The sequence below is a fragment of the Mirounga angustirostris genome, unplaced genomic scaffold, assembly GCF_029215605.1.
Source record: "Mirounga angustirostris isolate CCGP_5_RB_7025 unplaced genomic scaffold, mMirAng1.0.hap1 SCAF_17, whole genome shotgun sequence".
In the NCBI taxonomy this organism is placed as follows: Eukaryota; Metazoa; Chordata; class Mammalia; order Carnivora; family Phocidae; genus Mirounga; species Mirounga angustirostris.
The window spans coordinates 19,845,046-20,928,109 of record NW_026991725.1 but is presented as its reverse complement, the minus strand read 5'-3'; the positions used below and the strand labels follow the sequence as shown (position 1 = coordinate 20,928,109).

Sequence of the window (1,083,064 nt, the reverse complement as noted above, 5' to 3'; positions counted from 1 at the left end):
ATTTAGGTTCCAGGGGTGACAGACGGTTGCATAATTCGGTTTTAGTGTAACCTTGCTTTAAACTGACGTTAGACCATGTATTTAAGGAGCATTAGTTATGAGAGTATCAAGTAGGTCTATGAACTTCCACCCCACCTCCTTGTGAACACCTGGGAAAGTCAGAGGAGGGAGTTTTTCCAGTGACAAAGAATGACTCTGACTCTGCCCAAAGAAGTAATGGATCCCACTTAACTATATTCAAGCAAACAGCTCAGGGAAGGGCATCTTCTGCACCTTCAAGGCCCTTCCAGGTTTGCTGGCGAAGACCTAGAGCAGTCCACTAGATGGTGTGTTACCGAATGCCGGGGTCTTTCTGAAAGGACACTTTGTATTAAGGTGGGCTATCGCTGCGTAATTGTAGAGGCCCTCCCCTCTCCCCTCTTTTCTTGGCAACAACGTCGATAGCAAATACCAATGCTAAAGATTTCAGTCCTGAAACCAGTTGACTTGTTAGTGTTATTCCGCTCGCAAAGTGCTAGGGGGCAGCATTGGACCGCGAGTCCTCAAAGGCGAGCCTCTTTATCGCTGTTTACCATCACCTTGTCTTTAACTTCAGCTCCATCATTGTTTATTTCAGATGTGGATACCAAGCCTTATATGGGCTTATTTTGCATACGATTTTCAGTTCCTCAGAGTGTAAAGATGTACAGGAATTTATCATTCTAGAGAAAATGTCGGAAGTAGGAGTTGAAATCTTAACTACTTCCTAACACCTCTAGATCATTTTTACCCTCCACCAGGGGCAGAGCACAGAATTCCCAGTTCTAATCTCTAAGATAGATAAATGTGCTCTTTGTGTTACAGACAGGTATGTTACCAAACCTGTGTCTCGTCTTTTAATGTTTATTTGCCCTCAATGGGCGTTGGGAATTTGAGTCAGGCTCTCAGCTGCTTGTAGCTAGTGCCAAGCTGAGTCCTCAAGGAGGTGAGACCCACCATCATGATCTCATTTACACAGTTCTCTGTTGGCACTTGCTACGATAGTGTGAACGTGGCTTCTATCTGTTTGGGGGCGGCGGGGGGGACATTCTGAGCTGTGAGGTGATAGGTTGCCATCCAGAGCCTCACAGGATATACTCGGGTGTATCTGGAGTGATGCTAAGTTGAAATCTTTGGTGTATCCTCCTCATCTCGCCCCTAGCCCCACTAATAGTCAACGAACTAAAGAATGATTAGTCTATTGAAGTTCTTGCTGCTGTTTGAACGAATCCCAGGTGAGAAGTCTTAGCAGATGTTCAGTGTGCACGTGTGTGTCTCTGGTTAGGATATGGAGCCCTTCTCAAGTCTGCACAGAGTGTGTGACCTGCTGTAGGGCTGGTGGCCAGCATTTCTGCGCTTCAGCTCGGGGGTGGGATGGAAGCAAGCAAATGCTCATGAAGGGGAGTGCTTGCCGCACTCGCAATCAGCTAGCTCAGGCTGCTTGGCATCCCACTGACATGCATCTCCAAATTCATCACAAAGACAGATCACATGAGACACAAGCATTGTCTGTTCTGGTGTTCTCATGATGAAATGGGGGCTGGGGCAAGAGGTGTGGGGAGAAGGTAGAATGTGGGGTGGGAACAGCCTTTCTGAACCCCTGGCGCTGTACTTTTGCTGACGTCAGTATATACCTGTAATCTCATGAAATTGTCATTGTTCCCCTGTAAGGAAAGTGATACTTTTTTTTTTTTTAAAGATTTTATTTATTTATTTGACAGATAGAGAGCACAAGTAGGCAGAGAGGCAGGCAGAAGGAGAGGGAGAAGCAGGCTCTCTGCTGAGCAGGGAGCCCGACGCGGGGCTCGATCCCAGGACCCTGGGATCATGACCTGAGCCGAAGGCAGACGCTTAACCGACCGAGCCACCCAGGCGCCCTGATACTTTTTTTTTTTTTTTAAGATTTTATTTATTTTAGAGAGCGCTTGAGCAGGGGGTGAGACAGAAGGAGAGGGAGAGAGAGAGAGAATCTCAAGCACACTCCCCGCTGAGCGCGGAGCCTGACACCAGGCTTGATCTCACGACCCTGAGAGCATGACCTGAGACCCTGAGATCATGCGTGACCTGAGCTGAAACCAAGAGTCCAATGCTTAACGTACTGAGCCACCCAGGCGCCCCGATACTTTCGTTTTACAGGGAAATAAATTGAGGTTCAGAGAAGTTGAGCACCTCAGTCCCTAAAGCCGTCATCCTTACATGGATCACTGATCCTCAAAGTAGGGTGTGCATAAGCTAACAGTATACAGCGCATTAGACTGTGGGAAGGAAATAGAACTCCCGTGCTGTGCAAAATGTATTTATACTGCAGATCATGGGGATAATCTACAAACAAGTACGTTTATTTGGGAGGTATATACTCGAGGGTCTTCTACGAAAGGGCCATGAGTTTGGAGGTCCAACCTATTGCCACAGCAAACTTGACACATCCCAAATTGAGCACATTTCCACACCCTTCCTTCCACTTTGCCAAACCTGTCTTTGTACTCCCTGTTACATGAACAGCTCCTCCATTAACCCAGTCACTTAAGCTAGGTACCTGAGGCTGACTTTAAACCTGAGATTTTTCCCTACCTCTATTTCCCACCACAAACATAGTTACCAAGCAATTTTATTTTTCTCTCAGAAAGTCCTCTTTTTTTCTATCCTGCTGCTTCCCTAGCTCTGATCAACTCTTGTCTGTTAATCCCCTAGCCGGGTGTCATTACTTCCTGCTTCACACTTTTCAATTGGATGTCCACATTACAGCCAGTGATTTTTTTTTTTTAAGATTTTATTTATTTGTCAGAGAAAGAGAGTGAGAGCGAGAGAGAGCACAAGCAGGGGGAGCGGCCGGCAGAGGGAGAAGCAGGCTCTGTTGAGCAAGGAACCCAATGTGGGACTCGATCCCAGGATCCCCGGATCATGACCTGAACCAAAGGCAACTGCTCAACCGACTGAGGCACCCAGCCATCCCACCAGTGATTTTTTTTTTAAACATTTATTATGGAAAACTTCAAACATATACAAAAGGAGAGATACTAATATAATAAACCTCTTGGGAGGGATCACCCAGCCTCGGCAATAATCAGCTCCTAGAAATCTTTATGTCCCCACCCACACACTCTCTGGTTCTTTTGAAGACAAGCCAAGATGTATCACTTCATCTGTAAATATTTGAGTATGTATGGAGATGTGCTTTAAAAATACAAATTTCAACATGCTACTCTTGCTTAAAATCCTTCAACAGCTCATTTCTCCCAAACCCTTTCGTTTCCCCATCTATGGAAAAGGCATGATAATAGACCTGCCTTCTAGGACTAGTTATCAGGCTCAGAACAGCACCTGGCCCAGAGCAAGGTGTCAGTGAACGTTAGCCGCCGCCATTATCATGACCAAAGTTATGTTCAAGATGATATTCAACTCCTTCGCTTGCTGGAGAGGCCCATTATCTTGGCCTGCCTGTGTCTCCAGCTTTCTCGCTTACCCTGTGCTTAGAAATCTTGAGCTACTTGAAATTTCCCTGAATAAGCCCAGCGATTTTTCTCCCCCATACCTTTGTTCTTGCTGATGGCTTCCTCCTTGCCTTTTCTTTTTCTGCCTTTCAAACACTGTGCATCTAGCAAGATGGAGATGGACTTCTATTATAGTACCTACACCCTTTATTTATTGCATTTGTTTCTTTGTTTATAAGGTCTTTTTTTTTTAAGATTTTATTTATTTATTTGACAGAGAGAGCACAGGCAGGGGGAGCAGTAGAGAGAGAGAGGGAGAAGCAGGCTCCCCACTGAGCCGGGAGCCTGACGCGTGGCTTGATCCCAGGACCCCGAGATCATGACCCGAGCCAAAGGCAGACACTTAACCACTGAGCCACCCAGGCGCCCCTATGCGGTCTTTTCATGGAAGATTTGAAGTGGCTTTCCAAAACACACAGTCAAGAGAAACAAGATAAATCAGTCAGGGTCTGGAACCATGAAGGTAAGACAGGAGAAATTAGAACCCAGATGTGTAGGCCATATGTGGTTACTAAAGGTGAATCGTAATTGTTTTTTCAATTTTTAGCCTAAACAATATGCAAATATATTTTTTGGAAAAAAACATATTTCGGGGCGCCTGGGTGGCTCAGTTGGTTAAGCGACTGCCTTCGGCTCAGGTCATGATCCTGGAGTCCCAGGATCGAGTCCCGCGTCGGGCTCCCTGCTCGGCAGGGAGCCTGCTTCTCCCTCTGACCCTCCTCCCTCTCATGTTCTCTGTATCTCATTCTCTCTGTCTCAAATAAATAAATAAAATCTTTAAAAAAAAAAAAAAAGAAAAAAACATATTTCAAGAAAAAGTGAGTCTTCTTTCTCCTCCTTATCCAAGGGGACCTCTATTAATAAACAGTCTGGTGTGTATCTTCCTAGTAGGTTTTTTGTTTTTGTCTTCAAATCAATCATGTGTTCAGATGCAAGAAACAAAACCTGGCAAACAGTGGCTTGAGTCATAAGGACATTTACTGTTTAAGAAGTCTGGAGGTGGCTGACTGGCTCCGGGATCCATTTGGTGGCTCACCGAGGCCCCATCTCTGCTCACTGTGTTTTAGGTCCTCTTCGCTGGTTTTTCGTGGCTGCAAAATGGCTGCTGTCCCTCAAGTGCCACATCCTCACACAACGTGAGAGCACCCCAAGCTGGAATGGAGGGGATAGGGAGAAAACAGTCTCTTCTTTTATTTATTTATTTGAGAGAGAGCGCGAGAGAGCAAGCATGAGCTGGGGGAGGGGCAGAGGGACAAGCAGACTCCCCGCTGAGCGCGGTGCCCGACACAAGGCTCCATCCCAGGACCCCGAGGCCATGACCTGAGCCGAAGTCAGATGCTTAACTGACTGAGCCACTCGGGCGCCCCGCTTCCTTTTGATCAAAGGAGAAAGTCTCTCCTAGAAGTCTCCCTGCAGACTTTCCCTCATGTTTCCTTGGCAGAATAGGGTCACAGGCTCTGCACCAATTACTATCAAAAAGGATGATTTTCCATAAAACTGATCATGCTTCATCCCAGGGGCTGGCAGTGGGGCCTGCTGTCCCTGAGCACATAGCTATCTGCCTGTTGCTTGGAAAACAGAAACAAAAACAAAAACAAAAACAAAACGCTAAGCATCTGTTTGCAGGAGGACGGTAGGCGGGGGGAGGAGTAGGGAATGACTTTTGGGAGAAAACCAACAGGTACATGCATGCATGCTTTTTATTTTTTGCTTTATATTTCAACATGAATGGTCCCAGATTTTAATACTCTCCAACAGCTATTTTCATTTAATTTCACTTATCCGGCAAGCAGATGTGGTAGATAATGGATTCAGCTCATTCCTGTAACTTTTGCGGAGTATCTCTGACTGAAGGGCACTTGGGTAGTGTCCTATCTTTTAGTATTGCAAGTAGCTGTCTTATACTGGTCTCTTTGTACACATGTGTCTTTCTCCACGAGAGATACCTGAAGCAGAACTGCTGCATAAACACACTGAAAAATTTTGATTAAACATTTTGATAGAAATTCTTCTCCCAAGCGTCTCTGACGATGACATTCCCACCGACAGTAAATGAGAGAGTTCCCTCCCCTCTGTCTCTCTGATAGTGAAGCAGTGATAAAAATGTTACCACTAGATACTGTTATAACCTAATGAGTGAAAAACGATAGCTATTATTTTAGTTTGCTTGTACTGTAATTTTGATTTCGCCCATTGACATAAAGGGACGACAAGAGCTGTATCATTGGGGCGCCTGGGTGGCTCAGTCGTTAAGCGTCTGCCTTCGGCTCAGGTCATGGTCCCAGGGTCCTGGGATCGAGCCCCACATCGGGCTCCCTGCTCGGCGGGAAGCCTGCTTCTCCCTCTCCCACTCCCCCTGCTTGTATCTCCCCTCTCGCTGTGTCTCTCTCTGTCAAATAAATAAATAAAATCTTTAAAAAAAAAAAAAAAGAGCTGTATCATTCACACTGTCTCTAAGAGAAGTTAATACTACTTTCTCAGAGAAGGCAGTCTCCCCTCCCTCCTTCCTAAGTATTTGTGAACACATTTCTCTCCTGTTACTACTTTATTCATCTTTGTCCCTCCAACATTTGGTTCAATGCTTGCTCCATATGTTAGATATATAATTGTCTGAGCTTAAAAATATGACTTGATTATGGAGAGACCAAAGGGTAAATGTGGGTTAATAATGACCAGAAGCGCGGTTCCTGAATCCCCAACCAAGATACATGGATCGACTAAGGGTTTTTGCGCTGCTTTCGAATGTGAGAAGCCAATCTGGAGAATTAGAAATGATGAAACTTCTAAGGTATTTTGATGGTTTATACAGACAGCAGGTCAGAATATTTGGAATTGGGACTATTTTAGAGGTTAAATTGTAAAGTAGAACTTAAGAGGGAATCCTGAGGCATGAGGAGAGATGAACTATAGGTAGCTGGAGGCGAAGCTCAAGTCAGTAGTTTTTAAAATAGATGATGAGTTGAGAATAAACCGTGAAACTTTGAATCAGCCAGCAGCCGGCAAAGGCATTTCTCATTGACAGCTAAGCGGTGACAAGATCCCCTCATTGTAGGTCCTGCCTCCCCGTCAGAAAGCACACGTGAGCCTGGCATAGTAAAATGGAACAACATTTCCAGGACTTCCAATAAGATGGTATACTGTTATTTTATATGCCGCTGTTCTCCCCTCAAACCCTTGCTTCTTCAAACGTAATTCCTTCCTCCTGTTGCCTTCTCATCTGGATTTTCAGATCATCCATCCCCTTCCCTCCCCCACACCCCCCACCTCAAACCCCAGCTCGAGCAACTGTGTATGCCAGGCACTATGTTCATGCTGGATTCCCAGCAGTCCTGGACGGATACAGTCCCGCCCTCCTGGAGGGAGAGTCGTACCTTAGGTGTGTGGTCAAAGGGGATGGACAGAGTGCTTTGGGAACACAGAGTGGGGAAATTTGACCTGACCCGACGGGTCCCCCAGGAGGCCATGTTGCAGTTGAGTTTGAAAGAGTGAGTAGGAGTCGGCCAGGGCAGGAGGAGTATATCACCCCAGCCCTCCAGCCACTTCTCCCGGAGGCATGCCCTCCATGCTCTGTGGAATCCCCCAACCTCTTGGGGAGACTCCCTGTGCATTCCCTGAATTCCCTGACTGCTTCTCTTTATGTGGCATCCTGGGTCCTCCCTGGAGCTCCTGGGTCTCCCTTGGACCTCTCCGTCCTCTTTGATCACTCTGCCCTGCCCCGCCCCCCTCTGTTTGCTGAGAAAGGACGATGCAGTCACCCTTTTTTTTTTTTTTTAAAGATTTTATTATTTATTTATTTGAGAGAGAGAGAATGAGAGACAGAGAGCACGAGAGGGAAGAGGGCAGAGGGAGAAGCAGACCCCCTGCCGAGCAGGGAGCCCGATGCGGGACTCGATCCCGGGACTCCAGGATCATGACCTGAGCCGAAGGCAGTCGCTTAACCAACTGAGCCACCCAGGCGCCCTGCAGTCACCCTTTTTAGGCAGTGCCCTAACATGACTTGGAAAGGTCCTGGAGTAATCATTTTGTTTCATTTCCAAGTTTTGGATAACTTGCCTTACAACATTCATAAGGCACTTTAGCATTGAGTCCAACAGAGAGTAAGCTCTTGCAAAGTTATATTACTGCTATCATTATTTTTAAAAGGCCGACAGAACATTGCACATTATAGGCACATCGTAAGAGCTGAGTCCCTTCCTCTGTCCCAGGGCCACAGGGCCCAGGTGGGGCAGAGAAGCTGCGACCATCAGAGTCATATGTTCAGTAGGGACCTTGGAGCTTGTTCGGTCCCAACAGTGGATGTCTAAGGTCACACAGCTTGTTAATGTCAGAGCAGACTGAGGACCAGGTCTTAATACTCCCCCTGCATGTCATGCGCTCTCTACTGCAGTATCCCATGCTCCGCAGTCACTGTGGGGACTCTTGGTGGGGCTTGCTGTCTCTTATCACCCGAAGGGTGACAAAGGCCTTGAGTCTGCACTCTGAGAAGCCTCCTCTTGTCTCCTCTGCAAAAAGTGGACTGTCTCGTGCAGCCCTGGAAACTTTCTCCTTTGAGAGAGTTTTTGTTTGATAGAGCATCCGCTGGCTGCCTCTGGGGCAGGGGGTGGGATGTGGAGAAGATACAACGGCCACTCATGCTATTTGCAAGGCTGTCCTGTTGTGAGGGTCGGGAGGACCTATATTCCTAGAGCTGCCTACGTCCCTTAGTCTTGACTTGGAGATGTCCTTGAAGTCTCCGTTCTGCTTTGCTTGTGGAGAAGACCGAGTGTCTTCTGTTGCCCAGTTTTAAAGACACGGGACCTTCTTAGGGATGTGCTCCAGGAGGCAGCATGGCGTCACAGTTAAGAGCCCAGAGCCCAGAGTCAGTCAACTTGCTTTTAAATAGCCCAGAGCCTTGACAGATCCCAAGCCTCAGATTCTTCCCCTGTAAAAGAGAGACGACAACAGAGCCACTCCAGAGGCTGGTGGAGAATTAGGAGGCACGACAGCATACCAAGCCACGCCCCGCTGCCTGGCACATGGCAAGCATTCAATATATGCCGGTTATAATTATCTTCTCATGTGGGGCGCCTGGGTGGCTCAGTTGGTGGAGCGACTGCCTTCGGCTCAGGTCATGATCCTGGAGTCCCGGGATCGAGTCCCGCATCGGGCTCCCTGCTCGGCAGGGAGTCTGCTTCTCCCTCTGACCCTCCCCCCTCTCATGTGCTCTCTCTCTCTCTCATTCTCTCTCTCAAATAAATAAATAAAATCTTTAAAAAAAAAAATTATCTTCTCATGTGAATCTCCAGCAGCCTCGAGAGGTAGGCAGGGCAGGTGCTATTAACCGTTTTATACCCTGCGAAGGCTCAGTTTCGGAAATGTTAAATGACTTGATCTGAGGTCACAAATCTAGTAAATGGCAGTCAACACCCCAGACGTGCTGCCTCTGAGTTCAGTGCTCTTTCTACTCTTGGAATGGCCTTTGGAATGAATGGTATTTCCCTTGGGGACCTGCCCGACCCACTTTCTTTCTTTCTTTCTTTTTTTTTTTAAAGATTTTATTTATCTATTTGACAGAGACACAGCAAGAGGGGGAACACAAGCAGGGGGAGTGGGAGAGGGAGAAGCAGGCTTCCCGCCGAGCAGGGAGCCCGATGCGGGGCTCGATCCCAGGACCCCGGGGTCATGACCTGAGCCGAAGGCAGAAGCTAACGACTGAGCCACCCAGGCGCCTCCTGACCCACTTTCATGTCTGTGAATTCTCTCTCTTTTCGGCTTCTCCTCCTCCTGCCAGAATTCTGCCTGGTGCTTGTCTCCAGAAACCCAAGGGCCAAACTTCCCCCCGTGGCTCAGAGACTGCCAGGACGGAATGCAGGTCTCTTTCAGGAGGGATCAGGAAGGGTACTCGGTGGCTGTGAGGCTGGTAGGATCCCCATAGAGAGGGTGCGCTGAATTTTCAGTTGGGCGTTCACTTAGTTGTCTGTTCAGTGGAATTACTTCGAGTCCCTTCAAAGACCTATCGATATGTTCATGCATTCGAAAATTGCCAAATCATTTAATTCTTAGACGTTGTAAAAATATATATATGATATTGCTGAAAAGATACGAATGAATTTTACACTGTTGCACTTTCTACAAAGGATAATTTCTCAGGCAAGGCCTCTGGGCTTCTTGCTTTTATATGTCACCAAGAACATTCCATTTTGTTCAGTAAATCATTGGGTTTCATCCGTCTTCATTGTTCGATACATTGACAGGGTAGATGCTAGCGTTTCCTTGTTCTCTTACCTCTGGAGTCCTAACTTCTGAAGTGAAAAGTTCTTTTATTTGTTGGTTAGGTGACTCTGGGTAAGTCACTGAACCCCCCTGAGCCTTTGTTGCCACATTGGAAATGATGATAATTATCTCACAGAGATGTGTAAAGGGTTCAGTGACAGGATGTCTAGAGTGCCTCCCACAGCCCTGTCCCTGACGTTCAGTAGGGGCTCGGTTAGCCTGAGTTCATCTTTATCTGGTATTTCTGGAGACCTTCACATTTATCCATCCGGAGCCACGTTCAGTATTTTATTTTCTTCTGACCCTGTGAAGCACATGGGACCAGTATTAACTTGAAATATAGATAGATATGGTTAAATTGTCTTACAAAAACCTTTATCAGTTAATACCCTCATCGACCCTGTGTGAAAATCCCCAACTGACTATCTTTACTAAAGCATATCGTAGCTTTTTATTGAAAAAGAAAACACAGATATAAAAGGCCACACATAACAAATGCATGGCTTAATGAATTATTATAAGGTCAACACTGCCCAGGTCAAGAAATAGAATTCTGTGCCTGCTTCAGGGACCCCTCCACGTGCACTGTCCCAATCCAACACCCTCTCTCCCTATAATTAACCACTTTCCTGATTGGTATAGTAGCTATTTCTTTGCCTTTTTCCATTTTTATGCAAATGTGTGCTCCTGGACAATGGACAATGTTGGTTAGTCTTGCCTGGTTAAAAAAAAATGTGATATTTCTTTTTTTTTTTAAGATTTTATTTTTATTTGAGAGAGAGAAAGAGCACGAGCAAGGGAGGGAGGCGGCATAAGGAGAGGGAGAAGCAGGCTCCCCACTGAGCCAGGAGCCCGATGTGGTGCTCAATCCCAGGACCCTGGAATCATAAACCTGAGCCAAAGGCAGTTGCTTACCCGACTGAGCCACCCATGCGCCCCCTAAAAATGTGATATTTCTTGTAGGTTTCTTTCAATCTGTAAGTTCCTCCTTCATCCTCTTTTTTTCCTTTACAATTTATCTGTTGAAGAATTCAAGCTGTTTGACTTGCAGAGTTTTGCATAGTCTGGGCTTTGCTGATGGCATGCTTGTGGTACAGTTAAGTATATTCCTTGGTAAACTGGTGGGTAGATCAGAGAGCGGATCAGAACTCAGGGTCAGTTTCTTCGGCAAAACCGTAGCTTGTCTTAGGCATGACTACAGGAGGTGCATAATGTCTGCTGGGTTTTCTTTTTATGCTTAAGTTCATTAAAAGTTGCAAAATGGTGATGTTCTAATTCCATCATTTCTTTTTCATTTATTAGTTAGAAAACTTTTATAGAGAGATACCCTCATTTATTATTTGGTTATCAAGTGTTGGTAACCAGTCATAGAGGAATGGCAGGTTAAATGATGGGTTATTTCCCTTTATTGACCAGTTTTCAAAATGAGTTAGTTTCCTATCATCCTCTGATGGTTTCCAATCTTTTAAATATATATATATATATAATTATTACAAACCTACGATTTAAATGTTTGATGGGTTTAATTAAATCCATTGCATTTATTGTCTTGGGCCAGTGGAAGCTTCTTCAAGGTTGTTCCTGAGTCCTTTAGACAAGCTCTAGTGGTTTGTTGTTGTTGTTTTTGCTCTATTGTTTTTTTTTAATTATTTCCTTGCTATTTGGTATGACAGATGTCCCAGGTTCATCTTGCATATTTCCTGCTCCAGACCTGGCAGGAGCCATTTCTCTGAGAATCGCTGCTTTCTTTGAATGAGAAATTGCATTTCAGGACCGTATACTCTGGTTGCCAGTGATGTTCATTGCTGCTGAGGTTGGTTACTGTGTCTAAACATTTTCCATAGACGTTACTGGGGGTGGGGCGGTGAGTTTAGTGCATGTTGATAAGGTTGGTCTGTGTCTTTGTTGGAAGAGGTCACTGAGAGGACGTGACCCACCGGGTCGACCTGTGAGCTGGCTGGGGCAACCGGAGGCTCCTCACCCCCTCGCCTGTCCTTGGAGTGTGCCTCTGGCTTGCTTTCCCCGCACTGGGAGCTAGCTGCCTGCAGGACGCGGCCCGAGACAGCAGTGCGTTGCAATCGGGACGATGCATGCGTGGTTGAACCCCATGAAGCCTCCACAGAAGCCTTTCAGATTCTGGTGGGTGGAGGTGGAGGTCTATCCGTCTTGCAGCGCCCGAGACCAGCCTGGGAAGCCAGTTCCCTTGCTTATTAACCCTGCCCCTGCCCCTCTGGAGCGGCCCGCCTCTTTCTCCTGGCTCTCCTTGCCCGCCCCGTCCGGGGGCCCGTTCAGCTCTCGTGCGGAAGCTCCCGAGTCACGAGCCAACAGTGACCTTCTCCTCTCGAAGGTCAGTTTTACCAGGTACAAAATCTTGGCCTCCTACTTCCATTCCTTGTGTACCTTAAATATGTCACTCCTTTCCCTTCTGGCATAAAGTGTTGCTGTTGGAAAGTCTGGGAATAGCCTGAACTTCTTTCCCTTATGAAGTCACATGTTCTTATTTTCCAGATGGTTAAAGGAGTGTTTCTTTATTCTTCAAAAGTCCGGGGTAATGGTGTCAGAATGTCTTGGTGCTGGTCATTCGGGGTCGGTATGCTCAGGGATGACGTCTGCTCTTTCAATGCAAGGTTTCGAAAAAAAATTTTTTTTCATTTTCGGGAAGTTTCCTTTGTTTCTTTCGTTCTGTTAAGTGTTTTAATGTTTTAATTAATTGATTAATTTTAACTCCAGTGTAGTTGACATACGGAGTTCTGTTAGTGTCAGGTGTACAGTATAGTGACTGAGGAAAGTGTTCTTGAATTCGACTTCGCAGTATCTGGTCTGTTCCCGTGTGTGGGTTTTCTTCTTCAGGAGCTCTACGCTCTGTCTGATATTCTTTGCCTGTCTTCGGTATTTGTCAGTCTTGCTTTTTTTTACCTATTCTTTATTTCTTTTTATTTGAATGCCCCCCCCCGCCCCCCGGCTGCTGTTTCCACCTTCTATTTCTTTTAAGATACATGTTGTGTCTATCTGATCTTGTGTTCCCTCTGGTCCAGTCTTCATTTCTGAAACGGTGCTTTTCTTCCCTTTTCTGTTCTTTCCTGGGTTCTGTCACCTCAACTCTGAGTCTAATTCTGACCTATAATGTTATTTTATGTCTTGTTGTTTGAAAATTGTGTCTGACCTTGATTGGAACCAGCCACCGTTTCATTTTGTTGTATGGACATGCCTTTCCGGTGCACCGTGTCTCCTCGGTGTGGGGTCCCGTGCGAGAAGTAAGCCCTTGGCCTTCACGGTAGACCCCTTTGTTCACCCAGGCTTGGGCACGACCCCTCCCCATGGAGCTGCTGTTCTGAGATTGGCCCTCAGTGTCTCTTAGAGAACACCTGTGGCCTCTATCAGGGTGCTCGCTGCTTCTCTCCACTTCCTCCTGATGGATACTCATAGTGCCGACAGTGATGGTCTTGTGGCCACTGTGGTTTGTCCCCACTCATTTGTACTTTGGGGTTCTTGTCACATTTTGATGTAAATGTTGCCCATTTCTGGCTTTCTTATCTAGCGTCTTCTTTTTTTTAAAAATTTTTTTATTCTTATATTATCCCCATACATTACATCATTAGTTTTAGATGTAGTGTTCCATGATTCATTGTTTGTGCATACCACCCAGTGCTCCATGCAGAATGTGCCCTCCTCAATACCCACCACCAGGCTAACCCATCCTCCCACCCTCCTCCCCTCTAGAACCCTCAGTTTGTTTTTCAGAGTCGATTGTCTCTCATGGTTCGTCTACCCCTCCGATTTCCCCCCCTTCATTCTTCCCCTCCTGCTACCTTCTTCTTCTTCTTCTTCTTTTTTTTTTTTCTTAACATATATTGCATTATTTGTTTCAGAGGTACAGATCTGAGATTCAACAGTCTTGCACAATTCACAGCGCTTACCAGAGCACATACCCTCCCCAGTGTCTATCACCCAGTCACCCCATCCCTCCCACCCCACCCCCCACTCCAGCAACCCTCAGTTTGTTTCCTGCGATTAAGAATTCCTCATATCAGTGAGATCATATGATACATGTCTTTCTCTGTTTGACTTATTTCGCTCAGCATAATACCCTCCACTTCCATCCACGTCGTTGCAAATGGCAAGATCTCATTCCTTTTGATGGCTGCATAATATTCCATTGTACATATATACCACCTCTTCTTTATCCATTCATCTGTTGATGGACATCTTGGCTCTTCCCACAGTTTGGCTATTGTGGACATTGCTGCTATAAACATCGGGGTGCACGTACCCTTTCGGATCCCTACTTTTGTATCTTTGGGGTAAATACCCAGTAGTGCAATTGCTGGATCATATGGTAGCTCTATTTTCAACTTTTTGAGGAACCTCCATACAGTTTTCCAGAGTGGCTGCACCAGCTTGCATTCCCACCAACAGTGGAGGAGGGTTCCACTTTCTCTGCATCCTCGCCAACATCTGTCGTTTCCTGACTTGTTAATTTTAGCCATTCTGACTGGTGTGAGGTGGTATCTCATTGAGGTTTTTTTTTTTTTTTTAAAGATTTTATTTATTTATTTGAGAGAGAGAATGACATAGAGAGCACATGAGAGGGGGGAGGGTCAGAGGGAGAAGCAGACTCCCCGCCGAGCAGGGAGCCCGATGCAGGACTCGATCCCGGGACTCCAGGATCATGACCTGAGCCGAAGGCAGTCGCTTAACCAACGGAGCCACCCAGGCGCCCTCATTGAGGTTTTGATTTGGATTTCCCTGATGCCGAGCGATATTGAGCACTTTTTCATGTGTCTGTTGGCCATTTGGATGTCTTCTTTGGAAAAATGTCTGTTCATGTCTTCTGCCCATTTCTTGATTGGATTCTTTGTTCTTTGGGTGTTGAGTTTGATGAGTTCTTTATAGATTGTGGATACTAGCCCTTTATCTGATATGTCATTTGCAAATATCTTCTCCCATTCTGTCGGTTGTCTTTTGGTTTTGTTGACTGTTTCCTTTGCTTTGCAAAAGCTTTTTATCTTGATGAAGTCCCAATAGTTCATTTTTGCCCTTGCTTCCCTTGCCTTTGGCGATGTTTCTAGGAAGAAGTTGCTGCGGCTGAGGTCGAAGAGGTTGCTGCCTGTGTTCTCCTTTAGGATTTGGATGGACTCCGGTCTCACATTGAGGCCTTTCAACCATTTGCAGTCTATTTTTGTGTGTGGTGTAAGGAAATGGTCCAGTTTCCTTCTTCTGCATGTGGCTATCCAATTTTCCCAACACCATTTGTTGAAGAGACTGTCTTTGTTCCATTGGACATTCTTTCCTGCTTTGTCAAAGATGAGCTGACCATAGAGTTGAGGGTCCATTTCTGGGCTCTCTATTCTGTTCCATTGATCTATGTGTCTGTTTTTGTGCCAGTACCATGCTGTCTTGATGATGACAGCTTTGTAATAGAGCTGGAAGTCCGGTATTGTGATGCTGCCGGCTTTGCTTTTCTTTTTCAACATTCCTCTGGCTATTCAGGGTCTTTTCTGGTTCCATACAAATTTTAGGATTATTTGTTCCATTTCTGTGAAAAAGGTTGATGGTATTTTGATAGGGGTTGCATTAAATGTGTGGATTGCTCTGGGTAGCATAGACATTTTCACAATATTTGTTCTTCCAATCCATGAGCATGGAACATTTTTCCATTTCTTTGTGTCTTCCTCAGTTTCTTTCTTGAGTAGTTGATAGTTTTCTGAGTACAGATCCTTTGCTTCTTTGGTTAGATTTACTCCCAGGTATCTTACGGTTTTGGGTGCAATTGTAAATGGGATCGACTCCTTAATTTCTCTTTCTTCTGTCTTGTTGTTGGTGTATAGGAATGCCACTGACTTCTGTGCATTGATTTTATATCCTGCCACTTTATTGAATTCCTGTATGAGTTCTAGCAGTTTTGGGGTGGAGTCTTTGGGGTTTTCCACATAAAGTATCATATCATTTGCAAAGAGTGAGAGTTTGACTTCTTTGCCGATTTGGATGCCTTTGATTTCTTTTTGTTGTCTGATTGCTGTGGCTAGGACTTCCAATACTATGTTGAATAGCAATGGTGAGAGTGGACATCCCTGCCGTGTTCCTGACCTTAGGGGGAAAGCTCTCAGTTTTTCCCCATTGAGATTGATATTCGCTGTAGGTTTTTCATAGATGGCTTTTATGATATTGAGGTATGTACCCTCTATGCCTATACTCTGAAGAGTTTTGATCAAGAAAGGATGCTGTACTTTGTCAAATGCTTTTTCTGCATCTATTGAGAGGATCATATGATTCTTGGTCTTTCTTTTGTTAATGTATTGTATCACGTTGATTGATTTGCGGATGTTGAACCAACCTTGCAGCCCAGGGATAAATCCCACTTGGTCGTGGTGAATAATCCTTTTCATGTACTGTTGGATCCTATTGGCTAGTATTTTGGTGAGAATTTTTACATCCATGTTCATCAGGGATATTGGTCTGTAATTCTCCTTTTGGATGGGGTCTTTGTCTGGTTTTGGGATCAAGGTAATGCTGGCCTCATAAAAGGAGTTTGGAAGTTTTCCTTCCATTTCTATTTTTTGGAACAGTTTCAGAAGAATAGGTATTAATTCTTCTTGAAATGCTTGGTAGAATTCCCCTGGGAAGCCATCGGGCCCTGGGCTTTTGTTTTTTGGGAGATTTTTGATGACTGCTTCAATTTCCTTAGTGGTTATAGGTCTGTTCAGGTTTTCTATTTCTTCCTGGTTCAGTTTTGGTAGTTGATACATCTCTAGGAATGCATCCATTTCTTCCAGGTTATCTAATTTGCTGGCATAGAGTTGCTCATAATATGTTCTTATAATTGTTTGTATTTCTTTGGTGTTGGTTGTGATCTCTCCTCTTTCATTCCTGATTTTGTTGATTTGGGTCATTTCTCTTTTCTTTTTGATAAGTCTGGCCAGGGGTTTATCAATCTTGTTAATTCTTTCAAAGAACCAGCTCCTAGTTTCGTTGATCTGTTCTACTGTTCTTTTGGTTTCTATTTCATTGATTTCTGCTCTGATCTTTATGATTTCTCTTCTCCTGCTGGGTTTAGGTTTTATTTGCTGTTCTTTCTCCAGCTCCTTTAGGTGTAGGGTTAGGTTGTGTACTTGAGACCTTTCTTGTTTCTTGAGAAAGGCTTGTATTGCTATATAGTTTCCTCTTAGGACTGCCTTTGCTGCATCTCAAATCTTTTGATCAGTTGTGTTTTCATTTTCATTGGTTTCCATGAATTTTTTAAATTCTTCTTTAATTTCCTGGTTGACCCATTCATTCTTCAGTAGGATGCTCTTTAGCCTCCATGTATTTGAGTTCTTTCCGACTTTCCTCTTGTGATTGAGTTCTAGTTTCAAAGCATTGTGGTCTGAAAATAGGCAGGGAATGATCCCAATCTTTTGGTACCGGTTGAGACCTGATTTATGACCTAGGATGTGATCGATTCTGGAGAATGTTCCATGGGCACTAGAGAAGAATGTGTATTCCGTTGCTTTGGGATGCAATGTTCTGAATATGTCTGTGAAGTCCATTTGGTCCAGTGTGTCATTTAAAGTCTTTATTTCCTTGTTGATCTTTTGCTTAGACGATCTGTCCATTTCAGTGAGGGGGGTGTTAAAGTCCCCCACTATTACTGTATTGTTGTCGATGTGTTTCTTTGCTTTTGTTATTAATTGCCTTATATAATTGGCTGCTCCCATGTTAGGGGCATAGATATTTACAATTGTTAGATCTTCTTGTTGGATAGACCCTTTAAGTAGGATATAGTGTCCTTCCTCATCTCTTATTACAGTCTTTGGTTTAAAATCTAATTTGTCTGATATAAGGATTGCCACCCCAGCTTTCTTTTGGTGTCCATTACCATGGTAAATGGTTTTCCACCCCTCACTTTCAATCTGGGGGTGTCTTTGGGTCTAAAATGAGTCTCTTGCAGACAGCATATCGATGGGTCTTGTTTTTTCATCCAATCTGATAGCCTGTGTCTTTTGATTGGGGCATTTAGCCCATTTACATTCAGGGTAACTCTTGAAAGATAGGAATTTAGTGCCATTGTATTGCCTGTAAGGTGACTGTTACTGTATATCGTCTGTGTTCCTTTCTGGTCTATGTTGCTTTTAGGCTCTCTCTTTGCTTAGAGGACCCCTTTCAAGATTTTTTGTAGGGCTGGTTTCGTGTTTGCAAATTCCTTTAGTTTTTGTTTCTCCTGGAAGCTTTTTATCTCTCCTTCAATTTTCAGTGACAGCCTAGCTGGGTATAGTATTCTTGGCTGCATATTTTTCCCATTTAGTGCTCTGAATATATCCTGCCAGTCCTTTTTGGCCTGCCAGGTCTCTGTGGATAGGTCTGTTGCCAATCTAATGTTTCTACCATTGTAGGTTACATATCTCTTCTCCCGAGCTGCTTTCAGGATTTTCTCTTTGTCTCTGAGACTCGTAAGTTTTACTATTAGATGTCGGGGTGTTGACCTATTTTTATTGATTTTGAGAGGGGTTCTCTGTGCTTCCTGGATTTTGATGCCTGTTTCCTTCCCCAAATTAGGGAAGTTCTCTGCTATAATTTGCTCCATTATACCTTCTGCCCCTCTCTCTCTTTCTTCTTCTTCTGGGATCCCAGTTATTCTAATGTTGTTTCATCTTATGGTATCGCTTATCTCTCGAATTCTACCCTCGTGATCCAGTAGTTGTTTATCTCTCTTTTTCTCAGCTTCTTTATTTTCCATCATTTGGTCTTGTATATCACTGATTCTCTCTTCTGCCTCATTTATCCTAGCAGTTAGTGCCCCCATTTTTGATTGCACCTCCTGAATAGCCTTTTTGATTTCAACTTGGTTAGATTTTAGTTCTTTTACTTCTCCAGAAAGGGTTTCTCTAATAACTTCCATGTTTTTCTCAAGCCTAGCTAGTATCTTTAAAGTGATGATTCTGAACTCTAGATCTGACATCGTACTAATGTCCGTATTCAGTAGGTCCCTGGCAGTCGGTACTACCTCTTGTTCTTTTTGTTGAGGTCATTTTTTCCGTCTTGTCATTTTGTGCAGAGGAGAACAGATTAATGAGAGAACAAAATGCTAGCAGAGTAACAACGTCCCCAGAAAATATACTCTAAACAAATCAGAAAAGACCTGAAGCAGTGGGAAAAGAAAGGGAAAGAGAGAAAAAAGAAAAAGAAAAAGATAAAGATAAAAACAAACAAAAACAGAACAAAACAAAATAACAACAACAAAAAACCAGAATGTGATCAAATATGATCAGGCTGGTATATAGATCAATGCCACACACTAGATTTGGGGTGTATTTTGGTCTGTTAGAAGAAAGTGCCTCCCAAAATTTTAAAGAAAGAAAAACTTATATATGTACAAAAAAAAGGGTTGATAAGATGAAGGGATGGAATATGACTGTAAAGATGAAAATTATAAAATATTTTATAAAAGGAATTGATAAGTTGTTTGAAAAAAGAAAGAAGAGGATTTAAAAAAAGAAAAAAGAAAAAAAAAGGGAGAGAATGTGATCAGGCAGGGGAGTAGAAAAAAAAACATATACTAGAGATTTAGGGTATATTTTGATCTGTTAGAAGAAACTATCTCAAAATTTTAGAGAACAACTTATATATATATGCCAAAAATACGGGTAACTACTATGAAGGGATAGAATATGCCCCCAAAAAAGAAAAATAAAAATGTTTTAAAAAATTTTTTTTTTATTTTAAAGATTTATTTATTTGAGAGAGCGAGAATGAGAGAGATAGAGAGTACATGAGAGGGGGGAGGGTCAGAGGGCGAAGCAGGCTCCTCGCTGAGCAGGGAGCCTGATGCGGGACTCGATCCCAGGACTCCGGGATCATGACCTGAGTGGAAGGCAGTCGCTTAACCAACTGAGCCACCCAGGCGCCCAAAAATGTTTTTTTAAAAAGGGATTGATAAGATGTTGGTTGAAAAAGGGAAAAAGAAAAATTAAAAAAAAAAAAAAAGAAAAAAGACAGTTAAAAAAAAATTAACTTTGAAAGACTAAAGAATCATGGTAAAAAAGCCGTGAATTCTATGTGCAGTATTCCCCTAGTGCTGGAGTTCTGCCGTTCTCATTGATCGGTAAACTTGGTCTTGGCTGGCTGTTCTCGCTGATCTTCTGGGGAGGGGCCTGTTGCCGTGGTTTCCAAATGTCTCTGCCGGAGGCGGAATTGCCCCGCCCTTGCCCCCTCCCGGCTAAGTCATCTGCTCGGGTTTGCTCTCCGGGGCTTTTGTTCCCTGCGAGCTTCCCGTACAGCTTTGGAGGCGGAGAGTGAAAATGGCGGCCTCCCAATCTCTGCCTCGGAGGAGCCGAGAACTCGGGGCCCCGCTTCTCAGTGAGCCCCCAGAGAAAAGCCGTCAGTCACTCCCGTCTCTGACCGCACTCCGTGCTCGCCCGACCTGTGACCGCACGCCTCTATCTCTGGCACCCGACCCCAGGTGGAGTCTCCAAACCCAGCAGATCCCTGCGGTGCACTCCCGCGCGGCTCCTCCCAGGGGAGGAAGGTGAGTCTCCCCGGATCTGCCGCTTGTCGGGTCCCTGCTGGAGGAGCAGGGGCCCGACTGTGCCGCGGATCACGGTTTATGGCCACCCCGAGCTGAGAGCCCGCGCCTGGGCTCTGCCTCTGCAGCCGGCTTCCCTGCTCCGATCCCTGGGAGCCCTGCCACACTCAGGCACCCGCGGTCTTTCTGTGACCCCGAGGGTCCTGAGACCACACTGTCCCGGAGGGTTCCACCCCCCGCTTAGCCACCAGAGTGACGTCCCTCGGCGGAGCAGTCTTTTAAAAGTTCCGATTTTGTGCTCCGCGGCTCTATCACTTGCCAGAAGCGGCCGACGGAGGCCCCTCCCCCGCCGTCTATCCTCCCGAATATCGCCTCGGATTCACTTCTCCGCACGTCCTACCTTCCAGAAAGTGGTCGCTTTTCTGATGAGAGAGTTGTTGCTATTCCTTTCTTCGATCTCCTGTTGGGTTTGTAGGTGTTCAGAATGTTTTGATCCCTATTCACCTGAATTCCTGAGAGGAGACGAAATCCAGGTCTCCTACTCCTCCGCCATCTTGCTCCTCCCCCCGCGTCTTCTTTTTTTTTAATTTGGAGATCATTGAGAAATTATGATCCCATTGCTACCATTTTACTAGAATTCTTTTTATAACAATTTAAGCATCTTTGTGTTATAGCACGTACTGAAATTAGGCCTAACATATAAATAAATATACATAAGATAGATATAAAAAGATATAGTATGTAACAATAATTATATAATATATATGGTATATAATATATAACCATATATGTATACCTGTATACATATATACAATTTTGTCCCTACAACGAAATGTAACAAAGGGAAAGAAAACAATTACCAAAAGCCCCCAGTATATAAGTTGATTTGTGTTCTTCCTCTAGTCTTCGTCCATCAGGTTTACTGTTTCATATCATACTTCACTCAAATTTAAAAATTTCTGTGAAAGCAATAACATGCATGATTAAGAAATCAAGTGATACCAGGATGCCTGGGTATTGGTTCGGTGACTGACTCTTGATTTCAGCTCAGGTCGTGATCTCAGGGCCGTGAGATAGAGCCCTGGGTCAGACTCTGTGCTCGGTGTGGAGTCGGCTTGGGATTCTCTCCCTCTGCCCCTCCCCCCACTCATGTTCACTCTCTCTCTCTTTCTCTCAAATAAATAAATAAATCTTAAAAAAAAAAAAGAAATCAAGTGATAACCAAAAGGTTTGGAGTGAAGGGACACTCCCTGCCTCACCTCTGTTAACCCTCAGTCCTACTTCTTGGAGACTGCCATTTTGAATCCCCTTGGTCCTTCCTTCTGGTGGTTGCTTCTGTATCTCTAAGTAATACGCTCATGCTACTATTTCCTGATCTATCATCTTTAGCCATTTTCTGTTTTCTTCCTGCTGTAACAAATGAGGATTTATGTCTATTGCACCAGTCTCCCCTTCCCTATTCAATCCTTTCAGTATGGCAATTTTGTTATTTTCAGTTAAATGGCATTTCCATTATTATGACTAAGTAAATATTATTTACTACAAAAGGAAGTAGTGTGTTTTGATTACATTTAATTTCTTGCATTGCCTTCCTTTATATTCACCCCACCCCACCACCACCCCAAGCTGTGCCATTAGATCAGGTGTCTGTTTCCTTCCTTCTGCCCCCATCTGGAATCTGGGATTCTCCTTCTGTTCTCTTGGTTGTAATACCTGTGTTTCTTGCTCCCACATCTTCCATTTTCTTGGCTTGGTTCCTTGTTTTGTTCTGGCATATTCTCAAATAACTTCCTAAAATAAGGTGTATTAGAGAATTTTTTTTAAGAACATAGATGATTGAAAATATCTACCTAAGTCTCAAAATTAACTCCCTTAGAATTTTAGGGCATTGTTCTTCTGACATACAGTATTGTTACTGAGAAATTGGTTAATATTAAAATTCTATTTCTTTCAAGGTAACTTAGAAAAAAATCTTTTCCTTTGGAATCTATTCTTTATTTTTGGTAACACAGGGCTTTATAATGACATGCCTTGGTATGTGGCTTTCTGCATCCCTTGTTCTGTGTACTCAGTGGAACTTTCCATCTGGAAACATCAATTATGGGAATTATCTTGAACTATTTCATTAATAGTTTCATTCCCTCTAGTTTCTCTGTTTCCCTTTTCCAAAACTCCTAAGTCAATAGGTAGACTTTGGACCTTTTGTGCATTTGTTGGGTCCAGGCATCTGGCTAGTTGCTGGGGATAGTGAGGGATATGAGGTACCCCCTGCCATTAAGAATCTTGTTGAAGGCATAAATCTTTGGAGAGGAATTTATGATCGGAAGGACTTTTCTGGAAGAAATACTAACAGGAAAACCCAATAGCTCAAAAGGTTCTGTCTCATTGGTTATCTTGTTTGAGTAAGTTCAGGGTTACAAACTAGTAAGTGACAGAGATTTGGACATTGACTCCTAATTCTTTTTTTTTTTTTCAGGTTTAATTTTTTATTGTTATGTTAATCACCATACATTACATCATTAGTTTTTGATGTAGTGTTCCATGATTCATTGTTTGTGCATAACACCCAGTGCTCCATGCAGAACGTGCCCTCTTTAATACCCATCACCAGGCTAACTCATCCTCCCACCCTCCTCCCCTCTAGAACCCTCAGTTTGTTTTTCAGAGTCCATTGTCTCTCATGGTTCTTGACTCCTAATTCTAAAGCATCTTTGTTCCTACTACAACTCATCTACTCCTCCTGATGACACTTGTTCAGCTGTGGAGTCTTGACCAGTGGGAATAGACTTCCTTGGGTGTTCTCAAGATCTGATAGACAGCATTTGATATGGGAGGATTTCTGATCCCATTCCTTAAGAAGCAGTAGGTCAGAGTATGTCTTTGTAAAATAACTTCTGGATATTTTCACAGTTGGAAAGGATCAAGTTTTGGTGGTTCTGAAGACCCCACTTGGATTCCAGTCTCCAGCTCTCAGCAATCTCAGGCCACCTCCCCACCCCATTTCTTCCTGGGTCTCATTGTTCACTTTTTCCTTCCATGATGGGGAGGGTGCCTCCCCACCTCCATCCAGCCTTTGGGACATAGGTGTAGTTTTGTGACCTGTAGTTTTGTGATTGGTAGCTGTGATCATTGCAAACCTTAGGGAGCTGGAGAGAGGTGGTGGGGGGTGGGGAGTGGGTGGCAGCTCTGTTAAGAAGGATGAGACACACATAATTGCCACTTACATTTGCCACTATTGTAAATCCTCTCGAAGAGACCCTGTGTCCCTAATGGGATGCCTTCACAGGGAGATGGGACCCCTTCTGATGAATCAATTGTGGATTCATTAGTCTCTCCCTGATATTTAATAGTAGCTGATACCCAGCCCTCCAGAGGTCAGCTCAGGCACCGACACCAAGAGGAAAAGAGTCAGGCTGGGAGCATCTAAGTCAACAAGGGAAGGGGCTGGTTTTGCTTGTGTTGGGAGCAAATCCATTTTCATGCTTCATTATTGAATCCATTGCTACAAGGGAAGATTAAATACAAAGGTAGAGAAAGAAATGAAAAACACAGGTAGAAAGATAAAAAGTATAGGAAGTATAAAGATAAAAAGATAAAAAGGAAAGGAAAGAAGAGCTGACATGTGAAGCATTCAATTTTCTCTGGAGCTCACCTCTTTGGAATCTTCCGGAACATCTGTTACTGACATCACCTCACTTAATTCTCACCAAGTTCCTCTGATTATCTTCTTTTTAGAGCGAAGAAATGGAGACCCAGAGAGGGTAACAGTTTTGCGTGGCTGCCCGGGTCTCAGGACTGTGCAAAGGCAGAGTTTATGTTCTTTTTTTTTTTTTTTTAAGATTTTATTTTTATTTATTTATTTGAGAGAGACTGATAGAGCGGGGGGAGGGACAGAGGGAGAGAGAATCTCAAGCAGACTCCTTGCTGAGCAGGGAGCCCGACAGGGGGCTCGATCTCATGACCCTGAGATCATGGCCTGAGCCAAAACCAAGAGTCGGACACTTAACTAGCTGAGCCACCCAGGTGGCCCAGAGTTTGTATTCTTTGAACTGTTCCAACATAGTACAACCCATCACTCAAAATCAGAGGTGGCCAAACTACCACTGGCAGGCGAAATCCACCCGGTGGCCTGTTCCTGGACTGCTATGTCCTAAGAATAGTTTTTACACTTTTTAATGGTGTAAAGAGACTCAAAAGCAGAATAATATTTCATGACACCTGAAAATTATATGAAATTTAAACTTTGGTGTCCATGAGCAAAGTTTTGTTGTAGACCTGCTCAATTTTTGGTTTGTTTTTTGTTTTGTTCTAAAGGATTTATTAAAAAAAAATTTTAAGGTTTTATTTATTTATTTGAGACAGAGAGAGAGAGAGAAAGAGCATGAGCGGGCGGGGGGGGGGGAGGTGTGGGAAGGGAGAGAGAGAAGCAGATTCCCCACTGAGCAGGGAGCCCCACACGGAGCTTGATCCCAGGACCCTGAGATCATGACCCGAGCTGAAGTCAGATGCTTAACTGACTGAGCCACCCAGGCGCCCCTTAAAGATTTTATTTTTAAGGAACTCTACACCCAACGTGGGGCTTGAACTCATGACCCCGTGATCAAGAGTTGCATGCTTTACTGACTGAGCCAATGAGGCACCCTGCTCATCTGTTTATAGATTACCTATGGCTGCCTTTGCCTTACCATGACGGCGTTGAGTCATCATGATGAAGAAAGACGTCGTAGCTAGCAAAACATTAACTATAAAAAACATAAACGTCTGGACTTTGGCAGAAAAAGTTTGCCAACTCTGTTCAGACAGTTTGCCGGAAACCCTGAGTGACAGAGGCAGAGACAAATTGAGTTCAGACATGGATGCACACTTTATTGATAACCGACTTACATTGTAAGACATAATTAAGCGCCTGCAATTTCAGAAACACCAAACACTGCTCCGTTCCCAGCCAGCAATGGCCCCGTAAGCATTTTAGGATTTATAAACCTAATTAAATATTGCAGTAGAGATTGTTCAGCCACTTTGGTGATTTGCCTTGAAGGTACTTAAATGACAAGGATGGGGTTTTGAACGTAACTTGAAGAGTTTGCGAATTTGTCTCTTGATTATCGCGTGGGTCAGGTCCTTCTGTTATCTGCTTTTAGAGCACCATGGATTGTTCCTTCCAAGCCCTTATGATTTCTCATTATATATATATAGATATATGTATATTTTATGTGATTAATTTCTTTCTCCTCCACTGGCTTTAAATTCCACAAGGAGAAGGACAATGTCTATTTTTTGCTCATCCATGACCATGTTTCCCAAGCAACCAACACACTCGATGACTTGGTGATTGTTAAATAAATAGATAAGTACATTTCAGTGAATGAGGGAATTAACCAATACATGAGTAGATGATGCAACCGGGAGTCATGACTCAAGGCAGCCTGCTGGGCAGGGATCAAGGGCAAAACCGAACAAGGCAGAACACGGGGCTGAGACCTCTGGCCGCCTGCAAGAAGATGGAGACTCATGTTTGAAGCAGTTACTTCAAAACGGGTTTCATTATCCTGAAATGCTTTCCTAAATGCATGTAGCAAACTAAAACCAGGAATCCCATAGTATAATCCAATAACAACAATAAAAAATGAAGCAAATTCGTTCCTATCTAGGCAACAATAAACAGACCAGAAGCTGAAATATAACATTCATGGATCTTTTAGGACGGAGAGGTGGGGAGATCGAGCCGAAGAAGGCGAGTGTGTAAGATGAGCTTACACTGTCTGGTGTGAACTTTCTTTAGCCACTTGGTGCTCGAATGATTTTGGCTTTGGACCAAAGGCTCTTGACTCACGGGCTGCTCCTCTCCAGAAACCACGTCCTCCCTCTGCCTGTGCATCTGCAGGGTTGATGGCCTTCAGGGATGGGTGAGTGGACCACGCTTTACAGATGGGACCACTGAAGCTAAGTGAGCACAGTAGCTAGGCCAGAGGCAGCAAATACATGTTTTCTCCTTAGTCCAAACCCTCCTTCCTCCAGGGCATCCGCGCCACTCCATAAACGTAAACCGTTCTTAGCCTCGGCCTGGAACCCATCATTTCTCACCACAGCTGGTGGAGAGAGGCACTTACCCCCCAGGACCCACTGTGTGTTGGTGCCCGAAGGACCGGTCTAGTTCCCGGCCCTGTTTCTTTTTTTTTTTTTTAAAGATTTCATTTTATTTATTTGACAGAGAGAGACACAGCGAGAGAGGGAACACAAGCAGAGGGAGTGGGAGAGGGAGAAGCAGTCTTCCCCCCCGAGCAGGGAGCCTGTTGCGGGACTCGATCCCAGGACTCTGGGATCATGACCTGAGGCAGAAGGCAGACGCTTAACCGACTGAGCCACCCAGGCGCCCCTCTGGTCCTGTTTCTAAGCCCCCTTGAGTCAGTGCTTCATGAGCAGGGTGGGAAGGGTTCGGGCAGTGGAGGTGGAGGGGTGGGGGAGAGGGGCAGAGTTGTGCCGGTGAGTATTGGTGGTGTGGTGGAAAGATCCCAGGATTTGGAGTCAGCTAGACCTAGGTCCAGATCTTGGCTTCTCTTGTGGCGATTTACGGAGGCTTTCTGAAAGCTTTTGCCTTCTCACCTGTGAAAGGAGGATAATAAGATGTGCCTTGCAGGGTCCCTGTAAGCGTGGAGTGCGAAGTGGCCAGCCCAGACACTGCGCTCCCGGAAGGGACCAGCTGGCGTGTGTGCCGTCCTGTTTCTGCCATCTCTCCTTTAGGAAGTAGCGTGGTCCAGGGGGTGGGTGTGAGTCTTGCAGCCAGATGGACCCGGCGAGATCCCGTCTTGGCCGTGGACTGCACAGCTGTAGTCCTGTGCAGGTGGCTTAACCTCTCAGATCCTCCCTTTTCTCATTTGTAAACTGGGGATGGCAGGTGGGGGGGAGCCCACCTTGCAGGTTGAGCCTTACACAACACAATACATGTGCAGAGCCTGGGGCAGAGTTGGGGGTGAATTCATTCCATGCAAATTTCCTCTTCCAAGGTCCTTTGTGAGTTGATGGAGCGAATCATGGCTATTTGCCCATCCAGGGGGGACTGCGTCTTACAACACACACACACACACACACACACACACACACACACACACGCAGCAGGAACAGTGAGCCAGGAGCAGCCCCGCAGGATATGAACAGAGATGTCAGCTCTCACAGCCTGTCCGCGCGGAGGGCTGTTTGCGGGGCCCGCTCATGTCGGTGTGCCAGCCGGGTACCCACAGCACGCCTCTGTACCAGGCAGAACTTCCGCTGCGGACCAACTCGGCTCTGTCTGAGCCACGCCTCTTCTGAGACGTCCTGATGACAAAACTCCCTCTCTGTTCTTCCACCAGGTGTAGCTCCTTTCGTTGCATTTATAAAAGTGGCTATGAAGAAGGAACCAGCTCTCACACCCCGAGCTAGCCCTGAGGGCAGTTTTCTACATCTGTCCACCGATGGGATAAAATGTTCCCTTTCTAGAGGTGTTCTTAGTGCCAAGGTTTTCTGGCAACAGGGGGAGGATTGAGTGTCCCACGTGCTGAAGAGGCAAGTGCTTTCCTCTAGCACCACGAGTTCTCTGGAAGCCCCCAAAGCATCCATTTCTCATTACTTCTCTGTGAAAGGCAGAGAGGGGGGAGGGAGTGTTTACTAGACTTCTGCCTGCCTCACACTCCGTTTTCATGAATCCTGGGCTTTGGCCTCAGACCCACCTGCGTTTAGATCCTCGCTCTGCCATTTCCTTACCTTGAACAGATGCCTTAGTCTTTGTGAACCTGTGTCCACATCTGTAGAATGGGGGAGGGAAGAGAGCGTGGAACGGCGTTGCCACTTGGCAGTGTTCCTCCGTCCTTCCCCCCATTTCTTTAGGGTCTGTTAAAAAGGTGAACTATGGGATGGCTCAGTCAGTTAAGTGTCTGCCTTCGGCTCAGGTCATGATCCCAGGGTCCTGGGATCGAGTCCCTGGGGAGCCTGCTTCTCCCTCTCCCTCTGCCCCTCCCCCTGCTTGTGCTCTCTCACTCTCTCTCTGATAAAAAAACAAAAGGTGAACTAATTAGGTGTGATAATGCTGAGCTCCCTCACACAGGGAATGATTCTTGATGGCCCCTGAGCCTAAGAAGACAGCAACTCTCCAGATCACTTCCGGGCAGCACTTATAGGGCCCGGGACCTGCTTGGCCAGGCAAAACAAGGAGGTAGGAAAGTCATGATTGCATCTGCCCGGACACAGGTCCCAGGGCAAACCCCACCCCCACCCCTCCTGCTCCCCAGCCACGCCTCCCCACCCAGCCTTTCTCACCGCTCTCTTTTTGCAATTGTGGCCACTGGGGCTGAGACTTCCTTCTTTCCCACTTCGCAGGTGGCATCATCTGGGTGCTGAGGGCTTCTGGGTGTGGGGCGGGCTGCTTTCCGAGTGGCCAAGGTTAAAGCAGCGCACAATGACCCATCCACTGATGCTTTCTTCAGGCTATTTTGTCTCCTGTCCAGGCTCAGCACCTTTCTGTGTGACTTCTGACAATTCTTTAACCTTTCTGAGTCTCAGTGTCCTCATCCGCAAAATCAGGGGAGTAGGCCTGTCTCAGCATTTTCCAAAATGTCTTCTGTGGGATCCTGGTTTGGGAGGAGGCTACAGATGTCACGTGAGCAGAGTTATGCGATCAGGTAAGTGTGGGCAAGATAAAGACTCTTCTTTACTCTCAGACTTCTCTTCAGGCAATTTGAATCTTCAAGAGGGGGCTGTGACATTCTAAACATTCTAAAGTTTCCTTACCACCGTCATATCCCCTTAGACATGACAGGTGATGTAGCATAGTCTAGTGGGGGAAGGACACAGACTTGGGAGCCAGATTTACCTGAGGATAAGCCCCACCTTTGCCACCTACTAGTTGTATCAGTTATTGACTGCTGTGTAACGTATTCCCACACCCCTAGTGGCTGAAAATGACACAGATTTATTATCTCACAGCATCTGTGGGTCAGGAACCTGGGATGAGAGCTCAGCTGGGTCATTGCTTCAGCGTCTTTCGCAAGGCTGCAGTCAAGGTGTTGGCCAGGGTTGGGGTCTCAGCTGAAGTCTCTGCTGGGGAAGGATGGGATTCCAAGCCCTTGTGGTTGTTGACAGGATGGAGTTCCCTGTGGGCTGTTGGCTGGAGGTTGCCCTCAGTTTCCTGCTACGTGGACCTCTCCAACATGGCAACCTGCTTCCTCAAATCCAGCAGGGGAGAGGTCTGCTAGCAAGGTGGATGTCACGATCTTACGTAGCCTAATCGTGGAAGTAACAGCCTGTGCATTTGATATGTTCCCTTGGTTAGAGGTAGTTACTTGAGGGGCGTCTGGGTGGCTCAGTCGGTTAAGCGTCTGACTCTTGGTTTTGGCTCAGGTTGTGATTTCAGGGTCGTGGGATCAAGCCCCGCATTGTGCTCTGTGCTCAGCACGGAGTCTGCTTAAGACTCTCTCTCCCTCTCCCTCTGCCCTTCCCCATGTGCGCTCTCTCTCTGTCTAAAATAAATAAATCTTAAAAAAAAAAAAAGTAGTTACTTGATCAGCCCTCACTCAAGGGAGGAGACTATGTGAAGGCATGAATACCAGGAGGCAGGGACCATCAGGGGCCGTCAGAAAATCTGCCCGTCACACTCGTTATGTGACTTTGGACAGTAGCTCTGCGCCTTAGGCTTCTCATCTGTAAAATTGGGACGGCAATGCTAATACCTTCTGTATAAAGTTGTGATCATGTGAGTTAACATATAGAGACAAGTGTCTGGCAAACAGCGGGCACTGTCTCTATTTGCTTTCATTGTTAGTAAGACCAGTGTGTGGCACGGAGAACACACAGCAAGCAGTGTTTGAATGAACGAGTCCAAGAATGGGCTTGCATGATATGGGACACTCTCCAAGGACGGCTGCCCTCCTCATCCTCAGGATGCTGTAAAGATCAGAGGCAGCGAGCTGTGTGGAACGCCGGGCACCATCCCTGGTGCACCCTGGGCCTCCCCGCACCCCTGTCCCCCCGCTGTCCCCCCTCCCAATAGTCGTTTTCTCGGTACGGTGGCTGGGATGGTGCCAAGAGCAGTTAAGTGCTTCGCAGGGGCTCTGGATGAGGCCGGCAATGACAATTAAGTGCATTTGAGGTGCCCGAGCAGCGATGAAAATGAGGTGAATGGGAAGAAAGAGAACAAAGGTCTAAAGAAGTGGAAAAAAAGAGACAGGCAGGACCACTTTGAAGAGCAGTGCTATTTTTTCTCAATGGACCTCTGAGTCTGAGGTGTTTTCATATTCACATTTAAAACCTTAGAGACACTGCCCTGCGTTCTTTTCTTCCCTCTTAGCTGCTATTAATCAATGTATTCAAAGCAGGTATTTCTAGGGGCGCCTGGGTGGCTCAGTCATTCAGCGTCTGCCTTCGGCTCAGGTCATGATCCTGGGGTCCTGGGATCGAGCCCATGTCGGGCTCCCTGCTCCACAGGGAGTCTGCTTCTCCCTCTCCCACTCCCCCTGCTTGTGTTCCTTCTCTCCCTGTGTCTCTCTGTCAAATAAATAAAATCTTAAAAAAAAAAAAAGCAGGTATTTCTTCCCAGGCTTCTCCTCAGCAAATATCTGCACAACATCTTTGTTTAAGTGGATTAAAATTGATTTACTTTGCAGCTTTAACGACACCTCTGGAGTTCACAGAAAGAACTGACATCTGCCTGGTGCTCTACATTTGCAGAGTACCTCCATGCCCAGTAGCCAGCTGAACTTTGAAATGACCGGGCCAGGTGGGGATGGCTCTTGTCTTCGTTTTAGGGGAGAGGGAAACCTCGGGCTGAGCCAGGCAGGCGCCCCTGGACACCTTTCTATTTTATTTTATTTTATTTATTTATTAGAACGAGAGAGAGAGAGATCACGAGCAGTGGGGGAGGGGTAGCGGGAGAAATAGACTCCCCACTGAGCATGGAGCCTGATGCAGGACTTGATCCCAGGACCCCAGGATCATGACTCGAGCTGAAGGCAGACGCTTAACCGACTGAGCCACCCAGGGGCCTTGGATACCTTTCTATTTTAAGCCACCTTCCTTCAACAGCACAAGAATGGCTGGTAGGGCAAGGGGAGAGGCTCCTGGGATGGTTTCCTTGGCTTGTCAGGAGGGCAGTCTGACCTCTGTTGGCTTCTGTCCCCCATGTTGGCTGTCCACTGCAGAGCACGTGCATGGCTGCGATGCTAGCCCCTGGGCAGGCTGTCCAGGGACTCAGGCTACTCCTGTTCCCCTCAGCGCCCAGAAAAGTGACAGCCTCTGGAGACCTTACCCTTTGCTCTCTGGGAGAGGCCAGTCAGGAGCACAGTTTTCTCCTGGAGATGTGCTGGAGCCAGGGGGCTGGTGGGGACGCCTCCCCCAGGCCCATATTGCTTTAGTCCAGTGGTTCTCAACCAGCCGTGACTTTGCCTCACTTCCTACCCCCTGGGGACATTTGGCAATGTCTGGAGGGAGGGTTTGGGGTGTTACTGGCATCCACTGGGTAGAGGTCAGGGATGCTGCCAAACACCCTATAGCGCACAGGACAGCCCCCTCCCCACAACAAAGAATTCCCTGCCCCCACGTTGGTAGTGCCAACGTTGAGAAACCCTGCTTTGCCCTATTCTTTTAGAAGGTTCTATGAGACTAGGGTTCGGGTGGAAGAAGGCAGGACAGCCTGTAGGGATGGGCTCAGACTGCTAAGTAGGTGCTTGTGTCCAGGGCACCCCATCGCTCCCCACCCCCTCTGCCTATCTAGCCCTCCCTTGTCTGTTTTAATTCTGTTGGAAACCAACATTGTTTGACAGGCAAGATGTCTTCCCCATACTTCCTACGCCTGGCCTGCTTTTGGCCGTGGCCTTGAGGCTCTGGTTGGGAATTCATGTGTTACTGTTTGGAGAGAGTCATATTTTTTACAGCAACATAACCCATTTTACCTTTATAGTAATTGTTTTGGAATAAGAAGTAATCATCCAGGACTGACCAACTTGCTTTACTAAGCGTTCCTTTCTCACTCCTGGCAAATTGCTTTGAGAATTGAACAAAGCCCGGCTCAATCATGCAGGATATCCATTCCAAAGGATACCGGGGAAGTAAATCTCTGTTAAGCCAGCCTGAGTCATGCCTCCTCCTCCTTCTGCCCAGGGATCAATGGTGAGCGCGCGCTTCATTCTGCATGCCCAAGGTCTCAGGGATGGGTGCCTTAAGCCGGGGGCTTGACCGGGGCATGTGCGATGCTCGTGGGATTGCATAGGAAACTTGTAACAGTAGACTGTTCTATTAAAGAGCTTTTGGTCCTTGGGGCTGAGGTCAGAGTTGGCACTTTCACCTGGCTGTTGAAATTAATTTGTGGCTGTCTTTCACTGACAGGGTTCTGTGGAATGTTAAATAGGTATGGAGTGAAAGAAGTGGTCCAATGAGTTTGTTCTTTACTGCAGGACTTCTCAGTGTCTTTACATTTTTTTTTTTTTTAAAGATTTTATTTATTTATTTGACAGAGACAGACACAGTGAGAGAGGGAACACAAGCAGTGGGAGTGAGAGAGGGAGAAGCAGGCTTCCTGCGGAGCAGGGAGCCCGATGTGGGGCTCGATCCCAGGACCCTGGGATCATGACCTGAGCTGAAGGCAGACGCTTAACGACTGAGCCACCCAGGCACCCCTGTCTTTACGTTGTTAACAAGCTATGTGACGTGTCGAGAGGAGATATAGCAAGTGGGGTTCCCCAAGTTTATTTGGGCTCAGAACTCTTACCATTATGGAGCATCTCCCATGATTAGTGATCTGCAGAACAGAATTTTGGAATATTGGAAAGGAGAAGGATGAGATCTCCTCTCCCCCCCCCCCAACCCCTGGCATTTATTTGAAGTCCAAGAAGAGGATGGTGATTATTCGGTGCTTGTAGGCTGATGGTGAGGCTAAGGGCGGTTGACAAACCCCGGTCTTCATAGCAGCCTCTGCCCTGGCCCAGCGGTGCAGGGAAAGAGCACTGGAAGGGGAGTCAGGAGCCCAGGGCTCCAGGCTAAGTTTCGAATATCTTCTCAAGGCCCGAGGATGGCGATTATGCAAGAGTTGGAGCACCTTGACCTCCTGAGTGAATTATTCCCATTTCTATGATCTCCCCACAGACGCTACTACAGAGACGGCCACCGCCTTGGCTGTTAATGATGTGACTGGGGGTCCAAAGGAACAGGTCTCGCACGCACAGCCTCCATGCAGCGCCGTAAGGCTTCCGAATCAAATCTCAGCAGCCCCGTGGGCTCGTCTCAGGACACTGCTGAAACCACGGCTCCTCTGTTCCTTCTCTTATTCGTTCAACAGATACTGCACTGGGTCTGAGCCTGAGTCAGGCTCCCTCCGTGCTGGGTGCAGGGGACTCAGACATGAGTAGGAAGGGGTCCTTACCTCCAGGGGTGCATCATCATCCATTTCTTGAAACCAGAAACACCACCGTCTCCCCAACTGCAGCTCTCATCTGCAGCCAGATACCAACAAACCTCTGGACTCCATTCACTTTCCATCTCTGCTCCTGGGCATTCTAGTCCATCCTCTTGGCCTCTTGCCTCAGTGGCCCGGCCCCTTCCTTTACAGGGGAAGAAACTGAGGGGCTCTTTCTCCCCCTCTCCCCAGGCGCCCACCTTGGCCCAGAGAGGAGGGAGCGTCCACCATCAGGGCTCTTCACTCAGCGAAGGGCAGCCCCGTGAGCACCCTTCTCTGCCCTCCTACTTGTTTTTCTTCACCGAGGATTGGTTTGGTCATGTTTTCCTGGTGGGCAGGGCTCCTGGTGTCTCCACTCTTTTTGACCTGTTTGCCCCCTGAATCAAAGAGCTCTGTTCTCAACCCATGCCTGTCCAGGGAGATGCCCTCCTGTCCTGTGGGTTCTAAGCTTTAAATTTGAGAGGGATGGGAGGCTTCCACTCAGGCCTCTGTCCCAATTGTGTTTGCCCTTCCAGCTTTGTCAGAGGGCTCTTCCTTTTGCTGGTTATTGGGTACAAAGCTGGCCATTAATAAATCCAGACTCGAATTCCTCGCGTGTCTTTGGTGGCTGGTCAGCCAGAGGGGAAGAAGGGCAGGCGTCAGGGGTCCATCTCCAGCCCTACTCCAGATTGCTAAACTTAGAGGCAGAGAGGGGGGAGGGGCTCGCTCAAGGTCATGGGGACTCTTTGCCGATGTGGGACTTGAACTGTGGCCTTCAAGGTCATGGGGACTCTTGGCCGATGTGGGACTTGAACTGTGGCCTTCTGACTCTTGGCCTGGTGCTCTTTCCTCCCCATCTCCCTCCTCAAATGAACAGAGCTGGTCAGTGATGCTCTGCTTGCTAAAAAGAGAATGAAGCTGTCTAGACACGATCATAAAAAATGGCCTCTGGATCCAGAGAGACCTGGGTGTCTGAATTTCCAGTCTCATCTCAGTTCCCTCCCCTGGAAATAGGGTTAATCGTGGCACCTTCCTCAGGGCGTGATGATGAGCATGAGATGAGATAATCCATGTCAAGTGCACAGCACAGTGCCTGGCACAGAGTAACTGCTCAGTCAACGTTACCTACTTTCCTTTCATACCAAATAAAACAATAAAAAGACTTTCAAGACAGAAAAATATAGGCCAAGAAGGGAAAACAGAATCCAGCTGATGTAGAGTAGCAGCTGAGGTGTTTTCCTGATGAACAGTGAGCAGATCAGCTAGGTGCTTGAGGAGCTGGAATTCCCATCTGGAATTCTGGGTGTTGTAACTGCTCCTGGCTGGCTGTGTGTAGTGTGGGCTGAATGCTCTCAGTATATACATCTAGAACACCACAGGCGCTAATATCTATAAATAGGGAGGAAGCCACAAATGAGAGCTCATTAAGTTCTTACTGACTGCTGAAAAGTAAATTAGAAAAAATAAACGGAGCTGAACATTTGTGTAAACCTCAATCTTGTTGATGTTTTTCAATTAGCAGAGTCATTTTTCATGCGAAAAATTAATGGCTATCATGTGCCACCTGGCTATAGAATCAAGTGACAAATTTGTTTTAATGACCACTGTCATATCTCTGGATTGAGCAAGGTATGACTAGTTACAGGCCATCTGGGGTGGGAGGAGGAGAAAGAAGGAGAGTTGGCATTTAGGGAGCACTCCCTATGTGCTAGCCACTGCGCTCCACTAGGATGCACACCGTCCCAGAATTTTCTCCGTGTCCCGGTGAAACTGTTATCCTCATTTTGTAGATGAGGTTCAGAGAGGCGAAGGAACTTGCCCAAGGGAGCACAGTAGATGGGCAGGGCGGTCTGGTTCTAGAGTCTGTATCTATCCCCCTTAAGTAACACTCTGGGGAGGGAGAAAGACGAGGCGGGAATGCGGGCGGTGTCGGCTGAGGTCTGGCAGGTGGCCGGAAGCAGGGGTGGGGTTGGAATTCAGTGAAGAGGGTTGACGTGGGCAGAATCCAGCTGCAGGAACCCTGATGAGGGAGATCCTTAGGATTCTGCGGGCATGGTGGTCTCTTTCTGAATTAACAGAACACCTGCCACCAAACAGGAGCTCCCATCTCTGGGAGAGGGACAGCAAGACCAAGGCGGGAGCCAGGCAGGTTAGGATGTCTGTTGGCGGAGGGCCCTGAGTTAGCAGGTGCTCAGTAAACATTCAGTAGGACCAGTGAACCGTTTACGAGAGCAAGATGTTACAGGCAGACACAGGGCCAAGGCTTACGCCCATGCCGGGACAACCTCACGGGGGTGGGAGGGCAGCAAGGAAGGCTTGTGGTGAGCCTGCTAGTCCAATTGGGAGCTGCCTTTGCTCTGGGGTGTGAGGGAGGCACCTGGACTTCCTAGACTCGTGTGGGGCCGCTGGACCCTACCGTTGCTGCTTACCCTCCCTTTTGGTAGTGCACAACTGGGCAAAAGAAGGAACCTGCCAAAGTGATCCTTTAATTTTGGAGGGTTTCTCCAAGGCTCGGGAATAAGCCCCTGGGACCTGAGCAGGGGTGAACCTTTGCTGTGGGGGAGGGCGGTTAGGAACAGCTCTGCCGTGAGGCAGGGTGCCCCCTCGTGACTTTGGTAGGATTTCTTGGAGCCTTAGGCTCCTCTCAGGAGCTTCCCTGATTGGTGTGAACTTGACTTTGAGCCTGGTGGTAGATAGAGGTATTAAGGTTTTCTCATAGGTCTCTCTTTCCACTTGGCTTCCTCTTCTGTTTCTAATTCCTGAGGTTCATCATTATCCTGTCCGCTGTTTTGTAGTTTGGTGACTGTTATTTTTTGTTGTTGCCGTTCCTATTGGCAATTTGAATATTTTTTGTTGTATATCCCAGTGGGTTCCTTGAAACAACCCAGACCTTGCTGTTCGACTGTTAAACATTTATTCTCCCTGTCTCTGTCCCTCTCTCCTTCTGGTATTATATATCTACCAATTCATCCATCCATTGATTCGGTCAATCATCTAGCTAACTAGCCCCCTATTCCTCTATGCATGCCATGGCTCTGAATTAGCAAAGATTAAAATGCTTGGTTAAGGGATAACCCTTGTAAATCATTCATGCTTTCCCGTGGTCATAGAAAGCAAAGAGAATTAAAAGAACAAAGAAAAATTCAGTTAGTCTTAATCCTCGTGTGAATTTACAGCCTCTCTTTCTTCCCCTAAAATGTTATCTTCTTGTCCATGTCTGAGACAGGGAAGAAGGAAGTCAGACTTGTGTTGACTGGGGTTTTAGTTGTATCTGTGGGACGAGGCGTGCTTAGGGTCCTCCTACTCCGCCCACTTCCTAGCCTCTTCTGTTGACTGGGGTTTTAGACTTCACATGTAGAGGGCAGATTTTTAAGATTGAAGAAAGGAGGGGAGCCATCCAAGGACCTTGAGATAAGATAATCAGGGGCAGGAGTTGCTGTGATGACCGGGCTTGTTGATTTCTCCCAACTCCCCACCTGCAGGCCTCTTGGTCTTGTGCCCCAGGTGAGGGTTTGGGAACCATTGCTCAAACTTGACCAGCTTGTCCCTGGTTTTCAGTAGAGCTCCTTGATATCCATTTCTGACTCTGTGATAAGTATCCTTGGACTGGGAAGCTAATGGGACCTTCTCCAGGTACCTCTTTTCATTGCCCCACAGGAAGGCAGGTCAGCCCTTGGGACTGAGGTTCCTTGGCTTCTCTCTGTTCTCCCGGAATGTACAGAGTTAAATGAAATAGTGTTACTTTATCCTTCTATTTCTATCAACAAGTGAAACTGGATTTTCTACAACAGCTATTAAAAAAATCTTAAATATGGACACTCTACTTCAGGCAGTTTTGCTGAATTTAAAGCCTCATATTGTTGGGTTTTTTGATAGTATAATATCAAAAAATAAAGTTTATGTTGTAATTTTCTGCAGTAAAAAAGTAGGTCTCGGGATGCCTGGGTGGCTCAGTCAGTTAAATGTCTGCCTTTGGCTCAGGTCATGATCCCGGGGTCCTGGGATCGAGTCCTGCGTCGGGCTCCCTGCTCTGCGGGGAGCCTGCTTCTCCCTCTGCCTGCCGCTCCCCCTGCTTGTGCTCTCTCTCTGTCTCTCTGGCATATGAATAAATAAAATCTTAAAAAAAAAGTATGTCTCTTTTATAATATGTTGTTTAAGGTTGCAGTCATTTCTTGAAAGGGATCATTTTAAGAGTGGGGACTTTGAAGTCAGATCCTTCAGATTCAAATCTTCACTCCACCATTAATTTGTTGTGTTACCTTGGGAAATGACTTAACCCTCTCCATGCTTCAGTGTCCTTCTCTGTAAGATGTAGAAGTAGTACTAACCACTGCCATGGGTTGGCTAGCGATGCTGTGGGTCGGCTTGCTCAGTCTCCCTTCCACCCTCCTTCTAGGCTGTCTTCCTCTACGGCAGAGCTTGGGAAGCTAAAATCTACATCTGCCCAACGCCCTTGCAGTGAGGGTTCAGGTTGCAACGTAGGCTTTGCTGATTAGAGACACTGGCCCGAGATTTGGATGGCCAAGACCTTCTTCTTGACTCTTCTGCCGGCAAGCGAGGGTATGAGAATGCGAGGCTTTGGGACAACGTCCTGGTGCCCCGTCACCAGCCTCCTGGGGCCAGTGGTGCTTACAGAGGCAACAGCGGGGCCAGAGGGCCGGAGGGTCCTGGATTCTGACTCACAGTGATGGGGCTGCGCTGTGGACTCAGAAGTTCTAGTGTCAGCTTCAGGGGAGTCTCTCCCGGAGTTGACCAGTTCTTATTATTCGAGAAATCAGTCTTGGGCACCTAGAGGAGAGCCTACTCCTCCTGACCTTGCAGTGACTTCGCAGCACCTGATTTCCTTTACGAAATCCCTCCCTGCTTCAAAGGGCCAGAGTTGTTGAAGTCTCTTGTACTGAACCCGGGCTCATCCCGGGTTGGTGGCAGAGCTCAGGGAGGTCACGGAAAGAACTAAATGGCTGGCCTGGCACCTGGTGAGCAGAGCCAGGGTTCACTAGCCATCAGTGAGGGTCATCACTGCAATCACTGTTGTCCCATCCCAAACGCCTGCCCTTCCTGGCCCTGGGGGGTGCAGCTGAAAGTGACAGACAGGGGGCGCTTGGGTGGCTCAGTCGGTTGAGCAACTTCAGCTCTGGTCGTGATCTCAGGGTCGTGGGTCCGAGCCCTGCGTCGGGCTCTGCGCTCAGCACGGAGTCTGCTTGTCCCTCTCCCTCCGTCCCCCCACCCAGGCCCCCGTGCTCTCTCAAATAAATAAATAAAATCTTAAAAAAAAAAAAAATGACAGACATGTTTCATCCTCTGAAAGATCTTACAGTCCAGAGGACTTAAAACGAGATTCACTTTTATGAGCTGATCTGCATGATTAATAATAGTTCTTTCATCCTGAGTTCCCTGACCTTATTTTTTTTTTCACGACTGTGGGGGACCCAAAGCCCGGGCATCCCTGTCCTGGATGCCATCCCCGGCTGCCTGCCATCATAGCCTCGTTCTCAGAGGAGAGCAGATCGTGGGCTGCGGGACGCCAGGGAAAACAGAGAGCACACCTCCTTCTATCACCCGCCCGCACTTGGCCCAGTGACTGGCAGGAGCGGGTCTCAGGGAAGGAAGAAGGGTGCATGAATGCCCTTGCCTGCCACTCTTCCCACGAGTGCCGCATCCAGGACAGCGGGTTTCAGCCGCGCCTGGGCACTGGAAGCGTCTGCCGGCTTCGCAAAATTCTGATGCCCAGGACTCAGATCCAGAGGTACCATTGAGCTCTGTATTTTTTAAAGACCCTTTGATCCCTTGCCTCCTACCACCAGCCTTAATAATCACATGCTTAGCTGTAGGGGTGTTAATCCTATTAGAATCCATCACGCTGGTCCCAGTCATCTGCTGAGAAGCAGTGACATGAACCAGTTTGATTTTGTTCTTCTTTTATGGCCTTTCCCGCCCATGGAGGGGCAGGCGTCACAAGGTGTGGGGTGAAGACCCAACGACCCAGTGAGTTTATAGAGGTTCCCGTCCTCTCCATTTCTAGGGTCTGCTCTGGGGCTTCACTGAGGCAGCCTTTCTGGCACCTGCCAAAGAACTTGGCTCATTCTGACTTGTTGGGACTGGCAGGAGTGAAATCCTCGGGAAAGACACCCCCCCCCACCCCTCAGGAACACGTAGACATCCTGCTATTATGGTTGAAGGCGTGATTATTGCTGGAGCCTTTCATGTGTTCCTAATGCAGGGAGAGGAGTAGCTTTGCCAAGAGTCTGTCTGAATATTTACATTCTTGCTTCAGTAGGAGTCTCTGCTTTCTGGGAGTTGGCTCCCTCCATCTATGCAGCTTGGTGGGCAGCAACTGGAATCCACTCCAGTCCCTGGAGCCAGCCTTTTGCACCTGCTCTGGTGGGGGCTGGGAAGTCAGAGGCGGCCAAGAGCCAGTTTCTGCCTTTCAGGCATTCACAGCCTGGTCCAGAAGGGCAACAATTACAGGGCAGCTACGGCATCTGCAACTCCAGACACATTTATAGGGGAAGGCAGAGGTAGGGAGGACTGACTCACTTGTTCCTGGTTGAATAAAGCTAGAGCCTTATAAGGAGCATGGACATTTGCCAAGTGGAGAAGGAGGGGAAGGGCATGTCTGGCAGAAGGAACAGCATTGGCAAAGGCACAGAGGCAAGTTGTAGGGCACAAAGTGCGAGGGACAAGAGCAGAAGTGGGAAGGGGCCAGGTCATGAGGATCCTCCCAGCCAGGCTCAGAAGCTGGGATTTGGGCCTGGGGAAATGGGGAGCCACAGAAGGGTTTTAAGCAAGGCAGTGACATAATAGGATTTGCATAATGGAGAGATTCCAGGCAGAGCTGGTGTGGCAGAGAGGCCCAGGGTTGGATTCAGGTCCCCTACGTTCTTAACCTGGCTCTGCTGTGTCACCAGCTGTTCTCGGATTAGTCACTTTCCTTCTTTGACCCCCAGTGTCCTATGAAATGGTCATGATGATAACTTATAATGTCCTCCCAAGGCTGTCCAGGGGCCCCAGTACAGCAGGACGTGGAAAGGGAGTGTGAGAAATTGTGAGCAATTGGGCCTATTGTTGGTGCTGAGGTCCAGGCTTTCGAATCCTTCTAAGTGCCAGAAAGGAGGAGGTAAGACGTGAAGTGGGCTGGCTCTGCTTGGTTTGGCAGCTGGGGTGGGGCCGTCTACACCCTTGGGAAATCTATGCCTCCCCACCTGCTCACCCTTGCACGGCTCCTGTCCCTTCCTAGCTGGCTTGTCTGGGATGTGTAGACAGAGTTCATTCCTCGGTGGCACCTTTCTCCTTCCTCCCCGGAGAGGGATGGGGTGTGGGCAGTCTCAATGACTCGATTGTCCAGCCCAGTGTGAGGAAGGGGTAAACTTGGTGTGCAGGCGCCCAGAAGAACTTCATCATTCCAAGGATGCTTGCGTCAAAATGAAGGGAAACCCTGTCAAGGAGCTTCTGGCTGAGGCCAGTGGTTTGGATTTGCCACAGATGAGCCGAGGTGGCATGGAGAGGCCTCATGGGCAGCTCTAAAGAGAGGGCACGTGGGGCTGCTACCATCCTGGTCACGTGACTTGCGTCATTTCAAGTTCCTGCCTTGCCACCTGTTTGCTGTGTGACCTTAGGAAAGTCCCACAAACTTTCTGAGCTTTTGATTTTTTTCATACGCACGTGGGGGCTTTTGAGAGTCTTTGTTGTTCTAAAGATCGGTGATAGTACTGACTGCCCCTAGTAATTGGAAATAACCAACCAGCCTTCAGGAATAAGAAATTACCATGAATTGGGGCGCGTGGGTGACTCAGTTGTTAAGCGTCTGCCTTCGGCTCAGGTCATGATCCCACGGTCCTGGGATCGAGCCCTGCATCGGGCTCCCTGCTCTGCGGGAAGCCTGCTTCTCCCTCTCCCACTCCCCCTGCTTGTGTTCCCTCTCTAGCTGTCCCTCTCTCTCTCTCTCAAATAAAAAAAAAATCTTAAAAAAAAAAAAGAAATTACCATGAATTAAGACCCTGGAAATAATAAAACAGTTTCAGGGGCCTGATTCTTCATTATTTTCAATTCCTCTCCCCCAGTCCTCTGAAAGGCCTCTAATTAGCTCATAGATAGGCCTTTGGTACGATCCATGATTGAGCACAACGTGTGTGAGATGCATTCAGGCCCACAGTGGAGGGAGCCCTGTCATTCTTAGACTGTAGCAAGCCTCAGAATAATCAATGCCAAAACTTGAGGGGCCTGAGGGAGACCCTTACTGTATTAATCTGCTAGGGCTGTGGAAACAAGATGCTACACACAGGGTGACTTAAACAACAGACATTTATTTTATCATGGTTCTGAGACTGGAGGTCCAGATCTAGGTGCCGACAGGGCTGGTTTCTCCTGAGCCTCTTCCCTTGGCCTGTCTCCACTTTCTCTATTTTCACATGGCCTTTCCTCTGCATATGCTCTGTCCTGCTCTCTCTCCCTCTTCGTATCATGGACCTTACAAGGTCTACTGCATTAAGACCCCAGCCTGATGGCTTCTTTTAACTGTAATTACCTCCTTAAAGGCCCTACTCCCCGAATAGTCACATTGGGGTTTAGGGCTTTAACCTGTGAATTTTGGGGGGATGGGACACATTCAGTCCATGACACTTACAACTGAAGAATTGCAGCCTTGTGGGGAAGTAGAATTACAAGTAGAAGACCCTAGTTCAAGTTCATTCCTTCCAACTCAATGGTGCTCTTGGGATAATGAGTGAAATGAGGCGGTTTGAGCAGAAGACCCCAAAAGGCCCTTCTGGCTGAGCCATTCTAGCATCCGAAGGGTCAGGATGCAATGCAGGGTATGGGTTTCTTTCTCATGCTCGTAGCCTGATGGTTTCTGAGAACCAGTCCCAGTCTTCCCCACTTGGACATGACGATCGTACAGAGCAAGTGAAGGGAGGATTCTTCCAGGAATCCTGCAGCAGGCCGGGGGTCAGAAGTCTTGGAGCCTAGCTCTGTTGCATATTTCCTTACACAGCCTTGGACTTGGACAACCTTCTTGGCTTTGGGCCTCAGTCCCCCTATTTGTAAAAATGATTTCGGTAAGCTCATTGCCTTCTCAGCAGGGGGAATGGGAGATGGTTTATTGAGATATATAGTCATCTTCCTTTATCTGAAGTTTGTTACCTGTGGTCAAAGGCGGTCTGGAAACAGAGGATCCCTCTGATGTATTGCCAGAAGGTCAGTAGTAACCTAACACTACCTCACAACGCCTATGTCATTCATTCACTTCCTTTCATCATGTGGGCATTTTATCATCTCACATCCCCACAAGAAGAGTGAATATGGCACAATAAGGTATTTTGAGAGAGAGCGAGAGCACATTCATATAACTTTTATTACAGTGTATTGTTATAATTGTTCTATTTATTATTAGTTATTGTTGTGAATCTCTTACTGTGCCTCCTTTATAAATTAAAAGGGTATTATGTGTAGGAAAAAGCATAGTACATAGGGTTCGGTGCTGTCTGTGGTTTCAGGCATCCACGGGGGGTCTTGGAATATATCCCCCACGGAAAAGGAGGTCTGCTGTAATTGATACATGATATTGTGTAAGTTTCTTTATTTTTTTAAAGACTTTATTTATTCATTTGAGACACAGAGATACAGAGAGAGAGAGAGAGAGCATGAGCAGGGGGAGAGGCCGAGGGAGAGGGAGAAGCAGGCTCCCCACTGAGCCAGGAGCCCGACGCGGGGCTCGATCCCAGGACCCTGGGATCATGACCTGAGCCAAAGGCAGACGCTTCACCATCTGAGCCACCCGGGCACCCCAACACTGTGTAAGTTCCAAGTGTATACTTAATACTACACTATGATTACCATCGTGGTGTTCGCTAACATCTCCTTCACATCACATAACGACAGTTTCTTTTTTATGAGAACACTTAAGAGCTACTCTCTTGATAACTTCGAAGTATCTAACACAGTATTATTAGATCCCCCAAACTTATTCATCTTGTAACTGGAAGTTTATACCCTTTGACCAACATCTCCCTATTTCCCCCCAGCCCCTGCTAACCACCATTCTAGTCTCTGTTTCTATGAGTTTGGCTTTTTTAGATAACATGTATAAGGGAGATCATACAGTATTTGTTTTTCTCTGGCTTATTTCACTTAGCATAATTCCCTCAAGGTCCATCCGTGTGTTGCAGATGGCAAGCTATCCTTTCTCACGGCGGACTAAGGTTCCTTTGTAGAGATGAGAGCTACCACATCTTCTCTATCCGTTCGCTCACTCAGGGACGGACACTCGGGTTGTTTCCATGTCCTGCCTGTTGCGCATGTGGCCGCCGAGGGCAGGGATGGGTTTTTGCGCCCCCTTTTACCGTGCACGTGTTACGATTCTTCACTCTGAGAGCCCTTCTTTGCTTTTCGTATTCAAATCGCCTTATCCCTGCATCTCTTTTCTCTTTTACCCCATCCAGTTGGCATCACTGAAAATTCCTTTTCAGATCTGACGACTTTTCAGAAATTATTTTCCAAGTCTGGCTAGCTCTTTGATCCAGCCTTTGTGCTTTACTCTGGCGGGGCAGGCGGGCGGTGGGAGCGGGCCGTTCAGGGCCAAGGCTTCCTTCTGCGCCAGGGACAGTCGCGGTGGCCAGGCCCGGGTCTCACTGCTGCCACCGTCCCCGCACAGGCCGAGTTAGGTTTTGATCACGTAACCCTGGTTTGAGAGCTGTTGTCTGGCTGCTTCTGGGACAAGGACTTTGAGTTTCTTTGGGTATTACCCTGCAAAGGATTGCCCCGGCCACTTCACACTGGACCCTAAGCTCTGAAGGAATGGACCGCTGCACAGCTCTCACGTCTGCAAGCCGACAGAGGACTGGAAGATTGGAAAATGGGGTATAGGACCTGGGAACCCTTTTTTTATTGATACCTCTTATTTGTTGGAACCCTCATATTAGCTCCCTCCCTAATTCTTTTTTTTTTTTTTTACGTAGACTCCACGCCCAGCATGGAGCCCAATGCGGGACTTGAACTCACAACCCTGAGATCAAGACCTGAGCTGAGATCAAAGTTGGGTGCTTAACTGATTGAATCACCCAGGCACCCACAGCCCTAATTCTTGAACCCCACTTGTATTGGTTTCGCAGAGCTGCTCTCACAAAGCGCCATGAACCAGGCGGTTTGGACCAATAGAAGTCAAGGTGTCACAGGGCCACACTCTCTCTGAAACCTGGAGGGGAGAATCCTTCCTTGCCTCTTCCTCCCTGCTAGCGGTTTCAGCCATCCCTGGAGTGTCCCTTGGCTTGCAGGTGCCTCACCCTGATCTCTGCCTCCTTTGTCACGTGGCGTTCTCCCCTCGTGCACCTGTGTGTTTCTTACAGACACCAGTCATATTGAGTTCAAGGGCCCATCGTACTCCAATATGACCTCATATTAACCATTTACATCTGCAATGACCCTAGTACCAAATAAGTTCACATTTTGTGGTGCTGGGGTTTAGGACTGCAATACATGTTGGGAGGGGGTGTCACAATTTAAAGCATTACATCACTATAAGCGAGGTCTTGATTTTTACAGTTGAGAAAACAGGCTCAGAGAAGTTTATGACCCCTCCAAATTCATATGTATGACAAGTGGCAGAGTCAGAATTTGGGGTGTAATTCACCTGGTTCCAATGCCCATGTGCACTCCACTCGAACAGAGCATTTGCACGCCTGGCTTCTGCGTCACCTGTATCCGAAGCACTGGAGGCCCGGTGTGCTTGTGAAACACACCTGGGCCCTGGGAATTCGTGTTTTTAATGAGCTGCCTAGTTGCTTTGGAGGCATGCTTTATTTTTTTTTTTTTTTAAGATTTTTATTTATTTACTTGAGAGAGAGTGCATGAGCAGGGGGCAGGGGCAGTGGGAGAGAGAGACGGAGAAGCAGGGTCCCCACTGAGCATGGAGCCCATTCAAGGCTTGATCCCAGGACCCCCCCCCCAAGGTGCCCCCTAATGCATGCTTTAACTCAGGAATTCCTGCCTTACATCTTGGTGCCTGTCTTGGGCTGAGGGAGTGGTGCATTGAGCAGCTTCCTACAGGTTGTCCCAGTAGGAAGTGGTTGGTGCGTCGTTGTAATGGTCAAAGTCTAAACTGGTGGTTCTCAAACTGTACTGTGATCATATATTATCTAGCGATCTTGTTACAATGCAGATGCAGATTTAAGAGGTCCAGGGTGGGAACCGTGTTTCTGCGTATCTAGCAAGGTCCCAGATGACACTGATGCCGAGTTTCCATGGAGCACATTTTGAGGAGCCGGGGTCCTAGAGGCCGTCCTAGATGAGACACAGTGGTTGATGAATCAAGTATGGATTCTCAATTCTGGCTGCACATTTGGACCTCTGGTGAAGTTTTGAAATACCCATTTCCAAGTCCCATCCCAAGAGAGTACTGATTTTATAAAAGCCTGTTAGGTAATTCCGTTGTGTGGCCAAGGTTAGGGACCACTATTTTAAAACAAGGTGAGGTGCCTAAGAATGCACATGCAGAAGGGGAGGCCAGCTTTTTTGTTGCACTGAGCTTCTTCCTTTAAAGTCCATGTCTGCCCATACCAACTTCTGTTGCTGATCTTGACGTTGACTTCAGAGCCAAGAAACAAAGTCTGGCTCACCTGGCTAGAGGGGATGGGGTGAGGGGCCCTAGTGTTATTTACGTTAAACCACTGGGTGCCTAGTTGTAGGCTGGTGGGGCTGAGTTTCCCCAGGGGCTCTAGAATGCAGAATGTTGTTATTTTCTGGCTGGAGTTCAGGTCCCTGATGGTCCCCTAAATTGTCACCTGCCTCGTCCACCAACCCCCTGCTCTCACGTTCACCAACTCACGTCCCCGACTCCTGCCTTTGGATGGCTTCTCAGATGAGCCCCACCACACCCAAGGGCTTCACACTGGATAGAGTCTGTTCTAATGTGCAGTATACGGATTGTGATGATTTAACCCCTCTCCCTAATGCCCCCAGCCCGTTTTACCAGGATTTCACCCCAAAGTCTCTGCTCTCAACCATCATATTCTACTAAAATTATTTGTGGGACCCTGTAGTGGAAGGTGGCTCAGAACAGCAGTTGAGGGCTTTGGCCTCAGGCCTGTCTGGGTTTGCAGCCCAGCTCCGCCTCCCTCTAGCCCTCATCTGTACAATGAGGTGAGTGGTATCCTTATCTCACAGGGAGGATGAGAACTGAGTGGAATGATTTTTTTTTTTAAAGATTTTATTTATTTATTTGAGAGAGAGAATGAGAGAGAGAGAGCATGAGAGGGAGGAGGGTCAGAGGGAGAAGCAGACTCCCTGCCGAATAGGGAGCCCGATGCGGGACTCGATCCCAGGACTCCAGGATCATGACCTGAGCCGAAGGCAGTCGCTTAACCAACTGAGCCACCCAGGCGCCCCCTGAGTGGAATGATTTACGGAAAGCAGCCTCAGGATGGTGCCTGCACACATAAACACGGATGTCTTCAGAGCACCAGTGTACCAGAGCCGGGGTGAGGCTGATCTTCAGGGGCCCCCACTGCCTCAGCCTCTCTGCTTCTGTGCCTCGTAAAAGCATAACATGGGCAGGTTTGCAAAGGGGTCTTTGGGTCAACTCATTTCTCATAAGATCTGTCTGTTTCTATCCATTTTTCTCTCCTCTGCTTTTATTTTGATTGATTTATTTTTTTTTTAAAAAAACCACCCTTGTGAAGTAAATGAAACTGTCACTCAGGGAGACAATAGGCAGGTGTAGCGATTAAGAACATTTTCTCCGGAGGGGCGCCTGGGTGGCTCAGCCAGTTAAGCGTCCAACTCTTTGTTTCAGCTCAGGTCAGGATCTTAAGGTCCTGAGATGGAGCCCGGTGTCGGGCTCCGTGCTCGGTGGGGAGTCTTCTTGTGGATTCTCTCTCTCCTTCTGCCCCCTGCCCCTTCCCCTGCTCGTGCTCTCAATCTCTCTCTAAAATAAATAAATACATCTTAAAAACAAAAAAGGAACATTTTCTCTGGAGCCCATCCTGTGGCCTTGCCATTCAGAAGCTATGTCATCTTGGGCAAATTCCTAGCTCCTCCGTGTCTCTTACTCCTCATCTGTGGAAACAAAGATAATAATGATACGTGTCTCCTGGGGTTGTTGGGATAGTGCACGTAAAGTGCATGGGACAGGGCCTGGCTCTCAGAGAGCACCCAGGCTCTGTCAGCTTCTATGATCGACTGCACACCCTCTGGAAGCCTATAATATGAGGCTTTGCATCTCCTTCAATCCCACAACTGCCTATGAGCTAGGAGGTATTATCTCATTTCACAGATGAAGAAACGGAGGATTGGGCATTTGGGAACTGGCCCAAGATCATATAGGTAGTAAGTGGTGGTGTCGAGATTTGAACCTTGGACTTTTAACTAAAAGGCCCAAGGTCTTTTTTTCTCCAGAGTTTTTAATCCGGGGTCCAAGAACATCTAGTGGATTACTTGTAGGTTTCATTGGGTGTGGGGATTCTTTGAAATAGTTTCAAAATTGGGTGTTTGTGTTTGGGGGGTAGGATCCGTTGCTTTCTTTAGACCTGCAGAGTGAACCATTGCATTATGCTGACTTTCTTATAAGATAGAAAAATTATTTAATTAACTCCAGATATATGAAATTTCCATTGCTGAGATCATGCAAATAATTGGGCTCTCATGCATCTGCATTGCTAGAATTAATAATTTCCACGTTCATACTCTGTGCATACAAGACTAGTGCCTCCAGCACCATTTTGACCCCAATGGTCTTGGGAAGTCTGATTCAGAAGAGAGGATAACCTGGAAGTCTGAAGTCCCTCCTGGAGGTAGACCCAGAGTCCTGGGCTTCACTCCCAGCCTTTCCTCTGTGTCGCAGGGCTTTATCGCCCTTGCCTGTAAAACGTGGGGATTGTCCAGATGGCCACCAAGTCTCCCCTGAGCTTCTGTGGGCCGTTTTGCTCATGTCTTTCTTTTTTTTTTTAATTTTTAATTTAAATTCAATTTAATTAACATATAGTGTATTATTAGTTTCAGAGGTAGAATTTAGAGATTCATCAGTTGCATATAACACCCAGTGTTCCTTCCATCAAGTGCCCTCCTTAATGCCCATCACCCAGTTACCCTATCTCCCCAACCACCTCCCCACTTATGTCTTTCTTATATGAAGTCAAAGCAAAGATCAAAGTGCAGGCACATTTTTGGTCGACAGCCAATTAGTCATTCATTTGCTACATCTGGGGATGAGCTATGCTGAGCAGAAGCCTCACTATAACTCCCCCTCTCCTTTCCCCCACTTTGGTCACCACCAAGGACTGTAGAGTTAAATTTGGAAGAGGCCACAGAGGTAGCTCTTCATTTATCCTTTTGTGCTCCTGAGCAAACTGAGACCCAGAGATGGGGAGTGACTTGCATAAGGTCACATGGCGAGTAAGTGGCTGGATTGAGACTTGAACCCAAGTTTTCAGAATCCAAATCCAGTGTCTGTTTACAAAGCCAAATTAGTACATAGTGATCTAGGAGCCCTCTGAGGGCTACCTGAATGTGACAAAACTGTGGGCTAGCGGGATTTCTGGGAATGCTGTTCTTCCCCTTCCTGGTGCCTCATCATACGGACATGGTCTTCTACACACTGGAGGGAGGGAGGCAAGGAGGAAGAGGCAATATTGACCCCAGAGTGTATGCCCCTGTCCTGGCAAGAGGGAGTGCCCATGCCCTCAGCTCCTGGGGCTCTGACCAATGGCTGGCCATTGTTGGGAGCTCATTTGCCTGCTAGTCTCCTTTTCTCATAGGGTTAGGGGACTGCAAGAAGAATTGGACATAATCTTCCATGCTTCATTCCTACGTGTCAGATCCCAGAATTTATTTATTACTTTCCCTTTGCTATAAGAACGGGATCAGTTCGAAGAGCTTGAGAGTCAGACAGCATGGATCCTGAATTTAAATCTCCAGCTCTGCTACTGTCTAGCTATGACAGAAAGTTTCTGTCTTTCTGACCCTCGGTTTACCTAACTGCAAGATGGAGACAATAACATTTAACTCAGAGGGTGAAGTGACAGGTGCATCTGAGGTACTTCCTGCCGGCATTGGGTGGGAGCTCTCTGTTATGGACCACATGTTGATAGAAAGCAGGAATCCTGGTAGAGGGACTTCTCAGTGGGAGACATCTCCTGGAGGGGCTCTTTTGGCCTGGCCTTCCAGGTCCACCTGCCAGCCACTGGTTCCTTCAGTATGTGTGTCTGAGCATCCATGAGAAGCCAGGTGAAGAGAGAGGAGCTGGGACGGCAAAATGTGTGAGAGTCAGCAACTGCCCTCAGGGACCTCACAGATTCGTGCCAGCAGAATGATGCATTTTCTCTTTTAATTCTGTTTCTCCCTGGTTGGTTTTTAGGCCTCCTTGTTCCTCCTGAGTGGGAACTGCTTCAGCGGGTGCTGGTCCTGCTAGGGGCAGCCTCCCTGGGGGCATGCTGGTGGCTGGGGACGAAGAAGCAGCCAACAGACACATGGCTGGTCACCTGGGGACCCAGGAGGGGGATTCAGCTACTCAGTTCTTCGCCTCTCCAATTGTGGATTTCCTATCCCTGCCCCTTCTGTGATCCGTACTTTTGTTTTTCTTGAAGTATTATTGCAGATAACAGTATTATTGCAGGTACTGTATCTGTTAGTTTCAGATACACAGTATAACAATTTGATATTTGTATATATTGTGAAATGATTGCCACAATAAGTCTAGTTGACATCCATCCCCACACATACTTACAGATCTTTTTGTGTGTGATGAGAATTTTTAAAAAAGATTTTATTTTATTTATTTGAGAGAGAGAGCAGAAGTAGGGAGAAGGTCAGAGGGAGAGGGAGAAGCAGGCTCCCCACTGAGCAGAGACCCTGACACAGGACTAGATCCCAGGACCCCGGGACCATGACCTGAGCCTCAGGCAGACGCTTAACTGACTGAGCCACCCAGGCATCCCTGTGTGTGATGAGAACTTTTAAGATCTACCCCAAGTAGCTTTCACATATGCAATATGGAATTATTAGGTAGAGACACCACACTGTATATCACATTTCCTTACTTGTTTTATAACTTTTAACTTATTTTATGACTTTTATAACTTTTGTATTTTTTTGATCCCTTCACCCACTTTATCCACCCCTGGCCCCTTGCCTTTGGCAGCCACCAGTCTGTTCTCTGTCTCAGTCAGCTCGTTTTTTTGGTTTGTTTGTTGTTTTACGTTACACAGAGAAGAGAGACTGTACAGTATTTGTCTTTCTCTGTCTGTGATTTCAGTTAGCATAATGCCCTCAAGGTCCATCCGTGTTGTTGCAAATGGAGATTTCCTCCCTTTTTAAATGGCGGAATAAAATTACATTGTGTGCATATATATATATACACTACATTTTCTTTATCCATTTTTCTCTTGATGGACACTTAGGTTGTTTCCATATCTTAGCTATTGTGAATAATGCTGCAGTGAACATGAAGGTGCATATGTCTTTTCATTTTCTTCAGACTAATGCTCAGATGTGAAATTGCTGGATCATATGGTAGTTCTATTTTTTTTTCCTTTTTTTAGAGAGAGTGAGAGAGAAAGAGAGAGGGTGGGGAGGGACAGAAGGAGAGGGAGAGGGAGAATCTCAAGCAAACTCCCCACTGAGCATGCAGCCCAACGTGGGGCTCGATCTCATGACCCTGAGATCATGACCTGAGCCGAACTCAAGAGTTGGACGCTTAACTGACTGAGCCACCCAGGTGCCTTGGTAGTTCTATTTTTTTTTTTTTAATGTAAAAAGTAACATGCATAGTTAAATATCCTTCTCCTCAAAGTCTGCCTTGCTCTCTGTCTGTTCACCCATCCACCATAATAACGGCCAACATGTGAAGGTTTTCCACGGGCTGGGCACTGTGCTCTGTATTTCAGGGTTGAGCCCTCACAGTAATATTGAGAGGGAGCTGCGACTACCACCTGTGCCTAAGATGAGAAAACGAGATATACAGAGGTAAGTGGCTTGCCCAAGGAAGTGGCACAGCCACCCAGGAACCCCTGCAGCCTGGCGCCAGAGCCCCAGCCCCGAGCTGCTAGAAGGCACGCTGCGTCTCTGTTTGCGGGTGGCAAGGAGAGACCCCGGCGGTGACTTAGCCCAGGTACTCACGCTGGCGACTTCTGAGCGGTGGATTTGGGGTGATTCGTGATTGTCTTCTTTAAAGTCCTCAGTAGTGTTTTAAGTTTTGAATAATGTGCAGCTATCAGTTTTATAATATTGAAATAAACTAAAAGAGAGAGTTGCAGATAATCCACAAAGCATATGGTTTGTGGGAGGCTAGACAGGAAGCAGGGATTTGGGTTTTTTTGGGAGCCAGGTGAAGGAAAGGGCTTTGAGAGGCAGTGGGAGGAAGCAACGCTGATCTTGACCGTCCTCTTCTGGTGCTCTTTGTTGCCTGGGTCCTCTTGATGCTTACCGGGGACGCTCTGCTGCCTTGCGCTCTTCCTGCCACAAGATGGCAATCACAGCACAATGATGGACCCTGCCTGTGGTCTCTTCGAGGGACACTTGAACCTCCCTAGTGTCCAGTGGAGGAAGGGGCTTTCAGACAGGGACCCCGAAGCCGACATGCCCCTCTGATCCAAACCCCGGGCAGCCGGGCAGATGTATTCGGACGCTCCCATTTGCAGCAACCATGGCCCTTCCCAGAACAAGGCTGCATTATCCATTTTGCTTTCTGATGAAAGAGACATAGAGACAAAGTGACACAGAGGTTTCTGGGCACGGCAGGAATGCCGGCGAGCCTGGAGAATGGGCTATTTGTAATCTCTGGGGCTATTTACCTTGTGGCTTGTGTAGATTCTTTTTGCTCCGTGGAAAGAAATTGGTGCTAGCCTTCCAGGTGCAGAGGCTACGGGGCAAGTCCCAAGACAGGAAGCTGGTAGCCTTCACCAGAGTCTTCCCGGGTGCGAGGCTGGGTGAAGCAGCTTCAGCTGGGGCTCAGCTTTTTGGCCAGGCTCCAGGGAGGAAGACTGCCAGGAACAGGCCTGTGTCCTAGGCTCTGCGGTGAAACTGGGGAAAGGCACAGATGACCGGGGTTGGAAGCCTGGAGTGGGAGGGGGGACACTGCATCTCTAGCACCTGAGGTGCCCAGGAGGGACTAGATTCAGAGTGGGCAGTGGGGGCGGGATTCCTGCATCAGTCCACACTAGCTGCTGTAACAAATGTAGCTTCGAATCTCAGCAGCTCACAGCAAGACGAGTTCACGTCCTCTTTGTGTGATGTTTAAAATGGGTGATCCTGACCCACAAGGAGGTAGCTCTTCTCCACGTGGTGATTCAGGGACCCAGCCTCCTTCTAACTTGTGGTCCTGCCGTTTTCAACACGTGGCTTCCAAGGACTCTTAGAAGAAGGGGAGGGAGGGGCACCTGGGTGGCTCCTTCAGCTGAGTGTCCGACTCTTGGTTGTGGCTCAGGTTGTAACCTCAGGGTCGTGGGATCGAGCCCCGTATCAGGCTCTATGCTTAGCCCAGTCTGCTTGGGACTTTCTCTTCCTCTGCCCCCCACCCCGCACCCCTGCACATTTTCTTGGGCTCTCAAATAAAAAAAAAATCTTTAAAAGAAAAAGGAAAAAAAAAAAGAGAAGGGGAAGGAGCATGGGAGAACATGCATGGGAGGTTTCCTGGGCCAGGCCCAGCCTCACACATTATTAAGACAGCCAGAAATGAGTCTCATGCCCACACCTAACTTCACAGAGCGGGGCTGTGAAATGTAGCATAGTGTGTGCCCAGGATGACGAAGTGGGTTTTGTGCATAACTAGCCAAGACTCATTATTGAAATAGTCAGACTATAGAGTTTATCCCAAAGAAATAATCAGGTTTGAACACACAGATATTCATGCACGAAGATGTTCATTGCTCTCTTATTATAAAAGTGAACCTTTGGAATGGACTTCAGTATTTAGCAATAAGGGATAAAAGACCTTACTGTCTGTTCACACAAGGGAATTCTATGCTGACACTAGGGTTGGTGCTGTAGAAGGCCGTGCTTTGGGCCCACAGTCCTCAAGTGCTTTATTAGGTAGTAATTCCAGGAAGCCAGGACTCCTGTGAATCAAGGTTAAATACAATCAGGCATTATCTATTTTCATTGAAACGTTCTACCACTTAGAGTCAAATACAAAATATTTACTTTCAATATAACTCTTCAAGATATTCTCTCCACAGTTTTAGGAACAGATTTCCTTAAAAGCAAAATGTATAACTGAATTACACGGCAGACTTCGTAGGAGGCTATTTCTCTTCTGATCGCCCTGGTTCCATGTCTGAGCCCACCCTGAACAGCGGCCTCACAGGGCAGAGACTGCGTCAGGCTTGTTTACAGCCCTGCACAGCGTGGGGCTGATCGTAGGCATGTGGCAAATATTTATTGACTAAAGTTAAATTGGATGCAATGACGTCAAATGAAAAAAACAATTTGAGCGGAAAAAAAAGGCAAGGAAAAAACCCCCCAAACATTCAGCCTGATGCCAGCTATGTAAAAAGAAGTTCATAGATGTGTCTAAAAAGACGGCAAGAGAACATATCAGCCTTCTTGCACTGTGTCATGTTCTCTTATTTAGAATTTTCTATTTTTTTATAGTGATTATTTGCATAATCATTCACATCTATCATTTGCATAGTCAAAATAAACAGAAACAGTTATTCTTAGAAAAGACTGCTTGTAGGGACCAGAAATGCAGCTCCGAGGCTGTGCCTTGGAGCTATCACAGGGTGGGGGGCATGGTACCTTCTCGCATTGAAGGCTGAGGTGTGGGGAGCTAGTTAAGTCATTTAGGCTTAGTTCCTTGGCCTGGGCGCTGGAGAACCCAGCCAGGCTGTGAGGAGCTGGGGAACACAGAGGCAGAGGATGTGGTGGGGAGCCCACTCTTCTCTCTTGGATATTCATCCCGAGACATTTTGACATTCCCTCTGAAGTGTGAGTGTGTCCTTCATCTACGCTGAGAGTTGTGTGGGTTGAGTCTCTGGCGACAGGTGTGGGGTATAGGGGATGTCATCTGGGCATTTGGTTCTGTACCCCTTCTGGGAGCTTCCCCACCCTCTTAGGGTTGCTAGATAAAATGCACGGTGCCCTGTTAAATTTCAATTTCAGATAAACAATGAACCGCATTTTTGTATAAATATGGCCCAAAGAGTGCACCCTTCACGTAACCCTAGCAAGCTCAAGAGCCTTGTTTTGGTGAAATGGCCTGCTACGTGAGAAGTGAGGGAGTTGTCTGAGCTCCCATCAGAGTTGGAACCTGAAGCCCAATAAAATGAGCCTCCTGCCTCTCTCTGCCCACCTCCTTTCCATCTTCCCAACCTCTGTCTTCCTCCTACAGGACTGCCAGGAATGCTGTCTACACCCAGGACTGCACCACCACTATCAGGGTGTGTAAATTCAGGGTACTTTCCCTGGAAACCCTCCCTTGGGGCGCATCAACCTTGCAGACTCTTCTGGGAGTCTTATCGGAGCTCACCCCCTCTGCCTCTGGGTCTGAAAAGGACAGCAGGGTCCCCCCACCCCCACCCGACTGCAGGAGCTGCCAGGTCCTAGGTGTAACTGGGAGCAGGGCCTGCTTCTCCCAGGCCCGTCGCTAACACTCATCAAAGACATACCAAACAGTTCTTTTGGGTTGCTGGTTGGTTTTGAAAAGGAAATCTTCAGAGGAGGGTGATGAATAAATCATCCACGAATATGGAATTTTCCATCTTTCAAAACATTAGGTCAAACCAAGTGAAATTGCCAGTAGTTCTCTGCTTTGGACTTTACAAAACCAGCAGTTTAGATGCCGTAATTGTAACACTACACACAGCCACAAGATACCCCCCACGCGCACAAACGCGTACTGTCCGTGTACAGACAGACTTATGTTACGGGAGGTTTAGCAAAGGGGCTCAGAATGACCAGCCCTGCCCCAGACAACTGCTCCAGCTGGCGTTTTTCTCAGAATTGTAAATTGAATTGAACAAGTTTGCACAATCCCCTCTGTTTACTCAGTGCCTACTTCTGGAGAAACCGCTGGGGTCAAGTTCTCTCTGCTGCAAAGCCATGGCCTCCTGAGGTGTCCACGGGTGAGAAGGAAAAACAGTTAGACATTCCTGAGAACATGGGCAGGATGGGGCAACCCCATCCAGGATGGTAAAGCAGGCTCAGGGCCCATGCCAGTTAAAAGAGCAGGAGGCACAAAACTTTCAATGAGGCTGACGATAGGATGATCTGGAAAAGTCCAGAAGCCCAGGTAGGAGAGTGTTTGGTCTATGAGTATTTATGTGGAAAGCAGTCTGTTGGGATGGGGTGGTTTCTTCTTTAACTGTCCTACCATAGCTCCTTCATTTGCAAGATATGTGGCCCGAGGCCAGTTATTCAGCCCCTCTGAGGCTCAGTTTTCTCATCTGTAAAAGGGAGAGAGTAATTTCTACCTCACTGAGTGGCAGTGAACATCTGACAAAGAAAGGTAAAGGGAAGCATGCTATAAACTGTGAAAGCTCTAGGTAATTGTCACGTACCATGAACAGTGAGAATTCCCTCCCTGGAGGGGAGTTAAGGGAAGGAAGAGGTAGTTTCTCAGAGGCTTGGAGAATCAGACCATCAGGGAGTGATCCCAGTAGCCTAGGGAGGAAGAATGGACTGCCGTGGCAATGGTGGGTGGACAGGAAGAGAGCAGAGTTGTTAGGGAACGAGCCTCAGCCCTGCTGGGATGAAGGACGTGATACGGGGCACCAATGTTCATGATCATTCCAGTCCTTTCAGAGCTGCCAGCGTCGATTGAGGGTTCCCCTGCATGGCCAGGACCCATGGTGTGGCTCCAGCCTGCTATTCTCTCTGGTTTCTGGAAACACAGGAGCCCTGGGAGTATCCGCCTTGTAGATTCTTCTCCAATGGCTTACAGTACGCTGTGGTGTAGTGTTTCTCAAGCATCATTGACCTTAAACATTTTAGAAATCATCATGTAGTGATTTACGGCAATAACCCAGTTTGAGCATAAATGTTCAATAGTCGATTTGAAATCTCGAATATGCATGTACATTATAGGACGAGGTACCTCACGCAGCCTGTGATCTTCCAGTAGATGCTCCTGCTAGGAGTTTCTATGGCACACCCCCTACTCACCTTGCTGCGGTGCTTGTCCTGCTTGGAGGAAAATAATCTTCAAGAAAAGTGATGGAACACAACTCAAACTAGCTTAAGCTAAAAAGAAGAGAGTTTCTTGGCTCAGTCACTGGAAGCTTCAGTGGGGCAGCTCACTTCAGGGCTCTGGGTCTCTCTCAATTTCTTGGACCAGTTATCTCCACGGATGGGCAGATCACCAGCCTCCAAAGCTTGCATCCTCCTGCTTAGCAACACCAGTGAAAAGACGGGGTCTTTCAGGATTGCAACCGCAGAAAAGTTCCAGGGGGATCCTGATTGGCTCATCTTTGGTCACGTGTCTTTTCCTGAGCCAATGATTGTGGTCAGGAGAATGGGGGGTCTCCTGATGGACCTCTTGGAGGGAGTGGGCAGAATCAGTCTCCTTTCTGTGCCTCAGAGATCGCATTCCCTGTTGGAAAGGGGAGTTCGCTTGCTGGAAGAGAGGGAGGAATGGATGCCAGAGGACAAAGCACAGGGTCCCCTCGCCGTACTTTAATGTTACAGCTTGTGAACTGTCCTCTCCGAGCCCTCAGCATAGCACCCCCAGGACAGCTGCCTGGAGTCAATGCTTCATCTGTATCTGTTGAATTAATGAATAAATGAACAAGTGAATGAGCTACTTCAGCTAGTTAGGTGGTAAATTCTGCACCTCTAACGGGACCTCCTATTACTCATAGGTATAGCACACTGTTTTCTTTTTTTAAATTGAGGTGAAATTTATGTAACATGAAAGTTAACCATCTAAAGATAAACAGTTCAGGGGTATCTGGTACAGTAAAAAGGTTGTGCCAGCAGCACCTGTATCTAGTTCAAAAACAGTTTCATCATCCCAAAAGAAAACCGTTGCCTATTAAAGCAGTCACTCCCCATTACCTCCTTCCCTACCCCCGCCCCCCACTCCCACCCAGCCCCTGGCAACCACCAAACTGTTTTCTGTCTCTGTGGATTTACCTGTTCTGGATATTTCATATGCCATCCTATTTCTTAAGCACATTTATGGGGTATTTTTCTTACAGTTACTAAACAAACTGAAGAAAAAAACATTATTTTTTAAAAGATTTTTTTATTTATTTGACAGCGAGAGAGGGAATACAAGCAGGGGGAGCGGGAGAGGGAGAAGCAGGCTCCCCGCTGAGCAGGGAGCCCGATGTGGGGCTTGATCCCAGGACCCTGGGATCATGACCTGAGCCAAAGGCAGATGCTTAATGACTGAGCCACCAAGGCGCCCCAAAAACGTTCTTTTAAAAAAAGATTTTGTTTATTTGACACAGAGAGAGAGAGAGCACAAGCAGGGGCAGAGGGAGAGGCAGAAGTAGGCTTCCCGCTGAGCAATGAGCCCGACGTGGGGCTCGATTCCAGGACCCTGGGATCATGACCTGAGCCAAAGGCAGATGCTTAATGACTGAGCCACCAAGGCGCCCCAAAAACGTTCTTTTAAAAAAAGATTTTGTTTATTTGACACAGAGAGAGAGAGAGCACAAGCAGGGGCAGAGGGAGAGGCAGAAGTAGGCTTCCCGCTGAGCAATGAGCCCGACGTGGGGCTCGATTCCAGGACCCTGGGATCATGACCTGAGCCGAAGGCAGACGCTTAACCGACTGAGCCACCAAGGTGCCCCAAACATGCATTCTTTTACTTTTTTTAAGAGATGTATTTATTTTAGAGAGAGAGAGAGAGACAGGGAGAGCGTGAGCAGAGGGAGGCACAGAGGGAGAGGGAGAGAGAATCCTCAAGCAGACTCCATGCTGAACGCAGAGCCTAATATGGGGCTCGATCTCATGACCCTGAGATCATGACCTGAGCCAAAATCAAGAGTCCAACGCTTAACCAACTGAGCCACCCAGGTGCCCCAACGTTATTTCTAATATATGGTTGCAAATAACCCAGATCAGCTCGAGCCAGCTTAACTGAGAAAGGGGGGGATTGCCAACCCACCTGAAGTCAAACCTGGTCCAAGGATCTGGTTGCCAGAGTCTGAAGACTTGCCAGAACTATCTTTTGTTTCCACTTCTTTGCATCCATCAGCCTCTTCTTTCTCTGCTCAGATGGGTTTCCCCTGCTTTTTAGAGTATGTGGCAGAAGATACCCTCTCCCCAAACACCAGGTTAATATCCCTTGTGTTCTCACCCCAGTCAGAGGCTCTGTGTCCACTTCCTAATTTCTGGGAGAGGGAATCAAGTGGTCCACTTGGACCAGGGGTCTCACGCCCTGCTGTTCCCAGCCCCATCACCTACCTAGGGTCTCGGGGGCAGGGCCATCCTATAAGCGGACAGAATTGCTCTATGGAGTGCAGAGGGTGACATGAGCCCATGTCAGCAGGGAGAGGACCAGCAGCTACTTACTCAAAGGCCAGGGCTTCTCATCGGGACATGTTGGTCATAAGCCCAAAGGCTTCTCTGGCCTCCCTGAGCATGGCTGTAATTGATTTCGCTTCAGAGGATTCCCTGACCCTTCTTGAGATAATAAAAAGGACTAACATGAAATTCTCTCCCAAACAAAATCAATTGCTTTCCTTTTCCCACCAGCAGACAAAGGCAGTCCGACGTTCCTCCGAGTGAGCAGACTTCCGAAGCGTGGAGCCCAGGGCCCAGGGAGGGCAGGCTGCCTTGGTCTGGAAGGGGTCTGTGCCAGGGTGAGACAGGTTTCAGGGGACAGTCAGAGTCACATGGGTCTGAGCTGCATGCCCCCCTCAACCTTTGCCCTATTTCTGGGTCTGGGCGGCTTTCTACGCCTCCTGACAGAAGGGTTTGAAGTTGGCCGGCTTCCTAGTGCCAGAGGAGGAAGGGTGTGCACCCGAGGCTCTGGCGTGGTGGGGACAGGTTCAAGGTGGGGACTCCCAGCTACTGTGTTCATAGAAGGCACCTTCGGGGCAGCAGTCAGGAGCAGAGCCTCAGTATCTTCAGGAAGCATCTAGCTGTTGCAGGCTCTGCTGGCAGCTAAGCGGGAAGAGTTCCCTGCTCCAAGAGCCAGGACCAGGGGCTCAGCAGCCTACCTGGAACTGTACTTCCTAAATCCAGCTACCTGCAGCCCCCACACCAGCCCAGCTGAGTGCCTCTCTAGACTCCCCAGGTCGAGGAAGGAGAATGAGTGTGCACTTTGGAGCCGGGCAGAGCTGTGGACTCTGGTCCTGCTGCTTACTTGTCACCTGACTGGGACAACTCGGCCTCAGCTTCTGCATCTATAAAACGAGGCTAATCATGTCTGTCTTTTGTTCTCTTTTTTTTTATTTAAAGATTTTATTTATTTATTTGACAGAGAGAGAGACAGCGAGAGAGGGAACACAAGCAGGGGGAGCGGGAGAGGGAGAAGCAGGCTTCCCGCAGAGCAGGGAGCCCGATGCGGGGCTCGATCCCAGGACCTTGGGCTCATGACCTGAGCCGAAGGCAGATGCTTAACGACTGAGCCACCCAGGTGCCCGTCTTTTGTTCTCTTGACGGAAGGATCAGATAAGGCACAGAGCTTAGCTTCATGGTACAAAGGAGTTTATGTTTATCCCAAAGAATCCAAAAGTGTTGAGCATATTATTGTAGTCGGGCAGGAGCCACACCCACTGCTTTGGCTTCTCCCGAGTCTCTCTGCTGTGTCCTAGCTCATACCTTAAGTTGCTGGTTATCTCTGGGCAAGGGGCTTCCACACTTTTGGCCTCAGTTTTCTCATCTGTAAAATGGGCTTGTGAGAGAAGATTATCTTCTAGGTCCCCCCTGGCAGGGAAGCCCAGGTCTACCGGGTCCTCTGGGAAAGAGCACGAGTTCCCCAGAGCCCAAGCCTCGAAGGCTGACCACTTACAAGACGGCTAGAGACCGAGCGGGCCTATCCTCTGAGCCCCGCAGTCTGGAAAGCCCTGAGCACGGAGAAAGTGTTTTCTGTACGTGTGAAGGAAAGAGGCTGCTCTGCCATTTGACTTCCCAGATTTGGTGCTTTGCTTCTAGAGCTTGAAGTTGCCAGCCCAGAAGCCTTATGAATTACAAAGAGTTTTCCGAAACCAAAGGCCACTGGAATATGCTATCAAAGAAGACTTGTTCACACTGGCAGTTATAATGAGTGTAGGGCATTACCCTTTGAAAATGACTTTTCCCATGCAATTTCAGAATGAAAAGGGCAATATTGTGGGAGATCGTTTACCAGAGAGCCCAGAACAGCAGAGTCACCATAACATAGTCTTTTCCTTGGACATCTATGAAACTTTGTTGGCAATACTCAAGAAATGGGTTTGGGTATTATGCAAGAGCCAATTTATTTGCTCCATTCCTCATGAAGCTCAGCTCATGGTGGTCATGTGACGAGGTCAATCATTTCTCCTGGGACCCCAGGCTGACTTCAAGCCTCGTGGGGTAGACTGTGCATGGTGATGTACCCCTGTGCATGCTGTCTGACTGGAACTTCTAGGCGCTGGGTGAGGAGGCCACCGGTGTAGGGGAGGGAGCCCTAGAGCTTGAGACAGAAGCTCTCTGTCTTAATTCTGGCACATGTCCTTCGCTGTGTGGTTTTGGGCTAGTTGTTTCATCTCTCTGAGCTTTAGCTTCTTGGTCCGTAACATAGGGAGATAGCCTTGTGCTCCCTCCCTCCCGTGGAAGGTGGTCTGGAGTGGGGCAGGAGCTAACATATATGTTGAAAATGCTTTGCAAGGTGTAAAGCTCTATGCCCATCCCTGTGCTTCTTCTACGAAGTACTCTGCTTTTTGCAATCACTGTTGCTGGTTGATTATTATAGTTACTGGTCAATGAGGATACCATCAGTCTTTGGAAGGAAGGAAGGGACTCTGGGAAGACTTGGGGGGCCCTGAGGGCAGGTTGTTACTTTGTTACATCATTGATACGTGGTCGCCCAACGAGGAAGTGATGGCTTCAGCCTTCGACCTTGCCTACACCCACGCCAACTCAAATTCCCCAGCGGTTTTTGAACTCTGCTCTGTGGAAGCTTAGATTGTTGTAGAGGCTTCGGGGATTCCACAAATATCTGAGCATCACTGTTACAGCGGTGGTGGTATTACCTAATGCCCCAGTGACAGTTCTTGTCCCAGCTGGTGGAATTTGAATCCACGTGTGCCTCTGTCCTCTGTATCCTCGGTTGTCTCCAGTTATGAACATCCTGAAGGGTCTATAAACATCATGCTCAGGAAAAGCCTCCAGACCTCTCTGACTGCATAGGGTTCCTCTCCTTTTCCCTTTCCTGGGCTCTGGTGATCTACCGAAGAGGACACACTCAAAGGGTGCTGCTCTAAGTTTTTTAGGTGGGCAACGCAGGGAGACAGCAGAGCGCTCATCCTTGCAAAGTGCGGGAGGAATGAATGTGGCAAGAGGCAGGAGCGGAGCAATTTGGGCTTCATCATTTGGCAGCTTTGCCTCCTGAGAATACCTTGTGGTTTGGGAAATGACCCTTTAGGCTCACTGTAGCATTTTTCTTTGAATAAATGACAAACATCCATCATGTAATACATCCCTTGCAACATTTCAGCCTGTCACTAATGACCTTATTGGAAAGAACATTTGATTTAAGATTTAAACCTTTCACGACGACCTCTCTTAGCTTGGGTACATACATTTGAAATAAAATTAATATGATTTTAGCCTGCGGTCAAGTAGTAAATCCATGACTTTTCCAGAAAAGAATCAGCGATCTCCTCTCCCCCACCCTTCAATTCTTTAACGCAAATGTGCTTAAATCAAGCCCCGCTGGGTCCTGGAAATATAGTTAGAGGACTTCATCCATTTTTGACCAACTGAGGGTATATTCTCTGAGGTGTCAGAAGAATTATTATCTTATTTTAGGAGTCAAGGTTGGAGTAGCCCGTGTCTGTTACTCTCTCTGAGAGCTGCACATCAGATCTGAAACTGATGGCCTCTGTGGCTGAGGAAATGATTTCAGTCTGGGGAAAAGACACTGAATATCGTAGTGGCATCTGATAGCTTCTGTAAAAGCTGAAGGAATGTTGCTTCTGGTGGAACTTGTACTTTAATTAATATACACCCCTCTGCAACGCCTTCGTGCAAACGTTTTAAATCTCCGATGGGAGAGACGTGGCCCTGACCTTGGTTTTCTTTGCTTAGGATGTGCAAGTGTGTGCTAACTAGGTGTTTCCTAGCCCGGCCCATTTGTGGGTGGTGGGTACATGAGTGCGGCGTTTCTCTGCTTTGAGAAAAGTGCAGCCTCTTCTGGCTTCCCGGCAGCTCCTTGGGGGGGTCTCTGGTGCTGGAGGGCGGTGATGGCGAGGCGCCTTCCCCGAGGAAGGAGCCGGCTCCCTTATTGACGGGGAATTGAAATGGGAATGTGTCTACACTGGTACCACAACGTTCTGGTTCCGTGCTGGGCACTGTTGCAGGTGCTCTGCACACGACAGTGAACAAGGCAGATGTGGTCCCTGAGCTCATGGTCGTGACATCCGGGGGAGGGGGGGGTGGGCAGATAGGTCAATAGGCAATTGCTAGAAAGTTGATCAACTCAGAGAAGGAAGCATAGGGCCCTGTGGGAATATATGGCAGGGGAACTTACCAGGAGGCCCTCTTGGAGGAGGTGACGTTTATGCTGAGGTCTGTGGTGTGGAAGCATGGAACATAGGCTATGAAGCAGAGCTGGATGCTTCTCACACCACCTTGCAGAGATTGTCACGTGGCTCTTATTCCAACCAAATCCTCTTCCCAGGGCTGTGGCCAGAATGGCCCCCCCCAACCAACCTTTCCCAAAAGTTTATAGACCTTACTGCCTCTTCTCTTAGGTGGAGATCCCTCCCCTCCCAGGGGGCCCCCATTTCTTCTCTGCACAGGGATTACTGGTGAGGTGGTGTCAGTGAGTCTTTGGATTTCCCAGATAAACCTAAATCCTCTGTGTTTAATCATTCTGACTAAGACTCTGTCCCAGATGAAGAAAGGATACAAACCTGAGGGCTCAGACTGGTTTAACAGTCAGGTTATGGGTCCAGAAGATCAATGCAAGGTCATGGGGGGGGTGTCTCATAGGGGAGGCTTTGGGACTGGCTGGGCCCCAGATCAGCCAGTGGGCTGAGCTCCTTCAGGGCACAGATGCTTGGACCAGACAGTCCTTGGTTGGGAGGCTTTTGCTGAGTTTGGGGTGCAGTGCTTCTTCTGTGGAAAGGAGAACAAATGGGCCCAACTTTTCAGAATTAATCAGAAATGTTCTTCCTGAGTCAGCCCAGGACCTCCTTTGCAGGCAGGCCGAGAAGACCCCCTTGCCTTGTATCCCACTGCCCGGGGTGGGGGGTGAAGGGATGGGGGGAGTCTTCTCCAGGACCTTTCCCAGAGGGGCTCTCTGCCTTGTTGCCTCCCCTTGCCTTCCATCCTGTCTGGGCTCTGTCCCTGCTCCCTGCCCCTATTGGTCTGGCTTTCCCCTGGATTTCCAGTCACACACAAGTCCTGTAATCTGACACTAGGTCCTTTGCGTGCCCAGCCTTTATGCTGAGCTCCCAACCCTGTCCTGAGCATGGGGGTCTTTGCTCTGGAAAGCCTGGGACAGGCTCTTGCAGGCAGGTCCTGTCCCTTTCAACACAGGACGCTGAGAGACACCAAGTGGCGGCAAGAACTCCAGGTGAGAGTGAGCACCTGCCCTGAAGACCCAGATTGCTGGGAGATCCGGATGTGGTGAGTGGGAGCAGGAGCTTGGCCACCAGAGGGTGCAACTGCTGAGGAATGGGCTGCGAGTCTGGCTTGGGAGGGAGGAGCCATGGCGGGGCCAAGGGAACGACCTCTGACCCTCTAAGATTTGGCTCCTCCTTCCTTCCCTGGTCCCCTCTCAGCTCCGGCGTTCCCCCATTTGCTTATGCTGGAATCAGGGGGCCTCCTTGCCACACCCCCCACCCAATCCATCCCTGGACTCTTCCTCAGAAACTTCTGGAACCTGGTCACCTCTCTCTACCCAGCTGCCTCTGGCTTGGCCTGTGTCCCTGTCACTGTCACCTCTCCCCAGACCTTCAGTGACATTGTCATTCCCGGCTTCTATTTTTTCTTTCCCAAGGGCATCCTCAGTCTAAGTGAGAAGTCTCGCGTATACTTTCTTGTGCTGCCCCATCCTTTTCCTTAACTGCACTTGCCATAATTTGCAATAACATACTCATCAGAGTGATGATTGTCTCTCTCTCCTACCTCTGTACACTTGGGACTAAACGGACGAGGAATGTTTTGTTCAATATCCCCAAGCAGAGTCTGGCACACAGGAGACCCCGATATTTACTGAAGCCACTGGCCACGCGTAGCTATTTACATTTAAATGATGAAAGTTAAATAAAATAGAAAGATTCAGTTCCTCAGACCCACTGACCACATTTCAGTGGCTTGGGGCTCATGGCCGCAGCACGGGGCAGCACAGAACGTTTCCACCACTGCAGAAAGTTCTACTGGGCCATGCGCAGTAGCCAACGCAGCTGGCTAAGAAATTTAATTTCTAACTCAAGCTCCTCTTCTGCTGAGTAAGGGACACTTTCTGTTCTGTTTGGGGTCCTTCTCCCTCTTCCTGTGCTGGGACAACTGCTAGGAGTCTCGCGTAATGCCAGAGTTTCAGGTGGGGCCTTGGTGCTCTCCACATGGTCATTCCGGAGCATGCACCTCCTCTAGCACCAGCCCATGAAGAGCAAATAGTGCCGAAAGTCTTATAATGAAAAAGAGCAACACCAGCCGCCCTGTCCCCCTCCTCGGCTTCTTCTCATTCCCCAGAGGCATTCTTTTCCATGAAAAAAAAAAAAAAGGCGCGATTTCTCCAGGATCATAAATAATATGTATTTATGCCTCTCTTTTGATTTGCCCACTTTAGACATTTTCTGCTTAATTCCTATTATGGTAGATGAGAATTTTTTGCTTTTGTTCGTCCTCTTCAACTCTCTCATCCTTTCAGTTTTCTTGTCTTAGAGTTTTTTGACAGTACAAGGTGTTACTATAATGATACTGTTATTGTTCACTATTGAATGCACTATGATCCTATGTCATTTTTTGAACAGCTCTTTTAAAAAGTTAAGAATTGTGGGGCGCCTGGATGGCTCAGTCGGTTAAGCGTCCGCTTCTTGATTTCGCCTCGGGTCATGATCTCAGGGTAGTGATATTGGGCCCCGCATCCGGTTCCATGTTCAGTGGGGAATCTGCTTGAGATTCTCTCTCTCCCTCTGTCCCTCCTTCTCTCCCTGAAATAAATGAATAAATCTTTAAAAAAAACGTTAATAACTGTGACATTTTATTTTTTTTCTTGTTTTCTTTGCATTCCTGGCAAAACTTCCTCACATCCTCTAATAATTTGCTAGGACAGTTTTTAGTGCAAATTTGCATATAAACCTTTTATCCGCCCCCCACCTCGAAGAAAAAGACTCTTGGAGTCCTCTGTGCTCCTGGTCCACCCCGTCCTGGCCCACTGAATGGCCATCTTCCTGGGGTTCCCCTTACTTCTCACCTGTGCTGGGAACTCTGTTTCCTCAACCCCGTGGCTCTGTTTGTCATGATTTCATCCTTCATGTTGGCCAAGTACAGCTATGGCAGCTCTTGAGACAGGGGGCCATCGGAGGTAAACTTTTTGAGTCTATGAATGTCCAAAAATATCTCTATCCTAGCCTCATCCTTGGTGGATAGTTTCACTGGGGCAAGAATTTTAGGCTGAAAATAATTTTTAGTCAGAATGTTAAGGTGCTGCCTCATTATTTTTTGGTTTCCGGCGTTGCTGTTTAGAAGTCCCAAACTAGCCCATGGAAGTAGTGGTGGGAGACAGAGAGAGAGAGAGAGGCCCACATGGAAGCTGCAGTGTGTCTTTTATAACCTAATCCTAGAAGTGATTTACTGTTGCTTCTACCATGTTCTTTTGGCCACACAGACTGACCCTGGTCCAGCGTAGGAGGACACAACACAGATGTGTGGGTAGCAGGAAATGGGGAATGTTGGGGGCCATCTAGGATCTTGAGTATCCTGGTTTCTTGGTCTATGTGCTCTTTATATGGATTTTCAAGAAGTCCACCATTTACGGTGCCCCATGTTCCAGGCTATCTTTTGCCTCCAATACTTTTTGCTTTTCTGTGACTCTGAGGTGATGAACTGGTTTGCTTCTCATGATCTCTTTCTCTGGCACTCAGCTTTGACCTTTCTCTGCCATGTCATTTTTCATTCCTTTATTCTTCTCTATTTCTATATGTCATGGTTCAACTTTACAGATAACTTGTAGCCTCATTAATACGGAGTTTCTGTTTCTGTATCTTGCTCTCCTTATTATCTTGGGATGAATTTTGAGAAGGGAAGGCAGGGGGTAGAAAGATTTTTGCTCTACCATTTTGGAATCAGAAATCTTTCCAGAAAATCCCCAGCTAGTCGGTCCAGTTTTGCTCTTCTTCATGTATCTTCTATGCCTCAAATCTACCTAGGATTTATGAATTTTCAGTTCAAAAGCCAATAATGAACTCATTTGTTCTCTGTATTTGGCTATGTGATCCCTTCCCGGAGATAGTTAGCATAAAATGAGTGCTCAGATTTGTGAAGAGAGAAGGACAAAGGGTAAAAGAAATGTATGGAGCTGGGGCATCCTGGTCTTTTATCAAATGTGTTATTCTGTTATAACAGTTAAAGATGAGAAAAAAATAAAGATCAGGAACTCTGGGAACTCCAGAGAGAAGCTGGGCACTTAGTCATGAGATATGCTTTCAAATTTAAAATGGAAACCACAGGAGAACTCCAACTGTTAGAAATAAAGAGAAGGAGAACCTAGCAAGTTAACAAACTAGCATTTGATGACTCAGGCAAAATCTAGCTAACATGATCATCTCGTCGGTCCACTTACTTTGCAAATGGGGAAACTGAGGTCAGGGAAGGGAAGGGACCGGACCAAGGTCGCAGAGTCAGTTAAGAGCAGAGATCAGATCTGAACTTTGGCTTTCACTTTGGTGCTTTTATCACTGTACCAAGAAGACTTTGACATTTTTATGACATTCCTCCTTTCTTTATCATTTGGAAATGGTTTTGACAATTCTCTACCCACCTCTTTATTTCTGAAGAGCAAGAACATAATTTTTACCGATAGCCAGGTGGCCTTTTCTCTGCCATCAGTCTTGATAATGGTAGTTCTGTGCAGGGAATAAATACAGAAGTTTGGGAAGTGCATTTTGAAGGTAAACAGTTGTCCTTATGGCAGGACTTCATGGAGCCTCTACCTTGTCAATGTGCATGGTAAGTCTTCAAGAGATGTATGGTCAGTAGATTGGTCTGCTCGGGTTACCATAGTAAAATACCACAGACTGGGCGGCTACACCAACAGAGATTTATTTTCTCACAGTCTGTAGGCTGAAGTCCAAGATCAAGTTGCCATCAGGGTTGATTTCTTCTGAGGCCTTTCTCCTTGGCTTTGAGATGGCTACTTTCTTGCTGTGTCTGTCTTCATGCAGTCTTTCCTCTGTGTGTATGCCTCGGTGGTATCTCTCTGTGTTTCCAAATTTCCTCTTCCTATAAGGACACCGGGATTGGATTGGATTAAGGCCCATTCTAAAGGTCTCATTTTAACTTCATCATCTCTTAAGAGCCCCTGTCGCCAAAGGCAGGCACATTCTGGGGTCCTGAAGGTTAAGGCTGCAAAATATGAATTTTGGGGGAGATACAGTTCAGCCCCCAGCCGTCAGTGTTTCCCTGTCTTAGTGGGTGGTGGATTCCTTTTCAGTATTTAGGAATTTGTGGTTGAGGGAACATTCTTCAGGAAATGGTGCTCTCGGGAAACACAACAAGCCACAGCTGAGAAGATGCAGGACACTGTACCAATGTCCAAGATTTGCTATCACTGGTCTCGGGATGAAAATCAGGAACATATGATGGTGGGTGTCTAGGGGAAGGGACAGAGCTGGCTAGAAACAGCAGCTTTTTAACATTTTAAAATTTTATTTATTTGTTTTTTTTAAGAATATGGGGTGGCACATAGAATGGAAGGGAGGACCCCGGGAACCAAGGCCCTGTTTCTCTGTCTCTCTAGGCCTCTTGATATCTCTCTGATCTCTGCCTCTCTCTGCTTGGCTTCCTTTAGTTTACTCCCTTTTCCTGCAGGTGGATTTCTCCATGGCCCCCAAATAAGAGAGTATTCCTTGTCAGATCCAACATAAGAAGATTCTCATGGCTTACATTGTGGAGGGACATTTGGTTCTTTTATTGGTTGCAGGCTGGATATCATCCAGAAGAGGGGAATGAAAGAGTATGGGGCAAATAAAGGTAGAAAGGGCCTTATCATGTTGCAGTGACATTGGAGGAAAGACACAGTGATCCAGCCCCAGGGTGTGCAGAACTCTCGGGGAGGAGATGTCTCTTTCAGCAAGGATGTCGTGTGAGTCAGGACTTGTTCTGTGTCTTCATTTAGGGGATGGTCGTTCAGGAGTAGCCACAAGAGGAGACACAGGAAAGACTAGGAAAACAAAGTTTATTATACTCCCAGGTCACAGAAGTAGGAGGCATGCCATGCAGGACCAAATGGGGAAGCACTAGTGTTCATCAGGAGGTAGAAGGACAGGAGCGAGGAGAAAGCCAAAGTCATGGCCTTTATTGGAGTTTCCACGGGAATAGCAAGGCAGGGCAGGGTAAGCAGTGGAGGATCAGCTAGTTTAATAATTTTGATGAGCTCCAGGCTATGGAGGTGGTCCTTAGTTGCCTAGTACCTGGCCCTGGGGATGATTAAAAAATATTGCCTCTAGGCATGTTCCTGGTGAAGTGTTTTGCTATCGCTAAGATTTGGCTAGGTTAGGCATGAAAGGGAGCCCTGGTAAGAGAGGCAACAAATTTCTGGGTAGCAGGCCAAAAACACTTTAGGTGCCAAAGAGTGACTCTTGACAAAGGATTTACGGCTGAACGGTGGAGTCAATCAGCACTTCTGTCCTTCCTTCTTTTTTCCTTCTTCCTTCCTTCCACTTTTGGGGTTCCTGCCTTCAGAATCCCCCTGGATCCTGTCATGCTCAGTGGCTCCTAAATTAGAGAAGAGCAATGCCCATCTCTCTTTGTGTCCAAGGGTAGATGGCCTCCATCATTCATTCATTCAACAGTGTTCTTTTTTTTTTTTTTTTAAGATTAATTTATTTAAGAGAGAGATCCCTGAGATCATGACCTGAGCTGAAATCAAGAGTTGGATGCTCAGCTGACTGAGCCACCCAGGCACCTCTCCATTCAACAATTTTCTAAGAGCAGATTGTATCTTCGGCTCTGTGGGAGGTTCTGGGAACATGTGGTCAGATCAGAGGGCAGATGAAGTCTAGCGATCCTGTTCAGGGGGTGTGGAGTGATTATTGGTCTTTCTCTGGGTCCCCATTGCCATTTTCAGACCATTTCTCATTCATCTCATAGAGAAACACCTTTCTCTTCCAGGGTTATCTTCATCTGGCCAAAAGGCCAAAAGAGCTTGAGAGAGGAATTGTCAGTGGGCTGAGCCTCAGAGGATGGGCAGTTTTTCCAGCTGAAGAAGATGGGGGAGTGGCTAAAGAGGGAACAGTAGAGACAGAGAAAGGAGAGGGTCAAATATATCATTAGAATTTTAGGCTGGTGGGCACAGCTCTGTTTCCCTTAGTTTCCAGTGAGATTACCCTTCTGGCACCAGAAAATGCCCCATTGCCTATCCCCTGGGGGAATATCTTCCAGTTGAAACTTTCTCAATCTGCTTTGCAGAGTTGAGTCTCCTAGTAACCCTTTTCTAGGAAATTTTGTCCTTGAAGGCAGCCGAGAAAGGTCCATTTAGCATTGAGACCGGTTTAAAGTGGGAAAGGTACAAGGATAAACGGCTTTGCGCAAAGTGGGTTTCTTTTTCACCATTGTGTTTGCATAGATGGTTCATGGCTGAAAATTGCCCTCTGGAAAAGGTCGAGTCTTTTTTTTTTTTTTTTTTTTTTTACCAATCCCAGAGGAAGTGTAATTGACATGAAGTTTGCACGCTCACTCAGTAGTTTAACCCATTTATAAAAGCAGATCTTAAATTAAAAAAAAAAAAATAACAGCACTGGCTTGATATTTTCTGGTTGTACAGTGGTTGATCACCCATAATTTCAGGAACACTGATGCAGTATGCAAGAGAAGAAGCCTTTGATTAGATTTAAATGGACATCTTGAATAGAGTCTAAAATGGGAAAAGAAAGCAGAACTGCCCTTTGATTCTGCAAAAATAAAACCAATTTGCCTTGAAAAAACGTATCTCATTTTCTTTCTCTTTTCATATTTGCAAGTTAAATAGGATTAAATCCCAATCAGCCATTCATTATGTATTTGCCAAATAGGTCGACTTCGACCTGGCTGAGTGTCAGATCTCCTCATGGCCAAGTTGAGTGTCAGGTACTTTGATTTACAGGGAGCTTCAGGAGCGGCTTGTGGCATCCTCTTTTCCTACTCAGAAAATGTGTTTTTTTTCTCCCCACCCCTCATAATTTAGAACTCCATCTCTTAACGTCTATGGACAGCATATAACTTTTGAGAATGCAGAACATGACCAAAGATATTGGAATGCATAACGTGAGGCAACCTAAAAGGAATACATAAATTCAAGATATCTAAAATCAATGGCTACTCACCAAGGTCTAATATTCTATATTTGGATAATTATTTTCACTTCTATTTCAGTTTTGAGACCCCACAGAATGAGTACTTAGGGTTTTTTTTTTTTTTTTTTCTTTGCCACAATGGATAAGATGTTTTGGAAATGAAGAATTCACTTCTGTGGTGGCCATCCTCCAGGCATAAGCAAAGTCCTTTCCTAACATGGTCACCTGGGGACTGAGATGTCAGAGTAGATAACTGTTTGAGAGAGGAAATGAGATTTCATCAGCCCTCTGTGTACCTTTGGAGCCTGGTCAGATGGTCTTCATTGGATGGAAATAAAAATGTCTCTCTTTCTTTCTTCTTTCTTTCTTTCTTTCTTTCTTTCTTTCTTTCTTTCTTTCTTTCTTTCTTTCTTTCTTTCTTTTTTTTGAACAAGAATTTTGGCTAAAATAAGATCAGGAGGACCTCTATGCTGAGGACTTGGTAAAGGGACACACAAGGGATAAATGTATGTACATAGCTGGTTCACTGTACCCAGAACTTGTTCTCTGTATTCATAACCTGTGACTGCCCTAAAGGGACAGATTAAAATTCAAAGCAGACAGATCCTTGGCTGTTTGGTTTCAGACACAAAATTGGAAACAGGCTGATAAACATACACAGCACGCATCCCACTCTCATTCCCTCTGTGTTCCATTACACTGGGCTCGGCAGAGGCAGAACCCTGTCAACTCTGGCTGAGAAGGGTTCCCCCTTTCCTCCCTGATGGCAAGAGTCTGGTTGTTCCAATCGAGTCTTCTTCTTTTTTTTTTTTTATTATGTTATGTTAATCACCATACATTACATCATTAGTTTTTGATGTAGTGTTCCATGATTCATTGTTTGCATATAACACCCAGTGCTCCATTCAGTACTACCTCCATTTCTCCAGTGTGTTTGAAACAGATGAGGTCTGGAGGGGCCTGGGTGGGAGCAAGCTCACATTTATTCCACTACCTTTCCATGGGCTGGAGCAGGGGAGGCTTTACTCACATGAAGATACCCCGTCTCCCTTTTGGGAGAATGGCCATGGTCATGAGACTCCCAAGACCTTAGTGATAAGTGATACCATTGGCTCGGTGACTCCATCCCCCATGATTTCAGGGGTGTGGCTGAGGTCTTTCATTGATCAGATTCTTTCTCTTTCCCTACTTGCCATTTAATTCTTGGATTTTTGAGGTCAAGACTCAACTCCGTATTTTCTTAAATGGGCAAATTTTGCATTAATCGTTGAAAGCTCAGGCATTGTCTTGCTGGACAATGACGGTCTTAGGTCTAAGGTTATAGAAGGTCATTCCTAGAGTCCTGAGATCAGGCATGCTCATCCACGTTTTGAGCTTCATGGATCCTTGGAGGAAATGGACAGCTTTGCTTTTAGGGACAGAGCAGCTGATGACATTAGATTCTGGGCCCTGTTGGTGTCTTTAACCATACTAGTCTGTCAGCTGTAGGGCGAGGAAGTGTGCATTTGTGATTAACAATTCATGGAGTTCTCATTCTTTTTTTTTAGGTTACCACATAAATTTTTTTTTTATTTTATTATGTTACGATAGTCACCATACAATGCATCATCAGTTTTTGATGTGGTGATCCACGATTCATTGTTTTCTTACAACCCCCAGTGCTCCATGCAGTATGTGGCCTCCTTAATACCCATCACTGGGCTAACCAATCCCCCCTCTCCCTTCCCCTCTAAAACCCTGTTTGTTTCTCAGAGTCCATAGTCTCTCATGGTTCATCTCTCCCTCCCATTTCATTCTTAATGATTAATCAGTTTCTTATTAATGATTCCCGGGTATTCTGAGCACTAATAAAACTAATGATTACTTTTGAATATTAGCAGAGTTGTGTGTCCCTTTTAGAGATGGATGGTTGTCAAGTACGTATGCTTTAGAGTGAGTGTCAAACCTAGACTGCCTTTTTGGAAACTGCTCTCTCTCTGCTTCTAAGAGCCTAGATTTGTGCCCTGTGATCTTGGCCCCTTAACTACATATGGCTGATGGAACCGTGGGTGGATTCCTAACTCAGGGAGATTATTAGGGATGGAGTGTTTGCGTCCCTACCACAATTCATATGTGGAAAGCCTACCCCCCAAAGTGATGGTACTAGGAGGTAAATCCTTTGGGAGGTAATTGGGGTTAGATGAGGCCCTGAGGGTGAAGCCCTCATGAACGGGATCCATGCCCATTTAAGGGTTACAAGAGAGTTTGCTTGTGAGGATACAATGAGCAGTTGACCATCTGCAACCCGGAAGAGGGTTCTCACCACAGCCTGACCATGCCTGCACCCTGATCTTGGACTTCTAGCCTCCAGAACTGTAAGAAGGAAATTTCTATTGTTCTAAGCCACCCAGTCTATGGTGTTTTGCTATAGCAGCCCAAACCGACTAAGATAGGCATCTGTGATGCATCAAGTCAATCCATTATTTCTATTGGTCAGCTGAACAAAAGGCTATAGAGACTGGCTGGATGAGATGGTGTTGGGCAAGGAAGAGTAACAAACACGGTGTCGGGGCCAGAGCTGGTGCCGAGGCCAGCCAGACCCACGGGCAAGCTGAAGGCATGGGGAGAGACTCTAGAGCTGGTCTTTGGATGGCACGAGTCAGGAGAAGTAGAGCTGCAAGAGCATGTGGCCCAGAGGGAGCGCTGTGGGGACTGCCCTCACCCCCCTCTGGCCCAGATTCCTGTCCCTGGATGCTCACCTGCTATTGTTGCCTGCAATGAATGATTCCATCTAGTTTGAGTGGGTTTCTCCTCCTTGCAAGCAGACAACCCCTGATCAGAAGAATGGCCTCTGCCTGCCAGAGGTGACTCATCACAGGGCTAGGGATAGTCTGTCTCAGTGAGAGGACACTCAGCTTCCAAGCAGGCCAAGACAGTCTGTCTTGGTGCTGGAGTGTTTCATTTATGCCATGCGATTGGGACAGACCATGCGGGAGATCGTCGCTCTGGGCATGGGTGTCCTGTGGGGAGCGGGGAAGACAGAAAGAAGGATGGGAAGTGACTACAGACATTTTGGGTGCTGGAACCGTGTTAGGTGCTTTGCCCGTATGCCTTCTTTTGTCCTTTTATGGCTATGGTAGGTTGAATAATGGTCCCCCCTAATATATCCACATCCTAATCCTCAGAATCTGTGTAATTTTATATGGTCAAAGGGACTTTGCTGATGTGATTAAGTGAGGAGTCTTGAGATCGTCACTGTCCGGGTGGGCCCGGTGTAATCACAAGGGCCCTGATAAGCGGGAGGCAGGGGCAGGTCAGAGGTAGAGGAGAAGGCAATGTGATGACGCAGAGGTTGGAGTGACACGCTTTCACGGTGGAGGAGGGGGCCATGAGCCAAGAAATACAGACAGCCACTAAAAGCTGAAAAAAGCAAGGAAATGGATCCTCCCCTCAGAACCTCCAGAAGGAACCAGTCCTGTTGACCACCTTGACTTTTATTTTTTTTATTCAGTTTTTTATTTTAATTCTAGTAGAACTAACATACAGTGTTATATTAGTTTCCGGTGTATAATATAGGGGTTCAACACTTCCATACATGACTCAGTGCTCATCGGGATAAGTGTTCTCTTTAGTCCTCATCCCCTAGTTCCTCCATCCCCCCCCACCTCCTCTCTGGTAGCATCAGTTTGTTCTCTGCAGTTAAGAGTCTATTTCTTGGCTTCTCTCTCTCTTTCACTTTACTCATTTGTTTTGTTAAAGTCCACATATGAATGAAATCATATAGTATTTGTCTTTCTCTGCCTGACTTTTTCACTTAGTGTCATACTCTCCAGCTGTATCCATGTTGTTGCAAATGGCAAGATTTCATTTTTTTAATAGTTGAATAATATTCCACTGTATAATATATACCACATCTTTATCCATTCATCTATTGGTGGACACTTGGGCTGCTTCCATAATCTGGCTGTTGGCCTTTTTTTTTTTTTTTTTTAAGATTTTATTTATTTATTTGACAGAAAGAGGCAGCAAGAGAGGGAACACAAGCAGGGGCAGAGGCTGAGCAAGGAGCCGACATGGGGCTCGATCCCAGGGCCCTGGGATCATGACCTGAGCTGAAGGCAGACGCTTAGTGACTGAGCCACCCAGGCGCCCCCACAATCTGGCTTTTGTAAATAATGCTGCAATAAACATAGGGGTGCATGTATCCCTTTGACTTAGTGTTTTTGTATTTTTGGGGTAAATACCCAGTAGTGCCATTACTAGACTGTAGGGTAGTTCTATTTTTAACTTTTTGAGGAACTCCATACGGTTTTCCACGGTAGCTGCACCAGTTTGCATTCCCACCAACAGTGTAAGAGAGTTCCTATTTCTCCACATCTTTGCCAATACATGTTTCTTGTTTTGTTGATTTTAGCCATTCTGACAGGTGTGAGGTGATATCTCATTGTAGTTTTGATCTGTATTTCCCTGATGATGAGTGATGTTGAGTATATTTTCATGTATCTCTTGGCCATCTGGATGTCTTTTTTTTTTTTTTTTTTAAAGATTTTATTTATTTATTTGACAGGGAGAGAGACAGCGAGAGAGGGAACACAGGCAGGGGGAGTGGGAGAGGGAGAAGCAGGCTTTCCGCTGAGCAGGGAGCCCGATGCGGGGCTCGATCCCAGGACCCTGGGACCATGACCTGAGCTGAAGGCAGGTGCTTAACGACTGAGCCACCCAGGCGCCCCATCTGGATGTCTTCTTGGGAGAAATATCTGTTCATGTCTTCTGCCCATTTTTAAATTGGATTATTTGCTTTTTGGGTGTTGAGCTTTATATGTTTCCGGTGTTCCATATAAAAAGCTTTATATGTTCTTTATATATTTTGGATACTAACCCTTTATTGGATATGTCATTTGCAAATAGTTTACCATTCAGGAGGTTGCCTTTTAGTTTTATTGATTGTTTCCTTTGCTGTGCAGAAGCTCTTTATTTTGATGTGGTCTCAATAGTTTATTTTTGTTTTTATTTCCCTTGCCTCAGAAGACATCTCTAGAAAAATGTTGCTACAGCTGGTGTCAGAGAAGTTACTGCCTGTGCTTTCTTCTAGAATTTTTATGGTTTCTGGTCTCACATTTAGGTCTTTTTTAAAAATTTTTTATTATTATGTTATGTTAGTCACCATACATTACATCATTAGTTTTTGATGTAGTGTTCCATGATTCACTGTTTGCGTATAACACCCAGTGCTCCATGCAGAACGTGCCCTCTTTAATACCCATCACCAGGCTAACCCATCCCCCCACCCCCTCCTCTCTAGAACCCTCAGTTTGTTTCTCAGAGTCCATCATCTCTCATGGTTCCTCTCCCCCTCCAATTTCCACCCCCTTCATCACATTTAGGTCTTTAATTCACCTAGTGGATTTAATCCACCCAGACCACCTTGACTTTAGCCTAGTGACTCAGAGTTCAGATTTGTGACCTCCAGAACTTCGAGAGAGTAAATCTAAGTTGTTTTTTTTTTTTTAAAGAAACTGTAGGTGGATATTCTTGTTTTCTTTTTTCTTTTTTTTTTTATTAGGATTTTATTTATTTATTTGACAGAGAGAGAGAGATAGCGAGAGCAGGAACACAAGCAGGGGGAGTGGGAGAGGGAGAAGCAGGCTTCCCGCCGAGCAGGGAGCCCGATGCGCGGCTCGATCCCAGGACCCTGGGATCATGACCTGAGCCGAAGGCAGACGCCTAACGACTGAGCCACCCAGGCACCCCGTAAGTTGTTTTAAGCCACTAAATTTGTGGCAGTTTGTTATAGCAGCAATAGGACACTAATGTGGTCATATTCTTATTTTCCCCATTTTTACAAACAAGGAGGCTCAGTGTGGTTGAGTAACTTTCCCAAGGACACACAGCTTGTAAGAGATGGAAAAGAGCTTTAGTTCCAAGCCTGTCAGACTCAGAACTGCTGTGGAAAGTTTCCCACTATCTGATTTTGCTGCCCGAGGGATCTTCTTTCCTAAGCACATCTTTGAGCACATCAAAAGCTCAATCTGTGTGCAGCAGGTGAATACAGGCACCTGGAGCCAGAAAATGGGTGGGATGACTTCTCAGTATCCTTCCTTTCAACATTGCCAGGAAGTGGGTATTTGCCACCTGGTACAGAAGTGCACGTGACCTCCGGGGCCCCAGTGGCTGGACCCTCCCTGCTAGATCTGGCATCTGGGTCTCTTAGGTGCCCGCTTCTCTGAGGAGGCAGGAGTAGGTCTGATTTATTATGGTGCCTTCCCCAATTTCATGCCAAATGATTCAATTACAGTCATCCTCAGCACTTAGGAGAGGCTTCCTGCTGGCTGACAAGGATGAGCCCCAGGTGGCCTGGAGCATGTAGGAAAATTTCACCTTATTATTTATTGGAGGGGGAAAGTGGCATTTCTCCCACTTCGGAGTAGGTTAGTTAATCACCACGTATGGGAGAGGAGCAAGGAAAAATCTCCCCGTTTCCACAGCGAAGCCAGGTTTTAATGAGGAAATATGACAATGTTTTTACTTTATATTCCCTGGCCACCCCCATGCCTCTCAGCTCCGGTTACCTCTGCCTCACTGAAAGGGATGAATGTTTATTGGCTTCTCACTAATCTAAGAACAATGGTTTCCATTTATAAAGCACTTACTATGTGCCAGGCGTGGTGCTGGGCAATTTACAAGAGATCCTTAACCTGAGCCTGCAAAGTAAATATTACTATGCTCATCTCACAAACTGGGAAGCCGAGGCTCAGATAAATGGAGGAATCTGCCCATCAACACCCAACAAACAGGTCAGCTAGGATTCAAAACTAGGTTTTCCTGAAACTTGAGTATTCTTTCCAGAAATGATGGCATGGTTTTTATCTGGGTATTTTAATGCCTGCTCCTCTGAATCCTACAGGTCCCAGATGTCACTCCTTCATGCAGTCTGACCCCTCAAGTCCAGGTCCTTCTTGGTCCTGGGTGCTCGTCCACTCGGTGCTATGTTTTCTGCTGTATTTTAATTGTCTTCCTGTTTTCTGTGTCTGTACTGTACCGTAGACCCTTAAGGGCAAAGCCTTTGTCTTTTCCACCATTGCCCGTCAAGTGTCCAACACAGAGCAGGCACTCAATAATTGCTTGTTGATTATATAAAAGGACAGATGACACACACACTCACGCAAGTGCTGTCACGTGAACTTTAGATCTCATTTGGAGAAGACACCATAATTTGCAAAGTGCGTTAAAATGTTTTTACTTTAAAAATGTATGGCACTGCGTGCCTGGGTGCCTCAGTCGGTTAAGCATCTGCTGCCGGCTCAGGTCATGATCTCAGGGTCCTGGGATTGAGTTCTGCATTGGGCTCCCTGCTCAGCAGGGAGTCTGCCTCTCCCCCTCCCTCTGCCTCTCCCCCTCCCTCTGCCTCTCCCCTTGCTCGAGCACTGGCTCTCTCTCTCTTTCTCAAATAAATAAAATTTATTTATTTATTTATTTTTAAGATTTTATTTATTTATTTGTCAGAGAGAGGGACAGAGCACAAGCAGGGGGAAGAGGTAGGTAGAGGGAGAAGCAGGCTCCCCGCTGAGCAGGAAGCCCGATGTGGGACTCGATCCCAGGACCCTGGGATCATGACCTGAGCCCAAGGCAGCAGCTTAACTGACTGAGCCACCCAGGCGTCCCTCAAATAAATAAAAATTAAAAAAAATGTATGGCACTTGGGGTGACTGGGTGGTTCAGTTGGTTAAGCATCCGACTCTTGATCTCAGCTCAGGTCTTGATCTCAGGGTCGTGAGGTCAGGCCCCATGTAGGGCTCCACGCTGGGCGTGGAGCCTACTTAAAAAATTTAAAAATGTATGGAACTCATAAAAGGTGATAGAAATAACTCATTATGACGAATTTATTGGAAGAACTTTTTGGTCTTCAGCTAAACCTTAAAAGACTTAGGGTATCACATGCAAGAAAATTCCCCGATTTTTGATGAAAATTTATCACATTGGTTTCCTTAGCACCAACATTCCCTACAGACTGGCACAGAAGGGCTGTAATAAAACATTCTTTGTTCCCGGAGTATATTTGGACTTTTGTTTTCAAAGCAACCTTTTGGATGTGCTCATCCCATTCACTCACTCCATTTCTGGTTCAAAATTTATTCCTCTGGGCATATTTGAAAGTAAGCACATTAAGGGCAGGGCTCTGTCTTGTTCCCTGCTATGTTCCCTTGGCACCTAGGACAGTGTCTAGCTTACGGGAGGCTCTCAATTCATATTTGTTGCCTAACTGATGGGCTCCTCCTATTCAATATAGAGAAAGGGTCAGAAAAGGGGAAAAGGTCACATGCAGGAGTAGTGGATAGATAGGTGGGAACTTTTCAGGATCTCATTCCCTGATGTAATGGGTACTGCTCACCCAGTTTGTCTACTACTCCCAGCCTATCCAGCCAGGTGAAATCATCCACCCACCATGCCCCTTTCTCCTTTACACCAAACCAGTCCTGGATGCCAGAGAATGTTCTAGGCAATCACTCCAGTCTTCCCTCATTATTCAGTTTTGCCATTGACCTTTCCCTTTCATTTTGTCTCCTGGTGCCAAAGCCCTTGACATGGCCACAAGCTCAGGGCCTCAGCTTTATCATGGCCCATGGTCTTTCTTTGGAGCCAGAGTGCTTTGGGTTTGAATTTAAGCCTGACCTATTGTCTAGCTGTGTGGCTTTGGGTAAATTTCTTAACCTCTCTGCTCTCCAGTTTCCTCATTAGTAAAATGAGGATAATAGCTGTGCTCCTCAGAGGGCTGGTTGAGAGGAGTCGATGAGCTAGTATTTGTAAAGTGCTTAGACCAGCACCCAACACACAGTAAGTGTTAAATCCCTTTTTGCTATTACTATAATCCTTATTGCTATTATTATAATGATGTCCTTCTTGGGCTCTCAATGGGCTGTCAGAGAAAGGCAGGCAGAGTGTCAGCCCAGGAGGGAGCCCTTGCTAATATCCATGACAGCTGCAGGGGTGTGGTGGTGCGGACTATTGCCAGAAGAAAATTCTTACCCACAGCCAACCACGAAGAACACCCTGAGGGTAAAAGCTGTTTCTTCACTGCTGCTTTGGCTCCACTTCTCAGTCTATACTGAACTCTCTGTTGCCAACTCCCTGGAAGGCTCTTCTCTCTCTGACTGTCCCCCTTCTTCTCCACTGCCACTCTGGCATCCTCCTGGTCTTTTCAGGCTCTCGATTCTACCCACAGAGTCCTGACTCCATCCTCTCATCCTTCATTCTCATCACAGCCCCAAGCCTGGTCCTCCAGGTTCTACTGAGTCGTCAGAGTGAAGCCTCCGTAAGATAATAAACATGTGCTTTGCCATTCGAGATAGCCTCTTACGGGCGAACCAGGGGGCATCATTACCCTAGCAAAGTGCCTCTTTTTTTATTTTATTTTATTTTATTTTTTTTTATTCTTATGTTAATCCCCATACATTACATCATTAGTTTTAGATGAAGTGTTCCATGATTCATTGTTTGTGCATAACACCCAGTGCTCCATGCAGAATGTGCCCTCCTCAATACCCACCACCAGGCTAACCCATCCTCCCACCCCCCTCCCCTCTAGAACCCTGTTAGTTTTTCAGAGTCCATCGTCTCTCATGATTCGTCTACCCCTCCGATTTCCCCCGCTTCATTCTTCCCCTCCTGCTACCTTCTTCTTCTTCTTTTTTTTTTCTTAACATATATTGCATTATTTGTTTCAGAGGTACAGATCTGAGATTCAACAGTCTTGCACAATTCACAGCACTTACCAGAGCACATACCCTCCCCAGTGTCTATCACCCAGTCACCCCATCCCTCCCACCCCACCCCCCACTCCAACAACACTCAGTTTGTTTCCTGCGATTAAGAATTCCTCATATCAGTGAGATCATATGATACATGTGCAAAGTGCCTCTTTTTCTGCCTTACCAAAGACCTGCTCTCAAGAAGGGGTGAGCGTGGGCAGAAGAGCATGAGGGAGCAGGGAAGGCAACCCCTCCCCATCTTGCAGAGCACAGGGAGAGTGCCTTTCCTGGGGGCGGTCCCGGGGGTGTGGTCTGCAGCCTAGAGAGAGTGAATCCCTTGGGATCAAGCTGCACCCTGGAATTTAATTTCAAACCAGGCAGCTGGAGCCTTACTGTGCTATTAACAACCACCTGCTCTCATCACTATGCAGACCCTGATGGAAAGAGGCATTAATTTACAAAAGGGCGCCAAGTAGCAGACATGTGTCAATATGCGACTTTCAACTCAGGAGAGGAAATAAATCTCATTTTGGAATTGATGTCATGATTGACTTTAGAGCATATAAACTTGTTAGGTAATTAATCTCTGAGCAACGTGGGAATGTGACGAGCAGGTACAGATTCCACGTCTGACATTTTGTTCCCGGCCCCTCTCCCCCATTTCAGCCTCTCTCCCAGCCGTCCCCTCTTCCAGAGGTGGCTGGCCTAGACCAAAGAGAACAGATCTGTTTCTTCTTTTTCGTGATACCCTGGGAGAACGCATGCCAAAGGAAGGTGGACTCCTTAGCCTACTGTTTGATCCCTTGTTCTGGCTACAAAGTTACACTCTAGGTCTGCCCCCTGCATGCTGTGTCCTGATCAGTTTCTATTAATTTCAAATGGCCAAGGAGATGAACAGCTGTAGGTCTGAACTCTTGAAAGCTGGCGGTGGTGGTTGTCTGGTGGTCTGTCCATCCCTAGACCCATCCAGCACCACCACCGTCGCACCCCCTCCCCTCTGCTCATGGCCTCCCTTATTTCTACCACAATCCTTCCCCCCTCCCTTCTCCATTAGATCAGCTAACGGTGACGGAAAACTTGGGTCTCCCTGATGGGAGCATGGTGTTAGCCGTGAGGAGAAGCATACCACTAAATTTTAGGAGTCTGAATACCCTGGCTCTGAAGCTTGGTCTGATTTATTTATGGGCTGGCCTCTGTCACCCAGGGTACAGCATTATATCAGCCAGCGTGTTGAAGGTGCCCCCAGTGGTTTATGGCTGTGATAATGGAGTTGTTATGGGCCCTGGTGAGCTGAAATTTATCAAGGCCTAGGTTCTTCCCTGTGTTGCTGGCTCTGAGATGTCCCTTCACCTCTGTTCAGGGCAATAACAGTAATAATAATAAATAATAATACCATAGAGGAAGTGATCATGATGATGATGATGATGGTAATAATTATAATAATAGTAATAAGAATAATAAAATAACTCATGCCTACCAAGCCATTACTATGTGCCTGACACATACATTAACACTTATACATTATTTTTTGCTCCTCAAACTGTCTTTAAGGTTGATGTTATCCAATCATTAATTTATAGGTGAGGAACGTTGAGGTTAAGCAATGTCCCCAGGATCACAGAGTTGGTAGGATTTGAGCTGGGAATTCAAATCCAGTTTGAAGCCAATGTTTTTTTATTTTGTTATTATTTTTAAAGATTTTATTTATGTATTTCGGACAGAGAAAGTGAGTGAGAGAGAGAGAGAGAGAGTGTGCGCGCATGAGTTGGGGGGAGGAGCAGAGAGAGAAGCAGACTCCCCGCTGAGTAGGGAGCCTGACTTGGGACTTGGTCCCAGGACCCTGGGATCATGACCTGAGCCGAAGGCAGACGCTTAAGCGACTGAGCTACCTGGGCACCCCTATTATTATTATTAATTTATTTATTTTAAGTAAGCTCCATGCCCAGCGTGGATTCCAACGTGGGGCTTGAACTCATGACACTGAGATCAAGACCTGAGCTGAGATCCAGAGTCAGATGCTTAACTGACTGAGCCACCCAGGCACCTCTAATTTTAAAAATTTTTAATGGGTGTTATTCTGGGTGCTGTATTTGCTCCCCAGACTAATAGCCTCTGTGGAGACAAACAAAGGTGGCCGAAGGGAGAATCAGCGTTACTTTTTGATGGCCACGGAGTCAACCACGACTATCACTTGCATTTGGCTCTGCTTCCTTAGCCACAGGTGTTTCTAATTTGACCTTCATGTGCCCTGGTAGCAGGGAGGGGTGTGTGCTGGTTAAGGGACTAGAACATTCTGGTTACAAAAAGAGGAATGATGTCCCCCATGGGGGAACAAGCATCTTGGCCTTCTGATTTATAGCTAGTTCCTTGTGAGCTTGGTTACTGGGAGTCTGTCCAGTGACTAGTTAATCAACTCTTTTTTTTTTAAAGATTTTATTTATTTGAGAGAGAGAGAATGAGAGACAGAGAGCATGAGAGGGGGGAGGATCAGAGGGAGAAGCAGACTCCCTGCCGAGCGGGGAGCCCGATGCGGGAGTTGATCCCGGGACTCCAGGATCATGACCGGAGCCGAAGGCAGTCGCTTAACCAACTGAGCCACCCAGGCGCCCTAGTTAATCAACTCTTGGTCCTGCATGCCCCTCAGCCAGACCCAAGGGTGCGGTGGTGAGGCCGAGGACCAATCTGGCCAGAGCTAGTCAGCTGGCCTTTCCCTGGCAACATCTCTCCTTGGGCAAGAGTGTGATATGCTGGAAAGAGCTTGAACTTGGAAGTGGTGGACTAGTAGTAGAAACCTAGCTCTGTCTTTTCTTAGCAATGTGGGTGTTGAGCTGCTTACTTAACTCCTCTGAGACGTGCCTTTCTCATCTGAAAAGTGGGCATAAGAATACACTTGGAGTTCCTCTGGGGACTAAATCAAATATGGAATGTAAGGTTTGTGGTCCCTGGTTGGCACATCATAGTGGTTGGTTAGCTGCAATGTCAGGGAGGGCAGGAATAAGAGACAACAATACTCCTGTTCTCCCTGATCTTGGACCCAGAGAGTGTATATGCTTTGCTCATGTTTACACAATAAAAGCAGAACACAGCTCAGGTCTCCTTGTTGTCTGCTGTGGTTTCTACTCCAAGAGGGCCTTGAATCAGTCTAGAGCAGGTGCTGGCAAACTTATGGCCCCAGGGCCAAATTGGGCCCATTGCTTGTTTTTGTAAGTAAAGTTTATTGGAAGATGGCCTTGTTCATTCATTTCCATATTGTCTAAGTCTAAACAGCAGAGCTGAGCTTGAATGGCCCATAAAACATACAATTTCTACTGTCTTGTCCTTTGTAGAGATAGTTCGCCAATTCGTGGTATAGAATGTCATTGCCCTCTTAGGTGGGAGGAATTTCAGAGCGGGGAATCACAGAATCAGGAAAGTGAGGAAACCCTCAAAAGGTGGAAGAAGAGAAGCATTCGGGAGAAAACACTGGCTTCCAGGGAAAGGAGGGAGGGGAGTGAAGGGAGAATATAGACCTTCTGCAGACCTGGCAATAGCCCCAAAAGACAAGCCAGGAAATATTAAGAAATTGATAAATCTGCTCCCTTTAATTCCTTTGTCTCTGCAGGGGATGCGAAGCTGTTTGCAGAGATTATGAGAAAATATGTGTTGAATGTCTGGCAGAAGACCAGGTCTCGAGATGGTCCTTCTGCAAGCCTGGCTGGCGACAGGGCTCGCATCTACTATTTGTCTTCCCTGCCTCTGGGCTCTGACTTTAGGACCCTGAATTTGATGTTTCTTGGAAATCCATCATCCTCTATAGCCAATTGGTCCCCAAGCCCTGTCTACTCTGACTCCTTAAATATATCTTCAGTCTGTCCCTTCCTTTCCATTTCCACTGCCACAAACCTAGGGCCTCATCATCTCTCACGAGGATTATTATAATAACATCTGCCTGTCCATCCATCCGTCCATCCAACCATCCATCCATTCTTCCAGTTGTACTGAGTCCCTGCTGTGTACCATGCACGGAGCTAAACCCTGGTATAGAATGCTGAGCACGACACAGTCCTTGTCTTCAAGGCCTCATAGCTAATGGTCTTTAATAACTGAATTTCTACTTCTAGATTTACCTCCACCCAGGTTCTTTTTCCTCCTTGTTTTCAGGGTGCTCTTTTGAAAGCACACATTTGATTCTGCAATTCCTCTAGTTAAAACCTTCTAGTAATTTCCTGGTAATTTGCCTATAGGACAAACTCCTCAGTCCTTAGTGAAGCATTTAGGCTCCTTTGCAAATTGCTCTCTATTTATCTTTCCAGTGTTTTTTCCCCCCATAAATCTAAATTTCAGTGAACAATTTCTAATTATGGTTCAAGCCCAACATGAGATTTCATACTGTATTAGTGAGGGTAAGTAATGCTAGGCTCTGCAGAGGTAACAAGTAAACCCTGAAATGTCAGTGCCTTAATGCAGTAAAATTTTATATATCCCCTATATACAGTCCAATGTGATGTTCCTGAACAGCTCTCCTCCAAGCAATGACGCAGGGATCCAGGCTCCTTCCACCTCTAAAAGTGTCTGCAAGCTCATCCCAGAGTCATCCAACCAGCAGAGGAGAGGATGAAGGTGCATGGAGGGGTACTCAGGAAGTGTTAGGAACCAGATCTTGCCCCACTTTCATAGGATAGAGCTCAATCATGTGAACCCAGTTAACTGCAGGGGAGGCTGGGAAATGTAGTTTAGCTGTGTGCCCAAGAGGATGAAGAAATGGATTTGACGATCGAATAGCATTATCTCTATCATTTAAATCTTTGTGTCTTTGTCCTTAAACTCTCTTCCCCCTCTTATTCTGGGCATGTGGGCATCTCCTTATCCTCCCACTCCTAACCTCGCATCACCTCTCCTGAGAAGTCTTTCCTGGCCCCACACAGGCCCGGGTCCCTTTCTTTGTTTCCATAGTGCTTTGTCTATTGTTAACACTGATCAGATTTTTCTATGTGCCAGGCTCTGTTCTGAGCTCTTTGTATGCATTAACCCTTAACCCTTGTGGCCTCTACACAAACTTTATAAAGTAGGTACCATTATTCTCCCCAATTCAAAGATGAGGAAACTGAGCATTATGGGAACAAGCGAATGCCCAAGGACTTTATTATAATAACACAGTGCACTGTACTGATGGGTTTTCCTATCTGTCACTCCTCTGGGACCATGAACAGGCAGGAGCCTGGTTTTCCTCATCTTCTATGCTTGAACATGGTGTGTCCTCAGCAACTATTTATTCCATGAAGAAATGTTATCATTCAATACGTTAATGTATATTGGTATATTTATTTCATATGGACCCATAATGGGGTATGCTCAACAAATGTTTATTCCCAGTTGGTTGAAGAACTGAGTCATCAGTCAGTGATGGATGGCTCATTCTTTTAGAAGGAGCATATGACCAGCGGGACACCCCAGGGATGTTTGCAGATGTTGCAGCAGAAATCTGCTCCTGACAGAGCACTTGCTTTGCAAGCTGTTCTCTCCTGGTCTTTGTGGGTTTTGCATGGTGATCTTCAAACAGCTGGGCTCCATTGTGATCTGCCATGTGCCAAGCTCAGGTGCATTTGCTCCTGACCCCAAGACTTGAGACAAATCAAGTGTCACGTGCCTTCAATTTGACCTTTGGGTGAGCTTTGATTCCATCACTTAATAGGGTAGCCAACAGCACTTTTTGGCTCAAAAAAGTAGCAGGGCAATTAAATCGATCCAAATGAACCAAGCTTGAATTATGTGCTAACCCTTGAGGGAGGTGTTGATGTGAAGATGAGTAAGGTATATATGGTTCATGAATTGTGAATGCTCACATCCTGGGACTGAAGGAGGAGATACATTATCAGTAGTGCCTATCCGAGAGGGTTGCTCTGAGGCATGAATGAGACGAGACAGTGCAGTAGGGAGAGCCCATAGCCTGGTGCTGGCCACACTAGTAAGTGCTCAATTAGTATGAGCTGTTATATTATTATGACTATGTGGTGAGTGTTATCTTGGTGACATGTATGAAATACTTTGGGAGCAGAGTATCCACTTGTGCCTGGGGAATTCTGGGAGGCATTCACAGAGGAAGTGAGATTGAAATATGGCTCCAGTGGATGAATAGGAATGCTTTTCAGAGGAGACAATGATGAGGGTGGGGATAGGCATTGGAGGCTGAGGAAACTAGGGGTACAAAATAAATTTTCTTTTTCTCTGAGGACAACAGGTAGCTTTGGCAAAGAGTGTGGCAGTTACCATGGGAGAACAGGAGGGGAAATGGAAAGTATGGTGTGGTAGGCAGAATATAGCTCCCTTGCTGCCAAACGCCTGGATCCTAATCTTGGGTACCATTGAGTATGTTATCTTACATGGCGATGGGGAGTTAAAGTTGTCAAGGGAATTAAGGTTGCTAATCAGCTGGTCTTAAAATGGGGAGATTATTCTGGATTCCCCAGGGTGGCCTCAGTGTAATCATAAGTATCCTTAAAAGCAGAGGCAGGAGAGGGAGTTAAAATGATGCAATGTGAGAAGGATGGAGAAAGGAGCCATGAGCCAAGGAATGTGGGTGGTCTCTAGAAGCTGTGAAAAGGAAGGAAGTGGATTCTCCCCTAAAGTCTCCAGAAATGAACACAGCCCTGCTCCCACCTTGCTTTTTCCTTCCATGACACCTGCGTCGGACTTGTAATTTCTAGAACTGAAAAATAATAAGTTTGCTTTGTTAAGGCCACCAAGGTTACATCTGTTACAGTCACAGCAGGAAACTGATACAGATCAGAAAGACAGAATGAAGGAGAGGAGTCTGAAAGGTGGGCTGAGCCAGACTATGCAAACCTTCCTAGGTTTTGTTCTCTTTTCCTGTAGGACAGAGATTCCAAACAAGTGTTCTGTCTCTTGACGTGTTCTGCAAATGGTCCAGAGATCAAATGACTCTGGGTATCATCACATGCTCTAGTCCTGAGTTGAAAATTCATCATGAACATTCATAATTTAAAGGCCACAAGAAGTTCTGCAGCAAAGAGACCTGTTTAACTTTGTTTAGTCAAAGATTTCCAAAATTTGCTTGATCATCAACTTCTCTTTTTTCTCATCAAGACCTGTTAACATCCCTGTTTTCTTCACATATGATCTATTACTTTGGAAAATCTTGCTGTAGGTGATGAGAACCTGTCAGAGGTTTAATTTTAATACGTTTTTTTTTAATTTAAATTTTAAATTTAAAAAAAATTTGTTTTTTTTTAAAGTTGAAAGATAGTGTAACCTCATTCTGAAAAATAGAGATGCCCAGTGTATAGCAGCAAATTAAAGAATTGTGACCTGAAGCTGAACAGGGTTATGACAGGTTAGCACAAATCCTCCAGGAATGAGATGAACATCACGGAGTCACATATCAAAGACCTCTGGACTCATGTTTTAGGTAAGCAAGGAGGGAGGGAAGGGTTTGTTCTTTACTTTTGTCCTGAAGTGAGTAGGGGCTTTATGAGAACTTATCAGAATTCAAAAATCACTTGGTAGTGAGGATACGGTGAGGGGATGGCATGGTGGCACAGGAAGGCTGTGGGACGAATAAGGACTGCACGCAGTATGAAGCTGTCTGCTCTGCTGAGGGGACCAGACACAATCCTCTTTCACAGTTGCAGTGCAGGTGACATGAGCTTGCTGGGTGACATCTTGGATATTGAAATTTTGGAGCCAAACTGCTGTCAGAAAGTACTGAGTCAGTCTTTGTTTGTTTCCATGGGGTTGGAAAACACATGAAACCTGAGGTTGAGCAGCACCATCATCCTCTGGTTGAAGTGGAGTGGGGGCATGTGTATTATTGCTTGACCAACCTGCTCTTGTGGATTCAGAGAGACATCAACTAAAGTCTTGCCTCGATGTGGCTTTTCCAGCCATGGGCAAACAACCTACAGTGCCCCGATGAAAATACCTCAGTGCTCCTGTGTAACTACTCCAGTGTAACAATGGAAGCATTTCTAGTGTACCGGAGGAACTGCCTATGGTGGGCCAGGCTTTGTGTTTGTTTCTGGGGGGATTTGGGAGGATGAATAAGACATGGCCGTCCCGCAAAGACTTCAGAATCCAGGATATCTAGAAAATCTAGGATATGGAGTCACAGCTTGTCTGACAAAGCTCGGGCATTTGGAGGACAAGGTGGGGGCTTGTCACAGAATGTGGGGATGTTGAGGAAGGGTTCCTGGGAGAGGGGATGCCTGAACTGGACTTTGAAGGATGTGTGAGCATCAGCCAGATGAAGCGTGTTGGCAGATGAGGATAAAGGGCATTATGGGCACAGTTGAGAACAACACAACTGAGGGCCAAAACAGTGAGTGGGAGGCAAGAAGCGTGTCTATGTTGGCGGCAGGAAATATGTGAGGTAGGAGAGGTAGGAATCAGGTTATGAGGGATCTGATTACCATTCTAAGGAACTAGGGCTGCCCTTAGCCTACAGTGAGTGTTTTTTTCAAAGTTTGATTCCAATACTCTCGACATCAGAATCATAGGTCTTAGGTGCTGGTTAAAGATCTACTGGAGCAGAGCCTCTGGAGGAGGCACCCAGGAGTCTGCGTTTTGGAGAAGCTCCCAGGTGATTCTGGTGTACACTGACCTTGAGAACTGCCACTTCAGGAGACAAGAGCCATTGAAGAGTTTCAAGTGGTGATGTGGTTTAGATCACTCACCCTAGAGTCCTAGAGTCGAAGGTAGGATAGATTAGACAAGAGCAGGGAGACCAGTCAGGAGTCTCTTGAGATAATCCTGGTGGAAGTTGAGGACGACCTGACCACAGTAGAGGTAGCCAGGGTGCAGAGACATGCTGATGTGGCCACAGAGGCAGGCGTACAGGTGAGCACTGAGCACTCACCTGGGGCCCCTATGGCTAGTTCTGGTTTAGAAAAAGGCACCCAGCATGGACTCTCTTGGCTGATGGGGGGAGGGGCAATGAGAAGGGTAGGGAGTGATGGTGTTTGGAAGATGTAGGCAGTAAAGTGATTCCATGTTGGTAGAACTCAAAAGTCTGACTCAAGCTCAGTGTCTAGGTTAAATAATACTTTAGAATAATGGTGGCATCTGGGAATCACCAACTAGCAGGATGCACGTGTACACACGTGTGCGTGTAGGAGCAGAGGACATCGTCTTCACTTATAAAAGGGCAGATGTTCAATGATTATAGAAAATGTTAGAGACTTCCCGTGGGCAGAATGGGGCAAATCAGAATGAGCCGAATGCAGAAGTTTCCAAGTGGTGGGATCTGAGTTCTCTTTCTCCTCCCACCCCCAAGGCAAGTCTCCTCCCCAGATGTATCTATGATTAATAGTTTGGTGTCTAACCTTTCAGAACTTCTTCTATGCATGCATGTACATATAATATATTTCTATGCAAATTCATAGTTTTATTTTGCATATGCGTGTTTTGTTTTTTTTAATTTTTTTTATTATTATGTTATGTTAATCACCATACATTACATCATTAGTTTTTTTTTTTTTAAAGATTTTATTTATTTATTTGAGAGAGAGAGAATGAGAGAGAGCACATGAGAGGGGGGAAGGTCAGAGGGAGAAGCAGACTCCCTGCCGAGCAGGGAGCCCGATGCGGGACTTGATCCCGGGACTCCAGGATCATGACCTGAGCCAAAGGCAGTCGCTTAACCAACTGAGCCACCCAGGCACCCCAACATCATTAGTTTTTGATGTAGTGTTCCATGATTCATTGTTTGCATGTAACACCCAGTGCTCCATGCAGTACGTGCCCTCTTTAATACCCATCACCAGGCTAACCCATCTCCCCACCCCCCTCCCCTCTAGAACCCTCAGTTTGTTTCTCAGAATCCATAGTCTCTCATGGTTCGTCTCCCCCTCCAATATCCCCCCCTTCATTCTTCCCTTCCTGCTTTCTTCTTCTTCTTCTTCTTCTTCTTTTTTTTTAAACATATAATGTATTATTTGTTTCAGAGGTACGGGTCTGTGATTCAACAGTTTTACACAATTCACAGCGCTCACCATAGCACATACCCTCCCCAATGTCTATCACCCAGCCACCCCATCCCTCTCACCCCCCACCACTCCAGCAACCCTCAGTTTGTTTCCTGCAATTAAGAATTCTTCCTATCAGTGAGGTCATATGATACAAGTCTTTCTCTGATTGACTTATTTCGCTCAGCATAATACCCTCCAGTTCCATCCACGTCATTGCAAATGGCAAGATCTCATCCCTTTTGATGGCTGCATAATATTCCATTGTATATATATACCACCTCTTCTTTATCCATTCATCTGTCGATGGACATCTTGGCTCTTTCCATAGTTTGGCTATTGTGGACATTACTGCTATAAACATTGGGGTGCACGTACCCCTTTGGATCCTTATATTTGTATCTTTGGGGTAAATACCCAGTAGTGCAATTGCTGGATCGTATGGTAGCTCTATTTTGTTTTATTTATTTATTTATTTATTTTTTATTCTTATGTTAATCCCCATACATTACATCATTGGTTTTAGATGAAGTGTTCCATGATTCATTGTTTGTGCATAACACCCAGTGCTCCATGCAGAATGTGCCCTCCTCAATACCCACCACCAGGCTAACCCATCCTCCCACCCCCCTCCCCTCTAGAACCCTCAGTTTGTTTTTCAGAGTCCATCATCTCTCATGGTTCGTCTACCCCTCCGATTTCCCCCGCTTCATTCTTCCCCTCCCGCTACCTTCTTCTTCTTCTTTTTTTTTTTCTTAACATATATTGCATTATTTGTTTCAGAGGTACAGATCTGAGATTCAACAGTCTTGCACAATTCACAGCGCTTACCAGAGCACATACCCTCCCCAGTGTCTATCACCCAGTCACCCCATCCCTCCCACCCCTCCCCCCACTCCAGCAACCCTCAGTTTGTTTCCTGCAATTAAGAATTCCTCATATCAGTGAGATCATATGATACATGTCTTTCTCTGTTTGACTTATTTCACTCAACATAATACCCTCCAGTTCCATCCACGTTGTTGCAAATGGCAAGATCTCATTCCTTTTGATAGCTGCATAATATTCCATTGTGTATGTATATATATATATATATATATATATATATATATATATATATATACCACATCTTCTTTATCCATTCATCTGTCGATGGACATCTTGGCTCTTTCCACAGTTTGGCTATTGTGGACATTGCTGCTATAAACATCGGGGTGCACGTACCCCTTCAGATCCCTACTTTTGTATCTTTGGGGTAAATACCCAGTAGTGCAATTGCTGGATCATATGGTAGCTCTATTTTCAACTTTTTGAGGAACCTCCATACTGTTTTCCAGAGTGGCTGCACCAGCTTGCATTCCCACCAACAGTGGAGGAGGGTTCCCCTTTCTCTGCATCCCCGCCAACATCTGTCGTTTCCTGACTTGTTAATTTTAGCCATTCTGACTGGTGTGAGGTGGTATCTCATTGAGGTTTTGATTTGGGTTTCCCTGATGCCAAGCGATATTGAGCACTTTTTCATGTGTCTGTTGGCCATTTGGATGTCTTCTTTGGAAAAATGTCTGTTCATGTCTTCTGCCCATTTCTTGATTGGATTCTTTGTTCTTTGGGTGTTGAGTTTGATGAGTTCTTTATAGATTTTGGATACTAGCCCTTTATCTGATACGTCATTTGCAAATATCTTCTCCCATTCTGTCGGTTGTCTTTTGGTTTTGTTGACTGTTTCCTTTGCTTTGCAAAAGCTTTTGATCTTGATGAAGTCCCAATAGTTCATTTTTGCCCTTGCTTCCCTTGCCTTTGGCGATGTTTCTAGGAAGAAGTTGCTTCAGCTGAGGTCGAAGAGGTTGCTGCCTGTGTTCTCCTTTAGGATTTGGATGGACTCCTGTCTCACATTGAGGTCTTTCAACCATTTGGAGTCTATTTTTGTGTGTGGTGTAAGGAAATGGTCCAGTTTCATTCTTCTGCATGTGGCTATCCAATTTTCCCAACACCATTTTTTGAAGAGACTGTCTTTGTTCCATTCACACAGTGGGTGTGAGGATCTGCCTTTGATGTAATGGTGCTCTCATGGGAGAGAAGATTACTCCTTTAAAGGGCTGAGCAGGTGGACGGGGCCCAGGACAATGCCTTTAACATGGCATTAATTATGCCTGCTATTTGTATGGTGTTTTTACATTTTCAAAATAATTCCACGCAGTATATTTGCTGCATCAAATTGAATGAAGTGGGATCTCTGTTACTCTGGAAGTTGATATGCATCCATGCCCATTATGATACTTTTGGAAGAAGTCAGTGACTCTGATGAGGTTTGGCACATCAACCTGAACTTGTTGGGTAGCTTATTATTATTATTATTTAATATTTTATTTATTTATTTCTCAGAGAGAGAGAGAGAGCGCGCGCACAAGCCGGGGGAGAGGCAGAGGGAGAAGCAGACCCTCTGCTGAGCAGGGAGCCCAGTGCGGGGCTCGATCCCAGGACCCTGGGATCATGACCTGAGCTGAAGGCAGACGTTTAACTGTCTGAGCCACCCAGGTGTCCCTAGCTTATTATTTTGATACAAAATGACAGCAAGTATGTTCCTGTGACTGCCCTGGAACAAGTCTACAGTCCAGAGCACTACAGTCTGGAACATACCAGGGTTGGGTTCCTCCTGGTGAGAGATGGCGAGCAGGATAGAGCTGAGAATTACCTTTGATGTAAAAGGGGGACAAGAACTTCCTGGCGCAGGGAGTCAACAGAGGGACAATCCCAGTCACTGGTAACCTCTTTCATCTCTAACTCCACTAGCCTTTCATCTGGTTCTCTCTCTCTCAGCATATTGAAGTGGAAATTCCTTGTTTTGGGGACACCCAGGCCCATTCCTCCTTCTTCAGATACCAGCACCCAGAATCCCCTTGGGACGACCCCTCCTCCCTCACTCTCAGGGCATGGCTTTGGATAAAGATGACTCCATCGTGGGTTTTGGAGGTGGATCATGTGACCACATGCAGTGATTGGTTCAGGGATGGGCCCATGACCAGGATTTAAAGTGGGCACCTTGGGGAGGAGAGGAACTCTCTGTGGCCTTGGGCCTTGATGGTGTGAGGATGGGGGGCTGTAGAGGTCAGTAGCCACCTTGCCCTGTGGGGAGAGCTGGAATACTCAAAAGGGCTTCAGTGAAAAGAGGCTAATGTCAGGACTATTTACACAGGCGTGGGGAGGATTAAGGAGACCGAGAAGCACAGCAAAGCACCCAGGGGCTGGCAACAGTGGGGGGCTCTTGGTGCCCTGAGTCCTGAAGGGGCGGGCTGAGGGAACAGTGTTACCGGAAACTGACAAGTGCTGGGGCCAGGGAAGAAGGAAGCAGCCCCTGCTGGACTGACAAGGCAGAGAGGACGTGGGGATGGGCTGGGAGGAAGGAAATACTCCAACCTCCCCCGCCTCAAGCCTTCCAGTCTTCTGCTGGTACTTGCATTGGCTGGGCCCCATCAGAGACAGAGATCAAGCTCAGATCAGCCTCCTCCTTGCAGAACAGGGCAGAGAAGGGCAGAGAATGGAACTGGGGTGGGGGAGGTGAAGTGGAGAAAACCAGCACAAAGCTGCTTTTGATGTTCTATTAGTTAGGAGAGGCAATAATCCTCCTTTTGGCTCGAGCCAGGTTTGTGTGGCTGTTCTGTCATCTGTTCGGCCAGAGTCCCATGTGGCACATGAAGCTTACTAGCTAGCCATTGTAGGTTAGTGGTTACAGCAGTCCCCCTGATCCACGGCTTTGCTTTCCATGCTTTCAGTTACCTGTGGTCAGCTGTGGTCCAGAAGCACGTGACCCTATCGTCAGAAGGTCAGAAGTAGCCTAATGCTACATCAGCATGCCTAGTCATTCAGCTCACCTTGTCTCATCAGGTAAGCATTTTATCTTCTCACACCATTGCAGGAAGAAGGGTGAGTATAATATAATAAGATATTTTGAGCGTGAGAGAGACCACATTCACATCACTTTTATTACAATTTATCATTATAATAATTCTATTTTTATTATTATTGTTGTTAATCTCTTACTGTGTCTAATTTATAAAGTAAATGTTATTATAGGTATGTATGTATCAGAAAAAACATAGTATTTGTAGGGTTTGGTAGTCTCCCCCGTTTCAGGTACGTTTCATCCTCCCGACTGTATTCTCAGTGAAGTGCCTGCACAAAGTAGATACTTGGCAAATGCTTGCTGAAGTGAATCAAACTGAATCCTAGGGCAGAGCGAATAGCTTATCCACAGACACAAGGCGCACCCACCACGGTACACCACGATGATAAATGGGGGTGTTGGAGTGGGTGGCACTTCGTGGCAAGGTAGGAGGACAGCTTGGGTGGCTTCACTCCTGCCGTGAAAGCAGAGAAGCCCCGAGCTCCTTGAAGAAGTAGGATGGTGGCAGGGAGCAGGGAGAGGAGCATCCGTGTGCCGGGGTCTGGGGGGTAACTCAGCCACATGGACTCTGATGGGCAGTAGAGCCAGGGCAGAATTTCACAGGGACCAGGAAGTGTTCAGCAAGAAAAACTGGAGCAGAGCCTCAGGGTTAAAAGAGCCCATAGAAATCATCTGATGGAATCCCCAGCCTGTGAAAGGTAAGGGTGGGGTTGGGGCGGGAGGGCAGGATGAATGACTAAGCACCAGCATTGGCATTGGGTTGATGATCTGGTATAACACGCTGATACTGCAGGAGAAAAAGGAATTGCAAGCCAGGGTGAAAAAAATCAAGGAAGGGTTCTGATTGGCCTGGCTGGCTCCGGGCTCTGTCCATTCTTTCTTTCTTTCTTTTTTTTTTTTTTTTAAAGATTTTTATTTATTTATTTGACAGGGAGAGACACAGCGAGAGAGGGAACACAAGCAGGGGGAGTGGGAGAGGGAGAAGCAGGCTTTCCGCTGAGCAGAGAGCCCGACGCGGGTATTGATCCCAGGACTCTGGGATCCTGACCTGAGCTGAGGGCAGACGCTTAATGACTGAGCCACCCAGGCGCCCCGGGGCTCTGTCCATTCTACCCATCCCAGAGGCCAGGAGATCTCATGCTTCTTTCTGCGCCAGTTACGAGAAGCGGTGAGGGAAAGGGAGCTGGGAAGACACAAACTAGGCATGCTGGTATTTCGAACCATTTCGGTCCATCTGGAGCCGGGATCTATACCTTGTTTTTTGCAGATAGCATTGCAAAGATGGCATACCGGAGGGGCTAGTCTGGGGTTTTAAGGGATCATGAAATGCTACAGGCAAGAAAGACGTGGGATAGTCTGAAACAGTTGACTAGAAACGCCAAGGAACACAGTCAAACCCTGACAGCATTTTGGGCATTCAAACGAGTGTGCCCTAAGGCAGTGTTTCTCCAAGGGTGGCCTGGGGAATCCCTGGGGGACTCTGAGACCCCTTCAGAGGGTCCTCAAGGTCAAAACTATTTTTATAATAATATCGGATGTTATTTGCTTATTTCACTCCCATTTCCTCACAAATGTACAGTGGAGAAGGAGAGCGAGATGTTCCAGGGAGTTCTGGCTTGTGCTAATGCTACACATTCAATCCAGAAGCAGGGATGAGACCACCAGGGGAAATTAGCATATAGATATATCTTTGGGGGATTTTGTACAAACACCCTGTCCTCTTTCTTTGGGATCCATATGGGCCTGGAAGGGAGGGGAAAAGCCCCCCAGAAGGTTACCTAGCAACTATCGGAGTTCAGGTGAAATCTGCTAATTAGATTGGTAGGAAGTGTGGCTGGCGAGGGATTGCCTAGCAACCGGCAGCTCCTGGACCTCTGTGCAGATTTTGGCAGAGGGGCATCCATACCCTCCAGAAGGGTTCCCCCAAAGTTGCTGGCTCCTGGAAGATTTCAACCAAATTGATCCACCCTGACAATCTCTTTCTGGTTCTCTCCATCCCTTTCTCTCTCCTACTCCTTTCTCTATGTCTCTTCATCAATCAATCCACCTGGTAGCTAAAAGAAAGTTGAACTTCAGAGGGAAGCAACAAGGCCTAGGGGAAAGGGCATGAGTTCTGGAACCAACTAACTATGGATTTCAAACCCATTTTGCCACTTACTGATTCTGTGAGTTAGATAAGCTGCCTCATCTCTCTGAGTGGGTTTCTTTGTCTATGAAACAGGACATGATAGAGCCAGGCTCAGAAGGCTATGGTGAGGTTTAAATTCAATAAGAGCTAGACTCCCTGCCATATGGTGGTACTCACCAAACGTTCCTTCCTGCCACTCCCCCTCTTTGCAAATTAGATATTCCTGACTCCGTAGGGAATCAGTCAGAAGGATTAAACTATTAGAAATACACACCTAAGACATAAACACTAGAGAGGAGTATACTGCAGTTATTCACACATAATACTGTATTTTATATAAATATATTGGGAACCATTTCTCCTGCCAGTTCTTCAAAACTGGACCCTCAAAAATGGAGAGAACAAAATATGTTTGAACATTGGTAAAGGTTTTTTTTTTTTAACCATCATGCCCATAGAAGATACTATCAGATCATGAATCTGCTGCATCAGAAGCATTAGGATGCTATGGTAGACAGAAGAATAGTCCCCAAAGATGCCCATGTCCTAGTCCCCACAATCTGTGAGTAGGTTTCTTTACACGGTGAAAGGAATTCTGCAGATGGGATTAAGTGAAGGATCTTGAGGAGATTATTTTGGATTGTCATCAGGATCCTTCTAAGGGAAAGAGGGAGGCAGGAGGGGGGCGGACAGAAGATGATCCCCTGCTGGTTCTGAAGAAGGGAGGGGTTGCAAGTCAAGGGATGCGGTGGTCTCTAGAAGCTGGAAAGGGAAACCAGTTCTCCCCTACAGCCTCCAGAAGGAATCCCTCTCCATTAATTACTTTAGCCTGATGAGAGTCATTTTGGACTTCCCATCTCTGGAACAGTAAGATAATAAATTTATGTTGCTTTTAAGCTAAGCTTATGATAATCTGTCACAGCAGCGATAGGAAACGAATAAGATGCCTTTGAGAGTCTGGGTGGGGTGCGGGGGGGCTCAGACACCTGGGAACGTGACCCCGCTGTGCTCCCACACCTGCCCTTGACTAGTTGAGACAAGTTGATTCTTTTCTCTGAAGTTGTTTTTTTCAGCCTATTTATTGAAGGTATTGGACTAAAGCAGCATCTCTCCTGGGCCCCTTCTAGTGTGACTTTGGTCTGGCTCTGTGCACTGGGACTGTCTAGTGGAGATAGTTGCAGTGCATAACTAAACATGTTGCTGGGTTCTTTGGGGGGCTTGTGTTCATTCAACAACTGGTACTTAATAGGTGCCAGGTGCTGTGCTAATTGCCGGGAATATAAAGACAAATAACCTGTTTCTGCTTTTGCAGGAATCCTAGTCCAGTGGTTGGTCGGTGGGTAGGTCCAGTGGATTCATGGGTGGGGGGTAGGGGGGTTGGGCTAAGATGGGCTAAGGCACCTGACTGGTGTGAAGGTGGCTGCAAGACTGCCTGGAAGCGGTGAAGGATGAGGCTTGTGTAGCAGGAGGGGAGAGGAGGGACGGTGTGCGCTGTGGGAGGACAGGGAGTCGTGGGCTCCGGCTGGGGGCAAAGGCAGGAGTCAGAGCCTGGAGCGCATCAGAAGTCACACCAGGGACAGCAGGGAGCCCCTAAAACTTTCCATGGGGCATGGCAAGATATCCTTCATGTGCTGTGATCATTTTTCATTTTGATATTTTCAAACTAGAGAGACTATGGGATAAAGAGACTTGTGAACGAATTACTATTCCATTGTAGATGTTAAAAAATGTGAAGACCTAGAGAAAAATATGTCTCAGCATTAGCTCTGCAGCTAAAATGCCTGGGTTTAAATCTTGGTTCTGCTTGTCAAACTCAACACACAAAGAAGAAATAATGCAATCAAGAAATAGGCAGAAGACATGAACAGACATTTCTGCAAAGAAGACATCCAAATGGCCAACAGACACATGAAAAAGTGCTCAACATAACTCAGCATCAGGGAAATCCAAATCAAAACTACAATGAGATACCACCTCACACCAGTCAGAATGGCTAAAATTAACAAGTCAGGAAACGACATGTTGGCCGGGATGCGGAGAAAGGGGAACCCTCCTCCACTGTTGGTGGGAATGCAAGCTGGTGCAGCCACTCTGGAAAACAGTATGGAAGTTCCTCAAAAAGTTGAAAATAGAGCTATCCTATGACCCAGCAATTGCACTACTGGGTATTTACCCCAAAGATACAAATGTAGTGATCCAAAGGGGCACCTGCACCCCAGTGTTTATATCAGCAATGTCCACAATAGCCAAACAATGGAAAGAGCCTAGATGTCCATCAACAGATGAATGGATAAAGAAGATGTGGTATATACACACACACACACACACACACACAATGGAATATTATGCAGCCATCAAAAATTTGAAATCTTGCCATTTGCAACAACATGGATGGAACTAGAGGGTATTATGCTAAGTGAAATAAGTCAATCAGAGAAAGACAATTATCATATGATCTCACTGATATGAGGAATTTGAGAAACAAGACAAAGGATCATAGGGGAAGGGAGGGAAAAACAAAACAAGATGAAACCAGAGAGGGAGACAAACTATAAGAGACTGACTCTTAATCTCAGGAAACAAACTGAAAGTTGCTGGAGGGGAGGGGGGTGGGAGGGATAGGGTGGCTGGGTGATGGACATTGGGGAGGATATGTGCTATGGTGAGAGCTGTGAATTGTGTAAGACTGATGAATCACAGACCTGTACCTCTGAAACAAATAATACATTATATGTTAATTAAAAAAATAAATCTTGGTTCTGTGGTTTGCTAGCTGTGTGCAACCTTGGGCAAATTGCTTAGCTCTTTGGTGCCTCAGTTTCCTTGTTTATAAAATGGGATAATAATAGAATGGCTTCAGAAAATTAAATGAATATAATAAAATGCTTAGAACACTGCCTAGAATATAGCTAATGTTCTATAAGTATTTGCTATTATAATTTCTCACAGGGTCCTACACGTTAGAGTCCTTTTGAACATGACCCTCAAAAGCACACTTTTTTGTGTAAGGGAGGCAGTTGTCCTAGACCATGTTCAAGGGGCCTCATTACTGCATATGATAAGGTCACCAAGGTGGTCCTTGTTAAAATACCCTATCTCCACATATAGTCATACTGGGGGGTTAGGGTTTCAAGCCTTGAATTTTGGGGGAACACAATTTGGTTTATAACAGTTCCTCACAACCTAACCTCCTGTCGCTTCTGCTGTATCGTGTTTGTTAGAACTGAGCCCAGGCTCAAGGAGGGGAGATGACATGAGGGCATGCAGACCAGGAGGAGGGATCACCGGGGCTAGCTTCGAGGCTGCCTATCATAGTCATTCGTTCATAGAACAAAACTTTACTGCCTACTTTGTCCCTTGGTGCGGCAATAGCAAATAAGACACACAAGATCCTATACCTCCTAGAGCTTGCATTCTGGGAAGAGAGATAGGGTATATATCTATAGCTATATCTAGAGAATTGTCTAGATCTGTATCTACTAGAAGAAGTGGATCTAGCTCTATCTACCTAGAGAAGTAGATAGAGATAGGGATCTATCCGTATTTAGGATCAGGTAGTGACGTGTGCTCTGCAGGCTTGTAGAGCAGGGTGGGGACGGTGTAATGGAGAGAGCTGTGTCTATTGATGTGGCCACAGGACTCACTTGTTAGGATGACAGAGGTCTGCAGTAAGGAAAAGGGAAATCTGGGGGGAAGAGCCGGGGCTGCTTTGCTGCACAAATGAAGCAAAATCACAGCTGAGGAAGTCCCTCCTCCATGGAGAGGTGTCACGCAATTGTACCATGGTGTTATTATTATTATTTTTGGCAACTTTTGCTGCCTGCCCACTCATGTCCTCTTCATCCAGTCTGCCTTGTGAAGAGATTAGCTAATAGATGCTTAGAAAGTTATTTGTCCAGAGTTATTGCCTTTTGTCCCCCACTATAGAGGGACTATCTTTGTTGTTTCTTCTGATTACATAGTGATACGTACTCTGTATACATTGTAAACCAAATCCAAACAGTACAGGCATTTAAACTGTCAGAAGAATTTTGTGACCAAGAAAGACCTTGACTCAGAGAAATAAAATGTACTGAATGCTGCTGATCCTGGGCACTGCTTAGGGGGAACATTGCAGGGGAGCTTCCCCACACTCTGAGACCCCAGCTTTATAGACGGGGCAAGGGGTGCTCTTGTGCCCCATCTCCACAGTGTCGGGATGTAGACCAGAGTCCCCATCCACGCTTCTTCCTCCAAAGTACCTCCAGCACTGAAGGTGCTGCCTTCAGTGAATAGATGTTGGTGAGTAGACATCTGCAGATAGGGACATCGGTAAGATGTTATTTTGAATGGAGGTGGCCAGGGACTTGCCAGTTTCCCTTAGCATTGATCTTCTGTCCTCAGCCAGTCTCGGCTTTTCCTAAAAGGGAAAGGAAGGAAATGGCAGCAGGGTGTCTAGAGTTCACACCCTGACTCAGATGGCCCTACTGGATGTTATCCCCATTAAGATATTTTCTGTTATTGTTCATAGAAAAAGACAGAAGAGGAATTCCTTAATGAGGAGGGGGTGATCACAGGACTTGATCTGTTGTACAATGTACATCGTTAAAATATGAGACCATACAATAGGGCAGGAAGAGTTGACTTCCCCAAATCATCTGGCTTCTCTGTCACCAGGTCCTTTCTTTTGAAATAATAATAATAGTTAACATTTACTGAGCATGTACTCTGTACCAGGCACCGTTCTAAACCCTTTTTAGGAATTAATTATTTAAATCTCAGCTAAATGCCTACAGATGGAATGTCTGGATTAGAGGGTAAATATATGTTTAGCTTTTTAAGAAACTGCCAACCATTTTTCCAAACTGGATATCCCATTTTACATCTCACCAGCAACATACGAGAGTCCTGGTTACTTTATATCCTCTCCAACATCAGGTGCTGTCAATCATCTTCATTTGATCAAGTTTAACGGGTATGGAATGGTATTTCATCATGGTTTTACTTTCCCTGGGGACTAACGATATTGAGTATTTTTATATGTGCTTATTATTTGTGCAAAATTCATTTTTAAATCTTTCTTATACTTAAATAATACATAATTTAGGGGCACCTGGGTTGCTCAGTCAGTTGAGCATCTGGCTCTTGATTTCAGCTCAGGTCATAATCGCAGGGTCCTGAGATCAAGCCCCATATTGGGTACTAGATGCAGAGTCTCCTTGTCCCTCTCCATCCCCCTGCCTGCTCTCATACTCTCTCTCTTTCAAATAAATAAATAAAATCTTAAAAAAATAAATAATTTAAGGCTATGAATTTTCCTCTGAGTATGGGTTTAGCCACATACCAAAGGGATTGAAAAGAAGTGCTCTAAATTTTTTTGTCCTAAATAATTTTGTCACTTTATTTCTAATAATTGTTTCATTTCCTAAGTTATTTAAAGGATCATTTCCTGGTTTACTCAGTAGTTAAAACTTTTTGCTTGCTTCTCTTTAAATTATTTGCTTCTGAATTTATGACATTGTAGTCACTGAGCATGACCTGTAAAATATTAACATTTGAGAAAAAACATACAGTTGTGGGCAAGTACATGATCATTATTTTTCAATCTTCTATAGGCATGAAGAATATAGTCTTTCTTTTTTAAGTGTATATGGTTCTCTTTCTACATCTCTATTAAATCGAGATTGATAATTATGTTGTCAAAATAATTTATATACTTCTTCCTTATTTGTCTGTTTTTTTTTTTTTTTTTTTTATTTGCGAGAGAGAGAGAATGAGAGACAGAGAGCATGAGAGGGAGGAGGGTCAGAGGGAGAAGCAGACTCCCTGCCAAGCAGGGAGCCCGATGCGGGACTCGATCCCGGGACTCCAGGATCATGACCTGAGCCGAAGGCAGTCGCTTAACTGACTGAGCCACCCAGGCGCCCCTTATTTGTCTGTTTAAATAAAAAAAATCTGAAGAGAGTTGTTTTAGATTGTCTTGCTGTGCTTTTCTTTCTTTTTTACTGAATTCTCTTTGCATTTCTAAGAGCCATTGCCTTGAATATTGTTTATTGCATAAATTTTCATGTATTTATTATCATAACTTCTTCATGGAGTGACTGTCATTTATAATATACTTCTGAAGCTGTTTAAATTTTTGGCCTAATATTTTATCCTCAGACCTTGATATTTCTATCCCTGTTTCTTTTTGTTTGCTTTTCTCAATATCTGTTTGCTCATCTAATGTTTTTCAACTTCACTGTGTCATTTTGCTTTAAGTCCATCTCTTTTAAAGATTTTATTTATTTATTTATTTATTTGGGGGGGGTGGGAGGAGCTGAGGGAGAGGGACAAGCAGACTCCCCGCTGAGCACAGAGCCTGATGATGTGGGCTAATCCTATGATCTTGAGATCATGACCTGAGCCAAAATCAAGAGTTGGGCGCTTTACCCACTGAGCCACCAGGTGCTTCCTAGGTTCATCTCTTTTAAACAAAACATAATTCCATTTTTGTTTTTCATATCTGTTCTAAGGATCTTGACTTTTTTATAGCAGAATTCAACTCTCTTACATTTATTTGGTATCCAGGATGCTTGGTCTTATTCTTGCTGTTTAATTTTATGCTCTCTCTTTGTTATATTTTCTTTGTTTCCTCATTTCCTCATTACTTATATTTATTAAATTGATGAAGTATTCTTTATTTCTTTTCTTTTTCTTTCCAGTTGGAAATTGGAAGTTCTAATATACATTTATATTCTGCTAGTGTTTACATTGAAACATTTAGTAAACATATTTAAACTTACATTTTGCTAACAGTTACAAAAATAATAACCATGCCCCTTCAGTTCTGTTGAAATAATTAAGAATTTTAGTTTTATGTTAACTTTCTTCTTTCTCTTCTTTCTTTCTTTCTTTCTTTCTTTCTTTCTTTCTTTCTTTCTTTCTTTCTTTCTTCTTCCTTCCTTCTTTTCTTTCTTTCTTTCTTTCTGAGAGGGAGAGAGAGATAGAGGGGCAGAGGGAGAGAGAGAATCTTTTTTTTTTTTTTTTTAAAGATTTTATTTATTTATTTGAGACAGAGAGAATGAGAGAGACAGAGAGCACATGAGAGGGGGAGGGTCAGAGGGAGAAGCAGGCTCCCTGCCAAGCAGGGAGCCCCATGCGGGACTCGATCCCGGGACTCCAGGATCATGACCTGAGCAGTCGCTTAACCAACTGAGCCACCCAGGTGCCCCCGAGAGAGAGAATCTTAAGCAGGCTCCATGCCCAGCATGGAGCCGGATGTAGGGCTTGATCTCATGACCCTGAGATCATGACCTGAGCTGAAATCAAGAGTCAGACGCTTAGCCAACTGAGACACCCAGGTACCCCATGTTAACTTTTTTTCTTAGAGCATGTCTTTTATAGTTCAAGAATCCATTAACAATTGCATTGCAGTTTTAAGTCATAATATGAAATAAATGGCATAAAGCCATTTAAAATGGCTTATGCGAGAAATCTCCTCTCATATAAGCCATTTTCCTGGTAGCAGCATCGACATTCTCAGAAGATTACTTAAAAGGCAGTTGGGGCAGTGAATTTTCTTCCCTCTCTAGAAGTCTGGCTGGGTGGTAGTTAATTCTTTATCTCCATGCCCCTGACTTAGTATATGAACACAGAGTGCACGGAGCCGACAGGTTAATGATGCCCCTGCGTGATGTTATAGATGGTCGTGCCCACTCTCCTTACAGGCTGCCTAGCTTTTCATCATTTACTTAGATTTATTTATAAATAAGTGTTTATTCAATTCATTGTAGGGGGCATTCAGCCTCTTTGTTCATCTGCCTGAGGACAGGGACCATTAAAAGGATAGTTTCTTGGGGTTCCTGGGTGGTTCAGTCAGTTAAGCATCTGCCTTCAGCTCAGGTCATGATCTCGGGGTCCTGGGATCAAGCCCCACATCGGACTCCCTGCTCAGTGGGGAGCCTGCTTCTCCCTATCCCTCTCCCTTTGCCACTCCCCCTGCTTGTGCTCTCTCCCTCGCTTGCTCTCTCTTTCTCAAATGAGTAAATAAAATCTTAAAAAAAAAGAGAATAGTTTCTTATATTCCCCCAGAGCCTTACACACAGTAAGCGGTTCATGCTGGTAGTGTGATGCTGGAGACATAGGACTGACCCTGAAGCTTGACCTGTGTTTGTCTCAGCTCTGCCACTTGTCAGTGTCACAAGCTTAAGTAAACTATTAACATCACTGACCTGCAGCTTCCTCAGCTCTAAGATAGTACTAACTTGGCAGGCTAGTTAAAAAGGATGAGAGGATCAAATCTCCAAGGATTTTGAGGCCCACAGTGAACAATTGCTGGGTAAACCAGTGGATGTGTGGGAAATGAAGAAAAACAGAGACAAAGGCTGGAGACTTGGATGTATCCTGAATGTGAAGCCCACTCCCTGGAGCCTCTCTTTGTAGCTTCTGCTTTTCAGCCGAAAGGGTTTTGGGTGAGCTTGGCCAAGAAATGGCTGCACGATGTAGGCAGGGGTGCTGGCAAGAGTGGGGGGGCATTGTGAGCCCGCATGGGCCGCCAGGTGGGGCCTCCGTTTAGAGGCAGCCCGCTCACCATGCAGGGTGCGGGCCTGGGCTGCCCGGTTGCTCACCAAGGGACAATCTGGTGGAGAGTGTCAGGAGGGTGACAAGAGTCTGCTTGGTTTCCAGGGAGTTTGTGTGCTCAGATTGATTTCTCTTTCCCCCCTGACCTGAGGGGCCTCTGTGTTCATCTTTCTACCCTCCCCACCATTTGTTGCCTGATCTCTTGGCTCTATTTTTTTTTAAAAGATTTTATTTATTTATTTGACAGAGAGAGACACAGCGAGAGAGGGAACACAAGCAGGGGGAGTGAGAGAGGGAGAAGCAGGCTTCCTGCCAAGCAGGAAGCCCCATGTGGGACTCGATCCCAGGACCCCGGGACCATGACCTGAGCCGAAGGCAGACGCTTAACCGACTGAGCCACCCAGGCACACTTAGCTAATGTCCTTTTCTGTCTCAAGATCCAGTTCACTGTCCCACATTGCATTTAGTTATCATGGACCCGTAGCCTCCTCCCTTCTGTGATAGTTTCTCGGTCTTTTATTGCTTTTCACGGTCTTGAAGGTTTTGGAGAGCACCTCATTTTAATTTAGGGGAGCACAAGTTCTCTTGCATTTGGAAGGGAGGAATAACAATTAATTCATTCTTTTCCACCTTCTCAGAGTAGAAATCTCCTCTCGCATAAACCATTTTCCTGGTAGCGGCATTGACATTCTCAGAAGATTACTTAAAAGGCAGTTGGGGCAATGAATTTTCTTCCCTCTCTAGAAGTCTGGCTGGGCAGTAGCTAATTCTTTATCTCCATGCCCCTGACTTAGTATATGAACATAGAGTGCACGGAGGCGACAGGTTAATGATGCCCCTGCGTGATGTTATAGATGGTCGTGCCCACTCTCCCTACAGGCTGCCTAGCTGGGCTAGGATTTGCAAAGATGTGCATCTTTGCTGGGACCACAACCCCCTGGCATCTGGAGATACGTATTTCTCTCTGTCTCTGCCTCAGTGGGAATGCAGGGTCTAAATCAAGACGACAAGCAACAGCAGCCCAGACATCATAATCCAAGAGACCAAGAACCAACAAGACCAACCTTATATGGGTGTGGCACCTGGGGCTGTCGTGGAGGGCACCCCAGACCTCCCCACATCGGGATCCTGGGAAATGTGTTACGTGACTATCAAGGGCCCCTGAACGGGAAAGGATGGAAAGATACAGCAAAGAAGCACGGCATGAACCTGGTAGGGAGAAGGAGCAAGAACAGGGAGCAAGTCCTCTTCCCTTTCAGGTGTAATGTGTGCCCATGGCTGTCCCGTGGCTGGCTGAGGTCCCCCTTCTCTGCCTCCCCTACACATGTGAATGGCTGGCTCCTCAGGAGAAAGGCTCTACAAAGTCCAGAGTAGGAAGATTGTCCTGATTTTCCAGAAAGATCTCTGGAACTGCACGGGGTCCGGACTTGGTGTTTGGAATGGGTGGCGGTGCTTCTGGACAGTGGGTAAGGATTCACACTGAGGAAAAAGCTGGGACTGGTGCGGGCTCTGCTGCTCATCAGTGGTGAGAACCGAGGTCAGACACTATTCTTAGTTTCCTTGTTTGCAAAAAAAAAGAAAGGGGGAGTGCATTAGATAATCCCAAGTTTCCTTTGAAGTGTAGCAAACTGTGATTCTTATTTAGCTCTGTCCACCCACAAGGTAGCTCGGCTCGCCCCTCACTAGAGGACTCCTTTTCTCTGAGTGCATGATGTCAGAACTTCGGGAAGCATCATGGTAGCGGACGGTGTGCTTTTGGTCATCCAGCATCTGCTTTCCATTCCTAACAGCACCCCGAAATCTTTTTTGGACAACCACCTCTTTCCCAGTGCCTTCTAGTGGCATCCTGTCCTTCCATAAGCAGGAGGTCATGTGACCAAACCAGGCCAATCAGATGATCCTTTTCAGGAATTCGAATCTTGAGCACAGGAAAAGACTGTAAATGCCTGGTGTTGCCCGCTCTCCTGGTGGCGTCTTCATCTGGCCGTCCCTCGCCTTCCTGCTTGCAGGAGCTGCCTGTGCCCTTGCAGTGTCCGGGCTTGGGTCCCAGCCTTCCAGCTGACTCTGGGAGCCCCTGATCTCCTTTGGCGTTACTCCTTTTTGTGTAAGTTAGGCAAAATCAGTTTCTATTGTTTGCAACCATAGATCTGTAAATAGTAAAGAATGTTCCACTCCACTTCTGAAATGTGAACTTGTAGCAAGAATCTTTGCTTTGCATTTCAGAGATTTCCAGAGATCTGGAAAGTACTGTTCATGCCACCCAGTGATATTCAGGCTCTGGAATGAAACAGACATAAGCCAAATTGGATGTGACATCTAGTGGCTCCTTGGCTTGCTGGTGGCCTTGGAGAACTCTCTGAAACTCCTTAAACCCTGGTTTTCTTGCCTATTAAATGGGGAAATAATATACCAGCCACATAGAACGGTCGTAAAGATTAAAAAGATATTTATAGTAAGTGCTCAATAAACACTGAATCTGATTATTTTGTAGAGAGGGAGGGAGAGGGGGAGGGACAGAGGGAGAGTGAAGAGAGAAAATCTCAAGCAGACTCTCCCCAATGAGTGCAGAGCCCGACGTAGGGCTCAATCCCACAACCCTGAGATCCTGACTTGAGCCGAAATCAAGAGTTGGACATTTAACCAACTGAGGCCCCTGGTACCTCTGAATCTGGTGTTGATGCAGTCACGAAAACTTGGGCAGATTGTGGTACCATGTGGGATCTCATCACCTCTGCTGTACACGTGAGGAATCGAAGCATGGTACATCCAGGTACTTTACTTGCTCACGGTCTCCTGAAGCACTTGACGAGCTCTGATGTTTTCTGACAGAGAGAAAGCCAGGCAGACAGGCCCACATCACACGCACACTGCGGGATCCGTGTGCTTTCTCTGCCTCCCTCTTGTTGTCTCGCGGAAGGCCTGTCCTGTCACTGCCATCGGGGGCGGGGTGGGGGGCAGGGGCTCATCAGTAGGCAGGTCTCATAGCCCAAGCTCCTGGATTTGTTCTTGAAGTGAATTTCCATTGTGTTTATTGCAGTCAGGCAGCTCCCTGTTTCCTGTTGGCTCGACTTCCTTCTCATTAAGTTACCAAACTTCAAGGATCGGGGAGGGCGAGCAGGAAGCGAGGTGAGACAGGGTTAAAGGAGGACTGTGTTTTCAGCAAGTAATGGATTTCCCTGGTGCTGTTCCCACTTAGGCCGGATGTAGTGACAGGATGTGAAGATGGGCTTCCTCGCTCTTCCCTGGTCACAGCTCTGAAGATAGAGATCAGCTCTCCTCTTGGGGAGCTGGCCCCGCGACCAGACATCTGCTGCCGAGGCCGGAGGGAGGACTGGCCAGGGCTCTGGTCACACGCCGGCAAGGCCAAGAGAGCTGGAGCGGAGCCGTGGGGTGTAGACCCTGGCTCGAACCAGTTGTCTAGTCAAGCAGCCGGAGCGCGGGGAGGGGCGTCCACACATCCGGAGCCTGCTGGGAGGGGGAGACACAGCCAGTGTCTCCTTCAGTACTTACTTCATTTAATCTGCAGGTCAACCCCCCAACCTTATTTTATTTTCTTACTCTACAGACAGGAAACCAAAGCTTGGGGAGATTACATGTATCTGCAAAGGACATCTAGCAGAATCAGGATTCAAGTTCAGATCTGCTGGACTCCAGGGCCATTCCAGAAATCTGCCTTTCCTTTGGGCCCTGCGATAGGATGCACTGGGTCCTTTCTGCTAAGATTTCCATCTTCCACCATCCCTTGAATGAAATACCAGAATGCAGATAATGAAACCCACAGAGAGAGGGTAATGTCCCAGTGTTGGATGTGGTTGTTGAAGAGGAGGTGACAGCTGATGTGAGGGGGTGTCTGTCTCAAGCATGGGAAGCCTGGACTGAAAGCTTGGTGCCTGGGCTGGAGAAGCCGAAACAGGTTGGAGGTCCTTAGAAGTCACCTGGGGCAGTGGTTCTCAAATGGTGGTGATTTTGGTAATGTCTGGAAATGTTTTAGCTTGTTGTGCTGGGGGCAGAGGGGTACGACCAGCCTTCAGTGGGTAGAAGTTCACGGATGCTGCTAAACGTCCCACAAGGCACAGGACAGCCCTCCATGTCACAGAATCCTCTGACCTAAAATGTCAATGGTGCCCAGACTGGGAGAGCCTGGTGTTGGTATTTACAGGTGTGTAAACAGCTTCCAAGAGGTGCGGTGCCCTCCCCCAGGCACTCACCCAGGTGAGTGATGTTCGCACGGTGCCGAGCAGCCTCAGGCAAGGAATGTAGGAAGGGGCCTCAGATGGGAGCGAGGGATTCAGGGGGACTCAGCTCAGATCACCAGGCTGGGTAGCACCTGCACAAGCGTCTTCTTGGGGAAGAGGTGCTTCTGGTCTGCTGATTTGTCCACTGGGCCCAGGGCCCATGGGAGGGAAGGGTGCTGTGGGGAGTCCTGGGAGCCAGTGTGAGCAGGGGCTTCTGAGAGAGGCTGACTGGAGGTTCCAGTCAGGTCGTTCTCACCCAGCCCTAGATGCTACTTCCTTTGCTGGCCTGCACTGACCCTCATGGCCGTCTGGTGGGAAAATGGGCGCCACCGCAGTCCCCAACCCCTATTGATAGTTAGAAAGTGCTTTTGGGGGCACCTGGCGGGCTCAGTGGGTTAAGCATCTGACTTCGGCTTGGGTCCTGATCCCAGGGTCCTGGGATCGAGCCCCACATCGGGCTGCCTGCTCAGCGGGGAGCCTGCTTCTCCCTCTGCCTCTGCTCTCTCTTTCTCTCTCAAATAAATAAAATCTTTTTTAAAAAGGGGGGCTTTTTAACATCCGGTCTCCTCCTTGACCAGTGCAGTAGGCAGAACCCGCATGATCCTTCCCTTTTCTGAGACGATGGGAGTGGGGCTCGGGGGTTAACCGGCCGAACCAATGCCGGGGCTCTTCCCACTAGTCAGCCGCTTCCATCGGAAAAGGGCACCTTCGTGGGAGAGCTGTGCTGGCACTCTGGGCTCCGCTCAGTCCTGCTTCTCTACGTCCTGGGCGGCCTCTGTTTCCCGACGGTGTGAATAGCTCAGCTTTTACACTCCAATGAACGAGTACGTTCTGGATTTAATTTCTTCATTTTAATAAAGGAACCTCCCAGTTGAGACATTGGCGTTTGGGAGGCCTGGTGCTGCCCAGCGGGGACACGGCATTGACCGAGCCATAGTTCTGTCCCTTACACGCTCAGAGCACAGGCGAGACAGAGACAGAGACGCAGGGGCTGGGGAGTCAGCCGAGGGAGCCACGGGAGTGGAGCCCAGCACCCAGCTCAGGCAGTAGCCAAAAACCACTGACCTCAGATTATTGCTTTATAATCGGCACCATGTAAGGCCTTCCTCAGACAGAGAGCGTTTCTTCTCACTTCTGTCTCTCCAGCTGGGCACACTGTCGTAGCCTAATGAATGCTTCTTCCTTGCTGTTCCCTCCCGGGGGGACAATGTAGAGCTTGGCTTCCCGAGTCTCAGTCCCATAACGTATTTGTTGTGTGGCTTTGGGAAAATAAATTAATCTCTCTGAGCTTCAGGTTCCTCGCTTAGAGAATGGGGATCAAAGCGATGGCTACCTCGCAGGCCTCCTGTGGAGGTTATCCGTGTAAAGCATTCAGCTCTGTCACGGTGTGTGGCACGTGGGAAGACGTCCATAAATGCAGCCGCCCTATTATCGATGATATAATTGGCATGGTGATGTGTCTGCCTGCCCAGCACACGGACCAGCGCTTCTTAGATCCCAGTAACCGTTGGCTGATTTGAATGGTTCTGGCACGAATGTTGTAAGAGTATGGATTTCACTGGTTAACCGACCTACAGTGCTTTATAGTTGGAAGTGAGGTGAGTTGTCGACATGCTAAGAAGTATCTTTAATGCCCTCCCCTCCCCAACAAACATTAAAAAATTGTTGCTGAGCCATGCTAGAGATGGGTCTGGAAGAACCCATCTGCCACGGCTGGAAGAACATGGGGCCAGTGAGTCTTAGATCCGTGAACGGAGCTTGGTGCTTACTGGCTGGCCTTCTCCCTGTCTGAACCTCTGAAGCCCATCTCTCATTCAGTAAGGGATCCACAGTGCTGAGCTCCAGAGCGCCTGCCTTCCATCCCAAGGGTGCCTGCAGCCAGCTCAGGGAGAGTACAGAGCCCTGCATCCTCAAGGCCTGCACTGCTAACATTCTCTGCCCTTTCCTGGGTCTGCCACGTTCCCTTTGCTAAGCACCAGAAGACAGTTTGCCTGTTGGCTTATAGCCATCTCCACTGGTAGCCAAACAATGGACAGGACTGCTGATCCTGGCTAAGTCCGTGCTGGGAGCCCTGCGACAGAGGTGGGGAACGTCTCCTGCTCCCCTGAGCTGTGAGTGTCCAGGGCAGAAGCCTAGAGGCCCAGTCACACCACCTTGACGCACCCGGGGATGGGCTTGCTCTCTGGAGTCAGCTCAGAATTCCCATGTTGTCCCCAGCAATTGTTCTCTGCACACATATACGAAGAGATTTTTTTTCTCCCTCTCTGTTGATACACGATCAAAATGTTAGCATCTGGAAGCCCCCCCTCCCTCTGCATTTCCAACCACCTGCTTGAGTGTTGTTAGGCAGTCAGCCGTGGAGACGGAGGCACTGAAGCTGAGGCAGCCATTGACTTTGAAGCCGGGGACTTGGAGACTCACTGTCAGCTCCACGCCTCTGCTTGGGGGCCCTGCCAGTGTTGTAACAACATCTGCAGAGCGTGTCTAACCACATGTTGGAATGATCCTCTCCAGAACCTGCATTGCCTTTTGTTAGAATTTCCCCTGTGCCCGTAGCATGCGTCTACTACTGACGAGTCCGTTGAGCCCCTGATTTCTTTCTGCACCACATCAGCCAGTCTCCGCAGACGTGTACCTTGGCAGGTAGAGCTGGGTAGGGACTTTTGATCAGTCCAAAAAAAGACTTCAACCCTTAAAGAAATTCTGGGCCCACTTCCAGGGGCCTCTTTTGTCTGCCTTTACCAGAGGGAAATTTCTGGACCTCATTCTATGCATGCCCGGCTCTTGGATAGGTTACCCGCACCCACCCCCACATTGTAAGGTTGACCTCAAAGGGGTTTCACAACTTCCTTCTGACTTTTGGGAGATATTTCTAAGGGCACTTTCCAAAATTGTAGGAAAAAAGGGAAGGAAGGTGGGGTGTGGACAGTGAGGACGAAAGTGGGACAGATGATGCTCTTGAAGGTAGAATCCCACCTACTGATCACCCAGTGATCTGAAGCTAAGCCTGGGGCCCCTCGGATCAGTTGATTGAACCAAGGCTTCTGTGCAGATGAAGTGACATTAATGTCAGTGGTAAGAAGAAATCCCTCTAGAGGGCAATGAAGCAGGAGGGATGTCTCTATAGGGAGAGTTAGAAATTCATTCTTCATTTTGAATCATTTTTAGAACCCCTGAAGGGTGAAATGAAGATATCACCCCTGTAGACTAGTGTTCTGTGGAATGCGGTGACCTTCCATGTCCATCTTGAGGCACCACCTGGGGAAGAATCTGGCTGCTTCAGCTGTACAATGTGTTTTGGGTTCCCCAATATGTCACCATAAAGAAGAGACCCAAAGAACATGACATTTTTAAAAAAAATTTTTATTGTTATGTTAATCACCATACATTATATCATTAGTTTTAGATGTATTGTTCCATGATTCATTGTTTGCGTATAACACCCAGTGCTCCATGCAGAACGTGCCCTCTTTAATACCCATCACCAGGCTAACCCATCCCCCCCTCCTCCCTCCCCTCTAGAACCCTCAGTTTGTTTTTCAGAGTCCATCATCTCTCATGGTTCGTCTACCCCTCCGATTTCCCCCCCTTCATTCTTCCCCTCCTGCTATCTTCTTCTTCTTTTTTTTTTCCTTAACATATATTGCATTATTTGTTTCAGAGGTACAGATCTGAGATTCAACAGTCTTGCACAATTCACAGCGCTTATCAGAGCATATACCCTCCCCAGTGTCTATCACCCAGTCACCCCATCCCTCCACCCCACCCCCCACTCCAGCAACCCTCAGTTTGTTTCCTGAGATTAAGAATTCCTCCTATCAGTGAGGTCATATGATACATGTCTTTCTCTGTTTGACTTATTTCGCTCAGCATAATACCCTCCAGTTCCATCCACATCGTTGCAAATGGCAAGATCTCATTCCTTTTGATGGCTGCATAATATTCCATTATATATATACCACCTCTTCTTTATCCATTCATCTGTCGATGGACATCTTGGCTCTTTCCATAGTTTGGCTATTGTGGACATTGCTGCTACAAACATCGGGGTGCACGTACCCCTTCGGATCCCTACCTTTGTATCCTTGGGGTAAATACCCAGTAGTGCAATTGCTGGATCATATGGTAGCTCTATTTTCAACTTTTTGAGGAACCTCCATACAGTTTTCCAGAGTGGCTGCACCAGCTTGCATTCCCCACCAACGGTGTAGGAGGGTTCCCCTTTCTCTGCATCCCCGCCAATATCTGTCATTTCCTGACTTGTTAATTTTAGCCATTCTGACTGGTGTGAGGTGGTATCTCATTGAGGTTTTGATTTGGATTTCCCTGATGCCGAGCGATGTTGAACACTTTTTCATGTGTCTGTTGGCCATTTGGATGTCTTCTTTGGAAAAATGTCTGTTCATGTCTTCTGCCCATTTCTTGATTGGATTCTTAGAACATGACATTTTTTTGAGCAGAGTTCATAAGTTCTCAAATACACAAAATAAATATGAGGAGGGTCTTGGGAGATATAGAAAGCTCCAGAGACCTGGCTGGAGCCTTGAATCTGCTAAGAAATGAATGAGGAATAATTCCTCTTGCTTGTGGGGGAGTGGCAGGAGGCAAGAGGATTTTCAAGAATGGGGATTTTTTTTTTTTTTTAAGTAGGCTCCACCTCTAGTGTGGAGCCCAGTGTGGGACTTGAGCTCATGACCCTGAGATCAAGACCTGAGCTGAGATCAAGAGTTGGACTCTTAACTGACTGAGCCTCCCAGGCACCCCAAGAATGGGGATTTTTGATATGAAATTGCAAGCTGTCTTTCTGTGAAATAAATCCTTACGCTTTGCAACCAAACCCTCAGCAAATTCTTTTTGACATGTGGGTTGGGGTATGGTTTTGGGCAAAGTCAGGAAAAAGGAACCCTGCTGCACTTTAGGATTGGTGAGAGTAGAGGAAAGAGGAGGCGGGGGAGGGAATTCATAAATAAGAGAGAAGGTAGTGGGAGCGGGGATGGAGAGCCAGCAGAGGTCATGACAATGTGTCTTTGGGGATTTACGGAAGTCTTGAGGGAGGCATTGGATCTCCTGCAGGATGTGGGTGTGGACACTGGTGCCAATTTTATTTAAATCCTAAAACTTAGAAACACCTCCTGTAATATTTGAATATGTGTGGATGCACATAGAAAAGGTCGGGAAGAAAATGTTCAGGGAGACCACTGTTGAGTTGCATCTGGGGGGTGTGACTTTATGTGAGTGCCCGGGAAGGTGAGGGAAACTTCACTGTTTCCACCACATATATTTCAGTATTATTTCATTTAAAGATGACAGATAAATTAAAAATGTACCATTTTATAATTTAAAAATAAAAAAAGGCACAAATCATCCATAATCTCACTGCGCAGATGTGATAACTTTTAGCATTTGATGTGGATTCTTCCTGATGTGTTTCTATCCATATGTAAACACATGTTACCTGCGTATGTAAATAATGAGGTCATCCCAGCCTTGTTGTGTAGCCCACTTTTGAAACCTAATAATATATCTTAAGCATCTTTCCGTGTCCTCAGAATACAGTTACACATCATAATCTTTTAATAGATGCGTGATATTCCCTCATGTATGTGTCCCATGCCTGATGAAACCAACATTAAGGACATTAAAGTTGTTTCCATTTTTCCCTACTATATACGGTGAATATCTTCATGGATGCATCTTTTTGCATTTTTTAGTTATGTCGCAGAAAACATTCTGAGAGGTAGAATTACTGGATCAAAGAGCAGTCATGTTAAAAATTTTGATACATAGGGCACCTGGGTGGCTCAGTCATTAAGCGTCTGCCTTCGGCTCAGGTCATGATCCCGGGGTCCCGGGATCGAGTCCCACATCGGGCTCCCTGCTCGGCGGGAAGCCTGCTTCTCCCTCTCCCACTCCCCCTGCTTGTGTTCCTGCTCTCGCTATCTCTCTCTCTGTCAAATAAAATCTTTAAAAAAAAAATTTTGATACATATCATCCAATAATCGCCCCAAAATGTACCAGTTTCCATCTCTACCAGCTATCAGCTCTTACATATTTTTTGAGCTTGAACTCAGAAATAATATTCCAGACAAATAAACATTACTTTTGCCCCGAGGGGGTTTACATTCTATTAGGTGGTTTGTTAGCACATGCTAAGATTCCCTGTGTATTTGACAAGTATTTACACCATCCTTACCATGAGCCGGATAGTTTTCTGAGGACCTTAAAATATTAAGTCATTTAATCCTCATGACAACCCTGTAAGTCAGTAGTAGTATTTCCATTTTACAAATGAAAAAGCTGAAGCAAAGACGTTAAGTAGCTTGCTTAAGGTCTCACTGGTGATAAGTGGCAGACCCAAGAGTCGAACCTACAAAACATCCTGGTTCCAGAATCTGTTTCTTTCTTTTTTTTTTTTTTAAGATTTTATTTATTTATTCATGAGAGATAGAGAGAGAGAGAGAGAGGCAGAGGCAGAGGGAGAAGCAGGCTCCCCGCGGAGCAGGGAGCCCGATGCGGGACTCGATCCCAGGACCCTGGGATCATGACCTGAGCTGAAGGCAGACGCTTAACCGACTGAGCCACCCAGGTGTCCCCAGAATCTGTTTCTTAATCCTGTGCGCAATAGGTAATAAACCTCTCAGCACTGAGATGATAAACCAGTGGCTTGGAAACCCTCCATTCAGTCATGGAGGCTAACAGGGAGATGGTCTTCCAGCTTGCCAAGACCCTCCCTTTAGGGCCAGGGCGGAAAGGGGCCTCAAGGGGCTCAGCTGCTCCATGTCTGGGCAGTTGAAGATGGAATGGAGGAGTGAGGATCATGGAGTTTTCCCTGGAATTTTCTATTACGGGTAGCATTGGAGGAAACCCAGGGATGGGTAAACTACCTAGGGCCCTATGGCCTCCCCAGGAAGATGGAACTCTTTTTGGAGGTTTGAGTGGTGCATTGATTCTGAAGAAGCAGGAAAGCTAGAGTATGAAGAGGAGACAGACAGACAGACAGACAGGCAGACAAGCAGAGAGACAGGATGAGATAGGAACTCCAGCTTGGATGAAGGTGGGAAGGCTAGAGAGCAGGGTGTGAGGGCCAGTTGTCCTGGGAAGGAATGATCAACCATATGGCTAGAAAGCAAGCTGCAGATGGGTTAGGTGGGAGATAAGGAAGGGTAGTTGGTTTCAAATCTTGGAAAGCTCTGAGCCCAGGCAAGGGCTTGGACTGAGGACAACAACAGAAAGCCCTTCCATCTTAGAGCAGAGAAGTGGTGTGACCCGAGCTGTTTTAGGAATATCTTGCAGAAAGCATGGAAAGATTTATGAGAGACTGTGATGAGAGATTACTGAGCTAGAGGCATCTGGGGTTCGATTTCGTTGGGCAGAGGCAATGTGAGCATAAAGATGGGCATGATGCAAAGGCCACACGAAGCTGAAACTGAGAAGTTTGCATGACTGACTTTTGTGAAGCTGGAGGGCGAGTGATGGAGGAGAAAACATGATTTTGTGATTTTTAGCATGAGCATGTAGGAAGCTGCTCCTGCCCTTAGCTGAGATGGGAAACCCAGGATGAGGGTAGATTGAGGGTGGGGGTGGGAGAACAGAGACTCCTGTTTTGGATTTGTTGGTTCAGAACTCTGTGAACTGTCCCAGTGGGAGGGCCAAGTAGTGGAAGGCCATGCACATTTGGAGCTCGGGACAGAAGGTAGGTCTGAAGGAGAGTCCTGGAGTCATCAGCCCAGGGGACGGCTGTGAAGCAGTGAGTGGGGATGAGGTCCTACAGGGACAAGAGGCAGAGCAGGAGGAGCAGAGAATAAAGGGCTGGTCTTTGAGAAGCACTTCCATTTAGGAGAGTGGTTCTCAACCGTGGCCCCATGTTGGAATCACCTGGAGACTAGAAAACTCCTGGTGCCTGGGTCCAAGATATTCTGATTTCATTGACCTGGAAGGCAGCCAGGGCATCAGACATTGGAATGCTCCCCAGATAATTGTACTGTGTAGCCAAGGTAGAGAGCCATTGGTTGAAGGAGATGACAGGAGAGGAATAAGATAGAGAGCCATCTCTGTAGAGCAGGTGAGCGTTTAGAAGTGTTTTCATTTGTTCTATAACGTTTGCCAAGTACCTAATAATAATAATAGCTACCATATATTGAAGGCTTGGCTCTGTCAGGCCCCGTGCTGAGTGCTTTACACACATTATCTCATTGTGATGCTCACACAATACCATGAGATAGATATCTTTACTCTCTCTAATAGGTAAAGAAAGTAAGAATCAGAGAAATGCAGGAACTGCCAGAAGTCACTCATCTGAGTGGAGGAAGCAGGAATTAAACTTACTATATTGAATGTCTTCAAAACCCTTGGAGTTAATCACTGCGCTACGCTGCTCGCTGCCCCCTAGACCCTGTGCTCAGGGCTCTCAAGGGCCTTGTAATCGGATGGGTATTGGAAGAGTTACCCACCATCAGGTAAGCGCTGTCATGGAAGAACGTACCAAGCGCCATGGGTACCAGGTCACATCAGCCTGGAGGACTTAAGGAAAGCTTTGCCTAAGTGCTAATGCCCAGGGCAACATTTCCTGTTTATTCCTGCACCCAGAAAGAGGCTCCATGTCTTGATAGGAGGGTGGCGTGTGTGTGCAAGGAGGAGAGAATTGATGGCGGCCAATGCTGATGTTACACAACTGTAATGTTGATCAACACACAGACACTCTTGAGAGAGACTTGGGGACTGTGTTAACTTTCAGACCCTTTGGCTTTGTGAAGATGACCAAGCCTTTCTGGTGGATGGCAGCCCAGTTGTTCTCTGTCTACTTTTAAGTTACCTTGGATCAAGAGCCACAACCCCTGGAAGGAGATTCTAGCCTCAGTACCACGGAAGAATTCTGCATGGGCCGAGTGGCCCGCCGAGTCAACCGTCCTCTGGAGAACAACTCTGAGGTGAAGTTTGGCACCTGTCTTGGGAAGGTGTCTTCTAAGCCAATGTGAATTTACTGTCTCTGGAAGGAGAAAGGGCACATTGAGGCTTTCAGAAATGGGAAGTTAAAAGTGGGCATTAGTCAAAGTTGTCATCCTCTTATATTTCAAAATGAAGATGGTGCTGATGATATTGTCGACCGCATGAGTCAGAACATAATAAACTTTAAAACTGCCAGACCAAAGGTAGACGCTCATGTCTGGGATTGATGACAGAAATCACAAGGTGCTTCATTAACTTCTCCACTGCCCACTTATGTGTGCATGAAGCTCAAGGGGCGAGAGGAGGGAAGCTGAATCCTTTGGCGGACATGATCAACAAGACTGTAGTTTCAGAGGGAACCAGGTTCTCTCGGTACCTCTTAAGATCTGGTCCTTGGCCTCTGGTCTTGACTGAGAATGACACCTCTGTATTAATCACCCTGACCCCTCTCTCTGCTCTGTCCTTGAGGCTTCTTGAGGGAATTAGCTGGTAAACAGGTTTAATTGAAGTTCCTGAAAAGTCAGGGAGTTGAGAACTCTTTATTTGAACGCAATCACTCTATCAATTTAAGACACAATTAGCGAATAAATATACAGTCTCATATAAGTGGCCTTTCCCAATTTGTGGAGCTGTTTTTATTAAACTTAGTGAAATCATTTGAGGCTAAGATATAAGACATTCAACACTAGGATGATTGAAAAATGGCAAAAATGTCACTATTAAAATTACACACACACAATGATGAAAATATAAATGAGGATAAAACTTCAAGGGATTATGAGGCACCTGGGTGGCTCAGATGGTTAAGCGTCTGCCTTCGGCTCAGGTCATGGTCCCAGGGTCCTGGGATCGAGTCCCACATCGGGCTCCCTGCTCCTTGGGAGCCTGCTTCTCCCTCTGCTTCTCTCCCTCTCTCTGTCTCTCATGAATAAATGAATAAAATCTTTAAAAAAAAAAAAAAACTTCAAGGGATTAATGTAAACTCTAATGACCTTTCACCAAGTGATTCATGATTTTAAAAATCTCTCTAAGCATTTTTCTCAACAGTCAATCACTGAATGTCCTCTAGAGGTCACGCACTGTGGTAGGTGCTAGAGATCCTGAGGTGATCAGGATAGAAAGCCCCTGCCTTCAGGAGGCTTCTGGTCCCATGGAGGAAAACAGGCCATGCACGTGGCTCTGTGAAGTCTACAAGGTGCTCTGATTGTTGAGAGGAGAGGTGTCTCTGAGAAGAGACTTTTCAAGAACCATGTCAGGTTGTTACGGAACCTGGACTGGATCGCCCGATGGAAGAACCAAGCGGCACCTGGAGATCTTGGAGGATGGGAGTTTATTGAACGCCGGCGGGCTGAGAGGAGAGTGGTCTCCAAAGGTCTGAGCCCCGAGCACAAACAAAGGGGGCAATTTATACACTTCTACTTCCGCATACTTGGCACTTTTGGCACCTGCGTGAAGCGGGGCAGGGAGAAGGACCTGGAAGAGCCCTGGGGCAAGGACTGGGACTCTCTCGCTGGCTAGGTTGGCCATCTTAGGACACAGATTTTCCTTATCAAGGTGAATGGTGGGAATATGGAGTGTGTTGAGGATTTATGGGGGGCGAGAGCCAGTAAACAACTCTTTTAAGAGGTATGAGGGAGAAGACCAGAGGAGAGAAATAAAGGAGTCTTTGGAGGGGCATATTAAGAGGAGGGAGGAGGGTGTTTTGAAGATTCAGCACATTTGAGTGTAAATATGAAGGCGATAGGAGAAGGAGGCAGAGAGAGAGAGAGAGAGAGAGAGCACACCAGTGAGTGAGAGAGATTAACTGTAGGTCCCAAGAGAGTGAGAATAGTTGACAGGTCGGAGAGGATGGCATCCAGTGCACAGGTGGAGAGATTTGTTAATTGGGACTTTGTGGTTACAATCCACCCTTGTTCCCTCAATCTCTTTCCTGCTCCATCAGCTGTAAGGGGTTGGGGGTCTTCTTGCCATTGCTACTTCTATGGTACCTTACAATCCCTTTTGTCATTTCCAGTTACCTTGTTAACAGTTCTTCTTCTTTTTTTAAATTTTATTTATTTATTTGATAGAGAGAGACACAGTGAGAGAAGGAACACAAGAAGGGGGAATGGGAGAAGGAGAAGCAGGCTTCCTGCGGAGCAGGGAGCCCGACATGGTACTCGATCCCAGGATCCTGGGATCATGACCTGAGCCGAAGGCAGACGCTTAATGACTGAGCCACCCAGGCACCCCAACAGTTCTTTATAGTAAATTCTCTTTTGTACAAACAACCTGTGTGGTTTATGTCTCCTGACTGGACTGTGCCTGATACACTAGCAGTCTCCTCCGGGGGAGCTTCAGGGTTGGTTCTGGCTGGAACTGGGGATTCAGGGGCTGGGGCAGACTGCCCTTCAAACCTTCCACTCCAGTATCATCTTGCCCCTTGCCGTGGACATTCCTGGTCCAGGGTGCCAACCAAGACGCTCAGCTTCTGTGAAACTCTCCTTTCCCCTCCACTGGGCACAAGAGATTTTCTGGGTCTCCTCCACAGCACGTGCAATTGACAAGGAACCAGGGGACATTTTTTTCACCATTTCTTGTATGGAACACATGCACTTGTGCTGCCATCTCTTTGCTGTCCTATCCCTGTCTTGTGCTGGGTCTGGCATCGGTGAAACTCTGTTTCTAATGTCAGTCAAGAAAGAGCACCTTAGGGGCACCTGGTGGTTCAGTTGGTTAAGCATCTGCCTTTGGCTCAGGTCATGATCCCAGGGTCCTGAGCGGGGAGTCTTCTGCTCCCTCTCCCTCTGCTGCTCTCTTGTGCTCTCTCTCTCTCTCTCATAAATAAGTAAAAATCTTTTTTTTTTTTTAAAGATTTTATTTATTTATTTGAGAGAGAGAGAATGAGAGACAGAGAGCACGAGAGGGAAGAGGGCAGAGGGAGAAGCAGACCCCCTGCCAAGCAGGGAGCCCGATGCGGGACTCGATCCCGGGACTCCAGGATCATGACCTGAGCTGAAGGCAGTCGCTTAACCAACTGAGCCACCCAGGCGCCCCAATAAATAAAAATCTTAAAAAAAAAAAAAAGAAAGAGCACCTTAGTCCACCCATTTACAGATACACTCAACCTCCTGGGCATTCTCTCATATTTTTCTTCCCTTTTCCCTACTTCCCTCTCATTAACTGGAGGATCTCAGCCACTGTACTCTCTCTAACTTGTTTCATCTTCTGTCAACCCTTGTCTCTTATTTCTAGGCCTCTCTATCTTGCCTTTGGACAGAGGGAAGAAAAATCAATTCTCCCAATTCACACATGCTCTCCACTGATTTGTCTCACGTGCTTCCCTGTCTACTGTGTCTAGCACTTTGGGACCTTCCCCCACCCCACCCCAGCTTTTAAAAAAGATTCTTTGTAGGGGTTTTCTAGAAACATGACATGTGATGTCTTAGTTTACCAGTTGGCCACAGATGAATATGCCAGGTAGCACTCTGCTTTTATTATACGATGCTTACAGTGGGGGTGAGTAGGACAGGAAGTAGAAAGGACAGCGTAAGCGCCAATAGACAGCAGATCCGTCAGATGGCCTGGCCTTTGGGTTCTGCCAGCCTGTTTCTGTGGATTTCTCCTCAGTGTGGCAGAGCCCCCAGTGAGACTGCAGAGTTAGGTCCCCTAAGCGCCCTACCCAAAACTCAGCCCTTCCATTCCATCCAACAAAGTCCTCAGCTCAGCCTCTTTTCCACACCACTTTTGCCCCAAATGCTAATTGCATTTAACTAATCCACAAAAGAAACATCCACACAGAATTCCATTTTAATTAGCATACCACACTCTTTGTGCAAATTTACTCTCAGAGGAGACCCATTGTAACCGTGTGGAGATAGTAATGACAGGGCCCCTTGATGTTTTCCCGATAGCTTTTAGCTGCAAAAGCATTTGGGCAGCACGCTGTGAGCATCCTACCCAACTGTATTATTGGGGAACACCTCGTTGGTTAGAAGTTGGTCCTCCTGCAACTTCCTGAGTTTCTTGACACTTACTCTTGAATCCCAGATGGGCCTCTTCTTAGGAGGACGCCGTGAAAGGTAGCAGTGTGTAGGATGAAAAGAAGAATTAGGCTATAGACCATTTTCTTTTCTCTGGGCCATGAAATTTCAATGGTGAAAAGAGACTTTAAAAATTATTTTGTCCAGTGAGTTCATTTTATAGTTGGGAAAACTATGGTCCATGTTCTTTTAGCTTGAACTGGGACTAGAATCTCCACTGAGGGCCTCCCCAGTGGTTCTTAATGCTGGATACACGTTAGAATCCCCTGGGAATGTGAAAAAAAAAAGTACCAGTGTCCCACTAAATCAGGTTTTGGTGGGGACCCAGCATTACTGTTTTTCTTTCTTTCTTTTTTTTTTAGAGGGGATGCAGAGGGAGAGGGAGAGAGAGAATCTTAAGCAGACTCCATGCCTAGCTCGGAGCCTGATGTAGGGCTCAATCTCACGACTCTGAGATCATGACCTGAGCCAAAACCAAGAGTTGGAAGCTTAATCAGCTGAGCCACCCAGGCACCCCCACCCCAGCATTGCTGTTTTTCAAAGCTCCATATTATGGGCTGAATTGTGTCTCCTCAAAATTGAATAAACGGATTGGATCGACTTGTCCATGGATCATCAGACCTGAGAGGGACATGGGATCAGAGATTGGCAAACAGTGAAAACTCAAAACAAGTAGCTGACCAATCGCCTGAACAAATGAAGGAACTTACAGATCAGTTGGTTCAATCCATTCATTTTATAGATGAGGAAACTAAGATATATCACATTCTTCAGAGGAGTAGCTGTGGCTCATCTTTCCATCTGAGTGAATAAAGGGATGCCATTAACACCCAAACTGAATATAAAATGCAAATACTACAGGGCGTAACAGCTATTAACACACGAGGCCCTTTCCCTGGCGAGCTGCTTGAATGCACACACTTGAGGGAGGATGCCCCTAGCAGCCAGCTTTGGAGAGTGGAAAGATGACTGAACCCAGGGACAGAAGATGTGGTTTCTGCTCATTGCTCTGTGACCTTGGGTTCTCTTTCACTTTTATCTCGCCTTTTCCTTAAAACAAACAAACAACAAAAGACAACAAAGGGACGCCTGAGTGGCTCAGTTGGTTAAGCATCTCCCTTCTGCTCATGATCCCAGTGTCCTGGGATCGAGTCCCACATCGGGCTCCTTGCTCAGTGGGGAGCCTGTTTCTCCCTCTGCTTCTGCTGCTTCCCCTGCTTGTGCTCTCTCTGTCTCTGACAAATAAATAAATAAAATCTTAAAAACAAACAAACCACCCCCCCAAAGGCCAACCACAACAAAACAACAGAAAAGTGGAGAAGATAATTTAACAAATACCCATAGTCTGATAGCCCAGAATTAAAAATGATGTTATCCTATTTGCTTGGCATCGAATGTAGGAAACACTGCAGAGAAAGGTGAGCTTTCCTTCACCACCATGCACAGACCCACTCCTTCTCTCCTGACAGGCAATTACTGAATTTTTTTTTTTAAATTGAATTTGATATTCTTCCAGTCCTTTTTTTCCTTCTCCTGTTTTTGAGCGCAACTTTGTATTTTGTCCTTTTGCTTTTTCATGTTAACGGTGCTTTATGGAGGTATAATTTATATGCAGTAAAAGACAAAAACTTAAGCGTGGCTTAAGAAGCAACCCTGAGATCAAGAGAGAACACTTCTCTTACCCTCGAAAAGTCTCCTTTCAGGCAGTACCATTTCCTCCAAGAGTTAACCTGATTCTTATCCCTGTGAGTGTTGTTTGTGCTTGAACTTGATCTAGACGCACTCTTACAATGTTTTCTTGTATCTGGCTTCTGTTGTTCAACGTAGTGGTTTTGAGATTCACCCATATGGATACTTGTTTCAGTAATTTACTATTTTGTGTTACTGAATGCTATTCCATTGTATGAATGTAGGACAGTTAATTTGTTTATCCCATAACTATGTATTTTTATATATTTAAGATATTTTATCTAACATTTCTGTTTTTATAGCAGAAGGGGGATGTCTGTGTGTGTGTTCTTGCCTCTGACTTTCTTAACATTTACAAGCATTAGTTTCTTTGTCAAATGATTGTGCTGAACGAATGTGCCCCATGAAAGGACCGTTCCCAGAACTGGCTCTGAAACAACCTGGAGCAATGATTTTCAACCTCCGGAGTCGCCTGGGGAGCTTAAAGAATACCAGTGCTGGACCTCTTGAAGATTCAGAGTTAGTAGGTCTGGGAGGCGCTCTGGCATTTTCTCATGTGGTTAAAAACGACTGCCTGCTATTCTCCAATGATCTTAAGAGCTAGCCTGAAATTTAATTTAATTTAATTTTATTTTATTTAAAGATTTTACTTATTCATTTGACAGAGAGAGAGAGAACGAGCAAGGGCAGAAGCAGAGGGAGAGGGAGAGGCAGGCTTCCCTCTGAGCAGGGAGCCCGATGCGGGGCTTGATCCCAGGACTCTGGGATCATGACCTGAGCTGAAGGCAGACGCTTAACCAACTGAGCCACCCAGCCTGAATTTTTAAAATAAGCCCTCAAGTCAAGATTCTCCCTTACTTTACTATGAAAAGCCCCAGTAATATGAAGCCTACAACAAGCAAAAACATAACAAAGTGACCGATATGGAAAATCAGTAGGAGGAGAAAGGGTGGGGGTTTTGAAATCAAACCAAACCAAACCCTTGGTGTGTTGGGAAAGTCCCTGGCCTGGAGTCAGGAGATCTGTGTTCTAGCTCCAGCTGTGTAGACTGCTGGCAAGTTGCTTAAATTCTCTGGGTGTCGGGGTTCCCCCACTGTACCTAGAAGACGCAGGGGCTGGACAGTTCCTGAGAATCTCTCCAGCTCTGGTCCTCAGTGCTTCTCAGGTTCAAGAGGAGGCTGGAGTGAAAGGAGCTGGCGCTCCACTCTTCTCTCACTGTGTGTGTCACCCCGGCAGGGCGTGTCTCCTTCCTGCTGGATTAATTTTATTTGTGAAAGGTCTATGAAGCATGGCAAAACCTTTGATTCACCTGAATTCGTTGCAAGGAAAAGTATGTAGTTTGCAGCTGTAGGAAATATAAGGACACTGCTAAGCCAGGGAGAGAGGGATTTGCACTCTACTGCAACGTTGGTTCACGTCTCCATCTGTGCAAGGGATTAGCTAATGATTTGCTCCCAGGAGTCAGAATTTGCCCATCCCCTATGCAATAGTGCTGACTCGGCAGAGAAATGTGCACCACATCCTAGAATTTTAGTCTGCAGAAACCACCACAGTGGGTGGCACGTAGTAGGTGCTCAGTAAATAGTTGATGAATAAAAGATCCATTTGGAGTTTCTTTGAGGATTCTCCTCTCTCAGCCTGGGTAGAGAAAGTAGTTCTTTCCTCTGTTGTCACCAATGCAGTTTATATTTGAGTAATAGCTTTCACTGTTTACTGTTGCTTTTCACTCACAGAGGAGGGTTTGAAGGAATAGGTATGGGGATGGGTCTGGGTGGGTGCATAGATTTGGGGGGGCAGGGTTCATCCAGATTACATCAGTCTGAGAAAGGGAGCGGCTATCATGAGAATCTCTTGAAAAACAGCTTCGTCCCCAAAGATACCTAGATCAAGCCCATCCCAATGAAAATGTCTTTTTTACTTTTTTCTTCCCTTTTTTTGCAGTTAACATGCACAAACTAAGAAAGTGTGGCATAACGCAGGTATTACCAACACTAGGTATTTTTTTTATAAAGATTTGTTTATTTAATTTAGAGAGAGGGCGCCTGAGCAGGAGGGGGAGAGGGAGAGAGAGTCTCAAGCAGACCCCCTGCTGAGGTCGTGACTTGAGCTGAAGCCAAGAGTCAGATGCTTACCTGACTATGTCACCCAGATGCCCCATCTTAACCGTTTTTAAGGGTACAGTTCAATTAAGTGTATTGACATTATTATGTAACAGAGCTCCAGAACATTTTCATCTTGTAAAAAGGATACTCTATATATCCCTTCTACTTCACAGGAAAATGCATGAAAGATACGTTCTGAAGGGGATGAATTAAGCGTGCAAGCTCGGTGGGTCTGGTTTCACCCAAGAGGTGACAAGGAGGAAATTAACTAAATTAATATTTATTGAGCACCTGCTAATATTCACTGAGCCCCTCCACACAGCATATCCAGGTACTTACCATCCTGAGATCCCACACTTCTCATTTTTGTTGAATTTGTTGATAGGAGGATGCTATAAGGGGCTATAATTTCTTTTTTCATGTTTTTTGGCTAAAGCCTGACTCCCCGTGTGAATCTGGGGCACTTGTCAGTTTTTTTCCCCCCAGGGCTCTGACCACCAGTATTGTACACCAGCCCTGCTCAGCAGACCCCCCGAGAAAGGAGCCCGGGGTGGGGGTGGGGGGCAGAGCTCATTGTCTCAGTATCTGTGCTGATATAGGCAGAAGCACTGCATTCAAGTCCTGGTTGTACTGCTTCTAACTTAGGTATTCCTCGCTCCATTTCCAGAAAGAATTCGGATATGGCATGAGAAACAAACACTGATCAGCAGTTTTAATAATGGATAAGGATATTTGGACGAAGGGGAAAGAAGGCAGGACAGTAAGATAAAGCAGAGTGAGGATCCTGGCCATACATCCTGTGTACAGCTTTCTGGCTCTAGGGAGTTCATTTACCTCCTTCAACTCTCTTTTAAAAAATGGCAGAGAGGGGGTCGCCTGGGTGGCTCAATCGGTTAATCATCCGACTCTTGATTTCAGCTCAGGTCATGATCTCAGGGTCGTGAGATCGAGCCCTGTGTGGGGCTCTATCCATGCTGGGCCTGGAGCCTGCTTAAGATGTTCTTTCCCTCTCTCCCTCTGCCCCTCCCACCCCTAAAAATGGGAACCAAAACTTACCTCAAAAGTCATGAGAATTATACTAGAAAGTGCTAGATTAATGAATTATTATTATTATAACAGATTCCCCCTCCCCCCCAAATCAGCCCAGTCAACTTCCATTACAAATGAGTTAGATAAAAAAGATTTTTAGGGTAAATTTGGTGTAGTGGGCTCTTCCTTAGCCTTTTTGAGTTGTGACTTTCTTCCCATTCGGCTATTTAGAGAATGATCAGCAGAACAGAATTTACACTCTTTAGACAGATTGTACAAAAAAACTGGGAGCAAGTTCTGAATATCCAGGCCTCCGCTTTTGCAATATTTCCTGATATTTTTTATGGATGCTCTCTACACAGCTCTGTAAGGAAAAAACTTGCATTTCTGTGGAAAAGTGTGTATTGTTTGGAGCATACCCTTTCAGATTTTTGTATTCTGATTCTGTGGGGACTTAGGCCTATTATGGGTCGACTTTTGTCCCCCCTTGGCCACCCAATTTATCCGTTCAAGTTCTAACTCCCAGTACCTCAGAATGTGACCTTGTTTCGAAATAAGGTCATTGTAGATGTAGTTAAACTTAAGATGAAGTCCTACTGGAGCAGGGTGGGCCCTGTTCTAATATGACTGGTGTCCTTGAAGAAAGGGGAGATTAAGACACAGACGTGCATGGGGAGAGCACCGCATGAACACGAAGGCAGAGAGACGGGGATGGTGCATCTATAGGCCAAGGAATGCTAAAGATTGCCCCCAAACCACCAGAAACCAGGTGAGAGGCTTGGAACAGATCCTCCCTCGCAGTCCCCAGAAGGAACCGGCCCTGCCGACACCTTGATCTTGGACTTTCAGCCTCCAGAACCTTGACACAGTGCATTTCTTTTTTTTTTTTTTTTTTTTTTAAAGATTTTATTTATTTATTTGAGACAGAGAGACTGAGAGACAGAGAGCACGAGAGGGAGGAGGGCCAGAGGGAGAAGCAGACTCCCTGCCGAGCAGGGAGCCCGATGCGGGACTTGATCCCGGGACTCCAGGATCATGACCTGAGCCGAAGGCAGTTGCTTAACCAACTGAGCCACCCAGGCACCCCTGACACAGTGCATTTCTATTTCTTAAGCCACCTAGCTGTGGCCCTTTGGTAAGGCAGCCCTAGACAACAAATAAAATCTTTCATTGTCTTTGAGCAATTTTTAAAACTGTGAGTGGTGGATCACTGATAACCAACTGCAAAATAATTCTTTTTAAAAATTATTATTTATTTATTTGACAGAGAGAGAGAGAGTGAGCACAAGCAGGGGGAGCGGGTGAGGGAGAAGCAGGCTCCCCACTGAGCAAGGAGCCCGATGCAGGGCTCGATCCCAGGACCCTGGGATCATGACCTGAGCTGATAGCAGCCGCCTAACCGACTGAGCCACCCTGGTGCCCCAATATAACTTTTGTCTATAGACTTGCAAATGTTGTCTCAGCCACAGAGAGGGTGATTGGCTTTCCTTCCCCCGCTGTGAGAGAGGCAGGTCTTGTTTCTATTTGCCCATTCATTTAAATATTCTTCATCTTTAAGTGTGTCTGTTCTTTGGTTTGTTCTCTGGAACCAGGTGCCACCTCTTATTGGTTTCCTCATTTGGTAATGAGTTCAATAAAATCCTTAACATATGTTTATGTAATGTCTGTGGGAGAGCCCTGATTTTACTTTTTTGGGGGAGGGGCAGGGGGAGGAAATGATCCTTTACCCCTTCCTCATTATCAATGAATCCTTCCACCTGTGTCACACATTGCTCTATTTAGCATGTGTCTCTTTCCTGCTTTGGGTGACCATGTCCCAGGGGGTCAGAGACAGACCGGTCTATGCCAGATCGAAGGAGGGTAGTCTGTGGGACACAACAGCTTTTATAAAATACTTGCAGGGGGTGCCACGTGCAGGAGGGGCAGAGCCATTCCATGTTTCCTCCAGCAGCTCAGTTACAGGGAGACAGGTTTTGGCTCCAAAGGAAGATGGACCCCTAGATGAGCTCATCATCACTGTCATCTGAAGACAAAATTGCTGCCTTGGGAGTAGTGAGTTTTTGTGGTTGGGGTTGGGCAGGTAGGTTTGGGTGGCTTTTGGTGGGATGTTATACCAGCGTTTAAAGATAAAGGATTGGCTGGAAGTTTTAGGTCCCTTCTAGTCACGAGGATCAATAAGTCAAAGATCTAAAGATAGAAAGACACCTCTTTGCTTGCCCCCATTTCTAGCCCTGTCTTGCCTTACCTACAAAATTCCAAATTCCTTCTTCCTTCTCTAGTCCTTTTTCCAGCTTCTCAGTCGTTCTGTCCATTCCCCCTTCAATCCTGAGATGTCTCTTTTGGGGAGAGGCCCTGCTTTCTCGTCATTAGCTTCGCCTCCCCTGGCTGCCTCCCAGACAGAGGAAGGATGGAATGTTTAGCATCCTCGTCCTCTGTGCCTGGGCCTGGAGGCTTCTAGTTCTCACGCTATATTTGACAAAGATGTCAAGGTGTCACTGGTAAGTGCCTGAGAGACACCGTGGATGGGGTGTTACTGCCTGACACGCTGTCTGGGGCTGCAATCTAGCAAAGCTCAGAGGGTCTAATTAATGCCATACACATCTTGTTTAATGTCATCATAAATCTGCCTGGGAGGGCTTCTCATGGGCGTTTTCTGACTGTCGGTGCTAAGCTTCAGGAGTACCGATCACTGCTTCCCAGGCATGTCATCATTTTGCAGGTTATAATTTGCAAAACGGTACAGACACCTATTAGCATGGAGCCAGTTAAGATTGCACCAGTGACTTCATTATACACCATACACCTTGCAGCTTTGTAATTATGTAGTTAAAAAAATGAAAAAGAATTGCCAAAGGCAGTCACTTGATGTAGATATACAGTTACACAAGAACCAATGATATAATTTTGTTTTGCCTCCTTTTATTACAAAAAAGTAGATTAAAAAAATCAGAGCACGGGCGCCTGGGCGGCTCAGATGGTTAAGCGTCTGCCTTCGGCTCAGGTCATGATCCCAGGGTCCTGGGATTGAGTCCCGCATCGGGCTCTCTGCTCCTTGGGAGCCTGCTTCTCCCTCTGCCTCTCTCTCTCTGTCTCTCATGAATAAATAAATAAAAATCTTTAAAAAAAAAAAATCAGAGCGCTCTGTCTGTGTAGAGGAGGCCACCCCTTATCTTCGGGGGATATGTTCCAAGCCCCCTCATGGATGCCTGAACCTGGGGATATAGACTATGCTTTTTCCTATACAGACCTAGAATAAAGTTTAATTTATCCATTAGGCACAGTAAGTGATTCACGACAGTAACTAATAATAAAATAGAACAATTATAACAATATACCTTAATAGAAAAGTTACATGAGTGTGATCTCTCTCTCAAAATATCTTCCTGTCCCATGTGCACCCTTCTTCTTGTGATGATGTGAAATGATAAAACGCCCAAGTGAAGAGATGAAGTGAGGTGATGTGGCCTCAGGCTACAATGCTAAGTCAGAAGGAGGGTCATCTGCTTCTGGACCGCAGTTGACTATAGGTAATTGAAAGCACGGGTAAGGGGAAGACCCCTGTATGTGGAAATTCCAATGCAGTTTCAATGCCTGGACTTCATAGGTTAACATAGGTAGTATCTTGGGTCTTTTTAAAAAAAAACATTATTTAAATTTTAGTTAGTTAATATATTGTGCAATATTGGTTTCAGGAGTAGTCTCTTGGGTCTTAAAAATGGTAATTTGTAGGGTGCCCAGGTGGCTCGGTCGGTTAAGCATCTGCCTTCGGCTCAGGTCATGATCCTGGGGTCCTGAGATTGAGCCCCGCATCAGGCTCCTCAATGGGCAGGGAGCCTGCTTCTCCCTCTGCCTCGGCCCTTCCCCCCACTCATGTTCTCTCTCTTTCTTTCTTAAGTAAATAAATAAAATCTTTAAAAAAAAATGTTAATTTGCTGCTCTTGCTGCAATGGAAGTTGAAACTTCTCTTCATTTATTGTTGAGGATCTTTATTTTTTAAGATGCTGTGGACATAGATTGTGTTGCAGATTCAGAAGGTGATGGTGAGCTATGCCCTGGGCCAGGGCCAGGCAGCTGGTTCTGAGTCCTCCCTGGGGGCAAGTGTGGGACTCTGTCCCTAAATCCCAGCCTGTGAGCTTGAGTCCCCTAGCACAGTGTTGCATGGCCCCAGGTCACTAGCGTGCCATTGAATCAACCCGAAGGACACTTAACCAGCAATCCCACAGGCAGCTGACTTTCTTTCCTCATCACTTTATTTCCCCGGGAACCTCTGTGTCACCAGCCAGGGGTCCATGGCCAGTGCCAGCCCAGCAGGGCTCAGTGGCCGGTGGGGAGTCTGTTTTACTGAGTCTTCAGAACCAGAGTTCCCTCCCTCCTTCTTTCCTCTGACTCTTTCCCTGAAACTCATGTCTATCAAGTCCCAGTCCCTGGATACATTTTCTTAATTTACTATTTTTTCCGTCATGTCTCATTACACCTCAGGTACAATTAGAAAAGTCACTTGGAGGTTTCTTCTCCCAGGAGATGGGTGTTAAGTCTTTTCTTGTGACTTCTGGCTATTTCATCAACTTGAGGAAGTGGCTGGCTCAAAGGGTATTCACACTTTAAAACTCTTCTCTTTCTTTCATTTTTTTTAAATGAACGTTTAACTTAAATCATTATATCAGAAAGAACCATTTTCACGCCTCATGAAGACCTAAAAATAAAATATTATGCCTTTTTTTTTTTCTTTGCAATTCGAGTATATATTTATCCCCTTAGGGGCCATGATTCTAAAAAAGCTCAGGGTAAATGGGATTCTTAGGAACTATGTGTTTTTCACTATGAGTTTACATGATCATCTCTGAGCTTAGATTTTAGCTTAATTTCTCTCTGACAGTCATTCAGTGTGTGCCCCTAATGATCTGCTCCCAGGTCTCACTGTCAAGTAGTTAATGATCTGTCAAGCAGCCCTTTCATTTACTAAACACTTGATATTTTCCATGTAAAAACATTTCAAGGCAAAGAACTGTTCTGCAAGGCAACAGATCATACCCAATTTCTATCTGGTAAACTTAGATGTCTCTTGGTTGGATCTTCTGTAATGGAATGTGTGAACAACGGGGTGTCAGGGAACCTCGGTTTTAGGCCTAACTTTGCTGCTAGCTTGGGATACGCTCAGTATCTGTACATATGTGACGTACATCCCGCTACTCCCGCCACTTGGTCATGGCAGACATTGCTAATTGACTAGGGTTACTAGAGATGAAAACCATTTGCCCCTCTAGCTCAAAGCAATCATTTCCTCTCCAAAATTCTGTTGTTGTACATGATGTATAATCAATGCCCATTGTTTTTTTTTTTTGAAAAAAGACAAACTAACAGAAAAATGCCATTTCCTCTCGTCTGAAGAACTTTGAATTTCCAAGAGCCACAATTCTGATATCTTCATGGGATGTACTTGGAACTTCAGGAACTTGGATCCTGGGGAGGTGCCGGAAGTCAGGACTGAATAAGACAAGTTGACAGTCTGTTGACATCCCTTTGCTGCCCTGGAGATTCCGAGAGGGCCCTAGGCTAGGTTCTACACCTTCCAGCCTCAGTCTGTGAGCAGTCCTGCTGGTGCAGGCACCCAGTGGGAGACACTCCTGTCTGAGCTTCCGGAAATTCTGAAATGGCCCTGCAATCAGTTCTAGCTCTCCAATTACTATCACAGAGCAGTCCAGGCTGCCCCTGCATGTGGTGAGAGACACGCCCATCTGTGCCTCCAAAGCCAGGTCTGTAGACCTCAATCATGGGTATGGATCCTAAAACAGCCCTGGGACTCAGTTCCAGCCTCTCTCAACCATGGTCCAGGGCTAGTTCTGCCCACCCAGGGACCTACCCAGTGACTTGGAAGGAGCCTTCCCAGGGATGTGGTGGGAACCATACCCATCTATGCAGCTGGTAATAGGTGAGCTGTCTAAGGACTCAGCTGTGGACCCTTGTCCCTATACCACGTTACTCAACAAGATACTGGAGGCAGTGCCATCCACCCAGGGACTGAACAGGACTCATGCCTGCTTGAGCCTCTGGTAACAAGACTGCCAACTGCAAAGCCCACTGCAGATGCAGCAATAGCCTTGTAAGTCAGCCCTAGCCCAGCCTGACTGTGATTCCGGAGGTAATCTCATCAGCCTGGGGAACTGACAGAAGGTCTTTACCTGCCAAAACGAATCTGTAAAGACTGAGAGGCGTTTGTTCTTTCAAATGCACAGACACCAAAGCAAGACTACATGGATCATTAAGAATCAGGCAAATATGACACCAAAAAAGGAAACTAATAAAACTCCAGAATTGGGGACTCAGAAATTAACCTATATATATAGGTTATTAGTTAACCATATATAAGAATAGATAATGTGAAGCTATAGTCTTTTCAGTAAATGGTGTTGGAAAAACTGGATATTGACATGCAAAAGAATGAAATTGTATCTTACACCACTTACAAAAATTAACTTGACATGGATGAAAGACTTAAACAGGAGGGGCGCCTGGGTGGCTCAGTTGGTTAATTGTCTGACTCTTAGTTTCGGCTCAGGTCATGATCTCAGGGTTGTGAGATTGAGCCCTGCATTGGGCTCCATGCTGGGTGTGGAGCCTACTTAAGATTTTCTCTCTCTCCCTCTCCCTTGCCCCTCCCCCTGTTCTCTCCCTCTCCCTCTTTAAAAAAAAAAAACAAACAACTTAAACATAAGAATGGAAACTATAAAACTCCTTCAACAAAACACAGGGAAAAAAACTCCTTGACATTGGTCTTGGTAATTTTGGGCTATGACACAAAAGGCACAAGCAACAAAAGCAAATAAGTGGGAATATATATATCTATATATAAACTTCTGCACAGCAAAAGAAACAACCAACAGAATAAAAAGGCAACCTATGGAATGAAAGAAAGTATTTGCAAACCTTCTACCTGATAAGGGGTTACTATCCAAAATATATATGAAATTAATACAACTCAATATAAAAAAAAAAACCAGATAATCCAATTAAAAGATGGGCAAAGGACCTGAATAGGTATTTTTCCAAAAAAGGATGTACAAATGGCCAGTAGGTACATGAAAAGGTATGAACATCACTATCAGAGAAATGCAAATTGAAACCACAACTATCACCCACCCTTGTTAGGATGGCCGTGATCAAAAAGGCAAGAAATAACAAGTGTTGATGAGGATGTGGAGAAAAGGGAACCCTAGTGCACTGTTGGGAATGTAAATTGATGTGATCACTATGGAAAACAGCATGAGTTTCCTCAAAAAATTAAAACTTTGGAACTACCATATGATTCAGCAATTCTTCTGTGTATATATCCAAAGGAAATGTACTTTCTATCTTGAAGAGCGATATGTACTTCCATGTTCATTGCAGCATTGTTTATAATGGCCAAGATATGGAAACAACCTAAGTGTCTATGATGAATATATGGAAAAAGAAAAATGTAACACACACACACAGACACACACAGTGGGATGTTATTCAGCCATAAAAAAGAAGGAAATCCTTCTTGAGGGCATTCATGCTAAATGAAGTATATAGGACAGAGAAAGACAAATACTATATGATTTCATTTATATGTAGAACCTAAAACAACTGAACTCAGAGGAACAAAAGGTAGTTTGGTGGTTGCCAGGGGCTGGGTAGGGGCCGGGTGGGTGGAGGAAATAGATGGAGGTGACCAAGGATACAAACTTCAAGTTATAAAATAAATAAGTTCTGGGGATGTAATGTACAGCAATACTGTATTGTATATTTGAAAGTAGCTAAGAGCTTAGATCTAAGTGTTCTTACCACAGGCAAAAAAGGAAACTATCTGAGATGATGGATGTGTTAACTAACCTTATTGTGGTAATCATTTAAAAATATATACATACATCAACTCATCATGTTGTACACCTTATACTTACATAATGTTATATGTCAGTAAAGCTGGGGGAAAAAAGACGGGGGGAGACAGAGGCCAAGGACACTGATGAAGCTAGAGTGAATAGATTCAATAAGGGTGACTTAGAGATCCAACACCCATGTTGAAATTGCTGTGGAATATTTTAGCTTGATAGAGCAGGTGGTAGAACTCAGCCTCGTGGGCCTGTGAGCAGAAGAAGGCCAAGGATATTCAAGAAGGTAAGGTGCCCATTTTCACCTTCCTTCAGGGTTTTCAGCCAGTGAACAGGGACACAGAGAAGAGGGTTCCAAGGGAAAAGAGCTTGCAAATACAAGACAGATGTCAGAGCCCCAGCCACAGAGGGTGGGCTAGACTTGAGACAGGTAGCTAGAAAGGAAAAACTGCAATCTTGAGTGAATGCAGGAACACAGGGCTTACTTGCAGGACATGCAACCCCCAGGCCAGGGCAGAGATGCTAAACTTGACGTTAAACTCTACAGGGAGGGTCTGAGAAAGCTGGGGCTGCTGTAACCATTCTTGGAAAGGATTTCATAGCCCTCATATCCCAGGAGTGTGTGCACATAAAATCAAGGATCCGCCTGACTTGCAAACATTTCCTGCAGTGTAGCCAGCTCTCTCAAGGTACACTGAACAAAAGCGCTCAGTGTTGGGAGTGCAGGTGTCTTCCCCAGGCTATTTTGGAGATGCTGAATCTGAGGACATGAAGTCTTATACATCTTGTGGGAATAATGCTTTGATTGATTTGGGTAGGAAATTGAGTCCAGTAGAAAGTCTGGATTGTGGTTTTCTTTCCCCAGATGTCTCTTGATGTGCTCTGGGGACCAAGCTTAACTGATGGTCTCCTGCTGAAGATGGGGCTGTCCAGAAAACATAAGCAGCTTGACATGGTCTTTTGTAATCATTGCCACTGTCCCCCACAGTGGCCCACATTGGGAAAGGACTCTTCCTTCCTTGGACCCAATTTGGTGCTGCCCCTTTGGGGTCTGTTTGCAAAGTCAAATCTGCTTGCACTTGGGGCTCAGGTTTCAGTTCCACATGTCCTTGGTGCCATGAGTCTCAATCCGGGCTGCACATCACAATTACATGAAGAACTTTAAAAAACAATTTTATGAGGGCGCCTGGGTGGTGCAGTCGGCTAAGCATCGACTCTTGGTTTTGGCTCAGGTCGTGACCTCAGGGTGGTGAGATCAAGCCCTGAGTCAGGCTCTGCGCTCAGCATGGAGTCTGCTTAAGACTTTCTCTTCCTCTCCTTCTGCCCCTACCCCTGCTCTCTCTCAAATGAATAAATAAATCTTTAAAAAACCCCACAATTTTATGGTTGAAGTAATCTCTTGCTATCAACCCTTCAACTTCCGTAATTTGATTAATGAGAGCCCCAGGGAATTAATTTTTAATGAGTAATAACACGAAACATTATATTTCCTAAGGATTGTCAATGAGCATTTCTTCTCTTCCCTTCCCATTGCTTTTTCACATCCCTTCTTTTCTAACATCGTTTCCCTTTCAGATGTTTAGTGAGTATGAAGTCCAGAAAGTCCTAACAGGAAAGTATCAAGTGAATATAAATGTCAATATAATTAATTAATATAGTAAGCAAATTAGGGGTACCTGGCTGGCTCAGTTGGTAGAGAGTGAGACTCTTAATCTTGGGGTTGTAAGTTAGAGCCTCATGTTGGGTGTAGAGATTACTTAAAAATAAAATCTTAAAGGGGTGCCTGGGTGGCTCAGTTGTTAAGCGTCTGCCTTCGGCTCAGGTCATGGTCCCAGGGTCCTGGGATTGAGCCCCACATTGGGCTCCCTACTTGGTGGGAAGCCTGCTTCTCCCTCTCCCACTCCCCCTGCTTGTGTTCCCTCTCTCGCTGTGTCTCTCTTTGTCAAATATATAAAATCTTTAAAAGAAAATAAAATCTTAAAAAAATTATAATAAGCAAATTAATATAGGCATTGAAAAAAATAGCTTTTCTGAAAAGAAAGTAGGGGGACCAACATTTGTTAAGTAAATTGAAATTAAAACCATTAAAATGGATGCCTGCACATTTGCATCAATTAATGTTCAGTTTTACAAGCTTTGCATGAAGCAGTTTATTTAAAAAAGAGATTGATGATTGATTGATTGATTGATTGATTTTAGAGAGAGCTCAGTGTGGGTGGGGAGCAGGGAGAGGGGCAAAGGGAGAGGGAGAGAGAGAATCTTGAGCAGGCTCCATGCTCAGTGTGGAGCCCAACTCAGGGCTTGATCTCATGACCCTGAGATCATGACCTGAGCCAAAATCAAGAGTTGGATGCTTAACTGACTAAGCCACCAAGGTGCCCCTTAAAAAAAAGTTTTAAATGAAATTTTTCTGCACTTTAATGTTTAAAACAAACAAATAAACAGAAAGCCAACACCTGGACCCACCGCATGGGTTCTGATATAATTCATCTGTGATGGGGCTGACCATTGGTGTTTTTCTTTTAAAGCTTCCCAGATAACTCTAATGTGTACTAGGGTTGAAAATCCTATTGAGAATCTCTGGGTTCGTTACTAGGCTCTATAAACATTGGTTAATTTTGACAAGGGCTGGAGTTAATTATTTGACAAAAAGAATGTGTTAAAGGGGCATTGACCTCTATATCTATAGTCTGACCATCTTAATATGGCGAGGGACCCATTTGAAACACAGGCAAACTTATTAGAACAGACAGCTTTGTCTTGTTCTCCCACAGTGGCTGAGTGGTGGAGAAGAGATTGTTGTACAACCATACTAGGCCACGCTATAGAGGAGTCTACTGTAATATAGCTTATTTATTTCCACTTTTCTCCTTCTTGTTCCAAATCAACACTTAATCACATTGTTTTTTTACAGTACTTTATTGAGGAAAAATTTACATACCAAAAATGCACACATTTTGTTTATTTATTATTATTATTTTTAAAAAGAGGTAAAAGTTTATTGAATATACTGCAAGGGAACAGCAGGTAGGACAGCAAGGGAGAGACTGTCTGACACACATTTTGATTGCACAGCTAGATGAATTTTTACAATGTGACCACCACTCAGATCAAGGTATAGAACATTTCCAACACCCCAGAAATTTCCCTTGTGCCCCTTTCCAGTTGATAATACATCCAGAAGTAACCACTCTTCTAATGAAAAACCTGTTTTCATATGAATTGGTTTTCCCCTATAGGCAAGGTGTTGTTTTCTCTGACTGCTCAAGAATTTTTCTTTGTCTTTAGTTTTCAGAAATTTAATCATAGTATTTCTTAGAGAGGATTTCTTGTGGTTTATCCTGTTTGGGTTTCATGCAGTTTCTTGAATCTGTAGGCTGGTAACTTTAATCAGTTTTGGAAAATTCTTGACTACTATCTTTTCAAACCTTTTGAACATTCAAATGTTTTTTCTTCTCTCTTTCTGAGACTCCAATTACATATGACATTGTCCTAGAGATCTCTGATGCTTTTTTTCTCCTCCCACCCTCCCTATTATTTTTTCCTCTCTATGCTTCAGCTTGGATGATTTCTACTGACCTGTCTTTAAGTTCTTTAATCCTATCTACTGCTTTGTACAATCTGTTATAAAGCCCATCCAATAAGTTCTTTAACTCATATGTTTTATTTTTCAGTTTGGTTATTTTTTTGTTTTTATTTATCTATGGAAATTGTCCATATTTTTATCCAATTTGTTGGTTTTTCTTCTAATTTATTTGCCATATGTATAATAGTTATTTTAAATAAATTTTCTGCTTATTCTAATGTCTCAGTCATCTGTAGGTTTGCTTGTGTTGGTTGCTTTTTCCCCTAATGATGGGACACATTATATAAAAGAAGATAGTGGAATCTGATACTATCTATGTTCCCCCAGAAGGGGATTGCTTTTTCCTCTATCAGACAGCTAGGTAAAGGACTGATCACTTTTATCTACTCAGGAGATGAGTTGGGTTGGGGCTTATTTGTTGCTTAATTAGCCTCAGGTCTCCTCTGGTTTCAGGTGACTTAACAGTGGGATCAATTTCTCCTTTCAGCAGAGTTTTGGGATATAAATACTATAAGTTCATGAAATATCTTCCCCTGCTTTCCAGTTTAGCCCTTACTCCTGCACCAACACTTCCTTAGCAAAATTCCCATGAAGGGAATTGGCTGGCATAAAGAACTAGTTTAGCTTTTGGAATTTCTCCATATTCCAGTATGCTCTATTAGTCCACATGTGGCATTTGGCTGCTTATTATTATTATTATTTTTTACCCCAGCAAAGTCCCTCAATCTCTGGCAAATCTGATCCTCTCCTGCCCTGCCTTGACTTGGTCAATGCCTCTGGCGACCAAAGTGATTACCAGTTTTTACTCATCTAGTAAGGGCTTATCCCTCTCTGGAATTTAATTCATTTGGACTTTTTGCATTCACAGATTTTTGATGATTTTAAAGAGTGTTTTCCTATTGTTATGGTAAAAGCAATGGTTTTTTATATCCTACCCATCTGTGTTGGGAAAAATTTTGGCCAAAGACCAGTGGACATTCTCTTTTTCTTTACAGGCCTCAAATTAAGTGTAGATTCTTGAAATAAGGCAGTGAGTGAATGGTTCAGAACTCTAAGATATGGCTATTTGTGTTTTGAAATATTTTTGAAATACTTCATTTTCTGCTTAAGATAATGTTAAATAATCAGGATTTGGCAATAATGCATTTTCAGCTCTTTGTGGGTGTGATCTCTTGCCTTGAACTCTTTGTAATATCTGCACAGATTTGGAGAGCATCCTACTCTTAGTTCATTTTATGAGGGTAACATAGAAGGAGGACAGTTCTGTACACCCGACTAAATCATTGCTGCTTCTTCATGTAACCTGCCTATTTTATACTCTGGATGATTGGCAATGATGTCATCCAATTATAGATTTTCCTTTTCCTTTGGGTATCAAGAGTTGATATTTCTAAATCCTCTATCAGAGATTTCACAAAAAATTAACAAGTTCACAAAAGAAAAACTATTGAATTCACAGGCATCCATTCACTTCCTTGTTGTAATTTATATAAATTAGTCTCTTGATCTTCTAGTGAATATCTACCCAGTTCACAGAGGGAAGAAATACTGTCTTGTGGGAAAGAGCCAAAGCTTCCTGAAGGTCCCCTATGTTGTTATTAACTACTGTCTGGATCTTAGTAGACTCTAAGTTCCTTGAAGTCAAGAGCTGGGTTTGGTTTGCTCTTATATTCTCTGTGCTTGAGTAGGGACTCGATACATAGATACTGAGTAAGTGAATTGACAAGAGACTAATTTTAATGTCCAGGAATAGCAATACATATGAAATAGAGGTATCAACAGTTATGTAAAACATGCAAAATTAAAGCCCAGACAGAGGGCAGCTGAAGAAATGGACCAAGAGGTTATGTACCTTATATACTACAGAAGGATTATTGTGTATGGACTTTCTGACTTGAGGACCAAATCCTATGCACAGGCATATTGCAAAAAAAGATGAAACAGCCAAGATAACAATGAGCACATAATGGGAACATGTTATAAACTATTATATATTTCTAGGAAATTATCCTTGGTAACTAGAGAACCAGACATGAATCTGAACTAATTTGACCCAAAAGCAAGCAAGATCCAGAAGGATACTGTGTTGTCCTATGAGAAATCTTGGGCACATGTTTACTAAAAGAGTTCTGAATATATTAGATGCTCAGAATAAGTGCAAAAAGCTTAAATAGGATAAATATGTGAAGGCCTAAATTCCTTCCTATAACTGAACCAAGAATGATTTGGCCAGAGAGGGTTATCTTATAATCTTAACAAGACAGTTGCTTGCCTCAGTGTCCCTTTGTGACATTTCTTTGTGATCCCTTTCCCCCTTTTCTCAGTCTTAAGGGGGAACACAGATTGGGGAGGTGAGTACAACTGATTGAAAAGCTTTCATCTATTACTATTTTCCTTTTTCATGCTGTAATATTTTATTTTATTTATTATTATTAATTTTACTGACATGATTTTATACATACAAAACTCAATAGAAGAAATTTATTACTGTCTGCATTTGGCCATTATTGTTACTTGTCTTATGATTATTACTGAAAATAAATTTTTTTTTCTTGTAGAGGAGGGGTGGTATGATGAAATAATCTTCCTGGGGTACCAAATATGCTAAGCGTGCCCTGTGCTGGGGGCAATGGAACTAGTGAACCTTGGCCCAGCATGTGTGAAAATGGTGACAAGGAGGGAGAAGTTTCTTCTGAAGAGAGATGAAGATTTATGTGGTTTGGTGGGTCCCACGGGGTTAAGGTTAAGCCCATGGATCTTTCTGCCTCAGGAGGGAGCTATTTTCAGTGTGAACTCCAGGCAGGAAGAGAAGGCCCACTGAGGAAACTCCTCCCTATTATGGACTGAATGCTTATTTTTCCCCAAGATTCATATGTGGAATCTAATGTGATGGTATTTGGAAGGAGGTTCTTGGAGAGATAATTAGATCATGAGTGTGGAGCGCTCATGAATGGAATTAGTGTGCTTATAAGAAGAGGCATGAGAGGGATGATCTCTCTGTCTTTCACGTGAGGACACATTAAGAAGGCAGCTTCCTCCAAGACCGGAAGAGGCTCTCCCCCAAACCCGACCATGCTGCCACCCGGCTCTTGGACTTCTGGCCCCTAGAACTGTGAGAAAGAAATTTTCTGTCTATGACTCTACCCATCCCCTGAGTAAATGGGGGTGATAAAGGGCAAGACCTACATCAGCACAGAGTCCTTGGGCTGGAGCACTTGCCAAGAGCTGCCACATCACAGGCATGGCTATAATATGGCAGCATTAGCTGGGGGAAAGAAAAACCTTTCCCAGTTGCCAGTTAATAAAGACCCTTTAGAACTGATGTTTGAGATATGTTTTTGCTTATTCAAGGTATGTCTCAAGAGCAAAAGAATCTCAGCCATTATAATGTATATTTTCTCCATAAGTATAATTGAAAAACTTCAGTGACTCTTACAAAAATGATTTATGTCTCACTCATTGAGCAATTCTTACATTGGCTATAATAAGTCCTAAAGCAGTTTTACAAATTGCCTTTTTTGTTTTTATATAGAGGGCATAATAGAGTCCTTCAGAGTCTAGATGCTGCCAAACTTGACATTCTCCTCTAAACGTATCCAGTGTTCCGAGCTCTGATAAGAACCAGTACTTCCTCAGCTGTCTTCACTTTTTCTTCATTTTTATCATCAGCACCAGCAGCTGACTTTATTTTGGGAGCTACTTTTCATACAGAAACAAAATTTGAGTCACTTCATAAAGGTTACGGCATCTAAGGCAACAAAGGAGAGAATGACCGAATTGTGTTGAGATGCAGAATTGGGGATTTGGTTAGGGTTATTCACTAGCTAAGTGGATGACTTGGTTCAGACCACTGATCCCACAGAATATAGGACTGAATATAGAGACGCTACAAAATACTACATGCCGTGGACCTTTGGTGCCATTCAAGAAATGGTCAATGCTATAGAAGTCCTAGTCACAGCAGACAACAAAAAGAAATAAAAGGCATCCAAATCAGCAAAGAAGTCAAACTCTCACTCTTTGCAGATGATATGATACTTTATGTGGAAAACCCAAAAGACTCCACCCCAAAATCGCTAGAACTCATACAGGAATTCGGTAAGGTGGCAGGATATAAAATCAATGCACAGAAGTCAGTAGCATTCCTATACACCAACAATAAGACATAAGAAAGAGAAATCAAGGAGTAGATCCCATTTACAATTGCACCCAAAACCATAAGATACCTAGGAATAAATCTAACCGAAGAGGCAAAGAATCTTTACTCAGGAAACTATAAAATACTCATGAAAGAAATTGAGGAAGACACAAAGAAATGGAAAAACGTTCCATGTTCATGGATTGGAAGAACAAATATTGTGAAGATGTCAATGCTACCTAGAGCAATCTACACATTTAATGCAATCCCTATCAAAATACCATCCACTTTTTTCAAAGAAATGGAACAAATAATCCTAAAATTTGTATGGAACCAGAAAAGACCCTGAATAGCCAGAGGAATGTTGAAAAAGGAAAGCAAAGCCGGCGGCATCACAATTCCGGACTTCCAGCTCTATTACAAAGCTGTCATCATCAAGACAGTATGGTACTGGCACAAAAACAGACACATAGATCAATGGAACAGAATAGAGAGCCCAGAAATGGACCCTCAACTCTATGGTCAACTCATCTTTAACAAAGCAGGAAAGAATGTCCAATGGCAAAAAGACAGTCTCTTCAACAAATGGTGTTGGGAAAATTGGATAGCCACATGCAGAAGAATGAAACTGGACCATTTCCTTACACCACACACAAAAATAGACTCCAAATGGTTGAAAGACCTAAGTGTGAGACAGGAGTCCACCAAAATCCTAAAGGAGAACACAGGCAGCAACTTCTTCCTAGAAACATTGCCAAAGGCAAGGGAAGCAAGGGCAAAAATGAACTATTGGGACTTCATCAAGATCAAAAGCTTTTGCACAGCAAAGGAAACAGTCAACAAAACCAAAAGACAACCGACAGAATGGGAGAAGATATTTGCAAATGACATATCAGATAAAGGGCTAGTATCCAAAATCTATAAAGAACTTACCAAACTCAACACCCAAAGAACAAATGATCCAGTCAAGAAATGGGCAGAAGACATGAACAGACATTTTTCCAAAGAAGACATCCAAATGGCCAACAGACACATGAAAAAGTGCTCAACATCACTCGGCATCAGGGAGATCCAAATCAAAACCACAATGAGATACCACCTCACACCAGTCAGAATGGCTAAAATTAACAAGTCAGGAAACAACAGATGTTGGCGAGGATGCGGAGAAAGGGGAACCCTCCTACACTGTTGGTGGGAATGCAAGCTGGTGCAGCCATTCTGGAAAACAGTGGAGGTTCCTCAAAAAGTTGAAAATAGAGCTACCATATGATCCAGCAATTGCACTACTGGGTATTTACCCCAAAGATACAAATGTAGTGATCCGAAGAGGTATGTGCACCCCAATGTTTATAGCAACAATGTCCACAAAGCCAAACTATGGAAAGAGCCAAGATGTCCATCGACAGATGAATGGATAAAGAAGAGGTGGTATATATACACAATGGAATATTATGCAGCCATCAAAAGGAATGAGATCTTGCCATTTGCAACAACGTGGGTGGAACTGGAGGGTATTATGCTGAGCGAAATAAGTCTATTAGAGAAAGACATGTATCATATGATCTCACTGATACGAGGAATTCTTAATCTCAGGAAACAAACTGAGGGTTGCTGGAGTGGTGGGGGGTGGGATGATGGGGTGGCTGGGTGATAGACATTAAGGAGGGTATGTGCTATAGTGAGTGCTGTGAATTGTGTAAGACTGTTGAAACACAGATCTGTACCTCTGAAACAAATAATACAGTATATGTTTAAAAAAAAAAGTAGGAAGGGAAGAATGAAGGGGGGGAATCAGAGGGGGAGACGAACCATGAGAGACTATGGACCCTGAGAAACAAACTGAGGGTTCTAGAGGGGAGGGGGGTGGGGGGATGGGTTAGCCTGGTGATGGGTATTAAAGAGGGCACATACTGAATGGAGCACCGGGTGTTATATGCAAACAGTGAATTATGGAACACTACATCAAACACTAAATATATAATGTATGGTGATTAACATAACATAATAAAATAAAATTTAAAAAAGAAATGGTCAACGCTAAAGTAGGGCCACATGCACCCCAATGTTCATAGCAGCAATGTCCACAATAGCCAAAATGTGGGAGAAGCCGAGATGCCCCTCAACAGATGAATGGATAAAGAAGATGTGGTCCATATATACAATGCAATTACTATTGAGCCATCAGAAAGGATGAATACCCACCCTTTGCATCAACATGGATGGAACTGGAGGAGATTATGCTACGTGAAATAAGTCAAGCAGAGAATGAGAATTATCATATGATTTCACATATATGTGGAACATAAGGAATAGCATGGAGGACATTAGGAGAAGGAAGGGAAAAATGAAGGGTGGGGGGAATCGGAGGGGGGAGACGAACCATGAGAGAATATGGACTCCAGGAAACAAACTGAGGGTTTTAGAGGGGAGGGGGGTGGGGGGATGGGTTAGCTCAGTGATGGGTATTAAGGAGGGCACGTATTGCATGGAGCACTGGGTGTTATACACAAACAATGAATCATGGAACACTACATCAAACACTAATGATATATTGTATGGTGATTAACATAACATAAAAAAAAGGAATGGTCAATGCTGTGAGTGCTAAATCCAGAAGGCTTGTCAATGACTGAAGTCTTCTGTACTTAGAAATTGTGTATGGGATGGCTAGAAGGCAGAGGATAAATAAGAAGAGTCATTTGCCAAGAGCTATCTGAGATAGAAACAAAAGGATTCGGGGAAAATATGAATGCCCTTGAGCCTGCTGGTTGACAATTACTACCAGCTTTGTTGGTAGTATGTAGGACATGGGAATTCGGTACGAGAACCTACTGCTTATCCTGTCGCTCATTGTGTATTGACAAGCAGAGTAACCTGCGTGGTGTCCTCCCTGCAGAGAAGGAACTTAGGCATTCTCAGAAAAATGATTGTGTCACCCTTACAAATCGAAAGTTAAAGAATGTCTTCAGGTATTGAATGTGGATAACCAAGCTGTGTGAGTCTGAAATGATTATTATAGTCAAGATTCTGACCCTCATAAGGACCAAGGAAGAGGACCCCTTTCCCTCTTCCCACCCCACAGAGTTCTGCTTCAGTGAGATATTTTTCTTTCTTGTCTGGGACACTCAGCTATTGCATACACCCTCCCAATGGCAGCAGGATGCAAACACTAGATGCAGTTATTTCCATTAGTGTACTTGTTTGACTTGCTTCCAGAAATTCAAATATCCAGAGGTTTAAAGTTACACACAGTTCAAAGATTATATTACAAGAGGTTCCTTTAGTAATCGTTGCTCCATAAAAATAAAAAAAAATTCACGGCTCAATATACTTTTAAAAAGCTTTGGCTTACCAAAAACCAATTTGCGAACACCTTTTGCATGGTAAACCCTGCATGTTGGGTCCAGGATGTTTCTTCAGCGCCCTTATCTTGCCCTGGATCAGTCTGGTGCTCTCCACCTACATCATTTTGGACCATGTGGGCTTCCACTCTTGATGACGATGATGTCAACTGCCTCTTTAGTGACTGTTCCCTCCAAGTTCAGTGTGACTCAGCCTCCTCTTGAACAAGAAGAACAACCCTCTTCTTGTTCAAGAGGGAGGCCTTAGGGGCTCTATAAAGGTGTTCCCCCTCTGTGCCCGGGTGCCTGGGGAACTGCTCTTGGCAAAGACCTCTGAGCCTGCCTACTGCGTCTGGCCTGCATCTGGGTAGAGACCTCTAGCTTTGATTCCCTGCTGGCCTCTATGCCTGCTTCCTTAGAACAGATGATCTAGAAGGCTCCTTGCCCCCTAGAGCTCTTTGCCCTTGACACATTTCCCCATTTCCCTCTGTTCTGCATTTCACCACGTGCACCAGCCTTGCCCTCCCACGCATCATATGCTCCTGCAATCCCAGCCTGAGTGGGGGCCCCACTGGTCTGGGAGGGAGCTTAGACACCCTAAGTGACCCTCCGGATGCTCGTGGGTTCTGGTTACATTGGCTCTTTCCCAGGTGGGGCTGAGACCGCTCATGAGCTTGAGGTTGAGGAAGGTGTTAGAGCAGCTGCTCATCTGAATTCTCCTCAGGAGCCCTGACCAGGCCTCTGGCAGCACTTAATTCACTTTCATTTCCAAATCGGAACTCTGCTGGAAATGTTAAAGTGAATGGAATTCTGCACCAGGCAGGATGTCCTTTCTCATTTCACATTCACATGTTTGGATATTTAGCTGTAGTTAAGGCTGGGTATGAAGTCAACTCTTCAAATCTTGGGAGAATTACTATCTGTGGTTTGGGGTGTGTGTGTGTGTGTGTGTGTGTGTGTGTGTGTGTGTGTGTGTGTGTGAGTTTTCTTTCCTATGCCTGAGATTTCAGATTACCTTCTTTCCTACTGAATTGTCATACCCAAGGCCTGGCTGCAAAGAAGGGGGGAAGCAAGGTTCTGACTTCTCCCTTGGGGAAGCAGTAGTCCTAAAGTGGAAACTTTATTCTAAACTCAGGAAGGCTAGTCAAACAGTACTGGGTGCCAGAAATGATGAAACATACCCTTGGTACTCATTGTTCGGGGTGTCGGGTCTATTCTGTGCTTCAACAATGACTTTGAAATGGATATAATGCCTTTCACTCCTCATTACTGCCTTAGGCTCCTATCATCTTACATAGATTTAGTGCCATAATTTAAAAAACTACAAATAGAAGAAAAAGAGACTACAAAGGAGTCCTACTTTTTAAGAGAGTATTTTTATTTTTGTTAAAAAAGTACATGCCTGTAATTTTAAAAAGTCAAGCAGTGCTTCAAGACTTATCTAAAAAATACTTGGCTGTCCTTTGCTTAACAACCCTGCTTCACCTCTCCATTAGCAATGTCTTTGAGTTTTTAATCTTCTTTTCTTCCCATGTTTGCCTCCTCCATATTTCTAAATATGGATACACTACTCTCTCTTGATTAATCACCTTTAGACATTATTTATTGCCTTCCTACTATGAGGAAGGGGAATGAGAATTTTAAATCTCTACTATTCCTTTCTCTCTTCCAATATAATGAGAGCACTATGCATTATAACTATAGTGAATCCATATTTACTATTATTAGTATAACTTTAATATTGCCCACTTCTGGATTTAAAGTACAGTATTTTATTTTCTACTTGGACAAGTTATTTTTCCCTAGAATTAATAGTTAGCTCATTAATTTTTACTTCCTTGACTTTCTGGGATCTCTGGCTAAATTTTCTCACATCTTCCCATAGATCTATGAAATTCAACTCAATTCAATTTTCTATGCATGCATGTGTCAGATAATCAATCAGTTAACAATTTAACCTTTCTTGGAGTCTGATCTCCTGAGACCTTCTTCCCTTGTTTCAATCATAACTATCTGTTCCCTGGAGGGTTTCCCATCCTGGACATTCCCTTTGCCTTTCTTCTATGTTGAATCTCCTATTTCCTGGATCCTTTGTGCTCTGTTTTTTGGTTAACTCTGTTATTTTGGTGAGGTACATTCTCTTGTAGTATTCCGAGAAAAGTAAGTATGAGAGATAAATTGTATGAAGCTCTGCTTACCTTATTCTACTTTCAAAATGGATTGATAGTTTAAATGGGTATAGAATTTTATGTTGGAGACCATTTTACTCCTAAGGTATTCTACTTTCTTCTAGCTTCTACTACTGCTGTTTAAAAATCTGATGCCATTATCATTCTCAATTTTTTGTATGTGACTTTTTTTTCCTCTCTGGAAGTTAACATCTTTCAAGATTTTCTATTTTTTTATTTTTTTATTTATTTTTATTTTTATTTTTTTTTAAGATTTTATTTATTTGTGAGAGAGAGAATGAGAGACAGAGAGCATGAGAGGGGGGAGGGTCAGAGGGAGAAGCAGACTCCCTGCTGAGCAGGGAGCCCGATGTGGGACTTGATCCCGGGACTCCAGGATCATGACCCGAGCCGAAGGCAGTCGCTTAACCAACTGAGCCACCCAGGTGCCCCGATTTTCTTTTTTTTTTTTTTTAAAGATTTTATTTATTTATTTGAGACAGAGAATGAAAGAGAGAGAGCACATGAGAGGGGTGAGGGTCAGAGGGAGAAGCAGGCTCCCTGCCGAGCAGGGAGCCCGATGTGGGACTCGATCCCGGGACTCCAGGATCATGACCTGAGCCGAAGGCAGTCGCTTAACCAACTGAGCCACCCAGGCGCCCGCGGATTTTCTATTTTTTTTTAATTTTTTATTGTTATGTTAATCACCATACATTACATCATTAGTTTTTGATGTAGTGTTCCATGATTCATTGTTTGTGCATAACACCCAGTGCTCCATGCAGAACGTGCCCTCTTTAATACCCATCACCAGGCTAACCTATCCCCCCACCCCCCTCCCCTCTAGAACCCTCAGTTTGTTTTTCAGAGTCTATAGTCTCTCATGGTTCGTCTCCCCCTCCGATTTTCCCCCTTCATTCTTCCCCTCCTGCTATCTTCTTCTTCTTCTTTTTTTTTTTTTTTAACATATAATGTATTATTTGTTTCAGAGGTACAGGTCTGTGATCCAACAGTCTTACACAATTCACAGCACTCACCGTAGCACATATCCTCCCCAATGTTTGTCACCCAGCCACCCTGTATACTTTTTAAAAAAAGATTTTATTATATTTGTTTGTCAGAGAGAGAGAGAGCACAAGCAGGGGGAGTGGCAGGCAGGAGGAGAAGCAGGCTCTCCACTGAGCAGGGAGCCTGATGTGGGACTTGATCCCAGGACCCTGGGATCATGACCTGAGCCAAAGGCAGATGCTTAACCAACTGAGCCACCCAGGTGTCCTGGTGGGCTCTTTTTACCAAAACAGTTGTGTCCTTCAGTCCTGGAAAATTTACTTGTAGTATTTCTTTGAAATAATTTTCCCCCATCATTTTTTTCTGTTCTTTCTTTTTGGAATTCCTATTAGGCAGATATTAGGCCTCTTGGATTGATCCTCTACTTTTATTATCTTTCTTTTCCTAGTGTCCATCTCTTCATCCTTTTTGTTGAATATTTTAAGGAAACTAGATATAATATTTAATTTTTAAGAGCTTATTATTGATCTCTGATTATTTTCTTTAAGAAGATAGCAGACTATCTGTCTTCATTCTCTGCAGTCATTAATTATAACTTCCTTAAATTTTTTGTTTTATTTTGTTTTCTTTTTCTTTTTCTAACTTCTTTCTTCCTGTTTGCTTTTGCCTGTATCTTTCAAGTTTCCAGCTGCCTCCAAATGTCTGGTGTCCATTCATATTTAAGAACGAGGCACTAAAAAGGTAATTAGGCTTGGTCTGGTCCTGTCGACTTCTCTGGCTTTCATGTAGGAAAATTTGTTGGCCAGCCAGATTACCCCCAAATGTCATTATTTGTAGGTCTTTTTTTCTTTTCTGATGGTGTTTATTTTCTTAAATCTTCTTGAGGAATATAAAATTAGATAACAGTGTTCTAAAGCTGGAATAAGGGAGAAGGCTGCAGGTCTCACCGTCAGAATACAGTGTTCAGTTAATTCTTCCTGATTTGAGTTTAGCATCTCATGCACACCTTCCTCTGTGCCTGGCGTCCCTGAAATGGAGCCAGTTTGATTCACTCCATCCAGAGAATCTTCACCTATCTCCCAATGGGCTGCAGGAGGTTAATTGCTTCACAGTACAGTGACGGTTTTACTCTTGCCTTGGTGGCACTTGGTGACTCCAGTTTTTAGTCTCTCTTGGGTTCTTTAGGTAAGTTAGTTCATTCCTCATTGGTTTTTCCCTTTGAAGACTTGGGTTTTACTTTACTCTGTCCTGCTAAGAGTGCTCCTCTTTCTGCTTTCTGGATTCATCTGTTGTGGTTCTGATTTACAGATGTCTTCTAGTCTCATAAAAATGGGACTTGTTCCTGTTCCTTTTTCTTGTTCTCCTTGTTCTACAGTGTTTTCCAATAAGAGGTTCCCTTTATGAACACATGGACATGATGTGTTAGAAAATGAGTGTGCAAGTTAGCTAAATTTATCTCAACAGAATCCTTAGAACCAGGGTGATCATATAATTTATTATCTGAACTGGGACACTTTAAAATTCAGCTGGGAGAGGGAAGAAGTTTTCATGCTGAGACAATAGGTATAAACTTGGATTGTTCTGAGAAAACTGGGATATATGATCTCCCTATATAGAACTCAAACTTTCCTTTAATCTCTAGAGTACCAACTTTATCCTAAATATATTTATTTAAATAAACACACACACAAATGTGTGTGTGTGTATATATATATATATTTAATTTTTTAAAAAGTAAAGTATCTCCTGTTAAAATTTATTCTTTAATGTAGTGTGCAGTGTCCTTCATCTTGGTTTCTGGCATGAATCCACAAGGACTGGACTAGACAATGAGCTGAAGGACAGCCATTGTCCTGTGCTCAAAATTGCCCCTCCTTTCCCGACTCATTATTCTCTTTAGCTCAGACTTGTTCCCTTCAACACCTCCTTCCCTTGGAATGGATATGTCTCAGGAGACTCCTTAGTGCTTCTAGCAAACTGACCCTTGGAAGGTTTGGCCCACCAACCATCCTTTCATACCCAGAGGTGTTTGAGTCACAATGAATACAGCTTAGAGTTTTAAGTCTGGACCTCTTTGAGTGTCATGCTTATACTGCTGCCTCGGGATCTGCAGGAAAAAAAGGGATGGCAACCCATTGAATTCACAGATCCTCTTAGGAAGTTTATACCAGGCAGTAGATAGAAGTCACGACCCCATTCCCCTGGTGCATGCGTGCACACACACACGTCATTATATTGGGACCTTGAAGCTCCTCTTTCATTTGTAGCTCCCAGGCCTATATCACCCTTCCTCAATTCAATATAATTCAGTTTATTTAATTCAGATGCATTTCAACATGCATCAGTGCCTACTGAATGTCAGACATTAGGTGGGGACTAAGCACATGAAGGTGAATTCTTGCAATCAGGGATGTTATAGTCTAGCTGGGTATAGATGTAAGAGGGTCAATATTTTTGAGGTCATTCCTTTCATATAGACAGAGAAGGACGAAAGACTCTTCTGGTATAGGAGGACAGAATTTGGGGATAGAGAGAAGAAGCACCCAGAGGGGTTTGGGAAAAACCTAGTGCAGGAAACGTCTTCCTTATTCTACATTCTCAAGTTATAGCCTGAGACAATTGTAAGACCCTTAAAGATGTTCCACTTTCACTGTGGTGCCTGATAACATGGTGCTGGCTGGGGGAAGAATGTAGACTAGAAATGGCTAGAGAAGTGTCCGTAGAGCTAGTCCTGAGGCAGTTACCAGTTCTCCAGGGTCCACACGTAATGTCCAGGGAATCAGAGTTTCCTGAGGGCTTTAGGGTCGGGGGGATGGGTCATGCAAGTGCTAGAAAAGTGATGGGCTGAGGAGGCCTGATGCTGGCATAGGGAGGCCACATTCTCAGCTATGGATGCCATTGGCATGCCCAAAATGAACTGGCAGAATTAGCCACATGGTGGTAGATACCAGCATAGTCCTTAGTGGCCAGACCAGATCAGCCATTCCTAAGAGTATCCGATTCATCACATTCATGGTTGGATCAATACTCAAGCTGGAGATAGGAGACAAGCCATAAGCTGGTAGATAGTATGGTAGGTTTCCATTAGATGGTGGCCACAGAGGGATGGGTTGGAGAACACAGAAGTCACATGAAGTGAGGTATTGGATAGGAGAAGTAGACGGCCTCAAAATAGAGCTGGTTTGGGGGGTGAATGTGGGTCTGTGGTATTGTGACTGGAAGCACCCCCTTTGCTCCCACAGTTGGATGTGGTTTTGGTTTCCTATTTTTTTTTTTTAAAGTAGGTTCTACACACAGCATGGAGCCCAGCGTGGGGCCTGAACCCATGACTCTGAGACCAAGACCTGAGCTGAGATCAGGATTCAGATGCTCAACCGACTGAGCCACCCAGGCGCCCCTGTTTTAGTTTCCTATTACTGCTGCATCAAGCTACCACCAAATTAGTGTATTGTTTTACAGGCCTAGAGGTCAGAAGTTCAAAACGGATCTCACTGGGCTAAAATCAATATGTCGGCAGGGCTGCATTCCTTCTGGAGTTTCTAGGGGAGAATCCCATTTCTTGCCATTTCCAACTTCTAGTGACCAGGCATTTTTGGCTTGCAGTCCCTGCCTCCATCTTTAAAGCCAGGAACATAGGGCCAAATATTTCTCATGATGCCATCTCTCTGGTCTCTCTTCTGCCTCCTTCTTATCTTTTTTTTTTTTCAACCATCAGTGGCATTTTATTTGGGAAGTTTCTATGTATTACATAGATGTTCCTTTCTCTTTACCCCATTAAAAAAAAATCAGAAAGACTTAAAAAACATATAAAATCTCTTAACTAGTTTCTCTAGTCTTAGGTTAAAAAAACTTAAGTGGTGCCTCTCCTTTATGACAATACTGCTTTTTCAGGAGAATTCATAGTCTGTCTTTATGGCTCACTACAGATTTCTACTCCTTCTTGGGGAAAAAATGGTCAATGTTTCTGCTTCCTTTTAATAAATTCCTTTCTGGATTATTACACATTATCATTCCCCACTTGACACCTTCTTAGAAACTTGATTGCTGGATGCATTTTTCATTTGGCAAAAATTCAATGTGGCTTTGCTTGGGATGTCTAAGTGTCAGAAACAGCAGTGTTGATGTTCTGATTTTGAGAGGGAAAGTATATATAGAGATGCATACATTCCTGGAAGAACAAATATAGGAGACTGAAATAGGGTGTGCACAGAGTTAAGAAGGCTGATAGACACTACTTGGTTTTGAATTCTGTGGCTGTCAGACACTGAAGACTGCAGTGTAGGCCAGAATATAAATCTCTGCAGGAAGAAGTTTGGTCAGGCACTATGGAATGACAGAGTCAGCTTCATTTTGTTCTAAGTGTATCAGCACAGACACACGCCAGGAGCGGCAGTGTGCTCACTTGCAATGAGCGGTTCCCCGTGAATGATCATTTATGAGCATTTCTGCAAATGCTCTGTCAACCTAGGCACCGGGGGAAGAGAAAAGAAGCATCCTCTTAAAATATACTTCCATCTCTTACTCACCCAAGCCCCCAGGTCTCCTGAGCTCTGTGACTTGCAAGGCCAAAATGGAGTTTAAGTACGTGTCCTTCTAGATCTGGAAGCTGGTTCACTGGGGCCATCTCCAAAGATCTGGGTGAGCGCAGGGCAGCAGCAAGCCTACCCAGAAGGGTATGCCTTAATGATCTTCACATCGTCCATAGGGCGGTCCTGGGGGTTTGTTTCCACCATTCCTACTCGATTCACCATTCCTATGCCCTGGCACACTTGGCCCAAAATGGTGTGCTTGCCGTCGAGCCACTGGGTGGGGGCTAGGGTTGCGAAAAACTGGCTGCCGTTGGTGTCTGGCTCCGCATTGGCCATGGTGAGAATTCCAGCCCCCGTGAATCTCAGGTCTGGATGAAGTTCATCCTCAAACTGCTTGCCATAGATAGATGCACCACCCCGACCTGTCCCTGTTGGGTCACCTTCCTGGATCATGAAGTCTTTGATGATCCTGTGGAATTTGGTGCCATTGTAGTAACCTCGACGTGCCAATTCAGCAAGATTTTTACAGGTCTTCGGAGCATGCTTCCAGTATAACTCCAGCACAATGATCCCCATCCTGGTCTCCAAGTATATGTTGGGCGGCTGCCAGGAGTCTGGGGGGATTGCCGCCATAGCGCAGCCGACCGAATCCTGCCTGCCTCCTTCTTATCTTACCCTCGTGATTACACTGGGTCTACTCACTAATCCAGGATAATCTCCCCATCTCAAGGTCAACTGATTAGCAACCTTAATTCTATCTACAGCTTTTACTTGCCTTTGCCATGGAACCTAACTTATTGGCGAGTTCTGGGACTTGAACATGGGTATCCTTGTGGGAAGGCACTGTTCTACCTTCTGCAGATGTTCTCCCACAAGGCCACACACATGACAGTAAAGTAGCAGGCACCTGTCTGGCTGATGTCTTTATGGAAGAGGTGGCAATTTAGCTGTGTTTTGAAGGAAAGGTAGAGGTTGGTGAAGTCGGGAGGTGAAGAGAGTGAATTACAGGTAAGGGAGAAATGTGAGTAAAGGATCAGAGTTGGGAATGTGAGGAACAGAATGCAGGAAGTTTGATGACACCAGAAGGTACCTGTGGGGGTAGAGAGAGAGCTGAGATTGGGAAGGATGGTAAGAGACAACTGTTTAGTGCCTTGAAGTTTAGATGGAAGGCGCCAGAGAGACACTGAAAGCTTGCATGGGATCAGGTAAGAAAAGACCACAAAATAACTATGTAAAGATATATGGTCGTTAAATCATTTGGCTCCCCTCACTCAGGCAATCTTTGATTTTATGCTCTTGACTTTTATTGGAATTGTTCAATAAAACTCACTTTGCATGATTTACCTAAATGTAGTTGAAGAAGTTCATTTTGTGGTTTCCCAAAGATGTGGTTGCATGTTATGAATGTTCCCTGCACTGAGTGCTAAAGTTTGTCTCTTGACATTTATGTGTTTTCTAACTCAGGCACCATGAACTGTATCAGATAGTGATTTTTGGTTTGTTTGTGTTTGTTTGGCTTCCATGAAGCTCAGAGCCAAAGACTAAATTGCTAGATGCCTTATTTCTCTTGCTTGTACATTTATATATTTTTATTTATTTATTATTTATTTATTTGTTTATTTAACATTAAAATAGCCTCTTTTTTTTATTATTATGTTATGTTAATCACCATACATTACATCATTAGTTTTTGATGTAGTGTTCCATGATTCATTGTTTGTGGATAACACCCAGTGCTCCATGCAGAACATGCATTTATATATTTTCTAATTCCAAGTGGTCTCCAATTTTTCTTTTATGTCTCTGTGAGGGGTAATGCTAGCTGTTAACCCCAAATATCAGGGGGTTAAACACAATGGATATTTCTGTCTTTCTCACATATAATATTCTTGATTCCAGGTATTCCTGATCCCAAGTCCCTCCAAACAGTGATTTTTAGGAATCCAGGATCCTTCCTTTTTGACACTCCACCCTCATGTAGGCCTACGGAGTGCTCTGGATGCTAGTGGCAGATGAGGAAGAGATGGAGGATTGTGTATGAGCCATACGAGGAAATGGCGCCTGTAACTTCTGCTCATTTCCCACTGACTAGAGTTCAGTCACTTACAGCACCGCCACCTAACAACCAGGGAAGCTGGGAAAGGTAGATAACTTGTGTGCTGGAAGAAAAGGAAACTTATTTGATGAACTAACTAGTCAACCTCTGTTATTATGGACTGAATATTTGTGTACCTACAAAATTCATGTGTTGAAGCCCTAGCTACCAATGTGAGGGTCCTGGGAGGTGGGGCCTTTGGGAGTTAATTATGTTTAGATGAGGTCACGAGGGTGGGGTCCTTATGATAACATTAGAGTCTTTCAAAGAAGAGGCCAGAACATCCCCTCTTGTTCCCTACCATGGGAGGATACAGCAAAAAGATGGTGGCTTGCATGCCAGCGAGAGAGCTTTCACCCAGGACTGGAACCAAATCAGCCAGCACCTTGATCTTTGACTTCCTAGTTGATCCAGAAGTGGGATAAATAAGTTTAATTTTCTGTTGTGTAAGCCACCCATTTAATGGCATTTTGTTATAACATCCTGAGCTGATGCAGACATTTGTCATATCTATCCTCCGATTACCAGGTACCTATTTTGTCCTTCCCACACATGGGAGATACTTTCTCCAAGTGAGGCCATCCAAAACCTCATCCAGTCACGTCTTCAAACTCCAAGTGCAGGATCTCTGGCTGATGATATGCACTTGTCTCCATTAGGTCAGCAGGTGGGTCCTGTAGACCTTCAAAGATAAACTGAAGAGATGATTGTCACACCCCGCCTCCCCCCAACTTCCAACGTGCCATGCACAGCAGGGACCTGATAACTCATGAAAAACTCCCCTTCATCAAAGAGAGAGGTGGGAACTGCATGTGGCTGGTCCAGAGCAAGGAGGAGATTTTGTCAGGGAGGTGGGGTGAGGCCCCTCTGCCTCAAAGTGGGAAGTTTCTTGAATTGACCTGACTCTGATTTGAGTGAAGAATGTCCTTGTTCTATGTTCTATGATCCCCATTCTACCCTCTGTGAGGGTCTTCCAAGTCCCTTTCTTCCACAGCCCTCTGAAGTGGGCTTTGGGAGGAGACCTCTTCTTGGGGGCTGTAGAGCTTCCTGGCCTGGTACCCAATCACATGAATCCGGGCAGTCATAGACTTTTTTGGGGAAAAAAAAAATCTCAAAAACTCAATTCCCTTCTTGTTTCTTTGCTTCCAGGGGGTCCCAAGTACCAGGAACCATTCTCCAAATCCCTTCTAGCCACAGTTATCTGCTCTGGCTTATTTCTTTGCATCCTTGCCTCAATTGGGTGCCATCTGCAAAAATATGCTTTGGTGGGAACGTGCCTCTCCTTAATCTAACCTTTATCCCAAGGCAGGGTCCTGCTCTAAAAGGCAACCTACAGAATGGGAGAAGATATTTGCAAATGACATATCAGATAAAGGATTATACCCAAAATCTATAAAGAACTCATCAAACTCAACATGCAAAAAACAAACAATCCAGTCGAGGACATTAACAGACAATTTCTTCAAAGAAGACATACAAATGGCTAACAGACACATTAAAAAATGGAGAAAAGGTTTGGATGGTCATGCCAGGGAGGTATCTATGGACTAGCCCTGGAACTGGCACACATATTTCTGCTCACGTTTTATTGGCAAAAACTCAGTCATTCCTATTTTCACAGGAGGTTCTACCTAATTGCAAAGGAGGTTGGGAAATGTGGTCTAGTTTATATCCAGTAAGAAGAGAAAATGAGTTTGATAAAGAGTGAGCCAGGCCTTGCCAAGCATCTTTACTTAAATGTCTTGTGCATGCGCTTTAATATTGTGACTTACTTCAGATCCTTTCAGAAACTGGCATGCTATAAATTAATTTTATTTTATTTATTTATTTATTTATTTATTTATTTATTTATTTATTTTTATTCATGAGAGACAGAGCGAGAGAGAAAGGCAGAGGGAGAAGCAGGCTCCCAAGGAGCAGGGAGCCCGATGCGGGACTCGATCCCAGGACCCTGAGATCATGACCTGAGCCGAAGGCAGATGCTTAACCATCTGAGCCACCCAGGCGCCCCTATAAATTAATTTTAAAAGACACACAATCTGCCTTTCTTCTTCCAGAATTTTTTTCCCCTATAAAATATAGGACAGGGAAAAATTATTTCATAGTTTGTTCTCAGTTTGGGAAGTCTATCAATTTGGGTCCATCAGTGGTAATGGTCAGACTATCAGAAGCTTTCTGAGCACCTAATTCCAGGTTAGAGACTTTTTACAGGGTCAGCTTTCTTCTTCCTTTTGAAATGGCCTTATTCTTCCGCATCTCCTTAATCATGGACCAACCTCTCAGCTAGTTTGTTTTGGATTCAAGGGTGAGGCTTTTGTCTATGTACTTTCACTTTGATTAATCACTCTTTCTTGCAATTTCTTCTTAGACTCACTACATGCACCCAGTTAGCCTTATGCCTTTGCTCCTGCTTATCTGGGTTAAAAAAGTGTGAAGGTTCTGGTGTTCCAAGACTACCTGTCCTGGGCACAAAATTTGGCAGGCTGTGGCACTGATGAGGTCTGGTGGATGGCAAGATCCTTGTTCTGGGCTCACATTCACCCTTCCCCTGCACCCTGTCCTATGGTCTGGCTGCCCTTGCAGCACTCAGGGACTACCCAACTGCCTCCTGATGGGCCATCTGTAGGCACATTTGCTTTCTGGCAAATTTCTTTGCATAAGCGGCTTTTAAAAATGATTTGTGTGATTCATCCAGGTTTCTGATTTCAAATCGCATCCTGAATATTTACTGCCCCTCTTTTGTTCACTATTTTCTACAAAACTGGAACCCTTTTATTCCCCCGTCAATATACTCTTCCTAGCCTTTTACATAATAAAAAGCTTGAGTTTCAGCATTAATCATTGTGATTAATGGGATTCCACTAATAACCTTTTTCTACTTGGGAAGGGTCCAATTATGACTATATTTTGTGTTTGGCCTTGGGCCAGTTTCTAACCCAGTGATCCAAGTTTTCATTGGTTTCATGATTCCACAGCATGGACATTAACCTCTCCTAATCTACTTTCTCCTACATATTTCAGGCAGAGCCAGTCCTCCAGACCTTCTGTTGACACATCCTTGGATATAATGAGGCTGGCTGCTTGGGGAGGGAAGGTCTGCCTCTCACACATTCTCAGTATGTTCAGACACAAGCCTATTCAGTGATTCTTGATGTTTTTCCCATAGGTGTTATCAAGCCACATTTAGGCTTCATAATTCTTTGGCTTACCATTCACCCTTATAATTAATAATGGAACCCTGCCAGAAACTTAAAAAAAATAATGCTCTTCAAGGAGAATTTTCAAAGGACTCTTCAGTTTAAACTCTTCAAAAGCTCTGGACTCCTCTCAGACACAGTAGAGGAAATAAAGTAGCCCCTCAGAGACATAATAGGGGAAAAGAACATGGTCTTCAAGGTCAGGATGAGTTGTGAGACCTTGAGAAAATTATTTAACTTCTATGAGTCTCAATTTCCTCATTTGTGAAATGGGACTATGATTATCTTGCAGGAATAGGATGAGGATTAAATTGAATAATGTATCTAAAGAGACTTTTGGTTCCATTTCCAATAATATAATAATCTAAGTAGTCTGAAAACCTCCCTACTAGAAAATGCCTAGAAATGCTGAAGAGACTATAACAAACATCCTTTGAAATGACTAAAAAGAAAGAGGGAATTCCCAGGAGCTGAAAACAGAGGGGACTAAAGACAAGGGCTGATGGTCCAGCAGTCTTGGGAGGTGAGAGTTTATTGTTTCCGGTAAACAAAGGTTTTGGATTTTAAAGCTCACACAGAGATGGGAGATGAGGTCTTGGGCTCTTATATGGCAGGGAATTGGAACTGAGACCACTGAAAACATCTGGGACACTTGAAAGGCTATACCCTTGGAGAAATGGTTAGATATTATAGCCCATTGCAGAGATACTGAGATGGAATTTATCTGTCTCCTCTGGATTCTGAGTAGGGATCAATTTCCTCTTGAGAATTCCTAACAGTAGACCTTTATAACAGACTCCTTGCACAAGTCTGGGGTTCTAATGTACACTGCCTGCATGGTCTAGGAAGCCCCTAACCCAAAAAATGAACATACCACTTGTTCCAAGCCAGTCATACCCTTGGAATGACTACGGTTGCAAATATAAAACTACCTTAGAAACCTGGGTAGGTTTTTAACTCTGCCCACTTGGTGTTTCCACAGATAAAGCCCCACTAGAATTTAGCTCAAAAACCAAATTATGAAATGCACGAGGAAACCACCTGCCATATCTAAGAGTTATCAGGCAAAACATATGGTAGGATTGGAGTCCAGAAGCTTCCAATCACAGAGCTATTCAATGGAGACCATGAAATGGGTATACTAAAAAATTGTCAAAGTTGTAATAGAAAGAGGTGAGAACCTGGGAAAAGAATGAAGCAGGATAGGCCAAAGAGAACTTGTAGAAATGAAAAATGCTGTCATTGAGATTAAAACTCAGTAGGCAGGGTGAAGAGTGGATTGGCTCAGGTGGCAAGAATATGAGTAAACTCAAATGCTTCCAATCAGTAGGTGCTCAGAAATTCCCAGCGATCCCTCTTTGGGAAACATTGAGGTGTTTACTTTCTCTTCTTGGTAAACTTGGGAGGTGAGGAGGGGTTAGAAATGTCCATGTCTGTTATTTTTAGATCTGCAAATGAAATTGTGAGTTGAATGTGTCTTTAGCGTAGCTGACCACTACTGTGGTACCATTTTCTCTATGGTAACTCTTTCTCTTTCATCTCCCTTCATTCTTAGCAACCCCAGGGGTTCATGGCCTTACGCTTTCACTCCACTTCCCCTGCCAGAATGTCATCCCAGGAAAGGACCTTACAGATCTACATACAGCATAGGGTGCTAGAAAATGTTCAGGACTAGGAATCAGAAAACTTGGGCTTAAGAAGTGGGGCCATCACTGAAGAGGTATTTATAAAATTGGAATCATATTCCCTTTTCTTATTCTACAGAGTGATTGACAAGATCAGATAGATCCTGTTGTGATAGTATAAGTGACAAAGCATAATACAATGTTACAAAATTGCTATTATTGCTACTCAGATCAAGAAATAATTAGAAGCCTCAGGGGCTATTCCTCTTGTGACCATTTGCTTTCAACAGGGAAGTCTATAAACTAAATGAACAGGTCTCCTATGGTGGGAATTCAGACACTGGTGGGCAACATGGGAAGCATTTTGGTGGAGTCTTCTTAACCCTGAAATCACACCAAATATGCAATTATCTTCCTTGTTCATTTGTAGCTGATATATTTCACATGTGGGATTTGGGGGTAGGATAGTGTGGGATGATAAGCTTCTTCTTTTTTTTTTTTTTTTTAAGATTTTATTTATTTATTTGAGAGAGAGCACATGAGAGGGGGGAGGGTCAGAGGGAGAAGCAGACTCCCCGCCGAGCAGGGAGCCCGACGCGGGACTCGATCCAGGGACTCCAGGATCATGACCTGAGCTGAAGGCAGTCGCTTAACCAACTGAGCCACCCAGGCGCCCAGGATGATAAGCTTCTGCAAAGTGACTGTGCATATCAAAATTGACTTTCAAAAGGCAAAGTTGGGCTTAGGGAGGGAAAGTGTCTGTGTCTCTGTTCCTCCCTAGCACAACTGAGTTCTCATAGTTGAGTGTTTTAATGTTTTCTGTTTGCATTACATACTCCATGAATAGTAATGTTCTTATTCTGCGCCAGTTTTCTTCTTTCTGCTGAATTGTTGGTCTTCTTATTGATTTTGCAGGTGCTTTTTATATATGAAAGGAATTCTGTCTTTATTTGTAAAGCTATTTACAAATTTTTCTCTGATTTTAATTTGTCTTTTAACTTGGCTAATGTTTCAAAGATTTAGAAACATTTTTACTTCCAGGCTTTGTGCCATTTTAATTTTCTCATTTTCTCATATTTTTCATTTATTTTCTCATTAAAATTCTTTTTTTTAAAAGATTTTATTTATTGAGAGAAAGAGTGCACATGTGTGTGAGAGCGGAGGGGGTGCAGAGGGAGAGGGAGAAAGAGAGAATCTCAAGCAGACTTCCCACTGAGTCTGAGACCCTGACCTGAGCCGAAATCAAGAGCTGGACTCTCAACTGACTGAGCCACCCACGTGCCCCTGGCACGGATTCTCATGAAACTTCTGTGGTTTCACTTTGGTGTGAGATGTGAAATATGAGTCTAAAAAAGAGTGAAGCAGTTCTTCATATCTAGATGAAGTTTCTGTTATTTCTCTTTTCTCCAAAGAGTCCTTAGAGGTCTGAGCAATCTCTTTCCTTTCAGAAATTTCAGAGATCTCTCTGATACTTTGGTAGATTGGGTTCTAGCCTATGCAGTTTACATGGGAAAGGGGCATTTTTTTTTTATTCTTCTATTTGCTGTACTCCTTTGAGAATTCTTTCCAACAGAGACCAGTTTTCTCTATTATTAAATCTCTAAAAAGTTTAGTGGGTGGTATAAAGTCATAGACGCATTTCAAAGCCCAATTTATCAGCGAACCAAAGGCAGCTACCGCATGTCTCTGTTCACCAGTAAATGTGAGGCAGTGAGAGGGTGGGCAAACAGAGCTGAAAGATGTGGAGGGCGATACTCCTGGAGTGAACGGGGTTTGCCCACAACGGTGTAAGTCGTAAAGTGATTTCCTGATGCAGCGTGCAGTCGGTTCCCTGTTGTCTATGACCCATAGAACACTCCTCCTTTTTCCAGCTCACTGGAAAGGGGGGTGTTTATCTATGTGAGGATAGGGTTCCTGGACAGAGCCAGTGGGATGAAAGAAAACACCGTAGACGCCATGGTGTTGTGTATCTGAACAAGACCTCACATGTGACCCTGTGAGTTTTTCTCATTCCTCTCTTCTCCTCATTTCCTCCCTTTCTTCTACTTCTCTTTCAGCAGCTTCCCTGGCAGGCTGTGTGCAGTGGGGGGGGGGTGGTGTCTTCCTCACTCCTGTTGGAGGTCACCTCAGCTCTAACTCTCATGAGGGGGAGTGCTGATCACACGGAGCCCGGGGGTCTCACTGAAGTGGACCAGATATGTCCCCTTAGAACCACCCCTGCCTTCCAATCTTCTTTCTCTCTCTCTCTTTTTTTAGAGAGGGGGAGGGCAGAGGGAGAGGGAGGGAGAGAATCTCCAGCAGATTCCCTGTTGAGTGTGGCGCCCCTCCACCTGGCTTCATCTCACAATCCTGAGACCATGACCTGAGCCGAAATCAAGAGTTGGATGCTTAACTGACTGAGCCACCCAGGTGCCCCTCCAAGCTTCTCTTTATAGGGGATAGAAGAAGCTATTTTCATTTCTCCAAAGTGCGGTGATTCCTAAAGCAGCGTTGCTCAGAGGTCCTTGATAGAAGACCACCACAGCAATGCTCCCCTGTCTGCCGGGAACAGAGGGTGGGGGACGGGGTCCAGGAGAGCAGTATCATCTAACCTGCATATATTCTGGCTAAGGCTGTAGCATGGAAGCACAGAATTTCAGGGTCTTCACAATGATTGATTTAAGTTATTTTACTGATAAGAAACAAAAGTAAATCACTCAGTTGTCCAAGGTCACAGAGTTAGTGGCAGGGCCAGAACTTGATCCCAAGTCTTTTGACTTGAATTCATTTAGTCTTGTGACAGATCATGCATGACTTGAAATGCTAAATTGAAAGCTGCCTGATTATTGCTATAAAAAGTGTCAGAACTTCTAGATGTGTTAGATGGGGAGGGGATACGATAGTTACTTACCCGATATCTCATCTCCCTTCTTCATTATTAACAGAAGCCCAGCTAAAAGGTAGTGTTGTGTCCACTAAAAAAGCATATTTTCCAGGTTTCTTTGCAGATGGCATGAGCGTGTGATTCGTTGTGGACATATAATGTGTACTTTCTGACTTGATTAAGCCACTGTAAGTAGATCTTTCTGTTATTTGCATATTCCTGTGATATCATCCAAAAAGAAATCTCTCTCCCTCTCTTTGTATATGCCCTCATTCGCAGAAAATAGCCTTATAACATTATTAAACACCACCAAATGTGTTAGCAAACAGATCATTAGAGGGTGAAATTATTTACATTACCAGAAGATTTTTCACCTCTAAAGGATCACAGGATCCATTTCAACTGCATCTTTCTCAGTGTTTGTTTATAGATCATTTCATACTTAACAGAGGAGAAACTAAAAGCTGAGTTGTTCCGTGCTATTGCTGATTAAGAATCAATCAGAAACAAAGATAAAACAAATTTGAAAGTATAATGCTCAAAAAAGACATTCATATTACAAGTTAGTTATTCTCTTCCTCCTCCTGCTCTCCTTCCTCTTCCCCCGCACCCATTTCTATTTCTCTTTTTTAACCAGGCAGGAAACTCAAACATGATATGTCCTGGTTCAATGCCAGACGCCTGGCTTCCTAACAGAGTGAAATTGAACACATTTCTCACCACACTTCATTCTTTACATGAAACTTACCCCCCCCTTTTTTTTAAAAGATTTTATTTATTTATTTGACACAGAGAGAGACAGCGAGAGAGGGAACACAAGCAGGGGGAGTGGGAGAGGGAGAGGCAGGCTTCCCGCTGAGCAGGGAGCCCGCTGAGCAGGGAGCCCGATGCGGAGCTCGATCCCAGTATGCTGGGATCATGACCTGAGCCGAAGGCAGACGCTTAACCAACTGAGCCATCCAGGTGCCCCAAAACTTACTCTTTAGGTATTTCCCCCCCTTTCTATTAAAAGCCCCTCTACCCTCCTGGATGCCCCCACTTGAAATCTCCATAATCTTTTCTCTCCCCACCCCAATGTTCAATTAGTTTTCAGACCTCGGGTGGGCGGGGTAGGGCATGGAGGAAAGGATCCCGAAGTGGATTTATCCAGTTGTTCTCCATGACCTCAATCACACCTGCTCTTTGGTCTGACCACTCATTAGCTGCTTGCATGGGAAATAACAATTTGTGTGATGGTGACATTTGAGGCTTACATGATTGCTTTGATATATTAGTTTTGGAGACCAAACACTCCAATTATAGCCAACAGAACACTTTTAATTGGGACTCAGAGGTAAAAGGACTTTCTGTTGCTATAGTTTCAGGGGTACATATGTGGTCAAGCTGTCTAAAGCTGGATTTATTTTCAGATGTAAGCTATTACGGACAGCGAGCTCTGGTGACTAAGGGACATCTGCTCTTCTGGGAGGGGTGGAGTGTGATCTTGGGGCTCATCTAAAACGAAGCTCTTAGGCAGGGCACATTCTGTTATGGTGGTGCTTTCAATGCCTTCGATTTCATATCCTTGGATGGTGAGTATATGTCTGAAAAGGAAACATTAACCTATATGTCTATGAGTGCTTTGCCAATAGACTAATGTTCTGAGCTTCAGAAGGAAGAAAGGAAGGAAGAAAGAAAGGAAGGAAGGAAGAAAGGAAGGAAGGAAAGAAAGAAGGAAGGGGAAAAAAAAAAGCAAAGGGTACTTCTAAGCAAGTTAGTGACCTTAGCATCTTGATCTAGTTCCTAGAGTTGGAGAATCTCATGGAAACGGCCAAGGGTATAGAAGGAAGGAAAAACCTGCCTTGGCTACTAGACATGCTTCTAGCCATGCACCTGTGAGTCATGACAGACTTGCAGCTAAGAATAGATCAAAAGAAGGACTGAGTGGACTTATGACTTCTTCTATGCTTTAAACCCAGCTTGCCTAGGAGGTGAGTAGGAGAGACTTCTTCAGAATTGAGCAACGCCCTTTCTTTTTTTTTTTTTTTTTACATTTTTTTAATTCTTATGTTAATCCCCATACATTACATCATTAGTTTTAGATGTAGTATTCCATGATTCATTGTTTGTGCATAACACCCAGTGCTCCCCATGCAGAATGTGCCCTCCTCAATACCCACCACCAGGCTAACCCATCCTCCCACCCCCCTCCCCTCTAGAACCCTCAGTTTGTTTTTCAGAGTCCATCATCTCTCATGGTTCGTCTACCCCTCCGATTTCCCCCGCTTCATTCTTCCCCTCCCCTACCTTCTTCTTTTTTTCCCCTTAACATATATTGCATTATTTGTTTCAGAGGTACAGATCTGAGATTCAACAGTCTTGCACAATTCACAGCGCTTACCAGAGCACATACCCTCCCCAGTGTCTATCACCCAGTCACCCCATCCCTCCCACCCCACCCCCCACTCCAGCAACCCTCAGTTTGTTTCCTACGATTAAGAATTCCTCATATCAGTGAGATCATATGATACATGTCTTTCTCTGTTTGACTTATTTCGCTCAACATAATACCCTCCAGTTCCATCCACGTCGGAGCAACGCCCTTTCATTCCGAGAGATGCCAACCGGAGGCAAGGGTACGCTGCAGTTAGAGTCATATCAGGATCCTGCAAGAAGGAGCTCATTAAGCGCCCTGTGCCCGTGGTACCTCCTTACAGATGGCACTTGGCACAGATGCCTCCATCAGGCAAAACACGGGGCACGTCCCAGCAACTCTTGGCAGCCCCTCCAGCCTGGCAGAGAAGATTGTGAACACAGAGATAAAACTTCTGCTGTGGTATTTGACAGCTTCAGCTCCTTCCCTCAGTCTGCGGGCTCTCTGGAATTCTGCAGTAAATCTCTTCTCTTCTCCCTTCATCGGGGTTCAAGGACTGGTTAAAAACTAGGCTCTAAAACCGTCTCACATTCTAAAATTGGGAAATTGCACAGGTCATGTTTTCTAAGCACAACATTATTAATAAATAAGAGCTGCACTAAAAACTCAACCACTTGAAAATTAAAAACAAAACATAAATGCAAAACATTCACTTAAACAATGCCTAGGTCAAGGGGAATACGAGAAGTGCAATTAGAGTGTAATTAGACAATGATGACATTAAGGACACTGGATACTAAAACTTATAGGATGATTAAAATTGTACTCAGGGAAAACACATAGCCTGAAATACCTTGCTTTTAAATAAGGGATAACTGCAGTAGGATTTAATCCAATAATTGGAAAACAAAATAGACTTACGTAAAGCACATCAAAATTATGGCAGACTTAAAAAATTTGTACTATAGTAGACAAGTTGCTAGCCACTCAAATCAAGAATCAGGAGAGGACATAAGCACACAAAATGAGGCATTAGAAAGAAGATATAGCAACTGATATTAAACTGGGATATTTCGTTCTACTACATAGAAACAAATTTGAGATTCCAAGAAATGCATGAATTTCTTTTTTTTTTTTTAAAGATTTTATTTATTTATTTGACAGAAGGGGGAGTGGCAGGCAGAGGGAGAGGGAGAAGCAGATTCCCCGCAGAGCAGGGGGAGCCCGATGTGGGACTCGATCCCAGGACCCTGGGATCATGACCTGAACTGAAAGCAGATGCTTAACCGACTGAGCCATTCAGGCGCCCTGAATTTCTGAGATAATATAAATTACAATAATTTGCTCAACAAGAAGCAGAATCCTTGAATAGCGCATTCATCAGGAAGAAATTTTATTTATTTTTTTCCAGCTTTATTAAGATCTTACTGATGTAAAAGTTTAAGAGCACAATGTGATGATAGATGTATATATCAAAATGATATGCATGTCAAAATTATATCTATTTATCAAAATGATTACCACAGTAAGGTTAATTAACACCTCCATCTTCTCACATTTTACAATTTTTGTGTGTGCCCTTATAAAAGAGACTCCAGGGAGCAACCTTCCCCTTTCTGACGTGGTGAGGACACAGGAAGAAGACAGCTATCTGTGAACCAGAGTGGACTTTTGCCAGACACTGAATCTGCTCACACTTTTATCCAGACTTTCCAACTTCCAGAACCGTGAGAGATAAATTTCTATTATTTAAGCCACCATGTCTATGATATTTTTATTATAGCAGCCCAAATGGATGAAGATATGGACCTTAATAGGACAGTTGGTAAAATCCAAATCAAGTCTGGAATTTGGCTAATAGGAACCTAACAATGTCAGTTGCTTGGTTTTGACAAATGTACCCTGGTGATATTAAGAGATTGAGGTCAGAGAAAATTGGTGAGGAGTGTACTGGAAACCTCTGTACTGTCTTTGGAACTTTTCCGTAAATCTAAAACTATTATAAAATTAAAAGTTTATTTAAAACTAGAGATGTCACCTCACTTTCACAGATATTGTGACAAGAGTAATATCATAAGGAAGCGCATAGAGACTCAGTGAGGAATAGCTATATTGAGCTAGCTTTGCTTGGGCTGGAGAGATCTCTTCTCCCCCTTGGTACCTCTCAATAAACATCAATGTAGGGAATAGGTGCAGTAGCTTTTCCTCTTGCCCTGAGTTCCTTTCTCCCTGCTCCCCGTCCTGCCAAGCCCCTTCCCGAGGGGAGAGCAGTAGAAACCTTCCCACACAGCTGTGGCAACTTTTTAGTAGTTTGGACCAAGATTTATTGTCAATGGCCAACAGCTGAGGTACAGCTCCTTGTATTCCATATCCAGCCATTGTTTCTTTCACTCTTTTCTTCTTCTTCTCCTCCTCCTCCTTCCTCTTCCTCTTCCTCTTCCCCTTCCCCTTCCCCTTCCCCTTCTTCTTCTTCTTCTTCTTCTTCTTCTTCTTCTTCTTCTTCTTCTTCAAGACTCCAAATGTAAGTGAGATCATACAGCATTTGGCTTTCTCTGTCTGACTTACTCACTTAGCATAATGCCCTCAAGTTCCATCCATGTTGTTGTAAATGGCAGGATTTCCTTTTTTTTTAATGGCTGATTAATATCCTATTATATATTATACAACACATTTCTTTATCCATTTGTCCCATCAATGGACCCTTAGGTTGCTTCCATGTCTTAGCTATTACAAATAATGCTGCAATGAACACAGGAGTGCATATATCTTTTTGGGTTAGAGTTTTAATTTCCTTTGGATAAATACAAGTGGAATTGCTGGATCATATGGTAACTCTATTTTTAATTTTTTGAGGAAGCTCCATACTGTTTTCCATAGTGGCTGCATAATTTCCATTCCCAACAACAGTGCATGGGGGTTCCCTTTTCTCCACATCCCTGCTAACACTTGTTATTTCTTGTGTTTCTGATGGTAGCCATTATGACAGATGTAAGGTGATATCTCATGGTGGTTTTGATTTGCATTCCTCTGGTGATTAGTGATGTTGACCACCTTTTTATATAAATGTTGGCCATCTGTATGTCTTCTTTGGAAAAATGTCTATTCGGATCCTCTGCTCACTTTTTAATCAGAGATTTTTTTGTTTGTTTGTTTGCTACTGAGTTGTAAGGGCTCCTTATACATTTTGGATGTTAAGCCCTCATCAGATATATTATTTGCAAATATTTTCTTCCATTTAATTGGTTGCTTTTTCATTTTGTTGATGGTTTCCTTTGCTGTGCAGAAGTTTTCAGTTTGATGCAGTCCCACTTTTTGATTTTCCTTTGGTTCTCTTTGCTTTTGTCAAATCCAAAAAATCATTGCCAAGACCAAAGTCACGGAGCCTACCACCTATGTTTTCTTCTAGGAGTGTTATGGTTTCAGGTCTTAAATTCAAGTCTTTAACCCAGTTAGAATTAATTTTATGTGTGGTATAAGATGGTGGTCCAGTTTCTTTCTTTCTTTTTTTTTTTTTGCATGTGGGTATCTAGTTTTCCCAATATCATTTATTGAAGGGCCCATCCTTTCTCCATTGTGTATTCTTGACTTTGTTGTAGATTTATTGACCATATTCACATGGGTTTATTTCTGGGCTCTCTATCCAGTTCTATTGATCTGTGTGTCTGTTTTTATGCCAATGCCATACTGTTTTGATTACTACAGCTTTGTAGTATAGCTTGAAATCAGGAAACATGATGTCTCCAATTTGTTCTTTCTCAAGATTACTTTGACTATTTGGGGGGTTTCCTGTGGTTCCATACAATTTTTAGGATTATTTGTTCTATTTCTGTGAAAAATGTCATTGAAATTTTGATAGAGATTACACTGAAACCATGGATTGCTTTGGGTAGTATGGACATTTTAACAATATCAATTCTTCTATTCCACGAACACAGAATATCTTTCTATTTATTTGTGTCTTCTTCAATTTATTTCATCACTGTCTTATAGTTTTCTGTGTGTAGGTCTTTCACCTCTTGGTTAAATTTATTCTTAGGTATTTTATTCTTTTTGATGCAATTTTAAGTGGGATTATTTTTTAAATTTCTCTTTAAGCCATCTTTACTAATTGTTTTCTGTGTGATCTTGTGATCTTTAGCAAATTTGTTCCTATGTTAATAACTTGAATTTCCTCATTTTTAAAATGTGATAATCGTACCTACCTCACAGTGCTGTTGTGAGGACTTTTTGAGGATATATGTGCATGCACCCATTTCTGTTTCTACTCTGCAGTAGGCATTGAGAAAGGACAACCATGCCTCATAGATACACCCAGTGAGAACCACAAAATGTTGGTATTGCTTTCATGTGGGAGTATGACCTCCATGAAGGGAGAGGCTGCTATCTCTGTGTTGCCTTCCAGGGGAGTAAGAATAAAACATTTCCACTAAGGTTCTGAAAGGTAGTGGTCCTATGGGAAAAGTCCTATGTGCAGAGTAGGGGCTGTGTTTGTAAAAATAAAGAAAGAAAACCTCATTTAAGACCAAGTTGGGGAGCCCTGAAGGGGGCGCTCTCATGCACATCCCACTCACTGCAGCCTGCATGACCAGTGGGAAGATAAGAATTATTTTGACAAGAGAGGACATTTTACACATAGGAATCTCATCTCCTGCTTTTAAGAAAAAGGAGGAAGATCCCTCCCTGCCCCAGCAACAATGCACTGACTACCACTGGCAGCCAATCAGGAAACCACCACAACCTCAAGCTTTTGTCCTTCTCCAATGAACTTTTGTTCAGAACCATCCTCCCCAATTTCCTCCTAAAACCTCATAAAGGCTGACTTCCTGTTTTGTCTCTGCAGACTTGCCTACGGTTCTCCATAGGCTGCTTGTCCCGAATTACAATTCCTCTGGTATTCCTGAATCAACTCATTCTGCCAGTAAGATAACTGGCTATTTTAAGGCTGATGTGTTTTTACCAGTAATGATATAGCGAGTACGATGAATCCCAATTCACAGCTCAGTGGGGCCCTCCCTTGTCAAGAAGTTTTTCATTTTTCTCCCTGTTAAGACCCATGATGGGAGGGAGAGTGTCTTCTTTCTTGATTGCTCTTGATCCCTATTATCCCAGTACAGTTCCTGGCAGGTAGAAGGTCCTCGATCAATACACTCTGTCGAATGGATAAATGGAATGTTAAGAAGATGGGGCTGTCACTCTGGAAAACAGTATGGAGGTTCCTCAAAAAGTTGAAAATAGAGTTACCATATGATCCAGCAATTGCACTACTGGGTATTTACCCCAAAGATACAAAAGTAGGGATCCGAAGGGGTACATGCACCCCGATGTTTATAGCAGCAATGTCCACAATAGCCAAACTGTGGAAAGAGCCAAGATGTCCATCGACAGATGAATGGATAAAGAAGAGGTGGTATATATATACAATGGAATATTATGCAGCCATCAAAAGGAATGAGATCTTGCCATTTGCAACAACGTGGATGGAACTGGAGGGTATTATGTTGAGCGAAATAAGTCAAACAGAGAAAGACATGTATCATATGACCTCACTGATAGGAGGAATTCTTAATCGCAGGAAACAAACTGAGGGTTGCTAGAGTGGGGGGTGGGGTGGGAGGGATGGGGTGACTGGGTGATAGACACTGGGGAGGGTATGTGCTCTGGTAAGCGCTGTGAATTGTGCAAGACTATTGAATCTCAGATCTGTACCTCTGAAACAAATAATGCAATATATGTTAAGAAAAAAAAAAGAAGAAGAAGAAGAAGGTAGCAGGAGGGGAAGAATGAAGGGGGGGAAGTCGGAGGGGTAGACGAACCATGAGAGACGATGGACTCTGAAAAACAAACTGAGGGTTCTAGAGGGGAGGGGGGTGGGAGGATGGGTTAGCCTGGTGATGGGTATTAAGGAGGGCACGTTCTGCATGGAGCACTGGGTGTTATGCACAAACAATGAATCATGGAACACTACATCAAAAAATAATGATGTAATGTATGGGGATTAACGTAAGAATAAAAAAAAAAAAGAAGATGGGGCTGTGAGAAGGGAGAAGCTGGAGAGCTTCTTAGGAGCAAGACCATACGGTCCAGCTCACATGGATAGGGAAGGAAAATCTCTCTTTTCTTGACCCTTTCCGCATCAGTTGGAAGCTCAGGTTTGTAGTTGGTGTCACTGGTGGTGGCACAAGGGGAAGAGGAAATGGACTGCTGAGAATGGAGCCAGCGGTCACTAGTGATACCTCAGGGCACAGAAGGTTGTGTGGGGACCTCCTCATGCTAGACATGACTGCAAGAGACCCTCACACACACCACAAGTCCCCAGCAGTGTACCACTGGGCTGCAGGTCATCACATGCTTTGAGTAATTTCAGTTCCATCAGAGTAGCTTTAGGATTTTCAGAGGGTTGCATGAACTAGTCCTCAAAGAGATGCGTATTTTTATTTTTTGTCTTTCCTTTGCTACCTTTTGTGAGGTAAGCACTTGGTTTCCAAGCAGTTATGGCAAAAGAACTCATATAAGGCTTGAGCTCAGCTTATTTGAGAGCCATCTGGGTTTCAAAGAACCTTTTAAAAAATGTTGGGTTACTGGAAATTGATGGGCAAACTATTGTGCACTTTCATTTGCTGGACACGTGCAGCCAAGCGGAACAGAGAGTGCTTTTCTTTGTGGTAATTGTTCACTTATTCCCTTGTTTTCCATTTATTCTAAGTTGCCAGGGGTTAGAGGGGAACAAGCTATTCAAGAGACATAATCTATCAACAGTGTCTTTAAAAAAGGGAAAGAAACCAATATTTTATTATGGGTTTATAATGGCGGGCATTTTACATGTAATCAGTCAGCTGACTCTTCAAGCTCTTTTTAAGATCTAGACAGGATTGATTCAAAACGCTATTCCACGAAGTATGGAACATCCAAAGCCCTCCCCCAGACTTACGAACATTTCCTGGGGGCTTAAGCTCTCATAGTCTGCTCTGGCTCTGAGCTCACTTTCCTGCTGAAAATAATCGTGTTGGTTGGAGCATGTTGGTCCCTGTTAGGCACCCTCACAACCTAGATGTGGGGCGGTGATGAAGGGCCTTTCTGGGGCAAGAAGGGCAGAAAGAGACGGTTGAGGAGAGAGGAAGTAGTTCTATCATATCAATGTAAGTCATTTCAAGTTACTATTAAATTTCTCTTTTTTTGCCTCTATTGCCACACCCCTATGAGGTTACTGGCTAAGCCAGGTCACTCTGCACTTAGTCTCCTGCTGGCTCATGAATTCTTCTCTCCAGGTAAGACTCCATTTATTTAAATGGTTTTAAGTTTGTTGTTCTCCCCTATTTAATTACACACATGTTATCTCATTTAGCACATGACAACCGCAAGAAATATGTACCACTAGTCTCATCTTGTAGATGATACCTTGGAGCTCAGAGAGGTAAATAATTTAATGGAGGACACATGGCTCATTGTTGAGAAATTGGATTTCAGAGTGAGATTTATCTAGCTCTAAAGTCCATGTTCTTTCTGTCTTTCTCTTTGTATTTATAAATGTGATTGCTTTTAAAAAGTGGCCATGAGAATTCCAAGACCCTCCATCATTTTATCATAAGGAACTCTTATCTTCGAAGTCACTGTTTGAGCAACACTGCAGTTTTTTGTGGGCTCATTTACCTCTCCATGCACTCATTCAACACAGTTCCTGAGTGTCTCTACCCAGTGATAAGCTTTGTGTGGACTGTTAGATGCCTCACACAGTCCAGAAATGGGACTGTGGTGAAAGGATTCATGAGTTGGAGAAGATAGTGTTGTTCAGAAAAGTTAGCTTCTTTTGGTCCCCTGCCTCTACAGAAGACAGTGCATAATCAGGACAGATGAGGGAGAATCTCAGTTCTTTAGGTTTTTAGTCGTGTATTAGTGCAAGAGGGTACAATGGCTACAGTGTGGGCCCCTTAACACCAAGTCCCATCCCCATCCTCCCACTGGGCACCATGACTCCACTTCTGCCTCTCAGGCATTGCTGACAGGATTCTTTGAGTAATATGATGTTTTATGTACCAGTCCATGAGCCCCACAGCACAGTGGGAGTAAAAGCTGGGTTACCTGGACCTTGGAAGACTAAAGAAAGTTGAAAGTAGTAGAGTCCTCCAGATAACTGCAGGGGTAGGGAAGAGGGAAACTTACAAGAAGTGAGGTAGTTTTGCCTGAGAAGGAAGTGGTGCAAAATGATTGACTAGCTTCTAGTCCCTTCTTTATCTGCTTCTTCAAGATCTTGGGTCAGTTGCTTTGTCTCTCTAAGCTTCAGTTTTATTTGCAAACCAAGATTCTCCTGAACTCTTCCAAGTCTGACATTTTCTATTTTTTCCACAAGCATTGGAGACAAGGATCCTTGCCCACTACTGACTGGGAAGACTTGGTACCCTGCTGTTCTCAGGAAGCATTTATATCGCTCTCTGGTTGGCTCTTAGTTCAGTTCTCTTTTCCTCGCTGTCATTGGGTTGGATTTCTTATCTCTGCTGGAATTGCCTTCTGTCTCTTCCCCCTTCAGTTCTTCCTTCTTTGTCCTCTGATTGACAAATGATGGAGAAACAGGCCCGTGGCAGGAATCAGAGCTGCCTGTGGCTGAAGGGGGCTCTGCTCAAATCACCGCAAAAATTTTTAAACTTTGTGCCTGTAGAAGTATTGATTCTGATTTTATTTTCTCCTTTTGGTGAGGAATCTTAAATGAACTGTGGGTAGCCACGATTACCATGGGCTCACCCCATCAAGTCCCAAACACATGCTCTTGAAATTTCTGCTCAGTCAATACCACCTAGTTTCAATGAGAAGAGAAAGGTTACAAATTTTATATATAAAAGTGGGTATTGAAAAATTCCTCTGGTTGGCTCCAGGTCAGCATCCAATTCACAGCACTTTATGAGAGTGATTCTTTTGGAGAGAGATTTTTCAGCCCATGGAAGTGACTTTCATGAGATATAGGGGCCAACTGGGATGTCAGCATGAAAACCCTTCTTCGTGTAAAAAGCTGATGGGAGTGGGAAGAATCAGCCATGCCAGTCTGTGTCTGGCTGGGTTTGGAGAGAGGCAGAGGCTGATAGTGGTGTGGTCCTATGGACACTTTGATGGGGGCTGCCAGATGCCTGGAGGAAATCTGCTCTCTGTACCCTCCTCTGTTTTCTTTAACTGCCAGAGGAAATAAGACTATCAAGTCCCTCCTAGCTAATGGTCAGACAAACTTTATTTCATTTCATTCATCCAATAACTATTGAGTATTCACTATGAGCCAGGTGAGGGACATCTAGTGGTGTTTCATCGGTGTCGGGGAGCTCAGTCCTAACAACAACCCTATAGCTTGGGTATTATCATCTCTAAGACTCAGATTGCTCTCTTGTTGCAAAGCTTACAAGAACTTTGCTTCTGGAGTAAGATGTGTTAGTTTGGGTCCTTCAAGAAGCAGACACCAAATGATTAGACTTGTAAGAGATTCACTGGGAGAAACAACGGTGAAGGAAAACGGGAAGGGAGCCAGAGAAGGCTGGGAGAGCCATCTGACTGGTGCAGATCTGGCCCCTATGAAGGAGAGGGAAAGAAGGAAGGGAGGGAGGGAAGGAGGAGGAAGACTGCAGTACAGTTCTCAAAGCCAGGTTGATGGGGAATCTAGAGTCAAAGTCACCCATGAGAGGAGTGCACATTTCCCAGGAATAGGCCTGCCTTTAGTACCCCTGCCATGCTCAGTCACTGACTAGGAACAGCTTATGGCATGTGTCTCCTTGTGTGAAAGCATTGATGAATTCTAGAGTGCAGCCCTGCGGCTGCTGGTCAACCACACTCCCAACAGTAGGGGATCTAAGAGGCACTGCCATAGTCCAAACCCCTGTCCTGCCACTCACTACCTGGGTGACGGCGGGCAAGTTAAGTAACCTCTCTAAGCCTCATCTTTCCTCTTCTCTAAAATAAGAGAATTCATACCTCATAGGGTTCTATGGAGGAATACAAGAGATGATGCATATAAAAAAGCATTTTGCACAATGCTTGGCACCATAGTAAGGTGTTGAATGTTAAACAATCACTGGGTGTTATTACTTCAATGATTCAAGCTTTTATTTTCTTCTCCAAATGAAATGTTCCTTAAAAAATAAACACAGAGTGGAACATTCTAGTGGAAAGGGAATGGGAAGCTGGTCTGGGTCTCCTCCATACTTGTACTGTAGCCCTTGGGGCTTCTCTGAGGAGCCTTAGGGGTTGAGGAAACATCAGGTGGAATCATATCATATAGATATTTTATGTGTGTGTGAGTGAGTGTATTTTTAATTTTTTTTGTATTTTTAAAATTAATACACAGTAAGATTGACCTTTTGAGGGTATATGGTCCTATGAGTGTCAATACATGTATCAATTTGTATAACCACGACTATGATAGAAACATAGATCATCAGTTTCATCAGTATTATTGCACCCTCCCCCACTCTTCACCCCTGGTAACCACTGGTCTGTTCTCCATCACTACACTTTTGTCTTTCCGAGAATGCCAAAAAGTAGAATCCTATAGTATTTGATCTTTGGGGCCTAGCTTCTCTCATTCAGCGATAATGCCTTTGAGATTCTTCCAAGTCTTCCAAGTGTGTATCAATCATGGATTCCTTTTTTTGCCAAGTGATATTTTGATGTATGGGTGCACCATAGTTTGTTTATTCATTCTCCTGATTAAGGAAATTTGGGTTGTTCAGAACACCTGGTGCATCATTGGGGGGGTCATAAGCAATGGCTGTGGGACTAAATTGTGTCCCTGACCATGGTTAAACACACACCTAGGATGGTAGGACTATAACACATAGCACTTAACTTTCTCTTCCAGATGCTTCTTATTTATATTCCTAAAGCACTCACCAACAGTGTGCCCTTTTATCCATCCCCGCTGACATTTTTCAAGCATTTTAGTGACTCTGACCTCATTCTCTATTTAGCAACTTCATCACTTCAGTCCCATGCTGTTAAAAATTTATCCTCACTAATATCAACAATCATTAGGTTTATTTGAGTAATGAAGACACAGATGCTATTTAAAACTGCAATTGGCATCTAAGGAAAGCGGAGCTGTTTAAATTGAAGGCCTTCCAGCTTATGGAGCTCCCAAGGGGTTTGGTCTGGCTCTTCAAAGTCAGTCTGGAGCAGAGTTTGCTGTTTGGAGCTGTGGAAATTTGAAAGCTCTACCTCCCAATGGGGTGAGAAGAATTTGGGGGTTCTGGTGGTGGTCCTAGAGCTTGAGGACCAGGAGGAATAAAGAAGGTAAAGCAAGATGGAAGAACCTGTGATATGCACTAGGCTTGGAACCACATGGGATGAAGTAGTCAGTGAACCACACCCCCATCCTCCCCCCGCCGCCTCCCACCAGAGGTGAGATTTCACTCCTTCCTCTGTTTACTCTGTGATCCAGTAGTCACACTTTAGTACAGTGCTGGAGATATAAACTATCAATTAACAACCCCTCCTGCCCTCTGGGCTCTAAATGGTTGAGAATAGATACCAGGAGTCAGATGTAGTAAGGATGTTCTCCTAAGAACAAGGCTGTCTGGAGTCCAGTTTGAAATTGTTCATATAGACTCCTTTGCTATCCCTTCTCTTCTTGGACTTCTTAGTAACATCTAACACATACCCACATGGCTCCTGTGAATGATCTTACCCTGGAAAATAGCAGCATCCTTTCTACTGCTAAAGTGTGTGAGAGCCAACATTGATTTGTTACTGGTAAAGAAGACTCCAATCTTACCCTGGCTCTCATTTCTATGCCAACAGTGGGGCAGAAAGAATAGATGTTAGACACAAGATTAATACAGGGGTTTAATCTGGTGAAAGCAGGAGTTTGGAGCCAGAGAAGCGCAGTTCTCCCCCTCGCTTCCCACTTCTTTTCCACCATCAAGGACCCACATCATGTTGAGGAGTGCTTACTACTACCATAGGATGTGGAATGAGGGGTGTTAGGGACTGAATTATATCCTCCCCCCAAACTCAGATGTCAAAGTTCTAACCCCTAGGAGAATGTGTATTTGGAGTTAGGGTAATTAGGTTTGATAGGCCCATAAGAGTGGGACCCTAATCTGATAGGACTGGGGTCCTTAGAAGCAGAGGAAGAGAGATACCAGGGCTGATTGTACACAGAGAAAAGGCCATGGACACAGCAAGAAAGTGACCATCCATAAGTCAAGGAGAGAGGCCTCTGGAGAAACCAACCTGCTGGCACCTTGATCTTGAACTTCCAGGCCCCAGAACTGTAAGCAATCAATTTCTGTTGGGTAAGCCCCTCAGTCTGTGGCATTTTGTAATGGCAGCCCTAGCAGACTGATACAAGGCATTCGGCAATCTCCCCTAGATCTCAAGGGGCAGGGAGCTCTCAGCTGATGTCTGAGAGATTTCTGGTGAGAACTGATGTCTCTATCCTGTTTATATAGTGCACGACCAAGAAGAAGCAGCTAGGTGAAAGGGGCAAAGCGCTGACATATAGAGCCAGGAGACCCCGCTACTCTCTTGGCTTGGGCACTCACCTGTTTGTGACCTCTGACAGCAATGGCTTTGAGCCCCACTTTCCTCCAGCAGGAACACGAGGATAGTAAACCTGGCCATGACTGCTTTATAGAGCTAAGTGCCTCCAGGGAGAATACACGAAAGCTTGTTATTGCTTGGGAAGCATGATAACATTTGCCCAAGCTCTAGTGGAATCACTCAGAGGTTTGACCAGGAATAGTGAGACACAAAGGCCTATCACTGTCTGGAGGACCACGCTGAGAAGTACCTCTGTCATTTCTTACAGAATGGAGACATCCCCTGAATGAGGAATAAAAGCAGCATCCTTTCTACTGATAAAGTTTGTGAGAGCCAACACTGAGGTGTTACTAATAAAAAGCACTCCAATGTTTGGGCTGCTTTCATAAATTATTATGGCTTCAGTTGGTAAAATTTTTTCAAACAGCAATTTGGAAAAATGTATCAAGGTCCTTAAAAATCTTTGTATTCTTTGACAGAGTAATTCCATTTATCATAATTTATTCTGAGGAAATAATGTGGAATGCAGAAAGCTGTACGCTTTAGGTGAGATGTTCCTTGCAACTTTATTTACTATGGTGTAAATTAGGAAATATTTTAAATCCCTGACATTAGGAGAATGACTAAGAAGTCATGGTATCTTCGTATGGTGGAAGATTATGTAGTCAGTAAAAGTATGTATACAAAAGTATATACATTGAAATGAAGAAGGCAGACTACAAACAAACTTGGAAGAAAATACAACAAAATAATAGCAGTTGATGCTAGAATTATGTATTTTTATTTTCTGCTTTATGCTTCTGTTTTTGGTAAATTTTCCACAGTGAACATGTGTATTTTTTATAATCAGAAAAAAAAGAAGTAAAGGTCAAAGACGAAGATAAGAATGACAATGTATAAATAATTTCCTTCCTTGTGATCCTCTCTGCCGACCTTTATACCCCCCAGGAGGTATTGTGAAATTCAAATGAAGTAATGTGCAGCAACATTTATTCTCTTCCCACATCCTTCCTCAGCCCAGAAGAGAATAAACAGAACAGAATAAACCTAGCCAGCAGGGAAGAGCCGAGAAGAAACTTTCTCCTCTTTCGTTACTCACCTCTTTCCAAGGGGTGGTCAGTGCTAGCCTGACTCATGAAGCAGGTGAAGCCACTGACTTTCATTAGCCTAGTTTATCAGTTGGGTCAAGCTCATGTTTCCTTCTGTCATCTTGGCTTAATTTGGAGATTCCCAGCCCTGGCCGTGCTTTAAAATCACCTGGAGGAGCTTTTAAAAACTATTGATAAGAGGCCCCATCTCCAGTGATTCAAACTCAATTGGTCTTGGGTGAGGTTGGGCAAGAGTGTTTCCAAAGCTCCTAGGTGATTCTAACATGCATTGTGGCCAAGAACCACTGGATTGATTGAATCAGGCTCTTTGAAATTCCAGCCTCTAGAGGGTATACAGACCAGGTAGGACCTGCCTCTTGCTCAGCCTCCAGGTCTTGGCTCTCTCTGTTTCAGCTTCTTAGCCTGTGAATGGTAGAAGAAGATCACGTCAGGTCTTTACCAGGGGCTGATTGTCTTTACTTTGTAAGGCAGGGAGCAGGAAGCTTCATTTGGGGCTCCATTAATTCATTTATTTTTATTTATTTTATTTTTAAAATTAAAAAAATTTTAATTGTTTATTTAAATTCAATTTAGGTAACATATACTGTATTATTAGTTTCAGGGGTAGAATTTAGTGATTCATCAGTTGCATAGGACACCCAGTGCTCATTCCATCAAGTGCCCTCCTATTGCCCAGCACCCAATTACCCATCCCCCCACCCTCCAGCAACCCTCAGTTTATTTCTTACAGTGAAGAGTCTCTTATGGTTTGCCCCTCTGTTTTCATCTTATTTTTCCTTCCCTTTTGGGGCTCCATTCAAGCTATCTTCTCCAGCCTAGTTTTATCATTAAGGAGGCTGCTTTGACTCTGAGCCCCATTTGATTCCTGGTATCTGTTCTCAACCAGTTAGAGCCAAGAGGGCAGGAAAGGGAGATACTTGACAGTTTATAACTCCAACACCATAAAAAAGTATGATTACTGTATCGCAGGGATAACAAGGAAAGTAGTGAAAATCTTTGCAAGGGAAACAAAGGAAGGATTCGCCAGGCTGGGTTTGAATGGAGCATATAGATCTGCTAGGCCAAGAAGGTAAAAGAGGAAGGATATTTCAGAGAGAAAGCATGAGGATGTGAAAATCCTTACAGGGTCCTGGATCAGCAGAAAGTCTTATGATTGGTGCACGGAGTAAACATTTGGGGAGTGGCACACAAGAATAGAAATGTATTTTTGGAGTCTTGAGTGCCATGCTAATGGTTCTAAATTCTGTCGTGAAGAAACTATCTAGCTATTAGAAAGCCTTATGCAAGAGTCCCATCTATATTCAGAAAGTCACAGGCGGTGGCCAAGGGGGACATGGATGCCTATATTTTACGTGGGTTTAAAACCTGTTTCCTATGTGGTGCCCGACAGTACTGGAATTGGGATTTTTCATGGAAGAGTGTCTTACTTTTGCTTACTTGGTAATTCACTTTCCTCTCTCAGCCTCTCTCTTCCTGTTCTTTCTGCGGAGGTTCAAGAAGTAAATGAGCCATCACAAGCAGAGTCCCTTTCAAGGCTGATTCTAGGCAAAGCTTTCAAGTGGGCCATTCTGGGGGCACCTTCAGCTCTCTCCAGCTTTTTCACACTTGGTGGGCTCCTCTTCCTCCTCATACAGACCACCTACTAACTCCCTCTATCAACCCTTCTTTTTGTATGCATCCGTCTGTATGTGTATTAACTATGAGTTTATATTAATTTCTCTGACTTTCATGTAGAATCACATGGGTCATTCGAGCTTCTTCCTTGCTTATCTGTAACCACCCACTCCAACAGTGGGAAACCTGGCTCATACCATCTCCCACCATCTCTCAATTGTTCCGTTCCAGGATTCATGCATGGTGGTTTCAGGTTATCTTGTCCTTACGTGGGAGACAGCTTTATCTATTATAGTATAGTGCTAACGTACAATGCCTTTGGCCTTTAGTCCTGGAGACAGTCTTCATTTCCAAAGTTATTTAAGTTCAGCATCTTGTTCTTCCATCCCCTTCAATGAGGTTAATTCATACATTTTACAACAATACAACAGACCCATTCTGGGAGCTCCCAACCTCCAAAATGAATTTTTAAAAATTTGATATGTTAAGATTTTACTCTGTATTGTAAAGCTCTCTGGGTATTGACAGATGTATAGTGCCAATAGCCACCATTAGAGTTTCATATAGAATAGTTTCACCACCCTAAAAAAAAATCCCTCCTTCTTCCTGAACCTGTGATCTCTTTACCAAGTTTTGCTTATATGACATTCTAGAATGTCATCTTAATGGAATTGCATATATGTAGTCTTTCCAGACTAGCTTCTTTCACTTAGCAATGTGCACTAAAGATTCATTCATGGCTTTGGATGGCTTGATAGCTCATTCTCTTTTTATCACTGAACAGTACTCCATTGGATGGATGTATCACAGTTTGTTGGTCCATTACCTGATGAAGGATGTCTTGGGTGCTTCCAAGTTTTGGTGATTATGAATAAAGACACTATAAATATTCATGTGTAGGTTTTGTCAAAGAATAATTGCACAAGGGAAGTTAAATGGGCCAGGAAGACTTTATTCAAGACTGTTGCAATTGGGGAGAGAGATTGACCTCTCTCTCATTGAAACGAAAGGTGGGAGAATTTTTATGTGCTGGGGTTCACTGCTGGAAAAGTTGGGGTGGCTGCTTCTCCGAGGCCCTGAACTGCCGAGGTAGGGGAGCACCAGGAGGACTCTCTTCTAGGCAGAGGCTGCCTTGGAGGGTTCAGAGGGGCTTCTTTCTGTTCATCAGTTTGTCTTTGTCATCCCCTAACGCATTGTATTTGACACCTGGCATTGCTCCTGCTGCTATGACCATGACTTCTCTGCCCTGCAGAATTTGCCTTGGGCAACCTCTCCTAGTGCACCCTGGCTGTGGAAAGTTCCTAAAATTCCTCCTACTTGGCCCTCTTATTTGTGGGAGGCATTCCTTCCAACTTACAGGAGCCCATGAGCAGGAATCAGATGTTTTACTGAATGTGTGTAACTGTTGCTGATCAAGGATTAAAGTGTTCCCACTGTACTAGCCGAAGTGCAAGCTGGTCCTGCCATGGACTGCTGGCCGTCCTAGAGCCTGGACCTCTAAGGAGACGGCACACCTTGCAAGGTGACAGGAAGCTCTCCGGGGGATGCTGGGAGGTTTTCTGGTTCTAGAACCTAGTAGTTACATAGACACACAAGTAGGGCCCCAGAATGCTCAGGGGGTCCAGTAGAGATAAAACCCTATCAGCATGGCTAAGAAAGCTTCTCATAGGACCTCCTGGGATGGTTATCCCTTTGTTCTCATCCCCTCCACCCAGGGCCTGTGGTCCCCCGATATCCTTACAGCAAAAGCAGTTCCCAGGATACCTGAGGAGTAATAAGGCCACTGATGGGAAATGAGTCATGAGTTCAGAAACCAGGGGTCTTAGGGACAGCGGCAAATGGGCTGGTTCAGGTGAGGTTCACCATGGGGTCTGACCCTCATGAGAGCACCAGGGTCTGGTTTACTGGCTGCTGGCTGCATGGTGTGGGGATGGGCTCACTGGCTGCAAGACTTAGGAAGGGGCTGTTGCTGGGAGCGTCTCTGGAGACAGTGAATGCTCAGGCAGCTTGTCACTGGAAGCTTCTCACTGCAGAGAGTTAGGGCCAAGAGTTCTGGCTCAGGCCCTCACCGGAGCGGGACCTCTTATGAGTCATGGCCCCTCTCTGTTTCCCAGTCTGAAATCCTAGCCGCAAGCCCCTCCTTCCTTGGGGCCGGGTGGAAAGGAGTCCGTGAAGGAGCAGGCAGAACAGAATGTGGTTTCTTCTCGGCTCTTTCCCACAAACACAGGCTCTGTGCAGATGGGGCATCTGTTACAGAGCCTGTTAAAGGTTCTCAAAACAGATTAAGCTACACAGTGTGGCGCCTTCCTTCCTGCCAAGTGAGCAGGCCCAGCGGTGGCCACATCTGATCTCTGTGGCCTCCCAGAGGGGATCCCACAGTCTGTGAAGGAGCCAGGGCTTTGTGAGCAGATGAGACCACATCGTGCTTTGGGGAAGAGTGAAGGAAAAGACTCTTGTATCTGGTGTTTGTTCCTTTCTTCCACTTTCTGCGTCTTCATTCTACTCTACCAAGTTACTCTTATTTAAAAAGTAGCTTGGTTATGTTCTCTAAAAATTATGTATTCTAAGTGTTGTTATTGAAATATAATCATAGTTGATATTAATGGACTGCATGCTCTGTGCCAGACACCGGACGAAGCACTTTACGTGCACAAGGAACGCTAGAAGGGAAAATTATTCTTATGCCCATTTTACAGATGGGGAAATGATAACTTAGAAAACCAGATAATTTGCTTAAGATGTGAGCCAGTATTGTAGAGGAAGGAACTGAAACTTTGCTTCAAAGGCCCTTCTTTTATCAAATACCTTAGTGCCTTTTCCATCTATAGAAATAAAGGCTGTTACAAAGAAAGAAAGAAAAGCATTTAGAATTCCATCAAAGGAAACTGTTAACATTTTGGCATATCACCTTCCGGGTATTTCCTATGCTATTTCGGTTTTTGAAGTGTTCCTTCATAATGCTTTATGGACATGTTTCCAAATCAATAAATATCATCACAAATGATGATTTCTTTAAAAAATGCCTTCATAGTGTTCCATGATATGAAGGTACCCCATAATTTTTTTAACCGATCCTCACTTCTTGGGTCCTGCCAAGATTTTGCTCTTATAAACAATGCTGTGATATACATTCTTGTTTTTGTTTTGTTTTGTTTTGTTTTTTTGTTTTTTTAAGTAGGCTCCACACCCAGCATGGAGCCCAATGCAGGGCTCATGACCCTGAGCTCAAGACTTGATCTGAGATCGAGTGGGACACTTAACTGACTGAGCTACCCAGGTGCCCCTGTGATGTACATTCTTGTTCATGCATCTTTGAAAACTTGTCCGGCATTTTCCATGGCATACTTTGCCAGAAGTGGATTTGGGAGTGAAGTAGCTGTGCACATTTTAAGTGGGACCTGTTGACAGGTGACCATCCAGAGGGGACATGCAGATCACATTCCCACCAGCAGAGGGACTCTTTCTGAGAAAAGTTTGAGAAACACCCTTTAGAGCCATCTCTCATTTTCCTTGGACCCAGGGGCACTCACTTTGGTGTCTGTTTCTCTTACTTTTCAACTTTGCCACTTTGCAAAACCTTCTGGTGTTGCAGCTGCCTGAATGTTTCCTCGATGCTGTTTTTGTTTAAAAATGACTTCATTGAGTCATATTTTGCTCATCACATAATTCACTCTTTTGAAGTATACAATTCAATCATTTTTTATTAAATTTACCAAGTTGTGCAGTCATCACCATAAATCAGTTTTACAATTTTCTCATCACTTCAGTAGGATCCCTCATGTATATTCACTGTTAATTTTCCCCCCCACTCCCTTCTCTGTCTCTGCCCTGGCAACCGCTAATCTACCTTCTGTCTCTACAGTGTTGCCTTTTCTGGACATTTCATATAAATGGAATCATACAATATGTAGTCTCCTGTCTCTGGCTTCTTTTAATGAGCATAATGTTTTAAAGGTCCATCCACGTTGTAGCATGTAGCAGTGGCCCATTTCTTTTTATTGCTGGGTAGTTTGTCATTGTATGTTTATACCTCATTCTGTGTAGCCATTTACCAGTTGATGGACGTTTGAGTTGTTTCCAATTTTTTAGTGTTATGAATAGTGCAGCAAAGAACATTCATGTGCAAATCTGTGTGCACATATGTTTTTATTTCTCTTGGGTATATACTTAAGAGGGGAATTGCTGGATCATATGGCAAATTTATGTTTAACTTCTTAAGAAATTACCAAACTGTTGTTTTCCAAAGTGGCTGTGCCCTGAATTAGTGTTTCTGGTTTCCCACATCCTTACCAACATTTGTTACTGCCCATCTTCCTGCAATAGCCGTCAGTAAGCATGAAATGTTATCTCCCTGTGGCTTTAATTTGTATTTCCCTAATGACTAATGATGTTGAGCATTTTTATGCCCCTTAAATATTTTAGAATTAAAGATATCCATTGCAGAAAATTAAAAAAAATACAGAAAAATCAAAGAATCAAAGAAAGAAAAACCCCAATGTATTTCCACAGCTAGATATAACCATTTGCCATTTTGATGTCTCTTCAGTCAAAGTATGTGTGGGTCTTTTTCACGAATTGGTGTCTTAATGTATATGTGGTTTTGAAAATTATTTTTTCCCCTCCACATCTCTTCATATCATTAGACATTTTTCTACAACCCCTCCTTCCTCAATATAATCATTCTTACAAATGAAATCACGGGGAGCAGAGCTTCTCTGAGTAGAGGGTGGGGGGAGTGGCTCTTGCCAGATCACGTGCCCCCCCGTTGAAGGCCAGCTTTCAAACTGCTTTTTTTTTTTATTCTTATGTTAATCCCCATACATTACATCATTAGTTTTAGATGAAGTGTTCCATGATTCATTGTTTGTGCACAACACCCAGTGCTCCATGCAGAATGTGCCCTCCTCAATACCCACCACCAGGCTAACCCATCCTCCCACCCCCCTCCCCTCCAGAACCCTGTTTGTTTTTCAGAGTCCATCGTCTCTCATGGTTCGTCTACCCCTCCGATTTCCCCCCCTTCATTCTTCCCCTCCCGCTACCTTCTTCTTCTTTTTTTCTTAACATATATTGCATTATTTTCAAACTGCTTTTATAGATTATGTTTAATGGCTGCAATTAGTTCCCTACTGTTGAATCATAAGATTACGAAGTGGTTCAGAAGGTGGGAGCCAATCTGCTGAGGTTGAATCTCAGCTCTGCCATTTTTTTTTTAATTTTTAAAATTTTTAATTATTATTTTTTTTATTCTTATGTTAATCCCCATACATTACATCATTAGTTTTAGATGAAGTGTTCCATGATTCATTGTTTGTGCATAACACCCAGTGCTCCATGCAGAATGTGCCCTCCTCAATACCCACCACCAGGCTAACCCATCCTCCCACCCCTCTCCCCTCCAGAACCCTGTTTGTTTTTCAGAGTCCGTCGTCTCTCATGGTTCGTCTACCCCTCCAATTTCCCCCACTTCATTCTTCCCCTCCCGCTACCTTCTTCTTCTTCTTTTTTTTTTTCTTAACATATATTGCATTATTTGTTTCAGAGGTACAGATCTGAGATTCAACAGTCTTGCACAATTCACTCAGCTCTGCCATTTATTAGCTATGTATTCAACTGTGCCCCTGGCCTCAATTTCCTTGTTTGTACAATGGGAATAATAACAGCCCACCCTGGCATAGGAGAGCTCTGTGGGCACATATGCACGGTTGCAATGATTTTGCCCATCTCAGGTTTGAGTTACTTCATTTCATATAGTTATATAACAAAACTTAAGGATGACAATTTAAAAACATGTCTTTAAGTGAACACGCTAACAATCATTGCTTCTCTTGGAGGCCACACGAACCGGTCAATGGGCTAGTTCAGAGAGAAAATCAGTGTGTGCTCTAGTTTGAATTCTCTATACACAGATGGGATATGAGGTCTTGGATAATTTACCTTTAGGATCATGATAATTTCTGCAAAGGCATTTTTTTTTTGATGATTTGTCAAGGAAGAGCGACACAAGTGAAAAGGCATGATGTTCAAGTTCACAAATGGCATTCAAAACGTGACTGTGTGCATTATACAATATTTGGAGGAGGATATGCCCAGAACACCAGCATGCCAGTGTTTCTTCAAACATTTTTTTCAAGAGAAGAGTTTCCTACTAAAAAAAGGGTTATGGGTGTTATACGCAAACAATGAATCATGGAACACTACATCAAAAACTAATGATGTAATGTATGGTGATTAACATAACATAATAAAATAAAAAAAAAAGAGTTCTAATGCCGACATGGAAGGCTTGTTTTGGAAGGAGATGGAGTCTATATTTTTTGCTTATCGTGTTTTACAACATATATTAATATATAAACCACACATATCCTTTAAATTGCTCCCCCTTTATTTCCTGTGAGACCCTGATTTTTCAACCAAGGGTTTGTTGATGAAATGAATAAATAACTCTGTCCTTTGTTCATATCTGCTCATATGTCCCGTAGGAACAATGTACCGCTTATGTCATATGAATCCTGCATGTTTGCTGTGTTCCTAAAGGTTTTATAGTTCTTGGTTAATACTATAAATGGAATATTTCCACCCAGTATTCCATTCCATTTCCAACTGGTTACTGTTGGTTTTGTTGATATGCAAATACAGCTGAACTGCCTTAGGACAGGTGTTAGCAGTGGCACAGTGAGCAGAACACAAGGGTGATATTCAAAAACACTGAAAAACAAGTAAAATCTTCCCAAAGGCTCACAGAAGGGTGCAAGAGGGGCCTTACACGGCACGGCGTGCAGCGGCACCCACTGGGTTCCTCTTCATTGGTTTTACATTGTGCCAGCATGCTTCTCTCTCTCTCCGTTCTCTTCTTCCAGATCCAGTCTTCTCTTTCTGGGGGGTAGCTCCAGGCCCTTTTTATGTCACCCAAACAAAGTTATTTCTAGGTTTATTCCAACTCTATCTATTACTCTGATCAGCCCCACCCCAGCCAAGACCCTTGGTGGTTGGAGTGACAGAAAATCCTGTGTTAGTTATCTATTGCTGTGTGACAAATTACCCTGAACACAATGCCTCAAAACATTTATTATCTCACAGTTTCTGTGGGTCAGGAATCTGGGAGCAGCTTGGTGATTCTGGTTCAGGCTCTCTGAGGTTGTGGTCCCGCTGTGGATGGGGACTATGGTCATGGTCATGTCAAGATTCAACAGGGTGGGTGGAGGGGAGGAGCTGGGTCCAAGTGCTCACATGTGGCTGCTGGCGGGCATTATGTCTTTGCCATGTGGGCACCGCTATACACAGAGAGAGAGAGAGAGAGAGAAGGAAGAGAGAGAGAGGAAGAGAGAGAGAGAGGAAGAGAGAGATCCCAAGTAAGAAGACAAGGAGAGTGGAATTAAGCCCACCTCTTGAGAGAAGAGGTATCAAAGCATTGTGGAACATCTTTAAAACCATCATGAATCTTTTCTTATAATGGGTTGGGAAAGAATGAAAATTATTATAGGCTATTTTTCCATACTTCTCATGCATAGGAAAGCTCTTGATTTCCTTGTTTGCATTTTCCATTAGCCAGCTTGCTAAACTCTTATTAAGTCAAAAAGTTTTCAGTGAATTCTTCTGGGGTTTCCAGGTAGATAATCATGGTTTTCTTTTCCTCTACTATTTATACTGTTTTTTTTCCTTCTTCTCATTTTCCCTATCACTGACTAGAATTATCTTTAATAATAATAACCATAAATAATAAAGATAAGTAATGGTGGTGGTAGTGGGCATCCTCGTTTCATTCCTCACTTTAATGGGAATGTCTTTAGTGTTTCGGTAATAAGAACAATATAGGCTGCTCTTGGTTTATTGTGTTAAGGAAGCACCTTGCTTGTGCTAGTTTACTGAGAATTTTCAACTCTTCCTGGTTTTTGGAGCTTGGCTTTGTTGCAAGGTTTCAGGGAAGTGCATGCTCTTGGATTTCTTAGCACTTCAAGTGAAGAATTCCAGGCTGTGGAGTCCTAGCATTTGGCTAGGCCAGGGCCCATTTCCATAGGGTAAGGCAGGGAGATTCAGACATTTTGCTTTGAACTTAGTTTCTTCTGTCCTGCCACTCTCTTTAAAGAACCCTGTCATAGCTACCATATGATCCAGCAACTCTACTACTGGGTATCTACCCCAAAGATACAAATGTAGGGATCTGAAGGAGTATGTGCACCCCGATGTTTGTAGCAGCAATGTCCGCAATAGCCAAAATGTGGAAAGAGCCAAGATGTCCATCGACAGATGAATGGATAAAGAAGAGGTGGTATCTATATACAATGGAATATTATGCAGCCATCAAAAGGAATGAGATCTTGCCATTTGCAACGACGTGGATGGAACTGGAGGGTATTATGTTGAGCGAAATAAGTCAAAAAGAGAAAGGCATGTATCATATGACCTCACTGATATGAGGAATTCTTAATCGCAGGAAACAAACTGAGGGTTGCTGGAGTGGTGGGGGGTGGGAGGGATGGGGTGACTGGGTGATAGACACTGGGGAGGGTATGTGCTCTGGTAAGCACTGTGAATTGTGCAAGACTGTTGAATCTCAGATCTGTACCTCTGAAACAAATAATGCAATATATGTTAAGAAAAAAAAAAAGAAGAAGAAGGAGGTAGCGGGAGGGGAAGAATGAAGGGGGGGAAATCGGAGGGGGAGACAAACCATGAAAGACGATGGACTCTGAAAAACAAACTGAGGGTTCTAGAGGGGAGGGGGGTGGGGGCATGGGTTAGCCTGGTGATGGGTATTGAGGAGGGCCCATTCTGCATGGAGCACTGGGTGTTGTGCACAAACAATGAATCATGGAACACTTCATCTAGAACTAATGATGTAATGTATGGGGATTAACATAACAATAAAAAAATTAAAAAAAAAAGAACCCTGTCATATTCCATTTGCTGGCCCTGGAAAGCTTGGTACTGAGGAGGCAAAGTAAAGAACTATGTGGACAGAAGACTGCCCCTATGTCCATTGACCCAGTTAAGATTGGAACCACCTATGACTCTGCACTCATGGTCTGTCCTCTGGAGGGGGTTGGGTGACTCTAGCCAATGCTGGACATCCCCTCATGTCACTGGGTAATTTGTGAACTCTCTGGCTAGCTGTGTGGTATTCAGGGGAAACCTGCAGCTGGCTTTTCCTACAAATCATTCTCCAGGAGACTGAAGGGTGGGAATCCTAGCATCTACAACTTGAAGCTTCCTTTGTAGAAACTTCCTGTATCCTACCCACAGGGACCATGTTAGCAAGTTCAACCCTTGCTATATGGTGATCTCTTCTTTGCTGACTCAGGGGAAAACTGATTTGCTATAACACTTGGATAAAATGACCCTCATGACTGGCCCAATTAAGAGATGATCTTCAGCCTTTCTCCCCAAAGAGTGGACCAGCAGCATCAGAATCCTCCGGGGAGGGGCGGAGGAGATTGCTGGGAATGCAGACTCTCAGGCCTCACCCAGACCGACAGAATCAGAATCTGCATTTTCACAAGCCCCTCAGGTGATTCTCATGCACGAGAAGGTTTGAGAAGCTCTAATCTAAAGCATCTTGGCTGCACATTAAGTCATCTAGAGAGCTTTAAAAAAATCCCAGTGCTCAAGTCATACCCTAGACCAGTGGGTTTCAACCATGTTGATTTTACCCAGCCCGGCCCCCACATTTGCCAAAGTCTGGGGCCAGTTTTGGTTGTTATAGCTGGGGTGCAGGTGCTTGGTATCCAGTGGGTAGAGGCCTGGCATCCAGTGGGTAGAGGCCAGAACTTCTTCCAGTGCACAGGACAGTCCCCCCAGCCTAAATATTATCCAGCCTAAAATAACAGTAATACCAAGGTTGAGAAGCTCTGCCCTGGAATTTCTGAGGGCAGGGTGCAGGCATCACAAATGATTTTCAATGTTCCTGATGTTAAGCATCCCCTGGGGTACTTGTTAATTTTTTTTTTTTTTAAGATTTTATTTATTTGACAGAGAGAGACACAGCGAAAGAGGTAACACAAGCAGGGCGGGTGGGGGAGGGAGAAGCAGGCTTCCCGCGGAGCAGGGAGCCCGATGCAGGGGCTCGATCCCAGGACCCTGGGATCATGACCCGAGCCGAAGGCAGACGCTTAATGACTGAGCCACCCAGGCGCCCAAGTAGGAGCCTACTTGTTAATTATATAGCTCCCCATACCCTTCCAAGAATGATTCTCCATCATTATTGGATCTGGGATAGGGCTGGGATTCACAGTTTTAACAAGTATCCCAGGGGATGCTTATCATCAGGTAAGTTTGGAAACATTAGCCCAGGGCCAGGAAGAGCACAGTTGCCAGGTTACAAGTTAATTTAGGAAATATATCCTTAAAGATGTACTAAAGTGGAATGCAGGATGGAGATATGACTTGGGACCCAGTCATACATTCTCAGGAACCACGGAGTAAGGGAAAACTGCATCCTCTACCCCTGCTCCATCCTGATTTCCAGTCTGAGGTGTGTGTGTGTGTGTTTCACCTACAAATGGATTCAGAGGCATTGGGGACATGAGAGAGACCAAAACAGTACAGTGTCTTAAGTGTTCACAGCCTTGCCCTCTCTAAGGCCTTCTGGGAGGATGCTGTAAATCATCCACCTTGTTCCTGGCCTTGTTGAGCTGATTAAGGTAAAGAAGGAGGAGGCTCAGCAGGAGCCTGGAGAGTTGTTATACTGATTTGATTTACCAAGAGAGGGCGGTAGTGAGAGATAGTAGTGATTTTTCAGTGTGTATATTTTTTGGATTACAGACTGGAAGTTTTTTTTTTTTTTTTAAAGATTTTATTTATTTATTTGAGAGAGAGAGACTGAGAGAGAGCACATGAGAGGGGGGAGGGTTGGGAGGGTCAGAGGGAGAAGCAGACTCCCCGCCGAGCAGGGAGCCCGATGTGGGACTCGATCCAGGGACTCCAGGACCATGACCTGAGCCGAAGGCAGTCGCTTAACCAACTGAGCCACCCAGGCGCCCCATGGAAGTTTTTTTTAATGTAAAGTTGAAAATGGCCACAAGGTGGCCCTGTTATACTCAAACCAGCTCCCATGCAGGTGGACCATGGACTGGATTTACAGATCCAGGAGGGCCCAGTCACTCACAGCATGTTTGACGGGTAGCAGTTGGGTTGGTTGGGGAAGGGGGAATTATGAAGGAGAAAGGTAACAGAGTGAATGTGTGAAACATCTATATGGACTGTATATACTTGCTTTACTTGGTCTTGAGCAGTTCCTGCTTTGATATCCATGACTTTTCCGTTTCTGAGAACCCTTTTACATTTGAAGATGAAGGCTGTCAGTGAGGTTACGTACCCCACCACACCACACTCAAGTTACCTCCACGCAAGAATCTGGAATACTGGGAGCGGCTGGCTCTTGACTGAAAAGACAAACAGAGGGAATTCTGGGTGGCTCAGTCAGTTAAGCGTCTGCCTTCGGCTCAGGTCGTGATCCCAGGGTCCTGGGATCGAGCCTCGCATCGGGCTCCCTGCTCAGCGGGAAGCCTGCTTCTCCCTCTCCCTCTGCCGCTCCCCCAGCTTGTGCTCGCTCTCTCTCTCTTTCTCCCTCCCTCCCTCTCTCTCTGACAAATAAATAAATAAAATCTTAAAAAAAAAAGACAAGCAGAGGTAACTGTTCATTCTAGGATCCTGACACCTTGATGTTGTTGCCATCCTAGGGAGTTTTCACTTCAATGGTTCCCTGATTATTTAGGTTGAAGTAGAACTTCTAGGGCTTCTACAAGCCCTTAATTAACCTGGATCAGAGAGGGATGTTGATAAAAGACAGCCCTGAAGACGACGTGACCTTCTAATACCCAGTGACGCCATTTGGAGCAAGCCCTTGGCCTTCCAATAGCTGATACACAAGAAACAGGATGACCTTTGGGCCCTGGGATCCTACTGCTTATCTTGAGGACATCCTGAAACGTGTTTTGGACCTGCACTTGATCCAACCACCGGTCAGGGGAATCATGAACTGAGCAGAACAGCAGAAATCCTGAGAACCTAATTTTCTGAGGTATAAATGATGAGTGTCTGACAGATCTGTCTAGGCAAGACATCTGTTCAGTCTTGCTCAAGGAGTTGGCTTTCTCGAACTGGAAGTCCCCAATCCCTCCTTCTGCTCATGTCTACTCTCTGAAGTTCATCTCCCGATTTTCCATAGTCTCTGACCCTAGAATGGACTCTCTAAAAGGAAGGCATGTTGCAGGATTTACTTCCATTTGACCCTGAACCTTACCAAACAACCTACCGACTGTTAAGACTGATGTCTAATTCCACTGTGTGGTAGACAAGAGATGCGCCTGACCCCCAGATCCCCCCTCAAGGAAGGATTTGCCTCTAACCATCGGCAACTTCAGGGTCTGCCACTGCTCAAGGGCCCTCTCACCCAATATCTCTGGTGATGGAGAGAGGTGGGGATATAAGGGGATATGAAGGCCTGGAACATGGACACTCCCACAGGAAGTCCTTGATCCCCACCTGCATTGCAGTTTGACTTTTTTCTCTGCCTGATCCTGCATCCCCATCCCTGCCTTTTGCAGGTGTTGATCCCTAATAAAAACTTTCACCTTGAATTGCATCTCAACATCTCCTTCTGGAGAACCCAACCTGTGATACACGATGTAGACCCCATATTGCTAGGAGGCGGTGTGTGCCCCTGTGCTTCCTTTTTGAGAAAGCTGGTCCTAGTGCATGCCCATTTCCAAGCACAGAGGTGGTAGCTTCTGGTGATCAAGGCTATTTTGTGAGGGGAAGGCATTTTCTTATCATGGCGATGTTCAGGGGGAGTGTGGTTTGATGATTGCAGCTGGACCAGCCAAGGCAAACCCAGAGGCCTCCTTGGTTATTAACATTTTCCTAGTGCAAAAATATCCCAGAATTGAGCTAGGGGTCATCTCTGACCCTCCTTCTTTTTCTTTTTCTTCTTTTTCTTTTGGTCCTGTTTCTGCCCTTTGTAATTTTCCTGGCCTGTATCCTATTTCCTCTTCCTTCTGTGAGCGGGGGGTGTGTGTGTGTGTGTGTGTGTGTGTGTGTGTGTGTGTCATTTCAATTTGCAATTTCAACATGGGATGAGGAATTTTCAAGTAAATCTGGGCTTAGTGAGACAAATTAAAATCCAATTAAAGAAATAAAATTGTGAACGGTGAAGTACCCATGAGATGTCTTTGGGGGTGGGGGTGGGGGTCGGTTTGAGCTCAGAGAGGCGCTGAAAATCCCCCGCAGGCGCTGAACTCCATAGTGCAGGCTTGGATGGCAAAGCCGAGGATGGGGCGATTACAGGTGAGAGTCCGTGACGGCACCATAGAGAAGATGAGAAGAATGGGTTGCAGGGGAAATTCATTTGATTAAAAAGCAGCTTAGCCTCTTGAAGAAGGCCAATTTGAAATAAAGAAGAAAGCAAAGCAAGGAAAGAAGGAAAGAAAGAAAGAAAGAGAACTATAAAGTTGTCATAAAACTTGCTATGAGGCAAATGGCAGAGGGAATGTGTAAGTGAAAGTTCTTGTTTTTACGTCCCCCAGGAGCTCTTCGGGGACTTGAGATCCTGCCCTGTTCTAGGTGCTGTGCGAGTTGTTAGGGATACAGGATGCTACTGATCTGTCCTCACGGGCTTGCATGCTGATGGGAGAGATGCCTTCACTCCCTGCTCCCAAAGCGGTGAGCCCCAACTGGCTCAGGCCACACTCTCTGCGACGAGCAGGTGGACCCCCCCAAGCATCTGCTGGCAGGAGCTGCTGCAGGTTGGAGACAGAATGACACAGAGAAGCAGGACTCGACTATGGCGTGGTGAAGGAGGCATTCAGCTTAGGTGCCAAAAAACCCAAGAATCAAGATAAATAACATTCTAATGCAATGTTTTTTTTATTTTTTTAAAGATTTTATTTATTTGACAGAGAGAGAGAGAGCACAAGCAGGGTGAGCGGCAGGCAGAGGGAGAGGGAGAAGCAGACTCCCTGCTGAGCAGAGAGCCCAAAGTGGGGCTCGATCCTAGGACCCTGGGGCCGTGACCTCAGCCGAAGGCAAACGCTTAACCAACTGAGCCACCGAGGCACCCCCTAATGCAAAATTTTAAAACATCAAAATCAATGCAAAAATAAATCAAGATATCAAAATATCACAATTTTACATGAAGACAGGATCAGCATTCCTGATTTGCGCTTTACCTCAGGCTTTAATGTAGCTTGGCAAGGCACTGTTACTGAACTTGTCTTCATTTAAAATGTTGGTATTTTGTTCATCTTGACATTTTTTGCATGCAATTTGATTTTTTTAACATATTGCATTAAAATATTATTTATCTCGATTCCCAAGTGTTTTGGTACCCCCTTAAAATTTGCACCCAAGGCCAGTCCCAGCCCCTTGTGGTAGATGGATGGTGTTTGACCCCAGCGTGGCTCCCTGGACCCATTCTGAGCCTTCTGGAATGAGAAGAGTGATCAGTTCAAGGTGAAAGGACTGTTTTTACTAGGATCTCATGGGGTTTGGAAACCAGAGAGACTTTATACCCAGTGATAAGGTGTGACAGAGCTTCGGGCAAGGGGCATTTCCCCTTCCTTGAGGGAGCCAGGGTGAGTCGGTGTGCTAAGATCTAAAGGGTGCACAATAGGTGGGGGGGTTGGCAGCTTTGGGAGGGTGGCCTCCTTGAAGCACAACCCTCACACGATGTGTGGTCTACCTTTTTAATTGTAGTTCCTGACACCTCACAGGCACCCCGCGTCCATCGAGTGAAAGGATGAGCGCGATCTGTGGCACGTACTGTGGTGTGATGAGACCCCCTGGTCCCCCAGGAGGAGACTCTGAAGAGATCGGCTGTCTGCAGCAATATGGTATCACCCCGCCCCCAAAGTGCAAGGAATACTCTCCCACCTTAAAAATGTTATATCTAGGGGCGCCTGGGTGGCTCAGTTGTTGGGTGTCTGCCTTCGGCTCAGGTCATGATCCCAGGGTCCTGGGATCAAGTCCTACGTCGGGCTCCCTGCTCGGCGGGGAGCCTGCTTCTCTCTCTCTCCCTGCTGCTCCCCCTGCTTGTGCTCTCTGTCAAATAAATACATAAAATCTTTAAAAACAAACCTTTAGTATTTACCCCAAAGATACAAAAGTAGGGATCCGAAGGGGTACGTGCACCCCGAAGTTTATAGCAGCAATGTCCACAATAGCCAAACTGTGGAAAGAGCCAAGATGTCCATCGACAGATGAATGGATAAAGAAGAGGTGGTATCTATATACAATGGAATATTATGCAGCCATCAAAAGGAATGAGATCTTGCCATTTGCAACGACGTGGATGGAACTGGAGGGTATTATGTTGAGTGAAATAAGTCAAACAGAGAAAGACATGTATCCTATGATCTCACTGATATGAGGAATTCTTAATTGCAGGAAACAAACTGAGGGTTGCTGGAGTGGGGGGTGGGGTGGGAGGAATGGGGTGACTGGGTGATAGACACTGGGGAGGGTATGTGCTCTGGTAAGCGCTGTGAATTGTGCAAGACTGTTGAATCTCAGATCTGTACCTCTGACACAAATAATGCAATATATGTTAAGGGAAAAAAAAAAAAGAAGAAGAAGAAGAAGAAAGTAGCAGGAGGGGAAGAATGAAGGGGGGGAAATCGGAGGGGTGGACGAACCATGAGAGACGATGGACTCTGAAAAACAAACAGGGTTCTAGAGGGGAGGGGGGTGGGAGGATGGGTTAGCCTGGTGGTGGGTATTGAGGAAGGCACATTCTGCATGGAGCACTGGGTGTTACGCACAAACAATGAATCATGGAACACTTCATCTAAAACTAATGATGTAATGTATGGGGATTAACATAAGAATAAAAAAAAATAAAAACAAACCTTTAAAAAATTTATATCTATAATATAAAAGTCACCATTTTAACCATTTTTAAGTGAACCGTTCTGTGACATTAAGTACATGCACACTGTTTGTACAACTTGTCACCACCCTCCTGTTCAGAACTTTTTCGTTTTCCCCAACTGACTTTCTATGCTCATTAAGCACTACCTCCCCTCCCCCCGCCCCCAGCAACCACTGTCCTACTTCCTGTCTCTATGAATTTGACCCCTCTGGGAACCTCATATAAGCACAATCGTACAGTACTTGCCTTTTGTGACCTGCCCACTTTACTTAGCATAACGCGTTCAACGTTCATCCATGGAGTAGTAGGTGTCAGAATTTCCTTCCTTTTTTCTTTTTTTAAGATTTTATTTATTTATTGGACAGAGAGAGACACAGCGAGAGAGGGAACACAAGCAGCGGGAGCGGGAGAGGGAGAAGCAGGCTTCCTGCGGAGCAGGGAGCCCGATGTGGGGCTCGATCCCAGGACCCTGGGACCATGACCTGAGCCGAAGGCAGATGCTTAACAACTGAGCCACCCAGGTGCCCCAGAATTTCTTTCCTTTTTAAGCCTGAACAATATTCCACCGTATGTGTATATCACATTTTGTTTATCTGCTCATTTCCTGATGGACATGTGGGATGCTTGCACCTTTTGGCTACTGTGAATAATGCTGCTTTGAACAAACTCTCCCACTTTTTTTTTTTTTTTAAGCAGGCTCAATGCCCAGCGTGGAGCCCAGTATGGGCCTTGAACTCAGGACCCTGAGATCAAGACCTGAGCTGAGATCAAGAGTAGGATGCTTAACCAACTGAGCCACCCAGGCGCACCTACACTCTCCCACTTCTTCCACTTAGAGAAATAAAAAGGAAAGCCGCCCCCGCAAGGCTGTACCTCTGCTGATTCTATTTTACTCTCGGTTGCAGGTTTGGCCTCTGGACAGAGGCAGCCCGTTGGCTTTAGACCCTTGGAAGACCCACCGTGTTCGTAGGCACTTCATTTGGAGTTGCAGATGCAACATCGACCAAGACACGCCCCTCCCCTCCGTTTAACGCAGGGGCAGATTCATCAACAAACGACTCTGCTTGGGTCTTGTTTCGGTGAGAGAAGCAATTGCTTCTGTTTATTCTTTCGGTTCTTGAATGAGTAGGTAACTCCTGGAAGAGGAGAAGGTTTAGCTAAAGTGGAAATTATAAGAAATGTGGAGTCCTGATCAATATTCTTTTTTGAATTCTGAGGCACAATACTGGGGCCCCTAGTGCTGGGAACAGAAGGTTCTAACATTGTGACCCCTGTTCGGCCTTCCCCACCTGGGGGTTCCCAAGCCAGGGAAACAAGGGGGCTGCTTAGCAGGGAATTCTGCCCATGCGTCATGCCCCCGTTCTCACTCATAGACACACACACCTGTTCCCTGGAGGGAGACGAGCTTCCGAAAGTCCTTGAAACCAGGAGTCTGTTGGCCGATTTCATGGGAACGCTTCATGGCCGACGGAAAACCATCCAGCCTATTAGAAGTCATATACCCTCTTTAATGTGGATGATAAAACTTTAATTAAAGTGGTGTTTAGAAACAGAGTGATAATGGCCACTAATAAAGTAGTTTATAGGGATCAATAGCTTTACAAAGAGCAGTCCATCCAGTTGCTGGGGGGGTCGCTGTAGGCGGCCCCAGCGCATGAGCTCTGGGCAGGGTAAAAGGATTAGGGGAAGGGTTTACTGGAATAGAGAGATAACATAAAAGGCAACTTATAATGTGTGACTCCAAGCAATGAGCTAGGGAAATGGAAAGCCATGATGTGGATGGAATTCGCTGCACCTTTGCATTATGAATGAGCTTTACAAGATTGCAGGCTCAAGCAAGGATTTGGTTACTTGTGTACAAATGAGCGGTATCTGCATTGTTTCTCTTTTTTGTTGTGGTCCATGTGTCTTAGGGTGAAGGGAGGCAGGACAAGCAAAACCACATCTGAGAAAGCCTTTAGCCATTGATGCCGTACTAATAACGGTAATAGTAATAAAGGCCAGAGTCATAACAATAACAATAATAATAACAATAACAATAATAATACAGTGGTAATGAGCACTTCAGTGCCAAGCACTTTCATATTTCATCTTTAATCCCAGTGTCTCTCCTGCCAGGTGAAGGGTAAAAACCCTCTCTTTACCAAATGATGCAGAGGCCATATGTTGAGAAACTGGGTTGGAAAGGGAATCCAGGGAAGGTTTTCTGGAGGGTGAAGTTTTCATTTAGGATCTGCAAGGCACGAGAGGGAACATGAAGAGGGCATTCTACACTGGGAAGAATTTTCGGGAAGTATCCTCTTACCTTCTCCCGCGCCTCCCAACCCAGTCCCCCCTACTATAAAAGCAGCGTGGGACATGGCAGTGTCTGGTATCTGGTATCGGGCAGAAATGAGGTCAGATACCAGGGCTGACACTCCATGGCTACTAGACCCTGGGGAGGCAATAGACTATTCAAGCCTCGGTACTGCCATCTGTAAAATGGGGCTAATATTTATCTCGTGGGATTCTTGCGAGGATCAAAGCAGAATTTAATGAGAGATACTGATAAAGCATCTAGTGGATAAAAGGGGCTTGAGGGCTGTTGGTTTTCCACTTCGGCTGGACCAGAGGGCTGTGTCCCCGAGCTCTGTGAATGTGGCGGGGCCGCTGGGCTGTGGTGACTGAGGTCTTTATGGCTTGAAGTAGCCCTTTTACTGTCCAGCTGCTCTTTGTCCCTCTGTCATTGTTTTATTGCTCACTAATACTTACTACTCTTAGAAATTTTCCTGTTTCTATCCCTGTATCTTTATTGTCCCTACCTTCCCTTTGCAAATTAAGCTTTCAGAACAAACTTGTCAGTTTTGCTGGGGAAGTGTCCTTAACCTAGTTTAAGACTAATACTTCTACTTGAACCCGGGATCCTGTCCTCTCTCAGCCCCTCAGGGACTCGGCTCCAGGACAGTCTCTTTTTCTCTAGGTAATCGATTTCTCCCTCATTGTGGGGTTATATCCACCAGCACATAACCATATCATGTCACTCATCTTTTTTTCCCCAAAGATTTTATTTATTTATTTCAGAAAGAGAGAGCACAAATGTGGGGGAGGGGGGGAGTGGCAGAGGGAGAAGGAGAAGCAGGCTCCCCACTGAGCAGGGAGCCTGATGTGGGGCTCGATCCCAGGACCCTGGGATCATGACCCGAGCTGAAGGTAGATGCTTAACCGACTGAGCCACTCAGGTGCCCCAATGTCACTCATCTTTAAAACAAAAGTCAATACCCTCCATTGACACCCCACATCTCCCTCCAACTATCACCCCATTTCTCTGCTTCTCTTTGTAAGAAAACAGAGCGTCCATCCTCAGTCTCCAGCTCGTCACCTCCCACTTTCTCCTCATTGCCCCTCATTTGGGTGGTCATCTCTACTTCTCCATGGATGTTCCCTTTCACAAGGTCATTAGTGACCCCATCTGGTGAAAACCAGTGGTCACGTCTCAGAGACAACGTTATTGGGCCTCGCAGCAGCATCTGACGGGGCTAACCAGTTCCTGCGGGCCTCTGTGTGACCCCCACCCCAGCTTCTCCTCTTTCTCCCCTCCCCTTCCCCACTGGGCTCTCCATGCCCTGGCTTCTGACCTCAGTGGGCTTCCTCTCTATCTACACCCATCTCTGGTGATCTCCTCCCTCCATGCTGTGCATGCTGAGGTATTGTCACGGAACCCTCCCAGGAGCATAAGCATGTCTGTCTAAGTGCCTCCTCCTTGGCATCTCCTCTTGGATGTCCAATTGTCATGACCGGGGAAATGCGGCCAAATGCAACTCCTGTTGACTTTCCCCCAACTCCATCCCGACCCAGCTCTCTCAGTCTCGGGAAGGAGTTCTTCATCCATCTCATTGCTCAGGTACTAAACGTGGGGTTTTCTATTCTCTCTCTTCACACACTCACAAATGCAATCCATTACTACATCCCATGGACTCCGTGTTCATGTTTTTCCATTTCCATTGCTCCTACCCAGGAGAAATCATTACCATTTCTTGCTAGACTCTTGCAGAAACTTCTTCTTTTTTTTATTTAAACATTTTTTAAAGATTTATTTATTTGAGAGAGAGAGAGAAAGAGGGCATGCATGAACACATGGGGGGAGGGGCAGAGGGAGAGGGAGAAGCAGACTGGGGAAGCTGATGCAGAGCTCCATTCCAGGACCCAGAGATCATGACCTGAGCCCAGATCAAGAGCTGGCCACTTAACCGACTGAGCCACCCAGGAGCCCCTCTTGCGGCAACTTCTTAATGGGTCTGTCTCTGTTTCTACCTCTGTCTCCACCCTCTCCTCTCTGCCCCTCCCCCATCCATTTTCCATGTGGCAGCCAGAATAATCTTTCCAAAGTAGGCACTGGACCATGACACTTTCCTGCTTAAAACCCTTGAATGGTGTCCATTTCATTTTGGAATCTCACACTTATACACACACACACGCAAGCACATACGCACATTCTGTTCCATGACCTTCAAGACCCTATAGGATTTGGCTCTCACCTACCTCTCTAGTATTTTCTGTCTCTCTTTTGTCCTTATTCATCCACAGTGGCTTTCTTTCTGGTCATTTAACATGCTGAGTTCTTTCCTGCCTTTGTTGAGAAATACTTGCTGCACCCCCTCTAGAATACTCTTCCCCCAGGCCTTTCCACAGATCACTTTCCCCTCCCTCAGCTCCTAACCCAAATGTTCCCTCCTTAGAGGGACCTTTTCCATCAACCCTGGTTAACCCCTTCTTTTTCCAGTCTATCTTATCTTTACCTTATTACTCTTTTTTGTTTTCTTTTTTTAAAAGATTTTATTTCTTTATTTGACAGAGACAGCGAGAGTGGACAAGCAGGGGGAGCAGTAGAAGGAGAGGGAGAAGCAGGCTTCCCGCTGAGCAAGGAGCCCGATGTGGGGTTCAATCCCAGGACCTTGGGATCATGACCTGAGCCGAAGGCAGATGCTTAACCATCTGAGCCACCAGGCGCCCCTGTTTTGTTTTCTTGATTGCACTTAGCACCTGAAAGTATTTCATTCGTTCATTTTCCCTTGTTTGATGGTTGCCTTCTTCCACTAAAATATGTATTTTGGGGAGGCTGTATCCGCAGGTTCTGGGATAATTAACCCCCTGCACATAGTAGGAGCACAGGGAATGTTTGTGGAATGAATAAACAAAGGCTATTTGAAGAGCCTGTTTACCCTGCGATGTAATGTCAGATTCCTATTCACCTCTAACTATTCCCCTTGACTCTCCATGCTTTTCCTGCCCTCTCTTTATTCATTGAATACAAATTTCATAAGGATTTGGGCCACAACACAGAAAGGCTTGGGAGGAAACACTGCATAATCCAGTGATTTTAAGAGTCCCTAACTTCTAATTAGCATGGTGCACAGCAATGGTGATAAATGAACTGTAACAGTCTTATCAGGTCAAAACCCAGCTTTGTAGGGCAGCCCGAAATAGAGGTTGTGCTGTTTTTGTCTGTAGCAGGGCAGTCCATGGAGGTCTCTAAAGGTGTATCAAGGTTTAATAGGCAAATAACGTACTTGGTAGAATTGTGCAGTGAGAGAGACACTTGCAAACTCTCTGGGGTGGGGCTTCCGGATATTGAAGTCTCTTTCAGGTGCATTTGGGGCCTGGCTGGATGGTTTCAATTAGAATTCAATTAGCATCAATCAAGGCGAACTCCAGGGGCAGCCAATGCATCACAAGTGCCCCAGGCCCAGGGCAGTTCTGTAACGAAGCTCAATGTAACCACAGGCGCGAAGAGGAAGTGTCTCTCAGTTCTGTTCAGCGTGGAGCTAGGAACCCTTAACCATCATAACTCATGGCCCTTGGGGGACCAGCTGGCCTGTCCCTTCCTGGCCACACTATCTTGACTCTTCTGGCCCTTTGGATGGTTGGGCCTGCTCGGGTTACACAGTCTACGGCGTGTAAAAGTGTGCTTCTAGCACCTTCTCACATTTACAGCCATACTTCTAAACCATTTGTGGGAATGCATCCCGTAACAACTCGTTGTCAGTCACTTCCCTGGCTTCTGGCTTGAATATTGCCTCATTCTGAGATTTGACTTGGAAATTGCTTCTCACAGCTTTTGGGATCCATTGCTTTTCTTGTGCTTTTCTTTGTGTAATCCTTAATAAACAGCTCTAACTATATGTATGTGTGTGTGTATGACTATCAGGGCAGGGTGATTTTGAGAGAGAAGCCTAATCCGTCTGCTCAAGTGGGAACTTTGGCTCCAGGGAGCATGTTGCCGGGAGTACTGTTTCCCTGGGGATTTTGGAGACCTCAGGGATATTAGAGAAGGGTACTTTGAAACTGATGGCTGAAACTTGAGAAGCCAAAACCGAGTCTCACCAACAAAGAGAGGGAGACAAACTATATTACCCAGTGTTGGGGGAAGTTCTTGGTATAGGTTAGAAGTCCCCCTTGCAGGTGAGTCTTCTCTTTCTTCAGACACAAACTGATTACTAACAAGGACAGAGACTTTTCGCACAGCATCGACAGTGATGCTCAAATGTCCTGCAACCCAGCTTCAGAGGGAAACTTGTCTTGGGTTTCTTAGTGAAGAACAGACCCAATGGGGCCCCCTTCTTGGGAATGGAGTACCATTGTCCTAATCCTGGTGGAAAGAGGGCTCTCCCTCCACCATCTCTGTGAGAACATCGAAATGGTAGGTCAACAGCCGGGGCAAAGGATTTCTTGGTGTAAGTATTAGCAGCAGCTTTTGGTGAAAATACCTTTCAGCAGAACAGAGAGGGGCACCCATAGTACCAGGCAGAAGATTTTATTGGCCAGGAGGGGATGCTATCTTCCTAGAACCTGCTAGATGAAAAGCTCCCAGAGCTTGAACAAGGTGACTGTTTAAGGCCCTTATGGTTTAAGGCTCTTTTTTTTTTTTTTTAACCCCCTTCACCATAGTTTTGGTGGATTTCTTCAGCAGGTTTGGCATCATAGTTAGTGATATACATTTGTGCCTTTGCTCTGGGTGGAGAAATCTGGGTCCTGCACAGTTGCTTATGTACAGAAAGGCAGCAAACAATAAATACGTGTTAAATGCACGTCAAAGACTTTATGCCCAGGCTTTTCCCAGTGCTTGCAGCATGTGCAAAAATGCCAGCTATATATCTTGGAACAAAGAGTCAGCTCCTGAAAGAGAGGTAGAAAGCGAGGTTTAGCCATTGAAGAGGAAATGTCAAGCCGGGCAGGGCAGGCCCGAAGGATCCGTGTTCTCAGCGGTGTAATTGTCCAGATTGGAGCCCTTGGCTGCCAGCCTGGCCCAGCCGTCAGGTGATGGGGAACAGCGCTCTTGACCTTTCAGTTCTGCAGCCGGGCCCTCTGCCCGAAGAATCAGCAAACCTCATCCGCTCCCTGAGCTGAAGCTGTGGAGGGAACCTGTGGGGCCCGGAATTTCTCTCTCAGGGGTGTGAGTGCAGCCTCCAGGAAATCACATGCCCTCCTCAGGGACAGTCGTCTTCTCTCCAGAAGCCACCCAGACCTCCCGTTCCAGAGCAGAGAGGGCCCACCTTACCCCAGCCCAGGGCCCCATGTGGTCCTTAGTGAGCGTCAGTAGTTTCATTGAATTTTCTTCACCTCTGATTGGGTAAAATGTGTGTGAGGAGCACCAGCTCGAGGTCTGGGGGACTGGGATTTGAATCCTAACTGCCACGCGATAGCGGAATGATGTGAGCACATAGCACTCTGAGCTTCTGTTTTCCTGCCTGTAAAATGGGGAGAAACAGTGCAGGGAAAGCTCGTTGGTCATCATGGGAGGAGGAGGACAAAGTGCTGCTCCCTTTGCCCCCTTATGTGGTTTCTTTATTGTTACCAGAGTTGGCTCTTGACCAAATAAATGGTAAGGCCGCCAGGTTGGCAGGCCTCTGCCTTCTTGCTGACAGGTTCTATACTCCATTGTTGTTTTCTGCCTTTCCAGGTAATTCTCTGGTTTTGGCTTCTTCTGTGGAGCTTTCCTGCCCCACTGCCCCTCATCAAAGCCGACCCATCATATTTTGCGTTCTCTCAGGACCTTGGTCAAGAAAGGAAATTGTCATCCCATGTCTCTTTTTATTACATTTCCTAAAAGGGAGTGAGGGCTTCGGTCTTGAGGATAATAGGGAAGAGCCACCCACTTAAGACTCCGTTGGCTTGTGGGTGGCTCTGAGCCCACTGACGATCAGGCAGGATATGCCCAGGGGCTGGGGCCTCTGGCATTCAGAGGCTCCACCTTCCCCTAATCTCAGCATCATTGCTCATTCTTCATGGTTATTTCTGCCGTGGTTTCCTGATCATGTCTATTGTTATACTCTGGGGCTAGAGTCTGGTTCTGAATTCCAGTTTTTAAACAGGGGTTTTGATCCCCTTCCAGATCTTGCCAACCCATCCCCTGGAAGTCAGGTTCTCTTTGCAATAATTTCTCACCATCAGACGGGTTCTGTTCCTACGGGGCCCATTGCCGGGGCCCATCGCCGGGCTCTGCGTAGAGCTACTGTCCCTTTCCTCCTGCTGCCAGTCCCCCACTCTGGGTTTGACTCCCTTGCACTGCAGCTGCAGGCCATTCAAGCCGGAGACCACCACATCTTGCTGGATCATGGCTTTGGACTGATGGTTTCCCCTTCAGCGGACAGCTCTCCTGCTGAGTCACTTTCAGCTTGAGACCCTTTTCCTCAGGGCTCCTCCCCTGGCCCGCCCAGCCCTGGGGCTAAGGGCCAGAGTGCTTCGTGCTCCCGCCTCCTGCTTAAACTCATAAACAAATCCCACCAATAGCACTGATTTATGATTTATGTCCACCCTTTTCTCCACATACTTTCAAAAGTATTTCAGGCCGCTTTCAGGAAACAATACTTAAAACTGTTCTATACAAGACAGAATCACCAAATGGAAGAGAGGGATTGGAATGATGCTAGAAGCCTAGATTAAGGATATTTCTGTCTTTGAGAACCACATTTTCAACTGGATTTTCTAGCAGCCAAAGCGAAAAGGAAACTAGAATAAGTTGTATGGTCCCATTTTCTGGTTAATGGTGGTGCACTAAGCTCTTGCAGAATATCACTTAATTTTATATCTTTAGGCTGATACAGTGCTTTGTTTCAGTTAGAATTTCCTGGACATTCTTGAGGAATAATTCGGACGGCAAAGTTTTAAGCATCATGATAGATCAATTCAATTCAACCAACATTGATTTATTTTTTTAATTAAACAAGTTCCTGAGCACCTAATTTATTAGCATGAAGCATTATGGCATATGCTATGGGGGACAGAAAGATCCAGAACCTTTCCTCGAGGAGCTCACAGTGTAGAAAGGGGGATGAGAGGCACACCTATATGTCTACAAGACAAAGTAGAAAGTGGTAAGATCTCTAAGAGGGGCAGGGACATGGTGCTGGGCAAGTCCAGAAAGGGGGTCAGGGGTCCAAAGTTTCATGGAGAAAGGTGATTGAGACAGTTAGGGTTTGTGCAAGTAGAGGTGGTGGGAGGGACAAATATAAGGAAAGGCCATTTGAAGTTGGAGGAACAGTGTGACTTGGGACACTGCTATAAAAATCATGGGGTTGTGTTCAGGGAAAAGGCAGGGTCAGGGAACCCATGGCTCTTTGATTGGATGCTAGAATGTCTGCTTGAAATCTATGAAGGGAGATCAAGGAGCACGAAGGCAGCCTGCCAGGATGGAGTATGGAAGGCCTGGAATGCCATGCTGAGGAGTCAGCGAGAGGTAGCATGAAGTAGGTAGTCTAGGAACCCTGTTTCCTGAACTTGGGGTTTTATTCTGCAGGCGAAAGGAGCCGGTGGAGGGTTTTAAGCCAGCAAGTGATTCATTCAGAGTTGGGCGTTACGCCAATTATTTTGTCAGTTGAACACTGGGCAAATTGAAGCCAAGGAGATGGGGGCGGTTGGTGGGGGGGTAGGGTGGGCAGGGAGAGCAGGGTTGAGGCCCCTGATCTAGTTCAGATGGGAAGGAAACAGAAGGAGCTGGAGCTGGGCAGTGAGGATGGCAGGGAGTTGGGTGGATTCAGGAGATATCACGGCTCAGTGTCTTTCCCTGAATTCTGATCAGTGATCTGATCAGTGTCTTAACTGAGCAAGACACAGTGTAATGAAGAGGCTGAGGAGGTGAGAGCCACATGGACAGCAGTTCAAATCCTACCTCCACCACTCACCAGCGGTGTGATTTCGAGCAAACCACTTCATTTTTTTTTCTGAGTCTCATTCCTAGCGCGAGGGTGAGAATACTGGCCTCACAAGGCTGTCATAAAGAGTAGATGAGAGAACGAATGTGAAGCGCTTCCTATGATGCCTGGCCCAGAAGGCCCTAAATAAGGGCTTGTAACCAAAATTTATCTCTGCCCCCCCAGATGTTCTCCCAGATTGTGGTCTGCTCTGGTAACTTGCCCAGATGCCTATAATTCGCTTGTTTCCCTGACCTTGGACTTTGCCTTTCTGTGTGATGTAGTCTACCTGTTCTTGGTCTCTGCTCTGTGGGCTGATTCTGACCTGGGATACCTGGATGCATCTTTGCTCTTGATCTGTGCTGTCTTGTAAGTAGCCAGTAGACACATGTGGCTCCTGAGCCCTTGAAATGGGATATAAGCATAAAATACACATGGAATTTCAAAAATTTAGTTTGAAAAACCAAATGTAAAATATCTTCTAAATTATTTTCTGATATTGATTACATATTGAAATGCTATTTTGAATGTATTGAGTTAAAGAAAATATATAAAATTAATTTGACCTGTTTCTTTTTTTGAAGTGGTGGCAATAAAGCTAAGGTTACTGGGGACTCACGATGTGCTATGGACTGTTCTAGACTCGTCACATGGTTTGAGTCATTAATCTTCACCACATGCCGTAAGTTACTGTTATTAGCCTGACTTTACAGTTAAGAAAACTGAGGTTTGAAGAGTTTAGGGTAAATCTTTAAACACTTGTGTGTTTTACTTTTTAAAATCTGGCTACTAGAAAAATTTAAATTATGTGTGCCTGTTCTGTTTTTGTATGGTCCATAAGCCAAGAAGGCGTTTTACATTTTTAAATGGACAAAAAAAAAAAAAAAGAAAGAAAGAAAAGAAAAGAAGACTGATATTTCAAGTTTCAGTGTTCCTAAAGTTTTATTGAGACATGATCACACATATTCATTTATACTGTATATGGCTGCTTTTGTGTTATAATTGCAGAGCTGAATGGTGGCAACAAAGACTGTACAGCCCATGAAGCCTAAAATATATACCATCTGGCCCTTTACAGAAAAAGCTTGCCGATCCCCGCTCTAGATCATTCTCCCGATTGTGGACCCTTCCTCTGTCCTGACCACTGGCCCCTGAATCCTGTCCTGGATTAGTATTCCTTCTCTATACCTTATCTGGATTCTAAACTTCCCCAGTTCCCACCATACTGCTCTTTGGCTCTGTACCCATACTCTGCTTCTACACGTAACCCCGGTCTGGCCCGAAGGTCACTCCCTCTCAGTCACTTGCAGTGGCTCACGCTGAGGTGACTTGTATGTGATTATGAAGTGAGCCATTCTGCCTCGGGCTTGTGTCCTTAATGGTGCCATCTTGGTGTTTTGCCTCATGTGGGTGGTGATTTGCCATAAAACAAGCCCAAATGCACTGAAAACACCAGCTTCTGAGGCTCACAAATCGCTACGGAAGACAGACAGACAGACGGCAATGCCGCCGTCACATGGGAGCAGCCATCTGCTGTCACCAGCGTGGAGGATGTCGCTCAGGAAGCAGAATGTGGAGAGCAGAATGAAAACATCTGTTTCCAGGCTTGAATGTGGTCCCTCCGAAGAGCACAAGACAGTAACAGCCAGCAAGAGGAGAGGCTCTGGGTCCCAGGAAAAGCTTCACAAAGGATCCTTCCTTCAACCTTTGTAGCCCATGACTACCATAAACTCTCTTTCTTTAAGTAAGCTTTATTATTATCATTACTATTATTTTTACTGTAATAGAAATGCATGGTCATTGTTTAAAAAAAAATTAAGAAGGGGCCTCCAAGGATATCCATTAAACTTAGAATAATCTTCTTCCCCTGACTTACAAAGCCCTACATGATGTGACCCTACCCATTTCTGTCCTTATTGTCTTCCACTCCTCTTCTTCCCACTGCACCCCAGCCCTAATGACCTTCTTTCTGTCCCTTGAACATACCATGTTTGATCCCATCTTTGGCTTTGCAGTCCCCTGTCCTCCACATAGCTGACCCCTCCTTGACATTCAGTTAGTGTCTCCTTAGAGGGGCCTTCCCTGGCTACCCAATTCACAACAGCTACCAACTTACAACATCTCCCTGTTTTCATTCTCAGCATTGCCTTTTTTCTACCTGATGTTCTTCTTGTGGTTGAATATATGTCATCATCCACCAGGGCGCCCATGTGAACTGGAACATTTCCAACAGGATATTACTCATCCTAGCACATTCTTTGACTCCTAGATGGTATCAACAGATCTTCACTGAATGAATGAATAATTGAGATAGTCAGAAAGCCGTGCAGATCAAAATGCTGAGATTCCCATCCCCCCCAAGGAAGAGAATAGAAGGTTCCTGTGCTTGCCTCGAGCTGTAGAGAGGATACATCACAGAAATACTAGATGACTTCTCTTTGACCCGGATAATCTGAGTAAACAAGACCATCAGCTCCCACTACCAAAAGAAATGGACTCTGGTGAGACCCACAAGCACAGAGGAACCTCTGACACTCTTGTTGTTTGGGAGAATGTGGATTGCTTTGCTGAAGTGAAGAGAGGCAGCCATGGAAACAGTTTGCAGTTGCCCGGATGAGCAAGCCTGATAGACTTGGAACAGGGGAGGACATAGTAGATGCAGAGAGAAGTGTATGAACTTGTGGCATGCCTTGGATGAGAGTGAGAAGGACGGCTGACAAGACTGGATGTGGTATGAGAATAATGAGGTCCGTCAAGAACAAAGACCTCATTTCGGTGTGATCTTCCTCCTACTCATTGTTTCTTAACTCACCAAAATAAAAAAATAATAACGGGTGAAATTTGTGTTGAAGGTAATAAAGTAAAGTCATCTTTTAATCCCAATTCCTTTTTCCCCACGTTTGGGAACACAACCAAAAATAAACAAAAATTGTAAAGCTCTATCTCTGATGAAACAGAGCAATGGCCACAGCTCCCAGTTATGAACTATCAAGCATGCATACTTTAAGTGGAACAATCTGGACCCAAATGAGAGGAGATGCTGCAATCTAATGCTCTCCCTCAGATCTCAAGGAGGAAACAAATATCCTAAAAAGTAAGAATCATGGTTTTGAGGGACATTCCTCTCATCATTTGACTGGAAAGACAATGTAAAATGAGCTCAGCTCAGTTATAACCACAAGGGATGCTACATGTCAAGTGCAGTGGGACTAGAAGCTAAAAGGGTCCCGGGTCCTTTTTGACTTTCTTTACTAGCTGCATCAGCCCTGGATCGTCTTCCTCTGGGCTTTCTGTTACATGAAAACAATCAACTCTCTTGGGTTAAACCACCAATATTAGGTTTCTCTGAAATGCAGCATGTGGGGCAGTTGCCCACCTTGCAGCCCACATCCTGATGAGCATGGCTAACATGCTGCAGGTTGATCACAGGGTACCCTAGGCTTAGGCAAATATGAGGTCATCTAGATTCTGTTCCCTTAAACCATGTGACTCGTGGGCAGCTCCTGGGTGATATAAACATGTAGCATCCCTCTCCTAATGATGGTAAAAATGCTTACTCTTACTTGACCCAGCCTTGTAACTTGCTTTCTTCCCTGTTCCTCATCTGCCTAAACTTCACCTTATGACTTCGTCTCTCTGTTTCCCACCCTGCACTCACAGCTTGGGCCAGTGATTCTCAATGAGGAATGATTTCGCCTCTTCTCTCCCAACCCCGGAGGACATCTGGCAACGTCTGGAGATATTTTTGGTTGTTGCAACTTGGAGGGAAGTGTTACTGGCATCCACTGGGCAGAGGACAGAGTTGCTGATACATACCCTCCAGTGCGCAGAGCATCTTCCCACGGTGGTAATTACCCAACCCAATATGTCACTGGGGCTGGATTGAGAAGCTCTGCCTTAGATCTAGCAACTGGTTATATCATTTTGGCTTAAGCCCTTGTCTATCTCTTAGCTTACACTCAACTCTGTCACTACTAACTCCTGGCTCTGAGGGATTCTACTACATGTAGCCCTGACCTGAGAACACTACACTGTTTGGTCATTGTGTTCACTAACTTGGACCTTGAAAAAGGGACTCAGATAGGGATGAGGCGTGCCAGAGTGATTTATCTTGTTTTCCAAGCAAGCCCAGGGAGAAAGAGGCTAAGACAGAAGCATAGGGGAGTCCTGTTTAAGTCGTAGAGGTGAAATAAGATCTTGTCTATGTCAGGCGGAACTTGGAGGCCCAGTTACATGAAAGGATTGGGGTGGGTAAATGGCTGTTAAAGCCAAACCATAAAGGGTAACTGATACAAAGTAGCATGCAAAGGAACCAGTTAGGGGGACTTAATAGGAGACAAATGGAAGTGCAACATTCTCAAGCTATCACAGTGCACAGAAAGTGGAAAATGGTAGAAGGGAGAGCCCAGGAGATCGACAGAACAGAGGTGGCGGATGGGCCCGCAGAGGTCAGAGGTCTTTGAAATGGAGACAGAGCCTGTCCTAAAAAGCCTCTAACACTCTTATAGGGTAGCAGAGAATAATCACTGGTTGTAGGGTAACACCTGTCCACGCCCGCAAGACCAGCGGTTCTCAACAAGGTCAAAAGGAGTTTCATCTCATCTACCCAGATCTGCTCTATCATCTCCTTAGGTAAACTCTCTGAAATACTGCAAGCTGAGGAATCGTTTTGTTGTTAATTGGACATTTTTGTTTTTAAAGAATTAACATAAGGCTGCAGAATGGTGGCAGAAGTTCTGGGCTTAAAGTCAAAAGACAGCGTTCTGTTGCTTCTAGTGAGTCACAGTCATTAGCCAAGCTTCAAGTTTTTTTTTTTTAAACCTAAAGAATTTTTTTAAAATTCTTTTTTATTGTTATGTTAATCACCATACATTACATCATTAGTTTTTGATGTAGTGTTCCATGATTCATTGTTTGTGCATAACACCCAGTGCTCCATGCAGAACGTGTCCTCCCCAATACGCATCACCAGGCTAACCCATCCTCCCCCCACTCCCCTCTAGAACCCTCAGTTTGTTTTTCAGAGTCTATCGTCTCTCATGGTTCGTCTCCCCCCTCCGATTTCATGCTTCCCCTCCTGCTATCTTCTTTTTTTTTTTCTTAACATATATTGCATTACTGGTTTCAGAGGTACAGATCTGTGATTCAACAGTCTTGCACAATTCACAGCGCTCACCATAGCACATACCCTCCCCAGTGTCTATCACCCAGTCACCCCATCCCTCCCACCCCAACCCCCACTCCAGCAAACCTCAGTTTGTTTCCTGAGATTAAGAATTCCTCATATCAGTGAGATCATATGATACATGTCTTTCTCTGTTTGACTTATGTCGCTCAGCATAATACCCACCAGTTCCATCCACGTCGTTGCAAATGGCAAGATCTCATTCCTTTTGATGGCTGCATAATATTCCATTCTATATATATACCACCTCTTCTTTATCCATTCATCTGTCGATGGACATCTTGGCTCTTTCCACAGTTTGGCTATTGTGGACATTGCTGCTATAAACATCGGGGTGCACATACCCCTTTGGATCCCTACATCTGTATCTTTGGGGTAAATACCCAGTAGTGCAATTGCTGGATCGTATGGTAGCTCTATTTTAAATTTTTTGAGGAACCTCCATACTGTTTTCCAGAGTGGTTGCACCAGCTTGCCAAGCTTCAAGTTTTGAGTCTGCTAAATGGGTGTCATACACCCATGCTGTCTTGTAAGTGATGACTCAGGGACCAAATGAGGTGACAGATTAGGAGAGCTTGGAAAATTAGGCACATGAATATTTAAGATGCTGTAGTATTACCCAACACACCAGCCATGAACTGCTAGTTTGAGAGGATTAGAATAAGATAAAGTACACATAAAGTTCAAACTGTACAGAATAGATTTTATTTCCTCATGATACAGGACATTTTTTGATATGGAGAGAAGGCAACCTTGGAGAGAAAGTAAACACAGGAATTCAAAGCCACTGTCCCGGGTTTGGGCTCTACAGGGAAAAATCTGGAGTTGACCTCCCATTTGGTGAGACACTTGAGATGCTCTAGACCATGTGGAAGTACAGGTCACAGAGGTAAGCATTTTGCCTAATAAAATGAGAGGATTTGGGTGTCAGAAGGAATCCGAGAGGGAAGGGGGTATGGACACTAAGAAGTAAGAAGTCTTTGGGGAGAAAGGGGGCTGAACAGCCTGGTGAGAAGAAGCTTCTCATTGCTTTTGATCCTCAAACACGTTTATGACTTTCTCGAATGACTTGAGAAGGTTGTTGTCACGTTGGGGCAGACGGCGGGCATCACCACAGAAAAGGGGCCGAGTTCCAGATCTGCATCAGCGAGGGGCAGAGAAAAAAAAGGGCTGCTGTAGATGATGGGAGTGAAACCAGATTTTCATCTGGAGCCAGAACGCTGCACCATAATGGAGAGTGACCATCGGGGACTGTTTCGGTGTTAGCACTGAGAGTCCACATCCCAGAAAATCCCCTGGTCCCAGACAAATTGGGTTGATTGGGCACCTTCTAAGTGATGCTGGAATGAGGAAATTTAGGATTTTCAGGTAATTTAGGACGGTCATTGGACTCCCTCACCAGGCATGGATAGAGGAATGAGCCAATTAAAACATCTCTAAGGACAGGGTGACATCTTGTTCCATATGTGTGCCTGAATGTTTGGGTTAGTAAAGACATTTGGTTGACAAAGGAGGCAGAAGAGAGAGCATGGTTCTTGCTGTTTTCTCTAATGTTTAATAAATTCCACTAATGCTGGAATTTCCTGGGCTGTTGTTGCTTTGGTTCATCTTAAAAGAACATCTCAAGGCTCTTGCTTGTGAAGTTTGGGGTAAATGAAATAACAAGACTCTATAAACACTCATGAAAAAAACCCCAAACTGGAAGCCCTCCATTTTATTTGGAAATGGACTGAGAGAAAGGCCACCAAGAAAATAGAATCATACAAAGACCACCAATATACCTTTTTATCTAGATTGTTTATTGTTAACATCTTACCTCATTTTTTATTTTTAGATGTATTTATTTTAATTTGAGAGAGAGAGAGAATGAGTGGGAGAGGCAGAGAGAGAAGGAAGACAGAATCCCAAGCAGACCCCGGGCTGAGCATGGAGCCTGATGTGGGGCTCGATCCCATGACCCTGATATTATGACCTGAGCTGAAACCAAGAGTCTCATGCTCAACTGACTGTGCCACCTTGGGCGCCGCCCCCCATTTGTTTTATAATTTGGGCAATTCTCATTTTCTCTCCCTATTTCTCTCACACACACATGCACACGCATAATTTTTTTCTGAGCCATTCGATACTAGGTTGTACACATCATGCCTTTGTACCCCTAAATGCATTATCTCCTCAGAATAGAAATATTTGCTTATATGTCACCTTCAGTAATTGCACATCAGTACAGTCCTTTCCTCTAATCTTCCACATACATTCCAGTTTGGCCAATTGGCTCAATAATGTCCTGTACAGCATCTCCCCTCTGTTCTTCCAGTTCAGGAACGGATGTAGGATCAAGTGTTTCATTTTGTTGTCACATCTTTTTTGTCTCCTTTAGAACATTTTGTAGCCGTTCTTGGTCACCTGTAATGTTTTTGAAGGTATGATCCTGTTTCTGTGTTTCATAGAACGTTCCTCACTTGGGGTTTCGTCTGAGGTTTCTTCATGGTTTGATTGTGCACCCTGGTTTGCATGCTGCATATGGGATCCCGTGTCTGTCTCAGGCTTCACATCTGGAGGCACCCAGTGTCCACCTGCCCCTCATTGATTATGTTAGTTGTCACTATTCAGTCAAGGGGTTATCTGATTTCTATGCCATAGAGTTTTATGGTTTCCCACATATACATATATTCTTTTTTTTAAAAAAAGATTTTATTTATTTATTTACTTACTTATTTACTTACTTACTTACTTACTAACTTACTTATAGCATGGGAGCAGGGGGAGAGGCAGAGGGAGAGGGAGGAAGAATCTCAAGCAGACTCCTTGCTGAACTCCGAGCCTGACTCAGGGCTCGATCCTACGACCCTGAGCTGAAATCAAGAGTTGGACACTTAACCGACTGAACCACCCAGGCGCTCCTCCAGCATATACATATATTCTTAATCAGTCCTACATGGAGATGTTAGCATCTCCCATGGTTTTCAGACCTGCACTTTCTTGGCAACCATGAGCAGGTAGAAGATGTTGTGACATGTTTTGGTTTCTATTTGCACTAAAGGAGCAAAGGAAGAAAAAAAGAAAGAGAGAGAGAGAGACAAATCCTGAAACAGACTCTTAACTGTAGAGAACACACTGATAGTTACCAGAGGGGAGGTGGGTGGGGGGATGGGTGAAATAGGTGATGGGGATGAAGGAGCACCCCTGTGATGTGCACCAGATGATGTGTGAAGTTGTTGAATCACTGTATTGTACACCTGAAACTAATATAACACTGTGGATTAACTATACTGGGATTAAAATAAAATAAAAAAAGTCTTAGTGTCTTCTTGTAAAATTCAGAGTGCAGGCGAGTCAGTCATGGCACTGCTGTTGTATTTTTGCTCTTTGCTTCTCACGTGAGAAGTCAAGGAAAGAATTTTATATTCATTGAGAATGCTAGTGAGAGGAAAGAAGGGGTGTCCATCAGTAATGGGCAAAAACGCACTGGTTTCCAAGCAGCTGTAGTAACTCCAACTTGAAATGTGTTTGCTTTGGGCAAGTTTAAAGACAAGGTTGCTTTGGCACAATTTTTTCCTCCGTTTTTCTTTCTTCTGTGTTCATCATTAGATGTTGATATTGGAGCTTCCAGTAGAAAAGCATGTTTTAGGATACCTTTCCTTAACTTTTCTCAACATTTATCCTCCTTTTGTGGAAGGGTATTATAAAACACCGTGAAGGCTTAATTGTAGGTTTCCTGCCTTTCCCACTCTGTTTTTTTCATTTGTCTCTGTCAAGGGTAGAAAATGCTAGAAAAACATTGCTTTCAGATGAGAATAATGTAATTTTTTGGTGAAAAGTTTGGTTTTGCTAAGCTCCTTTGGAAACCATCCAATTGTCAATTAATGTAAGCACATCATGTAACTCCTCTAAACATTGCAGAGCTCCCAGACCTCAAAACCACAAGTCCATTATCTGCTATTACTCAACTGAATCACAGGGAGCTCTGCATTGTACAAATCCTCTTGCAAAGTGTGTGTACATTTGGATGCTCCCAGACGGCTCTTCTGCTTGGTCCTGTCCTTCTGGCTACTTGGTCCCAGATAGCCCTATGGTTAAAGGAGCAGATTTCTATTTAGGGACTATAAAGATACATATAAGCTCACAGGAAATATAAGTATAGACACAAAACCCCACATTAGTCTTCCCATACTCTATACTGAACCAATATGGTGGTTAACTGGGAATTTTTTTGCTTATTAACACACCCAAGCTTGGTTTCTTCATCCTTTAATTACATATAAAACAGGCCAAAAAATATTGCATCTTTTAGTATTTGTTACCGCAAACTGCTGCTAGAAAAACTTTGGTGCTTTCTGTTTGACTCCTTCCTGGTCTTCAAATGCCCATTTTCCTCCCATCCAGCTCTTAGCCAAGGTTCATCTGGGAGAGAAAGTAACAACATCAGGAGGACAGGAGGAGGGAGGGAAGGGAAGAACGCAGGTGGTATTGAGGTAGGCGGGACTTCTCACCCCTGCTGCTTGTTAGAATCTTCTTGGGAACTTTTTTTCAGAATTCTTGGGATATTTAAAGAATGTCAAGGCATGGGTCCCTAATTTAATTGGCCTGGGCACTGGCATTTTCATAAAACTGCCTTGGTGATTCAGTGGAGCAGCCGGAGTTGAGAACCACTGAGGTTGATTTTTGATAAATGAGAGGGTAGAAAGGAGGAAGGTTCCAGAGAAGCTGTGGCTTGTGAGAGAATTGGAAATCAGGATGATCAGGAGAGAGAGACTTTTTAGAAGTGTTAAGAAGTCGTGCTGTGGATTATACATTGGATCTTTGTTTATTACTTTTTTTTTTTTTTTATTAATTCTGTAAGTGTTTGGTAAAAATCCACCAGTGAAACCATCTGGTCCTGGGCTTTTCTGTGTTTGGAGATTTTTGATTACTGATTTCAGTCTTCTTACTAGTAATTGATTTGTGAAGATTTTCTATTTCTTCCTGAAAGCCTTTGTAGGTTCCATGTTTCTAAGAATTTTCCCACTTTTTTCCTAGGTTGTGCAGTTTGTATATAGTTGTTTATAGTAGCTTCTTATGATCCTTCATATTTCTATGATATCACTTGAAATGTCAACTCTTTCATTTAAAATTTTGTTGATTTGGGCCCACTCTCTTTTTTTTTCTTGGTTAGTCTAGCTAAATATTTGTCATTTCTATTAATCTTTTCCAAGAATTAGCTTATAGTTTTATTGATATTTTCTCTATTTTCCTGTTCTCTATTTCATTTATTAGTGCTCTAATCTTTATCATTTCCTTTCTTGTGCTAACTTTGAACTCAGTGTATTCTTTTTCTAGTCCCTTGCAACATAGAGTTGGTTCTTTATCTGAGATTTTTCTTGGTTCATAATGTGGATGATTATTGCTATCAACTTACTTGTTACAAATGCTTTTGCTACACCCCATAATTTTGGTATGTCATGTTCCCATTTTCATTTGTCTCAAGGTACTTTCATATTTTTGTCTTTGATCCATTGGTTGTTAAGGTGAGTGTCACTCAATTACCATGTATTTATGCATTTTCTAGTTTTACTCCTATTGTTGATTTCCAGTCTCACACCACTGTGGTCAGAGAAGATACATGGTATGATTTTAATCATCTTGAATTTGCTAAGACTCCTTTCGTGGCCTAACGTATGGTCTATCCTAGAAAATGGACCACGTGCACCTGAGAAGAATGTGTGATTTTCTGTTATCATATAGGATGTTCTGTAGATGTTTGGTAAGTCCAGGATCTTTAATTTTTTCCTGAGAGTTGTATGTGGAGATTAGAATTGCTTTTGGTTGATCTTTGTTTCCTTGAAGACAATATCACACAATGGTAAGACTTTCCTTCTTTTGGCTTCAACAGTCCTCTTTACAGGATTTAAGATGGGTGTGTGTGTGAAAACCACAGAGCTCTCTTAAGTATCTGTAAAGACCACACCCTCCCTCACCCTCTAACCCCGTATATGAGCTCCTTGCCTGATCCCTTCAAAAGAAACCATTTGCAAGAAGAATATAACAAGACCTGATTCTCTACCTCCCTATAAGCCAGTATTTTGCATATTTTAGGGTCATGAAATCAATTTACTGGCTTGTGACCCGCATATTGTATTTTTAATGAAAAAGAACAGACCAGAATATAAACAGAGTATGTGGCAGACAGTAAAGGCAGACATCATTTGTTAGTCTTCATCTCACTATGTGTCAGTGAGAGTAGTACTTCTTATATTATAGTCTTATATTTCTTTTTTTTTTTTTAAGATTTTATTTATTTATCTGAGAGAGAGAATGGGAGACAGAGAGCATGAGAGGGGGAGGATCAGAGGGAGAAGCAGACTCCCCGCCGAGCAGGGAGCCCGATGTGGGACTCGATCCCGGGACTCCAGGATCATGTCCTGAGCCAAAGGCAGTCGCTTAACCAACTGAGCCACCCAGGCGCCCCTAGTCTTATATTTCTTATATGAGATAGTCTTTATTGTGAGTTTCAGTAAAAAAAAAAAATTGAAAGCCACTGCTCTAAATGACCACAAAGCCAACCGTATCATACCTTTATCTGTGTTTACTCCATAACTGGTAAGATTTCCAAGCTTCTCAGGTGGTCCTTTGTCACCTGGACTCATTCCCATGTGGGTCTGTACATTTGTCTTGACTTCTCAGACTCTTCCACTCTGCCCTTGGAAACTCATGGGTTGGTCATTAGCAAAATTCCCAGTGTTCTCAAACTCTTTGGAAATTTCCTTCTTCTTGTTGCTGTATCTGAAAACTGATTCTTCTGTGAGGCCACTGATTCCCCATAGGCTCCCATGTTGTGGTTGTTTCTTTCCCTCACTTCCCACCTACCACTGCAGGTGGGGGTAGGTGTCCTTTCTGCTCCTCATCACCACTTCCAGATCACTGTTCCTTCTTCATCCCTAAAGAAGCCAGCTCCTTCAGACCATACCACCCAGTACCGTTTCTTGTTGCAGCTGTCTTCAGTCTTTATGGTTAAACTCATTCACTGAAAATCAACGAACCTGGTTTTGTATCTTTCTTTCCATCCCTAGTCCTGCCATCATTCTTGACACTTTCAAAATCCACATGGGTGACTCATCCATCTTCCTGGTCTCCCAGTTCCTTGACCTTCTCACCTCCATTGATTTTTTCCTTCACCACACTCAGCCGCAACCCCCATGGTCATATGTTAGACCTGCACTGTCCAACACCGTAGCTGCTAGTCACAGGTGATTATTTAACTTAACTTCACTGAAATAAAATAAAAAACTTAGACCCTCAGTAGAACTAGCTACATTTCAAGTGTCCAATAGCCATTTGCAGCTAGCAGCTACCATATAGGACTATACAGATATAGAATATTTCTATCACTGCAAAAAGCTCTATAGAATAGTACTGCACTAAGACCTTTTCATGACAATAACTCGATTTTAAGCGTTATGCTTCCAGACCATCATCTTATGTAGTTGTAGCTCACTCCTTCAAGTACCTGACTGTGATAGCTCTTTGATTCTGGACCTTCAGTCCACTGACCTCAGCACTTTTCACCGTCCATTAATTATCCTTGTCATATCCTCAGTTTCCCCCTTACCCAACTTAAACTTCATGGTCCATCATTTCAAGCCCTGGCATAAATCTTCAACTTTCTTGCTCCCATTTCCCTCTGTCCTTCGCAACTAGAAAAACACTGCCCCAGGTTAAATCTCTCCTCCTGGGGCGCCGGGTGGCTCAGTCGTTAAGTGTCTGCCTTCGGCTCAGGTCATGATCCCAGGGTCCTGGGATCGAGTCCCACATCGGGCTCCCTGCTCCGCAGGAAGCCTGCTTCTCCCTCTCCCACTCCCCCTGCTTGTGTTCCCTCTCTCACTGTGTCTCTCTGTCAAATAAAGAAATAAAATATTAAAAAAAAAATCTCTCCTCCTACACTGTATCTATACCCAAGGAGCAGAATGCAGCTTAAACATTTGAACTGTACCGATTCTTACTTGAATTTCATGACCATAAATCTCACATGGGCTCTCAGTACACCCGACTATATGTCACAAGTCAATTCACAAGTTCTAGGGTAACTAGGGGTCTGACTCTCAGCATTGGTGGGAGGACCCCTTTTCTCAGCTCTGGGGGTAGTAGTTACTCTTTACATCTTCTATTTCTGTCTTCTGTAGAGTTCTCTTTGAACTCTTTCAGGAGTTAACCACTTTTTACTAGTTAATAATTAGTAATGTTAAATTTTCCCTATCCTAATTACGGTGTGATTTCTGTCTCCTGATTATATCTCAAATGATACAGTGGAATTGACACAAGGTGAGATAAATAGACCAAGAGAAGAGAATAGAGGGTGCCCGAGGGGACCTATGCCGTTTGTAGACCCTTGGTTTAGGACAAAGTTGACCCTGCAGAGCAATGGTGAGAAAAATGGTCTTGTCTATAAATGGAGCTGCTCTCTGACCATGTCTCCTAACTACCCTTCCCCACTGTCTGCGTTCCAGCCTCTCTAGCCTCTTTGTTGCTTGTTGCTATTCCCTTCCTTGGAATGTTCTTCCCTGGATATCTGCATGGCTTCATGTAACTCTATGCGCAAATCTCAGTCCCTCAGAGGGACTTTCCCTCTAAAATTGGGAAGTTCAGAATATCATTTCCAGCTATTCTTTAGTCCCTCACTTCATTCTATATTTTTTCGTGGTTCTTCTTAGCTAAGTTTAAATATTTATGTTTGCTTATTGCTTGTCTCACTCTTAAAATGTAAGATCCATCAAGAGATACTTTTCGTTTCTTTTCCTTTCCTTTTTTTTCTTTTCTTTTCTTTCTCCTCCTCCTCCTTCTTCTTCTTTACTTCTGTATGCCCATCATTTAGAACAGAGTTTGCAATAAATATTTGTTGAATGAGCAAACGAATGAATGAATCATACTGACATGGGACCATGTGGGCCTAGGGTTTATTTGAGTTACATGCACATTTTTCTCTAAACAGATGTTTTAGCCTCACTCAAGGGAAAGCTCTGTTGTTTCCTGGCATCAGGCTCCTTCTCTAAGATTACCTGTCTTAAAGATTGACTGCCATTCTACTGAAGATTTTAAAACTGATATTAAAAATGCAAATCAGATTATTTCACTTCCATGCTTAAATCCTCAAATGACTTCCCCTGGCATGTGGAATAAAATTCAAACTCCCTTTTCTGGTATACTGCTCTGGACACTATCTGTCCTCTTTCTACTTTTCTGACCTCTCTCTTTTTTTTTTTTTTTTTTTAAGATTTTTATTTATTTATTTGTCAGAGAAAGAGAGAGAGCAAGCAGGGGGAGCAGCAGAGGGAGAGGGAGAAGCAGGCTCCCTGCCGAGCAGGGAGCCCATTGTGGGACTCCATCCCAGGACCCCGGGATCCTGACCTGAGCAGAAGGCAGACCCTTAACCGACTGAGCCACCGAGGTGTCCCGAAAAACAGCCATCCCAGAAGGCTCTGACCTCTTCTTTTACGTTCCCTTCTGCTCTTTCTCCTCTAGCCACACTTGTTTGCCTTCTGTTCTTTGAACAACACCCTGGCCCATTCCTTAGGACCTTTGAACTTGTATTTCCCTCTACTTAGAACACTGTTTTCAGATTTTCATTTGTTTAACCCATTGTCATTCAGTGCAGATGTCACCTTGGCAGAGAGGTCTTTCTTTATTTCCTCTCATCACCCTGTTTTATTTTCCATGTAGCACTGGTCACTTCCTAAAAATTACCCTCTTTATTTGTTTGCTTACTCTTGTCTCTCTTCTTCATCACAATCTTGCTTTATGATATTTACTAGCATATTCCTAGTGTCTAGACAAACAGTGATTGATACGCAATAGGTGATCAATAAATATTTGCTAAATAAATGAACGTTTCATCAGGAATATCATGTAAGTGTCGAAATGCTAGCCTGAGGTGGGAACATTGATCCTCTTAGAAATAATGTGAGCACGTTGGGGGGGTACTTTCTGTTTGTAGGAACTTACAGTAAATTGACTTTCTTCACATTCACCCCTGCTTTTCTACAAAAGCCATTTTTCATTAAGAAAGAGGACATTTTAGGGGTGCCTGGGTGGCTCAGTTGGTTGAGCAACTACCTTCAGCTCAGGTCATGATCCTGGAGTCCCAGGATTGAGTCCCTAATCGGGCTCCCTGCTCGGTGGGGAGTCTGCCTCTCCCTCTAACCCTCCCCCCACCATGTGCTCTCGCTCATTCTCTCTCTCTCAAATAAATAAAATCTTAAAAAAAAAAGACAAAAAAAGAAAGAGGACATTTTAATTTCCAGTTTTTTGCTTATAAATAAGGCACATTTTATCACTCATACTCTTTCTTTGAAGACTTTTACTATGATCTGTCCTTCCTATCAGAACATTGCCTCTCTTTTATGATTGAAGGTGGACTGATATCTGCAGCTCATCTTCCCGGTCTTTTCTTCTGGCTTCTGGTTTATCAGCTTTAGGCAGTGTCTGCTGCTGTTGAAGAACAAAAATATTAATCTTCTTTATTTGTTTTATGTATTATTTATGCCCCACCTGCTGCCAGACCAAGTTGAGGCAGCTAACTTTTCTTTATTCTTATATTAATCCTCATACATTACATCATTAGTTTTAGATGAAGTGTTCCATGATTCATTGTTTGTGCACAACACCCAGTGCTCCATGCAGAATGTGCCCTCCTCAATACCCACCACCAGGCTAACCCATCCTCCCACCCCCCTCCCCTCTAGAACCCTGTTTGTTTTTCAGAGTCCATCGTCTCTCATGGTTCGTCTACCCCTCCGATTTCCCCCGCTTCATTCTTCCCCTCCCGCTACCTTCTTCTTCTTCTTGTTCTTTTTTTTCTTAACATATATTACATTATTTGTTTCAGAGGTACAGATCTGAGATTCAACAGTCTTGCACAATTCACAGTGCTTACCAGAGCACATACCCTCCCCAGTGTCTATCACCCAGTCACCCCATCCCTCCCACCCCACCCCCCACTCCAGCAACCCTCAGTTTGTTTCCTGAGATTAAGAATTCCTCATACCAGTGAGGTTATATGATACATGTCTTTCTCTGATTGATTTATTTCGCTCAGCATAATACCCTCCAGTTCCATCCATGTCATTGCAAATGGCAAGATCTCATTCCTTTTGATGGCTGCATAATATTCCATTGTATATATATACCTCATCTTCTTTTTTTTTTATTCTTATGTTAATCCCCATACATTACATCATTAGTTTTAGATGAAGTGTTCCATGATTCATTGTTTGTGCACAACACCCAGTGCTCCATGCAAAATGTGCCCTCCTCAATACCCACCACCAGGCCAACCCATCCTCCCACCCCCCTCCCCTCCAGAACCCTGTTTGTTTTTCAGAGTCCATCGTCTCCCATATACCTCATCTTCTTTATCCATTCATCTGTCGATGGACATCTTGGCTCTTTCCACAGTTTGGCTATTGTGGACATTGGGCAGCTAACTTTTCTTAATTACATTCTACCCTTGCCATTTGAAGTTTCCATCCAGACCTGGTATGGTTTCTCAGCAGTGCCACTGGGTCTTTGATTCCTTTTTGAAGAGGACGATGTTGGATGGTTGGATTGGATAATCTCTGGGCACTTTTATAGTTGCGACATTTTGAACTGCTCTTCACAAAGGAGAGGCAGTTAATGACCACTCATCCAGGGACCACTCTATACTCACCCCTACCCACTTCTTCCTGGGTAAATGTTTTCACCTCTTTTAGTTGTACTTCAAGACTAAGTTTTGAACGTGATATATAAAGATTTTCTTTTTTAGTAAAATGTGAACTTTTAGGTTGTTACATGTAGAGCGTATAATACCATTTGTGGAATACCTACTATGTGCCAGGCACTGTTAGTTACTTTTTATAAGTTGTTTCAAATAATTTCCCTTTTAAAAAAGATTTATTTATTTTGAGAGAGAGAGAGAAAGAGAGAGAGCACATTTTCACGCAAGTGGGGGGAGGGGCAGAAGGAGAGGAGAGAGAGAATCTCAAGCAGACTCCCCGCTGAGCAGGGAGCCCAATGCAGGGCTCGATTTCACCACCCATGAGATCATGACCTGAGCCAAAACCTAGTCGGATGCTTAACTGACTGAGCCACCCAGGTGTCCATATTTCAATTAATTTCTATAAAATTTCTATAAGGTAGATGTTAATATCCTTATTTTGCAGAAGAGAAAAAATGAGGATCAGAATAGTAACTTATGCAAGATAAAATAGCTAATAAGGGGCAGTAGTGGGATTTGAACTCTGGTCCATTCAGTCCCTCAATCAGATACTCTGATTGTATCTGTAGATGTATATATTCCTATGAGTGCAGCTCACAGAGAGAGAGAGAGACTCAGCCCAGATGTTGGGTCAGAACGGCTAAAGGAAGCTGAAACAGCTGTGGAGAGAAGCGATGCCTTCTCTACTCTGGGTTACACATACTTGTGTGAAGATGCGTATCTGACACAACTGTTACAGCAACAGTAGGCAAACAAATGGCCGATGGATGAAGTCACTTCTGACCAGGGTCTTAGCCCAGTCAATAGGGTGGAAGTTGAGGTGAAAAACTGGCTTTCGAGACAGAAGAAATAGCATGTGTGAATCCCTTAAGACATGGTGCGCTCGAAAACTGTGGAGGTGGGTGAGACCAGAGTATAGGATTTGTCTGCAGGTTCGAGAAAGGCTTGGACATGAGACTGCAAAGATCAGCAGAGGCCAAGAGTATGAAGAGCCTTTGCATTTTTTTTTTTTTGAGTTCCAATTTAGCTTTTTTTTTTATTCTTATGTTAATCCCCATACATTACATCATTAGTTTTAGATGTAGTGTTCCATGATTCACTGTTTGTGCATACCACCCAGTGCTCCATGCAGAATGTGCCCTCCTCAATACCCATTACCAGGCTAACCCATCCTCCCACCCCCCTCCCCTCTAGAACCCTCAGTTTGTTTTTCAGAGTCCATCGTCTCTCATGGTTCGTCTACCCCTCCGATTTCTCCTGCTTCATTCTTCCCCTCCTGCTACCTTCTTCTTCTTCTTCTTCTTCTTTTTTCCTTAACATATATTGCATTATTTGTTTCAGAGGTACAGATATGAGATTTAACAGTCTTGCACAATTCACAGCGCTTACCAGAGTACATACCCTCCCCAGTGTCTATCACCCAGTCACCCCCTCCCTCCCACCCCACCCCTGACTCCAGCAACCCTCAGTTTGTTTCCTGCGATTAAGAATTCCTCCTATCAGTGAGGTCATATGATACATGTCTTTCTCTGTTTGACTTATTTCGCTCAACATAATACCCTCCAGTTCCATCCACGTCGTTGCAAATGGCAAGATCTCATTCCTTTTGATGGCTGCATAATATTCCATTGTATATATATACCACCTCTTCTTTATCCATTCATCTGTCGATGGACATCTTGGCTCTTTCCACAGTTTGGCTATTGTGGACATTGCTGCTATAAACATCAGGGTGCACGTACCCTTTCGGATCCCTACTTTTGTATCTTTGGGGTAAATACCCAGTAGTGCAATTGCTGGATCATATGGTAGCTCTATTTTCAACTTTTTGAGGAACCTCCATATAGTTTTCCAGAGTGGCTGCACCAGCTTGCATTCCCACCAACAGTGTAGGAGGGTTCCCCTTTCTCCTCATCCCCGCCAACATCTGTCGTTTCCTGACTTGTTCATTTTAGCCATTCTGACTGGTGTGAGGTGGTATCTCATTGAGGTTTTGATTTGGATTTCCCTGATGCCGAGCGATATTGAGCACTTTTTCATGTGTCTGTTGGCCATTTGGATGTCTTCTTTGGAAAAATGTCTGTTCATGTCTTCTGCCCATTTCTTGATTGGATTCTTTGTTCTTTGGGTGTTGAGTTTGATGAGTTCTTTATAGATTGTGGATACTAGCCCTTTATCTGATATGTCATTTGCAAATATCTTCTCCCATTCTGTCGGTTGTCTTTTGGTTTTGTTGACCGTTTCCTTTGCTTTGCAAAAGCTTTTGATCTTGATGAAGTCCCAATAGTTCATTTTTGCCCTTGCTTCCCTTGCCTTTGGCAATGTTTCTAGGAAGAAGTTGCTTCAGCTGAGGTCAAAGAGGTTGCTGCCTGTATTCTCCTTTAGGATTTGGATGGACTCCTGTCTCACATTGAGGTCTTTCAACCATTTGGAGTCAATTTTTGTGTGTGGTGTAAGGAAATGGTCCAGTTTCATTCTTCTGCATGTGGCTGTCCAATTTTCCCAACACCATTTGTTGAAGAGACTGTCTTTGTTCCATTGGACATTCTTTCCTGTTTTGTCAAAGATGAGTTGACCATAGAGTTGAGGGTCCATTTCTGGGCTCTCTATTCTGTTCCATTGATCTATGTGTCTGTTTTTGTGCCAGTACCACGCTGTCTTGATGATGACAGCTTTGTAATAGGGCTGGAAGTCCGGAATTGTGATGCCGCCAGCTTTTCTTTTCTTTTTCAACATTCCTCTGGCTATTTGGGGTCTTTTCTGGTGCTATACAAATTTTAGGATTATTTGTTCCATTTCTTTGAAAAAAGTGGATGGTATTTTGATGGGGATTGCATTGAATGTATAGATTGCTCTAGGTAGCATTGTCATCTTCACAATATTTGTTCTTCCAATCCATGAGCATGGAACGTTTTTCCATTTCTTTGTGTCTTCCTCAATTTCTTTCATGAGTATTTTATAGTTTTCTGAGTACAGATCCTTTGTCTCTTTGGTTAGATTTATTTCTAGGTATCTTATGGTTTTGGGTGCAATTGTAAATGGGATCGACTCCTTAATTTCTCTTTCTTCTGTCTTGTTGTTGGTGTATAGGAATGCCACTGATTTCTGTGCATTGATTTTATATCCTGCCACTTTACTGAATTCCTGTATGAGTTCTAGCAGTTTTGGGGTGGAGTCTTTGGGGTTTTCCACATAAAGTATCATATCATCTGCAAAGAGTGAGAGTTTGACTTCTTCCTTGCTGATTTGGATGCCTTTGATTTCTTTTTGTTGTCTGATTGCTGTGGCTAGGACTTCCAATACTATGTTGAATAGCAGTGGTGATAGTGGACATCCCTGCCGCGTTCCTGACCTTAGGGGGAAAGCTCTCAGTTTTTCCCCATTGAGAATGATATTCGCTGTAGGTTTTTCATAGATGGCTTTTATAATATTGAGGTATGTACCCTCTATCGCTATACTCTGAAGAGTTTTGATCAAGAAAGGATGCTGTACTTTGTCAAAAGCTTTTTCTGCATCTGTTGAGAGGATCATATGATTCTTGGTCTTTCTTTTGTTAATGTATTGTATCACATTGATTGATTTGCGGATGTTGAACCAACCTTGCAGCCCAGGGATAAATCCCACTTGGTCGTGGTGAATAATCCTTTTCATGTACTGTTGGATCCTATTGGCTAGTATTTTGGTGAGAATTTTTGCATCCATGTTCATCAGGGATATTGGTCTGTAATTCTCCTTTTGGATGGGGTCTTTGTCTGGTTTTGGGATCAAGGTAATGCTGGCCTCATGAAATGAGTTTGGACGTTTTCCTTCCATTTCTATTTTTTGGAACAGTTTCAGAAGAATAGGTATTAATTCTTCTTGAAATGTTTGGTAGAATTCCCCTGGGAAGCCATCGGGCCCTGGGCTTTTGTTTTTTGGGAGATTTTTGATGACTGCTTCAATTTCCTTAGTGGTTATAGGTCTGTTCAGGTTTTCTATTTCTTCCTGGTTCAGTTTTGGTAGTTGATACATCTCTAGGAATGCCTCCATTTCTTCCAGGTTATCTAATTTGCTGGCATAGAGTTGCTCATAATATGTTCTTATAATTGTTTGTATTTCTTTGGTGTTGGTTGTGATCTCTCCTCTTTCATTCATGATTTTGTTGATTTGGGTCATTTCTCTTTTCTTTTTGATAAGTCTGGCCAGGGGTTTTTCAATCTTGTTAATTCTTTCAAAGAACCAGCTCCTAGTTTCGTTGATCTGTTCTACTGTTCTTTTGGTTTCTATTTCATTGATTTCTGCTCTGATCTTTATGATTTCTCTTCTCCTGCTGGGTTTAGGCTTTATTTGCTGTTCTTTCTTCAGCTCCTTTAGGTGTAGGGTTAGATTGTGTACTTGAGACCTTTCTTATTTCTTGAGAAAGGCTTGTATTGCTATATAGTTTCCTCTTAGGACTGCCTTTGCTGCATCCCAAAGATTTTGAATAGTTGTGTTTTCATTTTCATTGGTTTCCATGTATTTTTTTAATTCTTCTTTAATTTCCTGGTTGACCCATTTATTCTTCAGTAGGATGCTCTTTAGCCTCCATGTATTTGAGTTCTTTCCAACTTTCTTCTTGTGATTGAGTTCTAGTTTCAAAGCACTGTGGTCTGAAAATAGGCAGGGAATGATCCCAATCTTTTGGTACCGGTTGAGACCTGATTTATGACCTAGGATGTGATCGATTCTGGAGAATGTTCCATGGGCACTAGGGAAGAATGTGTATTCCGTTGCTTTGGGATGGAATGTTCTGAATATGTCTGTGAAGTCCATTTGGTCCAGTGTGTCATTTAAAGTCTTTATTTCCTTGTTGATCTTTTGCTTAGACGATCTGTCCATTTCAGTGAGGGGGGTGTTAAAGTCCCCCACTATTATCGTATTGTTGTCGATGTGTTTCTTTGCTTTTGTTATTAATTGCCTTATATAATTGGCTGCTCCCATGTTAGGGCCATAGATATTTACAATTGTTAGATCTTCTTGTTGGATAGACCCTTTAAGTAGGATATAATGTCCTTCCTCATCTCTTATTACAGTCTTTGGTTTAAAATCTAATTTGTCTGATATAAGGATTGCCACCCCAGCTTTCTTTTGGTGTCCATTAGCATGGTAAATGGTTTTCCACCCCCTCACTTTCAATCTGGGTGTGTCTTTGGGTCTATAATGAGTCTCTTGCAGACAGCATATTGATGGGTCTTGTTTTTTAATCCAGTCTGATAGCCTGTGTCTTTTGATTGGGGCATTTAGCCCATTTACATTCAGGGTAACTATTGAAAGATAGGAATTTAGTGCCACTGTATTGCCTGTAGGTGACTGTTACTGTATATTGTCTGTGTTCCTTTCTGGTCTATGTAGCTTTTAGGGTCTCTCTTTGCTTAGAGGACGCCTTTCAATATTTCTTGTAGGGCTGGTTTTGTGTTTGCAAATTCCTTTAGTTTTTGTTTGTCCTGGAAGCTTTTTATCTCTCCTTCAATTTTCAATGACAGCCTAGCTGGATATAGTATTCTTGGCTGCATATTTTTCCCATTTAGTGCTCTGAATATATCCTGCCAGTCCTTTCTGGCCTGCCAGGTCTCTGTGGATAGGTCTGTTGCCATTCTAATGTTTCTACCATTGTAGGTTACATATCTCTTCTCCCGAGCTGCTTTCAGGATTTTCTCTTTGTCTCTGAGACTCGTAAGTTTTACTATTAGATGTCGGGGTGTTGACCTATTTTTATTGATTTTGAGAGGGGTTCTCTGTGCTTCCTGGATTTTCATGCCTGTTTCCTTCCCCAAATTAGGGAAGTTCTCTGCTATAATTTGCTCCATTATACCTTCTGCCCCTCTCTCTCTTTCTTCTTCTTCTGGGATCCCAATTATTCTAATGTTGTTTCGTCTTATGGTATTGCTTATCTCTTGAATTCTGCCCTCGTGATCCAGTAGTTGTTTATCTCTCTTTTTCTCAGCTTCTTTATTTTCCATCATTTGGTCTTCTATATTACTGATTCTCTCTTCTGCCTCATTTTATCCTAGCAGTTAGTGCCCCCATATTTGATTGCATCTCATTAATAGCCTTTTTGATTTCAACTTGGTTAGATTTTAGTTCTTTTACTTCTCCAGAAAGGGTTTCTCTAATAACTTCCATATTTTTTTCAAGCCCAGCTAGTATCTTTAAAGTGATGATTCTGAACTCTAGATCTGACAGCGTACTAATGTCCATATTGAGTAGGTCCCTGGCAGTCAGTACTACCTCTTGTTCTTTTTGTTGAGGTGATTTTTTCCATCTTGTCATTTTGTGCAGAGGAGAATAGATTAATGAGAGAATAAAATGCTAGCAGAGTAACAACGTCCCCAGAAAATATACTCTAAACAAATCAGAAAAGACCTGAAGCAGTGGAAAAAGAAAGGGAAAGAGAGAAAAAAGAAAAAGAAAAAGATAAAGATAAAAACAAACAAAAACAAACAAAACAAAACAACAACAACAAAAAAACCCAGTATGTGATCAAATATGATCAGGCTGGTATATAGATCAGTGCCACACACTAGATTTGGGGTGTATTTTGGTCTTTTAGACGAAAGTGCCTCCCAAAATTTTAAAGAAAGAAAAACTTATATATGTACAAAAAAAAGGGTTGATATGATGAAGGGATGGAATATGACTGTAAAGATGGAAATTATAAAAATTTTTTTACAAGGAATTGATAAGAAGTTGTTTGAAAAAAGAAAGAAGTGGATTTAAAAAAAGAAAAAAAAAAGGGAGAGAATGTGATCAGGCAGGGGAGTAGAAAAACCATATACTAGAGATTTAGGGTATATTTTAATCTGTAGAAGAAACTATCTCAAAATTTTATTTTATTTTATTTTATTTATTTTATTTTTTTATTTTTTAAAGATTTTATTTATTTATTTGAGAGAGAGAATGAGATAGAGCATGAGAAGGGGGAGGGTCAGAGGGAGAAGCAGACTCCCTGTTGAACAGGGAGCCTGATGCGGAACTCGATCCCGGGACTCCAGGATCATGACCCGAGCCGAAGGCAGTCGCTTAACCAACTGAGCCACCCAGGCGCCCCTATGTCAAAATTTTAAAGAGAGAACAACTTATATATATATGCGAAAAATAGAGGTAACTACTATGAAGGGATAGAATATGACTCTAAAAATGAAAAATAAAAATGTTTTTTTAAAAAAGGGATTGATAAGATGTTGGTTGAAAAAGGGAAAAAGAAAAATTCAAAAAGAAAGAAAAAGAGAAAAAGACAGTTAAAAAAAATTAACTTTGAAAGACTAGCGAATCATGGAAAATAGCCATGAATTCTATGTGCAGTATTCCCCTAGCGCTGGAGTTCTGCCGTTCTCATTGATCGGTAAACTTGGTCTTGGCTGGCTGTTCTCGCTGATCTTCTGGGGAGGGGCCTGTTGCCGTGGTTTCCAAACGTCTTTGCCGGAGGCAGAATTGCCCCGCCCTTGCCCCCTCCCGGCTAAGTCATCTGCTCGGGTTTGCCCTCCGGGGCTTTTGTTCCCTGCGAGCTTTCCGTACAGCTTTGGAGGCGGAGAGGGAAAATGACGGCCTCCCAATCTGCGCCCCAAAGGAGCCAAGAACTTGGGCCCTGCTCCTCAGTGAGCCCCCAGAGAAAAGAAGTCAATCACTCCCGTCTCCCCGGTCTCCGGCCACACTCTGTGCTCACCCGGCCTGTGACCGCGCGTTTCTATCTCTGGCACCCAACCCCGGGTGGAGTCTCCAAACCCAGCAGATCCCTGCGGTGCACTCCCGCGCGGCTCCTCCCGGGGGAGGAAGGTGAGTCTCCCCGGATCTGCCGCTTGTTGGGTCCCTGCTGGAGGAGCAGTGAGCCTTTGCATTTTGCTAAGTAGTTTGGAATGAGTCTCACAGGTGACAGAGGATTGCTGAAGAATTGAAGCGGAGTGACATGATCTGGCTTTATTTTGGAAAGCTTTCTCTCTTCGCACATTATCTCTAACTCCTTAGGCATGACTAGTGTCACTGGCCAGGTATGTGGGGCGTGCCCTTTGGGAGAACACCGTGTCTCCTTGCTGGGCCAGGATTCTCACCGTGCTAACCCCACGCCTGTGTATCAAAGATGATACATCAGAGACAGATAATGTCAGAGCCTGGACGGGCTCTGTGGGTGGAGGGCCCCACCACTCAGTTTTGAAAGGGACTTTTCTATGGCACTTGAGGTTAGAAGGAAGGCTGCTTTTGCCTCAAATGTCAAAGCATTCTGTGGGTGAATTTTCTGCTGGCAGTAAATTGATGACAATTTGAATTCATGCAGTAAACTCTGGAAAATAAAATTAAATTATTGGCTCTCTTTCCCCTAGAAGCTAGAGTGAGCTGAATACCTGGCCTCATGTTCAGAAACCTGGAGGGGAGGATAGAGTTTCAGGGGTGAAAGTGAGGTGAGCAGAGAGGAAGGGTGAAGACCTGGAGGGGAAGGCTTTGTTTTCGGCTTACAGCGCTGGACTGGATTCTAACACCAAACACTTCCCGGTCAGTGATTTTGAAAGGCAGGTGTAACGAACACTTGCAAACTGTCATTTGGGAAAATATTATCCAAACACGTGGCCTAAGGTACCTCGTACAGTGCTCTTCGATGACTGGATGCTAGAAAATGTGGTCAAAAATGCTTCAAATAAGAGCCTCCAAGTTGGGAATGTTTAAAAATTACTTTAGATTTATTTTTGATTCCACAAACTCATTTGAGATTAAAAACACAAAGCTCCTGAGTAGCGAAATTGTTGTAAAACCCTTTCCCCACACCCCCCATCCCCCCCTCCTCTGGTAAACATCTCAATTCCATTGTAAAGGCCAAGAGTGGCAGGGTGACCAGCAGGACTTTCAGCTTTGTAGTCAGGCAAACCCGGCTTAGAATCCCAGCCCAAAAACTTGAGTGTCCTTGGCCAAGTCATTTCTTTCTCTCGGGTTTAGTTTCTCATCTTTGAAATGGGGTCAACACCACTTATCTCCTAGGGTTGTTATAAGGATTGAATCAGAGCGATTGTAAAGGGCTCACTATTCTTTTTCTTTTTTTTTTTAAGATTTATTTATTTATTTATTTGAGAGAGAGAGAGAGACAGCGAGAGAGGGAACACAAACAGGGGGAGTGGGAGAGGGAGAAGCGGGCTTCCCACGGAGCAGGGAGCCTGATGCAGGGCTCGATCCCAGGACCCCGGGATCATGACCTAAGCTGAAGGCAGATGCTTAACGACTGAGCCACCCAGGTGCCCCAGGGCTCACTATTCTATTGGGCAAGTAATAAGCACTCAATAAAAGGCAGTCATGGTGATCATTATTGGGGTTCTTGAAAGTCAGGTTTCCCAGCACCAGTCCTGTTTCTTCCTGATCTGCTGCCCACGCCTCTGTTGACTCGGGTCATCTCCTTCCTGCTGACCCAAGTCCTTCTCTCCATCCTCAACTTGGAGAAATACACCCAGCTCCGATGCCAACTTGCTTGAGCAGAGTGCTCAACTTTTGCTTCGGTCTCCTCATACTTTTAGTTCATCCTTCTACTCTGACGCTAGTGCTTACAGATGTCTTGGTAATGACCCTTCCTGATGCCATCATTTCCCACCCGCCTCCTGTCCTGAATGCCTGTGGTAGGCAGAATAATGTCCTCCTTCCCACCCCCAGAGATGTTCTGATTTCCAGAACCTGTGACTATGTCATTATATGGCAAAGGGGGGTTAAGGTTGCAAATGGAATGAAAGTTGGCAACTAACTGCTCTTGGATGGGGAGAGGATTCTGGATTATCTGGGTGAGCATGAAGTAATCTCAAGTGTCCATATATGGGAGAGAGGGAGGCAGGAGAGTCAGGTCAGAGGGAGGTGTGTGAGAGAGACTCCAAGGGCCATTGTTGGTGATGATGGTGGAAGGCGCGGTGAGCCACGGAATATGGGCAGCCTCTAGAAGCCAGAGAGATGAAAGAACAGATTCTCCTCTAATGCTTCCAGGAGAAAATACAGCTCTGCCAATACTTTGATCTTAGCCAAACAAGGCTCTTTTCAGACTTCGGACCTCCAGAATGGTGGGGTGATAAATCTGCATTGTTTCAAGCCATTAAATTGGTGGTAGTTTTCCCATGGCAACAACAGGAAATGAATACTCTGCCTTTTCCAGGCAAGCTGTGTGATTTCTGGTGAATGGGTCCAGTCTTAAAGATAGGAAGATGAGGAGCGCCTGGGTGGCTCAGTCCGTTGGGTGTCCCAATCTTGTGGTTCTGCTCATGATCTCAGGGCTGGGGAATCGAGCCCTGTGTCGGGCTCTGCACTCAACACGGAGTCTGCTTGCAATTCTCTCTCTCCCTCTCCTACCCCTCCCCCTATTCACACACTCATGCTCTCTCTCTCTCAAATAAATAAGTAAAAAAAAAAAAAAAAAAAAGCAGGAAAATAAGGTAACATGGAGTTCAGAATAAACCTTTCCAAAAACACATGGTACACAGGCAATTTATTACAAATAATATCAGTCCAATGATCATCTCAGCTATCCACTTCCATTTTGAAGTGGAGAGAAAAAAAGCCTTTTATTTTCATGATTTGCCACTAAATACCATGTTTGAGTATTTAGTTATTTAGTAGTAAGTACCATACCATAATCTTCCATATTTTCCTTGCTCCCTTTTGATTTTAGCCTCAAGTCTTATTTTATTTGATAATTTTTTTAAATAATTAAAAAAATTCTCTTGGTATAGAAGCATAGAATATTAATTTTTTTTTACCACTTTTTAGCTCCTTAAATAATGGGTGCCTTCTTTCAAATGAAATATTAGGTGAGCGGATATTATAAAACAGATTATGGCAAATTGTTCAGGTAGAGATGGGTTGCCAATGGGGAGAAGATGCAATGCCCCAATGTCCAGCTTTATCCTCTGTGGCCCCTGGAGCATCTCACTGGAGCCTCAGAAAAAACACTGTTCTAGATTTGAGCTTTGCATTTGACAGATGGGAAAACTGTGGCCCAGAGGAAGAGCATTTCAGCTGAAGGGCACATGACCAGTTACCACCAGAAGGAGATTGACACCTGGGCCTCTGGACTTGGCTCTCAGGTGGGTTTTTTTGTTTTTGTTTTTTTTCACTTTGCTACATTAACCTAAACCCAAATTCTTGTTTCATTGGATTTGTTTCCCCCTCACTGATAAGGTGAGAGATACAAGGGTTGTCTGGTGGGTGGGTAGAAGAATGTTTTTCAATCAAAAAGTTCAGGCTCAAACGTGTGTCTCATGGTCTCATCTTGTCTCAGACATATACCAGCTGCTAAAATAATTTCTTCATCCTGCTACAATCATTCTTCGGTGTGGAAACTGAGACTCAGAAGGATTAAGTGGTAACCTTCTATCCATTTTCAGCTCACCTCTCAATCAGCAAATGTCTCTTCCCATTCAAAGAGATGAAAACCCTCTCCTTTCGCCTCAGTGTGGGGACTGTTGAAAAAGAGAGAAAGATGAAGATTTCTCATGGATAGGAACGCAGCCAGCCAACATTCTGTGCTTGTTGGATGACATTAGAAGAAAGGCGTGCCTTTCCTAGAAGTCTCTTAAAAATGACTAAATCCTTCAAGACTTCTCTTGGAGCAGGTGGGATTAGTAATTAGGGTGTGCGGTCAGGAGCCATCTTGGGAAATGATGGGGAAGATCTCCAAAACCCAAAGGAAGGAGGATCTAGCCCAGGCCAGCACTGAGAGTTATTACCAGCCCTTCCTGAGAAGGAAACATGGACTGGTATTGACTTCATGTCGTCTCCCAGGTTGCTTACGGCATTTGTAGAGTCAGTCATTCTCATTTCAGAGTGAGGCTCCAGCTGTTCTTCACAAATCCACCCTAGGCATTGCTGGGTGTACTGGGGTTAGGACTCCCCTGGTACACACCTGTGGGTTTTACCAGCAGGCCTCTGTTCTGATTGGCCAGGGCTGACCGCATACCCGTCGTTAGATATTTTAAAGGGTCCCCCTGATATAAACACCAGGATCAGTCAAAATTCTGGCATCTGTAGTGAACCAAGCCAGGTATGCAAGATCACTTACAGAATTTTTTATGAAATTCATTTTGATAGGGGTGCTGTAGTAAGCGATGGACCAGAATGCAAACACCTTCCTATCTGGCTTCTTCGGCCGGACGCTCTTCAGGACCATGTGCTGGGTTTCAAGTGATGAAAAGCATTTTTCAATTTGATGGGTTTCATCTGCATTTTATTAGTCTATTTCTGGAAAAAATACCATTTGTACATCATTTTGCTTGCAGACTTGTCTTTATTATTCCTCTCCCCACCTCATGTGGTGGGTCGAGGATTTGATTTTCTCTCGGCTGTTGGCACATTTCTCATCCTCTCGCAGAGCAATTTACCCTCTGTGACAGTCCATCTGTCTCTCCTGCCCTCACTTACAAATACTTTGCCTTTTCCAATTTTCCTTATTTCCTTTTAATATCATCCACCTAGCCTTCCCTGACCTTTCCTGACTCTTCAGATGTGCCGTTGTTCCTTATCCGCGCAGTGTGATTGGTAGGAATCCCACAGATGCTCTGACAGCATCTCTCTCATAACTTGCCCTGTCACTCTCTCTTAACTGTCTCATTGACCTTTAGTTGTATTTTATTGGCTTGTGTTTTTCTCTTATTAAAAAGAAAAAAAGAGAAAAGTACAAACATTAAATACACGGCCATTGTCTGAGTGTTAGCATTTGAGAGAGGATCTGGGTGTGGGTGTATCTCCCGTCTTGCACCTGCTGGAGCTGGAGGGAGCGACCACATGGACCTGTGGCATTCAGTGGCCACCTCTGAGGCTTGTAGGGTTTTTTGGATGGGCAGATGGTCATTGTTGATGAGTGTCACCAAGAGGGGGAAGTATGCTTATTCTTGTATATCAGGGGTCAGCAAACTTTTTTTGTAAAGAACTAGATAGTAAAATGTTCAGCTTCTCAAGTCACTTGGTCCCTGTTGTAGCTACTCAACTCTGCTGTTTTGCAAAGGCAACCAAAGGGGACATGTGAAGAAATAGTCAGGGCTGTGTTCCAATAAAACTTTATTTACATAAACAAGCAGTGGGTCAGATTTGGCTCAGAAGCCTTAGTTTGCTGACTTTTGTTTTAGAGTGATTTTACCTTCTAGCTTCTTACCTGTCCTTGTATATTTGTGCATTTGTTGTATGCCTTTTTAGACATAGATTAGCATTCTATCCTGAGACACTCTCAGAGGTCACCTTGTGAGGGAGAGAGAGGCAGGGGAAAGGGAGTTCGGTGCAAGGAGATATCATGTCCTGTGTTTTGGCAATGACAGAAAGGGACCCTCATTCAGGCCTGCTGGAGGGAGCTGGCCTCCTTGTGGGTTGGGGGTAACTGGAGTTGGGAGATTGAAGATTCAGTTCTGACTCTGGATATTTTGCTCAGGAGCTGGATAGTTTGGATAAGTCACTTCACGTCTTTGGATTTCAAGGTTCTTTTTAAATTTTTTTTTTTAAGACTTTATTTATTTGCGAGAGAGACAATGAGAGACAGAGAGCATGAGAGGGAGGAGGGTCAGAGGGAGAAGCAGACTCCCTGCTGAGCAGGGAGCCTGATGTGGGACTCGATCCCGGGACTCAAGGATCATGACCTGAGCCGAAGGCAGTCGCTTAACCAACTGAGCCACCCAGGCGCCCTGGATTTCAAGGTTCTTAACTGCAAAATGGGGTCATTGTTATTGCTGTTATTTTTCTTTTTTTAAAGATTTATTTATTTTAGAGAGAAAGAGATTGTACCAGAAGGGGAGGCACACAGGGAGAGGGAGAGAGAGAGATCATCTCCAGCAGACTCCCCACTGAGCACAGAGCTGGATGCAGGGCTCAATCTCATGACCCTGAGATCTTGACCTGAGCTGAAACCAAGAGTCTGACACTCAACCAACTGAGCCACCCAGGCATCCCTGATGTTCTTCTTCTTATTATTAAATTTAATATTCTATAATATTTTACATCTCTGATTATCAATTGCTGGCTGGTGCAAGGATTTCTAACTTAAAGGAATTGCTGTCTTCTCATATCTTGATGATAATGTAGAGTATGAATTATGATGAAGTCTTTATGTAACAGAAAATCCGAATGTAGGGATTATGATATAGGTGTTTATTTTTCTCTCAATCAGTTGTCCAGGGCTAATATGGTAGATTCAGGATGTGAACTGGGACTCGAGATCCTACTGTCTTTCTGTCCCCCTACTCTCAGTATATAGCTTTCATCCTCAGGGTTGCTTCATGGTGTCAGTATGGCCACTGGAGCTCCAGCCATCACATTCATGTTCCAAGCATCAGATCAGAGGAAGGGGCAAAGGCAAAAAGGAAGTCTTTTAAATAAGTCTCCTGGAAACTCCACCAAACGATATCCATTTATGCCATTAGTCACTCTCAACTTCCAGGAAATGCAGTGTTTTAGCCGGACATATTACTTCTCTCTATAATATATGGGATAAAAGGGAAAAATGGATATTAGGAAGGCAGATAGCAGTTTATGCAACATACAGATTTATATAATGGCCCGAGATGAGAAGTAGATAAATGCCCCACACCACACCTGTGGCACAGCATTTCTATCTCACCTTTGACATTTTTTCCAACAAAAAACAGGTGAGTTTATATAATGGGTAGTGCAATCATATTACGATACATTTCATTCCGAGGGAGTTCTAGAAGTCATCTTGCTTCCCTTAGTTTTTCTCATAGACACCAGAATCTTAACTGAGCCTGGCATGCATAGCAGGGCTACTGTTAAGAAAACTAACAATGGGTCTGTTGTCAGCCCTGACCATTTAGGACAGATGCCGGCTAGTGGGACAGATAGGTGGGTAGCAGTTGTTGCAAAGTAATACATGGGAAGGATTTGTGAAAAATGATGGGAGCCTCTCTCTGGAATAAAAATTATTTACCGTGCACACTTGTCAGAAATGAACCAGAAAGATACATAAATGATGATAGCAGGCTATAGCTCCTCCTCAGGAGAGGGCTGGTGGTAACTCCGTGCTGGCCTAGGATGATTCTTCTTCCTTAGGTTTTAGTGATCTTCTGTGTTTTCCAAGTGGGCTTCTTACAATGGGCTCTAATAACTAATCCCACCTGCTCAAAGAGAAGTCTTTAAGGATTTAGTCATTTTTCATGGATTTTCATGGAAAGCAACCTTTTCCTCTAATATAATCCAACAAGCACAAAATGCTGGCTGTCTGTGTCCCTATCAATGAGAAATCTTCCTATTTTTCTAATTCTGACTCTTTTTTACCGGAATGCTCAGGTTGGTGGCAATGGTTCTCACACTGTGCAAAAGGGAGAAGGTTTTCATCACCTTAAACGGGAAGAGATGGAGTTCTGAGCTAAAAGTCGACCCCCTTCTATCCCTACAGTACGAGTGCTGTACTCGTATGGTGAGAACTCCCTGTGCATTTCCGTTAGACAGGGGCGCTCTGGAACTCCGGTCTAAGTGGGCACAGCATTGTGTGGAGGCTTTCCTGAGTTGGACAGGACGGCCCCCCAAATAGTACATTTATAGTAGCAGTGTTTTCTATCTTCCCCAGGCCACCAAAATAAATCCTGTACTTTTTCTCAATTCTTGTTTTTTTTTCCTGATTGGAGAGTCAGGAAAGCACATTTTGGGGTTGGGGAGAGAAGGGAGAGAGAGAGAAAAAAACCAGCGCTGGGCCAGGTGTGGCTAGGAGTGGAAAGAAAGGTGTTTGTGTGTGTGTGTGTGTGTGTGTGTTTTAAGTCAATCTGGACTATATTTGGATCCCATTCATGCTTTTTGAGAAATACAGGCAAATGATTTTTTATTACTTTTAGTTGTTGGATTGTCCTTTTTGGTCATGATACTCTCCACAAGTAAACCCATACAATAAAGAGTATATCTTAATAAAAAATAAACCTTTTTCTTATTAAGCAGTGCATGCCCTTTGTAAAAGTTCCTGGAAAGGGGTGACGGTCAGATCTTTAAGAAATTGCTATTTGCAAATTGCAGCTTCCTTGTTTTGGTGGACGAACAAGCAGACTTCGAGCGGATATTTTTTCAAGGAAGAGTTACTCAGGTGGTTTTGAAGATTATACAAATGCAAGATTTAGTGGCTACTTTTCATCCTTGGGTTATACCCTTTGATATGCTTGGTTGGTGCTTTAGAAAAGGTGGATCTACTTGCCTAGGGGCAAAGGAGCCATTGGGAAGAAAGGACCAAGGCCCGAGATACTTCCTTTTTTAAAAATTGAAATATATTTGACATATAGCCATGTGTAAATTTCAGGTGTATAACATGTTGATTTGACACATTTGTATATTGCAACGTGATTGCCATTGTGGACTTAGTTATCACCCCTCTCCCATCATGTAATTACCACTTCTTTTTTGTTGTGGGAATAATTAAGATCTAGTCTCTTAGCAGGTTTGATGTTTGTTATACAGTATCGTTGTCTGTAATCATTGTAGTGTGCATTTAATCTACAGGATTTATTTACCTACTAGTTGCAAGTTTGTACCTTTAAACAAATCTCTCCTATTTACCACCCCCAAGTCCCTGGCAACCACCATTCTCCTCTCTTTTATTATGAGTCCAGCTTTTTTAGTGATATCATACAGGACTTGTGTTTCTCTAAGTTATCTCACTTAGCATAATATCCTTAAGGCCCATCCATGTTGTCTCAAATGGGAGGATTTCCTTCTTTCTCATGGCTAATATTCCATACCAAATCTTCTTTATCCACTCATCTGTTGACAGACATTTAGGTTGTTTCTGTATCTTGGCTATTGTGATCAATGCTGCAATGAACATGGGAATGCAGATATCTCTTCGCGATCTTCCTTTCAATTCCTTTGGATAAATACCCAGAAGTGGGATTTGCTGGATCATATGGTACTTCTATTTTTAATTTTTTGAGGACCTTCCATATTGTTTTCCAGAGCGGCTGCACCAATTTACATTCCCACCAAGGGTGCACAAGGGTTCCCTTTTCTCCACATCCTCCCCAACATTTGTAATCTTCCTGACAATAGCCATTCTAACAGGTGTGAAGTGAATCTCCATGCTTCTTTCTAAGGTTCAAAGTTAGCGGACACTTTCAGATGTGTTGCAATGGTCCCCAGGGAGAAGCACTGATTGGAAAGAAGAGCTAGGCTTCCAAGAGGCACTCAGGAGAAATGGGAGTCTGGATCGTGACAGAGCCCGGAACAAAGACTCTGCTTGTGAAAGTGAGCCACTGATCCAGAGCCCTGGGCACCCACACCTGGAATACCTCAGCTGAGGTACTACGGAGGGAGGAGATTGTCCTTCCTCAAAGGATGCCCTTGGCTTGAGCAAGGATGTGGGTCAGGGAGGGGATCAACAGGGAAGTGCCAAGAAGGGCAGGGCCCAATTTTAGCAGCAACAAAACTCCAGCGTTTGTCAGGAATTTCTCTCTCTTTACCTAGCGGTGGGTAACAGAACTACATAAGTCTGAAGATTCCTGGACCATTCAGGAAGAAAGTCAAGCCCAGGAATGAGAAAATGGGCATTCTACTAATGTGAGAATATGTGAGTGATCAACTGACTTATAAAAAAGCACAAATAGAGCTTATTTGTACCCTAACCTGGTAGGGTGTTCATACCCAGCTACATCAGAAAATACAGATAAACAGAGAAGAAAATTCACAAGACCTATGATAATTATTATAATACCTCAGCATGTATTGTCTTCTAGATTTTTCTGTCATAATTATACCCATATGATGAGGCCTATTGTTTTTAAAATGGCTGGTTTTCACTTAGTGATATTTTATAAATACTTTTCTTATCAATGAACATCATAGCATCATTTGTAATAGCTGAAAACATCCTACTTTTGGGTACAGTGTATTTTATATTCTGAAGGTAGAGTCATCCTTTTTTTTTTCTCAATAAAGACAATTACATAACATTACATTACATTACACTGCTTAACCGTGTACTTGAGTTCAGGAAACAGTACAGGGTAATGGGTCAGAGTAGTGGCTTTGGATTCTGGATGACCTTGGCATTATTTCTGGATCTGCCGCTTCACACCATAGGATGTTAGAGAATTCATTTAACTTCACTTACCTGGAGTTTCACCAGCAGTAAAATATGCATAATAACTTCAACTTCATCGTGCTGTTTTGAGGATTTGATTGTATGAGGTACGTAAAGTTCTTAGCCCAGAGCCTGACACAGAATAGTTATGCAGCCACGGTGTAATTCATTCACACATTAGTGCATTAGTGCATTTACTGAATGACTATAGAGTTTCAGTCACAGTGATGAATGCTTAGGCTAAGAAATGAGAATATGGACCCATCCTTACCCTCAGGAAGCTCACTGATAAATGAAAGCACAGTTACAGAACAAGGAGATAAGAGCTGCCATTTTGAGTAATGCTCATGGGACCAGGAGGTGCTTAGGCTTCCTTGATGGCTATATTACATAAAAGACACAGTTATCATGCACTCCGAGGGGTGTTGTTACTTCCTCTTTTCCCCAGGAAGCAGAAGAAACCAGTGTCAGCCTCACAAGTGTGTCCCTTGTGTGCTTGCTCTGACATGGGCCACTCCTCCTTCATCTTTTAATTCCTTATCTGCTGGAGACATTGTTCAAGGCCAAGAGAGACTCAGCCTTGTGATGCCAGGGCCAGCCACGCTAACCAATGGGCCATGAACAGACCTGATGGAACAGTGCTCATTGAATGGAAATGGCTAGAACAGAGCCACATGAAGGGTTCTTTGGAGTTATTAAGCTAGGGAAGAGGTCTGTAACTCAACTGAGAAATGGAGGCCCCCATAGAGAATTCTTGTTTTGCCCGAGGCAGATGATTTCTGGCATCCAGGGGAGATAACCTGTAGGACAGTTGGAGGAGAATTAGAACAACCAGTTACATGCATATGGCATTATTTGTATCAAGGAGATTCTATTTGATATTCAAAAAGGAGAGCGAGGCTATTGTTTTTGTTTGACAACTAAAGATGAATAATTGACCCACCTGGTCCAGGAGGGATGTTGAGGATACGCTACATATTAAAGCTGGAACATGATACCTGTGTAGCCATAGCTAAAGAAGGTCCTCTTGACCCTCATCTCAAGAGTGAGGACTAAGCAGGGGCACCTGGGTGGCTCAGTTGGTTGAGTGGCCGACTCGTGATTTTAGCCCAGGTCATGATCTTAGGGTCCTGGGATCGAGCCCCACGCTGGGCTCTGCACTCAGCAGGGAGTCTGCTTGAGATTCTCTCTCACTCTCCCTCTGCCCCTTCCCCAGAGCTCTCTCTCTTTCTCTCTCCAAAATAAATAAATAAATCTTAAAAAAAAAAAAGTGTGAGGATTGAGCAAGGAGTCTTGTACTTTGCTCTATTTCACATCCATCAGACAGACAGCAGGCCTGGGATTGTTCTCTTGGTAACTGCACTTAGGAGGAGCTCTGGAATATTTACCTAGAGATCAAGGACTGAGGGGTGATGTTTCTTTGGACAGAGCCATCCTTACTATATACGATGTGTGTTTCCACAGCTGATGTGGCAAATAGGTTTAGGCTCTTGGGCCAATTTTGGTTTATTCAGATTAGCTACCTGAATCATTGCCTTGACATAGATTCTAAGGCCATGTTCAGGCTCAGGGGCATAGAAGGTCATGCTTGTTTGGTGAGTCTATCACAGGGACAGGAAAAGGCAATGGTGGCACCTATTATGGGATAAGTAATGTGGGTATAGAAGTCTTTGTAGAGATTCTTTATACATTACAAGAAATAATCCTATATCCATTAGAGATGCTTTGCACAGTCAAGCTTTCTGCTTAAGAAGTAAAAGGGGTGATGAATAAACATATCTAATAGACACAGGATTATTCTTTCTAACATATAAAGAACTCCTACAAGTCAGTAAGACAACCCAATAGAAAAACAAAGTGTGCAAACAGGTAACTTGCAGAAAACAAAATCAAGACTGCCAATACGTATTTGAAAAATTGCATACCCTCTCTTAATAACCAGGAAAATACAAACTTAAATGATATTTTTTGAAAACCTATCAGATCAGCAAATACTAGAAAGTGATCCAGTCCAGGATTGGATGGATTATGAGGACATAGGAACAGTCATATACTGTTGTTGGAAGTATAAATTGGCTATCTTTTATTGGAAGGCATTTTGGTAGTCCCTATTATAATTTTAATGAACATACCCTTTAGCCCAGAAATGCCAATTCAAAATTTTTGTTCTTGAGATACACTTGTACATGTGCACGAATATGTACGAGGATACTCCCTGCAGAATTGTTCGCAACTGTGAAAAGCAATTAACAACCCCATGCCAATCATGTGGAAATTGATTAAATAATTTAATATATTCATAATATGGACATCTATTTAGTTCTTGAGAAGAATGAAACTGATCTACAGATGTACAGACAGGGGAAGATCTCTAAGATATAAGGTGAGAATAAAATTATTTTGCATGTGATACATGTGGTCCCATCCCATTAATGATTTTTTGACATCAAAACAATATATTCATATATATAGTGTGTATGTACATGTGTATTTTTTTAGAGTTTCTACAGAACATAAATTGTTATGTGGTTACTTTTGGATAGGGGGCTGGAATTGGGGGTCAGAGGTGGAGGGTGAAAGGGAACTTTAATTTTTTTCACTCTACATATTTTTTATTGTTGGAAATTTTAATCATGAGCGTGTGTTCCTTAATTGTTTTCTAAGAAGCCAGAGTTACGAGAGCCCATGCTTCATTCCAGAAACTACAAAGGGGCTGGTAAGCTGGAGCCAGACTGTGAAAGCCCTGTATGTCAGGCTCAAGTTTAAATGAATTCTGTATGTTATGGAGAGTTGTTGAAGGGTTTCAGAAGAGAAGAAATGGGATCAGATGAGCATTTCTGATGGCTGCCCCTGGCAGTAGTTGGGGGATGGGGACACGACGGGTGCCCAGTATGTGTTTATTGGACGGACAGCTGAGGAGATGACTGATTTCTTACGGAAAAGCCTGAGTGTGAAATCACAAATGCCAATTCTGAGATGATTTTTTTCTCCTTTTCCAAATCAATTCAGAGAACGTCATGAGTGGCTTTTCGGTAGCTTGAAAAATGAGGAAACTGGATTGTATACAAGTCAGGAAGCAAATATGTTACGCTCCGTATGGTGATGAGAAACAGCCGGATCTTGGTTCCTCAGGGAGGTTTGTCACAACCAATATTTTGATAGTAACAAAGTAGTAAGGCTTGCACATTGTTTACTTAGTAAAGAGAGAGTAGCCTCAAGATTAAGCCTATAAAAGTGCCACCCCACTCATGGCACCAATGTGCTTTCTTCAGTGGAGGGAGAGGGATGGGTACAGGTAGGGTGATTAGAAATCCGGCTGAGGCCAGGACACCCAGGGGAAGGTGTCTTACCTGCGACAGGTGTGTTGGAGTAGGAGAAAATTTAAAGAACGCCTGTCTTAAAAAAAAAAAAAAAAAGAAGAAGAAGAAGAAGAAGATAGCAGGAGGGGAAGAATGAAGGAGGGGAGATCGGAGGGGGAGATGAACCATAAGAGATGATGGACTCTGAAAAACAAACTGCAGGTTCTAGAGGGGAGGGGGGTGGGAGGATGGGTTAGCCTGGTGGTGGGTATTAAAGAGGGCATGTTCTGCATGGAGCAATGGGTGTTATGCACAAACAATGAATCATGGAACACTATATCAAAAACTAATGATGTAATGTATGGTGATTAACATAACAATAAAAATTAAAAAAAAAAAAGAACGCCTGTCTTAAGCAAAGGAAATTGGGCCCTCTAAAATTTAAAGTACCACAGAATTGACTTGTTCTGACAAACAGCTTCCCCACCACTCATGCTACTCCCAGGGAATGGGATTCTTGGAGCTAACACAACCCTCGCGCTGTGGTCACTACCAAGCTGGTCACCTTGCCAGTGGTGTGCTGGTAAACTAGAACTCCAGAACAACAGCAACAGAACAGACTGTGATACTGTGGTTTATGATAAATATATGTGGCTTTGTCCTGTTGTGGCACAGAGCTCCTAAAAACCCTTGGACTTTCCTAAGTGATGAAGCAATAAATATAAAATCAGTGTCTTTCATTATTCATAACAAGCCCCTTTCAACTACACCTGAGTTTATGTTAATGAGGTGACTATTGGAAAGCACTTAAGAGGGTCGCTGGTTGCCAGGGCAACCAACCCGTGATTAGAGGGCTGGAACTTTCAGATCCGGTTCCCCCTCCCCAAACCTCTGGGGAGGGGGCAGAGGGGCTGAAGGTTGTGTTAATCACCAGTGGCCAATGAGTCAATCAGTGATGCCTTCGAAATGAAGCCTCCATAAAGACCCTAGCTAAAGGGGGTTCTGAGACCTTCTGGGTTGGGGAACACATGGGGGCTGCTGGGAGAGTGGTGTGTCCTGAGAGGGCAGAGGAACTCTGTGCTCCTTCCCACACGCTTTGTCCCACGGGTCTCTTCCTTCTGGCTGTCCTTGAGTTATATCCCTTTGTGATAAGCAGCTAATCTAGTAAATAAAATGTTTCCCTGTGTTCTGTGAGCTGCCCTAGCAAATTATTGACCCTGAGGAGGGGTAGGGGGACTTCTGATTGAGAGCCAGTTGGTCAGAAGCATAGCTGACAGCCTGGACTTGCCATTAGTGTCTGAAGGGGAGGCAGGCTTGGGGGCCTGAGCCCTCAGCTGGAGGGATCTGAGGCGAACTCCAGAGAGGCAGTGTCAGAATCGCGTTAACTATAGGACTGTGAGAATTGCTTGCTGGAAAGCCCCCAGAACTCTGGCGACCAGCAGTGAAGTAGTGTGAGTCGTGTATTAGTGGCCCACAGAGAAACAAGGTGCCAAGAGGAGAAACAGTGAGTTTCACAAACAGACCCTGACTTTTATATTTTTGTATTCATAGTTGCTAATCTACATGGTGTCGATACGTTCACCATGGTCAAATTTCAAGTCATCATCAGTTTAAGAAACTGGCTTATAGTATTCCCGAATGTTTAAGAATCAGCTCTCTGGGAGCTGATATGGGTTGGAACTTCCCACCTGGAACTTCCCACAGGTGAAAATGCACATCATGGATTCTGGTCTAACTTAGGAAATAGCTGGCCTTTCCCTGATGGCTCAATAACTGAAGTGGTAATAATCCCATTTTATGAATGAGGAAACTGAAATTCAGGAAGTAACTTGCCCAAGATTCTATACAAGACTGTACATCTGCCACTTCCCTCTAGGAGAATAAGCCTCCCCCAAAGTCCAAGTGCATCAATACTTGGACATCAGACCCTTTGGATCAAACAGGGGAACTCATGGGAAGTCAGTTTTGTATGGTCCTCCATAGTTAAAATAGCATGAGGGAGGTGTTGCTACAAAGATTTAATTCTTTTTTTTTAAGGTTTTATTTATTTATTTATTTATTTATTTATTTATTTATTTATTTATTTAGAGAGCAATGTGTGTAAGTGTGGGGGGTGGGGCAGAGGGTGAGGGAGAGAGAGAGATTCCAGCAGACTCCCCACTGAGTGTGGAGCTGGACCCAGGGCTCAATCTCACAACCCCTGAGATCACGACCTGAGCCAAAATCAAGAGTCGGACATGCTCAACCGACTGAGCCCCCCCAGGAGCCCCACAAAGATTTAATTCTCACAGCAACATGTTTGTTGTTTATTAAAACACTAAGTGTCCAGTGATTTAAGTGTAAAGTGCTGAACAAAAGCCGTTACTAACTGTTAATAATTACAATAATCTCATAATCCTCAGGGCTTTGTCATAGATAAGATGTCCCCCAGGTTGGAAACGAGGCCAGGGTCTGAGGGGATCATTCAGTTACTTGGGGCCTCATAGCTTGGGAGGAGCTGATCTGCCAACCGTGTCTTCTGAACCCAGCACATTCTATCATGTTTCTTCTTTGTGTGCGTCTTTCTTCTCTACCGGATTACAGCCCCTCTGAGAGCAAGACCCTCCTCTATCTCTGCTGTCTTTGTATTTCTACATTGTCAAAATGAGTTTTGATTTCCAGGAGGTAGTTTTTGTCCTGGCCTACGTAACAGGCTTAGCTAATGCAGTCAACCAACTGATTCTCATACAAAATTTCAAGCTCTCCGCAAGGAGGAACCCAGACAAATCTTTCATAGCAGATAAGGCACTTGGAAATTGCAAGCAAGTAAGAGAAGGTTGTTCACTGCATTCTCCCTGTCTGTGTTACTGAAAGATCAGCCTGAGTTTCCTGTAACAAGTGGAGCTCGAAGCATCATCTCTCTATGGACGGCAGTACATGAGTCGCTTCCCTGACTTGGGATGCTGGCTTCGGTCCTGCGCTTCTGAGTCATCTGGTCACCCTGACACTGTTCACAGGCTCCATCCGGAATCACTTGCCTGACCTGCTCACACTTTACTTTCCTACCTACACCCAGTTGATTCCCTGGCTTCTAAGGCCAGGGCTTATTTCTCTGCTCATGGTCAGTCATCAGCAACCCGCTGGAAAACAGAAGGCCGGCCAGAGTGTAGTGAGAGATGGGGAAGGTGGCAGGAGGTGAGCCTGGAGAGATTCATGGGGACAGTGTTTCATATATACCGACTTGCATTCAGACATTTTTTCTAGTATGTACATCTGTTTTTACAACTATATTTTTTGTTCCTTGGAGATGGAACCAATTCCTTTTCCTCAGAGTGAACAGCCACAGTGAAGAAAGTAAATATTTGTCAAATGCAAACAGTGAGGTAAGAGGTGAGAGCTAGTGTGGCTGACGACGAATCACTTCACAGATCTGGCCATCACTTTGATAATCTTAAAAAAAATGAAGATTGAACTAAAAACTCTCCAAAGCAGCAAAGTAGAAGGCAAGGGTCAGTAAAAATTTCCTGTAAACGTTCAGAGAATCTAAATATTTTAGGCTTTGCAGCCCATATGGTCTTTGTGGCAACTGTTCAACTCGGCCTTCTGGCAGGATAGCAGGCACAGGGCGAGTGAACATGGCTGTGTTCCAATAAAACTTTATTTATAAAAATAGGCGACAGGCTGACTCTCATATAGGCGAAAGGGCTTGAGTATGAGGCTTAGACCCGCATGGGTTTGACCCCAGCTTGGACGCCAACTGTGGGGCCTTAGGCAAGTGAATGAATTCTTCCTCTCCTGAGGTTGTTCTGCAGTAGAAATCCGGGTGATGTTCTTGCAGGGACGCTTGCTGTGGGGATGAGGTGAATCTACATAAGGTACTCATCCCAGGGCCTGGTGTAGGTGTAACTGCAGCTTCCATCCTAACTTCTACTACTCCAGCTCTGTTACTCAAGTTGTCTAGGAGTCTGTTGGTAATTTTAGTTCAGGCTTTTCTGAGACATAAGCCGACAGCTTGTAGGTGACATTTCATCTGAGAAACAATAAACAATTTGAGCGGATTCCTTATCCGAACTTAGACCACGTGGATAGAGAGAAGCTTTGGGGACAGTGTTCTAAGTGGTTTGGGAGCTTTACTTTCTAAAATGCCCACCCAGCTGGCCTCTGGTCTGCTGTTCTGGGTGGTCTGTACTCCAGGCCGCCTGGGTGTCTCTTCTCTCCCAGGCCCTTTTCTGCCCTCAGCATGCCCACTTGCCCCTCCATGTGTCACCTGGCCTGTTCTCCTGTCTTAGGTGTTTCTCAAGGCCTCCATCAGAGGCTCTCAGTCTGGCCTCTTGGGTGACAGGAAGCACAGACCTTGCAGGCCAGGTGCAGGGCACTGAGTTCAGGGAGCATCACGTCGTTCAAGGCAAGGAGGGGAAACTGAGGCAAGTCTTTCCAGACCTGGGGAGCCGTGAGGGGCAAACTGATGATGGTATCACTGAGTCAGGAGGCTACCGTGTCGAGGTTGGGTGTGTCACTCTGAAGTCAAGTTGCCTGGGGGTGAATCCCGGTTCCCTGCTCATTGGCTGCAGGACCCTGGGCGGGTCCCGTGGTTGGTTGCCTAACGAGTAAAACTGAGACTGTCTTTGGACCTAGGACACAAGGCTGTACTGAGGACTAGCTATGGCTGTCTTCTCCATCTAAGGATCTGCTTGATGTCCGGCGAGTGCCCAAGGGCTGCTTCCCTCTCTTTCCAGCTCGTGCAGGACCCCAGATGCTCACCTCAGCCCCGGAGGTTACATGACCATTTTGTCAAATGAATGAATGTGTCCGGCTTTATTTCTGACTTGCTTCTCTTAGCATTCACTCAGTTGTTAGTTTAGTCCTTCGTTCCTTCTGCACTGATTGGGCATCTGCTATGTGCCAGGCATTATGCCTGGTGCTCGGATCACAGATAAGACCTGGCACCTGCCTCCAAGGAGCTGCTCATGCAGTAATTTATCTAGACAAGCAAACAATCCTAGTGCAGGGCAAATGTGTCCATAAGGCAGATGCACACAGAGAGAAGGGCAGGTGGTTCAGTTGATTGAGTCAGGGGGGCTTCCGGGAGGAAGCGGTACTTAGATTTATTTTTTATTTATTTTTAAAGATTTTATTTATTCATTTGAGACACAGAGATAGAGAGAGAGCATGAGCAGTGGGAGAGGCAGAGGGAAAGGAAGAAGCAGACTCCCCGCTGAGTCAGGAGCCCGATGTGGGGCTCGATCCCAGGACCCTGGGATCATGACCTGAGCCGAAGGCAGACGCTTAACCATCTGAGCCACCCAGGCACCCCTAGATTTATTTTTTAGTAAGTGGGTGAGAGGTGGATAAGCTGGGGAAGGGTGTTCCAAGCAGAGGGGAAAGCATATGCCATGGCTTGAAATACAGTGATTTGCTTAAGGTTTTATAAGTAATTCGTGTGACGGGAGCATAGGGTGGAGGGGAGAGTCTGGTGTCCTGGGGTGGGGTGGGGGTAGGAAGGATCGGATAATGAAAGGCCTCATGGACCAGACTAAGGGGCTTGAATTTCTTCTTTATTCTGTGGGCAGTGGGGAGCCCCAAAGGGTCCAAGCAGGGAGTGGTGAGTCCCATGGGTCAGATGAAGGGGTCACACTGCCCGGGGCTGCAGGAAAACCTCCTAGAGAATCCCTCAATAAACCAGCGCTGTGACCAGTGTAGTCCGAAGCCCAGAGTGCAGAGTATTGTTGTTCTCCTTTTCTCTTTGCATTCTTTTTTATTTTTTGGGCACACCATAAGAAAATGTCATTTGCACTCTGAAGAGTGTTTTGCCCAGGGCAGAATTGGACGTGGGGCCCAAGGCGCTCTACAGTGACAGGTTGCTGTGTGGAAGGAGGTACTTGGTGTGAAGAGGCAATTAATGGTCCCAACTGTTGGACAGGAAACCCAGAACTTCAGAACCGTGCTCCTTCCGGACGCGTTTTCCCATTTCCCAAGTTCATAATTGCTCCGTGCGCTCCGCTCCCTCGGCGTGTGGCTCGGCTCTCTGCGCCCCACCGCCTGTCGGGGTCGCAGGCTGGGGGAACGCACCTGGGTCCCCTGTCGGGATCCTCAGCACCAGGCTATCCTGCTGCAGCATGCTGCGGAGTTGCTCGCACGTCGTAGACGCCTCATTAACGTGGTTGTTCTGAATCTGATGAAAACAATGTCTCTTTTATTTTACCGGTGAGGAACTGAAGAGGGAGGGAGGAAGGAAGTTGACTTACGTCAAAGGCTCCTCTGTGGCTGGCACCGCACTCCATCTACAGTACTCACTGAGTCCTTACAACAGGGATAGTTCACCCTATTTGAACAGATAAAGAAAATGAGGCTCACAGAGGCCGGTGAATCTGCCTGCATTTGTGAAGCGAATTATTGACCCAAATGGGTCTAGAACTCAGGGTTCTTTCGAGAGCATCCCATGGCCTCCTGAAGGCCTGAGGCTGCAGTGGGGGCTCCATGTTGCATTGGGTCTTTCAGCTTTAGGGTCCAGAGCCAATTCCTTCAGCCTTTGGGGCTTTGACGGGACATGGCTACTCTCCTTGGGGAGGTCACCGGGTACCCAGACAAGATGGAACCAGCACACACAATGTTAAGTGCCTTAGCCAGGGGAGCATGATAGAGACTCTTGTCATAGGCCAGTGAAACATGGGGCCGGGGAGGGAGCAGCTGCCCTCTGAGACCTGTAGCTCCAGGAGGGGGCCGGTCACTGCTACGGCCTTCGACAAAGCGTGTAGACACTGTCAGCCTGCCACCCAGGAGAGAGCTGTGGGAACACATCCCTCCACCCACTTCCTTCCTTCCTCCAGTCTCCTGCTTGTGATGGGACCCACTGCAGGACCCAAATGGAAGTGAGAGAGTCAAGGAGGCTGCTCATGGATCCACAGGGTCAGCCTCCTGCAGCGCAGAGCAGGGTGAAGGTGGGTGGAGGGTGGGTCTGAAAAGCAGATTCTGTGGCACCTGGGGAGGGGAGGGACTTCTGTCCTGGGACTTGTCTGGAGAGGGTGTGGGACATGGTTTCTGAAGTCCTGTCCTTCTCCTTCCACTCCTGGGCTCCCAAGAGGAGGGAGATCTTTGTTTTTGGACAATATCTTTCCTTATCCACTATCTTTCACATCCTTGAATTGGTTTTGCCATTCCCTTTCCTAAGGGCATAAGGATAGAAAGAAGGTGGGTTGCTGAAATAGAAAACAGAGCTGGAGTAGTTTTAAATAAATGCTTTCTGTATACGGTGTCCATGGTGAGTGTACATGTTTCTGCAGAGACACCTGCTTTCACCTGTGCCCCTCCCCTTGTAAGGCGAGTCAACTCTCCCTCTCCGAGGGCTTACACAAGTAGAAGGCTTATACAAGTAGAAGGCTAAGCAACCTGGCACTGAGCGAAATTCTCACCTCCTACCTGGGAGGCCCAGCCAAGACCGGCCCTGTTAGGTCAAGAGTAGGTAAAGCTTCTCAAGAGCAGGGTGCGCCCCGGTTAGGCTCTTGTCACAGCTACTGTGTTTCTTAAGGCAATAGGTAGAGTGGGCTAGCCCTCCTCCCTGCACCCTGCATTGACTGTGTCAGGGGGAATGTCACATGCTTATCAAACTGTTTCCATGGTCCTCTGGTCACACAGGGAGACTGCATTTCCCAGTTTCCCTTGCAGCTAGAGTGGGGCCAAGTGACTAGGTTCTGGCCAATAGGATGTGGGGAGAATGATGTATGCTACTTCCAGGACTGGCCTGAATTGGAAGAACCTGGATCCCTGAGTCACTCAGTGCTTGGAGGAGAGCTACCAAGGAGATTAACCTTGGCATTGAACTGTGATGCAAGAGAGACATAAATCTTTATTATGTTAAGCCCTGAGATTTGGGGGGGTTGATCGTTACAGCAGTTAGCTTTCATTAACCTCACTAATATACCCTCCTCCTCCTAGTCATTGGCTAGATTTCCTCTCATCTGTACCTATTGATGATGCCCCAAATGCGTGTTAATGTTGTTGAAAACTGACCTCTGTGCTCCGGAGCCAAAATATGTAACTCAAAGGCAGAGTTTGGTATAAGAAGGAGGATGATTTATCACTTTGCTGGGCAAAGGAGGCTCAGCAGGAGAAGGTTTTCAAAAAAACTGCAAGCCCCCCCAAGAGGAAGGCTCTGGAGGGTCTTATAGGGAAATACAGGATCTAGCCGGTTTTGACAGAAATTGTGTACCCACTACCAGCCTCGTTCTTCATGTCTTTGGGGTGGTACCAGGTTCCTGAAACAAAAGGTTGAGAAGGGAGGGGGGAGGTTTGCAGGAGAGAGGAGGAAGATGACTTAGTTTAAAATCAAGCCTCCAGGGCGCCTGGGTGGCTCAGTTGGTTAAGCAACTGCCTTCAGCTCAGGTCATGATCCCGGAGTCCCTGGATCGAGTCCCTGGATCGAGTCCCTGGATCGAGTCCCGCATCGGGCTCCCTGCTGGGCGGGGAGCCTGCTTCTTCCTCTGACCCTCCCCCCTCTCATGCTCTCTCTATCTAATTCTCTCTCTCAAATAAATAAATAAAATCTTTAAAATAAAATAAAATAAAATAAAATCAAGCCTCCAGAAAACATTAGTGCAGCTAGAGTGGGGCCTTGTGACTAGGTTCTGGCCTAGTTGATTTTTGTTCAACTTGATGCTTTTAAGCAGTTTCATTAATAAGCCCTGAAATGGAAATATTCAGGGGGGTTGGTGGTGGGATATCTACTATGTGTGTGAAGAGATATCACCTCTATTTTGGGGTTCCAGTTTTAGGAACAGATGAAAGTGACATTTTTTATAGGCTTTTTTTTTTAATATGCTAGGCATTTTCTTTTTTTTTTTTAATTTTTTAAAATTTTTTAAAAGATTTTATTTATTTGACAGAGAGAGATACAGCGAGAGAGGGAACACAAGCAGGGGGAGTGGGAGAGGGAGAAGCAGGCTTCCCGCCGAGCCGGGAGCCCGATGTGGGACTCGATCCCAGGACCCTGGGATCATGACCTGAGCCGAAGGCAGTCGCTTAACCAACTGAGCCACCCAGGCGCCCAATATGCTAGGCATTTTCACATGTTAATTTACTTAATCCTTTCAAAATCATGAGAGTTAGATATTATTTTGTATTCATGATTCCTGTTTTGCATGAGAAGACACTGGCTCGAAGAAATTAAATAACTCCTATCATCTCACAGCTGGGAAGCCGTCAAGTTACTAATAATCTGGAGGGAGAGAGATGACCCTCAGGTGGAACAACATAAGACTTTCAAAATGGCATCTGGAGAAGACCAAGCAATGTGAGGAAAGGCATTATCTGTTCATGCAGAGGGGACCCAGAGCCAATGAGCTGTGAGACTTCAGAGAGCTTCACCAAGCATCAGTACAACATGTGTGTTCTCGGGGAAAACACTTAAAGAGAATAGAAGGTGATAGCCTCCTGTCTCAAATGAGAACCCTGAAGTTCATAGAGGTCAGTTGCCATGTCCAGATCCGGCCGGTAAGATGAAGCACTGGGATTTGAACCTGTGCTCGAAGTCCTTGCTCTTTTTCTCTACTGGTAATTGAGGTTCCCTTAGAGAGTGGTCATTCCCTAATCTGAACTTCTATAATCGTTCAGGCTCAATTTTATAAATAACCCACCACATAGCCACATTTCAACATGAGGGGAACCATGCTTGGGGTGGGGGGCTTGGGTCTGAATCTCTGACGGGTGTGTGTGGGGGGGCTGGCACATAAAGGTTCCCAGTTGTGACAAATTTCTCCACCCAAATGAAGTCATACCTTCACATTGCATCTGCTAATATTTTTCATCATCGGTTTAAGAACTGTCAATAGCAACCATTGACCTTAATTATTTTTTTCCCCAGAGTTATCAATTTTATAGCAGGTACCCAAGGGGAGTCCAACTAGCTACATGTTTTTCTTTGCTATCAACATGGGTAGAAGTGTGGGGTATGGGGGAGGGGAGTCAGTACTATTTATTTCTTGAGGTTTCTGATGCTCAGCGTCACCAGATTTCTTCTCTTTTTCATCAAATTCTACTATCCTCCTAAGCTTCCCCGAGTGTCACCAATTCTCCCCAACTCTGGCTTTTCTGGGAAGCCTGGGTTGTTTGCCAGTCCAGTGAGGGTTAAGCCGTCTGGGTTCCTGGAGTGGAGCCGTTTCTAATGCTTTCTCTTTGTCAGTGCTCAGTTTCCTCTTGAAAAGATTTATTATCAATTTTTCATCCTCGGCTTCAGCTTGGGCGTTTGACAGATCTTTAGTTATTTCCATGCTTTTGGACACTGCATGAAGGAGTCTAGGTTCTCTTTGTTGCTGGGCTTCTCACTATAATTGGCTTGGGTCTTTAATCATGCAAACTTTTCTTGTGAATAATTCTGTAGCAAGAGTGTGGAAGATGACCTCAGTGGTTTGACAGTTGTTTTAATTCACTAGAAACAAAACAGTTGCCCTGAGCGCCCATGATTTCTCCTGTCCATCTCTGGTTGGGAAAGAAAATTGGAAATGGCTTGGCTGAGATGCCCACTGCTAGTTCAAACTCAGGCTAGGGGGCTCTGGGACACACCGCTGCAGGGAGAACGAGCTCACTTCTCTTTGCCTGGAGGATAGTAACATGCTGGGGTGGGGCGGGGGGAAGGGTTGCTGGCTGTCTACAGTAGCAATCTCCTCAGTCCCAGAGTTTCCCCAGTGGGTGGAGGGATTCTGCCTCTCCAGGGACAGAGGGAGGAAGATCCTAGGGTGGAGTGGTGGACAGTCTGAGAGACCTAGGTTTGAATCCTGGCTTTGCCACTAACTAAGAGTAGGCTACTGAGCAAGTTACTTACACATTTTGAGGCTCTGTTTGGTTCACTGTGCTCGGGGCCAATATGTGTTTATATTACAGAAGACTCTTGGAGGATTGACTAGAATAATGCCAGGAAAGGGCTTAGCACAATGCCTGGTGCAGAGGAGGTGTTCAATGACTATCAGACATTGCTATCCACTGGGTTTCCCCATCAATCAAGTCATGCCACAAAGTTGGGCTTAAGTAAACCTGGTGCACAAATCAGAGGCTGATTATTAATTCTACATCTCTCAATAATTCCCTCCCCACTCAAGCCCGTGCCTCCATCCCTGGCCTTGTTCATCCTGAGATTTGGGCTTTGGTTTCTCCTCTTCTTCTTCCTCCTCCCCCTCTCCTCTTCTTCTGAATTTGAAGTGAAATTGACATAACTTAAAATGAACCGTTTTATTTTATTTTTTAAAAGATTTTATTTATTTATTTGAGAAAGAGCGAAAGCGAGAGAGATCACAGAGGGAGAGGGAGAAACAGATTCACTGCTGAGCAGGGAGCCTGATGCAGGGCTCGATCCCAGGACCCCCGGGATCACCACCTGAGCCGAAGGCAGACGCTTCACTGACTGAGCCACCCAGGAGCCCCAAAGTGAACCATTTTGAAGTGAACAATTCAATGGCACTTAGTACATTCACAATATTGCACAACCACACTATATCTAGATCCAAAACCTTTTGATCACCCCCAAAAGTCCTGTACCTGTTGAACTGTTGCTCCCTATCTCCTCTGCTCCCTTCCCCAAGTCCCTAGTAGCCACCAATCTGTGTTTTGGCTATATGGATTTACTTAATCTGGTTATTTCATATAAATGAAATACATAGTCTTTTGTGTTTGGCTTCCTTCCTTTAGCATAATGTTTTCAAGTTTCATCCACATTGTAGCACGGATCCGTACTTCATTCCTTTTTATGAGTGAATAATGTTCCATTCTTCCATTGTATGGATATACCACATTTTGTTTATCCATTCATCCATTGCTGGGCAGTTGGGCTCTATACACCTGTTGGCTATTGTGAACAGTGCTGCTATGAACGTGTGTGTGCATGTACTTGTTTGAGTCTCTGTTCTCAGTTCTTTGGGGTACATACTGGTTACCTATTCTAATTCAGCTCCGCTGTGCATTTCTGACCAGCATGTTTTCTGCGAGGCACCGTGACAGAGAGGTGAGGAGTGAGGGCCCCGGTGCCAGGCTCTCTCCTTGGCTACTTACTAGTTGAGTGAGGAGCTTGGCTTCTCTGCACCTCTGGCTTCCCTTCTGTAAAACAGAGTTGTTACAACAGTTCCTCCTTTACGGCAGAATTGCAACGATGAAGTGGACTGATGCCCATAGAGCCCATAGTCTGTGCTTAGTGAACATTGGGCATCACTACTGGTCTCTTCCTCCACTGTTTCCCTCCTGGTGTCTCCTCTTTGATCCCCATTTGTTTAGGGTCTCTCATATATCTCCCAGAGCACCGGTGGCTGAAGTTTCTTCCTGGACAAGGTGGCTGAGTTATTGGGCTCTCCCTTTAACACTGGGAGTCTTAGGACCCTGGGAGACCAAGTCTCTGAAATAGGAAGAAGCTTTAGAGAAGCTAAGCCTTTCAGTGTATTCTTTCCTGACCAATAGGAATCTGAAGCTGCCTTCTTCCTTCCCCCTAAAGCCCCCCCGGGTCTACCGTGGCTCCGGAGTATTCCTAGATCCCATATGACTATCTTCTTTCTAGGGGAGGTGCCCTTACTCAGAGCTGCCGGTTGACTTATAATTTTTTCCCCTTCTGGTCATATTCCTGGTCAAGGAATGGCTTCTTATTGCTTATAATACTAAGATTATTTCTCTACAACCCAATGAAGCAGGTAGCTCTCTTCCCGTTTTATTTCAAAAGGAGTGGCCTCTTTTTTTTTTTGGATGAGAAATCTTAAACTCAGAGGCGTAAGATAATTGTCAGGGTCACCAGCAAGTGAATTGCAGAGCTCAGATTTGAACACACTAGCCAGGCTTAGGAGCACCTGCTCCTTCTGGTTTGCACACTGCCAATCACCCTGGCTTCCTGATACCAAGCCCAGCTGAATTTTCCTTGGTCCATTTTCATCTGATCTGTACTAAGCCAGTGAAGTTTCATCAAGCTGAGAGCACCTGCCAGGCTTGTTCTAGCCCCAGATCTTAGTCCCAGCTGTTCTGCTTATCTAGAATACCATACCTCCCACCTATGCCAATCCTGCCACCTGGCAGGCCTAATTCAAATCCCTCTTCCTTCACTAAAGTCCCCCACTGAGCTTTTCAATCAAGATGTTGTTCTTCATTTTGGAATTTCCTATCGCTCTTAAAGTTGCTGCTTTTCGGGGCTTCAGCTAGCGCAAGCGTTGCCTTTGTGTGAATTACAAGAAGGCCTTCATTCTCTCTAAGCTGCTGAATTGCAAAAAGATGTCCCCTGCCTCCCTCTCAGCTGAGCACTTTTGTGCAGCGTACAGACTGTACAACCTCACTTGGCCATCTTGCCTATATGACAATTTCAAAAATGATTATCTTCTGAGAACAAAATATTCCCTAGTCACAGAGATTATAAGAGTTCCACATTCATTCATTATCGCTCACAATTAGATTTTAAACTTTTTGAGGGCAGGAACCATAATTTATCCTTCTGTTTCCCCCACCTTGCTTGGCCCAGAGCCAGCTGTGTGGTTGGTGCTGAGACCTCAGTGTCCAGCTGATGAAGTGACTCAGCAAGTGTTGTGTCAGCTCTTGGCTCTGAAGGGACCCAGCAAAACTCTCGCAGGTAAGATTAGACTGACACCTAAAGGTGACCTTGGGGACTCTGTTCCACTCCAGCCCATTTCTTTTTTTTTTATTATGTTATGTTAATCCCCATACATTACATCATTAGTTTTAGATGAAGTGTTCCATGATTCATTGTTTGTGCATAACACCCAGTGCTCCATGCAGAATGTGCCCTCTTTAATACCCATCACCAGGCAAACCCATCCCCCCATACCCCTCCCCTCTAGAACCCTCAGTTTGTTTTTCAGAGTCCATCATCTCTACTGGTTCGTCTCCCCCTCCGATTTGTCCCCCTTCATTCTTCCCCTCCTGCTATCTTCTTCTTCTTTTTTTTTTATAAAGATTTTATTTATTTATTTGAGAGACAGAGAGAGAGAGAGAGAGGCAGAGGGAGAAGCAGGCTCCCAAGGAGCAGGGAGCCCGATGTGGGACTCGATCCCAGGACCCTGGGATCATGACCTGAGCCGAAGGCAGACGCTTAACCATCTGAGCCACCCAGGAGCCCTATCTTCTTCTTTTTTAAAAAATTTTTTATTATGTTAATCACCATACATTACATCATTAGTTTTTGATGAGTGTTTCATGATTCATTGTTTGTGCATAACACCCAGTGCTCCATGTGGAACGTGCCCTCTTTAATACCCATCACCAGGCTAACCCATCCCCCCACCCCCCTCCCCTCTAGAACCCTCAGTTTGTTTTCCAGCCCATTTCGCAGCTTTGGAACACATCCAACCTATTCCTTCAGGCTCCTGCCTTTCTGGAATGCTGGCTCCTTCCCTATTCACCCAAACATACTTAGAGCTTTGTCAGCTCAGATGTCACCTCCTCAGGGAGCCTTCTCTCCTGGAAGCCTCTACTGAAATCAACGTCTCCCTCCTACAGTTCCTTAGGTGGTCTTTCCTTTCTAACCCACCGTTCCTGACTCTTAGAAGTGCTTCTTCAGATGCAGCTCAAGTTTCCCATTTCTGAAATCTGTTTGCATCTGGGCGGTGTATCCCAGAACACACTGGGGCCTCCTCTCTGCCTCTCTCCTAGGTATTTCTGCGGCCCGGATTTGTGCCTGGTGCTCAGTGGCTGTGGGATTAGTGGCCAGCGGGGCCCCTGGCAGCACATATTCTCCAGCAATGCGCCTCTCTTCACAGCAACAGAAACATTTGCATCCCTCGATTAACATTGCCTGACACTTGGTTGACACGTTTCCCAAGCTTTTTCTCACCTCTTCTCTGGTTTTGTTTTCACAACTTGTAGGATATGAGAAAAGAAATGATTATATCCATTTCACTCGTGAGGCACCTTCCGTTGGGGAGGCAGACATCTCATTGTCTGGTGACGGGGACCTGCTGCCACTCACTCGCTCGGGTGTCAGGAGCTCAACGGACCACTGGGGCATGGTGACAGTTTGGCTTTTGTTTTGTCCTCTTAACTCTTGCCTGAAGTTAACCATTCAGTATCCTTTGAATTCCCACTGCATGGGAGCCCTGAGGTCAGGAGGCTGACTGGGTGTGAGGATTGAGTATCCTTGTCAACTCCAAAATCCTATGAGCACAGCTTGCTGGAGTGATGTGTCAGAACCCCGCATCCTGGGCGTCCAAAGGGGTCCTGCTTTTCTTTTCATCCACTCTCTATTCATTCATTTTTTTGGAGTATGTGTTCCAGGGGCAGGGAGCCTATAGCCTATATTTGGGACTGTTTGGCAAATGCCTTGGTATAGAGTGGTGGGTCTCTGTCTCAGCTGACGTTAGATTCACCTGGGGCACTTTTAGAACCACCTACACTTGGCACCTTTATAAGTTCCCCCCAGGTGACTCTGATGGGCAGCCAACATCGAGAATGGTTCTCCAAGGCCTGGACTCATAGTCCGAGACTCTGCTTTATTATTTATTTTTTATTTTTTTAAATGTTTAATGTTATGTTAATCCCCATCCATTACATCATTAGTTTTTGATGTAGTGTTCCGTGATTCATTGTTTGTGTACAACACCCAGTGCTCCATGCAGAACGTGCCCTCTTTAATACCCATCACCAGGCTAACCCATCCTCCCACCCCCGTCCCCTCTAGAACCCTCAGTTTGTTTTTCAGAGTCCATGGAGAGACTCTGCTTTAACTGGGGGATGGGAACGATTGGCAGGTCTCTGTACCTTGGGGGCAGTATAAAGAAAAACGATGGTGGTCTTGGTAGGAAGAGCCCTTCCATTCTAGACCAGCTGAGAGCCAAGTTCACTTGATGCTTCTCTAGGATCAGCCTTTGTTAGCTCTGCTACTCAGCAACTGTGTGGTCTAGGCTACCTTTACCTCTCTGATTAACTCCTTTATCTACAGAACAAAGCCAAGAATTGCATGGCAGAACCTCTATTGGCACCAAATAAAAGAAAAAAAATATGTAAAATATATGTGAAAGAACCCAGGACCACACCTGGTGTGCGCCTGGTACAGAGGAGGAGCTCAACAACCCTGAATGGGAAAGAATCAAATATTATCCTGCCTCTCATAGGAAAATTCTACATATCAACCAACCACCTTGTTTGAGTACCTTCTATTTACAAAGAATCAGGATAGGATTTAAACATTCTTTTCTTTCTGTGCATAGGAGGGAGAGATACAAAGATGCATGAAGGGACAATGTTAGAGAGCTTCTGCCTGGCATGGGCAGACAGGAAAATAGGGAACCACATGGAGTTCTATCTCTGTAACACACATCGATTTCTGCATCTTTATTTCTGATACAGACCTGGATGAGGTAAATGTTAATCAGAGATAAAATCAATAGGCTGTGTGGGGCGCCTGGGTGGCTCAGTTGGTTAAGCAGCTGACTCTTGGTTTTGGCTCAGGTCATGATCTCAGGGTCTTTTTTTTTTTTTTTTAAGATTTTATTATTTATTTATTTATTTGAGAGAGAGAGAATGAGAGAGAGCACATGAGAGGGGGGAGGGTCAGAGGGAGAAGCAGACCCCTCGCCAAGCAGGGAGCCAGATGCGGGACTCGATCCCGGGACTCCAGGATCATGACCTGAGCCGAAGGCAGTCGCCCAACCAACTGAGCCACCCAGTCGCCCCTGATCTCAGGGTCTTGAGATCAAGCCATGCTTCGGGCTCCATGCTTGGTGGGGAGTCGGTTTGAGATTCTTTCCCTCTTCCTCTGCCCCTCCCCCTGTTTGGGCATGCTCTCTCTCTCTCTCTCTCCCTCTCAAATAAATAAATAAAATATTTTTAAAAAGTCAGTAGTCTGTGTGAGCTCAGGGCAAGGAAGAAACAGTTTTCCTTGGGGAGATAAGGGATGCCTGGGGTGGGCTGGCATTTGAGCTGGTTTTCTTGAAAGGTGTGCATTTCCACAGGTGAGGAAGAACCAGAAAGAGAGTTCCAAGCTGAGGGATGACCCAGATGGAGGCTGGGAGGCTGAGGCATGAATTTGCAGGCATCTGTTGAGACTCCATTAAGGGAAGGCTTTGTCTGCTTTGCTAAGGAATTTGAACCTTTAACCTGAAAGCAAGTGGGGACTATTGGAAGTTTGCATCCTGGAGATATGTACCAGTTGGAGATTTTGGTTCACTGATCCTAAAACAGGCTGGGAATGGGACACGACTCTCCACCATGACTCCCCATCCTGACCCATGGCAGACACTCTATGAAGAGCAGCCGAGTCTCCTTCCCCCGGTTCTGCTTTCTCACCTGGAGTCCAGGTATGGCATATAGGTCCTGTCCTTTTGCATTGCTCCTGGAATCTGTTTCTTTATCAAATCGGTTTTGGAGTGCTACCCCGTTGGATTATCTGCTTAGCTTTGTGTTTTGGTGGTCTGTCCTGGAAAGTGTCTTAGATTATCCACTCCCCCCACCCCACCCCATCTAGCCTAAACTTCCCACAGCCTTTATTCAGGGTGGACTCATATTCCCCCGATCTGAAAGCAGTCTGGATATTTGTTTTGGATGTATCTCGGCCCAGGGTCGTTCACTTGTCTGCAGACTGGAGGCAGGAGGACCTGCTGGGTGGATGTGACTACGGCCTGGGCTGAGATGATTATGGCCGGGACTGGGGCTTGTCATGGGGCTGCCAGGTTGTAGGGAGGGAGCGCCCCGTGGAAAAGACCCCATGACATCAGAACCGACAGGACTATAATTTACCTATGACTTCATTAGGCCCCCTGCTTATCTTTCTGAACGTCTGGTCTCCTGACTTACCACTTGTTTTTGTTTGTTCATGATGGCCTGAAGTCTTGGAAACATTACCTACGATCTGAGTAATCAGGACTAATGACCTGGGGTCGGTTTTGGAAGGTTGGTGTCAAGCCCTTATTTCAAACGCTGATACTTCTTTTATTTAAAACAGGGAGATTTTTTATCCAAACGCTAGACCTGTTAACTAAAGATCTGGGGCAGGAGGAGGGGACCGGGAAACATTCTCAGACCATCCCTAACAGTGACTGCGCACAGAGATTGGGATGTGATTCTGAAAAGGGAAGAGCCGTTAGATCAGGCTGGCCTCTGGGCTCCCATGGATCCACCTTACAAGGGGAGCCCTTCTCTGAGCAGGTCCTTCAGACAGGGATGTGGTTCCCCAGCTTGGAATCATCTGGGGATTTTTACAACACGCTGACAGTTGGCTGCCACCCCAACATTCTGACTTCAGCGGTATGCGGCGCAGCCTGGGCACTGGGGTTTTTAAAACATCCCTGGGGGGGGGGGCGCCTGGGTGGCTCAGTTGGTTAAGCAACTGCCTTCTGCTCGGGTCATGATCCCAGGGTCCTGGGATTGAGCCCCGCATCGGGCTCCCTGCTCAGCAGGAAGCCTGCTTCTCCCTCTCCCACTCCCCCTGCTTGTTTTCCTGCTCTCGCTATCTCTCTCTCTCTGTCAAATAAATAAATAAAATCTTTAAAAAAATAATAAATAGGGGCGCCTGGGTGGCTCAGTTGGTTAAGCGACTGCCTTCGGCTCAGGTCGTGATCCTGGAGTCCCGGGATCGAGTCCCGCATCGCGCTCCCTGCTCGGCGGGGAGTCTGCTTCTCCCTCTGACCCTACCCCCTCTCATGTGCTCTCTCTCATTCTCTCTCTCTTAAATAAATAAAATCTTTAAAAAGAAAAAAAAAATAAAACATCCCGGGGGAGTCTGATGTGTAGCAAAGTTTGGGAGCCTCTAGAGTAGGAGGGAGTAGGAATGAGCATTTGGTGTCCAGTGGTCCTCACACTTGGGTGAGCACCAGAATCACCGGGAGGATGCCTGTAAAAACACACATGGCCGGGCCCCACCCCAGAGTGCCGTCTAAGAATTTACATTTCTGTCCAGTTTCCAGTGATGCTGACAGGACATACTCTCAGAACCACTAGCTTAAGAGAGCTGGGTCTGGCTTTGCCCCTTATGAGCTGCGTAACCCTGAGCATGACCCCCAGTCGTAAGAAGTACAGTTTCTGCTTTTATAACATGGGACAGCAATGGTGACTAGCTCGTGGGCCTCTGTGTGCGTGAAATGAGATGATATTTGCAAGTTGCTTACCCCGGGGCTTGGCCCACAGGATGTGTGCGACCCATTATCTGGGTGTTTCCTTAGGTTCTGTCCTGCCAGCTAGTGAGTGATGTCCAAGGGCGTCTCTGCTCCTGGGGGTCCTACTTTCAGGGTTTCTGGAAGAAGAAAACTGTTACTCTCAGGAGCTAGGAGTGCTCGGGGAGGGGCGGGGGTTGTCCGGCAGGGCAGGGGTCCATGCTGGGGATGCAGGCACATGTCATTTGATGATTGTCAATGGGGCCCTTCAGCCAAAGCTGGGCGGGTAGGGGCTGCAATGGAGGCCTGCCCTCCTGCCCAAACTTCATGTTACTCACATTCCAGACCCATCTAGTGCGGCCAGGGGTGGTTGTCCTGGTGTCTACCAAGGGAGGTGGGAACCGGGCTCTAAATGGTGTTGGAAACCACAAAGCATGTCCTTGAGAGGAGCACTGGGGATCTCCCCGCTCTGTCTTCCCCTTTTCTCGTGCAATTTGCCCAGCGTTCTCTTCTGCGTACATTTACTTCCCCTCCCCATTTTGCTGAGGAGGGAACTGAGGCACGGCACACATGTCCCTGCAGGTGGACGGGATGCCCATATCAGCCTGCAGCTCTGCAGGCCAAGCTGGCACTGTGGCCACCCCTTTTCTGAACACCCATGCACATCACATGGAGAAAAGGATTTTTGTTCCTTAATGGCTTTACCAGGTCAACTCTCGGGGACTTTTTGGTATGTTTAAACGTTCTATTTTTTTTTTCTTAGAGTGGTAGAAATCTAGTAAATCTTTATTACTTCCACATGGTTTGAAGGCAAAGTGCCCCGATTTCCATTTTATAGTTTGGGCCATGCAGGGAATGGGGAGAAGGCACATTCAGGATTGGCCCAGAAGGTGAGAGACTGGCTCATTCTCTCCATTTCCAGTTCTGGTTGACCAGCGTGAAATTCTGCCTGTGCCCAGGGGCCCCAGGGGTGTCAGCCTGGGTTTTCTTCTGTTCTCCCTGGACTAAGAACTGAATGAGACATGGAGTTAGGGAATGATCTTAGAGAGGCCATGGGAGGTCGTTGAGTCCAGCTTATTTCTAGATAAGGACACCGTCCCCTGGAGGGGAGTTGATTTGCATCACAGAGGATGCTAGTAGCAGAACGGAGCCTAGACACCTGGCCCCTGCCTTCCTTCCTCACTGGGGCTCCTTGCTCTGTGCCCCGACACGAGTCAGGCATATACCTATGTGCGGACTGCTGGGTATCTATGACTCTCATTTGATATTAATTGATGGCTTTGTTGTGATTAGTGCTAAGCCCTTCCTGGAGAGGGAGGTATGGTATGGTCCACATAAACGCTGCCAGCCGCACACATGACCCACAGGCACCACGTGCAGAACAGCCACTGGTATCGAGTTGGTTGCTTTAAGTAGCTGTGTTTCATTCAAGCCTCACAACTCACAGAGGTGGTTATTAGCACCCCTGATGCCCAGATCAGAGAAGTAAAGCCACTTGCCTAGGATCACACAGCAAGCAGGCAAGTGGCAGAATGAAGATTTGAAGCCAGGTTTGGTTGCTTGACCAATATTCTTCAGCCACTGTACTACACCGCTACCTGCGCTTGCAGGCTCAGCAAGATTCTGTCTCAGAGAGCAAGCAGCAAGCCACACAGAGGAAGACCGTCCCCTGTCTACCTTGAACTTTTGCAGACCTGGTTTTCTGCAAAAATACAATTGCTCAGAAACTGGCTCCTAGGGCATCATGGCTAAGGCCATCCTCTAACTCACATTGGTGCAAAAAGTGAAAACACTTCAATTAAGTGTATTATTTCAAATATGAAGTATTTGGCTGTTTTTTTTTTTTTTTTAAGATTTTTATTTATTTATTTGACAGAGAGAGACACAGCGAGAGAGGGAACACAGGCAGGGGGAGCGGGAGAGGGAGAAGCGGGCCTCCCGCTGAGCAGGGAGCCCGATGCGGGGCTCGATCCCAGGACCTGGAATCATGACCTGAGCTGAAGGCAGACGCTTAACGACTGAGCCACCCAGGCGCCCCAGTATTTGGCTGTTTGATCTTTTTTTTTTATCGTCAATATGGCTAACGTGTCACTTGGCTGAAGTTTCCCACTTGCACGGACCCTGCCTGCCTGCACGCTTCCCTCTTTCTGGGGACTGCGATAGGAAGGAGAGACGAAAGTTATTTTTAATTTGGCCACTGAACGAACATCCAAATCTTTCCTTCCAGCAGCCGAGCCTATATGTTTTCTCACCAGGGTATTAATTACCCGGCTCTGGGAACGGCCAGCTGGGCGGCTCCAGTGGCTCAGCAGCCCTACGGGCCACAATGCCATGGCTCGTGGATGCAGCAGGACCCTGAGGCTTCAGCAGGGAGCGTCCTCCCCAATAAACTCAGACATGGGCACTGGCTAACTTGTTAAACACATTTATTGATTTCTTGACAGTAATCAAACACAGTGAGTGACCATTATAAACAAGGAAAGAAAGGCATTCGTTTGTATTTTGTGAGATCCGGCTGCACCTGGAGAGAAAAGACACCCCCTTCCCAGGAATTTACAAGGCAAAGTGCATTCCTTCAAGGGAGCATCACAGTGGGGTGGGGGGATGGCAGTTTTGAAACGCAAGAAATCTGTCGCCTGCTATCTCAGGCAGAAGCTCACCTTGTATGAATGATCGAGCCATGGAGTGGAATTAAAGTTATACTTGCTTAGCAAATGCATTCCTGATTGCCACAAACTCAGTCAAAACTGGCTGCAAATGAACAGAACACGTAGATGAAGGAACAAGTGAAATCAAAGAATGCAGTTGCAATGGAGTCAGGGCTTCGCCTGTAAGGAAGGAGAACAGACCAAAGGCGGAAAAATGAAATTAACTTGTTAAACACATTTATTGAGCTGTTAACAATAACCAAACACAATGTATGACCTTTGGAAAACAAGAAACAGCAAATGGATCGATTCTGATCTTGGCAAATCCTACTACAGATATGTGACAAAGGGGAAATAATTCCATTTCTTTATAGTCTGCAGTGATATATATACAATGTGTATCTCTTCAAGGTCTGTCCTTTGCTTTTTGAATTTTTTTTGAGTAAACAGAAGAATCATAATCTAGAAGTAAGTGTCCTTGGCCAACTTTGTCTTGGTTCACCTGTCACCAGCACCCTCAGAGGATCCTAGGACACCACCCGAGATAACTTGATGCCAAGAACAAAGTCCGCTTGATGGCGTCGGAGCTGTGTTTTCTCCTCTCTCTCTTTTGGAAGAATTTTGTATGTACAAAGGCTGAAAAGTCTCATTGGGTAGATTTATTAGTTCAGGAAAACAGTATCAAAATTGTAATCTGGTTAACTGGTTATTTTCTTCTAAGACCTCTTATGAATGAGCCTGTTTTTTCTGAAATTTGACTTCCCATCTTGGAGGCCATGCTGAGTGTGTCTGTGTGTAGATATGTTTGCACGTGTTCGCATGTGTGTGCGAGTGCTTGTGTGTGTGTGTGTGTCAGTGAGTGTGTGGAAGAGATGTGTTCCTCTGCCATGGTTTTCCAGACACTTTTCATGAAGAAAGGGCCAATCCAAAGAGTGAATGAGGCTTGAGGGAGAGAGGGAGAGAGAAGAAAGAAGGGGGCATTCTAGGTTACATCAATTCACAGTTGTAGCATTTCTTCTTGAGATTCTTCTTGGTCTCGTTCCCTACTTGAGGAGCCATTCATTTACTGGAAAGAGAGAGAAAGGAAAACACACACACAACACAAAACAAGGCATAGTTGAATTAATGCACACAAAGTTTGGGGGGTCTTACTCCAAAGGGGAAGGGACAGTTCTGTAAATTGTATGTATGTATCCTGACCACCCCCTCTGCTTCCTCATAAACCTCTAGGCCTGAGCTGTCCCATAGGGTTGTTACCAGTCACATGCGGCTACCATAAATTCAGTTAATTAAAATGAAAACTAAAAATTTAGTTGCATTGTTGTACTAGCCACACTGCAAATGTCAGATAGCCACATGTGGCTAGTAGCTACCATACCAAACAAGGTAGATATAGAACATTTCCAGAGTTGCAGAAAGTTCCAGTGGATGGCAGCGCTCTAGACGAGAGTTGGGCAAATGACAGCCCACAGGCCAAATACAGCCTGTGATCTGTTTTTGTCTGTAAAATTTTATTGGAACATGGCCACACACATTCATTTACATATTGCCTATGGCTGCTTTCACTCTACAACATAAGAGTGTAGCAGAGACTATATGACTCAAAAGCCTAAAGTATTTACCTGTTGGCCCTTACAGAAAAAGTTTGCCACCCCTGCTCTAGACTATACGCTCTGCATGGATGGGGCCCTATCTGTATTCATCACCACTGTATTCCCATCACCTAGCTAAGTGCCCAGCACACAGTAGGTGCATCATAAGTAGGTGTTGAATAAAGGGAAGGCTCAATGAATGGATTGTTTTTCTGGTAGTTCTGGCTGGAAGGGAACAGAAAATTATAGTTTTGACACTTTGCATGTGTCTGACAGAGAAAAAAGAAAGAAGGAGATGCGGGGGAAGTAGGAGAGATGAAGTGGGGGACCAAGGGGCAGCTGCCTGGTAGCATCCATAGTCCCCATATTAGGGTGGCACGTTTTTGCTACAAAGGACTTCCCCATCTAGGCTCTCATTTGCTCCTCACGAGTCATGAACTAGATGGGAGACTGTCATGAAAGAAGCCAGGTCCAGAGGGGAAATGAGGTGGTTGGGTTTACCTGGCTTGGTAGTGACAGAACCAGGCCAGGAGCTCAGGTGTGTGGGTTCCTTGTTGAAGACATCTCCATGACTCCGTTCTGTCTCCATCTTCCTTTCTATGTTGAGGGTTTACCACAATGATCAACAGATACTTAGCGTGTGTAGGAAGAGAGAGAGAGCTGGATGTGGACGAGAGGGTTACAGGAGGCAGGAGTCATCTTAAATATCTCCTTTAGTAGGGATAATAGTCACCGCTAGGGAGAGAGCACCGGAAAAAGATGTGCTCACACATGGTACCCTCATTGGATACCTGGCATCCAGAGTATTTGCTCCCCTTTTGGGAGAAAGGGGGTGGGGGTCCATTGTGCACATAGCTAAAAGCTTGAATGCTTCTAGCTGTCCTGTTCTAACAGATGACATTGGAAAATCAGCCTCTCTGGGCCCTTGGGTAAAATGGCAATAAAACTGCTATCTTATGCTAAGTGAAATAAGTCAGAGAAAGACAAATACCATATGATTTCACTCATATGTGGAATTTAAAAAACAAAACAAATGAACAAAGGAAAAAAGAGAAAGAGAAAGAGGCAAACCAAGAAACAGAGTCTTTAAGTACAGAGAACACACTGATGGTTACCAGAGGGGAGGGGGTTTCGGTGAATTAAGTGATGGGGATGAAGGGGTGCATCCGTCGTGATGAGCACCGGGTGATGTATGGAAGTGTTGAATCACTAAACTGTACACCTGAAACTAATATCACACTGTATGTTAACTAACTGGAATTTAAATAAAAACTTAAAGAAAGGGCGCCTGGGTGGCTCAGTTGGTTGGGTGACTGCCTTCAGCTCAGGTCATGATCCTGGAGTCCCGGGATCGAGTCCCGCATCGGGCTCCCTGCTCGGCAGGGAGTCTGCTTCTCCCTCTGACCCTCCTCCCTCTCATGCTCTCTGTCTCTCATTCTCTCTCTCTCAAATAAATAAATAAAATCTTTAAAAAAAAAAAAACTTAAAAAGAAAAAGGAAAATACCTCCCTGGCTCACATCAGTTTAAAGTCATATGGTGCTGTATATATGAGAGGCTTAAGATGAGGTCTGCAACTTTCTGAAATGTCCTTGTGTAATGATTTGTAACTATTTATGCAAAAAAATGTATATAACCCTAGCCAAATATTCTTTCATGGGAGCACTTTCTTCCTTGTGAAGACTGTGTATCCTAGGCAGCTGTCCTAACTTGGGCTCCAATAAAACTTCCTCCCTCCCTCCCTCCCTCCCTCCCTTCTTTCCTTCCTTTTCTTCCTTCCTTCCTTCCTCTCTTCCTCCCTCCCTTCCTTCCTTTTATTTTTTCAATGCTGTCTTGCTTGAACCGGAAGGGATTTGAACATTTGACACCCCCTCCCCCATCTCTATCTCTGTATGTCTATCCCTATCTCTGTCTATCTCGAATGCTACAGAGGTTTTATCAATGGGAAAGCACCATACAAATGGAAGGGGGTGGTCTCACTGTGATTTGTGATCCCGATTCTAATGAGACGACTGAGCCCCGGTGGGGGCCCGCTGCCCTCCAAGCCAGCACACCCACCTCTATACTGAAGCTTCTGGGCTCGGTTGTTCGGACAGTCCTTCCCCTGTAAACTGAAGTTGATGTTGGTGCGGATGCAGCGATTGCTGAGCGGCTGCACAGGCCTGAAGTTGTCACTCATGCTCAGAAAGATCTGAGATGGCTGATTCTGGCTGAGCAGGCGTAAGGAATGCATCTGCAGGGAGAGACACAGCTGAGTCCCACCTACTCTCCTAACTGTGCTAGGGAGCATGTCAGACCGCGTAGACTGTGCCCAAGCCAGGCAGTCCTGGCTGTCTGGGACAGGGCACATGTGAGCGCTGCAGAGACCCCTGTTTCATGGATTCCAGTGCGTTGCAGGCCTCCTGATGCCTCTGTGCACGGAGCGAGCCGGGCTACTACCTCACCAGGTCACGCATGTCTCTGAGTAAGTCCTTTGCTCTCTCTTAAGCTCAAACACACCATCTGTCAAAGGAGGAAATCCATCTGGTTGTTCTCCAGGGTCCCTTTTTCCTCTGACACCTCATGGTTCCAGAATTTCCAACAATTCAGGAAATTATTCCCCCCCCCCCATGGGTGTTATCCACACCGTAGTGATTGTTCCAGGGGTCAGAGCTAAATTAAGCTGGATCAATTTGGTTGCTTTTCTGTGACTACCAGGACGGGGCGGCTGGACTAAAGGTTTTCTGCCATGTTCCAGCCCAGGACTGCGAAGCAAAGGAAGTTTTTAACAGGAAAGGAGAACAAAGAGAATGTGCAATAAGAAGCGTAAGAGAACAGAGAGGCCAGACTTCCCGTGAATTCCGGACATCAATTTCTGATCTCAACTCCCATAGGATGCCCCCATATCTCTTGAATACCTCCTTTTTTTCTAATTGAGGTATCTGGAGGGGGTGGCTTGTCACCAAAAGAATCCCAATCAACACAGATAGGACTGGAGACTTCAAATGCTTCAGACTGTTGGGACGTGAGTACATATCCTGTCAAGGAGATTGGATTCTGCTTCCTTTGCTCATCTTCCTTTTGAGTTTTTATAGATGATCTTACAATGCCAGAACTGGAGCAGACGTGACTTACCCCCCTCGTTATAAAGGGGAGGAACTTTCATTTCACATGGTGGGGGTGACAGCTGTGGGAGTGCACAGTGAGCCATTGGCAAAGCTCACACCCAGTGCTCAGACCTGGTTCTCAGGTAGTTCAAGGGCATACTAGCCCTGTGAGATGCTCTAAAAATACTTCACATTTCAACAGTTTGTGAAATGCTCAACATCCCATGCCTCTTCTTGGAGACTGACACATGTATTATCAATTTAAAGGCCTCGACAAGTTTCCCAGTAAGGAGATCGATCGATCTATCTATCTATCTATCTATCTATCTATCTATCTATCTATCTATTTAAATGTAGGCTCCACACCCAGCATGGAGCCCAACCCAACACGGGGCTTGAACTCACGACCGTGAGATCAAGATCTGGGCTGAGATCTAGAGTCGGATGCTTAATCGCCTGAGCCACCCAGGGGCCCCTATTTAACTTTTTTTAAAACCCAGCTTTTTCAAACATTTTTGGACACACCATCCATTTTGCTCACTTGCTGTTTGAACATAATGACTGTAGCGAACACTTTGGGAACTGACCTTGCTGTCTTTTCTCATTCAGACACGTGGGATGCTTCTACAATTTGTTCATACTAAGCCTTTTCAGATGCTGGTTTTTCAAACATAGGTGTGGTGATTTGAATTGTGCACCCCCAGAATTCATAAATTGAAGTCCGAACCCCCTAGTACCTCAGAATGTGACCTGATTTGGAAATAGGGTCATCGCAGGTGTAATTAGTTAAGATGAGGTCTTTAAGGTGGGCCCTAATTCAGGGTGACACGGTGTCCTTATAAAAAAAGGGATTTGGGCAAAGATGCAGGGGAAGAATGCCACATAAATATGGAGGCAGAGTGGGCAGTGCTTCTAGGAGCAAAGGAACACCAAAGATTCCTGGCTACCACCAGAAGGATGGGTGGGAAACAGATTCTTCCTTACATCCCTCAGAAGGGGCCAACCCTGCTGCCACCTTGATCTTAGATTTATAGCCTCCAGAGCTGTGAGGCAGTACATTTCTGCTACTTAAGCCACAGAGTTTGTTACATTTTGTCAAAGCAGTCCTAGCAAACTAATCAATAGGCACTCCATAAACCCAGCCAGTCTTGACATCATCTTCCCCATTAGCTGAAAGACCGCAGAAAAGCTCACCTGCATCCTGGTTATATAGACAGGTTTGTTCATTATTATCCAACTTGCCGTCTCATAGCAGGGTGGGATAGTCATCGACCCATCATACGTAATGAAACTAGAGGTCTCTGGATATAGTTCCTCTATATTAAGTCCCTGTAGTAAATAGGCATCATCTAGAGAAGGAAATAAGAAAGACTTAAGAGTTAGGTTTCTTGAGAACGTGCTGGGGTTGCTGATAATTTCTTTTTCTTTTCAGACTTAAGAAGACCATATCTGCAGGATAGGCTACAAAAATGAGCATCCCCCCCCGCCCCAATCTCAGTTATTTTCAACAACAAAGGCTTATTTCTTGCCCACATACATGTTAACCCTAGGTTGGCTGGGAGCTTCCTCCATGTCCTCATCGTCCACACTCTGGGACTCAGGCCCTGACGGCAGCTGCTATCTAGACCCTTATGAGTAGCAATGAGAGAAAGCAACCAAGATGAAGCATATGTTGGCTCTTAACTCTCCCATCCCAGAAGGGGCACATGTCACTTCTTACATTTTAGTAGCTGAAAAGGTAACATGGCCAAGGCTGACATCAGGGATTCAAGGAAGCACATTTCTCTGGCAGGACGGGGCACTGAATATTGGCAAACAGAAGTGTGGTCTACCACGAGGGCACAAGAATGAACCAAGTCCTTGCTTACGGTCCCTGAGACCTAGACCCATAGCATTATAGTCATAATGAAATACGTAATTAAAGGCTTCAGGGCTGATTGAAACATTGCCTGGTTGCCATTCTTATTTATTAACATTGTTTAATTAAAAGAACATTTAGAAAACACTTTTAAAAAGAAAAGCAAATCAGGCCAAATCTACCATGAGATTCAACAGTTAAGTCCAACAACTGATTTCATTTTTGTGGGTCTCTTCCCTATTGCGTCCATGCACATAGCCTTTTCTCTTTTTACACCTACTTGAGATAGTCACATTCATATGTATTTTACTATTAAATGTGCTTTTTCAATTATGAGAGTGACATAAGTACATATCAGACTATATGGAAAAAAGAGAGACAACAAGAGGATAATCAATACCTCAGTCATCTGAAACAGTGGGCATGAGCATTTTGGTCTATTTCATTCTGATTTTTAAATTCAATGCACTGGTTGTATTTCTGTAAACACTGTAATGTACTGAAGTTTTCAAATACCCACAAATTCCAATGAACCTCTCTCACCCTCCTCCTCTCCCTAGGATCCTTCCCCTTCTTTCTGCACGCTCTTCCTCTCTTCTCCTGGCTTCCAAAACACAGTGTTTGGTATTCCTATTTTTCTGGCCATTCTTTCTCAGGTTCTGTTGATTCTCCACCTGCTTCTCTCAGTGTTGACATTTACTGGGGACAAGTCCAAGGCTTTTTTTTTTTTCTTCCTCACTCTACAGTGAGAAGCCCACGTACATCCATGGCTTCCATTGCTCTCTGAATCCTGGTGACTCCAGATCTAAGTGTCTGGGGCTCTTGTCATGAGTGTCCACCACTGTGGTCGGTCCAGGAGGCCCAGGGAACCCAGTGCCTCCAGGTGGAGGGAAGAGCCTGGCTCCTCCAGTCCTCCTAGATTCTCTCATCCATGTTTCCAACTCCCAGTGGGAAAGGACTAACTCTTCAGCGGTTGACATAACCTCTCAGGTTTAGGACTGTGCCCGTATAATGGTACAAAAGGACTTTCACATACAGCTGGAACCTCACAATGACCCTTAAGATTGGTCAGGCAGATAATAACATCCCCATTGACAAGATTAGAGAGGCAGAGTAACCTGCCAAAGGTCACAGAGCTGGCTGGTGACTACAGAGTGGGACCAGTTCTCCTGACTTCCAGCCCAGAGTCATTCATTCACTCAACAGATGTTCAGTATGCACCACTTTGTGCTGGGCCTAGGGTTAGGTAGGGTCTGAGGAGAGAGCAGTGAACAAGATAGATGCAGTGCCCACCCTCATTCTATTGAAGAGACAGACAAAAATGGCCAAATTAATAAATGCAAGCTCTCCTATCAGGTGGTAATGAGTGTACCTTGGCCAGGCCTGTTCCTACCTTCCAATCCTGAGCATCAGGAGGCTAATCCATGTTCCTGGGCACAGGCCCCCATCCTTTCCCATCTCTTCCTCCAGAAATTGCTCACTCAAGTTTCTCTGATAAAAAAGAGCCATCTCTGCCAAGGGAACTTGAATTTCAGTGCCCCTTCACTCGTCAACGGAGTTAAAGAACAAATCAACTGATCCAGTGGTTTGGAATGATGTAAATAAAACCGCTGTCTGCCTGCTCCATCCCCAACTCCTCCTCCCGGCCTCTGACCACCCCGAGGGGGACCTGAATGTCTCCAGAATGACCATGGAGGCAGACAGAGTGGTCAAGCTGGATTTGGAGGCCAACCCTAGGAGGAAGGCCTTTCAATTTGCATTACATGTGTCCACCCTCCCAACCAAACACCAGGGAATCCAGACGAGCCCGGGAGAGATGCCGCGATCGGCATACGGCTGCCCTGGGGGTCCGCACTCTGGCCTGTGGGGTCAGATGCTTCTCCGACAAAGCCACAGTGTCCAGAGCACACATCAACGTGATGCTCCTTGGGAGTCACGTCAGGCGTCAACCCAAGAAGCTTCTGTTGAATGGCCATCATGTGGCTCTGTTTCTTAAGCCCCTAATATGTGTCAAGCCCTACGCTAGGTATGGGTGAGCAGGATGTAATTAAATGAATGCAGCAAGGAGCCACAGAGACAGTGACATAGATCTGCACTGGGTACATTGAGAGGTTGTCATTTCTGCCTGGGGGTGGGACTCAGGAGAGTATTAATCGAGGAGCTGACCTGAACTGCGTTTTGAACGACAGGAGGTAATCAGTGCGTAGCTGGCAGCAGGTGGCTGTCAAGGGCACCGTAGACATTTCTGCCAGGGAAAGAACTGAGGATGGAGAGAGAGATGCGTAGAGGCTGAGGGCCGGAGTGGTGCTGGGGAGCTGCAGGGGTGGGGGGAGAGGGGTTTTGTGCAAAATGAAGCCAGCGGTGGGCACAGGCCACACCTGGGAGGTCCTTCTCTGCGCTGTTGGGAGTTGGGGCTTCCTCCTGTAGGCAACGTGAAGCCAGTGAAGGGTTTAGAGCAGGGGAGTAGCAAGATCAGATCTGCACTTAATGGTGCCTGCTCTCACGGAGCTTTGGCCCGCAGATTAACATACTGAATGAGAGAAGGAAGCATCCTGCACATCTTTATTAAAGGTCAATGCGATTTGTTTAACCAAGCTTGCACGCAGAGCATATTGGGTACTCTAGCATGCTGCTATTATTGTATTTTATTTTATTTGGGGCCGTGGGGAGGAGGGAAGGAAGGAGGTGGTGGAGCGAGGGGCATTCCAGGCATGACTGGAATAAAGGAGAAGAACATTTCTGTTTCTCTGAAACCAGAAGCAGCCTCTGTGTTGCATCCATATTCGAGGCAAGTTGGTGTGTGTGGGTGGCAGGGGGTGGGCAGGCGAGGAGCAAGACGCTATGTTCGGGGATGTAACCCACACAGTAGGGTAACAGTGTGCTCCCCAAACACTGCTGTGCCCGTATCCCAGACTCCACCTGCTGGGGTCCTGCCGGGAGATTCCTCTTCGCCCACGTCCCCTGAGAGATGCAATGCTCCATTGGCGAACTCGGTAGCTTGCGGGCAGTTCCACCTTCCCGGGATCCTCACTCACCACTTGGTTCACACTTCGCCTTTTGCCCTTCTTCTTCTTCTTCTTCTCCTTCTTCCTTCTCCTCCTCCTCCTTCTCCTCCTCCTTTCTTCTTCCTCTTCTTCTTCTTCTATTTGTAAGTAACTTCTACACCCAATGTGAGGCTCGAACTCACAACCCTGAGATCAAGAGTTACGTGCTCCACTGACTGAGCCAGCCAGGTGTTCCACCTTTTTGCCTTTTTTGTTTCCTCACGCTCCAGAACTTGGAAAGACCCAGTGTGAAGAGTGTGAGCACTGGACTCAGACCTGAGTTCGAATGCTGACACTGCTGCTCACCTTCCGTGTGACCTTGGATGTGCACGTAACGGCGTGAGCCTCTGTTTCCACATCTGTAGTACGCAGATGGTTGGGGTAGCCATAGGACTGAATCTATGTGTCCCCCCAAAATTCATATGTTGAAGTCTTAACCCCTGATGTGACGGTATTAGGAGGCAGGGCTTTGGGGAGATAATTAGATCACGAGGATGGAGCCCTCATGAACGGGATTAGCACCCTTATAAAAGGGACCCCAGAGAGTGCTCTCACCCCTTCATTCTTGTGAAGATTCAACAAGATTTCTGTAACCCAGGAGAGGGCCCTCGCCAGAACCCAGCCATACTGCCATCCTGATCTCAGAACTTCAGCCTCCGGAACTGTCAGAAGTAAGCTTCTGTAGCTTGTAAGCCACCCACCAATGTAGTTTGTGAAAGCAGCCCAACTTATAACTGAGACAGAGTACTTGCCTCCGAGTTGTTCAAAGAACAAATAAGATCCCACTTTTCAAGTACAGATGGTCCCCAACTCAGGATAATTCAATTTACGATTTTTCAACTTTATATTGGTGTGAAAGCAACAGTCATTCAGTAGAAATCATACTCTAAGTTGCGAATTTGGATCTTTTCCCAGGCCGGCGATAGGTGGTAGGATCTTCTTCCATGAGGCCAGGCAACGAGCTGAGGCTCCCTGTCAGCCCCTGGGTCGTGAGGGGTCAACAGCCCGCAACCTCCAGCCATTCTGTACCCACGCACAACCATCTACATTCCGTTTCTCACTTTCAGCGCAGTATTCAATAAATTACATGAGATAATCAACGCTTCATTATAAAATAGGCTGTGTGTTAGATGATTTTGCCTAACTGTAGGCTAATGTAAGTGCTCTGAACACGTGTAAGGTCAGCCAGGCTGAGCTATGATGCTCAGTAGGTGAGGTGTATTAAGTGCATTTTTCACCTAGGATATTTTCTTTTTTTTTTTTTTTTAAGATTTTATTTATTTATTTGACAGAGAGAGACACAGTGAGAGAGGGAACACAACAAGCAGGGGGAGTGGGAGAGAGAGAAGCAGGCCTCCCGCTGAGCAGCGAGCCCGATGTGGGGCTCGATCCCAGGACCCTGGGATCATGACCTGAGCCGAAGGCAGACACTTAACGACTGAGCCACCCAGGCGCCCCTCACCTAGGATATTTTCAACGTATGATGGGTTTATCAAACGGAACCCCACGGGAAGTCGAGGAAGATCTGTACTTGGCAGAGGGCCCAGCCTACGGCACTTGCCCAGGATGACCTCTTCCCTGGGATAGGCTCTGCTTGACCTCCCTGAGGTCTCCTGGCTCGCTCCAGCTGGGTTAGTGCCTTCCTTTCTCACCATATTTGTTGAATCAGCTTGCCAATAATAACTTACTATTTAAATGTCCCCGCCACCCTGCGAGTTTTTGGGAGAAGGGCTTCTGTCTTTGATCTCTGAATCTCCAGGCCTCTGCCTGGGGCCCACCATGTACCGGGTGTTCAAGGAACACTGATTGGATGATCAGGAAGACAGTTTCTGCCCAGCAGCTCCACCTGGTGATGGTGCTGGGCAGAAACTAAAGGAAGAACGGGGCGCCTGGGTGGCTCAGTTGTTAAGCATCTGCTTTCGGCTCAGGTCATGATCCCAGGGTCCTGGAATCGAGCCCCACATCGGGCTCCCTGCTCGGCAGGAAGCCTGCTTCTCCCTCTCCCACTCTCCCTGCTTGTGTTCCTGCTCTTGCTATCTCTCTCTCTGTCAAATAAATAAATAAAATCTTAAAAAAAAAAAAAAAGAAACTAAAGGAAGAAGAGGCAACATCATTTGTCAGGTGATGGGGAAAGATCTCTGAGGCTCCAGTCCTTACCACTAGCTTAAATACATACTGCCCGCTCCTCTCCCCAAATAGAGGCCCCCCCCGCAAGGTATCAGGGCAGGAGTGAGACTGGTGCCTGTCTCTGTCTGGCATCACCATGTTCCTACACCAAACACTTACACTGCTGTATTTACATTGCTGTAATTGGTGTAATGTTTGTCTTCATGATTCCCCCCACTCTGCCTCAGGCTGCCATTAAGTCAGTGTTCCAGCTTTTAGGGATTGGAATTTGAGAACCACAGGCCACCTTTTTACATCTTCTATTCTACCCATGGAGACTTGCTTGGTGTATTTGGCGGGATAAAGGCCATGGAAGCCAAGAAAAGAATATGGGCAAACCCCGCAGTTTCCAGCCCTGGGGTCAAAGAACACTGGGGTTGGGTTCCATGGCTGACCAGGTCAGGAACGAAGTATGACCCACTTTCACTCTCTATGCAGCCACCCCCGGAAAACTGTCAGTGTGTGCATGTCACCGTTACCCTCTGGGCCCTGAGACAGAAAGGAGCGTAAGAACGAATGCGCTAGGTGGTGGGTTCTGCTCACCAAACTCTCATGGATCGATGTATTCACCAGTAAGGATGGCAAAGATCTAGAGGTCAGAGTTGTTTGTGGATAGAGAGATACAGATTTGAGGGGAAGCTCAGAGGCCAGTGGGGGTGGTCCGTTTGGTTTAAGGCTATTTATTGAAAGGAAGAAGTTCAAATAAATTTTCATGTTTAAAGAGAGGTTTTCTTTCTTTCTAATTATTTTCTCCATTTTGCTGCCTTATCTTTTCTTATCATCTTTCCATCCACCTATCTTCTAACTATCCAACTGTCATATGAGAATGTAGCTTAGAGGGGGCAAAGCCCTGGACTTCAAGCATGAATCTTAATCCGAGTCTAAGTTCCAGTTGTGGCTTTGTCAGGAACTTTCCTCTTCCTTCGTGGCTAAGTCCCATAACCTCTTACTGTGGGCACCAGACTATTGTGGATAATTGCTCAAGTCATCTTCAGGTGAAAAAAGTCCATGGACCCCCAAACATCCTTCAACATAAACAAGCTTCTGTCGACATATTTATCCTCAGTCGGTCCAACTTCTGTAATTCTTTATGTGTTGACTACATCTCTATAGTACGGGAAGACCCCTGGGAGAATCACTAGGGATAGAACAGTTAGGTGCAACTGGTACCGATTTTATTCTTTCAAAGGACTGGAGAAGTTGACAGATGTGCTTTTAATTTTATGACATGCTCTTGCTGAATCTGTGATTTATCTTATACTGAGTTCTCAGTGATGGATACAACTCTCATGCTGATTTTTTCTTCTTTTTTTTTTAAGATTTTATTTGTTTATCTGACAGAGAGAGAGAGAGAGAGAGAGAGAGAGAACAAGCAGGGGGGGAGGAGTAGAGGGAGAGGGAGAAGCAGACTCCCCACTGAGCAGGGAGCCTGACCCTGGGCTCAATCCCAGGACCCCGATAACATGACCTGAGCTGAAGGCAGATGCTTAACTGACTGAGCCACCCAGGCGCCGCTCTTCTTCCTTTTTTTAGTAAGAAAAACATCCTATGACGACATGCCTAGGACTGCATAGTGGGGGAATTTTTCCCTTGGTCTGAGCTTCAATGGCAGCCTCTGTTAAATGTGTCGTGTTTACTTATGTGAACCACTGAGAGATTTAACATCGCCTGGCTCCCTGCTTATGAAGTTCCTGTTCAGAGAGAGCGGTACCAATGAGCAAAAGACACGGCGGCTCCAGAGATCGATACCGGGCTGGCTTCTGATCAATAAGGAACTATTTGGCAATTTTCTCATATGGAATGACATTTCCTCTTGTAATCTGAGGCAAATCCGAGTGAATTGAAGAAAGGCAATTACCAAAGAATAAAGTAAGATGATTTTTTTGTTGTATACAAACAATCGGTGAAAAAGAGGACACCCGAGAATTGGATTCGTGGAGGGAACCCCTCCTTTCCTGTCCCTCGCTTCCTGGAGTTACTACTTAGATTGCAACATGGCAGGTGGTTGCTGCATTTCTCACTCTGCGAAAACATTTCCAAAGCTATTCTTTTTTTTTTTTTTTTTTTTAAATGCTCATCATTCTTTTTTTTTTTTTTTTTTAAAGATTTTATTTATTTATTTGACAGAAAGAGACACAGCGAGAGAGGGAGCACAAGCAGGGGGAGTGGGAGAGGGAGAAGCAGGCTCCCTGCAGAGCAGGGAGCCCGACGCGGGACTCGATCCCAGGACCCTGGGATCATGACCTGAGCCGAAGGCAGTCGCTTAACCAACTGAGCCACCCAGGCGCCCTCCAAAGCCATTCTTGAAATGAAGGTACAAGTTCAGTTAAGCACAGAGAAAGGCACCAGAAGCAATATGCTTCAACTCCCCGGTGATGCTTTGTCACGCCGAACACTGCATCCCTCTGAGGAGCGGGTGCCCAGAATACTTCCCAAGGACCTGAGAGGTATAAGGCAGTCACAAGTTGCTCTGTCCTTGCCGATGCATTCGTCTTTTAGCCGGGGTCAGGGCAGGGGCCCAAAGCAAAGTTATAAAAAGGCAAGACAGAAAAAAAAATGTTTTAAGGGGCTCATACTGTGTGTCAAAAATACGCTTAAAATCTCTCCTCTGAGTGCCTTCGGTTGTGTGTCTTTTTTATTTCCTTGGAGGGAATATATTAAGACAATTTTTAAATTTGAAATCTGGGATCTTTTGGATCCTTATTGGGCCGAAGTTCACCACTGTATTTACAATCTATGAAATGAACGGAGTATGTGAAATTGAAAGAGAATGAAGCCACCGAAATGATACACTGTCCTCGGACATCGGAAGAAAGCCTTCATTTATATGTAATGTTCTAGTAAGTACTCCCTGTTCCCCATTTAAGAAGGCTCTTTGCACTCCATTAGTTACTGGTTTCACCCTTGAAAATATCATAAAATCTTTTTTTTTTTAAAAATAATGCCAGCTCGATGAAGTCAGGTGGATACTAAAATGATAAGAATGTTACCTTTCATGCAACTGGAGCTCTGTAGCTGCTAATTAACACAAGGAAAATGGAGGGATATTGGCATTCTTGCAATATACCACATCAAAAAATTAAAATACTTCGTAAGTTACTGATATCTCCTCCAGAAATCCATTCAGAAAATCCATTTTTCAATGTCATGATTTCAGTCTTGACCCTCAGTCTATTGAAGGGGAATTTAACTTTAATAAAATGGATTGTCTTTAGAAGACTTTCTAAATTCAGCCTGAAATTAATTCTGGCTGGTCTTTTCCATCGTTGGTCCGGGTTCGTGAGAGTGTTTTATAAGATTTTCTCAGACATATGGAATCTAAGCTTACAAGGAAAGTAGAACCTCACTAGGCCATTACTATCCACTGCATGGCTTCATAGACAGGAGCTGTGCGTTATTTAAAGTAAGCCGTACTGTGTGCCCAGTATTATATTCACCGCAAACAGTTTTTATTTGGCATTATAGTGACCTATCTCCCACCCTTCAGGAAGCTGGATTTGACCACCATGTACCTTTGGATGATTTAGGAACGCGGAAAACAATACACTTCGTTTATACCAGGCATTGTCTAGGCAGCTGACTGATTGCCTTGTTTAATCCTGACCCCAACCCTCTCAATATCAGGATAATTATCCTCATTTTACTGATGAGTAAATCACGATTTCAGAGTCGTTAAAAAACTTGCCTGAAGTCACACAGCCAAGGAAGTGGTAGAGCCAGGAGCCCAGGTCTGCTTCATTCCATCTCTCTTTGCTAGAGCACATTGCTTTCTGTAAGTGTGGTGGTTTCACCACCGTGGTATCTGGCTTCCAAAATTTCCAGTCCTTTTGGCAAGATTCTCCTTCTTGTTTTCTTTTACTGATTCCCTGGCATTGATTTTCTTAACTGGCTCAATAGAATGATTTTGCACAATTCCTTTTTCTCCTAGTCCTCTAATCTGTGACCAACTCAAGCAAATGGATTGTGTACCTACTAGGTGCCATTGTGGTAATTCTGCCCCATGCTTCCATGCTTGCTCCCACTCACCTGCACCTCTCCAGCTAGTTGATGAGACAGACATGCAAGAGCCTCTTCCAGGGTGGGATTTAAAAGATATCTTTAGAAATGATTTGCAATCCTAAGTATGGGTATTTGAGCTGCTCTTTCAAAAATGAGGAAATGTCCCGCCTCTCTCCTCTATTTATTCTCACTCATGATTTCACCCAGGTTTAAATGCCATCTGGATCCCAGTGACTTCCACATTTATATCTGCAGTTCTCTCTCCTGAAATCCAGATTCATATATCCAACTGCCCACTCCTCACCTCTTCTTGGATGCCCAACAGACATCTCAAGCTTACCACGTTTGAAACTTCTGATTCCCTTCCCCACCCACGAATATGCTTCATCACAGCTTTCCCCAGCTCTGCTGATGGGAATGTCTTCCCTCCAGATGCCTGGGCTAAAGCATTACAGTCATCCTTGACTCCTCTCTTTCTCTCACATCATAAATCCAATCTATCGAGAAATCTCGTGGCTCTTCCTTCAAAATATACCCCATCATTTCTCACCACCCCCTTCACATTGGCCTGGGATCATGATTGACATTGTTGAATCATTGGGATGGTTGCAATTATCTCCCAGCGTTGACCCTTGCCCCTCTACAGTCTCTTTCCAAACATGCAACAACAGTGACACTTGTCAGCAGATTGTGTCACTCTCTGCTCAAAGTCTTAGATTGATTTCTCATTACAGTGGCCTCCAAGAGAAAGACTGATAGGGACGATTGACCCATTTGGAACAAAAGTCTACACCTTCTCAGGTAATGAAGGCAGTGCCACTGTGTCCTTCTGGATGATGCTGATTTCCACCAGTGGTCCCATGCCAAGGCACAGGCAGGAGTTGCAGAGGGCTTGGAATAGGATGAACCTGAACTTTCAACATGCCCACCAGCTCTATGGTTAGTTTCTGTCTCTTCCATTTTGCAAACAAATGCAAAAAGCAAGGAGATGGCTCTTGAAACTGAACCAAAGTTAGAATTAAGAAAAAAACATGCTGCCCAGTTTCATGCAATGCAGAAGTATCATCATTACAACTAGTTTTAAGATTTCGGAGCTAAGGTTTTCTCTATCCCTAGAGAGGAAGCATGATGGGAAGACGAGGGCACAGAAAAGTTCCTGGGAGGACCTATGTTTGAATCCTTGCTCTCTCACTATGGAAGGCTAGATTATTGGTCAGGAAGTGTTCACTCCCGTCCCGCCGCCACCTCCATGGGTGGATTTTGATATTGGGCTTGGCCATGTCTCTTGCTTTGGCCAGTTAAGAGGGGATGGAAGTGACGGTTTGTGAGTTTCAAGCCTGAGCCTTAAGGAACATCACGTATTTCTGACCTCCACCATGAGAAGTGCTTGCCATGGGTATCTACCCAATCCCAGAAAAGCAACAGCCATGTGGAGCCAAACTGCCCTCAATGACCCATAGACCCACAGCTGCAATGGGAGAAATCAGTGCTTCCTGTTGAATGCTTGTTCGTTGTGCAGAAGTTGCTGACTTTTATAGCCGCTTACTAAATGGGTGTCCTTGCCAAAATTGCTTCCCTTCTTCAGGCCTCGGTTTCCTCATATGTAAATTGGGATAGCAATCAGACCCACTTTGAAGGTGGGTACTTTCCCCAGGTGGGGGCCTAGTGAAGGTGAGCACCAGGGAAGGTGCTGCCCATAAAACTATCAGCACAAAGCCTGAGATGTGGGAAGTGCTCAGTTAGTGTTGCTTCCTTACTCCTCATGCTCAGCACGTGGCAGAGTGGGTACCATGTCTAAGTGAGTGTGACAAGTTGAGGCTATGCTGGGGTGGGATTCTGGGTAGCAGCAGAGTGGGTGGGGGTCCAGGTCAGGTGTCCCCGGGTAATGTGGTTGGGTGGCCCTGGAGGCAGGGATCAATTTCTTTCACTCTTACTCAGAAGTATGGAAGCAGGGGACTCTGATAGATGCCCCTGAGCAGGTAGTGATGTCTTCCCTGGGGAGGCTTCTGGGCTTGTTTCCCACCCATGATTCCCGTTCACTAGGAACACCCCCCACTTGCCACCAGGCCAATCTTCCGCAGGCTGGCTGCCTCGGGGAGTTTAGCAGATGGAAGAGTGCTGGTGCTCTCCTGCTGAGCAAATCAATCCCTTTCGGCCATAGTGTCCTGGGCATAGTGGGGTCGAGGCCATTCCCACTGGTAGGGCCATCATTATCCTTGCGGCGTGTGATAAAGGTGCACCGGGAACAACTCCCTTATTGCCCAGAGTGTAAGAGCACAAATACCTGCAATTAGGAGGCCTAAAGCAGTTACCTCGCCCCATGTGGGGTCTCTCTATCTTGCTTTCATTCCCTTTCTTTTTCCTTGGCCATGACTGAGGGCGAAGGGCCGCTCCCACTGCCTTCCATTTGCATTTCTAGGGCATTTCTTCAAATAGGTCTTCTGCCTAAACTCCTCGGAAGGCTTCAAGACCCTTCAAGCTCTGGACCCCAACCGCCTCTCCTGTCCCTTCCTCTGTCCCTGTCACTGCTATGGCAGGGGCCACTCATGCCTCCATTAATTCAGGCCCTACCCATGTTTGTTGTGTATCTTATGGGCACTGCAATGATCTGCTGAGGAAGGCAGAGTTTCTCCCCCTGAGCTCTTCACAGTCCTTGTAATGCGCTCCTCGCTTTGGATGCTGCTCTCTGTGCTTGGAATGTCCTCCCTCCTTCCCTCTCTTTCTCCCTCCTTCCGGCCTACCTTCCTGCCTGCCTTCCTGTCTTCCTGTCTTCCTGCCTGCCTTCCTGCCTGCCTTCCTCCTTCCTCCCCTTCCCCCCTCCTTCTTTCCTCACGTCTCTCTCTCCCCAGCGAATAGTTATTCATCTCTTCAGTCCTTATTGAAATGGCACCTGCTTCGTGCAACCCTGCCATGTGTTCTAAGCAGATCTGCTGTGATCCCAAAGAATTCTCTTTAGATTTTTTACATTGTGCTTGTTACATAAATGTCTCTAATGCACTACGATCTGTCTCCCCACCTAGGGAGTGAGGACCTCGTGGACAGAAAACGTGTTCTACTGATCTAGCTCGTGGCACCCAGGAGCTACTCAATAAATATTTGTGGAGGGAGTGAGCGAACAGCTGAATGAAGGTCTTGGGTTTTCACACTGCTGCCCAAGTCAGCTATCGTGGAAGCGCGTCCTTCGCGGTTCCCATGAAGCTGATGGGGCGGCAGTCAGCAGGGACGCTGCATTCCAAAGAGATGAAGCTGGAATTTCCCTCAGCCACAAAATGGCCATCTGCCATTGGTCCCAACGAGACCTGTGCCGCTGGCTCTCCAGCCCCTTGTTTGCACCAGAATTGGTACCTGTTCCTGAGGAAGGCCACTCTTCCGTAGCATGGACCCCCGTGGGTCGGCAGCAGCCACGTCCCTTAACGCGAATCAGACCCATGTTGGGCGTGGGGCGGGGAGGAAAGTCCCACTAACAATTGAGTCTGCAGCTGGCGATCTGTTAGACTGGGCATTGGGGCTTAATGTGCGATTTCATGGCTTTTCATGGTCTCTACACTGCAAATTCGAGATGATTTGAAAACACTTTATTTAATTTCCATGCTTTTTTAATAAAAAAAGTTAAAAAGACTAATAATATTGTATGGGAAGTTATAAAATGTGCTATTTGCACGAGACAGAAATGTCTTCCTTAGATGAGCAACCCGAGTGTGCACTGGGGCTTTGGTGAGGACGGGTGCGCTAGTTTGGAGACAACTCATTCTTCCAGGTGATGTCTGTCGAGGTGCCCTGGGATTCTCCAAGTTCATTCACCACCCCACACCCCAACCTTTTCATGTGGAAGTGACTCGGCAGTGAGCACCTTGTGGGGAGGGCTGGGGTCAGGCCATCTTTATGTTTGGGGAGCCTCGCCTGGTGTTTGTCATGGGCAGGGGTGCAGAAAATGTTTTCTGAATGAATGAAGGAAAGGAGGGAAGGGTTCTCCATACTCTCCCTCCAGCAGTCCAAGAGGAGACCTGAAGGCATTCACTCTTTTCCCCATCGCCACTGGAAGCAGAAGCAGCAGATACAGCTGAGCTCCTCGCTTGGTGGAAGGGCACGCCGAGGGGGTGTGGGTATAAGAATGTTGGCGTGCTGCTTTTTACTTTGGTGAAATCATTATTTACCTATTGCTTAATTCAAAATCCCAGACCCAGACAGACCCTAGAAACTGGAAGTTCGATTTCTTCACTTTACAGATGAAGAAACAGAGTTAACATTGAAGAAGCTCCTTACTTAAGGACAAAGTTGGGACTTGAATCCCACTTTCCTGCTCCCTCCTAATTAGTTAAAAAATATTTTTTTCCCTGTACTACTTCTTTCATCTCTTGGCGCGAGCTAAGCCTTTCCCAACTTCTGGGATTGCTTTGGGAGAAGTAGCACCTTTTTCCTTCTTCTCCTTTCAACTTTGCACAGCTCTCCCTTTTCTGCTTAAGGATTCTGGGGATAAAACACTCTGGAAACCCAAAGAAATGGACATAGTCCTCTAGGGCAGTGGATCACATATAGCAGTGCAGAAAGATGCCTCAGCCTGAAAAGGGACCCAGCGACACAGAGAGGGAGATTTGGTCCAGCTCTGGAAATGTTGAGGTTGGATTCAAACTACCTGGTGAATGCTTTTTCAGTCATATAATTGGCAAAGCCCTAAATGTGGCCAGCTGACATGGTGGAGTTTGTCAGCTAGTGGAGTCCCCCAGCTCATTACCAATCCATGGGATAACGATGACCATCCTCATAATAATCATTATTGCCTTAGACAGGTGTGGATGACAAAGGCACCCCGGGGACATTCTTTTGAAATGAGCTGCTTCTTAGCCAACCCTGACTCTCCAGAGTGACTTTCTAGAGAATTAAAGGATCATGAAGCTGAAAGAGGCCCTCTGAGATCATCAGTTCTGGCTTGCTGCCTTCAGACAGGACTAACCTTTATAGAATAGTTGTTGTATAGGAAATCGAACCAAACTTACTTTTATATGTTATTCTTGTGATAGTATCTCTGTTGAGCATTCGATTAAGAAATGGGTTTGATGAATCAGAAACCTAGGAGAGAAAAGAAAATATTAATGACTAGGCAGTGCTATCTCGGAATAAATACTGCCTCCTTGCATTCAATTATTCATTCATATTCATTGAGTGCCTACCATGTGCCAAACAACATGGTGGCTGGAAATTCAGACATTAAATGCACACACTCTACTCTCAAGAAATCCTAGTCTAGAGAAAGAAGACAGGTGAGTAAATGAATGGTTATAATAGAGTGTGAAGATTGCTATGATAGAGTTGCAGGCATGATGATATTAGGGGAAGACCACCCACGTGGGGAATCTGGGGAGCTGAGTGAGCTGGGTCTTGAAGGATAGGTGGAAACTACAAGGTGCTTTGCTCGTAGAATGTAGAAAGGAAGAAGGGTAAGGAAAAAATTGCATCCAGAGAATCTGTGCATATGGACATGAGAGAGTGAGAACTAGTTATGCTCCAGCAAGTACTTCCATGTAGCTGTTACTGAGGGTATGGGGGAAGGATGGAGGGTGAGGCAAGACAGGTAGGCAGGGACTAGCTCATATCAGGCTTTGAATGTCATGGGAGGATATTTAAGCTTCATTCTGAAGGGATGAGGAACCATCAAAGAGTTTTAAGTAGAGGAGTGACATTTTAGGAAGGGGACAGTTATTCTAAAGACAGTGAGAGAGAAAGAGTACCCAGAATAGTGGTATCAGGGGATGAAAAAAAAATCTCTAAGAAATAATTTAAAACCTTATATAACTGCTTATTATAAGAATCAAGTATATCATAAGCCATGCCATTGTGTCAACCAATCATCCATCCATCCATCCATCCATCCATCCATCCATCCATCCATCCATCTATCCATGCACCCATACATCCAATAAATATTTACCAAGTGCCTATTAGGGGCCATACATTGTACTAGATGTCCAGGGATCAGTTCCCATTTTATGTCCATGCCCTCAGGTCTCCAAATTCCTTCTTTGGGAGAACAAGGCAAGGTTCAAGGGGCTCAAGCCAGAGGACCACCATTTGGAAATTGTGATGTGCTCTCACATAACCGTGTACACTGTTTCTTAACAACGTCCCTTCTACTCAGTCTTTTCCAAGGCACAAGGGTTCATCTCAGTCAGTTCTCTCCTACCTCTCTCAGCTCTGCTCTGTAATTTACGCCTCAGCTGTTAATCGGATGCTGTGACACATCAGCATTTTAAATCTGATTTATTCTGAGGGTTGGAAAAATTGCAGCAGATGATTATTATTATTAGATAAGCAACAGGTAATTTTTAGTTTGGAGAAAGCACAGACTGTTTATTTTCCCTCCATCTGTCTCTCCTTTCCCACACAGTTTCCTGGATGTGTTGTGGTGAGACACACATGGTGGTGGGGGGGAAGCGTGATGAGTGAGAATGCTCAGTGGAGTTTGTCAGAGCCACCCCCAAATGGAGAAAAGTCCCAAAGCAAACACTGTTGCCCCCCAGAAGCTTTAGTGTCAAATTTAGCTTCTCCTTTGACCTCCTCTTTGGCCACTTAAAACATAGCTTGATGCCGCCTGTTTGTGCCAATTCACATGGAAGGAGAGACAAAAATATATTGTTACGGCTAGTAAGGAATCTGCCATGCCCCTTAATTAGGTGCCTTGGGCTCCTGGTATCCGGTGAGTCTGGGCAGCACTAATGTTGGGACTGGACCTTTTGAACTGATTAAAAATAATAGAAAAATTTCCAGAGTGCACACAGATGATTTGTGGGCTCTGGTGTGTTGGCGGCGTGGGAGGGAGGATAAAGTATGTACTTGGTATAAGTGAGCTTAAGTGGGAAGTTAATGGTGTGTGATTGAGCAGTAATTACAGCCAAATCTCAGTTCCCTGTGGTCATGGAAAGGATGGGGGATTAGGAGGGAACAGAGATAAATAAAACACACAGATAAACAATTCTCTTATTTTAGCCAACAACTCCAACCCTTCTATGGCTCAGTTTTTGGCCAGGGTGCCTTCTCTAGGGATTCAGCTGACCCAGAGGAGGGGCCTCTCATTTTCTGTGCCTGCCTACCCTGCAGTGACCTTCGCTGGGAAGGGGGGTGCAGAAAGATCAGAAGGAGGGGAGGACCACCAGAGGTTGGGTGCCCTTAGAGGCAAGGGCTCTGTTCATCTCATTTCTAGGCACATGCCTAGCATAGGACAGGCCCATGTCCCACACTTAGTCGGTGTTTTGGGATGAGTGAGTGACAAGTCTCAGCTTGGATAACTCACTGTGGAGCATCTGGGAGTTGATTAAGTTGGACAAAGAGAGAAATGCTGTGACTTATTCTGAGATCCAGCGAGAAAGCTTCAGGTTTGCTCAGGGAAAGAATGGAAGCATCCCTAGGGGGCCAAACTGGCCTGAGAAGATGCAGGAGCTGGCCCCCAAACTTTCACTGACTGCAGGGGTGGGGACATAAGTTCCTCCCAACAGCCCGCTGGGACACAGCCGGGACCTGCGTCAGTAATCTCCCTGCAAGAGCTTGTGAAACACGCCCATGGTCTGCTGTTGAGGAGACTAACTTCCTGGCGTATCAATCACCCTGTCAGCTGGAACATGCCTGAGCTTCTGGGATGACATCCACTGACTCGAGCGCTTTAAGCAAAGTGAGGCACAGTCAGGGGCCTAAGCTGAGGCACCTGCCAAAGGACAGGCGGTGTTGGGCAGCTCAGGTTGGCCGACATGGAACCCAGGCATGGGGAAGGCCAACGAGGCAGGTGAGCTCCTGGACACTCACAAGGCAATACTGTGACATATCGGCAGGCTTCCCAGCAACGAGCATGGCCCAGGATGAACGCATAGGTTGTATCAACATCATGATCGAGGCTGGTCGAGGGAGATAGAGTTTGCCCTGTGCTTGTGGGTGGCATAGGGGCATGGGGGAAGATGTTTGCAAATGTCATGATCTCTCTTCTTCATCTCAGTTGCTTTCTCCAAGCTCTGTTGGGGAGGCATGTGGTATGAGGAAGGTCATTAGTGTGAAAGTCAAGCAAGACCTGGGCTCCTTTCCTGGATGGGCTGTTAGAAGCTACATGCACTTGGGTGGAATGCAAAGATTCTCTGAGCCATTTTCTTCATCATAAGGATGCTGGTGCCCGCCCCACAGGTTTATTATTAGGGTTAAGTCACAAAATATATGTAAAGTATGTCTCTCAGTGCCTGGAATTCAGAAATCTGCTCTTCATTATAACTGGGTCTGTGATGATGCCAAGAGGTGTAGAGTAGGGACTGGCAGGATCTCTGCCAGAACCAATGTCCTTTGGGTGTCACATCAGGTACTCAGAAGGTATGACAGCCCAAAAATATGCTTTCCTGGCCAAAACCCCTTCCTGTCTTTGCTAATGACGGCTGCAGGAGTTGAGTGGCCCACAGATACCTCTGGCCAATGTTCAGCTCTGCCCAGGCCACAAGAAGGCCCGGTGGGACCCCCATGAGGAAGAACTCAGGAGGTGGCATGCACTCTAGAGAGGGAGGACCAGGCAGGGCCAAGTGCCTGTTGCAAAGGGTGATGATGCTTTGGGAGAGGAAATGGGGGTAATGCCTGGGGTGTCCCCGTGCCCAGTCTCCTGAGCAGTGATCATGTCACCACCAGAACTCTGTTAAAACCCCCCAGTGGCAAATGCTGGATTTCTACTGATCATATTCACCAGATTCCAAGTTCTGATGGGTGTGGCCTCTCGTGGTCTGGCCAGAACTGCCCAAGGGGCTAGCACAGTGACTGCCAGCTTTTGGAACGGTCACACATTCCTTTTGTTTTCTCTCTCTTTTTTTCCCAATTGGAAAGACATTTCTTCTTTTCTCGTTTTCTTTTAAATTTGCATACCTGCTTCCCTCCGTATCTGTCCAAATGTTAAAGGTGATTATTATGATGATGATTTTTAACAAACTGGAATTTTCTTGGTTGGAGATCTGTTGTTGTCATTGACTGTTGGGGAGATGTGGAGCCTCCTGAGAATGTCATAAACTTAGCCTTCATGATCTCTCCTTAATTTCTCCCAGGGGTGCTTACGAGGGAAAGGAAGAGGAAGATGGGAGGTGTGGTTCAGAGCAACTTCAGGGAAGCTGGAGAGAGCTGTTCAGGGCAGGGCCTGGAGGGGAGGGACATCTCACATTTCCCTTCTATCTCTGTTTCCAAGGGGCCACTGAGGGACAGGAGCTTAATGCTGTGGGGTGTCAGTGAGTCACCCCTCCTCTTCTGTTGCATCCTTTTGCACGATGTGGGACCTGAAGACTGTCGTTGGCTCCAGCTCCCCTTTTCTCTCTAGAACAAAGGCTGCTGAATCCTCAGGCTCTGGAGCTTTGAAATGGAGCCATCGTTTCTGCATCTTCGTGAAAGGGACCTCATGTGTCACAAATCTCATGGGTATAAAAGTCACCATCCTGAAGCTTTTCTTGGGCACGGACCTCACCCCTTTGGTTATTTCTGAGACCCAACAGAGACTGAGCTGGTATTCTGACCGGGCTGGGAATGGCAAGAAAAGAATGAAAGAATGCAAGACACTTACTTTTATAAATATAGAAACTACCACCAATCCATTAGGGCTCTTTGCAGCTTCTGTGACATTTGTATATAACTCATGGTTATAGTGGATGAGCTGCACCTGGCAAGAGGGAAAAACAAGAGTAAGAACAACAACCTCGCCCAAACAGGTGTGAGGCACAGCATCTCCACCCTACATAAGGGTTAACTTTAAGGTACACTGTAGAACAATCGTAAAGACAATGTTGTAATTGAAAGGTATTCAGGGAGGTGTGTGTGCATGTATGTATGTGTGTGGGGTGTATATAAAATGCACACACACACACACACACGGATATACAAAAGTACCCATATATCTTTGCAAATGTTTTCTGGTAACAATCATGCCTTTAATAAGCTCTTCCCATCTGGCTCTGGCTCTGTCCCAGGATATTTCCCCTAAAGCGTGTGCAAAGTGAATTTCTCTTATTAGGAGTGGAACTGCCCTGCAGGGGCAGACATGCCCTCCTGGCTGCATCCATAGTTGCCACTGGCACTGAGTGAATGTTCCCCCCATGGCCTTGGGCAAGCAGGGAATGGTTAGGTTCTGAGTCAGCCCAGTGACTCTGGGAGGACAGTGGCCAGCCTGTGAGATGCAGCATTCCTGATAAAGAGAGTGATGGCTCAGGCTGCGGATGCCCCAGCCTGCCAAGGTCATCTGCTTGTGCAGGACTCAACTTCCTCCTTGCTCAGTGAAGATCAGCAATCTGTTTGTTAAGCCTTTGTGCAATGGTTAGTGTAAGTAGCAAATGAAGTCTTGGATCTGGGCTCCAGGAAACTAGGTTTTCCCTTTCTTCCCTAATTTTTAAAAAATGCTTTTCTAAGGAATTGTGAAACATAGCATACATATATGTTTAAACGAATGCCCCACGAATTTTTAGCCACATGGGTAATTTACTCCATCTCACTGAGACTTGGTTACTTCCTCTGAAAAACAGGTGTGATTGTCTCTCCTTAGAATTCATCTCAGGCTGTGGTTTTAAAATAGATTTTTTTTTTTTTAACAGTATGGAAGTATAATTTTTGTAACAAACTAAAAAAAAAAAAAAGTGAGAGTTCTTCCCCCACCTCTGTGCAATCCCAGCCCAAGCAATATGACTATTAACAGTTTAGCATATGTCCTTCCTGATATTTTTTGTGCTTATAGATCACACACATATACATGGAGGGTTTAAAAAATTTTAAAAGATCCAGGATCTATAAATATCTAGGATAGATAAATTCTTAGAAACATACAACCTACCAACACTGAATCAAGAAGAAATAAAAACCTGAACAGATGAATACAAATAAAGAGATTAAAGTAATAATCAACCCCCCCTCCCAACAAAAAGAAGCCCCAGACCAGGTTTTGTGGGTAAATTCTACCAATCATTCAAAGAAGAATTCATACTGATCCTTCTTAAACTCTTCCAAAAAATGGGAAGGAGAGAGAATACTTCCAAACTCATCTTACGAGGCCAACATCATCCTGACACCAAACAAAGCCAGATACTTTAAGAAAAGAGAACTACAGACCAATATCCCTAGTGAGCAAAGATGCAAAAACACCAATGGAATAGTAGCAAGCTGAATTTAACAACACATTGAAAGGATTATACATCATGACCAAGTAGGAATTATTCCTGGGATGCAAGGATGGTTTAACATATGTAAATCAATCAGTGTGATACACCACATTAACAGAATGAAAGATAAAACCAACACGACCATCTCAATAGATTCAGAAAAAGCATCTGACAAAATTCACCATCCTTCATGATAAAAACTCTCAACAAAACAGGTATAGAAGGAACTTACCTCAATGCAATAAAAGCCATATATGAAAAGCCCATAGCTAATACAATCAATGGGGGAAAAACTGAAAACTTTCCTCTAAGACAAGGATACCCACTCTTGCCACTTTGATTCAACATAGTGCTGGAAGTCATAGGCAGAGCAATTAGATAATAAAAAGAAATAAAAGGCATCCAAATCAAAAAGGAAATTAATAAAGTCAATTCCATTTACAATTGCAATAAAAAGAATAAAGTACAATTGACCTTGAACAACACAGGTTTGAACTGAGCTGGTCCACTTACATGCTGATTTTTTTTTTAAAATACAGTACAGTATTGTAAAGGTATTTTCTCTTATGATTTTCTTAATAGCATTTTCTTTTCTCTAGCTTACTTTATTGTAAGACTATATAGTAGTGTACCAAACATGTGTTAATTGACTATGTTATCAGTAAGGCTTTTGGTCAACAGTAGGCTATTAGTAATCAAGTTTTTGTGAAGTCAAAAGTTATACAGGGATTTCTCACTGCATGGGGGGAGTTGGTGTCCCTAACTCTCGCATTATTCAAGGGTCAGCTGTACTTAGGAGTAAGCTTAACCAAAGTGAAAGACTTGTACACTGAAAACTATAAAATATTGATGAAGGAAATTAAAGAAGACATAGATAAATGGAAAGACATCCCATGTTCATGGGTTGGAAAAATTAATATTGTTAAAATGTTCATACTACTTTCAGCTCAATCCCTATCAAAATTCCAATGGCATTCTTTACAGAAATAGAAAAAGTATTCCTAAAATTAATATGGAACCAAAAAAGACTCTGAATAGTCAAAGCAATCTTGAATAAGAACAAAGCTTCCTGGTTCCACAAAGTATGATACTGACATAAAAACATACGTATAGACCAGTGAAACAGAACAGAGGGCCCAGAAATAAATCCACACACTTATGGTCAACTAATCTTTGACAAGGATGCCACGAATATACAATGGGCAAAGGATAGTCTCTTCAGTAAAGGATGTGGGGAAAACTGGATATCTCCTAAAGAAGAATGAAGTTGAACCCTTATCTCATGTCATATAAAAAATTAACTTAAACTGGATTAAAGACTTACATATAAGACCTGAAACTGTAAAACTAGTAGAAGAAAACATAGGGAAAACGCTTCTTGACATTCAGTGGTCTTGGCAATGATTTTTGGGTCATGACACCAAAAAGTACAGGCAATAAAAGCAAAAGTAGGCAAGTGGGACTGTATCCAACTAAAAAGCTTCTGCATAGCAAAGGAAACAAAACAGTGAAAAGGCAACCTACAGAGTGGGAGGAAATATTTGCAAACCATGTATCTGATAAAGAGTCAATATCCAAACTATATAGGGAACTCAAAGAACTCAATAGCAAAAACCCAAATAGCCTGGTTGAATACGGGCAAAGGGCTTGAATTGACATTTCTCAAAATAAGACATATAAATGGCCAATAGGTACATGGAAAGGTGCTCAACATCACCAGCCATCAGGGAAATGCAAATCAAAACCACAATGAAATATCATCACACACTTGTTAGAATGGCTATTATCAAAAAGACAAGAGACTACAAGTGTTGGTGAGGATGTAGAGAAAAGCAAACCCTTGTACACTGTTGGTAGGAAGGCAAACTGGTATATCACCATTATGGAAAACAGTATGGAGGTCCCTCAAAAAATTAAAAATAGAACTGCCATATGATCCAGCGATTCCACTACTGGGTCTGTATCCAGAGCAAATGAAATCTGGATCTCAGAGAGACATCTGCAGTCCCATGTTCATTACAGCATTATTCACATTAGCCAAGATATGGAAATAACCCAAGTTTCTGTTGATGAATGAATGGATAAAGAAAATGTATAAAGAAAAATAAGATGGAATATTAGTCACCCATAAAAATGAAGGAAATCCTGCCATTTGTGACAATATCGATGAACCAGGGGGACACCATGCTAAGTGAAAAGCCACACCCAGAAAGACAGATACTTTATGGTCTCACTTATGTATAGAACCTTAAATAGTCAAACTCACAGAAACAAAGAATAGCTTGGTGGTTGTCAGGGGCTGGGGGGAAACAGAAATGAGATGTTGGTCAAAGGGTACAAAGTTTCAGTTATTCAAGATAAGTGAGTTCAGGGGCTTTGAGTACAGCCTGGTGATGATAGTTAGCAATACTGTATTGCATACTTGAAATCTGCTAAGAGCATAGATCTTAAATTAAATCATCTTTACATACACACACAATAGTAACTATGTAGAGGTGGTGGATATGTTATTTAGTTTGTGGTAATCTAATATATTCATGTATTCATATATCAAAATATCAAGTTGTACACTTTATTTATTTATTTTTTTTTAAGATTTTATTTATTTACTTGAGACAGAGAGAATGAGATACAGAGAGCATGAGAGGGAGGAGGGTCAGAGGGAGAAGCAGACTCCCTGCCGAGCAGGGAGCCCGATGCGGGACTCGATCCCGGGACTCCAGGATCATGACCTGAGCCGAAGGCAGTCGCTTAACCAACTGAGCTACCCAGGCGCCCTCAAGTTGTACACTTTAAACACACATAATTTTTATCGGAGAAATCTCGAAAAGTTGTTAAAAATTAAAAATGAATGGAATTATCTATAATTATAATTATATTATATAATATATATGATTATATATTATAATTCTTTATAATTATGACCCTGAACTTGAGTTTTTAAAATTTAAAAATAGTTTGTGGCTATCTTTCGAAGCCAGTTTGTATAGAGCTACCTAAGTTTTTATAACAGCTGCAGAATTTTCTTTTGCACGAACGCCGAATGCCCCGTGACACATTTAACGATCCTCTCACTGGCTTTCAGTTTGTTTCCAGTTCTTCTTTCGTCTTGTAACAATGTCACAGAAAGCTCAGCTATATCTGTCTGTAGCAGTGTGAACATTTTCCACAGGCTGATGGGAGAATCTAATAAGACAGTGCCTGTAAAAGTGATTTGTGACTCCGAAAAAGTGTAAGTGTATTCATTATTACCAATATCCTGTATTGTGTTAAAAAAAGGAGGTAAAGTTTTAGATGCTGAGAAAGTCAATGATTTAAAAAAAAAAAAGTGCTTTTCTTTGATCTTCAGAAAAAAACCACCTCTAACACAGTGGTTTGCAACCTTCACTGTGCATTTAAATCACCTGGGTGCTTTTAATACCCACCTGTGCCTGCTCCCCTGATTCTGATTTCATTGATTTGGAGTGGGAACAGGGCATGGAGATTTGTTAAATGCTCTCCAGCTAGCGGGCAGCTGGAGTGGAGAGCCAGTACCACACGATCAATGAGCATCCACACCCCCTCAATGGCCCAGTCAGGTGGATGGAAACTTGGATCTGAGAATACCCTGACCATCCTGAGTCATTAGGGCTTTTCATGGAGGGAGCATGGTATTGCTGCTCTTGAAATATCCTATTTGCTCATTGCTTTCTCACTTCGCGTGCGTTTTGCCGATGGTGGCAGATGGTCCTACAGCAGCTCTTCTGTAATCAGAAAGGCAACCATGGGCAGGGACTGGCAGCTCTGCTTTGCCTGTGCAGAGTGGATCAGGCAGGTTGAAAAGATGCAGGAAGAAGTCTCTTGAGCCACTGGGTGACCCACAGGGTGGCATTCTGCAGGGGCTGGGGACTGCAGAAGGGTGAGGCTGTGCTCTGCTCTAAGCTTGAGTTGGCACATTTAGAATTTTGATCTGATGTACAATACAAAGGGCTTACAAAAGCAAACTCTTTGGGAGCTAATCGTGATATGCTAATTAAGCATCAAACCTAGTTATTCATTAAAGAGATGCCCCAAGGGCTTCTGCCAGCCTAGTTGGAATTACCACGTGAAAGAGCTAACCCTGGATTACAGGAAATTATTTTATAATCTTGACTTCTTATTAATTTAGACAGGTGCCCTCAATTGAGAAGCGTTCTGGAAATGCAAGAACGAGAAATCATTGTGTTAGAGGAAGAAATAAGATATTGTTGGTTTTTTCATGATGCTCCGATGCAGCTCAGAGCCTGACACCAAGATCCAGCACACTCTCTGTACTTAAGTCCTTCGTGACCCGATGTGACTCTTCCTTGTGTGGCACTGGCTTGAACCTTGTGTTCTCATCCCAGAACATACTGTCTCACTCAATCCTACAGGCGCCTGGAATTCACTTGTTCAAAAAATCTTGGAGGGCCAACTACGTGCTGAGGCCAGTTGTTTAAGACTGATGAAGTCCTTGACCTCCTAGAGGTCATTTCAGATAGCATCGACAGCTTTGAAGGAAACAAACAAGACTTTGGCTTGCAAAGTGAATGGCAGTAGTGGGAAAAATGGGGGTGAGGTACATAGGAGTGGGAATGATGTCAGGTAGCGTAGAGTTGGTGAAGGCCTGTCTGCAGAGGTGAGATCTGAGCTGCGTTCTGATGATGAAAGGAGCTGGGCGTGGAAGACTAGAAGGAGGCACGACACGGGCAGAGAGCACAGCCTCTGCAGAGGGGTAGGGACAAATGGCTGAGCATGGTTGGGGAAGGGTGAAGGTGGCTCAAGATGGGACGAGCTCATGGGGGGCTTTGCAGACAATGGTAAGGAGCTTTGACTTTATTTCAAATGCAACAGGAAGTCACTGGTTTTAAGGAAGAAATCAGTTTATCAGATGTGCATTTTTGAAAGATTTCCCAGGGCAGAGTGGAGACAGAGGAGACCTTGCCTCCCCTTCTTGACCTAACAGCTCAGCTCTGGTCTCATCTTCTCTAGGACATCTTCCATGAATCACTGACCTTGAATGTCAAGTGCAGCTCCTCTCTGCTCCATGGCGCTCTTGTCCAGGGGACAGGTTCAAAATACTTTACAGCTGGGATGGCAGGAGTACTGAGTGATCAGGACAGACGTAAGTCATAGACAACCGTACGATCACATGGGTGCTGAATGTCATTGTTGACATTAGTCACCACCATCATTTGTTGATAATCATCACCAACACTTGCTGCACACTTATTTGTGCGAGACAAAATGCCAGCAGTAGCATCACCTCATTTAACCCTCATAAAATTCCGTGAGTTGTGCCATTCTGTCCATCTGAGTCATGGGGACACTGGGCCTCTGAGAGATGCTTTGCTCAAGGGAGTGGAAAGAGTTGAGATTGCCCTAGTTCCTATGCTGGTAGAGTTCACACTCTACTCATGCTCATGCACCATGTTATTTTGAAATTATTCTTTTCTCTACCCATGAACAAACATCTCAAGGGCAGGGTTATCTTTCATCATATCCTATGCCCTGGGCCTGTCATGGGACTTGCTTGGAGGCGTTGGCAATGTTTGTTGAATGAATCCCAATTCTGCATCCTGTAGATTCTTCATCTTGGGAGGGGCCTCGGAGGAAACCCAGGCCAGCCACTTCTTCTAAAAATGAGGAAACTGAAACCAGAGTGAGGCTTGCCCAAGATCATACGGTCAATCATACATCCATTCATTCAACAGCGTTTATTGAGCAACCACTAAGTGAGGCAGAGTAGTGTGAGTTGAAGTCGAACAGGGCGATGGGGCCAGACCATGGAAAGCCTGGCAGGCCAAGCTAGGGGGTCTGGATTCCATTTTAAGGGTGATGGAGAATTGTGTTTATGACTATACTCTTAGGACCACAGGCAAAGCTTCCGTGCCCCATCATGGAAGTGAGCAGCCTGACAAACATTGGTCTTTGGTGACAAGTAACTCAGCTTTCAAGCTGATAGAGAAGTACTCATCTTTACTACATGAGCAGAACTACTGCAAACAAGCTTCCGAGTCGACAGCAAGCTATCCTTGCCATGGGTTAGGCTGAGAGCAGCATGTGGTATAAAGGTCTCACACCGAGTTCACACTTGGCAGCAACGAGGTGATTGATGGGTGCGTACCAGGCTGTGCTCGCTCACCCTTCACGCCTCAGCAGAGTGACCAGCTGGGTCCTCAGACCGTGCTGTAGACGCCTCAGTTCGTCTTTCCCAGCGTGACGCTCCATTAGCAGGAGCCCCTTAGTGAACTCAGGAAAGAGCAGCCTTGTCATGGAAGACTACACACCTGGCATTCGGAGGGATAACACCACCACCTTAATTACCCCTGCTTAGACACCTCAGTGGCTTCCCATTGTTCTGAGACGGAGATGGAGACCCAAATCTGAGCACAAGCCATGTGTGGCCCCTGGCATTTCCCACCACGTCTCCTCGTTCCATGTGCTCTGGCTACAGTGACCCTTTAGTTTCCTTGCGCACCATGCTTCCTCCTTCCCTAGAGCCTATGCATACACTGTTCCTTCTGCCTAGGATGCCCTTCCCTCCCCTCTGTGTCTACCCTTTATTTACACACCCCTTTATTTATTTATTTATTTATTTTTAAAGATTTTATTTATTTATTTGAGACAGAGAGAATGAGAGACAGAGAGCATGAGAGGGAGGAGGGTCAGAGGGAGAAGCAGACTCCCCGCTGAGCAGGGAGCCCGATGCGGGACTCGATCCCGGGACTCCAGGATCATGACCTGAGCTGAAGGCAGTCGCTTAACCAACTGAGGCACCCAGGCGCCCCTACACACCCCTTTAGATCTGAGCTCAAGGGTCACCTCTTGAGAGAGATCCCCATGACCCACCCTCATGGCATCCCATGTCTTTCCTCTTTGAGACAGATCACAGTTTTGTTTCAGTCTCATTGTGCGATTGATTAATGCTTGCCATTTTCACTATGCTGACTTTAAGCTTCGTTCAGGCAAGGATCATATCTGATGGGTCCTTGTCATGTCCCCATGCCCAGCACAGAACCTGGCACGTATTAGCTATAGCAACACAGAAACAATTGTTAAGTGAATGAATGAAGCCACGCAGGCTGGCAGAAATACAATAATATGTGATGTCCCCAAGGGACAGGGAGAGCAAGGCACTTGGCAGAGCTGGTAAAGGAACAGCCTGGAATCCTAAAGAGAGGATCTCTAATGGGAACTCGCCACTGGGTACCCTTGGGCAAGGCAGGCCTCTCATTTATAAACAGGATAATAATATTAACTACTTCACAGAACTGTGGTGATGATTTTATGAGACAAAATATATAAAGCATTTAGCCCAGGGCCTGGCATCTCACAAGCACTCAGTAATTAGCTCTTCAGAATGACTAAACAAGCAATCGATAATAGAGCCTTCAGCTCCCGCGGGAATAGGGGGTAGGTGCGTGCAGCCCCCTCTTCTGGGTCCTCACTTTGAGCCTGTTTTCCCAAGGGAAGCTTGAGCAAGATATTGCCTATTCAAAACTTGGATCGTTTTCCAATTTCTCTTGTCCTGTTCAGACACGTATGGAGCACCCTGTGTTCCAGGCACCAGATGAGGTGAGAGCTTTTAAAGAGAAACATTTCCCCGGTGGTTCATCCTGTAATCGAGAGGTTGGCAGGCTCTCTGTAGAGTCAGAAAGTAAATAAATTCAGTTATGTGGGTTATGGACTCTCTGTCACAACTCTTCAAGTCTGCTTTGGAATGAAAGGCACCACAGACAAAATATAAAAGAATGGGCGTCTCTGGGTTCCCACAAAACTATTTACAAAAACAGGCGGCAGGCTGTGGTTTGCCAACCCTGCTAGCCTAAATTTGAGAGATGAATACAAAAATTCAGGGGGTATACTTTATCCAGTCAGTGTTCTATGGAGATAGGAAGAAAATACATATTGAAGGAATATCAATATTAACCTCTCCCTTCCCTTTAAATGATGATTACCGCTATCACATTTCTATAGCCCTTTAAAGTTTTCAAGGGCAGATTCAACTCCGGGAGGGCTTGATTCCAGTCAAGCCATAAGTCCCACCCATCGTTTGCCAGACGCCAGGCGACCAGAGATGAGCGCCATATATTCAATTACCCCATTTGTTCCTGACATAGGCAAATGATGAATCAAAGGCACAGAGAGGTTAAGCAACTCTTCCGAGGTCACACAGCCAAGTGACTCTGGTCCGCTTTGCTTTCGGGTGTACACACTTTTTCTCCTCACAAGAAAGGAGAAAGACAAAGGTGTTTTATATCTGAGGGCAGATCACATTTCAACAGCGGTTGCTGGAACAATTATCAGCTAGAACTTATTTATAGAGCATCATTAACAAGTTCGTCTTTATGTGTAAGAGTGCACGCAGTCTGTGGAGGAGAAGGCGGTTTGGTATTTACCAACTGTCAAGTTCTGGCCCTCAGGTTTGGCAATTATCACCGGTCTGCCTGGTGACAGATCATTTCCTCCATTTTAAGATGTGGAATGCAATTACGGCTAAAGAGAAAAAGAAGTGCCTATAATTTCAGGGACTAAAGACCCCCAAATGTGGTCCAGCGATCACAGCAACCTATAAAACCAGAGTGAAATATGGTATTCCGACCTCCCCCACCGAAGACCCCCAAAGATAACAAAACCTGGGTTTTTAAAGCATGGTGTTTTTCACTGAGTTGCATGACAGTTGGCACACGTGGGGAGTGGTACGTTTGGATGGAGGATGCTTCTGGAAAAGCCATTACTTTGAATCCAGCCCAATATCTCTTCTGTCCAAATAACCCTGGGCTAGTTGTCTAGCCCCTCTGTGCCTTATTTTCTTCATCTGTGATATGGGAATGCAGCTAAGGATCATTGTGAGAGTAAAACAAAAACATCCACTAAAAAAGTCTTTCAGGAACGAGGCAGGGTATAGTCAAACATACAAAATAAATGAGGTGACACATACAAAGTACCACACATAGGAAAGGTGATTCCAATATTCCTTCTTTTTCCTTCCACAATGCAGAGATTGGACACACTTTCCTTCTTACTGGTTTCTGGACTTGAAATCTGTTGTCACAAAACAAACCACATGCCAAGAATCTTCTGGAGCATTCTCTCTTCTGAAGAGACATATTTCTCACACGTTTATCACGAACCACCGAATTAGGCTATTCCCTGATGCTTTTCTTTTCCTTTTTTTCCCCTGCAACATTTTGAAATAGCCATTTCTAGAAGCCAAGCTCTCTTCCTACGATCCTTTTTTCAAAGCATCTGTATCCTTTCCAACTCTCCTGAAAGAAGCTGCAGAAAGCCAGAGCAGGATGCCCTCCTGTAATGAGGTCCGGATCCTCCCGGAAGTGACTTCAGGCAGTGGCTGCTACCCGCCAGGATGGGAAGGTGAGGTCTGCAGGTATGTTTTGAACCTTGGCTGATTTTAATGAATGCTCTGCATCCTGCTACCCACACTTCACTGCTCCTGTCCTTCCTCTGCATCCAGCTACTTCCTGCCTATGCTCCCATGACGTCAAATGCATCCCAGCGAAGGGCATGGGGGGAGGCTCATTCACTGGCTCTGGAGTTAAATGTCCTGGGTTCAAGTCCTGGTTATTCAGTCTCTTTGAGCCTCAATGTCTTCATACGCAAAAATGTGACTCCAACATAACCTTGCAAAGAGTCAGGATGATTAAATGAGCTAAAACATGTAAACGAGCTTTAGTGTGTAAATGAGATAAAGCAGGCTTTAGGAGCTGTGCCTGGAACAAAGCAAACGCTCATTAAATGGGAGGCTTGGTTATTACTATTAGACACGTCTGGCTGCTGGGGCTTAGATAAGGGACACGAGAAGCCTGGAAGGATGAAGTGACCTGTTACATCCAATAGATTACAGCAGAGTCCAGCTGTGAACACTTGGAGACTGTATTTCTTGAAGACAAGGTTAGTCTATTATTCATTTTTGTATCTTACTTTATCTTACTGTCATCTGCTGCCAAGAAGATTCTGCCAGTCTTTTCTTTCTGTAGTTCATATGATGAAAATTGTAGATGTACTGGACACACTGTCTCCATTATCTATGCACCGCCTCTCTTAGCCTCATGGTCATCCTTGTGGAAGAGCCTGTCCCCGGGGGGAAAAACCCATGTTCTGGTACGTTCAGCTCGTTTTTGTTCCATGTTTATTGAATAAGGAACCCCAGAGCTCACATAAATAGTATTAATGAAGGCTCACTTTGTTCTAATTATTGTAGGGACATGTTATATAGTTCCTTTGGTTAAGATAAGAATCTTTTTTCTACTTCTAGTACCCACAGAAAAGCCTTGGCCAGAATGGGTTTATAAGTATGTTCCATAAGACTCTTTTTTTTTTTTTTTAAGATTTTATTTATTTATTTATTTGAGAGAGAGAGAGAGAGAGAGAAACAGCACGGGTGGGGAGAGGGTCAGAGGGAGAAGAAGGCTCCCCGCTGAGCCGGGAGCCCAATGTGGGACTCGATTCCAGGACTCTGGGATCATGACCTGAGCTGAAGGCAGTCGCTTAACCAACTGAGCTACCCAGGCGCCCTCCCTGTTCCATAAGACTCTTAAGGGGAGGCAGGCCATGGTCTCTTACAATCTTATATGTAAGAAGCCTAAGCTAATATTAGCTAATGGAAAACAATATTATGTTAAAAATTATTTTTATTATTATCTTACTCTATATTTTTATCTTATGTACTTTATTTTATTATTTTATTATGATCAAGTAGGGTTCATATCAGGAATCAAGAGTCAACATTAGAAAAAAATCTTCCAATGTAATTTGGTTGAATGGAGGGGGGAAGAACCGTGAACATTTTTCAGGAGGGATGACCTACTTTTAAGTCACACTTATACCAAATTAATACCCATTTTAGTGGAATTATTTCTCATCTTGGCCCAAGAACATGGCTTTAACAGTTGAGTCTTCTGACTTCACCGATGTGATGGCTGGTCTTGCATCTCTTAGACACTGTAAAAACTGTTAAGTTACTTTTGTTTCATTGTCCTGCTTAAAATGACTTCAGTTTTGTACTTAAAAAAGAAGAGTCCAGTGCTTCAACCTGATGGCCAGGATATCTTTGCCTGAGGTCTGATCTCAGGGTGTGGACGAGGAAGGCAACCTCCAAATGATCATATGATGGCGTGGGCCAAAGCATGCCCATGGGAGACTGAGTCAGGCTCTGAAAACGTCCTTCTCTATTGCTTGGGGCCACCACCCACAGTGCAATGTGAATGACGTTCCAGGGGATCACAGTGTAAGGTTTCTATCCTTTCACAGTTATTTGTAGATGTTTATGGACTCACTAGTTTAGATATAATTCAACAGAAGAGACACATGATCAGTCAAATATCCACAGGCCACGACCATTACTAGGGGCTCTGCAGCAGGCGCATGCCGAGGGCTTGATCCAAAAGCCTTCTGAGCTTCACTTCGCAGTTGGTCCTGGGATTAGCCAACCTCACATAAGTGCGAAACAGAGGAGGAACCAAACTCTCCTTGGTAATTAAAGACAGCTCTGTGGTACTGGATGGCGTGAGGGCCTCAGAATCTCAAGTTCTAGTCCTCGGGGTCCAAGCTCTGTGCCTTACTTGCTTTGTGACCTCAGGTGATCACCTAATATTCTTCTGTCTCAGTTTCCTGATCTGTAACATGAGGCCAGCCACTTGTGCCTTCTAGGCTTTTGGGAAGGATTTGAAAAAATAATGGATTACACATCCGGGTGTATTTTCAGCATGTGGGACAGTGCCTGGCATATTCTATGTTCTTAGATACTTGAAGGAAGAAATGCATGTATGAAAATCCTTCATATACATATTTTCTTTTTATTCCAAACACTGGACGACTCAATCTTTCAGGACTCTAATAATAATGATTCTTACAGGTATCCTGGTGGGAGTAGTAGCTGGGGTGGGGAGGTGGGGGCTACTTGGATGACATCTTTAGAAGAAAAAGAAAAGAGCTCATCTGGAGAATAGTGAGATTCTTTGGGAGCAATAACAAAGGTTAAATTAGGCACATTATAGAGGCAGAACCTGTTGTTCCAAGTTCTCAGACCAGAGCAAAGGAACCACTAGGCCAAGAGTAAAAGCCCTTCTTTTTCTCAGATTCCGACTCTAAAAGCAAGTAACTCTATCAAGACTTTGATGACACATTATTCAGTCACATCTGCTTTCTGCAGAGGCTGTAAACAAGCCATCACGGAGGAAGGAAAGATGAGATCCTCACAGACCTCTCGCATAGCCACCATATTCAGTCAGTTAATTCAGAAGAGTTACTTTTGATGAGTACTCTCCTGCCTGTCATATTAATGGAAATCGAAACACAACATCTATTAGATAAGAGAGGAGGGTTTTTTCTTCTCTTGTAAATCAGGCTGTGGAGCAATTTGGATAAAATGTTCCTAAAACTAGGCTTTATTTTGTACACATTAATTGCATAAAGTGTAATACTTAACTAGATACGCACACTTTCAAAGTCCATTAAATATACATAAATATAATCCACAGGATTGACTCTGGGGATGAGGAGTAGAAAGAGCTCCAAGCTGGCAGTCAAGGGGACTGGGTTTTAAAGGACAGTCCTGCCACTCAATAGTTGGGTGGGTCCCTGCTCCCTTTTAGACCTCAGGGTGTTTATCTGGAAAACATGGAGATTTCAAGGACAGGGTTTTTGATTCTTCTAAAAAATGCACATGGGTGGGAGGTGTGGGCTGTTGCCTCCTGAGTTTCTGTCAAAGTCAGTTAAGTCACATAAAACTGAAACCAAATATTTATTTGAAATGTTTAAATGAAAGCCTCTGTGAAATGTTTAAGTGGAAGTTGTAGTATACAGCATGTGTCAGCCTGTGGTCACAAATGGAATGACTAGAGGTGGCCAGGCTGGCTGACAAGAGAAGAGGGGCTAAGGTCAAAGAATACCTGTGTGCAAGTCAGGAACAGTCTCTGGGTCTCCTGGCTGCCCATCTGTGACCTCTGGTTTGATAGTGTTTAGGCCAAACCAAATCACACTCAAACAAAACAAAATATCCCAAACCCGAGAACCGACACCCATGTTTTCATTCAGTTATTCTTTCGGTAAACACTTATCTGTGCCTCCTGGGCACCAGGCACCGTGTAGGATATGAGGTGATAAAAAGAGGGAAGGTCTCAGAGGCAGAAGGAAGCACATGTACAAAGGCCCTGTGGCACCAGGGAGGTGTGTGTAAGAAGAAACGGCTGGAGCCCAGAAGGAAAGGTGAGCTAGGAGAAAAAGGGAGGGACCACACCCATACCCAGCCTTGGAGATCCTGATAAGAATTTTGCCTTTATCCTAGGAAAAAGCACAAGTCATCTGAAGTTTTAAGACCAAAGGAAGGGTGTGTATGAAGGGATAGGGAATAGTGATAACATCAGATTTGCTTTTTGCACAGATCACTGAACCAAAAATTATGGAGAGAAGTCTGTAAGTATAGGAGGCTCTTCACTACAGCTCATTTCCTCACTATGGTGTTGGATCCTTCCAGGTTCTCAGTGAGCCAGGCATTCCAAACCCTGGAATCAGATCACCCCAATTCAATAACATATCTCACATCATGGTGCTTGACAAGTTAAAAATAATTTGAATATCTGCTTAAATTTTTTAATCTTAAAAGGCACGGAACATTATCTCGTGATTTTTTTTTCTTAAAAAAAAAAAGAGAATTAAAAGAACAACATATTAATTACAGGGAATAGGAAACCCTCAGGCAAGCTTCTGAAAAATCAGGAAAAGTATTCAGGAAGATTATAAAAGATGAGTAATGAGTATAAAACATCTTTTGGCAAACACAGAAAAGTATTAGCTTATTCCAAGAAATAAGATAAGGTCGGCCAATCACTGTAAAAGAAATAGCAACCCCCCTGCCCCCCCAAAAAAACACTCAGCAACCAAGAAAGCCCTAATCCTACTTATAAGAAAAAGTACAAAAGCAATAATTCAGGAACTAATTTGACCGACGCAGGGATGGCCATGTTGGTTCCAGGCTATTGTTGCAATTTGCAAGAAGCCAAATGCCAGAGGATAATGGGATCTGTCGTGAGGGTTCTCGCATGCCACACAGCGGGGAGGGAGCCACAAAGACATGCCACATTGAAGAAGAAGGAAGGAATTATGGATGCTGATGGGCTCACTGGCCAGGCTGACAGAGTCCTAGAATCCAGCCCTTCCTCTTCTACCCAGGCAATGTTTTATAGTCAGACAGCTGTGCACAGTGGGCTCTGGACCAGTCTTCATTGTGTGTGAATATCCTATGCATTCCAAGGTCTTTAGAACTTTTGTACCCCTCCGACTAATTGCCTGTAGTACCCCCCCAATCATGGTGACAATCCTAAATGCCTCCCACGCATCTTCAAACAACCCCTCCAGTACAAACACCTTGGAATGTGGAGGGGGGTTTGGATTGGGGGTACTGCTCAGACTGAGGGTCATGGCTGGGAAATTCAGCTTCCTTATCTGTAAGCTGGAGGTAATGATGGGGTTCCCATGCTACATGTCTGAGCTATGCATCTTCATGAAGGTCGCAGGGTCTCAGGGGTGAAGCAAAAATGACCTTGGGTTGCCATACCCTTCCTGCTGTGCCCCTGTGTGGTCTGATCGTCATTCAACACCAATTCTTTGCAGGATGCAGCTAGTTCCTTCCTCTGCTGGTGGATCTTGTTTTATAGAAGGATCCTTTGATTCTGTTGCTGAGGGGTGGGTTGGGGCTGACCGTGGGGAAAAGGAGACAGAAGAAGGGAAGCTGAATTACCCTCACTCTATGGCCGGGGAGCCCAGATGGTGCCCTTGTCCTAGGCTCCCAAAATAAACTCTTGGAGGGGGACAGAGACCACATTTTGCTGACAGCATTTGGGAAGAGGCATGTGTGCAGTCTATATTCAGACTTCCGATGTCCATTCCGAGAGTATCTGTGTGCCCGTGAGAGCACATTGTCTTTACTTGCAGACCACTGGGCCTAATATCTCTGTGGGCAGAGCACATTTCATCCTCTCCCCCCCATCCTGTAAGCCAGGCTCAACCATTCCATGAAGGGTTTGGCCCCAAATCAAGGCTCCATGTGGGACCTCCGTCATTTACCAGGGCAAAGGTTGTTTGCAGCAGAACCAGGTCAGTCAGAAGGGAAGGCTTGAGTCCCTTGTGCAACTAGAGTCTGAGACATTCCCAAGGGGGAGTGGGGTCAGTGCATTCACCTCCCCGGAGAGGTAGCACCCACTCTGTGCCAGGAACTGTGCTGGGGTGGGGATTCCAAGACGGAAACCAAATCTTGGCCTCAAGCAGTTCCCAGTTCATGGAGAGCTTCATAATTTACATTGGATCTTCATGTACATTTCCTCACTGGACTCACATAATAGCCCTGCTGTGAATTAGCCCAGGAAGCTTTGAAGCCTACGTTCAGACAGGAGACCAAGGACCCAAAGCCACTCAGCTGGGAAGTGGTAGATCCTAGACTGGAATCCTGGTCTCTTATTTTCCAAACATAGTCTATTTTCCATCCCTAGACTTTTGTTCAAGCTGCTTCTTTCATCTTGTGTTGCAATCATTCTCTCCACTCATCCCCATCTCGCCTGATTATCAATTAAAAAAAAAAAAATTAAAGGAGCTGCTGTGTCCGGAGAGTTTTCCACAGGCCAGCAGGGTCTGGAATACCCTGTAGACTCCATCTCATTCAATTTCTGTAACAGATGTCGTTGCAGGAACTGCTGTTCCCACTTAACAGATGTGGAAACTGAGGCCCGGGGGGGGGGAGGTGTGTGTGGAACGACTTGCTTGAGGTTCCCCCAGGTGGTAAAAGGTAGAGTCATGAGTCAAACCTGGCCTGGGGGGTCCACAGAAGCAGCCTCTGCTTCCCGGGGGTTAGCACGGTTGCTCTGTCTGCTTCGGGCTTCCCTGGCCAGACCTCTGGGACACCAACGCTCGAGTGAACCTGGGGAAGTTTCCTTCCTTTGCTGGGCCCTGGTGAGGGGTTGGGTGATTTCAGAGCTCCATTCCAGCCCTGCCTTTCTCTGGTTCTGCCTGCCGTGCCCACACTGCCCCCAGGTTTCCAGTCTTCAAAGAGTCACAGCAGCAATGACAACACTAGTGAGTATTATTGAGCCCTTAGTGGGAGCCGGGACCGTGCCAGCTAGTTCACGTGCATTCTCTCTCATACACGAGGACCTCACCATTACCTCCAATTCACAGATAAGGCACAGAGATGTTAAGTAATGCAGGGCACGCAGTTATTCAGGGATGGAACAAGGGCTGGAGCCTGACGCCAAAGACAACATGGCCCCCAAGCAGATGCAAAAGCTTTGGGATTCGGATGGTCAAGCCGACGGAGGGACTGGCTAAAGATATGAATCCCCTCTGGGTGAAGGCCTCATGCACTGGAGGGTTTCCCCGATTGTCAGCTGCAGAGACCAAGGCACAGGGGTCCATTCTCCCCCATGCTCCTTCCTCAGCTCCAGTAGCTGGGCGTCCTGTCCTCTGAGGTTGGAGGGAGCAGGCTTGGTGCATGAGTCAGCCTCAAGGAGGAGGTGGGAGCCATTGCAGACACACCCCTAACCCTTCCCCTGTAAGCTCGGCCTCCAGCCTCTAGGCTTTTCCCAAGTGCTAATGCTGCCTCCTCCTCCCCCGCTCCAGACCTCCCTGCGCTTGGTGAGCCCTCAGCCCTAAGCTCTGCAACTCAGTAGCAAAATGAGATATCGGCCAAGCTGCTTGACTTCTTGAAGCATGGGTTTCCCCCTCTATAAAATAGGGATGATGAGAATGTTATTACCCGAACTCATAGGATTTATCAGGAGATCAAATAAGATAATGCTCGTCAAACATCAAGCACAATGCCTGGTATATTGTAGGAAACCAATAAATGTTAGTTATATGACTGTACTAACTTAGGGGCAGTGAGAGCAAATGACCCCCAACTCAGGTGTTAGTGACTCATATGCAAAACAATGACCTAAACAATGGACCGCTAATGAGTCCCCACAGCCAGATCCCGCTGTTTCTGGCCTTTTCTTGCCTATGTATCTACAACATACAGCTTCTTGTTTAAGGGGTTCCTTCCTCTTCATGCACGTGCCTCATAGTTTCACATTTGGCCTGGCATCACGCTGTCTGTCCCCAACTGGAATGGCCATTTTTTTTTTTTTTTTAGCTGTCATTTCTGCGAACTGAAAGTCCCTCCTCATTGCCATCTCCTCCATGCTGGCTCTCTGGATTTTCCTCTCTGGATTTGCTCTCTTTGTTCTTTTGAATTCTCATTGTACTACAATGTGGATTTTCCTCTGCTTTAAATGATAACTTTTTGTGTCCTTGTAGCGATTACCCCTCAACCTCTAAGGAGCGGAAAGAGTTGAAAATCTGACCCTAGCCCTGGCACTAACTCTGTGACTTAGGGCCAGTGAGTTAACCTCTCTAAACTTGAATTTCTTCCTCTTTAAGATGGGACTAATACGACTTATTTTTCTAATCATTTTAAGGATTACATAAGTTCACGCACGTAAAACACTTAGCACATGCCGGGCTAGCAACAGGCACTCATGAATTCTAATTTATCCTTCCAGCTCACTTTCCTTCCTGACTCTTCCCCACCACACATATACTCACACACACACACACATCTACACACCCCACTGCCACTTGCTACCACCACCCCAAAGTGGCTCATTGCTGGTGTCCATGGGGTCACAGCATGGAGAGCTGTAAGACTCATTAGCGGTCCATTGTTTAGGTCATTGTTTTGCATATGAGTCACTAACACCTGAGTTGGGGGTCATTTGCTCTCACTGCCCCTAAGTTAGTACAGTCATATAGCTAACATTTATTGGTTTCCTACAATATACCAGGCATTGTGCTTGATGTTTGACGAGCATTATCTTATTTGATCCTCCTGATAAATCCTATGAGTTCGGGTAATAACATTCTCATCATCCCTATTTTATAGAGGGGGAAACCCATGCTTCAAGAAGTCAAGCAGCTTGTCCGATATCTCATTTTGCTACTAAGTTGCAGAGCTAGAATTTGAACCCCAGGGCATAATTCTAGAGGCTGGCTCTTACACAGAAGCTTAAAACAAAAGTGGACCCCAGATATCCTATATTCTTCCCAGAGTCCTCTCTAGGACCTCAGGAACGGCTGAGGCAATTCAGAAACAGCTCATTTCTGTCAGGGCAACTTGCCCAGCTCTGCCCAGGGAAGCTCAATTGAACAGAAATGAATTCCAGCGGCCAGCCCCTTGCCCGGCCAATCTCCTCCCTCAATGGCTAGAATAAACTCCACAAGGGCTGGCCGCTTTCCGCTTTCTGGTGGGGAGCTCCTGCGAACTTTGCAGGAGAGGAGGCCTGCCCTTAGGCTGCCGGAGATGGCGACTTTTCACTCTATCTTGGGCTGACACAAAACACCCACCTCTCTTGCTGGTCATTCGGAGGTGAACAGGCCTGTGGCTGGCCGTAAGGCCTGTCGAATTGCATGGGTGCCAGAAAGGGCCATTCTTGGCTTTCTGGGACCTTGGATACAGAGCTGGGTAGGGCAGGGATAAGCAAAAATGGCTTCCCAGGCCGTGTCCTGGAGCCTCTTGTGTTCATTTCCCTTCTTTGGTGTTTGGAAAGCAGGACCCCCAGAGATCAGATGGCCGAGATCCAAGGCTAACTCAAGGCAGTCCCACAGAGCTGTGCTCACTGGTGGTGGGGTGAATCATGGCATCTCAGCATGGGAGACATCAAGCATTTGCAGGGAATTTCATACTCCAAATCTCAGTCACACTTGGGGTCCTGCAACTGAACGTCCTTCTGGATCTGCCCCACCTGTATCCACTCTACCAATGCCACCAACTTCCCAGCACTGCGTTTTATGAACCTGGGCACCTCGGAAGACTCTACTGTCTTCCTTACTCCGGGGAGCCCATTTGTCAGTGCACCCTGTGGATCTCAGAGATCTTTCTAAATAGTTCTGGCAACTGTCCTCATCCCCATTCCCAGGGCCATGACTACAGTTCAGGGTCTCACCTAATCTTACCTGGAATGTTCCACAACCTCCTAAGTGGCCTTGCTGCTTCTAATCCAGTCTCTGCACAGGGTCACTGTGATGGCTCTAAGTGCAGACACTTCACTCCCCTGCTTAGGGAACTCTTCTGTGGCACCTCACTCTCCTGAGAGAAACATCCAAGCCCCTTTCAATGGCCGGAGAGGCGTTCACGACCTCCATGTTTCACCTTCCTGTCAAACCACACATGCCGGCCACCCTAAGCCACTGCAGCTTCATGGACAGACCCAACTATTTGCACAGCTGTATCTCTGACTATGCCTTTCCCTCCACCTGAAATGTCCTTCACCCCTGTGTTCATCTGGCAGACTCTTATTCATCCTTCAAAACCCTGCTGAGGCTTCACCTTCCAGGTAGAAATGTGCTCATTTACCTCTAAGCCACCTTCCTACCTGCGACATACCTCTAGTAAGCCTTTACGGTGACTGTTCATAGGAACATCCCCCAGGTTTTCTAGAAAGCGACTGTCCAGGATCGAGCACAATCCCCGTCATATCATAGGCACTAAATACACTTTGTTGATATGGATGATTTCCCCAAATTGATCAAGCTGATTCCTCTCACCAAGTACAACCACCACAGGGAAGAAAAATCATCCTCTTACTTAGGAAAAAGAATTACTTGACATGTCTTAAAACTGTAAAACCCATAAACAAGCGCTTTATCCTTCTTTTTGTGGTTACTTTTTCTTTTTTATTGCATGGCTGGAGTCTGGATAAGTTGCCTGAGTTTTATTCATTTTCCAAACTCTGATCGTTATCTTAGGGGGTGGGGTGGGATGAAAAAACAAACCATATATTGTAGCTTTTTTCTTTCCCAGAGACATATATAGAGCAGCCTCTGAAGAAGTATTAATATTGAGAAAGATGCTATTATCTGCATTTTATTAATTAATCCATACATCTACCTGTCATTCTTTCTTTTCTATGGCCTTCCTTACAGCAGTAGTGCACACTTCTGCTGTTGGTAAATTGGCACAATAAATCTGGTGGGACCACCTCTATTTCCAGCCGTTCACTTAACATTTTATCATGCGGCTGTGGTCTCAGGATTGAAGTCAGTTAAAAAGATTAATACCATTTAATACCACCCAGAAGGAAGATGCCAGAAATCTGTTTAAGGTCTCATTATTCATGTCTTCATTCCCTTTGTGTGTGTATTCTGATAAGCATAACCATCCTTTTTAGGCTGCTAATAACTACTTAAAATGATTAAGGTAACTAGTTATTTCCTGTAAGAAAATTGCTCTGTTGTCATTAACACAGAATTAAAATGGCTCCCGTTTCATCTTCAGCACACAGCCTCTTGGCCCCCAGTTGCCTTAAATAAACAGAGAACCAACTCAAGGAGGCTCTGTGTTCCTTTGTAAGCGATGAGCTCTGACTAGGCAAGGAGAGGAAGTGTAGCTTTGCCGAGGACCCCACTACGGAGGTGGACGCTGGGAAGGAGTACTTGGCTGACACGCATGTTGTAAGCCCATCCCCCTGACCTGCCACGGGGTTTGCAGGAGTATGATTCACATAATTGCCATAATTGGCATTATTCCTGTGAGGTCTGCGCAATGTGAATGGGATCCGGGACTCTGTAAAATCTCCCAGTCCTCTGGACCAGCGGTTCTAAAGTTTTCTCTTCCCTGGACACATACATGACATTCACCTGTGATACACATACACTCCCATGGGAATGCTCTGCTTTTGGAGAAAGACCCACAGATATCTTGTCGGGACAGAAACATCATGATCATTTGCAGGTCCCCTAGCTAGTAATGGTAAGTGAGGAATGATGGCTGCTTATTGGGGGTTTTAGCATAAATAAGTTTGACCAGTGCTACTTAAGGTGGAATCTATGAACATGCATCCTATAGTTTCTTTGAATATCCATTTCCAGTTCCGGATATATATCCAGGAGTGGAATTGCTGGGTAATATGGCAATTATATGTTTAACCCCTTGAGGGCCTGCCAAACTGTTTTCCTACATTTTTAAAAATATTTAATTTTATTTTATTATGTTATGTTAGTCACCATACAATATATCATTAGTTTTTGATGTAGTGTTCCATGATTCATTGTTTTCGAATAACACCCAGTGCTCCATGCAGTACGTGCCCTCCTTAATACCCATCACCGAGCTAACCCATCCCCCCCACCACCTCCCCCTAGAACCCTGTTTGTTTCTCAGAGTCCATAGTCTCTCATGGTTCGTCTCCCCCTCTGATTTCCCCTCCTTCAATTTTCCCTTCCTTCTCCTAATATCCTCCATGCTCTTCCTTATGTTCCACAAATAAGTGAAACCATATGATAATTGACTTTCTCTGCTTGACTTATTTCACTTAGCATAGTCTCCTCCAGTCCCATCCATGCTGATGTAAAAGTTGGGTATTCATCTTTTCTGATGGCTGAGTAATATTCCATTGTATATATGGACCACATCTTCTTTATCCATTCATCTGTTGAAGGGCATCTCGGCTCTTTCCACAGTTTGGCTATTGCAGACATTGCTGCTGTGAACATTGGGGTGCATATGGCCCTTCTTTTCACTACATCTGTGTCTTTGGGGTAAATACCCAGTAGTGCAATTGCTGGGTCAAAGGGTAGCTCTACATTTTTAAACAGCACTTACCTGTGCCAGGCATTGAGTGAGAGTTCATAAGACAGTGCACTTGGACAATAAAGGTCGAGAGACAGGAGACCAGCGGGGCTGGAGGAGTCCATGCAGTCTACGGATCTGTCACATTGTCCTTCTCACTCTCTTGTTTGCTCTTGCTCTCTCCCACCTTTTTTTTTTTAATTTTTATTTATTTCTTAAAAGATTTTATTTATTTATTTGTGTGTGTGTGTGAGAGAGAGGGAGCATGCACACAGCAGGGGAAGCGGTAGGTAGAGGGAGAAGCAGGCTCCCCGCTGAGCAAGGAGCCTGACATGGGACTTGATCCCAGGACCCTGGGATCGTGACCTGAGCCAAAGGGAGACACTTAACTGACTGAGCCACCCAGGCGTCCCTTGCTCTTTTCCGCCTTAACCATCTGCCATGAGTGGCTGCACCCAGCATCTGCATCACCTAGGAGCTTGTTGGAAATGCAGAACGTGGGGCCCCGCCCAGACCTACTGCAGCATCAGCTTGGGGGGGGGGGGGTAGGCGGAGCTCAGGATCTGTGTTGAAGAAGCTGTCCGGGCCATTCTGATTTCTCAGGTTTGAGAAGTTCTGAGACAGACCTAGGTACAGCCTCCCAGCCACCCTCTTTCTTTTTATGCTGGAAAACCTCCCTGCAGCAAAGTGAGGGAGGGAGATACTGTATTAGGGACACTTTTGAGTCTGCTTTAATTTATATAAAATCAATCATTTGCAACACTCTGTGTGTACCCCACTTCATTTACATTTACAATAATAATACTAGATTATTTTGGGCAGTCCTGCATGGAAAGCCACCTTGGCCCCATGTTACACCAGTGACTGTCAGTTGGTCTCTGCAGAAATAATCCAGGATCTTCCTAGTAATTCCAGAGACTGTGCTCCTCCTCAGTGCTCACTCCAACTGCAGTTGTGATGACTGGTCTACAGAGGAGTCAAATGTCCCCTGGTTAGCCCTCTGTGGCTTCCTGACAGCCAATGGCAGCATTGACCTGTGATATTTGGTGCTTGCGTTGAGCCCTTCACATCTCTGCTGGTCAAGAAGTAGCAATGTAGTAGAGGATTGAGACCCTGCATTTTGTTGTCAGAAAGACCAGGATTCAAACCTGCCCCTTGAACTTGAACCTGTTTCTTAACTCTTGAAGAAGTCAATATCTTGCCTGCAGAATGGGTTAATAATCTCTACTACATGGAATATGTGTCCAATAAGTAGTGGTTATTATTGTTATTGATCCTTGCTGATGATATGTGTGGGAACTCTCCATAATGCTTCTGTCCTCCCTCCCTTTCTCCTTTTAATAATAAAAAAAGAAATACATGGAAAGAGGCAGACAGTTAAGGTAGGGTAGAGAGAGCAAGAGAGAGAGGCACTTGTCATGGTTCCCCAAAAGCTTCTAGAAGTACTGAAACCTTCTGGTCTCCTCCTGTCTCTAGATGTTTTTTGTTCAAGTGCACTCTCTTGTGAGCTCTTGAACTCAGTGTTTGGTACAGGGTAAGTGCTCAATTTAAAAATACAGAAAAACAGTTTGGTTGTTCCTCAAAAAGTTAAACCTACAATTACCATATAACTCAGCAATTCCACTCCTAGGTATATATCCAAAAGAACTGAAAATAGGTACTCAAACAAAAACTTGTGCATGCATATTTATAGCCACACTATTCACAACAGACAAAAGGGGGAAACAATACACATGTCCATCAATGGATGAATGGATAAACAAATTATGGTCTACCCATCCAATGGAGTATTGGTCGGTCATAAAAAGGAATAAAACACCCATACAGGCTATAACAGGGATGAACCTCAAAAACATTATGCTGAGTGAAAGAAGCCAGACACCAAGGGTTATATATTGTACAATTCCATTTATGTACACTATCTCGGAATAAGTAAATCCATAGATAGCAGATTGGTGGTAGCCAGGGGCTGGGGGTGGGAGGAAGCATGTGGAGTGACTATTTAATAGGTATGGGGTTTTATGGGGGGGGGGTGACAAAAATATTTTGGAACTAGATGAAGGTGGTGGCTGCACAATTTTGTCATTGTACTAAGAGCCACAGAATTGTCCACTTTAAAATGGTTAGTTTAATGTTACTGAAATTAAAAAAACATACGCCTAGACGATAAAAAAATGAAAGGTTGACCTTGAATGATCGGTTTCAGTATTCCTAAAAGCACAACCACTGAAACAGATCTTTTATTTCTGTTGCTCCTTGCTATGACTAAAAATCCATCAGTCTGTGTGGGGAACTCCAGTGAGGGATGGATGGCTCTCTGGCAAGTGTACGTGGCCATAAATTTGGCCTTGCTGGTGCAAGGATTTCAGGTAAGAATCAGGAACTGTGAAAGCTGTTAACAACTCAGCTGTTTCCAAGACAGGTGAGCATCTAAGACAGGGCCATGGGCAAGGTTTAGTGTAGTCAGGAGAAAAATGTGAAGGAAATGCATGTAGGCAAGCCCTCCTGAGAGACAGATTCAGGGGCATAAAATTGGCAGTTCTTCTCCATTAAACAATTTGGGATGATCTGAAGTCTCCTCCAAGTTCCTGTCTCTCTCTTTGTCTTAATTAGCAAAGCAAAGTCTTAGGTGCAGTAAGCCCTCTCCTTCCCTAACAGATTAGCTGGTAAATAGGAAGCTGAGCTTTTGCAAGAGTCTAATAATCAAGGAGTGAAGGAAAGAAGGACAGGACAGCCTGCAGACTAAGAGCTATGTGCTGCGAGGCAAACAAAGCCTTCCCAACCCATTAATTCACATGCAAATTCATTCACCTTCAAAAACAATGGCACTCGTTTTTTTTGGTGTACTGTAAGGAATCAAAGATAGACGTGACCTAGTCATTCTCCCCCCCTAGAAGAGCTTACTGACTATTGAGGGTTGAAAGGGAGATGAGGACACAAACAAGTATTAAGCAAACAGGAGGGGCGTGTGTCAGATTGTATTGTGCACGAGGATCACTTGGGGAGCTTGCTAAGATGCAGGTCTGATTCACTAGGTCTGGGGCAGGGCCCGAGATTCTGCATTTCTCAAAGTACTGAGGTGAAAGCACGCTTCTGGTCTGAGGACGCCCACTCGACACAGCAAGGAGCTAGAATATGATAATGGAGTGATGATACAAAGTGGGGTTCGGCAAACTCTGGCCTGTGGGCCCCATCTGGCTTGCTCCCTGTTTTTGCATGGCTCACGAACTAAGGAAGGTTATACGCTTTTAAATGGAAAATAAAGGAAGTATGCTCTTTCATGACATCTGAAAATTCTATAAAATTCAAATTTTAGTGTCCATAAATAATGTTTCATTGGAACACAGATGACCCCATTCCTTTACCTATTGTCTATGACTGCTTTCTCACTGCAAAGACAGAGTTGAGGATTTGCAACCGAAACCATATGGCCCACGGAACCTAAAATACTCACTCTCTGGCCTTTTATGTGAAGTTTGTCTATCCCTGGTATAAAATAATAAAGGATTTCAAGAGAGAGGGAGAGACTACTTCCTGCTGGATTAATCGGAGGAGAATTCAAGGAGGGAGGGCATCTGAGTGTCTTAACTGTGAGTAGAATTGAATGGTAGCCTTTGGGGAAGAAAGAAATCCACGAGGTACAAAGTAGTGGAAGTGGGAAACACAGGGGACGCGACAGCAGATCTCAGTGTTAAAACCATGAATAAACCAGGCCACTGTTGGGGCTGCCAATGTGGAAGCATCCTTAAAGCTTCCTCTGGAATGGGAAAGAAAAATGGCCTGATACAAAGAGACCTGTTCCCAACTCCGGGAAGATGGAACCAGCCAGGCAATCTGGTCAACCGTGTGTGCGTGTGTGTGATTATTTATTTTATCATTATTTTATTTTATTATTAATATTGTATATTAATTAATATTAATTAAATGTGAGTATTTGGGACCCAGTGGTTCTCAAAGTTGGGGAGGGACACTGTCCCCCAGGGAGCGTTTGGAAATGTGTCAAGGGGTTTTGGGTTGTCACAATAATTGGGGAACATTTGGGGCGCCTGGGTGGCTCAGTCATTAAGCGGCTGCCTTCAGCTCAGGTCATGATCCCAGAGTCCTGGGATCGGGCCTGGCATTGGGCTCCTTGCTCAGCAGGAGGCCTGCTTCTCCCTCTCCCACCCACCCTGCTTGTGTTCCCTCTCTCGCTATGTCTCTCTCTGTCAAATAAATAAATAAAAATCTTTAAAAAAAATAATTGGGGAAAATTTACTGACATTTACTATCCAGGGCCGGGGAAGCTAAACAGATTTTCAATGTGATGCAGAGGACAGTCAGTCTTGGCAACATCGAACTGGTTTCTCCTAAATGCTGAAAGCACCCCATTAACAGAGTTAGGCTGGGGACTCTTCTGTGGTGTGGAATAGCCATGGGTTGAGGAATGAAAAAATGGAATAAAGGAAATGCAACCTGACTGGACACTGATGAATGGAGACCAGGCTAGAGGGTGAATTGATGCCAATACTTGGCCATTAGACCGGAAATCTTTCATTTCCCCCTCCAATTCCAGATTGGCCAGAATGCCAGGCTAGTGTACAAATTCCAAGAGAATCTATGTGTAGGGGACAGAGTGCTTCTTTTCATGACCATTTACCCACCACCACTCTTTCAACCATCTGCATGGTGGCCAGATTGTTGGGTTTGGAGTCAGGAGGAGCTGGGTATGATTTCTGCTTTGTCTCTTCCTAGCTGGTGTTCCCAGGCAAGTTATTTCAATTTTCCTAACCTTAGTTTCCTGACCTGTAAAGTGACTATGGTGAAGGATTTTTGTACAAGTTGATTAAGATACTCCGTGGGGCAGGTTTAGCGCAATACTGGGGCCCATAGCAGTGCCCAGTAAATGTGTTTCCTTCTCTCTTTGCTTTGATGAGCAAACACTGATTTCTGCTGCTAATGGTGCTATTATTGGCCAGTTGGCAAAATTAGAGGAGAACCAGTTTTAGCTGAGCATGTCATTTATAGGTATAAAGCAGATTTCTCAGCCCCAGCACTACTGATATTTGGGCTCAATAATTCTTTGTTGTGGGGGCTATCTTGTGCACAGTAGGATGTTTCTCAGCATCCCTGGCAACTATGCACTAGATACCAGTAGCATCCCCCAGCCAGACAACCAAAATTGTCTCCAGACATTGCCAAATGTTCCCAGGGAGGCAAAATCGCCCTTTGTTTGAGAACCACTGGTTTAAGGTGAGAGAAAAATAAATAGTGGCTCTTTTGGACGAAGGGAGAAATGTGGGATTGTTTTGTTTTGTTGTCTAAGCAAAAATTCTGACCATAAGCCTCCAAAATCTATAGTCTATAAACACCAAACATAGCATGTTTTCATTCAGTGCTGGGCAATGAATGCACTAGGTCCTGGGGACAGACAGAAACAAGGCACAGTCCCTGTTTCCCAGGCATGAACAACCTGCTTTGCAGAATCCCATCTGGGGAAGAAGGTTCTTGAAACTCTGGCCACCAATCAGCCATTCATTTTCTAGGCAGGGCCCGCCATTGGGTCTCTGGAAAACATGTGGTTGGGCAGCGGAACTGATAAGATGGGAGGCTATGTGGATTTATGCTGGTGCTTATTCTAAGAGTTGGACCAAGGCACAGGTTGAACCTGTTGGCAAAATGAAAGTTCCCTTGCCATGGTGGGGAGGCCGGATTTATCTCAGGGGATATGGTTTGGTGACAAGACTGATTATGTGGGGTGTATTGTTTATACAAGTGTAAGGTACTCAGGGCTCAAGGCAGAAGGTGGGTTTTATAAATCAGCAGATAAGTAAAATAAATGCATTGCACTAGATACTCCTGCTGTCTGCATAAAACACAGGTTTCACATGGTGAAACACAGTTATTCAAGGGAATTCAATAAACTTAGTGGATTCTTCCTTAAATGATCAGTTACTGCCGCCACCCAAAAGCACCCCCCCAGCCCCTAAGGCCATATTCCCTATAAGAAAATTCTAGAATGTAGGCATTGGAAACAGGATATTGTTTTCTTTTTTTCTTTCTTTTTCTTGGTGGGGGTTGGGCAGAGGGAGAAGGAGAGGGTGAGAGAGAACCTTAAGCAGGCTCTGCACTGGGCGTGGGGCTCGATCGCACGACCCTGAGATCATGACCTGAGTCAAAATTAAGAATTGGATGCTTAACCGACTGAGCTACCCAGGTGCCCCATGAGATCTCGTCTTCTTGACACCAATAATCAAAAAGTAAAGAAATGGAAAGACTCCCTGATGAGGGTGGGGAGAAGAGAGGAAACCCAATGATTACGAAGGGCTACTCTGTGCCAGGTGTTTGATATTGACATAGACAACATCTTATTTAATTCACATAGAAATCCCATGGAACGATTATTTCCAAACTTGTCTGCTTATAAGAACCACCAGGCATGCTTATTACAAATCCAGAGATGTGAGTCCTACCCTTAGACCTTCTGAATCTGACTCTCTGGGGAAACAGGGAAATCTGTAGTTTTATACCGCACCTTCTAATGATCAGGGGTTTCCGAATGATCAGGCTAGTTAGGGGAACACTGTGGTAGACTATGATTTATCATCTCAAAGTTAGAGATACTGAAACCGGGCTTTGCCTGACCCCTAATTCTAAAGACTTTCTGTGGCTTCGTGCTGCCTCCTTGGAAATGACAGGTCCAATTAAGACTCAGACAAGACGGGCTTAAAATTTGTCTCTGCTTTGCATATTAGCTCCTTCGAACTTTGAGAGTCAGTGTAATGAGGAGAACAAAGCCCATGACTGGAGTCTCAGGACCTGAGCCACTGCTCTGTACTTTATGGTGACCTCGGGTGAGTTACTAAAACTCTGCTGGTCACAGTTTTTTCATCTGTAAAATGGTGATAAAAAAGTGCTTGCTTCGACTGCCTTGAGAATCACTGTGTGGATCGAATGAGATAATAGATGTGAAAGAGTTCTGCAAATGTAAAGCCATTTGTGAGGTCTTCCTGTGATGGAGTCCTGATGAAGTCGATGCCCAATTATCCACGTAACCAGTTCCTATTTTGTGCAAAGTCTTTGTAAAGGTCTGACCTTTCTTTCTCGTCTTTGGATCACTTCCCATGGTGTGTGGTCAATGTGAGGACAAGGATTTCACACTTTGACAGGTTAACGCATGAAGAGTGCTCCCCATCAAAGGTGGCTCCTCAGTGTAGGCCACCCTCTAAGGGCATGTGTACATATTTTGTGACCTCTGGATAGACAACAGCAAACGTGCCACTGGATGCACCTGGATAACGGAATATTAACCAGGCCACCGTGAGGATCGTTGTGTTGCCTGTGTCCTGTGAGGTCACCTGCTGGTGGCTGAGGCCGTCAATGCACCTAGAGACACCTAAACATGGGTCCCCCTACCTAGTCATTGCGGGGAATAGATGCCCCCAAAGATGTCCATGTTCCAATCCCTGAAATCTGTGAATATGTTACCTTACATGGAGGAAGAGACTCTGCAGATGTGATTAACTGAAGGATCTTGAGATGAGCCCATTATCCTGGATTATCTAGGTGAGCTCAATGAAACCACACAGGTCCGTGTAAGTGAAAGAGGGAAGGGGGAAGAGAAAAGAGGAGATGGGATGTGGGAGGCAGGGACTGGAGCCATCCAGTGTGAGAAAGACTCAACAGGCCATTGCTGGCTTTGAAGACAGATCCTTCCCCAGAGACTCCAGAAGGAATGCAGCCTGACCAGGACCTTAATTTTACTCTGTGAAACCAATTTGGGCTTCTTTTTCTTTAAAGATTTTTATTTATTTATTTTAGAGAGAGCGAGCAAGAGTGCGCGCACATGAACGGGAGGGGTGAAGGGAGAGGGAGAGAGAATCTCAAGCAGACTCCCCGCTGAGCGCGGAGCCTGACTTGGAGCTCGATTCCCATGACCTTGAGATCACGACCTGAGCCAAAACCGAGAGTCGGAAGCTCAACTGACTGCGCTGCCCAGGCACCCTAACCAATTTGGACTTCTGACCCCCAAAACCGTGAGATGTTGTTTTAAGCCAGGAAGTTTGTGATAATGTGTTAGAGCAGGCCCGGAACCGAATGCGCCTCCTCTTTCAGGGTTTAGCAGTGGGGTGCTCAACAGCATGCTAGTGGAGGCTGGTCCCAAGCACTGCAGGGCACCCAGTGGTCTGCCGGCACCGAATGCCAGCCTCCCTCCCTCATCTCTGTGACCACGCGTTCCCAAAGGCCCCGTGGTGGGAGTGGGCACTGCCCAGGTTGAAAAGAACAGCTTATATGGTCGGGCCACCTGGGGAGGAAAGGTATATGTGGGAGTGGGCCTCCGAAGAGCAGGATTTACGAAATACATGGAAAGCTCGAAGGTCCTCATTAGCATTATTGGCTCACCTCTGGACTGCAAACTCTTCTTCGTGCTCTGTGTCCCCTGTACACCGGGGGCTGCCGGGCCCAGAGTAGGGTGCGCTCTAAGTGTTTGTGAAGAAAATAAATGGGTTCTTTGATGAATTATTTCTCAGGCCTCCAAGAGGGATTTATGATGCCTTAAAATATTAAAATGTGTAAGCTAAAAATAATGAAATAAAATCTCATTAAAAGGAGCATAGAAAGAGATGTCTGGGCACCTGGGATGGGAGGTCAGAGGGATGTAGGGGGGTTGAGGTCCTGTGTCTGAACGCCACTTTTGGCCCTGAATTTCTTTCTTTTTTTTTTTTTTTTAAGATTTTATTTATTTGAGATAAAGAGAGAGAGAGAGGGAGAGAGCATGGCGGGGGGGGGAGGGGGAGGAGAGGGGCAGAGGGAGAGGAAGAAGCAAGCTCCCTGATGCGGGGCTCGATCCCAGGACCCTGAGATCATGACCTGAGCCGAAGGCAGATGCTTAACTGACTGAGCCACCCAAGCACCCCTGGCCTTGAATTTCTGACTGCAAAAGTTAAATGGGCAACACCCATTTAAACATCCCTTCAGGTCTCAGGTGGAGGTCAAAGGTGAATCCTAGAAGGGCGTGAGGAGTGACATGTTGTTTACCAGACAGGATCCCGTGGAGACTTGCACACTGGATATGCAAATGTAGGTTTGATCTCTGAAAACGTCCCTTACAATTAGGCAAGAGATGGTTGGAACACACAGCCAGCTTGATTAGAGATAGCCAGAGGCATGCTGGTGTGAGCAGTTTATTAAATTATTGAGATGTCTGGAGGCTACAGATGCCAGAGAGGATGACGTGAAGAGTCGGGAGTTGGAGTCTGCAAATCACTGGAGATCCTGTCCTGTCAGTGGCAGGACAGGAGGGGAATTCTGGCTGGGGGAGGGGCAGAGAGGGTGCCAGGGTGTCACTGTGTCTTCCAGGCAAAGAAAACAAACCCACACACAGTCCCCTGTGTCCCTCCCTGCCTCTGCAAAGCCACCAGGTACAGCTTCTCTGTGTTATTGATGCTAATGACCCACCTAATGGCCCTGCAAGAAGGATTTCAAATTTGCAAATGACAGCCTTTGCAGGCGCCACAAATTGTGGAGCCTCGCCATCAAATGCAAAGGGGCTCAGATCACTGAAGGACTTGGGATAATGGGTGATAAAATGCAGTTTAATGCGGACAAATGTGGAATAATATGTCTTGGAACAAACAATCAGAAGGAGGAACAGCTGCTAAATGAATTGCTTTCCATTACACTGACCAGGGACTCGAAATGGTCCTTTGCAGTAGCCAAAGAGTTGACAGAGGGAAAGGCTGTAGAGAATGTTGTCCATTGCTGTACAAGAACCCCAGAAAAGTCAGAGGTAGGAGAATAACAGGTTAGCACCTGCCTTGTAGGTACTCATTGCCTGAGTTAGGTGCTGGTGGCTGCTTCTCAGGCTCCTACTCAGCCTCCAAATGCTTAGGGGTTTAGGGGTGCCCCTGGGCTTGGACCTTGGCTTTCTCTTCTCCAGTCTCACTGTCTCTCCGAAGAATCTCAATCAGGTCCTTGACTGAAGCATCATCTATACCCCGAAGACACCCAAAGTTAAATCTTCAATTGACCTCTCTCCAGAACTCTAGGTCAACAGGCCTCAAAGGTTCCTACACATTAGAATCATCTGAAGGATATTTTTAAAAATCCCAATATCCAGACCACTCCCTAGAGCAATTAGTCAGAATCTCTGGGGTTGGGACTCAGGTACCAGTTTTTACTCTATAAGAGAGTCCAATGAGTAGCCAAGTTTGAGAACCACCACTCTAGACTTCTTTACCCAACTGCCTACTTAATTTCTCCTCTTGGATGTATAAAAACTTAATATGGCAACAAACTTGATTATTGCCCCCACTCCACACCTAGTCCTTTCTAGTCCTCACTAGGCACTGATTGCTCAAGCCCCAAATCCAAGCTTTATTGTTTTTTTTTCTATTTCTCTCAGTATCTAAATCTAATCCACCAGCAAATTCTTCAACACTACCTTGAACACATCCAACACCATCCTGCCATCAAGTCTAAACTGAAACATTGCAACTTTTTGCTTCCATTTGACTTCTCTCCAATCCATTCTCCCTTTGGTATCCAAGGTGATTTTAAAACCAAAAACAGACCATGTCATTCCTTGTTTAGAAGACTCTGATGGCCTCCCTTCCATGTAGAATAAAATCCAAGCTAATTATCCTGACTTCTAAAGCCCTATTCTGTGAAACCAACAGGATATTGAGTAAATGTGTGTGACTTCCCAGGCTACATAATAACACATCACAACCTCCCCTTATGTTCTCTTGGATCATTCGCTCTGGGGAAAGACAGCTGCAATGTTGTGAGGACACAGCAAGCAGCCCTACGGAGAAGTGTGTGTGGTGAGGACCTGAGGTCTCCAGCCACCAGCCGGTGCTGACACCCGATCCACATGAGTGCGCCATCTTGGAATTGGATCCCTCACCCCAGTCAAACCCCAGCTGACATCTGCCTGTAACCTCTTATGAGACTTCTAGCATAGCTGCCCAGATTCCTGACCCTTGGAAACTGTGAGATAATAAATGTTTACTGTTCTAAGCCACTAAGTTTTGGGATAATTTATTATGTAGCAATGGATAACTAATATGTTGATTCATAAAAATCCGAGAGTCTGGAGACCTCTGCATTGCTCTAAACTATTTTGAACCATCGTTTGTACTACTGACTGGCTTTATCACTAAACATCTTTAAGCTTCAGCTTTCTCGTCTATAAAATGGGAACAATATTTATCGCTCCCTCTCAGGTTGCTGTGGAAGATTAGAAGACATGATGCCTGTGTTTGGAACTATAATTGGTAGTAATATTTGTTATTATTATTCTTGGTTTTTATTATAGTTATGGGCTGTCTCATGCCTTCATCGGTTCATAGTACTGTTTTCTCTACGTGATCTGCATCCTTTCCCCCATCTACCTGCAGAATCATTCCTTTTTCCAGAAGCATGTAATCAAAATAACAGCAGCCATTTATCATCCGCTACCTAACATACTACGCTGGGGACTTTACAAGCAGGGATTTTTAAGTCTCCATTTACAAGTGAGAAACCTAAGGCTCAGGGAAGCTGAATCACCTCATGTAAGGTCCCTAATGCTGGCGGGAGCAGCCAGGATTCCAGCCCACAGTGATTCAATTCCAAAGGCCATTCTCATTTCAGGACATCAAAGTATGCTCAGTAGTCTTTGAATGAATGAATATGTATGCAATATCATTTGTTACACAAACAGCAGAGGAGAAGGGTGGATGATCTGTGTGCACTCATTTCCACTTTGAGATATATACAATTACATGATGAAATGATGTCACAGGAAGTAGAATTTTGGCTTTGTACCAGACAACTTTTTGTCTCATGTGACCTGGTGATTGCCAATGACAATTTCTATGATGCAGGCTGACATCCCGTACATTCTAAGCTGTCCCCACTCTCCATATGCCCTGTGGTGCAGAGAATATGCCCTTGCTTTCATTTTGGCCTGAGTCATTTTCAGAGTTTGCTGAGAAAAAACATTCCCAACCACTAGGAGTGCTTAGAAGGAACTGTGGCTTTGGAAACTTGATCTAAAAGTGTGTGTGTACATGTCTATGTGTTTTGGCTATGCAGAACAGTTCAGTAAACCATATGACATTGATTTTAACCCGTGCACATGAGTAGATATCCAAGAGGGGCCTCTAGGAGGTATAATGCAATGTTCTGGAAAATGCATCATGTTATCTGGACTATCCCAACACCTATGTGCTATATGCATGTGGGCAGATTACTTAAACTCTCGGAACCTCCATCTTCTGTAAAATGGGGATAGTAACATCTAGTTCAGTTCTATTGTGAGGATTAAGCATATATCAATTCTTACCTGATTTGGGTCTCCCATACTTCTCTGAGCTTATATCCTATGATACCATCCCACTGCATACTCCTTTTCGGCTGCATCAGCCTCATGGCCATTCCTTAAACTCATCAGGCAAGTGTCCACCACAGGGCCTTTGCACCAGCTCTTCTCTTTGCTTCCACTATTTCCCCTTCAGATACCCAATGGCTCACCCCTGCATGTCTTGGCTTCCATGGCCCCTCTTCCATGAGGTCTGTTCTGACTACCCTAATTAGTGCTGCACCCTCCTCCAGCCATTCCATTGTTTTGCTTTTTCTTCTTTCCCTAGCATTTACCACCTCCTTATATGCAAAACAATGTATTTATTAATTATGATCCATCTCCTATTGCTAGAATATAAGCCACGTGAGGGCCAGGATATTTGTGCTTTACACACTGATGTATCCCCAGCAACCAGAACAGAGCCTGGCACGTAGGAGACACACCATAAATACCTTGCTGAATGAACGAATAAGTAAGTCCATGAATGAATGCATGAATGAATTCACCCAGTGCAGTGCCTGGCTATTGTAGACATCCAATAAAGTTACCTATTATTGCTGTATTGTAACCTGGGTATCCCTAGTCTTTCTCATTGTGGAGTTACAAATAATTTGAAATGCTTCAACTTGACTGCCTACCACCCCTGCACAGTGCAGGACCTCATCCCTCCCCCCTGCCACTCCCATGCCTTCCAGTCATTTATAAGACCCCCGCAGGGGCCCAGGGAACCAGTCTGCTTTCGCTGAGCAGCTCTACACTTGCAGTGGTGTGAGATACTTGGGCACGTGGTGGTAGCCTCCTCCTCTGTCGCAACCCTCTGTAGGATGCTGCTTCCCTGCCTCCCTGGGCCCGGTGGGCTCTGCAGCTGCTTTCCCACTGTGCTCGGAGCCGCACCCCCCCCCCCCCCCCACACACACCCCAGCATGGCAAATGCCACTATGGCTGCTTTCCCAGTGGCTCTGAGCACCATCGCCGCGTGCTCCCTGGAATCAGAGAAACTGTTCCCTCCTCTACTCTCTGTTGCGATGGCTCACCCGGACCCTGAAGCAAACAGCCTGTGGTCCTAGCCCTCAAGGTTGCTGCTGGACAACACTCCCCCTTCAGCTTTTACTTAGGACCCGCACCTGACAAAGAGACACCAACCTGCTCTCCATGATCTTGCCTTCCCTCTTGTCTTTGCTCCAATCTTCCTTTGAACCAACCTCCTTCCTCTTGCTACAACTAGAGACAGGCATGGCCCCCAGGCCTCCCAGTTCGTGCAAATGCCTGTCTGCCCGCAGGTGTCCTCGGACCCCACACCCAATCTTTGCTCGGCTTCAGCCAAGACATCCCTCCAGAGCGTCAAAAACAAAACCGGCCATCATTAAAATGAAATTAAAAAAAAAATAAAACAGCACTGCAGAAGAACACAATGCCTTAAGTTACTGCGTGTTGGTAGACTGCCGGTCCCTCCAAAGGTCTGGTTGTGCATGACAAGGCTACCATCACAGCCCAACAGATGGCCCACGGTATCAGGGGGCATTGATCTTGTTACAGTGAAATCCATTAAATGAAAAGTTCTCCCCAGCAGGTGTGCACACCAGTTTTATATCCACGCGGGAATCCATCTCTTCATGAAGACATTGCTTTGGTGGTATTTATAGGCTGATGGTTGCAGGGTGAAGAGAGGGGTGACTGATATTAGTATTAATTGCAATCACTTGCATTTATCTAGTGCTTTATGCTTTTTCGAAAATGCTTCCACAGCTGTTCCCTCATTTGCTTCTTGCAATATTTCTATGAGGTAAGACATTAGATTGAGGGCAGTGAACCCAGGAAGGCGGGCACATTTCCTTCCTTCTTGGCAAGGTCTCGGAATAAGTTTGCAGCCCGTCTGCTGTGGCTGGGAGGCTGGCCTTCGGGTGGTGAGCCTGTGGACCAGGGGATGCTGCGGAGAGAAGCGGAAGGAGCAGGAATCCCAGACACCCCCTCCCCTGCAGGGTGTCCTTGGGAACCTGATGGAGATCCCTGTAAAGGCCCTAGTCTTAGCTGGGTTGTTGCAGGGCTCCTTCAACAGGTCTCCCTGCCTCCTCCATCCTTGCCCTGCTTCCATCTGTTCTCAAGGCAGCAGCCACAGGGAGCATGCCTGGGTGGCGCAGTCGGATAAGCGTCCCAGGTCCTGGAATTGAGCCCCCTATCGGGTTCCTTGCTCAGCGGGGAGCCTGCTTCTCCCTCTCCCTCTGTCTGCTGCTCCCCCTGCTTGTGCTCTCTCTCTCTCTCTGACAAATAAGTAAATAAAATCTTTAAAAAAAAGAGTGGCATTGTCCTAGGTGTCTTAGGTCAAGGATTCTATAAAAAAAACAAACAAAAAACCCATTTCAGACTGTGTCACTGCAGCGCACCCCCCAACCCCCGCCCCCAACTCCCAGTGAGGGCAGAAGGGCTGACAATGGCTACAAGACCCCCACCCCCATGGCCTGGCCCCACTACCCTCATGCCCCTGCTCCCACCGCTGCTTGCTCCCACTCCTGCCATGTGGGCCTCCTTGGTGTTTCTCGAACATGGCACAGCCCACCTCAGGGCCCCCATGACACCTGCTTTCTCTGCCTCTCACATTCTTCCCCATCGCTGCTCGGCTCACACCTCACCTTCTCCATGGTGCCCACCCCAGTCTCTCCAGACCTCCTCTTGCCTGCCCACCCTCCTTTTTCCTTCCTTAGCCCTCTCTCCATGTATTGCTTTTCTCTGTGACACTTCGCTTCTTTTAACATATTATATGTATTCACTTCCCCAGGTGGCCATAAGAGATTACCATGAAATACAGAGATATATTCCCTCACAGTTCTGGAGGCTACAAGTCCAAAATCAAGGTATGGGCAGAGTTAGTCCCTTCTGGTGGCTCCGAGGGAAAATCTGTCCCAAGCCTCTCTCCCTAGCTTCCGGGGGCTGCCGCAATCCTTGGTGTCCCTTGGCCGTGGGAGCGTGACCCCAACCTCTGTCCCTGGGTACACGCGGCTATCTTCTGTGGGTGTCTGTGTCCGCACTTCCTTCTTCTTATCAGGATGTTCATCATCGGATTAGGGCCCACCCTAATAATCTCATCTTAAATCGACTGGTGATATCTGTAAAGACTATTTCCAAATAAGGTCACATCCACAGGCACCTGGGGTTAGGACTTGAACATATCTTTTTGGGAGACATAATTAAATCCCCAACACTGTACGTTTAAAGATTTGATTATGTCTCTTGGTTATGGTCTGTTACCTCTGCTAGGTAAGCTCTGTGAAGACTGGGGCCTTTGTTACATGGACTGGGTAGAACCTAAGATACCCAACAAATGACAGCTTCCTTCCCTCAAGTTCTTCATCCTTTAAGTGTTATTTATATCCCCCAATGAAAGTCTCATAACAGTTAATTCTCAATTATCCACCCATACTTGGGAGTTGGCCAAAGACGTTCATAGTCGTTTCTAATGTATTGCCAGAGGAACCCTACTTTGACAAATTGGGCATTCTATCCAAATTGCTAGCTTATATTCAAATTCAATTTACATAGAGGCTGCCACTGCCTATAGAAGGCTATGACTTGGGCTAGAGTCTTAGATGAATTGTTTCCACTGAGACCCCCCCTTCCTTCTGCAGACCTTACAGTCACCTGCCCTCCAACTACCCGTCCGACCCTAGGCTTCACCCAAAGTTTGGTACCTTGTCCAGATGTCCCAAGTCCTTCCTTAGAACATGACAACCAGTCCAGAGAATCAGATCCCTCTCATTGAGAGCCAGAAGAGATCTTAGGAATCGCTCATTCACTCACTTGCTCTATAATATATTTCTTGACCACCTACTAAGTGCTAGGCATTATGAGTGCCCCTTTTGGTCCCCTTTAAACCTCATAACACCCTGTGAGGTGGGCAGTAGGGTCCCTGCCCTGCACGTGAGGGCACAGAGGCAGAGAGAGAGGGTAAGGATTCACTGAGATTACTGGCCTGGTAGGTGGCAGATACAGACCCACACCCAGGATGCCCGGGTTCGAAGCCCCTTGAATGACATTGTCTTGAAACCCAGCTCCTCAGCATTCTGTTCAAAGAGGAGAGACACAGATTCTATTCTGCTCTTCTTTCAGATTGTAGATCACTCTCACCCCCTTTTCGGTGACGCACTAAATAGCTCATAGAGGGCTGGTGAAGGAAGTTCTTATTCCCGGGTTAGAAAACAACTCTTTTTTTATCTCATTTTCCTAAGGTCACTTTGGTGCTGGTCAAATAGGTACCCTGTGTGCCTCCAGGCTCCTTCTCCATTCTCCTCCTCTCTCTCTGGGAGGCTCACTGTGTACTCTGTCTTGACTGGCTCTCAGAGGGTTCTGCCAATGGCAGCCCCCCAGGGAGGAAGAGAGAGGGAGAAGGTCGGGGAGGTCAGGGTCCTTCTGCACCTGGCTCCTGCCTTGTGAGGCTGCTGGGCTGGCTGTGTCCTAAAACTCACTGCCCCTCTCAGGGCTGCCAACCCTACAAGAATCTCTCTCCTTCCAGCTTCTGGTAACTTCTCTCGCCTTTGTCCCTTTGGACCTCAGGGTAGTCACAAACACTCGGTTAGCATCCGTGGGTTAGCGTCTTTTCCCCAGTGGTTCTCTCACACTCACACTTTGGTGATACACTTCCCTCAAATTATCCAATTGTGGGGTTGCCGTTTGTACCCTGTTGGGAATCTGCTGCATGCAAATAACTGTGCCCATATGGTAGAGCGGGACCCCGAGGCTTAGGAGGCGAAATGTCTTCCCCCAGGTCATATGTGGAGAAAGCAGCTGCCTGGGGGCTGGAATGAAGTCCCTCGTTTAGTGCTCTAGATCCAAGAGGAACGTCCAAATGGCCTGAGATGAGCCTCTTGGGGGCACATCAGACCCACAGAAGGCTGCTGACAGGTGGTTCTTGTTCTATCCCTGTATATAGTAGGTGATTCATAAATGTTGGCTGATGACAAAGTATTCTGTGTTCATTAGTTACGATGATTACATTTCGAATAACCACAAGTAGGAAGTCAGCCCATTTGGAGTATCAGTATTGCGGGAAGGAAACTGGGACTGTCCCTAGTAGATCTAAGTCTGGATATTGGCCTGTGGAGGGCAAGGAGGGCATGCTCCTCATCTGTAACTGAGACAGGCCTCACTCTCCAGCACTGCTGTGAGCATCCAATGTGAAGACACCTGTCAGGGCCATGTTTTGGCAATAACACCCTGAGTCCCTCCAAGCAGTCCCGAGCTTATTGTCACTCGTGACAATATGTCTTCAGCATTCCACTCTGTGTCCCTAATGGGGTGCATGATGAACAGGAGTAGTGGGGTGACAAAGAATGAGCTCCAGAGGAAACACTTAGGAAACTGGGCTTTCTGCCATTAAAAGAGACAGATCTTTATGGTGACCTAATTAAAGTTTTTAAAATTCAATTTGGACAGTTAGCAAGCTAGGCTCCTTTCCAGGAGGAATAAGGACTTGGTGCAATGACCTAGCTGATCCCAGCCTGTCCACCATCTCGAGCAACAGAGTGGGTGTATTGGCTTCTTGCAGGAACCCAGGCTTCCCCGGGCCCAGTCTTGGGTCAGGAAGACATCCCGTGGGATCACACTGATGTCATGGGCCAAGAGTGGCTGCCATGACTTAGAGGAGGTGCTTCTGGGGGAAGAGAGTTATGAAGTATGGTTCTCACCGAGAGAGAGGTGATTTCTCTTTTGTAAACCCTGACAGTTGTTTTTTTCCCTTTTGTGTAATGCAAGTGCCTCACTTAAGCTTCCATTGCTGAGGCATCTGTTCTAAAGGGGCTATCTCAAGTAAACACACCACTAGATAAAGAGCCAGGCCACCTGTCTCCACCGAGTCTCCTTTATTTTAGAGATCTTGGTTGATTTCAATAACTGACCATTTGGGCCATTTGTCATTTCTCTTCCTCTAAATTAAATTCCCACTCTTAAGTTTTAAGTTCACCAACAGAGAGTGGGCCTGAGAAAACCTAGACTCCCACCCTCCACTCTAATAAAACCAGGCGCCTGGGTGTGCTCTCTCTCTACTTGCAACCTGGCTGTGTGGCCCCAGGTGTACTATGTAATTTCCAGGGCCTGTAAGTAATAAGCCTGTGTTTTTTCAAAGTTTCCTAATGGTTACTGCTGAACCACAAGGGCTGACCCAGGCACGACATTGGTTATTGACAGGCTGAGAATGGTACAAAATATCTTTCAACTGTTGCTATGGAAGTTTATGGAGTCTAGAAGAAACAGCATCCTTCCAAATCACCCATCCATCCATCCTTCCATATTTCCATCCGTCCGTGCATCCATCCATCTACCCACCTACCTCTCTGTTTATCCATCCAACATATACTGTCTGATTATTCCCCCCAAACACTGAAGATACAATACTAAATATAACACCATTCATACATTGAAAGAGCTCAGTCTTTATGCAAGTACAGATAACTGAGACAGTGGTTGCAAGCACAAGGCTCTGAGTCAGAAGACCAGCACAAGGTTGACTCTGATTTTAGTGGCCATGTGATCTTGGGCAAGTTGCTTCTCTCTAGGTCAAGGTTCTCCTCCACAGAATAATGCAGCAGGACTAGAGGAATGCACTCTAAGTCCTCTTCCAGGTCAGATATGCTACAATTCTCTGTCCAGGCAAATTCAGTGTAAAACAGATCATCTCGTGAGTGTACATTGTGATTATCTCTAGTAAAGGGTCTCCTCTGTCCACTTCGCCCCTGCAATGTATCTCCTGTAATGTAGGCAGAGGGGTCCTTGCTAAAGTGAATATCGTATTTCCCTTTTCATTCATCTCCCGAAGGGTGGATTTCTGTCCTCTCAGGCAAAAGATCAACGTTCTTCATCTGGTTGCCTTGCCTAACCCTTCACCTCATTTTGTACCAAGCCTTGACTGGCTTTCTTTGCCCCTTACACTCATCATAGTTCCTCTTGCTACAAGGCCCCTGTCTGGACCACTTATTTTTTCCCCCATCCTCCACCCAAGGAGAATTACCCATCCTTCAGATAGCAGCCTGCTCACCATTTCTTCAAGGACACTTTCTCTTACCTTTCAGGCAAGGTCTGGCTCCTTTGTCATATATACACATAGAATCGTGTTTCTTTCCTTTAGACCACAAACCCTACTCCTGCTCTAAACCCTAACAAAGGGGTCTCTTGGTTTCAATGTTTGGCTTCCCCAACCGCCTGTAGCTCCATGAGAGACTGAGGGACTGAGTCTAGTTTGCTCACCCGGGCGTTTCCTAAAACTGTGCCTGGCACATAGAGGGCGCTCAATACCCATTTCTTTTCTTTCCTTTTTTCTGAACAGTAAAGAATATGGTTAGTGTCTGATATGAGGAATTCTTAATTGCAGGAAACAAACTGAGGGTTGCTGGAGTGGGGGGTGGGGTGGGAGGGATGGGGTGACTGGGTGATAGACACTGGGGAGGGTATGTACTCTGGTAAGCGCTGTGAATTGTGCAAGACTGTTGAATCTCAGATCTGTACCTCTGAAACAAATAATGCAATATATGTTAAGAAAAAAAAAAAAAGAAGAAGAAGAAGAAGATAGCAGGAGGGGAAGAATGAAGGGGGGGAAATCGGAGGGGTAGACGAACCATGAGAGAGGATGGACTCTGAAAAACAAACAGGGTTCTAGAGGGGAGGGGGGTGGGAGGATGGGTTAGCCTGGTGGTGGGTATTGAGGAGGGCACATTCTGCATGGAGCACTGGGGTGTTATGCACAAACAATGAATCATGAAACACTACATCAAAAACTAATGATGTAATGTATGGTGATTAACATAATAAAAAATTTTTTAAAAAAGAAGAAGATAGCAGGAGGGGAAGAATGAAGGGGGGCAAATCAGAGGGGGAGACGAACCAGGAGAGATGATGGACTCTGAAAAACAAACTGAGGGTTCTAGAGGGGAGGGGTATGGGGGGATGGGTTTGCCTGGTGATGGGTATTAAAGAGGGCACATTCTGCATGGAGCACTGGGTGTTATGCACAAACAATGAATCATGGAACACTTCATCTAAAACTAATGATGTAATGTATGGGGATTAACATAAGAATAAAAAAAAAAGAATATGGTTAGTGTCATAGGCTGATAAATATGAATTCTGCCACACCTGGAAATGAGACTGGGAAATGGTATCCTCACTGAGTAAGTTCACCTGGAAAAAAAAAACTGCCTCAAAAGAAAGCCTCCCATACGTTATACACTTGCTGCAGAGAAGAGCAAGGTGCTCACTCTACCTCATCCAATGATTAAGGGTATCTGTCAAATCTCCAGGGAGAGGACTCCTCTGAACCACAGTGGACGTCACACCAGCTGGGACTCTGAAGCCTGGGGCCCATCACTGGCTAGAAGACCAGAGAGTCAGAATTTGATGAGGGGTCTCTACCACCGGCCGACGTGGGGGCTATTCTCAGTCTGGAAAACTGGTTCTGTAGTTTAAAAAGCCTTAAAAGAAGAAGGGCAACTCATAATTTTTCTTGAACTTGGTTAAAAAATACTTCGAATGTGATTCTGAGTAGCACATCAGTGGTTGAGAGCATGAGTCTGGAAGTCTAGTTGGAGTCACAGTTCTAGCGCTGGGCGAGTTGCTTTGCGCCAAGCCTCAATTTCCTCAGCTATGAGGACAATGGTATGTTTATTACTGGGTGGTCAGAAGCAGGAATGGAGTCACGTAGGCTCAGTGGTTCACATAGGGCCTGGCGTGTATTTTGTGCTCTGTAAACAAAAGCTGCTAGCAGTAAGACCAGTTACTTCCTTTGTCATGATCCTGTGCTCACTTATGGATCCATCTGGTGCTCCGGATTCTTGAGTGGACCCATTTGCCTGAAGTGGACTCCCATGGGAACTGTTTGTTTTCATGGCCCCAAACCCTGACGCTTCTCCTCCCCACAGCATGCCAAGTCCGTCAGCTACCAGAGTTGGCCCTCTTTTCAAACTGTCTCCAGAATCCATGGCTACTCTCTGGTCTAAGTTGCCAGCCTGCCTTGCCCTGATGATGCCAGTGGCTCCCAACGGGTCTCCCTGTCTGTGCCTTTAACCCCTACTGTGGTTTCCTGGTACAATGGGCAGAACAAGCCTGTTAAAATCTCAGGCAGGGGGCGCCTGGGTGGCCCAGTTGGTTAAGCAACCAACTCTTGATTTCAGCTCAAGTCATGATTTCAGGGTCATTAGATGGGGCTGTGCCTCAGGCTTGGCGCTCAGCGGGGAGTCTGCTTGAGATTCCCTCTCCCTCTGCTCCTCCCCCTGCTCATGCATGTGCATATGCTTGCTCTCTCTCAAATAAATAAATAAATAAATAAATAAATAAATAAATAAAATCTTAAAAAAACCCAAAAAACAAACTCTCAATCCGCTCCTGCAACCCTGTTTGAAAACCTCTAATGGTCCCCATCACACTTAGAATGAAACCCAAATCCAGACCCTGCCCTCCCAAACTTTCCTGATCAGCCCCAGCCGACCTTTCCAATCCTACTCACTCTCCCTGAACCCACGTCCCAGCTACAGTGGCTTCCCTGCCACACACTGCGCACGTCTCTTCCCGAGGGCTGGAGACCTCGCCACCTGCCAGCCTGCACGCCGGCCTCCCCATGTCCTTCATGTCTTTGTTCATATGTTACCTTCTCAGCCAGGCCTTCCCAGACCGCCTTAGTTAATACTGCAGTCTCCACACGTGACCCTTTTCCTTATAATCCATCTCCTACTTTACTTTCGCTGTTGTACTTGTCAACCATTTGATGTACTATACATTTTACAGATTGGTCTGTTGTCTGTCTGTTCCTCTAAGTTCCATTATGAAGGAACTTTTGTTCTTTTTTTGTTCCCTGTTGTAGCTCCAGTGCCCAGATCCTCAGAGAAGCAACATGCTGGGTGCTTCTGAATGAATGAATGAATACAATGAATGAATACATATTCATTTATTCATTTATATTTATTCATTCATTGTATGAATATATGAATGAATGAGTGAGTGGTCAGCCCAGTTCTTGAGGTGTGGATGCCTTCTGTGTACACTCAGGGACTGTCCTGGATTATATAGTGGCTGTGTCAGGATCTCTAAGCTTCCTCTTTATAGGAGGGCTCTACTATTATCCAGTTCCTGAATTTTCTGGGTTGCAGAGTCAATCCTGGACCTCAGATGTCCCTCATACCAGCTCAAGCATTGCAACACATTTTCACAATGGCAGAGAATGAGTCAGACTCTGATATGGTATAAATATTTAGCCACTTGCCTTCTGAAGGTGAATTCATTGTCTCAGGTTACCAGAAATATCTCTTGGTTCCCTGAAGCAGAAACACACTTTCTGATGTGCATAAATAGCCAAGACAAGTAAGAAGAAGCAGTCTGATGCTTACCATCTTGGCCACCAAGCATGATGATAAGTGGGCAGGGAAGGAAAGCGGCTAAGTATATACATTTGTTTCTCATATTCCTATCCTTAAGCAGAACAATGGAATCCCTTCTGGAAGACTGGCTGGCTAAATTTGGAACTGTACTTTCCATTTTAGAGAACAGTGGCTTTGCTTTTATAGGAAAACTGGAGGCAGCTCTGGGGAAGGGGTGAATTGTGTTGGTGGTGGCACCCAGAAGTACTCATCAGGCTTGTTGATGTTGAGACACACGGCGGCCAAAGGATCGGCACTGGGAGATTCATGATAATGGAGCTTACTGGGGAAGATATTAGGCAAATGTTTAAAGGAGGACATCAACCCAGGAAGTATCTGGGAGTAGGGATGAAGAGAAAATGGCACTAAAAGTAGTAGAGAACCCTAAGACATAACTGCTCCTTGCTGCTTTGGTGATCATAAGTGGTCTTGAGTAGTTATTCTAATCAGATTCTACTGATGACCAGTATATTATCTAAATGCTCCTCTGGGAAGCTTAGATGGGAAGGCAAGGGAACAGGGAGGGAAAAGGAGGAACTCTCATGCCTGCATTGTGCTTGAGAGTTGAGTGGGGAGGGTGCAGGTGCAGGACACTAAAACACTGGCTTGCTGGCGATGGGCATGTGTGGGACATGCAGGAGAGGACATTAAAAATCTACAGTTTCACAGAACTTCTAATATTGATATGATGATGTGGCTATATAAATTTGTAGTTGTCATTCATCAAAATTTTCTGCATCCTCACGTTAAGAGGACCTCAAAGCAGAGAATGATGGTTGTCTGTAGAATAAACATATTCTCCCTGGGTGTACTGAGACAATTATCAAGGGAAGTATGCTATCAAAAATAGGAACTTGGACTCCAAGGACAGAAGCTCATTTATTCTTCATTCATTCATTCATTCATTCATTCATTCATTCATTCATTCATTTATTCACTCACCCAGCAAATATGTTTTGAGTACCTACTGTGTATCAGGTATATGTCCTGATGATATAGAAATCAACAAGATGAACAAGATCCCTGCTATCTTAGAGTTTGAATTATGGTGGGGGAAGACAATAAACTAATAAGCAAAAAAATGGAAAAGATAACTTTTGATAGTGTTGGGTGGTTAAAATCAGTATGTGATGCAGAAGTCTGGGAGTTAATGTTCAGGCTACTTTCAAAGGGATAGGCGGGGAATGCTTCTCTGGGAAGGAATGTTGGAGCTAAGACCTGAACAGTGGCGAGGACCCAGTCACATGAAGATCCAAGGTGATGCTCACGTGGAGCTTTTGAAAATAACAGATGGTGGGCCCTATCTCCAGAGGTTCTAGTGTAATTGATCTGGAGAGGAAACCCAAGGGTATCTTAATAGGTACCCAGGGTTGCCAACCATGTACGTAGACTAGAAGAAGAACTTACTAGATAGAATAGCATGTGCAAAGTCTCTGAGGTAGGGAAGGGCTAGGAGTGTTCCCAAAGCAGAAAGCTAAGTGTGGCTGGAAGGGAATGGCTGAGGCAGAGAGAGGTTAAGAGAATTGGAGGCGGCAGGGATTATACTGGCTATTGGTAAGCTTGCCATGGCTTTAGAACTGGACCCCTGAAGTACAGAGGAAAAAAGGGTTCCTGGCTACACGCAGAGGAGGGTATTATTCTGAAGGCAGCCAGGGAGGCAGGATGGATGATAGGGAGTGAAATGTGTCCCTGGGACACATTTCACTTCTTCAGTGTCATCAAACAGCAAACTAATCTTAACTGCAGAATTTCTCTGGTGATCAGTTGCCTGTTTTCCTGGGGTGATCAATCTATGAAAAGTTTCCAAATTGTGTTAAAACTGCCAGTTTTTCAGCAAACAGCACAGAGCATACTTTCCAGGGAGAGAAGTTCAATAATTAAAATGAGTCAGCACTGAAGGACTGGAGGGCGGTTTGATCTAGTTCAGCAGCCGACATTTTCTTAGCAGAAAAATGCAATATCCATAATACATTATTTTGCGCCGAACAGAAGTCAACTAGAACAGAATTATCTCAGGAGAGACCATGGAAGCTTGCCAGAAAATCATTTGGAAAGCAACAGGAAACTGGGTCTTCAAAAGCTGAAGTTGGGGAGTAGTCTTGGAGGCCACCGTCTCAGGTACCTGCAGGTCGGAGACACTCCCCAGAGCTGTCCCGACATGCCTCTCTCCTGCTCTGGGGGGACTCCCAAAGGGCACACAAACACAACCCCCAGGCTGTCTGAACACCTGGGGTTCTGAAGCCTGGCTCCCATCCTCACCACCAGCAGAAAGATCTCTTCGATGTGGAGCAGCTCTTATCCTAGGGGGCAGGTTTGCATTTGCTTGGGGTGTTACTGCAGGAGGTGGGGGGTTGGGGTGATTTTTTGTTTTTCTGAGACAAGGAGAGGTGTTGAAAGAGAAAAGCGCTTTCTCTGGATGGCCTGTGTCCCCGCAAGCATCCCCCCACTGAGCTTCCATGATGAGTGAAATCTGCCAAACCTGAAAGTGGCTTGGCTTGAAGTCCAAGCCCTGGTGAGAGGTTACAGGAGTCTCCTCCTTACGCCTGCTGCAGTCTCCCTTCCCGGGGCTGGCTCTTCAACTTCAAAGAAAACAGAAATTGGCTCCATTCTGTCCTCCTGAAGTTCATGCAATTATGGGCCCAAATAAATTTGTGTTAGATTATGCCAAAGACTAAACAACATTTTGCTTTATTTTTTATTTTTTGCTTCACTGACAATAGTCCAAGAGAGGAAGCCTTCAATTAGAGTAGCAGAAAATACTGATTAGAATCAATCAACACCTCTAGAAGTTTAAACACTTAAGTTAATTAAATGGTTCAGTAAACTTGAAGCAAAACTTGAAAACAGAAATTGCAATGTATAAAAGGATGCTTAGATTTTTTAAAAAACAGATAATTATCCAACAAGCTCAACATCAACCTCACCAAAAGCTCTGTGGAAATGATCAGGCAGTGCATTAATTTTCATTGTAGCTCACACTTATGTTAACATCAATACTCAAAAGTAAAACTCATCATTCCTACCAGGGGGTGTGATGTTCTCAAAAAGAACTGGTTTAGACATAGACTATTGGGAAATTGGTAATGGCCATGTGGTTTTTGAAAAGTCCTGAATATTATAAGAGACCACTGTTCCCCCACCTTCAATATAAGTAAAACCACGCAAATGCAACTAGGTCTTGCTGATTTTGTTTAATTTAGAAGAAGGCCCAAACAGAATGCGTGAACATGGCATGCATATTATTTACAAAGACCTATATTTTGTAAACTCTTCTGCTACAAAATGAAGTCAAACTAGGTGTCTTTGGTTGGGTTCCCTTAGAAAGAGCCTGAGATGGGGAGTCTAGTGATTTATTGAGGATGTGTTCCTCAGACAAGGTGGGGTGGGAGAGCAGGACAAAGCAGAAGCAAAGATCTAAGTAAGGATGTTGACTCAGATGGAGATCATTACAGTCTGAGTCCTTAAGGAAGTGTTGGACTGTGGATTACACAGCAAAATTAATACCACCTAAGTCAAGGAGGTCAGCTCTTTATGCCCTTGTCCTGTATATATCAGTCACTGACTACTATGGGCTTCTGTTGGAGATGGGTGGGAGTGGTGGGGTGTGGTCTCGTGGGCAATAGTGGTGGGGTGTGGTCTTGTGGGCAGTGTGGTCTCCCAGGAAAAGGGGCAGCTGTCAGATGTGATATGACAAAGCACATCCACTGGGGTACGGACAAAGTGGCTACCAGATGGGATCTGGGCAGGGGGTCTACTCTACTGGACCAAGGAACTTCTACCTCATAGAAATCACTGGGTGATCTTAGGTAAGGGCAGGGCTGAAAGTTACCTTTGATGGAGAAGCCCATTCTGAAGTGTGAGCTGCATCAAGATACTGTCTTGTTCACCTTTGAGCATATTAATGAGTCAGTACACTAAATGAATGATGAACAGATCGCTTATAGCATCAACTGGAGATGGAGCAGTTTTCATGCCCTTTCCGGATATTTCACAAACACCCACGGAGATAAAACAATAATATGCTACTTGAGGTTCAGTCTTACAAGGATACATAGGTTGGAGCCCTACTGTAGCTTGTCACTGGGTATGTGGTTTTGGACCTCAGTTGTCAAATCTTTAAAATACAGTACAACTTCACAGGGCTCCCACGGGGCTTAAGAGAAATGGCACATGGAAATATTTAATAATTTGGCTTTTTCTCACAAAATGCTGTCCTTTGGTGGAGAGCCCAGAGTGAAGGAATAGAGATACCTAAAGCTAAAGCACTGGAAGACTTTAATAATAAAAATTTAATGTATTAACATAACACAACATTGGAACCATGCTCTAAGTCAATAGGCACCATGAATTGATATTCATCCGCAGAACACACTTTTAGGAATGAAGCTACTAGATAAAGAGAGGTAGACCTAGAGCAAACATCTCATTGTTTTATTTCCCAAACTCGTTTGCATCTCAGGTTCTGAACTCTTTTTGACTAGAGAAATTGAAAGTTGTAAGTAAAACATGGGTTTCCCATGTTTGGCCATTTGCAAGTGCACAACACTTACTACTCCTTCTCAGACTATGTGATGTGACTTATTTTTTGGGTTGCCAAACACTGCCTACAGTCAAGAAAGCAGAGGAAAAGTGAGTGGGCTTGTCAGGATAGGGCATGGTAATGTAGGCACTCTGTGCCCTTGTATGCCAGCTGTCTGGTGACCTATCTTTCCCTCCACAGACTCTTCTTTCCGGCCCCTGCTGGACAACTGTTTATGGGTCCAGAATGGGGGTCACAGAGACTCATCCAAACAATAAATCAGAGATCATATTTTCATTATTTGGGACCATGAAGACTTCAGTTGTGCAACTGAGTGACTTCTTGAGAGTTTTTCCTATTTTAGAGTTCCTGAAGAATTGGGAGCTGCTACTCAACATTGACCTTTCCTCACACTCATTGAATGGTCTGAACATTGTTCTCCTCATTGACTAAGGGACAGGACTAATGGCTGGACTTCAAGTACAGTCAGAAGGATGAATGGCTGGCCATTTCTTGACTTGATCATGATAATGAGAGAATAGCTGTTTAACAGGCAGGTGTAAAAGGACTATTAGAATCCTGCATTGACTGAACCCATCAAAGACATCCACCAAACATGAATCCATCAAAGATGGGGACAAGGTGGGGCCCCTGAAGACACTGGTTACGGTAAGTCATATGAGAAGAGTAGGATCTGAAAGAATATGAGTTTCAGTTTTGTATCTTTTTCTGACTATGGCTTCCTAGCTATATCACTTAAGCCTAGAACCAAAGGCAAGATTCCCTGACCACTAGACTTACTCAGACTAGAGCAAAAGATGGAGTATAGGCAATGAGCATTCATTGTTTTCCTGCCCAGTATCTATCTATTCCCCATTCTCTTGATAATAGCATCCTTCCTTTCCTTTGGAGAATGCCCCTACCTCACTCTATATGGCCATTGGGGAAATGCCAATCCTGGTACCCTGCTCCAGGGTGGGTCCATGACTGCACAATTTAAGCCAGATTTAATATCCTGGGAATTTGAATTATAAGTGGAGTGAAATATGGATGGAAGATGATTGACTATTTGATGGCAGTACTCAGAGTCAGTCTGTAATCCTTGGTGCTGATCTGATGTTCCTGACCTTCTTGAGGCCCTTGAGTCTATGAGATACCTGGTATCGCTTAAAAAATTAAATTTAATCCTTGAATTAGTTTGAATGGCTTTTCTGTTGCTTATATCAAGGAACATCGAGTGCTCCAGTATAGAGGGCCATAGTGTTCCTAAGGAGAGAAATGTCAGTGTCTCTTTCTCCGTGTCTCTTGCTCTCACGGCATATGTATGTACATGCGATAGTGTGAGCACTGACAATAGTCAGTTAGGCCTCAGTGAACTTTACTCCAGGCCTCTTGTCAGTCTGAGAGGTGAGGTGTGATACTATGTTTTACTATCCATCTCTGTCTTAAAGAGGCATAGTCTCTTGGTGGAAAGAGTACAGAGTTTTGCAATCAAAGAAAACTGGCTTTGACTGCCAGTTCCACCATTTGTAATTCCTGTAACCCTGGGCAAACCTGGGTTCTATACCCTTTTACTTTCCCCACCTGTAAAATAGGGACAATAATGCTATCTTTTCACAGGTTGTGTGAGAATTAAATAAGACACTGTATACAAATGACCAAGTATTGTGACTTTCACTAGAACGTAATTCCCTTCTGCCCTTGGAGCTCTCTGGGAGGTGGGTTGGGATCTTTATCACCATGGTTATTTTGCAATGGTGGGCTTTCTTAGGACACCTGATGAGGCCACACTCAGCGGAACGAGTTAGAGACCCTTTGTGGTTTCAGACATGGGAGATATGACTGAAAGGGTGATATGGACCCTTGTTAAATGATGATGGGAGAAGCTCAATTTAGATGTAAGCAAGAGTGTGCTCAGGTGGAGAGAGAAGTCTACAGATGGAAGAAATCTGCAGACAGCATATTTTCGTCTATATCTATGTGGGACAGTTTCAGTTAGGGGCCTGAGAAGGGGCAGGGAGGAATGAGGACTCATGGGTCCTTTTCCACACGTGTTATCCTGGCAACATAGATGCTTGATATCCAGCGAGTACAAAATAGCAAAGCCTATCAGCACAGTGCCCTTCCCTCAAGGTCCCACTATTTCATGAGTGAATTGTAGGGTAAAGAACAAAGTAATGGCGGGGGTATAAAACAAGTTTTTTGAGGGGTGGAGTTTCCCAGTAATTGCATCGAGAATTTTGTTTTTGTTTTCCTGAATCAATTTATACTGCACACAACAATGTAAAATGGCCACTATTTTCTTTCCCTGCTCCCCTCCTGAGGACAGGCCCCCCCGAGCCACCTCACTTGGGGGTTCTCCCTCCAGATGTGTTCCAGCAAATGAGGCCAAGTGACACATTACAACCCCTTCAATCATTTTCAGAGGAATCTGGTTGGGGTGGGGAAGTCGCCAAATTAGGGAAATGGATTAGTGTATTTGGGGGAGAAGAAATGCACAAGGGGTAAGAAACTACCTTCAAGAAAAGAATGTTCTAAAATGTTCACAGTTCCCTCTTTTGCCTCAAAAAGTGACATTTATTCAGAGATTAAAAAAAGAAAGAAAGAAAGAAAGAAAAGCCAGGATGTTCATTCCTTGGCTCCCTTCCCTGTCCCTCCTAACATCCCTCAATCCTCCAGGATTGATCCCAGGCTGGAGTAAGTAGCAGCGCTGCCCCCTCGGGTGATGTCAGCATTGTGGCTCTAAGTACTGCCTCAGCACTTAGCTAAATGGACTTCACTTTGCCGCTCTCAGCTGAGCTTCCCTCCATATTATCTGGTGGGGGCGTTAGTCAAGCATATGCTTGCCTCCCCCACTGAATTGTAGGCACCCGTAAATGCTGCATTGAATCCTTTCCCTTACAGATCCTTCAATCTGAAAGCCTACTACTGAAAAATTTGGTTTGCATTCAACAGAAGGACCCGACATTCACCAGTTTCATGGTAGTACCTGCATTTGTTCAGCAAGTTTATGGTCTCTGGGGCTTTGGCTATGTAGGCAAGAGGATCTTAAGTACAGTGGGGACGTAGAGAAATGAATTAGAGTATTCTTTGTGCAATCTGTGAAATAGGTTGCTACTGTCTTTGGAAACCCACTTCTTCGAGGTAGTTTTCTGTACCTCCTTTTACACCACAGCATCTGTAAACTATAAGCCGTGGGCATTTCCAAAAATGGTCACATCTTTTCCTCTGACCTTACTCTAGTCCCTCACTCCCTCCTGAGATCTCATCTGAGCCTACCACACATTGGCATGGGTGCAAAAGTACATTATAGAGAAGAGGAATTCGACGAATCATAAAATCTCATACGGTACTGGAGAAAGTCCAGGATAAATGGGCTTTGAATAAAATAAATGCCACCAAACCCCCCACATAAATGATGCATGGCATTGCCTGCAAACTGAGGCATGAAGGCATGAAAATTTAAACTCCCAGATGGCTCCCCCTCTGTTTCTTTTCAGCTTGCCTTCACAAAACTACATCACTCACTGTTGAACTTAGGTGACACCTGAACTCAGCCTATCACCGAAAAGCCGCCTGGGAAGTCGAGTCATTGGGGATTTGAAGGCAAGATCCATGTTGTATTTGCCCCTGTAGTCCCAGCACCTAATATAGGATTGGGACACGGTCAGGCTCAGTAAGTGTTGCCTGCATGTTTCTAAATGGGGAAGAGAGCTGTCTCTAAGAGGGGTTAAGACCCATCAGCAGATGTCTTTCCTTCATGATTTAAGGGGTTGAGTATGAGCAGATGGGGATAAACCTCGTGTTTCCAGCCTTAAAGGAGGCAGTGGGCTTTGGGACCAGACAGGCTGGACTTTGCTTCTCAGCTCTGAAATATAATAGGCATCTAAAGGCATCTAAACTCTGAACCCTTGGTTTATCCACCACTGAGATGGTAATAATAATAATAGTAACAGCTCTAATATTAATAATAATAATTATTATAACCAATTACACCTTCAAAGCATTATTTCGAAGACTGAGCTAATTACGCACGCGGAGGGACCAGGACCCAAGAGATACCCTATGAATGCTTGCTCTTGCTTGTGACTTCCCCAAACCCTTCGCTGATTTGGCCTGATTCCACCAGTCCCACTTGTTGCTCCAATATCAAGGTCTATTCCAACCATGGGGATGTGTGACATTTTACTCCTAACAAGCATCTTTCAATAGGACAGATGTGGGTGTCCTTTTAATCCAGGTCTATTTTGTACGATTTGAAAATGAAGTTGAAGAAATGAGGAAGAGGGACATCCTTCATAGTCACAGTTTGTCTCAGTGACTCTGCTAACCTTTAGGCCCTGGGATGTCTTTAGGGTTTCCCATCTCCTGGCTCCCTTACCAAAATTAGTGTGCCATGGACTTTCATACATTCTCTTATGTGACATTCATATTAGCCCTGGGAGGAAGTCTGGACTAGACAAATTATCACTATTTTCCAAATGAGAAAATGGAATCTCAGAAAGACTTGTAATAAAAGAATCAAAGCCTATTAAAGCTAGAGGGTGTCTTGGAGATCACATGGAACAATCCCGTCATTCTCTGATTGGAAAATGAAGCTTGGATCAGGAAGTGACTTGGCCTGAGGCTACATGGTCATTGGTAGAGCTGGGACTGAAACCCATTTGTCTTGATTCTTAGTTTGGTACTTTCCTCTTGGTTACACCTGTTAGGTCTCAAATGCAGATTTTTTTTTTTTTTTTTAACAATAAATCTAGTGCTTAACCCCTAATACCACCATCTAAGAGATAGGCTTTTCCTGAAGTTAGTTCCCCTCCTGTTGAGACAAAGAGTGGCTAGTTGATTGAAAAAATATGATTCGACCGACAATACCAACTCAGCTTTGAAGATGCTGTCTGGTTCTCACTTTTAGGACCGGGAACCAATGGGAAAGGAGCCCATCAGCCAGCCTGGCGGAAGGAGAATGCTGGGGAGGAATCACGGCTGGGCATTTATTTATTCAAGCTATCCGAGAGCATGTCATTGGTGCTAGAACCTGAACTATGACAGGGTAATCGGGATTACTGAAAAATTTGTGCCGAATGTCCAGTCTAGAGGGTGAGGCTCCGGATAAAATTGGAGGCTAAGTCATGAAGTGGATGCTGAGAGGTTCAAGAACAGGATGGATTCAGTATGAACAGTGGTTCAAAACCAAGGATGTGAATGGCCGCTGAGTGTTATCAGTGCCTGGGACGTGGTGTGGGGACAAGCACGCTGCCTGGAGGTACCGGCAGGACTGGACACATCCACTGAGCAATCCTGTGTGTGTCGTCTATGGGAAAGACACACATTTCAGGCAATTAACCAGTCATAATCTTAAAGAATTACATACATATAAAGTGATTACATATATATATATATATATATATATATATATATATATATATATATATATATTTAGGTCTCTGGGGAAGGTTTTTGAAACTCAGTTCATCTTCCCATTGATGTGAGAGAAGCCGAATCAGACTGAAATCTTTTTTTTAACCTACTTGCCATTCATATGGGGTGCTTGCTGACCCTTTTATCTTTGCTGAAATCAGAATCCTTTATGTCTGATGAGTGTGCTAGGGCAATGCTATTTGGGCTTCAGCGTGAGGCTGTTTCTCCCCCCTCTGTCCCCTTCCCCCATCTGTCTTCACATTTCTGAGTACAGATAAAAAGCCTGGCACTCATTAGCTGAGCACCGCTGTAGCCAGCCAGCCAGCGTTTACTCGTGCCCACGGGGCACACGGCATTGCCCTGGGCACCTGTGTGAGCAGCCGACGGCCCCGCCATCCTCTGCCCTCAATCCCGGCTCCCAACAGGGCTGTGGGGCTGTGTGGGCCTGGCACACAGCAGGGGCAGGCAGACAGGCCTGGCGAATAGTAATCAGGACTATGAGGGGGCCTGGGAGTTTTGGAATTTTGAGGGCTCCGTGGTAGGAATTCAGAACTGTGAATGATTTTGTAAACAGCCATTCGAAATGACAGGAAGAGCATCCAGAAGTGCAGTTTCCAACGATGCCCTGACAGAGTAGCAGGGACCCCCACTGCCATGCATTCTGTAACATACAATATGATAGGAAAGAATATTGTCACAATAAAGGACACCCCTAGGTCGGGAGATGTGTTGAGACTATCTGGGCCTGCCCGCTTATTTTCTACTTAAGGAAACTGTTTTCTGTTTACATACTTAGGAAGGTCTAGTTGGGGTACGTCCTCTTAAATAACACGAACATTGGGAATGAGTTTTTCTGGTAAATACTGGCCAATGCCAACAGAAGTGTAGGATGGGCTAAGATCCTCAACTTTTGGATGAGGTCAAAGAGGCCCCACTACTTCCGAATGAAATGCTGTCTCTGTCTTTGCCTAATAAAATTTCACTCACCCCAAACTGGGGAAATCAAAAACAGTTTGGTTTTGGGGGGGGAGGGCTGTGGGCCACTTTTTCCTTTCTTTTGTTTTCTCAGAATATTATTATGATGGTTGTGTAATGCAGAAAAACAGTGACCTGCTCTCTCAGGGAATGAGTCAGCAATTGAAAATGCAATGGAAGAGAGAATATTTCCTTTCCTGGTTTGGGAATGAAAGTAAAGTATGCCTATCCCTGATGACCTGGGGAAAATTCTAACTCCTCCATGGAAGTCCTCTCTTAAATATCTCTGTGCCTCCCCAAGGCCCAGCACACTGGTGGGAGCCCAGTGGTCATTCAGCGAATCCTTGCTGAAGATGAAGGGCATAGTAATAGGTAGTGATAATGATGACAATTTCTACTGTTGAGTGTCTACCAGGAGCCAGCACGGGTGGGAAGCTGGCAAGGGAGGAGTGACATCCCAGTCTTCAAATGGTCAGGCTGAGACTCACAGAGACGAAGTGGCTTATCAATGCCACATAGTAAGTGGCAGGATTGGAACTTGATTTGCTGGACTCCAAAGGCCCTGCCCCGGCATGGGGGGTAGCTCTTGGCAGCATCCCGTGGGACCAAATGCATGTTAGTGTGGCTGGCCAGGGTGCTCCTCTCGATTCCCACCTGGACAGGACAAAGATTTATGAGCATTCCAGAATCCCTCTGAAAACAGCTTCTGAATAACCCACCTAAGAAAGGACCAGTAAATCAGCCTAGTTTCTTGGGTTTCCCATGGCTCTAGCTTGAACTTTAATAGAATGCACATCTCCTCTTTCTAGTTTCACTAAATGTCAAGGTTTCATCAGCACGAGCCATGCTTTTCAGGGAGGGAAGTGTGCACTGCTGCCCAGCATACCAGCAAGAGGATGGAGTGCTTTCCCAGTAACCAGCTCAGTGTCAAGGCCAGTAGGGCAGTCCTCCTGCTATGTCGGTAGCAAGTGGGAGCAGGTGCATGGGAGGTAGCCCAGAGCCGCTTGCTGGCTGATTAGGGGAAGGATGATTATTGGTTTCTCTCTCCTTCCCTAGCATCAAAGAGGGTATGTTTGCTCATTGACAGGATTCTTTTTCTCTTGTGATTTCTCTTTTTTTTCTATATTCATCCAGGATATCTGTCCCCCGGGTTTGAGTAGAAGGCAGATGCTGATGGCCAGTCTTTATTCATGTATTCATTTATTCATTCATTCGTTCATTCATTCATTATAGAATGCTTCTGCTGGGAATTACGTCCTTTGCTGGAGATAGAGAGATAAAGATCTTGAACCATCTTGGAGATGGAAAGACTCTTTAGCTGTAAAACAATGTGATGTGTAGTAGGGACACATTTACACATTCTATGGGAGCCCCAAGGCGCTTCCTGCTTGGGGCTGGTAACAGTGATGCTGGTGTGGCTGGGGGCACAGAGAAATCTTCAGAAATCAGGTGCACTTCTGAACAGGGTCTTGAGGGAGAAGTGGGATTTGGTAGGCAGACATACAGGGCAGGAGGGTCAGTTGTCCTAACCAGAGGACCTGCCCCTATGAAGGCTGGAGATGTCAATGAACATGTAGGTTTTGAAGGAGTGACTGGAAATCTACTCTTCTGTTCCTGTTTATGTGAATATGATGCATCCTTAAGGTCCAGCATAAGTCCCACTTAAGTAAGAGGCTGACCTGACCTTGAACCACCCCAGGAGATACCCTGGCTTTCTTTTTTTTTTTTTAATTTTATTTTATTATGTTATGTTAGTCACCATACAATATATCATTAGTTTTTGATGTAGTGATCCACAAATCATTGTTTTCGTATAAAACCCAGTGCTCCATGTAGTACATGCCCTCCTCAATACCCATCATCGGGCTAACCATCCCCCCCCCCCCAAAGCCCTCAGTTTGTTTCTCAGAGTCCATAGTCTCTTGTGGTTCATCTCCCCCTCCGATTTCCCCCCTTCATTCTTCCCTTCCTTCTCCTAATGTCCTCCATGCTATTCCTTATGTTCCACAAATAAGTGAAACCATATGATAATTGACTTTCTCTGCTTGACTTATTTCACTCAGCATAATCTCCTCCAGTCCCATCCATGTTGATGTAAAAGGTGGGTATTCATCCTTTCTGATGGCTGAGTAATATTCCATTGTATATATGGACCACATCTTCTTTATCCATTCATCTGTTGAAGGGCATCTCGGCTCTTTCCACAGTTTGGCTATTGCGGACATTGCTGCTATGAACATTGGGGTGCATATGGCCCTTCTTTTAAAATAATTCCATAGAATTATTTGTCTACACTTAACCATCTAGTGTCTTGTGTTACTACATAGCTTTCCAATGCATGTCTATCGTCTTCCCTGAGCACTTTCTGGAGCTATTAGAAATATTTAATATGCACCTTGAATGACTCAGAAAAGGACTTACAGATTTTCCAGAGATCTGCCCCCATGGGACAGAGGAGAGGGCCCCCAAAATAAAATGGATTGTCCACATTTATGAAACCATTTGGTGGGATCAGAACCCAGGGCTGTTGATTCTCACGAAGTGGCCTCTCTGTTGCATCAGCTGCTCCCCTATTTGTTGAGTACAGGGGTGGGCGGTGGACAGATGGACGGATGAGTGGACACCATGGTGTGTGATGTTTATTAGCTGCAGCCTTGCCTGGGTGCTGCACACTCTTTAGCCACTTGCTAAGTCCCTGATGCCCCCACACTACCTGTGAGGAGGAGCATTTCTAGAAGCTGAGACTCCATCAATGGACTAACTTCCATAAGAGCCTTCTAATGACCCCTTTCACAGAGAAGCTGGCATTTAGGGGTGGCGGGAGGAGAGAAGGGGGCATAATCTCCTGCTTTCATTTTCAATTCTTCAGAAAGAAAGGTCTTCTCTAGTCTCTGGCAAGCGTTTTCAGAATGATACTCTCTGGGGTAAAAGGGGTATCCCACACATTCTTAATCAACACAGATTACTAAGATGTCACCAAGATGTTGATTTTTTTTTTTTTAACTTTTAAATGAAGTTTCTCTTGTCTCAGAACCTTTGAGTTGGAAAATATTTATGAACAGAGTTGGCTGCAGGTCAGGGATGCCCAGTGATGGTGTGGTCCCATAGCGTGGCTCCCAGGGGTCCTGAGCTAAGCTGTCACTTTCTGCAGCTATACCCCAGGAAGTGGGTGGTCTTTCTCCCTTTTTAAAAATCAAACTGGGATAATAAGAATATTCTTTTATATTTGTAAAGAGAGACTTGCGAAGCACTTTAATTGCTTCATGCATTTTTAAAGCTATCATTACTGAGCTGAGCGTCCATCGTATTGATTTATCAGATATTTATTGAGCTCTTATTACTATCCTAAACATTAGGGGCATAGCAGTGAAAAAGAAGACCAACAGTGTCCCTGATATTGCAGAGCTTGCCTTTCCTCCCAGACTTTTTATTTTGAAATTATCTTGTATTTATGTAAGCACTGTAAGAACAGTACAGGGAGTTTGTGTATGTTCTTCATCCACCTTCCCTTAGTGTTCCATGACTGTGGGACTTTTATCAAAACGAAGAAATTAACATCGGCACAACATTGTTAACTAAACTGGAGACTGTATTCAGCTTCCCCCAGTTTTTCACCACTGACCTTTTCTCAGGACCAATCTTAGATAGTTGTCCTTTCTCCTCACTCCCCTCCAGTCTCTGATAATTCTTCTGTCTTTCCTTGTTTTTCATGATCTGAGAGTTTTTGAAGGCTGCTTATCAGATATTTCATGGAAAGTCCCTCAGTTTGGGTCTGTCTGAGAACATATCCTGTATCTGTTCTGTTCCCCTGCTAGGACAGGGGATACCATTTCTGCTAAATCTCATGATTATACCGTGATAATGGGGTTTTGGATGCCATCACAAAGGTGGAGTACCCTTCTCGTCACTTCCGGGAGCAGCTGATATCCACATGGCATCCCCAGTAATGTTAACCTTCACTACTTGGTTCAGGCTTCTCCTCTGGAAAGCAAACATTTCCCCCCGCTTTCCATTTCTTTCTTTGGAAAGCAAGTCAGTAAGTCCTGCCCATGCTCCAGAGGGGAGGAATTAGCGGAGCTTGCTTTTTAATGAAGGGAGATAGAAGATATGCAAATACGTAGATACCTGGGGGAAATTATCAGTAAGTGATAAATGCTGAGCCAAGCATTAAAGCAGGCTGCTGTGACTATGAGTGACCACGTAGTTGGGGACAGTTGCGGCTGAGATCTGAGTAACAAGGAGTCAGACACGAAAAGGGCAGGGGGAAGAACGTTCCTGGGAAAGGACATGAACAAGCTTGGTATCATCAGACCACATCACTCTGCTCCAGTGACCCCCTTCTCACCCAGAGGGAAAGCCAAAGTCCTCACCTTGGCCCCCCAAACCTTCACGATCCACCTTCCACCATTCTGCCTCTGCCCTCATGGCCCTTCCACTCCACCTCACTGACCACCACCCTGTTTCCCAAATGCACCAGGCACAATCGTCCTTAGGCCTTGGCACTGGCTGCTTCCTCTGGGGAAATTCTCTTCTGGACCCTCTGCTCACGGTCGGCCCCCTCACCTTTCAGGTTGTGCTCCAATGTCATCTTTTCAGTGATGCCCACCTTGACCTTCTTATTAAAAAAGCAGTATGTACTCATTGCTGGTACTTCTGACTGTTTAACCTGCTCTCTTTTTCTGCATCACCTTTAACCTTGCAACACACATCCCCACATGCCCCAGACCCAGGGAGTGAGCAGGTAATCCCAACGCTAGGGGAACTCAAGCACTGGGTGAGAAGGAAGTCCCTTGTGTCTAATCAGGTCGCGGGCACTTTCTTTAGCTAACGAGGCCTGCGTGACAAGCCACTAGGCCTGCATGACTCCTTAATTTCCACCTCCTTAATGTATTTTTTTCCCTGACAGTTACCACTGCCAAGTTTGCCAGCAATGAACCCCCTCTCTCCCTGTTTTAGTCACTGCCTACAGTTCAGCAATAGTGAATCCTGTTGCTCCCTCTTCATTTGCTGGTGACTGAAGAGGCATCTGCATCATGTTCTCCACCAGCCTATGCATGAATAAGCTATTTTGGTGTAGAAACTGACATTTTGCGTGGAAGTTTCCAGTATTCCTGAAAGAAATAAAATCCAGGATTTTTTCGGTTTCCTTGACAGCCATCTTTTCGGTCCATCTCTTGCTCACCCAGCCAATATCCAACCCCCGCAGCCCTCTCTGGAGGCATTCCAGTGGGGTAGACAAGCTGACCTGTTTAACAGCCATGCAGCAATGGCAGAGAAGGGGTGCTCAGAAAGACCAGGAAAACAAACTAAGAACTGCAGCCGACGTATGTTCCTCTGCATCATACCATTTCTGCTAAATCTCATAAATCCTGGTTTTCTCTAATGATGGGGATATTGACGTGGCATTAATTTTCAGAAAACACAAAGTGTAGGCCAATGTGTGTGGCCAGAGAAGAGGAAGTAAGTCTCAGATAGACATCTCTCTGAAATGGCCAACAAATCAGGACAGAGGATAATCAGTGAGGCATAAGTTGGTGCCATTATTATTCCCATTTTACAGATGATGAAGCTGAGGCAGAGACCTGGGAAATAACTTGCTGAGGGCTAGCCCCAGCAGTAGAGGCAAGAGTTAAGTCTCGTGCTCATAACCCTCTGCCCGCGGCTCTGTGTATTCCCACCTCGAGCAGTGCCATCTCTTAGCGCAGAACTCGGTGAGAAACACTAAATATCTCCTTACTATAACAGAAACTCCTCAAGGACATGGATTGTTCATTATTCATATTAGAACCCAGAGGCTGGGAAAATTTTTCACACAGTAAAAACTCAAATACATGTCTATGAGGAATAAATATAATTCATTATACAGAGTTTTTGTGTTTTTCATTATTTTGAATTAGTCGTTCTTCTGTTTCCTTGATGAGGAACTTATTAAACACACCAATCAGACTTTGTCAAACCTTGTGGTGCAAGAATATTTTCTTCCTTGTTGGATTCTTTTTCTGAACTTGCTGGCCATTATTTCCTGGTAGAAATGTTTTGTAAATCTGGCCAGAAAATCGACAGGGTCTTGAGCAAGGTTAAGGGATTAACATGTATTTGCAGTGAAGCAAATCATACTATATAGCTAGGGATATAGTTGGTTTTGCAAATTTAACCCTGATCCCCAGCTCTTAACTCAAGCAAACATTCTTTTTTTTTTTCTGTTGAAAAAGAAATTGAATATATGCCAGTTGAAAAAAAATGCACCTTCAATATTAAAGGTCCACTATAAATGAACTTTTCTTTTAATTAAAACAAGCACCCAAATTAAATAATATAACCTGCAGTGTTGATCAAGCGCAGCCTCTGCCCAAGAAAGCTGTGTGTTTCGCACCTGTTGGCATTTTCCAGAACACTAATAACGAGAAAATTATCCCAATGGGGATATCCTGGACTTTGATATTCAAAAGGCTTTTGGAGAGCGTCCTATATCTGGGGCTCTTAAGAAATTAAGTCAACACATGGGACAGAATAATTCCTTGGGTTGTTTCAGTTCTGTGGAAGGGACAGAGATTAGATATAGTTGTCATAAACTACTCATCTGTGCCCAGATAAGATGGTCCCCGACTAAGGTGGGCTACAGGGAGCTCGGATGATCAGCCCCACTGGATGCCTCACTCGACAGGCTTAATACCAAGCAAGTGAAAGTGGTTCCAAGCCAATGAGTAATTGTGAACAATATAAACAATTCTTCCTCTTTTTGCTCCGAGTTCTGGAAACTGACAGGCAAGAGGTGAGAACACATGTAAAGGTCCACTGATTATTTTAGAAATGTTCCCTTTCGGTGGCTGGGAAGAGTCCTTATTTTAACTATTCTGTTCCAGTGTTAGACCACATCCCTCCTAAGTCTGTGTGGTTCTACCAGAGACAGCTCATCAGCCCACCCCTGGAGAAGACAACAGACAGAGAGGGAAGGGGCTGGAAACATTCTTGTCATCTCTGGGCCAGGCACAGTGCTAAGGCTCTTGATCTCACACTGCCTTGTTTTATCCCAACAACAAAGCCTCTGAGGTTGATATTGTTACTACCATTTTCCTCATTTTGGAAGAGCCCAAATATTTTTAAAGGGCACATAGCTAGCGGCGGAACTGGCATCTGAATGTGGGTTTGCTTGATGCCCTGGTAATTTCTTCCTAGGGGTGCTCCATGTAGAGAAATCACTTAAATTGTAATCAAAACACACAAAGCAAAATGGTTCAAGGGGAACCTGTAGTTTCTAGTAAAATACCCTACTAACCACAGGAGCATTTTACCTGGGAGGTAGCTGAATGACTGAAGCCTTGTAGAATGTGTGCGTGTTTGTTGCAAGTCCCAGCCACACAGGGACGCTAATCACGCATCATCCGAACTCCAATCATCATGTTCCGATCTGCCCTCCGAAAGGAGGAACAGGTAAGGATTACCCCACCTGGGAAACTTGTTTGAGCCCCCCCCCGTGATTTATGTACTGGCAGAAAGGGAGGAGGGGGAGAGCAGCACTGGCGGCCAGGAAGACGAGTGACATGCTCTGATTTGCCACTGACGTCCCCACGATGAGTAAGATTGTTGTGACAATCACAAGACATTACATTCTTTGAAAGCACACTAGGGATTGACTACATTTATTCTTTCTACTAACAGGTACTATTGCTATTTGTCTGGGATGCTCTCATCCTATTTCAACCACATTCATAACCTCTCTTTCAAGATATTGCTCATGTCCGAAAGCCTTCTCCCACCCCTAGGTTTGCGTCCAACATATCGTGTGGATTTTGTTGGGCTGAGCAGGAAAAAACTACGTTCCCCACCACAGTCGACATTTTTGGGGGTGTCCGTATGGCTTACAGCAACTGCTTACTCCATGTAATTGCTCTTCCTCCCACCAGGGCAGGTCCCCCCAGACCTGTTTGTCTACATGACCATCTCACACACATAGCTGGTTGGGTCAGAGAGGATATCAGATCTAGGCTGGAAAAAAATCAAACTTCTTCTTGGAGAACTCGGAATTGGGATGAAGAGCCAGTCAGCCAGTCGTCAGGCCAGGTGGTCTTGATCCAAGAGGACCTAAACTTGGGAGCCTAAGGGGGGGTCATTTATTCCCTGCATGGGCACAGAGAATCAGAAGAAAAGGACAGCTGATGGAGAGAATGAAAATAAAGCAGCTATGTGGAGGTCAGAAGTGGGGTTGGAATAGTTCCCAGGGTCATGACCTTGTCTCAGTTCTGGCTTCCAGGCTCTTTACTGGCCCAGGTGACCTTGAGTTCTATGACATATCCCAGAGGCTTTCCATAGATTGTCTTGGTCGCTTCACTTAGCTTGCGTGAGTTCCTGTGACCTCCATCCCAAAGCACCACACCTAAGATGCCCTTGCGGACCTGAACTCCGTGAGGACAGTGGCTGGGTTTGTTCACTGAGCAGTCCTAGGCTGGAGCCATTCTTGGCTCAACTGCATGGATTTTTGTTGAATTGCTCTGGCTGATAATACAGCTTTTCTATCTAAGAGATAGAACACTACCTGTCCCCCAAACCGTCATCTGCTCGTGGGAATTAAAAGAATTGAAACCAAGGGCTTGTTGGTTCCACTGAAAGACGGACCTCAGCCCCTGTCATTCCATCCCATTTCCAGCTTGAGAAGGCAGGTGGGGCGAAAGCTGAAAAGCATCCAAAAACAAGAACAGCAGGAGAAAGTGACAAGCGAGACAGGGTATGAAGGGGCTTGTTTTGTTCTGTGTGCTTTGGAATCAACTTGTTCTTTAATTAAGGGAAAAAAAATCACCCTCCAGCTAGTAAAGACACCCCTAAGAAAATTAAAATAATGTACATCAAGCTAAATGAATACTCCAGAAGCAGCACTAGAGCTTGGTGGGACTGAGTGTTTGGATGCCCCCGAGGTTTTAAAAAGCAAAGCAGGCAACCGCCTTTTGGAGCAGAAACCCTCTCCCTTTTGTTTGATGGCAAAGAGTGACACCAATAGGGATTTACAGAGGGGTTTACGGTGACAGAATCTTCTTACTGTTCTGGCTCTCTAAAGACCAGAATTGAAACAAAGCCTAAGTGGATGATGATAATTCCTGGGGTTTCTTCCTAGGGGTGCTCCATGTAGAGAAATCACTTAAATTGTAATTAAAACACACAAAGCAAAATGGTTCAAGGGGAACCTGTAGTTTCTAGTAAAATACCCTACTAACCACAGGAGCATTTTACCTGGGAGGTAGCTGAATGACTGAAGCCTTGTAGAATGTGTGCGTGTTTGTTGCAAGTCCCAGCCACACAGGGACGCTAATCACGCATCATCCGAACTCCAATCATCATGTTCCGATCTGCCCTCCGAAAGGAGGAACAGGTAAGGATTACCCCACCTGACGATTGTGTGCGTGTTTGTGTGCGTGTGCGCACGCGCCTACTAGTACTGCTAGTATACTGTGGCCGTGGTAACAGGGACACAGTAGGAGGTTCAGTATTTCAGGCATTCTAACAAGTAAAGGTGACATATCCAAGTCAGCAGGACAAGCTCAGCTTTAATTTTTGGTGTCACATCAAATGTCTTAATTTCCCATGCTTTTACCTTAAAGGAGATATGATGGTGGCCACTTAGAGAGTATATACTTAATCTTTGGGGGAACCTCTTCAATGTAGCATAAAGATTTTATTGCAGACCCATGTTTCTGACTCTCCAGACAGCACAACGACCCCCTCCGTCCATGTTTATATGTGATGATAAAATGACTCAGGATGATTTTACTTCCCTGGGCCCCGTGGTGCTGGAAGGGCTCTGACCGAGCTACTCCAATCCTCTCATTTTCTGGATGAGGGGAAGGAGATCCAGAGAGGTTAAGCAGCTTGCCCAAGGTCTTCTAGACACAGATTGACCATGATTCATTGTACAAAGTGGGGAATTTTTGAGAGAAAAGGAGGTGCTATTTCAATGACACCAGGACCAACTAACCTCAATCTAGACTGCCCTAGGAGCATGTGATCATCCTATCTAGACAGATCAAGGTTTTGCCTCAGACCCAGAGCGTGAGAAAATGCTCTATTTGCCGCTGATCTTTGCAAGAAGGAAGGAGAAGGAGTCGTTATCTGGGGAGGGGGAAGGGCGCTCCCAGAGGCCAGGATGGGGATTGCACTTCCTTGCACATGCTCCAGCCAATGCATTTCCGGAACCACACGTCCGAGCTGGTGTTAGCAGGGCCTGACTGGCTTGCATGGGGCCCCAGTGATGACTAGAAAGAGGTGCAGTTCTGAGGACAAACACCTTGGCCCGTGGGTGGCACATCTGCAGCCCTCTTCTAGGGAGTATTAATACCAACAAGAAATCAGCAATCAGAAAAGGTGAAATGTAGGAATTTCACCTCCTGCATGGATACCACTCTGGATTCCTAGATGGGGACAGAGGGTAAAAATGCTGACCTTGAAAGATGGAGCCCGAAGAAGCATACTGTTGCCAATAAACACTACCATTACTGAGCGCTCACCGCGTGCCAGGCTCTGTTCTGAGCACTTTACATACACTGATCCTCTTAATCCTGAAAAATACCCTATAGGGTAGAACAGTTCTGTACCCTGATTATGATGATGGTTATGCAAATCTGTACATGCTAAAGTTCAGAGAACTGTATGCCAAAGGAAAACAGTTAATTTAAATGTATGATAATTTAAAAAATAAAGTAAAAAAAAAGACTATATACTGTATGAGTCCATTGAAATTGGAAAAAAGCAAAACTACAGTGACAGCAGATCAGTGGTTAGCAGGGGTCAGGGGATTGACTGCTGAGGGACATGAGGGCACCTTTCGTGATGATGAAAGTGTTCGAGATCATAGTTGTAGTGGTGGTTACATGACTATATATTCATGACGATATATTGACTTGTACAGTTAAAATGGCTGACTTTTATTGTAGGTAAACTTTACCTCAATAAAGCTGGGGAGGGGAGCCCTACAGATGGGCATCGCTGTTAGTCTCATCAATAAGGAAACTGAAGGACAAGTAGGTTGAGTAACTTGCCCAAGGTCACAGGTATGTGTGACAAAGCCAGATTCAAACATAGGAATGAATAACTCTGGCAATTTTAACCTCTGCGATTAACTGCTGCTTGTGCAAGAAGGTCCCAGCTCGTCACGTGGGGGAAGGGGAACACATCAGCCCTAGACACGCAGGTGCAACAGGAAATGTGTGATCCCCACCAAGGACCTTACAGAAACAATAGTTGTTCTGGGTGGCTGTTTGGGTCCACCAGACTGGTCCTTCCTGAAGCAGACACAGCTATTTGCTTTGAAAAACCTGGAGCAGGGGCACTGATTCCTGAGGCAGGTATCTGGTGATCGCTGGGCCTTCCCCCTTTTCCTGGCTGGGAGTATGATTTAAAATCTTCTGGCTAAGCTCACTTTGCCAAACAGCTCCTGCAGGGTCCGTTTTTAAGACTCAATCCAGAAATTTCTAGCTCAGCAAACAGATCCAGTACCAGAAAATGTATTTGCCCAAGCCACCTCTGCGACTAAGGAATATGGTTTCCCATGCTTTGCAGAGGAAAACAGATGTGTTTATTCACAAACAAATTTACAGATATGCAATACCTTGCTTACTGTATTTCAAAGACAGGAGAGCAAAAAAAACATCACTGTGCATCTGTATGTAACGTCCTAGTTACTGTCCATCTGAGAGGGGCAGGTGAATGAATCTACAGTCCTTGGCAGGTGCACAAAAGGATGCTGTGTCCTATTTCCCATTGCAGTTCGTGCCACTTTGAGAGATAGGCTCCTGTCTCACTTTATAGCCAGAAAAAGTGCAGGTTATTCTTAAGGCTGGTGCAGAACTGGGAGGGGCTGAAACATCCTCTCAGGTGACACACGGGGTATTCGTGATTAGAGAGAATGAACTTGCCCATGATCAAGCAGCTACTTAGAAGCAGAACCAGTTAGGTGCCTTGACTTTGCATAGCTGAAGCCAGAGACCTGGGTTCAAATCCCCGCTCTTCCCCATATGGACCATGTGACTGAAAGCAGGTTCTTTAATCTCTCTGACTTTCTTTTCCTTTTTGTAAAAATGGTGCTTCCAAGTGTTAGCTCACAGGTTTGTTGTGAGCAATGGGTGTGAGAAGACACTGAACTGGGTCATGGTACACGCTCAACAAATGAAAACCAATGGTAGCAACCATCTTGGTATGTTGTGATTATCTTTATAGGTCTTCTCTGCAAAGATTTTGGACTAGATGACTGGCATAGTACTTTGCAGCTTAAGAAGCCCTATCACAGGAATGCTTTTCCTCAATACACAATCAACTGATCATGTATATAGGACTGGCATTATTAAACCCAGATAAGAGTTTAAAAAGGTTAAGGAAGGCTAAGTGATTTGCCCCGTTTTGCCCTTGCTGAAATCACACAGCTAATAGGCGACAGAACAGGGTGTTGAAGGCAGATCTTTTAAGTAAAAACATTACCCTCTGTCTGGTGGCACAAGAGTCTGACTCCCAAGCCACTGTCCCTTCCCCACCGTGCGCTTGTCTCGGCTTCCCTGTGGCCCTCTTCCGGACCAAGGCAACTGCTTCTAACAAGATGATCCAATGAATAATCATGAGAGCAATCCTAGTGTTGCCCTTTTACTGCTGAGACGGGGATAGATTTATAGAGGTTGACCCTGGCTGGTATTTGGGAACGGATTTGGATTGGGACCTTCACTTACTATATCCTAGGCTGCTTTGGCTAAATATTTACTGCCCAGAATTCTGCTCTTTCCAACCAATTCTGAACACGAGCATGCCACAGGCAACTAAATGGCATAATTCATTTGGGGCGACCATAAATCTAAGGCTTCTACCAGAAATGATGCAAAAAATTAATGGAACATGAAATCAAGTAAATGGAATTGAGTACAGTAATTAGTTCATATTTTAATCCTCAGGTCTGTTTATTATCCGTCAACTGGCGAGCAATTAAGTCGGCACCATTGAGATGATTAGCTTTGTTTCAGCAAAAGTTTATCAATATGTCAGAGCAAATGAATCTGGGGGTTTTAAATGGCCTTATTTTGAATTGTATAGTAGCACATCCATGGAGCGGCTAGACATCTCATGATTTAATTTTGCAATATTATTATCTAGATTACTTATATTTAATATTACTGAGCTGTTGTTCTAGGTGGTTATTGGGGAGAGTGGGTAGGAGGGGGGATTCAAACTGTAGAAAAGCATGGCTTACATTCTTAGGTCCTCGTGATTGCCTTTTCGTATTAAGACCAACCAAAGGATCTGTCAGGAATTCTACTTTCTGTTTTAGTCTTCCAGTCTTTCATTTCTACATTTCTTGCAATCAGGCACTATTACAGTTCTCACATGGGTGGTATTTTTGTTTGGGGTGATTTGGTGACTTCTAGATCCATCTCCTCATGGATGCTGATGAGTGCTCATGCTTATAAAATAATCTGTCCATGTCTTTGCCTTTTTGAGGCTGGCTGCATTAACGTCCTTGTGATGGGTTCTGCTCACTAAGATAGGGAATCTGATTATCAGACTACGCCTGCTCTACGGGACAACTAAACCAGATGATCTCAAAGGGCCTGCTGAATCTTGGGATTGTATATAATCTACATTTTTATCTGAAAAATTTTAAATCTCAAATTAGGGCGCCAGAGACTTAGGTTCCAGTCCTAATTCTGCCACTGTCTCTCAGTGACTTTGGGCAGGGCTCTTATCCTCTCTGGCATCTGAGTTTTCTTTTGTACAGTAAGTGGGTTGGAAGAGGTGACCTCCATGGACCTCCAATTTTAACACTTCAGACGGAGGCTTTGAGCAGACTTGTTCTTTTCAATAGCGGGTCTATACCTTGAAGTAGGAAATGTGATTTCTGGTGGAACCTCTGCAAATTTTAGTGACTCTTGACAGTGGTCAGAGTAGTATTGAATTCTTACTTCACACCTTTCTTTTCCAATTGATTTTATTCCTGTGGCTTTGGAAATGGGTGGAAAAAAGTACAGCTAGTTTGTTGAGGTGTTGGGCCCAGTACCCCCCTTAACGTCAATGTCATTGTTTACTAAATAAAGGAAGACCTCATTCGACACTTGTAAAGCCGAACACTGATGGTCTCCATGGTAACAGTTAGGTTCTACACTGAACCTTGATCAAGTCCCAGGTAATGCCTGTCTTTAACAATGTCTTTGTAATATAATACCTCCTTCCCTGCTTTAGACGGAACACCAGGGAGGAGATTAGAGTCCAGTAGAGGAGGATGGTGGCTGTCATAATGACATCCTGGCAGGACCAAGTCAGAGGTATGATGCAGGTTAGCATGGGAGTCCATGGGATAATGAGTTGCCTCAGCAAGTTGTCTTTAAATGCAATGTCTTCTCTCTTTGGCTGCCCTATGGTGTCCATCTAAAACTAGCAATTCGGAAAGCTGCTGACTTGATTGGATTGTCCCTTCCCAGAAGCAATTATAAAAATGTCCAAAGGGAAGACTCCCTATCCTTAGATCCCAGTCATCATCTGCTTGCTGGCATCATCATAATATGCCCAACCACCATCTGGGCTTCTGACTTCTGTTTGCTTTGCTTCTCGAAGGCCAGTTTGCTAACTCTGAGTGGGACTGGCTCCTGGGATCCAGAACTTTGGCTTCTAGCATTGGCAAAGACTAATTCCCTGGTCTGATCCTGGGAGTAATTCCAGTGCTGAAATGAGGAATCTACAAGAATGTTTCTAGCACATTGGCTATCCATTTTTCCATTCCTCCTCCCAGGGACCCTGAAGAATTCACTTACTCCGTATTTGTGAATAACTTAACATAAAATGTCTAGAACTGCTGTTGATATTGACATTAACTTTATTAGGTTTGCCTTATGGCAACAGAACTGAATTCATGATATACTGGGCATAATTTAGGCACCCTGAAAGTTGCAATCTTTTATCTTCATTTTGCCCATTCAATCTTTTTATTCAGTAATATCTGTCAGGTGCCTGTCACATGTATGGGGACATATTAAAAAGTACGACCTACTCTGTGACTGCATGGAGCTAACATTCTGGGAAGTCAGGGTCTTACTCATGGTCTACAGATCCTTGAACGTCCCCCCTGGGCTAGGGCCCAGAGTAGGCGAGTAGTCACTACTCCGGGGTTTATGGGTAGGTAAACCTTGGCTTAGGTTAATCAATGTTATGAATCAGAAGACCTGAGCTAAGCCCAACCTCAATCATTTACTGTCTGCATGGTCTTGGGCCTTAGGTTCTCCAGGTAAGAGGGAGACAATACCAAGAGGCAACTTCACGGAGCTAGTGTTGGTGATTCAATGGGAGAATTTATGTTGTGCTTTGGAATTCATTGACAGTTACAGCCAAAGTCCATACAAAGTCCAGGCAAAGAGGACCTGATATGCAGCAGCCCTGCCCACTCTCACCTCCCTGACTTCTCACGCCCTCTCTCTTACTCTGTGTTGGGGCTGCTCTCCCTCTTCCTAGAACGCTCACAGCTCTCTCCCACTTCAAAGCCATGGTAGCGGCTCTTACCTCTGCCTGGAATGTCCTTCCCCCAGACATCTCTATGGCAACCTCACAGATGACATCCTCTCAACACAGCTTATACAGACGATCCTGTTTACCCTTGTAACTCATTACCTCCCCTCCTCATGCTCTGATCCCTCCTGACTCTATTTCTTTTCCCATAGTGTTGATCTTATTCTAACTTACCATATGCATTTACTCATTTGTTATGTTTATTATTTATTACTTGTCCATTCTCACTTGACTATAAGCACCATACAGGAAGGATTTTTATCTGTTTTCTTCACTGTAGCACATGGTAGGCACTCAATATTTGTTAGCTGAAGGAAAGAAGGAAAGAAGGAAGGAAGGAAGGAAAAGCAAATCAGGAAGCACGTAAACAGTGGCCAGATGTTAGCAGTGAGATTCGGTAGCCAGATGTGGACGTGCCTGAGCAAGTTCTGGATTGTGCTGCTGAGTAATTGACTCAAGTCTGTGCCTTGTTCCTCCAAGGTGACAATTGTTCAATGCTTTTGTGTTCTTTACCACACTGAGGATAGGGCTAGGTTAGTACCTTGTTAATACATTTTGCATCTCTCAAAGTACAATCCTTTCACAAAGAAAGCCCCGAACACGCCTTAGTGGTTGCTGTGAACTAAACCACTCTTTCTCTTTTCCAGTTTCTAATAGAACTTGGTGCTTTGGACAGCCTTTATTGAAACACCCCATCTTCAATTTAAATGAGGCTGCATATTCCTGGTATAGTCAATGAATACAACACACCCAAAATTCCAGGAAAAAATTCCTGTAAGCTTTGAATTCCTAGGTCGCCAAGAGTTGATTGAGTTATAGATTCAGTGATTGAACGACTCATTCCACAAACATCAATTAAGCACCTACTGTATGGTGGGTACTGTGCTAGGTGTATGGTATACAAAGATGAATAGTGAAAAAAGTCCCTGGCCTGAAGGAGTGTATGAAGATCATTTATTTTTTCATTCAGTAAACATTTATGGACTCTGCCCTCATGTGTCTGACAATGTACAAAGTGCTGGGAATACAGCGATGATCAAAATAAAATCTCTATCAACAAAGAACTCCAGTTCCAAGAGAACTGAGAGTAAACAGTTATAAAATCTACAGTGATGGGCAATTTAATAGATTGAGGCCAGCAACATTTTTGTGTAAAAGACCAGATTATTTTGTAAGTATTTCGGCTTTTGCAGGCCACACAGAGTCTCTGTTGCACGTTCTTCTTCTTCTTCTTCTTCTTCTTCTTTTTTTTTTTAAAAACCCAATCCTTTAAACATGTAAACCATGCTTAGCTACTCGACTGAATTTGGCCCACAGGCTACGGCTTGCGGACTACTGAAATAGGTGAATATGGAGGATTCTCTGGGAGTCACTGGCTGGGAGGAGGGGAGGAGGCTTGGAAAGTTCTGGGGTGTGGGGTGGGGTTGGGGAGCTGTACGCGAATGAGGAAGAGAGAGAGAAAGCTGGCATTCAGAACAGAGGGAACATCTTTACCTCGGCACTCAGGGAGTTCTTCCATACGTATGACCGTGTACCTGTTATTCTTAAACATCCCAATTCTCATTCCCCTTCAAAACTCCACTTGTGTCAATGAACATCTCTACAAGGAGGTCCCAGCCTCCTGGCAAAGGGCTAATTACATTGCCTGAGTACCTCCCCCCAGAGCCGTTCCGTGCCTAATGGGGCCCTGGTTCTCTGTGATGTGCTCCTCAGTGCATTTCATACTCTAGCACCCTGCAGAACAACCTGGTGTTGCTTATTCCTACAAATTTGTGTGGCTTTAGTGCAGCCAGTGTCTAAAGGATGCAAGTAACAGACTCCTTTAAGGGGACAGGGCCTGCATTTTCTGCACTTCTCAGTTGTTTGCACAGAGATAATTGTATTCCCTATTCTGGTTCAGAGCCACTAAATAAATAGATAAGCAAACAAACAAGCAAACAAACCCATAAATAAATAACATACGACTTTTGTTCCTCCTTTTAATGAAGCAATCTTATCCACATTCATAGCAATAGCTGTGGACTCGTTCCTTGCTCGGATGTGTGTGAGCAGAATCAGAGACTCAAGAGGCTGAGCCGGGAAAAGCTCATGTTCCTACCTCACCTTCAGCGGGAGCAGCGACTGTGTCCGGCCACAGAGCTGTCCAAGTGTTCTCTCCTTAAAACAGTCCCGAGAGAGCTATTTCACAACCCCCTTCCAGAACCATCCTCAAATACAAGCCGCGTGACCCTGTATTTTAAATATACATGCCCCTCAGCAGACTGTCTGCTATGCGGTGCTGTGGAGCTCAACACACTGGAGACATGGGAAGATGGATGGCAGGAACGGGGATACCTGGCAGAGGTTTCCCACGAAGTGGCTGGTGCGAGTCTCAGTATATACACTCCCTTGCGCCTTCGGAAAGAACTTAAGGAAGGTTTTCAAAATGAGTATTTCCAACCTCCACTCAATAAGAACGCCTCTTTTTTGCCTAGCCTCACTACTGGAACTTCATCCATCCCCAGGATTCTTTTCAAATACTATCTTTTGCCTACTTAATGCATTTGTTTCTTTTCATAAATACCCTACTTTAGAGTGGACATAATCTAACCAGTTAGTTAGACATGATTAGCAAGTGAAGGGTCTTCCATATTAAAAATGGTTCATTTTCCCTTCTTGAAAAAATGGAGACATTTGAATCCCTGAATATGCTCATTTATCACCAGCCCCCAACAAGGCATCCAGGAATGCTCCGTGTAGGACATGAATAATTTTTATAAAAATGCAGTTGCTGACTGTGTCGTACATCCACACAGCTTTATAAAACAAAGCAAATGATTACCATCAATTACAATAACCTCACTAGACAAGACTGCAATTAATCTTCAGCTCTTGAGATAACGACTGCTGCGCCGTGCCAAGGAAAATGCATGGTATTAATTGACTTATCACGATTGGCGATGATAGATGGGACAGATGGCGATGTGATTATTCATTGTCAACAAAATAAACACACGCTCTGTTGCTAGAAGTGTCTACTTAGGTCCTCTCAGAGGATAGCCAAAAACAGAGACCAAAGGTGGCTTTGAAGACAGCACAAAATAAAAATAAGACATTAACCTCCAGGATGGGCTATATTTACTCAAACTGGGGATAACACTCAGTGGAATCTGGTTGGGGGACATTTTCTATAAGGAAATCATGGATTACATGGAATTTCAGTACTAGAAGGTACATTCTTTGCTCATGAGGATATGAGATGAGTCACTCTTATGAAGTCCTCAAATTCCATTCCATGCTTAATAATTCCAGTGATGGGAAGTCACTATCTTCAGAGGCAAACTCATTCCATCAATGGATAGCTCTCATTGTTAGAGTGTATATTTATTTAGTTGAACTCCATCTTTCTAGGACTTCTATCCATGGACCCTAGGTCTTTTCCCTCATGCCACAGAGAAGGTGCCAAAATTTTCTTGGTCACTAAGCTCTTAAATATCTCAAAGGCTAATACTTAGCCACGTGACATTGTTTTGGTGCTTCTAGCATTCTGATTTCTTATACCTAAACCCACACCAGTTCAGAGACCACTCATACTGAGACCACTCATACTGAGGGGCTGGGAAAGAAAAGTAACACAGCTGATGTGGTCTGCCCAAGACAAGGTGTAATAGTACTCATGCTGAGGCCAATGCTCTGGCTTGCCTGCTTGGGAAGCTGTTCTCCAAATCTCATCTGTCTAGACAGCACCCCAGCTTTGCCATTTGCCATAACACCGGGTGCCCTTTTAAATTTTTGTGCAGTATGGTTTTGTTGATTAAGTCCTCATTGTTTAGAAAACTGGGATAATTCAGGCATATTCTGAGCTAAAACTGGCACAGTGGTCACTCACCAAAATCTCTTGGGGGTAATTTATATAAAGGTGCATATCTAGACCCCACTCCCTGAGACCCTGATTCAATTGCCCTAGGGCAGGATTCAAATGTAAATATTTTGACAATGGTCCCCAGTTAATTCTCACTTGCAACTCTGTTTAGATGCTTTATTCATTGAAAGCATTTAATAATGTGCCAGTGGAATGAGTGCTTCACAAACCTAATCATCAGACTCTCCTGGGGGCTTTAAAAATGCAGATTCCTTAGAGTGCCTGATACCTGTGGTCTGGGTATGTCTAGGAAAATTAATACTTTGAGAGATCAACTTGTTATGTGTTTCCGTTAAGGATTTTGGAGACACTCATTTACTCCAAAATTGTAGTTCCTATACAAATTACAATGCACCCTTATCACACACTGAAGAAAAAGGCAATTCTAAGGAATTCTACAAAGCAAAGATTTTAGCCAAGTAACCATCCACATTTTTTCACTCATTCAATAAATAAATTCATTAATAAATTAGTTTTTAATCAGAGGCGATGTTATGATAAGGATCAGTGAGAGAAAAAAGCAAAGAAATCAAAGCAAAGAAATGAGCAAGTAAACCAACAAATAAAAGTTACAAATACTGAAATGATATGTATTTAAAAAGGAAGTGTTTATCTAATTTAGAATATTCCCTAATTCAGACTGGCAGTCCCTGGTCACTCTCAATTCATGGATTTTCGCCCTGCTTTCCTCATCTTCCCTGCTATACTCTAGCTCAGAATCTGCAACTCTAGGGAGTTTTTCCATTAGGGTGCCTTTGGCAGACATCCCTAGTCAATCCTAGCATTTTTTCCTATGGATCCAGGAAGGAGGCTCATTCCTGCTCAGCCCTGTGCTCTATGCAGCCATTACTAATAGAGCATAGATGAGCTGAGCTCTACCTGAAGCTTCCCCAGTACACACAAGGTCCTGACACAGGTTGGTGCCTTTGTTGTTCATAATTTCCTGCTTTATCTTTGTTGTCTATCAACTCTTGAGTACTCCAAATGTTCCTTATATCTGAAATCCCACTTAATTTTCAAAATAACCTTATGAGGTGTGTAAACTCAGCCTTAAAAGGATCAAGAAACCATCTCAAGATCACACAATAAGTGTGTATTAGAGCAGGACGTACAAACTCTGGTTCTTTGACTTCAGAGCTGATGTTCTTAAACATTATTCTGCATTTCCTCTCTTCTTAGCCCAGTTCAAAGGGCCCCTCCTCTGGGACACTTCTCCTGACCCCTTCAGGGGAGATCTGTCACTTCTTCCTGTGAGTTGGCCAGAGTCTTTGTACATCTCAGAATACTCTAATAACAGAATACTTCAATGATTTGAATATAGTATTCTTTGAACTCCTTTGTGATAGGAGCTTTGCCTTTTTTTTTGTTTTTTAATCTTTGTATCCCTGGTACCTAGGAGAGAGCCTAGTAGATTCTCAGTTGATACACTTTGAACAATCATTAAAATCTGGCCAAGGGACTCCTTAAGGTTGGCCTCTCTTTCTCAGTGTATGGCCTTACTATATTAAAAACAATGCCAGGTTTAAACATGATGTTGATTGAAAAAACTTAAAAAGACTAGTCAATTGTGAGATACATACTTCTGTTATTTTAAAGCTTTCTTGACCTCAGTTACTGAGGACTTTTAAACAGAAATGTAGTTACTGACTATTTAGCATATAAGCCCCCCAGACCCCTAACTGATAACCACCCCCAAGTGTAAGAGGACAAATTAAATGTACCATGCTTGTTAAGGGTCAGAATCCAGATGCTATCTGTTATGTCTCTCATCCTATAATTGAAGCTGGTTTGGCTCGCTGCTATGGTCTGTGTCCTATCTGGGTTGATGGTGGCACATAGTGATACTCACCATTAATGGTGACATACAATGACATTTCTATTCTGTAGAAAGTCAGGCAGACTATTTAGTTGCCTGACATTTATTTCACAGTAAGTTATAGTTTTGTGCAAATAAGATCCATTCTGCCAGAAGGAAGAAATTATGGAACCTATATTCTCATATGAGAGGCTGATGGTCCAAGTAGGTGTAAGTGAAGGTGTGCATGAAAAGTGAGGATTTGGGGTTAAAATAATGCTCCAGAGATACTGTAGGGCATGAGTCATGATAGCTGCACCAATGTCTCAGAAGGAAATACCCAGTTTCATTGTGGCCTTCCCTAGAAAACACTGGAAGCACGTTTATAGACTTCCACATCAACTTGCAAAAGACAGATGGAGAAAGGAGGCATTGACCTTCTCATTTCACAGATTTAAAAGAAAGCTTTCCATCTGTTATCCCACCTTGGGTATAAATAGGCACCAAGTCTTATTAATTGGCACTCAACTTTAGTACTTCAACAGCCCCACATACCTCCCCAGAGAAGGCTTGTCCATTGAGGAGGTGCTCCGACCCTTGGCTGTCCTCACTCCCGAAGTGTAGTCGGATCTCCTCCAGCCGGTGGCTGTATGTCATGGGCCCTCCTGATATGTTAACCAAGTGTTCCTTGTCCAGGCGCAGGGACACATGTCTTCCAGTGTTGTACATGGTCCCACTGACCTGCAAGGCAACGCACAACAGGTCAAGCAAGGCTCTCTTTCCGTGTCTCACCAAACCAGCATGGTGCTTAGACCAATGCCTTTTGCCTCCTCTTGATAGGCAAACATTAGGCTAAGTTTATATATGAAATAGGGAGTAGCAGTACCTAGAAGGCATTCCTGCCCTACCTGGCTTCTGTGGTACTTTCTGCGAGGCATAAACCACATTTATGATCACATGATCATGTAGGAATTTCAGGTGGGAATTCAAAGGAGACCTCAGCAACCGTGACTAATATTTTGGACATTGCACTTTAGAAAAAATAACTTGGCCCTCTTAACAACAGGTGTTGGCAAGGATGTGGAGAAGGAGGAACCCTTGTGCACTGTCAGTGGGAAGGCAAACTGGGGCAGCCATTTTGCAAAACAGTATGGAGTTTCCTCAAAAGGTTAAAAAAAGATCCACCCTTCAATCCAGCAATCACACTACTGGATATTTACCCAAAGAATACAAAAACACTAGTGCAAAAGGCATACATGTAACCCTATGTTTATAGCAGCATTACTTACAAGAGCCAAACTACGGAAGCAGCCCAAGTATCCACTGACAGATAAATGGATATATATATAATGCAATATTACTCAGCCATAAAAAAAGAATGGAATCTTGCCATTTGTAGCAACATGGATGGAGCGAGAGAGCATCAGGCTAAGCAAAACAAGGCAGTCAGAGAAAGACAAATACCATATGATTTCTCTAATATGTGGAATTTAAGAAATAAAACAAATGAGCAAAGGAAGAAAAAAAAGAAAGAGAGAGACAAATCATGAAAGAGACTCTTAACTCTAGAGAACAAACTGATGGTCACCAGAGGGGAGCCAGGTGGGGGGATGGGTGAAATAGGCGATGGGGATTAAGGAGTGTGCTTGTCACGATGAGCACCAGGTGATGTATGGAAGTGCTGAATCACTATATTTTATACCTGAAACTAATACTACACTGTATTAAAATAAAAACTTAAAAATATAACTTGCCCCTCTAACCCTAAGTATTTGGAATGTAGAGATACTGTAAAAGTTAAAATCTCAGGTGTGAGAAATTGGAGAAAGCAAGAGATGCCACAAAGGCCAAATGAGAGACAAGGAAGCCAAAAATGGGTAAACAGGAGCAAACCATCGTGGGAGACTGAAGGTTTTGGTTTGAAATCTCAAGTGTGCAGTCCCATGTGTCTTTGTTAGGTCCCTCTCTTGCCCTGGCCACCAGATGCTGCACAGAATGTGAGCTCTGACCCCCTTCTCAGAACTCATGGACTCAGTGCTAAGCTAAAGAGATGGATACAAGTTTCCCATTTCCCTTCCTCACTCCTGATTCCATCTTGCTTCAGCTTCTCAAACTGCTGACCTTACTGCTTGATGTTCCCTTTCCTTCTTTTCTCTTTGAACTTGATATTCAGCTTCATTTTCTTGACTTTGCACCTCTGAGCACTTGAACCCTGATTACTACCTGTGACTCTACTGCCTTTGTCTCCTGGGTTGACTTAGCTCTTGGGGCAGAACAAAAGCTTAAAGGAGACTCTGAATGAGTCTGAATGGAATGCTTCTGGACTTTCAGAGGCTGAGATACTTGGATTTTCTTCCTGCTTACTCTGACTCCTTTGGGCCCAGCCTTCTGCCCTAGGGATTCCTTAAGGGCTTCATGTAACATGATACATTCCTTAGTCATGGTTTCATACATTTTCTCTCTAGCACTACCCTTACCTGCCCCTCCACCTTTCTGACACTAGTGATAATCAGATAGGTCTGCAGATGGCTCACTGTGGTGGAGAGAGTAACGCCCACTAAATACTCCATTGACTCATTTTGCTGTAAGGTGGAGCCCATGTGACTGACGTTGGCCATGGGGTATGAGGGGACACGACAGGTGTCCCTTCCAGGGTGAAACTCTGGAAGTGAAAAGCTTACACGCACAAGTCTCCAGTCTCTCTCTTCCCCTGCTGCCTCAATCCCTGGGGCCACATGGAAATATGTAACGTTCTATTGCTACAAGATGGAGCTCATGTCAGCCTGGGTGCTTGGCAGATTAAAGGGCAGATTGCAAAAAGGGCCAGAATTCTTCCCCTCCCTGTAACTGCATTCTTTACAACAGGACTCTGTAGCTGTTCCCTTCAAGATAGGGGTCTGCTTCTCTCCCTCTTGACTCTGGGCTGGCCTTGTCACTTGCTTTGGCCAATAGGGGATATGATGTCTGTGCTCTGAGAGGCCTTGCATATTTCCTCACTCCTTCTTGGAAACTTGAGACCACCATGTCAACGAGCCTGGGCTAGCCTGCTGGGGGATGACATGACACTGAAGAGGAGAAGCCATCCTCTTCTCCTGGGATGCCTTCATCCCAGGAGAAGCCATCACAGACTGACCATCCCATGGCTGACCTGCCAGCTGACTGGCCCAGCCGAGGTCAGCTTAGCCTTGCCCAGACCAGAAGAACCACCCACAGACCCACGGACTTGGAAGCTAAATAATTGGGGTTTTAAGTCCCTAAGTTTTGGAGGTAGTCTGTTATGGAGCAAAAGCTAACTGATAAACACTAGGTCGATCATCTTTCCCCTCCTGAATCTGGAACTATCAACAGAAACTCTGTTGAGTGCCTGGCAGTGTTGAGTACCTGAACTGGAAAGTCATATGGGGTCCAGAGACTCAGCCTGCTAGGTAGCTGGAAGTCAGACCAGAGAGAGAGAAGAGAAAAGCAGATGTGCCAACAATGACAGAGGAAACCGTGCATTGAGAGAGAGAGAACAGCCACTTGACCTTCAGAAATCCTTGTTTGGAGTTCCTTCATGAGGCCTGAGCTGCATTTTCTCAGATGCTTTACATCTTACCAATAAATTAATTTTTTCTCAAGTTATCTATTCTTTGCAACCAGATAATTCCAAAGTGTGTACTCCTCCAGTCTCAAATAAATGCATATTTAGTCAGTATGAGATCATGAGAGCTTGTCATTTTTCATGTCCCAACTCATGATTTTCTTGGCAGTAAAATGGCCAGAGATAGGCTTGTGTTTGACATTGCATCTATCATTAAAATTACTTTTTCTAATATTAAGATAATATACAGGTATTATATATGGTTAAAAAGATATAGAATGGCTCAAGGAAATAAAAATTAGCCACAATTCCACAATTACCCAATGATCACCACTAATATTTTGATATATATATTCTTATACCTATATATACTATAACATATATGTATGACTATCTATACCCATATTTTAACAAGATCATTTTATATATGTGTCTGTATAATCAGATAAGTGATTTTTCACACACATGTATATATATATATGAATTTGTATATATAAATATATACTATTATTTATAATATGCTATGTGTAATATTAATATATTAATGATATCATGTAGTATATTTGTTATATATTAATATATAAATCATATTAATTATAATTATATTAGTATATAGATAATATGCTATAATATAGTATAATAGATGAATACAATATTATTCAGTATATAATATTATATATAATTATTATATATTATATATTTAATATACATAAATAATTATACATATTATGTACACAAACATAATATTGTTATTTAACTGTATATATAATACCACATATGATTATATATTACATAAATATATATATAATTTTCACAAACATGAATATTTCCGGGTCACTAAACTGCTCTTCTGTAATGTCACTTTGAAATGGTTGCATAATACTCCACTGTAAAAATACATAACTTATTGTTGAATCTTTACATCCCCTTCGCTTTTTCACTATTGCAAAAACGAACTGCAATGAGCATCCTATGGATAAATTAGTTTTATTAATCCAGGGATATTTCAGTTGGCAAATTCTGTGTCAAGTGGTGTACACATTATTACAGGGCTTACTATCTATTGCCACATCCATTGGCTGTGGAGAGCAGGTCCCACAGAGCAGAGCTGGATCTCGGTAATTCTCTTCAAATGACAAAAAGAACAGCACCATGAGATTCAACCAGTAACATCTGTGGGCACCTATGGTGTGCGAGGCAGTGTAAAAGGAACTGCTCTGAATTACTATTATTATTTTTAAAGATTTTATTTATTTATTTGACAGAGACACAGTGAGAGAGGGAACACAAGCAGGGGGAGTGGGAGAGGGAGAAGCAGGCTTCCCGCGGAGCAGGGAGCCCGATGCGGGACTTGATCCCAAGACCCTGGGATCATGACCGGAGCCAAAGGCAGACGCTTAACAACTGAGCCACCCAGGTGCCCCAGTACCCTGAATTCTTAGAGGATATATGCTCTGTCCCATTAGGGAAGTATCTGGGGCTTTCCTGCACTTCTAGAAATCTTTCCATCTGTGCCTGTCTAATGTCTAATGTTCCTCAGAAAACTGTTGCACATTGAAACAAGGCAGGGACCAGGTGGTATGCTTGTCTGCATTTCCCCAGGACTTAGAAAACCTACTGGTACATAGCAGGTGGAAGAATGAAGGATCCTTGAGTCAAAAGATTCCCTGTGTGCCTCTTGGTGACCTTGGGAGGCTCAGTGAATTCCCTGAATCCTCAGTTTCCCTAAACATAATGTAGAGATAAGAACCCCCCCCCCCATGAAAATGGGGGATAGAAAACTATAAGGCATATAGAAAACAAACGTCAAAATGATAGAAGTAAATCTTCCTTATCAGTAATTACTTTAAAAGTAAATAGATTCCACTTCTACGAGGTACCTAGAGTAGTCAGAGTAATAGAGATAGAAAGTGGAATATGGCTGGGGAGAGGAAGAGGGAGTTACTACTTAATGGGCACAGAGTTTCAGCTTTGCAAGATGAAAAGAGTTCTGGCGACGGATGGTGGTGATAGTTGCAGGACGATGTGAAATGTCCTTAAGACCACTGAAATGTATACATAAGAATGGTTAATATGGTAAACTTTATATGTGTATTTTACCGCAGTAAAAAAAAAGTTGGGGGAAAATTTCCTCATGAGTTATGAGAAATAAGGAAATAATACATGTAGCAGTCCAACATTTTTATTCTCTTCCTTCCCCCCCTCTTTTGACTTCTGCATGGGTGCCTAGCTGATGTCCAGGGACACATGCTGATCTTCCCCACCTCCCAGCATCCAGTGGGATACAGTGTTGCTTGCTAAACATCACAATGAAGGACTTCCACTGATTTCTGCATTGTGACAATTCGCTTGCCCATCAGTCCAGATTTTTATTTATTTATTTATTTATTTATTTATTTATTTATTTATTGAACATGGGAGGTGGGGGAGGGACAAAGGGAGGGAGAGAGAGAGAATCTTAAGCAGGCTCCACCCCCAGCACAGAGCCTGACGCCTGGCTCCCTCCCACACCCTGAGATCATGACCTGAGCCGAAAGGAAGAGTCTGAATAATGCCTCTAACTATGTGCTAGGAGCTGAGGATGGCATGGTGAGTAAAACCAGGCACAGTCCCTGCCCTCATGGAGCTCACACTCTCCACCATGCAGAGACCAGAGTAGGGGAAGGGAGTTATGGGAAATCCACCTGAAACTGGACCATTTGCCTATGCGTTTTTACAGCTAGATGCAACACCCCCTTAGCCCCACCCTTTCCCTAGACACTGAAATAACATTAATTTGTATTAATCAAAAAAAGCTGTGTACCTGGGTATGGTTTGTTGCACTTTAATTTAAAAATAAAGGCTTGATAACATTATGTATGATATCTAATGGTACATCTGCACTGTAGTAATTAACATTGTAGTAGTGTCATTTTAACTGTAATGCTAATTACAGTGTTTCCAGTGAACTACTTTGGTGCACAGCATGTTGGAAAAAGTTGTCTCATGGCGACCAGGAAACAGAGCTGCACAGAGAAGTTGAAGCTGCAGGGGGAGATCCCTGCTGCCTTTGGCTGCTTCATGGTTCTCCTCTATGTTTTATTTTAATCCATTGCAAAATGAGGTGAGAGGTGTAAGTGATGATCATTTTGCAAGGGAGGGCCCTAAGTGCAGTTGCTGAAGGCTCAGTGACTCCAGGATTGCACAACTGGAGGGGGTAGCAAAGCCAGGTCTTCTTGATTCCAGGTCTCATGATGTGAGCAAATGCAAGCACCTCAGCCCCTTTCAGATGGGAGCCCTGTGGGGAATTGTGATTTCTCCTCCAGTCTGCAAATGCAGGGCTTAGGCAGGTGCAGAGGCAGCGAGATTCCTTTTCAGGAAAATAGGGGACCGGAACGGACCCTTGGCTGCTAAAGTTCATCCCGGGAGGAGACCTGGAGAAATCTGTAGGTCAGGGAAGTCCCTTGATTTCCTCACCTGCAGACATTTACACTGGCTGGAGACAGGGTGGAGCCATATGTGTTGAGGGGAGCAGTTAACAGGTGTTCCACAGAGGGGCCTGTCAAGATTGCATGTCACTCAGCATTATCTCGATCACTTGAACCCATCTAAAAGCCATGCGTTCTTTTGCAAAGCAAAGAATTAACCTCAGGTTATTCATTTTGTAAAATTGAATGTCTTCCTATAGCAAACACGGAGGTTTGCAGCGGCTCATGATTAGCCAAGTCCTGTTATTAATGGATTCATCGCTTTTATTCTGATGACACCGCTGTATTAGAGGGAAATAAATTCAACCAGTGTGCTTTTAGGGTCAAGAGAAGTTTGATTCTTTGACAGTCAGCAATGATCTTGTTCATAACAACTGCCATCCTAGTTTGACCTGTTACTGGGTGTCAGATACCGCGCTAAGTTTTGAACCTGAACTTAATTAATTCTTACAATTTCTCCCTCACCAAACCCAGCACCAAACAAGTCTGGTACTTAGACTCATGCCATTTGCTTCCTCTCAGATGATAAGATACCGGGCTAGCCCCACCGGTGGCATGGAGGCCTCCCACAGGGCATACCTGTCCTTCTGGGCCTCTGGTGATTTTATACCAAAAGGCAAACAGCCCATTGGTTGGGGAGCCGGGGCTTGACCCCCACAAAGCTCTGTCTCTAAAGCCTGTGCTTTCAGCCACTGGAAATTATTAGATTGCCCAGCTGACGACCTAACGGCGCAATATGACAGGTTTTCTTTAAACACGAGTTGTTGGTGTAGGAACCCCACAGGGGTTTAGAGTCAAGGGTGTTTGGGATTGTTTATTGCATTAGGTAGGGTTCTCCGGAGAAAAGGAACCAGCAGGTTGTGTGTGGCCAGTTCAAATTCCATAGGGTGGGCCGCAGGCTGGCGAACCAGAGAAGAGCCAACGCTACAGCTCAAGTCTGAAGGTCATTTGCTGCAGAATTCCTTCTTGCTCCAAGAAGCTCAGTCCTGTTGTTCTCATCAGGCATTCACCTGACTGGAGGCACCCCCCCCCCCCCCCGCATTATGGAGTGCTATTTGATTTATTCAAAGTCCACTGATTTAAATGTTTGTCTCATCCAAAAATACCCTCACAGAAACATCCAGAATGATGTTTGACCAAATATCTGGACACTGTGGCCCAGCCAAATTAACATGTAAAATTAACCATCATATTTATCTTCACATCCCATTTGCTTTCTTTACTACACCACTCTTATCCAGTGATGCTGATACTATACAGAACACATTGATCTATGTTATATATATATATATATATATTTTTTTTTTTAATCACCTAATTTAAAAAGTCAGCTATCCTAAACTATTCAACAAACCTCAGTCACATGGAAGGAGAGCTAGTTTGAAATAATGTATGTCTGAGTTATAGAACAATCATAAAGAAATGATTTAACTGTTCTTGTCAAAAGCTAGGTACACAACAAGGTAAATTTATCCTTGAGTCTGGAAGGGAACGCAGAGACAATTCTGGTGTAAGTCCCTCATGTTGTCTATCTTCCTATTTCCAGATTGGGAAAAAAAAAGGAGGAAGTGCGTCTTTTTTAAATGACCCAATTCACAAAATAAACATATTGAAGATCTTTAGTTTAATGGAGATAACACTTATAGGGTTGATGTTTATTGAGGACAGCTAAGCATAAGTAAACCTTACCCTCAGAAATTCCAAAAGATTCAATAAAGTTACTTGCCTGGTATGACACAAAGCTTACGTGAGGTTTCCTTTATATTCTCTCTTGAGGCAGCCTGCCCAAATCTCCTGTAATATACTCAGAAATAATTCCCTACAGTTTAAGATTTTTTAAATTTATTTATTTGACAGAGAGAGAGACAACAAGAGAGGGAGCACAAGCAGGGGGAGTGGGAGAGGGAGAAGCAGGCTTCCCGAGGAGCATGGAGCCCGATGCGGGGCTCGATCCTCGTGCCCTGGGATCATGACCTGAGCCGAAGGCAGACGCTTAACCGACTGAGCCACCCAGGCGGCCCAGAAATAATTCCCTACAGTTTAAATGGAGATGTTAACACTACGAATGGAGTAGTTGAGAGGAAATAGAATCTCAGTTGTGTAAAAGGAAGAGGTGACCATCTGACTTGGCATATGAGCTACCACATTCTCAAGAAGGTTCATTAGGAAAGCTGCGGGCAGGATGCACCCACAAATTTTGAGGACTTACTGTGTGTCAGATGTTGTGCCAACTTTTTAAAAAATTTTAATTCCAGTGTAGTTAACATACGGTGTTTTATTAGTTTTAGATATACAATATAGTGATTCAACACTTCCATGCATCAGCCAGTGCTCATCAGGATAAGTGTACTTTTAATTCCCATCCCCTATTTGACCCATCTCCCTACCCACCTCCACTCTGGTAACCATCTGTTTGTTCCCTAGTTAAGAGTCGGTTCTTGGTTTCTCTCTCTCTCTCTTTTTCCTTGCTCATTTAAATTGCACATATGGGTGAAATTAATTGGTATTTGTTTTTCTCTGACTGGTTTATTTCACTTAGCATTATACTCACTAGCTCCATCCCTGTCATCGCAAATGGCAAGATTTCATTCTTTTTTATGGCTGAATAATATTCCATTATATATATGCTACCTCTTCTGTCGATGGACAGTTGGGCTGCTTCCATAGTTTGGCTGTTGTAAATAATGCTACAATAAACACAGGGCTGCATGTATCTTTTTGAATTAGTGTTTTTCTATTCTCTGGGTAAACAGCCAGTAGTGAGATTACTGGATCCTAGGGTAGTCCTATTTTTCATTTTTTGAGGAGCCTTCATACTGTCTTCCACAGTGGTAACACCAGAAGTGCATTCCCACCAACACAGCTGTGTCACTTTTTAGATCAGGAAACTGGGTACAGATAGGCTAAGACCTCTACTCAAGGGTATGAGGGAAGCAAGTAAGGGAACCACAGCTCAAAAGAAGTCTTGATGACTCAAAGTTCATGGTGTTCCCACTGTCTCAGAGAGCAACTTCAAAGCCACCAATGAGAGGCTGCACTCCATTTCTCATGACCCTGTAAATTTCAGAAATTTAATAATGGTCATTTTAATTATGTATTTTGGAGTTGGCATGTGAGCCCTCTTCACTCATCATGCAGGAGTGTTGGCCTTCTTGCCTTTAAGATACGGTCTTCCTCAGCAGATTGTCTACTATACTATCTATGAGTGAACACAATAGGCTGATGGATGTCACCATAATATCCACAACAGCTGTGACTATATATATTCCAGGCCTTGTACTTATTCCTTCTCATACATTATCTCATTTAATCCTTACACTACCCATGTGAGGAAGGTATTATTATTCATATTCTACAGAGGAGGAGATGGAGGCTCAAGGACTAATAACTATAGCTCCAGAGTTAGAAATTGGCAGTGTCAGAATTCCAGCCCAGTCCTGTTTGACTCCAAGTTCTCCAGCTCTTGAAAGCAAAGACGTCTGGAAGTTGGCAGAAAGAGTTTTGGGGAAATCACGTAGCTTCTAGGATTGGGGATAAACTCATAAAGCCCAAATATGGTGTCCCCATCGATGTGCCTGAATGGGTTCAATTTGGCTAGTCCTAGCCTGAATCCTCTTAGCTGTTTCTAGACCCAGTACAACTGGGAAAATACTAGCCCCTACTTGCTGGGGGTTGAGAGATGGGCCATACCTGCCTATCCTATTGTTGGCTTAGCAGGTGGGTGGCCAGTTGGCTCAGTGCCTAGAAGGGTTAGTGAAGAAGGTTTGACAGCATGCTGTATAAATTAGGTGTTCTTTCATTGCAACTGAGGCTTCCTATTTTATGTCTCTGACCGCTCTGCTGAGGTGTGTAATAGGTCTTCTCTGAATGCAATTAGTGAGCCGAAGAGATTTAAGAACACAACTTAGACTGGTTCCCTATAGAGTAGCTCAAGATGCCAAAGGGCTGATCTGTAAAGGCAGAATGCAAGAAGCCAGTGGGCTGCTTGCTCACATGGGCACTCCAGAGGCATCACTATAAGGAAAAGCAACGTGGAAAAAAATAACTGGAGTCAAATCATTGGCCTCACTGTAGCGTACCATATACATGGATTGGGGAAATTTGGGTACTCTGGATTCTAGGGCTGAAAGGCCTTTAGAGAAAATCAAGCCCAACCTCTTCTTCCAAAAACCCAGAAAACTGGAACACAGGGAAGGTTAAGAGCCTCGTCCAGGATTGCACAGCAACTAAGTGGTAGGTTCAAGACTAGAAATCAACCAACCAACACTGTTCCTTGCTCTGGGAAGCATATCTCCTCTTCTTCTTATTCTTCTGTTTTTCTTCCAAATTATTTTATGCTGAGGGTACATAAGCATACTGACTCAGAGACTCAGAGTTGAAAATGCTGGGTGCGTATACACGAATACCATAACCCACAGAAAATTAGAAAAGATTCAGCCTGACATCTGGACATACCATTTACATGGTGTCAGTCATCTGGATTCATGGCTCATCTTGTTTAATCCTTACGCTAGACATTTTATGTTATGTAGATTTCAGATAATAATTAGACATTGAAGGGATTAATTGTTAAGAAAAGAGATGAAAGTAAAGGAAAGGAAATGGAGCATTAGGAGAAGGCATTTTTTTTTTTTTTTCCAATGCAGCTTTGAAAGAAAGCAGAAGAAACATATTTGGAGCTCGTGGGTTGGGGCTGTTAGGAAGCAAGTGGCTGAGATGTGGGTAAGGAACAAAATGGAACCCAATCGGAGAGCTCTGCTTTGAGTTACCATACATGGGAGTTGTGGAGGAGAGTTGAAGAAGTACTTCCAAGATCTCGCCCACTACTCTTTTTTTTTTTTTTTAATCACTATGTGCCTAGGACAATAGCAGTGTCTATAGTGCCTCATCTTTATGCCATCTGCTAGCTTCCTGCGTCGCCCACTACTCTTAACCCTGCAGGGCGGATGGTAGTTTCTTCCTTAGCAAGACTTAAGTTTACCCTAATCTTTCTCTATCCCATCCATCTCAGTCAGTCTGCTTTTCCTACAGGAAGAGCCCAAGCTTTTGGAGTCCATGTTGAAAAACCAGATGAAGGGATCACATGTTCCATTTCTTATTATATGTATTCTATTATCATCATTATTATTAAGAAAAAAGTTGAAACTATGTAACATGGCAATACTGACTCTTCAAATAAGAGATATACAAATTCTATAGGGATGCTTGGCGTCACCACTGTAGCAAACCATCTCTTGAATGTGACTGACACTGGTGGGGATGACAAGAGGAACAGAGAACAGGTGTGAACGATGTTGTCTGGTCATGAGGGTTATGTGAAGATAATTCCCTTTATCCTCCATCTTCCTCAAGGGAATGAATGGCAGGGGGCTGACATTAGGCTAGGTATGTTCTGCCACACATAGTTTTTGGCACTGAAGCCCTTCACCGATACCTCAGCCCTTAGTCTGTGACCAAGGAGGGGGACCCCAGAGAATGCTTTCTGGAATGAGTTTCTCCCTTCTAGTCCTGGTATATGGATTTTTAGATGTGAGTCCCATGTACCACTTGTCTACTGAGTCAATGTTACCAACCAATGATTTCATTCATTTAATATTATTTTAATGATTTAATATTATGAGCAAAATATAAATTTAATGATTTGTCTTACGTGTGTCCTTACGTGCTTTATGAACATTCTAAATCCTTACACAAAATCTGCAAGGTAGGTGTGATCTTCACATTTTGCAGATGAGAAAACTGTCACCAAGAGGGTTATGTGACCTGCCCAGGGTCTCACAGCTAGTGGGTTAAAGAGTCTGAGTTTGGACAAAGACTGTTTGATTTCAAAGATGGGTCTCCTGCTTCACTGTGCTTTGTCTCTGTGACCTTGGTAATGTTGGTTTCACAATTAGTTACCCAATTCCCCTAGCTGGACTACTAGCACTCTGCTTGAAATCTTAGCCTGCTAGGACTTTGAGAGCCTGCAGAGTTCTTGCCAAGCCTCTCACGGTTGGTTGTCTGGATCCAATTTTTTTGACTCTCTAGTGAGTGGCCAATTGGATAGAGCAACTAGAATCAAGATGGTATCAGCTGATTGGCCAGCAGTACTGTCTCCATGGAAACCTCTGTTCCTCTGTTCCTTTGGTGCACTGGGGGCCCACCTCAGTAATCTGCGCTGGCTCAAGTCAAGTACTGGGTAGAGTATGCTCCTGTATATTTAAATATATCTATAATTTTTGGGAAAAGATAACATAGGCATGTTTACACTTACCTTTCCTGTTTCCTGCTGCATCCCCAGCACCTGAACGGTGCTTGGTTTCTATGTGTTGCAAAAAATGGACATGGTGGTGCCCAGCATCATCTGGGTGCCTGTCCCCAGCTCCGCCCTCTAGTCTGCCTCAGTGGGTCTGAGGTGGAACTCAGGAAACCACCATCTTCCTCTTCCTGTTTCCCTTGATGTTCTTTCTAACTCAATCTGTCAGATATTCAATGCTGGGGACAGGGACACAGTAATACAGAGTAATTTTCTTTATCCTTTCCCCATCCTCCAGGCTCTAAGGGTTGCTTTGATAATTATAAAGACAATAGCATTAAAACTCTCTCTAAACATAGAGTGGGCTATAAATAGAATCATCTTTAGGCCACTGTTTTTCCCTAAACTGTGAAAATTCAAGGTTAGGCCACCTTAATTAACACATTAAAACTTGCCTTAGAAAAGTTCTTTCTTTTTTTTTTTAAGTAAAAGAAGCGTTTAGTTTATGTTTTATTTAACTGCATTTGGAGTCTCACTGTCACTCACACCTTAAAAAATATACCTACTAGAACAGCAGTCTGCTTACTCAAATATATTTTAAGATGTCTGAATACTGTTAGTTAATTTTCTATTCTTCAGGATATCCACATTTCGACTCATTAAATAACAAATGGTGGTATTTCCTTCCTTAACATTTATCCCTATTCTGTATTTAAATATTAGGCAAAATGCAATTTCCAGGCACATCAAGAAAATATTATCTACATATACCTGTTGAGCATAGAAAAGTTATTTCTAGCTTAAGGTCATTTAACTCAGTCCCTGATTCACAAGGCTTTAGGCAAATAACTCCCATCTCCAGTTATTTCATCTCCAGAAAGGAAAATGCCTTTTGAGGGGAGTCTGGGGGGACCCAGTGGCAGAGCACCTAGATCACCTTCTTCACATTCCCTTGGATGGGGTCACTGGTCCCACTGGTTCTATTAGAATCACTGATGCCAATTTTTCAAAGACACAAGAAATAGCAAATGTTTGGGAGATAATCAGTTAATAAGTCCCTTTGTTCCTCCCTCATGTCGCTGTGTGCAAGTGAATTACTCAACCTTTACCTCCCTCACTGTCCTTGCTCCTATGGACTCTTGTCCACCATGAGCTGCCCCCCTCTAGGGCAGACTCAACTGCCCACAGTGGCCAGCAGGTCACGTAGATAAGTGAGACAGGCCATAGGTGGGAGACAACAGGGAGTGGTGGAGACTGGGGGAGGCACTGGGTGGTACCACTTCTTGGATATCTCTGGAAGGGTGCATAGCACACTAAGGCAGTGCTTGCCTCTGGGGGAGAAACCAAGAGGAATCAGGAAAAGGAGGGCCAGGGGTACAAGACTAAGTTTTCATCTTGTGCCCTTTGCCTTGTCTGAATTTTGAAAGTCAACAAAATAATTTTTAAATAAGATAAATTTAAAATTTTGAAATAAGATACTCTACATACAATCACATCTCATGCTAAAATCCAGGCTATGGTACGATGGTTATGATGTGGGCCCAGGAGCCAGCCTAGAGCAGGGGCCTATAGAGATTGAAAGCAAATCTACATCTGCAATTTTAAATTGTCTAATAGCTACATTTAAAAAAACACACCATGAAATTAATATTAAGAAAATATTTCATCTAACCCAATATATCCCAAATATCATTTCAACAGGTAATCTATACAGAAATTATCAGTGAGGTAGTTGACTTTCTTTTTTCATAGTACATTTTTGAAATTCAGAATATATATTTTGCACTCAAAGCACATCCCATTTGATCTTGAGGCATTTCAAATACTCAACAGCCACATGGGGTTAGTGGCTACCATACTGGAAAGTAAAGCCTGGTCAGTCTTCTTTTCCAATTTGTTCTCCCTCATGCAAACAGAACTATATCAAGGAGTGGGCCAACTGGGTAACCGCTGAGGGTACCTGACTCTGAGGAGCATCGAACACCCCAGGAATACATTAGGAATATAGTGCCAGTAACAGATCTGTTACTCATCCAAGCAGACAACGACCTATTTGTGAGGTCTTTCCTCTCCCCAACCCTCCCCTCCTCTCCCCTCCCCTTCCTTTCCCTTCCCTTCTTTCTTTGTGATTCACATCACAAATTTTATGGGGCAACCATGCATGGGAGCAGACAAATGACAGTTGCCTGGGTAGTTAGAATCTACTGACCTTGAAATCCAGTAAGGCATGGCCTAGTTCTATTTACTAGGCATGTCTACTATGTCCCATTGTCTAAATGATGAACCTCTTAATATTCCTCCTCAGATGTTGGCTGAATCTGAAAATCGTGAAATACACTGAGAAGCTAAATGACAAAAGTAGGAAACCTTTTGCTCACAGGTGTATTTGTTGGGGGATCATGGAAGAATTCCCAAGTGCTTCCATCCCACTGCTTCCTCCCTCTCCCAGGATCACACAGCCCCTGTTCCCATCTGGAAGGTCACTTATTCTATATTTCCCAGAGCTCTTCGTCTTGTCATTTGAATGACTGTGCATTTGCAATTTTCCATTGTTGCCCAGTTTTCACATGCTTTGCATCTCTCAGCGGGCTCTGCAAGTGTAATGAACATTTCCTGTGCCCAGGAAGGAAGGCTTACGGTCTTCAGCTGATAAGTAAATATCATCCACAATCCAAATCCGAATAGGACTCTGATGCATGTATTTTGTCGGATTCCTCACTGCTGCCACTTACAACCGCAGTCTCTACCCAGTGCGGGGTGACCATGAAAAAAGAGACAGATTTCTAGAAACAGCATGCATCCTTTCCAGAAGCAAGCGACCACGGAAATTACATTTTCTGACTAGAGATCGCATCTCGATACACCACTGTTAACAGTAGGCCAACATCACTACCATCTCTTGAGCCCTATGTGTCTGCCCCTGGGCACTTGATCCTTGCCACTGCCCCAGGAAGCAGATATTTTTATTATCACTCTTTTTATGAAGAAACTAAGGCTCAGCTAGGGTAAATAGGTCACAGGGCTCTACGTGTCAGAGATCATGTATGTGAAAGAGCCCGCGCGGACCCCACACAGAGCTGTTCTGTTGGCTCTGCGGGGAGAGAAATGACTTCCGTCCAGGGATGCTGGCATCTCAAGTGGGCCTTGGAGACGGTAGGACGTGGATGCCCAGAGACACCTAGGATAAGGGGCGGCATCGGCGAAGACCAGGGCTGGGAAGATACAAGTCATGCAAAGGGGATGGTGGAGTGCCTGGTCCATGTGACCAGAGTGATTGAGACACAAGCCGCCCAGGGTGGGGGGCGCACAAGGAGTCTGTGACAGGAGGTACCAGACACCTGCCATGTGGCGACGGTCCTACTGGTGCTTTACAAAGGTCATCCTGTTTACTTTTCAGCGAAACATGTGCGGGCCGGTGAGCTACAAATGATGAGAACCGGGGTCTGAGAGAGGTTCAGTGACTTGCCTCGGTCCCCAGCCAATGAGTGGAGAATGGAAGATGTGAGTGCATGTCTGTCCTACTCTTTCTGCCACAATGCAAAATCATGTTGGAAAAGGACACTTTTCCCAAGAAATAATTTCCTGGCAGCAAGCTCTGCCCTCCTACACTGATTCTTCAGATTTGCCACATTTTTCAGACAGAGCCGGGTCCTCCTACCTGCCGGGAGGGTCCACCATCACTGCCATTACCACCCTGAACCCTCTTCTCCCTCTTCCCAGTCCCTGGCTAAAGGAATAAAATCTAAACATCAGCAACCACGGAAAGCCCAACAAAATGATTAAGTAGCTGTCAGCACCAACTAGAATCTCACCTGAGGGATGAGAAGATAAATACTGCAATAACCCAAATCTCAGAAATACGTGGCTCTGTTTTATGCAACTGATATTCAATTTCCTGGCTCCAAAGCAACAGTTACATCAGCCAGTTTGTGTCCTTAATGCGGTAAAATGCCCATGGAGGGAAGGCCGTGGAGTTTGTGTGCAGTGCGGGGCGGGGGTTCTTTACTGAGGATCCTAGAATCAGCTCACTGGGGATCCAGCACGGGCCAGCAAATGGTCCTCTCCCACCTCACCCATGACAAACGTACTGAGTGGCTCTGAGGTGATCTGTACAGTTGATCCAGCTGATACCAGGACAGCGTATTTGCCAGATAAGTTAGAGCCAATTATATGCAGAAGGCAGTCTTCAACCTAAAGGGCCAGAAAGAAATCATGCAGTCCCTTTCCAGATGCCCTCCCCATCCTACCTCCATCGTCCTGGTCCACTGAAAACATGCACAGAATTTTATTCAATAAGCTGACCTCATGGTGACTTTTTAGTATGTAATTCCAATCCCATGCCCCTTTTATGGTCAAAGAACTTAAAATATTCACAGCAAAACCCATTTTTATGTTTCTTCCAGTTGTTTACATACACACACACCCCTACCCCACAGAACTCTCCTCTTCTTTATCCCTGACATACATCCAACAATTATAAAAATTCCACCTCCTAAAAGACTCCATAATCTGTCCCCTTCTGTCTCTGTAGCCACTACCTTATCTTATTCTGTCCCTTTATTTTACACTGTCCTGCCTGTTGTCTCCATCTCCCAACCACTGACTAATTTAAGCCCTTATTTTTCTGTATTTCCTCAAATCTCAGATGTGAAAGATTGTAAAATGCACTGTGATTTTATGTCCCACCCCGAAAAGAGAAAATACTACAAGTGACATAGCACCGTTGGTAGGAGGTGTCCCCTAGAGATGCTAAAACGTGAAGCGAAAACGTGCATCTTAAAAATTGACAACACATAGTATCTCAACTAAACTCTTATTGTCTCCTAACCGCTCACCCCTTCACTCTTGTCCTAGCTCTTCCTGCTCAGGCCCCGAGCTACCTCTCCTTTTCCTCTCCTTGGCAAGCCCCTTCTCCTCCTTCCAGGTCACCTTCTCAGGGTACCCTGAGACCCCGCACGCATGGTGATGACGTTTCCTTGTACTCCCATGGCATTCTGAACATGTCCATGTGTAATCACACATACATGTTGCTTTGTAATTATTTGCCTGTGTGTTTTCCCCCTCCAAGGACTAAGAGGGATTTGAGGACAGGCTGCGTGTCTTGGTCAGCTCAACATCCCCAGACCCTGGCACAGGGCAGGTGCTCGGCGAGGTAGTGCGGAAGGAACGCCGTGGAGGGCTGCGAGCTGCTGCTTACTTCTGGGCAAGCCACTAGAGGGCAGTGTGGAACCACTCCATCACCCAGACCTGCCGTCCCCAGGAATCCAGGTAGTAAAGGTTGAAGGAAGCCGGCCTCCTGTGGGCAAACTGGCTGAGAGCCTAGGAAGCAATATAGCTCCAAGGGCGCCGTACCACTCGGCAGAATCTACTTTGAGGATGCTCCTTGCATCTCAGTATCCCTTGTCAGCCCACCTGCAACGGGTGGCTGCCTCAGCACATTCTTTTAATAAGAGCCAAGTGCTCTTCCCTGCTTTCCATCTTGAGTGGAAGGTGGTGGGAGGAGGCCATGGAGAGGGAAAGAGATGCCTCCTTCACATCCCCATCCTCATTTCTAATAAAGACAGCCTTGCTGAGAAGGGCCTGCAGTATAATTGCTCCACTTTGAAGAACAACAGGTAGCAGCATCAATATTTGATTTTTAAAAGGTTGTGTGAACAGTTTTAAATATTAAAGATAAAGGCAAAGACTCAGATTGCCTTTTCATCTCAGTAGTTAGAGCATTTTAAACGAAAAACGGTGCTAATGAGCAGAATAAGACTGTTTGCCCATCAAATGGTACTGGGTTGCAATAAAGCTAAATCATTTTGAGGTGGGGGGAGGCAAGGGGTGAGAAAGCCGTATCTATACCAGGGAAGTTCGCTGTTCATTATCTCTGTAATGAGAGAAAAAGAGTGCAACTCTGCCAGAGTAACTTTCTTCCATCTTATCGTGGGATGTTTAGCTCCCTCAGTGAGTGGTCTGGGACAGGCTCTGAGGAAGCCTCATAAATTAACTATCCAACTTCCTGGCTAATGAGCCCAATATGTCAATTCCCAGGGATCAAAATGATGCGATTCAATAAAGCACAGTTCATTTTGTAAGGAAATATACTTTTAGTAGGAAGAACTGCAGGGTCATGGTCCTCCCGAGATAATTATGGGCCAGAGGAATTAGAGGCTTGGAGCTGTACTTACCGTCTGGAGATACCCCGTGGGGCTTGTGTGGCAGAGAGTGTCTTTCAGGGACAATAAATTCCTTCATTATATTTCCATTATAGCATTAATGCAGCAATCTCCGATTTACTTGTAACCAAGAAGGCTGGTTATTCCTGAAACTTCACATTTAATGCTAATGAGTGCTTGCAAGACAGGCAGCTCCGTGTGTGTGTGTGTGTGTGTGTGTGTGTGTGTGTGTGTGTGTGTGTGTGTGTGGTGTGTTGGGCTCAGGCAATCCAGCAGGAAAGTCAGGAACATGGGAGGGCAGGGTTCAGAGGGCTGGCGTGACTCAGGCCAGACAGACAGATAGAGACCTGGAAAAGGCAGGAGTAGATCGTCGAAATCACACCTGAAAAGTGAAGCTGAGGACACCACTAGGTAAGCAGTACCCAGTGTGAGATCCAGACCCTGAGGGAAGGCAAACAGGACTCCCTTGAAAGACAGAGGAGCGCTGGGCAGCAAAAGGGTGCAGGACCCAGGCTCAGAAGCAAGAAAGGGTGCTGGGGACTCATGCCATTTCAGGGTTGTCCATGCAGTGTAGGACACTGCTCTTTGTGGTGATGGGGCGAAGGGCAGCCCAGCACAATGGGTATGTCTCTAAGAGGCTCCACCTGGATAGAAAGAGCTCCTTTAAGAGCAAGGACTCCATAGTCAGACTTGTTGGAAAGGCTTGGTTCTGCGATCCGTACCCAACAGCGAAAAGGTACCTATCTGGTTTATAAAGATAAAAGTAGACAGAATTTCACAAGTCTCCATGCAGGAGTGGATGATCCTCTAACATAATACCCATCCAGTGCTGGGAAGCTCTGCTTTGGACAGAAAAACCACTTAGGAAAGACGAATTCTACTAGCATTCTTCAACTTGACTCCAGTGGAGTGGGTAGGTGATGTAGCAGGAGACAGGACAGTTCCTGGAGTCAGATTCAAGTTCTGACCTCTCTGCTCTCAGCTGGGTGGTGTTGGGCAGGTTGCTCAGCTTCTCTGAGCTGGAGTTTCCTTAACTGACATTTAATTTGCTCAGCAATCTATGTATTTCAAGGGAGATGGGAAGATAAATGAATGTGTCAGTTTGCTTACTTTTATTTTTTCTGTATTTCTCCAATACCAGAGATAAGAAAAAAAATATGGTATAGCAGAACCAGGATTTTTTTCCCTTGAAGCAATTCTTATCTATAATGGGACTTACCTAGGGCAGTAAGGTTGCGGTTAATTCAAGTAATTTGGAAAAAAATCATAAAGAAAGGATTTTTTCCATGAGTCAGAGGGCTGAAAAGATTATGCATTAATTAGAGGTGTTTACTTAAGGTGAGAAGTAGATGGTGCCAAGTTCAACCTTATGCAGAATCTTGTCAGAGGTCTGCGATGGGCAATGACTGGCAATGCTCATCAGCTAGCCCTGTCCTTGAAATGAGACTCTTGGTTGTCCAGAAGTTGTGAGAGGTGACTTGGCAAGGATTTTCTTCTATTAAAAAAAAAAAAGCCCTCTTTTTTGGCTTTTGACACTTACCTTGTTTTGGCCTTTGATTAAATTCAACTAATGGGCACTGAACATTTACTTCCTGCAAGTTTGTCTTATATGCTCTGTCTTTTAATCATCGTAATAATTATATAAAGTGGGTTTAATTATGCCCAATTTTTAGAGATGAAGAAACTGAAGTTCAGGCAGGTTAAGAACTTAATCACAGGGACAGCTAATTTGAGGAAAGGGGACTCCATATTCATGCCTCTGGATAGACTCCAGGTCTCACTTCCTTTTTCATATTTCACATCTTATTCTCAGTGACCTCTGGATTTGTTTCTCTTAAATTTTTTTTTCTTTTTTTAATTTAAATCTAATTAGCCAACATATAGTACATCGTTAGTTTTAACTGTAGTTTTCTTTTATTTATTTATTTATTTATTTATTTATTTATTTATTTGAGAGAGAGAGAATGAGAGACAGAGAGCATGAGAGGGAAGAGGGCAGAGGGAGAAGCAGACCCGCCGCTGAGCAGGGAGCCCGATGCGGGACTCGATCCCGGGACTCCAGGATCATGACCTGAGCCGAAGGCAGTCACTTAACCAACTGAGCCACCCAGGCGCCCCTTAAATGTAGTTTTCAATGATTCATCAGTTGCGTATAACACAACTCATCACATCACGTGCCCTCCTTAATGCCCAATCACCCAGATTCTCTTAAATTTTTAAAATCAACTTTATATTTTGCAATCATTTTAGTTTTACAGAAAAGTTGCAAAGATCATACGGAGAGTTCCTGTAAGCCCCTCACCCAGTTTTCTCTAATATTCACATCTTCTATAACCATTGTACATTGCTCACAACTAAGAAATTAGCATTAGTACATTACTATTAACTAAACTACAGGCTTTATTTGGATTTCCTCAGCATTTCCATTTGTGTCCTTTCTCTGTTCTAGGATCCACTCCAGGACACCACACAGCATTCAGTGATTCTCAGTTGCAACTTTGCATTTGTTGCAACTTCATCTGGGCGAAGGTTGGCAAAGGGATCAAGTGTAAAGGCTAACATTTCTGTCGGCTGTACCCACTTGTAAAGATACGCTAGTTTTTTGTTTGGTCTTGATTTTGCCTTTGGTAGAAGCAGTTCTTAAAACTTGTTGCAAATGACACTTTCATTCTGGCTTGGAATCTTTGCTTGCTTGTACCACAACTGTGCAGGTTTGGGATTGAGATTCAGCTTTCAAAAGCAACTCTCCATCGTTGTCTCCTTTCAAGGACGGGAAATTTCAAATCAGCTTTAGGCTTCTGCATTCGCTGTGCCAAACATTCCTGAAGTTTCCACAATTGCCAATAAATAAGACATCCCATCATCTTTAACGCGTCAAATTTTCTGATAAATTGAATTTCATGAAATATTGCTCTATTGATCTTAGTGCTCAGCTTACAATAAGGCGAGCTGGCCAGAATTGCTAGCTGGAACTTTCTGCAAGGAAGATGTTGTGTACTTACATGGGTAGGGACATTTATGAGGTCAGGGTCCCCGACTCTAAATTTTAGTTTCTGGCACTACCTCAAATCTGAACTGATCCGCAGTGACCTTTCCGTTGCTGCCCTCTGAACTTTTGTAGTAAAATTCCATTTTGGCTTATTAAAGAATGTGCAGAGGAGCTCTGTGAATTTGCACGGTAGCTAGTACTTGGCACACAGTGGGTGTGCAATCCGTGTTAATGCTCCCTTTCCTTCGAGAACAAAAGGAAATCAAACCTGTCTCAGAACTCAATTTTGAGAGTTATCACAATGACAGAAAGGAAAGGGCCAACGATGAAGATGGATAACACGGCAAGACCAAAAAGGAAAAAGTCAAAGCACAGTGTTTTCCCCACACCAGCTCTCCCAGGGCTGCTCTTGAAATAGTCTGCAGTGAGGTGCGGGTTCTTTTAAAAATTTTTTAAAAACACAAATAACATTTTCATACTTTTATAATGACAACATGTCTTGAACGCCATCTGTTCCTGCCATTTGTTAAGGCAACTCAATGAGAAAAGAGTATCTGGATGACTAATATTTAGCCTGTTCATAGTCTTTTTAAATGGGTGGACAGCTTCCCTTAAGATAATATCCCAGGATCCACAGCTTCCCTTGAGATAATATCCCAGGATCCACGGCAAGCTCGTGGAATGGGAGGGCTGAAAGCAGGGCTTTGCCACCACTAGGCAAATTGGGTCATTCAGCCAACATTTCTTGAGCAACTATGATGTGCCAGAGAGTGTGCTAGGACTAGAGAAATAAAGATGGACGAGAGAGAATCTCCTTAGGCTGGTGGGGACTGAGCAGCAAATCCATGATTGTATATGAAAGGTTAAGTGCCATGACAGAGCTTTGCCAAGGATGCCACTGGAATATATAAGGAAGCCCAAGACCCAGTGTGTGTGTGTGTGTATGTTTGGGGTGAGGGGTGCGAGGGGAGAAAGAGGTGCTCAGGAAGGTTGCTCTGAAGAAGATAAAACCTGACCTGAAACTAGCGAAACTGGTAGGCATCAGCTATGTGTCAAAAAGGGGGGTGGGTGCAGCCTCAGATGAATCTGACAGGATCAACATGGTGCGTCAAGGATACACATGTAGTCTCCCGTCTGTTTTAACTGGACCCAAGAGCAGGAACATTCAGTAGCGGTAATAAGTCAAACACTGTTCCCTGGGCGCTCATTAGTCACCCTAAAACAGTTGGTCAACAAGAATGGATTGCTAAGCCCCAGAGCAGAGCAGGTGAAATACGAATATAAGAGAAGACAACGTGGTGCATGATGGGAGGGTAGCCACAACCTCCCCCCAGGCCACAGTCAAACAGCAATGAGAGGCAGTACGTGAACTATGGGGATCCATTTGTGCTTAGGGAACAGATACAGCCTATGTTAGCCTGAGGCCATGAAGTTGCTACTTGGGTTTTGTTTTTTTGGTTTTTTCAGTCCAGTTACTGGAAGATCTGGTGCAAGAGGGCTAGACAGGCTTCCTCTCAAATCTTAAGGTTGTATCTCCATTGTTTTCTTAGATGACCGAGGTTAAACCCTTTTTAAATTAACCCTTGTCATTTTTGCTTTGTTTTGTTTCACGTCCTAGCACTATTCGGGAGTACCTGTCTTTTTCTAATGCATAGGAATGCATAGTAACTGCACATTGTAAAACTGCATTCTCTCCCACGTGCAGCTGTAACATCCCGAGTTCTCTCCACATACTAGGAATCCTAAAGCGACAAAGCAAATAAGATACAAAGCCCCCGAGAGCTTGAAGGGTCACAAAATCACACAAATATTAATGCTATGGTTTGCTAAACTGAATTGAAGGCTTCCTATGTGCCAGACCCTGCAATGATCACCATATCTCATTCAATCACGAGAGCAACGCTACGAGCTGGTACTAAGGTTATATTTACTTTATAGATAGGAGAAAGAGGCTCAGAGAGGGTCATTGACCTGTCTGAGACCACACAGCCAAGAGGGAATGAAATGAGGTCACCAATCCAGGCTTATCCACTTGCAAAGCCTTCTTTTGATCATATCTCTCCCAAGAAGTCAGTCAAGGGAGCTTCCCCATGCCTGACTTGGCAGGGCCAACTCTTACTGGCTCTGGTGGATCTGGGGACCCCCTGTCCATGAAACTCAAAAGTCACATCCATGGAACTCTTTGAAGTCCATCTTTCCCGCTGTTGTCCCAGGCGGCTTTCCTGCCATGTCCCAGCCGTGTCACTCATGCTTTCTATGTTCAAGAAAGGGAACGTCCTCCAGCCCAGCTCTTTCCTCATTCATCTGGCAAGCACTGAGTAAGCCTGCACCGTGTGTCAATGTTCTAGGCCTGGGGCGGTGGCGTGAGGCCAGGACGGGAGGGGACCAGTGAAACGAGACTTGACCAATAATGAGCTGGCAGCATCACCACGGCTCCTTACCTTTCACAGAGCTGCTTCATAAGCCCATTCTCCTCTGGCTCCCAGACAGAATGTTCTGCAGGGGGAGCAGGGCAGCCCAGCACCTTGAGTTTAAGCCACTTGTCTATGGCCACGCCCCCTGCAGAGTTAGGGTTTGATACCACCCATGTGATGGCATGTGGAGGGCTCTGTACCCCTGCTCCTCCTACTTCTCCTCTTTTTCATTCTCACACATTCCATAACCTCCCTGGGCCTCACTTTCCTTATCCGTGAAATGGGGAGAGCAATGGTAGTATTGGTCTGTGATGATAAATCAGGTACTACATGTAAAAAAATACATACGGTAATTACTTAACGAACATTAGGTGCCAGCAGTTGGTTACTACCTACAGTTGTCGGAATAACTATTACCTCTACTACCATGATGGCCGCACAAGAACGAGAAAATGATTACGAAGAGTATGCAAATGCACGCAAATGAGCACAAGCACTTGCTTATGAAACATAACTGTTGGGTGATATGGGGTAAAAGAGTGAGATAAAATACGGCTTCCCACGGGGCTCCTGGGTGGCTCAGTCGTTAAGCATCTGCTTTCGGGTCAGGTCATGAACCCACGGTCCTGGGATCGAGCCCCGCATCGGGCTCCCTGCTCGGCGGGAAGCCTGCTTCTCCCTCTCCCACTCCCCCTGCTTGTGTTCCCCCTCTCGCTGTCTCTCTCTCTCTCTGTCAAATAAATAAATAAATCTTTAAAAAAATTACGGCTTCCCAAACTTGGCTGTATTGATACACAGCTCTAACAGTTCATGCTTCAGTAATGAAGGCCACAAGGGGGACTAAAATATGGACTAAATCCTTAGGACATCCACAAAATGGGAAAGACAGACAGGCAGACACACACATGGTGAGCAGGTTAAAATGAGGTGGGGTCCACGGTTGTCACGGGACCAGGGAGGAGGAGGAGAGGGGCTAACACACTCATGCAATTTAATTCTAATAACGGTCATGCGAGACAAGCGGTGTCTTACAAATGAGGACACTGAGACTCAGCAAAGTTAGGTAACTTGTCAAGGTCACAGAATGGAATGGAATTTTCACACAGATACTTGACTCCCACACTTTTTCTACCTCACCAATGACGATACCATAATCGGAAGAGAGCTTGTGGTTTTTCCCGTCTCTGGACTCTGAGAGCACTTAGCATCTGGAATTTACACTCACTCGCACACACAATATTCACGCACAGTGTGCGCTGAGTTATTCGCATGCGCAAGAGATCTCTACAATCAGGCTGTAAGTTCCCTGAAGGTGGGTCAGTGCTATCGTTGCTTTTATATTTCCCAGGGTGCCCAACATGCGGCCCAGGGCATGGTACGTATCTGTTGAATGGCCTGGTGGAGAGGAGAGATTCTGTTGTGCAAGACTGGGGAGGAGGCAAGGACTTTCATAAGCAATGGAAAATTTTGGGCCGAAGTAAAGTCAGAGTCCTTGGCAAAGACCTCGGAGTATAGAACCCTCTGGAAGCCAGAGTTGAGCTACAACTTCCTCCCTGGGGCATGGATGATTTGATCAGGTCTGGATCCCTTCCTGAAGTTGGGCTGTTCAGGTTCTCTTCTTACTAATCTGAGACGGGGACTAGGAGATTCAGTCTGGGCTGGTCTCTTAGATAAAGGGGATGAAACTCAGGAACTGTGGGCTGGTCAGCTCCTGCCTGAGAAGCAGACAGAAGGATGGAGCACACATTCAGAGACAAGATGTCCTCACAGCCTAATGGAGAAATTGCCAGATTTCTGCAGGGTGGCACATCATGGAAGGAGACCACTGGGTCTTTGGAGCCAGATTGCTTGGGTCCAAATCCTGGTTCTGCCCCTTAGAGTCATCAGTGTGACTGGAGGAATACTGTTTAACTTCCTCATGCCTGAGTTTCCCCCTCTGGGAACTGAGAATGATAGTACCTTCTTTGGGATCGATCCCACGTCACCTGCTTCAGCACAGAGTTGGATACATCATACCCCCTCAATGAAGAGCAGCTGCCATTTTCAGATTGTACCTGCATTTTATTCTGCTGGGTTTCCCATCTGTATGTTTCTGGCATCTTGACTACTTTTTCTTCCTCATTTCAGAAATCTTGGAGGCTCAATTGCTACTTGCAACACAAAGCAAATCAAAGCCCTCTCGGTTGCTGGTAGAGAGACCTGTCTCTTCAACAGCTACTGCCTGAGCATATTTATCAGCTACTAGCCAGAAACACACACCTGTCTTCTCAGAAGTGACACCCCAGGCCCCAGCACATTTCAAAGCACAGACCTTTCTCTCCTCTGATGGAGAAGGGGCTCTGCTTGTTTTTTCTCTTTGATTCTTGGGGCTTCTTATTAACTGGGTATAGGGCTGGGGATATTAATGTCCTCCCTTTGTCAAGAACATTCTCCAAAGTCATGAATAATCATGTTGTCATGCCTGTGTGACTTAAAATACAAAAGGTGCAATTTATGCAAGTTTTAAAGTTACTTTTTCCAAAGAGTTCAACCCATGATGCTGTCAGACTGTCAGAATATGGGCACCAGACTAGATCCTTAGCTGCTACTTATGAATTTTCAAAGGACTTTAGCACATTTTTAATTGGAGTTGTTTTCTTCCCCCCCTCAGCCTGCAAACCAATCTGTTTGGCTATTACATTTCGAGTGGGATGGCAATATAATGTTGGACTGCTGGAAGGGGTGGGTGGAAAGCTTGCTTCATTTCAAGGTTACCTTCTAGGCTCAAGGCCATAGGCCTGAGACCAGGTTTCTCAGGCAATAAATAATTTTTAAATTTTTTTTTTTAAAGAAAGGTGAGGAAAGAAAGCAGGATGCCAGCCAGTTAGGTGTGTGTGAAGTTTCTTAAGAAGAGCTTATATTTTCATAGCACTTCTCAGAGCAATTTGCACATACCCCAATGCAGTTGAGCCTCCCACCAATGGTGCCCATTCTCATCCTCTTACTGGGACGTAAACATTTTTCCAGGGCTTGGGGAGACCTTGGCTCCCTGTGCCTCCTGACTCATGAGGATGGATTCTTCCCAGACAAACACTTCTGGCCCATCTGTCCCCTCCTCACTCCTCCCCAAGGAAGAGTGGGCCGACTTCTCTGCTTTGAGAGTTTGGGGAAGAGTGGGCCGACTTCTCTGCACTGAGAGGGAGAAGTGACAGTGCCTTGCTCTCTGCTCAGAAGGACCTGCCTGCAGACGGGGTGTGCTATTTGGCTCTCTTGGTCATGCTGGGACCACCATGGTAAAGACCTGTCCCCTCTGAGGTCAGGCCTATAGTTTAGGAGGATAAGTTCAATTTGGGGTAATGAAGTGGGTGGTGTTCTCAAATTCACTTCGTAGCCCGCCACAGCCACAACCTCCAACATAGTGTTCATCACTGAGAGAGCTGACATTTTAAGTCTCCAACTACCCGACTCCTGAGTTTACCTCTTACTTCACGTGAACCATGTGGGATACAGGGTGTGTGTGGGGGTGGGGTAGGGCATATTATTTATTAGCCCTCTCAAACACAAATTAAAAAAATCAAATCCATGATTAAATAGCAAATGGTGAGTTTGCTCTTTTATTTATTCCACACATATTCATGGGGAGTCCCCTATATGTCAGGGCACAGGTTTTAAAATGAAGAATCTTCAACAAGCATATATTTTCATGGTGGAGAAAGGCAGTCAACAATTAAATACACAATTACATGGTAATAAGGACTAATAAACAAAGGAGAACAGGATGCTAAGAGAATGTATAATGGGGGATCTGACATAGTTTTGTTTGGAAATTGAAGGCTGTCTTCTTTGAGCAAGTGACATTTAAACTGGGCTCTAGAGGATGGGCAGGAGGAGGCTGGCCAAAGTATTCATGTGGAGGGGGGTGAAGGGTGATCCTAGCATATGGTCCCTCGGACCCTGAAAGGCAAGGTGCAGCTGAAACAGAAAAACGGGAGGGGACTGGGGCACACAGCAAGATGGGGCTGGCGAGACAGGCCAATTGTGCAGGATCTTGTAGGTCAGGTTTAGGATATTCTCGTTTTTTTTTTTTTTTCCCTAAGATCAACAAGAAGGCACTGAAAGGTTTTTAAGCAAGAGAGGGATTTGTTATGATTTGGGGTTCCCAAAGATCACTCCAGCTGCAGTGTAAAGAATGGAAGAAAGCAGAGTAAGAATGGGAGCTGGGAACCCAGTGAGGAGCCCGTTCCCACAGTCCAAATAGGACATTAGAGATAGGGATTTATCTTGTGGCACTGAGGACGGTTTCGTTCTCTTAGTTTGGGTTGCCCCCAATTTGTTTGGGAGGTGATTTCAGGAAACACCAGGATGGAAAGAGGTTATGAGACAGAGAAGGGAAGGAGGTCAACAAAAGCAAGTGATCCAGCTACTATGGGTAATGATGCTCTCTCTTGCCAGGACACATGCCTAAGAGCAGCACTCTCTAGTAATGGTGTAAGGTGAGCCACATATGTAACGTAAAATTTTATAGGCATCACATTAAAAAAAAGCAAAAGAAAGCAGGTAAAATTAGTTTTAAGAATATTTTTTGTTTAGCCTAATATATCCCAAAGATTGTCATTTCAACATGTAGTCAAAATAAAAATTATTAATATTTTACATGCACTTTCTTACCCTAAATCTTCAAAATCCAGTGTGTATTCTATAAAGATAGCACATCTCAGTGTGAACACCAAATTATCTTCGGACATACTCGATCTGTGTTGAGGGTTCATAGAGCTTCTGGCTGCTAAAGAAGATTCCTGTATCTACGTTGTGCTACACATACGTAAAAGTTTCCCAGTAACTGAACCGAGTGTCAGCTTTTGAATTTAAATTAATTAAAATGAAATAAAATAAAAATCTCATTTCTCAGTTGCACCAGCCTCCTTATAAGCGCTCAGTGGCCACACGTGGCTAGTGGCTACTGTTTTGGAGAGCTCGACCACAGACTATCCCACCAAGGCATGAGGCATTGGAGCTGGGATATTTATGCACCAACTACAGTCAGTCCCTGCGTGAGGACTTCTCCTGGCACCCCAGGCTTGCCTGTGCTTGGGCAGAGTGGACTCTGGTAATTAGAGGAAGCCCCCAACAGTTGGTGGCTGGGTGGGTGCACTCTGAAGTAAAGCCCAAGGGGATTAGAATGAGGATAAATCTACTACAGAAGGACTGATGTTGGAAATAGAGTTTGCAGCCTGTGCAAAAAGAGGAGAGAGAGGGGGAGAGAGAGAGGGAGTGTGGAGAGAGAGTGGGGAACAGAGAGAAATCAAATATGATGTGTAGTTCATGGTTTACAGTTGTGTGGACAGTAGGAACATTTATTGAGATGGGGAAGATGGGAGAGGGCATTGGTTTGGGAATAAAACCATCAATTTAATTTCAAATATTTGAGTTTGAAGTTCCTGTGAAATATGTAGGTAGAGATGTTGAGTTGGCTTTGGGATAAATTGGCTGAGAGATCAAGAAACATGTCAGAACAGTAAACCTGAAATATTACAGAATAGCTCCCGAACTCCGCGCGCGATGAACAGTGGCCAAACTGCAGATATTTCTAGAATGTGGCCAGTGGTGGGGTCTCATCTTTTGTGGTGCAGGATGGGTTCATGGGGCATCTCGTAGCTTGGGGCAGAAAAAAATTATCAGGAATGTATATTCTTTGCCCTGAGTCCAGACTCCTCAGGCACCTTTTTCTTGGCCAGTGGGAGTAGACAGGGGCCGTTTCAGATAAAGGAAAGAGTTGTTGTAAGGGAGTTCCCATTCTCAGTAACAGCAGCTTCCAGGTTATATCACATCCTAGGTGTTTGTTCACCTTGAGCCAATCAATCTCCCTGGGGCCCATCAACTCTGAGTATCCTGGCCCATGGGACAAGCCCAGTACTAGGCACACAGATGGCTCTCCCCACTCAGCTGATGGATCAGAGGAAGACCAGCAGCCCAGCCCACCAGTCCTTCAGATCCAGTGTCGTTCGGAAGTCAAGCGTGGCTGTCTGGCTTGCAGGCTGGTTCGGGGGCACGAACCATCGCATGGGTACCCTGCGGACAGGTTTCTAAGGACAGCGCCACCCTAGGTGATCCAGATGATGAGGTCTTACAGGATTTCACACTTTGTTAGGGAATTTTGTTCCATCAGTTTGGATAGATTGCAGAAAACACACCTTGACCACATGGTAATAGCTCTCATAGTTGTAAAATCACACCAAACACCTTTACTATAGAGGAAATAATGCAGTGCTCAATCATTTGTTCAACCTGAAGTTGTAAAGTGCTGACCTTTTTCCAGGCCTTGTGCTAGGACAGGAGCCACAGAGGAGCAGGGCACTGTCTCTGCTCCCACTCAGGAGGGAGGATCAGTAAACAATCAGGGTAGAATGTGCTAGAGGATATGATGGAGGGGTCACAGAAATGAGGCATCTAGCTCAGGCTGTGCAGGGAGAAGGAAATGGGGACATTTCTCTGCAGAGAGCAACCTCTGGACTGGGCCTGTGGAGGGATCAGGAGCACAGAAACCCAAGTTCCTGGATCAGAGAGTCAAGAGGGGTCCCTGGGAGCCCCAGAACTCAGTTTCCTGCCTCCTGGAACACTCTGCCATACATCAGGTGGTTGAACTAAGCACCATTTGATTCACTGCAAGAGAGAGTCTATAGTGGAAAGTGCGGTGGAAAGACCCCAATAAGGGGTTAGAGCCAGCGAGGGCCTTTCATAGAAGGAACGGAGGCCCAGGCATTTGGGGGCTGGTAGGTTACGGGCTCTGTTTTCCTTTTTCCAAAAATGGGGGAAAGAGAAGTGGGCAGTAGTAGCTGGACTGAGAGCCCTGCCACGGGGCTTGGCATCTCAGGGCTCCCTGCCTGCCTAGGGCACCCCCCCCCCCATATCCCCAGACAGGGTTTTGGCCTGCAGATGAACACCGGATGCTTTCTTAAAAATTTAATCTTTTCCCCCCTAGAACGATTCATTACAAATTCTATGTCCATGAGATGCATTAATATTGATTAAGAAACAGGTGCTCTCAGATTCAATTAGCAAAACTACAATTATTCACAGAGGGTTACGCCAGAAAATTGGGCAAAATATGCAGGTGTGCAAATGAGCTCTACCCGAAGGCCCTGCGGCAGGGCTTGAAAAATGTCTCCCCTCCAGCAAGTGCTTTCCTTACCTTTCCCTTTGTTTGGGTGACAAATGGAGTTGCCATTTCAGCTGAACAGCCATGATGAACCTCGGTGGCTCAGAAGCCCACAGAACTTCACAGTTGGAATCCTAGTCCCAAGTCAGGATTCCCAAACTGGCTCATGAAATCCCTGCTTGTGAATCCCAAGAGCCCTCAGCTCCACTCCAGGTGATTCAAGTTTGAGGAATTGGGTGAGGGGCTCAGAATTTGTAGCTTGAAAAGTGACTCGTGGGACTCTTGTTACAAGTTTGGGGAATGCGCTTAAAGTGAAGGCTAGGGCTACCCAGAGCGATGAAATGCCATCGGTAGGGATGGATGATGGCAGGACATGGGAGGGACATTCAGTGTCCCTTCTGGTTGGGCCTGGCCGTATGTCCTATTCCAAGGGCTGTCTCTCTCCATGGGTGCTGAGTGAGGAGTGGTTTAATCTAACAGGCATGAAAACAAGAAGAGGGCATCACGATTTGCTAATTAATACTCTTTTTCATAAATAAGAGAGAGAAAATAAATAGCTTTGGGAGTGGAATGATGGATAGCCAGCCTGGACGTCTGTAACATTTTTGGGATTCTTGCAAACAAAACATCCCTTGACAACAAGACAGGAGCCTTGGTGGCTTAGATGCCTTCCTGGCTAACCGTATTTCTCACCACAGACCCTCAGCTGCAGACATCAGAGTCTCATGGAATTTTTACCGCAGGAAGTGATGTCCAAGATAATTGAGTCCAACCCCTTTACAGTGCAGAAGAAGGAAGGCATGCTGTCGCAGAGAGGTGGGGGGACATGCCAGGCGGGTGATGAGGTGTGAGATACCAAAGATCTTCCCAAAGATGGGAGGAGAGCTACCACATTTCCTGAACCGTGGGTTCTGGCTGTCAGTGCCTTCTTGTGGTAAACGGCACTGCCTTTGAGACTCTCTCATGATATAGCTACCATAAGCTAGGGAGCAGGGGAGGCAGGAAGCACTTCAATTTGTTCAATACATGTTAAGCGAGAACCCCGTATGTTCAAGGAATTGGGTGGCACAACAAGATGTATAAAATAAGAGCCCCGTCCTTTAGGTCACACAGACATGTAAATGAATACCTGAAATATAATGTGACAAAGGCAAAGTAGGAGTATACCTAGAACAGTGGTAACTCCAGAGAGGAAGCCAAATTAGGGGAGTCTGCTGAGAAGGGTTTGAGTCAAAAGCCAAAGCTCGTCCCATTCAGAGTCTCTGGCTCACATCAGGAGAACTGGCTCTGATCAAGAACCTAAAGAAATTCATCCCTGTCCCATAAGGAGATAAGGACCAGTTCCTTGCGTGGGAAACCATCAGCACCATCATGCCACCAACTCAGATGACCAGCCACAAATGAATTCTTCATGGAGCTAGGGTGTTATTGGCTCTTGCAGGTTCAACCGAAGTGAGTGCTCTCTCTTTTCCACATATTGGGATCCTGCCAGCCTTTGAAGCCCCACTGAAAGCCTTTCCATCTTTGGCAGCGCCTCATTTTCGATGTGATGCTGTAAAACTTTGTGCGAACCTGTATTTTAGGGCCTCTTTCTTTCTATCTTGTATCAAAATGACTTGTGTGTATTTTTTCTTTTTTCCTACTAGATGGTAAGTTCTTGAAAAGAAACACATCCCCCCACCTCTACACAGGGGAACCTCGAGCATGATGTGTAGGAGAGAACAACTGAGAGGTAAATAAATGGACAAGTGCTACCTCGTACCTCTTCCTATGTTCGGTTATCATGCCAAGTGCTTTATGGATATCTTGGGTACTTCTCATCTGAGAGACAGGTATAACTTCCTCAATTTTACCAAAGAGAAGATGAGCACAGGGAGGTTGCATGACTTGCCTCAAGTGATGAAGACAGCAGACAGGGGAGCTAGAAATAGAGCCCAATTCTCTTTGGTTTCAAAGTCTGTTCTTCCACTTTACCAACTCCTTCCTAATGCTTTGCACATAACAGAAGTTCAGTAATTTTTAAACCATGACCTGATGAACCCAATAACAGATAGAGGGTATGTAATCATAGCTAAACATAACCAAATGCCATTTAACAGCTTCAAAGTACTCGGGCAGCAGAAGATGGGTACCAGCATCTGTTTGTCAGAATAACTACATTATGAGAAGCCAATTCATTTAAGAAGCAAAGATTGAATTAATGAATGACGATTAGTGGAGGAGCTCAGCCTCAGTTGCTGGGTATGTGTAAAACCATCATTGTAGCATGCTGTTCATTATGTTCAAATCAAAAGTAAATTGACTGGTAGCTATTAATTATGTTTTTATACATCTGGAAAAGAAAAAAAATTGGAAAATAGGCACTGGGATCAACAGATCCAATAGAGAGGCTGGTGTATATTATGCAGACAGGAGCCATAAATCATGTGGGAGTGAATTTTAGGAATGATTATAATGTCTCACCCAACCACTACTATTCCAATTATAACAATATCTGATGTCTGTGCAGCTCTTTGTAGTTTAAACATAATCTCAAACCCCTCATCAATGTTAACTCTCAAAGCAACACTATTTGGTATGGACTATCCCTATTTCACAGGTGAAGAAAGCAGCTCAGGGTTTCAAGCGCCTCGCCCAAGGTTGCCCATAGTTAACAGAAAAGCAGAGAGTGCAAACTTTCAAGGAAATGTCTCCCCTCCCCAAGAGTTGTATTGTTCCCAGTACAGTCCATAGAGAGAAATGGATTAGTCCAATCACTTTCGTCCTATCTTATGCAGTTCCATCTTCCTTCTTCTCTCTGTGGCCCATGCTGCCGAGGACCCAGCATACCTCACATCTGAGTCCACCTGAGTTGAAGAAACAGGATATGATGCCTCATGGTTTAAAATAAACTTGGATGGAGGCAAGGGTGGAGAGAATTTGAGACCATGAACTTACAGAGTCTGGAATTCCTGACAACTTCCTTGGGCTCAGTGGCCATTTCAGGGGCAAAAATTCAAAGAAACAACCTCAAGATGCCTGTGAGGGAAACCACGTGGGTGTGGTTTCACGAGATGAGGGTGGGTCTAAGATGGTTTGCCTGCCGCCTTGTTTTACCACATGATATACACCTATTAAAGTTAAGAAGTCGCTGCTGGTTAGAAACGAAGGAAAGACTACAGATGGCAACAAAACCGAGTAACGGGCCATGGCTGGAACCATAATTCTCGAAAATCTTTAATTTGGTGCAAATCTATTACAATCATCCCTGGGAGGCTGGGTACCCCACAGAAAGTAGGTTTTTCCCTGTGTTGAAACTACTGGCTGAGACGGGAAGGGTAAGACAAGTGGCTTTTGACTGAGATCGGGCTTAGAGAAATTTTCTGTAGCTCAGTTATAAACTTATCTCTGGTATGGTGGACAGTGGAAACACTAACAGCTACTGATTGGTAAATTAGTACACAGACCCACATGCTATCTGCGGAGCAGAGACAATTTCTTTCCCCCTTGCGTGTTTTAGACAGATGTTTGGTGTTCCTTGTGCTTTCTTGCCTTACCATCTCATTTCTGACCTTTCTTTGTCAACTGCTCATTCAGTGTAGGGTTATCATTTATCCACCTGCTGTGCCTCCATCTGCCTTCGAAGGCCTGAGCATGCTCCAATTCTGGACATTTGATGCAATCTGAGGATTTGCTTTTCAGAGCCCTTTTCTCTTTGTACACAATACATCACACAGCAAACAGTGACCGTGGGACACACCTCTGCAAAGTCAACAGATGCTGGGTGGTTGTTTGGAAGAAGGCTGAATTGAACTAGGCAGGACAGATATTTGCAAATTAAAACAACTGCTTTTCTGCCCGGGTTGTTGTTGAGTCTCACAAGGCGCAAGGAGAGAAGTTAATTACACCAGTCACCTTGAATTTCTTGAGTATCACAAGAGGGAAAGGTGTATTTTCAGTTTGTTTCCGGCTCCACTGTTAACAAAAATGAGCGTGTAAACAGGGCATCCTGCTGCCTGGGCACCTGAACATAGAGACATCACCTGGGAGCTGGAAGGAAAGCGGCTCGAAGGGCCCCTTCTCCATTTTACCAGCAGAAAATTGAGGTCAGGGAGGTTACATGCTTGGCTCAAAGTCATACAGCTAATTGGTGACTGTGGTGGGAGTAGAGACTAGGTCACTTTGCCCCTGGGTCAGCAGGTGTCATCCTACTATATTGTGTTAATTTTAATTTCTATGTATTGGGCTTTAAGACCTTCTCCTGCTCAGGCAGGGTTCTTTTTTTATATCATAAATTCAATTGTATGATATTTAAAAATTGATACCAAACAAATAAAACCAAATAAGTATCATGTATAATATATACACTAAATATAATATGCAATGTTATAAATTTCCTCCTTCTTTCAACAAATATTTATTTAAGACCTTTGTGCAGCACTGGGATAGAGATAGTCAGAGTTTCAATAAAAGAAATTTATAACAGGGTGGAAAAGTAGGGGAAAAAAGTAGGGAAAGAAAAAAAGGTAGATAGTGCAACCCGGGAAATGTATTCAGGACAGCAAAATCAAGGATATTTCCACATACAGAAAGCAAGATATCTGAGACTTTCAAAAAAATCTGAAAGTCCTCACTTTAGGCAGGGCTGATATTAAAACTCAGTTAACTAGATGGGAATTACCTGGGACTGTCAGTTAATCAGAACTGGATTGCTAGTTCTGCCTTGGGAGAAAGAGACACACCACAAAGAACTTAAGGTATGGCAAGCAGGATGGCATTTAGAAAGGGCTTGGGTCCAGACGTAGGTTTCCAGAAGGCTTAACTTTTCTATCATTCAGTTTCATCTCCTGCAAATGGCCAGTGTGAGGTGTCACTGAGTGGGTGGGATGATATAGTGTATGTGGAGGATCTGGCCCAGAGGCTGGCACGCTGCATCTGCTCAGTAAATGTTCATTGTCTTCCTTATTTCTTGAAAATGCTCTTCCAGAGGGGGCGCCTGAGTGGCTCAGGCTGTTAAGTGTCCAGACTCTCGATTTCAGCTCAGGTCATGATCTCAGGGTCCTGGGATTGAGCCCTGCGTGGGGCTCCCTACTCAGTGGGGAATCTGCTTGTCTCCTTCTTCTCTCTCTTTCTCTCAAATAAGTAAGTAAATATATATATATATATTTTAAGTGCACTTCCAGAGGACATTCCTGAATTTGGTCTATATTTACAGCTATGTCTGGCATCATCTTCCTTGTAAGACGGAACCGTGAGGACCAACATTTGGGATTATGTGACGAGGCTCTGGGGGAGCCACAACCATCCATAATGGTTCCAGTGTGTTCCACTTACCAAAGGAGAACAATGGAATTACATATTTTGGAAAGGTGTAGGCATCAAAAAGTCAGCTGGAAGATTGAGTTAATCAGAGCATGGCCGGTAAAAGAATTGTGGAAGATGGAGGTTTGTTTCATATGAACCTCACAAAGGTACCTTCAGATGCAGGTCTGTGTTTCCTGGTATCAGCTTCCTCCGGGAGGTAGAGGCCCCTCGTGCCCTTACTAAAAATAGTCTCTCCTGGATGGGACTGGTGCTGACAGAGCTCAGGGCTGACCCCGGGGAGGAGCACAGGGTCCTCTGCGAGGCACTTGCCACACACGTGGTGTTCACAGGGCAGCACTGTGCTGGGCACATGCTGATGCTTCTGAATGTGTCAGATCCCTCTGCTTTCCAGAAATGATGGACTGGGAGGGTAGGTTGGAGTGGCGGAGAATCCAACCAAAGCACAGGAAAATCATGGCCTAAAAAAGTCCCAGAGAGAAAGCGATCTGAAAGGCTACAGACTATATGGTTCCAACTGTATGACATTCCGGAAGAGGCGAAATTATGGAGACAGTAGAGAGATCAGGGGAGTGGGGCGGGGAGAGGGGAGAGAAAGACGCAGAGCACAGAGAGTTTTTAAGGGAGTGAAAATACTCTATGACATTGCAGTAGTGGATACATATCATTATACATCTGTCCAAACCTAAGCATGTACATACAGAGTGAACTCTAGGGGCGCCTGCGTGGCTCAGTCGGTTAAGTGTCTGCCTTTGGCTCAGGTCATGATCCCCAGGTCCTGGGATTGAGCCCCGAGTTGGGCTCCTGGCTCAGCAGGGAGTCTGCTTCTCCCTCTCCCTCTCTCTCTCCCCACCACTCATGTGCTCTCTTTCTCAAATAAATAAATAGAATCTTAAAAAAAGAGAGTGAACTCCAATGTAAACTATATGATCCATCAATATAGGCTCATCATTTATAACAAATGTACCCCTCTGGTAGGGGATGTAGATAATAGGGAGGCTATGTGTGTGTGTGGGGGGGACGGGGGTATATGGTTCCAATTTTAGTATATGTGCTGCCGAAGCGAGCACAGACAGGGGGTATATGGGAAATTCTATACCTTCCTCTCAATTTTGCTGTGGACCTAAAACTGCTTTAAAAAAAAATCCTCCCCAAAAAAGTCCTAGGAGTCAGAGTGATTTACCGAAGTACTTTATTTTATAGAATGAGAAACTGCACTCTAGAAAGGGACAGAGGTTTCCAATAAACAGCAGCAGTGGGACCAGAATCCAGGGGTGCTATTTTTTCACTCAGTTTCTCCCTGCCATCCCTCTGACAACCTGGATCTTGACCGACCTTCCTGGGGCATTTCTGGACCACTCACATGGAGTTGGATGTTACAGATGGAAGGCGTCTTACAGACTTCTTGATTCAGTTCTCTTCTTTTTCAGAGAAGGACACTGGGGCCCAGAAAGGGAATCTCATGGAAGTTAGTGAGAGAGTGTGACCAGAGCTCACCTCCTCTATCACGGGCCCAGGGCCATTTTTATTTTACTATGCAGAGGCCATGGACAGCCAGATTTCACGGAGGACCAAGCCACTCCCACCACCCCCAGGAACGGTGTTCAAGTGCCATGTCTCTGGCATCAACTTCCTTGTCAGATGGAAGAGCGAGGACATTCTAGGGCACCATGCAGAGAAACCTATATCCTTTGGGGAGAAGGAGATAGGAAGGAGATTAAGGCAAGAGAATAGATAAGACCTACTATCCCCTAGTTTAAATCTTTTTAAAGTAAAATTCATGAATCCTGGACCACTCTAGCTTGGGATTAAAGCTAAACTCACAAGGGTCACAGAACTGATCTGCTCTGGGCTTTTTCTCGACCTGCCGTCAGGCTGCCTGGAACACTTCAAATCAGGAAAACATCCCCTGCTTACAATGTAGCATCTGTCACTCCATCCCCTTCCTCCCCAAAGTCCTGTCCATTGCCAAGGCCTCCAGGATCCATGCCAAGAGCACTGGTGCTTTCCCTAAAGCCACCAAAGCCTGGGAAGGTGATTGCAAAGCCGGCTCTCACAGCTGCCAGGGACATTGGTACTTTTTTCTATAAAACATAGCATGAATGTCTTTTTTTTTTTTTTTAATCCTTATGTTAATCCCCATACATTACATAGCATGAATGTCTTTAAAGATGAGGATGGTGACCTCGTTAGCAATTACTTAGTCATTATCTGCATCTTTCAAGGCATCTTTTTTCCCCCTTCTTCCCAGAAGCATCCCAGGTACACCACGGCTCCACCTACAGACCATCTGCTAGCGGCGACGGCCGGAACAGCTGCCCATCAGCTGGAAGAGGGACCTGGAGAGCCTCGGCACAGCTCCACAGTGCCCTGCATCAGGGAGGCAGGCAGGCCTGTCATGGACGGCCCCAGCTGTGGGTGGTTGACACAGCCAATTGGGGCATGGAGTAGGGACTGAGGGCATTCAGGCAGCATGAAAATAGACGTGCATTTGTCCCCACCGTGCAATGTGATGATGTTTCTGTGGACTTCCCAGGCTCAAGCTGCAAACTCCACTCTATCCTAATTCATAACACACACACACACACACACACACACACACACTCACTGATTCCTGGAGTAGTGGTTCTGGAAGTGATCAGAGGATCATTTAATCCAGTGGGTCCTACACTTGACTATGTCTACTGATCATGCTAACAACCTGGGGAACTTTTAGAAATCACAGATTCTTGCTTTTAGAAATCACAGATTTTCAGTCTAGCTGCTGACCTAGTGAATAAGAATAAAGAATACCTGGAGGTAAAGCTATATATATATTATAATATATATATACACATATATATTGCTTTATATATGTAACGTGTATATATATATATATTACAACATATATATATATAATACACACCACATACACACACACACATATATATTTGAACAAGCTTTCCAAATGATTTGGATGTAGCCAGCCTAGCATGCATCTACAGATTAGCATCTGGGATCCACTGATTGAAGTTCAAATACCCTCCCTCCACTGCTATAATTTTATCGAAGAGGACACAGTGGCACTGGGAGAGAAAGTGACTTGCCTTGAACCCATGATAAAGCCCTGGTAATCGCTCGACTTCTTATGCTTCCTCCTTCCTGCAAGTCTACTGCCCTGTCCTTATTAATGGCCAAACCTTCCTTCTTATTTTACTTATCTTCACACCAAGACACATGCACATTTGACTAAGCAACCACATTTACTGATCAAAAAATATTTAATCTAACGTTGCCTCCCATAGGAAACTCAAATTCTCCCTACACATGAGTCCTTTGGAGAGTCCTTAAGGCTTAAGAGAGACACTGGGGCTTCAGAGATCAGTGTCTGAAAATGTACATCGACTGTTGTATACAAACGTCTGTGCTTGGTTTTTGGAAGAGGATTCATAGCTCCCAACAGATCCTCAAAGGCATCTATCTATATCTCTAAAATGGCTAACACCTCTGGTTTATAATATCTCTGATAAGAGGTTGTTTGCCTATCATGTTGAAGGAGAAGGCTTAGAAGTTTAAAAAAAGAAAGAAAAGAGAAAAAAAAAGTTCACTGTAGAGATCCAGCTTGACGTACTGATTTTTGGCACATCTAGCTGTGCTAAGCATCATGAAAGTGTTTGATAAAGTGTCAACATAGACGACATGATCATAAAAGCTAGTGCAGCTTGAGAAAAAAAAATTTTTAAGTTGGCTTAAAGCTGCATTGTCACTAATGTGAAGCAAAGGGATGGCCAAACCAAAATGCCTCAAGGAAAAGGCAAGAGAAACCAGAGAAGGCTTAAGACACAAACTTGGAAGGATAATAAACCATTTTATCGGGGCAGGACTTGGGAGGAATGTGAAGCAGCAACTTTTAATTAAAGTTGGGCTAATACACTAATTTGGGAAACCAAGATTCATAATTAAAATTTTATGCCAACTCTGTGCATCACCAAACATTTTTAATGGCTCCAGGAAGAACATGATGTGGGTACAGGATACATCATGGTGCATGTTGAGGGAGCAGGTCAAATGCACGAGGTGGAGAAATTGGTGGGAAAAGCTAGGAAGCTTTGTCACTGATGTTATCAAATCCTCCTTCTTCTGCAAAATGAGCAGTGATTGCTTCTTGGTCAAAGGAGTGTGCAAATGTCTTTCACCGCACAGACTGAAGTGTAGTATCACTCCTCGGTACTTTCCTGCCTTCCCTAATTCAATATGGTTTCCTGAGGGCAGGGACTGTGTCTCTCATCTTTCTATCCTCAGTACCTAAGATATGTCTTGTATTAGTTATCTGGTCCCATATTAATACTGCCGAAGAATCACAAACCATCAGTGGCAGATGTCAATAAATATTTAGTTAGCTTAGGAGTCTTTGGGGTTCAGGTGATCTGGACTGGATTTGCTTCTGTATCCATGATTAGCTGCAAGGCATCTAGACAGCTCTGTCAAACTTGCTGGGTTCACTCACATGTCTGGGGGTTGCCTGGCTATTGGCTGATCTAGGATAGTCTTTGTTGGGATGTTGGGATGATGCACCATATATCTCATTCTCCAGGACGCTAGCTGAGGCACGATTTCCCAACACCTCACCAGACAAAGCAAGACCTACAGCTAAGTTCTGAATATGAATGAGAAGGCACTACCAAATTACTTGGCAAAGGGTATAGATACAGACAGAACTGAAGAATTGGGGCCCCTAATACAATCAGCCTCCCACATGCCTTGCATCTGCTGAAGGCTCAATAAAACTTCATTGCAAAAAATAAATGTTCTCCAAAGAAGATATCCAAATGGCCAATACGCACAATGAAAAGATGTTTAATATCATTAGTCATCAGAGAAAGGCAAATCAAAACCACAATGAGATGTCACTTCACACCTGCTAGGATAAGTGTTTGTAAGGGTGTGCAGAAATTGGAACCCTTGTACACTGCTTGTAGGAATGTGAGTTGGTGCAGACACTTTGGAAAACAGTCTAGCAGTTCCTCAAAAAGTTAAACATAGCATCAACACTTGACAGAGAAATTCCACTCTAGGTATATACCCAAGAGAAAGAAAAACTTGTACACAAACGTTTACAGCATAATTATGCATAAGAGCCAAGGGGTGGAAACTATCCACATATCTATCAATTGATGGATGGATAAATAAAATGTAGTATACCTGTACAGTAGGATAGCATCCATAAAAAGGAATGAAGAACTGACACATGCTACCACATGGATGAATCTTGAAAACATGATGCTGAATGAAAGAAGCCAGACACAAAGGACCATGTGTGCTATGATTCCATTTATATGAAATGTCCAGAAGAGGCAAATCTATAGGGCAAGAAAGTAGACTAGTGGTTGGTTGCCTAGGGCTGGCTGGGTTGGGTGAACTGGAGATAGCTTTTAATGGGTATAGGGTTTCTTATCGGGTGGCAAAAACATTGTACAATTGTGACAGTTGCACAACTCTGTCAAGGTATAAAAAACATTCAACTGTACACTTTACAAGGGCGAACTATATGGTATCTCAATAAAGCTTTTACCAAAAAAAAAAAAAAAAAAAACCTAAACAAAATACCTCCTATAAAGGTATTCAGCCCAGTGTCTGGACATGTTAACTATACTTTATGAAATCAATGACGTTGTAGATTGTAAGACGCACCATTATTTTATGTACCACCAAGAAAGAAAAAAACACTGCCAAGTAAACTGTGACATATCATCAATTATAAGATACCTTCTAATTTTGGAGATGTTAAAATGTGGAAAAATGTGTGTCTTAGACCCAGTGAAATATGGCACACATTGAAGAAGTTAGTAGCATCTGAAATTAAATCTATTCAACAGAAAGACAGATGTTTCTGTCTTCAGATTCAAATTTGAGGCTCACACACCTTTCCTAGATTAATGGTTTTCTGGGTATCCATTCTTGACTCCCACTCTCCATCAAATTCAGCAGGTGTGTACAGGTGAAGTGCCTCCCCTCCTTGGGCCAACCCGCCCTGCCATCTGCACTGCAGCTCTGTCTAGGATCCAAGTCCCTGGTCTGCCTGAGCATCTCTTTGTAGGGAGGGAGGCCTGGGGCGGGGGGGGGGGGCGGGGAGCGAGCCTGTCCTTCCCTCAGGGACTGGAGGCCATTTCTGCCCCTGAAGCTCTTCAGGCGTCTTTTCTCTTCCCCATGATGGGATGTGACTGGGATAAACAAGGAGAGTGCTTTGTTGTGGCGAGAGATGTCTGGCCCCCAGTGGCAGCTGCAGCTGAGGAGAGAGTGAAAAACCACACACACGTTCACTTTTGTTTGGGTGATGAGCAGTCAGAGCTGTTGACTGACGGACAATAGGATGAAAAAAAGCATGACCCATCCATCTTTTGGTTGTCAGTAAATCTGCAGTCCCCCTCGGGAACTGGGGAGAATTCTTGTCTCCCTCCTGCAATTGATTGGTCTCATTTACGACAGAGAGCAGAATAGTTTCATTGTGGGCAGGCTCTCATGTACTTTATTAACTTCTAATTTTCAAGCTAGAGGGGAAAAAAAAACAACCCAAGCTCTTCAGTCCTCTCTCCCATATATATGAACCTTGTATGTTCTTGTGGGGAAATGCAATTAAGAAAAAAACAGTGTTCCTACTGGGTATTTACCCCAAAGATACAAATGTAGTGATCCGAAGGGGTACGTGCACCCCAATGTTTATAGCAGCAATGTCCACAATAGCCAAACTATGGAAAGAGCCAAGATGTCCATCAACAGATGAATGGATAAAGAAGATGTGATATATATACAATGGAATATTATGTAGCCATCAAAACCCCCGAAATCTTGCCATTTGCAATGATGTGGATGGAACTAGAGGGTATTATGCTAAGTGAAATAAGTCAATGAGAGAAAGACAAGTATCATATGATCTCACTGATAATGAGGAATTTGAGAAACAAGACAGAGGATCATAGGGGAAGGGAGGAAAAAATGAAACAAGATGAAACCAGAGAGGGAGACAAACCGTAAGAGACTTTTAATCTCAGGAAACAAACGGAGGGTTGCTGGAGTGGTGGGGCGTGGGAGGGATGGGGTGGCTGGGTGATAGACATTCGGGAGGATATGTGCTATGGTGAGCGCTGTGAATTGTGTAAGACTGATGAATCACAGACCTGTACCTCTGAAACAAATAATACATTGTATGTTAAAAAAAAAGAGAAGATAGTAGGAAGGGAAAAATGAAGTGGGGAAATCGGAGGGGGAGATGAACCATGAGAGACTATGGACTCTGAGAAACAAACTGAGGGTTTTAGGGGGGAGGGGGGTGGGGGGATGGGTTAGCCCGGTGATGAGTATTAAATAGGGCATGTATTGCATGGAGCACTGGATGTTATGCACAAACAATTATTCATGGAACACTACATCAAAAACTAGTGATGTAATGTATGGTGATTAACATAACATAATAAAATAAAATTAATAAAAAAAAGAAAATATGCACAATAAATGTAGGTGTACAGTCAAAGAAAAAACAGTGCTCAAGTGCGCCTGGGTGGCTTAGTCGGTTAAGCGTCTGCCTTCGGCTCAGGTCATGATCCCAGGGTCCTGGGATCGAGCCCCGCATGGGGCTCCCTGCTCAGCGGGGAGTCTGTTTCTCCCTCTGCCTGCCCCTCCCCCTACTTGTGCTTTCTGTCAAATAAATAAAATCTTAAAAAAAAAAAAAAAGAAAAAATAGTGCTCAGAAGCAATCTTTCTCAGAAATAAAACCTAGAAAGAGAACAATGAGAAGCAGCATGGATGCCATGGCCACATGAAGACTTTCTTCTGGGGCTGCTCTTTTGTTCTGAATGATTCCAGGTTTAGAGTATTATGTCACAGAAATTCCAGTGAGAAAAGAAGGCATCTAGCGCACAACGACCAGTGTTTTATGGAAAGTATCTGAGCTGGTGACACCACGACATTGTGGATTGTGGAGTCTGAGGTTTGTAACCCTCATGGTTGTTTGTGTACTAGAAGCATGTGCGACTGTTGTCCTGAAGTCTTCACTTCAGCCCTACCAGAGACACTGCGCAGAGAACAGCCCCAACAGATCACAGTCGATGAAGCTTCGGGAGGGGAAGGATTGCAGGGTGTGGCCCACAGGATGCGCGACAGTGGGCCATCACAGCTCAGGGCAGGCAGATAGCTTCATTTTCCCTCCAGATTCCAAATGGTAGGAAGTGGCTGCTTGCCACGCCGTGTTGAGAAGGATTCAGAGGCTGCTTCAGAATATCAATTGGAAAAAGTGCACTGTTAGTGATCACACGTCTCTGTTCTTTTAGCAGGGGCTGGGGGTATGGCTGGGTCTGTCTGCTATAATGCTTCTCATTATTCCTTCCAGGAGACAGCATCCTAGGAGGGAAGATTTGGAATCAGGTACACCTGGTTTCCATCCTGGTTCTGCTTTTTATCACCTGACAAGGGCTCTGGTTTCTCATTTGCAAATGGCAGTGATAATAACAATTGTGATCTCTTGTACCTTGTTCACTTGGTGCCATGCACTGTTCGAAAGGGCTTTGCATGTTTTAACTCATGGGGTTCTTACAAGTGCCTAGCACAGTCGACCCTTGACATCGTAGAAGGAAGATGCTTTCCATGAGGGAAAATTCTTCCTCCTCAGGCCAGTGGCATCCAACCCAGCCCAGTGCATTCTGCAGGCCCTGCTTGGACGGAGGACGTATCTGAAATATGAAGAACCAGGAGCGTTTCCTGTCTTTGAGCCAAAGGGCATCTGAAGATTAAGTCTGAAGTGAGAGGGGGTTGCTGAGTCTGGATTCAGCCTGAGGGGCAAATGGCTCGGGGCATCCACAGAGTGTCCTCACCTCCAGTTAATGGGCAGATAACACTAGAGGCTGTGGCAAGGAAGGACCCGGCCACCTCTGTTCCATGCCCATTAGCACATGACACCTCATAGCTAGCGCACAGCTCTGCGACCTGTGTCTGCTTTTACATAACCGAGTTGTAACTGATTCCAGGTTCTGCTGAATCTGCCCTATGTCTTCACCAGGAACAATAAAACAACCATCTCACTGATAATAAATTAAACGCAGAGTCGCAGACAGCAGACTCATAGCCTCACATCTCAGGACCCTGCCAGTTATGCCCAGATCCCCTGCTGGCTAAATGATGAACATATATTTTTTAAAGATTTTATTTATTTGACAGACAGACAGCGAGAGAGGGAACACAAGCAGGGGGAGTGGGAGAGGGAGAAGCAGGCTTCCCGCCGAGCAGGGAGCCCGATGCGGGGCTCGGTCCCAGGACCCTGGGATCATGACCTGATCCGAAGGCAGACTGAGCCACCAGGCGCCCCAAATGATGAACATATTTCTCCTGGTTTAAATGAGGAATCAGCCCATTGCAGTACAAGCCAGTTTTTCCCTTCGCGTCCCTGACATCACTTGAAACCCTGCCAGAAAATGGACAGTACTCAGATCTCTGACTGGTAGGCAACTGAGACAGTTTAGCTGGAAAGCTGTATGGTAGGGGGTGGGTTTGAGGTTGGGGCTCGGAGAAGCTGATGAGATGGGAAACTCTGCCTAAGGTTTCCTGAAGCAGCAGCCTTGTCCTCCATCCTCCTAGGATTTAGTCTTCCCTTCCTGAGTCTTCCCTGTTCCAAAATGGCAGCCAGAACCAGGCAGCCTTCCCTGATGCTTCTGCCTCCCCCACCGTCCTGATTTCCAAACCTCGACTAGAGACCTCTCTTCTTCCCCAGTCCTGATCTCTGTTTTCTCTCTCCCAGCTTTACGATCAAATCTAACAATGAAAAATGTCTGGAAATTCTAAAATCCTGAAAAACTTTCGGTTTATTTCTGTTTTTTCCCTTTCCTTTATTTTGTTGGTGGTGTTTGGGCAAAAGGATGGCGTGGAGAACAAAGGAAAGAAACACCACGTTTTAGGAGAGTAGAAATCTACACAATGCCTATTTTTTTTTTTTAAAGATTTTATTTATTTATTTGAGAGAGCGAGAATGAGAGACAGAGAGCATGAGAAGGAGGAAGGTCAGAGGGAGAAGCAGACTCCTGCTGAGCAGGGAGCCCGATGCGGGACTCGATCCCGGGACTCCAGGATCATGACCTGAGCCGAAGGCAATCGCTTAACCAACTGAGCCACCCAGGCGCCCCACAATGCCTATTTTTAAGTGCCAGTTTTAGTCAACTTTAGGAGCATAAGGCACCTCTCTACAACTCAGTTCGCTAATTAAGTGGGGATTGGTATATTAAATTTTAAAGTATAATTTAGTCAGACAATAACTACCAGTGAACTAATTAAATTTGCTTTTCAGTGGTTTCAACTTTCGCCACAAATGGAGCTATAAGTTACTGAACTGTAAGGAATTTAGCATCTTTCCTTTCATCAGTGAATAAAAAGCAGGAGAAACAGACTTTCTTTCAACATTGTATTGTACATGAATCCTATGGTAGGCTGTGTGATCTCGGCCAAGTTACTAAACCTCTCTGTGCCCCAGTTTCTTTCTATTCTACGGTACCTATCTCACAGAGTTTTCATGAGGAATAAATGAGTCGGTTCTTATAAAATGTTTAGAATGTTGCCCAGCACATGCTAAATGCTAAATGAGTGTTATCTATGATGATTTTTAAAAACAATCTTTATGCTTTCTGCACTTATCTCCCCTAATGTTAAGCCCATTCAAAAATATAAATTTCTAGAAATGGATCTAGAGGTTCTCTTCTAAAGAACGAGAACCTAAACTCACAGATGATAGCATCTGCTAGTCATTCTTAATTTGTGACCTATCCCTGCCCACATTTCTGCTTCTGATATTTCTTTCTTGTTCCTTTCATAAATTCTGAACTGAAGTTTGGAAATGACCAGAACTGCTGGTTCATTTCTTGATTTGGGTCAGGTAAGGGCCTTTCTGGGAGCAGTAATGGAGGTCATGAGAAGATAGAACCATTAAAATCGAAAATGCTTGAGGTACTTGGACAATACACCAGTTTCTTCCACATGCTTCAAAATATGGAGGAATGGGAAGTTGGCAGGAGGTGGAGGAAATGAAGTTGGTCAAAGGCATTGGCCACCTTGCTCTGGGGGTGCCTCAAGGAGTCACAGACTGCATTCCTAGCTGCATTCTTCGTCTGGGCTCTGGGAGGTACCCTTCCAGCATTAGGAGTAAGTATGTGGCTTGTTTGGTAATCCACAATCTAATTAAGAAATAAAGTATTTGTACAGTCCAATTAACAGGTAAGGACTCCCTAGCTCCCAGAGAGTTCAAGCCCTTTCCGACTAGCAGACTCGACCCTTGCCAACCTGTTTACTCTCGTCAAGACCATGACATGATCACACCTGAATGGATTTTGCATATAATTTACCCATCTTCAAAGAGAGTATGTTTTTACTCCCTTCGAAAAATTGGTGGGGTATCACATATCCATAAAACTTGGCTACATAAAACACAAAAACTTGGTCAGTTTCTTTCTTAACCAACTATGGGCTCCTGCTAATATTTTTCTTGGGCTTTACTTAGGCAAAGTTAATCTTCTGACAGCTGTTAAATTTGCATCATTTGCGAAAAACTTTTCAGGAATAATCAAAATCTTTGCAGCTCTCACTGACCTCTTCTTGGCCTTTAACTTGGCCTCGTGTGGGTTTAAGTTGCAGATTCTTAGTTACTAACACAGTCAAATCTGCATTGCAATTTTATTAGGAGACCTAGGCTCAGTGTGTGACCTTTTCTGAGAAATCAGATAACTATGTTTAGTAACAAAGGGCTTTACTGGGAAACCTCTTCATAGCTTACATATTTATGATCCTTAAATAACTTTGCGATCATCTTCATGCAAACTCTCCAGGCAGAGAAAATCGAACGACTGTCTTCTATGATGTCACTAACTAGGAGTTGCTGAAATTTACCAACGGTTGTGCCATAGAACTCTTCACGCAGATGACTGTTTGACTATCAACTACACCAAAAGTTAAAATCACTATTGGTCACAGGCATCCTTGAAAAATAACTGAACTGTATTCATTAACTCTGTTCAATAGATCAATTCGTTGTTGGCATCTCTTTTGTATTCCTGTTTCTGAGTTTTCAGCCCAAGTGGTCTATAGTCACATGAACTCCCACAAAGAACTCTTTAAGGCAGGGAATTGGGATGAAGAGTGCCCACTGGGAATCACATTTGCAAGAAAGCTAGGCAGCTGCTGTCTTGCTGAGCCCTGGGCAAGTATCACCCCATCCTGCTTATCCTATACAATTTCCCCAAGATCTGCTAGCCCCAGACTCCCATTTCTGTCCACTGGGTCCTCTCCTTTGAAACTGGCCCTACAGCCCATTCATGGTCAACTTTCGACCTCAGGCTGGACATTTGGTGTCTCCTTATTGAAATAAGCCTCTGCTTCTCCCCTCATGGCCCTTCTCCCCGCAGTCGTCACCCAGACATGATCCTAGTTCCCATCTTCACTCTTCCAACTTGGATGGAGCACCAAAGAGAAAAAAATAAATTTCCCTTCCCGGGAGAAAATTATCTGCAACAATGCAAAATGAAGTTATACACATCTAATTGAAAATGGGGGAAGGCGAGCCTGAAAACTTCCTAGCCCATTTTTACTAATTAAATATGTATGCAGCATCATTTATATTTTATACTTTATTACTTAGTAATCTGTCTGTTGTTCTATCTTAGTGAATGCAAAAACATCAATAAGGCTTGCATAGGCTTATGGGTGAAAGGGCTTTAAATTTTGCCATAAAGTCTTTTTTTCCCCTAGCTTTGAGATATAATTGACCTCTAACATTGTGTAAGTTGAAGGTGTACAGTGTAGTGATTTCATATATGTATATATTGCAAACTGATCACCACAATCAGGTTAGGTAACACATCCAACACTTGTCATAGTAACAAATTATTCTTTTGTGGTGAAACTAAAGATCTACTCTCTTAACAACTTTCAAATATTCAGCACCATATCGCGAACTATAGTCATTACACTATACATTACATCACCAGAACTTTTTCATCTTATAAGTTTGGACACTCTGACCACCTTCACCCCTTTCCCCAACCCCTCACCCCTGCCCCTCACAATTGTCAATCTGTTCTCTGTTTTCTATGATTGTTTTTCGTTTTTTTAGATTCCACATATAAAATGAGATCATACAGTATTTGTCTTTCTCTGACTTATTTCACTTAGCATAATGCCCTCAGGGCTCGTCCATGTTGTCGCAAATGGCAGGAATTCCTTTTTTTTTTTTTTAATGGATGAGTCATATTTGATTATATATATATTCCACATTTCCACAGTATATATATATATTCCACATTTTCCTTATCCACATTTTCTTTATCCATTCATCTGTCTTACTTAGCTTGTTTCCAGGTCTTGGCTATTGTGAGTAATGCTGCAGTGAACACAAGAGGGCGGATGTTTTTTTGAGACTATGATACAAGGTCTTCAACTCCTTTGTGGCAAACTTTTCCATTCTGAGGGTGCACAGTGAGGAAGGGGAAGGACTGTATGTTCCCTGAATTCTCCATTCCATATTTCTGGGCTCCTGCACTGAATACCTCTAATTCCTGTGTCTGGGGTCTTTCTCCCTTGCTTTGCAGGGTTAGATGACGATCTTGCTGGACCCCCGCTCTCAGGGGCCTCTTTCAGCCCCACGAATGATTTTCACAGATGCCTGTTTCCATACTGGGCAGAGCTTCAGCAAACATGCTGTGTTAACACACGGTGTTCCTTCATGTTTCTGTGCCTTAATGAGGGCATTCCCTCTCTCCCCCACTTCCCTATCCATTTACTTAATAAACATATTACACAGCTAGTTTGCTGGATGTTCTCAGGTGATCCGGTAAATGTCTCTCCCATGAGGGAGCTTTTATTTATTTATTTATTTAATTTATTTATTTTTATTTTTTAAAGATTTTATCTATTTATTTGAGAGAGAGAGAGAGAGCAATCACAAGTCAGGTGAGGGGAAGAGGGAGAGGGAGAGGCAGGCTCCCCGCTGAGCAGGGAGCCCCATGCGGTGCTCAATCCCAGGACCCCGGGACCATGACCTGACCTGAAGGCAGATGCTTAACCGACTGAACCGCCCAGGCGCCCCAAGGGAGCTTTTATTATGTGTGATCAGGACAGTAACCAAGTAAATGATGGAATAAATAAGATAATTACCATACTATGGAGGCAACAAGCAGGATGAGAAGATGGAGCAGTGGCTCTCAGTTACGGCTGCACATCTAAATTGCCTGGAGAGCTTGAAACATTTCTAGGTGCTTCGGCTCCATCCCCAGATCAATTAAGTCAGAAATTCTGGGAGTGGGGCCCAAGTATCCAAGTACCAGTATTCTTTAAAACCTCCTCAAGTCATTTCTTAAAATGTTATTGAAAACCTTATCAGAATGTATAAACTTGTCGAATCACTATGTTGCACTCCTGAAACTAATGTAACATTGTGTATCAACTATAGTCAAATAAAAAACCCCACTTTATTTAAAAACTTTATTAAAAAGCTTCACTGCAGTATAATTTACATACCATAAATTCACCACTATAAGTATATGGTTCAATGATTTTTAGTAAACCGCAGTTGTATAGCTATCCCCATAGTTCAGTTTTAGAACATTTCCAACACTCCAAAAGATCCCTCCTGCCCATTTGTGGTAACTGCGCATGCCCGTCCCCAGCCCCAGGCGGCCCCTGATCTACTTTCTATAGACTTGCCTTTTCTAGATGTTTGCTGGGTACTTTTAATGTGCAGCCTGGATTGAGGAAGGCCAACACTGAGTGAGGAGGAGAGGGAGTGGCTAAGCTGGATCTGAAGGATGAGAATCAACCAGCCAGGCGTGCAGAGAAGGGCACTCCTGGCAGAAGGAACAGCAAAGGCAAAGGCTCGGAGGAGGGAGAGACCTTGGCACAGCTCAGGAGCAGAAAGGAGGCCACTGCACATAATGAGCAAGGGTGAGAGCAGAGCAGGAGGCAGATACGGAACATGCAGGGCTTCGAGGCAGGGCTTCCAGGCAGGGCAAGGAGCTGGGGTTTTCCTCTGAGAGCCACGGGAGATCACCGAGGATTTTTATGTAGGAGCAGGACAGGCTGTGATTTTTCTTTAAGCAAGGTTCCTGGCAGCTCTGTAGAGACCAGATCAGAGAGGGGCAAAAGGGAGAAGCAGGGAGGCCATCAAGGGGCTACCTCCATGTGGCCGACTTCTACTTCTCCTGGAAGATTTGATTAAATGTGGCCCAGCCTTGGGAGGTTTTCTCTGTGTCCCCGCTTTTCTCCCACAGAGCTCCATTCACACTTCCATTAAAAACCAATTACAAGGGATTGTTAATAATCTGTTTACTTGTCTGTCTTCCCGATAGGCTATGAATGCCTTTGGTGGATCTCGTGGGGGAAGAAAATCTCACCCAATCAATAAATTAATGGAAAATATAACAAACAAAAATGAGAAAGAGGGAAGAATTATCTGTTATTTATCCTTCTATTCTTAGGACTTGGCACTGCGCCTGGTGCTGTAACAGGTGTTCAGGAAATAAATGTTTGTTGAATTGAACGATGCATCTCTTCAAGGGCTGTGCCCAGGCCTCGTGTTTGAATCCCCTCAGCAAGTAGCATGATTTAGTGCAGGAGATAGGCGATGTATAATTTCATGTTGCGTAAATGAATCTAACTTGAGATGTGATTCCATCAGCAGATGGAAGAGAATGTGCAATGATAATGAAAAAGAACATTCTTGCAACAATGTATAGTTCTCAGAGCACTTGCATTCATTCAGGAAACAGTTGATGAGCACCTACCAGGAAGTAGGCGCTGTGTTGGGTGTTGGTGGGCACGGGGCTGTGGTCTTGCTGGAGGAAGCTGAGGGTCAGGATATCATACAGCAGGCTTGAAGTGGATGAATCAAACCTCATTACCCCATTTTACAGATGAGGAAACCAAGGCACATTGAGGTACTTATCTAAGGGATCAGCTGAGACTCCAACCTGAGTCTTCTGCCTGCCAAGTCCCTTTGCTGGACAGTAGAAAGAACTGCCACATCCGGGACACTGGGCATTTCCCTGAGGAAAACAGCAATTATCTCTGGGGTGCAGACCATGTTGGACTCTTCTGAAACATGGAATTTATACCTGGAAGGGACCTTGGGGAGCATTTGGTTCAACAGCTTTATTTCACAGATAAGGAAACCGAGGCTCAGAGAACTGAAATGATCTTCCTTCACATTACACAGGTATTTAGTCAGAAAGCCATAAACTCTCGGAGGGAAAAGTCCTCAGACATTTTATATTGAAGGAATTCAGAACCAGAGACGTAAAATGATTTGCATAAAATCATACAACTAGGAAATGGCAGAGCTCCAAAAAGAACCCAGCTCTTGGTTCCCTGCTCTCACTACTATTTGTGAAAAACCTCAGAGCTTGTATCTGTTGTTCACCAAAAAACATACAAAAAATGTCCATAACACCTTTAATCATAACAGCCCCAAAGTATAAAAAATAAAAGTGTCCATCAATGGTAGAATGGGTAGAGGCACACAATGGAATACTATACAGCAATGAAAAAGAATGAGCTACTGCTTCGCAAAACAAGTTGGTCTAAGATACAGTGACCAGCAAAAGAAGTCAGACCAGAAAAAGAGTCTATACCATGTGATTTCACTTTCATGAACTTCAAGAATAGGCAAAGGGGTGATAGAGGTCCCAACAAGAGTTCGTGCACTGGTGGGCTGTGATCTGGGAGGGGTCCTGAGGGACATGTCCAGGGTGCTAGAAATGTTCTGTGTCTTGGTCTGAGTGGAGGCAATACAGGTGTAAACATGTATAGTTCCCCAAATTGTCCTCTTAAGATCTGTGCATGTTTCCAAATACCAGTTCTATCTCAGTATACTTGATGAATGAAAAAGAGCAAAGTTCCTCCTTGTCCTCTCCCGCTGCTCACCACAGCTCTGGGAGGTAAGGCCAGGGCTCGGAGCATTAAGGGTTTTGCTCAGGGAATTTGCTGGTCAACCCCACAGCCCAGGGAATGTGCCTGCCCAGCCACAGCTCCACTCAAAGGAGGGTTTCAAGCCTTCAGCCAACAGAGAGAACATTTTAAGTTTCTGAGAGAATTCATAAATGTGTTAATTACAGTCATCAAGATTTTGTATTGCGGTGAATGCTAATCTAATGGGTTTAGATGAGGCAATTTACTCAACTTGCTTGTTATTTCTCAATTAACTTCTGAAATCTTTCTCTGACTTTTCAACTGATACCAACAGAGCCCCTGGAGTTTGGCTAGAAGGGATTTCTTTTAGGTACTATGTATAGTTTGCTTTGCCAGCAGAGAGTTGTGGGGGCAATTTCACATTTACACCTGCATCTCTGTCTTTGAAATTTTTGGTTTGCCTTGCTTTTGAGGAAGAACCTTTATCAGCACGAACATTAACTGTAGCTGAAGAATGCCTATGTGAACTATGGGCCATCTGCTAGATGGAATTCAACCCAGGTACTGAAATCAGACAGTAGCCTGAAGAGTGCCTATGGGAGTTAAGGAAAAAACAAGTAAAACTGTACATATAGTGGGTCTCAACTAAACAAAGTTACACATATTTAAAAAATATATATAATAAAACATATATATATAAACTCTATATATACTGAAATGTCAACAGTGATTATATTTAGATAAGAAAACTAGAGTATTTTGCTCTTTCTCCTTTTCTGTATTTTTCACATTTTCTTTAATGAGCATGCACTACATTTATAGTTAAAAAATGGTAGCTTTGAGGACAAAACAAATTAATTTTTAAAGTCTTTGAGGTGTACTTTCTAAATGTCCATTTTTCAGAGCTATTGAGTACCTCATTGTATTCTTTTTTGCTTTGAGGTATTTTTTTTTAATTGAAGTATAGTTAACATACAATGGTATATTAGTTTCAGGTGTAGAGCATAGTGATTTGACAATTCTACACATTAAGCTATGCTCATCATAAGCAGAGTTACCACCTGTCACCATACAACATTATTATAATATTATTGACCCTCTCACCCATGCTGTACTTTTCATCCCCATGACTGATTTATTTTATGACTGGAAGTTTGTACTTCTTAGTCCCCTTCACCTATTTTGCTGACCCCTCTGACCCTGGCTCCTTTGGCAAACACCAGTTTGTTCTCTCAATTTATGATTCTGAGTCTGTTATTTTCTTTTTTAGATTCTACATATAAGTGAAATCATATGGTATTTATCTTTCTCCGACTTGTTTCACTTAGCAGAATACCCTGTAGGCTGCAAATGGCAAGATTTCATTCTTTTTCAAGGCCGAGTAATATTTCAGTGTGTGTGTATATGTGTGTGTGTGTCTACATACTTACATATCTTCTTTATTCATTCATCTACTGATGGACACTTAAACTGCTTCCATATCTTAGCTACTGTAAATAACGCTGCAATAAACACAGGGGGCATATATCTTTTTAAATTAGTGTTTTCATTTTCTTTGGGTAAATACCCAGCAGGGGAATTACTGGATCATATGGTATTTCTTTTCTTTTCTTTTTTTTTTTTTTAAAAGATTTTATTTATTTGTGAGAGAGAGAATGAGAGACAGAGAGCATGAGAGGGGGGAGGGTCAGAGGGAGAAGCAGACTCCCTGCTGAGCAGGGAGCTGGATGTGGGACTCGATCCCAGGACTCCAGGATCATAACCTGAACCGAAGGCAGTCGCTTAACCAACTGAGCCACCCAGGCGCCCCCATATGGTATTTCTATTATTAATTTTTTTTGAGGAACCTCCATACTGTTTTCTACAGTGGTTGCACCAATTTACATTCCAACCCACATTCTCCAGGACAGATCACATGTTGGGCCACAAAACAAGTTTCAATAAATTTAAGAAAACTGAAATAGTATCAAGCATCCTTTTGGACCACAACAATATGGAACTAGAAATCAATTACAAGGGAAAAAAACTGGAAAAAACGCAAACACATGGAGGCTAATCAATATGCTGCTGAACAACCAATGAGTCAATGAAGGAATCAAAGAGGAAATTAAAAAAAAATACATAGAGACTAATGAAAATGAAAACACAGCAGTCTAAAATCTTTGGTATGCAGAGAAAGCAGTTCTGAGAGGCAAGTTTATAGTAACAACATTATACTTTTAAGCCAGTAAACTGAGGCTTATTAAGCCCTAACTTTGTGTTTGAGGCTTCTCACAGCACCATATGGGATAAAATAAAAATGTAGCAGTGCAAATAAGAGTGACAAAAGCAACAGGGGAAAAAACAGAGGCTAATGGAATAATGAAAACTAAGTTCATTTTGACCTATTTCCTATTAGATAGTTAAAATAAGTTATCTTTTTTTTTTTAAAGATTTTATTTATTTATTTGAGAGAGAGAGACTGAGAGAGAGAGCACATGAGAGGGGGGAGGGTTGGGAGGGTCAGAGGGAGAAGCAGACTCCCTGCCGAGCAGGGAGCCCGATGTGGGACTCGATCCAGGGACTCCAGGATCATGACCTGAGCCGAAGGCAGTCGCTTAACCAACTGAGCCACCCAGGCGCCCTAAAATAAGTTATCTTGATGGGGCACCTGGGTGGCTCAGTTGAGTGTCTGACTCTTGTTTTTGGCTCAGGTCATGATCTCCAGGTAATGAGATCAAGCCCCGAGTCAGGTTTCCCACCCAGCGGGGGGAGTCTGCTTCTCTCTTTCTCTCTCTCCCTCTCCCTCTGCCCCTCCTCCTGCTCATGTTCTCTCTCTAAAATAAATAAATAATTTTTTTAAAAAGATTTTATTTATTTATTTATTTGACAGAGAGAGACAGTGAGAGAGGGAACACAAGCAGGGGGAGTGGGAGAGGGAGAAGCAGGCCTCCTGCCGAGCAGGGAGCCTGATGTGGGGCTCGATCCCAGGACCCTGGGACCACGACCTGAGCCGAAGGCAGACGCTTAACGACTGAGCCACCCAGGCGCCCCTATAAATCTTTTTCTTAATAAACCAAGTTATGTCCAACACATTTGTTGCTGAAGGTGGGTATGATCCCATTCGTTTATTCCACAAGCATTTCTAACCACTTATTGTGAGCCAGGCACTGTGTTCGGCGGTGGGGTCACAAAGATAAATAAGATTCAGTCCTTACAGTTGTATGTATGCAAATTATACCTAACGAAAAAAGTATAGCCTATTATCTCAAGAGAGCTCCCCACTGAACAGATGTGAAAAACATTCAGAAAAGTTAAATAACTTGTCCAATAGCCACCCCCCCCGCCCCTGAAAGACAGTGCTGGGGACAGGATTTCTGTTGCTTCCCTGTGACAATATCCTGGTGCTGCAGACCATTGAGTGCGGGTACAGATTCTGCAGGTCTGGCACCGAGGAACTGGTAAAAGCTGAGGGGACCAGGCCGACCTCCCTGGGCCTCAGGGGGTAAGATGTGGATACAGGGAGGTGACAGGGAAGATAGTCCTGCAGCTCAAAAAATCAGGGGATGAGAAGGATCCCATGATCTGATAGTCTTGTAAGGAAAATGGCCCATAAGTAGATAGTGAGGCTAGACTATGGGACAGGCTGTCTTGTCATTCAGATTTTGGCCTCTGATTGCCACCTCTGCAGAAAGGCCCAATTTGAAATGGCCATCCACTCATTTTCCATAGGATCTAATCTTAAATCTATACAGACCATTTATTAGTATTGATTATGTTTCTTGGTTTGTAACCTCTAAAAAAAAAAAAAAAATCATTGCTTATTTCCTCCCATTAGAATGGAAAATAAAAGAGAACAGGGACCATGTGTGTCTTATTCTTAGCTTAATTCTTAGAGCCTGAAGCAGAGCCTGGAAAAGAAAACCTTCACTAAACATTTGTTGAGTGAATTAATTGGTTTTATAGGAGCACCAAGCAGGTTCCTAGCCAGGACAGAGGTACGGGGGCGGATGTCAGGGAAGGCTTCCTGCAGGCGGTGGCAGTTGAGATGGGTCTTGAGGGATGAGCAGGTTCTTTCCAGAGTCAGGGTAGGAGTGAGAGGGCTGAGGGAACGGAGGTGTGCCTAAAGGTGAGGCTCAACATGAGGCAGAGGCCAAACTCCAGCATGACCTGGAAGCTTCCATTTATCCAGAGGACAAGGGAGATCAGTCGGAGGGTTGCAACTGGGACATGGCACGATCAGATCTACGTCTTAGGAAGTCTGGCCATATGGAAAGACATTCGGGTGACATGAGCCCTGGGGGGGAGAACCCCTGACCCCCAGGGCCTGGCCTGGTGTTATCAGCCAGGCCTTGGTGTTCTCCTGATGAACAGAAACCCTTTCATAGAACACAGCAGACAAGACCACTCTGCAACACTGCTGGGGCCAGTCAAAAACAAGACCACGCCACAATGGTGTCTGGACACAGACACCAGGCACACTGTCCCAACTGCAAAAATGACCAGACACTCCCCCTTCATGGCTAGTGTGAGTGACTGCAGCTTCTGCACCCATTACAGTTCTTACAGTGCTTCGTGCTTCCAGTTTTATGGGTAAGATTTACCAAAATACCTCATTTTAGAATTATCCCCATTTCCTGGACAACAGTCCCCCGGGCCAAGCCCTGCTTCCTCGAACCCTCCTCCAAAGCACCGAATGCAAATCTCGCTCCTACAAGTCCCTCCTGGCACCTCTTACTGAGATGCCTCATGATACCCCATTCCACGCATGCTCCCTCCCTGGAAGAAGCAATAGATTTGTTCAGCTGCAGACATGTTCCTGGAGGTCTTGGCTGGAAAGCCCACTGTTACTTTTCCGGGAGTTTTGCAAACCGGTGGTTAAACGCATCACTATTAATAATTAAATTATATAAACTTCCCATTAAATAAGTTTATTATACTGAGACAATAGTAATGCATCCTTGAAACTCATTACTTCTTAATTCTTTTATTATGTTTCACTATCCTCTGTCCTCTGGGGCTATGCGGATCTATTTTATCTTCAGGGTGGAAACAGTAGAAAATCACGCACTACCGTGCTCTCCTCCCAATCCCGTGTTTAGTGGTGTCATGTTGTGAGCTTGACATCTGCCATAGCGAGAGTATTTATACCATGGAAATTGTCAAACACTACAAATCAGAGCTTCTCCTGATCTCCTTCCTCCAGCTGGTTGGTAAACTAGTACACTACCCTCACTCTAATCTACAAGTGCTGAGGCCTTGCACCCAGGCACCAAGAACAGCAGATCAGTGTGTGAATTCAAGGACTATTTAGGTGATAAGAGAATTGACAGGGAAGGGAATTAATGATCTGAGTTTTTCCTCTGTCCTCTTGTATGTAAAGTACAAAGCCTTGGGTTTCTTTTGTCTTAGGAGGCCTGTTTTTAGTACCAGGATATTCCCAATTCCCCAAACACTGACCTGGGTCCCACCTGCTCCCGGCTGATTTCTGGCCCTTGCCTTAAGAGCCGTCTGGATGAGGTGACCCTGCTTAGCCATTTCCCAAATAGCTCACCATTAGCAGTTAAGAGAACAAGACAAGCTGTGTCATAAATTTACTACGAGGGATGGTTTAGAAGTAAAGATGCATAAAGTGTTTGCTTTTTAAAATGTTTCAATCGACGTTAAAATTTCACTTAGACTAAATCAGGTAAGAGAAAAGCATACAGCGGATAGAAAAAGATGAAAAGGGGAGTCATAAATAACGTTAAAAATCACGGCACTGGGGCGCCTGGGTGGCTCAGTTGGTCAAGCGACTGCCTTCGGCTCAGGTCATGATCCTGGAGTCCCGGGATCGAGTCCCGCATCGGGCTCCCTGCTCGGCAGGGAGTCTGCTTCTCCCTCTGACCCTCTTCCCTCTCATGCTCTTTCTCATTCTCTCTCTCAAATAAATAAATAAAATCTTTAAAAAAAAAAATCACGGCACTGGATGGGGAACAAGGGCACTCTAGTCTGAAGGAAGGGGCTGCCTCCAATGATGGTATCCGGCAACTTAATGGTCCAGGTGACTAATGCTTGTAAAATACTTCAAAAGCATCAAGCACTGCATCCATGCTGGGGTGCTCCTGGGCCATTAGATCACCGTGGGAGGGGGTCTCAGTACAAATGCCACTTCCTACATGGAGCCCTTCTAGATCGAGGTCTTCCAGATCCTTCTAGGTGCCTTTGTCAGAACCCCAGCAGCTCTGTACCCTTAGGGTCAGTCTTGCTGCAACAACATGGCCATTTGCAGGCTTCACTTGGAGGTCTGCATTCTCATCTCTGCTTCTGCTGCCCTCTGCACAGCACCTGCCCCTCACAGGGTCGTAGCCTCAGGGGACTCTCCATAAAGCTGTGTGCGATCTCATGGCGAGCGGGAAAGCTTTCTCCTCTGAATGGCCTCTGCTCCCACACGATAGTCCTTCTATAAACCAACCCTCACAGCCCATGGAATAGTCCGATTCGTCTATCTACTCTGGGAGTCAGGCGTTGTCTAAAAACTCCTAGTTTGTATGTCGGAGAACTGAGGCTCAGGAACGTCAAGCAGCTTGCGGAAGACCCCAAGCCTCGTTCCCACTCAGTCTAGCACCCTTTCCTCATTGTTTCCAAACAGCTGGGTGGCTTCTGCCACGGTTTGATTTCCTCCTGCCTTGCTTCCCCACAATGGTCAAACCAATAACCATCCGCACTATGAACATGACTGCCATCGAGGAAACCGATAGCCATCCCCACTACGAACACATCTGAACACATCTGCCATTGCGGAGGGTGCTTTCCCCAGCTCCGAGCGCTTCCATATTTGTCATCTTAATTAATCTGCACTGTGACTCCACTTCCAGCCTCGCAACCTTGGGCAAGACCTTCACCTTGCGGGGCCTCTGTTAACTTCAATTACCACATTCATCAATGCAACATCCAAGTGAGGCAGGGAAGATTTTATTAGTAGTAAATTATTAATAAGTATGCATTAATAATGCCCTCTTAAACTTTTATAACTGTTCAGAGTTTACAAAGCACTTTCTCAAGCATCTTCTCATCTCTTCTTCTAGTCCCACTGTAAGGCCGGCGGGGAGGCAGACGGTACTGTCCCAATGTGAATGTGAAGAAACTGAGGCCTACAGAGACTCCAGCGGCATTTTTTTTTTTTTTAAAGATTTTATTTATTTATTTGACAGAGACAGAAGTAGCGAGAGCAGGAACATAAGTAGTGGGAGTGGGAGAGGGAGAAGCAGGCTTCCCCTCGAGGAGGGAGCCCGATGTGGGACTCGATCCCAGGACCCTGGGATCATGACCTGAGCCGAAGGCAGACGCCTAACGACTGAGCCACCCAGGCCCCCTCCAGCAGCATTTTATAAAGTATATTTCGGGAGCATATGAATCCCTGGGAATACCTGGGGGAGAAGGGCTGAGTGGGAAATAACTGCATGCTATGTCCCCTGCTTAGAAAGTTAAAAGTGCACAGCACATTAAAGGCCCTGATAAGTCCCACAGTAAGGAAACCTGCTGAATTTTGTTTAAACTATGTGTGCATAAACTTACCTAACCACAAAATATCCCCTCACTCTCTGCACAGTTATCAGTATTTTGTGAAACTGAGTTCCTGTGGAGCTCCTGTTCTGTAGAACTGACCTTTAGTATTGTCTGGACTAAACAATTTAATCAAGATTGTGTGGCTGTGAGTCCATATGCAGATGATGTGGTCATTAGCAGAAATGAATTACAGCCCTCTGTTCATAATAAGTTGAACTACCTCTATGGTTCAGTTTCCTGTCTGCTTTGGCAAGTGAAAGTCATTGTTGCCAACGAAATGCTGAGTCCGAGTACTGAGCTAACTTTACATCACTGTGAGGCTGGCCCAGACTTCTCCCATGTCGGGCTGCATTCCTCCTTAAACTTCTAGCCATGAGTACAGGGGTGGGAGATTGGGAAAAGGTGTATTGAGGTTTCTGTGTCCCAGCCTTTCAAGTCTAAAAAGATTGTGTACTGTAGATATAAATTCTGGGGTCTTGTTGGTTGTTCTTCTTTCTCAGTTGTTCTGAACATTTGAGACAGTAGTCCAGATACAGAAAACCAATGATTAGGTAAAGAGACTAAAATAGTTGCTCACAACCAGGAGCAATTCCCCCATCCCCTCCACCACCCCATTCTTTCTGGAGGGGACATTTGGCAGTGTCTGGAGACATTCCTGGCTGTCACTACTAGGAGGTGCATGAGCAGAGAGAGGCCAGGGATGCTGCTGAACATCCCGGTGCACAGGACAGCCCCCCACAACAAGGGATCATCTTGCCCCAAATGTCAATAGCGCTGAGTTAGAGAAAAGCTGGACTACAGGTGTACCCCAACTTTTTGAGGCCATGTAGAGCAGTGAAAAGAGCACAAACTGCTTGCCTGAAAGCCCCGGTTCACGTCCTGGCTTCCCCAGTGTGAGAGAGACCTCTGGGGGCAGACTGGCAAGTGCTTTGACTCAGTACCTGGTACTGGGCTGCAGGTGAGGTGGTGTGACCCTCTGCTGGGCTGGGCCCCATGGCCATTGGTCCAGGAGACCTTCCATCTGCACGCTCTTCTATCACCTGTGGACTGGGCACCTACTGGAGGATTCTGGGGTATCACCTGGATACCAGATCAGAGCTTCTGAAACTTAGGTCCTTGAATCCCCCAAGAGGTTCACAGATGCTGGAACTTGGGGGGCAGGGGAGCCATGACCTCTTTACTTTCATGAATCTCTCATTGAAAGACTGAATCACTGAATCTCTCATTTTTTTCATTGCAGTCTAACCGTACCTGTGACTTCTTTTCCAGTAGGAATCAGAGATTTTTCTCATATCACATTACAGTTGTTAAGCCAATATCTCAAAACGTCATTTTCACTCATTGCTACTTTGTAATTATAGTAGTTATAAGAGTGGCTTCTAGCTCTTGTGTAATAATGCACCGATCAAGACGCACACATATTACTATAGTATAATTTGCTCTTTTTATTTTAATATTTTGATAACCATTTCACATTTGGTTTCCTCCGTTATCCTATGTATTTTATTTTATTCATTGACAAGCATTCTGCAAAGAAGCGTTCCCAGGCTGCACCAGACTCCTGGAGGGGTTCCTGGGACAGAAGGTTCGGAGCCACGGCTCCCTGAATGAATGACTGTGTGAATCACAGTCCTCCCTCCCAGGTTGGCCCCACGCCATCCCTGGGAGGCCCCACCAACCCACACTGGGGCACAGCGTAAGCAAGGCACAAACCTTGCTTGTGTCAAACCACTGAGATTTGGGAGATGTGCGTCATAGCCCTTAGCCCATCCTGACCCTCACTGATTAACCCTGCCAAGTTTGTCCAGTGCCTCTAAGCCTGGCTTCCAAGCTTCTTGGGAAGAATCCTAACTGTCCATATGGTGGCTGGGAAGAGTAAAGGGGAAATGTGTGTGGTGTGTGGGACAGATGCAGGGCTTACTGTGAATCGCCGAGTGGGGCTGCTATTCCCTGAGCCAGGGGTTGGCAAACTATGAGCCAACTGTTTCTGTAAACAACGTTTTATTGGAACACAAGCCCACCTGTTTGTTTATGGATCCTCTGCGGCCACCCTCATGGCAGAGCTGAGGACTTGAGGCAGAGACCGAGGGGACCCTGTAAGCCTAAAATATTTACTATCCAGCTCTTTAAGAACAAGTATGACCATCTCTGCCCTAGCCCTAAGCCTTGCTTTTCTCATTTTGGTGGTGGTGGTGGGAAAAGTTGTAGCCCCTTCGTGTGGATAAAAAACCTGGGGAGATGCTACCCTCTTCAGACCCAATTGTGAGGTTGGGGTTGGGACAGCTGGCGACAGAGAGCATGCCCTGCCACCTAAGGGCACAGACGGGATTCCGAGCCCCAAAAGGCAGCCCCTTTGGCATTTGCTTGAACTGGTTCAATATATGGATGCTTCCCCAGGGTTGTTGCCTTCGATCAGGTGGACAGACAGCCTCATATCTGGAGGACGTGCACAAGGCAGAGTACCAAGGGCAGTTTGTTTTATATGCTTCCAGCAGTATGACACTTTCTACCTAAACTGTGAAGATATTATCACACCCAGTTTACAGGTAAAGAAACTGAATCATGATGGGCTACGGGAGTCTGTGTGAAGGAAGCTACCAGGTAACAGACTAGTGCCCTCAATGATCATGCACTTTCTTTAAAATGCCACCATGAGGATGCAGATTTGGGGGGGCTGATCCCAGGATTTGCCCCAGATGGTGTAATCAGTAGGTGGCAGAGCGGGCGTATTAACTCGGTTTGGTTTCACAGCCACCATAGCGGACATGGCTCCACGCTGCTTCCTGCATCATTTTTGCTGCCTCTGGCATCCGTGTCAAAGGACCTCTGTGCACGAGGAAAGCTGTGGCAGGGCCTCTGCCGTAAGCCGGAACGACCTTTCACATGACCCGAAGTCAACTCTTGTTTGTCCTCTGTTGTTGAATGCTGTGTGGTCCCGAGTCCGTCATTTACCCTCTCTGAACCTCGGTTTATTCAAATGTCATAACAGAATTATTATAATCTTTATCCTTCCTCACTGGGTAATTTAGCACTCAAAGATAAAAAAGGAAAAAAAATTAGCTGAGTAGATTTTTCTTTTTTTAGTCTCAGCATTGAAAAAAAAAGTATTTTTCTTTGAAAGACTCATAACACTGACAGCTGCCAAAATTAGCATCTGGCTCTTTTCCTTTTATTTAAATATATCTTATCTGATTCTGTTATTTTGGCACATTGTTGGGTGATACAATGCCAGTGTGAGAAGGAAGTTTAAGAGATTTATCCTAAGCCAGCTTTTAGTTGAGCAGTTGGGGAAACAGGGGTCCCAGCAGGGCAAGCAGTTTGCTTTGGGCCCCCCCGGCCAGAAGTGTGAGCTGAGGCATCAAGTCCGGCCCTGGACTTCCAGGGACTGTGTTCTCATTACTTTACTGCATCTTGAAGGAGAGGCCCACGGCAGGTGCTCGATTTCATGACGATGGTTCCTCAAGCACGGAAGTCACAATCGACTGTGTCCCTCTCCTTTGGAGGTAGGTGTGCCTGCACTGTGAAATCCACCAGCTCTGGCTTAAAGATCCGGGCGTGAAGGGTGCTTCTGCCACTGACAGATGGTGAGACCGTGGGCTCATTTCTTACCCTTCCTGCGGAGTCTTTGTCTCCCTGCCTATCAAGCCAGGATGGGGCTAGTACCTACCTCGTAGATGCTGAGAGATGCTGAATAAGATGAGGTGGATAAAGCGCGCCTAATAAAGTCCCTGGCATAGAGTAAGACACCATAAGTGCTAGCCGTACTACATTGTTCTAGCCGCTAATGTAAGGATCCTACATCAAGTCCTAACTAGCACGGTCCACTCACGGGGCAGGAAAGAGGCTGTCATGTATGGACCCCGAGGTCCATAAGAAAGATGCCTAGAAACAAGGCATTAGTAGCCATGGCTATTTGCCCAGTTTTATGATTGAGAAAAACTGCATGCTAGAAAATCCCTGTGCATTGAGGTCTCTTACTCGAAACTCACTAAATGTGAGTTTAAATACATATTTATTTCCTGTTCTGATATCAGTGAGTAGGAGTAGTGAGGAAATCACCCATAAACAACATAAATCTTCTGAGTTCCATCTTCTGCGGGAGGGTTTCTTGGCAGCAAACAGTTGGCTCTCAGCATCTGATTTCATCTGTACATGGCCCTCCCCCCTCCCCCCATTGGCTGCCTCCTTCCTGGCCGCAGAGCTGGGGTTCAGCACTTGGTGGCTCCGGGGATCCAGGGCACCGCAAACCCACAAACCTGCACTAAAAGTCTTTGAGCATTAAGCTTTGATGAGGTTGATGCTCAGGAACTAGGCCTTTCAGCCACTGATGGAGGTCACAGTCTCCCTGGTTTACGAAAAACCAAGCTCTCAGTGGAGCCCTGCAGGGGTAGGAGCTGTTTGGGGCTAATCAGCCTAATTAAGAAATTGTTGATGAGCTCATGGAATCGAAATGTAGTCACAATCTGAAGTCACTTAGCAGATTTGCAACCTAAAAATAAAGTAACTTTCTGGCAGTTTCCCAAGGCCTCAAAGTACCGTGTTTGTATTTACCTCTGGGAGGAAGTAGTTCAGGTGAGGTCTTCCTCTTCAGCTGAGCCAGAGCCTGGAGACTTAAGGGGCTCCTGGTGCCTTTTTGTAACTTCTTTTCTTGGATTGAGATGTCTGTCCAGCAGGGTTCCCTACCTGCTCTTCTTGCATCCGGATCCAAAGCCTGGATTTCTGCTCAAATCCGACTCCCTACCTGAAGTGTGTGCTTTCTCTCTCTCTCCCTCTCTCTCTCTCTCTCATTCTCTCTTTCTGTCTTTGATGATTTACTCTATGCTGGGTTATCCTATGTATTTTCTCATTTAATCATTATAAGGATCATATGACATGGTCACTACCACCATTCCTGTCTTATAAATGAGACTCAGAGAGGTTAAATGACTTTCCCCAAGTCCCACAGCTAGTAAGTGGCAGACCCAGAATTTGAACCCCAAATGTTTGACTCCAGGACCTGAACCCCCCATGTAAGACTGCATTCAACTGTGAGCACTTAGGATGTTCTCAGACTGCATCCACACCATTTCCCACTTCAATGTGCTCTTGTCTTGTACATGGGTAATGGGTCTCCCCGACTGACACACAGTAGGCATTCAGTAAATATTTGTTGCAGGATTCCATGGGTTATAAACTTCTTGAAAGTAATGATTTTGCTTTATATAGCTGGAGACCCTCCCCACAAGTTCCTTGCATTCTTTTGAGCTCATAGTTTGAAGCCATTACATTTTCCCCGACTATCAGATAGTCCTTTTTACTGGGCAAATTCTTTCTCATATCTAAATGAAATCTCTGACACAGCAATTTAAACTCATTTCCTTCAGTCTGAGCCGAGTTTTAAAATGTCCATCTGCACCTGAAGACTACTGAACACCGAGCCACCATAACAGGAGAGAAAAGCATGGAGTTCAGAGTCTGAGGACCTAAGCTGAATCCCATTCTGAAACCTGTTCACGGTGACCTTTGTCAGCTGACTCAAGATTCTTGAGTCTCAATTTTCTCAATTTTTCTTGATCACCCAGACCGCCTCATACAGCTGGTGTGGGGATTAAATTAGATAATATACATTGCATTGATTTGTACATCAGTTATTATTCTTACTGACCACAAGCTGGTGGTGATAATAATTGAGTTGTGGCTTCTTATGCTGAGCAAAATCAGCAGAAATCTTGAGGATGTCTTTCTCAGGTCAAACTACTGAGGAGAGGGGCTATGGATGCTTAATTCTGTCTACAGTTCTCCCTTCAAGTTATTTATTGTGCACTTACTACACAGTAGGCACTGGATGCTAAATGCTGGATATTCTAGATGCCAGATATGCAAAGCCATGCAAGACAGAGTCCATGGTGCCTGTAGTCTGAATGAAATAGAGACAGGTGAATCCCCAAGCACCATGCCATTGGTCAAGTTCAATGAAACAGGTGGAAGGAGGGAGAACCAGTGTATCATGAATATCTACTAAACCTTGGAATCATCCTTGACTTTTCCATTTCTCTTACATCCCATGGCCCATCTCCCAGTAAATCATGTCAGCTCTACCCTCAAAATACATTACGAATATGACCATTTCTCATCCAAAACTTCCATTCTTTTTTTTTTTTTAAAGATTTTATTTATTTATTTGAGAGAGAGAGAGAGCATGAGTGGGGGGCGGGGAGAGGGAAGCTGACGCAAGGCTCGATCCCAGGACTCTGGGATCATGACCTGAGCTGAAGGCAGACACTTAACCAACTGAGCCACTCAGGTGCCCCCAAAACTTCCATTCTTGACCATCCTATCTACAATAGCACCTACACTCTCCAGTTATCACTACCTTCTTGCTTAATCTATCTTCAAAGGACTTCATGGCGCTGCACATATGGTTAATTGTTTAGGTGTTGTCTTCCATCCCATAGAATGGAAGCTCCTTGATGGTTTGTTTGGTTCACTGATGTCTTCCTAGTATATAGAACAATGCCTGGCACATGGTAGGTATTCAATAAATATAGACAGATAGAATGTACAAGGTGGTGCACCAGAAACACAGAGAAAGGGCATCTCACAGGACTTGGTCAGGCAGAGAAGAAGGTGCCACTTGATTTGAGATTTGAAGAATTAAAAGGTATTAGCTAGACAGAAAAGGGGGGGAAGTGTATTTCATGGAAGGTCCAAATACTATATGTAAAGACCCAAAGACCATGATTCCTTTGGGGAACTTTAAGTGGTTCTAGAGGGAATGACGTCTAGAATTCTTCTACAGTGATCTCAGGAGGAGATTCAACCTTTTTTCCCATCACCTTCTTTTCTCCTGAATAATTCACTGCAGGTTTAATGAACTGACATATTTTTAAAGCCTTTTTTCAAGCTCTGCTCTTTCCAACCTGGGCAATTCTTTATTTTCTTTATTTTTGTCTTCCCTTTTTGTGTTTGCTTTCCTTAGTCTTTAACAGGCATAAAACATCCAGATGAAGAAAAGAAAACTTTCATTTCTTTCTTTACATGCTGCTTTGCTGGATCCCAAACACCATGAAATGAGTTGGTGAAATGCTAGGACAGTCACATCCAGAGCGCTGGCAGAGGGCCATGTGGGCCAGGCCAGGCCAGATCAGCCGACCCACAGGAAGCCTGTAGAAGGATGTAGTCCAAGCACAGGGTGGCTCCTCCAGCTCCAGCCAGGGGCAACGGCTTCACTGATGTTTTCTGCCCATGGCTGGATGCTGCTTGGGAAATGAACCAGATTCACTTTGGAATACCAGTTACTATGGGGCTGTTTCCAGTTCCGCTCATCCTTTTTACTTGCTCAGCACATATGGTCTTTCTCCTCTGTCCTCTCTCTATAAAGAATAGGATGAAGCCCAAGTGTACTCACGACGGAGGGAGAATGGGGTGGAACTTTTTTCAGATAATTGCATTTTCCAGGCCTCAGAGCCAGAGGCCTCCATGCTCCTAGAGTCGAACCAAATGATGGAAGATAGCTGTTAACACTGCAATTCTCTATCTGTGCTCCTAGTGGTAGAATTATCCAGAATCCTGGCATTTCAGCTTCAAAAATGGCAGTACATCCATGTCCATGGATCCAACCTCCCTTTCCAAACTTATCTCTCCCTATGTAAGCAAGATAAACAACAACCACTTATTAAGGCATTAAGATGTGCCTGGCATTGTCACGCACACTGGAGATCATGACCTCCTTTATTCTTCTCCCTAACCCTTCCCTAAGCTAGGGCCACCTCTTCCTCCCCACCCCTGCTGCCATCATGCTCGGTCAGCCCACCTTGCTTGACTGTCCTTCTAAGCACTTTCCATAACTCTACTACATGAGATAATGTATTTACTTTTTTTTGAGCATTACTCTCCTAAATGAAAATGAAAATGTCATAAGAACAGAGACTTTTTGTTCTGTTTGGATAACTGCTATATCCCCTATGCCTCAAGCACATAACAGGTGCTCAACAAGTATTTGTTGGTGGGTGAATGATTAACCCATGAATTAGGTTTTATTATCCTTTTACTGAGGAAGAAACCAAGCATTTAAGAGGGAAATAAGTGGCCCAAGATAACAGACTCAGGATAAAGATGAGGGTAGAGCTGGGTCCCAGGCCAGCTAATCTCAAAGACATCTCTTTTAGTATATTCCTTCATGCCCTCTACACTATAATGGGGCCAGGATTAGGGTGATGCAAGTGAGGCACTCATCTCAGTGCAGAATTTAAGGGGGTACCAAAAAATTTAGTAATTAAAATAAATAATATTTTAATGCACTATTTAAAAAAATTCAAAAATTTTAATGCCCTAAAACCATGATGCACAGAACTCCAAAATTATAAAGAAAGAAAGGATCCGTATTACTGATTCTTCCTTTTGCCTCAGGCTCCAATGTGGTTCACCCAGCAGTGATAGGTCCTTATCTAAAATATTACCCTGACCCCTGAGGTGCTCCAGTCAGTTATGCGGTGAACCTCTTGTTCCTCTTGTACCACGGTGTGACATCTCCCATGCTCAGGGGCGTGGATGGCACACGCTCTGCCTTCCTCACTTCGCTAACCAGTGGCCATGTCCCAGGATGGCATTGGCATTGATCCCCCACTCCAAGCTCCGTTCATCAGAACCACAGTCTCTACTGCCCTGTGGTCCAATTACTGGACTGTTTTGTTGCATTTTCCGTATTGTTTGGTGAACGAGTGGAAAACAGAAAAATGAAAGAGCTGAATCTAGCGAGAGGAAGCATAAATCTTATAATCTAATCTAATTGGAATAAAAATGGAAATCATTAGGCATGCCAAAAGCAATGCTTCCTGAGCTTTAATCAGAAGCTGGCTGCAGTGCCTGTTGACTGGGTGTCCACATGTGGAAGGAAAGAACAGGATGCGAGAGTACGTACAGAAATGAGATATTATCAAAGATTGAGTCAAAAGGTGAGGTTTAGTGAGGTTGTGATGCTTTTTTTCCCCAGATATCATTCTACAGTTGACCCTTGAACAATGGGGTGGGGGGCGGTTAGAGGCACAGTCAAAAATCCACATAAACTTTTGACTCTCCCCAAACCTAACGACTGCAGCCTACTGCTGACCAGAAGCATTGCCAATAACATAAACAGTCACCGTGTATTTTGTGTGTTATGTATCATGTTCTTACAATAAATTAAGCTAAAGAAAAGAAAATGCTATCAGGAAAACAATAAAGAAAAAAAAAACATTTACAGTATTATTGTATATTTTGAAAAAAATCCATGTAAGTGGACCCATGCAAGTTCAAATCTGTGTTGTTCGAGGGTCTGCTGTAATTGTTAATCCAGAATGTACTCTGTGTCAGGCACTTTACATGTATTAGTTCATGTAACCCTCCTAACAACCCTAGGAGATAAGTGCTAATATTATCTGTATTATCTGAGATATTTCATGTGTGTTACACATGTCCTTCAAATCCATGTGTGTGGGGGGGACACTGTGCTTTAATGCTAGGTCTTGCCTCCACCCTTTCCATCTGTCTCTGCTCTAGAAGACTGGCCCTATGCTTATCACTGGCTCCCTTGCTCTCTGGCTTCCATTTGGGTTTGGCCAATGAGGGACCCTGGCAGAGATTGGAGCAAGGAAAGGAGGAAAAGGCCAGGGTATTTATTCCATTCGCCTGCCTATCCTCTTAAGGCAGCCCTGTCTACCTGGCCATCTCCTTCATTGATCTCTTTAGGTCTTAGGGCAGTGACAGCCAGTGCTGGGCACTGCACTCTCCTTGTGGTTTCTCTACCCTCTCCCCAAACCTATACACACAGTCCCTCTACCAAACCCTCCTCCACTTATCCTGATTTGTGTTATTGTTTCCTACTGAGACCCTCATTGATTCACCCACTCAAGGTCCTACACTTTCTTCATGAGGCTCTCCAATCCAGCACTTTGCTCTGAACTCAAAGATCTCATTTTTGGTTTAAACCAATTTTTGGCAAAGTGAGTAGCATGGAATATTCAATCTAATGGGTATTAGTAAATGACATTTTAAAAAATTTCATGTTCTTTTTCTTTTTTTATTTAAATTCAATTAGCCAACGTATAGTACATTATTAGCTTTTGATATAATGTTCAATGGTTCATTAGTTGTGTATAACACCCAGTGCTCAACACATCATGTGCCCTCCTTAATACTCATCACCCGCTTACCCCATCCTCCCATCCACCTCCCCTTCTGCAACCCTCAGAGTTTGTTTCCTGGAGTCAAAAGTCTCATATGGTTTGTCTCCCTCTCTGATTTCTTCCCATTCAGTTTTTCCTCCCTCCCCTGTGGTCCTCTGAGCTATTCCTTATATTCCACATAGGAGTGAAACCATATGATAATTGTCTTTCTCTGCTTGACTTATTTTTCACTTAGCATAATCCTCTCCAGTTCCATCCATGTCAATGTAAATGGTAGATATTCATGTTCTGATATCCTTGGGAGACACAGGTTGAGCAGACCCCATAACCATCACCCCTCCTTTTTTGTCTGTGAGACTTTTTAGAGCATTTAATTTGCTATTATGCATATTATATCCCAGTAGGAGAGAAGACACACGCACACACACACGCACACATGCACAGTGTAATTGTAAGAAGCCACTGACTGTAAAACGTATTACTATTTCAGAGATACTACAATGTGAAAAAGAAAAAGATGCTGGTCTTAGTATGGAATACAATAGTAGGCACATCTTCCAGATTTTCTTGTTTGAGGAAACAATTTTGGTAGAAAATCTCACCAGAACAGAGTGCTAAAGGATATTATTTTGGCAAAGCCAACAACATATATAGCACCTGAGCATTTCTTTTATTGCATCATTGTTTAGCTATAAATTGATTACCGATCTCCTGCTGTCAGGTAATCACGATTAATTCCATGTCTACACATAGAGATAACATCTTCTGGGCTCCACAGATACTCGGTGGCTCCAGGGTTCTGGGCAGAGGCTGGCTAGCTGTTTGCCATGTTCTACTTCCTCCCATGCACACGGCTCACCGCCCTTCTCAGCCTTCCTCCCAGTGAGCTGTGGCCATGTGAGTTCTGGCTCACAGACAGCAGTTAGGAATGACGTGTGCCACTGTCAAGCTTGCCCCATACGATTCTCCCCTTCACATTTTCTCTTCCCATTTGCTGGTCAGACAGCAACACCTGGGGTGAAGCTGGAGCCATGAGTTAAGGATGGCAGACATCACAAGGCTACCTCTCTGGACACATGAGCCGCCCCGCCCCCAACCATCTTCCCATCATTGCTGTTGGGACTCTGAGTGAGCAACAAATCAATTTTTGCTGTACACTACACCTGTGGGCTTCACCTGTTACCGTGGCTGGTACTGTACCAGCTAACACAGCCTCCCCGTGAGCGTGGAGTGGCTGGGGCTAGGAATGTGGCCTGTGGCTGTAGACTGCACATGGCCTTGGCCTCTAAACTCAGAACATCCCTCTTCCTCCAGCCTTCTCTTTGACATCTTCCCTAGGCCCCAGCTGCCTAGGGAAGCTGTCCTATTTTGATATAATGTTCAATGGTTCATTAGTTGTGTATAACACCCAGTGCTCAACACATCACGTGCCCTCCTTAATACTCATCACCCGCTTACCCCATCCTCCCATCCACCTCCCCTTCTGCAACCCTATGGATGTTCTGAGTTTAGAGGGTTGTTTCCTGGAGTCAAGAGTCTCATATGGTTTGAGATACTCGGTGGCTCCAGGGTTCTGGTTGCCCCCTTCCCATTCTTCCTACTCTTTTGGGCAGAGCTTTACCAAAGTGCTTATTAAGTTGCATTTCATCTCTCTATGTGCATGTTTATCTCCCTCATTTCATTACAAATTCCATTAGGTCGAGAACCTTGATGTATCTATGTCCCCGTTCTAAGCACCCTACATAGGGTGCATAGTTAAAAAATATATATATATTTTTTATTCTTATGTTAATCCCCATATATTACATCATTAGTTTTAGATGAAGTGTTCCATGATTCATTGTTTGTGCATAACACCCAGTGCTCCATGCAGAATGTGCCCTCCTCAATACCCACCACCAAGCTAACCCATCCTCCCACCCCCCTCCCCTCTAGAACCCTCAGTTTGTTTTTCAGAGTCCATCGTCTCTCATGGGTCGTCTACCCCTCCGATTTCCCCCGCTTCATTCTTCCCCTCCTGCTACCTTCTTCTTTTTTTTTTCTTAACATATATTGCATTATTTGTTTCAGAGGTACAGATCTGAGAGTCAACAGTCTTGCACAATTCACAGCGCTTACCAGAGCACATACCCTCCCCAGTGTCTATCACCCAGTCACCCCATCCCTCCCACCCCACCCCCCACTCCAGCAACCCTCAGTTTGTTTCCTGCAATTAAGAATTCCTCATATCAGTGAGATCATATGATACATGTCTTTCTCTGTTTGACTTAATTAAAAAATATTTTATTGAATGAATGAGTTACTAGGACTTTGGATGGTCCAGTAAGGCATCTTGGGACCATCCCCATATATTTAGAGTACCTCCAAGTAAATCCCACCATTCAAACAAACATGTAATAAAACTAACCTAAGATTCTCCAAGAGGAATCAGAGTTTGGAGAAAAGCATTCATTCAAAGCAAAAGTATCTTTCATCCACAAACTTTTCAAAAGGGCTGTTCCATTGTTAAATACCTTTTGTTGAAACAAAATAAATCTTCCAAAGGTGTACTGTTGGTCATGATTTAAAACTTGGGTTCTGCAAACCATCCAGTTGCATGATACTGAGGGGACTAATCCTTTTTTGTCTCCTTTTTTTCATTTATAGTGTGGGAATTATAATAAATAGTGCAAAGTTTTTATGGAGAGTGAACGTATACGAAGTGTGTCAAAGAGTGCATGGCACACCGTAAGGACTACCTAAATGTTAGCTGTTTTTTTATTACTTCATAGGTAAGCAGTTTTAATTCCTGATTTCATTAAGATGTCTGGTTCTCACCTGCGTTAGCAAACTGTGGCCTCTAAGTCAGGCCAGGCCCCAGCCCGTGTCTGCGTGGCCTTGCAAGTTCAGAATGGTTGTTGTATTTTTGTTTTGCATTTTTGTTGTATTTTTGTAAAACAAAAACAAAGAAAAATAAAACAGAAAATGTGATGGGTCATAGGTGTCTGGCAAAGCTGAAAATACTTATTTTTCACTCCTCTTCTGATCTCTGCTTTAGAGTAACCGCTCCTTACTTGTGGGAATGACAGGGTTAGTGCTTCTTCTTGAGAGCGAGTATGGTAGAGTGGAGAGTAGATTGAGTACTGGCCTCAAACCCTCGGCCCTTTCTACGTACATTTGCTTGGACAAATTATGTAAGTCTTCTGAGCCAGTTTCCTCACTGTAATATGCAAAATTTAATTTTGTCCCTGTAAACAGGGGTGGGTAGGTGGTCATGCCTACTCCAAGGGCTGTTTTAAGAATTTACCATGAAAATGTATGTCTAGATGCCCCGCCCAGTGCCTCCCCCAGACTAGGGCCTCCGTGACTACTGTTTTCTTTCCTCTTCACATCAGTGCTTGTTCTACTGGACCTGGAATCCCACGATTCTTTTTAATGAGCAAAACTGTGGATTCAGAGCATGGTACGAGCATTGTGCACAGAGCCATCAGGAAGCCTATGGGACACTGTAGAACCCCCGCTCGAGAGTCCTGATGTTATAGGACCAAGGAGGGCAATGGAGTCCTGATCACACAGCCCCACGAGCCCCCTTTCAAGAACTGATCTCCGGCTTTTCTTGGCTCTTCCTGATTCTCCTGGAACGCGGAGTCCTGCTTGAGGGTTGAAGTGATTTTGCAGGAATGAAGGTTGTAGGCAGGACAGATTCATGTTATTCAAAGACTGCCCCCCACGGATGCGTTCTGCATCTTCTGAACAGCACATAGCAGCCTCCCTGTGGCTGCCTCCTTTAATTTTTAAAGCATTTGAAATCTTCACCAAGTTGGGTGACTTGTAAACCCATTCGTAATCGACAGGGAGTGTTGGAGCCTCACTCTCTGCACCCACGAAACTCAAGTACCGCGGGTGCAGAGCTGAGGGTCAGGGGCGGGGCGGCAGACAGCAGCGAGGTACTGAGGGGGTTGGTGGGGGTTCGGAGGACCATTCCTGTGACATCTTGAAAAGACAACTCCACGCAAATAAAGGTGGCAGCAAGGAACGACATTTAAAGGCTTTGTGCTAATACTTCGGAAAAGGGGGCACACGGAGATACACGTGATTGCAAACCACTGCAATCCCAGAAGAACCACAACGGGAAAGGGGAGGAGAAGGGGAACTAGCATCTGGTAGGTGCCTACTGTGTGCCAGGCATTGCGTGAAATGCCTTCATGAGCAGGTTGGCGATTCAGTTCTCACAGTGGCCCAGCGAGGCAGTTACAATCATCGCTCCAAACTGACAAAACTGGAAGCTCTGGTTTAGAGACGCAAGTGCCTACTTAAGGCCTCACTCGGATAGAACCAGAGTCCAGGCTATGTTGATTTCCAAGCCATTGTTTGTTCCTAGAACAGAAGGTGGAGTGACATTCTGTTATGAGGTTCCTGAATGACCCTGACCCACAGGGTCCGTGTAGACATAAACAAGTCAAGAGAATACACACACGGGGCTGAGGGCAAGGCATGATCTGGGGTCTCAGAGCAGTCCCTTAACTTCAGAATGAGCTAGATTCATGCACAGTAGAATGGGGATGCCTCGGTCTGCCTTCTTTCTCTCTCTCTCTCTTTAAGATGCACCTGATTTAGAAAGAGTATTATGCTTTTTAAGAATTCATTTCTGAGAGGTATTCCAGCTTTATAATTCTATGCTTCTATGCTTTGTAGCTCCTGTTATCCTTATTCATGAAAGGTTTATGACCAGCTGGTGCCAATGAGCTGCAACTCTTGAAAACTTCAGGAATTCACCTCATGAAAAGGCTTTTGTGTAGTCCTGGGCTTGCAAGGTGGGGTCCCAGGTATTCCAGGCATAGAAAGCTAACATTGCTTCAGCAAGGAGGCCAGCATGCAACCTCTCTGCTGACTCCACATCAGTGGAGAGGAGAAAGCCAGGAAATAGAATGCTAGACATTGGCCTAAGGGATGATGGCATGTGCCTGTCTCCCTCTAGTGGGTATTTGTGACGTGGGGCTGCCCCATAGCCCCTCCCTATATTTTGGTTTCTCTCTTATTACACGTCCTTCCTTCCCAAGAATAGAGACCAGAAAACCCATTTCCCCAGACTCCCTTGCAGCTAGAGTGGAGGTCTGAGCCTGGGTTTCTACCAGTTGGCTGCACCCGTGTAAGACTTGGTTTCCGAAGTGAGCAGCTGAGGAGGTGGTCAGGGGTGGGGCACTTAAAACGCCAGTGGTCACTGCAATGGGGACTTCTACTTCTTCAGAGCTTCTAGCATCCAGCACTGAGGCTCAGGGGCAATGGCTGGGACAGTGATGTCTTCCCTAAAACAGTCCCCATGGCATGGATGGACACTGTCATTATCTCTACAGTTCCAAAGCCTGGCTCTTTGGTCCTGCAGAGTCTGCGAGTCACCTAATGTCCTTGTAAAATTATTGTTTTTTATTTAAAACAGCCACAGCAAATGTTATTATTTGCATCTCAGAACCTTGACCAGTGCTGTCAAGTGACAAGAAGCAGGTGGATCCTGGGTCAGTGCAGAGGCTCAAAGTATCCTTAAGGATTCTCTATCCTTTCAAGTTTTGTGTGTTTACTTTTTATTTTTTTTAAGATTTTATTTATTTATTTAGAGAGTGCCAGAGGGGGAGGGGCAGAAGGACAGGGAGAGAGAGAGAATCTCAAGCAGACTCCCCACTGAGCATGGAGCCCAATGCGGGCCTCAATCCCAGGGCCCTGAGATCATGACCTGAGCCAAAACCAAGAGTCGGATGTTTAACTGACTGAGAACCAGATGCCTCACAGGAGAGAAGTTTTGAACAACAGAAAGAAGAATATGAAGGATGAGCTAAGCAACAGAGGAATGAGTGACATTGGTGACAAGTGAGTTTCCAGGCACTAGAGGTAATCAAATAGCACTGGTCTCCTGTAGAGATGAATCACGCTTTGGATTGAGGCAGGGAAGTAAGGCTGGATGAGGATGAGGACCTTTTCAGTTCTGAGATTAAAGACTTAGGGAGAGATAGGGGGAGAGCAACATCAGCCTCATGGGAGGTTCTGGGGTGAGTGGAATCTACTTGTCTAGCAGGGAGGGTTGCTGATTTAGACCATCTGGAGTCAAACACAGGTTTGATTCCTCTGCCCTCTCCACAGTGCTTCTGTTGGGAGATGCCCGTAAAGTCCTTTGCGTATCCAGGTTTCTCCCTTGGGCATTAGCAGGAGTGGCTTCTTCTAAAGGAAAGCTAGCTGACCATTCTCACTGGTGGATCTCAGTAACACTGCCGCCCTAGAGGCCAAGAGAAACCAGTGCATCCTGTCTTCCTCCTCTCAGCCTTCATGCAGAGTAAGAGCTTATTTTTCAACAGCCTTTGACGTGTTTTTAAGCATTTACCCTCAGGATTATTTCTCTTTCTCTCTCTCTTTTGTTCTCCCAACTTCTAGCCAGCTGATTAAAATTCTAGTTAAACTGAAATACTCTTTCAGATTGGGCTATTCAGAATTAAGCAAAAAGCACCGAATTTGCTAAAGGTCTAGCACTTTTGATTAATCTTTAATTAATATTTCACTTTAATTTTCAATTTTAATTTCAGATTTGTAAAATCTGCATTGATAGACAGTGGTTCTGAAATATATATGTTTTAGTAGACAACTGTTTTCTGAAAGATCTGACAAGAATCAGCTGGGAGAAAGTTATGGTAACACAGGGCAAAATAATATTGTACTGTGTTGACATTAATTTATCTTTGTTATTTGCCCTAATGATTTTATGATTTTATTGGTATGCTACATTGCCAAAAGTGTGGCTTATAATTTAATTTCCACTGCTGAGTCCAGAGAAGCCACTGGAGGCACCATAATGATGAAAGAAGAACCATGGTAGTAAGACCACGGAAAAGGCTACAAAGATGATTTATGTAACTTTCTTTTCCCATTTGCAGTTCATTAAGTCACTGTCTTCTCGCAGTGACCAAGTGAAAATTAAAGTACTTCAGAAAAGAGCTTGGGGTTCAGCATCATTAAAGGAAGAGAAATGGGTGCCTGATGAACTTGACTGCAGAAATCTATAGAGCACAACTTAATCAGCCTCTACATTGATCTTGGATGCTCAGAGGCAGGTTTAAGACTGAACAAATCTTTTTAATGCATATTCTCTCCCTTTGAAAAGCAGCATATGATGCATGAGAATGATTTAAAGATTATCCCGGACTTCAGTTTCATAAAGTGAAATTACACGTAGCACTTTCCAGATGTTCATGGAGAAATAGGAAGAGAATGTATACTTTTCATGGAGCTGCCTCCTTCCTGGGATTCTCTGTCCATGCTCCTAAAAGTCATCGTCCAGACAATGGCAATTGCTAAGAAGAAAGGGAAATTGCTTGCTGTCCAAATGATCATAATAACTTTGGGCCACCAGTGTTTTACTTGCTTTTTAATGGAGGTTCAGAGAGACCAGCACAATCTGTGCATCTGGGCTGGCAAGGGCTGTGAGAAGGATCCTTTTCCCCAGTAGTACATCATCTCTCATCGTCATAGGGAGGGGGAGCTGCTCATGAGGCAGGTAGCAGAGGCACTAAGGCTTTGGTGTTGGACAAGCTTGGCCTTAAGTCCTTGCTTCTTCACTTACTGTGAATCCTTGAGCAAGTTACTTAAATTAGTTGAGCTCCAGATTCCTTACCTGCTGAAAGGGCTGATGAAACTTATCTAATATGGTTATAGAGGGAATTAAAGATGGGAACTGGAGAGAATGTCAACCATCCCATGTCATGCAAAAACAGGCTTTACTGGGAAATTTACCAGCAAAGGGTCAGCAAGACTGGTCATCCATTCTCTCCTTTGCCACAGAGAGGTGTCTAGGGGCCACGTTGGCGAGGCACAGTGTGAGGCTGTGCTCCACCACCTTGGGCTCCTCTACCCTTTTATAGGCAGAGTGTGTGAGAGTACTCAAAAGAGTGGCAAGAACAATCTGGTACTGCACCCCAGTTGCTCAACAGAGTTGTAGATAAACATCTTGCAGCTGGATACCAGCTCCCCAGGTGGGGAGGGGCTCATTTCTGGGATAGTATCAGCCCCAACCTGTGGGAAGTCTAAGTCCCTCCCCCTGGAAGAGATAAATGTTGGCCACCAAGAGTCACAGTGGAACGTCTGAGGAGATGGTGGCAAGGTTTGAATGGAAGAGAGAAATGTTGGCCACCAAGAGTCACAGTGCAACGTCTGAGGAGATGGTGGCAAGGTTTGAATCTGATTTGAGGCTGTGCCTCTTCAGTTGAGAAGTGAGGCCGCTTTCCCTTGACCCATAGATTTTGCAAGTCAAACTTTACTTTGGGGCCCGTCAGACATGTAACCGTGGTCTGCTGACAACAGAGCTATACTCCTGGAATGTCCTAGAGATCTATGGCTCGCTACTCTCCATCCGATCCGGCTTTCTTCCTCTGCTACAACGTGAGCCTGGCACAGGCACTGAAAGCAAACTGGTATAAGGCAAGATGTAATTAGGTTTCTAAGAAAGGTGTTTTTGTTGTTGTCTTTCAATTCAATAAAATAAACATTCACCTTTTACCTTCTAGGCACCAGGGAATGTAGTCGTGGGGCGGGTATTACACCAACAACAATAACTCCTAACAGTTGTTGAGTTTTAGCGCCTGCAGGCAGTACTCCAAGTACTTTATGTGTTTTATATAAAGAAAAAAACCTAACATATAACACTTGCCTTTGAGTTAGGTGGGGAGTCAGCCACTTAACCAAGTGAATGGGCAATGCTAGCGCTAAGTGTCATGAGAGCGTAACAGACAGAATGCTATGGGGGTCCAGAGAAGGCTTGTGGGGAATGGAAGTGAAGGTGACGTGAGAGCTAGAAGGGCCAGTAAAAACTAGGCAGATAGGAGAGGGATGGAAGGAACGGCAAGGAGAAAGGCATGATGGTGGTGGTGGTGATGATGGTGAACAAAATCCAAAGAGGAGGAGGAGTAGAAAGGGAAAAAAATTAAAGAAGATTTAAGAGACAACAGACTCCCCACCACCACTGGCACACCTTTCAGTACAGGCTTTCAAATTTTTCATTCATTGACTTGGAAGGGACCAGGAGATGCAAACATAGACAGAATGACTATGCCTTTTTGCTGACTTGGCCAAAAAGTGAGTCATCCGTTTGGCATCTCTCACGTACCATGCTTGCTGACCAAGGTAAATACGTTGTAAAGGAAGAATGTCCTAACTTCTCCTGGGGTCTTTCTTCCCAAGATCCCATGATCTCTTTGTAAATCCAGTGAGATGCTCTATGTAGAAGCACTTCGAGAAAGGTACCAAGACCCAGCACACAGGCAACGTTGCTTCTGTAAAGAAGTCAGGTTCCTCCTTTACAGTCAGAGCTCACAGGATGGAGACAGCCATGGCCAAGCAGTCAAAGGGCAGAGCACATGGCACATACGTAACCCAGCTCTTCACACTAGCCTGCAGGGCACCCTTTTAATGCCCTGTCTGCACCCATCCCCACTAGGTAGTAAAACACTCAGAGGGGAGAAAAACACAGAGGTTCAGTTCAGTCATTCACTTGCAGGGTAACATTTGTGGAAAGCCTGTGCCAGGTCCTGTGGACACCATGGTCAAGGATCTCCAGCTGTATGAGGAAAATGGACCTGTCAAAAAAGTAATTGTGTATTACATGCCCCAAAGGTTATGAAGATGTGGTGGTAGGGAGAAGGGAAGTGGCTGGTGGGGTGAGGTTTGACAGGTTTCTTGCTGTGGGTGCAGGAAATCCTCCCCAAAAGTGAACATACTTGAGTATGAAAGAAAAGAGAAGGAGGAGTTTGTCTTTATGTTTACATTCTTACTGCGTATATTTGGTTCCTTTCATTGGAATGTTTTATCCCCTTTGGGAGGTTTTACCCAGGGGGTAAAACCCTCAACAGAGAGTAAAGGGGTAATGAAAGAGGGAAGGGAGACGTGAGGCTGGAGAAGAAACCCAAAAAGTGAAATGCTGTGTGAAACTTTATAATGTCATAAGAAATGGTACCTGTATACTGGTTTTCAGATCACACTCACACACACACACACACACACACACACACACACAACTTGGGGAGAGAGTCAATGAAAAATGCTGTGAAAAGTGCAAGGCTTCAAGACAATTCTTTGATGAAGAAGCATCAGGAGCAGAATAGGCTTAGCAGGACTTTGTACAGCTTTCCTTGGCAAGCTGACTTTCCAGACAATATGTCTCCTCATTTAGCATTATCATGGCCCCTGCTATGAAAGTAGGACTCTCTTCTACCAATTATAATGCAGATCAGGAGATAAGGACAAATATTTCTGAGGGTCCCTCCTTTGGCAGATGCTGTGTATATATAATTGCATTTAATTCTCATGACACCCTATAATGTTGGGTATGAAAGACTAGGTCATTTCAGCAATGACTGTAAATTGTGACCTAAGGTTTTGGAACACTCTAAGGTCCTACAGCTGATACAGGTCAGGCCTCTTTTATTCCAAAGCATATATTCTATCAACTATATAATGCTGCCCTGAAAACATTAGCCAACAATATTACTTTAATAAATAGTGCTTTGTATGTGTATGTGATCAAACGTGAAAATGTAAGATGTTTTATGTATGTCAAGTATATGTACATGAGGGATTATCATGATTATTTGTCATTATTTCAGTGTTGTTGAAAACTTTCCATTGTTTACGATTTCTGAATTTTATTTTTGAGTCCATAGGACGCTTGATTCTTGGAGTTTCTAACCAGCTAATTATCTAATAGAAGTGCAATAGAACACCTGCTCTTCAAGGGAATATTTTTTTCTCTCCTGCTCAAGGACGAATTTGGATGATGAAAGAATCCATATGTTCTGCAACACTGAAGTCTTTAAAGTAATATTTATCATCACCGATTCAAAAATTGGAGTGCAAGTGTCTTGAAGCATTTTATCTTTTCAATGTATAATTAATTACTTTGTTTAAAACCCTTATGAAGTAGGTGGTATAGGTATAATTCTCTTCTTACATTCACCCATTAACTTATTCACTTTACAAGTATTTATTAACACATTAAAAATATCTAAGCTCCAGAGAGATAGTTGATAGGCCTCTGAGTCAACAGGAGAAGCTAATGGCAGGCTGGAATCAGGGCTCTGGGGGTTTTGAATTTGGGGCATTTCTCACTAAACTGTCTTGCGTGAGTCTTCATTCTAATCTAGGTCTTTTGGACATATACTCTTGATGCCCTAGCTGGTTCACTTTATTGTAGGAAAGATCCTAATGGAACCAGTACTTTCTTTTTTTTTTTTTTTTAATTTTTTTATTGTTATGTTAATCCCCATACATTACATCATTAGTTTTAGATGAAGTGTTCCATGATGCATTGTTTGTGCATAACACCCAGTGCTCCATGCAGAACGTGCCCTCTTTAATACCCATCACCAGGCTAACCTATCCTCCCCCACTCTCCTCTAGAACCCTCAGTTTGTTTTTCAGAGTCCACCGTCTCTCATGAACCAGTACTTTCTAAATCAACTCCCATTGGCCTCCACACCCCCATGGAACTATGGCTCTTCGAACTGCTGTAGCTTCAGAAATCCTGAGAAATGCATGAGGCGGCCTGTATGCTAACTCAATTATAGGGGATGGGACTGTTTAATTGCCACGAGAAGCTGAATACAGTTATTACTCAGAGTGAAAGAGCCTTATTTCTTATTTTCTTTGAAAACTGACAATTATCTTCTGGAATGACTTGATGCATTATCAAAACTTCCATAGAAATTCAATGAGACATTCCACAACAGAGCAAGTTTACATAGCAAACATCTCTGCATACATATCCCGTACTTCTCAGAGAGTAGATGGGTGGCTATCATAATACAGAGTTGGTAAATTATAGATAAAAGGAGGGATAAATTATAGCTCTTTCCTATGTTTTTGACTTTGGAGAGTAAGTCTAAGCCTGAGGATAGGAAGGATGATCTTAATTTCGAATATATTGGGTCTGAGTTTTCTGTGGATCATACAAACACAGGAAGGTACAAATGGAAAAGACATGCTGAAAGCATCATCTGCAGGATATGACTACGTAAGGGAGATGGCTAGGAGGTTTTGAGCATGGAGGCAAAACATCAGGACCACAGTCAAAAATGTGTGGCTGTTATCAAGATGTCTTGAACAAAACAGATCAACACTGAAACCAAAGCAGCAGTAGAGGCAGACCCTGGGGAGAACAGATTCACAGTTTATCAGTCAAGAAACAAAGCAAAACAGAGCTGAGTCTACTTCGTGGGGTCCATGTGGTTGTCTGGAAGTAAATTAACATCCTAGAGGGTTACGTGACAGGGACAGAGACGGACAGTGATGGCCTTTATTCCCGTCAGCACGACAGTTAGGATCCTGCTTCCCTGGGCAGGACCAGACTCTTACATGAAACACGGGCCCCCCCCCTTTTTTTTTTTAAGATTTTATTTATTTATTTGACAGAGAGAGAGACAGCAAGAGAGGGGACACAAGCAGGGGGAGTGGGAGAGGGAGAAGCAGGCTTCCCACTGAGCAGGGAGCCTGATGCGGGGCTCGATTCCAGGACCCTGGGATCATGACCTGAGCCGAAGGCAGACGCTTAACGACTGAGCCACCCAGGGAAACACGGCCCCTTTGCCTACCCTTAGGAAGGACGTGTTCTTTGACTTCCTTCCCCTCCTTTGCCTGTAGCAGCCCACGTCAGGACTTCACCCTCCCACCCCCACATCAGGTCTTCAGTCCACGTACCATTTATATATATATATTTTTAAAGATTTTATTTATTTATTCATGAGAGACAGAGAGAGAGAGAGAGAGGCAGAGGGAGAAGCAGGCTCCCAAGGAGCAGGGAGCCTGATGTGGGACTCGATCCCAGGACCCTGGGATCATGACCTGAGCTGAAGGCAGACGCTTAACCATCTGAGCCACCCAGGCGCCCTATATTTGCCATTCTATGTGACTTTGGTGTGTAAATACTGAGAATTGGATTTTATAGTCCCCTTTCTGGTTTCATGGCCTCCATACACATCCATGCTGCTGTTATTCTAACTCTGGCAGCAATGTGCACAAGATTGCAATGTCTTTGCTGATAAACATGTTATTTAACAGCAGTACTATTTCTATTGTACCCTGCTTCTCTTTCTAGCACAGATCTGGCTTTTCTGCAGGGCAACTCCCAATGTGAGTGTGAGAAGACAAACCTACAAAGAAGCCCCAGTAAATAGGATAACCAACAGGATGCATGCACAGGGATTCCTGGGTGATTGGATGAGGGAGTGGCTCATTCCCCTCTGAAGAGTAGGCACCTTGGCTAGTCTTCAAAATCACCACGTACACTCAGGTGGGAGCTCCCTCCAAGCAAAAGACACAGCATGGGTTGATTTATTATTTGGCTCCTATGTCTAAATACATTGGCAGCAAGTAGCTGAAAACTTGGATTCGGCCGGCTTAAATGTAAGGAGATCTATTATCTCACAGAGCAAGCTGTCCATAGGTAGGGAAGGCTCCAGGCAGGGTACATCAGGGCTCTAACCCCACTTCACTGTGGTCCTGACTTCCTTTGTGCGTTTTGCTTCATCAGCAGTTCCAGGTGTATCAATGACTAGGGAATGTCTCCTCCTTGTGCCTCTTTTTAGCAGCAAGGGAATATTTCCCATTAATGCCCAAACAGTTCCTCCCCTCACGGACCTGAACAGAGTCATGTGCTTGTGCCTCTGAGCCAGTCACTTGGACGGAGTCTGAAATTGCCATGATGGTGTTAGGTCATTTGGGATTTGTCCCCTGAGCACTCATGTTTGCAGACAGAGGCCACCTGAACAAAATCAGTACTCCATCAATGAAGAGGAAGACGAGAACAGATTTGAAGTGGGCAGCCAACAGGGTCTGCTCCGTAGCCACTCTCTGCATATGATACTTTTTATTTTAAAAGAGAAGGAACAAAAATAAAAACAAAAGAGTGCTATTAGGTTAGGACCAGACTCAGGAAGGTAGACTGATTTGGGGCAAGGGACTCGGATTCCAGACGGCATGACACTCTCATAGAGAAAATCTAGAAATTTAAAGAGCTGGCTGCCTGTGAGCAGCAGGTGCAGAAATATCAAAATGTCTTCTGTGTACCCATTAGACATGGCTGTGACTGAGCACCGCCATGACAGTTACCTCCGTGCTCACCTGCAATCGTGCGCGGTGTTCGAGTTGACAGTTACTGTGATGCAGTTGGTGTCAATGATTTTTGTTTTTTTTAAGATTTTATTTATTTATTTGTCAGACAGAGAGAGAGAGAGAGCACAAGCAGGGGGAGCAGCAGGCAGAGGAAGAAGCAGGCTCCTTACCGAGCAAGGAGTCCGATGTGGGGCTCAATCCCAGGACCCTGGGGTCACAACCTGAGCCAAAGGCAGATGCTTAACCAACTGAGCCACCCAGGCATCACTGTGTCAAAATTTCAAAGGGTTGGCAGCTACTAGATTTACTTGTTGGAAACATTACCTTACAAAAGATAAGGCATCACTGGTATGAAACTCTCTCTCTCATATACACTCACACAGAAAAAAAAACCCCATACATAATATATATATAAAACCAATCACTTATTTTTCATGCATATTAAACCATTCTTGCTTTTAGTAAAAGTCACATTGATAAATCAATAAGTAATTAAAATTTAAGCATTCAGTATGAGAAGAAAAACAGTATATGGAATCATATAACCCAACTCCCTATCCTCAGCTGGCTTTCAGGTTTTACAAACAAGCCTATGAGAGACAAGCAAAAATTCATTTCTGATGCAGAAAAATGAGCAGAGTGGGGGCTGCAAATGGGTTATTTCCCCAGGTTGAGCAAGAGGAATGCTTACACCCAGCTTTGTTAAGTAACCTGTGGATGATAAGTAGTGTGCCTATACCCATTGCTGGAAATCCACTGTGTATGCACTGAAGCTGGGGTTTATGGAGACATGAAATGGCCAGCCAAATTCACCTAGAGACAAGCTAAAGTGATGGGATAAAAACAGCTGCAGGAATAATGAACCATAGACACATCTGCAGCTGGGGCAGTCTGTTCCTTGAAGCTAGTGGGAAAATTCTGAGCATCTAGCGCATTCCAAATGGGTAGATGGAGGGGAGGGGCACACGAAGAAGGTTGCTGTGAGAAGGAGCCATTGTGTTAAGGAGAGGTGGACAGCTATGTTGGCTGGGCCCTTAATATTTGGTTCAGAAAAGTTCTCTAACTGACATCTCCAGCCACACAGCCTCTAAATAAACCATTGCATTCTTAAGACAAGAAAGACTCATTTATTTTTGTCACTCTAATTGCCTTGAACATTGGTTCATGACTTCATCTGGAAAAGACTTTTAAAGGACAAATTCCAGATCTCTGCTACAGGGAAGGCTGAACTGGAATCATCCAATGCTGGTTGAGTTTTCTCTCACACGAAGGCTCTCTTGCAGTCAAGGCATCATACCTGGTTATCTGAAATGATATGGGCCCATCTTCTGGAAAGAAGTTCCTCATGAAATTCAGTCCTAGTAACAGTCTCCAGTTGTACACACCATCTCTTTCCTACACAAATATACCAAAGTAACTCTATCTAATGTTATTTATTTATTTTTTAGTATTGCTTTAAAGAAGATGGAGATCTTAATGATAATCTTTAGTGGGATGGAGTTGGAGTTGTAGAAAGAAGAAAAAAAAATCAGAGAGTCTTTATTATCTCAGTTTTCATGATCAGAGTCTCCTCAGTTGCAAGATTTCAGAGAGAAGGAAATTCAAAATAGCATGAACGTATTCATTACTGAATTGACCACTTATAAAATCAGTCCCTATTCAAAATCAGTCCCCACTTAACACTAGAGACTTAGCCAATGTCATTACAAATCTCTCATTGACTCTCATAAAACACAGTCTTATAAATACACTTTGTAAATGGTTTATACATTTTAAAATTTTCCAAGAAATGGAAGATTTCCTGAAGTTAAAAGAGATGCTGTTGAAGAACAGTTAGAATCACATGCAGAATTCTTGACGATGATGTGGCAGAAACACAACTAGGTATTATTTAAAGAAGAAAAAAAAATCCTCAAGGATAATGACAGCTTAGGCATTATAGAGAGAATGCTACAAATACCAAAGGGATTAGAGAATACTGATAAAATCCTTGAATTTTGCAAAAATAACCTTTATGATTATGCTGAGAAAGTTAAAGTGAAGGCTCTATTGTGACATCATGTGATTTTGTTGGAAAAATTAATCCAAAGCGGGAAGGAAGCAAAACAAGACAATTCATTCTTTGTTTTCAGAATTAGTGGTATAGTTATAACCTGATTTTTTTCCAAATTTAAGTAAAGTACACTTATTTTCATAATTTTTCATGATGAAATCCAAGTCAAACATAAGTCAAGCAGAAAAAGACAATTGTCATATAGTTTCACTCATATGTGGAACATAAGGAATATCACGGAGGACCATAGGGGGAGGGAGGGAAAACCGAATAGGAAGAAATCAGAGAGGGAGACAAACCATGAGACATTCTGGACTCCAGGAAACAAACTGAGGGTTACAGAAGGGAGGGGGGTGGGAGGACGGGGTAACCGGGTGGTGGGTATTAAGGAGGGCACACGTTGTGATGAGCACTGGGCGTTAAGTACAACTAATGAATCGTTGAACGCTACATCCAAAAGTAATGATGTACTATATGTTGGCTAACTGAACATAAAAAACAAAAAACAAAAAAATTTTTTTCATTCAATTTTTAGAAATTCTGGTCTCTGTTTCAAGAGAATTCACTTTAAATGGTCATTTCCAGGTATCCATTATTGTTAAATAAGATGGAACTTCCGTAAATATTCTCTTGTCACTTGGCAAAATGACCTCATCGGAGTCCAGTATTAAGGATATCTGATATGGAAGCACAGTTTTGTCCTGTGGTGGTTTCAGAATAGATCCACAAATCTTTGGACACTTATCTCTTGAAAAGGCAGTCTAATTTCTCTTTTCTTGAGTGGGGGCTGGATTGAGTGATGCCCCTCTGATGAAAAGAATAACAGAAGTGATGCTAGGGGTACTGGGTCGAATGTGCCCCCTTCCCTCCTCACAAAAAGAAAATTCATGTCCACATGGAACGCCTATTTGGAAACAGGGCTTCTGCAAGATGTAATTAAAATGTGGTCATAGTGGATGAGGGTTCGCCCTTAATCCAATGACTGGTGCTCTTCTGAGAAAGCAGATGCACAGTGGGGAGGGCAGTCCCGTGAAGATGGAGGTAGAAACTGGAATGGTGCATCTATAAGCCAAGGAACACCCAGGGTTGCTGGTAACCACCAGAAGGTAGGAAGATGCAAGGAAAGATTCCTCCCCTAGGGTCTTCAGAGAGAGCATGGCCCTGCTGACACCTTGATTTTGGACGTTTCACCTCCAGAAGTATATGGAAGAATACATTCCTATAGTTTTAAGCCACTCAGTTTAGGGTACTTCATTATGGCAGCCTTAGGAGATGAATTCAGGGATAACTTCAGATTCTGTTATTAACACTGCAGTTTCCTCTTTGCTCACTCTCTCTTGGGTCTCTCACTCGAGGAGAAGTTAGATGTCTCATCCTGCAGATACTCAGGCAGCCTCTAGAGAGGCCCCCTCAGTGAGGAATGGAGGCCTTGTGCCAATTGCCATGTGAGTGGGTCATCTTGAAAGAGGACCTTCCTGTCCCTGTCAAGCCTCTGCCAACGTTGTGGTGGCACCCACCTGAGAAACCCGGAGCCCGACCCCCAACTAAGCTGCTTCCAAATTTCTGACCCACAGAAATGGTGTGATAATACATATTCATTGTTTTAAGCCACGGAGCCTTGGCATAATTTTTTATGCAGCAACAAACAACTAATACCTTTGTTCCCTCAGATCTAATTTCCCTACCTCCAAAGTTCCTGAAGATCCGGCTACAAATAAAACACATTTAGAATTGAACAGAGATTTCTTCTCCCAAGGCTATTACAATTTTCCATAACTTTATTTCCACTGCTTATCTATCTCCTATTTCTGACAGATTAAAAAACAGCTTCTTCTCTCACAGAGCTCTACCATCTCTGAGATGTAAAGATTTAAAATAAAGAGTGGTTGCCACTTTTATACATGTTATTAGTTTTACCACCTCAGATATTTAAAAATAATCTGAAGCTTCTCATATTCCCTTGGAAAACGCTCTCGGATGCAGATACCAATACCGGCCTTCTACTCAGTAGGCTTCAGAGGATGCTCAAGGGATTCATGTGGAAAATGGCTGGTCTCTGGTTTCCCTGACTCCTCAGAAAGCTCACTGAGGGGCTCAGCTGCTCTGGCGGCTTTACCCGTGAGTATACAAAGGAGGGAGGGGGTCCCTGAGAAAAAACTCCCCCAAGCATGTGACACAGGTCCACAGAGTTGGGCATTGGTCACTGCCTGATTTAACAGATTTTTTTTTTTTTTAATTAGAGAGAGAGAGAGAGAGAGCATGAGAGTAAGCGGGGGGGGGAGGGGTGGAGGGAGAGGGAGAGAGAGAATCTCAAGCAGACTCCATGCCCAGTGTGGAGCATGAAGCAAGGCTCGATCCTACGACCCTGAGATCATGACCTGAGCTGAAATCAAGAGTCGGATGCTTAACCGAGAGACACCTAGGTGCCCCTGATTTAAAAGATTTATCAAGTATCTGATAAGCACCAGGCATAGAATGTTAGGTCCTTGGCAGACAAGGAAGAATAAGATAAGGATCCAACACTGTCATCAGACAAACCCATAAAAAGATCATTATATGATATATGGTAAGGACAGAATGGAAATACATATAAAGTTCAATGGGAACCAAGAGGAGATGAGGTGGGCTTGCAAAATATGTTTTATTTGAGAATCTATTTGCCTGCAGGTCTGTTTGCCGTTGGAACCTGTATGGGAACCACCTTCAAGGTGATAACTGCACCCATCTGATGCTGAAGGAGGAGGAGGAGGAGAAGGAGGATGGGGAAGAGGGTAGGAAGAACAAATCCACTTACACTGCAGGCTCAGTACTATAGGCTCATGCCCTTGGGACGCATGAACGTGAGGAAGGTCACCTGTGGGTTGGAATCCTGTGCTGGGGCTGCTTCTGGTCAGAAACATCAGCTCATCTTGTACACCAGGTACTATACAATATTCTAAGTGCCTTACAAACATTAGCTCATTCAATCCTCCCAACAACCTGAAGAGGACAGTAGTATTATGATCCCTATTTTACAAATAGAGAAACTGAGGCAAGTAGGGGGCAGAGCTGGATTCAAACCTGGGCACTATGTCTCCTAACAATGCCCCTCCATACTGATCTCTCAACTGTCCCGAACACCAGCAGAAAGGATGTTTACTCTTTACCAGAGCTGATTAGGGATTTTGACAAAGTATGGCACAAGGCAGAATTTTAAGCCTTTTAAGCAAATCATACTGGTTTTACTTGGGTGAGCTTGCTATTATAACCTAAGGCTGATTTGTGTCTCTGCTTGGCAGAGATGTTTAAAAAAGTAAATGAAGGGGAGGCAGACTCAGCTGTTTTGTGTTTTGTGACCATTTCCTAAAAATGGTCAGGATGCCCACGGCTGATTCGGATCAACGTATCACTATGTCTACTTTAAGCCTAAATACATCTGAACGTGATGTTTTGGAAAGCAATTAGTTAGGTGTGGTCCTAATTGCCTGGTGGCGTGGGCAGATCAGACGGTTGTGGAACAGGGTGGACAGTTTAGTCTCATGTCATAAACCTGGGGCCATCCTATGAGACTCTGGAAGCCAGCAAGGGAATCTTGGCAGCTCTTCGCGGATTCGCTTTAAATGGAAGCGGCTGAAGAGAAGAGCTTCTGAGTCTCGAGTCAGCTGTGCTGCTTTGGCCCTTCTCTCCCTAATCTGTGCCTCCAAATAATTCTGTGAGTAGATACAATTCTTTTTTTTTTTTTAAAGATTTTATTTATTTATTTGACAGAGAGAGACACAGCGAGAGAGGGGGAGAGGGAGAAGCAGGCTTCCCGCCGAGCAGGGAGCCCGATGCGGGGCTCGATCCCAGGACCCTGGGATCATGACTTGAGCCGAAGGCAGACGCTTAACGACTGAGTCACATAGGCAATCCTCTAATGTTCTTTTTAAATAACCTTCTGTTCTTGTTTCATGGATGCAACATCTCCTTATCTGAGAATTTTTTTTTTTAAAGGTTTTATTTATTTATTTGACAGAGAGAGACACAGCGAGAGAGGGAACACAAGCAGGGGGAGTGGAAGAGGGAGAAGCAGGCTTCCCACCGAGCAGGGAGCCCGATGTGGGACTCGATCCCAGGACCCTGGGATCATGACCTGAGCCAAAGGCAGACGCTTAACGACTGAGCCACCCAGGCGCCCCGAGAAGCTGCAATTTATTTTCATGTTCGAGACCTAACTAAAATAAGTGAAATGCTTTTAGGCTTATTAGAGATTTTTTTCTTTTAGAGAGTTTTAAATGGTAGTTTCCATAGGAATTCTTTGTCTTAAAGATTTGATTTATTTATTTGAGAAAGAGTGAGAGAGAGATCATGAGCAGGAGGAAAGGGTAGAGGGAGAAGCAGACTCTCCACTGAGCAGGGAGCCCGATGTGGGACTCGATCCCAGGACCCTAGGATCATGACCTGAGCCGAAGGCAGGCGCTTAACCAACTGAGCCACCCAGGCGCCCCGAGTAGATACAATTCTTAACCCATCCAAGAATAATACAATCAGACAACTAATCCTGCAATCTTTCTCTCCTGGGGAAGCCTCTACAGAGCACAAATGAAGCAGACTCTTCCTAAGAATCCTCTGCCTTTCTCTTGGTTTCAAGTTTATCTCCTTGCGGGAATCACATCCGCTTTCGCTGAGCTGAGGGTGGTGAGTGGACTCTGGGATGTGTGGAGATACACAGAATGCCCTCATCTCGTCATGTCTGTCGTGGCAGTGCACCCTCATGTCGAGCCTCCCCAACCTTTTTTCAATGTCACAGTCACGTGGGATAGGATAATGATGCAATACTGTATTTTTAGCCCTGTTTATCCCAACCCGAGACATACCCAACTTCCCACCGTTAACGCCATCCAGTGCCATCAGTAACATGGGACATAAAATCATGCTGCTTCCCGTAACGGCTGGAACCTTGGGATGCAATGGACGATGGTATTTGTGATGCACGCTGGGGTAAATGCGCGAGGCTGCTTCTGGCTGGAGGCAGCCCCAGGTGCTGGCCAGCACCCACTGGGGACTGGGAGACTCAATATCTCAGGCATGCCTGTGATTCATTTGTGACACTCCAGGAGGGCATCTTTGCCTCCTCAGGTCTCAGACGCTCTGTCTGGAAAACAGAAATCATAACAGCACTTTCCGGATAAGAGGCCTTTGCAGGCCTTCTGTGAGTTTATGTACATAGAGCACATTCCTGCAACATGACATCAAAGAATCTTCTTTACTGCTGTTGGCTTTACAGGGCCAGGGCCAGGGGGAGGCGAGTGAGGCATTCGCCTTTGACACAAATCTTAAGGGGCGTCAGAATCTCAGTGATCAGGATAAATAATATTTTCATGCAATATTAAAAAAGTAAAATGAACAAAAAATCAAAATTTTAGGGGCGCCTGGGTGGCTTAGTCGGTTAAGTGTCTGCTTTCGGCTCAGGTCATGATCCCGGGGTCTTGGGATCGAGCCCCATGTCCACTCTCTACTCAGCAGGGAATCTGCTTCTCCCTGTCCCTCTGCCTGCTACTCTCCTGCTTGTGCTCTCTCTCTGTCAAATAAATAAATAAAAATCTTTTTAAAAAAATCAAAATTTTAAACAAAGACAGGATCTAGCTCTTAATCTCCATCCTGTTGGATCCCATTTTGATTTTTTTACACAATTGCATTAAAATATTATATATCTCAATCATGAAGTTTTTTGGTGTCCCTTGACATTTTGTGCCTGGGGCTAGTGCCTCATGTCCTTCACCCTAGTCCTGACTCTGGTTACATTTCTGATGCTGGACTCCTTTGACTCAGGCACTCATTCAGCAAGCCTCTGTTCTGTGACGGGTGCTATGTCAAGCACGGGGGATACACAGGGGCGAGATGTAGCACTGGCCTGTGGAAAACACTGATATGCAAACAGATATGCGCCGTATACCCTTTAGGGATGCTAGAGACGCATCCCCTCATTGATTCATTCCACAGTTTAGTGAACACCTCCTCAGTATGTATCAGGTACAACACGGGACTCAGGAGGAGAACAGTCCCCTCTACGTGGGTCGATATTTCCTTGTAAAACACACATTTCCAGTGGCCCACCGGGAGGTAGTGAGAAATTTTCCTGCAACTGAAAAATTTCTGTGGCTACTTGAGATGCATCACCCCGCACAGTGCCTACCACATTAGACATACCCTGTAAGTAAATGTTTGCGAAATGACTGTTCAAACTGATGGATTCCTGTAAGTAAGACGGAGATGATAAGCTACAGTCTGCCCACTTGGAATCCCTCTGTTTGCTTTGGATGCTGGCGGGCTTGGCACAATGGGAACAATCAGACTTTGCAGTCGATGGATGTGAACTTGACACTTGGTTCCACCACTTATGGTGGTGACCTTGGTCAATTTGCTTCATCCTTCTGAAACTGTCTCCTCCAGTAAGGTTAATCCCACCAACTTGCAGGTCTTTAACGAGACTATGGATCTGCAGAGTGTTTCGTAAAATCTGGCTCATAGGAGACCCTTGGTGGATGTGCTTTTCTCTCCTTTCCACTTTGTTCCAGAACTTGATGGAAGTGCAGGTCAGAGAGTCTGAGACAACCCCGGGCAAAGAAAACTATTTGGGAAAGCGGCAATGAGATTTCACCACGGCTGTCACGCCATGGGCTCTGACCACACAAAGAATGGGACCAGTCTGTTTCTTTGCATCAGTACCCCATAAGCAAGCTGGATGCAGGATTTGAATAATTCAAGCCCATTTCGACAAGACAGTCACAAATGGATTGGCTTCTCCAGGAAAGATGCCAAACCAGGGTCTGAAGAAATGTGGACCCAAAGAAAGGTTTCAAGGGCTAAAGAGACCCACGTGCCAAGAGCAGGAGAGTCCTGAGTGCTGCCGCAGAGATGCAAATTGGGGCCATGTCAGGAAAACACAACTTAAACCATAAAATGTCACTTCACATACAATTTAAGAGAGATCTATGAGAAATAAACTTTAGAAAAGTGCTCACATATATCAATGTATTACAGGTGCCTGGCAAAACATTTCTATGAAAATATGTAGTATGGTGTACATATAAATCTGTCCCTAGTTTTATGGTTCCATATAGAGTCATAATGTATATAAAGTAGAGGAACATGGAGAACCAGTTCATTGCTTTAACCCATGCTGGTCACATGGACTTGGAATGATCCGTTAAATTTATATAGCGTCAAACAAGTACAATCACCATCTCAGAAGGAATCCAAGCAGCAAAGGCGGGTCTGGTCGTATTCATGTTATAGAGGGGCAGGTGGGTGGGGAACAGATGGAGATTTCTTGACCACCTGTGATGGGCCAGGTCTCTGCTAAGCACCTTACCTGCATTATCTCACTTCAGCCTCTCCACAATCCTTTGAGGCAGGTCCTACTGTTCCCATTTTACAGATGGGAAAACTGACACTCAGAGAGGTTGTGAAGGACACAGAGGCAGCAAATCCGGTGCTAGAATGGGAATCCTATGCAAGCAAGGGGATTGTACACCACTGTTTGCTCAGCTCTTAGAACAATGCTGGACGTGAAATAAGTGCTCAGTGAATATTTGTTGAGAACAAGTGAGGGAAGATGGCAAACCCAGGTTCAGTTAACTCTATGTCTGGTGTTTTTCCCCTGGGGTTGTGCAGTGACGAAGGGAATAAAGCAGCTCACTACACAGAAGAGAGGGTTCCTGGGGCACAATGAGAGCCGGAGCCTCTAAGAGGCAGGTTATAGAGATCTTGGGAAATCCCACATTTAAGGAGCAAGCTGCCTCTCTGCCCCAGTGCCTGCCCTGGCCACAGCTCTAGACCTGGCTGAGTTCAACGCCCCCTCCTGCTGCTCTTAGAATATCTATGAGGTACGATCCAGCAATTGCACTACTGGGTATTTACCCCAAAGATACAAATGTAGGGATCCGAAGGGGTACGTGCACCCCAATGTTTATAGCAGCAATGTCCACAATAGCCAAACTGTGGAAAGAGCCAAGATGTCCATTGACAGATGAATGGATAAAGAAGAGGTGGTATATATATACAATGGAATATTATGTAGCCATCAAAAGTAATGAGAGCTTGCCATTTGCAACAACGTGGATGGAACTGGAGGGTGTTATGCTGAGCGAAATAAGTCAATCAGAGAAAGACATGTATCATATGACCTCACTGATATGAGGAATTCTTAATCTCAGGAAACAAACTGAGGGTTGCTGGAGTGGGGGGTGGGGTGGGAGGGATGGGGTGGCTGGGTGATAGACACGGGGGAGGGTATATGCTATGGTGAGCGCTGTGAATTGTGCAAGACTGTTGAATCTCAGATCTGTACCTATGAAACAAATAATGCAATATATGTTAAGAAAAAAAAAAAGAAGAAGAAGATAGCAGGAGGGGAAGAATGAAGGGGGGGAAATCGGAGGGGGACGAACCATGAGAGAAGATGGACTCTGAAAAACAAACTGAGGGTTATAGAGGGGAGGGGGTGGGGGAATGGGTTAGCCTGGTGATGGGTATTAAAGAGGGCACGTTCTGCATGGAGCACTGGGTGTTATGCACCAACAATGAATCATGGAACACTACATCTAAAACGAATGATGTAATGTATGGTGATTAACATAACAATAAAAAATTATAAAAAAAAAGAATACCTATGAGGAGCAAAGTGGAGGCAGCATGGAATCTAGAAAAAGCATGATGCTTAGGGGCAGCAGCCCCAGTTCCAAGCCTCGGCACTGCCACTGACTAGAGATCTGACCTTGGAGATGTCACCCCAGCCTTGTTTTTTTTTTTTTTTAAATTTTTATTTATTTATTTATTTATTTGCGAGAGAGAGAACGAGAGAGAGCATGAGAGGGAGGAGGGTCAGAGGGAGAAGCAGACTCCCTGACGAGCAGGGAGCCCGATGAGGGACTCGATCCTGGGACTCCAGGATCATGCCCTGAGCCGAAGGCAGTCGCTTAACCGACTGAGCCACCCAGGCGCCCTCACCCCAGCCTTCTAAACCTCCAGCTCCTTGTCTCTGCCAACAGTATATTACCCCTCTCTTGTGATCTTCTGGGCTGGATACAGCCTCGCAGGTCGTGTACTAAACAGCTCCACATCCTAGAGCCTAAAGTGTGAATGGCGCCCCTTGCAGTTGTGCGACACAGTTGCCCTGCTCCTAGAGGGAACACAGGAGAAAGAAGCCACAAATGGAGCCAGACACACCTGAGTGCAAATCAGCTCTGTCACCCTCAGGTGCATGGCCTGGCCTCAGGTTCCCTCACCTGTAAATGAGAATAAAAGGAATATGTGCCTCCTAGGGTGGTTTTGAGGATGAAATGAATTAATACATGTGAAGCACTTCGGAGGCATGTAGTAGGTGCTCAGAGATGTTTTGCTGTTATTATTTTATTATGTTACTTTGCTATTTTCAAATTCTGTGTTAAACCAATGTTTTGGGTCAGTTTGCTTGACTAGACTGGGAGCTTCTAGAAGGCAAGAACTGTGACCATTTATCCATCTATCACTATTGTCCTGGCGCTGTGCACATACCGGACGCTTGATCAATATTTGTGGAACTCAACTGAACCAGCCATTGGCAAAGGTCCGAGTTCTTCAGCTATGTCCCATCAAGGATTGTCTTCTTCTGTTTTAGACTTGAAACTTGAGCCAAGTACTTCCTAATTTATCGTAAAGGTTTAGATTTGACTAAACTTCAGATTTCACTAAACTTTCCTTTCTTACCCTCAGTCCCAACTCAAAACCTTTTACTTTGAGAGGAGTGAATGGAGAGCTTTCTGTCTGACTGTCAGCCAGAAATCCACACATAAGAAGGCCTCCTAGCTATTTGAAAGGAATTTTTTCTCTGCTCCTCTTCTTGAGGTCAGACAATTAAGTAGAAGAAATAATAGGCTACACCATCTACCTAGGGCCCAGCATAATGCAGACTTTACACCCTCCAGGGCCAGAGTGAGAATCAGGGTCACGCAGCACCCTACAAACCATGTCCATGTTTGTAGGGCAGTTTGGGGACCCTCATCCATGACCACAGTCCAGCTCCATTCAAGTAGATTTCAGCTTCACTGATTTAGAAGGGGAGGACATTGGGTTTGTCCGTGATCTCTACACTACAGTGGTGAGGGGAGGTGACAGACGGCCAAAGAAATTTCAGACCAAAAAAGCCCCTATTGCTTTTCTGAATTATTTAGGATTTCGGATGACCACTTCTAAGGAGGAAATATGTGACAGTTATAGTACTTTTATAGTACTGAGTACTTGCTTATGTATTATTTAATTTAGTCATCATGGAAATTAAGGCAAGGATAATGAACCTCCAGATCACAGACTCAGAGAGGTTAAGTAGCTTGCCCAAAGTCACGCAGTTGAAATTCAAATCTAGGTCAAATTTAAATACTGTGTGTAGGGTGAAGCACTTGGGCTCTGAAGTCAGATGAATCTAGATGTAAATTCTAGGTCTGTTTCACAACAGCACTATTGTATTAGGGAACCTATTAAAACTTTCTGAGTCTCCGTTCTACCACATGTAAAATGAGAATAATAGCTGTATTCATCCTACAGAGGTGTCCTGAAGGTCAAGTGAGATAAGGCATCTGAGTCACTTAGCATGACATCTGCTACAAATTAGGTGATCCATCAAGTTTAGTTATTTATTACTACATTTCAAATGTACTATTCCTACATCGTGCCATTTACATAATTCAGACGTTCCCCATTCCCCTCATTCTTAAGAGAGCAATGGCTTTACGGGTTTTTAATTTAGAAATCCTAATCTCCCTCACCTGTTTTACTTAAATGAGAAAGTATCCTATTTAGATATAGGGGGACTTTATCCTATGTCCTTGGAAAAATTGAAAGTGCTAAGTGGACAGCTCAATAAGCTTGAGTCTACTTTACTGTAAGACATTAGCCTGAATGCTAATATATTAGTTGTTTAATAAAAAAGAGAATATTAAAAAGGTCCTGATGATATTTAAGTGTATAATAAAACCCACAGAAAATGCTAGATAGAGAGTGGGCAATGAAATACTGCCGCAATCTAATGATGCTAAAGCTACGGTGCAGCCCCCCAGTCCAGGGGCTCCCCAGGCTGCTCTGCTGCGGGAGGCTGGAGACGGGGCAGCCGCGGCATGGCTGGGAGCCCCCTGCTGTCCCTGCTCCAGTCAGCATGCCAAGAGCCAGAGTGCCGCCACCTGAACTGTCTCTAACTGAGCCCTTTAAGCAGATGAGGCCTGCCCACGCTGGATCACCCCCGACCTCTAACTGAAGCCCATGGGCCATGACTCTGCTAACTAAGCCCAGGTCACCTGGTGCATTCGCTTCAACCTGTGCTGCATGCCACGCTCCGTCCCCAGGCTTTGGTGACCTGCTACACCAATGTGTCTTCTGACTTGGTCTCTGCACCTGCCTCAGGCACGCTTCACCATGGATGATAGGCACCTGCTCCCCGCCCCCCCGCCAAGATTCCAAGGGATTGCTCGGCCAGTCAGTCCGCTCGCTAGGAGTCTTCTTTCATGGTCCCTCCCAAGAAGGGTACGCTGGCCAACCTGTGGTCCAGAATGAGGAACTGAGGCCAGGGGAAGGAGCTGAGGGTACAGGACAGCAGCGGCTTCACCCCTGCCAGGCACTGTTAATTTTCAGTGAGGTCAGGCTATCTCTGGTCATCCAGGGGACACAGGGTTAGAATTGGGCAGTGGGTAGCAATTCAACTTGTGGCTGGAAAATTTTCTTGGGAAGGGGAGAGGGAGATGCCTTTCTGTGCAGTTTGTAAATGGGCAGCAGGCGAAGAACCTCTTGGGTTTACGAGCACTAGTGTGGGTGGCTTCTAGGGGCTAGTCTGGTGGGATGCTCCCCTTTGAAAGGGCTAATGGGGAATACTGATGAACAGAGGGGCTGGCTGAGAAGTCACTTCCCGGTGACAGTAACATCTGAGGAAGGCAAGCTCTGCATAGGGCACCTTCCCAGGACTACAGAGGGGGTCCTGGCAGGCAGAATCTGCAGTCCTCTCCTGCTCTCTTAGAAAAGGCGATATGGTCCAGGGCATCTCAGAAGCTTCTGGGCACATAGCTTATGACCTGGGAGAAGGAGCTGAAGGCCACTTCTAAGCCGAAGATGATGCCCACAGGGGAGTCAGCAAAACCGAGAATGATGTGAGCACTCACATTTACTGAACAATCCGTGTATGCCGGGTCAGTTCCCGGTGCTTTATACACTTAACCCTCACAACTGCCTATGGGAAGGTGTTATTTTCATCCCCGCTTTAGAGATGAGGAAACTGAGGCATAGAAAGATCAAGTTAACTCGCCCAAGGTCAGTTGAGAATCTGTTTTCTTATGTGGCCCATCTTGCTGCCCACTCAGCTCTGGGGGAGACTGACAGCAACCGCCAACATGAGGAGAAGTAGAGGGAACATTGGCTCTAGATTAAAACCGCCCTGGATATGGCTCTGGCTTTGCATCTTACTGCTTTGTGACTTTGCAAAAATTGCTTTACTTTAGTTTCGTCTTCCAGGACACGGGGGACAATGCCAGCCTGAAGAGTTAGTATGAGATGGGAATATAATAATTGGTATAAACCACCAAGCCCACAGTGCCCGACACACAGTGGGCATCTGTATATGTTGCCTCTTATTATTATGTGGGGAAGCACTTTGTGAAATTCAAACTATCATTTACATTTTAGCTCCACAATGGCAACATTGGAATATGCACCATCATTTAAGCAAAGACAAAATGTTGACAATTAAACTATCACACACCACCGAGGTAAGACACACCTCAATTTCAGGAACGCGAAGATGGTAAATGTAATGTAATGTACCTATGTACAAACAACCTAAAAAGAATGTAGGGAGGCCTCCCCTCCCCCAGCAAGGAAGGGAAGCAATGCAAAGAAACTAAGAGCTCCAGTTTTATAAGGAGTGCAAGGCCCAGACCTCAAGGGGACTGAAGAGCCACACACAGGTGCTAAATGGGCTGGCTGATGGTGCCTGAAGGCACTGAGACCCGGCCAGCCTCTTCATCACTCGTGGAGCTACAGAGTTTAATAATGGGGGACGCTGGCTCTACCCTGAAGTAAAAAGAGGTGAAACAAAGAGGTGTGATTAATTCCTCAAGTGGATCCTTAAAATGTCAAAATGTGGACTGTGAGTAATCCACTCATGGGAAGAGGCCACAGGGTGCAGGAGAGGAAAGCGCAGAGGCCTGAAGACTCATCCCGGCCCCAGCTTTCGTCCCTCATTATCTACGGGACTTGGGCTGGTCAGGTCACCTTCGGACCTCAATGACCCTGGCTACCAGCGAGGGGTGGAAGGAGGAGATAATGAGGTTTTTCTAGCTCTGAATAAGTATGTGTCTTTGCCTAAGGCAAATGTGCAAGGGGTAAGCTGAAGACAATACCAGAAATCTGGATTTTGCTATATTTCACATGCTTCCAACCTGTCGCCTGGACAATCCTAGCCCTTTGCTGCCTGAGCTTTCCACCTGAGAAAGGACTAGCATGCTGGGGTCAAAGCCTTCCAAAAGCAGATCCAGTCCTAATGTATTTGAGATTTTTCTTTCACGCCATAAAGCGGCAGTGGAAATACTCTGCCTTCCAAACTCTTGTTTCAGTTTGTTTCCCCACGTTCATTCTGGCTAATTAAGGGGTCACCCATAGGAAAATAGATGTGAGAGACATCTCAGGCTACAACAGCATCTCCCCCAAACCCCCATTGCTTACCATGAGACCACAAGGAGTCCAGAAGCGTTTAATATAAAAGGACTGATCACTGTAAAGTGAGTGGCCGCCAAGGATCATGAAAATAAGGACAAGACTGCAAATCACAAATATCAACCTAGAAGATTCAGAACAGCAACAGGAGCGGCGAATACACTAAGCTTCAGCTCAGATCAGCATCCACCTCCTTGGTGCACAATGGGAAGGAAGACAAAGGTGAACACGCCACAATCCCCTTGCCCACTGGATCTCCCATTTCACAGGGCCGAGAGAAAGTGTCAAGACCCCTTTTCTACAAGGCTGTCTGTGCGGGGTGCAGGGGGTAGAGGGACAACAGAAGGTCACTTGGAGAAATGGGGACCCTGACTTGAAGCAGAGGGCTTGGAAAAAGATCTACGGAGGAAGGTGTGGATGGAGTGGAACAGTTTGGTCACATGGTTCAATGGGAGGAGAAAGGAGGAATCCGCATTCCAGGTGACTGGGGCCTCTGGAGCAAACTCCAAGGGTCAGGGCAGTAATCCAGAATGTGGGGACTCTCGTGGATTTCACACATTTACGTGTATTGTAGGAGACACACAGAGACAAAAACAGACACAGAGAGAGAAAAAGGGAGAGACTTATTTTATCCTCTGTGCAGTGCAGAGTAATCCATTTGTTTTAGAGAGGGAAGTGAAATGGCGATGCGTTAAATTGAGGATTAAAAAAAAATATGATCTTCCAAGCAAATCAAAACCATTGCTTTTCCCCACAAAAACATATACCCCAGAATAATAATAATAATAATAATAATAATAATAATAATAATAAAATAAGCACCGTTTACTGAGTATCTGCCACTGCCAGGCATTCCACAACTGTGACCTCATTTATTCTTCACCATGACCTTAAATCTGTATTATTGTGCCCATTTTACAGATGAGGACACTGAGGTTCTAAGAAAGAACCTAAGACCCATGTCATGGCAGAGCAAGGACCAAAGAAAAGGCTCTCAGATTCTAAAGGCTGCTTTTTCCCACCTGCTGTAGACACCTTTCCTCATGTGCTACTGATTTTATCAGACAAAACAATGAGCCTGTATTTTAACAGAAAGAGCCTTGGACGAGAAGCCCCCTCATCAGCCTCACTCTTCAAGTTTCACTCTTAGGAATGGCAAGCGCCAAACCATAAGGCACTGCACGAAAAACCAGTCCAGGTCACGACACTGGCCTGATTACCTGCCACGATGTGGCCTGGTCATACATGACTTCATTTTCCTTCTATTCTAGCAACAAACTGCTATTGGGTTTGGGGGAAGAGCGACATTCCCACATTCTATTCCTGTCGCCATTCCCATATGAAAGGGCTGGAAAGAGAGTAGAGTCTGTCTTCATGATCTGAATGATGTAAGAGGCAGTGGATAACACAGGCACAATGTTCTGTTTTCATAATTTTATGATTTCTGATTTAGTCTGCAGGGGCAAGCATAATAATAATCCTTCTGATTCTGTGATAGTGTCTCCCCTTAGAAAATACTCATTTCTGGCGCAGTTAGGGTCGAGATGGAATGAGAAACTCAAGACTTTCTCTTTAGCTCAGTCTGCTGAGGCCTGCCTTCTGGAATTCAGGGGGAAAAGAGCTCAGTAACCTCACACTGTCCTTCTTCTGAATATTCATGACTGTGACTTGCAACCATAACTACATTATTATGTAAATAGCAAAGCAGAGGAAGAAAGAAATGACTCATCAAAAATCTCCCTGGGAACCTCCATCAGAAATGCAAATCATAGAAGTTTCTGGATTCGAGGTGGGCACCTGGAATCTCAGCTTGTAGTTTTCTTTGGGCGAAGATTCAAAATAAAGAAAAACCATACGTTCCATTTGAGTGAGCAAGAGTAAGGGGACTTAGGCATTAAAAACAGAAGTAACACATGCAGAGAAAAGCTTCCTTCTACACTGAGAAAGCAAGGTGCGCTTTTCCTGGTGTTCTTACACCGCGGTGCTCAGTGCAGGCCACCCCCATGGGGAGGATGGGGTAAATGTGCCCCGTGCTGAGACTGGGAGTCCCCACAGCCTACTCTCTCCACCGATTTTCAGTGTTATCCTGAACAGATTTCCAGCTACAAAACCCTCAGGTGTTGTGTATTTGCTCTGTTTACAACTGAAAATGTTAGTCATTTCATTATACACACTCCAAAAGGGGTATATAAAAGTTGTTTGCAAGGGCAAAGTCATAGTTCTGAACCCTGGCTCTAAGAGGTTCTTGTACCTGGCCATATTTTAATTCTTTAAACCCCCAGCAGCTACAGCTACACTTTTATAACTACCAGCATAGGAAGTTATTAAAATACTTGGCTCCAGTGCATCTGGGCCCCTTGCATCTGCCGGAGTGCCGTAAACTGTTATGGCCAGCCATTTGTGCAAGTCCATTGAAGAAGCATCATGATGGAATCATTTCTGTGGCCAGTAAGGGGAAGTTAAGGACACACTTCGAATCCAGGCCATGAGATGCACTGATGGAGAGGATGGGTCTTGGAGTCAGAGTAAGCTGAAATCCTCATCTTGCCTCTTAATCCCCGTGTAAGCAGGTCCCTTAGCTTCTCAAAGTCTCTGGGGGCCTGTCTGCGGGGGGGATTGGGGGGGGACAATCATGGCACCCACCAACACAGGATGTGGTGGGAATTAAATGAGACATGGACCTGCCCCATAAAAGTTACATATTATTATTGTTGTTGTTTTTTTTAAAGATTTTATTTATTTATTTATTTGAGACAGAGAGAATGAGAGACAGAGAGCATGAGAGGGAGGAGGGTCAGAGGGAGAAGTAGACTCCCCACTGAGCAGGGAGCCCGATGCGGGACTCGATCCCGGGACTCCAGGATCATGACCTGAGCCGAAGGCAGTCGCTTAACCAACTGAGCCACCCAGGCACCCACGTATTATTATTGTTATTGAGTTAATATCATTATCTTTTCTGCATCAGAGCAGGGTTCTGGAATCTGTGGCAGAATGAAATTTCACAACCATATCCCCCTGTTGTCATCACTTCCTTAAAAAAAAAACAACTTTATTGAGAGAACTTTGATATATGAAAACTGTACATATTTAAGGGGTACAATTGGATGTTTTGATATATGTCTATATTATGAAAAGATTGGCATAATCAAGCTAAATAATTTTTTTTTAAGATTTTATTTATTTATTTGAGAGAGAGACTGAGAGAGAGAGAGCATGAGAGGGGGGAGGGTCGGGAGGGTCAGAGGGAGACCTGCCGAGCAGGGAGCCCGATGCGGGACTCCATCCAGGGACTCCAGGATCATGACCTAAGCTGAAGGCAGACACTTAACCAACTAAGCCACCCAGGCGCCCTGCAATGGATTTTTTAAAAAGATTTATTTATTTATTTTAGAGAGCACGTGAGCATGGGGGGAGGGGCAAAGGGAAAGGGGGAGAGAGTTTCAAGCAGGCTCTGTGCTGGGCTCCATCTCACTGAGATCATGACCTGAGCCAAAACCAAGAGTTGGATGCTTAACTGACTGTACCACCCAGGAACCCCTAGAGTTTGTAATTGATTCTTTTTTTTTTTTTTTAAGATTTTATTTATTTATTTGAGAGAGAGAGAATGAAAGAGAGCACATGAGAGGGGGGAGGGTCAGAGGGAGAAGCAGACTCCCTGCCGAGCAGGGAGCCTGATGTGGGACTCGATCCCGGGACTCCAGGATCATGACCTGAGCCGAAGGCAGACGCTTAACAACTGAGCCACCCAGGCGCCCCTGCCAATCTTTTTCTAAATTCTGAAGTAGATGTTTGGCTTCCTGACTCAGATTTTCACCTTTTCTAACGTAGGTGTTCAAGACCATAAATTTCTCTCTCTCTTTTTTTTTTCTTCCTATTCCCCAGAGATATCCAGTGCTAACAATTTGATATATTTACTTTATTTTTTATTTTTTTATTTTTTTATTTTTATTTTTTTTTAAGATTTTATTTATTTATTTGAGACAGAATGAGAGAGAGAGAGAGCACATGAGAGGGGGGAGGGTCAGAGGGAGAAGCAGACTCCCTGCCGAGCAGGGAGCCCGATGCGGGACTCGATCCCGGGACTCCAGGATCATGACCTGAGCCGAAGGCAGTCGCTTAACCAACTGAGCCACCCAGGCGCCCCTATTTTTTTATTTTTTATTTTATTTTATTTTTTAAAAAGATTTTATTTACTTATTTGAGACAGAGAGAATGAGAGACAGAGAGCATGAGAGGGAGGAGGGTCAGAGGGAGAAGCAGACTCCCCGCCGAGCAGGGAGCCCGATGCGGGACTCGATCCAGGGACTCCAGGATCATGACCTGAGCCGAAGGCAGTCGCTTAACCAACTGAGCCACCCAGGCGCCCTCAAGCTAAATAATTTATCCATCGTCTCTACATAGTTATCATTTTTTTTTCCACATTTGAAACATTTTAATGGATCTTTCAGTGAGAGTTTTAATTCAGTTAACAACTAAAATACACACGAGCATAATTTAGTAATCTAATATGAAAGTAAAAAGATCTATCAGAAAGGTAAGGACATTTTGAGAAATGCTAAGAAAATGTGACTTTATTCATATTATATACACCATGAAACATTTTTCATTATTTGAGTTACTTTAAAATTTAAATTCTGCTTGTTTTTCAATTAAATTTTTTCATGACAGATGCTGAATATTGACCTATTTTTTCCTGACAATACCAATAGGCTGCCCAACTACATGATATAATTGTTTTTAGCACTTAAATTTAAGAGCCTATGGCTCAGTATTTAAAAAATAAATTAATAAAAAAGAAAACATTATAGGAGAAAAATGAGAGCACATCCACCACATGATAAAAACAATCACTCCTTCCAAATCAGAGAGTGGCATGAGCATTATTTTACTTAACCTACTTAGAAGCATACAATATCCATATACAAATAAAGTAGAACCTACAGCCCAGAATGATACAGTGGCTATCACTAATTAGTTGCCAGTTGGCAATATAAATAAAAATGAATGGAATATCAAATTAACAATTTTAAGTGTGCAATGCAGTGTTGTTGACTTTTGTCACCATGCCGTGTATCAGATGCCCAGAGCCGGTTCATCTTGCATTAACTGAAACCTGTAGCCTTTGACCAACATCTCCACACTCACCCCTCCTCCTCCCTCTCTCCCCTGGCCCCTGGCAACCACCATCCCACTACTCTCTGCTGCCGTCGTTTTGACTGTTTTAGATTTTTCACATAAGTGAAATCATACGTATTTGTCTTTTTGTGTCTGGTTTATTTCACTCAGAGTAATGTCATCCTGTTCCTCACCCTTGCTGTCACAAGTGGAAGGGTGTCCTTCTTTTTAAAGGTTGAATAAGGGGTGCCTGGGTGGCTCAGTCGTTAAGCATCTGCCTTCGGCTCAGGTCATGATCCTGGGGTCCTGGGATCGAGCCCCGCATCAGGCTCCCTGCTCGGCGGGAAGCCTGCTTCTCTCTCTCCCACTCCCCCTGCTTGTGTTCCCTTTCTCACTGTGTCTCTCTGTCAAATAAATAAATAAAATCTAGGGAGCGCCTGGGTGGCTCAGTCGTTAAGCGTCTGCCTTCGGCTCAGGTCATGATCCCAGGGTCCTGGGATCGAGCCCCGCATCGGGCTCCCTGCTTGGCGGGAAGCCTGCTTCTCCCTCTCCCACTCCCCCTGCTTGTGTTCCCTCTCTTGCTGTGTCTCTGTCAAATAAATAAAAAAATCTTTGGGAAAAAAAAGAAAAAAACAAAGGACAATATCACAAAAGTGGAAAGACAACCCATAGAATGGGAGAAAATTTTTGTAAGTCACGTATCTGATAAAGGATTTGTATCTAGACTATAGAAATAACTATCACAACTCAATAATAAAATGACAGATAACCCAATTTAAAAATGGGCAAAGAGGGGCGCCTGAGTGGCTTAGTCATTAAGCATCTGCCTTCAGCTCAGGTCATGATCCCGAGGTCCTGGGATTGAGCCCCGCATCGGGCTCCCTGCTTGGCGGGAAGCCTGCTTTTCCCTCTCCCACTCCCCCTGCTTGTGTTCCCTCTCTCGCTGTCTCTCTCTCTCTGTCAAATAAATAAAATCTTAAAAAAAAAATAAAGGTTGAATAATATTCTATCATGTGTGTATGTGTGTGTGCATCACATTTTCTTTATCCATTGGCCCTTTGACATGTAGGCTATTACCCTATCTTGACTGTTGTGAATAATGCTGCAATGAGCACAGGACTACAGATGTCTCTCTGAGATCCAGATTTCATTTCCTATGAATATATTGCCAGAAGTGGGATTCTGGATCATAGGGTAGTTTTATTTTTCGTACTTTGAGGAAACTCCACGCTGTTTTCCAGAGTACCTATAATCGTTTTCTTTTCTTTTTTTTTTTTTTAAAGATTTTATTTATTTGACACAGAGAGAGAGAGAGAGAGCACAAGTAGGGGGAACTGCAGAGGGAGAAGGAGAAGCAGGCTCTCTGCTGAGCCAGGAGTCAGATGTGGGAGTGGATCCCAGAACCCTGGGATCATGACCTGAGCTGAAGGTGGACGCTTAGCCAACGGAGCCACTCAGGCGCCCCTGTAATCGTTTTCTTAAGGGTACTGAAAGTAAGCAATGATGAACAATGATTCACACTACCTTTTCCTTCCTTCGCCACAGGGGTCCAGCCTCTAGCAAGATTTATACTCCTACCTGACCTCGTCTGTGAACAAGGAAAGGCAGGACCTGGCATACAATAGTCAGCATCCTGCACTAGTTTGGGAGTACCTCCCAGCTGCCATGTTTGTTGACCTTTTCCTTCAGACTGGAAACTACTTGGCCTACAAGGGCGTCCAGGATTATACTCTCAAACTGGGTCTGGAAATTACTTTGAGGGATCCACCCACTCAATGAAGCACACGATTCCCTGGCCCACATTTCACACAGGCTACTGCAAGCCTGCAAATATTGGAGTCTGGAGAGCTGGGTTTAAGTCCCGACTTTTGAGGATGTAATCGTGGAGAAATTACATAAACCTCTGAGCCTCCATTTTCTCATCTGAAAAACGGACATTACATTATTATTTATTTCAAAGAGTTTTCATGAAGACTAAAGGATGCAGCACAAAAGAGCATTATGGACTGTGAAGGATTACATAAATGTTACACTTGTTATTACTTTTGGCAAGCAGGGTCATCATTGTCTGATCAGTTCCTTATAAGAAGTCAGAGGGTTTCTGTGACTGACGATGGGCAGGATACACCTAAAATATAGATGTTGTATTTTTTACTCAAACGTCAGAGCCATGGGGTTGACTGAAGACAGGATACAATGGGAGAGGCAGGGCTCCTTGTAAAGGGCCATGCCAGCCTACGTGGCTATGGAGAGGCCAGTGAGCCAGGGCAAGAGCAAGGTTCGCTTACTTCTGATTTATTGGAATTGAATTCCTTTATATTTTTCTTTCTTCCTTACAGACGTATCCCATTTCATCCTTAGGTTCTTTCCAAATCCCATTCCTGGAAACCCTTTCTCTTCTAGTCCCTTGAGACCCCTTGGACTTAGCACTCATCAAGCATTAATTTTTAAATGGTAGATGCTTTTACTGGACCCAGTACTGACCCTGTGAAATTAGTCCTTTCTATATGGAGCCACCTCATTCTGGGGAGGCTCGAGCCCAGCCAGACTTGCAATGCTCATGGCCTCACTGCTCTGGAGGCCTCGTTTGCAGCCTTCTCTTGTTTTCTCCCCTGAAACACCCAGCAAATTGAGTGGCCGGAAGTCTAGCTGCAAGCCCTGGTGAAGGGAGGGGGCCAAACCTGTGGTATGTATTTTGATGGCCTGGAGGAGGCAGGCCTGCTCTTTCATGCTGCAAATCTGCAAGGACAACTGTCTGAGGGGAAGAACTGGCTCGTGGGGGGTTGTTGGCCACTGTCCATGCTCCACACTTAACTGCTCTGAGAGATGGTCTGGAGGATGGATGCACTCCCGAACGTTAGCTGTCCCAAACAGTTCCCGGTGACCGTGAATTTGGAGGACCAGCAGGAAGTAGGTTTCCTCTGCCTCCTAGACTTTCGTCCATGCAGCAGAAACATGCTAAAGACTTGAAATATAACAGCATAGCAGCTATTGACTTCTCTACCCTATTAAAATGTCATTGGCGGGAGGGGGTGTCGGGGGGCGGTACTCAGGATATAAGCCCCAGCAACAGCCATCCTGATGGGCTGAGGTTTGGAAAACAAGAGAGATGGAGGATGGGGCCAAGAGACATTGCACTAGGTACTTGATTTCCTCCCTTCCTCCTCCCCACTACTTGTGAGCTGTGTTGCGCTGATCTACTCCAAGCATAGACACTGTACTTTTTGAAACTGTAACAGAAAACACGTATGAAGCTATTGCCTCTCCGCTTCAACTCCAGCTTTCCACACCTCCGTTTGTGAGGCCGGGGCCAGGACCCCGCGGCCAGGACCCCGCAAAGGACATTTGGCCTTTGCGGGCTGGAGCCATGCCAGGTTCTGCCAGTAGGGGGCGCCGGCGGCAGCAGCAGCAGTTCCGTCTGGTAATTGCAATTTAATCCAGTTCGCAGTTTTCCCAACGTCACAGAACCAGCCTCATGGCGACCCTTCAGGACATCAGCACCATCCGGGCTCCTCAGGGCGTTGGGTCCTCTCAGCCCCGAGATGCCAGCATTGGCCAAACAACTCCCACCTCTCAGAGGTCTGAGCTTGGGCTACATCCACCAAGCTTCTAGGTTTCACACTTCCTTTTATTTTCCCTGTCTTAGAACTGGCACGTGCTCCACGCAACTGTTGGTTCTGTGATATCTTCGTGTTATCTCTTTGCCTTTCCAGATATTCAACACCTAGCTAACCATCTTTTATACCAAGTTCTCTGTTAAAATACCTGGTGTGGTTTCCGCCTCCAGATTGGACTCTTGACAGCTGCATCGCTTTGGCTCTCTGACATGCCTGGTAGTGAGAGCTCAGAGCATTTCTTTTTAATCAAAGACACAAGTGCATGGTCTATTGCATGGTCTGTTGAAAGCCCATAAGAGACAGCTGGTATTTGAGAGAGATACTCTAGGAACCAAAGTAACTATTCATACCGAAAAGTCTCCATTTATCATTAAGCCAGAGCATCTAAAGCCACATGCTGGGATGGTGGAGGTACATACCTATCTCCCAGAGCTACTGGGGATATTAACTGAGATAGCCATATAAAGTACTTAGCAGATTATAAGTCTCCAAAAGTACTAGATAATTGTGTGTGTGTGTGTGCAAATACTTATTTTATTTTTAAATATTTTAATTTATTTATTTGACAGAGAGAGACACAGCAAGAGAGGGAACACAAGCAGGGGGAGTGGGAGAGGGAGAAGCCGACTCCCAGCTGAGCATGAGCCCAATGGGATCATGACCTGAGCTGAAGGCAGACGCTTAACGACTGAGCCACCCAGGTGCCCCTCAATTTTTTTTTTAATAGACACACGACATTTGTTAACTATAGCATAAAGGAGGGAGCATAAAAGAACCTATATGGTTGTGGTTTTTCTGCATTTTTCTTTAAGTGGTAAAATCTGAACTCTATGTAGACTGTGAAAAGATAGGTATATATATTTTAATCATTTGAGTAACCACTAAAACACTATAGACAGTCAAAAAGTAAGTAGGCAAAACTGAACACTAAAAAATCAAATAATCAAAAGAAGGCAGAAAAACAGAGTAATGAAAAACAGAGCAAACAAACTGAAAAACAATAAAATGACAGACCTAAATCTAACCATATCAATAATTACATTAAATGTAAATGTACTTTATTGATGTACTGTATTTTATTTTTAAATATTTTATTTATTTATTTGACAGAGAGAGACACAGCAAGAGAGGGAACACAAGCAGGGGGAGTGGGAGAGGGAGAAGCCGACTCCCAGCTGAGCAGGGAGCCCGATGCGGGGCTCGATCCCAGGACCCTGGGATCCTGACCTGAGCCGAAGGCAGACGCTTAATGACTGAGCCACCCAGGCACCCGTGCAAATACTTTTTAAAGCAGAACAAGTGATTGTGCTGTTTCCTGCAAAATTGTTACAGGAAGTGATGTTATGTATTTGGGGATTTAGGAAAATAAATTGGAAGCTGTGTCCCTTTGCCTGTTTTTGCTATACAAAATTAGCAGGAATAAAAAGGAGACTACTGATACTCATTTTAGCCCGGAGAAGAGAGGGCTTGAAGGGGGTGGAGGAGGACGGCTTGAATTTCTTTAATCATCCTCAGAGATCTGAAGGAGATGAGAAATATGGCATGTTTTCCATGGCCCAAAAGGTCAATCAAGGGTTGATAGGAGAAAAAGAATACTTGCTGCTTAAGATAAACAGAAATCTGAGAAAAGTGAGAAATATCCAGAGGCTGATTGGCTGGAGAAGCAGAGGGTTCCCCCCCATCAGATGAGGTGACTAATCAAAGCTGGTGGCTGCTAGGTTAAAACAGAGGGGCTTTGAGCAGCGATGGAGGGACTTGTGAAAGTTCTCTTCAAACCCAATGCTATTTCATCCTCTGGGTTTGGTCTAAGTTTTCTAGATTGACAGGTTAAAATTGCAAAGGTGGAAAAATAATGAGGATATGAGAGAGAGAAAAAGTTGAACAGATGCAAAGTATAAGGTTAGAAAGGCATCAGGAAAATCTACACCTGTGAAAAAACTTCCTTTTTACTCCTATTATATTTTAAACCCACTGAGTTGGAAAAATGAGAAATAGGTCATGATAGGTGGGTTTTTTTTTTTTTTTAATGAGACGATTTGGGTCAATTTTCTATATACCAACTTTACATGTTTCAAAGGCAACTCTTGGAATAGCAAAGAGAACATAATAAAAAATTCATGGAAAAAAAAAGTTGCAATCAATGTAGAATAAGCCTTTGAAAATTAGCTAATTAATCTGGCTTTGCTTTGTTTCCTCATATCGGGGGACTTAATTTACATAAAAGAAGTCTAATGTGAATGATGAATGCACACACAGAAAATAAGAGTTGAATAAAAGATTATTTATGTGTATGACCAGACACTTCAAACACTCATAGTGAATGATGAATCACTGAAGACTACATCTAAAAATAACTCCAGAACCATGACTTTCTTAAAACAAACCATAATGAATTCCACAAGGCTGGAAAGGGTCCGAAACAGAACTGCAAGGCTTCACGTACGGTCTGCCATGTACAACAGTTACCCTCTTGCTATGGACATGATTTCTTCCTTAATTCTCTCATAGACAGAGCCAGCATCGAGGAGTGGACAACACACTGAGGTAAATTTCAACCCCTTGGAGAAATTTTCATAGGATCTGATCTGTATGAAGGAGGTACCATGTACAGGAAAGGGAGTCAGGCTGAGGTTGGAAGACTACCAAATCTAGAATCAGATGGGGATTCTTGCACTAAGATTTTTAGGTTCTTTAGCAACTACTGCAGTGAGCAAGAACATGGTACAAGAGATATTTACAATTCTCTTCATTCAGATAGGGGAGATTTTAGACAAAACCAGTGCTTAAGAGGACTCCATTTTTTTTTGGCCTCAACCCTAACACCATCCCCACCTCTGTGCTGTTACACTCCAAAAGAGACCCAATGTCTTATACTGAAATATCATACAACAATATACCACAGACTGGATGACTTAAACAATATAAGTTTATTTTCCTACAGTTTTGGAGGCTGGAAGTCTGAGATCAGGGTGCTAGCCTGGTCGGTATCTGATGAGGTTCTTTCTCCCTGTGCTCGTGTGCCCTTTCCTCAGCTCACGTGCATGGAGGAGTGGGGGGCAAGCTCTCTGGTGTCTCTTCTAATGTAAGAGTAACGTAACGTAACAATGTAATTAATGTAAGGCACTAATCCGAATATGAGGGCTCTACCCTCCTATCTCATCTAATCCTAATTACCACCCAAACATGCCACCTCCAAATACCATCTCACTGGGACTTAGAGCCTCAGCATACAAAAAAAAAATTTTTTTTGGGGGGGAGGGCATAAACACTCATTCCATAATAGAAACCGAAGTGTGAAGCAAAGTATGCCGACTTACTAGTGGTGTGACTTTGGCCAAATTGTATACCTAAATCTCAGATGCTTTCACTGGAAAACAGAAACTCCAACTACCCTTTCCTGACAAAGGTGTTGTGGAGATTAAATGAGTCAATAAACACAAAACATATTTCACATAAAAATAGTGCAAGAGATTTTAGTTGTTATTACTGTTGTTGTTATTATTAGTATTATCATTAATTCAGATGGTACGAAGATGATTCTGAAAGCTGTTCCAAATGCTGCTCTCTGTTCTGGCCTTGCTTTGCTAATTACTATTTGGGCTTAAATTCAGCTCATTCTGTGCAGAAGGCTACCTCGGATTATCCCCCACTGAATTAGATGGCACCTACCTTGCTCTCCCACAACTAAGCCTACATTTGTGAGCAAACAGCTTTCTCATTGCCTTGTGAATGCGATTTTGGTCTTCATCATACTAGTGAGACTCTGAGCTACTTGACAGACTATCCAGAGTTAGCCAAACTTCAGGGTTAAGGGCACAGTGTTTCACAGGACTGCTGTCACTTTGGATACCAGCCACAAGTTCAAGGTCCCCATGAGCCACCTTCACTTCTGACTAGCTGGCTATAAATTCAGGGGTTTCCAAAGACTCTTTCAGGCTTGAGAATTCACTAGGACAACTCACAGAACTCAGGAAAACACTATATTTATGATTAGAATACAAATCAGAAACCAACCAAAGAAGAGACACATAGGGTAAAGTCTGGGAGGGCTCCATATGAGAAGCCCCCGTCATCCTCAGGGAGGCATCACCCTCATGGCACATCCGTGTGAGATAATACACAGAGTACAGCCAAACACGAACGCTCACCCGAACTTTGGTGCCCCGAGTTTTCATTGAGGCTTCATTATACCTGCATGATTGATTGAATCATTGGCTACATGACTGAACTCAATCTCCAGCCCTTCTTCCCTTCCCAGGGTTGGGCTGATATCAAGTGGATCAAAGCCAATCATTCAGTCATGCTGAGTCTCTGCATTAGCATAAACTATCAGGTGCATGTGTGTGGTCGAAGGGGTCCACTATGAATAACAAAGACACTCCTATCACTTAGGAACTTCCAAGTGTTTAGTGCTTACCTCCCAGGACCTTGGGACAAAGGTCAGCCAAATTCTTTATGACACAGGGATAGAGATTATGCCTCCTGAGTGGTTAGTAGAGTACATGGTATAGGGGATTAGTAAATATTTGCTGAATAAATAACAGAATGAGAAACAAAAGTCAAAACAAGGTTACTGTTTTAACCCCACAGAAAGAAAGAGTTGGACAATGACTTTTATTGGAGGTGGGGGTAGATTTATTTCTGGCATTTGAAGGCCTCACATCCCTTATTCCATTTCCTCTTTTACTTTCTCCTATTTTCACCGAGTTCTTCTCACTATCACTGTTCCTTACTACTGTGAAACAGACTTTGAGTTCCTCCTTAAAACTCTGCCTTTGTGTATTTACCCCAAAGATACAAAAGTAGAGATCCAAAAGGGTATGTGCACCCTGATGTTTATAGCAGCAATGTCCACAATAGCCAAACTGTGGAAAGAGCCAAGATGTCCATCGACAAATGAATGGATAAAGAAGATGTGGTTTATATATGCAATGGAATATTATGCAGCCATCAAAAGGAATGAGATCTTGCCATTTGCAACGACGTGGATGGAAGTGGAGGGTATTATGCTGAGTGAAATAAGTCAATCAGAGAAAGACATGTATCATATGATCTCACTGATATGAGGAATTCTTAATCGCAGGAAACAAACTGAGGGTTGCTGGAGTGGGGGGTGGGGTGGGAGGGATGGGGTGACTGGGTGATAGACACTGGGGAGGGTATGTGCTCTGGTAAGTGCTGTGAATTGTGCAAGACTGTTGAATCTCAGATCTGTACCTCTGAAACAAATAATGCAATATATGTTAAGAAAAAAAAAAAGAAGAAGGTAGCAGGAGGGGAAGAATGAAGGGGGGGAAATCGGAGGGGTAGACGAACCATGAGAGACTATGGCCGCTGAAAAACAAACTGAGGGTTCTAGAGGGGAGGGGGGTGGGAGGATGGATTAGCCTGGTGATGGGTATTGAGGAGGGCATGTTCTGCATGGAGCACTGGGTGTTATGCACAAACAATGAATCATGGAACACTGCATCTAAAACTAATGATGTAATGTATGGGGATAAACATAACAATAAAAAAACCAAAAAAAACTCTGCTTTTGCGTTTCACACCTTTTCAATGGGATTTGCAGTGCTCAGAGCTGAGGAAGTGAGACAGAAAACACTGCGTAAGAAAATCAGATTCCTCTCCCAGTGGCCGAGGTACCTTGATGCATGACAGTATTTCAATCCTGGTGCTCACTCCTCTCTGCATTATATTAATGTCACTCCACTTGCCACTCCATTACTTATTATTAGTTAAATCAGTAAGCAACCTGTAGGTTTGCTGCTTAGTGCCTGTCAAACTGAGGCACTCGGGGCGAGCTGTTAACGCAAAGTGGTATTTCAGGTGACAAGGGGCACACTGGTGGGGCGCCTGGGTGGCTCAGTTGGTTAAGCGTCTGCCTTCGGCTCAGGTGATGATCTCAGGGCCCTGGGATCGAGCCCTGCATTGGGCTCCTTGCTGCGTGGGGAGCCTGCTTCTCTCTCTCCCTCTGCCCCTTCCCCTGCTTGTGCTTGTGCTCTCTCTCTGTCAGGTAAATAAATAAAATCTTTTAAGAAAAGGGGGCACGTTGGCTCCTGAGAGAGGTGTGGGGTGGGCAGTTTGGCTCAACAAACAATTATTGAGTGCCTATTATTGTGTCAGGTGTTATAAGAAGGCACAGTTTCTTGCCTCAAGGAACCTAATGCCTAGGGGACAATGGAGATGGGGGACAGGCAGAATGGATTTTTCCCTCTTTGGTTCTTTCTACCCAGTAGAAATTACTCAGGGTCCCTAAGTCACCTTCTGAGGTGTGACTGGTGAATTTAAGATCCTAGTTCTTCCCCCTGCAGTCTGGCACTCCTCTTTTGCCTCTCTGCTTTATTTTTCTCCACCTGGCATCCTATATAATTTGCCTATTTGCTGCCTTGCCTCCTCCCACTAGAATGTAAGCTCCATGAAGGCAAGGGTTTTCATCTATTTTTACTCATGGCAATACTCCAATTGTGAAATCTATGCTGGAACATAGTAGCTGTTCAATATCAATTTGTTGAATGAGTCTACAGGAAATTTTTTTCCTTGAAAAGCTCTCAAAACCAGACACCACACTATGTACTTTGTACATGTTGTCTCATTTAATTCTTAATGAGGAGAGGGCTAGTCAAAGAGCTGGCCTCTGGTCCCACGCCTCAGCAGTGACAGCACTGAGCTTTAAGACCAATAACTGTGGAACTCCCTGGCCCATGTTCTTCCCATCTATGATGTCGTTAGGCTATCTTTCTACCCAGTCCTGGTGAATGCCAAAAATGGTCAAGACTGCCAGCTCTGCCAGAAGAAGCTGGACAAATCTGCACCCAAGAAGCCACACTGGTCTGTAAGGTTGGGACCGTGCCCCACTTTGCACATTCTCTGTCATGTCCTGCTAGTTCTTGACAGCTCCAATAAACCCACTGCAACAGTTCTTAATCCTAATCTGACTCCTCCTGATGAAAGGCCCCTTAACTCCCCCTGTTCTGTCTCCAGATCTGAGCCAGTGAAGCCCCAATGAGGCACTAAGTTAAGAACCATCCCTCTAGCAGGGAGAAAGCTCTGAAATTTGTATGCTTTCTCCATGCCTTGCTTCAAGGTAGACTGGAGCTCATGGAACAGCCTCTCCATGGAACTGTCCTCCCTCCTCCTCCCTCCTCCTCCCTCCTCCCTTGTAGTTATTCCCCCTGGCAGCTGGTTTTACTCTAGTTCTTTCCAGTGGCATCCTCATCTGACTCTTGTCAATCTTTCCTCAAGATTGGCCCATACTTCCAGCATATCCCCAGCCACTGGGTTTTTCTGGAAAAAGCAACTAAGAGATGCTAAGACCTCTCCTTCCTAAGAGTTCTTGCTCCTTCTGTACCCTGAAAATCACTGCCTCTAAAATTGAGACTACTGCCCATTTCAGTAAGAAATGAGGCCACATGTCAATAGAATATAGGTAACTAGACATTTATAGCACTGGGCAGTGATGCAGAATTGATTAGCAAGTGTAATTGCAGTAAGTAAGATGCTCTCTGCTCCTGGTAATGATGACTCGTGGCATATTGAGAGAAAAAAGCATGATTTGCAAGGAAATGAGATTCCCAATATTAAGACTGGGTCTAAAAGCACCCAAATAGAATTGGAAATAACCTAACTATTGAATAAGACTGTAGAGTGTAATGGTGAAGAGCATGGGCTTTACAAGGAGACAGTTCTGACTTCAAAGATCAGTTTTAACATGTATTTGTTTTTTTGACAGGCAGCAAGTTCTTTAAACTCTCCAAGTCTCTGTCCCCCCTACAAGGAAATGGGAATGCTAATAATGTTTACTCCTCTAGGTGATTGTAAGGATTAAAAGAGAAAATGCAAGTAAAGCGAAGTCTGTGTCTCTCACACAGCAAATGCTCAACAAGTAAAAAAGAAAGTAAGGGAGAAAAAAACCTATCTACGATGTTTTATTACTTCACCAGAAACTCCAGATACTGGGAAGCCACCACCCAGTGATCTACTGAAGCTAAGTCAGCCTACGGACGAGATGCAGTTTTGTAATTGATTAGCTTCAGACCTAGAGGCAACTGACAATCTCTGGTCCCTCTGGACAGGATCTGAGGTTCTGCTTTGTGAACCCAAGCTGCAAGGAGCAGGAAAAATCTTCCCAGAATGGGAAACGTAAAAGCAAAGTGCCAAAGGTGTCTAATTATTTCCAACAAATTTTAAAAGCTTCTCAACACTCATTTTGCATAAATGTAAATCTAAATAGTTGGATGATTCACAGTTTCTATGTTATTCTTTTAAAAATAAATACATCTGATGGACTCTGAAAAACAAACAGGGTTCTAGAGGGGAGGGAGGTGGGAGGATGGGTTAGCCTGGTGGTGGGTATTGAGGAGGGCACATTCTGCATGGAGCACTGGGTGTTATGCACAAACAATGAATCATGGAACACTTCATCTAAAACTAATGATGTAATGTATGGGGATTAACATGGGAATAAAAAAATAAAATTAAAAAAAATAAATACATCTGAGTTTTCCTTAAATAATTCTATCAAGATTCAAATAAAACAGGTGTAAGATGCAAAAAAGAAAGAAAGAAAGAAAGTAAAAGAAAATTCAGGGAAAGATATTCTACTTTGGCTTTCTGTTATATCTGGGAGACCATTCATCTTTTTTATTTTTATTTTTTAAATTTTTTATTGTTATGTTAATCACCATACATTACATCATTAGTTTTAGATGCAGTGTTCCATGATGCATTGTTTGTGCATAACACCTAGTGCTCCATGCAGAACATGCACTCTTTAATACCTATCACCAGGCTAACCCATCCTCCCACCCCCTCCCCTCTAGAACCCTCAGTTTGTTTTTCAGAGTCCATCGTCTCTCATGGTTCGTCTCCCGCTCCGATTTCCCCGCTTCATTCTTCCCCTCCTACTATCTTCTTCTTTTTTTTTTTTTTAACATATATTGTATTATTTGTTTCAGAGGTACAGATCTGAGATTCAACAGTCTTGCACAATTCACAGCGCTCACCATAGCACATACCCTCCCCAGTGTCTATCACCCAGTCACTCCATCCCTCCCACCCCACCCCCCACTCCAGCAACCCTCAGTTTGTTTCCTGCAATTAAGAATTCCTCATATCAGTGAGACACCATTCATCTTATCTCCTGCTCTCTCCCTCTCTCTCTCTCTCTCTCATTTTTAGTAAACATTAATCCGCACAGATGGTGAACCATGGTAATCTCTGCTACCAGCTGCAGAGAGGAATTTTTAATGAAATGGGAATTTGAAGGTTTTTACACAAAGCACTAGGATCTCTTCTACTTTTTCTCATAATGCTCAAATTATTTTTACTGCCATGGGTTATAAATGCATGATTGTGGCACTACTTCTGGAACACACTGATCAGAAGGTGCTGTTGCTTTATGCATGCTGTCTTGTGCCCCAGCCAGTATGAGGTGCCAAGTCCCCCATAAAAGGCACTCAGTGGCTAAAATGACAAGACTTAGCCCTAAACTGCCCCATCTTTGTTTGGCTTTTGTTGATATGCCTCCCAATCCGATGGCCTCCCTTTTAATAAACTCCATAGAACTGTGGCCTTGATTTTGTGGCTTCTCTAATCTCCAATCTCCAACTGAAAGATTTGTCCCCCTGGGCACCTGGGTGGCTCAGATGGTTAAGCGTCTGCCTTCGGCTCAGGTCGTGATCTCAGGGTCCTGGGATCGAGTCCCGCATCGGGCTTCCTGCTCCTTGGGAGCCTGCTTCTCCCTCTGCCTCTCTCTCTCTGTCTCTGTCTCTCATGAATAAATAAATAAAATCTTTAAAAAAAAAAAAAAGAAAGATTTGTCCCCCCCTTTTTTCCCCTGGCCCAGCACTGCTCAGACTGACCACTTAGTATTTTGACATCTCCTGCCTGATGTTAAGACCCTCCCTTACATACAACACTGTGAGCAACTTTGTTGGACATGGCTCAGTGCTTAATCACTCACTTGACATCCTCAGTGCCTGCCCAAGATGGTCAATACTAGACACTTATGATCATTCTTAAAAAAATCTTATCAGAAGGAATTGCAAGTTAGCTATAAAGCCTAAGTCTTTTTTTATAAAAAGCTTTATAAAAAGTTATATACACTCACATACACAAGCACACATGTGCAAAAAAAAATCAAAAGTCAAACAATGTCTAACCTAAGTTGTATTTACCACTTTTAATAGGGACACATTACTTTAAAAAAGATTTACGCACCTCTAAAAACATTCAGAACATGGTGACACAGAATGATGTTGATGCTTATAATAGTTTTTAAACATAAACGACAAAGGGAAAAGAGTCAGAAACTCTAAAAAAGGTGGGGCAGGGAATTATTATCTGCTAATTAAGGATGGACACAAAAGAATGCTATAATCTTAAGGTTAGGAAATTCATCTCTATTGAAGTTAAATATTGAAAACTTCAGTCTTGAACACTGAATTCTCTTGTGTACTCCTTTGATGACCACAAATCCAATCACAGACAATTGCAAATGCACAGGGAGAATCTTTGAAGGTGAAAGGAGGAGATCAGAGGAAACTCACTGCCATGGAAAGACTATCAGGATCAGGAAGCCTGGGATCTAGCCTCACAAGCCATGAACTTACTTTGTGATCCAGGCTGAGTTACCAGGCCTCTTCAGGCCTCAGTTTCCTGATGTGTAAATTTACTTGTGTGGTCCTCAGGCGTGATTAGTAAGAGTTCATCAGGAAATAATGCAAAACTCATCTGGAAATTTAACAGGAGACTCTCTTCCAAATCCTTGATATTGTCATTGGATGTTCATGGAGAAGCAGGTTTCAGAACCCTGGACAGAGCTACTTGAACTCTGGAAGGGGAAGGAGGAAAAGCAGTTTACCCGACAGAGCAGGAATAAGTCAGCTGGATGAGAAAGGCTGGCTGTCAAATCTTTGGGAAGACTGGCCTCAACTAGTCTCGACAGAGTTGTCTATTAGAACCCATGTTAACATCCCTGGCAAGATTATAATCTTAAAGCAGGGCTCCTTGAGGTTTAGTGCTCACTTGAGCCTTTTATCTAGAGATTTCCATATGCAGAAACGTGTATTTTTCACAGACCCACTGGTGATTCTGACATGCACTGGTGCTGGAGAGTTTTTTTTTTTTTTTAAGATGTTATTTATTTATTTGAGAGAGAGAGAGAGCGAGCAAGAGAGCATAAGCAGTGGGAGCGGCAGAGGGAGAGGGAGAAGCAGACTCCCTGCTGAGCAGGAAGCCAGTATGCTGGACTCAATCCCAGGACCCTGGGATCATGACCTGAGCAGAAGGCAGACGCTTAGCTGGCTGAGCCACCCAGATGCCCCACTGGAGAGGTTTTAAAAGCAGACCCTAGGTCTTATTAGGTGCCTGGCACCTACTAGACTGACAAAGAAGCATGCTAAAAGAATGGATGTGCTGAATGAATTAATGTATTTCGGATTCTGCAATCCAGCATAAACACTGACTTTTATAGGACACATTACTCTGGCATCAGGCAAACTTCCACAGATGGTCACTATCCCAAAGATGCTTTTATATGAAGCCAGGTGAGGTCATCTGAGGTTACACCACATTGAGAAGAATGGAAGGTTTTACCACTACAAAGAACATTTGTTTCGTAGGGTACAAAGAGTAAAACTAGCCAGGTAAAAACTAGGGCACCAGAAGAGAAGGATGTAAACCTTGGAGTTGAGGTCTGATTTCTCAGGTGGAGATAAAAGAAGAAGTCAGGAATTATCCAAAATCAAGCCTCAGACCTTCCTACCCAAACCATTCTTTAATTAGTAATTATTCAGACCACTGCACTGCTGCATGATCTCTCAGGATTCAAGAATCTGAACTACAATCACTATGCTCTGTCTCACACTTTCCCTATAAGGAAACCAAAAGCTAGAAGAAAAGAATTGCATGGAACCGAAGCCAGTGATACAATTCTGGCAATGACCAACTATACTTACACAGCTTGCAGCCCCTCCTAGGAGACTGCCCTCCTGGTCCAGGAATCACCAATAGCTTTTCTTGGGCCATGGCTTTAATAGGACATGCTATGTTATTTTGCCCATGATGCAAGGGCTGGCAGTCCACAAATCACCCAAGGGCAGGATCATGCTCTGACGTGATTTGAGCAAATGATTTGTGTAAGTTAATGTGCAACTCCTATAGCTGTGCTATCATCAAAACACTGGGTCAAATCAAATAGTCCATCAAGGTGCTATAAAATATGCATGCAAAGAGAATGGATGTGATGTTGTTGAGAATAATAAAACAGTCCATAAAAGCTATGAAATAAATCAGCTGTTCTTTCAGGCATGGAATACAAAACACCACATACAGCAATATATATTATATATGCTGTAAGCACACATATATTATATATGAGCACTTATTGACACACTTGGAGAAACACAAAGCGATTAAGGTGTTTGCATCATGGAAGCATTTGCTCTCAAGGAGGCACTGGCACATTGATTGAAACCATGCTTTAACTTCTGATCAATGGCTCTGCCAAGGACTATCTCTCTGGTGAATACTTCTCATGGGGAACAGGTGTCTTCCTAAAAAGGACAACTCATACATAGGAAATACAGGGAAATTACACATGTCATGAAAGAAGATTCTCAGGTAGGTAGCTCTAAGATGTTTTAAAGTGATTCTCTGCCTTTCTCCAAAGCCATGTTTTTAATCTCAGATCATGCGGCAGGGGAATGCACCCCCCACCTTTAGACCAAACAATGAATGAGTTAGGAGTAGAGATCCTTACCCCCTCCTCCCTCCTTACATCCTTCCTTCTTTCCTTCTTTCCCACCTCTCTCTTTCCTTTCTCACCCTCTAACTCCCCTCTTCCCTTTGGGGGAAAAAACATACTCTAAGACCGGGTGCCCTTCTGCACACTGCATTACCAAGGCCAGGATTATTTAGTGAGTATCTGTAGATGACAGGCTCTTTGTTATGCAAACAAAATTATAGACATGAATGAGTTCCTACCCTGCCCTCAAAGAATTCATCATCTACTGTCAGAGAAGCACATATACATAATTAATGATAATGCCAATAAAGATGAAATGTGTAATTTAAAGGAGAATATAAGCAAAGGAAAGAAAAACTAATTCCAATTACAGGGATTTTGATAAAGTGTCTTACATAAGATGGAATCTGAACTTTGACTGAGGGATAGGATTTTCATCAGGAGAAGAGAAGGACCAACCTCTCCAGCTAGGGAATAGCATGTTAAAGACCTAACGAAGAGAAAGGCAGTGGTAATTTTTCTCTACAGAGCATCACTATGATGCTGGTGCTTACCTGAATCTCTGGAAAGGAAATGCCTTATCCTCCTTCTAGCAAAAAGGACTGGGGCTATTCCACAGAGTGACTTGGAACCCTAAAGACAGAGTTTCAATTTCCAGCTTCAGTACCCACCTACATGTGGGGAGGGAGCTCTCCCACAAAGTGTCTTGAGGCCCTAAAAATTCCATTTTCTCTCCATTTTAGTGCTAGTTGGTAATCCAGAGGTCCAAGACCATGGGGATTCAAGAATAGAACCCCAAATCCATGCTCCCTCAGACATTATCGAGCCCATCTTGCAGGCTCATGCTAACCTTACTCTGTTTTTTCCCTTTCTCAGACCTCTTCGTCTCTCCCTGCTATTTGCCTTCTATCAGAACCTCTCCAGTGTTCAGATATCTCAACACATGCCAACACTCCACACGTAGAAAGGATGTAAGTTTCCCTGCCAGGCTATCCCAAGTCCTGAACAATAAGGAGTATTTGTAGTACTATCTGGAGCTGGCTCATTCTGGCTTGCAAGAGTCAATTATCAAATTTTCAGGAATTTTGTGAGCTGGTGAGCCTGACATCGAATGAAGTAGGAGGACTTATGCCACGGGAATTGGCAAAGGCTACAAATCAAGGCTCTTCTTTTCAGAGAGCTAGTCGTTAGATTTTTACCAGTACCATACTGAATATTTCGTTCTTCAGAGTCCCCAAATATTCTACACCAGTTAGCTAAGGATACACAAATGACTTTCAGAGAATTATCACCTTACTCCATAAACCAATGGAATGTTGCTGCCCTGGGAAGTGTTGAGAGATGGATCTCAACAATGGTGCTGGTCAAACATCCCCCATCAGGAGTGCAGTGTGCTGCAGGGAAGAGAGAAGCATTGAAGTATCATGTCTAAGAATTCTAGCTCTATTCCTTATTGACTATGTGATCTAGGACAAGTTATATAAGTCTCTGTACTTTGTTTTTTTTAACTGCAAAATGGGGACTCTAATAATTACGTGACAAAGTGGCTGCAAAGATTTAAAAAGATAATATTTGAAGGCACTTCGAACAATGTAATAGAACAGAGCTAAGTACCCAATAAATAACCTTGGAGAGAGCCTAAGATAGGTTCAAATGCTGGTACTACTCCTTTCCAGCATGTACAACCTTGTTAAAGTTATCTAACTTCTCTGGTTTTCCATGTCTTCATATGAAGAATAACACTAACTACTTTGCAGGGTGCAGTGAGTTGGGTGTTTGGCATTCAGCATCCTTTGGTCTTCTCAGTATTGCAGAGGCTGGAAAGCTAAAAACCTACACTTTTCAGACTCTCTTGTAGCCAACTTTCAGAAGGGAATTAGGTTCTACTGATAGGAAGTACTTGTGTGGGGCTTGAAACATAGATGCAAGGCAGAGACAAATTTTTTGCTTCTTGGCTTGAGTTGTTGGTAAGCACAGTTGTGGAGACACTGGGCTTTTCTGCAGTAGAGTTCCTGTGTTCATGACTGGCTGTAGGAGTGCTGAGAAGCAGCTGTGCTGGCTGGGGTGGGTTTCTGGTCCTACCCCCTCCCACTGCTGCATTGGGAGCAGCTCTCTGGTTTCCACAATATTGTTCTGGAAGTTGTTCCTGGAGGCCCAGGCTACAGCACTCCTTTGACCCTTCCAATGATGTTACATTCTTTTTTTTTTATATTCAGTTAGCCACCATATAGTACATCATTATTTTTTGATGTAGTGTTCAATGATTCATTAGTTGTGTATAACACCCAGTGCTCATTTTTTTTTTTAAAGATTTTATTTATTTATTTGGAAGAGAGAGAATGAGAGACAGAGAGCATGAGAAGGAGGAAGGTCAGAGGGAGAAGCAGACTCCCTGCTGAGCAGGGAGCCCAACGCGGGACTCGATCCCGGGACTCCAGGATCATGACCTGAGCCGAAGGCAGTCGCTTAACCAACTGAGCCACCCAGGCGCCCCCAGTGCTCATTCTGTGTTAAATTACTCTAAGTTACCAAAGAGGTGTTTGTGTTCTGCAACTGAACCCTGACTGAAAAACAGAACTTGGGGAGGATTTCATAGGTACATAGGTCAATGTGCCTTAAATAGCTAGTATTGTGCCTGGCATGCAACAGGTTTTTAATAAATGTGAGCCCCCTTTTCTTTCCCTACTCATCAACCCTCCTTTCTCTGTGGAAGAAGACCCAGCTCACCATGGCATGTAATCAGCATAATCTGTTTTACGATTTTTCTGTGCAGAGTGTGGGGGAAATATGGGGGAATATTCATTCCCTGGAAAGCCAGAACTCTGCTCTAAGTCCATTTTTATACATGTAAATCCTCAAAGGATGCTAAACAATGTTATAAGAATGTGGCTTCATGGACAGAACTATAGGGTAGTTGCTGAACTTGGGAGGTAAGACTATCCCTTCTGGAAACTAACAGAAGATGGCATTGCTTGGAAAAGCTTCCCATGGGACCCAAGAATCAGTTTTGTGTTAATATTCCTATTCCTATTTTAGGTGGTCTCCAACCCCAATATTATCTTATTAATTCCATTTTAAAACATTTCTATCTGAGCATCTACTCTGGGAGTAATTATTAAAAAACAAAACAAAACTCAGTTCTCCTTCCTCTGCTCTTTTATTCAAGTCCTTTTCAAGTTGTTTCCTAAACATTAGTAATTGTTTCAGAGATTAAAATGTCAGGAGGTGGGCAGAGCTGATTAGAATAGCCCCTGACAACATGTACCAAAAAGCCATGTGAGAGAGAGCTAGTTTCGTGAATATGACCTCATTATTAACATGGTGTATTTTATTAACCTTGTTCCCAATGTAAAATGTGCTGAAAACACTGGTACTCAGCTCTTCCTGGTTTTGTTTGTGGCACCTCAGGCAACTGCTCACTATTAGAGCTAAAAATTGCAAGAGTATTACTAAATGAAGGCCTGGAAAATGAACTGGAGATGCAAATTGAAATAACACTATGGCACAAGAGACTGAGAGTCTGCTTTCTCAGTCCTCTAGGATGCCTCCTTTACCTAAGAGCACTGAGTTTGGAACTGGGTCTCTCCCCTTGGTAGCATGTCTCCACACTTACTCTTGGGCATCTTGTGTGGGGCACGATGAGGGGTAGTCAGAGTGGGGAGGGTGGTTTTAACCTGTGTCTGGATTTTTATTTGCAGGCAACCAGAGAACCATGGTATTATTACAAGGGTATGCAAGTCGCCATGAGTAAACTTAACACTCTCGACAGTCAACACAACTGAACAACAAATACCTTCGATCCTCAAAGTCATTTAAGCTCTGCTCATAGCTCAGTGTCCTTCCCTGTGCAGACAGCTTTATGTAAAGGGAGGTCTCTGCAGCCATAAGGGATCTGGGTTCTACTCCCTATTCTACCACTTCAAGCTCTGTGTCATAGGGAAGTCTCTCAGACCCCACTCCTTTGTGGGTTTTTTTTAAACTTATTTTTTCAACTTTAAAATGATTTACATATAATAAAATTCACTTTTTCGGGGAGAGTATAGTTCAATGCATTTTAGCGCATGTGCAGATTCATGTGAACACCACCAAGATCAGGACACAGAACAATTTCATCATCTCTGCTGCTTTTTACCCCTGGAAACCATTGATCTACTCTTTATTGTCTTCATCCCTATTGCCTTGTCCTTTCCAGAATGTCATACAGATGAAATTATACAGTAAATAACTTCCTGAGACTGGTTGCCTTTGCTTAGTGTAGTGTATTTCAGGTTCATCCGTATTGTTGCGCCCACCAGCAATTCTTTCTTTTTCATTGCTGAGTAATATTCCACCATATAGGTATACCCATTCATCTGCTGAAGGACATTAGGTTGTTTCCAGTGATTATGAATAACGCTCATACAAACTTTTTTGGGAAAGTTTTCATGTGAATGTAAGTTTTCACTTCTCTTTTTTTTTTTTAATTTTATTATGTTATGTTAGTCACCATACAATACATCATTAGTTTTTGATGTAGTGATCCACGATCCATTGTTTTCATATAACACCCAGTGCTCCATGCAGTACGTGCCCTCCTTAATACCCATCACCGGGCTAACCAATCCCCCCTTCCCCCTCCCCTCTAAAACCCTGTTTGTTTCTCAGGTCTATAGTCTCTCATGGTTCATCTCTCCCTCCAATTCCCCGCCCCCATTTTTCCCATGCTTCTCCTAATGTCCTCCATGTTATTCCTTATGTTCCACAAATAAGTGAAACCATATGATAATTGATTTTCTCTGCTTGACTTATTTCACTTAGCATAATCTCCTCCAGTCCCATCCATGTTGATGTAAAAGTTGGATATTCATCTTTTCTGATGGCTGAGTAATATTCCATTGTATATATGGACCACATCTTCTTTATCCATTCGTCTGTTGAAGGGCATCTCGGCTCTTTCCACAGTTTGGCTATTGTAGACATTGCTGCTATAAACATTGGGGTGCATATGGCCCTTCTTTTCACTACATCTGTGTCTTTGGGGCAAATACCCAGTAGTGCAATTGCTGGGTCATAGGGTAGCTCTATTTTTAAATTTTTGAGGAACCTCCACACTGTTTTCCAAAGTGGCTGTACCAACTTGCATTCCCACCAACAGTGTAAGAGGGTTCCCCTTTCTCCACAACCTCGCCAACATTTGTTGTTTCTTTCCCTGTCCATTTTTGCCATTCTAACTGGTGTAAGGTGGTATCTCAGTGTGGTTTTGATTTGGATTTCCCTGATGGCTAATGAGGATGAACATTTTTTCATGTGTCTGTTAGCGATTTGTATGTCTTCTTCAGAGAAGTGTCTGTTCATCTCTTCTGCCCAGTTCTTGACTTGATTATTTGTTTTTTGGGTGTTGAGTTTGAGAAGTTCTTTATAGATCTTGGATACCAGCCCTTTATCTGTAGTGTCATTTGCAAATATCTTCTCCCATTCTGTGGGTTGCCTCTTTGTTTTGTTGACTGTTTCCTTTGCTGTGCAGAAGCTTTTTATCTTGATGAAGTCCCAAAAGTTCATTTTTGCTTTTGTTTCACTAGCTTTTGGAGATGTATCTTGAAAGAAGTTGCTGTGGGTGATGTCAAAGAGGTTACTGCCTATGTTCTCCTCTAGGATTTGGATGGATTCCTGTCTCACATTGAGGTCTTTCATCCACTTTGAGTTTATCTTTGTGAATGGTGTTAGAGAATGGTTGAATTTCCTTCTTCTGCATGTGGCTGTCCAATTTTCCCAGCACCATTTATTGAAGAGACTGTCTTTTTTCCATTGCATGTTTTTTCCTGCTTTGTCAAAGATTATTTGACCATAGAGTTGAGGGTCCATATCTGGGTTCTGTTCCATTGGTCTGTATGTCTGTTTTTGTGCCAGTACCATGCTGTCTTGGTGATCACAGCTTTGTAATATAGCTTGAAATCGGGCAACGTGATGCCCCCAGCTTTGTTTTTCTTTTTCAACATTTCCTTGGTGATTCGGGGTCTTTTCTGATTCGATACAAATTTTAGGATTGTTTGTTCCCGCACTTTGAAAAATGTCATTGGAATTTTGATCGGGATGGCATTGAAGGTATAGATTGCTCTGGGTAGCATAGACATTTTAACAATGTTTATTCTTCCGATCCATGAGCATGGAATATTTTTCCATCTTTTTGTGTCTTCTTCAATTTCTTTCATGAGTGTTTTGTAGTTCCTAGAGTACAGATCCTTTACCTCTTTGGTTAGGTTTATTCCGAGGTATCTTATGGTTTTTGGTGCTATTGTAAATGGAATCGTTTCTCTAATTTCTCTTTCTACAGTTGCATTGTTAGTGTATAAGAAAGCAACTGATTTCTGTGCATTGCTTTTGTATCCTGCCACGTTACTGAATTGCTGGATGAGTTCTAGTAATTTGGGGGTGGAGTCTTTTGGGTTTTCCACATAAAGTATCATGTCATCTGCGAAAAGAGAGTTTGACTTCTTCTTTGCCAATTTGAATACCTTTTATTTCTTTTTGTTGTCTGATTGCTGTTGCTAGGACTTCTAGTACTATGTTGAACAACAGTGGTGAGAGTGGGCACCCTTGACGTGTTCCTGATCTTAAGGGAAAGGCTCTCAGCTTTTCCCCATTGAGGATGATATTCACTGTGGGTTTTTCATAGATGGATTTTATGAGCTTGAGGAATGTTCCCTCTATCCCTATACTCTGGAGAGTTTTAATCAGGAAAGGGTGTTGTATTTTGTCAAATGCTTTTTCTGCATCAATTGAGAGGACCATATGGTTCTTCTCCCTCCTCTTATTAATGTGTTCTATCACATTGATTGATTTGTGAATGTTGAACAACCCTTGCATCCCGGGGATAAATTCCACTTGGTCGTGGTGGATGATCCTTTTAATGTATTGTTAGATCCTATTAGCTACGATTTTGTTGAGGATTTTGGAATCCATAGTCATCAGGGATCTCTGTCTGAAATTCTCCTTTCTAATGGGGACTTTGCCTAGTTTGGGCATCAAGGTAATGCTGGCCTCATTGAATGATTCTGGAAGCTTTCCTTCTGTTTCTATTTTTTGAAACAGCTTCAGTAGAATAGGTATTATTTCTTCTTTGAATGTTTGGTAGAATTCCCCAGGGAATCCATCAGGCCCTGGACTCTTGTTTTTGGGAGGTTTTTGATCACTGCTTCAATCTCATTACTGGTTATTGGCCTATTCAGGTTGTCAATTTCTTCCTGTTTCAGTCTTCGCAGCTTATAGGTTTCCAGGAAGGCCTCCATTTCATCCAGATTGCTCAGTTTATTGGCATATAGTTGTTGATAATAATTTCTAATAATTGTTTCTATTTCCTTGGTGTTGGTTGTGATTTCTCCCCTTTCATTCATAATTTTATTAATTTGGGTCCTTTCTCTTTTCTTTTGGATAAGTCTGGCCAGTGGTTTATCAATCTTATTAATTCTTTCAAAGAACCAACTTCTAGTTTCATTGATCTGATCTACTGCGTTTTTGGTTTCTAATTCATTGATTTCTGCTCTAATTTTAATTATTTCTCTTCTAATGCATGGCCTAGGTGTCATTTGTTGCTTTTTCTCTAGTTCTTTAAGGTGTAGAGTTAGTTGATGAATTCGGGATTTTTCTATTTTTTTGAGTGAGGCTTGGATGGCTATGTATTTCCCCCTTAGGACCGCCTTTGCAGTATCCCATAGGTTTTGGACTGATGTGTTTTCGTTCTCATTGATTTCCATCAATTGTTTAAGTTCTTCTTTGATTTCTTGGTTGATCCAAACATTCTTGAGCAGAGTGGTCTTTAGCTTCCAAGTGTTTGAATTTCTGCCAAATTTTTTCTTGTGATTGAGTTCCAGTTTTAGAGCATTGTGGTCTGAGAATATGCAGGGAATAATCTCAATCTTTTGGTATCGGTTGAGACCTGATTTGTGACCCAGTATATGGTCTATTCTGGAGAAAGTTCCATGTGTGCTCGAGAAGAATGAGTATTCTGTTGTTTTAGGGTGGAATGTTCTGTAAATATCTATGAGGTCCATCTGGTCCAATGTATCATTCAAAGCTCTTGTTTCCTTGTTGATTTTCTGCTTAGATGATCTGTCCATTGCTGAGAGTGGAGTATTGAGGTCTCCTACAATTAACGTATTGTTATCAATATGACTCTTTATTTTGGTTAACAGTTGGCTTATATAGATGGCTGCTCCCATGTTGGGGGCATAGATATTGACAATTGTTAGATCTTCTTGTTGGATAGACCCTTTAAGAATGATATAGTGTCCTTCTGTGTCTCTTATTACAGACTTTAGTTTAAAATCTAATTTGTCAGATATAAGAATTGCTACCCCAGCTTTCTTTTGAGGTCCGCTGGCATGGAAGATGGATCTCCATCCCTTCACTTTCAGTCTGGATGTATCTTTAGGTTCAAAATGAGTCTCTTGTAGACAGCATATGGATGGGTCCTGTCTTTTTATCCAATCTGCAACCCTGTGCCATTTTATGGGAGCATTTAGGCCATTCACGTTGAGAGTGATTATTGAAAGATATGAATTAATTGTCATCATGTTGCCTGTGAAGACGTTGTTTTTATAGATTGTCCCTGTAAATCTCTGTTGTATATCACTCTTGGGGTCTTTCTCCTTTTATAGAACCCCCCTTAATATTTCTTGCAGGGCCGGCTTAGTGGTCACATATTCTTTCAGCTTCTGCCGGTTGTGGAAGGTCTGCATTTCTCCATCCATTCTAAATGAAAGCCTTGCTGGATAAAGTATTCTTGGCTGCATGTTCTTCTCATTTAGTACCCTGAATATGTCTTGCCAGGCCTTTCTGGCTTACCAGGTCTCTGTGGATAGGTCTGACGTTATTCTGATGTTCCTCCCTCTGTACGTAAGGAATCTCTTCCCCCTAACTGCCCTTAAGATGGTTTCCTTGGTTCTAAGATTTGCAAGTTTTACTATTACATGCCGGGGTGTTGGCTGTTTTCCTTGATCTTGGGAGGGGTCCTCTCTGCCTCTAGGACGCGAATGTTTGTTTCATTCCCCAGATTAGGGAAGTTCTCAGCTACGATTTGCTCAAATACATCTTCTAGTCCTCTCTCTCTCTCCACTCCCTCCGGGATTCCAATGATTCTGACATTGGAACGCTTAATGGTGTCACTTATTTCTCTGATTCTATTTTCATGGATTCTGAGTTGTTTTTCCCTGGCCTCTTCTTTTCCCTTTTTATCTATTATATTGTCTTCCAGGTCGCTTATTCTCTCTTCTGTCTCAGTTACCCTAGCTGTTAGATTATCTAGATTGGATTGGATCTCATTGATAGCATTTTTAAGTTCTGCCAATTCACCTTTTATTTCTGCCCTTAGAGACTCATGTTGCCATTAATTGATTTCTCCATTCTAGCCATTGTCTTCACAATTGCTAGCCTGAATTCCATCTCCGACATCTTGGTTATATCTGCATCCATTTGTAAATCTGCAGCATAAGTCATAATCTCTGAGTCTTTTCTGTTTTGGGGGCTCCTCCTCCTAGTCATTCTGTTGATGAGTGTTTGAGGGAATGTATAGAGTCCAAATTATTGACCAGAACCCTCATCTTCCTTACTGCTGCCAAGACTATCTTTCTAATACATGGATTTTTTCCCCTTTCTCTCCCATTAGACCAGAGCTATGACATCACTGTTTAAGATGGTGGTTACCTCCCCTCCACCTCCCAATATTATTACAATGAGCAGAAAGGTACAAAGTAAAGAATTAAATCAACTAAAGCTCTGGAAAATAGGAATGAACAGACCTGTGGAGGAATTTCTGAATGTTAAAGAACAAATGAGTTAGGTTTGGCAGGAAGTGAATACTACAGAACAGAGTGACCCAAAGCCTATCAAAAAAAAAAAAAAAAATACCAGCAGAGAGGAGAGCCAATTGCTCCCAACAGCATCCTGGAGAAATTCCACGGGGATATCTGTAAGTCTGAGGAGCAGGGATGGAATAGAAAGATGTTCCTCAAAACCATATCAGAGTGGGGAATTCTTTTAAAAAGGAAAAGCAGTGAAACATGTCCAGGAGTAAAATGCACTGATGGTACCAATCTTTGAGTGGTAGTGTATTAACTATGTCTTTTATATTCTGTATTCTGATGCTCTGACATCTGGAGCTGGGCTGATCCGGGAGGGACTGCCACTCCCAAGGTTAGCCAATTTCTAGATGCAAACAACTTGCCCTGGGAGTGTGCTTTTCATCAAACCAACCAATCCAGAGTCCACATCCCTACCATCTCCTTTATTGGGCTTTTATACTCCTGGGCCCAATTCATTGGCCCAAATTACCCCAGGTCTGGGTATCAGACAACTAGGGACTGTCCCTCTGCCCCGGAGCTCAGTAAAATTATTCAAATGAATTAATCCTAAACCTGTTTACCTTGCCTTCATGGTTCCTTCCCAAAGAAACCATAATAAAGCCTCCTGCCTTCCATTCCCTCCTTCCCCTCTGCTGATGACAGACCCTGGTGCTTCCTGGCGTGGCCTGCCTCCTCCTCTTCGGAACTGTAAAAAACTCTTTTCAATGGCAATCATCTCCTCATTGGTTGGCCTTACCGTACCTTTCTATTAATGTGCTCTATTTTAATAGGACAAAGTCTTCCTTACTGTGTAGTACTCTTGGTGTTCTCAACTCCCTGCCCAATCTCCTATAGGAAACCATGTTTATTGGCATATTCAATAGGTTTCAGCAATAAAAAATAAATAAGTAGATAAAAGACCTATGCAAAAGCATGGTAAAAAAATCAATGTTGGGTGTGCAAACATATAGAATAATACGATGGCAACAATTAAACCCTGTGGTATTGGTGCATGCAGAAATGAGAAAAATGAAAAGAGAAAGCATACTACAGGGCTATGCCACAGTCAGAAACTTAGTTGCATTTCAGATTAGTGGGGATAGGTGATTTATTCACAAAATTGAGTAACTGGAAAATATTAGATAGATCTCTTTTTCAAAGATAGACTAAAAATGATCTTGAGATGGATTATAAACATAAATGTAGAAAAAATATCCCACTATGATTAAATTAATAGGATATTTTTTTTTTTATAATCTAATGCTAAAGGAAGCTTTCCCAAGCAAGAACAAAACCCAGAAACCACAAAGGAAAAGATTTACAGATTTTATATCTTAAAAATGGAAGTTTCTGTGAAACTTCAGCAAAAGTCACTATAAACACATTTAAAATACAAATTATAAAATGGAAAAAATATTTGCAACATCTAAAACAGAAAAATGGTTAATATTCATGATCTATATAACAAACTCATAAAAATGAATATGAAAAAGACAGCCTAAGAGAAAAAAAGAGCAAGTGCTATGAATAGGCAATTCACACAAAAGGACAAAAGGCAAATAAACATATGAAAAGGTGATGAACCTCACTAGCAATCAGGGACATGCAAATGCAGCCTACAATAAGATAGCATTTTTCACCCATCAAATCAGTAGAAATTTCAAAGATAATTTCCACGGACCGCAAAGCCAAGGGGGAAAGAGAGCACGTTATACTGATGTGGGAGGGAGGCAGTGCTGAGGAGGACAATTTGGTAGAATCCTTTAAAATTACAAGTTTGTGACTTTTTGGGCTCAGCAAGTCCACTTCTACTGACATAACCTATTATATTGCTTGCTCAAGTGTATAAAGGCATGGGTACAAAATGTTAGATGCAATAGTTTTTGTAATAGTAAAGAATGGAAGCATTCTCAAGGCTCATCAATAGAGGAATGATCAAATACCTTGGCAAACTTTCACAGTGGCTAAAAAGAAAGAATAGACTTCTACGGCCTGACTTTAAAATAGATACCTATCTTAGAGTGTTGGCTAACAAGGAAAAAAAAAAAACAGAATGAAAGAAAGTTGCAAAATAATGCAACATGTACAGTATTATCTATTAATATGTGCATGTTTACATCTATAAAAGATATGTTCATATATTTAAAGGTGTATATTTATACAAGTATATATATAAATAAAGTAACTGACAAAAAACTTCGTAAAATCATAGTATTACATCATCATATCCCTTTTCATTTTCCCCAGCTGATCATTTGAGCCCCCATATGCCTTAGTACAAGGAAATCCAAGATCTCATTTGTGGTTGCCAATCCCACAAATTGTCCACAAACCCTTGGAATGTCATAAATGCCAGCTGTGATTTCTGTGTGTGTGGGCATGTGTGTGCACGTGTTTTGGGGAAGGATGTCAATCCAGCTTCTAGACCCAAAAGATGCAGCTGAATGGGGCTGGCTTTCCTAAGATGTCAGTGTGTCCCACACTGTGGTCTGTGATAGTGATGCTTGGTTGTAATGATGCTCCCTGACCTAGGCATCTGTACTTAGTACTTGAAGGATGAGCTCTCCATGCTTTTTGAGCTAAAGTCAGCTGAGAGTGAGGCTTTCCATGCTGTTTCCATTCCTGTGCAGCCATCTCCCAGGGCTCCTGCCGGCCAGAGAACACTGAGTCAAGGCTGGAATCTTCCAGCGTGGAGACACAACATTGCCACCCTCCTTCCCTCTCTAGGAAATCCACCAAGGGGTCCAGGCAAGTTTTCCTTTTAGAACCTCAGAAGTCACTATTTATTCTCCTTTCCCAGAACAGAGTAATAGGTTGGCACCTCTCTTAGAAAGGAAAGCCTTTTAGGAGAAATTCTGGTGGGGTCTACCTTAGTTAAGGTACTGATGGAACAGTTTACTGATAGGACAGATTTGCTGTGCCTTGCACAGGTCTGGAAGGAGTCATGCCAAACTATTCTAGTGGGTCATCACCTTGTAGGATGGTGGGGATTGGGGAGAGAAGTATGGTCATATTTACTCCATAGTACTTTGAACAGACTAAATTTTGGGTTGATTTTATTTTGAGAGGATCAGTGAAGTTGTGTATACATACACACATACACATACATATTACGTATACATATTACCTATATGCAAACCAACTTAAAGATAATCAAAATGTTTCTTTCTCTCACTGGGACCATTTCCATCATCTTACATGGATGCCATTGTTCCTTTCAACTAAAAACAAATCCCCTCATGATTACCCTTCCCTCTTGAGCTATAACCGTATTTCTCTGCTGCACTTTACAGCAGAAGTCCTCAAATTGTCTTTATAAATCACACTAATGATGATTTCCCCCTTCACTCATTAATACTGTTCTCATCAAGGTCACTAATGGCCTCCACAGTGTTGATCCAGTGGTCAGTTTCAGTATTCATCATACCTGACCCATGAGCAGCTTCTTCGGTTTTAGAGTATGTTCTCCTGGTTTCCAGCATACCAGCACTTCTAGTTTTCCTGCTCCTTTTCTGGTAGATCCATCTTAGTCTCCTTTACTGATTTTGCCTCAACCCCTTCCCATCTTACCGTTGAGTGTTGCAGGACTCACTCCTTGAACTTCTCCAGTGTGATTTCATCAGTCCTGGCTTTACAGACCATGTATGTTCATCATATCCCAATATTTTACTGTTAGCCTAGCCTGATGTTCCTGAATTCCAGATTCTTATATCCTACTGCCTATTCAATATCTCCACTTAGAAATGTGATAAGTATGTCAAATTCAACATACCCAAACATGATGTTCTCTCTCAAACCTGATCTGCTTGCATTCTTCTACAAAACGTTCTACAAAATGATAAATGATAACTCCATCCTTTCAGTGGCTCAGGCAAAAATCATGGAATCCTCCTTGACCCCTCTCCTACTCTCACATTCCATATGCAACCTACCAGCAAATCTTGTTGACTCTACCTTCAAATTATATCCAGAATCTGAACACTTCTCACCAACTCTTGTGCTACCTCCTTGGCTCAAGACATAATCATCCTCCTCCTGGATTGTTGCCAACAGCCTTTTCACTGGCTGCCTTGACTCAGCTTTGAGTCCTTTCAATGACTCAACACAGGGTGATTCTGTTAAACCATAAGCAGATTGTCACTTTACTCACAACCCTACAGAAATCCCTCAGCTTTCTCAGAGTAAAGCAGAGTCCTTATAATGGCCACTAGGCCTCACATAGGTTCCCTATGACCTCACTGCCTTTCCCTCCCCTATCCCCCACTTTAGCCTCCCAGCTTTCCCTATGATAGGCCACACAAGGCTTTGCCTCTGGACTTTTGCATTTGCTGCTCCCTTTTCCTGACTCGGAACACTCTGCCCCAAATATCCAATGGCTTGCCAATGTAATCCATGCAGGTCTTTGACTTTATGCCCCATTCTCAGCAAGGCTTTCCATTACTACACTGTTTAGAAGAGTACTCCTCCCACCCTCCTGACATTTCCTATGCCCCTTTCCAGTCTTTTCTTCTGCATAGCAATTATACCATCTGTATTTGTTTCCTAAAGCTAAAACAGACTAAGTGGCTTAAAACAACAGAAATTTATTGTCTCATAGTTCTGGAGGCCAGAAGTCTAAAATCAAGGTGCTGGCAGGGTTGTTTCCTTTTGGTGGCTCTGAGGACGAATCTGTTCCATGCTCTCCTGGCTTGTGATTGTGCTGGTAATCCTTGTGTTCCTCAGCTTGTAAATATATCACTTTTATCTCTTTCTTCATTATCACATGGCCTTCTTCCTTGTATGTCTGTGTACCTGTGTCATCACGTGACTTTCTTATTAGGACATCAGCCATTGGATTTAGGGCTCACACCAATCCTGTATGACCTCATCTTAACGTGACTGTATCTGCAAAGACTATTGCCAGAAACATTCACATGCTTGGGCACCAGGGGTTAGACCTCAACACATCTTTGGGAGACATAGTCAGCCCAAAGTACCACTTGACATACAATGTATTTTACTTATTTTGTTGTCTTTCTCTTCATACAAGAATGCAAGCTCTCAGAGGGCAGAACTTTTTTGTCTGATTTTTTTTTTTTTCACCATTATCCTCTCAGCAACTAACACGGTGCCTGGATGGCATGCGCCCCATGAAGACTTGTTGAATGACTGGAGTCTCCCTGCTAGCTCCCCATGATGAGGAGGATAAAGGCCCCACCACTGGATACAGCATTGACGCACTTGGACAACCTGCCCCTCACTTAACTTTTCATGCGTAGCTCCTGTCTTCCAGCTCTTATCTCTCAGTGTCCTAAATTTCTACCAAAGTGAACTCCTGGCTCTTCTTCAAAACAAACCCTTCTACAACTCCCCATATCTGCTCTTTTCCCCTCTCCTAAAATATTCCCCTCTCCTCATGACACATATTACTCGGTTAAAATCTCATACATCCTCCTCAGATTAGGGCAGTCCCCCTTGAAACCTGCTCTGAGCCCATATACAGGTAACAGCCTCCTCTGGGTCCCTCCCCATTGTGCTAGCTTTCCCATTAGCAGTCGAGTGAGATTTTCATTTCATCACATGAATGTACTGGCTTCTTACCATGATCACCCTGACCTTCACATTAAACGGAGAGACCCTTCAGGGAGGGACCAATGCCTTCCTTATCTTTCCATCTTCCCTTTGCTTCAACCTCCAAAATCTACCCAGCGCTTGGACTGTACTAGCTGAGAGCTACAAACCTATAGATGGAATGAAGGAAGCAAAGCAGATTTGCCATCCTGGGATGTGAAGTGACATCAGATAGAGTGTTGGCCATGGGCCCCAGAACATCTGTTCTAGAGAGTTGGGCAGTGAGGAGAGTGGCAAAGATGAGGTTTCTCAGGCTTTTTTTAAAGTCACCACCCTGTCTTCCAGGAAAGTCCTTAGTCCTGGGCAGACAGTGCAGAGCTTAGCACAGGAACACTCAAAATAGATGGTGCAGGAGCAAAAAAAGGGGCTTTGTCTCTCCAAACTATCCACCAGAGATGGCCAGTCCAGTAATTGGGGGCTGGGTGAATCCTCCTCCAGCCACCCACCCCGTCTCCAAAATCCATTTCCTTAGAGCCATTTCCAGAGGTATTTTGAGCGCTGTGGGTGAATTTAGCGGTGTGGTCTTAGGCATAGATGAGCCTGAGTGGTTATAAAAACTGCTGCTGCCAACTGCACAAATTTCCTAGAGGAACGATACCTCCTCCAAAGTAACTCAAAGGTACAATTGGTAGTACAAAAGGTACTACCTCCTCGTTAGTAACTCAAAGGTAACTCGAAAGTAACTCAAAGGTACAATTGATCTCTTTCATCTTTAGGCAGTGTTCCACAAAGTCTTAGAACTACTACATTAGAATCATGTGAGTGCTTCTTGAAACTTCCTACGTCCATCTAAGTTCCTCCTGAATCAGATCTTTAGGTGCAACAGTAGAAGCTGCATTGTCAATGAGCTGCCCATTGGAAAATATGACACACAAGGAGGTTTAAAGATTCCTTTCTTAAAGGAACCCACTGCTAAATCCATCTATGGGAGCTATCATGGTCAACCGTATTCTTGACAAAGCTGGAAAGAGAAAGGAGTGAAATAAATAGCAAGTCTTTGGATCAAGTTGGGGTTTCTCTAAATACTCCCCCATCTCCAAGTAGAACTATTATTTGAAAGTGGGTCCCCAGCAAGGACCCTGTGGGCAGAAGTAAGCAGGCCCACAGGGCTGGCATGTGGAATGGAAGTGAGAGCAGTTCTTGAGAGCATGTTATCAATCACACTCAAAGACAGACAGGGATTCTGAGATGAGGGCACGCCCTGGACAATTATTCTATATACTTTCTTGCAGCCCATGGAACTGAATATCGATGCTACATGCAGGTGGTCTAGTGCAAACAGTAAGGTCTTTGGAATAAGATAGAACGAGGTTTTAATTCCTGCTTTAGCAGTTATTTCTGGCTCAGTGAATCTGGGCAAGTTATTGAATTGATCTCAGCCTCAGTATCCTCATCTGCATAATAGGAACATTAGTGCTTGGCTGGCCTGTTGTGAAGATTCAAGGAAATAAAGTGTGTGAGATCACCCACCGTGACACCTGACGGAGGCCCCTGAAATAAGACTTCTTCTAGATTCATTTCCCATGTCCCCAGTAAATGATAATCAGAGGTTGGCCTTGATAGTAGAAGCTGGAGAAGGAGGAGCAGAAAAGGGGGAGGAGGAGAGGAAGGGAGAAGAAGAAGGAGAAAAGAAGGTGAAGAATAAAAAGGCAGAGGAGGAGGAAGAAAGGAATGAAGAAGGGAAGGAAAGGGGAGGGAGGAATAAATGAAGGGAAAAAAAAAAAAAAAAAAAAAAAAAAAAAAAAAGTAAAAAAAAGAAAAAATAGTGAAAGAAAAGAAAATTAGCTTGGTCTAGTTTGGAAGATATAAAATAAGTTACCTGTATATAAAATGTTCTACTGCATATTTCAATTAAAACATTTAAAGGATCCATCATGTCACTGTAGATTTTTCCAAATAACTAGACAGTAGAGTAAGACTATTTTCTGTGGTTCAGAGTGAAATAATAGGGAAGTAAACATTGGAAAGCTTTTAAAGCAACCTAAATTGTTTTTTCTTCCTTCAAATGTCAAAATACCTGTCTCAATAGATATTTTTAAATTGCATTCCTTTTTCAAGATCCTTCTATCCCTAGTGTCTCACTTAGGAATGAAAGAAATAACTTCGCCAGAAGCAGCACAATCGGGGGTGGGATGGGAAGGAAGTTTAAATAAATTTCAATTTGACCATCTCCTAGATCTTGGTAGCTATTTATCATGTTTTACCACTGAGTTTGTGGAAACTGGAGAGAAAAATAATCTTGATATTTTCTACTGCTCCCATTATCTACTGCTACCTAACAGATCCTCCCAAAACTCAGTGGTTTTAAACAACAATTTATTATTGTCACTCATGGTTCTTTAGATTGACTGGGCTCAGTTGGGTGGCTTTCCTTTGGGGTCTTTCATGTGGTTGCAGTCTGGGACTATAAGTCTCTGAAGGCTCTCTGGACCAGATGTTAAGTTGGGTCACTCCCCAAACTGGCAGTCGATTTGAGAATGTGGCTGGGAGTCAGCTGGGGCTGTCAATCAGAAAACCTACACATGGCCTCTCCAGGTGGCTTCAGCTTCTTGGGCATAGTGTCTGGATTCTGAGAGGGAAAGCCCCAAGAGTGAGCATTCAAAAGACCCAGGAGGGGCCTGCCAGGCTTCTTATAATCTAGCCTTGAAGTCATGCAATGTCACTGCTGCTGCATTCTATTGGTTACACAGGGCCAGCCAAGAATCAAGTGCACCAATACCTGAGTATGCAAGAGAAGGACTCCTGGGAAGCTGTGTTTGTTGGAGGCCACCTCTGCCAACTAGTACCACATCAATTATTTTGTAATCAGACTTTCCTGTTCATATGGGCATTTCTACCTTTACAAAACCATTTTAGCACAAATCCCCAAATGGAAGTTTCACCTGCATGAAAAGAAAGTGACCATCAAAGGTAACAAAACACATGACCAAACATTGCCTGCTAAAGCATCTGTGAAACACCTTTTAGTAAATGGGGGGTCCACTAGAGATATCCATCCTTTGTGAGTTTCTGACCCCAATCCCTAGGCAGAAAGGGAGTTAGAGTCTCCCAGCTGCTGAGGAGTCCTGAGGGAGTAAGTTGGCACAGACGGACCACTGATATTGAGTACCTTGGGCAAGTCACTTCCCCTAGTTTCTTCACCTGGAAAAAAAAGAGGGAGCAAACTAGATGATTTTTGGGGTCTCTTCCCTTCTGACATTCCATTAACATGCCAGTGGTTTAGGGAACTTCAGAGAATAGAACATTTTAGTTAAATTATGGTGGTTGTAATGCATTTTTCTAAATCACCTCTTTTTTATCTTTTGGTTCATTCATGAGAATAGAGCAGGCAGGGTGCATCGGCCCATGGTTCTATCACAGCGTGGTGGAGATCAAAGTACAGACATGGAGTCAGCAAGTGCTGGGTTTAAGTGTTGGCTCCAATATTCACAAGGGTAGCACCTATTCCCATTTGCTCAACCTCTCTGGTCCTTGGCTTTCTCATTTGTAAAAAATATTGACCCCATAGTTTTGTTGGAAGGAATAAATGAGATGAACTTTAAGATCCTACCGTAGGTCTTTTTACCACTGAGCCATTTTTATTGTTTGGTATTGTCTTTTAACCTCACTTGAATGGCATAATGGTTATGGTGTACCTGTAGCTTTTCGTTACCACAAATCTGTTTGAGAAATAGCCAGGGTGGGCGCCTGGGTGGCTCAGTTGGTTAAGCGACTGCCTTCGGCTCAGGTCATGATCCTGGAGTCCCTGGATCGAGTCCCACATCGGGCTCCCTGCTCGGCGGGGAGGCTGCTTCTCCCTCTAACCCTCCTCCCTCTCATGCTCTCTGTCTCTCATTCTCTCTCTCGCAAATAAATAAAATCTTAAAAAAAAAAAAAAAAAAGAACTTGTGACCTAAAAACTAATTTTAAAAAAAAAAAAAAAAAAAAAAAAAAAAAAAAAAAAAAAATAGCCAGGGTATGAATAATACACATAAATAATAAACGAGTGAACCATATTTCAAAGCAAAGCAATCCTATTTGAAAATGTGGACTCAAACCACAGTTTCAAACCAACCAAATATATTTATTGGGTCACTAGCATTCAGAAGGTGCTGTGCGAGTCTCTGTAGAAGACAAGGTTCCTATTAGGTGTCTGTATTCAAAGCTTCTTCCAGTCTACTTATCCAGAGATTGCTGAATTGGGAGGTGGTTGACAGGCCAGCAGCACAGATCACGCTGTCTGCCAAGGAGAGTATTGAAAGCTTCCTTCTCCTCAGTGCCTAGCACAGCTCAGAAAGAGTCTTGCAAAGTGAGCACCGAACACAAGGCCATCTCTCCTCCTTTCCAGGTTTTCACAAGTAGGTCAAGAACAGTTCAGGGAAGATATACTTCTGCATCAGAAAACTGTTCCAACTGACCAAGACTTAACTTTGTCCCTAGCAGGAGGGATGAATAAAGGATATCAATGAAAGAACCCCCAAACTATCCCATGTACTACTACGCATCCATTACTAAAGAGGTACTGAGGACCCACCTGAGCAAGATGCTGTGTGGGGACTGAGGTGTGTGTGTGTGTGTGTAGGGGGTTGCATGAATAACACAAGGCTTTTAGGAGCTCACAAAAGGGGGAGATGAGACAAATACCTAAATAACCATAATTCAAGAAAGTGCTAAGGATTACAAAAGCTCAAAGTTCTGAGGACTGAGAAATGACAGCAATCAGGGAACAAGAGGGGAGGGAGGCCCCACTTCAGCCTGGCCATGGAGTAGAGGTAGCAACAGTAAGGAATTTGGTTTAGAGGAATCACAGTTTAGGAATGAAAGAGGAGGAAGAAAAGTCTGTAAAGAAGACTGAAGCCATACTCTAGAGCATTTTCAATACTGACTGACCTAATGGGTCAAATGGCAGAAAAACATAGCAGACATGGTTTGAATGAGAAGGGAGTTTGTTTATTCCATGCAAAAAAAATTAGGGGGCAGGCAGTCCAGAGTCAGGATGCTGGCTCAGCAATGGGTCTCCCATGGAGTATGCTGGCTCTTTCCATTTGCTCCATCCTGTCATTCTTCATAGGCAGCTTTTTTTTTTTTTTTTTTTGTCCTCATGTTTGTCACCTCATGGTCAGAATATGACTGTTCCACCTCTGGCCTCAGGTGTGTGCTATAGGCAGGAAGAAGGGTTCAGGATAAAGGGACATGCTGGTCAAGCCCCTCCTAAGACTTTCACTTACATCTCACTAGAAATTTGTCATGCCTTCCCGAGCTGCAGGGGAGGCTGAGATCTTTGGAGTATCATGCATTTTCTGCCACTGTGGTAAAGCAAGCTAAGGGGAAAAGGACTTATCAGTCTCTTTTGAGGACATAGTTCACAGTGTCCACCATAGAACTATTGATGGTTTTTGGATAAGGGAATGATAGATTTGGAGCTGTGCTTCTTGATAATTAATTTGGCTGCAATACATAACCAAACTTGGAGAGAATGGTGTCAGAGAGAAAGATGAGAACTCAAAGACACAGATTAAGTGATGGGTTCATAATCGTTCATATATTAGTAAGTAGTGGAATTGGGATTTGAAGCTGGGCTGGTGGTTGCCAAGCTCTTTCCATCCATCTTTCTAAGGACTCCAAGGATTTGAGCCTTATGATTGAGAGCGTCTAGGGCCCTTAATAGAACTATTTCCTACATAGAATTATAGGCATAAGCACCAAAGCTAAAGAGCCAATCATTTATTTATTCCTTCAATCCTGCTTTAATTAGGTCTACTGGTGTGTTAAAAACAATCCAGAGAAAGTGTAATAAAGTGGAAAAAATGGGATTTCAGAGAAAGATGGAGATGGGTTCAAATCCCGGCTACTATTCCTCTTTCCAGTGGTATGATTTGGGGTTAGTCTCATAAATTCTTTGACCTTCAGTATCTTTATGTAAAATGGGGAGGAGAATAATAATGAAACAGATGTACAAAATAAGATAATGTGAGTATGCCAAACATATGGCCAGCATGGGTTAGTTAGCCCAACCTGCATTCTTAAATTTCTTCTAGACAATTCCAGCTAGGATTAGTTGTGTGTTACCAATTAGACACAGGTGAAGTTGGCTATATTTCTGTTTACTTTTCTCATATGGATTCTTTCCTTTTCTCCTGACGGCGAGCATGATAGCTGGAGCTGATAGAGTCATACTACCACCATAAGGAAAAGGCCATGACAATTCTAGTGGTTTCATCATGGAGAAAAATGAACAATTGGACTGGCTCTAAAAGCTTCCCACCCCCTGACCTCTCATTATGTGACCAAAATAGAGCACTTGTTGAAGAAACTATGGTTTCATTTTCTATTACTTTCAGTTAAAAGCCCTTAAAATTGATATAGCATATAAAAGCACTTGGTGCTTAGCTGGCAATAAATGATGCTTGTTACTGCCATCATTGCTATTATTGTTATTGGTTCAGTAGTATTAGACAACATCAAACTAATGTTAACTTGCGGATGAGAAGACTATAATCAAAATACAGGAACAAATATGTGATATTCCCATGAAAAGATGAAAACAAAGTCAACCATGGAGAACTGAGAGTACAGTAACCCCATGTTGATTCTGCAGGGGTGGAAACTGTACATATGTTGGGAAAATCCAGGCTACAAGCCCATATCCAGGATTATAGGAAAGGACTCTCTGTCCAGATGCAGGAACAGAGCGCGCATGGCAAGGGATAGAGGGAGGGAAGGCTTTCTCCTGGAGAATTCTGAGCGACGGCGACAAAATCAGGGCTCCGACTCTGGAAGAAAGATTCTCTCTGTGGCTCTAACTTAAATTTAGTGCTCATGGGGATGGACAGAAATCAAACTGGTAAAGAGAGACTGTGGTTTCCGGTAAAGAATTTAGAAATCAGGGAAGCCATGGTCCATGGAAATGCATTTTCTGACCTTCAGAATTCCCTAACCAGCTACTGAATGAGATAAATAATTAATCTATAATGCATGTTAAATGCTCAGATTTTCACGAACCTAAAGTGCCAAATTATACCCAATGGCTAATAGGCACCAAGAACAGAAAGGTTATTAAAAACAAATGAACAGGGCGCCTGGGTGGCTCAGTTGGTTAAGCGACTGCCTTCGGCTCAGGTCATGATCCTGGAGTCCTGGGATCGAGTCCCGCATCGGGCTCCCCTGCTCAGCGGGGAGTCTGCTTCTCCCTCTCCCGCTCCCCCCACCCTTGTGCTCTCTCTCTCTATCTCATTCTCTCTCTCAAATAAATAAATAAAATCTTTAAAAAAACAAAACAAAACAAAACCAAAAAACAAATGAACAAACAATTCCAGTGCAGAGCATAGCCCTGCGTGTGTGTGTGTGTGTGTATTTGCTAAATAAGTGAAGGATCCAATAAATAATATAGGGTCCTTCAGACAAAATCAGAGATTCTATATTCATGAGAGCAATAGATGAAAATTTCCACCAATCTATTTGCCATCTATCTATATCACTTTTATTTATACATTTTCAAAAATATTTGTTACAGTTTACAGAAACACATACACAGCAATAGAATGAATTGATAGAAGAATTCTGCAGTTCAAGATAGTTGACTATGTATGTCTCCTGCCTTACATCCCATTAAATGACACAAGCTACATGAAATAGGAAGAAAATTATCACTGGGAAAGCTATAGGAAGCTTGCCATGAGCAGAGCGGAATATTCAGGAATTTCTGAAATGTTTAAGTCTGATGGTAACATCTCTAATGGAGAAGAGGCTAAATAACCCACAACACAAAATGGAGAAAAGACAGGATGAAGAAAATATGAGATTTCCCAGCCAGATTCTGGAGGGGTCCCCAGATCAGGGGCAGGGAAAGAGTGAGTAACTGAATGAAGGAGCTGTACCATCTAGAAGGCTGATGTGGCATTTGTCCCTGAGTAAAGCTGGAGGAATGGCTTGCTGTTTAGGGTGAATGATCTATGATAGGCCCCCAGGGTAGGCAGTAGGGTCCAAAAAATGCAGCATTGTGCTTCCAAGTAACTTTGGCTGCCATGGTGAGCCACTAGCAGATAAATCCCCACACCTCCTAAGAAAAGGACTTCCCAGGTATAGTCCCCACTACATGTAAGGACCCAGGGCTCCTGTCATCAGAATCTGTACCCATTGTTGGAGAAACAATGATTTTTACACATGATGAGAATGCCAAACTCAAGATACCAATTCTATTCACCTAGGTCCTGATTTGTAAATGTGCACATGTAACCTAATCACTAATACTGAATGAAATATAATAGTCTGAAGTAATTCATAGGAGGAATATCCAGAAAAATCCCCTAGGAGAAGGAGTTAATGCATAAAATAGAAAAAAATTTAAAGCAAGTAAAATTAGCATATTCAGAAATAATTGTGAGTTTCCTCCCAGTTTTTTTTTAAAAGATGAATCAGAATTCTTGAAAATTGAAATATCACCGTGGAAATAAAATGCATGCATATTTGTGAGAGCTGAAAAAACAAGATAAAGAATTCTTGCAAAAAACAAACAAACAAATAAACAAAGTAAAAAGCCTAAGAGATGAACTTCATGTAGAAAGTAAAAAGTGTGGTGGGCAGAAAAATGGCCCTTATAAAAATGTCCTTATCTAATCCCTAAAAACTGCAAATATGTTACTTTACATGGGAAAAGGGATTTTGTGGATGTGATGAAGTTAAGGATCTTGATATGGGGACAGTCTCCTGTATTATTCGGGTGGGCTCAATGTACACATCTTCCTTAACCTACAATGGGGATAACCATAATGTCTCAATAAACCACTCCTGAGTTGAAAATACTGTAAGTGGAAAATGCATGTAATACACCTACCCTATCAAACGTCATCATTTAGCTTAGCTGAACTTAACCGTGCTCAACACTTACATTAGCCTACAGTTGGGCAAAATCATCTAACACAAAGCCTATTTGATAGTGAAGTACTGATTATCTCATGTAATTTATTGAATGCTGTAATGAAAGGGAAAAACAGAATGATTGTATGGGTCCAGAATGGTTGTCAGTATGTTGGTTGTTCACCCTCATGACTGTGTGGCTGACTGGATGCCTCAGCTCACTGCTTCTTCCCAGCATTCTGAGAAAGCATCATACCTCACATCACTAGCTCAGGAAAAGATCCAAATTTGCAATCTGAAGTACAGTTTCTACAGAATGTGTATTGATTTTGCACCATCATAAAGTTGAAAGATTGTAAGTCAAACCATCATAAATTGGAGACGTCTGTAATCATAAGGGCCCTTGTAGGTGAAAGAGGGAGGCGGGGGCATCAGTCAGAGAGAAACTTAAAGATGATGTGCAGCTGGGTTTGAGAGAAAGGAAGGGGCCATAAGCCAAGGAATGCAGGTGGCCTCAAGAAGCTGCAGAAGGTAACTGAGTGGCTTCTCCCCAGAGCCTCCGGAAGGAATGCTGTTCTTTGGACGCCTTGATTTTAGCCCAGTGAAACACATTCTTAACTTTGCAGCCCCCAAACTATAATATAATAGATTTGATTTCTTAAGCCATGAAGTGTGTGGTCATGTGTTACAGCAGCCTGAGGAATAAATGCATGTGGAGAACAGTCCGCTGATCCAACAGCTGTGTAAGGAGAGTCCAGGAGAAAAGATGTCTGGATGGAGGGTAGGATGCAATCAAATAAACATCTGAAGGAATGTCTCTGAGCTGAAAGGGACTTGGGCTTTCAGAGAGAAAAAGGCCAACTGAGTCCTTTATGGCAAAATTGTAGAAAATTGGGATTCTTAAGGATAAAGAAAAATCCGGAAGTCAAACTCTCACTCTTTGCAGATGATATGATACTTTATGTGGAAAACCCCAAAGACTCCACCCCAAAACTGCTAGAACTCATACAGGAATTCAGTAAAGTGGCAAGATATAAAATCAATGCACAGAAATCAGTGGCATTCCTATACACCAACAACAAGACAGAAGAAAGAGAAATTAAGGAGTCGATCCCAATTACAATTGCACCCAAAACCATAAGATAGCTAGGAATAAATCTAACCAAAGAGACAAAGGATCTGTACTCAGAAAACTATAAAATACTCATGAAAGAAATTGAGGAAGACACAAAGAAATGGAAAAACATTCCATGCTCATGGATTGGAAGAACAAATATTGTGAAGATGTCAATGCTACCTAGAGCAATCTACACATTCAATGCAATCCCCATCAAAATACCATCCACTTTTTTCAAAGAAAAGGAACAAATAATCCTAAAATTTGTATGGAACCAGAAAAGACCCTGCATAGCCAGAGGAATGTTGACAAAGAAAAGCAAAGCTGGCGGCATCACAATTCCGGACTTCAAGGTCTATTACAAAGCTGTCATCATCAAGACAGTATGGTACTGGCACAAACACAGACACATAGATCAATGGAACAGAATAGAGAGCCCAGAAATGGACCCTCAACTCTATGGTCAACTAATCTTTGACAAAGCAGGAAAGAATGTCCAATGGAAAAAAGACAGTCTCTTCAACAAATGGTGTTGGGAAAATTGGACAGCCACATGTAGAAGCATGAAACTGGACCATTTCCTTACACCACACACAAAAATAGACTCCATTTGTTCAAAGACCTCAATGTGAGACAGGAGTCCATCAAAATCCTCAAGGAGAACACAGGCAGCAACCTCTTCGACCTCAGCTGCAGCAACTTATTCCTAGAAACATCGCCAAAGGCAAGGGAAGCAAGGGCAAAAATGAACTATTGGGACTTCATAAAGATAAAAAGCTTTTGCACAGCAAAATAAACAGTCAACAAAACCAAAAGACAACCGACAGAATGGGAGAAGGTATTTGCAAATGACATATCAGATAAAGGGCTTGTATCCAAAATCTTTAAAGAACTTATCAAACTCAACACCCGAAGGACAAAGAATCCACTCAAGAAATGGGCAGAAGACATGAACAGACATTTTTCCAAAGAAGACATCCAAATGGCCAACAGACACATGAAAAAGTGCTCAACATCACTCGGCATCAGGGAAATCCAAATCAAACCTCAATGAGATACCACCTCACACCAGTCAGAATGGCTATAATTAAGAAGTCAGGAAACGACAGATATTGGTGGGGATACGGAGAAAGCGGAACCCTACTACACTGTTGGTGGGAATGCAAGCTGGTGCAACCACTCTGGAAAACAGTATGGAGGTTCCTCAAAAAGTTGAAAATAGAGCTACCATACGATCCAGCAATTGCACTACTGGGTATTTACCCCAAAGATACAAATGTAGGGATCCGAAGGGGTACGTGCACCCGATGTTTATAGCAGCAATGTCCACAATAGCCAAACTGTGGAAAGAGCCCAGATGTCCATCGACAGATGAATGGATAAAGAAGAGGTGGTATATATATACAATGGAATATTATGCAGCCATCAAAAGGAATGAGATCTTGCCATTTGCAACGACGTGGATGGAACTGGAGGGTATTATGCTGAGCGAAATAAGTCAATCAGAGAAAGACATGTATCATATGACCTCACTGATATGAGGAATTCTTAACCTCAGGAAACAAATTGAGGGTTGCTGGAGTGGGGAGTGGGGTGGGAGGGATGGGGTGGCTGCGTGATAGACACTGGGGAGGGTATGGGCTATCGTGAGCACTGTGAATTGCGCAGGACTGTTGAATCACAGATCTGTACCTCTGAAACAAATAATGCAATATATGTTAAGAAAAAAAAAAAGAAGATAGCAGGAGGGGAAGAATGAATGGGGGGGAATTGGAGGGGGCGATGAACCATGAGGGACGATGGACTCTGAAAAACAAACTGAGGGTTCTAGAGGGGAGTGGGGTGGGAGGATGGGTTAGCCTGGTGATGGGTTTTAAAGAGGGCACATTCTGCATGGAGCACTGGGGGTTATGCACCAACAATGAATCATGGAACACTACATCAAAAACTAATGATGTAATGTATGGTGATTAATAAGAATAAAAAAATTAAAAAAAAAAGGATAAAGAAAAATCTGAATAAGTTTCCAGAGAGGGGAAAAAAATAAGGCTGGTAAAAGAAACTGTTGTCATTCTCATCACTGAGTCCATTATTCATTTGTGCCCAGTATTTTCTTTAATCTTTGCTAGAGCAGGACTCTGCTTATCTCATACATATGCATGAGGAAGAAGAACCTCACTGACAGAAGGCAGTTCTACAGTTAGTGGTAGAAATGGGATTAAAACTCAGGTTGCCTATTTCTGAAACTTGTAACCTCAGTTGCTTACACCAAGCTTCTCATCTGTAATAAAGAAAGCAGGAAAACAACAGACTAATGCTAAATACATATGTATAAATATATATACATATATTTATATACACTTATATAAAGAGCTAAGGAGGGCGCCTGGGTAGCTCAGTTGTTAAGCATCTGCCTTAGGCTCAGGTCATGATCCCAGGGTCCTGGGATTGAGCCCTGCATCGGGCTCCCTGCTCGGCAGGAAGCCTGCTTCTCCCTCTCCCTCTCCCACTCCCCCTGCTTGTGTTCCCTCTCTGTCTCTCTCTCTGTCAAATAAATAAATAAAATCTTAAAAAAAATAAAATAAAGAGCTAAGGAAATGTGTTTTGAAGCTGGAGTCCTATTATTAAAGTACGGGGCAGAGGGTCACAGCACTTTTAGATATACAAGAACTCAGCGAGTTTACCATCCACATAACCTTTTCTGAAAACAAAACACCAAAAAAGATAAAATTTCTGGTTGTATTTCAGCAAAATAAAGCTGAGAAACAGAATATTACATAACATATCAATAAAATGAGCAATGATATCAGTAAAACTTAGAGTTAATACCAAGTAATTGTTGAAAATATGGCAGTGAAATTTAATGGAATTGTTAAGTAGGTATTCATAAAACAGAAGAGGCACAAAGTAAAAAATTAACAATCTGGAACCAAAATTGAAGATAATTTTAACAGTACAGAGGAGGCAGTAAGGAAGAAATAAAGGAAAGATATAAAATAACCAGTGATACAACTCCTATTTTGTTTCAGTGAGGTGGCTGTACATACTGCTTCATTTTTATGGAGAAAGGAAAATAACTTCTCAATGTGACGGGTTTAAGGACGACCACTAGCAGAACAAAAATACAAGGTAAAACTTTTAAACTACCAAAAAGTAAAATGTAAAATAATCAAGAAAATATGATAAAGCATGGAAAACGTGAAATAACAAACATGTCAGACATTATAAGGAATGACCATCGGCTGAATTTTTTCACTTAAAGGACTCTCAGTTTGGAGTCGGGGAAACAAACAAACAAAAGAATCCCACTGTATTTAAGGAGAAATACCTAAAATAAAACCACATAAAGAAGTTGAAAATAATAATAATACAGGAAAAAGACAAAGAATTATCAGGCCAAGGCAGTTCAAAGCAACTTGAGAGTTACAAAGTAGAATTCAAGACAAAAAGTATTATATATATAAAAAAAGAGCACAATTTATACTGATAAAAACATGTGTTCTAATAATATACTAGCTATGAATGTTAATAACCAGGACAATACAGTTGACCTTTGAACAATTCATGGTTAGGGGCACCGATGCCCCACGCAATTGAAAATCCATGTATAACTTTTTAAAAAAGACTTATTTATTTATTTATTTAGAGTGCACACAGGGGCAGAGACAAGGGAAGAGAGAGAGAGTCTCAAGCCGACTCCATGCTGAGCACAGAACCTGATGTGGGGCTCCATCTCACCGCCCCAAGATCATGACCTAAGCAGAAATCAAGAGTCAGACACTTAACTGACTGAGCCACCCAGGTGCCCCTCCATGTATAACTTTTGATTCCCCCAAAACTTAACTACTAAAAGCCTACTGTTGACCAGAAGCCTTACCAAGAACCTAAATAGTTGATGAACACATATTTCATGTGTTATATGTATTATATACTGTATTCTTACAATAAAGTAAGCTAAAGAAAAGCAAATGTTATTAAGAAAATCATAAGGAAGAGAAAATACATTTACAGGACTGTACTTTCATAGTATCCATGTATAAGTGGACCCATGCAGTTCAAACCCATGTTGTTCAAGGGTTAACTGTACATCAAGAAAAAAAAAAGGATAATGAAAGGAGAGTTTTATTAAAAAAAAAACACTGAGAGATTTTTTAATTGAACGAAGTAGACACAAAAGTAAGGACAGAGAGGATCTGAATAGCACAGTTAACAGTCTAGAAAGAACGAGAGAAAGAGAGAGGGGAGAAGGAAGACAGGAAGCAGAGATGGAAAGAAAGGATGGAGAAAAGGAAGTAAGAAGGAATGAAGAAAGACAGGAAAGGGGAAAAATTGGGTTTTGTCTCAGACATACTGAGACTATGCATTCTTTTTTATTAGACTATGAAATCTTGGGGCGCCTGGGTGGCTTAGTCAGTTAAGCAACTGACTCTTGATTTCGGCTCAGATGATGATCTCAGGGTCCTGGGATGGAGCCCGACTTGGGCTCCATGCTCAGCCAGGAGTCTGCTTGAGATTCTCTCTCTCCCTCCCTCTCCACCCCTCCCCCACCACTCAAGTGTGCTCTCTCTCTCTGTAAAATAAAAATAAATCTGTAAAAAAAAAAGACTATGAAATCTTTACAAAAACTGATCATGTACTTGGCCATAAAGAAACTGCATAAATGTACAAAAGCTCAAATCCTACAAGTTACATTCTCTGATTACTGTACAATGAAGTTGGATATTAAAACCAAAGGCATAACACAACAAAGAAAGACAAAAGGAAATCAAAATCCTTGGATATTTTTTAAAGGCTCATCTGTGTTACTATTTTGTGTAAAGCAAAAGTCAAAACTGACCTTGCAGCCTCCTTAGGAATGAGGGAAAATGAGAGCACTGTAAGAAACCTGAGACATGAAAGTCATGAAGAACCTCGGGCTTGGTAACAAAAAGATTAAACCTTTTTTTTTTTTTAAGATTTATTTATTTTAGAGAGAGAGAGAGTGAGAGAGTGGGGGGAGGAGTAGAGGGAGACAGGAGACTCCTTGTTGAGCATGGAGCCTGATGCAGGGTTCTATCCCATGACCCCGAGATCATTACCTGGGCCAGAATCAAGAGCTGGCCACTTAACCGACTGAGCCACCCAGGCACCCCCCAAAATTAAACTTCTCATGTAGAAAAACTCACTGATTGGTTGAAGGACAGAGGAGAAAAACACTTGCAGTCTATTTAATAAAGGTTTAGTGCTCATAACATACAAAGGGAATATATAAATTCAGGAGAAAAATTAGGCCAATAGAGAAATAGAGAAATGGCAACTCACCAGGAAGAAACAGAAATGGCCAGTAAACATAGCAACAGATGTTCACACTGGTGATGGGGAAAACGCACATTGAAATAAGATACAGTTTTTGTCCACTGGATTGGAAAATATTTTAAGTCTGTTAATAACCAGTTTGGTTAGGTGGTGGGGAAATAGCATTCTTGCAATTTTTGACTGGTGTTTAAACTGGTTCAGATTTGCAAGTATCTTCTTCCATTCCATAGGCTGCCTTTTAGTTTTGCTGACTGTTTTCTTCACTGTGCAGATTTCTATGGTGATGAGTCCCAATAGTTCATTTTTGCTTTTGTTTCCCTTGCCTCCAGAGACATATCTAAGTAAGAAGTTGCTACAGCCGAGGTCAAAGGTTATTGCCTCTGTTTTCCTCTAGGATTTTGATGGTTTCCTGTCTCACATGTAGGTCTTTCATCCATTTTGAATTTATTTTTGTGTGTGGTGTAAGGAAATGGTCCAGTTTCATTCTTCTACATGTTGCTGTCCAGTTTTCCCAACGCCATTTGTTAAAGAGACTGTCTTTTTTACAATGGATATTCTTTCCTGCTTTGTTGAAGATTAGTTGACCATAGAGTTGAGGGTTCATTTCTGGGTTCTATATTCTGTTCCACTGATCTATGTGTCTGTTTTTGTGCCAGTACCATGCTGTCTTGAGGATTACAGCTTTGTAATATAGCCTGAAGTCCAGAATTGCGATACCAACCGCTTTGGTTCTCTTTTTTTCAAGACTTCTTTGGCTATTTGGGGTCTTTTATGGTTCTATACAAATTTTAGGATTGTTTATTCTAGCTCTGTGAAAAATGCTAGTGATATTTTGATAGGGAATGCATTAAATTGCAGGATTGCTTTGGGTAGTATAGACATTTTAACAATATTTGTTCTTCCAATCCATGAGCATGGAATTTTTTTCAACTTCTTTGTGTGATCTTTAATTTCTTTCACAAATGTTCTATCGTTTTCAGAGTACAGATCTTTTACCACTTTGGTTAGGGTTATTTCTAGGTATCGTATGGTTTTTTGGTGCAATTGTAAATGGGACTGATTCCTTGATTTCTCTTTCTGCTGCTTCATTAGTGGTGTATAGAGATGCAACAGATTTCTGTGCATTGATTTTATATCCTGCAACTTTACTGAATTTGTGTATCAGTTCCAGCAATTTTCTAGTGGAGTCTTTTGGGTTTTCTACATAGACAATCGTGTCATCTGCGAATGAGAGTTTGACTTCTTCCTTGCCGATTTGGATGCCTTTTATTTCTTTCTATTGTCTGGTTTGCAAATGACATACTTTGGCTAGTATCCAAAATCTATAAAGAACTTAGCAAACTCAACACCCAAAAAACAAATAATCCAGTTAAGAAATGGGCAAAAGACATGAATAAACATTTTTCTAAAGAAGACATCCAGATGGCCAACAGACACATAAAAACATCACTCATCATTAGGGAAATACAAATCAAAACTACAATGAGATACCACCTCACAGTAGTCAAAATGGCTAAAATTAACAAGACAGGAAACAACAGATGTTGGCGAGGATATGGAGAAAGGGGAACACTCTTACACTGTCGGTGGGAATGCAAGCTGGTGCAGCCACTCTTGAAAACAGTACGGAGGTTCCTCAGAAAGTTAAAAATAGAACTACCCTACAACCCAGCAACTGCATTACTAGGTATTTACCCAAAGGATACAAAAATAATGATTTGAAGGGGTACCAGCACCAGCAGCATTATCAACAATAGCCAAATTATGGAAAGAGCCCAAATGTCCATCAACTGATGAATGGATAAAGATGTGGTATATATACTCAAGGGAATATCACTCAGCCATCAAAAAAGAATGAAATCTTGCCATTTGCAACAATGTGGATGGAGCTAGAGTGTATTATGCTTAGTGAAATAAGGCTGTCAGAGAAAGACAAACACCATGTGATTTCACTCATTTGTGGAATTTAAGAAACAAAACAGATGAACATGGGAGAGGGGAGAAAAGAGAGGGAGGCAAACCATAAGACACTATTAACTATAGGGAACAAACTGAGGATTGCTGGAGGGGAGGTGTGGGGGGAAGGGCTAAATTACTGATGGGGATTAAGGAGGGTATTTGTGGTGATGAGCACTGGGTGTTATATGTGAGTGATGAATCACTAAATTCTACTCTTGAAATTAGTATTACAGTATATGTTAACTAAGTAGAGTTTAAATAAAAACTTAAAAAAATAAACTGGTTCAGATTTTTTGGTGGGCACCTGAATCAGGAAATACTGTCTTCCCACCTCTGTCACTTTCCAGTCACTAAGAATACAGCTCCTTTGGGGGTGCCTGGGTGGCTCAGTTGGTTAAGCAACTGCTTCCGGCTCAGGTCATGATCCTGGAGTCCCTGGATCGAGTCCCGCATCAGGCTCCCTGCTCAGCGAGGAGCCTGCTTCTCCCTCTAACCCTCCCCCCTCTCATGTACTCTCTCTCTCTCCCATTCTCGCTCTCTCAAATAAATAAATAAATCTTTAAAAAAAAAAAACAGATCCTTTGAAACAGTAAGATTACTTCTAGCAATCTATCCTGCAATGATACTCAATGTGTGATTATTTGAAGAACGAACAACTGAAGATAACTTTAGTTCTAACAACAGAATGGCTGGATCAAGTACATTTCAGCTATTCCATACAATACTAAGCAACTCTCAAAAATAATGCAATAGAGATCTTTACGAACTGCTGCAGAAGAATGTCCATATATTGCTGAGTTAAGAAAAGCCTTCGTGTGCCTGCATACATGTCCCCCCCATGCATGCATGTATATGCAAGTGTATATACATATGTGTGTATGTACATATGTTACTTATATGTGACTATGTCTATAGTTAAGTCTAAAAGAATACACACTGCTGAATTGTCAACAATGACTTTCCCTAGAACATGACACTTAGACTTAATTTTATACAACTGTATATATATATATTTTTGCCTAAACATGTAACATTACTTTCAAAATTCCAAAACTAACAATAGATAAATTAATCAAGGTAGGAAGTAAGATAAGGTTAGAGTAGTAAAAGGACACTGAGGGTAGGTGAGTTTACATAAATCCAGGGCATTTGTTAGGGCTAGGTGGGCCATAAATCCACCACTGAGCCTCCTAAAAGTCAAAACAAGAAGAAAACCATAACCAGTATATGATTACAGAAACCATAATAATTACGCAAAACAGTTGCCATATTCTCGAGAGGTACCATTTCCCCAGGCACTTTGGTCTAAAAGATATTTCTCCTGGGGCTTCATATAAATCATTGATACAAATGAAAGGAAAAACCCTACCCATAAGAAATAGCATGATTAATTTGTAAGGCTGCTTCTTAAACTGACCACATTCATAAGATTAATCCCAGTGAGAAGCAAAGAAAGTCCTTCTTCCTTGAGAAAATATCAGTGAATCCCAGTTAAGTTCTTCAGACAGAAACATCCATAGCAGCAGAACATTGAAAAAAAATTACTACTCACTTGCACAAAGTGAAGAATAAAGCAGCGGGACATCTGAGATGAAGCAAGCTCACAAACTGCCCCCTCAAGAATTAGAACCCTTGGGGTGCCTGGGTGGCTCAGTTAGTTAAGTATCTGACTTTGGCTCAGGTCATGATCTCAGGGTCCTGGGATCGAGCCCGATGTGGGGCTCCACGCTAAGCGGGGAGTTTGCTTGTCTCTCTCCCTCTGCCCCTCCCCTTGCTTGTGCTCTTTCTGTCCCTCTCTCAAATAAACTTTTAAAAAATCTGAAAAAAAAAAGAAGAATTAGAACTCTTTTTAAATCAAAGCCATAACCAAGCTGGATAAAGAATATGATGACAACTTGGAGATGCAGAATTTATTCATACCTACATATAAGTAAATGTGAGTAATTCATTCATTTATGTTAGCAAGTGACAAATTGGTTCCTGAGCAGAACAAACAAAATGAAATAATTTATTACTTAGGAAAAAAAATCAGGCCAATAAATTCCAACAAAGGGACTTCTGTTATCTTAGGATGCTCTGTCCTCAGTCTATTAAGGTAAGGAAAAGCATGCTTCATGCCAAAGTGATGTGAAATGTTTACTTTGCCTTGTTTTAGGGTAGGGTGTAATTATTACCATCAGTGTCACATTTGTGTCTTTGCCTTCCTAGCATATGAATCAAATTTGCCACTTCATGAAGCATGAAATTACCTTTTCAATACTAATTCAATAATAATGTTGAATAAACCATGAGCAATTATCACCTGAATCAGGAAATACTGTCTTCCCACCTCTGTCACTTTCCAGTCACTAAGAATACAGCTCTGTTTGCTCACACCACAGAAGGGTATGACATTGATGTGACGAATATTTCCAAAACTAGGTGAGTAAGAACATTCCAAGGGTTGGAATCCCAAGTCCCTTGCCTAGACATTTCCTGTATCCTTGGATCCCACAGAATGGTTATAGAGTTGTCATCTTTATTAAGTAACAAAACCAAACCAAACCACTTATTAAGTTATCCCCAGGTAGCAGACATTGTAAAGGAATGTAAAAGAGATTCATGGCTGCTTTCTAGTAAAATCTTATACTTTGAGTAGGCATAAAATCTTTTGGAGCGATCAGGGAATCAGATCACAGAATTCTTGACAAAAAATATAGTAATAATAATAGCCATAGTAATCTGATAGTCATTATGGCAACACTAATAACGAAAATCATAGCTACCCTTTAGTGAGTGTTTCCTATTTTCCAGGCGTGTTGCTACTAAGTGCTTCATTAGCATTATTTTATTTAATCCTCACACCCGTTCTATAAGGTAAAGATGACAAAACTGAGGCTTATAGAATTTGAGAAGTTTCCCCAAGATCACAGAACTATTCAGTGTCATAGCTGAGACTGACACCAAGGTCTGTCGGAGCATAGAGTTCATTCTCTCTCCACTCTTCCATTCTAGCTGAAAAAGTCTCAGAAAACACCAAATTCATGACCATGCATTTCTGTAATAGATGAAAAATCAAGAGCCAAAAATACTCAGGTCTCTGATTATAAATGTTCACTTGGACAGCCTTGCCTAGAACCAAGGCCAAGTGAGGGTGAAAAGCACCCCTAAAGACTCAACTCGAGGATTCAGGTAACATTGAGTACATTTTCTTTGCATTAGTTGCTATTTGCTAAGTAGTGTGTTGTGTAAAATTCTGTGGTCCCTGCCCCAGTAGAGCTTACAGTCTAGTAGGGAAGGCAGGTGTCATTTAAATAATTACGTAAGAGAAGGTAAAATTAAACTGTCATCATTGCTTCAAAAGAATGGTAAAAGGTTCAATGAGAGATTATAGTATGGCTGTGGTAAGGAATTTTGTTTTTGGCTTAAACACTACAGGAAATTTTTTCAAAGGTGGGAAACAGTGCTAGTGTTGGAGGTAAGGAAACTATAATTTCAAAATCTCTGGATTGAGAGAACAGAGGATGAAGTGGAAAGTAAGTGTGTGTGGGGAGGTGGTAATACCAATTAGAAGATTATTAAATTGTCTTCAAAAGGGACAATGGTCTGGATTAGGATAAAGCTGGGAGTATATAGAAAAATGAAAGGATTCTAGAAATACACAAGAGGTAACATTGACATTCATGTAGGCAAATCATAAGCAAGTCATTCTTATGAAATCAAGCCTGGACTAGATTCTTACCAAAAAGTGATTTTCTCTCGGGGCGCCTGGGTGGCTCAGTTAGTTAAACGACTGCCTTCAGCTCAGGTCATGATCCTGGAGTCCCGGGATCAAGTCCCGCATCGGGCTCCCTGCTCGGCAGGGAGTCTGCTTCTCCCTCTGACCCTCCTCCCTCTCATGCTCTCTCTCTCTCAAATAAATAAATAAAAATCTTAAAAAAAAAAAAGGTGATTTTCTCTCTTCTGATTTGTGGGGGGGACTTGACCCATTTATTTGAATCTTAATTGATTTTGAACCTGCTTAATAAGCATTAAAAAGTCTCTGTTTAATAGAATGCTAAGTGATTTCTGTATGTAATTTTTTTTTTCCTGAGTAATTTTAGCGAAAATCCAGAGGCAAAAACTATTCTTTTCAAATTGGCTTACTTTATGGTTGAGAGAGACATGGGCTCTATGGGTCTCTCTGATGTACAGAGAAAAACTCAACCCATAGTTTCTGCTCCTCAACCAGAAAAAAAAAAAAAGAGAGAGAGACACTATTGATGGGGTTTTTCCTGAGTATTTCTGGCTCATGGGGTGGTGTATGCACTCTTCTGTTTTTTAGCCAATCTTTAACAAAGCTCCTCATACCAGATGTCTCCCCTAGAAGGCTCACTTATATCTTATACCATACCATGTATATGCTGCATATACTATACCTGACTGGATCATACATTAAAGAACAACAGAATTATTTTTTACACCATACTACTAAATCTAAAACAAAATTAGCTCTAGCCTATATGTAACATAAAAAGTATCACTGCCTTTAAGCTATATTTAAGTTAAATAGTTTGTGTTTTGCCAATTGAGTCATAGCTGTATGTCTGTCTATCAACATATCTATTTATCTATCTATCCATCCATCCATCTATCTCTATCCCTACTTCTTCCCCCATCAACTTTTTCTCTATTTCTTTAAGTCACAAATGGATAATACCAATGAAGAGTGGATTGTTTGGCCAACAGATTCACCCTTTGTCAGGGTCCCAATAAAAGCCAGATAAAAGTAAGCCTTTGACATAAAGTTCTCACATTTTTCATAAACTTGGTGTTAAATTTCTCTCCACAAACCGAGCTACTCTTTATCTCTCATTTGTATGACAGATGCCTTTCCTCGTGTTCTTATTATTAGCCCTACCCTACCCTTAAGATTTCATACTTGGTACCACTTTCTGGCTACCATCTCAGTTCCTTTTCTTGGTCGTAAGTGATGTTTCTGTCTTATAAATGTCACCTCAGGTCACTGAGAGTAGGAACTGGAAGGGGAAGAAGCAGGACTGGGATCCCATGTGTACCCAGAGCCCATGTGCTTAGCCACTGGTAAACTACTTCTATGAATAACCCTTCTACTTTAGCTTGGCCCCTAACACCTGCTCTTGTGGGCCCACTAGTCCTGCAGGCCCCCGCGAAGGAGGAACTGTCTAGACATAGTTCTGGGTGTATAATGAGGGCCCAGCCCCGAGTCAGCTTCTAGTTAGTGTTGCTTCCGAATCATGATGACATGAAGGCGAAAGTCTACTGACAGAATAAATGCTCTAGGCTACAATGCCAGCAGGAGCTCTTGTGAGTAGAAAGCACCAAGAACTTGTACGTTCTCCCGGGCTTTCTGATATCCCAGCTATAACACCCCTGCACTCTTGTGAATCTAGTGCAGCAAGGCTAAAAGGAAAAAAAGAACTATTAGTACCATTATGTTTTAAAAAAAAATTATGTTTCTTGCTTTTGGGTAGCTTTTAAATAATCGTGGCAACTCCTCAGCATTTTAAAGAAGCTTATTAAAAAAGGAGTTAGTAGGGGGCACCTGGGTGGCTCAGCTGTTTAAGCATCTGACTCTTGATTTCAGCTCAGGCATGATCTCAGGGTCGTGGGATCAAGCCCCTCATGGGGCTCCGTGCTCAATGGGGAATCTGCTTGAGATTTTTCTCTCTCCCTCTCCCTTTGCCCCTCCCTCTACACGGACACGGGTGTGCTCACGCTCACGTGTGTGCTCTCTTTCTCTCACACACACACAAAAAAAGTAGGCAGGAGTCTAGTATTTACTCTTAATATCCAAATTTGGAAATACTCTACATGGCCAACATCCAAGAACACTGAGTAAGCTACGGCAGTTAATAATGATGACGATGATGTCATAACTGCAACCGCATGCATTTATCAAGCCCTTATTAGGAATCACTAGGACTAGATTCACCCCCTCATTTTACCTTTGCAACAACCTTACAAAGCTCAGGAACACGGTCAGTATAAGATGATGTTGCCAAGAGTTCATGATAAAGTGGAGAAATAAAAAAAATAGGAAATAAAATTCTTTCTTTTGCAAGAGAAAAACTAGTTACTAGAAAAAACTGGAAAGAAATACAGTATAATATTACTAGTGGTCAATTGTCAAAGGTGGAACTATGTGTACCTTTTCTTCCTTTCTTTCCTGAATTTTTTTTCTCTTACAAATCCTTGTTACTTTTCCATTGGGAAAACACATGAAACCTTATTTATTTATTTATTTATTTATTTATTTATTTATTTATTTATTTATTTATTTTATTCTTATGTTAATCCCCATACATTACATCATTAGTTTTAGATGAAGTGTTCCATGATTCATTGTTTGTGCATAACACCCAGTGCTCCATGCAGAATGTGCCCTCCTCAATACCCACCACCAGGCTAACCCATCCTCCCACCCCCCTCCCCTCTAGAACCCTGTTTGTTTTTCAGAGTCCATTGTCTCTCATGGTTCGTCTACCCCTCCAATTTCCCCCGCTTCATTCTTCCCCTCCCGCTACCTTCTTCTTCTTCTTTTTTTTTCTTAACATATATTGCATTATTTGTTTCAGAGGTACAGATCTGAGATTCAACAGTCTTGCACAATTCACAGCGCTTACCAGAGTACATACCCTCCCCAGTATCTATCACCCAGTCACCCCATCCCTCCCACCCCACCCCCCACTCCAACAACACTCAGTTTGTTTCCTGCGATTAAGAATTCCTCATATCAGTGAGATCATATGATACATGTCTTTCTCTGTTTGACTTATTTCACTCAACATAATACCCTCCAGTTCCATCCACGTCGTTGCAAAGGGCAAGATCTCATTCCTTTTGATGGCTGCATAATATTCCATTGTATATATATACCACCTCTTCTTTATCCATTCATCTGTCGATGGACATCTTGGCTCTTTCCACAGTTTGGCTATTGTGGACATTGCTGCTATAAACATCGGGGTGCACGTACCCCTTTGGATCCCTACTTTTGTATCTTTGGGGTAAATACCCAGTAGTGCAATTGCTGGATCATAGGGTAGCTCTATTTTCAACTTTTTGAGGAACCTCCATGCTGTTTCCAGAGTGGCTGCACCAGCTTGCATTCCCACCAACAGTGTAGGAGGGTTCCCCTTTCTCCGCATCCCCGCCAACATCTGTCGTTTCCTGACTTATTAATTTTAGCCATTCTGACTGGTGTGAGGTGGTATCTCATTGAGGTTTTGATTTGGATTTCCCTGATGCTGAGCGATATTGAGCACTTTTTCCACATGAAATCTTATTTAAAATAAACAAATGCTGTGTCATTTCTCTCCTGAAAATGACTAACTAGAAAAATATTTGTTCTCAAAAGGTCTTTGGGGGTCTCCAGAGAGTCTAAGTTAGATTTTGTTCTTCAGCAGGTTGAAAAACCATTGCCTACCATTCTTTCTTGGAGGCACTACTTCAAAATTCTCCCAAAGAGGAACATAGTTGTGGACCTCTCAGATCTGGAAAGATGCTGCTGGTGAACCAAAAATTACAGGAGATAAGACACCTCAGGTGAGTCTGGTGATTTATACTCTTCTCAGCAACTTCATTTTCCTCTTTTCCTCCTTGTCCCTCACAAGACCCCTAGGAGTCAGCAACACCAGGCACTGTTAACATCCTCATTACAGAAAGTCAGGGACAATGAGAACAGCTACCTGGCCCCACAATGAGCTAATAAACATCTGAGACTAGAACCTAATCTCAGCTCTTAATTCCATGCCCTCTTTAAGTACAAGGGCTATCTACTAAGAGTCCTGATTACAAATGGCAGGAAAGACAAGCTTACCAGGCCATGGGCTATGTAAAATGTGGATGAAGGTTCTGTATAATGTCTGCTGTAAATTCACTATAGTGCAAACCTCAGAAAATTAAAGGCATACCAGTGTTATCATAATCTGATTCAGCCAGTCATGCAATATTTATTGCATGCCAAGCACTATGAAAGTCCTGGGGATTCAGCGATGGCTGCCTTCAGGTAACCTACTGTGGGGAATGAAACTTAGTAGTATAATACAATGGATGAGTAATGAGTAATGTAAAAGAGACATAACAAGGTGTAACAAGCTCTCAAAAGAGGGGCGTGCGGCTCCTCATTCATTCACTCATTCAGTGCTTCTTGCTGCCACGTTTTGAGCTGGGTTTTGGGATCCACAGCAAAGAACACATGATCAGGGGTGCCTGGGTGGCTCAGTCAGTTAAGCATCTGCCTTCGGCTCAGGTCATGATCCCAGGGTCCTGGGATCGAGCCCTGCATCGGGCTCCCTGCTCGGCGGGAAGCCTGCTTCTCCCTCTCCCACTCCCCCTGCTGTGTTCCCTCTCTCGTTGTCTCTCTGTCAAATAAATAAATAAAATCTTAAAAAAAAAAAAAAAGAACACGTGATCTTTACCTGGGAGGATTACCATCTAATGGGGAAAACAGAATTATATTGATTATATAGACCTAAATTAAATCAGAAATGAGGTAAATGTGCCAAAGGATAGTTACCCAGTGCTGTAAAAAGCATATGTTCTACATATGATATATGCTTTTGACATTATACACCCAGAACACTCAAGAATATTTTGACTCAAGGGAGAGTTTCTTTGCAACCCTCTACTAGAAACTGAGATATTTGGTTGGACATTCACAGGATAGTTTCCAGGGGCTGACTGGAAGGAGCCTACTCAATAATGCTTATACATTTATGGTACTAATTTGATAGACTCACTGTTTCTCTGTTTTCTCCTCTCCACCACTGCACAGAGTAAATGCTTATCCTCTTGCCCTCAGTTTATGGATGGGATGTAAAGTTGGAATGTTCCTCTCTTCCCGAATAAGCCAGGCGCACACAGTTTTATTTTTTCCCCTCCTGCAATCATATCACATTATTCATAGTAAAGCATTAGCTCCTAACCTGAAGCATCCTCTGCTGAGGGTAACAGATGGCATCGGGACGCCTATGTTAGAAGGAGTGGAAACCTGATTATACTCTTTCTAATTTTTTTCCCCTCCTACATGAAGCACGCTATAGCCACCTCATCGAATATGGTGATGTGTCAAAACTTAATTAGCCAACACTTGTACCCCATCTACATTGTGTTGGGAACGATTTTTTCAAAAGCAAGAGAAAAGAGCTTAAAATATTCTGGCAAGAAGGGAATTCTTAGGATACAAAGGAGAGAGAATAATGCAATAAGCTATTTTATATTCCCAAGGCTTTCATACTTTCTTAGATAAGCTGAAGCAGGAGGAAACTTCTTGGTTCCTCGGATGCAGGCTGGCATACCTTCTACACAAAAATGGGAAATACTGGCATGTCTGTGTGTACTTAGAGGGCATCAGGGACTAGTATATTTGAATGAAGTATAGTTCCTGTGTTTCGGGCCTGCATCATAGGGTGACCAACCCTCCTGGTTTGCCTGGAACTGAGAGGGCTTTTGCGATGCAAGAATTTCATTATACTGGGGAAGTCCGTGTCACCTTCAATGCATGTAAACAATAGTCATAAAATGACTTACATTACAAACTTCGAAGGTCATGTTGACCAGGCCAGTGGTTTCTTCTGCTCTCCTTTTACCATTTGGAGGAAGGAGGCTGACTGTTCCTAGGAACATCAGAGGAGATCTTTCTTGTTCCTAAACTGGCTCATCTGTCCAAATCCTGTCTCCACCATCTTTCTTCTCTTCTGGCCCTGCTCCCTGTGTCCTAGCTACTCCCCTCACAGCTTCCTGGCTGAATATAGTCAATTGCTCACAGCAGCATGAGAAGAGTCTCAGGCTCATCCATCCCCTGTTCACAAAGCAGGCCCAGAGCTCCTTTCACATTTTGTAGAGATTTTTAACCAAGGGACAGAAAAAAAAAATGAGATAAACGGTCAAAGTGACAAACAGCCTCAAAAATCTCACAATAAAACACACTTTTGCAATTCTCTAACATGTATATGGAGTGAGTTCTATCCTAGTGTCCTTATTTACTAATTGTGTGCCTGAGAGAGTCAGTCCCACCTCTATTCCATCCCCAACCTCTCTTGGCCTCTACTATTTACAGGCTTGGCAATGAGGTCTCTATCTTAGGCTCCTTCCACTGCTCATGACCATAGGAAGCAGTAAATGCAGTACAAACCATGTGGATTTTAGGGTTCTATGCCTATTCAGAGCTGGTTTCAGATCTTGGCTCTGCCACTTTTTAGCTGAATACTCTTGGATGAATTACTGAATCCCTCTGAACCTCAGTTTACTCATTATATCGTCACAGAGATGTAAAAACCATCAAAAAGTCATATTTACATGTTGCCAACCTTCTAAAGAGGCTGCTTTGTTTGCTCTGATGTTCAGCATGATAGATAATTACGAGGCACACAGGAATCTCAACAGTCAGAGAAAGATGCAAGTACATTTCTATATTTTCTTCATTAAGGCAAGGAAGTGGTTGATGATTTTCTCCAAGATTGGAAATCCAAAGGGTTATTCATCAGTGTCCCAGAAATTGCAGTTGGCTCTCCCCCGTGGCATGGAGAGGGCCATAGAATTGGAATATGAGGCTTAGGCATGGAGTTAGAAGTGGTTGGGCAAACAGTTCACAATGCATCTCAGGTGGGAATAATTCCCCCTGACCTCACCAACTTGTAAGAATTAATTGAGAACAGATCTAAAAGCATGGGACACAGACCATGCATGGGGCACAGACCATTCATGACCATTGGTGAAGTTGGGCAGACTTCTTTTTCCCTTCTGGTAAAGGAACTAGAAGGGTCACATGACTAAGAAATAGCATTTCTATCACTCCCTTGCTTCCCTTCTTCCTTGCTTAGAATCCACGATCCATCACCATGATCAGCCCCTTCCCTATAACTCAACTCCTTTATCACGGTCACCTGCCACACCTGATAGCTGGCTGGAACTAGCTCTCCACCTACCTTGTCCCTGTCCCCAACTATAGAATGAGTTTGGATAAAAACATACAACTGTATTTTCATTTCAACCATAACTCTCAAGTATGCCCTCAGTATTCCCCAGCAATGCTTTGGTCAATTTATGATCCACATTCAGGGATATCTATTTTATACCTCCTCCCCACCCTCCTCAAATTTCCCATTCCCATTCTTTGCTCTCAGTTGATGACCTTGATTATTTGAAGGATAACACAAATCAGTCAGACACAGAGCTACTTCACCTTCCCATAAACCAAACCTACTTCCCCAGCCCCATCTGCACCCAGATTCTCTTCACCCCTCCAGTTACAGGAGTGAGCTGTCCTTTCATCCACCTATAGCCAGCACCTCCTTTTGCACTGGATCCCACCTTCTGTTGCCTAAAGGAGGACGTGACGGCCACAGGGAGCTTGTCTTTCCTTAGCATTATCAGTGAATTGGATTATTTCCATTAGCATATGATTATGTCCTAATATATATCCTGTCTGAAATAAAAAACTACAACACCTATTTGATCCTCATTCCTAACTCTCTAATTTCTCTCTCTCTAGTATGTATATTATAAATCTATACCTACACACACACACACGCACACACATACACATACACTGTTCGTTTAATATCTGTTGCTGACCAGATCCCCACTCAAGGCTGCAGGACTTATCCCCCCAGCTGCTCTGAGTGCTACAGCTGAGAGTCCTCAGTTGCTAGTTGTCTCCCAGAATTGATTTAAGAGGGTAAGAGCCTCCTACCCAAGATCACGCCCCCTTCCTGGATAGCCCTCAGTCAGGCCCTGTGCACCAGTCTGAAGGTGAGGGCCCCCACATTCCAATGGGGGATCATTCTGCAGGGCCATCCTAGCTTCAGAGCTCGCCATGGGGTCACCCACATTGCAACCCAGCTTCTTCTGCTCAGTCTTCCCTCCTTCCTTTCCCCCACGGGAGTCGAGCTGGAGAGCCATCTTCAGTCAACTTCCTACACACCAATGCTCATCTCCGAGTCTTTTCCTGGGAAACCTGACCTGTAATACTTTCATTAACATGTGAGTTCCACCAGTGCTGGGGCCTTATCTGTCTGTTTTTCAGTCAGATGCCAGGATTTAGAACAGTACTTGGTACATGGCAGATGTTCAAGGAATAGCTGGTAAATGAATGAATCAAATCGCAGAGCTGGCATCAGATCTGGTCCTGCAAGATCCCAAGCCAGTACTCTCTGCCCCATAAACACTACCCAAAGAGACTTCCAACTTATAACTTTGAGATCCAGTTCACTTTGAAACTCTGCCCTTGCTTCTGCATGCACCTGGTACCAGATGAGTCTTGCGGTTAGCTAACGCACAGAGATTAATTGGAAGAATTCGTTCTCACAAATGGTAAACCGGGGGCAGCTCATGCGTGGCCATGTAATTACTTTGGTGGCATTGACGCATCAGGAGGCCCCTGGAGGGTCCAGAATCCCACTCAGCCCGAGAGGTTTCCATCTTAACTTTGAATTTCCTTGGGCCTCTGTCACTTGAAGTCAAACAACATCATCTTAACAAATTTTGAGTGTGTGAATAATTTCTCTGTTTCTTCTGTCCTGGTATGTAAACCGATATTAAAGACTAGAATATTTATCATGTTGACAGCTCCCGCCTGCTAGATTAGATTTTGTTAAGGAGCTGAGTTTTCCTCCGAGAGCATTCAACTCCGTATCTTCCTACTCTCGCCTTCCACTTTAGACGCATTTGGTATTGGCTAGCTCTACACCAGAATAAAATGGGAGGCAGCCAGTAGAAATAGCTGAGGATATTGGCCACCTTCAACCCAGACTACCGGGGAAATACAAATTTAGTTACGAAATAAAAAGCCAATTCAGTTGAATTCCACTTTGTCTGTAACTGAGAATATTTTCTGCTTCAATGTTTGAAATTGTAGATATGTCATAAAATGTGGCCTTGCCCTGTGTTGCTTAACTCATCTGCTCCTGCTTCTATCTGTTGTCCTTTATCTTCAAATCCTGGGGACTGAGCTATTTGAACCAGACCTCCCAGCCAGAAGCAGGGCGACAGGAATGAACAGCAGAAGGGGAAGCTCCTTTTGTGGGTTTGGGTTGGGGGGTGGGGAGAAGAGAGGCTTAGGGAGGGGGATGGTGTCAGAGGGGAGCCTTAAAGATGACGCACAGAATCCCCTCTGATCCTACCCTTAAGCTCTTTTAGAAAACCTAATCTCCAAAGATTTAGTTTATTTTTGATTATAAACAAAATATCTTTCTACCCATGGTAATTAATAAAACTAGAGAGCAGAGAAACAGACCAGCTGGTTTCCCTCTTCTTAATTAGGTACCTCTGATTTATTTAATTATTTGTTTTGTTCTTCTTTCTATCTCACGTCATGCCACAAAAGATTTCCTACGGGGGAAAAAATTATATATAACAAAACTATCAAAGCAGGTTAAAGACAGAATAGAATGACAGGGCCCGGAGAGTAATTCAGCAGGCTATAAAGGCCCACTAATTTTATTACAGGTAAAGATTTGGCTCTGAAGTTCTTTATACTTAAAAAGAAATGAACAACACAGTTCTCATGGAGGGAAAAAGCACATCAATTGTGCGGAGGGAGCAAGGCTTTTCCTAACGCTTAGTGTTACAGAAATTTCTCACTGAGGGCTTCCTTCAGGAAGATCCAATGACACAATGTCCTTTACAAAATGCCAGTGGTGATTTAAAGGGTAGATCCTTCCTCTAGATTGTTCATAAATTTGAGTTTTGTAAGGCAAAATGAATCTTTTTTTTTTAACTTTTTTATTGTTATGTTAATCCCCATACATTACATCATTAGTTTTAGATGTAGTGTTCCATGATTCATTGTTTGTGCATAACACCCAGTGCTCCATGCAGAACGTGCTCTCTTTAATACCCATCACCAGGCTAACCCATCCTCCCCCCGCCCCCCTCTAGAACCCTCAGTTTGTTTTTCAGAGTCCATCATCTCTCATGGTTCATCTCCCCCTCCGATTTCCCCTTCATTCTTCCCCTCCTGCTATCCTCTTCTTTTTTTTTTTTTTCTTAACATATATTGCATTATTTGTTTCAGAGGTACAGATCTGAGATTCAACAGTCTTGCACAATTCACAGCACTTACCAGAGCACATACTCTCCCCAGTATCTATCACCCAGTCACCCCATCCCTCCCACCCCACCCCTCACTCCAGGAACCCTCAGTTTGTTTCCTGAGATTAAGAATTCCTCATATCAGTGAGGTCATATGATACATGTCTTTCTCTGATTGACTTATTTCGCTCAACATAATACCCTCCAGTTCCATCCACGTCGTTGCAAATGGCAAGCTCTCATTCCTTTTGATGGCTGCATAATATTCCATTGTATATATATACCACCTCTTCTTTATCCATTCATCTGTCGATGGACATCTTGGCTCTTTCCACAGTTTGGCTATTGTGGACATTGCTGCTATAAACATCGGGGTGCACGTACCCTTTCGGATCCCTACTTTTGTATCTTTGGGGTAAATACCCAGTAGTGCAATTGCTGGATCATAGGGTAGCTCTATTTTCAACTTTTTGAGGAACCTCCATACTGTTTTCCAGAGTGGCTGCACCAGCTTGCATTCCCACCAACAGTGTAGGAGGGTGTCCCTTTCTCTGCATCCCCGCCAACATCTGTCGTTTCCTGACTTGTTAATTTTAGCCATTCTGACTGGTGTGAGGTGGTATCTCATTGAGGTTTTGATTTGGATTTCCCTGATGCCAAGTGATATTGAGCACTTTTTCATGTGTCTGTTGGCCATTTGGATGTCTTCTTTGGACAAATGTCTGTTCATGTCTTCTGCCCATTTCTTGATTGGATTCTTTGTTCTTTGGGTGTTGAGTTTGATGAGTTCTTTATAGATTTTGGATACTAGCCCTTTATCTGATATGTCATTAGGCAAAATGAATCTTAAAGGTGTTTGTTGCTATGGGGGAGGGGACACATTTTGGTCTGTAAGTTATCACCTTTCAATTTATCACTTTTGTTCACCGTGGATTTTTTCATGTGAAATTTTCTCAAATACAGGCCAATCTGGGGAGTGGAGAGACTGTAGTAGAAACTACAGATGGCTATGTGACTTGGCCCGTGTAATGTGGGTAGAAGCGACAAGGATCCAGTTTTGCCCCTATGGCTTATGTGGTCCTGTGTTCTTTCACTTCTCCCTCTGAGAACTTCTAATCTCAGCTAAAAGGTCATGCTCTAGGTAGTTGCTGCCCCTTCAGCCTGGGCCACAAAGCCTAGCTGACCTTGACTTGAATAAGACCCGGCTCCGGCAGACCTGAAGACCCATGAGTAAGTAATACATGCTTATGAGATTTTGTAGTTATTTGTTAAGTAATGCTATTAAATAGCATTATTGTGGCAATAGCTTGCTAATACCTTGCCTTGACTATGCCACGAAGTTGTGAAGGTTAAGTCAGAGAATGATCAAGGGTATTATTTGCATAACCAAATGTAATGGATGAATTATAACTGTTTACTTCTCTGATGTTTACTCCAATATACAGCTTATAGAGTTGACAGCAGACCTGCCTTTTGCTTGCTGGCAAATGAACTGATCCTGGGACAGTCACATACCCAGCAAGTGCATCGTAGAGGAGGTGGTTCATTCTGCCTGGCATTGAGAGACCCATTAGTTGACAGGTTAGGTGGACCCATGTGTACTAGAACACAATACTGTGTCTATTTGGCCCATCATGCACAGATGGGAGAGTGAGTTGAGACTGTTGGCTGGAGTGACACAAAAGGACAATCCAGAAGAAGCTAGAAGAAGTGGGACAAAATAGTAAAGAGCTACTAAGAGGAGTCTAGAAACCCAAGTACAAGTCTGGCTGATCTATTGTTAAGCGCTAATCATTTGATATGATGGAGATTACTTTGTTCAATCAGTAAAGATCTGAATTACCTACTTGTCCTTTCCTGGGGGTCACCATGGGAATTATAATGATAACATCCACATTTCTGCATATCTTTTTTAACCTACTTTGGTCATCTGAGCCCAGATTAAATACCATAAACATTTATCAAGAGGTTACCAACAATTTCAGTACATATTTATTGGGCACCTACAATGAGCCAAATCCTACACGGTTTCAGGAATAAGCAAGATAGATCACTAGACATGGTTAAATATATGCCAGATTATAAAACACATGAAGACTGTACTCCATGAAGACTAAGAAGTCTAGCTCTCACTGATGGGGACCAGGACACGCAGCCCCAAAATAAGCCAGTTTGGCTTAAGAATTATTTTGAGCAGAACTCATTTGGGTTCCTGATGTCCCTTATCTTCCTAAAAGCAGAGCCTCCCCAAAGAACTCAACTGTCATAAAGCCCTTCCCTGAAGTAACTTATAATTTCTCTTCTGGAACAACACCACACTCAGAAAGACGTCACAAACTATCCTATCTCCCATCCCGTCTCCTAAGAGCCCATTTATCTTTCCAAAAAGCCATTTGTTTTTCCGTAAGTGCCCTCTCTTCCCCTCCCTTTCCCCTACTAAGTTAGTTACATAGATCCCCAATTCGAACCATCCCTTTGAGTTACTCATCTCTATCCCTGTATTACTTCCATGTATTAATAGGCGTCACACACATGTTAATAAACTTCTGTTTGTTTCTCTCTTGTTAATCTGTCTTTTGTCAACATAATCTACAGGGCCCCAGCTGGAGAATCTAGGGCAGAAGGAAAAAGATATTCTGCTCAAAGCTTATCATCTACTATATGTTTTACCATGTTATATGTACCACCTTTTACCTCTTTTTATGGACAAAAAAGTACACTGATATTGATGGCATAAATAAAACTGACTTCAAATCACAAGCATATTATTGCATGAGTACATATTATTACATGGGCATCATTACTATGGTGACCTAATTTCCAGGGTCAGCTATTTCTCTGTTAAATTAAAATTAAATTGTGGAAACACTATGTGCTAGGCACAATGATGGGAGCATTCCAACAATCTGTGATTCTTTAATATTAACTCCACTGGATAGATCAGGAAACAGGCTAAAGGGGATAAAGTAACTTGCTTAAGGCCATTAGAGTCTAAGCGCATTCCTTTTTTCTCTGCATCCTGCTATCCTCATAGTTTATTTACTGTGCTCCATATGGTGCAGTCAGTAAAAAGCAAATGGCAACTGGAAAAAAAAAAAAACAACAACCCAACTTGCCTGCCATTTCTCTTCTTCATAGCTAGAGAAAGAGTTTACTAACATCAGTGTCAATGATCATAAAGCAAAACGTCCTAAGCCTTAAATTTGCTTTTCAAATACCAGTATTTCAGAGGCAGATTACCTGACTCCAATAATATGCCTCAAACCTTGCACTGTAGGTGCAATGAGAGGGAATATTTTCATCCATTATAAGAGGCTTGTCAGGGGAAAATATTTTCCTGATATCATACCCAAGAGAACAGCATGTGGAGCAACATTATCATATTTTATTGAACTTTCATATATTCCATGCAGTATAATGTATATTTTATCTTTTGAAAAGCCTTGGTAACAAAAGAATAAAATATCTATCTAAAACTCAACGTACTTTCTAATAATGCTGCATGCACATTAATAGCATTCAAAACAATTCACAGGGCTCTGGTAGCTCACCAGTCTGTGCTAGGAATGAATATCCTTCAGTTCCAGGAAGGAAAGCTCAACCCTGTGGCTTTGCTCACTCTTCATAGCAGGGGGCAGGTGGAAGGTAAGGGGCAGAGTAAAGGGCATACATTCATAAAGGCTTCCTCTCAACTGGCAAGATGGGGGAGGAATGTCCTGAGCACTGGGAGTTAAGTACTAGCCTAGCTTAATTTGCATATTCTTGTGGCATCACAAGGGTATTGATTCTAGCCTCTGAGAGACAATTTACATAAAGGTTTCAGGGCATTCTCAGGAAACTAGCAAAGAGGATTTTGGAGTAGACAATGACCGTCTCAAGAAAAACAAGGAGAAAGAAACCAATTGTTGGTAGTTGGGGGACGGGAGGCTGGGTGAATTACTTAGAGGTAGAAGAGAGCATAAAGACACATGTTTGAGATGAGGTATCCTTCTGCTGGTGACTGAGAGCTTCACGTCTGATTCCCACCAGGCATAGTCACTCAAAGCGCTTCCCGGCAAAGTCCCTAGGGTCTTGGTATAAATTCAGAGGCTCCTATGGAATTGGAAAAGCCATGTTATCTTCTAGGGACTCAAAAGAAAGTTCAAGGTCAGACCAGTCGGGCTTGGGATAAAGGTCTTCAGAGGCTTTGGAGAAATACCACTGTCAGGATGGGAGTGATCATTCATGTTTCAGCAGTGTCTGCAAGAGCCATGCAGAGTACCGGGGAGGTGGGTCGCAGGGGGAGGAGTGACCCCACCCACACATACTCCCAGGAAGCACGAGTCACCCAAGTCACCCGGGGCCACACAGAAGGGATGGACCTGGGAGGCTGGGGTAAGCTCCCAGCAATGGTCTAGACTATGGACGTGAGCCAGAAACCATTGTCATCTTAAGTCTTTGCTTTGACTGTCCCATTCCCGAGATGCCTGGAGAACTGAGGGTCACCTCTGAATTCCTTTCAGTCTTTTTATTTATTTATTTATTTATTTATTTATTTATTTATTTATTTAAAGATTTTATTTATTTATTTGAGAGAGAATGAAAGAGCACATGAGAGGGTGGAGGGTCAGAGGGAGAAGCAGACTCCCTGCCAAGCAGGGAGCCCGATGCGGGACTCGATCCAGGGACTCCAGGATCATGACCTGAGCCGAAGGCAGTCGCTCAACCAACTGAGCCACCCAGGCGCCCGAATTCCTTTCAGTCTTAACACTGGATGTGGGGAAGAACAAACCTAAAATTTCCATCCATTATCATCATTATGATCCACAGAGAACTAAGGGCAGGCTGAGAAATGAATGGCAGGGGTGTACCAGCTTTGCCCCTGTTAAATTATGCACATCATATGAAATGACTTAAAGGATGAGTGCCCAGAAGAAACAGGGACAGGCCATATACACTGGCCAGTCCTCTGAGGCTCGTGACTTTAAAAGTTTCTCTTGATCTGCCATGAGCCCCGCGGAACATGGAAATGTGCCTACCGGGATTTCCACCGTGCAATTCTTGTTCTTTGGAGGAATACCCTACATGCAGAAGCACCATGGCGTGTCCTCAGCACAAAGCAAGGGAAACAGAGCAGAGCAAACGGAAGACACAGAAAACACTGCCACCGTGTAAACAGAGAGAAAACACTCATGTCCGTGTCCTCGAAACTAAAACTGTGTCTTTCTCCTGACTCTAGAGCTACCAGATCTGGTACGGTGATGACAGTAACTATCTGGGGCATTTTAGGTGGCACTTCTTTGATGAAGGCTGTAGGAAAATTAACTACCCATTTAGAAACGACATTCAGTATGTGCTTGGCCACCTTGCTAGGGAGGAGAGTGGCAGCTAGATAACAAAGCAGACCTAGAGCATCACCTCAAAGGATAAAATATGTATGATGCTAGAGTCAAAACAAACAGGCTGCAGAGATGCAATTAACAGGCAGAGCATGGCAGGAACCCAGCACAGGGCATCACCTTCCCTCATTCTCTCAAATGATGGCAAAGAGAAGGAAATTGGCTGAAAGTCAGGGCTCTTCTGATCTGAGACCCTCTCCTTCCTGATCCAGGCTATATTGGAGGGTATTTTTCCCCTGTCTTCAGCTTTAGTACAACATTCTGGAAAGGGACACAGTGTTTCAGGCAGACGAGCTGAGGCTGAAACTCAGCTCTTTTTCTTGTCTCCCCTGTAACTCTAGGTAAATTATGTAACAACTGTACATCTCGGCTTCCTGGTCTGCAAAACTGACCATCTCAGATTGTTTGGGGAATTAAATGAGATAAAATATGTATGTATCAATGGATGTGGTAGGTACTCAATAAATCTACTTCCTTTCTCTCTTCCCATCTATTTGTAATTCCAGGATCTGGGGCATTTTTTTTTTTTTCACTTATCTATATATCATTTCATTCAATAAACATTTATTGAGTGTTTTCTTTGTGCCATGCACTTCACTGCTAATCAGAATTTGTCAGCCACGGCCACGAAAAGAAGTGGGCCAAATGAGCCCAGACTGCAGGTTGAAAGGGGTTACCCTTATTCGAGACCCTATGTCTCAGAGCTGTTGGTGTTTTAAGCACACAACCCACAAGGGAAATGCCAGACCACGTGGTAATTAGCAAGAACAACATGTTCGTCCAAACAAACAGGCTGCAGAGAGGCAAGATTCTGTTGCTCCCACTTGAATTTGCATCAAAGGACTCTGGCTGAGGATAATTCACCTCCGAAAGGTGATCAAGGTATACACTTTTCTCTTCACTATATGGATGCTGGTCTTTGAAAGGCAAATTAAAGGCTTTACCAAACGTATGATTATGGGTGCTTGTGTAACGTTTGACCTTCTTCTGTCTTCACAATCCTTTGAATTTTATGTTTCTAATCACAGAGTGTCACAATCCAGAACACACAGAACAGTTTGACTATATTAGTGAAGTTACTTATTTATGTATTATCTGTGATCACTTGCTTTCCTCCATTACATTCTTCCAAGTGGGTAACTTACAGTTATTAACTTTCAGGAAGCCCCTATATATCATAGCATCATACCATTAAGCCTTTTGGAAATTCATCACAAATCAGTATACAGATGACATTGATGTCTTATTGCTATTCATTCCTCCTGGGCCATTTTTAGCAGTTCATTTTTTATATCCCTGCAGTGCTGAAATATGGCTCACTCCAGTATCTGTCCTTTTTGTAATCGCAAAAGGAAAGCTTGGCAGTTGTTGTATATTACACTCTTGAGAAAAATGCTAGTAATACGTCAAATTGATTGAACAGCATGGACTCAAAACTACCTGGCACAGGGCTATTTCCTCAGTCTTATTCAGATTTTTTTAAAAAGCATACCTTTTAGAATCAGAAACTGTGAAATCATCATCACAAGGCAATGTGTTGAATAAGGATCACTTGGAAAAGCCCAGAAGCTCCTCCCCATTTCTTCCCTTTGCTCCTGCAAATATGTTTATTGCATGTGTTTACAGTGTTGTATGCTATTCTTCTGGAAATATACTATCACTGACAAGAAGCTGGGGGGTGGGTTTGGGGAACTGGGGTTGTGAAATAGCCCTGGACATCCCTAGTTCTGGGGCAGTGGCAGCTTAAACTGGAAAAGTTCTTGGTGACATTGCTTTGTGATTGCCAGGGCATTGGGTAAAAGCTGTCTCCATATGCCAACCTTACTTTGCAAAGACATGATTAGGAGTAATGTGGGCTTGTAGAAGGCAACCAAGGAAAGATGATGTATTAAAAGAGGAATCAGAATGAAGGTAAGGAACGTCAGAATTCCATCTACTCATTTCTATGCTTCCCACCTCCTCCCCAGTTAGTGGAGACTGGGCTTGGGGAGGGTAGAGTACAGGGCAGCCCAAGTGGAATGATAGTTAAGGAGGCCAACACAGTCATTGGAGTCATTTCCAATATGAATATTGTAGCAAATCTAAAACTTCTAACACTAGTTATCACAGATGCTGTTGGTGATCCCCTCAGATCCCCTTTTCTGGGAGAGTGAGCAGGTCTCTCAGCTCCTCTGAGTGTTGGCTGCAATCACCTCACCCTCCTCTTGGGAATTGCCCTTGGCCTATAAGAATCGCGGTGCGCTGGTCAATATTTACCAACCAGCTTTCTGGGGAAAAAAGGCCCTGTTGTGTAGCATTGGCAGATTTCTTTGGTATAAACACACTTACCATGGGGATTTCAAGTTACCAACTTGATGTCACTGAATGTAGAGGGGGGAAGAGATGTTTGGATGGGCTCTGGAAAGCCAGTGTAAGTGAGCTTCTCCAGTGCAACACTGCACGTGAGCCGCCTTGCCTGGGAACACCAGCGATGTTATACCCGCCTTAGACTGCCTCCCTGGCCCGTGAGAGTAAGTAGAAGGCTGCAAGAACAGTGGTGCCATTCATGCTCAAGAGCTCCCTGTGGGATCCGGCTCCAGTTGGACTCCAGGTGGACTCCCATCTTTGCTGAACTTCTTCCCTGCTCTGCTGCCCCCACTCCTTTGCAGTTCTCACTTGAGAACCCTTCTTCAGCAATTCATTGGTTCAGGAAGCTGCATCTCAGGCTCTAAAAACTTGGGCTTGGGGAAGCATTGGACTCTGAAGGGGTGACACAACACTTAATTTGAACTGATAATTTTGCCCAAATCTTATTCTATCAGAGTCTCTCAAGCTCAAAATAAATAATTTGGGAGTCTTCAAGCACTAGGCTGTTCTCTATATTCAAACCTACCTAGCACATGGGCACTAAATAGTAACTATAAATAGCTGTATGTACTGCATAATCCCTCCTATCCCAGCACAAGCCATGCATGTTGCTTCTAGTGAGAAATCAATGAAAATAGCTACTTGGCTTAAAAGAAAAAAAGTCGCTTCCCTCAACTTGAAATAAAAAAGAAGAAATATTTTCTGAATATTTCAGAGGAAAATGCAAATGAGGAAAAAAATCTCTGCTCCATAGAATTTGATGTGAGGCATATTTGTGATATGAAGGTGGGAGAAAATATTTTCAGGAGGTGAGATGCTGCTAGTTTGACAGGTTTCCATTGACTCCAATGCACCAGGCGGTATGTGTGTATGCTTTCACTTCTCGGTAAAAATGAGATCATGCCCCTTCATCATATGATATCATATGTAAACATGTTTTGTATATATGGTCAGAGCATGTGGGTTTCAGGACTAAGGGCCAGAAATGACTAATATTATATTGTGTCACATCTGGTGAAGACCTTAGTAAACAGAGAAAAGAATCTGTTCAGAACACGAAGTAGGCAACATTAGCAAAATGTCTTACTGAATAGACACCAGGTTTATTGTATGAGAAGAACAGATGCTAGGCTGAACTAGCTAATCTCTGAACATTTTTTATTTACCTTTTTAATAAAAATTGCATATATGTAAGGTGTGCAACATGAGGATTTGATATACACATGCACTGTTAAATGACTACTACAGTAAAACTAACCTATCCATCTACTCAGGGTTAGCATTTTCTTGTTGTTGGTGAGAGCACCTGAAATCTACTGTCTTTGCAAATTTCCAGTATTCAATAGGGCATTATTAATGATCGTCATTATGGTCTACATTAGATCTATATGCCTACTCATCCGACATAACTACAACATTGGGGTGGGGAGGTGGGGAAATGGAAAAATAAGCTGGCTGCTCTTAACTTTTCATACAGTTTAGATCTTGGCCCTAACATAGTACAGAATGGGGATTAGAACACCTACATTCTAAAATGATAAAAATATGAGATATTGGAAAGAAATGGATTATTTTAATTATTCTTTTTTTTCTCAGTTCAAGTTTAATAGAAACAACAAAAGAAAAAAGTGATGCCCTATTACTGTACATAAGAGTTGGCCTGCCCCATAACAGCTCAGGCCCTTCTCTCCAGAGGAAGAAAGGCTGGCCTCCCCAACCCCTGCAGGAAAGGCCCATCCTGTCCCCATACCACATCTGCACAGAGTCTAAAGTCTTATGTTCTAAGCATAACAATAGTACAAAAGAGATTTTGTTTTCATGGCCACCCACTGCAGCCCAGTGCTAAAATGACCCAGTGCTCACTTCTGCTTAGAGAAATATTCTTTGCTCTTCTGGACATCAGGCTTCATGGTATCACTGCCAGGCTTCCAGCCAGCTGGGCACACTTTCCCTTGCTTGTCAGTAAACTGGAAGGCCTGAACCAGTTGCAGAGTCTCATCCACAGAGCGGCCGACAGGAAGGTCATCTACTGTGATCTGCCTAAGGATACCTTCATCATCAATGATAAAGAGGCCCCTGAACGAGATGCCTTCATCAGCCTTTAAGACTCCATAGTCCTGAGCAATGGTATGCTTGGGGTCTGATACCAAAGGAATGTTCATGGGTCCCAGTCCTCCTTGTTTCTTGGGTGTGCTGATCCATGCCAGGTGACAGAAATGAGAATCCACAGAAGCACCAATCACTTGACAGTTGAGTTTCTTAAATTCTTCTGCCCTGTCACTGAAAGCAATGATCTCTGTGGGGCACACAAAGGAGAAGTCAAGAGGGTAAAAGAAGAACACAATGTATTTTCCTTTGTAGTCAGATAGGCTGAGGTCTTTGAACTGGCCATCTGGCATAACAGCCGTGGCTTTGAAGTTGGGGGCAGAATGCCCAATTTTGGCATTTCCTGAAGACATCTTGCTCTCAGCGGCTCTGAGAACAAAAACGCCGAAGACAAGGCAGGAAGAAGACGCCCATTTTAATTATTCTTAATCCTTCATGAGACATTAATAAGGTTGCTTCTATATGACATTAAATTTTCGTAAGAAAAAATTGGGGCACCTGGGTGGCTCAGTTGGTTAAGCGTCTGACTCTTGATTTCATCTCAGTTTATGATCTCAGGCTCCTGGGATTGAGCCCTGCGTCAGGCTCCACACTCAGCAGGGAGTCTGCTTGAAGATTCTCTCCCTTCTGCCTCTCTCCCCACTCACACACACACTCTCTATCTCAAATAAATAAATAAATAAATAAATCTTTAAAAAAATAAATTTTCATAAGAAAAATGAAAAGTCTGATCATTGCTCAGATGTTCAATTGTTAATGATGCATAGACTCCCCAAATCATACCTTTTATTCTAGTTTTCCAGTTTTAATGTAATTCTTTCATTTCAGAAAAGCAGAATTAGAAGAAAATTTGTATTTTCTTAAGTCCTTCATACAGAATCTACTTCATTTTCTCCCCCTGAAATGATGGGGAAATTATTTATTTTTATTTTCAGACCAAAGATAATCTGGTTTCTAGGCAACAATGGCCCTTTAACTGGACTCAAAGTCTCTGAAGTTCAGGTAGGGAGAGCTTGGCTGGTCTATGCAGCCAAATGACCAGGCTTACAAGGAGAAGACTGGCCAATTTCAGAGCCTTCTTGGAGAGAATGCATAACTGATATCAGATTTTTAATATCAAAATTCAGAACTCTTGGGTATATGACTGTTTCTGTGTCACCCAGGTGTTCTGCCAGTTTTATCCTCTTGACTGTGATGGAGACACTTGTTCTGGAATGCTTGAGAGATAACACAAAGTGGGAGAAGTAAAAATTAGGTCGTGTTTTTCCCTTTTCTCTTGCTCTTCTACCTCATTTTTAGATGAATGGCAAGAGCTGAACTACAAGCAGTGTAAGTGAGTACGACATTTTGTCACCTATTTGAAAGGGCAGTTAATTTGCCAAATGCCTGTTGGTTTCATCTGTGGAATCAAGTAACCAGACAACGAAGATGGTACCATGTGATTGATACTTAACACCAATGAAATTCCTGGGGAATTCATCTGCCTCTAAATTCATTAGATTTCTTTCTTTTTTTTTAAAGATTTATTTATTTATTTATTTGAGAGAGAGAATGAGAGACAGAGAGCATGAGAGGGAGGAGGGTCAGAGGAAGAAGCAGACTCCCTGCCGAGCAGGGAGCCCGATGTGGGACTCGATCCCAGGACTCCAGGATCATGACCTGAGCCGAAGGCAGTTGCTTAACCAACTGAGCCAACCAGGCGCCCCTAAATTCATTAGATTTCTTGAGTCAATTCCCCGCATACTCTCTCATAAAAATTGTGCTCCGTCCTCGGATGACTTGAATTTTCTTTTATTTAAGTGTTGCCACCAAAATCATAGAATTGTCAATCTTTCTAAAATGTAGGAAAGGGCAGTACCTATTTCACCCTGATGCAGAAGACAGAAGGCACGGGTTCCTTGGTCACATGAACCCAGGACCAGGAGGAAGGAGGGAGGAAAGCAAAGGGGGGCAGAGGAATGGGACAAGGTGAATGGGAGAAAGGAGACAGGGGAGGGGAGAAAAGGGTAGGAGAACAAGACAGAATGAGAAGAAGAAGGTAAGTGGGGGGGGGAGGGAGAGAGAGAGAGACAGAGAGATAGAGAGAGACACAGACCAAGAAGCAGGAAAGGAAAGCAAAGTCTTTTCTAATACTCACAAGAGGAATAAAGAAAGACACAGAACTAGATGTATTTATAAAATACTAAAGCCAACATCCAGGTGTTTCCTTCAAAGGCTTGCCTAATGACTGCATTGATTCTGTGGGCAATGTCAAGAGGGACACATTCCAAGCAACTGCTGAGACGCTGAGCAGTAATCCTGAGCCCAGCTCTAAGCTAGGCGACTGTGCACGAGAACCTGATGCCAACCACAGAACACCTTTGCTCTGAGCCCATCCCCAACTTAGGATACAGCATCAGTCTCTCACATTTTGCTTATCTTTCATCACAAGGCCCTGAAACCTTCCACTGCCTGCAAAACGCTCTGCTCTGAGCATAAACACAATTACCTTGGCTTCGTTTCTTTATCTTTAATCAAAGTCTTTTCTTGTAACATTCATTTTCCCTGGATCCTCCATTTTAGCAACTCAGAGCAAAATATCCTAAAGGAGAAAGAGTCTGGTATCCAACACTTTGAGGAGTTTTTGATAGCGGATGAGAAAGAGGACAAGGCAGGTTTCTTCCAAACCAATCCTAGAGCTTTAAAGGGAGTTCTCCGCTGGGAGTTAAATCCTCATTCTGGGGTCAGCCTCAAACAAACATGTTCCGTGTGCCCATCTAACCATTGTTCGTAGTTTCTAGATTGGAAGGGGGATTCCAGGCCAGGTCAAGGCTGTCGTCTGATGCTTGAGCTTGTTCTAGAGTAGCACGTGGACTTCAGTGCCTGCTGGAACTCTTTTTGTGCTGGGGTTCTCAATGTAACACATGGAGGTCATTCACCCTTCACATGGCTTGAGCTCTTATTTTGAAATAAAGTCTGGTTCATGCCATTTCCAAACACCAGCACTAGTTTTCGGTGTCTGAGGCTGCACAGGACAGGTATAATTAGAAGGCGCCTGTAATTATATCTTAAAATGTCACCCTTTCAGAAAGAATTGAATACAAAACGTACAGAATGGTTGATTCTTCTCATCACTACTTTGTTCCCCTTTTTCTGCATTTCACTTTGTCAACATCTTTTCCATTAGTTATTCTAACCATCAGTACTGAGGGATCTGACTGCAGTATCCCAGGTACTCTATTCTCCCTGAAGGTTATTATAGGACAATGACCTCACTTACGGAGGAGTACCTTATGTACTACGTAATTAGGTTGAATTCGTCTCTTGGCATCTTCCCTGTGCTATTTACTCATGCCGATCACATTATCCATTAACTTCCTCTACTTTTTTCACATGTAGTGATTTTACAACAAATCCAGCCCACTCTGAATCTGTGCAGCTTTTTATAAAGATGGGCCTGAGAGGAAAGCTTTACCTTCATGCATACTGAATTTCAAACTCTTGGATAGGGGTTGCTGGCAAGGTGGTTCTGGATTCCATATTCTGTCATCCACGTCACCTCTCAGCATATATGTTACGGATTCTAAAGTATTAGTTTCTTTGATGGAGAAACTCTGGTAGGATTACGTTGTGTTTTCTCGTTAATGGCCACATCTCTGATGGTAGTTACCATGGTCTGAAAGTTCATATGTTCAAATCCTAATCCCTAAGGTGGGGTATTAAGAGGTGGGGCCTTTGGGGGGCGCCTGGGTGGCTCAGTTGGTTAAGCGACTGCCTTCGGCTCAGGTCATGATCCCGGAGTCCCGGGATCGAGTCCCACATCGGGCTCCCTGCTCAGCAGGGAGTCTGCTTCTCCCTCTGACCCTCCTCCCTCTCATGCTCTCTGTCTCTCATTCTCTCTCTCGCAAATAAATAAAATCTTAAAAAAACAAAAAAAACAAAAAAAACTATTGATGTACTATACAGTGGCTAACTGAACATAAAAAAAAAAAAAAAGAGGTGGGGCCTTTGGGAGGTGATTAGGTCATAAGGGCAGAGCCCTCCTGATCCGGGCTGGTGCCCCTAGAAAAGATGCCCCACAGAGCTCCCTGGCTGCTCACACCACGTGGGGACTAAGCAAGAAGGCACCGGCTGTAAACCAGGACGGGGGCCCTCCCCGGAATGCGACCATGCCCCTGCCTTGATCTTGGACTTCCCAGGCTCCAAAACTGTGAAGTCCATTCTTTAGAAGCCACCCCGTCAGTGACAGTTTGTTCCTGCACCCCGAAGGGATGAAGCCAGTAGCTAACAATTGTGGCACATCTCCTTCTCCGACAGCTGCCGGCCTGAGAACTTGAACGGCCACCTGCCTACTAAGCGTGTTACTTCATGTAATTCCCTCCACCACAACCACCACAACCCTGCAAGGTGGGTACAGTTACGATCTCTCTTTTACAAAGGAGGGAACTGAAGCTCAGAGAGGTTAGGCTTCTCATATTTGGGTGGTTAGTGGTAAACCTAAAATCCAAACCCAGAGCAGAACATCTGTGGGTCTCTATCCCTCCCAACCCCCCAAACAAAGGTCTATAATGTCTTAATGTTCCTTCTCCCTGTAACTGTAACTGTAAAAGACCTTCTCGTTCTGCCACCCTAAACTCATTCTGGACCTTATTCTCCCTGAAATGATTTTCACAGTTTCCTTCCACTCTCATCCCCCTCCTCGGCTATAAAGCCCTTTCTCTCACATCTCTTCCCTGCCATTTAAAAACATTATTTTTGGCAAAACTCCCTGTGCAGCCACATCTGTAGCCTTAGCTCCTACCACTTCCTTTTTCTGAGGTATCATCATTTGTAATTGTATTGCCATAATTTCATTTTTAAGAGCTTCTTAGTCCTCTAGAGTTACCTTCCATGAGGCAGAGAGATCACATCTACTTTAACTATGATAGTTCAAAAATCTGCCTTTTGAAGGTTTTAGGATCCATGTCTGACAATGCTTATTAGCATTCTTTTTTTTTTACTTTGGAATACCGTATTTTCTAAGATAATACATCCACTTTCTTCCAGAATTTTACTGTCCATTCCATATCACCGAGCTGCTTTTCCTTGTTGGTTAGAATTAGAGTCAAATAAAGAGACCCTTTATTGTTTCCTTCTGAGAAAGGATATTGTCAGTATGGCAAGTCAAAAAACTTATCAAACCACAAAATACAAATGATTAAGAATTACATTCACTTCTTCATCAGCTCTTGGAGATCTACTGTGTCCCACAAGCACATGTAAAATTATAGGTGTCATTTCCATACCAGAGCTTCAATATAAAAAGACCCGTGGTACTTAAAGATAGCTAATGAGTTCCAAATGGGAAAGAATACTTATCATTGAAAGTTTAGTATCAGTTATGCAATAAAAACCAGCACCACGGTAACATATTTAGATGGCAAAATGGATCTATCCTTACATTTTCTTTAATCTTTCACACGTGGAGCCAGAATGTCTAACATTTAAAGACCCTCCTGCAAACAGTATTTCATTCCACCGACCTGTCCATGCTAGCTCACATTCTAGCACTTCCATAAAGCCTGGTTCTGCCAACCCAACTTCTTACCACCCTTAAATATTAATGTCAAAAAGATTGATTTGCTAATTAATCAATTCATTGTTTCCTTAGGTTCTCTTCCACTATTATCTCAAATAGTTATTTAAATCAGCTACTGTGATTTAATTTCTGTATATCTATATTTTTTCCCCTAATATATCGTGAAGTCCTTGAAGGAATATAAATGCCTTACTCATAAAAGGTTTCTAAACATAGCAATGTAGACACTGCAATGATTAATTGTGGTCAACTAAATTTTGCTATCAGGTTCATGGTGGAAATTTAAAAAATAGAGAAGTGATAAGATTTTAGGCACCCAACCAATTCACAGTCACTATTTCTTTCAACATGTTTCGACCATGTTTCAGGAAAAGTACAATAATCGAAAATTAGTTTCTAATGGCAGATTCTGTTGATGGCAAGGTTACTTTTCATCATGGGACTTTCTCATATTTTTCCCACCTTAAGTCAAAGCAACTTTTCACTAATTCCACATAAACCTTTTGTTTGGTGATCAAAGATAATCTTGGTTCAGTTCAAATCAACCAGCCTCATCACAGATAACCTCAGGGATATAAAATGAAAATATGAAAGCGCATTTATCATGAGGAGCCCTTAATCTAAGACGGGGAGATGAGGCAAGTAAGACTAATATACTACAGGCCAAGGTTCAGGTCCTAAATGAAATATAAGCAAGTTACTTAAAGAAGCAAATGAAGAGGGATTTCACCAGTCATGAAAGACATCAAGAGGAGCATCATGGTGGAGGCAGCACTGGTGTCAGAGAGATTGAGTAATAAAAAGGTAGAGATGGGGAGTGCTGAGGTACAGAGGTATGTCAGGTGAAGGGTTACACTGTGGCCAAAGCACAGATCACAGGGAAAGGTGAGATACAGTCAATTAAGAAAAAAGTATCACCGTCTCACTGGGAACAAAACGTAGGCATAAGATGTAAGAGGAATAAAGCTCTGGAGGGGGGATTTGGGGCCATATTGCAAGGACTATGAATGACAGGTTAAGACATTTGTACCTAATTTTATAAGTAATGATGAGTTTTATTACCTCATATTCATTTAATGGGAAATTTGCAAATGGTCATGTAGATAAAGGGTATAGCCTTGCGTAGGATGTCTTCTTCTTGCCCCTTCAAATCTATCTTCACCTTGCCCTGTGGCCTGGAGGCTGGCTTAGGTAGACTGAATCAACAGTCTTGTCTTGGTCTCTGACTTCTCCCCAGAGGGAGCCTGGCAAAGTGGGGGTAGCGAGGAGTGCAGCTGGGGTCTTTCGTCCTCAGCTCCATCCCTGTGGTTGCATGGGCTGCAACCAGTCTCCTTGAAAGGGTCATCTTACATTCTGGAAGTCAGAGGTCAAAAAGCAGTTTTGCTGGGCTAAAATCCAGGTTTTAGCAGGGCTGTGTTCCTTCTGGAGACTCTAGGGAAGAAACTGTTTCTTTGCCCTTTTCCAGCTTCTGGAGGCTGCCCATATTCTTTTGGCTCATGGCAATGCATAACCCTGATCTTGCTTCCTTTGTCACATCTCCTTCTCTGCCTTGGACTTTCCTGCCTCTGTCTATTCCTTATAAGAACGCTGTGACTGCATTGGGCCCATCAGGATAATAGAGGATGATCTTCCCATTTTAAGATGCTTACCTTAATCACATCTTCAAGATACCTCCTGCCATGTAAGATATCATAGTTATAAGTTCTGGGGATTAGGATATACATATCTTTAGGAGAGGGCATTATTCCATCTACCATATTTGTCAACTCTGTATTTTTGCCTAAAATGAAGGGATGAATTAAAAATCTATGGGTGTTTTTCAGATTATTAAATTAATGCAAGCTTGTTACAGAAAATCTAGAAGCTTTAGAAAAGTTGAAAGAAACAATATTACTCTTAATCTTGGTCTCTTTTCTATGCATAACATGGGTGCTTTTTAAATACATAGGGATCGTTAAGTGAATGACTTTAGAGGTTACCTTTTATATTTAATTCTCATGAGCAATGCCCATGTCACTGACTACTGAGATGTCCATTTTATTAAAAGACCTAAAAGATGGGGAAGGATGCCGGAACTGATTTTTGGTTAAAATGGTAGGATCAGCAAGTGATTTTAGACTCAGTTTTAACATGTTTTTTCTTCTTTTAGATGTTTCAGATCAGCAGAGAGGTTATCTACAAACCATATCTCTTCCATGAACACTAACCTCACCTCTTAATCCAGAAACCCTTTAGCACCCACCTGTATCAGAGAATGCTCCAGACAAATATCTAGAGAACTACTATATCCCCAAATGATTAAGCCAGGCCATTCAGATTTTGCTGTTTAGTAACATTCACACTCTACGCTGTTATTTTCAAATTACACCAAGAAGCTTACTTAGGTGAAGAGCACACAGAATTTAATACACAAACACTTAACGTATACTCACTTTGGCGTGAGGAAAAAGACAAGGAAGGTAAAAATATATGTGAATCTGTACAAGTCCATTGACTACCAATGGTCTCCATCTTTAAAACAGTCAATCAGGCTTGAACTGAGCTTAAAATACCAGTTGTCAGAATCCAATTTCCTACATACAGGGATTTTAAATGATCTGAGACCGTGAAGGAAGAATTATCTCCACCTGCCTACTCTAATTCCTGAGTTGACTCAGTAGCTTTCTTTAGAAGAGATTCATTAGCTCCAAGATTAAAAAAAAAATTAGTTTAGACTACTAGGAGTTAAGTTGAATGGGGTCAAGGGTGGGAGACTGACTCCAAGGTAAGATTCTTATGACCATACACAACCCAACCTTAAGTGAGTATTGTTTGAAAAGCACAGTTATTTAAAATTTTGTCCATAAGAGTCTTATGCGTCAGATATGAACAACTAGGTTAAAAAAAAATACTCTCCTTCAAGAAAAAACAACAACAACCCAAACATTGCTTAAGAATTACCATAGAAAAGAAGCAACCTAAAAAAGTAAAAGAAATACCATTATTCAAGTATAATGAATATACTTTGTTATCCAAGACACAGTATGTTTTGATTGACATCTAACTATTATTATTCTTTGTATTTTTGCATTCAGGTTGAATTTCAGCCCTTGCTCATGCTAAGATAAGCCCTTAATTCATGATTTGAGCCCCACACCAGGTCAGACACATTAAAACGAACACAGCAACACAAGTCCGAGATTGCAGCAACGCTGCTTCATGGGTCTGGGCATGAGTTTCACTGAAACACGAGCAGGAATCATGTTCATGGATAAGAATATGACATTAAACACATAATGACTGGGATGCATTTAACATGCTGATACCCAGCAGATCTCAGACTTCACAATGTGGCACCTTGCCCACATTCTACAAAACCTCCCAGTCTTACAGGGTGGTCTTTAAACCTTTTGGTTTGGATACACATTTCTTCAAGGCAAAACTAAATTCACAGCAGTGATTTGAATACTCACTTCCAAAATAAATCTCCAACTCATTAAACACCACCTTTAAAAAGCTGGCAAACATGATTTAGCTATTGTCTATCACGTTTAGACATTTCATTACCAGTTAGTTTATCCTCCTACCATCTATATTGTATTTTCCACCTTTCGCTAATGCAAAGGAAACCATCAGACAGTTCTCAGCTCTTCAAACAGCTGACAACACAAATTGTGCCAGATATAAATATTTACATCGTCAAAAGTAAATGTTTCCAAAATTCCAAACTCCAATGCATTTGAAAATTGATTTGGATCAGGTACACTTTACTGAATTGGAAATATAAAAAAAAAAAAAAAATCTGTCAACAACAACAAAAATACCAAACCAAAACATGAGTGCTTTTTAACATCAGGCTATCCCCCCCATCTCTTCTTTCCCAATAAATTTTAGGGAGAAGTGTCTTGAATTAATTATTTTTTTCTTTCACATCAATATTCTCCTCTAAGATGGGCTGATGGAAAAGTGAAAATTATGTGTCCATTATATGCGTTAGCTTGTCACCTTTCTCATCCCATGTCCAACGTATTCTTAACCTAAAAATGCTTCAATTGCTTGCTATAACTCAGGAAAAAGATCCAGTTCCTTAACACAGCCTCTAGATTTGGCCCCATCTTCCTTTTCCGTCCTTACCTCCCTCCTCCTCCTCTTTGATCTCTGTGCTTCAGTCTTGCTGGTCATCTTGTAGCTGATTTCGGGCCCTCATTCTGCATTTTTACTGCTTCTCACTTTGTCTAGAATACAATTATTCCCTCCATCACCCTCTCCAAGAAGGAAAGAATGATTGAAAAGTCAAAACTGCAACTTGCCCTTTCTGAATCCTGGTCAGTGAGCCTGCCCATGCTCATGACTTGAAGGAGAGAGGTGTATGTAGAACCCATGGCAAGTTCCCTTTAGAGTTTATAAAAATAAAACTTCAAATGGAATGATAATTTGGATAGGTTAATTTCTATGGAATCAGAGCAATAAACTACATGACTTACATAGGACTTTTCTAGAAAAATGCTTCTCAAGACATATTTAAAATAGAACACAAACACTACATAGAGAAATAGTCTCAATTATGTGCAATGCCTTTTAAAACCCGCTTTGTGACCTGAGTCAAAGTCACTAACATCTCTGAAAACAGTCATCGGACTTTGGGTTTGTTTGTTTCGTTGGTTTTTCGGTGACAGTTATATAATAGGAAAAAATACATTCCGATATATCAGAAGGGGAAAAACTGTCTAACAAACTCCATGGTAAGTAAGGCAAACAGACCGTGTAAGTAGAGAGCAGAGCCCAAGGAACGCAAACCCTGGAGAATCGGCTGCCAGCAGTAACAAAAGTTGTCCATAATTTTATTCCCAATTTCTTGAACACAAATGATTTTCCATTCCTCTTGAGTTCACAATAACTAAATCACCTTCAAACACAATTTGCTGTGTGTATTTCCCACCTTCAATGAACTACTCAACAGTAAAAGGTAGCCAAAAAGAAATTAACCCACAAGAGAAATGCTAGAGTCTAGCAACAAGAAGACCCCACCGGCATTATGTCCTTCCAAAAATTAAGGAGGAGCACATCGCGGGGTGCGGTGGGGGAAGGAGGGACGCTGGTGTGAGAATCACAAAGCATAACTCAGCATTTCTGGGCAGGAGCTAGGATTCTTAGCCAGCCAAGATTCCCCTAGAAAGATTAATTGTTGATTTTCTTATAAATCATCTAAGGTGATTGTTTGTTTTTCCTTCCAAGATGATACATTTCTGACTTTATGTTTGTTAAAACAATTTCCCCCCCACTTTGTTGAGGTTAAAAGAAGACCCAGTAAAGAGGTTTCTGAGAGGAGGGATTTTCCCAGCGTGATATGCTTGGGACGCATGCAACATTGCTTTCTGACCTTCATGGGGTACCAAGGGATAGGGCCTTGGACAACCTCCAGGGGTTACAAAGTAATTAGAAGCATGAGGGTTTGACTAGCGAAGGAGAGAAAGCACAATTTAGACATAATTATATTGGTTGGCAGTAGACCTGAGGTCTGTGATTTTACTACTAGATGGAAAGACAAACTCATCACAGAGATGGAGACCTGGAAGACTAGCTTTCAAAATCAGCATCTCCCGGCATCCTTAACTTCGCAATGGAAGCAACATGGCTGCTTACCTTCCTGCCCCCAGTGTTGATGCGAAGAGGTGTCAGAAAGGGGTCGAAGATCATGTGACTGGTCTCTATGTTGACCGGTGACTGCCGTTTCCCCACAGAGCAAAGATTCCAAGCTGAGTTCACCAATCCCCAGAAAGAAGGAACTAGAAACAGAAAGAAATTGTAGAATTAGTCTGGGTGGAAGGTTCGAGAAACAATGCAAAAAGAGCCATGGCACCAAAGTGGTGACATCAGAGAGAGCCACCTGATGTTTCCCACCCATAGAGACCCTTGGGTGTCACTAGGATATTTTCTTGGCCTGGATTGTGGTCCATTTCTCTAAGTTTTACCTTCAGATTTTGTTTCAGACCCACTCATCTTGGGGCCTCTTTGATGAGTACAGTTAGCATTAATGCCTTAATGGGAAGAAGGTGTAGTCCACCCACATCATCTTTTGAAGTACACCAAATATTTAGTAATTCCTGAGCTGATGCTCTGCTTTTCCGTGTGGCAGGAATGATATGGGAATCACCCTTGTTCTATATAGAAGGTATTTAAAGCTTTTAAAAGAAAGTAGCATTTGACATATACAAGGTGTTATTCTGTGGGCTGTCAAAACCAAACTGAGGGAATGAATGACTTTTATGACCCCCAGTCAATGCCACACAGGAGCTTGGCAAAATGACTTTGTCTTTGTTTAATCCAGCACTGTGTCACTAACCTAATGTACCAGCAGCTTAAGAATGTGTTCATTTGATAAGCAGGAAAAAAATGACATGGAGTGCTGGGTGCAAATATCCAAAGGGGAATCATCTACTCATCTTCCGTGTCCCATTAAAACATCTATGAAAATAAATTTCTAAGGCAATTTCCAGTTACCTTCAGTTTAAGAAAGTTAGCAGAGCAGGGGGAACCAATTACTAATTTTATGTCAGTGAAGATCACAGACTATATCTTCAGCTTTTTCCTGCCCCCTTCCCCTGTGCTCAGTATTTCCACCGAGGCTCTGGATCCATGTGTCCAATATGTGGCCAAGAGCTTATATGGTTATCACTCACTCATCCATCCACAGTGTCCATGAACAGCACAGTGAGTTCCTGTTGCACGTCCAGCCCTGGGTTAGGTGAATTTCAAGTAAGGCAGATATGTATGACTACCACACTGCGGGGCTTGGGGGGGCTTGGAGGGTTGCAGAATGAGGTGAGTGGGTTATTAATCTCTAGGTGAGGGGCACCAAACCCTGATATAGTGGTAGTGGAGTTAGGGAGTGATTCCTAGAGTAGATGAACCTAACAATCAAGTCACAACCCTCTCAAATGCACCTGTCCTCTCAGGAACTCAAATTTAATTCAGCCTTTACTTTAAGCAGCCATCATTCCTTCTCATGTCATGGATGGACAAAATTGAGGCAAGAAAGGAGTAGTGCAAATAACTGCCAAAGAGACTCTATAAAAGACCCATAATTCAGGAGAAGAATCAAGCTGGATGGTATGTCTAGTACTATTGAAATCTAAAATTCTACCAACCTTTTATTTGTTACAGGCTGTTATTGGGCAGAAGTGGGAGGAAAACCAAAAACAAGTTCCTCAGATTCTTAGAAGAATGTTTCAACATCAGAATAAGGGGGGGACTTCCTTGTGAAATATGGCAAATACTTAATTTGGCTGAACCCATGGCAATAAGCCCACTGGGTGGTTCCATTCCTTTTGGTTTAAGGAGTTTGAATTGGGTTTCTATCTCTAACTGATTCTCAAATGGCAGCCATGGGTAGAGTACTAAAGGGAGAAAGAGAAGCAGAGGGGGTGGGGTAGAAAGAAGAGAAGAAACTGTACATGTGTTCTTTGGCACTTTCATTTCCCATCATTATTTAAGTTATGTTATCCCTGCAAGTCATCTAACATCTTCAGAAGGTAGCATGCCCCAGCCAAATGATAATATTTAAGGAAGCTCTTGAATTAAACATGTATTTTTAAAAATATAAACTTCTGTCTCCTCTAAACTGCTATTTTTAAATCACTGACAATCCTATACTTATTCCCCAATCATTCAGCTTGTTATGCAAATAAAGTCCCCATCAGTGTCTGCTCCTACCCGTCTTTGTCAGTGATGCACATAAACATGGCAGATGTGAGGATGCCAGGGATACGGCTATGGCCCTGCCCCAGATTAGATAAATCATTTATCTTTTGGGCTTTGGTTTGGTCTCTATAGCCTGTGTGGTAGGCTAAATAATGGTCCTCCTTCAAAGATGTTCACATCCTAAGATGTTACCTTCCATAACAAATGGTACTGTGCAGAAATGATTAAGTTAAGGGTACTGAGATGAGTAGATTATCCCTGATTGTCTGAGTGGGCCCAATGTAATCCCAAGAGTCTTTTTTAAGAGAGAGGTGTAGGAGGGTCAGAGGCATAGAGAAAAGATCTTGGGGTGGAAAGAGAGGACAGAAGACACTGGCATTGAAGATGGAGGAAGGGGATATAAGCCAAGGTGACTTCTAGAAGCTGGAATGGGCGAAGCAAGGGATTTTCTCCCCTAGAGCCTCCAGAAAGAACACTGGCATACTGACCCCCAACATTCATTTTGGGCATCTCACCCCCAGAACTATAAGATAATAAATTTGTGGTGTGTTAGGTCACTAAGTTATAGTTCCTTGTTATAGCCACAGCAGGAAACTAATACAGCCCCCTTTGATCTTTAAAACTCTGTGAGACCATCACCTCTTTGACAGCGGGGCCATCTATGATGTCTGGGGGCTTTCCCCGGAAGGCAGCTGCATCATAAATGTAGTGAGAGCTAAGTGCAGGTTGCATCTCATCTATTCCCTTGAAAATCATTACCCAAAATAATTCCAACCCTATAAATGGGTTGCAAGACTGCTAATATATGGCAACACGGGGAGGCAGATGCTGCGGGGCCTAATAAACTTCACACCCCAAAAGCACCCCCACAAAAACACAAACAACAGAAACTTTATGCAAACATCTGCCTTGGCTTTTATTGGGCATGCCATTCTTTATGACGAAGAGTTTCAGGGTTTTATACTCCCACTTCACTGTCGAGCCTATGTGTCTGGTTCCCACCACCTGCTCAGATGACGGAGGAACAGCTGAGAGCCCCTCACCCCCTGTTCATTAGCTCCACCCCTGAAGGGCTATCTAAGTTTGCTCACTACTGGACTGCTCATTTTCAAATCAGCCATGAATTCACCGTCTTTCAGAAATAGAAGCCACCTTACAGATCATCTGGCCTGAACACATACATGAAATTAAGGCCTTTGCAGCAGAGGGTCAAGTCCTTCCTTCCCAGCAGGCTCCACACGAAGGCAGATTATTGGAGCCAAGGAGTGTCAGAGCTAAGTGTTGCCTTGGCCATTGTAAGACTCTGCTCCCGTTTCTCTTTTGGCAAATCCAAAGTAACATCAGTGCCTATTTTCCAGTTAAAATAAATTTCAAGTGCAAAGGTTCAAACTGACCTGCTTTGAACGTCAACCATTGCAAACAAGATTCAGATTTTTAAAAAGCCATGCAACAATGGGTGTGTTAGATACAAAGGCTTCAATCCAGGCAAGAGAGGAGGTGCTTGGGTCTCCTCTGCAGGACCCTCGAGGAGATCTAATGGGGATGACTGCTCATGAAGAGCAGCTCCAGGGCTTGGTGTCCTGGGGCCAGCTGGGTTGGGGAAGGTTCTAGTCCAGATGAAAGAAGCCAATGCTTTTAGAATCCGTGTTAAGTGTTGGCACGATAACGAAGGTGTCAAAACTAGTTTGGGGAACTTAGGTGCCAAAAGGACCGGACTCAGATGTTTGCAAATGTGGTGTAATCTATTCTAGCGAAATGCATTAGGAGGAAGCATCTGGAAACAGGAGGGCATGGAGACTCCATGATTCCTGCGGCATGGGAGCAAGCCAGCAGATTTCACCTGCACAGCAAGGCTGGATGTGTGAATGAAGGCTTCAAGATTTAGAGTAAGAAGCTCTCCCTCTGGATTTGTGCAGTATCAGTATCCCCAGGATTCTGATACTTAACTATCCTCCATGTTATTGATCCTTCAGGTTGATAAACACCCATATCACCCCTGGGAGCAGAGGTGGCATCGAGGGGTGCTATATGTGGCTTCTACTTCCAAATTTAGAGAATCACTGTTGAATTCTTTTTCTCTTAGTTTCCATGACTGTCCCAATAAATCAAATTTTTAAAGCTCTCTGTCATTTTTAAAAGCATCCATTATTATGGCTTATTGGCTAATGCTGTGTCTTTTTCTAGCTCAACTGGCGCAACGTATTGTTAAGAAAAAAACCCCACATATTATGTTGAGTGAAATAAGTCAAAAAGAGAAAGACATGTATCATATGATCTCACTGATATGAGGAATTCTTAATCGCAGGAAACAAACTGAGTGTTGTTGGAGTGGGGGGTGGGGTGGGAGGGATGGGGTGACTGGGTGATAGACACTGGGGAGGGTATGTGCTCTGGTAAGCGCTGTGAATTGTGCAAGACTGTTGAATCTCAGATCTGTACCTCTGAAACAAATAATGCAATATATGTTAAGAAAAAAAAAAAGAAGAAGAAGAAGGTAGCGGGAGGGGAAGAATGAAGCGGGGGAAATCGGAGGGGTAGACGAACCATGAGAGACGATGGACTCTGAAAAACAAACAGGGTTCTAGAGGGGAGGGGGGTGGGAGGATGGGTTAGCCTGGTGGTGGGTATTGAGGAGGGCACATTCTGCATGGAGCACTGGGTGTTGTGCACAAACAATGAATCATGGAACACTTCATCTAAAACTAATGATGTAATGTATGGGGATTAACATAAGAATAAAAAAAAGAAAAGAAAAGAAAAAAACCCACAAATGTAAATAAAGTAAAACTGAGTGAGAGTCACTCTAACCAATTAATGGACAACTGGTCTGAAACAGTTTGAATGGCACCATCCCTGGCATCCTTTTCCCACAGTCTTCTAATTTACATATAAACTAGAACACACAACAGACCTGGATATTTTTGCAAATTAATTTCTGCAGAGCCCAAACAATGGCTCTTAACAGCTGCATTGCAGCTATGTGCTATTTTGCCAAAACATCTCCCCCATGGCAATGTTGTGTTGTTGTTACCATAAACTACAAATCCCAAACAGTCTCTTGGCTCTGGGTCCAGCAAGCTATGAAAGACGCCCAGTGACTGGGATTTCGGCTGCTTAAAATATGAGCCTTGGAAAACCCAAAGCAAAACCTATCAGCTGCTTGTTCAAAACCAGTGAACCAAAAAAATCCCCAGTTTAGTTATTAATACATCATGGTAACCCCCATACAAAAATGGAAAAGTTCTCACCGAAACAAGAAACAGATTAGGAGAGCAAGGAACCAGAGAACTTGAGTCCGATATTGAGAGTTAAAATTTGCCCCGGGACATTTTTTTTTTTGTCCTAGAGATGATGCCCAGAGTCTGTCTGAGCTCTTAGGCATCCTCTTTATTCATGTGTCCTGAATTTTCATTTCTTCTCTCAGCAAATTTTGCAGACACCATGCTGGTGTGGGCAGGGAGTTTGGCACTGGGAATTAATTCATGCAGCTTATGTGAATTTGCTAAATCCTATGGGAGCAAGACAAACTCACTGAAAAAGTGTTTACTGACAGCCTATGACATGCCAGGCATTAGGCTTGACACCAAGAATTCATGCAGCAAATATTTGCTGAGGACCTATTATGTGCCAGGCCCTGTTATCAGTTCTGGGTAGTTCAGCAATGAATGAAAACAGCTCCTGCTCTCAGGGATCTTGCAGCCTAGCGGGGAATATGGGAGATACTGTTTATCTCCACACTTGCATATGTTTATCCACATAGTTAGCAGTTCCGGTCAGCACGCTGTAGAGACAATCAAGATGGCCAATGTACTGGGGCGCCAGGGTGGCTCAGTTGGTTAAGCATCTGCCTTTGGCTGGGGTCATGATCCCAGAGTCCTGGGATCGAGCTCCGAATCGTCGTTGGGCTGCTTGTCCCTCTGCCCCTCCCCCAACTCGTGCTATCTCTCACTCACTCTCTCTCTAAAATAAATAAATACAATTTTTTTTAAAAAGATGAAAATGGATTATAGAATAAAGCATGGGTAGGGAAATAACCTAGAATTGTCAGGGATAATTTCTCTGGAAGTGACATCTAGTAGCAGTGGAAGAATTGAGAGGAGTCGTGCCTGAAGAATGGCAGGGAAAAGTGTGTCCAAGGCAGAGGAGCAGACTGGTCTTGGCAGAGAAGAGCCTCGTGTGTTCAAGGAACAAGAGGAAGCCAGTTAACTTGAACCTGATGAACCAGATGAGAGAGATAGAAAGAGGAGATAAGGTTGGCTGGGTAGACAAGGGACAGATGTTTCAGTGAGGAGTTTGTACTTTAATGTATTAGAAAGCCACTGAGAGTTTTAGGCACAGGAGTACCATGAATTGATTGATGAATTAAAAGCATGTATTTGCGGGCGCCTGGGTGGCTCAGTTGGTTAAGCAACTGCCTTCGGCTCAGGTCATGATCCTGGAGTCCCGGGATCGAGTCCCACATCGGGCTCCCTGCTCAGCAGGGAGTCTGCTTCTCCCTCTGACCCTCCTCCCTCTCGTGCTCTCTCATTCTCTCTCTTGCAAAAAAAAAAAAAAAAAAAAAAGCATGTATTTGCCTTGGCTGGAATACAGCCAAGAATGAGCTTGATTATCCTTAGAGTAGTTTGAGTGGGAAAAGAATCGGTTCCCAAGCAACAGTTGGGTTTTTATGTGAATTTAATCCTATTGCTTTGGATTTGTTTAAATTCTATTTCAAAGGCAGAACTAATTGAATGTTTTAAAAACTATTCTCTTCAACATATGTGTCAATAAAATAGCATTTTTCCTAGGATCCAATGAGTGCTTTATAAGTCACCATTTGAAGCAAGGCATATTTTCATGAAGAGACTCCGCTAAGGCAATCTTTTCTTGCTTTCAAGCAATAAACTAAGTCCCCAACTTTTTGGCCAAAGGAAAGCAAATGAAAGATGGGAAAATGAATACTGGCATAAAACGTATCTTTGGTGAATTCAATCCTACAAATAAAGCCTTCCACTTCAATATAGCAATCTCTACTTTAGGGTTATAAAGCACATGAATACATTTTAAATAAGAACTCGTTTCTTTCCCTTGCTCTTTTCCTCACCAATGCTGATTTACTGTCCCTTTCCCTATTCTCAACTGTAATAAATCTCTACTTTGAGCCATTATTAATAAGCATGTTTAAAATACTCACTGCTGCAGGCTTTTGGCCCCTTTCTGATTTCAGATTTATTTCATAGGAGGAATAGCGTTTGAATAACTCTTTTGCTTCTGGATTCTTCTTCCATTGCTGGGCCTCTGATCCATATTTCATAAAGGGCATCTAACAAGGGCTTCCCATTCTCTCACTTGGTGACCTCTCAGGGGTTGCAAAGTAACCTACTTAACACATAATCATTAAGCTGTGCATTCATCTACAAATTAATGAAACATCTCCACTGAGTCAGATTTTAAAAAATGCCCCCACTCTTAAGTACACCCCATACGGTGGGAAGATAGGCATGCTAACAGTTATCATAAAACATGGTAAGTGTTATAATTAAGGAGTGTTCATATTAAAGCTTAAATGCAGAGAGGGGAGTAAACTGATTCTGACCCTTTCCTCAGGTGCTAGGATAAGCCTTTCTACTAGAGGGGATATTAGAGTTCAGCCTGTAAATATGACTAGAAGCTGCAAGCCACAAAAATCTTAGAACTACTTAAAAGCCGGAAGTTCTTCCTCACACAGAGAAACTTGCCATTCTTAGCACCCAAGATGCACTATCACTGGAATCTGAATAACTATTATACAGAGAGAGAGTTTAAGCCACTGGCTCTTCTAACTTCTCCGATTTGGGGGGTTATTATTGTATAGGAGAAAGATCATGAGCTACCATATCCTCACCACAGAACCTTGAATAGATGGCTAAACTTCTGTAGTCTCAGTTCCTCCATTTATAAAATGGGGGTGAGAGTTACTTCACAGAGGTGCTGGGAAGATTAAGTGGGAACATGTTTATCAAAGGTCTAGCATTATGTGGTTTTTATAATAAGTATTCCATGAGGGTTGGAGAAGGGGTCCAGTGAGGGGATCCTGGAGGATGTTGTGGCCTCTGACCCTGGTTCCACCACTGCAGCCTTCCAGAGAGGGAAAAGGTGAGGGATCCCGGCAGGAGAAGGGGGAGAGGCAGCTTTCAGATGCCCACACAACCCAACCTGGATTCAGAGCGGGGAGCTGTCCAGATCAAAGGGCTGACCAGTTAATTTCACACCCGGAATGCGCCACGTGCAATTATTTCTCGAATCTATAACACTCAATGTCTGGATGAATGGGGAAGTGAGCAGTAATATGAATCATTCACAGTGGTTTTAACTCCAAAGACAACCATTTTTATTTAGCTTTTCAAAGTTGTTGGATTGTTTGTATAGGACCTTCATCCACCTGTTTGGGGTTGGTTCCAATGTGGGGACTGGCTTGCATTTCTGAAGACATATCACTTGAGGGTGAAAGGAAGGACGAGGGGGTTTGCATTTGCATTTGCTGACCATGCACCACAATCTCTGTGCCACGAACCTGACATATCTCATCTTGCTAATCCTCCCTACAACTCTGTGAGATACTATTATCATTATTTTATAGATGAGAAAAGTAAGACTTAAGACTTAGAGAAGTTACGTGATTTTCCAAGGTCATTTGGCTAGTAAGTACAGTGACCAGAATTTGAGATCAGTTCCTTTCTTTAGAGCAAACAACCAGACAAAAATCATTCATGTGTGGTAGCAGGTGAAGCAATACACAAGTGTGTAGATCAAGGGGAAATTATCTCCCTCTTCTTCCTTCCAGGGACACCTTGAGGTAATCGGTGTGAACATTTTTGTCAGGCATCTTTCACTAAGCTCACATACACATGCCCAAACATGTATCCATATATTTATAGAGGTTCTATTTGTAAAACTATTGATTGGTTGACTGATTTAGAGAGCACCCGTATTTGCAGGGGCAGGGGTGGGTGGGGAGGAAGGGCAGAGGGAGAGACAGAATCTCAAGCAGGCTCCATGCTCAGTGCAGAGCCCAATGCGGGGCTCGATCTCACGACCCTGAGATCATGACCTGAGCCGAAATCTAGAATCAGATGCTCGACCCACTGAGCCACCCCAGCGCCCCTGTAAAATGACTTTTTGTTTCAAGTAACAATATGCCACTGATGTCCTCCCTGTCAGTGGTCTCTAGAGCTTCTCATTCATGTGTTAGGCAACAGAGCTTCCATAGTTTGGATATACTTCACTTTTCTCAACCATTCCCTAGATGAGAGAGTAGCGTGATTTCCATCTTATTTTACCGAGCTTTTCATATATTTTTCACACAGATGCTTTCATTTTGGCAGGAAACATCCCTAAAGGTAGTACTGTCCAGTCAAGGTATGCACATGTTTTAATAGATGCTGCCAGGTTCCTTCAAAAGATACTGGCAGTGTCTATAAATATTTATGCTCCTATTGGCTACATGTGTGTCCCTTTCCCCCATAATCTCCATAGCCCTGGATGTTACTTATTTATTTGTTTGTTTATTTATTTATAGAGATCTAACAGGGAAAATGAGATCTCATTGATTTAATTTGCGTTTCCTAACTGCTGCTGAGGTTGAGCATCCTCTCACATGTGCATGAGCTATTTGCTTTTCTCTTTTGAAAATATTCCTCATGTGTTTTTCTCTGGGTTATTTATATTTTTATATAAATTTTTGTTGTAATTTGACCTGTAGAAACATTTACTCTTTGTCATGTGCTGTAAACATTTTCTCCTTGCTTATTATCTAGCTTTTAACCTCATTCTGGGTATTTCTATATAGGGATTTTTTAAGTTTTATGTGGTTGGATGTATTGATCTATTTCTTTATAAGGTTTCTGAGTTTCCTCTATTACTTAAGATTGTATCTCCAGATACAGATTGTATAAATATTTTCTAAATTATTAAAAACTACTTTTATTATTATACTTTTTATAATTTGACTTTTAAAATCTATCAGAGATGAATTTGCATATGCTATGACAGCAGTCTAAGACTTTCCCAGATAGAAAGTGAATAATGCCAGCATTATTTATTAAATAAATCATCTTCCCCCACCAAAACAAATGTTACTTTACCACATACTAAGTTTCCATATATATTAGATTTGCCTCTGGACTTTTGAGCTTGTTCCACCTATTCTGTGTCAGTGTCATGTTGTTTTGAGTATAGTAACATTTCTGGTAATTTAGAAGATCAGACTTCCTGATCAAAAAGCCTGTTCTCGGGGCGGCTGGGTGGCTCAGTCTGTTAAGCGTCTGCCTTTGGCTCAGGTCATGATCCCAGGGTCTTGGAACTGAGTCCTGCGTTGGGCTCCCTGCTCAGTGGAGAGCCTGCTTCTCCCTCTCCCTCTGCCTCTCCCCCTGCTTGTGTGCACTCTCTCTCTGTGTCAAATAAGTAAATAAAATATTAAAAAAAAAAAAAAAGCCTGCTCTCTTTCCTTGCTACCTCTAAGGGACCATAGATACCTGAGCTCCAGGGTAACCTGCTAGGATTAGTGATTCTAGATATGGAACATAGATGTAGTATTCTTGGGGACACCAGGTCGTTAGAGGCTATCTGACCCACCTATGAAGATGGGTAGTTGTATACTTGAATCATATCTGATAGAGAGGACAGTGCTTGCCTCTTTCCTCAAAAAAGCACTAAAAGTGCAAAGGGCACACTCAAAAAAACTCCAAAATGGACTCCCTGGAAGACAGGGCACTGAGATAGAAATAGCATAGCATTTAGGGCCAGGAGAACTAGGTCCTGGTTCCACTAATAAAAGTCACATCTACTGAGTGCTTACCATGTGCTGGCCACCACACTAGGCATTTCCCATTCATCAGTTCATTTAATAATGTAGGAGGTAGATCTTGTTATTGTCCTAATTCTTACCAGGTCTTATAGATATCCGAGGCACAAAGACATTAAGTAAGTTGCCCAAGATTTAAACATGTTATAGATGAACAACTGAAGCTCAGAGCATTGAGTAGTTTAACCAAGGACATTTAGCGAGTACACAGCTGAGCTGGTGGTGACTTGAACCTAGGTCTGACTCCCACATCCCATATCGAGCACAGAGCTCAGTGGAACTAAGCAGCCAATATTATTTTCTCCTCAATATTTTGCTTTCTCAGAATTCATATGCCAGTGAGTCAGGATAACTTGTTCTTGAGAACCCACAGGAGGGCATAAAACGCAGTCTGGTTTACATAGGCATTAAGCCCTGTGTGTCTGTCTTAGGTTTAAGCTTTAAGCCTAACAATGGTGTTAAGCATTATCCGATTGTAATTTGGTGGAAAGTTTTCTTGCCCCATATAATTATTGGTACTTCAGATAAAATCTGAAATTAGTCTACTGAAGCTGGTAATTGAAACCACAAAGAGAAGAATGTCTCAATGCATGTCAATAAACCAGCCCATTAATTATTTCCGCCTATTCAACTTCGAAGAAAATGACCAGCCTGATGTCTCTGAATAACCACACAACCTACTTGAAATTTAGATAAAAGCTGCATCCTCTTGACTTCAAGAAGCACACATCAGTAATGTTGAAACCAGCTGGGGCATGAGAATCGAAAACCAGGTAAAAAGCATTTTGCTAGTGAAAGTAGCTGATCTTCAGCCTTTGGAAACTGAGAAAAGTTCACTAATCCAGTATCTGGCAACAATTTCCCACAAATTCAAACATCAGTGAAACGCTTTTAAAATCCTGCAAAACATCTGGATATCTTGGACTATACTGTCCTTGATCTAGTTGAATGTGTAAACAACTTCTTTTCCCTCTCCCTCCCTCTGTATAGGTGCACAAAATCATACCCCTTATACAAATGTCAAAAGGGGGAAAGCCCTACTACCCAGATGTGTGGAGGTCAGCTGAGCCTCACCTCAGCGCATCCCAGCGGTAGGTATCTCAGCTTTTTGAAATATCTCACTGGGTCCACATCTGGTTCATCCCACAGAAACCCCCAGCTGTTCCAATCTGCCTTGAGTTTGGCTTGTATTTAGGGCATTTTCTTTATCATCTGCACAAATAACAGGGCTCTGTTATCTTCATGATACATCAGGAGAAATAATCGTCATGCCATCAGTGAGTCTTGGGGCCCAAACACAATGGAATCAGTCACTAAACAGGGAACAAAGACACACGAATGGTCTGTTGGTCTTCTCCTGATTTTGTGCTAGGATGGACTGTCCAGTATGTCCGCAGTGTATTTTCTACTGAGACATCAGATTTAGTTTCTCTGATAGAGTTCCTTGACTAACACATTTAACTTCTCCTCTTAACTTTTCTATTTGACTTTTGTATCAACATGCTTCCTATTAGTAGGCAAGAAATCATGCAGGCATCTCCCTAACTGTAGATCTCTGTCAAAATCTTATGAACAATCAAATTCTAGGTGAGTTCTTTGCCTTAAAAAGCCCCTTATCCATCCTTGGTACCTCTAGCCTAATCCAGGTTCCCACTGCCATGTATCTTAGTCTCTGCAATAATTCCTTAAATAAATTCCCCAGCTCCAGGGTCCATTTCATCTCACAAATGGCCTGACAGCTGAGCACACAAGGAAGAACCAGGTCTGGAAATTGTGCCAGATCTGTGGTCCACAACAGAATTTAGAACACAGCAAGGGTCAGGGTTAGGTTACTCTAGACTTTTCCTTGTGGCCCTAGAACTCTGATTTGATGCCACCATTACATCCCCAATGCTTGGCACAGAGTAGTCACTCAATAACTATTTATGAAATGGGTAGATACACAAATGGATGGATGGAAGAGAGAGAGCAGGACAGTGCTGTCTGCTTTGCATTCCATTTTCCTGCTAGTGCTTGTTATATTACAGTCCTTTAATACAATTTATGGAATCAACGATGCACATCATTCTGCTTCATTTCTATACCCTCAGCGACACAGTGTGCTCATTCCTACTTCTCTGCTTTTTTCCCTCCAACTTCACTAAGATATGACTGACAAATAAAAATTGCATATATTTAGGATTATGATGTGATTTTTTCAGGTGTATAATTTGATGATTTAATATATATATACATTATAAAATGGCTACAACAACTAAGTTAATTAACGCATCCATATAGTTTGTGTGTTGCAAACACTTAAGATCTACTTTCTTAGCAAATCTCATGTATATAATACAGTATTATTAATAATCGCCATGCCGTACATTAGATGCCTGGAATGCATTCATCTCATAACTGAAACTATGTACCCTGTGACTTATTTGGCCCCACTCCCCCACTCCCCCACTCCCCAGCCCCTACTCTCTTCTAAGAGTTAGAATTTTTAGATCCCACGTTTTATTCTTTTCTCTCTTGACCTTCCTGTAATAAAATCCTACACATTCTACAATTCCTAATTTAAATCCCAATCCCTCCATTAAGTTATTCTCTATTGTTCAAGGTCATCATTCTGGATTTCTAGGGAAGCCAGTTCGATGCCAGACCATTTCATACTTAACTATGCATGGCTATATTGTTCACTGTTTTGCAAATGCATTATTATCATTTCCTAAGTAGAAGCAAGCACTTCAAGATAAGGAACTCAAACATAGCACAGCACTTGATTACAGGGCCCAGGCTCATAAAAGATGATTCATGAAGTGACTGACCAAGATTAAATCTCTCTAAGGGGCTTTTAAAGAAAAGGATTTGTATTTGAAAAGACACCAGCAGGGAAACAGATTTGGTGGTATTTTGACACTCATTGCCACCCAGTGCCCAAACATGTGCCCAGCCCTCGGAAGCTCCTTGCAGTTCCACTAACATACCCTGCCTGCAGTGGCTCCATGCCTAGAATGCCCTTCCCAATGGCACATGCAGATAGCACGTTCTCCTCTTTCAAGATGCAGCTCGCTTTTCCCATCTGCTCCTCCCTCTATCTTCTACTCTTCCTGCTAGAGTCACATGTCCTACCCCTATGCAACTTGGGCACTCCTATCTTCCAATACTCATATCTTGCAATTTTGTACATGCCTGTCCCCCCAATTACAATGGACATTTTTTGAAAACATTCTGTCTCTAAATCACCATCACTAAGCACAGTGCCTGGGATATAGTAAATTCCTAGGCAATGTTGTTTGAATAAAAAACAAAGGGATAAAAAGTAGTCAAGACCTGATATATACTAGTGAAAGAGAAGTCAAAGGGTGAGGAGTGTCTGTCATTTTACTGAGCATCCCCTGTATGACAGGCTCAGTATTAGGCATTTATTCAGAATGTCTATTTCATGTCTGATCACTTTGCCCGGATGAAGTAGGAGAAAAGGCCTGATCCTGGTGACACGGTCTTATTTATCCAGGTAATGAAGCATGAATACCAGACACAGTGGGGATTTGATAGTATTCTTATCAAGGCAAAAATCCAAAGTTGGCTTGCCACATGGAATAAAGAAAAAAGAATGATTCAAGAGGCAAAATCAAAGGAAGAAAGTAGATGAGTGATGAGATCTGCAGTGGGCAGTAGGAAGGAGAATAAAAGAATTTCATGAGTCAGCCAATAAAGAGACAGAGTAGCATTTTATTCATTTGTATGTCCATGAGCATGGTATGTTCTGAGCTTTCAAAAGTGTAGCTCTGGGGCAGCCATTTGATCATCCTTGTACTAATCGTGAAAGGTGGACTGAAGGCTACATCAAATGATCAGATTACAAGAAGGACTAGAATACTACCACCATAGGAGACCCTGACACTGGTCAACAAGCCTTTAGAATGTAAAAACTCTGCTGGTACTTATGTTTCCATTTTGAAGGCATTTCTCATTTCCACATGGTACTGTATAAAGATTCAGTAATAAACGAATGCAGAAGTGCTTTGTAAACCATTAAACATTCTTAATTTCTTAATTATTCATGTTTGCATTGCAATATCCTTACAAATGACCAGCATTCTCTTGGCCAGTTGGCTCTCTGAATTTCAGTTTTGCTCTCCTGGCAGGACAACTCAAGTTCACGTACTAAACGCAAGGAATAGACCTTTGCTGCAATGCTTGCTCACACAGACAGCATGAATGTTGGCCTTTTGCTTTATTATTGTTTCCTAAGGAAAACAAAGTGAGGTACTTAACAAACTATACTCCAACTTGCAGCCTCTCTAGGAGATCCACGACAGCGCAGAAAAAGAAATTCAGGCTGATCTAGGTGAAGCTTTCTTTTAGTGACTGATCCAGCTTCGAAGACTCTCTTGAATCAGTGGCTTGGGACATTAAAGCCCAACATCATCTTTTTGATACAGCAAAAATCTGAAGTTTCCTCATTATAGTTGGCGGCTCCCTGGTCTTCACTGAGAAGAATTTGAAGTGCCCCGAGGAAACACCAGTTCATGGTGACGAGAGATTAAAAGAGCATTTGAGTTTTAAAGGCCCCAAATGCCTAAGAGAGTCAGCAAGGACAGCTCAGAAATTTTAGCAGCAGTGAACACATCCTTAAAAGTTTCCTCTGTAAGCAGCCTCAACCTCAGCTCTGGGTTTGTCATAAGGCTGTCCCCTCCTGCCTTTCTTGCCTTTGTGCATTGGGAAATCAGAAAAATCAGCAAAGCCCTCACTTTTGCAACACTTTATTTTTTTTTAAGATTTTATTTATTTATTTATTTATTTATTTATTTATTTATTTATTTATTTGAGAGAGAGAGAGAGAGAGAGAAACAGCATGAGAGGGGAGAGGGTCAGAGGGAGAAGCAGGCTCCCTGCTGAGCAGGGAGCCCGATGCGGGGCTTGATCCCAGGATTCCGGGATCATGACCTGAGCTGAACGCAGTCGCTTAACCAACTGAGCCACCCAGGCACCCGCAACACTTTAAAGTTTATAAAGCATGTTCTCAAAAAATGCAGCTCCACTACTTCCTGTGTGGTGGTACACAATTTCATCAACAAACCAATTTAGCAGGTCAACAAAAACCCTTGTGCAGTCTGGGTCACCAAATATGAGAATGTATACCCTCTTCTCTCAGAAGGAGGCAACCATTTAAAATTCTCTGTGATCTTCTAGGAAGCAGGACACAATACCCAAATCCAGAAGCAATCAGAGGCGATGGATTACTGGTCACCATAAGGGGACAGCAGGGGAGTCTTAGCATAGTGATGAAGCATTAATTTTGGGACAAAGCAAGAAGCTGTGAGTAGAGGAGGCACTCAGTTAATACTAGTTTAGTGAGGAAATGGGGGGGTAGATAAATGTTCGAAAAGAAGGGGAAACGGGAAGATGGCTGAAGAGTCAAAGCTCTTTATAGGATGCTCTATGGAGAGTTGGCTAATGAATGCAGTGACTGGATAATTAACCTTTATCAAGTGCTAATTCCACTTTAGGCCCTGTTCTAAGTGTTTATATATATATTAACTCATTGAATCCTCACAACAGCCATATCATGTGAATACTACCATTATCCCTATTTAACAGGTGAGGAGACTGGGGCTGAGGGAGCTTAAGTTTTATAGACAGAAGGTAGTCAACTTGGGATTCAAAGCCAAGAAGTCTGGCTCCAGAACCTGCGCCCCTTAAAAACCAGGTGAGCTTACTCACTTTGAGTCTTGATCTTTAAGGATACGCAACAATCAAATGGGGAGCTTGTCAAAAGAGCTGAATGGGGACTCCTATACCAGAGATTCTGATTAAATAAATTTACTGTGGAGTCCAGAGATCTTCATTATTAACAAGCAGCCCAGGTGCTTCCTATGCTGGTTGCTCACAGACCATAAGAATGGGAAAAATAAGCTGATAAAATTAACATTTTATGTTAATTTATGTTATGGAGAAAGTGAGTCTACCAGATTCACAAGGTCAGCCTTGTGAACAATGACAGATCTAAGGGCAAAACGTTATCAACTGGTCAATAAGAAAGACTAAAACAGAAACACCCACATTGTGCTTCCTGCCTTGACACAGGAAAATGGCATGGAAAATTGTCTCGTGGTGGGGATAGTAATATTTCACCAGGGCTCAGCCCTCGATTTTATCCACTGTCTTTTGTTCTAACTCCTTGTCGTCCAAGCAACCCTTGGATAAACGTTGCCAAGTGTTCTAATCTCAAGAAAGAAAGAAAAAAAAAAAGAGAGAGAGAGAAATAGTTCTGTTACTGAAGGGGGGAGGTCCTAATTTCCCCATTATAAAGTAAATTGTCATGATGGCTTATTTATCGGCCTATGCTATTTTTATAAATACCAATCAGCTCCAATAGCCTGCTCACCTGTGGATATACCAAGATTCTCCTGTTTCTGCATGTGAGAATCTACACGTCAGACACTGGGCCATGAGGTGTTGACCAACCCTTGGCCTCTGACTCAGGAACCGCCAGCAAGCAGAGCACACCTCTTCCTGGCTTGCCTCTGCAGCAGCCTCCCCTCACCGCACCAGAGTCCACGCTCATCATTATTTTAGAAACCATAAACTGCATTTAAAAACCAAAAAATGACTTGTGCATAGAGATATTCACCAGAACATAATTTATAATAATGAAGTGCTGGAAACAAACTAAATGTGCAGCAATATTAGGGGACGGTTTAGAAAATTAGGTGGGTTCACATAGGGGCGCCTGGGTGGCTCAGATGGTTAAGCGTCTGCCTTCGGCTCAGGTCATGATCTCAGAGTCCTGGGATCGAGCCCCGCGTCAGGGAGCCCGCTTCTCCCTCTCCCTCTACTGTTCTCCCCGCTTGTGCTCTCTCACTCTCTCTGTCAAATAAATAAATAAAATCTTAAAAAAAAAAAAAAAAAGAATATTTGTGCCGTCGTTAACATAAATCTTAACTATACAGCAAATTTTTATATAGAATATTGTTTCAAATATATACAACAATGTGTACTGGAGGGGGAAAAAATAACCAAAAGGTGGCTAGAAGTTATCTCTGGATAGTGGAATTATAGGTGACTATTAAAGTATACATAAGTACGTTTGTATGTTCCAAGCTTTCTATAAGAAAGAGGTAGTGCTTTCACAATCAAAAAAAAAAAAAATTAAAACAAAACAAAACAAAAAAAAACACAAAGACTGCTTATTTGGGCCAAATTTGAACCTTCCAAAGAATTCTGTTCTGTTAAACTGAGATTAATTTTCTTATCACATCTGTTTCGAAAGTAGGAATGATAAAAAAAAATGATTAAAAAAAACCCAAAACCAAAAAACCTGTCTGCCTCCCTGTACCCACTTTCCAAATTTCTGGGCCAACTGGGATGATCTGGGCACACCGAGGCATAAAATGCAGGTGATACCTTCCCCTTGTAAGAAAAGAAATGGGGGTCATACTTAGCCACTGCCAAATGGGAGACATAAAGAACCTCAATATATTGAGCAAGAATTCTTCCTTTTCATCCCTGCCCTTGGACATGAGAAGTTAATAGGGATTTAGTTAATTGGCTGGTTTTCATCCTAATTGGCTAACAAATCCATTCCAATCTCAAGGAAAACCAAAGAGGTGGAAACAAGTAACAGGAGGGTTCTGATGCTGACTGATGTTTAAAAGAGACTGCATTTTAAGTGTCGGGAGGTCTGAGGTCCTGAGGCTCAGAGCACTAGCTCCCTGGAGGGTTGCCAGGCTCCATCAAGGAAGGGGTGAGTGTCCCTGCCAGGACACCCTGGGACTTCCCGTCTCTTTGAAGACAAACTGAAACCGATGGCACACATTTGATTTTGTCATCTGACACTGAATTCAGCTTCAGCAAAGGCAGACTCGCTCTGGGCTGCAAAAAGAAGTTCCAGCAGGGCTCTGGCTCTTGGATCATGGGGCACCAGAATCTTCTAGAAGGTGCAAGTTCAATCCATCTAAGCTGAGTTTGCTCTTTCTTTCCTCACACCAATTAGTTCTGCCATTTAACACAGGGATTAGCAATCTCATTTCCTGGGACCGATTCATCAAAGGATCAGGATCAAACTAAGTGGAGCTAGCCTTCTGCAAAATTTTGAGGTAGGTGAAATTGGTTTTCCTCATCTCTTCACCTGCCTTTGCAGCCTCCTTCCTGCCCCGTTCTGTCCCCAGGGAGTCTGTGTTTCCTTTGCTCACTTCCTTGCCGTCCACCTCTGCTGCTCGTGATCACAGGTAGTACGTGTACCACAATCGTACAGTCCGGACTACGACTCAGTCCTTATGATCACACATGCAAACACACTCTTAGGAGGGGTGGAAGAATGCTCGAGACTTGTGCAAGATCAGAGGGTCAGGCCAGATGAAAACTGATGGAAGGAAAAGTATAAAAAGTAAAAGGTAGAAAAATATAAAAACAAAGCATAAGGGAATATGGGAAAAAGCATATGGTGAGAAGAGCTAACAGACCACCAACATTGACCTCAAGATCAGCTGACAAAGGTCCCAAGGCTCAGGCCATCGGCCACTGCAGTAAATGAAAGGACTCCAAGGTCAGCTGGGGGAAGAACCCAGAATTCACAAAACACGCAGAATAAAGTCTCTTCCACGTTTGTCCCTTTCCACTCCTTCTGTACACCTTTTGAACCTCCTGTCTAGTCTAAGATAATCACCCACTAGGAGGTCTTATAACATTCAGTTTCTCCTTGCTTTCCTTTTCCTGGCACTGAATTTTTTTTTTTTTTTTAAGATTTTATTTATTGATTTGAGAGAGAGCTGAGACAGAGCACGAGCTGGGGGAGGAGCAGAGGGAGAGGGAGAATCAGGCTCTCCTCTGAACAGGGAGCCTGACACAGGACTCGATTCCAGGCCCCTGGGATCATGACCTGAGCCAAAGACAGATGCTTAACTGACTGAGCCACCCAGGGGTCCCCATTCCTGGCACTGAATCTAACTGCTTCATTGTCCCCTGGAGCCTCCTTCAGTGAGGCTTTCAAGACCTTCCACCATCTGGAAGGAACCTGTCTTTGGAGCTTACCTCTCACTGCTCTTCCGCCCACACCTTGGCCTCCAGCTAAACAAGAACTGTCACCCCCCAGGTGTCCTGGGGCTTTCGTTTCTTCAGCAGAACCATGCTCTTTGCCTGATGCACCCACTCATTAAAATCCTACTCATTCTCCAAGGCTGGACTCAAGTATCTCTTCCTTTGGGAATCTCCCTCAATGCCCCCTTCTGCCTCATGAAGTGGTACTCCCTTTCTCCTCTGAAATTCTGTTGTATCCTCTCTCTAATGCTACCTCTTACAATATCTCTTACAATAGTGGCAGAAACCATGTTTTTAATGTCCTAATATTTCTTGGAGCTTATGGTATGATAATGGGATATCAGGGGTTTGATGAATGCATGAGGAATCCCGACCACATACTGAGTGAATGCCACCACGCCATATGATGGAGCTTTCTCTTATTCTTGCTCACTCTCTCTTGCTTTCATATGCACACACATATATTCTCACACATTCCTGTCCATGAGAACAATTCAGATACCTTAACTGAAATATGAAAGATTGATAAGTAAAGGGAAAAATAGTAAAAAAAAAAAAAAAAAAGAAAGAAAGAATGATTAATACTTCCTTTCTCTCAAATAAGACAGATCTTTTTCTACTTGGCTTTTAGAATGTAATTGTTTATGAATTTCTGTACTTGAAAACCACCTCATTCCACTGAGGCCTTTGGGATGTTTTGTAATGCAAAATCTTGATTTTAGGATGCATCTTCACATGGAAAAAAATACTTGGTCTAGACTTTCTGAGCTACCTTTACCAGTCTGGTGGTGAAAGACTGAAAGAAGCAGCCTACATTTCTGTAGAAATTGGTAAATGGTAGAGTGTTACATGGGAGGGCCTCATTAAATCTGACAGTGGTTCACCTACCTGAGGTTTGTAAACAGAGCATCTGTTCTCATTGGTATAGACATGACCTTGTAGGTCTCTTTGCAGACTATATTAGTGCTGTGCAAATATTCCTACTCAGTTGTGAAGGCACATTATCCTCAGGGAAATTATTCTCCCAGCAAACAGACAGATGTTTAACTTCACTTAATATAACACTATAGTCTGCATTCTTAATGTGAGAGGGGTCCTTTTTCCAGCTCGAGTAAAATTATGTATGCCGTTTTAACACCACGGCTCTCTGTAGCAAGGATTAAGTCATTACCTCTTTCTGACTAGAAACTGTGCTTCTTTCAGCCTCCACTCAGGAATGTCATTTGCAGAGGCCATGGTGTACCTCTCAGACCTTGGGAATCACAAGATGATGCAGGAGGTGTCTGTGATGGTCTTTTTCAGCCTCTCTGAGAACTTCTAAACACTTTTGCTTGCAAATCCCTACAGTATAACATAGTGGGACTTATTTCCAGTTGCAGGAGTCAGACCCAGAAGAATACGAAACATGCCTTTTCCAAAGAGGCTAGGAAAGCTTAAGAAACTCAAGGGGGAAAAAAGGGGTGGGTGGGGTTAGACCAAACACACACATCTAGATTTATTCTTGGGGGCTTTGGCATACAATCTGCCTGTCTGCTAGTGGTGATCAAGGACCATTGTCCTTTGGAACTTAAGCAGAAGGGGCCCAGAGAACTGAGCTAGACCCGGGTTTGACACAGTGGAATTTCTTTTAATGCTGGGACTTAGGATGGCACGACCCACCCACGTGAGGTCCTCACAGCTTCCAATCTATCCTTCCACTCTGCTGGGCTCGACAGCCACGTTTGTGCTTTATCCGCTGGCTTCTGCAGACTCGAGCGGGATACTGGAAGGCTGGCGTGAAGGACCTGCTCCTTCCTGTCTGCATCCCCTCCTGCCGGCATTACCCCAGGGATGGGGCCTCACCCTAGCAGCACCATTGGGTTCTATTTCGCAGGGCTTCTGTCCCATACTCTCAGGACCAGCTCCATCACACCTTTGAGATACTAACACCAACCAGATGACTTGCTCCCCAGAGGTCTGGGTCCCAGTTTTCAGGGACCTCCTCCAAGCTCCAGAGCCCCCAAAAGGAGCCCTGCTCCGAGTCCCCACTTCTGGGGCCTCTTTCCCTAAGCTTCTAAATTCTTGCCCCAATCTCTTCTTCCAGTCCTGGGGTGAAAGCTGATTATTTTTATCATGACTCCTGTGATACACTGAAGGTCCCTTTTTCTTCTTCTCCTTTCCAATCCTCTGATTAAACAATTATTTTATATTAAATAATCTCTATTGAAATAATGATGTGGTTTCTTTTCTCTTGACTGGGTCCTAATATGATTGATATAATTATAACTGATATATTTATTATAATGGAGTGACACAGACTTTTACTATATAGTTAATATTATCTTTATATTTTGTAAGGAGCATCCATGTGCTAAAAATGCATTTGTTAAAAAGAACCTGAAGGATCACTATTACTACCCTGAAAGATGTTCCTGATAGATTGATAAAAACAAATGCTTTTCTAAGTGGCAAGCATTTGTTTTATAATTAGAGAAAGAAAAAGGGAATGTTTAAGAAGGATAAAATAACAGGATACTGTCATCTCTAAAAGAGTACTTTATTAGCCCTGTTAAAATAACTCTTAAAATATCTTTAACATATGTAATCAGGACACTATGATTTTTTTCCCCCCATATTTAGCTGGGATTGCAATAACCATAAAACAATTAAGATGCAATTTTTTGATGTTTTTGCCACAATTTGAAACTCAAAACATTTACATGATATGCTTAATTCAAAGGCATACATGCTCCTGCATCTAAAATTTAACTTTTTAGCTAAATATAGCAAAAACCAACTCACATTAAAGTCCACAGCTGGGAAAGAAGAATTAGCAAAAACTTTAATTATGGTCTCATTGACACTTCTATTTTCAAGCCCATTCATGAATTAATTTTAACTCTGTGCCTCTGGCTTCAATCAAACTGTAAGTACCTGTCAGAAAATGACAGTGTTTCAATATCTGCACATACGTTTGAAATTTCTACATCTTGGTTCCTTTGTCAAAATTTCAACCTTGTGCCATGTGGGGGAAGGCTCTAAGGCAGAGGCAGCAAGACTGGTCTCCGAATGTGGCCCAGATTGCCCATCCAGAGAATGTTCATTTACTCTCTAAGCCAAAATGGAACTCCTTCTTAACAGAGTTGACCTCCAACACATGATACAGCAGGAGCACAGCATGATGTAGGGAAGCAAGCACTGAAGAGGAACTTCAGGGGACCCAAGTTCAAGGCCACGTTCCATAATGTGACATTAGGCTAATCCTACTCTGTGAAAACGGTCACTGAACTGGTAGAGCTTGGTTGGTAGCTATGCAGCCCGTCATTATAATAATAAGACCTTTTACCTGCAATGTTTAAGCAGTTGGTCTAAGGCAGTGGTTGCTAAAATTTTGGATAGCATAGCCCTCCCTATCGATGAAAAAAAGAGTTCAGAATGCAACCTTTCTGGTATCAAAAGATTTGTTCATAAATTAGACATGTATGCCATTGTACTAATTAGTCCTAGTGCTTGGTCTCCTCTAAAACAGTGCCTATCAGTCAGCATCCTCTCTCATTCAGGTGAAGCCACAGGGGGCTCCTTTCTGATCCTTGACCTTGCCAAACATGTTCTTACCTCACTGTCTCTGCCCCACCTTCTTCAGCTGGCCCCTTGGCTCATACCCTCAGCTACTTCAGGTCTTTTTCTTTTTCTTTTTTTTATGTTCAGTTAGCCACTGTATCATTAGTTTTTGATGTAGTGTTCAATGATACATTAGTGCGTATAACACCCAGTACTCAACACAATACGTGCCCTCCTTAATACCCATCACTCGGTTACCCCCTCCCCTCTGAAACCCTCCGTTTGTTTCCCGGGGTCCAGGAATCAGAGAGGGAGCTACTTCAGGTCTTTGCTCAAGTGTCACTTTGTCAGAAGGCCTTTCCTGACTGCCTCATTTAAATTTAAAATCCTTCCCAGTTCGGCCCCTTGCCCTCCCTCTCCCCCTTCTTGCTTTATTTCTCTCCAGCGCACTGTGCTGGGCATTCCCCATTGACCCTGGGGATACCTCTTCCTCTTTCTCCCCTTTTCTGCACCCCAGGAGGCTGTAATCCATGGATTATACCAACTGGGCTCCTTTGCTCCCTGGCTTTCAGTTGAGTTGGGCCATAGGAAGAACAGCAGGGGACTGGAGGGAGAGACAAGTGAGAAAGAGGGCGCTTAATCCCTCAGTAACTATCCTACAGGGGCCAAGGACTGGAAAGGGCTGCTTTCCTCTCCCAAGGCCATACCTCCTGTTGGGTACCCTGCTCCTCCATCCACAGCTGCTGCTCTCCCTTCTGAGCGCTGGGATGCTCCTTTCTCCTCTGGGGGAGACAGTGCCCCACTACCTGTAGCCCCTAAGGTGTCCCACCATCCCTTGTTGGTTTCTCTTAAACCCTGACTTGCCCTCTATAAGCAGCTCTTCATCAGTCTCTCCTCAATGACTTAGTTTGAGTGTGCCACCCAGGACGTTCTCAATATTTATATTGCTAGTCTGTTTCCTCTCATTACAATGTAAAACTCCTGAAGACGGAGATTTTTCATCTGTTTTTTGTTGTGGTTCACTGCCATATGCACAGTTCCCAGCACATAGTAGGCACTCAGGTAAACAGATGAATACTATTTTTCTCCTGGATCCCTGTGGATTGTCTTGCACGTTCTATTTTGGGAATCACTAGCTGAAGGTACAAATATATATGGTTCTTTGCCTGATTTTACTAACTCTCGGACTCATTTAGCCGAATTCCCATCTCATACAGAGCTCTGATTATTGTTAAATTGTAAGAAATGTAATTTAGTATCAAATCCTTCTGGAAGATCATCCTTGCCTCCCATAAGATTCCTAGAATAATGGCCTCAACAGATATTGAGCCAATCATGGGAGAGACTTTATTAGTTCACCTTTCTAAGCTGTCTTTGAGCTAACAGATTTGTCCTTCTCCCTCCTGATTTCTGCTTTAAGATCCTGTCTTCCTTTCTTCCAATAAGGAAGATGAAAACTGCCCAAGGAAGTATATATAAGTCTGGCTCATTTTGTCCCTATTCACACAACAAGAGAAAATCACTCAATATCTTGTTCCCCAGGTCAGTTACTTAATTGGCATACAATACTCCATTATTTAATTAACTCATAACTTCTAGGGCTTAGCTGCCCAGATCAGACTTAACAATTGTCTTTAGTAACAACATCCCTTAGAGCAGAATAGCTAATTACACAGATTTTTTTTTTTTTTTAAATCAGATGCACATACATATCCTTTTTCTGTCCTTCAATGTGAACATTTGGGTAATTGCTTCTGACTGAATTACCTTCTGCCTATTAAACATGCCCGGTACTTCACTTTTGGATAAACCAGATCATTTTTCACATACCTGAGTTTCTTTCTCTGCATTAATCGATAAATGCAGCTGGGTTCTAAGAGTCTCTACTGTACTGAACAGAATCTGATCTTCAAGACAATTTCATGGAACCTGCTGAGGTTGCTTTGGGAGGAAGAACATAAGTGGCAAGAAACTGCTGAATCCTGCATCCACGAGGAAACATTTTGTAAACACAGTATCTTCCATGTGCCGCGTGGTTCCATTTTTAAATGCTGTGCTCATCTCTGGCTATATATAGCGGCATGAGTAAGTGTTTTCTTATGGGGTTTTAAGTTTCTGGAGCTGCAAAAGTCAAAACATTGAGATGCTCCGTCTTTGGGAAGAAGAAGACATTAACTGCCAATATTAAAATGGAACTCTGCTTTCTATTACAACCAAAGTGTGTAAGCTTGCACACAGTTACACACAGAGTAAGATATAGTTTTCTTTCATTTGAACTTGAACAGCATTTATATTTTCCCATTCTTAGTAGTGGTCTGACTCTCCAATGTTTTATTAGTGTTTTAGGTGGGCCATACCAAGTGCCACAAACCAGGTGGCTTACACAACAGAAATGGATTGTGTCGCAGTTCCAGAGGCTGGAAATTCAAGACCAAGGTGTCAGCAGGGCCGGTTCCTGCTGAGGACTGTGGAGAATCTCTTCCATGCCTTCTCCTTAGCCTTCTGCTGGCTTGCTGGCAATCTTTGGTTGTTTCTTCATTTCTTCGCCATCATCCCTATCTCTGCCTTCATCTTCACTTGGAGTTTTCCTGGTGTGCGTGTCTGTGTCCAAATTTCCCTTTTTATAAGAACACCAGTCATACTGGATTAGAGGCTCACCCTACTCTAATATGGCTTAAGTTATTACATCTGCAATGACTCTATTCCAAATAAGGTCACATTCTGAGGTACTGGGGATTGGGACTTCCACATGAGCTATTTTTTGGGGGGGGGGCGGGAGGGAGGAGGCACAATTCAACCCCTAACAAATGGTCAAAATTAAATCATGTGTCAAGAAGATGCTAAGAGATCACTGTATCCAACCCCTTTCTTTTTTAGTGAGAAACAGAAAGATAAAGTGACTTGTCCAGGGCTTGCTGGTAGAGTTAGTAGCACTGACAGACCTAGAACACAGGGCTTCTGGCTCTGGTTCTGGTGCTTTCCTAAGCACATGACACTGTCTTAGTTTTCTTCTTCCTGAAGCGGAGACTCCTTTGCATTTACAGAGGTGAAGTGGCAGCAGGGACCATCTTATTTGGGAAAACTGCCCAAAGATGGATGTAGCACGTCTACACCAGCTTGCTTTATGAGGGTCACCCCCCAATAGGCAATTAAAAAAGGGAAAGCTAGGTGTGAGAACTGAAAAGTAAACCTCACTGAGGGGCACACAGGGTACCTGCCATTTGCTCTGCACTCTGAGCAATTCTGAGTTAGTAAGTTAAACGAGTTTTCATAGTCCAGGAAATTACTCACAAGCACTGAAAGCTTCCTTTGTAGAAAGTGTTTTCAAACCCATTATCTCATCTGTTCCCTGTTCCCTCCCATCAGCTCTGAGACAAGCATTATTTCTATTTGACAGGAAGAGAAACTGAGATTCAAGGATAAGCATATATATATATATATATTTTAACTGAAGTGTTACAGCCTGACTTGATAAAGCTTGTATGTTATCTCAAGTTGGGATTCAAATTCCAGTGCTCTTTACTGAAATCTTATCGTTCTGAGCAAAACTAAGTTAAACATGTTTAAAGTTCACAAACTCCTTAGTATTTACACTTGAGTTTTTTTTCCTACTTCTCCCTTGAAATATAAATTTGGGAGAACTTCTCATAGTCCAACCAAGTGCTTTAGGCATCCACTGCTTTGCACTCAGCAGATGGTCATAAAATCTGAGAAAAAGATGACATCTGTCTTCAGACCTTAGAGAGTCAGAGTCACATAAGCTTAGGATTTGAATGAATTTAGAGGCTTTCTAAATAACACTTTTGTTTAAAACAGACAAGAAAGCTATGGTTCTAGATTCTACAGCAAGTTAAAAATCCAGCATCCTGAGTTCTGATGACTCTCAGCCCTGTGTTCTGATGACTATAGGATCTATCACCATTTCAATAAAAGAAAGACTGGACGGAAGAAAGTCCCTATCACATTAGATTGCTTTTTTTTAGATGTGTACATTAGATTGCTTTTATCCCACTTTCTCTGAAGGCAAGAAAGGTCATTAAAGATGCATGGGAGAAACTGCAAAAGAGTACAATACTGTGCAAGAGTGATACTCAAAATTATTAAATTGCTGTCCATGGTGCCCTTTGAAGGCACAAAGCAGCTCCTCTGTAAGGTTATAAAAAGAGGTTGCATGTTGCCGGCTGAGGCTTCTTTCAACAGAGACCCCATTATGGCTCCAGAGGAAAGGACATGAATTCCTTCCAGGGAGTCTGTGTAAAAGATAGTGTATGCTTCTCTCCTGGCAACAAGACTCACAAAAGAGATAGGAAGTGTGAGGCTCTATTACTGATGAACTTCCCACAGAATATACTGCATCTCATTTTTAAAAATAGCCTTGCTCCTGTTGGGTGGAGTATTTGATGGCCTTCATAAAGAAACTGAAAGCTTTACCAGAAGTCTTGAAAGGAATAAAGAGCAGAACAGAGAGAGGGAAGAGAGAGGCCAAGAAGCTGGTCTCACTGCTCCTGGATATTTCTGGACCTCAAAAGGGTCATGTGTTTGACCTTGGGGTCTCACCGCCTCGGAATGGTTTTCCCCATGGCCTCAACTCATCTCCATCATTCTCCCCACTGCTAAGCAGGTTGGGTTTTGCCATCACCTTGGAAACTTCTATTTTCTCCACACTGTAAATCCTACCTTCCTCAGCATGGCCTGCCTGGTGTTTGGAAACCCAGCTTCTGCTCCAGCTCATCTCCTGCTTCTCTGTTCTAGTAACTCACGTCGTCACCACACTCGGGCACCTGCCACTCCTCAAACATGTCACTTGTTGCCGCTGCCTTCGTGTGCCCTTTGTTTTCCTTCATCAATCAAAATTCTCCCTGACAACAAGGCTCAGCTCAGAAGCTCCCTTCCGTGAGAAATCTTCTGGTCAGAATGAATCACTCCCAGCCTGAGCTCTTTCTTGGGGGCTCAGCTCAAAGCCTCCTACTTTAAGCTTTGGTTCTTCTGATTAGATGGAAAGACAAAGCTATTTGTAAACCAATGCCAAATCTAAAAGTCTTAAAAAAACTTTTTCAGATTAATTTTAGATTTACAGAAAGGCTGCAAAGATAGTATAGACAGCTCCCACCTGATAACTTTTTAGAGTCACAAAATATTTTACAGAAACGTACAAAGAATATTACAAACTCTCAAATCTTCACCTCCCATCTTTATCAAGTCTTAACATTTTGACATTTGCTTCAGATTTTTTTTTTAAACACAAAGCATTACTATTACTTTTAAAGTCTTCTGTGTATATCTCCTTGTTCTCAATCTCTTTTCCTCCTCAGAATTAATCAATGTCTTTATTTGGTGCTTATGATCAATTGGCATGCTTTTATACATTTGCTTCACATGTTATGTATCCCAGAAACCATACTGGATCGCTTTGTATATTGTCAAACTTTATACATATGGCATCATTCTATACACATCAATCAGTTTTATATATTTTGCTTTTTCATATAATACGTGTTTGTGATTTTGTAGATCTAGTTCATTCATTTAATCTTCTGCATTTTATTATAGGAATACACAACCATCTATTCTATTCAGTTGCTAGGCATTTCAGTTTCTCATTTATTTTTTAGTGTGGACAAGGAGAAACATACAACAATGCACATTGCAGCACTGGTTTTATTAGCAAAACCAGGGAGTGGATCTGGATGGATTAATCCATGAGCTCATAAACTTTCCCACTCTAGAGCACCATTTAAGCCCTTATGAAAGAAAAAAAATAGAGATATCAAGATAATATTTTTGACAGTGGTGAGCAGTTTCTTGCTCATTTCTTAAAGATTTTATTTATTTATTTGAGAGAGAGAGAGCACAAGCAGGGGGGAGGAACAGAGGAAGAGGGAGAAGCAGGCTCTCCACTGAGCAGGGAGCCTGACCTAGGACTCAATCCCAAGACCCTGAGATCATGACCTGAGCCGAAGGTATATGCTTAACTGACTGAGCCACCCAGGTGCCCCTCTTGTTCATTTTTGTTGAACAGAAAACTTTTTCTTCTTTAGATCCATAAAAACAGCAGGAGGGAAACCCACCAGCAGTTTTTAGGAAAATACACATAACAGAGGCACCTTTACCACTGCCAACCTCTTCCAAATCTCAAAAAAATGAAGGTAGAAGGTGCTGTTCATACTACCATATAAAACTGTAGAATTAAGTCCAAAGGATACCTAGAGTCTTATCTCTCTGAAATCTAATTTCCTATACCCAGCATTGGCCCAAATTGCTTTAACATTCTCTTGAAACAATAAACTCTTAAAAAAAACCCCAAACAAACCCAGATACAGGTGATATCATTGTTTTTCCCCCAAACAGTTTTAAAATACGCCTATAAATAATCCTATAGAAAAGAGGGGAGCAGACAGGCGCAACTATTTTGGGAGCTAATTAAAGCAGAACTTGGGTTTTCTTGCTTAATGATTTTATACAAATCAGCAGAAAGGTGAGGAATGTTATTACAAGGTGGTCAGGCAGGAAAATAGATGCCTTGTCTCAACTTGAGAGAGCCCCCTGGTTCCACTGGGACATTTGCCTTTATTACCTTTTCCTTTCTGCTTATTGTGATAGTATGCAATCTCATAGGCATGGTGGTAGGATTGGGGGCACTAGGGTGAATAAGGTAATGTCTGCTTTTAAGAAGCTACTGGCCACTCTATGAATATGTGGAAACAAAAGAGAGAGAGAGGGAGGGAGAGCGAGAGATGGCACAGTTCTTTGGGAGGAGGCAGGAGATTGAGTGGGATGCCACATAGAGGGAGCTGGAGCAAAGGCAAGGAGCAGTAACAAACCATCCCTGCCTCCAGGGAACACCTGCAACAGTACATCTACTTGGAACGTAAATCCTGGTTTCCATAGTTTTGTTAATAATACAACTACCCTGGGGCACCTGGGTGGCTCAGTCGGTTAAGCATCTGCCTTCAGCTCAGGTCGCGATCCCAGGGTCCTGGGATCCAGCCCTGTGTCGGGCTCCCTGCTCAGCAGGGAGTCTGCTTCTCCCTCTCCCTCTGCCCCTGCTCATGCTCTCTCTCTCGTTCACTTTCTCTCTCAAATAAAGTCTTTAAAAAAATTATACAACTGCCCAAACCATGATGTAGAAGAAATAATACAACCTGACTCAAAAGTATAAAAACAAAATGGAGTGTGCCACACACCAGCTACACTGAACTATTTTCTATCCCCCCAAGCCATGAATTTTCAAGCCACAAAGCTTTACTTACAGCCCTACTTTGATGACATTCTCTGCATGTGCCACTTCCCTCTAGACTAATGCATCCTTAACACTCATTTGAAACCTCATCTCCCTAAGAAACCTTCCTCATACCCCCCAGAGGGGTGAATCATCCCTGTGCATGCTTCCAGAGAAGGCTGCTTCTGTCCCTGTAAAGTACAGCACTCAGCACAGTCTGACAAATAGCCTCTTAATTGTGCATGCCTCTGTGTCCTTCACTCTCAGAAGACAGGGATTCATCTCATTCATCTTTCTGGTCCCCTCAGTACCTGGCATAGCGCCAACTGTGTTAAGCGTTCAATGTGAAGTTCATTAGATGACTTGCATAGCTGAAAAGAAACAGTGCTGGGAACAAGAGTCCTCAACAGATCCCAGTAGTATAATTGCCTTAGACTTCATGTGGATATGATTCCTTTGAAAAAAATGTGTTTTGTGTTTTTTTGTTTGTTTGTCTGTTTTTGGTAATTGGCATCGACTCAGCTCTACCTGGAAGCCATAGGTTTAATTCCCTGGACAAGGAAGCAAGCTGTGTATGTTTGAGTGGGTGTATGAGGGTAGTCCTCATGGATCTTTTCTACAAACTGTGTTCAAAGTAGGCCCCTTTCTACTAGATTCCTCACCTTTCCTAGATAGAAAACAGTGGATGCTTATTTTAATTAAAGTAAACAACTACTTCAAAAGTATGCTCAAGAATGAAAATTGAAAAGGCAAGAAGGAAAACACTAGATGTAGCATTTAAAAGAGTATTATTTTTCCTTCAACTTGATGGTTTATTATATGTGTTGAAACAATTGTGAATGGCTTTTCCTTAGGTAATGTTAGGTATTTGGTGTGTTTTTTTCCCCCAATTTTCTCTAGAAAAAATTTTTTTTAAAGATTTTTTTTTAATTTATTTATTTGAGAGAGAGAGAGAGAGAATGAGAGAGAGAGAGCATGAGGGGGGGAGGGTCAGAGGGAGAAGCAGACTCCCCGCCGAGGAGGGAGCCTGATGTGGGACTCAATCCCGGGACTCCAGGATCATGACCTGAGCCGAAGGCAGTTGCTTAACCAACTGAGCCACCCAGGTGCCCCATTCTCTAGAAAATTTACAGGAAAAGAGAAATATACCTTAGCAAGGAAGGCTGAGAATTATTTTAAAACTCAAACATATCAGGCCAGTATACTCATAATATAAAAACAAAACAAAACAAAGCAAACAAACAGATAAGCAAAAGTAAAACAAAACATGAAGAAACAAATGAGAGTACCAGTAGAAAGAAAAAAAAGTAATATAATTTTGTTTGGTTCCAGTTTTGGCTATGATGAAGTATGTATCTCTACATCTCCCATTGATTACTACTAAAGACATAAAGGCATCCATCAGAGGACTCAGGAAAAGTAAATGATAGCAGGTGAATTAGAGAAATAAATCAAAATTGAAAGTATGGCCAATATAGCAGTGAGTTTATGAGTATTTTCTTTTTCTTCCTAATCTCCCAGTTTGGACTCCAGAATAGCCTAAATCCCAGAACTGCAGATTAGGCATGAAGAGGAAAAACTCCAAGAGAAATATATTCCCTATTTTTTCTTTCCAGAGGACTAGGAAGGAAAAGTATATGGAATGGAGATTGTGGAAGGAAATCCATTCCTTTGTGTGTTTTTTGTTTTGTTCATCTGGTTTAGTCCAGACAAGTCATAGTCACAAAGTTGTAAACTAATGGATGCAACAGCTATGAATATACCTAAGATTCTGAGAGAAATTATTTCTCTTTGAGCAGAGTAATTGGAAAACTGGTCCCTGTGGTCCAAAGAGAGAGTATGTTTGTGGGAAATTGTCGTTATTAATTTTCTTCCTCTTTTCCTTCTCATTGTTTTGCTCTCAAGGTGAACCAAGTCATGAAAAGTGTGAAATAGCACGGGAACCTAAAACTCAGACTTTTAAGAAACCCTGGAGACTGGACAGGAACTCTGAGGACTGTAGAGGAATGTGGTAGAGAAAAAGAGCCCCTAAATCTGTGCATGAATTCACAGGCTCACCGCTTAGCTGCACATGCATTGAAATTACATGATTGAGCATAGTGAATGCTTCAAGAATTGGATTACTGTAAAACAAAGAGTTGACCCCTGGTTTGTGTACATACAGAGCAGACAGAATAGAGCTACAGATGCTTTGAAAACCACAGCCTATACAAGGCAGGTGTGGCAAGAATCACACCAGGTTGGTTATCTGAGAATACAAACAAAAAACAAAACAAACAAAAGGAAAACATTACCTAGAGAATTTAACAGGATGAGATAAACATAAATCTCAAAATGTCTATGATATAATTATTAGGCATAAAAAGACCCAGAAAAAAATCTCACCAACTCTCCAAAGAAAAGACAATCAAGTAATTACTAATCCCTGAGATGACCCATATGTTGGAATTATTGGGCAAAGCTTTGAAAGTAGTTATAACTATACTCCATGAAAAGAAAAAAAAATCTTTTGATATGAATGAAAAGATAAAAGTTCTGAGGCAAGAAACAGAAAATATAAAGGAGAACTAAATGAAAATTTTGGAAATAAATATATGATAACTAAAATTTTTACCAGATAAACTCAACAGTATAGTGCAAATGTCAGCAAAAAAGAGTCATTGAACTTGAAAAAAAATAGTAGAAATGATCCTTTCTGAACAAGAGAGACAAAATTAATATACACACATACATACAGAGCCTCAGGGACTTGTAGGAGAGGTCTCACACTTGAGTTACTAGAGTCCCCAAAAAAGAGGAAAAAGATTGGTGCAGAAAAAATAAACCTGAAAAATTTTCAAATTTGGTTGAAAGCCATAAATGTATAGATTTAAGAGTCTGAAAGTACCCAAAAAAGGGAAAAAATCACATGCAGAGACATCTTAATCAAACTGCTGAAATCTAAAGGCAAAGAAAAAAAATCTTGAAAGCAGCAAGTAAAGACTCCCAACACTTTACATACAGGGGAACAGTTCAATGACAGCATATTTCAATGGAAATCTCAGAAGGCAGAAGACAGTATAATAACCTATTTAAAATGATGAAAAGCAAAGAACCATTAAATCAGAATTCTATACCCATCATAAGTATCCTTCAGGAAAGAAAGGTGAAATAAGATATTTTTGGATGACAGAAAAAGCTAATAGAATTCATAGCAGCTGATCTTCTCTAAAAGAAATGATGAAAATTCTTCAGGTAGAGGAGAAATGATACTAAAGAGAAACTTGGAACTTCAGGAATGAAAGAAGAGCAACAGAAATGGCAACCACCTGGGTAAACAGCCTTTTTATTTTTCATTCTTAAGTTCTTTAAAATATGTTTGACTGTTGACGGTAAAACTTATAACATTGTGTGATGGGGTTTTCAATTTTTTTTTTTTAATAGACACACGACATTTGTTAACTATAGCATAAAGAAGGGAGCATAAAAGAACCTATATGGTTGTGGTTCTTCTGCATTTTTCTTTAAGTGGTAAAATCTGAACTCTGTGTAGACTGTGAAAAGATAGGTATATTATTTTAATCACTTGAGTAACCACTAAAACACTGTAGACAGTCAAAAAGTAAATAGGCAAAACTGAATACTAAAAAATCAAATAATCAAAAGAAGGCAGAAAAACCGAGGAATGAAAAACAGAGCAAACAAACCGAAAAACAATAAAATGACAGACCTAAATCTAACCATATCAATAATTACATTAAATGTAAATGTACTAGGCAAATTAAAGGAGAGATGATGAGATTTGAAATAATTAAGAATCAACTATATGCTCTCTGCAAGAAAAAGACTTAAATATAATGATATCGATACATTAAAAGTAAAAATAAGAAAAAAGACAAACCATGCAAACAGTATTCAGAAGGGAATTGGGATGGCCTATATTAATGTCAAATAAAGTATACTTCAGAACAAGGAAAATTACTGGGGATGACATAATGATGAAAGTATTAATTCACCAAGAAGACATAAGAATCTTATATGTATATGTACCAAATAACAAAGCATTAAAATGCACAAAGTAAAAATGGATGAAGCTGGAAGAAATAGACAAATTAAAAATTACAGTTAGATTAAAAACACTCCCCTTTGTAATTAATAGAACAAGTAAACACGAAATCAGCAGGGGGGATATAGAGGTTTTTAACAAGACTCAGCCAACTTGACATACATAGAACATTCAACACAAGAGCAGAATATACATTCTTTTCAAGTGTATATGGAACATTCACCAAGATAGACAAGATCTTGGGTCATAAAACCAACCTTAAGAAATTTTAAGTGACTGAAATGCTATGAAGTATGTTCTATAACGATAGTGGAATTGAACCAGAATAACAGAAAGATACTGGGGAAAAAAATACCCCACAAATATTTGAAAGTTAAATAACACACTTCTAAATAATGCATCTGTCAAAAAGAAACTCTCAAGGAACATTAGAAAATATTTTGAACTAAATGAAAATGAAAATATTACACGTGGTGGTCAGTTTTATGTAGCCAACTTAGCTAGGCTATTGTCCTTGTTATTGAATCAAACGTCAACCTAGTTTCTGCTGTGAGGTAGATACGGTTAAAGTCTACAGTCATTTTGGGTGCCTGGGTGGCTCAGTTGGCTAAGCGTCTGCCTTCAGCCCAGGTCATGATCCCAGGGTCCTAGGATCAAGACCCACATTGGGCTCCCTGCTCAGCGAGGAGTCTGCTTCTCCCTCTCCTACAGCCCCTCCCCCTGCTCATGCTCTTTGGCTCTATCTCTCTGTAAAATAAATAAATAAAACTTAAAAAAAAAGTCTACAGTCATTTTATGTTAAGCAAGGAAGATAATTAGTTGAAAAGGTAAAATAAAGATATTTTAGAAAGGTGTCCCTCTAAAATGCCTTCCCTGAACTACTGTGAGCATACTAAATGAAACAATAGATCTGAACCATAAGAAACAGTCCAGTTCTTATTGGAACTCAACTATGTATTCATTCTTCCACCCAGATGGATATTGACTGTGGGCCAAGTACTATGATAAGCAATGAAGATCAGACCTAAAATTAAGATAAATGAATGAATGAATCTTTAAGACACTTCTGTGTGGAATTTAAAGAATGAGTAGGGAAGAAGCAGAAAAGTCCATTCCAGGCAGAAGGAAACAATATAAACAAAGAAACAGAATAAGAAAAATTATGCTTTGAGAAATTACCCTTTCTGCCCCTCAGATGCCTTCTGCTTCCTTTTGTGGGTCTCTGACAGTGGGGACTGGAGGCAATGAGGCAGCCAAAGCATATGGAGTTACTAAACAGGCTGTTTGTAGAGGAACAGATAACAGAATAGCTACCTAGCCCAAGGAATGGGAAGAAGAGAGATGGAACACACATTGCAGGCCAATGCAGATTTTGTGCTCCCAACGGAATTTTTACAGCATCTTTAATTTAAAAAAATACTCTGCAAGGCTGGGTGAAAACCTGTCCAATTCCAAGCTGCACAGGCTAAGTCTTGACTTCATTTAAATCCTATTAAAGCACAATCTTCTCAAATATCCTTTTATGATATCTAGAAAGTCTAATTCTTCAATTGAATTTTATGGGAGTATGGATTAAAAATGCTTATAAAGAACAAAGGGAATTACCCAAAGAAAGGCATTTCCTGGAGGGTGAAAAAAAGCCCTCCACACAGCAAAAGGAATTTTTAGTTTTACTATTTTTACTCCCCCCCCCCATGCATAAGGAATAGAGAATGGGAAGTCTAAAATTTGAGTTTAAAGCTATCGCCAAAGTATATTTTTTATTTTATGCGACATGGCTTTAACAGAGGAAAAGTGATTCTACTACCACCCTGCATAATTTTTGTAGAGGAAGCATAGATGTATTGCTGCTCAAATGCTGAAATGACTATTTGGCTTATTCAAAATTATTTGAACTATTAACTCATGTAGGATAAGCATGCTAAACATTAATCCTTTCATGATCTAATTAATCAGCCTTTCCAAAGTTACTAAGACAAATTCTTCAAAGATGCTTTCAAAAATCCCTTTATCCTAAAAAGATTCATTGTTTTATTCTTCTTATCCAAAATCACAGATAAGTTATTTGCTCTACACCTAGATCCTTTTAAAAATAAACTAATATAGGCAAAACACCTACATTCCAGGACTGAAACAGAAATAGAGAGGAGTGAGGAAGCAACCAGCAACAGGCACGAGAAGTGATGAAAATTGACCTGACTACATCATAGACCTACACCAGGAAATACTACTTCAAAAATTCCATATTTGAATAGGTATTACATGGCAACTGGAGTTAATTTGTTAATCGGTGTGATCTAAATAAGGATTTCAAAATATACCATAAAATAAGTTCTAGATAAGATGTTTGACTCCTTTGGAAAATTGTTATAAGTGATTTAGTAGTGAAGGACCTAGAGCTTCATTTGTCTCAGACCAGCGATGAGGAGAATCTAAAAATGAACCTGGAACATAACAGGTGTATTTGCAGGCAGTGGTGAGCTTACAGTTTATTTCCCATAAATGGCAAAAACCATGCTTATTACCTGCATAGGCTTAGGAGCACAAAAAACATTCTACTTCTACAATTTCTTACAAATTGTTAACAAAACAATTTCTTCCCTAAGAAGAACAAATACCTAGTGATACTGTGTTTAAATTTATCCTTGGGCATGATGAATACAAATGTATCTGGTGTGAGCTATGGATCCCTTATTACAGAAGGATTCTTTAGAAAGTCTAACCCTTTCTTCTTGCAGGAGAAAGCTTAGTCAGCATTATTTGGGGATGATCAATCTGGATAGAAACCACAATAGAAAATTAACACTTGCTTTCAGAATTTGTAATACTTCAGATAACACTGATGTGGGAATGAAAGTTACCCTTACCTAGCTAACTTTCAGTACTAGTTAAAAACGGAATTTTAACAAGATAGTAGAACTGTTTAGAAATATTTACTGGTATATTTTTGAGCTTTCTACTGCTACCACTTTATTTTCTTTTTCTTCTTCTTTTCTTTTAATTTTTATTTATTTATTTATTTATTTATTTATTTATTTATTTATTTATTTATTTATTTTTTAGAGAGAGAGGGAGAGTGTGAGCAGGGGGAGGGATAAAGGGAGAGAGAGACAGAGAATCTTAAGCAGACTCCATGCCAAGTACAGAGCCTGATGCGAGGCTCGATCTAATGACCCTGAGATTATAACCTGAGCCAAAAACAAGAGTCAGATGCTTAACTGACTGAGCCATCCAGGCACCCCTCTGTGTCTATCACTTTAAAAGTAACTCATATTTTACACAGCATCTTATGTTAATAAAAAGTTATTGTTACCTACTTAATATATAGAATAAAGCCACTATAGATCTATTGATTTTTCAGACTATGCATTTAACCAAAGTAAAGGGATACTTTAAAAAAATCTAAGCACAATTATTTATCTCAAATACCTTATACTCCTGGAGGAAGGAAAATACATGGGCATATGCAATTATAGAACCCATATTGAATCAGAAATTATAGAAAATGTGATATGAGAGTTACATAAGGGAAGGATGCTATTTGAGGAATCAAGAAAAGAGCAAGGTCTCAAAAAAGATGTGAGATTTACTCTGGGCCCCCTCCCTTTTTTTTTTTCTGGTTTCTCCTAGAAAAGTTCATTCATACTGTAGACTGTAACACTTTTTGGAAACCAGTTGAAAACAACACTATGATCATAATTTGCCTTTTTTCTTTATGTTCACTGATATTCATGAATCTTCAATCTTTATTCCTAGATTTTATATCTATACCCTGAATACACAAGATTATAAGTGATATTCTGATTTAAGTTTGTATATAAACTTTTCTACATATCTAAAAATCTGAAGGACAACAGTAGTGCTCACATAGAGATTAATAAGAGAAGACTTCTGCCTTAAAGAAGGCAACTATCCTTTGAGGGAAACAGATTCATGAACAGATATAAATTTAACATGCTGTGATAAGAGCACAAGGTAGTAGGGGAGTGAAAAGAGGATGTTGTTTGAAAATGTCATACATTCTGAAAATTATGTCTTATAACAGGTGGCCATAAGTGAAATATGCATGAGTTGTTTTCACCTCTGAAGACAATGGAAAAAATTAAATAATAAATAAAGACAAGAAATGATGAAGAAAAAAACAAAACTGTATTAAGCAGTACGAAAGGAATCTGACCATAATGACCTGCTTAATTTGTTTTGTGTGACATCATCTATGGCATGTGATTGTTTAAATAAGGGACCATCCAAATGCCTCCAAAACAAAAATGAAAATAAACTGAAAGCATAGGTATAAAGAATCATGGGGAGAGACTTTCAGTCACTTCATTTCAGGCTGATGTGGCTCTCCATTGCCTGGTCAAATAGGTTACAAAATGCTGCAAAATTCGTGTGTGGAGTACTAGCCAACTGATGAGGCAGCATTCTACAGAGTCTAAATCTAATAAAGCATTAAGATTTTCAGTTCCTGACATAACAGAGTAATAAATATCAGACAAACTTTCCTGCCATAAACAACTATACAACTGGACACAACTACTTTCAGGCATTGGCAAAAGAGCACAAGACTGTGATCTTTGAAAGAAAAAAATACACACAAAATGAACTCCATATTTACCCTGAATTTCTGCCAGAGGGCACATTGCAAGCCTTGACATATGGAAGTTGAGTCCAAGCAGAGTATGACATTCTCAGCTGGGAAAGGTATAGTTGAGGAGGGAGCTCTGAAGATAAGAAGCCCCAGAAATCTGCCTCTTTAGAGTCTCCTACACATGTGCAGGGCTACACTTTATGAGGTCTGGCAGAAAATAACTTCTGGGGAATTATGAACTTAATAGAGTTTCTGAAGGTTGTTAATGTGGGGAAACATTGGAGTTCTGTCATTCAGAGTGGGAATATGTTCTTAAATGCCCCAAGCATTCAGTTAAAATTTCACAAAAATTACAATTAAAGAGTATGGCTACATTAGCCCCAACATATCCTTTAGATTTATCCTAATGAAGCCCCAAACAGCCCTCAGAGCATAAAGCTGATTCTTCAGTTATTTACTTTCCAGAAAAAAGAATCAATTTTGTTTAAAGACAATAATGTGTAAGGTCTAAACATGAGTCAAATACACATACAGCATATAATAAAAAATTACTAGAAAACGAAGCAAGGAAATATAACACATAACTAGGAATCAATATGAACAGACTCAGATATGCCAATGATGTTGTAATTAGCAGGTAAAGACTTTAAAAGTAGCTATTATAGGGGCGCCTGAGTGGCTCCATCGGTTGAGTGTCCAACTCTTGGTTTCGGGTCAGGTCATAATCTCAGGACTGTGAGATTGAGCCTTGCTTCGGGCTCCATGTTCAGCATGGAGTCTGCTTGAGATTCTCTCCCTTTCCCTCTCCCTTCCTCTCTTCCCCTCTCCTTACTCTCTCTCTCTAATAAAGAAATGAAATCTTAAAAAATAAAAGTAGTTATTATAAATAGATTCAATTTTTTTAAAAAAGATTGAGAATCTCAGCAAAGAAAAACTACAAAAAATAGAAATTCTACAACAGAAAATTACAATAGCTAAAATTTAAAAAAAATTAGAAGACCTTAACAGTAGATGGACAATGCAAAAGAAAAGATTAGTGAACTTGAAGACAGGATGAAAGACTCTATATAAACTAAAGCTCAAAAAGAAAAATAAGCTTGAAAAAGGGAGCAGAGCCTTAGTGAATTGTGGGACAACATCAAGCAGTCTAATATGTGTAATTAAAGTACCAGAAGGACAAGAGAGAGAGATTAGGCAAACATATTTGAAGAATTAATTATTAAACTTTTCCAAATTTGATGAAAAGTTTCAATTGCTGGGTCATAGGGTAGCTCTATTTTTAATTTTTGAGGAACCTCCACACTGTTTTCCAAAGTGGCTTTAGCAACTTGCATTCCCACCAACAGTGTAAGAGGGTTCCCCTTTCTCCACAACCTCTCCAACATTTGTTGTTTCTCTCCCTGTTCATTTTTGCCATTCTAACTGGTGTAAGGGGGTATCTCAGTGTGGTTTTGATTTGAATTTCCTTGATGGCTAATGATGATGAACATTTTTTCATGTGTCTGTTAGCCATTTGTATGTCTTCTTTGGAGAAGTGTCTGTTCATGTCTTCTGTCCATTTTTTGACTTGATTATTTGTTTTTTGGGTGTTGAGTTTGAGAAGTTCTTTATAGATTTTGGCTACCAGCCCTTTATCTGTAGTGTCATTTGCAAATATCTTCTCCCATTCAGTGGGTTGCCTCTTTGTTTTGCTGTTTCCTTTGCTGTGCAGAAGCTTTTTATCTTGACGAAGTCCCAAAGGTTCATTTTTGCTTTTGTTTCACTAGACTTTGGAGATGTATTGTGAAAGAAGTTGCTGTAGCCAATGTCAAAGAGGTTACTGCCTATGATCTCCTCTAGGATTTTGATGGATTCCTGTCTCACATTGAGGTCTTTCATCCATTTTGAGTTTATCTTTGCATATGGTGTTAGAGAATGGTCATGTTTCATTCTTCTGTATATAGCTGTCCAATTTTCCCAGCACCATTTATTGAAGAGACTGTCTTTTTTCCATTGCATATTTTTTCCTGTTTTGTCGAAGATTATTTGACCATAGAGATGAGGGTCCATATCTGGGCTCTCTATTCTGTTCCATTGGTCTATATGTCTGTTCTTGTGCCAGTACCATGCTGTCTTGGTGATCACAGCTTTGTAATATAGCTTGAAATCAGGCAACGTGATGCCCCCAGCTTTGTTTTTCTTTTTCAACATTTCCTTAGTGATTCAGGGTCTTTTCTGATTCCATACAAATTTTAGGATTGTTTGTTCCAGCACTTTGAAAAAATGTCATTGGAATTTTGATCAGGATGGCGTTGAAGGTATAGATTGCTCTGGGCAGCATAGATATTTTAACAATGTTTATTCTTCCGATCCATGAGCATGGAATGTTTTTCCATCTTTTTGTGTCTTCTTTAATTTCTTTCATGAGTGTTCTGTAGTTCCTAGAGTACAGATCCTTTACCTCTTTGGTTAGGTTTATTCCGAGGTATCTTATGGTTTTTGGTGCTATTGTAAATGGAATCGTTTCTCTAATTTCTCTTTCTATAGTTACATTGTTAGTGTAAAAGAAAGCAACTGATTTCTGTGCATTGCTTTTGTATCCTGCCACATTACTGAATTGCTGTATGAGTTCTAGTAATTTGGCAGTGGAGTCTTGGATTTTCCACATAAACTATCATGTCATCTGCGAAGACAGAGAGAGTTTGACTTCTTTGCCAATTTGAATACCTTTTACTGGGTATTTACCCCAAAGACACAGATGTAGTGAAAAGAAGGGCCATATGCACCCCAATGTTCATAGCAGCAATGTCCACAATAGCCAAATTGTGGAAAGAGCCGAGATGCCCTTCAAGAGATGAACGGATAAAGAAGATGTGGTCCATATATATAATGGAGTATTACTCAGCCATCAGAAAGGATGAATACCCAACTTTTACATCAACACAGATGAGACTGGAGGAGATTATGCTAAGTGAAGTAAGTCAAGCAGAGAAAGTCAATTATCATATGGTTTCACTTATTTGTGGAACATAAGGAACAGCATGGAGGACATTAGGAGAAGGAAGGGAAAAATGAAGGGGGGGAAATCAGAGGGGGAGACGAACCATGAGAGACTCTGGACTCCGAGAAACAAACTGAGGGTTTTAGAGGGAGGGGGGTGGGGGGATGGGTAAGCCCGGTGATGGGTATTAAGGAGGGCACACACTGCATGGAGCTCAGGGTGTTATATGAAAACAATGAATCATGGATCACTACATCAAAAACTAATGATGTATTGTATGGTGACTAACATAACATAATAAAATTTTTAAAAAAATTTCAAATCAGCTGATTACTCATTTCACCATCAAGAAGGTAGCAAATTTCTTATGAAATTAATACACAGTTAAGATGCATGTCTTCTTGATGAATTGTTACTATTAACATTATAAAATCTTTCTCATTATCCCTGATAATGCATTACTTGCTGAAGTCCAATTTGTCAGATATTAATATAACTACATTGGCTTTCTCATGATTAATGTTTGCATGATATGTTTTTCTCCATCCTTTTACTTTTGATCTGTCTGTGCCTTTATGTTTAAAAAGTTTTCTTTTTTTTTTTTTAAAGATTTTATTTATTTATTTGAGACAGAGAGAATGAGAGAGACAGAGAGCACATGAGAAGGGGGAGGGTCAGAGGGAGAAGCAGGCTCCCTGCCGAGCAGGGAGCCCGATGCGGGACTCGATCCAGGGACTCTAGGATCATGACCTGAGCCGAAGGCAGTTGCTCAACCAACTGAGCCACCCAGGTGCCCCGTTTAAAAAGTTTTCTTATAAACAGCAAATAGTTGCCCTAGCTTTTTTATCTAGTCTGACGGTCTTTGTCTTTTAAATGGGGGAATTTAGTCCATTTACACTTAATATACCATTCATAAGTTTAGATTAAATATGCCATGTTTATATTTTCTATAGTTTCTATTCATTATTTCATGTTTGTTTTCTAGGTGTTCTGTCTGCCCTTCATTTCCACCTTTCCTACCTTCTTGATGGTGAAATGAGTAATCTTTAATATTGTATTTCAAAAAGGGATAATCGGTACAGACATTGTAAAGATAATAAAGGAGAATTTATACAACTTTATGACAATGAATTATACAACTCAGATAAAATTAACAAATCCCATGAAGCAAAATTTAGCAAAATTGATATAATAAGAAATAGGAAGTGTGATTAATCCTGTATCCATTAAGGAAATTTAATTTTAATTAAAAATTTTCCACTCAGGCCTAAAAAGCTTTACTGATAAATACTATAAAATCTTTAAGAAATGTACGGTATCAGTTTTATATGTACTTTTGCAGAAGATAGTCGAGATGAAACCACTTTTCAGTTAAGCTTATGAGGCTAGCATATGGTTGATACCAAATCTAGACACAGACATTATAAGAAAAAAAAAATGCAGACCAATACACAAAAATTCTTACCAAAGTATTAGTAAACAAAACCCAGTAATATTTTTTTAAAGATTTTATTTATTTATTTGACAGAGAGGGGGAGAGAGCAAGCACAAGCAGGGGGAGCAGCAGGCAGGGGAGAAGCAGGCTCCCTGTTGAGCAAGGAGCCCAATGTGGGGCTTGATTCCAGGACTCTGGGACCATGACCTGAGCCAAAGGCAGACGCTTAACCAACTGAGCCACCCGGGTGCCCCCAAACCCAGTAATATTTCTTTAAAGATTATATATAATGACTAAGTGATGCTTACTTCAGGAATTCAAGGCTGGTTAAACACACAAAATTCAATTAATATAACTGCCACATTAAAAGATTATAATAGAAAATGTATATGATCATTTCAATTGCCACAAAAAAATTTTTTAAAAAAAATTCAATACTCTATCATTGAAAAATTCTCAGCAAACTATGAATAGGTTATATCTTCAACCTAGTAAAATGCATCTGCTGAAAAACCTATAGCTAATATCACACTTAATTATAAAATATTAAACACTTCCTAAGATTTAAAAAAAAATCCATTAGCAGTACTTTTATTTAAATACTTTACTGAAGATCCTAGATGGTGCAATAAAATAAGTAAATAGCACACAGTTTACAAAGGAAGAAATAAAGCCATCTTAATTTACAAATGACATGATTGTGTACATATAAAATCCTAAGAAATCTACAAAAAAAAATCCCCAATGAACTAAAAAGTGCATTTATCAATACCATAGATACAAACCAATACAGGAAAAAGTAATTGAGTTCCTATGTACTGGTAATAAACATTTAGAAAAATAAAACCCAAAATACCACTTAATGATACCATCCAAATGATAAAATATTTAGGGTTAAATTTAATGGAATCTGTGGAAGAGCTCTATGCTGACACTTAAAACACTGCCGAGAGAAACTAAAGAAGACCTCAGTAAATGGAAAGATGTATCATGCTCTGGGATTGGAAGCTTCAATGTTATTAAAAAATCTTTTCATATAGATCTAAAGATTCAATGCATTTCTAATCAAAGTCCTGTGGGTTTGTATTTTTAACAGAAAAAAAACAAGCTGATTCTCAAATTTATATAGAAAAGCAAAGAATCTAGAATACCCAGAAAAACCCCAAGAAAGGACAAAGTTGGAGAATTTCAAAGCTTAGTATAAAGCTACAATAATCAAATCATGAGGTATTGACATAAATATAAACAAACAGATCAATGGAACAGAACTGAGATTCCAGAAATAGAGCTACACTTATATGTAGACTTGATTTTTCCTTTTTTTTTTTTTGGCAAAGGCACCAAAACAATGCAATAGGAAAAAAGAAAGAAAGAAAAGAAAAGAAAAACTCCTTTCAACAAATGGTCCTGATACAACTAGATATTCATATGGGGAAAACCAATTTCAACTTCTACCTCATCTCATGAACAAAAATTAATTTTAGGCAAATCATAGACTAGCTAAAACTAAAAATCAGAGCAGAAAATATTTTTGAACATATGCTAAGCAATGTTTTCTTCAACAGTACACAATGAAGCATGAATCATTAAAGGAAAAAATTTCATCAAAATAAAAAATCTTCTGCTCATAAAAAGACCTCATTGAGAAAATGAATAGGCAAGTAATAGATTGGAAAAAATATTTGCAAAACATATATCCTGACAAAGGATTTTTATCTGACAAGCTAAAATGTGAATTTATCAATATTATGGATAAAACCAATATAAAACGAGCAATTGGGTTCTATATAATAGCAGTAAATGTTTGAAAAATAAAAATAAAAAAATACCATTGACAATATCATCCAAAACATAAAATATTTAGAGTTAAGTTCAATGTAATGTTTAGGAATTCAATCAGGAATTCAGGGTTGGTTAAATACACAAAATTGCATTAATTTAATTCAATTAATGTATCCATAGTAGGTAAATAACCCAATAGTACAAAAACAAACAACCCAATTTAAAAACATGGGGGGAGGGCGCCTGGGTGGCTCAGTCGTTAAGCGTCTGCCTTCGGCTCAGGTCATGATCCCAGGGTCCTGGGATCGAGTCCCACATCGGGCTCCCGGCTCAGCAGGAAGCCTGCTTCTCCCTCTCCCACTCCCCCTGCTTGTGCTCCTGCTCTCGCTATCTCTCTCTCTGTCAAATAAATAAATAAAAATCTTAAAAAAAAAAAATGGGGGGATAACTTGCCCAATCACTTCACAAGGGTGATAAACAAATGGATAATACACACATGGAAGTGTTCCACATCACTTGTCATCAGGGAAATGCAAATAAAAAATACAGTGGGTTACTACTACCCACCCAATAGAATCGATAAAATTAAAAACCCCAGAAATACCAAATGCTAGAGAGAAGGTGTAGCAACTCTAATACCCACACACTACTAGTGTAAGTATAAAATGGTACAATCACTTGATAAGAAGTTCTGGTAGCTTCTTAAAAGGTTAATCATATAGCCATCATATGATCTAGCCTTTTCACTCTTAGTTACGTATTCCAGAAAAATGAAAATATATGTTCACGTAAAGATTTGTACATCAGTGTTCATAGCAATCTCATTCATCATTTGGAAATATCCCAAATAACCATCCACAGGAGAAACAACAAGCCGTGACAGTTATACAATGAAATATTGTCCAAGGACAAAAGTCAGACAGCTCCTTGTGATATGCTATAATACGAATGAATCTCAAAAACATGACGTTGGGTAAAAAAGTCAAACTGGAAAGAGTACCTACTAGTTGACTCCACCGTATGAAATTCTAAAGGGGACAAAACTAAAGTATGATGAAAGAAATCAGAACACTAGTTCTTTTTGGTGGGGAAGGGACACAATTGATGGGGAAGGTACACCAAGACACTTTCTGGAGTGACAAAAATGGCTTATGATGGGGGCGTGTTATACAGGGGTTCACACTCTTCAAAACTCACTGAGCTTTAGAGTGCAGGTATATGCATTTTACTGAACATACATTATATCTCAAGATTTTAAAAGGCTACATACACATGTGATTAGTGATAAAAGTAGATATTTACTTCTGCCCACCCCCAGACAGTATTTATCCTCTTTTTCTTTTTTCTTTTCTTGCTGTTGCTGAGATGTATATTAAATAATGAAAGTAGCAGATCTTGTCTATACTGACATTGGTCTGGCCACTGGGGATAGATCTGTTAAGACGAAAGAACTCATTTAAATGTTAAGAAGGAATGGACTGGATTCAGAAAAACCAACTGAATTTACTTATTGTCTCTTTTTCCTAACCCATTCCACAGGTAAGCAGAACATAATACTTGTAAAGGTATTAAGAACTTAAAGCATGCTTGGGAAATTGCCACTCAGCCTTACAAGCAATGAAACAAGACCAGAGGTAGAGCTAGAGTCCCCATCATGAATTTTAACTTATAATTCACTGTAAGGCTATAAAAATTCCTTTGAACTTTTCCTCTCTCTTAGTCCTCACTTAGGACTATGGTGGCTAAGTACACATTGAGGAAAAAATGATGCAGAAATAGTACAGGCATTGTGTCTTTCAGTGCTTGCTTGTCCTAGTATCTAATATCTGCCAGCACATTCACTGTGTACAAACCTCCCATGAAAATCTAACTGGGGTGGCCCGGGAGGCAGGTAAGTAGGAAAGATTCTCATCACCGTTACCAACTACAATGTGCTCAGTTTCTTGGTGGACTGAAATTACACAATCAGGGTCTATCCATGTATTCAGTTATATTGTCTCAAATGTTATAGAGCATTTTGCATCTATGAGTTAAAGGTATCCAGGGAAAGAAATGTAATGCCCGATTCATTCAAACCTTCAAGGATAAAGCACTGAGAAGAGAAAATACTGAAAGAGACTCCAGGTCTATATTCAACCTTTGCTTGTACTGATTTATAACTGCAAAAGCTAGTCCAAGCTATGCATTAGTACTCAAGACTCACTGTGCTCTTTCATCTCTTTTCCTGTTTGGAATGTTCTTTCCCCTTTTCTCTGCAGGTTAAAGTCCTACTCTTCACTCAAGGCTGTGCAAATACCACAACCTCTTCCCAATCAATCACTTCACCAACTTTTGGTACTTTAAATATATGTGCTCACATCTCTGTCTTTTCCAGAAGATAGGAAACTCACTGAGGGAAGCACTTTGTAATATTCATCTTTGTGTCCTTGTGGACTAGCTCACAATAGGTGCTAATATATATTTGATAAGGGCCAAATCAACTATATGAAGTAGAGATTTTGGAACACTGTCAACCATATGATCTGATTAGGTGTCAACTTCATGAAGGTATTCTAGCTCAAAATATTCAGTTGTTTTGGATTTTTTTTAACTTTTTTTTTTTTACCCCAGTAATATTGCTTTTATCTCCAGCCTAATCTGGTTTCACATCTCAGAGTCGGCTTTCAATTTTGCCATAGGAAATGATACACTTTTTCTATTTTCTTGATTCCAAACTCTTCCGTGTTTTATATCTGGTCATCCTTAATAGAGTATGTCATTTACCCACCATGAAACTAACTCTGTCCAGATTACTCATCTTTTAATGTTCCCTGTCAACTTTGTGGGCGTCAGGAAACCTGAACACTTTTCAAGCTATATTCCTACTTAGGACATTCATAACAGAGAGTGCTTCCTGCCATCATGAATAACTTTTCTTTCTCTCCTAGAAACAAATTGGGGATTAATATACACAATCTCTCTCACATCAGGCTTTCTGATTTGTTTGACTGATTTCTTCCACTATTGTGTGCAATATCAAAAGTACCATAGAAATCTCAATAAATTATCTGTACCTAAAGTGCCTCTTCTCTGTCTCTTGAATCTGCAATAATCTACTCTACTTAAATAACTCTGAAAATGGATGGCAGGCCTTATTTGTTTTCATGGGTCCAGTTCCTCTAGTTTTTTGCTAGATGACTGCATATGTATTTTGCCTCTTATTTGTTTACTTTTTACTGATTTAAAATCTTATGCAAAGGCAAAACAAAATAAGACATTGTCTGTGGCTACACATCAAGCATGAAAAGAATACTATAATTAGATAAAATTTCAGCAAAGCTCCAGCAATAAGGTCTAGTTACTCAACAATGGAACCAGAAGTCAATGACTACTGGTTTTTCATTCACATCTTCATAACTGTATATATACATACATACACACACACACACACACACACACACGGTTGACACCTGAACAACACAGTTGCTGAACTGTGTGGGTACACTTATGCATGGACTTTCTTTTAGATAAATACAACACAGTAGTGCAATATATTTTCTCTTCCTTATGATTTTCTTAATAACATTTCCTTTTCTCTAGCTTACTTTATTATAAGAATGCAGCATAGAATATATATAACATACAAAATATGTGTTAATCAACTATTTATGTTATTGGTAAAGCTTCCAGTCAGCAGTAGGCTATTAGTAGTTATGTTTGAGGGGGTAAAATTATGTGCAGATTAAGGAAGGATTTGCACCCCTAACCTCCATGTTGTTCAAGGGTCAACTATATATACAAATATATATACATATATATGAACTTAAGTTCATATATATGTACTTAGCTTAAGCTATTGTACATATTTATAAATTTTAAGCTATGCCAACAAATCAAGAACATTTCGTAGTACATTCACTGTCTGGATGGCTCATTGTTTTTCTATAAGGTCAAAAGAACCTTTTGTCTGTGGAAAGAGCCAAGATGTCCATTGACAGATGAATGGATAAAGAAGAAGTGGTATTTACATACAATGAAATATTATGCAGCCATCAAAAGGAATGAGATCTTGCCATTTGCAACGACGTGGATGGAATTGGAGGGTATTATGTTGAGCGAAATAAGTCAAACAGAGAAAGACATGTATCATATGATCTCACTGATATGAGGAATTCTTAATCGCAGGAAACAAACTGAGGTTTGCTGAAGTGGGGGGTGGGGTGGGAGGGATGGGGTGACTGGGTGATAGACACTGGGGAGGGTATGTGCTCTGGTAAGTGCTGTGAATTGTGCAAGACTGTTGAATCTCCGATCTGTACCTCTGAAACAAATAATGCAATATATGTTAAGAAAAAAAAAAGAAGAAGAAGAAGGTAGCGGGAGGGGAAGAATGAAGCGGGGGAAATCGGAGGGGTAGATGAACCATGAGAGATGATGGACTCTGAAAAACAAACTGTGGGTTCTAGAGGGGAGGGGGGTGGGAGGATGGGTTAGCCTGGTGGTGGGTATTGAGGAGGGCACATTCTGCATGGAGCACTGGGTGTTGTGCACAAACAATGAATCATGGAACACTTCATCTAAAACTAATGGTGTAATGTATGGGGATTAACATAAGAATAATAAAAAAAAAAGAACCTTTTGTAAGACAATTTTCCGGGGCACTTGTGCTGCTACGTTCTCCTGGATTTTTGGGCTCTGTAATTATTACAGGAGCTTTGTGGCTGGAATATGGTGAACGATGATTAAGAAAAGCAGGGTATGTGTAGGTGAAGCAAAATATCATCCATGGCAGAAAGAGACTGGACTGATGAGGACAGTGAAGACAAAATCCATTACATCAAAAGCAGAAAGAGCCCACTGTATATAAAGCCTAGAGCTCAGAGAGGGAGGAGAAGTTTGCCACATAACAGGGTGGTAGAATTTCCTTACCTACTTTGGTAGGAGAGCCTTGACTTCTGTTCTCCTTGGCAAACATTCCCAACCTAAAGTCTCTATATGAGCATTGACTGTGATTAGTTTGACTATCATAGATGTTGCCCTTTAGTTAGTTTTCCCCAAATTATTTTATTCTAGTACTTCTCAACCTTAGTGGCTTCTGGGTCCATTCAATGGCTAACTTAATAAAAGCACTGCATGATTTCACCAAAAAGTGCACATCTACCCATCTATAATAATGTATACAATTTCAAGGAATAACATGATGGACACAAATACACAAAGCAAAATGCAGACAAAAAGAAAGTCAATGTCACAATATGAAAAGCAAACCGAGTTGGATTTAAGGCAAAAAGCATTAAAATGAAAAGAAGAGATAATTTCATGGGTAAAGTCAGAATTGGAACCATGACTGTTTTGAACTTTTATGTACTGAATAACATTGCATTGTTGTTCAGGTGAAATACCTAACGCAAAATGACAGAATGCCAGGAAATTTTAGGGAGAAAGTTAAGGAAACAATGTAGTAAAGGGGAATTCCGTATTTTTTTTCTCAGTTTTTGACTGATAAAAAACCAAAGGAAGAAAATGGAACATGTAAATAACATAATTGAAAAAGTTGATCTAATAAGTGTATGTGTTTGTGTGTGTATAATTCTACACTCTGCAAATACCTTCTATTTTAGTACACATGGAATGTTTACAAAAATTTACCGTATGTTTTTAGGCCACAAGTACCTTTTTTACACATACACACACACACACACACACATTTTAATGTATAATTAGTTAAAACAGAAACAATAATAGCTATTCAGAATTAAATCCCTCTACCAGTTCTATGTCAAAAAGTTCATTGAAGATTATCTATAAAATGACTGAAATATTATATATTTGACCTACAAAGCATATCTTAAGGTCCACTTAGAGAAATGTTTAGAAAATTTGATGAATAAATCATAACATCAGAAAATATAAAAAGAGCAAAAAATAGATAGCATGAAAAGATTTACTGAAAAGTCCATTTAACAAACATTTGTTGAAAATCTCCCACAGAAAAACTACAGATTTAAGGACGAAATCTGGGAATTTGTTCTATGGAGAAAAAGATAGAGTGGGGCGCCTGGGTGGCTCAGTGGGCTGAGCACCTGACTCTTGGTTTCAGCTCAGGTCATCATCTCAGGGTCATGAGATTAAGCCCTGAGTCTGGCTCCATGCTCAGCATGGAGTATGCTTGAAATTCTCTCTCTCCCTCTCCCTCTGCCCCCGCAACCGCTTGCTCCCTCCCCCTGCTCAAATAAATACATACATATATACATACATACATACATAAATCTTAAAAAAAAGATATAGTGGGGTGATGGACATTGGGGAGGGTATGTGCTATGGTGAGTGCTGTGAATTGTGTAAGACTGATGAATCACAGACCTGTACCCCTGAAACAAATAATACATTATATGTTAATAAAAAAAAAGATACAGCAACAATAAAAATACAAAAATAGATTAACTATTCACCAAGCTAATTAAGAAAGGAAAGGAGTAAAGCACAAATACCTAAAAATGTAAATTCAAAAGGAAAACAAAACGAGGGAATTTGTTGTCGGCAGATCTGCCTTGTAAACAGTATTAAAAGAAGTTCTTTAGAAAAAGGAAAATGATATAGGTCAGAAACTCAGAACTACATAAAGAAAGGAAGAGCATCAGAGAGGAATGCATGAAGATAAAACAAAATCTTTTAGTTTTCTTATCCTTAATAACTTTAAGAAATAACAGCTTGGTCACAATAATACTAGCAATCATGTATTTAGTGATTATGACCTGTGAGTAAATGAAATGAATCAATGACAGAAGTATTGTGAGGGATGGGGGGTAGGGATAGGGAATACTCTGAGGTGCTTGCACTACCCATGAAGTGGTACAATGTTTGTTATTTGGAAATAGACTTGAATTAATTATAAATGTATTTTGCAAACATTAGGGCAACCACACACACCCATGCACATGCGCACACACACACAGACGCACACAAAAGAAAGTCTAGGTAAGAGACAGAAATCAAGAATCAGGAGTTGGGTTTTAGACACATTAGCTCTGAGAAACATTTTAAACATGCAAGTCCAGCAGGTGGGGTGGATGAAGAGAAATGAGGAAAGAAAATGAAAAGTAGCAACTGGTGATCGAGTTGAAAACCGAGAGAGGATGGTTTCCAGGGTGCCAGTGAAGAAAGAGTCTTCTAAAAGATTAAGAAGTATACTTAAAATGCATAAAAATGTTGAACAGGGCGCCTGGGTGGCTCAGTTGGTTAAGCAACTGCCTTCGGCTCAGGTCATGATCCCGGAGTCCCGGGATCGAGTCCCGCATCGGTCTCCCTGCTCAGCAGGGAGTCTGCTTTGCCCTCTGACCCTATCCCCTCTCATGTGTTCTCTCTCATTCTCTCTCTCAAAATAAATAAATAAAATCTTAAAAAAAAAAAATAAATAAATAAATAAATAAAATAAAATAAAATAAAATAAAATAAATAAAAATGTTGAACAAATATAAAACCGAGTGTGAGCAGTGGTTGCTTTGATGCAGTGGGTTTGTGGGCAATTTAATTTTGGTTTTTCTGATTCCAGTTTCCAAAACTGTTCTGCAATAAATAGCAACAGCGCAGTAATAAGAAATGAGACCAGGAAAGTAATGCTAAAAAGTATCAGGCCCCTTACTCTCACTCAGGAGTACACATTCTTCATGTCTACCTTCCTAGTAAAGTCAGCTCCTAGGGAAAGTGCTTAAGGAGATGCCCATGTTCCAGGAAAATCTGTCAGTAAAATGTTCCGGAGTAGCACTGTCCAAGAGAAATACAGTGGGAGCCACCTATATAATCCAAAATTTCTTAGTGGGCATACTGAAAAAAAAATTAAAGGCGACAGATGAAATTCATTTTAATAACACTTTATTTAATACAGCATGTCCAAAGTATTACTATTTCAACACATAATCAATAAAAATATAACAGAGCCATTTAATCTTTTTTCCTGAAGTCTTTGAATTCCGGTGCCTTTCACAATTATACCACAGCTCAACTCATACTCGTGTCAAGGGCTCTAGAGCCACTTGCGGCTGGCTCCTACCATCCTGGACACTGAAGTTCTTTCTAGACTTAGTATGGTCTACAGGCCAGCAGCATTGACATCACTGAGGAACTTGTAAGAAATGCACAATCCCAGTTCCCACCCTGCACCTACTGAATCAGAATCTGTTTCTAACTGTCAAATGATGATGATCTACAGACCACATGTTGAATAGCAAGACTACATGTTTCCAACTCAATCTTCCTCTAGAATTTCTGCAGTGGTTCCCTAACTTATTTCCTGCCACTATTCTCTCTCCCCTCATCTCCATCATTTCTCCAAGCAACATTTATTATGTGCTTGTTACCTTGTGCTAAGACTTTACAAGTCCTAGCGTGCCCATTTTCCAGAGGAGAAAACAGAGGCACTGAAAAGTTACATATTGTGCCCATGATCACCCAACCCAGGACTCACCTTGGTCTAAGTGCCCAACACTACCTAGTAAGTGGTGGGACTGGTTCTAAAACCAATTAGTCTGCCTCCAGAGTCCTACATCTTAACCAATAATGATCTGTTTACATATCTGTCTCTTCTACATCCAGCTCTTCAAGGACATTTACTATATTTTACACAAGTGTTGCTCCATAACACTTACATAATATGCTAAATGTTTTTGGAAGGAAGGGAAGGAGAACTCCTGTCTGTTCTCCTACTAGGGCCGTCCTTCCAGGACCAAATGTCTGTAGTGTCATCATGCATGCTTCCATTACTCACAATCCCCATTTTATGAGTGCTAGTGGATACGATATGACCATGTGGTAGGCTGTGGCCCAAGCACCAGTTTTGTTTCTATTATTTTGCATTAATACTAAGCAAAGTGACTAATCTTACTTTGAGAAGTTGAGAAGGCTTTGAAATTGGAGTAACAAATGGGCTTTCATATTGACAAAAGTTATGGATAATATCCAAACCCAACTTTTGCTTAAGAAATGTTTCTTCCTAAATATTTAGAAGATGAATTTGGTCTAACTGATAATCTAACTGGTCTGAGTTCTATGAGTGGCAGTTGTGAAAACTCATGAAATGACCATAGTGTAAGTAGGAGATTTAAGGGAGAAAGTAAGAAGATCGAGTATCCAGGTGATAATTTTTATTGTACATCCAGTATCGAACCTTTTCAGATTCTCTTGCTTTTTGCTCTAATTTAATCAGTCCAATTCCATTTATATTTTCTCAGTTAAAACGCCTGCCCTTGGGAAAGGGACCAGTTGTTCCTTTGGCACTTTGGACTCCCTGTTCCTCACCTGGCCACACTGAAGTGGCTGAAATGCTCTCCAGGACATGGAGTTGTGGGTAAGGAAGCACCTTGTGCCCCTTGCTAGAATCTCAAGCTGGCTGCCAACATCCAGCTGCTTTTCCACAGAGACGCTGCCAAGTCAGGAGAACCACCTGCCTCACAGATGGCCTCAGTATCTGCTCCAACAATGGCAGACCCCCAAAAAGAGGGAGAAGAGTCTGTTCCTTTATGAGCAGGTGTAGCGATTGCTATGGTGTGGTATACTTTCCACCATTTAAAAGCTGTGTGCCCTTGGGCAAGTTACTTAGACTCTTTGTGCCTTATTTTGCGTCAATATGTAAACATGGACAAGTTTACTATAAACTTCAGGTTTCACTTATAATAATGTGGCATTTTTACTTAGGGCCAGAAATTTCTAAGAGCATTAACAGAGAGCAAAAGATATGAAAAAATATAGCACAGAGCCTGGCACCCAGTGAATAATATCACATTATCATCCCCCTGCAATCCTTTCCTACTTAACTACAGGAGTTTGGAGGCTTAGACAGTATCAGTATTTTAGGTCTCTCAATGGCCAACCACCCCCCTCCAAGATACATTTATCCTTCAGAGGCATTTCATGCTAAACACCATTTGTATGCAATTCTCTACTGTATTTACTTACTTACCAACACAATAGTGAACAGGTAGTGTCTGGGTCATTTCATTTTCCTTCTTGGGCATCTCATACAATGCCAGGAATTAACAGGTCCTCAATAAAGGGCTTTTTGTTGATGACAGGCACCCCCAATGTCTTTGGAAAACCTTCCATGAACCCCACAGTCTGGTCACCAATCCAGCTCTCCTCTCTTATCTTACCCTGAGATCCTCCATCACAGATCTGGCCTCACTTCCTGCAAATTGGGTGTTGTTATTACAAAACACTTCAAACGTACAGGGAAGTAAAACCTCCATGTCTCCACCACTCAGATTTCATGAATGTTGACCTCAGGTCATATTATTCAACTTCTGGTTTCTAGCGATCTATAAATGTTTCAGATGCAATCATAAACTTTTCAACCCCGTTCCCTTCCTCCTCCCTCTGAGGCAACCACTTTCTTGTTAAGTCTGTAAGGTTCATTTTTACTTTTTGTAAAAATGGACTTACAGTATCTCTCTTACAGGCTTATGAGGATTAAGTAAAATAAAATATATAATGGGGCTGATAACGAGCTAACAGCTAAATAGTTGGATCTATCATCACCATCACCATCATTGTCCTCCTCATTATTTTTCTCTGCACGTTTATCTGTCTCTTCCAGTACAGTTATGCTTTTTTTTGACATCTGGAACTACCTTTTCTCTCTCTACACCTACAGCCTAGCCCAGTTCCCATTACACAGCCAGTGCACAAAACTTATAAATTAAACGAATGTTCTAAAGACTGGACTGATTGCTGTTCATTCTCTAATTTCAGGCATGGTCTTAAAACACATCAGGCACAGTCCTTTACCAATTCTCTAAAATATAAACTCGACCATAATATGCAGGCTGGTATTCACTCATCTCGAAAAATCCAGAGGACCGATAATCTCTTAGTACTTTCAAGCGGCCCTGGTTACTTGTTTGTTAGTATCATTCATTCTTCTCCAATATCTGACTCAGAGGACAATGGGACAAAATTAAGGTTCCTGACTTTGAGAAGCTGAATTAAAAGATGACCAGGTAGTGGACAGAGGTGTACCCAGGATTCTGGCGTCCTCCAGATCCTCTCAAGATAAAAGCAGCCTTTTCGTTTGTTAAAACCCCACTTGCTGTCTCCTATTCAATTACTGAGATTTACAGACAGAAAAAAGCAGAACTTGCCATTTTAAATTATTTGCAATAAAATTCGATTTTGTTTACTCGACACTAAATACCGACAGTCAAGGAAGCGGCAGGCAATCTTACTCACTTCCCCCCATACACTAATTAAACATTTTAGTGCAGAGATCAGCATAATTAAAGAATTAGGAAACAATGAGAAGTGCTTGGGATAATTTGTAATATCAGTGCACTGATGCACTGCGTCCAGATACCAGGATTTGATTGGCAGGACTTTATTAAGTTTTGGCAGCACTTAGGTAGGCTGGGAGCTCCTTTATGAGGCTCTTGTACATTAATCCAGGCTCCCGATCTCGGTAATACTGATGAGTGAAGGCAGTTAATTGAATTATGTATGAAGCACTGCTGATTAAATAATATTTCACTCCCCACTATAGAATTAGCTCTGCTGGATTAGCATCCACTGTTGTCTCTGACACTGAATGTCATAAGGACCTCTTCCCAAGCATACACTTTGATTCTTTTCCATCTGTTCAACCGATGCAGCATCCCAGTTACCACTGGAACCAACTACCCTTCAGCTTTGACATCAGGTCACTTTGGAGAAACGATATTTATTAGCATCTGTGTAACCACGAGCAAAAAGTCCTCCACGGTGCCTCCAATATTCTAAGGATATTACTATTTAATATGTGGAACGTGAAGGAAAATTCAAATAATTTATAATTGTATTTGCATTGCATAAGGTAATAGGAAGAGAAACTAACGCAGGGTCTTCCAAATCAGCCTTGAAAATTAAAGCTGTTTTGAGCTGCGTATGTGGCTCTGCTTCCATGTTCTGCCCCTTCCTCTTCTCATGTAATCTCAGTAACTGCTGTTGAGAAAAGAGAAGCCTCTCCCTGTGGAAGATGCACTCAAGGGTCTTTCCTCTGTCCTGCCCTCCCTCCTTTCCCTCTTTCTCCCAATCCATCCCTTCCTTTACTGTGACATTACTAAGTGGCAGATGCTGTGACGAGTGCTCGTATGCAGAGACAAACAACTGTGGTTACTCTCCTAGACAAGTTCATGTCTTATCAGGCAATAAGATAGGTATGTAGATATTTAATAGCATGTGATATGTATATACTAGCGATATGAATGGGGCCGAAGAGGGAGTAAACTAATCCTACTGGATTAGTCCTAGAGATATTGGAAGGCTTTGAAATTGGACAAATGGGGTGGGTCCTGAAAGATGGAGTAGGAATTTTCCAAGTCCTGACTCCATCAGAAAGAAGAAAAAGAATACAGGGTGCACTAAATGACATGTAGACCCATCATTCATTGAAGTACCAGAAAAGGGATTCCACTATCAAACTAGGAGTTTTGTTTCCAATAGTTAGATAAGATTTATTGAGTTATTCCTCAGTTTTCCAAGGATTATGGTGTATTATGAAACCATACCACATAACGGAAGGAAGAGATACTTGGCAAGAGGCCAAATTTGCTTGTGACCTTTCTCAAGCCATTTCCATAGTCTGGGCTTTCATTTCTTCAACTGTAATGTACAGAGTTTGGTCAGGACACATCCTACGGAAGATCTGCAGAAATTCTGCCCAATAGTGCAGAATGAGGTTGGTCTATCTCCACGAGAGATAGGTTGGTAGGCTGCCTAGGTGAACTCACTCTAGATCAGGGTCTGGCTTCTCATTTGGCAAGTCCAAAAACCCTCTTATCAGTGCCGGACTGCAGTATCTGATTTACACGGACTAAATTTATAGGAGATTGAGGTATATAGAGTTCTTAATCTATAATAAATGTTCTTGGAACCGTACCTTGAAATTTTCTTCTTATAGAAAAACTATAGGGAAAGCTGTATTTTAATCAAAGCTTACTTAAGCATGAACTCAAAGCAAAAAGAATTGAATGACTTAATATTTTATGACATCAGATCCTGAAAGCACCTGTCTGAATGCATCCATCTCCACAGGAGAATCTATCTGTCAAGAGGAACTGTTTTTAGTAGGCTGGGACAGGAACTCCTTTCTAAGGAGTGTTAAAGAGTCAGTGCCAATGTTCAGCTCCCAGACTTTCTTTTCATCTAAACTTTCATTACTCCCTTTTTTTCTTTCCTATAGATCTCAGTAAATATGTATTGTCTACAACTACTGTTCTCTCAGTAAAGCCCCCACTGCTTCATGGGGCATTTGTTCTTCTTAAGATGACTGCCTATTTCTAATGGTCCATGAGTTGATCTGATAATTGAAGTTGGAGAGGACAATCTTATTTTCTCACATAGCTAAGTTCTTGGAAGTCCCTTGTTATTCTTTACCCACCTATGTCCTCCAACTCTAGAATTCTAAGACCTATAATAAGTTATCTTCTCATGGTGTGTCCAACATTAGACCTACTGAAGATGCTTAAATGGAACTGAATGGCAACCCAGAAATAAACAAATAGCCAGTCATATTTTTTTTTAAAAAAAGAAATAAAGCTGATAAGATGTCAAGATCATGACTAACACACAAAGCTATCTTAGAAGAGTAAAACCATGTAATGCATTTTACCTCTCAAATCTCAAGTTCATTAAATACTTAATATAAACAAAGCAACCAAGAGAAGAAAATAAAGCCCAACACTCAGCATTTGGAATATTAGAAAAACATCGTTCCTTAATTAAAATTGTTAATTGCTTTTATGCTGTGCTTCACTTATTGCAAATAAGTAAAAATATTCAGGAAATAAAATGCCTGAAACACAATTGCTGAATTTTCACCTAAGAATTCTGTTTATGTGCCTTAGCATTCCTTCAAAAAAAATTTATGCAAATAATGGTCTAACCAAATAATTGAAATTTGATCATTAGGAGGAGACATTGTTCAATCATTAAAGAAATGTAAAAACCCTCAGCAGGCCAAATTAAGATTTTCATTAAAGTTATATTCAAGCCTTACATTCAGTGGCATTCTCCAACTAAGGAAAATGGGTCTAACAACAACAACAAAGATGTATGGAGAAAAGCATAGCTGAGATTAATTCTAAAATTTCCATAATATCTGAGAAAGTTGTATTTCTTCATGTAAAGCTTCTCTGTCCATCCAGAGCTGAGGATGACCCAATCGAGATGGCTGGATTTTCAGAACTCGCTTCCTGTGTTATTCTCGCTTTTAAGCCTTTCTCATGGCTGCCTTTCAGCAATGGGACCAAACTAGGTCAGCTATTGTGTGTCCTCACATATTACATTTCTTCTTCTCTTAGGAGCTGTCACTTTTCTTCTCTTTGAAATAAATTCACCTAGAGAGTCAAAGCCATTTCTCTCAATCAACTTCCCATCGTTCTCTCTGGAGCCTTCAGAACTCACCATTATACTGTCAAAAGTGTGTCATCCATGCATTCACAAAAACACAACTCTTGAAAGCTGAATGATAATCATGGTTACTATTTACTGAACCGCTCAAATATGCCTTGCCAGCTGTGCTGGGGATTCAGTGATAAATAAAGCATTTTTGCCCTTGAGGAGCTCCCAGTCAACCAAGAGAGGCAAACATGTAAGCAGATGTTCATTGCAGAGAGGGTCTGTGTTAGAAAAGATGAGGGAGGAACTCACTTCAATGGGAGACTCTCCCACATCTCCTTTTCATGGTGTCATCATCCACCCTGTCCCCAACACTTCAGTGTCACAGCCATCTCCTCTGTTGTCTTTTTCCCACCAAATAGTGGTTTCTGCTTCAGAAATATCCCTGATATCTCTTCTCTCTGCCAGTGAACTGGGCCCTCAACATCTCTCTGCCTGGGTGACTACAATAACCTCTTTGCCACTCCTATCTTCCCTCCAAAAATTATTACTGAATTTTAAGCAGCACTAATTCAAAAACTGCCACTGGGGGAGAAGAATGAGGGATGGGCAAAATGGATGAAGGGGAGTTGAAGATACAGGTTTCCAGTTATGGAAGAAATCACAGGAATAAAAGGTACAGCATAGGAAATATAGTTAATGGTACTGTAATAGCGTTGTGTGGTGACAGATGGTAGCTACACTTGTGGTGAGCATGGCATCATAGACATTGTTGAATCACTATGTTGTACACCAGAAAACTAAGGTAACATCGTATGTCAACTATACTTCAATAACAACAACAACAACACAACAACAACAACAACAACAACAGAAACCAGAGAGACCATCCTGACTACTGTAATAAACCATGATAATGTGATGCTGCTTAGGAGGCTAGAGTTTTTGCTCAAGAAAGAGTCATGGGAATTTTTTAATGCCTTGTCGAAATTAACAAAGTAAGAGTTTGCCACCTTTATGGAATAATTGAATAAAAATGTGAATGATCCATTTTCAGTTCTTCTATTTTTAATTTTCTTCTTTTTTAGACTCAGTATTTTATGGAGTTTAAATAAAATTTCAAGAAAATTAAAAAAAAACTGCCATTGGCTCTGACTTGTTCACAAGATTTAAGTTCAATCTCTTCAACATGGCCCAGGTAACTTTTTAACAATCTGGCCCTCACATATTACTTTAGCCTCATATCCCACATCATTCTCCAGGTGACACCAAACTTTTCTTAAGTCTCTCTTTGTGCCATATTCTTTATCTGTAGCTTTGCATGCCCTTTTTTCTGCATGGCATACCTTTCTTTCTGGCTCCTTCTTCCTAGTAAAATTCTTATCCAGTAGATCAAAAGTCATTCCCACTTGGCGTTTTCAGCATCCAGCTTGCAAAGTCTACCAGATGGCCACTCACCCAACAACTGCAGACCACTCCATATAAAGGCAAAAACTTGACTTTTAAATAACAGCTGAGAACCACATTTCAGCCAAGCATACAACATTTACATGTGGTAAAAATGTCACCAAGAGAGCTGCTATAACATGCTCGACTATTTTCTATGGATTTAAAGATGTTAATCCATTTCTCAAAATATCTACCTTTCTTACAGCCAACAGGTGCAACCTGGGATTTCAGAGCTTCAAGGTGATAGAGACTGAATTATACTCTAAACTTCCTAACTTCCACTCCCTCGGTATGGTTGTTTCTTGCCCATCCTTCAAATTTTGGCTTATATTCAGACTTTTTCAGAAATCTTTCTAATATTCTTCCCAGGATAGTCCCTGCTACCAACAGAATCATGACAGAGATTCTTTTCATTTATAGCATTTACCCCAACTTATTGTTATATATTTATTGTTTGACTTTGTCTTTTTCTGCACAAGTCTCTAAAGTCCATAGTGATAGGGACCACTTTTGTTTTATTCATCCATACCTACTCAGCACTAGCCTGGCACAGAGTAAGTCTCAATACATATGTGTTGAATGACTACAGTTCCAGGTTGTATCATGTTAGATGACACAAAAGCATAAAAAAAACAGTAGATGACATGACCACCAATGTTACAGTCTGATGGCTGAAGAAATCAATTATTGATGAAGATCTATACATATCAGGGTAGCTAAGTAATTTCTAAGAGTTTTATTGGCATGAAAACCCCATGGAGGTCCTGAGAGAAAGAGAGGAAAAAGAAGAACTTTGAAATTTACAATCATACTCTTTGGGGGACAGAAAATTCATCCTGAGGTAGAAGAAAATCAAGTTGCCCAGGCTTCTTCCATGAAACATGTTGAGTTTTGGTAATGAAGCAATCTCTTTAGATGTAACACAACGTGGGAACAATTAAATATTATCTGACTCAATATTTATTAATTATTAAATATGGTTTGACTCAACTCAAATAAATATTATCTGACTCAACAGAAACTCTCTCATATTTAAAATAGCATGCTCCAAGAAACTAAAAGAACAGGGCAATATTTTAGGGATCCCCAAACAAAACTGACACCACTGAGGAAATATCTCACCTCAATCCCTGTGAGAGAAGCACTTAGGCTAACAGAAGAGAGTCCACATAAGCTATGTTAATAATGTCAGCCTACAATGGCAACCCCAAAGTTACCTTCCCAGTGAGAACCACAGGGACAGAAGAATCAGAGGATTATGACCACCAAATGGCAAACTAAAAAGCAGCATGTTCACCGTAATATCTGCCAAGGTAAAAGATGGGTCACCCAGCCTGGTAAAGAAAGACAAAGAAGGTGTTGGGAGGCTCAGCTGTTCCTCTGGGTGGGGACCCAAGTCAAAGCAAATATTCTTTACAGAGGCAATGGCTGGCCATGTTTTTTGCTCATCTACCCTAGACTGCTACATCCTGGGGAACAAGGACTATAAAGACACACCACATGAGAAAATGAAGGAACAATAAAAATAGTGAAATAATTTTGTGCTCAAATTACATGTACAGACTGCAAGTGCTATAGATATTGGAGAGACGAGAGAAAGAGTATCCAGAAAAGGATGGGATACAAATATTTGCTTTCCTCCAACCCTTCATGGAGAGAGTCAGCCAAGGATAAATTTAACTTTACTTTCTTTTAAATACCTGTCCCTGGAAATTCTTTATCCCATAAAACACCAACCTCATAAAATCACAGCACCATCCTATCTTCCTCTGATGTATTTATCTTCCTTCCCATTTCCCTTTTATCAATTAAAACACACTGCTCACAACTCTGACAGTGTCTCCTTTCACTCTGGGATCCCCTGGGCCCACTTTTTTTGACAGCACATCAATTTATTTATATTTATTTCTCCTAATATATATATTTTTTCAATTGGTTTCTATTATGAAACACACCACAGGGAGAGAGCCTGGCATTAAAATCACACTGTGTGGTTTAATTTCACTTCATCGGCAGGACTCTGGTTTTAATCAACTTATTTTGGTTGCAGAATAAGTCTCAGCAATCATCCAGGGGTGTGAGGTAGGTCATAAGCTGAGAGTAATCAAATGAGTCTCTCTCGTTCCTCTCTCTTCCATTGGGAGTAGCACATTTCTTCCACTCCACATAAGCTGGAGCTAAAGCCAGGTTCTAGATTGGTCTGGTGAAATTGTCACTAACTCTCCACTACCCCTACTAGCAATGGGAATCAATGGAGTGGATAATCCAAAGTAATGGTTGGTTCCAAATCAATCATGGTTGTCCTGAGGAATACAATTGATTTTTTTTTTCTCCCTCAAAAGATTTACCTTTCTTATTAATTATGTTTCCTTGGTCCCTAAGGAGACATCAAGGAAAAAGAGACAGTACTCTTTAGAAGGCCAAGCAATACTGGGGCCACTTTATAAACATCATCTTTGGCAATCACTTTAGGAGAAAGGCATTACTATTTCCAGTTTGTAGAGGAGAAAATTCAGGGGCAGAAGAGCATTGTGGGAAAATCTCTGGGCAAAGAGTTCGGGAAAACAGAGTTCAAGTTCCAGATCACCCTATACTTCCTGAAAATGTTGAAAACGTTTCCTGCCCATTGAGCCATTCAGTATTCAGCAAACTCAATTCCTGCTGGACATGGAATGTGTGTTTAGTGCCATGAGGAAAGGATGCCAGCTTTTCCTGCAGATAATTCCATCATCAAGGTTGAAGGCTTGTGCGACATGAAAGAGCGTCATGACTTCAGGCTGTTCTCATGAGTTCTAGCCTGTCCACTTTGTCCTAGCTTCCCTCTCTTCACATCTATCTTTCCTTCCTCATGGCTTTCCATGCAGACTCCAGGCTCCAGCACCAGACAGAGAAGCATCAGCCTCATGTAACCTACTTACCCAGCCCCACAAGTGCATAAGGTCCAATCCCTAGAAGAATCCCTTATTCTCTACTGTGCCGATTAGATCTGCTTCTCTGATCAAACTCTGACCCACGCAGGGAGCCATCCTAGGAACTCACTTTCTCCTTCACATTAGTAAACAGTCCCTCATGGCTCTGTGGGGAAAGTGAAGGGTGATCCAAAATATGCCAAGGGGATTTTCTTTCTGTTCACAGATAAATCACAAAATGGGTAATTTGCATGTGGACAATCACGAGCTGAATGAAAAGATGTTCTTGTGAAGATAAGAGTCACCACTAGGCGTTAGGTCTTGAACTTTCATCATGGGAACAATGGAGTGCTCAAGCCCACAGCCACCTGTGTGAACAAGTATGTGATGAAGATGAAGGTTGAGAGCAAGATTCATGGTTGTTGAGCCTCCTTTCTTATAGGTCCAGTGAAGGCAGTTAACCCACATGTGTGTCTAGCACCTTGCTTCTTTCAAGTGCTTTCACACTAATGTTCACACTTGTCAAAATGCCTGCCTAATGGAGTTGCTGTTAGAAACACACTGGTAATACATGTGGAGACCTCAGGATGAAGCTAGGGACAAAATGGTGAATAAGTGGTTATTATTTCTTAGATTTGTATGTTTATTTGACTTTTGTTGGCTCTCCTTAGTGAATCCTCAGGATAATCTTGAAATGCTATTATCACCCACTTTACTTAAGAGGAAATAAGCACAAAGTATAAAAATGCCTGGATTGAGGTCATATGGCTAGCAAGTACTTTCCAGGACCAACAGCAAGTGGTAGAACAGGGGCCAATAACTTGATCCATTGAAATAATGATGATAAAGCAGATGCATACGGAGCATAAGTGATTATGTGGTGTGTCAGACTATGCCTACATATTAGCTTATTTCATCCTTACCAAGAAAAAAACAACACTCTATAATAGGCAAAAATATTATCTCTCTTTTACAAATTATGAAACTGAGGTTTAAAGATTAAGAGAAGTTACATTATCTGTTTTATGTTACACAGAGGTAAATAGTAAATGGGGACTAAAATCTGGACAGTAGGTGAGCAAGGGCCTGAGGGTGGGGTGGGGGTGGTGCCCCCAGCATCGGCTTCTTAATAGTGGATCCGTACGATACCTGTCTCATAATGTTGCCCCAAGGACTGGACAAGGGAATGTAAGTAAGCTGCTTGTATTATACCTGATATGTTCTAAGACTTCCTTACTCAGTCTAAGCAGAGCTGGTGCTTCTACTGCTCATACCAAAGATGAGAAAACTGTCTTCTGGCCCAAATGCAGTGTGAGGCCTGTTTCCATATGGCCCATAAGATAAGAATGATTTTTTACAGTTTTAAAGGGTTGCAACAAACAAAGAAAATAAAGAAGAATAAGCAACAATGACCCATGTAGTTCACAAGCCCTGAAGCATTTACTGTCTAGCTCTTTACGGAAAAATTTGCCAATCCATGGTCTATACCATGCTGCTTCTTTGGTCTTGAGACACGGAAATGAAAGAACCAGAGAGGCTATTTCCATAGTTTGACTATTGCTGACAATGCTGCTATAAACACTGGGGTGCATGTATTCCCCCAAATACCCACTGACTGATGAATGGATAAAGAAGATGTGGTGTGTGTGTGTGTGTGTGTGTGTAAAATGGAATACTACCCAGCCATCAAAAAGAATGAAATCTTGCCATTTGCAGTGACATGGATGGAGCTAGAGTATATTATGCTAAGCAAAATAAGTGAGTCAGAATAAGACAAATATTATATGATTTTGCTCATATGTGGAATTTAAGAAACAAAACGGGATGAACATATGGGAGGGAGAAAAAGAGAGAAAAGGGAAATCATGAGAGACTCTTAACTATAGAGAACAAACTGAGGGTTGATGGAGGGAAGTGGGAGGGGGATGGGATAGATGGGGGATGGGTATTAAGGAAGGCACTTGTGATGAACACTGGGTATTCTATGTAAATGAGGAACCACTGAACTCTACTCCTGAAACCAATATTGAACTGTATGTCAACTAACTAGAATTTAAAACAAACAAATAAACAAAAACCAGAAAGGTTATATTGATTTACTCTAAAAAAGGCAGGGCTCTGCCTAGCGAATGAACAGATCCTAGAGGATAGAAGGAGCAGGTGAAAGAGGCAGAAGGAAGCCATGTTTGGTGTTTTCCAGTGCAGTGAATAAAAATAACGAGAGACCAGATGTTCTCTCTGCCGCGGCAGCCCTACCACCCCTCCCCTGCCAAGCAATTAGAGCACAATGACCGCAGAGGAGTGGGGTTTTTTTAGAGGATCTTGCTACCTGTCATGCCATGTGATCTTCTTCTACCATTTTTTTAAAAGATTAATTTTATTATTTTTAGAAAGAGAGAGAGAGAGCATGAGTGGGGGGAGGGGCAGAGGGAGAGAAGCAGACTCCCTGCTGAGCGCAGAGCCAGATGCTGGCTCAATCCCAGAACACTGAGAAATGATGACCTGACCCAAAATCAAGAGTCAGCTGCTTATCCGACTGAACCATCCAGACGCCCCACCTTCTACCACTTTTTTAAAGAGACTAATAAAGATTTATATTCCTTTTTTGAAGATGGAATAGATAATTTTAGACTATTATGCCATATGTAAACAGGCTATGAGGCAGCCCAACTATATTAGGGTTGCTTATGTATCTTTCCCAAATGACCCTGCAGCAGATTTTCAGTGTCCACTCCTGCCATCTTTCTAGGATAAAAGTGTGTTTGGGAGACTGCATCCATCTTCACGCAAGACACAAACAAAGAGAAGCCAAGTCATTTGCTGGAAGACCCTGGGCTTCAATCAGCTGGGTTAGTTGGGTTTTCCTGGGGGTTAGAGCTACCTGGAAATCTCAGACTACTGGCTTGGCTTCCAGATCAAAGAGAAACAAAAGGGTCAAGAAGAGTTCAAGACATATAACCTGAGAGCCACTCTGGGATTGATCCTGGTTTTACCTGAATCCTGACACAGGGGATAAAGAAAGGCTAGGGAAATGGTTTCTCCATAGGATGTGATAAGTCACAGGGGCTGTGGAAGCTCAAAACTTAATATGTGGGCAAGAGGCTACATTAAAACAAGCGTGTGATGGGGTGCCTGGGTGGCTCAGTGGGTTAAGCATCTGCCTTTGGCTCAGGTCATGATCCCAGGGTCCTGGGATTGAGCCCTGAGTTGGGTTCCCTGCTCAGCCGGGAGCCTGCTTCTCTCTCTCCCTCTGGCCCTCTCCCTGCTTGTGCTCACTTTCTCTCTCTGTCAAATAAATAAAATCTAAACAAAACAAACAAACAAACAAAAAAGCAAGCGTGTGCTTCCAAGGCTGTCATGCAATTTTATTTATTTTTTTAAAGATTTTATTTATTTATTTGACAGAGAGTGAGACAGCACAAACAGGGGGAGCAGTAAAAGGAGAGGGAGAAGCAGGCTCCCTGCTGAGGAGGGAGCCCAATGTGGAGCGTGATCACAGGACCCCGGGATCATGACCTGAGCCGAAGGCAGATACTCAACCATCTGAGCCACCCAGGTGCCCCCTATCATGCAATTTTAATTAAGAACATGAAGCTTCTGGAAATGTATCCAGGTTGGCCCACTGCAGAGGTAAGGTGTATAAGAGCAAAAAGGAGCTATGGCATCAGGGAGGGAGGGAGAGGCTAGTGGGCAGGTGAAGCAAGCCTCAAGATTCACACAGGGCCATAAAAAAGCTGTGTGCTCGGAACACTACATCAAAAACTAATGATGTAACGTATGGTGATTAACATAACAATAAAAAATTTAAAAAAAAAAGCTGTGTGCTCCTAGAAGGACATACAGGAGGTGCAACTGCAGGGAAGTGACTTGTTTGGGGTCATGGAGCAGTAAAACAGAGGAGGGCAGGTGGGCGCAGATTGACTCAAACACAGAGAACCCGGTAGCTACACAAATGGTGAGACTTCAGGGGTGCTCTACATTTATTCTCACACGTAAATAATGAACATGCAATATATCTAAGTTCATTTACTGGTTATTTCCCATGCATAATTTTATTTGATCCTTAATATCCAATTATGGGGAAAAAAAATCAAGCTCTCCATCATAGAAATTAGGGAAAGAAAAGGAAAGCAAACTACTATGCAGTAAGAACCTTTGCTGTGTCATGAACTCTCTAGACAGGTCCACATTCTCTCATGCGAGCATCTTCACAGTATTATCACGTATTTAGTTATGCTTGTTGTTGCTTACCATACAAGAACAGTGAGACTGAGACGTGTAAGAAAGGCTCACAAATGCCAGGATCTAAAGGTGGAAAGTAACTCCAGTCCTTCACCTACAAGCAGTCAATATCTGTTAATGAGGGGATGAAATCCCTTTTTTTTTTTTTCCTGTTTAATAATTTTTAGGCTACAGTTTTGGATAGCAGCTGATGAAGGAAACACACACGCAAATGCTCATTACTCTTCCAGTGATATCAGAGTAGGAAAAGCTGAAGACAGGGGGATTTGATGGGGAAGTCTGCAACTCAGGTAGAAAACAAGACACCCAGAGCTTGCCCACTGGGGAAATGGGAACATTTAGATGCAATAACTTTCTTTAAATGCAAAGGTGGAAATAGAGCCCACCTACCTGTTCTCTTGAATTGTATCGGCCTTGAACTATGTGTGGGTACTGGGCTAATCAATCAGTCTCCTTTCCCACTTCCACATACATTTCTAAAGGAATAAACTCTTTCCTAAAAATATGCAGAGTAGTTACTTATAAGAAAAAAATAACACAGCACATAAATAAGTTAGCTGTCTCTTACCAGGACAACCACCGAAAATAACATCCACTTCCCATGGGGCTGCTTCCTACTTATATTAATAAATCAAAATATCTACTTATGATGATTTATTTGTAGATCTTGATGCTGAACACTCATTTATCATTTGCAATGCAATCTGCCCATCTCTACAGATCATAAAAATTCATTGAATTATGCTTTTTATGGTATAATATCTTGTTTTTTCAGCACCAGAATAAATCCCCATAAGTATATAATTTCCCTATGTTATCCTTTAGCAGCCAATCACAAACAATGCATTTTATATTTGCACATGCATTTCATGAATTAGTGAAAGGAATGTCTCACATCATCATTTCTTAAATCAAAAGGTACAAAGAGAAGTATCTAACCTATTTAAGGAATCAGAACAACAAAAACGCTCAGTTAACAAGAAAGCCAGCTGTATATTTCTGGAATAAGTGCAATATCTTGCTGGTTCTACCCAAACTGTGATTTATAACTAATACTGTGGAAAAGACACATATATGTGTTTTCTTAGAAGGTGACAGTAGAGATTTTTAGTACTACCATTCTGTGCCGTAGACACTAACAAGAGTTATGGCTACTGAAATAAAATAACATCCAAGATCTGGGATAGAGTTTATGAATTTTGCATTAATTGACATGCCACCAATTTACATTATTTTTACTCCATTTCTACAAAGAGATGTGTTTCAATAATTATTTCCCCAATGTTTTAGAGAAACTGAGACATGGCAAGTTTCAGAGAATACCTCAAAAACTAGAATAAGGTAGTGATGAACAGTATTTATTGTCAACCAGTCTAGATCTCATTTTACAAGATAACAGGTAAATGATATTCTTTAATAATGAAAAAAATTTTTTTAGTATAAAATTATGAATATACCAACTTATTTTTTGTCTCTGAAGAAATTTGCTAATCATTCTCAGACATCTCAAAACCAGGTCAAGAACAGGTTCTTATTTTTCTCATTCAAATATTAAACTTGTCCAAAAAACAAAACAAAGCCTTAAGATTCTCAAAAATGTAAATGTTTTTTCAACTTCACTGATACATCAGTAAGTTATTCTAAAGTATATAAGTAAGAAACATTAGAACCTGGACCTTCATAAATCCCCAAAGTTGTGAATATCACTATAGTACATCTTTTTCCCCATGGAATGTGGTAAAGTATAATAATTTAGTTGACCCTTGAGGACCTTAATGATTCTATAAATACACCAATAAAATCATTTATAAAACCATAAAAATAAATTCTGCTTCCAAAATAAACTCTATACTTCATTATGCTTCCATGCTACTGTCATAATATTAATTATAAACTTACTAGAATCTTAAAAGAACATTTCTATCTCCATTAGGTATCTACCTCTTGAGAGTTATTCTCTAAGCAGTGAGCAATAGACAACTTCCAAGGCTCATCGAAATAAAAAGGGTGGGCCATCCACTGGGGCCACTCCCTAGCCAAGTGATTGGCTCCATTAACAGACATACACTGTGCGTGTCTCACCCATCCTCTTTGGAATTATACTTATCAAACACTATGGCTCTTTAGGGCACTTTGTAATAGTAAATGCAGTGAGTATTCCATCTGGCCTAGAAGAGGTCTATTTCACTGTTTTGGAGAGCAGTTGTTAAAGCCACTTCATGGATGGCCAATTCCTTACCAGACTTTCATGGTACAGAGTAGCTATAATGGAGCGTTGATGAAGATTTGATTTACAATGTTGATGTAATAAGAAGCCTTCCAAAAAGAGCCCCTAATATGCTAACAACTTGGCTTCAGAGGACTTTCTTTGAAATATATTGATCTCTTGGCTCTACTGGCCCATACTAACTAGTCACATGAGAAATGACCAGGGGTTGGGAAATTTGTGCCATAAGCCAGATTTATTTTGAACACTTGGACATGGAAGGAGAAAAGTGACAAATGGAGCAATAGAAAAAATGAGAGGAAACTGAGTTTAAGGTTCAAGGAGGAAAGAGGATGAAAAAAAATGCCCTAAAGTAAAAAAAAAAAAAAAAAAAAAACCATCACACACAGAGCTTCTGGTCTTAGCAGTAATGCCAAGTTCCAACTTTCATGTTGACAGAGCTTGGACACTATAGGATGAAACCAGCAGCACCCATAGGAGAAAGGACGAGGTCATGACATACAACTCACTCTCTTCTCTGCCCCTTAATCCCAACCACTTAAACTCAAAAAGGAAATGGGGCACACCTGTGCCTAAAATTCTCAATTATTACAATAATTATTACAGAAAATCATTACAGGTGAAGGGAATTAAGAGGTACAAACTTCTAGTTATAAAATAAGTAAGTTACAAGGATGAAAAGTACAGCATAGGGAATATCGTCAATAATATTGTAATAACTTTGTATGATGATAGACAGTGACTACACTTATCATGGTGAGAGCTGTGTAATGTATAGAATTGTCAAATCACTATGTTATACACCTGAAACTAATATAACACTGTATGTCAACTATACTTCAATAAAAAATTACAGAAAATAGGGGTGCCCGGGTGGCTCAGTCGTTAAGCATCTGCCTTCAGCTCGGATCATGGTCCCAGGGTCCTGGGATCGAGCCCTGCATCGGGCTCCCTGCTCGCAGGAAGCCTGCTTCTCCCTCTCCCACTCCCCCTGCTTGTGTTCCCTCTCTCGCTGTGTCTCTCTCTGTCAAATAAATAAATAAAATCTTTAAAAAAAAAATTACCAGAAAATACAAAGAATAATATAGAAGTGCCATGTACCCTCTGCCACACACCCAGATTTAACCAATGTTAACATCTGCCATTCTTTCAACAGATCATTCTTTGTGAAAAAAATGTAAATGCAGTGGAAGATCCATTTTCCTTATTTTTAAGCCCATTTTTTCCCCCTCTCTCCTAGAGGTAATCAATGTCCCAAAGCTGTTTCTGGCCTTTATGACCATTGCTTTTATATTTTTAATATATATATTAAAATTTTACATGAATGTAATCATATAGTTTATTCTGCAACTTGCTTTTTCACATACGATTGGTTGTGTTGATATGGGCATATTTATTTTAAGTGCAGTAAAATATTCCTGAGTAATATCTTTTCTAAAAATGTCATGGCAACTCTTGTACCCTCTTGCGATTCTGATTAAAATATTACTGACTTGATTAATCTGGGGTGAATTAGCTTTTTCATTATATGAACTTTTGCCATTCATGTTTATTATGATTTTTTTCCCTTTTATCCAATCTTCTAGTTCTTTCCATCACATGTTGTAATTTTTGTGGTTGTTGTTATAAGCCTTTGACACATATTATGTGCACAGTATGGGTTCCTTGTAGTCATTACGTGAATGGTACCTTTTTTATCCCCCTATTATAATCTCTGTTTTGCTATGACTAATATATACAAATGCTTTCAATTTTTGCCTATTGATCTTATATCCAATAAACCTGTTCAATGCTCTTTAACAGTCTGGCTGTAAAATTTCTTTCAAGTTTCTATATAATTGTATCATATTCAAATAGTAACAATTATTTTTTCTTCTTTTCCAATCCTTCTACAATTTATTTATTTTACTTGTCTTTTCATGGCTGGAACTTCCAGTTACAAATTTACATGCTAGCAGTGACACTGAATATCTTATCACATACCTGTCTTTAATGGAAATACTTCTTACATTTCATCCATAAGTAAGGTGTTTGATATAAAATTTTGGTGGATACTGTGCAATAGATTAAGGAAGTTTTATTTGATCCTTAGTTCAAAAAGAATTTTATTATGAATAATGCTAAAATTTAGAAATTTTTTTCTGCTTCTATTGAGATGACCATGTGACTTTTTTTTTCATTAATTAATGTACTGAATTACACTGAGGGATTTTTATGATGTTGGCCCACTGTCACTTTCCTGGGGAAAAAATGACTTTTAAGAAAATATTAGTGTATTTTTAACATTCTGTTGAATTGAATTTGCTAATGTTTTATTTAAGATTTTGCATATGTGATCATACATGAGAATAGCTTATATTTTCTTTTCTGTTTTTATCTGATTTTGCTGTTAATATTATAGTAGCCTCAGGAGTTGGCAGCTTTCCTTATTTTCCTATTCTCTGATACAGCTTGTATTATGTGTGAACTATCTATTGCTCATAAATCCATTTACATCTATAGTTTTCTTTTTTTTTAATTACATCATGTTAGTCACCATATATTACATCATTAGTTTTTGATGTAGTGTTCCATGATTCATTGTTTGCATATAACACCCAGTGCTCCGTGCTGGTTTTTCTATTAAAAATTTCTATAATGCTTACTGGTTCATTTTTTTGAGCATGCTTAATTATTTCTATTTTTCTAGAAAATCATCCATCTCCTAAAATTTGAAATAAGTGATCAAAATAGTATCATATTTTCTTTTATCTCTTCACTGTATCTATGGTTACACTTTTTTTTTTTTACTACTCATATTATTTATTCATGCAGTCCCTTTTATTTCTTAATCAATCTTGCTTATTTGCTTAGTAATACAATTTAGTTTGTTTTTCAAAGGGCCAGTTTGAGTTCTGTTGATGATCTCTTGTTTGTTTCCTATTTCATTACTGCTTCTTTCCAGAGGATTCCTTTGCAAACAAAGTTGTAAAGCCCTCAAGGAAAGCTATTACAAAGGAATTTAATAAAATCAGCAATTAGGATGTGAATATACTCCAGATGGAAAGAAAATAACAAAGGAAACTAAAAACAGATCTAAGATGAGAAAGTTCAGAATCCTTGATAAAAATATCTTAACTGTGTTTTTTATTGAAAAGATAAGGTTTTAGACAAAAATTACTAGAAGTTGGGAGTGCAAAAAATGTCTAACGCATAATTGTTTTTTGGTGGGAACACGGTAGAGAAAGTAAGTAATTTACACTTTGGTTAAAGTAAGTATGTTAAAAATGTAAGGGAGTACTCTGTCTTAGCCTTTTTTTTTTTTTAAAGATTTTATTTATTTATTTGACAGAGACAGAGAGAGCAGGAACACAAGCAGGGGGAGCGGGAGAGAGAGAAGCAGGCTCCCCTCTGAGCAGGGAGCCCCATGTGGGACTTGATCCCAGGACTCTGGGATCATGACCTGAGCTGAAGGCAGCCGCCTAAGGACTGAGCCACCCAGGCGCTCGTCTTAGCCTTTCTAATTTCTCTTTTTTTAATATTTTTGTTTTTGTTGCTGCCATGTGTTTGAAGCAGAGTGGGGCTCAAAATATGAAGTTACAATGTCAATGTCATCTTGACTGGAAATCAGTAGCAGACATTATCAGTAGTTTCAGACTTCCAGTACCTGCTTTTACTTAAAGAAATTTTGAAAGACCCTCTCAGTCTCAAGTGTCATGTAGACTTGATATATATAAAGCTCTTTAAACTGACTAAATTGAAACACTGAATTTAAACATGAGTGTAGTGGCCTTTCTATCTGAGCTTATTTCCTACTCCGGCTTGGGCATAGCGTCCCCTATTCCTAGACAGAAAACAGTTTACGCTCCAACCATGTGGGGGACTAGGGGCACCAATCTCTTGGCCAGTTGAAAATCCACAGTGGAAAATCTGCATATAACTTTTGACTCCCCCAAAACTTTACTACTAATAGTCTACTGTTGGCTGGAAGCCTTACTGATAACATAAACTGTGGATAAACATGTATTTTGTATGTTATATGCATTATATACTGTATTCTTACAATAAAATAAGCTGAAGAAAATGTTATTAAGAAAAATCATAAGGAGGCCCCTGGATGGCTCTGTCAGTTAAGCATCCGACTCTTGATTTCAGCTCAGGTCATGATCTCAGGGTCCTACTTAAGATTTTCTCCCTCTCCTTCTGCCCCTCCCCCCACCACCCTTCTCATGTGCACACTCTCTCTCTAAAAATAAATAGATAAATAAATAATAAATAAAAGAAAAATCATAAGGATGAAAAAATACATTTACAATACTTTATTGTATGTATCTAAAGAAATTCCGTATGTAAGTAAACCCGCACAGCTCAAACCTGTGTTGTTCAAGAGTCAATTGTAGGTGGTCTTCCGTTCTGCCTTTGTCTACACCTTCCACCTTCTCTCCAGTCCTGCACCTGTACACTTTTCTGTGGGTTCCTGGAACAGGAAGTTCTTCTCATGTTTTTCACTTTAGCATCTACTACAGAGTCTGGCACAGAGCACTCAACCAATGTTTCTTGGATAGAAAAAAATGCTTCCATTAGCCACTACTATTAGTCCTGATCAAAGCAGAAACTCAACTCTAAGTTTACAGGGCTGGTCCGATGGTCCCTAAGCCCAGGAGAAATTACCAGACCATAAAGACACTACAAGTCTAAATCCCACTCCTACAAGAATCACCTGCCCTCTATTATAAGGCTTTCCTTTATACTCCCAACTGGAAATCATTTTGTTCCTCTTTTAATTTGTAAAGTATTTTAGCATATCTTTTATGCCACATTACTTTTCTATGTTATAGGACAGTGATTTATGAATAGACCTCTTTTTTATAGGACAGCAAAACTCTCTAGACCAGAATCTAATTTGTGCTTTATACATAGCAAAGCAAATTACAAATATGTGCTGAATAAATAGTTTAAAATACAAAGATAAATTTTTTAAAAAAAGGATTTCCCATTTTTTCACTAATCAGTATTTTACCAGGTCACCGTGAAGGTTCCTGAACTATGGTTTTTGACATGTCACTTGGATAGAAGACATCCTATAGGCATTGAATATTGTTTTCCTTCCTTTCAAAGAATATACTCCTCAGCAGCAGCTTGGGAGCAGGCTACACACAATGCCCCAGCTTTTGGATGATCTCTAAAGCAACGGTCAATTGTAATCTTCAAGAGCATTTCTCTTCTGAATTTATAATTTGGAGATGTTTAGTTTTAGAGGATTAAGAAAAGTTTATGATTCAAAACTCACATTTTTAAGCCAATATATTAAAACACCTCTATGATTTTTACATTTTGTTCAAGGTGTATTTATTAGTACTGTTATGTCAGAAAAATGCATGCTGTCCTTTTTTAATTAGATGAAGCAAGGCTGATGTCACCAAATTGAAGTCCTATATTCAGTACTTCATTAGATACATAATTAAAGTTTAAGTCTTGTGCTCAGAGAATGAAGTCAAATTTCAGTACATCTTCTGTAGAGAATGAGAAGTGGCACACAGAGTAGAATACTGCATATGCACACTCAGTGGGGCCAAGAAGACCAATGTCTCGCTTCTGTCCTGGGTGGATCAACTCCCAACCTGGGAAGGTCATTCAAGCTTTTGGAGTGTTGCTTTCTGTGCTAGAAAATTGGGGATTGTACTTCTGATTTGTAGAATATTTGTGATGGTTACAGAAAAGTCTGTATGGCTCCTAACACTGTGTTATGCATCCATTACTCATGGTATAATTTATGGTCATTTATCATGACCATTTATCATGATATTTATCATGATGATGATGATGGTGAGGATGATGATATATGTTCACTAGGTCAGTAATTTCTCCTGGGCTTAGGGGCCATTGGATCAGCCCTGTAAACTTAGAGTTGAGTTTCTGCTTTGATCAGGTGGAAATAAGTAGTTTGTTCTCAGGGTCATCAACATGACAGTATGTCCTTGTGCAAATACTTTGGGCAATTTAAAAAATTACGATCTCATTGGCTTGGGCATCAATTTTTTATAGCTGATCATGATAAACTGGAATAGTACATCACAACAGGAAGATGATACTAAATAATTTTATTCAGTTATATTAACCAATATATAAAACATGAAATGCTTTATTAAAACAAATGAGAAATAAGCCTACTTTGCAAAAGTACATTTAGATTTCCTCCTCCCCCTCCCCACTCCTTTTTCCCCTCCTATTCCTCCTCCTCTTCTTCACTATATCAATAGTCTGTAATGTGAGCTAGCTGGTTTCACATTTTATCACAGAAATGTATGTGAAATACACATCGAACATTACAAGGACAACATACATTGTAAGGGACATGACCCAGGAAAAGCTACAGGGGAAACAGAGAAGGGCGTAGGGATTTGTGGGTAAGAGAGAATCTTTGAAGGAACAGAAACAAGAAGTACCATGTTGATAGAGAAATGACTTCAGCATCATCAAAGAGCAAAGTGGAAACTCAAGAAGGAATGGGCATTTTTCCCTAGGTAACTAGCCCCAAGGATATGGCTGTACACACAGCTGTGTTTTCATGTCATACATGGCCAACGAGGCAGAACTACTTGTGAGGACCGACAGGCCAGAAGGTGAGCCCTCACCCAGGGTGAGCTGGGGGCTGCATCAGGGAGCATGTACCTGGATTGAGGAAGAAGCCTGGTCAGGAAGACCTCCCAGCTTCCTGCCCCAATACACCATGAACTGAGCTAGTACAGTAGCTTATCATTTATTAAACATAATCCTAAGCATTTTTTTTACAATTTCTGTTATAATTCTTATAATCAGTGATGATTATTATCTCAATTTTATAGATGAGAAAACCGAGGAACTTAGAGGTTTAATAACTTGTCTCGATTCTTTCAAAACCCTGAATCCTCACAACAATCCTACAAATTCAGCATTATTAATCTTATTTACAGATAAGATATTTGAAGTTTGGAGCTACTGAGCAACTTAACAATACATAAAAGAGCCAAAATTTGAATAAAGATCCGTGATCCCAAAGAGAAAACGCCACTCAGTAAATGTTCCATTGATTGGAAAGAACTACTTCCAACTTCATTTTTACAGATACTGAGATTTGGACATTTTAGTGGTTCAAAAATAGTGTCATAATGGTAAGTGAAATAAGTCAGTGGGAGAAAGACAAATATCATATGATTTCACTCATATGCAGAATTTAGGAAACAAAACTAATGAACACAGGGGAAGGGAAGGCAAAATAAAATAGGATAAAAACAGAGAAGGAGACAAACCATAAGAGACTCTTAACTATAGAAAACAAACAGAAAGGTGCTGGAGGGGAGGTGGTTGGGGGATGGGGTAATTGGGTGATGGGCATTAAGAAGGGCACTTGATATAATGAGCAGTGGGTGTTGTATGCAACTGATGTATCACTAAATTCTACCCTCAAATTAATAATACACTATATGTTAAATTTTAAAAAATAGGGTCAGTTTTCTCATTGTCTTTATTCTCTTTAACAAAGAAGATAATCTTTCTTGTAAAATTATGTATTTTTTTCATGGAATTTAATATAACCATTTGTTTTAATTTTGTAGCTTATAAATATTTTTATTTTTTTCTGAACTGACTGATGCCAAAAAGATTATCTGTCACTGCTTCAGCCATTCAGAATACTGAGAAAGGTTAGTTTTGTTTTGTTTAATTTAGGCAAATCCCCACAAACAGGTTTGAGCAGCTAAAAGTAATTTGGGGATATGTTTTTATAAGGAACAATCTGAATATACATCTTATTTTATTTTTTATAAAGATTTTATTTATTTATTTGAGAGAGGGACGGAGTGAGAGAGAGCAAGAGCAGGGGGAGAGGCAGGGGGAGAAGCAGATTCCTGGTGGAGCAGGGAGGACCCTGGGATCATGACCTGAGCGGAAGGCAGACGCTTAACCAACTGAGCCACCCAGGCGCCCCACATTTTATATTTTTAACTTAAATCGATGTATACTATATATATAAACAAGTGCGCAGACCACAGGTGTACACAGCCTGAGGGATCTTCACGTAATGAACAATTTTGTGTATTTAGAACCCGAAATCTAGGTCTTTGGCTAAGAAATAGAAGACCACCAGCATCCCAGAAGCCCCAGAGGGAAGCAAGGAGAGGCAAGAAATATTTTGGAATTTTCTTTGTAATTTATCTTTTGATCCATGGGCTACTTAGAAACATGTTGCTTAATTTTCTAACATTTGGGCATTTTCTAGTTACATATCTATTGTTGATATAGAGTTTAATATCCCTATGAAGAGAATACATATTCAATCTTCTAATATTACACTGCACTGTTAACGTGCAGTGTAATATTAGTTTCAGGTGTAGAATACAGTTATCCAACACTTCTGTACAACACCCGGTGCTCATCACGACAAGTGCACTCCTTAATCCCCATCACCTGTTTCACCCATCCTTCCACCCATCTCTCCCCTGGTAACCAGCAGTTTGTTCTCTATAGTGAAGAGTGTGTTTCTTGGTTTGCCTCTCTCCTCCCTCTCTTTTTCCCCCCTTTACCTGTTTGTTTTGTTTCTTAAATTTCACATAAGGGTGAAATCATATGGTATTTGTCTTTCTCTGAATGACTTATTTCACTTAGTATAATACTCTTTAGCTCATCCATGTCATTGAACATGGCAAGAGTTCATTCTCTTTTATAGCTGAGTAATATTCCAGTGTGTGTGCGTGTGTGTGTGTGTGTGTGTATCACATCTTCTTTATCCATTCATCACTCAATGGACACTTGGGCTGTTTCCATAGTTTAGCTATTGTAAATAATGCTGCTATAAACCTAGGGGTGCGTGTATCCCTTTGAATTAGCATTTTTGTATTCTTTGGGTAAATACCTAGTAGTGCAATTGCTGGATTGTAGGGTAGTTCTATTTTTAACTTTCTGAGGACCCTCCATACTGTTTTCCAGAGTGGCTGCACCAGTTTCCATTTCCACCAACAGTACAAGAAGGTTCCCCTTTCTCGACATCCTTGCCAACACCTGTTGTTTCTTGTGTTTTTGATTTTAGCCATTCTGATGGGTGTGAGGTGATACCTCACTGTGGTTTTGATTTTCATTTCCCTGATGATGAGTGATGTTGAGCATCCTTTCATGTCTGTTTGTTTTTTTGTATTTGTCATATCAGTTGTTGGAAGATTGCTAAAATCTCTTACTATGATTGTAGATGCCTCTATTTTTCTTGTAATTCTGTCAATTTTTGCTTTATTAAATTTGAGGCTATGTTTTTAGGTGAGCACGAATTTGGAACTCTTATATTGTCCTGGTGAACTGACAATTTTATATTTATGAAATGTCCTCTCTCTAGTAATGCTTCTTGCCTTAAAGTCCACATTGTCTGATATTAAACTGTTGGGAAGTACAGTTTTTTTCTACTCTTCTATGTTCAGTCTTATCTTTCCTTATTTTGGAGGTACTTTGCTTGTTGGTTGTATGATCTTCCTGTTCTTTTAGTTGTTGAGATTATCATGTCAATACCTATACTGAAGTCTAATATAAATTAGTATTTTTGCCGCTTCCTGAGCAATGCAACGTTCTTAGAATGTTTCAATTCCAATAATACCCTTCCCACATTTTATGTTATTATTTTAGGGGTTATTTTAACTCTGCATATATTTTAAATCCAAAACAATACTGTTAATATTTTATTTTCATTATTGCCTTAGAAAGTCAATATTAACTCAGAGGTACATTTTTTTTTTCTTCACACATTCCTGAATTTTCTTGTTTGCATATGGAATCATTTTTTCTGTTTTGTTTTTTTTTAAGATCTTTATTTATTTGAGAGAGAGAAAGAGGGAAAGCACAAAGGGAGAGTGACAGGGAGAAGCAGACTCCCTGCTGAGCAGAGAGCCTGACATGGGGCTCGATCCCAGGACCCTGAGATCATGACTTGAGCCGAAGGCAGACACTTAACCGACTGAACCACGCAGGCGCCCCGGCACCATTTTTCTTTTGCCTGAAGCATCTCTTTGTATTTTCTTTACTGAAATTCTGCTGGTTTTTGTCTAATATAGAGTTTGTCTGCTAGTATAGAATTTTGTCTGTCTACTGTAGAATTTTGTCTAGTGTAGAATTTCAGGATTTCTGTAATTTTCTTTAATTCTTTAAAAATGTCATTCCAGGGCGCCTGAGTGGCTCAGTTTGTTGAGCGACTGCCTTCGGCTCAGGTCATGGTCCCGGAATCCTGGGATCGAGTCCCACATCAGGCTCCCGGCTCAGCGGGGAGCCTGCTTCTCCCTCTGACCCTCTCCCCTCTCATGCTGTTTCTCTCTCTCTCTCTCAAATAAATAAATAAATAAATCTAAAAAAAAATGTCATTCCATTTACTCTGCCTTCCATAGATTCTGGTGAGATGGGGAAGTCTGTTTCATTGCTTCTTCTTTGAAAGTAACATTTTTCCTTCTGTATTTAAGATTTTCACTTTGCCTTTGTTAACAATTTTACTATGCTATCTCTAGATGTGTTTTTCTTTTCTTTTATTCTGCTTGCAGTTTGTCAAGATTTTTGGATCTGTGGGCTAGTGTATTTATCAGTTTTAGAAAATTTTCAGCCATTACCTCATCAAACTTTACTTCTACTTCATTCTGCACTACGCTTCTGTCTGAGCTTTTGGCCTCTTAGGTGTTGGCAACCTTGGTCACTGTATGATCCCTTCTGAGATATTTTAAAAATGTTTTATGCATGTTATCTAGCTCTCAGCAAAAGGACATATCTGATATAAGCTAATCCTTGGTAGCAAGAAGGAGAACATCCTCTTTTGAGGTGATATTTCTTATACTGTACTAATCTCAGTCATGGGCTGAACACACAATCTTCTTATTCTTACTTAGACAGAGTCACATACACAAAATGGGAGCCAAATTTAAGATATTAAGTAAGTAATAATGTCAAGCCTATTAAATACAATTTAGATCTTCTACTGTCTCAGTCACCAGTTACTCTAAGGCTCATTCACATAGGACTAGGGCACTGTGACCCTCACTGTAAACCCATGGGCCCCTCCGGTACTGGAGGGGCTGCCAAATCACAAGCTGGGGTCAGGTGTAGCAAAGCCATTGCCAGAAATCCCAAGCCACAGAGAAGCAAAGGAATTAAATCAGGTCAAAGGAGAAGTAGAGTGATGTATCAGAAGATATCCAAATGGATATTGGGGACCCTCACAAGCTACCTCCTCATCCACAGATGATGCTCAGGCCTCCCTCTAAAAGCAGATAACTTCCTGTCTCTAAGGTTCAGGTTTCTTAAAATGATGATAATCATGAATAATCATCCTATAGGCTTGTAGTGATTGGAAATAATAAATATGCATAGTGCTTAGGATAGTGTCTCGTTCACAGTAATTGCTTAATAAGTCAGAGCCATGATAGGTGATGGTGATGATGACAATGATTGTGATGATGATCTTGAAATGAGAACGATCATCATTATTATCAGGAGGAAGTCAGAGGATATCAGAGCACACAGTTCTAACATGTTATAGCTGACTTTCCATGGGGTGTTTTTTTTTTTTAAGATAAAATGGGAAATCTAGTATTTATTGATTTTAAAATATGTGCTCTATCTTAGGGGCACCTGGGTGGCTCAGTTGGTTACATGTCTTGACTCTTGATCTCAGCTCAGGTCTTGATCTCAGGGTTGTGAGTTCATGCCCCTTGTTGGGCTCCATGCTGGGCATGGAGCCTACTTAAAAAAAATGTGTGTGTGTGTATATACATATACATATATATATATACGTGTATATATATATATATATATATATGTATGTGTTCTATCTTAAAGTGGCGATGTTCCTGAGGCTGCATCTAAGTGAAAGGGCAAAGTTCTGTTTGGGGGACCAGTATCACAGATTCCATGGGACACGTGATATGTCACAATGATGGTCCTGCCTTACCATCCCCCATAACTAATAAGAACAGGGAGGGGAAAAAGCTAACTCACTTATTGTCACAGATCTTGGAGAAGGACTCAATGCTAGTTTATATGGCTCAGAATTTCACAATGGTTAATACACAAGATCTCAAAGGAGAAACAGAAAATACCTCAGAATGGACACATTCCTCCTTGTGACTCTTGTTGAAAAATACTGATAATAGAAAGCAATTTTCCTAAGGCTCATTCACATAGGACTAGATGGTTTTCTGCTTCAAATACGCTGCATTTTTAAAAGAGGATAATTTGGAAAAAAAAAAAAAAAAGAAGCTGTCACTTAAACCTAGATGGAAAGAGACAAAATCAGGACACTGTCATTTCTATTCATGAACACCTTTCCTGTCCTCATTTATCTTAAAATATTTTTTGATTGTAGAGACGTGAAACATGCATAAAATACCAGCCTTTTCAGAATGTCATAGGCAACTTTGTTGAGACAAATGGATTTGATGATTGCTTTTCAAGCTGTGGGTAAAGAGGGGGATGGTGATAAAATGGAACGGGTGAAATACATACAGTGTGAAGAAACAGGTAGCAAAAGGAGCAAAGCTTGACCAGGATGAACATTTACACTTTTTTTGATGGTGATACAGAAGGTAAAAAAAATAAAAAATACAAATAAATACTTACGATATTATATATACATATATAACATATTATGTATGTTTTATATAATTTAATTTAAATATTTTATAATATAATTTATTTATAATTTGTTTTTATATAATTTAGTTTATATATATTTTAATGTAATGTAATTTATACACACTATATATAACATATATATATATAGTGTGTGTATATATATATATAAATAAAGTGAAAAATATCTCTTAAACGGAGGGGAACACACCAGTCCTTCTCCAACTTGTTGAGGTTAAGATTCTGGCAGACGTGGGCCCCCAGTCATGAGTGAACTTGTCTCAGTGAAGATCGAGAAAAGAGTCTTAGAAACTAAGGACCCTCTGCAATAGTGGGGCACAGGCATTGGGTTAGGGGGCCACATGTAGGTGAGGATCCTGCTTCACAAAGCGGGGTGTGCCCTTAGGCAAAATCAAATCATCCTGAGGCTCTGTCAAACCACCACTGCCTTCCCAGCCTTGGGGAGTCTTACTATCCCCTCCCACAGAACCTCACAGTCCTCTGTCCACTGATACCTGCCACCATCCCTTCTTTTCTACTTCAATCCTCCCAAAGACCTCAAGGTTTCATACACAAAGGCAGGTGAGGTGCCAAAAGGAAAGAAACCTCCTCAAGGAAAGAAAATGCAACTAGTTGGCTTCCTTCTTGGAATCTCATCCCTGGATCTCTGTTTTTTTCCATCTGTAAAAGGAAGAGCTTGAACTGTAATTTTCTGAAGCCTGTTCCAGCTGCGAGCTCTGGGAGTCCAGGATTCCATGTTTTCTCAGGCTCTTCCCATTAAGTACAAAGAGAAAATCATTCCAACCTCCCCAAAGCAGCACACATTTTCAGAGTCCTGTTGTTTTAGGTTCTAGGACGGGATCGTGAGAAAGTCGAAATTTACAACAAAACTGGGGAGAGAAGACATTCTCCCATAGAAGTTAACTCTGAAAAGTCTATGTAGGTGGGAGGGAGCCCCTAAGGTCGGGACAGACTGACCTCACCACATTCTGCGGAAGGAGGAAGACGCGGATGCCTCCACCCATTCTTTCCCTCACTGCTGATCAGAACCAGTACCAGTCTCTCTTAGAAAAGAGTACCTTCCTAGAATTGAGGCAGGTATTATTCTGGGCACTCTTCCAACGGCAGAGCTGTGAGTCACAGAAGTTGATGCTTTGCCCAAGGTCACACAGTGTCTCCAGTAAGTGGCAGAGCCGGACAAGTAGAGGACAAGGGCAGTCCCATGATAGAACCTCACTTTTCTTGGGCTTCTGTATCCAGGGCCTCTGGGATCAGACTTCCAACAAACATTGGTGGGCTGGACTAATTTGGGCCCACCCGAGTTCCCTCTGGAGCCCTCTTGCTGACCATCACTTTATGTTGGCTGACCTTTCAGAACTTCCCCCCCTGTAAATGCAAGTAATAATATCTGACTTCATGCCTCCCAGGAATGGGAAGATAAATGAGGTAATAAAGGTGAGAACCAGATGACCTCTTTTTAATGTCAGTGCTAAAAACCCCATGGAGTATTATGGTGTTATTAACAAAATGCAGGGGCTGCAGAGTTATATATGGCCAAAATCTTATACCTCCAGTTTTTTAGGAGGGAAACAGAGATGTGGAATCGGTATTTACTAATAATGAAACTGACAGCCAGCGTGCTTTCACTTTCAAATGAACCCATTAGATGCAAACCCAACTAATGGCAAAAGGACACCAATAGGTGATTTTATCAGTCTCTATATACCTTTTGTGGAACTATTCTGGACTTTATTAAAAAGAATTCTTTGATACATTTCATGCTTTGTAGCATTGTAGTGAAGCTGAAATTATAAAACAATGACTGACATCAAGTCTTCCAAGGGCACATCTTTGATATAAAATGAGTACAACTGAAGTTACCAGAGGGTCTCTCCTGGGATAAGATTCTACTAACCAACTGCATCCCTGGCAAATGTTGGCAGCTGTTGCCCTGGGCTAGCTCTGGAACCCATCAAAGCAGCTAGAATGAATACTTGGTACTGCAAAGGGGCAATGCTAGTCAAGACAGGACTGTGGACACGATCCTGACTTAAATAGACTGGTTCCCTCCTCTAGGGTCCATTCACAAAATCCCACCTCTTTGCGTGCCCAAAAAACTTCTGCTTTGATGGCATGGCTTTTAGGGCCATGAAGAGCCTAAGGCTAACTTACATTTCAATGTTTACCTTTTTCCCCACATGGCTTGTCATTGAAACTCTTCCCAGCTGGTGGCCTAGAGAACATATTTTCCTGGTTTTGCATCCCCCCCTACAAACACACAACTCTGCTCAATTATATTCTTTAGAATTACTGGATGATTCCTTTTGAGGGTGCGATAATGGCCTAAACATGTCCGCATGTAAGGTTTTCCACTAGTAAACATTGAACATCTTCAGTTTTACGTTGGAAGTTCATCAGATATAATTGAGCCCTTCTATGTTTATTACTTGCTGAGGTTCCCTTCAAGTCTTTCTGTCTCACATCTCCTCTACTTCATACCAAGAAACGAAAGGGACACAGTTAAGATTCCTGGACCCCTGCCTTGCCTAATTTAGGGATGACCATCACAGGAGTTGGACAATTACCATCTCAAGATTAAGTTTTCAAGAGATCATCCCAAAACATCCTTTGGTCAACAAATCCATATTCCAACAACATTTGAGTACTCTTTTTTTTTTTAAAGATTTTATTTATTTATTTAAGAGAAAGAGGTGGAGGGCAGAGGGAGAGGGAGAAGCAGACTCTCTGCTGAGCAGGGAGCTGATGTGGGGCTCGATCCCAGGACCCTGAGATCATGACCTGAGCCGAAGGTGGACGCTTAACTGACTGAGCCACCCAGGTGCCCTTGAGCACTCTTTCTGGATCCTAGAATGAACAACACTGATCAAGAGCATCATGTGGCCTTACCTTGACCAGAATCCTAGTGAGACTAAAGCAGTAGTACAATGATAGAGCACAGGACTTGGAAGTTAAAAGGCCTAAATCACACAGCTTTCAGCAGGTTGCTCAATGCTTCATGGTCTCATCTGTTTCTCATCTAGAAAATACCAAAGATTCCTATCCTATCACACAAATGATATTCCTCTCATTGTTGTGAGAGACTAATAAGACACAAAGTACATGGCATGGTGTCTGGCCAACAATGGGCACCTCACAGTCAGCTTGAATCTGAATCTCCAGAAGGGAGTAAAGAAATTAAGAAGTATGAGACACTGAACTCTGTTCCCAAATATTTCCAAGAAACTTACAACTACTTAGCCATTTGAAAGCCATATACTTTCAAATTCAAGTATAAAAAAAGCCGTGTGGCTGAACTAAAAAGTAGACTTATTCTATAGCTTATTGTATCACACTGTTTTATGTGTGTTCATCTCACACACTTTATAATGTATACTCTTAGACAGACTTTTTTTTTTACGATTTATTTATTTATTTTTTAATTTTATTCTTATGTTAATCCCCATACATTACATCATTAGTTTTAGATGAAGTGTTCCATGATTCATTGTTTGTGCACAACACCCAGTGCTCCATGCAGAATGTGCCCTCCTCAATACCCACCACCAGGCTAACCCATCCTCCCACTCCCCTCCCCTCTAGAACCCTCAGTTTGTTTTTCAGAGTCTATCGTCTCTCATGGTTCGTCTACCCCTCCGATTTCCCCCGCTTCATTCTTCCCCTCCCGCTACCTTCTTCTTCTTTTTTTTTTCCTTAACATATATTGCATTATTTGTTTCAGAGGTACAGATCTGAGATTCAACAGTCTTGCACAATTCACAGCGCTTACCAGAGCACATACCCTCCCCAGTGTCTATCACCCAGTCACCCCATCCCTCCCACCCCACCCCCCACTCCAACAACACTCAGTTTGTTTCCTGCGATTAAGAATCCCTCATATAAGTGAGATCATATGATACATGCAGAAAGACTTTTTTTTTTTAAAGGCAAGAATTTTTATGTCAAGTGAGGGCATCTGCTCATTGGCATAGAGTGCATATTGCTTTGTTGCTTAGTACAGAGTAATGGCTTGCTTTTCACACCCTCAAGTTGAGTCCACCAATGATGGAAAACAGGCCTTTGGTGGCAGAGGCTTCTGTCCAGCTAAGCAGTAAATCTTAGCTGGTCCTAATGATTGTAGGGACTGACTCCTGGTAATAACTCTGATGTCATTATCCTCTCCCAGAAATGCATGAATGATTCTGGCCTTTAAAAACAGATTTAAGAGAATGCATTTATCTTGACATTATCAGCTTTTTAAAGATCACGCAATAGGGCCTGTTGACCTTTCTGTCTTAACAATGAGTTGCAAAACCGTTGGATAACATTAGTGGAATGAAGTGAGAAAGAGTGTGTACTCAGCAGCCGTCCTGTTGAGTGGAAGAAGAAAGAAAGAGATGTTCAGGATGATAACGGGAACTTGCTTTAGTCCTGTGGGAACTGAGAAGTCACACGTAAATGGAAGCAAAGAGGTACAAACTGGACTCCATTTCTGTTTCTACTTCAAAGATGCAGTCCCTGGGCATACATCAAGGTGTGAGCCAAGAATAAAACATCTGGCTTATAATGCAGTGGTTGACAATGACTCCAACTCTGAGACGTGTTTTCTTTACACCCAACAGTGTAAATGTCTATACTTAAAAAAGATACATAATGTTCACCATTCACCACTATCTACTGGGAACAGAACTGGATTCTGTTACTAATCATACAGAAGACTGTATGCAAATTCCCTCCCTAGTACTGAATTTCCCAAAATGTTTTTTATTTTTATTTAAAGATTATGTGTTTATTTATTTGACAGAGAGAAGAGTACAAGCAGGGGGAGCAGCAGAGAGAGAGAGAGAGAAGCAGGCTCCCTGCTGAGCCCAATGTGGGGCTTGATCCCAGGACCCTAAGACCATGACCTGAACTGAAGGCAGATGCTTAATTGACTGAGCCACCCAGGCGCCCCCCCAAATATTTTTTTAAATCAAGGGTTTTGGGGTGCCTGGGTGGCTCAGTCAATGGAGCATCCACCTCTTGGTTTCAGCTCAGGTCATGATCTCAGGGTCGTGGGATCAAGCCCTGCACTGGGCTCCGCACTGAGCAGCTGTGCCTGCTTAGGATTCTCTCTCTCCTTCTCTCTCTGCCCCTCTCCCTTGCTCTCTCTCAAAATAAATAAATAAATCTTTAAAAAAATTTAAAAAAATAAAAAATCAAGGGTTTCTAACATTTTAAAGATTGAAGAAAATAGTCATTGACAAATTCTTCACACAGTGCCTTGGTCCTACCATGGGTTCAATAAATGCCAGTATCTTTCCCTCTACCCCCTAATTCCCCTCTTTGCACTAACTTGCTCAATCCACAAATCAAATGGTGGAACAAACTGATAAAGTTAAAAATTAGAAATTGAGATTATCTGACTCCCTTGGCATCTTTGAGATATAATTATCATGAACATATTTTCAGTGCAATACAGAGTTTTAACAGAGGTACAGGAATTTAAAATTGGAAGCACTCTGAAAAAATACAGGAGCATCCATGGGCACAGCAAACATCTCTAATCTCAGAAACACAAATAAAAATGGATTAAATGAAAAGCACTGACTGTTCTGCCTTCTAAACCCAACAGGGAGGTCATATCAATGCACAAGCTGAAATGCATAATTCTATGCTTACCCACTAGCACTACAGCCCAGTGAATGTTTTAAATCCCAGATACGGTTAAAAATATAGCTGGGTATGTGATTTTCTTTGAAAGCTAATATAGTGAAACGAACCACATACTAACAGGAGATGAACTAGTATTTCCATGGCAACCAAAGACTCAATATCATTTTATTATTATTATTTTCACTTTGCAAGGCACCTTCTTTGATGAGCAATTCCCTTTCTGCATGGGCCTACTTGATAGCTCCCTGAATAATTCTAGTCCATGAGGCTTTGTATCTTTTTTTACATGCTGGAAATACAATGGCTTATTCTAATTATCTCATGAAACTCAACTCTTAAATAAAACTTGAAAGTAAAAACATAAAGCAGCCTCCTTCTTTGACGTTAGCTATTGGTTTCATGGCACCTTCCCCTAGGCAAAGTGTTAATAAGAAATGGGATATGCCTGCTGCAGAGAAGGGGTTCTTCTCATTTCTCCCTTGCAAGAAGGAGGGTTTGGGCCAAGTCAGGCCCCATTAAAAAAGAATAAGACATGAGTGACTGAAAACCTTCCTTCTGGATGACAAAGGAGTGGCTGGCAAAACAAACATTTATTGAGCAACTACTAGAAGTCAGGCACTTTGGATGAACCTATCAGTGTTCTAGGAAAACTCAGATCTGCAAGGGGGGGAAATGGGTATACATGGGGTGTCTATAAACTGTGATAAAAGCCATGATGGACTTAACATCAAGGTTACTATTGATTCATTGTCCAAACTGGGTCACTTTTGAGAATGAAAGGGGCAGGATAGAGCAAGATGGCGGAGGAGTAGGAGACCTGGATTTTGTCTCCTCTCAGGAATTCAGCTGGATAGGGACCTAACCAATCTGAACACCTACAAACTCAACAGGAGATTGAAGAAAAGAAGGGCAACAACTCTCTGAACAGAAAAGCGACCACTTTCTGGAAGGTAGGACGTGCAGAGAAGTGAATCCGAGGCGATATTCGGGAGGATAGACGGCGGGGGAGGGGCCTCCGTCGGCCGCTTCTGGCAAGTGATAGAGCCGCGGAGCACAAAATCGGAACTTTTAAAAGTCTGCTCCGCCGAGGGACATCACTCTGGTGGCTAAGCGGGGGGTGGAACGCTCGCGGGACAGTGTGGTCTCAGGACCCTCGGGGTCACAGAAAAACCGGGGGTGCCTGAGTGCGGCAGAGCTCCCAGGGATCGGAGCGGGGAAGCCGGCTGCAGAGGCGGAGCGAGGCGCGGGCTCTCAGCTCGGGGTTCCCTAAACCGTGATCCGCGGCACAGTCGGGCCCCTGCTCCCCCAGCAGGGACCCAACAAGCGGCAGATCCGGGGAGACTCACCTTCCTCCCCCGGGAGGAGCCGCGCGGGAGGGCACCGCAGGGATCTGCTGGGTTTGGAGACTCCACCCGGGGTCGGGTGCCAGAGATAGAAACGCGCGGTCACAGGCCAGGTGAGCACGGAGTGCGGCCAGAGACGGGGAGACGGGAGTGACTGGAGGCTTTTCTCTGGGGGCTCACTGAGGAGCGGGGCCCCGAGTTCTCGGCTCCTCCGGGGCGGAGAATGGGAGGCCGCCATTTTCACTCTCTGCCTCCAAAACTGTACGGACAGCTCGCAGGGAACAAAAGCCCCCGAGAGCAAACCCGAGCAGATTACTTAGCCGGGAGGGGGCAAGGGCGGGGCAATTCCGCCTCCGGCAGAGACATTTGGAAACCACGGCAACAGGCCCCTCCCCAGAAGATCAGCGAGAACAGCCAGCCAAGACCAAGTTTACCGATCAATGAGAACGGCAGAACTTCAGCACCAGGGGAATACTGCACATAGAATTCATGGCTTTTTGTTTTTTTTAAAGATTTTATTTATTTGAGAGAGAGAGAATGAGAGACAGAGAGCACGAGAGGGAAGAGGGCAGAGGGAGAAGCAGACCCCCTGCTGAGCAGGGAGCCCGATGCGGGACTCGATCCCAGGACTCCAGGATCATGACCTGAGCCGAAGGCAGTCGCTTAACCAACTGAGCCACCCAGGCGCCCGAATTCATGGCTTTTTTACCATGATTCTTTAGTCTTTCAAAGTTAATTTTTTTTTAACGGTCTTATTTATTTTTTTTGAATTTTTCTTTTTCCCTTTTTCAACCAACATCTTATCAATCCCTTTTTAAAAAAAAAACATTTTTATTTTTCATTTTTATTTTTCATTTTTAGAGTCATATTCTATCCCTTCATAGTAATTGCCCGTATTTTTAGCATATATATATATATAAGCTGTTCTCTCTTTAAAATTTTGAGATAGTTTCTTCTAAAAGATCAAAATATACCCTAAATCTCTACTGTATGGTTTTTTTCTACTCCCCTGCCTGATCAAATTCTCTCCCTTTTTTTTTCTCTTTTTTTTAAATCCTCTTCTGTCTTTTTTCAAAAAACTGTTTATCAATTCCTTTTATAAAATTTTTTATAATTTCCATCTTTACAGTCATATTCCATCCCTTCATCATATCAACCCTTATTTTAGTACATATATAAGTTTTTCTTTCTTTAAAATATTGGGAGGCACTTTCTTCTAACAGACAAAAACCACCCAAAATCTAGTGTGTGGCAAAGATCTATATACCAGCCTGATCATATTTGATCACATTCTCTTTTTTTTTGTTTTGTTCTGTTTTTGTTTGTTTTTATCTTTATCTTTTTCTTTTCCTTTTTTTTTCTTTTTCTTTTTTCTCTCTTTCCCTTTCTTTTCCAACTGCTTCAGGTCTTTTCTGATTTGTTTAGAGTATATTTTCTGGGAACGTTGTTACCCTGTTAGCATTCTGTTCTCTCATTAATCTATTCTCCTCTGGACAAAATGACAAGATGGAAAAAATCACCTCCACAAAAAGAACAAGAGGTAGTACCGACTGCCAGGGACCTACTCAATACGGACATTAGTACGATGTCAGATCTAGAGTTCAGAATCATCACTTTAAAGATACTAGCTGGGCTTGAAAAAAGCATGGAAGTTATTAGAGAAACCCTTTCTGGAGAAGTAAAAGAACTAAAATCTAACCAAGTAGACATCAAAAAGGCTATTAATGAGGTGCAATCAAATATGGGGGCGCTAACTGCTAGGATAAATAAGGCAGAAGAGGGAATCAGTGATATAGAAGACCAAATGATGGAAAATAAAGAAGCTGAGAAAAAGAGAGATAAACAACTACTGGATCATGAGGGCAGAATTCGAGAGATAAGCGATACCATAAGACGAAACAACATTAGAATAATTGGGATCCCAGAAGAAGAAGAAAGAGAGAGAGGGGCAGAAGGTATAATGGAACAATTATAGCAGAGAACTTCCCTAATTTGGGGAAGGAAACAGGCATCAAAATCCAGGAGGCACAGAGAACCCCTCTCAAAATTAATAAAAATAGGTCAACACCCCGACATCTAATAGTAAAACTTACGAGTCTCATAGACAAAGAGAAAATCCTGAAAGCAGCTCACGAGAAGAGATATGTAACCTACAAGGGTAGAAACATTAGATTGGCAACAGACCTATCCACAGAGACCTGGCAGGTCAGAAAGGACTGGCAGGATATATTCAGAGCACTAAATGAGAAAAATATGCAGCCAAGAATACTATATCTAGCTAGGCTGTCATTGAAAATTGAAGGAGAGATAAAACGCTTCCAGGACAAACAAAAACTAAAGGAATTTGCAAACATGAAACCAGCCCTACAGGAAATCTTGAAAGGGGTCCTCTAAGCAAAGAGAGACCCTAAAAGCAACATAGACCAGAAAGGAACACAGACAATATACGGTAACAGTCACCTTACAGGCAATACAATGGCACTAAATTCCTATCTTTCAAGAGTTACCCTGAATGTGAATGGGCTAAATGCCCCAATCAAAAGACACATGCTATCAGATTGGATTAAAAAACAAGACCCATTGATATGCTGTCTGCAAGAGACTCATTTTAGACTCAAAGACACCCCCAGAGAAAGTGAGGGGGTGGAAAACCATTTACCATGCTAATGGACACCAAAAGAAAGCTGGGGTGGCAATCCTTATATCAGACAAATTAGATTTTAAACCAAAGAATGTAATAAGGGATGAGGAAGGACACTATATCCTACTTAAAGAGTCTATCCAACAAGAAGATCTAACAATTGTAAATATCTATGCCCCTAACATGGGAGCAGCCAATTATATAAGGCAATTAATAACAAAAGCAAAGAAACACATTGACAACAATACAATAACAGTGGGGGACTTTAACACCCCCCTCACTGAAATGGACAGATCGTCTAAGCAAAAGATCAACAAGGAAATAAAGACTTTAAATGACACACTGGACCAAATGGACTTCACAGACATATTCAGAACATTCCATCCCAAAGCAACAGAATACACATTCTTCTCTAGTGCCCATGGAACATTCTCCAGAATCGATCACATCCTAGGTCATAAATCAGGTCTCAACCGGTACCAAAAGATTGGGATCATTCCCTGCCTATTTTCAGACCACAATGCTTTGAAACTAGAACTCAAGCACAAGAGGAAAGTCGGAAAGAACTCAAATACATGGAGGCTAAAGGGCATCCTACTAAAGAATGAATGGGTCAACCAGGAAATTAAAGAAGAATTAAAAAATTTCATGGAAACCAATGAAAATGAAAACACAACTATTCAAAACCTTTGGGATACAGCAAAGGCAGTCCTAAGAGGAAAGTATATAGCAATACAAGCCTTTCTCAAGAAACAAGAAAGGTCTCAAGTACACAACCTAACCCTCCACCTAAAGGAGCTGGAGAAAGAACAGCAAATAAAGCCTAAACCCAGCAGGACAAGAGAAATAATAAAGATCAGAGCAGAAATCAATGAAATAGAAACTAAAAGAACAGTAGAACAGATCAACGAAACTAGGAGCTGGTTCTTTGAAAGAATTAACAAGATTGATAAACCCCTGGCCAGACTTATCAAAAAGAGAAGAGAAATGACCCAAATCAACAAAATCATGAATGAAAGAGGAGAGATCACAACCAACACCAATGAAATACAAACAATTCTAAGAACATATTATGAGCAACTCTATGGCAGCAAATTAGATAACCTGGAAGAAATGGGTGCATTCCTAGAGATGTATCAACTACCAAAACGGAACCAGGATGAAATAGAAAACCCGAACAGACCTATAACCACTAAGGAAATTGAAGCAGTCATCAAAAATCTCCCAAAAAACAAAAGCCCAGGGCCCAATGGCTTCCCAGGGGAATTCTACCAAACATTTCAAGAAGAATGAATACCTATTCTTCTGAAACTGTTCCAAAAAATAGAAATGGAAGGAAAACTTCCAAACTCATTTTATGAGGCCAGCATTACCTTGATCCCAAAACCACACAAAGACCCCATCCAAAAGGAGAACTACAGACCAATATCCCTGATGAACATGGATGCAAAAATTCTCACCAAAACACTAGCCAATAGAATCCAACAGTACATTAAAAGGATTATTCACCACAACCAAGTGGGATTTATCCCTGGGCTGCAAGGTGGCTCAACATCCACAAATCAATCAACGTGATACAATACATTAACAAAAGAAAGAACAACAATCATATGATCCTCTCAATAGATGCAGAAAAAGCATTTGACAAAGTACAGCATCCTTTCTTGATCAAAACTCTTCAGAGTATAGGCATAGAGGGTACATACCTCAATATCATAAAAGCCATCTATGAAAAATCCACAGCGAATATCATTCTCAATGGGGAAAAACTGAAAGCTTTCCCCCTAAGGTCAGGAATGCGGCAGGGATGTCCACTATCACCACTGCTATTCAACATAGTATTAGAAGTCCTAGCCACAGCAATCAGACAACAAAAAGAAATCAAAGGCATTCAAATCGGCAAAGAAGTCGTCAAACTCTCACTCTTTGCAGATGATATATTTTATGTGGAAAACCCCAAAGACTCCACCCCAAAACTGCTAGAACTCATACAGGAATTCAGTCAAGTGGCAGGATATAAAATCAATGCACAGAAATCAGTGGCATTCCTATACACCAACAACAAGACAGAAGAAAGAGAAATTAAGGAGTCGATCCCATTTACAATTGCACCCAAAACCATAAGATACCTAGGAATAAATCTAACCAAAGAGGCAAAGGATCTGTACTCGGAAAACTATAAAATACTCATGAAAGAAATTGAGGAAGACACAAAGAAATAGAAAAACATTCCATGCTCATGGATTGGAAGAACAAATATTGTGAAGATGTCAATGCTACCTAGAGCAATCTACACATTCAATGCAATCCCCATCAAAATACCATCCACTTTTTTCAAAGAAATGGAACAAATCATCCTAAAATTTGTATGGAACCAGAAAAGATCCCGCATAGCCAGAGGAATGTTGAAAAAGAAAAGCAAAGCTGGCGGCATCACAATTCCGGACTTCCAGCTCTATTACAAAGCTGTCATCATCAAGACAGTATGGTACTGGCACAAAAACAGACACATAGATCAATGGAACAGAATAGAGAGCCCCGAAATGGACCCTCAACTCTATGGTCAACTAATCTTTGACAGAGCAGGAAAGAATGTCCAATGGAAAAAAGACAGTCTCTTCAACAAATGGTGTTGGGAAAATTGGATAGGCATATGCAGAAACATGAAACTGGACCATTTTCTTACACCACACACAAGAATAGACTCCAAATGGTTGAAAGACCTCAATGTGAGACAGGAGTCCATCCAAATCCTAAAGGAGGACACAGGCAGCAACCTCTTTGACCTCAGCTGCAGCAACTTCTTCCTAGAAACATCGCCAAAGGCAAGGGAAGCAAGGGCAAAAATGAACTATTGGGACTTCATCAAGATAAAAAACTTTTGCAAAGCAAAGGAAACAGTCAACAAAACCAAAAGACAACCGACAGAATGGGAGAAGATATTTGCAAATGACATATCAGATAAAGGGCTAGTATCCAAAATCTATAAAGAACTCATCAAACTCAACACCCAAAGAACAAAGAATCCAATCAAGTAATGGGCAGAAGACATGAACAGACATTTTTCCAAAGAAGACATCCAAATGGCCAACAGACACATGAAAAAGAGCTCAATATCGCTCGGCATCAGGGAAATCCAAATCAAAACCTCAATGAGATATCACCTCACACCAGTCAGAATGGCTAAAATTAACAAGTCAGGAAACGACAGATGTTGGCAGAGATGCAGAGAAAGGGGAACCCTCCTACACTGTTGGTGGGAATGCAAGCTGGTGCAGCCACTCTGGGAAACAGTATGGAGGTTCCTCAAAAAGTTGAAAATAGAGCTACCATATGATCCAGCAATTGCACTACTGGGTATTTACCCCAAAGATACAAAAGTAGGGATGCGAAAGGGTACATGCACCCCGATGTTTATAGCAGTAATGTCCACAATAGCCAAACTGTGGAAAGAGCCAAGATGTCCATTGACAGATGAATGGATAAAGAAGAGGGGGTATATATATACAATGGAATAGTATGCAGCCATCAAAAGGAATGAGATCTTGCCATTTGCAACGACGTGGATGGAACTGGTGGGTATTATGCTGAGCGACATAAGTCAAACAGAGAAAGACATGTATCATATGATCTCACTGATATGAGGAATTCTTAATCTCAGGAAACAAACTGAGGTTTGCTGGAGTGGGGGTTGGGGTGGGAGGGATGGGGTGACTGGGTGATAGACACTGGGGAGGGTATGTGCTCTGCTAAGCGCTGTGAATTGTGCAAGACTGTTGAATCTCAGATCTGTACCTCTGACACAAATAATGCAATATATGTTAAGAAAAAAAAAAAAGAAGGTAGCAGGAGGGGAAGAATGAAGGGGGGGAAATCGGAGGGGTAGATGAACCATGAGAGATGATGGACTCTGAAAAACAAACTGTGGGTTCTAGAGGGGAGGGGGGTGGGAGGATGGGTTAGCCTGGTGATTGGTATTGAGGAGGGCATGTTCTGCATGGAGCACTGGGTGTTACGCACAAACGATGAATCATGGAACACTACATCTAAAACTAATGATGTAATGTATGGGGATTAACATAACAATTAAAAAAAACACTAAAAAAATAAAAAATAAATAAACGAGAATGAAAGGGGCACTGTTAATAATTATGCAAGGACAACTGACATAAACATTACCCCAGCTAGGATCATAGTATATGAAACAAAAGAGCAAAATGCATTTGGAGGAAGAGGGGACCACCAGGGGTTTCAGAGGAATTTTTGAGTTTGGGTCATCAAAGAAAAATAGATGTTGTGAAGTAGAGAAATGGGAGAACATTCCAGGCATAATGAAACAGGAAGCACAAACATGTGAAACTGTAAAATTGCATTGTGTGGCTCTACCCATATGAGCCCAAAGAAAACAACCAGGAACTGCCATTTTGGTCCCATTACACTGAGAAAATGCAAAAGCCTGATAATACCCAGCATTGATAAGGATGTTGATTAATATCCCATGCATGAGCACAACCAATTTGGAGAGCACTATGGAAGTATCTGCTAAAATTGAAGCTATGTGTAACCTTATATCCAGAAATAAAATTCCCAGTATAAACCTACATGTGTGCCCAAGAAGAAATATAAAGGAATATTCACTGTACATTGTTTGTAATAGTGACAAATTAGAAATACCTTAATTGTTCACTAACAGCAGAATGAAAAAAAAATTGTAGCAACTCCATATAATGGACTGCTATTCAGCAGTTAAATGAAGAAAAAACCCAACAATATCAACATAAATAAAATAAACAACCCATCTATCAATATAAATACATCTCACAAGCATGTTTGGTGAAAAAAAGAAAAAAGCTATAGAAAGATATATATTATAGGATGCCCTACCAATAAAGATTAACAGCATGGAAATCCTGCTATAAATTGTTTCATGGGTACATATATACAAATACAGTAAAAATGCATGATAAAAAGCTTGCATGGGAATGATAAATACAAAATGTTGGATAGTGGTTTGCTTTAGTTGCAAATAAAAGGAAAAGGATTAATAAGAGGCACACAGATACCTTTAACTGTAATCCAGCTTTATTCCTAGAAAAGAGAGAGATGATGGGGTGCCTGGGTGGCTCAGTCGTTAAGCGTCTGCCTTTGGCTCAGGTCATGATCCCAGGGTCCTGGGATCAAGCCCCGCATTGGGCTCCCTGCTCAGCCGGAAGCCTGCTTCTCCCTCTCCCACTCCCCCTGCTTGTGCTCTCCCTCTCGTTGTGTCTCTCTCTGTCAAATAAATAAATAAAATCTTAAAAAAAAGAAGAAGAGAGAGATGAAACAAATATGGAAACATTTTTAGATGTGACCAAGCTGAGTGATGGGCACAGGGGGTCCAATGTGTTTTAGTGTGGTGATTAGTGGGGTCTGAAGTCTGAGTCTGATCCAATCCCCTGGCTCTACCACTTTACCAGTGTGTGACCTTGACAGAATTATTTTTTCCTTCACATCTCAACTCCTCGCCTGTAAAATATGGCCAGTGACAGCGCCCACATCATGGGGTTGCTATGAAGGCTGAATGAGTCAGTGTTTGAAAAGCTCTTAGAACACAAAGTAAGAGCTGTATTTGTTAAAAAATGAACAATCAGTCTAGTGCACAGCTCAGTTAGGCAGAGAACAGGATAGCTGGGATGGGTCATGATGAACGATAGGCCGAAAGGCAACCTAGGGGTAAAGCACAGGGCCTTGGAAGCCAGTAGGCTTCCATGAAGTCACTGAGTTGGAGTGAATATAGATGATAAAGGAAGTCTGCACTTGGAACCTTCTTGGAAGGACTATAATTCAGTCTATTATTGTATTTGGAAACACTGCCTGGGATGTAAGTAGTGCTCAAAAAAACAAGTGCATCTCTTTTTATTCTTCTCTCAACCTAAAGTATTCCAGGGGATAAAATAGGCTCCATCATAGCTCTGATATTAGGGTTCATGACTAAGGCCACGTTTAGAGGCTGGTTATGTCCTGTGCTATCTGGAGTGGCTATCAGAAGCACGAGTGGACTCATGGCATAGCTAGATAATCAATAGATTTACATAATGCAATTCTTCACACAGAGAGGGACCTGGAAGATCATCAACCTGACTATGCTGGTTATTTGCCTGTCTCTTTGCTCTAAGACTCTCCTTTCCCCCTTCCATACTCTGTTCTGTGATGCCAGGACTCTATATGTTGCATTTCCTTTCTTTTCTTTTCTTTTTTTTTTTTAAGATTTTACTTCTTTATTTATTTATGAGAGAGAGAGAGATAGAGGGTACGAGCATGAGCGGGAGCAGGGGCAGAGGGAGAGGAAGAAGCAGACTCCCCACTGAGTATGGAACCCAACACGAGGCTCGATCCCAGGACCCCAGGATTATGACCTGAGCTGAAGGCAGACATTTAATCAACTGAGCCACCCAGGTGCCCCTATATGGTGCATTTCTTATCTCCCTTCTAGCTGGCTTCATGTTAGGAGGTTGGGCAGGGGGCATAGGGGTTCCTTCACACTTCAGCATCTGTCCACGTGACTGCAGCAGCAGCAACAAGCAGTGAGGAATATGCTCTTCAGCCTCATTCACCAATCCCAGGGCCCCAGGGGAGCAACACCCTGCTGTAGTCTCCAGAGACACAGCTGCACCCACCAGGCTAACCTAGCACCTGCTGGACCACAGCTGCCTGATAGTCCAAATGCTCACTGGGCCATGCTCTTTAACTAGGTCCTGGAACCAAAGCTCAGCCTCCCTGGTCATCCAAGTACCAGCCACGGGGTACCACTCCCTTTAGCAGTATGCAGCATGTCATCTGTCTCCTTAGAGATTTAAGTTACAGTCCCTTAAGGCCCACCTCCCAGGTCCCAAATTCTTCCTTGTGGCCTCTTCCTTTCTGATCCCAGAGCTCTAAGAGTGGGAGTTGCTTTCTGGTTTTATTCATGCCATGTTGCCTTGGCTCCCTCTTTTTGCACCTTTGACTTCCAAACATCTGTGCAATTCCCTGTATTAAATTTCATTTGTATGAATTAGCTGGCATGGTTTTTCTTTTTCTTAACTGGACCCTGACTGGTTCAGCAAGCTTACCCTTGTGTCATTTCCCAGGATGAGAAAACTGAGCTTTGGAGAGCAGAAATACCTTACAGTAAGGTATTTACCTTACAACAGATGGTCTAGAACCCAGGTCTCCTGACTGGCAGCCCACCGTCAATCAGGGATAATCCACTGGACTTTTCACCAAGGAATGAGAACTGGAAGGTCCGTCGGTGATCCTATCATTTAGTGCAGGGCTTTTCTTTACAAAAATAGGCCTTGGGTGGGATTTGGCTCATGGGCCCTCAGGCCCTAGTTTTCCAGCTCCTAGTGTGCTGGTTTTTAAATATTGCCATGCATCAACATCACCGGAAGGGCTTGTTGAATATAAGTTTCTGGGCTCCACCCCCAGAGATGCTAATTCAGTGGGTTTGGAGAAGAGCCCTAGCCTTCTGATTTCCAACAAGTTCCCAGGAGACAGGAGATACTGATGCTGGTAGTACGCACTTGGGGAACCACTGCAATGATCCAACTTCTTTATTTTATACGTGAGGAGAATGAGGAGAATAATGCCAGACATGCTGATTCGATTTCTTACCAGAGGTGACATGGCCAGTAAATGAGGGAACTGGGGCTTCGACCATAACTTTATTTATTCTGAAAGTATGTATGAAGCTCCAACCCTATTCTGGGCACTGTGCTAGGTTCTAGTATGAAAGGATGAATGCAACGTGGGCTAGCAGTCGAGGGGAAGAAAATGAGATGAGAGAGGATAGTGCGTTAACTCTCCTGAGAGCACGGGCAGCAACGGGACCACAGTGAGGAAGCCCCTGGCTTCCTGACAGTGGTGACGTCTGAGGCATACCGAAGAATAAACGGTAGCCACCCAGGCACTAAGCAGACGGGAGGAGGAAGTTCCAGGCAGCTAGGACAGCTTGTGTGAGATGCATGAGAAGCAACACGGCATCGTGCTGAGCAGCAGGACCTCTGGCTGAGGCTCTTAGTAACTGCAAGCCTAGGTGAGTTATTTGACCTCCACAAGCCTCAGTGTCCTCTTCCAAAATTAGGGACACTCCAAGTACCTACCTTAGAGAGTTGATGTGTAGATCAGATACGGTACTGAAGGCAAGACGCTTTGGTACAACGTCTGAAACACAACTGGCCCTGCATGAACATGAGCGATTGGCTTTGTGCTCGAGCGCAGCCGTATGTCAGAACACACCACGTTCACAGTCGCGAACAGACCTAGAGTACGAAGTGCAGGTGAGGTTACGGAGGCAGGCAAGGTCAGACAGCAAAGGGCCGTCTGCAACAGTGTCTTTTCACGTGGGGGCAGTGAAGAGCCACGGAAGAATTCAGGCAGAAGAGTGACGTGAGAAGGTCTGCATTAGGGGCGCCTGGGTGGCTCAGATGGTTAAGCGTCTGCCTTCGGCTCAGGTCATGATCCCAGGGTCCTGGGATCGAGTCCCACATCGGGCTCCTGGCTCAGCGGGGAGCCTGCTTCTCCCTCTGACCCTCTCCCCTCTCATGCTGTTTCCCTCTCGCTCGCTCTCTAAAAAATAAATAAAATCTTTAAAAAAAAAAAAAAAAAAGAAGAAGGTCTGCATTATACCTGGAGGAAGGGAGAATGATGCGGAGGGGGATGTCGTCATCCCAGGGGTAGGGGCAGACTTGGAAGAAAAGATGATGAGGTCCATTTTGGAAATAAGTGGGATATTTCCATGGAAATGCCTAGAACTCAAAAGAAAGCTGTGCAAATTGGGGAGCCCTTAGTGTGAGCTGCATCCATGGAAATAAATGAAATGACCGAGGGATACTCTGTGGAGAGAAGAAGGTACACACCATGCTTATGCAGTCAGTACTGAGAAGTAGAAGGGAAGACTCATGAAATCTTATCCCAGCGGTTCCGAGAGAAGAGTTTCAAGAAGATACAGTCAATGATACAGACACTTCAGAGATCAAGCAAGATAAGGATCTATGAAGGATTCCTGGATTCATAACCAGGATATGCAATTTTAGAATCTGCTTTATGCTAGGTGGACTACATTATGTACATTTTATAAAGAACAATCAATTTGCCCACAAGAAGGTAAAGAGGACAGACAGTAACTAGTCAAAGAGTTAATAAGATTTTTTCAAACCAAGGAAATAAAGACATCTCCTGCTAAAAACCTCAAAAAAAAAAAATGATTTGAATATTTTACTCTTATTTTCTACCCAAGGTCGTGCATGGCATTCCAGGCCCTCTCTGATCTGGCCATAGATGATGCTAGGGCAGCCTCATCCAGCCCCCGTGCTCTCACATTCTTCCCTGGACTGTCCCAGCCATGCTGAGAGTATCTTCCTCATCCCTGCCATGAATTTTCAAGTCTCCAGGCCTTTAGTCACTCTGTTCCTTATCTTTCCCTAAAATGATGAAAAACTGTGAGTTAAAAAAAATTCCACTTACACTTGAAGCTTAATTTCTGCACCATGCCGGACTCTCAGCTTGCCCACCCACCATTATTCTCTGGCCCAACACTCTTTATTTTCTTCATAGCACGTTTTCACAAACAATATTTCATTTGTTTACTTGCTCTTTAGTCCCTGTCTCTTTTCTGGAATGCAAGCATCACAAGATAAAGGACCATACCTGCCCAGCTCTGTGTTCTATCCAGTTGTACCTACTGCATCCAAGTGCCCGGTATACAGAATGAACTCAATGCACAGTTAGGGAATGAATGGAGGGAACAATGTGTCCTGATGAAAAAAATGTTTTAAAATAATTTAGGACAAGTGTAAGAAAACTCACACAAAGAAGTAACACACGTCTACCGGAGAGTTGAATGGGATCAGAGGACTGAAGTTTAAGAGCAGGCAGGAGTATAGAAGGCTTATCGAGGGGAGAGAAGTCAACAGGTACCTACTAGATGCATCCCTCATTAGTAATTTTATCCTCACAGGAATAACACCGAGTAAGTGGTACTTTTCTCATTTCATGAATGAGGGCACAAAAGCTTAAAGAGGCTACTAATGTGTTGCCCAAATCACACAGCTAGTAAGTGGCAGCGTGGAAATGAGTCTGATTCTACAATACCATGGCATTGCATGATAGCATGTTGCTCTCATGAATGAGAGCACATAAGAGCAAACCGAATGAAAAATTAAAGAAGATGTGAATAGAGGCTTGGTGTCCATCAATTGATCTAGTATAGGGTAACAGTACCACCCACGTAAGAGCAGGTGACTTATAATTTCAGGATGGGTCATAATTAATCACTGTGTGCAGAGAATTGTGCAGTAAACACAACCCTGAACAAGGTTTTTATTAACCCAGACTTTGCTCACGACTCCACCATTTAGAGTTCAGTTGCCTTGTTTAATCCCCTCATCCCCGTTGTGCCTTCAGATTCTGCCTGCCTACTTAGCTCATAGAGTTGTGATGAGGAGCAAACAAGACACCACATTTTGCAAGCATTTTGCAAACTGAAACAAGCTATATGTACCTAAGGGATAATTAATTCTAGGCCCCCTGCCTTCTCCACCCTATACTCTTTGAAACATTGCTCTCACAAAATTTTTGCTTATCCTTTCTTGTCTTAATTATATTCGTGTGAATACAATTATGTGTATACATACTGTTTTTCTGAGCCCTGTTCAGAAGTAATTTTAAAAGACATGTTTCAAGAAACATTCTGAATAGTAGGGTAGACATTTGGGCTGCCAGATAGTCTGTTCAGCCACAAACCAACTATGTGACCATGTGGGAATAATTTTCCTTCTCTTAGTCTTACTTCTTTTACCCACAAAGTGAGCAGAATTAAATGATTTCTAAAATATTTTCCAAGTCTCCCATTTTATGACTACTTACGCCTCTGAAATTAACTTGATGTGAAACAGGGTTTAATCTTTCCAACCTGGTCCTTAAGAATCTCAAGTATTTATTTTCTTGCTCCCACAATGGTTCTAGGAAACAATATGCCTACTAGGCCACTTTTTCCGACTATGAAAATCCTGGTTACAACATTGAAATCTAGGATGAGTAAGTTTCTGCGTAAATATTAGATTGACTCCACATTCTCACTGTTAATGGGGATTTTGAAAAATACTTCCATTCTTCTCATGGCACTTTTTGTCAGCTGGAAACTGATAGGAAATTTCAGGGGAGAAGTGATCACCTTAAGTAGCAGGCACCTGCTTTAATTCAGGGAATAAAAGTTACACTGATTTTTTTTTTTAAATGATCTGAAACCAGCACATATCTCTACCCAAAGCCCAGACAGATGGATGAACCAATGGGCTGCCTGTGATCACCTCTGCTCCCCATACATCAACATGGGTAGGAAATAAATGTGTTTTTAATTACTTATGGTTTCAGATATAGCTAAGAAATTGAATCTCTCCATATTCGAAAAAAGTTAATATACCTTAAGCTGCATCAATAGAAGTCTAATTCCCTTGCCATGGGAGATAATTGACCCATTTAACTCCATATTTAAAGTAGAGTATTTATTTCTGGCTATCAGATGTTAAGCATAAAGGTAACACATTAGAGTTTGTCCAAAGGATAAATGATTAATATGGGGAGAAGCTCTGAAAGCCATGCTCTTTGTAAGAAATCAGAGGATTTTAATCCAGTTTAAAAAAGACTTGAAGGAGATCTCATAATGGTTGTCAATTATTTAACACAATATATTCTATGTTATCCAGGAGGGCAGAGCAGATAAATAGGAGGAAGATAAAGGAAGAGACATTTGTCTGATTGGTACAGAGAAGGTTCCAAATTACCGAGCAATCTGTATTAGAGCAGGTCCTCCCAGAGGTGGCACTGCCTGGACACAGAACATGTGTAAGGAGAGCGTGAGTGGCCATCTATCAGAGATGATATGGGTGGGAAATAGCAAAGTTTCCTTAGAGCATTAAGGTTCTTTGTTCTTTCTTCCTTTTTTTTTTTTTTTTCTATTTTTGAGTTATTCTCAAGTAACTTTCAAAATCAGTCCCTTCAAAAACCCACATTTTTGGAAAGTGTGGATTTCATTGCTCATTTAGAACCATGGGATTCTAATTCCAAATCCATGTCAGGGACCTGGTCTACTTCTGAGCTCTTGTTCTTGTTCTGCACTGAGTCTTTTATAGTAGAGGTACTTGGGCCCTGAGATCTTCTTCCATCATAGTACTTTGCTTTTCATTTTGCCTTTAAAGTCTTTTCTGCATTCTACAGATGTTGAAGGTAGGGATCAAAATAGAGAATGGATGAAGAAACCTTTATTTCAGACCTGATGGAATAGCAGGGATCAGATTACCCTCCTGCCTTAAACAAGAAGAAAACTGGAATAGATATATAAAAATGGATTTCAGACACGGCAACAAGCTGTTCAGGGCAATGATTCCTGAAAGAAGGAAAACAAACAAGATGAGGCATGTGAGTGCCCCAGATCACCACCTGAAAAATACTTCCAGGTCAAAGCATGAGAGGCAGGGACCCAAACAGAACCAGGTGGTCTTGCTGAGTTGAGGAGATAGAATTCAGTGTTTGGAGAGGCTAGGGTGGCTAGAATTTGTAAGCAGTTTACTGAGAGGAGGAGACCACACCAAAGATGAGTAGAAGGAAGCCTTGAGTCCTTGGCTGAGTACTAATCTTAGCATGCATGACAGAAAACTATCCAAAGCCAGGGAGAAAACACTGGAAAGAGAGAGTCACAACAATATCTGAGGCTCACACAGGGCTGGAAGTAGTTTGTATTCCCAACATCCAAAGTGGAAACACACAGATGTATAATTCAGAAGGCATCGGGTAGAACCCATAGAAAGGGACAACTGGGTGGTGGAGCTAAATTAGTCCTCAGCTAAAGGCTTCTCTGGCAAGGCTTCAAAGAAATCAAAAGATTTCAAGTAAGTTAAGTGCATGCTTGAACAAAATCCAGCACTAGAAAGGGAAGATAACAAAACCCAGCAGTGAAAATGTAAAATTGGCAGTTATCTGCCACCAATTCAACATGGCAAGTCATGCAAAGAAACAGAAAAGGATAACTTACACCCTGGTGAAGAATCAATGGAAACAAATGCAGAAATACACGAAAGGTAGAATTTAAACAAAAACATTAAAACAGCTATTATAATTATCTTCTATATGTTCAGGAAAGTAGAGGAAAACATGAGCATAATGAGAAGTGGAAGCTTTAAAGAATATACAAAGGAGGGCGCCTGGGTGGCTCAGTTGGTTAAGCGACTGCCTTCGGCTCAGGTCATGATCCTGGAGTCCCGGGATCGAGTCCCGCATCGGGCTCCCTGCTCGGCAGGGAGTCTGCTTATCCCTCTGACCCTCCCCACTCTCATGTGCTCTCTCTCTCTCTCTCTCTCATTCTCTCTCTCAAATAAATAAATAAAATCTTAAAAAAAAAAAAAAAAAAAAAGAATATACAAAGGCCTCTTCCAGAGATGAGAAATAAAATATCTGAAATGAAAATCACACTTTATGGGATCAATAGCAGGTTAGACACTGCAGTAGAAAAGATCCACGAAGTTAAAGAAACAGCAGTAGAAAGTAGCAAACATTAAGCAGAGAGAAAAAAAAAACTTAAAAATTGAACAGAGAACCTCAGAGACTTGTGAAATAATAGCAATCAGTCTAAGAAACATATAACTAGAATTGCAGAAGAACTTGAGGTGGGTGAGGGGATGGTCAGGGAAAAAAGTGAAGAAATAATGGTTAAAAAATCATCAAATGTAACAAAAGACCTACAACCCAAGGAGCGCAAATGAACCACAAACAGTTGAACATAAAGAAAACTGTGACAAAAAAAATCATAACTAAACTGATAACAGCCAGTGAGAAAGAGAAAAATCTTAAAGTGGCCATAGGGAAAAAAATCACATTATACACAAAAAACAAAGATAAGAATTCCAGTGAACTTATTTAAAGCTATGCAAGCCCAAACTCAGTAGACCAATATCAAGCACCAAAAGAAAAATACAAACAAATGCACAAACTTGGACCTTGTTATCCAGTGGAAATATATTCTATAAATAAAGGTTAAATAAAATATTTTTCAGAAAAATAAAGTATGAAAATACTCATTGCAAGAGATCTGCTCTAAAAGAAATACTAAAAGAATTTCTTCAATCAGAGGAAAAATGACAGCGGTGAATATTTAGATCTACACAAAGAAGTAAAGAATGTTAGAAAAGGTAAATAGGTGGATAAATATGAAAGACTTTTTCCTCTCATTTTTAGTCTCTTTAAAGGATAACTGTTTAAAGCAAAGATATGATGTATAATAGGTTCTGTAACATATATAGGAGTTACATGTATGACATCAATAGTAGAAAGCCAGGAGAAGGGAAAGATGTGTCCTGTTGTTAGGTTCTCATAATAATAGGACGGTTTTAAAATACACAAAACAGAAACTGATGGAACTGAAAGAAAAAAATCCAAAAATCCACAATTAAATTGGAGATTTCAATGCTCTTCTTTGAATAATTGATATAACAATGACAAAATCAGTTAATACATGGAGAACTTGAAAAACACTTCCAATGAATGGAATCTAAATGACATTTATAAAACACTCCACTAAAAGAGTAGCAAAATATACATTCTTTTCCACTGCATATGGAACATTTTCGAAGTAGACCATATTCTGAGACATGAAACAAAGCTCAATAAATTTAAAGAAGTTTGAAAATATACAAAGAAGTAGTTCTGATCACAACAGAAATGAACTAGAAATCAGTAATGGAAAGACACCTGGTTAATTAACTGAATTTAAATAAAATAAAATCTAAAAAAATAATGGAAAGATACCTGGGAAAATTCCAAAATATATGGAAATTAAACAGCATACTTCTAAACAACTGATGGGTTAAAAAAAAAAAATCACAGAGAAATCAGGAAATGGTTTGAACTGAATGAAAATTAAATCACAATATATTAAAATATGTGGGATGTCACTAAGGTAGTCCTAGGTGGAAATTTGAAGCATGAAATGCTTATATTAAAAGGAATATAAGCAAGAGATCTAGCTTCCATCTAAAAAAAAAAAAACAAACCAAAAACCAAACCAAAACAACAACAAAAAACCTAAAAAGAGGAAAGAAAATCGAACCCAAAATTAAAAAAAAAAAAAAAAAGGAAGAAATAATAAATACTGGAGACCCTGGGTGGCTCAGTCATTAAGTGGCTGCCTTCGGCTCAGGTCATGATCCCAGAATCCTGGGATCGCGTCCCAGATTGGGATCCCTGCTTGGCAGGAAGCCTGCTTCTCCCTCTCCCACTCCCCCTGCTTGTGTTCCTGCTCTTGCTATCTCTGTCAAATGAATAAAATCTTTAAAAAAAATTAAAATAAAATAAATAAATACTGGAGAACAATCAGTGAAATAGAACATAGAAAAAAAAAAATCAGTGATACCAAATCTGGCTTTGAGAAATGAACAAAATTGATAAGCCTCTAGTCAAACTATTTCAGGAAGAAAAAGAAGAAAAGGCACAAATTATTATTTTTTAAGGCACAAATTATTAATAGCACAAAGGGAAGCAGGTCTTCAAAATCCTACAGACACTGAAAGTATAATAAGTAACTTTATGCCAATAAACCTGACAACTAGGATGAAAAGGATGAATTCCCTAAAAACACATCAACCAAAGTTTGCTTGAGAAGAAGTAAGTAATATGAATAGCTCTATAATTTTTTTTAAAAAAAGATTTTATTTATTTATTTGACAGAGACACAGCGAAAGAGGGAACACAAAGGGGGAGTGGGAGAGGGAGAAGCAGGCTCTCCGCTGAGCAGGGAGCCCGATGCGGGGCTCGATCCCAGGACCCCGGGATCATGACCTGAGCCGAAGGCAGACGCTTAATAACTGAGCCACCCAGGTGTCCCTGAATAGCTCTATAATTCTTCAAGAAATTAAGTTAGTAGTTAAAAAATTAAATTATCTAGACCTGGGTGGCTTCACTAATTACTTCTACCAAATATTTATACTTCTAGAAAATAGAAGTTGATGGGACATTCCTAACTCATTCCATGAAATCAGAATCAAAATCATTTGGTCTCCAAACTAGACAAACACAAACACATTATATGGAAAGAAAATTTCAGATCAATGTATCTCTTAACATAAACACACAAAGATTCTTAACAAAATATTAACAAATAGAATCTAACAATATATTAAAGGATAGTAGACTACGACCAAGTATGGTTTACCCCCTAACTACAGGATTGGTTCAACATTCCAGAATCAATCAGTAATTCACTATATTAACTGTTAAAAACAAAAGGCCACATGATTATCTCATTAGATGCAGAAAAAAACTTGATAAAATTCAATTACTGTTCAAGATAAAAATTCTTCGGGCACTTGGGTGGCTCAGTTGGGTAAGTCTCTGACTCTTGATTTCGGCTCAGGTCATGATTTCAGGTTCATGAGATCGAGCCCCACATCAGGCTCTACACTGAGTGTGGAGCCTGCTTAAGATTCTCTCTCTCCCTCTCCCTCTGCCTCTCCTCCACTCCTCGCTCACTCTCTCTCTTTCTAAAAAAAAAAAAAGAAGATAAAAATTCTTAGTACACTCAAAAGGGAACTTCCTCAACTCATAAAGAACATTTATTAAAAACCTTTAACCATAATTAATCAATCATAATCATAATTGATTGGAAAAGACTGAATGTATTCTCCCTAATATGAGAAACATGAGGGTAATATTTACTCCCAAATCTTACATTATACATTGTCATATAAGTGGTGGCTATGCAATAAGGCAAGGAAAACAAATAAAAGTCAATAACATTAGAAAGGAAAATGTTAAACTTTATGTTTTCTTAGCATGATCATCTAATGTAAAACAAAATATTTATAATAAGTGAGTTTAGCAAGACCACAGGGTAGGAAGTCTATATATAAAAATTATATTTCTACATAGCAGAAAAAAACAAAAATTAAAGATAGGACATGAGTATAATTTATGTTACCAAAAATATGAATACTTAGGCATAAATTTAGCAAATCTGAGAAAGACCTATATACTGCAAAGCATAAAACACTGCTAAAATAATTTAAAAGACCTAAATAAATGTAAAGGAATATATTATGTTCATGGATCAGAAGGCTCAATTGTATTAAAACAAGAATTCCCAAATTGATCTAGAGATTCAATTCAGTCTGTCAAAGTCCCTAAAGGCTTTTTTTTTTTTTTTTAAAGAATCTGATGAGTTATTTACATAATTTTATGGAAAGGCAAAGATCTTAGAAAAGCCAAAACAATTTTGGAGGAGATAAACAAAAATATAGGATTTACATCACCTGAGTTTAAGATTTCTTATAAAGCTACAGTCATTAAGATAATGTCTATATGGTGAAAAGACAGACAGCAATTTGACTAGAATAGAGTCCAGAAGTAGACCTGCACAAATACTGTTAATTGACTTTCAACAAAAGTCTCGAGTTATTTCAATGGGAAAGGATTATATTTTCAATATATGAATTGGAACAATTGGATAATCATGTGCACCCTTAGCTTAAATGATATGCAAAAATTAACTCAAAATATATCATAGTCCTAAAGCATGATCTACAATAATAAAACTTCTAGGAACAAACATTGAAAAAAATCTTTGTTATGCTGGATTAAATAAAAACTCTTTAGCTCACAGAAAGCATGAACCATAAAAGAAAGCATGCTTTAGCTCATAAAAAGCATGATAAATTGATTTTCTCAAGATTAAAAAATCTCTTCAAAATAGGAAAATGAAAAGACAAGCCACAGACCAAAAAAATATATTTTTAAATGTATCCAATAAATGACTTGTATCCAGAGAATATAAAGATCTCCCATAAATCAATAAAAATAAGAAAAACAACCCAATTTTTAAAATGAGCAACATATTTGAATAGAAACTTCACTGAGCAAGATATATGAATGGCAAATAGGCACATGAATAGATGATCAACATCATTCATCATTAGGAAAATGCAAAATTATAAATATAACAAGCTATATTACTACACATTCACCAGAATAGCTAAAAATAAAATGACTGATAGAACCAAGTGTTGATGAGGATATGGAGATACTGAAACTCTCACACACTCCTGGTGGGAATGTACAACAGCAGTCATTTTAGAAAACATTCTGGTAGCTTCCTGTAAAAGAAAATACACTTACCAAATGACTCAGTAAGGTAAGGTATTGAGTCAAGATAAATGAAAATATATATTCAGATAGGCACTTGTACATGAATGTTCACAGCAGCTTTATTCCAAATAGCCTAAATCTGGCAACAGCTCAAATGTCCATCAGTAAGTACACTCGGGATATGTATAGGATAAACCACTATTCGACAACATAAAGAAATGAGCTATTGATAGAGTCAACAACACGGATGAACCTTACATCATGGTAAAGGAAAGAAACCATGCACAAAAGACTCTCTATGTACCTACAGTCTATAGTTCCATCAATACGAGCCTCTAGAAAATGTAAAATTATATTGATGGAAAGCTGACCAGTGGTTGTCAGGGACCAGGAGGTAGGAGGAATGAATCAACTAATGACAAAGGCGTACAAGGAAACTTTTGGGGATAATAAAAATGTTACATATCAAGATTGTGGTATTAGTTACAGGACTGTATACATTTGTCAAAACTCATGGAATTATACATTTAAAAGCAGAAATTTTTACTATAAATTATACCTCAATAAAACAGATTTTAAAAAGACTACAAGATTTTCAAAAAGCCCTGAATTTCATATAGCATTTCTAAAAAGACCTCTCAATACCCCCTCCCTTTTCCACAATTCTTCTGTTAGAATAAAAGCTGTTATTTTTAGTACGATTTTAACAAAAAAGTAATGTCTGCTAATTTTTAAGCAATTAGAAAATACAGAAATGTAAAGAAAAGAAATAACCCCATCAACCAGAGATGTACATTTTTTTTCATTCTGCCATTTTTCCTTCCAGGGTTTTGCTTATATAGTTATGACAGAGTATAAAAAATTGAATAATACTGTATATTTAATATCTTGCTTTTATTACAAAAACTATAAAGTTAAAACTTAATATATGGTGTTTATTTTCCTGGTCAAATACCTAGTTCATAAGTATTATTAAAAATAAATTCCAGTTAGAAAATATATCTTAGGGTAAAAAAAAAAAACTGTGTTAATAAGATGAAAGCCTGAAGAAGTTCCATTTATTCTTATTCAGATGAAAATAAATGAATTTCCAGTCCTTGGTTCCCATTTTTAACTGATATCCCCACCCCACCCCTCCAAAATTCCTTTTTAACAATTTTGTTTCTTTTCCTGAGGCAATTTGCTGAGAGGCAAACTGGGGGGGAAAAGTCTTGCGCAGAGTTCATCCCCTCTGCAAATGGCTTAACTGGGGAGTCAGCCATTTGGCATCCTTGGTTTTAGCATATGTTTGGGAAACACAGAACAAATCACCACATGCTGTGAATGCATTTGGGAAGCAGAATCATTCCACTGGAAAGCAAGACAGAGGGGCTGTGCTCTTCAGGTACGAATCAGACAGGGAAAAGGAGCCGAGAGGGAGAAATTGCATCTGGTTATCAACTACTGCACAGTGCAGGCATTCTACACGGCTGTGGAAAGATACAGACAACCTGCTTTCTGAGACTTGGCAATCTGTATGCACAAGTTCCCATAATATTTAGAACCCAGTGACTGCTATAAAAGGAACAAGGGATGTTTGAAGAATTCAGAAGAGAATCTGATCAGTTCCCGCTGGAAATTATGGAATGGTGAAGGGAGGACGCTAATACTGGGTTGTGTGGGATGAGTCAGATTCCAACCAGCAGGAACAAGAACCTCCGGGGCGTGCTAGAGTAGGAAGAGAGATTCTAACTATGCTGGAAGGCACGACAAAGTTGCTAAGCTGAGAAAGCCTAGGATGCACTCAGGGAATAGATAATGAGTCCTGGTTGAAAGCTGCAGCTCCATACTGGGGAAGTGTGATGGATGAGCTTGGAAGTTGAGGCCAAATTACAGGTGGCTTTGGATACGAGGAGAGGCATGTAAACTTGATTCTGTGAGAAATGTGAGGTCACTGACAGCTTTTGATCTAGGAAATAATAGTCTGTGGTTGTGCTTTGGTTAATTTGGTTGCAATGGTAGAAAGTGATAGGAGCCTGGAAAGATTTAAAACCACCTAGGAGTTTATCACAATATTCTTAAAGTCTGAAATTCAAATGATACAAGAAATATAATGAAATGACAGGTGTAAATTATTTTTGCAGTTAAAAGCTGCGGGTTTAGGCAATAAAATGATTTAAAGTGGGAAGAGTTAGAAAGAATCAAGGTCTACAAAGCCAACAAGAGGAGATAAACTTCCATTCCCACCTCCCATATTCACGGACGGCCGGTCTCACTGAATCCAGGAGAGACGGCAGGATGCTAAGAGGCACCACGGCGAAGTACTTAAAGAGGATGAATTCTAGACGCATTCTGCCTGAGTTTGAGACCTGACCCTGTCACCTACTAGCTATATGACCTTGAGTAAGAGGCTAAATTTCCACACGTCTCCATTTCTTTATTTGCAAAATGGAGCTAATAACCATCACCACTTCGTGGGATGGTTGTGAGGAATGAATGAGTTAACATTTGCAAAGTTCATTTCCAAAAGAACATTTGGAATCATGCCTGGCACAAAGTAAGTGTGGCATAAATGTTTGTTAAAACATACAAATGCTCACATAATCCTATACTAATGTAAGTTGTCACAGGGGGTGAAACTGCTTCCATGTCTGCCCATCTCCTGAAATGTTGGCTTTTCTCCATGTCTAATCTCCTGTCTGTGAGCTCTAGTTTGTCTTTAGGCAATCTCATTCACTCCGTGGCTTTTAAATACCATTTGTATGTTGGCAGGAGGCAAACGTGTATTTCCCCTCAGACATCTCTTGCCAACATGTTGCCTCCTCTTCAGTGTTTCGTGAGCGTGTAAAAATTAGCATGGCTGAAACAGAACATTGGATTCTCTCCATTCCAGACCTGCCCCTCCCATGGTTCACCAGCTCAGATGACGGCTCCACCATTCACCAGGTTGTTCAGACTAAAAATTTAAGATTCATGCTCCCTGACTCTCTTCCCATCCAATCCATCAGAATGTCCTATCCACACTACCTTCAGAATGTTCCCAGAATCAGCACACTCACTTCTGCCTTCATTCTTGCCCCTGCAGTTCTAGCCACCATTACTTTGCACCTGTCATTTTGCAAGACTTTCCCTAAGTCCACTCTTGCTCTCTTCTAGTCTACTCTCCCTGCAGCAGCTAAAAAGATTAAAGCAAAATATGTACCATTCATGCAGCTCCTCTGTTTAATACTCTACTTGCTTACTACTGAATAAAGATTTTATTTAAAGATTCTATTTATTTATTTGAGAGAGACTGAGAGAGAGAGAGAGAGAGAGCACACAAGCAGGGAGAGGGGCAGAGGGAGAAGCAGACTTCCTACTGAGCAGGGAGCCTGAGGAGCGGCTCGATCCCAGGACCCCGAGATCATGACCTGAGCTGAAGGCAGACGCTTAACCGACTGAGCCACCCAGGCGCCCCCTGAATAAAGACTGAAATCTTAATTCCTTACATGGCTTATGAGGCCCCTTACTCTCAGTTTTTATTCTTTTTTCCTGTTGCTCTGCACTTCAGTCCCATCCCTGGATTTCTCTACCAGGCTCCAGTGTGCCAAACTCTTTCCCACCTCAAGGACTTCCAGTGTTCATGCTCCATCTTGTTGTAACCTTCTTACCTTGCTGGTCTGCTGGCCAAATTCTACTTACCCTTCAAGGCTCACTTCAAATGACATTTGCCCAGTAAGGTTTTCTCAACCTTATTTCCTTCGTGGACTATACCATACTTTGTAAAGCTGCATTTTAATCATGTACTTATTTGACCGATATTTTTCTCCCCCAATCTTGTAAGCTCTGAGAGGGCAAGGCCGCATTTGTTTACTCCTATATACCCAGCCCCCTTCCAGTGCCTAGACAGAAATGTAATTTTTAACAGGAAGGAGGGATGGAAGGAGGCAAGGAAGGAAGGAAGAAAGAAACAGAAAGAAAGGCATTCACCGACATTGATCAATGGCCATTAACTTCTGCTTCTCTGAACCAGGGAGCCATTAAAATAATGGGAGAGTTGGAGAGAAAGAACTAGTTTGGCAGGTAAAGAGGACTTATTCCAGTTTGGGTTCATTATCATTCGGGGCACGCATATTTATTCTCTTCCACCCATACTTCCCATATATAATTACAGAGAAGATATCAGAAAAGGGATAAATATATAACAACTCCGATAAATATGAACGAGTACGAGTTGCAGGGCCAGGAATTTGGAGTTTTCTGAAGATATCAAGCAGGTAAGATCAGATTTAAGAGAAGGATAAATAACTAGGAAAGAGAATAAACTCCTTGCAGTGGGAACAGTCTTCCTTTCTCACTTTTCACCGGCTTCCTCGAGAAAGCCTAAGCCTCAAAGGGATAGAAAGCAGGAGCCGGCCAGACACAGGGCCAGGATTAGAGGAGGCCTAGGAAGGGTTCTGCTGCTTTGCCGCTCCCCCGCGTGCGTGCGTGCGTGTATGTGCGTGTGGTATAGTGGTGGCAGTGGGGGTCCTCCTAGCGTGTACCTGGGGCCAGATAGAAAAGCTGAGCAAAGGGGCGCCCGGGTGGCTCAGTCGTTAAGCGTCTGCCTTCGGCTCAGGTCATGATCCCAGGGTCCTGGGATCGAGCCCCGCATCGGGCTCCCTGCTCGGCGGGAAGCCTGCTTCTCTCTCTCCCACTTACCCTGCTTGTGTTCTCTCTCTGGCTGTCTCTCCCTGTCAAATAAATAAAATCTTAAAAAAAAAAAGAAAGAAAGAAAAGCTGAGCAAACCTACGGTACCTTCAGAACCACATAACTGGCACAGAGATGAAACATAGGAGGGGCAACTCTGTAATAGCATAAACTACAACGACATGCACCACGCCCTTCATTATGGTGCTTCCTGGGGGCGCCTGGGGGGCTCAGTCAGTTAAGCAAATGACTCTTGGTTTTGGCTCAGGTCATGATCTCAGGGTCCTGGGATTGAGCGCTGCCTCAGGCCCCACACTCAGCAGGGAGTCTGCTTGAGATTCTCTCCCTCTGCCCCTCCCCCACTCTCTCTCTCTCTTTAAAAGTAAATAAATAAATCTTAAAAAAGGGAAGGGAAGGGAAGAAGGGAAGGGAAGGGAAGGGAAGCTTCCTGACTTTGGAGGCTGAGATTCACCAGCTTGTCTTTTTATCTACTCTTCCTCTACCTCAAAGAAAAGAGGGCCCATCAGCATTGTCCTCCCATTCAAGGTTAGAGACTTATCACAGAAACTGATGGGCATAACTAGAGAGAAAACCACACCAGTTTCCAATACTAAACCACTGAGTCCTTTGTTTAAAACATGAACAGATAGCCAACGATCACCAGGCATTTGAGGGAAGTCAACAATATGAAAGAGAAGAACCATGACTAACAGAACATTGAAGAGAAAAGAAAATGTGAAAAAAATCTCATCAGTATCCTTGTAGGGAGTTAGGTAGATAACGGATCCATAAAACAAGAAAATCTTCATAAAAAAGATAAATTGAAAAATAAAAATCATTTTTAGAAATTAAAATGTGATTGCCAAATTTCAAAAGTTAATGAAAGTCCTGTATAAAAGAACAGACACTGCTGAAGGCCAAGGTAGACCAATGAAAGGTAAGTAAAGGAAATCTCCTAGAACTTAAAATAAAAAGAGAATGAAATGAGGAAAGCAAGCAAAGGACGCAGAAATTGTGCATGAAAGGAAAAGAAAGGCCTAGAAATTAGGTCCATATGTTCCCAAAGCTGTCCAGAATGTGAGAGCAGAAGGAACAGATGGGGGAAGGTAATCAAAGAAATAATAGAAGAAAATTTCCCTTAAATAAGAAGTGACTCGAATACTAGTTCATTTAGCCACTGAGATTCAGGGAGCTCTTACTTTTTGTCAGGCACTCTTCTTAGTGTTCATCGATCTGGGAACAAAACAGAAAAAAACAAAACAAAACAAAAAAAGACCTCTGCTGTGTTATAACCTGGATTGCAGCATGCTACGAGTGCAAACAATGAAAAAAGACATACCCATGTCTTTGGATATGTCCCATGACATTTCTGAACTTCAAGGATAAAGATAATGTCCTAAAAGCCAGTAGCAGCTGGGGTTGTTGGGAGACATTTATCTACAAAAGCATCAGACTTCTCATCCTGGACACACTTGCAAGTTGACAGTAGAGTAATACCTAGAAAAAGCCGAAGGAAGGTGCTTTTGAAACTAAAATTCTGTTACCAAAGGAACTATCATCAAGGGTAAGGGCAAAAGAAAGACCTTTTATTGGACATCTGAGGACCCAGAATATTGATCACCCCATACCTTTACTGCCCCCAAAAAGAGCAAAACTTAAAAATGGCATTCAGAAAATTATAACGTGAATTCAAGAATATGCCGCAAGATATGAGAAAGAGTAGAAATAACCCATGAAGTAAAATTCGAACAAACAAAAACCAAAGCCAGTGTGATAGCTGAGCAACGTAGAACACAATCAGTCTGACTTAGAACAGAATGTTAAAAAGCACCAAGGAGGATGTCCTCAAGAAAAAGTAGCTGCAACCACAAAATGCATCATTAAAAATCAGTAAGTATATAATATATCGTTATACTGGTACATTATACCACTTATACCATGGCATGTTAAATAATGTTATGATAATATGATATATTATTTATATATTTTCATCCTGATGAGATGAAGGCAGAATTTCTTCTGATCAACCTGGGTGACATTTTCCCAGGGAAACAAATGCAAGAAAGGGGTGATCTAAATATGAAACACTCTAAAAGGAGGCATGATTCTGGGCAGCTGCTGCGGTATTAGAAAGATCACTCTGGGGGAAGAAAAAACAAAAACAAAAATCTGCTTTCAGGAGTAAGGCAGATCATCTGAAATAAAATATAATTGAGTGTATAACTGATATTACCAACATCCTGTGAAACGCTGGTGCTCATAAGATGGGCAGGGAGAGGTGTTCAAAAGCTTGGACAATGAGGACATAACTGCGAAGAGGTTGGAACCAGGGCTAGAGGTGTTGGAGTTGTTCACATGAAGCAGGTGGACTGCCAAGGCCACGAGAAGAGTGAAAAGGGCAAAGGAAGAGGCTCCAGAACACCATTCGTGGACAAAGGATGGGCACGGAAGGTTGCAAAGGAGCCCTCAGATCTAGAAGCTGCCAATACAGAAATGTGCACTCTTCCAGAAAGAAGAATCCTCGGTGATCCGAGTCCGGGCTGAAAAGGGGCCGATGGTATGGCACCTGGCAGGAACTGGTGACCCAGTTCTCTTCGGCGAGGGAGAAGACAGCTTGCCGGGTAAACTGGAGATGGAATGCAAAAATCATCACAGCTGCCACGGGGTCCAGTCATAAGGAGAGAAAGGAGGCCCCCCCTTCCAGCCCTTATCACCACACTGGGACCCTGCCATCCACGCTGGGAAGGGAGTTGGGAAGGAGTTGACGCCCTCCTGCCGCCAAACCTGCAAAGAGCATCCAGAGAGCGGGCACGGGATACTTGCTGCATAAAAGCCTTTGCTACATAGATTGTCTTTTTGAAAATGTTGTCGAATGTTACAGTCTGTAACAAAGTCCACAGGCACCTCCCTGCCATCCTTTGGCGGTTATAAGAAGAATCCCTGGTTGGGGTTACAGTCTTGCTGCCTTTGATTATCTTCCACCTGACAAAGAGGTATAACCTGAGGGTGAAGCAGCCTGCTGTGTATTCTGTAAACAATCCCATTATCACACAACTCAATGAGCAGTATTTACCCTTACAAGGTACCTCTCAACTCGCAGAGCTGCTTTTCAATAAAGCTATTACCTGTGGCTTGTGAAGGTAACTCCAATCCAATTGGAGGTATTGGCAGGAGGAGGAAGAGTGGATTTTCAGCTAACTGGGAGGGCGAACACCATGCATGGGAACCCAGTTAGCTTCACTCAAAGAACCATGTGTTTCGTGTCCAGAAGGCAGCCACGAGCTCTGCTTTGGGGTTGTTTATTCAGAAAATGTCAAGTTACTGAACTTAAGGCTGTGTAGTGTCAAACCTAAAGTATGTGACTAAGGAGATTCTCATTTTTTTTAAATACCTCCTCTGAACAACACAATTATTCTCCGGTAACGCTACGTTAATTAATAACAATATTTTTTTCTGTAGCTTTAAAACACAAAATTAAAAAAAATTTCAGTGGTAAAGGCATTATTCTGATTCAATAAAACATTTCGCGTATGAGCTGAAAATTGCACTGACCAAACAACAATATTATCCCTTGCAGTTCCCATTTTGCTTCAGTGTTTTAAATGTTAAGTACAAATAAAAACTCCGAGTAGTCACAGCGAATGACACGGTTGAAGTAACTCAAGATCTGCTTCTTTGTGTTTACAATCACAGTGCTATTGTTGCGTATTTTGAACCAGCTGTTTAAACTCAGGAATATGTAGTACTCCAGGGATAGGATAGGTCCTGAAGCTCTAGAAGTATTTCCTTTTTTATTTTTTTAAAGATTTTATTTATTTATTTGAGAGAGAGAGCATGACATGAGCAGGGCTGGGGGGAGCAGAGGGAGAGGGAGAAGCAGGCTCCCCGCTGAGTAGGGAGCCCAATGCTGGGCTCAATCCCAGGACCCCGGGACCATGACCTGAGCCGAAGGCAGATGCTTAACCAACTGAGCCACTCAGGTGCCCCTCCAGAAGTATTTCCAAAGTGGTTGACTGGCTAGAGTCACTTGTGCTGATTGGACCAGGACTCAGTGTGTGGCACCAGGAAAAACATGTGCGTCTGAGAAGGCTTGGTGCAAGATCCCATCCGCAACAATACCTCATACTGGACGGCTTCAACCCGACCATCTTCATAGTGATGTAGACATATAAAGCTGCATGTGTACTTGAGTGCAAGCTCTCTCTTTTTGCACAATGGGCAACTGTTAACATATCTTCTAAACATCACACAGCTGGTACACAATGGAGTGGGACACAAAGCATGATCTTTTGAGTCCAGTGCACTTTCCATGACACAGCTTTGAAGTATGGTCATAATAGGGGCTGTCATATAAGAGATGCTTACAAGAATGTTTGCAAGAAGTTTACAATCTGTTACTTAGTAGTAGGTCACATTCCATTATGTTTAATCCACCAGCAAAGCCCTTTTCCATCTAGTCGACCTGACTACTCTTCCATTATCTTTTAAGACCCTATGTCAAGAGATGTCTTCATCTGCAAAGCCTTCTCTGGCCTGAAGGCAGAGCTCATTGCAACTTTCTCCTTTGTCTCTCCACTTGGGTTTCACAGCCTCTACCAGGCTAAACTGTAACCTCTGATTTGCAATCTGTCTCTAAACTTGTCTGTGAGCTCCTTAAGATCAGGGGCATTATTCTTATTTGTATCCCCAGTGTCTAGCAGGGTGTCTGGCATCTTTCAGGCTCAGAGTAAATTTTAATCTCTACACATCCCAATTTCTTTTTTTTTTTTTTTAAGATTTTTATTTATTTATTTGACAGAGAGAGACACAGTGAGAGAGGGAACACAAGCGGGGGGAGTGGGAGAGGGAGAAGCAGGAGAGAGAGAAGCAGGCTTCCCACAGAGCAGGGAGCCCGACGCGGGGCTCGATCCCAGGACCCTGGGATCATGACCTGAGCCGAAGGCAGACGCTTAACAACTGATACATCCAGGCGCCCCTACACATCCCAATTTCTGAGAAAAAAATCTAACTAAAGGTATTTATAATTGAGGGTCAGTGTAACATCACCCTCCTATACTGAGAAGAATACATCCATTAAGTTCTATTTGCTCTCTCATAGAGACAAGAGATCAGAAATCTAGACAGACACACTTACATCACTGACTCCATTTCCAAATACTGATACTGAGAACATAATAAAATTATCCTGTGAATGAAATCAATATTCTATTTCTTAAAGCTGCTAAATGTATCTCCCAAACCAATCTTATATCATATTAGCAAACTCTCCGAGAATATTGGAGCCAGGATGGGTCTTTGAAAATAATGCAGCTCAAGGCGGTCACTTTATACATGAGGAAATCAAGAGCCTGAGATACTAAATGACTTGCCTAAGATTACAGATGTTTGGTTAGTGGATGAGCCAAGCTAATGAGCACTTTCCTGTACTCTTTGTTGCTTCCATGACCCAAACAAGAAAGAAGACTGGTAATGACGAAAGTAAAGTTCAGGGGCAGCGTACTGCTGTGCTTGCTCGCCCACCCCCCTGCTCAAGTAAAGGAAACAGATAAGAACTTACACAGTAAGGATTGATTGCTCCAATAGCAGAGGGTTATTCCCTTGACCAAATAATCCAACAGGACTCTGTAAAATGCAAGTTTTATGCCTTAGAGAAATTAAAATGAATACTACCCTCAAACAGGAAGGTTTGCATACACTTTTGTAGCAAAGAAATTGATGCCATAAAGTGAGACATCAGGAGGGGCTTGATTTTAGGACATCTACCTCCAGAATTATAATAAATCTGTATTGTTTCAAGCCTCTGCTTGTGTAATTGGTTATGGCAGCCACATGAAACTAATACAATGACTTTATATCACACCCATCGAGTGAGGTGTAACAAAGGATGCTGGAGGGTAGGTAAGTTTAGGGGCTGTGGGATCCTCTTCCCTTCAAAGGGAGGCTGAGTGGGATTGGGGTGATCACGCAGTGAATGCCTGAGGGGAGAACGGCTGTGTCGCATTGTCAACAGAGCCTGTCAGCTGAAGGTGGAGGAGGAGCTTGGGAAGATGTTGGCAAGCAAACACTGAGTCTGAGCCAAAGGGCAAGCTTGCCAAACACAAGGACAAAGGTCTGAGTAGGGAGAAGTATCAGAAGCCAGAGTCTGAGGCCAGAGGATAGAAGGGCAGGGGGAAAATGGCTGGAAGAGCAATTTGGGGTGGCATCTGGCTGTTGTCCACAGGGAGCCTCTCCATGCTGAGTCCCACCCACCTCACTGCTTCTTACCTGTCTCCACAAAGGAGAACAATTCCACCCTCCAGCAAGTTGCCCAAACCAGAAACCTGGGAGTCACGTAAAAAATCCTTCCCTCTCCCTCACACTTGACATTTGTTATAAATCTAGGAGCACTGGCTGAGAAATCTGAGGTGATGTGGGGGAAGCTAGCTTTGGTTTTCACCTGAGGGTACTCTTCACAGAAAGGCAACAACAACAACAAAATATCCAATCCAAAAAATATTATTTCTCACCTCTCAATTTGAAGATGTTAAGCTAGAACAGTGTCTACTTCATCCTAAAATGGGATTGATTTAGCATGAGCATTTTGGCAGCCTTTTTGTTTTAAAGATTTTACTTATTGGGGAGCCTGGGTGGCTCGGTTGGTTAAGCATCTGCCTTCGGCTCAGGTCATGATCTCGGGGTCCTGGGATCAAGCCCCGCATTGGGCTCCTTGCTCCGCGGGGAGTCTGCTTCTCCCTCTCCGTTCCTCCGCCTGCTCCTGTTCTCTGTCTCAAATAAATAAAATCTTTTAAAAAATAAAGTATTTATTTATTTATTTATTGGGGGTGGGAGGGGCAGAGGGAGAGAGAATCCCAAGTGGATTCCCCGCTAAGCACAGGGCTTGATCCCATGGTCCTGAGATCACAACCTGAGCCAAAACCAAGAGTTGGACACTTAACTGACTGAGTCACCCAGATGCCCCCATTTTAGCAGTCTCTTACAGTTTTGTACATATGAAGGAATGAGGGGCACAACTTAGTACACAGAGGAACGTCCACACCATTTTCCACACAGAGGAATGAAGCTCAGTGTCATAGGCCAGATTCCAAGATGGCCTTCAACTTTCTCACCTTCTGGCGTACACATCCACCCTGAGTATGAATTGGATTTGCGTGTAGGATGGAATTTCACTCCTGTAATTAGGTTATATGGTTTGTGAGAGATGAAGGGATTTCGCAGATGTGAATGAGGTCGACCATCAGCAGGCTTTGAGTTGATCACAGGGAGATTATTCTGCATAGGCCTAACTTTAAAAAGAGAGTCCAAACCTTCCCAGAAGAGAAGGGAGAAATTCAGAGAAAGACTCTTTCCTCTTGGCCTTGAAACAGTCAGTCATGTTGTGAACTATGGAGAAGGGACAGCCTACAGGAGCTGAGGGCCTCAGTCCTACAATCGCGAAGAACTGAATTCTGCCCAGGAGCTGTGTGAGCTTGGCCCCAGATGAGAAGCAAAGGGACTGACACCTTTTGCAGCCTTACGAGGCCCTGAGCAGAGGACCCAGCTAAGCCGTGCCTGAACACCTGACCCAAGAAAACTGCAAGACAATAAACGTGTGTCTATTTAAGTCGCTAGTTGTATGGTAATTTGCTACAAAGCAACAGAAAATGAATATAGGCACCATCTACTATACGGAGGAATGGGGGGCATGTATGACAGGTCTTCCTACATCACCAAGCACCCCACCATCCAGCCTGCTTCCCTCCCCAGGAGGACTTTGGGGAGAAAAGAGAGCTCACATTCTTTACCGACGTCTAATAGGGGCCTGTCTTAAGTAGAGAAAATTGGCCATTTTAAACAACGCAGGTAATTAGGTATCAGTGCTAAACCACAGGTGGTTGCCAATAGATATAATTACCTGCATCTTCTAACAATCTTGAAGTCTTAAACCTGTCCAACAAGGAAGGAGTGGGAATCTGCATGCTGCGAGAACTGACTGTCCTGTGCAAACCATTTCTCCTTGATTTTGAAGAATGTACCCGAGGATGGTGCAGTGGGCCAAAGCAGCTTCCTAAGCCCATCCTGATCAGAAACGAAGCTTCGGGTTTCTTTTTTAATCATTCAGACAGAAACTCACTTTCATGATCCCTTGGTGCCTGCCAGATCTCGGAGGAAGAGCGAATTGCTTATAGCTTCTTACTGTCCTCCTTTTGTTCCTGGAATCCTCACGTGGAATACCTGAAGTGTGGTCCAGGCACGTAGAGGCTCCTGACTGCCTCCGATCTCAAAGCACTTTGCCTCTGACACCCTACGTTCCGGCCACAGTGAAGTTTGTTCCATTTTTTATGCATGTCATGCCCACGCATGACTCTGAGCTTTTACACAGGTACACTCCTCTGCCGGGAATACACCTCGAAGCCTACTCTTTACACACCATTGCTCCTGAAACCCTTCTATATTCCTAAGTGATGACAGCACCAGAAGCATCTCTTGTTCTAATGAGACAACTCAAGGTGGGCTCCCGGATGGCCTCTAGATGGGGGCTGGTCAACAGAAAGACCGAGCCATGTATAGAAGCTTGGAATTTTCAGCCCCTCCACCCACCCCACCCAATTTCTCAAAAGAGTCAGTAATTGATCATGCCCATGTGAGGGAGCCTCCATAAAAATCCCAATAGTGGGGGGTCTGGGAAGCTTCCTGGTTGGTGAACCCATTCATATACTGGGGGCGGTGGTACACCCCAGCTGCAGGGGATGGGAGCTCCTCGCCCTGTGTATTTCTTCATCTGGCTGTTCATCTGTATCATTTATCATATCCTTTAATAAACCAGTAAATGTAAGTTAAGTGTTTCCCTGAGTTCTGTGAGCCGCTCTAGCAAATTAAACTGGAAGAAGAGGTTGTGGGAGCCTCTGATTTGTAGCCAAGTCAGATAGAAGTCGTGGGTAGCCTGGGGACCTACTACGTGGGATTGGCATCTGAAATGGGGGGGGTGGCCATCTTATGGCACTGAGCCCTTAACCTGTGGGATCAGATGCTCTCTCCACGTAGAAAGTGTTAGAATTGAGTTAAATTGACACTCAGATGGTGCTGTGGAGAATTATTTGCTGTGTGAGAAAAGCTCCACCCATCTGGTGACCTGAAGTGTCAGAAGTGAAACAGGCTGTAGGAGGAGTAAAGGAGACACAGGTAGGAAACGGGAGGTTTTTCCAGTGTACCTTTCTAGCCCTACTTCCTTTGGTACTGCTGGGCTTATTTTGATGCTGCTGATGCTGCTAATGATTCATACCTGGCTTCAAGGAGCAACAATTCCTCTGTTCTGACCCAAGTTGATTTAGCAAACGTGGAGCCCCTGCTGTATGCAAGGTTTGTAGCTATGTCCTGGAGGGGCAGGGGTAAAGAGAGACAAAGCTCCTGCCCTTGGAGGCTAGACCCTCCTCAGAGTTCCCACTGCTCCTGTCTTAGCTCACATCTTCCTCATCCTGAGTCTTGTATTAGCTTTCATCCCTCCCTTGGCACCCCAGTGCGTCCAGGGTAAAATCTAAGCTGGCAGCTGGTATGGCCTTCGATGCCAGGACTCAGGCTGCCCTCCTCAGCCCTAACTCCCCTGAGCTCTCCTTGCACAGTGAGCCTCTCTCTTCCCAGCCTTGAGGACGTTGCCCATCTCCCTCCCCTCTCTGAAACACCATTTCTTCCCTCCCTGCCCTAGCAGAATCATACATGTTACCCTTGGGGACTCAGTTTAGGCACCGCATGGGCTAGGAAGCCCTCTGTGCTCTCAAACTGGGCAACCCCGGACACCCTCCATGGCAATCCCAGAAACGCTGTCATGTGATGGATAGTTACCTATCTCCCTCTCTCCCACTGTCCTCAGCATCTTGAGACCACAGTGGAATGTCCTTTGTGTCTTTTTTTTTTTTTAAGATTGATTGATTGATTGATTGATTGATTTTAGAGAGAGAGAGAGTGTATGCATGTGCCTGCAGGGGGAGAGGGAGAGAGAAATTTTAGCAGACTCCACACTGAGCATGGAGCCTGATGCGGGGCTCGATATCATGACCCTAAGATTCATGACTTGAGCTGAAACCAAGAGTCAGTAGCTTAACCGACTGAGCCACCCAGGTGCCCTCTTTGTGTCTTTACCCACCAAGGACCAAGCTGAAAGCAGGCGTCTGGAGAGAACTTTCCGGATGAGAGAGTTCAAGAGGTCAGATTCAGCATCCTGAGAGCAACCCTTAGGAGGTGGTGACATGGAAGAGAAGTTCTTCACCTGCTCTAGGGTTTCATAAGGTTCTAAAAATATATACCCCAAGTGTCATGATTTAAAGCTTTCAAATGGAAGCAACCCCTCGATTCTGATGTCCTAGTCTGAAAAGAGAGAAACTCCCCATTTCAAACATGGCCATGTGAAGCAGGTGTTGGGGCTGAGAGTCCCCTTATTACTTTTAGTGACTGTCTCTCCCACTAGATTGAAGGAAGTCAGAGGCCATCTCTTTTTTGAAACTCTAGCGCCTAGCATAGTGCCTCCTCAGTAGAGAATGCCTTATTCCCCTACTGTTTTGGATACATGGAATGTGAAAAGACAGTATTTGGCACAAATTTTTCCAAAATGTGTTAAATGGGTGTATTTATGCTAAATGATAAATGTGTTATCTATATGTGTGAAAGAGAGATATACTTTAAATGTCACTAAACAAACCCCATGCCGAATCCTTCAATAACATGATTAACCCAGTTTTTGGTTTGTTTTTTTTTTTTCACAGTCTTGGTATAGGTGCCTGCTACCTTTGCCTGGATGATTTAAAAAAAAAAAAAGAGAGAGAGAGAGAGAAAGAAAGAAAGAAAGAAAGAAAGAAAGAAAGAAAGAAAGAAAGAAAGAAAGAAAGAAAGAAAGAAAGAAAGAAAGGAAAAGAAAGAGAGAAAGAAAAAGAAAGAAAAGAAAGAAAGAGAGAGAGAGAAAGAAAGAAAAGAAAGAGAGAGAAAGAAAGAAAAGAAAAGAAAGAAAGAAAGAAAAGAAAAGAAAAGAAAGAAAGAGAGAGAGAGAAATAAAGAAAAGAAAGAAAGAAAGAAAGAGAAAGAAAGAAAGAAAGAAGCCACCTCATGAATCCTCATGAATCCTTGGTGCCTCTGATATTCTTATCAAAATGCAGGACATCTTCATTACTATAGCCAGAGCTGGCTTTTTAAAATACACATTTGATTGTGTCCCTCCAGAGCTCAGGGATGTCTTATAATTCCTCTATTTTTAAAGGAACTGTGTCTATGCTCTTGAACGTGAAACACAAAGAATCTCACGCATGAGCCCCATGGTGCGCCCTGCCCTGTAGACACTCCCCACACGCACACTGCATTTCGACCCCACTGCCAGCTCGGTTCACTCTGATATTACCCCACCCTCTCCTCCTCCTCCACTGAGAACCCTGAATCTGGGAGAATGCTTTGGGCTGCAAGTGACAGAAAGCCTGACTCCAAACAGCTCCAACAGGAAGAGGTTTGTTGTCTCACTTAAGAAAATGAGGCCGTTCCATGGTTAATTTAATGCTACCAAGTAAGCCATGCAAGAGCTGCGTTCATTGCAAGTCTCTGTTTCGTCATCTTTTTTTTTTTTTTCCAAAGACTTCATTTATTCATTTGACAGAGAGAGAGACAGCGAGAGAGGGAACACAAGCAGGGGGAGGGGGAGAGGGAGAAGCAGGCTCTCTGCAGAGCAGGGAGCCCGATGTGGGGCTCGATCCCAGGACCCTGGGATCATGACCTGAGCCGAAGGCAGACGCTTAACGACTGAGCCACCCAGGCACCCCTGTTTCGTCATCTTTGGTGTAGCTTTTGTCCCCACCGTGGACAGAATTGTTTACCCAGGCTCATGTCTATATTAGTGAATCAGTCAGAGTTTTCCAGAGAAACAGAACCAATAGAATGTGTGTGTGTCTGTGTGTAGAGAGAGAGATTTATTTTAAGGAACTGGCTCATTTCATTGTGGAGACTGACAAATCTGTAATTTGCAGAGAAGGGTGGCAGATTGGAGACCCAGAGAGGAGTTGATGTTGCAGCTTGAGGCCAAAAGGTTCTGGAAGCACAATTCCCTCTTCCTTGAGGAACCTCAGTCTTTCTCTCAAGGCCTTCAACTGATTGGATGAGGTCCACTGACATTAGGAAGGGTAATCCGCTTTACCTAAGCTTCACTGCTGTAAATAGTAATCTCATCTAAAAAAAAAACTTCACAATGGGGCGCCTGGGTGGCTCAGTTGGTTAAGCGTCTGACTCTCCATCTCAGCTCAGCTCTTGATCTCAGAGTCATGAATTCAGGCCCCACTTTGGGCTCCATGCTGGGCATGGAGTCTACTTAAAAAAAAATGTATCTTCACCAAAACATCTAGAACAGTGTTTGACCAAATATCTTGGTATTGTTAACAAGCCAATTTGACACATGAAAATAGCCATCATGATGTCTAAATCAATCACTCTCAAGAAAGAGATTGAAATCACCATTAGTGGGGTAGATACTAATCAAAAGTAACTTTTTGGGGCTGGAAAGGGACTCCTTCTCTGAGCACATGGCTGTGTGGTGGGTGAACATAAATAAAATCAGGGTTCTGCCTGCAAAGCAGGCTGTAGTTAGGGGTGAGGTTTGATGAAAGTGCGGATTTGAGCAGGAAAACAACAAAGTCTGCTAATCAACAGGCAGGCAGAATCACAATCCTTTATGGATGCCTTTACATGTTCCATAAACCCTATTAGAGCCCTTGTTATACCGAGTCACAGGTTTGCGGCTCATCTTCCTCTTTAGACGGTGGGTATACCCTTGAATAAGAACCATGTATCAGTTACCTCTTTATCAACAGCCCCATGCATGGTGCTCAGCATCAGGTGGTTAGTCCATAGGTGCTTTAAACTGACCAAAGTGGATTATTCTGGTGCTAAATTAACCTTGTGCTTGCCATTGCTAGAGAAATCATGTATTTCTTTGCACCATAAGCTTTGTTGAAATCACAGATTCACAACTGTTATGCCAACTTTTTTCTAGATATTCCTGCAAAGAACCCATGGGGCAATAAAACTTGCCCAAATAGTCTAGTCATACTAAGTTCTCTTCTTTTTCACACATCTGTAACATGAAGAAAATTCCAGTGGCAAAGCAAAGAACACTCTCGACCTTATACTCAGCAATGATAATAAGAGATAAAGGGTCCACCATTTGCCCTAAGCACCAACTCAGACAAAGTAGGTCATTTGGAGTGTGTCAGATGCCACAGCCTCAGGTCCAGTTACTTAATTCAAAAATTCTCATGACTCTTATCTTTTTTTAACAGAGTGGAGTGCCCCAAAGTTTAAGAAGTAAAATCATCAGATGCCAGTCTCCTTTTCCAGGAAGCCAAAGGACTTTGGGGCCATTAGATGCAGAGGACGATAAAGTCATTTCTCAGTTGGCCACTGTGTAGAGAGCAGGTGAGCTCACCAATCCAAGGAATAATTACTAAGCATCTTCCTTGTTCTATGCATCATGAGAGACCCTCACTTGCATTACTATGTTTCCAGTTTATAGCTTTCTGCTTTTTCCCAAGCAGAGAAGTATCAAATTTCCAATTACACTGCTATTGATAAAATAATAATAGTTATACCCAGAACAACTGACATGTACTCACACCATGCCTCAGACATTACCATAAGCACCTTATCTTGCATTATATAATTTAATCCTCACAAAACCTCATGAGGCTAACTGGGTCCTTATCTCCATTTTAACAGATGAATAACCCAAGGATCTGAGAGGAGGTAGGCAATTTGCTGACAGAACGACCAGTAGGAAGCCAAAGACCCAGACTCAACACCAGGTGTGTCCGACTTGAGTCCTCACTGCACGTTTTATACATATTATCTCCTATAAAGCTGGAAATGAGGAAGAGTTCAGCTTTTTTAAATCAACACACAAAAGGAAAGATAAAACTTTCCTGTGGCTGTCTCAGAAGCAACAACCAAATCAAAAGAGGGCTTTGAACACATGTAAAGAAGGGATGTGCCAACCGAGGGGAAAACATCAAAAATAAAATGTGGAGCAGAAAAGCAAAATTTTGCAGGGCTTATTCAGTATTATACGTGAGCACTTCAGTCACTACAGAAGATACTGGAGGATATTATTAGTTTGGCAAGACTCATTATAACCTGGAGGGAATGCCCTTTGTTGCTTTAATTCCATAATTGCAAAGCACAAGCACATAATTATAAATACAATTTCTGGGATGCCTTGAATATGAGAAGCAGATTCCTCAGAAAAACCATAAGCACTCGATCCATTGGCAAGGGATGTCCCCAGTTGTCAAGGATAAAATGCCATGTATCTAGATCAGGCCACATGAATATAGCTTGTGTCGATTAAGTTGTTACAAGATTATTATTAGAAACCTGATCATTTCTGGGTGACTTAATCAAGACCAGTTTCTATGCCCACTGAGCCAAGGAATAAATGTGCCATAGTAAATTTGTACAGTTAATAGTCTCAATTTAAGAGGCTATTTGGCAGCCAGCTGGCTTTTTCGTGGGTCACCCACCTCTCCCTCACCAAGCTGCTTTCCTCCTACTGGAAAGCCCCAAGAGCATGGGTTAGTTACCATCCCACGGTACAACCGAGAAAGTAATGCTCAGAGGGGTTTAGTAACTTGCGGCGCTCTGCACAGTTGACGTCAGGAGCTCCACAGAAGAACCAGAACACGAGAGACAGCAGCCAAGAACGAACCAAGTGAGCTGGGGACACTGCTCTTCCCACCTGCCACCAACTACAAAGATCTCTACCGAAACATGAAGCCCTCTGTGCTTAGCACCCAAATGGGGAACTCCATATCGACTCCTCTCAAGAGCTGCATTTCTTCCCTTCCCACATCTAGGCAGTTAAAAATACTGAGATATCTCACCTGCCTTTCTGTCCATCCTTCTCCTTAACATTCTTGCTCTTTCTCTTGCCTCTCTCCCAACTAAAGTCTGATACAGCAGAATGAGGAGGACCGTGATTAAGGTCAGAGTGGTGGGGGACCACAGGGACCCCCGCCTTCCTTTGACACGAAAGCCATGGTATGTTTCTGGCTCTAATTTGTCTTCAGTTCTCTCCCCACTCATGCTGACAGCGTCCACTCCGGCCATTATTTTTAGCCCATGCTTAGCCCAATCTGCTAAGTCCTGACCACAGATGGTACTAAAGTGACATCAGTGACAGCATGCATCCCAGCAAGCCTGTCATGGTCAGCCTTTCCAGACTTCCTGTTTCATTAATGTTAAAAAAAAAAAAAAAAGGCTCTTTCTCGCTTAAGCAAATTCCAACAGACAGAGCTTCAACCCTCTGTCCTCCGCAGCCCTCTCCTTGGCAGAGCCACCCAAGGGAAAGGCCTAGGGTTGTAGGCTCCCATGGAGAAAGGGGGTCTTGGTGGAACTGTCACTCTTGAACAAACGGCCCCTTGACGGAAAAGTCTTATTCCCACTGTGTACGAGAGACGCCACTGCTCCTTGCAATACCTTCCCGAGCGTGCAGCAAACGCAAAATTCTGGAAATAATATTATATTTCATTCAAATTCTTTCTTTAAAAAAAATAAAAGAATAAGAATAAATGTGTATTTACCTGGAACAAAGCTTCCCTGGACCACCTCCTTGTACGCCCACCAGCCTTCATGGATTTTTGGTGAATTCTGTTGAGCTGTAGGGGGAAAAAAAGGAAGAGACACTGAGAGGCTAGTGGAGGATCCCTGTGTCCTGTCTGGGAAGAAGGGTGAATATACATACAATAATCCTCTTCTACCCACAAGTCATCCTACAAAATGCAGCAGCTACCCTCCTTTTCCTTTTTTTTTTTTCACAATATACTGTCTTCGTGTTTTTATAAAAAAAGCACTCAGGAGATTTCTATGCAAGGGAAATCGACAATAATTATGTATTTAAGCCTATCTGAATTCCCCTGTCACTTGTCTCTACCTCTGACTCACCTCTTTTCTGCACCTGCCCCAGTACACATGCATACACGTGCGTGCATGTGCACGCACACACACGCACACACACACACACACACACACCCTCCACTGGGACTGAGGAGAGGAAGCTGATCCCAGCCACAAGCCAGCCAAGAACTCTACACGTGCACAAACCCCTTAGGAATGGAAAAGAGGTAGGGCATTTGCTAAAAGGGCTGGGCTAGAAGAGGGAAGGGCTTTCTTCAGGCCCCGGGAAATGAAAACAAGAATATAAATCATCATGGTGAGAGCTTTTGTCGTCATAGGGAGAAACACGGAAAGCCCAAGAAATTGGGACATAGCATAGGGATCTGTGAGCTCATGCTGACAGGACCTCAGGATAATCCTTAACCTTTACGGCAGTTGGTGGGTGATCTGCGGTGATTCTATTACGTGTGGGTGTCCGCCCCAAAGTGCAGGCAGCATACACACTTACGTGGATGCCTGAACTGCATTCACATCTCAGCTGTCAGTCACACTGGAAGAAAATAAGGTAATTTCAACCATATCTGTAATTTGGCGAGTACATAGCAAACGTTAAACCTTAACATTCATTGCCTTTCTTTAAATCTTGTTCTTTTTGGGACGCCTGGGTGGCTCAGTCGGTTAAGCGTCTGCCTTCGGCTCAGGTCATGATCCCGGGGTCCTGGGATCGAGTCCCGCATCGGGCTCCTTGTTCCGCGGGGAGCCTGCTTCTCCCTCTGCCTCTGCCTCTCTCTCTCTATCTCTCATGAATAAATAAATAAAATCTTTAGAAAAAAAAATAAATAAAATAAATAAATCTTGTTCTTTTTTCAGTCTCCTTTAGATGCATCATCATTCTGGGTTAGAGAACATGGTCCAAGACAATGCGTTTGAAAGCACAGCTTTGCATAGGGAGGATGTGCCAAATTGGCTTCCCTATGAGCTTCAATAGCTTAGCTCCAAGTGTCTCCCCATAGTAGAGAGAAAATACTTTTTCTGCGTATGACATTAAGCCCGCCGAGGCTTGCAGTTCTGTGATGAAGAATGGTTTATGACAGAGGACGAGTGAAAGAGAAGCTCACTCCTTCTGGAGATGACAGTGGGGGTTGAGTGGGGGTTGAGTAGGGGTTGAGACACAAATAGAAGAGGGACAAAGAAGCTACTTAAGGATCTGGAAAGATATCACCTTTCAAGTTGCCCAGCACAAGTCTAGGGCTTGGGATGCGTCAAAGGACACTGGGTTACCCAGTACCCCATTTCCATGTGGAATGGATAGAGCTCCCACAGCCCGTGAGGAAGATCCTAAAGGCAGCTGAGTGGAAGGCCAGTGCATCTGTTCTGGGGCAGCAGGCAAAGGGAGAAGTGGCCTCAACACAGAGGCTGGAGAGACTTTGTCCAGCCAGGGAGCCAAGTGGAAGAGTCAACAGACTCCTGGTATTTGTGGTACTAGGGAAAGACAAGGAGATTTGAAATCAGCTAGGAATTCTTTATGCCTGACCAAGTTAAGAAACCAGATCAAGAGTTATATGGCTGGAAAGTTTACCAAGTAGGTGGACAAAGGACATTTCTCTGGTTCAGAACAATTCTGATGCTTCCTCTGAGCCTTGATATTGCATGATCCACCTTCCCCCTCCTTCCCAGATCATTGGAGGGTCGTCATAGGACAAAGAGGAGAATGACAAAGGTTTAGAAGTCTGTGAGATCAGATTCACCTAATGCACTCAGACCCAGTGGCCCATTTTTTTTAAAAGATTTTATTTATTCATTTTAGGGCAGGGTGGGGAGAGGCAGAGGGAGAGAGAGAATCTCAAGCCGACTCTGTGCTTAGCATGGAGCCCGACGTGGGGCTTGATCCTGGGACCCTGAGATCATGACCTGAGCTGAAACCAAGAGTCAGATGCTTAACTGACTGAGCCACCCAGGTGCCCCTACAGCAGCTCATTTTGAAACATTTTGTAATGCTCATCTTGATGATAATTAAATAAAACTCATAGGCAGTACATCCTACAAAAAAACTCAAATAAACAAACAAAAAAACAAACAAACAACTCTGATATTTCACTAAACTTCAGCCTAACTCTGCTGGACATGAAACATGTTCCAAGTGTGGAAGAGATACACATATCTGAAAGCCCAAAAGTATTGAACTGCAGATACCACTTAACAGCTTTGCATTAGAGATAAGCCAGGATTGATTTTCCTTATCAAAGACAGGAATTTTTGAGTTTTATTGAAACTCACAAAATTGACTGTCTTGAACAATTTAAACCATAAATATGGCCTTCTTTCCTTATTCTCAGAGGTACTTGGGAAAGCCATGTTCTCTTTTTTTTTTCTAATTTTATTTTATTTAAATTCAATTAACATATAGTGTATTATTAGTTTCAGAGGTAGAGTTCAGTGATTCATCAGTCTTATATAACACCCAGTGCTCATTATATCATGTGCCTTCCTTAATGCCCATAACCCAGTTACCCCACACCCCCCAGCAACCGTCAGTTTGTTTCCTATGATTAAAGTCTCTTATGGTTTGACTCCCTCTCTGATTTTGTCTTATTTTACTTTTCCCTCACTTCCCCTATGATCCTCTGTTTTGTTTCTTAAATTCCACATATGAGTGAAATCATATGATAACTGGCTTGCTCTGATTGATTTATTTCACTTAGCATAATACCCTCTAGTTCCATCCATGTCATTGCAAATGGTAAGGTTTCGCTTTTTTAATGGCTGAGTAATATTCCATTGTATATACATACCACATCTTCTTTATCCATTCATCTGTCAATGGACATCTAAGGCTCTTTTCATAGTCTGGCTATTGTGGACACTGCTGCTATAAAGGGGTGCAGGCACCCCTTCAGATTACTACGTTTGTATCTTTTGGGTAAATACCTAGTAGTGCAATTGCTGGGTCATAGGGTAGTTCTATTTTTAACTTTTTGAGGAACCTCCATACTGTTTTCCAGAGTGGCTGCACCAGCTTGCATTCCCACCAGCAATGTAAGAGGGTTCCCCTTTCTCCACATCCTCACCAACATCTGTCGTTTCCTGACTTGTTAATTTTAGCCATTCTGACTGGTGTAGGGTGGTATCTCATTGCACCAAAAGCCATAAGATACCTAGGAATAAACCTAACCAAAGAGGTAAAAGATCTGTACTCTGAAAACTATAAAACGCTTATGAAAGAAATTGAGAAAGACACAAAGAAATGGAAAAATGTTCCATGCTCATGGACCGGAAAAAAAATATTGTTAAAATGTCTATGCTACCCAGAGCAATCTACACATTCAATGCAGTCCCTGTCAAAATACCACCAACAGGGGCGCCTAGGTGGCTCAGTTGGTTAAGGGTCTGCCTTCGGCTCCGGTCATGATCCCAGGGTCCTGGGATCAAGCCCTGCATCAGGCTCCCTGCTCAGTGGAGAGCCTGCTTCTCCCTCTCCCTCTGCAGTTCCCCCTGGTTGTTGTCTCTCTCTATCAGATAAATAAAATCTTTTAAATTAAAAAAAAAAATACCACCAACATTTTTCAAAGAGCTGGAACAAATAATCCTAAAATTTGTATGGAAATAGAAAAGACTTAGAATAGCCAAAGGAATGTTGAAAAAGAAAACCAAGCTGGTGGCATCACAATTCCAGACTTCAAGTTCTATTACAAAGCTCTAATCATCAGAAAAAGTATGGTACTGGCACAAAAACAGACACATAGATCAATCGAACAGAATAGAGAACCCAAAAATGGACCTTCAACTTTATGGTCAACTGATCTTCGACAAAGCAGGGAAGAATGTCAAGGGAAAAAAGACAGTCTCTTCAACAAATGATCCTGGGGAAATTGGACAGCCATATGCAGAAGAACGAAACTGGACCATTTTCTTACACCACACAGAAAGATAAACTCAAAATGGCTGTAAGACCTAAATGTGATACAGGAATCCATCAGAATCCTAGAGGAGAATGCAGTCAGTAACCTCTGTGACCTCGGCTACAGCAACTTCCTGCTAGACATGTCTCCAAAGGCAAGGGAAACAAAAGCAAAAATGAACTATTGGGACTTTTTATCATCAAGATAAAAAGCTTTTGCACAGCAAAGGAAACAGTTGACAAAAACAAAGGACAATTGACAAAATGGGAGAAGATATTTGTAAATGTCGTATCAGATAAAGGGCTAGTATCCAAAGTCTATAAAGAACTTATCAAATTCAACACCTAAAAAACAAGTAATCCAGTGAAGAAATTGGCAGAAGACATGAACAGACATTTCTCCAAAGAAGACATCCAAGTGGCCAACAGACACATGAAAAAATACTCAACATCACTTGGCATCAGGAAAAAACAAATCAAAACCACAATGAGAAGCCACACTCTTCTGTATATATCTCATCATTACAAGTGAGGATCTTCACAGCACTCAAAAATTTGTTTTATATTAAATATTTTTACCAAGTTGTTTTACAAAACTTTTCATTGATAGTACTTACACATATCCATTTCAAATAATTAACACAGTGCTTTAGCTATAATGTAAAGGAGAAATAAATGTAATTCATAATAATATATATTTCAGTGTGTATGCTTGAGCATGATGTATTAGAACAGAGATTGGCAAATTATCATCTAGTAGCCAAAGACGGTCCACTGACTGTTTTTGTACCACTCAAAAGCTAAGAAGGCTTTGCATTTTAAGTAGTCAAAAAAATAAATAAAAAAGAGTATCTTATGACGTGTGAAAATTATATTAAATGGTAATTTCAATGTTTTATTGAAGTTATAAAGTTATTGAAGAATATAAAGTTTTATTGAAACACAGCCATGTCCATTTCTTTACATATTGTCTATGGCTGCTTTTTCACTATAGTGACAGAGTTGAATAGACTCTTGACTTGTGACAGAGACCAATTAGCCTGCAAAACTTAAAATATTTCCTCTGTGGCTCTTTTCAGAAAAAGCTTGTTGACTGTTAATTTATGCACATAATTTCAAAAAACAATCAACATAATGTAATGCTTTAACTGTAATATAAAGGATAAATGCATAATTTGTAATAAAATATATTTCAATTTGTAAATACTTGGTTATGATACACCAGAAGAATGAAGAAGTTGGATATTTGATTGAAACAGGTACAAATAATACAGTTGGGGGGCACCCGGGTGGCTTAGTCGGATGAGTGTCCAACTCTTGATTTTGACTTAGGTCATGATCTCAGAGTCCTGGGATTGGGCCCAGTGTTGGGCTCTGCACTCAGCGGGGTGTCTGCTTGAGATTCTCTCCCCCTCCCTCTGCTCTTCCCACCCCCCCACCTCTCTCTCAAATAAATAAATAAACCTTAAAAAAAAAAATAAGACAGTTGTACTCTATTGGAGAGGCCACAATCCACAAGTGGCATTGCTCTCAGTGGTGTGATTTTCCAAAATACTGAACTACCCTTGGCAAAGTTCAGAACAAAATAAAGTACCATCTTCCCTTGATAGACACAGTATTTGCATTGCTGGAGAAGAGGACATACTAAAACTATGTAAGAGATACTTTGTGTTCATAAGCAACATGGAGTTTATATGCTCATATAAATAAAAATTTTTCACTCACTTGAATCTGCTGGGACATGGGACAATGTATCACTGTTTGAAACTGTCAAATATATTGCAGAGCATATTCTCTGCCTGCCCTGACCCAGTTGGTGCTAAATGCAGTATTTTTCATTAAAACAATCTCAAGGGGTTCCTGGGTGGCTTAGTCAGTTAAGTGTCTGTCTTCGGCTCAGGTCATGATCCCGGGGTCCTGGGATCAAGTCCCGCATCGGGCTCCCTGCTCAGGCGGGAGTCTGCTTCTCCCTCCCCCTTCTCCTTCTCTCTCTTGCTCTCGCTCTGTCTCAAATAAAATCTTTAAAAAAATAAAACAATCTCACAATGCCCTTCTTGACAGTCACTGACCTAACAGGATTATTTACAGCACCATTCATCCATGCTAAATGAGAATAAAGCATGTTGAACGCTAATCAGAAAACTTTTAGACAAAAGACACATTTCCCTATATATCTGAATTATAGTGTCAAGTCCACATGCCGCCGCATTACACATTTCAATATTTTTTCTTTTTCTTGCCATTTGACCATATCCTTGAGAAACTATCATTTCCAGCAAAGGAAAAGCAGCGAGGAAGAAAGAGAAAGCAAAGATGTTCTTAAGATGACAAAAAGGGAAAGCAATTCCAATACAATCCTGAGTAAAATGACTAAGTGTTCAGATTTTTAGATACATTCCTATTCTCTCTCTCTCTCTCTTCTCTCTGTGCATATAGGCAACCCCCCCAGCCCCTACAGACACACACACACAGAGGCTCATTATAAGGAAGACCTATCAGTCTGACCTAAGCACTGATTTAGGAAATGTCATTTTTAAAAAAGATTTTACTTATTTATTCATTAGAAAGGGAGGGGGGAGAGAGAGAGAACACACAAGCAGGGGGAGTGGCAGGCAGAGGGAGAAGCAGGCTCCCCACTGAGCAGGGAGCCCAATGCGGGACTCGATCCCAGGACTCCAGGATCATGACCTGAGCCGAAGGCAGACGCTTAACCGACTGAGCCACCCAGGAGTCCCAGGAGATGTCATTTAAAAGGTAGAAGAAAATGAAGTCCTTGGATAATTATGGATATTGCAATGGACAGAAGTATCACCGCAAGCTTCTGTTCCATCCAGAAAGCAGCAAAACATCCTGCTCTCCTTTCATGTCCAGTCATTGATCCTTCAGCTACCCTACCCATTCAGAAGTGAAATTATGTAAGAGTTTAACAGGCGGCAAGACAATCAAACCATCTGAATGAAGTCTGTTAGAACGACAGAACTGCAGTTTCCGTTTGCTTTCTTTGACATGCCTGGTGAAGGATCCAAACTCGCCCTGCAAAAATCAATCAGCCTGAGCTGGGCCCACTTGCTGTCTATCAATTATAAAATATGATACCTGCAGGCTAGATGTGAAGAAAAGGAAGGCGTTTTATACAATGTGTTATTGAATGCCATTGTATGCCCTGTCTGGCCTCATACTGTTGGGCAGTTTGGAAAGATAGGACAGCACATTGAAAAGGCACCTCATTTAAAGCTTTGCTCAGGGACACCTGGGTGGCTCAGTTGTTAAGCATCTGCCTTTGGCTCAGGTCATGATCCCAGGGTCCTGGGATCGAGCCCCACATCGGGCTCCCTGTTCAGCGGGGAGTCTGCTTCTATCTCTCCCTCTGCTGCTCCCCCCGCTTGTGCGCTCTCGCTCTCTCTCTCTAACAAATAAATAAAATCTTTAAAAAATATATTTAAAGCTCTGCTACAGTAAGCATGAGTGGCTTGTTTCCAAACAGTGCACCAGGAGAGGTACTGGCTTTTAATTTTAAACCTTCCCAGCCAGATCCTCCTGATATCCAGTGAGTAGAGAGCCAGCTGAGAATTCTCAGAGCAAACAGGTGAACAGAAAGCAGCCTTAGCCTCTGCAGCACTTTGCCGGTGCACTGGATTTCTTTACCTACCGTGCAACCAGCCCCTGGGGAAAATCCAGGTGTCTAATCAAAAAAATTGTGTTGACAGTAAAAGCTGTCATCACTGCCAGATGAGGAGATACACACAGCAAGGGGCCCCTCTTGATAGTAAGGAAAACATATTTCAATTTTATTCAACTTTTTTTTTATTGTGGCAGTTTGAGAAATTGTGAGTTTTAAAAGAAAACTCAGAATCTCTGGATTTGGAAAGAGACACAGAATTCATTGCTCCGATCTCCTCTTGGGCAGTTGAGGAAATGGACGAACAGAGAAGGGATGCCCCTAATAAAGAAAAGAAAAAAAAATACATATATATATGTGTGTGTGTATATATATATATATATATATATATATATATATATATATATAGTGTCTTAGACCAAGAGTCAGCAAACTTTTTCTGTAAATGGCCAGATAATAAATACTGTAGGCTTTGAAGGCCATACTGTCCCTGTCCCTACGACTCATCTATGTCACAGTAACACAAAAGCAGCCGTATACAATATATAAATGAATGGCTGTGGCTGTGTGCCAATAAAATGGTATTTACAAACACACATGGAGGGCTGGATTCAGCCTGTGGTGCGCAGCACTGGGTTGATTCCTGTCTTACAGCTAGAAACGATTTTTGTCATCTAGTTCCGCTTCCCTACTCAAATGTTTAGAAGTGAGCTACTTTAAAAGGAAAATTAGAATTTGGAAAGACATGAGTTTCTAATTACAGGTATATGGCATCTGATCAATAAGCACTGTAGAATGGACGTGTAATACTAAATCTTTTCCAAATTCCCGAAATTGGCCACCAGAGTCTACATAAAAGTCAATATGGCCCCCCTGCACACACACACTATTTCCACTGGGCTAACCACCAAACTTGTAGGGGTCTCCTATAAACACTGTCCACACCCCCATGCTGGGATTTTCAAACAGTCATAAAGGAACTGACTGATTCCTAAAACCCCTATTACCCTTCCCTTAAGTCTATAAAGCATGTTTCTGGATAACTCCTGGGATTCTCATCCTGGGATTCTCTGTGTCCATAGATAAAGTAATTATATTTTCACATGTTAATTGTTTCACATCATTTTGAGATGAACTTTTGCAACATTTCTCTCTATTTTCAATCCCTATCACTACCTTAGGTTCAGAGAAAACACAACTTGGGACCATCTCCATGTGGAAATTATAGTGGTCTCTTGACCTCATGGAAAAGAAAACTCAAGGGCAGCACTGAGAGTAGCTGGCGTGGGAGGGAGGGAAATGGTGCAAGATGGAACAGAAGAGCTTTTACAAAGGGCTCTCGCAGGGGAAGGGAGATTGCTTAAGGAAACTCCCATCAAAATGCACCTAACTGTAAGCACGCACATTGCAAAAATGCACTTCCAAGCCCTTGGTCAGTGCGATGTTATTTGTGCCAGGTGGACTATGATAAGGGAAGACAGAACAAAATATAGGGGAGATGCACTTAGAACACAGTTACTACCGTGCTACTTCATTTAAATGAGGTAGGAGGAGCTCTGAACAGTATAGTGTCCTTAAGAAACTCCTTTTCTCTGCCTAAGGAGGTAACATAAGGAAGGAGGCACTGATCAGTAGAACACCAAATGTTGGAAGGTGAAAATATCCTGCTATCACTGAATGCAGAATGGGAAGGATCACATTCCCTATCCCCAAGACAATCACCGTTTTCCCTTAATGGCCGATTGTGCCCCCTACATGGGAAGCAGGAACATCGAGAAGAGCATGGATCACTAGGAGAAATGTAAATGACCATCCTGGTATATTTTGTGGCACCCACTGGACCTGCCAGGGATAATACTCTTCCCCAAGTGCTTGACTTCTGTAGGTCTCTCTCTCCTCCATGCACCCCTGATATTATGTGTTATCTTACATTTTGGCACAGAGATAGTGCCCCACATTTACCTGTTTCCATGTCATTCTTTCACACTAAACTAATATTTTGAGGCCAGAGAACATACCTTCTTTTGAAATACCATTATTTATGCAAAGCGTCGCCCAGAAGAGGTGCCCAGGGGCGCCTGGGTGGCTCAGTCTTTACGCATCTGCCTTCGGCTCAGGTCCTGATCCCAGGGTCCTGGGATCGGGCCCCACCTCCAGCTCCCTGCTCAGCAGGGAGCCTGCTTCTCCCTCTCCCACTTCCCCTACTTGTGTTCTTTCTCTTTTGTTGTGTCTCTCTCTGTCAAATAAATAAATAAAATCTTTAAAAAAAAAAAAAAAGAAGAAGAAGAAGAGATGCCCAGTAACTGCTGGACGAATGCATGAAAAATGCTATCATGAAGTCAAACGTTATACAAAATTGCAGTCCCGCTCAAACAACCCTTGGGAGATTTTAGTTTATATCCAAAGACTTGTTGGTGTGATGCCTGCATTTGCGGTCAATGGGAATGTTGACAAAAGCAGTTTCAAGTTGGTGGACAGGCCCACACTCACTTGACAGATGGAAGACCACCAGGAGCTGACACTCTGCCTGGGAAATCAAAGCCATAGCAAACTCTTTTATTTAAGCTCAATGTGTTTCATTTAAAAGTATGGTGGGGGTGGGGGTGACACCATATCTGCGAGTATTTACATCTGCACCATTCTTTACATTTTTGAAGTTGTGAGACAAGAATGAGACTCATTTCTATTCCTCTACCCTACGTGACCCCCATTTACCATAAAAACTAGACAGAACACTCAGATCAAGGATTGTGCTAACTAACTGGGCCACACACTGACTATTCAAGCACAGGAACTATATATAAGCTAGAATCACCTGGCACATTCGGCCAGACTCAAGCAAGCTGACATCAAAATTGTATGTGAGTTGGGAGATTAAGGAAAAGAAAAAAAAACAAAAATTGGTGGTAAAACAGACTGTATTACTTTCACCTAAAACGTTTAGGAGACTGCAGTTAAGAGGCTCAAATGTAGCTTGAGTCAAAAATCAACAAGAGAGAAAAGTCCCTACCATGGATGATTCTTAGTCCCTTTGCCTGGTATTCTAGAATCTAGACCACTCGGTCTGATCTCATTTCTCATAATCTTTATAAAATTTCTGCTCTACCTGCTGTCCCCAAGGATTCATGTTTATTACTCTTTCTACACCTTTGCTTTATTTAGCCTTTCCCCCCGCCCAGAATTCCCTCTTTACCTACTTCTTCTTGACTAGTCTTACTCAATTCTCAAAGGCTCACCAATTCCCACTCCTTTCAAGAAACTTTTCCTGATCACTTCAGTTCCACTGTGATCCCTCACATCCCTGAATTTCAGAATGTTAGTGTTTATTTCTCATTTGTCACTTTCATTATTTCAACAAACATCACAGAGTACCTACAATTGTCAGGCAGTGTTCTAACCATCGAACATACATCCTGTTTTCTAAGAACTTGTATTCTACTGGAGGGAGACAGGAAAATAAAAAGCAACTGAATTAAACTAGAAGGAGAAAATTATGTACAGAAAGTATTCTGCAGTATAATTAAAGATTAGGACAAGATAATAGGAAAGTGACTGGAAGGACACTTTAGATTGTGTGACAGTTGATGGCCTTTCAGGTTATGACAATCTGAGATTTAAATGACAAAAAAGAGGAGCGCCTGGGTGGCTCAGTCGTTAAGCGACTGCCTTCAGCTCAGGTCATGATCCCAGGGTCCTGGGATCAAGCCCCACATAGGGCTCCCTGCTCGGCGGGAAGCCTGCTTCTCCCTCTCCCACTCCCCCTGCTTGTGTTCCTGCTCTCGCTGTCTCTGTCTCTGTCAAATAAATAAATAAAATCTTAAAAAAATAAAATAAAATAAAATAAATGACAAAAAAGATCTAGTCTTATGCAGATCTACAGCACTTGTATTTCAGGTGGATTCAAGACCCTACGAAGGCAAGAAGGAGTTTGGCTTTTCAAGAAACAGAGAAGTAGCCACTATGGGTGAACCAGAGTAGATGCATGGAAAGATGGTTCAAGATGAGGCTGATAATTTAGGTTGTGATCCAATGGCTTCAACTAGGATTGTGTTGGTGAAAACAGAAGTGGATGGACACCATATCATTTAAAGGAAGAGTGAAGAGAACATGCTGATGCAATGAATGATGAAAGTTAAAAGACCACAGATCAAAGATAACGCCTACCTTTTTTGGCCTGAGTGATTCGATGTTGACAGTTATTGAGCTGGCAAAGGGGACTGGGGAAGACTATCTTTGGAGCATGAAGTGAAGTCAAGAGTTCCATTTGAGATGGTGAGTAAGCATTTACAGGGAGATGCCAAGTGGATGGCTGGATATAAAATGAATTCTGAAGACAGTCAAAATGGGATATACATTCATGACTTTTTGACATATAAATGATATTTAAAACCTTGAGTTTAAAAGAGGTCATCAAGAAGAATGTGAAAACTGGGGCGCCTGGGTGGCTCAGTCGTTAAGCATCTGCCTTTGGCTTGGATCATGATCCCAGGGTCCTGGGATCGAGCCCCGCATCGGGCTCCCTGCTCTGCGGGAAGCCTGCTTCTCCCTCTCCCACTCCCCCTGCTTGTGTTTCCTCTCTCGCTATATCTCGCTGTCAAATAAATAAAATTTAAAAAAAAAAAAAGTGTGAAAATATAAAGAGAGAGACCAAAAGGGACAGAGAATAGAGCTCTGGGATGTTCAATACTTAGAAGTTGAATTGAGGAGGAAAATCTGAGATGAGCTTGAGAGGGAGAGGCCACTAAGGGTGGCAACAAAAAAGAAACAGGAGAGAAAAATAGTGGTCTGGTGCTAGTCCTGGTATCTTTATTTACTTTTGATAGATATATAGATGATAGATAGATAGACAGACAGATATAAGATAGGGATAAATTTTAGAATAGTTTTAGTTTCATAGAAAAATTACAAAGATAGAGACTCCCCACATATACTCACACCCAGTGTCTTTTATTATCACTATCAGCTTCATCAGTACCTTTGTCACAAGTAATGAACCAGTATTGATACATTATTATTAACTAATGTCCATACTTTACTCAGATTCCCTATGTGTTTAACCTGAAGTCCTTTCTCTGTTCCCAGGATCCCATCAGGATCCCACATTCCATTTAGCTGTCATGTCTCCTTGGTCTTCTCATGGCTTCACCGATTTCTTCATATACTTTTTTAAAAAAGATTTCTTTGTTTATTTTTTAGAGAGCAAAAGAGAGTGCAAGCTGGGGGAAAGGCAGAGAGAGAGGAGACAGAGAATCCTCAAACAGACTCCCTGATGCGGGGTTCGATCTCTCAACCCTGAGATCATGACCTAAACTGAAATCAAGAGTCAGGCGCTCAACTGACTGAGCCACCCAGGTGCCCCTGTAAGTGATTATTTTTAAACAGAAATATTGGGGTAACCTCAAGAAAAATATATAATGATAGAATAATGCTAATCCATTTAAAAACAATTTGACTTCTGACAAATAGGCAACTATTCAAGAAGCACTGTAACTGTCTAATGAATGATTCTTTTCCATCATAAATTCTTGTGATGAACATTTCATTAAAGTCAGGACACCTTTTGTATTCCATTTTTTTACTGTTATTTATTATCTTAGAATCAGGTATAGACGTATTTTCCATAAATACCATAGATCAATTTGGTAGTAGGTTCTGTCTATGTTTTAAAACAGGTGGATGAAACTTCAGACCCCAAAAATTCAAGTCCACGCCCAGGTTCACCCTGCCCTCTCCATCATGGGGAGAAGGAAAATGTATGTGTTGTAATCAGAATACTAAGACTATTGATACAATGAAACATTTTTTTACTATGTTATGTTAGTCACCATACAGTACATCATTAGTTTTTGATGTAGTGTTCCAACACTTTTTAAACTGCAGCTGATAAACACTGGTAATTCCTAAAATCAATGAGTTAGTCAATTGTGGGATTAATCTCATTTAATACAAAACTTTCCATCAAAACTAGTAGCTTTGAATGAGACTAAAACTTCCTCATTTCTCTCTTAAGCTTGAATTCAGTAAGGCTAAGTCAAATGAAAAGAAACAAGCAAGGTAGTTGGTGTCTTTTGAGAAGCAGTGTGAAATAATGGAGAATATGCAGCATCCCAGAGTTGAATCACAAATTCACTACTAAATTTTGTGTCACTCTGGGCAAATCATTTCACTTTTAAAATGCTCAGTTAAACACACACAAAAGACCTCCATGTCTTTATCTGAATACTGGGAATAACTACCTTGAAGGACTGTCAGAAATACTAAATATGCTAATGTATATAAGACAATACTTTAGGGGCACCTGGGTGGCTCAGTTGGTTAAGCTTCTGCCTTTGGCTCAGGTCATGATCTCAGGGTTCCGGGATCAAGTTCCACATCTGGCTCCCTGCTCAGCGGAGAGTCTGCTTCTCCCTCTCCTTCAGCCCCAGCCCCTACTCATGCTCTCTCTCTCTCAAATAAATAAATAAAATCTTAAAAAAAAAAAAAAGACAATACTTTATGCCCAATAAACTGCACCCATTACTTTTATTATTTGCTGTCAGTGGTGGTGGCATTGGTAGGGAGAAGCGTGCACCCAGAGGCAGAACGGGAATCTAGCAAAAGGGAAAAAGTAGAAAATGCTCAGAAGAAGAAATCAGAAGCTATGGCATAATTTCACCTGAATCTGGTTGAAACAAACAAACAAAAATCACAGCCTATAGAAGCATTGATCTGCATACTCCCATTCTCTAAATTCTGAGCCAACTCAGAAGGAAAAAGACAGCCCTGCCAGACTGAGGGAGAGCTCAGGAGCCCTTAAGGACACTTAGGACATTTGCAAATCAAAGTGCAGTCAGCAAGGAGCCTGCGGAAACAGGACCAGAGACTTGAAGCAGGAAAACAACCCATTCTAGGAACTCATACTGGGAACCTGTGCTATTTGCTAGGACAAAGCCAAGGTCAGTGGGCTGCAGAGAAAGCAGACAAAATGACCCTCTGCAATCAATTAGCCATGATGGGACAGAGGGTCAGATGCAAACCTTAAGAAAAGGCCAGGGTGGTTTATTAATTTATTTTTCTCATGTATTTGCAGCTCAACATCGTTTTGTCCTTCTTTCACATTCTGATCCACTGAGTGTTTGCTGACCATGGAGTACATAACAGGGACTGTCACATACTTTGTAAGCGGTGGAGCCAGTGAATTAGGAGCATATCTGTGCAGTCCAGACCAGTCGAACTAGAGTTTCATTATTTAAATAACAAAGACGAAAGTAAAGTTTGGAATCTGAATTACCTGGAGACTTGTAACTGGAAAGACTTGATCATTCTACCTATCATAGCTACTACTTCAATGACAGGACTTGAAAATTTATATTCTTCCCCAGGACATTCCATTCCAGGTCCATCCAACCTTTTCAGCAGCTCACTCAATAGGGCACTTCTATTTTCCAGAACTTCACGATCCCAACAGTAGTGTTTTGCCCCTGTGTCAAACACAGTAAGAATAATGTCCCAATATTCATATTCTTCTTCTTCTTCCTTTACAAGAGAAGCCCTAGTTTTTAGGAAGGCACATGACTTCTCAGAATAAAGACACTTCCCTACTTCCCCTGTAGCTAAGTGTGGGCATGTGACTAAGTTCTGGCTAATGAGATCTTAGTCAGAACCAGGAAGTGTTAAAGGGAAATGCTATGCCTCTTCTCACCCCTTCCAAAAGGCTAGAATGTGCATACAATGGTAAGACTTCAAGCCCCCATCTTGAACCATAAAGCAAAAGCCTCGTTGCCAGTAACAAGAAAGAAGGAGCTAGAATCCCTACACTGCCTACATTTACAAGAAAGAACGAACTCTCCATCTTATTTGGTATTTTCTGTCACTCACAGCTGACACTAATCCCAACCTATACTTACCCACCTCCAATACTGAAGAAACTAAGACTTGATTCTACATCTGCTATAGCTTTAATCCATTCTTTCCCACACATTTATAATGCCCAGACACAAGTCCTCAATAACTACTGGCATGGGCAATTACAACTGCCTAATCACAGGACTCCCCATCTCCATGCTCCCACTGCTGCCCCACACCCACCCCACTATTAAGATTTCTCCTCCTAGGGGAATCCGACTCTTGATTACAGCTCAGGTCCTGGTTTCAGGGTTGTGAGATGGAGCCCCATACTGGGCTCTGTGCTCAGCACAGAGTCTGGTCTGCTTGAGATTCTCTCCCTCTGCCCCTCCCCCTGCTCTCATGTGCGCTCTCTCTCTCTCTCTCTCTAATAAATAATAAAAAAAAAAAGATTTCTCCTCCTAGAGCAGTATTTTGCTCCTGTCTTTCATGGACTCTTCAAAAATCTTCAATGACACCAACTATTTACAAAACAATGTCCAAACTGGATCACTAAAACGTACCTTCAATGCTCCCAATGGTTACACAATAATGGACAAGTGTCCTAGTGAGGCTTTCCATGACCTGTATGGTGTGGTTAATTTATGTTTGTTTGTTTGTTTTTAACTTACTCTACTCTCGAGGGTCTCTTCTCTGTGCTCTGACAGCATTTATTACATACTTGTGTCTCATATACGCCATCTTCTTAAATTGTATCCTCATGGGTTTTTTCTCCTACCAGAACAGTTCCGCGGTAAATATTTTGAACTAAAGTAAATTTAGACATTTGTTTTTCACCGACTGACTCTAGGTCTTAGACTGAACTATCTGCTCTTGTTTATGTGTGTCAAATGCTCATGCTACTTCTTTTTCCTGTAACATCATCTTCTTCATGACATTTCCGAATTCTTCAAATATCAGCTCAAAGGCCACCTTCTCCTTGAAACCATCCATGTTCCCTCCAGATGAAAGTAAGCTTTACCATCTGAGGTTTACTACCGCTTTATGTACAATTTATTTCATTTCTGCCCAATTTAATAAGATTCAATTCAATCCAATCAAAAAAAAAAACCATTATAATGTAATCTACATTTGACTACCTCTTCTGGGTTTCTGTTTTGGAGAGGCTTACAGTTCAGTGAGAAAGAAAGAGATGTTTTTAATATATTTGAGGCAAATGTTCATGAGGCGTAGGAGCTAAGGTAACACTAGTGATGGTAGTTTCCCTGTTGTAACAGGTAATCTCTAAAGTCTCAGTGGCATAGGACAAGTTTCTCACACCTGTGAAATCTTAAACTGGGTTTCCTGACTGACGTAAGACTCTTGAGTGCAGGGTCCAGGCTCCTTCTGCCTTGTAGCTCTGCTGTCCACACCACATGGATTCAAACCACCATGCTGTGGACATCAGGCCAGAGGGAGGAGAGCGTGGGGTAGCTCTCACAGGTTGTTTTCGTGGCATCAGCCTGGAAATGATGCTCCTTATTTCCATGCACATTCCATTGACTAGAACTTAGTCTTCTGAATACGGAAATGATGCTCATTACTTCCACACACATTCCATTGACTAAAACTTAGTCTTCTGAATACGGAAATGATGCTCATTACTTCCACGCACATTCCATTGACTAGAACTTAGTCTTCTGAATACATCTAAATGTAAAGGAGGCTAGGCCAATGTTGTCTAGCAGTGGACTACATAATGCGGTTTGACTTGACAGAACCAAGGTAAATCTTATAGAACCCTCCATGTTCCTCAGTAATACTACAGAGAATTTTGAAAGCTTCCCATTGCCCTGAGATGAACCAAGAAGAGAAGGTAACATGTTTTGGGGAAGATATAGCCAGGGTGTCTCTAAATTTCAATTTGCCCAGGATATTCCTAACTTACCCTTACTGTCCCAAAATAAATATAAATAGGACCCTCCTTTGCTTTCAGGGGTGTCCCAGTTTAGATGGTTATTCCTACACATAGCCACAGTCTTTGTCATATGTAGCTGTAGCTGTTTTGAATTATTTGCCTGCAGGGCATCTGGAGTCAAATCAGATCATCCACATATTGGCCAATATTTTGTCTTGTATGGATGCTGTCCAACCTAAATCAAGAATGTGCACCTTCTCCCTCTCCTCCTGTACCCTCTGCCTTTCTCCTGCTTTCCTCATCATCATTTGCTCCCTGACAAATCAATAAAACCAATTTATTTGACAACAGAAAAGACCCAATTACTAGAAACCCGGGGACTCAGATACTTTCCTTTTATTTAAATGTTAAATGAAGGGGTGCCTAGGTGGCTCAGTTGGTTAAGCGACTGCCTTCGGCTCAGGTCATGATCCTGGAGTCCCGGGATCGAGTCCCACATCGGGCTCCCTGCTCGGCGGGAAGCCTGCTTCTCCCTCTCCCACTCCCACTCCCCTTGCTTGTGTTCCCTCTCTCACTGTCTCTCTGTCAATTAATTAAATAAAATCTTTATAAATAAATAATAAATGTTAGATGAAAAAGGCAAATTTCAAGGAAATAAGCTTTTTGAAGGTATTAAAGGCTGGGTTGTGATGGGGCTGAGTGTGGGGAGGGTTCCCCTTTCTCCGAGTAACCGTTCTCCATCAGCAAATATTCAACATGACCTCCCATTCTTTCTTCAACTCCTGTTCTATTCAAGGGAGAATGGCTACTGGAATGAACTGTCATGTAAGAGGGTAAATGCAATGAGTCATAATTATAAACAAACTATCTAGTTATATTTCATTTTCTTCTCAATATGGGCTAGCAGGTTCAGAAAAAAATGAAGATATGACATAGAATAAGAGATGTGGAAGGGAGCCTGGAGATCTTGTTTTCTGTCCCCCCTTGTTTATCAGATGGAGAAACTGAGGCCCAGGGTGGTGAAAGCCTTCAGACGAGCTCATGGCAAGGAGGAGTACTGTAATTTAAGGCCTCTGGTATTCCAATGGTGCCCTTCCAACTTTACATAAAAAAAAGGATTTTCAGTGACTTGTAAAAGAGAAGATTCGTTGTCAGTCCAACAGAACATCTAACCTCATTATTCTGGATTATTAGTTTAGCAGTCAGCAAATCCAAGCTTTTCTGAGAGTACATGCACTAATTCCACTCAAGAAATCTGCAGAGTTGAGATTTTGTCCTGTTGGCCTGTGTAGCGGGGTTCTGGAACAGAACACGCACTCTGTGCCTAGGAAAACCGAGTACAGGAACCAAGTTTGATGAGAAAGCTTCTTTTGTTCTGTAATCATCCACCTCCAGAATGCCGTGTGACTACCCTCAAGGTCTACCCGCTTGTAAAATCAAAGACAGATTATTATGAATGAAAAGACAGAACTATGGGAGCCTGCTTTCTCTGAGATCCTCTCCAAAAGTTAATCTTTAAAGGAACAAAGGAACAAACATACTTTAAAATGACTTGTTCCCCTCCACCCCCACCAAACAATAGGTTTTCTCAAGCTTCTGGGAATGCTGAGAACATCTTATCTCGGTTATAAATGTTACACGCCATCATTTAATAACAAAACCAAGAAAGGAAAAAGAAGGAAAACCCTTACAAACAAAGACTGTTTTATCACACAAGTGAGGCAAATGCCTTTCCTTAGAGCTAAGAGAACAGTTGGCTTTCAGGAAAAAAAAAAAAAAATCACCAAGCACAACAGTGGAAAAACACACTAAGGATTATAAAATGCTCCCATCATCCTGGCCAGATTTCCTCCGACCATATTTTGTTCAGAAAGTAGGCAAATGCTCTTTCATCATTAGTTAATGCTCTGCAATTCAACAAATCCGCTTCCTTTGGAACATCCAGGGTCATGTGACCATAAATTTCAAAAGGTAGGCAAAACGAGACATAGTCTGTGTGCTGCAGAAGCAGATGCTGTGCTCTCATTTTCAAGGTCAAAAAGATCGGATTGGAAGATTGAAGAAGTTCACATGAATTAGACCAATATTGACCTCCGCTGAGTTTCTGTGTCACCAGCGTGTGCATACCTAGCCACTAAACCGAGAGACGCTGGCTTGGGGGAGTGGAAGGTGTGCGAAGGTGCCATGGCAGGGGTCAGGGCTGGCTGGCATTGGGTTATGGGCTTGAGCTGGACTCAAAAAGGTGTTCTCAGTAGTGTAGAGTCAGCCAAGAGAAGAAATAGTCATAATAATAGCTATCATTTAAATAGCTTTTAATAGTAGGTACTATTCAAGCGCTTTATGTACATCGACTAGTTAAACTCACATAGACCCTCCCTCTGTAGTGTTAACTTCCATCTTCCCTATTTTACAGGTGTGGAAACCAAAATTAAAGACGTTAAGTCATTCGCCCAGGGTCTCACTGGTTGTAAGTGGTAGAGCTGAGACTTTCGCACTCAAGTGAGGGCTTTTCAAGAAAAGGATAGATACGAGGTTTATCTTTAGAGAACTGTAATAAAAAGAGAAAGAGAGAGGTATTGAGAGAAAGAAGCTCATCAAATGCCAAGAGGTAAAACAGGATTTGAGACATTTAGAGAGAAGAGGTCACCGGGACTGGAGAAATAGAAAAGGAGCAGGTGGGAGGCAAGAGGACTCTAGCAAACAGCTGGACCATGTTTAAGGCTTCACGTAAAGGCACAGGTTGAGGGGGACACTGAAGGAAAGACCTATCACCCCTTCGACAGGGCTGTCTTCCTCCTGTCCAACTATTCCCTTACATCTATTCAGAAAACTAGACATTCTTGTGAATAAAGCTTCACTGCACCTGTGCTTAATTCCTTCAAAAACGCGTTAGAAGTAGAGTTATTTGGGGCAAAGGGGAGAAATAACTTAAATCAATGGGCATCCCCATTCTAATTAGAAAGAAAACAAGGATGATTAAAATAACTATGAAAAAGGAAAAGCTAGCATTTATTCAGTGACGGATGCATGCCAGCTGATCTTCTGGGCACTTCATATGTACCATTTCACTCAATCAAGACAAATCTACAACACAGAAAATGTTCTGGAGATTAAAATTCAGAAACATTATATAACTTATCCACGGTCATAAGCTCTTCAGTGGCAGATGCAGGATTTAAATGAAGTCTGTTTGATGCTAAAGCTCATGGGCCTTACTAGCTATATTGTCTGGAAGCTCTGAACCAACAATAGAGGAGGATTGGGAACCATAACCACAACTACTGAAAAGAAATGGGGAAAAAATCATTATTTGTACACCATTTCTTGTCAAAAGAAATGTATAACTTTCAAAAAAACAAAAAAGCAATGAAGAAAACAATCCAATAGAGTCAAGAATGGAGAAAGGAGAGACAGAGAGAGACACACACAGAGCAGAGGAGGGGAGAGGACCAAGGAAAATCATACTGATAGAAAACAAAATGGGAAAATAAATTCAAATATATTAGTCATCACTAAAAATGTAAGTTATTAAACTGAACTATTATAAGCTGTCGACTCTCATATTGGATTTTTTAAATTAGATATTCTGTATTCTAACAATATGCCTGAAACAAAATGGCACAAAAAGACTGGAAGTGAAAAATGGAAATAACTGAAATATTCATTAACATAGGTCAATTAATTGTCGTATTCATATGCAAGAAGGTCTTTAAGTATTAAGATAGACCTACAATTATATTAAATGAGAAAGTAATTTGTAAAAGATAGTAATTATCTAAAATATATAGAATGTAACTTATAATATGCACACCCTAAAACTCACAAAATAAAACTATACATTCTATGCATGCATACATATATAGTAAAGTTATAAAAACATAGATATACACTAACTTCAAGGAAGTTATTATCTCAAGAGGAGGACAGAGAATGGGGAATGGAATTGCAAAGGGGTATACAGATTACTACAAGTTTTATTTATTTAAAAGTATCTGAAGTGGGGTGCCTGGGTGGCTCAGTCAGTTAAGCGTCTGCCTTTGGCTCAGGTCATGATCCCAGGGTCCTGGGATCGAGTCCCACATTGGGCGCCCGGCTCAGTGGAGAGCCTGCTTCTCCCTCTCCCTCTGCTGCTCCCCCTGCTTGTGCTCTCTCGCTGTCAAATAAATAAATAAAATCTTTTAAAAAAATAAAAAATAAATAAAAGTATCTGAAGCAATATAGCAAAATGTTAATATTTGCTTTTTCAGAATGGTGGGTACATTACTGTTTGACATATTCTTAGTAGTTTTGCAGTATGCTTAAAAGAATTCACAATTTTAGGGGTGCCTGGGTGGCTCAGTTGTTAAGCGTCTGCCTTTGGCTCAGGTCACGATCCCAGGGTCCTGGGATCGAGCCCTGCATCGGGCTCCCTGCTCTATGGGGAGCCTGGTCTCCCTCTCCCTCTGCCTGCGGCTCCCCCTGCTTGTGCTCTCTCTCTGTCAAATAAATAAATAAATAAAATCTTTTAAAAAATAAGGTTAGGGACTTACATGTTCAGATATCAATATTTTAAAGCTACAATAACTAACATGATGAATTATTGATAAGCAACTTGCAGACAGATTCATGAAATGGCACTGATGCTACTACTCATGCTGAAATATTCCTCAGAAACAACAGTAACTCAAAAACATGTATGTATTCCTACGGTTACTGAGCATTATTATTTACAACAGTCAGGATATGGAAGCAACTCAAGGGTCAGTCCACAGATGAACGGATAAAGACGTGGTACCTATTTGCAATGGAATATTATGCATATATACTCAGTATAAAAAGGACTGAAATCTTGCCATTTGGTGACAACATGGATGGACCTAAGGGTATTATGCTAAGTGAAATAAGTCAGAGAAAAAGACAAATACCATATGATTTCACTTATATGTAGAACCTAAAAACAAAACAAAACAAAACCTCAAAACATATGAAAAAACAAACTGGAAATAGACTCATAAATACAGAGAACAAACTGGTGGTTGCCAGAGGGGAGGAAGGCAGGGTGGGGGGATGAAATATGTGAAAGGGATTAAGAGGTACAAACTTCCAGTTATAAAATAAATAAGTCACAGGGATGAAGCACATAGCATTGAGAATATTGTCAATAATACTGTAAGAATCTGTATGATGACAAACAGTAATTACACTTATCATGGTGAGCATTTTGTAATGTATATAATTGTCAAGGCACGATGTTGTACACCTGAAACTAATATAATACTGTATGACAACTATACCTCAATAAAAAATAAATAAGTGAAGTAATTTTAAGTTAATGTAGGTCACCCTCTTCCCCTAAACCTAGCTTGTTTATGAATTCTAGGTAGACCAGCAGCCTAACCCTCATAGAACATTCAGAGAAATGGAAACAAATGCTGTCCATGCCCTTATGGGAAATGAACTGGAACCTGGTTTAAAACTGGTGGGCTGGAGTCCCCTGAAGGAAACATAAAGGAACCCCTTCCAGGAGATTACCATGAGCCCATGAAAACAAAGACATATGTAAATGAGTGCTGACTACACTCTTATTATTAGTAAACCTGAAAATAACTGAATGTTGAACAAAAATGCATGAGCTAAATATACCACAGAACATCTATCCATACAATGGAATATTAAATCATGTTTTTTTTAAAATTAAAGACTTAGGAAAAATCCTCACCAAAAAAACACTATTTGAAAAAAGGCAGAATACAAAAAAAAAAAAAAAGGATATAAAATATGATTCTGATTTTGAGAAGGGACGATAAAATCTGGAAGGAAATACAACCATATATCAAGCAAGGCTATTTCCAGGTGGTAAGATTATGAAGTGAAGTTAATTTTCTAACTTTTATTTTTCTGTATTTTCCAGTAATGTGTATTTATTTTGCATGATTAGGATAAAAAAACGTTATTAAAAATTTAAAAGGCAAAACCTCCCACTGTGTGCTGAGCTTCCCAGAGCTAGTGACCCAGATTTCAGTGAAGACCCTAACAACTTCTTAGTCATAAAAATAATGAGTTTTCCAACATTAATATTTAATTTTCAGACCTATAGATAGGAGCAAGAAAACCCAAAGGACAATCATTCTTGAACATAATTTCTCACTCTCACACATTGGCCACTATGCTGCTGGCGAAACAGTTTCCCCCACCCTTAGTTGCTCATTTTGACTCATGCATAAAAGATACATGTCAAATCAGAGAAACCTCTTTAAGGGCAATTATTAAGGAAGGGAGCCTGGAGTGTTGCTTCAAGCCGTTAACTCAGGAAACATGATAACATCTTGGACTCAATTTTACTTTGCTGCTGTAAATGACAGCAGACCTCACTCTGGGGAGCTTTGTTGTTTATGCCAGCATTCAATTTACCAGGAAATCCCGGATACTGTTAGCAAACCCAAAGCCCACCTCCATGACATGAGGTCTCCCTAATAGGACGGCAACTGCACAATGATACCTGTTCTGGAAGGAACTGCTCTCTGCACAGATAATGAAGTTTCACGAGGCTTTGTGAATAAGAGCAGTAGATGGGAGGCGGGCAAGGAATGGAATAATTGTTACCTATAAAAGGTGAACGCTGTCTATGCTTTTCACACATTCTGGTGCTTCTAAAGGAAACCCCGATGTATGTCCCTAAGAGAGGGAAAAGTTAAAACAACCTCTCTGTCTCTCTGTATCGGCTCTGTCTCCTGACTCTCTGTGTCTTTGATTCTTTGTCTCTCTCTTGTGTCTCTCTGCATCTCTCTGTGCTCTTCTGTGAGTCTGTCTCTCTGTGCATGTCTCTGTCTCTCTCTCTCTCTACAACATTTCTTCTCCTTGTTCATGGAATCTAAACAAAAAAGTTGGGGGTGGGGATGGCTAATATACCAATTTTGCCTGGCACTATGCTTGTTCCTTTATATATATTAATTCATTGAAGCCACTCAGGAACCCTAAGAGGAAGAAATGGAGGTTCAGAGAAGGATTGTGTCCAATGTCATAGGTAAGTGGTGGGGATGGGGTTTGAATCCTGGTCCGTCTGTGCTGTCTGCTCAGAGAAGACAGAAGACAGCTCTCTGATAGTGAGCCACTGTGGTCGCCCTCTGGAGTGACACCATTCTTGGTCTGTGGCTACGCTTGGTGTAGGCACATTCTCTATGATGGAAGCGCTTAGTCCTCATAATCTGCAAGCTGGGAAATCCATGGCCAACATGTGAGCTGACCTAGCCAAGGGTTTAGAGAGCAGAGCAACCAGCCTTCCATCCCTCCTACTTCCACTGCCTTTCTACCTGCTGTTTTTAAACTTCCTCCAACCTGATTTTTGTTCCTAAAACAATCTAACCTTATCTTTCCAAGGGTCTTCTAATGTGCAAGACCCAATGGCCACAACCCAGTCTTTACTGTATTTGGCTCTCTCTAAAGACTGAGCACTGTGAAGCTCATTTCCTTAACTTGCTTTGTCCTTAGCCACTATAATATGATATTGTACTCAACTACTTTCTGTTTATTCTTTTTAAAAAGGTAAAATAATATATAGACACACATATATGTATACGTGATATATACACACACAAACTTGTCAGGGAATTAAATGAGAGCATGTAGTTGGGAAAATCAAGTGTCATAGAACTGGCCACACAGTAGGTGCTCAATAAATATGTGTTGACTTAATGAATTAGTTATTCATTAATTCAACTGCCAGTATTATTCCCCATTCCTTGTCTCGAAAAATCTTCACTCCAGCCAAGTAGAAAAACTGCCTCCTATCCATGCCATTTACTTTCTTGCTCACTTCTGCAGAACCCCCTCAAGAGAATTCCCTATCCATTTACAAATGCTGTTCACATCCTGGCTCAAATCACTGCACACACTGAAAGTCTTCTTTGCTACTTTAGATTGCAAAACTGTTCCTCTCTGAACATTTATGGCAATTTTTGCCTTTTGGCATTTTACCCTGTACTCCTCTGTGAATAATCTTTAGAGTTTTCAACGATTACCTAAGTCCTGTAATGTGATTTCACCTTTCCCTTGTTGTTGTCCTTTCAACTGAATGAGTCTTAGTTTTTGTGTCTTTTCTGTGCTCCTCTTACAGTAAGTACATACTCATTACATGTTGGATGCATTACTGTGGTGCAGTTAGGAGACAAATACCTTCCTTTTATGTGACAGAATGGGGGGAAGTGGGGTAACAAAATTGGCTGAGCTTCTCCTGTGCCTTAGATGCTTTACATACATATCTTGTGTAATTCTCACCACCAATTTATTAAGTGGACTTTATCTCATCTATACATGAGGAAACTGAATTTCTTGATTAGGGGTATGCATCTGTTTAGTAGGGAAGCTGGGATGCAAAACCAAAATTCAATGAGGAAGTTCATGTGCTCAAAATTACATCACACTAAACAAGAAAACTCTAGAAGAATACATACAAGAGTTTCTTCAGGACTTTAAAATAGGCCAAGGTTTCTTTAACAGGACACAAATAGCCCTAACCAGTGAGGGGGGAAAAAGGTGGATAACCTGAGCCTCATTGAAATCAAGAACTTCTATTCATCTGAAGATATCATTAGAAGGGCAAAAAGGGAAGTCATGAATTGGTGGAAAATACTTCCAGGCAAAAGATTTGTACCCAGAAAATATTGAATACTTCCACAAATAGGGATAAGAGAAGCAACCCAATTTAAAAAAAAATGGGCAAAAAAGGGGGGGGCAAAAGACTTGGGGCACCTGGGTGGCTCAGTTGGCAGAGCATGTGACTCTTGATCTTGGGGTTGTGGGTTTGAGCCCCAGGTTGGGCACAGAGATTACTTAAAGATAAATAAAACTCTAAAAAAATTTTTAAATAAATAAAAATGGGCAAAAGACTTGAACAGGCCCTTCACAAAGGAGGACATCCAAATGGCCGGTGACCATATGAAAACTTGCTCAAGGTCATTACTCATCAAGCAAATTAAAACCACAATGAAATGCCACTAATTCTCACCAGAATGGCTAAACTTGAAACAACTGACAATACCAAGTATTGGCAAGGATATAGAGTAACTGGAATTCTCATATGCTGCTGGTGGGGTGTATAAATTGGCACAAGTACTTTGAAAAATTGTTTGGTAATATCTTCTAAGAGTTAAAACTACAAATTCCACCTACTCTACGACATAGCAATTTCACATCTAGGCATACAGGCAAAGAAATGAGTGTGCGAGTCTACCAACACATGTCCAAGAATTGTTTACAGCAGCTTCATTCAACAGAGCCAAAGACTGCAAACAACCAACATGCCCACTGACAGGAGAATGAAATAAATATATATTTGTGTAGTCATACAATGGCATACTACACATCAATTCAAAAAATGAACAATTGGTATCTGCAACAAATGGGTGAATCTCACAAATTGTTAAATGAAAGAAGCAAGACACAAAAAGTATGTTCTGCATGATACTATTTATACCAAGTTTAAGGACAGGCAAAAGAGGTCAATGTTTATAGAATTTCCAACAGTTTTTACCACTATGGGGTGGGAGTGGAGAGGTTGCTAATTGACTGGGAGGGAGTAGGAGTAGGAGGGAACCTACTACAGGACTCTAAAGAAGATGTGGTATGTAACACACACACACACACACACACACACACACTGGAATATTATTCAGCCAAAAAAAGAGTGAAATCTTGCCATTTTCAACAACATGAATGGAGCCAGAGGGTATTATGCTAAGCACAGTAAGTCAGTCAGAGAAAGACAAATACCATATGATTTCACTTATATGTGGAATTTAAGAAAAAAAAACAAACAAGTAAAGGACTGGAAATATTCCGTATTTTGATGTGGATGGTGGTTACATGGGCATATATATATTTATATAATATATAATTATATATAAATATACACCCATGTAACCATATAATGTAATATAACTATATTAGTAAAATTAAGATATATAAATCTATACAATTAGTATTTGCACATTTCATATATCTCAATAAAAATCAATAAACAAATAAAACAACACTGTCTCCCAATGAGGACAGTATGGTAAATGAAAATACAATTATAACTACAAGTTTCCTTTATAAGAATTTATGTGATCTATCCCTTTTAATAATTAAGGTTCAGGGGAAAACAGCTGTCTCTCCTGTCACACTTCCCTTTACCAGACAATAAAACCATAAATCCTGCCATGTCTCACCCATGCCAATAAGCACACACAAACTCAGTACTACTGATCACTTTCCTGGCCTGGGTCTTGGTATATTTACTTCTATTCCCTTTTTTTGCTGCCCACTCCCCATGTATGCCTTTTGCCACCTCAAAACTACACTGGATACAGGTAAGGGCATAACACAAAGAATGTACTAAATGAATAAGGTGCCAAGGACAGCGTTGAAAGGTGAGAGAAAGAGGGTAATAGTCACTCAGAAAACATTGGTTTGGGTCTCCACTTTTACCTGCAGGCTCTTGAGCAAACCTCTGTCTCCTCATCTCTCAAACCAGGATGCCCTGACTCATCCCACAGGCATTGTGACTGTGTCACAGGATAATGTGTGTCAGGAGTCCAGGAACGCATGGGATGGTAGCATTCATCTGGCTACCAATACAGGGGTGCATGAGCTGAGGTCAGGGAAGGAGCAAGTCTGAGCGTCCCCACCGCAAACTGAGGACCTCATTGCTCTCTACCCGTCACATTTTCTCTGACCTACATTTCATTTTGGGAACTTGGTGGGTGTTCTGCCTAATGAAACAGACTTCCTGCTGTCGGGAAGGAGGTCTCAACAAGAAGCCTGTGAAAGTGTCTTGAAAGGCTTGACTGGATAATGACCATGGAACTTAGAACCTCTGGTAGTACCTTCTTTTCTCTCCCCTTAGAGGAAAAGTCCCGGGCCAGACCTGCATGTCTGCTCACAGAAGAAAGCGATGGGAACCAGCTCAGAGGACAAAGTGAACAAGCTTCCGACAGAATGTAACCAATGCTCTGATCCTCCACGCCCTCACTTCCGTGACAATGGTTCCTTCTAGCTTCCAAAATTCATTACGTGTTGTCGGATGTCAAAATGCTCAGGCAATAATCTAATAGACACTAATGTCTCCACTACTCTTTTGAAGAGAAGCTGATAGTATGTTAAATGTGCTAGGATCTCTTTCTTTAAAAAAAAAAAAAATTAAATATTACAGGCAAAGCTGAAGTTCTACTACCCATCCCCCCTTCTTACCTGCCCCCTTCCTTGAGATCCCTCATGTCTGAGGTTGGTGTAAATCACTGGCATGCATCCTTTTGGTTTTCTATGCATAATCCCCTATACTATTGTTTGGGGGTGTCATTAAAGTTAAATAAAATGAATCCAGCCATACCCAGCCTTTCAAACTTGCTTTTCTCATTTGTCATATTGCAGACTCCATTCATTCATTCCAACCACTGTATAAGTTGTCATTGATTCGTCCATTCCCCTACTAATAAATAGCTGGATTCCACTACCACCCCCCCCCTTTTTTTAGGCCATTTCAAATTGTGCTGCAATGAATATCCTTGTGTAGATCTCATTTTTCATACTCTCGGATATCCCGTTTAAAAAAAATCTAGAATGGGTGCTGAACAGTAGAATGGCTGAATTGTAGAATAAGCTTATCTTGAAATAAATTAGAGCTTTCTAAAGTGGTTGCAACAGTTTAAACCACCGTATCGTTTGCCCACAGTTGGTGTAATCAGATTTTAAAATGTGTGCCAATATGATGGGTTTGAAATGGTAATCTACTGCAATTTTAATTTCCCCTGAATCCCAGCGAGACTGAGCACATTTTTCATATATTTATGGCTAGTTGAGTTTCTTCATCTATAAACAGACTTGTTTATACAGTTTGTACATGCAATGGTTTATTGGACTATCTGAATACATCTGTTGCCAGGGAATTTGACTCCTCCCAGAGAATCTCAACCCATTTTCTCACAGATCTAATTTTCAGAAGTTTCTTCTTTAAGGTCAAACCCAAACCTGCATCGATATTTCCACCCAGCATACTGGGTTTGCATTCTGGGATGACACAAGGTAAGTCTGGCCTTTCTTTCATACAACTGCCTTACACACTCATTTGTTCACTAACTCATTCATTCATTTCCAAACGCTAACTAAGTGCTCAGCAAGGTCAGGAATAAGACATGCTATCCAGGAGATACAGTTTAGAGGGGGAGACAGACATTGCATCAACTAATAACACAATAACATGGTAAGTCTAATAATAGGGGTCTCTACAAGAAACAAAGATAGGGCAGAACGAGGATGATTTCAAAAGACATTCACCATTTCAATACACAATTTATTAAAATATTAAAATATTTGCATAAAATTTATCATTTTAAGTGGCCATTGCCATAAGCCCCCTGTGTATCTCCTCCTTCAATCACCTGGCCATGCTGGCACCTTGTAGGGATAGCCCCCCAACATCTCAACATTACTTAAAGGGGTGGCACAGGTTGGGGGGCTCTAGGACCCTGCTTCCATGCTACAGTTGGCCCCTGTTCTAGCTGGTTGGTGCTCAGGCCCATTGTTACATATTCTTTTTTGTTTTGTTTTGTTTAAGATTCATTTATTTATTTGAGAGAGAGAGAGAGGAGGGGCAGAGGGAGAGGGAGAGAGAATCTCAAGCAGACTCTGCACTGAGCATGGAGCCTAATACAGGGCTCAACTTCATGACCCTGAGATCATGACCTGAGCCAAAACCAAGAGTTGGGCACTTAACCAACTGAGCCACCCAGGCACCCCTGTTGTTACATATTCTGACTATCTTCCCTGGGATGGGGCTACCTTCCCATGTGATCTGGTTTCAGGTATTCTCATCACCCTCTCTGAGGTTTGTCTTTATCCCTCATAAATTATAGCACCCAAAACAATACTTCCATCTATGAGTAAATGGCCTAAGCACAGTTGTTTGTTAGACCTCACTGTGAGTCTGAAACATCTAAGGATCTTGTTAAAATGCACATTGATTCAGAAAGTTTGGGGGTGGGGCCTGGGATTCTGTATTTCTGACAACTTGCTAGGTGATGCCAAAGCTGCTGGTCTGGGGACCACATTTTGAGTAGCAAGAGTCTCACCAGCTTGGAGTACGGTGCGACTCAACACCACCCTAATTTTAACACAACACTGTCAACAACCCAGCCCAGTGTCACATCAGCTTTTTGGCCAAGACACTAATCACATGTATTGACCTAAGTCCCCTAAGTCTTTTTGAGAAGGAGGGAGGTTAAAGTCTACTCTTTCTCATCTCTCATTTGTACAAAGATACAATTTTATACAAACATATATACCTTTGCTGTCCACACTGACTTGGAGTCTAGGGAAGTTGCATTCTGGTTGTTACTCGAACAGGTCAGTTTCTGGAGAAGTTATAACCCATGTTGCTTCTGACAATGCACCTGAGCTTCCGCTAGCCTGTCGAGAGATCCATTGCTAAATGAAAGCAACCTTCCAGTGAGCTAAGGTTCCAAGATGTATCATTAGAATGTTTCATTCATTATTTTAGCCAGGGGTTTTTCAGCACTCCCACCTGGCAGTCGCTGTTTTAGGGACTGAGACAAAGTCCCTACTCTTATGGAGCTTACGTTCTGCGGGGGCCAGAGCTACTAAACAAACAAAGAAAACCAATCTGAATAAAGAAACAAGAAGAATTTCATATGCTGAGCCAAAGAGCAAAGAGTGAGTGAGTGGCAAGGTGGACTGGGTGGTTAAAAAAAAAAAAAAAAAGGCCTCTCAGACATGATCTCATTTAGGCTGAGGTCTTCTGGATCGAGAGTATAAGGAAGAAACCATACAGAGATTATAAGGAAAAAAAAAATGCAGGTAGAGAAAACACACAGTACCAGACCCTGAAGCAAGAAAGAGCTTAACATGTTCACAGATCAAAAAGGCCAGTAAGCTGCCTGGAGCATAACGAGCGGGGTAGGGGTAGTATACACCGACACTAGAGGTAGGGAGGGAAAGGGCCAGGTCCTGCCATGCTACAAAAGTCAGGGTAAGGAATTTAGACTTTAGTCCAAGTGTGACGTGCAGCCATGAGAGATCCTTGAAATCTTTAGATTTGTTTTAGAACTAAAGCCTGTAAGGCTTGCTTCATCTCGAATTACTAGGTGTTTTGTTTTTGACCCTTAATTTGGACCTTAGCTGGCTCCCCCGTGGGATGCATAAGTGGAACGCCGTACTGGGACTGTGGGAGCTGCTGGGTGTTGCCTACACAGACTATGGACACTTCAGCCTTGAAGTTCTCCTTCAGCCACAGACCTGGTGACTACTCCTTGGTGAGCACCTCCCATACCCAAGAGGAAGAACGAAGGTTAGCACGTTCCTTCTTCCAGGGCTGTCCACTTGTGTCACTGTCCATTGAGGGCCCAGCCCTCAGCCCTCGGGTGGCGGTTAGGCTGACGACATCCCTTCACGCTGCTGTGGGTGCCACCTCATATGTTAAATGTGTCCACGTGGGCAGGGAGCCAGCCCAAAGGAGGGGCCTTGGAGTCAGACTGATCTCCAGCTCTGTCACTTAAAGCATTGTGGCCTTGGGCCAACAACCACACCTGACTGAGATTCCCTTGCTATCTAGAAAATGGACATCATGATACAGTAAAACTGCCTCAGGAATTGAATGGAACTAAATTAAGATGACATCGGGTCCGTGGTTTAGGCACTTAGCACATGCTCACTCCTCCCTGGGCTCCCCTCACAGAGGAGGGCGGAGTCCACCTCACAGCCCTGCCTTCTTTTTATCCTCCTCCTTCAAACAAGGGCACAAGTCATAATTACTGGGAGAACTTTGTCAAAAGGGATATTCTCCCACCCCCAGATCCAACTTTTTAAAATCTCTCAACTTTATCTTTCCCGTCTTCCTCTCTCTCAGTGACATCTCCAAATCTCTCTAAGGTGGTGGACTCAGGTGAGGCAGGGGCAGTGTCTGGGGTGCACAGTTTAAGGAGGACCCCTGCTTCACACAATCCCCAGAGCATGTGCTTCCTTAAATCCAGCAGCTAGGCACCTCACTCTAGTCCTGACCTGCTGGGGATTTCATTCCCTCCATCCCCATGAGCTGCACAGAGGACAACCATTTCCTTTCTCCTGGTAGTTTAGATATAGCTTAGTTAACAGTAGAGCTTAGGCACATTTTCTCATTGGGGTGAATGTAAAAAATAGAGGTTCCCGAGCCCCACCCCAGACCTCTGAAAGCAGTTCACCCCCTGGTTGCACGTTACGCTTACTGAAAGCCAAGACTCCCACCTCCAGGGGTTCTGGTTCAACTGATCTCGGGTGGGGCCAAGTGGGTCATATAAAAAAAGCTTTTCAGGTGTTTCTTATTGATGATTAGGGTGAAATCACTAGAATGGGATCAAAGAATATGCTCCCAGGTAATTCTTACACTTGCTAGAGCTTAAAAATCCACCTGTGTCCTGTTAAGCACTCTAGCTCTGGAAAAGAGACTCCGGTTCAGATCCTGACTCTTGCATGTGCTACCATACCACCTTGAGTAAGGTACCTAAACACTTCCTCACCTATAAAATGACAATAACAACAGTCCCTGCCGCAAAAGCATTTATGGCATTAAATAACATTTAAATCACTTAGCATAACATGTGGCACATAGCAAGTCTCATCAAGTCATGGCTATTATTATTATTAGCATGTTCTTAGCATTTTAAGCATTGATTTGGCTCTTACTGTGGGCAAGCAGTGTATTCGTTTGTGTGTGTATAAATATACAAATAACATAATCTTGGGCCAGTTACCTAATACCCCTGTGCTCCCAGAAATTATAAACAGCATCTATAGGCTAAGTATATCATGAGGATTCAATGAAATATTGAATGTAGTATTTAGCAGAGTCCAGTACACAGTAAATGACCAATACATTTCAGATGTTAGAACTACAAATAGAACTTCAAAGTTGATATTCCTTTAGTATTTTTAATACAATTATTGTTCAAGAAAATGGTCCAACGTGGCTCCGTAAATGAAGCCAGATGTCTTATCCATATTTGTTTCCCCAGCTTTTAGCACAGTGGCTGGTACGCATCAGGGTGTTCAAGGAATGTTTCCCAAATGTACGAATGAATGAATGACCAGGGAATTTGTATTTGCCTTCACTCTCACACTGATCTCGCCTGTGTCCCTAGATTGTGAAAGCTGCACTGACCATGGGCCATTCATTCTGTTTCCAAATGCTGCCAACCTGCCCATCGCTCTAATCAAGAGCAGACCTGATTTATGCTGCCTGTGGAGTGAGCCTGGGAGGTGGAATCCTCCACCGATGATTTGTTTATCGCTGAGTCCTTGAAAATTGAATAGGGAGGGAGAGGGAGGTATGAAGAATGAATTAAGAGCTACTCCCCATCACATTTGATAAGAGGGCCTTTCACTCTGGCGGAGTATGGCTTTGTGTTGTTGTTAATATGAAAATTCTACAAATGTTAAAAAAACACATGGCAAGTCCCATGCCTGTGTCTTCTACCTGATGGTCACCAGAGCCTTGACAATGATGGAAGACAAGCTGCCTGGATTTGGGGGGCTCAATTAATGAACTGTTCCGGGCTGTGCTGTAACTCTGTAATACTCCTCAGCAAATGACTACAGTATATAAAGCAGAATGCGTTTCCCCCAGTTAGTGGATATTGATTAAAGGGTTTGTTTTAAAACATTTAGGCTAACTTGGTTCTTTATTTATTCATATCTGTACATTAATTGAAAGCCCAACAGCTCAGAAAGATTGTATTAACCTGATCGCCCTCTACTGGCCATGAGATGGAGTACACACCTCTTTTTGACCAAAACTACAGCTATTTTTAAGAAAGCACTGGGCTTTTAAACTCCAAAATGCTTCCTACTGGTCAATTATGAGTATAGTAGAGAGACCCAGCTACACTAAACCCCAAACTGCCTGCCTTATTTTGGAATATTCTGCTTCCTGAAAGGAGAGGATCTGATTTTATATATTTGGTGATTAATGAAGAAACATGGCCAGCAGCCAGGAGACCCGAGTTCATAGAAGTCTGTCTTCTCATCTGTGAAAGGAGCTGGTTGAGGTAAGACAAGCCCAAGGCTCCTTTTGAGTCTCTCCAACTGCTGTGTTATAGACGGCATGCCAAGTGCCCTGAGGTCTAGTCCTTATTCTAATTTTTACTCTTGCTGTAACGTAAAAAACAAGAGGGGATGATCTTTATGGTTCCTTTGAATTCTGACGTGTTCTGACCAAGTCATACTAAACCTGAGCACATATAAATGACTGGGAGAAATTCTCAGAAGGATGATTCCAGTTAAAACTTTTTTTGTTTTTTTCCTACGAATATTCTCTGGAAAATACAGGGTTTACCCCTTACAGAGTCACATACTTGTCAATGAAACGAATGTCTCCACATGAACAGTCTGAATAAACCTTAACAATTTTATTGTCTAGAAGACAGGGGAGGGAAAAAAAATCCAGACACTAGATTCTAGATGCAGGTTTTCATAAATTGAAAAAATGAAGTGAAGAGGCCCTTCAAGTTCAAGGAAGAATAGCCACCTCTGAGTATCTAGAGACATTTGGAAAAAAGCTGGACTACTTCCCTCTACAAAGCAGACCTGCAATGTGATCGGCTGGCAACCTTTTGCTTCCCTTGGTTTGTGCCAGACTCCCCAGCCCCGGGCCACTGTTCAGAGGAGACATTAGCTCAGGCAAGGTGAGTGTGCTGTGATTCTCCATCCTTGAAACAAATTCTGAGAGCATGTAAGAAAGTCAGAGCAAGGCAATGCTGGAAGGTCTTTTTTTTCCTACCACGAGGAAAACAAAAAAAATGCCACCTAAATCAACATAAAATTGATGGACCTAGCAGTGATCTGTCCTAGATCAAATTCACCAAGTTACAAGAATTAGAAGCAAAAATCACAACTTCCTTCTATCTAATTAGCCCTTTATTCTACCAGGCACTTTCAAATGCATACTTTCATTTGCTTCTTCAAACAACACTGGAAGGGATGGATAGGAGCATTATTAGGCCCATTTTGTAGATGAAACTGAACAGTGTACATATCTTGCCTATAAAGACTAACTCACACAAATAATAAGTACTATTTTTTAGGTATTTAAAATCATGCTCTAATGGCTTAGAAAAACAGGCAAGTCATTCTAAGGATGTTAAGATTATATGTATATAGGCATGCATACATGCATGCATCTCCCTTTCCAAGGAGAGCAAAAAAGAAATAAACCATGCATTACCAGGGGGTAAACCAGAGCAATGGAGCTGGGAGAGGAAGTCTTCGAGCTTGATTGTGTGCTGACCTCTTCAAAACAAGAGTTCTATTCAATGTGAAGATCACTCAGAACATTGAGTGAGCACCTAAAAGGCCCTGCTGAGTGGGAAACATGTCTTCTCTTCCAAGTTCACTGCCTGGTTGGGGGACAAGCTTGGCAGATGAATGCAGATGAAATCTTGTAGACAAAATGGCAGCTATTTGTTCTTCAGGGTGGGAAAATAATGGACAGGAAGCTTCATGCAGGTCACATCCAATCCCACGAGCAAGTCTTTAAAAAATCTACCAGCTCTAGTTCAAAATATGTCCCAAAGCTCATCATTCTCTCCATCTCCACTATCACCATTCCAGACCAGTGGTCTAAAAGGTGGGAAGAGGACCACTGAAGGTATGTTTCATAATTTTTTGGTGACCAGTGTCAGAGACAGGAGCATCAAAGAGGGGTCCTCTTCAGATCTACTAAAAAAACTGAGAACTTATTCCTGTTGTCTCTGGAATCAGGAGGTAACACATCCCATGTCTCCTTTGATGTCATGCCCACAAAGTTTTATCTGCAACAGGCTTATGTAGGAGCTCATACAATGTAACTACATGTGTTCATACTTCCTCAATCTCACACACATGTACTCTGCAAATACAAAGCTTAAAATACACCAGACTAGACACTAGTGTGAGTCCAGCTGAAAAAATTGAGACATCAGCATGATCTCTGTGTAAGCATGTGATAAAATCTCTACGGTCATCCTTTTCATCTGGATATGAGCTCTCCCTCCTCTAAATCCCCATAACCTTTCTTGCATCTCCCTTACAATATTTTTGCATCTGCTTTCTCTGCTTCTTGAACCATAAGCTCCTGTGGGTAGAAAACATGTATGATCATGTCTCTTACTCTACTCAGGCAGTTGGATACAACAAGGTCTACGGAGTCTGACACACCTGCCCCAGAGAGCTGGTCTCCCAACTGTGGAACCTGGAGCCCTTCACTAACCTCTCTGAGCCTCAATCCAACAGCAAAATGGTTACTGTAAAGATCAAATGAGCTAACACAGGTGAACTGCCTAACCAATGCCTTGTCTCTAGTAACTGAGGCAATGTACTGTGCCTTCAGCTGGGCTTCCCAGATGTGAAATCTGAGATGGGGATTTGGGTGCCTGTGGTTTCACTGAAAGAGAGGTGTCAGGAAGGAGGGGAAGCGAGATAGGGCAGCAGGAGAAGCTAAGCCGAAATCTATCTTCAGCCTGATCTCAAGGGGAGCTCTGGAGCATAAACTGCACCACAGACTTGGCTCCAACCTGAAATGGATCTGGTGCTTTGTAGACGCCCCCCCCCATCTCTGTCAGTCATTGCTATGGGCCGGCCCCTCAAGGGCAGAGAAGACAGATCCTCTTCTCCATGGCCAGATAGCTCCCATTTGGCTGAGGACAATTCTCCAGAGAAGAGGGCACCTGTGGGCTTGACAGCAGCCAATATTCACAGCAACTGTGTAAGAGAGATCTGGGCAGGGCACCAACAGTACCCCCTACACTATTATTATCATATTTATATCATCCCATGCCTAGATCTGCGCTTTTGATATGACAGGGACTCAATAAATGGTTATTACACCGAATTAAATTAAAGGCTCCAAATTATGGAGAGTATGCCAAACCAGCATGAGTTGCTCAAGTCTCATCCAGGGGTCCAAGAGCGTGGGAGGCAGCCCTCACATTTCTCCCCTTCACTGGCCCTCAAAATTACCCAGACGACACAAGGCTGTAGCATGTCCTTAAGTTCCTGGGCACACTGATTATGTCTGAAACTAAAGTGTGAATTTCCTTGCTTTACTTGTTTCAGAGATTTTTTGGTGTTAATTACACCTATGCTTACATCCAAATATTTCATTGTGATGCAGATTATACTTGTAAGTGCATGAATTATTCTTCGAAGGCAGAAGGAATTAATAATGTTTCACCACTCACTGTGACATGTTTCCAAGCACATAAGTGACAGATGCGTTTTTAAATGATGCACTTTTTCTTTTCCTTGACATGTAAGGACTGAGATTTAAAGACACAGAAGATGTAAAGGCATTGCCTTCTGGAACTACTGATGTCATGCTTGGATTTCCATCTCCATCAGCAAAAGCATGAATAAGTAATGTGCTCAGGTCCCAGTATCTGCTCAGATTAGATTGTTATCAGCAGCCTTACACTCTGAAACACCATTAAAACAAATCCCCAGACACCCAGAGAGGGGAGGCGAGAGGAGGGGGGAGTTGGGTTGGTCATCGATAGGAGTAGAGGGAAAGCATTTTATAAATTGTGAGGTGCTTTATAAAGGTCAGTTATTAGTATTAATTCTTTTACCATCAAACTTATGTTCAGTGCTCTCCAAATCCCCTAACCCCACATTTCCTACTGATTTAATCAGCCCCTGGAAGAGATTTTGCTTCTGTCCCAGGGGCTGGGGACAAATGACCGAGAGCCCAACCAGGTTGAGTGACCAGCTCTTTTCTTACACTTTCATCTGATACTCTATTGGTAGGGATCAAATTGAATTGAGAAGGTAAGTCCCAGCAGGAGCTAGGAGAGCCTTAATAGTGAGCAGCCTCTAGGTATCATACGGAAAGGGAACAGGGATTCCAGACACAATCATCACTATCATGAGGTCAAGTAAATTAATGCCCAACAACCAGGTGATGAGTCTGGGAAGCAAGGAGACCTACTGCTCTGATTCACCACATTTCATTTTAGTTCTGTCAGGACCAGAAGGTATTTGAGAAAGGAAGGAACAATACCCATTATTTGGCATAGATAATCCACAAAATAATTAATTAATCCCTCAATTACATATACATGTAAATTCATAGTAATGGGAAAAATTGGGCCGGGGGGGGAGGGAGGGGGGCAGACTCCAGAAAGGCAAACGGTTGAGCTCTAGAACAGGGGATTGCAAACTACTGGCCAAATCTAGCCCTTTGTCTGTTTTTGTAAATACAGTTTTATTGGAACATGATAATACCCATTCATTTATGTATTCTCTATGACTGCTTTTACTCTACAACAGCAGGGTTGAGTAGGTGAGACAGAGACCATCTTGGCTTACAAGGCCAAAATTATACTCACTATCTGGCCCTTGACAGAAAATGTTTGCTGAATCCTTGCTCTATAGTCAGACTCCTTGGGATTAAATACTGGCTCTATCACTTATCAGTTATGTCACCTTAAGTAAGTTCTTCAGTCTCATCATGAGGAAACTAACACTACCTACCGCATAGGGTTGACATGAAGGTTGAATGAGTTAAAATATTCAAGGCACCTAGAACAGTGTCTAGAATATGTCAATGAGTCAATAACTTAGCCATTATTATTATAAATAGCAAGATCAAACTTCCTCCTTCTCTCCATATATGTCATTGGCTCTTCGGCCAAAAAGACCACCTGGACACCTTGCTGCCCTTTCTCATGCGTAAATTTGGGATGTCTTTCAGACCCAACTTACCATGAATGCAGACAGATTGCGCTCTCGGTATTCCGTAACAACCATTCAGAGAAGAAGTCATTTTCTTCTCCTTTCCTCACTTTATTTCCGTAAGAGGACTCCAGTACAAAGCTCATGCAGAGATCTGAAACCCCCTTCCTCTGTCTGCTACTAAAATATTCAATCACCAGTCTAACAACTGCTAAAATAACAGTTTGCTTTCCCAACTAATAGTGTTTCTTCACCTTTAAAATCAGTCAGGGGCTCCGAAGATATTGTATGATCGAGGGACTATGGCTAAAAACACCAACCCTGAATTCCTGAGAGAGTTTATTAGTGTGTACAGATTAGCTGTTCAAGATGCACAGAGGGCCCAGCCTCGTAAAGTCCAAAAGCAAGGGAGGAGGTAAACTTAGTACCAGTCGTGAATAACCCAGCTCCTTGAAAAACACAGATGGATGAGTAGATGACTCCTTTCTCTTTCTCCCTCCCTCCCTCCCTTCTCCTCCTCCTCCCTTCCCTCCTCCCCCTCTACCTTCTCCTCCTTCTTCTACTCTCTCTCTCTCCTTCTGGCAGTGTTCAGTAATAAAAAGATCAGTGTGGTGTGTAAAAAAAAATTACATGGATACACATATGTGCAAGGTACTGCCCTGGGGACCACAGAATAAAACCCTGAGGTATAATTCCTGTCCTAGGCAATTAATAATACCCTTGGGAAGACAAGACAAGCCCATGAAAACTTAAATAGCAATTAATGAGTTCAGCGACAGTACAAGACAACAATAGAAAAGATACTGCTATGTAATAAGTAATTAGTTGCTAAATGCTTTCTTTAGATAGTGAACATTATAGAAATTTCAAAAGAGAATAAGATCCACATGACATGTGAATTTGTTAACCAAAACAGAAGAGAATGGCCCTCCTACTTCCTCCTACTGAAGGAAGATGAAATGCCAAAGTTAAATATGTATTTACATTTCAAGTGAGTAATTTAAGGTGTTTAGTTTAAAATGAACATTAATTAACTAGCTTCCCTGGCTAACAATGTGTGTTCACCAGCCACGGAACACTGTTTTCTAACTTCCGTTGTAATGTTTTTGGGTCAATGTAGATTGGACCCAGAGAGGGAGAAATCAGGGTGCATTCTATGGAGGAGCTTTGAGAAGAGGACAGCTCTCACGGCCACAGTGGGATGGAATAAGGTCCTGAACAGTGTCAAAGGACCCAAAAGCTGAGGGAACATCACGGGATTCAGGGAGCAGCCTCCCCAGAGTCAGCACAAATGAGCACGTGTGGCTGAATTCTAGAATGTTCTAGAAAGACCAAGCTGAAACCTGTGAGTAAGGCTCCTGAATGAAGCTTCTCTGCCACATTTACCAGTTCCCTGTAGGCAACCTTATTTCCCAGTGTGGGAAAGGAGTTTATTCCCAGATGTGTCACCAAATTCAAGTTTAACCACACACCCAGATTTCTATTTCTTTTGGACCACTGAAGTTCTAATTTGGGTGCTTCAGTGATCTATCTGCTCACATAAACTCCACGGTACAGTGGTGCAGAACGTGTCTCCAAAACCAAACTGTCTGCGCTCCAGTCCCAGGTCTGCCACTTTAATCTTGAGCAAGGTGCTTACCCCAATGGGGAGGACAATACTACTGAACTCACAGGGTGTCACTAGGGCCAAGTGAGGTCATACATGTGAGGCTTTTATGCCTAGCAAGCATAAGTTGCCCTATCTTGTCACTGTCTTCCTCTGTTACTTAACCTGACAGCTGTAGGGGCAGCCCTGCCTCTTTCTCTGGAACTAACACAGGCCCTACAAAGGGGATAGATCAAGTCAGAGTTTATTTGGTAGTCCTCTTTCTGGCCTTGTGTGTATCTTACTCCAACCCTGGTTCCACCCAGAGGTGCTAATTTTAGTAACTTGATTCTAACTTTCTGCTTCCACCTATCAGATCCTGGTTTCAAAGTACCCCATTTCCTCTGGTGGGTGCCCTTTGTGTTGGCCCATGTCATTCTTAGACCTGGACCCAGTCTTTGCATCCCAGCCCCCTCCTACTGCTGGGTCCCTCCAATGCTGTGCTCTGCCCCCTCCTGGGATCTTGTCTATGGCAGGACTGCTCGGTTGATGACTACATGCCTACCTGGATATCTTCCACTGTCCTGGTGAAACCTTCCCCCATCACCTCCGATGCCCCCAAGAATCTGACTGGTTTCTACATCTTTGCATCTGTGGTTCGGCATCTAATCTACTCCAGTATGGTTAGCTTTTCCTATGGCAGATGACCTGAAAAGGCTGGGTCATCAAGTGTTCTGCAGACATTATGGCAAAGTCCCTGAGTTTCTTCCAAGCGGTCTCAAAGGATTCACCTTCACTCCATCATCTCTTGTTCAGTTGGTTTGGCGAAATGAGAAGACAAGGAAGACATTCAGAGCTCCTCTCAATTCTATTATGGGCAACACTATTCATCAGCATTAAGATAGGAAGCAGACATAAGTGGTGTGGGAAATTACCTCCAAAAATATGAGTGCTGCTTAGCACACAAACAAAAGCCTGACCCAGAGCGTGCACACAGAACAAAGTTGCTGAGTAACTCTTATCTAAATCACTCTACAGGCCTTAGGTATGTGAAGCCATGAACCCATTTCCCAATTCTCACTAGAAAGAGACCTTCATGGAAAATGAAAAAGAATTGCAGCCTCTTGGTAGACATCCTCCAGCAATCACATCAAGGGGGAAAAAATTGAGGACGTTCTTGGCTATCTTATACACACACACACACACACACACACACACAGAGGACATCCAGGCAAAATAAAATGCCAGGTATTAACTTGCAATCACTGTTAAGACACTAGGTCTACCACCTCTGGCAGCTCAGAACACAGAGAACAAGCTCTGTTGCAGAAAAAAAAGACTGTCTCCCCAGCAACACTCTTGCCACTGCCGCTGCCCCCTCTCATCCAATGGTCTCCAGGAGCCTGTAGGCGAAAAGGGGTCATTGGGAGCCTTGACCTTCTCACTCCTCCCTGACCTCTGGTCCATGTCCCAGGACACAGTAATTACTAGCCTAGTACTGGGATCAGCAAGCCAACATCTCTTCCACAAATACACTTCTTACTGCCTTTTATTCTGTAGCAAATATCACTTTATGCGCCCCTCAATCAGAACTACCCCACTAGCTGTTAGTGTGGCTTGGACAGGGAGAAGAGTAAGAAAAAGTTAAAAAACCAGACAAACGCACTGCCAAGCCAAATTTGTATGAAGAACCCACAGATGCTGGGGACATCCACAGATGACAGAGTAAGGCGAGAGAGGCAGAACTCAGCCATTGAGCTGAATAATATTTCACCGCAATATTTTTTTTAAAAGTTAATGCAAAAAATCCATTGTGAATAGGATATCCACATTTTAAATAAGAATGGAATTCAACAGTGCCGTGAGGAACCATCTTTGTAACCTAAGACAAAAGGGAAAATCAGTAATGCTGATCCTGTCTTTATTAAAAATTTGGATTATTTCATCCATCGTGGGTTTTTTTCCCTGCATCAATTTTGAGTTCTTAAAAATATTTTATTAAGGTATGACTTACCTTGATTTCTGAGGTTTTTGGTACCTCTCTTCCTTCCATTTTTACCCCAGGCAAGTGCCTCATTTAGCTTACCCTCATCCCTGCCCTTCTCCAGGTTATTGAGAATCCTCATATCACTAGGAAAAGCAAGGGTAGTGGCTTCTAATATAGCCTTCTGGAATACTGCTACCCACTTTGTTAAAAAATTAAAATTAAAAAAAAAAAAAACAAGCAAACAAACAAAACAAAAACAGAGGCCCCAGAATGAGTACAGTGGAATGGAGGCCAGTTCTTACTGAAGCATTACTGGACAGGTTAAACATTCTTCTTGGGTTCAAATGCCATGGATTTTATTCAAGGGCGATTATTAGTGGAAAGCCCCAAATGTAACATTAATTTATCCATTTCTGTTGCATGATGGGTCCTGTTTTACAAAGTCCTTTTTAATAGGTAATTGGTCTTCACAACATCAAAGACATTATTTCTCCCCACCCCTGACCAAGCCCTGAGTACTGAAAAATGTTTTTTTCTAGACATTTATTAATCCATTATCAATACATTCTGCCCACCATCTTAATAAGCTAAGATGCCTATAGCTGCCAATCTCATCTTCTGATCGGTGGGAGACAGCCCGTGATGGCCAGCCTGAGCGGACAGCATTGTGACCAAAGGCAGAGATACCTGACCTTCAAGTTAGCCTGTTTGGCTTCATCATGAATGTCAAATTTCAAAATTTGGATTATGATGAACTGTTAATGAAAAGGAATGACATAAAAAATGGTACATATGCTATGTTTTCACCTAGGTATACAGAAAGATAATAAATATGTAAAAAGAAAAGTAGTTTGGTGTACTAGTAATAGGATTACAGATAATTTGTTTAAAAATCATGTGGTGTTTCCATTTAAAACTTGAAAAAGAATCCAGATCTCATTACCAAATTCCTGGGCTTGTTGGGGCCTGCAGATCCCCCAGGTAGAACCCCTGTTATACTGAAAACAAATCGGCGATGGGGGAGAGACGGAAAGAGAACTGGTAGAATAATAAATTTCTGAGCAAATATTCAGGAATAGAAGGCTCATGAACATACGGTAAGCAGGCCAAAGGGTTAAAGGCCATTGACCGAAGCTTGATATATTTCCTTAAGAAAATCATACTTTTCAAGATTATCTGCTAGACTGTAAGCTCCCTGAGTCCATCCATGTGTCCCAATATCCAGCAGAGTGCCTTCCCAGGACAGAACCAAGAAATATTTAATGAATAAATGAATGAGTATTTATTTCACTGCCATTGTTTTCACATATGAATGCACTTCAAGAGGCATCAGGATTGGAGAAGTGAGCCTTTAAGACAGATACAGGCTTGCCATGGAAGCACAGCCTTGGGCCCCTTTTGTAAAAAGACATCTCGTCTAGAACAATCATTAGGAGACAGTAGGGCGCGAAGGAGTCGGGAGCAAGATGGCGGAGGAGTAGGAGACCTGGATTTCGTCTCCTCTCAGGAATTCAGCTGGATAGGGATCAAACCATTCTGAACACCTACAAACTCAACAGGAGATCGAAGAAAAGAAGAGCAACAACTGTCTCAGCAGAAAAGCGACCACTTTCTGGAAGGTAGGACGTGCGGAGAAGTGAATCCGAGGCGATATTCGGGAGGATAGACGGCGGGGGAGGGGCCTCCATCGGCCGCTTCTGGCAAGTAATAGAGCCGCGGAGCACAAAATCGGAACTTTTAAAAGTCTGCTCCGCTGAGGGACGTCACTCTGGTGGCTAAGCGGGGGGTGGAACCCTAGGGACAGTGTGGTCTCAGGACCCTCGGGGTCACAGAAAGACCGGGGTGCCTGAGTGTGGCAGGGCTCCCAGGTATCGGAGCAGGGAAGCCGGCTGCAGAGGCGGAGCCCAGGCGCGGGCTCGCAGCTCGGGGTGGCCATAAACCATGATCTGCGGCACAGTCGGGCCCCTGCCCCTCCAGCAGGGACCCAACAAGCGGCAGATCCGGGGAGAGTCACCTTCCTCCCCCGGGAGGAGCCGCGCGGGAGGGCACCGCAGGGATCTGCTGGGTTTGGAGACTCCACCCGGCGTCGGGTGCCAGAGACAGAAACGCGCGGTCACAGGCCGGGTGAGCACAGAGTGCGGCCAGAGACCGGGGAGACGGGAGTGACTGACGGCTTTTCTCTGGGGGCTCACTGAGGAGCGGGGCCCCGAGTTCTCGGCTCCTCTGGGGCGGAGATTGGGAGGCCGCCATTTTCACTCTCCGCCTCCAAAGCTGTACGGAAAGCTCGCAGGGAACAAAAGCCCCAGAGAGCAAACCCGAGCAGATTACTTAGCCGGGAGGGGGCAAGGGCGGGGCAATTCCGCCTCCGGCAGAGACATTTGGAAACCACGGCAACAGGCCCCTCCCCAGAAGATCAGCGAGAACAGCCAGCCAAGACCAAGTTTACCGATCAATGAGAACGGCAGAACTCCAGCGCTAGGGGACTACTGCACATAGAATTCATGGCTTTTTTCCATGATTCGCTACTCTTTCAAAGTTAATTTTTTTTAATTGTCTTTTTTTCTTTTTTTTTCTTTTTGAATTTTTCTTTTTCCCTTTTTCAACCAACATCTTATCAATCCCTTTTTTTAAAAAAAAATTTTTATTTTTCATTTTTAGAGTCATATTCTATCCCTTCATAGTAGTTACCCGTATTTTTGGCTTATATATATAAGTTGTTCTCTCTTTAAAATTTTGAGATAGTTTCTTCTAACAGATTAAAATATACCCTAAATCTCTAGTATATGGTGTTTTCTATTCCCCTGCCTGATCACATCCTCTCCCTTTTTTTTCTTTTTTCTTTTTTTAAATCCTCTTCTTTCTTTTTTCAAACAATTTCTTATCAATTCCTTTTATAAAATTTTTTATAATTTCCATCTTTACAGTCAAATTTCATCCCTTCATCATATCAACCCTTATTTTTGTACATATATGTTTTTCTTTCTTTAAAATTTTGGGAGGCACTTTCTTCTTTTTTTTTTTTTTAAAGATTTTATTTATTTATTTGAGACAGAGAGAATGAGAGAGAGAGAGCACATGAGAGGGGGGAGGGTCAGAGGGAGAAGCAGGCTCCCTGACGAGCAGGGAGCCCGATGCGGGACTCGATCCAGGGACTCCAGGATCATGACCTGAGCCGAAAGCAGTCGCTTAACCAACTGAGCCACCCAGGCGCACGGAGGCACTTTCTTCTAAAAGACCAAAATACACCCCAAATCTAGTGTGTGGCACTGATCTATATACCAGCCTGATCATATTTGATCACATTCTGGTTTTTTTTGTTTGTTTGTTTGTTGTTGTTGTTTTGTTTTGTTTGTTTTTGTTTTTATCTTTATCTTTTTTTTTTTTCTCTTTTTTCTCTCTTTCCCTTTCTTTTCCCACTGCTTCAGGTCTTTTCTGATTTGTTTAGAATATATTTCCTGGGGACGTTGTTACTCTGCTAGCATTTTGTTCTCTCATTAATCTATTCTCCTCTGCACAAAATGACAAGACAGAAAAAATCACCTCAACAAAAAGAACAAGAGGTAGTACCGACTGCCAGGGACCTACTCAATACGGACATTAGTACAATGTCAGATCTAGAGTTCAGAATCATCACTTTAAAGATACTAGCTGGGCTTGAAAAAAATATGGAAGTTATTAGAGAAACCCTTTCTGGAGAAGTAAAAGAACTAAAATCTAACCAAGTAGAAATCAAAAAGGCTATTAATGAGGTGCAATCAAAAATGGGGGCGCTAACTGCTAGCATAAATGAGGCAGAAGAGAGAATCAGTAATATAGAAGATGAAATGATGGAAAATAAAGAAGCTGAGAAAAAGAGAGATAAACAACTACTGGATCACGAGGGCAGAATTCGAGAGATAAGCGATACCATAAGACGAAACAACATTAGAATAATTGGGATCCCAGAAGAAGAAGAAAGAGAGAGAGGGGCAGAAGGTATAATGGAGCAAATTATAGCAGAGAACTTCCCTAATTTGGGGAAAGAAACAGGCATGAAAATCCAGGAAGCACAGAGAACCCCTCTCAAAATCAATAAAAATAGGTCAACCCCCCGACACTAATAGTAAAACTTACGAGTCTCATAGACAAAGAGAAAATCCTGAAAGCAGCTCGGGAGAAGAGATATGTAACCTACAAGGGTAGAAACATTAGATCGGCAACAGACCTATTCACAGAGACCTGGCAGGCCAGAAAGGACTGGCAGGATATATTCAGAGCACTAAATGAGAAAAATATGCAGCCAAGAATACTCTATCCAGCTAGGCTGTCATTGAAAATTGCAGGAGAGATAAAAAGCTTCCAGGACAAACAAAAACTAAAGGAATTTGCAAACACAAAACCAGCCCTACAGGAAATCTTGAAAGGGGTCCTCTAAGCAAAGAGAGACCCTAAAAGCAACATAGACCAGAAAGGAACACAGACAATATACAGTAACAGTCACCTTACAGGCAATACAATGGCACTAAATTCCTATCTTTCAATAGTTACCCTGAATGTAAATGGGCTAAATGCCCCAATCAAAAGACACAGGCTATCAGACTGGATTAAAAAACAAGACCCATCGATATGCTGTCTGCAAGAGACTCATTTTAGAACCAAAGAACCCCCAGATTGAAAGTGAGGGGGTGGAAAACCATTTACCATGCTAATGGACACCAAAAGAAAGCTGGGGTGGCAATCCTTATATCAGACAAATTAGATTTTAAACCAAAGACTGTAATAAGAGATGAGGAAGGACATTATATCCTACTTAAAGGATCTATCCAACAAGAAGATCTAACAATTGTAAATATCTATGCCCCTAACATGGGAGCAGCCAATTATATAAGGCAATTAATAACAAAAGCAAAGAAACACATCGACAACAATACAATAATAGTGGGGGACTTTAACACCCCCCTCACTGAAATGGACAGATTGTCTAAGCAAAAGATCAACAAGGAAATAAAGGCTTCAAATGACACACTGGACCAAATGGACTTCACAGACATATTCAGAACATTCCACCCCAAAGCAACGGAATACACATTCTTCTCTAGTGCCCATGGAACATTCTCCAGAATCGATCACATCCTAGGTCATAAATCAGGTCTCAACCGGTACCAAAAGATTGGGATCATTCCCTGCCTATTTTCAGATCACAATGCTTTGAAACTAGAACTCAATCACAAGAGGAAAGTTGGAAAGAACTCAAATACATGGAGGCTAAGGAGCATCCTACTGAAGAATGAATGGGTCAACCAGGAAATTAAAGAAGAATTAAAAAAATACATGGAAACCAATGAAAATGAAAACACAATTATTCAAAATCTTTGGGATGCAGCAAAGGCAGTCCTAAGAGGAAAGTATAGAGCAATACAAGCTTTTCTCAAGAAACAAGAAAGGTCTCAAGTACACAACCTAACCCTACACCTAAAGGAGCTGGCGAAAGAACAGCAAATAAAGCCTAGACCCAGCAGGAGAAGAGAAATAATAAAGATCAGAGCAGAAATCAATGAAATAGAAACCAAAAGAACAGTAAAACAGATCAACGAAACTAGGAGCTGGTTCTTTGAAAGAATTAACAAGATTGATAAACCCCTGGCCAGACTTATCAAAAAGAGAAAAGAAATGACCCAAATCAACAAAATCATGAATGAAAGAGGAGAGATCACAACCAACACCAAAGAAATACAAACAATTATAAGAACATATTATGAGCAACTCTATGCCAGCAAATTCAATAACCTGGAAGAAATGGAGGCATTCCTAGAGATGTATCAACTACCAAAACTGAACCAGGATGAAATAGAAAACCTGAACAGACCTATAACCACTAAGCAAATTGAAGCAGTCATCAAAAATCTCCCAAAAAACAAAAGCCCAGGGCCAGATGGCTTCCCAGGGGAATTCTACCAAACATTTCAAGAAGAATGAATACCTATTCTTCTGAAACTGTTCCAAAAAATAGAAATGGAAGGAAAACTTCCAAACTCATTTTATGAGGCCAGCATTACCTTGATCTCAAAACCAGACAAAGACCCCATCCAAAAGGAGAATTACAGACCAATATCCCTGATGAACATGGATGCAAAAATTCTCACCAAAATACTAGCCAATAGGATCCAACAGTACATTAAAAGGATTATTCACCATGACCAAGTGGGATTTATCCCTGGGCTGCAAGGTTGGTTTAACATCCGCAAATCAATCAATGTGATACAATACATTAACAAAAGAAAGAACAAGAATCATATGATCCTCTCAATAGATGCAGAAAAAGCTTTTGACAAAGTACAGCATCCTTTCTTGATCAAAATTCTTAAGAGTATAGGGATAGAGGGTACATACCTCAATATCATAAAAGCCATTTATGAAAAACCTACAGCGAATATCATTCTCAATGGGGAAAAACTGAGAGCTTTCCCCCTAAGGTCAGGAACGCGGCAGGGATGTCCACTATCAGCACTGCTATTCAACACGGTATTGGAAGTCCTAGCCACAGCAATCAGACAACAAAAATAAATCAAAGGCATCCAAATTGGCAAAGAAGAAGTCAAACTCTCACTCTTTGCAGATGATATGATACTTTATATGGAAAACCCCAAAGACTCCACCCCAAAACTGCTAGAACTCATACAGGAATTCAGTCAAGTGGCAGGATATAAAATCAATGCACAGAAGTCAGTGGCATTCCTAGACACCAACAACAAGACAGAAGAAAGAGAAATTAAGGAGTCGATCCCATTTACAATTGCACCCAAAACCATAAGATACCTAGGAATAAATCTAACCAAAGAGACAAGGGATCTGTACTCAGAAAACTATAAAATACTCATGAAAGAAATTGAGGAAGACACAAAGAAATGGAAAAACGTTCCATGCTCATGGATTGGAAGAACAAATATTGTGAAGATGTCAATGCTACCTAGAGCAATCTACACATTCAATGCAATCCCCATCAAAATACCATCCACTTTTTTCAAAGAAATGGAACAAATCATCCTAAAATTTGTATGGAACCAGAAAAGACCCCGCATAGCCAGAGGAATGTTGAAAAAGAAAAGCAAAGCCGGCGGCATCACAATTCTGGACTTCCAGCTCTATTACAAAGCTGTCATCATCAAGACAGCATGGTACTGGCACAAAAACAGACACATAGATCAATGGAACAGAATAGAGAGCCCAGAAATGGACCCTCAACTCTATGGTCAACTCATCTTTGACAAAGCAGGAAGGAATGTCCAATGGAACAAAGACAGTCTCTTCAACAAATGGTGTTGGGGAAATTGGATAGCCACATGCAGAAGAATGAAACTGGACCCTTTCCTTACACCACACACAAAAACAGACTCCAAATGGTTGAAAGACCTCAATGTGAGACAGGAGTCCATCCAAATCCTAAAGGAGAACACAGGCAGCAACCTCTTTGACCTCAGCCGAAGCAACTTCTTCCTAGAAACATCGCCAAAGGCAAGGGAAGCAAGGGCAAAAATGAACTCTTGGGACTTCATCAAGATAAAAAGCTTTTGCAAAGCAAAGGAAACAGTCAACAAAACCAAAAGACAACCGACAGAATGGGAGAAGATATTTCCAAATGACATATCAGATAAAGGGCTAGTATCCAAAATCTATAAAGAACTCATCAAACTCAACACCCAAAGAACAAAGAATCCAATCAACAAATGGGCAGAAGACATGAACAGACATTTTTCCAAAGAAGACATCCAAATGGCCAACAGACACATGAAAAAGTGCTCAATATCGCTCGGCATCAGGGAAATCCAAATCAAAACCTCAATGAGATACCACCTCACACCAGTCAGAATGACTAAAATTAACAAGTCAGGAAAGGACAGATGTTGGCGGGGATGCGGAGAAAGGGGAACCCTCCTACACTGTTGGTGGGAATGCAAGCTGGTGCAGCCACTCTGGAAAATTGTATAGAGGTTCCTCAAAAAGTTGAAAATAGAGCTACCATATGATCCAGCAATTGCACTACTGGGTATTTACCCCAAAGATACAAAAGTAGGGATCCGAAGGGGTACGTGCACCCCGATGTTTATAGCAGCAATGTCCACAATAGCCAAACTGTGGAAAGAGCCAAGATATCCATCGACAGATGAATGGATAAAGAAGAGGTGGTATATATATACAATGGAATATTATGCAGTCATCAAAAGGAATGAGAATTTGCCATTTGCAACGACGTGGATGGACCTGGAGGGTATTATGTTGAACGAAATAAGTCAAACAGAGAAAGACATGTATCATATGATCTCACTGATATGAGGAATTCTTGATCTCAGGAAACAAACTGAGGGTTGCTGGAGTGGGGGGTGGGGTGGGAGGGATGGGGTGACTGGGTGATAGACACTGGGGAGGATATGTGATCTGGTAAGCGCTGTGAATTGTGCAAAACTGTTGAATCTCAGATCTGTACCTCTGACACAAATAATGCAATATATGTTAAGAAAAAAAAAAGAAGAGAAAGGTAGCGGGAGGGGAAGAATGAAGCGGGGGAAATCGGAGGGGTAGACGAACCATGAGAGACGATGGACTCTGAAAAACAAACAGGGTTCTAGAGGGGAGGGGGGTGGGAAGATGGGTTAGCCTGGTGGTGGGTATTGAGGAGGGCACGTTCTGCATGGAGCACTGGGTGTTATGCACAAACAATGAATCATGGAACACTTCATCTAAAATTAATGATGTAATGTATGGGGATTAACATAAGAATAAAAAAAAAACAGACAAGAATACATTCTAACTAAAAAAAAAAAAAAAGAGAGAGAGATAGTACGGCGCACCTCTTTTTATTTATACCTATAGGCTAACAAACCAATGACCTGTCCCACAGAGCCTTCCTCTTGCATTTGTCCCCGCTGGACTCTCCGGTCTCTTGTTTCAGCCAGTATCCCACACTGTCACACCCCTTAATTTCTTCCCTTTGACTGCATGGCTCCTTCCTGTACTTCCTGGCTCTCCAACTCCCTACCTTACCTTCTCTAGGCCTGCATTTACCTCCTCTCTTTCACCACACACTCTACTGCACATACAATTCGGTCCACTTGGACAGCCTCTTATACACATTTTTGTTGATCCTCACAACAATCCTATGAAGTTGGCCAAGCAAGAGTTATCACTGGTCCCATTCTATGTATGGCAAAACTGAGGGTCAGAGAAGTTAAGTGCATTGGCCCCAGATCTCAGTAAGTGATATATCCAGGATTCAGAACCAAGTCAAGCCCTTTACCACTACCTTCAGATGAGTACAGGATTCTGTTATATCACCAAGGACCTCAGCCTTGTACATAACATGTAGTCGATCGGAGCCTGACATTAGAAATGACATAACAAGTCATACAGGAAGGTTCAGAAGACCCTGGAGAACACAGTATCTTTCTCTGCCTATGGAATAAAATAGTCATTCTTTAGCATGATCTACAAGATTCTCATAACTTGGATTGTCTGACTTTCCATCTCCTTCTCTGCCACACCCCATGATTCACACAGTGCCCCAGTCTTGCTGACCTTGCAGGATCCCTCACTTCTCTCCTGCCCTGCTCACCTGACAAACTCCTATTCATCCTTCTAGAGCCTGCTTAAGCAAGACTCATGAAACTTTCTGGGTGAGGTCTGCTCTCCTCTGTGCCCACGAGACTGTGTTACTCAAGTAGCTTCCCACAGCTCTTGGGATGAAGTCTGGACTTTCATTCTACATGGCTTGCCAAGGCCCTCTGTGATCTGGCTCTTACTTACATCTTCAGCCTTATCTGTTCCTGCATTTACCACGCTCTCACGCTGTTCCCTATCCATACTAACCCACCTTCAGTTTTCACATACACATCAATTGGCTCTCTCTTCTGCAAGCTCCTGCCCACGCAGCCCCTCTGCCTTTTCTTCCCCTTTGTTGGGAGAATTCCAACTCAATATTCAGTTAGTTTCAGCTGAGAGGTCACCTCCTCCAGGAAGCCCTCTAGAGTCAGGATTGGTGGCACTCTTCCTTGCATCGTGGCACCTCCTCACCATGGTAAGTACTTTGTGACTGACTCTCCCAAAGCACCCAATTTTTTCTTCCTTGATACATTCCCTGTCTGCCCCAGGAGAGAGCCCATGACCAGATTCTCCTTGATGTTCCTTACTGGAGATGCCTCTCCATCTTTATAATCATCACTAAAAGGTTTTGGGGTGAATATTGTGGTGGAAAGAATGCTGAACTAGGTGCTGGCTGTCTCAGGTCCCATCCATCTATCCATCTATCCATCAATCCATCCATCCATCCATCCATCCATTCATCCAATGGCTATTTATAGAGTACTCCCTATCTATGTTCTCAGCACTATTCCAGGCAACGAAGAGAACAGGCAAAACCCCTGCCCTCATAAAATTTTCATTCCAGTGAGGGATTGGAAAACAAAAAAGATAAACACACAACGTAATGTTAGCGATACGTGCTGTGAGCAAAAACGTGGCTACAATATTCCCACGCTAACCTGGACAGACCCATTAAATTTCTCTGAAACTCAATGTCATCATTTATAAAATGGTGTGAATAATATTTGCTCTAAATAACTAGCAGGGTTCCTTTGAGGTTCAGGTAGGCAGAAATGTGGATGCAGTTTTTGAAAACATCGCAAGTATATGCTATTATAATTATTAATTTTGATGTAATGTGGTCTCTATTTACTCTCTCCAACCGCCAATACATGAATAAAAAAGAATTCCATCAGTCATTTAGATATCTGAAATATCTAAAGAACAAATGTCTGGCTGACGGCTGCAGCCTTCATGTGAATGTTTAGTTAACGTCCCTGTTTGGTTGCAAAAGTCACATGCCTGCTGTTGTGCACCCGAAGGCATCAACCTCTAGAATTATTATTTTGCCCCATACTATTGAGATAATGGTAATTTTCCTGTCTAAATGTAAATTTAAAATGGGCATTTTCATGCTCGTCTGGGAAAACAAGCTAAACGGGACTGTCCATCTCACATAAATGTTATTTATACTTCTGTGTAGCTCATTTTTATTTAGGACGTATGTACATGCCAGCAATGTGTGGGAGAACATTAAATCATTCCCCATGAAACTGAGGAGCCAAATTTAATTTTGCAACTCTTTGCAAAATTTTTAAAAAATGGCAACTTTTTTTTTTTTTTACAAGCTTTAAAAGGGAGAGCACATGAGAATACTAAACCATGCTTCTTCTATATTGCATTTGCCAAAGAAGAACCTGACATCCACCATTTTGAAAGGTGCACAGGAGTGCGGCAAAGATATGGCAAATGGGGGTAAGCACTTGAGGCTTCTTTATTTTACTTATGGACTGTTTGTTTGCAACTGTCCAATTCAGCATGAACACATCCTCACGGTAATTCTGACAGTGCCTATAAGCTCAGGTACCTCTTTTCCCCTTACCTCTGCCGTCATACCCTCACTCCACCTGTAAGGTAATCGCTGTTCCCAATTTCATGTGTATCCTTGTAGACTTTTTAATATGTATTTACAAACATATATACATGTGTCTACACACAGAGCACGCTATGCCTATTGTCCGGCAAGTTTGCCTCACCTGCGTTCTGGAGATGCCAGCAGGTAGGCACAGAGAGGTCCACCATGGACTTTTGCACAGTTGCTTGCTACTGTACGATGTGGTTCCACCGCATGGTGGGATCTTAGCTTATCAGAATTTATCTCATTCCTACGGATGGCTATTTGGGCTATTCGCAGTGTCTTTATGGTCAAATTATACAACGACCGAGTATCTTGGATATGCTTCCTAAAGCACACATGTGCATACCACTGCTGGGTGTTCAGTGAGAGGTGTAACTGTGGCTTCGGGGACATTCATCTTTTTTCTTCATTTAAATTTTAACAGACACCGCAGACTTGCTCTCCAATAATGGAATATCCATTTACACTCTCACCAACTAGATCCACTCTAGTTGGAGGGCATCACGATGCTATTCAGGGAGGAAGCAGATGGGGAAGGAAAAGCTGGTGCCTTCTAGTTCTCTGGGAATTACATACAAAATTTCAGCAGGTAAATCCTGAAGGAGGGGAAGGGGTTCAGCCTGGCAACAATCCTCCCTTTTCTATTATGTGAAAGTTAATTCCTCCATCATGCTACTTTGCCCTTTTATTCCACTTTCAGCTGCCCTTAGATCTCTGATATCGGATATCCTGTGGCTTCATATTCCCCTGGGATATGACCCTAATGAAACAGTCCATTGGAATGAACAGCAACTATCATTTATTAAGTGACACTTCACGTGCACTATGTCAGTTAATCCTCGAAATAGTTCAGGTAGATAGGTACTTTTTGATCCACGGTTCACAGATGAGGATATAGTTAAAGAGGTTGCGTGTACCTACCCAAGGTCACAACATGAAGCACAGGGTGCAGAAATCTGGACCCAGGCGGGGTTGGTTCCAATGTGGGCTCTGAGACTGTGAGCCACCAAGCTCCAATGCAAACAATCACTCCCTCCTAAGGCTCTCTATCTCTGCCTCCCTTATGTCAGGCGCTGCTTTCTGTCTCGTATTAGTTATTTGTGAATAGTATTTATCTTATCTTTTCGACTATTAGCTTCTTGAATGAAAGATGCGTGGCTGAGTCACCTCTGCCTCCATCAACATTTCAAAAAACACAGTAGAAACTTAATAAATACACTTTAAATGAAAGACGTACCATTCAGTATCATAACATCTCTTCCCACACCATCCCATATCACTGAATGCACCCCCCCCCACACTCCCAGCCTGTGCTGAATCTGACCATGACCTTCACAGGTCACCTACTGTGGATCTGTTGGAGCGCCGATTCCCACATCGGAACCCCTAGACCTGGATCTCTTCTAACACCATCTCTGTCATTAGGAACCATTTGCCCTATGGTCCATTTCCCCAGGACTCCACTGATGTAGGATCTCATGCCTTAATTTGAGTTAATTCATCTGATGCCTTAATTAGAATTTATTTGCCTTAGGGCCCCTGGGTGGCTCAGTCGGTTAAGCATCTGACTCTTGGTTTCGGCTCAGGTCATGATCTCAGGGTCATGAGATAGAGCCCTGTGTCAGGCTCTATGCTCGGTGGGGAGTGTGCTGGGGAGTCTCTCCTCCTCTCCTTCTGCCCCTCTGTCCCCCCATTCCCCCACCCCTGCACATGCACGGACACGCATTCTCTCTCTCTCTCCTAAACAAATAAATCTTTTACAAAAAATAATTTATTTGCCTTAATTTATCAATTGCAGCTTTTTGTAGCTTGCTGCTCCCCATCTCTATGTTCTGCTGTCCATCTTTCATGCCAAGTCCTCTTGCTCTAGCGTTTATCCCCAATTTCCAATCTTTCGGGTGATGCTTTTATTCTGCCTTCCAAGTCAGCTGCTGAATGGAAGCTTGATTGGACTGTCTGGCTTCCAGGCCAGCTCTACCACTGGACACTCTCTCTTCAATCACTTGCCATTCCATGCTCTGCTATCCAAGGGAGAATAACACTACCCCATGACAAATGCAAGCCCCCCCACATTTCAGCTTAGATCCAGAATCCTGGGCTTTGTTCATGGGGATGGAAATGCAGCCAATAGGCAATAACAAACAAGGACCATCAGTGCTCTGTGGAAGGAAGCAGCCCTCATGTCAATGAGACTAGACCGCCACTTTCCCCTCTGCCTCTCTTGAGCCTACTCATCCCAAAAGCCATCGTCAAGTTCCTCCTCCGTGTTGCCTTTCCCAATTTTCCCCAACAATTATTGAGACCCTCATTAGACATTTGATAAACATTTTCCAAACTAATATTGTCATTTTGTTTCATGTGATTTGCATTCTGTTTTAATAGACCCTGTTCTTGAAACAGGGACCATATTGCCATATTCTCTGTAATCATCATCATCAATATAGCAAATATTTATTTAACACTATGTGCAGAAATGCTTTACATGAATTAACTCATTTAATCTTTATAAGAACCTTAAAAGATAGGTACTATTATCATCCCCACTTTGCAGATGGGAATACTGAGGCACAGAGAGACTAAGTAACTTGCTCAAGGTCACATGGATATCAATGTGGTAAAGCAAGTGTTCAAGTCTGGGCAGTCTGCTTCTAGAGTAGTCTATGAGCTTAACCACTGAGACCTCTTCTTCCATGTAATCCCATCATAGTACCGAAAACAGATGAGCACAGAGATATTACACAAAAAATACCCACTGGCTACCTGGTATACAATCTGATACTAGTTGTCCTTTTGGTGTCCTTAAGTCCACTCTACAATCATTTTGAGACTCAACTGCACATTACTTAATTGGCCATTGTCCAATTGTGGAGTAAGGGCTCAGACTGGAACAGGATTTGCCCATAAGAGCTATATGAAAGCTTTGGAGAAAGCAGACCCAGAAGAAGAGGCTGTCCAAACTTAGTTAGGCTGAAGAAGCACTGAGCATGACAACAAGAGGATAGGCTCCAGTTGAGGCAGACAATAAAATGCATGAAGTGCATTCTGGTTAAGAAAATGGGCTTTAGAGCAAGGCCACCTGAGCTGGAATCCCAGCGCAATGGGACACCTTTCTCATGGAGCTACCCTAAAGGCGTGGGAGCTAATTCTTGTCAAGTACTCAGCACGGTAATGGTCAGAGTAGGTGCCCTGTGCGTGTTAACTGCTGTAATATTCATAATAATTAGAATGGAGAACAATATCTGGGATCTGGGTTCCTGACTTCTATATGGGACACAGCAAGGGAATGGGGCACAGTGAATATTCAGAATTCAGCAACTTTTTTCTGGGGCTCTGGCAACATGAATCCTTTGGGTTCTAGTGAACTTAGTCATAGGTCGTAGAACCAAATTTAAGGAGGGCACTGTACCCTAAGCCTAGAGATTCCAAGGTCCCTGTGTAATGCCTGGAGAAATTCAGGCACTAGGTGCAGGGAGAGGGGCCCCAAGTCAGGACTGAGCCAACATACGAGATTTGGTGCCAGGCAGAGGTGAAATCTCATGGTTCAGCTGAGGTGCAGGACCGGAGCAAGATAGCAGCAAGCATACCCTGGAGCAGAACCCAGTATATATGGGGTGGAACGGCCTCCATCAGCCCTTCCTCTGCTCAGGAAGAGCCCGAGAACCATGGGCAGGCTGAGCTTGCACTAAGGATCACGTGACACTGAAGGTAAGGAAAAGCTGGGAGTGAGTCTGGACCTGCTCCATGTTGCATGCGGCTGCCTCACAGCCCTGTCCAGGCCTCACCCTGTTGGGGAGCCAGCAGTCTGGTGCCGTGCCCTTTGCTGAAGGCAGGTGCACAGCAGGTGACTGACCCCGGGGAGCGCAAACCAAGCTGTCGGTGGGCACAGCCCATGGTGCAAAGCTCAATTGCAAGCCTCGCAGCCTCAGGGGCCCCAGCGGTGGGGCCCACGTCCTCTGGGCAGGGAGCGTCGATTCACACAGCACGAGAGCCATAACATAGCAGGAGACCCACAGAAGGCTTTTAAATGTCTATTTTTTAAAGTGGTTAGCAAAGCAGGGGAGAAACTGTCAGAGATCCGAAATGAAGAGTTTAATTCAGAGTCAGCAAAGAGGTGAAAGGAAGCAGAAAGAGAAGACAGTGAAAGAAGAGGCTTCAGGATTTTGGAAGAGAAATGCAAAGGCCGGTAACAAGGGGAAAAAGTAACAGCCACATTTCAGAAATGGCTCAAATCGACATTTGGGAAGACTGTTTTCCATTCCGCAAACACCCGCTGCTTTTGCAGGCAGGTAATATTTGCTCTGCCAGGAAAGCCCCCTCCTCCATGCATCTGACAAATTTCTATGTGTTCTTAACTCTGGCTCAGGGTTCATCTTTAGACAAAGCCACACTCTCTTTTGGTCTCTGTTTTCACCGTTTGTAATGGTGTATTTCAAAGTCTAATACAATGGATTATGAGCTCCGGGCACTACAACCACCCACAGTCTCCCGGAGGCCATTTATCTTTCTATCCCCAAGACCCCGAAGACTTAGGTCAGTTATTGGCACCCAGTAGGTGCTCAATTGATAATCATTGAAGAAACACATGGATAAAGAATGAATGAATAAAAATAGGAAGGAAGGAATGAACCACGGAAGGAAGGAAGGTAGGTGGGAGGGAGTAAGGTAAGATCTTTAAGGCTGTAAGTGCAGGATGCACAGAGGGGAGGCAGGAAGTGAGTCCATAAATGTATCTTAGCATGTCCTAAGAGTCATGGGGACCATGCTAAGTATTTAGCTCACCGGCGAAGCAGCATAATCAAAGGTTATAAAGCAGGATGATGTTTGAAAAGCTATCTCCAATGCCCTCTTCACCCTACATGTTATTAATCTCATTTATTTGCTCCCTACTTCAAATTAATGTACTTGTGCCCAGAGATTTGGCATCTATGGCCTCATTCAAAACCAGCAGACCTCAACTTCTCCAAGAAATATTCTTAAAATGACCTCCTATCCAACTCTTTGTTTTGTCAGTAATCTTTTCTTAACTTATATCATTCCAACCCTGCACCTGTTTATTTGTCCCTCGGGGTGACAGCTCGCCATAGGAGTTATGAATTTATTCTTTAGGACCAAACAAACTTGGGTTCAAATCATAGCTTGGCTATTTGCTAGCTTTCTAACTCCAGCAAAATTACCTAATATCGCTGAGCCTCAGTCTGTTCAGCTATAGCGGGGTGATGAATGATGCCTCTCAACATGGTTTTTGTAAGAACTGAAGGCTATTTAAGGTTTAGATATATACTAAGCAATCAATAGCAGCTAGTAATATTGGTGTTGCGAGTATTAGTTAAAAATTGTAGTCATAGTAGGTTTGTTGGTTCTTGTGCCCTGCTATGTACTCCCTGGTGGGGGACACTCTCTTCTCTTTCTTAAGTTATTTCCTTTTCTTCCCCCTTCTCCAACTCTACATCACCCTCTCCCCTTTGAGGCATCTTGCAATTCTCTGTGACTCATTGTACAGTGCCTGCTATGCATGATGGTTCCCCCTTGCCCCTGTGCCCTAGCTTCATGAACGCCACTGTCATCCACCCGGTTCACAAGCCAGAAACCTGGGTCTCGTTCTGACCCACCAGTCTCCCTCACCCCTCACCATACGCAATTTACTAGGCTCTGTTAGCGCAAATCCTAAACAGCTCCTGGTTTTCTCCCTTACCCTCCATAACCACCACCACCTTCAGCTGGTGACCTCCATCTCTAACTCTGATTGCCACCAGGGTCTCCTGACTGCCCCTCTCAGGAAGACCTGTCTCCCTTACCTCTGTTGGCTGCCAGTCAATTCTCTACTCTGCAGCCAGAGAGGTCGTCTTAAAACTCAGATGTGATCATGGGACCCTCCTGTGGCTTTCATTGCTCTTAGGGTAAATGCACAACTTGTTAACTTGGTTGTTCTGGAATCAGACTTATTACCTATGTTGGAACCACACTGGTTTATATCAGGGTCCCTCTTTGCATGGGTTGTCATCTTTTCCTCCAACAAGCTCTCCAAAGAAACAAGCTTTGCACAACACTGCCTCAAAAACAAAGGTAAGCCCTGACTCTGGACTAGGAAGGTCTCTTTTTGTTTCAGGATATTGTAAGTAACTAAATACAAAACACTGTGTAAAGACAAGTCTCAGAGAAAAGGGCCAAGCTTGTAAAGTACAAGACAAAGTGATGGATGGAGGAGCTGGGTGCCTAAAAGCACTTCATTTCACTTTTCTAAATGTGCCCTGTCAAAGTGAAGGGAATAGACCCAGTAAGGCTTAAGTTAGTGGATGCACAATGAAGTAGAATATTTATCTTCCCGCTCTTGAGCTGTAGACCATCAGCATTAGAAACCACCATCAAGTCTGTCTCCCAACATGCCTGGGGCCCTCGGAGTGGGGAGGATTCTGATTTAATGAGCAAAGCATACCATCTGTCACAGGACTGTTGAGCAGCAACTCAGCAAACAGCAACTCCGGCCCCCAAGGAACAGAATGCTTGGGCACCATTCGGGTAAGATGTAGCCCTTGGCTCTGTGGTCAAGAGACCTTACACACCCTATCTATTCAACTTAGGAGTGATAAGTGAGATCTATGTGTCCTTGCTCATAGTCCAACCCAGCCTCAACATTTTCTGTGTGGGTGCTTGATAAGCCATTACAGAGGGGAGGCACCCAGCTTAGAACAAGGTGTTAGAGGGTTGCATCCTTAACCCTTACACTTTCAGTCAAGAAGCTTCCAGTAAACAATACTACTGACCAAAGCATTTACCTTAGCATACAACTACGGGTGGAGGGAAAGAGGAAAACAGGGAGAGTATAATTCCTGTATATTCCTTATGGAATATGATTTTAAAATTGAAATAATCTAGGAGAATACACTGTGTATCTAAATCAGTGAAAGCAATATGGGGCTTGCTCCTACCTCAATAGTAAAGTAATTATGATCTTTAACCAAACAGACCAGAAATTATGTATCCAAATGAGGGTTTTACCCTTTGGAAGTAGTCACCTTAGAAAGCTATGTAATTCTTTGTCTGCATTTCCGTGGCTCGTTTTACTCATTAAATTTTGAGGTTTACTTCTCTGGGGGATTTTTTTCTCTTACACATGTGAAATCTCTAGCCCCTAACCCAGTGCTTGGCACATAAGCAGGCAGAACAGCAAACACACGCCCCCAGGAGTCAAATGACCAGAAGTTCAAATCCTACGTCTGTTAGCTAGCAATGTGAATTATGGTCCTTTGTTCTAAGCCTGTTTCCTCATCTGTAAAATGGGGATGATAATTGTCCATAACTCATGGAGTTTATATAATTATATGAAAATAAAGCAAATAAAATACTTAATATCATCTTTAACACAGAGGAAACACTCAACTAGTGTTGACTATTGTTGTTATAGGCATTAATTTAAAAAATTCATTATTCCAATTATGATGTCTTTATACATAAATTGATGGGGCTCCTGTCCTGAAATCCCTAGGACATCCTAATTCCTATTCTTCAAAACCACCTTAGTGTACATTTTTTTGTGGGATTTGATAATGTAGAGACAACTGAAAATTGGTTAAATTTCACCCAGTGTCTATGAGCATCTCAACTGTTAGCTTGAAGTCTTACTCTCTTATTTTCTTTTGTAACCATAATAGCTTTCACAGTGCTTGGCACTTAGCTCCGGTAAATGTTTATTTAATGAATGGAACATTTGTTGAATAAATCATGGAATGAATAAAGCAGGTGACCAAGCTGAATAATCACAAGCAATTACTCAGCTTGTTCACCCAAACTAGCTTCGGGACTCTGTTGGAACACTCTCAAAAAATGTGAATTGGATATGGAAAACAATCTTTCTAGCTTTCCTTCAATGCTACTGTGCAGGACATTTTCATGCTTTCTAATCTCCCCTCACCTTTTGAATACTTTTTTGATGTGTATTCATTTCTTATTGCTGCTGTAACAAATTACTACAACTTTAGTGGCTTTAAACAACACAAATTTATTATCTTAGTATTTCTGGAGCTCAGAAATCTGATCTGGGTCAAGATCAAGGTGTCAACAGGCCCGTGTTCCTTCTTGAGGCCCCAGGGGAAAATCAGTTTCCTTGCCTTTCCAACCACTGGAGACCTTTTGCATTGTGTAGCCTTCGATCCCCTAACTCCTCCTTCGAAGTATTTCACTTCAACCTCGCTCTATTATCACACCTTCTTTACCTGACTCTGTTCTTCCTGCCTCCCTCTTCTAAGGACATTTGTGATTACACCAGGCCTGCCTGGATAATCCAGGAGAATCTCCCTATCTCAAGATCCTTAACTTCATCACATCTGCAAAGTCCCTTTTACCATGTACAGTAATACACACACAGATTTCGAAGATTAGGATGTGGGCATCTTTGGGGGGCCATATTCCACCAATCCAACCAATCCACTGTGTTTGGAGTATTTCCTGCCTTTAGTGTTCAATCCTACCCAAGCAGAAACCTGAACTTTGCTTTTGATAAAACACAGGCATGTGACTGAAGCTGGCCACTCTCAGATGCCAGACTCTTCCGTTTGATGTTGGTGTTATGAGGAAGGAGGTCTGATGGGCCATCCATTTCCTGGTGAGGCTGATGGTGGATGTGTCCAGCTCTCTGAGCACCAGTGGTGCCTAGTGACCCCTCCACATGAGTGACAGGATTTGGCTATCTCTGCCCAGCAGTGGTAAGAGCAGGAGTGTTTTCTAGAACAAAGTGTACCCTCCAATTCCAATTCTTCCACCACCATAGATTCTGTGAGCACCTCAAATGCTTTCATGAACATCTTGTCTATGTCTTAAGAGTTTGGGTTTTTAACTCTAGTCCTCAACATTTTTTTTTAATTAGAACATCAAATGATTTACATTCCATACAATAATTATAAAAAAAACCTTGTCCGCTTACAGGAGTTTTAAAGAGGTTCTATTATTTAAAAGTAAGGACCCCAGTGGACATAGCCACCTGTCCTAGGTTATAAGAAGAGTCTGCAGAGGCTGATGGAGTGGTCCTAGAAAATGGGAACAATGAAGAATATTTTGGGGTGCCTTTTAAAGGCCAAGTCCTTAATAAAAAGGCTCTGTAGAAATGCAGTGCCATCATTCAAGCTAGGGGTTGGTAAATTGCACCACCCTTTATAATAGCAGGTGTGAGGAGGAGGACAGAAAGAGAACACACTACATGCCTGGACTCTGAGACTTTGATTTTCACCCCCTGTTTGTGAGGGGACAGGAAGAGATTCTGATTATTAATGTTGGTCAGCATGGACATAACACTCAGTGTTTTTTAAAGCACTTTACCACCATTACTTATTTATATTAAATTAAATAGCCTTGGAATAGCCATTGGTTTAGAAAACAAAAGTACAACTGGCTCAAGACTGCTTCTTCACTCCTGCCACCCTCACCCCTGCATTATCTACAGCACGCTCCCCTAGGGCTCTTAGTTCACCCCTTTGCAAGACGGGGGAATTTGATTTTTCAAAATAACGTTTTTCAACTGCTCTCTGCTCTGTGCCTTCTGACTGCTTCTGGCAGATCATAGCTGGGTGACTTGGGACAGTCATTTAACTTTTCTGAGCATCCTTCACCTACCGAACGCTGACATGATACCCCCAACCAGGTTTGCGGACAAGATTGAGTAAGCGTGTGGGATGGTAGCTGAGCTCAAGCCCTGGATTGAGACGGATCAGAGCTCAAATCTTGAGTTTACACTTTATCAGCTGGATGCCCTTCAGCAAGTTAACCTGGGGGCCTAAGATCCTCTCAACAAAATGGAAGATGGGTAAGCACTCCCTTACAAGGCTAAGCAATTAAATGAGATCATAGACGGGGCACTCCTTGCACCATGCCTGTTAGCTGCTAATACTGGAAACAGTGAAGAAGTTGGTCTGGAGTGGGTGTTCGTAGTGAGCTAAGGAATTTTCACATGGAAGAATGAAATCAACTTCTTGTCTTCACACATCCCCAGCCACCACCCTCCTTTAGTCTCTAGTGTTCCGAAATGCTCAGGAAACAGACATTTAAAAGCTGCTACTATTCACAGAGATCAGATCTGTGGTTGCCTGAGTTCAAGGATTGAACTCACAGAGGGACTGACTGCAAAGGCCGGCAAGAAAATGTGGAAATGTCTACTTACATGAGTCTTACTCATGGAAATACTCTGTAGCTTGATGGTGGTGGTGGTTACATAACGGCATTCTTTCCCTACACTCACCAAACAGTAGATTTAAAACGAGTGCATGTTGTATATATTACACTTTGAGAAAGCTGATTTTAATGATCATATCCCAGGCACACTGGAACAGGGACTGGCAAGATTTTTTCAGTGTAGGGCCAGATAGTAAATATTTTAGGCTTTGCAGGTTATGGGCTCTGATACAACTACTCGACTCTGCTGTTGTTATGCAGAAGCAGTCATCGACAATAGATAATACATAAATGAATGGGTCGGCGTAGCTGGGTTTCAATACAATTTTATTTATGGACTGAAATTTGGTTTTATGTATTTTTCATATATCATGAAATATTCTTCTTCTTTTGCTTTTTTCTAATTCACTTAAAAATGTAAAACATTCTTAGCTCCTGGCCTTCTAAAAACAGCCAGCAGGCTAGATTTGGTCTGGGGGCCACTGTGCTAGTCAAGCCCTGCTCTAGAGTTCAAAAGAGCCTCTCCATCAAGCAGCATTCTGAAATCTGCCTAAGGGGCTTCTCCGTGCAAAGGCCGTGTCTAAGAGGGCTGGGAATCCAGCTCCTGGGAGTCCTGCGGGGGTCCTTGCCAGAATCTACTCCCTCTGTGGCCAGGCTAAGCCGCTGCTTCTTGCTTTCAATTTCTCCATCTGTCCTGGGAGGACGACCACCATCTCCCAGAGCCCAGCAAAACTCATTCAGCTTGCTATTTGGGAGAAAATGCTCTGTCCAAGTGCGGAAACCGATCAGGGCTGAGGTGATGTGTCTGACCTGTCTCAATCATCTGGGGGAAAGGTTTGATTTTTCAGGTTGTCATTCCCAAAACTGCTTGTCTTTCCAGGTGATGTTCTTATTTCTGAATGTGGTCTGACCTTCACATTCCCTGAAGAGGAGGGTTATTTTTTCAAAGAGCTGACAGCAGAACCGTACTCTCAGAAAGCTGGCTCCTTCCCCGCCAAGCTGCCATCCCCAGCACCAACCATCCCTTAGGGGAGGGTGGCTTCCCCTCCGAATGTTTGCCTGGGCTGGGCCAGGGCTACTCCAAGCTCCTCTGACAGCAAAGGAAGCTTTACATATCCAAATCAGCTCCAACTAAGAGTTCTTACTAGGTTTCTGACAGCGGTGGGTGCTTAAGGACAGCACTTGGGGTGGTCAAGACTGCCAAGATGCCCACAAAAGTCAAGATAATTCCCTAGTTCAAAAGCCTCAAGGCTTAAAAAAATTTTTTTTTAATATTTCATATATTTAATCTTTCATTGAAGAAGATGGATTACCCAGGCTGGGTGTTTATTATTCTATCTGTTGGAAGCATTCAAAATCAATTGTTTGCATTAGGGGTTGCAAACTTTTTCTGTAAAGGGCCAAACAGTAAATATTCTAGGTGTTTCAGGCAATACTGTCTCCTCAACTCTGTTGCTGTGGTATAAAAACAGCCATAGACGAACAAATGAATGAGAATGGCTGTGTTCCAAGAAAACTTTGTTTAGGATGCGAAGCGGCAAAGCCAGATTTGGCCCACAGGCTGCTGAGCCCCATCCCAAGTGGTAGTATCTCTAAGAGGGACTAGGTGGGAAGAGGTAATAAAACTTAAATCAACAAACACTATTTGGAATATCTGCAAATAATCTTGTAATTATCACTACAGATCGGGGAGAAAAACCCACCTAACCCACACGTTGTGCTAGGAGTGAGAACAGAAAACGCAAGTTGACTAGATGCCTCTTGACCACACTGAGTTTGCCATCTGACAGAGGAAGAAAGACAGGTCAGCGATGAGCAGCACTGGAGACAGACAGAACCAGTGGGGCGTAGAGGACCAAGAGAGACCTTCTAACTTGAGGGATCACTACAGCCTTCACAGAGAAGGAGCCCCCCAGCTGAACTTGTGAGATGGGTATGGTTCAGGTGGGCGAGAACCAGGGGGAGAAACACAGCACGCAAAGGCACAGGGTAAGGATGTGCGAAGTGTGTTCGCAGGATAGACAGTGGGCAAGTTGGAGCAAAGTTGGAAGGGTGTTTATGGAGTATGACAGACAACTTGGAAGCATCAGTTTTCACAGCGTGAGCTCTTTTTTTGTAGAGCCAGGGGGAGAGATGAAGGTTTCTGAACTTCTACAACAATATTCCCTACAAAGCAGGTAACTCAAAGAATCCACCTCCTTTACAAAGACAATGTGGCTGGCTGCATCTTACATGTTTTGAACGTCATGTTCTTAATGGGTCACATTTATTAAGCCATTATTAGGTGCCCAACAGTAACATACTAAGTGCTTTACTTTTATGTGCCATGTAACACTTACCAAACAATCACTGAGGTGGCTATTTTTATCCCCATTTTACAGATTAGAAAACAGAGATGCACAAGAAGTTACCCAAAGCCTTCCAGCTTGGAAGAGGCAGCGTGTGGGTTTAAACCTACGTCTGTCTCAAATAGCTTACCAATGCATTCAAACATATTGCTGTGTTTTAATAGTTAAATGGTACATTTTCCAAAACCTCATTTATAAATTGTCTCTTCCAAGTGTTTCCCTACTCAAAAATCCCCAATACTGTGATTACATTTCTCATCTTTTTATCTCCCTACTAATTATTTTTTTCAAGAGCAACAGATTCATAATTAAAGATTTAGAAATTTAAATTCTGTTCAAATTTCATCTAATATGAGTTCACTAATTTAGCATAAAATTGTGATTTTCATCAATCCCATATCTATCCATCTACATCCATAATTCTTTTCATATTGGTTTTGTCTACATGTTAGGTGGGACTTGCTGTAATGCACATAAACCATGTATTTATTTCAAATGACTTTTGCTCAAATGTAATAGTGGAATAAAATTTCAAATACCTAAAAACGCTTATAAATAAAGACCTAGAGGAGAACAAACTATTAATAATAGTTGCATTCAGGTTATGTGATTCCAGGTAATGTTTCCTTTTCTATTCTTCTCTAAATTACTTAAAATTGGGTTATATTATGGTTATGCTCTTAAAATATGATCATGTAAAAATGTTCTCCAAAAAAAAAAATTATGAAACAACACATTGGGATCTAGTCTAATATGCAATTAATAAAAGAATTTCCTAATGCAAAAGGGGACTGTGTTCTGTGAAGTTTCCATGATTCTTGCTTACATGTACTTAAAGCTATTAAGTTTCATTAATTCACTGGGCTCTAATATCAGGCTAGCTGGTGTGGGTGTATCTTTGGCTCCTCTAAATTCAATCAATTTAAGAGAAGCAGGAGTAGGGGTTTGGTGGATTAGCCACAACAGGCCATTAATCTCCCCATCCTCAATTGTAATCCAGCCTCTATCAACGTGATTGGGGGAAAAGAATCCTGCAAAAAACCCAAACACTCAGAAAAGCTCCCAAGCCGGCTCCCTCGAGACAAACATGCTTAGGTCACAATTTGTTTGTCTTTACTTAACATCAACACAGCATTTGTCATCTGTCCTATTTCTTGTTGGTTTTTCTTTTATGCCTTTTGCTGAAAGTCTCAGATCAGATATATTTGAAAGGGAACCATGTTGCAATCCCAGGAATAGCTCAGCATTTAACTATCATTTAAAAAATCATTCTCTCAAGTGGCTATAAAACATAAATCAAAACTATCATTTCATGTTGCAAATTTGTTGAAGAAACACGGTTAAGGTTACCATGTGCATAAATTAGTGGTGGGGGAAGCTGGTGAGACTGAATGATGAGAAGAAAATAGAGTAACCACATTCCAGTAAAAAATGAGCAACACTGATGTTGCATGTTTTAGAACACGCAAATATTTTATCTTCTATCATATATGGATTAGATCCTAATACCTCATTTCTTTATTGTTCTGGCCAATGAGACATTTACTCATGCATCAAGCAGGAAAAACCATGAGCAAGTTGCTGACTCAGGGTTTTGTTTATGCCACCAATCTCAAGGCCAAATATTTACTGGATTCCATGAGATCATATACCTATAATACAGGGCTTGATAAAACCAAATCCTAGTTGTAAAATGAAAATAATGTGGCATTAAATATACATATTTTTAATTATTAAAAAAATGTGGGCTAGACAGGGTAAATTGCCTCTGAAGATCATTTTATGAAAAAGACATGATTGTCTTCTTTCTTATTACCTTTAAAATATTCCCCAAACATCCTAGCTTTCCCTGGTGAATCAGGTTCAACCAACCTCAACTGATTATATGTTATGTGCAGGCATTGTGCTAAACACTTTCACATGATTTGGCTCATTTAATCCCCATGTTTTACATGATATTGCCAAATTCCTTCCTAATTTTGTCCAACATCTTTTGTTCTTTTAGCTTCAGCCATAACAATACAGAACCATTTATCAAGTACATTCTATGTGCTAAGCACTATGCTGTGTTTTAAAATTTCAGTCTCTCTTAACTCCAAAGACAGATGTTATTACTTCCAGTCTATGAAAGAGGATACTAAGGATTAGAGATTTTAAGTAACTTCCCAAGGTCACAAAACACGAGGCGAAATTCTAAGAATCCAATATACAGACCACATGGTTTTCAGTATTTGCTTTGATGAAGCAGCCAATGATGACCACCTGACTCTTTCCAAGGGTCTTACTAGAGAGCTACAAGGTCATCTTTCCACAAGTACAGTTTGGGTTATTCTCTCATCTCACACCTTACCTGATACTTGTCTATCTCGGAAGTCACCTGTTACTCTCCTGCCCACTCACACTCATGAAAGTTCTTCCTGCAATTTAATTTTGCTCTCTCAACATTACCAAAACTGGAAAAGTTCAGCATCACAGCAAACTTGAATAACTTTCTGTAAAAGTTTCTTAACATGATAAAATTTCCAAGTTCGAAAGGGACCTAGAAATTACCTAGTCCAATATCCCTGTTTAAAAGGAAAAAACTGGGGCCCAGGCCAGTAAAACAATTTCCCCCAGACCACAGAGCTGGTAGCAGCAAAGCTAACACTAACGTTAATGTTTTCTAACTTCCACCCCATTAATCTTTTCTGCCATCCACCTTGATTGACTCTTCCCTATAATTTACAGAAACGTGTTCTTAGAACAATATTTAAGAAGTCTCAAAATTCTGGATTTAGGAAAGCGATTTGCTTGTTCTTAACCATGGTTTCCTGTCTCTGATCTGACTTATTAAGCAAAGTAACATTTTGAAATACCAAGGCTATTTGGTTTTTGTTTAGCAGTTTGTGGGGTGGGCCACTGTTGAAAGGATCTTTGAAAGTTTAATCACTATTCTACATACTTGTCTACTTCCTCAAGGAATTCAGGTGTACTTCTGGAATCTTATAAACAGGCTGTGTATTACTTAAGGATGTATTATGGCAAAACCATAAAAAACTTTATCCTGTGTTACTCAGTTATGACAATACTGGGATAATTTTAAAGAAATAGTTCAATAGAAATAAATAATCTATACCTCTTTGACATCAGCCATAAAAATTTCCTTCTAGATATGTCTCCCGAGGCAAGGGAAACAAAAGTAAACTATTGGGACTTCATCAAAACCAAACGCTTCTACACAGCAAAAGAAATAATCAACAAACTAAAAGGCAACCTACGGAATGGGAGAAGATATTTGCAAATGACATACCTGATTGGTATCCAAAATATATAAAGAACTTATAAAACTCAACACCCAAAAAACAAATAATCCAATTAAAAAATGGGCAGAAGACATGAATTCACATTATTCCAAAGAAGACATACAGACAGCCAACAGACATACGAAAAGACGCTCAACATCACTAATCATCAGGGAAATACAAATCAAAACCACAGTAAGATATCACCTTACACCAATCAAAATGTCTAAAATAAAAAACACAAGAAACAGCAAGTGTTGGTGAGGATGTGGAGAAAACAGAACCCCTCTTACACCGTTGGTGGGACTGCAAACTCGTGCAGCCACTCTGGAAAACAGTATGAAGGTTCCTCAAAAAGTTAAAAATGGAACTGCCCTATGACCCAGCAATTGCAGTACTATTACCCAAGAATACAAGAATACTAATCCAAAGGGATACATGGCCCTTGATGTTTATAGCAGCATGGTCTACCAACAGCCAAATTATGGAAACAGCCCAAATGTCCACTGACTGATGAATGAAAAAGAAGATGTGATATATATATATATATATACATATATATATACTCAGCCACCAAAAAGAATGAAATCTTGCCATTTGCAACAACATGGATAGAGCTAAAAAGTATTATACTAAGAGAAATAAGTCAGTTAGAGAAAGACAAATACCATATGATCTCACTCATATGTGGAATTTAAGAAACAAATGAGCAAAGGGGAAAAAAGTGAGAGAGAGATAGAAGGCAAACAGACTCTTCACTACAGAGAACAAACTGATGGTTACCAGAGGGGAGGTAGGGGGGTGTGGGGGGGGTATGGGTGGAACAGGTGATGGGGATTAAGGACTATACTTATTGTGATGAGCACCAGGTGATGTATGGAAGTGTTGAATCACTATATAATACACCTGAAACTAATATAACAGTGTATGCTAAGTAACTGGCATTTAAATAAGAACTTAAAAAAAAGAACATTGGGGAGGGATGTGCTATGGTGAGTGCTGTGAATTGTGTAAGACTGATGAATCACAGACCTGTACCCCTGAAACAAATAATACATTGTATGTTAATAAAAAAAAAAAAAAGAAATATCTACAGACAAAAAAACATATGCCAAAAAATGGCAAAAACTAGAAACACAGATCTCAAAAACAGGGAAAAAGATAAATATAAACGAGGGTATTTTCGATGAATAAATTATATGGAACTATTACAAAGCAAGTCATGAGCATTAAGGTGGCAGATGCCAACTAATTGTTCATCACACCATTTTCCCTCTGCAACTCAATACAAGGCTAGCCTACAATTCCCAAGCTCTTTTGCAATAAGAACTGGCCATGTGACTGACCATAAGTGATGTGCACAGATTTCCTGCCTGGTCTATAAAAGCTCTCCCATGATCCTTCTCCATATGCTTTTTCCCCATCTGCTAATATTGATGCCGAGAACAACACTGGAAGAGAGCAGAGCCTCCATCAGCCTTGAGACTTCCAAGTCACTACAGAGACAAGATTCCTTCCCTTTTATCCCTCTCCCTCACCACGCCCTTATATACCTTACACACACACACACACGCACGTGCACAAACGCCTTGACACCAATGAGCAATTCATGTGAGCAGGAAGTAAGCTTCTACTGTGTTATGTCACCACGCTTTCGCTGTTTATCCGTCAAAGTCCAGAATTTCTTGAGCTGACATAACTAGGAAGCAACAGGGAAAATACTTAAGATTCAATGTAAAGTTAAAAAAAAAACCAAACAAACAAAGAACAAAGATTTAAGGTTGAAAACGTTGCGACTCCAAACTTTGGTAAATAAGCATCTAGTCTATAAGGAATCAGTCTGTTTTCCTCAATTTCCTTTGATACTGTGATTTAGCATTAAAATGAACTCAGTGACTTCCAGCCTCACTCCTGCGTGTGGCGCCGAGAACACCCGCATATCAAGTCCCCTGACTTGCAAGGAGTGCTGACCAAGGAGGAACATTTCACTGGAACATACCTCCAGCCTGAACAGCAAATGCATAAATACAATTCTTCATTAATTTGTTCAACACCTCTTACCCTGAGGTGGGGCACATTACAAGACTTCACCTGGCTCAGTCAAGCGGCAATCTCAGCAGTTCCAAGAGCAGGAGAGGGGAAAAAAAAAGGGGGGGGGGCGTACACCAACTCATGCACTTAAAATGCATAGGAGTCTCATTTAGCCACAACACAGCACTTCAAAGACACAAGCTGAAAGGCGGAAAAGAACTTCTTCACCACAGTGGAGAAACAGGGATGGAGCTTGTTATAGACACAAAACATAATGACTTCCCTCCTTTGTATTTTATTCTGCAGGGGTCTGAGCCGCCGGGACTTGGAGCCGGTAACATCACGGAGATTCTAAAGAGTCAGCCATCCAGTGACACTCCTATTCACACCCGGGCCATACAAGAGAAATGTATTACTCACAGACGCCCCACTTTCTAACTGTTGGTATAATCGCCATATATCTATAGAGAAGTTAAACGTAAGGGCCCCCCCTTTTTTTTTGCAAGCTTCCCTGATTTCCTTCTGTAATTAAAGTAACAAGCAAACTAACAACAACAAACCATCCAACTGAGCATTTCCCCACAGCTGTGGCGATCACCTAGAAGATTATAGGCAGAATGCACAGCCAGGAATAGCAAATTAATAATGTTCCTTTAATTTCTAGGCCCCAGAGTCTCCCCGCCGGTAAGAACTAGTGGGCACCACCACAGTTCTGTTACCAAAGGCCAGAGGGAGAAGTCAGTTCTCTGACACAAGACTGAAAACACCTTAAGAACCAGAGTCCAGGGAGCCTGGTGGCTCAGTTGGTTAAGCAGCCGCCTTCAGCTCAGGTCATGATCCCAGGATCGAGTCCCACATTGGGCTCCCTGCTCAGCGGGGAGTCTGCTTCTCCCTCTCCCCCTCCTCCCCCTTTTTGTGCATGCTCTCTCTCTCTCAAATAAATAAAAATCTTAAAAAAAAAAAAAAAAGACCCAGAGTCCAGACTAAAGAGTGCGTGGGCTTTTTTCCTAAAGCACTCTAGTGCAATGCTATTGGGCAGTGAACTTTCTCAAGTGCTGGCTTCTCCCAAGCTAGAATCCAACAAGAAAATGCCCTATCCTAAGCAATGTCCTTTAACAGGAATGAGAGGACACAGAGAAAGGAACAACAACACATCCACTGATCCTTAGCCCCCCTGGGGCAGGTCTAACAGCATGGAATCACCGAACACAAAGGAGCCAAAATACATTTTAAACAACTACAAGTGCCCCAACTAACAGTGGGTTTGTCAAATGCAGATAGGAGTGGAGTCTGAGAAGGAAACAGAAAGCTATTGAACATATTGCTCCCCGGGAAGGTTCCCGTCCTCTCTGACTCTCTGCCTGATCAAAGAACTTCATGCTATAGAAGGGGAAGGGAAAGGGCAGCTAGCAGAGATCTTCTTTATCTCTCCTCCCTCCTGGCCTCAGATCTTGTCTCCCATTCTCCCATGAAAGCAAGAAAGCCATTCTAAATCAGTCTTTGTTATTCATTTATGTGCTAATTCAGTCATTCCTTATTGAGCGTCTACTAAATGCAAAGTACTGGGCAGAGCAATGGGAAAAAAAAAAAACAAAAAACCCACCGCATTTACGTATCACCTACTATACATGCTACAAGGGCAAAGATCATGGCTGCGTTGCTTGGCACATCGCCTGGTCCAGAGCCTCCCTCAGAGGCGGCATTCGTTAGCATTTGATGAACGAACGAACTGACACATTAAACAGTAGGGGTGAGGGGCAGAGCCCTTCCATAGATATGTCACTTTAGTTGTTCAAGAATCCCATGAGGTATTTATTATTTATTTTTTTTTTTTTTAGATTTTATTTATTTATTTGAGAGAGAGAGAATTAGAGAGAGAGAACACATGAGAGGGGATAGGGTCAGAGGACAAAGCAGACTCCCTGCCGAGCAGGGAGCCCGATGCGGGACTCGATCCAGGAACTCCAGGATCATGACCTGAGCCGAAGGCAGTCGCTTAACCAACTGAGCCACCCAGGCGCCCCGAGGTATTTATTATTATTCCAACCTCAAAGAGGAAGAATGGCCCATCTCACTCAGTAAGCCATCAACATGGTCTTCCTTGAGGGTGAGAGGTAGCTGTGTGTGGTAGGAAGAGGGGGCAGTGAGCGGAAGGGGAATAGGTTGACTCATATCCTTCAGTAAATGTGTTTATTCCAATTCTGACATTGCTGCCAAATGTGTTGTGAAACCAGCAGGACTTGGCTCTGGAAAATTCACCTGAAAGTCACAGGCTTCATTTCCTACCGCCAGGCCCTTCAGCCACCGGGCATGAAGTATTGGACCAAGTTAAAGATTAATTCTGCGTTTTCTGTGACAAAAGGTCACACCTCTCCCAGATGAGGAGGAAAAGGCATTTGTAGGTTGTCTCCTTCACAGCCGCTGACAATCGCTCTGCTGCCATCCTGATGGTACCTTAATGCAAATGTAATCAAACCCAAACACTGGCTACCCCATTACCAGACCAAACTTGCTAACAAACAGCGATTATGGCTTTGTTATAAAGGCAATCCCGGACCATTTCTTACCACTCACAGCTCTCCACCCCGGCCCCTGCATGATGGAAACCCTCTAAAGTTTTGTTTAGGGTTACAGAAGACAAAAATTGCAAAAAAGTTATAGGAAAGACTCAATTATCAAAGAGAAGATAACTGGCATACTGCCAACTCCAGGCTCAGCCAGTGGGGTTCTGGCTTTTTCCTGGGGTCCAAACACATGGGGACAAACTAAATAAGAAGATAAATTCTGTAATGTGTATCGGGGTTATTTCAAAAGTTTCGGGAAGCCACAGCACTAGAAGGGACACTGGAAAATCCCCAGTGATCTGGGCCAAATGCAGCATAGCTGGACCCGGGCCCAAAGCTTTAACCCGGACTCATCGGCTCCCAATGAAGAGAAAGACGTAAGTCAGAGCTACTACCTGGGCCTTTAAAGGATGCTTTCCCTGCACAGGGAGGCGCAAGGGTGGTTTCTACTGACAATTTTTATATGCAAGGTGTTACTGTTATTGGAATCCTATCTCCCCATCCTCCTCGATCTCAACCTCATCCATCGCTCCTCAGATCTCCCCAACCTCCTGGATCTCAACCTCATCCATCCCCACTCTCTAGTGGTTGCCATACTGCCCTCTTGACAGCACCCTGAATTCATCGTGTGTCTCATCTCATGGCTCTGCCTTTGCAAATGCGCTTTCCTGTGATCGCCCTTCCCCCATCACACTCCTCCTGGTCCATCAGCAAAAATCCTCCATCTTTCAAAGACTCAGCCCAAGCATCCTATAACACTACTTTCCTCCCTCCCTCCCACCTCCAGAATGAGTCAGACGTCCCTTCTCAATACTTAGCGGATTCTGCTGTCGCTACTAATATTTTTTAAATTGGTCTCTTACTAGATTGTGAATTGCTGGAGGGAAAGGTCCGGGTCTGACTCATTCCTGTTGGATCCCCAGTACCTTACATAGAGTGCCCCCTCCATAAATGCTGAACGATTAAGTGGACAAGGGAAGACATTTCATTTTAGGTCTCTATACTCGATCTACAGTAACTGGACCTTCGAGAGGGTAAAATCGGTATATAATTTAGTGGGCCTTGAGTATACTCTCCCAAGCGAGCACGGAGTCGATTGGAAAGACGAGTACAGGGCAGAATAAGGCAGAACTGCTGCAAAATGCTTTGCAACGCTTCAAGCATCTGTTTGTCGACTAGTGCATCTATCGGGGGCGCACAATCCACACGGCACGAAAGCGTGCACGGATCGGTTCACTTCCCTTAGCCTTCGTCTAACGTTAAAGACGGTACTATAATGTTATTGTTATTCAAGTATAAAATTGCAGGCATTTGCATTTGCTTCACATGAAAATACCAAATCTCAAAGATGAGGGTAAATTAGGTCCATAACAGATAGGACAACTGCCTTCCTTTTTTTTTTTTTTAAGGTTCGTCACTCAGAATGTCCCATAATGGCCTAATTGATCTATTAGACCAGTATTTTTTTTTAATTTTTTTTAAAGATTTTATTTATTTATTTGAGAGAGAGAGAATGAGAGACAGAGAGCATTAGAGGGAGGAGGGTCAGAGGGAGAAGCAGACTCCCGGCCGAGCAGGGAGTCCCAATGTGGGACTCGATCCCAGGACTCCGGGATCATGACCTGAGCCGAAGGCAGTCACTTAACCAACTGAGCCACCCAGGCGCCCTAGACCAGTATTTTTAAAATGGGTTTTGTGAGCAAGAATAAAGGCTGACAAGACAAGGAATTGGGTTTCTAAGTTATTGCTTATTGCAATCAAAGTTTAAAAAGAATTGCACATAAACCTTTTTTTTTTTATAATGTCATTTTTCCTTACCTCCACCTTAGCTCCTCATAACTAAAAGAAAAAGCCTAAACTTCTTGTCTTGGCTAACAAGCCCCTGCTCACTGGCCCCAGGTTATTCTTCCACTCTTGTCTCCAGTCATTATTTATTCCAGCCTACCCACTCCACATGCCCAGTTCACCACACTTCTGATCCTTGTTTCTTTTCATTCCTTCTTGTCTATCAACCTACTATTCTTGCCTCGTGCTATGTCCTTTTTTTTTCCTGTTGTTTTGAAATCTCAGATATTCTTCCAACCTCATTCAAATGTTTCCTCCTCTATGAATCCTTTACCTTCCCCGCTTTTTTTTTCAGATTTTATTTATTTGTCAGAGAAAGAGAGCATGCATGCACACAAGCAGGGGGAGTGGCAGGCAGAGGGAGAAGCAGACTCCCCACTCAGCAAGGAGCCTGATGTGGGACTCTATCCCAGGGCCCCGGGATCATGACCTGAGCCGAAGGCAGAGACTTCACCGACTGAGCCACCCAGATCCCCCTCCCTTCCCCACTTGTATCCACCAACAGGCTTCTTCACACTCCCATAGCACTTTGTGCACACCTCTATCCCCCGACATGTTCCATCTTGGAAATACCAAGAACCAGGTGTTTTTCATTTTTGTGATTTCTATGCCTGACACATAGTTCGCCGGCAATGCTGTTTTGTTGAACATTGAAGAAATGAGTGAATGATTCAGTGGAATTTACAAGAACAGGTCCAAAGTGTCAATAACAAGGATAGTTACTGATGACAATGATGAGGATGATTTTATGGGGTTAGCTCTCATTCCCTGAGTGACTACTACATGTCAAGCGCCATGGCAGGATCTTACGTATATTTTCTCCAACCCTCATTTTACAGATTTTGCAGAGCCTCAGAGAAGTTAAAGAACTTCTCTAAGACCACACAAAGGGAAAAATACCAAAGGGAGGAATATTATGTATAGGCCTATCTTGGTTCCAAAGCCCATGCTTACTCTCATATGATATGGGTAATTTGGCCATGGTAAATGTATTCCAGACACCATGTTAGCATTTTACAAATATTGTTCTGTTCCTTACAATTACCCTGTAGGATCAACACCCTTGGGAAGTAAGTATCATCTCCATTTTACAGATGAGAAAGCTGAAGTGTCCCCAAAACTCAACCATCTACAATCCCAAATAGCCTACAAACTATGCAAAGGACAGCAGCAGCTTGAAACTTGCAACACAAACTTAAAACCCAAAGAAATGTTAGGATTTCAAAAAATTTTAACAAAGTTCAGTCCACTGAATGCAGGCAAAGATCCATAATAAAAAATAATAATAATAATCGCCAAGAAATTAAATATCTGAAGACACTCCATATTTTCTCAATTCAACAGCTCCCAATATGGGCTCATCCCAACTTTCCAGTATCCTAAAGTGAACCTCTTATTCCAATTGGGACTGTCTTCCTTGTATATCACTCATTCCTATTCCTCTCCTTTGGATGATGTAGTCCCTCCATCTCTTCTTTCCAAGCCTCCAACATCTATCCAATATCCTCCTTTTCCTTCATGTCTGGACTTCTCTCTTCTGCAGCATATATATCCTTTATGAAATAATAAGACATTATTCTTATTTTTTCATATTACTATACCTTTTGTGCAGTACAATTTTGCTGTCATGTCTTAACAATTAAGCATTCATTATTCATATTATTTTACATCACTCCATATTATGTGTACGTATCTCAACTTTGCTTTCATAACTATTCCATAGTAAAGACACAGATGCTTTACGTTTGTGCAACACAAAGAACATTCAGGATCACCCTCTGTTGTTCCCTCAACAATCCTCTGGACCAGGCAGAGAAGTTATCATTTTCATTTTACAGAGGAGAAAACTGAGACTCTAAGTGGCTAAAAGAATCACCCAAAGAGGTAATTAAGGAAGAGTATGACTGCAGGGTGGTTCTTCTAACTTCCATACTCTTTCTACGAAGGCTCACCACCATACTTATTTATGGTGCCTGGATCTCTTCCTGACCTAAACCCCAGGCCCAAAGATGGAATGCTTAATCAAGGTGAAAGGTTGAGGTGTTAGGTACTGATGGCCTAGGATGGCAATCCAACCCCCTTTTCCTCCCCACACAAGAAAATGATTCTCCACCTTGACATCTCTCTTTCCCCCAGGGGTTTTATATTACTCAGAAAGACTCTTGTCTCACGGACAAGAAAGTCCCATCTCTGATGATGGGATCTGTCAGTGACTGGGCTATAGGACATCACACAGCATTGGATTTAAAGAAACCTATGAGATCATCAGATAAGTAGTCTTTGTGGGGGTGGGGGCTCTTTTTGTATTTAATGGAATGTTCTCTTTTAAGTCATATTGACAGCATATGTAGTTTGCCATCTTGGAAGCACTTTAAAGCTGGGTTTATACAGAGTTATAATTTACAACAGAAAGAGGAAAATTGTGTTGCTCCCCTGGGTAATAAGTACTATGATGTTCCCAGGTGATTTATTAAACTTTCCAAGCCTCAGCTCAGTACTGGGCTCACAGAGATAAAGTGGGTTTTACTCATAATAGGCACCAAAGCCCAATGCTACCAGTTTCATTTATATGAGAAAGAAAATTAAGAGACAGTTCAAAGTTATTAAGCCAAGGCCTCCTTGAAAGTAGAAGGAAAACGCTCAATGTCATAAAACGCGTTTGCTCATGATTTTCTTTTTGCTTTTAAACAAGTTGAAAGTGAGGAAGGTAAAGGCTCTGTTCTGTCACAGCCTCACAAATCTGTGCAGTGCCTGATTTGTAGGAAAAAAAATTATGTTATTGTAAGCTTTCTAGGCCTCAGATATTGTGCCAAGTGAAAAATCACTGAACGCATTATCTCATTTAATCCATGGAACAGAGGTGTGGGGTATGTACTATTATCCCCTCTCTACCTGTAAAGACACTGAAGTGAAACCATTTTAATTTTCCAATTAGGAAAAGAATGTATGAAATATTCCTTGCTTATAGGGATTGATGATCACAAGGTGCTGGCGGCCAACCTGGGTAATAGTCTCAACTGTTTGCCTGACAGTCATATACAACTCAAATGCTACCTTATGTCTAGTACTGAACTGGAATCACCTCAAACTTCCACTTCCAAACGAAGACTCGCATCCATTTAACGTCACTCATTCTTTCAATCCAGAGACATCCCAATAAAAAGTACTTAATAAAAACATTTAAAAGAAATCGTGAACCAAAAAAGAAGTGCTATACTGAATTCTGACGCAGTTAGACCTGGATGTGCATCCTGCAGGCTGAACCACTGTGGGCTTCGGCTGCCTCATCTATAAAATTACCCCACAGACTCTAAGAAGAGAGGAGTTAAAATATGTGCAATGTTATGTAATATATATGAAAGCACAACATCATTTTCATTGCTATTGCTGTTATTATTATGAATAACCTGACAAAGAAGTAAAGTTACATAGAGGCAAGTAGGATGTGTTGTGGAAATGAAATCAGACAGCTGTCTTTGGGCCAGGAAATTCTGTTCTGGTGCTGCTAAGCATTCATTCTCGCTGATCTGAGCTGCTTTTGTAAGAATGGAATGGTGCTCTCACTAACGCTGGAAAAAATCATCCTGGTTCTCCTTCTCTCTCTCTCTCTCTCTTTCCTTCTCTCTCTCTCCTTCTCTCCTCTTCACAGATCTTGGCTGCCTTACACTTTTGGCAAAATGACATCTGAGTCTGATGTGGAACAGAACTCCCAGATCATGGCATTCCCTCTTAAGCCCAGCTGTGCTGGCCTAAGTAGCCAAAATGGATATGATCTTGCAAATGGAAGATACACACGCTGCATCCCCAGCAGTTGGCTAAGTCTGGTCAAGCAGACCCCCAGTGCCCTTTGCTGACAGCTTCATCACGACCAAATGATTAGTGCCACGCCATCAAACATATCAAGCCCAGGGCTCTGTATTTTAAGAAACATACCCACACAGACCCAGGGAGAAAACGCTTTGGGTACACTCAATTTGCAGAATGGGGAGGGGTAAGGGTGGGAATCTTTGTTTAACAAAACGCTAAGCTACAAAGCACCACAGTGTTTCCGAAAGCCAATGTTACCGAGTGAAATTCAGTCCCTAGAGGCCAGATCTACCACCAAAATTTTCCTTCTGCAAAATGTTTGCACTGCAGACTTTTGCTGACCTTTTCTAGTAATGAAGCCAAGCCCACCAATGCATCAATCACTGAGGCCTGGTAACTCAGGAAGAATTAGTACCCATTTACTGGGTAGGGTAATTCATCCCAAGATGGAAGAGAGGTGCTTTGTTTTTTAATTTTTTTTAATTTAAGATTTAGTAGGTTCTATGATCACAGGGTTATGTTCCTTTTGGTAAAGCTCAGTCGTGAGTAAATTAAAACTGCAAATCATGGAAACAGAAATGAAAGACCCACTAAACTCTCCTTGAGCCACAATTATTCAACCTTAGTGCACTGCATAACTCTACCTCTTAAGGCTGCTAGATGGGAGAAAAAAGTCCCCCAAATTGTGGCAACTGTGAGTAATAATTATATTATTAATCAGAATTAGTACATGGATATCACTGAATGGGTAGTTGTTTTGGGAGGGAGGCCACCTTGGCTGTGGAGAAAGAACAGTCTTTTGAAAATTAAGTTCATGGATGTGTAAATGTAGAGTACCTAATGTTGCAACTCTGCCTAAATGTCTTCATAAAGTGCAAATTAATGCAGAGCCTAACTAGGCATTTGGAATGCTAACCTAGTTTTCTGTGTTTAGCTAATAGCTAGCAATTTTGCTTACACTTTTATCCTCTCATTACATAGCAATGATGATTATTTAGTAAATATGTGTGAAAGGCCACATACTCCATAGCACCTCTTCTTGGTTGGAAATAACCCCCTCCTAATACTTGTGTTTATAGAATTTAGTTACTGATACACCAAATCAAGTAGAGCTATGATAAGGAGCCCACTAAGGCCTCTTTTGGAGGCCCAGAACAAACCCATTCTCAGATGGTTCCCCTGTGATGGCCTGGCCAAGTGCAGGGTAGGGGCTGGGGATAAGGGAGTTTGGGGGATCCAGAGCTTCAGTGAATGTTAACCCTTTGTTAATCTTAAATGGACTCAGCTGGCTTGGCTGCTTTGTGAATTACTTATGATGGTGGAGACAGGTAGGGGAAGACTATTTTCTAACCTGTGAAATATTATGGAACTAGAGAGAGTTTGATACAGAGATGTAGAAGAGAAAGATATAAAATGTGCTCTTGTAAGATGCTACCCAGGCCACCCCTGGTCATATGACTGTTATCAACCCTTATAAGTCACCTGGGAATTTTTCCTCTTAGATGCAGGATAGGGTAAAACAGGTCCCACTAGAGGATTTGGGGTGGTCGCAGGGCACTTCTTATTGTCTGCCAAGCATACAACCTATCTCTAAAGTATTACAGAGGCAAAATTCTTTGTTGGGTGGGCAAGCCCCAAACAGAATGATTTTGAATACAAGATTCCCCCATTCCTGGCCTAAAAGGAGAAAGTTGAAACTGAACAGAGTAAGCACAGACAAGGATTTTTAACATCCAGAGCCAGGTCTGGCTTAGGGGGTGGGGACTAGCTGGGCTGAAGGAAGATGCAAGAAACAGGGCCCTCCACCTGAATCCTGCTCCTATGTGTCTGCTCCCAGGGGCAAGGTTCCTGCTGTCCTCTTCTGGTGACTTTATGGGAAGCTGGCTGAGTCCCCAATTCTGCAGAGGGAATGCAGGCAGAGGGGAGCCCTGCAAATGGGTCCTACCCTAGCCACTTTAATATTAGACAGGTGGGAGGGGAAATGGGGGAGACACCGTCAGTGGGAGGTGGCACTGAACTGAGCTGGGGAATACTGCTGATCCTGGGGCTTTTTCTCATGGCTCCCCTCCACACCACCAACTCCCTGCACCAACAAAGACGCTGCTTGGAAATCAGAATGCCCTCCAACACACAGACACACAGGCGCAGGCAGGCACAAGCCCTACCCCATTCACCTCATCACTCCTGAAGCTACAAACTGGCGCAAGTAGTCTGAGGTCAGTGAGTCTGACCTAGCACGTCCCGGCCGCTGGGAATAGGAGAGCCTACAATCTAGAGTGGTATTTCTGGTAGTGTTGTTGCGGGTGAATTTTGCCTTTACTTGATGTGGAGCAGGGCGTGCTACCATGTTTCAGACCATCATGACCAGTCCTGATGTGCTTGGGGAAGGCATGGAGGACCTCCCCATCCCTGGTCCCTGCTGGTGGCACTCTCTAGTCCCGCATCCTCCCGCAGTCTCTTGAATGTGCCTAGATACCAGGGCAGGGCTCTGCGTCCATTTTGCCAGCCAGGAACCACCGAGTTTGGGAACTTTGAAAGCCAGGGGATGGGGGTGGGGGTTGCCAAGGCTCAGATTTCGGGGCCAGAGTTCTCATCCAGGAAAGCAGTTGAAAATCAACACCCATCAGCCTTTTCTTTCTTATCCCTCACCCCTTCTAGGTTTCAGGACTCCATACAGATACTAACCATACCACACACAAACAGACACACAGACACAGTCGCGCGGGCGCGCGCATACACACGCGCGCGCGCACACACACACACTCACACCCTTGGGCTTAGAAGGTTTTTAATCTGAAGGCAGCAAACCCAAAGAACTGCAAGGGTCTCTGCCACCACCCCCTGCCCCTCCTACCCCGCGAGGCCACTTGACAGTCTACACACAATAGAACCCCATACATTCCAAACAGCACAACGTAACCCAAACCCGCCAGTGACTCCAGCGCGCCCCATACCTGATATGCAGACGATGAAATTGGCTTGAAGAAGGAAAAGCACCTCCCAGACTATTTCCATCCTCTGATTCTCATTCCAAGTGCATCACTCGACGGGAAAACGGGGGGGAAGGGGGGAGCCCGACACGGCACACACACATACAAACACGCACACACTTGCGAGCGAGCGCACACTCGCACTCCCACCCGACAGCCGGCCAGGGACAGTCACCCCCAAGATCAATATCGCAGTTTGAATTGTTCCGGCAAATCTCCCCTCGGGCTCGACGGATGTGCGCCCCAGATGTGCTGACACATGTCCGATGCCTCGCTGCCCCGGAGGTCTCCCCGATCGCCGGTCTCCGCTCCTCGCACGAGACGCGGAAACAGCACTAGCCGCGGTGGCGGCAGCCACCTGAAGCCACCAGCGCCGGGTTCTTCCTGCAAAAACGAGACCCCGATCCGCCTGGCGCCCCAAGAAGACATAGACGATAGCCCCCCGCCGGGCCGCGCCGCACAGTTCCGGGCCCCCGGCGCTCGCAGCTCGCTGGCTAAGCCCAGGTAGTCCGCGACAAGTTGCCCTCGAAGTCCGCCCCCCTCACCGGGGCATGGTCAGAGGCTGGCTGCCGCGCTCCGGGGCCGCTCTCCTCCTGCTTCCGGGGGGGCGGGGGGAGGAGACGACACCGCAGACAGGGGAGACAGAGAAAGAGAGGCAGGAATTATTGCCCGAAACCGCCGGCAGCCTCCGCCGACCCTCCCTGCTCCCCAAGCCCGCGCTCAGCCCGCCGCCTCCAAGCCCGGCTCGGGCGGCGCGTCCAGGGCGCCGAGCGCCGAAGGCGGGGAGCCTGGGACCCGGGCGCGTCGGGGGCCCGCGGGCTCCCCACGTCGTGCGCGCGCTTCCCCTTCCTCTGCTATTTTCCTGGGCTCCTGGGAACCCCCAGTTGCCTCGCTTCCATCGCCCGCAACTAGCGCCGCCGCCGCCGCCGCCGCAATTTTCCGCAATGCAACTGCAGGGGTCGTTATTTCCTCGCCTACCGAGCCCGACGCTGCCCGATTCGGAGGGGAGGAGGAGGGCGGGTGGGGGCGGGAGGAGGAGGAGGAGGGGGCGGCCCGGCCAGGTGAGCGTCCCCCGCCGCCGCCGCCGCCGCCGCCGCCAGCCTCCGCGGCAGCCCAGCCGCCCCGCGCCCGGGGGCGGAGGCAGGAGGCCGGGCTGGGGAGCCGAGGCTTAGCGTGGCCAGGAGGAGGAGGCGAGGACTGGGCGTCGGAGCTGCGGGCCAGCGCGGAGGCTCTTGGGCCCCGGCCGCTCGGTCGCCCTCCAGGATTGGGGAGTTTCTCATCTCCTCGGAAAGATTGGAAAGAACTTCGCGCCAGCCGCTCGGGCGCGGGAGACCCGGGCGGGACTCAGCCGGGGCGCTGTGATGCGCTCTCCCTCTGCTGCGGAATAGTGGGTTTTTTTGTTTTTTTTTTTTTTTGCATAATTCATTCCCTGCCCTCTCCCTCTCGTCCCTTTCCTGCCCCCCTCCTCCTTCCCCCTTTCCGCTCCAGTGCCAGAACACTACTTACCCCAGAGTTCTCCTCTCTGAACGCTCCTAGACCAGGTGCAACTCTCGCCCGCGAGTCCCTCACCTCCCTCCTCCCCGAAGCGGGGAAAAAACCGTCTTTCCAAGTCCGGGCGCGAGCAGGGGCCGCCGCCAACTGCGCCTCTGCTCAGCTCCGGGCGGATCCGAGACTATTGGAAACCCGGGCTTTACGGGAGCGGGCTTCCCTTCTTTTCGGTCTTTTATTCTGTTTTTCTTTCGGGAAGCTCAAGTGCTTTGGAGGCTTTTGCTGGGCTCCAGAATACTCTCTGCCAGCGACACTCAGCAGCTTCCACCGAAGGAGATTCCCCCACCGAATCCGCGCGCGCGCACACGCCCAGCGCGCGGCTCTCCGAGGCCCCGCGGGAAGGTGGGGGCGGCGTGAGCACCACCCCCCGCCGTGGCCCAGGCCGAGGCCCAGGCCGGAGGCCGCGGGTGCGCAGAACGGCTCGCCGCGACCCGGGGAAGGACGAGCACCCGGCAGCCGCTTGGAATGCAGATGCGGGGGAACAGGGAGGAAACCCTGCGCTCGGGACTGTTCGCCCGAGAAGAGCGCTGGGAGCGAGAGAAGAAAAGACAAATCGTAGCACATTTGCATTGTCTCCGTCGCCGCAGCAGCGTTTTGAAAAAGCCCCAGACCTACCTCTTTGGGAGCGCTGAAGAAGAGGAGGGCAAGGGAGGGGAATCCCTGAAAGGATCTCGGATTTCTCGACGCGCTTGTCCGGATTGCAAACTGTGACGTTGGGAGATTTTGCACAAGCGCGGATGGACACACACAACAAACACAAACACACACGTAACCCGCAGGGGATTTTTTACACTTTTTTTTTTTTTTTTTTTTGGTGTTTAGAATCCATTTCAGTGTGCGTCTCGGTCCAATAACCGCGGAAAGGGTGGATAAGGGGAGAGGGAGAAGGAAAGAGGGCACCGTTCATCCGCACACAATTTAGTGAGGCTTCCAGGCTGTGTGGCATCTGGTGGGGCAGGTGCGGAGCCCAAGGAGTAACACTGCGGCGCTCCCAGGATTCTTGAACTGACTCTAAATGCCCTGGAGTCTGGCGGGTCTTTTTGCAGAGTGGCGGGGGCGGGGTGGGGGTGGAGGTGGGAGGGAACGGAGCCGAACAGCCTGAGCATGCTGGGTTGCGCCGGCGTGGGGAGCTGCGTAGTCCTGATGCCTCTGGGGATTGGGAAGAAGAACCACCTGGAAGACTTGCTTTAACAAGGAGGTGTGGCCAAGGACTCCAGGTGGTCAGCACATGAAACAAATCTAGGCCCAGGTGAAGAAAGTCCAAGATTCTTAGGAAGGGAGTTTTCGAGGCTCTCAGCAGGGAAGTATTTGAGACCTCAGAACATTTAAAGAATCTAAGATAGTGAGAATTAGCCCATTTGGGAAATATATGGGGGATGTTTGTCTCCGTGCCTTGAAAGTCGACCGCGCAAAAGGGATTTTTGAAGGGAAAGAAAAGAAAGCAGTTTGCTAAAGATGAAGCAATCCCACCCTAGCCAGGGTTTGTAAACATGGACAGTGACTGACCTTCTGCACTTGGGAGTGGAATTTGCTGCCAGCAGGAGAGCTCTGTCTGGAAGCAGAAGCAGGGTGCCTGGATTTTTATACCAAGACCCATTTATTTATTAATGAATTATGCATACATTAAGCGAGCACCTTGTATGTGGCAAGCACTGTGGCAAGATGCTGGAGTTTTGTAATTGAAAAATCCATAATCCTTTCTTTCAAAATGCTTACAGACCATATTTTCTTCTGCATTTTGCCTTAAGAGCCAATGCCAGTAAAATAATACTTAATTTTCCCCTCTTCAACTTGTGCACTGACCTTCTGCACTGTCAAGGAATATTTAGTCTATTCACTGCCACCAAGTCCTTCCAGTAAAAAAAAAAAAATCCATATGATAGTATTTAAGCAAAAATAGTGGCATGCATCAATTTTTTGCTATATGTCATGCACTGCCAAATCCCTTATGTGAATTATCCTAATTATCATTATGTCTGTATGAGAGAAATATTACTTCCATTTTACAGATGATGAAACAGAGCCCCAGACTAGATAGTTGCCCTAGGTGTTATAGTTATTAATTGATAGTGTAGAGATGAGAGCCAGGCATTTCAAACTCAGAGGACATTCCACACCATATCCCTTCATGCTCTGCAAAATGAAAAGTATAATCTCGGGAAGGTTATTTTGTATTTAGGTAAGGCCGAAGTCCATTTAGGTAAAGCAGAAGTCCTTAAACAAAGGCAGGGTGGAATGTAATTTTATTTTATGCGGTTTAGAACTTAACTGCTGTCGAATTGAGAGAAAGACAAGATCACTGGGAATTAGGGATAATCAAAGGCATTTCTAATGAAAGAATCTGAAAGCCTGCTAACTGCCAGTTCTGTTCTCTGCACTTGGAAGACAGCACTGAACACAACAGTTCCTTAACATTTAGTTTCAATATTCTCATTTTCTAGAAGAAAAAAAAATTGTCTTGAGTCATTGCTAGGCTTAACCTGTATGGTTTTTAAGAAAAGCTCCATGTTGGGGTGGCTGGGTGGCTCAGTGGTTAAGCGTCTGCCTTCGGCTCAGGTCATGATCCCAGAGTCCTGGGATCGAGTCCCACATCGGGCTCCCTGCTCAGTGGGAAGCCTGCTTCTCCCTCCCTCTCCCATTCTGCCTGCTTGTGTTTCCTCTCTTACTGTCTCTCTGCCAAATAAATGGATAAAATCTTGAAAGAAAGAAAGGAAAGAAAGAAAGAAAGAAAGAAAGAAAGAAAGAAAGAAAGAAAGAAAGAAAGAAAGAAAGAAAGAAAAGAAAGGAAGGAAGGAAGGAAGGAAAGAAAGAAAGAAAAGCTCCATGTTAACCCAGAAGATAACTCAGAAAAAGCATGTACTAAGTAGGAACCTTCTATCTTCACTCTTTATTGAAATGTTTAGTTTTTTAGTCTACAAAACAAACAAATGAAAAAATAACAGTGTAGCTGGAAAATATTAATTCATAACAAGTTTTTTTCATATTTTAATGAGTTTCTACCCATATCTTGGTAACAACAGAGAATCTCTCTCCCCAATATCTGCCTTCATCTTTTGTCTCTCTCCTACCCTACACATCTCTCCCCTACAAATTCAGTGCAGGTATGCTACACATATAATAGAAAGTCTTTGCTGAGCCCCACTGTGGGGGCCAATTCCAGTTTCCCATAGAAAGCAGGGGATTGCAGTTATCCCCAGGAAAAGACAATATTGAAATCCTTTGGATTTTCTCTCTACCTTCTCTTCTTGTCAACCCCATCCATAGAAAGAAGAGTGACTCCTCTGATTGATAAAATTTTTGCAAGCTTGACATCCATTAAAGCACATTCCCCAGAGGCTGAACATCTGTATTAGGAGCCAAAGCAGATCCATCTCTCTTGATGTACCTGTGTTCAGGCACAGTGGGTTCACTATTTCACTAGTCTCCTTGCCATATCTAATTCAGAAAGAATAGTGGTTGTCTAAGGGAGGCAGAGGAGTGGAGAGGGCCAAGGAGGGAGGGGTTACAAAGGACTGCAAAGAAACTTTTTAGAGTAATGGATCTATACAGTATCTTAATTGTATTAATGGCTTATGGGTGTGTATATACGTCAAAAGTTATCAGATTGTGCACTTTCAACATGTGCAGTTTATTTTGTGTCAATTATATCTCAAAATTATGCCTCCAAATGGATGATTCACTTTTACAAATATAAGAGAGATTGTAATCATAAATAATCATATAGATGTATTTAACAAACCATGGCTAGGCTAGGCTTGGAGAAGCTTAACCTCAGTGTGCTATTGTTCTATGTGAAATGTACTTCCTACTAAATTTCTCAGACTTTGAGAAATATTAAACACTAAAGGAGTTGTTCTTTCTTTAGTTTGGCAGCTGTGTAAAGAAGGGGCTCTGATGTTGTATCTGTGTCTTCATCTGTTTTACAGGTATTGGAAGAGGATGTTATAAAATCATTATCCTTTTGGGCATAAGCCCCCCTAGTATTAAGTGGGAAATGTTCCCTTGAAAGTAGTAGAAATCATCCATTCAGTCATTCCTGGAGAGAGGAGGACCTTGGAGCAGAAATGAAAACTTGGGAGCTGAGTCTTACAATGAGTTGATCAAAGAATACTTCTTTTCAGAGCTAGGATGAGAGGCAAAAGAGTCTGTACATTCAGGAACATGTTCCATGGTGATGGGAGACTGCATCCTGCCACTAAGATGCAGGCTATGAACTAGGGGGTTCGAGAAAGCCTTATAGTAAGGTGGGAACATACCCTGAGGGAAACCAGTAAGATTGGCATGTAATTCTGTTATCTGAGGGCAATCATCTAATAACCAGTTAAAAGTTAGTCCCTGAATGTTTTTTCCTGTCTGCTGTCTCATGAGATGACTATTGATGAATGTTGTAACATAGTGTAGGAAAATTCCTGTGCCGACATGGACTCCGATGCAGCCATTCCAAAACTAATGTGGAGATGGTAGCAGAAGCAAGCTCTTGGTGTTACCCCAAACTGCAGAGTGTGATGGCCAGTGACACCAAGGGCAGCCCATTGGCAAAACAGAGAGCTATGTGGAAGGAAGAGGTGGGTGATGGTGAAGACCCTCGTGATGATGTGGTTTGTGAGCACAGATGAGTTATCCCCTCAAGGACTCCTTAAGAGTTAGTTGGGGACCTCAAAAGGGGGACTAGGACTCCACTATGCAGTGTGCAGGTTGAGGCCATCAAGTGGTATATGAGTTTCCTGCTGGTGCTATGGTAAATTATTATAAATTTCCTGGCTTAAAACATTGGGCCCACCTAGATAATCCAGCGTAGTCTCTCCATCTCAAAACCCTTAATTTAATGGCATCTTAAGAATCCCTTTTGCCCTACAAGGTGACATATCTATGGGTTCTAGGGATTAGGATATGGACATCTTGGCCTGACACCTTGGCACATTATTCTGTTTACCACAAGCAGGTAGATATTTGGGTCACATGAAAAGTGCCAAATGTAGATCAATGGAGCTTCTCAGGAAATAATTGCAGAACAAAACAAAACAAAACAAAAACTTGACACTCTTCAGTACCATTTAGTAATATACCATATACTTTTCAACAGTAAGTTCATGTGGGTTACTCGAGGCATGGGCATGAGACCTTGTTCTCTATTAATGAGTCAGTCAAGAGGAGATGTTAACGTATTTGAGTGGATGCAGTTCACTTCTCTGGACAGAGCACGTGAAGATGTTGAAATGCCATATGCCACCAGGACAATGGGTTATTTCCCTCTCTTTGACGTCAGACTGGGTAATAGGTTCATTACCACCAGTGTGCATTATATTTTTGAAACAGAATTTCTTCTCATCCGCCCTATAATTTGTGACCAACACAAGGGAATTTTATTTTTTCAAAGGAGATAGCAGACTTTTTATTCCTATCAAATGCTATACCTTATTTGGTATTTAAGTTTTGGCAGATGGACAGTAACTAGAAAATGATACACGCTAACTTTGCAGCGTTTTGGCTAATGATTTGGGCATCATTTTGGAAGTCCATGAAACCCCTGCCGTGATTTTTGTCTTTTCATCGCAGTGAATTTCTCTTAAATATCCAACCTCCTGAACTCAAGCTCTTACAAATGGAAGACTTGTTCACAGTGAAGAAATAGCAGGAACCTTGTAAATGATTGCTGAGAAACTGAATAGGTTTATTTGTTTGTTCATTTAAATAGCTCCACACTTTCTTGCATTTTTGTCACAGATTCGATGATAGATGTTTTACAGTCCATTTCAAGTGTACGTTAATAAAATTTCAGACCTGATCTTACCCCTTAATTTTCAGGTGAGAAGATGAGGGCCTAAGGGGAGGTTAAATGACGTGTCCAAGTTCAAATATAGGCAGAAGCAGAGGCAGAGTTAGAATTTGACTCCAGCCTTCCTAATTATTTTTAAACCTTTATCGGTTTGTCAACTGGTCCCTGTACACAGAGGACAAGGAACGGCTGAGCACTCTGGATTCGGATCCATATTTGTAGGTGGCAAGTTCAATAAGTAAGGGAGCTTATACATGAGGCTTGTCTTGGTTGGCTGCAAGCTGAGCTTATCTCTGCACCCATCCAGAATCCTACAAGTTTACATAGACACCTTAACTGGGTTTATTCACATATTTAGTACAGAAGGTTTCAACAACATTGTACTCTCTCCTTCAAACAGCTCCTAAGGCAGGATCTGTGGACAGAGCATACAATCCAAGGACAGGGGAGGGGTGGGTAAGGAGTCTCTGATTGCCTGGTCCAGCTTGAGGGTCAACTGGCAGCCATGTCCTCTTGATGACCTTTTCCAGCAACCTGCCATCCCCATCCTACTTTCCATTGTTACCAAGTAACACAATGTAACAGCTGAAACACAGAAGATAAATATATTATCGAAATCGTACAACTCAGTAGAAGATGCTTTCCCTGGGTTTTCTGCTTTTTGTCCAGTGGACTTTCAACTCCGCCCCATCATTTGTGTGTGTGTGTGTGTGTGTGTGTTTCTTTTACATTAAACACTTTCCAGTAAAGTGTTATACCAATAAGACTCCTCTCCTCTCCTTAAGCCAGCTGCAGTACCTTCAGGTAGCAGTTATAGATCAATATAGAGGATTTTAGCTTCATAATGGTTCTAAGGTTTAAAGAAAGGCTTCAGTTAGAACAACAGTCTGCTCCTCTTTCAGCTTGTATAATTTTGGAATTAGCAACTAATGCATTAGGTCTCTAAATTATTTGCCAAGATTTTTTTCACATGGCCTCCCCAATGATTAGCATTAAAATTACAAGCATTAAGTTTCATTTTTTCATTTGCCCTTGAAAAACACGTTCTGGTTCAGGATGCAGCATTTTCTACAGGCTGGATTAAAGAGTCTTATGTCCCATTTATTTATTAGGAAAACCTACAAATAGTGAGGGTGGCAGATAGGCCCACCGCAAATATGTGGAGGCTCAGGTCAAGAGTAAATCTGAGGGAGTGTTCAGTCTCCAAGCTGTGGCCCTTGCTCCTTCTCTTCTGCCTCCCCACACTGTCTCACATTGCCAGGGGGCTCATGTGGGGTCTTGCACATGCTCAAGTGCTTCAAGCCCAAGCCCAGGTTTCTACTGCGCTCACTTTTATCAAGAGTCATTTCTTGGCCACACCCTCAGTCCTGGGTGTGCACCCTCCCCCGCTGCAGTTACCCTTGGGAAAGCAGACCCGCCCTCCCACAACAGTATTAGACATCAAACTCGGTGACGTGTGTGAAAGTAACAGTCCTTTTCTTCAAAGCATTGAAGATGCTCAATAGAGAGGAACACTGCACCTGGAAGTTTCTAAAAGGAATCCCATTTCTAAATCAACACAGAGTGGGGCTCCCGGGTGGCTCAGTGGGTTAAGCATCTGCCTCTGGCTCAGGTCATGATCTCTGGGTCCTGGATCAAGCCCCACCTGGAGCTCCCTGTGCAGCAGGGAGTCTGCTTCTCCCTCTCCCTCTGCCCCTCTCCTGGCTCATGCTTATGCGTGCACTCTCTCTCTCTCATATAAAGAAATAAATAATAAATTAATAAATAAATAAATAAACAGAGGATGAGACCTGGGTCTCCACATCTCCCTTGTTTTCTTCTCCTGTGCATGGCATTTCTGGATTTTATCCAACTTCAGCAAGAGATATTTTTCTTCCTTATATGACCCTATGGATTTAATAAAGCAGGAGTTGAATTGCCCTGGTAGGGAGCCCACCAAGTTCCGAATCTCTTCTCTGATTGTTGCTAGACAGAGGAGAAAACTCATTAAAACAAAAAGAACCTCCTGCCAAGCAGAACAGGAGAGGTATGAGTAGACATAACCCTACGACAGAGTTAACAATACTTGAGACCAAAGGGGGTTGTAAGACTAGAGCTTTCGTTACAAAAATATAAACATGCCTTTGTCAGTGGCTGTAAAATATCAAGATTGCAGCAAATGTCACATAAACTTAAAACCAAGTGATGGTTTTCATCTCACTGGCTTGAATACTTTCCTTAATGAAATCTTTTAAGACCCTTATGAGCGAATATTATCTTGTGTTGAATTTCTTCTCGGGAGGAAGAAGGAACATAAATATCGCATGTGAAAATATACTTCATTTTAATCTCCCGTAAGTTATTATTTCTTTAGGAACATGGATTTTAAATGGATGTGAATGAAATCTTCAGTGTATTTTAAGTGACCAACTATTAAAAAAGAGTGTATTCATTTCACATCACTAACTTCTCTCATAATAAAATAGGAGTTCCTGGTGGCCATTCCTCACTATCTTTCCCATGAAATGAGAAACAGACTTTCATCCTACCCTCTTCACTTCAGGTTTTTCATGAGAAAGAGCATGAACAGAATGAGCTCTATTTTCTCCTCTTGTATAAGTGAATTTCAGAAGGAGGTGGTGGTAATTTGGGAGGTGTTGCCATAATAATTTTTTGGATTCTTGCATTCAGTTCAATCAATAACTAATTGAATTAGCTGGTTCAATAGTCCTCATTAACCACAGAAAAAGAATAGAGCTCCTAAGGAAGCCGAATGTGAGTGCCAGTCTCCCACTCTCAAAGATTTCTCATTTACATTCAGGAATTTCATAAAATTTTCAAAGAAAATTGATTTTAATATACTTGAATTACAATGACTTTTAAGGAGGTGTAGGCTGATAGTGTCATAAAATCAAATGATGGAAAGCTTGGATAAAGCCCATTGGCATAAGGAAGTCAGGTCTATAATGGTTCAGACACTGACTTTTATCCCAAGCCAGCCGCTCAAGGCTGACCGGAGAGCCTCTTCTCACCACCTGCTACCGACTATCTACTTTAAACCAGCAGGGTGCAACCTTGAGTCAGCCTGGATATGCCTTATCCCTGTGGAGAAGGACCAAACTTAAAAGGAAGCTAGAACTAGAGGTAAGGGAACTTGAGAGCCTCCTCCTAAACCATTCCCCTCTGAGGGGAAGACATTTCTGGCTACTCTAGTGGAAACCCCAACTAGATAATGCAGACCCCGCGAACCAAGCAGGGCCCTGTCAGGAACACAAAACCCACTCGTTATTTTTCTGAGAGAATTTAATGTACAGAATTGGTTGAACAGGTGTCGGGAGGACCAAAAAGCCAATAGGAAACACTAAGTCAACACACAGAGAGTAACTGTAGGGAAGAGGTGCCACCATTATGACTGGGGAGACAAAGCAAAGATGTTAGGGTTATCAGAATCCTGGAGGAGGGGTTCCTGAGGGTCTGGGACCCCTACCGCTCCGGAGAAGGTGCTTTCCCATTAGTGCTGGTCCCTGAGAAGCTCAGAGGGGAAGCTGTAACCCAGACCCTGAGGGTGGTGTTGCTCAGCTGCGGCTAATACTTTTTATCTCTGATATGGCACAATGAAGGCGGTTTTGCTGGGAGAAACTGGAAAGTGGACCAATTGCCCCTTGCTGAAATAAGAGATGTTGCTGGAGACACTTGCAAAAACTGGATGCAAAACTGCTTTCTCTGCCTCCTGCCTTCTCATCTCCCTCTACCACCCCCTGTTGGCAAAAACGTCACGGAGAACAGCCTGGCAAGAGAGAAATGTATTTGATAAACACCCAGCCACAGCATCACAGAGTATGGAAGGAACTGAACAGAAAGCTGATAGGTTAATAACTGACACCCACTAATGACAACAACGACAGGACTTTGATGGAGAAAAATTACCCTCTAATGTTATAGAGCTACATTGGTTGGTTATAGAGCTGCATCCATTGCTATCGTCCGGGGTTTTGAAAATGAAGCGTTGCCTCTCAGCTGCTTTTCACAGGACTTGATGAGACCGAAGCAGGACTTTCTCTCTGATTCAACAGCAGTTCTGATATGTTACACATAGCTTTGTATATACCCCATGTCATTTTCGTTTTTTTTTTTTAATTATGCAAATGTGTTTAAAATCAATACATACATTTAGGTATAGATATGTTTTGAATTAGTTTTGAGTACAGTATGAGGTAAGACTTACAGTTAATTATCCTTCCAAAATGGATATTCGGTTCCAGCATCATTAACTGAAAAGACATTGTCTCCCCACTTTGCTAACTTTTTTTTTTATTCTTATGTTAATCCCCATACATTACATCATTAGTTTTAGATGAAGTGTTCCATGATTCATTGTTTGTGCATAACACCCAGTGCTCCATGCAGAATGTGCCCTCCTCAATACCCATCACCAGGCTAACCCATCCTCCCACCCCCCTCCCCTCTAGAACCCTCAGTTTGTTTTTCAGAGTCCGTCGTCTCTCATGGTTCGTCTACCCCTCCAATTTCCCCCACTTCATTCTTCCCCTCCCACTACCTTCTTCTTCTTCTTCTTTTTTTTTTTCTTAACATATATTGCATTGTTTCAGAGGTACAGATTTGAGATTCAACAGTCTTGCACAATTCACAGCGCTTACCAGAGCACATACCCTCCCCAGTGTCTATCACCCAGTCACCCCATCCCTCCCACCCCACCCCTCACTCCAGCAACCCTCAGTTTGTTTCCTACAATTAAGAATTCCTCATATCAGTGAGATCATATGATACATGTCTTTCTCTGTTTGACTTATTTCGCTCAACATAATACCCTCCAGGTCCATCCACGTCGTTGCAAATGGCAAGATCTCATTCTTTTTGATGGCTACATAATATTCCATTGTATATATATACCACCTCTTCTTTATCCATTCATCTGTCGATGGACATCTTGGCTCTTTCCACAGTTTGGCTATTGTGGACATTGCTGCTATAAACATCGTACCGCATGTCATTTTCTAAAACCTGTTTCTATGTTGATTTCTCACTGCCCTAATGAAACTAAGCAGCTTACCCCAAAGTCTCTTTCCCTGCCTTTGAATTTGGCATATCATAGCTTTGGCTTTTTCCACCATATCAATCAAAGGCTGAGCCCTCCTCAGAATAATGATTGAGATCAGCTGCCAAATAGCCAGTGACCCCAAAGATGGTGCTTCACTTCCACGTTCCTAGAACCTGCCAGATAACAGTGTTGATGCAAAAAGAAAAGATGTCTTGTAGTCTGAAGACTTGATCCTGAGGTCATCTGAATTGGATAGGCAATACAGCTGACCTACAGACTTAGAAAGCATTATAGGAACTCAGAGAAGAAACATCCAATATGAACCGTAATAGCTGGGCAAGTCTTGGTGGCAGAGTGAGTCACCCTAAATTCAAAGGTATGCTAACTTTAGCACTGCTGGGAACACAGTGGATAAAGAGGCACTGGATCTTGAATCGAAGACTGGCATTTGAATCTGAGGTCTACCATTCACCATCTATGGGATTTCAAAAGACACTTGAGTGCTTTAAGCCACAGTCTCTTTGGCAAAAGCAGCATAAAAACATCTTTCATACTGTATGGAGGTTCCTCAAAAAGTTGAAAATAGAGCTACCATACGACCCAGCAATTGCACTACTGGGTATTTACCCCAAAGATACAAAAGTAGGGATCCGAAGGGGTACGTGCACCCCGATGTCTATAGCAGCAATGTCCACAATAGCCAAACTGTGGAAAGAGCCAAGATGTCCATCGACAGATGAATGGATAAAGAAGATGTGGTATATATATACAATGGAATATTATGCAGCCATCAAAAGGAATGAGATCTTGCCATTTGCAACGACGTGGATGGACCTGGAGGGTATTATGTTGAACGAAATAAGTCAAACAGAGAAAGACATGTATCATATGACCTCACTGATATGAGGAATTCTTGATCTCAGGAAACAAACTGAGGGTTGCTGGAGTGGGGGGTGGGGTGGGAGGGATGGGGTGACTGGGTGATAGACACTGGGGAGGGTATGTGCTCTGGTAAGCGCTGTGAATTGTGCAAGACTGTTGAATCTCAGATCTGTACCTCTGAAACAAATAATGCAATATATGTTAAGAAAAAAAAGAAGAAGAAGAAGAAGGTAGCGGGAGGGGAAGAATGAAGCGGGGGAAATCGGAGGGGTAGACGAACCATGAGAGACGATGGACTCTGAAAAACAAACTGAGGGTTCTAGAGGGGAGGGGGGTGGGAGGATGGGTTAGCCTGGTGGTGGGTATTGAGGAGGGCACATTCTGCATGGAGCACTGGGTGTTATGCACAAACAATGAATCATGGAACACTTCATCTAAAACTAATGATGTAATGTATGGGGATTAACATAAGAATAAAAAAAAATCTTTCATACAGAATTGTTGTGTTAATTACATGGGACAGTATGCATAAAAGCATTTAATGCATTATAGATACTTCATAATTATTCATTGAAATCTATATGGAACGGTAATTGGAAAATCTAATATGTGGTTTAGGAAACATGCCAACCAGGAATTTAAAACATCAACTACCAGACACTCTTTGTATGCCAAGTTATCGTTGTCATGCATCCTGTTCTCTATCCCTTCCACCCTAGCTAATACAATGATGTTTGATTAGCTGATGGGGTTCTGGGTTAGGAAGGTGACATAAAGGAGAGTAGACAATTATATAAACAGATATTTATAGTTTAAGCAAATAGTTGATGTTCACTAACTAAACCTTTTTTTTTCTTCTTCTTCTTATTCTTATCAGGGAGGAAAAACACCAGGAAGATACTTGAAGGAGAACTGAGATAGGAATCAGAAAGCGTGAAGTCACCGCTTTGTCATTTGGAAGTTATGCGGGCAAGTTACTTGACTTTTCCCCAAATAGGGTTTTGTTTTACTTGTTGTTTTTAGTTTGTTTTGTTTTGTTTTGTTTTTTGACTCTGTAATAGGTGGACAGGTTATCTACCTCACCAGGCTGTTTTGAGAAATAAATGAGATAAGACATACAGAGTGCCTGGTGCAGAGTCAGCCCTAAATTCATGGGGGTTAGCACTTTTAGCTTCTGAGCACTTGGTTTTTTGGATGGATCAGTGAGATAGGGGTTTGAGTCTTGCCTTTGCCACTTACTAGCTGTGTGATCTTAGGTAATTCACTTAAAATCTCTTGGTCTTAGTTTCTTCGTCTTTAAAACTAAGAGACAAAGACTGAGTCTCTGTACTTTGCAGGGTAAATGGGTAGTGCATTTGATGAGAAAATCATTGCGAGACACCTTATGTATGTGTGTATACATATCTAGGTATGTACACCTGTATGCAGGTATATGTGTATATATGTATAAAGTGCATATACTTGTATGCATATCTGTATAAACATGAGCGAGCACATATGTATGTATACACACACACATACATACAGGCCTTGATTTAGACCTTGATTTGGAAATGTCCGAATATTACATAATTTATCTATGGTAGTCCTGGGACTGGGATTTACTGATCAAGGCAAGGGAAGGGCGTCAAAATCCAGGCCGTGCTGTGACAACTGAGGGGAACAAATGTAACCTCTCATTTGTTACAGATAAACATTAATATCTTTATTCCATTCATTAATAATTAATTGCCCCAGACTCTGATTCAAGTATAAATGTACCTTATGAAAGCCCCACAGCAGAGAAATATTGTGCAAAATGCAAAACACCAATTTTATCATAAGTAATAAAAATTCAATTAAGTTTAGAATAAATGTGTGAGTTAGTAACCGAAGCTTAACATAAAGCCATGGAATGTAAATAGATCTTGGAAAACAAAATAACAAGGGTGTGACAATTTATAAAGTGTATGGAAAATCCATCATTCCCTTCCACACTGGCCCACATTACGAGAGAGGGGAATAATCTTTGATATTTTTATTGTGATTTATAGCTGTAACAGTCCAACAAGAAAGCTGAATAGGAGGTTTCTTATACCGAGTGGCTTGAGGGGGAAATAAAAAGTAAATCTCCTAGAATTATTTCTTCCATGTACGTTTGTTGGGGCCTGGAATTTTGAAGTGTTGGTGAGGGTCTTCACTCTAGAAAAAGATCTGTTTTGTAACTATGGACAAGGCCACTTAACTTAATATGTGATTTTCAGTTCACACATTAGAAAAATAAAAACACTGATGATATTATTATTATTATTAAACGTGTTAAGAGAGAGTAGAATGAGGTGTTAGTGAAAGCACTTTGCATATACTGTGGAGGTTAACGAATGTTATCCAAGAGATGATAATGTAACTTGAGGATTTTAGTATCTCTCATTGTTTGTTTTTCATTCATGTAGAATCTTCATGTTCAGATAACTCTGTTCTTCAAAAGAAGAACCTCAGAAAAGGATTTTTTCACAATTTGTGCCAAAATAAAATAGCTAATTTACCGTCACAACCGCTGTTTTTGAAACTAGAAAATGTATAAACAAGTTTTGAAACTAGAAAATGTATAAACATGTATAAACACTTTCTTCAGTAAACTTGAGTTTGTTGCTAATGAATATATTCTAAGGAATAAGTCATAGATTTTCAAAGTAGTTTCTAAGAAAGAGTGTCTGCAGTATTCTGAGCAGTGATAACATAGGTGGAATCCCTGTGTTAGAACATGCTGGGGCTGGAAAGGCCCACTCAGACTACCACCCGCAGCTATCTGCTAATGCCAAAGCTCCTTCCCTAGTTGTGCTCATCACTGATGGTCCAGGCTGTGCTTGCATACCTGAAGTGACGCAGGACTCACTACACACTGTAGCCTACTGTAGTCTACCTTTGGTGACTTATGTCTTTTTTTTTTTAAAGATTTTATTTATTTATTTGACAGAGAGATACACAGCGAGAGAGGGAATACAAGCAGGGGGAGTGGGAGAGGGAGAAGCAGGCTTCCCGCGGAGCAGGGAGCCTGATGCGGGGCTCGATCCCAGGACCCTGGGATCATGACCTGAGCCGAAGGCAGACGCTCAACGACTGAGCCACCCAGGCGCCCCGACTTATGTCTTTTGAAAATCCTTTCTTACAAGAAGAAGAAGAAGGTAGCGGGAGGGGAAGAATGAAGCGGGGGAAATCGGAGGGGTAGACGAACCATGAGAGACGATGGACTCTGAAAAACAAACTGAGGGTTCTAGAGGGGAGGGGGGTGGGAGGATGGGTTAGCCTGGTGGTGGGTATTGAAGAGGGCACATTCTGCATGGAGCACTGGGTGTTATGCACAAACAATGAATCATGGAACACTACATCTAAAACTAATGATGTAATGTATGGGGATTAACATAAGAATAAAAAAAAAAAAAAGAAAATCCTTTCTTACAGTGGAGCTGAAATCTGTTTTCCTGTAACTTTTATTCCAAAATTTCCATCTGTCTTGACTCTCTCCATGCTCTGTTTACTTCTCCTTCAAGTAGCAGATTTTCAGGTTTTCAATGATGTTTTCATTATGTTCTTAATCATTCTTTGCTTTTTTTAAATAGCCTGGCTTCTTCAATCTCCGAAAGTATACCCAGAATTGACTATATCATTTCAAGTGTGTTCTGACCAGAGAGAGTTGTGCATTTGTGTGTTTGCATCTGTGTGTGTGTGTGTGTGCTGTGTATGTATGCATATGGGTGTATGTCCTCTTGCTTTTACCAGGCTGTAAAGGAAATAATGATGTTTATTTATTTATTTGATAAATATTAATTAGGGTCTTTGTACATGCCAGGTGATGCTCCTGATAGCCAGACATCAAAGACGAGCACAGTAAATAAATTCATGTTCTTGGGAGGCTTATATTTTAGTTGGAGAGTGACAAATATATGAATATGTGATTAAGTATCATATAGATAAGTGTTGAGGAGAAGATTAAAGTAGAGTAAGGTAACGGAATAGTTGATGAGGAGAGGGTAGCTCTTTGAGATCAGGTGATCAGAATAGGCCCTGCTTATGATGTAACTCTTAAAAAAAAAAGTATGATTGAGGTATAATTGACATGCAATGTTATATTAGTTGCAGGTATACAATGTATTGATTCGACAATTCTATAAATGACTCAGTGCTCAGCGTGGTAAGTGTAATCACCATACAAAGTTATTACAATGTTATTGACTATATTCCCTATGCTGTATTTTTCATCTCTGCTGCTTATTTATTTTTGGTGGAAGTGTAGTTGACACACAATGTGACATTAGTTCAGGTGTGCAACGTAGTGATTTGACAAGTCTATACATCACATGACTTATTTATTTCACAACCAGAAATTTGTACCTCTTAATCCACCTTCATCTGTTTCACCCATTTCCCCTAATTCCCTCCCCTCTGGCAACCACCAGTTTGTTTTCTGTAATGATATAACATTTAAAGAGGGTGTAGAACAAAGCAAAGGAATGAACCAGTGGAGCCTGAAGGAAGAGCATTTCTGGCAGAGCTAATAACAAGTGCAAAGGTCCAGAAGCAAATGAGCTTGGCATGTCTGAGGAACCATAAGAGACCTGGGTGCCTCTAGTTCAACATGCCAGAGGGAGGGTGGTAAGAGATGAGGTCAGGGAGATGGGCATAAATCAGATGCTATCAAGCCTTGTAGGCTGGGATAACAAGTTGGGGTTCTATTCCAAGAGGGATAGGGAATCCATTTGGTGTTTTCATCGAAGGCTGTCATTTTGAAATCACTGACTTGGGCTCCAGGGTAGAGAATTGACCCGGGTGACAGTGGTAGGGAGACCATGGAGAGTAGAAGTGGGGAGATCACCTGGGAAAAGTGACAGCTGCAGCTGAGGCAGGTAACAGGTGTTCTGATAACCAATTCCCCAGTGTGTGCGTGTGTGTGTAATGGGGTTCCCCACAAGCAATGCTCAGGATCCCAACTGGTTGTCCTACAATTCAACTCAGTTCTGACGCTGTCTGCCTGGAGGCAGCATCCGATTCCACAGGGGCAGGGCTGAGTCCCACAGGCCTCCCTCTGACCAGTACTTCAGATGCCAATTCTAAGCTCAGGTTGTGACTTGTACTTCTGATCCACTGGCTGTAGATCAGAGGTTCCCACAAGCCCCTCAGTGGGTTCAATTAATTTGCCAGAGCAGCTCACAGAACTCAGAAAAACCTCATTACTCACTAGATCACTGATCTATTATAAAAAAAGATATAACTCAGGAACAGGCAGATGGAAGAGATGCCTAAGGCAAGGCTTGGGGAAAGGGCTCACAAGCTTCCTTGCCTTCTCCAGGCTCGGTTTTCCCAGCACCTTCATTTGTTCACTAACCCAGAATCTCTCTGAACTCTGCCCTTTGGGGTTTTTATGGAGGCTTCAGTACAGAGGCATAATGGATTAAATCATCGGCCACTGGTGATTGACCTCCCGCCCCTCTTCCCTCCCTGGAAGCCTGTGTGTTGGGGAGGAGGGAGGAGGGACTGAAAGTTCCAACTCTCCAATGGCTTCCAAGGCAAACACAGTCCCTCAAGTCATCTCATTAACATAATAAAGGATACCATTCTTGCTCTTATCACTTAGGATAACTCCAAGTGTTTTTGGATCTCTCTGCCAATGACAGCAAAAAGACCAAATATATATTTTTTTCTTTTTTTTTTTTAAAGAGAGAAGGTGGGGAGGGGCAGAGGAAGAGAGAGAATCCCAAGCAGTTTCCACGCCCAGCATGTTAGCCTGAAGTGGAGCTTGATCTCACAACACTAAATCATGATCTGAGCCAAAAACAAGAGTTGGAGGCTTAACGTACTGAACCACCCAGGCATCCCCCCAAATATACATTTCTTATGATAAATCACAATATCACAGCAAAAGACCTTGGGGCCTGGAACTAGGGCAAGTGGTTGCATTTGGGATCTATTTGAAGAGTAGTGTTGACAGGACTTGTTGATGGTCATAGGGATGGGAGAAATAGAGGGTTAAGGAATTCATTGTGGAACACATGCGTAACGGTCTTTGCAAACAGGTAAAGAATCAGTGGTCCAAAGAAAAGTGTTACTGACTCGTGAAAAAGAATATTCTGACACATCCCATTCACAGCATGGTGCAACCAATGCAACACTAAACTAAGAACTCCATACTTTTCTAAGCCTTGTTACTTACGATTTAGCCTTGAGCAAGAAATTTCCCATCAGTGGGCACTCAGTTTTTCTACATGTAAAAATTAAAGGGTAAACTATATTTTCTCTAACAGTCCATTTACTTTATTTGTGCAATGTCTCTAAGGATTAAACACAAGCTTTATTTGCTAATAGATATTCTGAACCTCTTGGTGACATTGTTGGTGACTTGGCTTCATAAGGGCCTGTAAGGGAAGTATTTCCCAAGGGAAAAGTGTATAGAATTTCATTAGGAATGTACCCAATGAATTGAGATGTCATTTAAAGCTTACACAGAATCCCATTTGATGACCTGACCTAATAAAACCAAGTGAATAAACAGAAATTTGCCTCACTAATGCCTTGGGCAGAGGGAAGAGGCTCAATCTAGTTATTATACACCACTATGTGTTTGACAATGTTTCAAGTTCTTCAGCCAAAAGATTAATCTAAAAAGTCAGTAAATGTTTGTTCAGTGGGGAAAGAAATCATGATGATTGAATTACATATTATAGCTTCATTGACTGACAGCAAAAGTACTGAGATATTTGGCCTGGTAAATTGAAACTGTTGCATAGGAAGAAAAAAAAAGAAGAAACCTTGATTGTGTAATCAGAGCATGTTAACACACTGTTATTATTTCAGATACGTGTTTTCTCTCTTTTGCAAAAAAGAAAAAAAATCTGAGAAAGAGTCTTGGTTTGTTTACACGAAAGATCCCATAGGCCAGGATCATGAAATATAAATAGGAAAGCAGCAACAACTAATGAGAGAAGAAAGGTAGAAATGGGAAACATCTGGGCAAGGTGGGAGAAAAATGCGGGAGAGCAGGACGGAGGGCAAATTTGAACACGGTACCACTCTCTTATCTTCCACTACTCTGACTTAGTGAGAGAGAGGGAATAGGAAAACAAATTTCTCCGTAAATCTTGCCAAATTCCTCTTATTAACTCTTTAACTCTTCCTGCCTAGAGAAAAAGTTCATTTTTAAAAAAGATTTATTTATATATTTGAGAGAGAGGGAGAAAAAAACAGAGAGAGAGAGAGAGAGAGACAGCACCCACAAGCAAGGGAAGGGAGAGGGACAAGCAGATTCCACACTGAGCATGGAGCCTGACTCGGGGCTCCATCCCAGGACCCTGAGATCATGACCTGAGCCAAAACCAAGAGTCATTTGCTTAATTGACTGAGCCTCCCAGGTGCTCTCAGAAAAAGTTCATTTGGTAGCCTTCCTTTTAAAGCCATCCATCCATATAAATCAGAAGCGAATTTAGTGTGCCTTTTCACTAGCCTTTTGGTCAGTGGTTCTCAAGCTGCAATGACCACAAGAATCACCCAGGGAACCTGCTGAAAATGCAGATGCCAGGACTCCATCCCCCAAAGATGCAGACTCCGTGCCTGAGGCAGAGCCCCCACTTGACCTTTCTGCCAAGCACCTCAGGTGATTCTGATGCAGGCAGGTCCACAGACCACGTTGGAATATCCATTTTTTAAGAGGCAACAGAGTATGCAGTCAGGCTCTTTCCCTTCACTGTATCAAAGCTGAGCTGAAAAGGACAATTTTTCTGTTACGGGTATTTATCTTTGCTGAAATTCTATAGGTAGAGGGGAACTGTTATCAAACTTGCTGACTGGATAAAATGCAAAATTCAATCCTATGCTGCTTAAGAGAAATGCACCAGGAAAATGAGGGCATTGGTGACAATTTTTATTCCAGCTCAGTAGAACTCAAGGTAAGAAACATTCAGTGGGAAAAAGCTGGTTATTTTATACTACTAAAAGCACACAATAAAGAGGTAACAATTGTGAACATTTATGCACCAATAAAACATCAAATATATAAAATGTTATTTTTAAAAATAAGGAAAATTTTTTAAAATTCTGAGAGGTTTTAATAATTATAAATTGTATAATTGAAATAACCTGCAGCTAATTCTATTCAGTTTCTGCTATATTTAATTTGTATTAAAGGCAACATAAACCTTTTATTGATTTTGGTAGAGTCATAAAAAATTACTCCATGCTTAATTTGGTAGTGAAAAGTACAGCACTGAATGTGAGCAAAACAAAAACAACTGAAAATACCATTTATGTGAAACCAAAGATAAAAAGCCAACGAATGGCCAAGGCTTCAAGTTAATCAATAGCATATAACAATAATCTTGAGAGTGGATTTAGCAGACCCTATGCCAGACATCAAGGGTAATTTTTATCTAAATGGACTTTGAGTGGCTTTACTCTTTTTATCCCTTCAAATGTAATCATGTTTATGTTTCCCACCATATATTTATGGGGTGTGTGTGTGTTATACTAATATGGGAGATACTAGTAGAAACAAAACTGATTAATAAAAAATCATTTCTCTTTGCTTCTAGGATATGTAAGTAAAAAAGCAACATAGCCTTTGTGGGGTTTTTTGTTTTATTTTTTTGTTTTGTTTTGTTTTTTTCTTGCAACATGGTCTTTGAATACTTCCCTGTTTTATGGTATGATGAGACGTTATTAGCTAATCTTGTACAACTCTTGTTCAAGATCTAAAATAAAAGAATTTCTCCAAGAGCCTGGTTATTTAAGACCAGAATCTGGTAGGGGTACTCATTGTTCCACTGTTTCTAGACCTTTCCAGTGAACAGAATTGGGGGTGGGGGGTGGGGGGGTATGTATGTTTATGTATATGCAGGTACACATGATCCATGTGTGCACATATACGAAACCATGGGTCAATGCACACATATACATGGGTATTTATTTACATATATTTATATTTAAGATAAAATGCATACTTCCAATTAAAATTTAGAGTTACTAAGTTTTAGACTTAATCTCTTCAATCTTAGATCTATAGAACATTCTGTTACGTCAAAAACTTGGTTTCCAGTGTCACCAACATAATAATTAATGTGTGAAGTTCCAAAATTCATGACTATCTCCCTCGAATGCTATCAATGTTACCTCGAAGGCATGGTTATTAAGATTTTTTTAAAAATGATCTTACTGGGGGCGCCTGGTTGGCTCAGTCGGTTGAGCGGCTGCCTTCGGCTCAGGTCATGATCCCGGGGTCCTGGGATCGAGCCCCGCATCGGGCTCTCTGCTCAGCTGGAAGCCTGCTTCTCCCTCTCCCACTCCCCCTGCTTGTGTTCTCTCTCTTGCTGTCTCTCTCTCTCTGTCAATTAAATAAATAAAATCTTAAAAAAAAAAAATTTTATTTGGGGTGCCTGGGTGGCTCAGTCGTTAAGCGTCTGCCTTCGGCTCAGGTCATGATCCCAGGGTCCTGGGATCGAGCCCCGCATCGGGCTCCCTGCTCCATGGGAAGCCTGCTTCTCCCTCTGCCTACTGCTCTGCCTACTTGTGCGTGCTCTCTCTCTCTGTCAAATAAATAAATAAAATCTTTAAAAAATCTCACTGTTTTTAGGATGTATGTTATTAGAGCTATTCAGTATAATGTTTTACATTAATTGAAATAATTCTTTTATGTACAGCTATGCTACTAACTCAATACACAGCTAGGTTCCTTTGCTTCACTATGATCTTGATTTTTAGGAACTGCTTTTTACATTTTATTTTTATTTTCTCTTTATGTTGAATATTTGATCCTGTGATAAAACATATAAAACAAGATATATTTAGAGATTTCCAGCTTCAATTTCTGTCGCTTACACTCTCTTCCTCCCTCCCTTAGGTTACCATTATATTTATTTTTCAATTTATCAATTATTTGGTAAAATGAGCAAACAGCACACATGATTGTGTACTCTTTTTTTTTTAATTTATTTTTTATTCTTATGTTAATCCCCATACATTACATCATTAGTTTTAGATGAAGTGTTCCATGACTCATTGTTTGTGCACAACACCCAGTGCTCCATGCAGAATGTGCCCTCCTCAGTAACCACCACCAGGCTAAACCCATCCTCCCACCCCCCTCCCCTCTAGAACCCTGTTTGTTTTTCAGAGTCCATCGCCTCTCATGGTTCGTCTACTCCTCCGATTTCCCCCACTTCATTCTTCCCCTCCCGCTACCTTCTTCTTCTTCTTTTTTTTCTTAACATATATTGCATTATTTGTTTCAGAGGTACAGATCTGAGATTCAACAGTCTTGCACAATTCACAGCGCTTACCAGAGCACATACCCTCCCCAGTGTCTATCACCCAGTCACCCCATCCCTCCCACCCCACCCCCCACTCCAACAACCCTCAGTTTGATTCCTGCGATTAAGAATTCCTCATATCAGTGAGATCATATGATACATGTCTTTCTCTTTTTGACTTATTTCACTCAACATAATACCCTCCAGTTCCATCCACGTCGTTGCAAATGGCAAGATCTCATTCCTTTTGATGGCTGCATAATATTCCATTGTATATATATACCACCCCTTCTTTATCCAGTCATCTGTTGATGCACATCTTGGCTCTTTCCACAGTTTGGCTATTGTGGACATTGCTGCTATAAACATCGGGGTGCACGTACCCCTTCGGATCCCTACTTTTGTATCTTTGGGGTAAATACCCAGTAGTGCAACTGCTGGATCATATGGTAGCTCTATTTTCAACTTTTTGAGGAACCTCCATACAGTTTTCCAGAGTGGCTGCACCAGCTTGCATTCCCACCAACAGTGTAGGAGGGTTCCCCTTTCTCCGCATCCCCGCCAACATCTGTCGTTTCCTGACTTTTTAATTTTAGCCATTCTGACTGGTGTGAGGTGGTATCTCATTGAGGTTTTGATTTGGATTTCCCTGATGCTGAGCGATATGGAGCACTTTTTCATGTGTCTGTTGGCCATTTGGATGTCTTCTTTGGAAAAATGTCTGTTCATGTCTTCTGCCCATTTCTTGATTGGATTCTTTGTTCTTTGGGTGTTGAGTTTGATGAATTCTTTATAGATTTTGGATACTAGCCCTTTATCTGATATGTCATTTGCAAATATCTTCTCCCATTCTGTCGGTTGTCTTTTGGTTTTGTTGACTGTTTCCTTTGCTTTGCAAAAGCTTTTTATCTTGATGAAGTCCCAACAGTTCATTTTTGCCCTTGCTTCCTTTGCCTTTGGCGATGTTTCTAGGAAGAAGTTGCTTCGGCTGAGGTCAAAGAGGTTGCTGCCTGTGTTCTCCTTTAGGATTTAGGATTTGGATGGACTCCTGTCTCACATTGAGGTCTTTCAACCATTTGGAGTCTATTTTTGTGTGTGGTGTAAGGAAATGGTCCAGTTTCATTCTTCTGCATGTGGCTATCCAATTTTCCCAACACCATTTGTTGAAGAGACTGTCTTTGTTCCATTGGATATTCTTTCCTGCTTTGTCGAAGATTAGTTGACCATAGAGTTGAGGGTCCATTTCTGGGCTCTCTATTCTGTTCCATTGATCTATGTGTCTGTTTTTGTGCCAGTACCATGCCGTCTTGATGATGACAGCTTTGTAATAGAGCTTGAAGTCCGGAATTGTGATGCCACCGGCTTTGCTTTTCTTTTTCAATATTCCTCTGGCTATGCGGGGTCTTTTCGGGTTCCATACAAATTTTAGGATGATTTGTTCCATTTCTTTGAAAAAAGTGGATGGTATTTTGATGGGAATTGCATTGAATGTGTAGATTGCTCTAGGTAGCATTGACATCTTCACAATATTTGTTCTTCCGATCCATGAGCATGGAATGTTTTTCCATTTCTTTGTGTCTTCCTCAATTTCTTTCATGAGTATTTTATAGTTTTCTGAGTACAGATCCTTTGTCTCTTTGGTTAGATTTATTCCTAGGTATCTTATGTTTTTGGGTGCAATTGTAAATGGGATGGACTCCTTAATTTCTTCTGTCTTGTTGTTGGTGTATAGGAATGCCACTGACTTCTGTGCATTGATTTTATATCCTGCCACTTGACTGAATTCCTGTATGAGTTCTAGCAGTTTTGGGGTGGAGTCTTTTGGGTTTTCCACATAAAGTATCATATCATCTGCAAAGAGTGAGAGTTTGATTTCTTCTTTGCCAATTTGGATGCCTTTGATTTCTTTTTGTTGTCTGATTGCTGTGGCTAGGACTTCCAATACTATGTTGAATAGCAGTGGTGATAGTGAACATCCCTGCCGCGTTCCTGACCTTAGGGGGAAAGCTCTCAGTTTTTCCCCATTGAGAATAATATTTGCTGTAGGTTTTTCATAGATGGCTTTTATGATATTGAGGTATGTACCCTCTATGCCTATACTCTGAAGAGTTTTGATCAAGAAAGGATGCTGTACTTTGTCAAAAGCTTTTTCTGCATCTATTGAGAGGATCATATGATTCTTGTTCTTTCTTTTGTTAATGTATTGTATCACATTGATTGATTTGCGGATGTTGAACCAACCTTGCAGCCCAGGGATAAATCCCACTTGGTCATGGTGAATAATCCTTTTAATATACTGTTGGATCCTATTGGCTAGTATTTTGGTGAGAATTTTTGCATCCATGTTCATCAGGGATATTGGTCTGGAATTCTCCTTTTTGATGGGGTCTTTGTCTGGTTTTGGGATCAAGGTAATGCTGGCCTCATAAAATGAGTTTGGAAGTTTTCCTTCCGTTTCTATTTTTTCGAACAGTTTCAGAAGAATAGGTATTAATTCTTCTTGAAATGTTTGGTAGAATTCCCCTGGGAAGCCATCTGGCCCTGGGCTTTTGTTTTTTGGGAGATTTTTGATGACTGCTTCATTTTCCTTAGTGGTTATAGGTCTGTTCAGGTTTTCTATTTCATCCTGGTTCAGTTTTGGTAGTTGATACATCTCTAGGAATGCATCCATCTCTTCCAGGTTATCTAATTTGCTGGCATAGAGTTGCTCATAATATGTTCTAATAATTGTTTGTATTTCTTTGGTGTTGGTTGTGATCTCTCCTCTTTCATTCATGATTTTGTTGTTTTGGGTCATTTCTCTTCTCTTTTTGATAAGTCTGGCCAGGGGTTTATCAATCTTGTTAATTCTTTCAAAGAACCAGCTCCTAGTTTTGTTGATCTATTCTACTGTTCTTTTAGTTTCTATTTCATTGATTTCTGCTCTGATCTTTATGATTTCTCTTCTCCTGCTGGGTTTAGGCTTTATTTGCTGTTCTTTCTCCAGCTCCTTTAGGTGTAGGGTTAGGTTGTGTACTTGAGACCTTTCTTGTTTCTTGAGAAAGGCTTGTATTGCTATATACTTTCCTCTTAGGACTGCCTTTGCTGCATCCCAAAGATTTTGAACAGTTGTGTTTTCATTTTCATTGGTTTCCATGAAATTTTTTAATTCTTCTTTAATTTCCTGGTTGACCCATTCATTCTTCAGTAGGAAGCTCCTTAGCCTCCATGTATTTGAGTTCTTTCCGACTTTCCTCTTGTGATTGAGTTCTATTTTCAAACCATTGTGGTCTGAAAATAGGCAGGGAATGATCCCAATCTTTTGGTACCGGTTGAGACCTGATTTATGACCTAGGATGTGATCGATTCTGGAGAATGTTCCATGGGCACTAGAGAAGAATGTGTATTCCGTTGCTTTGGGGTGGAATGTTCTGAATATGTCTGTGAAGTCCATTTGGTCCAGTGTGTCATTTAAAGTCTTTATTTTCTTGTTGATCTTTTGCTTAGACGATCTGTCCATTTCAGTGAGGGGGATGTTAAAGTCCCCCACTATTATTGTATTGTTGTCGATGTGTTTCTTTGCTTTTGTTATTAATTGCCTTATATAATTGGCTGCTCCCATGTTAGGGGCATAGATATTTACAATTGTTAGATCTTCTTGTTGGATAGATCCTTTAAGTATGATATAGTGTCCTTCCTCATCTCTTATTACAGTCTTTGGTTTAAAATCTAATTTGTCTGATATAAGGATTGCCACCCCAGCTTTCTTTTGGTGTCCATTAGCATGGTAAATGGTTTTCCACCCCCTCCCTTTCAATCTGGGGGTGTCTTTGGTTCTAAAATGAGTCTCTTGCAGACAGCATATCGATGGATCTTGTTTTTTAATCCAGTCTGTTAGCGTGTGTCTTTTGATTGGGGCGTTTAGCCCATTTACATTCAGGGTAACTATTGAAGGATAGGAATTTAGTGCCATTGTATTGCCTGTAAGGTGACTGTTACCATATATTGTCTGTGTTCCTTTCTGGTCTATGTTGCTTTTAGGGTCTCTCTTTGCTTAGAGGGCCCCTTTCAAGATTTCCTGTAGGGCTGGTTTTGTGTTTGCAAATTCCTTTAGTTTTTGTTTGTCCTGGAAGCTTTTTATCTCTCCTTCAATTTTCAATGACAGCCTAGCTGGATAGAGTATTCTTGGCTGCATATTTTTCTCATTTAGTGCTCTGAATATATCCTGCCAGTCCTTTCTGGCCTGCCAGGTCTCTGTGGATAGGTCTGTTGCCAGTGTAATGTTTCTACCCTTGTAGGTTACATATCTCTTCTCCCGAGCTGCTTTCAGGATTTTCTCTTTGTCTATGAGACTCGTAAGTTTTACTATTAGATGTTGGGGTGTTGACCTATTTTTATTGATTTTGAGAGGGGTTCTCTGTGCTTCCTGGATTTTCATGCCTGTTTCCATCCCCAAATTAGGGAAGTTCTCTGCTATAATTTGCTCCATTATACCTTCTGGCCCTCTCTCTCTTTCTTCTTCTTCTGGGATCCCAATTATTCTAATGTTGTTTTATCTTATGGTATCGCTTATCTCTCGAATTCTGCCCTCGTGTTCCAGTAGTTGTTTATCTCTCTTTTTCTGAGCTTCTTTATTTTCCATCATTTCATCTTCTATATTATTGATTCTCTCTTCTGCCTCATTTATTCTAGCAGTTAGCACCCCCATTTTTGATTGCACCTCATTAATAGCCTTTTTGATTTCTACTTGGTTGGATTTTAGCTCTTTTACTTCTCCAGAAAGGGTTTCTCTAATAACTTCCATATTTTTTTCAAGCCCAGCTAGTATCTTTAAAGTGATGATTCTGAACTCTAGATCTGACATCGTACTAATGTCCATATTGAGTAGTTCCCTGGCAGTCGGTACTAGCTCTTGTTCTTTTTGTTGAGGTGATTTTTTCCGTCTTGTCATTTTGTACAGAGGAGAATAGATTAATGAGAGAACAAAATGCTAGCAGAGTAACCACATCCCCAGAAAATATACTCTAAACAAATCAGAAAAGACCTGAAGCAGTGGGATAAGAAAGGGAAAGAGAGAAACAAGAAAAAGAAAAAAAAAAGATAAAGATAAAAACAAAAACAAACAAAACAAAACAACAACAACAAAAGGAAAACCAAAATGTGATCAAATATGATCTATATAGTATATAGATCAGTGCCACACACTAGATTTGGGGTGTATTTTGGTCTTTTAGAAGAAAGTGCCTCCCAAAATTTTAAAGAAAGAAAAACTTATATATGTACAAAAATAAGGGTTGATATGATGAAGGGATGGAATATGACTATAAAAATGGAAATTATAAAAAATGTTATAAAAGGAATTGATAAGAAGTTGTTTGAAAAAAGAAAGAAGAGGATTTAAAAAGAAAAAAAAAAGGGAGAGGATGTGATCAGGCAGGGGAATAGAAAGCACCATATACTAGAGATTTAGGGTATATTTTAATCTGTTAGAAGAAACTATCTCAAAATTTTAAAGAGAGAACAACTTATATATATAAGCCAAAAATATGGGTAACTACTATGAAGGGATAGAATATGACTCTAAAAATGAAAAATAAAAATGTTTTTTTTTTTTTAAAAAAGGGATTGATAAGATGTTGGTTGAAAAAGGGGAAAAAAAATTCAAAAAGAAATAATAAGACAAAAAGACAGTTAAAAAACAATTAACTTTAAAAGACTAAAGAATCATGGTAAAAAAGCCGTGAATTCTATGTGCAGTATTCCCCCAGTGCTGGAGTTCTGCCGTTCTCATTGATCGGTAACCTTGGTCTTGGCTGGCTGTTCTCGCTGATCTTCTGGGGAGGGGCCTGTTGCCGTGGTTTCCAAATGTCTCTGCCGGAGGCGGAATAGCCCCGCCCTTGCCCCCTCCCAGCTAAGTAATCTGCTCGGGTTTGCTCTCCGGGGCTTTTGTTCCCTGCGAGCTTTCCGTACAGCTTTGGAGGCGGAGAGTGAAAATGGCGGCCTCCCAATCTCCGCCCCAGAGGAGCCGAGAACTCGGGCCCGCTCCTCAGTGAGCCCCCAGAGAAAAGCCGCCAGTCACTCCCGTCTCCCCGGTCTCCGGCTGCACTCCGTGCTCACCCGGCCCACGACCGCGCGCCTCTATCTCTGGCACCCGACCCCGTGTGGAGTCTCCAAACCCAGCAGATCCCTGCGGTGCACTCCCGCGCGGCTCCTCCCGGGGGAGGAAGGTGAGTGTCCCCGGATCTGCCGCTTGTTGGGTCCCTGCTGGAGGAGCAGTGGCCTGGCTGGGCCGCGGATCACGGTTAATGGCAACCCCAGCTGAGAGCCCGCGCCTGGGCTCCGCCTCTGCAGCCGGCTTCCCTGCTGCGTTACCTGGGAGCTCTGCTGCCCTCAGGCACCCCCGGTCTTTCTGTGACCCCGAGGGTCCTGAAACCACACTCTCCCGGAGGGTTCCACCCCCCGCTTAGCCACCAGAGTGACGTCCCTCGGCGGAGCAGACTTTTAAAAGTCCCGATTTTGTGCTCCGCGGCTCTATCACTTGCCAGAAGCGGCTGACGGAGGCCCCTCCCCCGCCGTCTATCCTCCCGAATATCACCTCGGATTCACTTCTCCGCACGTCCTACCTTCCAGAAAGTGGTCGCTTTTCTGATGAGAGAGTTGTTGCTCTTCTTTTCTTCGATCTCCTGTTGAGTTTGTAGGTGTTCAGAATGGTTTGATCCCTATCCAGCTGAATTCCTGAGAGGAGACGAAATCCAGGTCTCCTACTCCTCTGCCATCTTGCTCCGCCCCCCATCTTGTGTACTCTTTTTAAAGACTTTTCTCTACCTTGCATTTTTTCACTTAATGATACATCATAGAGACCCCTCTGTAGTGATAAATAGAAGAAATATTGCATTTCTTGTTCTGAGTATTATAATTTCATACCTATAACACAAATCAATCTCCAAATCAATAGATTATTTCAGTTAGGGACTCTGATCAAATTTGGTGCCCCCAGTATCCTAACTTTAGTAAATGAAACTGTGTTTGAATGGCTTGCGTCTTATCCTGACATCCGTCCCAAGAAATCCAGTCCGACTCTTGCATAGAGAGGCTTTTCTTGCTTGGTGCATTTGCTTTATTTTCTTTTGAATCAACAAATGCTTATTGAGAACTTCGTGCCGGTTACTAGGTATACCAAGATACATGAGTTGCGTTCTGGCTTCAAACAGTTCAAACGTGAGCAGAGAAAATATACCTAAGAGGGCCGATATGGTGTGGGAAGTGCTTGGCATGTGGTGCCTCATTTCCCCTGATGGCTTTGGTGATGGTACAGCCCGTGGGGGGCAAGTCGACAGATTGCAAGGGGCGTCTGGTTGGGCTTTCATGCTGGCTGGAAGGTACAGGGAGAAACACATGGTAGACATTTAATAAATAGTAATGTTTCTCGTCTCCCCTCTCACTTCCCCAAATAATTTCCTTCCTGTAGAGCTAAGTGTTATTCCATCCTCTGACTCACCATTCTCCAGAACAGTCACACTCTCTGCATTAAGTATTATCTGCTCAGGCAGTCACCCCATTTCTATTAGGTTATCATTTTGAACCTCTCCTTTCGGGGCCTCCCCTTCTTTCCTACCCCTCCTTTCCCTTTCCCTAATGCTTCCGTTTTATAGCTTTTCCAGTCATCCCCACTGTTTACTCTTTTATTCTGATGTAACCAATCCCACTCATACAAACTCAATTCATTCCAAAAGGAGACTTAATGTGCCATAAAACTAACAGGGAGATTGCTCTCAAGGTGGGCAATAAGCTGACACAGCACACAGGTAATATTTATACAGCCATCCTACTTCAAGAAATACCAGCCACCGCACTGCTTGCAAATCACAGGGTAATTATCTGCTTTAGGTCCTTAATCACTGAAGCGAAGCCCTTCATAAGTAAACACAAATAGCGAATGTGAAGCTGGATGCGAAAGACAAATGAGACAAGGGAGAGACACCCTCTGGGGGCGAGGCCAGGAGCGGTGGAAGGGGCCCTCCCTGCGGTCTTTCTGGAGGCAATCTAGCACCCTGGTCAATATCAGGGTCTCCGAACGCAGAGAGGCAGGGGTTTAAAGAAGGTCCTGACCCTGGGCCAGTGGCTTCGGCCAGGTGTGCCTTGCTTTTCTTCCACAGAAGATGGCCATGATATTCCTGCCTTACTGATTAGTGGTAAGGATGGCATTACACGACGTACCTAAAGTGCTGGTACTTAATAGACACACACATGTTTCTTCTAATCAGTATCGTCCTTGTCTTAATCTATAACTACCAAGTTTTTGTTGTTGTTGTTGTGTTTGTTTTGTTTTGTTTTAACGAGGGTTTTTTTTTCATCTGGGGGAGTCCCAGAAGAAGCCACGATTTGCACCAATCCTCGCAGATGCTCCTGGACTGTTCCGGCAGAGAACACCTGGGCTGTCAGGATCATCCTTTAAAGAGCGGCACGTGGGGATGCACTTTCAGCTTGCAGGTGCCATCGACGTACAAATGCGGGTGGAAGTCTAATGTTTGTGGGGAGGCACAATGGTGCCTTTTCAGAAGCTGCGCTTCAACCCCAGGATCCGCATCGGGTCCCGGCTGAACATCCCTGAGAGCCAATGTCTAGAGCCTCACAGCACGTGTTAGAGACTGCTCAACAGTGACCTCACCCCCAGCCCTCCAGTTTTCAGTATGGAATCAGAAGGCTTAATTTTGCAAGCAGGGAATTTGTTCCAACAGCTCCAAGTCTTGCTTTCAAACTCTCAGATGCTTAAAATGCAAACAGGAAAAAAACAACTTTAACCCTACTAAGCTTTACCGCTACAGTTAAGAAGTCCCCCTTTATGTGTATTTTTCCTTGTCATCTTTGCTGTAATTTCTGTTGGATACTTATTCCAGGCTGGAGAACCCTAGGCATTTGGAAATAGGTTCAAATTCGAGAATGGGCCTTTTGACCATCTCAAGATAGACCCTTCAATTATAAAAAAAATGACTCTGTGAGTCTTACAATAGTAATAGCTCTCATTTATGGAGGGTTTGTTACATGTCAGGTTCTGTAGTGAGAACCTTGTATTAATTCACTCACTCCCCTCCATTACTTGTGAGATAGTTACGATTATTTTAATTTTTCCCGGTTTTATTGAGATATAATTGGCGTACATCCCTCTATGAGTTTCAGGTGTTAGCATGAAGGTTTAACTCACATACATTATGAAGTGATATCCATAGTAAGTTATGATAACGTTCATCATCTCATAAAGATACAATAAAAAATGATCGTTTTTATCTTATAGACGAGGAAACTGAAACATGAGGAGTTAAGTAGCCTTTCCACGATTATACAGCTACTAAATAGGAGCCCGGGCATTGAATGCTGGTGGTGTGGAGTAGACAAAGCCTGCTCACCTGTCAGTTATAATATCCTGCCTCTTCCGGGGAAAGGAAAGGTACACTCTCTTCAAGAGCTCAGAGGAGTGGGGACGCCGGGGTGGCTCAGTCAGTAAAGGGTCTGCCTTCGGCTCAGGTCATTATCTCAGGGTCCTGGGATCGAGCCCCGCTGAGCGGGGAGCCTGCTTCTCTCTCTGCCTCTGCTGCCACTCCCCCTGCTTGTGCACTCTCTCTCTCTCTGTCAAAGAAATAAAATCTTAAAAAAAAAAATAAAAAGAGCCCAAAGAAGTGATTGTTCGGAAGATGAGCTGTAAAAAGCAAAATGCAATTTTCAGTAGCTAATAGTATTATTATGTTATTTATTTAACTTTATTGACATATAATTGACATTAGTTTCAGGTGTACAACATAATGATTTGATATGTGTCTATATTGTGAAATAATCTTTACGATAGGTCCAGTTAACATTATTTACTTTTTATTTTGAGAATTTTAAAGTGTTTATTCTTGTGTGTTTTTAAATATTAAAAGAGAGTTATTGCATTGGGTCCTGATTCAATTGGCAAATTCGACAAGAGTGAGGGATTTCAAAAGATTCTTTAGATTCTATATCTGGTATAGTTAATAATATATAGACGTCCGGAGCTGGAAATGACCTAAGAAATTATTTTCTCTTACCGCTCTCATTTAGTAAATAAGAAATACCTGTGGAATGAAGTGGTGTGCCCAAGGACACAGGCAAAGTAGAGACCAGAACTCTGCTCCTGATTCCCAGTGCTGTTTATTTTCCATTTTTATTCACCTTTTAGATAGGTTTGAATTTTAATAAATTAAACAACAATGCATCTGGTATTGATATAGACCAGGTAAAGAAAATTAGGACAAACCTTGATATGAAGATGATGGTTTCTATATTTTTTAAGAAACCACACTGGGCTGGTCATATCCAGCTAAATAGAATTTAGACATAGGGATATGATGATCTATTAAGCAGAGAGGAATAATCCATGATTATTTACTTTAGTGACCCACAGTGAAGATTTTCATTGTTGCTGAACTTATTCCCTTGTGTTACAGGGAAGAAGGACCTAAGACCTGCCTCCCATATAAGTAACACCGTGTACTGGAGATGTCACTCAAAGGTAAAGTAGTGCACGTCACACATCAGTGGACTGGGGTAACAAGTACTATTTTCACTTCATGTAAATGTTACGAACAACATGCTTGGTTGATTTTAAGAGTAGATGGAGTCACTTCTTATAAACATTCACACTGCGATTTCTATATCTGAAACAAATTCCACTGAAATCCTGTTAAAAATTGTAGTACTAATGCTGTAGCAGGTAGAAGAATACATCCCTTCCCCAAAATGTCTATATTAGAATATCTGGATCATATGAATATGTTTCTTAATGGTAAAAGAGACTTTGCAGATCTGATTAAGGGTATGGACTGTGAGAAGAGAATACCTTGGATTATCCAGGTGGGCTCAATCTAAGCACAGGCATACTTAAATGTAGAAGAGGAAGACAGAAAAGTCAGAGAGATAATGACAGAAGAAAAAAGAGGGGGCACTTCAAGCATGGAAAGGATTCAACCTGATGTTGCTGGTTTTAATGATGGAGGAAGGGGACCCCAAATTAAGTAATGCAGGTGACCTTGAGAAGCTGGGAATGGCCCTCAGCTGACACTCAGCCAACAAATGGGGACCTCAGTCCTATAAACACAAGGAATTTAATTCTGCCAACAATTTGAATAAACAGGGGAATGGAATCTCTCCTATTGGCTTAGGCTACTCAGGGTTCATTGAGTCAATCCAATCCAATCTGTAGAAATGAGACAGGAGGTGGGGTAGTTTCCAAAGGAAAGTCGGGGTCTTCTTCCCAGAAGGAGGAGAAATGAATGCCGGGCTGAAAATGACAGGCATCCTAGAAAGTAGGTCCCTTGCTATTCAAAATAAATCACACATCTGCTTTTCCATACATAAAACTCACCCAAAAGGAGAAGGTTCAAGTCCAGTATTCCTCCTTAGCTGGTATGTAACTCTCTTGGCCACGTGGGCACGTAGCCTCTCCTTGTCTTTTGATATATGTCTAAATTATACATGTATCCACACCCATGTGGATAATCCAGCACACTGTGAGGTGTCGATGATATAAACCTTCTCTTTGGAGAAGTAGATATTGGTAAATAATATACTATAGTCCCGTTTCCATGAGGCTTATCACATACTGTAGGTCAGAAAGTTGGTCAGCTGATCCCTGATAGAGGAGGGAATTTCTTGGTCAATCTGGTAACCCGGCGTTCTGTTCTTTGGTAGATTCTTCCTTTTTTCATTGCACTCTGTGTTGATATCGTAATATGGCCATTGGCTAGAATTCCCTTTCTGTCTGTGGGTTTTACCTCTTTTGCAGCCTTTATGACACAATGTGAGTTCAGGGACAAGGGGATTCTTTTAGGGGTTAAACAATCACAACAGACAAGCTTGTGGGGATTTTTTTGTTTTGTTTTGCTTCATTTGTTTGTTTTTGTTTTGTTTTGTTTTCCAACACAATTCTGTGAACTGCTCGGGATATTTTGGTCTATTTACTTCATTCAAACTAGAGAGCATGGTGAGCCATAGTCTCTGAGCCCCGAACCTGATAAAGGAATTGTGGTTTCTAGCAACTGACCTCAGATAGTTTCCTGCCTACTTTTCCAAACCTCGCTTCAATGGCTTCCAAATTGGGCTGTGCATTCGGACAGTTGAAAGCAATTGGTTAGGGAAGGAGAGACACGGATCTGCTCCTTGTCACAGACTCACCCAAGCTGCATCTTCACATGGAGATAATGTGTTTTATGGTCCAGCTTTCCCCAACATACATTTGGGAAATGACTTGCAAATTTCTATAAGCCTGCTCATTTTTTTTCCACTTGAAAAAGTTGACTTTTCCTATTTGCCACCTAGTGTGGGGTGGATATGAGGATGAGTGTGGGAAAATTCCACAGTGAGCTTAAATGTCCTTGATTGGAAGCAAAGTGCTTTCAAACACTACAAAAATGTTATCATTAGAGCCAAACTTTCAGGGAGGTGGGGGGAGTGAATATTTATATTCAGTTAGCAATGAGGTAAAAAGTCTCCTTTCTTCTCATTAGTGTGTAACATACAAATGCGTTATTATTTTAAAAACTGCATCTGAGAATTTACTTTCCCTGATGACTTTAGTGCATTTATTGTGACAGTTCATATACTTGGGATTATTTCTACCATCTTATTTTGTGCTTTCTATGCTTTCGTCTTTCTCTTTCCTTTTTCACCTTCTTCAATGAATTAAGTAGTCTTTTTTTTTTAGAAGATTTTATTTATTTATTTATTTATTTATTTATTTATTTTTTATTTATTTGAGAGAGAATGAGCAAGAAAGAGAGAGCATGACCAGGGGGAGGGGCAGAGGTAGAGGGAGAAGTAGACTTCCTGCTGAGCAGGGAGTCCCACAAGGGACTCCATCCCAGGACCCTGAGATCATGACCTAAGACAAAGGCAGACACTTAACCGACTGAACCACCCAGGCACCCTGAATTAAGGAGTCTTTATTCCCTTTTTCTTTGCTATTGTTTTAGAATTTATATGTATATGTGTATATGTATATATACACATATATGTATATACACACACATACTCATATGCATACATATGTGTATATTTTGTGTGTGTATATATATATATTCTTAGATGTGTAACATGACTAAGTCTAAAGTTAATGAATATTTTACCCTCAATCAATACAATAACCTTAAAATGCTTTAAGTCACTGACCTTACATATTGATTTTTGTCCAGTATTCTTATTCCTCCATGATTTCATACACTCAAAGTTACAATTTGTTATGGCTTGTGGGACATTAGATTATTGCTCAGTAAGAACAGCTATCTTCATGGGCAAAATATGATTCCCTGTCCCTGAACTCTGGGATCTGTCATGTGACTTGCTTTGGCTCATGAGATATTCATAGACGGGAAATGAGTAGAGCTTGACAAGTTTGTACAGCAGGCTCCTACCTTTCTTCTTCTTTTTGTTTTTGAGACATGATTCACTTACCTTAAATTCACCCTTTTAAAGTGCATGACTCAGTGGTTTTTAGTGTATTCACAAAGTAGTGCAACCATCACCACTATCTAATTCCAGAACATTTTCATCACCTCAAAAATAACCCCATGTCCATTAGCCATTCTCAGTACCCGCTTTTACCAGCTCTCGGTGAGCACTTTTCTTTGTCTCTACGGACTTGCCTATTGTGGACATTAAATGTAAAAATGATATCCTACAATATGTGACTGGCTTCTTTTACTTAGCACAATGTTTTCAAGGATCATCCATGCTGCAGCATGAGCCAGCACTTGCTTTTTTATGGCTGAATAATATTTCATTGTATGGATATGCCACATTTGCTTACCCATTCATCAGTTGATGGGCATTTGAATTGTTTCCACTTTTTGGCTAATACAAATAATGCTGCTATGAGCATTTATGCATAAGCTTTCATGTAGACCTGTTCTCAATTATTTTGTGAAATAGAGTGGAAAATTGCTACATAATAAAGTAACTCCATGTTTAACTTTTTGAGGAACTTCCAAACTATTGTCCGAAATGGCTACACTATGTTAAACTCCCACTGATAATAGTGTGAGGGTTATAATTTCTTCATATCTTCATCTCTACTTGTGATTTCAATTTTTTATTATATTTTAGAAAGTGTGAAGTAGTAGCTCATGGTTTGGTTTGTGTTTTTCTGATGAATAATGGCGTTGAGCATTTTTCATGTTCCTATTGGCCATTTGTATATCACCTTTGGAGAAATGTCTATTTAAATCCTTTGCCCATTTTAACATTGGGTTATCTTTTTATTATTGAGTTGTGAGAATTATTTTCAAATTATTGTTAGTAGATCCTTATCAGACACATGATTTGCAAATATTTCCTCCCATTTTGTGAGTTCTTTTCCTTTTCTCGTGTCCTTTGATATACAAAAGTTGTAATGTTGATGAAATCCAATGTATCTGTTCTTTGTTTGTTGTGTTTTTAGTATCATCATATCCAAGAAATCATTGCTAAATCCAAGGCCACAAAGACCTATTTCTCTGGAAGTCTTACCAGATATATGGTAAATCTTCTCTCTAGCTCCCATGCCTCTTAACTTCCCTTTTATATTTTTTTATCTTTTAATTTTTCAGTGTTTCATGATGAGTAGTTTTCTCCCATGTATTCTCCAGCTCTCTGTGATTGTGTCCAACTTTTTCTTTAACTCATTTGTTGAGTTTTAATTTAAATGATAAGGTTTTCTATTTCTGGAAGTATTAGGTGGTTATTTCTCAAATATCTCTGTCCTTTTTTTCATAGACCTACTTATATGCCTTAATTCCTTCTTTTATATTATTAGTCATTTTAAACATAATCATTTATAATTCCAGGTTATTCTACAATCTGATTTTCTTGGTAGCCTAATTCTGTGTGTGTATATATATGTGTGCATGCATGCATGCGTGTGCATGTACTGACTTTTGCTCATAGTTGCTTGTTTCCTCATGACCGTTATATTTTTTATGTAAGAGCACCCTTACACTGACCTTCCCTGTGGAAATCCTGTATGATCTGGCTATGCTATTCTTAAGTGGTTTTGAGTTTTCTTTGGCCTAGAGCTTTGACGTATTACAAATTGGGATTGATTTAATAGTCTATTCTTTGTGTAAAAGTGCACACACCATGCAGGTGGCATACATTCGCCCACAAATCCATGTGTTACAGTTTCACAGATATGAATTTTTAAGGGAAATCTGTTTTCTCATTCAAATACCAAGGAGATTCAGATGAAGTCTTTTTGATATATTTTACTAATCCTCCTGTCCAAGGTCTCGGCCTTATGTAGAAGTCAGTTTCATTTCCCTCTTTCCCATTGGCCCAAGGTTTCATCTACCATGGTAATAAAATATAAGAATATAAAACACATCATTGAGACTGACAGTACCTCCTCAGGCCATTGCAACCTCTGCTCCCCTGCTTACATTTGTAGTTTTCTATATTCTCTTTATATCCGATCCCTGAGCATTTCTCCTACTTACTCAAGATTTTAGCTATGAGTTTAAAGGATATTCGATATATTTGTTTAGACTTCCTAAAGTGTTCTTAGTGAGGACATTTTCTGGTTATCTAGTCTATCGTTTTGGCAAAACTGGAAGCCTGAGAAATGTGCTGAAGACTAAATTTTGGCTGCAGAAATATTTCAGGATCAGGCTAGCTGTCTACAAATGTATACAAGTTGTTCTCTTATGAAAAGAACGTTCACAGGTTTCCAATCCTTAAGGGGAAATCACTCAAGCTGGAAAGCCTATTATAGGATGCCTGCTACAGGATGCCAGTGTTTTACCCAAACACTGATTTTTGTTCTTTTCTTGATATAGATCTTAGAACTATGTGATAGACTACTTGCAAACAATTGCACACTGGTTTGTTTGGTCCTTTAAGAAAAGTGGGTGAAAATTAACTTAGCACATCTCCTGTTAGGATCATATCTGAAGTTCCTATTGTCTGTGACCACTACTCAAGTGTCTCCTAGGAGAGTGTTCTCATTCTCTCTGTCGCTCTGTCTGTCTCTCATATTAATGAGCTGGCAACAATTCCAGATTATAGCATTGCAAGGAGAGGCCCATTGAGATTGGTGGCCTTGATAGTTTCATCCATTTGATTTTGCTTTTTAACTGGAATGTTAGAAACTTACTATTCTAGATTTTGATATTTTAGATAATGTTGTGTTTGTACATTTTTATGATGTCTTAAGAATGAGAGACAATTATATTGAATCTAGAATTATAATTAAGAAAGTACCACCTCCAAGAAAAGTAAAGGAGGATCTTCCAACTGAGATGGGCAAATAAGTTATGAGTCTCTTCCCTCAATTTTAAACACAGGGAAATCCTTGATGAAAATGATGAGATTGGGGTGACTGGGTGGATTAGTCAGTTAAGCGTCTGCCCTCAGCTCAGGTGATGATCCTGGGGTCCTGGGATCGAGCCCTGCATCAGGCTCCCTGCTCAGCATGGAGTCTGCTTCTCCCTCTCCCTCCTCTACCCCTTCGTGCTCTCGCTCTCAAATAAATAAATAAAAATCTAAAAAAAGAAAGTAATGAGATTGTAATAATTATCACCGTAATTTAAATATAGAGCCAAGCTAAATATTTTTTAAAAATATTTACAAACTATTCCAATGGACATGTAATCCCCAGAGGTACACGAAATTGCACGGCTCATGGGGCACCCTACAGAGAATATATGCCAAAACAGCTGATGTCTAAACATATTCATAGAAACTGGCATCAAGGTCTCAGACCCCTTATATAATTGGAACAGGAGCTATGGTTTCTTTTAAAACCCAGAAAACAAGAAGTGAGGCCCTTATGTAAAAATTCAACCTATCCCCTCAAGGGTGCTTCACAGAAAGGAAGGAAGTAAACTCCCCCAAGTCATGGGTATATACAGAGTTAATCATAGGAGATTGAATGAAAAACACTGAACTGCATATATGACTGTAAGGCTTGAATTCTTATGCCATCCTTTTGTGCAAAAGCCCATTGATAGAAAACTAATGTAAAAACTGGTCTAGACCTCATTAGGCCCTAGCATGGGTTTTCACAGAACTGCCCTTTAAGGGCTTCTCCAAACGCAGGAACACCGGCAACTCCCTTAGAAAACAATTCTGAGGGACCAGTGACGATCAGCCCACAGACAAAACTTACAAAGCACACAATTTTTCATACAATGCTATGAAAAATAGCCAACCGATGGGGCAAATTAGAGAAATCATGGGCAATGAATTCTGAAAAATAGAACACTCTGATATGGGTGTTCATTATGTGTAAATGTACAAAGAGATAAAATAAGGTGCAGAGACAATGAAGAGAAAGAGGCAATTGGGGAAAAAAGACATATTTGGAAAGGAGTTAAATACAAATTTACAGAAGATAAAATGAGCAAACAAAAAAACACCTCAATAGACGAAAGAAGAAACTAAACATAGCTTAAGAGAGAATTCATGGATTGGAAGAAAAAGATTGATGAGTAAATACTCTACACTGGAACAGAGAGATAGAAAGATGGAAAATGTAAGAGCATTTGATAGATAAAGAGGAAGGAGTAAAACACCACAACCTAATTCTACTCAGGTTTCCAGATCTGAACTCTAGTTTAAATACTTGAAAAGAGGTGGAGCTAGAATTCAACTCTCAGTTTTCCTGAATGTAAAGCCTGGGCGCTTAAGCCCCATGTGATACCCTCTCTTGGGTGCTGAGCGGGTGTGCTGGATTTGGAGAGACAGACTCAGAGGAGTTGTCATTGCCTGGTGAGGCAGAATTTGTGGGTGAGAGCTCTCAGTGATGCCAACTCACACCCATACACATCTTTATAATTTACAATATTTGTCCCATTTTATCCTCCCAACTATCTGTCTCATGTAATACAGAGATATGCAAGAGAAAAATACCTCATAGGTAAACAAAGCTAACAATACATTTTTACACCCTGAGTTAATGCTATTTACATGGTATTCATGGTACTTTATGGTCATAATCATCATTTTGCAGATGAAGATGATGAGCCTGATAAAGGTTCTCTGGTTCCCAAAGTCACAATTTTTTTTTTTTAAGATTTATTTATGTATGGAAGAGAGAGAGCGCTCATGCACACGCACGTGCACATGGGTTGGGGGGGAGGGGCAAAGGGAGAGAGAGAATCTCAAGCAGAATCTGTGATGAGCAGGGAGCCCGATGTGGGGCTCGATCTCACAACCATGAGATCACAACCTGAGCCGAAACCAGGAGTCAGATGCGTAAGCGACGGCACCACCCAGTTGCCCCCCAAAGTCACATTCTATGACGCATCTAATCTGACTCAAATCAAGATCCTCAGTTTCCAAATTCTAGGCTATTTCTATTATAAAATACTATGGCCACAACTGCACGCTACTTTACCCTAACCTTGCTGCTAAGTCATGCTACTTCTGAAAGGAAAGTTGAGATTTCAACATGAATTTCTGGAAGCGATGTCCTAAATGGCAGCTCCCCAAATGGTCCCCCATGGTGAAATGACAAAGAAGATGGGGAGCAAATCCAATATCTCTGTGTGCCAGTTACTTCCCCGCCTCCCACTCCCGCTCAAGTTACCCACAGAGCCCCAGGAGTTGTTGTCTCCTTTTAATCTGGCACTGTGGGAACTGGAATCCAAATGTATATACCGCATTAAGGATGACCCATGTCATTAGATTACACCTGAATTACTGGTCAAGATTAAAAACCGCATAAGCAGGGGCACCTGGGTGGCTCAGTTGGTTAAGCGACTGCCTTCGGCTCAGGTCATGATCCTGGAGTCCCTGGATCGAGTCCCGCATCGGGCTCCCTGCTCAGCAGGGAGTCTGCTTCTCCCTCTGACCCTCCTCTCTCTCATTCTCTCTGTCTCAAATAAATAAAATCTTTAAAAAAAAATAAATAAAAATAAAAAAATAAAAACCGCATAAGCAAAGAAACCACTCATCAGTGGCCGTGTGTCTGGCAACAGGTATGACTCTGCTCCTGCTGAATGAGCAGGACCACGCCTCCTCGGTTAGAGAGGCAGGTGCAAGTTCTGTCTGCCCCTTTCTAGTTCTCGGGGTTTTGATTATTGAAATCATCGAGGTTCTGCTTCCTCTTCTGTATTGGATATAATCAACAATTTTGCTTCAAAGAGTGGTTGGTTGTGAGGGTCAAGTAAGTGTCATACATTTTATGAACTGTTGTGCGGTCTTAAGTATTTTTCTGTGGCCTGGGCAGAAGTTCCGTCTTGCCAGAAGGACTGTAAGACTCTCAGCTTATGCCTCAGACATACATTTGTTTCCCCTCCGAGAATATGGAGTAGATGCTAGGCTCTCAGTATTTACTTACTAAAATCATGGAACTAATTTGTGTTCTCTTATTAGTTTGTTGCATATTTATTTCCTGTCCATTCGCCACCAGAATATCAGTTTCATGAGGGGACGTTTACTTGTTTTGTTCTCCGCTGAATTGCAAACACCCTAAAACATGGCCTGGCACACATGGACAATCATTAAATATTGAATCATGAATGAATGAATGAATGAATGATGCTCACTGAACTAGGAGTTTCTAGAATGGGAATCCAATATAATTTCTTTTTTATATTTTTAGCACCAACTTCCTTTTCTCACCCATTTGGCACTTAACTAATTGTTCCTGGATGAATTTTTTTTTTAAAGATTTTATTTATTTATTTGAGAGAGAGAGAATGAGAGAGAACACATGAGAGGGGGGAGGGTCAGAGGGAGAAGCAGACTCCCTGCCGAGCAGGGAGCCCGATGTGGGACCCGATCCAGGGACTCCAGGATCATGACCTGAGCTGAAGGCAGTCGCTTAACCAACTGAGCCACTCAGGCGCCCTCCTGGATGAATTTTAAAACCCTCACAAACTGGTTTTGTTGCCTTCCTGTCCATTCTCACCATCTTCACTCTTATTCAGGTACAAATTACATCACACTCAGATTATTTTTGTAAGTGTCCTATTTCCTGACTCCACTCTTTCTTCTCTAGTCCATAGTGTACTATGCTGCCAGAAAAATCTACCTAAAACACAGATTTCAGCTTGTTAACTGGCCTGAAAGTCTTCAACGGCTTCACATCATTGTACCTCTGAAACAAATAATACATTATATGTTTAAAAAAAAAAAAAAAGAAGAAGAAGAAGAAGATAGCATAAGGGGAAGAATGAAGGGGAGGAAATTGGAGGGGGAGACGAACCATGAGAGACGATGGACTCTGAAAAACAAACTGAGGGTTCTAGAGGGGAGGGGGGTGGGAGGATGGGTTAGCCTGGTGATGGGTATTAAAGAGGGCACATTCTGCATGGAGCACTGGGTGTTATGCACAAACAATGAATCATGGAACACTACATCTAAAACTAATGATGTAATGTATGGGGATTAACATAATAATAAAAAATGGCCATAAAACTAAAACAAAAAAAACAAAACAAAACAAATCTCATTCTGACGTTCAGAACCCTCAACAGTAAATCCATCTGACTTTTCATTCCCTTCCCTATGACCCCCTCCTGCTTCTGAAACCTCTATTCCAGCCGGCCTGTCTACTCCTTTCATGTCTTTAATTTTCTCACTTTTGCTCCTTTGATCATGTTAGTTAGCACCTAAAATGCGCTTCCTCCATATCTAACATGGCTATGAAATCCAGCAACTTTTAGTTGTGAACGTTCTGTCCTAAATCATGGGATGTTTATCCCATAGTCCCTTTTGGTTCAATTTAAAATTTATTTCCAGTAAGATCGTACAAGATGGCAAACAAATCTTGTTGTTTGTTTATGTTTTGCTTATTTATTGATCAACATGCACTTTCGGAAAAGAGTTGAATTTCTTTCTCAGGGTTGTGGAAAGCTATTGGAGTGATTTTAGCAGAAGAGTGACATGATCTAAGTAATGTTTTAAAGCACAGTGTCCCAGGGCACCTGGGTGGCTCAGTCGGTTAAGCGTCTGCCTTCGGCTCAGGTCATGATCCCAGGGTCTTGGGATTGGGCCCCGCATGGGGCTCCCTGCTCAGCGGGAAGCCTGCTTCTCTCTCTCCCTCTGCTGTTCCCCATGCTTGTGTGCTCTCTTTCTCTGTGTCAAATAAATAAATAAAATCTTAAAAAAAAAAAAAAATGGCAGTGTCCCAAGCGCAGCAGTACTGACATTTTGGGTCAGATAATTCTTCGTTGTGGGGAGTATTCCCGTGGGAAGTGGGAATGTTCAGCAGCATCTGAGGCTTCTACCTACCAGATGCCAGTAGAACCCCCATCCCCCACCGTGACAGCCCAAATGGCTCCAAGGCATTGCCAATGGTCTCTTGGACGGCACCCCACTGAGAACCCTTGTTTTAAACAACCCAGTGCCCCCCTCAGCTGCTCTGTGGAGAAGAGAACAAGGGAGAGAAGCAACGGTAAGATACCCTCACCATCTGTTTTCTCTGACCTTGGATGTGAGGCAAGGAGGAGAGAAAAGAAATGTCCATGAGCTTTACTGTGATCTGAGCAGAGATAAATAAGGTATCAATAACTGACTCCTCTCTGAAAGGTGAAGAAGAAAATGTAACAGGTCCAAATAATCTAATGAGGAAGTTTGTGCTATTATGTGAGGTCTAGTTGAGTACACATGTTATACTGTAATCTGAAAACAGAAAATAAATAATTTTACAAGTGTTCCTTTTCTGCCTTGGAAATTCACATTTGTCCTTCTCTGGGGACAGACTGAGATTCAGGAAAGCAGTTTTCAAAGTTTAATTGAGAATAAAACAATAACTTACATCTAAGAAATGTTTAGAAAGTACCACCACCATTGCCATTTTCAGAATTTAAAAGGTTTTGGGGGGCGCCTGGGTGGCTCAGTGGGTAGAGCATGCAACCCTTGATCTCAGGGTCATGAGTTCTACCCCTGTGCTGGATGTGGAGCCTGCTTTAAAAAATACAGTACAGTAAAATAAAACACAAAGAATTTAAATGGTTTTAATCTTGATTGTTTTTGAGAGATTTCTTCCTGAAATCAAATGTGAATAGGAATTCTTCATTACAGATGACAGGAATATCAGCTCTCATTTCTTGTAGCCTCTGACTGGGGTAACTATTTCTCCTTAATCCTACCCTGCACCCCAGGACACCCTGCACCCCAAATCCAATCCTGGCTCTGGGCAGGGGAGATAGAAGGAGCTCCCCGTCATTTACTCTTTGGCTCAGTTTTGAGTAGGTATCACTTCTGGTTCTAAGCCAACTTTGGCATCAGCTTTCCAGTGCTCTGGTTTCTCTCTTTTTTTTAAATCTCTCCTAATGCTTGGATTTACTGTGTTGTAAACCAATTCTCCTCACCTTGTCAAAATCCTTGCCACTATTTTTCTGATAGCGGCTGCTGGATTACAGTACACTTTTTATAGTTTTTTATTTTTCTTTCTCCTTTTCATTGAGAAAATGAAGGTATTTTCTATAATAACTGAACTTTTGCAATCATAAACAAGTTTTTGAATTATTCGCTGGGAAAAAAATGGAGACAAACATTTATTACAGAAAGACACAGGCCTTTAAAGATATTAGGAGTTTAGATCTGAGTGGGGAACTCTTATCTCCAGCTCCATAATAACAGAGATAATAGTAATGATAGCAAGCATGATAGCACCAGGGATACGGCAGGGCACATTTTTATGTTCCATTCATCCTTTCCAGCTCTTTTTTATTCTTTATAGTATTGGAGGTGTTCGGCAAGGAAGAGGATGAAACAGAGACTGTGTTTGTATAATAATAATGCACTAACACAATGCTCAGAGAGAAAGAGAACACAGGCTAGAGAAGACGTTGTCTGTCTTGAATGGGATTCCCTCCTTAGCAGAAGAAGGGCATATGGTCACCATGCAGAGCATTAAGTCTGAAGACCGTCTCTTTCCCTCTCTCTGGGCTGGCGCGTGGACTCTTACAGAAAGGACTGATGCTAACTAAGGAGGAAGGATGAGAGACCAGTGATTCAAGAGGCTCCAGGGCACCCATTGTATGAACTGCTAAATGATTGCAAGAGCAAAGCAAAGGACCATTTTGCTCCACCTCTGGTCTCCGTGAGTTCAAGGTTGCCTGCCAGAGTTTTTTTCCCCCTGTTGGTAGTAGACTGCACTTAGGCTGCCTCCCACAAGCTAAGGAGGAACCACCACCACTCCCAGGAGAACAGCTAACATTCACTGAAGGCTTATTTAAAGTCCCTCACCAGGCCTTCTTCTGTGCCCTCGCAAAACCTGATCTTTATGCAGGCTTTCTTCTCCGCAAATTGGAAAAGCCAGAGCCAGCTGTGTGTCCCGAAATACCTTGGAGACGTTGCTGCCAGGGGAGTTCATGAGTGGGGACCAAAATAGGGCCGACGATTTTTTTCCTAGGAGTCTGACTACCCAAGGGGCTGCCTGCTCTGCGTTGACGTGGCTTTGTTCATTTCTCCGTGACAAGAGACTCGTGGCTGTCAGGACAAGATCCTTGGAAGCCCAGGGCTGAATTCGAAGGCAGCTTTCCCCTTGCAGGCTCTAACCAAATCCTTGTTCTCAGAGGATCAGCCTTGCACAAGCTCTGAGAGGGGCCCGCTGGGCTGGGTGATTGCCCAGTCTTGTCCCAAGTGCGGAATTTCACTTGGTGGCCTCGCAGAAGGCCGATTAGAGGGGGTGCTGATGACACCTTGAAAACCTGGCTGCAGATGTTTTGGGCCGTCTCTGGGGATGCCTCCTCTTCCTGAAACGGCAGGGCACCCACTCCTCTCCCTGCACACCCCCACCCCTGCTCCCTCTACCCATTACCACTAATCACCACCTTGAAGTTTTATGACTTTACAACTACTGTTTGGTGAGCTCCACCTGAAGGGAAATAAATCCTCAAAGTGAAGGCAATTTGTCAGCGCAATATTAAAACGAAGTGTGGAGAAGAAACACTTCAGCAAAAGCCAAGCTCGCTAACCTTTCAAAAGGAAGTGTATTTAATTTGAGCTGAATCAGGAAGACTGTTTGGCTGTCTTCTGTATTTATAAGCATTATGTGTAGGCTTCATGTTACCCCAAAGTCTGCTTGTAATCCTGTCCCTCTGCAAAAAAAAAAAAAAAAAAAAAATGTCTTCTTAAGCTGTAAGCTGCATTCTGAATTCTCACTAGTCTGCAATGCTTGTATGCTTGTTCAACCCACCTTAGGGCCATTTCCTGAATGTTACTTCCTACCTCCATCTTCCTACCCCTTCCTCAACCCTTACCACATCACGCAAAGGAAGGCTGTTAGATATACCTCAGAGATGGGATTTTTAATATAACATCTTAACTCGTGTTCCTGTCCCCAGTTTCCACCTCTCTTGCCAAAAAGCAATACAAACTATTCTCCACATAGTTGTGAAAGTGATATTCCAAAAATATCTAATCACATTGCTCTCCTGCTTAAAACTTCTATGGCTCCCTATTGCCTACAGAATCGAGTCTAAACAACTTATAATGGAATCCATGGTTGTTCTCTACCTCTACCCACAGCTGTGTTGTTTCATAGCTTCCATGCCTTCCATGATTCTGATTGGAATACTTCCACTGTTTAATCTCAGGACTGGGGAAGTCCTATTCATCCTTCAAACCCCACGCCAGCACTCATCTCTTTTAGGACATCTTTTCTGACTTACTGTCTGTGTATTTAATCATTTCCTCCTCATGATTATTTCTGCCTCTTGTACCTGCTTGTAGTGGTGCACTTATTGGGTATTATAATTGGTTTATCTCTCTCCTACTCAGTTATAATTCCTTGAAGGTAGATTCTATGTCTTACTCATTCCTGTGTCTTCAGGTTTTAGCATAGCACCTGCCACACTGTAAGCTTTCCACAGTTAATTCTCAGATTGATTTATGCTTATTCACATCTCTAATGGATATGTGGCGGAAAATAAGACAGTATACAAACATGAGAGAGGAAATACGGCTTGAGTGGTGGAATCATAATTCAGATATGGTCATGCTAGATTGACTCCATGGTTTCTTCCACTCAGATAAGCTGGAGGAGGTGACCTCTTGCTTTTGAGCTCAGTGAAAATGATCATGTTTCTCTTTTGATGTCCAGTGTCTTCTTTCCTGTTCTTCCCTCAGTTTTCTCTCTCCTTCTTAGAACTAGAGGGCACTGCCCGAGTGTCCTCCTTCCTCATCCCCCATTTTTTTCTGCGGGTCTCATCCTGAGAGCATGACGTCAGGTTAATGCAGAAGGGTCCCAGTTTATACCTGTTGACTAGTTTCATCCTGAAAAGTGGACCCCTTCACTCTCAAGTTTTAGGATTTGGACAAAAAAAATTTGTGTACATTTGCATACATGCACAAGTAGGGATGGAGAGAGCAGAGACAGAGTTTGAGGGGAGGTGGGAGGGAAATGAGGACATGGCTTATGTTTCATGAAGAAAGGGAGGAAGAGAAGCCACCTCTTGCAATAATGGTGGTAAGTAATACTTGTGATGTGATGTGGTTTTAAATTCTTTTTTTTAAGAGAGAAAGAGTGTGTGCAGGTACGGGGGAGGGCAGAGGGAGAAGAAGGGAGAGAATCTCAAGCAGACTCCCCACTGAGTGTGGAACCTGATGCAGAGCTTGATCTCACGACCCTAAGATCACCACCTGAGCTGAAATTAAGAGTCAGGCGCTTAACTGACTGAGCCACCCAGGTGCCCCTAAATTATTTTCATGTTCATGATCTCATTGGATTTTCACAACCTGATGCATTAGATGGAACAGGAAATAGAATCCTTGTTTACAGATGAGGAAACTGAACACTCAGCTGGCCCAAGTTTGCACAGTAAATAGCAGCCCCAGGATTCAAATCTACATTTTTCTAATTATAAGTCCGCTACACTTTTGATGTTTCTACTGTGATTTCATAGCTGTGTATGTTTAATTTGTGATGAAATTCAGTGACTAAAGAATGGGAACTCATTCTGGTAATGTTCTGCCTAGAATTTGTTCCCTTATGGCTGAGACCTAGAGGGGCGGTAGCTGTCCTTTCCCCACACCCATCCTAAGAGTCTACTGTCCACAGTGCAAGAAAGAGTCTCAGATCTTGCAGGGCACAGAGACTGAAGAGAGACACATTTCTAGCCCATCCCAGGTATGTGCCCTATAAAATATAAACACAGATAGCAATTGAGAAATTCCTTTCATGAAGAGGAGCTTGTAGTAGATGCTATCCAGTGTCTGGCTTCTATTCCCTAATCATCTTCTCTGCTGCCATCCATGACCCCCTGCCTGGGGCTTTATTATCTATAATGGCAAGCTTCAACCACATGCTGGGCAGGCTGAAAGTGCTGGGGAGTTAACACCCCTGGGAGCAGAGTTAACCCCCTTGGGTGTGGCTCTCATCAATGACTAACAGTTGTCAGTAGATAAATACCCCGACTTCCTCCTCCCCTCACTGAGGGAGCATCCACTCTGAGGCCTGTTTGGCACCATCTCCTGGAGTTCCCCAGGGAAACTGAACCTGAGCTGCCCACAGGGGGAGACTGCTTATTCGGGTACCCTGTGCTGACTCCCTTGTCTTCTTCATTTCACTTCCTCACCTCCCTCCTGGTGCTTCCTGGTATCACCTCCAAAATAAACTACTGGTGTGGACATTCAAATCTCAAAGTCCGCTTCCAGGGGAACCCAATTTAAGACTTTCTTCCTTAAAAACTTCAAGCACTTGCAGAAAGAGAATGTTGGAGTTCTCCGCAGTGAATACATCAGCATGAAGTCAGAAAGCAACTGGTCCGCACAAAGTAACTTCCCTCAGACTGAGCACAGAAGACCAGCGTCAGTGGAGGCCAATGACCAATGGTCAGCAACTATTAGAGAGGCGGTCTGTAACTTCCTAGTTAGATGCCTACTAATTCCAGTTTGTTATTTATATGTTTATGTTTGTCATCAAATTCTACAGTGGCGCATGTTGCCGTCCCAGTGTTCTCAGGTGACCCTGTGTGCATCTTCCTACTCAGGGCTAATTCTTCCTCCACCGGTGTGGTGATCTCAACCTGCTTACCTCAGGGACCCTTCTGCATTTTCTTAATCTGTCTTTTGTTCTTGTAGTTCCCTCTTTTCACGCTCTCCTCATCGCAGGAGTCTTTATTGTGTTACAAAAATGATGCTGGGAACTTGGGATGTTTTCTCCCTCTTCCAGTCAAGATTCTTAAAAAGAATAGATTCCTCTCCCTCTTGTTTCCTCATCTCCCACCCACCTCTCAGCCCACTGCAATCTGGCTTCTACTCTTACTACTTGACTGAAATTCCTTTTTGGAAGGTCAAAGGTCACTAAGGATTGGTCAAGGTGAAATCCAACTCTAAATGTCCAGCCCTTATAACACTTGACCCCTTCACAGCAACTGACAGTGCAGAGATGAAAAGTAATATTACACGTATAGTAAGTGCTTGGTAATGTCATCTATTATTATTAAGATTATTGCTAACTCCCTAACTTCTTGAGACCTATCCTAAGGCTTTCTGGAAACAACTTTGGTTTGTTTGCTTGCTTTTCTCTTACCCATCTGATCTCTCTTACTTCATTTCCTTTACTTGATCTTATGCCTTTGCTTACTTTTTTAATGTTGTGTTCTCCAGAGTTCTATTCTGTGCTTTTCTCTCCCTACGCGTGTCCCAGGGAGGTTCCATTTACTTCTATAACTTCAGAAATTCATTTCTCTAGTCCAGAATTTGTTTTAATGAATCATGGATTTTTACTTCTGATTCTTTTATGAATATCTCTACCTGGATGTTTTAAAGGGCTACCCAACTCAACATATGCAATGTGGAATTTCTTTCCTTTGTTATGCCTGTCTACCCCTCTCTGCTACTCCTTTAGTATTGCATATCATGAATGGTACCACCACCTCCATAGAAGCCCAAGCCAGAAACCTCCATGAATTCCTATTTTCTTCCTTCTCACACACCAACCTCCCTCCCATCACCTCTAGTTGTCTATAATAGCCCATAGATAATAATATTTGAATATCTCTCCAACCCGCTTCCTCTTATCCAGTCTATAGACATTACCTGAGCCTTAGGTCTCATTATATCTTTCTGGTAAGATTGCCCCAGCAAACTTCTCAACTGCCTCCAGATAATACTTTACAGCCTGATGCCAGAGAATCTCCTCTAGTTTACTAATTTCTAGTTTCTAGTTTCTAGTTTACTGTCTCATGCCAGAGAAGTATTCAAAACTATAATTCTTTATATAATATGATGTCTATAATATGAACTCTATTGATTGTAACACACACATGAATATAACACCCCAGGCCCTACAAGAATTTTTATGATCTAGATGTGGGCAGCTCTGGCGCCCCATAAATTGCCACTTCACAAAAATATACACAACCATACAAAATTGCTTAGTGACACACCCTGGGTTTGTGTCCTGGGCACTCTCCTCCACTTACCCCTCATCCCCACTTCCCCCAAAAGTAAGAATTACTAATCCTATACTACAGTGTACATATATCCCATATGGCCAGTTCTATAGCATATTTAAAATAACCGATTTAAATGGTTGTCTTTCCTAGTGGCCTTTTGAAATCCTCAGAATAGGATATTTTATAATATTCGCCATTAAACCACAGGGCTTATCACAGTGCTCAGTTCACTCCAGACGATGAGTTCAGTCATTTTCATCCAATTCCTGTTATCTATCTAAAGACTTATCTACAGAAGTTCTTCAGGAATTGTTAAGAACATAATAAATACATGAGGACAAGAGTTTCCGTCCAATATGAGCAGATGAGACTCAACGGGGAGTTGGGGTCAGAGGCTAAGGGGTCAAGTCTTGAATTTGACCAGATTCTCTTACTGTGAATTTAGACAAGTTATTTACATAAACCCTCTAAGTTTAAACTGGCTCAGCTTTAAAGTCAGGCTAACAATTCTTGCCTTACTATCCTATTGCACAGATTAAGTGAGATCATATGTGGCAAAATAACTTCATAAATTGAAGAATGCTTTAAAAATACAAGATATTATGATCACCACACATAAGTGGTTTACTGATACCAAAAACACAGTTTCTCGATCATTTGGAATGATTTCAACTGCAAGAAACAAAACCAGAAAAATGGTGGCTTTAGAAACAGAAGTCTGTTTTTCTCATCAACAAGAAATATGGAGGTAAATAGTTGGTTCAGCTGGTTCAGTAATGTGTCAGGGACTCAGGGTCTGTCTCTATTTTTACTCCATCATCTTTAGTGCATTGGCTTTTGTCTTCATGCTTGTTACCTCGAAGATGGCTAAAGCAGTTACAGACTTGACATCTTCATCCACAGCAGAAAGAAAGGAGATAAGGGAGAAAGCACAAAATCCATTTGTTTTCTTTATTAGGAAGCACAAGCTTTTCTGGAAGCCTCTGTCAGACTTCTGCTCCCATCTCATTGCCTGGAACTCCCATGGCCACTCGGAGCCCCGTGGAAGACTGGGGACTTCAGGTGAGCAAGGAAGAAGGAGCTTGAGAGTGGATGTTGGGCTTGCCGGCTAACAGTGTTTGCAACAGATATTTTTTTGAACACCTCAATTTTGAACCAGCTGTTGAGAAATCAAGCATAGCATTGTGTTCTCAGAGAAGCTTCCAGTGTGTAGGAGGTAGTTATCATTAAGGGTGATTAAGAGTCAGCATGTCTTGGCTCAGTGGGGTAAGCAGCTGACTCTTGATTTCAGCTCAGGTTGTGATCTCAGGGTCCTGAGATTGAGCCCTGCTATTGAGCCTTGCATTGGGCTCCATGCTCAGCAGGGAGTCTGCTTGAGGTTCTCTCTCTTCTTCTCCCTCTGTTCCTCCCCCTGCTCTCTCTCTCTCTCCCTCTAAAATAAACAAAAGAGTCAGCATGTCTTTTCGGTTGTCTGGTCTTTCAGATCTCAATAAAATTTAAAGATCATAGTGTTTTCCCTGTGGTGGAAGAGGAAGTCACCCTAGCTCTATACTTTGCCTTCAGGAAATGCACCCATTAGAAGCTGATCAGGAACGTTAGAGAAGAAGGGTCTAGTCCAGTGTAGACAGATAAACACAAAAGCATTATAGTTGGGAGAAGATTTAGAAACAGGAAGGAGGTGCCAGAAGAAAGAAAAAAAAAAATGAAGACAAAACAAAACAAATGAACAAACAAAATTGAAGTTTCATTTCTCTCTCTGCTCAAGTCCCAACATAGCAACATAGCTCTTTATAAAGAGCAAGGCAGTCTCCCTCCCTGGCCCTACCTCCTAGCTGGATGGAACTGTGGGAAACCCCGGTAGTCTATAAGATTCCTGGGGGGGTTCACTAGAGGTACGGGTATCTTCCAGGTCTGAGATAGTTATAAGCAGCCTCTTTCTTTTCATTTGTTCTGTCAAATACAGTTTGAAGGCATCTTAAATAAGCATCTTAAGGAAGTTGCCTGAAAGCACACAGGGCCGCGACTCTGTCCAAGGATCAGTGTGGTCAAGGAGTGTGCCTTGGGCTGTGAATACTGTACTGGACCACCCAGCACTTTAGAGTAGAACAACTCTGCAACCCCCAGCCCTTAGCTACTTTCTGTTTCTAGAAGAGCCAACTTGGGATGCCTTACGCTTTTAATCTTATTGAAAGGTGCTCTAAAAGCTCAGAGCCTATCGGGGCGCCTGGGTGGCTCAGATGGTTAAGTGTCTGCCTTTGGCTCAGGTCATGATCTCAGGGTCCTGGGATGGAGCCCTGCGTCAGGCTCCCTGCTTAGCAGGAAGCCTACTTCTCTCTCCCCCTCTACTACTCCTCCCTGCTTGTACTCTCTCACTCTCTCTGTCGGATAAATAAATAAAATCTTAAAAAAAAAAAAAAAAGCTCAGAGCCTATCAATTGCTCTTCGTCTTTCTCATTCAAGCTAGAGCAAAAATGCATTAAAATTAATTTATTATTTAAAATGGTAGGAATGGAATGTATAATGCTCTTCACAGAAATGTAGGAATTAATTCTAGTGATAAATCTGAGACCAGACTGCAAAATCATGGTGAACTATTCTGTCTGCCCCCACCATCAGGTGAAAAATTACCTCGTGGAAGCAGTTCATTATGTATTTCTGTCCAGGTCTTCCCATACTCTCCTCCTCTTTCTTTATCTCCTCTCCCTCTTCTATGTAGTTCTTCACTTAAGCCACAAAGGCAGTGAGAGAAGTGATTTTGTTAACAGCTGTCTGCCTGAAACACTCCATGGCCTCTTCATTTGAAGGTCTGTGGATGCTTTTATCTGCAGTAACTTCTACGAGTGTTGCTGCTGCCAAGGCTTTCGTGAAGAACATGACTAAGTCCAGTCTCCATGTTCCTCATTCAAATTATCTAATGACATTTTCATGGCTAACCCTTAAGACACCCATCCTTTAAATTGAAGTATCTTGAAAATCCATTTCCAGTTGAAGACAAGAATTGTTTTATTTGTTAGGTGTATTTATTTTTTTTCCATTGGTCAATAAGGCTTCAAATAGATCTCTGTGGTCAACTTCAAGTATTATAATTGCTTTTTTCTTAAGTTGCATACATGTGAAAGACGTTGATTAACTTGTTGGCATATGCAGAGAGCTGGACAATTTTTCTTTAAAAAATAAATTTGAAAAATGAAAGAATAATTCTTATGGCTCCTTTGCAAAAGCTAGCATTATATAAAGAATGTGTGCTCTAAAGAATTGGACAGACCTTTAGATCTGAGAGAGTTGGAAGATACTGTTAGAATTTAATTTTTGGGCTTCAACCCTCCCCACCACCCCTCTGTCTCTACTAGCTTTTTATTTTTTATTTTTATTTATTTTTTATAAAGATTTTATTTATTTATTTATTTATTTATTTATTTATTTATTTATTTATTTATTTATTTATTTATGAGAGAGTGAGAGCACAAGCAGGGGGAAGGGCAGAGTGAGAGGGAGAAGCAGGTTCTCCGCTGAGCAGGGAGCCCCATGCAGGGCTTGATCCCAGGGCCCTGAGATCATGATCTGACCCGAAGGCAGATGCCCAACTGACTGAGCCACCCAGGTGCCCCTCTATTCCCTTTTTACAAGTAAGAAAAATTTCTCAGGTAAGTGAAGGTCTTCCCAAGGTCATATGACTCATTGGCATGTAATCTCAAATCTCATTTCTGATCAGTGCTCATTCTGCTAAAATGGCTTTTCACTATGAAAAGTATTTTTTAAAAATGTTGAATGTGCAATATTCACATTCAACTCAAGTCAAAGGAAAGAGCTAATGTTTAATTGGTTGTATTAAAAACTTCACAAAGCAAAATTACATCAAAGTGAATCATCCTTTTCAAACATTTCTCAGCAGAATATAGTGTAAGATACACATGCTGGGAGTCAGACAGATCAGGGTTTACAGCTCAGCCCTGTGTCATGACCTTGAGCAAGTAACTTACCTCTTCTGAGGATAAGGATACTGATGCGCATTGTTGTTGTGAAAATTGGCAGCACTGCATGTGAAATACATAGCACAGTGCCTGGGATATAATAGGTACTGAAAAAAATAGCAGCTTTTATCAGGTAACAATAAACCTAACTTTTATATAAGTGATGGTGAGGGTTACATAATCTTAGGAACATGGAGAAAAACGGGCATCATGCAGGTGTCTGTGGAAAGTGAATAGATTGATAAAAGGCATCAAGGTAAATACAGTGTGTCTGTAAATTAGTTCCTGTCTCTCTTGGCATGAATCAGCTCAGATATTGAAGGCTATTTCAACTACCTTGCCTAGGTCCTTAGCCAAATCTGAGGAAGATAGGGGGCAGAGTAGCAAAATCAGCTGTTCTAGCTGCTGGAGCCTGGAAAAATTCCTTGTACCCTGAGGTACATTAGCCAATATGCTTGGGAGCATGGTTTTCTACTTTCCTCCTTACCATTAGTTTGTCCAGCTTTGGGCCTCAACATCTGCCTTGGTGTCCTGATTTGCATGAGGGTTCCTCTAGTGGAGTGAAGGACACTTCGCTGAGACAATGATAACCTGCCTAGTGCTTAACACCCACCACTTTCAGAGACGGGACCGTCACTTGGAGCCCTCAGTATTGACTGGGGTCCTGCTCCATGTGCATGGAGAACACGGGATTAGAATAAGCTCAAGCTCACCTCATCCTTCTGAATATTCTGATAGGATTGTGAGTCAACACCATCAGGTGCCAATCCTCCATTTCATTGAACTCATCCACCTAGATTGTACACCAACCCAGCTCCTTTGTTTTTCTCTTGCTGATAAGTTTTGATAGTTTCTCAGACCAAGCTGTCCTGAGCTAAGAAGTCTTTAGAAGATCTGCAGGTAAAAAAAGTTTGATGTAAATATCATGCGGAAACTGATCTGTGCAGGACATTAATGTTCCCATATCATCTCTATTTTCCCTGAGCCATAACTCTCTGTTACTCTCTTGTAAAGCCGTGAATACATTCTCAGAGACTCTTTGTGGAGTTTCAGTGATGCAACTCTTTCCCGTCATGAGGTTTGGTGGAACAGGGCGTCATGGCTAGGGGTTGGCTCTTCCTTCTGATGTTGAGCTATGTTTCTCGGACAAGCTTTAGGCACCTCGAACTTTTCCTTTTGTTATTTATTTCATCATCCAAAGAGCCTTGCATATATACTTGCGAATGTCTGAAATAGCCCTAGATAACCTGATTAGGAGCTCCTTTAGAGACACTTGATATAACACTACAAAATCAAGCGTGTTCTCATTTTGACCTTTATTTATACAAATGATAACAGAAGCCTAAAGAGGTCTTGGGTGCAATGTTTGGGCCTTGAGGAGCACTTGACTGTGAATGAGTAGAACACAGGGGACTAGGATGCTGTGCTACCGCCCACATTGAATATGTCCTTTCTCATAGGCAATAGCAAATGCTCTTGCTTCTGTGAACAGTAGAAGCAGAAGCTCTGAAGGACACCCTGAATGGCAATCATGGACTGCAAATATTAACTTCCAGGGATCTATATTTGCAATTTTTTCTCAGTAAGGGCTAACGACTTTGACCTTCAGGCTTGTTCAGGGTGTTGGCTACTACTTTGAATTATTTTTAAACTAGAGAATGAATCTGGCACGCCATCATATCATTTTTAAAAATTAGATGTACAAAGATCACAGGATAGACCCAACACAGGTAAAATGCATGCTTTTTATTGTTATTCCAGAAGGAGGGCTGTTTTTCTACCCCAAACTCTTACTCCTTCCCTGAGTTCCCATTATGGCCAATGACATGGATCGACAGGTGCCAGGAGTCTCATCGGTAATCATGAACCAGAAGAGATGGGATGAGACAAAGGACCAGAAGTGCACAATTGGGACACAGATCACTGCAGAGCCACCTGTACTTGTTAAGGTTCTTTCGGTCACAGGCACCAGAAAGTAACCCTGGGAAGCTCAGGCACAATCAAAAATATTTTATCATGATCATAATGTGGTTCTTACAGGATTGAAGGGAGAGATGAAAAACTAAGGCTCAGAAGAGGAAGGAATGAAGGCAGCCTGGACACATTATCAGCAGAAGTTTGGGGCCTTTTTCTTGTGACAACCGAGCGGTTTCAATTGTTGTGTTTCCAAATTTTGCCATTCCAAATGTCAAAATCCCCTCAGATCATTTTGGGTTAGGTGCCTATCTTTGAATTAAACTGTTTAGTCAGGGGGGTCAGGTCACATGGGTTGAACCAGGCTTGGGGTCAGTCTCAGAGAAGAGGATTTATTTTGAGCTGGGTAGCCACCCACCCCACCCCCAAACTATATGCTACACACCTTATATCCCATCCTTAATTCTCACAATTAAAACTTTCCCAAAGCTCAAGTATAGTTCATGTGAAAAATGAACATGAACTACACACACAGACACACACACACAAAATCCAAAAGAGAAAAAAAATTGTGTTAAAGCAATTTGATGTTTTTTGCATCAGTTTTGTTGCTGAAGAAAAAAAATTGTTCTTCAGCTCATAGGGTGTTGGTTATGGGCTGGATTGCGTCTATCCAAAATTTGTCTTTGAAGTCCTACTCTGGAGCCTGACTTTATTTGGAGATACAGTCTTTACAGAGATAATCAATTTCAAATGAGGTTATTAGGGTGAGGTCTAATCCAGTATAACTGGCATTCTTATAAAATGGGTAATTTATTTATTTATTTTTATAAAGATTTTATTTGTGCACATGAGAGAGAGAGAGAGAGAGAGAGAGAGAGAGAGAGCAAGCACAAGTGTCCAAGCAGGGGGAGGGGCAGAGGCAGAGGAAGAAGCAGACTCCCCGCTGAGCAAGGAGCCATCCCAGGACCCCCTGGATCATGACCTGAGCTAAAGGCAGACGCTTAACTGAGCCACCCAGGTGCCCTGAAAATGGGTAATTTAAAGACAGCACACAGGGAGAACACCATGGGAAGATAAAGGCAGGGATCTGGGTGGGTGATGCATCTACAAGCCAAGGGATGCCAAATATTGCCAGCAACCCATCAGAAGGTGGGCAGAAGCATGGAACAGCTCCTTTGCTGCTCTTAGAAGGAACCAGCCCTGCTGACATCTTGAAACTTGGACTCCTAGCCTCCGGAAATATGAGACCATACATTTCTGTTATTTAAGTCACCCAGTTTGTGGTAACTTTTTACAGCAAATCTATCAAAAGAACACAGCATTATCAAAATGTGAAGGGGTGCTGGTTCTACATTGAAAAGTGGCTAGATTGAACTTTAAGTTTTTAGAGAGAAAAATAATCCCATAAGAATCTCTTTATATGTGATGGTTGAGTGACTTTTCTGCTGAGGCTAGCCTTCACCTTCATTCCCATAGGATGACAGGGTGAGCATTTAATTAAATGCTCAAATGTGTCACAGACCAAATAAGATTGAGTAAGTGAGCTGTTAAGTAAATGGGCTAGCAGTCACATACAGAGATATGGCCTGGTGTTCTTACGTTCTTTGGGAAATCTTCGAATGTGAAGCTATTCTTTTCTCAGAGTAATAATTAGGACTTGAGCTAAACAGTCACTGGAAAGTTATAAAGAAATAGATTTTGTTGCATTTTTAGGTCAACAGTGGACTTTTTCCTCTCTGTAATTACTAACATTAGGTCAGCCATCTGTCCTTTCTACTGGCAAGCCCATACATTTCAAAGACTCCAGCTGAGAAGAGCTTGACTACTTCTCTTCTCCAGCAAAATATAATAATTTCTAGTAATTTATAAATGTTTGATATAGCAAAAAAATCTCACAGAAATTACAATGGTTTATGTTGAGGTTACCCAACCCCAAATTCACTGGTAAATAACATAGCTTAAAAGGAGAACATAGAGGGGCGCCTGGGTGGCTCAGTTGGTTAAGCAACTGCCTTTGGCTCAGGTCATGATCCTGGAGTCCTGGGATCGAGTCCCACGTCGGGCTCCCAGCTCAGCGGGGAGCCTGCTTCTCCCTCTGGCCCTCTCCCCTCTCATGCTGTTCTCTCTCTCTCAAATAAATAAATAAATAAAATCTTTTTTTTTTTTTTTTTTTTTAAAAAGGAGAACATAGTTCTTCTATTTAGGGAAAAAAAAAAAAGCACAGACTTTTGGTGATGAGCTCAATATGAAACTCAGTACCAGTGAGCTTTGGGGTGATTTAGCATGTTATTGTAATAGTACTTATCACAATCTGTAATCATCTCTTTTATATGTTTAATGTTTATCTCCCCGATCTTACAAACTCTATAAGGACCAGGAATATATTTGTCTTGGCCTCCACTGTGTCCCATAAATCCAGCACAATGCAGGGAATTTAGTAAATATTGATTGGATAAAAGGATGATGAAGTATGAAAAAGCAGTGATTATTGCAGGGTCTAGGCAAAATATTACCAGTTTGATACAGATGGTAGATAATACTTCAGGAGATGGATTTCTACCTTTACTGATATTTAACCTGCTAATTAAAAAAAACCTCCCAGTTTGAATATGCCCAATTTGTTTTTATCATCTTTAATAATAGTTTTTCATTTCTCATAGCACAAAGTTCAAAATCTACAGAAAACAATTCTGCTTACAATCCAGCTTCGATCAGCACATCCAGCCTCCCCTCTTTGCATGTGTCCAGTCATTCTCTTAGCTTTTTCTCTCACTATGTTCTTTATGAGCTAGCTTGACAGGGCTATTTTCAACCCCATATGTTCTGCGTACTTTCCAAGCTATATGCTGGTGTTCTTGCCTAGACCAAGAAGCTATCTCCTTCACCTCTATCTGCTGCAAGTCTATTAATCTTGCAGGACCCACTTCACTGCCTCCATAGAAACTTCCATGAACTCACTTCTCTCTTTTTTATAAAATTAACCACTTGCAAAATAATTTTTACATAGCAAATGAATTATTTTTCCTTGATGTCTGTATAGCTCTAGTGCTTGTCGAGAATGCCTTTAGGGAATCTATTTATCCCTCAATCCTCTGAACCTAGCTCAATGTGTGGAACACAGGAGGTGCTTAATGAATATCCAATTGATCCTTCTTGGTTTTCTCAGAATTCTTATTTTTAAATTCATTCTTCCAAAAAAATTGATTCTACTTCCATAAATATATTTAACCCACACAGAAGTGCTTTGCTTACGTGACCAGAGATGACTTAATGTTTTACAGGACAATAGAAGACTCAGATTATTGGACAAGTACATCCTCTTTTCAGCTCATTTAAAAATAACTTAAAGAAACCTACTCTTAATTGCTCAAAACAGCCTAGTATAGATGGCATATCTCAATGCTGTGGGACTATTCAAATTTTACATTTGTTTCTTTCTATTTTTACAAAATAATCAAGCCAGTAAAATAATACAGCTTCTCATTCCTATTATACCCCTAGTCTAATTGACTTGGATTCTCCAGAGTCAATTAAAACTGAATATGTTATCCCACCCAGTCATGGGAAATGGATGCATCCTTCTATTTTCTTTGTAGGTTTATATAATCTTCTGTGGGGAAATGCTCAAGGCTGTGTATCTATAAACACACTCAGTTTGGGAAAGAATTTGGTTGAAGTTGGAAGGATCAGTTGGGCAGCTGCCTTACTAAAAATGCCACTGAGGTGTTTCTAGATTGCTCCCAACATGCCAGTTGGGAATGAGCTCAGCAAACCCAGAGGGATAGCAGAGCCTCTACCCCTGGGTCTGCTGTAGTTGCCCAGAGAGGCATCCAATCAATCTAGAGAATGTAAGTGGAGAGCTGAGTTTTCCTATAGATCACATGGCTTGAACTGGTGTTATTGATCTGGCACAAACTCTTCTGCATCGTTAATGGCCTCTTAATTGGGCAAAATGCTATTTTAAGGACATTCTAACGCAAGTACAGTTGTTATAGAAAAGTGGGGAAAATTCAACAGTATGGCAAGCTATTAGAGCAATAGAAGTGTTCATTCCTTTGGTGACATGACTCTTCTCCTCACTGTGGATCCAGAGCAGCAAACACAACACAATCTCTGGTTCTTCTGCCCAGGAGCATGTATACCATTTTCAGAGAAAATTTCAAATTTTTATGCCAAATATTTGTCAGCTAGTGCCTGAATTACTATAATAACATTTAGCTGTTGTATATTGCAATGTTTTCCTGCACATTATATTTTTAGATTCTCATTGATCCCATGATTTGGATATAATTTAGGGTGACATAAAAGGTTTTGAGAGATTACATTATTTAAGACCACATAACTATGAAGTGGTATTTCTGGTAGTCATACCTAGGTTTTCTAAGTTCCAAGTCCATACTCCTTTATTAAATGGTGTGAGATATGGTTCGTAATTACCCAGCAGGAGCACACAACCACTTATGGCTCTGACTTGAGAGAAATTGAAGAAGGCCTATCATAAACCATCTCTCCTAGTGTCTTCAGGAGACATGTACATTTTAACCATGTAAAAGCATTATGTTACCTTAAACTGTTCCAGGATAAGCAGCTAAAATAATAGCTGGTTCAAGAGATGTTTCTTGAGTATGGTCTATATCCCAGGCACTACATTAGGCTTTGGCATTGCAAAGATGAGTAGGGTATGGTCCTACCCATGAGCATCTAGCTCCAAACTCATTATACAGAGGATGCATAAGAATAGGGAAAAGCTCTGAAGGATCCACTATCATACCAGCCTCCCAAAGGAAGTTAGCCAACTTTCCATTCTGTCACTCAGAACAAAGGTAGAAGTCCTTACAATAGCCCCCTGGTCTGCATATCTTACCTTTCTCATCTCTCTGACCTCGTCTCCCCTTACTCTCCCTCTCCGTGATTCAGCTCCAACACCACAGCTCTCTTCGTTATTCCCTGAATGGCCCATTGGCAGTGGCTGTTTCTTCTGGCCGCAAATCTCTTCTTCCATATATCTGCTTGGCTAAAATTCTTACTCTCTCAACCATCATCTTCTTTAATATTCCAACTACATCTCCTCCCTCACCCTTCCCTGCTCTCCTCATTCTCTTGTTTATGCTTCACCTTCGCTTTGTTTTTATCCATAGCACGGATCACTCTATAACATAGTGTAGACTTTACTAATTTGTCTGGTGTTTATTATCTGACTCAACATTCTAGAATAGAGCTCCAGGACTTTATGTTCACCAGTGTATCCTAAGCATCTAGAAGAAAGAGCATCTAGCACTCTTGGTATTTGTTGAATAAATATGATTCATACTTGGCTTTGTGTCACAAACCTTCTTGTATATATTACTGTCATAACCTTACACACTTCTAGACAGTAGCTTTTATTCTCCCCATTTCACAGATATAGAAACTGAGAGCCAAAGAGCTTAAATATCCTGATTGACCTCATACAACTGATCTGCTACAGATTCTTTCCAGTACATGCTCCCTCAGTCTGGCAAAGAAGGATTTAGACCATTGCTGCATAACTGTTATGTCTGGGTGAAAGGAGTAGACAGCTCAGGGTGAAGAATACTCAGGTATGAGTGACTGGTTAGCAGGGGGTCAAGGGGGATACTTCAATATTTGAGTCTAGGTGAAACAATTTGGGTAACAGGAAAAGGACCAGAAACATCCAAGAGCAGAGCTGTACCATTAAACCATGTTCAAGATCATTCCATGTAGGAGGAGGGTTGGAGGTGGGCCTCACAGGAAGCTGGAGCAGAGTGGAAACACTGAAGGTGGTCTCAAATTGAAAGTTAAGGTCCTTAAAGTCTTCGATAGATGGAGCTCCCTGATGGAGTCTTCATCTTACCTCAACCTGGTGTGCATGCTAGAGCATTTAAAAAAAAAAATGGTGATTACAAACATTATTCATTGTGTATATTATCTTCCCTTTGGATCACAGCATACTTCTCCATGTCTCTGTCTGGCCATTGAATCACAATCTTCTTTGCTATATCAATTCTTCAGAAAATTTCCAACAATGTCTCCTGGCAGAGAACCATGAGGCAGGTGTGTGGAGGGCAACAATGTGGTGAAGAGATTGGGCAGACTAAGATCCATCTATTCTGAATTCTGGCCTCACCACTTGCTAGCTATATAACCTAGGACAAGTGGCTCATGGGCGTTAGCCTCAGTTTCCTGAACTGAGAAATGGGCATAATCATACAAAACAATACAGTTGTGAAGATTGAACATATATAAGAAATTTGCATCAAGGACACAGTATGGTGACCAGCAAATAACAGGTGTGCTGAACAAATGTGGTTATTTTTGCTTTGTTGTTGCTGTTGTTCTCTTGAAAACACAATGCCAGGAGTTGGCCTTCCTATTCAATTCCAAAAGTGAACTTCTGGGGTCATCCAGGAAACTTAGCCACCATTCCAGGGACAGAAAGAACAGCCATAATTGGGAGGAGGGGGAGGCAGTGGGAAAAACAAAACTTAAAGAAGAGCTGCCCCTTACTCTCCCTATTTACATAATCAAGGTGTTTGGAATTTTAATGTTTGGAATTTAAATGAGAAAGACATTTAAGGTTTGACTACAGGTGTTTAAACTGCAATTAAAAAGATTTAGAATTCTGACCAAAGACAAAAAAAGCCCCATTAAAGTTGAGACCCTTCATAACTTGAAATGAATCAGGTATCACTCGGATTTTTATGGGTCCCAAGTGACATGCGCCTCTTCTGGTTTCCCCTTTATCCTAAACTGTACACATTGAAAAAGTCCAGAATGGTATCTGAACAGATGGCTATTTGCATAATTTTTAAAATGCCAAAGAACATGTCACAATTGACCTAATGCTTCACTTGGGGTCCAGTGGTCTTTTGTATGAAATTATCAAAATGCCCGACAGGCCTTTTCCTGATTAGGGTGCAAAGTTTAGGACAGAGTCAGTGGTGAAAATGAAAAATATAAACTGATTCTAGTTTAGATTTCAGTGAAGGTGCTCATATTTAGATTTTTAGGAAGGAATATAATGTGCTAAGTCATTCACTTTTTTTTGTTGTTGTTATATTTGCTGCTATTATTATTATTTTTTTTCTCCAAGGAAAAATTTATTTGAATTTATTGTTTTTTTTTCTTTTTTTTTTAATTCTTATGTTAATCCCCATACATTACATCATTAGTTTTAGATGAAGTGTTCCATGATTCATTGTTTGTGCATAACACCCAGTGCTCCATGCAGAATTGGCCCTCCTCAATACCCACCACCAGGCTAACCCATCCTCCCACCCCCCTCCCCTCTAGAACCCTGTTTGTTTTTCAGAGTCCATCGTCTCTCATGGTTCGTCTACCCCTCCGATTTCCCCCGCTTCATTCTTCCGCTCCCGCTAACTTCTTCTTCTTGTTCTTTTTTTTTCTTAACATATATTGCATTATTTGTTTCAGAGGTACAGATCTGAGATTCAACAGTCTTGCACAATTCACAGTGCTTACCAGAGCACATATCCTCCCCAGTGTCTATCACCCAGTCACCCCATCCCTCCCACCCCACCCCCCACTCCAGCAACCCTCAGTTTGTTTCCTGCAATTAAGAATTCCTCATATCAGTGAGATCATATGATACATGTCTTTCTCTGTTTGACTTATTTCGCTCAACATAATACCCTCCAGTTCCATCCACGTCGTTGCAAATGGCAAGATCTCATTCCTTTTGATGGCTGCATAATATTCCATTGTATATATATACGACATCTTCTTTATCCAGTCATCTGTCAATGGACATCTTGGCTCTTTCCACAGTTTGGCTATTGTGGACATTGCTGCTCTAAACATCGGGGTGCACATAGCCCTTCGGATCCCTACTTTTGTATCTTTGGGGTAAATACCCAGTAGTGCAATTGCTGGATCATATGGTAGCTCTATTTTCAACTTTTTGAGGAACCTCCATAGAGTTTTCCAGAGTGGCTGCACCAGCTTGCATTCCCACCAACAGTGTAGGAGGGTTCCCCTTTCTCCGCATCCCCGCCAACATCTGTCGTTTCCTGACTTGTTAATTTTAGCCATTATGACGGGTGTGAGGTGGTATCTCATTGAGGTTTTGATTTGGATTTCCCTGATGCCGAGCGATATTGAGCACTTTTTCATGTGTCTGTTGCCCATTTGGATGTCTTCTTTGGAAAAATGTCTGTTCATGTCTTCTGCCCATTTCTTGATTGGATTCTTTGTTCTTTGGGTGTTGAGTTTGATGAGTTCTTTATAGATTTTGGATACTAGCCCTTTATCTGATATGTCATTTGCAAATATCTTCTCCCATTCTGTTGGTTGTCTTTTGGTTTTGTTGACTGTTTCCTTTGCTTTGCAAAAGCTTTTTATCTTGATGAAGTCCCAACAGTTCATTTTTGCCCTTGCTTCCTTTGCCTTTGGCGATGTTTCTAGGAAGAAGTTGCTGCAGCTGAGGTCGAAGAGGTTGCTGCCTGTGTTCTCCTTTAGGATTTGGATGGACTCCTGTCTCACATTGAGGTCTTTCAACCATTTGGAGTCTATTTTTGTGTGTGGTGTAAGGAAATGGTCCAGTTTCATTCTTCTGCATGTGGCTATCCAATTTCCCCAACACCATTTGTTGAAGAGACTGTCTTTGTTCCATTGGACATTCTTTCCTGCTTTGTCAAAGATGAGTTGACCATAGAGTTGAGGGTCCATTTCTGGGCTCTCTATTGTGTTCCATTGATCTATGTGTCTGTTTTTGTGCCAGTACCATGCTGTCTTGATGATGACAGCTTTGTAATAGAGCTGGAAGTCCGAATTGTGATGCCGCCAGCTTTGCTTTTCTTTTTCAACATTCCTCTGGCTATGTGGGGTCTTTTCTGGTTCCATACAAATTTTAGGATGATTTGTTCCATTTCTTTGAAAAAAGTGGATGGTATTTTGATGGGGATTGCATTGAATGTGTAGATTGCTCTAGGTAGCATTGACATCTTCACAATATTTGTTCTTCCAATCCATGAGCATGGAACGTTTTTCCATTTCTGTGTGTCTTCCTCAATTTCTTTCATGAGTATTTTATAGTTTTCTGAGTACAGATCCTTTGTCTCTTTGGTTAGATTGATTCCTAGGTATCTTATGGTTTTGGGTGCAATTGTAAAGGATCGACTCCTTAATTTCTCTTTCTTCTGTCTTGTTGGTGTATAGGAATGCCACTGACTTCTGTGCATTGATTTTATATCCTGCCACTTGACTGAATTCCTGTATGAGTTCTAGCAGTTTTGGGGTGGAGTCTTTGGGGTTTTCCACATAAAGTATCATATCATCTGCAAAGAGTGAGAGTTTGACTTCTTCTTTGCCAATTTGGATGCCTTTGATTTCGTTTTGTTGTCTGATTGCTGTGGCTAGGACTTCCAATACTGTGTTGAATAGCAGTGGTGATAGTGGACATCCCTGCCGCATTCCTGACCTTAGGAGGAAAGCTCTCAGTTTTTCCCCATTGAGAATGATATTCGCTGTAGGTTTTTCATAGATGGCTTTTATGATATTGAGGTATGTACCCTCGATCCCTACACTCTGAAGAGTTCTGATCAAGAAAGGATGCTGTACTTTGTCAAAAGCTTTTTCTGCATCTATTGAGAGGATCATATGATTCTTGTTCTTTCTTTTGTTAATGTATTGTATCACAATGATTGATTTGCAGATGTTGAACCAACCTTGCAGCCCAGGGATAAATCCCACTTGGTCATGGTGAATAATCCTTTTAATGTACTGTTGGATCCTATTGGCTAGTATTTTGGTGAGAATTTTTGCATCCATGTTCATCAGGGATATTGGTCTGTAATTCTCCTTTTTGATGGGGTCTTTGTCTGGTTTTGGGATCAAGGTAATGCTGGCCTCATAAAATGAGTTTGGAAGTTTTCCTTCCATTTCTATTTTTTTGGAACAGTTTCAGAAGAATAGGTATGAATTCTTCTTGAAATGTTTGGTAGAATTCCCCTGGGAAGCCATCTGGCCCTGGGCTTTTGTTTTTTGGGAGATTTTTGATGACTGCTTCATTTTCCTTAGTGGTTATAGGTCTGTTCAGGTTTTCTATTTCATCCTGGTTCAGTTTTGGTAGTTGATACATCTCTAGGAATGCCTCCATTTCTTCCAGGTTATTGAATTTGCTGGCATAGAGTTGCTCATAATATGTTCTTATAATTGTTTGTATTTCTTTGGTGTTGGTTGTGATCTCTCCTCTTTCATTCATGATTTTGTTGATTTAGGTCATTTCTCTTCTCTTTTTGATAAGTCTGGCTAGGGGTTTATCAATCTTGTTAATTCTTTCAAAGAACCAGCTCCTAGTTTTGTTGATCTGTTCTACTGTTCTTTTAGTTTCTATTTCATTGATTTCTGCTCTGATCTTTATTATTTCTCTTCTCCTGCTGGGTTTAGGCTTTATCTGCTGTTCTTTCTCCAACTGCTGTAGGTGTAGGGTTAGGTTGTGTACTTGAGACCTTTCTTGTTTCTTGAGAAAGGCTTGTATTGCTATATACTTTCCTCTTAGGACTGCCTTTGCTGCATCCCAAAGATTTTGAATAGTTGTGTTTTCATTTTCATTGGTTTCCATGTATTTTTTTAATTCTTTAATTTCCTGGTTGACCCATTCATTCTTCAGTAGGATGCTCCTTAGCCTCCATGTATTTGAGTTCTTTCCGACTTTCCTCTTGTGATTGAGTTCTAGTTTCAAAGCATTGTGGTCTGAAAATAGGCAGGGAATGATCCCAATCTTTTGGTACCGGTTGAGACCTGATTTATGACCTGGGATGTTATCTATTCTGGAGAATGTTCCATGGGCACTAGAGAAGAATGTGTATTCTGTTGCTTTGGGGTGGAATGTTCTGAATATGTCTGTGAAGTCCATTTGGTCCAGTGTGTCATTTAAAGCCTTTATTTCCTTGTTGATCTTTTGCTTAGATGATCTGTCCATTTCAGTGAGGGGGGTGTTAAAGTCCCCCACTATTATTGTATTGTTGTCGATGTGTTTCTTTGCTTTTGTTATTAATTGCCTTATATAATTGGCTGCTCCCATGTTAGGGGCATAGATATTTACAATTGTTAGATCTTCTTGTTGGATAGATCCTTTAAGTAGGATATAATGTCCTTCCTCATCTCTTATTACAGTCTTTGGTTTAAAATCTAATTTGTCTGCTATAAGGATTGCCACCCCAGCTTTCTTTTGGTGTCCATTAGCATGGTAAATGGTTTTCCACCCCCTCACTTTCAATCTGGGGGTGTCTTTGGTTCTAAAATGAGTCTCTTGCAGACAGCATATCGATGGGTCTTGTTTTTTAATCCAATCTGATAGCCTGTGTTTTTTGATTGGCACATTGAGCCCATTTACATTCAGGGTAACTATTGAAAGATAGGAATTTAGTGCCATGGTATTGCCTGTAAGGTGACTGTTACCATATATTGTCTGTGTTCCTTTCTGGTCTATGTTGCTTTTAGGCTCTCTCTTTGCTTAGAGGACCCCTTTCAAGATTTCCTGTAGGGCTGGTTTTGTGTTTGCAAATTCCTTTAGTTTTTGTTTGTCCTGGAAGCTTTTTATCTCTCCTTCAATTTTCAATGACAGCCTAGCTGGATAGAGTATTCTTGGCTGCATATTTTTCTCATTTAGTGCTCTGAATATATCCTGCCAGTTCTTTCTGGTCTGCCAGGTCTCTGTGGATAGGTCTGTTGCCAATGTAATGTTTCTACCCTTGTAGGTTACATATCTCTTCCCCTCGAGCTGCTTTCAGGATTTTCTCTTTGTCTATGAGACTCGTAAGTTTTACTATTAGATGTTGGGGTGTTGACCTATTTTTATTGATTTTGAGAGGGGTTCTCTGTGCTTCCTGGATTTTCATGCCTGTTTCCTTCCCCAAATTAGGGAAGTTCTCTGCTATAATTTGCTCCATTATACCTTCTGCCCCTCTCTCTCTTTCTTCTCCTTCTGGGATCCCAATTATTCTAATGTTGTTTCATCTTATGGTATCACTTATCTCTCGAATTCTGCCCTCGTGATCCAGTAGTTGTTTATCTCTCTTTTTCTCAGCTTCTTTATTTTCCATCATTTCATCTTCTATATTACTGATTCTCTCTTCTGCCTCATTTATCCTAGCAGTTAGCGCCCCCATTTTTGATTGCACCTCATTAATAGGCTTTTTGATTTCTACTTGGTTGGATTTTAGTTCCTTTACTTCTCCAGAAAGGGTTTCTCTAATAACTTCCATATTTTTTTCAAGCCCAGCTAGTATCTTTAAAGTGATGATTCTGAACTCTAGATCTGACATCGTACTAATGTCCGTATTGAGTAGGTCCCTGGCAGTCAGTACTACCTCTTGTTCTTTTTGTTGAGGTGATTTTTTCCGTCTTGTCATTTTGTGTAGAGGAGAATAGATTAATGAGAGATCAAAATGCTAGCAGAGTAACAACGTCCCCAGAAAATATACTCTAAACAAATCAGAAAAGACCTGAAGCAGTGGGAAAAGAAAGGGAAAGAGAGAAAAAAGAAAAAGAAAAAAAAAAGATAAAGATAAAAACAAAAACAAACAAAACAAAACAACAACAACAACAAGAAAAAAAAACAGAATGTGATCAAATATGATCAGGCTGGTATGTAGATCAGTGCCACACACTAGGTTTGGGGTGTATTTTGGTCTTTTAGGAGAAAGTGCCTCCGGAAATTTTAAAGAAAGAAAAACTTATATATGTACAAAAATAAGGGTTGATATGATGAAGGGATGGTATATGACTGTAAAGATGGAAATTATAAAAAATTTTATAAAAGGAATTGATAAGAAGTTGTTTGAAAAAAGAAAGAAGAGGATTTAAAAAAGAAAAAAGAAAAAAAAAGGGAGAGGATGTGATCAGGCAGGGGAATAGAAAACACCATATACTAGAGATTTAGGGTATATTTTAATCTGTTAGAGGAACTATCTCAAAAGTTTAAAGAGAGAACAACTTATATATATAAGCCAAAAATACAGGTAACTACTATGGAAGGATAGAATATGAATCTAAAAATGAAAAATAAAAATGTTTTTTTTAAAAAAAGGGATTGATAAGATGTTGGTTGAGAAAGGGAAAAAGAAAAATTCAAAAAGAAAAAAAAAGAAAAAAAGACAGTTAAAAAAAATTAACTTTGAAAGACTAGCGAATCATGGAAAAAAGCCATGAATTCTATGTGCAGTATTCCCCTAGCGCTGGAGTTCTGCCGTTCTCATTGATCGGTAACCTTGGTCTTGGCTGGCTGTTTTCGCTGATCTTCTGGGGAGGGGCCTGTTGCCGTGGTTTCCAAATGTTTCTGCCGGAGGCGGAATTGCCCCGCCCTTGCCCCCTCCCGGCTAAGTCATCTGCTCGGGTTTGCTCTCCGGGGCTTTTGTTCCCTGCGAGCTTTCCGTACAGCTTTGGAGGCGGAGTGAAAATGGCGGCCTCCCAATCTCCGCCCCGGAGGAGCTGAGAACTCGGGGCCCCGCTCCTCAGTGAGCCCCCAGAGAAAAGCCGCCAGTCACTCCCGTCTCTGACCGCACTCCGTGCTCGCCCGGCCTGCGACCGCGCGCCTCTATCTCTGGCACCCGACCCCGGGTGGAGTCTCCAAACCCAGCAGATCCCTGCGGTGCACTCCCGCGCGGCTCCTCCCGGGGAAGAAGGTGAGTCTCCCCGGATCTGCCGCTTGTGGGGTCCCTGCTGGAGGAGCAGTGGCCCGACTGTGCCGCGGATCACAGTCTATGGCAACCCCGAGCTGAGAGCCCGCGCCTGGGCTCCGCCTCTGCAGCCGGCTTCCCTGCTCTGATACCTGGGAGCCCTGCCACACTCAGGCACCCCCGGTCTTTCTGTGACCCCGAGGGTCCTGAGACCACACTGTCCCGGAGGGTTCCACCCCCCGCTTAGCCACCAGAGTGACGTCCCTCGGCGGAGCAGACTTTTAAAAGTTCCGATTTTGTGCTCCGCGGCTCTATCACTTGCCAGAAGCGACCGACGGAGGCCCCTCCCCCGCCGTCTATCCTCCCGAATATCGCCTCGGATTCACTTCTCCGCACGTCCTACCTTCCAGAACGTGGTCGCTTTTCTGATGAGAGAGTTGTTGCTCTTCTTTTCTTCGATCTCCTTTTGAGTTTGTAGGTGTTTAGAATGGTTTGATCCCTATCCAGCTGAATTCCTGAGAGGAGACGAAATCCAGGTCTCCTACTCCTCCGCCATCTTGCTCCGCCCCCCCGTCATTCACTTCTTTAACATTTACTGAGCACCTATTATGTGGCAGGCACTGCCCTAGACCTTGGTGAGTCAGAAATAAACCGAGCAGGCATGTCTTTACCCTTATGGAACTTAAAGTCTTCCTGGGGAAGAGAAGAGACTGTGTTGTAAATCCAAGAAGTGTTGCTCATACATTGATACAGGTCTATTTCAGATACATTTGTGACTCTTAGGAGAGGTTTCAGTTTTCCCTGAAGAGTGGTCAGGAATAGGCTTGATAACATGAGCTGAGTTTTAAAAAATAAAGAGGTATTCTATGGGTAGATGAAATCAAGGAGAGTATTCTGGGAGGGAGACATTTGAGCAAGATGCATTCAGCGATCTGCTCGTTACCTGGTGTGCCTGGAGCATAGGATTCAAGTGGAAGGTCAGAGAAGAAAGACACGGGACTGGAGGGGTAGGAAGGGCAGGTCCTAAGGGCTTTGTGTGTCCCACTAAAAGACCAAGACCCTATCCCAAAGCCTCAGGGTCATGCAAAGACGTATATCATGCATGTCAATCAGCTTTGACATTTAGAGAGATGAGTCCCGTAGGATCATGATGAAGTTCTGGAAGGTGTAAGCTTAGCAGCAGCAAAACCTTGTAGGACATTTTTGGAAGAATCCAGGTTAAAGATTTTGAGGGTCTGGGCTACAAGCTCTCGTGTTCGAATTGTTTTTAAAAATCCTCTCAGGAAGCAAGGGCAAAAATGAATTATTGGGACTTCATCAAGATAAAAAGCTTTTGCACAGCAAAAGAAACAGTCAACAAAACCAAAAGACAACCGACAGAATCGGAGAAGATATTTGCAAATGACATATCAGATAAAGGGCTAGTATCCAAAATCTATAAAGAACTCATCAAACTCAACACCCAAAGAACAAAGAATCTAATCAAGAAATGGGCAGAAGACATGAACAGACATTTTTCCAAAGAAGACATCCAAATGGCCAACAGACACATGAAAAAGTGCTCAACATCGCTTGGCATCAGGGAAATCCAAGTCAAACCTCAATGAGATACCACCTCACACCAGTCAGAATGGCTAAAATTAACAAGTCAGGAAACGACAGATGTTGGCGGGGATGTGGAGAAAGGGGAACCCTCCTCCACTGTTGGTGGCAATGCAAGCTGCTGCAGCCACTCTGGAAAACAGTAGGGAGGTTCCTCAAAAAGTTGAAAATAGAGCTACCATACGATCTAGCAATTGCACTACTGGGTATTTACCCCAAAGATACAAAAGTAGGGATCCGAAGGGGTACATGCACCCCGATGTTCATGGCAGCAATGTCCACAATAGCCAAACTGTGGAAAGAGCCAAATGTCCATCAACAGATGAACGGATAAAGAGGAAGTGGTATATATATACAATGGAATATTATGCAGCCCTCAAAAGGAATGAGATCTTGCCATTTGCAACGACGTGGATGGAACTGGAGGGTGTTATGCTGAGCGAAATAAGTCAATCAGAGAAAGACATGTATCATATGATCTCACTGATATGAGGAATTCTTAATTGCAGGAAACAAACTGAGGGTTGCTGGAGTGGGGGGAGGGGTGGAGGATGGGGTGACTGGGTGATAGACACTGGGGAGGGTATGTGCTATGGTGAGTGCTGTGAATTGTGCAAGACTGTTGAATCACAGATCTGTACCTCTGAAACAAATAATGCAATATATGTTAAGAAAAAAAAAGAAGAAGATAGCCGGAGGGGAAGAATGAAGGGGGGGAATCGGAAGGGTAGACGAACCATGAGAGACGATGGACTCTGAAAAACAAACTGAGGGTTCTAGAGGGGAGGGGGGTGGGAGGATGGGTTAGCCTGGTGATGGGTATTGGGGAGGGCACTTTCTGCATGGAGCACTGGGTGTTATGCACAAACAATGAATCATGGAACACTACATCAAAAACTAATGATGTAATGTATGGTGATTAACATAACAATAAAAAATTTAAAAAAATCCTCCCAGGTTTCTCTCCTTTGGGGGCATTCCATGTGATGGTCCCCACTATCTCTCATTGCTCCCGAGGAAACTGCACTGGCAGGTGAGTAAAAAGCAGCAATAAGTTTTGACCAAGTCATGAGAACAGAGCAAGGTACACAGAGACCCACTTCTAGCTCCTCCAGCTCTCAGAGCCAGGGATTTGGGAATGTACTGAGGGAGAAAAGATGTGGCAATTAAGTTTTTCATTAGTGGGAGTCCAGAGAAACAGCTGAGGCTAGAGGAAATGTTCTGTCGGTGAAGCCAACGAGAACCAGAGACGAGAGAAGAAAGAAATGAGAGCAGATGCAGAAGAATCCAGGCACATGACCCTTACAGACCTTGGCATCTGAGTGAGAGCCAGACAGAAGAGAAGTGGGGTTTGGAATCCTCACTTTTATTTTAGGAAATCTAAAATGGTCTGGCGAGAGACACTGGAAAAATAGAAAAAAGTCCGATTGTTCTGCTGAGAAAAACAGGAACACTCAAGTAGAACAAATTCACCCTGTGCCTAGCCCCCAACCCACCCCACTGCTTTCTTTCTTTGGAAAAAGATTGCAGAGAGGGCATTTACAAGTGATTCTGCTGGGTGTCTGTGAAATTAAGGAGAAAAAAAAAAAAAAGGAAATGAGAGAAAGCAACTATATTTGAAACAATGAGAAGTTTTTAGAGTTGTCCTTAACCGCGCTGTTGCCTTGCTGGGGCACGAGGAGGGCTGATGATGAGTAGAATGTCCTGAAATCAGACTTGTGTTAAGTGGAGAGCCAGAGAGACATCAGCAAAGATGAAAAGTTTTTGTTTAAAACACACAAGGCTGGATTCCCCTGTGGCTCGCACAGTGTGGGACTTGGATTTCCAATTTCTTGCTCTCCACTCTTCCCTCCACAAATTCACATATTTTATTGAAAAGGTACTAAGACATGCACACTGTACCCAGTGTGTCTACAGCAAAGGATACACTGCAAAAAGCATTTGAGAGTGGAAAGCCCTGGCAGATCTTGTAGATAAAATGCAGCCATGTTCAATTAACTGTCCTAAAAATAAACAAAAATGTAGAAGTGAATTTAACAGCTCGCTCAACTTTTAAAAGGCACTGTATTTCAAGTTGGGGGTGCAGATAAGCTATGATCTAGGACATTTTGAAGAGTTCTATGTTGAAGTTTTATACCTTACCCATGAAGGGGTTGAAGAGAATGAAGAAATACTTGGTATTTAAAAGCCAACAGCACTGGGTTTTGAGTCTTCCTTATTTCTACTAATCATTAGAGATGTTGTTCTTTAATTATCTCCAGTGCATGGCTAGCAATATCTTCTCTTGTAAATCCTGGAATGTTAGACTGGAAAGACCCTTAGAGATCTCTGGGAAGTCTCTATAAATGAGAAAACAGGGGCCCAGAGAGAGATGGCTAATTTTCAGGGTTTAATGATTGCCCTGGTAAGAGAATATTTACTGAATCTAGACTCAATTAATCTCAGAGCTGGGAATTTGGAGGTGAGGTGCTAATATATATATATATATATATATATTTTTTTTTTTTTTCCTGGTGCCTCTTCTTAATTTAGTTAAGTGATAGCTTAGGTAGCCCTCTAAAGCAGCAGGTTAGAAGAAAATGCTGGGTTTTACGTATTTCCCTGATTATCGGAACAAGAAATGGAACCATAGACAGCCAAACGACTGTGTGGGTCAATCTGCTTGTTTGAAACCCTGGGACAGTGGTTTTCTGAGTTTAAAGAGAATGTAATCTTGCTCTCTTGCTGGCATCCATGAAAAATACATAGGCAGTTAACAACTTCATCATGCAAAAAGGCCAGAATGGTGCTTATGGCATAAGACTCTGTCCCTTAAGGTTACAGAGATTAAGCAATGCGACCAAACTTCCAAACAAGAAATTGAAGGCCAAGGGAAGAAAATGAGTTCTTTCAAGATCTTCTTTTGTGTTTTACTTTTCATAATAAAATATGGACGAGGTTAAATTATGCATTACTTTTTGCTTTCTTATCTCCCCTTTGACTCCTAGTGTTTACTGCTGAAATTTACCCAAATTATCTCTGCACACGATTAAAAAAATGGTAAAATCACTGGCATTCTAAGTGAAATTGTTCCTGCTGTTGACATGCAACTTAATGAAATGCCATCTCCAGTCCTTGATGAAATCCATTCCCATCCTGATTGGATGCTTACCCTCTCAATCCTGCCTTCTTGCTTGCCATGAACAATTCGGTTCTTTGCTGAAAATTTGGGAATCTTGGGTCATCTATGCAGAGTATGATGTTACTAATCAGTTGACATGTTACATGGATAAGGCAACCTAAAAGAGAGGTACTTTTTTTTTAATGTAAATGTTAACTATAGCTTGTCTATCCCATTCACTTATTTAACACATATTTCCTGAGCCTACTATGTGCCATACTTACTCTCCTCACTGTTTGCTCAGCCTTAGTTTCTTCCCCCATGCTGCCACCGTATGATTTTCTGAAAGCACAAATGTGATTTTGTCACTCTGTTGCTTTAAAACTCCCCAACAGCCTGTAGGAAAAACTCTGAAGTCCTTAGCATAACTTTCTGGGACTTGATCCCTACCTAAGTCTTCAATTTCACCCCCTACCAATCCTATTTCATAGTTTCTATGCTCTTGTTATACCATCCCATTGGCTATTCTCATTGGCCATGCCAACATTTCTGCCCTCCTCCATCTGGGGAATCTCATCTCATGTTTGAGAGGAAAATCAAATATCTCACCTTCTATTTTCCTTAACCACCTCATCAGAGCTGCCTTTTCCTGCTGTCCTATCACTACACCATGTGCTTTCTGTCATTCAGCCAATAGGTACTTACTGGAAGCTGACCAGATGCTAACTGTGTTCTAGGTGTGGTGAACAGTGCTTGCAGTCAGAGTCATCGGGGAGACAAACCATAATTAATTAATTGCAATTATGGCAAGTACCACCAAGGAGAGGTGCAGGATTCTTTAAGAGCATAAAGCAAGGAGGAAGCATGTTATTAGGGTATTGGTGAAGGCTTCTATTATTCTTATTAATCTAATATTACAGCTATTAAACTCTGGTACAACTGTCGACTTATTTCACTTCATCACCTACACACATGAGTTCTTTGCGGTTAAAGACCTGTGTTAGTCATCTTTCTATTACCAGTGACTAGCAGAGCAGCTGATGTATTGTAAACACTCAGAATATGTTTTCAAATTCAATACCTTATGCAAGTGGCCAGATCTCAACTTTTGCCTTTCTTAATAAGTTTTGATATTTTCTATGTGGAAAAATGAAGTATTTGTCCTGTGAGGTAGGTTTTATTATGCTCCTTGGATATATGACAGACTGGAACTTTGAGAAAGTAAGAATTTTTTTTCAAGTGTTTATATCCCTGAAATATCTAGAGCACTTACAAATTGATACTATTTAAGTGCGCATGGAAAAAAATACAGGTAGATGAGTTGAAGAAGAAATATGATTGGCTCATGGCCATATGAAAAGATGTTCCAACTACCCCAATAGTGATCAAGGAAATACTAATGACAATGAGATGACAATATCGGATTGCATTCTTTTCTAATCACAACCCAACCTCACTTAAGGATTGCGATTCTTTTTCAAGTTCACAAGATACTTTCTTCTACTTGATTCTTACTTTGATTTCCATGCTTGTCCTCTTCATGCTAGTTTATTTTCTGAGTGTTAGGAATGTGGGCGGGATACATTTTCTGTCTTATTATTTTTTTAAAAGGCATTTAATCGATTATCTGTTTTTTAGCAATTTGGGTTAAATCAAGTAAGTAAATTGAATCATTCAAGAACTAGGGAATTTTCCAAAGTAAATTAAATAATTTCTCTCTCTCTTCTCAACCTGCTACCTTTGTGTATGTAGTTATATACATCCCATATTAAAAGCATTTTTGATTCCTTTTTGTTTATGAAAATGGATCAGGTAATATTATCTTGTAGTTTGTTTTCTTTAATCCAAAGCAAACTGGAACACTCTTCCAAGTCAATACAATTAAAGCTATGTCTGCTTTCATAGATCTTAGTATTTTCTAGTATGATATATTATCATGAAAATATGCCCCCCATGATTCAGATTGATACCAGTGTTTTGCTTATACATGCAATTCATCAATCTGTCCTTATCTTTTTATATTTACTCACTAGTATTTTATTACCAAAAGTCATATTGTTGAACCAAAATGTATATGCACTTTTAATTTTATTATTTCATTTTTTTATTTGCAGCCAACACACAATGTTACATTCGTGTCAGGTGTACAAGATAGTGATTCAACTTCTCTATATGTTATGTTGTGCTCACCACGAGTGTAGCTACCACCCGTCCCCATATGATAGGATTACAATATCATTGACTAGATTCCCTGTGCTATGCCTTTACTCCCATGACTGCCCTTCTTTTTTTTTTTTTTAAAGATTTTATTCATTTATTTGTGAGAGAGAATGAGAGACAGAGAGCACGCGAGGGAGGAGGGTCAGAGGGAGAAGCAGACTCCCCGCTGAGCAGGGAGCCTGATGCGGGACTCGATCCTGGGACTCCAGGATCATGACCTGAGCCGAAGGCAGTCGCTTAACCGACTGAGCCACCCAGGCGCCCCAACCATGACTGCCCTTCTTAATTTTAATAAAAAATGTCAGATTACTTTCCATCAGTGTTATAGATATTCATTGTCTCACCAAAAATATATAAAAATGTTTGTTTCCCAACATCCTTCCTAGCCCCTGATGTTCACAATCTCCTTTCATTTTTGCCAATCAATAAGCAAACAATTCCCATTTAATATTTGCTTTGCTTTTCATTCTTGTTGGTATCTATGAGGTGGAACATCTTTTCAAATGTTTATTAGTCATTCATATTTTCTATGAATTGCCAATCTTATTCTTAGCATGTTGGACTATTAATCCTTTGATATGTTACAAATATTTCCTTTTATGGTTAACGCTTTTTATCTTATATTCGAAATTCTTAAACACTTCAAAGTCATAAAATATTCTCCTATATTCACTTCTAAATGATTTAAGTTTAGCTTTTCTTATTTAAATATTTATTTCTTTCATCTATCTTTTTTTTTCACTGTGTTTTATTTTTGGCTTTTTTTCTTTCTCTGAACACAGAGCTTTAATTGTCCCTATCACTTGTCACTTGCATGCTACTGGGTATCTCCTATATGGTTAGTGAATTCTGGTAGTATTTTCAAGGCATTAACTGGGAACCATTGATGATTTTCAGCCAGGGGAAGAATACAACCATTGGTTTAATTATTACAATTTTCTACCATAGTAAACACAGTGCCCATTTATTGTGTGCCTATTACATTCTAGAGACTTTATGAAAATAATTTATAATCCTCTCAGCAAGCCTGAATCGTGGTTGTCATTAAGCCCATTTTCCAGATGTAAAGATTGAAATCCTGAGTTTAGGCCAGGGTCTGGCCTGCAGAATGAAATAAACAGTGAAGCCAGGTTTTGTGTCTGTCTGATTCCAAAGGACAAACCACACTGCATCTTCACCACTGTTCAGCTCAGGTAAATAGCTTTCTCATTGTTTCCACTTTGTACCACGCCGTTCCTATCTCTATGCTTTTCCTCACTGAATTCCCTCGTGTTGTAATTCTGTCTTTCGTCCTTGGGGCTCATACAGAAACAGAAAGGGTTAGAAATGCAAAGGTCAGGCCTGGGAGTCGGTAAGACCCCATGCTGGGCAAAGGAAGAGGGCACATGGAATTAACATGGCAAACAGACATCAAGGGAGTGTGAGAATCCAGGTTCGAGAGCGATATCTGCCACATACTAGCTCCGTGAGGCCAGTGAAGGTGAATGTTGCTGACATTTAAGTTTTTATCCCATATACATTTAAATCTACGAAGTAAAGTTAAAAGTCATGCTTAATGTGCACAGCTGTTTCATAACTCATCTGGTAATTTTAGTGAAATATAAGGCACCTGTGAAAAATGCTTTTTTAAATGGTAAAATGGTAAAATTGAGCATTGAACTTTTCTTAGGTGTATGTCTGGTCTGTCTACATCACTGCTGGCAATATAATTGTCCCTAGCAAATGAGGCTATTGAGCTGTGAAATGTGGCAGTGACGTTCTGTAAGTTTAAGATGCATACCAGATTTTGACAACTTAGTACAAAAGAGAATGGAAAGAATGGAAAGAACCTTACTAATTTTTTGGTATTTATTACATGGTGTAATGATAATACTTTTGATATGCTGGATTACATACAACACACTAAAGTTAATTTCATCTGCTTCTTTTTACTTTTGTTTATATGGTTACAAGAATATTTTAAATTACATACATGCCCTGCTTTCTATTTCAGCTGGAAAGCACGGATATACATAATGCATTTCTTTGGGGCATGAACCCTGATTCTCGCTGAATGAATTGATCTCCCTGAGTCTAGCTTTCCTCTTCCTATAATCCATCCTCCACTTTGCTGTCAGAGTTCCTTAAACACAGATCTAGTTTTGTTCACTCTTCCTGCTTAAATTCCTTTCAATGGTTTCTCCATGCCAAATGAGTAAAATCCAGCCCTCCCAAGACCTTTTGAAAGCTCACCAGGCTGTCCATGGTTCAGTCCTCAGCAAAGCTTTGCCACCTTTGGAAAGTGAGTCACTCCTCCCCACTCTATATGTGTCTGATAATGAAGGTGACATCTGATTTTTTTGTTCAAACAACCTAGGATACTTTCATGATGGGAAAAGGGCAGGGTCCGTAATAATGCTGGGATAAAAGGCATAAACTGGGACTGGCCCAAGAAAACCCCTTTCATGGTCCAGCTTTCCTGAGCCACAGGTCATGTGTGTTTGCACTTGCTGTTCCTTCTATCTAAAATATTCTTCCTCCTCTTTCCTGCCATTCATTTCTCAGATTTCATTGTAAGCATTTCTTTCTTTCTTTCTCCCTTTCTTCCTTCCTTTGCTTTTCTTTCTTTCTCTCTCTTTCTCTTTCTCTTTCTCTCTCTCTCTTTCTTTCTTTCAAGTAGGCTCCATACCCAACATGGGGCTTGAACTCACGACCCTGAGATCAAGAGTTGCATGCTCTACCAACTGAGCCAGCCAGGCGCCCCTTCAAACATTTCTTTAATGGTCTGCTGAGACCACCATCCACTGGTCACTCTTCTGGGGTGATTTCCCGGCACTCTCCCCTACCGCCTTCACTCTCCTATATTACGGTCTCTTCCCTATTCTCCCACTGTTTGTCTATCTCTTGAGCACATGAAATATGTCTTTTTACTGTTGTCTCTCCAACATATAGCCCATTTGTTTCCAAATGAATATTAATTGGCTCTTACCTCTTATCACAGCTAAGATCCACAGCCACATGGGCATGCCTGCTCTGGGGGCTGATTGAAGGGGGGTGCCACCATCTTCCACTAGGGGTTTCTCCAGCCGCAAGTTAACCTCTCTGCGAGTCTACAGCTCAGCTTCTGCAAGGATACATGCAGGGGGTGATTGCAGGGGTTCCTATTCTCAGACTGGGTGACGCCGGCACAACCTCCCCACACCAGGGATCCCTTCATTCCTGTGCCGGATGGGGAGGCGCTGGGACTCCTCCTCCCGGCAAAGGTACCTTTACAAAGTAAAAGGTATTTTATCATACTTGGAAACAAGAAACGATAATCACTAATGAGATTTATGAAATTCAACCCAAGCTGACTTTGGCTTTCCTAATAAAACATACCTCGCCTTAGCCAGCCCACACTATTGTCATCGTGAAAGCCTCTGGAGGCTAAGGCATGTCCTCTTTGAATTATGGATTGATTAAAAGGAGCACAACGTGTTATTTGAAGGTTGTGTGAAGGCCAAATAATCCCGTCTGTGTAAGTCAGGATATGATATTTTATACTGTCTGTGGAGATTTGTCCAATTATGTTTTATGGTCGAGTCTCAAAGATTTTGGCTTCTTATTTTATTTAACTCTGCAGGTGAGTATTCAGCAGGACATACACTCCCCTGAGGTAGACAAGATGGGGAAGTTGGGATCTGAAAGTCATAATTCAGCTTCAAACCGAGGTCACTTTAGGGGATGAGGAGCTCCCTTTGAATTCTCCCACCGTACCAAAGAAGAAAGAAAAAGATGGGTGCAGATCCTGATCCAACCATGGAGCTGCTCGTCAGAGCTGACTGTGGTGCAATGCAAGGGGGTCCTTTCCACATCCCCACAGCCTAACTCAAGTTGGCGGTGAGCTTTGCAGTCAATCATCTCCTGTTCTTAGGGCCCCCAAGAGGCTGGTGATGGGGAGATTTCTGTCTCACAAAACCGTGAGGCAGCAGTTGCCCTTCTTAATGCCACATGTGTTTGGCCTTTGTTTCCAGATATTTCAACCCACTTACTTCCGATATTTATCAGGCTGTGACTTGACTATTTCCTAACAGAAAGTCCGCGCTCATAAACGATGGTCAAATAAATGAATTAGGGCTTGAGTTCTACAAATTCATTTAATGTCCTGTTCCAGAAAATAGCAGACCAGGGGAGGAGGGCATAGATTTGTCTTACAGGTTATCCACAGACAAGCATGCTCTTTCTCAGGGGCCTACACTTTATTTACTATAAGATAGGAGTTCCGAGAAGTGAAAAAAACAATATCAAACTTTCTCAAATGCTCTCGTCAGCTTTCTGGAGCAAGTGATGTGCTTGGTTTCAAATGTAAATGATTGAATAAATCATTAAATGTGAATTACCATCTTCTTAAATATCCTTTTCCCTGCCAAGAATTAGTTGACCCATGCTTGGAGACCTGAGCCAAGCTAGGCCAGTCTGAATCCTTTTCCAGGCATTTTAAACTTGGGACAGGAAATCCCAAGTCCTCTCAGGAGGGGAAACTGAGTGATGAGAGATTCAGAAGCTGCTGTGTGTAGGTTCTCTATCTTGTGGAGAATGCTTCTGTCAAAGATAGAAGGTGACCTGTAGTAAATACTGGGGGGGGTGGGGAGCAGGAGAGAAAGAGAGAAGAAGATGGAGAAGGAGGAGGAGGAGAAGGAGAGGAAGAAAGAGAGGAAGGAGAAGGAGAAGAAGGAGGAGGAGGAGGAAGAGGGGGAGGGGGAGGAGGAAGAAGAAAAAGCTGCCCCAGTTTCTTTTTCTCACGGAGATTAGTCTTATCCCCGACCCTTCTTTGGTTGTGTGAGCCAACAAATCCCTGTTATTTCCAAAGCTCATCAAGGTCTGATTCTGTCACATGCAAGAACCAATTTCCATCACCAACATCAGAATGGAATCTTCTGCCACTCTTAGCAATGCCTCTTCCAATTGCCCTGGACATTTATAAATCAACTTAGTGGATTTTTTTTTAAAGATTTTATTTATTTATTTGACAGAGAGAGACACAGCCAGAGAGTGAACACAAGCAGGGGGAGTGGGAGAGGGAGAAGCAGACTTCCCACGGAGCAGGGAGCCCGATGCGGGGCTCGATCCCAGGACCCTGGGATCATGACCTGAGCCGAAGGCAGATGCTTAATGACTGAGCCACCCAGGCACCCCGTCAACTTAGTGGATTTTTAAACATTTCCTATTTCTCTTTCTCTGAAGTCAATAGTCTACTTCCTCAGAGGGATGATGTCCCAAATCAGACTTATTCTAAAGCTAAGAAGTAGCCATATTTTTATAGTGCTTGGCCTAGACCTGCCAGACCGAGTCTTCCCAACTTTTTCCATGTGGGCAATCATATTCAGTGGTCACTAAAACAGACTCTTGCTAAAACAGATAATTACAGCTTTCCTCTTTGATAAGGGTACATGTTGGGGCAAGGACTTCTGAAATGTAGGCCCCAAGACAAAATAGTTACTCAAGAATGATAGTTTCTCAGGGCACCCGGGTGGCTCAGTCAGTTAAGCATCTGCCTTTGGCTCAGGTCATGAACCCAGGGTCCTGGGATTGAGCCCCGCGTCAGGCTCCTTGCTCAGCAGGAAGCCTGCTTCTCCCTCTCCCACTACCCCTGCTTGTGTTCCCTCTCTCCTGTCTCTCTCTCTCTGTCAAATAAATACAATCTTAAAAAGAAAAAAAGAATGATAGTTTCTCTCCCTCTTTCTCTCTCCTCCTTTTCTCCTCTCTCTCTCTCTCTCTCAGCAGTCCAGTAGTCTATGGGTTGTCAAAAGGGGAACAGGTGGGCAGCTTTGCTCCATCAGGGGCCCAAGTTCCTTCTTTCTAATTATCCTACCATTCTTTAGAATGGTGGTTGAGCTAGACCATCAGCAAGTACACTTTCCGGCTTATGGGAAAAGGAAAAGGGGAAGAACTCACATCGAGGGCAAGAAAGGTTTACTTAAGGAAAGGATGTGAAAGTTGCCCATATGATCTTATGCCATTGATGAGAATTGGCATACAGGAGGCTGCAGTAAGGGAGACTGGGATGTGTAGTATCTAGCCTGGCAGCCTTGTGTCTTGCTGACACACAGGATGGTAGAAAGGGTCTATTACTAAAAGGAAAAAGGGGAGAATCGGTACTGTGGAAATATTACCAGTCCCTGCCACGTGTTGCTAGACTATTACTATAGGGAAATGAATGTGCTTTCTCCTTAGTGAATAGGTCACTAGAATTTCCCATGTGCTAAAAACACATAAATTGCAGTTTGCTATCCCCTCAAGCTACTGCCCTCTTTTCATTTTGTTCACCACCAAAATTCTATCAAATAATTACCTGCACCAACTTTCCCACCACCTGCTTCCTCTGTAGCCCACTGCAATCTGATTTCTCTGCCTATGTCTTTTATGAACAAGCTTTCTTATGGGTCAGAAACGGCCCCTAGTCCCCTTCACTCACCTGCATTGGTTGCTGTGGAAGATTTTTTCCCCTCTGGATATGCATTCATCAATTCCTGTGACTCAGCACGATCTCGATTCTTCTTCTACTTCTTTAACCATTACTCCTCTATCTTTCTCTTTGACCATCTTGTTCATCTTATAATGAACCACTTTGTTCTCATTTTATAAATGTGGCATTATCTGTGGGTACAAATTCTTGAATTCTTCTTTACCCATCCTTCAGAAGTTTCCCCAGTGGCTTTGGCTAACTTCTAGGTTGACCTAAATTCCATGCCCATACTCCCTTTGTCTTTTTTTTTTTTTTTTTTAGAGAGAGAGAGTGGACACAGTGGGCTGGGTAGGGGCAGAGGGAGAGGGAGAGAAAGAATCTCAAGCAGGCTTCATGCTCCGTGCAGATCCTGATTCAGGGCTTGATCTCACAACCCTAAGATCATGACCTGAGCCGAAATCAAGAGTCAGACATTTAACCAAGTGAGCCACCTAGGCGCCCCACTCCCTTTGTCTTATTACAATTTGCCTTATCTCCCATGATGATAGGTGAAAAAGGATCTTGATACAAATCCAAGCACAGTCCCTACCAGCTTCCAGTGACCAGGTGTGCTCTGTGACTTCTCTGGTTCATCAGATCTGTTTGGATTCCAAGAAAAGAAATTGCCTAAGCAAAAGAAAAAGATTCAAAGAGCTATTCTGGGGACACCCAAAGGTGGGCTGATGCCAGCAACAGACTGGAAAGAGGGGTCAGATCTATCTTCTCTCTTGTTGCTGCGTATGCTTCTGCCTGCCATGGCTTCATCCTCCTCGGGACGGAACAGGTCCAGGTAGGGCGTGACTCCAAAGGTTCGTTATGCTCAATTTCATTTATTCAGGGCGAAACTGACTTTCCCTACGTCAATCTCTGTTTCTAAAATCCATGGAAAGAATCCCAGTGGAGGTGGGGGAAAGGAAGTACTCAGAAGAAACCAGAGGGATAGCATCCATAGAAGAGGACATTTTGGGGAACCCGTAACCAGTGATGTCAGTCATCTCTTAAATGCAAGCACTAACACACATCAAGGCTCTAACAAAGTGGAAAGAACATCAGACTTAGTGTTAAGAAATCTGCATTGTTTCAGCCTGCCATTATTTTAGCTGCATGGTTTGGCAAGTTTATGAGTGCCAATATTTTCATCACATAGTGATCCCTACATTCTGTCTTTCTTGGGATAAGTGAATGACATTATAGACACGAAACTGACTAGTTTAGGATCCGGCACATAGACATTTAGTAAATGTTGAATCTAGTTGGCCAAGAGGTCCCTAAAGGGAAAAAAAAAAAAAAAGACACTGGTCTGGTAAGTTTGGGCAACCACTTTCCTCAGGGCTGGAAAATAACACAAAAATCCTCTTTCCAAATAATTCTCATCTACAAAAGACAGAGTATTAATGCATCTATCTGTTCTTCATTGGGTGAATTGGCTATGGATATTCTATGCAGTGCTTAATTGGCCTTGCCAGTTCATTAGGAACTGCAGAACGGTGTCACAGACTTCCAAAGGAAGATGGATGGTGACCTGCTTGCTCACATAATAGGAAGCTGCACATCAGCTGAAAAGTGCACAAAGAAAAGTTTCCCAGCTTTGTCTGGGCAGGAGAAGTGTTTGGGTTCAATTCAAAGCAGACTTGTGGCCTCTTTGCCGTATTCTGCTGGATATATTTCTGTGAACAATAGGAGTGTCTGGAAGATGGGACAGGGGAGTGCAAGAAAGATTATATCCTCCAACCTGAAGGTATTGATTATGTTTGTCTGGGAATGAAAAGAACAAGCGCCTATTACTTGGGAGTTTGTTTTTCTGAGGCTTTGGCTTCACAAAGGGATGGTTATTTGTACCTCCTCAACGTTTAACTTGTCCTAAACTCTGCTCCTAAATCCTACTGGATCAAGATGACACTGAGGTCTGATAATCCACAAAGTGGGAAGAAATGAGAGAAGACAAGTTGCATACTTCCATAAAGCCAATGGGAGTTTCCAGTACTCTTGGGAATAGCAAGACAGAGGGATTGCCCATCTGTGTTCATAAAATTCTTACACGCTTCTAGTTTGTTTGCTGATTGTGAGGGCATTGAGGGCCAGGGGTCAGAGTTAATCACATAGGCTCATTAAGTGCCCACATTTCATGAGTACTTGCCAGATAAAGCAGGCTGAGGCCTCTAGCACACAGAAGTACATTAAAACCTATTTTCCACATGATCTCTTTTGACCTTATGTCTAAAAGACAGAGAGATTGAATAACCTGTCCAAAGTCACAGAATAATCAAATGGGTGTGTTCAAGATTTGAATGGGGTCTAGCCAATTCCAAGGCTTGAGTTTACCCCCACTGGACTACTTTTGCCTATGGTCATTGTTCACCAATGAACAGCAGGCTTATGGTGTCCTAGGAATTGTAGTAAATGATCACATCTAATATTGATTGATCCTCTTTGCTTTTTCAGTATCACTCTAGTCTAATTTTAGAATTGGATTGAGTTAATAAAACAGAATAGGCAGATGCAAAAGGCATAGTCCCTCACCCCAGAGTCCGTTAACTGGCTTCAAGGAGGGTTGGTGGGAGGGAAGTGGGTCAAAGCTGACCAGAGATTAAATGGTAAAGAGGAAGGGGTGAATAGTGAGAATTTAGGATTAGGGGCATTTAAGAATTTAATTAGCCACATTTAGGAATTCTCCTTGGAGGGGCTGTTACTAGATGTGTTTGAGAAATGTACTAGGCTTCTGGAAGAATGGTGACTTTAAGAAGCAGAGTCCTTGGCATGCCTGGGTGGCTCAGTCGGGTAAGCATCTGCCTTCAGCTCAGGTCATGATCCCGGGGTCCTGGGATCGAGTCTCACATCAGGCTCCTTGCTCAACAGGGAGCCTGCTTCTCCCTCTGCTTGTAGCTCCCACTGCTTGTGCTCTTCCTCTCTCTCTCTCTCTCTGATATAAAAAATCTAAAAAAAAAAAAAGAAGAAGAAGAAGCAGAGTGCTGGAGAAGTCCTAATTCTGAATTTGTTCCTGATTATTTGATTGACATTGGACAAATCACTTCTCCTCTCTCCACCTTCATTTCCTCTCTTGCAAAATGCAGCAAATTTTATGGAACTTGCTCTGAACAGTCCTCAAGGGAAGATATGTGGATTAAAACCAGAAAGTTGTGAAAATTTTGCAGAAAATGTCTTTTATTTTCAAGGGCTATACAAATATGGTGTGTGATTATGGATGCAGGATACTGTCTTCATTTCTTATGGGTTGAATCATTTCTGGCCAAATCCTGCCTGCCCATCCTCCATCCTTCTTTGACCCTGTGACCTATCTATGACTTGGGTCTTTGAGTTTCCCTGGTATCCTTGTAGCCAGCATGGCATCCCTTTTAGCTTAATGCTTCTGGCTGGGGTAAATTCATAAGCAGCTCTTTTGAAACTAGAGCCTGGTGCTCACTGTCTGAAATATCTTCTTTATCAAAACGTCCAGGATAGGGCAAATCCACCAGGGGATGGCATATACAATGCTTTTTTTCCTGAAGAAGAACTGAGTTTTTCAAAAGAGATGCCTTCAGTTTCCCTCCTCTCACTCCCTCCAACCATTTGCTTTCTGTTGCACTATTATTAGAACCAGCTATAGATGAAACATTTGATGAGGCTCTTTCTTCCACTTGAGCATTATTCTTATAATCCTCCCAACAAGATCAGCTTAATCTTGATCTATTTGAACTGAAGAATTTTTATTTTTGCCTATAGATGTTGACTCTCGATTGCCTATGGAAACAACATTGGGGAGGAGGCTTGATAACCATAATTGTCAAGCTGCAGAATAAAAACTGAATTTGTGATTTGCTTTAGCCAATAGAATACAATAGAAGTCATGGTATGTCACTTCCAAGGCTAAGCATCAGCACTTCTACTTGCTCTCTTGGAACCCTGCCATGTGAGCAAGCCCAGGCTTGCTGGAGAAAGAGAATCACATGGCTCAGTTCTATGCACCACCCCAGCTTCCAGCCAGCCAACTGCCAGGCATGTGAGTGAGATCATCACAGGCATGCCAACCTCTAGCCACCCTGCCAATTGACACAGATGTAAGACCATGCCCAGCCAAGATCAGCTGAGACTTTCCTAGATCAGCAGAACCACCCAGCTGACTTATAAACTTGTGAGCATTAATAAATGTTGTTTTAATCCACTGAGTCTTAGCATAATTGTTATGCAACAATAGATGGCTGATACAGAGGTCATCAATAACCAAACATAAAACAGGATCAGGAGAAATTAATTTCATCAGTATGAACAGCCTTGTTGGAAGGAGGTGATCTGGAGTATCAGAAACAGAACAGTCACTTGGGCTTTCCCAGAACTTAGGTGAGACCCCAGATTCTGACTCCTGCCCATGGTAGGCAGTGTGAGCATTGCAGGTACTCAGAAGGTATAGTTTTGTTGTTAATATACACTTGGAATTTGCATTTTTGTCTTTCAGTCTAATGTGAGTTTGGCTGATCATCTTGAATGGGCTGTAATGTGAATGTGTGGTTTCCCTTCACATAGAAACTTGCCTGAAGGAATGCCTCTGATTCCCTGACCAGCACTGACACCCTCTTTGGTGACCCCAAGCATAGAGCTCCACTGGTCCATACAGATTCTTTAAGTGTTAGAGATATTATACAAAGGCAATGCTTTATTTTTAATGACCTGCCCATTTAACAGTAGCAATGGATCCTTAACCAGGACGATTTGTCCCAGAGATATTTGCTTGGAATATAGAAGAATGTTTAGCCTTCTATTTCAATATGGTGAGAAAACATAGACCCCGATTCACTTTAACATAAGTATACATTTTAAAATAGAGAGGTTTTGAACTACATTTGTATAGCTTATGAAAAATGTCATCTTTCATTAGCGGATCAGTCCTGGTTTGGGCAGTGTTTTTAGAGTACAGACTTTGAAGAAACGGTAATAAGCATTACTATTTGGCAAACAAACTTAGCACACACTAAGCCTTTGGTTCCTATGTACAGAATCAAAGGCTGGTGAACGTCGAAGGAAACTATCGTCTTATGTGGCTTTGAACAGATTTGTCCAAAAAGCAAACAAGAGAACAGCAGTTTTCACTATGACTGTAGTTCTACCTGAGCTCTTAGCAGTAAGAAACGGCGAGTTCTACCTGAGGAGCTAGGGAAGAATTTCCAGAGGAGTGACGTTCATACTGGTTACAGAATTATGAGCAAGAGTCTTTGCGGTGCAGAGAGGAGGAGCTACTCTGTGTGTGTGTGTGTGTGCACGCATGCACATGTGTGTATTTATATAAAGAAAAATACGTATAGGGAATAACATCAGGGAAGATCAGCTAGCAATTTCATTAATCAGAATTTTTTAGGAAAAATTATGTTAACTTAATGAAGCAAATAGTAAATATCTACCATCAATATTTACAGTACAATAAGTATCTAGTAGTGTGAACCAAAGGACTCATTGACGGGGATTGCTTTTCACTCTCTTTGAGGAACCAGACACATCATTAGGCCAGAGGTTGCTGGTGCTTTATTGTTATTATTTAATGATGTGAATTATGGGAATTTAATCCTCTCACTCTGAGTGACCATATATATTCTTATTCCATTTGGGGTCAGGCATTCACACTCTGACCTTATTAGCTGCAAAGGGACTCCAGATCCAGCTTAGTTGTACTTCCCTTGGGAATGGCAACCAGCCCATTAACAGCCCAGCCTTACAGTGCTTGAACACAAGGAATCAGGCAGTGGGTTCTGAGTAAGGGAAAAGCGGGAAACAGAAAGCAAACTGTTTTTCTTACTTCTTGTTAAATCTCTTACCTCATGCTGTCGTAAACAGGGGTCAGACTCAGCCCTTGGTCAGGGTCCCCTAATTGGCTTATTGTAATTGGCTGCCTGGAATGCCTGCCCCAGGTGTAGACAGAATAATGACCTGAAAAACTGGCAGGGTCTCCTGGATTTTGACATTTACTGCGTGGGATCTCCATATGTTATTGCCAGTTACTGAATCAGGAGGAAAAGGTATGAAATTTCAGTAAAATTAGTTGGCATTCTGTAACTAGTTATCCATTGTCAGTTTTTTCTTTCTGAAGGCGAAATCTGGGTAGGGTAGACTAGACTTTGGGGACTAGACTTGGGGTGGGGGAAGAGGGAATGTTCGAAGGTAAACTTTAGAGTTGAGCTGGAGAGGCAAGTCCAAAACAGAGTGTCCAAGGCAAATAGTGCTGAAGAAACAATTGATGTGGAGAGCCAGGGAAGATGAATCTCAGAGAGACTGAAGTTCAAATCCTGATGTTGCCATGGATTAACTTGGAACCTTGGTCAAGTTCTTAGTTATTCAGCCTAATTTCCCCCCACTCTGTTAAGTGAATAATAAAAATAGTACCTGCCCCATAGCATTGTATTGGGAAAAATCATATAAAAGGTTTGGTAGAGTGTCTGGCATGATGTAAATGCCACCTATTTATTAATGCTGACAGTGATGAGGGTGATGATGGTGGTGGTGTTGGTAAAGACAAATTAGTATGTATGGAAACAAATTAGACTGAAGGAATTTGTGCACTTAGGTTAAAGCATCCGGCTAGCCAGTGTGAATTTCCTGAGGCTTGAATTTATCTGGTGAAAGACCTTCAGTTTCTTTTAAAGCAGATTCAGATCTCACGATGTAATTACATTTACACATGAGTCGCTGCTCTGGGTCTTTTTCTGTGGGTTTGAAATTGATGAGTAAAGACCTAAGTAGTTGCTGACAGTGTTTCCCCCTGCCCCTTATTGGTCGGTTGTGTTACCTGCTGAGGTAGGATGGAGACTGGTTCTGGGCCGATGCTATGTGCTCTCAGGTGCCCATCAGTATGTACATCCAGCAGGGTGGACACAGATTTCCTCCTCTTTCACTTTAATAGGTAAGTGACCAAGTTCCAAAGACTGTTTTCTGTTCAAAAACTGTCACTCTTTCTCCGTAGAGATATAAACAGATGTCAGGCAGATCAAGGGCAAGAGGGAAGAAGCACTGTTCCTGAAAAATTCCTTTTTAGCTTTGAGAATAAATTTAGGAATTGAGGGGAAAAGGTATGAGCTCACAACTCTCATTTTTTACAGACATTATTTCCAGACCTTCCTGATGTTGATCCCCATAGCTGTAGGGCCAGCTCAGCATAGTAACATTAAAAAAGAGAGAGAGAGAGAGAGAGAGAGAGAATTTTAATTGTAACATTTGCAATATGATATATATTTTTTTCTGGTTCATTTGGTCCTCGGCTGCCTGCTAATAAAGACAGCCGTATCTACTCAGTTGTGTGAAGACATTTCTATTAGGTAAACCAAGCTCTGGCATATTCATTATATTTCTACTTATGGCAAAGGGATTTCTGTCTTTTGATTAGTCTCATTCCCTGATAATATTCCTCTACAACAAACTGGATTTACATTGCCTTAAGTCCTTAGCCTTAACCTTTCATTCCCCAATACACAAATCTTCTACTTGAACCAGACTTGGCTTCCTCTGCAGGCAGCAGTTGGATTCACTAAAATCTGACCCACAGGTCCAGGACTGACCTGTTACTGAATTAGTTCTGCCTGGGTAAAGTGTTAGTATCCAAAATCTATAAAGAACTTACCAAACTCAACATCCAAAAAACAAATAATCCAGTTAAGAAATGGACAGAAGACATGAATAGACACTTTTCCAAAGAAGACATTGAGATGGCTAACAGACACATGGAAAGATGCTCAACATCACTCAGCATCAGAGAAATGCAAATCAAAACCAGGATGAGCTATCACCTCACACCTGTCAGAATGGCTAAAATTAACAACACAAGAAACAACAGGTATTGGCAAGGATGAGGAGAAAGGGGAACCCTGTTAGACTATTGGTGGGAATGCAAACTAGTGCAGTCGCTCTGGAGAACAGTTTGGAGATTCCTCAAAAAGTTAAAAATATAATCACCCTATGACCCAGCAATTACACTACTAGGTATTTACCCAAAGGATACAAAAATACGGATTCAACAGAATACATGCACCCCAATGTTTAGAAGCATTATTTATCAACAATAGAAAACTATGGAGAGAGCCCAAATGTCCATCAAAGTATGAATGGATAAAGAAGATGTGGGGTGTGTGTGTGTATGAATGGAATATTATTTAGCCACCAAAAATAATGAAATCTTGCCATTTGCAATGACGTGGATGGAGCTAGTGTATTATGCTAAGTGAAATAAGTCAGAGAAAAATAAATACCATATGATCTCACTCATATGTGGAATTTAAGAAGGAAAATATGAACATATGGGAAGGGGGAAAAGAAAAAAAGGAGAGAGGGAAACAAGCCATAAGTGACTCTTAACAATAGAGAGCACACTAAGAGTTGATGGAGGGAAGTGGTGGGGATGGGCTAGATGGGTGATGGGTATTAAAGAGGGCACTTTTGATGAGCACTGAGTGTTGTATGTAAGTGATAAATCACTGAATTCCACCCCAGAAACCAATATTGCACTGTATGTTAACTGAAATTAACTTAAATTAAAATTAAGTTAAAATTAAAAATAAGTTTTTATTAAAAATTTAAATTAATTTCAGTTTAATTTAAATAGAAAATAAATTTAAATTAAAATAAATTTATTAAATTAAATTTTAAATTAAAATAAATTTAAATTAAAATAGATTAAATTTATTAAATTAATTAAATTTTAAATTAAAATAAATTAAAATTAAAATTAAATGTAATTAAAAATAAATAAGTACATAAATAAAGTTTTAAAGTTTAGAGACAAAAGAAGAAAAAGTATGTCCTGGACACCATCTCTACCTACAGGGGGCATCAAGGAGAAATCTGTCTTCCCTAGGTTTGGAATCTAGCTATCTGCAGAGTCTCCTTGGACCCCCCACATTTCATTGAGCTACAGTCTAACCACTGCCATGTCTATTTTGGGTTACTTTTTTTTTTTAATTTTATTTATTTATTTGACAGAGACAGAGAGAGCATGAGCAGGGAGGAGAGGGAGAAACAGGTTCCCTGCTGAGCAGGGAGCCCAACACGGGGCTCGATCCCAGGACCCTGGGATCATGACATGAACCGAAGGCAGTCGTTTAACCCACTGAGCCACCCAGGCGCCCCTGCCATGTCTATTTTGTTCAGACATAGAAAAAAATGTCTTTGGCCTTCACATGGTTGAGGAGCACGGTCTTGTTTGAACATTCAAGTGAGTTGCCAATGTTTAGAACTTGGGGTTCTGAAACAAAAAATATTCAGATTTCTAGCTCAGATCTAGCAATGCCCTTGCTTTTATTTTTGCACACGGCATGAATCAGATGGATTTGAGTAGCCACTATTTAGTTTGGAGGGGGCACATGCTCTTTGATCTACTGAATCCACACTTGGACTGGTGCTGTAGACATGTGAGCTCACCACCCCTGATCTGGTCATGATGATTCCCGATCATGTGATTCCATACATTTTGGACCATACATATGAACCATACATTTTGGTTCACATGTTAGTTCTGGAGCCCTGCTCAGAAACTAAGCCCGCTTGGCTGGAACACTGGCTACTTGCTGAGCTCTTGCTGACCCCCTCCCTTCCAGAGTCAGGAGAACTGCTATCTTTCTGCCCTGCTCAGGAAAGATAAACTGCATTGAAATGAGAGAAACTGTAATCCCTTGGGTCAGCAGACAGTTATCCAAGCCTCTTTCTCTCTCCTTGCACTCACGATATGAGACCTTCTTGGGTATTACTATTGTTCAAATACACAAGACCTTGACTGCACACTCTCATTAGATTTTTGGACAGTGCCTATCCAGCAGTCTATCCTGCAGCCTGGTCAGTTCCCCAGCTCCAGGTAAGCCCATTCCCAGATCGCTTCCCTTGCTGTTCAGGCCACTATCAAAATCTCAGCAAGGCTTGCGGCAAAGCTCGAGGGAGTGGGACACAGTTACAACCCAGGGACGTGACCAGTGTGTTGATCCTGTTATGCCTTCCTAGAAAAACCACTAACTCCCAATGTTCCCAGGCTACCCCAGTCCCTGGCATCCTTCCTAACATAAATCCTACCTCCTTTGTAGAATTTTCTTTTTTCTTTATTCGTTGAGCAAGGATTTTTTAAGGGCTTCTATGTGATGGAGTAAACAGTGTGACCGAGGTTTAGGGTAGGACAATACAGATGAAATATCTTTTTTAATGGGAATGTCACTCTAGTGGCGGAGTCAGCTAATGAGTGACAAAACACAGAAATGAAAACTAATGATTTCAGAAAGTTTAAAAAGTGCTATTAATAAAATAAAATAAGGCAATACGACGGCCAGTGCGGTTAGACAGAAACAGTAGAAAATTTAGCGACTCTGTGTGGCGGTGACATTTGGGTTGCATGACCTTCTATCAGTTAAAATGATTTCGGTTTTAAAACAATCAGCTTAAGTAATTGGATTTTCTTCTCACATGATAAGATTGTGAAAATTAATTAGAGGAAACTTCATTTAAAATGGAGTCAGGAGGCCAGAAGCGGGAGCTCTTGCATACCACCATTCCTGGTCAGTTGCAGACCCAACGGGAAGAGAGGGACCTCGTAAGTCCTACTATTTTAGCTACTACTTCACAATCCCGGCAGGAGGAGGAAAGGTTTTCCCCATTCCCCTCCCCCGCCACAACAGCCCAGCCAATGAGAGACTGACACAATTCAGCCAATGAAAAGCCACTACACATGGAACTCCACAGTTTACTCCAATAGACTTTTTGTTTTTAAAAGCCCCTCCAGGGCGCCTGGGTGGCTCAGATGGTTAAGCGTCTGCCTTCGGCTCGGGTCATGATCCCAGCGTCCTGGGATCCAGTCCTGCATCGGGCTCCCTGCTCCTTGGGAGCCTGCTTCTCCATCTGCCTCTCTCTCTCTCTCTCTGTCTCTCATGAATAAATAAATAAATAAAATCTTTAAAAAAAATAAAAAATAAAAAAAGCCCCTCCAACTTTCCCCTGGCTTGGGTAGAAGAGCATTACTTTCCTTGATTCTCAGGACTTGCTTATGGTTTCACTGTACTTTGCTTGTCTGGGGTTGCAATTCTCTGCTCTTCCTGAATAAACCCATTTTTGCTGGTAAAATAACTGGCAGTTTTATTTTTTAAAGATTTATTTATTTATTTATTTGAGAGCGAATATGGGCGGCAGGAAGGAGCGGCAGAAGGAGAGGGAGAGAGAGAATGTCAGCAGACCCCACACTGAGTGCGGAGCCTGACTCGGGGTTCCATCTCACGAACCTGAGATCATCACCTGAGCCGAAATCAAGAGTCCCTCTGTCGCTTAATCAACTGAGCCACGGAGGTGCCCCAGCAGTTTTATTTGTAAGGTTAATGAGATATATATAGATATGAGAGCTCCAGGCATAGCACTTTGGGGGATTAGCGCTACCTCCCTGAAAATATCCCGGCTCTGACTTTAGCCTACTGGGTTCATCCTCAGGCTGGTTGAAAGATGGCTGCACAATGTCCACAATAGCCAAACTGTGGAAAGAGCCAAATGTCCATCGACAGATGAATGGACAGAGAAGAGGTGGTATATATATACAATGGAATATTATGCAGCCATCAAAAGGAATGAGATCTTGCCATTTGCAACGACGTGGATGGAACTGGAGGGTATTATGTTGAATGAAATAAGTCAAACAGAGAAAGACATGTATCATATGATCTCACTGATATGAGGAATTCTTAATCGCAGGAAACAAACTGAGGGTTGCTGGAGTGGGGGGTGGGGTGGGAGGGAGGGGGTGACTGGGTGATAGACACTGGGGAGGGTATGTGCTCTGGTAAGTGCTGTGAATTGTGCAAGACTGTTGAATCTCAGATCTGTACCTCTGACACAAATAATGCAATATATGTTAAGAAAAAAAAAAAGAAGAAGGTAGCGGGAGGGGAAGAATGAAGCGGGGGAAATCGGAGGGGTAGACGAACCATGAGAGATGACGGACTCTGAAAAACAAACAGGGTTCTGGAGGGGAGGGGGGTGTGAGGATGGGTTAGCCTGGTGGTGGGTATTGAGGAGGGCACATTCTGCATGGAGCACTGGGTGTTATGCACAAACAATGAATCATGGAACACTTCATCTAAAATTAATGATGTAATGTATGGGGATTAACATAAGAATAAAAAAAAAAGAAAGAAAGATGGCTGCAGTGTTCAGGTTATCATATCCACATACTGAGGTCATCTGGAAAGCAAAGAAGGGTAGCTCTCCTTGTGTGTTTCTTTGATCAGCTCAGAACACTTAGGTTCTTTTTAGAGAGATGTCCCCTCACATTTCATTGGCCATGATTGAGTTTTATATACCTTCCTAAACCCATCCCTGGCAGGGGGAATAGGATAACCTCGATTGGCTTACAGCAGGGGCCAACAAACCTCTTCTGTAAAGGGCAAAAGAATACAATAAGCCCTCTCCCCTACCCATGGTTTTGCTTTCCAGCATTTCAGTTACCATTGGTCAACAGCAGTCCAGAAACATGACTCGCCTTCTGAGGAATGTTCAGAAGGTCAGTAGAGCCTAATGTTATGTTACAATACCTACGTCATTCACCTCACCTCATCACAAAAAGAAGGGTGAGTACAGTACAATAAGATATTTTGAAAGAGACAACATTCACATAAGTTTTATTACTGGATATTGTGTAATTGCTCTATTTTATTAGTAGTTGTTGTTAATCTCTTACTGTGCCTACTTTATAATTAAGCTTTATCATAAGTGTGTGTGTATAGGGAAAAAAACATAGCATTTGGTCCTATGCGGTTTCAGGCATTCCCTGGGGGTCTTGGAATGTATCCTCCATGGATAAGGGGCAGGGGCTGCTGTAAATATTTTCAGCTTCGTAGACCATGAAATCTCTGTTGTAACCACTTACCTCTGTTGTTGTAACACAAAAGTAACCATAGACAAAATGCACTGGAATGAGTGTGTCCAATAAAACTTTATTTACAAAAGCAGGCATCGCTTTTGACCATCAGGCCATAGTTGCTGACGGCTGGCTTGCACTAATTGCGATTTGTCCCTGGATAGGGTGACTCTGCCATTTTTAGTTCAGATCTGGGCACTTTGACACTGAAGGGGGAATGCTATTAATTTTTATACTTAAACAATAGGCATAAACTGGGACTGTTGTAAAGACCTCCTATGGGTCATGTGAAGCAAGGCTGAATACCTGAACACAACTGGACTCTGACAGAAGTGGGACATTGCTGCTGAAGTAGCCAAGAGTGTGTGCAACGACTGATAGGAAGGGGACAGGTTCCCGCAAGAGGTGAAGGGAGAGCACAGGTGAGGGAAGGACGGGCACAATGGGCATGATGAGCTGACAGTGAGGCTGGTGCAGGGAGAGGCCCTCTACTGGAGGGTGATGACCACGGGGAGAGAGTTCACATGTGTGCAAAGAAGAGCAACCATTCAGACCTCAGAGGACATTTGGACCACGGTAAGAAAGTTGGAATTTATTTGAAGTGCGTGGGAGCTGCTGGTTGATTTAGAAGAGTGACAAGTGTTTCGTGTTAGGAGGATACTCTGCTTGTGTGTGCACACTGGTGGCAAAAGTGAAAGCAAGGAGACTAGTTGGGACACAATGATGCTACTACAGGCAGGAGATGCTCATGGCTCTGACAAGTTAGTGGTGAAGGCAGAAGTAGATTGGTCTAGGAAATACATTTTGAGGAACATCAGAAGGATTCGCTGAAAGATTGTGTATAAGTGCATGGGGGGCTGTTGTGGGTGGAGCAGGAATGAGAAAGAGCGAAATGCAGAATAGCTATACTTACATAGCATTTATTTCGTGCCAGGTTTTTGCCATAGTAATTCATTTAGCCCTTTTAACAACTCTGTACTTTAATTATTCTCATTTTTAAATTTTTTTTAAGATTGATTTGAGAGAGAGAGAGAGCAAGTGGGCATGCACACGAGTGTGGGGAGAAGCAGAGGGAGAGAGTCTCAAGCAGACTTCCTGCTGAGCATGGAGCCTGAGGCAGGACTCAATCCCAGGACCCATGAGATCATCACGTGAGCTGAAATCATGAATCAGACACTTAACCGACTGAGCCACCCACGTGCCCCTAATCTCACTTTTTATTTTTTATTTTATTTTATTTTATTTTATTTTATTTTTTAAAGATTTTATTTATTTATTTGACAGAGAGAGACACAGCGAGAGAGGGAATACAAGCAGGGGGAGTGGCAGAGGGAGAAGCAGGCTCCCCGCAGAGCAGGGAGCCCGATGCGGGACTCGATCCCAGGACCCTGGGATCACGACCTGAGCTGAAGGCAGTCGCTTAACCAACTGAGCCACCCAGGCGCCCTAGTCTCACTTTTTAAATAAAGAGTTGAGGCACAGAGTGGTCAAGTTACAAGTCCAAAGACACACAGCTGGTAAATGGCAGAACTAGGACCCAAATTTAGGCATTTGGCTACAGAATCCAGGCTTCTTATGCTGTTCTGTTTTTGTGCGATATGTGTTGTTCTTACCATATTCCTATGACCTAAGAATGTGGGTTGAGCCATTAGATAGAAGGAGCTATAATCTGCTGAGCTGGGCTAGAAAACACTGCCACAGGGAATAGCTCCTTGTGAGCCTGTCCTGCAGATTGCAAAGACGCATTTGTCAATGTCACCCAATGAGGACATCTTAATTCTTGTTTATTTGTGTTTATTTGATCACAAATTGATAGTTGTTGAATTTATCACTTTATTTTAGATCTTGGCTCTTTATTGGACTGGAAGTTCATTGAGGAGAGAAATGGCATCTTCTCCATTTATGTATTACATCTACCATATAGCCTTATTATTTGCATGCAGTAAATACTCAATAAATATTACTTTGATTTGTAAAGCCCCAGACATTTAATTCTTTAATTTGAAACTTGCCAGAATTCTACACATTGATTTTTATTTGGAGCCTAAAGAGAAAACACTACTGATTTGAAAGTCTTGTCTGAATATTATAATATTCTTAAATTTAATTTTGCTTTTTCCCAGCTTTTTAGGTTTTTCAACACTCAAGTTTTTAATTCATTTTTAAAATGTTCACTTTTCTTTTCTGAAAAAAAAAAAGTCACAAAAATAGTGCAAGGAATTCCCTTGTACTCCTCACCCAGACATCTCAAATGTTAGCATTTTCTACAACCACAGGTCCAACTATTTATGAACAATGAGCACTCCTTCCTCTGCAGATGCTGCTTTTCTGTGCTTATTATGTTCCCCTCTCCTGTTTTTTGCTCTGTCTCTGTGGATGCTTCTTCTCAGACTCTCTTGCTGGCTCCTCTTCAACCCTTTAACCTCTTGGTGTTCCTCAGGGTTCCAGCCTTGTTCATCTTCTCTCTAGTGACATTCTCTCCCTTGATAATGTCATGCAGGCTCATGTTTTTAAACATAATTTATCCTGAAAAATTCTAAATTGATACCTACAGTTCTGGCATCTCCCTTGAGCTCCAGATTTCTATACCAGATTTCACCACCTTGCCTCCATAGACATCTTGTATTTAGTATGCCCAAATATAAGATGTGATCCCTTCCCTTACTGCTCCCTCCAACTGCGCCTTCACCGTATTTCCCATTGCATTAAATAGCACCATTTAATGGAGCCATATTACTCAGGCTCCAAACCTCTGCTTAAATGTCCAAGCGCTCTGAGAAGTTTTTCCTGACTACCCAATCTGAATATCTGGACCCTTTCATGTCAACGTGACTAAGATGGCAGCTCCATGGCTGCAAGGACCTCCTTTATTTTGCCCGGTGCCTACCAGACTGCCTGCCAGGTAGTAGGACCCCCATGTTGTTGGTAAATGAGTGGTTAATGAATGAACATGCATCTAACAAAATAAAATTCAATAGGTATTTCTTACAAATCTTAGATGGGGGATTTTTAAATTTTAGGTAATTGGTTCTGAAGGCAGTTTCCAACACCAATATAGGTTAGTAGTAAATACTTTTAAAATTCATATAAGTGTAATGCAACACACTGAATTTGCTTTTACTCTTCTGTAAGCACATAGCTTTGATACTTTCTTAAGATACTATGAATGATACTCTCTTAAGATAATAAAAAATGTATACTACCAACAACTAATGGTCAAACAAAGCCTTCATGGTAAAAAATTTGAAACTTAGCAATAAAAAAATAATAGCCAATAAAACTATAGTTATACAATATTTTCCTGAAAGTTCTGGCAAATGCAATAATGCATGAAGAAAACAACAACAGCAAATATATATAGACATATATCTCTATATATCTCTATATAACATTTTAATTTTAATTATTTTAATTATTAATATATTTATTTATATTATACATTATAGGTTTTGAATATTTTAATTAATATTTTAAATATTTTAATATATAGCATAATAAAAATTATATATTATATGTAATATTTTTATTTAATTTATATTAAATTATCTATTTATATAGTTTTATATATTTGTATATAATTTATGTTTTATATGACTTTATATATATTTTATAACTATATTATATAAATAAAATATATATTTACTGAATATATATCAGCAAATATATATATATATATATATATACACATACCAGACTACTAAAAAATAGTAATGAGACTACTGGCTAAAGGTGTATACCACAAGAACATGGAGGATCTCTTGGAAGCACACAGGCAAGTGGGAGAACATTATTGGTTAGGGTAGCATCGATCATTTATCATGCAAAACTCACTTACAGATGCAAGAAAAGTGAATTCTAGGCTGCCAGTAGGGAAAACAGTGAAGCAAACTAATTTGCACTATGGACCATCAAAAGGCTCAGAAATGAGTGGCAGTAGGTATGGGTGATATCGACCTTAAAACAGGAAGAGGGAATAAAAGGCGGTGTAAACTCCCCAGCCTGCTCTGTCCTCACACAAATACATGATTGCCCTTCACTATTGTGGTAGTAGAAGACTGAATGTATTTTCTGCAGAAGATAACTGTGGGAGCTCGCAGCCTGAGTGAAGAGTGTTAGTACAAGAAGAAGGACATTATAAGTATACATTTATTCACCAACTATTGAGATCTTCAGCTTTCTTCTCTCCTGATGGCCCCTTGAAGACAGAGGAACAGTTAGTTTGCATCCTCCAGGCTGGATGTAAGAGACTTTTTCTAGTGAATTTAACCAGTTCAGAAGGACAGACTAAAAACTACAACACTGAGGAGTTAAAAAAAAAAAAAAAAAAGTTCAATCAGATCATTCCACTGTGAAGAGGTCCTACTGGTGTCCACAATGTTTCCAATCAGTTTTTTAGTTTTTGTTTCTAAAATATGAGAGAATACAAAGATCAAGTCCACCATAAACATTAAAGGAATTTGAAAGAAACAAATTAGTCCAAGAGATATTTTTATTTTTTTTAATTTTTAAATTTTTTTAAAATAAATTTTTTGTTCAAGTATAATTAACATACAGTGTTCAATTTGTTTTAGGTGTTAATATGATTCAACAATTCTATACATTTTTTAAAAAGATTTTATTTATTTATTTGACAGAGACAGGGAACACAAGTAGGCAGAGAGGCAGGCAGAGGGAGAGGGAGAAGTAGGCTCCTCGCTGAGGAAGGAGCCTGACGCGGGGCTCGATCTCAGGACCCGGGACTCATGACCTGAGCCATAGGCAGCTGCTTAACTGACTGAGCCACCCAGGTGCCCCAATTCTATACATTTCTCAGTGTTCATCACCAATGATAAGTATATTCTGATCCCCTTTATATTTCACTCCCCTGCCCACCTCTCCTCTGGCAACCACCAGTTCTCTGTTTTTAAGAGTCTGGTTTTTTTGTTCATTTGTTTGTTTGTTTTGTTTCTTAAATTCCACATGAGTAAAATCATGTGGTATTTGTCTTTCTCTAATTTATTTCACTTGACATAATACTCTCTAGATCCTTCCATGTTGTTGCAAATGGCAAGATTTCATTATTTTTTATGGTTGAGTAATATTCTATTCTTTATCCATTCATCCATCTTCTTTATCCATTCATCCATCAGTGGACACTTGGGTTGCTTCCATATCTTGGCTATTATAAATAATGCTGACATTTTTAAAAGAGATATTTTTAAAAATAAATAAATAAGAAAACCCACCCAACCCTAAAGAACAGTAGTAAAATCAAATAACATTTTGACAGCAAAATAAAGCTTTAGGAAATTAAAACTATAATTGCAGAAAGGCAGAATTTAAAAGAACAATTGGACAATAGAATTGAGGCTATATCTCAGAAAGTAGAGTCAAATCTCAGATGGGAAAGAGAAGAGAGAGAAAAAAAGAATTAGAGGAAGAAACTAACAAGTACAACAGCAGAGAAGAGTTTCAGAAAAAGAGAAGAGAAAATGGACAAGGAGATGAAAGATGAAATAATTCAAGAAAATGAAGGAAGATCTAGAATGGAAGGGCTCATGACCAACTCATGATGCCAGAGTTGAAAGGCCCACTGAATACCCTGCAGAACAGATGAAAATAAATCCACATCTCACCGTGAAATTTCAGAACACATGGAGAAAAGGGGGCATCTTTTTTTTCAAAGATTTTATTTATTTATTTATTTATTTATTTATTTATTTATTTATTTATTATTTATTTATTTATTTATTTATTTATTTATTTATTTATTGCGAGCAGGGGGAGGGGCAGAGGGAGAGGGAGAGAGATAATCTAAAGCAGGCTCCAAGCTGCGTGTGGAGCCCAATGCAGGGCTCGATCTCCTGACCCTGAGATCATGACCTAGGCTGAAATGAAGAGTCAGACACTTAACCAACTGAGCCACCCATATGCCTCAAAAGAGGGCATCTTAAAAGCTTTCCCAGAGAAAAAAAAAAACAAAAACAGTTTGTGCAAAGGACCGAGAGTCTGAGTGGCAAAGTATTTTTCAAGAGAGACACCAGAAACTGGAAAACATTGTAGAAATGCCTTCAAAATCTCTGAGTGAAAATAATTTCCAATTTAGAATTCTATACTCAATGTCACTATCAATTAAGTGTGAAGGTAGAATAAAGGCATTTATAGACAGACAAAAATTACCTCCTTTTCTTCAGGAAGCTACTAGAGGATGTACTCTGCCAAATGTACAGTAATAAAGCAAGAAGGAGGAAGAAGTGGAATTCAGGAAACAATGGACCCAACATACCAGAAAGATCTTCAACAGAAGAGAAGAATCAAAAGAAAAACTACAGATAGAGAGACCACACTTGAAGTAGACCTGAAGAGCATACATCTCCAGGAAAAACTTCTCCAAAAAGATGAACCTGAAAGAACATTTTATGTTTTCAGATATCTTGAGACAATTTCCCGCCACTGGGAAAGAAGATGATGACAGAGAGCAACACATGGAAAATGATGCCCTCCTCCCTTCCTCTAAAACAAAACAAAACAAAACAAAACAAAACAAAACACCCAACCAAACAAATAAACAAATAGAAACAAGACAATTATAATGTCGGAGTAAAAAGTTGACCAGGAAAGTTAAACTACTGCTTGGCTCTCAGTAACATTTACATAAAAATAACAATGTAAACATTGATTAAATAAAAATTAAGAGATTGAGCAAAATGGGTGGAGGGGGTCAAAAGTTATAAAATAAGCCATGGGGATGTAATATACAGCATGGTGACTGTGTTTAATAACACCGTCTGGCATATTTGGAAGTCTCTGAGAGAGAAGATTTTAAAAATACTCATCACAAGAAAAGTCTTTTTCTAACTATTTATGGTGACATGTTATCTAGACTTATTGTGGTGACCATTTTGCAATATACAGGTATTTGTATATATCATCATGTTGTATACCCAAAATGAATAGAATGTTATGTGTCAATTATACCTCAAAAAAACTTTTGAAGGATAGAGTGAAGGGGTTCTAAATGAAAGCTTAATTTGAACTTTTTATGGGAAGAAATCAGTAGATAGTCCTTAAAACTAAAAGAAATCAATAAATAGTAATGTAGGCAGGTTATTTAGAAATGTGGAAGTAACTACCAAAAGAATCAGCTCAACGGTTTGAAGGTTGCTCCTAGGAATGAGGAAATGTGCAGTGGGTGGTGTGGGAGTGTTCTTAGTTGTAACAAGGTTTATAGATGTATTTGACCCTTTTACTCTCTGTATGTGTATACATTTTGATAAAAATAAAAATTTAATGACAACAGCTAAAAAGAATTACTAGAGAGAAATATCAGTTCATAGTAGTGAGAGAACCAAAAATACCTGGGGATAACCATGAAGAAAAATGTGTCGCTGTTATGTGAAAAAAATGGCAAAACTTTACCATAAGGAAAAAATATATATAAATTAATGAAGAAACATAGTGTATTCCTGAGGAGGAAGACTATTTTAATATTGTCTATTCTTTATAGTTTTAAGACAATATCAATTAAAATATTATGAGAAGCTTTGGAGACTTTGGTGAAATGATATTAAATTTAATCTGGGAAATTAATAGGGTAATTTTGAAAAAAAAGTGAAATAATGGGGAATCTGTATTTTTCAAATATTAAGAGATATTTTGAAGTTGAAATTAAAGCAGAGTGGAACTGATACCTTACCCAAGAGATAGTACAATGGAAAAGAGTGAATAGCTTTGAAAAAACCCCATAGTTCACATAAGAACTTATATAATTACTTAAAACACCAAAAATGATGTTTTAAAATTTGATATTGAAATATTAGGTTAGATCTTATGATATATTAGAAAATACATTTTCAAGGGATTAAAGTGTGAAATGTTTAAAACTGAAAATATTATAGGAAAGATAAGCAATACTTAAATTGATCATGAGTTTAGGTGAATTTTCTAAGCATCAAAACCAATGGAAGTAATCCCACCACAAAGATGAATAGGTTGCACTGCGTAAAACTGAGAAGTTTTGAATATTAAAACAGAATACCCTATGCTTGCTCAGTCTATTGGTGTGACTTGACGGTGGACTGGCTATTATGCTGGTGAACCCCCACCCCATCAGTGACACACACTTTATTTGAGCTTTGTTCTGGTCCCCCCTCCCAGTCTCTCCTCCTCCACCCCCTAGCTGCCTTAGCTCTCCCAGTTTACCCATTCAATTTCTTCATTTTTAAATTTTAAATAATTTAGTTTTTATTTTATTTTATTTTTTTTTAAAGATTTTATTTATTTATTTGACAGAGAGAGACACAGTGAGAGAGGGAACACAAGCAGGGGGAGTGGGAGAGGGAGAAGCAGGCTTCCCGCTGAGCAGGGAGCCCGATGCGGGACTCAATCCCAGGACCCTGGGATCATGACCTGAGCCGAAGGCAGACGCTTAACGACTGAGCCACCCAGCCGCCCTAAATAATTTAGTTTTTAAATAAAAATTATATATATTTAAGATATACAACATAATGATTTGATATACATATACATAGTGACATGATTACTACAGTCAAGCTAATTAACAGATTATCTTCTCACAGTTACCAGTATGTGTGTGTGTGTGTGTGTGTGGTTAGAGCCCCTGAAACTTAATCTCTCAACAAATTTCCAGTATTCACGGCTCTCTTGTTAACTATAATCACGGTGCTGTGCTTTAGATTTCTAGATTTATTCATCCTCCAAAACTGCAGCTTTGTACTTTTAACCAACATCGCCATTTCACCTACCTCATCATCCCCTGGTAACCACAGTTCAGCTTTCTGCTTCTCTGTGTTCAACCTTTTTAGATTCCAATTTAAGTGAGATCAGGCAGATTTTTTTCTTTCTGAGTCTGGCTTGTTTCACTTAGCCTAGTGTTCTCCAGACTCTGTTGGTTTGCTTGGGCGGGCATAAACACCCAGCTCTCTCTTACTGGAGATGAGCATGGGGAGCGGGTAGGGATGACCCTCAGGGTTTTTCAAGGAATAGAGGCAGTCTTCCTGTTCATGTTCACCCTTCCTCTGGAGGTCTCCTGGGCAGATGGGTTTCCTCTTCTGCTTACTCCCCTCTTGAATTTCTACGCTGTGGGTCTTCCAGTTTGTTTCAATTATCAACATGCTTCCATCTGTTTTTTAATTTATTTTTTAAAGCTTTATTGAGATATAATTGATATACCCCAAAATGGCACATACCCAATGTATACATTTTGATGAGTCTGGACATAGACATACACCCATGATACGCCTCATTTATTTTTGATAGAAAAAAAAATCTGTTGAAGTTTTTCCTCTGCTGATGTTCCCCTTGTGTTCTTTTTGTTCCTCTGATTTTATTTCCTTTTTTACTGCTGTATCATAATTTTAGTGGGAACTCAGGAGAGAGGGAAAAAAACACTGTTGGCTCTGTCAATCATCTGGAACCAGTAGTCTTTTAATAAATGTTGTAGGAATATTTGATTTAATGGAAATAGAAGCATACTCTGCAACATTTAAATAAAATGCCAAATAATGAAATGATTCTAATAAAAATTAACATTTCACAAACAGATGATTTTATAAATCAATATAAAAAACTGTAATGAGGGGCGCCAGGGCAGCTCAGTTGGTTAAGCATCCAACTCATGGCTGCAGCTCAGGTCATGATCTCAAAAATCTTGAAATTGAGCCCTGCGTCAGGCTCCGCGCTCAGCAGGGAATCTGCTTGAAGGTTTTCTCCCTCTGCCCCTCCTCTCACTTGCTCTCTCTCTCTTTCTCTCTCTCTAAAATAAAATAAATAAATCTTAAAAAAAACAAAAACAAATAGCAATGACTTGGTGGACTATCAGGGCAATGACATAAACTGAAGAAATTAAAATAACCAGTAAGTCTTTGGGAATATTTTAAACCTAATTAATCAAATATGTTTATGTAATGAAGTATGTTTTTTCATGTGTTAAATTGAAATTTTAAAAATTTCACGTTACTTAATACTGAGTGCTGGGAGGTGACCCCTTCACAGACTGTGGGCATGTGCATTTAAAACGTCTGGAAAACACTTAAGCAAGTATTAAGGACACTTTCCAATATTTCTTTTTTTTAATCAGAAGATCCACTTCTAGGTATCTACCTCATAAGGACTATAAGAAATGTGGATAAGTCATTGCAACATTACTAGTCTAATAGAGGGGAAAAAAATGGAAACAACCTCTTATAGCCAGCAGGGGTAGAATTTAAAAATAAATCATAATAAATCCATGTACTATTAAGTAGTCATTAAAAGAATATCAAAGAATATTTAATATTTAATATCATGCATAGAAAATATGCATGATAAGTTAGATTTTAAAGAGTTACTTAGGACAATGAATGGATCAGATATGGTCAAAACTCTGGGAGGATAGCATTTCAATCTATTTCTATTTCTAGCCAAATTATCCATCAAAATTGAAAGCAGGACTAAAGAGTTTGAGATATTTAAGGTCCTAAAAACTTTTGCTATCATGCATCTTTTCTTTCTTTCTTTTTTTTTTTTTTTTAAGATTTTATTTGACAGAGAGAGAGAGAGGGACAAGAGCAGGGGGAGAGGGAGAAACAGGCTCTCCGCAGAGCAGAGACCCCGATGCGGGACTCGATCCCAGGACCTTGAGATCATGACCTGAGCTGAAGGCAGACGCTTAACCGACTGAGCCACCCAGGCACCCCGCATCTTTTCTTAAGTAACTAATGAGGATGTGCTCCAGCAACATATGGGTGTAAACCAAAAAAGAAGATGCAATTCGGGAAACAGAGGCTACAAGACAGGAAAGAGGAAAAGGAATTCTCAGGATCACATGGAGGGAAGTCACAGAATAGCATCTGTGAAGGGCCATACAGAACAACTAGTCAAGCTTGGAGCAGGACACAAAAGTCTGCAATAAGGATTTCTCTAGAAAAATAAAAGGTACAGATTACTTGATTTGTTTGGCACTCCAGAATGTTTTATATATAGTTCAGTTAAAAATTCTTATGTTAGGGATGCCTGGGTGGCTCAGTCGGTTGGGCATCTGCCTTCAGCTCAAGTCATGATCCCAGGGTCCTGGGATTGAGCCCTGAATCAGGCTCTCTGCTCAGCGAGGAACTTGATTCTCCCTCTCCCTCTGCCTGCCGCTCTGTCTACTTGTGCTCTCTCTCTCTGTCAAATAAATAAATAAAATCTTAAAAAAAAAAAAAAGTTACTTAGGATCCAAATTATGCAAATGATTAAGGTTTTCACTTTTGGAAAAAATGTGTATGTAAAGAGACTTCCCTGTTTCCATAAAATGGAATGCCCAGCCTTTTTGCTTCCTTAGCATTGCATGTTTAGAACTGGTTACACTTTCTACTGGAGTGTATTTGTCTTGGTTGACCATGAGCTCTTTGATAGAAGCAGTATGCTTCATTATTCTTTTTTTGTGATTCTCATCAGGGGGCCTGACACATATGTTCCATAGCTATTTGTTGAATTATTAAATGAAGGGATTAATGAATGAATGACTGATTGAATGAAAAAGTGTATAATATAGTCCTGGAAATGGAAGGCTAGTTTGGGGGGGGGGGGCGCGGGTCTAGTGCAGGTAGAATGGGGAGGTAGAAAGAAAGAGGCAGAAGGAATAGGAGTGAAGATAGAGCTTTGGCCAGAAAGGGCAATAAAAGGAAATTCAGTCAAGCAGGGCTATGTAGAGAAATAAAGACAAAAAGACCAAGAAGGGATAATAGAAATGCATCATGATATTGTAGAAAATCACGGGCTTTTAAAACAGAAGTATCTGGGCTTAAATTTTAAGTTCACCTTTGTTGGCTATGTAATCATACAGTAGAAAACAGACATGACCGTTCTTTCCTCGTGGAGATGGAATGAGATAACCTGAAAATTTTTTGGTGCTGAATGGGCCCATGACAACAGGTTCAAGGAGACAGAGAGACAAAGAAAGAAAACTCTTTCAATGAGGTGCAGTATCAACACAACGCATGGGTAGTAAAAAGTATTGTTCCAGGGAAGGGTTACTATAAAAGCCACAATCTTGGATAATAAGGAAGCACGCCTTTTTGCTGTGGTGCCATCCTGTTCTCAACACCCTACCATTTGTTTGCTGGCAGTGTACTTAAATTGTATCAGCAGCAAATAGGTAAAAATCAAAGTTCACAAAGAGCCAAATCCTTTTAAGCTAGGTTTCCCTGCCTGTCATGGTATTTACTCAAATTATCACTCACTGGAGTCCAAAAAAAGTATTAAAAATAATTATTTATGCTTCTTGATTTTTTTTAATGGGACTAAAGGATGCATTGTGTCTTTTGATTGATGCAAGGGGCAGTTGAATGGAGAGAGAAACATTGGTTGTGTTTTTGAGCCCAGCCAAGTGTTAAAAGCTGTATCTGGCAGTCATCCCCACATCCTTGTCAATGAGATAGTTTGGTTGAGCCTGGGCTTTGAAGACACATAGTTCTGGGTTCGAATCTCAACTCTAATACTTACTAGCTCAGGGACCTTGATACTGACTGTTGAGCTATGGAGTCACATTGCTTTCATCTGGGAAGATCATTAATGGTAGCAATTTCCTAGGATATTATAGGAATTAACGAAATTTATATAATCTTCCTAGCATTCCCAATATTGCTTGGCTCTAGTGAGAATTTTGGGCTTCATATGTTCTTTGGGAGTTTGGGTGGCCTACAGGCATTTGAAGAGAAGTTGTTTAAAAATGCTTATCCATGTATCATTGCAATTGATACATTTCCCAGGTTTTGATCTGGATTTTTCTGAGCAATCATGCAAGGGATGTTTGCCTGCTTCCTTAGGATTTTATGATGACTGTCTCGCTTGCTTGTTCTCCAGTTGAGACAGAGGCAGTCAGGAAATATTTCACCAGGGTGGAAAAGTGAGCATCCATTTCTGACAACCAGCAATTCCCTTCTTCAAGTGCATCTTTTAGACGTAAACAGAAGTGTTAGAAAAGTACGCATACCTCATTCATCACCACTTCAGAGAAGCGGATTCTATCATTCTGGAATCAAAAATGAGCATTCAACTTGAGGAGAAAGAAAGAAATCAATTATATTGGTGGCATTAAAGCATCATAACAAAGAAACTAAGAAGCACAGAATGAGATCTTATATTTTCTTTAAGTTGAAGAAGCCAAGCTTCCATTTTTTATACTTGGAAAGAACATCAATGAGATTGATTGGGAAAGGCTAGTAGAATGTTAAAATTATACAGCATTTTTGCAGGCTGACTGTAATTTGTACACACAATGGGCTATTACCTATGCATTGTTCTATGGAAGAAAAAAATAATTGCTTCTTCCCTTCCCTCCTCCTTTCTCAAAGCCTGATCAAGTGATTTATCTTTAACCTTATTGCAATGAGTAGCTTCATTATCATTTTTAAATTTTTAGTTGTTTTCTTTAGGGAAGGTGATAACAAATTAACAAAGAAGTTTTTGGTTTTCAAAATTCTCTTTGGGCATAGCAGCTGCTGGAGGATTAATATAATTCATACAAAATCTTTCTCTGGACAGTCTATTGGAGTTCAGATTTTTAAGAGAGCAAATTAGTATCTGCATGATGCAACGTTTAGAACAAGAAAGAGGGAATTGGGTTTAAGAATTTTCATCCTCAATATTTATTGTTGTATCACTGTATCAGATATATCCACCAAGTACAGTCTGTTCTTGCCAGTCTTGGTTAAAGCCTTAGCACTTCACCTTAGCATACCTCATGACAATCCTCTTTTGGAGAATTTTGGAAAATCACTTAACCAGGAAGCACTTACTGAGAAGCCACTTTGTTCACTGTACTCTGTAAAGGCTCTGAGCCAGTCATCACATAACTCACTCTATTTTAGCCCCAGGAATGATCTCTTCCCTGCGGATAGCCCTGATCTCAACCATATGTGGTGCAGTGGAAGTCTAAATGATCTGCTCTCAGGCAGACACATCCATGCTCCAGCACTGACAAAGAAACTTCCTGCTATGGGGCATCAGGTAAATTAGTAGTGGAAAATGCAGAAAGTATTAACTCTTTGGCAAGTGTTTTCATTAGAGTCTGAATTAAATGTCCCTCCTCTGTACTCCCTTCCAAACTTACAAATACTTTTATCACGTGCACTTCTGGTTTACTGAAGTTGTTTATTTACAAGGCTAGATCTTCTGTTAAACCATAAGATTCCTGAGACTCGGGTCTGTGCCTTACTCATCTTCGTAACCTGAGCACTTAGCGCAGTGGTATGTGCCCCCTAGATCCTGAAACATCTTGGGAATTGAATGTTAGTGTAAATCAGGTTAAGGAATTCGGAGCCATGAAGTGTTAGTCCTGGAAATGACTGAGAGTCCATTGTTGTTATGCAAAATGATACATAACCAGTTTCCTACTGAGACATATTTATGTTTTACTAACTTTTTACTATTATAGATAATACCATATTGATTATATTTGTGTTTACATTTTGCAAACATATGTAATTATTTCCTTAATATACGTGTGTGTATGTTTGTGTGAGCAGCAATGCGTTGGGTCTAGTGATTTGCAGTATAAAATGTTGATGTAAATCAACACTCTGCCCTCCAGAAACATTATATCTTCCCACTAGAAGTGCATATTGTTTCTCCACACTTTAAAAAAATGAACATTAGATATTTTAAATCATTTAAGGTATTTTTCCAAACTGATAAATACAAATGATAATACCTTGCTTTTTTATATGTATTTCTAAGTATAGTTGGCTGACATATATTCATTGGCACTGACATTCTTTCCTGAATTTGTGTTCTTTACCCGATTTTCCTTTAATTGTGATGGGTTTATCTTTTTCTTACTGATTTGTCATATAAATGGAATCATACAATATGTAGTTTTTTGGTTGGATTTCTTTCAATTAGGAAAATGCATTTGAGGTTTACCCCTGTTATATATAAATCAATAGTTTCTTTTTTTTTTTAATAAACAGTACTCTTATGTATGGCTGTATCACAGTTTGGTCATACTTTTAGCAATGGAAGGACTTGGGGGTTCTTCCCAATTTTTGCTATACAGCTGAAGGTGCTATAAACCTTTGTGTAAGTTTTTTGTGTGAATGTAAGTTTTTATTTCTTTTGGGTATATACCTAGGAGAGGTTTTGCTGGATCATATCATAAGTGTATCTAACTTTATAAGAAGCTGCCAGAGAGTTTTTGAATGGCTATATAATTTTACATTTCCACCAACAGTGTACGAGAGTTACAGTTGCTCATTTTTGCTTTAGTAGAATAATTAAAAAAAAAATTTTTTTTTAGGAGTGCCTGGGTAACTCAGTCAGTTAAACATCCAACTCTTGATTTCGGCTCAGGTCATGAACTCAGCGTCGTGAGATCAAGTCCCACATGGGGATCCATGCTGGGCGTGGAGCCTGCTTAAGATTCCCTCTCTCCCACTCCCTCTGCACCTCCCCCCGCTCGCACACTCTCTCTCTAAAAAAAAAAAAAAAAAAAAAAAAAAAAAATCTTTTTTTTTTTTTACTTTAATGGGTGTTATTGGTAACACATTGTGGGTTTGATTTAAATTTTCCTAATGACTAATAATGTGGAACATCTTTTCTATATGCTTACTTGCCATCTGTATATCTATTTTGGTGAGGTTTCTATTTAAATCTTTTGCTTATTTTCATTAATTGGGTTGTTTTCTCATTTTTTGAATTTTGAGAGTTTATATATTTTCAATACAATCCTTTGTTAGAAAGATGATCTGCAAATATCTTCTTCTAGTCTATCACTTGTTATCTCATTCTCTGAATGGTGTTTTTGAAACACTGAAGTATAGCCAACACAGAATGCACACGGTGTTCAGGTGTACTCACCACCTAATGATGCTGTGCTCACCACCAGTGTAGCTACCATCTGTCACCATACAATGCTATTACAGTAAAATTCCCTCTGCTGTGCCTTTATTCCCATGACTTATACTGGAAGCCTATATCTCCCACTCCCCTTCATCCATTTTACCCATTCCCCCAACTTCCTCCCTTCTGGCAACCATCAGTTTGTTCTCTATGGGTCTGTTTCTGCTTTTTGTTTGTTTGCTTTATTTTTTAGATTCCACATATAAGTGAAGTCATATGGTATTTGTCTTTCTCTGACTTATTTCATTTAGCATAGTACCTTCTAGGTCCATCTCTGTTTTTGCAAATGGCAAGATTTCTTCTTTTTTAAGACTGACTAAATTCCTCCGTGTGTGTGTGTGTGTGTGTGTGTTTATACATTTTCTTTATACATTCATGTATCAAGGGACACTAGGGTTGCTTCCATATCTTGACTATTGTAAATAATGTTGCAATAAATATAGGGGAGCATATATCTTTTCAAATTAGTATTTTTATTTTCTTTGGGTAAATACCCAGTAGTGGAATTACTGAATCATATGATATTTCTATTTATAATTTTTTGAGGAAACCATGCTGTTTTCCACAGTGGTTGCACCAGTTTCCATTTCCACCAAAGTGCATGAGGGTTCCTTTTTCTCCACATCTTCACCAACACTTGTTATTTCTTATCTTTTTGATGTTAGCCATTCTAACATGTATAAGGTGATATTCTCATTGTGTTTTGATTTGCATTTCCCTGATGATTAGTGATGTTGAGCATCTTTTCATGTGTCTGTTGGCCATCATGGGTCTTCCTTGGGAAAATGCCTATTCAGGCTCTCTACCTATTTTTTAACTGGATTATTTGTCTTTTTGGTGTTGAGTTGTATCAGTTCTTTATATATTTTGGATACTTTATCAGATATGTCATTTGCAAATATCTTCTCCCACTCAGTAGGTTGTCTTTTTGTTTTGTTGATGGTTTTCTTTGCTGTGTAAGAGCCTTTTGTTTTGATGTAGTTCCATAGTTTATTTTGCCTTTGTTTCTCTTGCCTCAGGAGACATATTAGAAAACTGTGATGATAGCTGATCTTAAAGAAATTATTGCCTGTATTTTCCTCTAAGAGTTTCATGGTTGTAGATCTCACATTTAGGTCTTTAATCCATTTTGAGTTTATTTATTTTTTTATTATTTTTTTATTATGTTATGTTAATCACCATACATTACATCATTAGTTTTTGATGTAGTGTTCCATGATTCATTGTTTGCATATAACACCCAGTGCTCCATGTAGTACGTGCCTTCTTTAATACCCATCACCAGGCTAACCCATCCCCCCAACCCCCTCCCCTCTAGAACCCTCAGTTTGTTTTTCAGAGTCCATAGTCTCTCATGGTTTGTCATTTTGAGTTTATTTTTGATGTATGGTGTAAGAAAGTGGTTCAGTTTCGGGGCCCCTGGGTGGCTCAGTCTGTTAAGCATCTGCCTTCAACTCAGGTCATGATCTCAGGGTCCTGAGATCAAGCCCCACATTGGGCTCTCTTCTCAGTGGGGAGCCTGATTCTGACTGCTGTTCTGCCTGCTTGTGCTCTCTTTCTCTCTCTGTCAAATAAATACATAAATACATACATACATACATACATAAAGTGGTCTGATTTCGTTCTTTTGTGTGTAGCTGTCCAGTTTTCCCAGAACCATTTGTTGAAGAAACTGTCTTTTCCTTAAGGTATGTTCTTTCCTCCTTTGTCATAGATTAATTGACCATATAAGTTTATGAGTTTATTTCTGGGCTCTCTATTCTGTTCCACTGATCTATGTGTCTATTTGCGTCAGTACCATAGTGTTTTGATTACTACAGCTTTGTAGTATATCTTGAAATCTGGGATTGTGAACTTCCAGTTTTGTTCTTCTTTCTCAAGATTGCTTTGGCTCTTTGGGGTCTTTTGTGGTTCCATACAAATTTTAGCATTCTTTTAATTCTGTGAAAAATGCTAGTGGTATTTTGATAGGAATTGCATTGAATCTGTAGATTGCTTTGGGTTATATGGACATTTTAACAATATTACTTCTAATCCATGAGCATGGATTATCTTTGCATTTGTTTGTGTCATCTTCAATATTTTTTATCAGTGTTTTATAGTTTTCATAGTACAAGTCTTTCACCTTGGTTAAGTTTATTCCTAGGTATTTTATTCTTTTTGGTGCAATTTTAAATGGGACTGTTTTCTTAATTTCTCTTTCTGCTACTTCCTTAGTGGTATATAGAGATACAACTGATTTCTGTGTATTAATTTTGTATCCTGTGACTTAACTGAATTCATTTATTCCTTCTAGTAGTTTTTTGGTGGCATCTTTAGGGTTTCCTACATACAGTATCACTGAATGGTGGTTTTTTGAACAGCCAAATTGCTAATTTTGAAAAGTTCCAGTTTATCTTCATGTTTTTCTTTTTAGATCATTCTTTTGGTTTCAAGTCTAAACTTGATTTGCCTACCTCAAGGTTGCGAAAATTTTCTCCTGTGTTTTCTTCTACAAGTGTTATAGGTATTAGATTTTACATTTAGGTCTATGGCCCATTTTGATTTAATTTTTATTTATACATAAAGTATGAGATGTGAGTTGAGGTTAAATTTTGTTTGCATATGGATGTCCAATTGACCCAACACCATTTGTTGAAAAGACTATCCTTTTTTTTTTAAGATTTTATGTATTTATTTATTTGAGAGAGGCAGATAGTGAGATAGAGCATGAGAGGGGAGGAGAGGGAGAAGCAGGCTCCCTGCTGAGCAAGGAGCCCGATGTGGAGCTTGATCTCAGGACCCTGGCATCATGACCTGAACTGAAGGCAGACGCTTAACCAACTGAGCCACCCAGGCGCCCCAAAAAGACTATCCTTTGTCCATAAATTGAACCTTTGTCAAAAATCAGTTGACTTTATTTGTGTGGGTCTTTTTCTGCACTCTCTATTCAATTGATATGTGTATACTTTCACCAGTATTATACTGTCTTGATTATTGTAACTTTATACTAAAACTTGGCATTGGATAGTGTGTGTTCTCTAACTTTATCCTTCTTTTTCAGAGATGTTTTGAGTTCGGTTTAAATTAAGATGGGGAGTGATATCATCAAGATGGCAATGTAGGAGGGTCACTGGCTTCAGTCCCCTTCACAGAGCAAAGTTGGAGGCATCACTCTTCCTGATTTCAAACTATATTATAAATCTATAGTACTGGTCAAAACAGTATGGTGCTGACATAAAAACAGACAAATAGTACCTATCCAAGGATGAAACACCATTATGAAAATCCCAGAACCCAGGGCATGAGGCTGAAGCACTTCTGTGGATAGCAGAGACTGAGTCAGACTGAGCTGGAAGGGTAAGAGGAGCAGGTACAATTTGACCATGTTGCCCCTCCTCCGGGCTGGACCATGCAACACCAGAGTGGCTCCCCTGGGCCTACAGTTTCTCTGGTGAGAAAATAAGAACACAAGCCTTGTGGGACACTCCACCTCACAGGGATCACTGGGGGAACTTCTGGATCCAGAACACTGGGGATCAGATAGAGACTGAGAATGGGGCTGGGGCTTACAGCCCAAACCTCCAGCCAGCAGCTCTGGTCATCTGTGGAGCAGAAGCAGTGCCCCATCTGGCCAGGAGCTCAGTTGGAAAATCACCCTGATTCTGATACCCAGCCAGTGGGTACCAGCTGTAGAGTATATTCTAAGGTCCTGCCTTGACAGGGGAGCAAATCTGTAGCTTGCCCAACTACTAAGCATAACCTCTGGTGTTACCCCTCCAGGAAACATGGTCACATGGTCACAAACATCCACCAGCTTTGGAGCACATCCTCCAGCCCACTGAGGCAGGCAGTCAAGTCAGCAGCCTGGCCTAACTGTTGAACCAACTTCTGGTCCTCGTACCCAGGGAGCCTGAACAGGGACTCTGAGCAGCCATGGAGCCCAGCCTGTGATACCACCCAGCAGCCACGGAGTGAAAACAAGCAGCAGAGTCTAGCATACAACCCTGCCTGATTGCTGAACATAGCCTGTGGCATCCCCTAGGAAGGGAGCCCATCTAGAGACCCTGCCCAATCAGGGAGCTTAGCCTACTGCCTCACCCAATCAGAGAGCCCAGCCAGCAACCTCACCCAATAGCTTAGCACAGCCAAAGGTCTACACAATCACAAAGACCAGCTTGTGTCCCCATTCAATTTTGGTTCACAGCCTGTGGCCCTCTCCTGCCATTTGGAATAACTTGGATGAATCTTGAGGGTATTATGCTATGCGAAATAGCCAGAAAGAGAAACACAAGTGTTATGTAATCTCACTTATATATGAACTCATGGAAACAGAGTCGACTGGTGGTTGCCAGGATGAGAAAGTGGGGGAATATGGGTGAAGTTGGTCAAAGGGTACAAACTTCCAGTTATGAGTTGAATATGTTCTGGGGATTTAAAGTACAGCATGGTGACTAAAACTAACAATACTCTTTTATAAACTTTAAAGTTGCTAAAAGATACATCTTAAAAGTTCTCACCAAAAAAAAAAAAAAAGGTAACTATGTGAGATGATGAGTGTCTTAATTTACCTTATTGTAGTGATCATTCACAATTTATTTGTTTATCATATTGAACACTTTAAATTTATATAATGCTATGTGTTAATTATATCTCAATAAAGCTGGAAAAAATAAAAATTAAGGTGAGGATCAAAATTATTTAATTAAAATTAATTAAAAATACCACTATTTCCCCCAGTGAATTGCAGTGGTATATTCGCCATCAGGTGACCTTATATGAATGGTTCTGTGTCTAGATTCAGTATTTTCTCCCATTGATTTGTCTATCATTGTATCATTGTATCAATACCTGTGTGATTGTTTTTAATTGCTCTCTTTTCACACTTTTGATTTATTTCTGGGATATCTATTCTGTTCCATTGATCTATATGTCTGTTTTTATGTCGATGCCATGCTATTTTGATTAATACTATAGATTTATAATGTATTTTGAAGTCAGGAAGTGTGATGCCTCCAACTTTGTTCTTGCTAAGATTGCTTTGGCTATTTGGGGTCTTGTGGTTCCATATGAAGTTTAGGGTTGTTTTTTCTATTTCTGTGGAAAATGCTATTGAAATTTTAATAGGTATTGCACTGAATCTGTAGATTGCTTTGGGTAATACAAACATTTTAATAATATTATTTCTTCCAATCCATGAACACGGATGTTAGTCTACTTATTTGTGTCTTCTTTAGTTTTTTTCAACAGTGTGTACATACAGGTAGGGAAGGCTAATACTGGACATTTTCTCTATTATCCTGTGCTCAGTATTGAATTAAAATGCATCAGGTAAACTGTATGCCAAGGAGTGAGATAAGAGTATTTGGTTTTGTCAATCTTCACCTTCTGGGAAGTCACATAGCATTATTGGACCCCAGGTTTGTTTTTGTTTGCTGGTTTGTTTGTTTGTTACCTCTAGAATGTAATGTATGTGGCATATATAACCTGCTAGATTTTTAGGATCAGATGAATAACAGATAATTTTAAATACACACACACACACACACACACTTTGTAAATGGCAAAGCCCTATACCAAAATAACATGTTACTGATAAAGATAACTTTCTTTTTACTAAATTCTGGGACTAGATGTCTAAAGACTTTTTCCTAACCTTATTTTACTGCTGGCTCTCTCGTTTGATAACAGGATTAGATCTAGAAAGCCAAGGTAGTGTGAGAAGGTAGATTATATGCAGTTTTTTCTTCTATCAGATGCTGCTTTTCATGAACAAGAGGACATATTCCCCTGAAACTCAATCTGGAAGAATTGTACACATGTTTCTCAAAATAAAGCTGTGTGGGAAGTAATTGCAGACCTCCTGTTTGCCAGCCAATTCATCTCCATAATTCAGAAACCCCTGGCATGGTTAGTATCATTCATTTGTACCAATAAAGGCCAGTACGTCCTGGCACAGAATTCTTCCAGCTGTCATAAAGGGACTCAGGTACCTTTGAATACCATATGCTGGCAATAAGTCTAACCTAATAGCCAAGCCCATGGTCCCCTCATTGCTTTTAAGTCATTCCTCAGCATCACAGGGACCCCTTCAAAACTACCATTTAGCTGTCACACATGTCAGCAGATGAAAGCTAAAGGATGATAAATAACCGCATCACCAAACACAGCTTGGTCCAATATGCTCTCTGCCCACTCTCTTTCTCTGAAAATGCAGATCTTATGCTGCATTAAGATGGTGAAGTCAAAGGCAACACTGTCAATGAAACATCCTTAGCAGACCCTTTCTCTTTTCAACATCCCCACCTACTTGGCTCACAAGGTCAAGGATGCTAGTCTTCTTGAAGACACAGGGTGACAGGAAACATTGAGGAGGGAATAGCCAGCTGGGGCCCTGGCAATGAGCAAAGGGAATCCAGACTCTCCTAGATAATTCTTTATCTGTGTAAGAGATTTAACATGGCCTGAGTTGGGCCTGTTGCCCTTGCTGAAATCCATTATTAGCTTGGTGTTCCTGGTCATGCCCTGTACTTTATCCAAGTGACCTTTTGACTTGAAATACCCTTTCTCCATTGCTTCAAGTTCATGATCTCCCCATCACTTCTTTGACCTCATCTCTTACCAGTCAGTTTACCCCGATTCCCCTTGGCCTCTTTGTCAGTCTCCAAACCCACCAACCTGCTCTTGCCCCAGGGTCTTCACTGTTGCTCTTCTCTGGTTGAAATGCTCTTCTCCTGGATATGTGTAAGACTGGCTCTGTCCTTGGCCAGTTCATGTGTCAGAAACACCACCTTCTCCTCCATTTCCCCTTCCCTGTTTTACTTTTCTCCATAGCAGTCATCAGTGCTTACTTATGTACTTACTTATTAATTGCTTTGTTTATCAACTGTTTGTCCTTGTCCCTGTCTTTGGAATGTGAGTTCCACAAGGGCTGGGATTGTGTCTGTTTTCACACTGCTGCTGTAGAGAAGCAATTCAAATATTGTCAAATATTGAAGGCAATGCAAACCCTTCCTCAAATCTCAGCTAACCTGCCCCTTACTTCATTAAGCCATCTCTCATCCCCAACCTCTAACTTTGGTTCTCTCCTCTCTTCCTCTGCCTCTGTAACACTTTATTAAGACATTGAACACTTTTTTACCTGATCGTATGCCTAGTTGTTCTACAGATAATAGCTATTACCATTTCATCTTCTTGATTAGACTATAAGCTCCTCAAGGATATGAGCCGTTTGATTAAAGTTTGAATCCCCCATAATCCTTTGACTTATGTTAATTAAGTATTGGGGAAATAAATGAATGGCTGTAACATAATAAAGTCATTCATTCACTCATTTACTCATTTGTTTAGTGAGAGCCTACTGGTCACAGCTCTGGGCACTGGGGAACAACATTGAACAAAACAGGAAGAAACAACCACATTGGTAAGTCATAAATTAAGTACCTATATTTTACTGACTATTTTACATAAGTTATTATTGTTACCTGCATTTAATCCTTATGATAGTTGTATATGACAAAGATTATTATTCCTATTAAAGTATGAGTAAACTGTAAACACTAAGCTATTGAAGGGTATTTTTTCTGGATTTAATCTCCATCTCTCCAATCCCAATGTACATGTCTTAAGCAATATGCCATGTAGTCTAGCTTTGTGCAAAATCATCATGTCTGAGAACAAGTCACTTTGGGACATTTGATGATGATGTTTGGATGACACTGACACAAGCCTGTTGTGGGCAGAGGATGTTTGCTGATTTGGAATAATTGCTTCCATATCCCCCCCTGTGAGGAGGGGCAGCCCTGCTGCCCAGAGGTAGGCAGTGGTGCTGGCTGAATGGACACCCCCCATGTTCCAAATCAGATCTCTTTTGTTGTTTCCAGCCCCTTTCTAGGCTTCTGTGAGAGTCTCCTTCAATGGCTTTTGTCTGTGGCTCCTCTTTGGAGGCCACTTTCAAGCCACTGGAGCCACTCGTGCTATGGGTACAAAAAGTGGGAAGTACCTGAGAGTTGGTCTCCTCCTCACCGCCATTTCTAGGGCTAGTCAGGCTGCATGTAAGTTCTGGAAACCTGCCTGAAATTACATGCTTTCTTGACCTCTTCCCTTTGCCTTTTTTTGCTTTCCCCACTCTCTTACCGAGTTTTCCTCAAATTTACTTAATGAAATCAGTGGCTCACAAATCCTTATCTGACTTGAGGTCTTACTTGAAGAATCCAGCTGAAGATAGTCTCCTAGTTGAAAGCATTAAAGAAAATGTTTTCTCTAAGAAAGGGAAAGTATTTGCCACCCGGACTCAGTTCTGCCTTTTTGGAGGAAGCTGCTTGCTGAGGGGTCAGGACTGGTCCTTGAGGGTGTCCCTTAGCCGTCTCTTAGATAGCAGTCCTCATCTAACCCTGATTGGCAGGAAAAATAAATTGGACTTCTTATTTAGATGTTGTCTATGGTTACCCCAAATACACACACACACACACACATAGTCAATCAAATAAGTATTGAAAAACTTATTTTTAAGTCCATTCAGTCATCCCATCTAGCATTTATTGAGCATTCTTCACTTCCTAGCATTATACAAAAATAATATGTATTTCTTACCCTTGAGAAACTCACAATATGTGAGGCAGGACAGATATGTGATTAATAAAAAACAGTGTGGGTGGATGAGTGCTACAGGAAAGGTTGGTATAAAGTGCCAGAGACCAGAAGAGGGTGCTATAAATTCTGGTAGGGAAAAAAAGGAGAAAGATTTTACTGAGGAGATGACTTTTGAGCTGGTCTTGGAAGGAAGGAGAGAAATTGCCGGAAGGAGAGAGAGTTTTGTGTAGGTAGAGAGAACACTGGAAGTAAAAGACGCATAGCTTTTTAAAGGATTCATTTGTAGTGTTTTTCGTGTTGCTGTTCCCCAATCCCACAACACTTCCTTTCCATTTTTAAGAAGACAGTCAAACAAAAGAATAAATAAATCAGGGGAGTTTTGCCTTTGGGGCTGAAAGGTGTTATCTGAAAGCAACCTCCTTCCAGTGGGAGGGATGCTGGTGGGACGTGTGAGAAGTGGGGATGCAGAGCTGGGGTGTTTGGGGGGAGGGAGAGAAGGGGAAGCTGAGGTCTGCAGCCCCCCCGGGTTTGGATAGCAGGCATGTCACCAGTGAGTAGCGACACCACAGAAGAGCTCCTCTAAGTACTCTGCTCAATATAAAACTTTAAAGAGTCCTAGGGGAGGGAGTGGGTGGGGAGACAGACCCATAATGACTAAGATGGAACTTACTGGGTAAAATGTGTACAACGTTAGATTTCATTTCAACGTTAGATTCAAAGAGACCAAAGAAGTGAGATATTTCTTGCATATAAGTTTTCTGAGTAAAATTCAATACTTGTTTCTGGCTCGATGCACATGAGGAACTTTGAGTGGTTGGCATGGCTTGTATGTGGGATAAAAGGGGAGTTTGGGAAGTTGGATGGGAGGCAGGTTGTAAAGCTTTTGTGTGCTGTTATTGTTTTATGCACTGATAAAGAATCATTACATATCTTTAAGTAGAAAAATATAACAGGCTCATGTCAGTGCTTTGGAGGGAGTCAAGATTGGGGTGAAGGTCTCTACACATTTGTCACCATGACAGGCACACGTGATGTGAAAAGGTAGAAGATCTGCCCTTGCCTCAAGGGCTTGCCATTTTGCCAGGGAAATGAGACTTATTCTAAAGAAAGGTGTGTAACAATGCTCTAGGAAAGAGTGACTGTCAGAGGCCACTTTCAGCTCCTGGTTTGTTTTCTACCCTTCGTTGCGCTATTAAAATTGGCCACTGAGTAGTAGAATCAACCCTACATTGGTGGCTCCATCAGACTGAGCTCTTTGTTGGTTAGAGGCTTGGATATAGTCCTATTGCCCAATCCTCAGATGTAAAGGCTGAGCCATGACCTGTGGGGCCCCACATGTCTTGCCATATCCTTGTTTTACCTGAATCTACCTCTGCCAACCTGACCCAGACTCCACTACTGAGTAAGTCATAGACAGACATGTGGCCCCAATGCTGTAGCACTGCCTACGTCCTGGGGTGGTTCACTCCTATAGATGGGGTCTTCATCCCTCTACATCCGTAGACTATACCCTTTTTCTGGAGCAGACCTCTACTTTTATTCTAGAACTGGGGTTCCCACCATACCATTCCAAACACTGGGTTGGGGTTCTAATACCCAGCTTAAGTTTCCACTGATGGCTTAATTCTGTATTCCATGTTCTTACCATGTTTTCTGATGAACTGACACATATGAGCAAATCATTCATGAGATACATGAATCGGGATGCGTGGCTCTTAAATTTGTGATGCTGCCTTGATCTTTGGAGTGTTGTCTTGATGTGATGCCCCAGCACTGACCCCTTTAGGATTTGGAGATGGTTACATCATCATACTCACTTTCTTCAGATCATGTCCCCAAGGCCTCCTTTACAACAGAGTAGACTTCTTGGAGCCTGATTGTCTAGAATGTTGTTTATTGCCCCTCCATACAAGATGACAACATGGAAGGAATCCAAGCAGGAGCTAGTGAGGCATAGGATTAGGGAGTTGTGGAGAAGGAACTGAAAGAAAAAGAGACTGAGGGAAGAGATATCCCAGACCTCACTGTACATTTGAGGTTCCCAGTAAATACTCAGATTTTTGTTTTTCATTTGATCTGCATACATACAAACAAAAGCACTCCAGTCTTCCCAGGGGAAGGAGGTTCTGAAGGCTTTGAACAGGCTGTGACAGGAGCTAACCCTGCTGTGAGACCATTACATTTCACGGTGACAGAATGAAAAGTGGTACTTGTGGGTTGGGTGCTGAACAAGAGAATGATTGAGAGCATCTCTGTGGTGATATTTTGCCATTTTATTTTATTTATTTATTTATTTATTTAAAGATTTTATTTATTTATTTGAGACAGAGAGAATGAGAGAGACAGAGAGCACATGAGAGGGGGGAGGGTCAGAGGGAGAAGCAGGGTCCCCACCGAGCAGGGAGCCTGATATGGGACTTGATCCCGGGACTCCAGGATCATGACCTGAGCCGAAGGCAGTCGCTTAACCAACTGAGCCACCCAGGCGCCCCGATATTTTGCCATTTTAAAAGGATTTGATGCTGGTTCTTAAGAGTAGTAGTTTTTAACCTCTTAAACATTCAGCACTGAAACCCTTCTGTCCAGGGAAACCCTACATAGAAAATTAATATGGAAAACATCCAAAACACAGCTGCTCAGGTTGAAGCAATTGTGTAGTGCCTGAGTCCTGGCCACTGGCTTTCCTCTCTGGCCCTGTCACTATGGTGGCACCCAAGGCTGGCAAAGCTCTCAGTGTCGTGTCCACAGAGCAGAGGCTACAAACTGGCATCTTGAGGGGTGGATCTAGCACATAGATGTATCTGGTTTGGATCTCACAGTATTTTTAAAAAACTTGAGTCAGTATTTTTTAAATGACAGAATTCACATGAAAAGTTTTAGTTTTCTACCTTCTCCTGAATACTTTGAAGTTCATTCAATGTGGAACCTGAATTCTCACACAATAACACTAGTTAAGAAAAGAAGAACAGTGTATTAGAGTTCTCCAGAGAAATAGGACCAGTAGAATGGAGATATATATATATCCCTGTATCCATGTATCTCCACATATATCTATGGTTATCAATCATCTATCTATCTATCTATCTATCTATCTATCTATCTATCTACATTATAGACATCAATTATCTATCTGTGTATCTACAGAGAGACATTGATTGATTTTAAGGAATTGGCTCACACAATTTGGTCCAGAGATTTGTAGCTCAAGTTTGGAGGCATCTGATGAAGGTAATCTCATTCACATTATGGAGGGTAATCTGCTTTACTTGGTCTTCCTACTTAAATGTAATCTCATCTAAACATCTCTTCTACAAAATACCTTCACAGAAACATCTAGAATATTTGATCAAATATTGGGGTACCGTGACTTAGCCAAGTTGACGTCTAAAATTGCAAGCAGCTTGTGCTATATCACAAGCCACTATCTTTTTATTTCATTTATTAAAAAGGTATTGACTTAAAAAAATTTAAAATAATTATAAACATACAGACAACCTGGAAGTACAGTACAAAGAACTTTATTTTTCCCTAAATAAACATAGAATAGGTTATCAACCTAATCCAATCATTATTGGATACTTTGGGATATGTTTTGTACAAACAAGGTCATTCACCTACATAAACTCGATCCAACTACTAAAAGCAGGAGACTAACATTGTCACATCACTATACCAGTCTTCATTCCCCATTCAAGTATCCCCATAATGTTTTATATGTCAAAAGGATCCTGCTCAGGATCAGGCATTTCATTCAGTTCTCATGTCTCTTTAGTCTCCGGTCTGGAAGAACTTCCCACTCTCTCTTTTGAAGATTACAGGTCAATTATTTTGGAGAATGTCCCTTAATTTGGGTTTGTTTGGTATTTCCAATTAGATTCATTTCATGCATCTTTGGCAGGGGTAATACAGAAATGATGCTTATTCCTCTTGCTGCATCCTATCAGGTGGAAGGAGGGTTGTACACCAGATGTGGATGGTTGAGTCTTCTAACCATGAATCAAAGCAGTCGCAGATCTTTGAAATCTATTTGTATGTGTGTGGGTGTGTCACATTTTATGTATTTCTCCTTGACTGGGTTCAACTACGTGTGGTTTTCTGCATTTGCTGATGTTTCTTTCCGATAAAATCACAAATAAGCAAATGTGACATTTGAGGTATCCTTAAATTATTCCTCAATATATCAATCACCTTTGAACAAATGCACATTTTCACAAGTATTATAGCAAAACTGGTTATAAGATGAATCTGAATAAATCTGCTTTTACTTTACTTGGATGATTTAAATTTTTTTTTTTTTTTTTGGTAAAGAAAAAATTTACCATGGAAAAAGAGACATCTGAGAGTGGTGCTGGGATCAGCCAAAATTCTTTTTGAACAGTGTAATAATGTCCATTAACAGCGAAGACTCATGATGCTAGTTGATATATACCCTAGCTTCTTTGCTTGGGACCTTTCCTGGAACATTTTATACCCATGGTTACTCTTTCACAGCTATCAATTTACCACGCAGACAAATGGTAGCAGAGTAATCTCTCTCTGCAACATAGGCATGATCGGCCTGATAAATATCCACAGGGAAACGGAGTATTTCTACGTGAGAAAAATACAAGGAAAGAGCCGCCACATAAGAAATATAACCAGAATTTGTATCTAAAAGAATATGCACTGTATAAGGGGAATTTACATGCTAGAAGGAACCATATGAGATGATTCACTGCTATATAGCTACAGTCATTAACACAGACACTGTGCACTCGCACATCAATTTCCCAAAATGTCCAGAAATAGAAATTTAGATAAATACAGAAAAGAAGCAGCAGAACTACTGGGTATTTACCCCAAAGATACAAAAGTAGGGATCCGAAGGGGTACGTGCACCCCGATGTTTAGAGCAGCAATGTCCACAATAGCCAAACTGTGGAAAGAGCCAAGATGTCCATCGACAGATGAATGGATAAAGAAGATGTGGTATATATATACAATGGAATATTATGCAGCCATCAAAAGGAATGAGATCTTGCCATTTGCAACGACGTGGATGGAATTGGAGGGTGTTATGCTGAGTGAAATAAGTCAACCAGAGAAAGACATGTATCATATGACCTCACTGATATGAGGAATTCTTGATCTCAGGAAACAAACTGAGGGTTGCTGGAGTGGGGGGTGGGGGGGGAGGGATGGGGTGGCTGGGTGATAGACACTGGGGAGGGTATGTGCTCTGGTAAGCGCTGTGAATTGTACAAGACTGTTGAATCTCAGATCTGTACCTCTGACACAAATAATGCAATATATGTTAAGAAAAAAAAAAGAAGAAGAAGAAGGTAGCGGGAGGGGAAGAATGAAGCGGGGGAAATCGGAGGGGTAGACGAACCTTGAGAGACGATGGACTCTGAAAAACAAACAGGGTTCTAGAGGGGAGGGGGGTGGGAGGATGGGTTAGCCTGGTGGTGGGTATTGAGGAGGGCACATTCTGCATGGAGCACTGGGTGTTATGCACAAACAATGAATCATGGAACACTTCATCTAGAACTAATGATGTAATGTATGGGGATTAACATAAGAATAAAAAAAAAAAGAAATTGCTTTAAAAAAAAAAAGCAGCAGAGTTTTTAACTTTTTTGAGTTTTGCTTTCTGCACCTCTGAGAGTTTCCTTTCTCTCCTTTCCAGCTGATTTCAATAGCCCTGTCTTTTCCCTGGGCTTTTGACAAGTGATGAGACTCATGATTCTTGACAGCCCTCAAGCTTTGGATTTTACTGAACAAAGTAAGGCTTTAGCCGAACAAGTAGATTTCATATTTAGAGCTTCCTCGGGTAGAGATGCCAGTTTAGGGAAAAATCAGAGACTGTAATTGTTCTTTTAGCACCCTACATCCATCCTTTTAATACTTCAGAGTTCCCCTGAAAAGAGAAAACACGTTTCATTCTAGGCTTGAGTCACAGTCCATCTTTGTGGCGGCTGATATAGCATTTTTTTTTTAAAGCATATAACTTATCTCTTAGAGAAAAAGAGCTATCAGCCTCTTGGCCAAAAGGTGCACTTTCAAAGAGCAGGCTAAATGGAGTGAGGCACAGACCTGCTGTCTCATCCTATAGTTGGGATTATAGCATTAAAGATATCACTAGACAAGTATGCTCATTAAGACATTATTTGCCATAGGAAGAAAAGGTCCCATAAAATCTGGAAGCAAACTGAATGTCTATCAAGAGATTAAATTATTTTTATCCATTGTAATTGCATGCAGCCATTTAAAGTTATCTATTTCTTTTTTTTTTATTAAAGATTTTATTTATTTGACAGAGAGAGACACAGCGAGAGAGGGAACACAAGCAAGGGGAGTTGGAGAGGGAGAAGCAGGCTTCCCGTGGAGCTGGGAGCCCGATGCAGGGCTCGATCCCAGGACCCTGGGATCATGACCTGAGCCGAAGGCAGACACTTAATGACTGAGCCACCCAGGCGCCCCTAAAGTTACCTATTTTTTTTTTTTAAGATTTTATTTATTTATTTGACAGAGACAGAGACAGAGAGAGCAGGAACACAAGCAGGGGGAGTGGGAGAGGGAGAAGCAGGCTTCCTGCTGAGCCGGGAGCCCGATGTGGGGCTCGATCCCAGGACCCTGGGATCATGACCTGAGCCGAAGGCAGTCGCTTAACCAACTGAGCCACCCAGGTGCCCAAAGTTACCTATTTCTTTACATAGAAAGAAGTTCATAACACTGTGGAAGGAAAAAAGAGGATGCAGAAGAGTATTCAAAGTAATAGCATGAGTGTGTATGTGTGTGTGTGTGTGCACAGCATGTGTGTACACATAAGCACTTGAAAAGATGTTCAACCAACTTTTGATGGAACTAATTCTGATTGGTGAGATTTGTAGCGATGTATTTTTATTTAAATTTTCTTAAACAAGGAATATGTATATTCCAGAATAAGAATGAAAAATAAAATAGAATTCCCCTCAAGGACAGAAGCAACCTACTCATTCCACTGAAACTTGAAACTACATTAAATAAATGATCGACACACAGGATAGGAAATAAAACGTCATCAACAGTAACAACAAGAAGCAACTGAAACTTCCGTCCCCAAGCTATGAAAAGTACTTGCAATACAGAGACTCTTCTCTCAAATCCAGAAGGCTGTCAAGTGTGTTCATACCTCTCCAGATTTCAAGTAAGATGTAAATAACTCAGAAAGTTCAACTATCCTGGGAGGGCAAATGAATAAGCATCTTGTAATGATGAAGGGGTTCAAGGAGCCCGTGGATGCCTTTGTGCCAGCTACTGGTCTAAGTGTTTTAAGGTCACTAGTCTGTTTCATCGTCTTATACCCCATAAGGCAGGTACTAAAAGTATCCCCATTTTATGGATGAGGTAATGTCTAGGAAACACAGAGAGGCAAGCTACTTGCCTAAGAGATGCAGGGGAAGCCAGGATTCAACTGAGACAGTCTGACTCCAGAGCCTACGGTCACAATCATTTATGGGGAATACATTTCGGGAAGCCAAACCCAAATTTCACATCGGTGGAAGAGGCTGGGAAGAAGGAGGGGGTGTGCAGAATGACATCTTTGTTTTATCCGATCTGGATTTGGTAGAGAAGAGATGGGAAAATGGCAGTACTGTTGCGAGTTCCTCAACAGTGGTAATTGAGCAGAGCTAACTGGGTAGTTTCCCATTAAAAATTCCTATGAGCTATAGAAATTCACTGATTAAAGCTAATCCCCTTTCTGACTGATATGATGGCCATAAAAAAGGGAACTCTGACCCCCTGAGAGGGAGCGTACTCACGCTACAGAGTGTATTGCAGTTTGGAGAAGAGAGTATTCTAGGGCAATAAACCAGAAATGAGGGACTGCCTGCCCCGAATAAGTCTCTTTGTCCCTCCTGTTTTGAAAAATAGAGGTCACAAGTGAAATATTCTTATTCAGAAAGCAAATATGCAAAACTAACCTAATAAAAGGGAGAATTAATAAAAGACAAATGGAAAATATGTATCTTAAGAAGAGTTATTTAATTAATAAAAGGACGTTTTAGAAAACCATCCTCATACTCTCAAACAATTAAAGATACATAAGCATTACAAAAATTACAAGGGATCAAAGAAATAAGTCTGCAGAAAGAGAATGAGTGAGCTGCCAAATGTCAGAGGAGACAGAAGTAAGATATTTTGTGTAAATGACAGCCCCATGAAAATGTAGGAGTTTGAGTAGATACTGATAAAACACAGGGGCATGGTGAATTAGATTGTGAAAATTACATAAAACAGAAGGTAGGTAGTAATAACAACAGTTAGAGGCAGGGATATTTGGAGGACACGAAAAATATATTCAACATATAGATAACCACCATGCTTGTTGCTGAAACAGAGAAAACAACATGCGACACACCTTACATATGGACCAGAAAAAAATATTCAGGAATATAATACAAGAAATCTTTCCTAAGATGAATAACCATAAATGCACAGATTGAAAGAATACCATGTGATCGAAGGGGGAAAGTGCTAAAGAATGGCAATCACTGAAACATACCCTGATCAGAGGTTTCAGAGCTACCTCTGAAACAAATAATGCAATGTATGTTAAGAAAAAAAAAAGAAGAAGAAGAAGAAGAAGATAGCAGGAGGGGAAGAATGAAGGGGAGGAATCGGAGGGGGAGACAAACCATGAGAGATGATGGACTCTGAAAAACAAACTGAGGGTTCTAGAGGGGAGGGGGGTGGGAGGATGGGTTAGCCTGGTGATGGGTATTAAGGAGGGCACGTTCTGCATGGAGCACTGGGTGTTATGCACAAACAATGAATCATGGAACACTACATCAAAAACTAATGATGTAATGTATGGTGATTAACATAACAATAAAAATTATTAAAAAAGAAAAGGAAAAAAAAAACATACCCTGATCAAGTTACTATAATTCCTGGGTATGAAAATTAACACTATTGTAATCTAAATAGAACAGAAATATCTAAACAAAGAAAAAAAATCAGATTGGCTTCACAATTCTCCTTAGCCACGCTTCAACAGAACAATACATTAGAATCATATTTTCAGAGTTGTGAGAAGAGTGAATATAAGAATTTCATACCCTCTAAGTTATTGTTCTTGTAAAATGGCATAGAAATGTAATGTCTGTAATTTAAGAATTTAGAGAATAATTGCACTCAGATTGACTGGATAAATATCTTTTTGAAATCTAGCCATTCAGAAGAAAGAGGAGAAGAATCAAGATGAGTAACTCGGAAATTTGGGAGCTGAACGATAAAAGAAATAGCAAGGATCACTAAATGTATATAAATATAGAAACTAGGCTTTAGAATCCATATTAAATGGTTTATAGAATATAATGCAAAGGGTATAAGATCTGACAGTGTAAAATTTTATGCTAATAAACATAAAGGAAGGGAAGACACAATAGGTAGGAGGCACTTTAGGTACAATATTGTCTGTATTTTTAAGGGCAGGTTATCAATAGATATTGTTGAAATTGCTAAACTAGTAAATAAAATTTAGGTGTATTATTTTAAAGTTATTAGGTATTAAGAGAGTTACTGGAAAATCCACAATTTTAATTCAAAGCTTTGAAATTACCAAAAGGAGGAAAGGCAAAAAAAGACAACAAAAAAGAAAACTCTATCACAGCTCAACATTTTTGGAACATTCATACATGCATAAGCAAGCGTTTAAAACGAAAAACACATTAAAAACGAGAAGGGGTGCTGGGCTGGCTCAGTCCGTAGACCATGTAACTCTTGATTTTGGGTTTGTAAGTTCGAGCCTCATGTTGGGTGTAGAGATTACTTAAAAATAAAATCTCAAGACACGTATTAAATGGAGCATTGAGTGTTATGCACAAACAATGAATCATGGAACTCAACATCAAAGACTAATGATGTAATGCATGGTGACTAACATAACATAAAAAAAAGAAAAAGAAAAAGAAAAACCAAACAACCCCCAAAGCAAACACCTAAAAATAAAATGGAAAACAGTTCTCTCCAATACCTCTTGAGGTCAGTGAGTGAATCCAAAGGAAAACTTCAGAACATTCAGAACTTTAAACATTTATATTACCATAGTGGATTTTTCTGGTGGTAAATCTGGGTATATTCCGCCTTTTCTTCTTACTAGAAACTAGATTTTGCTACTGCTCAGACCTGCAGTTCCATTTCTCAGAACAAGCTAGGGATTGGCCTGCTGGATACAATGGAACTCTTAACCCCCTCTGCTAGGGGCAGGTTGAGGAATGGTTATGGGAGCCAATTCTGGCTAACAGTAGGGGAGAAGAGGCATACTATAGACTTCCAGGACTGTTTTTCCTTGTTCTTGAGTGAGCCAGAGAATGGCAGTTGTGAATGAGGAAACATGGAGCTCTAACTGCTACAGGAACAAAGAGATTCATCTTAGAACACAGCCTCCGCTGGGGACCACAGAGTAGAGGGACACTGAAAATCTTGAGCCTTGAAAACATCATGGAACTGCCCATAAATCAACCTGTAAGTCCATCCGGCAGATGAACTCCCTTTATGGTGAGCTGGTAGATGTTCTCATATCCAGTCAATATGAAGTGGTTTTTGTTTGCATTGTTTTACATACAGTGTTATGTTATGCATCTAACTGGTACAATTGATGAAAAGAATAAGTCAACTCAACAATTCTCTAAGTATTTATCAAATGATTGTTATGTACTATGCATAGACATGGAAACTTTAGTAAATACGTATGCAGCAAATGTACACACACATACATACACAAATTTATATATACAGCAAATGTATACCTACACACATATATGTAGATAAGGGTAGACAGGAAAAAGATAGGAGAGATCTGGAAGGATATAGGACAAAATGCTGATAGTATATAACATTTCCTACCAATTGCATTCTTTACAAGCATATTAATTTAACAACAACATATTCTTTGAAATTTTTAAAGATTAAAAAAAAAATCTATTTTCATTTTGACAATAAAGAAATCCCTGCTGTCTCTAGTATCTGCCCTTACAAAAAATGTCAACATTGTGTCTTTGGCTATAATCCACTGGTGAGAAGGTCCCAGCAGGAATACAGCAGAATTCTGTAGTCTGGCTGGGCTTAGATTTCCTATTTCATCGTCTGAAAAAAAATCATAGAACAAAATGCTTCAACAGCTCAACGTTTCTGGAACATTCATATTTGCAGAAGAAAGAGACTGAACCTCATTTTAAAAAAGGAAAAGCTATCCTAAAGGCACATTCTGTAGAGCAGGAGCCCTATAGGCACACACATTGTACTAGTCTATAATAAAGATCTTGTTTATCAAGGGCAACATGTTTTAATGGCTTGGGAATTAAAATCTGGTTTCAGCTACCCCTTTGCCCCATCGCAGTAAATTAAATGTAATGCTGACAGGAGAAATACCCATTAGACTCCAGAGCAATAAATTTAAGCACCAAATTAATGAAACTGGACTGAAATGAAGGGTCTGGGAAGAACATTATGGACAGAGCAGACTCCTTTAATGATTGTTCTTTTCATAATGGAGAAAATCGGATCTAAGAACTAAAAATGCAGAACCACCCACCGTCTCAGCAGCTGCCAGGACTGCTGATGCTGGTTGGTATGTTTCTGTGGAACCTCCATTAGCAGCATTTCACGAAAATCTTGTTAGTCCTTTTGGGTAGAGCAGCGCCATCTGAAGAGAAGAGTGATTATTGATTATGATCAATGAAAGAACAATGGGAAGTTGTCCTGAAAAGTTTAGGGAGAAACTGAGGGAAATATTTCCTTAATTAGATGAAAAGCCTTCGCTTTTTTCCCCTGAATTATTAATATAAGCCATCTCACAGCTTTGAATCTTTTTTAGAACAATTTAACTTTCAAAACAATGCAGATCTTGAGTTTATAGGAGTTAAGAGCTCTACCGAAACTTCTAGACTTTTTTTCAGTGTTTTTGAGATATGATTGACAAGTTTAAGGTGTACAGCATAACGGTTTGACTTACATATATTGTGAAATGATCACCACAAAATTTAGTTAGTATCCATTGAGTACAGACACAGTAAAAAGAGAAAGCAAAAAAGAAAAAAAAAGTTTTCTGGTGATGAGAACTCTTAGGATTGATTCTCTTAACAACTTTCCTACGTATCATATAGCAGTGTTAGCCCTAGTCATCATGTTGTACATTATGTCCTGAACCTTCCTAGTACTTATTTATCTTGTAACTGGAAATTTATACATTTTCTCAAATTCCCTGTCCCCCCCACCTCTGGTAACCACAAGTCTGATCTCTATTTCTGTGAGGTTTTTTTTATTCCTTATGTAAGTAAGATCATACAGTATTTGTCTTTCTCTGACTTATTTCACTTAACATAATGCCTTTAAGATCCATCCGTGTTGTCGCAAATGGTAGGATATCCTCATTTTTTTATGGCTGAAATATACACAGACACACACCTTTATCCATATATCTATTGATGGACACTTAGGTTATTTCCATGTCTTGGCTATTGTAAATAACGCTGCTATGAACATGGGGGATGTGGATACATTTTCAAAGCTCCTAGCTTATAATCAGAGTAGTCAGAGATGAAAATGATCTTCTTGCTATCCCGTTATAAATACCTCCATTTTATCCTTGATATTCCTATAACATCTCATTAAATATTGTAGCATCTGCACTGTAATGTCTAGAATCCTGGGGTCATTAGGGAGAAGAGTTCAGGAAGAGACTCAGTACTTGATAATTATGTTGGCATCAGCTAGAACAACTCTGTCTCTAGACTCTTTGATATGTAAGATAAAACATCCCTGTGTTGTTTAAGCCTTTTTAAGTTATTATTTTTCTAGTACTTGGAGCCAAAATTATCCTTTTTTTTTATTTATGTTAGTCACCATACATTACATCGCTAGTTTTTGATGTAGTGATCCATGATTCATTGTTCGTGTATAACACCCAGTGCTTTATTCAATATGTGCCCTCCTTAATACCCATCACTGGGCTCACCCATCCCTCCACCCCCCTCCCCTTCTAACACCCTCAATTTGTTTCCCGGAGTCCATAGTGTCTCATGGTTCCTCTCCCCCTCTGATTCCCACCCCCCTTCAAGAGCCAAAATTATCCTTAATAAAGAAGATCAGGAACCAGAGCTTTATTTAGTCACTTAGAACAATTTTGATTTAGTTCCTACTATGTATAAGCCAGACACAGTCCCTATCTCATGGAGCCTACAGCTTAGTGAGGATTCCAGACTTTTAAAACACAATCAGGATCTCAAAGGAATCATGCTGAGTAAAAAAAAAAAAAAAAAGTCAGTCTCAGTAAATGGTTATATATAGCATGATTTCGTTTAGATGGCATTTTTAAAGTGATAGAATGATGGAAATGGAGAATGCATTAGTGATTGCCAGGGGTTAGGGTTGGGGTGGGGTGGGGATGGCTATAAAGGGGTAGCATAGGGAGTCTTGTGCTGGAACAGTTGTGCATCATATAGGATAAAATTGCATAGAAAATCACACACACACACACAGAAGAGCATGCAGTACTGAAGCTTAATAGTCTCTGTGGGATGTACCCATGTCAAATTCCTGGTTTTGCTATTTTACTAGCTATGTGAGGGGTTACCATTGAGGGTAACTGGGTAAAGGACACATGAGATCTCCCTGTATGTTGTTTTGCAACTTCCTATGCATCTGTAATTATTTCAAAATAAAAGTAAAAACGAAGAGTTACAAGATAATAATAATCAGGAATGACAGATTGAACATATGCATCTAATTTCTAATTTCTACTTCTCCAAAAGCACCATTAAAACTACTGGAAACATTTATTTTCCTGAGGATTTAAATCCAAAAGTGCAGGGAAAACAGAAGCAAAGTAACATTAATGGGGTTTTGGAAACTGAAAAGCAGACGATGGGTTTACTACACCAAAGAAAGGCAAATCCACAGCCAGAATTACAGCTGGAAAGCAACTCAATACTGCAAAACCTCTAAAAGGCTTAGGTTCTGGCAGTTCCAGGAACTTTTAGAATTAGGGGAAATGGGTGTGGGGGGAACTAAAGTATATTTTCTTGAGTAAAATATTTTTGAAAATTAGAAATCTAGGTCTTCTCCCTCATCCCATGATGCTGAATGGCAGTCAGTCCATCCTCCTCCCTGGCAGAAGAATGGATATCTGCTTTTTGGTAAGATGTATTCTCATCAGCATCGAGGGCAAGAGTGGAGAACGTGGGTACCATCTGAAATACGGGGCAGGGGTAACTGACCATGGGCATACTGAATGCTGAATACTGGCACTTTTTCCAGTTAGGTCTCAGAATGCAGGCTGACAGTTGTTGACATCCAGGTAGGGGTTTGAAAGACTCCTTCCTGGAAACCGGACAAGCCCCAATTTTAAAAGAGCTAATCATACTGACTGTTTAAATTATCTAGTGCTACATAACAAACCACTGAAAAACTTGGTGTTTAAAGTAACTTATTGGGCGCCTGGGTGGCTCATTTGGTTAAGCAACTGCCTTCGGCTCAGGTCATGGTCCTGGAGTCCCGGGATCGAGTCCCACATTGGTCTCCCTGCTCGGCAGGGAGCCTGCTTCTGCCTCTGACCCTCCCCCCTCTCATGTGCTCTCTCTCTTTCATTCACTCTCTCAAATAAATAAATAAAATCTTTAAAAAAAAATAAAGTAACTTACTGTTTCCCAAAATTCTGTGGACTGAGTGAGCAGTGCTTCAGCTTCTGGCATTGCCTGAGGTACGAGGATGGAGGAATCATGTGAAGTCTCAACTGAGAGCTCAACTGGGAGCTATCAGTGAGAGGCATTCGCTCCCCTCCTTGTGGGTCTCTCCATGTGGCTGCCTGAGCTGCCTCCCATCATGGAGTTTCCAAGTAGTGTTTAAAGAGGGAGCAGTTTAAAAGGGAAGCCCAGAAAGGGCTGAGAACTGGCACAGTATCACTTCTGCCATATTCTCTTGATGAAATCAGTCATGAGCCCAGCCCTTAGTCACCATGGACATTCATGAATTCCAGGAGGCATCATTCATTGGAGGTCACCGATGTAACAGTCTACCTCACCAACATCAAGGGCTCCCCAACAAAGAGCCCCACCCGGATCATCCTAAAGTGAAGCTTAAATTATGTCCACCCTCAGAGATCCTGATCAGATTTTTAGTTGCCTGCTACTAAGTGTGTGCAGAGCACAATCCACTGATACCTGAGACAAACTGAAGAAAGCCTCCAACAGAGGAGACAAAAAAAAAAAAACAGAAAAAAAGGGGAGGGACAAAAAGCAAATTGATACACAGATTATGTGTATCACAATTTAGAAACTGTATGTGTAAATATATTCATGCACATATAAAGACATATTCAGAAAGAACAATCAAAAAGACTTAGGGAATTGAAAATATATTGCAAAAATGGGGCGCCTGGGTGGCTCAGTCGTTAAGCGTCTGCCTTCGGCTCAGGTCATGATCCCAGAGTCCTGGGATCAAGCCCCACATCGGGCTCCTGGCTCAGCGGGGAGCCTGCTTCTCCCTCTCCCTCTCTCCCTGCTCATGCTCTCTCTCTATGTGTGTCTCAAATGAATAAATAATCTTAAAAAAAAAAATCCCATTTAGCCAAAATACCAATAAAATGTGTTGGTAGAAGAATGACATTTTCAACATCTTAAGAAATAATCTCCCATGAACTCTTTCTGTGGAAACTCCTGGAGGATTACTTCCACTACAATGAGTAAACCAAGAAGGCAAGAAGAAGGGGAGATACAGGAGTAATGCAAAGGACTTCTCTAGGTTGCTGGTGCAGGGAGAACACCAGATGACAGCTGGGACCCAGGCTTGGAGTATGACCAGTCCATCTGGAGAACGTGACTCAAGATCCAAGGGCTGCCATCATCATCCTCTCTGCCATGCCACCATCTTTTTAGCCTGAGACATGAACTAGAGAACGGATTCCATGAAAACAAGAAAATAAATCCTGGAAGAGAAAATAACAACAAAAGGAACATAATCAAAATCAAAACCAAATTCTAGGAAACAGAGAATGAAACCTGAGAGGCACGCTAAGGGAGTTCAGAATTAACAGCAGAAGGGGAAGCTGGGGTAATAGCTGTGTCCTGCATCTACTCTCTGGGCCTGGAGAGCAACCAGCCCACATGGAACAGGAACAGAAGTTTATCTGAGGAATGACTTTGAGAAAAAAAAAACTTGGATTGGATGGAGTCTCTGATAGGATTGAGTTGGTGGAAAATTATAATGAAAGGTTATCAAAAGGTGGAAATAATTATAAATAGGCACAAAATTTTTTTTTAAATGAAAAAATGCTAAGATTTATTTATTTATTAGAGAAAGAGCACTCAAGCACTGAGCGGGGGGAGGAGCAGATGGAGAGGGAGAAGCAGGCTCCCCGCTGAGCAGGGAGCCCGATGCGGGACTCGATCCCAGGACCCTGGATCATGACCTGAGCCGAAGGCAGTCGCTCAACCAACTGAGCCACCCAGGCACCCAAAAATATCTCTTTCAGTTGAAGCGCTCCGGGACAACTCCACCCCTTGATAACCTTTATTACCTTGAATTCTTGGGGCACCATTAGAGAATGCCTTGGACTTACTCTCTTTCTCATGGGTGTTTGTTTTGCCCCCCTAAACTAGACTACAGCCTCCCTGAGGTCAGGAATGTTGTCTTCTGCTACTTTCCAGTGGTTACTAAGACTTCCCAAGGAGTCTAGCACACCCTGTGTAGTCTCTAAATGCTGACGGGGTGAAGGTGGGTTGAATTTGAATCCAAAGCACCAATTACACTATTATGTGATCTGACTCAAAGCAACTTCCCTACACCATAGCCACCACCCAGTGGACTAACTGGGAATTGGAGTTTAAAATCTTACCAATAAAGAATGTCTGAGCACCATATATATTTGGTCTTTTGATTTGGACTGACAGCCCATCTGCAATTCTTCCATTAAATTTAAATGAGTGAATCACAGTTCATTATGGCACCAATATTGGGTATATTTGAATTGAAAGAGTGTTCAATATGAGTGATAATATGAATGGAAGGCAGCTGTTATGTTCGAGTTAAGTGATGTGAGCTGCAGTGGGGATGTGGATAACATACCAGGAACTTTGAACACAATGCTTTTCATTTTTTAACTAATATCAAGATTGCACGGGACCTCGCGATTATGGGAGGACACTGAGAATCCGTAGCCCAGTCCTACTTTAAAGATAAGGTGGCTTGGGTTTGGAGAGGGGAAGTAATTTACCTAAGATGACAATGATTCGGTAGCAAAGCTGGAGTTAGAGCCCTGGGCACCTGCTCTCGTGCTGACCCATTCTGTTGCTCGGCACAGCCTTTTTGGAGGCAGCGACGCTCAGAAAAATGATAATTCATATGACTGCCTCCACTCACTGCCACTCTCTCCTATCAGTGGGCACCACCTGGAAAAAAAAAGGCAGTAGGGCATCCTAGTGCACAGGGTTTTTCCATTTTGCCAACAGATTGTGCTCATGCTTTGGGGGAAAGAGTAACCTTAAAATGATGAATGTTTGTCCTATTAAAAGCTCCTCCAGCACAGGCATTATTGATAGTGTGTAAAAAGGCCATCCAATTTAGTGCAAATGAAAATTGAAATGGAGAGAACATCATGTCTTTTTTTCTAATATATGATGCTAGCTCGGGAGCTGTGTGACTGGTGTAAGCTGAAAACCTCTGTCCAAAGTCCTTGTGACCTTCGTCTTCTTCCTCCCCACTGGTGATCGCAGGGACTTGATCAGAAAGGAAGCTAGCTTCCAAACATCTATATAATAACGGCTGCAGGCTTCAGTAGGGTACTCAAGGACTCTCATAATCTGGTATCAATCTACTCCCTGGATATCTCCCATCACTTTCAGTCTCCAAATCAACCTGCTAGTCATTTGAGATGATTACCGTTATTATTTCTAGGTCATTGTATGTTCTTCCAGTCTCCTACATAAGATGTTTCCTCTGCCTTTTTGATGCCTTCCCATGTTTCCTGCAAGCCTGAGTCATTTCTCTTCTTTCTCAGTCCAGCCCCCAGTGACCCCACTGGGTCCTTCTCCCACCCACCGCCTTCCGTCTTTTAAGCTGCGTGAACTATGGTGTCATCAGGACATTTCCCATGCTCTTTAAGTTTATTAAGGGTATTCATATTAATGGATGGTCAGGGATATGTCTGTCCCCTCATCTAGCAGGCGTACTTACTGAGAGCAGACAGCTGAAGCATCTTTGTGTCTCCAGTGCCCCGCACATTGCCTAGAAGCCTGCAGGCAATTGAACGTTTGCCTAAAGAAGGAAACTATCAATGAGTGGTGAGTGAATGAGTACCACGGGTAAGATCAGAAAGCTTCACCGTGTGCATACTCCTTTAAGCAGACCATCTCAGCTCTAGACGCAATCTTAGCCGTAATCAGTCCCCACGATCAGGAATTGAGAGCCTCTACCTAGGCTATCACCTCAGTTGCCAAGAGTTGTGTCATCTGCATATCACCAAACAAGAACTTTCTGGCAGAAATATGGTGCTCACCTGAAAACAGTTTCGTCTTTTAAAATGAAGCGATCTTTTTCAGTGACATGACAGAGCACTTGGGACCCTCCATGCTGCATAATTAACATCCATGCATTAATGTTTCTACTTTGTCACTGGGTTTGAACCCTTCGCTGGTGATCATTATCTGGTGGTATGAGAATTTCAGAGTAAACTGGCAGTTAATTTAACAGTATTTAGGACTAATGAGAGTAAAGGTGTCGGGATGAAATACATATTTCTTTGAAAACTTGGGCAACTCCTGCAACTATTTTGAAACCTGGTTAAACATACAAACCTTAAAAGCAGCAGGATGAAAGAACAGCTGAATTGTGATTTAGTTCAGACAGGGAACCATTAGGGAGGCAGCGTGGAAAAATGAAAAGAGGATTAGGCTCAGAGCCAGAAGGTCTGGTCTAAGATTTGAAATCCTTGCTTCACCTGTTCTCAGCTGTGCCGCCTTCACTGCCTCCATCTCTTTTGTCCGGAAACTGTACATGTGAATTTCTACATTGCAGCACTGTTGATGATAAAGTGAAATAATATATATGTAAGCTCCAAATCTGGCGTGCAATTGGTGCTCAATAAATGTCCCTTCATTTCTCCTTCAAAAAGAGAACATTCTGACAGGACATTTGTTATATTGCTGTGTCCTTCGTGAGCTTGGGAAAAACAGCAGATTCAGAAATGGGGATGAAGTGGCATCATATATGCATAAGGAGGTAAGATCACTCAGGAGCTTACTAAACCACTTCAGACTTATTTCAAATTGAGAGAAATCAGAAGGTCTACTTAATCTTACAGCCCTACCAGTTCAGCAGCTGAAACCTCTGGATAGATAAAATGAATAGGGCATGTCTAATACCAAGACTAGCCTCTTAACTCATAACTCAGACTTAGCATGGTGGAAAGATCAGGGGCTTTTGTAGCCAGCTAGAACGAGGTTCAAATTCTGGCTCAGCTCCCTTCCTAACCCTGATTGTCATTTAATCCTTTGCAATGAAGTGACCAGCCTCTCTGAGTACAATTCTTTTGTTGGTAAAAGTGGAGTAGAGTCCTACCTCATAGGCTGGCTCTGAGTATTACATTTGATAATGCATATAAGCAGCTAATACGGCACCTGACTCCTGGTGGGTGCAATCTAGTTTTCTCCCCAACTTTAATCTTAGCATTGGTTTTCCCTAGTAGACTGGGAATTGGTCACTCTAAAGTATTAGAGCTGGACAGGCTTGTGGGGATCATCTCCCCCAGAATTTTAAAGTTCTATCACATGAATCCCTGGGGTTTCTCGGAGTGGTCCTCCATGGCACCTGAGGGATGGCAGAGTTCTCCATTTTAAGCTGTTTTATGTTTAAAAGAATGGGTGATACTCCTAACAAGGCAAATATCAATAGAACAGAGGTCTGCAAACCAGTGATCTGTGGCGACCCCTCATTTGATAGCCGAGTGAACTCAAGCCAGTGAAGGGTTAGGGCTTGCCAGAAATCAGATACTTAACACAGAATTGGGTTATGTTGTTCTCAGACCCATGATGACCAAAATAATTGAGGAGAAACTCTTCCATGAGAAATTTCATGTCTCCTACCTTTCGTGAGTTTTTCTTCCCAAGTCCCCTCTTCTCTTTACCTAAACCTCACAATCTTGCCTAAAACTAATTCTGTTTACAAAGCAATTTATATAAGAGATAGTCAAATATTTCTATCACATTAACCATATCATATTATTTAAAAGAAAAAGGACAGTGCCCTGTGTCATGGATGACACACTAGAGAGGGGGGAATGGCATTTGGATCTGGAATGGGGGTAGAGAAATAAACCAGCGAGCTATCTTTCTAGGACAATTGAAGATAGCGTCCCATGAACTGTGGAATATGGTATAATCAGCTTTCTGCAGAAAGAAGCACATAAACATATGAATGCACTTACATCAGGTTTGGGCGTCAGAGCTGAGATCTAATTCTGACTCTACCACTCGCTTGCTGTGGACCTTGAGCAAGTCGCTTCACCTGTTAGTCCTTCCCTACCTATGAAACGAGACATGTGAACAAGTATTTTGATGGTCCCTCCAAATTTGAACATTCTCTGATGATAGCTGAAAATGACATCTATCTTCTTCCACTCCACACTTGTCATATGCCAAGAGGAGTGAAGGTTTGTAATAGAGGACCTCTCAAGCCTTTTAAAGTGACTTTTCTTCAAGTACTTGGCTCTGTTGCTGGGACATTGGTTTATCAGAGGATGCTGCCTTTTGTCCCTGGTCCTATCGTCTGTGGCAGCAACAGCAACAGCAATAAAATGGGTCAATTAACCTATGAAAGTTACTTTACTAAATTTGCTTTGATCCCTGTCTGGTCACAGCCCATCAGTTTTGTTTCGTCCTCCTCCAGCACATAGCTCTTGTTTGGAAATCCATCAAACTTTCCTTCCCCTACTGAATTTCGTGTTCTTGTTCTTATCATCAGTCTCTGTAGCCTTCAACTCAGCAAGGTTTATTCTGGATCACTCCAGTACATTATGAGCAAAGCAGTTCTCCTAATGTTGGACCCACACTAGTTGGAGACGCTAAACATCATTCCTCTTTCGGTTATATATTTAGCTGGATGATTGCAAAACTGAGATTTGTTACTAGATGCCAATTTATTGTCTAATGATTCTTTATTTTGCATTTGGTTCTGGAGCATACAGCTTATATCACACACCCAAACTGGGATTATGGTGGCAGTTTGGCATACAGTGAGGGGCATAGTTGTCTTGGGACAATTAGATATGTTAGATGTTGTGGCAGGCTTACATGAAATAGATACTCCTTTAGAGGTTGACAAAGTATCTTACATAATGTGCTGTTACAGATGACTTCTATTTTACTTTTCGGCTGTTTGTGGGAAGTGAGGAGAACTTGAAAGAAGGATCAATATTTTCCTACTTTATGAATATGCAAAATAATTTATTAAAAACCTACCAGGGGTCAAACCTCATAAAAAAGCAATGCAGCTCAGAAATGAAGGGCGCTGGTTTTATGATTTGCAAACTCCTTCCATGGAGTAACCTCCAAAAGATTCCAAATGATCTGGCTCTTTCTTCTTCCTCCATTTTGTCTGCAGTTCCTCTCTTGCTCACATACACACTGGCTTCCTCTCTTCCAGACTGAAGGTCTTTGCACAGACTGCCCCTCTCCCTGGGGTGCGCCTGCTCTTTCGCCTGCTTCACCATGTCTAGCCAACCTCTAAGCTCTAACCTCAGTCTCAGCTGATGTGCCCCTTTCTCACAGAGAACCTTGCTTTTCCCAGAGAAGATCCATGTCTTCCCCATTTTCCTCTCTCATGTCACCATGAACTCTGTCTTTATAGCCTTTACTATGTAGTTTTCATGTCATTATTTAAAATACATCCCACCTCTTTCCCAAAGGTTGAAACTATGTCAGGGACCATGCTTATTTGGTTTTACCAAATATCTCCTACTCAGGACATCATGGAAACTCACTAAATATTTCTATGTCAGTGAATATTTGCCCTCCCATTACTCATTCATTCAACTCTGGACTCAGCCTCATATGACTACTGTACATCTTTGGATGTGGTAGATACCAACTTACTATAAAAATGGCAACTGATGAAAAATTTAATTTTATAATAAACACTGATCCTATTAATTTACATTAATATAATCTCATTACTTATATTTCAAATGAATATTACTAATTGTTTTTTAAAGATTTTATTTATTTATTTATTTATTTATTTATTTATTTATTTGAGAGAGAGAGAGAGAGAGAGCATGGTGGGGAGGGGCAACGGGAGAGGTAGAGATAGAATCTCAAGCAGACTCCACACACTGATCATGGAGCCCTGTGTGGAGCTCGATCCCACGACCCCAAGATCATGACCTGAGCCAAAATCATGAGTCAGATGCTTAACTGACTGAGCCACCCACACCCCCCTTTACTAATTCTTATTTAGGGATTGTTTTGTAGCAAAGATAAGGTATCCACTCAATGATACCCAATATAAAGGCTATATGAGAATCTACTAGAACCAGTTCAGAGAACAGAACTGCATATCATGGGACTGAAAATTGTTTAGGCAACCTCTCAGTCTTCTCTTTTTTTGGCTCTATGATAACATTTGTTTTGCCACTTTCTGAACATGTCATGATTATCTTTGTTTCAGAATGCTTTTCTCAGTGAGACTCTTAATTTCTTCCCCCATAACTGTGGCTTGCATGGACAATAGCTTGTCATGAGCTTGATTCTATCCCTAACTGTATGTGACTTCCAACTCCAGTGCTCAGCATTGTCATAGTCAGGCTCTGCCTGGCTTAGCTCAAACTCTCAAGAGGAAGATCTGGTCATTGGTTGTTGTCTATTCATAAGAGTATTCTTTAGGACCTTGCTAGAAAGGTCTTTGTAAAGACCTGCATTGTGGATCCAGAGCCCTGAATCAAATGTTCATGCTCAGTATACTGCTTTGAATAAGAAAATAGAGAGGTAAAGAAAATTTTGGAATCTCCCTATCAAAGTATTTAATGATGTAATCTTGGTGTTGACTTCGGAAATATGTATTTATTTGGGTTATTCTCCCATGGGGAATAAGGAACTTATTCCTTAATGACCAAAAGATAACTTGGGGGGTATGACTATTATGATAATATTATAAAACCAGAGGCCGAAGCAAGTCTTCATTCTCGGATTTGACTTTGTTTCCCAAGAGTAGGGATATTGTCTATTAATCAGATTCTGTCTTGAGTGTTTCTGACCACTTTGTAGGTGCAAGGTGAACAGTTAGTTGGCTGGCCACTTGTAGAAATGTGGAAGCTTCTACAGTTAATGCAGGTTGTCCAAATGATGCCCATACTCCAGGCTTCTGAATGTGAGTCATGCTAGTAGGAACTTAAGTATTAGGGTTTGGGAGCAGGGATGCAGTTAAATATCATGCCAATTCTCCTTTTCTGAGTTCTGAATCCATTGAGCTAGACAAAAGATTAAGGAAGAAGGAGAAATGAATAATTTTATTACTTGTTTAAGCCAAAGTTGAGAATAAGACATAGCTATGGCACACAATGGGCTTCCCTCTTGCCTCCCTCTCCTATGCCCTTCCCCCATCCTCTTTGAATTATAGGCCAATTGTCAAAATTCGACTAATGAAAGCCCCAGCTCCAGACTGAAAACTTCAAGGAATTGTTAACTCCAATCTTATTCAAATTGCTCTAGAGATGAAAAAAATGATGAAAAGCTACCTGACTTATTTTATGATAGTCTGATCTTGATACTAAAACCAAAGGAAAATGTGAGTGAAGAAAATTATAGGCCAATTTCATCTGCTAACAAATAATAAAGTCTTAAATAGATATTAAGCAAACAGAGTCTAGTTGTTCATACACAGAAAGAAATGGATTTACCATGGTGATAATGAAATTTAAGTCTCAGAGTCATTCTAGGTCATATTGTTTAATTTTGGATTTTTTATTTAATTTGGGATCTTTTTTCTTAACTAGGGTCCTCCAAATTGCATAAGTTTCAGGTCCCGTAGAACTGGATCATCTCCTTACGTACCCATGTACACAAACATACACTTACAATTATTCTAGGAATGCAAGAATCTATTGACATAACTAATCACAATAATAGGAGAAAAAGAGAAAAATATGATCACCTAAAGAGATAGGAAAAAAAAGCACTGGATAAAATTCAACATCTATTCTTTGTGTGTGTGTGTGTGTGTGTGTGTGTGTGTGTGTGAAATAACTCAGGTATTTCTTTCTTTCTTTTTTTTTTTTCACTGATATATTTTATGATTTTTTATTGTTATGTTAATCACCATACATTACACCATACATTACATCATTAGTTTTAGATGTAGTGTTCCATGATTCATTGTTTGTGCATAACACCCAGTGCTCCATGCAGAATGTGCCCTCTTTAATACCCAACACCAGGCTAACCCATCCCCCCACTCCCCTCCCCTCTAGAAGGGTTTGTTTGTTTATTATTCAGAGTCCATCGTCTCTCATGGTTCATCTCCCCCTCCGATTTCCCCCCCTTCATTCTTCCCCTCCTGCTATCTTCTTCTTCTTTTTTTTTCTTAACATATATTGCATTATTTGTTTCAGAGGTACAGATCTGAGATTCAACAGTCTTGCACAATTCACAGCACTTACCAGAGCACATACCCTCCCCAGTGTCTATCACCCAGCCACCCCATCCCTCCCTCCCCACCCCCCACTCCAGCAACCCTCAGTTTGTTTCCTGAGATTAAGAATTCCTCATATCGGGGCACCTGGGTGGCTCAGTCATTAAGCGCCTGCCTTCGGCTCAGGTCATGATCCCAGCGTTCTGGGATCGAGCCCCGCATCGGGCTCCCCGCTCGGCGGGAAGCCTGCCTCTCCCCCCTCCACTCCCCCTGCCTGTGCTCCTCTCTCACTGTGTCTCTCTCTGTCAAATAAATAAATAAATAAATAATCTTTAAAAAAAAAGAGAATTCCTCATATCAGTGAGGTCATATGATACATGTCTTTCTCTGTTTGACTTATTTCGCTCAGCATAATACCCTCCAGTTCCATCCACGTCGTTGCAAATGGCAAGATCTCATTCCTTTTGATGGCTGCATAATATTCCATTGCATATATATATATATATATATATATATATATATATATATATATACCACATCTTCTTTATCCATTCATCTGTTGATGGACATCTTGGCTCTTTCCACACTTTGGCTATTGTGGACATTGCTGCTATAAACATTGGGGTGTGCACGTACCCCTTCGGATCCCTACATTTGTATCTTTGGGGTAAATACCCAGTAGTGCAATTGCTGGATCATATGGTAGCTCTATTTTCAACTTTTTGAGGAACTTCCATACTATTTTCCAGAGTGGCTGCATCAGCTTGCATTCCCACCAACAGTGTAGGAGGGTTCCCCTTTCTCTTCATCCCCGCCAACATCTGTCCTTTCCTGACTTGTTAATTTTAGCCATTCTGACTGGTGTGAGGTGGTATCTCATTGAGGTTTTGATTTGGATTTCCCTGATGCTGAGCGATATTGAGCACTTTTTCATGTGTCTGTTGGCCATTTGGATGTCTTCTTTGGAAAAATGTCTGTTCATCAACATCTATTCTTGATAACAGAGTAGAACATGCTTCATCTGATAAAGGGTAACCACCAAGAACTTCCACCAAGCATTGTGCTTTCTTGTGAAATGTTGGAAGCATTCCCTTGGAGGAACAAGGCAAGGATAGCCACTATTGCTACTTCTCTCTACCACCCTTATGGTCAAAATCAATCCATTAAGACATCATAAACAAATAGTATAAGGTGGAAAAAAAACATGAAACAGATTTTATTTGAAGAAAAATAATTGCATTTATAGAAATACCCCCACAGAATCTAATGATGAACAGAATTAATAAAAGATTTGGCAAGCTTATCTGATACAAGTTAATATGCCAAAATCAATGACTTCCTGATGCAGAAGCAAAAACCAATTAGAAAATTTAGTAATAAAAAGATGTAATTTACAAAATAAAAAATTGTTATAAGTTAATGCATTTAATACAGTTGTAACTAAAATCACATCATGGGTTGCTATATTAAGAAAATTTATATGGAGCGACCAAGAATAACCAAAACAAGAAAAATAATAAAAAGTGACATTCACTCTGCAAGACATTGACCTATTATAAAGTTCTAGTAATTAAAACCCTGCAGTAGTATGCAAAAATAGCCATGCAGATGAATAGAACACAATGTAACATCCAAACAGAAACCTATGTAAATAGAGAATATTGGTATATGAGACAGATAACAGCATAAATCAGTGAGAAAATCAGGGGCTGTGCAATAAATGGTACCAAGACATGGGTTAAATATTAGGAGAAAAGATCCAGTCTCTTTCTCCCATGAAACATGAAAGTCAATTCCAGGTAGAATAAAGAAAGATACAAATGTGAAAAACAAAACTTCAGTTTTTGGAAAAAAAGTCTAGAAAAATATTCACACGGAGAAAGATGTCGTAAATAAGTCACATGAAGCATAAAACATAAAAGAAAGAGTTGATAGATCTGAATCAAAATATAAAACTACTACACACCAAAAACCATAATAAAGCAGAGTTAAAAGATGAGCCACTGACAAGAAATTGATATTTTTACTACATATAGGCAACAAATAATTAGCAAAATTGACATTAACCAGGCCTGGCTTGTTTGGCTTGCCCTTCCTGATATTTGGCAAATTTCTCCTTATGTGAGTGCTGCTTCTCCAAGGCAGAAACCAGGTAGGGCAAAGGCAAGGGGCCTGGGTGTCAATGATCAGATGCACAGGGCAATACTCTGATTAGGAACAAAGTCCCAGCTGTAGAGGACAGCAAGCAATTTTTCAGCCTTTGGTCTTAAGGTTCATTAATGACACACACAGAGTGTCTGGGCCCAGCTATGCAGCAGTGAGGCTTTTCCTGTGACAATCCTGCAGTGTGACTTGGGTGAACCATAGATATTCCAAGTCTGACCTCTGTCCTTCCAGAGATCTGATTAACTGCCCAATATCCTTTTACTAGATAACTTTTCTGCTTCAACTGGCTAGAGTATGTTTTTCTCCCTGCAGGTAAGAACAATGACTAATACAATCCATATCCAGACTATATAAAGAACACTTAACAAATCAATAAACGAATTTAAAAATGAACAGGCAATTCAGAGGAGGAGACCTGAACTGAATGTCTAACTAGTGTATGAAAAGATGCTCAACAGCACTAGTATTCAGGGAAATGCAAATTAAACAAGGAGATGATGCTTCCCACTGACCACAGAAGGCAACATTAACTACTAAGACCAACTGAAGGAGAAATGTGGTAAAGTATAACTTAGCACTACTGCTGATGGAATTGTGATATAAATGGATTTGTGATGTGCCAACTGCTTATGTAAATTGGTACAACCATGTGGAAGGCCACATATTGTATCAAGGGGAAGCTGTGTGTGCCTATGATGTAACAAGTATGTCTGCTGGAGAAGCCCTTTCTAAATGCTCAAGGAGGCATGTACAAAGATGTTTGTAATATTGAAGTCTTGACAACAACAAGAAGGATAAATATATAAATGATTCCATTTTTTTAGTCAATGAAATTCCATTTGGTTAAAATGGATTAACAAAACAAATATGCACAAGGGGTAAACGTCAAGACGATGTTGAGTGGCCAAAAAATGAAATAGCATACTGAATCATGTCATGTTCGCATTAAAAAAGGAAACATCCTGTATAGTTTTGGGATATATATGTAGTGAAAATATAAAATCATGGATATAAAGGGTAGTCACCGATTTTGAGATCATGTTTACCTCTACGGGCAAGGGGAGGATTCCAATCATTTCCATTGTTATTTCCTTAAAAATATATTCTGAAGAAAATGTGCCAAAATGATAAAGTGTTAAATCAAGTAGTGAATATATGTGTGTGTGTCCATGACGTTATTCCCATTCTTGTTTGTGTATTTGACATATTTCCTGCTTAAATTTATACTTGAGAACTTCATAGATGTTGAAGTGAAAGAAGAAAAGAGGAGGAGGAGGTGAATACTCACAGCCTGACAACAAGAGCAGCATGGCCATATCTGGGAGCGATTTCAGTCCAGTGCAGCAGAAAAATGTACAACAACCTCTTACTTAGCAGTCTCCCCAGAGGTTGGGCACAAATCCTCCTCCTTATTCTCCAAATCAATTAAGCTAGTGTGCAACATGGGATTTCATATGAGAAAACTGAGTTCCTTGAAGCTATATTACCCTGAAGGAGCATATAGCAGATATTAAAAAATGCTGGCTCAGGGGTGCCTGGCTGGCTCAGATGGAGGACTGTGTGGCTCCTGATCTTGGGGTCATGAGTTCGAGCCCCACTTTGGGTGTAGAGATTACTTAAATAAAACTTAAAAAAAAATGCTAGTTCACTGACTGAATCAATAAATCACTACCAAGGTGGTTGAATAACCAGAATAGCAGAGCAAATACACTATGTGGAGGGTAACAACCTTGTGTCAGAATATAGTGTAACATAAAAAAAAAAAAAAAGGAAGATGGTCCAAATTGCCCTTGAAAATGCTGAAGAAAACCCCAGGTTGGGGGAAGTCCGGTTCATTGAGGTTGAACACAGCATCTCACCTCCTGCTTTGGAAACTTTTTTTTTTCCAGTTAAAATGTCATATATAAAGTATAAAAAGTAGTTGTCTTGTATTTAGGGGCAGAAGTATATTAAAAATGTGTATCTGTAAATGTCATCACCACTCAGAGAGGCAAGAAGTCTCTGCTTTCAGAAGCACAAGGCATCAGGGGACAGCAGATCTTTGTCCCCATGCCACAGTTGCTGTTGGTTATGCACTCAGTCAGTGGAATAGTAGAGGGAACCATCTCTATTTAAATCTCTCCTTTGTCGGGCGCCTGGGTGGCTCAGTCGTTAAGCGTCTGCCTTCGGCTCAGGTCATGATCCCAGGGTCCTGGGATCGAGCCCCGTATCGGGCTCCCTGCTCGGCGGGAAGCCTGCTTCTCCCTCTCCCACTCCCCCTGCTTGTGTTCCTGCTCTCGCTGTCTCTCTCTCTGTCAAATAAATAAATAAAATCTTAAAAAAAAAAAAAAAAAAAAAAAAAACACAACTCTCCTTTGTCTTCATAGGCCAAGCAAGTACAATAGAATTTACATGAGTTAATTGAGACTGTGATGGGACTCAACTTTAAATGGGATGGTTTCATTATGACCCAAGTAATCATAATAAACTAAAGCATGCTACACACCTGTGGTTTTAACAACTGAACATCATCCTAACAGTCCCATATGAATGACTTGATGCTCATTTGTTTATTTTGGATCAATTCACAAGAGGACAGCATCCTTCTAAAACTTTACCCTTACAACTCATTTCTCCAAATGGCGGCACGTGTGCCCGCAACGTTCTCCGTTTATTGTAATTTTCCACTGTTTATGTGCCTGCCACAGAGTATATTCCAAAATGTCTGTCGAGGAAACAGGCATTTTTAAGAGCATGATACAGAGGATTGTCTGCAGCCCTTCAGACAACTCTTCAGGAGTTTTATACCAAATTGAAGGAAGGCTTATCAAATTTTCAAATGACAAGAGTCTCTGAGATACAAAAAAATATTTTCAAATGAAAAAAAAAGGAAACTGACAGTTTGGAATGATAGATGAATAAAACAACATGGAATTTATTTATTATTTAAAAGGGTTTTTTTATTTGAATATAGTTGACACACAACACTAGTTTCAGGTGTATCACATAATGATTCGACAAGTTATGCTCACCACAAATGCAGACACAACATGGAATTTTAAAGAACTAAATGTTAGGGGTCGTACCTAAGTTGAGAAACCAACTACTCAAATAGAAAAATGGGACAGATAGGTGTCAGGAACACCATATTTGAGAAAAACAAGACATTTTAACCAACAAGGTCATCAGAGTAATGGCATCACTTGGGACGTCACACAGAAAATAAACGTTTTAATGGGGATGAATGAGCCCAAATTCAGGAGGGTACTATAAAATGTATAAACTTGGGGCGCCTGGGTGGCTCAGTTGTTAAGCGTCTGCCTTTGGCTCAGGTCATGATCCCGGGGTCCTGGGATCGAGCCTCGTGTCGGGCTCCCTGCTCTGCAGGAAGCCTGCTTCTCCCTCTCCCACTCCCCCTGCTTGTGTTCCCTCTCTCGCTGTGTTTCTCTCTCTGTCAAATAAATAAATAAAATCTTTAAAAAAAATGTATAAACTTGAATGATGGTACTAATTTAAGCATGTGAGTATGTCACAGTCTGGAGGTATTGGACAGTTGCAAATGTAAACCCTCTTAACAAATGAATGAATACATCCACAGATGGCTGAAAGGATAGCGTTTCCATTGTCTACTGCTGTGTAAAAAACTAGCCCCACACTTTCGTGGCTTTGATGGGCTATGTCCCACAATTCCGTAGTATGGGGATCTGGTCAGGGTTCTGCTGGGTGGTTCTCCAAGTTGTATCCACTGAGGCCATTCACTCTTTCAGCTGCGTTTAACCAGCACCGTGGCTGGGCAGGAAGAAGGGCCAGTAAGTCTAATGCTCAAAGATGCCTCACTGGTGCTCCATGTGGTCTCTCTCCCCATGTTCATGCTGTTATCATTTGTAGTCTATACCCGGGTTTCTTGGCTTCTGTGCTACTGACATTTTGGGCTGAACCATGTTTTTTGCTGCCAGGTTCTGTTCTGTGCTCCCTGGGCTCTGCCCACTTGATACCAATGGCCCAATCGATACCACTCAACACCCTTCCCCACATTGTGACAGTCAAATATATCTCCAGACATTGCCGAATGTCCTGAGGCAAATTTGCCCCCAGATTGAGAACCATCAGTCTGGCCCAACCAAGATTTTTAAGCATGGCACCCAGCTTCCCAGAGAAGGAAAGAGGAAGCTCCCAGTGGTTTCAAGGTTTGGGCCCAAAGGTTCCAGACCATGACTTTTGCCACAGTCTTTCAGTCAAAGTAAGTCACACACCAGCCCAGACTGAAGAAGAGGGAAAATAACTCTACCTCTTAAAGGAGGAGAGGCGAAGAATTCGTGGCTAACCTTAATCCACCACACATATAGCCTCTCTTCTGGTCTTGCCTGTGGTCCTCTTTCCTGTTCTACGATGATCCTCTTCTGGGTCCCATTCTGCTCTTATACTATGTAAGGCTGTCGTGGGATGTCACATCCCACATCGTGGAATAACATAATGGCCAATGACCCAAGGCTCTGGGTCACACATGCCTGGGTTTAAATCCCAGCTCTGACACTTACTGATTATGTAACTTTGGGGAAATTTGAAAGTCACTGTGCCTCCATTTTTTCATTTGACCTACTTTTTCATCTTACTACCCCTAAGAGTTGTTGCAGATATTAAATGAGATGATAAATGCAAAGCACCACACACAGCTCTGGGTACTTGGTAAATGTGCAATAAATGTTTATTATTACTTTTATATTATTACTAAAGCCTTATCCTCAGCTTCTACTTATGAATTTGCCCAAGATTCATTTTAAGGACAGCCATTATGAAGTAATTTCTAGGGAAGTTTGCACCCTGTAAAGCTCTTTGAAAAATACTGGCTCCCCCTTAGGTTAACCTGGAAAAGCCTTCTCTGTGGGTATAGTTCTCCTGTCACTGGTATCCAAATGGAGTCCATGGTATCCCAGACTATCGTGTCCCACTGTGTTACATTTATTGTTGTGGTGAGGAGTAATTTTGGTAAGAAGAATTATTTCCCAATTTGAATCCAAACAGAAATAAGTCTTTTTTTCTGTTGAGTGTGAGCATGATAACCATATTATTTATCCATAAATCAATAATCATCTTGTTTGGACTGCAACAGTTCAGAGTTTAACAAGTTAGCTATGTGCTTCTACTGTCCTTTTAAAAGCAATGTATAAAATTTTTGCAGAGGGGATCTATTCTTAAAAAAGGAGTCAGATTACTTTAAGTTGCTTAAAATGCTGAAATGTTATAATTTTATTTTAATCTGTGTACATTTCTCAAGGTCATTAGCTCATATTAGGGCTATTTTGAAATGAACATATAGAGGAGGAATAAAAATTTCATGAATTCGGGACGCCTGGGTGGCTCAGTCGGTTAAGTGTCTGCCTTCGGCTCGGGTCGTGATCCCAGGGTCCTGGGATCGAGTCCCGCATCGGGCTCCCTGCTCCGCAGGGAGCCTGCTTCTCCCTCTGCCTCTGTCTCTCTGTCTCTCATGAATAAATAAATAAAATCTTTAAAAAAAAATTTCATGAATTCATGTCCAAAGGGAATATAATTTTGTAAGGCATTAAAATTATGCAAATATATTTTAATGGCAATGTTCTTTGCTAGGCAGCCCTTAATATATTTGTACAGCAGTCATTCAAATTCACTTGAACTTGAACAATAACATTCCGATAAAATACTGAATGAGTATTCAGGTGAAATGAGGTTTCTGTTCTGTTGGAAACTGCCACCTACACAGTAGGCTTTCAACTTTGCTTCAGATGTGTGGGATAGAAACCTTATCTAAATAACAAAGCAGAGAAGAGAAACAGAATTTGGTGTACGGAATATGACAGGGTTGAAGAGCTGGCCAGTTTTGGAAATGTGATTTGCCCAAGAATGATAAGAACAAAGACATGATTATAGAGAGTCCCTCAAAGACAGCTTAGATGTGGCAAAGTCTGGGATTAAAATGAATGGATCTGTTTAGCTGCATCTAGCATAAGATAAGATGTCTTTCCACACTGATGGAATTGGAAGATGAAAAAGGGGGGAAAAATCACCAACCTGCTTTGGGATAGATGAGAGAATACGATGATTAGAACTAAGTCATTTTCAAGTAGTGTGTGCACTAAAGAAACTTGGCAGGAAGACAGCTGCAGGTGGAAGGCAGGTGGAAGGCAGTGTGTGGACCAGTTTCAACCGGGAAGTCTCCAAGTGATTAAAAGAACATCTTGGCTTAGGTTTGTCTCTTAGAATTCTTTCACAGGCAGGCTGCTTTCTGTTCAGCCATTTTAATAAATACATAGTTCCAACTGGACAGTTAGGTATCTTTGGGGGAATTTGGGTGGACAGGACTTTCAGGTTCCCCTACCTTAATACACATGATTTTTCTTTCTCCTTTCCCTTACTGATTCTCATCAGTGTGACTCAAGACCACACTACCAAAATTACCACAAATATCACTGAGAAACTGCCCGTTGAAAATTTCAATGTCCTTTCCGAATCATCACTGTCTTCAATGGTTTTGAGGCACTGAATGCTATTAATCATATGTTGCTTCTTTAAACCTCTCTGCACTTGTTTGCTTTGCCATCTTCTTTTTCTTAGTAATTCTTTTTCTCCTATTACTTAGCTGTTAATGTCTACCCACACCCCATCTTTCATGCCTTTGTTTCTGGGTACTCACTCCCTCAGAAAGCTTATCCATTGCTGTTTCAGCTATTACTACCTGGAAAATGAGTTCCAAATCTCAATCTCAAGCTATGGATCTAGTAATTTACTGTCCATACTGATGAACAGTTGTTGACTGTTCATACACATCCAGCACTCTCTAGAGGATATGTTTGTGTAAACGGCACATCTACATTAACCAGAGCGGTACAACAAATACACCTGGAAAATTAGTGACAATACAATGAAATTGCTACTGATGTCACATCCAGTGTGGGGCCAATTGCTTTCTTCTAAGCAGTGACTCAAACATCTAGCTCCTTCCCTTTTTACACATGTGGCATCCAGCCCAGGCCTGAGGCGGAAGTGGTATACATCTCTTCCGTCCACATCCGAATGGCCAGAACCCAGTCACATGATCCCAGCCTAACTTGAGGGAGACCCATAAATGTAGTCTTCATGTGAGCAGCAGAGGAAACAAAGAATATTTTTTTCTACCACATTTTCCCTCAAACCCAATCTAATTAAAATCTAATTCATCATCTTCCTTTCCAAATTATAGTTAACCAATTATAGCAAACAATTTCCAATAGTCATCCACCACTTTTTCCTAAGTATCTCAAGCTTAAAAACATTATCTTTCACAAGTCATTCTACTTTATTTCCTATATAAAGTTTGACACCAAAATGTATTATTTCTTCTTTTAAAATATCAGTCATACATGTTCAGTATTGCTACCTTAGACTACCTAGTCATAAACTTCACTTGTGTTACTTCAGACATCTCATATCATTTCCCTTTTTAGCTTATCCTGTATTGTTTTTCTGGAAATATCTTCCTAAAACAATGTTTCCTTCATGTCTCTCCCCTACATATTTTTCTCACCATCAAGCCCAAACACTCAGTGATCTCAGAATTTTGCATAATCTGGTCCCATCCCACCCAGAGGACTTGACCTTCCATTGCTGTATTAGTCAGGGCTCCCCAGAGAAACAGAACCAACAGAATGTCTCCATCTAGGTCAGTGTCTGTGTCAATGTCTACATCTACATCTCTATCTAGAAAAAGATTTATTATATTGTAATCGGCTCACGTGACTATGGAGGCTGAGAAATCCCACCATCTGCTGTCTGCAAGCTGGAGATCCAGGAAAGCGGGTGGTATAGTTCAAAGGCTTGAGAGCTGGATAGTTGACAATATAGATCCCAGCGTGGGTCTGAAGGCCTAAGGACCAGGAGTGCTGTCGGCAAAAGATAGATGTCCCATCTTAGGCAGTGGGCAGAAAGTAAATTCCGCACTCATCCGTTTTTTTGTTCTATTCAGGCCCTCAATGGATTGGATGATGCCAACTCACATTGGGGAGGATCATCTGCTTTACTCAGTCCACGAATTCAAATGCTTATCTCTTCTTGACATACCCTCACCGACACCCAGAAATAATGGTAAACCAGTTATCTGGGCATCCTGTGGCCCAGTCAAGTTGACAAATAAGATTCTCCATTATGATTGCTCTCCAGCATGTTCCCCATAATCTGGACAGGCCATTTCCCTCATAATTTCCACCATCTTCCATACATACAGGCCATGCTATTACTTGCCTCAGTGATCTTTTCCTAGCCTAAATGGCATCAACTCTTTTATTCATCCACCCAGATCCTATTTACCCTTTAAGAACCAACCCCTTTACCACCTCTATGAAACTCTCTTCGTCTTTCCAGGCCATGCTAACCCCTTCATTTCCTGTGCTCAGTTTAGCACTTTGCTTGGTTTTTCCTTGCTTCATGTTTGATTTTTCTCGTAAATTAGTAGATCAGCACTTAATTTAAGGACTCACAGTTTTTTATGATTGCACAATTCAACTCATGTGCTCGTTTGTGTCCTATTTTTGTCTTAATCTCTTGCAGAGCCTAGGAGAGTGATTGGCATATAGTCAATTCTAAATAAAATAAAAATGTTATAAGGTTCAGAAAATTGCTCTTAGGGTCCTGTTTTTAGAGTCTGATTCTGATTTAAATATCCACAGCTGTCCAAGGAGACAGGAAACCCAGTGTTTAGGCCCAAGGAGAGTTGTTTATTTCTCTAGCACATCTTTCCATGGACATTTACATGAATTCTACCAGCTTTTTATTTTCATGGGGTATTGTCTAGCATATAAAATTTTTACAGGACTCCTAAAGAGCTTCAGTATTGTAAGAACTCTTACTATAAACCTGCATTAATACATTTAATTAACCAAAAATATTACATAACATATTTATTTAATATTAAGCCTATGGGCTATATATAGACAGTAATGATTTCTGGGCAAATTCAGTCTCTAAAATCAACTCACCTCATCTACTTGCAGAATTTGAAGTTCGTACATTAAAGTTTTCCTGAAGAGTTAGATCTTCCCAGAACATACTCAGCTGTGCTTTTGAATATTTGTGCTTTGGTCAAGTTCAACTATAAGCTTTCAGGATTTGATGATTCATTTCATTATTTCAGGCTGCTTATATGGTTTTTCTTCAACTTGCACCTTCCTATCAATGAATTCTTGATTGTCCTGCAGGAGTGGGAAGAATCAAATCCACTTTATAAACAACTGTCATATTTCTTTCTTCCTTTAAATAATTTTGTTTCTGGGGAGTTATTTTCTGTGCCCATGTGTTTCTCTAAGGGGTACTCTGCCCCTTGGTTTTCTGTCCCTTTCTTTGGTACATTCTTATAAAAAAAATCCTACAACTCTCATTTCATTCTCAAATAAAAACTTGACCATGAAAACTTAAACCAACTAAGCTTCTATGTATACTCACCTAAAATGAGTTGAATTACAACAAAATGATTAGGATATTTACAAACACCAGTTTTCTGTGCTATTTCCAGTTTGTTCCATGTATGTTAATCCACTAGGGTCTCTGGCTTTCCTTTCATCTGTATTATCTCACATATTTTTCAAGCAACCTAGCAATGATGTGGAGACATCTAAGAAAGCCTCTCTTTAAAGAATATTGCTATTTTGTGAGTGATAAACTAGATGAGACACTTGAGGAAAATCCTGTTTTTAGGATCTGATTTGAATATCCACAGCTGCCCAGAAGGCAGAAGGCTCACAGTCTGGTCCACTGCCGCTGACTCTGTGTGACCATGGACAAACCAATGAATCTCTCCATACCTCAGGTTCCTCGTTTGTAAAGTGACAGAGTTGGGTCAGATGATTTCTGAGACCCATTTGCAATCTTCTATGCTGTGATTTTTTTCATCATTGATATTCATTGTGATTTGCAAAGAGATGAGAATTTTGAGCAAAGCTTTTGATTTAAAGTCTGTGTTCAGAAGTGCTGCTCATTGGCTTTGGTGAATACTAATGAGGGCATTTAGATATTTCATAGGATGAGCTCCAATGACTACCAGGATCTTCCTTCTCTTGAGCTTCAGATCCAGGAATATTCTTTTTCAGATCCATGGCTCATTTTTCAGGGTGATTATAGATAACAATAAGAAACTTTTCTTTTCTTTTCTTTTCTTTTTTTTAAGAAAAGGCAAGATAATATACAGCAGCCTTGTAAATAGGAATCACACATTTATCAACCCACCAGGAATGTCTTCAATCCTCTTTCTACCAAGGTCTGCCTGGAAAGGGAACACTTAGTTTGTCACTTGCTTCCTGAAACCCTTAAAAATGAAGATTTTATGAGGATTCGATGAGATGGTATATGTGTAAGCACTTTCTAAAATGAGCAGTTTTATTCAACGGTGTGATGTGGTAATAATTCTAGTACTAATGATGATAGCACTCACTGCAGTGTGATAGCACTGTAAATTGAGCTTTTGGACAGGGAGGTGAGTCCTAAATCTGGTACCAGATCTTATTAGGTTTGTGTAGGCTAACCTGGGAACCTAACTCCAATATTTAATAGGGTACCATGTCCACAATTGTTTCTGTCCATGGGAAAATGCATCCCAGATTCCAAAGTCAATTTTTAGAACACACCTGTGTATGAATTGGAAAGATATATAGTTAAAAACGTGGACTCTACAGGTTTCTTACTGTTAGAGAACTTACAAAGGAGCAAGAGGAAAAGGCCAGAATCATCCGTTTGATATTTGGTAACAGAAATGTCAGTGTAGGGGTGCCTGGATGGCTCAGTTGATTGAGCATCTGACTCTTGATTTCAGCTCAGGTCATGATCTCAGGGTTGTGAGATTGAGTCCTGTGTTGGGCTCTGTGCTGGGCATGGAGCCTGCTTAAGATTCTCTCTCTCTCTCCCTCCCTCTGCCCCTCCCCCTCTACTCTCTCTCTCTAAAAAAAAAAAAGAAATGTCAGTATAAACTCATATTTACAGATAAATAATGATAGATAGATGGCTAGATATAGTTATGTGTGGATACATGGATTATTGTGTGTGTATGTGTGTTTCTCAGTTCTGTCTACTGAGGAGGCCTAGAAACAGTGATAGCTCAGTAGAAGGAAGCACACTCAGCACCTGGGTCTTGGTTCCTAAACACCATACTCCAATCAGAGAAGTCAGAGCACATGGGAGAAGTGGCTTATACTAGTGGTTGTGGCATAGAAAATATAGGATGAACTTGGAGCATGTTATAATGTCAAAAAAGTAAGAAAATGCTATAAATATGTATATACATACATACATACATATGGTATTGAGTTATAATCCAAAGAACAAAATAAGTAACTGAAAGTAAATTTAGCAAATTAAAAAAGAACAGCCTACTCATTAACATCCTAAGGATTTCTCCAAGATCGCGATGAAAGGCACTGTTTAATGTTACATGAAGGATAAAGGATTTGAAATCAGAAACCTTCCTTTCAAAACATGGTTCTGATCTTTATAGTGTGTTCTTAGGCAAGCTATTTTGCCCAGGCTTTGATTTCCCAGTTTTCTATATGCCTTTCTTGAATTGCTATGACCCCCACATGGGATGATACAAAAAGTACTGTGAAACTGTAAAGTGATATAAAAATATTAGCTCTTACCTGTTGGTTTTATTAGCCTATTGCAGTGATTTCTCAAAGCACAGTCTGGGGACCCTGAGGGGTTCCTAAAACCCTTTTATGATGGCCCATGAAGCCAAATTATTTTCATAATAATTTTAAGGTGTTTGTTTCACTCACTCTCATTCTGTCCTGAGTGAAGAGTGGAGTTTCCTGGAGGCTGTGTGATCTGTGATGGCATCATCATTTCAAAGCGTCATGGAATGTGTATTGTTCATCTTTGAACAGTTTTTCAGTTTTAATTTCCAATATGGCAAATATTGATAGACATAACCCATATGAATAGGAACTTTTGGGGTCTTTAGTTAGTTTTAAGAATACAAAGCGTTTTTGAGATGAAGGTGTTTGAGACTACTATTTTATGACTCTAAAATAATAATTAAAACAAACTTTAAAATCTAAAATCAGCCATTTTTAGGGAAGGCTCCTCCTTGGAGTAGTTGAATGACTATTAAACTATTCTGAATTTGAGAAATCACTTCATTCAGTGAACAGGGGTTTCAGCCTAGCATGTCTGAGATACTGAAATGCAATCGTGATTAGAACTTCCAACCCTGAGGGGCACTTGGGTGGCTCAGTCGTTAGGCGTCTGCCTTCAGCTCAGGTCATGATCCCAGGGCCCTGGGATCAAGCCCCACATTGGGCTCCCTGCTCCGCGGGAGGCCTGCTTCTCCCTCTCCCACTCCCCCTACTTGTGTTCCCTCTCTCTCTGTGTCTCTCTCTGTCAAATAAATAAAATCTTTAAAAATAAATAAATAAATAAATAAATGGAGGTTTTATGGGTGATATGTCACTATAGGTCAAGACAGCATTTTTTTTTTTAAGGACTTTTTAAACAAAAGAAAAGAAGAAATAATAAAGATTGTTTTTTCATGGCAGGTATAGAATATTCTCCTCTTGTTTATTGTATTAAAAGTTCTTTTCATGGCCAGCTCAAGTGAGCCATACTTTGGAAGTTTGTCTGCTTTCCCTATCTCAAATCATATTGTGCTGAAGCTTCAAAGCTCTGTTTCTATTCTTTCTCTCTTAAGAACTTGACAAAGACCGAAAGGTTTACAGTACAGGCAAAAGATGATGTGCATTTCACATGCATCATCTTGTGTTGAAAGAAGGAAGTAAATTATCTTTTGATGGCCAACTGACTGCATGCATATGTGAAAAGAATGTTTTTCTCCTTTTCACACATTGTCTAAACCTAATTATCTTCCTTAAACTCTGAGATTTTTGTTCTGTGGGTTTTGGTAATCATTCAATATTCTCCACTGCTCCTTTGGCTTAAATATACCATTGTCCTCCTGGGATCAGTTATTACTTCGTACATTCACATGTCCAGGTTCATAATATTAATGATAATTTTAAATTTTCAAAAATTCAACTATTTTGTAAGGCATTTCGCTCACTGATTTCAACTGTTTTTAAAATTTTCAAATTGATAAAAAGAAGGGTGACACTCAGACTTCAGCAACTTTAATTTTCACCTGTTTTGTAAATTTGGACAAATATTATGGCATTTAACAAAGGGGAATGGATCAATTTTTTTAAGTAAATTTTTATGTCCTTTAATCTCGATTAGACCATGGCTAGTGATACACTCTACATTTTGAATAGCAAAATGGCTTCCAATTTATCCCAGTGGGTCTAGACATAATCCCACACAGCGTAATGGGGAATGTCAAGGTCTTATATAAGGAACTTTGGTTTTCCTCTATTTTCAAATTGATAATCTGTCTGAATAACATAATTATGGAACACAGCTCTAGCAAAGAAAAACAGCGACCTATATGGGATCCCTGATACTGAAAAATGCAACTCATTGATTTACAGATTGCTGTTGACAATTTAAAAACAAATGCTTTAATAAAGCAAGTTGTTTTTGAACATTAACATAATAACCATGATAGGCAGCTCTTTATAATCAGAGGCTAATCATTATTAATTCCTTTGACATTCAGTACAGTGGCATTAATTATAACAAACTCTTTCAGTGAGCATCTAATGCAGTCTAGAGCTCAATAGCGAATGTGTTGCCATTTGATATTCATTGTTGTACAGTCACTGGGATGTCTGGCTGTATTCTCCAATTTTGAGCATTTTCTTAATCAAAATGAATATCTTACTTTTCTATAGATTAAAAAAAACCCTCTCTCTGAAATGTTTGATAATTATGCCTTATTTTTTCTCCTTGAATTCCATGACTTTGAAGTTTTGTTTGACCTAAAGAAAGTTTTTCTTTTCTGTTTTTTTTTTAATATTTTATTTATTTATTTGACAGAGAGACACACAGTGAGAGAGGGAACACAAGCAGGGGGAGTGGGAGAGGGAGAAGCAGGTTTCCCACTGAGCAGGGAGCCTGATGAGGGACTTGATCCCAGGACCCTGGGATCAATGACCTGAGCTGAAGACAGATGCTTAATGACTGAGCCACCCAGGTGCCCCAAAAGATTTTCTTTTCTTTTTTTTTAAATTTTTTATTGTTATGTTAATCACCATACATTATTACATCATTAGTTTTTGATGTAGTGTTCCATGCTTCATTGTTTGTGCACAACACCCACTGCTCCATGCAGAACGTGCCCTCTTTAATACCTATCACTAGGCTAACCCATCCTCCCACCCCACTCCCCTCTAGAATCCTCTCTTTGTTTTTCAGAGTCCATCATCTCTCATGGTTCATCCTCCCCTCCGATTTCCCCCCCTTCATTCTTCCCCTCTTGCTATCTTCTTCTTTTCTTTTTTTCTTAACATATATTGCATTATTTGTTTCAGAGGTACAGATCTATGATTCAACAGTCTTGCACAATTCACAGCACTCACCATAGCACATACCCTCCCCAGTGTCTATCATCCAGCCACCCCATCCCTCCCACTCCTCCCCCCACTCCAGCAACCCTCATTTTGTTTCCTGAGATTTAGAATTCCTCATATCAGTGAGGTCATATGATACATGTCTTTCTCTTTTTGACTTATTTCGCTCAGCATAACACCCTCCAGTTCCAACCACATCGTTGCAAATGGCAAGAGCTCATTCCTTTTGATGGCTGCATAATATTCCATTGTATATATATACCACTTCTTCTTTATCCATTCATCTGTTGATGGACATCTTGGCTCTTTCCACACTTTGGCTATTGTGGACATTGCTGCTATAAACATCGGGGTGTGCACGTACTCCTTCGGATCCCTACTTTTGTATCTTTGGGGTAAATACCCAGTAGTGCAATTGCTGGATCATATGGTAGCTCTATTTTCAACTTTTTGAGGAACCTCCATACTGTTTTCCAGAGTGGTTGCACCAGCTTGCATTCCCACCAACAGTGTAGGAGGGTTCCCCTTTCTCCGCATCCCCGCCAACATCTGTCGTTTCCTGACTTGTTAATTTTAGCCATTCTGACTGGTGTGAGGTGGTATCTCATTGAGGTTTTGATTTGGATTTCCCTGATGCCGAGCAATGTTGAGCACTTTTTCATGTGTCTGTTGGCCATTTGGATGTCTTCTTTGGAAAAATGTCTGTTCATGTCTTCTGCCCATTTCTTGATTAGATTCTTTGTTCTTTGGGTGTTGAGTTTGATAAGTTCTTTATAGATTTTGGATACTAGCCCTTTATCTGATATGTCATTTGCAAATATCTTCTCCCATTCTGTCGGTTATCTTTTGATTTTGTTGACTGTTTCTTTTGCTGTGCAAAAGTTTTTATCTTGATGAAGTCCCGATAGTTTATTTTTGCGCTTGCTTCCCTTGCCTTTGGCGATGTTTCTAGGAAGAAGTTGCTGCGGCTAGGTCAAAGAGGTTGTTGCCTGTGTTCTCCTTTAGGATTTAGGATTTGGATGGACTCCTGTCTCACATTGAGGTCTTTCAACCATTTGGAGTCTATTTTTGTGTGTGGTGTAAGGAAATGGTCCAGTTTCATTCTTCTGCATGTGGCTGTCCAATTTTCCCAACACCATTTGTTGAAGAGACTGTCTTTTTTCCATTGGACATTCTTTCCTGCTTTGTCAAAGATGAGTTGACCATAGAGTTGAGGGTCCATTTCTGGGCTCTCTATTCTGTTCCATTGATCTATGTGTCTGTTTTTGTGCCAGTACCATACTGTCTTGATGGTGACAGCTTTATAATAGAGCTGGAAGTCCGGAATTGTGATGCCGCCAGCTTTGCTTTTCTTTGTCAACATTCCTCTGGCTATGCGGGGTCTTTTCTGGTTCCATACAAATTTGAGGATGATTTGTTCCATTTCTTTGAAAAAAGTGGATGGTATTTTGATGGGGATTGCATTGAATGTGTAGATTGCTCTGGGTAGCATTGACATCTTCACAATATTTGTTCTTCCAATCCATGAGCATGGAACGTTTTTCCATTTCTTTGTGTCTTCCTCAATTTCTTTCATGAGTATTTTATAGTTTTCCGAGTACAGATCCTTTGTCTCTTTGGTTAGATTTATTCCTAGGTATCTTACGGTTTTGGGTGCAATTGTAAATGGGATCGACTCCTTAATTTCTCTTTCTTCTGTCTTTTTGTTGGTGTATAGGAATGCCACTGACTTCTGTGCATTGATTTTATATCCTGCCACTTGACTGAATTCCTGTATGAGTTCTAGCAGTTTTGGGGTGGAGTCTTTTGGGTTTTCCACATAAAGTATCATATCATCTGCAAAGAGTGAGAGTTTGACTTCTTCTTTGCTGATTTAGATGCCTTTTATTTCTTTTTGTTGTCTGATTGCTGTGGCTAGGACTTCTAATACTATGTTGAATAGCAGTGGTGATAGTGGACATCCATGCTGTGTTCCTGACCTTAGGGGGAAAGCTCTCAGTTTTTCCCCATTGAGAATGATATTCGCTGTAGGTTTTTCATAGATGGCTTTTATGATATTGAGGTATGTCCTCTCTACCCCTATACTCTGAAGAGTTTTGATCAAGAAAGGATGCTGTACTTTGTCAAAAGCTTTTTCTGCATCTATTGAGAGGATCATATGATTCTTGTTCTTTCTTTTGTTAATGTATTGTATCATGTTGATTGATTTGCGGATGTTGAACCAACCTTGCAGCCCAGGGATAAATCCCACTTGGTCGTGGTGAATAATCCTTTGAATGTACTGTTGGATCCTATTGGCTAGTATTTTGGTGAGAATTTTTGCATCCATGTTCATCAGGGATATTGGTCTGTAATTCTCCTTTTTGATGGGGTCTTTGGTTTTGGGATCAAGGTAATGCTGGCCTCATAAAATGAGTTTGGAAGTTTTCCTTCCATTTCTATTTTTTGGAACAGTTTCAGAAGAATAGGTATTAATTCTTCTTGAAATGTTTGGTAGAATTCCCCTGGGAGGCCATCTGGCCCTGGGCTTTTGTTTGTTGGGAGGTTTTTGATGACTGCTTCAATTTCCTTAGTGGTTATAGGTCTGTTCAGGTTTTCTATTTCATCCTCGTTCAGTTTTGGTAGTTGATACATCTCTAGGAATGCCTCCATTTCTTCCAGGTTATCTAATTTGCTCGAATATAACTGCTCATAATATGTTCTTATAATTGTTTGTATTTCTTTGGTGTTGGTTGTGATCTCTCCTCTTTCATTCATGATTTTGTTGATTTGGGTCATTTCTCTTCTCTTTTTGATAAGTCTGGCCAGGGGTTTATCGATCTTGTTAATTCTTTCAAAGAACCAGCTCCTAGTTTCGTTGATCTGTTCTACTGTTCTTTTAGTTTCTATTTCATTGATTTCTGCTCTGATCTTTATTATTTCTCTTCTCCTGCTGGGTTTAGGCTTTACTTGCTGTTCTTTCTCCAGCTCCTTTAGGTGTAGGGTTAGGTTGTGTACTTGAGACCTTTCTTGTTTCTTGAGAAAGGCTTGTATTGCTATATACTTTCCTCTTAGGACTGCCTCTGCTGCATCCCAAAGATTTTGAATAGTTGTGTTTTCATTTTCATTGGTTTCCATGAATTTTTTAATTCTTCTTTAATTTCCTGGTTGACCCATTCATTCTTCAGTAGGATGCTCTTTAGCCTCCATGTATTTGAGTTCTTTCCATCTTTCCTCTTGTGATTGAGTTCTAGTTTCAAAGCATTGTGGTCTGAAAATAGGCAGGGAATGATCCCAATCTTTTGGTACCGGTTGAGACCTGATTTATGACCTAGGATGTGATCGATTCTGGAGAATGTTCCATGGGCACTAGAGAAGAATGTGTATTCCGTTGCTTTGGAATGGAATGTTCTGAATATGTCTGTGAAGTCCATTTGGTTCAGTGTGTCATTTAAAGTCTTTATTTCCTTGTTGATCTTTTGCTTAGATGATCTGTCCATTTCAGTGAGGGGATGTTAAAGTCCCCCACTGTTACTGTATTGTTGTCAATGTGTTTCTTTGCTTTTGTTATTAATTGCCTTATATAATTGGCTGCTCCCATGTTAGGGGCATAGATATTTACAATTGTTAGATCTTCTTGTTGGATAGATCCTTTAAGTAGGATATAGTGTCCTTCTTCATCTCTTATTACAGTCTTTGGTTTAAAATCTAATTTGTCTGATATAAGGATTGCCACCCCAGCTTTCTTTGGGTGTCCATTAGCATGGTAAATGGTTTTCCACCCCTCACTTTCAACCTGGGGGTGTCTTTGGGTCTAAAATGAGTCTCTTGCAGACAGCATATCAATGGGTCTTGTTTTTTTATCCAATCTGATAGCCTGTGTCTATGATTGGGGCATTTAGCCCATTTACATTCAGGGTAACTATTGAAAGATAGGAATTTAGTGCCATTGTATTGCCTGTAAGGTGACTGTTACTGTATATTGTCTGTGCTCCTTTCTGGTCTATGTTGCTTTTAGGGTCTCTCTTTGCTTAGAGGACCCCTTTCAATATTTCTTGTAGGGCTGATTTTGTGTTTGCAAACTCCTTTAGTTTTTGTTTGTCCTGGAAGATTTTTATCTCTCCTTCTATTTTCAATGACAGCCTAGCTGGATATTGTATTCTTGGCTGCATATTTTTCTCATTTAGTGCTCTGAATATATCCTGCCAGTCCTTTCTGGCCTGCCAGGTCTCTGTGGATAGGTCTGTTGCCAATCTAATGTTTCTACCATTGTAGGTTACATATCTCTTCTCCCGAGCTGCTTTCAGGATTTTCTCTTTGTCTCTGAGACTCGTGAGTTTTACTCTTAGATGTTGGGGTGTTGACCTATTTTTATTAATTTTGAGAGGGGTTCTCTGTGCCTCCTGGATTTTGATGCCTGTTTCCTTCCCCAAATTAGGGAAGTTCTCTGCTATAATTTGCTCCAATATACCTTCTGCCCCTCCCTCTCTTTCTTCTTCTTCTGGGATCCCAATTATTCTAATGTTGTTTTGTTTTATGGTATTGCTTATCTCTCGAATTCTGCCCTCATGATCCAGTAGTTGTTTATCTCTCTTTTTCTCAGCTTCTTTTTTTCCATCATTTGGTCTTGTATATCACTGATTCTCTCTTCTGCCTCATTTATCCTAGCAGCTAGCACCCCCATTTTTGATTGCACCTCATTAATAGTCTTTTTGATTTCGACTTGGTTAGATTTTAGTTCTTTTATTTCTCCAGAAAGGATTTCTCTAATAACTTCCATGCTTTTTTCAAGCCCAGCTAGTATCTTTAAAGTGATGATTCTGAACTCTAGATCTGACATCGTACTAATGTCCGTATTGAGTAGGTCCCTGGCAGTCAGTACTACCTCTTGTTCTTTTTGTTGAGGTGATTTTTTCTGTCTTGTCATTTTGTCCAGAGGAGAACAGATTAATGAGAGAACAAAATGCCAACAGGGTAACAACGTCCCCAGAAAATATACTCTAAACAAATCAGAAAAGACTTGAAGCCAGGGGAAAAGAAAGGGAAAGAAAGAAAAAAGAAAAGAAAAAGATAAAAACAAACAAAAACAGAACAAAACAACAAAAAAAATCAGAATATGATCAAATATGACCAAGCTGGTGCACAGATCAGTGCCACACACTAGATTTTGGGTGTATTTTGGTCTGTTAGAAGAAAGTGCCTCCCAAAATTTTAAAGAAAGAAAAACTTACATATGCAAAAATAAGGGTTGATATGATGAAGGGATGAAATATGACTGTAAAGACGAAAATTATAAAAAATTTTATAAAAGGAATTGATAAGAAGTTGTTTGAAAAAAGAAAGAAGAGGATTTAAAAAAAAAAAAGGAGAGAATGTGATCAGGCAGGAGAGTAGAACCAAACCATACACTAGAGATTTAGGGTATATTTTGATCTGTTTGAAGAAACTATCTCAAAATTTTAAAGAGAGAACAACTTATATACATATGCCAAAAATATGGTTAACTACTATGAAGGTATAGAATATGACTCTAAAAATGAAAAATAAAAATGTTTTTTAAAAAAGGGATTGAGGGGCGCCTGGGTGGCTCAGATGGTTAAGCGTCTGCCGTCGGCTCAGGTCGTGATCTCGGGGTCCTGGGATCGAGCCCCACATCGGGCTCCCTGCTTGGCGGGGAGCCTGCTTCTCCCTCTCCCTCTACTGTTCTCCCTGCTTGTGTTCTCTCGCTCTCTCTGTCAAATAAATAAATAAAATCTTTAAAAAAGGGATTGATAAGATGTTGGTTGGAAAAGGGAAAAAGAAAAATTAAAAAAAAAAAACAGTTAAAAAATTAGCTTTGAAAGACTAAAGAATCATGGTAAAAAAGCCATGAATTCTTTTTTATTATTATTATTATTATTATTTTATTCTTATGTTAATCACCATACATTACATCATTAATTTTAGATGAAGTGTTCCATGATTCATTGTTTGTGCATAACACCCAGTGTTTGTGCATAACACCCAGTGCTCCATGCAGAATGTGCCCTCCTCAATACCCACCACCAGGCTAACCCATCCTCCCACCCCCCTCCCCTCCAGAACCCTGTTTGTTTTTCAGAGTCCTTCGTCTCTCATGGTTCGTCTACCCCTCCGATTTCCCCCGCTTCATTCTTCCCCTCCCGCTACCTTCTTCTTCTTTTTTTTTTCTTAACATATATTGCATTATTTGTTTCAGAGGTACAGATCTGAGATTCAACAGTCTTGCACAATTCACAGCGCTTACCAGAGCACACACCCTCCCCAGTGTCTATCACCCAGTCACTCCATCCCTCCCACCCCAACCCCCACTCCAGCAACCCTCAGTTTGTTTCCTGTGATTAAGAATTCCTCATATCAGTGAGATCATATGACACATGTCTTTCTCTGTTTGACTTATTTCACTCAACATAGTACCCTCCAGTTCCATCCACGTAGTTGCAAATGGCAAGATCTCATTCCTTTTGATAAAAAGCCATGAATTCTATGTGCAGTAGTCCCCTAGCGCTGGAGTTCTGCCGTTCTCATTGATCGGTAACCTTGGTCTTGGCTGGCTGTTTTCGCTGATCTTCTGGGGAGGGGCCTGTTGCCGTGGTTTCCAAATGTCTCTGCCGGAGGCGGAATTGCCCCGCCCTTGCCCCCTCCCGGCTAAGTAATCTGCTCGGGTTTGCTCTCCGGGGCTTTTGTTCCCTGCGAGCTTTCCGTCCAGCTTTGGAGGCGGAGAGTGAAAATGGCGGCCTCTCAATCTCTGCCCCGGAGGAGCCGAGAACTCGGGGCCCCGCTTCTCAGTGAGCCCCCAGAGAAAAGCCATCAGTCACTCCCGTCTCTGACCGCACTCCGTGCTCGCCCGGCCTGTGACCGCGTGTTTCTATCTCTGGCACCCAACCCCGGGTGGAGTCTCCAAACCCAGCAGATCCCTGCGGTGCACTCCCGCGCCGCTCCTCCTAGGGGAGGAAGGTGAGTCTCCCCGGATCTGCCGCTTGTGGGGTCCCTGCTGGAGGAGCAGTGGCCTGGCTGGGCCGCGGATCACGGTTTATGGCAACCCCGAGCTGAGAGCCCGCGCCTGGGCTCCGCCTCTGCAGCCGGCTTCCCTGCTCCGATACCTGGGAGCTCTGCCGCCCTCAGGCACCCCCGGTCTCTCTGTGACCCCGAGGGTCCTGAGACCACACTCTCCCGGAGGGTTCCACCCCCCGCTTAGCCACCAGAGTGACGTCCCTCGGCGGAGCCGACTTCGAAAAGTTCCGATTTTGTGCTCCGCGGCTCTATCACTTGCCAGAAGCAGCGGACGGAGGCCCCTCCCCCGCCGTCTATCCTCCCGAATATCGCCTCGGATTCACTTCTCCGCACGTCCTACCTTCCAGAAAGTGGTCGCTTTTCTGTTCAGAGAGTTGTTGCTCTTTTTTTCTTCTATCTCCTGTTGAGTTTGTAGGTGTTCAGAATGGTTTGATCCCTATCCAGCTGAATTCCTAAGACCAGATGAAATCCAGGTCTCCTACTCCTCCGCCATCTTGCCCCGCCATCCAAGTTTTTATTTTCTATATCTAGACATTTCCCCCTAGGTCTCTCCATTTGATTTATGCACATTCTCATTATTTTTTTATTTTTCCTGACTCATGAAAACTTAAAAAAAAAAAAGAGTGTTATAACCCTTTGCTATATGCAGTAAACTGAATGGAGAATGACTATGCAAATCATTTCTTCACTTTAAAAATTGAGTTGTAGTAGAAAACAAAATCACCCACAAGAATCTGAATACTTGAAATTTCTGCTAATTTATTTTGTCTCAGTGTATAGGTTTTGGTACATCATCATGCTTTTGTTATCTTTTTTTTTCTGAATTGCTTTTGTTAGTAGGGTCTTATTTTAGGGATAGTGATGTAGCATAAGGCTCACAGGCTTTGGAATCAGACAGCTCTGTTGTTTATTTATTGCATGATCCTGATGAAAAGATGGTACTCAGTCTAAAGGGAGAATAAATTTTAGGCCTGCTATGAAGATTAGTTATAAGATCACTCAGAGCACACAGTAGATGCTTGACTAATGATGAGTAATCAGAGCTGACATTTACTGATCAGTTTGTGTCGGACAATGTGCAGCTTACATGTATCATCTCATCCAATACTCAGAACGCAGTATGATAAGTAAACCTCTTACCCTTGCTTTAAAGGTAAGGCAATTGAGACTTATAGATGTTTAATATTTCTCTCAAGTTCACATAACCAGTAAGTGATGAAAGTGGATTGGGGATGTGAACCTAGGAAGTCTGATCTTTGAATCAGTTTTTTATCCTGAGTTGTTTCCTCAGTATAATAGCTATTATTCTTCTTATTAAATTTATGCCACAGAATTTAGTTTTTCAGCAACAAATTCCCTTTTAGGAATTCTGAAACAAGAGAAGAGTATTGTTCTAGGGATAGTCCCTACTCTCAAGCTGCTTTGAGTAAGTTCTGGCTGGGGGTTCTTCTGAGTTCCTGGTATAAATAGTTTCTCTTTTCTTCCTTCTTCCTCTCCTCCTTCTCCTTCTCATTTCCATTTGTCTTTCTCTCATTCATTACAGTCTCCCACCTTCCCTATTTCTATTTTTTTGTTGTTTTTTTAAAGTCCAGCTTTGAGACACTTGGGTGGCTCAGTCGGTTAAGTGTCTGCCTTCAGCTCAGGTCATGATCCCAGAGTCCTGGAATCGATCCTTGCATCAGGCTCCCTGCTTAGCAGGGAGCCTGCTTCTCCCTCTGCATGCCACTCCCCCTGTTTGTGCTCTCTCTCTATCAAATAAATAAATAAAACCTTAAAAAAATAAAGTTCAGTTTTATTGAGATAATTGAGAAATAGAAATTGTATATATTTAGCGTTTACAACGTGATGTTTTGATGTACGTACGTATCGTGAAATGGTCACCACAATCAAGCCAGTTGGCATGCCCATTTCCCTTTCTTTCTTTCTTTCTTTTTTTTCCTTTTTTTGTGGTGAGAACACTTAAGTTCATCCTCTTCACAAATTTCAAGTATACACTACATTGTTGTTAACTACAGCCACAGTGCTCTACACCAGATTGCTAGAATTTATTCTTCTTGCATAAATAAAACTTTGTCCCCTTTGACCAATACTTCCCCCTGTCCCCCTCCACTGCACCTTTGGTAATCACACTCTGCTCTGTTTTTATGAGTCTGATTATTTTAGATTCCACATATAAGTGAGGTCGTGCCATATTTATCTTTCTCTGTCTGGCTTATTTCATTCAGCATAATGTCTTCCAGGTTCAGCCATGTTGTCACAAATGGTAGGAGTTCCTTCTCTTTTTGAGGCTGAATAATATTTCTTTTTCTGTATCATCCACATTTTCTTTATCTATTCATCTGCCAGGGTTCCCTTTTCTCCACACCCTTCTAAAACCTGTTAGGTAATCCAGAGCTACTAGCATGTCCTAACCTGCTGAATTTAGCATCATGCTGCGATCGGGTCGGGGGGAGGGGCTATGCAGAGCTAACCAGAGTGGAGACATTTGTTCTCCTCTTTGGGGCATAGACTATTCTCATAACCACCTCCATCACTCTGTCACTACTTGTTCTACTTTTAAGAGTGAAAGTAAAAGAGAAATAGAATGAATAAAGTAAAATAAGCTAAAAGATCACTCCAGAAAATGGCAGTGATAAAATAGTAAAAAAAAATACACAGCTATAATAAACACACACACACACCCAAGCTCCCTCTAGGCAAAACAAATTCAGAAGATTAATTAGAGCCAATCTCGTAAATCATAAATTACAAAAAAAAAAAAAAAGAAAGAAAGAAAGAAAGAAAGAAAGAAAAGAAAAAGTGAGAGAAACATCCTGAATTGGCTGCTTATTCAAAGAACAGGACACTTCCCATAGGACAGTCTGCAGAGGTTGCCATGGGCTGTTCTTACTCCTTTTTCTTCTGCCTTCCTCAGGTTCTTCCAGGTGATTCTCCCCTTCACAAAGCTCAGTCCTGCCCAGAGGTTACTGGTTTATGCCATTGATTCCCCCAACTCATCGATTAAAAGAATCCCTTAAGGAATTTTCCCAGCATACCCAGTTGGCTCTCCACTTACCCTGAGGGCAGAAGAGTCTGTGGCCAGTGAAGCTTGAGACAGCTTCAAGGTGATTCTAAATCACAGCTCCCCTTCTTGCTGCCCTGATTACTTGCATCATAGTTATGGACTTTTTTAAGTGGGACTGTATCCTTTCCCTGGATCAAAGAATCAACCATGATACTTTCTTGGATCAACACCCTGTTGGTGACTGTACAGGAATCCATGAAGGAGGAAGACCTGTGATATCTGGAGACATTCTCTGCTTCCTCAATAAAATAATTACATATGGGTACACTAGAAGTTTCTTCTATTTAGGATCCTAAAAGTGAAGAGTTGGAAAAAGCCCATGAGAGTCATTTAGTAAATCCTAGTAAATGGGGTTCAGGGGAAGGAAATGACTGGACCTACCAAGTCCCAGAACTGACTGGGGGCTAAGACAGGACTAGAGTCCAGTTTTTTCCTGTTTAAAAAGCACTCTGTGTAGGTGAAAGTTCATTCTGAGAAAAGTGCTGGTATATCAACAAGCTGCTAATATTTTCTCCTCCTTAATCCTCTTCTTGAAATGTCAAGAAGACTCATTTGGGCACTAGAACCTCAGTGCATCTAGGTCTCAACCAATGTGGCTCTTCTCACCTATGTCTCAGCTTCCAGGAAAATGTGATCATGGTGTTTTTCTGGTACTTGAGTTAATCACATCACACTTTATACTTGAAAGTAAGAGCAAGTCTGCCCCTTCATCCTTGGGTGACTCCCTGAGTTTTCCAATTCCAAAAACCTTCCTCAGGCTTATGCCTATTCAGGATAGCAATATACAGCACCCTTTATAATAACCCTAAAGTCATGGGAGTTGGTGCAAGCAAGTATAGGAAAGGGGAGGCCATAGTCGTTGAGAGTCTGAGGTTTGAGAGTTTGAATTTTTAAAAAAGATTTATTTATTCATTTGAAAGAGAGAGAGTGCAAGCAGGGGGAGAGGTAGAGGAAGAAGGAGACAAGCAGACTCCCCACTGAGTGGGGAGCCTCTTACAGGGCTTAATCCCACAACCCTGAGATCATGACCTGAGCCAAAGTTGAGTCAGACACTTAACCAACTGAGCCACCAGGCGCCCATGAAGACAAATTTTAAGGGAAAGCCTTGTGCTCCTCAATGTCCAGTCTCAATTTCAGACTGCATTAAATTGATATGCAGGAATGTCAAGGGGATGTCATGATAGTTGGACAGGGAGCAGGGAAGTTAGGGAAGGAAAGGCAAATGTCTACGGATATCCACGTTAGAATCTTGTGAGCTTGACTTTACCACTCAATACCTATGTGACCTAGAGAAAGAATCTTAAGCTCTCTGGGTGATAAATAAATGTCAACACTTACTACTCTAAAAATAAATTATTAAAGCATTTGTTCTCAAGAAAGATGGAATGTGAGGTTTTCTGACTTTGTCTAAATCCTAAATCTCTACTGTTTGATGTCACTGTAATTAAATAGATGGTTTCCAGGTTTTTTAAAACCAAGTTTTGAATACTCTGGTTTCTCTTCACATCGTATAAATCTTTCGCCTTTTAAAACCAAGTTTTGATTTCAAATGAATGATAGCATGTTGCTTGTTTGTATTTATGTAAGATCGTGCATATATTTATATTCATGCCCCTAATATTATTTATTCAATCATTTGCTGAATTAATATTTGTTACTAGGTTTTTACCAAATCCATACTTAAAGAACATCAGATTGCTCACCTTTATTTATTTTTTGAAAGAGTTATTTTACTTTATTTATTTTTTATTAAGTAAGCTCTATGCCCAACATGGGGCTTGAACTCATGATCTTGAGATCAAGAGTCACATGCTCTACTGACTGAACCAGCCAGGAGCCCCAAATTTCTCACCTTTAAATAGAAATGCATGTACATAACCAGGTAAGTCTTTCTGGGCATGAAGGCCCAAGTGGGATATTTTGGAATTCAAACTGACTTAGCCAGCCTATTAGGATGACATTCAACCCTGAATAAAGACTCAGCTGAGGTGTCTGGCTGGCTCAGTCAGTAGAGCATGCGACTCTTGATCTCAGGGTTGTGAGTTTGAACCCCATATTAGGTGTGCAGGTTACTTTAAAAAATAAAAATCTTAAAAAAAAAAAAAAAAGACTCAGCAATTGATATTTAGTACAGATTGCAGAATGAATGGAATAGAACCATCTTCATCTCTAATTCCTCTCTTTGACCTGACTGTGCTATCCAATTTTATCCAATGCTATCGCTTCCTCACATGGGCAACTCTAGCCATCATTTGACCCTGGATTCAAAACCAGGATAACTAGAGGATTTGTGACTTTCTAGATATTGTACGAATACTGAACTCAATTTACAAATCTGCAGATTGAAAGTCAATCTATGGTAAATCTTTGGTTACAAACTTACAGAAGCTACAAAGGAATGAAAACAAAACAGAACAATATAAAAGACCATCTATCTCCTTTGGGTGTTTTAGCATTCAGATTTAGAATTCCAGATTTTCAGAGATGGACAGGGAAATGCTGGAACAACCTGAAAAGCTAAAGACTCCATTGATGAAAGCAATAAGTATAACTATATTTGGTGGCCCACAAAAGACAGGTATGAAACTCACTTTTCTCCACTGGAATGTTATCAGCACAGCAGAAATGCATTTGGGTTCTTGGGGTCATATCGGGAGAGGATGCTCTTACAGCTCTCTTCCTGTGTACTCAGAGGTTCTGTTCATTTTCCAAGGAATTGCATCTCACAACTTTGAGATTCCACTAGCACAGCTTTCCCAGTGGTCCAGAGGTTGGACACAATTCAGTGTTAGCTTTATACTTGGTAGCTATATTAAGCCTCAAAAAAGGAAAGTTGGGCTATTTTACCCTCCTTTGTCTGTTTGTGAGTTTTTCCAGTGGTTCGCCTATTGTCCAGCTCCTCGTGTAGCTGGGAAAGCCTTCCCAGTCTTGATATGTTCATCTCTGGTAGTCTATGATGCTGCATCTTTTGTTGACCTCACATGCAACCACTCTTAATAACCTCTTGCAGTGCTCTGGGCCAACTCATGTTTCTAATACCTGCTTTGTGTTATTTCTCTTTGGAAACTTATTTCCACCCTTGTTCAACAGCTAGTCACTTTTCAGTATCCGCCTTAGTGTCACTTCCTCCATGAAGTCCTTTCTACAGGAAGAAATGGGCATCCGTCTTCTGTTTCCAACACTGTACAAAGAACAGTTCTGGCACTTAACAATTCTTACTATGATTGTCTTTGTTTATGTGTTCATCTTCCCTACTGTGCTGTAAGTTTCTTGAATGAAAGATTAGGTCTGTGTTCATTTAAAGTGCAGACCCTAGATAACATGCAAGTTTCTTGGCCCCCGCCCCAGATTTTCTAAATCAGATTAATTGGAGATGGGGAGAAAACCTCCAAAATCTGCATCTTTTACAATCAACATGTAATTTGGTATAAACAAGTTTGAGGAGCAGTGATCTGTGACTTATTATTTCTTTACTCAGATTGTCTAGCATAGTGACTATAATAGGTGTTGAGTGAATGAGCTAATGAATGAAAGGATGAATAGGTGAAAAATTTGTATAGATTCATATGTAATCCATATATGACAGGAAGTTCTCCTCTCCCTAAAGAGATCTAGTTAAAATTGGTTCTGACTACAGAGTTCATGCAGTGTGAAAGTCTAAAGACCTTTCCACTCTAGCATGGGTGCACATACTTTGTGTTTTGTTCCACATTAGCCCAGACGCAAAACTTAATCCTCCTACCAGTTTCTAAGACAAGTCTACTCACATGGACCATTTTGTGAGGTTAGTAGACTTGCAGAGGATTGTGGAGGTCGTAGAGGACAAGTCACATCATGGAATCTTCTCCTTTTAATTCCTCTCTTCTCTTCTGCCCAAATTATTCCCAAATATGTATTTTTTTCTTCTTAAGTGTAGCTCTTCAGCTCTCCTTAACACCTCACACTTACCGATCAAACTCAACTCTAGCTGCTCAGTAGAACTACATAGGCTGTTTCATTGACCCACCATCCCAACAAGGGAGCTGGAAGTTTATTTTTTGTTCTGGATTTAATATTTTCTTTTACATTTCTCCAAAGAAGACATCCAATTGGCCAACAGACATGTGAAAAGATGCTCAACATCACTCAGCATCAGGGAAATACAAATCAAAACCACAGTGCAATATCACCTCACGCCAGTCAGAATGGCTAAAAACAACTCAGGAAACAACAGATGTCAGCGAGGATACGGAGAAAGGGGAATCCTTTTACACTGGTGGGAATGCAAAGTGGTGCAGCTACTCTAAAAAACAGTATGGATTTAAATAAATAAATAAATAAATAAATAAATAAATAAATAAATAAATAACAGTATGGAGTTTCCTCAAAAAGTTAAAAATAGACCCCATCACCTAGCAATTGCACTACTAGGTATTTATCCAAAGGATACAAACATAGTGATTTGAAGGGGCATATGCACCCCAATGTTTATAGCAACAATGTCCACAATAGCCAAACTATGGAAAGAGCCCAGATGTCCATTGACAGATGAACGGTATATATATACAATGGAATATTACTCAGCCATCAGAAAGAATAAAATCTTGCCATTTAAAATGACTTGGATGGAACTAGAGGGTATTATGCTAAGCAAAATAAGTCAGTCAGAGAAAGACAAAAGCATATGATTTCACTCATATGTGGAATTTAAGAAACAAAACAGATGAATATAGGGGAAAGGAAGGAAAAAGAAAACAAAGAGGGAGGCAAACCATAAGAGACTGAACTCTAGGGAACAAACTGAGGATTGCTGGAGGGGAGGTGGTTGGAGGGATGGGGTAACTGGGTCATGGGCATTAAGGAGGTCACTTGAACCTGGATGTTGTTTGCAACTGATGAATCACTGAATTCTACCTCTGAAACTAATAATATAGTACATGTTAATTAAATTGAATTTAAATAAAAAAATAATTCTTTTATACTTCACACCCTGCATGATTGATGGAGAGAGGCTCTCTTTGAGTCACAGGGCTAAATTCCTTGTGGTGTCTTGGTGTAGACAGGGGGTGGTTTAGCAGGTTAAAAGTTAAAGCTTACAAGGTGTGCACATGGGACAGCACAGCCAAGATTCCAAGATGGGTTTCCATGTTCCTCACTGGAAGAACAAGGAAGGGAAAAGATAGGAACTAACAAATCTCTGCCTTGTCTCACAGGATAGAATAGACTTCTGTTCTATTTTCAACCTTCATTCCTTGCACAGTCCTCAGTTCAGTCCTTGTCAGGCTTTCCTCACATTTTGCTGAACCCAGAAATCCAGATCTGCACATTAAAGTTGATGAGCCCAGGCTTTTAGTGGAAATTAGTTTACTCATCACTCTGACTGTTTAATTCACAAGGCCAGTGAGCCCTGGGATACCCCAGCTACAGTAAAAACTTTTTATTGTTCTCTATTATGATTATGATTATGATTTTGTTCAACAAGGCATAGAAAGAGAAAAAACACAGGTTTTGGTGATTAAACATACTGGAGCCTAAACCCACCTCTACCATTTAATAGTCTGTGACTCTGAGCAAAGTAACTTACCTACTTATGTGTCAGCTTCCTCATTTGTACAAAGGGATAATAATAATAAATTAGGTTATGTTTTAATGAAATAAATGCATAAAAAGCACCCAGCATGATGCTAACAGAGAAATAATTCCACCTGCCCTCCCCTTCAGTTCTGAAATCATTTTGTCAACTAGGCCTATCCTCTGTCGGTGGAATATGGAGGCTTACACTCAGGTATAGAGATGTCCAAGAAAGAGAGCTGTGTGTCTATACATATACGTGTGTACAGGCAAGGGATTATCTTTTCATTTGTTTCAAAACATAATTAAGCATATAATAGATTAAGTGGTTATCATAGTTTTAGGTGTTCATTGTAATATATGTTATTTATAGTTTTCAAATTGATTTCATGTCCATTATTTTAATGGTCTTACAATAATAGTAATAGGGTAGGGATTTCCCCTATTTTATAAAAGAAGACATTGAGACTCTCAATGGTTTTTCCAAGTTCATCCTTCAAGGAAGTGATGGAGACAACTCAGTCCATTTTTAATCAGTGAGAATTGCTTCATTCTCAGCAGCAAGACATAACTTTTTTTTTTTTTTTTTTTTGCTTAAATTAAACCTAGCTCAGGTTTCCCTCCACCAAAGCTGTCAGGCAGCACGGGGACTGTCATCTTTCAAGGGTGCATTCCCTTTCCTTGGATTAAACAGCTCTTTGGAGAGGATCTTTTGCCATAGTGGTCACCACTGGCATTGCTCCTTGGCTAGGCATGAGTGATCTCCTTAAGGGTAAGAAGCTCCCCTAGAGCACCGTTACCTCCTTAATGGGTTCAGCCATGGGAACACTTTCCTGACCTCTTAAGGTCATACCTTCAGGGCCACCTTCACAGGCTTCCCCAGTGTTTATCTACTGCCATGCTACAAACTACCTCAATACATGGTTCTGCTGAGGTGATTCAAATGGTGGAATCTGGAACAACTGGAGCCTGGCCAGAACTCTCTCTCTCCTCCCCCCTCCCCCGTCTTACCATTTTATGTGGCTAGCCTGGGCTTTCTCATAGAAGGACAGCTTCTGGGGAAATAGGGCTCCAGGTTCCAAAAGTGTTCCCAGGGACAAGCTCTAGAAGCTGTTCCTAAGGCCTGGGTTCAAGTGCTGTGGCACAGTATCACTTTCTATTGGTCAAAGCAGCCCCACATCCTGTCCAGATTCAAAAGAAGAGGGCATAGTTCCATAAGTTCCATAGTTCCATAGGTGGAAGGAGTGTCCAAGAATTTGTGACAATCCATAATTTGCCACACCAAGTTTCTGAGATCCTCATACTTATGGGGAATTGCATTCCATTTTGCTCATGTGTCTACTCACCATGGATGAGTTATCTTTAAAGGATGTTTATCCTTGAGGTATAATTCCCTCAATTCTAATACTAGGTCCTCTGTCTCATGACCAAGATGAATGAGGTTTAATCACTTATTACTTACATATCCAGGTCTCATTTCCTAAAACTGCAAAAGTCTTAGCTATTCTGACAGATGTGAAGTGATATCTCATTGTGGTTTTGATTTCCATTTCCCTGATGTTGAGGGATGTTGAGCATCTTTTCGTGTGTCCGTTGGCTGTCTGCATCTTTGGAAAAATATATATTCAGGTCCTTTGCCCATCTTTTAATTGGATTTTTTTAGTGTGAGTTGTGTGAATTCTTTTTTGGGGGGTGGTTGGCTAACATATAGTGTAATATTAGTTTCAGGAGTAGAATTTATTTATTTATTTTTTTAAAGATTTTATTTATTTGACAGAGAGAGACACAGCGAGAGAGGGAACACAAGCAGGGGGAGTGGGAGAGGGAGAAGCAGGCTTCCTGCGGAGCAAGGAGCCTGATGCGGGGCTTGATCCCAAGACCCTGGGATCATGACCTAAGCCGAAGGCAGATGCTTAACGACTGAGCCACCCAGGCACCCCAGGAGTAGAATTTATTGAGTCATCAATTATATATAATACCCAGTGCTCATCACAAGTGCCCTCCTTAATCTCCATCATCCATTTAGCCCATCCCTCTGCCCACCTCTGCTCCAACAACCCTCAATTTGTTCTCTATGGTTAAGAGTCTGTTTTGTGATTTGCCTCTCTCTTTCCCTCCTATGTTCATCTGCTTCATTTCTTAAATTCCACATATGAGTGAAATCATATGGTATTTGTCTTTCTCTGACTGACTTATTTTACTTTTAACATAATACACTTTAGCTCCACCCACGTCATTGCAAATGGCAAGATTTCATTTTTTATGGCTGAGTAATAGCCTATTGTGTGTGTGTGTGTGTGTGTGTGTACCACAATTTCTTTATCCATTCATCAGTCGATGGACACTGGGTCTCTTCCCATAACGTAGCTATTGTTGATAATGCTGCTATAAACATCAGAATACATGTGTCCCTTTGGGCGCCTGGGTGGCTCAGTTGGTTAAGCGACTGCCTTCGGCTCAGGTCATGATCCTGGAGTCCCGGGATCGAGTCCCATGTCGGGCTCCCTGCTCAGCAGGGAGTCTGCCTCTCTCTCTGACCCTCCCCCTCTCATGCTCTGTATCTCATTCTCTCTCTCAAAAAAAAAAAAAAAAAAAAGAATACATGTGTCCCTTTGACTCAGTATTTTTTTATCTCTGGATAAATATCTAGTATGCAATTGCTGCATTGTAGAGTAGTTCTACAGCTAATATCCTCAGTGGGGAAAAACAGAGCTTTTCCTCTGTGGTCAGGAACAAGATAGGGATGTCTACTCTTACCATTGTCATTTAACATAAAACTAAAAGTCCTAGCCTCAGCAATCAGACAACAAAAAGAAATAAAAGGCATCCAAGTCAGCAAGGAAGAAGTCGAACTTACACTATTTGCAGACAACATGATACTCTATGTAGAAAACCCAGAAGACTCCACCAAAAAATTGCTAGAACTGATAAAGTTGTTGGATACAAAATTAACGTACAGAAATCTGTTGCATTCTATATACCAATAATGAAGCAGCAGAGAGAGAGAAATCAAGGAATTGATCCAATTTGTAATTATACCAAAAACCATAAGATATCTAGGAATAAACCTACTAAAGAGGTGAAAAATCCATACTCTAAAAACCATAGAACACTTATTAAAGAAATTGAAGATGATCAAAGAAATGGAAAAACATTCCATGCTTATGGATTAGAAGAACAAATATTGTTAAAATGTGTATACTACTTAAAGCAATCTACACATTTAATGCAATCCCTATCAAAATACCACCAACATTTTTCACAGAGCTAGAACAAACAATCCTAAAATTTGTATAGAACCACAAAAGACCTTGAAGAGCCAAAGCAATTTTGAAAAAGAAAAATAAAGCTGGAGGCATGGCAGTTCAGGTTATGTTACAGAGCTGTGGTGATCAAGACAGTATGTTACTGAAACAAAAACAGATACATAGATCAATGGAACAGAATAGAGAGCCCAGAAATGGACCCTCAACTCTATGGTCAACTAATCTTCAACAAAGCAGGAAAGAATGTCCACTGAAAAAAAAGACAGTCTCTTCAACAAATGGTGTTGGGAAAACTGGGCAGCAACGTTCAGGAGAATGAAACGGGACCACTTTCTTACACTATACACAAAAGTAAATTAAAAAATGGATTAAAGACCTAAATGTGGTAAAGGAAACTATCAAAATCCTAGAGGAGAACACAGGCAGTAATCTCTTCAACATCGGCCATAACAGCTTCTTACTAGACACATCGCCAGAGGCAAGGAAAACAAAAGCAAAAATAAACTATTGGGACTTCATCGAGATAAAAAGCTTCTGCACAGTGAAGGAAACAACAAAACTAAAAGGCAACCGATGGAATGGGAGAAGATATTTGCAAATGACATATTAGATAAAGGGTTAGTATCCAAAATCTATAAAGAACTTATCAAACTCAACAACCAAAAAACAAATAATCCAGTTAAGAAATGGGCAGAAGACATGAATAGACATTTTTCCAAAGAAGTCATACAGATGGCTAACAGACACATGAAAAGATGCTCAACATCACCGATCATCAGGGAAATACAAATCAAAACTACAGTGAGATATCACCTCACACCTGTCAGAATGGCTAAAATTAACAATGCAGGAAGGAACAGATGTTAGCAAGGATGCTGAGAAAGGGGAAACCTCTTGCACTGTTGGTGCAAACTGGTGCGGCCACTCTGGAAAACAGTATGGAGGTTCCTCAAAGAGTTGTGTAAGTTCTTTATATATTGTGGATCTAACCCCTTATTGGATATCTCATTTGCAAATATCTTTTATTTTTCAGTAGATGGCCTTTTTGTTTTGTTAATGGTTTACTTCACTGTGCAGAAGCTTTTTATTTTGATGCAGTCCCAATAGTTTATTTTTGCTTTTGTTTCTCTTGCCTCAGGAGACAGATCTAGAAAAATGCTGCTATGGCTGATGGCAGAGAAATTACTATCTGTGTTCTCTTCTAGGATTTTTTATGGTTTCAGGTGTCACAATTAGGTCTTTAATACATTTTGAGTTTATTTTTGTGTATGGTGTTAAAAGGTGGTCCAGTTTCATTCTTTTGCATGTAGCTGTCCAGTTTTGCTAGAACCATTTATTGAAGAGAATGCCTTTTCTCCATTGTAAATTCTTGCCTCCTTTGTCGAGGACATGTAACTGTGTAACTATGGGTTTATGTCTGGGCTTTCTATTCTGTTTCATTGATATCATTTTGAATGGCCAACATCTAAAAGACAAGAAATAACAAGTGTTGACAAGTGTGTGGAGAAAAAGGACCCCTTCGTGTGTTGTTGGTGGGAATGTGAATTGGTACAGCCACTGTGGAAAACAGCATGGAGATTCCTCAAAACATTGAAAATAGAAATACCATATAATCCAATAATTCCACTATTGGGAAATTACGCAAAGCAAATGAGAACAGTAATTTGAAATTATATATACATCCTCATGTTTATTGCAGCATTATTTACAATAGTCAAGAATGGAAGCAACCTAAATGGCCATCAGTAGACAAATGGAGAGGCGCCTGGATGGCTTAGTTGGTTAAACGTCTACCTTCGGCTCAGGTCATGATTCTGGGTCCTGGGATGGAGCCCCATGTCAGGCTCCCTGCTCAGCAGGGAGTCTGCTTCTCCCTCTCCCTCTGCCTGCCATTCCCCTTGCTTGTGCTCTCTCTCTATCTGTCAAATAAACAAATCTTTAAAAAAAATAGAAAAATGGATAAAGAAGATGTGAGATATAATATATATAACATGAAATATTACACAGCCACAAAAATGATGGGATCATGCCATTTGAGACAATAGAGATGGACCTGGATGGTATTATGCTAAGTGAAATAAGTCAGACTGAAAAAAACAAGTACTATATGATTTCACTCATAAATGCAATATAAAAAAACAAATGAATAAACAAAGAAAAAAGCAGAATCAGACCTATAAATACAGATAACAAACTTGATGGTTGCCAAAGTGGAGGGAGGTGAGGGGTTGGGCAAAATGGGTGAAGAGGAGTAGGAGATACAGGTTTCCAGTTATGGAATGAATAAATCATGGGGATAAAAGGCATAGCATAACAAATAGTGTAATAGTGATGTATCCAGACAGACGGTAGCTACAATTGTGGTAACCATAGCATAATGTATAAACTTGGCGAATCACTATATTGTACACCTGACACTAATGTAACACTGTGCGTCAACTATATTAAAAAAAAAATCCTGTAAAATGTCTTCCCACTTCTTGGGGTTGGGATTGGTAGAGGGAGATACTTTTATTATGTTGTGGTAAGTCAACTTTCTTCAAAAAAGGGATTCTTCCAAATCAAGCCCCAAACTTCTATGTTTTTGTGTCCTGCTAATTTTAATTCTCATTAAATCCTCCTACTATATATACTATATATATAAGTTTCATGGTGTTGACTGAGTAAGTAAATGAGTGAATGAGAGAATACGTAAATTGAAGGCATGTATATCTGTCCTTGAAACAAGGATAGCATTAATTAACAGGACTAAATACTAAGGCTACTGTCTATATCAACACAGACACCCAGTCCTCAAGGGACTTTGACAGTCATAGTTTCCTAATGCTAAAACACAGTAATTCAGGTGCAGGATGCTAAGTACATGGACTTTCAAGAAATGGCAGCTGGCTTTGTTTTCTCTTGTATGATAAGACTTTCAATGGCAGCTCACTGTGATAATGAAGTCATTGTTAATTCTTACATGGGAACCCTTCAGGCAAATCTCTTTAAAGCACTAATTTCTGAGATAACTCAAATCAGACATCAAATTGTACTTTTCATAAAAACTCAATGAAACATCAAGCCAAAGGCAGGACAGATGTTGCCCTTATGAAATGATCAGTGGATTGCTTGCTAAAGGTTCATTTATAGGTACATCATTTCATGTAATATGCTTGTTAATACATTCAGAATGTCTGGCTAATGAGGTGTTTCAGTAGTTCCCAGGTCTGGGGCGGGGCCCTGGCACCTGTATTTTTCACAAGCTCCTTAGGGGATTTTGTTACATATCAATGTTTGAAAGTTAATCTACCTGGTATACACACACACACATGCATACATATATTTGTATATACATTTATGCATACGCATACATACACACACAAACACACACACCTGTCCCAAAAACACAGAAGTAAAGAAGCCGAGAATTTGAGGAGTGAGACAGTAAGAAGGTTAAAGAGAGAAAGGGTGAAAAGAAAATTTCTAACTGGTTGTTCTTCTGGCTTTAATTTCATCTTATCTCCAGCACATTCTCCATTACGCCAGGAATAGTCACTCTTCTAAACCACAAATCTAGTCATCTTCTTTTGCTGAAAAAACTTATGACAGTTTCTTATTACACGTGGAACAAAGTCTACATTATAGATCATGACTTTGAATGGGGACCCTCCTATCTTCTGAGATCCAAATTTTCCATTTCCCATCTCATGTTTAGTCTAGCCATCCTTGGCTACTTTTCCACTTGTTAAATAAGCCTCTTATTTCCACGTTCCTATGCCTTGCTTTAAGCTTTCTTCCTAGAATGCTCTTCTCTCAACCTGAATTAAGAGGTATTTGTACTTTAATACTAAGCTAAATCTCAAGTTATTGACCTTTCCTGACACTAAGTAATATTTTAAGAGACAAGATTTAAGAGAATCTATCTTCCAGGTCAATACTTGCAGATTTTGGGGGTCTGCATTTTGAGGTAATCATTCCAGGGATTACTAGAAGGCAACGTTATTGAAAATTACGTGGCCTATAGGAGCCACACTGGAATTTTTTTTAACTCTCAAATTTGCTAATGGTAATATTTACCTTAAATATATGCAGAACAGATCATTTTTTAAAATTTTTATTTATTTATTTGGGGGGGGCATGGCAGAGGGAGAGGGAGAGAGAGTCTCAGGCAGACTTCCCGCTGAGCACAGAGCCCGTCTCAGGGCTCGATTCCAAGACCCTGAGATCATGACCTGAGCTGAAATCAAGAGTCAGCCACTTAACCGACTGAGCCACCCAGGTGCCCCAGGACAGATACTTTTCATTCCTACTTTATGTTCAAGACTTTTAGGGCCTGAGAGTATACATCCAAGTTTTAAAAAGGTTAATGTTCTATTTTGTCTGGAAAAAAATCATGTAGCTCTGCACCCATACAAACCACCTCCATGCATTTTCAATGCTGATAGAAAAAAATCACAACTTTCTAGTTTTTTCCCAACATCTCATGATAAAAATTGTGAAACATGCAGAAAAGTTGAAAGAATTATATAGTGGACACCCATATACCTACTATCTGGATGCTATAATTGTTAATATTTTGTGGTTTGCTTTGTCACATTACCCATTTTTTCCATCTGCCCATTCATTGATCCATCTTACTTTCCGTGCATCTCAGAGCAAGTTGCAAACACCAGTACACTTCTGATCCTTTCCCTTGTTAATGCAGAATGTTAAGACTTCCAAGTGAAAGCTTAGCAGTTCAAGCATATGCACTCCCTTCCATCAATAACACATAATATCTACACTATAATCTTAAACTGCATGTGGTTTTGTTTTCTGTCAAAAGCATGGTTAAACTGACGAATATTTGAGCAAGATCACCTATTTCTCTGGTGTCTCACAAAATTCTATCAGGTCACATCACCAGAATGCAAAGCATTTTTAATACTGATAGCTTAGGTGTTGGAGAAATTCTGTGAGAAAAGTGGTTTGATACTATGCTATTACTATTCACATGAAGTTAATATAAAATTTTGCGGGATAGCATATGTTTTTTTCCCAGCTTATATATATCTATGGTTAATGACACTTTCCTTAATACAACTTACTGTCCTAAAGTATGAGTCAAATAATAATGCCTGCTTTGAATGAATGAGTAACGAATGTTTAGAGATCTAGTCCTTGAAGTTACTGAATTGCTCAGTGGAGGAGAGAGAACATGACCCAGGAATACAAGGTGGGGGAGGGTTGGTAAGTTGATGAATCAAATGCTTGAATGTTATTTAGCTCTGTGAAATTAACAACCAGATGCACTAAACCTGGAAATAGTTAAAAATAAGGACCTCTTGGGAGCTGGACTGGATAAGAGAAGGTTGTGGAAGGAAACGGGTGATTTCCATCATAACAATAAAAAATAATGGTAATAACAGCATATTTGGTGCTTATTGTGTGCCAAGAACTATTTTAAGTTCTTCACTTTTACATTACATCAAATGTTTACATTTACTTAATTTTCTTTTAATCTCTATAAAAGTTCTATGAGGTAGATGTTGCCGTCATTTTGCAGATGTGGAAACTGAGTCTCAAAGGAAGACTAGATTCTTTGAACTCGAGAAGTGTGTCCTACAGTTCATATTCTTCACTGTGACATCTTGATAATACTTGTGAAAGGAAAGATATCCATGAGATATTAGATATTTTTAGGTTTTCGCAGCAGGAAAACTTTTTCGTTTTAAAAAATCTTGTAAGCTTTTTTTTTTTTTTTATCAGATAATAAAACCCATGTAAGAGCTTGTGTAAAGCCCTCTTCTCTGTTTTGTTTTGGAAGCTCAGACATCAGTATATTGCTCAAATACTGTAATTATTCCACTCTTATTTTGGTTTCTGATCTCACTTTTTTCTTTACCCTCTGTGCATATAGTCAAAATATCCAAAGTAAATAAGCAAGTACACAGACAAACATGACAATAAATTATTCCTTTACTTACTTGTTTGCTTCTACTCTGATGATTTTATTTAAAATTCTACACCTTTCACAATTTTTGGTATTGTTATGACTTCTGTAAGAATGTTCCCTGAGGATTCAGAATAGTCATCAAACCATTCACTAATAAAAATTCATGTAGCGTTGAAAATGCAACATGAAAAATCTTTACTCAGGGTACATTAAAATTGGTACATCATTTGTTTTTCACTAATGAGAGGTTTGCAATCCTGGTGGATTCTGGGTAGAAAATCTGATCCCACGTCAGTACCTGCCTCTCTAAAAGTGTAAAGAGAAGATCATGGGTCTTATATTTTCTCTCTGGATTAATGCTTCCTTGTGTAGAGTATCCATATCATATTCTGACCCTATCATTTTTGATCATTCAACCTTCTTGAATGAATTTGTTCCTCAGCATTCTAATGGGCTGCTGTGCCTCCCAAGGATTATTAAGGTGTGACTCTGGTCATATATCACTAGACCTCTGAACAAAAGCTGTCAAGGAAAGAGCACTGGGAACCTTCAGAGTGAGATCCACCCGGACATAAATAACAATGATTTAACTTTTCATCTCTGGTGTCAAGTAACTCATTTCAAAAGGGATCCATGTGTTAAAGTAGACTTTAAAAAAAAATCTTTTTAAGGAGTCTATCCTGCCTTAAAATATATGTATCCTCCTCTTCTCTCCCAGGATGGATGGATATTTCAGTCTCTAGAACCAAGGTGAGCTAAAATAATGCTTGTATTCAAGCTCAAACAAAACAAACAAACACAAACCTGCCAAAGAACATATAGTTGCAGCCTGAATCTATCTCAAAACAATCAAAGGAGAAAGTTCCCTGTTCTTGCTACAACACCAGCTCGCAGCAGAGTTGAAATGTAAGATATGAGCAACTGTGCCTGATTTCATGGGGTGTTGGTACCTTAGCTAGAAATATCATGCTGTTGATCCTAACATAAAAAAAGGAGAGGATCTTAGGATTGGAAATATAAAAGCAAGCAAACAAAAAGAGTTTGAGATGATGTTATTGTTAAAGCAATCAACAAACAGATGCATCAAATGGTATTATGTGTTAAAATAGAGAAGAGACAACATCTGAATTATATTTAAAAGACAAAAAAGACTGGGTTTTGCTACAGTGTAGAGAAGATACGGAGTGTTGCACGACCAGAGGCAGAGTGATCAGTGAAGTGGTTATTACTGCAGACCAGATGTCAGGTGGTAGTGGAGTAGACTATGGTGGAGGAAGTGAAATCGGAGAGAAGTATGTATTTGTGGTGCATATTGTGGACATGAAGCACTGAAAGATGAACCGATGGGTTGGGAAAGGAAGGAATCAGTGATGACCTCTAGGTGTTTAGCTTGAGCAACTAGATGATGGTGGGAACATTCATTGAGTTGGAAAACTTGGGATTGGAACAAGTTTGGGGCTACAAATAGGGGCTTTCATTTTAGATACAATAAATATACTATTGATTCCCAAGTGGCATATGAGAAAGAACTTAAGCAAAAAGAAAAAGAGCTATTCTAAAGTCAAAAAGAGAAAGACATGTATCATATGATCTCACTGATATGAGGAATTCTTAATTGCAGGAATCAAACTGAGGGTTGTTGGAGTGGGGGGTGGGGTGGGAGGGATGGGGTGACTGGGTGATAGACACTGGGGAGGGTATGTGCTCTGGTAAGCGCTGTGAATTGTGCAAGACTGTTGAATCTCAGATCTGTACCTCTGAAACAAATAATGCAATATATGTTAAGAAAAAAAAAAAGAAGAAGAAGAAGAAGGTAGCGGGAGGGGAAGAATGAAGCGGGGGAAATCGGAGGGGTAGACGAACCATGAGAGACGATGGACTCTGAAAAACAAACAGGGTTCTAGAGGGGAGGGGGGTGGGAGGATGGGTTAGCCTGGTGGTGGGTATTGAGGAGGGCACATTCTGCATGGAGCACTGGGTGTTGTGCACAAACAATGAATCATGGAACACTTCATCTAAAACTAATGATGTAATGTATGGGGATTAACATAAGAATAAAAAATTAAAAAAAAAAAAGAGCTATTCTAACCTGAGAGACAATAGATACATAATATATATGTGCAAGCAGGCATAAGATAGAACCAGAAAATGCATGAATTAGGTTCCCTCTTACATATCTATGAGCAATTCTTGTGTTTTAAGTTAAATCCAAAGACCTGATTAAGTTTGCAAGCATCAGAAAGTGATCATTCCTTAGAAAATTTTGTGCTTTAGTTTATTACTAACAGTTTTGAAGAAGAAAGCATTTTATTGAAGTAGATATATACAGAATTTTTTTTGTCCAAAAAAGAACAAAAGAAACAAATTTCTGAATTTCTCAATGCAAGGGGATATAAATTACAATTATTATTGCCTGTATTTTTCTCCACCTTTATGAAACATTGTTCATTATAAAACCTTAAAAATATTTGTAGAATGAATGACCATTTTCATATCTTGTGTTTTCAACTAGGCTGTAAGCTCTTGACAATAGGATGTCCTATACTTCTTGGAATCCACCCAGCAACTAGGAACGTAGTATACTAAAAAGAATTAGATTTTGGATTATAGAAGGTACAGATGTGAATTACAGTGCAACTGCTTATCCTTTGACTTTGAGAAAGTTACTTAGCCTTGATAAATTTATACTTTTTCATTTGAAAGCTGTACTAATAATACTTGTTGTCCTGTGTTTGCTGTGAAAATTAAATAAGAAAACTTTAGCAATAGCCTAAAACAGTTCTTGGCATATATTGAAGTACTCAGTCAATGTTGACTTCCCTTCCCTAAGCATGATTCTATGGGCAGACTCAATAAATATTTGTCAAGTGAACGAATGACATTATCTTTAGGATATCATTACCATTAATTCCTAATGGGTCTTGCATTTTGGGTCAAAAGGACACTCTTTCAACCCTTTCATATTTGGTGTTAATAGCCGTATAGTGTCACAGATCACAAAACCATATTTAATGTTTGTTGCTATTATCAATCAGTCCAGCTGAACACAGCCCACAGAATATAATTGAGTCAGATTAATTTTAATAACTGAAAGTGAACATTAGCATTCGTGGGAATGGGAATAAAATTGTCCCCACCACAAGTTAAATTACTGCTACTGTTCATAAATTTTAAAACAGCTGACTCTGAATTTCCACCTGCATCTTTTAAAATGATCTTTCTATCTTCCCATTATTTTTTTAATAGACACCTAGGCAGAATTTCATTTCATTTGTACTTAGAGTAAAACTAGAAAGTGGCTGGAAAAAAACAACAACCCTGTTTCTTACTGAACTATTTATACCAATACTAGTTACATCTTAAGTGAGAAATGAGGGGGTGCTAAAGATCACGTTCCTCAAATTTTGTTTTGCCATTGTATTTCGAATGATTATTCTTCTCTTGAAATACTGATTTATAGGAACCCTGACTACCAAATACTATACCACAATGCATGTACATTATTAAACTCTAGGTCCTGGGCAAAAATTTAAGAACTACTTATTGATAAACAACTACCTAGATTTTCTAAGGTTTCTCTAGCTTTCATAGAAGTTCTTCTGGTCTAACTTCTAATCAGCCAAAGGCATTCAACTCTTCTAATAACATTCATATCTATAGAGGTCTGTAGATTCTTCTGTACTCCACCATTAAGTTCAGGAAACTGGGGCTTATATTTTAAAACCTCCCCCCACACACACATGCACACATAGAAAATCACACATACTTGAGTCATGTATACTAGGAGGGAAAAGGCTACTCAGTCTACCAAGGATCAGAGCTTTTGGTTGGAACACTAGGTTCTGAGTGTTCAAAAACACCTCAGCCTTTCTCCCCAGTCAGGTGTTTCAGGGGGCGTCTAGCTACAGGGTAAAGTAGCTGGCTTTATTGGAGAAGGTAAACATATCAAAGATGCGTTCCTAGGAATAAATGAAAAAAGAATCTCAAAAATGCAGTCTAAATCATTTGCAATAACATGGATGGATCTAGAGGGTATCATGTTAAGTAAAATAAGTCAATCAGAGAAAGATAAATACCCTATGATTTCACTCCTGTGGAATTTAAGAAACAAAACAAATGACAAAGAGAAAAAGAGACAAATCAAAAACAGACTCAACTCTAGAGAACAAACTGATGAGTGGAGAGATGGGGAAAAGAGGTGAAGGGGATTAAGAGTACATGTATCAGGATGAGCACTGAGTCACGTAAGAATGATTGAGTCACTATATTGAACACCTAAAACTAATGTAACACTGTATGTTAACTATACTGGAATTTAAAATAATGTAGAAATACAAAGCCATTTCAAAAAAAAAATTCAGGCTAAATTAAAAATAAATACAGCACAGGGAAACACTCTTAGGAAGGATGGCTTTAATACACAGAAGCCTTTTACATGGCTCATTTGAGATAAAGAAAGTAAAATGGGGCAGATGCTAGGGACTGTGCATACCAATAGATTAGCTAAGGCCATATAAGACTTAACCTCTTTCAAGGGGAGTGATAAATAATGAGGAGAGCAGTAAAGAAACTGTCTATTTCTTGAAACTTGGCCCTATATCATCTAAGATGAGATTTGTTTTCATTTGTTTTATAATGACACAGGAAATTATAATTAAAGAGTTGACCCTGCTTCTGTTCTGAAACTTAGGAAAGTACATTCATCCATCAAAAGAAAAAAGAGAGAGAGAGCACATTTCATGTGTTTTTAACATATTAATAGGTAAAAGGGGTAAGTCTCTATTTACTTTAGCACATGCCAATAATGGGGGAAATAACTCCTTATCCTCTATTTATGATATAAGTCATAGAAGAATGGAAAGATACTTTTTTTTTAACTTAAAGGAAAAAATCTACATATGGTCAAAAAATAATAAAAAATTTAAAAATCTACACTCAGTCAATACCATGTTTACTGAAGGGTCACTAGATGTTTTCTTTCTTTTTTTTTTTTTTTAAGATTTTATTTATTTATTTGTCAGAGAGAGAGAGAAAAAAAGAGAGCACAAGCAGGGGGAGCGGCAGGCTGAGGGAGAAGCAGGCTTCCCGCTGAGCAAGGAGCCAGGAGTGGGACTTTATCCCAGGAGCCTGGGATCATGACCTGAGCTGAAGTCAGACCCAACAGAGCCACCCTAGATGTTTTCTTTATACAGTGGTAATATAGCTAGTTAGAAGCATGGGCCTTGGAAATAGGCTGCCCTGAACTAAATCCAGTTCTGCCATTTATTAGCTGTGTGATCTTGGACAAGATTCTTCACCTTTTTATATCAGTTTCCTCTCCTGGGAATAATAACATTAACTATCTCACAAGGCTGTTGTGGGCATTAACTGAGTAATCCACGTAAAGCACATAGAACAATGCCTGCCATATTTGTGAACTATTATATATGTTAGCCATTTTCATTCTTGAAATTAATACATGAATATCTATCAGTAACAATACTACTTGGTGTATATTAAAAATACCAGGCATTGCACAGACATTGCACTAACATTAGAAAATAAAATGCAAATTCTCAGTAAGGAGAAAGTGAGATTATCATTGTACTCGGGTTATATTACTGTTCATCTGTGGAGATAAAAAAGAAGAATCAACTGAAAACCATTATAAAAATGAAAAGTTTAAACAATAGATGAGACAAATGGAAAACAAATAGCAAGGTGGTGTATTTAAATACAATCAAATGTAAATGGCCTTAACATTCCAATTAATGGCAGAGATTTTAAGACTGGATAAAAAAGGTCAAGATCAAACTATTTGCTGTCCATAGGATCACTGTTTTCAATAAACGACACAGATTAAAAGTAAATAGATGCAAAAAAGCATTCCATGCTAATACTAACAAGTAAAAGCTAGAGTGCCTATATTAATATCAACAAAGTAGATTTTAGACAAAGGTATATTACCTGAAATAAAGAGCATCATTTAATGATGGGGAAGTGATCGATTAAATAAGAGGACATAATAATCCTAAATGTATATATTCCTAAGAACAGAATTTTGAAGTCCATAAACTAAAAGTTAGTTGAAGTGAAAGGAGAAATTTAAAATTAACAAGTACTGTTGGATATATTGCATGAACCAATCACTCATAATAAACTTCTTTCTCTCTGTTTCTCTGTCTCTCTCTCTCTCTATATATATCCTATTGGTTCTGGTTTTCTGGAGAAACCTGACTAAAATGATTTCTATTTCTTAAATTGGCAAAGATCAAAAAGATTGATACAACTCATTGTTATCAAGATTATATAAAAATTGGTACTCTCATACATTTCTAATGGGCCCCTATATTAATACACATGTGAATGTGTTACCAAATGTAAAATTACATATTTTCAATTCCTCTTCTACAAATTTGTCTTAATGAAGAAAGGGCATAAACTTAACAGGTGCAAAAATACTGATCGTGACATTATTTTTTTTTAAAAAATATTTATTTATTTGAGAGAGAGGGAGAGAGGGAGCACAGGGTATGGGCAGAGGCAGAGGGAGAGAGAAAATCCCAAGCAGACTCCCTGCTGAGTGTGGAGCCTGACATGGGGCTCGATGTCATGACCTTGAGGTCATGACCTGAGCCAAAATTGAGTCAGATGCTTAACTGACTGAGCCACCCAGGCGCCCCACATGGCATTACTTTTAATAGCAAATAGTATTAAGTAGTTTTAAAAATAAATTCTGATTTATTTATCAAAAGGAGACTATAATAACAATGTCATTTGAATAGTAAGAATAAATAGCATTATTGTAGCATTTACTGTCAGTCACTGTGGCCATTGAAATGATTATGTAGCTCTGTGCTTATTGACATGGAAATAAATATATCCATTTTATGTTTAAAAAAAAAGGAAAGCCTACAAAACTGCGTAGTATGGTCCAAATTTTCTAAATAGGTAGGAATTCTACTTATTATGAATATAGTATGTATATTCATAGAATAATTCCTGGGGGGTTATTAGGGTGACTACAGGTCTTGACTCACCTGGCATGGTCCCAAGTAGTTATTAACATCCCTTTTATTCTACGAAGTTCCCAGTTTGGATAACAAGTAATACAGCCATGCTGGTTTTGTGTGATTTTTTTCACTTTCTTCATTATTTACATCTATATTTAATTAAGTCTTTTTTTTAATGTTTTATTTATTTATTTATTCATGAGAGTCAGAGAGAGAGAGAGAGAGGCAGAGGCAGAGGGAGAAGCAGGCTCCCCGCCTAGCAGGGAGCCCGATGCGGGACTCGATCCCAGGACCCCAGGATCATGCCCTGAGCCAAAGGCAGACGCTTAACCATCTGAGCCACCCAGGTGCCCTTCAATTAAGTCTTGAAATGAGCATATATTTCATACATAAGTAATGGGAGAAACAATAATGACACTACCCCACAACAACAGTAAATCCATTTCTTAAGTGTTTTGTAAAGGAAACTGCTTTTCTGCAAGAGGAGGAAAAGAGTCGGTTCCTATCAATATAAAGCAACATGATAAAAATCTCTAAAAGTTGAAGAGGATTTGCAAAGAGCAGTCACATATTCAATAAGCAATAAATGCTCCAAGAGGAGGAAGAGACTGGATGGGTACAAGACATGGAGAAAGACTCTAACATGGTTCTTCCTTGGTTAAAGGGCATCATGGGAGAATCATACTGTATTGGTAATAATGTGTGCTTTTTTAAAAAATTCAAAAAAAAAATTTAGTATCTGGGCTTGTCATGAAAGAGGGGTTTACAAAGAATTGGAACAAAACTCTCTTACAAGTATGATGGGACTGGTGGTAGGATCAGGTGTCCCAAATTGGTGTGGGAAGTTTCAGTTAATTAAGATCTAGCTAGAAGAGGGGCGCCTGGGTGGCTCAGTCATTAAGCATCTGCCTTTGGCTCAGGTCATGATCCCAGGGTTCTGGGATCGAGCCCCGCATCTGGCTCCCTGCTCCGCGGGAAGCCTGCTTCTCCCTCCCCTACTCCCCCTGCTTGTGTTCCCTCTCTTGCTGTGTCTCTCTCTGTCAAATAAATTAAAAGAAAAAATATCTAGCTAGAAGAGTTAGCATCTGCCTCTTGATGCAACAGAGAGACCTAGAGTGGAGAGAGGGATTGTTCTTATTCCTTTGAATTGAAGTTTGAATCAGCATAACTCAGATTTCTGACCTTAAGACTCATGATGAAGTTAAACCAAGTCCTTAGAGAATGCCAGAGTTATAGTTAACAGGAACTGGTATTGTTGAATTTTGGATTGTAAGATGCACCAGCACATGCTCAAATTTGGACCCCAAATGTCAGCTGGGGTGAATCTGTAACATCTAAGTAAGACTATCTAGCCCCCTGCCACCCTACTGCCAGAATTCTATGATTTGTGGAAATTCCAAGGCTTGCCCCATGAAGGCTGCAAATTCCCAGGGGAATTCCTTTCTCAAGGTTACCTTTGATCTAGTTCCTACTTCTGTTCACCATCCTATGCATGTGCCTTTCCTCACACAAGTCCTTTTCTTTATTACACACACACACACACACACAGCTCACACACCACTCACTGAAGGATTTGTGGGTGCAGCTGACTCTACTGGAAATCTGGGACTAAGCAGAGGTTTACAACCATACAAACAGGGGTGCCTGGGTGGCTCAGTCGTTAAGCGTCTGCCTTCGGCTCAGGCCATGATCCCAGGGTCCTGGGATCGAGCCCTGCATCGGGCTCCCTGTTTGGCAGGAAGCCTGCTTCTCCCTCTCTCACTCCCCCTGCTTGTGTTCCCTCTCTTGCTGTGTCTCTCTCTGTCAAATAAATAAATAAAATCTTTTAAAAGAAAACACAACCATACAAACATTCTTCGCTGATTATTGGAGCCTTTACATTTTCAAGTGTTACAAAATCCAGATTCTGCTTCTTGCCATCTGTGGGGCCCAACTCACCCTCTCTTTCTCTCTCTTCGCATCCTTTATCCTCTGTTTCTTTTTTTCTCGGACATAAAAACAAATGCTTTCTGTGTTCTTACACAGAGCAAGTTAGCTTTGTCTAGTCTCTTCACAGAGGCTTAGTTTCGGGCTCCTTTTGTGAATTTAAGCCTTAAAATTACTCTGGTCTAATTAAATTCTTAGACAATGTGTCTTATTCTCCATTACCCATCTGCGAGAGGTGAAGATTTTGTTTTACAGTTTTAATTGTAATTCTCAATTTGCTACCAATTCACAGAAGTTTTACATTTTTTATGGTGGGCAGTTAAATAATTCATACTCTATTTTAATAAATAGCCCATTAGAATAAAGAGTCCTTGAAAAGAGAAGAATGTTTTCATCTTATCTCCAGGAGTTACTTCATGTTTGGAGTAAATCTAAGCATTTTGATTATATTTAAAAACTCGAAGCAATATTCTTTATCTGGTGGTATGGAGCCAAGTTGTAGGCATTGGAGAAAGTTTGGGGAGGTAATGTAAGTAGCTAACATATGTTGAATCCCAGAAAACTGGCTAGGGTTCCTTATAATATTACGTTTGTCTTTTTACTTATGCATTAGTTGGATTTATAAAAAGTAGAAAGAAGTTAAGGAAACACTCAAATCTAAATATATCATTCTAATGAGAAATAAAAATATTAAGCAGAATTGGTATAACAGCAGGTTGGAAAAATGTTAGGTCAAAGTTGTTTTCGTTTTTTGCTTTTTGCCACATTTACTTATTGAAATGGTAAATACACAGATTTGGGGAGGGGAGTAAATGCATAGAAATCTTTATTTTTCCCCAACACAATCCAACAAAAGTATGAGACGATGATCAATTCAGCCGCAGAATAAGACTATTGGCTCTTCTATTCTCCATCTTCTCTATCATGGAAATTCCTGCATAAGAAGTCCTTCTCGTGTTCGGTTGTCCCAGATTTCACACATCCCTGGCAGCTCTGTCCAATATCTCTGTGACTGGGCTTTTTGTCTATGTTGACAGTGATCCTTTCACCTTTTCCAGTGGTTCTTCATCTGAAGGCTTCCTCGTGACATTAACTGACGTTTCTCTGGACAAGAATTTATTTAAGAGTAAAATAGTAGCAACAACTATAAATCCCCAGAAACACAAGAATTCAGAGAGTGCACAGCCTCAGATGTGAACAGTACAGACAAGCTGGGAAGAGAATGCTTTCTACCAATGACCTCATGTCCCTACCCAAAATGGTGTTTGTTGGGTCCCCTTCATGGAATCTTGCCACCAGTGTATGATCTCCAAAATTTGGGGTGCATTTTTTCCCCTCATATTAATATGTATACATTTTAAGTTATTTATTTAATTGTCATTGTAGTCCCCAAATACATCAATTGATTACAAGTATGTTAATTGTCCCCAAATTGGAAGGTGGGTGTACTTTATTGAATTCTTTCCACTGAGATTCAGAGGTAGGGGTTACTGTCTTCACAACAAATTCTTTGATTTTTTTTTTCTCCAGAAGTTTAATTCCTCAGACTTTAATTATTGCTTGCCTACCAACTCTTGTTATGAATGGAGATTCCAAATAGTGCATCTGGATGGAGCTAAAGCTACCCATTTGTATTCATCTCAACGTCATGCCAGCCCGCCTTGCAAGTTTCCTATTTTGTCAACTCACGTTTGCAGACAATTAGATCTGTTATGAATGGAGAACAGTCAGAATGCAGAACAGTCTGATTTTGTCATGTGGTGCATTTTTCCTGCTTTCCAGTCATTTAGTCCGTTCATCCTCCTGGGCGTGATACGGTATTGGTCATCATATCATCATAGGATCTAGGTTCACTTGATGTGGTGGGTTGGGTTTCTCAGAAGCAGACTCTGAGATTGAGATTCATGAACAGGATGCTTATTAGCCAATGTTCTGAGGGTATAACAATGGGGAGCAAAAAGGAGCAGGATTGGGCAGAAGCAGCTGTGACGCTGTCCTCATGAAGGGCTCAGTTGACCACATGGGGTCATGCTCTGGAGCACAGGATGGCTCTTCAGAGTTGTCTGGAAGTGAGGCAAGAGGGGCCAGGCTTTTCTATACTTATGTAGATTAGTCATTGGATACGGACTTTCCCTAGAAGGAGGCCAACTGTCCCAGGTAGCTTTCTTCACCTGAGGCAATCCTCAAGGATGGATGGCAGCTGAGGGTCATCTTCTGACAGCACTCACAACCACTGGGAGGAAAATTTTCTCGTTCCTGAAGATCTGGGTGGCACATAACAGTATCTACCACACATTTTAATGGACACTCAACTTACAAGGTTTCTCTAGACCAATAGATTACAAAACTTTTTTTTTTAAGAAACAGTACTTTTTGTTCCAAGCAATAGCTTATACAAAATCTTTCTGTAGAGAAGAGACAAAAGCTTTCCCAGGATGCCCAAGAAATGACTCCGAAGATACCTCTACAGTTACTTAGATACCCAGAGTTTCTTGGGACACATTTGAAAACCTACTAGATAAATAGTTTTAAAACTTAGCTGATCATCAGAATCAGCTGAAAAACTTAAAAAAAAAATGAAACCACACACACAGCTTCTTGGGTTTCATACTGAGAGACTGTGGGTCAGTAGGTCTAGGATTGGGCATTAGGATATAAATACTTAAGTGCACACACACATACGTACCCAGGTGATTCTTCTAGAATTATGCTCTTGGATAAGAGCTTTCATTAAAACCAGGGTTTTTATTAAAAGAAAAAATATACAAACAGATTTCTATTTATTATTTGAAAATGAAAAAGGCTATGGTATACAGATTGGGAGGTGAGCAGGGGTAGGATCCCCGCTATGCTGCAATCTTCTTCCGTTCTTAATCTTCTTTCCTTAGCTACATGTTGTTGAAGTTCATGGATTTGTGTTATTCCTCAGAAGTACTTTGATGACTCTTTTGCTAGGTGCTGACTTTATTGGTTCATTTGGTTAGGTATTGGGGAAAGGAAGCTCTGAGATGACTCAGCCTACCAACTTTGCATTGACTTCCCTGGTACGTGCATCTCCAGATATATGTGACAAAACCAAATTCCTCTCCAAAGTGACACTCTCCACCAGCAGTTTATGAGTGATCCTGCTACTCTACATTCCAATTAGCACTTGGTGTTGTTTATTTATTTATTAAATAAATATTTGCTGACTACCTACTGTGTGCTAAACATCATCCTAAGCGTTTGGGATAAGTCAATGAACAAAACAAGACATTCTAGCAGACTGATAACAGACAATATGACATGATAAATACTTAATTTTATTGGATGTTAGAAGATGATGAGTACATAAGGAGAGCAAGTAAGAGAGATCAGGAGTGGCATAGAAGGAGGAATTGAAGTGATAATTTTAAATAAAGGGGTTCAGAGTGGTCTTTCTGAGAAGGTGACACTTGAACAGCTTTGAGAAGCGATAAAGGGAGTTAACCATGTAGTTATCTGGAGGACGCCAGTTCCAGCCAAAACTGAGTTTCTCAATTAGAGCACTGCTGACATTTTGGGTTGGGTAATTCTGTGTTGTGGGGGCTGTCCTATGCTTTGTAGGATGTTCAGCAGCATCCCTGGCCTCTACCCACTAGATGGTAGTTGTATCCTCCCCTCCAGTTCTTGCAACCAAGAATGATCCAAACATTGCCAAATGTCCCTGATTTAGAACTACTGGTATAAACCATGCAAATAATTTTGTCTTTTTCTATATGGGTCCTAATTGTCTCAGCTACCTATTATAAAGTCCATCTGCTGAATTGTAAAATGCTGACTTTGTCAAACAGAAAGTTTTCACATTTTTGAGGGTCAGAGTCTATACTCTATTATGTTTCTAAGATATATTTATTTATCTTTGAATAAATATTCTCTTAATTACTGTAACTTTGTAAGTCTTGATATCTGGTAGGGTAAATTCTTCCTCTTCATTCTTATTTGAAATTAACTTAACCATTCTTTGCTATATACCCTCTTCCATATGCAATTTCAGACCAGCTTGTCACAGTCTATAAAAAACTGTGATGGGATTATTATAGGAATTCATTAAATTTATAGATTAATTTAGAGGGAATTGACACCTTTATGAAATTGACTCTTCCCATCCATGACCAAAAGTATCTCTCTCCATTTATTTAGGGCTTTTTTATGTCCTTCAATAAAGATATTACTCATTTTCTCCATATAGGTCTTAGACCTTTCCTGATAGATTTATTTCTGTGATAGGTTCTGTTGCAAATGTGAATGATGGCTTTAAAAACAATTATTACATTTTCTTAACTGCTGTTTCTAGTGCGTAATTAGTTTTTGTATCTTCAATACAAAAATCTTGCTTATCACTGTGAATTGTGCAAGACTGTTGAATCTCAGATCTTTACCTCTGAAACAAATAATGCAATATATGTTAAGAAAAAAAAAGAAGAAGAAGGTAGCAGGAGGGGAAGAATGAAGCAGGGGAAATCGGAGGGGTAGATGAACCATGAGAGACGATGGACTCTGAAAAACAAACTGAGGGTTCTAGAGGGGAGAGGGGTGGGAGGATGGGTTAGCCTGGTAATGGGTATTGAGGAGAGCACATTCTGCATGGAGCACTGGGTGTTATGCACAAACAATGAATCATGGAACACTTCATCTAAAACTAATGATGTAATGTATGGGGATTAACATAAGAATAAAAAAATAGCTGTGTAATAAGAAAAAAAAAATCTTGCTTATTATTCCTGGCAGTTTCCTGCAGATTGTACTTAATAGTCCAGGAAGACAATCATAAAATATGTGGATTACATAGGAAAATTTTTTCCTTTCCAATCCTTTTACCTCTTATTGCCTTTTGTTGTCTTTTGCTTTGTTTAGCAGGATGGTGGAGATTTTTCATTCTGTTCCTCATCTTAAAGTGATTGATTCTAATATTTTACCTAAAGTGCAGTCTTGTACTTTGTAGGTAACCTTTATCAGGTTAAGGATGATCCCTTTCCTTTTCAGTTTGCTATGAGTTTTATCTCGCATGGGTACTAAATTTTATCCAATATATTTTTTGGATCTACTGTGATGATCATATGATTTTTCTCCTTTAATCAATGAATGGAATAATTGCATTCACAGATTTTTCTCAAGTTAACCATTCTTACATTCCTGGAACAAACCCTATTTCATGCTCTCTGGAAAGAACAACTCCACTCTGCAATAAGGGAGTATCTGTCCCATTTCTAGAGAACTCATCTTGAAAAAGTTGCCTACAGAGGCAGATCCAGGTATATAGGAACCTGAAACTTTATTCAACTTGGGGTCTGTTTATAAGAATAAACACTCGGATTTATGAACACAAATTAGCTGTTACAGTGAATACCTATTTAAAACTGAACAAATTACAAATTTTATAAAGCTGATGAATACCATAAATATCACATTTCTTAACAGTTAGAACTCTATTCATGAATTACTTGATTCATGAATTACATGAATTACTGTAATACTGTTTTGTTTTGTTTTTTTGGGCTTTTGGCCACATAATCTTAAACCACTTCTTTATGGGACAGTGATTTTTAAATATTTCCTATGTAGATTCTAGACAAAGAATTCAGTGTTTCCTTTCTCATGAACAACCAACACTAGTTCTTTAAAAACTACATTGATATTGAGTATTCATAAAAGGTGCAAATTCCTGCACATACACCCTGCTTTGTAATTCAGCAGCCTGTCTGTCCCCTATAAATACCAGAATCCGGGTAAGTTCTATTTTGCGTGATTTGTATAAAAATGACTGACACATTTGTAAGTGTCTAAGCTGTTTTATTAGGATGCTTATGACAGAAGAAAATGTCTGCTTTGAATAGACATTTTACATAACAAATCTTTGGCTTACAATTTTACACTTGTGATATCTGGAAGAAATTTCCAGAGACTAGCTTCTGGCTCCACAGAATTCAAACTTTGTTTCTTTTCCACTGCTCGCACACTACCATTACTGAGAGCTGAAGGATACCTTCCGATTATGATGACACCTCTGTACTTTCGCATCATCACTATCTTCATGGTCAACCCCCCACGGTAGGGACCACAGTTTAAACATTCTTTAGAAAGAAAAAAAATGGAAAATATAATGTATGGCATCAGTAAACTTGTATGACATCTTTCACAGTGTGTTCCCCTTGCAGCCCTGCGAAGTGAGGACATACACTCAACTTTTCACAGAACATTTACTTCCACACTGCTAATTAAAATAAGATGTTCATCAATCCTCTCTCTGATAGAGAGCTTGCTCACAGAGACAAAGGCAAGGAAAATTAGCTTTAAGAAAATGTCTGATAATTAAGCTTTCATTTTCCTTCCCATTCTGAAAATTTGCTTTCTTTCCCTACAGATAGAAGTCAGTTAATCCTTCTCCAAATTCACATAACTCCCACTAGTATTTGATATTAATGAGATAGACACTTCACTAAATAGTCATGCATGTGATGATTCTCCATTTACTCCTAGAGGAGTGACAAATAACATTTTCAAAGTGTTTTGATCTTCAAACTCTTAATTCACACATTTGTTTTTATAATGAGGTCTTTGGAAATATTGAATGGATGTTCTTGAATTTGCCCTTTGTTGGCAAACAGTTCCACATGCTGAAAAATCAAAACATCTGTTCCATGTTCTTCTCCCCAGAGTATATCCCTATTTCTGAGAATATGGGGGGAATTCGAGCAGGGGGAACATTCTAAGGAACTAAAGAGCTGATAATGTTGTCTTTCCCCACAAATTTCCTTGTCTGTGCATTCTCCCTCCTTCCCTTCTAGGCTGGCTCCATATGGGTACCCACAGCATTCATAGCCTTTCCAGTCCTTCTCAGTCTGATTTTAGGGGAGGTTGTGATAGACTTTTGTCCACCGATTCATTCCTGATAGTTTGTTTTTCACTAATGTTTCTGCTAGGATTCGTGAAGCCTAACACACAAACAACAACACAGAGAATGATTACCTGAGAAAGTGCTCAGAACAAGGAAATGGATGTTGGTTCCAAATGTAACCATAAAGCATTTAAAATGAAATAGTTCTGATTTATTAAAGGAAGGATAAACAACAAACAGACATCTTTAAACAGAGGGTAAGAAAAATTAAAACTTGAGAAAGATACTGAGGTAATCACAACCTTTTAAAGACAAAGGAAATTTAAAGCTGCAATGATGAATCAGCCCCAATTCCAAAATGTTCCGAGTGTCTAGGATAAATAAACCTTTTCAAATAACACATTTTGAAATTAGAAAATTAAAACAAATACCCAATGAGGGGAATTAGTTTTGCTCATTTTGATCCAAGAGACTGGAAGTTCTAGTGAAGGAGAAGCTGTTTCCCTTTCTTAAGCTTAAGGATCTGTCAAAATTTACCAGACATTTTTATTAAGCATTCCAACCCTGTGCTCTTGGGATGAAAATCAATGCACCTAGTCGGGGGAAAACACATTGGAATTGAAAGATTGTTGGCACGATGTGCCCCAGATGTGGCTCAGCATCAGCAGGACCCAAGGAGCTTGTTAAACTGTAAACACCAGGATGCACAGCCAGTATTAGGAACTGCTGGCTTGTTAGAAGTCAGTCAGAGGAGAGAGATCGAATTGGCTGCCTTTAAGGAATGAATAAATAAATAAATACATATTTATTTATTCACTCATTCATTATGTATATATATATTTATTATTTATTTATACATTTATATATTATATTGACATATTATTAATTTATATACTATATAAACTGTCTATAATTATTAAATGTAGTAATAAATTAATTATATATTAAATCATATATTAAATAAATATATTTTAAAATATATATTTATATATTTTTATATATTAATAAATATAAAATAAATAAAATATAAAAATACAAATATACACATAAAAATATGTGTAAATATATTTAAATATATAATTCAATATATTTATTAGTTATATTTATGAATTATATATAATTTAATATATAAAATATATTAAAATAAATATATAATATTTAAAAATGTATTTACCAATATGTATATTTACCTATATATATTTACCAAATATATATATTTTTTTATCAAATTGTGGTAATTTAAAAAATCACACTCCACCACTAAACAATCTGGTCAAGGTGTCCAGAGAGTCATAGAGTAGACCCCTGAGTCAGTGCTGGAGTCTTCAACTCTCTGTTTGTCTCAGTACAAACCACCTTTTAGCACCTGCCATTTTAAAGCTAACCTTCTTCATGGCAGACCCACCTAAACTATCATAAAAGTTTGTGAGGAATTAGATCAGGACCTGCATCCTGACTCTGCTACTTAGCCATCCTCTGAGCTTGGATAAATCCCCTAATTTCTGAACTTCTTTACCGCATCTGTCAAATGAAGAGAATGACACCTAATTTATAGGAAGTTATTCAACGTAATGATGTACACGAAAGTGCTTTATGAAGTCCTAGACATATACTGCTTCCTGCTGATGTTTAAAATACACACTCGGGGTGCCTGGGTGGTTCAGTCGGTTAAGTGTTTGCCTTCGGCTCAGGTCATGATCCCAGAGTCCTGGGATCGAGCCCCGCATCGGGCTCCCTGCTTGGCGAGGAGCCTGCTTCTCCCTCTCCCACTCCCCCTGCCTGTGTTCCTGCTCTCGCTATCTCTCTCTCTGTCAAATAAATAAATAAAATCTTTAAAAAAAAAAATACACACAAATCCTGGGAAATCCAAATCAAAACCTCAATGAGATATCACCTCACACCAGTCAGAATGACTAGAATTAACAAGTCAGGAAATGACAGATGTTGGCGGGGATGCAGAGAAAGGGGAACTCTCCTACACTGTTGGTGGGAATGCAAGCTGGTGCAGCCACTCTGGAAAATAGTATGGAGGTTCCTGAAAAAGTTGAAAATAGAGCTACCATATGATCCAGCAATTGCACTACTGGGTATTTACCCCAAAGATACAAATGTAGGGATCCAAAGGGGTACGTGCACACCCTGATGTTTATGGCAGCGATGTCCATAATAGCCAAACTGTGGAAAGAGCCAAGATGTCCATTGACAGATGAATGGGCAAAGAAGATGTGGTGTATATCTACAATGGAATATTATGCAGCCATCAAAAAGAATGAAATCTTGGGGCGCCTGGGTGGCTCAGTCGTTAAGCATCTGCCTTTGGCTCAGGTCATGATCCCAGGGTCCTGGGATCGAGCCCCACATTGGGTTCCCTGCTCCGCGGGGAGCCTGCTTCTCCCTCTCCCACTCCCCCTGCTTGTGTTCCCTCTCTCGCTGTGTCTCTCTCTGTCAAATAAATAAATAAAATATTAAAAAAAAAAAAAAAGAATGAAATCTTGCCATTTGCAACGATGTGGATGGAACTGGAGGGTTATTATGCTGAGCGAAATAAGTCAATCAGACAAAGACATGTATCATATGACCTTACTGATAGGAGGAATTCTTAATCTCAGAAAACAGAGGGTTACTGGAGTGGTGGGGGGTGGGAGGGATGGGGTGGCTGGGTGATAGACACTGGGGAGGGTATGTGCTATGGTGAGCGCTGTGAATTGTGCAAGACTGTTGAATCACAGATCTGTACCTCTGAAGCAAATAATACATTATATGTTAAAAAAAAAAAAAAGAAGAAGATAGAAGGAGGGGAAGAATGAAGGCGGGGAATCAGAAGGGGAGACGAACCATGAGAGACTATGGACTCTGAAAAACAAACTGAGGGTTCTAGAGGGGAGAGGGGTGGGAGGATGGGTTAGCCTGGTGATGGGTATTAAAGAGGGCACGTTCTGCATGGAGCACTGGGTGTTATACGCAAACAATGAATCATGGAACACTACATCAAAAACTAATGATGTAATGTATGGGGATTAACATAACATAATAATAAAAAAAAAATTAAGGCCCTGTGGATGGAGAGTGTAGAAAAAGAGACAAACGAGGGATGCGCACAGACACCGGGTTTCAGTCGTATCTGAAGTGAATAGTGAATGTTGGGCAGCTCCATGGATATTCTAGTTTTATAAGCTAATAAACCTCCCATCCCCCAAAGGTAGTTCATACTGGCTGTTTACCTTACTTCTGACTAGAAGACTTCTGACCAGTAAAAACATGTGTAACTCTGCATCTGTGGAATCTCAGTTTGTGAATTCCACTGTAAACCCTTCCTGAATCATTTTCTCTTTTCCATCCTGGCTGAATTAATGTTTCCACACTTTGGGTATGCCTCCACTATTGGTTAATTTAGCTATCTTAAGTGTGAGTCTTCCTCATAGACTATAAACTTCCCCGGGATACAGATTGTGTCTTAATTCAACTTTATAAATCAGCATCTTGCAAATTACCTAACGTCTAGTAGGAGCTTAATGAAATCTATTGTGCAAACTGACTGATGACTAAATGACTATAATAAGTCTGTTTGCAATGTTCAAAGGCAGAGACAAAATTTCATTTCTTCATTTCTACACCCTCCTATAACTAGACTTGAGGGCTATTTGGTCACAACATTAATTGAATGGGAATCTGGGAATCTGGGAGACAGCAGAATACATCTTCCAGGATAGGAGATACCAAGCTAGTATAGTTCCAGCACTTTGCTTTCTGATGATTTAACAACCTGGAAAATCTAGAAGAATAGACTGTTTACACAATCCGTGTGATTCTCTCTTAATATCATCTCTCTTAAAAAATCCTTTCGCAGACACTGGCTCATCACCCATTTATGATTGAATTCTCCAGCCAATGCCTGTGGTGCAGATGGTCTCTCAAGCCAGTTTCCCCACTGGGAAAGGAATGCACCGATCTGCCGCTGTGGAGAGCTGGAATCCCAACATCAAGTTCTCCTTGTAACTTATTCAAGTGGCTTTCTAATACCAGTTCATCCCATGTGGGTGTGATGGGTGTGAGTCCGGTTTCCTAGGGCAAGGTGACTACAAGGAAGCCATTCAGGCTAGGTACCTGGGAGATCAGTGCATGGACCCCCCATCTGCAGGAGGCCTTCCCACTGGGAGTTGTCAGTCTTGTATTGCTCTCCGCTCCTGCAAATCCTGTCTTGTCTGGGTGGAGGTACACACAGAGCACATCAACATTCCATCAGGACATGCATATCATTTTCCTTTCAGTGCGGCATTTGCTGAATCCTCAAGACACTTTTGATTATGTGTTGGGGCCACTTTTGCTTTGGACTCTGATCTCTGAAATTCAAATATAAGGTAATGGAGAAATAGAATTTAATTCTTTAAAAAATCTGATTGATTTTTTTTTTTACCAATTTTAAGAATACATATATTGGGGCGCCTGGGTGGCTCAGTTGGTTAAGCGACTGCTTTCGGCTCAGGTCATGATCCTGGAGTCCCGGGATCGAGTCCCGCATCGGGCTCCCTGCTCGGCGGGGGGTCTGCTTCTCCCTCTGACCCTCCCCCCTCTCGTGTGCTCTATCTCTCTCATTCTCTCTGTCTCAAATAAATAAATAAAATCTTTAAAAAAAAAAAAAGAATACATATATTATTAAAGGTTGGAGAAATTGTAGATTGTAGAGTGTCCAGTGGTTATAAAAGTCCCCCAAACTCCAGAGACGTTAGCCCCCTTCTCCTGGCTCTTGATTCTAGGGTTCAGATATTTTATTGCTAACGAAGACATTTCTCTGGGAAAATGTTCCGACATCCTACTTAATACTGTGTGGGTTGAAAGGAATGGTGTCATTCTTTGGTCTGAGAATCTCTTGAAGATAAAACAATGCTTATCTTTAGTGTAATTACTGAGCAATAGCTCCCAGTGGGTGTAAATTATAGTTTGTTTTGCAAACTTGGGCTTGAGTTTCTTCAGAAGGATCTTCGGGGCAGCAGGGATTCTAATAAGGATTTAGGTGAGAAGGGGAAGATTTGGTTCACCAGACAGAGGCAAAAAGGCAAACGTTAACATTTTCTGAACATGTACTACAAGACCAGTGTATCAAATATGCTCTGTCTGCAAAATTCACTTGAAACTACGGGATGCCAATAAGCACAGCAATTAGCTGGTCACAACTGGTGGGATCAAGTTACACTTCTGTCCTTTACTAACCCAATAACCTTAGGCAAATTACTTAACCATCCCGAACTTCCATTTCCTTATTCATAAAATAGTATTAGTAATGACACCTCAATTCATAGTTTATTTTTTTAAAAGATTTTATTTATTTATTGGACAGAGAGAGACACAGCGAGAGATGGAACACAAGCAGGGGGAGTGGGAGAGGGAGAAGCAGGCTTCCCGCCGAGCAGGGAGCCCGATGTGGGGCTCCATCCCAGGACCCTGGGACTATGACCTGAGCCGAAGGCAGATGCTTAACGACTGAGCCACCCAGGCACCCCTCATAGTTTTTAAAAATGAGAATTAAGTAAGCTAATGCCGGTAGTCGTTTCCTTCAAAACCTGTTAGTATGTAATGGTTTTTATTATTACCAATTTGTCATTGTGTATTATTGAAGTCAACCAGATTAACAAACTGAGTCTCAAGTAAGATGCCCAAGGCCATTTACACAGACAGGCTGACGTTTCTCCCTGACCACCCTAGTTTTTCTTTTTGGAGGGAGAGTGACAGGGAGGAGGAGGAGGGAGCGGATGTGCATTTCAGAGGTGGAGAGATAGGTGAGGATTTTTGCGGAGCCTTGCACAAGGGGACCAGCACAGCAGGGCTCACTGTTCTTTAAGTATTATGATTGCAGCTGCCCCAGCCTACCATTATGTTTTATAGGCTCTTTTCAAGCCTTTGCCATTTTTTAGGCTTGCTTACCACATGTCTCGGTTTTTCGGATGTCAGAAATGGCTTTGCAAAGTTGTACGGTACTGAAGCAACCTTGGCCATTCATCAGCTCTCAACATCCAAAGCGCTGCCAGGATTGTTCGGCAACGTTGAAGGAAGGGAATTCACCCCTAGGGACTCGCTTTTGATTGCTATTAGAGTTTAAGTCATAGCTATTGCTCTCATAAGAAAAATCCGCACCACCTGGACTGCCCTGCAGTTTTTCGTTATAGCGCCCAAGCTGTTCATTGCGATAGTGAGCGTCCAAACCTTATGTCATCGATCCCAGTCTTGTCTGACTTGAAAGTAAAACCTGGTGTCTGAAATCCCTGTCTCTTGCCATCCTAAAAACTGTACCCATCAATCTTTCTTCTCATCCGCTCTAGCAAAGATGACAGAGACAGACATTTTTGTCCTTGCTTCTCAAGTTAAGACAACCGAACTTACTTTTAGATGGCCAGCTCTCTCCCGTTGCGCAGTGAGAACAGAGCCTTAGCTCCTCTGGGACGTCGCCGGCTCGGCCTATGACCTAGTTTCGGAAGGACGATTTCCTGTTTTCACCCGGTTCGTAGAAAACAGATATACGGAAGCATCAGCCACTCAAACATTGTTTCTTAGAGCCCACTGGACTCATTGGCTGCTAGAGAATCTCGTTATGCTATAAAATAAGGACAGGTGTTTGATGTTTTGGCTTCAGATCCAAACCGAAGCTGTTTCAGTGGTAGGAAAGAATCTAAGGTTCTGATAATTATTTTCTGATACATTGTAGTCATTTGTTAGCTTATACAAGCTTCACAACCTTTAGGATAAATATTACTGGTGAAACTATGTCTGAGTGTTTGTCTCTCTTGTATCTTTTTCACCATGGCCACACAACTTCAAGGTCATTGGACAAGTAGTCAATATTGTTGAGGAACTGCAGTGATAAAAACAGGGTAGATGTTCTGTCTCAGGGAAACTGCTTTGAGACAAAATCTTATAAAGCCACATGAGAGGCTTGTCTTAAATATGCAAGGTAGGGTTCTATCAGAATATGCCCTCTAAGGCCGGAGATAGAACTCAGTCCTTGATCATTTTAATGCCATAGGGGCTTTGGGGGATGATATATAACTATCCCATGCCTTTAGGGTTCGTTATGTAAGGTTTTAGGACTTTGGGGGGGAGTTGAATATAAAAATGAATTGGAGAGATTCTGCTAGAGGTTGGAAAATGTGGGAAATCCTAGACTGATTAGGTGGGTGTTTCCAGAAGGGACACCATCTTGTCCAGATGGATGGCTGCTTGGATGGATAGAGTATGGCCCAGAAACTCTATATGAAAGATATCAAATACCCATATGCTAGCATTGCTCTGCAAATGATGGTCAAAAGACAACCAAGAAGTGATCGGACTAAGGACACATGAGAGACTAGGTCTAGAAACTCAGGTTTTTTTCAAAGTAACTCACAAGGACTGAACCTCAAGGGCCACGGGAAGTGCTAACTATCAAGGAATACTGCAGAGGCCGAAAGGAATCACAACCTCCCGCCAAAAGTGAGTCTGGAAGCTATCATACCTCATCATCTTCCCACATAAGGACAACATTAATATTTGCTATGTCCTAGAAGTCCAGTTTTGGTACAGAATCAACTTAATAGTCATGGGTAATAACAGTGTAGAACCCTCAGCTCATAACCAGTTTTATTCGAAAAGAGCATCAGGGGATGACAGGATAAACAAAATGTAGGATGTCCATCCAATGGGACACTATTTGGCCATAAAAAGGAACAAAGTGCTAACACACGCTACGACATCTGTAAACCTCAAAAACATTATGTTACGTGAAAGAAGCCAGATGAAAGACCCTACCTTGTATGATTGCCTGTATATGAAATGTCTAGAATAGGCAGATTAGTGGTGGATGATAGCTGGGGATGGCAACGAGCACAAAGTTTCTTTTGGGGGTGGTGGAACTGTTCTAAAGCGGGATTGTGAAGATAATTGCAGAACTCTGTACATTTACTGAAAAACACTGGCTTGCTCATCTGAAATGGGTGAATTTTTATGGCATGTAAATTTTATCTCCGTAAAACTTTGTTAAAACACACATACACACGGGGTCTTTGCAAAGGAAGAACAGACCTAATGAACTCTGAAAGACACCAACAACCAGCTCATTAGAGAGCACATGTCTTTGACATAAGCCCCAGGCATCAGATCATTTATATCATCTCATTTTCAGCAGAGAGAAAAGAGGGAGGCTCACCCGCCTCCGGTTCATATCACAGCCTCTGGGACACAGTTAGCTCAGTTGTCGCTAGAGGGCACTATTATGCCATTCCTGTTAGGGGCAATACTGGGAGGTCTGGATTTACTCCCTGCTGCGGTGTGCAGGGACACTGCCGGCCCAGGGCTCCGGGGGACATGTGCCCTTGTGACCAACCCTAGACTGGGGCCCCGTTTTACCAGCTGTTGGTCCTTCGGGTTGTGCCGGAGAGTGCGGGAAGGTAGGAAAGTCTCAGAAAGTCTCAGACATGTACTTCCTACTCCCCTGGCTAAGGAGAGATTCTAGATGAAAACCAAACTCAGCATATTCCCCCAGGGCTGCACCGCTCGGATGAGCTCGGGGATCAAAATAAACAGGAGCTCTAAAAAACTCCAGACTTCAGGAGATAACTTCTGAATACTCACTAATGACCTAGCCTCTCTCAGGGGGCCTCAGGGAGAGGGGCTAGGTCAGAGCAACCCCCCAGACGCAGAGAAAAGTTGACTCTAATCTACTTCCCTGAGCGGAAAGATTCTACAGTTGCAGGGGTTTGGAACAAAGGGGAACTCGCATCAATGATGTGGATGAAGGCGGCTGGGAAAGGTATTGAGTAATGATGACAGATGGGGGGGCGCCTGGGTGGCTCAGTTGGTTAAGCGACTGCCTTCGGCTCAGGTCATGATTCTGGAGTCCCGGGATCGAGTCCCACATCGGGCTCCCTGCTCGGCGGGGGGTCTGCTTCTCCCTCTGATCCTCTTCCCTCTCGTGCTCTCTGTCTGTCATTCTCTCTCTCTCTCAAATAAATAAATAAAATCTTAAAAAAAAATGATGACAGATGGGCAGGGCTGAATACATTGTCTAGCATTTGACTGACAATGAATCTGCTAAATGAAAAACAAAACAAAAAAACCCAGAGGAATTAAAAGTCAACAGGGTACATGATAGACTTTCAGAAAGACCAGGAAGAAGACTTGTTTTGGGGAGCAGAACCAGAAATTACTCTAGTTAATTCAGAATGATGGGAAGTTTGCCAAAGATGTTGTAACTGAACTAACAGGAGTCCGCTCCTTGGTGAGTTTCAGGGACAGACTGCACCAGCTGGAGTTGTCACACAAAGGAAACTTTATCTGCAGCAAATAAGGAGATCATAGGGCATAACTTCCAAAGTCAGGACTCCCCAAGCAGGGTCACGTGAATGGGTTCCTTTTATTTAGGGCTAGGATGAATATTCAGAAAGGAGAGTTTTGTCATCCTATGGAGAGATGGATATAAGGTTGCACAGGCATTTTAAGGAAACGTGCCTATACGTACATTGTAGGTTATTTTAATGAGGTCTGTGTTCCTCCCCGGTGGAGATTTTAACATTATAATGAAGCAGAGGTAACTGTCAGGCAAGGGGGAAGGGCTGCAGGATTGCTCTGAGAGCCCTGGGAGGGGGCTGGGCTCATTACCTCAGGTAAGGAATGCAGGACCTTGCTTTCAAAACACACTGTGAATTTCTATACCACTGATTTATTGTCTCTGCTGTGGTTAGGCTATTTCCAGACCTGGAAGAGGGTGTTCGTTTTTGCATTCTCTTTGTTCGCTTAATATCCTTAACTACTGAGATTTTTGCATTTCTTTATTGCAAGATGTGTGCTTGGGTAAATAGGGCACAAAGGTCAAGGAAAATAGCTGGGGGCCTAAAATGACTTCTCTTGGGTCAGGAAAGCTATTATCTCATTTTTCTTTTTTGGGGGGACCCCTAACTTTCTGCTTACAGTCTGGATAAACTAACCCCTAAGGCTAAATCAAATTATTACTTAGCAGTAATGAATGTAATAGAGCAGGGGAAAAAAATACTGACTATCCAGAATTTCTTTCAGATAACCCAGGAAGATACAAGTTGTTAAAATAAGTTCTTATTTACTACAATTAAATAACTAATATCTTATGGTGTCATGCACTTTTATATTTCATGTGTTACAGAGTTTCGGTGAAGTTTTCAAATTTATGCAAAAAAAAAAAAGAACAATTGCCATTAACTTCTCCTTAATTTCTACAGAGACTATTGGAATTACATAGAGTTCCTAGGAATATTGCCACCAACTCCAAGATAAACAGGTGATAAGTGGGATGGATCAGGCTCACAGAGCGAAATCACAGATTTGTCTTTATCCTCCTACAAACACAGTGTTTTCACCTGGAGAAAGCTTTCTAGGAGCGGCTTTTATGGCTTGCTAGCCAGGAGTCCTGTTTTAGTGATGTGGACCTTTGGTTAGGGGTATAAGAGGTTTATGTTATTCACATATTCTATTGCTCTCATAAATCGAGGACTAACAGGTTTTATGGTGCTGTCATTGTTGCTGAGTCTCCTGGCTTCTTTGTTGGTAATTGAGTTTATTTTGTTGGAAATTCACAAAAAGAGAGTCTTTTTGAGCTGTGGCTGAGCACTTGTAGGGAAAAATAGAAAAGGTCATGTTTGCTTGAATCACAAAATTTCTTTTGGCATTTTACTGTTGTCTCTGTGTCCTTGTCTGATTTTGGAACCTGAGAAATGCTGTCTTCCTAACATGAGTTTGGGAAGTGTTCCCTCTTCTAGTTTTTGGAAGGTATGTGTGGAGCTGGTTTCTTTCTCTTTGGGGTTTATTTCATGGATGTTCATTCACTGTTTTCATCACTGTTACTGCAGAGGGGAGTTGTTTGCATAGAAACCCTGAGAGTCAGGCAGAAGCTCTCATATTCTTTTTTTTTTTTTTTAAGATTTTATTTATTCATTTATTTGAGAATGAGAGAGAGAGAGAGCACATGAGAGGGAGGAAGGTCAGAGGGAGAAGCAAACTCCCCGCCGAGCAGGGAACCCGATACGGAACTCGATCCCGGGACTCCAGGATCATGACCTGAGCCGAAGGCAGTTGCTTAACCAACTGAGCCACCCAGGCGCCCCAGAAGCTCTCATATTCTTCATCAGTTCCCATCTGGGGAAACCCTACTCCCATCTCCTTAAAGTTCTGAGTGCCCTTTGGGGGCACAGTCCTTCATATCAGACAGGCCTGGATTCCAATTCTAGCTTTGCTTCTGATTTTCTAAACTTAATTTTCTTGGAACATTTTTTAGGTTTACAGAAAAAAAAAATTGTGCAGAAAGTATAAAGGGTTCCCATTTATCTCTTTTGTTCCCCCTACACAGTTTCTCTTATTTTTTACATCTTGCAATAGTGTAGTCCATTTGCTAGAATCGGTAAGCCAATACCAATTATTAACTAGAGTCTGTAGTTTATGTTAGAGTCACTGCTTGGGCTGCACCATTGTTTGGCTTTGGATGGATGGTCATCGATTGACCATTAAAGAATCATACAGAAGTTTCACTATTCTAAACATGCCCTGTGATACATTTATTGATCCTGCCCCCTACACCCCCAAGCCCCTGAAAACCACTGATCTTTTTACTGTCTCCATACTTTTGCCTTTTCCGGAATGTCATAGAGTTGGAAATCATGCAGTATGTAGACTTCTCAGATTGCCTTCATTCACTCTCAGGATACTAGAGTCCTGGTTATTGTCAAGCCAAGGCTATTTCCCTCTCTAATGGGGCACTAACATGAAGACAATTGGGAGTTTCCTGGAGGAATGTTACATTCCTCCTATCACCCGTACTTGTCAATGGGCTTCAGGTTCAAAAGAAATCAAATTTTATTTATATTTCCTTCCGCCTCAGCCTCCCTCAATTTTATGGAGGGGAGGGTGATGTTAGGGCTTCAGGAAACTGAGTTTTGGGGCTCTTGGAAGTTAGGCTATTGATGAGAAAGCTTCTTCCTTGTAAATCACTAGGACATTTGTAAACTGAGACAGACTCCTGTCCTGCAAGACTGTGATCTCTATCAGTTAACCATTTGTTTTTCCTTTAGGGCAGCCAGGAGTGCCTGAGGAATGTCACACATACCAAATGCAGGGGGTGGGGAGGTGGGGGCAGTGGGGGGTGTTGGAGGGTGCCAGCTTCTGCTTTGTCCTCAGTGAGCCTTCTGCTCTCTCATTTTCATGGCTTGATAGCTTGATAGCTCATTTCTCTTTAATGCTGAGTACTATTCTGTTGTCTGGATGTACTAGTTTATTTATCCACTCACCCACTGAAGGATATCTTGTTGCATCTATGTTTTGACAATCATGAATTATGAATAAAGCTGCTATAAACACCTATGTAGATATAAATTTTCAACTTATTTGGGTAAATGTCTAGAAATGTGACCATTGGATTATATGGTAAGACTATGTTTAGCTTTGTAAGAAACTGTGTTTCCCAGTGTGTTTCCCATTTTTCATTCTCACTGGCAAAGAATGAAAGTTCCTGTGGTTCCACATCCTTGCCAGCATTTGGTGTCATCTGTGTTTTCAGATTTAGCCATTCTAGTAGGTGTGTAGTGGTATTTCACTGTTGTTTTAATTTGCAGTTCCCTAGTGATATAGGATATTGAACATCTTTTTATACGCTTATTTGCCATCTGTAGGTCTTCTTTGTTGAAGTGTCCATTCAGATCTCTTGCCCATTGTTTCGTTGGGTTGTTTTCTTATTGTCGAGTTTTAAGGTTCTTTGTGTATTTTGCATACGCGCCCTTTATTGGATATATGCTTTGCAAATAGGTTTTCGCATCCATGCCCCAGTCTCTTATTAATTGTATGAGCTGGGCCAAGGCTCTTAACCTTTCTCAGCCTTAGTTTTCTTGTCTCAGAAAATGAGTATTACAATATCCTACTTACTTGTAAGATCGTTTTAAGAGATAAAGATGACAAGTCATGTGAAGGAACCCAGGCCACTGTCTGGCTTGATAAAAGCTGGCCTTTTGGCTTTCCCTCCTCTCCCAACACCCAAGCATATGTCCATTTAACACTTCTCATGTTTTATATGTGGTTGTTTTCATCATCAGTGCTTTTTACACTTTAATAAAGTGTAAGAACTGTACACTCTGATTCAGTGGATCTGGGGCAGAGCCTGAGATTCTGCATGGCTAACAAAGCTCCAGGTGATGTTGGTGCTTCTGAGAACATGCTTGGAGTAGCAAGCAGTCACATGTCTGTCTCCTCCTTTACATCAATGCCCTCAAACTTCTGTCTTAACCTATGAGTGGGCTATGAAATCAATTTTGCGGATTAGCAATCATCATTTTTATACACGTGGAATACAATAGAAAATATCACAGGGAGTTAACCATTAACAATATTATTTCAAGAAAAAAGCCTTGGGGCGCCTGGGTGGCTCAGTTGGTTAAGCGACTGCCTTCGGCTCAGGTTATGATCCTGGAGTCCCAGGATTGAGTCCCGCATCGGGCTCCCTGCTTGGCAGGGGGTCTGCTTCTCCCTCTGACCCTCCTCCCTCTCATGCTCTCTGTCTCTCATTCCCTCTCTCTCAAATAAATAAATAAAATCTTAAAAAAAAAAAAAAAGAAAGAAAGAAAATATATTAAAAAAAAAAAAAGAAAGAAAGAAAAAAGCCTTAAAGTTACACACACACATCTGCACAATGTGAATATTGAGGTCCAGGTAAAGGCTGTTAATATTTACTGTATTACATCGAAAGAAGGCTAAAATCTTTGCTTGTTCAGGCATATATTGCCAGCCTCAAAAATATGTGTTTGTAACTGATAGGTAAATTAATACTGTTTATTGCAACTGGGGTGTAGAGAAAAGTAAGATAGGTAAGTTTTGAAAGAGTCTGAGTAATCCTCATGATGAAGCAAAGACACAGACTGGGCTTTGAGGAGTAGGGGGGATGACGCTTGGTAGAAAAAGGAGGGGGGTGGGAACGACCTTCCTGCTTTAAGTAGAAAGTGCAGCGGAGGGCTCACCTCCAGTGGGGAGCCAAAGGGAAAAGACGGTCCAGGAATGGGAGGAAACAAGGAGCCAGGGACGGGTTGTGAGTTTGGAATTAAAAGGTAAAAGCAGAAACACACTGTGGATTAGTTGGCGTGGGGACAGTAAAAGGAAATGAGGCAGGAAGCCCGGCTAAATTTCTCTCCTGTATTAATACAGGAATCAGCTGATAAGAGCCTGAGTTAAGTTAATGGCAGAGAAAATGAGGATCACAAATCGTTCCACAGGATAATTCAGTGCCCTAAGCTCCCCCTCTATTCGTACCGCTGTGGGGTATCCCAGTTAAGGTAAGGAAGCACACTTGTAAGCCTCTTTGCCTACCTTATCAGATGTCTCGTGATGAGGGGAATGACTCTACTTCGTCCCTGGGGTAGACTCAATGTGTCAGTAGAACATGAAGTAGAGAAGGGAGGGCTGGGGTGGGAATCGGAGATTCTAATCCACCTGTCTCTTTATCTCTGTCACACTCTTTCCAAACCTGTCCTCCACAGCTTCTCACACGGCCAAATAAAGACAGACCCACATCTAAACAAGCAGCACCGTTCGGAGTTTGACCATCCTCATGAGCTTCTGGTTATGCAGCCAGGCATGGAAGAGCTGGGAACACCTGAGAGATTTTCCAACCTGACTGTTTCATGTTACAGACGAGGAAGGGGGCGGTGAGCAGTACACATTACACATAGGGCAGCAACTGACCAGGGACAAGCACGCCGGGGGGGGCAGAGGGAGAGGGAGGAGCAGACTCCCCGCCGAGCAGGGAGCCCGACGCGGGGCTCGATCGCGGGACCCTGGGACCACGACCGGAGCCAAAGGCAGACGCTTAGTCCACCGAGCAACCCAGGCGCCCCACCACAGACGTCTTCTAAATGAAACAGAGGAGATCAGGGAAAGGATTACAACCCAGAACCTCTGCCTTCCAGACCACTCTCCTCTTCTGCTTGCCCCTCAGCTGGCTCTTCCCAAACCCTTACTACCTGAGAAAAATCCGAGCTCCAAATATTGGGGCCACACAGGGAAACTGGGGTTCATCCTAACACTCTAAGACGGCGCATGCTGCCGTTAGTAAAAGGTGAGTGAAGGAGGAAGATGAGTTGATGGGAAAGCCAGGAAATTCAATTCATTAAGATGTCAGAGCCCTGAAAAAACCGGGACCCACTTGTGAAACCCTGAAATAAAATAATGGGTTGGGCTGGCCACAGGGGTCCAAGGGTTCACAGAGAAGTGTGAGTACCAGAGGTACCAAGAAGAAAAACAGCTCCAGGAATCCCTTAAAGCCAGCAGTACTTCATTTCCTACAACTCCATTTTAGCCTGGCTGTGTTTTTTTATGTTGTTTGGGGGCTGTTTTATTAAGCCCATGGATCCCTCAGACAGGTATATAGCAAAAAGGTGAACTAAAAGGAAGAAAAAGATTTGCTATGCAATGGAGAGAATAAAGAAAAGGACTATCTTTTGTGGGGGGACTCTGGAAAACTCAGGTCTCTATATCTACGCCTGTTCCCTTTCTTCTTAGTTCCCGGAGGTTAAAAATGGACAATTGGAAGCCCAAGGGGAAGTTCCGAAGAGGGGGGTGACCCTTCCTGGTGTGTTGGAAATCCCAGGACTGGTGAGTCAGGAGGAAAGCAGACGGGGTCTCTTGGCTATAAGCATGTAAGATTTACATTCCTTGGTCCTAAAATCGAACAGACCAGGGCTGAATCTTGGCTCTTTCGTCATGGGCAAGTTCTTAACCTCCTCAGGTGGTTTGCATTTCAAAAATGAAGACAATGACCGTAACTTTGTCACAGGCTGTTTTGAGAATTAAGTGGGATAGTGCCACTCAATACAGTATTGTTAGCTTTAGGCACTTTGCTATATAGTAGATCTCCAGAACCTACTTATGTTGCATAAGCTAACAGTAGCGTATAACTAGTGGTATTGTATCATTTAAGGATAGTATTATATACTGTAATAGCTAATGGTATTGTATACTTACAATTTGCAAAGAAGGTAGACCTTATGTTAAGGGTTCTTACCACTAATGATAATTATAGTAATAACAATGGGGGTAAGAGCAAACTTTGGGAGGTGATGGACATGCCTCTGGCTTTGATAGTGGTGATGATTTCATGGGTGTCTAAGCACCCCCTAACTCATGGAGCTGTATACACTAAACATGTCCACTCTTTACGTATCAATCAGACTTTAATAAAATGGTTAGAAGGTTAAAAAAAAAACAAGAATGCCATCTTGCACTGTGATTTCAGCAGGGTGACCTCAATTCTCCTTGGTCGGTTTATGTGGTCTCCTCAAACAGATCTGTTTCTGAGTCCCTGGGAACAGAGAATAAAAGCAGGGAGATCCTTTTCGCCAGGGGGGAAGAATGAAACTGGCAGATTGAGTCTTGTGTTCAGGTAACATCCTGCCAGCCAAGTTGTGCCTGTTTGCAAAGGTCCTCCAATGGGATTCCTCAGAGGCCAGTCTGCATGGGATTCTCATGTCCCTGAGCCCGCATCTGGGAGCTTGGGTTGACTCTACATCACAGAGACTGCTCTTTGAACAAGTATTCCAGCACTCAAGCATCCGAAATAATGGTGCTCTTCAAAACAGATGCTCCTGGAGGCTAGTGCTTATTTCTTTGTTGGTAATGTACCCACTGTGTTAATTCCCACTCTGCAAAATATTGGGGATTCTTCCTTCGGTATGATCCCAGAGGCAGTTATAAATTAAAAACAGAAAAATTGCTCATCTTACATTTGGTTGCTGAATTGTGTTCCCCAACTTTATCAGTCATGTGATTTGTTTTTAATTTTTTTTTTTTTCCATGAGAACAATAATGAATAGGACTTATTAAGTATGTTAAGTCCCTGAGCTATGTGTTTTCCAACAACTTTCAAGGCGGGAAAGGTCATCCTGGACATAATCCCCAGTTTTTAGTTGTCATTCCAATAAGCTTCTCACTGTAGAGTCTCACTCAGAATTGTTTAATTCCAAAGTCAATAAAATTTCCATTAGGGTTAAGTGATTGTTTACCAAGTTTCAATCTATCTTTAAATGACCAAAAATTGCCAGAGAATGTGCTATGGGTAATTCTAAAAGAGGCTGTCTGACATATAACTTGAGTCAGCTCTATTAAAATAAATTTATATACTCACCTAATGTATAACTACTTTGAAGGAGGGGTGATTGCTCATTTCCTACCACATATTTCATGTTTAGTTGGGAAAATGATTTCCATCTCCACTCTAATCCATGGGTTCTCTCCTTATGCTGTATTCCATTTTATTTTTAGCCTGAAAGGAATTTCTAGAATGTTTACTAGGGTCTGTCTGGCTGCCTGTATGTTTACTGCCTGGTTCAGGGAAGACTGGTGAAGCTGTTATTAATTCAGCGCACCAGCATGCCCAGGTGCCTACCATGGCTGCAAGTCAGGTCTGAAACAGCTTTTCATATCTTTGAGCACCCTTCGAGTTCCTCTTCATCTGATGGTTGAGTAGCCTTTCACCCCAGTGATGCCACAGACAGTTTGCTCACCATTTAAAATAGAAAGCTGAGCTGGATTGGTATCCAAAGGTGATGTGGACTGCACCAAAAAGTAGAGCTTTAAGCTCTCACCAGGAAGCACAGCCCAAACTTAATGAAATGGGTATGAAGGAATCCAGAAAGTGCTTGGCACAGAGAAAATACTCTGTTGATACTAATGTCTTCCTGTTCTTCCTTGAATTGCCTGAATTGCATGTCATGTGCATACGTGGGCTGAAAGAGGTATTATTTCAGGAAAAATAGTCTAAGGATCATGTGCTTTTCGAGATATTCTGAACTCTATCACAGCACTGCTTAGATGGGTTGTAAATTCACTTCACAGAGCCTCTTGACCAGTGATTATCTGCTCTGTTTCAAGAAACCCTAAGGTTTCACAAGTCATCTTACAGAGTTTATATACATATAGCATATACATACACACATATATATGTGGATAGATAGATAAGAAAGAAGATATAGTGGGGAGATAATGGAGGGAGAGAGAGATTAGCACATAAAAGATTACTCAGAAATAACTATTTCTTTCATTTTTTTTCTGTTTGCCCTACGACTAGCTCTCTAATTAGTTTACAACTAGCTCTTTATATATTCTGGATATTAACCCCTTATGACCTATGTGGTTTGCAAATATACTCTTCCATTCTATAGGTGGCCTTTTTATTCTGGTGATTGTCTCTAACAATGCACAATATTCCTAAATTTGATGTAGACCCAGTAGTCTATGTTTGCTGGTGTTGCCTGTGTTTTTGGTGACATATCTAAGAAATCATTGCCAAATCCAATGTCATGAAACTTTTCTCCTGCATTTTCTGCAAGGAGTTTTACAGTCTGGAGTCTTACAGTTACATCTTTAATCCATTTTGGGTTAGTTTTTCTGTATGATGTAAGATAGAGTCCAACTTCCTTCTTTCGCAGGTGGCTGTCTAGTTCTCCCTACTCCAAGGCACATAATTTTTTAGATAGCAACGTAACTCAACTGCATGGCTCAAATATTAAGGTTAGTATTTATTTCATATTGTACATGTGTATTTGACATTTCTTTGTATTCCAGTGTCAATTAGATCTATAATCATAGCTGCTGCATCTGCTTGAAGAGACATGGAGTAAACTCTGTCTCTGATTCCTTGTCTATGGACAAGGATTTAGCTAGTTGGATTTAGCTAGGATACAGACTAGCACACCTCTGACCCTGTTACTCTCCTGGTTTGAGCTGGTATATGTTTGTATCCCTACTGAGGTTTTCATTTTTGCTTCTCCCTTCTCAGATGAATTTGTAATTATAGGTGATTTCTTTGGCCAATGTCCTGGATCCTTACGCCTTTCCCTACCTCCTCACTGTTACTATAGACAACTCTTAACTGAGAATTTTTCTTTTGACCTTCTCAGGTCTTTACCTCCCCAGGTATGGGAGCATGGAGTCCTTAAAATAAGGAGGAACATAACTACTCAAAAGAAGGTAGAGCCCTAATACTTTCATAGTGAGAAATATTTAGAAGAGCCAATTTTGAAAAAAAAAGAAAAAAGAAAGAAAATGCCATTTATCTACATTATATTAAGATTAATTATAAAATATAATATAATTATTCCACAAATTGTATGATGACACTTTAGACCCGTGGCAATTTTAGTTTACACTCAACTTGAGCCCCCATTCAGTACTGGTATTTACCAGTTTTACAAAATTTAACAAAACTGGTGTTTTATTCTTATTATTTTGCTTTACTTTCTGTACCAATTCTAACTTGGCTCATTTATTGAGCCAGTGTTTCTCAAAATGGGATTCATGGACTGGCTGCCTATGAATCATCTGCGTAACTTACAAAATTCAGTTCCTGGGTGGACCCTACGATGGGCTTCTCGGTTTGGAACAATCAAATCTCAATTAATTTTGAAAGCCCAGCACTTTAAATTTTGTTTTACAAGTACCATTGTCACTGATTTTTTATGTTACTTGTTCTTTAACTTGGCTGAGAGATTTATCTGAACTCTAGCCATTATCGTCTGTATTGATCTTGTGGACGGATCCCTGGCACTTTCTCTTCTTTTCCTGCTGTACCTGAATTCCCTGGATCCAAGGCAAATTTCTGCTTGTCTTCACTTGTCCCACACAGTGTGTGCTCTCTTTCAACAGTTGTCCGCCGCCCTCTTCTATTAACTGTCAGCAGTGCCTCCATCTCTTTCTTAGACTTGGCATTACTTGTCATCGGGCGCAAGCATCCACTGATTATTGAATAGCCATGTACTCTTCTATAGTCCTCAGTCCCCTTGACGTCAGGCAGGGCCATGTGGTTTTTTGGCTGATGGAACATGGGGCAAATGACTAAGGTCACTTTCAGGATGAAACTTTTAAGAGTTGGTGCTCGATTCTTAAATTCTCTTTTTTCCCACAGAAGCAACATGTAGACATGGCAGCCTAACAAATGCAAAACAGCCAGAATCGGGGCACTTGGGTGGTGCAGTCAGTTAAGCATCCGACTCTTGATTTCGGCCCGGGTCATGATCTCAGGGTCGTGGGATCGAGCCCCACATGAGGCTCCAAGCTCAGCGAGGAATCTGTTAAAGTTTCTCTCTCCCTCTCCCTCTGCCCTTCCCCGTGCTCATTTTTTCTCTCTCTTTCTCTCTCTCTCAGATAAATATATAAATAAATCTTAAAAAAGACAAACAGCCATCATCTAGAACTAATGATGTAATGTATGGGGATTAACATAAGAATAAACAACAACAACAACAAAAAACCAAACAGCCAGAATCAAAGAATCACTTCAAACAGGGCAACTTCTTTAAAGATCTTATCTTCCAACTTACATCAGAATTTGCGTGAGTAAGCAATATATCTTTATTGCATTAAGCCACAGAGATTTCAGGACAAATGTCACTAAGTTCAGCCTAGCCTATGCTCACTAACATAGTTGAGGTACATATTAATCTCTTTGTTTTGCCACATTAAGCTTTGTGGTTCTAGTGAGTATGTAATACAGGTGGGTCTATCCCAGTTTTCATTGACCATTTGACTTTGAGCACATTAATATGAGAAATAGCCTATCTATAAGGTATTTCTAGTAATTTAGACTTGTAATCACTGATGATTCTAATAGGTCTTGTGAAGTTCCATGTAGACTGCAGCACTGGTTACTTCTTGTTTACGTGGGTTTCTCCATATCTTTGATGAGTGCTGGTTTCTATGACTCCACTTCCCAATACTAAGAAATTCTTCGCTTAGCCCCTTTAAACAAGACTGTTACAGATAAAAATGTCAATTTTACCCAACAGGACGAGTAGTATGTTGTAGAAATTGGGGGTATCCTTCCTATCAGAGCCACATTTCCAGTAATGAGGCCATTTTTACCTCTCTGGTGTAGATCTTACTACAGCACTTTAGAAACAACAGGTACTTAATGTATGTTTATTGGAATGAGCTTGTTAATCATCTTTTTCTTTTGGACTCTGCCTCTTGAGGGGAAGGACTGTGTCTTGTTTCATCTTTATGCTCTACACAATGCTTTGTTCATATTAAGAGCTTGGTAAACATGTGATTTAAATTTAGCAAGTAAGTCTGACAATTATGAAATTGGAAAAGCATAATACTTGGGCTATCAGGTGACTAGTGAGCCTCCATCTGGTTTTGATCCTGATGAATTAATGTCAATGAAATATTCAGCAGCAGCATCTCAGTGAGCCATCTATTTACTATATTTCATGTTCCTCCCACATTCAATATTTAGTCATAACATTTATGGACAATAAGAATAGCAAACAATTATGTAAGGCCTCTAATCTCAGCATGGCATGCTCGTGAAAATTGACACTGGGCTTTTTTACATGTCAGTGAGATCAATATAGTCTCATCATCACCCTTCATAAGATGAATTCAACTCTTGGATGGAAATATATATATATATCCATTTCTTTAAAGGAAAGTAATTCTGTGTAAACATTCCTCTTTGCTAGAGGAAGATTTCCACCATTAAAATGTTATTCTTCTTCAGAAAAAAAAATCACCGGACCTTTGTTATTTGAAATGATTTACGAATTATTGTGATTAATTTCTGGTGCAGCTAGAATTTCTTTGGTCATATTTTTCTCATGTAACTGAAGAAATATTTTCCCACTCATTTATCTCCTGAATGGCCATTGCTCTGTTGACATGAACTTCATAATTAGCAACTCAATATGTCTCCTTTATCTAGAAGCAATTCATTATAGTATTTGGTAACAAGCTTTACTCCACTTTGGGACATTCTTCCTGCTTGATGAATAGTGATTTTTTTTTTTAAATATTTTTTTATTTTTATTTTTTTTTAATTTGAGAGAGAATGAGATAGAGAGAGAGAACATGAGAGGGGGGAGGGTCAGAGGGAGAAGCAGACTCCCTACTGAGCAGGGAGCCCGATGCGGGACTCGATCCCGGGACTCCAGGATCATGACCTGAGCCGAAGGCAGTCGCTTAACCAACTGAGCCACCCAGGCGCCCCGAATAGTGATTTAAAAAAAAAAAAAAGTTATGGGTTTTCCTATAATATCTACTCACATATGGCCTTGCAAATAATATATATCTTAATATGAATGTTAAAAGTCTGTACAGTGATCATTATTTTAAGAAATAAAACTTAAAAAATATTTCTTGGTAGAATTTGTAATATTTTTAAAGAGTGTAAACACCATATTGTTGGTTATTCAAATTGATCGCATGTTTATGAAATTCTTACTAGGTACCCAATACTATACTAGGCTCCAGGAATGCAGAAAAGGATTATACAGAAGCCCCTATTCTCAAGGAATTCATGATCTAGTCAATAAGATGTGTTTGCATTCAAAATGTTATTATTGTGGTGAATACTCTCACTGGTTTACTTGAGAGGAGAGAGATGACATTAGGCTTAACACCACTTACGAGCAGTTGTAGGTAGAAAGGGGCGAACAAGGAGGAAGTAGGGTCAGAAAAAGGTAAACGCTGAGTTGTTTCTTAAAGGATGAAAAACATGTTACCACATTGAGAGAGTTAGGGCTTCTGTAGCTTCCTAGGCAGAGGGAAGAATATATTTAAAAGTATGAAGCGGGGAGCCTGGGTGGCTCAGTTGGTTGGGTGTCTGCCTTTGGCTCAGGTCATGATTCTGGGGTCCTGGGACCAAGCCCCATGTCAGGCTCTCTGCTCAGCGGGGGGCCTGCTTCTCCCTCTCCCTCTGCCTGCCGCTCCCCCTCCTTGTGCTCTCTCTGTCAAATAAATAAATAAAAATCTTAAAAAAATTTTTTTTTTAATTTTTTTATTTATTCATTCAAGACACACAGAGAGAGAATATGAGCAGGGGGAGAAGCAGAGGGAGGGGGAGAAGCAGGCTCCCCGCTGAGCAGAAAGCCCGATGTGGGACTCGATCCCATCATGACCTGAGCCGAAGGCAGATGTTTAACCATCTGAGGCACCCAGGCGTCCCTTTTAAAATTTTTAAAAAATAAAAGTTTGAAGGCATACATACTGTGTTTCTTGACATACATTCAGACTGAGAAGATGTTGTTTCAGGATATATAGGAGAAAGAAGAGGGAAATCAGACTAGAGAGATTCAGGGGTCCGACCACAGGGATATAATGCCAAATCAGAATTAAGCCTTTACCTTCTAGGAAAATGAGCAAGTGATGAAGGATTTTGCACACAAAGTTGCATAATCAGGAGAATTTGTAGCATCGAGTTTCATGATTAGGAAACAGAAAGTCATATGACAAATCACTCTGCCAGTTTTACCATCTTTAAACCCTATTAAATGATATTAGAAATTTTAAGTCAAACATCACAGACTTCACTAGCTGGTGATTAAAACCATGGTCACATTTTAGCAAGAAACCAAATCTATGGGTTCTGACTCTGTACATGATGACTAGCAGGAAGATCCTTAATTTCAAGGAAATTCCTTCTGTGGATACTCTCCAATTTTGGGGACCAGTGAAGGCTCCTCTCTTCTGTTATATCCTCTGGTGTTTGGTGAGGCACAGATATGTCTTGCTACTTACTTCTCTCCCCATCACTGCTGTTTTCCCTAGACTGCAGATCCCCAAGCAGTCCCAGGATGAGTGTATGTTGTAGGTCCCCACTGTATCACCAGACCCTCCACCACTTGTCCAGTTCAGTGTTATTCACTGAAGTGGATAACAGAAAAGCTGCTTACCATCTCAGGGACAGTTACCTTTGTATGTGAGTTATTCTCTTCCCACAGGGCATGACCTTTTAGGATGGTAGGGCAGGTCAGAGAGTAAGCATAAGCACATGTAGTAACATAGGTCAGGGAAGTGAATCTGCCCTACCCTGGCAGTCTCCTTAGTTTATGATGGTGTGTGTGTGTGTGTGTGTTTTCTGAGTCATCTGCTTCTCCAGTTGTAGAGGGAAAATAGAACATGGTTATCAGAAGTAATGATGATTACAGATAGGTTTCACAGTCTTTTCCATCTGCTCCAATTAAAGATACCTATTTCACTATTTCCATAACTTCTGGAAAGTTAGGATATCCTAAGATGTCTTGGGGAAAGGTATGACCTTAGTCTACATAATGGCCAGCTTAGCTCTGATACAGCAAACAAAGCCTACAAATATAGCACATTTGATAGACATAGGATGACTATTGGTCATAGTATTTCAAGAAATATTTGTTAAACTTCCACAGTGTGTTGAGTAATACTTCTACTGGGTAAGGTGATTGTTATGAATCTTCACCTTTTCCAGTAGATCACTTCTGGGGGACAGAGCTCCCAGGGTGAGAAGGATATGTCTTGTTCCTAGTTCTCTTCTTCTGTTTTCTAAAGGTAACTATAGGCAGGTGTCTGGGATGTGTGCATTTGAAATGACATGGAAAACTATACTTTCACCCCTCAAAAAAGGATTTGCCATTTGTGACTGAAAAGAAAAAGTTTTAAATGTGATAAATGTTGGACACCGTTTTGGTCTGTTCTGTCATATATGCCTTTGTTTTTTGGAACTTTCCCTATTTTGTGTGATCTTGATAGAAAGGTCAGTCCTATAATACATTATTTCCTAAAATAAGGATGAGCCTGCGACATGTGGTGTGCTGACAGTCTGCCTTTCCAAATGAAAAAGTCCTGATTTGTTGAGTTTGCATTGGTTCTGTCTCCAATCATCCCATCATGGCTGACTTCAGTCTCCCAACATGACGTCACTAAATGTGGAGTTGGGGAGAGAAGCACAGAATTGGCTCTCTAAAGTTGATATAAGCCCACTTCAGGTCACTGCCAGCAGGTTGATCCTGAGACTCTATACCCCTCTGGACACTGAGATTGGTCCAGGATTAAGTACATAAATCCAAACAATACTGATGAAGAGCGTTGTGAAGGACTGGTACAGCAGCTTGTGGGGAGAGTACCATAAACTTTCCCCTGAGACTAAGGCTGTGAGGAATATGTAAACTTAGGGCTACTAGTCACCACCTTGTTACCCTATGAAGAAAGTATATGTGAAAATAAGGGAAGATGGTGGTAGAACCAAGAAGTGAAGAGACAGAGTCCAGGTGAGCATTTGAAATCCTGGTCCTAGTTTTACCTGGCCAGATTCAGCCCTCTAGGACTTGCTGATTACATAAGAAAACGAATTCACTTTTTTACATAAGCTAATTGGGTTTCTGTCACTTGCAAGCAAAATAATCCTCATCCTAATGAATAAAGAATGTCTTAGAACAGGGGATTTATATTTTTGTATACTGAGAATGGAAAGTTTAGAAATCTTCGGGGACCCATATAAGGATGATTAGGCTTTCCTTAAATAGGAGGTGTGCAAAAGAAAACCTGAAATTTCTTTGGGAAACAAAACCAGTGAGGAGACCACAAGAGCAAAGAGAGAGTGACCTACACCAAAAGACTCCAGGAGCAGCAGAAGCCAAGCGACTTGGCCAGAGAGTTTGTGCTTCTCCACCTTTTTTTTTTTTTTTTTTTTATCACCTATATGTGCAAAGAGGGGAGGAGTAGTGATAGTCTCCTGGAGGCTAAACTCGATCTACTCTAAAAATTCTATCCTTTTTACTATTGCCAGAGTTATCTTTATAACTGGACATCTGATTGCTCCATCTTAAATGTAAAATGCTTTCATAATTTCCCTTTCATGGTATTATGATTTATAATATGAAATGCATAAAGACAACAGGTCTTTGACCCTGTGTCTTGCACAGAGCTCCTAAAACCCTCAGAGTCTCCCAAGTGAGGAGAACAACAAAGGTACCTTTTGTTAAGTTAATGAGGTGGATTTAGGAAAGCACCTAAGGAGGGAGGCTGGTTTCCAGGGGAGTCAACCCTGTGATTAGAAGGTTGGGGCTACCAGCTCCACACCCTGACCTCTGGGGAGGGGAGAGAGACTGGAGGTTGAGCCAGTCACCAAAGGCCAATGAATTAGTCAGTCATGCTTATGTAATGGAGCCTCCATAAAACCTTAAAAGGAAGTTGTTTGGAGAGTTTCCAGGTTGGTGAACACGTGGAAGTTCTGGGAGAGTGGGGCATCTGGAGGGGGCATGAACTCTGCACCCTTGCCACATTTCCTTGCTCTATGCAACTCTTCCATCTGGATGTTCCTGAGTTATATCCTTTTATAGTAAACCAGCAATCTAGTAAGTAAGATGTTTTTCTGAATTCTGTGAGGTGCTCCAGCAAATCAGTCAAACCTGAGGAGGGGGTTATGGGAACCTCGAATTTATAACCAGTTCATCAGAAGTACAGGTGATAGCCTGGGCTTGCAACTGGCGTCTGAAGTGGGGGTGGGAGGGCAGTCTTGTGGGACTGAGTCCTTTGCCTGTGGGATCTGGTAGTATCTCCAGGTAGAGGGTCAGAATTGAGTTGAATTGTAGGACACCCGGCTGGCGTCAGAGCATTGCTCCTTGCTGATGGAGAGCACCCCTCCCATATTGGAAATGGGTGATAAGACCCTTTACCTTGGCTTTGGCAGAAAAAAATTAAAACCCCTTTTCACGGTCTGTTAGTCCCTTTACAATGTAGTCCAATTCCATTTCATTCTCCTCAGACACCTACCTCCTAGGTCCCCTGCTCGCATGTGTCTCTGGGTATTTGTGTCCTAAAAGGTGCTCACCCTGCTGCCAAACTAGTTAAGACCTACTTGCTGTCTATGCTTTAGCACAATCATCATTTCCTATAAGAAGTATTTCCAGATTCCTCCAGGAGGCGTTGATAACTTCCATTTCTATTCTCTCTATTGTAGCACTGATAAATTTGTTTGCATTTTCATTTTTGTATAACTGTTCCCAGCTAGACTGGAGACCCTTGAAGATGGGTTCCCATGACTAAGCCTCTTAAAAATGTAGTCTAAAGGGTGTCACAAATATAAGCCTTTAGGTTGTCTCAGCAGTTAAAGTAGCAGGCTGATTCTGTTCCAGAATATTTATTAAATGTCAGCCATTCTTCAGGCAAGTGGAAAGATTGGCAAGACATAGGTTAAGTCCTTTACATTCTAGAGCAGAATATAGGTAGGGGGGAGATAGATAGATAGATAGATAGATGATAGATGATAGATAGATAGATAGATAGATAGATAGATAGATAGATAGATAGATAGATAGACACTTAGAGAGTAACAAGGAGATATGTATAGACTGCAATGATTGCCCAGGAGGCATTGTGCCTAGATCAGCTGCAGAAGGCTTCATAGAGAAAATAGCGTTTTGCATTGAGTCTTCAAAGCATATGTAGACAGTCTTCCAGAAGAGGGAAGAGGAAGAACGGAAAGCTCATTACAGGCAAAAGTGACTGCACACATGAACTCACAGACGAAATAGGACAAGTGTAGTTCATGGTGTAGAGCCAGATTGGGTGGCTGCTATGTGATGTTTAGCTCAGTTTCTGGCCTGTCATAGGGGCTCAGTAAATGTTTGGTGAATGAATGAATAATAGGAGAAGTGTTTGGGGATAATTTGGGACTTAAATTCAAAGGGTCTTAGTATGACCAGGTAAGGAGTTGGTACTTCATCCAGGCTTAAATAGGCAGTGTTTCCTAGTGGTTAAGCCCAACCCTTAGTCAGCCTGCCGGGTTTGAATGTTGGCTCCTTCATGTACAGTTTTATAGCTGTAGAAAAGCCTAAAACCTCAGTTTCTTCACTGATAAAATCAGATTAATAATTATATTTGCCTTGTAGGTTTGCTGTGAGAATCAGAGTTAAAGCATTTAATGCAGAGGTTCGCACAGTGCGAATCTCTAATAAAGGTTCTCTGTTATTATTAAATGCTCTTTATGCCCTGGTGAGATTTTTTGAAGAGTTTTAAGGAGAGAGTGAGAAAAGCAGGTTTTATTTCTCTAAGATGCTATAGGGCTGTCGGCATGCTAGGGTTCCCAGAAAGTCACCTTTCCTGATTTTTTTTCTGGCCTCTTTTGATCAGATGTGAACAAAAACACTCACAGATCCTTGAAAAACATTAGTGATCTCAAAGAGAGCTAAGAGGCATAGAAACTACCTGTCAATATAAATAGATAATAGTAATATTAATAATAATAATTAATAATAACATCATTGCTTGTGGAGACTGTTTTAGCCTTGGACGAGGAAAGCAGTAGCTTGGTAATGGGACTAAGAGTTAGAAAAGCTAGTATTAAATATCAGGTTTAACCAAGTGTAGGAGAACAGGCAAGGGGAACTAGAGATAATGGAAAAATGGCTAAATGGCCAATCATCATTATGAGAGAAAGAAAATGTGTAAACTCTCTTACCGCCTCTGTCCGCCTCTTTCCCGTTTAAGGGCAGCTGCAAACTCTTGTATCCTCACATGTAGGAAAAGTGCAGCCCTGCATGGAGCGATTTTGCTGGAAGCCTGACTCAGATTGGAAAAGGATGGGGAAGAACCAGAGAGTAGTCATGGAGCTCAGTAGCCACTTCCTGCAACTCTGACTTGAGTCCCTTGACTATGGCTGGAGTTCTAACAGTTAGTGTTTCGGTGCGTGGGATAAACAAAAGCCATCATTTCTAGAACCATACTCCTCCATCTATGAATCCCATTGCACATCTATGTGGCCTAGTTGTAGGAATTGACAGCTCAGTGGCAGTAAAGACAGTGTTTAGATTAATGGTGCCATGCTATTCCTTGGAGGTTTTGTGAGATATTAATACATGGTCTGTGAAAAAGCAATTCTGTGGCTGTATTTGTTTGGAAACAGTGACTTAAGCAAAATGAGATCAGTGTATTCATTTTCGGATTCCTAGATGCTTAATAAGCCAATGTTCATTGTGAATCTAGAGGAAAGATCCAAGCAGAGGGCAAGATGGTGGGCATGAGATAAAGAGTTCTGCACTCACTGTGGCCAGTCTAGTGAGAGAGACAGAGAAGTAGCCCAACTAGAACAATAGCTTGTGACTACTGCTGCTAAGTGGAATATTCTGCTTTATCACTTACCCACTTGACTTATTCCACTCCATTTTCTCAGCACCAAAACCAGACCACTGATCTTGTCCTATTGGTACTTACTTCTTATCTGGCTGGTGACATCAGGAATTGGCTAAATACCTATGCAGACTCTTAGGCATACAAGGGGGCAGCTCAGTCTTACATCTGGCCCTTCGTTTCATGACCGATTCTGTCTGAGTGCTTCTCAGTCTCCTAGATTCAATGCTGGGCATAAGACAAAAGTCATAAGCTGTTTATTTCAAGTGCACAGAATTCCCAGCATCAGAGACAGGAAGAAATCTTAGCTCTCATCACATTCAATCTCTTCATTAGATATTATCATATTCAATCCCTTAATTTTATAGCAGCGTTCTGCTAAAGTAAGTTGGCTGTCATGTCTAACAGCTGCCCAAGTTGAGCACTGCACAACTGCAAGGCATCTTTCATCAGATGATGATTTGAATAGCATCCCTTGTGATAATCTAGGCAACTGTAGACAGCAGCCCTGGTTAGATATAGCAGTGTTTAATTTAGTTTCCTCTAGAAGAGATAGCTGTGTGTTCTAAGGAGGCTGAGAATCGTAATTAAAATGTAATAATCAAAAGAGTATAAATCTTGATGCCTGAAAGGTGTATCGTGTTTCTAAAACACAGTGTTCCATTATAAAATAAATTGCTAGAGTGAACATGTTAACAGTTATCTAGCAAAAACTTGTATTATCTCCCTAATTTCAAAACTCAGCCTTCTCTATAGAGGACATGATTAAAACCTAATAGAAAAAGCAGGTGGGGCTGTCTGGGTGGCTCAGTCAGTTAAGCGTCTGCTTTCGGCTCAGGTCATGATCCTGGAGTCCTGGGATTGAGTCCCGCATCGGGCTCCCTGCTCGGCGGGGAGTCTGCTTCTCCCTCTGCCCCTTACCCTGCTCGTGTTCTCTCTCTCTCTCTCACTCTCTGTCTCTCTCTCTCAAATAAATAAATAAAATCCTTAAAAAAAAAAAAGAAAGAAAGAAAAAGCAGCGGGGACAGAGAAGCAGTGGTGAGTGACAAATATTTAGAGGAGGATCAGGACAAAGGGGAACATGCCCAGAAAACACCTGATGGAAACCAGGTGTCTGACTAACAATGAAACAGACATACATACAATCTTAGGTCTATGTAATACTCCTTGGTGAGTCTTCTCAGGTGGCTTGCTAAGTTGCAAAAGGAGTGACCCGAGTGTATTACTTTTACAGATAAGACAATTGAAGAAGAGGAGGCTTTAATGTGTTTTCTGCTACCCCTTGGGGGGTTAATTTCCACAATGTCTCACCTGGGCAGCATCCCCATTCAATGTTGGTCCCACACCTGCTCCAGCTTTGTGACCTGCCTCCATTTGGCTTGCCGAAGCATCCGGAACATACTGAAGTGGCCTTCAGGAATAGTAACTCTTCCGTGTCCCGCTGTGGGGTTTACCTTGCCAGGCAGGACTCGGATCTTAGTCCCCGGAGGGATTTCACAGCCAGGCTGTGGTTGCTTGTCTTCCTTCACTTGCTTTACTTATTTCTCCCACTAGACTGTGACAACATGGAGCACAGGGCCTCCGTATTCCATCCCAAACATCCCTCATTTCTAACACGGTGCCTGCCATACAGTAGACACTCAATAAATAATTGTCAAGGGAGGGAGGGTTGTAAGTTCCCTCACCCATCATTTGAGAATCTGAGCTCCAGTCCCTGTAAGCTGTTTTTTCATGTCTATTAAGCCCCAAGCCCATTAGTGCCCTAGAAGGTCCAAAAGGCTATTTTAGCCAAGATAGATGTTTGCACAGCTTCCTCACTGCCCTGGCAAATGTGGGGGTGGACAACACTAATATTCATTCTGGATCAAAATCAGGAATTCCTGTTTGCTTAGGTTCCAGGGGTAAATCTTCCTGTACATAGAAATGTATCATGTTGATGTTCCTGATGGGCAGGCTGCCCGGAGCTTCATTGAGTTGTCAAAGTTTCTACTTGAGCTATTGACAATGGAGGCTTGAAAGTAAACAGCTTTGCCAACTCCAAATAGCTGGTTTGAGGCTGGGCAAACAGGAAAGCTTTGTACAAAGCTGAGCATTGGCACAGGGCTTGGGGTTTTCAGTAAGTTTCTGCACTTGGCTTCTGGAGGGGAACACGAAGCCTGGATTCTAACCTCAGACCAGGAAACGAGACCTTGAATTCAGGGTGTGAGGAAGCACTGGCCACATGCAGGTGACCAGGGAGAGCTGTGTAAGAATGAGAAGGAGGTCGATTTTAAGTCTACATCTACCACTTGGGCAAGCCATCTGACCTCTCTGATGCCACATTTCTGCATCATTTCTGTGTCTCTAATAAGGATCTAGCGAGAGCAAAGGTGACTTGATAGAAAGGGACGTTTAAGTGCTGACATTGAAGTGATACAAAGTTGAACTCCGTTCACGGATCTATGAAGCCCTACTTGTAAAGACTTAAGACGCAGCTTCACTTTGTTTTCTTCATCCATAAAGTGGTAATAATACCACAAAGGGTGAGCCACAAATAGAGAGCTGGGTAGTCCGCAGCAAGAGACAAAGCTCTGACATTTAACACTGAGTGAGGAAGGCAATGATCAGAATACAAATAAGATGCTATGTGCATGCGTGCACGCACATGTGTGTTTGTATAAATTAATACATGTAGGGAAAATTGAAGAGACACCCTTAAAATGGACTAGAGTTAGGGAGTAAGGGGAAGGGGGGGCGAGTGAAAAAAATGATGAAGGATAAAAGTCAAAAAAATAATCGGCTGGCATGGACCATAGATAGTCGTACTCCTGAACTGAGGAATAGGATTAGTTCAATTCCGTGGTCCATGAAGGGGACAAAAAAGTCACCATGCAAATAAGTATAGAACTACAAACACGATAGCTGGTGTGACTAAAATAAAGATATGCTCAAGAAGAAGGGAAGGAGGGGAGCCTAACATGGATGTGATAGTGAGCTGGGTGAAGGGTGGAGGAAAGGACATTCCAGTTCACGGGAGGGCCAGTGCAAAGTCCATGGTGCTCTGAAGAGCTTGGTGTATTCAAGGCTCCGAGAGCCACGCCGCTGCTGCGTGAGAGGAGGAGGGGTTAGAGATAAGCCTGAAGTGGGAGATGGAAGCTGAGCTCTGCAAGTTCCTGTGGACCACATGGAAAGGTTGCCTCTTAACTTAAGCGCAATGGGGACGCTATAAAGAAGTTTTAAAAAAGCAGGAGCTGGTGGGTAATGATGGGTTTGATGGGCATAGAATGTATGTGGCGTACTCAGATTTTTGTTGACTATTCTAACTGCTGTCAGGGAGCCAGAGCGGATGTAGACAGATCTATTACGAGCTTTCTTGCAGCTGTCCAGATGGGCCATGAGAGTGGTTTGGAAAACAGTGTGGGCAGTGGGAACACAGAGAAGTTAGTGGTTGGAAAAATACTTGGAGATGGCATCAACAAGTTATTTAAGACAAATAGGTCTTTGGCGTGGATTATGTATGTGTCAAGACTACTTATCGATCTTCGTTGCCTGATTACAGGCATCCCGTTCTGACTGAGATCAGAGATAGCCCTGTTACATTTCTTTAGCCAGTGAATGTTAACTAAAGTAGCACAGGTCCTTCTTTCTAGGTAGAATTTTTAAGAGCTAGAGGTTGTGGGCGCCTGGGTGGCTCAGATGGTTAAGCGTCTGCCTTCGGCTCAGGTCATGATCCCAGGGTTCTGGGATCGAGTCCCACATAGGGCTCTCCGCTCAGCAGGAAGCCTGCTTCTCCCTCTGACCCTCTCCCCTCTCATGCTGTTTCTCTCTCGCTCGCTCTCTAAAAAATAAATAAATAAATTTAAAAATCTTAAAAAAAAAAAAAGAGCTAGAGGTTGCTTTGATATATTTTCCATTTCCTTTGGCATGAGACCAGCAATGCCCTAGATAGAGGCTGTCTCACCAAGCTGGGTCTCAGTATGATAATAATGTGTGACAGAGCCTCAACTGACCAGTGATAAAATGAGTGAGAAATTAATCTTCTTGGTCAAGTGTACATCAAATGCCTAGTAAGATATATTGTATGCTAGGCCACTGGAAACAAAAAAACTCGGAAGAATGAAGCGGGGGAAATCGGAGGGGTAGATGAACCATGAGAGACGATGGACTCTGAAAAACAAACTGAGGGTTCTAGAGGGGGGCGGGGGGAGGATGGGTTAGCCTGGTGATGCGTATTGGGGAGGACACGTTCTGCATGGAGCACTGGGTGTTATGCACAAACAATGAATCATGGAACACTACATCTAAAACTAATGATGTAATGTATGGGGATTAACATAAGAATAAAAAAAAACTCAATATATTTTATTTTATTTTATTTTTTTAAAGGTTTTTAAATTTATTCATTCGAGACACAGAGATACAGAGAGAGAGAGAGAGAATATGAACAGGGGGAGAAGCAGAGGGAGGGGGGAGAAGCAGGCCCCCTGCTGAGCAGGAAGCCCGATGTGGGGCTCGATCCCAGGACCCTGGGATCACGACCCGAGCCGAAGGCAGACGCTTAACCAACTGAGCCACCCAGGCGCCCCAAAACTCAATATATTTTAAAGGAGTGACATAATACTTAGAATATTTTCTTAGCACAATGGTATTAAATTGGAATCAATAACAGAAAGATATCTGAAAAATACTCAAATATTTGGAAATTAAACAACTCACTATAGAATAACCTATGGATCAAATTAGAAACAATTAGGGAAATGAGAATATACTTTGAAAGAATAAAAATAAAAACTCAGTATGTCAAAATTTATGGTAAGAAGCTGAGGGAAATGTAAATTTTAAATGAACATATTGGAATGAAGAAAGTATAAAGTCAATGATCTGTGATCCCACTTTAAGAAGCTAGAAGAAGGAAAGCTAATTAAATTTGAAGTAAATGGAAGAAAGTCTTTAATAAAATATGTGTGGAAATCAATAGATAATGGAAAAGCAATTGAGAAAATCAAAATAAAAAAATTGTTCTTTGAAAAGTTTAATAAAATTGATAAAGCATAAAAAGATTCATTAAGAAAAAAAATGATAGAAACATAAACTACCAATATCAGAAATGAAAGAAAAGACATCATCACAAATCCTAGAAACATTGAAAGGATAATAAGGGGAAGGTTAGTATGAGAAAAATTTTATGGCAGTAAATTCAGCAACTTAGATGAAATAAAAAAAAAAAGTTATTTGAAAAGCACAATGTACGAGAGCTGCCATTAGAAGAAATTTTTTAAAAAATTGGAAGCGTCTGGGGGCACCTGGGTGGAAATTTGATAGTGTCAGAAAGATATATATACAAATCTATGAAGTAGAATAAAAGGTCTAGCAATGGGCCCACATATATATTGAAAAATACAAAGGTGCCATAGCAATTTAATGGGTAATGAAAGTGTTCTCATAAATGGTGCTGGAGCAACTGGATATCTGCATGGAAAAAATGAAACTCAACACATACTTTATGTCATATAATACAATTTATTTGAGATGTAATGCATACCTAAACTTAGAAGCTATTATCTATAAAACTTTTCAAATAAGACATAGAACAGTATCTTCACAACTTTGAAAAAGCCAATTTTTTTTTCCTTAGGAAATAATACAGAAAACACAGGAACTAAAAAGAAGATATTGATAAATTGAACATCATCAAAATTAAAAACCTCTGCACATCAAGAAAACAAACAGGCAGAGCATAGATTGGGTGAAAATATTCACAATATATATATTTGATAAAGGACTTATATCTAGAATATACAAAAATCCTACAACTCATTAATAAGGAAGATGTGGTACATATATACAATGGAATATTATTCAGCCATCAAAAATGATGAACACCCACCATTTGCATCAACATGGATAGAACTGGAGGGGATTATGCTAAGTGAAGTAAGTCAAGCAGAGAAAGACAATTATATGGTTTCACTCATATGTGGAACATAAGCAATAGCATGGAGGACCACAGGGGAAGGGAGGGAAAACTGAATAGGAAGAAATCAGAGAGGGAGACAAACCATGAGAGATTCTGGACTCCAGGAAACAAACTGAGGGTTTCAGAGGGGAGTGGGTAAGAGGGTGATGGGTATTAAAGAGGGCAAGTGTTGTGATGAGCACTGGGTGTTATACGAAACTAATGAATCATTGAACACCACATCAAAAACTAATGATGTACTGTATGGTGATTAACTGAATATAATACAAAAAATAAGGAAAACAACCCATTTAAAAAGAGCAAAAGAGGGGTGCCTGGGTGGCACAGTTGGTTTAGTGTCCGATTCTTGGTTTCTGCTCAGGCTGTGATCTCAGGGTCCTGGGATGGAGCCCCATGTCAGACTCAGCGCTCTCCCTCTGCCCCCCAACCCCCCCCACACGTTCACTCTCGCTTTCTCTCTCTAAATTAAACAAATCTTTAAATAGCAAAAGATTGAAGAGACACTTCACAAAAGAAGATACTCTAGTGGTCAATGAGCATACGAAAAACTGTCCAACATCCTTAGTCATCAAGGAAATGCAAATTAAAACATGAGATACCACTATATACCCACTAGCATGATTAAAATGCAAACTTTGGCATGTATATGGAGCAACTAGAATCTTAAACATTGTTGGTGGAGGTGTAAAATGGCACAACTGCTTCCAAAACTGCTAAAGTGTTCAGCAGTCTTTTAGATGTATCTATTCTATGACTCAGCAATTACAGTCCAAGGGAAATGAAATCACACATCCACTAAAGTCTTGGATATAAGTGTTCATAGCAGCTTTATTTATAATAATCAGAGACTGGAAGCAATCCAAATGTTTATCCATAGGAGACTGAATAAGCAAACTGGTGTGTTCATATAATTCAATACTACTCAGCAATAAAAAGTGTGAACTAGTGATACATTGTAAAAATTAATCTTGATATGGCCTTTCTGATCTAACCCTGTATTGTCAAAACTGTCAACCTCTAGTCTTGACCTTGTCATGCTTATTTCTCCTGTAGTCTACTCCAGCCACAGTGTCTTTTCTTCAGTTCCCCTCAATTAGTTGACAGATGAATGAGGACGGAGTGGCACGGAATATGTTCCTGTATCACCATCTCTAATACTCCTGAAAGCACACTCCATTTTCTTCAACATTTTACAATGAAAATTTTCAAAAGTTGAAAAATTTTACAGTAAACACCTGTATACCTACCACCAAGATTCTACCCTTAACAATTTATTATGCTTGTTTTAACACATATCTATCCATTATCCATCCTTCTATACAATGGCCCACTTTTATTCCATCAATTCTTTAGGGAAGTTGTCTTTGAATCCCCAAAGAGGCAAACGCCTTTCATCCAGCTCGGTACCCTCCATTACAATTTCTTATTCTTCTCTTACAATACTTGATTTAATTACCACGAATAGCTTCATTTAATGTTTGTCTTCTCTGCTGGACCAGCGATTCTCCAATTGAGCTTGCATCAGAATCACCCGAGAGGCTTGCTAAAGCACATGTTACTGAGCCCCATCTCCCAAATTTCTGATAGAGCTGGTCTTGGTTGGGGGTTCCAAAATTTGCATTTCTCACAAGTTCCAGGTGATGCTGATACTAAGGATCCACAGACGACACTTTGAGAACCATTGATGTTGATTGTAAGCACCATAGATTCAGAGATCAGGTCTGTTTTATTATTTATTGCTGATTCCCATCAGCTATCACAGGGAACAGAGTGGGTACTCAGGATGTGGTATGGATTTGCTGAGGGAATAGATAGATAGATGATAGATAGATAGATAGATAGATAGATAGATAGATAGTAGTAATGAATAACTATATACAGTGAATAAATGAATAAATATATATAGTGAATATACATACAAAGTAAACGAAAAGCATATGCATATATTCATATATGCTTTTCATTTACTGTATCATAAGAATTCCTCATAACCATTATTGTCAATAAATAGTTTAATCAGTCAGCATATCCTGTTTACTTACTTTCCCCTGTTCTTAGATAGTAACATTGTTCCTAATTATATTGTTATATTGATTATTATTCTTTCCCAAATAGATTTTGATTTTCACAGGGGTTCCTTAACATCAGAAAAAAAATTGTCACCAACAAAGGACGAAGTATACTTTCTGATTTTATGTCTTTTTCTTATGATCACAGGCATGGTAAAATCAGCGTATCATTTCCCACTTAAATGAGGTAGGAATTATGACTTCAAAAAGCACATTTCTCAAGGGAAGAAGCCAAAAAAAAAAAAAAAGAAACACACAAACAAAAACAAAAACCCTAAATATACTTTGACTAACTGCCAACAAGGTACTATTTGTGTGAGGTTTAATGCACAGGTGTGACGGTGAGAGGTGAGGCCACAGAATGTGTCTTGAGCCATGAGTATGCATTACCCGAACCATGAAAACACCTGGTTCTAAATGATTGAAGGCACCTATTGTCACTAAAGGGATTGCCTGGCCCAGCTCTGAGCTCTTCAGATAAAGGATGCAAAAAGAATGGCCTTGAGTTGAGTGTGACTTGTTAAAAAAAAAAAAAACTTTAGGGGCGCCTGGGTGGCTCCGTCGGTTAAGCGTCTGCCTTCGGCTCAGGTCATGATCCCAGGGTCCTGGGATCGAGTCCCGCATCGGGCTCCCTGCTCGGCGGGAAGCCTGCTTCTCCCTCTCCCACTCCCCCTGCTTGTGTTCCCTCTCTCGCTGTGTCTCTCTCTGTCAAATAAATAAAATCTTTAAAAAAAAACAAAATAAAACTTTAATTTTTAGAGCAATTATTGGTTCACAGCAAAACTGAGAAGGTATGGAAATTTCTCAATTATTCTCAGCTCCCACACGTGCATAGCCTTCCCTATCAACATCCTCCCCCAGAGTTGCACATTTGTTTTAGCTGATAAACCTACGCTGACATCCACCCAAAGTCCATAGTTTACATCACGGTTCGCTCTTGGTGTTGTACATTGTATGGGTTTGGACAAATGCATAATGACATGCATTCACCCTTATAGTATCAAGAAGAATATATTCATTGCCCTAAAATCCTATGTGCTCCACCTTATTCACCCATTACCCCCAACCCCTGTTAATCATTGATCTTTTTACTGTATTGATAGTTTTGCCTTTTACAAAATATCGTCTAGTAGGAATCATGCCATATGTAGTCTTTTTAGATTGGCTTCTTTCACTTACTAATACACATTTAAGGATCCTTTGTGTCTTTGCATGGCTTGATATATCATTTCTTTTTAGCATTGAAAAATATTCCATTTTCTGAGTGTCCCACAGTTTATCCATTCACTACTGAACAACATCTTGGTTGCTTCCAAATTTTGGCAAGTTTGAATAAAGCTGCTATAAGCATAAATGTGCAGATTTCTGTGCACACATACGTCGTTAACTCCTTTGGGTAAGTACCAAGGGGCACGATTCCTGGGTTGTATGACCAGAGTATGTTTAGTTTTATAAGAAACCACCAAACTGTCTTTTGAAGTGGCTGTACCATTTTGCCTTCCCACTAGCAATGAATGAGTTTCTACTGCTCCACATCCTCGCCAGCATTTGGAGTTGGGAGCGTGCTGAATTGGGGCCATGTTGCTGGTCATGCTATCTGTATTGTGCTAGCTCCTTGTGGTTTTAATTTGCGATTCCCTGATGACATCTGATGTGGGACATCTTTTTAGATGCTTATGTGCCATCTCTGTATCATCTTTTGGTGAGGTGTCTGCTAAGGTTTTGGCCTATTTTTTAAGTGGGTTTTTGTCTTGCTGTGTTTTTTTTTTTTTTTTAAAGATTTTATTTATTTATTTGAGAGAGAATGAGATAGAGAGTATGAGAGGGGGGAGGGTCAGAGGGAGAAGCAGACTCCCTGCTGAGCAGGGAGCCTGATGCGGGACTCGATCCCAGGACCCTGGGATCATGACCTGAGCCGAAGGCAGTCACCCAACCAACTGAGCCACCCAGGCACCCTGTCTTGCTGTGTTTTAAGAATTCTTTGTATATTTTGGGTAACAATCCTTTATCAGATGTGTCTTCCAAATATTTCTCCCAGTCTGTGTGGGTGTGTGTGTTTTGTTCTCTCAACAGTATCTTTCTCAAAGTAGACATTTTTAATTTGAATGAAGTCTAGCTGCCTTGTCCTATTTTGTTGATGGCTGGACGTGATATACTGGGTAAAAGGAATTGCAGTAAATAGGCCTTTGGGAATGTGATGGTGAGGTGTGGGGGGAGGGGACATGTTTTGTGATCCCATGGGTAGGTCTGTCTTTTAGTGGATTGTGAGCTTCACTCGTGTTTCTCAGCTTCCCCCTCCCTTTTGGGGGGACAGGACGGCTAGAGTGGACTGGAGTTGCACGTGCCCTGCCCCCACCCCTTTCCTTCACTGTGAGGATGGCTGGTGTTGGGTTTTTCCCTTCCCCCAGGTCAGTTAGGCTCTGATAAAACTCTAGCAGGTTAGGCTTTAGTTAACTCGTTTTTCCTGAGGGCAGAACTTATTAGGAAGAACCAAACCCTCTGGCATATCTCAAAATGGTTCTTTTGACCCTCCCCTACCGGAAGCAGGAGGGGATTCCTCTGACACTCACTAATAAGAACCTGGTGGAGCGTCTATAAGTACCGCTCACAAAAGTGTGGGGTTTCTCTCCGAGGAGTTTTTACCTCTCAGGTGTGTCCACACTGAGCCTCCTGCAGTTCATCCATTACGACGCACGTTTCCCTTTCCCGGTACTGGTTCCTGTGGAGATTTCTGCTCCAGTAAGTCGTGCTTCTCTGTACTCACGTGTTTGTCCATCCAGTTTGTGGGGGTAAAGTGGTTCGCTTCGTGATCTTCTCTTACAGATCTAAAAAGAGTTGTTGATTTCCCAGTTTGTTTGGGTTTTCACTTGATAGGATAGAGGGGCGACTTAAGATTTTCACATGCTAGGTTGGAAGCCTGAGTAGGGCTTTTAAGTCGGCTTTTGTTGTGGTTCCTTGGCTGCATGCAATATGGGGGTGGAAGGGAGGCATTCATTGCAAAACATCTTTAAAGTTTGCTTATTATTTCTGCCTGATTCAAATGATGAAGAATTTTCAAAATGATTTTTATCACTTTTATCATTTCCCTGCATTGGAATTGGGGAGCAGAGTTACTCTAGGCACCATTCCTACCCATACTGGACGCTTCCCCCTCATTTGAAAGTTCTTACAATGTTCTTTATTCAACACAAAATAAAATTGCCTAAGTAGAAGGCATAACATTCATCTGTCTGTAAATGCATCCAGCCTCCCTTTACTCTCTGCCTTCTTTGTTTCAGGTAGTGTGGGAAGAGAAGTCATGAAACATTGTCTTTCCTCACAGGAGTCAGAGTCTAGCAAAGAATACAACTAATAATCTCGGTGCAGTGGGATGTCAGCCTCAAGTAAATTATGCGTGGGTCTCCTGAGGGAAAAATTAGTATTTAAACAAGGCTGGGGCATCAGGTGGACACACTTAACTGAGTTTCGAAGACAGTACTTTTAGTATAAGCAGCGTGGCCACATACACCTTAAACTTCCATATGTTATATATCAGCATTTCAATCAAGCTGGGGAAAAAATGGGGGGAGTTGGCTAAAGCAATTTTAAGTGGAGGTAGCATCTAGGAAGACGGGAGGTATAAACAGAGCAACAGTTTCCAAAGAATAAGAAACCTTCAGTGTGGGATTGCTTATTTGAGACAATTCAGAAATTATGAGAGGTTGACCAAGGTCTGATCATGAATTGCTAAGAAACTGACCAACCAAGTTGACCCGTGCCTATCTCTTCAGCTTTATTTTACCACTTCCTCCTTGTTATCTGTGTTCTAGCCCCACTGGCCTTAGATCATTCTCCTAAATCTCTCATGCTTCCCCCTACCTATGGACCTGTACACACTGCCTGGGAGTTTCTTTCGTGCATGCTTCCTTATCCAGGTGATGAGGATGACTATTTCTTCAGATCTGGCCTCCAGTTCTGTTTTCTCAAGGAAGACCTCACTGACCCTTGACATGAGATCTCTCTCTATCTTGCATCTTCTCTGTTGGCTACACTCTTCCCAGGTAGCTCTTGTCTTGGTGGGTATTTATGAAGACCGTTACTCCCCCCCACTATTCTGGAAGCTCAAGCAGGAGAGAGGTCCTGTCTGTTTTCCTCAATATTGTATCTCTTTTGTGAACAGAATTTCTGGCATATAAGGAGTGTTTAACATGTTCTGAATTAAAGAAGACAAAAACTAGTATTTATCAATAACTATATGCCTTGCTGTGTGTGTGTGTGCGTGCAGAAGTTTTTCCACTTAATCCTAGCCCAAACTCCTGCAGTTGCTGAAATTATTTCTATTTTACAATTAAGATGCATTGGGTTAATGGGAGTCAGTGTCTCAATACCAGACAATGAACTGCAGAGAAACTGAGTCCATCACCTGTCTACCTTTAAAATGAAATTAAATGACCAATTATATTTACTAATTCCATATATATGTATTGAGTATTTACTATGTGACAGGCACTGTTCTATCTAGGCTCTGGGAATATGGCAGTGAGTAATACCAACCAAGTCCAGGTTCTTGTTTTCATGGAGCTCACAGTCTAGTGGGATATCCGTTAGCCCCCAAAAATCTCAGAGCTTGGAAATTACAGAACCAGCCTTTAACTTTAGGTCTCCTTGTCTCTGACCTTTTACAGCCTGCTGCTCTATGGAAGTCTCCCTAATACAGGTTCCAAAATAAATACATTTTTTCTGATGATCACATTCAGCCTTTCAGTTTGTGAGGTGACCCAACCTTTTTTGGCCGTCTTGAAAAGAAAACATTGCGGGGCGCCTGGGTGGCTCAGTCGTTAAGCGTCTGCCTTCGACTCAGGTCATGATCCCAGGGTCCTGGGATCGAGTCCCGCACCAGGCTCCCTGCTCCACGGGAAGCCTGTTTCTCCCTCTCCCACTCTGCCTGCTTGTGTTCCAGCTCTCGCTGTGTCTCTCTGTCAAATAACTAAATAAAATCTTAAAAAAAAAAAAAAAGAAAGAAAAAAATTTAATTAAAAAAAAAAAGAAAAGAAAACACTGCTTTTATCCTCACTCCCCCCATCGTTCTTTTGCTATCTTAGCATTTATCGTTATTCCAAAAGCAATTAACATACTATTCTTAGAGTTCAACCAATATCCCAGCTCTAGAGGAATCACTTGTGGTTTTTGTTTTGTTTTGTTTTGTTTTTGCCATAAAAGGAAGCATCTTTAACTTCTTGTAAAATAGCATACAACATAAATGTAGTCCATTTGTCTGGACTTATTTTCTAGAGTTTTGGCTACTTAACCTCTTACATACACATTTCTTTGGCCAGAGACTTAGTTAATAATCCCCTCTTAGCACTGCCCTCTAGACCAAATTCAGAGAAGGTGCTCCATCTTTAAATGCTATTTTCCTTTTATGCACATTTATAATTCTGATACTTCTGTTACCTAATATACATTTTCCAACTCTGAACTCCTGTCTCTCAAATGCCCTATATCCTTCTAAACAATACACTTAGATGTATTGCTTTTTCTTCTCTCATTGACCATTGCAAGTATAATCAAGTTAGTCCTATCGTGGGGAAAAAAAATATATAACAAAATAAAAAACACTCCCACTGAGTTGTATAGACCTCGTGTTGTCCCTGGACCTCTATAGGTAACAACTCTAAACTTCTATAGTCTTCTGTTGCCTGTGCAATAGTTTGCTAGGGAATCAGTCCTCAAAAGCATCTAGCCTCCTTGGCATCCCTCTTTACTTCCCCTCCAGGATTTCTCTTTGTTCCTTTTCTGCTTATCAGTTCCTACAGGCCCAGTTAATCTAAGACTCAAGTTTCTCAAGCATAGGCCTCCTCTTCAAATTACCTGTTATTCCTTGTCATGTTCATTGCCCTACCTTTTTTTTTTTTCTTTCTCTTTGTGAACTATAGCCAAGGCTGTTTTGTAAAGTAAATCTTCCCTCATCTTTCTGCATCAGGAAGAGACTTGTTTCTGCTATTTTCATATTGTACTCTTTGTTCAAGAGTCGCTATTACATTTCTCTTCACTGCTTCCTGAAATTTACCTTTACCTTTCTTCTATTTTTTATCAGCAAGACACTTCCGTTCTCCTCTCCTTCAGTTCCAGAAGTATTTCTTGTATATTTTGGAGAAGATGCCAAGACTTACTTCGTGAGTCTTGGCCTCACAGTTTTCCTTGCTGCTTTTTGTAAATTTTTCCTGAATCGTTTCGATGTTTATCCCTCTTCCACAAGGGTGACATAACTAGTCCCTTTTTGTCAGGGCACAGCTGTGTTCTTCTTTTTCATATCACCTTTTTTCTTTCAGATTTTTTTTTTAAAGATTTTATTTATTTATTTGAGAGAGCAAGAGAGCAAGAGAGCACAAGTAGGCAGAGCCATAGGGAGAAGGATAAGCAGGCTTCCCACTGAGCAGAGAGCCCTGATGCGGGGCTCGATCCCAGGACCCTGGAATCATGACCTGAGCAAGTCGAAGGCAGACGCTTAACCGACGGAGCCACCCAGGTGCCCCAGTGTCACCTTTTTTCATATCACAATGAGAGCATGTGGTTTCTTAATTCTGGGAATAGTCATTGTCTTTTAAGAAAACTTAAAAATAACATTTCATAATTAGGTTTTTTTCCCCTATAAAAACTACGAAGCCAATATAAACTATTTAATCCCAGGAATTTGATTTTTTAAAAAATATGTTACTTTGGTTATTCTTATTTGAGTACCTAAGTATTCCAGATAGTATGCTATGTTCTAGGAAAACAAAAACAAATTTCCTGCTTAAAATGTACTCAAAATTTCATGGAGACATTGGAGTATAAATAATTTTGATTCATGTGGTAAATAAAGCTATGTGATAAAGAGTTATGGGAACATAGAGGAGAAAGAAATTCATCTAGAGAATTAGAGACAGCTTCATAGGGGAGCATATCTTTGAATTGTGTATGAAAAAAGTGAATAAGCATATACAATATGGAAAGGCTATGAAAGAGATGTCCATGTTGTGGAAACATACTTTATATGTAGAGGTAAAAAGTATAAAAGAGCAGGGCACAGTTAGGGAAGGGAAACTAGTATGGCTTGAATCAAGTATAGATTATGTGAGGAGGGGAGATAGAAATCTAGTGGGCCGAGTATAGTAGGAACAGATTATGTGGATCTCTTTTGCCAGAGTTGGGGCTATAGTCAAAAGTGAATGCAGATAAACCCTGGAAACATGCTAGGTTAAGATATAGAAGTCTATTTGTTGGGATTATTATATTCAAGTAACTGAGTGTTCTTGTTCAGCAGCAGGCAAGGTTCTTTTTGGTGCCCCCACTGAAGCGGACTCTGCCATCTTCCGTTCTCTGGATATCGATATCTATCCAGCAGAAGGGGAGGCAGAGAGACCATAGAGGGTAGTACAGGAGGTTTTTATAAGGTGGTCCTGGATGTAGGGTACTTCATTATTTTTAAGGATTTATTTATTTTAGAGCGAAAGAGAGCGAGAGTGAGCATGTGCACACGCAAGCGAGTGCAAGAGCGTCAGAGAGAGTCTCACGCAGACTCCCTGCTGAGCACAGGGCCCCGTGCGGGGCTCCATCTCATGACCCTGAGATCCTGACCTGGGCCAAAACCAAGGGTCAGACATTTAACTGACAGAGCCACCCAGGGGCCCCTACTTTTATCCATATGCTATTGGCTAGAACTAAAGGACAAGGCAAAAATCTACCAGAAAGGGACCCTGGGGAACATCATGGAGGTGTATGCCCAGGATAAAAGTCTCTGCCCCAGCAATGCAAAAATTTTCAAGTGGTGGGAGTTTTCAAGAAGGGAAAGGACCTATCTAGATTCTCACTCGGATGGAGAATACCAAGGGAGCAAGCTTGGAGGAATAAAGCAAGTTTAAAATTGTATACATTGAGTTTGAGATGGTTTTAGCATAGGAATATGAATGGAGGGTATGCCTGGAGCTTGGAAGCACTGAAAGTTATTGTTAAATCTTTGAGAATTATCCAAACAAAAGTGAGATAGTTAAAATTACAAGAACTAATTATCTGACCAGGGATAGTGTGTAGGTCAAGCAGAGAACAAAAAATCTACCTTAAAATTTCTTATTTAAATAATTGAACAAATTAACATGAATCAAAAGAGGGCAATGGTTGTCAGAAAAGTAGGAAGAAAACTAAGAGCAATGTCACCAAAGCCAAGGGAAGAAATGGTTTCAGAGAAAGATTTATTCAGCAGCATAAAATGCAATACAAAATCCAGATAGGAAAAGGACAAGCCAATGTTAGAGGTTTTTCATGGCCTATGAAAGAGCAGCTTCAATTAAATTGTTGGAGTAGAGGCTAGAATGCTGTGATTCAAAAAAAGAATGGGAGAGAACTATATAAAAATAAAGGACTGACTCTTCCAAGAAACCTGGATAAGAAGGAAAAGTGAGAGAGAGAGAGTGACTTTAGGGAGAACAGGGTTGAAGACAAGGTTTTATTTTGAAGTTTTAAAGGGTAGTAGATATTTGAACGTGTCTGTAGGATCAAGGGAAGGAGCAATGGAGGAGGTTTGAAATATCCAACAGACAGAATAATTGATGGAGCAATGCTTTAGAGGAGGAAAAGTTGCAAACATAGGTAGAGGCATCAGCTTTAGAAAGAAAATGTCAATATTTTCTGTCGGAGAGGCAAAAAGAATGAAAAGTTTAAAGGATGCAGCCATTTCACGCCAGAGGGAATATGATTCTGAAACTCAAGTTCTACAGTTATTTTCCTGAAGAAGTAGGAGGTAAGGTCTTCCAATGAAAGTGAGTTAGGGGTGAGAGGAGAGTTGATGGCTTGATAAACTGGAAAAGGTTTAGAAGGCTCATGGTAAAGGGCAGGAGGAGGAGTCCAAGGCCCAACCAGGACAACAGTTATATTATGTCCTGTATCTTCAGAACAGATCCTTCATTTAAGGCTATACCCTTCAGCCTCCACTCTCCCAAAGACTGTATGGGTTTTCTACAATTCCTTTGGGCCCACTATTCTTTATGCAACTCTTTTGGAAGACGAATTTGTTTGCCCTAATCTGCCAAACCATCCACTTTGATAGGCCTGATGGGCAAATGGACAAAACCTTAACCCTTTCCCTGTTTTCTGTCTTCTTCCAAATGCTTATTTGCAGATAACTTTTATACCCTGACTAAGATGGAGGAAGAAAATTAGGTCTGTTACTAAAATACCATAATGTAGCTTCTTTTCTGCATATGCATTAATATAGCATTAGTGATCACATTCCTTGTAGCTTCCACATTCACGACACTCTTTATCTTAAGATCTTGACCTGCTAGCGCCTGATTCGAGAAATCTCAAAAGCAATGCATCTTATCATTTGGGATGCTGAGATGAGGAAGGAAATTGACATGGGGTAAAACTGGGACTAAGGAGTTTAATTTTGATTCACCCTCAGCTTGGCCCTCTGATGTTTACATATTAATGGAACCATAGTTGAGATGACTCCCAGTACCAAAGGGTTCAGGCCAGTTGTCTTAGTGTTCCTAGGCTACCATCATAAAATACCATAGACTGAGTGGCTTCAGCAACAGAAATGTGTTTTCTCTTCATTCTGGGGACTGAAAATCCAAGATCAAGGTACCAGCAGGGCCGGGATCCAATTCGGTCCTCGGTCCTATATGAAAATGGCCAAGATCTACAAAGAATGTCTGACCCAATCCAGGAAGCTGGGACTCTTTTAGCAGGTAATAAGAAGTCTTCATAGGGGCGCCTGGGTGGCTCAGTTGGTTAAGCAACTGCCTTCAGCTCAGGTCATGATCCTGGAGTCCCAGGATCGAGTCCCGCATCGGGCTCCCTGCTCAGCAGGGAGTCTGCTTCTCCTTCTGACCCTCTCATGCTCTCTCTCTCTATCTCATTCTCTCTCTCTCTATCTCATTCTCTCTCTCAAATAAATAATAAAATCTTTAAAAAAAAAAAAGTCTTCATAGAAGGTTGTGAGACTTTGCTGAGGCACAACTCTCCCCACACTGGTGAGGCGGGGGCTACTCATACAGAATTTGGGGGATCAGGAGTGACTGTAGACCTGGGATGGGTTTGCAGCTATGGGTATATATCATTAGTCACTTCAGCTGGAAGAAGGGGCTGACACATCCTCTAGAACTATTCACTCACCACCACGGCATTGCTTTCTTCATTATATTCACCACATCTGAGAAAGCATGGGAGACAAGATGGGAAGATCAAAGTGGAATCAGCATCTTAAGATCAAGCCAGCTAATGATAATGGTGGGACTAGAACCCAAGCCCCTAAATGTCCGAGTGTTATACTTCCTCTGCTAGTATCTATTGCAGTTTAACTTTGCAGTCAGATTGACGTTCTCTACAGGGAACGGAGATACCATCTCTGTTTTATTACTCTAAATTACTGTTTGAGACTTAGAGGATGAAGCAGCTTCTGGGATGATGAAAATAAGAGTTCACCATCTTGGAGCACTTATGTGTCACCCACTTTCGATGTGTGATATCACTTAATTCCCCCAAACAACCCTGTGTAGTAGGTATTATTACCATTTTCATTTTATAGATGAAGAAAGAAAGGTTGAGAGGAGAATGAGGTGCCACAGCAAAGAAATAGCAAATCCAAGATTCAAACCCAGCTTGACTGAGTGAAGAGTCAAAGGTTATTACTAGGAAACTGGAGACCAAGTGCTTGGTAGAAACTGCTTGCTCTCATTGAGCAGAAAACTGATTTCATTTGAGTCTTCATTGTATTGGTATTTTTACAGCATGTATTCTGTGCCAACATATCATTTGACCTGAATCATTTAAAGGTATGCACATTTTCCCCTAAATGATAAATCAGACACTAATGATGAGGTTTATTCTCCCTCCTTCTCACATACAGAAGTTCAGAAACACATACCTCACAGAGGCAAAATTAGGAGCCCTTCTCTAAAAGAATGAACAATTCAGAATCCCATGATTGCCTAGAATAATGTCCTGATTCAAAAAAGAAAAAAAAAAAATGCAACTGGAGGCTTCAGGAGAATAGTGGTTGAGATGATAGTCCTAAAATTACCCATTTCCCAACCTCAGTGAAACATCAAATGTACAATTGGTCTCTTCCCCACCCCCCATCGCCAGCATAGAGTTTCAGTTATCCCCAGAGGCACACCAGCCTGCTGCACTAAGTAACAGTCCTCAGAGTTCTGAGACTCCCTCTACAGCCCATCTCCACTACTGACTCACTGCAGGATTTGCTAAAACTTGGCTTGCTCACTCACTGAGATGAGCTAAGAGAAATAACACTCCTGATGTTTAAGGCTGTGAGCAAACAGCCGTGCTATCCCGGCAACAAGCAAAGGATGCTTAACATATAATCTGTTTAGTGTTGCATTCAAAACCTATATACAGGAAGTCGTCCAACACATAGTTAATGATATGCTTCATCGTTATTTGACTGCATTGTAATTTGACCTAAATGGTGAACGGTTTGTGTAAATTGCTATATTTATGAGCAGTGACTATCTCTTAACGTTTGTATGGCACTTTAAAGTTACAATGCACTTTACCATAGATTATCTCATTATCTCACATGAGAAGATCTAACGAGCTCAGTAAATATTAGTTTAATTTAAATCACTCAAAACCGTGTTAGAAAAGCTGGCTAGTAATTACTAACTCCTTTTATATGGATGAGGAAGCTGGGACCCAGCTAGAGACACACAGCTACTTTGTGATTGGGCCAAAGCTAGAGCCAAAGCCATTTGACATCCATCACAGCTGGTCTTTTTACTGCCACACAGTTAAACACTTCTGAAGGTAGCATCAATGTTGTATGGAGGTGGAGAGTGGGTAGAACTAAATGAAAAAGCTTTCCAGCTGTCCCTCTGCAATTTAGTTCCCTTTAGCTCCTTCAGGTGGTTTATCCTTCAATCCTTTTTACAATGGCATCTTGGACCATCTCCCTCTTTAATTCCTTAAGGCAGATGGATCTGTGTTTTATGTTGGTTGAGATGGGGAAAGGGGAGAGATACAAAACCTGTACCTCTCAGAAGACTACTGCTAACTTTTAATACTATTAATAGTAAAAAAGAAAGTCATATTTGCATTGTGCTTTGTAGTTTTTAGAGTACTTTCTTTAGGTAAATGGCAAAAGTTCAAATAGCTTATCAGGGAGGGTTTCCATTATCTTGCTCTTATCTGCCCCCCCAATATCAGCTCCCCTGTTCCTCCAGATGCACTCGGCTCCAGTTACACAAAACTTCTAAAACTTGAAGGTAATAAGGAATTTTGTACCTCCATAACCTTGTACATGCTGTTTGCATGGATTGCCTCTCCCCTACTTAATCTCAAGTATCCAAAGGCTTTAATTCTTTCTCTTCAGTGCTTAGTCATCAGAGTCCCCTGGGGGTGATTTTAAGAAACACTATCCCTAGGCTCTGTCCTAGGCCAGTTGTATCTGAATGGGGAGGGGGGGCGATCTTGGACATCTATAAAAATGTCTCTGTTTGATTTTGGTGCTTTCGAGGGTTGCGTGTCATTATTCACATTTCTGTCTTTCGCATTAGGCCTTCAGCTCTTTGAGGGGATTGAGGATTTTATTCAATTTTGTATTCCCAGAGCCTAGCATGGCTTTAGTCTTGATTTCAAGATTGTATCTGTGTTGCTTCCCTAATTTGGGTTTAGAAGAAGTTACTCTGGACATCTGCTTTCTTGAGCAGAAACCTATAGTTACATCTGGGTAGGGCTCTCCCTTTTCTGGGATACCTTTCTTCACTCCATCCATGTGGTTTGGATGGAGTGGCTTTGTGTCTCCACTGTGACCCACCTTCTGGTTACAGCTGATGAGTTGGCTGATGGGAAATTGCCTACTTAACCCAAACTTGCTCCCAAAATTATGGAAGTGGGTTTAAGTGGTTTCCTCCTCAGACTGACTAGTCACTTCAAAGAAGTAAATTTATATCAACTACTGTTAGTGGTGATATTTTTCCAAAACAGAGAAAGCAGAAAAAGCACCAGTGGGGTTGGGGATACACAGAAAAAGAACAAATAAGCAAATTTGCAAAGAAATACAAAGAAAAGAGAGAGACAGCCATTCAGTTTTTATCTCCAGATGATCTAGAGAGGGGAGTTAAGACTTTTTTTTTTTTTTTTTTTTTAAGATTGATTGATTTGAGAGAGAGCAGAGCGAGTGAGCAAGGGGAGGGGCAGAGGGAGAGAGAAAGAAACCTCAAGCGGACTCCCCGGCTGAGCATGGAGCCCAACATGGGGCTTGATCCCAGGACCCTGAGGTCATGACCTGAGCTGAAATCAAGAGTTGGATGCTCAACCAACTGAGCCACCCAGGTGTCCCAGGAGTTAAGATTCTTATTTTCTCATATGGATATCCAGTTGGCCCTGCTCTGTATTGAATAAACTATCATATTGCCACTGCATTGCAATGTCCTCTTTGTCATAAATTGATACTTTTGTAGGTCTATTTCTAGGTTCTTCTTTGGTATATTTATCTATTTGTTTATCTTTGCACTGTCTGAAAGTATGCATTTTGGAAATATTAATATTTAGTAGAGTATGTCATTCAGTTTTGACCCTTTGTATTTTTACATTATTAGAAGCTTATTAATTTCTACCGTAAAGAACTTACTTTGATTGGGATTGCATTGAATACATAAATCTATGAAGAGAATTAAAATCTTTATAATATTTTGTAATCCAAGAATATAGTACATTCTCATGATTTAGCTCTGCTTTAATTTCTCTTAATCATATCCTGTAATTTTCTACATAAAATTTGCACATTGTTCATAGATTTTTCCTTTTTTTGATAGTGCTGTAAATGTATCTTTTAAAATACCCATGTTCTACTTTTTGTGAATATTTAGAAATACAGGTGGGGGTGCCTAGGTGGCAGAGTCAGTTAAGCTTCCAACTCTTGGTTTTGGCTCAAGTTGTGATCTCAGGGTGGTGAGATTGAGCCCTGTGTTGGGCTCCATGCTCATCGTGGAGTCTGCTTAAGACTCACTCTCTCCCTATACCCTTCCTCCACCCTCTAAAACAAATAAATCTTAAAAAAAAAAATACAGATGATTTTGGGGTGCCTGGGTGGCTCAGTCAAGTAAGCATCCAACTCTTGATCTCAGCTCAGGACTTAATCTCAGGAGCCTGAGTTCAGGCCCTGCATTGGGTTCCACGCTGGGCATGGAGCTTACTTAAGAAAAAAAAAAAAAGAAATACAGATGATTTTAAAATATACTGACTTTGCCTCCAATCCCTTCATCATATGTACTTAATAGTTGTAATACTTTTTATATTATTTTGGATTTTTTATGTAATCCTATCTATGAATGAGATAGTTTTATTTCATCCTATCGAGTTCTTTTAAAAAATGCCTACTATAAATGGTGATAATCAGTATTTTTTGTCTCCTCACAATCTCAGGGAGAAAGTGTTCTGTATTTCACCATTCAGTATGATGTTTGCTATACATATTGGGGGGGCTGGGTTTTGTTAATTATATACATTTATTCTCAGTTTTCTTAGAGGTTGAATCATGAATGAGTGTTGGTTTTTATCAGATGATTTTTTTCTGTGTCTATTGAAATTATCTTACTTTTTTTCCTTTTTTAATCTGTTCATTTGGGTAAGTTATATTGACTTAGAATCTTAACCAAGCTTTGTATTTCTAAAAGAAACCAAACTTTAATCATGGTATATTATCTGCTCTCAAGGTCTGTTATCTTTAAAAAAAAATTTTTTTTTTAAATTTATTTGATAGAGACACAACGAGAGAGGGAACACAAGCAGGGGGAGTGGGAAAGGGAGAAGCAGGCTTCCGGCAGAGCAGGGAGCCCGATGAGGGGCTCGATCCCACGACCCCAGGATCATGACCTGAGCTGAAGGCAGACGCTTAACGACTGAGCCACCCAGGCGCCCCTAAAAATTTTTTACTTTTTTTTATTATCTGTCATATTGTCACTAGATTTGACCTGCCTTCCTTCCTTCCATTCTTCCCTTTTCCAGAAGATTTGCAGGTAATTTCATTAGAGAAGAGGCTTATAATTTTGATTTAATATCCTTGTCATCTTTTTAAATGAAAATTAGGCTGACTTCGTAACAAGAGTTGGGATGTGGAAATCTCAGTGTATTTATTTTTTAAGGTACACTGACTCATCAGGCAGATTGGTTGTGGGAAGATAATAGAAACGTAACAGCAGAAGCATTGTAAACAGTGCTGAAGGCAGTTTATAAAAGGGTAATGGTAGTTGCTCAGGGAGTTTAAAACAAAGTGACTCTACATTTGTTGAGGCTACTGTTCATTTATCTAGCACTTTGTGTCAGCCTACTGTGGGACTCCTGTCCTCTTCAAATGGTGCTCAGCACTTTTTATGGATTATCTTAATCCACCTATAACACTAAGTGGTAGATACTTTATTTTTTAAAGATTTATTTATTTGAGAGAGAGCATGGGTGTGTGAGTTGGGGGAGGGGCAGAGGGAGTGGGAGAGAGAATCTCAAGCAGATTCCCCACTGAGCATGGAGGCCTGACACCGGGCTGGATCTCATGACCCAGAGATCATGACCTGAGCTGAAACCAAGAGTCGATGCTCAGCCAACTGAGCTACCCAGGTGCCCTAGTGGATACTTTTTAAATCCCCACTTTACAGGTAGGAATACTGAGACAACACAAAGAGTAAATAACTTGTCCAAGATGATAAAGAGTTCGTATTTAAGATGGGATTTGAAACAATGACAGTAATCTTATTATATAGGTATTTTTCCCATTTTACTTACTAGATTGTTCTTTTTCAGAGAAATTGGGAAACTGCTCCCAATAGGGCACAACTAGTAAGGAACTGAGGTAGGTTTTAAACTCAGATCTGTGTAATTCCAGCATATGTGCTTTTCCTTCTGAACCACATGGTTTCAGGGACAGCTTTGGGCCTACTCTGCATACCATTCTCTATAAAGAGCAGATTGCAGCTCTTCTCCTTGTAAAGCTACACATTCTCAGAAATGGTTGAGTGAGTACATGGGCTTCGTGCCCAGATTCAGAGTTCTTAGCTCAGCTCTGCCACTCAGGAGCTGTATGACGTTGGTCAAGTTGTTTCATCTCTGTCAAGCACATGGGGTAAAGGAATGAAGATCATCTCCTGTTCTTCATGACTGTGTGGCGGTGGGAACGTTGTTGGGAGACATCACCATGATCCTCTCCCCTTGAGCATGATGAGTTGGGTCTCACTCAGGTGCACTGGGGCTTCATTTGTGCGTTAGCATGAGTGTCTCCCAGTTTTCAAAAAATGTGGAGTGCTGAACACAATCAACATAAGGTCGGCTCTACTCACTATAGGGCAGTTTTCTTAAAAATACGTCCATAATATTTTAACTGTCATCCTTCCTCTGCTAAAACACCAGTCAGGTGCAGTGATTATGAACACAAACTCTGAACCCAGAACCGGAGTTCAAATCCTGTCTCTGTCACTTGGTCGCTGTGTGACCTTATGGCAGATTACCCAACCTTTCTGTGCCCAGTTCCCTTCCCAAGATAGGATGATTGGCATGGTGTCTCCCTTATGCAGTTATTATTAGGATGACACAAGTTCATTAAATTAAAGTTCTTAGAGCAGTGCCTGGCACTCAGTAAGTGTTTGTTATTGCTGCTGGTGTATTATTATTGCTACTACCATATGTCTTCTAGCTGTTGTATGGATAGTGAAGAAACATAAAAGCCAAGCCATTTGACACCACCCGAGTTGTCAAACCCAACGAGATCTGCTTGGGACAATTTCAGCAGAAGTGTTTCAGCGTGTGGCATGAGCAGAAGAGGGACACCTGTGTTGTGTATAGGGGGACAGATCACTTAAATATATAGAGAGATACAGTTACACAGAGATACAGTTTTATAAAAACGAATTTATTCCACTGTTAAACTTCCTAATTATAGCACATACTCTGTGTGTGTGGGGTGTGTGTGTGTGTACATGTATGTGTACGTGTGTGATTACCTGCTAAGTAGTTTGTATGATACGTAAGTACACAGAAATACAACATCCTCACCTGTCCTTGTCCTTCAACCATCACCATTGCCAGATAAGGTCACTGTATCACTGTTAATGGTTTTCTGTGAATCCTTTCCATTCTTTTGCTATAAATAAATAATGCATTTCTTTGTATAGAAATGGGATATTTTGTGCAGTGTTTCTCATTATACTGGAGAAATCTTTCCATGTGAGTATATATAGCGCTACTCACCTTTTTTAACCCTCGCATAGTATTCCATGGTATAATTACACCTTAATTTATTTTACTGTACTTTCCCTGTTGTTAGACATTTCAGTTTTCTGGTTTTTACTGTGAAAACAAAACTTCAGTAAACATCATCATGCATGTATTTGCACAACACACAAATGCGCATTTCTTTGGATAGGTTTCTAGAGGCTAAGAGGTTTTGTGCACATGGTGTTTTACTATTTATAAACCTTTTTTTTCTTTTCTTTTTAATAATCACTGTTAAATATATCTGCTCAACATAAGACACAGGACTAGGAGTTTAAGTATGTTGTCTCCTTCATTCTTTACTGTCATTTCCATCTGTAGGTGACAAAAAAGCTCCTGTAGACTAAGCAACTTAATGCCAGTCATACTGCTGGTAAGTGGTATTAAGTGTTCATTTTTTGGTGCCCTTCTGAGTTATTTTTTGCTCAGAAAAGTCTATTCAGAGGTTTAAATTGTTTAGAAATTAATGTTTAATTTATTAAAGCAAAAAAATCCAATACTTTTCTTCCTTATGCTTTTAAGTTCAGCGGACACACAGTATGATTCTGTTCATGAGTCTAGAAAATTTTAGCAATCACATATAAGGGGATTTTGCATAACGTTTGCTTCCATTTACAACCTTCATAATTAAACATCTTCAAACATTTTTACATGTATAAAAGTTGATAAACAGGATTTTTTATTTAAGCATTTCAAATTGGTGACTGACAAGCCTTCGCAACTACTTGTACAACTCCTAGAAACCTCAAAAATAAAACATAAATATGCAGAATCTAAAGTCACTCTCTAGTGTTGAAAGAAATTGAATATGACTTCAACTTAAAATATATATCCAAATCAGTCACTTACCCATATCAAATTAAAGCAAGAAAAGTAGAATTCTTATTTTAATTGGCTAAATTATATAAAACATGAAGAATATAAGATTTTAAAATGCACAGACTTTGTTTCAAATATTAATGAGTTTCATTTTCTTAAATATGTCTAGAATTCATCCTAGATCTTCCCAGAATTTAAGATGCTGAACCATTAAGAATTGATGGTTTTTGTCATACAATTTTAGGATTAATTTCTTTTTTTTTTTTTAAGATTTTTTAAATTTATTTATTTGAGACAGAGAGAATGAGAGACAGAGAGCATGAGACGGGGGAGGGTCAGAGGGAGAAGCAGACTCCCTGCCGAGCAGGGAGCCCGATGTGGGACTCGATCCCGGGACTCCAGGATCATGACCTGAGCTGAAGGCAGTTGCTTAACCAACTGAGCCACCCAGGCGCCCCTAGGATTAATTTCTAATAAAGATTTTTGGTAATTGAATTCTCAGATTGCTTGAGGTCACATAATAACCAGAAATCTGGGGGGGATACTATCTAGAATTTTGTCAGTCCTCCTGACAAGATACACTGAACTCTGTCCAGTCACATTGTTAATTACCAAAATGAGCTGTACATTCATCTCCAACATTTTGAAAGAAGTACATTTCAAGCACAGAATAAGCTAAAAGTTTGTTACACAAAATGTAGTGTTTAAAAACACATATTGAAATTAACATTATCTCATTTTCCCTGAGCTTCTAAGACTAATTGAGCAGATGCCTTTAAATGAAAAGTTAACAGAAAAATTAACACATAGCTGTTAGTCTTTTTTTTTATATACTTCTCTGAAATTGAAGCAATGAATTCCTTTAATGTATACTAAAGTTAATTTTCTTTTTTTAAGCCAGTCAGACTGTTTTCCTTTGCTTTTTACAAAACTAAAGTAGCACCCAAGGCCAGGACCACGGTGAAATCAAGGCACCTAGGGAGCAAAATTTAAGAAAGCACTCACCCTCAACGTCATGCAACTATCCACTCTATCCCTTCATGACCCTGACAGTGGGTGCCTCGTTCCTTGTCTCACCCTGGCCTTCATTTTCCTCCATAATCCTGGTGCCAGTAAAACCTACTTGAAATTGATGATACCTCAATTAAAATTAAAGACCATTTTTAGGGCGCCTGGGTGCCTCGGTTGGTTAAGCGACTGCCTTCGGCTCAGGTCATGATCCTGGAGTCCCTGGATCGAGTCCCGCATCGGGCTCCCTGCTCGGCAGGGAGTCTGCTTCTCCCTCTGACCCTCCCCACTCTCATGCTCTCTCTATCTCATTCTCTCTCTCAAATAAATAAATAAAATCTTTAAAAAAAAAAAAAAGACCATTTTTAGATTAGAACACTGCACAATTTTTGTTGCAGAACCCAGAAGAGGCTCAAAGAAATGATTGCCATTGCTCTAATGAAACTCTGTCTTTGAGAATAGGCTTCTTCATGTTTATATAAAGTGAAAAACCAGTATAAAATGAATGCTGAATTCTTTCTCATTCCAGTGATAAGTCATAATTCTCCAGGGATAAACGGACACATTTTTAAACAAAAGCTGTGTATTAGTTCCCTATACGCTGTAACAAATTACCTCAAGTTTAGTGGTTTAAAACAGCACAGACTCAACATCTTTTAGTTCTAGAGGTCAGAAGTCCAGAGTCTCACAGGGCTAAAATCGGGGTGTCCTCAGGGCCATGTTCCCTCTGAAGGCTTCAGGAAAACCAGCCCATTTTCTTGCCTTTTTCAGCTCCTGAAGGCATCTGTATTCCTGGGTGCATCTTCTGCTCTGTCATCTCCACTTCTTTTCTCACTTTGACTCTTGCTTCCTTCTTCTAAGAACCCTTGTGATGACCCCGGATCCACCCAGGATAATCTCCCCATGTCAAGATCCTTAATTTAATCACATCTGGAAAATCCTTTTATCCTGTAAAGTAACATATTTGCAGATTCTCAGGATTAGAACATGGGCATTTTGGAGGAAGAATTATTCTGTCTACCACAACGCCCTCCAACTCATTAAGAGATGCATTTTAAGTGAAGTTTTAATACTTACATGAAAAATGTCTTATTAACACAAACAGTATTTTTCTATTCTCTAAAATCAATTCTGTATTAATTATAATAGTATGAATATCTCAACCCAAAGACCTGAATTTTAACAATTAGAATTTTATGGTTATAGAAAAATGCAGTAAGCAAACTGTACAGCATATAATTTTTCATGTGTGATAGAATGACAATGTGGCAGTCCTTCAAATATAAAAATATGCTACACAAGGATACAATTCTATTGGGATGTTAAATAGGTCTATGAATTCAAAAGCAAAATGAAACGATACAAAATTTTTAAATGTTAAAGGCCTATTTCATGTCATCTATAAATGGATAAAGGCATGTGTCAGATCGTGAGTGGTATTTAGAGTCCTTTGAATATATTGAAAATATAAAAAACTTATTTTCAAATATTACTATTTACAACATGCTAGGAATGATATACTTTACAGTTATTTGATTTCATGATAGAAACTTTTAGGTGAAAATATAAACTTGTATGCGAGGCCACATAGTTTCAAAATATTTTATAAGACAAATGAGCAAAAGTTTGTAGCCTGAAGGTGTAGGGTCATACTGAAATACTGTTCTAGGTCAAGAGCTACCCAGCAGTCCCAGAGATTGTTGCAAACAGAACTTGATGCATAATTAGCTTGTAAACTATTTTCAGTCTCCATGTCTCTTGAGTCCTTATCTGTGGATGGTAATAATAACACTAGCTTTGTTCCCGGGGTTTTTGTCAATACCTAATGGGGAAAATTGTCTGATTTTTTTTTTTTTATAAATGAAAAAGTACAGTACAGATTATAGTTATTAATTGTTGTTGACTCTTATGTAAGTACTAACTGACCAGTAATAGGGCTTTTCCTGAACCCTTTGTTTTGGAGACAGTTTTGCCATGAACCTGCTTATGACGAGATCAAAGATCAAGTAGGAAATCCTGACAAATGCTCACTCATTAACTCTCCCTAAGGGATGACTTTAATGGGAACAACTGGTGGCTGTTTACCAAGTTGTAAAAGTTCAGGTCTTTGGAGATTTTCATTTTACACAGTCTTTCAAAGAGGGATTTTAAAGGTTACATTGAAATATGTCATCCTTACTCCTCAATCTTCATGCCTCTGACCTCAGAAGGACACTGACAATAGCTTCGTGAAGGGGGGGATTTGCTACTCTCTAGAGGCATTGGCCGTAATTACTTGGTAGGAAAAGCTTATGATTTTCTCACTTGTAAGAAGACTGGAGCTTCCATTGGTTGTCATCGCTTTGGTAAATTGGCTTTTCTTATGGTAATGTAGAGAATGAATGAACTGCACATTAAGGAGCTGTCTGAATAGGGAAATGTATTGACGTTTCAGCATTATCTGAATTGTGTGTTAAGAGTGGCTTTGTCAAATTAAAATGAATGGCAGGTCAAAGCAAGAATTAGAGAAGTTCTTTCTCACTACTCAGAAGACATACTAAATGTTCTCGAATTCTAGGAGTCCAAAAAATAATGAGCCAATTTAGGTTACAGACCCAAGCTTTCTTTATGGTGCTTGTGTTGGACACATGGAGAAATGAGAGGTTGCGACAAACCTTTGCAGAGGCAACTCTTGCCTCTTGTGTTGCTGCCCTCCACCATTTTTGTGTCTCAGCTCCTTACGCAGAGGGCGGCTTTGTGTAGTGGACATAGCTTCAACTGGAGTTCATGAGAATCTGATTCCTTTTCTCCTGATTTACCCCCATATATGTGGTAAGCCACTTTATTTCTCTGGTTCTCATTTGTCAACTTCCAACTATTGGGTCAGAGCTGCATTTTTTTTTTTTTTATACTAAGCTACACACAAATAATGATCACAGCTTTGGATAAACCCCACCACCCCTTTTTTCCTTTTTCTTTTTTGTGCTGGGCCTCAGATTCAGAGAAAGCCTAGTCTGATTTTATGAGAAGAAAACCTCTTCCATGAGCAGAAAACCACATAACCTTTAGCATTTGTTTTTCTACTCCAGAAAGCCATCTGAGTGTCATTGGGAGAGCTGGGTATTATTATACAGCTAAACTTGAATGTACTTCAATTAATTTTAAAAGTATATGTTTTGAGTGTGAGGTGACGGATAAGGAAGATAGATATCCAGTGAGGAGATGGAGGACCAGAGCTGCAATGTGACTTCCCCAAAGACCTAGAATCTTTGCAAATTATCCTGTGAAAGAAAATGGCTTAAAGTCTAAAGAAGCTGGAAATCTCTTTCAGATGTTTTGGAGTTGGTTGAGCCAACACTGGATGAGTTGGATTCGAACCTCCGAAGGGAAAGAATAAAGTGAAACCCTGGGGCCCACCTTCAGAATTTATTATAAGAAAACTTGCTAGACCTTCAACCTCTTTATGAGCAGAAAGCCATAAGCCAAGAACCATGTGAATGCTACCTGTGAAATGTGCATTAAGCTAATGTCAGTCGTGTGGACATGGCAGTTCAGGATGCCTGGCAACCTGGGGAGTCAAGAGAATGACGTGAGGATGAGACATGGGTATTTAAGAAACTACATAGTGAATAAGCATGAGTTAGAATATTCTTTGTAAACAGAGCCTGGTGCATACTCTCCATAATGTTTTATAACTTTGATATCTAAAACACAGAGTCAAGAAAGGGCACCAACTGCAGAGAGCCATGGGTGCCATTGATGGTGATGCTTGCTTATATGGGGAACAAGTTGTTATTAGTAGGGTCATGTCAAAGAGCTTATGGCATAAATCTAGAGGTCCTTAAAATGGTTCATACAAAACTAGGACCTAGTTGGGAGCCTTGATGTGAGACTAAAAGTGTTAAAAGAGCTCTGACAGTGGAACATCTTCTGGAAAATGGCTGTGCATCTCCTTCTAAGGGAGAAATTCTGTGAGGAGAGTAGATTAGCCATTATTAACACAACTGTACGAAAACAAGTATTTGCCTCACAGAATTTAGAATCAGAATCCTTGAGGGTGAGATCTGAGCATAATATGCTTTTAAAAGACTCGTCTGGAGACATTTATTTGTGCCCGACTTACACTTCATACCTCTTGGATTCATGAAATTCAAATGTTTCCCCAAAAATCTTCTGTTTAACTTAACATATCTTTAATGTACACATCTATTTCTGTGGGGGTATAATTCCCGACACAAGGCTACCAAAACAGTGACGAAAACAACAAATAAGACTGTGAGGTTGCAGGGACTTTGATGGTCTGCTTGCACCCTGGCATGGAGGAGCACATGAGGGATTTGGTCTTGGATCTCGTGTTCTAGAATAAACAGATAGTAGTGATCCTATGAGAACTCTGCCAAGCAGAATGCAAGGGGTTGAGTCAGAGCACTCTCCAAGTTCTTCCATGGACCCTCAAACACAAGTTTTGTCCCGCTGCAGACACCACTGGCTTGCTGCTTCTGCATGTGACAACGGGACTATAGTTTGCTGATAAAGGATCTTCCAGGGCAGAGGGTCTTCTGGACCTTCTGGTGACTGGGAATATGGCACTTGGAAGACAAGGGCGATTGTCAACTGAAACTCAGAGCCCTGGAAAACATAGAGTTCATTACATTTGGCACCGAATTAGCTTTCTAGAGGTTGTCTGTCTTGTGTGCTTGTGTGATTGGGGTGCTGAGTCCTAACTGAGAAAAATCTTGCAACCAGGCTGATTGTGCCTCCACAAATGTGTGGGTTTCAAGCTTGGTTAGGCCCCTGGGACTACCTGGTTATTCATCCCTATTTGTCTCCCTTTCTCTGTTCCTCACAATACTGTATCCTAAGAATTCCCCACATGCAATTCAGCGTGTTTTGAAAACACCATTTTTATAAAAGGCTACTTTCTATTCCATCATATGGTTGTTTTATAATGTATTTAAACATTCTCTTATTGTTGAGCATGGAGGTTGTTTCCAATTTTTAGTTATGAATAATGTTGCCATGGATATCTTTGTACTAAATCTTGAAGAAATGTCTTATTATTTCTTTACAATAGATTCCTACTTGTAGAATTACTAAGTGAGAGAGTAGAAAATTTAAATGTGTACATATGTGTATGTTTATGATCTAAATAATGCATTTATTATAGAAGAAACATACAGATAAGCAACTATCATCTATAATCCCAAGACTCTGAGATTAACATAGTTAACATTTTACTAAATAATCATTTGGAAATGCTTTATGCATACATTGTCATGAACTTTGCAAAAAAAAAAAAAAAAAAGGCTCCTTATACATCTTGCCAAATTCCTTCCAAGGAACATGACAATATAAACTCCTACCTGCTGTATATGAGCACTTCCATTATTATAATTAAATAACTATGTTGGGAAATAATGTCTCATTATTTTTATTAGAATTTATGTAACTCTAATGAGGTTGATGATCATTTTGCATGTTGATTTTTCTGTTCTTTTCTCTTACTTTGTTCCCATCGTATCCTATTGTATATATATACCACATCTTCTTTATCCATTCATCTGTCGATGGACATCTTGGCTCTTTCCATAGTTTGGCTATTGTGGACATTGCTGCTATAAACATTGGGGTGCACGTACCTGTTCGGATCCCTACTTTTGTATCTTTGGGGTAAATACCCAGTAGTGCAATTGCTAGATCATATGGTAGCTCTATTTTCAACTTTTTGAGGAACCTCCATACTGTTTTCCAGAGTGGCTGCACCAGGTTGCATTCCCACCAACAGTGTAGGAGGGTTCTCCTTTATCCATCCTTTCTCCGCATCCTCGCCAACATCTGTCGTTTCCTGACTTGTTACAAAATTTCTCTTTTTTATCAGTTGTTTATATTACACAAGTAGTGTCTGAATACATTGTCTCTTTTTAGTAATGAAAGCACCTTGTACATCAAACTAAAATCCCCTTAACTTTGACCTTTCAATATTTACATATTTTTTCCCTAAGAACTAACGTGCATTTAAGGAGTCCTCTTCTAAAAATTAATCCCTGTATTTCTTTTTTTAAATTTATTTTTATTTTTTATTTTTTAAAATTTTATTTTATTATGCTATGTACATCTCTGTATTTCCATATCTATCTCCGTGAAAAGCCTATAATATGGTCTTGTGCCTATGCTGTTCTTCACCTTTTTTTTCAGCCAACATGTTTCTGAAATATCCATATTGATAATTTTGAACCACTTCATTCCTTTGAACTACCTCATACACTGTTTGAATTCACAGTGTATGTACATATAGATTTATCCTTTCTGCTAGTGTTAGACATTTAGTTTGTGTAATTACTTAAAAAGAAGTCTCAGTTCTCCCCGGGTATATGAGAATGTTTTATTTTTTTTCAATAACTACAAGAGCCGTGCTCTGCCAAGCTTCCTTCTGCCCCCTCCTGTTGTGTCGTGGGATCCCTTAATGACAGCTCATTTGAGCCAGTGAAGTCCCTTTCTGTTATTAAACCAGTTTTACTTCACTTCTTTAAGACTCAGTAATGTACCTTTTATCCCTGTAATCTCATATTCAATTCAAAGCAATATCCCTCACTGCTGCACTCACACCCTCATGTGGCTCTAAGGGCTAAGACTGGGGGTGGGCTTGGGGGGTGAGGGGTAGGTAGAGTAGACTTGACCATGAACCCTCCTCCTCCACCTTGCCCCCACTTTTCCTTTCCCCTCTTCTCTCTCGGTGGTGTTAGCCCCAAGGAGAGAGGGGAATAAAACACATCATCTGTTTAAGAGCCCAACCTGGAGATCCTCCCTTGGGTTGGGTGTAAGCACTGTCCCAGCTTGCTGATTTCACAGTAGAAGAGTGGCAGCCCCTTTCCACGGCCCAGCTCAAGGCCACCTCCGTGGCTTTACCCGGCAGCAATCCCCAGCAGGGGAGCGGGGTTCAGTCTCCTTACCTTCTCTGGCCCCTGACTGAGTCTTGGGAGCCAAAGCAGGATCTGCTTTCTAGATTTATGGGAGTGGGGGACCTGAGTGGATTGTCAGTGGCCCCAGCTGGCTGTCCCTCTGTGCTGTCCCTTCCTTGTGTTCCTTTCATCTGGAGCAGGGGCTCTCTGGTGACTACGCAGAAATCTAACCAGAGATAAAATGTCCGTCTCCCATTCTTGTAGACCTCCCCATCCTGTCTCCAGAGATTCTCTGGGCTTTTCCTTTCCTGGGTATGGGAACTGGAAGAACCTCTTCCTCCCAGTCCTCCTGATAGGACCATGGGTTTGGGGGGTGGGGGGGTGTCACATGTCAGTTCTACTGACCTGTTGTCTCTGTGTAGGCTCCAGGGGGAAAGGGCTGGTCCCCACATTGGGCAGTTCTCTGTACCTAGACAGTGAGAGGCATTTGATGTCTTTTATTCTCAGCTGTGTATTTTAGTTCTAGGAAAAAAGGAAATACCCTGTTGGTACCTCATGGCATCTTTTTTACAATAGTTTTCAAGGTTTCACTGTCCCACATAATGCAGTTCTGAACATCCTTGTGCTAACTAACCTTCTTGTACACACACGTGAGTACTTGTGATACAAGACTTCTAGAAGAGGGCCTGATGCGTCACAGGACGTGCACAATTTTCAGTTTTAATAGATACTGCCAAATTGTCTTCTAAAATGGCCCTACCGACTTGAACCCCCACAGCACTATAAGAGATTATTTCCCTAAACCGTCATCATATTTACATTACAGGCTTTTTTCTCTTATCGATGAAAAGTATTATCTCATTTTTAATTTGTCTCTTGACTTTTTTTCCCCAAAAATGAGTATCTTTTCATTGTTCCCCCTTTCTCCTGTGGTATTATTTGCCTTTTAAATTATGTGTATGAGATCTTAATTTTTAGAGAATGTCAATGCTTTGTCATGTTTCACTACCCCCCCCCCAATTATTAGTGGCCCTTCAGTTAGAAAAATTTTTCTAAAATTTAAATCTTACTGCAGCACAGTCTTGCTTAAAATGTGGTGTTTCCAGTTGCCTTCAACATAAGTTTTAAACTTTAACAAGCATGCAAAATGTACCCTTGGTATACTTGTTCAGCTCATCAATCAACATGGCCTGCCTTGGACCCCATGTGTTCACTGCATACTGAACCATCCTTGGCTAATTGTTATTCCATCCCCTCTCTTGCTTCTCTACTTTGACGTGTATTTTTCCTGTTTTCTTCGGAATGGCTCTCTACTCCTCAACTTCTGTTCCTCTTTGAAGATTCTGCTTATGCGTCCTCTCCTGGTAACGCCTGTTTCTTCTGTGTGACTTGAATATCTACCGAATACTCTTCTCATAATTCTAACAATTTGGTGATGTCTTTGTGGCCGGGTTCTAGTTTAATGATCCTTGATGTTCTGATGTTTAGCACTGTGGCTTGCACATAGGATGACCTGAGGGGGAAAATATTTTAGATGAATGAATAAAGAAAGAAGCTAAGACATAGAAATCTTAGTTATCATATCATGAACTATCTGAAAGAAATATACATTTATGAGGCACCTGGGTGGCTCAGTCAGCTGGGTGTCTGACTCTTGGTTTTGGCTCAGGTCATGATCTCAGGGGTATGACATCAAGCCCTGCGTTAGGCTCTGAGCTCAGCAGGAGTCTGCTTGAGAGTCTCTCTCTCTCTTCCCCTCTGCCCCTTTGACTTGCACACACTCTCTCTCTCTAAAATAAATAAATATGTATATTTATTTATATAAATACATATGTTTATTTATATAAATAAATACATGGTTGAGAATATACTTGTACTTTAAACAGTGAAGTTGGTAACTATAGAGAAGTTGAGAGGACAAATCAAGAATTGAGGTATAGAATGGGTAGAGATTAGTTATTCCAGAAATGAATTGCTTTAGGTGATGGTATTTTACAATGGAGTTTTATCCTAGGATGTAAGCAAATAGGTATCAAACACCAGAGTAAGCGTAACAATTTTTAGTAGAGGGTTCACAGGAAGGCGTGGTTGAAAAGTAGTTAGATGGTTTATGACAGTTCTAAATGCCTCATCCACATCAAGCAGATGTAAATGAACTGAGGATTAAAATAAAAAGTTGTAAAGAGGATTTTGGAAAAGATTGCTGGTGGACACTGAGCTCTTCTACCCATCTCAAAGGAAAGGGGTGGGTTGTGCCTGTCCTTCACCTTGTGCCCATGAAAGGGGCTTCACCAGGACCCCACAGAGAGTTAACACACACACTGGCCTGGGGTCTGATTCTTGCCTGAGCAATGGATAGTGTAAGACATGGCCTGACTGTTGTAGACAAGATACCTAGAAATGATTACACCGAGTCGCCTGCACTCCCAACATACATCAGAAGGAAGGATGTGTGACTATTTCTCATGGAGCAGTGTTGGATAAAATAAAGCTGGGGAAGAGTCAGAGGGTTGCCTGGAGGGGCATAGAGCTATCAGCAGAGAGAAACTGAAGGTATCACCCAATTTTAGAGGGTGAAGATAGAATAAGTGACCAGAATAACAAGAACAGAGATCAAGGGAACTGCAGGTGGAAACTCCCCAGAATGGCCCCCACAGATTCCATGAGAACACCATGGGAGAAATGGTCAGTCCAGACATCTGCCAGTTCTGGAGAAAAGCCATCCTTCCAGTAAGGACCACCTTTACTCCTTTTTCTTTCTTTATTTCTCATTCCTCTTCATTCCCCCCAAAGAGGGTTGGAATTTTGAACACACATAGAAGTGGACATTTCAATTCCTAATGAAACAGTATTTTATAACAGGAATTACTAAGAATGTCTTGAGGTGTGCCTGAATTTTCTATAGGGGTGGCAAAAGACAAAAAGCCTCACTAAATGGTAAAAACAATGAGACACAACATAAAATGGCTTTATAATTTCATTTCATGACTCACGCTTGTTCAACGTGCTGATTACATTTTACTGAGAGCCTGGTAAGCACTGTCAGTGGCACCTACTGGAGGTCCTGTGCCAGGGTCAACTATTTTAATAATTTACATGTTAAATCAGTTCTATTACATTTTACAGACATGCAGATTCCTCTTGAATTTCCCCCTAGATATCAGTGCTTAGGTTCTTCAATTTTGCCTCTGTCTTTTGAACCTCTGTGGTCAGTCTTAGTAAGTGAGAAGTTGCACATGTCGTGAGGCTAGCTCAGATAAGCTGGAATAGATTTTGATACTCTCCCGTCCTGGCCTCCTGGATAGAATCAGTACTATTGATCACAGTGGCTGAGTTGGCCAGACAGCCACTACCCCAAGAAAAGGATCTCATCAGTCTGCTGGTGAAAACTCACAGGAAGACATGGGAACATTTTTCAGAGAATGATGTATTCTGTGCAGTCCGGGTTAGCAAGTTCATAGAATTAAAGGCAGTATGCTCTTTAGAGTCCTCTCTGTCTTTAGGATTGACACTGATATTTAGAGATATTCTGTATTTAGTTTATTATAAAAATGATTGCTGATTTTCAAAAGAAATGAAGATTCCTCTATTTTTAGGCTGCTGTATCAGTCAGAGTTCAGTCTAAAGCACAGCCATTCTCAGTATCCTGGTAAGGAATTTGTTACAGGAATTAGACCTTATATATTGGAGGGAGGAACTAGAGAATTAAAGGGTTGAAAAGGGGAGTTAAGTGCTCTGAGAGAAAGGTCACTAACCATCCTGGGAGCAAGGGAGTGAGTTAGAACTTAAAGGGAAACCTGGAGGTTCCCGTGTGTCTTATAGATGTCTCTGGAAGGCAGAGATTGCTCATGGCTATCAGCTCTGTGACTTTGCAGCAAAGCATCTGGGGGTGGGCATAGGATATTGTTAGTCAGCAGGACCAGCAGCTGGGAAGGAGAGCTGGGTGCTGAGTGGGAGAGCTTGGACCAGCTGGGATCTGCTGGGACCTCTGTATCTGTCTTCAACATCTCTAACTTTGCAGAATGATGATTGCTGCTTCTGTGTCCCAAATCGCATATGACTTAATTTTTGACAAACTCCAACCCAGAATTACATAGACAAGGAGATTCTGGAAAATGTCATTCTCAGCATAACCAGGATGACAATAGAACAACCCACCAGTCAACCCCTTGTCAAATTGGCATATATACACACCTCTTTTACCTATATTTAACTTCAAATGGGGACAATAGCAAAATGAGGCTTCTGCCTAACATGATGTAATCATTTCTTTGTACCTCAGACATGCTAACATTCCCTCCAAGGGAGAACACACAAACTCCCACCTCAACCATTTTTTGGATGATATTTATTCCTCTTCTGGTGAAGTCACACTCCCCCTTGACATCCTGTTACTTAAATACTGAATTATAAAGTTGACTTATGGAATAGGAAAAAGAGAACAAAGGAAGAAAAAACAAAAAGATTTAACATCCCTATGCAAATATATTCATATCAAAATAAGGAAGAAGTACTCATTTCCTCGCTACTACAGTTTGCTTTTCTGCAGTTGTTCATGGGATCAAAGCTGGCAGTTACAACTTCTTTCTAATACATGTTTGATATTCCTTTTGCCCTCAGCAAGCATTTCAGCTGGTCATGGTTCCTTGTCTACAAAGGTGATCAAACCTTCATTTCTATATGGGGTTGTTGCTGTTTTCCATTAACTTTGACCACAGGCCATGGGACAACTAAGAGATGCACCAGAGGATCTCCTGAATTCTAGACATGCCCCTCCCTGCTCCTATTGTATAGATGCAATTTAATTTCCTTCTGTCAGGAAAAAAAAAAAAAGGATTAATCACCCAGATGTAGAGCAATCCTGTCTTTACCTATTGTTTCACTGGCTCAAGTAGATCAAAGTGACCACGTGGCAGTTTCAACTTTTACTTTAATGGCATAATTACTGTGTCCCCAGTGGAAGCCTTTTTTTTGGGGGGGAGTGAAGACCTGTAAGTAAACAGAGCACAACGTTATAAGGCTGGGGGAAATTTTAGCTAGATGACCACTAGGAGAAATAATGAATGTGGCCACTCCCATTTCCGACCCTTGAATCCCTGATCTGCGAAGGAAAGATAGCATTGTATGTTGGTTGCAGATAAAGGGTATTTACCACGTCTTTGAGGCGATCAACCCAACCTCGCAAAGGGTTGCTACCCAACTAGTACACTGAGTCTTCAAAAGTGCATTCAACAGTTCAGCTATTTCAGGGTGTTAGGGGACATGATAACACCAGTAAACTCTGTGAGTGCAAAGTTATTGCTGCACTGGTCAGATTTCTGTTAGAAGCAATGTTATATGATATCATTAATATCGTGGATCAGTGTAAGAAAAGAAGAAGCAATCATGGACTCTGGAGACTAGACTCTGATTTAGCAATTAAGAGTTGAATATAACCCTGGGGTAAGACAATGAATGGGACTGACCTTGCCAGATGAATGTAAATTGTTTTTCAGTGGTCCACACTATAAGGTATATAGAGGAAAATCATCCACCAGAACGATAGCTGGATACCAGGTGCCCGTGGATATGTTGACGTACTGCATCAGCTACAATAATAGTTCTAAGTTTACAGTAATCCCCTGACATTTTTAGAACATCCATTCTCTTGTCTTCTGTGGAAGGTGGAACAGGTAGGTGGTAAGAATCACTACTCTTGCATTTTCTGAGGCCTTGAGGGTGGCCATATTTTCAATCTCTCCAAGAATGCAGTGTCATTTTGGTTTATTATTTTAGTAAGTAGAGTCAATTCTGGTGGCTTCTATGTGACCTTCCTACAAGAATAGTCATCACATTATGTGTCTGGAAACCAGTGTGGGAACTCTGCCAGTTTCTGATATGTCTACTAACTTTATATTCTGGAACAGGGGAGATAAGCACAGATTGGGTTTGGGGGCCCACTGTGCCTGCTGTGAGATAGACCTGGGCCAAAAGTTCATAATCACAGGGCCGCCATAAGCCCCTACTCTGACTGGTAGATCAGGTTAACATTTTAAGTCACCAGAAATTAGTGGTAGTTCAAAGCTATTGTTCAGTAATTCCTGAAAGGCCAACATAACCTTCCCCCACCTCTTCTATCCAAGCCATTTTGGTAAATGGTCACTGGTCACACTGGAGAAAAGCAGGAGAAGGATTTGAGGCATACATTTTTAGCACTTCATGGATTCCTTTCTTAAGGGGACTTGGATTCCTCTTTACTCAAGTTACTGGGTCTGTACGCTGGCTCAAGTCAAGTTGGGGGCTGTATTTTTGACAATTTAAGACGGTTCATTTTGATCTAGAACCTTTTTTCACTTCTGCCCTTTTATTTTAGTCCCAAGGACAGTATGATCACTTAGCCAACATCAACGATCTTTGTGCTTTCAACCATTCTGATTACTGCTTTGGCTCTAACCACCATTCAGTGTAAATTAGAAAAATCTCACAATTCTTTTTATGGGCATCTGGCTCCTTTTCATGGGTTGTATTTTGCATCTGACCCTATAGGTCATGCCAGGACTTCAGCCTGGAAACAATGACAGGTGGGATAAGGTCCTGAGGAGAACCAGCAGTCCCCTGTAGGTAACTACCTCAAGGGAATTAAATGCAGGCTCTTCAGCCATAGGGAGACACAACTTATACAAGGGAGCAAGGTCTGCTTCTATTGCTAAAGGAAGCTTGTTCGAATTTTCAGGGTGTGATGTGCTCAGTTTCATTAGACTCTGCCCATTAAATCCCTCCATCCAAATTTCCAACATCCTGCTCCTTCTCAGGCAATACCCTAAATTTAACATTAAAAACAAAAACAAAAACAAAAACCCTACACAGTTGTGGATTCAATCTGCATTGTACTTAAGTCACCCACAGGATTAGACTTTTGATTTTTGGAAATCTTGTGCCTATGGTTATAGGAGATATGGGTTTTTTAGGGTAGTTACAAAAGCTTTCTGATTTTTTTACTGGACCTTGCAGTGGGAATTTAAAGCCACAGGATCATACGTTTATTTCTCTAAGTGCTCTAATGCATTTGTAATTGGCCAAGTAAGCCCAATATGCCTTATTTTAACTAAAAATGTTTATAGCAGCAACCACTTGGTCCCCTAAAGCACTGCCTTCCATGGGTGCTTGAATATAGATGTCTAGAGGTGACAATTTAGTTCTCTGTATCATCACTGAATTCCTTGGACTACCAATGTGCTCTCTAACACTGGTGACAAGGTCCTTAACGTCCATAAGTCTAATTAGATGTTAAAACCAATTCCAGATCTCCATTCTAAAGATTCTGTTGTCCCAGCACTACGTCTGGTACTTGTCACCGTATCGGTCATGGTTCATTCAGGGAAGCAGAGCCACGATGAGTGTTAGAAAGTGAGAAAGTTGTTAAACAAATTAGATGCTACGCAGTTAACAAAAGGAGCTGGGGAATTACAACTTGCAGGGAAGTATTGAAGCGGGCATGTCTAGCTGTTAGAGTAAGACCATCAAGAGAGGCTGGTGAAGTCTATGAATGTCTTTGCTCTTCATGGCCACTGCCTTTGAATTTTCAGCAAGGCATCTGATGGGGTGCGCCTGGGGGTTCTTTTGGTGAACAGATATATTAGTTGTCTGTTTATATTAGTATGTAACAAATTATCACAATGGATATACAGTTACCTGTTAGTATGTAACAAATTACCACAAATTTACCGATTTAAAACAACATATTTATTATCTCACAGTTTTCATGGGTCAGGAGTCTGGACACTGGTTAGCCTGCTCCTCTTCCTAGGGTCTTAGAAGCTGGGGTCTCATCTGAGGCTTGGGGTCTCTTCCGAGGCTTCGGGTGTCTTCCAGGCTCATATGGTTGTTGGCAGAATTCTCTTCTTCGCTGCTGTAGATCTCAGGGAAGCTATGTTGTCAAGGCCAGTAGGAATAAACCTCTCTGACACTTTACCTTCTTTTAAAGGCTCTGATGATTAGGTCAAGCCCACCCCAGATAAGCTTGCTTTTGATTAACTCAGAGTCAGCTGATTAATAACCTAGCTGTGGGAGTGATAGCCCATCATATTCACAGTCCCCCCACCCCCCAACCCGCACACTCAAGGGCAGGGCATTACACAAAGCGGGTACACCAGGGAGCAAGAACCTTGGGGCTTTCTTAGAACTCTGCCTACCACAGCAGAGGTGGTAGCTGAGAAAATAATCTGGGCAGACCAGAATCTGTCAGCACATCTGTATCTGTCTCATTACCTGCAGCCAGGGACCAACCTCAAAGGGTAACAATCCTGCAGCTTTATTCCTTCCTCACCCAAATCATGCAACTTCATCTGACTGACCCAGAACCTACAGGAAAGCGAGTTCTGGAAAATGCAATTCCCAGTGCAGCCAAGCTGTCCACCAAACAATTCAGCACCACCAGGGTGGAAAAAATGGATTAACTTGCCCTGAGCAGGGCACACCTACTTTCCAGAGAATCTATCATGTATAACAAAACAGTGTTACTGTTTTTTCTTTTCATTTATTTAAATTCAATTAGCCAACTTATAGTACATCATTAGTTTCAGATGTAGTGTTCAATAATTTACCAGTCGCATCTGACACCCAGTGCTCATCACATCATGTGCCCTCCTTAATGCCTGACACCCAGTTACCCCATCCCCCCACCGACCTCCCCTTCAGCAGCCCTCAGTTTGTTTCCTATGGTTAAGAGTCTCTCATGGTTTTTCTCCCTCTCTGATGACTGCAAAATAGTGTTACTGTTTTCAGATGAAGTGGTCTTCTTCCTGTACTGCTAATAGAGCGAATCCCCCTGAGTTGCCTTTTGGTGAAATAAAACTAGCCATTTTCTGTTTGTTACAAGTACAAAGAATGGTGTTTCCCACTCTTACTTTTATGACACAGCTAGATCAGAATGGATATCTTTCTACAATGGAATTTTAAAGAAGCCACTTTTTTTCTATTTCATGCAATTTAAATGAACATCTGATAGTAAGAGAAGATGAGATTATTTGCAATATTGAATATCTGCCTTTGTCTCCATAGTACCTTTCTCCAAGGAACTCAGATGACTTTATCTCTGTAATGCTTATTACCATGAATAAGCAAGTGCAGGTTACAGCTATATTATCGTTTTATAGTTGGAGAAACAGGATTTTGATTAAATGAAGCCACCTATAAAATCAGAACAAATTAGAAAATGCCAAAAGATCCAAGAACTTTCAGAGAAATTAGTCCGGATTTGGAAAAAAATAAAACAGCACTTGGTTGGAGAGAAATGTAAGAAATTGGGCAGAAGGCAAAAAGCATAGATTGGGACTCAGGAGGTTTTACCATAAATTTCTTGTGGGACCCTCATTAAGTTTCTTCAGATTTCTGTGCCTTATCTCTCTGCGCATCTGAGATTTTTCCATCTCCAGAATTGAGGAAAGTGCCCGATACGTTGTCTGTGCTTCAGACCTGTTGAATCATTCAGTCACCCAATAAATTGCTCAAAAATCCACGGAAGGATTAGAATTAGTTTTTGCCCAGCTTTGATACTCTGATTCTATTACCTCCTCTGTCTGATCGTATAGTTAGATTTTCATTGACCTTGGTGATTTTTTCCAGTACTTGAGCACAAGGCGGGGCTTCTCAACTGGAGCTATCCACTCAGTGCTACTTTACACCCTAGAATTCCTTATATTTTGCTAGATTGTGTGTACTGTGGTACTCCCTAGATATCAGGTCAATTCTACAATTATTGGGTAAAGTGCCAATGTGCAGAAGCTCCCACTACTTGCCTTTTCTATTCCTACTCTTAGATTGTTCCAGAAAGTTATAAAACCATGCCACCTCAGCTCTTCACAGACTGCTCTCCCCTGAGTCCTCTTAGCTGCTTGCTAATCATGTTGGCCTGTAAAGATTCTACTCATCTCCTTCTAAATATTCTACTCTAAATATTTAGAGAAGGAGGAAGCAAACACCACCCTCCACACCCCCACTTCCCCCCTGCTAAGTGCGCAGCCCTATGCTGGGCTCAATCTCAGGACCCTGAGATCCATAATTTGCAAGAGCCACACACTTAACCAACTGAAGCCACCCAGGCACCCCTTTACATATTTTTTTCCTCTCTCACTGGCTCAGCTTGATTACTTTCCATTACTCTGTCTTCCAGGTTACGGATTTGTTTTTCTGCTTCTTCTAGTCAACTATTTATTCCATCTAGTATATTTTTAATTTCATTCATTGTGTTCTTCATCTCTGATTGGTTCTTTTTCTCTTTGTTAGGGGTCTTGCTGATGTCCACTCTCTTCTCAACTCCAGCATCTCTATGATCATTAGTTTCTTCATCAGACCTATTACTCATCTCTGTTTTGCTTAGGTCTCTTGCTGTGGTTTGGTCCTGTTCTTTTACTTGGGATATATTCCTCTGTCTCCTCATTTTGTGTAGCCCTCTTTGTTTCTGTGTGTTAGGAAAGTTAGCTCTATGGCCTGCTTCTAAAAGTAGTGTCCTTATGAAGAAGAAATCCTCTGGTGTCCTGAGGTGCAGTGTCCCCTCTTCACTGGAACCTGGCACTCCAGGGGCGTCTCCTGTGTGTGTCACGTGTTTCCTGCTGGGGGTGGCTGGACTGCTCTTGCCTTCAGTCCAGTCATCTGCAGTCGCTGTCTTCGCCTGCTCTGGGCAGTGTTTGGTCCTTGGACTGTTAGTGGGCCAGTGTGAGACCGCCTCGGGCTTGATGGAGTCAGATCATGTGTCTGTGAGGTGCAAACTGCAGGGTGCTTTCCCTGTGTTGTCCCCTAAGAAGCTTTCATTGGTGGGCGGGCCTGCAGTTAGCCCAGTTGTCTGCCCCTAGCCCACTGCTGGGACAGAAGTCGGCCTGGAGGGTGTGGTTATCTTTCCCTCTCTGCAGGAAAGGAGTCTCTTCGGAGTGGGTGCTGGCTCCTGTCAGGGCTGCTCGCACACTGCCAGGCTTGTGGTTCTGCTTTGGATGGATTCCAGCCAAAAGCGTATTTGAGGAGGCGGTTCCCCATTGTGTGCAGAGGCAGGACATGCAGTGTTTGCAAGATCTGTGCACAGCCAGCCCCCTGGAGGACAGGACCTACAGCACAGGGACTGAGGCAGGCCTGGCTGGAGGGGCAGGGGGTGGAGCAGTGGTGGTAGCAAGTTAGGTAGCAGATGTCTGTGCTGTGCTGGTTCCCAAGGTGGCCATCTGTTTATGCTGTGGGGTAGAGGAGGGGAATGGCTCCTGCCAGCTCCTTTGTTCCTGGACCAGTCTTCCAGTGATCTCTGTCCCTCTAGAACACCCCTGAGATGAGTAATAACTCTCTCTCCTGGATGCCCCAGGCATTTTTTCAAACTGTTGCTTCTATACTGTTTCTCTGTGGGCTGTTTGTTGTGCTGTCTCTTTAAGAGCGGGGACTCAGTTTCCTCTCGTCCAACAAGCTCTCCTTGAGTGGAGCCACTGATTTTTTTAAATTCTGGTTTTAAGTCCTGTTGGTTGTTAAGAACTCATGAAATTCGGACCCTCTGGTTTTCAAAGCCACATGTTACAGGGATTCATCTTTCCTTTGTGGGTTCCCCAATGTGAGGGTCTGTTTCTCTTCCCTCTCTGCACCCTCAGGTCCTTCCCTCCTGTGGACAGTCCTGCAGCTCCATTTAGCTCCCCATCACATCTCCGTTCTTCCTACCCTCTTTGATGGGGCCTTTTGTCTACATTTAGCTGTGGAGTTTGTTCTGCCAGTCTTTGGGTTGGGGTTATTTACACTGATGTTAGTGTTATCTAGTTGTAGATAACACTGGGGTGAGGTGAGCTTAGGGTCGTCCTAGTCCACCATCTCCCCAGAAATACCCACCACTCATGTTATTAAAGTGATCTTCCTTTTGCTACTTACACTTCTTCCCTCACTTGTTTACCTCCTCATCCTGCTTAAATTGGCTCTAAGATCTTGCTAAAATATTTTTTTCTCAATTTATTTTTTGCTCATCTCACTGGCTTTCTCAGCTTCAAATAACACATCGATGCAAACGGTTCCCAGATCTGAGTCCTAGATGCAGATTTATTTCCTAATTTCGAATCCTACATTTCCAGATATGTACTAGATATTTTACCTGAAGTTTCTGTCATGTCTTCAAAATCAACATGTTTTAAACTGAAATGGTCAGTTTTTCTCTGCTTCTCCCACTAATGCAAATGGAATCATTGCTCTTTCCATCATTTGGGTTTGAAAACTTACTGTCACTCTGGACTCTTTTCCTTGTCCCTTTATTTCAAAATGTTGTCAAGTTCTATTACTTCTGGTTTAATTCTTCATTCGGCCCAGTTGTGCTGCATTCTGAGACCACTTTATTGTGGAGTATGGAAGGTAGGGAAGGTGGGACTAAGTGGAGCCAGTGTTGGAGAATCTGATCCAGCTCTACAGGGCTGCCTTCTTTGGAAGGAGTCTTATGGACCCTCTCTATGGTCCTTATTAGGTGTTGCTATAGGATGTGATAAACTCAGGCTTTTTTTTTTTTAAGATTTTATTTATTTACTTGACACAGAGAGAGAGAGACAGAGAGGGAACACAAGCAGGGGGAGTGGGAGAGGGAGGAGCAGGCTTCCCGCTGAGCAGGGAGCCCGATGCGGGGCTCGATCCCAGGACACTGGGATCGTGACCTGAGCCAAAGGCAGACGCCCAATAGACTGAGCCACCCAGGCGCCCCTAGGCTTCACATTTTCAACAAAATGGTATTCAAACCTTTCTGTCAATCTTTTAAAGTTCTCCATTATTTTAGTACCAACATCCCTTTTCTGGCTAACTGTTCACACTCTGCCAATTGAACCTTGGATAACTTCCCAGCACCTACAACAGAAAATGAATAAAAATAATCAAGTATGCCAAATGGTGATTGGGTCTATGAAGAAAGATGAAGGAAGTTTAGGTGATGGAGAATGAGGTGGGTTGGAGTATGTATGCTGTTTTAGAGAGTGGTTAGGGAAGGTTACTTGGATAAGGTAACGTCTAATAAGAGCATGCAGATGCTCTGAAGTGGAAGCATGCTTGGAGTGCTCTAGGAGCACATAGGAGGCCACAGGGGGTGGAGAGCAGTGAGTGAGATAAAGGGACACTGGCTCAGGTAGGGCCTTTTTAATTTTTTTAATTTTTTTTTTTAAAGATTTTATTTATTTATTTGAGAGAGAGAGAATGAGAGAGAGAGCACATGAGGGGGGGAGGGTCAGAGGGAGAAGCAGACTCCCCGCCGAGCAGGGAGCCCGATGTGGGACTCGATCCAGGGACTCCAGGATCATGACCTGAGCCGAAGGCAGTCACCCAACCAACTGAGCCACCCAGGAGCCCCTACCCCATAAGGATTTTTTTTTTAATTTTTTTTTTTTAAGATTTTATTTATTTGCGAGAGAGAGAATGAGAGACAGAGAGCATGAGAGGGAGGACGGTCAGAGGGAGAAGCAGACTCCCCACCGAGCAGGGAGCCCGATGCGGGACTCGATGCCGGGACTCCAGGATCATGACCTGAGCCGAAGGCAGTCGCTCAACCGACTGAGCCACCCAGGTGCCCTAGGGCCTTTTTTATATATGGTGACCCTAAGTCTTCCAACACTCCTAATCTATGCTTGTCTTCCCAGAGAAATTTTTAATGATTCCTTTTCTGTGCTCCAATACGTCCTGGTTTGGATGGTACTTACATTGTCTGGTGTTCTTTGGTGAGTGTGAGGAAAACAATACCTACTTACAGGGAGAGTTATAAGATTGTATGAGGTGATTCATTCATTCAACAAACACTTAGAGAATTTACTATATGTTTACTATCTGTAGATACGAAGGTAATTAAGAACTGGTTATAGCCCTCAAGAAACTTGTAGTATATAAGACAACCAAAAAAAATTAGTATGATATATTAAGGGTGATGACTGCATGTAAAAAGTACAGAAATAATACAGGGTGGTTGACTCTTCTGGACGTTTGGGCATATTCTAGTAAAGGCTTCATACAGGCAATTACATGTCTATGGAACTTTATAGAATAAATGGGAGTTTGACAGTCAAAGGTTGGGAGGAGATCCAGGCAGAGGACAGAGCAAATACAGAATCAAATGGTAAGAAATAGTCTGTTTTATTTAAGTACAAATGAATGAGTGATACTTTAAGAAATTCAGATGGTGGGATGGAGGGAAATTGAGTTCTAGGAAATGAGACAAGAGAAAGGGGTAGGGGCCAGAATTTAAAGGTTTGTTTTTGTAACTCCAAGGAATTTGGACTTTATTATCTAGTCAATAGAGAGCTGCAGGAGGGTGTCCTAGTCATTAAGAGAGTGATAGGGTCTGATTTATATTTTTAGAATTACTCCAGGGCCATCTTAAATGGATTTCATGGGTGAAGTCAGGGAAATGAGTGAGAAAGTCATTGTAATAATTCAGAAGAGAAATATGTATGAAAGACATATCCGAGTGTACAATGCCTGATCTATAGTAGATGTATAGTAAGTGATGCCTTCCTTTCTTGTTTGACAATTCTCTAGGTTAGTGATAGCAGCTGTTATGATCACCATTTTACAACTTGGGGAATTGAGTTGCTAGTTCCAGTGATTTCTCTGGGGGATTTAGATTATAAATGACAGGCCAGAGCTACTACTTTTGTGTTTTTGCTTTCAGATTCAGCACTCTTGTGGTATCTAAGAGCTTTGAGGATGCAAATGAAGATAGCAAGTCTTTAGATAAATAGAATATGCATTTTGTGTATATGGCCTTCAAGGATCCAAGTATGAATCACACCCTTCCTTAACCAAGTCCCATGTCTATAGTTCAACTATTCCACAAGTACTTTTGGAGAATTTATTATAAGCAGAAACTGGGGACACAGGGAAGAAAGAAACAAAGACCTTGCTCTACGTGAGCTTAAATTCTTCTGGATGTGAGACAATCAATAAGCAAGTTGAATAAATGGATCCTATGATTATAAGCAATGGTAAAATAAAACTATGTGACAAATTAATAGAAGATTAGGGGACGGAAGATAATGGGAGGTCTGTATTAAAATAAGTGATCAGGGGCGCCTGGGTGGCTCAGTCCTTAAGTGTCTGCCTTCAGCTCAGGTCATGATCCCAGGGTCTTGGGATTGAGCCCCACAACGGGCTCCCTGCTTGGTGGGAAGCCTGCTTCTTCCTCTCCCACTCCCCCTGCTTGGGTTCCTGCTCTCGTTATCTCTATATCAAATAAATAAACAAAATCTTAAAAAAAAATAATAAAAAAAAAATAATAAAATAAGTGATCAGGAAAGACCTCTCTGAGGAAGTGACATTTGTGTTGAAACAAAGAAGCAAGACTTGTGAATTCTGTAAGAAAAATTCATTTCAAGGAGGCAGAAAGACCATCACAGATAAAGGCCCTGAAATAAACTATGTTGTGTGGTTAGAGATCAGTCAGAGAGAAAGATCAGTCACTGAGAGAGTAAGATGATGATTGAGAAAGAAGGTGGAGAGGGGCAGGAAAAAAGTTTACATTTTAGCTCAGTGTTTGTTTTCTTTTTCCTGAGGGACAGTAAATAGTGATGCTATCTACTAAAAAGGGCATGGATGAAGCTTCAGGGTAAAATCAAGACAGGAGAAGGTTGAGAAACCTAAAAACCCAAGTAGAGATGAGCCACTTGATACTAATGGAGAACTCAGGAACAGAGAACAATTTTAGATAGACTCCTTCCCTAGATGATCTTATGTAGAGAAAAGAGGGGGAAAGACCAGATTTTACAAAATTTATTACAAAATTTATATTTTGGCAATGAAAATGGAGAAGCAGCTGATGAGGAATGAGAAATACCAGAATAAAGTGATTTCCCAGGAGCCCAGTGACAGAAGGGTTTTAAGAAAGAGGAAATAGTCAACTATGTCAGATGCTTCCAAGACGTCAAATAAAAGGATGACTGAGCATTGGACCAATGGGTCTGGGAAGATGAAGGATATTAATGACCTTGACAAATGGGGGTTTGGCAGAGTGATGGGGTTGGAGGCCAAAAAGAAGTGGGTTAAAAGAAAAAAGGAAATCCACGAGTGAACACTGATAACTCATACCTTGTCTGGGAGTTTATCAAATGGGGGAGCTGGGACATAGATAGGATGGTAGCTAGAGGAGATAATAGGGTGCTGGGGGGGTGGCTTAAAATGAAAGCTATTATAGACCTTTTGTGTGATAATGAGAATGATCCTAGAAAGGGGAAATTACACTGTTAGCGAGTGTGGGCAGGGAAAGTGTCTCAGATGAATTCATGTTGGCATAACTAGGTAGACTTGTAAGCAACCATACTGAGAAGAGAACCAGAATTAGCTAATATTTATTGCATACTTCTATGTGGAGGCATTCCACAAAGCTTTTCCCCATATAACACACTACAACTCTATGGTGTAGGCGCTATCATTTCTTCTAATTTATAGATGCGGAAAATGTGTCTTAGTGTCCCACTGACTTGCCCCAAGGTCACACTATTAGTAAGTGGTAGACTCTCATTTCAGACCCGGGTCCACTGGCTTGTGCACTTAATTCCTCTACTGTAATGTTAAGGAAAAGGAACTAGTACTTCTGTCTAGCTCAGTGAGGAATAGCTGTAGATAATCAAGGATGATAATGTATTTATTACTCCTTATTGCTGTGTGGAATTTTTATTAAAATTTCCAGATGCTTCAATAATAGTTTGACATCTCAGAGTTTTAGTTAGTATTAATTCCAGAGTTGCAGGATGTAGGTTATTTTTGTAATCTGTGCCCAGAAACTGAGCCTAAAAGTCACTATTTCACAGAAATCGTCCTAAGGACAGGTTCCTTGAGCATGTACCATGCAGTAGGCTTTTTACCATTTTGTCTGTAATTTCTCCATTGAATTAAAACAAACAAACAAAAAAACCCACAACATTTTATTGACCTACATTGAACCAGTGTAGTTGGTGGGCATATATAGATGAATAAGATAAAGTTTCTGTCCCCAAATGTTCAAAGTAAGAAGCAGATTCAGGGTGGTTAGTGCCTTATCTAGGTTATTTCTGTCAATAGAATTCAGTTGGGTTCTTTGAGGTCCTCACGTTATTTATGCCCAGAACACAGCTATCCTAAGGCCTTGCATTTTGGCAACAGAGAAGGAAGTCAGACAACTAGTGACAGAAAACATTTTTTTTTTCCCAAAGAAAAGGGTGATTGAATGATTAATTTTCTACCTCATTACAAAAAGAATTTGAGGAAGTTTGCAAAGATACAGAATACAGAGTTAATATAATTAAGGACAGAAATTAGGGAAAAGAAAAATAAGATGACTTCAGAATAGGGGCTGAATACCTCTCGTAAGTTGTGAGGATTTGGCCAGAGGTAGGAAAAAAAAATTCATATACAAATACAGAGCAGATGCTCTCTAATTGGATAGAAATGGAATAATTATGTTAATCTGTCTTTTTTCAATCTGAAAAGGCCTTTAATGCTTTGTATAAATTTAAAATTAAAATATATCCGTATTATTTGACCCTTGCCTCAATTTCTCCTTTTAGGACAAAACTGCCTTCTGGTGTCACCTTCACTCAGCATCAGTTTTTCTCATGAAGATAATGTCAGCAGGAGGTCTTCCTCTTCTGCTATTCCCTTGTGCCCACCTGGCTATTGGGCAGATGTTCTCCTGTAGGGTACACAAATCTCCCAACATTAAGTTTTAATTGCATCTCCATAATTGTTGTTTAAATGTTGGCATTCATTTTATGAGCTGATTTTGCTATGCTAATCAGTGCTCAATTCAATCCAGAACAAACAAATAAACAATAACAACAAGAAAAACAGAACTCATGTATTTATAGCTTGTGACTAAAATAGTACCACACATCACGACTGTGACTAATTGCTTCACATCTATCACAGGACCAACAGACACCCTCTTCACAGAGCGTTCATCACTGTAAACAAAAGCTCCTCTGATTTGTTTTAGAATAAATTTGACTTGAGAAGGCACTGGGGCTCTATCAATAAGCCACAAAGAGTTTCCTTTGAACGGAACTGAGGTCACGCCTTGAAGAGCTTTCTTTTCTTCTTCTTAAGGAAATTGGGAGAGCCAAGCTGGAAACGCCTTTCCCAGCGGCAAATGGAGGAACCAATTGTTCAGGGCCTCAGATGCTTTTCTTCAAACTCTTTGGACAATAAGAAAAAAGTTGCATATTGTCAAGAATGTGATCAATCAAAGCATAGGAGAGATAGCTTAATGGCATGAAATGGGCTTGGGATTTGGAGTCAAAGGATTTGGCTTTGGTGTAAATTTGGCAAGCGTATGGATATAACCAAAACCATTATGTGAATTTGGGCAGCCCCATGTCTTTGTGAAGATTCTTTTCTCAGATTCTTTTGCGGCAGAATGTGATGATAAATAATTCAAGTTTTGTATGGCATTGTAAGAATTAAATGAGAAAATATATTTGAGTGTTTGATAGATGATTGAGTTAAACAACAAAGAAACATTATGTCTTAAAATAATGTGTTTCTATACATATTTGATGCATAACACAGCTTTAGCCAATGCTTTCTAGACTTTTCTGATTGTCCTATTCCAATTCCAATTTTAGACACAGAAGTAGAGATTTGAATTCTGTGGTTTAGAATAAATATTTCTATTGCTATGACTCCAGATTTAATATTCAATAAATTAGAGATTTGTTATGCTCTTAAAGTTAGAAAAATTTGATCAGTGTTAAACACCAATCTCCAAAATAGTAGTTTCTTGTTTGGTTGACAGAGACCCAATATTTCACGAGGGTTTCCATTTCAGTTTCAGGTCCTCTGATGAAAGCCCTGCCTCTGTAACACCCAGCCAAGTACATCACTGAAATTTAGCACCCGAACTCATTATTGGAATTTAGCACCGATCTGATAATGAGTCAGAAAACTATCCGATATGTTCTTGATTGCCCTAGTGCGGATTACAATTTGTCATCTTGATAGAAGGCCTAGGAGGCAGGAGTGGGGGATAGAATTTTATTTACAAATGTGCATATTGCCAAGACTGCTGCCCTGATTCTAAAGCAGATGTAAGTCCTGGTCTTAGGCTGCCAAAATGTGGCAATTTTTCCTGAGTATGGTGGGCTTGTACAGAGTCATTTTCCCACCTTGATTTCCAGTTCCCTGTGGTCTGCTTCCTGAGGGTGTTTCAGCGGTTGTTGACATCTGTCCTCCTAAGAATATGGTTTTGTACTTTTCAAGGCAATTAAGGCAAGTTTAGACATGGCATTGGCTTAGTCCTCAACAGTGCAACCTCAGCAGTATAAACTCGGAGAGGGGAGCAAGAGTAGAAGCGAGAAGACTAGTTAGGGGGAGTGACTCTGGTTTCCCAAGAATCTTCTCAAATTTTAGTGTATAAAAGAATTATAAAGAAACTTGTCAAAATGCAGATTTTAATGGGCTGAGGCTCAGGGTTCTGCATTTCTGTGAGCTCCCAGGCAGCGCGGACACTGGTTCATGGACCATTGTTGAACAGCAAGGATCTAGGGTGGGTTCAGACCTTGTTGCTACTTCTATGCTCTCTCCTTTGACTTGACCCTTCAGGGCAGTGGTTCTCTACTGGATTCCCTGCATCTGAATTCCGACTAGAGAGTATTTAAAAAAGATATTGATGTCTGACTCCATGTCCCCGAAATTCTGATTTAATTATTCTGGTGGAAGGCCCAGACATACTTTTTTTTTAAAGCTCCCCAGGTCATTCTAGGGCATGATCAAGACGGAGAAGTCTGGCTTTGGTTTATTTGGCTTGATCCCAGCTTCACACTTTGAGACTACTTTCAGATCTCCCTTTGACTCCGTACTTCACAGCATGCAGACCAACTGCCCCATCCCACTGACCCCAGGATCTGAGCACTATGCTGTAATCCTGATTTGTCCAGCAGAGAAACTACAGTAGATGGCCCACTCTCTTCATTTGGGGTCCTCAGTTCTTGAAACTCCCACAGCATCTTTTTTTTTTTTTTTTTTTAAGATTTTATTTATTTATTTGAGACAGAATGAGAGAGAGAGAGCACATGAGAGGGGGGAGGGTCAGAGGGAGAAGCAGGCTCCCCGCCGAGCAGAGAGCCCAATGCGGGACTCGATTCCGGGACTCCAGGATCATGACCTGAGCCGAAGGCAGTCGCCCAACCAACTGAGCCACCCAGGCGCCCCCACAGCATCTTTATTATTTTATTTTACTACAATTTGTTTACGTGTCTCCCCCATTCAGCTACTCACAGACAAGGACTGTCTCGTATCTGTCTTTATTTAACTAGGCCCTAGTATAGGGTACACAAACTGCACAGATGTACAGAATAAATGAAACGAATCAGTGCAGTGTGCTTGGTGGGCTCCCGAAGATCCCCTTAAAATTCTTCAATGAGGCATTCAAGTATGGAATGTGGAGGGTATACATAGCTGCCTCCATTTCCCAAATGTGGTCAGGAAAAATGTGATTGAAAAGAACACAGACTAAAATAAACATCAGTTAACAACCTGATTTCTTATATATTCACATAGAATTGTCTTACTAAAAATTTGGGAAAATATTACTTCTATCATAATTTCTAACACTCCTTTATTTGAGAGAGAGAGTATGAGAGAGAGCACATGAGAGGGGGGAGGGTCAGAGGGAGAAGCAGACTCCCTGCCGAGCAGGGAGCCCGATGCGGGACTCGATCCAGGGACTCCAGCATCATGACCTGAGCCGAAGGCAGTCGCTTAACCAACTGAGCCACCCAGGCGCCCCTAACACTCCTTTATAGAGCTTATTATATTACTGGTTACTTTTCAAAAGTAAAAATATGTGTGTGTGTATAGATATGTGTGTTTGTGTAAAAGTGTGTGTGTGTGTATGCAGAATTAATGGCGTGTGTGTGTGTTTATAGCACATGCTATTATAACTTCCCATTTTACTGGTGAGGTGACTCCTGGCTTGGAGAGTCTCTATAGTTTGGCTTAAATCACATAGCTGGTAAGTGGCAAAGCTGGGATTTAAACCAAGCAGTTTGAGTCCAGAAATCCCTCCCATAAAAACTACCGCACAAGCCTGCCTACCACAGATGGCCTGAGGAGTTTGGAAGCCAAGTAGAGCTATCATACTTACCCTAAACACCTGTAAAAGTACCTTTCCTCCCCCGCCCACTTTTTTTTTTGCTTGTTGTTTATTTTTACTGGTTGTATCTCAGGGTATGCTCATAACCAACTTAAATCTAAATTTTTAAAAAAGATTTTATTTATTTGAAAGAGGGAGCGTGAGTGAGAGAGCATGAGCAGGGGCAGGGGGAGAAGCAGACTCCCCTGCTGAGCAGAAAACCCAACGTGGGACTCGATCCCAGGACCCTGGGATCATGACGTGAGCCAAAGGCAGATGCTTAACAGACTTAGCCACCCAGGCGCCCCTTAAACCTAAATTTTTTAAATGCTAACATATCTCTTAAGTTATTCTCTCTAGTGTATTCAATCACTCCCTATAATCTCAATCTTCCCTATCAGCTTCTGAATACCCTTGAATGGTTCCAAGCACTAAAAAGAAAGGATCACTAGGTAACATGATAGAGGTACTAATGACCGTGTCACTGTAAGGGCATCATATTACAGTATATAAATGCATCAAATTAACATGTTAACACACCTGAAATTTACACATTATATGTCAAATGTAGTTCAAACAAATAAATATTAAAAAATACCCGTGAAGCTTTAAAATTAAAATAATTATAATAATAAAACTCTCAAATTCATATTCCTTTTCATTTGCCACCCCATCTCTCCCCTTCTCTTTATTATATTTTATAAGACCTTTCCTTCACCTCTGATTTAATCCTCAGCCCTATGTAGCCTGACGTCTACCCTCATAAGTCCATCAGAAACAGCTTTCACTCTGCCACTCATAACCTCCACACCATTAATCTCCTTTAACCAATTAATTTCAGGCCTCACCTTACTTGATCTCTCCATAGCTTCTGACAGTGTTAGACGCTGTCTTCTTAAAACACTTATTATCTTGGAGCATCTGGGTGGCTCAACGGGAAGCCTGCCTCCTCCCTCTCTGCCACTCCCCCTGCTTGTACTCTCTCTCGCTCTGTCAAATAAATAAAATTTTTAATAAAAAATAAGAAAACAAACAAAAACCACTTACTTCCTTGACTTCCATGATGCTACGCTGCTCTATTTCATTATTCTGCTTCTCTGGCTGCATATTCCATTTTCTTTGTAGATATGTCCTCATCTGTGCAGCAATTAAACAACAGAATTCCTTAAGCTTTTCTCCTACGCCCTCCCCTCTTTTCCTCAGTGCTGTCCTTGTAGATGGTGCTTTGCACCCTAAGATTTTCTTTATTACTATATTCAGGTTAGACATTGTCTTTGAGCCATCAATAGTCTACTTGACTGATACTCTAGGATGTTTCAGGGGTCCATCAAAATTAACATGTCCCAAACTGAACCAGTTATTTTCCCCACCTGCCCTCTGAGTTGCCTAACAAATCATCTTCCCGGGTCCTCTATCTCAGGGAATGGGGGCTTCCTCCATCTGGGTATGGTCCCCACACATTCACGAGTCATCTTTGAATCCTCTCTAATTTCCAGTCTGTAACTCTTGATTATACTTCTTCAGTACACTATTATTAATACAATGCTTTCTATACTTACGACAATTTTTGGTTATTTGAATTTCTTCCCCCCCATCTTCTAGGAGTCAAATGCTTACTCCAGCCTGGCCAATTCTTTTCAGTGTTTACTTGAATCCTTAACTCTTGATTTTCTTGAGTACTTTTAAAATTCTAAGTTGTACCAAGCTGTATCCATCATTAAATGTTGATGTTGACCCTTCAAAGTCACTGTTTCTGCCACTACAGAATCCAATTTTCTCCCTAACGCTCAGCCTGAACTCTGTGCAAACTGCCTCTTGATTCTCCCCTCCAGCTGATGAGCTCCTTCTGGGGGGGAGAGAACACAGAGACCAGGGCTTTTTTTCTTCTTCTTTTCAGCAGTCTCTTTAGGTTCACATTTTGCTCGATTGACAAGTACTCAAGTCTGCCTTCTCTTTTTCTATTTCTGGAGGTTTCTGAGGGGTATTTAATGATTTTTCAAGCATTTCAGTCTTTCCAGTTAATTCTCCCCTGCCTGGCACACATGGTACATGGACCCACACATCTCTGAGAGCAGATCCATCTCAGTCTCTTACTTGAGTGGAAACAGATGCTCACTGCAGAAATAAGCTTCAGATAGATGCACGTAGAATAATCATCCTTCTGAAGACAGACTCCCCATGGAAAGAGAGCAGAGCATGATCAGACTAGAGCTGAATAAATGAAACTATGAGTTTAGCAGGGAGGGGGTCACATCTTGAAAGGATACCCATTGAGTGCCAGCAAATCAATGCTGTAACCTAAAGATTATCTAGTTCAGCCTTTTTGCTTTACAGATGAGGAAACTGAGTCCTAGAGAGTTGAGATGATTTGCTGCTAGAGCAAAACTAGTGATTGCAGTGCAAAAATCTTTTGCTGTCCAGACCTCTTTGGATATGTACCGGTACTTGCTGATAGGCTCCTATAACAGTACCTGCTTCTCAGGATGCATGTTGCCTATCCCATCTATAATCAGTCTCCTCCCCCTCACATACCCTTTTTCTCTCCCTTTCTCTGTGAATTAAATTTGTAAGAAAAAAATTCTGAAGCATAACAAGTGTGCTTACCTTTCCTATACATATTCCATAGAAGATTTTAGAAAAAGATTTTTTAATTTATTTTACAGAGTGCATGATGGGGGAGGAGGAGGCAGAGGGAGAGAGAGAGTGGATGCAGGGCTCGATCTCATGACCCATGAAATCATGACCTGAGCTGGAATTACAAGTCAAACACTTAACCAGGTAAGTCACCCAGGCACCCCTTTTTTCCTATTCTTGATCCACACACATAAAAGAGTCATCCTGGGTATTTTTGACCAACTGTCTTTCCCCTGGTTAAAGTTCTCTACCTCTTCTTGAACCAGTTTTCACCTGGTATTGGGCATCAAGTTCTAAGAAGTGAGACAAGGCAGTATTGAATTAGCTACAGTGGAAGGTAGTTTCACATGGCAATAGGGGGTAAATAATTCATTTCTGTGGTCACCTGACAGTGGTGATGTTATTATATATATAAGAAATTACCAAAATATGGAATAGAGAATGTGGTAAGAGAAGCTCAATTTCTAACCCCATGGGATTAGATGCTATTTTCTCGCCTTTATCCTTGTATCTGTTTTTCCTTAACAGTAGACTAGAAAAGCTAAGGAGAATATCTGAGTACATTGTGGAGAATGCCATCTTTACATAAGTGTTTGTTAAAGGCTTATGATACATTAGACACTTTTATGAATGTCGGACTCTGGATAGAGGTAGGCCCTCTTCACATTTTGCTTCTATATCAACATATGGAAGTAGCTTCCAGCCTCTATCTGCCTGAGGGATCATCCTAGCTGCTGAGCCATCCAAGGTAGGTGGATAGTGGGAGCACAGTAAATAGCAGAATTACATTGAATAGTTAGCTAATTATTTCTTGAAAACAGTATTCTTACCTGTACTAGATTCTCATCCATATCCATCCTCCCCTGTTTTTCCTGACCTAGCGAAGTGCCCCCATCTATGTTTTTGCCTGCTGTGATTTCAGTACCCCTTCTACCATATTTGGTGCCATCCGTTGGCGAAGCTGTCTCTTGTTGCTCATCTCTAGAGTCTCTGAACAGAGTACTCTTTCTTTTGGACTGGATATCCTCCCCTAATCAGTGCTATATTTTGCCTTTTTCCTCCTTAATATCTGCCCTATCCTGTAGACATGTCTGAGTGAAAATCTTATGCTCTTTTCTGTGCAGTAGACCTACCATGGCAAGTCATAACGTGAGCTAGCGTACTCCTTGAGTGTCTGGGCATATAATTGCCCTTTGTCCTGATTCACTGGTTTTGACTCTTTGCTCAGTCAAGGGTCTGCCTTCCAGGTGGTTGATTCTACCTCCAATTCTGGCTCCTCCCAGGGCAAGCCCTAGGCCAAACCCCTGTGATAACTTAAATTATTATGAAAAGTCTACAACTATAGATATGAGCTTGCTGGCCATTTCTGATTTTTCAAAGTAAGCCATATTGTCAAATTTTTTTTTTTTTAAAGATTTTATTTACTTGACAGAGAGAGAGAGAGACACACAGCGAGAAAGGGAACACAAGCAGGGGAATGGGAGAGGGAGAAGCAGGCTTCCCGCTGAGCAGGGAGCCCGATGTGGGACTCGATCCCAGGACCCTGGGATCATGACCTGAGCCGAAGGCAGACGCTTAACGACTGAGCCACCCAGGCGCCCCCATATTGTCAATTTTTTGGCCCAATTCCCTCACTGACACCAAATGCCCAATTATTTGAAAGATCTTTTCATTTATCTTAAAACATCAATAAAGGCGGGGCGCCTGGGTGGCTCAGTCGTTGGGCGTCTGCCTTCGGCTCAGGTCATGATCCCAGGGTCCTGGGATCGAGCCCCGCATCGGGCTCCCTGCTCTGCGGGAAGCCTGCTTCTCCCTCTCCCCTCCCCCTGCTTGTGTTCCCTCTCTCACTCTGTCTCTCTGTCAAATAAATAAATAAAATCTTTAAAAAAAAAAAAACATCAATAAAGGCAATAATCAAAGATTTCTCAAGTAGTTACGCCAAGTGTTATCTGTGTGGATTAAACAAATTTTAATTTATGAGGTTGCTTCTGCTCAAATGTAGAACAAAGAGAAGATGTCAGAGTGGAGAAGTTGCTTCACTGGCACTGTGTGTGAGGCATTGAAGAAGTCTGATCACTTGACAGATCACCAATCATAATGATAGAGAATCTGAGAGTTGAGATTGACCTTGAGCACATTGTAAGGAGACCTCCCTCACATCTAGAACGTTCTGAGTGGTGGCCTAAGAATCCATTGCTAGCAAGTGAAAATGGCAGACCAGTACATGTGTCTCCAAATTGGCAAAACTACAGAAATGCCAAGAAGAAAAGTGGCCTTTACAAATAATTCTATTGATTTTTTGAGAACACCTTAAAATTTAGATTTTCAGATAGAATGATAATTCCCATGACAGTTATTATATAGAACTCCAAAAGAATCCTTTAGGAAAATTATAGCTATATAACCTGCTATGTGCCAGACACTGCCTTTTTTGTAACCCTCACAACACTATGAAGTATGAAACAACTTCATTTGATAAATGAGAAAATAAATGAATTAGTAGGGAGGAGAACCATATCTGGGATTATGCAGGTAATACATAGAAAAGCACTGGATTTCAGAAATGCCTAACTCTGGGTCTATGATATTTTCTTTTTTTTTTTTTAAAGATTTTATTTATTTATTTGAGAGAGAGAATGAGAGAGAGAGAGCATGAAAAGGGGGAGGGTCAGAGGGAGAAGCAGACTCCCCGCTGAGCAGGGAGCCCGATGCGGGACTCGATCCCGGGACTCCAGGATCATGACCTGAGCCGAAGGCAGTGGCTTAACCAACTGAGCCACCCAGGCGCCCCGGGTCTATGATATTTTCAAAACACCTTGCTGTTTCTTTATTCCAGCCAAACAGCAACTTTAGAGGTTGCTTCTGATTTCAACTTAGGCAATGACTTTTATCAGCTAGGCATTATGTAAGACATACAACATTTTGTTTCCAAATAGGCTGTTATTTATGTGGTGATTTGGGGAAAAATATTTCACTTGAGTACCCTGTGTCAAAAAACTGATGCTAATATTGCTGCAAGGATAGCAAAATCACTAATAAGAATGAAGATATACAACCGATGTAATTTTGAAAATAGGGAAGCAAGTGAGAGTATCAATTTAAAAGGTACTTTTTTTTTTTTTTGGATGGTGGAGAAAAGGATAAAGGGACAAATAGGTGGCAAAGGTTGCTCATAAGCTGCTACCAGCTTATGCTGTAGTGGTTTTGCTGTATTCAAAGGGAACGAAGAGGTTTTTGACTACGCCACTCTGTGGGTGGAGGAGGAGGTGGTTTGTTTTGAGCCATCCTAGCTCTGGGGTATCTAAAATCTATCCATAGATCTTCTGGTCAGTGACTGAATTCACTTCTGTTGCACCCAGCCAAAGGAAATTTTAATGTCTGCAGTGGGTTGAGTAATGACTCCAAAATGCTATGTCCAAATTCTAACCCCTGGTACTGTGAACACAACCTTATTTGGAAATAGGATCTTTGCAGATGTGATTAAAGATCTTGAGATCATCTTGGATTAATTAGATGGGGCCTAAATTCAGTGAAATGTGGACTTAGAAGAGAGCCCCAGAGGGAGAAGGCCATGTGAAGACAGAGCCACAGTGACTATAGTCACCAGGAGCTGGGAAAGTCAAGGAAGGGTTCTCCACTGGAACCTTTGGAAGGAACCCTACTGGCACCTTGACTATAGATTTCTGGCCACCACAACTGTGAGAGAATAAATTTGTGGGTTTTTAAGATTTATTTATTAGAGAGAGATGGAGAGGGACAAGCAGACTCCACACTGAGCATGGACCTGACATGGGGCTCTATCCCAGGACCCTGAGATCATGACCTGAGCCAAAACCAAGAGTTGGATGCTTAACTGACTGAGCTACTCAGGCACCCCAAATCTGTGCTATTGTTAAGTCACCCAGTCTGTGGTGATGTGTCCAGCAGCAGCCGTAGGAAAGTAATGCAATGTCTAAATGGAAGTTTCTCCCGCTCAAATGTTTTTATTCCTTGCTTCTGACCCTTGTCCCAAACTACATGCAAGAGCATTATGCATGAACTGAGGTGAATTCATACTTTAGCATTTCTCCCGGAAATTCTTAATTCCAACAATGGATTTGACCAATGAGGATTTGAACATAATTGGGAAGGGCAAGGCAGGCCCTGGGCTCAATTTTCCAGCATGCTTTCTGACTTGGCAGTCAAAGTACCCTGTGTCAAAAAACTGATGCTAATATTGCTGGGGATGAGAGTAGCAAGAACAGAGTGGGCCACTGGTTTGTATTTCACAGTTGGGTGGATCTTTTATCATCTGGAAGTGACACCTTTATCAATATGTGCCCCTCCTTTTTTGGCTACCAGTTTTACTCCAGCTAACATGGAGTTATAGTTCATATGACATGACTTTGTATGTTGTGGCATAAAAGAGAAATAGTATCTACTGTAATAGCCAATCCTGTTTCTTAGCAAGCATTGCAATTACCCAGGCAAAGTGATTTCCTTTTGAGTAAATTCAGGGATGGAACCATAAAATAATGTCTTACTCTTTCTCTCCCACATGACTTCTTCACACATGTTCCTAAACAAACCACCCTCCAAACAACATGTTTGCATAAGTGCCTACAACTCTTAATGATGGTGAATGGCTTTTTTTTTTTTTTTTTTAAATAGCTGGAGGCTTTGAATTAGGGGAATTTTGGCAAAGGACTAGGGAAGGTTGGGTTTAACCCAAGCTTGAAGAAAATATTAGGTTCTGGAATGGAGGCAGCTACCAGAAGTACACACATTTAAATACATAAAATCAGGAAACTCCCCCCACCCTTTTTGCTTGTCAATTTCTTACATAATAGTATACCTCTCAGCTTTTCCATTGGGATATTTTCATGCTGTCATTCTCAGGTTCAACAAATATCTGTTAAATATCTATAGCTTCCCAGACAAGGTTAGGTGATTTATATACTTTATCTTATTAAATCCTTGAAAATAACAATGCAAGGGCTGGAATTATTATCCTTGTGGAGCAGAAACTAAGGTTAGAAAAATTAAATTACTTGTTCCAAATGATAGCCCAAATAAATCTCAGAGCTAGGTATTTCAGCTCTGGTCTTTAGGCCCAAATTTATTTATTTCCCTTTTCTTTTTGTTTAAGAACTTAAATTGGTCAAGCATTTCTTTTTTTTTTTTTTTTTCCTTTTTTCAACTTTTTTTTAAATTCTTATGTTAATCTCCATACATTACATCATTAGTTTTAGATGAAGTGTTCCATGATTCATTGTTTGTGCATAACACCCAGTGCTCCATGCACAATGTGCCCTCCTCAATACCCACCACCAGGCTAACCCATCCTCCCACCCCCCTCCCCTCTAGAACCCTGTTAGTTTTTCAGAGTCCATCGTCTCTCATGGTTCCTCTACCCCTCCGATTTCCCCCCCTTCATTCTTCCCCTCCCGCTACCTTCTTCTTCTTCTTTTTTTTTTCTTAACATATATTGCATTATTTGTTTCAGAGGTACAGATCTGAGATTCCACAGTCTTGCACAATTCACAGCGTGGTCAAGCATTTCTTAATATGACCTAAGAAATGTGCATCAGTGCAGGTGTTCTCAATGGGCATTATCTCCCAGTAGTGTTTACCATGGCAGTAACTGCAGAGAAAGTTCTTCAGGGTAAGTTATAGTAGAAGATCACTCTGTATAGGGATATTTAATTTTATAAAAAACAAAATAGCCCTACAAACTGCAAGCATTTAATTTTTAATGTGCTAACTTTAATTAAGTTTAATTAATGCTGCTGAGCTTGATAAACTTAAAGAACTTCAAATGACACCCCCCAGAAGCCCTGAAACATGTTTCTTACTTGTTGAACCTGCCTTCTGGCTGAATATCAACTCATGCCTCAACAGAAATGGCTTACTCTTTGCTCTCTCTGAATCCATGCTGTCATTTACCCATTTGTTATATGAAATCCAATTTGTAATTGAATCTTTGTCCAATACTTGATCAGTGAGAGAGATGAGCTCTGAGATCATTTATTATCTTAAAGAGTACAACTGAGTTCTGCCTTCCCTAGTTAATAGCCAGGCTGTGTCTTCTTCAGGGATTGCTCTGGTTCATTGTTCATCTTGCTATTTATATCACTTGGTGATATTGGTGCTTCAGGGGTGAAGGTTCTCCCCCCTACTGACATGTGCAAATGAGTTTTAGAGAAAAGAGACCTGGAGCCTAGTATCTAATCCTACAGGTTTCCAGGTTCTGTTAATAGATTCTTGGAAAACAGGAGATACCAACAGAGGTCCTTTAAAGCTCTAAGGGGAGGTAGAGCATCTTTCACATTTAAGGTATCAGAAACACTCCGGAAGCTGTTAGAACCACGCAGCTATAATAGAGCTTTCCAGATTGAAGACTCTAGAGAACTCTGAAGCTTTAACTCCTAAATTCAGTCCCTGGAACAGAATTTTCTCGAGACTGACTCAGGTCCTTTGGCTAACTCCCTTACTATTTCCAGACCTCAGTGTGGCTCCTCTACCCTTGGTGACTCTCCTTTCACCTTTTCTCCAGTGGTTGCATCACCTTGTCTTCCTGCTGTCTTAGCTGGGGCTGCTGTAATAAAACCCCACCGACTGGGAGGTTTGTTTGTGTGTTTATTTATTTAAAAAGATTTATTTGTTTATTTGACAGAGAGAGCAGGAACACAAGCAGGGGGAGTGGGAGAGGGAGAAGCAGGCTTCCCGCGGAACAGGGAGCCCAATGCAGGGCTCGATCCCAGGACCCTGGCATCATGACCTGAGCCGAAGGCAGATGCTTAATGACTGAGCCACCCAGGAGCCCCCCGACTGGGAGGTTTAAACAGCAGAAACTTACTTCTCACCCTTTTGGAGGCTGGGAAGTCCAAGATCAAGGTGTTGGCGGATTTTGTTCCCAGTGAAAACTTTTTCTTCTAGTTTGCAGAGGGAAGTCTTGCTGTATCCTCACATGGCAGAGACAGAGAGATTAGCTCCCTTGCATCTCTCCTAATCTTGGCACTAATCCCATCCTGGGGGTTCTACACTCATGATCTAGTTACTTCCCAAAGACCCCACCTCCAAATACCATCACATTAGGGATTAGGGCTTCAACAGAGGAATTTTGAGAGGACACAGACATTTAATCTGTGGTACTGTTAACCAAGAGGAGCCAAACCTGCTCCCCCCGAACACCAGCCTCCCACCTATGCCCTGGAGCCCAGCTCTTTACACTCTCCTCAAGAACTTGTCTCTAGAAGTCTCCATTTCTCCTACGGTGTTTCTCTTTACTAGAAAGTGGCATTCCTTTTGGTACATAATTCTCCCACTTTTAAAAAAATCCCCAAGTGAAAACTTCTTATTTTCACTTCCCCTGCCATCTACCACCTCATTTCTGTGTTCCCTTGTATAGCAAAATTCTTCAAAGGATCCAGTATCTCAATTTCCTCTTCTGTTTTATTTTTTTATTTTTTTTAAAGATTTTATTTATTTATTTGACAGAGAGACATAGCAAGAGCAGGAACACAAGCTGGGGGAGTGGGAGAGGGAGAAGCAGGCTTCCCGCTGATGCGGGGCTCGATCCCAGGACCCTGGGATCATGACCTGAGCCGAAGGCAGACGCTTAACGACTGAGCCACCCAGGCACCTCTCTTCTGTTTTCTTTTAAACACTTTTTTTTTTTAAGGGTGGCGTAACAGAATAGGACACCTTTTGTTTTTTGGGTTTTTAAAAAAGATTTTATTTATTTATTTTAGAACGAGAGAGCACGAGGGGGTGGGTGGAGGGAGAAGCAGACTCTCTGCTGGGCAAAGAGCCCCACTCAGGACTCGATCCCAAGACCCTGGGATCATGACCTGAGGCAAAGGCAGACGCTTAACCTACTGAGCCACCTTCTAAACACTCTTCAATCAGGCTTTTATTTCCAGCAGAAGTCATCATGATAGATCACTTCTTCCTTACTGTACTGTTCTCACTTGGCTTCCAGTTGCCATACTCTTCTGTTTCTCCCCCTACATCACTCATGATTGCTCCTTCTTAGTCCCTTTTGCAGTTCTTCCTCTGTATCCACCCTCTCTCCCTGACTTCCAAATTTATCTCCAGCCAAGGCCTCTCTCTTAAACTCTGTACCCATATATTCAAGGACCTTAGATATAACATTTAACATGTCTAATTTAACATGTCAAAACTGAACTCTGAGGTTATCTCCTCCCTCATACACAAACCTGTTCCATCTACTGTTTTTCCTATTTCGATTGATGGCCAGTCCATCACTCAGTTATCTAGTTCAAAAATCCTTATTTTTGTTTTTTTTTTAAAGATTTTATTTATTTGACAGAGAGAGACACAGCGAGAGAGGGAACACAAGCAGGGGGAGTGGGAGAGGGAGAAGCAGGCCTCCTGCCGAGCAGGGAGCCTGATGCGGGGCTCCATCCCAGGATCCTGGGATCATGACCTGAGTCGAAGGCAGATGCTTAACTGGCTGAGCCACCCGAGCGCCCCTAGTTCAAAATCTTTAAATTGACCGCTTTCTTTGTTACATACACTGCATCCAGTTCACCAGGAAATCCTATTGATGCCTCCTTCAGAGTATATTCAGAACCCAAACAATACTTTTAACATTCTGCCCAATACTTTTAACGTTAACACCCCAGGTTCAAGACACCATCATCTTAATCCCGGGTTATTTCAGTAGTTCCCTGACTGGTTTTCCTACTTCAGCACTTGCTTTGTTTTAGTCTCCTTTGCTGTCTTTGCTTAGTGCCTTGTTTCCTCTTAGAAGAAACAGTCTTCAGCCTGTTCTCAACAGAACAGCCAGAGTGATCCTTTTAAAACATAAATCATGTCCTTCTCCTATCCTAAGGTCTACAATAGTACCCTACTTCAATCTTGATGAAAAATCAAGGTCCTAGTAGCTTATAGTAGAAGTAATGACTGTGTAACAACAAATACTATTTCTGTTACAAACTAGCCATTTACTTATTTTGAAAAGTAAAAGAATAGGTATCTCTTAAGAAGCCCTTTAAATTTTTGTAGTGAACTGCAAGCTTAGTAGAATGGTACATAAAAGGTGGGAAAACATTAGACATTTTTATTATAGTCAACAAGCAAGTATTAATTTTTTTTGCCATAAATAAAATGACATGTTAGATAAGCTGGGGATTAAAAATCCTAGACTAATCTTCTAGGGACTCTTACAGATACATATTCATACAGGTGCATGCCATAAGTGATTCTTTTTTTTTTTTTTTTAAGATTTTATTTATTTATTTGACAGAGAGAGACACAGCAAGAGAGGGAGCACAAGCAGGGGGAGTGGGAGAGGGAGAAGCAGGCTTCCCGCGGAGCAGGGAGCCCGATGTAGGGCTCGATCCCAGGACCCTGGGATCATGACCTGAGCCGAAGGCAGACGCTTAACGACTGAACCACCCAGGTGCCCCCATAAGTGATTCTTATACAAGGCATACATGCTTTAGTAGAAGTACAAAGTGCTGATGGAATATAGAGTAGGAATATTAGACTGAGCTGACATTTAAAGAGAGTTAAAGCATGGGTGGCTCAGTCGGCTAAGCCTCTGCCTTTGGCTCAGGTCATGATCCCAGGGTCCTGGGATCGAGCCCCACAGTGTGTGTGTGTGTGGGGGGGGGTACTTGCTCAGCAGGGAGTCTGTTTCTTCCTCTGCTCCTCACCCCACTCGTGCTGTCTCTCACTCTCTCTCAAATAAATAAATAAAATCTTAAAGAGTACGGAAATTTGGGGGAGATTTAGACAGACTGGGGTAGAGGGTGGGAGTTGGTGTGAACGAAAGTATTGCATAGGGAGGTGAAAGTAGGAACAAAATCACAAAAGAAAAAACTTCCAAATATGCTATAGTAGCAATGAATAGTCAGTATGACTGAAAGGTAATGTGCTTAGCCCAAAGTGGAGTACTAGGGAGGCTGTATGTAGTGCGCAGGCAGAGACAAATGACATAAAATTTGAAAGAACTGAGGACTCTTGACACAGAATCTTAAATTTCTAGGCTTAACATCCTAGTGCTTTTCTTTATTCCAAGAGGAGCCATTAAAATTGTCAAGGGAGTGCCTTACTTGATTCACAGCTTTAGTTTAATTAATCCAATTGTAATTTATTAAATAGCCAAGCTGTCCTCACTACTACTATTCTGGATATTTTGATATTAATAAAGAACATTTAGACCATTTGACAAAATACAAATTCCAGGGCCAATGTCCACGCATTATCTGGCATGGGATCCAGACATCCACACTGAACACAAGCCTATGAATGATTCTCTGGGCAGTTGGTGTGCTGACCCATTTTGGGGAAATACTGACTTGTAGTGTACAAAGCTGTAGAAGTCTTTTTAAGCTTATGCTGTCTAGTAGGGCTTCTATAATTTAATATTTTAGTTTGGGAGTCACCATTTATATTCCTGGTCTGCAAATACATGTATATGTGTGTGTGTGTAAGTGAATGATACTTACAGATACAAACACTTCCCCTTTGCTCAGACCATCTAAAAATGTAGCAGACATTGTGAAATTTGATTTGTTTGTGGATCCCAAGAGTAAGAGCATTCTCCTACACAAAACATCATTGCTATAGATAAGAAAATAACAGTAATTTAATACTATCATTAAAGGTATAATTCATTATTAAACTCCTACAGTTACTCCCCAAATATATGTTATAACTATTTTTTAAACCCAAGATCCAATCAAGGATTATGCACTGCACTCCCTATCTCAGGGTATTAAGAGCCTTCTTACTGCCTCCTTCTGTTCTTTATGAGATAGAATAATTTGAGGAGTTCACTTGAAAGCTTCCATATTCTGGATTTTTTAATTTTCTCATGATTAAGTTCAAATTAAAAAAAAATTCTGAAGTTCCACAAAGGTGATGTTACCTACTTTCTATAGCATCATATCAGGAAATACATAATGTCAGGCCATCCAGCAAAAAGATATATAACCATGCAGATAAAATAATTTATTCAAATACATATTAAACACAGTGTTCTGATTGTACTCCCTTAGTGGAATATGTTCCCAGGACAAAAATACTGAAAAATTTTGGACTCCATTTTGTGGGTTTTCTTGTTAGTGGTTTTGGCTTGGTAATTGTTAAATTGTTTTGTATTATTGTAGGTCACTGTAGGACAAAGCAAATGAGAAAATGTATTATTTGTAGAAACATTTTTGAACCCATTTTCTCACTATTCGAGAAACGAAATACAAATAAGGAATGGCAGAAGGTTTTAAATTTGGATTAGAAGTATTAATAGGGACTCATGATTAAAAGAAAGTAGGAAAAGGGAAGGCTGAGTGGCTCAGTTGGTTAAGTGTCTGCCTTTGGCTCAGGTCATAGTCCCAGGGTCTGGGATCCATCCCTTTGTCAAGTTCCCTGGTCAGCAGGGAGTCTTCTCCCTCACCCTCTGCTCCCTGCCCCCCCACCCCCCCGCTTCATGCTGTCTCTCTCTCACACAAATAAGAAAGTAGGAAGGATGATACTGTAAAAACCAGTTAGCACACCTGTTTCTTAGTTATTCATTTCTAAATATCATTTCTCACTTCCAGTATCAGAATTCCTTGGAGAAATTGCTAATTTCAGGAAAAATACAGGTTGAGCCTAGAATAAAAGTATCCTTTTATGCCAGAGCAAGAAAGGGCTCACATATTAATGAAGTCATGTCAAAAGAACATGTGCTTATAGAAGTTGGTGTGAAGGGGATTTAGCTGGCCAAATTTGGATAATTAAAGTCTCAAATTAATCATGATGGCAACAGATTATAACATAATGAATAAAAATGTATGTATGAATATACAGTAATGTGCTCCCACCACCACCTAAAGGATAAAGGACAGGTTTTAAATTTTTTTTTAATAGAAGTTTGCCAGTTTTGATGGATTAAAGATTAAATTATTTGTTACTTTCTCCACTTAGAGGTGGGATAGTGAATCTGGGCTGGATACATGTGGTAGAAGGGATATAGTGACGATTCTGGGTCTAAACTTTAAGAAGGTAGGAAAGCTTCTGTTTCCTTATTCTTAGAACACTGGATCTGGCATGATCATGTTCCCTCTCAGAACCCAATCACCATGCAGTGAGAATCCAAACCCACAAGGAGATGCTAAATTTTGGGACACTGATCAATAGCCTCCACTGAATTGCCAGCCAATAGCCAACTCTAACTGCCAGCCATGTAAGTCAGCCATCTTGGAAGTCCCAGTTAAATCCAACTCCTACATGACTATACTCAATATCATGTGAAGCTAAAGAACCACCCAATTGATCCCTGTCAATGAACAAAATCATGACAGATAATAAAGTAGTTGTTTTAAGCCATTCCGTTTTGGTATGGTTTGTAATATAGCAGTAGATAACCAAGACGTGGCTAATACATGTAGAAGGAATATTAGCATAGGAAACCAACACTTTGTATATCCCAATATAATAATGGACTCAGGCAAGGATACTCAATAGATGCTAAAACTTTAGGGGAAAATTAGCATAACAGTAATATGTATTCTTATCTAAGTACTTGATATTTATGATCATTTATTCAATTGTTCTTTTAAATCTCAGGAGATTTGGGGCCTGGCTTATTCACTATTAACTATTATTTTTCACCCAGCCACACCTGAAAAGTGGTTGGATAGAATATTATGCAGTGATTGAGTCATGTATGGTGACGAGAGAGGCAGAGGCAGAAAGTCCTGATTGGCTATCATTGATCCTTTCTGTTGTCACTCATACAGGTCCAATTGGCAAAGAATACTCACGAGCTGAATTTCTCTGTTATCCAGTCCGCTTCTTGCCTGTTATGTTTGACTAATTATGGAATAGTAAATACCCAAATCAAACTTTTATGGTTAATTGGTGGGTTAATGAACCCACAGAAAGCACTTTAATTAATTCCCCTTGGGCTGACAAGAGAGATAGGACTGAATCTGAGCATTTGCATTGGAGATGTTCGAAATCTTGATTAATAGCACAGACATGACACCTCAGAAGAACTACAATCTGCACTCTATCTGAGGTTAGAATTTTCTTAAGATAATCAACTGCTGAATAGTTGTCAAGATGTGGATTTCATATGAGCAACACATAATTCATTTTGTCCACAACCTGACTTCTCTTCATTGGTACTCCAGTGTAATCAGCCATTCTGTCAATCTCCCAATCACCTAGACTTGAAGCTCAGCACATCATCTTTTACTCTTCCCTTTGCAAGTCAGTAATGAAAGGCAAGGATGTTAATTATTTACTGAGAACTGAGTATTGTGGATTTTACTATCTAATTTACTTAATTACTAATTTTATCCTGACAAAAATCCAGGTAAATATTATTAGTCCATTACATAAATGAGGAAAATAAGACTGAGGAAGATTAAGTGACTTGCCCATGCTTTCCCAATTTTATCAATCAACATTTAACAGGAAGTAATTTCTATTGAATATATGTATTTATGCATATATACTTATGCATACATATACACACATATACGTATTATACACACAGAGGGCAGAAAAACATGTTGTGTTATAAGTATACAACAAACAAAATCCAGAATGTGGGAAACTTTAAAGGTCAAATTGTCTAGCTTTTTCAATATATGTTTAATTGGAACAAGATCAGATAGTTCAATGAGTCTATAGAAAATCTGAGAAACTAGACTTGGCAAAAGAAAGCAATTAAGATTCTAAGGTGATAGATAGTACATTGGGCATTCTAACTTGGGAATTCTCAGTGCTGTGGCCACAGAATTCTTATTTACTCCCATTTAATTTTAAATTAAAACAGAGGGAAAGTGACACAAAACAAATGTATAGCATAAAGAGTTATAAGGTGAATACCTCACCTCCATTCCTAGAAATCCCCCCAGTGTTCCTCCTTCCCTCTGTGTCTCAATCCACTCACCCTTTCAAATATCATCACTACTTCATTTTATATTAATCATTTTCATGAATTTCTTTAAAATTTCACCTAAATGTGCATTTCTAGACACTATAGTTTGGTTTTTCTCATTTTAAAATACATACATAGGGCGCCTGGGTGGCTCAGTTGGTTAAGCGACTGCCTTCGGCTCAGGTCAAGATCCTGGAGTCCCTGGATCGAGTCCCGCATCGGGCTCCCTGCTCGGCAGGGAGTCTGCTTCTCCCTCTCCCACTCCCCGTTGTGTTCCCTCTCTCATTGTGTCTTTCTCTGTCAAATAAATAAATAAAATCTTAAAAAAAAAAAAAAATAAAATACATACATAATGTGATGAGCACTGGGTGTTATACACAACTAACGAATCATTGAACACTGCCTCAGAAACTAATGATGATGTACTATATGTTGGCTAACTGAATTTAAATTAAAAAAAAATTTAGTTGAAAAAAATAAAAATAAATAAAATATGTATGTATGAGTTTCTGTTTACAGGTTCCCTCTTCATCTCTATTTTCCTTAAGATTTCTTTGTTGAAGAAGTGGGTCCATTTGACCTGTAGAGTTTCTCAGTGTCTGGATTTTGCTGCTTGCATACTTTCAATATAGTGCAACATGCTGCTGTTGTTTAAATTAATCCCTTCTATACTACATTCTCTCTTTTCTTCCACAACGAAAACTCCTGTTTCTCAAGGGACACAAGGGACAGTGACATTAGAATATCACATAACTATCATTTACGTACCCAAATTACATGTAACACAGTCCACAGTAACAATACTACTGCTATTTTAAATACTAAAAAATATGAATGTTTTTGCATATGTTCTATTCACCAATTTATATTTTTTAAAGATAATCATATTGTATCTGTTTAACTGAGCCTATAGCCCTTCCTTACTATATTTTTGTCCTTTAATCTCAACTTGAAGGTAACCATGTTTAATGCTTACAATTCATACTCAACTTAAGTCTTTCTTTTTGGTTGATTGAAGCATGTATTCTAGTAAGTTCCTAAGGAATGGCTCATGGGAGTAAATCTCCCTGAGTACTTGCATGATGTAGTTTACACCTTTACACTTGAAAGTCAGTTTAGCTGGATATAAAATCTTTGGCTCATATTTTCTCTACTTAATATCTCTTATATTAAAATAAAATGTTATTCTATTTTCTTCAGGTATAGAACATTACTGTATAATTTTATTTCCTTTATAAGTCATGTCTTGCTTAGATACCTGGGGGTTTTATATTTCTTTAATGTCTAAAATTTTACTATTTTATAATTTGGTATTGGTCATTCAAATATCCTCAAGAATATGGTACAATTTTGATATGCAATCAAATCTTTTTTAATGTAATGCATTTTTAAAATTATAATTTAATATTTGTTTCTATTCTCTTATTTTGGTTTACTTTTTCAGAGTCTCCTATCACCTATAAGTTGTATTTTTGTATGTGTGCCTATTTTCCATATATGTTACCTCTTTGAATATTTTTATTACTGATTTTTCAAAAATTTCCTTTTGTTTTGTTTGTCTTATGTTCTTTATAATTTAGTCTTTGTATTTGTTCTCTGCTGCTGCTGCTGCATAACAAACTACAACAAAACTGAATGACTTAGAACAACAATAAACACTCTCACCATTTCTGACTCAGAGACTTAAAATGGTTGTGGTCATCTGAAGACTTGACTGAAGGCTAAAAGACGCACCTTCAAGGTAAGTAACACTTGTGGCTGGAGAGTTGGTGCGAGCTATTGGTAGGAGGCCTCAGCTCTCCTTTTTGGCCTTTCCATAGGGCTAAATGAACTCACCATATGGAAGATGGCTTCTCCCAGATCAGGAGATCCAAGAAGGCAAATGGAACATGCACTGCATTTTATGACCTAGCCTCAAAGATCACATGCCATCACTTCCATGGTACTCTACTGATCAGTCCTGTGTCAATGTAAAAAAATATAAAAAGGTTTAAATATTAGGAGACAAGGGTCACTGGAGGCTGGCTATCATATCTTTATGTGTAAAGTAATTTTTAAAATTTTTGGAAATACTTCTTGAGTTCTATTACCTGCTTTATGAGTTTTTCTAATTCTTTTTTTTTTTTTTTTTAGATTTTTATTTATTTATTTATTTGAGAGAGAGAATGAGAGAGAGAAATAGAGAGCACAGGAGGGGGGAGTGTCAGAGGGAGAAGCAGACTCCCTGCTAAGCAGGGAACCTGATGTGGGACTCGATCCTGGGACTCCAGGATCATGACCTGAGCTGAAGGCAGTCGCTTAACCAACTGAGCCACCCAGGCACCCGAGTTTTTCTAATTCTGACTTATATTGTTGCTAATGTCTTGTATCTGTTTCTTAATGTCTATTAGTGCTTTTCAATATAGATATTTACTGTTTTGATGTGTTCTTTGAGCAAGACTTTTTTAGGTGCTTTCATTATCTGTAAAAATGGTATTCTGTTTATTATTCTCTTTTCTCTTATGACCATTTTAAA

General features: G+C 42.4%; 3 protein-coding genes, 2 long non-coding RNA genes and 2 other non-coding genes across 8 annotated transcripts; 2 read left to right on the top strand and 5 right to left on the bottom strand.

Moving 5' to 3' along the window:
* Positions 1-153,289: 153,289 nt before the first annotated feature.
* LOC123853523 (peptidyl-prolyl cis-trans isomerase-like 1) lies at positions 153,290-154,766 on the bottom strand. The gene has a single exon (XM_064583612.1). The coding sequence runs from the start codon at positions 154,748-154,750 to the stop codon at positions 154,250-154,252; it is 501 nt and encodes a 166-aa protein (XP_064439682.1). The 5' UTR covers positions 154,751-154,766; the 3' UTR covers positions 153,290-154,249.
* Positions 154,767-267,237: 112,471 nt separating this feature from the next.
* CA10 (carbonic anhydrase 10) lies at positions 267,238-778,102 on the bottom strand. The gene is made up of 10 exons (XM_045889180.3): positions 777,752-778,102; positions 776,210-776,838; positions 692,918-692,992; positions 561,641-561,783; positions 371,326-371,511; positions 292,733-292,828; positions 288,168-288,240; positions 273,301-273,455; positions 271,079-271,253; positions 267,238-268,496 (listed from the first exon to the last, which is right to left on the bottom strand). Exons 2-10 carry the CDS (start codon positions 776,268-776,270, stop codon positions 268,474-268,476), a joined length of 987 nt encoding a protein of 328 aa, XP_045745136.1. The 5' UTR covers positions 776,271-776,838; positions 777,752-778,102; the 3' UTR covers positions 267,238-268,473.
* On the bottom strand, positions 356,877-357,009 carry LOC123842174 (U8 small nucleolar RNA). Its single transcript, XR_006790366.2, has one exon. It is a non-coding gene; the product is annotated as a U8 small nucleolar RNA (small nucleolar RNA).
* LOC123854801 (U8 small nucleolar RNA) lies at positions 358,807-358,939 on the bottom strand. Its single transcript, XR_006793360.1, has one exon. It is a non-coding gene; the product is annotated as a U8 small nucleolar RNA (small nucleolar RNA).
* On the bottom strand, positions 550,139-550,866 carry LOC123854144 (peroxiredoxin-1-like). Its single transcript, XM_045889181.3, has one exon. The coding sequence runs from the start codon at positions 550,812-550,814 to the stop codon at positions 550,215-550,217; it is 600 nt and encodes a 199-aa protein (XP_045745137.1). The 5' UTR covers positions 550,815-550,866; the 3' UTR covers positions 550,139-550,214.
* A 29,574-nt stretch (positions 778,103-807,676) lies between the features above and the next one.
* LOC129046247 (uncharacterized) lies at positions 807,677-897,197 on the top strand. Of its 2 annotated transcripts, XR_008507180.2 has the most exons (5): positions 807,677-808,229; positions 809,032-809,184; positions 810,203-810,267; positions 829,041-829,144; positions 897,036-897,197. It is a non-coding gene; the product is annotated as an uncharacterized LOC129046247 (long non-coding RNA). The 2 variants fall into 2 exon arrangements; XR_010408470.1 differs by lacking the exons at positions 829,041-829,144; positions 897,036-897,197 and adding an exon at positions 822,418-824,442.
* A 98,361-nt stretch (positions 897,198-995,558) lies between these two features.
* On the top strand, positions 995,559-1,082,607 carry LOC135363045 (uncharacterized). Its single transcript, XR_010408762.1, has 3 exons — positions 995,559-995,720; positions 1,082,130-1,082,290; positions 1,082,370-1,082,607. It is a non-coding gene; the product is annotated as an uncharacterized LOC135363045 (long non-coding RNA).
* The last annotated feature ends 457 nt before the right edge of the window (positions 1,082,608-1,083,064 follow it).

What these genes read in the sequence shown, in the direction of transcription:
- LOC123853523 (XM_064583612.1), bottom strand. Translation starts at nt 154,750, where the DNA reads ATGGCGGCAATCCCCCCAGACTCCTGGCAGCCGCCCAACATATACTTG.
- LOC123854144 (XM_045889181.3), bottom strand. Translation starts at nt 550,814, where the DNA reads ATGTCTTCAGGAAATGCCAAAATTGGGCATTCTGCCCCCAACTTCAAA.
- CA10 (XM_045889180.3), bottom strand. Translation starts at nt 776,270, where the DNA reads ATGGAAATAGTCTGGGAGGTGCTTTTCCTTCTTCAAGCCAATTTCATC. An exon ending in CCAGGGAAGCTTTGTTCCAG is followed by an intron (nt 561,784 to 692,917) that starts GTAAATACACAT and finishes TTCTGTTTCTAG; the next exon opens with TTCCTTCTTTCTGGGGATTG. An exon ending in TAGTTTCTATATTTATAAAA is followed by an intron (nt 288,241 to 292,732) that starts GTAAGTGTCTTG and finishes TTTCTCTCCTAG; the next exon opens with GTTTCTGATTCATCAAACCC.